The following is a 1,153,433-nucleotide window of genomic DNA, read 5'->3' as shown; positions in this document are numbered from 1 at the left end:
ATTTCCTTAGAATTGGATCTCACTGACTGCACCTGATATGTTTCTCTGCAAAAAAAATTACAAATTCTATGTATCTATAACTGCTTCCTAAAATGAGACCCGGTCCCCCAGCTGGAGTTGACATCTATTGACACTTTGTCCTTCTCACTCAACATGCTTAGCATACATGGAGCAACAAGAAACTCTGTTAGAATATTTACGACTGAGGCATTTCGTTATAGCGTACACTGCCAACTGAATCACTTCTAGGTGATCCCAAGTAAACATATATAGAAAATAATGCACAGTAGGGGGGGGTCACACAATTCTCTCAGGATCACACAATCTGGCGAAGACTGAATTTTCTCCCATTTGTCCCTGTACCCTAGGCCTGGCTTGCAAAGTGCAAACACTGCCTGAGATATCAGCCTGACATTGTATATAAAATCCTCATGAAACCAGATAAAGTAAAATGAGGATGAGCCAATCTCAAGAAGGGCCGCTACATGGGATATGTGCTCTTTTCCATAGTTATGTCTAAGGTAGGCAAGGGAAACACTTGATGTATACTCTAATATCAGTAGGCCTCACTTTAAGCACACCCCTCCACATCCTCCCACCAACTCACACCTGCCTGAAGTTTGGATGGTACCACACCTAAAGCTTCTTCTCTGACATGAGGGCTACCTGCCTTTTGCTACTTCAAACCCAGCAGCAGGGTCCACTTAACCTTTCATAAATTCAGTGTTGTTCAAATGAGGGTAATAATACTTGTTATTACATTGCCTAGAAGCTGAACGCATCAAGCATGAAGCGCTATGACCAAAGTGTTATTATATACCATAAAGCAAACTATTACCAGCATAGACCTGAACTCTGTCCCTGCCCAAAAGAAACCATTTGTTGGAGCCTATCCTGCGCATCTCTTAAAAGAAATCAAGCGCTAATCTTCTGTAGGTCTTGGCTAAGCTTCACCCTGTTTTATTCAGCCTGCTGTTTCTGTCAGCGTACCTGAGTGGTCGCAGTGCGATCAGATTTTTGGGGTAGAGCCTCGGCAGTACGTGGATTTAGTGACTTCTGTGTCTGTCCCCCCTTCCAAATATCCATGCTCCTGACTATTTCTTAAGAGTTAATGCTTGCAGGTATCAATGGACCCTTTTAAGTTCATGGATCTGGCATGTCTGTTTCAGCTTATTCTGAGAAGCTATATGGAGTGGTTGGTCATGCAAGGCGTGCAAGAGAAAACCTGTGAAATGTAAGCCAGGATATCAGGGGTGCTCTGAAGACTGAGGAGAAAGTGCTGAGTAAGTGTAGATGAGAGTTGTGGGGTGCAGGCCATGGGGGAATGGGAAGCGAGGGACTGGGGTGCAGTAGAGTGTGGAACTGCAAAGTGAAAAAGGGTACAAAGGGTGCAGAGGACAGAAAAAGAGAGGAGCAAGGTAGGGGAGAGATGGGAACAAGAACGGAGTGCAGATGAAAGATAGGGATGGTTTGCAGCACAGGGTGACCAGTGTGTGCAGGGCAGAAATGGCATAGGAGGTGCTTCGGGTTTTGCAAATGAAAGAGAAGTACAGACAAGTGAGAAAGTGCAGAGGGCAGTGTGTCAGAGGAGTGACTTGCTGTGGGGTGCAGGGAAGGGACTTGGGAGAAAAGGGTGTACAGCAGACGAGAATGTGGAGTAGAGAAGGGTACAGAGGGGAGATTTGTTCAAGGAAGAATGGTGCCTCGCCTCATGTTCCCAGATAAAGGGTGCCGTCACTAATGTGTCTTCTTCTAACGCTTGATCCACGTTCATGAGGCCTGCATGAGGACGATTAGAATTCGTTTGTTGAAATAATTGCAGATATATACACTACACCATATCTGTCTGCACATTGATTTGGCCTGATAATGAACAAAGTGGCCTCCCTCTCCCAGGTGCAGGCCGGCAGGGGAGGATTTATTCGGGCTTGGCGCTCTCTCACTGCCCCAGTGTCATCTGCACTGCTGTCTGGTTCCTCTCCAGGAATAGACCGTCACAGCAGACTGTTCCTGCATCAACTCCGTTTTCACTCAATCCTACCTGCAGCCTAGGTCTGAAGTCAGGACTAACCTTAAATGAGGTGTATATTCACCTCTGACCTGTCCTCTAGTGGGAGCTAGTGCCAGGGTGAGTAGCAACTTGCCTTGCGACACAGCATCATGTAATTTGGGCTATCTTAGCAACTTTCATGGGGTTTTGGTGGATGGATGCCACGCTGGCTGCAGACTCATTTTACGCCATAACCTATTCCTTTAAAAAACACTAGAATGATCTATGAAGGTGACGTAAAGTGCCAGTTCTGGTTTAGTTAAAGCCGCTGATTTAGGGATGTTTACTACAAAGCCATGTGTAGTTAATAACTAAATTGGAGCTGGGAACATACTACTGGTGTAATACAAATGTGTTATCCAGGGATGCCTTCATCCACTCCTTTTCTCCTTAATTGTTCATTGCACTTGCACTATCTGAAATGTCATCAGGCGGATTATGATAGTTATTCTTCACATTCTTAATTATTTCAAGGACCTGTAGGAATGCAACTATATTTCTCCCAGGCCCCCTGCCCCCCTTGAAGTGCTTTGAAACACATTGTTTATTTGTATAGCGCCTATGCACAATCAATCAATCAAAAATCAATCATTCACTCTATTAGCACTATGCATTTCCTTCACTGAAGTCCTGCTAAAAACCAGCAATGTCAAGTGTTTGCTTGTCTATACGTATTGGATTTGCCAGGCACTGCCATTAAATGTCCAGGTACTTGCACCATTTTGCAGCTGCTACCATCAGTGTGTACCGAATACCACTATGGCGGTGCTTGGTAAGGTCCTTTTCCATGCCTACATTAAAGCTCAAACGGTTGGCATTGCCAACACTGGTTTTAAAATAGGGATGCAACTGCCTTTTTGGTACCCACCACCAGCTGAATGAGTTGTAGACAAGTTTTAATAGAGGCCACCATAAGCCACCTGGGTGAACCAGAAAAAAATAAAGCAGAGCCTCGAGATTCAAAACAGCGCTTGTTCCGCTATCCATGTAAACCAGTGAATACCCTGGTGCCGAGGTATGATTGCAGCCCATACACTGCTGTAAAGGGGCACACTCATGTTCCATCATTGAAGGTTCAAGTGGAATAGGATAGGAAGGGTTGGCAAAACTTCATAAAGCATCTGCTTTTAAAGCGCAGGTGAGAGTATTATAAAAGATCTCCCTAAAGGTCGATCGCTGGGAGGATTTTATACTCTGAACTGCTTTTCTTTTTCTTAATTTTCTTCAGTTTTCTTTCCTTCTTTTCCCTTGTTTTATACAGTGAAGATATATGTAATTTAATACGCACTGCTGTTTTCATTTTGTGAAAAGTAAAGTTTTTTGACTAAAACACAACAAATAAGTTAAAATAACAAAGTCCAACGTGTCCCCTGCCCCCCCCGACACCCCAGATTTTATAGGTCTCCTACGCCCCTGCCTGCCGTGGAGCAATGCCATCACTGCTCTTTTTCCAATGCCAGTGCGTGTATCGGGTGCTGCGGTGCATCAAACACGGCATCCAAAGGTCCCTCTGCATGCCACCATCTCTGCAGGGCAGGCAATGAATGGAATCACAGTTGCATGCGGTTGCCCATTTCCCCCTGTGTGCTTAGTGAACTAGAGTGCACCCATCGTCCATGCCAGCTGCACAATCCCGCAGGGTCACACCTTTCACACAAAACGAACGCTCCAAAAGCACTTAAAAGTGCCGTTTTTTAGCTCATCAGCTAGTTGCAGCTCCTTAGGGAATGCAGGCCAAGAAAGAACCATGGTGGTAACAATAAGGGCTCAGCTTCCCCTGAAAAAACAGCGCTCTCCCCGCCCACGAACACCTGCAAGGGCAGGCAGGGCTCAGGCACAAAGGGTTGGGAGAGTTGGGCCTACTGTGAACTTGATGCAAAGGAATAGGGGGAAGCAGGTGTTGGAAACGGAGCAGGCGCAACACTTACAGACTATTTTCACTAAGGTGTACAGTGATTCTTTATGTTGTGAAAATAAATCTGCGGCCAATTTTACCATTTTGAAGAACTGTCTCATTCTGATATTTTACTAATGGGTACAGAGGGAAACAAAAGAATGAGCAAAATGTGGCCAATTGGCTTATGGGTACGAATGGACAAATGCAAGGGTTATTGACATAGAACTATTCTGCAATCAAGGAATGTGAAAATCTTTCCACATCTTTAATTAGCACCGTTAGCGGGTGCTTCATCCAATCAGGTTGCTTCAAACCAGAGTTGAACCTAAGGATGCAAGACTGGGTTTGGAGCAACCCACTTGCTTTGTGCACCCGCCGTTCACCCAGCGCTGCCTGTTCTCCTTCCTCTCATGCCTCCTGCCCCCATATCCAGCCCCTCAACACCTCACGCCCCTGCTTACCTTAACCGCCTTGCTCTGCCTGGGCCACACCACTAGGCTTCCTGTATATGCCATGGAAATGGAAGACGGACTCCAAGCGGAGATGAGCATTCCATTTCCATGGCACTCCTCACTCTCCCTGGCCACTACTGCAAACGAAGCAGCATGGCCAGGTTTTTTAAAATTATTATTCCCTATAGCACCTTGTGGATTTACCTCGGGATGCTAATGGGAAAAATCGCGCATTCGAAAGGCTTCACCGGTCATGTAACGGCACCAGGGCCTGGGGGTTGAGGCCTTCGCTTTGTTCAGGCCGGCTGGTGAAGCCCACTGAACATGTTTGTATCACTACCTCAAGTGCTGTAGTGACAGCTGAAATGTTCTCTACCGTCTAATGCAGGAGGTATTGTGACAAGACAACTAAAGCATGATAACTGAGCAGTTGTGATGTCATTTCCTTATTACAAGTCGATTGTGATGTCAAACTACGCAGTATTGAGAAACTATTTTCCAGGCTTTTACACAGATATTATAGGCGGTAATGTATCATAATAATAAAAATAATAACATTATTAATCACAATGATGATATTAATGTTTAAACGTGAGATGCCACTGTCACGCATCAGCAAGCAAGTTACTTGTGATTGCATTATCTATGGTGATGGGATTCTTATTCTTCATAAATCCAATATTGAAGTGTTTATTCGAGTTGCTCCATTGTTGAGCTGCACCTCTTACATCCAATCTACTCTCCTCCTAAATGTTCTGGCAAGTGTAATTAGAATCCATTGTCCCTGCTGTTTATGGAATGTCATAGCGAGTCCTCCTCCTTCCATGGAGAAGAAAGAACATGTTAAAGGTTGCCGAATCTGTGGAATAGATGGAAATGCGCGTCTCTGAGAGATGCTTTCACCGTTTCAGTATCTTCTTTCCAAGGACACAACGTGAAAGCAAACATTCAACATCATTTTAAAAAAAAAAAAATCTTCCGAGTTTTTGCATACAGAACTCGAAGACAAAGACACACACGTGAAAGGGAAAATGCCCCTTGCACTCTGTGCCGTGAAGCACGCTGTACCTCCATTCATATAGCGGTCTTTCGTGCATGAATGAATGCCTTTACTTGGAGATGGCAAATAAGTTATAGTAAAACTCGAATCGTCTAAATTGTGTGTGCTTTGGGTCCTTTCAATATTTCCAGAGATGTGTGCCAAAAAAAGTTCTAGGACACCTGGGCATAAAACTTGACAGCACTGTGAGGGAGAACATTCTGGGGGTAATTCATGGAATAAATGTGCGCCGAAATTAGTGGCGCAAGCTGGCGTGAGCGTGAAAAAACCGGGGCACGCGTGCGATTTGCACGCGTGTGATTCATGGAAGGCCCTGTGCATGTATTTCCCGGGATGTGCACCAAATTCACGCATGGTACACACCGGTGCACATGTCACTTCCACACCCCGAACGCCGTGCGCGACACGCACAGCGAAAGCGCACAACGTCAGCGCACACATCAAAAAGGGGGCAGAACACGGGGCGGAACACGCGGAATGGGGAACAATGCATGAAAATAAGGGCGTAATTGGGGAAGTACTGCTGGGAAGTACACGGAACGCCCACACGCACGCAAACTGCACGTATTCATGGAATCGAATACTGAAAAACCTGCGCACGTCAAAACACACACACACTCACAATTACATCCGCCACACGAAAGCAGGCGGAAGCACCCCCGCGCAGCATAAAAGTGTGCACAAACAACAAATAAGCATATACAGCTACGATGAATGTCCAGTTCCTCGCAGCAGTGATCGTGGGACATGGCAGGAGGAGGAGAATAGTCAAGCCCCGCATTTTCTTCCCCAGGAACAGCCTTTTTGGGATGCCTGATGACCAGGTCTATGGCAGGTATAGGTTTCCACCTCATATCATCCTAGAGCTGGTCAGGGAGTGGGAGGATGAACTCACATCACCCACCCTGTGCTCCAAAGCATTGAGCCCCTTGGAGAAGGTACTCAATGTACTGCATTTTTTGGCGACTGGGTCATTTCAGCAGACAACTGCCATAGTGGGGGGTGTCTCACAGCCCACGCAGTCACGCTGCCTACAACAGGTGTTGGCAATCATCACTGCGCGCCCCTCAGTCCGCAGGCACATATAAATGCCCAGAACACCCGCAGAAAGGCAGGCCGTGGTCCTGGACTTCTACAGGGTTGCACACTTCCCCAAAGTGCTTGGTGCCATAGATTGCACCCATGTGGCCCTACGTTCACCAAGGGCTACTGAGCACATCTATCGAAACCGCAAGCACTGGCATTCCATCAATGTGCAGGTGGTATGCCATGCCAAGTAAATCATCACCTCTGTCTATGCAAACTATCCTGGTTCCACCCATGATAGTTTCATATTCAGAATGTCCGCCCTGAGCCGGTCCCTGGAAGCTGCGAAGCATGGCGACACATGGCTCCTAGGTGAGTACAAATGCCTGTGCATATGCATGCATGTCGCACACAGACAAATACACAAGCCCAACTAATGACAACCATTATCACCTTACCAGGGGACAGTGCCTACCCTCTGAGCACCTACATGATGACGCCCATACGGAACCCCACCACACCACCCCAGATAAGATACAACGCAGCCCATATTGCAACCAGGCCCATAGTGGAGCGCACATTCTGAGTGCTCAAGTCACGCTTCCTCTCCCTTGACTGCTCTGGTGGACAGCTACTATATGCACCCCCAGTAGTGTGCGGGATCATTGTGGCAGCATGTGTCCTGCACAACGTTGCAACACGGCAAGGCGTACCGGTGGACATGGTGGTGCCCCCACATCCCCAACCACACGCACGACTGCTGCGCATGGGAGGGGAAAGTGCATGTGGCGAGGCTGCCCGTACCCAGCTTGTGGCCACATTTTTTCACCTAAACTCCAACCCCTGCGGAGTGCATACAGGCCTGGCACATACCAGGTCACAATCGATGATGAGAAAGGGACAGTTAACTGTCACTACCTTACCACCCTGAGAATGTGTGCATGGAAGTGCCACATTGTGTGCATCCCTGGCTAATTAAAAACAACCAATCCCATGTGGCCAAAGGAAGCACATGCATGGCGCTTCCCCCCCTTGCTAAACAGGGCATGAAGCTACTGGTATGCCACCCAAACCCTCCCAACACCCCTGAACCCCATCTGCCACACCATACCATGGTATGCAATGGCAAAACATCAAACCATATGCACAACACATGACACAATAGTCATGAAGTCCCACGTGAGAAATGTAAATAAGCACCAGACAATTACACTTGACATGGAATCTGAAGAAATGACTGACCCAAACCTCACACCATGAAAACGGTGGCACAAATGCATGCCACCAGTGGTGCAAGCAACAAAAGTCAGAATACCTGTTGCCATGCACATTGTACAATTGTAAATTGGCATTTCAACACTGCTCACTGGACAGCACAGTGAGTGTGCATTGCATTGGGGAAAAGCCTTTAGCATGATTTGAAAAAATGTCATTCAACAAAATAGTACCCTGTCATGCATGTACACGATCAATGACTCAGAATTGAACATGGATTGTCGTGACACAGCATGCCTGAGAAGGCAAACTGGGTGCACGTGTGTGCATGGTGTCAATGTAGTTGAAGGGGCATTGCCTAAGTGGATTCGTCAGTAGGAACATGCATCAAATACATGCATGTGAAATGAAGTGAGTGCCAGTGTCCCGTACACAGCACATGTGAACATTGCACTCAAGGACCCCCCTGTGTGTTAAACCACACCCATCCCCTGACACCTCAAAATAAAGCACAACATTGCATCAGCCATTGGCCTGCAGAACATATCATTTAGAGAGTACCCCACATCGAGAATGGCAGACAGTGACCCATCACTGAATCAAAGAAATGTATAATATGACCTAAACACAAAGTTCATCAAAGCACATCAATGAGGGAGGTAACAAGGGAGAAGTACATTACATTCCTACATGTCCTTCAAACAGTCCACAATGTGAAAATAAACTGTAAAATCGAAGTGCATATTACAAGTGCCTGGAACAATAAGGGAGAGTCTAGGGATTGAATGTTGGATGACAAAACTAGCATCAACATTGCTATGCCTGACGGCAATAGTCGCAGTGCAGGAGTTACATAAGGAGGTGAGTGAGGGAAGAGGAGGGAAGAGGTGAGGAGAGTAACAAAACAAGTGACAAACTGTGGTAGGTCGAAGAATCTAGATAGTGCTGGGGAGGGGGAGAAGAAACACAGAAGGGAATGAGGGAACAGCCGACCTGTAATCAGTGTTGGAGGGACTAATGATGAAAGTAAGTGGCAAAATAATACTAAAAAAGTTGAAGGTGGGGATGTGGGGTGCGGAAGAACGGAGGCAGAAGGGCAATGCCTGCAAAGAACAAGCAACTACGTATCACCATGGCTGATGGCAATTGGGGTAATGGTGGAAAATGACAGACAGAGGTCAAGGAGGAGGGTAAAGGATAGTGGAGAGGGAGATGGAGGAGAGAAGGGAGGAGGGGGCCAAGGTCAAAATGCATAATGGGGAGGATGGGGAAAGAAAGCACACACAGGGGGCAGAGGGAAACCAGATGGTGCAGAAGAGTAGGGGGGTGTAATGATGAAGGGGGGGAGACAGAGGGACACTGGCATGGGCAGGGGAGGCAGGGGGGCAATCAAGTGACTCAGAAGGATGGTGGACAGGTCTAGGCAGGGCCTCCATTGTGGGTTCTTGGCAGTGGTGGCAGGCTCAAGCATCCTGGTTGGCCGGATTGTTACAAGGGCCAAGTGCAACCAATGGGAGGGGGGAGCAGGTCCAGGACACAAACATGACAATCAAATCAAGAGCAATGTGGTCATACCTCAAATGGCACATCAAAACAACAGCCAGGGCTGCAAGATGGACAAAGTGGTGCTAGCAAGGAATGGGTGGTTGTTGAAATGCGTGGTGACATGGGTAACTCAGCGTGCAGCCATCATGTGGCATATCAAAATCACTGTGGGGAAACTGTCCCAATTCAACATTTTCATCACATGGACCACTCCCAATATCAGTGTATCGTACAAAGTCAAAGGATGCATGGTACCACCAACAGCAGGAAGTGCATTAACATAGACAGTCAAATCATAACAACTATCTTAAGCGACATGATGAAATGCACAGTCAACATAATACTCACCAAAGTGAAGTGCAGACATGCATTTGAGAAACCATCCGGAATAGCCGCTAGGGGTGTACACACAAGTAGGACTGCAGGTTGCCCACAGATATGACGGAAGCCCAATGCCCAGGTGTGATATGCTGTTACACCGAGCCATCCTTGAGAGCCCATGGAAAGGGGGAGCAGGAGTAGCATATGTGTCAGGACTCCAAGCAAAACACATACAGAAGACAAGCCTAAATGGGCCCAGCTGGAACACACAGTGGATGCCTTCCAATGCCACAAAGCACCACACTGCCACATGTATGCATAATAGACAAAAGAAAATTCAATTAAAAAGAAATCTGCAGAAAATAAAAATAAAATTAAATAATCATATGAAATTAAAAAAATGAAATGAGTAATTAAAGCAATTTAAAAAAAAGATTATTTATTGAAAAAACATACTTACCCAAAACCATAAAATGTGAATGAAAAATAAAAAAAAAAAAATGTGCTGAACAATAAAAACTACTGGGGAAAAAAAAATGTGCAGGAAAAAGGAAAAAAAAATAAAAAATGCCCATATATTACCCGGAGGTGGGGGAGCACCCAGGAGGGGGGAGGTACAGGGTGCACCTCAACACCCACATGTGTAGATGTTGAGATACAACAAAAAAACTCACTGGGCTCAGTGCCTGCACGGCCCGACCTATGTGGGAGATAGGTTGTCATTGTCACCCTCTGGATGGAAATCAGAAGGGGACGTGGCTCAGTTGACTCACCACGCCTAGCCCGCCTTGCCCCTCAATGGCAGCAAGCATGCGGGTCTGGTAAACCAGGTGCTGGCTGGCAATGAGACTGAGGTCAGCATGCATTACCTCACTTGTCACACATGCTTCCTCCTGCAAGGACTGCCGTGTGAGACGGAGTTCTGCCTGCATGGCCTCACATGACAAACAGAGCAACTCACGGCTTGCATGGAGTTCAGCTGAGATGGTTCTTTCAAGCTGCACCATCCTGTCTTCTGCCCGCCTACTCTCGTCCATCATGAGCGCAGCCAGAGTAGATCTGAGGGATCGGTGTTCCACCCTCAGGGCCTCACGGTGTGCCTCTGCTTGAGCATCAAGTGCTTGATGCAGAGCCACTATTTCAGCCCAGTGCGCCCTGTCAGACGCAGCCATGCCCAGCCTGAGTGAGCGGCACGTGGACTGCATAGCCCGCTGCTGGAGCACCATTTGCCTTACAGAGGGGAGGATGGAATGGGCCACACTTTCCATACCTTGAGCAATCATCTCAACTGCTCCCCCCTGTTGCTGTGCTATGGTAATCATGGAACGCTCCCACTCAGTTGACCCCGGTGACACACGGCCACAGCGTTGCTGGACACAAAACCTGCTCGGCCCAAGGAGACGTGGTCCTTGATGGGTTGGTGCTGCCCGTGGCTGCAGGACTGTATCCCTCCATCGACCTGATGCCCCAGGAACATGGGCAACTGGTGTTGATTCTGACCATGCACCCGTACCCACCACAGGCGGACATTCCAACCCTCCCTGGACCCCTACTGCAGGTGTCACGGACAGAAGATCATCCAACACAGGATCACTTACCGGCGACGACACGTCATGATGCATATCCGGCTCAACATAGTGGTCAGAGGATACATCAGAGCCTGACTCAGTGTCAGCTCTGGACACGATGGCCTGGAGCACCTGTGGGTTCTCGTGGACTGCCACCCCACGACCACCACTGGTGCCTGGTTGGTCATATGAACTGACCACCGTGTCTGGGATGACATCTTCATCCTCTGCCGCCAGTGCGTCTTCACCTGCAACATAAAGAAAAGAAACACGGACATGCATGTCAGTAGCACATACCGCACACATACAGTTCACAGCATTGACAGCCAAATAATGAAACAGCCATGTCACAGGCAACTCAAACCCCAACATGCATTCAGTGGCATTGCAATGCAAGGCTATCCCAAAAGCCGAAAAGGATGTGTGCAAAATGTGAAGGCAACACATGTATTGCATGTTGCACATCACCTGCATCACACACAACTTCAATTAGGCACATATCCAATGCTGAAATGAGAGATGGCAACACAGAGATGGCAGCTAGCATAAGCATGTGTGAACACACAAATAGCCACAGCTAGAAATCGAACCAAACACACAATGATACATGTAACATGAATGTTCATGTTCAGCAACCAACTACCATCAACTATGCACAGTACATGTGTCACAGGGGGCACCTACGCTAGTGCCTTTCCATACCGTGAAGGGAGGGACATGGGTACATACATGTCAGGCCAGCATCACACAGCAGCATTGTGTCTGCATGTTGAAGGGCTTAACTTGGCACAGGAGTGGGTGTGTGCGGTGCAGTGCATGTGTAGCCCCTCAACTTACAACATCAACACTATGTAGTGATGACGATCTCCAAACATGGCGGCAGTGTAACAGTAATTGCAGCCATCATGGGCAAATGGTATGCACCATGTAGCATGGTTTCCGTGAAACACCCACCCTCTGGGCAATAGCAGGGAGGCACTGCATGGCAATGACATGTTCCACACATAACTGTGCATTGCCAGACAGTGTAGGCATGTGTCTACTGCATTTCGTCATTCAAATGTCACTACAGCCAATGAGAAGTTGACATGATGAAGGACAGATGAGGAACCATCAATAGTACACCCATGCATGTAGAAGACAACACCAGTTGAAAAGAGGCAGTGGGCCTGTAACAGGGGAAGGCATGTGCATGATACAGATGTAGAGAGCCTGAAGTCATGCATGATGACACACAGACCTACAGTGAGCATGACATGGATGTCCAAATGGGATAACAACCTGATCATTCTGGACACATACTACAATGAGCAGGTGGTCAAGGAGACTTAGGGGCATACATGGAATTCACATGGAACATGATTGTGCACACATGTGCATGGGGACCCACTGCCGTGAGCAGAGTCAGAGTGAGACACACTGCACCAAGGACAAACGATCTAAATGACATGATACGACATCTCATCAAGATTGCACTCGTACACAAGTGCCTCAGAGCGCAAACAAGCTAAGGGAGTGGGGCAAGGGAGAAAAGTAATTCAAAACAACTATCACACTGGGCACAGTGCCATTGGAAACAAGCAACTGCATGGAGAAGGGATAAAGGGCTGAAGAGCCTGGAAGGGAGAGAAGAGGAATGTGCCAAACAGAGGAGACCAAAGAAGGTAAAAGAAGTACAATGATAGAATAGGCATTCAAAAGGTGGCAGTGCAGCCAGCAAGTGGCAAGTTCAAGACAATTTGTATAGGGAAAATCTGATGAGTGCAGAAGAAGAGTGAGGGTCTGTTTGGGCACATGCACAGGGCCCATTGCAATTGGAGGCATGGAGGCAGTGCAGCAGGGAGGCAAGGTGAGCAGATACTTAAGCCCGAAGGACAGAGTGTGTGAAGGGCACAGTGTCGACAGAGGAAACTGTTCAGCTGGGGATAAGATGGGCTAATGCAGGAGCAAATAGGAAGGTCTTGAGTTGCTACCAGAAGCAGCAATGTTTCTCATCAAGTTTCTACATGCCCAGTTGGCTGTTCCAAAGGGAGTTCCCAGCCGTACACACAGATCTGCCCCCAGCTAATCTATTCAATTAACAACTGACCTGGAGGGAGTGTGAGGTGGAGGAGCAAAGGACTCAAGAGTGGTGGAATTTGCAGAGGGATTGTTGCAGCTCTTTCACACCCAGTCCCAAAAAATCATGGTGCACAATGCAGAGGGTCTGAAGTATCATCCTTGCATCCACTGATAGGCAATGAAGGGATTACAGAGCTGGAAAGGTAGGATCCAAGGGCATAAAACCAAGGACAAGTCTCGCAATCCTGTACTGGATTAGTGTCAGAGGGTGAATTGTGGAGTAAGGTGGAATATTCAAACACCCTGTCACAGTACTCCAACCTTGAGTAAAACCTCATAGCATGAGAGACATTGAGCATGTAGTTGAACGATAGGAAAGGCGCAGTACCCCTGAGGATGTGAAAAAGTTAATCTATCTCAAGATACGTCAGAAACATGTGTGGAAAAGGAATGTGTCGAGTCAAAGGTGACCCCGAGGTTGTTGGCCTTGCAGGTGGAGGTAAGAGGAGGGCCAAGTGTGGCTGGCCAGATAGTGATGGGAAAGGATGGCAAAGGTGAACCAATGAGGAGGATTTCAGTCTTGCTGGAATTTAGACAGAGATTGTTTGCAGTACACCAATTGCAAATGGCAATGAGGCTATCAGAAATAAGGGAGGGAGAAGAGTTGTCGAAGGGCAGCCTGGAAATGAGTTGGTTGTCATAAACATAGCACTGGAAGTGGAAGCAGAAAATGAAAAAGCAGTAGGCGAGAGATGCCAGGTGCTGTTTGTATAGTCAGGCCAAGAGGTCAGACCCCTGGTGCACACCACAGGTAGAGAGGGAAATTTAAGAAAGGAAGGAGGCAAGTTCTATCTGGAAGGGACAACCATGCCAAACACACGTCATTGAGTCACATGCATAAATACTCACCAGATGATGCATCATAATCCATTCTCTCTCCCACTCCATGGATTTGTTCTTCCGGGATGAACTCTGAAGCGATTGCCTCATGCTGAGTGAGTTCATCCTCCTCTGGTGGTGGCCCACCACCAGTCACCAGAGACATGGAATAATTGGAGGCACGCTTTTGTTTTGCACTGCGTCGGAGGTCATTCCAACACTTGTAACAGTCCTGAGCCATGCGCACCTGGAATCTCATGGCTGTTACACCATCTGCAATATGCTGCCAGTGGACCCAATGCAGGTGATGCGTTGTATGGCACTGTGGGCCCACAAGTATATCACGTTGGTGTTCCGACACGTAGTCCACAAGGAAGTCCAGTTGCTGCTTGCAGAAAGGCTTCTTCCGTGATGTGCCGGAAGCCGCAGCCGTGTCTGGGTTTCCAGCATCTTGTGCAGGAGCACACTTCCTCCTTTTGGCCGGTGGCACTGGCCCTGAGTGGGCAATGTGGCCCTGATCAGTGGGGGCAGTGGCGCTGGTGGACTGGACAAAGGCAGTGGGTGTTGGTATGAGGACAGAAGGTCTGGGTTGGTTCTGACTCACTGCCAGGGTAGTGTTGGCTGCATCTGCACATGCAGTTACCACCACCCGGCTGCTTGGGGCAACAGATGTCATGACTGCCCCAGATATGTGTGCCACAGTCACAGCTACAGTGGACACACAGGACCCCAACCTCCAGACAAGATGGAAATCGTCCTGGGAGTCCTCGTCATGTTAAACGGGATATTATATTGTGCCTCCTTTATTGTATATATTGGCCTAAGCCCAGTCGCTCTGCGAAGAAATCCGCGTTGCAAAGTTCCGATCTTAGATTGATTTAGCCACCATTTTAGGTTCATCCGCCATTTTGATTCTCACTCCAAAGTCACCCTGTGTTCTAAAATGGTGGACAGTGTTCTTCTGTTTGTAACTTGGCCGCCCTGACTCTACATGTAAGTTAATGTCTAGACTGCCCGCAAGCCAAATGTTAGGGTCATGTAATGAGACCTTGTCCTTCATTGACCTGTAGATCGAGGATTACCTGTGCCAACAAAACTGATCTGTGAGCATATATTAAGCACAATGCTGTTTAAATACTGAATGTGAACACTTCTTGAACTGCATTATATAAAACATGTACAAAGGCTTAATGTTAAATTCTAAGATACACTGTTGCCTTTGTAACTTGGTGTTTTATAAATTAGATGTTATCCATATGCATATAGTCGATCTAACTAGAAGTGAACTCGGCATGAAAACCAGGCCCTAGGAATGATTAACCTGATGGGCTGGACATCATGTTAGAAATTGTATAAAAAGAGTCAGTGTTCTGATGTATAGCCCCACTCACTTCTCACACCGAAAGGGCTGGTATTCGCTGTGATGTACTGAGGGCCAGATAGCTATCTGATACTTTGTTCCTTTGAAAACTGTTCAGTTATAGAATAAAGATCTGTGTATCTTTGTAAACCTGTGTATGGTATTTTTCCTTTTGGGTTACTCAGCCTTGATATTCTCCTTTTGCTTTTACAGATGGTGCCCAAATAGGGACCCTCAAGATTGATGCCAGCTCGTTGATGGTTGACGCGGCTATCGGACCAGCATCGGACAGTGTAAGGGGGGCCACTTTCTTGGACAAGAAGCAACACCTCAGCAGCGCTGCACGACCTGATCCCTGGACGGTGAGCACGCGGTCCGAGTCGGCATCTTGACGAGGGTCCATATATCGAGGCGGGCAGATTTGCCGAAATCACCAACCACAAGGAAATCTTTGTTAGAAAACTTTGTAATCCGATCGGACCTCCTTAGGATTTGATCAGGTGAGTCGTGACCCGATTCTTAAGTATCCTTATAATTTGTTTTGGTGTATTGCACTCGCGAGTTCAATTATTGACCAGGTAACACCAGTATTCTGATATGCCTGGGAAATTGTCTGCCTGCTTTAGGGCATTATTCCGCAAAGACAGACAATCTTTGGAATTTGGCCGACCGGCACCAATGGAGGGCTCACCTGCGTGTACTATGTACTCTAAGCACGGCATTGGTAGTATAGTATTTAATGATATTTGGCACAGACAAACTAGACATGCTTCCGAACTTCAGTGGCCAATCAATGGTAGTTTCGAAATCCCTCGTATTGAATACTTAGAATCTATATTATTGAAGAAAAAGGCTAGACCTGCAGCATTTGATGTATTACAGAAATGAAAGAAAGAAGCTCTGCAGCAGCTTAAGAGTAGAGAAAAGCATGCGCGCCGTCATATGACGAACAACGAAAAAGCGTTGTTGTTTGACCAAAATAGACAGTATGAGTCAGTTAGGAATATGGATAGGGCTTTTTTCACTTGGGATTCAGAAAATGTATCCTTCTAAAGACTTTCATGTTTCTGATGAACTTATCGATAAACTATTAAACGAACAAAGGCCTGGTGCCACTGCACCACCTCCGTATGTTCCTCTTCCTGCTGTTATTCTTCCTCCCATAGTTAATCCTGCTCCTCTTATTGTTCCTCCTGCTGTTCCTCTTCCTCCAGTCGTTCCTCCTCTTGTCGTTGCTCCTCCACCCGTTCCTCCACCTTTGCCTGCTGTACCAGTAATAGCACCTCTGTTCCCTGATGTTCAAAACTTGCCTACTCTCCCTCTTCCAAGTGGTTCTACACCGCATGTAGTAGATCAGGGAGCGGGATCGAGGGTTGTAACTCAGAATACTGTATCTTCAGAGAAAAAGCGTGAGTTAACTGCGTTGGCTAAGCATTGCATGGAGAAGGGTGACCAAGCTGATATTCTTGCCACACTTTATAATTTAGACAATCATCCTGAGAAAAACGTTTTTATTGAGGGATTAGGAATTCATTTATGTATAATGTGGAACAGACCATGTGATATAGATCTCCCACAGGGGTTAAGGGATCTGAATATGTTAGCATTTTCTAGAGATACTGCGGAGAAGGTACAATAGCATGTTGAGAGGATTCTTGAGTATAGAAGGGAGCTGGAAAGGTTACGGAATGAAGATGTAGGTGGTGATAGCTTGGATGTTATGTTCATACAGAAACGGTTCCTTCCTTGTCGGAAATCGATAACTGAGGAAACACAAATTTGTACGAAAGATGCGATTAGATGGATCTCAGACATGTCGATAACTCCCGTAGAAGTATATGACACTTATAGTCAGTATACGCCAGAAATGCAGAGGAAAGTGATACAGTTAATGGTAGAGTACCTACAGGATGAGTGCGTAAAAAGAAAGATTTGTTGTCCCGCAGAGTTATTGAGTATTTATAAGAGGGCTTTTTCGTTCGACACTTCTTCAGCTGCTTTAGCGCTCGATTTGGCTCTGTTGCTTAGTAAGCGTTTGGAGTTGCCTACTTCTCAGTTGCCTATGAGAGAGGTCCCTCTGACATTTGTCCCAAAAGTAGAGATTCCCGCTAATCCTGCAACAGGCACAGTTGCTCAAGATATTCCTGCACATTATGTTTCGCAGTTCGTTCATGTCTCGTTCTCGAGACAGGAAGTGAACACCATTAAACAATCTATTCCCTACATTAGGAAGAATCTGACAGGTTTCTACAAAGAAATAGAGTCTGTTTTGCAATCATCAGTATTCTCCTTAAATGATATTGATTTGTTATTTCCCGTACTCCTGGCTGTCGACTTGTGGAAACAGATTAGAACTGTAGATGATGTACCAGGGCTAGGAGATACATGGACTACCATGGTTAGACTAGATGGAGAAAGGCCAGCTGGCAAAAGACCGCCTCAGGTAATATTAACTTTGCCTGACAGAATAGTTACGAAATTGAAAACTATAATTCCTGAAAAGAGAATTATTTGGGACAAGCTAACTGCCTGTGTCCAAGGGAAGTCTGAGGGTGCTACCGAGTTCTTTGATCGGTTCGAACAGGTATTTTCAGATTTCAGTGGACAAGATTTAGGCACAGAGTATGGGAAAAGATTATTCGTGGACAAATTTGTGCGTGGATTGCTGCCTGACATCCAGTCTCAAATGATGTCCTCTGAGAGCGCTTGGCAAGCGAAGTCTCAGTCAGAAGTATTGCACATGGCTCAATACTACGAGAATCATGTCAATAACGAAAAGGAACGAGTTGAAAAGAGAAAAGGTGACTTAAAGACAAAAGTACTATTGCAGCAAATTGTTAGAGGCCCTAGAGGGGGTAATTTGCAATTTAGAGGTCAGAACGTTCCACAAGGAAATGCGCCTTTGGGTCATGTAAACATTAACCAGTGTGCTTATTCTAGACAAGAGGGTCATTGGCGTGCACAATGCCCGATCCTCCAGCTGAGGTCAAATAACACATTTGGAAATATGGGTAGACGATCCAGAGGTCGCCCAGGGGAAGGGGGTCCTGGCAGAGGTCAGTTTTCACAAGATTGACAGGAATCTTTTTCACAGGACAATCAGGCATCGAGTGTGGATAATAGAAACATTTTTGTCCATCCTTCTGCTGCTTACCTCTCTGAAGAACTTCCTTTTGACGACATTTTGTTTTGCTAGGATTGCCCGAAACAGGGTTTGGAACCAACGCCTATTCCCATTAACCAGAAAGGTCCCTACGTTGAGATGTTAGTGGGAAATAGGAAACATCTACTGTTGATAGATACAAGGGCACAGAAGTTTTCCATTGACCATTCACGGGTCCCAAACATTCCACTGTCAGGGCAAACCAATGTTTCTGTAGGGTTTTCTGGCACACCAGTTGTCTGTCCGGTTTCTTCGCCGGTACCGATTACCTTGGGTCCATTTTCGGACTACAGTCCATTCCTTTTGATCACAAATTGTGGAGAGAATCTGTTTGAGTTGAATCTGTTGAAGGAATTAAATGCGGTAATTCTTTTTTTCTTCTGATGGAGTGCGTTTGACGATTTCACCACAGCAACTTTCTGTCTCTCAATTCTTGACCAGACCCTTCCCGCTGGAATTTAGAGTGTTTGTGGGCTATTGATGATAATGACGGTGGTGTTTTGCAAATTGAGCTTGTTAAGATTGTTTTAAAACATGGAGTGAAGTTGCCACTTATTCCCCAGTATAAGATCTAGGTCTATGGTGAGTAAGCTTTGAAATGCATTGTCTCCGATTTTGTGCATCGAGGGGTGATTGAGGAGATTGCAGGGAGTTTGTGCAATGGTCCGATTTTACCCGTGTACAAGAAAGGCGATAATGCAATTACTTTTCGTTTCATAATTGATCTACGTGCCATCAATAAGATTGTTGCTCCACAATTCCCAATTGTGCCTGATGTGACGAAAATATTAACCATGATCTCGGCTTCAGCTACTCATTTTAGTGTTGTGGATCTATAGAACGCTTTCTTTAGTATTCCTATACACAAAGACAGTAGATACTTGTTTGTGTTCACCTTAGGGGGACGTTCGTTTACCTTTACCAGTGCACCGAAAGGTTAATTGGAAAGTCCTAGTATTTATAGTAGGGCTTTGAAAGAGCAGCTTGATACCCTTGAGTTGCCCTCTACTTGCACAATACTTCAATATGTTGATGACGTGCTTTTAGCTGCTGACTCAGAGAGTGCTTGTAAGGAGGGCACTGTGTTGTTGCTTATTCATTTGGCTAAACATGGAAATAAAGCTTCGCTTAAAAAATGTCAATACTGTTGTCAGGAGGTCGCCTATTTAGTCTATCTCCTGTCAAAGGAGGGAAGAAGGTTGACGCCTGAATGGATAAAAATCATTTCTAGCATGTCGGTCCCAAATACACAGAAGGAAGTTAGAGCCTTGATAGGTATGGCTTCTTACTGTAGGCAGTGGATGCCCAATTTCTCACTAGTGATTAAACCAATGTTGGCTTTGACGAAGAAGGGCATTTCTTCTCCATTGCCGTGGAACTTGGAACACCAGCAAGCATTTGATTTTCTCAAGACTGCATTGTGCTCGGCACCAATTTTGGGCACACCAAACTATGAAAAGGCCTTTGTGTTGTATGTGCATGAATGTGATGGATGTGCTTTGGCTGTATTAACGCAGGAACATGGAGGGAAGAATAGGACATGTGGCTACTTTTCTTCCACCCTTGATCCTGTAGCATGCGCTTTGCCAGAATGTTTGCAAGCTGTCACTGCTGCTGCTGCGTCCCTACAACAGAGCGAGGGAATGGTCCTAGGCCATGCTTTAACCCTGATGGTACCTCACTCTGTAGATGTTCTATTAAACACAACACAAACGCAACACCTCACCTCCGCACGATTAACGAGATATGAATTGATCTTGTTTGCACTACACATACAAATTAGGAGGTGTTGTGTTCTTAATCCGGCTGAACTTTTACCTTTCCCGTGAGGTACTGCTTGCAGTGACGAAGAGTCACATGACTGCCTTTACACTACCGAACAAGAGACAAAGGGTAGAATTGATCTGAATGATACTCCTTTGAACAGTCCACAAGGGGAGCTGTTTTGCGATGGCTCCTGCTTCAAACCTCCGGATGGTACATCCACAGCTGCTTATGCAATCACTACATTGAGCACGGTCGTGGAAACCAAGAGAATCACGCATAACTCCGTGCAGGCCGCAGAGATTATAGCATTGACCAGAGCTTGTGAACTTTCCGAAGGGCTTACCGTAATCATATATACCGTTAGTCAGTACGCCTTTGGGTTGGTTCACAACTTCGGTAGACTTTGGGCAGAAAGAGGTTTCTGTAACGCTCACCTGATTCTCGCAGAGGCGCCGGTCTTGACTGGGCGACTACCGTATCTTCAAAGGTGATGTGTAGCACCCGGTTGGCTCTTTGGGCTGGACCTCTGCGCACTGTATGCCTGACGTGTAGAGTAAGATGTCTGCAGATAGAAAATATGGGGTTAATGAACTGGGGTTATTGGGGTGTCCCTATCTCTTTCCTCTTCTCCTCTCCTGTAGACCCCCAAAGGTTAACGCTCTCACCTTAGGTAAGTGAATGCCGAGCTCTCCATCTGCCTCGGGGCAGGGTGCTGTAACCAGTTTCTTCACTGGATAGGTAGCGCAGGCCTCTTGACTTCAGAGGACTGCTGTCCGTCGTTTACTGCACGAACGGTAAGTTTCGAGTCACTCAAATGTCTTTAAAGTCTTTAGTAATGATGTCTCTTGTTTTGCAGGGTTCCGGCGATGGCGGATGATGGGCTGAAGTGCGTTGAAGATGGAGCCCGTGTGATGAATAGAAGCGCCTGGAAGCACGTAAGTAAGCGCTTGTTGCCTGCTTCACTATGCGCTCTAACTGTCTTTTTATTTTGCAGGTACGAGTTCGGAGCGGCTGCAGGGTGCTGGAATACCCACTGGATTAGATGTGTAAAGGAGTAATGGCACGTGAGTATTAAAGTTCCCCAATGTCTTTAAACGCACCTTGTTTTGTCTTTCAGATGCGGGATGCAGCGCCGAAGGCCTCCGGAGCGTGCAAAGAGTTGGTAAGCCTTTGCCTTTCAGATGCCGGAATGCTAACCTGTTCTTTCTTGTCTTTATAGGTGTTGCTGAAGACTGGATTCAGGATGGTAAGCCTTTGCCTTTCAGATGCCGGAATGCTAACCTGTTCTTTCTTGTCTTTATAGGTGTTGCTGAAGACTGGATTCAGGATGGTAAGCCTTTTTCCTTAGGCCCAGGACCGGATGCAGAAGACACGATGAGCGTTCTGCTGCAGAGGTTGCAGAATAACGCAAAGCAAGATTCATCCACCGGGTGTGGTTTAAATAGCCTCCTGTAGTGCTTAGGTGTCTCCTTCCACAGCCACGCCTAAGTAAGAAAAGAGTTCCTGGTAAGAAAAGAGTTCCTGCCTTCCAGAAGAGTTCCAGTGTTCTGAATCTAGGGAGTGGCTCCAGCCCCACCCAACAGGAAAAGTAGTTCCAAACAGAAGAGGATCAGAGGCTCAACTGGCAGGCAAGTAAGCAGCATGGTCTGCTGAAGGTAAGTCCACCCAAGCATTATGAGCCCGGCGCTTCCAGCGCTGGGACTGGGCATATTTATGAGCCTGGTGCCACTGGCGCCAGGACTGGGTCCAAAAGGTCCCAATTGGGACTGGTTGGCACTCGGAACCTTGGTTATGGATCTGCTTCCAAGGGAGTTGGGAAAACCCTGACCTTTTGGAAGCAGAGATCATGACAGTACCCCCCCTCAAGGCCCCTCCCAAACCGGGCTTCTCCGGGGGTTTTGGCTTGTCAGGAAATGTTCGGTGAAATCTTTTGATTAGGCGAGGAGCGTGGACATATTCAGCAGGTTCCCAGGATCTCTCTTGGGGGCCGTAGCCTTTCCAGTCAATTAGGTAGAATAGTTTAGATTTGGAGATCTTGGAGTCCAGAATGCTTTTGACTTCAAACTCGAGTTCTCCATCCACTAGGATAGGTTTTGGAGATTTGGTTAGTCGGGTTTGGGGTTGCACGGGTTTTAATAGAGAGACGTGGAAGACCGGATGTATCTTCATGTGCGGGGGCAAGTCCAACTTGACCGCTACTGGGTTTACTATGGTAGTGATGGAATAGGGACCAAGGTATCTTGGGTTGAATGTGCGTGGCCCTTTTAGAGATAGATATTTGGTGGATAACCAGACTTGATCCCCTACTTGATAGTGAGGGGCTTCCTTCCGATGTTGATCTGCTCCTTTCTTGTATTGTTCTTTAGCCCTTTGAAGGTGAGAAACAGCTTCCTTAAAGGCTTGGGTGATTGTAGAATGCAGGTAGTCTACTGCTGGTGTTTCAAGATCTTGGAGGGGATCCAACTCCGAGGTTCGAGGGTGACTGCAGTACAAAAGAAAAAACAAGGTTTTCCCAGTTCCCGAATGGACAGAGTTATTGTAGGCATACTCGGCTATCCAAAGGATATCTTTCCAAGTTTTTTCAGTTTGTTGCAGCATGCAGCGTAAATACTGTTCCAGAGTTTGATTGGTCCTCTCGGTTTGTCCGTCGGTCTGAGGGTGGTGACTGGTCGATAGTCTCACATCAATTTGAGCCGACCGACAGCAACTTCGCCAAAAATGAGAAATAAATTGACTACCTCGATCCGAAATTAGAACCGAAGGAAAACCGTGCAGTCGGACGATGTTTTCGAGAAATTCTCGGGCCAGAGTTGCTGCTGTTGGCAAGCCTTTGAGCGGAATGAAATGCGCCATCTTGGAGAATAAGTCCACGATTACTAGAATCGTATTGTATCCGGAGCATGGAGGTAGATCGGTGATGAAGTCCATAGAAAGCGTATGCCAAGGGCGAGGTGGGATGTCAATAGGGCGTAAGAGGCCTGCTGGTCTTTCCTTTTGACTCTTGTTTTGGGCGCATACTCCACAGGACATTATAAAGTCTCTGATATCTTTTTTCCAAGACGGCCACCAGAAGTAGCGCTTGATCTTTTCTGAGGTCTTGGCTATACCGGGATGACCTTCCATTAAAGAGTCGTGATAACAAGAGATTACTTTTCTCTGTAGATCTGTGCTGGGTAGGTATAATCGTTCTTGGAAATACAATAAGTTGTCCTTTACTGCAAAGTCCTTTCCCTGCAGATGCCAATTCTGTATGTCTGCTGGAGTTACAAGTTGCCTGGCTTTATCCTTAACTTCCTCTATGGATTCTGTGGCGATTACACCCAGAATTCTTTGTTAGGGAATGATTGGTACAGGTTTAGGGTTGACCAAGTGTTCTTCCACTCCCATCCGAGAAAGGGCATCGGCTTTACCGTTCTTTGTACCAGGTCGATAGGTAATTATGAAGTCAAACTCGGCAAAGAATAATGCCCAACGGAGTTGTCTAGAGGATTGGGCTTTTGCGGTCTTCAAATATTGCAGGTTTCGGTGATCCGTAATCACAGTAACGGTGTGTCGGGCCCCCAGCAGATAATGCCGCCAAGCCTTAAAGGCAGACTTGTTAGCCAGAAGTTCCTTGTCAGTAATCGTGTAATTGATTTCAGGAGGCGAGAATTTGCGGGACCAAAATGCCACGGGATGCAACTGATTGGTTACCGGGTCCTTTTGTGATAGAACTGCCCCCATGGCAAGGCTTGAAGCATCAGTTTCCACGATGTAGGGGAGTTCGGGGCGAGGGTGTTTTAAGATTGGTGCAGAGATAAATTTAGTCTTCAAATCCTGGAAAGCTTGTTCCGCCTCGGTAGACCATTCAAAACGTTTGTTTTTCTTTAACAAGGCAGTGATGGGCTGGACTATTCGAGAGAATTCGGGGATAAACCTGCGGTAAAAGTTAGCGAAGCCTAACATGCTTTGCACACCTTTTACGGAGGATGGTGATGGCCATTTGAGAACTGCATCGACCTTCTTTGAATCCATACGCACTCCGCCAGGTGATAATATGAATCCCAAGAATTCAACTTCAGTCACGTTGAAAACACATTTTTCCAACTTAGCGAAAAGTTTGTGTTGACGCAATCTTTCGAGGACCAATTTCACGTGTTTCCGATGTTCAGATTTCGATGAAGAATAAACGAGGATGTCGTCAATGTAAACAACAACACATACATCTATGAGCTCTCTGAGGACATCGTTCATAAAATATTGAAAGGCGGCCGGGGCATTGCAAAGTCCGAAGGGCATGACCTGATATTCAAATAGCCCATACTTGGTGCGGAAGGCCGTCTTCCATTCATCGCCCTCTTTTACTCGTACCAAGTGGTAAGCTCCTCTAAGATCCAGCTTTGTATATATGCATGCTTTTCTGACTTGGTCCAGGAGTTCAGGGATCAAAGGTAACGGATATCTATTCTTAACGGTGATCTGGTTCAGGGAGCGATAATCGATACAAGTTCTAAGGTCTCCTTCCTTTTTTGGAACGAAGAACAAAGCTGAAGAAGCAGGGGACTTGGAAGGACGAATAAACCCATTTGCCAGGTATTGATCCAGGTATTGTCGAAGGTGAAGGTTCTCAGGCTCGGTGAGGGCATAAATTCTACTACAAGGAGGAGTAGATCCAGGTATCAGGTCTATCTGGCAGTCATAAGACCTATGAGGAGGTAGAGAGTTAGCCTGATCCTTCCGGAAAACATCTTGGTATTCTAGGTATTCGGGAGGTAACTGGGGAGTCTCTGAAGAAATTGCGGCCAGTGCAACACCAGGTGGAGGGTGACAAGTAGAGACACATTCTGGAAACTGGACCGTTCTTGCTCGCCAATCGATCAGAGGATTGTGTTTCTCTAACCAAGGTATTCCTAGAATAATCTGAAACTGAGGGGCCTTGATCACATCGAACACGATCTTCTCATGGTGTCCATCTTGACTTACTAGCGTCACCTCTTGAGTGGTATGCGTTACTGGCCCGGAGGCTATCTCCGTACCATCCACCGTAGTAATGACGTCCTTTACAGCCTTGGGACAAAGAGTTAGATTCATCCTCAAAACCATTTCATGATCCACATAATTGCCGATGGCACCGCTGTCGACGTAAGCTTCAATTGCATGTAATCGATCCGGATTATCAGGGCTAATGAGGACCATAGGTATCACGAAATGCGAGGTCACGGAACTGGTTTTCACGCTCGGCAAGAGGACCTCTATTCTTGTCGGGCAAGGTCGTTTCCCTGCTCAGAGTTTGTAACTTTGGTAACTGCAGCTCCTACTGCCTTCTTGGCAGGTTTCACCGGACAGTCTCGAAGAAAGTGCCCTGAGTTTCCACAATATAGGCATAATTGCAACTGTTTCCTCCTTTCCCGCTCCCTTTGTGTTAGAGGACCTTTCAGACCCCCTATTTGCATGGGTTCCCCGGAGTCTACTCCTTTGGAAGGAGTTGGCGGTTTGGAAAATACTCGAGCATCAAACTTGGAACGATCGGCCTTCCTGTTCTGCAGCCTGTGATCTATTTGAACGACCAAGTCTATATAATCCGAACAGTCTTGTGGGGGATTCACTACTTGGGCTAAAACGTCTTTGAGCTCTCCACGTAGACCTCTATAAAACAGCGTAATCCTTTTGTCCTCAGGCCATTGAGTTTCCACTATTAGTCTATTGAAAGATGCAATATAAGCCAAAAGGTCTTGATTACCCTGTCGCAACGAAAGAAGCTCATTGTCCAAGGCCTGCCCCTGTGAATGTCTTGCGAACAGTTTTTCCATACTAAGCTGAAAGGCTTGAAAATCATGGAGAACCGGATCATCTTGATTAACTAGAGGGATCGACCAGTCTGCCGCATTGCCACTAAGGTACGAAAGTACAAAAGCTACTTTTGCTTGATCAGTTGGAAAGGCTGCTGGCCGGCATAAGAAGTGCAACCGGCACTGATTGATAAATACTGCTGCAAACCTCTTTGGGTCACCAGAAAATCGTTCGGGCGGAGCCAGAGGTACATTCCCAGGTAGGTTGATCTGCACTGGATTCATAGAGGATGTTGAAGGAAGATTTGCCCCTGATGCGGGTAACGGGGTCTGTCCGGCTTGTGACTGTAGCACTTGTCTAGCAAGATTGTCTGTTCTCTCCTTCGAAATAATTAGTTCCCTTCTTAGAGCATTAGTTTCCTGACGAGCTGCATGCACTTCTGCCCTTAGTTCCCCAAGTAACCGGGCTAGGGGGTCAGTATCCGAGGTTTCCATAGCGCCTGGGCGAGAGTTTTGCGGTAGGCTTTGCGTTCTGTAACACTCACCTGATTCTCGCAGAGGCGCCGGTCTTGACTGGGCGACTACCGTATCTTCAAAGGTGATGTGTAGCACCCGGTTGGCTCTTTGGGCTGGACCTCTGTGCACTGTATGCCTGACGTGTAGAGTAAGATGTCTGCAGATAGAAAATATGGGGTTAATGAACTGGGGTTATTGGGGTGTCCCTATCACTTTCCTCTTCTCCTCTCCTGTAGACCCCCAAAGGTTAACGCTCTCACCTTAGGTAAGTGAATGCCGAGCTCTCCATCTGCCTCAGGGCAGGGTGCTGTAACCAGTTTCTTCACTGGATAGGTAGCGCAGGCCTCTTGACTTCAGAGGACTGCTGTCCGTCGTTTACTGCACGAACGGTAAGTTTCGAGTCATTCAAATGTCTTTAAAGTCTTTAGTAATGATGTCTCTTGTTTTGCAGGGTTCCGGCGATGGCGGATGACGGGCTGAAGTGCGTTGAAGATGGAGCCCGTGTGATGAATAGAAGCGCCTGGAAGCACGTAAGTAAGCGCTTGTTGCCTGCTTCACTATGCGCTCTAACTGTCTTTTTATTTTGCAGGTACGAGTTCGGAGCGGCTGCAGGGTGCTGGAATACCCACTGGATTAGATGTGTAAAGGAGTAATGGCACGTGAGTATTAAAGTTCCCCAATGTCTTTAAACGCACCTTGTTTTGTCTTTCAGATGCGGGATGCAGCGCCGAAGGCCTCCGGAGCGTGCAAAGAGTTGGTAAGCCTTTGCCTTTCAGATGCCGGAATGCTAACCTGTTCTTTCTTGTCTTTATAGGTGTTGCTGAAGACTGGATTCAGGATGGTAAGCCTTTGCCTTTCAGATGCCGGAATGCTAACCTGTTCTTTCTTGTCTTTATAGGTGTTGCTGAAGACTGGATTCAGGATGGTAAGCCTTTTTCCTTAGGCCCAGGACCGGATGCAGAAGACACGATGAGCGTTCTGCTGCAGAGGTTGCAGAATAACGCAAAGCAAGATTCATCCACCGGGTGTGGTTTAAATAGCCTCCTGTAGTGCTTAGGTGTCTCCTTCCACAGCCACGCCTAAGTAAGAAAAGAGTTCCTGGTAAGAAAAGAGTTCCTGCCTTCCAGAAGAGTTCCAGTGTTCTGAATCTAGGGAGTGGCTCCAGCCCCACCCAACAGGAAAAGTAGTTCCAAACAGAAGAGGATCAGAGGCTCAACTGGCAGGCAAGTAAGCAGCATGGTCTGCTGAAGGTAAGTCCACCCAAGCATTATGAGCCCGGCGCTTCCAGCGATGGGACTGGGCATATTTATGAGCCTGGTGCCACTGGCGCCAGGACTGGGTCCAAAAGGTCCCAATTGGGACTGGTTGGCACTCGGAACCTTGGTTATGGATCTGCTTCCAAGGGAGTTGGGAAAACCCTGACCTTTTGGAAGCAGAGATCATGACAGTTTCTTGACTTCACATGGTACAAAAATTCAACCTGGCTCTTTGATAGTACGGTTACTCTCAGCGCTTGCACTCCCTACTCAGCTAGCTATTATAAAATGAGCAGTGCATCAGAAGATCGTAGATCATGTAGGAAAAGGGAACACTTTTGCTGTCCAGATAGCCAAACAGACTGCCACTGATCTCTCTTCAGAAATGTATACTTCAAGGGAAGCCACAAATGCCTGTACTTTGGATGAGGGTATTGATTCCGTAAGGGATATCCAAGCCGATGCCACATTAGCAGAAGCTTAGAAGTGGGCTGAGGGTTTGGGGAAACTGGATGATGATGGGTGTTGGGTGGACAAAGTTGAAGGGAAATGGCTACTGCCTGATGCATATGTTATGATGATGGTTGTTATGGCTCATGGTCCCACCCACATATGTGCTCGTAAAATCACAAAAATGTTGCAAAATGTGTGGGTAAATGACAAAATCCCTAAAGTAGCTGGACGCTTCCTTCAGGGGTGTATGATTTATTTGCAGCATAATGTGGGAAAGGGCACATCAACTCCTAGGGGTAGTTCTGGTCCACCTTCTGTCCCCTTCAAGGTTATTCATTTTGATTTTATTGAGATGGAACATTGCAACAATTTCAAGTATGTATTAGTCGTCATCTGTGCTTTTAGCAAATGGGTTGAAGCCTATCCTGTCAAAGATGCCACAGCTATCACCACGGCAAAGACTATGGCCCTCATTACAACACCGGCGCTAAACCATGGCTCTATTAGCACCATGGTTGCTGCTGGTATTGTAACAAGTCCGCCATGGTGAAATGGGGAAGTACCACCCCATTCCAAGGTTGGCGGGGCGGTACTTCCCCATTTCACCATGGCCCTTCCCCATTCCCATTTTTGCCCCATAGGGCATAATGGGAATGGGGAAGGCGGTAATTACAGTGCCGCAAATTGTGGTACCGTAATTAGCACCAAGGTCCCTTTGCAGGTCCATTTCTTAACTGCTGGTAAAACCAGCCATTAAGGTGGGAACCCGCAAAGGGACCTCGTAATCAGGCAATAAGGGATTACCGGTACCGGTAGGCTTACCGGTACCGGTAATCCCTTAGCGCCAGGGTCGTAATGAGGCCCTATGTTAAAGGAATATTTTCCAAGATTTGGTTTGCCGAGAGTCATCTGGTTGGATAATGCTCCACATTTTATCTGCTGTAATTCTGCAGATATGCGCGGGATTACAGATCGATAAGCGGTTCCATTCGGCTAGACACGCTCAGAGTGCTGGACTAATAGAAAGACACAACGGCATCATCAAGAACAAGCTCGTTAAAACGTGTGCCGGCAACAAACTAAAATGGCCAGACGCCTTACCGATCGTGTTGTTATCTATGAGAACAACCCCTCAAACTAAGACTGGGCTCTCTCCCTTTGAGGTGGTTATGAGATGGCCAGCTAATATTTGGAATGTTCCGTAGTCTCGTTCTTCAAGAGATGCTGAAAATGTACTTCTCTCTGACTATTGTGGCCAGTTAACAAAAAATCTGCATTTGATTTATCACCAGGTGCGAGAGGCTTTACCTGTACCGTACGAGGGTCCCCGTCACAGCATATGACTGGGAGAGTGGATCCTCACAAAATCGTTTGAGCGATCTTCTTGCCTCGCACCTCGTTGGCGGGCCCCTTCCAAGTTTTGCTGGTCTCACAGACTGCTGTGCGAGTAGGCCGGAAGCATTGGATACACGCGTCGCACACCAAGAGGATTCCACACCCAGTGCCACATGATACAGAAGATGCATAACCCCTCACCAATGCTGTAACTAACAATCACGAAGCAGCAACCAGAATCGAGAGTGCACCGGAGACTCTCCCTGAGTCCGTGAGGCCCGGGGAAAGAGCCATTTCATCTCCACACTCTCCAACAGTTTTGTCTTTTGAATTTGTTCTGGATCTTGCATCAGATCCTGCTTTGGATTCGTCACTCCCAACGGGAAGTGACGACACGTTGTTCGCAGATCACTCAGTACCAGGAACCACAAGGTATGATCTGCATCCGAGGAAATAGACTTACTGCACGGTTTGGCTGTGCCATCAAGGAAAATCATCGAAGGGCTTGTATTTTTGGCCCGATCATTTGTACATAAGGGGATTCTGTTGGCTAGGGTTTGTGGAAGGACTAGGAACAGATAAGAAAATGTGTGACCAGCTGCGAAAATGGACAATCCAATCTGTGGGCCCCAAAAACATATTGCTGTCTTGTGATAATGTTAATTGGTTTCACAATACCCATTCTCTTAAGTTTCTGGTATCTAGAAGAAGTACATCTGTTTGAGAATTTGATACCTACTGAAAATGTACCTACTGTTTCTACTCCTTTTGTGCATCTGCACACTCTATCTCCTAGAGACTCTCAGCGCAGAGCTATCACAACAACACACTATTACTCATCATGAATGCTACACATGCTATTTTGAACAAATCTAATTGTTGGGTCTGTTCACATTTACCGCAACACGGGGATAAGGGCCTAGGTTGGTATATTCATCCTTTACCTTTGACAACTGCTTGCTATGCTTCTCTTAGAGCACTATTCTTTGGCCGATGGAACGATAGCATCTCAGGGAATTTCGATGCTACTAACTTGAACAAGTTTGAGAAACGTGTTCTGACGCCCCTGGGATGCTCGCTTTTTGCAAATAGGAGTAAGCTTAATGTTGCTTCTATTAGGCCTTCTGATAGACTGTCCCGTCCTTTTCAATTTTTGATCTCTTTCAAGATGGCTCCTATAGGCAATAAGGATGCCATGCCACATTCCTACACTGTTAACCATAGCCCCGATTCAGTTTCTTTCTGCATACAAAGGAATGGTACTCAGTTAACGGGTGATTTTAAAGGTTGCGCCAATGTTGGGAATTTGACTGGTGAGGACAGACCTTGGTATGTAGGCGAACCTGTCTACTTTGTTTGCGGTAATGTAGCATTTCCATGGTTACCCAGGGATTGGCAGGGAACTTGTTATTTAGGGATTCTGTTACCCGTGGTATTCATTGCAAGTACTGTTGAGATTTCAAAGGCTCGTCCGCGGCGAGACGAGAATGGTGACACTTCAGCACAAGTTCAAGGAGATGTAGCTAAATCCTTTGTGCCATTTTGGGGGCAAATAATGAACCCTGAAGATATCAGGAGACTAGCGAGAGTACTGGAGAGAACCATCAACTGGACCACTGACATACTCTATAATATGACGTTAGAACAGAAAGCAATAAGGTTAGTAGCACTTCAGAACCGGATGGCATTAGATGTCATCCTGGCTGAGCGTGGTGGGGTATGTAAATTGGTGGGGTCTGCTTGCTGTGTTTTCGGACCAGATTCCTCCCGAACTATCTTTAAGGCTATACAGAATCTGCATGTTCCCGAGGGAAACTGGGATCTTAGCGCTTGGTTCTGGGACTTCTTGCGATCTTGGGGATGGAAACTACTTTCGGTCTTGCTGATTATTTTAGGTATTCTGTTGTTTCTTTTTTGTTGCATACAATGGCCCTCATTACGACCCTAGCGGAAAGTGACTGACCTGACCGCCATAGCGTAAATAGCGTTTCCGCCATCGCACGACGGAGCAAAGTGCGGCCAATTCCGACCCATCGGGCACGAGCACTACGCCATGGCGGAAGTGCAAAGTCCGCGATGGCGGAAATGTCCCCAAAACGCCCCTCACCGCTGTCGTAAGGCGCCCTAGGTGCAATTCCGCCACCCATCTTAGCGGTCACCGTAATGAGCGGCAACCGGAAAGTACGGTGACCGTAAACATACGGAAACGGAAGTAAAAACATGGGCCCGGAACGGGAAACAGCACGCCGTACACCTATAAAATCAGAATTCCCACACAACCATTAAAAATACTACCCTGAGACACATCCCAACCCGTCATCCACCCCAGTGAAAGCAATAGAAATGGGAAAAGTAGTGAAAAAAGCGTGCGACCGCAAGCGGCAGGTCCACTTCTCCCGTGAGGAACTCACCGTGCTCACAGAGACCCTCCAGGAGAATGCTGCCGTCGTCTTCTCCACGCAAATGACCAGGACGGCACTTGCGAACAAGAAGGCCATATGGGCCCTGGAGGCACAGCGGGTAAGTGCGGTGGGGACCGCACCCCGCAACCCACAGCAATGCAGAAAGCGATGGGACGACCTGCGGATACGCGTACGGAGCATACTATCCGCCAATCGCAACATTGCCACAGCTACCGGGGGAGGATCGGAATCACCCATCAAGTTGACCCCCTGGGAAGAAATCTGTGCCTCCACCATTGGAATGGAGAGTATAGAGGGAGTCGGAGGGATGGAGAAAGGAGTGCAGACATCCGAAGAATCCGGTAGGTGGGCCAACTAATACAATGCCAAATCCACAATGTCCAATCATGTGAAGTACCATGTGTCCACATAGTGCAACAGTAACACATGTCCAGGAGAACGTCCACATACATTGGCCTGACAGCGCACTTTAAAACTCACATTAAATACATAAATAATTAAAAACCCTAAAAACACCCTCTACACGTGCAGCAGGCACACCCTAACTGCAGGCTGCAAAACAACTGCATCCTCAATCCACACAAAAATGAAACCACCTCCAAGGCCCCGACCCAAATCACCCTCAGGTACCACCCCAATGCATGTGATACATTGCCATTCCAATTTCAACAGACCCATTAATAACGCTCGCCCTCCTTTACTCCACCACAGGGTCCGATTCAAACGACGAGCTCCAGGACACCCCTACCAGCACACCTGCAAAGAGGGCCAAGACCAACGGCCAAAGACCCTCCACCTCAGCTGCACGGATCAAGACACGGCAGCAGCACAAATCAAGTGGCAGCACACAGGAGGGAACATCAACAGGCACCCCAGCAGCCAGCATGCCCACAACAGCACCACCACAGGTCCCCCCAACGGATGCCACAGAAGGCACTGCCTGTGGTGGCAGCAGCACCATAGGTGACACTCCATTAATGGCAGCATGCTCCGACACAGAAGACGGGGATGTCGAAGTAAGATCCATCCATGACCTGTCTCAATCCCCCTGTTTGTTTCATCCCGTACACCATGAGGATACCACGCAGGGGCACCCACAAGACGACGACTGGCCATCCCCCACAAGCCCTGTGGCAAGGCAACATGAGGTGACCAGCCCCTCTGTGACACCACCGCAAATGGCCATGGCACAGCAGAGGCAACAGTCCCTCGACCAGGTCATCGTGCAACAGCAGCAACTGGCCACGCTCCTCAAGGACCATGCTGATGAATGTGGGGGTACTAAGGCAGCCATAGAAACAGCAACTGAGACGCTTAGGGCAGAAATGGAGAGAAGCACCGAGAGCCTGAGAGTACAAATGGAGAGAAGCACCGAGAGCCTGAGGGGGGAACTGCATGCGACGTCCAAAGACGTATGTGCTGAACTTGCCGCTGTGCGCCGTGTGCTCACTGAGCTCTCACAAACCCTTAGGGACATGCATGGACGTGAGCAGGCAGAGACATCATCCGTTGCAAGTTCCGTCCAGGGCAGCCCCCAACGTAGATCTGGGAGGAACCTGCGCTCCACAGGCAGGGGTGCCCCTGATACCCGGAGAGGGGGCTTGCAATAGCGTCTGCCCACTGACAATGAGCATCTTTGGACACTGGTGTTCGGGGGGGAGGTAGGAGGGTGGAGGGGGGGTGTTGGGCTCACTTGGGTGGCGGGTCGATGGGGTGTGTAACATAATTTCACATATGCTATAAACATTGCACAATCATCCAATGAGATGTGTGGACATTGATCTTTGTGTACGAGGCCTTTATAGGCGTACAGTCCATATTGTGCATGTTCCAGACACACACAGTGCCACAAGTCCCGTGTCCATGTATCAGCCACCAGGCGTGAGTGCTAGAAGCATGCATCTATGAGATCCTGACGAATTTCACGGCCCTCCTGTGCCTCGCGGACTCCTTGAGGTGCTGCCACATCCCCACCATCATCATGACCATCTTCAGGTGCTTGCAGTTCTGCGTCAGGGGGCATGGGCACATTTCTACGTACGCACATGTTGTGTAGCATGACACATGCCATGACCATCTTTGCCACCTTCACATGGCGGTACAGGAGTGCCCCGCCAGACCTGCTGAGGCAGCGGAAACAAGTCTTCAGTAGGCCGAATGCCTGTTCTATGACTACACGGGTACGTGAGTGGGCATGGTTGTAGTCCTCCTCATGCTGGTTCTGTGGGTTCCGCAGTGGTGTAAGGAGCCATCTCTTCAGTGGATACCCGGCATCACCTGTATGTGGACAATAAAGGATGTTTGTGGAATGACATTGCTACGTACGCACCCCCCCCTTCCTGCCAGGTCATTGCCGCATCACATACCCCACATTATCATGCATGTAATGAGACTCACCGAGTAGCCAGGATCTGTTCCCTGCGTGTCGCTCCATGTAGCGTGGTATTGTAGAGTTCCTCAAGACCATAGAATCATGGGTTGATCCAGGAAATTGGGCACAACAATGTGTAATGATCCTGTTGGAGTCACACACCATTTGTACATTAAGAGAATGAAATTGTTTTCGGTTGCGGTACTGGGCCTCCATGGCATGTGGGACGACCAATTCCACATGGGTGCAGTCGATGGCACCAATGCAACCCGGTATGCCGCCAAGTGCATGGAATCCCACTTTTGTGTTCGTAATTTCCTGCTCCGAGCGTGGTAGAGAGATGTAGTCGTCTGCGTGCTTCAGGAGGGCATCGAGCACTTGCAATAGTGTCCGTGAGAACAGTGGCTGTGAAATGCCATGCAACTGTCCGACTGTGTGCTGGTAGGTGCCTGTGGCCAGGAAGTGGAGTACAGACACCACCTTCAGTAGGGGTGGGATGGCGGTTGGGCTATCTATCATGCTGACAAGGTCAGCCTGTGTCATGTCCACAATGGCGGTTATGGTGTCCCGGTCCAAACGGTAGAGGGTGTGGATCTGCTCATCAGTGAGGTTGAACGGATGAGCTCGGAGGCGTGGGATTGCGGGCTGCCTGCGTGGTGGTAGTGGCTGTGCTGGTGGGCCTTGCTGGCCCTGCCTTGCCCTCCTCCTCCTCCTGCGTCTCCTCTGTGCGGCCGGTTGTTGTAGTAGTTGGTGTTCGTCTTCTTCTTGAAGTTGGAGTACTTGCAGTGCTATCAGGTCCCCCAGGGCCAACATCGCTAGTCCTGCCGGTAGCATTTTGGAGTGGGTGTGGTTGTGGGAGGGGGTTGGGTGTGCAATTTATGTGTTTTCAGGCTGTATTGCCTCCACCTGCGGTGATTCATTCCACCTGTGCCAACTGCAATCCCCTTTGGGCGAGCACCGTACCGAGGTTCACCGACGGGCGGGGCGTCCCATTTGTGAATGAAGCCAGTTGCCATTTTCACACACTGCCGCACTACATGGATGAATTTGTGATTTCAAGTGGTCACAGATGCCTTTTCGACGTGATGTTGCAAATGTGGAATTCGAAGGACAGCGCTTTCGGTTTTCAGCTAGCGGCGAGGAGACGCCCACAGGTCTGACTGCAAATATAACGTTCTATTGTTTAATGTCCTTGGGACAGGGGCCATGGCGAGAATGCTATGATTGATATGAATAGTATGGGATGCGCAATAGCGTAGTGGACAAAAAGGCAGGACGTTCCCAAACACATGTTACTTCACAACACTAGAATTCCAGGCTGGAGAACAGTGGATTTTGCAGTCTGCATTACGCACAGACTCCATGGAAGTTTCGAATGTGATGTGAGTGAATAATCAGGCGTTTTCATACCGGGATGAGGGAATGATGTATGGATGCATGGATGCATGGACAGATGATTTGATGGAGAGTTTGCCATGTACAGGGCTTTTTGGAATCTATCCACCTCCCCTGCGCTATGTCATGCAGAGCTGCCATAGTGGGACCATCGTCTTTCTGCGCTTGTTGAACCCTCCCTGTCTCGACGCCCCTTCAGGCACTTGTGTCTATGCACGTTACTAATCCCATCTAATGGATTCTGTCTTCACAGACGCATGCACACAAACACTCGTTTGTAATGATGTTTTCACCTCGATTTTTATGGTTGTGATTCGCAAGTGATTTTTGGGTGGGTATAATCCTTTTGAGTGGGCTAGCATGCATATGGCTGTGGATTTAGTGTGATCATTGAAGTGAGTTATACAAATGTAGTTCTGATGGCCATACTATTCTTTTTCATTTCATTTGGGTGACAGGTATCTCCTCCCCTTTTGCCGCTGCCATCTGTACGCCACTCCTGCAGATGGCTTTTACTCCCGACACCTGCTGCTTCGTGTCAATCAGTGGAGCACCATTACGATTTTATGGGACGATCGCCAATGGGCCACATGCCCTTACGCAGTACTAGTGGCTAGGAGCAACATATCGACCTTTCAGCTGGACTAGTGCCTACCTAATGGGACGGCCCTGCGGTTCTAGGCGCTTCCGTGTTGCCTTTTTGGACGTGAATGTAGCCCCTGTGTACCATGAAGGAACAGGGCATCACACAAGAAGAAGCTGGTCATTTATTGCGGATGCAGCCCACAATACTGGAATGTATTTTGGAGTCATGACCTAATGGCTGTATGGCCCTTGGTGGTTTTGTGGTGCAGTAAATTTCTATTCTGTTTTTGTTTGTCTCATTTTTCTGCTCATGTTGCTGTACTTGGACCTTCACATGCCTGTGCTGCATCAGTGCGGCAATGGTGCCATGGCAGATATGGATGCCCACTCACAAGGCACTTGGAGCCCCTGGATTCATTTGTTCGTTGGCATGCATGGGTGACTTGTACATTTCACTGGTTGCATTGTGTGACTTCATTGCACCTACGAGGAGTTGTGCAATGTGGCCAGGGAGTGGTGTACAGGCACTCAGTAGGGCCGTTTACGGTTGATTCGCGATGCCGTACTTCTCACCATGGCGGAATGGTACTTTCCGCCATGCTCGATGGCGTTAGGTACATGTCCGCTAGGCTCGGAATTCACGTACCGTTGCGCCATGGTGGTAATTACGGTTTGGCATGGCGCGCGTGCGCGTACTTGGTGCAGTTAGCGTTGGCGTTCACTACGGTGTCGCTAATGGCATCGTACTTTACGGTGACGGGTCATAATCGCACCGAGCGCTATTCGATGGCGGTATTGCATTTCCGCCATCGTTTTTCGATTTCCGCCAGGGTCGTAATGAGGGCCAATGTCTTCCTGGTATGTGTTTGATGTTAGGTGGATATTGCGCACAAGAGATGGGTACATTAGGACATAAAGTATTCGCCCCAGAGAAGATCTCTAATGAATATGTGCTGAAAGAAATCTTAGTATGCAATCTAATGGCAATTGATATCTCTGATAGTGATTCAGGATGTATGGACATTGAGACGTGGAGTTACTCGTAAAGTGACTAGAAGTGGTTTAGCACTTGGCTTAGGCCAAAAGGAGGGTTTGTTAAACGGGATATTATATTGTGCCTCCTTTATTGTATTTATTGGCCTAAACCCAGTCGCTAAGCGAAGAAATCCGTGTTGCAAAGTTCTGATCTTAGATCGATTTAACCGCCATTTTAGGTTCATCCACCATTTTGATTCTCACTCCAAAGTCACCCTGTGTTCTAATATGGTGGACAGTGTTCTTCTGATTGTAACTTGGCCTCCCTGACCTCTACATGTAAGTTAATGTCTAAACTGCCCGCAGGCCAAATGTTAGGGTCATGTAATGAGACCTTGTCCTTCGTTGACCTGTAGATCAAGGATTACCTGTGCCAATGAAACTGATCTGTGAGCATATATTAAGCACAATGTTGTTTAAATTCTGAATGTGAACACTTGTTGAACTGCATTTTATAAAACATGTACGAAGGCTTAATGTTAAATTCTAAGATACACTGTTGCCATTGTAACTTGTTGTTTTATAAATTAGATGTAATCCATATGCACATAGTCGATCTAACTAGAAGTGAACTCGGCATGGAACCCTAGCCCTAGGAATGATTAACCTGTAGATGGGCTGGACATCATGTTAGAAATTGTATAAAAAGAGTGAGTGTTCTGATGTACAGCCCCACTCACTTCTCACACTGAAAGGGCTGGTATTCGCTGTGATGTACCGAGAGCCAGATAGCTATCTGATACTTTGTTACTTTGAAAACTGTTCAGTTATTGAATAAAGACCTGTGTATCTTTGTAAACCCGTGTTTGGTGTATTTCCTTTTGGGGTACTCAGCCTCGATATTCTCTTTTTGCTTTTACAGTCACACAACACAACATGCGCTGCCTGACCCAGAGCCCGGGTGGAGGTGCCCACAGCTGCAACTGCAGCTAACACCAAAGGTGGGCCCATGACAGCAGATGTAAGTTGCTGTTGGGTGATATGGGCGCCAGGTTGTGATGCAACAGCTGCATCACCAGGAGCCGCAGGAGGTCGTTGCATTTCAGCGCCAGCACGTGGCTGGGCATCCTGTCCCAGAGGGGCACTCCTGCCTCCCCCCCTGTAGCCACCCCGGACTCCCCGTCCTCCCTGGTCTCCACGCCCACATGCCCGACCATGCCCAGCCCTGGGAGGATGCCCAGCTTTGCCGCCCTTAGCCTTTGGTGGCCTCCGAACCATGGCACCGATGGAAAATAGGCTATGGGAGGTTCACTCAACAATTGTCCTGGGCAATTGGCTAGAAGGGGGCAGGGTACTTGATGGAATAGGTACCCCAGTGCTCCTGCAAGGCTGTCTGTGACCCCCCGGGAGAAATGACGGGTCAGGCAACTCTCAGGCACGCCCAAAAAGAAGAACCTAAAAAAAAGGCAAAATATAAGAACTATAAATTGAAGAAAATAAAAATGTGCACGCGACCCCGGTAGCCCACATGTGTGGATTTTACCTCCAGCAATACGATGTGGCACCCAGGAACACAAAGAACACATATGCGTGGAACACGCGGGCTACTATGACCTCAAAAACGGTACGCAATGCAAAAGGGGAACCACAGTGGGAAAAATAGCGTACGCGACTCACCGCCTGCCTTGCGTGAAAAAAAAAAAACACACGTGCTTCTGCGTGTAGGCAACACCCCACCAAAAGAAGAGGTAAGGACTTCAGACGCTGTGAAGTAATCGCGTGTGATTCCAGCAGAGTAAAGACACGCGTCAGTCTCCACGAACAGCACATACAGTGGTCTGCTGGCCTGCGCTCACCTTTAACCTGTGCTGAAGGCAACATCTGTGCGCATAACATTATTTACACGCATAGGCCCTTTCCTCGAATTAAAGCATTCAAAATGATTTTTTTGCACATGCGGATGCATCCGTGCTGAGGGAAAGGCCTGTGCATGTTACGTCACATACGCGCTTATGCGCTAAGGCCCTTTCCTCCAATTACATGCATTCACACGCGTATGTGATTTTTTTGCATGTGCGGATGCACCCGTGCTGAGGGAAAAGCCTGTGCGTGTTACGTCACATACGTGCTTACGTGCTAAGGGCCTTTCCTCAAATTACACGCTGACGTGCTGTTTTTTCATGTGCCAAATCACTCTGTATCAAGCTGGTCACGCGACAACACACGGAAGACCATTCTCCTGCCCAGAAGGCCGTTTTCCTGCCCCCTAAAGCCCCGAGAAGACTCCCACATGCCATCTGCTGCTGCATGCTGGCCACGTGCCCTGCCATTTGGTGCCTAACGTCAGCCATCTGCAGGTGTCCAGTTGCTGTGACCCCCCTGCTGGAACAGAAGAATCCCGACTGAAGTTCCATCGCTCCACAACCCAGCACCAGGACCCAGTTGCCCACCCAGACCTGCCTCGGGGGTTCCCTTGTCAGGGGAAACACCATCAGACACCACTGGCAACCCCCAGCCAGAGAGGCAGAGGGCTGCCAGCTTCACAGCAGGAGAGGATGGCATCCTGGTGGAGCAAGTCCGGGTGCATTATGATGCCCTCTATGGAAGAAGACACACCGACAAGGATGGACGGGAGAGGATCTGGCTGGACATCATGGTTGCCATCAACGCGGAGGGGGTGCCAACCCGCGACATACAACACATCCATAAGCGCTGGGAGGACTTCAGCTCCAGGGCCCCCGGATGGCCCGGCGCCTCTTGGAAGCAGCGGATGCAGTGAAGCACAAGGGTCCACCGTACCACCGACGACATGATGGTCCTGGAACGCATTAACCCAGCGCTTCACTGGCAGGTCCTCGAGAGGGAGACTGGTCCAGAGTTGAGCGGTAAGTGTCCATGCGTACTTGTTGGACGCAGTGCATGTTGTGGTGTGCCAGGAGTGTGCAGCTTGACATGTGCCTGAAAAGGTCCATGTATAGATGTGCATGTGCAGGGACATGACCGTGCTGCATGTGAGTCCTGTCATGAGTGATGCACATCAATGGTGTATGTGTTCAAAAGCATGATGCACAACTGCAAGTGGAGATGCACACATGTTGGTATTTCTGTGTATGTACTATGGCATGGTTGGGGTGTGAGACATGGATGCTGGTTCCATCTTCATGTATGTGCACGGCATACATGTGCGTGTGTGGGTTGCACGTATGTGACAGTGATACAATATGGAAGCATGTGACATGGACAAGTGGGAACCCGATAGGCAGATGTGACATAGTTGCTGATGATTGCACTGTGACAGGTAGTGGAGATGTACAGATGCATGTCTGTCGGTTGGCGTGTGTGCATGTGTTCGACACTCCCCATGTTGCTTGTGATGTCATGCCAACCTTCAGATGTTCATAGTGGTGTGTGTGTATGGATGCTGCTGCCTGCTGCACAATTCCTGTCAATTTGTGCATGTGTGTGGGTTCAAAGATATGAATGTTGGGGAGTGTGATGCCATCTGTGAAGTTTGACACTGCCACTCATGTGCAACTGTGACATGTGTATCTGACCATTGTACAGTGCCCTCATCCCTGTGTTCTGTCTCTCCCTGTCTGCAGCGTCGACTGATGAAGAGGGCGGAGACGGTGCTGTGGAGCACAGAGGCAGGGATCCCACCGCCAGCCGGAGACGCAAGGCCCAGCTCTCCTCCCATGTTGTCATCTCTTCCCGGAGTGAGAAGTCTGTTTCCGCGTCCATGGCCACAGCTGCCGAGGGAAGGTCCAAGAGGCGGAGGTTGGAGGTGGACGCCTCGGCAGCAGTAGGGGCAGCTGAGCCCCCACAGGGGCCTATGGAGGAAGATGGCACAGAGTCATCCAGGTAGGTGGGGGTTTGGGTGAGGAGGAGGCCGTGGAAGGCCCACGCACAGGGCCTGGAGGGGGGCATTCCACTGGTGCTAGTGGTGCAGTCCAGGGGCAGGGACAGGAGGCAGCACAGGCTGCTGCGGAGGTGCCTGTGTGTAATCCGGTCCCCAATCCTGTGACTGCATCATCACGCACCAGCAGGGATGCCTTCGTCAAGACCCATTTTCAGGGAGGGGATGTGAGAACAACAACTGGCCTTCCTCTCCCTGCGGACATGGCAATCTGTGACCGGATTGAGCCTGTCCTAGCTGGGGGGGCGATGCATCAATGTGGTATTTGGGATGACGTGCAGAGTTCTCGTGTGGAGAATGCACGTCATTTCTAATACCTCATTGACCGCATCAGCCTACTAGGACAGGTAACCAGCGCTAGGTTCCTCCGTGTGCTGGATATTCTAGCGACCCCCTCCTCACCTGAACCCCCATGCGCCAGTCATCCTCTGTGCCATCTTCCTGCCCAAGTATCACCTGTGCACCCTGTGGAGCTGCCCTTGACCCAGCGGCCAGGCTGGTGGAGGACACATCCCTGCCACAGTTGGGAGTCGGAGGTCCAGCAGTGGTGGCCACACCACCAACTGGACCCCAGCAAGAGGAGGACATGCCGGCATCGACAAGCAGGGCACATGCACAGCAGCAGCAGGCTCAAGGTGGGAGCGATGATGGCTCGAGGCCTTCAACATCACAGGGGCAGGAATCGGCCGGAGGGCAGGAGGAACCTGGATTGGGAGTGTCTTCCGTGTGGCAGCAGTTAGGCCAGCAGATAGATGCGGAGCGGCGGCGGACGGAGGAGGCACGGCTCACTATGGTCAGGGCGGAGAACTCCATGTGCAGGGCATTGAGGTTGGCTGAGTGCCCCGAGCCACCTCGCGCGGAGTTGGAGGAGGCCATGACTGCATCCCTGCGAGACCTCGAGGCAAGGGAAGAGGCCCACCTCTGGGACATCGACATGGAGGTCGATGATGCCCTGGCCCAGAACATCAACAAGTGAGCCGTTGGACTTGCCCGCCACCTTTGTACATAGTTCTTTAGTGTTAGGTTTCCTTTGTTTTTTCTTTTTTTTTGGAGTTCATGGACTTTGCTCCACTTTATGTACATCGTTTTTTATTCATAGGGCTTTTTTGTAGGTTTCATTTGCTTTGGGGATCATGGACCCTTTGGACTTGGATTGTATATAGTTGAAGACTTGTACATACTTTCTTTTTTTAAATTTCCCATGGAGCAATGGTTTTCTTTTTTTGGATTATTTAATTCATATTGACATTGGCGATGGACCACTTTTCTTTTTTCATGCCGGGGATTTTTATTTTTCATTGCATTTTCTATTTGTTTTGGTAATAACTTTTAATATTTATTAATTTCCAAGTTTGATTTTCTTCATGTTATTTCATTATGTTTTCAATACATTTATTCTGAATTCATTATTGGTGTTGTGTACTATCATTGCTTTTGTGCATGTCTTAATGAACATTGCCTCAGTCATGTGTTGCCACTGTGTGGCTCTATTGTGCATTTATGCATGGTCATGTTGGTTCTTTTAAGACTGCCATGGCATGGGTAATTTGGGAGTGGGTGCAGTGGATGGTTGCATGCTTGTACTGGGGGCAAGGAGGATTTGGGTTGGCATTAGGGCCATGGGTCTGTTTTGTTAGGACATGTTGTTTGGTGGGCCATGTGTCGGGGCCTGCTGGCAGGTGCCTGTCAATGGGGGTGGGTGGGGGTGTGGGGGGACATGAGTCGTGGCCTGCTGGCAGGTGCTCGTCAATAGGGGTGGGTTGGGGTGTGGGGGGACATGAGTCAGGGCCTGCTGGCAGGTGCCCGTCAATGGGGGTGGGTGGGGGTGTGGGGGGCATGAGTCAGGGCCTGCTGGCAGGTGCCCATCTATGGTGGTGGGTGGAGGTGTGGGGGGACATGAGTCAGGGCCTGCTGGCTGGTGCCCATCAATGGGGGTGGTGGGGGTGGACATTAATCAGAGCCTGCTGGCAGGTGCCCGTCAATGGGGGAGGGTGGGTGACATGTGTCGGTGCTCCCGAGTGCATGGTGCCATGTGGCCTGCCTGCGGGCCTTGCCCAGGGGTGATGGGCTATCTGTGGGCCATGGACTGGGGTGATGGGCTGCCTGTGGGCCATGCCCAGGGTTGATGGGCTGCCTGCGGGCCATGGACTTGGGTGATAGGCTGCCTGTGGGCCATGGACTTGGGTGATGGGCTGCCTGTGGGCCATGGGGAGGGGCAGGCACACCCGGGAGGACCCACACTGCCAAATCACATGTGAAAGTCCACACGCCCCCCGTAATACAAGTACGCCAGCGAAATTGTGTGTGAAAGTCCACGCGCACCCCTGGAATACACATACCCCGCTCATGCCAGTGAAAACGCGTGTGAAAGTCCACGTGCACCCCCGGAATACACGTACACCAGCCAAATCACGTGTGAAAGTCCATGCACACCCCCGGAATATACGTACCCCGCTCGCGCCAGCGAAAACAAGTGTGAAAGTCCACACGCAACCCCGGAATACACGTACCCAGGTGAAAACGCATGTGAAAGTCCACGTGCTCCCCCGGAATACACGTACGCCAGCGAAATCACATGTGAGAGTCCACACGCACCCCCGGAATACACGTACCCCACTCGCACCAGTGAAAACGCATGTGAAAGTCCACGCGCACCCCCAGAATACACATATCCCGCTCGTGCTAGCGGAAACGCATGTGAAAGTCCACTCGCACCGCCGGAATACACATACCCCACTCGCGCTGGCGAAAACACGTGTGAAAGTCCATGCGCACCCCCGGAATACATGTACACCAGTGAAATTGCGTGTGAAAGTCCACGCGCACCCCCGGAATATGTGCAGGCAGCCCATCCACCCTCCCCATGGCCGGCAGGCAGCCCATCACCACTGTCCATGGCTCGCAGGCAGCCCATCACCCCTGGGCATGGCCCACAGGCAGCACATCACACCAGTCCATGGCCCACAGGCAGCCCATCACCCCTGTCCATGGCCCGCAGGCAGCCCATCACCGCTGGGCATGGCCCACTGGCAGCCCATCACCCCAGTCCATGGCCCGCAAGCAGCCCATCACCCCAGTCCTTGGCCCGCAGGCAGCCCATCACCCCTGGGCATGCCCCGCAGGCAGGCCACACCACAGGATGGACTTTTTCCACGCATTTTACCTGATGCAGCGGGGTACGCATGTTCCGAGGGGTGCGCATGGACTTTCACACGCGTTTTCGCTAGCGTGGGCGGGGTACGTGTGTTCCAGGGGTGCGTGTGGACATTCACACGTGTTTTCGCTAGCGCGAGTGGGGTACGTGTATTCTGAGAGTGTACGTGCACTTTCACACGCGTTTTCGCTAGCATGAACGGGTTACGCGTAGTCCGAGGGGTGTGCAGGGAGTTTTCTATGCGTTTTCATGGTTGGGGGTTTGTATACTGGTCCACTGGCCTTTGCGCCATGTAGGGGATTTGTGTGATGTTTTTGGCGCACAGGGCGGGGTTGGGGGCTTAACTGGCGCTGCTGCAGAGTCACTGCGCCACTCTGCACCACGGCTGGTTATGGATGTAAGTATCCATGAATACGTTGTGCACTGAAATGGGTTTTGGCACACGCAGCTGGCGCAGACTAACGCACGTTCCCTCTGTGCGCCAGCCGCGTGCGCCACTCGTGCGCTGATTTCTGTGAATTACCCCCTCTGTGTCCACCCTTTGTAAGTCCACATAACTTGGCCAATTGCCTACTGGGGCCTTGCAAGCCACCATGTAGTCTTGGGGCCTATTCAACATTCGTTGCAGGTTACGGCAAGTTACATTATTTTTGGGGTACTGTCGGAGAGTTTTGGGAGAGAAGGGGGAATTGGGGTGTTCTTAGGTCGTGCAGGTGGGCTGATTTGCAACACAAATGTGTCCAGTGAAAGTTTGTGGGAAAGCGAGCTACTGGGTTGGTGTCCCGTGAAAATGCGTGGGAGACTTTTGGGGGAGTTTCCACATACGGGGCCAGATTTACAAAAGCGTTGTACTATGGCCCCACTCCATTTGCACTTAGGTCCTGATTCAAATACGCGTTTTATAATGGCGCCATCCCATTTGAAAACACTTAGGGCCCAATTCACTCACACATTTTATAATGGCGCAATCCCGTTTGAAAACACATAGGGCCTGATTCACACACGCGTTTTATAATGGCGCCATCCCATTTGAAAACAGTAGGGCCTGATTCACACACGCGTTTTATAATGGCGGAATCCCGTTGGAAAACACTTTGGCCCTCATTACGACCTCGGCGGTAGCCATGCCGCTATTGGCGGCATGGCTGCCGCCGAAATCGTGTCCGGGTCCACAGAATGAGGAATTGCCGGGCCATTCCGAGTTCGGAAGGCCCAGTAATTCTTCCCTCCAAGGACCCGGACCCGGTCCTTCCCCATTCCCATTTCAGCCCCCATAGGGCTGAATGGGAATTGGAGAGGGAGCAAACAACCGGCCATTACGAGTTGGCCCGCTGTTTGCTCCCTCTTCCCCTCGCGGGACCCGGTAAGCATGCCTGGTTTCCCAGGCTTGCTTACCGTGTCCCGCGAGGGGACCTCGTAATGAGGCGGTACGGGGTTAACAGCGCCAGCACCTTTTACGGCGCCGTTAAATGATTATGCTACATTGTCAGGGCGATGCATTACAAATCAGGCCCTAGGTCCACAGTCTGCCAAGAAGTTGACCAGTTCAATAACTTCCAGCATATAACTCTCACCAACGCAGACCACACCTCATCCTTTATCTGTGGGAGATTTGCAGCAGCAGAAAAGCACATGTGCGCATGCAACAAAAAAATAAATGCATCTTTCCACAGCATCTTGGAGAAAGCACTTCTGTGAAACACAAGATTCTCCTCATTGCATCACAAACACACACTCTCCAAGCCTTCCCATGTGCCAGTACAAGGAATTATGTTTTCATGTTGTACTTTGTACATTTTTAAGGGACCCGTTTTCACAGATTTTCCTTTGTGGCACCCGCGTGTACATCTTATGCATGTTGTTAGTACCCATTGTCATTGTAACATACACATCTGATCATGTTGGGGACCACAGCCACAGCAGCAGACAACACACAGCAGTGCTTACACGAGGCTCCATGAAATGGCTGATGTAGGCTAAAACAGGCAATCACACATTTGTTGTTCAGTGAAATAGTTCCTGTTGATGAATTCTCGTCATAAGGCAGAACGCAAATGCCAGAGGCCTCTGTGTCATGAAGGCAAATGGTAGCAGGAAACATGCTGATGTATGGCTTTCTGAGATGTGATGGAAAACTGCTTTTCTATGTTTAATGATCTACTATTTTCTTCACATACTGTTGATCCCAATCCATGTATTCCTTTTGTCATATTTTTTTTTAATCTTTTGACTGTTATTCCCTTTATCATCGCATGTGCAATTTAAAAAAAATATGAAATAGCACATTTCCCTTTTCTTACTTAAAAAACAGATATTTACACGCTGACATTCCAATAAGCCATCATCAAAACCATATACAAATGCCTGTTTGTCCTCGACCTGGCAAAATGCATATGCAGGCCTCCTTAAACCCTGCCCAAAGTGATCTGTGGTATCCTCTTTAACATTTCGTAAACCTGGAGGAGAAACAAACTTGCTGAACCTCCCTTCCTTTGCCACACTAAAATAACTAATATAGCTGCCTTTTGCTCCCCTTATCCAACTTCCATATGTTCCCTCTAGAGAAATGCTCCAGACTGCTACAACCTCCCATGCAATAGAAAATGCTTTATTTTCAATTACTTACACCCTTTGAAGGGGGGGGGGCAGGGGAGGCAGCCAACCAGGAGGCTTGGAATGAGCAAAACTTACATCAGCAACAACTTGTGTTCTGCCAGCCAACCGAGCACCTTCCACCAGATTCTTTTTTCTTGGATCACTCTTGGCCCCTACCCTTTATCCCCCTACTCCATTAGTGCCACTGCAGCAATCCACAACCCTGAAACCAGCCCTCCCATCCCACTGACTGAGCTGCTGATCTGGAGTTTCTTCTTTCTGGCTGCAGCCTTCCCTCGCTTTCTGCGCCACCCTAAATACACAACAAGTGCTTTGACACTTTTAAATTTCCCATGGTGGCAGTCATTTTTGTCTGTTTTTTATTTTGTTTTTTACAGGCCATTGGGCATGCACACTGCATGCAGAGCCCATTTCCATTAAAAAGAACACCATGTTTTTTTACACTATTCGCACCCTAGAGGGCCTACATAGGATCAGGTGGAACAGTACACCTCTGTATGAAAGTTATTGCTACATTAACACATGACCCTTCCATGGGGGAGAGGGAAAACACATATTCTTGGGTTGGCTAGCCAGCCCATATATATTTTTCCCATTTTTAGCAAAAGTGGGCCTGTTCATGATGAAAAAAGCATTAGTGGTCCTACCTTCACACAAATTCGAAAAATACATGTTTCTATTGCTTGTGTGCATCAGCCTGACAATCAGTACTTCATTTCTTGGGGCATTTGCCTGGCTACGGCCTAGCGCTTATTTGTGAGTCCCTGCGTTTATTGTGTTAGCCTTGTGGACAATCGCCACCTGTAAAGAGTCGGGAGGCCATAGCTTTTTTTTGTTTGAATTGATTATAAAATGATGCAGGTAATCCCTCTCAGAAAGGGTGGTCTATAGCACATGGTCGCCAGTGGCACAGAGCAGGTACAAAGGATACAGGTGCAGTTGTTGGTAGCAAAGACAGTACAGATGCTTCATTTTTTTAAAATCTGCCCTTCTATCCCAAAACCATATAATTATGATAAGCCATCAACCTGGTGGCTGAATAATTTAGAATTGTAGGCCATTCCTAGAGTTTTGTATGGTGACTGATGGTTCACATAATTATTAAAAGCCACATCTGATGTGTAACAATTGATTTCAGAGTAGTTATGAGAGGTGCTGTGGTATCCAGGCACCTGTCTGTCTGACTTCCAGTGAATGGGGGAAAAAGGCAGGATGCATGCCTCTGTTGACTCTCTAGGAGAGGTAACTCCTCCATTGCCATGCCTGGCATCTCCCAGCTATAGATGTCGTTAGAGTCTTGTTTCAAAGGGGTTCAAGTGGGACATCAAGACTTTAAAAATAATTTGTTTGAATCACCTTTGAGAGATATTAGATTTCTTAAGTCCTCTGCCAGTCAAGTGAAGGAGGAGTGCTCTATGGAAGAGGCAAGCTCTGCTCCCTACGCATTCAAGGACACATTGTGGGTTGAGTGCTGCTCAAGCAAGAACTGCTTCTGTGCCAGCTACACTGCTATCAAGAACTGACTGGCGGTGAAGGCCCCCTGCAGGTGTTAGCCAGCCTGCCCCTGGTTGGGAGTATGTGAACAAGTACTCATCTTTTCCCTGATCCTCCGGATTGGGACTCACAGCAACTGAAGAAGAAACATTTTGAACGGCTGTTCCTTGAACCTATGTGCTGCTGCAGCATGCCATATATAGCCAGCGGTGTCCTTGCTAGAACAAGAAGCTCACAGCCGCAGAACCCCTTGAACTACTACATCTCTACCTGTACCTGGAACCGCCATAATCTTCATTACTGATTCCTGCTAAAACGCAGAACTGACCCTGGTGAACCCATTGACCAGAATCCTTAAAACACTGCATTTTACTGCAGGAAGGTTCATCTCAAACCCATCTAGATGTCTGCTCCCCACCTTAATCACTGTGATTTGCCACATCCAAGCTCGGTACCGACCCACTCGCACAATGTTAAGAAGCCTGGTTCAACGATGCTGAACCGCTAAGAACTGATTTATTTATGTATTTATTTATTTATTGAGCCTTTATAAGGCACTATACAGTTTCAAAGTGCCACAAATTAAGAAGGGGAGGTGAACAATTGAAAAATCATTACAAAACATTACAAAAATATTGTGCAGTGCTTTGGCGTAAAGCGCTATATAAATTAATAAATACAAATACAAATACAAAACAGGATAGTGACAATGAATAAAACAAGACAATAATGATCCAAATTGGACATGTGACATTCAGAACATGCAAGAGCAGAGAAGGAGGGGAAAGAGAAAAAAAAGGTGGTGTAAGTGCTAGGTGCCCCCCATGGGGGAAGTGCGAGGGAGCTTATTGTGGAGGCAACAGGTTAATGCAAGGCAGTGACAGCCCAGGGAGGGGATGCCAACCGCCAGACCAATAAGTGCAAACCTGATACATCTCCACAGACAGGAGAAGGTCTGAAGGCAAGTGCCAGGAGGGGGCGGATGCTGAAGACGATTGGGGAGAAGGTCAGGACCCAGTAGGACTCATAAGGTACCTGCCACCAATCCCAAGCGACTGCGGGGAGCTAGCATGGAAGGGAGAGAGGGAGGTAAGAGGGGCAGAGGAGAGTATTGAGAAGCTTGCGGAACTTGAGGAGATCCAGTTCAATACACAGAGGGAGAGGGAGGGTGTTCCAAAGAAGTGAGCCTGCTGAGGAAAGAGATATGCCATCAAATCTCTGCTTGTAGAAGCGTTTAACCAGCAGAGATTTTGAGCCAGAGGATCAAAGGGATCTAGAAAGAGAGGATTTAGTAAGAGCGAGTTGCAGATAGCATGGCCCTAAGCTCCAGACAACCTTGTGGATGATGTAGAGGGATTTGAACTTGATCCTTGCAGCAACCAGAATCCAGTGGAGACATTTTAGGGCTGGATAGATACAGTCTCTGGGCTTGAGGCCAAGGATAAGTCATGCAGCTCTATTCTGGATTATTTGGAGGGGCGGAGGGAAGAAGAGGGTAGATTAAGGAGGAGGCTGTTGCAGCATTCCAGCCTCGAGATGACCACAGGTCTAGAGACATTGAGCTTCTCAGGGTAGGTTAGGAAAGGGAGAATGCCTCTCTGGAGGTGAAGTTGAAAGTGAGTCTTCTTGGGAAGAACCAAGATATGAGGAGTGAAGGAAAGAGAAGAATCAAACACAACCCCAATATTTCTGGCTTCAGAGGAAGGAGTACTGGTACTGTACTGTGAAAGGCCCTAGCCCATTTGTTAGGGACCCTAAAACTAGCTTGGGCCCCAGTTCACCCTTTTTCCCAAAGACATATCCTGACAACATTGAGTGTATGTAATGCCTTTTCCTGCCTGCTAAGTATCCGGAGAGCTTGCTTCATCACATGGCTCTACCTTCCTTTACATGGTTGGGTCTTTGTTAATGTTTTCTAGAACAGTTTTTATTGCATATTGGTGTGTTTGATTAAAGTTATTATTATATGTATATATATTCAGTGAAAAAAACTTTGTTAAAGGGACGTTATGGTTAAGTTGCGCTACTAAAACCTATGAAATTCAGTAAAAAAACTTTGTTAAAGGGACGTTATGGTTCGAAGTAAAACTGAAAAAACCCAGAAATTCGCCATTTATGGTAAGCTATTCAACCACAACTCGTGCCACCCCACTGCACTGCTAAGTCTAACACCCAGGACATCAAAGATGACATCACAAATGCCATTGATGACATCACTGATGACATCACAGTTCTGGTTCCCTCTTTTTTGTGCACTGACACATGTAGGGCAGATGGTTTTCTTCACTAACAGCCAGCACCTAAACATGCAAGCAGTATTATATTTGTAGATATTATCTTTCTCATATGTTGTTACACTGCTTTCCCTAGTTTGCAGGCACATCATATGATATATATACAAAGGAGAAGAAAGAAGCCTGAAACACAGCAATCACTGTCTGGTAATAGTGCTTGTTTTTTGCTTACTTTACTTTACTTTACTATTTACTAAGCTATTTAAAAAAAGATAACAGAAATGTGTCTCAGTAGCCAATCTTTATTACAGTTTACAATTTAACCATTAATTTGGCCCTGTTACAAGTATTGATAAACACGGACGTGAAACAACATGAACTCAGACAAAACAACGTGCAAATTGCTCTTCAGTTTGCTTTAGAAGTTGCTCTATGCACTATGGTCAGCTCGAAATGGAAACCTGAGGCTAATGCTGCAATTAGGGAACAACATAAAACCAAGAAGAACACATAGACAGAATTTTTATTAAATATTAGCGCTGAATTATGCGTTTGTGCAACCTGGGGAAACCCACTACTGGACTACATGCATCACGATGCTCCACTGCCCATGTGCCCAGAAGAAAAGAAACTACACACACAAGTTGTAATTGCGTGTCGTTGCAATATGCCACATACAACAAACAATACAATTTAACCCACCAATATTGTCAGCGAATGATAATTTCACTAGTTCATGTATAAAATCGTCCAAAGTAAAACTTACAATATATTTCCATTCTATCAGCGTAACTCAAACACTCTGTTCAGTCCAACAAATTTTCATAAAATGAAATTACATGTTCCTTTGTTGAATTTTTGAATGGTGAACATGATCATATTTGAAAGTCTTGCATCCCTCCCTTCATACATTCCTTTCGAATCCTCCCTTTGTTTCAATGTCAAAAAAACAATTGAACCTTATACTGTGTACCATGTGTGGGTTTCTCAGCTAGGAAACAAAAATTCAACGGCACTGACCTTCACTCAGAATGGTAGCCGATAGCCCTTCAGACCACAGTGGCATGACAAATATTTTTGAAAAATATATCAATTGTTTTCTACTATTCACCAATGCCGGCAACATTTCTACTGATTTATTTTGTTCCTCTGCACAACTTTGCACTCTCCCAGCGACTCCCACAGTCAGGCCAAACCACCTTTGACCTCATCCCATCTCCTCTTCACATGGCAAATCACGTAAACATTTTTGAAAGGAGCAAGTCTTGAGCCCTGACAAAAAGTGTATGAGAATGTCCGAGGAAACCCTGCTACAACCCCCTCAGGCCACGCCGCAACCCTGACCCCAGTTATATATTAGTGGCCTATAATCTGCGCACTTGTATTTGTACTATCCCACTTTCGGTCACTAGCGAGATGAACGGTGTGGGCATCTTGCCACCTTACAAATACAAACACATAGTAAATACATACTAGTAATACTTTCACGTTAGAATACAGATGGTACCAAAAACAACTGCAAGCTAACTGGATTTGCACATGGTAAACTATCACTTGGTAAAAAACCTTAACAATAGTAGGTATAATCTACCATGCACCAGCCACAACCAATAAACGTCACTACACTGCATATATACAAAAAAACATGTGGATGGGTCAAATATAATGATACCAACATTACTTTTCAACAGAGAATGAGAAGGTCTGTGACCTATCTCAATAAACCACACCCTACATCTTCATCTTTCCACCTGCTGTGGACAAAAAACAAAACTGTTGTCGCATATTGCCCTAGGTACTGAACCAGAAAAAATAACCTTGACATTTGGAAGTATTTTCATTACTGCCTGAACCACATATTCCAAATCTGCCAACAAAGTATAGGCACTGACATACCCCAAATACAAAGCACCACAGTGCAAAACAACTACATGTGCAATATTGACCCTACCCATATCTCCACAAATTTGAACAATTCCCTGCACATTAAAACCAGGCACAGTGCTCCACAACACCTCCACTCCTTTAACATCAACATTGTTTGCCACATTCCTACATTTAGCATACTACTCCAAACCATGCACAAACATATCTCCAACCACCAACACTCTGATTTTATATACCTCTACAATCTTCACTACACACAGCCTCTTTCAACACAAACCACAACATCAACATCTGATTGGCTGATCCCTACAGTCCCCTTTACATGCTGCATTTGCTGAGATCCCCGGATGTGCCACACACTGCCCGCAGACACACGCGATATCCGAGGAGAGCGTTACACTGGGGCAGCCGTTCTACCCTTTCCACTTCACTTTCTGCACCATTTCATCAATGGCAACTGTTAAACATTCACACAATCATCCACCAATCACATCCAAGAACTCTACATCTAACTCTATCATCACACATAAGCACTTTAGATGTACTGTTGATCACTCTCAGTACAATTTGGCTGTCACTGCAACAGACCAACAGCAACAACTACTGTAAAACTGGCCAGTATTTCTACTTGAAGATTCATGCACATCCACATGCATGACCACAGACTACATGTATGAATATGTTCTACACAGTACATGTACAGCTCTTCTAAGAATACATATATACAGAGTAACTGCCACTTACCCTGTATAAACTGTAAAATGACCTTCCTGTAATTTATCCCATCTTCCATGATGAAGTGCCAATTGTAAACGTGTCTCCTCCCCAAATTTTTGTTTACTCACACAGCTATCTAAAAATGTTTTGTTTCATATTGAAAGATGGCAGAAATAGCAGTATAATTATAAAAAGACTTTCCAGTGTGTTATAAAATTACACGCAGCCAGGATGAGTGAATGCATCTTCGTTCAAGCACACACACAGACAATATAATTACAAAGGCTCCCAGCTCAAACAACACCACTACCTCTATATGAAATCCTACTCCTTTATTTCCCACACCTTCACAAATACATACATTGCATGCTTTTCTGTACAATCTCTGCCATTTACCCTGAAAAATAGCAAAAAGTGCACATGATTGTTTCTTCTACCACTTACCATTCAATAACATAACATTAAAAAAACAAGTGTGCTCTATACGTTTACTATTATACTCATTTGTAAAACCTACACAACTAACAGATTCTAAATAAAATATACAGGATGCACATAGGCAATGAAAGTGCATATGCATACTATGCTCAGTTCTAAGAAAACACTACTACTACAAAAACAAAAAACAAACAATGTCTACATTAACAAAAGTGCTATAAACACACATATTCACTAACTTCTTTCTTTTACAATTGCATTTTATTATTTAAAAATATACAGTGGGCATGGGCAAAAGGTGTAAAAACTGCAAAAGGTCAAAGGCCCTGGCTAGTGGCCCATTTATATATTAGAATATATAGTGGGCACAGCCAAAGATTGTGACCACTGGCCAGTATTGTGCTAAATTCCATGGCTTGCCTGATCATGGTTGGTAGCCTGTTACTGTTTTAAAATATTCAGTGCACATGGGTGAAGGTTATGACCTCTGTCCATAACTAAAGGCTATGACTAGTACCCATCATGTGTTAAAATATATTTGCCCATGCACACTGATCATGGCTGAAGGCCACACTTAATGACAGTTAATGTTGTAATGTAATTAGTGATGTCATCAGTGAAATGATCTGTGATGTCATAATTGAGGTCATCGGCTGTGCAACAGGTGGCACGAAGTTAAGGTGGCTTTAGCAGAATTTCAGTGGTTTTGTTGGGTTAAGTTTATTTATTTATTTATTTATTTATTTAGCGCACCAAGCCCTGAGGCATCTGGGTGCACTGCTTGCAGAAACAATGATACAAGACACGTTAATTACAGTTACATATGGTACAAAAAGTTACACATTATTTATTTACGGTTACAGTTTGTTGCAGATATAATGATACAGGATGAGTTATTCACAGTTACATATGGTACAAATGTTGTAAAGGACTTATTTAAATTTACAGATTGTTGCAGGCAGATTGAGGTTAGGAGAAGGAATCAAAGGTTACGGTAGTAATTAGGTAGGTCTAGCTGAAGATTCTTAGTCCTCTTTTGAGAGAAGCCAAGTTTTAGACTTTTTTCTGAATTTGCAGGAGGAGGGTTCTGTTCTTAGGGTAGGTGGTAGTGTGTTCCACAGTTTAGCGGCTCGCACGGGAAGCTTCTACCTCCAGCTTTCTGAAGCTTGAATCTGGGGACCTTCAAGCAGTGAGCTTGAGCAGATCTGGTGGGACGTGCAGTGGTGTTTTGGGTGAAGTTGTCGGGCAAATATCTGGGCACCAAGTTGGGAAGGCACTTATGAGTGAGTGATAGAGTCTTGTACTCTTTCCTTTCAATGATAGAGAGCCACTGGGTGTTTTGTCTCATATCCGAGATATTTTGGGACATTGGAACATTCAATGCTGCCCTAAGGGCTTTATTTTAAATTACTTGCAACTTGATATGGTTGCGTTGACTCGTGCCTAGGTAGAGTACATTGCAGTAGTCGATTTTGGAGAGTACTAACTCTCTGACTGTAGAGGTACAGTTAGTTGTGGATAGAAATAGTCTGCATGCGTTAATTAACTTGCAAGTGTAGGCAGTGGAGGTGGATATTGCGTTGATTTTCCTGGTCAGGGTAAGTGAAGAGTCTAGGTAAATACCTAGCGTTTTGACATCCTTGGAAAGCATTATGTTATTTCCGTCGATGTTAAATGATGAGTATTGTCTGTCGAGTTTGTTAAGTCTGGATTGGGAACCTAGTAAGAGTAACTTGGTCTTGTCATTGAGGCATAGTCCATGCTTAGCCATCCAGGTGTGTATGATGATATAGATGTCATTGAGGACTTTAAAGTCTTTGATATAGTCTCTGTTTAAAGGGATGAGTATTTTGGTGTCATCTTTATAATTCGTGTAGATGACACCCAAATGATCAAGGTCATCAAACAATGGTTTTGTGAACACGTTAAATAATGTTGGTGATACACAGGAACCCTGAGGGACTCCGCAAGTGCATGGGGCTGGCTCGGTGGCAGATGAGGCTGTGAAGACCCTCATAGATCTATTGTTTAGAAAGGATTGGGTCCAGGCATTAGCTTTGTCAGAAAAGTGGGCCGCTGATGAGAGGTGGTTGCATAAGACTTCATGGTTTACCAAGTCAAAGGCAGCAGAGAGATCTAATAGTAGTAAGAGGGCAAGTTTGCCATTGTCTTTTAAGGTGTCCATTTGTGTCTTAAGGTCGATCAAGGCAGTTTCCGTGCCGTGTTTTGGTTGGAAACCCGATTGCCTGAGGCCCAAAAGTTTGTGGTTTTCCAGATGGTTCTGGATCTGCAGGTAGACTGCTCTGTCCAAGATTCTTAAGAGGAATGGCAATGTTGTCATGGGCCTGTAATTAGATGGGATGTTGGGGGATAAGGTGGTTTTTTTTAGAAGGAGGAGAACCCTGGTGTGTTTCAGATTGGTTGGTACTATACTTGATTTGAACGAGGCGTTGATTAGTGGTGTGATAAAGGGTGCCAATTATTTTGCTGCATCTTTGAGGATCGGTGCTGGGCATATGGCTCCCTGGCATCTTGGCGGTTTCAGTTTTGAGATTATGTCCTCTACCCCTTTGATAGTTAGGGGTGAGAAGTTGAATAGTTCATCGGTGTTGGGCTGGTCACTTAGTGGTGGAGGTTGGGCTTTGTCGGGGGGAGACTGGATGTTTTGGACTTTATTTTGGTTTTCAGCATCGATATCTTTTCAAGTAAGGCCTTCTGGATGTTGGTGCACCATGTGGTGTCATTAATGCATGTGTCAAGTATGGGAGAGGGGGATTCTAGCTCTCTTAGAATGTTAAAGAGCTCTTTCGTGCTAGATTTAGCTTTGATAATTCGATCGTTATAGTTTTTTGTTGTTGTTTGGAGAATAGCTTCTTTGTAGTTATTGGATGCTATTATGAAATTGTTCTTGTTAGTGGCTGAAGGGGAATTTTTCCATGCAGATTCTGAATTTCTTTTGTTCTTGCGTAGGGTTTTTAATTCTCTGGTAAACCATGAGTTTAGGTGGGCACAGGGTTTTGCTTTGCCTAGTTTTAGAGGTGCTATGGTATTGATGACATTGAGCACAGTGATGTTGTGTATGTCTCCTAAGGCAGTGGTTTCAGCGTTGGTGGGCGTGAAATCTATGATCGGCTGTGGTAGTGGGAGTAATTTCTCCAATGTTATATTTTGGTTGTTTTGTGCGAATGATGGTGGAGCAGTATGCATTTGCTGGTGCAAGGGGTTGGCATTTTTGATAGTGAATGTGATAAGGTGGTGGTCTGTCCATGTGCAAGGTTTGTTAGATAGGATATTCGTGTTGCAGTTCAGGTCGGCCAACTGATCTAAGGTTCTTCCTTTGTTGTGTGTTGGAAGGGTGATAGGGTGTGTAAAGCCGAGCTTAGAGATGGTGTTGGCAATTGTAGATGCTTTGTCATCATTAGGGTCCTTGAAGCCTAGATTAAAATCTAGTACTAAGATCTGAGTACTGGGTTTGGTGTTGTTGTAGAGGCAAAGAGTAATGTCTTCTTCAAAGGTGGAGGTGATCCCAAGCGGTCTATATATGAGGTGAATGGTAAGTGTTCTTGAGTTTGAGATGGACAGTGATAGTAGTTCCCATGAGGAGAGTGTTTGTTTAAGTATGGGCCTTATGTTTAATGAGATTTTAGCAATAAATGCTACCCTGCCTCCTTTTGCCGAATCTGTGTCCAGTCAATTTATGGAGTATCCATCTGGGATGGCGACTAGGAGGGCAGGTCCTGATGCGGCATGGAGCAAGTTCTCCGTAATGGCCAGTAAGTCCAAGTCATTGGAGGTTATAATGTCCACTATATCTAGGGCATGGGCTGATAAAAATCTAGCGTTTGCTAGAGCACCCTTAATCAGAGGGTTGAGGTTCTGTGACTTATCTTCCATATGGGATGTGGAGTATCTAGTTGAGGGTGTTCTAGAGGTGTTGAGTAGTATGGTGCTGTAGCGGAGTATTTGGCAGTACTGTTGTGCCTGTAGTTGGATCTTGTGTGACCGACCTGACTGTAGTCTTGAGCCTAGTCTTAAGTTCATGTTCTTTGTCAGGAAAGGTTGATTGGGTGTGGGTCTCTTAGCATATAGGTTAACCCATTGTGCAGGTGTGAGGGTGTGATAGTTGCATAGTGTTTGTGAAGTGGTCCTGCTAAATGTTACTGGAAGACAACGTGGTAGGAATGGTGGTGGAGGGATGTTTGAGGGACATAGATAGAGAGGTGCTATGAGTACAAGAGGAGGCATAGAAGTCGGTGTGGACTGGTGTGAGGTCATCGCTAGTAGCTTTGTAGGACATCCTAAATAGGTACAATTGGCGTAATAAAATTGTAAGGCACAGGAAACGGTCTAGGCATGGCTCAAAAAAGTACACTGATTAATTAAGGTTGAGTGTAATCCTCAGTGCATCAAAAGAGGATACACTTGCACATGTTGGGGTAGCAAGTGCTAGTTTTTCGGAAGCAGTTGAGCTAAGTTGGGCACTTAAGTTAATTAGGGTAGCAGTAATGTAGGCGAGACCGCAATTAGGATAAACTTAATTCATAAATGGCGAGAGTGTGAGGTGGAACATAGGGGGTTGCTCGGTTGCATGGTAGTCCTGACACATGGCAATTTGTAAAAGCAGTAGGCATGCAGGCAATAATTGAAGGTCGCACAGTATTGACAAATACTTAGTATAAACATTGTGCACTGTAGTGGCAATAATACTTTGCTCAGTAATAGGAGCAAGTAAAAAAGTACATGATAGCACTTTGTGATAGGAGCAGACAGGTACTTTGACGTAGTACATGGTAATGGTAACAGTAACAGTAATAACAGTAACAGTAGTTCTCACCTTAACGTCCATGCAACTAAAGATTTTTCCTTGAATTTCAAAGGTTTTGTTACAATGTATTGCTCACCTTAACGTCCCAGCAACTAAAGTGTTTTCCTTGAATGTATATATATATAAATATATATATATACATGTGTATGTATATATATATACATATATATATATATACACACACCAACCTTTGCAAGAAATGTATATGGCCCACTCTCCATTTTTCTGCCAAGTTTTGTGAGGTTTCGTCAAGGGAGGGCAAAGTTGTAGGGGTGGTCCCAAAATTGTTTTTTTTCCATAGACATGAAGGGAAAAAACTTTGCTCACGTCTACAGCCCAAACCGCTGGACGGATGTTCAACAAATCTGTGGCAGGAGCGGCGACTTAGTCCTGAAATGTGCTTTTGTTCATTTGGTGTAAATCCATCCAGTAGTTTTTTAAAAACTGACCAAAAAGTAAGTTAAAAGAATTTGTGATATCTATGTTCAGTCTGCAGACTAATTTCCCTGTTCGGTCCACGGACCGGACTCTGATTGGCTTAGAAGGACTGCATGAAATTTTGGAATTCTATTCTAGACCTGGTACTGAAAGGCTTTGCAAAGTTTGGTGGGATTCTGTACAGTGGGGACGAAATTAGAGGAGGAGTCCCAAAATAATGTAAAGGCTTATAAATGTGGTGCCATTTGACGAATCTGCACAAAAGATTGCAAAACAATTCTAAATCTAGATATAAATGTTTTTGTAAAGTTTGGTGGGATTTTCTCAAGAGGATGCTAAATTAGAGGGGGTCTCAACATTTTTAGATGGATTATGACTTTGTTGTCATTTGACGAATGTGGATGAAAGTTTTCAGAAAAATTACAGACTCAATCTTGAATGTGTGTGTAAAGTCTGAATGGATTTTGTCAAGTTGGGAGCTAAATTATATGACTAATTTATGTACATACATTTTCACACTTTTGAAAAAAAAACATGGGCGGATTTCAAACAAATTTGTGTAAGAGCATTGGCAAGGACCTGAAAGTATGATTTTGCAAACGTGCCTGTGTTTTATTTTTTGACAAGTCTCCTAAGGTAGGTACAAAAAATAGTGATATAACTTTGGTGACTGAGGGATAGCCTGTGGCCATGGGCAGTGGCCAGATTGTCTGTGTCAGGTTATAAGGTTATGACCTGGACAATCTCGCTATTGGCCTTGACCGCGAGGGATGAAAATGGTGTTAAAGTGGCCATGTCCACCCGGGTCCGGCTGTGTGATAAAGTTATTCAAAAGTAGGATAGATTTGAAAGGGAAAAAAAACATGCTTGTGGTAACGTGGTCATAGGGTTCTGACTTTACCTTCTGCAGGCTGACATGAAAAGGGAAGAGGGGGTCTGTACTGAGCCCCACCTTCTCTTTCCATGGTGGCCATTTCTGAAAAGGATTTTCCTTCCTACAGAAAGACACCACAGGTGCCCCGCTGTAGGAAGAAAAATCCTTTTCCAAGATGGCCACCATGGGAAGGGAAGAGGGGCTATGTACTGAGCCCCACTTTCTCTTTCCACGGTGGCCATCTTGGAAAAGTCTTGTCCTTCCTACAGCGGGACGCCGCAGGCATCCCGCTGTAGGAAGAAAAATCTATTTTTAGCACCCCAGGTTCTCGCTTTGGGAACTAGGAGTGGTAATGGGCTTTATCCGCCATTGCAGGGGCTGCAATGGATGATAATGGTCGGGAGCCCTTGTTATTTTTTTATTTATTTATAATGTGCCGAAGGCATCAGTGCGCACACAGACACACTTCACTTGGGCCGATAACTTGGGCTGCCGGGCGGTTATCCCAAGTTCCAGTCCTTGGAACAGGGGATGAACGCCACATTATTCCCATTAGCTTAACAAAAAATGCTAATGCAAATGTTGGAAAAATTTATTGAGTCTAAGTATGGTCATGTGGCACTGTCCGGAAGGTCCACAGTGATGTCAGATGTTTGCAGACGTTGACGGAAGCAGAAAAAGTGGAAATAATATAGTGCTAAAAATGATGCTAGAAGGTGGGAAATGGCAGAGTTTTAAGGTGAAATGTTGTAAATTGGACACAAGTGTTGCTATATTGGGGTAAGTATGATATTAATAAGTTGTAGGAAAAGAGCATGCACTGGTAAAAATCCATGGAATTCTCTGAAAAGAAACATTGTTAAAGAGACGTTATGGTTAAATTGTACCAATAAAAACCTATTACAATTCAATGAAAAACTTTGTTAACAGGACGTTATGGTTAATGTGCACTAACACAAATCTATGAAATTCAATGAAAAACCTTTGTTAAAGGGACGTTATGGTTAAGTTGCACCAATAAAAATGTATACAATTCAATGAAAACACTTTTGAATGTGTGTGAGGACTGCTTATTGCCCCATGTATGTGCACCATGAGCTGAGACCAAACCCTAAGGAAAGTACGTTAAGAACATATGACAAGATTAACGTCTAGATATATAGAACCTTCTGAATTTTAATAATCTGACTCTGAGTGAAAAAAACACCTAGCCTAGATATTTCAGTGAACAAAAACAAGTGGCCCAGATATGTGATGTCATCAGTAATGTCATCAATGACATTTGTGATGTCGCATTTGATGTCCTGGGTGTTAGTCTTAGCAGTGTACGGTGGTGGCGCGAGTTATGGTTGCTTTACTTACCATAACTGGTGAATTTCTTATTTTTTCTTCAGTTTTACTTGTAACCACAACGTCCTTTTAACAATGTTTTTTGGCTGAATTTCAAAAGTTTTTATTAGTTCAACTGAACCATAACGTCCCTTTAACAATGTTGTTTCACAAATCATGGGTCTTACAAGTGCACCCTAATTTGCTACAACTTCCTAATACAATACTTACCCCAAATATAGCCACATTTTCGACAGATGTACATGTTTTAACTTAAAACTGTAAAACTGTGGCATTCACCACCTCCTAGCAACATCTTTAATACACGTTTTGGAACTTTTTCCACTCTTTTTGTGTTCGCTGATGTTCGCGAAGGTCTGACATCACTGCAGACCTTTGGGAAGTGTCGCGTAACTTCGCGTGTGTGCAGCATAATGACTTGTTTGTGAATGCATCTGCACTTCCTGAATGGGTTATTGCTTCACGAACAGTTTGAAACTGCATATCGATCTAATCTAGGTAGTTTAAAACTGAAAATGTATCCTTGCACAGCTCCAACACCTAGTTTTACTGATTATCCATTTGCATTTGCAATCTAGGACACTGCACATCATTGGAAGAATATTAGCATTACTGATCATCAAAAACATCTTCAGCTATTGCCATCCCTCCTTTGCAGGAGCCACCACCACCACCAGCTGGAGGGCCTAGACAACCGAAGAAGGGCAAACATTCATAAAACAATCAAGAGGCCCGGGAAGATGAGGTAGAGGAAATGTCTACCTCTATCACCCAGAGAGAATCATGGGTGTGGCAGTTCTTTAACATGATTGGGGGTTTACCAAAGGCTAAAGCAACCTAGGTAAAATGTACTGAGAGCAATGTTGTAATCAGTCGCGGACAACCTGAGCAGTACTCTTACGGGACCACCTCCATGAGCTGCTGCACCAAATCCAACCACCTGGATGGTCTAGGAAAGGCGGTTCCTTTCTCAAGTAGAAGTAGGCTGTCTTCATCTACCACATCTTCCTCAACCAATAATGCCACCACACAGGCAACTCCTGTGGGGCACAAGATCATACAAGCTACCTTTCAAGCTGTAAAATAGGCTGTTGATGCATATATTTCAAAGACAACTGTACTCTGTATATACTGCAACACAGCAATCTGCAGGGGCGAGGATTTTAGAAGTGCTTTGAGGCTGCAATCAAGGAGCATGAGAAACATTGTCCCCTGCCTTTGATTTAATGCACGCCTAACATATTCCCCTGTTCACTGGCTGCTCAATAGCTGCGCTTGCTGTCCCTTCCCTTACTTCCCTCCCCACCTTTCTTCCTGGCCTCGCCTGTAAAAATAAAAACAAAACATTAAAATAAAAAACACCCAAACAAATAAATTCCTTTATGTACCACCTTTCACAGTTAAAAAATATCAGTATAACAATAAAAGCTTATAGACTCCATCCACTTTACATTTTTCTGGAAAGTAGGTAGACTCAACAAGATTCTCCAACATGCCCATTAGCATTTATATTCTACTATGCTAATGGAAATAATGAACAATATTTTACTAGAGAAAAAGAGCGAAAAACAGAAACAATTTTCTGTCCCAAATACGTTCCTCTATCAGACAATAAGGAACATAGTCCATGGCTCTTTATGCCTATCCATGGTCTCTGCTTTCCCCTCTCTAGGCCATGCTTTATTAAAAAAATGGATTTCATGTGCACACCATCGCACAAGATAGCCCTTCTACCCTTTTTACTGTTATGTTTGTACCTCTCCCTCATTGCCTGCTTTCAAACAGTCACAAATATTTATTTTTTTATTTTTATACCAAGGCTATATCCACCAATTAGTTAAAAAACAATACAGATAGCCCTATCAGCATATTAAACTTCCACACAGCAACTGCCACGTAAACATGTTACACAGATCTTTTCCATATGAATTTCCCTGGCCTATCCAAGAAAATTGTACACACTGCTGCTTTAAATGCACATATTCATTGTGCAGTAAATACGTGCATGAATGGAGAGGGGAGTGGGGATTACCAAGTGCTCATAAAAGCCCAGAAGGAAAGTACCAAGACATGCCAAAGTGGTAGGCCACTAGCTACCTGCTAGGGCAAAAGTGTCCCAAGAGTGTGGTACACAGTCATCAAGAGGTGTACCCACAAGGGCAGTGCTGAAAGGTGGATGGGTGTACTGGTGTCGACTAGGTATAGGGCCTGGGACCTTTGAGGTTTATGAGGAACCGAGCCACCAGTTCCAGTGGCAGTGGTATTAGTTTACAGAGAAGGGATTAAGTAAAACAGGAACAAAAAAGCACAGTTTTCAGACCTTTTCAGCACTTAAGGAAGTCCAGCTCAAATATAAAAGGAGCAGGAAAGCTGTTCCAAAGAGAGGCACTGGCCGAAGACAGAGACATGCCTACCGCTTTCTGTTTCAAAAAGCATTACGCAGAGTGGTGTAGAAGGGCATTATTTAGGGGAACAAAGTTGGACATATTATAGTCCTTTCAATTAGCAGCAACCTATGTACACATTTTCGGCTGCAGCGATACCATCCCTAGGCTTCAGGCCAAGGATAAATCTTGCAGCCCTATTCTAGATTAGCCAAAGGGGGAATAGACAACAAATGGGAAGAACAAGGAAGAGGCTGTTGCAGTAGTCCATCCTACGCAGTACCAGGTCTCTACAGATGTTGAGATTGTGGAGAAAGGTAAGGGACGGTACACTGCCTGTAAGGAGGTTAAGCTAAAACCATGGGCTTTTTTTAATAGCTCCAAAATGTAAGAAGTAAAAGAGAGCCAAGCTTTAAAGATAACCCCAATGTTTTTTGCCTCACAAAATGGTAAGAGTAAACTGCTCAAAGACAGCAGTCATGGGGTAGAAGAAAGACAGGGCACACGTGTCATAATAAGAAAAATCTCTGTCTTAGTGGCATTGAGACAGATACTGTTAGCTGCACACAATGCCTCAATGGCGGTCAGACAATCAGGGATAATAAACAAAAATAACAAATTAGTTGAAGGAAGTTTAAGGAAAGCTGTGTGTCAATAACAAAACACTGGAAATAAGAAAAGAAGAAGGACTTCAGGTAAGCCATTGGAAGGAAATAGATATGTAATTGCCACAACAATATGATAAAACCCTGGGGTAATCTGCAGGTACACAGTTTCTTTGTTTGTTTGTTTATTTTATATAGTGCAGACCAAGACTCTCAGGTAGCTGGGTACGGGCTTTACAAGTATACTTAAAAGCTTGGTTACAGAACATTACAGAATATTTATGAAGCTAGGACGCTAAGTTACAGAAGTAGTTACAGAAGAAGGTACATACAAGGAATAAAACAGATGTGATGGGTGAAACCATAGATGCAGTCGTAGGTTAGCAGTGACCAGGTGGTCCCAGTAGAGATATAAAGATACAGGCAAGGGATGCTAGTTAGCAGTGGTCAGACATAGCATTCCTTAAGAGGATTCAAGAATAGGTAAGGCAGGCAAGGGGTCGGATGGGAGGTGAGGCGATCGGGTTAGGCATCATTAGTCCGTAGCCAGGTGAGGAGTTCCCGTCTGAATCTGGAGTATGGTTGGTCCGTTCTAAGATCAAAAGGGAGTCTAATCCAGGATTGAGCGGCTATGTCCGGAAAGCTGGAGCTGCCGGCAGTAGTTCATTTGTATCTAGGAACCTTTAGGGTATGGGCATTGGACATTCTCGCAGGACTGTCAAATGTTCTCTTGTGTACTATTTCTACAAGGTAAGGAGGCGCTATATTGTTAAGACATTTGGTAGTGAGGGAGAGGGTTTTAAGGGAAATCCTATCCTTAATTTTAAGCCAGTGGGCATCTCTTCTGAGTGCAGAGATATGCTCTCTATTTGGAATAGTTAAGGCAGCTCTGAGGGCATTGTTTTGGAGTCTTTGCAGTTTATCAATGATATATTTATTAGATCGAGCATATAAAGCATTGCAGTGATCCAGTCTGGATAAAATAAGTGCATTAGCTAATGTAATGCAACTGGTCTCAGAAAGGAATGGTCTGCAGACTCTGATCAATTTGCACGTATATGCTGTAGAGGATGCTATAGAGTTAATTTGCTTCTTGAAGGTGAGTGCTGAATCAAGATAGAATCCCAAAGTTTTAACTGCAGGCATCACTTTTATGATGTTGTTGTCGATGTTGAATGAGAAGTAACTGGGGTTGATTTTTTTGATGGCCGTCTCTGAGCCTAGGATCAGTAGCTCCGTTTGGTCATCATTCAGGCAGAGGCCGTGGGATGCCATCCATGCCTGAATGAGGAGATATATCCTATTTAATAAGGCCGAGTCTTCCAAGAAGTTGCCCTAAAGGGGGATAAGGTTCTGGGTGTCATCTGCATGGGTAGTGTAGGTGAGACCCAGTCCATCCAACTTGTCGAACAAGGGCTTAGTAAAGATGTTGTACATAGTAGGAGATACACATGATCCTTGAGGTACGCCGCAGGCAACTTGTATAGGGTCAGCAGCTGCTAAAGGGGAGACAACTCTCATTGTACGGTTCGCAAGGAAGGAATGCACTCAGGTTATGGCATTACTTGAGAAATGGGCAGCTGACATGAGATGATTACATAAGACTGCATGATCCACCAGGTCGAAAGCTGCCAATAGGTCAAGGAGGAGTAGCATAGCTGATTTACCATTGTCCTTCAACTCGTCAATTTGGGTATTGAGGTCAATCAAGGCTGTTTCTGTGCCCTGAAGGGGACGGAAGCCAGACTGATGTGAGCGTAGAAGGTTATTAGTTTCTAGGTAGTCCTGAATCTGTAGGTAGGCAACTCTGTTGATATTTTTAAGTAGGAAAGCGACTGTCGTGATGGGTCAATAGTTCGTAGGTATAGATGGGTCTAAGGTTTGTTTTTTTAGCAATGGTAGCACCCAGGATTGTTTAAGGTTGTTAGGCACAATATTGGTCTTGAAGGATGCATTGATGAGCTTTGAGATGAAAGGGGCTAAGTCTCTGGCTGCATCCATTATAATTTGGGGTGGGCAGTCGTCTCCTTTGCAGGTGGAGGGTTTGAGCAAAAATATAATTTTTTCTGTCTCGACAATGGATATTTGTTTAAGCTGAATGGTGGGGGGTGTTATTATGTAAGTTTGGAGGTGGATGCTGCTGAGGTGAGGACTCAGCGGTAGGAGCAGTGTTGCTTTCTTTTTAGCAATTTTAATTTGGAGGGAGCTAATTTTATCCAAATGGGCATTCTGTATATTGGTGCACCAAGGCTTATCTTTAGGAGTATTGTCAACCTGAGGTATTGGTGATTCCATTTCGCAAATGATAGAGAATAATTGATTTGTCCTTGGATATTCTATCGTTGAACATGTTCTTTTTAGTACTAATGATTTCCTTTTTGTACAATTTGGAATGATTGGTTAACTTAATTTTGTTCTCCTCTGTGGGCGAATGGCACCAAATTGATTGCAATTTTCTTTTTTGAGTCCTTAGTTCTTTCAATTGTGGTGTGAACCAATTGTTCAGGTGAGATGCCTGTCTGCCTTTGCAAATTTTAATCGGGGTGATAGTGTCAAGTGCCTTTGTCATAGCACTGTTGAAGACTTCCACAAGTTGAGTGGGGTGTGTATTATTAGCTAGGTTGTCAAGAGTAGGGAGAAGATGTGGTAGTAGATTTTCCGTAGTAATGTCTTTATTCCTCCTAGTGGGGAGTGGCGGTACCATACTGATGGTTTAGGGCGGAGAAGATCAAGTGAGGCAGAGAAGGTAATTAAATAGTGGTCTGTCCACGATTGGGGTATTATATTAGTTATATTGATGTTACAATTAAGGTCAGCGACCCAGTCTAGGGTCCTTCCTTTAGCATGTGTGGAGCTAAGGACTTTTTGTGTCAGCCCATAATCCTTCAGTAGTGATACTACGGATAGGGCATGTTTATCATTACTATCAGTGAAACCGAGACTGAAATCTCCCAATAGCAGAATTTGCACATGGTCTTTTGTTTTATTGGTCAGGATGCTATTTAAGTCATCCTCAAAAGAGGCTAAAGGTCCCGGTGGTCTATAGATCACATAGATGGTAAGGGTACCATTACTAGAGAGGTGCAATTTAGCTGTGAGAGTCTCACAGAACTGGAATGAAGGGGTGGTAGTGAGTCTGGTGGGTAGGTTAGATTTGTGGATAATGGCTAGACCGCCGCCTCTAGCATTTGGTCTGTCAGCTCTTAGAAGTTGGTAACCCTCTAGTACAGCTAGCATAATGGCAGGGCCTGCGGCCTCGTGGAGCCAAGTCTCAGTTATGGCCAGCAGGTCCAGATTCTCATAAGTTACGACGTCTGCAATATCAGTGGCGTGAGCTACCGTAGATCTGGCATTGAAGAGCGACCCAGATAATGGTAGTGTGCTTGTAAGTTTAGTAGTGGGAGGTTGTTTAGTTTTAGTGGCTCTTCTGTGGTTTGTTTGGGTTGTAGCCGGGAGGACAAAGGGCAGGTGATTATGGGTTTGTATTAGGAAAGATTTCATAATTGTATGTAATTTTCCCTCCATGTGGCAACCCCCAAACTTTTTGCTGCTGTTTTACACCCTGATCTAGACTTTGCCTGATAAGCGCAGCCATCAGCCGCACTCCTCTGGGCTTTCGCTCAATTCTTATGGGGAAACTAACATGCCCTTAAGACAGACAGTACTGGGAGACTTTGTTTCCCTTAGTCCTTTCCTCATGTTGCAGCTTTTGTGTAACATGAAACAAGAGTGCACTGTAACTTACTTTACCGTGCTCTTGGGTCTTTAGTCATTCCCAAGGCCCTAGAAACTCTTGCTGGACTTATTTATTTATTTATTTATTTATGTATTTATTTATTATTTTTTTGATGATTTAGTTTATTTGAAAACTTTTTCATCATTTTCTTTGTGATCTGTGAATGGTAAGAGCTAATGATTTAGAATTGATCTCACGATAATCTTTTCTTCAGTTCCAAGATGGTGCTTAGGAAAAGAGTGATTGTGCAAGTGTATTTATTGTTATGTCCACTAAGTAGGGCGGTCCATCTTTCTTGAGTGTTCATTTGTTGTTCTGAGAGTTGGAAGAATGCTCCAAATTGTTTACGTTGAGAAGAAAGTGCTTGACATTCCATAACGAGATGGAATATAGTTTCTGGGATGGCTTGATCTTTGCAAAATCGACAGTAGTTGTTTGTGACATCGATCTGTCTTGTTGTTGATAGGTATGGGTTTGTGGGTAGAATGTTCAGACGCACTCTTAAGAATGTTGTTCTAATGCTCTGGTCTGGAAAGATTAGAAGGTATTGTGGTAGTTCATGGATTTTCCTTTTGTCTTTTGTGCTTTGAAGATTCTGTTTGTAGACGTTCTTCTTTTGAATAGTTCTTATCCAGTCGTTCTGAAGAACTTTAATTTTTGCATGTTGTGGGCGGAGAGTTAGCTGTTCTTCTGTGATGTCTTCGTTTTCCATTTCCTTCCTCATTGAATGTTTCCATGTTTGTAATACCGTGTTGTTGAAGGTATTAGCCTGGGCTCTGAGGATTTGGATAGCTGGGGTTTTTTGGTCGGTGAGTATTTTTCGGAAGATATCTAGTCTTTTCCATAGTACAATGGATTCAATTGACTGCGTTGCCATTTAATAGCGGATTCTTGGCATAGGATATGACTGTGGTAAGTGGAGAATTTTACGCCAGAAAATTGTTTCAAATTTCATCCAGTTTATTGTGCGGGCGTTCAGCATTGCTTCTGTTCCATATGTTAGTATCGGGATGTACTTCTGTCTGTAGTAGGCAATGATAGGTTTGAATGAAAACTGTCCGTATTTCCTGTGAAGTATACATCCTTGTCTTGCTAGAGTTTGTGCAGTTTGTTCGATTTTGTCAATCCATTGCTCCTCCGATTTTGATTAGTTAATTAGGTCACCAAGATATTTGAAAGTTGTCACGTTGTCTATTTGGTTCCCATTGATGTTGAATCTCGGCTTGTGTGGTTTTTTTGTGAATGATTTGGTTAAGGTCATTGTCTTGGTTTTCCCGATGTTGATCGTTAGTTCGTTATTCTCCATATAGCTATTCAGGGCTGTCAGAGATGCTTGTAGTCCAGTGGGTGTTTTGTCCAACAAAACAATATCATCTGCATATGCCATCGCAGGGACTGGTGTAGAGTTTATTTTTGGTGGATTAGTTTTGTTGGATCTTAGGTGTTCCTCAATGTCCGCCGTGAACAGGTTGTAGAGAGTTGCTGGCAAGGGGCAGCCTTGCTTTAGGCCATTTACTGTTGAAATTGCATTGGTGGTGGCTCCTTGTTTTGATAATCTCACTTTTATGGTGTTTTCTGAATAGAGAAGAATAATTGGTTCAAGGATGTTCGATGGACAGTTCCATACGCTGTGTTTTGACCATAGTTTTTTGCGTGAAATAGCATCGAAGGCCATCTTTAAATCAATGAATGCTGCGTGTATTGTAGTGTGAGAGTTGATGGCTTCATGCTTTATTAGTTGGAGTATTATGAGATTAAGATTTGTTCCGACATTGGCTGTGAAACCCGTTTGCCTTACTGAGAATTTGTTGTTTTCGAGTGCCCACGCAGTTAGTTGTTTCAGAAGTATTGAGGCGAATAGCTTCCCAAGTGGGTCTAGTAAGGCAATTGGGCGGAAATTTAGTGGTTCTTCTCTTGGTCCTTGCTTATGAATTGGAACAATTATTGCCGACCTCCAAGAGTTTGGTATTCGGTTGAGTGTGTTTACCAAAGTTGTGATATGGCACATGAAGTTCGCCCAGGCAGGCGGGTATTGCTTAATGACAGCATTAGACAGTCCGTCAGGGCCAGGCGTTCTAGACATGTTCAGGTGTTTGATGAGCTGGATGAAGTCTTCAAATTCTGCATTTACATGGCATTTCAGTTCGTTTGTGGGCATTTGGATTTGGGGTTGCGTTTTTCCCGTCCATAAATGGTCGAAAAATGCGTAATCCAAATTTCCTGTGGAACATTAGCTGTCAGTTTGTGCTGTTTTTGCAGGTTGTCGTTGAGCAAGTTCCAGAGCCCTCTCGTATTGTGGGTCTTGTGTAGTTTCATTATGTTTTCTGCATCTGCTTGTTGGATGATTTTTTGTTGTGATTTTCTCCAGTTTGCGTATTTCTCTTTCAGATTTTTGATCTGTTTCTTGTTTTCTGCAGATGTTGTTTTCTTTAGATGTCATATTGATCGATTTAAGCATTTTTTCCTATCAGCTATTTCTTGGCTGTATGTATGGAGATGATCTATGTGTTGGCGGTTTTTGAGAGTTTGCTGGAAAGGGAGTAGAATCCACTCATAGTTGAGTTTCTCGGAATCTGTTAGAATGGCATCATGGAGTTTCTTCAGTAAGTTTGCCATGGCTGATTGTGGAATCCTTAGTCTTGATGTTGTGCCGTCGAGTTCCACAGAGACTGTTTGTACTGGTTGACTTTGCTGAGTTATTAGCCCATAGTGCACAGTGAGTAGGTTGTGGTCACTTTTATCAGTTATAATCGTTTGTGCATTTATGACAGATTCATGTAGGTTGTATGATAGGAATATGTAATCAATGATTGCGTTTGATGATCCTCTAGTCCAGGTTGGCGTGTAGGCTACAGAGTTGTTCCTTGCATGGTTCAGAAGGATGAGATTGCGATTTGTAATTTCATTCATTCAGTTCTTTGCTTTCGTAGCAAGATGTGACTGAGTTCGGAGGGATCCATTTTGGTTGTATAGCTTGATATTCAGGTCCCCACAGATTAATATTTCTGGTAGCTGGTGGTTTGTCACGGCCTTGTCGATTGCCAAGAACACGCCATCGATGAATGCTTCCGTTGATATTGCTGTAGAGTTCCAACACAAATTTAAGATTATAACTGTTGTGGCGTTTTTTTTTCATCGTGTTAGTCGATCTTGGTGCACATTAGTTTTATTAATTGGATCCATGGATTGATGTTTTCAGTGCTCATTGGGGGGATTTATCTTGATTAGGGTCAAGAGCCTCGATGCTGGTCTTCCTTGATTTTTGACAATGGCAGGGTTGAGAAAGGTGAGGAAGCCATCACAGGCTGGAGGTTCGCTGAACCAAGTTTCCTGAAGGCATATGATTTGGTATTGTTCAAGGTCTTTGGACGGATTTGTGAAGAGATGCAAGTTTCCTCTGGTGTTCCACGAGCAAAGTGACCACGTGTATCCCAGGTTTGTTGATTGTTATGAGCGGGAGATCATTGAGTCTTCTAAAGATGCAGTTCCTGTGAATGAGGTTTCGAATTATAGGTTCTTCTGATCGATCTTTCATCTCTGCATGATTTTTGTGTTTGTGGTGATCGCCTACACTTTCTATCGGCTCCGGTGTGATCGGCAGCGCAGTTGGTCGTTTGTGGTCTCGATTGATGTTGCCGGTTGTAGTCTCTGTCCGAAGTTTCTCTGTATTTCTGTTTCGTAGGTATTCTTGTGGTTGTGACAGTCCAGCAGATGAAGCCAAGTTTTTGTAGCTGGGCACGACTTGATAATATCTGTTCCTGGTTGTTTGGGTCTGCCAGCTCTATGACAATCTTATCTAAGTTTAGGTCATCTTTGAATATTGCGAAGTCAATGGCCCTCATTACGACCCTTGCGGAAATCAACTGACATGACCGCCATAGCGTAAATAGCGTTTCCGCCACTGCACGATGGAGGAAAGTGCGGCTAATTCTGACCCATCGGGCACGAGCATTACGCCATGGCGGAAGTGCAAAGTCCGCGATGGCGGAAATGACCCCAAAACGCCCCTTACCGCCGTCGTACGTCGCCCTAGGTGCAATTCCGCCACCCATCTTAGCGGTCACCGTAATGAGCGGTCAGCGCTAAATACGGTCACCGTAAATATACGGAAACGGAAGTAAAAGCATGGGGCCGGAACGGGAAACAGCACGCCGTACACCTATAAAATCAGAATCCCAACACAACCATTAAAAATCCGACCCTGAGACACATCCCAACCCGTTAGCCACCCCAGTAAAAAAAATAAATATGGGAAAAGTTGCTAAAAAAGCGTGCGACCGCAAGCGGCAGGTCCACTTCTCCCACGAGGAACTCACCGTGCTCACAGAGACCCTCCAGGAGAACGCTGCCGTCGTCTTCTCGACGCAAATGACCAGGACGGCACTTGCGAACAAGAAGGCCATATGGGCGCTGGTGGCACAGCGGGTAAGTGCGGTGGGGACCGCACCCCGCAACCCACAGCAATGCAGAAAGCGATGGGACGACCTACGGATACGCGTCCGGAGCATACTCTCTGCCAACCGGAACATTGCCACAGCTACCGGGGGAGGATCGGAATCACCCATCAAGTTGACCCCCTGGGAAGAAATCTGTGCCTCCACCATTGGAATGGAGAGCATAGAGGGAGTCGGAGGGATGGAGAAAGGAGTGCCGACATCAGAAGAATCAGGTAGGTGGCCCAAATAAAACCATGCCAAATCCACAATTACCAACCATGTGAAGTACCATGTGTCCCCATAGTGCACTAGAAACACATGTCCAGGAGAACGACCACATACATTGCCATGACAGCGCTCCTTAAAAGTCAGATTAAATAAATAAATATTAAAAAATCCAAAAAACACACTCTACATGTGCAGCATGCACACCCTAACTGCAGACTGCAAAACAACTGCATCCCCAATGCACACAAAAATCAGACCACCTCCAAGGCCCTGACCCAATCACCCCCAGGTACCACCCCAATGCATGTGATACAATTGCCATTACAATTACCACAGACCCATGAATAACCCTCGCCCTCCTTTACTCCACCACAGGGTCAGATTCCAACGACGAGCTTCAGGACACCCCTACCAGCACACCTGCAAAGAGGGCCAAGACCAACGGCCAAAGACCCTCCACCTCAGCTGCACGGATCAAGACACGGCAGCAGCACAAATCGAGTGGCAGCACACTGGAGGGGACATCAACAGGCACCCCAGCAGCCAGCATGTCCACAACAGCAGCACCACAGGTCCCCCCAATGGATGCCACAGAAGGCACTGCTTCTGGTGGCAGCAGCACCATAGGTGACACTGCTTTCATGCCAGCATGCTCCGACACAGAAAACGGTGCTGTAGATGTAGGATCCATCCATGACCTGTCCCAATCCCCCTGTATGTTTCATCCCATACACCATGAGGACACCACGCAGGGGCACCCACAAGATGACGACTGGCCAACCCCCACAAGGCCTGTTGCAAGGCAACATGAGGCGTCCAGCCCCTCTGTGACACCACCGCAAATGGGTATGGCCCAGCAGAGGCAACAGTCCCTCGAGCAGATGATAGTGCAACAGCAGCAAATGGCCACGCTCCTCAAGGAGCATGCTGATGAATGTGGGGGTTCTAAGGCAGCCATTGAAACATCTACTGAGACACTTAGGGCAGAAATGGAGCGTAGTACAGAGACACTAAGGGCACAAATGGAGAGAAGCACCGAGAGCCTGAGGGGACAAATGGAGAGAAGCACCGAGAGCCTGAGGGGGGAACTGCATGCGACGTCCAAAGACGTATGTGGTGAACTTGCCGCTGTGCGCCGTGTGCTCACTGAGCTCTCACAAACCCTTAGGGACATGCATGGACGTGAGCAGGCAGAGACATCATCCGTTGCAAGTTCCGTCCAGGGCAGCCCCCAACGTAGATCTGGGAGGAACCGGCGCTCCACAGGCAGGGGTGCCCCTGATACCCGGAGAGGGGGCTTGCAATAGCGTCTGCCCACTGATGATGAGCGTCTTCGGACACTGGTGTTCGGGGGGGAGGTGGGAGGGTGTAGGGGGTGTGTTGGGCTTCATTGGGTGGCGGGTCGATTGGGTGTGTAATGTCATTTCACATATGCAATACAACTCTTCACAATCATCCAATGAGATGTGTGGACATTGATCATTGTGTACGAGGCCTATCTTTGCGTACAGTCCACATTGTGCATGTCCCAGACACACACAGTGCTACAAGTCCCGTGTCCATGTAACAGCCACCAGGCGTGAGTGCTAGAAGCATGCATCTATGAGATCCTGACGTAATTCACGGGCCTCCTGTGCCTCGCGGACCCCTTCAGGTGCTGCCACATCCCCACCCTCATCATGACCATCTTCAGGTGCTAGCAGTTCTGCGTCGGGGGGCATGGCCACATTCCTACGTACGCACATGTTGTGTAGCATGACACATGCCATGACCATCTTTGCCACCTTCTCATGGTGGTACAGGAGTGCCCCGCCAGACCTGCTGAGGCAGCGGAAACGAGCCTTCAGTAGGCCGAATGCCTGTTCTATGACCACACGGGTACGTGAGTGGGCATGTTTGTAGTCCTCCTCATGCTGGTCCTGTGGGTTCCGGATTGGTGTGAGGAGCCATCTCTTCAGTGGATACCCGCAATCACCTGTATGTGGACAAGAAAGGATGTTTGTGGAATGTCATTGCTACGTACGCACCCCCACCCCCTTCCTGCCAGGTCATTCACGCATCACCTACCCCACATACTCATGCATTAAATGAGACTCACCGAGTAGCCAGGATCGGCGCCCTGCGTGTCGCTCCATGTAGCGTGATATTCTAGAGTTCCGCAAGACCATAGAATCATGTGTTGATCCTGGAAATCGGGCAGAACAATGTGTAAAGATCCTGTTGGAGTCACACACCATTTGTACATTGATAGAATGATATTGTTTCCGGTTGCGGTACTGGGCCTCCATGGCATGTGGGACAACCAATTCCACATGGGTGCAGTCGATGGCACCAATGCAACCCGGTATGCCGGCAAGTGCATGGAATCCCACTTTTGTGTTTGTAAGCTCCTGCTCCGAGCGTGGTAAAGTGATGTAGTCGTCTGAGTGCTTCAGGAGGGCATCAAGCACTTGGAATAGTGTCCGTGAGAATAGGGGCTGTGAAATGCCATGCAACTGTCCGACTGTGTGCTGGTAGGTGCCTGTGGCCAGGAAGTGGAGTACAGACACCACCTTCAGTAGGGGTGGGATGGCGGTTGGGCTATCTATCATGCTTACAAGGTCAGCGTGTGTCATGTCGACAATGGCGGTTATGGTGTCCCAGTCCAAACGGTAGAGGGTGTGGATCTGCTCAGCTGTGAGGTTGAACGGATTAGCTCGGAGGCGTGGGATTTCGGGCTGCCTGCGTGGTGGTAGTGGCTGTGCTGGTGGGGCTTGCTGGCCATGCCTTGCCCTCCTCCTCCTCCTCCTGCGTCTCCTCTGTGCGGCCGGTTGTTGCAGTCGTTGGCGTTCGTCTTCTTCTTGAAGTTGGAGTACTTGCAGTGCAATCAGGTCCCCCAGGCCCAACATCGCTAGTCCTGCCGGTAGCATTCTGGAGTGGGTGTGGTTGTGGGAGGGGTTTGGGTATGCAATTTATGTGTTTTCAGGCTGTATAGCCTTCACCTGTGGTGATTCATTCCACCTGTGTCAGCTGCAATGCCTTTCGTGCGAGCACGTCCCGCACACGACGCTGCAAATCGACGCATGGCATCTTGCATTCGCATTCATGTTCTTAATCCCGAAGGCTGTGGAATATTGGTTTATATGTTGATTCTGCTATGGTCCCATTGTTGCACATACGATATTTGCATTCGCGAGCAGACTTGTGAAGGGTCAGCGGAATGTAGTGCTCGATCAACGGTGGACCCTCATGCAGCACTGTACCGAGGTTCACCGACGGCGGGGAGTCCCATCAGTGATTGAGGGCAGTTACCATTTTCACACACAGACGCACTGCATAGATGTATTTGTGAATACTAGCGTTCACAGATGCCTTTTCAACGTGATGTTGCAAATTAGGAATTCGAAGGACAGCGCTTTCGGTTTTCAAGTAGCGCCGTGGAGACGCCCACAGGTCTGACTGGAAATGTAACGTTCTATTGTTGAATGTCCTTGGGACAGGGCCCATGACGGGAATGCAATGTATGATATGATTTGAATGGGATGCGCTATAGCGTAGTGGACGATAAGGCAGGACGTTCCCTAATACATGTGACTTCACTACACAAGGGATCCGGGCAGGAGCACAGTGGATTTTGAAGGCTGCATTACGCACAGAGTCAATGGAAATTTCGAATGTGATGTGAGTGAATATTCAGGCGTTTTCATTACGGGATGAGGGAATGATGAATGGATGCATGGGAAGATGTTTTAATTGGGAGTCGGCCATGTACATGGCTATTTGGAATGTATCCCCTTCCCCTGCGCTATGTGATGCAAGGCTGCCATAGTGGGACCATCGTCTGTCTGCCCTTGTTGAACCCTCCCTGTCTCAGCGCGCCTTCAATCACTTGTGTCTATGCACGTTGATGATCCCATCTGATGGATCCTGTTCTGACAGGCGCATGCACACAGACACTCGTTTGTAATAGTGTATTCACCTCGATTTGTGTCGTAATGATTCGGAAGTGATTTTTGAGTGCAATTGATCCTTATGAGTGGGCTAGCATGCATATGGTTGTAGGTTTGGTGTGTTGGATGTAGTGAGTAATACATATGAAGTTCGGATGCCCATACTATATTTTTTTTCATTTGGGTGACAGGTATCTCCTCCCCTTCTGCCGCTGCCATCTGTACGCCACTCCTGCAGATGGCTTCTACAGTCGACACCTGCAGCTTCGAGTTAATCAGTGGAGCACCATTACGATCTTATGGGACGATCGGCAATGGCCCACATGCCCTTACGCAGTACTAGTGGCTAGGTGCAGCATACCTAGCTTCCAGCTGGACTAGTGCCTACTTCATGGGACGGGCCTGCGGTCCTAGGCGCTTCCATGTTGCCTTTTTGGACGTGGATGTAGCCCCTGTGTGCCATGGAGGTACAGGGCGTCACACATGGGGAAGCTGGTCATTTATTGCGGATGCAGCCCACAGTAATGCTGATCATTTGTGAGTTTATGCTCAAATGGCTGTATGGCCTTGGTGATTTTGATGTGCATTAAATGTATATTCAGATATTAACCGTGTAGCGTTATTCTTTGCTAGTAATGTGGCATTTTCCGATTTGTGGCGCGATGTATAGAGAGGTGTTCTGCATTGGGTTCCGGCTTCTGGGTACAGTTGTGTGGTACGTGCTTATGCTGGTGGTTGGTTTGACTACTGCCATGTGTACAGGGCTGGTGCAGTCTCCCTCAGGTTACTGCTTTGACTGTTGGTTTACACTGGTGGCAAGCGATGGGGGACTGTTGTTGTTTTGTGTCATGGAATTTTCAGTTCATTTTGATGTACTTGCACCTTCAGATGCCTGTGCTGCATCAGTACGGCAATGGTGTGTTGCCGATTGTGGATGGCCACTCACAGGGCACTTGGGGCCCCTGCATGCATTTGTTCGTTGGCATGCATGGGTGACTTGTACATTTCACTGGTTGCATGGTGTGACTGCATTGCGCCTACGAGGAGTTGTGCAATGTGGCCAGGGAGTGGAGTACAGGCACTCAGTAGGGCCATTACGGTTGGTTCGCGATGCCGTAGTTCTCGCCATGGCGGAATGGTACTTTCCGCCATGCTTGATGGCGTTAGGTGAATGTCCGCTGGGGTCAGCATTCGCGTACCGTTGCGCCATGGCGGATATTGCGGTTTTGCAAGGCGCGCGTGCGCGTACTTGGTGCAGTTACCGTTGGCGTTCATTACGGTGTCGCTAATCGCATCGTACTTTACGGTGACGGGTCATAATCGCAACGGGCGGTATTCGATGGCGGTATTACATTTCCGCCATCGTTTTTCGTATTCCGCCAGGGTCGTAATGAGGGCCAATGTATTTTGATGCTATTTTCTTCAATTGCGGTATTGCTCCAAAAAGGCGTAGAACATTTTTTCTGTTTAGAATTAGAGGCTCCAATCTATTAGTTTCGTTTTCAATGTGAATTTCGTAAATTTCATTTTATCGTAGCGCATTGACAAATGATGGAAAGATGAAGCTGTGTTCAGTGCGATCATGTAGGCTTGTCATGAGTGACTCCGATGAGATTTGGTCGTAGGTTTCATGTGTTATTTCATCCATTGTGTCGCTTTCTAGGGCTGCATCTGAGATTTCCTCTATAGAGAGGTCTGAGATTTCTTCTTGGTAATTAGTTATTGGTTGTTCATGTTGCAAAGGATATTCATCAATTATTATGAAGCTCACATGGCTTGTTGGTTGGCTTGGTGGCAGTAGTTCTTCATCAATAGATGGTTCAGCTGGTGGTCTTCGTGGCACTTGAGGCTGAGTCCGGATTTTAGGGTTTTGCTTTTCCTGGTTTTCGGTGGTTGGTTTCACGGTTCTTAGGAATGCTCTCGAGCCCGTTTGTCATTTTTTGTTGGTTTTGGATTGTGTAGGTTTTGGATCCTTTGAGTTTTTTTCTTTTGTGAAGATCTGGTATGCCTCAGTAGGGTTCCTATGTGCTTGTTTAGGTTCTATATCATCCGATTTTGAAGTGGTGATGTTTCCAGCTGTTTCATTCAGAACGTGATGTTCATCGGTCGAGGTGGTGACAATTGGTTGTTTGAGTAAGTTGTCAGGAGGGAAGGTTGGTATTCCTTCTTGAGTAGCTATGTTGGGTTGTGGGACTAATTGCTGTTGATGGTGTGCTATAAGCAACTGTAAGAGCTCTGTTGTTAGCTTTGTTTTCTCTTGACGATACCCTCTCGCTATTTCGGCTAATCTTTGTTGCCAACGATGTGATTCTTCTGCTTCAACAGGCAAGCGGGATTCGAGTGACGAGACAAAGCTCTCCATGTATATTTGTTTCGAGTGTATCAGAGCCAAGAGAGTTGCTTGTTCTTTGATGCTGCCTTTCATACTTTCATGTAGTTTGAGGAAGGGAATCATCGCTTGAGAAAGTATTGCTATGAGCTTGTTTTGTAAATCTATCATCGTTGTCGGAATTCTCGGGTTGTTGTTTTCTTCAGGGTGATCGTCTTTTGGTGTGGTATTGGTGTTTTTGTCTTGTAGAGTGATCGGTTTTAAGTTCTTTGTTGAAGGATCTGGTGTATAGTAGGAGTCGTCTGAATCGTAATTGAAGCGTGTTGGGAAGGTTTGTTTGTCAGTATAGTCGGATTGAGGTTCTGTTTTCACAGGTAATTTTTGGGTGTTGTGTGTGATACACGGAGTCGATGTTAGTTGGAGTTGATGTATTTCTGGTCGGTTGCCAAAAATGTCCTTTCTTTTTTCAATGCTTGTCATTATTGACTCAATTTCAGTAATGTCCATTGATAATCTTGCTGCTTTGGTTTTTATTTTGATACCAGCAGCGTCTGAAGGTTGTGCGAGTTTGATGGAGTTGTGAGTTTGTAGTTTTGCTAGCCTTGCTTTTTCTTTCTTTTTTTGTTGGGATGACGTCCATGGTGGTTTTTGAGGATGTAGGTCGTCTCTGAGTTCACTTGGTTGGTGTATTGGGGTGTCTTTGCCAGGAATGTGGTTTGATTGGTCTTTTGTTGTCGAATTGTTGGTGGTTTCTTGCGTTACGGGGCTAGGTGTGGAGAGTAGAGTGTTTCTTTGATCACTTGTTGTTTGAACTTTTATTTTTGCTGTCTTGGTGTTGCCGCTAGAGCAGTTCAGGTTGTTATTTGGAGGTTCAATGTGATCAGATTTCGTTGTTCTGGGTTCCTGAGTGCTGAGTGTATGTATTGATGTTGTGTCTTGTGTTTTGTTACACTGAGGACTGATCTTTGCAGGTCGATCGTTTCAGTAGATTGGGCGAGAATATCAATTTCCTGGTTGCTGTGGGGTGACACAGGAGTGTAAATGATTGGAGATGATGAGTCTTCCTGTTGATTTATAGTACAAGGATTGTGGACTTGTGCTTTGATTTGAGCAAGTATTAGTTCTTCAGCAGGTTGGTTCTCAAATTCAGATTGAATGTTTTCGTGGAGAGTAGTGCCAATGTTGGGAGGGTCTTCTATTACGAGATAGGCTTCTTGTTTAGCTTCGGAGTTCTTTGATAAGGTTTTTTGGTTTCCTTTGGGCTTTGGTGCTCTTTGAAAAGATTGTTCCATGGTTAGTTGTGACGAGTCTTGATCAGACGAGCCAACAGTGACAAGTTTAGTTCTTTGTCTAGTCTTTGGCCGTTGGATGCTTTGTTGTTTAGTGATTCGATTTGTAGACATTTTTCATGGATTGGTGTGTTTCCTGTTAGGATCCAAGGGACGAGCCCTTTCGGTCTCCTAGCAGTACTTAAGGGTAAATTGTGCTTGGTATTGTGTTACAGGATGCAAGGGTTGTGCCCTTTCTGTCTCCTGAGCAGTGATAGATCCAAGTCTCTAATATAACTAGAACATTGATTGATGTGTCTTCCTTGTTGAGATCTGGAAGATTAGTCTTTTCGGTGTCTTGTTGATGTTGAGTTTTCTGTTGTGGTGGATGTGTGGCATAGGATCCAAGGGACGGGCCCTTTCGGTCTCCTGTAGGTAGCCGGCACAGATCTCCTGTATGTTGCTGGCGCTGGTGTCTGCCAGAGGATTCGGGTATGCTGTTAGACTTCTTTACTGGGATCCAAGGGTCAAGTCCTTTCGGTCTCCCAAAACGCTAGTGTCTGCCAGAGGAGTCATGTATGGTGATAGACTTCTTTATTGGGATCCAAGGATCAAGTCCTTTCGGTCTCCCAGTCCGGGGATGTTTCGTTGATTTATGCCTGTTTTGCAGAGATAGATGCAGTGAGCCAAAGATGGAGGGGGACAAAAGATATGCTTCTTGATTCCGTTGTGGGTTGATATCTTTTGGGCTTGTTTTTAACTTTGTTTTGTGCTGTGGAGGGATCTGTGGTTAGAAAGTGTAGGTCATTCTGTATGTTATTTTCTTCATAGGTTGTATGGATTCCTGTAGGTGTGATGGTGAGGAGAAAGCAGGATTTAGAGGAGAGTTCCTTTGGTGTCGTGATAGGAGTCCAGTAATTTTCTTCACAGGTTGTATGGATTCCTGTAGATATGGTGGTAGGGAAAAGGCAGGATTTTGAGAGAAGAGTTCCTTTGGTGTCTTAATGGAAATACAATGAGGGTGTGTCAGTGAGCAGCGCTGCGATGCGACTCCTGTGTCATTTCTTAGATGTCGGTGTGGTGTGGCTACTGGTTGCTCGTGCCATGACTGAAATGTGTACCTGCTCAGAATCTTTCAAGCTATTCAGGACTCCGCGGGAGACCACAGACTGTTCATGCAGTTTCCTCATGGTCCGTAAGTGGCTGTCAGGGTGAAGGGGGGCGTTGTGCTGGTCTGAAGATCCTAAGTCTCGTAGGTATCCTGGCAGTGGTGACGTCGGGGGTTGTGGGCTCCTCCAGGAAGTGAACGAGCTGTTCTGCAAGGAAACGGCTGCCTGCTGGCATATGTGCTTCTATGCGAGGGCGCTGGCGTGGGGAGCCGCTGACGTCCCTGAGGGGTGCGAAAGCTTCCGTAAAATCCGGAGACTCTAGCTGGTGTCTCGGGGCAACGATGCCGCGAGCTGCAGGCTGGTCCAAGGAGCAAGGGAGGTGCCGTCGGAGGCTTGCGTTTCTCTGCTGGAAGTATGTAGTCTGGTCTGCAGGCGCCGCCGAGGAGAGTCGCGGCCTCCCTTGGGGATGAGGCCGGCGCGGAGACCCACATTGAGCTGGTGTCGTGGGAGACGTGGGAGAGCGGGCGGGTCGGAGCCCGCAGAGCCCGAAGACCCAAAGACTCTGCGACCGACTCCGCGGTATTCTGGGGATTTTAAGTGCTTAGGTAGTTGCAGTAGAAAGGGTACTGTAGGCAGTCCAATGAATGCAGTCAGCAGCAGCAGCCAAAAAAGTGAACCTTCTCTAGTGCAGACCCAAAGACTCTGCGACCGACTCCGTGGCCGCTCCGCGGTTTTCTGGGGAGTTTAAGTTCTTAGGTAGTTGCAGTAGAAAGAGGACTGTAGGCAGTCCAATGAATGCAGTCAGCAGCAGCAGCCAAAAAAAGTGAACCTTCCCCAGTGCAAACCCAAAGACTCTGCGACCAACTCCGAGGCCTCTCTGCGGTATTCTGGGGATTTTAAGTTCTTAGGTAGTTGCAGTAGAAAGAGGACTGTAGGCAGTCCAATTAATACAGTCAGCAGCAGCAGCCATAAAAAGTGAACCTTCTCTAGTTCAGACTCTGCAACCGACTCTGTATGTATACTTTAAGAGGACCTTCTTTCCGCGGCTTTCTTGCCAGAGCTTCATCTGGTCAGCAGCCTTGTCCCTGTCACTGGACTTATTATGAACTGTGCAAGTGTGTCACGGACAGGACTGGTGGCAGCTATTGTTTCTCTTGTGGTCTGAACCCTTTTTTGCCAAGTTATTTGCGCTTACCACGTTTGGCACAAATGAGTGGCCTGGCTCCAAAATGGCCATGCCACAAGGTTGTTTGTCCTGTCCTCTGACCATCTTGCCCCTTCACCTTCCTCAGGTCAGGCCGACCCGGCTTCGTCCTTATTTGGTCATGCACTTTCCCGCGAAACCCAACGCTTTCGCAGGCTTCCGCATGCCTTGTGTGTGCCTCCAGGATGTGGGCAGGGATGTATGTTCCCGATACACATCCTGGGTGCCAGAGAGACTGGAGTGTCCTGAATGCCTGGGACCACCTGGGTCCGTTATAGGTCCACGTATGGTGTGGGTGTTTGTGAGCAGATCTTCCATTGGGTCCTCTCCATTTTGGCACAAAGGGAACTTTGGATAAGAGGAGGCTGAAAACACCACTACCATGTCGATCTCCCGAGTTCACACAGAACAAGGGATAAGGAGCCAAGTATCCTGCAACAAGAAGCTAAGTCGAGGAACCGCTGGTTATCCGCTGAAGGTGTGGCACCTGAACTGCTGTCGTCCGGTGAGACCCCTCTGCGTCTGATCGTCCTAGAAGATCTGCGAAGGTGCTTCGACCCATTGGAATAGCGGGATCAACTATTCCCGGCACCTTCATCAAACCCTGCAAGTAAGCCTCTTCGGAAGTGTCCCTGGGCCAACCAGTGGGCTGACCAGTTTACGCAGGATGCTTTGCTCTGTCACCACGCCGTTTCGGGGAAGCCCTCGAAACATGGTCTCCTGCTTGCTCTGCGTCCACGGCACCCTCACACCAAATTTCGTACACTTGGCATTCCCAGGTCTGAAATGAGAAGAGTGCGCCCGGACCAGAGTAAACGCGGTTGCCGTGTTGCCCTGCTCCGGTAAGAACCTGTGCACATCTGCTGCATTTGGGACACCCCTGACCCTGCATCCTACTACACAGAATCTACACGCGGTTGCCGTGTTGCCCTGCTCCGGTAAGAACCTGTGCACATCTGCTGCATTTGGGACACCCCTGACCCTGCATCCTACTACACAGAATCTACACGGTGTTGGGACATCCTGATCCTCGCACCTGAACCTGCCAGAAACGTGAACTGAACTGGAGAAGTCTGGGTCTGCCTGCGTCGGGGACCGGTGAGTAGTCCATACCCCAACCGGTGGCCCCTCGCGCATCAGCCCGTTTCTTTTCTACTGCTGTTGCAAAATAGCGACTCTATCCCGCACTCTCACCCTGCCTCTGCCCGCAAGTGGAGGCCTTGCTTGAGTAGTGGGGATTTGTTCTGCATCGCTTCATTCACCTTCCTGAACTGCCTGAGACCCTTGAAGAGACCCTACTTTATCCATTGGCACCAGCGCGTGCAGGTACTTTTGAGCATAAGACTCCTCTCTTCGTAGGGCTCGGACTTCCTCCTAGTTAGGTGGATTTTAAGTTCTTAGGTAGTTGCAGTAGAAAGAGGACTGTAGGCAGTCTAATGAATGCAGTCAGCAGCAGCAGCCATAAAAAGTGAACCTTCTCTAGTGCAGACTCTGCGACCGACTCCGTATGTATACTTTAAGAGGACCTGCTTTCCGTGGCTTTCTTGCCAGAGCTTCATCTGGTCAGCAGCCTTGTCCCTGTCGCTGGACTTATTATGAACTGTGCAAGTGTGTCACGGACAGGACTGGTGGCAGCTATCGTTTCTTTTGGGTTCTGAACCCTTTTTCGCCAAGTTATTCACGCTTACCATGTTTGGCACAAATGAGTGGCCTGGCTCCAAAATGGCCATGCCACGAGGTTGTTTGTCCTGTCCTCTGACCATCTTGCCCCTTCACCTTCCCCAGGTCGAGCCGACCCGGGTTCGTCCTTATTTGGTCATGCACTTTCCCACGAAACCCAACGCTTTCGCAGGCTTCTGCATGCCTTGTGTGTGCCTCCAGGATGTGGGCAGGGATGTCTGTTCCCAATACACATCCTGGGTGCCAGAGAGTCTGGAGTGTCCTGAATGCCTGGGACCACCGTGGTCTGTGATACGTCCACGTATGGTGTGGGTGTTTGTGAGCAGATCTCCCATTGGGTCCTCTCCGTTTTGGCACAAAGGGAACTTTGGATAAGAGGAGGCTGAAAACACCACTACCATGTCGATCTCCTGAGTTCACACCGAACAAGGGATAAGGAGCCAAGTATCCTGCAACAAGAAGCTGAGTCGAGGAACCGCTGGTTACCTGCTGAAGGTGTGGCACCCTGAACTGCTGTCGTCCGGTAAGACCCCTCTGCATCTGATCATCCTAGAAGATCTGCGAAGGCGCTTCGACCCATTGGAATAGTGGGATCAACTATTCCCGGCACCTTCATCAAACCCTGCAAGTAAGCCTCTTCAGAAGTGTCCCTGGGCCAACCAGTGGGCTGACCAGTTTACGCAGGACGCTTTACTCTGTCACCGCCGCCGTTTCGGGGAAGCCCTCGAAACATGATCTCCTGCTTGCTCTGCTTCCACGGCACCCTCACACCGAATTTCGCACACTTGGCATTCCCAGGTCTGAAGTGAGACGAGTGCGCCTGGACCAGAGTAAACACAGTTGCTGTGTTGCCCTGCTGCGGTAACAACCTGTGCACGTCTGCTGCATTTGGGACACCCTCGACCCTGCATCCTGCTACACAGAATCTACACGGTGTTGAGATGTCTTGATCCTCGCAGCTGAACCTGCCAGCAACGTGAACTGAACTGGAGAAGTCTGGGTCTGCCTGCGTCGGGGACCGGTGTGTAGTCCATACCCCAACCGGTGGCCCCTCGCGCAGGAGCCCGTTTCTTTTCTACTGCTGTTGCAAAATAGCGATTCTATCCCGCACTCTCACCCTGCCTCTGGCCGCAAGTGGAGGCCTTGTTTGAGTAGTGGGGACTTGTTCTGCATCACTTCATTCACCTTCCTGAACTGCCTGAGACCCTTGAAGAGACTCTACTTTATCCATTGGCACCAACGCGTGCAGGTACTTTTGAGCATAAGACTCCTCTCTTCATAGGGCTCGGACTTCCTCCTAGTTAGGTGTATTTCTGATGTCGAACTGGGTCTAATGATTACTTGCACTGCCTGTTTTCCTCCCATCTAGCTGGTCTAAATATTACAGATATAGGCAAATGCAACATTCAAAGTAGTAGGCAGGTGGAGGCTAAATGCGGTATTCAAATAATAAGGCAGATATAGTCAAGTGCAACATTCAAAGTGGCAGACAGGTGTAGGCTAAATGCAGTATTAAAAAATAAGGCAGATATAGGCTAATGCAACATTCAAAGTGGCAAGCAGGTGTAGGCTAAATGTGGTATTAAAAAATAAGGCATATATAGGCTAATGCAACATTCAAAGTGGCAGGCAGGTGTAGGCTAAATTCGGTATTAAGAAATAAGGCAGATATAGGCTAATGCAACATTCAGAGTGGCAGGCAGGTGTAGTCTAAATGCGGTATTCAAAAATAAGGCAGATATAGGCTAATGCAACATTCAAAGTGGCAGGCAGGTGTAGGTTAAATCCGGTCTTAAAAAGTAAGGCAGATATAGGCGAATGCAACATTCAAAGGGCAGGCAGTTGTAAGCTAGATGCAACGAGCCAGTATTGGGGCAGTGTAGTCTAGTGCCATGCGCAAATAGCAAGGCAGATATGGATATATGCAATGCTAGGCTGGTCAGGCAGGCAAGGGCTAAATACAATGTTCAAGTATCATGACAGACTGAATGTGGCATTCAGATAATAAGGCTAAAATGGTGTAGCAATCAAAACAGTGTAACAGTCAGGTTGCCGGGGGAGTACAAGCTAATGCAATAATTACAGTTGTGTGTGCAAAGGATTGGTTTCAGCCGCTGGAGCGTGAGTAGGAACAAACAGTGAGCATACTATGGCGCGAGTCATAAATACGTGACAGCACAATGAAGGTCAGTAAGTATATATATCAGAAAGTATTTGCATGGCTTAGGCTGATAACAGTTTAAAGTCAACAACTGCTTTGCAATATAGTGTCAATCATAAGAGCTGCCGGTGAGAAGCTTGGGGTTCGCCGGAACATGACGTACCTTAATACTTCACGTAATTATTGTGGGACAGGCACGCCAATGCGATGGTGGAGTACAAACAGCCCAGTTGCAGCTGGGAAGGGCAGTTAGTGAGGAACGCAGATCAGCCAGTCCATGAAGCTAAAGGTATAATGTAATAAGGATACAATGGTTCAATGTGTAAAAGGAGGATGAGACATCAAGGAGCAGTATCCTCAATTGTACTGCAATCATAAATACTATATACTCCTTAATTATATAATTCCACCATATTACAAGTAGTGTATACTCCCCCCATATTAACTATAATGACTATACACAAATAACTATACTATGTGTTGCACGTGGCCAGATTTGTGGGGGCATGGCCAAGAATCTGGCCCCTGGCCACAACCACCACAATACATTTCAACCATGTAACAAGTACATACAATATGCCTTCAAATAACAAAACCTACCCAGAACCCTCTGCCATCCATATAATGTCCATGGACAGTAAGAGGTGACCGCTGACTCCGCTCCATATTATCTTCATTCCACTCCCCCACCCATTCCATGCCCTCTTTCAGCCATCAAATAACCCCAAAGTGTTTTCCAAACTGTTCGTTCTCAGCAATGTCCACGGACTACCGTGGTGTCCACGGACTGGGCGGCACCCGAACCCACTTTTTTTTACCTAAAAAAACAGCTCCATATCATCTTTATTCCACCCCCCTTTCCAGCCCCTCTTCCGACCACCAAATAGCAACAAATGTGTTTTACAGAGTTTTTCCCCTCATCGCTATCAGCAGACACTGGTGGCTGTGGGTGGATCTGACATGACAACTGTTAAAAAAAATATGACGCACCTCACACATCCAATCAGCAGGCAGGGACCAGACCCAGATATCACAAATTTTGTTTACCTACTTCTTGACAATTTTCAAAATAAACTACTGGACAGATTTACACCAAATGTACAAAAGCTTGCGTTTGGGACCAAGCTGCCACTCCTGGCGCAAATTTGGTGAAAATCCATCCAGCGGTTTGGGCTGTAGGCTTTAGCAAATCTTTTTTTGCATTGTGTCTATGAGGATTTCCACAAATTCTGGGACCCCCCTACAACCTTGCCCCCTTGACGAAACCACACCAAGAATCATTCCAAGGGGGGCATATACTTTTTATTCAAGTGTAGTGAGGATTTGTTATAGGGGCAGTCCCAACATTTGTGGAAATCCTCATAGACGCATTGGAAAAAAAATGTTGCTTGCACCTACTGCTCCATACCTTTCTTATAAGGATTTAATATATTACAGGGCCCGAGGTAGCTGTCCTGTAGTTATGGTTAAGTTGCTCATCTCACAGAAAGAACACTTTTGGGGAGTGTTATAACTTTGGTGACGTTTAACAAATCCTCACCAAGCTTGCCAACATTATAGGGGATCCCAAAATGTTTGGAAATCCTCATAGATGCAATGGAAAAAAGTAGCTTGCGCCTACAGCTCAAACCACCGGATGGATTTTCACCAAATTTTTGGCCGTTGCTGCAGCTTGGTTGAAAAAGTATGCTTTCGCAAATTTGGTGGCAGTAGTCGATCTATAGTGAAGGTGAGTCAGACTACCATAGGAACCCCTCAAAATTCTATTGCTAATAACTTTTGATTTGAGTAACAGATCTGACCCAAATTTTTAAAGTGGTTAAGGACTCACAGCCTCCCACACCACAAAGTTTCAAAAAGATTTGTTGAAAAATAAAAATAAAGTTATTAAGAAGAGAAAACATTTATTTTTCTCCAAAAGTGTGGCCTACTTCCCATTTATTTTCCCATAGATAAAAAAGGTTTGTTCTTGCCAAAGTGTGCAGCCCAAACCGCTGGACGGATTTGGACCAGGTACAAAACAACTTAGGCACAAAGCGTTGACTTGCGACCATGCAAGTCAACGCTTCCATGCAGTAGGTATTTAAATATTTGACAAAAAATGGGGTGCGCCTTCTGAAAAATAGATAGCTATATCTCAAAAACGTACCCGAGATAATATAGCCGAGGACAAAGGGAAAAGAAAAGTAGCTAAGAATCTATTTGCAGGTTAAAACAATTGCAAATGAGTTTAGTCTAGAGGTCGGGAGTTTGGTGTAGGACACCAAGTGTAATATGGGAGTTATAGGAGTTTCAGGGACTGAATTTGCAATACAAAACCTCCTGTAGTCGCGCTTATAGCCTCGAATAGCCAAGATGTCAAAGCAAATTGTGTAACACAAACAACATGTGTTGTTTGGGAAAAGGGAGAGGGCAGGGGAGGTGAGGAGGCCATCTGGGGTGTGGGGGATCCTGGAACAGATCAGTGGGGCACTTGGTGAGGCCCTGAGGGTCAGGATGTTTTTTTATTGCCATTTTTTCAGATATTCACGCCTATATTTGAGGCTATAAAGGACTACAGATACCCGCCGGTAAGAGTAGTTCCCTGCATGCGGCTATACATTTTGGGGTGTCTGTGTTTTATTTATTATGTTTAAAGGTATAGTGATGTCGGGGGTGAAGATTCTGTGACACAGTAGTATTTTCGAGTCTTATCTATTTTGGCTGTGTGTTTTCAGACTTTCTTACATGTGATACTGTGGAGAAAACAGAAGAAACTTGTTTGGAAAGATGTATAGAAAAAGGAGACATGCTACCATAGTTGTAGATGCCCATAAAAGGTATTTTAGCTTGTGCGTTGTCACCCATGCTATTTTATCTTGTGTAATTGTACCTACTAAATGTATCCCTCACATAGTTCAATGTCATTTATTATACTGTACTTTTTTTATCTTCATCCACCTTAAATAGATGTTGTGACATGGGCGGTCACCATTGTCAGGTGACGACCCATGTGTCTGAGGAAATAAAAGCCGGCCCCACCCAGCCATGTGCAGGGATTCCTCCAACGAATGGCATATGTCTCTGCGTCATTCCTGTGCTCCCCGAGCACGCAACAATAAGTTCATGAGCAGTGTTTTACTCCATTGATCTTTGAAGTTCTATTATATTATCAATCCCGAAGTGAGCCCCCCTTTTAACTAACAATTTATAACCACAGTGATAAAGAAAGCCAACAAACTCTTCTGTTTTTCTAATTGGCTGGTGTTAATGTTTGAAATGTGTACTTCTTTGTGATATGTTTCACTGAATATGTGTTGGCCATTTTCTTCATTTTCTTACAACATAGTCTTCTTTTTCTGCTTTTGATTTTGGAAAGTTTGAAACCCACAATTTTTTCTACTTTTCTCATTTTGACTGCAGAACTCATCTGTAGTTTGTCATTGTTTCCTTGAATGTTTTATTTGATAATATTTTGATAATGGGGCTTGTGACTTATTTTGTATCTTAATGTATTTGTTAACAATGAAGTGGTCCTGCTGTATATGCGGAAAATGGGTGGGAACCATTGTTGGAAGCTGTTTATTAGGAAAGAAAATGTATTCCAGTGAACTGCATATTATAGGATCACTAAGTATACTTCCTGCATTCAAAATAAAAGAATGATCACAGAGCAGTAGAAATGTGACTTTCTTTAGAATGCTTTTTTAACCACTTATGGTGTGTATTAAAGTGTTTTTTTTGAGTGATCTGAACCTGTGTGTGCTTTAAAAAGTGTGTGTTACAGTATGGTTATCTATAAGAGAAAACACATAACACATTGTCTTCCTGTGTTTGTTGTTTTGTGAAACCTAGTATTTAATTTTATGAAAAATATGTTTCATTGGTTTTATTTTTAAATATACACTCATAAAGAATATAGGAATGGTAATAGTTGTGCAAACTCCTATTATGGAAAAAGGAAATAGAATGTTTTTTTATGGTGCAAATTGCCCCAATAAATTCTGGCGCACCAAGGGTTCAAGAATGCAATTTCAGTCCACAAATAATATTTGAAGTATAGGCTTGTTGTGCCTACTCTTTTCATCAAGTTGTTTCTGTTTTTATTTTTTGTAAAATAAGGAGCTACAAACAATTGGTATTGATTTCTGTAAATATATTTTTAGTGGCAGCAATTGCTTTGGTGTTGTAAAATAGGCCTTGGTTAACTATGTAGGGTGCCATTTTACACCATGATGCAGTTGTGATATTGCAAACACATTACTTTGCAGTTATGCAAATTGGGTATAGGTAGAATGGGAGGAGGTTGGATGGAGGTGGCAGGAACAGAGGAAGCAATAGAAGTGGAAGAGTGTGATGTAGATGTGCCTTTTCCACAGAAGATACCGTGCAAAGATTATAGGGTATGGGTTTTGTACATTTTGATGGAACTTAGCCTTCCTATAGGGTTCTGCCACATTGTTGTAAATTAATAAGATGAGGTTCTGAATCAAATTAGAGGTTGCAAATGTTTGCGATGCTTTATTGGAAGGTTCCATCTTCAACAACTTACAATAGAAACACACTGAACTTAATTAATGTAATTTTTACTCAATTGCTACTTGATACAGAAATACTGCCAGTTGTCAGTGACAGTTTGTTTTCTGAGCACACTGGAGTTAGGACGAATATTTAGCATACTCCTGCACATCTTTATAACTTTGTTTTATTGTGTTTTCTTGTCAGAGCTTAGCAGGTTTCCTGTAAGGTCTGACCAAGTCATTTGCAAATTCCCAAATAAATTGATAATGTCGAATGGAAGCTCTTTTAGAAGGAATGGTATTAATTGTGAAAACTCTTATTATGTAAAAAAAATGATGCAGCTATATTGGTATCCATACATTGTTTTGAAAATATAGTTTCGAATGACAAAAGTTTTTAAAAAATGCATTGAAAAAATTAATTTTTTTGGAGGTAAATTTTTTTTTATTTACTAAAATTGGTATTAAGGGGTAAAAAAACGGGGCATGGGGTGACCCAACCATTAAAAAAAAATGTATTTTTTCGACACATTTTTATTCAAAATTTTGCCATTCAAAACTATGGCATTCAAAACTAACACTAGGAACTGTTATATTTCAAACACATTGCTTTGCAGTTGTACAGATTGGGCATTGGTAGGATAGGAGGAGATTGGATGAGTTGGCTGGAACAGGGGAAGCTACCAAAGTTGAAGAGAGTGACGCATACATGCTTTTCTATAGCTGATACCTGTGCGCTAAATTATAGGCCATGGGTTTGTACATTTTGATGGAAAATAGCCTTCCTATAGGGCTTCTGCACATGTTTGTAATGGAATTGGATGAGGTGCTTAATCAAATTAGAGGTAGCAAAAGTTTGGGATGGTTTAATGGAAGTTTGAATCTGCAACAGTTTAAGATCGGAAACACCTGGATTTTCTTTAATGTTCTTGTTACTCTACTGCTACTTGATACAGAACTACTGGCAGCTGTCAATGACACTTGTTCTTCCATGGAGTTAAGGAGAATATAGAGCATACTTATGCACTTCCTCATAACTTCCTTTTATTGCAGTCATGCAGCTTGAGTAAAGGTAGGATAGGAAGGTGGAGATTGCTGGAACAGAGAAAGCGATAGCAGTAGAAGAGAGTGACACAGGCAGGCTTTTCTACAGTTGAGACCTGTGCACAGATTGTAGGTCATGGCTTTGTACACTTTGATGTAAATTAGACATTGTATAGGGTTCCTCTATATAGTCGTAATGGGACTCGATGAGGTGCTTAATCAGATTAGAAGTTACTAAAGTTTGGGATGGTTTATTGGACTCTTTCTTCTGCAATAGCTTACAATAGGAAACACACTGTACATGTTTTAATGTCCTTCTTACCCCATTGCTACTTGACACAAAAATACTGCCAGCCATCAGAGATAGTTTTCTGGGCAGACTGATTCTTCCATGGAGATAAGTCAAATATTTAGCCTGTCCATGCACATTCTTATAACTTTCTTTTATTGATTTTTTCTCTCTGTTCTGAGCAGGTTTCCTGTAAGCTTTGAGCACGTGATTTGCAAATTCCCCAAAGAATGTGACAATGCCCAATGCAACTTAGACATATCTGTGGGTTAGGGTTAGGGTTGGGTTGGGGCTAGGGCTAGGTTAATGGTTACATTATGGTTATGGTTGGGGGCTAGGGTTGGGGCTAGGGTTAGATTAAGGATTACATTAGGTTTAGGGTTGGGGCTAGAGTTAAAGGGTTACATTAGGGTTAGGGATGGGGTTAGGGTTAGATTAAGAGTTATGTTAGGTGGATGGCATGGGGGTTGGATGGTATGGGGGGTGGAACCCCCCAACATACAAAAAAAATTAAGCACTATACACTATATACGTTTTAATGTTATAAAAAATGCCTTGACATGCTATTTTTTACATTGAAAAGTGCATTTCCATTGAAACCAATCCATTTATATTTTCGATGGACTGGTTTAGATGGAAAGGCACTTTTCCATGTTAAAGTAGACTGTCGATTCTTTGACATTAGATGCTTTTTTTTTCAATGCTTTGGTGTGTCAACCCTTTGTTTTCGATGCAATCACTATAAACCCCCTTCCAGCTGTCATTTTCCTTTTCCGAGCTTGGGGAGTATATGTTCTACCATGTGTTTTCTTTAACCTCGATCTCTGTGCTTTTCTTTTGCCACTTTTCTCTTTATGTGGTGTACTCAGAGTGGTGTGGCCATCGTGTGCCCTCTGATCTTTCTTTCTTCCCTCTTTTTCTCTTCCATGGTCGCCTGTACTTCTGATCTTGTCCATGCCTTGGGAGACATTTAGCCAATTCTGCATGAGGGATAGATGCTGTGAATTATTTCTCAAACACCTAACATCTTCTGGATGGTCTGGCCCATACTGGGCTGCAGGCTGTTTTGTCTTACATGTGGTCTTACCTGTTCATTGTAGTTGTGAGTGGTGGTTGTGCAGAATCAACCTCATCCCAGTAAAAGTGCTGCCGCAAAAACAGCCAGAGTATTGGAACACCTGTAGTACTGGAGCATGCCATTTGAAGAGTCATCAGAAATGCTTGATAGTTTCATAGAGGAGGCTTCATTTTTTGTGGCATTGTCTATTTAGAGTTGTTATTTTTTGTTATTTAACATTTTCCTTACCAGTTTTGTTATTTACATTTTCCTTACCAGATGGACATTTCAACATGTCTAATCATGAGATCAGCAGCATCGATGACAATGCCACCTGGGTCCCTAATTGATCATCAACCAGGAAGAAAGCCACAGGAATAAAAACCCCTTTAGACAGTTGGAGATATTTCAAGGTGAAAAACTATGCTCTAAAGGGAGGCAGAGGATGTTCAGTGCACCTTATACAAGAAAACACTAAGCTGTGGGCTTTAAAATGTTCCGTCACAAACCCTGGAAACATCAATCATGATAAATCATCTGGTGCAAGTATATTGGGATGATGTGGATGATGCATATTGGAATTTGCACGAGCACCACAAAATAAAAATGCATGGGGCTCATGTATTAGGTGCATGAAAATGTGCACCACATCCAGAACCGAATTCTACCAGTGTGATGCCACAGACACTGAATGAACACCTGACTTTGACAGCAGTGTCAACTCCACATATTCCAATTTTACCTGCTCCCAATGTCTAAATTATGAGCATCATCTGTGATCTATGCCACCAATGGTTGGCTGTGGTAGGTGCTGTAGCTAAGCATTGGGGCATGATAATAGTTTCTTTTTTTTAAGTGCCAATTTATTACCATCTTCTTTAGAAAACCAAAAATATCATGTTTATGTAGATGAAAAACATATGGCATTAGGTATAATGTGTTTTATAAGTTTGCTTATAAATACTTTGAATTATTTCTTCATAAAAATGTAGGCTATGATTGCATAAGTCACACTGTGCACATTCTTACTCTGTTGCTGATGTAAACATCTATGGATCTTTTGGATAAGCAGATAGTAAATGTCAGTAAATATATAAAGCTTTATTTGCAGTGGACACTCTGAGAGTACATTTGTTGTGTTATTTAGAGCTTGCTTTATGATAAGCTATTGTTTGCCCTCTTACAGATTTTTATTTGTCGATTCAAGAAAATCTATATATGTAACTCACTTTTTTCTATGCATATTGCTTTTCAATACAAAAAGAAAACCATGTAAAGAAATCAATTTATACACAGGTTTGGGAAATGAGTGTCTTTTCAGTCTAAGTGTCTAATATATTGCAGATCTGTGTTGCAGAAAATGATTATTAAACCACAAGCCCTGAGCTGGGTTGGGGCATTACTGCATCATGTAATGCCCTGGGCCCATAGTTACAGGCACAATCACAGTGATTGCCTTAATAAAGCCCTGGGGCATTACCAACACAGTAATTCCACCTGGATCTCGGCTTTTTTCTATTAGGACTCTGGCCCATTAGAGTGGGGCACTAATAGTGTCTTTATTTGGTTGCAAGACATACCAGCATTTTGAATCTGTGCGTATAATCATGGGTGTCAGCTTTTGATTTTCAGTATGGGGCAAAAGAACCTTGGCATATGTCATTCCTGCAGTTGTTCTTTTTTTACTTTTTCAGTGCCGCTTAAATGTGATTGGTTGAGGTTGTACAGTGTAGCATAACTGGCACATAGAGACAGCCATAAAACAAGGGGCTTGTTTGCTGAAACATGATTTTTAACCAAAGTGAGCGATTTTCAGGAAAAAATGTAATCTTTGCTGTGTATTGCCTAAAAACATGGTGAGTTCTCAAAGTATGCAATATTATACATATAACAAAACCACTGTCAAAACAGGTCAAAAGGAGTGTGTGATTGATGGACATTGTTGAGTGATGGGTTGTGTAAGGAAGGCAAGGTATCAACAGTAAGACAGAAACAAGTAACCACAGTTCAAGGGTGTTTTTTGAACTTCAAAAAGGGTTTGAAAAATGCCTATCTTATGCTAAATCTACAGATGCGAGCAAGCTACGATCATCAAGTAATAATAAAGCAGTCTTCGTAGTATTTTGCCAAAATAAAAGGGCCTATACTAATAAACCTATTGCCAATCCTTACCTCTAAATACAAATAGTGTGGGAAACAAAGTTACAAAAAGAAAGACGTGTGCACAATTGATATGTCAGGATGCTCAGGTCGCTGGCCTCCCTTCCCCAGGTTTTTAACACGGGACAAGGCGGTACACTGGAGCTTAGCATAGTCTCTGTATTCTCTAACATGAGGATTCAGTTCATTCATTAGCATCAGGGCCTTCTGTGTCCAAGTCTCTTCACCTTTCAAAGTCTTTTCATTCAGAGGACCTTATGCGACAAACAATCCTCTTTCCGATTATCACAAATACTCAAGCTCTTAGGCGATTTGCTATTCACCTCAGATCCCACTCAGATCCTTTCACCACAATGTTTGTACATTATTTATGCATCGAATTTCTCGCAGGGTATTCTTTTTTGGGGGACTCATGGTTCACCCCAGATCCCCCTCAGTCAGGCTCAGATCTCGGATCCCCCTCAGTGGGGCTCAGATCTCAGATCCCCCTCAGTTGGGCTCAGATTCCCTTTAACACAATGTTGCTAACTTTAGACAAAATTGTTTTAATGAAAAGCTTTTAGTTCATCTCCCTCTGCTGGGATCGGACCAACTTCCTATATGATTTCATTAACTATTGAAGATTTTTGAATATAGAGAGGGTTTTTGATGGATCCATTGCAGGACCACTTCGATTTCACAATTGTTTATCACTCTTCAGATTGGCCACCTTTCAGCTGTATAACTAACAGAGACATTCGAATTAGAACCCACGTGGTGCCAGTCCACTCTGTCTATTGTATCATATATTGGCTTTAAAGTTCAATCACTTGTCTGCTGATTGTGTTGATGTCATTTGCCACATACGCTTCATACACAGTTCTCTTCAGTTTTTGAAAACTTAGCTTCAACACAGATCGGTCTGGTATCAATCTCCCCAACTCACCAGATGTGCTGACTTCCCTGGCACTTCTTTGTTGTTAGGGTCAAGGACAGTACCATGGTGGCAATTGATTCTCCCTGCATTGACTATCGACGCAGGAGAGTCCCGGGTACCTGCGACACATAATGCAGTGTTCTTCAGCATCGATTCCTGGTCTGACGTTTCTTATTCTCCAAGGTTCTTGTAAGTAATGCTCTTTCTTTGAAAATAGTCAAGGGCATTTGCGTCCTTGTAGTCCTCTTTGGTTTCTACATCTTGGAACTGCTGCCTGCCTGGTGCTTTGCTTGCTCAGAGTATGTGTTTGTGCTACGCCTTTTTTCTGTGTGGGGAAGTGTGCTGGAAGTCAATTGTGTGTGTGATGGTCAGTGATTGACTAACCATACCTGTACATTGTATTCGGACATGTCAGATATATGGCTCTGGTGTTAGTCCATTTTCTCTCATAGTGCGCTGTCTTTGAGAAAGCGTTTGTGTTGGGAAAGGCGGGTGGGTTGAGTTGCTAAGTATCCTACCTGGTAGGATTGGGTAGATGTGTTACAGGGAATGGGGTTCCGTGTCTTGCCATCTGGTGTCCCACTTCAACTCCCTGAGCAGTCCTCACCCAGGAGATACTCCCGCACTGGTCCACCTCCAGGAATTGGATCCAAGTAAGACGGCCATTTCCTGGCCACCTGGATGACAGATCCCTGAGGACTAGCGGGTGAGACACCTTCAGGTTTCTCACATATCCTTCCCCTATGCAAATGTAGTCACATCTGTTTAAAAAAGGAATCAAGAAAGGACATCCACGTTCCCTTGGTCTTTCAGGGCTCCACAGCGAAACAGTAGGGTTGAAGGTCTAAGAACCATTGCATGACATGAGGGTTAGAATCTTTCCGCTGGCTAATCCAAGCTAGTGGAGAATGATCTGAAACAAGTGTGAACTTACTTCCTATGAGGTAGTATCTAAGGTTGGTAAAGGCCCACTTGATGGCAAGGGCCTCTAATTCCAGCACAGAGTCATTTTGTTCACGTGTTAAGAATTTGTGACTCATAAATAAGATACGATGTTCCAATCCATCAAAAATTTGTGACAAGGCTGCTCCTAACCCTGTAAGGGAGGCGTCTGTTTGTAGCACAAACTCCTTTGAGAAATCTACTACCTTTAGGATCTGGTTCTAGCAAAGGGTTTGTTTTAGGCTGTTGCAACACACATCATCCTCGTCAGTCCAATGAGTTTTCTGTGGTTCAGTATTCTTTAATTTAATTTGTCTGTCAGCCTAGCTGTCCTGTCCGAGAAGTTAGGGATAACCCTCCAGTAAAAACCGATTAACCCTAAGAATGCTCTGAGGTCTCTTTTAGTTTTATAGGTTGGGGTATCTAGGACAGCCTTCACTTTCTCATGTTGAGGTTGGACACTACCATTCCCTACAAAGAAGCTGAGGAATTTCACAACAGATTGGTCCAGCCTGCATTTGTATGGATTGGCAGTTAGGCCGGCTTCTCTGAGGGCTCTCATAATAGTAAAGAGATGGAAAAGATGTTCTTCCCAGGTTTTACTATAAATGACTATATTGTCAATATAAACTCAACAGAAATCAGAGTAGGGTTGCAATATTTTTTCCATAAGTCGTTGGAAAGAGCAGGGGCCCTGTGTAATCCAAAAAGGATGACTCTGAACTGGAACAGTCCCGGGGGCATCACAGAAGCTGCCTTTTCCTTATCGGGTCGATTCACGGGGACCTGCCAGTACCCCTTTGTTAAGTCTAGAGTTGATAGAAAAGTGGCGTTTCCGAGTTTATCAATCAATCTGTCGATGCGTGGCATGGGATAGGCATCTATGTCAGAGAAGGCATTAACTTGGTGGAAGTCTATGCAAAACCCCCAGGAATGGTCAGGTTTTGTGGCGGACCATGGGCTTGAAGAGGGTCTGATAATATTTTCTCCTAACATTGTATTTACTTCCTCAACGACTATCAGGGTTATTCATAGAAATTCGCACATTCATGGATTTTCGCATCCAAAACCAGCCGTGGCAGCGACCCTGCAGCAGCGCCAGTTACGCCCCCAAGAACGACCTTGCGCAAGGAAAAGCCTTCAAAATCCCCAAATAATCGCAAAGGGCTGCGCTAACCCTGGACCAGTTCACAGGGCTGGCAAACAGCAAACGCCAAGCGGGAACGTGTATTTCAGTGGTTCGCGGGAAGTTCCACACGCGATTGTCCTGTGTACGTGTGCATCAGGGGTGCGCGTGAAGTTCCACATGCGATTCCATCAGGTTACTATTTCAGGAGTGCGCGGGAAGTCCCACACGCGATTGGCCCCGTGCGAGCAGGGTACGTGTATTTCAGGGGTGCGCGGGAAGTTCCACACGCGATTTCAGCAGGGTACGTGTATTTCAGGGGTTCTGGGGAGTACTACACGTGAATTGGCCGTGTGGGTCCTCCCAGGTGTTCGCTCTACAACCTCCACGGCCCCTGCAGGCAGCCCACACCACGGGGGACTACCCTGCACCCCTGCTCATGTCCCGCAGGCAGCCCATCCACCATGGGCATGCCCCCCAGCCAACCCACATGTCACCTTGCACTACTGATCAACAATGCATGTCTCCCACGACCCCCACCCCCCAGCAGTCAGGGGCACCCTCCACCAGGCCCCCACCCATGTCTACCACCACCCCCCAGCCACCAGGGGCAGCTTCCACCAGGCCCCCACCCATGTCTCCCACCACCCCCACCCCCAGCAGTGCAGGGGCACCCTCCACCAGGCCCCCACTCATGTCGCCCACCACCCCCACCCCCCAGCAGTGCAGGGGCAGCCTCCACCAGGCCCCCACTCATGTCCCCCTGCACCCCCACCCCCCAGCAGTGCAGGTGCAGCCTCCACCAGGCCCCCACCCATGTCTACCACCACCCCCACCCCCCAGCCACCAGGGGCAGCCTCCACCAGGCCCCCACCCATGTCTCCCACCACCCCCTACCCCTCAGCAGTCAGGGGTACCCTCCACAAGGCCCCCACTCATGTCTCCCACCACCCCCATCCCCCAGCCACCAGGGGCAGATTCCACCAGCCCCCCACTCATGTCTCCCACCACCCCACCCCCCAGCAGTGCAGGGGCACCCTCCACCAGGCCCCCACTCATGTCTCCCACCACCCCCACCCCACAGCAGTGCAAGGGCACCCTCCACCAGGCCCCCACCCACGTCTCCCATCCACCGCACCCCCCAGCCACCAGGGGCAGATTCCACCAGGCCCCCACTCATGTCTCCCACCACCCCCACCCCCAGCAGTGCAGGGGCACCCTCCACCAGGCCCCCACTCATGTCTCCCACCACCCCCACCCCCCAGCAGTGCAGGGGCAACCTCCACCAGGCTCCCACCCATGTCTCCCACCCTCCCCCACCCCCCAGCAGTGCAGGGGCACCCTCCACCAGGCCCCCACTCATGTCTACCACAACCCCCATCCCCCAGCCACCAGGGGCAGATTCCACCAGGCCCCCACTCATGTCCCCCTGCACCCCACCCCCCAGCAGTGCAGGGGCAGCCTCCACCAGGCCCCCACTAATGTCCCCCTGACCCCCACCCCCCAGCAGTGCAGGGGCAGCCTCCACCAGGCCCCCACCCATGTCTACCACCACCCCCACCCCCCAGCCACCAGGGGCAGCCTCCACCAGGCCTCCACCCATGTCTCCCACCACCCCCTACCCCCCAGCAGTCAGGGGCACACTCCACCAGGCCCCCACCCATGTCCCCCTGCACCCCCACCCCCCAGCAGTGCAGGGGCAGCCTCCACCAGGCCCCCACCCATGTCTCCCACCACCCCCACCCCCAGCAGTGCAGGGGCACCCTCCACCAGGCCCCCACCCATGTCTACCACCACCCCCACCCCCCAGCAGTGCAGGGGCAGCCTCCACCAGGCCCCCACTCATGTCCCCCTGCACCCCCATCCCCCAGCAGTGCAGGGGCAGCCTCCACCAGGCCCCCACCCATGTCTACCACCACCCCCACCCCCCAGCCACCAGGGGCAGCCTCCACCAGGCCCCCACCCATGTCTCCCACCACCCCCACCCCCCAGCAGTGCAGGGGCACCCTCCACCAGGCCCCCAACCATGTCACCCACCACCCCCACCCCCCAGCAGTGCAGGGGCAGCCTCCACCAGGCCCCCACTCATGTCCCCCTGCACCCCCACCCCCCAGCAGTACAGGTGCAGCCTCCACCAGGCCCCCACCCATGTCTACCACCACCCCCAACCCCCAGCCACCAGGGGCAGCCTCCAGCAGGCCCCCACCCATGTCTCCCACCACCCCCTACCCCCCAGCAGTCAGGGGCACCCTCCACCAGGCCCCCACTCATGTCTCCCACCACCCCCATCCCCCAGCCACCAGGGGCACCCTCCACCAGGCCCCCACTCATGTCTCCCACCACCCCCATCCCCCAGCCACCAGGGGCAGATTCCACCAGGCCCCCACTCATGTCTTACACCAACCCCAACCCCCAGCAGTGCAGGGGCAGCCTCCACCAGGCCCCCACCCATGTCTCCCACCATCCCCACCGCCCAGCAGTGCAGGGGCACCCTCCACCAGGCCCCCACCCATGTCTACCACCACCCCCACCCCCCAGCAGTGCAGGGGCAGCCTCCACCAGGCCTCCACTCATGTCCCCCTGCACCCCCACCCCTCAGCAGTGCAGGGGCACCCTCCACCAGGCCCCCACTCATGTCTCCCTGCACCCCCACCCCCCAGCTGTGCAGGGGCACCCTCCACCAGGCCCCCACTCATGTCTACCACCACCCCCATCCCCCAGCCACCAGGGGCAGATTCCACACCAGACCCCCACTCATGTCCCCCTGCACCACCACCCCCCAGCAGTGCAGGGGCAGCCTCCACCAGGCCCCCACTCATGTCCCCCTGCACCCCCACCCCCCAGCAGTGTAGGGGCAGCCTCCACCAGGCCCCCACCCATGTCTACCACCACCCCACCCCCCAGCCACCAGGGGCAGCCTCCACCAGGGCCCCACCAATGTCTCCCACCACCCCCTACCCCCCAGCAGTCAGGGGCACCCTCCACCAGGCCCCCACTCATGTCTCCCACCACCCCTACCCCCCAGCAGTGCAGGGGCAGCCTCCACCAGGCCCCCACCCATGTCTCCCACCCCCCACCCCCCAGCAGTGCAGGGGCACCCTCCACCAGGCCCCCTACCATGTCTCCCACCACCCCCACCCCCCAGCAGTGCAAAGGCACCCTCCACCAGGCCCCCACCCATGTCTCCCACCACCCCCACCCCCCAGCAGTACAGGGGCAGCCTCCACCAGGCACCCACTCATGTCCCCCTGCACCCCCACCCCCCAGCAGTGCAGGGGCATCCTCCACCAGGCCCCCACTCATGTCCCCCTGCACCCCCACCCCCCAGCAGTGCAGGGGCAGCCTCCACCAGGCCCCCACCCATGTCTACCACCACCCCTACCCCCCAGCCACCAGGGGCAGCCTCCACCAGGCCCCCACCCATGTCTCCCACCACCCCCCACCCCCCAGCAGTGCAGGGGCAGCCTCCACCAGGCCCCCACTCATGTCCCCCTGCACCCCCACCCCCCAGCAGTGCAGGGGCAGCCTCCACCAGGCCCCCACCCATGTCTCCCACCACCCCCACCCCCCAGCAGTGCAGGGGCACCCTCCACCTGGCCCCCACCCATGTCTACCACCACCTCCACCCCCCAGCAGTGCAGGGGCAGCCTCCACCAGGCCCCCACTCATGTCCCCCTGCACCCCCACCCCCCAGCAGTGCAGGGGCAGCCTCCACCAGGCCCCCACCCATATCTACCACCACCCCCACCCCCCAGCCACCAGGGGCAGCCTCCACCAGGACCCCACCCATGTCTCCCACCACCCCCACCCCCAAGCCGTGCAGGGGCACCCTCCACCAGGCCCCCACCCATGTCCCCCTGCACCCCTACCCCCCAGCAGTGCAGGTGCAGCCTCCACCAGGCCCCCAATCATGTCCCCCTGCACCCCACCCCCCAGCACTGTGGGGCACCTGCCAGCAGGCCCCCACCCATGTCCAACTCATGTTCCCCAGCCAACATGCCATCACAATCTAGATCCCTGGTCCCTATAGTCAGCCTCCAAATGCAAAACACCCACCTGAGTATTACATCCACTCACTCATAATTGGCAATTACATCACAGAACACCAATTGCAAGTTCCGAAACAAACACATTTCCCTCACATACACCCAATGAGTGTCAGTGAATCTCAAAACCCATATCATGAAATGCATGAAACCAATGAGATACCACACATTGAAGTTCACTAAAAAAATATGTATTAAAGGAAACATAAATAGAATCAAAAATAAAGAAACAGAAATGTGAATGTACAAAAATGAAAAAAAGCAAAACCAAAAATCAAATTCCAAAGTAATTGTGTCCAAAGTCACTGTCCACAAAACAAAATCCAATGAGAAATAAAAAAGAAAGCCATTGCTCCATGGTTAAAATGTGAAAGAAAAATACAATCCAACAGTGAGCTATGTACATGGGAACAAGCCAGGGTCCATTATCCCAACAAAAGAAAGGAAACCTATCTAACTACACTAACTAATAAAATAAACTATATACAAAAATGTGGCCAATGTTCGAAAGGTCCACACAATAAATCCAAAAAAAAATGAAACCTAACACTACCTACATAACTATGTACAAGGGCAGCGGGCTAGTTTGACGGCTCACTTGTGGATGTCCCGGGCCAGGGCATCATCGAACTCCTGCTCAATGTCCCGGAGGCGGTCCTCCTCCATGGCCCCGAGGGTCCGCAGGGCCGTCGCCGTGTCCACCTCCAAACCCCTGCGGATTGCCTCGAGGCACTCGGCCTGCCTCAGGGCCCTCCGCATGGAGTTCTCCACCCTGACCATTGTGAGCCATGCCTCTTCCGCCCGCTGCCGCTCTGCATCTATGGCGTGGCCCAACCGCTGCCACAAGGAAGACACTCTCTGTCCTGGGTCCTCCTGCCCTCCGGCGGATGCCTGCCCCTCCGATGTTGAAGCCCCGAGCCTTCATGGCTCCCACCACGTTGCTGCTGCTGCTGTGCCTCTGCCCGTGCACTGCCTCCTGCTGCCTGCACATCCTCCGCCGGCTGGGATGCAGTCGTTGATGTGGCCACCCCTGCTGGACGTCCGACTCCCGACTGTGGCAGGGATGCCTCCTCCACCAGCCTGGCCACACCGTCAGAGGCAGCTCCACAGGGCACCCAGGTGACTGATGGGTGGGAAGATGGCACAGAGGACGACTGGCGCATAGGGGGTTCAGTTGAGGAGGGGGCCGTAGCAAGCCCCAGCAAACGGAGGAATCCGGCCTGGGTGACCTGTCCCAGCAGGCTGACGTGGTCAACGAGCCATTCGAGATGACGTGCAGTCTCCTCATGAAAAGACTGCAGGTCACCTCGCATGGCCCGTTGACGCAACGCCACACCAGTTAGGACAGGCTCAACCCGGACCCGGATAGCCACGTCCGCAGGCAGAGGAAGGCCAGTTGACGTGAGCTCATCCCCTGCCTGAAAACGGGTCTGGACGTAGGCATCCCTGCTGGTGCAAGATGATGCAGGGACAGATTCAGGGACAGGATTGCACACAGGCACCTCCGCGGCGGCCTGTGCTGCCTCCTGTCCCTGGTCCTGCACTGCACCACTAGCACCAGTGGGATCCCCACCTCCAGATCCCGTCTCTGTTGCTTGCACGGCCTCCTCCTCCACCAAACCCCCCACCAACCTGGATGACTCCGTGCCATCTTCCCCCGTTGGGCCCTGTGGGGTCCCAGCTGCCCCTTCTGCTGCTGAGGAGTCCAACTCCAACCTCCGCCTCTTGGACCTCCCCCCGGCAGCTGCGGCCTGGGACGCGGCACCAGACTCCTCACTCCCCGACGAGATGACAACATGGGAGGGGAGCCGGGCCTTGCGTCTCCGGCTGGCGGAGGGATCCCCGCCGCTGTGCTCCACAGCACCTTCTCCGCCCTCTTCATCAGTTGACACTGCAGACAGGGAGAAATAAAACACAGGCATCAGGGCACTGTACAATGGACACATACACACATCACAGTTGTACATGAGTGGCATTGGCAAACCTCAGACATGTCATCACAATCCCCAACAAACATGTCATTTCAACTCGCACACATGAGCCATACCACAGCCATATCGCAACTGGCAGCACCATCCATACACATACAACAGCATGAGCAGGCAAAGGTGAGCCAGACATCACATGCAACACAGGAAGTGCACCACACATGTACACACACCACCACACTTGCATGTATGTGTACACCTCTGCCAAGTGTCGCAGTGTTCAGATGGGCATCCATGTCACATCTGCCCATCAGGCTTCCACATACCGCTGTCACATGCATCCATGTTGCATCACTGTTGCACCCTTGTCAAATACACACACATGCACATGTACACAGTGCTGATACATGCAGCTGAAAACAACATACATGCGTCACATCACGGACATGTCTACTTACATACACATTCATCCAAACATGTGTGCCCACACAACTGCATTTGGCATGCAAGCCTACACACACAAGCACCATCCATGTCTCACACATTCCAGCCCTCGCATTTGTTAGCCCCACGGCCCTGTACACCCCCACCCATACTCGACCCCATACAAACAGATGTGCAACCTGCACACTACTGAAAAATCAACACACGCACAGCTCACAATCAGGATGCATGTACACTTACCGCTCGTCTCCAGACGGGTCTGCCTCTCAAGGACCTGGACGTGGAGCACTGGGGATGTGCGTTCCAGGACCCTCATCTGTTCTTCCGACAAGTGGGCCCGGCGCCCCTTGGCATCCGCTGCCTTCAAGAGGCGCCGGGCCTTGTTCAGGGTCCTGGACCTGAAGTCCTCCCAGCGCTTCTTGACATGTTGGAAGTCGCGGACTGCCACCCCCTCCGCGTTGATGGCAGTCACAATGTCAGTCCAGATCCGAGTCCGTCCTTCCTTGTCGGCGCGGGAACTTCCGAAGAGGGCATCATACTGCCCCAGGACTTGCTCCACCAGGACACCAACTTCAGTGGTACTGAAGCTGGTGCCCCTCTGCCTCTCTGGCCGGGGGTTGTCAGGGGTCTCAGATGGTGTTTGCCCCGACATGACAACCCCAGAAGCAGGAGTGGGTGGGCAACTGGGTCCTGGGGCTGGGCTGTGGAGCGATGGAATCCCAGTCGGGAGTCTTCGGTTCCAGCAGGGGTGGTCACAGCAACAGCACCCCTGGCTGATGTGCAGGCAGCAAATGGCAGGGCACGTGGGCAGCAGGCAGTCAGGCAGCAGCAGATGGCAGGTGGGAGAGTGCTCGGGGCTCTGGGGGGCAGTAATTCGGCCTTCTGGGCAGGAGCGTGGTCTTCCGTGTGCTTACGCGTGGCCAGCTTGATATGGAGTGATTTGGCACGTGAAAATCCTGCACATCTGCATGCAAATCGAGGAAAGGCCCTTAGCGCGTATGCACGTCAGCACGCATATGCGATTTCATTGGACCAAAGGCCCTTAGCGTGTGAGCGCGTCTGTGACGTGAGGCACGCGGGTGTTTCCCTCATTACACGTGATGACAGAGCACACGTGGATTTCCACCAATCGCGTGTGGAACTTCCTGCGCACCCCAGAAATACACGTACCCAGGCCAATCGCGTGTACGCTCACTTCCTGCCGATTACACGCGATGACACTCGGACGTGCAGTTTTACAACGTGTGCTCACATATGCGATTCCATTGGCCCAAAGGCCACCATGCACAGCTGTGACATCACGCGCATGGCCGTAGAGAATGGCGCATGTAAAAATAAAGAGATACACGTCCGAGTGTCAAAGCGCGTAATTGGTGGAAATGGCCTCATTGCGTATGCGCGTCTGTGACGTGTGTATAAAAGGTACGTGTAGAACGCTATTTCCTTGTACGTGCTTTTCGTTGAGAGCGAGTGGGTGAAATCTGTACTTCTTGTCAGTTCACACGCGATTTACTTCACGGCGTTTCCAGTTCGTACTCCCTGTTACCTCTGACAGCTTTTTCTCTTTTCCTCTCTTCCTGTCTCCTCAGACATCGTACAATTCTTCTTTTGGCGGGGGTGTTGTGCCAATGCGCACACGCGCATATTTTTCACGCTTTTGTTCCTGGCAGACGGTGAGTCGCGCACGTATCTAACATCTGTGCTTGCCCCGTGTGTCGCGTACCCCTTCAGAGGTCATTCGAGGCTGCGTGTGACATGCATACGTTCATTCTTGTGTTCCTGGGTGCCACAGCGTAGTGCAGGTTTATTTTTCCACGCACGTGGTCTAGGAGGGGTTGCGTGCACCTTACTTCGCTTTTTTGGGCTGCCTGTGCGTTGCGTGACCCGTCATCTTTCCCCAAGGGTGACATACAGCCTTGCTAGAGCACTAGGGTACGATTACCATCTGGTACCCAACCCCTTTGACCCCCAATTGCCCAGGACAATAGTTCACATTGACTCCCATACGCACAATAACATCAGTGCCATGGCTGGGAGGCGAACAAGCCGTAAGGGTGGTAAAGGTGGCCGAGCCCCAAATGGTGGCCGTGGTGGATCCGGTAGGGGACGTGGCCGTGACTTGCAGGGTGCCCCTAGCCCCCCATGTGTGGAGGAGCAGTCAGGGACACCCATGCCCCCCCTGGTTGAGGTTACTGTGGCTGACACCATCCATGCTCAGCCCTTGTTGGACTAGCCCACTGTGGAACCAGACCTGGCACAGGGTGACTCCATGGCTGACTTCCAGGTCAGCAGGTCTAGGCCACGTGCGCCGGTAAACGTTGGTGTCATCAGACCACGTGGATCAGGGGCAGCTAGGTCATCTGCTGCCCCGCGTAGGCAGGCTGGGGAGGCTGCAGGGGCAGCTGCGGCTCCATCCACCCCACCTCTCACACACCCATCCAGTTCAGTGTCGGTCCAAGTCCATCATGCTGACATTCCCCCTGACACCATCACACTTGAGATAATGCCTGCACCAACTCCCATGCTGAGTGTGCAATCCCACGCTCCTGCCCCTAGTGTCAAGAGCGGCGCAGGACACTCCGGATCCCCACCACCTTCCAAGCGGAAGAGGAAGAGTGCTCGTCCAGTAGAGGCTGATGCCCCAGACACAGCTACACAGTCCGGCCCATCAAGGAAGCCCAGCTTCAATGAGGCCGAACTGAATGCACTTGTAGAGTATGTGTCCGCACATGACCGCGAAATGGTGATTGTTGCAGGATCCAAGACCACACCTGCACAACGTCAGGCACACTGGCAGACCATTGCAGACATCATAAGTGCCCTTGGAATCGTGAGGCGCACAGCTAATGATTGCAACAAGCGCTGGAATGACCTGAAGCGCAGGGCAAAGAATAAGCTGTCCTCAAGTCATGCCGCAACTCTAGTGACTGGAGGTGGAGCAGACGATATAGAACTCACTCCACATGAGCAGGTTGCTGGGACCTACGTCACGGAGGAACAGATCCAAGGTGTGGGAGTAGTGGCAGATTACGAGGCATTGTCCGGTGAGTGCACATGCATGTGTGTGTAATCCATGTGCATGTTGTGTGTGGGAGGGCTTCTGTTTGGGTGCCAGGGGATGGTGTGTGTGCCTGAGTGGTTCGGCTCACCCATGTGCCTCTTCCTAAACATTCTTGGCACCAGCATTTGGGTATAGCAGCATCCCTTCGGCCAACATTAGACATCCAGCCCAACACCACGCCAGTTGCCCTTGGAGTGTCATCTTGCCACTACACTGTTGCTTATTTACCTCTGTTTATTCAGGCAGATTGTTTGCATACCACCACTTTTACTCGGGATTTCTCAGTCCTATTGTCACATGTCTGACATGGCTATGGTACAGTGGACTGGCTCAGTTTCGTGGACATGATTAGTTTGGACATGTCCCTGTGCTATAGGACCATTTTTGACTGGCAGCTGCATGTTAAACATTAGAACCATTACAATGAAAATAATCAATCATATGAACAAACTGGACTGAATGAACAATTGGTGACCTCCTCTCCCTCTTCACTTCATGGCTAGGGTACATGCCATCTGTGTGATGGCATGTGTATTTGACCTGCCAATCACTGGCCAATGTGTAATGGCACTGCTAGGCAGCATGCAGCAAATGTGTTCATCTTCCATCTTGGTGTCATCAATGTGTGGCATCTGCCTCCCCATCACACGCAGTGACGGTGCATGCATGGGAAGTGTTTTAGTCATGTGTCAATCAAGTACTGTTTCTGTAGCCTCTCAGCCCTCATTGTGTGCCATAGTGCTAATGCCTGTTTCCATTTGTTTTCTTTTATGTCTTTGCAGGGGAAGACGCACCTGATACTGCTGGGGTTGTGGAGATGGTGCAGACCCAGGAGGGGTCTGAGGGCCGACCGACCACCAGTGAGGGACGTGGTGTGGTGGTGGGTGAGAACCCACAACTGCTGCAGGTTGTGCTCTCAAGGGGTTTCTCTGGCTGCACCTCCCCCGAGCTGTACTCAGGTGTTTATTCGGATGATGAGACCTACGTGCGGTCGCAGGTGAGTGTTCCTGGGAGGGATTCTGTTCTGTCCGACCCACCTGCACCATGGTTAGAACCCTCAATGGGGATGTCAGTGTTGGCAGGTACGCCTTTGGTGGTTACGGATGCAGGGTCACACTCTGCGACATCTGATCCTGTTCCTGGGCCAGCAGATCAGAGGGGGAATGCAGTCCTGCAGCCTCAGGCAGGGCCGGCACAGCAAGGCGCAGTTCACCTTGCCCCAGACAGGTGTGGTGCCCGCCAACATGGTGGCCGTACGCCACCTGGCAATACCGCATGGGAGCAATCCATTTACGGTATGGCAACCCAACAGGCAGCATCATCAGAGATGATGGCTCAGGCCATGGATAGGGTGGCTACTTCCATTGTCCCCCCCGAAAGGCTGATGGAGCGACTACAGCAGGCAACCGACTCCATCTGCCAGTCACACAGGGAGGACATGTTGGCGTCCAACAGGGACAGGCGGGCGGCACTGGCGACTCTGCAGGAAGCCATCTCCATAGAGTCCCAGGGCCACAGGAAAGCCCTGAGGCTGGAACTCCTTCACCTCAGGACGACTCTTGTTGAGCTTGAGGCTTCAACAAACCGAAGGACAGAACAGCAGCTGGAGCATCTCACCCGTACGTTCTCAGCTGAGATGCAGGCAACTAGGGCGGAGGTCCGGGCATCCCGTGAGTTGTTGCATGGGGACCTCCGCACACTCATCTTCCAGAACGAGACCTACTAGGGCTTTGTGTGGGCTGCCTCCCATAGTGCCACCACCTCCGGATGCATCTGCAGAGGGTGAGAATAGCGACAGCAGTGATACTCCCACAATAGGGTAGCCGTGTAGGCCATGAGCCCATGGAGGTGTTTTTTTTTCGCAAGATCCACACCGGTGGGTTTTGGTGTGCACCCTGTCCTCGGACCTCCTGGGTGGCCTCCCCACCCCCCCGGGCCCATTAATGGCCATTTTTGATTATTTCTTTTTGGGACAGTGTGTTGCCTTGTGTGGCCCCCAGTGGGCATACGCTGCATTGTGGCTGGGCACATGCAGGCTTGTCATGGATTTGCTTCAGATGCTTGGGTTTTTGTCACACACACCCCTCCTTCTTCCCGTTTCCATGGGCTTGCAAAGGGTGTGCCCAAGTGACATTGACGTACATGTTGACATTGGACTCCCATGAGCTGTGTGGGCAGTCTGTAGTCAATATTGTGTATACATTCATAGTGCATATTGTTGTTGTAGTGTACACTGCGCGGTGTATTGATATGTGCCTCTGCATCCATCTCATTCTCCATATTTGCAGGTCCATTCCTCATGTCTTCACAATGCGGTCCACCTTGGAACTGGAGTCCATGTTGTAAGCAGTGCACCTACACTCTTGCGTGGCGCTAACACTGTATACTTGCAAGTGTTCGGAGGGCTGTCATCATCAGGTGGTGAGGCTAGCTAATTTTTAAGTCTGTAATGTCATGTTTAAGGTAGGTTGGAGGTTGTGTAGGTGATTGGTATTCTTGATAAGTATTTGGTAATGTGGGTTGTAGGTCCTGCATTACTGTGAGCATTTCATGTGTGGACATGTTTTCATTAGCGACACTGTAGCTGCTGACACTTGGGGCATGTTGTGGGGATTCATTTCTTTCCTCTCACATTGCATGACATGCCATGGTGTGTTGTGTGGCTGTGCCGGGGAGGGGGTGGGTGACATGGCACTGTTTTCATGTAGTATTTTGCAAGTGGGTATTCATTTCTGCAGCATTGAAGTGTCTTTTCATGACACTCCATTGGTGGTGTTTGTGTAGGTAGGGATGCACACATTGTGACACTTCCACATGAACTATCTCAGGCTGCTATGGTTCTGACAGTTGACAGTCCCTTTGCTCGTATTAATTGCCAGGTCGAGTCATCATTGCTTATCAGATGGTATGTGCCAGGCCTGTGTGCACTCCACTGGGGTGTGATTTCTATGTGAAGTAATTAGCCACCAGCTGCGTACGGGCTGCCTCACCCCGTGCCCTCTCCCCTCCCATGCGCAGCGGGCGTGCATGTGGTTGGGGATGTGGGGGCACCACCATGTCCACAGCCAGGCCCCGGCGTGTTGCAACATTGTGCAGGACACATGCTGCCACTATGATCCTGCACACTACTGGGGGCGCATATAACAGCTGCCCGCCAGAACGGTCAAGGGAGCGAAAGCGTGACTTGAGCACTCCGAATGTGCGCTCCACTATGCCCCGGGTTGCAATATGGGCTGTGTTGTATCTTACCTCTGGAGGCGTGATGGGGTTACGAATTGGCGTCATCATGTGGGTGCTCAGAGGGTAGGCACTGTCCCCTGGTGACGAGGTGATGGGTATCATTAGTGGGGTAGTGACATAACTCTGCATCTGACATGCATGCATGTGCAGTGGCATTCATACTCACCAAGCAGCCATGTATCACCATGCCGGCCAGCTTCTAGGTCCCGGCTTAGGGTAGACATTCGGTAAATTAAGCTGTCGTGGGTGGACCCTGGATAGTTGGCATATACTGAGGTGATGATTCCCTTAGCATTACATACTACCTGCACGTTGATGGAATGCCAGTGCTTGTGGTTCCTATAGATGTGCTCAGATGCCCTGGGGGGACGTAGTGCCACATGGGTGCAGTCAATGGCACCTAGCACTTTTGGAAATTGTGCCACACCGTAGAAATCGAGGGTGGCAGCCTGCCTTTCTGCAGGTGTCCTGGGCAGGTATATGTGCCTACGGTCTGATGGGCGTGCAGTGATGATGTTCAAGACCTGGTGTAGGCAGCGTGACTGCGTGGCCTGTGACACCCCACCCACTATGGCACTTGTCCGCTGAAATGATCCTGTGGCCAAGAAGTGCAGTACATTGAGGACCTTCTCCAGGGGGCTGAGTGCTTGGGAGCACAGGGTGGGTGATGTGAAGTCATCCTCCCACTCACTGACCAGGTCCAGGATTATGTGTGGGGGAAACCTGTACCTCCCATACACCTGGTCATCAGGCATCCCAAAAAGGCTGGTTCTGGAAGTGAAAATTCGGGCCCTCACTATCCTCCTCCTCCTCCTTTGGTAACCCACGGCCACTGCTGCTAGGAATGGTATATTCATCCTGGCGTATGAGCTTGTTTGTTGTTTGCGCGCACTTTTATGCTGCACAGGTCGACGTACGCCTGCTTCATGCTGGTGTACGTGTGTCAGGATTGGACCCTTTTTCGGCACGTCGTAGGCGAACGTGTGAATCTTCCCGCCCATACCAGGAATACACGTAGCACGCTCTCACAGGCACAGTCTCGGGTAAATATTCCCGCCCACCCCTGGAATACATGTAACCCACTCTCACAGGCCCAATCGCGTGTGGAAGTTCATGCGCACCCCGAAGTACACGTACCCAGGCAAATCGCGTGTAGAAGTTCACGCGCACCCCGAAGTACACGTACAATCACGTGTGGAACTTCACGCGCACCCCGAAGTACACATACCCAGACAAGTCGCGTGTGGAAGTTCACGTGTACCCCAAAGTACACGTACAATCGCATGTGGAACTTCACGCGCACCCCTTAGTACACGTACCCAGGCAAATCGCGTGTGGAAGTTCACGCGCACCCCGAAGTACACGTACCTAGGCAAATTGCATGGCTGTGGGGTGGGGGTGGTGGTAGACATGGGTGGGGGCCTGGTGGAGGCTGCCCCTGCACTGCTGGGTGGGTGGGGGTGCAGGGGGACATGAGTGGGGGCCTGGTGGAGGCTGCCCCTGGTGGCTGGGGGGTGGGGGTGGTGGGAGACATGAGTGGGGGCCTGGTGGAGGCTGCCCCTGGTGGCTGGGGGATGGGGTTGGTGGGTGACATGAGTGGGGGCCTGGTGGAGGATGCCCCTGGTGGCTGGGGGTGGGGGTGGTGGGAGACATGAGTGGGGGCCTGGTGGAGGCTGCCCCTGGTGGCTGGGGGGTGAGGGTGCAGGGGGACATGAGTGGGGGCCTGCTGGAGGCTGCCCCTGCACTGCTGGGGGGTGGGGGTGGTGGGTGACATGAGTGGGGGCCTGGTGGAGGCTGCCCCTGCACTGCTGGGGGGTGGGGGGGGTGGGTGACATGAGTGGGGGCCTGGTGGAGGCTGCCCCTGCACTGCCGGGGGGTGGGGGTGGTGGGTGACATGAGTGGGGGCCTGGTGGAGGCTGCCCCTGGTGGCTGGGGGGTGGGGGTGGTTGGAGACATGAGTGGGGGCCTGGTGGAGGCTGCCCCTGGTGGCTGGGGGGTGGGGGTGCAGGGGGACATGAGTGGGGGCCTGGTGGAGGCTGCCCCTGCACTGCTGGGGGGTGGGGGTGGTGGGAGACATGAGTGGGGGCCTGGTGGAGGCTGCCCCTGCACTGCTGGGGGGTGGGGGTGGTGGGTGACATGAGTGAGGTGTGGTGGAGGCTGCCCCTGCACTGCTGGGGGGTGGGGGTGGTGGGTGACATGAGTGGGGGCCTGGTGGAGGGTGCCCCTGGTGGCTGGGGGGTGGGGGTGGTGGGAGACATGAGTGGGGGCCTGGTGGAGGCTGCCCCTGCACTGCTGGGTGGGTGGGGGTGGTGGGAGACATGGGTGGGGGCCTGGTGGAGGGTGCCCCTGGTGGCTGGGGGTGGGGGTGGTGGGAGACATGAGTGGGGGCCTGGTAGAGGCTGCCCCTGCACTGCTGGGGGGTGGGGGTGGTGGATGACATGAGTGGGGGCCTGTTGCAGGCTGCCCCTGGTGGCTGGGGGTGGTGGGAGACATGAGTGGGGGCCTGGTGGAGGCTGTCCCTGGTGGCTGGGGGGTGGGGGTGGTGGGTGACATGAGTGGGGGCCTGGTGGAGGCTGCCCCTGCACTGCGGGGTGGGGGTAATAGGGGACATGAGTGGGGGCCTGGTGGAGGCTGCCCCTGCACTGCTGGGGGGTGGGGGTGGTGGGTGACATGAGTGGGGGCCTGGTGGAGGCTGCCCCTGCACTGCGGGGGTGGGGGTAATAGGGGACATGAGTGGGGGCCTGGTGGAGGCTGCCCCTGCACTGCTGGGGGGTGGGGGTGGTGGGTGACATGAGTGGGGGCCTGGTGGAGGCTGCCCCTGCACTGCTGGGGGGTGGGGGTGGTGGGAGACATGAGTGGGGGCCTGGTGGAGGTTGCCCCTGACTGCTGGGGGGTAGGGGGTGGTGGGAGACATGGGTGGGGGCCTGGTGGAGGCTGCCCCTGGTGGCTGGGGGGTGGGGGTGGTGGGTGACATGAGTGGGGGCCTGGTGGAGGCTGCCCCTGCACTGCTGGGGGGTGGGGGTGGTGGGTGACATGAGTGGGGGCCTGGTGGAGGCTGCCCCTGGTGGCTGGGGGGTGGGGGTGGTGGGAGACATGAGTGGGGGCCTGGTGGAGGCTGCCCCTGCACTGCTGGGGCGTGGGGTGGTGGGTGACATGAGTGGGGGCCTGGTGGAGGCTGCCCCTGAACTGCTGGGGGGTGGGGGTGGTGGGAGACATGAGTGGGGGCCTGGTGGAGGCTGCCCCTGGTGGCTGGGGGGTGGGGGTTGTGGGTGATATGAGTGGGGGCCTTGTGGAGGCTGCCCCTGCACTGCTGGGGGGTGGGGGTGGTGGGTGACATGAGTGGGGGCCTGGTGGAGGCTGCCCCTGGTGGCTGGGGGGTGGGGGTGGTGGGAGACATGAGTGGGAGCCTGGTGGAGGCTGCCCCTGCACTGCTGGGGGGGTGGGGTGGTGGGTGACATGAGTGGGGGCCTGGTGGAGGCTGCCACTGCACTGCTGGGGGGTGGGGGTGGTGGGTGACATGAGTGGGGGCCTGGTGGAGGCTGCCCCTGGTGGCTGGGGTTTGGGGGTGGTGGGAGACATGTGTGGGGGCCTGGTGGAGGCTGCCCCTGGTGGCTGGGGGGTGGGGGTGGTGGGAGACATGAGTGGGGGCCTGGTGGAGGCTGCCCCTGCACTGCTGGGGGGTGGGGGTGGTGGGTGACATGAGTGGGGTTCTGGTGGAGGCTGCCCCTGGTGGCTGGGGGGTGGGGGTGGTGGGAGACATGAGTGGGGGCCTGGTGGAGGCTGCCCCTGCACAGCGGGGAGTGGGGGTACTAGGGGACATGAGTGGGGGCCTGGTGGAGGCCGCCCCTGCACTGCTGGGGGGTGGGGGTGGTGGGTGACATGCGTGGGGGCCTGGTGGAGGCTGCCCCTGCACTGCTTGGGGGTGGGGGTGGTGGGAGACATGAGTGGGGGCCTGGTGGAGGCTGCCCCTGACTGCTGGGGGTGTAGGGGGTGGTGGGAGACATGGGTGGGGGCCTGGTGGAGGGTGCACCTGGCGGCTGGGGGGTGGGGGTGGTGGGAGACATGAGTGGGGGCCTGGTGGAGGCTGCCCCTGGTGGCTGGGGGGTGGGGGTGGTGGATGACATGAGTGGGGGCCTGGTGGAGGCTGCTCCTGGTGGCTGTGGGGTGGGGGTGGTGGGAGACATGAGTGGGGGCCTGGTGGAGGCGGCCCCTGGTGGCTGGGGCGTGGGGGTGGTGGGTGACATGAGTGGGGGCCTGGTGGAGGCTGCCCCTGCACTGCTGGGGGGTGGGGGTGGTGGGTGACATGAGTGGGGGCCTGGTGGAGGCTGCCCCTCCACTGCGGGGGGTGGGGGTAATAGGGGACATGAGTGGGGGCCTGGTGGAGGCTGCCCCTGCACTGCTGGGGGGTGGGGGTGGTGGGTGACATGAGTGGGGGCCTGGTGGAGGCTGCCCCTACACTGCTGGGGGGTGGGAGCGGTGGGAGAAAGAGTGGGGGCCTGGTGGAGGCTGCCCCTGACTGCTGGGGGGTAGGGGGTGGTGGGAGACATGGGTGGGGGCCTGGTGGAGGGTGCCCCTGGTGGCTGGGGGGTGGGGGTGGTGGGAGACATGAGTGGGGGCCTGGTGGAGGCTGCCCCTGCACTGCAGGGGGTGGGGGTAATAGGGGACATGAGTGGGGGCCTGGTGGAGGCTGCCCCTGGTGGCTGGGGGGTGGGGGTGGTGGGAGACATGAGTGGGGGCCTGGTGGAGGCTGCCCCTGGTGGCTGGGGGGTGGGGGTGGTGGGTGACATGAGTGGGGCCCTGGTGGAGGCTGCCCCTGCACTGCTGGGGGGTAGGGGTGGTGGGTGACATGAGTGGGGGCCTGGTGGAGGGTGCCCCTGGTGGCTGGGGGGTGGGGGTGGTGGGTGACATGAGTGGGGGCCTGGTGGGGGCTTCCCCTGGTGGCTGGGGGGTGGTGGGAGACATGTGTTGGTGATCAGTGGTGCAAGGTGACATGTGGGTTGGCTGGTGGGCATGGCCATGGTGGATGGGTTGCCTGTGGGACATGAGCAGGGGTGCAGGGTAGTACCCTGTGCTGTGGGCTGCCTGCAGGGGCCGTGGAGGGTGTAGAGGGAACACCTGGGGGGACCCACATGGCCAAATCACGTGTAGCATTCCCCCGCACCACCGAAATCCACGTACCCAGCCAAATCGCGTGTTGAACTTCCCGCGCACCCTTGAAATCCACGTACCCAGCCAAATCGCGTGTTGAACTTCCCGCGCACCCCTGAAATCCACGTACCCGGCCAAATCGCATGTGGAACTTCCCGCGCACCCCTGAAATCCACGTACCCAGCCAAATTGCGTGTGAAACTTCCCGCGCACCCCTGGAATCCACGTACCCAGCCAATTCGCGTGTGAAACTTCCCGCGCACCCCGAAATACACGCAGATGTTATTTTTCAGTCAGCGGGTGTCCGTGTTTGTGGGTACCCCTTTGCACATCATTTGTCCTGGAGGGCCACAGTATAGGACATTCATCATAGCTGTATATAGGTGCTATTTGTTGGCGCACCTTTTGGCGCACATTTTTTACAGGTGCAGGGACGCTACCGCCTGCTTTCTTGTGGCGGTTGTGTTTGTGCCTGTGCGCTGGTTTGACCGTGCGCTGTTTTGCCCTATTCGATTCCATGAATACGTGTTGTAGGCGAGCGTGTGGGCGTTCCGCGCACTTGCACCCTGTACTTCCCCCTGACGCCCACATTTTGGCAAGTTGTTCCCCATTCCGAGTGTTACGCCCCGTGTTCCGCCTACTTTTGTTGTGTGCGCCGCGCTATGTGCGATTTTCGCTGTGGCCTGTGCGATTTTCGCTGCGACCCTTCGCACGCCGTTAGATGGCCTGTGCGCCAACGTGCGCCGCGCACTTTTTTAGCGCACATCAGATGGTTTTTTCGCGCACGCCCTTCCATGAATCGATGTGCGCTGCTTTTCGTGTGATTTTCGCACTTGCACTGCGATTTTCGCAATTCCACTGCGATTCGCACGTTTTTGCCCACTTGCGCCGCACTAATTATTCCATGAATCGGCTCCTAAGTTTCTGAAATGCTAGGGTTCCCCAATTTGTTTCAATTGTGTCACATCCCAATCCTGACACCACAGTGTGGAAGGCATGGTATCAACAGTAAGACCGACACAAATGATCACAATTCAAAAACGCAGTCCTCGTAGTGTCTTGTGAAAATAAAAGGGCCTATACTAATAAACCTATTGCCAATCCTTACCTCTAAATACAAAAAGTGTGATTAAACAATGTTACGAAAAAGAAAGAAGTGTTCACAGAATGATATGTCAGGATGCTCAGGATGTTGGCCTCCCTTCCTCATGTTTTCAGCACAAAAACAAAGCGTTACACTCGAGCATAGCACAGTCTCTGGCTTATCTAGCATGAGGATACTATTCCATCATGTATTTATTTCATATATTTATGTATTGGTCATTTGTAATGCACCTATACACAAGTGTTTTGAGGCACAACCATCATGCAGGGTGGGGAGACAAGGGAGAAACAGATAGATAATCTTCAAGGCATTGTACAGTCGTATCATGTAAGAGCTCAGACAGGTGATGGCCAGGGGATGGGGGATAAGTGCAGGGGAGGTGCAGGAGGGGGGAACAAGTGCACCAAGTGAGAGAGATGGGGTAAGTGCTGAGATGATGACACTCTCATGGGTCACTGACCAAGTGCAGTGGCTATGAGGCAAGTGCAAGGCCTGGAAGCAAGTGCAAGAGAACTGGCGAGAGTGCCAGGGACCAGTGGTACTCTGAGGTACACCAGGCAGCCATTCAGCAATCTGTGTGGAAAAAGTAGGGATAGAGGGTTAGAGGGGAGAGAGAGGTTAGCAGGGTAGAGGGAGAGAGAAGGAAAAGGAGAAGAGGAACATCTTAAGGAGTTTTCAGAACTTCAGGAGATCCGTCTCAAGACAGAGGGAAGCGGGTAGGCTTTTCCAGAGGGAGTCCCCTGCACAGGATAAAGATCTCCCTTCAAATCTCTGCTTGGAGAACCTGCTCACTTGCAGAAGGTTCGAGGCAGATGAGCAGAGGGCTCGGGAAGGACAGTAGTTAGGTAGGCAGTGTTGCAGATAGGTAGGTCCCAGGCCCCAGAAATCCTTGTGGCAATGCAGAGGGTCTTGAACTTGATCCTTGCTGCCATGGGGATCCAGTGGAGGGATTTCAGTGTTGGAGAGATGCAGACCTGGGCTTGAGGCCAAGGATAAGTCTAGCTGTTCTGTTCTGGATGAGTTGCAGAGGGCACAGAACAGAGGCAGAGAGGTTGAGAAAGAGGCTGCAACAGTAGTACAATCTTGAGAGAACCAGGGCTCTTTAGACAGTGAGCCATTGGGGGAAGGTGAACAAAGGAAGACTGGCTTTATGGAGGTGCAGCTGGTAGTTGGATTTTTTTAGAGATGTTAGAAATGTGACTGGAGAAGGAGAGAGTGTAGTGGAAGATGACCCCAAGTTTTTTGTCTCACAGGTGGGTAAGGCACAGGACAACGGGAGGTTGGCCAGAGTGAGAGTGGGAAAGCGGGAGCAAGGTTCCCAGTGCAAACTATCTCAGTCTTACTGCCATTGAGGCAAAGATTGTTTGCTGCACACCATGACAGAAGTGCGGACAGGCAGTTCGATAGGAGCGAAGTAGAGGAGGTGGCTGAGGTCAGTCTGAATGAGAGTTGTGTGTCATCTGTATAACACTGGAAGTTAGAGATTAATGTGGCAATCAGACGTGCCTTAGCATCAGGGCCTTCCATGCCCAAATCTTTTTACCTTTCAAAATGTTTTCATTTAGAGGACCTAATTAGACAAACAAACAATACGTTCTTTTCCTCTTCCCGATTATCCCAATTACTCAAGTTCTTAGGTGATTCGCTATTCACCTTAGATACCCCTCAGCCGGGCTCATATCCTTTCACCACAATGTACGTACATAATTTATGCATATAATTCCTCATAGGGTATTCTTTTTCAGGTGACTCACGGGTCATTCCGGATACCCTTCATTTGGGCTCAGATCACAGATCCCCCTCATTCAGGCTCAGATCTCAGATCCCCCTCGGTTGGCCTCAGTTTTCTTTTAACACAATGTTCATAACTTCAAATAAATGTGCTTTAATCAAAAGCTTTTTGCTGATCTACCTGACCAACTTTCTATATGATTTCATGAACTATAGAAGACTTTCTAATGTGCACAGGGTTTTTGCTTGACCCCTTGCAGGACCACTTTGATTTCACAATTCTTTATCACTCTTCACATTGGCCACATTGCAGTTGGATACCTAACACAGACTTTTGAATGAACACCCACGTGCTGATGGAACATTCTGACTATTTATCTTGGCTTTAAAGTTCAATCACTCATTCACTGATTATTTGTGTTTGTGTCTTTTGCCACATATGCTTCATACACTGTTCTCTTCAGTTTTCATTATACAATGTTGCTGCATGCAACCTTGGCTTCAACACATAGCGGTCTGTTATCAGACTCCCCAACTCACTGGCTGTGCTGACTTCCCTGGTGCTGCTTTGTTGCAGGAGCCAAGGACAATGCCACAGAGGTCTTCCCTCCTTGACTATTGATGCAGGAGAGCCCTGGGTACCTCTGCCACACAATTCAGCATCCTTCAGCCTCGATTCCTAGTCATACATTTCCTATTCTCTGAGGTTCCTGAAAGTAACATTCTTTCATTGAAAAGGTCAAGGGCATTCACCTCCTTGCAACCCTCTTTGGTTTTGCCATCTTTCGCTTTGTATTAAACTGCCATCTTGGAACCGCTGTTTCCTCTTGTGCTTTGCCTTGTTCAAAGTGTGCTTCTGTGCTCTGCCTTTTATCCGTGTGGGGAAGTGTGATGGAAGTCAGATGTGTTTAATTGTCAGTTATAGGCTGACCCTGCCTGAACATTGTATTGGTATATATCAGGAATACGGTTCAGAGTAAGTCTTTTTTCTTTCACAGTGAGCTGTCTGTGAGAAAGTGCTTTTGTTGGGAAAGGAGGGGTTGAGTTCCTAAGTATCCTACCTTACAGTAAAGGGGATACCGCATTTCTTCATCTGGTGTCCCACTTCCACTCCCTGAGGACCCTTCTCCCAGGTGAGCCTCCCGCACTGGTCCATCCACAGGAACTGGATCCAAGAGTGATGGCCATGTCCTGGCCACCTGGATGACAGATCCCCGGGGACTAGCGGGTGAGACACTTCATGTTTTTCACAGTTGCAAGTGTTTTAAAATATTGAGTTGCCGTGCCAACCGGCCATTGACGAAGGCCATAGCTAGTGGTTTGGTAGTGCATGGCTGAAGGCCATGGCTAGTGTTTTTTTTTTTTTAAATGGACAGTGGCCACGGCCAAAGGCCATGCCCATCGACAATGACAATGACAGAAGACCATGCTGGTCGTCTGGAAGCATTCTAAAAATGTATGGAATAACAAAACTCTTGAAATTCAAGGAAAAATATTTAGTTGTATGGAAGTTAAGGTGAGCAATACATTGTAACAAAGCCTTTGAATTTCAAGGAAAAAACTTAGTTGCAGGGACATTAAGATGAGAACTTAACGCAACAAAACCCCTGAAGTTAAGCTAAAGACACCCTAACTTCGCGCCCCCTGTTGTGCAGCCTATGACTACAATGATGACCTCACAGATCACATCACTGGTGACAACACTAATTACATTGTATATAACAGATTACATGATTAGATCAATATGAAGGAGTGTGTGGATGGTGGGAGATTCTTGGATCCATTCATTGAAGATTTATACTAAATCTCATGACAATTCTGCTACAATTGGATTGGAAGAAGTGGACATTTTGTGGTATGCAGATTGTGGATTAAAGAAGGTGACCTTATTACCATTCTGTGAGAGTATGGCTCACTTTAAATGTCCAGATATTTTTATTGTGCACTTTGGAGGCAGCAGTTTGGGCTATGCGACTGCAGGATCCTTGCAGTTTGCCATGAAGGACTTGTTCAAAAGCCTAATGGAACTGTTTCCAGCTGCAAAGATATTTTTTTCTGAAATCCATGAAAGTCAAATATGGAGACGTCCAAACTTGTTTTGTTCTGAAATGGAAGAAGCTAAACAGCATGTCAATAAAGTTGCATGCGCTTTTTTAATTTGGTTTAGAGTGGCATCTTTTGACAACGGAAATATCAAGTTGGATGGTGCAAATATTTTTCTATGAGATGCAATGCAATTGAATGATGTGGGAAATCAGATTTTTAAATATCAAAAATGCACTGAATTTTTTTGTTAACGTAAAACATGTTGTGACCTATTTTTTTAGTAGTTGTAGCAAATGAAAGCAAAAACAGAAAGAAATAGAAGTAGTTTTCATGAAAGTTAGAAAAAATAATTAAGTCCAGTAAAACATGTGTTCGTGCAGTATATAAAACCCTCAAAGAAATGTAAAAAGTTTCTTTTAAGAGCCACCATTTCTGAACAAAAACAAGTTGAGTTTAATTCCCCCACTGCATGGATGGAATTTTCCAGATGTCTGCAGACTTTTGTATTGTCTGTGGACTATGCAGAGTGCCAAAGGTCCTGTGATTTTTATTTTCAGTTATATTATTTAACTGTGAAAGTTGGATCCTAAAAGAACCTTCTTTTGTCTATTTGGATTTTACATTTTTTTTTAAAATGTTTCTTTTTTTCTAGTAGAGGTGAGGAGGTAAGGTGGTGGAGGGAAGGCAGGGACGGATCACCAACCACAGATAGGGAGGGGCAAGTGGACAGGCAAAGATGTTGGGCGTGCCTTAAATTTAAGGTAGGAAGCTGTGTTTCTCATGCACCTTGATCACGTCCTCGAAAGCACTCTGAAACTGCTCTCCCCTGCAGAGTGGTGTGTCAGAGTACAAACTGAGTATTGTGACTTTCGAAACGTAAGGGTTAACAGCATTCTATATGGCATGCAATGCAGCTGGTGGGATCTTCTACCTCACAAGATTAGCCTGAGCGGTGGTAGGAGTGGTTGAGGAAGATGGTGTAGAGGAGGATAACCTTCTTCTCCCTCAGAAAGGAATAGCCTTTCTTAGAGCATATGTGATGTCACATGGAGGTGTTCACAAAAGAGTACTGCCCAGGTTGCCCCCGACTGAGTATGACCCTGCACTCAATGCATTCACTTTGGCAGTGCAAGCTTTTGGTACACACCCAATGGTTTTAAAGGACTGCCGCACCCATGGATCTCTCTGTGTGCTGGAGGTAGGAACTTCCCCTAACTCATCTGAATGTTAATTGTCATTCTCCTCTGCATCATTGTGATTGTTTTACTATACAGCTCCAAGCGGTTATGGTGGACCCTGGGAAGGTGGGAGGGTCATGACAGATGCCATTCTTGAACTCCTGGAAGTCTCCTGGAAGTAGCTCTGAAAAGATGCACTCTCCTTGTCTGCCAGATTGAGAATGACTAAATGTGGGAACCTGGGATGTGCTTTTGGTCATGAATAATGATTTTTAGAATGCAAACTAAGTGACATTGACTAATCGAGGATATCTGTGATTCATTAGACAGACAGGGCTAGCAAGATAGTTTTTTTGCCTGTGTTTCCTCAAAATTGATTATTACGCAATGTCACTTAAGTTTTAATTGATTAATTCATAAAATGTTGATGTATGTATGCATGCATTCTCTATACTGGTTCATGTATTTATGTTTTGATTTATCTACATAATTACAAATAGACCTAATTGGTCTTTTTTAAGCTTGTAATCGTAGGACCTATGGCCTACGTAATAAACTATGAAATTTTTAGTATAACAAAAATACTACTCTCTGTGTGTACTGTTCTTTGAGGTAATTTAATAACCCATGGAATAGGGCTCAGTCGTAGCAAAAACTGGGTCTTCGAACTATTTGGTTAATGGTTCATCTGGGGGACTCCCCTTTGTGTGCTAAATGTGGGAACCATCATGGACCTCACGACAGTCCGAGGACTACCGAGTTGAAAATAGATCTTGAAAAAGTTGACAGATCAAATACAAGTATAGGTATAGGAACTCTGGAAGGGTAAACTTTCAACTTGAAACATTCTAGATTGGCTTAAAATGCAGTTTCAATCCAGCCACGGTCACAGACACTGCGCCTCATTACGAGGTTGGAGGTAGCCTTGCCGGTAAAACCAGCAAGGCAACCTCCAAACCAGCATGAAAATCCAGCACCTGTGAATGGGCAATTAGCAGGGTATTCCGGCCCCGCCGAACCCGGTAATCGCCCTTTCGCTGGTTCCTGTGCCGGTTACTTGTAACGTCATTACCATGCCGGTGCTACAGGGTTGGCCAAGCCTGGCGGAATGAAAGGCACCAGGGAGCACAACTCAGAGTTTGCCAGTCTGGTAACAACGGTACCGGCAAGCTTAGTGGTAACGTTGTATCCGGACCGGCAACCTTCTAATGATGCCCACTGTCTGTGGACACGTTGGCATGCTGCACAAGCACAGTGACATGATGGTTTCCATGGAGCATCCGTGGTGGATGCGGGTGTCCGCAGACATCGGCGGCCAGGACACACTCGGTGCATGTGTGTGGATCTGCAATATATTCTCCCCCTTGTTTATCCCTGATTGTATGACCACCATCCAGGCATTGTGTTCAGCTAACAATCTCATCTCAATGCCAGTAAAACAGTACTACCTCTTAATGGGCCACAGTGCCCACTTTTCTTCCCACCCTCTGACTGTCCTCTTTGGGCCCTCTACTATCACCATCCTGTGCTGCCAAAAGCATTGGAGTCATAGTTGAGTCATCTCTCTCCTTTACTCTTTACATTTTGGAGCTTGTAAAGAAGGCCCACTTTCAGCTTCACCTCTTTACAGACATTCTATCGTTCCTCACCTCTCCCCACAAGCTCAACATCGCTAGAGCCCTGGTCCTCCTAGGCTGAACTACTGCAACAGCCTCTTCCTCAACCTGCCCCTTTGTTGTCAATACCCCCTTTGGCTACTCCAGAATAGGGCTGCAAGAGTTATCCTCACCTTCAAGGCCAGGGATCATATTGCTGAAGCCCTAAAATGTGTAGATTGGCTTCTGGTGGCTGCAAGGATGAAAATCAAGATCCTTTGTATCATTGACAAGACTATCTGGGGCCTGCCAATATACACTATCCCCAACTTTGTCTCCCTAAATACTACCCTGATAGATCCCTCCGCTCCGCTACACTTCAATTCTCTACTTGTCAAATGCTTTTTGAAACAGAGAGCGGTAGGCATGTCTCACTCTTCGGCCGGTGCCTCTCTTTGGAACAGCCTGCCTGTTCCTCTTAGACTTGAGGTGGGCTTCCTTAAAATGCAGAAACTTCTAACAGCTCTGCTTTTCTCTTCCTGTTTCACTCAATTCATTCCCAGCTAACTCATGCCACTGTCACAGAGACTGGTTGCCTGGTCCTTCATGAACCTCACAGGTTCCAAGCCCTATAGCTAGTTGACACCAATACACCCCCTGCACCCCTTTAGCACTGCCTTTGTGGGTCTACCACCTGGTGGCTGTGTACCCCACCTCTGGGAATCCTCTGCCCCATCAGTTAGCCAGTGGCCTCCCACCTTGGCATCCCTTGGCACTTTTCTTCTGGGCTCCTATCAGCAGTTAGAAATCTGTACTCCCCCTTCCATTTATGCACTTACCTTACTGCACAATGCATATATGCATTTCTATCAGCACTGTATACAGTGTTTTTGTTTTAAGTAAGGGAAATGAAGATGCAAAAGATTTCTAGAACACTGTTAAGTGGCAGTTGTTTGTGGAAGTGTAATATGTTGATAGGGTTATATGTATCATTTTTAGAAGTGATTGTTGGATAGATGCGTGATTGTTTGAAATCAGGCAATGATGGAGTTTTACAAACATAACAGTAAAAGCGGTAGAAGGGCTTTCCTGTGTGATGTGTGCACGTGCAATCCGGGTCTTTTAATGATGCATGACCTGGAAAGGGGAGTTCAGAGACCGCAGAATATTATGAAGGTCCATGCATTATGGTCCTTATTGTATGCTAGAGAAAGGTATTTGGGACATACAATTGTTTCGGTGTTTTGTTTCTTTTTGTATAGTATACAATAGTACAAAATGCTAATGGAAATGTGAGAAAATCTTACTGAGTCTAACTAATTTACTGAAAAATGTAAACTAGATGGAGTCTATACGATTATTTTTTTTTTAGTTCTATTTTGTAAGTGTGAAAGGAGGTTCCTAACAGAACTTTTTGGGGTGTTTTTTGATTTTGTATTTCTTTTTTTGCAGGAGAGGCCAGGAAGTCCTCAATGACATGTGTGATGTTAGTCTTATCATTGCACAGAGATGACGTGAGTTATGGATGCTTAGCATATCATCATTCGAGAATTTCAAGGGTTTTTTAGGTTTTACTTGTAACCATAATATCCCTTTAACAATGTTTTTCAGTGAATTTCATGGGTTTTTGTTAGTGCAACTTAACCATAACATCCCTTTAACAAAGTTTTTTCAGTTTTCAGTGAATTTCATACGTTTTACTAGTGCCCTTTTAATCTGCTACAAGATCCTTATATTATACACCCCTCCCCCAATATGCCAGATATGGAGTGCGCGGACAGAGCGGTAGTCCATGAACATCGGGCAGCATTTACAAGGTTCTGAATCATAGGGGCGGTCCAAGAAAGATGTACCGAGCAACCAACAAACAGATGTACCTAAAATCACAACTAATGTTTACAACATGCAAATACACCGATTTGTGCAAACACTTACGTTAAAAAATACTAATTATTATTTTATTTAACACACATTACAATGGAATGAACCAATCACAAACCATACCTGAACATTTCATATAATCTCCTCCCTACAACTCTGCATACAAATTGAGAAACATCAGGTGCTTATTGAACAACACATTCTCATTAAATAGTAAGTACATTGTATTTATTTCTATTAGCTTTCATTATATAGGACAGAAGACCTTTTTTCTCACAGAAATGGCAAGCACACTTGAATGGTTAGAGGACAAATTCCCAAAAGAACAAATGAGCAACGATACCATCTCCAATGTTATACAATAGATATTTGAATGTAAACAAATAATGTATTTTGTACAAATCTTACTAAAATAATCATTTCTATTTTTCTTACAGTACATAGTTTGCATGAAGAAACCACACCCCAGTTTAATTATATCCAATCTCCAGAATCACAAACAGAGCCCTATTTCCAACTGTAAATAATCAAATCATGAACTTGTCCAACAAATTAGATGAACTTAGTAATTATTTGAAAGAACTTGTACAGTATGTGAAAAATCATGTAATTAAACATTTTCCCTATCACTGTCCTTCTTGCACCTATCCCCCTTATACCCAGGAAACATTCCCATAAAATTCTGAACATTTTGATGGAACATGCTTTGATGAAACCTCACTCCCTTTCTCCCCTCATAATTATTGTGCAAACATTCCTGGATTCTCCCATTTATTTTTCCCATTCAGATACCCCATCCCTCACTTGAATGAATACATTTTTTGAACTATAAATGTTTTGTTTATTGTTTTGTGATATTTCCTTTTTTTAAACTCCCATTGTGAGGCCGTGGACACTAAGACTGTCTGGGGTGTCCGCACTCAAAATTAAGGTGCCCTCCGAGAGGCTGTTCATATTGGAGACCATGGCATCTCTTATGGCCATTGCTTCTGCCCAGCCACCCAATTACCACCGCCATAATCATCCCAGACAGCCTGGAGAGGTGGACAGGCATGTTGATACAGAAGAGGAGGATCAAGAGGAAGAAGAGGATGAATTGGAGGAAATCCCTGTCACCAGTACTCAGAGGGAGTCCTGGGTATGACCATATTTTTATGATGTTGGAAATGTCCCAAAGGCTTGTGCAAGCAAGGTTCAATGCACTAAGTGTAAACGTATACCTAGTTGTGGGAAACCTGCCTTTTATTCCTACAGGACTACTTCCCTGAGGCACCACACCAAATTGACCAATCGACTTCACTGAGAAAGGTGATACCTTTCTCAGGTAAGAGCAGGCTTCCTTCATCCCATCATCTTCATCTGCTCCTGTCATACTCCTTTGGGGGCAGAGGATCCCAGCAGCAGCTTCACAAGCCATAGAGAACACTGTTGACCCTTACCTTTTGACTGCCACGGTGCTATTCATGTACTGTGAAGTACCGATCTGTTGGAGGGGGAGTTTAGGAGTGCTTTCGATTCTGCGGTTAATGAGCATCAAAAACAATGCCACCTACCTGATTAAAACCCACCCAACATCTTCCTCTCTCAACCTGTCCCTTCATCCCTGTGGTTGGTGCCCCTTGCCTCCTTTCCCTCCCCTACCCTGAATTTCCTGAAATAAAATGTTAAAAACAAAAATTGCACAAAACACAAAACATTTTCCCTTTAGGAGCCACCTCTCACAGTTAAAAAATAGAAGTGAGAAAAAAGTCAGAGGCCCCTGTGCAGCCTGCATAGTGCGCCTACAGCACGGCAGTCCACAGACATGTAAACATTCAAGGAATGGGACAATTTAAATTATTTTAATTTTTTTGCATTCAAAAAGGGTGGATCTTATAATAACCCTTTTTTAGGTGTTTGGCTTTTATATTTTTAAACATTTTTGGTTTTACAAACTGAACTAAGAAAACATTTTACTGAATTTCATTATTTCTTCTCACTTTCACAAAAACTGCTTCACAGCATTTTGAATGTTTTTCAAAAAAATCTGATTGCCCACTTCAGTTAAATGGACCCATCTCGCCTGAAAATGTTGGCCATAACAAATGTAATGTTCTCATTATGAAATGATGTCATGCCAATATATCAAACAAAAGCACACAAAGCTTTATTGATGCTGCTCCTTGCTTTTCCATTTGTGGACCAAATAATCTGGAACACATTTACACCTGTCTCTGCGCAATGTGTGAAAAAATATTTTTTGAATTAGGGAACATTTCCTTCAACTTTCCCAATGTGTCCTTCATTGTAAATGGCAATGAAATTCCAGTCACATTCCCCAAACTGTTCCCACCACAATGAATGATAATAATGTCTGGATGTTTCAATTGAACCATATTTGCACAAAATGGGAGCAAGTCCACACACTTCATGCCTCGCACTCCATAACAGAACACTTCCAATTCAGGGAATCCAAGATGTTTGGCTATTCCACAATGCACAGCATACACCTTCAACCAAAATCCAAACACTGTGCCTGCTTGCCTGGCCATTTTCAATCCTCTCACAACTCCTACTAACAAAACTCCTGATACCCTCTCTTCCTGTACACCACACCCAGGAAACCTGATTGGCTGATCCCCTGATGTGTGTGGCCACCATGACTGTCTGCACTCTCCGCAGTCCCCATTCCATGCCAGGCAACCTCAAAGACCCAAATGTGGCACGTGCCATCCACGGACTACAGCATGGTCTACAGACGGATTGTCTAATGAAAGGGGTGTGGAGGTTCACGCTTAATTGAAACAGTTTATTATTATACATGTTAGGCTCTTAAAAGAGCCTTTTTTGTTTTTTACAGTTTTGAATTTTTTTGATTTTCTGTTTTTTTTCTAAAACAATTTACACATGTTTCATATGCACTGTACATCTTTTTCAAATAAACATTCTCAGTGCACTTTGAACATTTACAAGAAACATGTGATTCCCAAAAACTCTGAAAATTGTTTGCACCATCCAACTTGTTGTTTTAATTTTCAAAAGATGCCATGTGAACACCATTCAAAAAAGCACATACATCTTTATTTACAAGGTGCCTCCCTTGTTCTAATTGTGCCCAAATCACATTTGGGTATTTCCACACTTCCCTTGGATGTATTTCCAAAAACATAATCTTTGCATATGGAAATAGTTCCATTAAGCCTTAGAACATATTTTTTAATGCAACCTGCATATATAGTGGAGTAACTTACCCCAAACTATTTCCTCCACAATCAACAACAATATGTGGGCATTGAAAGTGAGCCATAGTCTTACAAAATGAACGTAAACTCATCCAGTTTAGCCCAGACACTGGGTCTCATTCCGACCTGGGTGCAAAGGGATACCGGGCACCATTAAGGACAACAGTGCCGGTAATCCCTTTGCTCCCTATTCCGAGGTCCCTTAGTGGGTCCCATTATGGGTGCCTGGTTTTACCAGGCGGCATTAGTGGGAGCCGCAAAGGGACCAGGGAGCAAATAACGGTACCGCAAATTGAGATACCGTTATTAGCTCCCTCTCCATTCCCATTGAGCCCTATTGGGGCTCAAATGCGAATGGGGATTGCCTTTTTCAATGAGGATTTACCGGTCCCTCCATGGTCGGAATGGACCAGTAAGTCCCCATTGAACGAGGTCGGACTCTGTACCGTTATTGGTGGTAGTCATGGCACTAATAGCTAATAGCGCCATGACTACAACCAACCTCGGAATGAGGCCCACTGTATACCAGCAAACCTCCACTCCCTCCAAACCAATAGTTCCAGAGATGCCACACAGCTCAGTGTACCTTTTCAAATTATTCACACAACAATCTAACAACATCGACACAGTGAGCTTTTTTTTAGCACTACCAACATCCATCTTCCATTCACACAACAATCAAAACACCTACTACCCTCTCTTCCTGTAAACTACATCCAATACACCTCATTGGCTGATCCCAACAGTCCCCTTTCCATGCCAGGCATCCTCGAAAGACCCAGATGTGGAATGTGCCGTGCACAGAATACTGCAGTGTCTGCAGACGTCATGACCACTCAAAGGGATGGGGTGAAAATTAAACACAATTTAAGTAATATAATTTTAGTGGTGGCTCTGAGAGAACCATTTTTTGGCTTGTATGTACAGTAGTACTGGACACTCTACGTATTTCTTTATAATTTCCTAACAGGAACTTGTTCAATGCGTTCCTAAGAATGTAAAGGAAAATTACATTTCCGACATCTGTGCAGTGAACTCCATCTTGACAAAAAGAATTCACACCATCAGAACTTATATTATCATTCTCAAAAGATGACATTCCTGCAGCATATATAAAAGCCGATAAAGCTATATTGACAATATGCCTTAATTCTTCAATTTGTGGACTGACAAAGTTTGCTAGACATCTCCATGTTCGCCTTTGATTAATTTAAAAAAAAATAATCTGCGCTGCAGGAAACAGTTGCAATAGGCTTTTAAAGAAATCGTTCAGGGCAACTTGCAAAGACACTGGAGTCACAAATCCCAAACTGTCCCCTCCACAATGCACAATCACATGCCTGGTCATTTAAAGTGAGCACACTTTCCCAGTTTAAGCTACAAACTGCATGCCAGACAACATCCACTTCTGCTAATCCAATATTTCCAAGGTGCCATGATTTTCAGCATTCTCCTTCACTGACTGAATTAAAGAGTCTTCCAGAATCCACACAGTCTGCCTTCTCAAACACATTGCCATAGCCATTATTCGTTTTCTCACAACTCCTGCAAATAAAACTCCTATTACCCTCGCTTTCTGTAGACCACTCCCAGCAAACCTGATTGGCCAGTCTCCACTGTCTCCTTTCCGTGCCAGGCATCGTCAAATACCTGGATGTGGTAGATGCCATCAGCGGACAATCGCAGTGTCTCTGGACCCCATGGCATAGGGGAAGCCCTTCTACCCTTTACACTTTTATGTTCTCAACACTCCCTCATTGGCTGCTTTCAAAGAGTCACAGATCCATCCACCAATCACATCCAAAATCTCTATACCTAACCCTGTCATCTCACTTTAACACTTCAGATGGACCTTTGAAGTCTCAGAGTACATATCTCCGGTTAATGCAAGACATCTGCATCAAAAACTACTGTGCAACTGTCCAAGATTTCTATTTCCAGATTCAACAAGATCTGCATCTAACATAATATAGTACAGGTATCCTTATATTTTTAAAAAAGAAAATCTTCAACTCTTTCACAAATATATAAATTAAAGGGTTCCTGCTACTTTATCTGTGATAAACTTATCAATAAGCATATTGTCTTTTTTAACCAGGCTAGCAAATGTCATGCATTGCATCATTCATCACCTTCTCACATGAATCAGCAAACAATTACAATGCTCTGCAAAATGTTTCTATTTACAATCCTTGTGATGAAAGTTAAAAAATGCATAAGTGCATTTATAGCAACACTCTGTCACTTGTTCATAAAATAAAGGAAAAGCAGATAAAATAGATCTGTAGACAATTTTTAAGTGGCACTTAGTGTCTGCCAGTTTAATATGTTGGCAGCAACATCACCCAATCCAATCTACAGGTGCTTATTAAGTCTTTTTCTTTTTTCCTTTGAATTCTCTCACTTCCAATTCCATTTCGCCCATTATAAAACTCAAACTACAAGTCACAGAATGCAAAGTAAAAACACAACTAAACTTCAATATTCGAAACAGTGACATGTATATCAAATAAACATATAAAATGCAGTGCTTTTCAAAATATCTTTTTGGAAGCATTTTTAAGAAAGTTACAAAATGCATATCAGCATTTACAGCAGCACTGTGTCCATTTTTCATAAAAGAAAGCAAAAGCAGATAAAATCGATTTGTTCACTATTTGTCATTGGCACTCAATGTGTGCCATTTTAATATATTGACAGTACATGTATACTACCTAACATATCCCACTACAATCTTCAGCTGCTTATGGAATCCTACTTTTTTCTCTACATTCCGTGACATGTACTCCAATGTTCACAATGGAAAAAGTTGAACTACAAGTCCCAGAATGCAAACCAACAATCAAGGACTATATAAACACCTACAGATTAAAATGCATCATGTTGGCAAATATGCATATACTGTTAACATATTAAACTTCCACACACTAACTGCCATTTAAAAGTGTACTACAAACCTTTTCCATAAACATTTCTTCTTGTTTACTAAATGTTACAGAGCTTCTATAAATGCACATATGCATTTCTTACCTTTCATAAAAATGCTCTGAAAAGCAACAATTTTTAACCGTCCACCAGTTTTATTAACTGTTTTTCCCCATCAGTCCTCCTATCTTTATAAATATGAACCTTGCTTACTTAAAGTACTTCGCCACTACCAGATATCCCCAATAACCTTCTATTACAATTACAAGAAAGAAGCACATCAATGAAATTAACAACTGACAAATGAATACCCTTCACATCCAACAAAGTAAGTAAATTAATGTGCCATCAATATGTATGTAATTATATTCCACCATTCACATCCTACTATTCCCATGTACACACCACCATTGCAGCACCCACTGTGTTGCTCAAAATAGCACAATCACCCTACAGATTCCATCACACCACCACTGCTTCACTCACTAACCCAACACCAACACATCTCTGCAGAATCTTACTCTCACAAACGTCCCAACCACATATAATATACCACCACACAATCAAACGGCACGCACACACCCATGCACCATACATGCATATACATTGCATAACTTTCCAACCCAAACCTTCTCTTTTCCCAACAGAAACAACAAAATGCCTGCTATTTAGCAAATCTGTAGAAAAGAACGAAAAAGTAGAGCAGATAACTAAAACTACACCATATAGTCATCCACCTCTAAAACAATTTATGGAAAATATTAAAACAAAAGAGCTAGTAACCTCACTCAACAAAACAAAACCAGCCACGACTAAAAAAGGGAAGGCCCCTCTTGCAAAAACAAAAAGTAAACATGTACGTACAATGAAAAGCAGACCTACTAACGAACCTAATTCTCCGAAAAATGTTACAGAAAATGTTCCACCATAGAGTTCTTCACAATCTTATAAAAACACCTGAAAAGTCACAATCTACCCTTAAAGATTAGTGCAGGAGACTAATCCTGCAAGCTCTAATTGGCATTGCTTCCCTACTGAAGAGAACATTGTTTATATTGATTTTAAACAGAATGAAACCACTAAGTTAATTAATCAATAATTTAAAAAAGTACTTCTAAATGTGGGCAGTGCCAATATAGAGACCTTTTAAAACGTATATGATGTGAATGGGTATATATACGCACTATATTGATAAATAGTATCATACCATACCAATGGATTCACACAAGCAGCGGAGAACCATACTTCAATGAAGAAGCTTATAAATAAGAACAAAACATAATTGCCAAAGATTGCCATAGATAATAATGGTCGAGGGTATGAAATGGTGGAACACACCATTATGAGAAAATAAACCCTTATTGAAAAAAAGGCAAAACAAACTTTGAAACTAATGTTCCTTTCACTCAAACATACTGTCCAGTGTACTAAAACTAAAAGACAAAAGTAAAAGGAAGACTTTACAAACCAAAGACACCTGTCCAGTGCACATCCACAGTGGTCTGCTTGGACATGTATTAGCCTGCATTTTAGGAACTCCTTACAAAAGCACTTTTCACCACATCAAAATGTTAGTGACACACCATTCTACTATACTGAATCTTGTGCATCGACTATACTATGCAAAAATTCCTGCTCTAGAACTGCAAAATTTAAATTACATTCTACTACATGGAACAGCCAAATAACTGCTTCAAGTAATAAAGCACATCCAACATAAATACTTCGGAACTGAAGGTGACTTAGAAAACTCTGTACATTTAGAACACATTACCGAAAACCTCATTAAAACACCAACTTCTTAATAAAGACATACAAAAAAGAATAGCTAAGTTTCAAAAACTCATCTGCTGAAATACCCTACCAAATATGTGTCTGTTGTCGCAGAACGTTTTATAAAATGAGCACAAAAATAGTAGCTCTAGCCTCCAAAATTGAAGACAATGAAGAATCTCAATGTTTCCAATTAGCTTTATATCTAACAGCAGAACCTAAATACAAAATAACAAACCCCTCAGCAGTGTGCACATAATGCAGCACAAAGCTTGGCAATAAACTAATAACTTAGAAATATTCCCACTTCAGAAAACTCTCCAACAGGCTAACTTGTATGAGAGCATTATAAAACAAACAGTGCACCCATTTCTAGCTATAACACTCCTTTAACCGAAATCAGCCAAACTACCTCCATCCGAGTTACTAAAGAGTATCTGTGGCAGAGTAGAATATTTACCATTAGATCTAAAAGAAAATGTAAAAACTCTAGGAGTACAATAGCAAATAGATCAATCTTTGATTGTACTTGTTAATGGTGTGCCAACAAAAAACAAAAGATTTTGGCAACAACTAGTCGACTGAAACAAAGTTAGACAATCCCTACAATATCTAAAAGAAAACAATGAATACTACAAAGATATAAACATAGAGGAAAACCTAAGAGAAACCACCCAAATTGGGCAAGACTCATTAGCAACTGCCCAATTTGAACATGTAGATCTTGTTACTGCAGCCAACATTTCAGACCAGAATACAATTCACCTACTACACTCCAAAGACACAATTGACGATGCATTAGAAACATATTAAATGCATCAAGGATCCCCAATGAGCATATGGGAAAAATGTGTAGAAGCAAGTTCTTTTCCTCTACTCTTTCCTACAGGAAAAGGAGGAAGACATGATGAAAGGTCAACGCAAATTGATACATCAGAATATCGCTCTTTAAGAATGTATTCTGAAGACCCTAGATTCAGACAAAATGTTGGATACATTTCTCACCACCTCTTCGAAAGTGAACTAGCAACTCTATATTATGGAGTTGCACAAACATTAAAAATAGGCTCTAACTGTTTTAACATATCTGCTACCTACCAGCTTAAAAAGATAAAAGACAAAGATGAGCTTTTGCAGTCAAGTACACATGAGATGACTTGCACAACTTCTCATGCACTGCAAACCAAAATAAAGACAGAATAAATATAAAAACACCAGGAGAACTCTGTTCTCTTGACCCTGTGAATGTATCAATGTACTTTCACCATCGCTTCATTGCCATGCTGCATTTTATCTGCAATAATACTACCCCTCCGCTCGGAGAAGTGAAACACTTCTTTTGGATGAAAGAAAATCAATCTAGAGGAGCCCCACATGGTTTTGTGTATAAAAGATGCTCCAAAATCTGGCCATGATAGTGACACCACTGTTTTACAGTTTATTCAAAGATACATTACCTGTGACATCCCTTCAGAAACCACAGATAGTGATCTACATACACATGTGTTGAACTTCCAAAAACATGCATCAAATACTGCCAACGTAGATATAAAAACAAAGGGAATTACGTATCCAAATGTAAATAGCTGGATGTCTTTTGTTAGACACAGCGTAAAAGGCAAATCCCCTAAAAATACAGACAACATTAAAAGGGATGAAGTATCCAAGTACATCAATGATTACAATGCAATCATTGCCCTCTTTTGGAATTGAAACATAGACACACAATACATTGCAGACAATTCTACTGCAGTTGCAAGATATGTCACAGAGCTGACAAAACAGATCTTGAAGATCTCTGGGATGACATATCATCTGACAAAACACTATGATAAAAATTGTACAGCTTCAGTATAAATATGCTCTCCAAGAGAGAATGCGGGTGCTATGAAGCTGCAGTCTGTTTAACAGGTCAAATATGTCAAATATGAACACATTGTCTGGCTGAACCTTGGACCAGCTTCATCCCAAAACCAAAAAAGACTACTAAAATCCTACCAAGAGATATAAACATAGATACAAATGATCCCAACAGCCAAGACATTTTAAAAAACAATGTAATTGACACATACTCCCCAAACAGAAGTACTGCTTTGCAAAACATGTGTTTGTATGAAATTGCCCAAAACTACACCTACAAAAACAATGTCACACCAAATGAGACAACTGGCAAATATTCAGTCTCACCTTGTGAAGTAAGCCTATAAAAACTCACCAAACCCAGTCTAATTAATCATATAAAGTTATCATTTAAATCTAGACAACATAGAGAACTGTATTACATGGCCCTACTCCAATCTTTTAAACCTTGGTATTTATTGTTTATATATGTAGCCCTTACACAGAGGCAAGTGTTTCAAAGTGCTCAAGGAAGTTGTCACAGGGAAGAGGAGGATCAAGTGCACCCGGTCAGTTGAGTTTGGGGTAAGTGCAGAGAGAGCCACTCTCTTGGAATTATTTTCTCAAGTGCATTGCGCGTGGGTGGTGTGTAGGGCCCTAGAGCAAGGGTGAGAAAAGACTTGGCAGGGGTGCCGGGGACCAGTGAGACAAAAAGCGGCCAGTCAGCATGCTGTAAGGAAGAGGTGGGAGAGAGGGAAAAAGCAGAGAAGTGGTTTAGCAGGGTAGAGGAAGAGAGAAGGAATAGGAGAATAGGAAAGTCTTGAGGAGTTTCCGTGATTTAAGGAGATCTGGCTCAAGACAGAGGGAGGCAGGGAGGCTGTTCCAGAGGGAGGCACCTGCTGAGGATAAGGATCTCCAACAAATCTCTGCTTAGAGAACCAGCTCACTCATAGAAGGTTAGAGTTGGATGAGTGGAGGGCTTGTGAGGAACAGTATTTGGGTAGGCAGTGCTGCAGGTAGGAAGCTCCCAGGCACCAGAAAGCCTTGTGAACAATGAAAAGGGTCTTGAATTTTATCCTTGCAGCCACGGGGAGTCAGTGAATGGATTTGAGCACCAGAGAGATGCAATCTCAGGGCTTGAGGCCAAGGATAAGCATTGCAGTTCTCTTCTGGATGAGTTGCAGAGGGCGCAGGGTAGAAGAAGGCAGTTTGAGGAAGAGGCTGTTGCAATAGTCCAGCCTCTAGAGAACCAGGGCTCTGGAGACAGTGAGCCTCTGGGGAAAGTGAGAAAAGGTAGAGTGCCTCTGAGAAGGTGAAGCTGATAGATGTCTGAAATGTGATAGGAGAAGGAGAGAGTGGAATTATAGATGACCCCAAGGGTTCTTGCTTTGCAGGTGGTGTGGGTACAGGGCTAAAGGAGGCCAGAGCGCAAGTGAGAAAGCAGGAGCAGGTTTCCCAATGTGAACGATCTCAGTCTTAGTTGCACTGAGGCAGAGGTCGTTTGCAGCACACCAAGACTGAATAGCGGACAGGCAGTCAGATATGAGCGAAGAGGAGGAGGCGGCTGAGGGAAGCCTGAAAGATAGTTGTGTGTCATCAGCGTAGCATTGGAAGTTAGAGGTGAAAGTGGCAATCACACATGCCAGGGCGCCATATAGATGATGAAGAACCAGGGGGATATGTTAGATCCCTGGGGAACATCACAGGTTGAGAAAGTGATAGTCGAGTGAAAGGCTCAAACGTCCACCTGGGATGGGCGGTCAGAGAGGAAGGAGGTTAACCATGCCAGAGCCTGACCTGTGATTGCCAGGGTGTCACAGATATCTGCGATCAGGATGTCGTGGTTAACCACGTCGAAGGTAGAGGAGAGGTCAAGGAGAATGAGGATAAAAGAGGTGTTATTGTCAAGATTTGAGAGCAGGTCTTCACAGGTGTTCAGAAGAGCAGTTTCCATGCCTCTTGATACTCTAAAGCCAGATTGGTGGTTGTGGAAGAATCCATATATTCATCATCATCAATACTTTTCTTCGGAAACAGATTTCCATAAACAGCAATACAAGATAAAATACAATACAAAATACATGATATAAAAAGAATTACATTAGATAAAAAATGGCAGAACTTTAAAAGTGCATGTGTGAATGGCGATTAATATCCTCCAAGGGAATGCCTGAATAGTCATTAGATTGTCAATATTCAGTCAGATTTTGAGAGATGATTTTAGTTCTCCTGTGCCAGGCCTTTCCCAAATAGTCCACCGAGCCCCATGCCACTGGCAACGTGGCAGCTGAGAGTAAATAGCAAAGGGCTGGTCTGGCTTGAGACAATCCAGTAGTGGCAAAAGTGTTTTCCTCCTTAAGTCCATATATGTTGGACAAAACAACACGAAGTGCAAAAGGTCCTTCACGGGGTACTGACAGCAAGGACAAGCCTGAGGTTAAGCATTGTGAGACCAGTTTTTTGTACAGGCCCCCAGCCATAAACAGTCAAATCGTGCTCTTGTAAGTGCCCAACAGTCATAAGGTTTATTACTAAATAACAAGTACGGCTGGATAGTGTCTGCGATAGTTAAAACACCATGCCTTCGATTAGAACAAGTGCCTAGTGCAACAAACTCTCTGTTTGACGCAAGGATGGATTTATACAATTGCTTGTGGGCCCTTACAACACACGGAGTCAAAAAGGCTGGAGGGCAGATGAGGCTAGCACAGTTTAACTGATTCACACATTTCTCAATATAAATGAGCCACAGTATTTTCTTGGCAGCCGGACTTCTTACCAATGCAGTTATGATTTTATGTGAAAGAATGGCTTTCTGATTTGACCATAACGCCAGCCAATGCGCAAGGGGAGCCAGTAACCATTCATCACCAATGTGGGGGCACCCTAGTTCCAAATAGGTGCCATAATTTGGCGCTGACTGCGGAAGCCCAAGTCCTTTTTTTAAGAAACTATTCTCAACTTTTTCGATGCTTGGAATCTTTTCAATGCCCCAAAGTGCAGCCCCATAGTTAGTGGCTGTTTTGGTTTGTGCCTGGTAGACTTCAAGGATAAGCTTGAGTGGATGCCCTAGACTGTTATTTTGAAAGCGGGATATGTCACCCAAGGCCTGTCTCATCCTCGTACATTGTTTGTCCATGTGGCCAAACCCTCGTCAGTTCTCGGTAAAGCTGATTCCCAAATATACAAAACTAGTAACCCTGGGGATGGGTTCTCCACCACTCAATATCCTCCGTATCTTGAGGGATCTGACGCCTGCTCTCCTGCAAGCCATAACGGCAGATTTTTGGGAGTTCACTGAGAGTTTGTGAGTGCTTATAAATTCAGTGTAAACATCCACCAGGCGTTGTAAGGCTATAGGGGTACGCAATATAAGTACCATGTCATCGGCGTAGCCTAGGACAGGTAGGGGAAAACCTCCTGTTCCAATAAAGTCTACATTAGAGTTAACGAGGTCCTGGTATATACCGTTTATATACAATGCAAAAAGCACCGGTGCCACAACACAACCCTGGCGTACACCCAGAAAGGTATCGAAAAAAGCTGTACACTGTCCCTGGTAACCAAATCTCACACAAGCTGATGTATTTTCATGTATTATTTGGAGCACCTTGACCAGATGTTCCGGGCAGCCCATGGACCTGAGCACGGCCCAGAGCATCGCCCTATCCACTTTATCAAATGTGGTGCTTAGGTCCAAGAAGGCCAAGTATAGTGGTTTGCCCCTAACATATATTGATGAAGCACCCACCAAATATAAATTCAGAGCCTGGTCTCTGGTTCCCAGTCCTGGACGTAAACCATATTGGGTCTCTGTGAGAACCCCTGAGTCAGAAATCCACTGTTGGAGCTGTGCCAAAACTACCCTACCAAAAAGTTTGAATGAGGTATCTAAGTGGGAAATTGGACGATAAGAAAGAGGCCAACCAGGATCACCCATTTTAAAAATGGGGAAGATTATAGCCTGACCCCATGTTGCCGGATAGGTGCCCAGTTCTAAATATGCGTTAAAGGACTTGGTCAGTAAAGGAGCCCAAAGGTCCACCACCATAGATAAAATATCAGCAGGGATAGCATCTGCCCTGGGAGCGCGATTGGGGAGTTGCTTACCTATGGCCAACTCTATCTCTCGAATTGTAAAACGCAAGGAAGAACCATGTGGACGATCAAAGCAAGAAGAAGGAGGAGCTTTGTATAGGGAGCTAAAGTGATCAGACCAAGCCAGAGCACTCACAGTGTTCTCCTTATATGTTTTCAATTTTTTATAGGGGGGGCCCATTTGCCACAAAATCCCAAACTATTTTGAATCTCGTCACTGTACAGCCTGGAGTAGTTCCTTCCAGGCTTTCTCATCTAGTTTGGTCTTCCTAGTGGCAAGGGCACATTTAAAATGTGCCCTAGCGGCAATTATGTCCCGCCAGGTACTATCTCTTGGACCCAGGATAATTTTAAGGTTTTTCTGTGCTGACCGACAAGATTCATCAAACCATGTTTCCAAATTCTTTCTCCCCGTTTTGAAATCCCTTTGGAAGATATTCAACATAGTATCCCAAATGTTCTGTGAGGCTAAGATTATGTGACCTGGAGGATGTGCATTTGATAGAATAAGCATGAATTCCTCACTGTTCACTTTGCATATGGAAGACTGTGTGTCTACAGGGTCCAACTTAGCCCATTTTATTCTCCGTTTACACAGGGGATTGAGACTGCAATGGTCCAAGTGTAAAAAATTAACCGTTGAGACCATAGGTAAGACAATTCCCAAGACCAACCGCAATGCGTGGTGGTCACTGCATAAATTCTCAAGGATCTCAAACTCCTTAATTAGGTACCAATCTCTTACGTGAAGACAAAAATAGTCAATCGTGGAGAATCCCAGTGTGCCCACAAAGGTTGGCCTCCCGGGCCGGTCATTGCCTACACAGCTGTTTAAAGATCGAACCCCCCACTCAAGAAAACACTCAGAAAACTGTAAACCCATTGCGCACATTCTTTCATCCCCCATTTGTGCAGGGGCTACCCCATAAGCAAATTCTTCTCCAGGGTCTACATTTGTAGACAGCTCCCCTACACCCAATTTCCCATTAAATCACCGGCCAGTATTAACAAAGGACCCCGGTTCTCATTGTCACTACTGTGTGCTTCCATCAAGTCTCTCAGCACACTTGAACACCCTTGGTTCATAATATGTGAACTATTATAAAAATTGACCATGAGTAGAGGACGGCCACTGGGAGGACGTGCAGTAATGCATTGCACATACCCATTCTTGGTTTCTCTCACCGTCAGCTTTAAGGCTAGAGATGCCTTTACCAAGATTGCCGGGCCACCAAAACATTGTCAACGTCTACCTTTTTCAGCTAAACATAATGGAAAAAGTGCCCACGTCTCCTGAAGGAACATGATGTCGTATTCACTCATAGTGGCAATTATCTCCCTCTGTGAGATCTTGGACTCAGCGCCTGCTATATTCCAAGATAAGAAGGACATGGTTGTTTGAAATGGCGCCCGTTCATGTTGAAAATGGTTTTGCCCCCATGGACCCTCTATTTCAGATAGATCCTTTAGATAACCCACCTCCCCCATGGCAGCTGGTCAATCTAGTTCTTCAATTTCACCCAGGACCTTGTAGCAATTTGTAAGATCAACCATGGCCACTGGCGTGATTGGTAGCATCTGACTGCCTCCCCCAAAACCATCCCTTCCTACTCGTGGGTACAAAGTTTTGGTGGTGGTACGAGGTGCTAGTGGGGGTTGGTTTACCGGGTAAAATGCTCCTAAAGGAAAAAAGGAACTGTTTTGTAAGGAAGAATTGCAGGCCCTCCACTCTGGATTAATGGAGGCAACTACATAGTTAAGCATGGCTGGGGCAATCATAGACACCACCACACAGTCCCCCAGAGCCCATTTTGGTTCCTTCCCCACCCAGGACACCCTCCTTGCCATAAGGATGCCTCCAGGGTTCACCTTCATACCGGGCAAACGTGTATTGATCCATTGTGCCATCTTATTAAAGAGAGAAAGGGTGGATTCCACCTGGCCAAAGGCCAGGGGAGGGAGGCCCGTAATGACTCCCACCAGAGGGGCAGCCTCTGGGGGAAGATTAAGTATGACTTGCTCACTGAGGGGACATTTGTCTTTTAAGATCTTGTGTGTACCGACGGCTGAAACCCCCAGGCCAGCGTTAGGCCCCTTCCAAGAAGTGCGATCCAAAAGTGCGGCATTATGCCGTATTGGAGGCACAGTTGGTAGAGTGGTGACTACAGGGTTATGAACCACCGTCTCACCCCTGTGTAATTTAGTTAAAGAGTTTGGGTGTTGGGTTGCAGGAGCTTCTGCTGTGGGCACGGGAGCAACTCGCCCTGTGCATTCTACAACAAGTTCACTAATTTCCCTAATGTCTTTTTTTAGACCTCTTAATAGGTCGGCCATAATACATAAGGTTGTGCTTAAGGAGTTTTTAAGGGCCCCTATTTTTTCTAGGACCGGTGCTAGCTTTCTGTCTAATACCCCGTCCAAGATTTTAAAATCACTCGAGGCTGACTCCAGAGAGTCATTAAGTGATGCAGCGGGATGAGGGTTCTGACCGCTATCCACCAAACTATGCATAGGGTCAGCTGCTTTTTCTTTCTTATGTATTGGGCCGCCCGCATAAATCCCCACACTATCACCACCCGTTAGGTCAGTTTCCAAGGTATGGTTATTCATTGAGTTTTTAAGACATTTTGAGAGGCTGGGGAGTGAGGCATTTAGAGAGGGTAATAAAGGCAGTCTTTTGTCACCGTGTGCACTAGATTGCAGGCTAGCAACTTCGATGGCTCTTTCTGTGTGTTGAATGCGCTCTTCCAGTTTGCCTGCCATTTGCTTAAGTTATTCATTTAAGGTGGATTGGCCATGGTCAATCTGGGCGCCTTTGCTTTTTATAGGCTTCAATTTAGGATTATTGCCAGAGATATCCTGGGTTCCCGGCACACCCAGAGAACAGGGCTTGCTTTTTTGCTTTTGTTAGGGACCAAAGGAGGGGCTTTGGCCTTACGTTTGGACATAGTTCAAAGTCCTAAGAGCTATAGACCGAAATACCCCTATAAGTAAGAAGACTAAGCGTGTAGCTTAAAGTGCAAATGCAGAGGGAGTAGAATTAACCACACACACATAGTAAAAACACACATGCATGGTTTAAAAAGCCCTAAATGGGAAGATAAAAAAAACACTAAATATGCACACACAGCACAAGTCAGGGCCAATTTTGTTCCATAAGGCTAGGGTAGGGGAGGGGAGAGACTCACTCGCAGCCCCTCTCCCTAACAATCTAACCTAACAATCAATAACCCTGAAGCCCTGAAGGGCGAAATCAAAAGAGATAAAAATAATGTAATATGGGACATAAATCAACTTCATTTCCAGCAGAAGAAGTAAGAAAGAAATCACCACCTCCAGGTACAGGGACAGGGCATGCCCGACAGCTCAGGGAGCCCCCTTTTTCCGACTCTTCTCCCCTGTCCCACGGTTCCAGTCCTGAAGATAAAACAAAGCAGGGCACAGAGGAAAGGTGAGGGTGGCAGGCAGTGAGGGCAGGGTACGTCCGACAGCTTGAGGAGCTGCCTCAGTCCGTCTCGCCCCCCCTGTCCTCCAACCTGCCACAGGCTGTAGAAACTGCCAAGTTCCAATTGACAAAAATAGCGGGCACCGTCCGTGGCCAGGATGTGACAGTAATTAGAGTAAAAAGGATGACTTAATAGGCAGGGTCAGGGTTCAAGATGGAATCTGTATAAACACAGTCTCAGTTCCTGCTACTTTAATGTCACCCTTATAATGACTTTTCAAGTGTTCTTAGCGCCAAGATACCACGGTGGGAGTCACAGCAACACAAAAGTGGTGAGTCCGAAGAACAAACGGACTCTTCGCTTCACAAAGTCCACAAGCCCAAGACTGAAATAGGCCAAGGGAAGAGGGCGGGTGAGAAAGGCTTCAACAGTCAAATAGCCCCCGCCTAACAGCCCGTGCACAGTGCTTCTGATGGAATTGAGCCGTGTGTGATAGCGTGTGAAATGCACACAGATCGGGCAGCAGCAAGGAGCAGGGTTATTTCGGGCTAAATACTGCCAAAGGGGCTGTACACATATTGCACGGAGGATGCAGGCCAAATGAAGGCAGAATGTAAAAAATAAAAAAAATCCCAAGAAGCCCAAGCAGTATGCAGGAGGCAGGAGGCAGGGGCGGGGGTGGAGCAAGAAATGATTAAAAGGCAGCTAGGGCTGCAACCCCATAACAATCATGCCTCAACTCCGAAAGCCGCCTATGCTGCAACATCCAGGGTCCAAACCACTGCTGCAAGGTTAAACAACTTTTCTCTTCTTCACAACCATGGGCGCTGGGATAAATACACTCTGGCAGCACACTGCACAGACTGCAGAGACTGCCCTTATCCGCCCTTCGCCGTGAATGAAAGCTTTTGAAGAGGCCAGCCAGGTGATTCCACTTAACCCCTTCCTTCCAGCAGTCCTAGGCAGAGACTGCCCTTATCCACCCTTTGCCGAGGCTTCGCCATGAATGAAAGCTTTTGAAGGGGCCAGCCAGGTGAATCCACTTAACCCCTTCCTTGGAGCAGTCCTAGACAGAGACTGCTCTTATCCGCTCTTCCCTAAACACCACGGATTAGTGAAGCGCAAATCTCAAGATTTGAGAGCAGATCTTCACAGGTGTTCAGAAGAGCAGTTTCCATGCCTCTTGATGCTCTAAAGCCAGATTGATGGTTGTGGAAGGAACCTATATATTCAGTGTGGAGGGTCAGCTGAGAGATAGCCAGTTTCTCCAGTTTGCCCAAGAAAGGAGTGAGGGACATAGAGTGGTAGTTTGCCAGAATGGAGGGGTCGGCAGAGGGTTTTTTTGAGCAGAGGGTGCACAAGGGAGTGCTTCAGGGCAGTTGGGAAAGATCCAGTGGAAAAGGAGAGATTGCAGAGATCAGTCAAGGCTTGGGTGAGGGAGTCAATATTGTTTTTAATGGTTATGGAGGGGCAGGGGTCCACCTGTTTGGAAGAAGCCTTCATAGATCAGACTTGTCTGGTGACCTTACCCGGTGTGATCGGTGAACGAGAAGTGAAGGTAAGTGGAGTGGGGCCTAAGGGAAGCTCTGGTTTTGGTGTATGCTGTGGTGTGGAAGAGAGGGTGGAAAGAATGTCTTGGGTTTTTGTGGTGAAGTGTGAAGCCAGGGCCAAGCAAAGGTCCTGGGTGGGTGCAACGGTGGTCGGTCAAAAGGCCGAAAAAAAAATCTCGAATAACAAAAATCTCGAAAAAAAAGGCAGAAAAAAAAAATGAATTTTTTTTTTTTATATATGTATTTTTTGGGTCAGGTAAGTAAAAAAAAGGGTTAAAATAAAAAAAAAATAGAAAAAAGGGGGGTTGGAGGGAACCCCCCATTTCGAAAAAAAACGTCATTAAAAAAAATGTGATATTTTTTTTTCGGCCTTTTTTTTCGAGATTTTTTATTTCGAGATTTATAAGTTCGGTATTATGTCTATAAACCGGGTGTAACAGAAGAAGAGGCTGCTGCAGGATTGGTCAATTCTTTGCAGACTTCAGTTCAGCTGCGTTGTTTGATGCTGCGGCAATGCAGGCTTGAATGTTTCTTGGTGCGGATGCAGAGTCGATAATGCCTTTGTTGGAGGCGGCAGGCCAGTTTGTCAGATGGTTCGCCCAATGAATTACATTTCTGCTCACCTGCCCTACACTTGCGTTTAAGGGCAGACAGGTTGGAGTCGTACCAAGAGTCGCACTTTTTGGAAGGCTACAGTCGGACCCTCATGACAGGGGCAAGAATGTCAAGAGTGGTGGAGATGGAGAGAATAAGGTTAGCAAGGCCTCTGTCAGGGTGGGAGTTAGCCGAAAGAGTAGGTGGAGTAGAATAGGAGGAGGCAAAAGCAGCCACAGTCACTTTTTTCATGGATCTGGTGACTTTGAAGCCAAGTGGCTGTGTCGGATGTATTGCTGCAAGAGGGGAGGAGAGCTTCAGGTGTGTTGAGAGAAGAGAGTGGTCAGTCCAAGAGAGGGATGCAGTGAGAGTGATAGAGAGGGGGATGTCAGAAGAGATCAGAGCATCCAAGGTGTGGCCCACAGTGTGTGTGGAGCCAGAGGCAAGGATGGAAAGGGAGAGAGAGTTGAAAAGAATGCAGAAAGGATATGAGGAATCAGGAGAGTCCAGATGGATGCTAAGATCACCCATCAGGAGGAGTTGAGAGGAGGCGGGGAGCAAGGAGGAGGACAGGTCAGAGACCATTCAGAGAGGAAGAGAGTTGACTGATGGGTGGCCGATAAAGGTGGCCATAATGAGAGAACATGTAGGGGTAGTGTGAGTCTGCAAACTAAGCATGCGAAGGAGGAGTAGGCTGAGTAGGGATGATGGACACAGGTATCCATTCTGGGAAGATAAGCGCTACTCCCCCACCTGTCTTCTTAGGCTTGGCCACACAGATGATTTTGTAGGCTTCTGTGAGGAGTGTGTCAAAGCACCTGACTGAGCTATGCTTCAACCAGGTCTCAGTGATGGTGGGCACATCAAGATCCATGAGTTTGAGGAGGTTGTAGATGTCATATGTCAACCTTGGAGAAAAGAAAAATAATTAATAGGTGACTATGACTCATTTGAAGCTGCATTCAAAGCAAATAAAATTAGTATAACAAATGACAATTTCAAACAATACAAACAAATGATGGACAATGAGCACCAACAAGAGGAAGAAATTGAAGCTCAACTAGACAAAAACATTCCTGAGGGTAGTAAACCTTCCCTTGGAGGAAGCCAAGAAACATGTGGTGAACCACTCATTCTTAATGAAGCAGGCATAGCCATGAATGAGGTAGAAAATATCATGTATCAATATAAACAATCTAAGGAAGACTTGTAAGTGATGGAATTACAGCTAAATGATGAACAACTCAACATGTATCTAGAAGACACTCATGAAATTGAACATGGTTTTAAACACAAAACTAAAACCTGTTGTTGGTAAAATTATAAACATCTGCTCCTGTATGTAAGTGGTGAAGCGGGTTCTGGTAAAACGTTCTTAGTTAAAATAATCAGCACATTTCTACAACACCTAAGAAACAACAACATTTCAGCTGTTGTAACAGCCCCTATAGGTTGAGCTGCCTACAACATAGGCTGTGTAACTTTACACCGACGATGACTCGTAGAACACCAAAACAAATTAGAATACTACAAATTATCAGCAGAAGCTGCTACTGAAGTACACAGAATTCTCAAAAAAATGGAAAGTGCTCTTGATAGATTAAGTAAGCATGGTTTCCAACTTCATGTTGGGTTTAATTCATCTCAGAATGCAAGAAGTCCTTAAAACCAACTACAAAGAACTGTTTGGAGGAAAACATGTTATTGCTTTCTGAGACCTCCTACAGTTAACACCAGTGAAAGGTCAACCTATTTTCAAAAACATTAGGACACAAACAATGCTGCAATACCCTTGGCAGCATTGGACATGTAAATCTCTAGCAACATGTTCAATACAGAGAACTAATTCAAAACATGTGTCAGTCTGTAGACCTCACATGTGCTAAATTTTAAAAAGCCTTAGAACTGGTCTGCTTCCTGAAGATGAAAAATCCATTTTAAATAGTAGACTAATCCAAGAGCTATATGGATGAAACACATCTGCTCCTGATGTCATGGCACAAGTAACTGAACAAAATATTAAATGTATGTCCTTAATGCCAACCCTTGTAAGCTGTAGTCAATTCAATGAGACAATGTTGAAAAAATAAATCCAACCCATACTGCATATCAGCTCCACAGACAAACTAGAAGTGCACAGCAAGGCACTTCCTATGTGTCAACAAGCAACAGCACAACTAAATAGCTTAGCAAAATGTATCTCCAACACAGCCAGATTGGAGAAAATATTGACTTTGTGTCTAAACTGCAGAGTAATTCTAAAACGTATCCTTGCCATAGAATACGGTTTAGTCAATGGAGCAATTGGTACAGTTGTTGACTTCCAAACATACCAACATGACAACAACATTCAGTTTGTCAACACCCACTTTGGCAAACTTGCGGAAGTAAACAAATGTGGCTGGACAATAGCATGTTCCCTTCTTTTCAAAGACATGTAGGTATACAGAGAGCAATTTTCTCTATCTCTTGCATATGCTGTCAGTATTCGCAAATCACAAGGTTTATCCTTAGATCAAGCATTGATTGTCATTGGCAGCACAGTATTTAAAGAAGGTAGCACATTCACGTCTGCATACACTTAATTGGCTAGTCCTAGTTAATGTTGATGCAACCAAAGTCAACACTGGCATTCCTTGCATCCGGGAATACAACAGGCTATGGGCACTGTACACCACCATTCGAGATATGTACCCGGTACCTCAAAAGAATTAAACCTTTTACCAGACAAGTAATATATACATAAGCTATAGCAGATCTCCCAAAAATACTGCTAAAACAACAACCAACTCCTTCTGCATCAAACAATACAACCACGAAACTGTCTAGTACAATGTCAACTGCACATCCATCAGAAAAGAAACACACAAATGCCTCTTCTCCAGAAAGATCTGCAGGCCCATGAAACTATCCACAAACAGAACTCTCTGGTCCATTTAAATTCAGCAACACAACTGGAGGAAATCATTATGCTAAAGTGACAATGCATGTTCTCTTTCAATTGCCACCAATTGTTCACAACATGTACTTAAACGGCTCAGACCAGTTGTGTTTGCAAATAATCGTCTTCACAGAAATGCCACAAATAATTCTGACAACACTTACAGTCTCTCAGGTATAAGGCAAGAATTGGATTACTGTTCAGGAATGGTAAAATTTACCATGAACACACAGGAAGAGCCAAAATAATTCTGAATGTACTTACTACAAGTATGTAAGGAAAGAGGGACTGAGGGAACGAAAAAATTGTGCTCAGAAGGTGTTTTGAGCAATAACAGGGAAGAGACTAGATTTCCAGTGATCCTTGGTGTGGCAGTTGGCCTGAATGAGGCAGGTGCAGCCACTTGCTATTTAAGGAAGTCCTCGGCCCATGCTGTCTGTTGATGAATGTTGGCATGGCATGCATGGGCCAGAGGATGCAGGCGAATGGCAGAGAGGGTGGGGAATTCTTACACGCAGGACCCAGGTTGGACGAGGAGTTACTTTCAGCCTGGGCACGACGGTGAAACGCTGTCTTTTCTTGCAGTTTCCCACTCACGTGGGGAAGGATTGAATGCAAGGCATAAGACCGATTCAATGCTAGATTGTTCACTGTCTGGGGAGAAGCCGCCGTGCTTCCCACAGGTGTCAGTTAAGTGCCTCAGTATGAACCATGATATGGGTGTGTAATTTCTCTAGCTAAGCATGGGCTGCCTTCATTTCGGAGAACGTTAGCTGAACTTTCACTGGCAGCCGCAGTCTTGGTTATTTAGACCGCACGTGGTCATTGTTACATGCATTACAAACTAATGTTGAGCGGCCCCTCGAGTCCTCCAAATGCTCAAAGGGTTCTCAGTGTGTGATGAATTGTGAATCAAACATACTTGAAATAACGCTATGTTCTGTGTGGCGCTCATTGTCCATTGTTCATGTTATTGTATCACATATTATGTTTCTAGGCCTATGTTGGGCTATCAGGTGCAGTTGCCTCAGTGGAAGGAGCAAGGCACAAGCTTGAGGGAGTACTAACTAGTTGTGCTGCACATGTATATCTGTTTTCTATGTATGTTTGTTACAGTACCATGATTCCATTTCACTCATGCTGTTTGTGCTTATGTGTGTTGCTCTATGTCAGGTGGTCAATTCAGTATTCTAATTAAGAAGGGATGCTGACAGATTAGATTAGGAGTGCTAGGCAGGACATGTGTAAGTCTTGTTCAGGTTGTTATCACAACACCTTTACCTGGTGACCCTAAACACCCCTTCCCTATACACAACCTCTTCCTAACCCTCTTTCCTCCATTGGCTGCTTCGTGGTGCCTGTATATTTAAAAATCAGGAGTCTGTGCCAAACAACGTGGAAGGGGCCACTACATTTGACTTCCGTGCCTAGGAAGGAGTTGTGTGTTACTCCAGGGGTGTGACAAAGTACTGGAAACTGATAACATCACTATAAAGGACATATTTTAGATTTCATATCCATGGGGACATACATGCACTCTCTGTAACCATGTTTCGCAAGACCACATCCCTAATGAACAATGTGTATATGTATCCCTACAAAATTCTGAATCCAGTGCATTTCACCAGCTTCTACAGAATGCAAATCATGGTTTATCATGCCCTTTTCGCAATTAAGACAATCGTTCCACCATACAATTAAACTCACATAGCCAATATGTAATATTAATGCTTCTAAGGTACAATGCAGATGGTACCAAAATAACTTTAAGCTTACAGGCTTCACACACGGCAAAGTGTCTCTTGGAAGAAAACCTTCACAACAGTAGGTATAGTATACCACACTGGTGCCACATCAACTTCAGGGCACTACACTGCATATGTCAAAAAAATAAGTGGTTGGTTTGAATGTAACTATACCTCTGTTACTCCAGTCATAGGTAACCAGCAAATTTAACAACTGCCTGATTAATATTCCTTCAACCCATATTTAGTCACTACACTATAGCACAATTAACATTGAGAATATGCCAGCAGTTATCTAACTGCATCCATAATACTACAATAGTACTTTTGAAAGTCAATCTATTTAGAATACGCCAACAGGTATGTAACTACTGAAAAAAACACCCTTCATTGCAATACACTTTAAATATGCCATTTCAATTCCTGCACAACAAAACATCTTCTAACCTTTAATGTAGTTAGAATACCAACATGTATCTAACTACTTAAAGCATTCCCATAATCTCAACATACTTAAAACAAACATACTATCACCCTTACACTCACATAACTGTAATCAGGTTTTTTAAATCCAATACAGATTTTTTTTAATGATTATTTAATGTAAAAAAAACAGCAGCGTGTTATACACTAATGTTGTACCAAACATAGCACTTAGAATGTACTGTTTATGAGGGTCTAAAAAAGAATATGTATATGTAAATTTGTATACAACTACAGCTTTTGAACTATCCTGCTTAACCAATTGTACTGTTTTTTCCCACAGAAAATAAACCAGAGATTCCAGCTTCATAACACTACAAAACTAAGTAACCACAGCAATTATAATCAAATGCATATTCTATAAGCACTATCCTCAATTGTACTACACACATAACTACCACATACAGTTCAATTACATAATTCCGCCATATTACAAACAATTTGTACACCCTCTACATTACCTACAATTACTATACACATATTGCTACTATGGGTATTCTGTGCTCCTACTACATTACCTATAATTACTATACACATATTACTACTGTAGTGATTGTGCCCAGTGCACATATTTTTGGGGCCATGGCCTGCGGCCATACCCCCAGAATCTGGCCACTGGCCTCAACCACCACAATACAATTAACTATATAACAAGTGCGTTCCATACATCGTCAAGTAATAAAACTCACCCTGACCCCCTGCAATCAAAATGATGTCCGCGGACTCGGCAGCATTTCCAAACCCTTTTTACACCTATAAAAACAGCTCTGCATTACCTACATTCCACTTCCCTTCCATTTCTATACCCTCTTCCAGCCAACAAATAACCCTAAAATGTCTTTTCCAAGCTGGCCATTCACGGCACTGTCTGCAACCTAGCGTGCTGTCCACGGACAGCTACAAGACTTGTCCGGCCTTTTTCCACATACAAAAATAGCCCCATTTCATCTTTTTTCCACTCCCCCACCCTTCCCAGCCCCTCCTTCCACCACCAAATGACCTAAAATGTGTTTTCAAGACTTTTCCCCCTGCACGCTGTTTGCGGACAACGACGACTGTCCGTGGATTCAACATGGTGGCTGTTTCCAAAAATATGATGCACCTCACCATCCAATTAGCGGGCGCGTCCAATGTCCGTGGACCTCAAGTCAGTCCCTGGCCAATCAGAGGTCCGTCCGCAGACCGAACAGGCAAGTGAGTCCATGGACTGAACCAGATATCACTAATTATTTTAACCTACTTTTTGGTCATTTAAAAAATAAAACTACCAGACGGATTACACTGCATTTACAAAAGCACATTTTTAGGACCAAGCTCCAGCTCCTGCTGCAAATTTGGTGAAATTCCATCCACCGGTTTGGGCTGTAGGTGTGAGCACAAAATGTTTTCCATTGCATCTACGGGAAAAAACACACATTTTGGGACCTCCCAATAACTTTGCCTCCCCTTGACGAAACTCACCAAACATAGCAGAATCAATCTGACCCGGGCCATATACTTATTATGGAGAGTTTTGTGAGGATTTATCCAAGGGGGGGCCATAGTTATAAGCCACCCAAAAAGTGCTCTTCATATCGGGTGAGCAACTTAACCATAACTACAGGGCCGCTACCGCAGGCCTGTAATAAATATACAAGGGACACTATGGTTAAGTTGCAATTATAAAAACCCATGAAATTCTATGAAAAAAACAATGTTAAAGGGAGGTTATGGTTACAAGAAAAACCGAAAAACCTCAGAAAATCACCAGTTATGGTAAGCTAAGCAACCATAACCGCGCCACCACTGTGCACTCCTAAGACTAACACCCAGAACATCTAAGATAACAACACAAATGTCATTGATGACATCACTGAAGACATCACATATATGAGTCACTTGTTTTTGTTTACTTACATGATTAGGCTAGGTTTTTGTTTTTAGTGACATTGAGAATTTCCAAAGTTTAAAAGGTGCTATATATCTACACATTAACCTTTTTATATGTTCTTAAAGTATTTTCCTTAGGGTTTGTTCTCAGCTCATGGTGCACATTAATGAGGCAATAAGCAGGCCTCAAACACACACTTTATTGTATGCATGAAGATACACTTTAATGTTATTAACATTTTCTGGTGATTCTGTTTCTTTCTTCCTTACTTTAGTTTCCTAGTATGTGCCTTTGATTTGTATGCATTGTGGGTCTTCATATTTATTGTTTGTACTAGCACAAGTGTGTAGTAAGTCTTGAATTGTTAGCTAGTTATTACATCTTTAACATTACTCAAAACTCTCATATGGTAGCATTCATTATTTTACTATCCAAAATTACATGATTATAAATAGTGTACTTCTATGGTGCATGATGCAGCCATTGACTATGTTTATGTATGATTATGTTCCTGTATTAACAACAGCACTCCAATACAATGGGCCTCATTACAACTTGTGCGGAATTGGTTTAACAGCTCCGGTAATGGTGCCGGCGCCGTTAAACCCACTCCGCACTATTACGAGGTCCCCTTGTGAGACCCGCTGTGGACGTCTGGTTTATCTAGACATCCATAGCGGGTTCCTCGAGGGAACCAGGGAGCTAACAACGGGCCCATTGTTAGCTCCCTCCCCATTCCCATTGAGCCCTATAGGGGCTCAATAGGAATGGCGAAGGACCGGACCCGGGTTCCCTGAAGGAGGAATTACCGGTAATTCCCCATTCAGGGAACCCGGACCCGATTTTGGCCAATAGCACCATGGCTACCTTCAAAGTCGTAATGAGGCCCAAAGATTTGTTTAGATGAGTACATTCTTTAATAGATTAAATAGTTCATGATAGGTCTCCCAATCACCCCTGACATCTTGTTTCCGAAATTATAAACACACCCCCTTGTAGGTACTTTTCAGCAAAATTCATTTCACACGTGATTTCATCAATGACATTTGTGATGTCATCTTTGCTGTTCTGGGTGTTAGTCTTAGCAGTCCACGGTGGTGGCGTGAGTTATTGTTGCTTAGCTTACCTTAACTGGCTAATTTCTGAGGTTTCCAGTTTTACTTCTATGAATAATGGCCCTTTCAGAAATGTTTTAATTGAATTTCATCGTTATTTTCTTAGTGTAACCAAACCATAACATCCCTTTAACAAAGTTTTTTCAGTGAATTTCATGGGTTTTTACCAGTGCATGCTAATTTCCTACACCATACTAATATCATACCTACCCCACTACAGCAAATTGTGTGTCTAATTTACAAAGTTGCACCTTAAAACTTTGCCATTTCCCACCTTCTAGCATCATTTATAACACTTCTACACACTTCCTGCAACTTTTTCCACTGTTTTTGCATTTGTCGACGTTTGCGAATGTCTGACGTCATCGTTGACCTTCCGGACAGTGTGACATGTCCACGCACTCGCGCACGGCATGATGACGTGAACACGAATATGTCCGTACTTCGCAATTGTTTCCGTGCTTCGCAGACAATTCGGAATAGCAACTTTCAAGCTCAAAATGTTCCCCTTGCACAGTTCCTACACCTATTCTTGCTCATTGTTCATTAACAATCTAGTACACAGCACATACTTGAAGGAATATTAGCAAAACTGCTATTTATCTTAAAAATGGCATCAGTTATTGCCATCCCTCTTCCCCAAGAGCCACCGCCACCACCAGCTGGAGACCTACACAACAAAAAATGTGCAATACTTCCAAAGACAATGAAGAGGACCACAAAGATCTGGTAGAGGAATTTCCTACCTCTAGCACCAAGGGAGAATCATGGATGTGGCAGTTCTTTACCACTGTTGGGAATGTACAAAAAGCTAAAGCTACCAGAGTGAAATGAACTGAGTGCTCAGTCGTGGAATACCTGCACAGTACTCCTACTCCTACAGTACCATCTCCTTGAGCTGCCGCACCCATTACAACCACTGCATTGCTCTCAGAAAGGCTGTTCCTTTCTTACCGAGTAGTAGGCTGTTTTCCTCCATCTCATCTTCCTCAACCAGTACTGTAACCACACAGTCTACTTCTGTGGGACACAAAATCCCACCAGGTACCTTGCAAGCAATAAAAGATGCTGTTAATCCATATCTTTCGAAGACAACAGTCCTCTGTATATACTGCAACACATCACTCTGTAGCGGCGAGCAATTTCAAAGTGCCTTTGAAGCTGTAATCAAGGAGCATGAGAAACACTGCCCCTACCTTAGATGAAACACACGTGCAACATCTTCCCCTGTCCACCTGCCCCTCCATATTAGTGCTTGGTGCCTCTTCCCTTATTTCCCTCCCCACCTTTACATTGTAAACTATCCAGCAAAATAACAAAAAAGAACAAAAAAACAACCAAAAAAATGTTTCTTTAGGAACCACCTTTCACAGTCAAAAAATAGAACAAAATAAATCGAATAGACTCCATCTACTTTACATTTCGCAATAAAGAACATAGACTCAATAAGATTTTCCAGCATTTCCATTAAGAGTTTGTGTTATGCTAATGGGAATACTATGGCATTCATCCCCCGTTCCAGGAACTGGAACGGGGGATAACGGCCTGCCAGCCCAAGTTATCAGCCAGGCGAATTGAGGGTGGATAACAAAGACTCCGGACTGTTATCCCCTGTCCCACCCGCTGCAATGAGAGGTGAAGGCCACTATTTATTTATTTGCATTTATAAAGTGCACAAACAGCCGAGGGCATCGAGGTGCTGTTACATGGAGAGACAACTTAGTTATATAGAGCATACATAATGTAGGGACATTACATTACATTGCATTTTGTTATAATGCACTTTACATTCCATATTATCAGTGTGGGCTGTTCAACTGGCAGGTTCAGACAAATAGCAGTGTCTTGATGGCTTTGTACAAAGCAGGGTGGGATGGTTCAGTTCTACGGTGGAGTGGCAGGGAATTCCATTGCCTCGCGTCAATGAAAGGAAAGCTGACGCCGCCTGCTCTAGCTCGTTTCACTTTGGGTACTATGAGTAGGTTAGAGTAGGGTGTTCTAGTTGGTCTGGAGGAGAGGAATCTGTTTACTCTCTGTGATAGGTAGTATGGGGCTGTATGGTTGATGCATTTGTGGGTTAGGGCAAGTGTTTTGAAGAGGACACGTTCTTTGATGGGTAGCCAGTGGGCTTGCTTTCTAGCAGCTGAGATATGATCCCTTCTTGGGATGCCAATAGCAGCAGGGAAAGCGTTATTTTGGATGGTTGGGAGTTTTTCATGGTTTCTTGCTGACATGCCTGCGAAGAGGACTTTGCAGTAGTCTAGTCTAGACCAGAATATGGCTCTTGCAATGGGAACCCAGTTTTTGGTGGTCAGGACAGATTTGGGCTGCGATTAGAAGTTTGTTGTAATAGGCTGCAGAGGATGCAATGATGCTGATTTTCCTTGACATGGAGAGGTTGGAATCCAGGTATACTCTGAGGGTTTCACAGCCTAAGAGACTGGTGTTTGGATGTTGTCAATAGGGAAGCATGAGTATTGGTTATTCCATTTCCTTAGTGTTTCAGTGGGTCCAATCAGTAGTATTTCTGTTTTGTCTCCGTTCAAACATAACCAGTTCTCTGCCATCCAGGTATGGACGGTGGAGTAGGTGGAGTTGCGGGTCTTAGTATCTGCCTCGTAGTCGCCTAATAGGGGAGGAAGACTTGTGTGTCATCAGCATAGTTAGTGTAGGTAATGCCGAGCGAGTCAGAAATGTTGAAAAGTGGTCTATTGATGATGTTATATAATGAGGGGGATATGCATGATCCCTGTGGCACTCTGCATTGGATGATATCGGGTTTAGCACAGGCATGGTTGGAGACAACTCCCATGGCTCTGCCTTGGAGGAAAGATGTGATCCAGGCTGTTGCGTTGGAGGAGAAGTGTGCTGAAGAGGAGAGGTGGTGGCAGAGGATTTAATCCATCTGATTTTTTAGGTCAAGCACAGAGGGCTGTTTCTGTTCCGTGGCTGGGGCGGAGGAGGCTGTTAGCTTCAAGGAACTGTTGGACTTGTAGATAGGCTGCTTTGTCCAGGATTTTTTATCAGGAACGGGACAGTGGTTATGGTCTGTAATTACTGGGGAGGTGGTGTCATTTGTTTTTAGGATTGCGAGTACCCACACTTCCTTAAGGCTGGCAGGGACAGACCCAGTAGCAAAGGAGGCATGTATGAAGTCAGTGAAGAAAGGGGAAATGTGCCTGCACAGTCTTTGATGAGGGGGGCTAGGTATATATCGCCTTTGCAGTTAGAGGGTTTGATGTTTTTAATGAGGGAGATCACTTCCAGTTCGTTGACGTCTTAGGAGGAGAAGAGTGGTGTGTCGACGGCCCTATGGATAGAGACGGTTGTATCGGGCTGTTTGGGTGGGTCTAGTGCGCGCTGGTTGGTCTGGATTTTGCTATGAAGGGTATCTAGCTTGCTGAGCATGTCTGATAACATATCAGTGCAACAGGCTTGGCACCCCGGGTTGCCAAAGTGGTAACTTGGGGTGTTAAAAAAAGAATGTTTCTTCCTACACCAGGCCATGCACGGTGTCCCACTGTAAGAAGGGAAATCCTTTTCCAAGTTGGGCACCATGGAAAAGGAAGGCAGGGCTTCGTACAGATCCCCTCTTTCCTTTGCATGGCAGCCTGCAGAAGGCAAAGAGAGAACCCTATGACCACATTACCACAAGCACATTTTATTTTCCCTGTCAAACCTATCCCAATTTCAAAAAACTTTACCAAAAAACTTTACCACACAGCCAGTCCCTGGTGCAAATGGCCACTTTATCCCCATTGGTTGTCCCTCGTGGTCATGGCCAGTAGCCAGATTGTCCAGGTCATGACTTTATGCAATGCACCCAGACAATCTGGCCACTGCTCAAGGCCACAGGCTATACCTCAGTCACCAGAGGTATATACCTATTTTTGTACCTACATTATGACACTTGTCAAAATATAAAACATGGACACATTTGCAAAACCATTCACCATTCTTTCAGGAGCTTGCCAATGCTCCTTACATAGGTTCACTGGAAACTTGCCTGTGTTTTATTTTTTCAAAAGTGTCAAAATGCACATGCACACAATAGTCATATAACTTAGCCCCCACTTGACAAAATCCATTCACACTTTGCATCACCGTTCAAGGTTTGGTTTCTAATCTTTCTGAAAACTTTTGTCCACAGTTGTGAAACAGCAACAAAGTTATAAGCCATCTAAAAATGTTGAGACGCCCTCTAATGTAGCCCCTCTTGACAAAATCCCACAGAACTTTGCAAAAACATTTATATCTAGATCTAAAATCTTTCTGAGAATGTTGTGCAGATTTGTCAAATAGCATCCATTTATAATCCTTTACAATATTCTGGGACACACTCTTGACAAAACACCACCACACTTTTCAAAACCATTGGAATGGGTTCACGGAGGCACAGGTACCGTTGTTAATGGTGCCGGTGCGTCCATGAAAACTCTACTTTCTGGGGCCGTTGCTCCCGGCAGGTCAAATTTGCTTGGTGCAATGGCCCTAGAAGGCAGATTTGTAGTGTGGCAGTCCGGAAAAGGTGCCGGTACGGTGCGACCGGTACCCTTATTTCCAAACCGCCACACTTGCAATGAGGCCCTTAGTTTGATCATTTTGTGGTTTTTTGGCAACTGTCATTTTAACTCTCAGTCACTTATAGTCACACAATAAGCAACAACAGTGTGTACTGGCCAGGGTCTCTGATACCTGGGCCACTCAGTTTTATTCATGAACCTGACGACCCTGTAGGGCAGCAGTGCTAGATATCTTTTTATGGATGACAATGAGTTGTAATGTGACAATTCTGTCCACTTATACTGTAATGCCTGTACGACATTCGTGCAACTTTGCCTCTGTAATAAACAGCAGCACTGCCGCTGCAAGGTGGAATGAGAACAACAGCAGTACTACCATAGGGGCAAGGCCGTTGAAAAAGCCTATTGAAGAGGAGTGCCTGACAAGAGTGCCAAGCAATGTAAGAACATCTTGCTGCAGTGTTTGATAGGCAGGTTCATCCATTCAATAATGATGTTGCCTGTATTTTTCCATCAATTTATCATAGAAGGAAAGCATGTTTGTGGTTAGATGGTCAACATATTCCTCATGCCAACCTAAGAATTAGTGCACAATGTTACAAATGGTGTGTTTAAAATAAACACTTAAACATGTATCTTATTTCCACACACAACTAGTATGTTGTGGCAATTGTTATCTAAATCGCACATCTGCCACAGTTAGTGCATCTGCCACCCTCCATGAGCCGGTGGGAGTTGCAGCCTTCACCCTATGGGCCTCATTACAACCCTGGCGGTAAGTAGCCGACATTACCGCCATGGCGTAATGAACGTTTACGCCGTGGACCGATGGCGGAAAGAGCGCCACATTCCGACCCATCGCGCACGAGCATTACGCCATGGCGATAATGTAAATAACGCCATGGCGGAAAGGGCCCCTACCGGCATCGTAGGCTGCGCAAGGTGCACAACCGCCACCCATAATCAGCGGTGGCCGCAATTAGCGGTCACCGTAAAAAGCGGAACCGGAAATAGCGTCATCGCGGCGGAACGGGAAACAGCACGGCGGCCATCTTTAAAAACACAATCCATTGCCATCCTTCCCAACAACACCAGATCCAACCCTGACACCTGTCCGAACCCATCACCCACCCACTTACCACCCAAAAATGCCCAAAGTTGTCAAGAAGGCATGCGACCGCCAGCGCCAGGACAGATTCTCCCGGGAGGAACTGAGCATGCTTGCGGAGACCCTACAAGACAATGCAGCCGTTGTTTTTTCGCCGCAAGTGACCAGGCCCGTGATAGCCAAAAAGAAGGCCATATGGGCCCTGGTGGCAGAGCGCGTCAGCGCGGTGGGGACTGTACCCCGCACCCCACAGCAGTGCAGGAAGCGGTGGGATGACCTTAGGCTACGTTTAAGAAGCATCATCTCTGCCAACCGCAACCTTGCCCTGGCTACCGGTGGAGGTTCTGAATCCCCACTGAAACTCCAACCGTGGGAGGAAATATGTGCCAGCACGATTGGCATGGAAGGCATTGAAGGCGTCGGAGGGATGGAAAGAGGAGTACCGACATCAGGCGATGAAGGTAGGTGCCTCAAATCAAGACATGCCATAGTCACTGAAGTCCATTCATGTGTAGCACAATGTTGCCCTAGAGTGTAAATGCAACACATTAGCTGGACACTGCCCACAGCCACATGCGAGCTCCACCCTGTATACATGTAGTATGCACACCCTAACTGCCGGCACCCACATACCTCCATCCTCATTCCACACAAAAAGGAGACAACCTGCATGCCCTTGCCTCAAATGTGCCTCATCTACTGACCAAAATCATGTCAATCATTTGTCATTCCAATGTCAGCAGTCCCATCAATAACGCTCTCCCTCCTTTGCTCCACCACAGGCTCAGAATCACACCCCGAGGACGAGGACACCCCTGCGACAAAAAGAGCCAAGAAGGCCAAGACAACCATTCACGCACCCTCAACCTCAGCTGCAGTGAGCCAGACCCCACAGCAAGCACAATCCACTGCCAGCAAACAGGACGGCCCACCGGCAAGCACCCCAGTAGGCAGCAGGCCAGCAGCAGCAGCACCACCTGTTCCAACATTGCCAGCCACAGAAGGCACCGTTTCTGCGGCCAGCAGCACCATTGGAGAATCAACTGCCATTGCAGCATGCTCAGACTCCGACATTGAGGAGCACGACGTCAGACACCCCACTGACCTTCCACATTCCCCCTGTTCGTCCCATGCCAGCCCCCATGAGGATCCCACACAGGGGCACACAGAGGAAGAGGAGTGGCCATCTAACCCATGCCCAGTTCTGAGTCCACAGGAGGGGAGCAGCCCCTCCATCACACCACCAGCAATGGGCATGGCCCAGCAGGGGCAACAGTCCCTTAAGGACATCATTCAACGGCAGGAACAGCTGTCCACGCTACTCACCGAGCATGCTGCGGAATGTGTGGGGGCTAGGGCAGCCATCGAACAGGCTACGGAGACCTTAAGGGCCGAAATTGCGCAGAACACTGACACCCTGAGGGATGCAATGCAGTCCATGTCAAGGGACATTTGTGGCGAACTTGCCAGGGTGCGCCGTGTGCTCTCTGAGCTCTCCCACACCCTACAGGACATGCATGCACGGGAGCAGGCAGGGACATCCTCCACTGCCAGTTCTGCCCAGTTCTGTCCGACGTTCAGGACAGAACCTGCGCTCCACAGGCAGGGGTGCCCCGGGGGCCGGGAGAGGGGGCTTGTAATAGCCTGTGCCCACTGTTACAGGCATCTGTAGACACTCACAGGGGGTGTGTTGGTGTGTGCAGGGGGGAGGGTGTGTGTTGGGGTGTGCAGGGGGGAGGGTGGAGGGGGGAGGGGGTGTGTTGGGGTGTGCAGGGGGGAGGGGAAGGGGAGAGGGGGTGTGTTGGGGTGTGCAGGGGGGAGGGGGTGTGTTGGGGTGTGCAGGGGGGAGGGGGTGTGTCACGACAATTTATGATTAAAATACACTTTTTCCTTTTTCCGAAATGAAATGTGTGGACATTTTCATTGCATATGTGTGCTTTATTGGTGTACAGTCCACAGTGTGCATGTCCCAGAGACACACAGTGCCCCAAGTGCCGTCTCCATGTGATACACACCAGCCATGTGTGCTAGAAGCATTGGTCGATGATATTTTGACGCATTTCACGCCCCTCCTGTGCATCGCCTCCTCCATGAGGTGCGGCCCCATCTGCACCCTCCTCATCCTCATCGTCAGGTGGTTGCAGTTCTGCGTCAGGGTGCAGGGGCACATTTCGTCTGATGCACATATTGTGTAGCATGACACATGCCATGACCATCTTTGCCACCTTCTCATGGCGGTACAGGAGTGCCCCACCAGACCTGCTGAGGCATCGGAACCGTGCCTTCAATAGGCCGAATGTCTGCTCAATGACCACACGGGTACCTGTATGTGCACGGTTGAAGTCCTCCTCGTGCTGGTTCTGCGGGTTCCAGACTGGTGTAAGGAGCCACCTCTTCAGGGGATAGCCTGCATCACCTGTATGTAGGCGAGAATGTATGTGTCAGTCATGACGTCTGATCAAGAACATGATGTGCCACCATGGCTTGCATCCAACTGTTACTTTGGACCACTTCTAAATGCACTAATTGATTCACACAATGCTACCAGTATATGCTCATGGCTCTCATGGCCTGTTTTGCATGCCATCACCCAATGTATGCAGAGGGGTGGAGTGCATTGTGAGTGCCCATCCACTGTGTCCGTTCATGCCGTTTGTTTTGTTGGCCTGGCACGTGTTCTGTGATGTCAATGCGCACATCATTGCAACATTGCTGTGGGCCTCATCATGACCCCAGTGAGCAATGCTGATGTTGATACGGACATTTTGGGGGCCCTGCTGTCTGTGTAATGGTGTGTTCATGTTTCTGTCCGTCATGTGCCTCCTTCGTGGGCAGTTATGGGGGACAGGCCTTTTCGGTTGATGGTGTTTGGTGACGTGCATGTAGGTGCATTTCATTGTTGACAATGTGGTCTGAATTGGTAGAATGCACTTGCAGATGGTTGTGTCATGGTTGGGACACAACCTCATTCACATGGTAGGGCTGCATACATTGGGTATTGGCTTCACTGGTATTGGGTGGAGTTTGGGTTGCTTTAGGGTATCATCTGTCTCCGTTCTCTCTGCTACTCACAGCCAGGTGGAGTATGCATCATTCCCCCCCCCCCCTTTCAGCCAGGTGGAGTATGCATTGGTACGTCGTTCACCTACCCACTTCACATTTCCATGGTCATGACATTAGACTCACCGAGTAGCCAGGATCTTGGGCCTGCATGTCGCTCCATGTAGCATGGTATTGTGGAGTTCCTCAGGACCATTGAATCATGGGTTGATCCGGGGAATCGGGCACAACAATGTGTGATGATCTTGTTGGAGTCACAGACCATTTGCACGTTGATTGAGTGGAATTGTTTCCGGTTGCGGTACGGTACCTCCATGGCACGTGGAACCACCAATTCCACATTGGTGCAGTCGATGGCACCAATGCAACCAGGCATGCCGGCTAGTGCATTGAAACCCACTTTGGTGTTTGCAATCTCCTGGGCAGTCCGTGTTAATGAGATGTGGTCGTCTGTGTGCTTGAGGAGGGCATCGAGCACTTGGATGAGTGTACGTGAGAATAATGGTTGTGAAATGCCATGCAAGTGCCCCACTGTGTGCTGGTAGGTGCCTGTGGCCAGGAAGTGGAGTACAGACACTACCTTCAGTAGGGGTGGGATGGCGGTTGGACTTTTTCTATCATGCTGAGGATGTCGCTGTGTGTCATGTCTACGATGGCGTTGATGGTGTCCCCGTCCAAACGGTACAGGGTGTGGATCTGCTCAGCAGTGAGGTTGAATGGACTGGCTCTGATGCGTGGGATTGGGGGCTGCCTGCGTGGTGGCACTGGCTGTGCTGGTGGGGCTTGCTGGCCCTGCCTTGCCCTCCTTCTCCTCCTGCATCTCCTCTGTGCTGCCTGTTGTTGTTGTTGTTGTTGTAGTAGCACTTGCATTGCTATCAGGTCCTCCAGCCCCAACATTACAAGTCGTATTGGTATCATTGTGGAGTGTGACTGGGTGTGGGAAGGGGTGGGGTGTGCTCTTTTTGTACTTCCTGAGTCTGTATTGCCTCCACCTGTGCTGTTTCTGTGCACCTGTGGCAGCTGGATTTACTTTACATGGCCATTTACGGTTGGTTCGCGATGGGGTACTTAGCGCCATGGCGGTAAGGTACTTAACGGGCTGGGTGATGGTGTTCGGTGCATGTCCTCTTGGGTCGGCATTCACGTACCTTTCCGCCATGGCGCTAAGTATGGTGTGGGAGGTCGCGTGCGCGCGTCCTTGGCGCAGATAGCGGCAGCGTTGACTACGATGCCGCTAATGGCATCGTAGTTAACGGTCAAGGGTCATAATCGGACCTAGCGGAAAACGATGGCGGTAATCATTTACCGCCATCGTTTTTCGCTTACCGCCAGGGTCGTAATGAGGCCCTATATGTGTCGACACTGTAAGGAGCAGCTGTGGGTGGCGTCAACAGTGGGCGTGGAGCTGCCCGTGTAACAGGATTGTTAGAAAACATTTGGGCTAGGGCCCTTATTTTACAAAGTAACCACTGCTGATAATGCTCAAAACTAGTACATATTTGTAGTTTTGGCTACTGTGTTGTGTCTATAAGCAACATATATATAATTGGAGTACATATAATATGAGATGGGATCGGAGGAGGGACACACTGCTTGTGCATGTAACCTAAATGTTACGCCTTCACAAATGCTAGCACTACGATATATTTAGGATATATATATTTATTGATTGTTAATTTGCAACTTTATTGCCATTCTTTTGCGAGTCAACACAGTATGACACTGCTAAAAGCCGCCCTGTGCAAAGTTTGAGCTGCAAATGTTCTTACAGGAGCACATTTTGCCAAGATATATGGATTAGGTTAGTAATAGGGTTAAGGATTTGCCACAGTATTAAAAAAACCTTGAATTAGAAGAAGGTGAGGGGGAACATTGAAAGTGTATACGCGGGAAAATGCGGTCAAGGGAGAACACACCATTAAAATAAAAAAATAAAAATACACAATGAAAAAGTGAAAAGGACTTTCAAAAAAGACTTTCAGAAGTCCAATTTTAAACTATTAAAATAAAAAATAGAAAGTAGACGTTAGGAAGATTACTTTTAAAAGTCTCACACAATTGCAAATGGGTGTATACTGAAAACAAACAGATGAAAATGTGATCCATGTTTTGTCCTTTCTATTGTGCCTCCATAAAATGCGATGTTCAATGCTCTTTCAACCTATTGTATAAATAAAGCCACCCTCATAAACTGTGATGACTAACAAGCACAAAAAATAAGATGTCCTGTTTTTTATTTAACTAGCTAAAAATTAGGACTTATTATGGGTTCAAAGTGCAGTAAAAATGTGCAGGTAATAGCATTATTTCACTTTTTTCACACGGTAGTGGATTTACCACTATTTTTACCACAACACCGAATTCCGAGTTTGTAGGAAAAATGTAAGAATCACTTCCAGCAAAAAGCTTTCTCCCTGAAAATTGGCTCAATTACTGCAGCAGAAATACAGTAGAAGAATTAGTGGTCGTTCTGCCAAAATCCCCATGGAGTCCTATGCTAAGCACAAAAGAGGATTTACAGGGCCATTCCACCACTGGTAAGTCCACAGGACTGGGTGGCAGAAGCAGAACATGATTTTGGTTTTGATTTGGTGGATTTACTGCAAAATTACTCGTAATGGAAGTTGCATAATTCGGAAGCCACTATTTTATGAGCATGGAAATCTCCAGATAATCACCCAAACTAAAGTTTCTAACTATGCCCACTTAAGGGTTTAATTTGATCCAAGACACAGATGTGATGTTGCTCAATGTGTCTATGCTTAACAATGAGCATTAGCTAATCGTGCAAAAAGTGCTATTAACTGCAGAAAAAGAAATTGAAGATGGAAACATCTTTTGACTTGGTATTGAGAAAACACTTCCTGCACAAGCTACAATTTAATAATGTCACTGCGCATGCAGCACCATGGGGGAACCCCGACACACCAGCAGTTTTTTCCAATGCCAGTAGACATGGAAACATCTGTGGAGGATCACACTATTTCCGGGCAGGAATGTACTATTGAAGTAGTTCACAGTGTGGATTGTGTGCTTTTTCGATCTCGAAAGACTCTTTTTTTCTCAACATGATACTGCTCTCTGTGCTCACACAAATATACAATATATCAAACACTTTAAGGGAATGTTTGTTGAAAAAAAAACACGTCCTGTATTTGAGTAAGATGTAGAATTACTAAGAGATTGCATGCCTGACTTGGTCAGGGGAGGGGCAGCGGAAAGGGTGAACGACTCAACACTTCACATAGACAAAATGGGTATTTCTGTGTTCAGGCATTATCATTTCATTGGTAGTTGAGGGCCTCTTGGATAATGCACTGAGACTTGCAAATGAAGGCAACAATGTTCTTAGCATGAGGTTATTTGTATGGATATTCTAAATTAAAAGCTATGATGGTCTCCAGTGCAGATGTAACCAATGTCACCATGAGATGGATGTGCTTGTCACCAGAAACCTGTTGTGGCAGAATTCTATGCAGCAAACACCTCATTCCATAAAAATCAGCTATTTCCCATTCCTTCTCCCAAGAGGAGTCTTCTGGCACTGATAGATCAGCTGGAAAGAGGTCAGGGTCAACATGATGTCCTACGCTGGAGTGCTAAAAAGGCATACTTTGCACACCTGAAGAAGTTACCAGAGGAGTCCGCTCCATGAAGGCTTCCTCTAAGCAGGTTTCCCCCTGCTCATACAGGACCATCCGGGATAACATTAGCTTTCTTGCCGCTGCTTTTGCTGATTTCTGAAATCACTCTTTTTTCACAGGATCTTTCCCCTCCTCCCTTAAGCACTCCCTTTTGTGACCACTCCTGAAAAAACCTTCATCAGATCCTACCTGCCCTGCAAACTACTGGCCTATTTGACTCTAACATTCCCTCTGTCCTCTTCCTCCTCGATCTCTCTTCTGCCTTCAACATGGTCAACCATACCATCCTGGGTATCACTGATCAGGCTCTGGCCTGGCTGACCTCTTTCCTCTCAGATCAACCCTCCCAGGTCCAACTTGGGTCCTTCCTTTCATCTATCTTCCTCTCTACATGTGGTGTTCCCCAGGGGTCTAACCTCTCGCCCTGGCTTTTCAACCAATACTTGGCAACTCTCGCCCACTGCATTGCCATTTTCTGCTCAAATTTCCAGTGCTACGCTGATGGCACTCAACTCATTTTCAGGCTGCCCCCTGCCACCTCCTTTCCCTCTATCATTGCCTAACTGCCATTCAAGATTGGTGTGCCGCCAATGATCTTTGTCTGAATGCAAGCAAGACGGAGATCCTCCTCACCTTCACCCACCCTTTCCCCTCACTCTCTGGCCCTCCTCCTACCCCCACCTGCGAGGCAAAGAACCTCGGGGGTCATCTTTGACTCCACCCTTTCCTTCTCCGCCCACATCTCTGAGGTCTCTAAAAAGTCAAATTTCCGACTGCACCTCCTCAGAGGTACTCTGCCTTTCCACTCCTTCCCCCAGAAGCTCATGGTATCTCAAGCTCTGGTTCTGTCTAGCTTGGACTATTGTAACAGCCTCTTTTTAATTCTACCTGCCTCTACTCTCCGCCCCCTGCAACTAATCCAGAACAGGACTGTGAGACTTGTCCTTGGCCTCAAGCACTGGGATCGTATCTCTCCAGCTCTGAAATCTCTCCACTGGCTCCCATTGAAAGCAAGGATTAAAATCAAAACCCTCTGCATTGTCCACAAGGCTTTCTGGGGCCTAGGTCCAAAATACCTTCAGATATCCCTACGCAAATACCTCCCCTCTCCAGCTCTTCGCTCCTCTACCTCAACTTACTCAGGGTCAGTTGTTTTACTAAGAAACGAGCTGGGGATAGATCTCTCTCTTTGGCTGGGGCCTCCCTCTGGATCAGCCTCCCTGCCACTCTAAAACTTGAGGAGAACCATCTCTGGTTCCGGAAGCACCTCAAGACCTTCCTCTTTTCTTCTGCCTTTGCTCCCCCTCTCCCCTGCTGATCTGTTCTCTCTTGGCACCGTGCACCTGGGCACCCTCTGTCTTTTGGGCCCAAGTACCTGCTCATCCTGCAACCCTCCTGCACTGCCTCCGGGCCACCCCTTGCACTGGGGTCTGTATCTGTACCCATACAGCCCCCCTTTTTCTTTCTACACTTATCAGACCTACCCTGTCTGCTGCCTTAAACCTAGCACTTGCAAATTGCTGGCTGCATTACCACTGTGTGTTGCCTTTATTATTTATTTATTGTTATTTATCTGTTTCTCCTCTGCTTCGCACTTTCCACCTCTCCCCCTTCCATGCACTTTTCCCCTCCCCCCTCTCGCATGCACTTGCACGTTCTCAATGTCACTGGGCCTAGTAAGATCGCTGTTTTGTTCTCCCCTGTTCCCCTCCCTTGCCTTGTCGCGCTCTGAAACACTTGGTACGAGCGCAATAGAAATAAAATATCAATCAATCAATCATCCCCCCTTCCTGGGGAAACTGCTGGAGAAGTTGGTTTTGCCCCAACTCAACTCACACACTGAACTTTTGTTGGTGGTCTCCATGACCATCAATTTGGGTTACCGAGCAGTCAGAGGCATGGAAACTGGTCTTCTGAACACCTGTGAAGAACTGCTCACATCTCGGGACTCCAACTCCCCAGCTGTCCTTATCCTTCTCAATCTCTCCTCTGCCTTTGACAGAGTCAACCATTCGATCCCCATAGAAAGGCTCCACAATGCACTTGGTATCTTGGAACTGGCACTGGACTGGCTGACATCCTTCCTTACTGACCGCTCTTCCCAAGTCATCTTGGGCACCTTCTCCTCCCCTACTTTCCTCTCCTCCTGTGGTGTCCACCAGGGTTCAATCCTCTCCCCCTGGCTCATTAACATCTACCTTGCTCTGCTTGCATGCCTCATCTCCTCCTTCTCTTCCAACTTATCAATGTTACGCAAATGACGCACAGCTCTTTTTCAAACTCACTGCTGACCCTCTTGCACCCTCCATCATCCCTGACTGCCTATCTGCCATCCAGTCCTTGTACACCACCAACAATCTCTGCCTCAATGCCTGTAAAACTGAGATCCTTCCCATTGAGCCCTCTGTGCCATCCTTATTCCCTTCACTCTGGCCTTCCTATTTGGGCTCTCCCTCTGTGCCCTCTTCTGAAGCCAGAAACCTTGGAATGTTATTCAACTTCCCTCTCTCCTTCCTCTATGACACTCAGAACATTGCCAAGAAGTCTCACTTTCAGCTCTTCCGTCTCAAAGGAATTCTCCCTTTTCTCACTTTCTCCCAGAGGCGCAATGTGACCAAAGCCCTGGTTATCTCTAGGCTTGACTATTGAAATAGAAGACAAAAAAGATGGGTGTCCCCTAAACCATGGACCTGGGGAGCTAATACATAAGAACCAAAAGAAGGCAGTCACATGGATAAGCACTGTAATAATTTAAGTACTCATATCTTAGAATAGTGGTGAGAAGAGAAGAGGTTCAGTCAAGTAAATGATTATCATTTCATATTTTAATATTCATCAAAAAAATTATAAAAATACATAACACATTCAAAAAGAAAAAAATATCAACTTTAAAAATCATCTGATTTCATAATAATGCAAAATGTTTGTGTCAAAAACATTTAAAAATAATTTTTGGGTAATACATTTCTTTTTTGTCTACCTTTAGTGCAATTTCATATTGCACGGGTCATAAAATTCGAGTTAGAGACTTAACTTTAAGTTTTTCCACTTTTTTTGTCTCCTCAGATGTAAAATTGGTTTTCATCTGCTTTTCTTGGTGGGCTGCGTTTACTAAACAACTACTTTTTGCACCACATGCGGACTAATCTAGATGATCATGCTTTCTATTGATAGTCTTCTTTCATGGTCTACATGTGTTGATTTGTGAGAGGATCAGTCAGTATTTTTTATTCTAACCTTTGTTATTTTCTCTTTATCCTTCTTTCTTTATTCGATTGGTTTTATTGTGGGTTGATGCTTCTATTAGATTTGACACCTACAATCAAGTTTGGAACAACTCAACGTTTTATCTATGAGAGCTATTAGGTTACCTATTAATCATGGATAAATTGTTGTACCAGTATGTCTTCAATGTGATTTGTACTTTATAGTGCGCCCTGATGAAGGTGACTACCAGTTCATTTGAATGAACTAGATAGAATCCTGTCGCCGAAACTGTAATGTGTTCAATACTTTAATATTCTGTATCTACAGCTTGTATCTACAGTTGGTACTTAGCACTTTCGAACTTGACACTTTATTTGCGGATAGTACTGTTTGCAATAGCATTTCCATCATCCAATGAAATGTATCAACACTGAGATGGGCATGCATGATTTCCACTAACATTGGTCCAAAAAAAAATTTACTACCCAAAATCCCCTGGCACTTAGCACTTTGGCCCTTGACACTTTAGTTGTCTATAGTACTGTTTGCAATATCATCTCCATCATTTAACAAAATGTAATAACATCCAGATAAACATGCATGATTCTTATTAGCATTGGTCAAGAAATGTATTACCCAAACATTATTTTTAAATGTTTTTGACACAAACATTTTGCATTATTATGAAGTCAGATGATTTTTAATGTTGATATTTTTTCTTTGTGAATGTATTATGTATTTTTATAATGTTTTTGATGAATATTAAAATATGAAGTGATAATCATTTACTTAACTGAACCTCTTCTCTTCTCACCTCTATTCTAAGATATGAGTACTTAAATTATTTCAGTGCTTATCCATGTGACTGCCTTCTTTTGGTTCTTTTGACTATTGAAAGAGCCTTCTCTTGAATATACCATCTTCAACTGTGCGACCCCTCCAGCTAATCCAGAATATTGCAGTGAAACGTATCCTTGGCCTTAAACTCTCAGTTGTTGCATGGATTAAATTCAAACCCCTCTGCATCATTCACAAGGTAATTTGGGCCTGGGGACCACACTATCTTCAACTTTATCTTACTAAATACTATCCCTCTAGAACACTACACTCCTCTGGCTCCAACTCTCTGTGTGTAAAGCGTTTTGCTAAACAGGGGGAAGATGGTTGTTTGCTTTCCTCAGCTGGCTCCCTCCTATGGAACAGCCTCCCCCTCCCTCCTTAAGACTCTCCTATTTATCTCTATCTTCCCTTCCTCTCTCCCCTGCTAATCCCACAGTTGCTGGTGACTGGTGTCCTGGGTCCTTATGCATCCCCAGGGCCCTGACCACCTGCACCCAATAGGCCCAGCTCCTGTCTATCATCTGCACTTGCACTTACACCTTCTGCCCTGGAGGCTCACACTTACACCCCTGGTGGCTCCATGCTGTGTAGCACTCAACATTCCTAGCTCTTCATCTGTGGCTCACCCAAGACCTCAGACACCCCAGCACTTAGCCCATGCCCTCTTCCTTGTTGCACTTGCACATTCTAAATACTCACAAGGCATAGTAGGTTTATCCTATTTTCCTTTTTCCCCCACTGCTCTTAAATATTGTGTTTTTTATGTATTGTGATGTATTTCCCACTTCTTCTCCCTCCCATTGCCCTGTGGGCACTTTGAAACAGTATTTTCCTATTGTACAAGTGCCTAACAAGCAAACAGTGGCTTTTCTTTTAATTGTAGTTCCCCATTCCAAAATAGGACCTTCTGGCGAAAATCTTTCATCTTAACAAAATTCAAAAAAGGAGAATAATATGAAGAGTTGCTGACATTCCCCCTAAGGTGGCCTTTTGTCCAAGAAAATACGTGTTCTTCCACTAGAGGGTTGATGAGTTCTTTTAGGTGGGTGGAGGGTCCAGTCTGGGAGTCTTTAATTCTATTCATGCCACCTGTGAAACCCAGTGGTCAAATTGAAGCAAGTCACTCCACAGGACTAACTGGACTGGCAAATTGGGAATTATGGCCACAGTGATCATCATTTGTTTCTCCAGGATGGTTAAGGGTATCTTAATCTCAGTTTAACATTCTCTATCTAGCTTACTACAGATGTGGGATCACCAGTTTGTGTCAACTGAGACTGATCCCACCCTGACACCATATCTGTAGAGCCAGGAATGAGAACTGGGACACAAGGGATTCATGGTTTTTTGTTCAAAGATTTTTATTAAAATAAAAGGGGGTGGGGAAATGTGTCTCTGACCCTGCACTAGTGGTGTTTCCCTACCTAAAACCAAAACTAAGGGTCTGTTGAAATCAGAATGTCCAAAACAAAATTGTTCCATATCCAAATTACTCTTCTGGCCCTCAAACTCTAATAAAGTAAAATCTAAGGGAAAAGGGTAATGTCTTTGGTCTTGAGTGATTGATACATGCTCAAAAGGAAAACTGAATAACTCAAACACGAATGTTCCCGAAGGAGAGAGTTCCTTGTGCCAGAGGGTGATTCACTTCCCCTGGATTTCTCTTCCCTCTGTTGTACATTCACAGATATCAGTTCTTTGAGTTTCTCTTCCTTCACAACACAACTGATACTCAAAACAACTTGGTTCTTTATATTTATCCTGTTAGAACACCAGGTGTACTCCCCTGCCAGGTTTCTGCTCCTCTTCTGTCTGGTTTTATACAGCCCTTGGCTTAATCCTGATATATCCTTCTCAGGCGATCTGCTTCTTATGCACTGTTCATGCCTGATATGTTTCCCTACCAGGGCAATTGCTGGTTTGCATCTCCTGCCAGGACTTTCTTAAACACACTTGTATTTGCCTGGTGTACTTCTCCTGTTAGGGATTTCTTAAAGACACTTGTAACTGCCTGATATGCTTATCCTGCCGGTGCTTTCTACAACACACTTGCCACACTACTGACAGTGCTTTCTTCATGCAGGTTGAGCAACCACTTTCCAACACAACATATTCTTAATTCTGCTTTATCTAACTCTGTATCTACCTGCTAAACTATCTAGCCAGGGTTCATAGATTCCTCTCTTTCTATTGCCTTATTTGCTTTCTTTGCAATAATTCTTCCTCTGCATATCTGCCAATATGTCCCGGTGTCCCTACTTCCCTTCTGGGGACTCACTGGTTCTTGCTGGAATGCTTTGTTCCCCATGCAGTAAGGCGTGATGGTTGTTCAGCATCCCACCTCACCTTTCCGTGTTCATTCCTCGGCATTAATATACTCTGCTGTTCCTGCTGGGCCGGTCTGCTTTGTGTCAGGCTACGTGTAGGCCAATGTTGCTGCTGCATACCTACAGACACCCAGGGTCCCACTGCTGGTTTCTGGCACTCTTGCATTGTACCTTCTCTTGTGGACAGCTTTTCTTTTCTCCCTCTCTGAGACGGACGACTTCACAAAACAGCTGATGGCCCCATGGTCTCCCGGTCTTCACAGAGAGAAGCAGCTTTCTCACTCCAGCAACTCTTTATGGTCAACTGCTGCTGCAGTTTAAATCTCCCCGCTATCGGTAAGCGCTCACTACATCTTGAACGCAGCTTACGCTCTTGGTCTGTTCCACTCTGCATCATGCAGCTCATCTTCCTTGTGCCAGTCTTCCTGAAGTTATGGGAATGGAAGTCCACTCCTGATGTTTTACAGGGAAAGTCTGGGTGAGCATTTTCAGAAGTCTTTAAGTGCAATTTAGTTCTGAATAATGTGTAAGCAGAGTCAGAGAAGCTTGTGTCATGAGTTGTGAAGGGTAAGTCAAATATTATTAAAAGCTGCTCCATTTCTTTCCTAGGCGAATGAGGGCTGGTTTAACAACACAACTAAGGCATTGGGTACAGATGCAGTAGCCTCACTAGAGGAAGGGGAATACCATGGCTTCTCCGATGGTGTCTTGCTGCTCCCCCAGAGGTTGTCTCCCCCCATGGGATCCTCCCTTATATATTCACCTCCAGGGTCAGAGTCAGGTAGCAGGTGCCGTCCCCTGGTAACATGGGGAAAGGTCACCAATGGGAAAGAAGTGATGACACCATCGGATTCATCACACCTCCCTATTGTACATTATTGTTGAGCAAGTTCAACTTAAATTAGAGGAGGTGAGTCATGGGTGTTATTTCTGGATGATTGGCTTTCCTACGGCAATACACTTTTTGACAATTAGCAGATTTTGTGGCAGAAATCATTTGCCGTGCTTCCCCTAGAGACTATACATTCTATATTGTTAAATTTGGGATTATGGGATAAAGGGGTATTGTGGCCAATGCAGTGATGCCGGGAAGCAGCATTGTGTCAATCACTGAATGAACATCTGTTTTACCTTGTCCAGCCTCATAGAGTTGTCAAAGATACATTGTGACTTTGTGAATGGGTGGTGTAAGAAGAAAAGACCCGAGGCAGAAAATCACATCCAATTGCTCCGAAAGTCTAACATGTTGAAACATGTCTAGGCAATGAGCTGGTGTAAGCCACAACAGTTATAGGCATTCACTGAACATCTATTATGCAGTAGAACAGCTTTGGGCAGATAGAAGGGCAGAGAGAAAGGCAAGGGAGATCGCAGACAAACAATAAAGTTAGAAGAAGCAGGGAAACCTAGGTTCTTCAGAGAGCCACAACACATACAAGAAATCAGGGCAAACATCCTTGAGGGCATAGAACAAATTAGGATTTCCTCAGACAACCATTTAAAAAATCCATGCCGTTGTATCTCCCTGTGACTGCAAGCACTAGACATAACACATCACTATGTGCAGGTGGGTTCCATTTTGGAACAAGCACCTGGCATATTTCCCTCAGAACTAAGCTATGGAGCCAGGAAAGCAGAGGGACCCAAGACGGTAGAATGTAGCAGAGATCAAAGAGGTCCCCACATAGTGGTTTAAAACTGTGGGCCTCATTACGAGTATGGAGGCAGCCATATTAAGGGCATGGCTGCCTCCATACCGGGCTCCAATACCGGGTTCTGAGAATGAGGAATTACCGTGTCATTCCGACATTGGAGGACCCGGTATTTCCTCATGCACAAACCATTCCCCATTCCCATTTGAGCTCCCATAGGGCTCAATGGGAATGGGGATGGAGCTAATACCTGGCCCTTTGATAACGGGCCCGTTATTAGCTCCTTGGTCCCCTTGTGGGATCTGGAAAGGACGTCTGGTTTTACCAGACATCTGTTCCGGGTCCCGCTACGGGACCTCATAATCAGGCATCCCGTCATGAATGGTGCCGGTCCCGTACCGGCACCGGTCATTACAGGACCGCCAGGGTCGTAATGAAACCCTATGTCACAGAGCACACAATTGGGAGGAGCACCCCTAAGCCATGCAGAGAATGGGCCTGCCCCAGCATGTCCTTTGCACAGCCCATCAGTTAGGAACTGCATGCCACTTTATCCAGCAAGCGAAAACAGACCAGGTGAGGTGGTGGTGTTTGGTAAAATAATGTCCAACCGGTCTGTCTGTCCCCTTTTCAGGAGACAAAGAACAAAAAAAGGCCACAATGGTAAGTTAATTAGCAGATCCCATAATCCTCATTTTCCATGTGTTCAACAATCACTCCCAGGGTATGCAGACACATCATGCGAACTGGAAGGACATCAGGTTGGTAGGGTTTCATCTGTGAAAAGTGGAGGATCAGGTGTATATTGCAGGTTCTCGAAAGAGCATGTCACAGTGTTACAGGGTTTAATTACATTTTGAGTATGATCCTACGAACTTCTGTACCAATTATTTAGATTCTTGGTGTTTATATCCCTCATGGACAACCATACTTTTCCCACAATGATATGGGTCTGGGTCTCTTGTTACCTCTCTTTGGCCACCTTAGTCTTTAATGCCTGGCAATCCTACAATCAAAAAGGAATGAGTTTCCTAGCACAATGTATTTATGGAATGATCTTGTCTGCATCGAGCACACTAGACAGTGGAACAGAAAAAAAGAAAACATTGGGACAGCGCATCACACAAACAAAAGAAATACATGTTACCACTGAATAAATTAACAGCCAGCCTGCGTGTACACCCTGGGTATGAAACTAGAGGTAGAAATCCAAGGACCGTGATCATTCTCCAGACAGTACCCTAAACATTACCATCCAGAACCTGGAAATGTTTAGCAACCTTCTGTCAGAGATAATTTTACAGAGTAATCCTTGTTAACAGACCACATCCTTGAGAAAGGCTTTGCCCATTGTGTATGAATGGGCGATGTCTGCGTGAGAGGGACCTCTTAGAGTGTGGCCTAATGATGACCAATATTGTGGTGTTACCATTCGAACAGAGGAAGCGCTGTAATAAACTCAGTGATTGCTGCATGCCAGTGAATATGGGGATTTTCAGTGGATGCCATATTTCCACAGGCATGGCGCTGGGGACCTTGGTCTAAGCACATCCTAGACTGGAAGAAACATAAGAAGCAACATCCACCTTTAACGATGCACACAAGAAATATTGGGAAGTATACATTGTTAAGGACATACTCCTCAATGGTTCACCAAAGTGACACTCATGGCATAGGTAAATCCTCCAATGTTGCAAGGCATATGTATGTAATGCCATTTGGTGACCGTCGTAGAAATATAAGCATTGACATAGGTCTGGGGCCTGGCCTCTTTCACAGTATCTAAGAAAGAAGCAACCAAGACAAAGTGGTGAGAAGAAAAGAGAGTCTGAGTTTGTGCTGTTGAGAGACTGGTGAATATTTCATTCATAATGTCTGTCCCTTCCCTGCATCCGTACAGTCCAAACGAGAAGAGTACTTTATTTATGGCATCAGTGCCTTCACTGCATAAAAACCCCAAGCACGAGAGATGCTATTCACTGAGTCAACCCTCCAGACCTTATCCTGGAACCATTAAAGAAGAGATGAACCTGCAATCTCAAGAACAGAAGATCATCATTTCCAAGAGCAAGGAACATTTCTCTTAAATTAAGTGAAAGAAAAAACAACCCTTGGGTGCCAGGTGCTGGCTCATTAAAAGCTTAAGACTGCATGAAGAATAGCTTGACCAAGTCTCCAGTGGTCAGACAAAATAATGACACTTGTGCTAATAAGAGCTAAACTCATGGTAAAAGCTGGACCAATTAATTCAAAATGTGGTCTCCTCACACGTGACTCATATTTAGAGAAGAGTGTCTATAATTGGCAGCAGGCACAGATATGCACCTGTCTTAACTCCCCAACATTTCTCAGAGAAAGCGGTGCCAGGCAAGGCCAAGTTCAAAGATTAGACGTCCTGGCTGGAGGCACAGGGCATCAGGGATGGTGTCTTATTCAATGGAAAAGCAGCTCATTGATGTCGCTATAACTACCACCATTTATGCTCATATGCTGATGACCTGTCATGTAGTCAAGGTTGGTAAAGCCACTGCCAACCAATCGCCACTCTCCAATAATGCCTTCTTTCAACTGTTGCATTTGCCAATAGATTGTTGTTACTTCCTCACCTTTATCAATGTAGGGGTGGTCTGAGGTGGGGGCACAGATATGCAGTGGCGTCGCCAGGAATCACATTTAGGAGAGGCACAGAGGGCATCAAAGACAAAAGTAGGGGGAGAACATGGTCACTGCTCGTCTTAGGTGGGGGGGGACTAGGGAGTGCAGGGTTTCACAGGGGGGGTCCTGCCCCCCCCAGGTCCTCCCCTTAGTGACGCCACTGCATATAAATTGTGACCAATGAAGAAATTAACAACCACACATATTATATATAGAAAAAATCCCCTTACGAACACCAAAGCCCTGTAGGTTTGTGTAACCAAGATTGCAGTGTGGTGTCAATTGTGACTTTTTTTTACTTTAAGCTGTTGTCACAACTATACCTTGATTTTACTGATTGTATGATTGATTGATTGTTTATGTGAATCGTTTAGAAATGTGGTGTACGTAACACAAAATTATTTTCCACGTGCAAACTGGATTATTAAACAAATAGTAAATATTAATGAACTGTTCCGCCTCAATGTCCTCTTACAGAAATGTGGTTTCCTTAACAAAACACTATATTATTCTGTTTAATCATTCTCTCTTTTCATATTTTTCCGGAATCTTCAATGTTATCGTTAGTAACATAATAACTAAAGAACACCTTAAAAAACTAGAAAAAACTAAAACATAAAACAAAATAGGTGTACATTGTCATTGTAGATCGAAAACTGGCATTTGATAGTGTTCCCAGGCAGCAGTTATGGGACTTTTTTTTCCACAAATGACCGCCACATCTATTCCAGTTCTTACAGGAGTCCGACAGGGCTGCGTTGTGGCCCTGCTTCTTTTCCCTGTGTTAAATGATCTGAACGATGAATATCCTAAACTAATGACCCGCGCTTGAATGTGAACATCTGGAGGTGCTCTTATTCGCAAATGATGCTGTGCTGGTCTCTAAATCCCAATCTGGCTTCCAATGGCAAGTGGATACACTTTACAAAATGTACCATCGCACAGGACTGACAATTAATGTGGCCAGAAAGAAATGCATGGCTTCCCACACTGTGAGATCTCAGAAATGAAGCTCGCACCTGCATGCAGACACTTGAACAGGTGACACTTCTTGACCACTAGTGGGTGTTCTTCAGCCAACACTGCCAGGGAAGCCACTAGATTGGAAAGAGTGCCTTGACTCCCTGTAGGTGGCGTGGGCCTGCATTATGCTTCTCAAACCGCTCTGGGATCTTAGAAGTTTAAAAGGCGCAGAGTGTTTCAGCAGCCTCGACAGTGCAGAGATTTGGGGCAACTTAAAAGAATCTTATCTGGTTATAGCGGAAATACATTTCTGAAACAACTTTTGTATTTACACCAAAGAATCCACAATCCTCCTTTCCACCTGCAATTGGGTTGTAAAAGCACATGCACGCGTGCGATGCCCGAACCACTTCTGTACTGAGTTAAGGTCTCAAGCTCTGACACACTGTCAATTCAGTTCTCTCTCTCCCTTGTTTGCAGAATATCAGCTACTTGGCCCGTGAACTAGATTTTGAGGTCAAATGGATGGGTTTGCAGGGTCGTCAATTATGGGTAGGCAGGGTTCGCAGCCGCGACCCTCGTGGTCTCCCTTGCTACCCCTGTATTAAGCAAAACAATATATATATATATTTTTTTAAATGGAAGCTCTTGGGCATTCTTGTCAAGCACTCGTTCCACCTGACACTTTCTGCTGCTGCCTATGGCTGACTGGGCCTACAGAAACATGTCTGCTCTAAATGCAGGACTGCTCCACTTCTTCACCACAATATCAGTTCCCCTACCTGTTGTTACCTACTCCACGCCTTACTTCATTTTGTTCTGTCACCGTCTTCTTCTGTGCAACCTTCATCTGCTGGCACCACCGAATCATCCTAGATATCACCTTCACTTCCTGATTTTACCACCTCTACCATCTTTTTGCAAAACCTTCACCTCCTGTTGGTAACATCTACCTGTTTTCTGTAGCACTTCCACCTCTCGCTGTTAGCACTACATCTCCTCTGAACCACCACCTTCTCTTGTTTCTACCTCGGCCTGTGAATTCTCTTTTTCTTGGCCCCAGACCTTTCAAATCCTCATGGCATTCCCTCTTATCTCTCTGGAACGCTTTCCAATCACCTGACAAAACCACCTGCTCCAATAACACACACCAACTGACTATGTTTTATGGGTTTCATAGTGGTCTCCCTAGTTTGGGTTCTTGGTGAGTGGTTGCACATGTGCCTTTAAATTGGTAGAGGATGGGCTATGTTGTTGTCCCGGGGGGGGCTAGCATCACGTTTGGCTTAGTGGGCAGTGTACACATTCATCTGGCCTATCTGCCATCTTGGATTCCACTCTCCCATTCCTGCCCCTCTGTCACACAAGTGTCCTGTTTCCCCAGCTAGTGCATTCAATGCTGCATAATCTATCTATTGATACATTTTTTAGAAATCCCTAAATGTATAGAATGTACTGGCTCCCAATCAATTGGCACAGTTTTTCTTCAGTGATAGAGGCCTTGGCCACAGGGTCTCATTATGAGTTCACTGGTATATGGTAAACGGGCCAGTATTTCTGGTTACGGCCCTTTAACCATACCAGTGAAGTACACGTTGACCAGAACATCATTGGTGATATTACAGGTGCTGGTATAACCACATCTGGAATTACGGGTGCCGGTAATACTGGCAATGGTAATTCCAGATCTACTAGAATCTAGTGGTGGTATAATTACCACTACGGTATTACCAGCCAATTACGAGTCAGGATTTGCCAGTAATAGAGGCATTTTCTGTCCGTAATACCGGCAAAACAAAGGCATCTTGATATTGATATTGATATTTTATTTCTATTGCGCTCATACACAAGTGTTTCAGAGCGCGACAAGGCAAGGGAGGGGAACAGAGGAAAACAAAACAACGATCTTACTAGGCCCAGTGACATTGAGAACGCTCAGTGTGCATGGGGGAGGGGAAAAGTGCATGGAAGGGGGAGAAGTGGAAAGTGCGGAGCAAAGAAGAAACAGATAAATATAAATAATAATAAATAAATAAATAAATAAATAAGGCAACAAAAAGTGGTAGCGCAGCCATCAAGTGTTAAGTGCTGGGTTTAAGACAGCAGACAATGTAGGTTTGATAAGAGCAGGAAGAAAAAGGGGGGTTCCGTATGGGTACAGATACACACCCCAGTGCAAGGGGTAGCCCGCAGGCAGTGTGGGGGGTGGCAGGGTGAGCAGGTAACTGGGACCAGAGCACAGAGGGTGGCCAGGTGCAAAGCGCAAAGAGAGAACAGATCAGCAGGGGAGTGGGGGAGCAATGGCAGAAGCAAAGAGGAAGGTCTTAAGGTGCTTCCGGAACCGGAGATGGTTCTCCTGAGGTTTTAGAGTAGCTGAGAGGCTGTTCCAGAGGGAGGCCCCAGCCGAAGACAAAGATCTACCTCCAGCACGTTTCTTAGAAAGACTAATGACCCTGAGGGATTTAGAGGTAGAGGAGCAAAGAGCTTGTGAGGGGAGGTATTTGCGGAGGGATAGCTGAAGGTATTTTGGACCCAGGCCCCAGAAAGCCTTGTGGACAATGCAAAGGGTTTTGAATTTAATCCTGGCATCCACTGGGAAGCAATGGCAAGATTTCAGAGTTGGAGTGAAACAATCCCTGGACTTGAGGCCAAGGATAAGTCTCGCAGTCCTGCTCTGGATTAGTTGCAAAGGGTGGAGAGTAGAAGCAGGTAGATTTAGAAAGAGGCTGTTGCAGTAGTCCAACCTAGTGAGAACCAGAGCTTGGGAGACCATGAGCTTCTGGCAGAAGGAGAGGAAAGGCAGAGTACCTCTGAGGAGGTGCATAAGGAATATTGACTTTTTAGAGACATCAGAGATGTGGGCGGAGAAGGAAAGTGTGGAGTCAAAGATGACCCCGAGGTTCTTAGCCTCGCAGGTGGAGTTAGGAGGAGTGCCAAGGGAGGCCGGCCAGAGAGTGAGGGGAAAGGATGGTGAAGGTGAACTGATGAGGAGGATCTCTATCTTGCTGGCGTTCAGACAAAGATCATTGGCGGCACACCATTCTTCAATGGCAGTTAGTCAATCAGAAATGAGAGAGGGAGATGTCATATCTCCCAGAAGGCGCTGGTCCCTCTGGCATTGTTGGGCTCGAAGGAATGTTTCATCCGCACTTTCTCCCAAGATGGCGGCTGGCTCTACATGCAACGTTCTAGTCTGTCAGGCGTAGGAGGAACGTGAGGTTACGCCCACTTTGCAGAGCACTGCATTTCAGGCTTCTTTCCCAATGCACGGACGCATTGCTACTCTTCTCAAACAACGCTTGGTAAGTGCGATACTAGGCTTACATTCTCTACACTTTCTTGAAATCTCTCTACTAATCTCTCGTTCACCTCCTTACCCCAGATCATTGCTACGACCCGATTAAGCATCAGGGAAACAGTTAGAGCTATATCAGAATTGTTCTCTCTCGCCGCCCCAGACAAACAGGGTTTTCCATGCTCTGTGTTATAATTCCTCAACGCTTACTATTCCCAACGCTGTGGTACATAATATAGATTTCATCCTTATTGTCCCCAATTATATCTTACGAAAAGCTACGCCTTACCCATTTACTTATACAGCGAACGCTGAGACATTACGGCACTCGGCTGTATTCAGGAACAATGTGGGGTTCTCGTCACTGCCTTCATTTAAGCCAGCCAACACCGCCTTTTCTATCAGGTATATTCTACATCTATTTATCATTTTTCTTGGTCCTTTCTTCCATCTTTTTTCTAATCTACAAATTATTCAACAGTGACTGATACAAACCTCCACTTCCCGGCTATTTATCACCTTTGTTTCAACCGTCCTTTAAAGGGGTAATCTTTATATTGTTAACATTCTTTCCTATCCTGTATTCTGAATCTAATTTCATTCTAATTATACTCATTTTATTTACTTACTTTTCTGTCTAGACAGTGGGAGACCCAGCAAGACAGTGCGCCTGCACCTAGACATACAAGGCAATCACCACTTAGAAGACACAGGGTTTTATTCCCCAGAGGGTTTCCCTGTGTTCCTTCTCTCTGCCTGGCTTATTTGACCTTAAAAGGGAGAACAAGGGAATGCAGGGGGATTCTATTATCTTCTCCTTAATATCGATCCCCCATTAGAACCAGCACGCGAAACACTACCCATTGGTGAGTCCTTTGTTATCATAGAATGAAGTGAGATGAATTGTATGAAGTTCTAATTTAATAGATTATTACAGTTAGCAACGACGTAAAAAATAATAGAGGAAATAGTGCTTCCATTAACTCGGGACACACCAAATTGGGTAGAGTCATGAACCCAACAGCAACAGTTAATTGCAGCAGTACAGTCATTGGTGGCCGAAGTACAATCCCTAAAACAAGAGAAGGCTTTATTGAGACAGCATGTGGGGAGATCTCCCAGTTATTCAGAACTCCCTCCTGGACCCATACCGGGGGGTTTGTATGATGGGTACCCCCATGAACTAAAGGCCTTTTTTGAAGCTTGTACGGTTCAATTTTCATTTAAAACCGCCTTTTTCCACAACGATCGTGACAAAGTGGGACACAGTATCCAATCTAACTGGCCCTGCCTTGGCTTGGGCCACACCTTTAGTCAATACTAACAACCCTTTATTAGATTCCTATCCTGCTTTTTTGAATAGCCTTAAAACCATGTTTGGCAGACAGTAGATCACTGTGTCAGCGCAGGAACAATTGTTAGACTTTAGACAGGGATCACAAGACATATTGTCTTTATCACCAAGATCAAACAATTAGCAGCAGGAACTTCCTGAGCCGACGATGCTCTGATCACTCTTTTCCACAGAGGTTTAAACGAGGATCTTAAAGATGAGGTCTCGCGAGTTCCTCGTCCTCCTAATCTGGCAGGACTAATTTCCATGGTCATGCAAATGGATTAGCATTTACAAGAACGACACCGAGAACGACGCAGGCCCAGGAGTTCCTGTTATTCTTCTGACTACCCTGAACCAGCGGCTAGAGCCCCACCGGATGAGCCTATGCAGATAGGAGCAGCTCGAGGACCATTGTCCCCCGAAGAACGTAATAGAAGACGTATCCAAGGACTCTGTATGTATTGTGGAGCAAAAGACCATGCTGTCCAAAATTGTCCCATAGCACCTTTTAGAAGACAGGGGAAACGCTCGCACCCTACCATCAGGGGAACCACGGTTAGGGAATCAATGAGCGGTTCCCCACATTCACATCAGACTTCTCAAATTACAGAAATCCCTGACCTTCCCATGGTCTTTTTACATGTCACTCTTAAGTGGCAATCTGCAGAACCAGTGGTTGTGCACGCTTTAGTCGATAGTGGGCAGCAGGCAACTTTGTGGACTATCATTGGGCTAGTAAACAAGGTATCTTGACACTCAACTCATTTTCCGGCTGCCCTCGGCCACCTCCTCTCCCTCTCTCATCTCTGACTGCCTAACTGCCATTCAAGGTTGGTGTGCCGCCAATGATCATTGTCTGAATGCCAGCAAGACGACATCCTCCTCATCGGAACACCATCTCCATCCTTTTCCCTTACTCTCTGGCTGGCCTCCCTTGGCCCTCCTCCCACCCCTACCTGCGAGGCTAAGAACCTCAGGGTCATCTTTGATTCCACACTTTCCTTCTCCGCCCATATCTCTGAGGTCTCTAAAAAGTCAAAGTTCCTACTGCACCTCCTCAGAGGTACTCTGCCTTTCCTCTCCTTCCCTCAGAAGCTCACTGTCTCCCAAGCTCTGGTTCTCTCTAAGTTGGACTACTGTAACAGCCTCTTTCTAAATCTACCTGCTTCTACTCTCCGACCTCTGCAACTTATCCAGAACAGGACTGCGAGACTTGTCCTTGTCCTCAAGCCCTGGGATCATATCTCTCCAGCTCTGAAATAGCTCCATTGGCTCCCTGTGCATGCAAGGATTAAATTCAAAACCCTCTGCATTGTCCTCAAGGCTTTCTTGGGCCTGGGTCCAAAATACCTTCAGCTATCCCTCTGCAAATACCTCCCATCTTGGGTTCTTTGCTCCTCTACCTCTAACTCCCTCCGGGTCAGTTGTTTTTCAAAGAAACGAGCTGGCGGTAGATCTCTATCTTCGGCTGGGGCCTCCCTCTGAAACAGCCTCTGTGCCACTCTAAAACTTGAGGAGAACCATCTCCGGTTCCGGAAGCACCTCAAGACCTTCCTCTTGGCTTCTGCCTTCGCTCCCCCTCTCCCCTGCTGATCTGCTCTCTCTTGGCACTGCGCACCTGGCCACCCTATGTCCCCGGGGCCCAGGTACCTGCTCACCCTGCCACCTTCCTGTACTGCCTCCTGGCCACCCCTTGCACTGGGGACTGTATCTGTACCCATACAGCCCCCACCCCCATGTTCTCCTTTCTCTGCACTTATCAGACTTACTCAGTCTGCTGCCTTAAACACAGCACTTGCCACTTGCTTGGCTGCACTACCACTGTTTATTACCTCCATTTTCTTTTTAATTTATATTTATTATTTATCTGCTCTGCACTTTCCACTCTCCCCCTTCCATGCACTTTTCCCCCTTTTCACTTTCCCATGCACTTGTGTGTTCTCAATGTCACTGGGCCTAGTAAGATTGTTTTTTTTTGTTCTCCCTTGTTCCCCTCCCTTGCCTAGTCGCGCTCTGAAACACCTGTGTATGAGCGCGATACAAATAAAATATCATATCATATCATATCCGTTGTTCATTAAAACCTATATCTATTCCTGTTGAATCAGTGATGGTAGCCCGTTGGTTTCTGGCGCCATTAAGGAACAGACTCAATCATTACAGATGAATATAATGTCCCATACAGAAACCATCATTCTGGATGTTATCCGAACTGCGCATTATCCAATAATACTGCGATCACCATGGCTTAGGGTTCACAACCCATACATCAACTGCACTGCAGGAACACTTTTCATGGGTTCGGAACAATGTCTTGCTAACTGTCTTTCAGGAAGTGCAGTGGGAATCCATTCTGCCTCTCATTTTAAGGTTAAGGAATCAAAAACCGCGGTACTCAACCACATCCGGGAAATTCTGGAAGTCTATCAGTCCTTTTGTTCTGTATTCTCAAGTACACAGTACGCAGAACTACCACCCCATCGGAGGGATGACTGCGCCATAGAAATACTGCCGGACTCCCCCATTCCTTTTGGCCGTATGTATGTTCTCTCCTCTAAAGAAAAGGAGGTTCTCAAGGAATACCTCCAAAAGAATTTACAGAACAGTCTAATAGCAGAATCCACCTCTCCTGCAGGGCATCACTATTTTTTATATCCAAGAAGGATACTACGGAACTCAGACCCTGTATCGATTTCCGCGGTCTAAATAAGATCACGATTCTGGATTGTTACCCGATGCCCTTGATCCAGGATATTTTGGAAGCAGTGAAGGGGGCTACAATTTTCACAAAGCTAGATCTCCATAGGGCTTATCATCTGATTCGTATCCGGGCTGGAGACGAATGGAGGACAGACTTCAGAACACCTTTTGGGCATTACGAGTATCGTGTAATGCCCTTTGGACTGTCAAATGCCCCGGCCGTCTTCCAGCTTTTCATGGATCACATTTTTTCTGATATCCTCCTTCATTCAGTTGTTGTCTATCTGGATGACATTTTGTTTTTTTCTTATCCATCAAGACTCATACACAACATGTCAAGGAAGTACTTCAGAGACTAGCCGATAACGATCTTTATTGCAAACTGGATAAATATGAATTTCATAAGGAAAAGGTGGCATATTTGGGGTATAATCTATCGGCACAAGGGATAGCCATGGATCCCTGAAAGGTCTCTGCTATCATCCAGTGGGTATCTCCAGGTTGTGTTAAGGAATTTCAGAGGTTCCTAGCATTTGCCAATGTTTACCGGCGATTTATGCCCAATTATTCTGAAATGATTTTACCATTGACTGCACTTCTTAAGAAAGGTGTGATATTCCGTTGGTCGGAAGAGGCACAACTCGAATTTAAGAATATAAAAGAACGTTTTGCATCCGGTCCGATCTTACTCACTCCAGACCAGACTAAACGATTCATTGTCGAATCGGACGCATCTCACCAAGCTTTAGGGGCCCTTCAACTCCAGGAAAATGAGCAAGGATTTGACTACCCAGTGGCCTATTTGTCAAAGACGCTGTCACCTTCTGAAATAAATTACCGTTTTCTCGAAAAGTAACTGCTCGCTATCAAATGTGCTTTCAAGGAGTGGCGACATCTTTTATTAGGAGCATGTCATGCCATTGAAGTACGGACAGATCACAGTAACCTCTGTGTCCTGGAATACGCCCAAACTAGGAACAGCAGACAGGCTCGGTGGGCCCATTTCTTTTCTCCTTACGAGATAATCTACACTTTTATTCCTGGGAGAGTCAATCTCAGAGCTGACACCTTATCCAGAAAAGACTTTTCCTTCTCCACCCTTTTAGATCCGAACCTCTTTTTCCCAGGGCTCGATTCTTAAACATGATAACTACTTTTCTTCAACAAGTTTCTGAAGCCACCTTGTTACTCCACAGATCCGATCCTTCTAAAATGAATGATATGAGACTTGTTTTTTCCCAGGGATGTGCCTACAAGGGCAAAAGATTGTTCATTCCGACTGAGGATCCCCAAAGGATAGTGCTAAGCTTCTGTCATGATTACCAGATGTCAGGACACCGAGGGATAGTAAACACTTTGGAAATGGTACAGAGACATTTCTGGTGGCCAAATTTAAATCGAGACGTTCAAGACTACATTTCATCATGCCCAGTTTGTTTACAAACCAAGACTCGTCTTCTTGCTCCTACAGGTCTTCTTTCAGCCATGCCCCTCCCAGCACGTCCCTGGCAGATGATCTCAACTGATTTTGTGGTAGACCTACCAGTTTCGGAGGGTTGCACTACAGTAATGGTGGTAATAGACTATTTCACTAAGATGGCTCATTTTGTTCCTCTTCCACGTGTACCCACAGCAGCAAAGATGGCTTGAATATTTATCTTACACATTTTTTCACTGCATGGACTCCCTGACACCATCGTCTTGGATAGAGGTCCACAGTACACTTCTCGGTACTGGCGACAGAGCTGTAAGATTCTCAATATTACTAGGGCTCTCAGCTCAGGATTCCATTCACAGACCAACGGACAAACCGAGCGACTCAATCAGACATTAGAAGGTTACCTTAGATGCTACATCTCAGCCTCCCAGGATAACTGGTGCGAATTGTTACCCTTAGCGGAATTTGCCTACAATAACCCTCGTCATACAGCTTTGAACACCAGCCCCTTTTTCTGTTCCTATGGTTTTCACCCTGCCTGTTTCCCGGTGGGTCTTGCCTCACCATCTAGATTCCCAGATGTGGATAGTCTACTATTGAATATACATAACATTCATCGATCTGCTAGAGCCTCTCTCTGTGCTACTCAGGAATGTGTCAAACGTTTTGCGGATATACACCGTACTCCCGCTCCACAGCTGTTGCCGGGTGACAGGGTATGGTTGGCATCACGGTTTTTGCCACGTCATTTGGTGCTGTTGAAACTGTCTCCAAGATACTTTGGGCCATTTTCTATACTACAGAGAGTGGGATCTGCCGCCTTTCATCTCAAACTCCTTCCTCCTTCATGGTCACGGATTCACCCTGTCTTTCATGTTTCCCAACTTAAGAAGGAAATGGTGGATCGTTTTGGGAGATGATGGGGTAACCTCCCTTCTCCTGTCCACACTCCTGCTGGAACAGAGTATGAGGTTGGCAGAATTTGTGACTCCCGCTTCCACAGAGGTCATCTTCAATACCTAGTAGATTGGCGCAGTTATTCTCAAGCTGAGAGATCGTGGGAACCCGCATCCGCAGTTCACGCGCCTCTTTTGTTGCATTGTTTCTATCGGTGCCATCCTGGTAAACCCGGTGCACCGGCTCTTCGGAGGGGGCATACTGTCATATCTCTCAGAAGGCGCTGGTCCCTCTGGCATCGTTGGGCTCGAAGGAACGTTTCATCCGCACTTTCTCCCAAGATGGCGGCTGGCTCTACATGCAACATTCTAGTCTGTCAGGCGTCGGAGGAATGTGAGGTTACGCCCCCTTTGCAGAGCACTGGATTTCAGGCTTCCTTCCCAACACGTGGACGCATTGCTACTCTTCTCAAACAACGGTTTGTAAGTTCGATACAAGGCTTACATTCTTACTTTACACTTTCTTGAAATCTCTCTACTAATATCTCTTTCACCTCCTTACCCCAGATTTTTGCTACGACCCGATTAAGCATCAGGGAAACAGTTCAAGCTATATCGCAATCGTTCTCTCTCGCGCCCCAGAAAAATGGGTTTTCCATGCTCCGTGTTATGATTCCTCAACGCTTACTATTCCCAACGCTGTGGTACGTAATATAGATTTCATCCTTATTGTCCCCAATTATATCTTACGAAAAGCTATACCTTATCCATTTATTTATACAACAAACACTGAGACATTATGGCGCTCTGCAGTATTCAGGAACAATTTGGGGTTGTCGCCGCTGCCTTCATTTCAGCCAGGTGACACCGCCTTTTCTATCAGGTATATTCTACATCTATCATTTTTCTTGGTCCTTTCTTCCATTTTTTGTCTAATCTACAAATTATTCAACAGTGACTGAAACGAACCTCCACTTCCCGGCTATTTAGCACCTTCGCTTCAACCGTCCTTTCAAGGGGTAATCTTTATATTGTTAACGTTCTTTCCTATCCTGTATTTGAATCTAATCTTATTCTAATTATACTCATTTTATTTACTTACTTTTCTGTCTAGACAGTGGGAGACCCAGCAAGACAGTGTGCCTGCACCTAGAGATCCGCGGCAATCACCACTCAGAAGACACAGGGTTTTATTCCACAGAGGGTTTCCCTGTGTTCCTTCTCTCTGTCTGGTTTATTTGACCTCAAAGGAAGAGCGAGGGAATGCAGGGGGATTCTATTATCTCCTACTTCATATTGATCCCCCATTAGAACCAGCACGCGAAACACTACCCATTGGTGAGTCCTTTGTTATCATAGAATTTAATGAGATGAATTGTATGAAGTTCTAATTTAATAGATTATTACAGGAGAGGAGGTGGATGAGGGAAGCCTGAAAATGAGTTGAGTGTCGTCAGCGTAGCACTGGAAATATTCCCCAGAGGGTTTCCCTGTGTTCCTTCTCTCTGCCTTGTTTATTTGACCTCAAAGGGAGAGCGAGGGAATGCAGGGGGATTCTATTATCTCCTACTTCATATTGATCCCCCATTAGAACCAGCACGCGAAACACTACCCATTGGTGAGTCCTTTGTTATCATAGAATTTAATGAGATGAATTGTATGAAGTTCTAATTTAATAGATCATTACAGGAGAGGAGGTGGATGAGGGAAGCCTGAAAATGAGTTGAGTGTCGTCAGCGTAGCACTGGAAATTTGAGCAGAAAATGGCAATGCAGTGGGCGAGAGTTGCCAGGTATTTGTTGAAAAGCCAGGTTGAGAGGTTAGACTCATGGGGAACACCCCATGTGGAGAGGAAGATAGATGATAGGAAGGGCCAAAGTTGGACCTGGGAGGGTCGATCAGAGAGGAAAGAGGTCAGTCAGAGCCTGATCAGTGATACCCAAGTTATCACGGAGACGGTTGAGCAGGATGGTATGGTTGACCATGTCGAAGGCAGAAGAGAGATTGAGTAGGATGAGGACAGAGGGAATGTTAGAGTCAAGGTTGGAGAGCAGAACTCCACGGATGTTCAGGAGAGTAGTTTCCGTGCTTCTTGCAGCTCTGCAGCAAAAACAAGATAGTGTCCTGACAGGTTCAACAGACATTCATATAGATTGATAGTAGTCTCCTCAATATCAAGGGCATTACCCAGAGAGCCTGTATATTACTCAACTGGTGGAAAGTCCTAACTTGAACTACCTATTGATTTGAAAGCTCCTAGATATGTATTTGTTATTGACATATCCACCTATGTCCTCATTATGGTCCTTTAGAATCTAAGGACCCACAGATTTACTATTCTGTTAAGTAATTAAAAAAAATAGCTTCTTTATTGCTACCACACAGAATCTGTAAATTACAAACCGTAGTTAAATACTGCTAACAGTACAGGTATAAAAAAAGTTCAAGAGCAAACACAATATATACAAGATAAAGAAAAAAGTATCAGTATTCCTATGCACAATTTTCATACAGAATCAAAATACAATTGTTCAAGGGAAAAAGACGATAAATAGTATAAAAAAATATTCAAAAATAAGTACAATATGTACAGTGTAGACAATTCACCCCCTCTTGGAGGTAGAAACCATATGTAGCTAGACTTCATTTCTCAGTTCAGCTATGTGCTTTTTCAAAAAAAAAATGTCAATTATTTTCCAATGGCAAGAATTGAATCTTAGATGACTAAACTCGGGGTCTACGTATGACACCGGGACTAATCTAGATGGGTGTTGCATTCGTACATGACTAAATCGATAGGTACGGGTGAGCTACGCTTCGGCAGAGTAAGAAGTCCTGCCTTCCTCAGGACCGGCAGTAGTCGTGACCCCTGAAGTACAGAAGAAAACACAAGCCCAATGAAAATCCCGGAAACACAATCTGAATAGCACAAAATGCTGGAAGTCCCGTGACTCATTGGGCATGCAGGTGTAATCCCCGCAGGGCAGCCAACTACAGTGATATAGATGGACTGGGACTAAGGGGTGTGTATAATGTGATCCCCTTTTGGAACAAGCCTAAGCAATAAGGTAACCTACACGCATAGGGGTGAAGTAGAATGAAAAAGTGAAGAAAATTGGAAATATGGATAAAAACAATTTGTACCAGATAGTAATATGTAGGTATGTATATTCACAAGAGTATGTGGCAGAAAGTGAATCATTTCACCAAAGGTTAAGTGAAATTTAAAGTGCAATTTTGAGTTACAGCCAAAAGCGATGAGTTAGGTGGCGACCAGGAAAGAATGGAGAAAGTCACTGTATAAACATGCACCTCTGCGAGGGGTCATGGTGTGTAAAGTGCACAAGGTTGTCTAAAACAAAGTTAAACACTTACACAACTTATTCTAGTGGCACAGGCCACCACCTGTTGTGGGATCTAAAACGGAAACTTCATGCGCGCTTCACTGTTGCCGTGAGCACAGACGTGTGTATCAAGAAGCGTCTCTATTTGGAATAAACAACAGGTTTGATAGAGGGAAAGTTAAAGGTCCGTGTATTTGTGAATTAATACAGGCACATTGAAAAAGATATCGAGCCGAAGGTACCCTCAGAGTGCACAAAACATTATCCCAATATCTTGTATGTGGTCATCGCTGAGGCTGCAATTTGAAGGAGGAAGATGTCCCTGCGGCGTCACGGTTATATGAAACAACACCTTCAAGGAAATGGCGTCTGGATTCATGGGTTGACTCAGTCTAATAAAAGGAAATACATAGTTACGTCCAGCGTGTGTTCCTAAATCTGATGCAGGGGAAGTAAGGGAGCAGAGGGAGTGCGTGCTGAATTCATTACCTGCAACGGATGGTGCAGCACACGCGTTGTTATTCTCCTGTAGAGACCGTACAGCTCTGAAGCCAGACTGGTGGTCATGGAGACAGCCAACAGAATTGGAATGAAGGTTAAGCTGCGAGATGGCCAGCTTTTCCAGGAGTTGTCCCAGAAAGGGAGTAATGTTAATGTTAATGTTAAAGGATATTTGTACCGTGCACTATCACCACTGGAGTGGTCCCCTGGTGCTCTAATGGAAATTGGGTGATAGTTAGCCGGACAAGAAGAATCAGCTGTGGGTTTTTTGAGAAGAGGATACACAAGGATTGCTTCAGAGGGGAGGGATCCTGAGGCAAAGGAGTGGTTGCATAAATCAGCAAGGTCCGGACCGAGGGAGTCAATGTGGTCCCTTAAGGTTTTAGAGGAACAGGGATGAACCTTTTTGACAAGGCTTTCATAGATCGGACTTGTCTTCCGAGCTCATCAGGGGAGAAAAGAGGAAAGGACGAGAAGGAGGGTGAGGGTGTGGCTGAAGGAGGGTCATCACGCACAGACGGACAGGGAAGAGTTCGGCCAAGATGTTAGATGCCACAGAAATATGAGCTTGAATGTGAACTCTCTTCTTGGTGAGGACAGAGAGTCGGTATTGCCTATGGAGCAGGCGACAGGCCAGTTTGTCAGAGGCTGAACAAGAAGCCCTCCATTTCCTCTCAGCCACCCTACACTTATGTTTAAGTGTAGCTAGGTTGGAGTCATACCAGGAATTGCACTTGGCTTTGGACTTCAAATGGATTCTCATGACAGGGGCAGAAATTGAAGAGTAGAGCAGAGGGGAGGATGGACAGGGAGACGGAGTTGCAGAGTTCACAGAAGAATACAGAGGAGGAACAAGGAGAGTCTAAATGGATTTTGAGGTCACCAAGGAGGAGGAGTTGAGTGGTAGAGGCCAGGGGGGAGGAGAAGAGGTCCACCCACTCAGAGAGAAATGAGGTAACTTGACCAGGAGTCCGGTAGATGGTAGCCACAGTAAGAGAATGTGTAGGCGAGAGAGAGAGAGAGAGAGAGAGAGAGAGACTACAGACAAGGCATTTAAAAGAGGTGTAGGTCTGAGTGGGAATGCTGGAGGCAGGAATCCACTCAGTAAAGATCAGGGCTACCCCTCCACCAGACCGGGAGGATGTGGGTGCAGAGAGAATCTTGTAGCCATCATGGAGGAAAGTGTCAAAGCTCGTAACAGAGCTGGCTGTGAACCATGTCTCAGTAAGACCAATGATATCAAGGTATAGTTCTTCAAGGAGGTGGCAGATGTCAGAGGAGTGTTTGACAGCAGAGCAAGAGTTGAGAGTGGCAATATGAATAATGTTGCCAGCCTTAAAGACCTTCTGGCGAGGGGTACAGATTAAAGGTACTCCCTGCGGAGGAGAATGAGCCATAGGAGGGGCAGAGGAGGAGCAGACAGAGGGCAAAGTAGCCAAGGGGGAGAGTAGGGGAAAGCAGGAGATGAGAGGAAAATGATGAGGCAAGGGAAGCTAATATCAAAGAGGAGGAGATTGGCCTGAAGGCCTTGGACCATGACAGTGCCATTAAGGTAGACATTAATGATGACTTTTGAGAAGTCGAAGAAGTCATGAGAACTTTGCAGCGAGTGCTACCATTAATGGGAGAGGAGGAGATAGGACAGAGCACAGAGATCATATGAAGAGTCCATAGATCTTGCGAAGGAACAACCAAGAGGATGTTGGTGAGTGTCTGTCTGGAGGAAATATTGGAGTAGGTGTCAGCGATAGGAAGACCAGGGTTAGAGGCCGAGATATCCTTTTTGTACTTCTTCATGGTAGACTTAGTGAGAAGGGAAGGATAGTCAATGGAGAAGCAGTTGGAAAAGATAGGAGAAACAGAAAGCGCCATGGGAGTAGAAGCGAGGAGAGGATGCAAAAGCTGGGGGGGGCTGAGGCAGGTAGGTGTGGGACAAATGAGAGTGGTGAGGTCACTGGGCTGGCAAGTTACAGAGAAGCAACAGTATACAAGCAAAATACAAAGGGGTCACACCTGCAACCTCCGAGCTCTCCCTTGCTACCCCTGTGGTCTCCCTTGCTACCCGTAAAAAATAAAAAATAACTTTTTTTTTCTCTTTTTTTTTCTCTTTTTTTTATAAATTAAATTGAGGGTCCTGGGCTGTGGCCAGCAGCAGATGTCTCTTTGTTTCTGGAGTGGCTGGTTTTCTGCTAGCTATAGCCGTTAAGATAGCTCTGCAGGTTGAGCACTCGCTGCTACAATAAGAATGTGTTCTGCAGGGTACAGGTCCAACTCCCGGCAAGATCAACTCAGTCTTTCATCCTGCTGAGGTTGATAAATGAGTACCAACACAGGTTGGGTCATAGTGTATGTATATTTGTTCTATATGAAGCGCTTAAGCGTAAGTGCTACATAATAACACAGCATTATCATTTGGCCTTGGACGTCTGCTTGTATTCATAGTAATTTGGTAATATGGGCCTATACACGCTGATATTAATACATATTAAATACAGTATTCTTGAATAAATGTATATCAATTTACAGTGATATCAAACCATATATTTGGTAGTGTACTTAGAAACAATGCTATGTGATGCCACTTCTTGTATTGTCAAGGGGTGAAAGGTTGTGTCCATTTGCTTCCTGTGATGCCACTTTGGGGTGGGCTAAAATTACATCACTTCCTCTGATGTCATCAGAGGTCAAGGGTCGTGTGATATCACCCCAGGCATTTTGGTGAAATTGCGTCCCTGAGCAATGGGCAGCAAGATTTGACTTTTTAACAAAAAAGTAAAAACAGCAAGATTTGACTTTCTAGCAAAAAGCAAAAACAGCAAGATGTGACTTTCTATCAAAAACCAAAAACAGCAAGATGTGACTTTCCAATCAGGGATTTAGATGTTAGCAAAGAGTTTTAAGAAGCACTGTGCATTAGGATAACAACTTGGGAGTAACAAGCAGAAAGAACAGTGATAGTCAAAGGTGATAGGAATGAGTCCAGAAGGAGGGAACTAACCCATACTTCTGGAGGTGACAATGTCAAGGCAGTCCAGATTTCCTAGAGGAGTGAGGTGGCAGCATCATTGTGGTTAAGAAGCAGGGAGGACCCCAATTAGCATTCTGGAAGCGGACAGGGAGCAGACAGAGGCCTTAGAAGTGGGCCTTTGCTGAGAGGGCCAGCAAAATCGTGCAGGTCCCTGGTTGGATAGAAGAAAACACTCAGCAACCAATGGGAGTGCTGCACTGCGAATGGCAGTTTAGCAAGCCTGCCTAAACAACAAAGAAAACCATGGTGGCCATCTTGGAAGGGCCAACAATGGTCAAATAAGCAGGCAATAGTGGGAAAACTTGTGCTTTCAAAATAGCAAGGCAGCTTCCGGTACAAAAAAGCTCAAAAAATGGCAGCACAATAAAAATGCCCAATAAAACAGTGTTTTTCCAACAATTTCATGCAAATTTCGTTTTTTCTTCTTTTTTTTCAATTTTCGATTATTCAGGTTCAATAATTCCCCTGGAGGTGCAGTAAAGCACAGAAACTTCACCGACCTAATGTAGGGGTCAGCAGCCAGGCACAAACTCCACATGTGCAGGAAACAACATATGGCCAGGACGGTGGAAACAGGACTTCATTCTCAGTGAAAAGCAGATGAAAGCAAATATAGATCCCTATACCTCAGAGCAGCTGGAACTGGGTATAGGTGGGTGAAGGAAATAAGGCCACAGGTGCACCCAACCCATCCAAGTGAACCCAAGGCACACAGGAAGAGTACAAAAGGACAACACTTCCCCCACAACACTTCCCAACACAACCATGCTGCCACACATTGCTGAAAAAATCGACCTAAAGCTTCTCCAGGCCAACCTAGAACTTCAGGGGCTGGAGTACCACCAGAGGCAACAGAAGGCCATGGAGAGAAGGAGAAGGATGATGATGGGGATGGAGATGGTGAAGCAGAGATGCCACGCAAGGCGGGCAGTGATCCCTGTGCAAGGGAAATGTACTGGGCAGTTACAGACATGGGAATACTGACCCTGTAGTGTCTCAACAGCGAGACAATACTAGACATCTTCACCAACATCCAGGAGGACATTGGGAGGCGGATCGGCATCAGGACAGCCATACCACTGCTTCTAAAGCTGGTGTTGGTACTGCACTTTTTGGGCACTGGATAATTCCAGCTCTCTGTGAGCCAACTGCATGGCATTTCCCAGCCTGCCCTCTCCAGCATGCTGGTGCAGCTGCTGGAGGCACTTTTTCACCATGTCGGGCAGCACATTGCCCTCCTCACCACCCAGGGACAGATGAATTCCACAATGGCCCGCTATTATGCAATTGCAGGCATGCCCAATGTGGTGGCATCATTGTACTGCACACATCTTGAGCTGCTGGCCCCCATCACCTCAGAGGAACTCTACAGAAATAGGAAGCAATTCTATTCACTAAATGTCCTGGACAACCCTGACGCTGACCTTACCATCCCTCACTGCTCTGCCCGGTTCCCTAGGATTAACCTGCGACGTAATGGTCCTGCGGAACAGCACACTGCCATCATACATGGAGTATCACAGAGGACAAAGGACCTGGGTATAGGGTGAGTACATGTACAATCTCACCTACCTTGCTGTATGAGTGACAGGCAAAAGGGGAGGTACAACAATGTTGTGAATGAATGTCCTGACAAGGCCTTGTACAAGCAGGACCCACCAGCGCACACCACAAATGACCGGCTGCAACCCAAAGGAGTAGCACATGGTTGGAGCAGCAGCAGTCACTGGCCAGGCCATTGCAACCCCAACAGGACATCCACACACAATGCACTACAGGCACCAGCATCCACCATCAGACATCCCTCAACATACAATGGCAGTACAGTGGTGGGCATGGCCAGCTAGGGTTTCCAATATATGTCTAGGGGCAGTCACAGGAGGCTGGGGAAAAGGCAGAAGATGATATTTCACACCAACAATGAGCAAAGTCAACATCCATTCATGAGACACAACATAGAGTTGTGAGTCTCAAATAACTCAGTACCCCATAGCACTCAGATGACTGGAATAGGCTGCCCAGGCCCGGACACACTAGGGGTGAGCACAGGGGATTGTACAACAACTAGATGTAGGGCCCACGAACAACAATGGGGCCCATGGTGTGGCTGTAAGATGAAGCACCCAATGATACTCCCATGCATGGAATGAAACAATGGCAAACAGCTACTGAGAGAGATTACCCTGCCAATTGACACGGCATGCACCTAGTAACCCAGGAAAACTAGACCATCATGGATGCCACACAGACAACCAGCCTTTTAACCCAGAATCCTATTATGTACCATGGATGGGACTAATGCACGGGCCCAGACCGCCCACTTTCCCCTTGCATTCTGCCATGTCTGTCAAATACCCAAGAAGCAATGAGTGTTGGCCATGAGCTCTGTGCAAGTAGTACCATGTCAGACTGGACACTCCCACTGAGCAGTGCAATCTACATGCACTTTTTCTAGCATAATTTCATCATATGTGATGTCATACTACATGGCAAAATAATATAACCTAAGTAAGATTATGGTTGATCTATGGGGAACATCTACGTATACTTTCTATGGGGGCTGTAATTGTGATTGAATCTCTAAGGTCAACTCGACAGCTATACCCACCCCTAGTGCAAGTCATCTTCTCTGTCATGAAATCCACAATGTTTCATTGACTTTCAAACTATAGGGCTCTTTACTAACTGGCCCTCTACAGTTGGTTGGCACGCTTGTTCCCTTCTCAAAGATTCCACTCTAGCAGCACGCAAGCTGGTACCCCATGTGCTGTAGGGTTGGACTTGACCATGCCTCCCCACCCAATTAGCCCAACATCCATCATCACTCCTGCTGTATGCCATTCAATTAGTCTTTGAACTCGGCCTTGCAAGTATCAGTGCGCCTGAGAATAGAAGGAAGTGTGAGCATAGTCTTATCTTCAAGTCTTGTTGTAGCTTGCCCAAAGTCTATTTTAATTTTGACCATGAGACAAGAGATTGCGTTTTGAGCACCTTCTTCTCATTTAACACTATTAAATGAATAAAACCTGGCAATTCTAGTGTTTTTCCATTACACCCCAACAGGAGCTTGCCTTGCTTCTCACGTTCATTGAATCTTCTCAAAAAGATAACCAGTTTATTGGCTGCCCCAACCATTGACACTGGGCCAGACAAATTTTCTTGAATCTTCCTTTATCATCAGCTGTTTTCTTCTACTGCGCCACACTTTCAGCCCTACTGTTCATGAGGTCCAAGTTTGCTAAAATGCGTCATGGAACATCTAGATTCTATACACATATATATAATGGCAGCACCGCCTGCAGTGTATTCACTACGTATAGCCTGCCTTATGATTACTTAGTCTACTTGCGTTTCAGCATCTGTACAATTAGAAAACAAATTAGAATTTTCTTCAGTGCTTTCCGCAAGTGCAATCTTCATTACACACATGAAATGTTGCTCAATTCTTAACTTCGCCAAGAGAATCTATAAGGTCTGTATACTCTCCATTTGCATCTCTTTTGGGCACTTCATTACTGCTTCATGTGATGCCACCAGTCTTCTCTTTCATTCATGTTCGCACTTTTTCCAGAACCTCCTTCAAAAGACTGTAATTTCACAGCTGGCTCATCAAATAGGGCTTTCTCAATGGAAACCTTGTTTCAAGGACTCTTTGCAGTATACGAACCACTATTGGTGTTGCGCATACTGCATTTTCCAGTTTCCAACATATAGGCAATATGCGGTCAGGACTTCCAGTAGAGGGACTTGGCTAATCCTCTACACTGCCCTCTCTGGTTGATTCATCAACCACTCTCCCATCAGTCTTCACATCTAGAAATCCTCGTCTGAAAAAGTGCTTCTTCGGAGTCCACATCTTCATGACTCCTTTCAGAGATCCTGCTGATTTTACATGGTCATCAACATTCCAGGTCATGAGACTACATCGTCCATTCCGGCTGCAGTAAATCCATCTTCCCACATATTTCTTGTGGTTTCCTGTATATAGGAACTTTATTCCCTTAGGTGCTATAATACTTGCTTCTATATACTTTTTGATCTGTTAACTCTTTGGGTCCAAACCCTGACTCGACATCGATCATGAGCGTCATTCCTATTGCTTTCTTTGCCATCTTCTTGCACTGTGTGATTATTATTCTGATCACACAGAATTCAAATATGATCATCACAAACAATGCTCTGAGGATCTTGAAGAAACTCACCATCCATTGTGGAACCCATGAGAAGATTGACACAAACCAGCAGTCATCTGCAATCTTCTACTTCATCTTCCATCTTGATGTGGAAGTTCATCAGCATCATTATGGCCTCTGTGAAAGTCCCATTCTGGTATGAATGTGCAACATGATTCTCCAATTTTGGCACAAACACCTGCATCCATATTTGTAATCATGTCTAGGATTTATATATTCTGAAGAGTCACCAGTCTTATGGCTCTCAATTCTTCTTTGATAGCATTGAGTCCCTTTATGGTAGTGTTGGTCGTCTGCAGGAGCTCCCATCTGGTAATCTGTAACCATTTGGTATTCACCATCATATGGATACCTGGCATGAAGATTGTCGCAAATAATGCTAAAGTCTGAATTAACAACCTGTGTTCATATGAAATAGAGTCAAAGGCTTCTATTGATTTAGCTGAAAAGTAATTCTCCCTCATTGTTTGATTGAGAAATTCAACTGATCGTCTCTTTCTCAGGTGAGCATCTGCTTTTGGAAACTCCCCAATGTTCAGGTCACTCTTTGGAATCACCAATGCTGGAACATGAACGATCACTATAGAACATAGCCCTCCCCAGTTCTTGGGCAACTTCATGTAGGCTCTGGATCCACAGGCCCAGTAATGGTCCATTATCACTACTGTTCCATCCTTCATTTCTGGTAAATCAAGAATTTGACTGCAGTGTTGATTCATTCCAACCTTTCTTGTGCCATTGTTTCTGAAACATAGTTCTGCACTGGCTAGACGCACTATCTGCAGCGGGCATCCTTTATCATCAACCTTTGTCAGCAATTTTGCAATGTTCAGCCACTGATGTGTGCATTCTTTCTATGCAGTGTTTATAACTGGCTCATAGTATCCTATAAGTGCTGAGGCCCTAGGTACGATCAGGCCTTCCTCCCATCCATCTGAAGAAAGCACTGTTCCCTTTATTTGCAGCTGCCCTCTCTCCTTGTATCTTAGCATTTATTCAGAATATTCTCCTTAATAATTGAGGTTTCTGTTTATTTCCTATATGATTCCTGTTCTCTTAGTTCTAGGCTGTTCATACCTTATCACGTGATCTCTGGCGTATGCTCTTGCTCTTGTCTTTAAATCTTGCACATAGTCACCTTCTTCTGGAACTGTCCACTTGTTTACCCATACCAAGGATGCTGTTCGACCCTGGAACTGACCTGTTGTATGGCAGAGTACAAGGTGAGCATTGAGCTTTCTGGGCTTCTACTTCTATAGCTATGTATATCTTGGAATTCCCCATAGCATAAGGCAGGAGAGCACAAACATAGCGACAATCGTTGGATGTCCTTTTTCCCACCTCTTTCATGTGTTGATTCCAAATGTGCTGTACTGTCTAGATAATTATTTATCTTATCATCATCTTACCTTGTGCTTCTTCTGTGTCTCCCTCTTGCAAGGAGGGTGGATGCATAATGCTCATGAAGTACATCAATAAAGGCCCATCCTACAGGGGAAATCATAGGAACACTTGTCAGAGAAATGGGTGACCTTACATGTGTCACTGGTGTAGGGATAATCACAAATGGCCTTGGTCTCTTTGCAACAGGTAATTCGGTTTAACTCACTAGAGTGGGAAGAATCAAAGGGACTCCTACCTTTCTTGGACCACTGAAGTAAACAGTATGGATTAGCAAAATCAGAAAAAAATAATAAATGCTGAGCATGCATATATTATGCACCAATACATTAGTCCCCACCATTTGTGATTCTTCACCCGTCATTGAGTTTGCTCACTTTCCGAAACTGTACTATTTACAACATTCCTCATCGTGCCTGTGTACTGCTTTAAGGAAGGAAAACACCTTTTTAATTAGGCAACTCTGTTAGATGGTCAGGTAGCTGCAAGATCTGTTCAACTATTGCCATAAGCAGCCTCCTGATTGCAGGGCCATTTTTAAGATCATGCAGAAAAACACATATATTAGTACTGCACCCAACAAGAGCAGGATAAGCTTGCAAAGACAAAATTAAAACAGCAAGAAGGAGACTATGGACATCAACATCATTAGGACCATGGGATTAACCAAAGAGAAACTCAGTTAGGAATGAATTGGGAAACTGCTCCCTTTTCCAGTCTTCGAACCTCAAATTCTAGATTTGGCATATTTAGCACATCAACACTTTCTCAAGTCCAATTCAAAGATTACTGTGACTCGAGAACTTTGCTTAGCACTCCTGCTATAATATCTATAAAGAGTGTCCTGGTTGAGCGGGTTGAGCCACAGTCCAAATGCACACTTGCATTTATTTAATCAGCAATCTTAGCATCCTTCTTCCTCGTCATTGATCGAGTCGGCACATGCTGAAATTCATCTTCTTGTCTTGCTTCTGAATCAACTGTTGGGGGTTTGTTGGTCTCACCAGCATACGGTTTTACATCGCCCAAGTGTATCCATGCGTGTCTCCCTTGGACTTTTAATGCTGATGGAGTAATGTTCTCCACGATATAGGGACCACTAAAACGGGGCTCATGCCACTTCCTTGTGAAGATGTGCACTATTACTGAATCTCCCACAAGCAATCTAGGTATAGGAAATAGATCTTTAAGTCTGGTTGCTGAATGCTCTTCATCTGTGTCCTGAGACTGACACACCTTGCGCTTGAGTTGATCTGAAATGACAGAGATACTAGCGGTCATACATATCAAATAAGTACGTAACTCATTTCCTAACAACTCTGCAGTCTTCTGCGCATTACTTCTGCTCCTCAATGGCGCAGGCAGAGGCATTCTCATTCGCCTCCCTATACCTACCTTGTTGGGTGTGAGGTGGTGGTCTGACCCAAGCTGATTCCTTAATGCATATAATGCAAGGGGCAGGCAATGCAGCCATCCCTTCTTCAGTGACAATTTGAGTTTAGCAATTCTCTCTTTGAGAAGACCGTTGAGTCTCTCACATCTCGCATTTGCTTGTGGGTGATAAGCAGAAGAAAACATGTTTTATATTAAGCATTAAGCTAATCTGATCAAATACTTCATTAACAAAATGGGGCCCATTGTCAGATCTCAACACATCACATACTCCCCATCTGGGAAAGACTTCTCAGACTAAAATCTCTGCTGCGCAAGTGGCATCAGAGTGTGTACAAGGACCTGCTTCGATCCACCTAGAAAAGGGACACACCACCATTATGGCATACCTGTATCCACTGCATACTTGCAGTATTTCAACATAGTCAATATGTAAATTCTGAAAAGGACCATTCGGTCGAGGAATCACTGCTCTGATCATTCACAGTGTGTGCCCAGCAGTACACCTTTGACATACAATGCAATTTACTACATAAAATGCAACATATTCTAACAGGTTCGGTACAAACCAGTCATCCGCAATAGATGCCGCAAGGCTTTCCCTAGTTACATGCGCAGGGTAGTACAGCTATTCAAGTGCTACCGTAAGAAGGCGATAGGCATCACCGGCTTTCCAGTGCTGTCCTGTCTCCACAATGCTGCAGAGGGGGATAAGTAACACCCCCTTTGTTTCCACAAACCCTGCTCTTCCTGTGGTGCACTGCCTTGAACATCCATCAAATGTGTTCTTGATAAATGATTAAACCCTTTAGTTACAATCATAATTGTGACCATTTTCTCCTTTACTTCTGGAGTATCAAAACTTGAAATATCTGGTGAATATGCAACCCTTTTGGCTTTGTCATCTGCGGCTTCGTTCCCGCAAGAGATAAAGTCAGTTTGCTTAGTATGTGCTCTGTGTCCAATAATGCTGCGTGTTGCACTGGAGTGCCATCCGCTCAGAGGTAGCCCCTCCTTTTCCAACATGCTAGCCCTGCGTGAACGGTTGACATCAAATAGGCGGAGTCACTGTACACCATCACTTCCTGCCCTGCATGTTTGTCGAGTGCGACAATAAGTGCCACCAATTCTGCTGCTTATGCTGAAAAGTGATATAGTTGTCTTGCACTTGATACAACCTCAAATCCACCACTGGCTCTGTGTCTTACCACAGCTGAATCCGAGTGCCTTTCCCCATCAGTTTGATACATTTTTGAAGACCCATCAATAAATAGAATTGCCCCCCCCTTGCTAGAACATTCTCCTTTACTCTTGGGATGTCATCATAGAATTCCTCATAGTTAGCGAAATCATGAACATTCTCACCCTCTGCCACAGGCTCAGCTACGAATCTGGCAGGGTACACTATTTTACACCTGACTATTTTAATTGCTGGATTTGATATAACTACCTCATTTGCGGAAGCCGTCTGAGATGTTAATGTACCCTTAGGTTTCTCCAAAATGGCAAACAAAGCATGCTCAACAAACAATGTCATAGAACACATTATCACAATAGTAATAGACTTCTCTATTGCAAACACGACTGCTGCCAGAGATTGTTCGCAAGAAAAGTGCCCTCTCATTAGTGGATCTAAAATCCCACTATAATACGCCAGGGGTTTATACCCCAATGTAGTCCTCTGTGTAAGCACTGTTGTCATGGCTATCCAATTCATATGTGAAAACAAAAAGAATTCCTCATCATAGTTGGGAATTCCTGAAACTGGAGCTGTACAAATTGCTTCTTCAATTCTTCAAATCCTTCCTCCATTACCTCAGTCCATTCTATTCTTTCCTTATTTGCTTGTGCTTCTTTAGAGTCTGCAAAAGGGGCCTTGTGTATGAACTATAATCAAATACCCACGCTCGAACATAGTTGCATAACACCCAAAACTGCTGCATTTGTTTTATCGTGTGTGGTTTTACTGTTTTCGTAATCGCCTCAGCTCTTTCCGGTGTGATTGTCTTCCCTTCTTGTGAGATTAACTGGCCTATGTACAACACCCCTTCTTGAGAATATTGCAACTTCTCCTTATCCACTTTGTATCCCTTGTCTGCTGCTAGAATATTAATTAACTGAATTGGATCTTTACTGCACTCATCTTCTGTCGTGCTACAAACCAAAATGTCATCTACGTACTGCAGCACAACACTTTTCAAATCAATATTGCCTAAGTCCATCTGCAGGACCCTATTAAAGGTTGATGGAGACTCAGAGTACCCTTGGGGCAAATGAGTGTTCTTCAGTTTAGCTTGACAAAATTTAAATGACGTAAAGTCTTAAGAGTCCGTATGCAACAGGATTCTGAAAAATGCATTTTTCAAGTCAATCACCATGAAATAATGTGTCTCTGTGGGGATACTACATAGTATTGTCGCCAGATTTGGAACTAAAGGAAACTCTGCCTCTACAATCTGTTTAATTGGTCTCATGTCCTGAATTAATCTCCACTACCCTCCTTTTGATTTTTTCACAGGATACACCGAAGTATTACACAGTGACTCTGACATCACTAAAATACCTCATTCCATCAGGGCTGATATAGTCTTTCAAATACCCTCATCCGCCTCTTGAGACATTGGGTGCTGTCTTGCTCGAGGTAAAATTGCTCCTGGCTTTAACTTAATCCTAACCTCCCCTACCCCTTTCAATAGGCCTACATCATAGGGGCCTGTAGTCCATAAAGGGATCAGCACTTTTTATAAATCTTCATCAATAAATACTGGGCGCTGCTGCACTATCATCATTCACAGTGGGATTTCCCCTTTCTCTATTCTGATCCAATATGTAATATGCATCTTGAATATTACTTCATCATCTGCTGGATCATCTCTAAACATTTCCTCATCATTGATGTCAGTCAATATATACCCTTCCCCAATGACAATCACTGTTCTCCATGGTCTTCCCTTGTCATTGGTTCCTTCGAGCATGGCCAATTCCCCTTGCACTATGGCTGCATTTAACTCTAGGGTAACAGTCTGTCCCCCCTCTTCGTCCATAGGTATCTGGGGCCTGAACAAAAATCATCAGGTATTATCATAAACTTTCCCACTAAGACGGGTAGCTATGTCAATAAAATGCATACCCCATAAATAAAAACTTCTGGCAAAAATGGCATTCCTCGCAGATCCATTTGCCCTGTAAATGCCAATATATATTTGCCCACATTCATATAATCTATCCTTGGAGTAGAACACACTATACCTTGATCGGTAAAAGATATCGTCATATTAAGCTTTGTCATTAAATCTCATCCGCAGATGTTAACAGGTGTCTGCCGTGAATACAATAATGAAACAGACTTGTCACACTCTCCTACGGAGACTGGTAATTGATCAGTAAAAAGAACTCTATTTATAACTCCAAAGAAAAACATGAACATTTATAGCAATTCCCAACATTAGATATTTTCCCTCTCATATAAATAAACGAGTAGCCCCATTGTCTCCTACAAAAGAAAAAGATTTGCCTCCTATCATCACATCAACTCTTTGTTCCTCTTGGGGGTCTGGCCCCACCAATAGAACTGAACACATCAAGTCACCCAGTGAGCTGTCCTATTGTGGGTAGATACTTACATGTACCTGTAAAATGACTTCCTCCCACCACCGTGACACCCCCTACTCTAGGTGTCAATAACTGTCCCGTGGTTGCATTCTGCTGTATCTGCATGGGTGTATGCTGTTACTGTCCTTGCGGTGGATTCAATGTTGCTTGCAGTGGCTGCAATGCATGTTGCATTTGTGGCGCTTGTGCTTCATCTACTGTCTGATCTTGGGCAAACCCATCCCTAGCTTGTGAGCTTTATGCTAGAGAATAAGCTGTCCCCGCTCTTGAGAACTGCCCATTCTGTACATACCCTTGGCTGCCGCATGTGCGTGCGAAGTTCCCTGTCATTCCACATGTCCAACATGTAGGAGGCGCTCTTCTGACTAGCCCCCATTGCACATTCTGATTATCATTCTGCATATTCTGAATACCGTCTTGCTTATTCTGAAAACATCTCCTTCCTCTATAGCCCATTCCTCTGAATTATGGCACAAACCCATTCCCTCCTTGATCCATCTGGTGTTGATTATTTGCCTGCGATGCACCCACTGCTTGCTGCATTCCCAATCCTTCTCTGCTTGTCCGTACTGACTCTTCTATGGAGTACTTTGACAATTTCTTTAATTCTTCTGAATTAACTTCCTCAAGTTTTCTAGCATCTTCTTTCTTCTTGTTTTTCTCTTGTGACAGCCGGCAGTGATGCGCTCTAGTCAACTGTATTTATGCCCATTGCTTTGCTTCCATACCCATTAATTTCTTGAGCTGTCTCTGAACCTGTTCTGGCAATCCCTGACATAAAATGTGGTAAATACTGCCACTGAGTTCCCCCATGGCTCCCGTGTTTCAAAAGTCCAACGTTTCTGAATACTTTGAATATAAGCAAGCAGATCTTCGTCATCTTTCATTTTACCCATAATTGCACCCTTATCTGATGTATCAGAATACTGTACCCTGAGTGCCCTCCAGACATCTTCTCTACAATTATTAAATGGCGCTGTGTTATGTGCCGTGACACTTCAGTAGACTGCTCTCATCCAAATGTCATCAGACCTTTCCCCAAAAATGGCTGCTAGGAGACCCTTAATGTCCCCTATTGCCAGAGTATTTCCCACTGTAATCTTTTCTAGCTCATAAATCCATTTCTCCACATCTGCCATTAAACTGGCAAGTGTACACCTTAAATTATCCTTATCCATTTGTGGCAAGGGAATATGCTGTGGTCTGGCTCTTCCTTTCTCCAATAAAGGGTATTGCGTGACTCCAAATCCTCAATCGGCTCCCATTGTTTGCCTATCCATAGTGGGGACAATGGTTTCTGATCACCTTCTACCTAGCAGTGACCTAAGTCTGCTCACATATGCTGGTAACTCTCCCTTCTCGCTATGCAACCATCCTTTATGTCACTCTGGATACGCTACAGTTTCTGGCGTCCTATCCTTAGGCTGCTCTAGATCAGACCATCTCACTTCCTTGTCTGTATGCAGACATCCCTCGGGACTGCATGCACTTTCTCCCTCCTCCCCACGGAAAGTTTCTCTTTCTTTGTCTGACATATCTAGTCCTCAGCTAGTATGGCTTTCGTCCCCATCATCCTTTATTTAAAGTCAGCTGATCTAAGGACAAGGCTCTATGCTCGAGACTAAATGGGTCCTTTTCTTCGCTTCATGATTGGACGGCCAGGAATTGCTCTTACTTCCCTCAGCTTCCCAATCTGCTGCTTTGTCTTAAGTCTTCATGGGCTTTATTGATTCTCTCCCTGATGCTCCCTATGTCAAAATTCTCCTCTATGGTTATTCTAGATGGTCCTGCCATTGCTCCCTGTGACGGAAGGAACTCCTCTATATTGCCCCATGGTATTACTGAACTTGGTTCTACTAACCCTTTCTGAATATGCATTCCCTTTGCCTTCTTTTTTGCTCTGTTTCTTCGTCTGAATCTCTTTGCTTTCTTGCTTCCCATCTAACCCTTTCCTCTTCTTTTCTTTTCTCTTCCCTTCTTTCAGTCACTCTACCCTCTTCTACTTCCCTTCGTCTTTGTCTTCAATTATCCCTTAATGTCTGTGCTTCCTCCTCTTCTGTCTTTTCTTGCCTATCTCATTCTTCGATTGCTCTCTGACTGTTGTCATACTTCTGTTGCTCCTCTGACCTTCTTACTTTCTTTGTTGTTCTTCCTGCTATGTCTGTTGTCGCTTTTGTCTATTCTTTCTCTTGTTCTCATCTTCTTTCAATCTTTTCTCTCATTCCCTGTCTTTTCTATACTGTTCGTCTTGATCTTCCTTTTGTCTAACTTCCTCAATACTTTTTCCATCGAGCTTGAGCAATATCAGCCCACCCATCCATTTGTTCTGTATTGTTCTGTATTTGTTCTGTGTTCTCCTCATCACTTTGATCCTTTTCTCATTTCCATCTCTTAATCTGTCGTTCTATGCCTGCGGATATTTTGGGTCGTTCACTTTTCTCCTCTTCATCTTGTAAGGCCTTAAAGATCTCGTCCTTTCTTTTAGTCTCTTCTAGACTATCGTCACTGCTATAAGTAGGCGGTTCATATATCGGATTACTATATACCGTTGCCGCTTTCAGTTCTTTTAACAGATACAATCCTCCATCTTCTGTACTATCGCTGTTTACTTCTGGCAAGGTAAGGGGAGCAGAAGACTCAACACCTTCCTCCCTACACTAATTAAGCATCCAATCCTCAGGAGGCAGATCTTCCCGCTCCGCCTGATACATTTTCCAGAGCCCTAAAATAGCTAACATCTTCTCCACTTTCTTCCCTGTATACGCAGCGTGCAAATATGTGGTCATGTGTTTCAAAACCACCTGTAACAGAAATTGTGGCCATGCCATGAACATTTTGTCTACTGTGCCCTTTACCCACTCCGCACTGTACTTTCTGAGCTTGGGTGTATGTTTTGACAGCGTCTTGCACAGATGTATCAGTGGAGTAACATCCCCCATTGTGACACATCTCAATTGACTGTCAATACTTACCATTGGTTACACATTTATGTTTCAGAAAAACAACAAATATGAGCACACTCCAACTTGCCGGTCAAATTCTCTACTTCTCAATTATCTTAATCTATCTATTCAGTCGGAGCAACAATGACCTAGATTAGACACAACTTTTTATCTCTTCTTTAACCTCACAGTTTGCTCTCGTCACTCTTCAACACCTTTTTTCAATTACAAAATACACAGACAGACTAGTTGACTTTTCACATATTCATCATGATACTCCTTATCACCTAGCCCCTAAAATACCCAGATTGGAGTTTGAGGCATTCCCGATCATAAACCTGCTTATGTGCTGCTTATTTACCCCTTTAGGGTTTTGTAATGACCCCTTCTAGACCTGCCATGAGGTAGGAAACCGTGCTCAATTAAACACTCCTCATTTAAACGTTCCTTGTTTATACTAGACAACCCCCTGTTACTTTTCTATGTTACCACAAACCCATACCCATATTTTGCCATTCGCATTAGTCTACTCACCGTTCGCTCGTCAACTCTAGGCCTTTGGAATAATCTCCCCTCCTCCAATACACCACTGTCACTTTCGGTCCGCTCAGCACCTGTGGAAACCAGGAGGGATTTCATCAAAGAGGGACCTGTCCCACCTGTTTCAATTTTCTTGCAAGAGTTCTTCATCGGCCGCTCTCCACAGGAAACTTTGCGATCGTCTAGCTAAATGGCAGAGGGTATTCGATTATCCAAAATCTTGAGACCTACTAATCAATGGGTCTTATTGAACGAACCTCCCTCTGCTACCACGTGAACCTGTGGGCCCTTCAAGCGAGGTAGCACTCTGTGGGATGGATTGGGATGCATGTCTTACTCTTACACCAATGATAAAACCGACTCAGGAAGTTGGCAAAACATAATTGTTTTTAATTGCAATTGTCTAAAACAGGGAGTATGGCAGATGTCAACGGACATCCCACAGCATAAGTCTCAACGCATTTAATAAAAAAACATTACTTTTATAGCAAAACTTCATCATACCTGACGTCATACTAGGTGGCAAAATAAGAAAACATAAGTAAGCTTATGGTTGGTCTACGGGGAACATCTAGGTATACTTTCTGTGGGGGGTATCATTGTGATTTGATCTGTAAGATCAGGTGGACAGCTATGTCCACCCCTAGTGCAAGTCATCTTTGCTGTCATGAAATGCACGTTTCATTGGCTTTCAAACTATAGGGCTCTTTTAACTACATCGCCCTCTACAATTGGACCATCCTCCTTCTGCTACCACGTGGACCGGTAGGCCCTTCAAGCGAGGTAGTGCTCTATGGGATAGAAGCGGATGCATATCTTACTCTTACACCAATGATAAGACTGACTCAGGAAGTTGGCAAAACATAACTGTTTTTAATTGCAATTGTCTAAAACAGGGAGTACAGCGGTCGTCATCAGACGTCCCACAGCATATGTCTCAACACATTTAATAAAAAACATTACTTCTATAGCAAAAATTCATCATACGTGACATCATACTAAGTGGCAAAATAAGAAAACATAAGTAAGCTTATGGTTGGTCTAAGGGGAACATCTCGGTATACTTTCTATGGGGGGTATCATTCTGATTGGATCTTCAAGTTCAGGTGGACAGCTATGCCCACCCCTAGGGCAAGTCATCTTTGCTGTCATGAAATAAACAACGTTTCATTGGCTTTCAAACTATAGGGCTCTTAACTACATGGTCTTCTACGATTGGTTGACAAGCTAGTACCCTTATGGAATATTCCACTTGCTAGCAGCATGCAAGTTGGTACCCCAGGTGCTGGAGTGTTGGACTTGACCATGCCTCCCCACCCAATTAGCATAACATCCATCATCACTCCTGCTGTCTGCCATTCAATTAGTCTTTGAACTCAGCCTTGCAAGTATCAATGTGCCTGAGAATGGAAGAAAGTGTGAGCATAGTTTCATCTTCAAGTCTCGGTGTAGCTTGCCCAAAGTCTATTTTCATTTTGACCATGTGGCAGGAGACCGCGTTTTGAGCTCCTTCTTCGCATTTAACACTATGAAATGAATAAAACCTGACACTTCTAGTTTTTTTTCCATTACACCTCAACAGGAGCTTGCCTCGCTTCTCACATTCATTGCATCTTCTCGAAAAGATAACCGGTTTCTTGGCTGCCCCAACCCTTGACACTGTGCCAGAAAAACTTTCTCAAATCTTCCCTCGTCGCTGTGTTCTTCTACTGGGCCACATTTTCAACCCTTCTGTACATGGGGTCCTAGTTTGCTGAAATGTGTTGTGTAAGATCCAGATTCTATACACATTAATATAATGGCGGCACCGCCCGCAGTCTATTCACTACATATAGCCAGCCTTATGATTACTTAGCCTACTTGCGTTTCAGCATCTGTACAATTATAAAACAACTTTTTATGTTGTTCAATTCTTTATTTTACATCATATTAAATAAGTTCTTTGTACTCTTTTCATTGGCATGTCTTCTGAGTGTGTCATTTCTGCTTCATGTGACATTGCCAGTCTTCTCTTTCATTCATCTGCATACTTCTTCTGGAACCTCCTCTAAAAGACTCATTTCTCTGCGGGTACATCATATAGGGCTTTCTCAATGGATACCTTGTTTCGAGGACTGTTCGCGGTATACGGACCATTATTGGTGTTGTGCGTGTTGCATTTTCCAGTTTCCAACATATAGGCAATATGGGGGAGGCACTTGGCCCCTCCTCTACAGCCCTCTATGGGGGTCACAGAGGTGGATGGATCTGACCCTGTGCCTGCATGAGCTGCAGGGTCAGTTGAATGTCCTGGTTGATATCCTCGACAGAGGTGGAGGAGGAATCAGTATGCTCCGGCCCTCTTTGGGTAAGTGTGACAATGGTGGTGGTGGCATGCCCAAGGGACGTGGCCATTCTACGGCTGCACCCCTTCACATGCTCATGCATTTTTTGCAATTTTTGATTCTGGCCTGCAAGATTGGCCATGACAGACTGGCAATCCTCAGAGGCATTCAGGCGTGCATTCAAGGATGTGATACTAGGCACCGGCAGAGGTGTTGGCTTTGAAGTGACCCAAGGCTGTAGTAGGCTGACTGATATGAGGTGTCATCCTCCTTCTCATCAGTTGTGGTCACATGGGCCCTGCCACAATGGCCTGGTGGCTGCACTGCCTGTGATGGTGGGGTAGGAGTGCTTGGACCTGGTCACTGCCGGACATGGGAGCAATGGCAGCGCTGTGTCCCTTGACAGGGGCTGGATTAGGCCTAGCAGTGGTGGCTTTGGCAATTGGCACAGCTCCTGGCTGGCCGGTGGAGTGCCAAAGATCACTGACATGGTGATGTCCACAGAAACTGCTGATGTGCCCATTGCAGTGATATGTGGAGGTGGTGATGGTGGCAGACGTGGAGATGATGGTGATGGTGGTAATGGTGGCAGAGGCAGAGATAGAGGCGATTGTGGTGATGGTGGTGGAGGTAGCCTGGTATCCCTGCCATGCTGTTTGCCCCTTCTGGCAAGGCGGTGTGGTCTGTGCAGGGTTTGATGCAACTGATGAGCAAGATGTTGGAGGTCTGGCCCCATCACTGTCTGTTGACTGTGTTCCTGTTGGGAATAGCATGGCATGCTGTTAGTCATCTAGAAGTTATGTCTGCGGGCTTGCATTACACTCATGCAACATAGTGTGTGTCCTGCAACTGCACATTTCATGTGGATTACTTGGGTGCATTGGCTCCAATGTGTCCTCCAACATGTGGATGGTGGGAGTGCACATTCCCTGTTGGCCTGCCAAGGAAGCTTGTTGTTGTGTGTGCAGTGGGGCATCAATTCATGTCATGGCCTCTCTTGGCACACATGGGTGCTGTGTGTATGTCCATGTGTCAGGCTGCAAGTTTTGGTTATGGTGCTTGTTCTTGGCTACATCTACCTGCATCCCATGGCATGTGTGTGTTGATTGGCCAATTGCAGTGACTGACATGTGTTTGGACCAATTCTCTTGCCCATTTGGTGCTTCTTTGCTGGGAGATACATGTATAAGGACATAATATTTGGCTATTGTACTTACCACCATCGCCTCAGGTCCCTACTACAGCCTCTGCACTCTCAACCCCCCCCCCTTGATGCCCTCCACATGCAGAATGGAGCTGGCCGTCTCCTCCCAGGGCATGAGGTGGAGGGGTTCGACCATGCCTCCTCCCATGGTGACGCTCTCCCTCCTGTGCTTCACAATGAGGCTTTGGACCCTTGACTTGAGGTTGTCCTATCTTTTTTGACAATACCTTGCACTGCGGGGGATGGTCCCCACCGCCCGACCCATGCCATAACCTCTGTCCTTATTGCAGATTTCCTTTGCATGCTTCTTCTCCTTTGCCTACTTCCAAAGAGTGCTTCTGAGTACTCTAACTATTCATCAGCCGATGCAGGGAGTTCTGCGTCTGTGAATTTCAACTTGCAGAACCGGGGATCTGGTGCCCAAACATCTTTGGCTGGGACATGCAATTGTCAGTTCTTCTGGGATCAGATGGCAGCAGGAAATGGGAGGTTTGGGGTAGATTGTGTTTTAAAGATGGCCACCGGCGTGCTTCCCATTCCAGTTGTGATGTTTTTCATGCCACTGGTAATTATGGCACGAGTGATTACGGCAGTTTTGATGGCGGTATCACGATTACCGGAACGGATCAACTGGCAATACCAGCTGGCAATACCGGCTGGCAATAACGCTGACAGGTGTTTTGCTGGAATTACCATTTCTGTTGAGGGTATGACATGTGCCCAACAACTCATGAAACGCTAGTAATTCCGGCGAACACCCCATCAGTCATGTTAAAACTAGCAAGCCAGTATTTCTGCCGTTTTACTGGCGAACATGGAATGCATCCCATTGTATTGGTAATGCAGTATAACATGATTGAATCCACAGTTGGAAAGCTGATGAATTGCAGCCTCCTATCTATCTATCTATCTAGTTTTCAAGTGACTTCTCTGATGCCACAAGATGGATTTTAGCACTATGAGGAAAGGTCTTTTGTTAAGAGGGAGTTAAGTTGAGCTGAACCCTTGAAATTCAGCAAGTGTGGGAAGTGATGATCATCTCAATTAGTTGTCCCCCTGTAGATGTAGAAGATGATGTCTTTTTGTATGGCATTGTGAACATATTCTGCAATACCTATATATGTGCTGATGGGCTTTGAAAAGTAGTCGACACTAAGTTAAGATATCCTCACTTCCCACACCTGCTGAATTTTAAGGGTTTTATGCTTATATACACAGCTCGATTTAATTATTTCTTATCCAAAGTTGTTCTCTTTCTCTGAATTTAAAGCCTTTTGTTATACTATAGTTTCTTTGGTTGCCACTGTCTAGGACCTTTCACTGTATCCACTCCCCATGTTGGCCAACCAGTCGAGGCTTCCAAGGAACTCAGGATCCAAAACAATTCAACCATTTCAAGTGGGCACAGCTCTATCCATTATATTCCCCTGGCCAAAATTGTGACCATTGCATATCTAGCACCAATTTGTCCCGAAAACTCACTACTTCCTGAGTTAGACAAGTTCGAAACACTGACCCAGTGATTTGTTTCCCTTCTTCCTATTCCTGCAGTGATAATATGCTGATTCGAGTGTTAATGTATCATTAACATATTGCCATGGTGATGGAAAACTCTAGAAAATTCAAATGTCCTCCCTGTCTGCATTTTGTTTTCTGAGCGCATCTTGCAACATTATCATGGGAACCTTGCAAATCCCCTTCCCCCAACACGAACATGTTCTACCCCAAATGTGCTCCCAATCCCATTCCAAACTCCCCCACTTCCCATGTTATCCTCTTTCCGCCTCCTCTCATCTAGCCCGATGTCAAATACACTCCTTTTGTTCCTCCAAATAACAATTTGAGTACTTTTATTTTTCGGCTTTCACATGTAGTACCATAGGAATCTCTTGCATTGAGCAAAAAAATAAATAAAAAGAAAATAAGATGTTTTGTTTAATTCCTGAAAAGTCTGTCAGCGTCTTAGTTGCAATGAACCATGGGAGATTCATACATGGTTGTCAATGCCGTGGGCCTGCCTTTTCTGTAGAATATTTAAAAAAGAAAACGACTGGAATGCCCTAAACCAACAAAAGAAATATCTGAGACACTTTTTGCCCAATTTATTTCTTGTTTGGTCCAAATCTGTCCAGTGGTTTTCATAATATGGTTGTTCAGTTGATGCACCTTTTCAACTTTTGACACGTTTTTCTCAAAATGCACATTTGAGCGGACCCAGGAGAAACTTTTTTTATGGACATTTCATCCAAATCCATCCAGCAAGCAAGTCAAAAGTTATTAATAGAACATTTTGGGAACAGTCTGTGTACACAGTTTTCACCTTAATGCTAGGGTGGCGACCACTCTCAAACATGTCTGCATTTCATTTTGGAGCAGGTGGTAAGAGAAATGCTCTATTCCCAGTAACCAGGGGAGTAAAGCATGGTTGCGTGTTGGCACCCCTGTTATTTTCATTCTATATTAAGGAAATAGAAGTATGTTTTCAGGATAATCACAATTTTGATTCTCCCAAGTAAGCTGAAGAGATGATAGTATCCTACTCTTTGCTTAAAACTCTCTACTAATTAGCAGACCCCAAAGAGACCTCCAGAGCGAATTAGATCTGTTTGATGACCTTTGTGTTAGCATGGGGATAACAATGAATGTAAACCAAACAAAATGTATGGTATAGCATCCAAAACCAAAATAAAACAAAAAACTATCCTTCAATTAGGCACAAAGGGGTGATGATGGGAACAGTTGATTCATTTGACATTTGGGGTGTGCTTCAGCACAGAAAGTTTTTCATCACTGTACCCCTAATGAGCCCTTGAGGTTTGAACTGGTCTTAAAGGCATTGCTAATAAAATTACAATGAAACCACTGCTGTATTGGCTACACATTCGGAGCAACCCTCCACTGCTACACTAGAACTATGCGCTACTATTATCCTAGAGCACTAGAAGATCTTCTTTGTCAACCTGGTGATGGTGATTTATTCTGGTTTGAATACATGTGATGGACGGATTGTTGTTTCAATATAGGTGACCTGTAGTAAAATTGTGGCATCTTACCCCTACACTAACACAGGCAAACCGTAATAAAAGGTTCATTAGGAGCTCCTTGATTAATTGTTGTACTTATAGTGCATGTGAGTGTTACCTATAAAAAAAAAAAACTTTTATAAAGGGTTATGTACCTTACTTGGATATGATTGAGCCCTTCTGTTATAACATTTTTTTTTTCATTCCATTCAGGTATTTACCATTACCTCACTTTATGTTATTGTGGGCAGATTGGTGTTTATTCTGCAAAAAGCAATCTGAAAACATTAATCATGTTTTACTTTTCTGCCCCACATATAAGAACTTAAGGTAAAACTGGCCATGTACATTAGTTAGCAATCATGACTGTGAGAAACTTAATATAATTAGAAACAAAACGTTCCGTGAATTCAGTTGTGCCAGACATAATTATAATGTACAAACAGACTTTGTAAGCAAATGTGAATTTCTAAGGAATACATTTTTTGTTAGTGCCTACACATAATTGAAAAGCATCGAAAACAGCTACAGCCAGACAAGGAATTGAATTGCTTGTACCAAAGATGACATCTAACCGTATGAGGTTTAAAGGTCTACAAGCTACATTTCAAATAGTCATATAATTTAAAAGATGTTAAATACACATTGGAATAAATTACAAATTGATAAAGAAATATGCATATATTGCAAAAACCATAATTTATTTATAAAAGAGCAACAGCACTGGGAAACTTTTTATGTGTGATTCAATTAGAAAAGGAACCACAGACAACAATTTAGTTAGGCACAGCAGCAATAGGTTTCAACAAATGTGGTCATTGTAACATGGGTGCCTATGCAAATGACACACTCCGTAGAAAATGACACACTCCGTAGATTGGTGGACAGATATGGGAAGAAATGAAGATAAAACAATGGACCCCATTGATGGAATTCTTTGCACGGTTCAAAGTGAATTTACACTGCTGAACAGTAACTTTGCACTGCTGACACAAACCCTGATTCATGGAATGTGCAAAGTGTATTTGTACAGTACAAAGTCAGTGCAATGTCATTGGCCCTCATTAGGACCCTGGCGTTAAGGGGTTAACAGCGCCGTAAAAGGTATCAGCGCCGTTAAACCATTAACGCCTTACTACGAGGTCCCTTTGCGGGACCCGACCTTAACGGCTGGTCTTGACCAGCCGTTAAAGTAGGGGCGCGCAAAGGGACTCTCGAGGTAAGTACGGTACCGCAATTTGCGGTACCGTACTTACCGCCTTCCCCTTTCCCATTATGCCCTATGGGCACTGGAGTCTTAATGAGGGCCATTGTGTACTGCAACAATGACTTTCTACTGGCTTCGCACTGACTTTCTACTGCAAAAATACACTTTGCACAGTTCCATGAATCAGGGTTTGCGTCAGCAGTGAAAAGTCAATTTTCAGCAGTGCAAAGTCACTTTGAACCATGCAAATAATTCCATGAATCGGGCACAATGTGTCAATTCCAGGAATACTTTGGTAGTACATTTTATAATAAGATAGTGCCAAAAGACAATTGAGCAATCATATTAATGATCATATTAGTCCCATAAAGAAATTCGATCAGAACTATCCATTGGCAATGCTTTGACCCCAGAAACATGCTGAAGACAAGATTAATCAGTTGACGTTTGTAGGCATTAAAGGAGTTATCTGCAAAGAATGTAGCGAACACTTGGAGACGATCCTACAACAAAAAGAAGCTAGCATTTTTTTAAAATCAGGATATTTGATAAAGGATTTAACAAAGACCAGTCATTGCACAATGTTCTCTGAATTTGAATTAGATACTCTATTTAATCTCATGATGCATTACACTGAGATTAACAAATAATTGACTGCTTGATTCTCAAAGTTCATTGGTATATAATAGTTTTAAGCACTTATTCAAAGGCATTATCAGTGTTTATTGAATATAAACAATGTGTATTTTGCAAGGTGTACAGTGAGCTAAGATAATTTCACTAACAATTAGACAACGGTGTTCCATAACTCTGTGCTTGTGTGCCATTGAGAAAGTACATTACTTTTTCGTGCAGATTCATATGAATGAACAGCAATAATACATTTAGTGCAGTAATTGACAAATCAAATTGAAATAAACACACATATTAAGAGTAGAAATCGACAAACTACACCATAGTTTAAAGTAATACAAAAAGATGTCAGGTTCCATCATACACACAAGAATTATCGCTGCAGTCCTATGTCTATGTTAAGTAGAATTCCTACACATAAAATATTTTCAGGAAGGTGGCATTACTTATGAGTATGCTCATCCATGTGCATTCTACACATTGCAACACGGTTTACAATCGCCATAACAGTAACAATGCTTCACGATAGGGGAGCACCTACTGACAGAGAATAGTAAGGGCCTGATTCGTGTTTTTTTTGCACAGTGCAAAAGTGACTTTGCATTGCCAACAAACACCTTGACTCATGGAACAGTGCAACGTGAATTTCTGCCAGGCAAAGTCACTTTGCTCTGCAAAATATGCTGCTCCACCCTGATTCATGAAACAGTGCAAAGTGTCTTTTTGGCATGAAAATTCACTTTGCACTGCAAAAATGGACTTTGCACTGTTCCATGAATCAGGGTGTTTGTTGGCAGTACAAAGCCGCTTTTTTCCACTGAAAAGCCACTTTGTGCCGTGCAAAAAATTCCATGAATCAGCCCCTTAGTAGTATTAGTTATAAATGAAAAGTATATAAGTGACATCTATTTATCTGTTTTCTTTATTTTAACCATTTGATAATCTATCATAAATCAATAAAGTAAGACAGCATGGCTGGTAAGTCTAAAATTATTAAATGAAATGACATTTGTGCAAACAAAGTTATTAATTACTAGGATTACTACAAACACAATAATGGGGATACATATTTCAAATTTCATCATAAGGTGTGTGGTGATAACCAATTTAACGAAGAGCCATTGCAGACACCTATTTTTTGTTCATGAGAAATAGAAACAACTCACAAATGCATGTAAGGACGACACAGGAAAGTGACTAACTGATATGTAATGTGTCAAATTATTCGAAAATTGCAATTATGGACAGAAGAATAAAACAATGATCACATTATGTATAAATATTAACACGTTAGATATGTGCAATTCCTTAAAATGCAATGAAAGCGCAAATTATGTGAACTTTTCCTAACACGAGAGTGACAGATGACACATGTGGCATGATATAAACTAAAAGCAGTGGCGATTCCTCTAAATGAAATTCCATTCCATTGCTTTTTATTTTTTTTTAGTATTTTCAATTTGTCGCATGCACTAACTGGCAGAACGTCACCTTTTATAATGTACATCACAGCAACACTTTTGTGTTGAAGCCTAACATGATAGTGCTTGCCCTGCCATATCACAGTTGTCACAAGCGTGAATCCAAGGGGCTGCCAGCCTTTGTGGTGAAATTGTTGTGCCCTATAATTCTCAGACAAATACACTGCAAAATAGCCAGATAACTGTGGGATAGCTAACTGTCTGCATATATTGCAGGGCAAAAAGATGCTGCCTTTTGTGCTGTGTGCTAGTAGGATCTTTACAATTTATCTAACTCCTTCCTCTCTGAGTTAGCGGACCTCATCTCTTCCCTCCTGGTATCGACCACTCAACTCCTCCTTCTTGGAGACTTTAGCATCCACCTGGATGCTTCCCGTCCTTCCCCTGGACTCTTTTGCCACCTCTGCGACTCTCTCTCACTCTCTATTCTCCCCTCTGGCCCGACTCACTCTGCAGGGCACACTCTGGATGTTCTGATCTCTTTAGAATGTTCCCTCTCTAACCCTCTCACCACTCCTCTCTCCTGGAGTGATTTCTTTCTTCTTTCCTCCCAGCTCACTCTCTCCACCCCTCAGGCCAAGCCGACTCCAGCACTGCCACCTACCTTCTCGGTTACCCGACCCATGAAGCGTGTGTCAGTTGAGGCTTTCACTGCCACTTTCTCACCCCCCCTCCCACTTTGGCTGAATCACACCCTGACACAGCCCTCTCCATTCTTCACTCTACTATATCTGATACCCTCAATGTTCTTGCCCCTGTCATGAGGATCCGCTTGAAGCCCAAAGCAAGTGCAACTCCAGGTACCACTCAGACCTTGCCACCTTAAATTCAAGTGCAGGGTGGCTGAGAGGAAATAGTGTGCTTCCGGTACATCCTCTGACAAACTGGCCTGCCACCTGCTCCAAAGGCAATACCTATTCTCTGTACGCACCAAGAAGAGAGCCCACATCCAAGTCTGTGTCTCTGCGGCATCTAATAACTCGGCTGAACTCTTTAAAATCTGCAATGAGCTGGCCTATCTTGCTGCAGTTTCTACCTCTCCTTACCCCTCCTAGACCCTCTGCACGGCCCTGGCTTCTCATTTCATCTCTAAAACTCTGGACATCCTGTCCTCTCTCTCTTCCTCTCCCCCTCCTCCCTCTACTCCCTGATATTCCTCTGGCCCCTCTTTGGCCACCTCTCCTCCCTCCTTCTCTGCCTTTCCCCTGTTCTCCCGAGATGAGGTTTGTAGACAAGTCTGATCTATGAAAGTCTTGTCAAAGCAGGTTCACCCCTGTTCCTTCAAACCCATCACGGACCACATTGACACCCTACCCCTGCTCTGGCTGACTTCTGCAACCACTCCTTCACCACAGGAGTCTTCTCTTCCCCCCTGAAGCACTCCCTTGTGCACCCCCTTCTTAAGAAACCCTCGGCCGACCCGTCCTGCCCGGCCAACTATCGCCCAATCTCCATCACTCTTTTGCTGGGCAAACTCCTGGAAAAGCTGGCCATCTCCCAGCTTAATTTTCACACCGAATTTGTTGGTTGTCTCCATGAAAATCAGTCTGGCTTCAGAGCTGCCAGAAACACGGAAACTGCTCTCTTGAACATCCATGCAGATCTGCTCTCCAATCTTGATTCCAATGCTTCCTGTGTCCTCATCTTACTTGATCTCTTTTCTGATTTTGACACCGTCAACCAAGCCATCCTGTTCAACCGTCTCCATGATAACCTGAGTATCACCGATCAGGCCCTGGCTTGGCTGACCTCTTTCCTCTCTGATCGACCCTCCTGGGTCCAACTTCCCTTGTTACCCCTGTGGTCTCCATTGCTACCTTCAAAACACATTAAAAAAATAAACATTTTCTTTTTTTTTATTTTATTGAAGCTATGGTGCTGTGGCCAGCGCCAAGCAGCTCTTTGTTTCTTGAGTGGCTAGCTGTCTTGTGTAGTCCTCTTAAAAAAATAACAGGGGGTTCCACAAGTTTAACACCTTGAGCAGTGACCCTAAATAAGAAAGAATAGGAAAAACAAAGCATGTGTCTTTCAGGAATTCTGTACAATAATCGCTAGACTCAAAGGTTTAATTCAGGCACACTTAAGGGCCTTAGTCACTAATTTAGTCTGTTATTAAACACATACAATTCATAATGTAGACAAAAACTTCAAAAAAGCATTTAGAGTAGAATAAGCCTCCATTTTGGACTGTGTATTTTGCTTTTCGCACGTTGCAGTTATAGCATGCTTTTGTTCTCTGTTACAATCATCACAAGATATTCCATCTCAGTGTCCTTGGTCACTTGACAAAATCCTTGTGCCTAAATGCCTAAACGCTTGTGTACATTGTAGAAATGTTTGACCATAGTGCATAAAGTGAAAGAGGCCCTTGATTTCATTGTGCCACAGTTAATGCTTTGTTGTAATGTTCTCCTATCTCCATGGCATGCAGTTCAGGATGTTTGTTTGCATGTATGAGGTAACGAGTGCTCAGAGTACGAGATGCCGTGTGAGTGTGCTACTCTAAATTCTTTAATACACAGTTATGAACCCTCCCAATGCTATATATTTTGCCAACCTCTTAAGGCTGAAAAGTAGATCCATGCAGGCTTGACATGTGGCCACCTTTACACTAGACCTGCAGATTAACTGGCCTGCTGTTAAATCTCAGTTACCAGTTTAATGGTATCCACTACAGAGTGGAGTTTGCTTTCTGACTTTGAGAGCATTCAGACATGTAATTGCTCATTTTACTATAGCTGGTAAGATGGCTATAGGCGGTAAGATAGCTCAGTGGGTTGAGTGCATGCTGCTCAAATGCACTGGCACAGCTAAACCCCAATACACAAAATGATATAGAACAATGTTTTCACTGTGCTTCCCTGTGCATTGGGAGCTTTGTTACAGGCCCATCAGTGAGGGACCTGTCAGAGGCTGTGTATGGTTCAGATTCAGTGACTGCATTGAGGACCCTTTCTGAAGTTGCATCAAGGCCTGTTTTCTTGGGCCATTTGTGTGCCTGGGAGAGAGCCCGAGAGACATAAGGTTTATGCACCATGTTGCCTTTGAATACATGTTTTCTGGTGTAGGGCATGTTTGCTCAGGGTTTTGAACAGAAAACAGGAGGTTGTGGAAAGTGAGAGCTGCTCACTTCACTAAAGTCTAAATACAGCAATCTATAGCCAGGTTATAACTAGTGCCTGTTCTGCAGCACGCTGTGTCATACTGGTATGAGCATTACATGGTGTGCTGAGGACAGGTGTCATGGCCACAGGCCCCAGAACACAAAAACCACACCATCTAGTGATGGGAGCAATGGGTCACTTGACTCACTTATGTCCCTTTGGGAGCCATAAACACAGGGGCCCTGGATGGACTTAGTCCTGGCACCTTTGGCGCCAGTCTCATATAGAGATGTGAGTAGGAACACATTATTTCAGTGAAGGAGTACTTTTAGTTTAGTTCAGTGCAGGAATGCTTTTATTTTACAAGAACTCTGCGGGAGTTGAAAGCCTTTATTCCAGAGAACAGCCTCATGTGCTGACTCATCGGGTGTGGCTCCCTAGGCCGGGTCTTCATGTGCTGACTCATCGGGTGTGGCAGGCAGGCTGAACCTGGTGGGCATGGCTTCAGAAGCTCAGATATATAAGCTGATCCATTCTTAAGGCCGGTGCTTAGCGTTACTGTGCACTTGAGTGCAACATGACGCTCACTGCCGCTTGGACCAGTTTACTTACCTTTGAAACCAGGCGTTCTTCTGCATATTCACCTCCAGGAAACCGGTGCTTCATCGCTTCATCTGCAGACTCATCTCCTAACATCCAGTGATCTTGATCCCGACGCCGCAGCACTACGCTCCCCATCCACGAATTCGGACCCTGTGAAGAAGAAGAAAGACAAGGTTAGAACTTCTGTCATAGAGCTGTGCCGCATTTGAACCCTGCGTGCCCTCTGGTTAACAATTTACCAGCTACTGTACCACTGCAGCTTCGTTCCTCGTTCCTTCTGGCTGCCGCCTCAAACTCCGCAGCTTCCGCCGGGCCGGCAACATGACCTGCAAGGGAAGAAAGCAAAAGAGCAAACATCAAAAGTGGAACGGACAGCAATACAAGACAACCAACTTTACAATACAAAAAAACCAGACAAGGAAAAACAAAGCAAACAGGAACACTTACCTGAAGTATAGTGGCTTAGTCGCAGCAGGACTGGACTACCACATGCAAAGGACCAGTGAAGGAACATGGGCCAGATCATACAAGCGCCCCTGCCAGAAGCAGCAGGACGGAGTGCTCAGCAAAACTATTCAACAGGTAAGCTTTCCAGGGACAGCGCATCCCACAGGTACCACGGTTTGGGAGAAGGGCTCTGGAAGGCGATCAGGCGCACAAGCTGGCATACTCACGCCCCCTATTCTCCACGCAGGAACAGTCCCGAGCAGAATCACCTATTACCACCAGTCACCACATAAGCGCATAGGGCGAAGTCGGCCCCAAGCGACCTCATCCCAGGGAGGGCTGCAACCGTGCCACAACAACTCCGCAGAGATCAGGTGAACGTAACAACAGGTTTTCCTAATTTTCCAGCCAGCAATCGTACCTCAGTAGTTTAGGTGAATTACCCTGATTTAACGAGAGATGGTTCTCACACTAGAATTGGGTAGAATTGGAGAGGAGGTAACCCTAGTGTGGCATTGGTTTAGATTGGGGATTGTCAGAGCGGCATGACATGTGTGGTGGCACCATAGTTATGAATTGTGGCATTGTTAAGTCATAGCTGAAACTGCATGCTTGCCGACATCGCACTTTACCCGCAGTACTAGACAACATATACAAGCATTGTAAATCCTGGCCTCTAATCCTGTGATATATCTATACCTAGACAGACCCAGATGTGGGGTTCATGCATGCTCAGATTAAATGCTTCTTTCTTAACATGGATTTATCACACTCTCATACTGTCTCGACTAAGGGCTTGTTGATGCATCTGCCCTTTTGGTATCAGCTTTGATTCAAGAATGCTGCAGAGCCCATCATTGCACTCAACTCGAGGGCACCCTTTGCTGTTGACCCATGCACAATAATTTATCTTGAACTGCTATTTTCCAACATAATAATGGGGGAGGAATTACAGAGAGTGTGTAAGGAAAGAATAAAGGAGGAATGGCAGAAGAGACAAAAACAAGGAGGGTTGAAGAGTGCGGGGAAAGGTTAAGAGGAAAGATGACAGGGAGACAGGAAGGAAACAATGTGAGAGAGGAAGGAAAGGGTGAGAGGAAAGATGCCCATGAAAGAAAGTGGAGAGAATGGACGGGGAAACAAGAAAAAAGGAAGTAACAAAAGAAAAAAGAATTAAAAAAATCAAGAGGAAGGAAGGGATGGAGGGATAAGGGAGTGATGGATGATGGGTTTTAAGAAGGAAGGAACTGCTTGCTCCTCCTAGCTTACTCCACTAATATAGACCAGCAGGTTGAGCGCTCACTGGTACTGCTGCGATCTTTGCATGATCTGCAGGTAGCAGGTTCAAATCCCGGCAAGGCCAACTCAGCCTTTCATTAATCAGAGGTTGATAAATGAGTACCAACTACTTCGGTTGGGAATGATTGTATGTAAATATGTACAGTGCTTTGGCAAACGCGCTATTTAAATAACAAATCATTATCAAATGCAGGGGCCATGGAAAAGCAATGTGTTTGCTTGTTTTCTAAAGTGTCTATACAAAACATTCCATGCAACAAACACCATTAACCCTCCATAAGTAGCATTTTCTGGAAAGTTGTGACTTGACATAATTCACGGATGAGGGTTTGAGGGCCACTTTTTTTGAAGTGTCCTGGCCCATTTCTTGCCCCCGTCCGACCCTGCTGGTGTGGATTAAAAAAAAAACCTTTGAGATGCCCATCGGTCGATTGTGTTGGTTTGGAGCGGCAGTCACATGATGTATACATAACACAAAACAATAAATGTCTAATCACGGAGTGATTGCTGAAATAATCTATAAAAATGAATTTTCGTTCAAAAGACAGTGGTTGATTGGAAGTTCAAAGGAAAAACACAGCAGGTGTAAACATGGTATTTCTTTGGTTCAGAGCTCGCTATGTTCGTGTCACATCATCCTGTCAACTCTAGATCAGCGCAGTAATGCACCTGCTGTGACGGTCTGTGTGTAATCTGAATGCCGTAGGTTGATTGAGTGCCATTCAGCTACTCTAGGTGAAAGTGGCACCTGTTATTAAAGTGCCTAGGGGTATTTAGGGCAGCGCAGGCACACATTATAATTATTTCCATTACTGGAAGTACGATTTATTCATCTGAGAATGTCCTGCAGTGTGACTTCGCTGAATATGTTCTCGAGCGTGGGTATCGCTGCATCCGGCTGGTCTGAGAAATAAAAGCATAGCGTGGCTCAGCCAATGTTATGTTGGGTGCAGGCATTTTTTGAACGATCCTATCCTTTGAAGGCGAAAGCAATGCAAGTGTGATTCACTCACACATTATAGGCATTTTTTTTCAAGAGAAAACCCCATGGTCGTCCTTACTTTTAAGGTCATATTGCAGCTAGTTTTCAGTGGCTTAAGTACAACTAGCACACATGCAAAAATGAATGACTATAGTGCAAAATACATATTCTTTCAATGCCATTTTCGAACACGGGCATTTTGTACTAGCAATAGGTGGAATTTGTCCTGGTGAAAACATTCATACAAAGAGGTCTGTTTTTGCACTAGGGCAATCTTTGCACTCGTGCTAATTGCACGCCTTGCACTTATGCAGTGTTTCTGCAGTATGGTCCCGAGAGGAAATGCCATTTGGCAAGTGTGTAGAAGCCTTGGCTTCATTGATTTGTATCAGGTAATACAATTATGCAAGTCATTCTTAGAAAGGGTGGTCTGCTAACCAGAACTCTCCCTTTCATTAAGATGTATGCCAAGAGCATAGTGACACGTGCATCTGTCTCCTGATCTGCACACCTGCTCTCCAGTGGCAAGCAGAAGGTGCAAAGGTCACAGGTACCCATTTAAGCGCTTCTCTGACAGCCAAATCACTTCAGTGCAGATTTTACATTTAAATTGCCACCTTCGCTCCACAAATTACATAATTATGAGGAACTATTATCCTGGTGGCAGTTTAATCTTTGAACATAAGCCATAGCGGAGTTTTGGTTATTGTGGCTAGTAGTTCATATTATTTGTAAAGTCACATCTGATTTGAATAACACACATGACAACTGTCATGACTCCCTACAAGCGCTGGTCTAGGTTGCGCGTAGGGGAAACATTCAGTGCAGTGCTATTACACTTTTCTCCTCACCCAAGATGGCCGCCGTACAGCCTCCCAATCTCATGGGTTTCTGCTTTCCAGTGTTGGCGGAATCCATTGTTCGGCGCTCCTCGAGCCTGCTTTATCAACAGCTGGACTCTGAACTACTTCGCGTCGCTACTCCTTTCACTGACGCTCCAAAGTTCGAAACTAGGTATTCCTTGGAAATCTCTATTATGTGTATTTTCAATCCGTCGCATACATCGTCCTGATCCGATCTCTCCTCACTTTCCCTTATTTCCTCTCCAGCTCTAAACACGCTCACTCTGACCTCTCCGGTGTTTACTTTTCTTCCCTCTCCTGCGGTAGAGCCCATAACAATACGATACGCCCAGCTCGGTAAGCTTTACTTCATACCCCATTTCTCTTCCTCACTACATCGAGCAGACTTACCGTATTCCTTCTCTTCAACTGTAGGGTTACCCTTCTAGTCCTCTCATCCAGTCTGGGGTTCCCCGCAGAGTGTAAGACGGCTTCGGACAGACTCCCAGGTTACACCTCTACCTTCTTTCCATTCCACCTTACCTCCGACTCTTCACTCCGATAACTTCTTCTTAGTTCCTCTCCAGCCTTCGCCAGAGAAGACCACAGCTGAGAGCCACCGGTACTCCGACTCACCTTCAGTCCCTGTCCGCTCTCGTCATGACTACCAGAAGGCAACGCACCCGACTCCAGTTATCAGGGTTTTCTAAACCAGAGAGTTTCCCTTAGGTCTCTGCTCCTCGATCACTTATTACAATTAGTCGGAGGAGTAGAGGTTTCGGGGGGATTCCTCACAGTCGACTGCTGCACTTGATCCACGTTAGTGGGAACTGATTATTGAATGATAAATCGCGCTTCCGCATGACAGATAGCAACGCCATATCAGCCGACAGCATGGATCAAATGCAGCAGCTCATGCAAGCCATGCAATCATTAACACACGAGGTACAACACCTTAAGCAAGAGAATACGTACCTCCGACAACAGCTAGCCCGACTGACAGTAGGACCAGCACTCCCTCCTACTTCTCTACCCGAGGGTAAATACGATGGAAATCCCCACAAGTTAAGGGAATTTTTGGACAGTTGTACCATTCAATTCTCCTTTAAATCGACGTACTTCCCCACGGACCGCGATAAGGTTGGGTTTCTCATTTCCCATCTATCCGGTCCTGCGCTAGCCTGGGCAACCCCTTTAGTAACATCTAACAATCCTCTTTTGGATACCTATCCTGCCTTTGTGAATAGCCTTAAAAGTATGCTTAGCCGCCAGGAAATAATGGTTACTTCCCAAGAAAGACTTTTAAACCTGCGCCAAGGGCAACTTAGTTTACTAGAATTCATCACGCTATTCAAACAATTATCGTCAGAAATAGCTTGGTCAGATGAAGGGTTGTTAACCCTTTTTAGGCGGGGGTTAACGGAGGAACTTAAAGATGAAATTTCCAGGGTACCTCGACCCGCCAACCTTGCAGACATGATCACGTTATCTATGCAAATGGACTACCGCATTCAAGAATGCCAACACGAGAAAGGCAAAGGGAAGGTACCTCGTTCTAGGCCAGAAAGTAAAACGGAGTCCATGACACATATGTCCCGTCAAACTCCCCCAGATGAACCTATGCAATTAGGAATTGCAAGGGGACCTCTCTCCCGAGAGGAACGAAAGCACAGATGGTCCAATAATTTATGTATTTACTGTGGGTTTTCTGAACACCTACTTCCCGAGTGCACTCTTGTTCCTCCTCGCCGCATGAATGCATGGAAACCGGGAAATGCCAAACCCCAATCGTAAGAGGAACTACGATTGGGCAGCATCTACCAGGTTCCTCAAACCCTTTTGTTTCACAAAACGCAGAAACTGTGGAAACCCAATGGTGGTCATACATCTACATATTGCCTTCAAAGATAAGAATATTCAGAACGTACCCACCCTAGTAGATTGTGGAGCAGCCGGCAATTTCATTGATGACTATTGGGCTAAGGAAAACAGATTAGACTGTCTCACTAAATCTGTATCCATCCCGGTTCAAGTCCTCTGATTTCCGGAGCGATCAGAGAACATACTTTGGAGGTCTCTTGCAAAATTGCAACCCATTCGGAATTAATAAGTTTCGACATCATACGGGCAGCTCACTTCCCTAAATTTTATGTCTACCCTGTCTTCGACTTCATAATCCTTACATAAATTGGACCGCAGGAACTATATTCTTGGGATCGGAATACTGTGTAACTCGCTGCCTCACCCAAGGAGCCATTGGTGTGTGCACTTTACCTATGTGCAACCGTGAAAGGTCACACAAAATCCTAAGTCAAGTCTGTAACATTCCTATAACCTATCAGGATTACATGGAGGTGTTTTCCTCCCCTAAATTTACAAAGTTACCACCTCATAGACGAGACGATTGTCACATCGATGTAATGCCTGACCAACCCATTCCCTTCGGAAGAATGTACATGCTCTCACAAAGGGAGAAAGCCAGACTCAAAGATTACCTACAAACAAACCTACAAAATGGTCTTATCTCTGAGTCCACTTCCCCCGCTGGTGCCTCCTTATTCTTCATACCAAAGAAAGACACAGATAAACTCCGTCCTTGCCTAGACTACCGCGCTCTCAATAAGATAACCATCCCTGACTGTTACCCCATGCATTTAATACCCGACATACTGGAGGCAGTTAAAGGAGCTACAATATACACCAAGTTAGACCTACGTGGAGCGTATCATTTGATACGAATCGCAGAGGGAGACAAATGGAAAACGGCCTTCTGAACCCCTTTTGGCCATTATCAATACCACGTAATGCCATTTGGTCTCTCGAATGTGCCTGCCATATTTCAGAGATTTATGGACCACATCTTCTCAGACGTTGTGGGATGTTTGAACCCACGCATCCAAGCCCTGCAACACCATTGTGCATTACTGGCAGCGGAAACATCATAATGGCCACCGGAAAGCATGCTGCTGGCCAGAAATCATCATAAGGTGCGCGGTTAAAGCCTGACTGACAGGCCACCATCCACTTTTGCCTCTGTCAGTGTTAATACAGGAGACCATTGTCAGACCCTATACTTTGGCTGCACACAGAGCAAAATCATTGCAAAGGAATACAGATCTGTTATAAAATCCGCTTTTATTTTGTGTCAAAAATGGCTAACATCACGGTTCACAAAAACCACTAAAAAGATCCCATCTCTTTGTTGAGGGGTCAACATCATTCTCCCGCAAGAATCTACATGAATCTGAGGTTCACAGAACTGTATCTATATTTGAACAAAGTATATTTTGAGGATTGCTTACTGGTAAGGCAGCTGTCAAAAATGGGTGCAATACCGGTGCTTGACACTGACCGGCGCTAGCGATCTAAATTCTGAAAGGAGACCTGTATATCTGAAGCTAAACTGTACCCTGAGTTAGCTGAGACTTCAAAAGGCTGGCTGTCCCCGGGAAGTCTTCACACCTAGTCTTCTCAGCAAGAAGGCAGGAAATCACATGGTTCTGTTAATCAGATGGAGAGTGGCACCCTGGACTGATGCCCTGCTAGCAGGAAAAACAGGACAAAAGATTCCTTCAGCTGAATAGGGTATGCTGATTTTGGGTGTGAACTGTCAACACTGCTCTAGGGGAAGGCAAGACATCTGATCTATGAGCCAGAGCCAAACTTCTAGGGGTGGGGACAAACCAATGGGTGTACTGCAGTGGAGGCAAATGTATGTTTTATTAAATTGCTTAGAAAATATTGTATCAAGCTGACAAAAATGTACAATTTGGGGATTCTTAATATAAAACATGCACCCACAATTTGAGACTAAACTGGACGTTGTGGGATGTTCTGAGGCCAAGCACCATGATTATTACTATTGTGGATGCAGTGTTTATGCTAGAAACCTAAGAACTTCCAGGAATATGCGCAGAGAGGGTGTGTACCTCCGTGTAAGATTTGTTGCTAAACCAATATGGCAAAACCCACTAAAAGCGCAAAATGTTGTCATTCCTGACCCCAACCTCGTAGAAACATGTGACTTGAACCAAACTGTACCTTAAGCAATCTGTCATGCAATTTAGGTAATATTAGTAATTGGTGTATATTGTAAATATGTGTTTTATGAAAAAGAAGATATGCTGTATGGACACAAAGGGGAGTGTCCTTTTCTTGAGCCATAAAGATGATAGCTGATGACTCATTCTGACTCACAACGCCGTTCTCCAGTCAGAGGACAGACAATCCTTTAACCTATCAGGATCCTCAGTGGGCTGGGCATAGAAAGTCAGCCTTCCAACCCACTTTCAAAAGACATAAAAAGAACCACTGATACATAGATAGGGACATTAATTTTCCACTCTTCAATCAATTTCTGCGCAGCACTTTGCCGGATGACTTAAAACCCAGATAGATCCAGAGACCAGACTCTAGAACCCAGCTCTAGAACCTTGAGCCGGGGCCTAACCCAAAAGCTGAACTCTTCTCAGCAGGCCTCAGAATCCAGCAACCTAACCAAACTATTCAATAGCCGGGCGAGCTGTTTGATTCTGGCTAGAACCCTGGGCCAGAACCATATCCAGACCTTGAAAGCAGAGCTGTATCCAGACCCAGACCAGACCGCTGTGCAGTGCCGATAGCAGACCAGAGGCCCCGCTGTGAGCAGAACCAGTGCCAGAGACCGTCCCGTGGCGAGAGAACCGCAGATCTGTGATGAGGTCCATTCCCTTCCAAAACTAGGAGTGAGTATCTAGAACTGTCCAGAACCCATCTCTTAGTTTAAAGTAATCTTATTCAAACCATTTCAACCTGTCCAGAACTGCATAGTTTTTCCGTAATCGCGATCAACGCACTCAGAAAAAGTGCCGCAAATTGCAATTTGGCTCAATTTCACCACTTGTAAAAATAGCTGCTTCTTGCTTTCCACTGCTGAAATTCATTTTCACTCTGATAATCATTCATGAATCATTGCTAGTGTTGACCTGAACTAATTCAAAGTAGTTGTCACCTACCCTAAATCTCTTATAGGGAATTAAAATCATGTTTAGCATATTTTTCACTTCATTGCAAATCACAATTAAAAGTATTTTTGCCTGTTTATATCATCCCTGTTTTCTGTAAGCGTGCTGGGGGCGACAGGAATTTGAACTGCATTTGATTGTATTCCTGAAAACTGTGTGCTCTCCTTTCCATCTCTTTCTATTGCATAAGGTGGGAGTGAGTTGTCACAAGAAAAAAGTGATCATATTATCTCTTGTTTAATCCATATCAGTTTTATTGCTGTGCCTGCATTCTTCCCATCATCGCTTTTCCTTGAAACCATACAAAGTATTCTCTGCTACCTTATCCTTCCTATACCAACCCTTAAGTAATTAAAGAATTGTGCTACTGCAATATTATCCATTGTTGATCATTGTTCGTATTCATAAGCGTGCTATCAAATATTAATTTATTCATAAAAGTGTGATATATATATATATACCTGGGTTTCCAGGGGCTGTTTACAAGTGGGGAAGGAAGCTTCTTCCAAGGCTTTACACCCCCCTTCCCCTTGTACCTCCTCCCTGGGAACCGTTGGGTTATCGGGGTGCTGCCCCATCATTGTTCTGGAGCTTCAGGCCCAGAGTTTGAGGCATTCTGCACTGGCATGCTCATCTGAGGGTTCTGTTGAGCCTTCATCACGCGACCCAGCTCCTGTTCCATATTTTGCACCTGGCGCTCGAACTGTGAAACCCACTCTGTTTTCTCCCCTGGGCTGATCCCGGGAAGGGTAGTTATCTCTTCTCTGGTAGTACCACGGGTTGGGAAGATTTGGGTACCCCTCCACCCTTGGCCTCCCCTCTCCCGGATTAGGTGGTCTTGGCTCAGGGAATTGGGGAAAGAAGGATGGATGATTTTGGGGTTGGAAACTTTGTGGATACCTGGGGAAAATGTTCTGCCCAGGGTTTGGTGAATTTCTGCCCTCCTGGGGAAAGTTAGGAGGGAAGTTCCCTGGGTTAGGCACTGGGCTAGATCCCACCCCCTTGGGCTGGAGGTGTCCACACATAACCCAGGATGGGTCAGTTTCCCTTGTAGCGGGGACTTACATAGTCAGGGGAGTGAGGGACCCCATTTGTGGGACTACCTCCTTGACTGCTTGACTGTGACTGGCCCGAGGGCCTTCTGAGTTTAGAATCATTCTGCACAGGCAAGTTTTTAGGCCCCCATCTCCAAATCCAAAATGGGGGCAACCTTTACCTCTGCCACCTTAGCAGCAGCGGGGGTGCTGGTCGGTTTGGGGTTTTTCTGAGCATTATTTTTATTTTCTATGGGTTTCTGCACCTCATAAATCCAGGTGGCCTGTTCAATGACCCAGTCTAGTGACCTTTTCTCATGAAAATCTCTCACTAGCTGGGTCTTGATGTATTTGGGCAAGGGATGAAAAAACGTATTTACAAATTCTTTGCTATCCGTGCGCACCTTTTTGGTAGTCTGCGCAAAGGCACGCTTCAACTCCTGCACAAATTCTTGTGGGGCCTGATCCTCCCCACATTGCAAATTGTAGGCTGCCCGGTGAGCCTCTTGGGGATTTCTGTGAACACAAAAGTGCTTTAAGATGGCCGCCCTGTAGGTGGAGCATCTTGCAAGATTTTGGTCCTCCAGCCCCGCAAAGAAACTGGAGTATTCTTGGGAGAATGTCCATTTGATGTACTGCATGCAGTACTACTGCTGTCTTTCAAATGGAAAGTCCCCATCATTTGCTCAAAGAGCTCCAAGTGTTCCCACATAGAATACTTGGCGTTCTAGTGATGAGGCGTGATGACACTCCTGATTGCCTTAATCTGTTTAAGGGGTCCTTAAGCAAGGCCCTTTTTGCCTTATTGGCCTTCTTGGTTCGGGTAACCCTGGTCCATTCACCCTCTGACTCAGAAGCACTGCTCCCAGAGGTGCCCGTCTGATCTTCCAGGTTTTCCCAGATTCTGCGAGCCTGGAAATGGTTGGCAGAATGTGGGGACCTGGTCTCCTGTGTCCTGTGACGCTCAGAGGAGTTTTCAGATCCCTCCTTGCTGCCAGGATTTGATGGGTACCCCCCCACTGACCTAACTGGGCAGAGGTTTTTAGGATGCCCTTAGTGGGCCTACTCTCCTGGGGTTTTTCACTAAATTGCACTGTACTTGGGTGCCCATACCCAGACACCCACCCAACCATTCCTGGGAGGTACTGGCCATGAGCCCCATACTTTTGGCTCGATAGTAATCTGCCATGCCCGTGGCCCTGGGCTCATGTGCGCCATGGGACATGGGGGTAGCAGAGTCCAAGGACTGGGAGAGATGAAGGCCTCTGGCACTAGGGCTCCTGATGTTATGCTCAGGTGTTTCCCTTTCCCAGCGAACCTCATCACTGTCAGCCCCTGCTCCCTGTTGCCATGCCAGAGCTTGTGCTTTCAGTTCCTCAATCAAGGCCTTACTAGACTCTATCAGTCTCTCCTGCATGGCTACCTGTTGCTGGAGCCTATCATTGTGCTGGCAGAGAGCCTAATTCTCTCTCTGTGCTTCCTGGTTAGTCTTGGAGTACTGGGCCAGTCTTTGTTGCAGGAGGGTTACCCCCTGAGGACCATCCCTACTGGCCTGCTCCTTTCTTGCCAGAGCATCTTCAACCCTCCTGGTGACCTCTAACAAGTTCTGATGCTCTTTTTGGAGGTCACCCAGTCCCTGGAGGGCCAGGTGATTTTCTTCCATTTTCTTTTTTAAGTGGCAGACTTCTTGCCCTAAAGTATCCCTTTCCTGAGTAAGAGCCTGCATCTGTGCCGCCAGGTCGTCCCTCTGCTTCTGAAGGGCAACAGCTTTCTGGCGCTCTTCATCAAACTCTGCCTGGGTATCCAGGTCTTTCAAAATCAATGTATTGCTCTCCTCTTTTTCTCTATCCAATTGGCTTTGCAGGGTGGCTACCTGCTTTGTGCATGCCCTGTTGAAATCTATCTGTTGCTCCAGCTTTTTCTGGCTCTGCAATAGGGAGTCCAAACCTTCTTGATGCTCCTTCTGCAAGGCCAGAATTCTGGTATCCTGGTCTGCCTTTTCCTGTTGCAGGATATCCATATCCTCTTTTATTTTAATGATATACTGTCTACTAACATTTTCTGACTCCTGGCACCTGTGCAGCCTCTGCTCAGAAGAGTCCAGGTCAGATTGGGCCTTCTCTAATGCCATCAATTGCCTACTTACCAGATCTTGGCCTTCAGCACATTTGTCCTGTATGGCTCCCATATATAAATATAAATATGCCGCTATCCTGGCAATCTTGTCGTGCTCATCTTTGGCTTTACGGGCCATATATAGTTCACTCAGGGCCACATGTAAGGGACCCTGATCTCTCCATATATCTGACCCTGTTGCAGTGATCTGGGGTGCGATTACCTGCAACCACCCTGTCTCGTCCTGCTGAGTCCACTCACCTCTCACAAATAGCTTATGTAAGAGGTGCTCTCTCGCTATTTTGATGTCTACCAGTGTCGTCATTCTGGAAATTGATTTCCTTCCTGACTTACAGAAGTTTGTTTTTTATTTTGCAAAACAGACCGTTTCCTTAGAGCGTTCCTTTGAGGAGTGCTTTTACAGCGTAACACAGCTTGGTGATCCAACAGGGTTTATGTATCCTGTCAGTTAGCACATTGTATTAAGCTGCACAAGTGGTAGGTCTAATCCAGGTGTCCCGTTACGAGCCCCCACTTTGTAAGTGACTTTAATCTAGCAATCCCACTAAGTCAATACCTTGTCTGGAATGCCCAATGGAAGCCCTTATTTATATATTTATATGTCAAGTTCTTAAATTTGGATGATGAACCCTTATATAACGCCCCTCTCTTTGAATCCCCCTGACCTCACTGAGCCAAAAAGTAGGTTTGTTTTGCAAATTAAAAGGTTTATTGGAACAATTAAACAATATATATATATTGGTGGACACTGGATCCCAAGCTACCCTTCTGTCTAAAAGAGCCTTTGACAAACTAAATTCAGGAAGGGGGGAGAATTATCAAATTCCTCTCACCTCCCTTCCTGGGCAACTTCAGAATTTTGATGGGAAGGAAATTCCCATCGAGGGGACTGCGGATTTGGACATTAAAATTGGGTGACACAAGGTGAAACACCCGGTCATAGTAGTGACTCCAGAGGGCACCCATTGTTTACTAGGGAATGACCTCCTGAGAAGGTTGTCACCCCTAATAGATTGCGTAAAGAAGGACCTCTGGACCCAGACTAGCCAACCAATAAAATTAAAACAGAGTGTCAACGATGTTAGTTTAAACGGCACGTGCCACATGGTTGAATAAAAATCTGACCAAGTAGAATTTCGCTTCCAGAACAACCAAATTCCAGACGTGACAGTAATAGCGGTGGGACAACAGACTGGTGATGGGGGGTCCTCTCTATTTCTGAAAATCAACCTTCCTTCCAGTTTAAGGTGGTATTCCACACTGGAAGGAAACACTCTGAAATTCTTTACCAATCCACAATCAGACATTCCCACTCCAATAGTCCAGAGAGAAGTGAAATCAGCTCAGAGCCTGGCTGATATTCAGCAAATTGGAGAGCAGTTGTTCATCCTTGTTCAGTTAAATGTAGGGAAGGACTCTGTTCTCGCCCGAGTGTGTGTGAACAACGGTAAGAGCTTCGTCAGCGAAGACATGTTCCGCCAACTCCCAAAAGATCCAGCCATTCCCACATTCAAACTGATAGACAAATGGGAAATGGATCTGGAAACACCCAATTCCAAACATCTCCTGCCAAGCAGGTGTATGCTCAAAATCTCCATGGGCAACAAGAGCATAGTCCATAATTGTTGGGTCGTGCGAGACGTCACTGCCGCCTTTTACTTAGGCAGTGACATTCTCAATCACTTTGCCATTAGTTTGGGCCTAATAAACTTCAAAGCTTGGTCCCGATTAGCGGATAATCCCATGGGCTTTGATGACCCAAAGAAAGCATTTATTTCAGCTCAATTGCTACCTTAAGCAGTTGAAATTCAAATTAAAGAGGAAGTCATCATCCCAGAAAGGACCCGACAATTCTCCCTGGAAGTAAAAGTTAAAAGAGGACAAACCCTGTTGCTTATATTCATCTAAATGCTTCTCTCCAACAGCAAGGGTTGGGGTAAACCCAACACCATTAGTCAATATAGAACACAACACCATTCCAATCGAGGTGGATAACAGCGACTTACAGAGTATTACTCTAGCCGCAGGCACCATTATTGGAATGGCGGTTGATGACTGACATTTTTCCATTGATCTAGGACATGAATTGATAGGACCAATCCCCAAGGACTGTTTTGACAGTGACAGTAATGACAATACAACACCAGACAGGATCTTTACCCGGCATAGGGGGAACTTCCTGGTGTACACATCCTGCCCTTATGGTAAGGAAGATGTGACTTGTGACTTCAGGAGGGATGAGGTGATTTTCCAAGTCCATGAGGGCTGCCTTTCCCACCTGAAGCCTCCAGTCCAAATCAGCACTCTGACCAGGTACTTCTCCACCCAGCTGGAGGAGGCTGCTGAGATAGCAAAACCAGAAGTCTTTCCATGCTTCAGGCAGATGGTTGAAGAGAGAGTCAACCTAGCCGACGCCTGTGTGACTCTGGAGCAGAAGCAAAAATTGAAACAAGTTGTCTTGGATTTCCAAGATCTCTTTGCGGTGGACTCATATGATTGTGGTCGCACCGACATCCACACAACAACAATTCCCACAGACCCTGGAATGACTCCAGTGTTTGTGAAGCAATATCGCTTGCCTCACGCATCCATGGAGTCCCTTACTGAAATAATTAAGAACCTTGAGTGCCGGGGGATAATCCGTCCAGTACACAGCACCTTCAATAATCCGGTGCTGGGAATATTGAAGCCAAACGGCCAGTGGAGACTCTGCGCCGACCTTAGGGAGCTCAACAAACGGGTCCATACTTCTCGATGGCCTCTTCCCTACATTGACCAAGGGCTGGCCCAGATCCAGGGGTCACAGGTATTCACTGCAATGGATACTGGACTGTGCCTGTCAGTAGGGAGGACCAATACAAGCTGGCTTTTACCTTTGGGAGCCAGCAGTACACATAGACCAGGACTCCCTTTGGATATCTCAACTCCGGCAATTAATTCAACATTTTCCTACACAAGGCCATGCCCGACCTGGGTGCGAGGGGTAATGTGGCTTATGTAGATGATGTCCTCATCAAAAGTTCATCTGTGGAGGAACACATAGCGGAGATCCGTTATGTTCTGACACAGTTGAGCGCCGCCGGAGCAAAACTTTCCTTTCAGAAAGCACAGTGGTGTAGAACCCGTGTCAATTTCTTGGGGCATGAGATTACTCCTCAGGGTCTCTGTCCCCAGGAAAAGAAAGTGGAAGTACTTCAGAAACTGAAAGACCCCACAACTCTGCGGGAACTAAGGAGCCTCCTTGGACTGACTAATTACAGCAGAAAGTTCATTGAGGGCTACGCAGAGATCACTAGACCCCTGATTCATCTCTTGAAGGGGGGGTCAAGTGGGAATGGGGTCCAGAACAATCTGAGGCAGTAAGACAACTCAAACGAAGCCTCTTACAAGCGCCCTGCCTAGCTTACCCTGTCAGAAACAAGGAGTTTTTCTTGGAGACAGGGTTCTCTAATACATGCTTGACTGCAGTATTATATCAAAAGCATGACAAGGTCAATAAAGTAATCTCCTATGCGAGTAAAACTTTATCCTCTGTGGAAGAAAAATTCAACAATTATGAGAAGGCCCTCCTGGCAATGGTGTGGGCATTGAAGAATTACCGCCTGTTTATCCAGGGGGAACACATCATAGTGGAGACTCCACACCAGCCTCTACAATATCTCCAAAGTGACAGAATCCGGGCCGGAAATGTGAGTAATTCCTGAATTACTTCCTGGATTCTGTCAATGCAAGGCTGTATTGTGGAGGTCAGAGATGGCCAAAACAAGAAGAGTCCCCTTGTGCAAGGCCTGGCTGACTTGCATGATTGTGCCAGAGAAAACTGTCTCGAGGAAGAAAGTCTAAAAATCAAGGACAACATGGAGGCATACCTTAATTCCCCACACAAAGTCTTTGAAGAAGACAAGTGTGAGGGAATGCCCACCGTCTATGTGGATGGATGCTCTTACCATGTTGACAACAACGGGGAAAAATAACTTGTGGCTGGCGTAGGGAATGCATGGATGAATGAGTCCCCAGAACCCTCCGCTGGATACAAGATTGGTCCCCAAAGTAGTCAGGTGGCAGAGATGATGGCTGTGCATCAAGCCATCCTCACTGCTGTCCAACATCAACTCCACGAACTGGTCATAATCACAGATTCGGATTATGTACGGAACGGGTTTGTGGAGCATCTGGTTAATTGGAAAATCAGAGGCATGTTATGTGCTAATAACAAACACTTGAAACATGGGAAGTTAATCCAAAATATTGATGATCTGGTCACCTCGAATGTGATGACCATCTACTGGAAAAAGATCAAGGTTCATTCCAAAGTAGAGGGACCAGACAAAACTGGAAATGACTTAGCTGATCAGCTGGCCAAAACCGGGGCCATCCAAGGGGATCTAATAGAAATGGAGTCCCTGTTGGGGAAAATCCAGGTCACTGCGATCACTAGGTCCCAGACAAATGCTCATAATGATCTTTCAACTGCACAATGGAGTAAGGAGACCCCAGATGCTGATTTGATTACTGCTCAGAAGGGGGATCCAATAATTGGTAAGTTTTAACAACACATTGAGGACTCTGAGAACTTTCCCCTGACGGATACCAATTACATTGGGAAAGAGGCCCTTAGAGTGTTGATGAAATGTCCAAAAATGTTCTGAATCCAAGACGGTTGCATATTGGCCACACATGGGGAAGGACCTCCACCAATACTTGAAGGGGTGTCTTGTGTGTGCACAATTTCAGCCAACATCCCTCACATACCGTGTGCCTCTCCAAAAGAGGGGGATGACACTGCCATGGTCAGATTTGCAAGTCAACTACATAGGGCCCGTGATTCGCTCCTCTAGGGGAAATAAGTACATGTTGACTGTGACATGCTTATTTACTAAATGGTTGGAATGTCTCCCGGCCCCAAACGGCAAGGCAGAAACAGCAGCTGCCCTGATAATCAACCACATCTTTTTGCGTTTTGGACTACCCCAAAGGATTGAGTCAGACAGAGGTAGCCATTTCACCAGCGAAGTAATGACAAAGATGTGGGAGATAATGGAGTTTAAAAGGAAGCTACACATTACTTACCAGCCAGCCTCTTCTGGTGCAGTAGAACATTACAACAAAACCATTGTGAGCATCTTGAAAAAGTTTGTGGCAGATTGTCGGCCAAGTTGGGATATCCGATTACCTCTAGTCCTAGTGACCATCAGATCTACCCCTTCACCTGAAACTAAAATGTCACCGTTTGAGCTGATGACTGGACGCAGGATGGTGCTTCCCCAGCATTTGCTCTACAGGACCCAAGAGCAAACATTGATCAATGCCTCCACAACTCATAAGTATGTTGAGAATTTAAGGAAACACCTTCAACATACTTTTGCCTATGCTCAGCGAAATCTAGAAAGATCAGCCGATAGCATGAAGACCCACTATGACCTGAAGACCACCAGAAAGGAATACAATGTAGGAGACTGGGTTTATCTGTACAATTTCCAAAGGAACCAGGCCAAACAGCGGAAATTTCAGCCTACCTGGAAGGGACCTTTTGAAATTGTACTCAAGATCTCACCAGTCACCTACAAGATCCGCAGCCCCAAAGGCAGTTTGGTGGAAGGGGAAGACAAGTGGGTCCATATTAATCAACTAAAGTGTTGCTATCCCAGGCAAACTCATCAGTAACTGGAGGAGTCCTCTGCAATCCCAGAGGGGGCCGCTCCAGATTAATACATTTCCAACCCTAAAATATCCCACATATCGTCTCTAAAATACAATGATAAGAATGCAAATGTCTCCTGATTTAAAAAAATGTATTTGTTCACCCCACTACATTAATAGTGGTGGGGAAATGTCTACGAATATTTTACTGCCGCTTTTTGCTTTGTCATCCTAGGAGAGATGAAACCATGGAGACTGCCCAAGGAGGACGACCCGGTGACCGGGAGCAAAGATCCGAGGGGCCCGGAGTACCACCCAATATTCCCATCAGGACCGGCAAGGAGAACCGACTGATCCACCCTGATGGAGGAAAAGATGCTGAACCTTGCCATCTGCGGAATCAGAAGAAGATGAGGCGAACATCCCAGTCTTGTGAGTTCCATCGATGAAAGGTCAGAATGGCCATCACAAGGTGGGGGCTTGTGGGATGTTTGAACCCACGCATCCAAGCCCTGCAACATCATTGTGCATTACTGGCAGCGGAAACATCATAATGGCCATCGGAAAGCATGCTGCTGGCCAGAAATCACCAGAAGGTGCGCGGTGAAAACCTGACTGATAGGCCACCATCCACTTTTGCCTCTGTCAGTGTTAATAAAGGAGACCATTGTCAGACCCTATCCTTTGGCTGCACACAGAGCAAAATCAGTGCAAAGGAATACAGATCTGTTCAAAAATCTGTTTTTATTTTGTGTCAAAAATGGCTAAAATCACGGCTCACAAAACCACTAAAAAGATCCCACCTCCTTTTTGAGGGGTCAACATCATTCTCTCGCAAGAATCTACATGAATCTGAGGTCCACAGAAGTGCACCTATATTTGAACAAAGTATATTTTGAGGATTGCTTACTGGTAAGGCAGCTGTCAAAAATGGGTGCAATACCGGTGCTTGACAATGACCGGCGCTAGCGATCTAAATTCTGACAGGAGACCTGTATATCTGAAGCTAAACTGTACCCTGAGTTAGCTGAGACTTCAAAAGGCTGGCTGTCCCCGGGAAGTCTTCACACCTAGTCTTCTCAGCAAGAAGGCAGGAAATCACATGGTTCTGTTAATCAGATGGAGAGTGGCACCCTGGACTGATGCCCTGCTAGCAGGAAAAACAGGACAAAGGATTCCTTCAGCTGAATAGGGTATGCTGATTTTGGGTGTGAACTGTCAACACTGCTCTGGGGGAAGGCAAGACATCTGATCTATGAGTCAGAGCCAATCTTCTAGGGGCGGGGACAAACCAATGGGTGTACTGCAGTGGAGGCAAATGTATGTTTTATTAAATTGCTTATAAAATATTGTATCAAGCGGACAAAAATGTACAATTTCGGGATTCTTAATATGAAAAATGCACCCACAATTTGAGACTAAGCTGGACGTTGTGGGATGTTCTGAGGCCAACCCCCATAATTATTAATATTGTGGATGCAGTGTTTATGCTAGAAACCTGAGAACTTCCAGTAATATGCACAGAGAGGGTGTGTACCTCCGTGTAAGATTTGTTGCAAAACCAATATGGCAAAACCCACTAAAAACGCAAAATGTTGTCATTTCTGAACCCAAGCTCGTAGAAACAAGTGACTTGTACCAAACTGTACCTTAAGCAATCTGTCATGCAATTTAGGTAATGTTATCAATTGGTGTATATTGTAAATATGTGTTTTATGAAAAAGAAGATATGCTGTACGGACACAATGGGGAGTGTCTTTTCCTTGAGCCATAAAGATGATACCTGATGACTCATTCTGACTCACAACTCCGTTCTCCAGTCAGAGGACAGAAAATCCTTTAAACTATCAGGATCCTCAGTGGGTTGGACATGGAAAGTCAGCCTTCCCACCCACTTTCAAAAGACATAAAAAGAACCACTGAGACCCAGATAGGGACATTCATTTTCCACTCTTCAATCAATTTCTGCACAGCACTTTGCCGGACAACTTCAAACCCAGATAGATCCAGAGACCAAACTCTAGAACCCAGCTCTAGAACCTTAAGCATGGGCCTAACCCAAAGGCTGAACTCTTCTCAGCAGGCCTCAGAATCCAGCAACCTAACCAAACTATTCAACAGCCGGGCGAGCTGTTTGATTCTGGCTAGAACCCTGGGCCAGAACTATATCCAGACCCAGAAAGCAGAGCTGTATCCAGACCCAGACCAGACCGCTGTGCAGTGACGATAGCAGACCAGAGGCTCCGCTGTGAGCAGAACCAGTGCCAGAGACCATCCCGTGGTGAGAGAACCGCAGCCCAACCTGACCAGATCTGTGACGAGGTCCATTCCCTTCCAAAACTAGGAGTGAGTATCTAGAACTGCCCAGAACCCATCTCTTAGTTTAAAGTAATCTTATTCAAACCATTTCAACCTGTCCAGAACTGCATAGAAATAGTGTGTCCATTCTGTGATTTCAAAGCTGCAAAAGTGTCATCTGTCATTCTGAAATCTTGAATTCATTTCTAAAAATCTACCTCCACAAACATGTCCGTCTCTTTTGAGTCCTTCAGAACTTAACTACTCTGTGTTAGAAAAGGAACGCCTGGCTATAAAGAAGTCCTTCGAGGAATGGAGGCATCTCCTTTTAGGTTCTCATCATCCTATCGAAGTCCGCACAGACCATCAAAATCTTAAAGCCCTACAGTATGCACATACCATGAACAGTAGACAAGCCAGATGGGCCCATTTTTTCCCCCTTACAACATTCTCTTTACATTCCTCCCTGGAAGACAAAACCTTCGAGCGGACGCTCTTTCTCGTAAGGATCACTCTACTTTCAGATTCCAGATCGAAAGAATATTTCGCAAGGCCAGATTTCTGCATGTCATCACTGACTTCCTTGGGGAATTTGAGACAGCCACTACAGAACATTTGGCACATTATCAAGATCTTCTTACGCAAAACATATTGACATCTGAAAACAAGTGTCTTTTTCATGACCACCAATTGTTTATTACTACCTCCAAGCTTCGTCTGGAGACTATGCAGATGTGTCATGACTCTTTAGCCGCTGGACATAAGGGCATTTCAACACACTTACCTTAACTAAATGACACTTCTGGTGGCCCAACATGGACAAAGATATTCAAGAATATGTGTCCTCTTGCCCGATTTGTCTCCAGACCAAATCACCCAGACAACTCCCTTCAGCTCTTCTTTCACGCGTGCCTATACCTGACAAACCCTGGCAGATTTTTTCCACTGACTTTATTGTGGATCTACCTCCATCGGAACATCACGCTGCTATCATGGTAGTGGTTGATTATTTCTGAAGCTGGCCCATTTTGTGCCTTTGCCTGGGGTTCCAACTGCAGCCTGAATGGCACGGATCTTCATCAATACCATCTTTTCTTGTCACAGCCTACCAGAGACCATCATTTCAGACCGTGGCCCACAATTCACCACACTTTACTGGAAGACAGTCTGTTCGAGACTGCATATCCGACATTCCATTAGTTCTGGCTCCCATCCCCAGACTAATGGGCAAACGGAGCGCTTGAACCAGATGCTGGAAGGCTACCTATGTTGCTTCGTATCAGCAGCCCAGGACAATTGGGTCGAACTACTTCCTTTGGCCGAATATGCCTACAACAACTCCCCACATTCAGCCTTGAAGACTAGCCCCTTCTTTTGTACCTATGGTTTCCATCCGACTTTTGCCCCTACACTTACGCCACCATCCTCCAAATTTCCTGGTGTAGACGCTCTGATAGCCGCCATTCAACGTGGTCATCAGGTGGCTCGAACATCACTCTTAGAAGCTCGTAACCGGATGAAACGCTTTGCAGATCAACATAGGTCTCCTCCCCGTCATACGCAGTTGGGGACTTAGTATGGTTAGCTTCTAAATTCTTGCCCCATCATTTGTTAGCATCAAAGCTATCTCCCCGTTATTTCGGGCCCTTTGAAGTCTTGCGACTAATAGGCCCTGCAGCACTGCCGCTCAAGCTTCCTCCCTCTTGGTCCAGGATCCATCCGGTCTTCCACTTCTCTCAGATCAAACCTGCTCCTCCTGATCATTTTCAGTGGGGGTCTTCTGCCCGACCCCCTCCAGTATCTACTGCCATAGGTCCGGAGTTTGAAATCTCTGGAATTTGTGACTCCTGTTATCGCAGGGGACGCCTTCAGTATTTGGTTGATTGGCGTGGCTACTCACTGGCGGAAAGGTCCTGGAACCTGCTTCGGGTGTTCATGCTCCCAGCCTGGTTAGCCGGTTCCATCGCCTTCATCCGGGCAAACCAGGGGGTTCACCTCTGCGGGGGGGGGGCATACTGTCATGACTTCCTACAAGCGCTGGTCTTGGTTGCGCCGTAGGTGAAACATTTGGTGCAGTGCTATTACACTTTTCTCCTCACCCAAGATGGCCGCCGTACAGCCTCCAACTCTGATGGGTTTCTGCTTTCCAGTGTTGGCGGAATCCATTGCCCAGCACTCCTCAAGCCTGCTTTATCAACAGTCGGAATCTGAACTACTTTGCGTCGCTACTCCTTTCACTGACGCTCCGAAGTTCGAAACTAGGTATTCCTTGGAAATCTCTAATTAGTGTATTTTCAATCGCTCGCATACATCATCCTGATCCGATCTCTCCTCACTTTCCCTTATTTCCTCTCCAGCTCTAAACATGCTCACTCTGACCTCTCCGGTGTTTACTTTTCTTCCCTCTCCGGCGGTAGAGCCCATAACAGTCACTACGATCTGCCCAGCTCGGTAAGCTTTAGTTCATACCCCATTTCTCTTCCTCACTAAATCGCGCAGACTTACCGTATTCCTTCTCTTCAACTGTAGGGTTTCCCTTCTAGTCCTCTCATCCAGTCTGGGGTTCCCCGCAGAGTGTAAAACGGCATCGGACAGACTCCCAGGTTACACCTCTACCTTCTTTCCATTCCACCTTACCTCCGACTCTTCACTCTGATAACTTCTTCTTACTTCCTCTCCAGCCTTCGCCAGAGAAGACCACAGCTGAGAGCCACCGGTACTCCAACTCACCCTCAGTCCCTGTCCGCTCTCGTCCTGACTACCAGAAGGCAACACACCTGACTCCAGTTATCAGGGTTCTCTACCCCAGAGGGTTTACCTGAGGTCTCTGTTCCTCGAGCACTTATTACAATTAGTCGGAGGAGTAGGGGTTTCGGGGGGATTCCTCACAGTCGACTGCTGCACTTGATCCAGGTTAGTGGGAACTGATTATTGATTGATAAATCATGCTTCCGTATGACAACAACACTGTGAGCCCAGGTCAGCTGTGAAGGGGTTGTGTGTACAATATTCAGATAGTCGGTGTATGCCAGCCAGCAGGAAACAAGACTGCCTATCCTTGATACATTCTAATTCACTTTTGGACCAACCAGGACTAAAGAAATAATTCCATTTGATCTCTTTTGGTAGAGTTGATCTTTCTAAAGCTCCCAGCTGTTCAGGTGAAGATGTGCTGGAAGGCAGAGGCAAGTTCTGCTTCATACCCACTGCCATGGCAGATGTGGGGTTATTCTTGCTGAGGGAGGACAGAACCTGTCACTCTGCTTGTAAACTTCCTTAGGCTAGGTAAGCAGAACCTCAAAGGACTCAGCCTAACCTAAAGTACATTAGTGGGTCTCACAGCATCCTGAGGATCCCTGTTTTCACCTCATCAAACGGATTGAGGTGTATTTGATTTGTCTTTGCCATATTTGAACCAGAAGCATTCACCGGTGCTGCCTTTGGCACTCACTTCTTCTTCAAACCACTGTTCTCGCAATATTCAACCAGTTCTAAGCTGCATTACCCAAGCAAAGCAACGTTACCTGTCCATCTCAAGCATTAGCACCCTGAGCAGACGATTTTGAACTGCTGCATTGAACCATCAGGACTTTGAATTGGAGCTTGACATGTACCACTGGACTTGTCACTGCCAAACCTAGTTCAGACCATAGGTGCAACAACTGGAAGCCTGGTTCAAGATCATCAAACAGCCCAAACTTGGAATAAAGCAATTTGAACCGACCCTGTCCCATTGCTCAACCTTTTCTGATCTAGAGACTCGCTAAATCCCTATTGTCCCATTTTCCATTAAGAACATAACCTTTTTTAATGTATTTTTGCATTTCTTGTTTGCTTTACCTCTCTTCGAAGTACCCAGGGTGCTGTCTCATTACATTATGCATTTCCTGGTCTTCCTTTACAGAAGTGGGTTTTTGATAGTGTTTTTGATAGTTACGTTTATAATTGATTTGTCAAATTAAAGTATATAGTTGAAGAGAACCTTGTTTGGAGAATATTTTATATAGGAACTGTTGTACTTTGCTCTTTGAGTTGCTAATGGCTCACATTCACACTGCTTCTAAGAGTTTATCCTCCCTCCTGTCCACATTACCACAAAAGGCAAATGAGGTACATCTTTAAGCTGTGCCTATTTTACCTTTACAGTTGGGATCACTATGGGTCTGCAAAAGGGTGAGGACTAAGGAGATGGTTTCACCTTGGACTCCTGCAGAGCAGAAGTCATTTCAGCAGAGGCCCATAGTTTCTTTTTTATTTTCTTTTGCATTGGAGATACATGAAATGGGTATGACTTTCCAAATACCAGCGTGCAATAAAGCACCTAGAAACTCTGTATATTTGCTCCTTCCATCAGCATCATGTCATATTATTTTGGGTTGCAGCGTTTAGAAGAGAGTTGGTGTCTAGCCAAAAGTATTTCTCTTGTGCATCTGCTAATTTGATTAAGCTTGTTCAGTAGTGATTACTGAGTTGTACATGTTTTGCATTGTTTAATAACATTGTATTCTTATTGTTCCTCATGTGCTCAAATATCTTAATGGGAACCGACTCTGGATATAACAAATAATTTAGATAATTTATCACTTCTGTTTTTTTAGTGTTTTTTTTTAGGCACCCTCATGTGTTGCCCTGTTTATGATGTAGCCCATTTTAATGAGTGATTCACAAAGTGTTTTCGCTGAGTAACCTTCATTGAATTCTTGAAACAATAGGACCTTCTATGTGAGTCAGTTACGAGAGATGTACAGAAGAATTGGTCTCTTTTCTATTGGCGCCACAGAAAAGCATCCTTCTGAAACCAATGACAGTTTGACCATAGGGGGGCAAAGCCTGCAAGAGTTGTTCGATCTTAGGGCCCATCTATTTGAGAGCCACGAGAGCTGGTTGGACAGGTAGAAGGGACCTTCCCCGTAGAGACAGGTGTGTGTGAAACACAAAGATCTGAAGGTGATCTGCCTACCAACAGGTAGCCAATGTAGGGATTGCCTCCCTGCTGACACGTGATCAGATTTTCGCAATCCATTGACCACCCAAACAGCATTGTTTTGCAACACCCAAAGGTCAATTAAGTTCCCCTTTCCCTATGCCCAGCAGCATGGTAGAACAATAATCGAGACGAGAGCCAATGATGGTGTGACCCATGGTGGCACATTTGGAGGAGTCAGGAAATGGTCTGATTTGGCCCAGGAGTTTGATATAGTAGGTTGCACTTGCAACCAAGGTGCTAGTGTGGGCTTTCATAGTAAGCTCTTTCATGAGCACTACTCCCAGGGTCTCAACTTTGTAAAGGGTTGTCAGTGTACAGTCCACATTATGAAAGGAGCGATGCAGAGTCCAGATTTCATATTTTAGGCACAGTGCTAACAGCCATGATTTCAGTTTTGGTGTTATTAAGAGGGAATCCACTACATACCATCCCGGTGTATATGAGTTTATAGGTGGTATTAATGGTCACCAAATCTTGGGAGTGATTGCCTGAAAGCGGAATAAGGCACTGCGTATCATCTGCGTAGTTGGCATATATTGTGCCTTCTGAATAATATGTAGCCTATCCTTAAACCAAAGTACACTCGAGGGGTTTATCTTTCATCTCCATCTCAAAGTTCAGAATGTAAAAAGCTCTACATTAAAACTAGAAAAAATCTGTAAACTGTAATCCAAATGTCTCAAACCCTTCTATGATAACAGATTATGTGATACCATTTGTATAGACCCTCTTTGAGAACTCTTCCAACAAGAATGTGTAAAGACCACAGAAGTGGTACTTAGATAGTTGAAATTAGTGGGAAAGCTGTCTTGTGAGAATCCCCCTTGAGATGCCAGCTTGGAAGGATGTGTTCTACATAGCAGATTGCTTCCTGAAGCTCAAGGAAGTGCCTCTATTCATGGAGTAAATTAACAATATGTGTATGTGCCAGTACCCAATATTTTGAAGGATTGAATCAAGTGTTTTGAGAAAAGGCTCACTGCCTGCTTTTCAGAACTATATCATAGAAGGCTTAAATGCGGTTTCTCAATCCAGCCTGCCAACTGACAAGGCAGAAAACATGTGCAGTGTGTCTCCTGCATCATGGATTTCCAATGTCCAGTTAGGGGATCATGTTCAGTTTTTTGGTCAAGTTCTACTGATCTCCGCCTATCCCTCTCAAACCAGTACAGTGTCTGACCCTCAAAGCAAGAATTTCCCAAGATTCCGTGTCTATTATAGCAGCCAGAACAGCAATCAGGAAAGTATAATTTTCATGCTGGTTGTATATCTATTACAAATCCAATTTTCCCCCAATACAAAAGTTTATATTGGTTCAAAATTAAATGATTGGACTATGCGGTATGTTTTAATTCGTTACAGAACTGACACCTTGCAACAATTACAATCACTCAACAATTGCATTTTATGGGATGTGTAACCTTGGTGACATCTGACCTTTAATTAAAGAAATAATCTAAAATGTATGTGCTTTCCCCCTTAGATGGAAACTAAATATGTTCTACAGCATTTCCCATGTGTACTCTTTGGTAATGTGGCTATGTGTGTTCCTTCTGATCTATTGATTCTGCATTTGGATTTCTCTGGATAGCTTTTTGAGTTAAAGCGTTGGTGCATAGTCGTTCCTACATGATTGTTTAAATCACAGTGATTTCGCAACTGTCATTGTGCTGATACATTCGGGCATTGGGAGCTAAACAGGTTCTGCTTAGTTGTCCATTGCTGTACCTTCACCCCTCTTCTCTCTTGGCTACATCTCTGGAGAAACACCAAGAACCCACGGTATGCAGTGATAACATTGTGGGAAAAATATCTCCTTTGCAAAAAAACACGGCACATTCCATTTCAAGCCATCTCTCCTCCGCCCAACCACGTCTCATAGGACAAATCTGGCACTCAGCCCTGGAATCCACACTTCTCTCTCTCCTCCATCCCCTCCACTTCCCTGTTCACTTTCCTCAGGTACCCAAAATACCGCTCCCCACTCATATCCTGCTCCTCCCCAATCATGTAGCCCAATTCCAATGTAAGTTGGTGCGAGAGAATGACTGACTAGCTGTCGAGGAGTGTAGTTGGAGAAACAAAGGAGTGTTGCGAAAAAATAAGGTCTTCGAAAGTAGAATAGTTTGATGTTGCTCTTTTCTGTGAGTGAAAAAGACACAGTAACAATGTTTCTCAATTATCTATAGGAAAAATAGTTCTACTGAATCAAGAAATATGTTCCTAAGTATGAAACCCAACAGAAACATTGTATAGTCCTTGTTTCTTGGATTGTGTCAGAAAGAACCAGCAACTAAATATTTTACCGTGCTTGTCGATACCATTATGTTCAGGAAGATTTTATTTTGATGTATAAGCCTATAAAATACTCCAGAATACCTAGAACATATCAAAGATATGTAGGCAAACTAATGAAATTCCAAATATTGATGATTTATATAAGGATGCTTTACAAACAGTTGGCATCATTACACGTTTGGTGGTTAATCAGCTATAACACTGATAATGTACTATCAAAACAATTTACCCTTACCACCACCTGGACTCCTGGCATTACCAGGGGATTACAAATGGAGGTATATGGTGTAAATTCACATGTTTAGAGTACTTAGGATTCCATGGGGATTTGGGGAATGTATCTGTGGGTGGTAATTCTGGGTGGTAAATTCACAATTTATCGGAGGGAAAGTGAACAATTTACCTCCAGCATTTCTGGTGAAACTGAATACCATGTTTTCTTTGAGGCATGCATTTCTGCTTGATTTTGCTTAACGATACTATATGAGACCATGATTACCCAATTCAATGAAGATGGATAATGCTGCAATGCTTGCTTTTAGCACTTGTGCAACTAATCCAGGATTGCCTTTAACATTTATTTTACCCTTAAAGGTTTCTTCCACTGTACCTGACCTTGATGTGATCTTCAAGTACAGGAACAATGTAGAACTCCTAAATACTGTCATGCTTCTTGGGAGTCCCAATGCATTTTTCCCAATTTTTTTCCCACTGATGGTTAATTGGTCACAATTGGTTCCCCTTCACAGCTCTGCCCCATAAAGCGCTGCTTGTCTTGCCTGGGCAGAGGACGCTTATAGAGATACTTTCTCCTCCCCATTGCCATACTCAGGGGAAAACATGGCAATGGCTCCACTGTAGCGATTAGTCAGCCTTTGAGATTTGGGAGGACCAATTGCAGTTTCAGAGAACTGGATGCCCAAATAATTATACTCACTGACAAACATAGTTTACCGAGCCCTTTGGTTCTGCTTTACTTAAAGATCATGTTTTAATTTTTTTTCACATTTATGGAAAGCCCATTTGCATCACAACACTGCATCGTCCGCAAACACAGAAATGCACATTTTCACCCAGCTAAAACCGGCGCATCACAGGACAAATTAATGCATTTAACAATAATGGATTGATAAAAAGAGAAAATAGTTTGGGGGCCAAAATGCACCCTTGGTGTACTCCCATTTGACTGGGAATTTTCTCAGTGATCCTACCATCTGCGCTCCATCTAGCTACAGCCTCATTCCCTGTACATACACTTTCGATTGCCCTTAACAGGGATGGGGGGGGCTCAAGCTTTTTCAGGTTCTCCATATCCTTACCCACTATACCTTGTCAAAGGCATTTGTAGATCAACAAATGTGACACACAATTTAATTATCCTCAGGCTTACATAGTTGCCACCCAATAATCTCAATCTTAAACATTGATCAATGGTGCTGATATTTGCCCGGAAACCTGCCTGTAGGTAGTATAAGATACTATTGACTTCTATCCAGGCTTCCAGGTGAATGGAGTCGTGAGGATAGCTTAGGGGCAACGTGCAAAATGCTCGTCTTGGAAGCAAGATGAGACGGACCGCTACAGGTTCGATCTCTGGGTCAGCGCTTTTGAGAAATCTGGGTATTAAGCGTGTTATAAATAACCGATCATATCATAACCAGCAGTGCCTTGCGAAACCTTCCACACACATCAAGCAGGGATATAGGGTGGTAGTTCCCTGGATCCTCTCTAGCGCCCTTTTTATACAATGGGACAATTTCAGCCTGAGTCCATGTCTGAGGAACGAGGTTAGAACAGAGCAGCATTAAAAAGCTTGGTAAGGTAAGGGGCCCAAGTTGTTGGCTCTGATTTATAAAAATCAACCTGTACCGTATCTGGGCCAGGTGCTTTTTCTGCTTTTTGATTATTAAGAGCTGTGATTACTTCACTTAGTGTTAGGTTAAGGGGGGCATTGTCTTCTTCACTATCAGCAATAGTAGGACTAGTATCCACAAAGAATCTAGATTCTGCATACAATAATAGAATATTCGAATGCCAGACTGAATCTGGAATGTTGCCTGGATTGGCTTTTGGGCATCAGTACTTCCCATGCCTATAAGACTCCAGAATCTCTGTGGGTCTTTCTCTGTGATGATGTGATGACATTTAGGAGGACGTTCCATATTTCTATATAATGATCCTCCTTTTTTTTTCTTTTAGCAAGCTCTTGTAAAAGAACAGCTATTACTCCTGCCTCCATCCATCCAACAGAGACATTTTTCGTAGTTTAGATCAAGTTCTCTTTTGCCTTCATACAATCTTAATCAAACTAGGGATTAATTTGTTTTCATTCCTATGATCCGATCTGGCATTGACAGTAAACAATGGACTTAATTCATCCACAAGCATTGAGTGTGATCATAATACACAGATTGGCAACCCTCCATAGTCTTGCAAAACACTTTCTAGTACTGGGAGAATGGATTCACAAATGACTGGAACATTCTTGATTGTATTAAACTTGACCCACTTGACCGCTCTTCTTGCATTACCAGAGAACCTCAAAGCTATGTTATCCGGTGATTCACTGGCCTACAAAGGCCAAAAAAGTTGAGGAGCCACGCTCAGCGCCAATGAGGGATGGTCACTTTCCACCCTTTCAAGTACTACAAACTCAGTTATCTGGGCCCACTGTTCCAAATGTACCAGTATATTGTCTATAAGCGAGACTCGAGGGCCTTTGACATATGTGTATTTTTCTGGGGACTCCCCAATGAACTTACCATTACAAGCTCACTTGCAAGCACTAAATCATCCTTTTTAGAATGTTTGGGAGGCACAACACAAAGGCTTTCCACGTTCTGGAATCTGTCCTTATCTTTGCTGATACCATCAGTAGATGACAGGGACTTGTACTGGAGATTAACATCCCCCATAATATGAACTTTCCGGCTAGATAAATGTGTCTCCCTCCAGGCATTGACTCTAGCCTTGAGGAGATCAAACAGCTGGAGTTCTTCATCTTGCCAGGGTTTATTGTACACATTTATAAACAATAATTCAGATCCATCCCTTATGCTTAGGTGGAGCTCTAATAGCTCTTTGCATGCATTAACAATCAGTGTTGCTTTAATATCAAGAGAGGCTTCAACCCATATTAGAAGGCCACCACTCGGTCTCCCCTGCCTTCCCTTGGTTGCCAGGAAATCAAAGGTTGTAAAGCCTTGGAGTTGGATTGCCTCTGTTCCCCAGGCCTCTAGGAGGCAGATGATTTTAAACTCTCGTACAAAGTCCAACCATTGGTCATCATCATATTCCTGGCCAACCCTGAAAGGTTCCAGGATAGAATATGCACCACTGACTCCCCTGTATTGGCCATGTCATCAATATAAGTAGCCATACATTGGTTGTGGCACATGTTGCATCAAACCACAGCCCCTCGCTCTCCCCGGTTCAGCTGCAGTGGCCCACTGGCACTTGCCTCAGTTCCCACTGGTGCCATTTCCCTTCTTATTGTGGCCATGAGGGCAGGATTTTGGTGGGCATTTAATTGCTGTGGCCCCACTGGGTGTCTAAGTGCCCTCGTCCATGGACCATTGTACGGGTATTAGGTTTCTTACTGGGAAGCAATTGACCTAAGCACAATTTGAGACCCAGGTGGAGGGTAACCCCTCCTCTCCGTGCTGTTGGGCATGTTGTTATTTATATTTTATTAGCATATTAAAAATCACTGTAAAGGCACGATAATTCATTTTCAGACATGTGCTGAATGTAAGATAACAATGTGATTGTTTTAACATATATAAATCAATATTATAAATGAGGTTAAACTTTTAAAAGCAAAGCAATCATAAATAACAAAATCAAACATCTATGAAAAGGTTGACGAGACATCAATAATATACAACAAACAACCAAAACTAGAAATAAATATATGTTTCTGTGAATATGTGGTTATATTGTTACACCTTCCTCAAGACCACCATAGATAAAAAATGGGAGAATTTCTAATCCTGTGTCCAATCTCAAAACATAAGCAGTACTCGTTAGGTTTATTCAATGTGGACACTTTGACTCAGTAACCAGTCACTGATATCCGCTCAACTAAGAATAATTCATAATATCAGAACTCACATGAGCAGATCACAATATCAGAACTCACATGGACAGTTCACAATATCAAAACTCTCGTGCAAGCCAAATGGACACTGGCCTACTAAGCCTCAGCAGTTATAGAGCAGAATGACATTTCATTTTCTCATCCCTTCTCTCTTAGACATAAATAAAAAAGAAAGTTTGAATTCCTACAGAAGTAACACAGCAGATACACTAAAACAAGGTAGAGGGACTTGATGGCATCCTTCTGGAATAGAATAAATGGCCATATATAATAAGGTTAACATTGAGACTTTTGCATTTGTGACAAATGAGATAGTGCATGCAGATGTAGGACATGGTTTCTCAATGTAGCATGATAAGTGATCACTGGTTGTCATTCTTGGTTTACATAGTCCTGCTACTTCTTGCATGGCATCAATGACAACCCTCTGTATTTCTCTAGCACAGCGGGTCTATCAAGGAATATGAGCCATCAGCAGAGTAATCAGTAGTTGTGTGTGTCTTCCTAGCCTCAAGGCCAGAGACCGCATCTCTCCAGCCCTTAAATCACTCCATTGACTTCTGTTGGCTGAAAGCATCAAATTGAAGAACTTCTGCATCCTCCACAATACATTCTGGGGCCTTGGACACCGCTATATTCAACTCTCTCCATAAATAACTTGCTGCTAGAGCCCTTTGTTCCTCTAGCTCCAACGCTCTGCAGATCAGACATATCTCCAAGCCGAGAGTAGGGGTGCGGGGGGAGATCCCTCTCTTTGGCAGGCGCCTCCCTCTGAAATGGCCTCCCTGCCCCTATCAGACTTGAACTGGACCTCCTGAAGCTTCTCAAGATCCTGCTCTTCTCTGCCTCCTTCTCCCTCCATCTCCCTTGCTAATTGCCCCCTCCTGTCGCTGTGACTGGTTCACTTATGAGTCACACAGAGCACCAGGCCCTCCCTGACCAGTCTTCACCTGCCCCCCCCCAGACCAGCACTGCCCTCCCGGATGCCTTCCCTGAACAGCCTGGTGGGACTGGCACCCCCCCTGAGTCTGATCCATCCTCCCCTCGCACGTAGATGGTGGTTCTCCCCTGTCATCCCCTGGCACTTGCGACGAGGCGAGGGGGGGGAAACAGAAGGAAGACGGTCAACGATCCTAATAGGCGTGGTGTCATTTCGATTGTGCAAGTGCATGGGAGGGGGAAGTGGGAAAGTGCGGTTTAGGGGGAACAGCGCAGTACATGGGATAAATAAATAGCAATACGTAAAGTACGGCCAGCAGGTGGCAAGGGTAAGTGAAGACAACAAGTGTCAAGTGCTGGTAGTGGGACGTGTAGGGATACAGAAACAGTCACCAAGTGTGGGGCTTGCCAGGAAGGCAGTGCAGGTGTGCAGCTAGCAGGGGAGGGGACCAGGGCCATTGATCAGAAGGTGGCCAGGTAACTGGTGCAGTGTCAGCTTTAGCCAGGAAGTCAGCAGGGGAGCAGAGGAGAAAAAGCAGAGGCTAAGAGAAAGGTTTTGAGGTGTCTCCGGAACCAGAGATAGTTCTCCTCGAGTTTAAGGGAGGCTGGGAGGCTGTTCCAAAGGGAGGCCCCAGCAGAGAAAAGAGATCTACCAGCAACTCGTTGCTTGGAGAAGCAACTGACCCTGAGGGAGTTGGAGGCGGCTGAGCGAAGGGCTCGAGAAGGAAGATATTTAGGAAGAGAGAGTTAAAGGTATTGAGGCCCCATGCTCCTGAAGGCCTTGTGGATAATGCAGAGGGTTTTGAACTTGATCCTCGCAGCCACTGGGAGCCAGTGCAGAGATTTCAGTCCTGGAGAGATACAATCCCTGGGCTTGAGGCCAAGGACAAGTGTTGCAGTCCTGTTTTGGATAAGTTGCAGAGGGCGGAGAGTAAAGGCAGGTAGATTTAGAAAGAGGCTGTTGCAGTAGTCCATCCCGGAGAGAACCAGAGCTCTGGAGAAGGTGAGCTTCTGGGGGAAAGAGAGGAAGGGAAGAATACCTCTGAGGAGGTTCATCTGGTAGTGTAACTTCTTAAAGACGTCAGCAATGTGAGGAGAGAAGAAGAGTGACAAGTCAAAGATGACCCTGAGGTTTTTAGCCTGACAGGTGGGAGCAGGGGGAGGGCCAAGAGAGGCCGGCCAGAGAGTGACAGGAAAGGAGGGAGCGGGTGTGCCAATGAGGAGAATCTGACTCTTACTGGCATTAAGGCGGAGAAAATTGGCGGTACATCACTCCTGGATGGCAGACAGACAGAGATGAGAGAGGGCGAAGAGGTGGCTGAGGGTAGCCTGAAGATGAGCTGGGTGTCATCGGCATAGCACTGAAAGTTGGGGCAGAGTGCGGCAATGCGGTGGCCAAGAAGTGCCAGGTATTATTTGAACAGCCAGGGAGAGAGGTTAGACCACTGGGGAACACCACATGTAGAGATAGAGGAGCGGAAGGACCCAAGTTGAACCTGGGAGGGTCGATCAGAGGGGAAAGAAGTCAGCCACGCCAGGTCCTGACCGGTGATACCCAGGTTATCATGGAGACGGTTGAGCAGGATGGCATGGTTGACCGTGTCAAAGGCAGAAGAGAGATCAAGTAAGACGAGGACACAGGCAGAGTTGGATCAAGGTTGGAGAGCAGGTGCCTGAGCACCTGTCTGTCCCCTGGGCCTGGCCCACCCCCACTGCATTTTATGGCCTTGTATTATGTTCCCCCTCCACCACTCCTCCCCCCATGCACTTCTTGTTTCTGCACTTGCACAATTCAAATGTGATAAGGCCTAGTAGGACCATTATTGTTGTTTGTATCCCCTGCACCCCCCACCCCTTGTTGTCTTGTGGCACCTAGAAACACTTTTTGCTGTACAGTGCACCTTATAAATACTCAATAAATAGCATAAAATTAAAAAAAGCAGTGGCATACTGGGATACTTGGATTATGCCCCCACAATAATGTACCACAATGTGGATCTTGCATTTGTTTGCGGCTGATGTGTTTAGTGGGACTGATGCTGATCTTTTTTTATCCTTTCTCGACTATACACCAGCATTTGATTGTGTCAATCGACATACTCTATGGACCAAGTTGGCAAGATGGGGTATAGATAAACATCTGTGTTATAATGTATGTTTATGAGCATTGATCATAACTGGGTATATAGAATGTTGAGGTGTCATCCTGTGGAATGTGAAGGCTTAGTGGTTCTAGGAGTGATGGTTGGTCTTGTCAGTGAGCAAAGGTGTTATTGGGGTGTGGCACTGTCCCAGCGTTTCTCCCTCCTATCTGTCTTCCGTGTCCCCCACAATCCTAACGTTTGGTAAAGGTGCAGGACCTGGACATTAAAGATACAGATGACTTACCTCGAGTCCCTGGAGACCTTCTTTTCTACACTGGCGACGAGGATGGGATTGTGAGGAGGCTGTCGCTGCTGGGGGGGGTGCAGCCCTGTGTCACCGGAGAACACTGCCCCCGACTGAAGGCCCCGCACCGTGAGCGGATTTGACTACGGAGGTCTGCCTTGTCCACTGTGCAGGTCTCGTGCCGGGAGCGCTGCCTAGGATTTGGGCAGAGGAGCGGTTACCGTGTTGACGGCTGTATTGCTTTCATATGATGGTCCCTGACTGAAGGAGCAGTGGGCCGAGTTGGGCTTGACGAGCTCCCGAGTTCCAGAGTTTGGCTGCTTCGAAGGTCTCGTGCCGGGAGCCCCTGCCTAGGGTTTGGCAGAGCAGCGGTTCCTGGCAGATCAGCAGTTCCTGTGCTGACAGCTGTGTGCAGTGCAGTTGGGAGGCGGCGCTGAGCGGGATCCGAGGTGTCTTCTACGGCTCTCTCTTGAGGAGTATGGTGAGCAGCCAGGAGACGACAAGGCACGGAGACTGGCGAGGAGAGTGAGCCCAGACGTCTGTCGGTGCGTCGGCGGTTGTGGACACCCGGTCCCCATCCTGGGTGTGTTTCCGTGTCCAGCAGGGATGGCTCAGCGTGGGCAGAGAGCGATGAAGAATGGGGCCGACAGTTGTGGACGCCTGGTCCCTTTTCTGGTCTGCCTTCCTCCTCCATGATAGGTGGCTCGTTGAGGAGAGGGAGCGATCTGGAAAGTGCAGAGTCTAGGGGCAGAATGATGACGTCGCCCTCAAGGTTGGCTTTGCGTGGCAATCACCGCCAAGGCCGTTGGTGCTCCTGTGGGTCTTGTCCGCTCATGTTGGCGTTGAAGTCAACGCGAAGTTTCGCAATTCCTTTTCGGATTTCACGGTGGATGATCACGTGATACGGAAGTACAATGATGGGGGAGATGCCATGGATGTTTCTTTTCCGGTAGTGCAGTAAGGGGTTGTGGATTGTCCTGGTGGGGTCTGCCAGCAGAGGACAGTGCACCCTGTTCCGAGTGATTCTTCGTGCCGTCCTGGTCCTGGTGATGGAAGCCCAGCAGAGGACAGCAAATCGCACGACGAGGGTTCCTGTGCCGGCGCTGAAAGTAAAGTGTGTCATTACCACTTCCTGGATTTGGCATTGGGGCACTTCAAGGAACCGTGTGGATTGGAACATGATTGAACAACGGTTCATTGCAGGTTAGTGTCTTGGGCCAGTGTGTTGTTGTGTTGATATTGTGGCCCACTGTGGGGTGCATAGTACAGCTTCCGGGTAGAGTAAGGGGCTGATGTGTGTACAGGCCGTTGTTCGTTTTCTGTGGTGTGTTCCGTTGTGGCCTCTTAGTTTTTGGTAGGTTGTGGGTTAACTCTGTTAACACCTTCGGGGGTGTCCTTCTTTGCTCCTGTGGTCGTTTCAGACTTGAGGGTGGTACACTTGGGTTTTGGTGTTTCAAAGCGATGGTTAAGTGGTGGTCGAACTTGTTGGTGGAGTGTTCGGACTGGGTTGGAGTTGAGGGTGATTTTGACATTTTATGTTTGTGAGTTAATTGAAATCTCTTGATGTTCAAAAAAATGTAATCCAAGTGTTCACATTTTTCGTGAGTTAGATGAATTCTCATGTATTTTCAAAATGTAATATTATGTGTTCACTTATGCCTTGTTATCTATATGTTGTCGTGTTGTCAGGACCATTTTTTACAGCTCGTGGTGTGATTGCTAGTTTTGACATTGGATGTCTGAAGTGTTGTGTATATATACAAGTCTACACATTCCAGTGGTGTGCCAGTGTGTTGACATTTAGGGTGTGGTGTGTCAGTGCGCCTTATGCGTTTCGTTAGGGCATGAATTCTGGATTAATTCCTCACATTTTCACTTTTGATGCCATGTGTGCACTTGTGGATGTCTACACGTTTCAGTGGTGTCCCAGTGTGTTGACATATTGTGTGTGGTGCGTCTGTGCGCCTAGTACGTTTCGCTAGGGCATGAAGTCAGGATTAATTCCTCAGCTTTTCACCTCTACTGCCATGTGTGCACTTGTGCATGACCGGGTGGATCCTCTTGCCATGCAGCATCGATGCAGGTGAATTTATGGTTTCTGTGAATGTGTGGATGGCCGGGTGGGTCCACGCATTGTGTTGGTATTAAAGGATTACTATGGAATTATGGATGCCGGGTTGGGTCTATATTCCATTTTGAATTTATCGATACCGGTTGGGTCCCCTTTTCCATTTTTGGGTTTTCCGCTTGGGGATACTGGCGGATTCTGTCTTTTGGGATGGTAAGGGCAAGTGAATGTTAGTTGTGCTCTTTAGGGTTAGGAGCAGATGGTGTTCCGTGGTGAGTTTTCATTCAGTACACAGCTATTGTGGCCATGTTAGATGCGTAGCGTACGCAATTGGTGTTTCAGTACCATACTTGTGTATGTGCCTTGGCAGCTGTACGTGTTGCCCCAGGTTTTTTATTTTTTCCACTGGTTGGCTTGGGGCATGTTGATATTGTCATTAAGCCAATTCTAGTTCAGATGCAGTGGTGACTGTTAGTTATACACTTTGTAAAATTCCAGTGGAGTTGATTGGTTGTTTGGTATTTGCCCGGTCCCTTTGTGGTGTTGGGCATTTGTTGTTGTGCTCTGTTGAGCTGGGTTGTGCTCGGTAGTGGCAGTTCCGAGACTCTGAGGTGCAGACCAGAGTAGGAGGATGCTTTTGCGATGGTGTTATAGGGTTGTTAGGCAGTTGTATTCTGCAATGAACTGTTTGATCTGGGAGTGGCAGTCCTGGGTTCCGAGGGGCAGCTCGGAACGGTGGAAGTGCCTTATTTGTTATCTTTGTTCCTTGTAGGTTCCTATCGAGGGATTTGAGAAGTCGCTGGTGGAATTTAAGCTGTGGAAGAATTTATCTATGGAATTATATTGGCATTTGATATGGAGTTGGGCACGGTGGTAGTGTAGTGGTGTGTCAGTTTTGGTAGTGGTCCGGGTGGGCCTATGGAGCATTTTAGTAGTGGTCCGGTTGGCCCTGTTAAAGTTTTCCTTGTATTGGGCGCTGTGATTAATAACATGGACGGCCGCCGTGTTCTGTAGTTCAGTGCTGGTTTAGTGATGTCCTGGGTAGGATGCTGGTCATATTCCCTTGTCTCTTTGTTTGTTTCCCCAAGGGAGGGGGGGGAAGTGTAATAATGTATGTTTATGAGCATTGCTCATAACTGGGTATATAGAATGTTGAGGTGTCATCCTGTGGAATGTGAAGGCTTAGTGGTTCTTGGAGTGAGGGTTGGTCTTGTCAGCGAGCAAAGGTGTTAGTGGGGTGTGGGACTGTCCCAGTTTTTCTCCCTCCTATCTGTCTTCCGTGTCCCCCACAATCCTAACGTATGGTGAAGGTGCAGGACCTGGACATTAAAGATACAGATAACTTACATTGAGTTCCTGGAGTCCTTCTTTTCTACAATCTGCTATACTTCATATATGCCCTATACATGGACACAACTGTCACGATTCACCTTTTGCAAGATGTGGACATCTCCTCCTCCATGTCTACCAACAGAGGTATGAAACAGTGGTGCATTCTTGCGGCTGTGCTTTTCAACCTCTATGTGGCTGACCTGGGGATCATGCTAGTTCGAGTCAGAGTTTTCTGCCTCGTATTGGTGGGGTAGCGGTGCCGTGGATTACCTATGTGGATTTCATGGTTTTATTGGTCTGCACCGCACTTCGCCTGTAAAGAGCCATTGACATCTTGGCACAGTTCACGGAAGTCAATCGTATGAAGATCAATTATTCAAAGACAAAGGTTATGCATACTCGTGGTAAAGGGCCTCGCACCACCAGGTTTAGTTGGTATATCAGTGGTATGAAACTAGAGCGCATTAAATCCTATGTCTACCTTGGTCTACCGTTCTATAGTGCTCCTACATCTGACAAATATTACATTCATATTAAAGCAAAAGCGATGCGATTATGGCTGGTCTTGAAGGGATTTATTACGAGAGTGGGACGAGATTTGGTAGAGGGATTACTGGAAGTGTTCACTAAGGTTATCGTGCCATGTATTTTATATGGGATAGAAACTATTCCACAAAAGAATGTGGGTTGGTTAGACAAATTAAAAGGACAGATTCTTAGATCCGTTTTGGGTTTATCGGCTACAGTCCCTGTCGCACCTATAAGAATGAAACTCGGTACTACGTCTTTACTATGTCTTTACAAACCAGTAGAACATTGGCATGTAGTAAGTTATTCTTAAAAATAAGTTAAGCTAGAGCAACAGCTGACTACTCTGACATATTGTGCATATATTGAGATGGCAGATTCGGTACAAGTTAATTAGAATAATAATTGGACTACCGCTGATGTACGCAGCTGACGTTACTACTTGCATTAATTGAAACATAAGACACAGGAATGGGACAGAGTAAGGTCCATAGGGATGCTCGACATAAAAGAACGCTAGGAAGAGTATATCCAGCAAAGCTTTGAATAACTTAAGCCTCGCAAATATTTGATTAAAGCATGTACATACACATTAAGACGCTTTATTATGTACCTGAGCTTAAATATTTTGCTGGTTATGGAATATATTGGTGCATGGCAGAATATTCCCTGTGAAAGAAGAGTAGGCTTATTTTGACCTCATGTGAAAAAGCAAGTGATTTCTATTGTAAGGAATATAAGCACTTTCTAACAATGCCTTATGGTATACAAACGGATTCGTTTTGGTCCATGATAGTGTCTGCAGATTCCCTTATGATCACTGCTGCAGCTATGCATGTTTGGGAGAGTATTCGGTGCATATTATTAAAACCGGGGTACTGTACTGATTTAAACCAACCAAAATGTATATAAGTGGCATTCATAAGTATGATCAAAATTGGTTTGGTGGCAGATCATTGCACTTAATGGGTAAAGTGATATGAATTGGAATGGAAAACGTATGTGTTGATTTTAACTTCTTAATGTCAATGGTATTTATTACAATCTGAAGATTGGATCTCAGAATCCTCTGCTCTCCATTTTGCAAACTTGGTCCATGCCCTCTCGCCATTTGTGAATACTAGGAGTTGACGGGCTTCCCCACCCTGCTGCCAAGTCTCTTTTAGCCACCATCAATCTTGTCTTGATCATGCTCTTTTCTTTGAGGTTAAAGTCTGTGGGCCTCATTAAGAGGCTGGCGGAATGGGTTTAACGGCACTGGTAAAGGTGCTGGTGCTGTTAATCCCATTCCCCCCTATTATGAGGTTCCCTTGCGGGACCCGCTCTGGACATCTGGTTAGACCAGACGTCCTTTGCGTGTCCTGCAAGGGGACCAGGGAGCTAACAAGGGGCCCGTTATTAACAGGCCCATTGTTAGCTGCCTCCCCATTCCCATTGAGCCCTATGGGGGCTGAAATGGGAATGGGGATGTGTTCCCTGAATGGGGAAATACCGGGTCCTCCAAGGTTGGAATGGCCCGGTGTTTCCCCATCCAGGGACCACAGACCTGGACCAGAGTTTGGAGGTAGCCATGCCCTTGTTAAGGGCATGGCTGACTCCAAACTCGTAATGGGGCCCTGTGTCTCCCTAGATGTGTAAGAGTCAGAGTTTGGGTAATTCCGGTACCCGGTTTCCCAAAATGCTAGACATTGAGTCCCAGACAGAATCCCACTAGGGCCTTATATTAGGGCACTCCTAAATAGTGTGCATAAAGGTACCACCAGCATCTTTACCTTAGGCAATATGGATCGACAGCTCTTCCCATGTGATTAAATTTGTCCCTAGAGTAATACACCCCATGGAATATTTTTATTGAATGAGTGGTACCCTACTGGATATGCTAGCTTCCCTTGGGGAGTCCAATGCCCCCAACCAAACCTTCTCCACCATGGAGCTAAGGTCCATTTTCCATCTATCCCTTAGCCTCTGCAGTGGCTGTGAGGAGAAATTGTTACTCACCTGGTAGAGCAGTGTAATGCATTCCCACATAATCTTCCCCTCTAAGAGGTTAGCTTCCAGGGGTGCCATTTCTGAGACATCACACTCATCTCCTCTGCCCTGATTCATAAAAAAGATATTTAAATATGCCCCTGGCTATAGTGAGGGGGCAGTTTTCATCATGGGTAATGTTTTAATATAATTATCTTCATACAGTAAGGGTGTCTTAGACATCCATCTTAAGGTCGCCAATTTCCCTTGAAATCTTCCCTGGGTTTGGAACATTGCTAGATACATCAGGCATTGTACTGTTGCTGCAGGAAGTTCTGTTGCTAAGAAGGTCCCCGGTTGTGTCCCTACCAATTATGTACATGTGCTTATACCAAATCTTGTTTGTTATGTGTGCAGTGTCTGTAAGATATGTTTCTACCCCCTTTATGTCGGTCCCAACACTGTGGTTACCTCTCCTTACCTTTTCAGGAGTGTTGTCTGTACCACCTGACACAGTAGCCCGTGCAGCTTGGGTCGGGGAAGTGTCAGTGTGGGATACAGTGGAGACATGCAAAGCAAGATATAGCTGCCAGAGGGCAGTGACTAAGAGTCAAGTATATAGCAGTAACCACACAGTAGACATACATTTTTTTATTTTGTTCACCATTATTACTTACGCTGCCGTTAAGCAGCTGATGAGGTGATAAAGTGGACTGCCTGAAAATCACAATAAAAGGCATTATTATGTTATTGTTTGTAAGTATTATCAAACTCTGCATACTAAATAATCATTAAGTGCCCAGGTAAATATCTGTTCCCATTTCTTCTGAATAGAGGTATGTCAAAGTGTGGGCAGGATAAGATGTACGCTCTGCTCAAGTTGTGGCTATACTTGGGCTATGTATTCTATGAACCCAACGTAATACATTTCTGGTGACCGAGCTCTAAAAAGCCTAGGTCTTCTTATACCATGGACACATTGGTTGGAGAGTGCTTCATGGTGATCATCTGGGGGCAACATCAATGAATTCCTATCACTTGCACTTTCCCTAATGATTTACATCAACAGTTGCAGGCCCCTGCATGTGTTAAAAGGAAAAATGTTAAGACAGTCTTACTAGTGGCCCGGAGTACAAGCTGTGTGTGCGGTATGGCAAGCCAAATCATATTGCTACAATCCACTATTCCAGATCGAGGGAGGTGGTTTGGGCAGGGCCAGATAGGGGCAATCGTTTTCTCACTGATCTAGTTGCACCAGTGTTACTGTGGGAAGTTCAGGGACTTTGGAGCGTCTGACCATAGGATGGCCAGTAGTCTCTAGTTCATTGGGGTTCAGGATATGTGTGCTGTTTTGTTGATCGCTTGTTGATGCAATGTTGGGACTCTCGATTTCTGCAGCCACACTTTGGGGTGAAGCTGATGCTTTAGTCCTGCTAGTGATTCCAGACACACTTGCCTTGCAGCTTCACTGTCTGGCCAGTTACGGCCTCCACAAGGTGAGGGCCGGTGAAACGGGGCACGTTCCAGTGCTGAGTAAAGATTTTTAATAACACATGGTCCCCTGTTTGAATCGGTTGTCCCTTGTGTGCCTCCTGATTGCTTGTGTCTTCTTGTGCATCATCTTCCGGCCTCCCCTTTGTCTGCTGCATCTGGCGAGAGATAAAAGAAGCACTAGAAAGAAGTGAAGTCACGTAGTCATACATTTCCTGTCCTAAAACATCTGCTGGGTTCTCGAAATCCCCCAGAGCCGTTGTGGGTGAAACCAATGTAAGGTTCAGCCTTCGTCCTGTCACCACCTCATGGGGCGTTAAATGGTGGTCGGAGCCAGGTTTGTTGCACAATTTGAACAAGGCTAAGGGCAGGCAGTGGAGCCAATTCTTCTTGGTGTTCTGCTGAGATTTGGCGATGCACTCCTTCAGGAGTTCATTAAGGCATTCACAAATTCCGTTTGCTTGTGGGTGGTATAGACAGGTAAATTTGTGTTTTATTTTTAACAGGGCAGTGATGTGCTGGAACAATCCATTGGCGAAGTGAGGGCCATTGTCAGACCGCACAACCTCACAAATGCCCCACCTTGGGAATACTTCTCAGACCAGGAATTTTGCAGCTCGGAGGGCATCAGCAGGGATCATGGTCCAGCCTTTATCCATCTCGAGAAGGTGCGTACCTCTACAATCATGTAGTGGTAACCTTCACATACTTGGATTATGTCCACATAGTCAACATGCGGGTGTAGAAACGGGCCTTGAGGTCTTGGTATGGTTCCTGTCACTACTCTCAATGTGTGGCTAGTAGTAAACTGCTGACATGTCAAACAGCTGCTAATAAAGTAAGATAATCAGCGATCAGGTCGGGACAGAAGCATGATTCTCAAATGTGTACTGCAATGACCTCTTTCCCTGTATGTGTGTGGTAATGCCTTTGCTCTAGGGCTGTTTTTAGTAACGCATGTGGCATAATCTCTTTTCCTGTGTTGTTTTGCCGCCATAGGGCATCAGTGGGGGACATTCAACATCCTCTCTTTGCCCAAAGTTCCTTTTCATCTTTTGGTGCAGCTGCTTGCAGTTCCATTATCTGTGTTTCTGGTAGAGGAGTGTATCAATCCTTTAGTAACATCTGTCTCACACCTCCCTTTTGCTTTTGCTTCTCCTTCACGTGCCACTGTTCTCCAAAATATGATGCACATTTTGTCTGATAATCTGTGGCTTCATTACCCCTTGAGATTGAATTTTCCCCATTGGTATGTCCCTTGCATTTCACCAATGCTAAGTCTTCTGGATATGTTATCACTTCTATTATTTCTCCTAGCAGCAGAGCATGCTGTACTGGGGTCCCGCCTGCCCTCCTGAACCCCCTTCTTAGTCATCTTGCCAAACCCAATTTTACTTTGGAGGTGACGTGAGCACTATCTGAGTAAATTGTCATACTCTTCCCTACACTATTTTGTAGCGCCAATATTAGTGCTACACGTTCTGCACCTTGTGAGGAATAATGAGGAGGTAAACAAGCACTCTGTACTTCCTCACTTGTCCAATCTTCCTTGAACCTTACCACAGCTGCTCCAGTTCTCCTAATCCCATTAGTTTGATCGATAGTTGACAACCCGTCGATGTACAATACCTCTCCCCTCTCAAGTGCATCTTCTTCTACCTTGCGAGTTTCAGTGAAAAACTCAATGTTTTCTTTACAGTTTTGAGCCCTTTCTCCCGGTTGGTGAACATTTCTATGAATTGTGCTGGGTTAACTTTTTTTACATCTCACTATCTTCAATTCTGGTCTGGATAATATAATCTCATACCATGATGCTCTTTGTGTTGTCAGTGTGCTCTTTGGCTTATGCAGTGTCGCAAAGAGGGCGTGTTCCACATAAAGGGTTGTTGTGAAAGGAAATTAAATGATATTTTATTTATATTGCACTCATACACAAGTGTTCAGAGCGCGACCAGGCAAAGGGAGGGGAGCAGGGGAGGACAAAGACAACGATCTTACTGGGCTCAGTGACATTGAGACCACGAAAGTGCATGGCAAAGGGAAAATGGGGAATGTGCACGGAAGGGGGGAGAGGTGGAAAGTGAGGAACAGAGAAAAGAACAGAATAAATAAATAAGTGAAATAAATAAATAAATAAGGGTTGAAGTGCTAGGTTAAGCAGATAGGGTATATCTGATAAGTGCAGAAGAGAAGTGGGTGGGGGACTGTATGGGTACAGATACAAACCCCAGTGCAATGGGTGGCCTGCAGGCAGTGCAGGAGGGTGGCACGGTGAGCAGGTACCTGAGCCCGAAGGACAGAGGGTGGCCAGGTGCACGGTGCCAAGAGAGAAAACACATCAGCAGGGGTGAAGCAGGACAAAGGCAGAAGCGAAGAGGAAGGTCTTGAGGTGCTTCTGGAACCAGAGATGGTTCTCCTCAAGTTTCAAGGTGGTAGGGAGGATGTTCCAAAGATAGGCACCAGCCGAAGACAGAGATTTTCCCCAGCTAGTTTTTTTGAAAAACGACTGACCCTGAGGGAATTAGCATGAAGGGTCAAGAGGGGAGGTATTTACGGAGGGATAGTTGAAGGTATTTTGGACCCAGGCCGCAGAAAGCCTTGTCGATAATGCAGAGGATTTTAAATTAGATCCTAGCATCCACTAGGAGCCAATGAAGGGATTTCAGAGCTGGAGAGATACGATCCCAGGGCTTGAGGCCAAGGACATGTTTTGCGGTCCTGTTCTGGATTAGTTGTAAAGGGCGGAGAGTAGAGGCAGGAAGGTTTAGAAAGAGGCTGTTACAGTAGTCATCCACACATTGCAAGACTTTGCTCTCTGTATGGACATCTCCTAGGTCCATCTGTATTACTCTGTTGAAAATGGATGGTGACTTACAGTACCCTTGAGGTAACCTAGCGTGTTTCCATTTCTGGTTACTATACATGAAACTGGTCAAATCTTGTGAGTCTGGGTGTAATGGCACCGATAAAAAGGGATTTTTGAGGTTGATAACATCGAAGCAAATTGCTTCTGCTGGGATGCCATTAAGGACCATTGCGGGGTTTGTTGCTACAGGATATTCTGCTTCAACAATGTGGTTAAGAGAGCATAGATATTGGATAAAATGCAATGACCCCCCGTCCGCCTTGCGCACAGGGTGCACTGCAGTGTTGCATGGAGATTCTGATGGTACCAAAATGCCTCTTTCAATCAGGACGTGGATTGTCTCATAAATGCCTGCATCTGCCTCTTTTGTCAGTGGGTATTGGTTCACCCGAGGTAGTATTGCACCAGGTTTCAGTTTTATCTTCACTACACCTATGCTTTTTATGCACAGCACATCATAGGGACTTGTAGTCCATAAATTGTCAGGTACTTTGGCCAGGTCCTCCTCCCAGAATGACGGTGGTGCTTCTAGTGCCATTGCCATTTTCTGTGCAACCTCCCTGTATGTGATGTGTAGCCCGAAGTGCACACTCATTTCCAACATAATTTCTGCCTCGCCTCTGTCTTCTGAAAATAGTTGCTCATCTGTCACGTGTGTTAACCTGCACCCTTCTGCTAATGCAATTATTGCCCTCCATGCTTTCCCTTGGTCATCTATTGTATGTACTGCAATCCATTCCTGTCTTGCCACAACCCCTTTGATACCTATGGATAGAACTGTTCCTTCTTCCTCATTTGATGGTGTCTCCAGTCTGAATAAGTACTCACCTGGTATCCTCCATACCTTCCCTGCAATCCCTGGCAACCATGCAAGGGCCATGTCTGTCCCATACTGGAACAACTCGGGGTTAGTTGGCTACCATCTCTGTACTGTTTTCCTGCACTATGCCTGAACGAATTGTCTTACAGTGGGCATAGGTATCCCTGGTGTGGAGCATACTATGCCCTTGTCTGTGAATGAGATGGTCATGTTTAGTCTGCTCATTATGTCACGTCCCAATATGTTCACAGGTGCTTGTTTGGAGTAAAGCAAGGGTAAAGATAAGTCGTGATCTCCTATGGATAGGGAGATGTTATCAGTGAAAGAAACCACTTCTTGAGCCCCAGAGAATCCTTTAGTCTTCATGGCATCGCCTGACAATGCAAAAGTTCCTTCCTGGAAGCATGACTTAGTCGCTCCAGTGTCACCAAGAAAGGAAAAAATGTTGTCACCTATCATCACCCTTATGCAAGGTTCCTCCACAGGATTAGGTGTGACCGACAGGATGTGACACAGCAAGTTCATCTGTGGGCTGTCCTATTGGGGGAACAGGGATAACCCATTCCCTGTGTAAGGGTTGTTCCCCACTCTGGTAACTCATCCCATCCTCTGTACTGGTACCGTTGCCGTAGTATCTGTGGGTTCTGGGGAATGGTTGTGTATTTGTGTTAGCTGTTGCGCTGGTGGTGCATATTGGGGCTGCCAGCTGAGGCACTGTCATTTGGGGTGGCGCTGTCATGAGTGGTGCTTTTTGGGGTTGTGACTGTGGGGGCAGTTGTATCTGTTGCTGAGTGTACAGCACCTGCCCTTGTTGTTGCATGTCAGGAGTGTAGTAGTCATTCTGCTCTCCCTGGTACCCTTGTTCCCCTCACCCTTGTTGCGCCCCCCTGTTCCTACATGCACAGGAAATGTCTCCTAGCAGCCTGCAGGTCCAGCACTGTGGTGGCTCTCTTGCTTGCCACAGGTATCCTCCTCCACCCTCACCTGGTCCCTGTAGCATTTGCTGTGTGTATCCCTGAAATCCCATTGTGTTGGTGCGATCCCTTTGGAAGCCTCCCCTTCCCTGGAAATTTTGCTGGTAGCGCCCCATCCCATGTATCCTCCTCCCATGTGTGGCACGTATGATGGCATAGTAATGTATTGCTGTTGTGGCTGGGCCTGATGTTGTAGCTGAGAAGTCACTGTCTAAGTGTGTGGGCCAGGGCTTGTTATTAGTGCTCCTTCTAGTGCATACTTTGCAGTTTCCTTTGAACTAACTTTGCTTCATCTGCGTTCCTCTCTTCTGCCTTTTGTTTCATCTTCTCTTGCCTTAACATGCAGTGGTGCACTATGGTAAACTCTATTTCTCCGCCAGGCCTTTGCCTCCATCCCTACTAGTTTTTTTTCAAATGTTTCTGTACTGTCTTGCACCAAAATGTGATAAAATATTGCTATTGTTTTGTCCCATAGCTCTTGAGTTTTGAGGCACCAGAGCTGTTGAATGTCTTGAATGTAATTGATGGGATCTTCATAGTCACTCATATTGCGTGGCGTAATAGCTCCTATGTCTGATGTGTAAGGAAATTGTGCCTGCAGTCCCTACCATACCGCAGCTCTCTAGTTTGCGAATGGTGACCCGTCATGTGCTGTATTTTGGGTAGTCACCCCTGGGAACCCCGCCCTCTTCCAAATATCATCAGCTGCGTCACCCAGCATGGAGACCAGCAAACCCTTGAAATCGCCCACTGCCAGCCTGTAAATCGCAGTTAATTTTTCCATCTCATAGATCCATTTCCCAGCCCCTCCATTCAGCGAGGGTAACCTACACTTATATTGTTCCTTATCTGTGTGTTTCCAGGGAAAGTACTGTGGTCTCCTCCCTCCCCTTTCAAATAATGGCATCTGTGAATATGCAGCCTTTTCCTCCGGCGTCCGCCTCTACTGTCTGATCTGGATAGGCCCTCTCTTGTCCTAAATGTCTGCACCTATGTCTTTCAGATCTATTGCTTGAGTCTGAGATGGTGTGTTCTTCGCCCCTGACAGTTGCCCCCTGGACCAGGGATGTCCCCTGGATGGTGCAATCGTTGCCCCATCCCTCCTGCACCCTGTGAGGTCCCTGAGTTGGCTGTTGTATGGCATCTGGGGGTTACCCCCTCTGCCGTGTCTTGTGTTGGTTCATTTGCATCGTGCCCCCCCAACCATCTGCTCATATGTTCTGCACTCCCAGAATGTCCCTTCACCAGTCCTTGTTAGGTAGAGTTTGTTGGGCCCCCTCCTTTCCCTGTCACTTTTGCCACTGTCATGATCAGAGTCGTTGTCCATGTCACTAAAGAGTCCATTTGTGAAGCTTAGTTTCCATGTGATTAATTTGAGTTTATGTGCTGCATTAAGATCAATGTCAGTTAATTTGCATGTATTGTCCTCCTCCCATACTCCCAGGTGTGCAGCGCCTTGTCCTACTACTCTTCCCTTGTGCACACCTGCCCTCTCCTTTTCTCTTTTTTCTCCTCATCTCGCCTTTTCCTTTACAATTCCACTTTTATTGCATCACTTACCCATTCCAATGCCCTTGCGTCTTCACCCTCTCTATATTGTCCCCTTCTCCATCTTTCCAACCTTAACTGCTTCAGCCGCTTTTCTTCATACTTATGTGATGCTTCCAATAATATTTTCTTCCTCCATATTGCCATTTTCATCTCCCTTTCTTCTTCTCCCATCTTCTCTACTTCCTCCTTCCTCTTCTCCATCTCCACCCGTTGTCATTCCTCCTTTGTCTCTCCCTCTACAATGTCTGTTCGCTCTCTTTCTAATGTTGCCAAATGATCTCTCGGTTTCTGCTCCCGCAACTCCAGGTCATCTACCAATGCTAGCTTCCATTCCAGGTCCTCCTGTTCTAGTCTTGCTTCTTCATCCCCTAGAAGGTGTTCCTTCTCTTCGCCCCTGCCTGTGCTGCCTTTCCACGGAACCTGTGCCCTAGCTCCAAATGCTCTATGGCTTTTGTTCCACCTTCAGCGTCCCCCATTGTGGCCCCTTTTAGTTTTAATAGTATCTGTGCAGCTATCCATTCTTCTCGTCCTTTTCCTGCAAATTCATTTTTTGCAGTCTGCAGCCCTTCCTCATCGAGGTCGGAGCCACAGGCCGGCTGCCCTATTCCTTGCTGTTGTTCACTTTGGGCATATGGGGGTGGTTTTTATGTAGGGCTTGAGTACCCTTCTGCTGCTTTTAGTTCCCTTATTTGATATATGCCCTGTTCCTCTTCCACATCGTTGGATATTGCGATAGGTGTTGCGGTTGGTGGAGCAGAAGGATTTGATCCCTCTTCCTTCACCTCCCGCAAACTCATCATCCATGGCCTGTCCTCCAGGAACATATGCCACAGTTCAAATATTTCCATGTGGTTAGCTAATTTCTTCCCATTGTATGTGCTCTGTAAGTGGGTCAATAGTGATTGCAGCACGTCTTTGGAGAAACTGCTGTTAGGTGGCCATGGTCTTGCTATCTTCCCTTCCGTACTCTTAGACCATTGTTTGCTATATGTCAATATCTTGTCTTTATATGGGGGCAGGGTTTTGCAAATATGTTGTATAGGTGTAACTGCCTTGTTATACATGATCCCCATCCCGCTGTGTGAGTACATAGCAACGTTTATCTGTTACCTAACCTCTAATTGAGGCTTTCCGTATTCCGCTGTCAAGGGAAAAAATTAGTTAATACAATCCTTTGTCACTGTAGTTTTGCTATGAGCCTCTGCGGCTCTGCACCTTACATGGCAGGCTTTACACACAGCCCCGCCTTCACCAGCGCTGCCGTTGTCCAGCACACCAGCTCAAATGTGCGCAGGCGCCTTCCACACACTGCCCATTGTTCGCCTTGCCTCCAATCCCACTTCCACAATGCTAGCTCCTCACCGTTACAAAACACTGTCCTATGCACCAACCTATGGGTGACGTCGCCGAGCTATAAGTTCAAACAGATGAATAGACAATTTGTGCACACAAAACAATGACCTGTTACTTCAACCCCACACCAAACCCCAGAAATCCAAAATCCCCACATCTGGCTTCCCACTTCTACAATGTGGAGTAAACTCCTTATTCTTGTGATTAACTGCTCCAGCTGCGTCGCCTGACATGAGATACGCCTCTCTCCAGGAGGCTTAACAAGCTAAACACCTTCCGCAATCTAGGATAGCTCCAGCTAGTCCTTACAGGAATTCATCATCTATGCTCTGAACTAGAAAGTCCAACTCATAGGAATACCACATATATACATATTCTCATAGTCCAAGTCTATCGAGTCTACGGTCTCTGCTTATCACCAGAGCCTTTTGCCTCACAACTCAAATGCTTTCTAGACATAGAAAAGGGACTTCTACCTTCGTTCCCGTCCCTGCCATCGTTTGCGTCCTAACACAACTTCAATACCGATATGGATCACAAATTATATCTCCCTCCTCCCGGGCACATTAAACCCACCACACAACACATTGCCTGTTATGTGGACTGCAACTTACATTCTTCTGCATCCATCAATGCTGCTCGGCCGCTGGCTCCCCAATAACCGCTCGTCTCACCCCTCTGGACTGCGTGGACACCTCGCTGACTGCGGGTGGGATAGATTTCTCAAGGTGGCTCCCGACGGCCTATCGCTGGTTGCGATGACCAGTTATCTCCCAATTCCGTGAGGGTCCTGCAGCCTTCCGGGTCCGATGGCTAAGGGGGCAGCTTCTGGCCGGCTGACATCAGAAACGATCTCAACAGTGTCTCCAACTTGTTAGGGGGCCCCCAGGGAGGCCGAGCTGTGCTGGGAGCCCACAGGTGCGAACTTGTGCAAGGCCTGACTCCTTCCCTTAGCTCAATCAGGAGCGCCAAGTCCACACAAGAGGCAAGGTACTACTGAGGTTTATTATAGCCAGTAAACTGCAGGGATCACATGCATGAAGAACAGTTCATGCATCTCTCAGAGGACCCTGGCTCGCAGGCCAGATTTGATGACTTGTGACGTCACAATTGGCATGAGTGTCTGGAACCTTCCCCAAAACCTACCTCCACTCGGGATAGGTTGCCGAGTGGTAGTTCCCATATAGGAGCCTATAAAGACATGATGTTACTGGACAAGACTATGTCAGGTGTTATGCTTGAATCATCCCCGAAAACTTTTACTTGGATAATTTTACAGTGAGCAGGCCTCATGATTGGCCAGTGACCACCGTTATCCACCCCTGGGTCCTTGGTTTGATTGGCTGACCCGTGAGACCCCAAGTCTGGGACAATCATTGTTCCCAGCCCACTGGCCACCTGGGAATGTGTAATTATGTGTCTGCAAGGTGCAACTATGTGTCAGCATCATAACCGTGTGTAAGCCATAGCTGCCATGAGATTGTTCCATTTCCCAACAGAGAACTGTGTCGTGCATGTATCAACTTTGTTGCAGCCATTTTCTGATTGGTGAGACAGATTGCTCTACTCAGCCCCTAATCTTGGCAACTGCTCAGCTTGACTACATCACATGCTTGGAGACCGATCTCTGAATTATTCTGTATTTTGTCAGAGAGTGCGTCTCTCCTGCAGCCGGTGTTACTTTGGTTCAACGTGAGGAATGTCATTTGCAACATTGTGACCTTGGCAGTGCCTTTGTTCCTGCCACAGTAGTTCTGCTTGCATAGCATTCGGTGAGGCTCAGTGTCTCTCTGAGTCCGTCACGGCCTACTAGAGTTTTTAAGCCATAGCCTGGCTTCTACTATATGCGTCTTCCATAGTGTCCATAGGTTAGTGCTTCATAGCTGACAAGTCTCTTGCGTGCTCCTGTCATACCATGCGTTATTTGCATGTATGCATTTGCAAGCATTTACTTGAGCCATTCTTGCTTCATGCATTACCGCAGGGCTGTAGCAAGCCTAATGGCAAAATAATAAACGTGCAGACAGTATGTTCATGTCACTGTCCTCTAACTCATAGAGCTGTCTACCTGTGTTCTTCGTGTAGTTCAGTGTGTGAGTGTCCAGAGTGTACGAGTAGCATGTGTGCTTCATGTCTAATGAGGCTAGGTCGTTTTGATGTCTCTAACGACTCACGGCATGACGTCTTGGTACTTAAGTCGATTCTGTCCATATAACTGTTTCCAGCTCTGTCTTGTGCTTCTTCGTCCACTCTTGGTATGGTCTGTACTGCTGCAGGGTTGTAGGGCCTGCTGGTAGGGCACCTCCCGTGATAGCTGTCCATCATAGGAGCAGTGGGAATTGGTCTGAGTTCATATGAATGGCAGCCATATTGTCTCGGGTGCTTCTTTCGGGGCGGGAGGCATATTCTGACTTTCCCTCTTCAGCACCCCGCTCATTTACCAGGAGGGAGCTCAGATGTATTCCAGTTAATGCAAAGACCACTGTATTCCCTGAATCTTCCCACCAACTCCATCACTACTGGTCCGGAGCTCTTAGGATCATCCAGGTATTGCAGAATATCGTAGTATGCAGCGATATTAACAAAAAAAATATATATAATGAAAAAATAACGAAAACATATCAAAAAATAAATATAAGAGTGTTGGGGTAAAGGGTTAAAAGTTGTGTGGCTGGGGTCTGGGGTAGGGTAGGAAGCTTGCAGAAATGGGGGATTTGGAAGTTCGCGCTCCCCTAGGTAAAGAAAAAATTGCATTATTTTTCATTTGTTATTATTTCATTCATTGGAATATTTTGCTTGTTAAAATCACATATAACCGAATATCGCCTGCGTATAGTGATAAATGGTCCTCGCTCCTCCCTGGCCCTTCCAAATCCTTTAATCCAGGGGTTCTATGGCCAACATGAATAGGTGGAGCAAAGGTGGGCACCCAAAGGGGCACTGCCTTTGTATTAGGAATGTTCTGGACGTGAGGACATTAACCTTCACTCTGGCTGTCGGGTTGGCAACAGCAGTTTTACCCAGTTCAAGAATTTAAGGTCAAATCCCTGTTTCCTCAAGATTGCCCACAGATACTACCATCAGAATGAGTTGAAGGCTTTCTCTGAGTCAAGGGCAATAAGTGCTTGTGGAACGTCCAAGCTGGTGGTCCTACACAAAGTATTGTTCACTCCCCTAAGATTTATTCTGGTGGCTCTACCCGGTAGGAAGATACACTCTGTCTATCAACTTGTCGATGACATGCAACAATCTATTTGCTAGCACCTGTGCATTCATTTTCGATTCCCTGTTCAACAGCGAGATGGGCCTATAGGCACTGGAACTCTCCGGGGGTTTCTGTTTTTTATGAATGACCCCTTTTGTGGCCTGCCAGAGATCTGCTGGCAGTTCTCCGATTTCTAAGCTTCCAGTCAACATTGTTCCTATTGCAACAACCACCTTCTGCACAGCAATTTTCCAGAACTCGAGGTGAATCACGTTGGGTCCAGGGGTCTTCGCTGACTGTAGCTTGCCTGTTGCCCTTTGAATCTCCTCCTCTGTGAGATCTGCTTCCAATAATTGGCTGGGTTCCTCCTCCATTCATGAGAGATCTATGTCTCCTAAATACCATGTCTTCAGTTTGGTATCGGGCAGTACACTTGGCTAGTTCCCTCTTTCTACTATCAGTTTTTTGTTCAATATGTTTAGCCTCTGCCTCATTGACTTCCCCTTCCAATTCGTCCATTTAGGACCGCCTTTCTCACCTACAGTGCCCGATTGCTGAGGATGCACTCTCCCTAAGCACTGTCTTATATGCCTCTCAAAGTATGATTTGACTCTCCACCATCCCCTCATTAATCCTGAAATACTGCTTTGTGTATTTCTTTAGTTGGCCGGAGAGCATTGCATTATGGAGATAACATGCATTTAGCCGCCCCCAACCCGCCTATCTGCTGTCCTTCCCTATTATTTTGATGGCCAGAGGGACATGATCTGAAATGCCTCTCAGTTAAAAAGTCAGCTAAAAGTACCCTATCCACAATCAAACCCGGGATCATAAAGTAATCAATCCTCGAGAAGGAAATGTGTGCATTGAAGTAGAAAAAAAAGCCTGTTCGAATGGGTGTAAGTCAAACGAAACATTCCTCATCCATGTTGCATCAATGAATATGAGTATGAATTTGTGTGGGGCCAACCTCCACCCCAAACATATGTGGATCTCTCCTTCTCTGGCAGGGCGGTGTTGTTAAATTCACCCCCAATTATTGTGATTTCCTCCTCGTGTTTGGTTAGTAGTGCTTGTATTGTCTTGCGCGTATGTGCTTGTAGGGTAGGCCGGGCATAGAAGTTAATTATGGATATGGTTTCCCACATAGTGTTCCCCTAAGTAATATATACCTGCCAACCGTATCCCTTTCCACTCGTGACACACACAGCTGGAGGGACCTTCTTACCAGAATTGCTACCTCCCTCTACCCTGCGTGCTCTACTACTGCAAATGTTGCCCTATCCACAAAGGTACAAACCAATCCCCGCTGGTGTGTCTCCTGCAACATCACCATGTCAGAAGTGTGGGTATTAATGAAGTTGGCTACCAGCCCTCTCTTTATTTGAACTAATAGCCCATTCACATTTCACGACTACAGCTTAGTGAAGCTGACATACCACTATACAATCCCCCTTCGAAGCCTGTTATTGGTGCGACTACCTAGGTCGGAATACCGAGGTGCTTAACGGAACCCTAGAGTACCATTCAATTGACTATTCCTGATACGTACCAAAGAACTATGATAACCTAACTTCCCAACTGTAATCCTTCCTTCCCATGCTTCTTCCCAACCTGAAGCATCTGTCGTCCCCTAACAAAGTATCAGTAACCAACTACCAACATACAAGACTACTCAAAGATGAACATAGAGGGGCTGAACTTTGAGGTAGGAGCTGGCTTCGCTCCAACTAGTCCCACCACACTGAGTCCAGCCACCGAAGCTGTGTTAGACCACGTAACCTCTGCCAAATGGGACTCTGGCCTCTACAGAGCAGCTACCTCCCCAATGAGTGGGAAGACCTCAAGGCTCGGGTTATCCATGCCTTCATGATGGGACCGTTCCATCGCATGGCTCTCTCTATACAGCCAGTTCCAAACCTCAGCCGGAACAGCAAAGAATTTTGCACTCTGGGGTCGTGCCAACTAGAGGGTGGTTAGAAAGAACATAGCATGTTTGTATTCTTCAGTTCTGAGCCGTTTTTTCACAGCTTCAAAGGATTGCCTCACCCTTAAAATGGCCCTGGTAAAGTAAGGGTACACATCCACCTTAGCACTGTAAGATTGTGTCGTCCCTTTCTTTTGAGTGGCTTGCAGAATAATGTCACAATCCCTGGAGTTGAGTAATTTTGGAATTAAAGCTCATGGTTAGGCCCTGGGGCACCCTTCTGGTATGGGTCCTCTGGGCCCTTTCCAGAGAGAAAAAGTTGGAAAGCCCACATGGTTCCATCCACTCTTTGAACAAGCCTTCCCAAAAGAGCTCCATAGATAGACCTTTGACTTTCTCAGGAAGGCCCACAATTTATATATTGTTTTAGTGGGCTCTACCTTCAGCATCTGCCACCCTTTCTTCCAGGGTCTTGGGTTTATTACTGAGCTCCACCATGTCCTTTTTCAATCAAACCTCTCTTCTGCTCCAGTGATGTCTTGGAGTCTCTAATTGCTTTCAGTTTCTCCTGTGGCGATGGGGCTGACTGGCTCTCCTCATTTGTCATGGTTTTGCCACTCACTGGACTGGCCGTGGCCCCCTTGGGGGACACTGTGAAAGAGTTCATTTTGGCCTGTAGGTTGGCTTTCTTGTTTTTCTCCCTCGCCAATGTCGCCATACCCTTTGCGCCTGCCAGGTTGGCATCTACCTTGTCCCACTGGGCCGTTACCGGCATTATAGCTGACATCACATGTGTTCAATGTCCAGGTCCCGGTAGGCTTGGTAATCTGCTCACAGCCTACCTACTCTCAGGGGCTGAAGTCCACTTGTGCGATGGGGACTGCTCCACTGTCGAATGTCGTGGAAAGCCACTCACTGCATCACGGTCCCACACAGTGCTGCTCTCGATATGTAACTGGTGGGCGGGGGGCCTCCATCCCAATTTGGTTCTGGCCTTCACCTGAGGGCCTACCTCCCCCACCTTCAGTATCCATTAGTTGATGGGCGGCAGCACCCATGCTCCATCCTCCACTATTGCACTACTTGCTCCCTTCACACTGCCTCCTTTACCCACCGGCCTGCACCTCTGGGCCATTCTGTTCCCTGCTGCAGCAAGTTGGGCCTCAGCGATCATCTGGACCGCTTGCCTCCTCCGAATATCGCACGGTGTGCTCAGTGACAGCCTGGCTTGTCTCCCCTCACCCTCCAGCACAGCATGGAAATGGTTATCCGAGCGGGGCTCCATTCTTTTTTGGCACTCGTCGTGCACTATCACTGCTGCCTCCAGCCTCTGCCCAAGCACACCTTGGGCCCGCGCCATCTGCTTCTGCTGTTAGTGTGGTCACAGTATCTGTCCTGCCGGAGGACTAGACCGATACCAGATTGTGCCAAATTGCGGGATGCTCCTCCTTAGCTTTGCAGGTGCTTAAATCCCATACATTTGCCATTGATGGGGTGCTAATAGACTCCAGAGGTATTCTACCAGCCTTCCCTTGCTTTATTACGAGGTTCTGTTGTGTCCAGGGCTCAGATTAGCCCCACTACGGTCCTGTTGGAGCGGAGCATGACTGTTATGTGACTATCTCATGCTCCTGCACAAAAGCGCCCTCTGGCATGGCATTTTCAATGGCAAAGCCAACAGGAGTATGTCCTTATGTGGGGTACTGCTATATAATGGCAAAGCAAGCCTGGACATGTTTTCTTATAGTATCATTATGGGCTTTATGCACACAGCAAACATGTCTATGTTCATATAAGGGAATACTCCCATATATAGGTGAAGCCATCATGGACATTTATGTACATAGCCAGCGTGAAAGTGTTTTTATACTGCCATATATTGTGAGGAAAGGCACCATGGAAATGCATTGGGACATGCTCCTGTGCACTGCTAGTGGAGTGCATCTATTTGATTTTTGGATTAGAGATACTGTAAGCGGATTCAATTCAACACTACAGCTAAATCAATGCCTAGTCTGGGATGCTGAGGGAAACCCGTATTGATATATTTTATGTCCAGTTTGTTTACTCTGGATGACAACCCTTATATAACACCCCTCTCTTAGAATCCCCCTGACCCCACTGAGCCAAGAAGTGGGTTTGTTTTACAAATTAAAAGGTTTATTTGAAAATTAAACAATATATATATATATATATATATATATATATATATATATATATATATATATATATATATATATCACAATTTTATAGTAAATTAATGTTTGATAGCACACTTGTGAGGATGATAGTGATCAACAATGGATAATGTTACAGTGGTACACTCTTTTTGATGGCTTAGAAGTGATATAGAGAGGATAAAGTAGCTGAGAATGCTTTTATGGCTTCAAGGACAATGCAATGATGAATGAAAATGCAGTACAGAAAATAAACTTGATATGACCTCAACAAAAGACAATGTAATCACTTTTCTTTGACAATTCACCCCCTCCCTTTATGCAAGGTAAAGAGATGGAAGGAAAGCACACATTTTTCGGGAATGCAATCAAATATAATTCAGTTCCCCCCTAGCAAGCTTAGAGGAAAACAGGTAGAAGTTTAAACCCAGGCAATATACTTTGATGTGGTTGCAATTAAGTGAAAAATATGCTCAAATTGCTTTTAATTCCCTATAGGAGGTTCAGGGTGAATTAGAGATACTTAAATTAATTCAGGATCACTTTAGCAATGCTCTATGAATGATTGTCAGGTTGCACACGAATTTCAGCAAGGAAAGCAAGGACACATATTTTTACACGTGGCTGAAATTAAGCAAAATGTCAAATCGCGGCAAATTTAATGGCGTGCGTCGAGGGCAATTACGGAGGCAATATAAGAAGTAGGAAGTCGGTTCTAGGTGCGATGGAAAGCTTTGAATTTTAGCTAGCCCAAACGGTTCCGGAGATACGGCCGATTTAGCAAAGGTAGTTTTTCGGATTTGAAATTTTAAAGCTCAGAATGACAGATGACAGTTTTCAGTTTTAAAAATGACAGAATGACACGATTCTAGGAGGCAGTCTAATAGGCTAAAATAGTTTGGATTAGATTATTTTAAACTAAGAGAATGGTTTTGGCACAGTCCTGACTTGGTACTCACACTATAATTTAGACAGGAATGCGGCTTCGTCACCGATCGGGTCAGGATTGGCTGGACTTCTGCTAGCAGTTCTTCACAGCAATCTGGTCTCTGGTTCTCTCTGGTTCCGGATACAGCACTGGTTTCTGGATACTGCTACAGGTTCTTGCAAAATTTCTTGGCAAAGAATTCAAACAGCTCGCCCGGCTATTGAATAGTTTGGTTGGTTTTGAGGCCTGCTGAAGAGGATTCAGCTTGTGGATTCAGGCCTCTCTGCTACACATTCTGGAGTTAATTTCTGGTCTCTGGAGATTGAAGGAATTTGAAGTCTGGATCTCTGGATGTGAAGTCCGAAGTCTCCCGGCAAAGCGTCCCGCAAGAAAGTGGAAAGTGAATCTCCCTACCTGGGTTCCAGTGTTCCTTTTATATGTTTTGAAAATGGGTGTGTGACTGGGCCTAGCTAAGCCTGCCCCTCTCACTTATCATTGGCCAAGCTTTCCTCTCTCCCTTGATTGGGGGAAGGAAATGGAGTGTCAGAGTGATGCTGTAGGTTTTATGGTCAGAGGAACCTCTCCTTGTCAAATTGCACACAAATCTATTTCTGACCCAAATACATATTTATCTATGTACCATTTTTCTAATATTATAGGTCCAGTTAACATATTTTCTATAGCACCAAACCATCCGATCACTGTCTTTGTACGATGTCATGTCCACTTATGACAGAATTCTCCCCTTTTCATCCAGATAACGACCTCTAAACCTTTCCAGATTTTACACAAGTGTGCACCAGGGATATGGGTTTCAGATGATAAAGTGTCAGATTTTTAACATGCATACATTTGGAGTAACAACCTTTTTTCCGCTACTATCCCCAAGAACATACCACAGGGTCCTAACACCTCTTAAAATGTGCACAGAAAAATCACAAAAATGATGATGTTATTTATATAATTTTGACAAGTCTGCACTGTGAATTATCCATCTTTTTAAAATGATGCTCTGGCCCCAAAGGGGTGTGGTTTTCCAAAGCACATGGTGGAATTTCTGGTTTATCCACTTCCCCCAAGCTCAGCTTGTTCTCACAGGCACTGCCCCTCCCAGTTTCTCCCAAGAGGAAGCCATTTTACGACCGCCCCAATATAACATTTGCCTGAGTCAGTGACAGTGCTTTGATTAGTTTCCTGTAGTCCCCAGGTGCTCCTCCCCTAATCCAATCAGAGAGGTGTCATCTCCTTTTGGCAGGGGCAGCAGAATGCAGCCAGGCCTGGGAAGAGTTGTTGAGCCAGTTCAACTCCTGGCGGGGGTAGTTGTCAGGCAGAATTCAGCTAAATGTCACTTTAGTTCCCAGTTTTCTACATTCAAATCCAACTTATAATTTTTGCACATGCAGCTAGAATGTTGATTCTAAGTTCAAAACTATGACATTCAAACAATTGCAACCTATGTGACACTAACAAGTAGGTCACTCATTTATTCTAAACATTTCGATTTTAGTGGCTTTAAACCCCAATTCACTTAGGCTGCTGACATCCCCAGCTATTTTTTATATATACATTAAATAATTACTTCCTTCAAGTCATTTCAGAATATAGTTTTACATTGTATCCACCCCTTAGCAAATCTTTCCTTGGCCTGGTTTGGGTTCATTTGTTCAGTTTTACACAAAAGTCTGGTGGTTTTAAAACGCCGGCTTTCTGATAGTGGTGAGCACCAGTATTGCATCCATTTTGACATTAAGAAAATGAATTCCCCACAGTTCTGGGTTGCTTTTGGCAATCAGCATTGTCATTCCCAATGGTTTCAGGCTACTGTGTGTGTAGCCCAATGGTGGTTTTAGGCAGTGCCCTCCTGTGCTCACAACATAGGCAAAAATGGGTGGCAGCCTATTCTTCATGTTTTCCCTGTGCACTCTCTGGGGAGTTCTGGCCATCATGATGTTTTCAATGCCAGTAATGCACAGTTTTATGGTAGGGCTTGGATGCATGGGTAAAACATCCCACAAGCCTCCCTCTTGCGATGGCCATTCTGATCTTTCACTGATGGTACTCGCAAGATCTGGGATGTTCGCCTCATCTTCTTCCAATTCCGTAGATGGCACAGTTCAGCATCTTTTCCTCCATCCAGTTGGATTGATCGGTTCTCCTCGCCAGTCCTGATGGGAATATTGGGCGGTACCCCGGGCCCCTTGGATCTTTGCTCCTGGTCTCCGGGTCGTTCTCCTTGGTCAGTCTCTGTGGTTTCATCTCTCCTAGGATGATAAAGCAAAAGCGGCAATACATATTCGTAGACATTTCTCCACCACTATTAATGGTGTGGCGAACACATACATTTTATACATCCGGTTACATTTTTCAGTCTTGTTTTAAAAACAAGATATAACAGGAAATATTTTTACAAGAATCATAATATTTCAGAGACTACATGGGATATTTTAGGGTTGGAACTGAATTAATCTGGAGCGGTCCCCTCTGGTATTGCAGAGGACTCCTCCAGTTGCTGCAGAGTGTGCCTGGGATGGCAACAATTTAGCTGATTAATATGGACCCACTTGTCTTCCCTTTCCGCCAGACTACCTTTGGGGATGCGGATATTATAGGCTACAGGGGAGATTTTGTCTATAATTTCAAACGGTCCCTTCCAGGTAGGCAAAAATGTTCGCTGTTTGGCCTGGTTTCTTTGGAAATTGTATAGATAGACCCGGTCTCCCACAGTATATTCCTTCCTGGTGGTCTTCAGGTCGTAGTGGGTTTTCATGCTTTCAGCTGATCTTTCTAGATTCCGCTGAGCATAGGCAAAAGCATGCTGAAGGTGTTTTCTTAAATTCTCCACATACTCATGAGTTGTGGAGGCATTTATCAATGTCTGCTCTTGGGTCCTGTAGAGCAAATGCTGGGGAAGCACCATCTTGCGTCCAGTCATCAGCTCAAATGGTGACATTTTAGTTGCAGATGACAGGGTAGATCTGATGGCCATTAGGACCAGAGGTAATCGGATATCCCAACTTGGCCCAGAATCTGCCACAAACTTTTTTAAGATGCTCCCAATGGTCCGGTTGTAGCGTTCTACTGCCCCAGAAGAAGCTGGCCGGTGAGCAATATGTAACTTCCTTTTTACCCCCAGTATCTCCCACATCTTTGTCATTACCTCGCTGGTGAAATGGCCATCTCTGTCTGACTCAATCCTTTGAGGTAGACCAAAACGGGAAAAGATGTGGTTAATCATCAGGGCAGCTGCTGTTTCTGCCTTGCAATTTGGGGCCGGGAGACATTCCATCCACTTGGTAAACAAGTATGTGACGGTCAACATGTACTTGTTTCCTCTAGACGAGCGAATTAAAGGGCCTACGAAGTCGATTTGCAAATCTGACCATGGCAGTGTCATCCCCCTCTTTTGGAGAGGCGCCCAATGTGTGAGGGATGTTGGCTGAAATTGTGCACGCACAAGACACCACTTCAAGTATTGGTCGAGGTCCTGCCCCATGTGTGGCCAGTATGCAACCTCTCTTAAGATTTCAAGTGTTGTATGAAACCCCCTATGACCGGCGGTGGCCGCATCATGGGCGTGACTTAACATCAGGCTTCGGAATGAGGTAGGAACAACCCACTGACCATGGCCAGCTTGGGATTTCCTTACCAACAAACCGTCTTGGATTCTGAACCTTTTTGGACATTTCATCAACACTCTTAGGTCCTCTTTCCCAATGTAATCGGTATCCGTCAGGGGAAAGTTCTCAGTGTCCTAAATGTGTTGGTAAAACTTACCAATTATTGGATCCCCTTTCTGAGCTGTAATCAAATCAGCATCAGGGGTCTCCTTACTCCATTGTGCAGTTGAAAGATCATTGCGAGCATTTGTCTGGGACCTAGTGATAGCCGTGACCTGGATTTCCCCCAACTGGGACTCTATTTCTATTAGATCCCCTTGGATGGCCCCGGTTTTGGCCAGCTGATCAGCTAAGTAATTTCCAGTTGTGTCTGGTCCCTCTACTTTGGAATGACCCTTGATATTTTTCCAGTTGATGGTCATGCCATTTGAGGTGACCAGATCATCAATATTTTGAATTAACTTCCCATGTTTTAAAGGTTTGTTATTAGCACATAGCATGCCTCTGGTTTTCCAGTTAACCAGGTGCTCCACGAACCCGTTCCGTACATAATCCGAATCTGTGATTATGACCAGTTTGTGGAGTTCATGTTGGACAGCAGTGAGGATGGCTTGATGCACAGCCATCAATTCTGCCACCTGACTACTTCGGGGACCAATTTTGTATCCAGCGGAGGGTTCTGGGGACTCATTCACCCATGCGTTCCCTACGCTGGCCACAAGTTCTTTTTCCCCGTTGTTGTCAAAGTGGGAAGAGCATCCATCCACATAGACAGTGGGCATTCCCTCACACTTGTCTTCTTCAAAGACTTTGTGTGGGGAATTAAGGTATCCCTCCATGTTGTCCTTGATTTGTAGACTTTCGTCCTCAAGACAGTTTTCTCTGGCACAGTCATGCAAGTCAGCCAGACCTTGCGCGAGGGGACTCTTCTTGTTTTGGCCATATCTGACCTCCACAGGAAAGCCTTGCATTGACAGAATCCAGGAAGTAATTCGGGAATTACTCACATTTCCGACCCGGATTCTGTCACTTTGGAGATATTGCCGAGGCTGGTGTGGAGTCTCCACTATGATGTGTTCCCCCCGGATAAACGGGCGATAATTCTTCAATGCCCACACCGTTGCCAGGAGTGCCTTCTCACAATCGTTGAAATTTTCTTCCACAGAGGATAAAGTTTTGCTCGCATAGGAGATTACTTTATTGACCTTGTCATGCTTTTGGTATAATACTGCCGTCTAGCACGTATTAGAGAACCCTGTCTCCAGGAAGAACTCCTTGTTTCTGACAGGGTAAGCTAGGCAAGGCGCTTGTGAGAGGCTTCTCTTGAGTTGTCTTACTGCCTCGGATTGTTCTGGACCCCATTCCCACTTGACCCCCCCTTCAGGAGATGAATCAGGGGTCTAGTGATCTCTGCGTAGTCCTCAATGAACTTTCTGCTGTAATTAGTCAGTCCAAGGAGGCTCCTTAGTTCCCGCAGGGTTGTGGGGTCTTTCAGTTTCTGGAGTGCTTCCACTTTCTTTTCTTGGGGACAGAGACCCTGAGGAGTAATCTCATGCCCCAAGAAATTAACACGGGTTCTACACCACTGTGCTTTCTGAAAGGAAAGTTTTGCTCCAGCGGCCCTCAACTGTGTCAGAACATAACGGATCTCCGCTATGTGTTCTTCCATAGATGAACTTTTGATGAGGACATCATCTACATAAGCCAGGTTACCCCTCGCACCCAGGTCGGGCATGGCCTTATGCAGGAAAATGTTGAATTCATTGCCGGTGTTGAGGTATCCGAAGGGAGTCCCGGGTCCATGTGTACTGCTGGCCCCCAAAGGTAAAAGCCAGTTTGTATTGGTCCTCCCTACTGACAGGCATGGTCCAGTATCCATTGGTCAGGTCTATTGCAGTGAATACCTGTGACCCCTGAATCTGGGCCAGCCCTTGGTCGATGTAGGCCAGAGGCCATCGGGAAGTATGGACCCATTTGTTGAGCTCCCTAAGGTCGGCGCAGAGTCTCCACTGGCCGTTTGGCTTCAATATACCCAGCACCGGATTATTGAAAGTGCTGTGGACTGGACGGATCATTCCCCGGGACTCAAGGTTCTTAATTATTTCAGTAAGGGACTCCATGGATGCGAGAGGCAAGCGATATTGCTTCACAAACACTGGAGTCATGCCAGGGTCCGTGGGAATTGTTGTTGTGTGGATGTCGGTGCGACCACAGTCATATGAGTCTACCGCAAAGAGATCTTGGAAATCCAAGAAAACTTGTTTCAACTTTTGCTTCTGTTCCAGAGTCACACAGGCATCAGCTAGGTTGACTCTCTCTTCCACCATCTGCCTGAAGCCTGGAAAGACTTCTAGTTTGGCTTTCTCAGCGGCCTCCTCCAGCTGGGTGGAGAAGTCCCTGGTCAGAGTGCTGATTTGGACTGGAGGCTTCAGGTGGGAAAGGCAGCCCTCATGGACTTGGAAAATCACCTCATCCCTCCTGAAGTCACACGTCACATCTTCATTACCATAAGGGCAAGAAGTGTACACCAGGAAGTTCCCCCCATGCCGGGTGAAAATCCTGTCTGGTGTTGTATTGTCATCACTGTCACTGTCAAAAAAGTCATTGGGGATTGGTCCTAACAGTTCATTTCCTAAATCAATGGAGAAATGTCGATCACCAACCGCCATTCCAATAATAGTGCCTGCGGCTAGAGTAATATTCTGTAAGTCGCTGTTATCCACCTCTATGGGAATGGTGTCATGTTCTATGTTGACTAATGGTGTTGGGTTTACCCCTAACCCTTGCTGTTGGAGAGAAGCATTTAGATGAATATAAGCATCAGGGTTTTTCAATTTTTGTCCTCTTTTAACTTTCACTTCCAGGGAGAATTGTCGGGTCCTTTCTGGGATGGTGACTTCCTCTTTAAGCTGAATTTCAACTGCATAAGGTAGCAATTGAGCTGACCTAAATGCTTTTTCTTGATCATCAAAGCCCATGGGATTATCCGCTAATTGGGACCAAGTTTTGAAGTTTATTAGGTCCAAACGAATGGCGAAGCGATTGAGAATGTCACTGCCTAAGTAAAAGGCGGCAGTGACGTCTTGCACGACCCAACAATTATGGACTATGCTCTTGTTGCCAATGGAGATTTTGAGCATACACCTGCTTGGCAGGAGATGTTTGGAATTGGGTGTTTCCAGATCCATTTCCCATTTGTCTATCAGTTTGAATGTGGGAATGGCTGGATCTTTTGGGAGTTGGCGGAACATGGCTTCGCTGATGAAGCTCTTACCGTTGTTCACACACACTCGAGCGAGAACAGAGTCCTTCCCATCATTTAACTTAACAGGGATGAACAACTGCTCTCCAATTTGCTGAATATCAGCCAGGCTCTGAGCTGATTTCACATCTTTCTGGACTATAGGAGTGGGAGTGTCTGATTGTGGATTGGTAAAGAATTTCAGAGTGTTTCCTTCCAGTGTGGAATACCACCTTAAACTGGAAGGAAGGTTGATTTTCAGAAATAGAGAGGGCCCCCCATCATCAGTCTGTTGTCCTACTGCTATTACTGTCACATCTGGAATTTGGTTGTTCTGGAAGTGAAATTCTACTTGGTCAGATTTTTGTTCAACCATGTGGCAGGTGCAATTTAAACTAACATGGTTGACACTCTGTTTTAATTTTATTGGTCAGCTAGTCTGGGTCCAGAGGACCTTGTTTACGCAATCTATTAGGGGTGACAACCTTCTCAGGAGGTCATTCCCTAGTAAACAAGGGGTGCCCTCTGGAGTCACTACTATGACCGGGTGTTTCACCTTGTGTCGCCCAATTTTGATGTCCAAATCTGCAGTCCCCTCGACAAGAATTTCCTTCCCGTCAAAGTTCTGCAGTTCTCCAGGAAGAGAGGTGAGAGGAATACTTTAATTCTCCCCCCTTCCTGCATTTAGTTCATCAAAGGCCCTTTTGGAGAGAAGGGTAGCTTGGGATCCAGTGTCCACCAGTGCCAAAATTGTACCCTGCCCCTGTACTTGTACCGGGGCATAGTATCTTCCCTCCTTCTCCTCAAGGGGGCACAGATAATGCACATTTTTGGACAACTGGTGGGCTAATTTTCTGGTTTTGGACATTGCTAGCGAAGAGATTTGGGCAGAATTCTGTGAAGAGCCTGGGGAATCTGAAAGAAAAAGTTGGCAACTGGAAATGGTTTCGGGTTCTGGGCCGTCCCCCCCTTTTTGGAGGCAGTCATCAGGATGGGTTTGACCCATGGGATTTTGGTATTGTTGGTTCTGGGATAGAATGATGGGCGGCGACAGCTCAATCCCCACATCTACCCAGTCTGTTGATTCAGTTTTAGGTTCCCCTGGTTCCGGTTCTGGGCCGCCCCTGCCTTTTTGGAGGCAGTAACCAGGATGGGTTTGAACCAGGGGTTTTTGGTATTGTTGGTTCTGGGATAGGATGATGGGCGGCGACAGCTCAATCCCCACATCTACCCAGTCTGGATTGGAATCTCTTGGGACCCATTTTTCCTTGGGAGGAGTTCCCCCATCTCTGAAGGAGAAGATCCTTTTCCCTGGATCTTCTGAGGACTCCTCTCCCTCAAATTGGAAGACCTGTACCTCCTCCACAAAGTGGGTCTGTTTGGGTCCTTTGTTTCTCCTACCCCCTCTTTGCTCCTTGGGAGGCAGGCTTTCAGGGGCAGGAGATTTTGTTTCCGGTTCTTGGTTTTCCAGGGGCTGTTTACAAGTTGGGAAGGAAGCTTCCTCCAAGGCTTTACACCCCTCTTCCCCTTGTGCCTCCTCCCTGGGAACTGGTGGGTTATCGGGGTGCTGCCCCCGTCATTGTTCTGGAGCACCAGGTCCAGAGTTTGGGGCATTCTGCGGTGGCATGCTCATCTGAGGGTTCTGTTGAGCCCTCAGTATGTGACCCAGATCCCGTGCCATATTTTGGACCTGGCGCTCAAGGTGGGAAACCCGCTCAGGTAATTCGGGGTTCTGTTTTCTCCCCTGGGCTGATCCCGGGAAGGGTAGCTATCCCTTCTCTGGTAATACCCCGGGTTGGGAAGATTTGGGTACCCCTCCACCCTTGGCCTCCCCTCTCCCGGATTAGGTTGTCTGGGCTCAGGGAATTGGGGAAAGAAGGATGGATGGTTTTGGGGCTGGAAACCTTGTGGATACTTGGGAAAAAAGTTCTGCCCAGTGTTTGGGGAATTTCTGCCCTCCTGTGGGAAGTTAGGAGGGAAGTTCCCTGGGTCAGGTGCTTGGCTGGATCCCCCCCTTAGGCTGGAGGAGTCCACACATAACCCAGGATTGGTCGGTAGCGGGGACTTACATAGTCAGGGGAGCGGGGGACCCCATTTGTGGGACTACCTCCTCGACTCCCTGTCTGTGACTGGCCTGAGGGCCTTCTGGGCTGTGAATTATTTGGCGCAGGCAGGTTTTTAGGCCCCCCATCTCCATCTCCAAATCTAAAACGGGGGCAACCTTTACCTCTGCCACCTAGGCAGCAGCAGGGGTGCTGTTGGTTTTGGGTTTTTTCTGTGCATTACTTTTATTTTCTATGGGCTTCTGCACCTCATAGAGCCGGGTGGCTTGCTCAATGACCCAGTCTAAAGATCTTTTCTCGTGAAAATCTCTCACAAGCTGGGTCATTATGTACTTGGGAAGAGCATGGAAAAATGTGTTGATGAATTCTCTGCTGTCCATGCGCACCCTTCTGGTGGTCTGCGCAAAGGCACGCTTCAATTCTTGCACAAATTCTTGTGGGGCCTAATCCTCCCCACATTGCAAATTGTAGGCTGCCTTGCGAGCCTCTTGGGGATTTCTATGCACAGAAAAATGTTTCAAGATGGCCACCCTATATGTGGACCATCTTGAATGGTTTTGGTCCTCCAGCCCTGCAAAGAAACTGGAGTATTCAGGGGAGAATGTCCATTTGACCTACTGGATGCAGCTACTGCTGTCCTTCAAATGGAAAGTTTGCATCATTTGCTCATAGAGCTCCAAGTGTTCCCAAACAGAATACATGGCGTTCTTATGATAAGGCGTGATAACACTCCTGATTGCCTTAATCTGTTTTAAGGGGTCCTTAAGCAAGGCCCTTTTCACCTTATTGGCCTTTTTGGTTCGGGTAACCCTGGTCCATTCATCCGCTGATTCAGAAGCACTTCTCCCAGAGGTGCCCGTCTGATCTTCCAGGTTTTCCCGGATTCTGCGAGCCTGGGAATAGCTGGCAGAATGTGGGGACCTGGTCTCCTGTGTCCTGTGACGCTCAGAGGAGTCTTCAGATCCCTCCTTGCTACCAGGATTTAATGGGTACCCCCCCACTGACCTAACTGGGCAGAGGTTTTCAGGATGCCCTTAGTGGGCCTACTCTCCTGGGGTTCCCCACTAAATTGCACGGTACTTAGGTGCCCATACCAGGATGCCCGCCCATCCATTCCTAGGTGGTACTGGCCTATGAGCCCCATCCTTTTGGCTGGATAGTAATCTGCCATCCCTATGGCCCTGTGCTCATGTGCGCCAGGGGACATGGGGGTGACAGAGTCCAGGGACTGGGAGAGATGAAGGCCTCTGGTACTAGGGCTCCTGAGGTTATGCTCAGGCGTTTCCCTTTCCCAGCGAACCTCATCTCTATCAGCCCCTGCTCCCTGTTGCAATGCAAGAGCCTGCACTTTCAGTTCCTCAGTTAAGGCCTTACTAGACTCTATCAGTCTCTCCTGCATGGCTACCTGTTGCTGGAGCCTATCATTGTGCTGGCAGAGAGCCTCATTCTCTCTCTGTGCCTCCTGATTGGTCCTGGAGTACTGGGCCAGTCTTTGCTGCAGGAGTATTACCTCCTGAGTCCCATCCCTACTGGCCTGCTCCTTTCTTGCCAGAGCCTCTTCCACCCTCCTGGTGTGCTCTAACAGGTTCTGATGCTCTTTTTGGAGGTCACCCAGCCCCTGGAGGGCCAAGTGATTTCCTTCAGTTTTTCTTTTTAAATGGCAGACTTCCTGGCCTAAGGTGTCTCTTTCCCGACTAAGAGTCTGCATCTGTGCCGCCAGGTCGTCCCTTTGCCCTTGAAGGGCACCAGCTTTTTGGCGCTCCTGATCAAACTCTGCCTGGGTATCCAGGACTTTCAGGATCAGTTTATTGCTCTCTGCCTTTTCCCTATCTAGGTGGCTTTGCAGGGTGACTACATGCTGAGCACATGACCTATTGAAATCTAATTGTTTCTCCAGCTTTTTCTGGCTCTGCAGTAGGGAGTCCAAACCTTCTTGGTACTTCTTCTGCAAGGCCAGAAATCTGGTATCCTGGTCAGACTTTTCCTGTTGCAGGATACACATGTCCTCTTTGATTTTAACGAGATACTGTCTGCTCTCATTTTCTGACTCCTGGCTTCTGTGCATCCTCTGCTCAGAAGAGACCAGGACAGACTGGGCCTTCTCTAACGCGATCTGTTGCTATTTGCCAGATCTTGGCCTTCAGCACATTTGTCCTGCATGGCTCCCATATATAGATACAAATATGCCGCTATCCTAACCATCTTGTCATGTTTATCTTTAGCTTTAGGAGCCATGTATAGTTCACTCAGGGCCACATGTAAGGGACCCTGATCTCTCCAGATATCTAACCCAGTTGCAGTGACCTGTCGTGTGATTGCCTGCAACCACGCATCCTGGCCCTGCTCAGTCCATTCACCTCTCACAAATAGCTTATGTAAGAAGTGCTCTCTGGCTATTTTGATGTCTACCAGTGTCGTCATTCTGGAATTTGAGTTCCTTCCTGACTTACAGAAGTTTGTATTTTATTTTGCAAAACAGACCGTTTCCTTAGAGCGTTCCTTTGAGGGGTGCTTTCACAGTGTAAAACAGCGTGGTGATCTAACCGGATATGTGTATCCGGTCAGTTGACACACTGTATTAAGCTGCACAAGTGGTAAATCTAATCCAGAATATCCCGGCTACGAGCCCCCACTTTGTAAGCGGAGTCAATTCAACACTACAGCTAAATCAATGCCTAGTCTGGGATGCTGAGGGAAACCCTTATTGATATATTTTTATGTCCAGTCGTTTACTCTGGATGACAACCCTTATATAACACCCGTCTCTTAGAATCCCCCTGACCCCACTGAGCCAAGAAGTGGGTTTGTTTTGCAAATTAAAAGGTTTATTTGAAAATTAAACAATATATATATATATATATATATATATATATATATATATATATATATATATATATATATATATATATATTACATGGCCACGGTAGTGGCCATGTAGTTATGGTTAAGTTGCTGTTTCCATAGGAAGAGCACTTTTTGGGCGGCTTATAACTTCGCTCTACCTGGACGGATCCTAACCAAACTTTGCAAAAAAAGTAGTTGGGTCACTCTGAATTTTTTTGCAAAGTTTGGTGAGGATTCGTCCAGGGGGGGAAGGTTATAGGGGGGTCCCAAAACTTTTTTTTTCCCATAGACTGAATGGGAAAAAAATTTGCGCACGGCTACAGCCCGAAGCGCTGGACGGATTTACACCAAATTTGCAGCAGGAGCGGCGGCCTGGTCCCAAAAGCATGCTTTTGTAAATTTGGAGTAAATCTGTCCAGCAGTTTTTTTAAAAATGACCAAAATGTAAGGCAAAAAAATTAGTGATATCTGCGTTCGCTTCGCGGACGGACTTCCCTGTTCGCTCCGCGGACAGCACCCCGATTGGCCCATGGGCTTGCGTCATGTCCGCGGACATGCGACGTGTTCACTGATTGGACGGTGAGGGGCGTGGAGCGTGTCAGATTTTCTATGGCACCCGCCATCTTGTATTCGCAGTCGACCGCGTACAGCGCAGTGAAACGTGGATAAAAAATTGTATTTAGTGCCGTGTGTTGGTGCGTAAGAGTGTTTGGGGAGGGTTGGGGAGTATGAGATAGGTTCAATGTTTTGTTTTTTTATGTGCTAGACCTTTTTGTTGCGTTCGATTTGTCCGCGGAGAACACGGCTGTTCTGACATTTTGTAAATAAACTAAATGGTGGGGTGTTTAGAGGACGGAGTATGTGTCATTTTTGTTCGCTCGCGGTGTACTTAATTGTTCGTAAATACAGAAACTGGGGGTGTCCTCAGGACGCTGTCCGTATTGTAATCTGTCTAGTTGAATGTGTTCTAAGAACACTCGCAGTGTCCCGAAATGGTTGCAGTTACAGAAAATGGGGGTGTTCTGAGAACGTTGTTTGTATTGTTCGTTGTCAGGGTGAAAGTGTTTTAAGAGCACTCCTTTTGTTCGCTAATAGTACAATTTCCTAGGGGCGTCAACCGACTTTTTGTCCACTAAAGAAACGATAAATCCGGCTGGTGTGCACCGACATTATGTGATAATCCTATGACTGGCGCTATTGACCTCGCTGACTTGCTTTTGCGACACTAAATCATATCTCCCGCCCCTAAGCCTGATATTATCAAAGCATTCATATTCCCCGCCTTTCTCCGTGACGTTACAGGGTGCGTAATGAAATGCGCCCAGTCGTCTCCAGTACTACGCGACTTTACACAGAACCCGGAAGACAGCACACATTATGTCACAACACAGCGCGCCACAATTCGGAATATGAAACTGTGATTTCAAAGCAAAGAGCAAGATTGTAAATGTTGTAAAGTACATTTATTTGACATCAAATGTTTAGAGAATATTCAGCAATTTGCATTTGTCTTTGTTGTCGATCGCAAAAGTTCATGTTGAGACACGCGATGTTCCTTTGCGGTACAGAGAGTGTTAGATCAGCTTACAACTCAGTGCGCCACAATTCGGAATATGAAACTGTGGTTTAAAAGTAAACAGCAGGATTGTACATTTGGTAAAGTACATTTATTTCACATGAAATGTTTAGTGAATATTCAGCGATTTGCTATTGTCTCTGCTGTCGATCAGCAAAAGTCTATTTGGAGCCACGCGTTGTTCCTTTGCGGTAGATAGGCTGTTGGTTTATGATAAAAGCAGTAAATGGTCGCTCTGATAATCGGAAGGTTGCTCCAACAACGAGCCATTAGACCACCCTATTGGTTGGTATGTTGTTTGTAGCCGCTAGTACTGCGTAAGGGCATATTGGTCCTTGGCGATTGTCCCATAAAATGGTGAGGGTCATGAAGTTGCATATTTGGACTTGCACCTGGCAGTTGAAGACCCCATCCGCTGGAGTCTGTAAATAGTGACATAGACAAAATGGGGCCACGTACCTGTTTTAAAAAACATAAATTGGTCTCACCAGCCGATCTTCATTAAAAATCATCATTTTATTTATTAGGGCGTGAAACTATTTGCTATTGAAGATAGTGCAACAGAGTATGTTAATAATAAAATAATAATATTTTCCCATTCATATAGCGCTAAGAACCGTGAGGTATGTAAGCGGTGCTTATTATTAACCACGGTGTGTGGTGCTCATTTATCGACCACGGAAGGATGAAAGGCTGAGTTTGGCCTTGCCGGGATTCAAACTTGCGTTAGCAAGCTGTGCACGGATGTCAAAGCGAGCACTGTACTCGCTGTGCCACTTGACAGGCTACAGTGACGTGGCACAGCGAGTAGAGCGCTTGACCGCCTATAGACCGGTTAAATTATTTATATTAACCCACCCTGTGTCGTCTGCCTTTTTCAGAGCCCTCTAAACGACAGGGGATCAATTCGGCGGTGATAGTGCGCGGTAGAAAACATTATGCCACTTTCAACGAACAAGTTCAACTTGAGCGTTCTTTAATGCTACGCTATTGTAATTATATTTGGTATAAAGTAATCTAAAGGGTTACTTACAGTACAATTGCAATTTCCATTTTCTACGAGTGGTGCAGTCCCAAAATACGACTCGGCGTGTGCCAACAATCTTTCGTATAGTGATATAATATGTAAAAGTGGTTTTGTTTCAGAGATTTCATCTTTATCTTCTCTTACGTTTTAGCAACACTCCTTCAAGAGAAGTCTTTCATCACAATCTATGTCTGTCAAGGTCAAAACACAATACAACCTTATAGTCCGCTTCGTGAGCCTCTCCGGGGCCCGAGAAAAAAATGGAAGCAGCTGACCTTCACTGTGAACGAGCATAAATTCTTACTTTGCAACATTCTGTGTAAAGCCATCTGTAGAAGTTGTGGAAGCAGCTAACCTTCACTGTGAACGAGCATAAATTCTTACTTTGCAACATTCTGTGTAAAGCCATCTGTAGAAGTTGGTTTTTGCACGCCATGTTTGTATATTGTTTGCGTGATATTAAAAAAACTTTGTTAAAGGGACGTTATGGTTAAGTTGCGCTATTAAAAACCTATGAAATTCAGTGAAAAAACTTTGTTAAAGGGACGTTATGGCTCAAAGTAAAACCGAAAAACTCCTGAAATTCGCCAGTTTTGGTAACATAAGCAACCATAACTTGCGCCACCGTGCACTGCTAACACTAACACCCAGGACATCAAAGATGACATCACAAATGTCATTGATGACATAACTGATGACATCACATGGCTGGCTCTCCCTTTTTATCCTTTACTGACATATCGAAGCCACATAGTTTTCTTCAGTAACAGTCAGGAAGTAAAAATTGAAAAGGTACTATATTTGTAGACTTAGGGTCCTGTCACATCATATGAAACATGTACATAGCGGAAGATACAGGCTTGAAAGAGAGCAATCCTTTCTGTGCATGAAGATAATCATTATGGTTATCAGCACTTTCTCATAGTTTTATTTTTATTACTCTACCTTCCCTCTATATGCTCATATTTGTATACATTATACTCACTCTCCATAGAGTGAATGGGAAAAAATATTTGCTCGCGCATACAGCCCAAACCGCTGGACGGATTTCCACCAAATTTGGACCAGGAGCAGCGGCTTGGTCCCGAAAGCGTGCTTTTGCAAATTTGGTGAAAATCCGTCCAGTAGTTTTTTTTAAAATGACCAAAAAGTAGGTAAAAAAAAATTAGTGATATCTGTGTTCGGTTTGCGGATACACTTCCCTGTTCGCTGCGCGGAAAGTGTCCTGATTGGCCAATCGTCTTGCGTGATGTTCGCAGACATGCAAAGTGTTCGCTGATTGGACGGCGTGGAGCGTGAAGCGCGTCTGATTTTTCAGTAGCGCCTGCCATATTGGATTCGCGGACGTCCCCGGACAGCGCGGTGAAACTTTGTTCAAAAAGTGTATTTTGTAGAGTGTGTTGGTGTGTAGGAGTGTTTGGGGAGGGTGGGAGTGTATGAGATAGGATGAAAGTTGTGTTTTTTATGTGTTAGACGTTCTTTTTGTGTTCGATTTGTTTGCGGCCATCACGGGTGTTCTGAAATGTTCTAAATAAACTGACTAGGGGGTGTTCTAAGGAGTCAATATGTGTCCGTTTTGTTCGCAAGCAAAGTGAAACTGTTCTAAGAACACTCGCGGTGTCCGGGGAGTGTTCGTAGGTGGTGTCCTGAGGACGCTGTCCGTATTGTTCTCTGTCAAGTTGAATGTGTTCTAAGAACACGCGCGGTGTCCTGAAATGTTCGCAAATAAACAAAATGGGGGTGTTCTGAAGACGTTTTTGAGAACACTCCCGGTGTCCTGAAATGTTTGTAGGGGTTGTTCTGAGGACGCTGTCCGTATTGTTCTCTGTCAAGTTGAATGTGTTCTAAGAACACTCGCGGTGTCCTGAAATGTTCACAAATAAACAAAATGGGGGTGTTCTGAAGACGCTTCTAAGAACACTTGCGGTGTCCGGGGAGTGTTCGTAGGGGGTGTCCTGAGGACGCTGTCTGTATTGTTCTCTGTCAAGTTGAATGTGTCCTAAGAACACTCGCGGTGTCCTGACATGTTCGCAAATAAACAAAATGGGGGTGTTCTGAAGACGCTTCTAAGGACACTCGCGGTGTCCGGGGAGTGTTCGTAGGGGGTGTCCTGAGGACGCTGTCCGTATTGTTCTCTGTCAAGTTGAATGTGTCCTAAGAACACTCGTGGTGTACTGAAATGTTCGCAAATAAACAAAATGGGGGTGTTCTGAAGACGCTTCTAAGAACACTCGCGGTGTCTGGGGAGTGTTCGTAGGGGGTGTCCTGAGGACGCTGTCCGTATTGTTCTTCGTCAAGTTGAATGTGTCCTAAGAACACTCGCGGTGTCCTGAAATGTTCGCAAATAAACAAGATGGTGGTGTTCTGAAGACGCTTCTAAGAACACTCCCGGTGTCCTGGAATGTTCGTAGGGGGTGTCCTTAGGACGCTGTCCGTATTGTTTGTTGTTAAGTTGAATGTGTTGTAAGAACTATCGCGTTGTTCTGAAATGTTCGTAGGGGGTGTCCTGAAAACGGTGTCCGTATTGTTCGCTGGCAAGTTCAAAGTGTTCTAACATTGTTCGCGGACATTAAAAGTTTCCCATAGATCATAGTTGAAATGTTTGACTCTATGGATGTGATATGCTGCGGTGGTTGTTGCCAGGGCATAGAGTCTTGGGTGCATGGCTATTTGGCCATGCACCCAAGACTCTATGCCCTGGCAAAAACCACCGCAGCATATCACATTCATATTTGCTTATAACTTTGGGTGAAAAAAAATGTATAAGGAACAAAGGTATTAGATACTATAGATGTGATATGCTGCTATGGTTGTCCTTATTATTGTATAGTTACTGTTTGGTCTACTAATGGGAGTCCATGCTTTTCTTCTTCATTTCTGTGATAAAAGAAAATAGCATGTTAGTATTAGTATTTTTTAATGACTTATTACATTGTATAAGCAATATACTTTTATTTTTTTTCGACCCTCATATTTAGTAGAGTACAAATCAGAGTACTGTGCAATTTGCTCAATTTCTGTATTTGTTGCTAAAATCATTGGGTCTGTGGGAGAAAAAAAAATCCATGTTGGATTAAAAAAAAAACCCTTTTTCTGTTATGGTACAGTTTATTTGTTTGTTTGTTTTCAGTGTTCACTTGTTGTTTCTGGCTAATGCTTTATACTTTGCTTTGTTGTATTTTTTTTGGAGCAGTAACAGATTCTTCATTTGTTTTGATATTATAAAATTTTGGAGCAGTTAGATACCAATTGGCATATTCTAACTGTCTATTTTTTTAATATATTTTAGTGGTTTTGATTTACCTATTTGGATATTGTTAAATTTTGGGACAGTTAGATACCAATTGGCGTATTCTAACTGTGTATTATTTGGCCTAATTTAGTGGTATTCATTTATCTGATTAGTTGTTGTAGAATCTTTGAGCTGTTAGATAGGTTTTGGAGTATTCTAACAGTTTATATTATTTTAACACAAATTTATAATTTTGGGACAGTTAGATACCAATTGGCGTATTCTAACTGTGTATTTTATGGTCTAATTTAGTGGTATTCATTTATCTGATTAGTTGTTGTAGAATCTTTGAGCAGTTAGATAGCTTTTGGAGTATTCTAACAGTTTATATTTTTGTAACACAAATTTACTTAAAGGTTTAAATACAGTTTATTTATCAAATTTTGGTTTTAAGAACATCAAATAAACGTTTGTAAGATTTGCTGGTAATCTCTGCTTTAGAGTAATGGTACTATCATTACATTCAAACCATCCACATTTCTTTTTTATGTATGCAGTGTAGTGCCCTGAATTGGTTGGGGCTCCTGCGTGGTAGATTATACCTATTGTTGTGAAGGTTTTCTTACTAAATGATATTTGACCATGTGTGAATCCAGTCATCTTGCAGTTGTTTTTGGTACCATCTGCATTGTAACGTAGAAGCATTAGTATTACGTATTTACTATGTGTTTGTATTACTAACGTGGAGCGATTATCTGAATTGCAGGTAGAGCATAATCTACCATGGTTTGCATTTTGTACAAGTTGCTGAAATGGAATGGATTCACAATTTGGTATTGATATATATATGAAGCGTTCATTGGGGATTTCTTCTTGTGTCACATTGCTGCAGAGAGTGCATGTATGTTTCCACATGTATGAAATCTGAAAGATTTCATTTATAGGTATGTTTTTGTTTTCCAGTACTTGTAGTAAGTACATTAGAAATTCTTGTGGATATTCCTGTGAGTTTATAGTGAATTTCACCATTCCAGCACAGTAGTCCAATTGTCGTCTTATTCCAAAAACACTATATGTGTTGTCAGGATTGTTTGCTGCATTTCTGTGAAGTACTAACATTTGCAAACACAATGGGCTGTACAGTATGAGTAAATGTTGTCAACAATTGGTGGTTATTGAAATAGAATATTCATTGCTACATTTACAACTTACACCAACTATATTTGAGAATTTAAATGGTCCAGGTAGTTCTGTATCTAACTGCTTTTTTTGGAGTTTGTCTTCCTTCTTTAAAGAAGTACCTGGTTTACTTTCTCTAATTGATTCTTTTTTGTTTGTGGTACCTGATGAAGTATTAGTTTCTTTTACTCTCTTTGGAGGATTTGCAGTGACGTCCTGTTGCATTTCTGTTTGATTTAGTTTTCTTTTACTACGTTTTAGTTTTTGTGGAACAGAATATGTGTTTAGATGGGGAGTGTATAGTGAGCGAAGTCTATTATATTCTAAAATGCAAGAAATATCAGCGTTTACTTTACTTGCATCAAAGTTGATTAGAAATAGACTGTCAAGTGTACGTAAGCGTGATAGTGCTACGTAGCTCATGCCTTCTTTAAAGACTGTGCTACCAATATCTATCATTGCTTTGTCTAGGGTAAGACCTTGTGATTTATGAATTGTGACTGCGTATGCAAGAGTTAGAGAAAATTGTTCTCTGCGTACATACATATCTTTGAACAGATGGAATCTAGCTCTTGAGCGTCCTATCCGTTTTACTTCTGAAAGTTTGTCAAAGAGTATATTGACAAACTGAATTTTGTTGTCACGTGGGTATGTTTGAAAGCCAACAACTGTACCCAATGCTCCATTAACTAGTCCTTGGTCCACGTCAAGGTTATGTTTAAGCATTACTCTGCAATTTAAGGATAATTTTAACATCTTTTCTAAGCCTGCTGTGTTTGAGATTGATTTTTCTAAATTATTTAGTCTTGTTGTGGCTTGGTCACACATGGGTAGTGTCATACCATGTACATCTAGTTTGTCTGTGGCGCTAATTTCCATTATTGGTTGCATTTCTTTACTTAGCATGATTTCATTGAATTTGAAACAGCTTGCAACAGTTGGCATTAAGGCCATACAATTGACATTTTTGTGGGCTAATTGTTCCATAACATCTGTAGCACATGCATTATCGCCATAAAGTGCATTAATGTGCCGGGTTTTCAATGTTGCTTCTGCTTCTTTAGAAAGTATACCAACTCTCAAACTTTTTAAAATGTTGGCATAAGTTAGATCTGCAGCTTGGCGCATGTTTTCTGTTAATTCTCTGTATTGGAAATGTTGCCAAAGGTTGACATTTAGGATGCTGCCAACAGTTTTACGGCAGAGTTTGTGCCCTAATGTTTTAAAAATAGGTTCACCTTTTACTGGTGTTAATTGAAGCAGATCTCCAAAAACAATAATGTGTTTTCCTGCAAAGAGCTCTTCATAGTCTGTTTTGAGTACTTCTTGTAATCTGAGGTGAATCAAAGCTAACATCAGGTTGGAGACCATGCTCACTTCATCTATTAGTAGCATTTTCATTTGTTTCAATACTCTGCGTAATTCCATTGCAGCTTCTGCAGAAAGTTTGTAATAGTCTAATTTGTTCTGGTGTTCTACTGGTAATAGTAGTAATCGGTGTAATGTAACACCACCTATGTTGTAGGCAGCTAAACCTGTGGGGGCAGTGACAACAGCTGACAGTTTGTTGTTTGTCAATTGTTGAAGGAACTTACTAATGATTTTGATTAGGAATGTTTTGCCAGAACCAGCTTCACCACTGACGTACATTTGTATAGGTTTATAATTATGGCAGGAACATTCTTTATTTTCATGTTTTACACCATGTGCAATTTGTTTTGTTACTTCTTGAAAAATGCTACTTTGCTCATTGTTTAGTTTTGATTGTAGTATAGTTAAGTCTTCCTTATGTTCATACTGACACATGGTGTTTTCTACTTCTATCATAGCTAATTCTGCCTCATTTGTTATTAGTGGTTCTCCCAGTGGTTCTTGGCTTCCTGTTACAGAAGGTTGACTACTGTCAGGAGTATCCTTATCTAGTTGGGCTTGGAGTTCTTCTTCATGTTGCTGTTCATTATGCAACATTGTTTTGTACTGTGTAAAGTTTACATCAGTTATAGTGCTTTCATTTGCTTTGAAAGCATCCTCATATGAGTCATAGTTATCTAGTAATTGTTCTTCTTTTCTCCATGGTTTGAAGAGTTGTAGCAGGGACATGTAATATACTTCTTTATGTTGAGGAGTCTTCAATGACAATTTGATATGATTAATTAAATTTGGTTTAGTGAGTTTAACTAAGCTGCCTTCACAGTCTGTCACTCTATATTTACCTTCTTTTTCATCGGGTTTCATATTATTTTTGTATGTGTAGTTTTGGGCTATTTGGTATAGACACATGTTTTCCAAAGTATTACTTCTGTTTGGGTAGTATGTGTCCAATAAATTGTTTTTTAAAATGTCTTGGCTGTTGGGATCATGTTTGGCTATTGTTTCTATATCTTCATATGATTTTAGAACTCTTTTTCTAGATTTAGCTGGACCAAGACTTAGCCATACTATATTTTCAGATTTACCATACAATGAAGTACCAATTAAACGATCAGCTGCTTCTTAAGATCCACATTCTCTATGGGTGAGCATTTTTATGCCTAAGCTGTATAATTTCTGAGATACTGTTTTATCTGATGACAGGTCATTCCAGAGGTCTTGGAGCTCTGTCTTTTCTGCTTTAGTTAAGTATGCTGTGACATATCATGCAACTGCACTAGAAGTGTCTGCAATTTACTGCACATCTATGTTTGCATTCCATAAGTGGGCATTGATTGCATTATAATCATTGATATATTTTTCTTCTTCTTTTCTTTTTATGTAATATGTATTTTTAGGTGACTTTCCTTTAACAATATGTCTAACTGAAGACATGAGGTTGTTTACTTGACCTGTATTTGTAACTGGTCTAGGGAAACCAAATCGGCATTTGGTGTAGTATTTGCCTTTGTTTTTGTATTTGCGACGACAATATTTTCCACATTTGTGTCTTTGAAATTGTAAAATTTGTGCACGAAGATCACTATTTGTGGCTTCTGATGGAATTTCACAAGTGACATATTTTTCAATAAACTGTAAAACAGTGGCATCACTGTCTTGACCAAATTTAGGAGCATCTTTAATCCATAAAAGCATGTGTATATGTGGTGCTCCTCTGGCCTGGTAGTCTTTTCTCCAAAATAAGTGTTTCACTTCTCCAAGGGGAGGAACAGTTTTATTACAAATAAAATGTAGCATAGCAATGAAGCGATGGTGAAAATATCTTGAAACATTAACAGGATCCAAAGAACAAAGTTCTCCAGGTGTTAGAATATCTATGTTTGTTTTGTTTTTATTTGATATGCGTAGGAAATCATGTAAATCTTCCCATGCATATTCTGCACAACTTAATGCAACAAACCAAGTGGGTGGGCCAAGATTTCTGATCATACAACGTACATCTCCATGACGTCGAAACCAGTACTCTTTAGTACCACGCATATTTGCTAATAGATTTGTAATATTTGATTGTAAAACCTTATCCTTTTGTTGCACTTTCACTAATAATTGTGTAGCTGTCATATTTTGAAAGTGTGATCCTGATTTTAATATGTGTGCAACTCCGTAACATAAAGTTGCTAGTTCACTTTCAAAGAGTAGGTGGAATATGTATTCCACATTTTGTCTAAATCTGGGATCTTCAGAATACATCCGTAATGAGCGGTATTCTGAAGCTGATATTTGAATAGGTCTATCATCATACCTTCCTCCTTTGCCAGTAGGAAAGAGTAGAGGAAAAGCACGTGCTTCTATACTTTTTTCCCATATACTGATTGGCGATCCTTTTGTTTGACGCATTTGGTAAGTTTCTAGTACATCTTGAACGGTGTCATTACTGTGCAAAGGATGAATTGTATAATGGTCTAAAGTATTTGATATTGTAGTAGGATCTAGTAGCTCAAATTGACCAGCTTCTTGTGTTTCTTGAATTATTTCAGTTGTATCTTTCAAGTTTTCTTCAATATTAATTTCTTTGTAATATTCATTATTCTCTTTAAGATATTGGAAGGCTTGTCTAACTTTATATAAATCTACCAGCTGTTGCCATATTTTTTTGTCTTTTGTAGGTACTCCATTTACTAATATAATTAAAGATTGCTGCATTGGACGTTGCACTCCTAGAGTATGCACATTTTCTTTTAGATTTAATGGTAAATAAACTACTTTTCCACAAATGCCTTTTACCAATTCAGAGGGAGGTAATTTTGCTGTTTTTGGTTGAAGGCGTATTATTGCTTGAAATGGGTGTACTGTTTGAATTATGATGCTCTCATATAAATTAAGTTGTTGTAGAGGTTTTGGTACTGGGTATAATTCCAAATTATTTGTGATAGAACATGAAGGAGTTTGGTTGTTGTCAAGTTTTGTAGTGCAATAACTGCAAAGTATTAAGGGCTCAGTTATTTCATATTTGTTTTCTGCTAGAAGGTAGAGAGCTAATTCAAACCATTTAGAATCTTCATTGTCTTCTATTTTGTATGATAGGTCCACAGTTTTTGTGTTACTTTTATAAAAAATTCTACGGCAACATACACATACATGGTTTGGTACTTCAGCTGATGTACTTTTAAATTTTAGTATTTCTTTTTTGTATGTGTTTAGCAAAAGGTTGCCATGTGTAGAATTGTTGCTTAATTGGTTTAAAGCTATTTCATTCTGTAAATGGCTTTCACTTCCAAAATATTTTTTCTGGATATAGTGAATTTCTTCAAGTAGGTCTTTTGCTGTACCATGTAGAAGGATGTTATTTAACTTTGCTAGTGCTAAAGCAGGACTTTTAGCATAGTACAGTTTATAGACTAGATTTCTTATAGTTGAATGATGTGTTGATATCCTTTTGATATCATGGAAAGTGGTTTTACAAGTAGGTCCTGTAATGCAGGCCAATGAATGTCCTTGTAGTCCTGTGTACTTGCGCACTGGACAGGTATCTATATTTTGCAGTAATTTAATTTTGATTTTGTCTTTGCTTTTTACATATTTATTGAGGAATTGGTGTAAAGATTTGAAACATTGTTTGGGAATGTTACACATTGACGTGTATGGCCATTTGTACACTAGACGTTCTGATTCAGTTGAATGGAGGGGTAATTCTAAGTTTTCAGGGCATATTTTTGTAAGGAGTACTTCTTCTTCCATTATGGTATTATTCACTTTTTCATAACCTCGACCACTGCTATTTATGGCAATTGTATTTGTTTGCTTTTGTTTGTACGCTTCTTCATTAAAATATGGTTCTGTGCTCTTAGTGTGATTCCATTCACCTCCGCAGATACTTAAGAAGTTCTTTCTGTTGACATTTCGCTTATTGAGAAGTCTTTTTTGTAATTTCGTTATTAGTTTTGTTAGTGGTTTCATTTTGTTTAACAGTAAAATAAATACATTTCTTTTGAGAAGAATTGCACTGTCCATCAATGCTTCTAGGATTAATTTCCCACAATAGGTTTTAAGCTTTGAACCTGATTTCTCTCCTGTTTTTATAAGATTTTGAAGGACTTTGTGACGGTATATTTTGGCTAAAATACTTTTCTTGGTATGCTTACTTTGCACTATATTAAAATTTGAAGAAGTAGTTTTATCTGTACTGATAGCTGATTTTCTGTTAATTGTTTTTTGGTTTGTTTTACATTTTGATAGAGGAAGCGAAGTTGTTGTACTTGAAAGTTCTTGTGTTTCACTGAATGATTGTATTAGCTGTTTTGTTTCAATTTTTTTACAAATTCTGCTAGAGATGGATGCTTATGTTGGACACCTTTATTTTCATTTGCTCTAATTTTGCGTTGCTTTCTACTGAGTTGTCTTTTGGTAGGCATTCTTTAGGGTCTGTTGAAAAAAATAAAGAAGATATGGGTTGGGGTGTTCTGGAATGTATGTGTGCTGTGTGCATGAGTGTTTGAGTAAGATGATAAAGATGTATGTAATGGTGTGTGATTGTGCCGTGGGAACTAAAACTAGTAGGGATAGGTATTCTTGAATTTATGTGTCACTAAACTGGGGTTCAGATGACAAAAAAAGGTAAGCTAGTGGTGTGGAAAAGTACAAATAGTAAATCTAATGTATACAATTAAAACAGTTGTTTGTTCTATAATATGAAAATTGTAGTGGTTCAGTTGGCTAATTTGTGTGTCCAAAAATAGAAATTTGTGGGCCATTCTGGTTGTAAATCGCTGTTTACGACATGGAAATTTTTGGACAAAATGGTACAAAATCTCTATTTTAAGAAACCAAAATAGCTGGTATTAATGTTATAGTATATTTGATTAATAATATAAATACTATGGTATTTACTTACTTTTTTTTTTTAATTAACAGGTAACTTCTTAGTTTTTCTTTCTTCTTCGAATTCGGCTGCTTCTTTTCAGGAAACTGGTCTTCAATGCAACTGTAAAAGCTTCAAATTAGTAACTTTGTTTGTATATAGCACTGTTTTTAATTTAGATATTGATTTTTTTAATTGAAATCCTCAGTGCCTTCTGTAAAACCATTAAACTAATTTATTTACATAAGATACATTGCATCAGTTCAGTACATATGATATGTTCTTAATGAACAAATTGTAATGAATGACTAACTGTAGCAAAATGTATAATATATTAGTGAATACCACTATTTCTGTGTAAGTAAACTGTTCTAGGTATAGCGCCTCAATGTCATGTCTAATTTAAAGTAATTAAGTAAATAAATAAATAAAAACAAAAAATATGAAATTGTATAAGTATTTTTATAAAGGTTTAAACATAGATTGTGTTTGCATGCAATTTTGTTTGAATATATGTAGTCTATATATTTCATTTAAAAAATGTTAGTTTAACATGATTTGAGTGTGTGTGTATAAAGAAAGTAAAAAGTATAAAGGTGTATAAGTGATAGTTGATTTTAGGAAATTGAAAAAAGTACAGTAAATTCATTTTACAGATTTTACAAGGTAAAAGTCTGTTTGAAAATGTGTTCATCTACCATAGCTCTCAACTCACATGCTTTTGGCGGGTGTCACACGCCTTGTAAAGGGCAGACTCACCCGCCAAGCCTCCTGCACGCCCATTCATTCCAATGGGTGTCTCACCCGCCAAAAACAAAATCGAGTGATTTCACCCGCCTGTAAAACAAAAATGGTTGAGAGCTATGTCATCTACTATACAGAAAATATGCATACCTGAAGTTTGTGTTCATGCATATGGATATGCATGGAGCTGCAAGTAGAAATCTTGAAGACTTGTACAGTATTTGTGGTAGATGCTGCTTGCCAATGATATGACACTTGTACTCAGAGAGATTCAGAGTACATTTGCAGTGCTGATCTATGATGTTGCAGTTAGATGTAGAGGTCTTGAATGTGATTGGTGCATGGTCATGTGATTTCTGAGGTACATCCAATGAGGGAATGGCAGAGAGAGTGTAGTGGAAATGGTAGAAGGGCTGTTCATGTTACGATATGTCCGCGGACATGGCGGTAGTTCCCGGACATCGGGAGTTACATCCGGGGATTTTTGGGTTCAGAAGTCATGCAAATGAGAATAAGCACTGAAAGGGATTGGTCAGGAAAGTTTGGAGGGTGTGTTGTGCCAGGAGAGATTTTCTGAGATACTCTTTTTGCTGAGAGAACAAAAGATAGCTATGGCTGTGTGTTTCAGAAAACAGATTGTTTGGATTTTAGGAGATTTGTGGATACATTGGTTGAAGGTGCATGCAGAAAGCTGCGGAGTAGCTGTAGATCTTGGATTCCCACATGTGGAAGTACACTGGCATGGAGTACGTGGAATGAAGTGGTTGGATTTGCTACCTCTCTGTGCTACTTTGGAGACAGAGCAACATCCAGACATAATTGTAATTCATTGTGGAGGGAACAGTTTAGGGCATGTGACTGGAATTTTTTTTGCAATTTGCTATGAAAGAAGGACTGAGGAAGGTTATGGACATGTTTCCTAATTCTCAAGTGATATTTTCACGGATTGCGCAGAGACAAATGTGGCTTCGTTCTTCTTCATTTGGTCCACAAATGGAAAAAGCAAGGCGCAATGTTAATAAGGCTGTTTGTGGCTTTCTAAGAGATTTTGGCATGTCTTCTTTTCACAATGAAAATATTATGTTTTGTAGTACATACATTTTTCGCAGAGATGGAGTCCATCTTACTTATGCTGGCAATCAGATTTTTCTGAGAAATTTACAAAATGCATTGCGACCTTTTTTGGAATTACAACAACGATTTTGAAGTAGATGTTAAGCATTTACAATTTTTGACTTACAAACACCACCCAAAGGCTCTTTTCAGAGCCACCACTTCTTTCCAGAGAAAATTACAATGTTTGTGATGGAGTAGTAACCCAATTTTTTTAATGTTCGCGAACTGTCTGCGGACTTCTAAAAAATACAAAGAGCCCTGCTTCATTTATTTTCACTTTTATTTTTTAACTGGGAAAGGCGGCTCTGAAAAGAGCCTTATTTTTTTTTGATTTTTGTAATTTTGTATTTTTTTTGGTTTATTCAGACACGACACACTAGGAGAGGAGGGTAAAGGAGGGTAAAGGGGGGGACACCAACCACAGGGATAAGAAAGGGCGAGCTGAGAGAGGAAGATGTAGAGTGGGTTTTATTTGGGTAGTGAGCAGGTCTTCTCGTGCTCTGAGACGATAGTCTCAAAAGCACTCCGAAGTCGCTCCCCCCTGCAGAGTACTGTGTCACAGTACATACATACAGCTGTGACCCTCGAAAGGTAAGGGTCATCAGCATTCTGTATGGCCTGTGAGGCAGCTTGAGAAAGACGCTGTCCCACAGAGGTGGTCCTTGTGGTGACAGGATCAGAAACAGAGGATGAAGTAGAGGAAATCAACCTGCTACGTTCTTCGCAAGGTACAACCCTGCGAATAGCCCCAGAGTGAAATGACCTCAGGTGTCGCTTCATAGTAGTGGTCCCAAAGCTGTAGTTACCGTGCTTCCCGCGACTGAGTATCATTTTGCACTCATTGCAGGTAACATGGTTCGCACGAGCCTTAGGACCATTCCCATGAATGGTAAATAACCGCCACACCCAAGACTCACGCCTAGTGCGGGTAGTAGGGATTTCCTCTACCTCATTCTCATCATCCTCTTCTTCCTCCTCCGCATCCTCAGTCCTGTTCCCCTCTTCAGGCCCTTGGGGAGGTGGTGGTGGTGGAGGGGGTGGTGGTGGTGCTGAAGCAGGTGCAGCACCAAGTGGCAGTTCAGCAGCCAAGGATGCCATGTCGATGATGGTGTAGTCTGCAGGTGGCAGCAAAAATCACTGTGTTCTGAAGAATAGCCAGAAACACAATGGGAATAAGCTCTTGGGCGTGGTCTTTTATAGGGGTGCTTGTGCGCGGTCCGCGGACATGCGCACTGTGCGCGGACAGATCGAACACAAAAAAAGGAACGGAAAGTTTCAAAAGGTATATAGAAACTCAAGATTGCTATGTGGGACTTGTGGCATGGTGAGATTTTATTGAAAAATATTATGGATTAACTGAAAATGTACTTTTAAATTGTTCGGGCACACGAACAGTGTCCGCATTTTAGGACACACGATGAGCGTGGGCGCGGTCATATGATCTGTTTGCGAACTAGTCTGCGAAGGAAGCGCCTGTCCGCAGGACACCAAGTGCACGGAGATTGGTTAGCGCATGCGCATTGATGTCCTACGGACACTGTTCGGGTTCTGAAGTAATTAAAAGTGCGTCACACGTGAAACGAATATTTCAGGACACTGCGTGTGTTCTTAGAACAGTTTAAACTTGGTAGCGAACAGTAAGGACAGATATAGTGTTCTTCAGGACACGTGTAATTTAGTTTATGTACGAACATTTCAGGACACCAATTGTGTTCTTAGAACACTTTCAATTGGGTAGCGAACACTACGAACAGTTGTACTGTTGTTCAGGACACATCATTTTGTTTATTTACGAACATTTCAGGACACCAATTGTGTTCTTAGGACAGTTTTAAGTTGATAGCGAACATTACGGACAGATATCGTGTTTGTGATGTCATCTTTGATGTCCTGGGTGTTAGTCTTAGCAGTGCACGGTGGTGGCGCGAGTTATGGTTGCTTGGCTTACCATAACTGGCGAATTTCAAGGGTTTTTCGGTTTTACTTGGAACCATAACGTCCCTTTAACAACGTTTTTTCACTGAATTTCATAGGTTTTTAGTAGCGCAACTTAACCATAACATCCCTTTAACAAAGTTTTTTTCACTGAATATATATATATATATATATATATCACACTTTTATAGTAAATTAATATTTGATAGCACACTTGTGAGGATGATAGTGATCAACAATGGATAATGTTACAGTGGTACACTCTTTTTGATGGCTTAGAAGTGATATAGAGAGGATAAAGTAGCTGAGAATGCTTTTATGGCTTCAAGGACAATGCAATGATGAATGAAAATGCAGTACAGAAAATAAACTTGATATGACCTCAACAAAAGACAATGTAATCACTTTTCTTTGACAATTCACCCCCCCCCTTTATGCAAGGTAAAGAGATGGAAGGAAAGCACACAGTTCTCGGGAATGCAATCAAATATAATTCAGATCCCCCCTAGCAAGCTTAGAGGAAAACATGTAGAAGTTTTAAACCCAGGCAATATACTTTGATGTGGTTGCAATTAAGTGAAAAATATGCTCAAATTGCTTTGAATTCCCTATAGGAGGTTCAGGGTGAGTGAGAGATACTTAAATTAATCCAGGATCACTTTAGCAATGCTCTATGAATGATTGTCAGGTTGCACACGAATTTCAGCAAGGAAAGCAAGGACAAGTATTTTTACACGTGGCTGAAATTAAGCAAAATGTCAAATCACGGCAAATTTAGTCGCGTGCGTCGAGCGCAATTACGGAGGCACTATAAGGAGTAGGAAGTCGAAGTTCTAGGCTCGTTGGAAAGCTTAGAATCTTAGCTTTAAGATGACAGTTAAAACTCGCTCCTAGCCCAAACGTTTCCGGAGATACGGCTGATTTAGTAAAGGTAGTTTTTCAGATTTGAAATTTTAAAGCTCAGAATGACAGATGACAGTTTTCAGTTTTAAAAATGACAGAATGACACGATTCTAGGAGGCAGTTCTAATAGGCTAAAATAGTTTGGATAAGATTATTTTAAACTAAGAGATTGGTTTTGGCACAGTCCTGACTTGATACTCACACTATAATTTAGACAGGAATGCGGCTTCGTCACCGATCGGGTCAGGATTGGCTGGACTTCTGCTAGCAGTTCTTCACAGCGATCTGGTCTCTGGTTCTCTCTGGTTTCGGATACAGCACTGCTTTCTGGATACTGCTACAGGTTCTTGCAAAAGTTCTTGGCAAAGAATTCAAACAGCTCACCCGGCTGTTGAATAGTTTGGTTGGTTTTGAGGCCTGCTGAAGAGGATTCAGCTTGTGGATTCAGGCCTCTCTACTACAAATTCTGGAGTTAATTTCTGGTCTCTGGAGATTGATGGATTTGAAGTCTGGATCTCTGGATGTGAAGTCTGAAGTCTCCCGGCAAAGCACCCTGCAAGAAAGTGGAAAGTGAATCTCCCTACCTGGGTTCCAGTGTTCCTTTTATGTGTTTTGAAAATGGTTGTGTGCCTGGGCCTAGCTAAGCCTGCCCCTCTCACTTATCATTGGCCAAGCTTTCCTCTCCCCCTTGATTGGGGGAAAGAAATGGAGTGTCAGAGTGATGCTGTAGGTTTTATCGTCAGAGGAACCTCCCCTTGTCAAATTGTATACAAATCTATTTCTGACCCAAATACATATTTATATATGTACTATTTTTATAATATTATAGGTCCAGTTAACATATTTTCTGTAGCACCAAACCATCTGATCCCTGTCTTTGTACGATGTTGTGTCCACTTATGACAGAATTCTCCCCTTTTCATCCAGATAACAACCTCTAAACCTTTCCAGATTTTACACAAATGTGCACCAGGGATATGGGTTTCAGATGATAAAGTGTCAGATTTTTAACATGCATACATTTGGAGTAACAACCTTTTTTTCCGCTACTATCCCCAAGAACATACCACAGGGTCCTAACACCTCTTAAAATGTGCACAGAAAAATCACAAAAATGATGATGTTATTTATATAATTTTGACAAGTCCGCACTGTGAATTATCCATCTTTTTAAAATCATGTTCTGGCCCCAAGAGGGTGTGGTTTTCCATAGCACATGGTGGAATTTCTGGTTTATCCACTTCCCCCAAGCTCAGCTTGTTCTCACAGGCACTGCCCCTCCCAGTTTCTCCCAAGAGGAAGCCATTTTACGACCCCCCAATATAACATTTGTCTGAGTCAGTGACAGTGCTTTGATTAGTTTCCTGTAGTCCCCAGGTGCTCCTCCCCTAATCCAATCAGAGAGGTGTGATCTCCTTTTGGCAGGGGCAGCAGAATGCAGCCAGGCCTGGGAAGAGTTGTTGAGCCAGTTCAACTCCTGTCGGGGGTAGTTGTCAGGCAGAATTCAGCTAAATGTCACTTTAGTTCCCAGTTTTCTACATTCAAATCCAATTTACAATTTTTGCACATGCAGCTAGAATGCTGATTCTAAGTTCAAAACTATGACATTTAAACAATTGCAACCTATGTGACACTCACAAGTAGGTCACTCATATATTCTAAACATTTCTATTTTAGTGGCTTTAAACCCAAATTCACTTAAGCTGCTGACATCCCCAGCTATTTTTTATATATACATGAAATAATTACTTCCTTCAAGTCATTTCAGAATATAGTTTTACATTATATTCACCTCTTAGCAAGTCTTTCCTTGGCCTGGTTTGGGTTCATTTGTTCAGTTTTACACAAAAGTCTGGTGGTTTTAAAACGCCGGCTTTCTGATAGTGGTGAGCACCAGTATTGCATCCATTTTGACATTAAGAAAATGAATTCCCCACAGTTTTGGGTTGCTTTTGGCAATCAGCATTGCCATTCCCAATGGTTTCAAGCTATTGTGTGTGTAGCCCAATGGTGGTTTTAGGCAGTGCCCTCCTGTGCTCACAACATAGGCAAAAATGGGTGGCAGCCCATTCTTCATGTTTTCCCTGTGCACTCTCTGGGGAGTTCTGGCCATCATGATGTTTTCAATGCCAGTAATGCACAGTTTTATGGTAGGGCTTGGATGCATGGGTAAAACATCCCACAATACCCTAAAAAAAAACAATTGTAAACAGTCTGGCTTGTACGCATGCTTTGGCATGTTTGTGGGACCATTAATACATTCATCAGACGCCAATGGTGAGTGGCTGGTGGGCATGCATGTGTGCATGAAATGCTGGGGTCCAGCCAAGGGCAATTGTGGCATGGGCATTGCCTTACATGTTTTACTGGTATTTTGGGGCAAATCCAACTTAATGAATGTTATTACATGGAGGCAGATTTGGGGTGGTGGTTTATACGACACGGGTGCAGACAGGCGGGACATTTTCTTTGTTTGGCTTGGCATTTATTTACTGGTATAAGGGGAAAGGCTAATATGATGTCTGTGTTCTTGCATAAAGATAGTGTGGGCACTTCTGCAGAAAGTAAGTAAATGCTTTCTTATGGTGGCATTGCAATGTCACTGGTATTAAAGGCAAAGGCAACATCATGAGTTTTCTTACATGATAGGTGGAGGTACACGTGCAGCAAAGGAAATGGTTGCTTACTGAAGCAGTGCATATTTTACTGGCATTGAGGGCAAAGTCAACATGAGTATTCTTACCTGCTGGTGCGGGGTCTGGGCAAGCATTTGTGCAGCAATAACTATGTTCTTCTTGGTGCAGGACAGTTTTACTGGCATTAAGGGCAAAGCCAAGACGAGAATGTTTGTGCATGGGGATACTAGCATATACTGGTAGAGCAAGCATGAACATGCTTTCTGAAGGTATCATTACTGTGCATAATATGACTGGCCATTTAGAGAGTTAGCCAGTACATTTGGGTGTCAGGACTCAGGAACCAGCCACAGCCCCCTTGTTTCTACACTAGTTTAAAGACTTAAAGTTTGATTAAAACACATACTTCCATCTTTTACCGAGTGCAGTGCAAGGCGTTTCCCTGGAGCAGCGTAATAATCATGCACATTTGTCGTGTAGTTGCCCAGGCCTGCTCGCAGTGTGTTGTGGCTCGTGTTTTGATGCTGGGCTGGGGGGCTTAGAAGGGCTCACAGGGGGGCCACCACATGTGTTATGCCACTGCATTTTGGAGATGTCATGAGGCAATCCCTAAACCTGTAATGATCAGGTGAATAAGGTGATTTCTCAATCTAATTGTGTTGTCCCTTTGTGCAGCAGCAGCAAGTGAATATGCAGGTGGTTGGGTGCTCCAGCCAGTTACCGGCTAATTTTGTTAGGCCATGCACACAGCAATGTAAAACAACACCAGGCATCAATGATGTCAAACACAAACTCAGATCTACAAAGGAGCACCCCAACCTTATTGGTGGAGATATCTGGAGGAGGACTTCAAGATTCAAGCCCAATCAATGATGTTCCTCATGCCTCTATTGGCTGAGATGTACCTCTGCTGAGTCATAGATGTGTGCTGTCAGATAGGGGTCATGAAGTCTGGATTTAGCACATAGCCAGGACCGCCTGTGTGAATATGAGCTAGAATAGTGCACCTGTGCTTTGGTTGCCACTGTTACAGGGTCACTTTAGACCAACATGCCCCTCAAGTAGATACGTTCACATTTTTATTCATGGGAGTATTCATAAATTAAACCACCATAAAATAAAAACAGGGAACTCCCTAACTCAACATGCCTGGATTGTTCATCTTATTTAGGCCTCTAATTCTAGGTGGTTTCACAATGTCCTCACGTTTCATCTCAGACTCTCAAGCCTTGCCGGCTTCTTATCGCTCTAATATGCATTCTGTAGTTTCTGATATATTTCCCAAATGTACATGCCTCACTTCTTTCAGGGCTCAGGTTGTTTCAGGTGTTAGGGTCTCCCAAACTCTCCTTTACATGATTGATTACCTCTGAGATTTATGGAGTCCCATATCCAAAAACTAATTGTACTCCGTAGACCTGCCAGCAGATAGGTCAGCAGGGATATGGCCGACACAGAGAGATGGTGTGGGGTCCCATTTTCCCTATCCTTCTGCTTTCACGTCTCTGATCTTATTGTATCTTCCCCTGACCCTCACTCGTTCCTTGCTGAGCTTTTGATTTCTCTGACACAGTTGGTTGGCTTGTAACAGAACTAGGGAGAATATTACTAATGATGTGTGAATGAAATTGACTCTCTGTAAAATTAAGCATTTATATTCCCTCTTGGACTTTGCGCTTTCCCAGGGAAAGCTTCAGTCAATCTCAGTTTTGGGTGGTCATGCATGCTGTCAGTGTTTAATTTGTAAGAAAATAATTTTCAGGGCGCAAATATTTTGTAGCACACCTGGGACAAATCAGGGTGAGTGGCTCCCCACCCGATTTTTATACCTGCCACTACTGCTTCAACATCTTTGTGGTTAAAGCAACAACTCCCACTGGTTCGAGAGTAAAGGATGCACAGTGCGAATTACAGATACAAATGGACATGTTACTTGTATCTTGAAATAAAATAAATATTTAAGTGTTTCTTTAAAACACATAGCCAACATTTTGATCTCTTCCTATCTGTCGCAAGTGGGGCGTTAAACAGATATCCACAGAAAAAAGGTCATACTTGCTTTCCTCCTTACGGTAAATGATTGGCAAATAAAGGCAAAAGCATGAACTTTCCGGCGAAACACTGCAGCAAAATATTTTTTTATATGTTGGGACTCATGGTCATGACAGGAACTTCTTTTCAATACTGGTCTTTTCACTGACTTTGCACATGTTGGGGCTGGTGTCTGTTCTGTTGACAACCTACCCTGCTGTTTATTACAGTAGAGAATTTGCAGCAATGCTATACAGGCTGAGTGTGTGGGCATGGTCAGCATCAGTGCCTAGCCTGGACACCTTCCAACGCATTGTTATTCATGAAAATTGATAAATAGCCCAGCTCTGCCAACCTGGGCGTTCAGGTTTCTGAATAACAATGAGACAGCCCAGGATGCAGCGATCATGGCCAGTGCACACTGTTGTTGATTGTTATATCACTATGACTGACTGACAGTTCAAATAATACCTCTGCCTACACACCACAACAGAATCAAGCTGGAATGATGAATAAGTGCCAGGGCTCAGAAATAAGTACTGAGGCTGAGCCCTGGCAGACCCCCCAGCCCCAACAAATTAAACACTGGATGCTGTGGCTTTCCCAGTGCTGTGTCTTATTTGTGGTGAACTGGCCCAGGGCTGCAGATTTTCAAGGCCATGACGACGGTCTTACACTCACTTAATAAGTGAATACAGTGCAGGAGAGCATAACGTTTAGCAGGATTGTCCTGCACTTACTTCCTGTTATTATCATTTGCTCAGTGAGACCACGGGAAGGTGACCATGGAATCCACGGGATATTGCCCCCAGGACAATCATCCACTGACTCAAGGAAGCACAAAGTCCCCTGAGTTATCTCCTTGCTGGCCTTTGACCAGATGTACTTCATCAGATTACATTCAGGCAGACAGACATCAAGCCACATTGCAAGTTTGGTGGTAGATTGGCTGAAAATCGGCTGATTTGCTGTCAAAGTCACATATCATTATCATCACTCAGTCCTGTGTTCTTACCACTGGATTACCAGTGGTATCATGGCACTGTAAATCCCTATTTTTGGAGTCAATTTTAATGCAATTGAAAATTCAATGTTAGAAATATAAACTAGTCCCACAGACCATGCATTGTCCACAGAAGTCTCTATTTGACTCTTTTCAATTGTTCAGGAGCCGAAAGAGGTGACAGTGCGTGTCTGGAACCACCTTTGTCCTCCCTCACCTTGTGACTAAGTAGCATAATCTTCCTTTACTCCACCTGCTCTCCGACCCCTACACTAGCTATTGTGGTGTCATCAAAACTCTGACTCCAGACCAGGCTGTCAGAAAGATAGGCTAGGGAAAGCGGTCAATCCACGTCTATGGCTCAGGCAACGATTTAAGCTGAATCTATAGCCCCCTGATCCAACATCCAGCCCAAAACTGAACTAGGTATGTACTAATGAAGGCTTTGAAAATGAAATCCATTTCATATGCTCAGTTCAGCGAGATGATGAGAGTTAAAGCAAATCAGTCTGCCTTTCATTCACAGAAATGGTGGTAGTGGCCCAGGTGGCTCATTATAGCTGCTCCTCCAGCTGTAATCCATCTGGTGCCACTCCTCTTCTTCTCATATATGAATCCCTCTCCACTGCTACTATGTACATGATCAACAGAATAATTTACTTTCCTCCTTAATAACTATTAGACTTCCATAAAGAGAGCATCACATTACATTGCAAAAAGACGTAGGCTCAATAGCCTTCGGTGTGGGCTGGAATATTGGCATAATTGTTTTCCATATTGAAATTTGATGGACGTCTGATTTGAATTGTATGTGTTGATCGAATTGATAGAATACTTTGGTGTAGATCAAAATAACAGATATGCCCTGATGAAGGCCTAATCAATCCAAAATGCATTGGCAACAATTTGGCATCTGCAAAGAAATTATATTCATTTTGAAAATACAGAGAACGAATAATGTTGATGAATAACCTTAGGAGTATAACAAACTATAAACAAATTATTGATTAATGTATCTAATATTTAAAGAAACCACTTGAGTGGTATTTAGGGAGTGCAGCCCACACTGAAGCTATTGAGCCTAGGTCTTTTTTCGCTATCAGTTCCATACATGCCGAGCACGGAGGCGTGACACCGTGGGTTGCACCCCACTCAGAACTTACAACAACCAAAGAGATTATCATTTGACCGTTAAGAACCTTTTTGACCCTAAATGGTGCCTGCTTTTCGTCTATTTGGCAGCTTCACATTATATGCCATTTAAACAAAAAGATCACACACCAGATTTACAAGCGATCTGTATTATTGTCATCATACATTCCAATAAATCATTAGTGCATTTTTTCAACGTCAATGTTGAGTCCCTTTCTGAAGGTAAAGGAATTGCATTCATTAACACATTCTGCCTCATCACGCATTGGGCGGTATTCCTGGCGTAATGTCCACTGAGCGTGATTTGCGTTAATGCCACAACGTATGGCGTAAACACCACCAGATCAACAGTTGGCATGTGCACGCACACGGCCTTGGCGTTAACGCAAATAGCATCTGGCGGAAAAACTGTCAGCGAAAACCCAAACATCCAGCACGCCGTGTGCTACCTTCGAGGCCCCGCGCTATTAGCGCTGCAGGAAATGCGTCACCGCCGGAAACGGGAAATAAAGCGGCAGCCATATTGGAAATCACAATCCACCAAAAATCGCAGCCCATGGAAGCCATCCACTCTTGAAAACCCTGCAAAATGTCCCATGAGCGTACCAGGGGCAAGTCAGCCTTGGACAGGGTCAGAAAACCCAAGTTCTCTGACCAAGAACTTGCTATACTTGTTGAGGAGGTCATGGGCCATCAAGAAGAACTGTATGGGCCACAGCAGCGTAAGACAACTGCACAGCTGCGAACACAGATCTGGAGAGAAGTGAGCCAGAAGGTGTCAGCGGTGGGCCATGGGCCCAGTGACCGGGAGGACTGCCGGAAGCGGGTGAACAACTTGCGGGTCCATGTCCTTGGGCTACTGGGCCAGCACAGGAGCGAGAGCATTGGGACTGGAGGAAGGCTAGCACCACCACCACCGGAGCTCACCCCATGGGAGGAGCAGATGACCACCCTAATAGACAGTGGTAAAATTGAGGGAGTCAGCGTAGCGTAGGCTGGCACCAGTACCCAGGAGTCTGCAGGTGAGAAACCCCCACCCTTTGAAAATTTTATTTTATTTTTTCATTTATAAAGCGCTCACACAGCCCGCAGGCATCGGGGCGCTGTTACAGGAATTGTTTGTTTTTCTTAGTTGCGTTTTTTTTTTTTGTCTTAGTTACGTATTTATAACGCGCTTAAACACCCAGAGGTTTCTAAGCGCGGACCCGGGGATCGAACCTGTTGTTGCTTCATGTCGTCTTGCTTCCAAGACGCGCACGCTGCCGCTGAGCTATCCTCCCGGCAATGCATTATGTAGTCACTCCCAACCCCCATACCCAGTGTGAATGTATGTGTTTGCAATGTGTGTGATGCACCACAGCCAAACATGAGTGCTCCCTTGTGCCACCATACCCTAGCGCCCGAGGTATCATGAGTAGCCTGTAATACCACCAATGTATCAATGTTAGCCCCAAGGGAAACAGATCCATGGCCAGGCCACAGCAACGTGATGTGTGCGTGCGTAACAAACCCGCCCTCACGTACAGCACCATGGGAGCTGAGCATTCAAAACAGACATCTGAAGATTACACACTAACATGTCTGAGTAGTGTCCCTCCCCTGTAGCATGTTACAGCAATCACAACATAGTGAACAACAAATATGTAATGGGCAAGCACAATACAAAATGTGCCCGAACCCTCTGTAAAGCATGAAATGCATGATACAAATCTAAGTTGCCCTCACCTCATACCACACCCTATGTACTCTACAGGCACACAGCGATCATCGCAGGGAAATGTTGATGCTGAAGATGCAGGCACATCCAGCCGCATGCCCAGACGCGCATCGACCAGCACCACCACCCCGCAAAGGAACCATCCGAAGAAGTCAAGGCGCAGGACAGATCCCAGGTCACACCACAGCAGCCCAGTCAGACAGGCTCCATGTCCACAAGCCAGCAGGGTGTCACCACCTCAAACGCTGGAAGCCTCAAGGGGTTTGCAGGATGTGGAGGTAGCCACCAGTGGGACAAACACAGATTAGGGCCACACATCCACTGAGGAACAACACGGTGCAGGGGTGTTCTCACCCAGCCAGAGTGTCACTCAGGAGATGGGCACACCCAAACGGACCCCCAAGCAGGTGCCAGTGGAAATACACACTCCCCATGTACCTGCACACGTACATCATGCACACACACCATTGCTTGTTGTCATCATTCCTTCTTATGGCTCTCCTAAAGGCAGCCCCTCCAACCGAGGGAGCCCCACCAGACAGGCCGCCATGTCCACCGACAGCTCCCCTACCACCCCGCGCAGACCTGTCAGGCCGAGCAACACCACACCTGACAGAGCCAGAGTCACAGGAGCTGCTGTAATGGGATGACTGGATGTCATAAAGGAACGCCAGCGGAAGATTGAGGCCATGGCGGCTGACCACAACCACAACATCAAGGCAATAAGCTGTGCCATTCGTAATGTAGCAAAGACCATGGTGCGTGACAATGCCCACTCGCATAGAGTGGTTGAGGGCTATACAGCGGCCCTGGTTGGATTTAGACAGAGAGTCTGTGAGCTGTGTGAGGGCCAATCTGCTCATGCAGAGCAGATGCAGGAGGCAAACAATCTGCTACACCAGCAGGTGCAGTTTGCAGGAGCAATCCCTTCAACATCGACGACACCTACAGAGGGATCCCTGGAGGGCTCGCCCAGGCGACGTTTTCTGTGCAATCTCCCATACCGCTCACCAAAGGGACCAGGACGCGGGAAGCATCCACGATCATGGACATGGACATAGCACATTTGAGCTGAGGCCCGGGCACATGGACCCACATGGACCCACATGCACTGTTTGGGGTGTCTCAGGGGGAGGGGGATTGTGTGCTGGGGTGTTTCAGGGGGGAGGAGGGATTGTGTGCTGGGGTGTTTCAGGGGGCAGGGGGATTGTGTGCTGGGGTGTTTCAGAGGGGACGGGGGATTGTGTGCTGGGGTGTTTCAGGGGGAGGGGGGATTATGTGCTGTGGTGTTTCAGGGGGGAGAGGGGTTTGTATGCTGGGGTGTTTCAGGGGGATGGGGGATTGTGTGCTGGGGTGTTTCAGGGGTGTCGGGGGTTTGTTGCAAAAAACATTAATCCGGGTCATATTTCATAGAAAGCTTAGACATTCTTGATTGAGTTAAAGTGCTCTTTATTCTACAAGTGGTATTTGTGACATGTACCCATCCAACAGATCAAAAATAATTGTCAATCAACGCCTGTCTGGCCAACCTCCCCACCCTCACCCCATCCATGTGTGCATTTGCCCCTCCTACGGGCACATGCTCTTCATCACTCCCATCCTCAGGTGGTTGGACATCAGCATCCTGGGGCAGTGAGAGATGCCTGCGGCAGCAGATGTTGTGGAACAAGGCACAGGTGAGTATGGTTTTGCCCACTTTCTCTGGTGTATACATCAATGCCCCTCCCGTATAGTCTAGGCACCAGAAACGTGCCTTCAGCAATCCAAATGGCATTTCTACACAGATGCGTGAATGCCTATTCACAATGTTATATGCCATTTCTGCTGGAGTTTGTGAATTACGCACAGGGGTCATGAGCCATGTGTATTGCAGGTATCCAGAATCACCTGCAGGGGACACAACGTGGATATTGTTCCTAGGTTGGTAATGTGTATGTGCAAAGGTTACACTTCAATTCACAGAGCAATATGGTAATTTATGTGTGCAACAGGTTGCAATATTGGTATGCATCCATCATGCTTAGGGTCATGCATGTGGTGAACTATACATGCACTCTGGGTAAATGGGTAAGGTGTTATGTGGCAGGTTGGATTTACATGCACTAGGTGGCAATGTACATGCAGCAGTGTATCAAACATGTTAATGGATATGTGTGTCACACTCATGCTGAACAAGTACGGTCATGTGTACATTTCACTTTTCAATATGGTGTCTTCATGTGCACCGTGTGTGGTGTGCAATGTGCCTTATGGGGTACTCACTGCATGCACCACCCCATGTGTCTCATTGCCACGGTGGTGCATCCCTCACCTCAGGATGCGTGTCCCGTCATATCTGCCTGCTCATGTACTATATTGTTAGGTGATGAGTTGTGGCTGTCACTATGGCTGGTGTTGCGTTTGCTACTTTGCAGATCAATGAACATTTGGACAGGCAAGTCAATTGCAATTCAGGGGTCAGTATCTCAGGGGATTTCATGGTTGTGACTTCACCTGCCCATCTACGTTGGTTTTGTGGATGTGTTTTCCATTAGACTCACTTGGCACTCCTGTGTAGTGCGCAGGATGAGATTGTACTTGGGTGTCAGGGTGAGTAGCAGCACTGCAACATAGAAAATATGCATTGTGGCTGTTGTGTTTCCATATGTCATTGTGCATTCACATGTGTGTGGCATTCACATTCAATGTGTTTTGCTGTGAGGAACGTGTGCAGGGGTACTTTTGTGACATACATGCATGGAAATGGTGCTGTGCTAGCAGTGGCTGTGTCTCCTGGTGGCATGCAAGGATTACTGTGTGTTTGCCCCCCCCACCCACCATCCGTTGAAGGTTGGCATGCATTTAATGCAGGAATTCTACTCACCCAACATCCATATGCGTTGGCCTTGGTGCCTCTCCATGTAGGCTGGCAGGGTACCGTTGAGTAGCACCATGGAGTCGTGGGTAGGTCCTGGGAAGCGGGTGCAGCGGTGGCTGAAATTCAGGTCAGGGCCACAGGTTATCGGTGAATGGAAACTCTCCCGGTTCCTGTAGGCTGCATCATGGTGCTGGGGTGCTAGAAGGTCAACATGTGTGCAGTCTATGGCTGCAGTGACATTCGAGAGTTGGGCAATGGCATGGAAATGTGCCTTGACTTGATTGACCTGTGCCTGTGTGGCTGGCAATGCAATGTGCTCATTGACATGGAGCAGCAGTGCATCCAGCACCTGTCCCAGTCCGGCACTGAAGGTGGACTGGGCCATACCTTGCATCATGGCAACTGTGTGATGGAAGCTGCCAGTCCTGAGGTGCTGTAGGACGGACACTAACTTCACAAGTGGGGGCACAGCGGTACTGATGGATATCCGGTTGGCTAGGTCACCCTGGATTGTGTCCAGCAACTGGGTGATTGTTGCCCTGTCCAGCCTGTACTCAGACACCAACTGCCCATCAGTCAGGGCCCAGGGTGTTGGCCTTACCCTGTGGATGGCTGGCTGCCTTGCTCGTGCTAGTCTCCTCCTCCTCCTCCCCACCCCGCCCCCCTGTGCTCCCAGGGTCCTGGGCGGTTTTCCGGCCTTTGTAGCTCCGAGCACAGCATGTAGATGTCCCCAGCAAGGCTCCCGGATCCAAAAACAAACATCGTGTTGGGAAGGGTGTGTGATGCATGGGTGGGTATTTTATAGCCCTTGTGTGTGCATTGTTTACACCTGGGCCCTTATTGCTGTCTCCTCCCTGCTCCTAATTGATAAATGGTGTTGGGGAGGGTGTATGATGCATGGGTGGGTGTTTTGTAGGCCTCTTGTGTGCATTGTTTCCACCTGGGCCTTTATTGCTGTCTCGTGTGTTATTTTACCTCCAGCATTTGGCCGGCTGTATTTTCAGCGGTATTAGTGCTGATGTTCCGGCGGTATGTGCGCCAACTTTGTACTTATGTTAGGTCTCTAATAGTGCGTTATGTTGCCGGCGCTTTTACGGCCGACGATATCACAGCAGCCTGTTTTTTCCGCCTTAGTAGCGCTGGCAGGTTTTACAGCCGTGTTCTGGCAGAGCTGTATTGCCAGCGCAAATACCATTTGCGCCAGATTTAAGGTTTACTGCCCAACTCATGATGACCCCGATAATATTTAAAACATCATCAAATGTCACCAACTGCGTGTTTCCACAAACGATGTTCACCTAGTGGTGATCTGAGGATTTGAAGACACAGGACAATTCACAATTAGGTTACCCTTGAAAGAGAATATTTAATTCACATATAAGGTATCAGTACTACATTACGCCTGGTTTATTCTTCTCTTTCGAGCAGTACGTCAGGAGTACGTCAAGTCACTCCTGGTGCCTTATAATCTCTCTAAAGGACCAGGTCAAACGTATGACAAAGTTACTCGCAGTTCCTTCTTCAAATTATAATTGTCACGATCTATGTGTATTTCTAGGTTCAAAGCATAAACTCGTGGAGTGAAGTAGGAGAAACTATTGGAGGCAGATGCTAGGCGAATAAATGAAGGCTGCACACAATCCCACGTGGCTGCATAGAAACCATTGTTTCCGTAAAGTGCAGTGGGACGAGCTGATGAGTAATGCTGCAGCCATTTGACTGGAAGGCAACATGGAAACATACCCAGCTCCGAAGATATAGAAACGCTACAAACGACGCATGGAAGAAAACATGTGAGTCAGAAGTGAAAAGGGACTCCAGATGTTGCGAACATAAAGCACGTCAGCCAATCTGGATCTTTTATTTTTGCATTGCTATGGGGATGTAATAATAGCGAACATAAACATGTACAAGTTCATAAACAAGCCAGTCATGTGTCAACAATTACAGACGAATCGCGGCAGCAAACCCGCGGATACAGAACTCCCAACGTGTTACCCAGAATGCAACGCAGGGCAAGAAGAAGCGACTCGCAGAATAGGAATTTCCGTGGGGCTTATCAACGAGAGGGCAGTAGGAGGAGTGCTGGCAGTTATTACCAATTACTGCCGGCGGTAAAATATAGCTCAGTGCAGAATGGTAAAATACTCTGAGGCCGTACACTTCGCTCTGTCGGGTTACAGCGTGTGATGAATGACTGCGAGCAATAAATGCATTACCCGGGGGGACGCATGTATTTACACCGGAAATGCCTATTATAAACACTGCCGGGGCGGGCTGGAAAGCTCACTGGCCACAATCTGATCAACTCTCCCTTGGCTTAGCATGGGAAAACCTACAGCCAGCTTCTGTAATGTACATTGGCCCTCATTAGGACCCTGGCGGTAAGGGGTTTGCGCCAGCGTTAGCTGCGCCGACCCCTTACCGCCAACTACGAGTTCCCATAGCGCCATGGTCATTTTTCCGCCCGCTTTTTGCGGGCGTAAAAATCCATGGCGCTATGGGACCTCGGTGTTAATTACGCCACCGTAGTGTACGGTGGCGTAATTAACACCTTCCCCACTCCCATTGAGCCCTATGGGGCCGAAATGGGAATGGGGAAGGGTAAATGGGTCAATGGGGACTTACCGCCCCGCCGACCTCGGAATGGGGCGGTAAGTCCGCCATCCGCCATGGCGTAAAGGGACTTTGCGCCATGGCGGAAAAGTCCGCCGACGGCGGAAAAAATCCGCCAGGGTCCTAATGAGGGCCATTGTGTGTAATGCGCTCAGAAAACGACGGGGGATGGGTTGTGCTGCACGTCCCTATCAATCTCCGTCATATGTAAACCCTTATTATGGGTGCATTATTTAAATCAGCAGTGCCTTTTAACCCCCAGCAGTATGTGTCATCCTCCACGGTGGCATTTTCATTGTACATGCGGTACGACATAATTGTGACACTGCATACACTACCTCCCAGTTCAGCTGCGACATCAGCAGAGCAGTTATTTACTGTTAGCAACATCTCTTAATAAAGTCTTGTGTTTCATGGAAAAAACTCTCTTCTCTGGTCATTGGGCTGCAGCGAGTGTTCTGTTTTTCATGACAAGCGCACCCGTTATATCTTTTATTAAGATATAAAATGCCTATTCTATCATCAGTTCAAATTATAATGCCCATAGGAAAAATCACACAAATATAGTTGAATATAAGACTGTAAAGTAACTATTGAATCACTGTATACAATCAAAAATTAGCTCGTGCAAGGACATATAATACCAAAGCATCCTTGTATCCTTTCACTAATCGCTACTAAGGAAAGACACATAGTATCAGGGGTCAAGTGGGGGGACTCATCAACAAACAGAATGGCCCTCATTACGACCCTGGCGGAAATCAACCGACCGGACCGCCATAGCGTAAATAGCGTTTCCGCCATTGCACGATGGAGCAAAGTGCGGCTCATTCCGACCCATCGGGCACAAGCACCACGCCATGGCGGAAGTGCAAAGTCCGCGATGGCGGAAATGACCCCAAAACGGCCCACACCGCCGCCGTACGGCGCCCTAGGTGCAATACCGCCACCCATCTCAGCGGACACCGCAGTGAGCGCCAACCGGAAAGTACGGTGACCGTAAATATACGGAAACGGAAGTAAAAGCATGGTCCCGGAACGAGAAACATCACGCCGTACACCTATAAAACCACAAATTCCACACAACCATTAAAAATACTACCCTGAGACACATCCCAACCCGTCATCCACCCCAGTGAAACCAAGAAAAATGGGAAAAGTAGCGAAGAAAGCGTGCGACCGCAAGCGGCAGGTCCACTTCTCCCGTGAGGAACTCACCGTGCTCACAGAGACCCTCCAGGAGAATGCTGCCGCCGTCTTCTGCACGCAAATGACCAGGACGGCACTTGCGAACAAGAAGGCCATATGGGCCCTGGTGGCACAGCGGGTAAGTGCGGTGGGGACCGCACCCCGCAACCCACAGCAATGCAGAAAGCGATGGGACGACCTGCGGATACGCGTCCGTAGCATACTTTCTGCCAACCGCAACATTGCCACAGCTACCGGGGGAGTATCGGAATCACCCATCAAGTTGACCCCCTGGGAAGAAATCTGTGCCTCCACCATTGGAATGGAGAGCATAGAGGGAGTCGGAGGGATGGAGAAAGGAGTGCAGACATCCGAAGAATCAGGTAGGTGTCCCAAATAAAACAATGCCAAAACCACAATGTCCAATCATGTGAAGTACCACGTGCCCACATAGTGGAACAGTAACACATGTCCAGGAGAACGTCCACATACATAGGCCTGATAGCACACTTTAAAACTCACATCAAATACATAAATAATTAAAAATCCTAAAAACACCCTCTACACGTGCAGCAGGCACACCCTAACTGCAGGCTGCAAAACAACTGCACCCTCACTCCACACACAAATGAAACAACCTCCAAGGCCCCGACCCAAATCACCCTCAGGTACCACCCCAATGCATGTGATACATTGCCATTCCAATTCCCACAGACCCATTAATAACGCTCGCCCTCCTTTACTCCACCACAGGGTCCGATCCAAACGACGAGCTCCAGGACACCCCTACCAGCACACCTGCAAAGAGGGCCAAGACCAACGGCCAAAGACCCTCCACCTCAGCTGCACGCATCAAGACACGGAAGCAGCACAAATCAAGTGGCAGCACAGAGGAGGGAACTCCAACAGGCACCCCAGCAGCCAGCATGCCCACAACACCACCACCACAGGTCCCCCCAATGGATGCCACAGTAGGCACTGCTTCTGGTGGCAGCAGCACCATAGGTGACACTGCATTAATGGCAGCATGCTCCGACACAGAAAACGGGGATGTCGAAATCAGATCCATCCATGACCTGTCCCAATCCCCCTGTCTGTTCCATCCCGTACACCATGAGGATACCACGCAGGGGCACCCACAAGACGACGACTGGCCATCCCCCACAAGCCCTGTGGCAAGGCAACATGAGGTGAACAGCCACTCTGTGACACCCCCGCAAATGGCCATGGCCCAGCAGAGGCAACAGTCCCTCGACCAGTTAATCGTGCAACAGCAGCAACTGGCCACGCTCCTCAAGACCATGCCGATGAATGTGGGGGCACTAAGGCAGACATAGAAACATCAACTGAGACACTTAGGGCAGAAATGGAGAGAAGTACAGAGACACTAAGGGCACAAATGGAGAGTAGCACCGAGAGCCTGAGAGTACAAATGGAGAGAAGCACCGAGAGCCTGAGGGGGGAACTGCATGCGACATCCAAAGACGTATGTGCCGAACTTGCCGCAGTGCGCCGTGTGCTCACTGAGCTCTCACAAACCCTTAGGGACATGCATGGACGTGAGCAGGCAGAGACATCATCCGTTGCAAGTTCCGTCCAGGGCAGCCCCCAACGTAGATCTGGGAGGAACCTGCGCTCCACAGGCAGGGGTGCCCCTGATACCTGCAGAGGGGGCTTGCAATAGCGACTGCCCACTGACAATGAGCATCTTTGGACACTGGTGTTCGGGGGGGAGGTAGGAGGGTGGAGGGGGTGTGTTGGGCTCACTTGGGTGGCGGGTCGATAGGGTGTTTAACATGATATCACATATGCCATAAACAATGCACGATCATCCAATGAGATGTGTGGACATTGATCTTTGTGTACGAGGCCATTATAGGCGTACAGTCCATATTGTGCATGTTCCAGACACACACAGTGCCACGAGTCCCGTGTCCATGTATCAGCCACCAGGCGTGAGTGCTAGAAGCATGCATCTATGAGATGCTGACGAATGTCACGGCCCTCCTGTGCCTCGCAGACTCCTTGAGGTGCTGCCACATCCCCACCCTCATCATGACCATCTTCAGGTGCTTGCAGTTCTGCGTCAGGGGGCATGGGCACATTTCTACGTACGCACATGTTGTGTAGCATGACACATGCCATCACCATCTTTGCAACCTTCACATGGCGGTACAGGAGTGCCCCGCCAGACCTGCTGAGGCATCGGAAACGAGTCTTCAGTAGGCCGAATGCCTGTTCTATGACTACACGGGTACGTGAGTGGGCATGGTTGTAGTCCTCCTCATGCTGGTCCCGTGGGTTCCGGACTGGTGTGAGGAGCCATCTCTTCAGTGGATACCCGGCATCACCTGTATGTGGACAATAAACGAATTATGTGGAATGCCATTGCTACGTACGCACCCCCCCCCTTCCTGCCAGGTCATTGCCGCATCACATACCCCACATCATCATGCAAGAAATGAGACTCACCGAGTAGCCAGGATCTGTTCCCTGCGTGTCGCTCCATGTAGCGTGGTATTGTAGAGTTCCTCAAGACCATAGAATCATGGGTTGATCCAGGGAATCGGGCACAACAATGTGTAATGATCCTGTTGGAGTCACACACCATTTGTACATTCAGAGAATGAAATTGTTTTCGGTTGCGGTACTGGGCCTCCATGGCATGTGGGACGACCAATTCCACATGGGTGCAGTCGATGGCACCAATGCAACCCGGTATGCCGGCAAGTGCATGGAATCCCACTTTTGTGTTTGTAATTTCCTGCTCCGAGCGTGGTAGAGAGATGTAGTCGTCTGCGTGCTGCAGGAGGGCATCGAGCACTTGCAATAGTGTCCGTGAGAACAGTGGCTGTGATATGCCATGCAACTGTCCGACTGTGTGCTGGTAGGTGCCTGTGGCCAGGAAGTGGAGTACAGACACCACCTTCAGTAGGGGTGGGATGGCGGTTGGGCTATCTATCATGCTGACAAGGTCAGCCTGTGTCATGTCCACAATGGCGGTTATGGTGTCCCGGTCCAAACGGTAGAGGGTGTGGATCTGCTCATCAGTGAGGTTGAACGGATGTGCTCGGAGGCGTGGGATTGCGGGCTGCCTGCGTGGTGGTAGTGGCTGTGCTGGCGGCCCTTGCTGGCCCTGCCTTGCCCTCCTCCTCCTCCTGCGTCTCCTCCGTGCGGCCGGTTGTAGTTGGTGTTCGTCTTCTTCTTGAAGTTGGAGTACTTGCAGTGCTATCAGGTCCCCCAGGGCCAACATAGCTAGTCCTGCCGGTAGCATTTCGGAGTGGGTGTGGTTGTGGGAGGAGACTGGGTGTGCAATTTATGTGTTTTCAGGCTGTATGGCCTCCACCTGTGGTGATTCATTCCACCTGTGCAAGCTGCTCTCCCCTTTGGGCGAGCACGTCCCGCACACAACGCTGCAATTCGACGAATGGCATCTTGCTATTACAATCATGTATTTGTACCCGATGGCAGTGTAACATTGGTGGATATGTTCATTCGGCTATGGTCCCATTGTTTCACATACTATCTTTGCAGTCGCGAACAGACTTGTGAAGGGTCAGTGGAACGTAGTACTCGAGTAACGGTGGACCCTCATGCAACACTGTACCGAGGTTCACCGACGGGCGGGGCCTCCCATTTGTGAGTGAAGGCAGTTGCCATTTTCACACACAGCCGCACTAGATGGATTAATTTGTGATTTCAAGCGGCCACAGATGCCTTTTCGATGTGATGTTGCAAATGAGGAATTCGAAGGGCGGCGCTTTCGGTTTTCAGCTAGCGGCGAGGAGATGCCCACAGGTCTGACTGCAAATATAACGTTCTATTGTTCAATGTCCTTGGGACAGGGGCCATGGCGAGGATGCAATGATTGATATGAATAGTTTGGGATGCGCAATAGCGAAGTGGGCGATGAGGCCGGACGTTCCCAAATACATGTTACTTCACAACACTGGAATTACGGGCTGGGGCACAGTGGATTTTGCAGGCTATATAACGCACAGACTCAATGGAAATTTCACATGTTATGTGAGTATGGAAACAGGCGTTTTCATTACGGGATGAGGGAATGATGTATGGATGCATGGACAGATGATTTGATACAGAGTTTGCCATGTACAGGGCTTCTTGGAATCTATCCGCCTCCCCTGCGCTATGTGATGCAGGGCTGCCATAGTGGGACCATCGTCTATCTGGCCTTGTTGAGCCCTCCCTGTCTCGACGCGCCTTCAGACACTTGTGTCTATGCACGTTACCAATCCCATCTGATGGATTCTGTTTTAACAGACGCATGCACAGGTACACTCGTTTGTGATGGTGTTTTCACCTCGATATAGATAGTTATGATTCGCAAGTGGTTTTTGGGTGGTGATGATCCTTTGGAGTGGGCTAGCATGCATATGGCTGTGGATTTGGTGTGATCATTGAAGTGAGTAATTCAAATGTAGTTCTGATGGCCATACTATTCTTTTTCATTTCATTTGGTTGACAGGTATCTCCTCCCCTTTTGCCACTGCCATCTGTATGCCACTCCTGCAGATGGATTTTACTCCCGACACCTGCTGCTTCGTGTTAATCAGTGGAGCAGCATTACGATCTTATGGGACGATCGCCAATGGGCCACATGCCCTTACGCAGTACTAGTGGCTAGGAGCAACATTTCGGCCTTTCAGCTGGACTAGTGCCTCCCTATTGGGACGGCCCTGTGGTTCTAGGCGCTTCCATGTTGCCTTTTCGTACGAGAATGTAGCCCCTGTGTACCATGAAGGAACAGGGCGTCACACAAGAAGTAGCTGGTCATTTATTGCGGATGCAGCCCACAATGGTGAAATGTGTTTTGGAGTTCATGGCCTAATGGCTGTATGGGCTTGGTGAATTTGTTGTGCATTAAATTTCTATTCTGATATGAACCGTGTAGCGTTCTTCTTTGCAAGTGATGTGGCATATTCCTATTTGGGGAGCGATGTATTGTGAGGAGATCTGCATTGGGTTCCAGCTTTGGAGTATAGTTGCGTGGTACTGTGCTGGGCGCGTTTGCCTACGAAGCCCAGTGAGGTCAGGGATAAGGGCTGCCAATATGACTGTTTTGATGATGTCATGCTCAGGGGCGGGGGATTAGCTTTTGTGTAACAGATGCCGGTCAGCCAGTTGGATTGGTGGAATGATGTGATTATCGGAATATTGCTGGTCACAGGTGCCTGTGTTTGCGTGCGTTTCTTGGTGGGGGATTGAGGTCTTGTCCATTTGTATGGCTTCTGTATTCGTGCCATCTGTGCCCTGCAGCTCCCATTGGCCCCTCTTGAGATTCATTTGTTCGTTGGCAGGCATGGATGACTAGTACATTTCACTGGTTGCATTGTGTAACTTCATTGCATCTACGGGGAGTTGTACAATGTGGCCAGGGAGCGGTGTACAGGCACTCAATGGGGCCGTTTACGGTTGGTTCGCGATGCCGTACTTCTCACCATGGCGGAATGGTACTTTCCGCCGTGCTTGATGGCGTTAGGTGCATGTCCGCTAGGGTCAGAATTCGCGTACCGTTGCGCCATGGTGGTAATTACGGTTTGGCATGGCGCGCGCGCGCGTACTTGGTGCAGTTAGCGTTGGCGTTCACTACGGTGTCGCTAATGGCATCGTACTTTGCGGTGACGGGTCATAATCGCACCGAGCGCTATTCGATGGCGGTATTGCATTTCCGCCATCGTTTTTCGATTTCCGCCAGGGTCGTAATGAGGCCCAATGTGAGGTGACGTCATCAGAAATTAGCATATCAAGGGGAAATATGCACATTTCATTAAATTAGCTTTGCATAACCACCCAAATTGCACAGGGCGAATGGCATTTGCCTTTTCATAAACTCAACACACACACAAACCAAGAGAGGATATTTTCTTCTACTAGTGTTTTTGATAACGTGAAAAGGTGTGCATGTTTTAAACTCCAAGAACCTACAGAAATGTTTTCCGTGGGACTTGCGGTACCGAAATGGGACACTACACCGCCAGCTGTATGTTATATTTCATCAGGTTATATATTGCAGTGGTGAAGTGGCTGGCCTACAAATCTGATGACTAACGTTCCATCGCTGAGGTGGACTTTAATTCATAAATTCAAAGAGGACGTTCAATGTTTTTCATTTTAGCTGGGGGGGGGCTGAATCCACGCTCTGAAAATAGTGGGCGTACTCCATCCACCCATGTGTACCCTCGGCTTGAGCCCTGTATAGTATTGTGATGTGGTTTTCAATTTGCCACTAGGGTCTGATTCAGAAAGAAGTTACTTGGAGTAAAAACTCTAAGTGACTTCTGAAAATAGACTGCTTGATTTCTGGCTTACTCCTGCACTACTTTCCTATTTTCGAAATTCCCGGAAACTTCTTTTTGAGTTGAATAATGTCGTGCAGATGCAATCTAAGGCTAATTCGGAATTTCTAACCCCTTTAATTTGTACTTACATTTTGCAAACAATTAAACTTGTGTTACATTTGTGTACTGTGCCTGTAAATCGCATTTACGGTTGGAAACTTTACCAAATGGTTTTGAAGAACACTTTGGATGTGGTATGTAAGCGATATTCAATCAACACTACAGCTAAGTCAATGCCTAGTCTGGGATGCTGAGGAAAACCCTTATTGATGTATTTTTATGTCCAGTTCAGTACGCTGGATGACAACCCTTGTATAACACCCCCCTCTTAGAATCCCCCTGACCCCACTGAGCCAAGAAGTAGGTTTGTTTTTGCAAATTAAAAGGTTTATTTGATAAAATAAACAATATATATATATCACACTTTTATAACAAATTAATATCTGATAGTACACTTAGACATATGATGTGGATACACAATGGGTAATGTTACAGTGGTACACTTGATTACTTAGGAGTAGTATAGAGGATGAGGTAGCTGAAAATGCTTGATAGTTTCAAGGAAATGCAAGGTGGAATAAAATGCAGTACAGCAAATAAACTTGATATGATTTCAACCAACAACAATGTAATCACCTTTCTCTGGCAACTCACTACCCCCCTATGTACAATAGAAGGAGATGGAAAGGAGAGCACACAGTCTTCAAGAATCCCAACAAATCACACTTTATAATGCAATACACAGTTCCAGTTCCCCCAGCAAGCTTAGAGAAAACAGGTATGAGTTTTAAACACAGGCGAATTACTCTGAAATGTGGTGGCAATGAAGTGAAAAGATGCTAAAATTGATTTTAATTCCCTGCAGGAGGTTCAGGGTGAGGGAGAGATACTTTATATTAGTTCAGGCTCACTTTAGCAATGCTCTATGAGTATCTAGCAGGTTAAACGAATTTTAGCAAAGGAAAGCAAGGAGCTGCTGACTTTTTACTGGAGAAGAAATCAGGCCAAATCGCAAATCGCGGTAAAACTTGCGAGTGCGTGAATCGTGATTACGGCAAAAGTATAAGTCGGTTCTTTGGAAAGCCTAGAATCTTAGCTTTTAAATGAAAGTTAAACCACATTCCTAGGACAAACGGTTCCAGAGATACGGACAATTTAATAAAGGTAGTTTTTCAGATTTAAAGTAAAACTCAAAATGACAGGTTTGCAGCTTTAGAATGACAGATGACAGCTCGCAGCTTCAGAATGACAGATGACAGGATTACTAGGAGGCAGTTCTACTTAGGTTAAAATAGTTTGGATTAGATTGTTTTAACTAAGAGATTGGGTTCTGCACAGTTCTGGCGGATACTCACTCCTAATTTTGAAATGAATGGGCCTCGTCACGGATCTGGTCAACTGGTCTGGACTTCGGGTGGTTCTGCTCACAGCGTCTGGGTCAGCCCTGCTCTGCTGGTCTAGCCTCTCTGGATACGGCAGCCTCTGGTTCTGGATACTGCTCTGCTTTCCGGTCCGGATCAAGTGGATTCTGGATGTAACACTGCTTTCTGGGTACTGGCAAAAGTTCTTGGCAAAGAATTCAGACAGCTCGCCCGGCTGTGGAATAGTTTGCAAATGATTTTAAGGATGCTGAGGCCTGCTGAGAAATACTTTTGCTTGCAGTGGGCCTTCTTGGTTCAAAGTTCTGTAGTCTCTGTTTAGCTTGGAAGTCTAAGTATTGGATCTCTGGATGTGAAGTCGTCGGTCAGCACACTCCGCAGCAAATGGAATTGAAACTCTCTACCTGTCCCAGCAGTCTCATTTTATGTGTTTTGGAAGTGGGTGTGTGCGTGGCATAACTGAGCATGCCCCTCGCTTGATTTGATAGGTCAATAGATTCTTTGGTCCCTGATTTGGGAAGGGATAGTGTGTCAGAGTGATGTCATTTTTATGACCTACAGAAATGACACTCCCCTGGTCAATGTGCACACAAATCTATTTCTGATCCAAATACATATTTCCCAGGTACACAAGTGGTTGACATTACATGTACATATTACAACTTGCTTAAGGTAGTCTCTGTTCCGACTCTGGCGTTCCTAGGAGCTTGCATTCAAAAATGGCAACTTATTTTCAATTTTAGTGGGTTTTGCAATATGGGATTTTCATCAAAAATTATACAAAGGTACATTTCCCTTCCACATATATCCCAGTAACTTTCCATGTCTCTAGCTTAAATACAGTGTCTACAATATTCATAATTAGTGGGGGTTTGCCACAGAACATGGTACAAATTGGAGTTTGGACTCAAATCGTGAGGGCATTTTTCATACTAAGACTCTCAACGTTGTACATTCCTGTCATTTGGTTACAATAAGTTATGACTGTTTCTATAAAATATATATTTGTTGCAATTCAACTCCCCAAAGTGTTTGGGTCCGCCTCCAGAAGTCTGGGTGGGTCAGTGATCACATGTCTCTCCTTGCTGGCAGAGGGCTGTTGACAGGAAACACTCAAAATTAACATACCCCATTCAACTGAAAGGGGCTATTGTCTCTCTCCTCCAGGCTGAAGGGGAGACCCCCTCCCTCTCACTCAGAAGGGCCATGTGATATCCTGCCTCCTGTTGTGAGTCCCTGGGGTGTTAAGAGTTCTCAGCTTCTTGGCCTCTGGGAACAGCAGGTGGCTAAGATTTTTTAATGAACCCACAGGCTTTGAAGTCCAGTTGACTCAGGTCCCTTTGTCAGCCAGTTCTCCTGTCAGAGTTTAGACCGCTAGCGCTGCCTTGTGGAATTTGTCAGTACTGCATCCATTTTTGAGTTGTCTTGAATTTGACAGGAGATTTTTGCTATTGTTTTGATGGGCATCCTTACATTAGAGTGGTTATGTGGAACCCCCCCACAAGAAGGTTGAATCTTTAGAGTGGTCTTGTGCCCATGATTTCAGCAACTTTTTGACATCAGTAAAACGGATTTTTGAACAAAGGTCTCCGGCATTAGCTATCTTGCAATGTTTGAACTTGACATTTGGAGCTTGCCCTCAAAGAAACAGAGGTGATTTAAAAGCGCTTTTGCTCTGACAGGTGCTGCTGGTGCTTTTGGTATGCGCACAACTGCGCGGTTCTCCTGGACTCTGGGATGGAATGATGGGCGGCAACAGCTCATCCCCACATCTACCCAGTCTATTGATTCAGCATGGGTCAAAACCCTTCACAGGTAGCAAGCACATCAAGGGCCAGATTACAGAAACTTTGCACCGGTGCAAGGGCAAAGTTGCACGGTATTAACACTAGGGCAAAGTTTGCCCTATTTTTAAAAACACTAGGACATATTAGAAAACTATTGCACTATGGCAAATGCACCTTGGCATTGTATAAGCACCTGGGAAAAAATTGCCCTAGTGCAAGAAAGATACATTTTGGATGCATTTTTTCACCAGGGCAAAGTTTGCCCTAGTGCTAATACCATTCCGTATTAGCACTAGGGCAAACTTTGCCCTGTTGCAATAATGATGTGAAAATCTATCTTTTTTGCCCAAGAGCAATTTTTGCCCTATGCCTACACCATGCCAAATTGCACTTGTCATGGTGCAATGGTTTTCTAATATGTCCCAGTGTTTTAAAAAATAGGGCAAACTTTGCCCTAGTGCTAATACCGTGCAAATTTGCACTTGCACTGGTGCAAAGTTTCTGTAATCTGGCCCTTAAAAGTGTCCGCCATGCCTGCAATTAAATGCAGTATTATTCGCACCACCCTACCGATCACCTTCTTTGGTAACATAGGTGACATATGGCATTTTATCACATATACATAACAAAAAGACAAAAAATTTCTGGCATGGCCCGCTGGGGAAAAATACATGCAACCCTCTTAATTTGTATATGCGTTGCACCAACAGAAATGACTTCGGAGAAAACAGTATTGCAAGGAGCATCTTCAGTCTTTGATACTTGGTGGTCCCATGGGAAGTGACTTTAGAATAAGTTGCCATAAGTAAGCCAAGTGGAACATATCTGGTGTAAAATACCTGAATCGAACTATTATTATGCATGGAGCAACTCTATAGTCTTTAGGCTTGTTCATAATAGCATGATATATCACCATAAGCTATTAAGTGAATCACTTTCAGAGTTTGCAGATAAGGCACAGTGAGATTATTTGATTTGGCCAGGATGACACACTTTGGTCATTTGGTGAAAACAGGATGTGGACAAATTAAGCAACTGAACACATCTTCACAGGTTTAGTTGATATAGATATTTATTACAGTTTTGCTTTGCATTTCATGTGCTTAAACATTACTTTATTTATACCAATTCCTTGGTAGAAAACCACATTACAAAATAAGCAGCCTTTCATAATAAACAATCCTTACACTGAATAAATCGTCAGAGAAATATGTTGAGCAATAATAGTTTGGCTTTAGTTTTATTCTCCCAATCCTGCATGGAAGAGCAGAATAGCAATATGCAAATGAATGTGAGCTTAAACAAATCCCACTTGGGTTTTTAAACCATAGTCATTATTTCATAGAGCATGCTGCATTATGCACCCTTATCACTTCCTATCAACCTCATTTACATTTCATAAGGAACAAAAGTCCCCCTCCCTCCCTCCCTCCCATCAGTGTCTATTGGCTCCCATTGTAATGCTCCGTTGACGCAGAGCAGCGTGTCAGGACCCTGGGAGAGGCGCTCTGCTACCACTCAAATGCGTGCGCCCTGGAAAGGGCCAATTGGCAGGTCGGGTCCTGCAGACTCCCTCACAAGCAGCCCGAAGCAAAAGCGGGTCTTTGCAGTCCCGCTTAGGGGGTCTGCAGACCGTGGGAACCGACCTTTCATTCTGGGACAGTCGCGCAAAAAACGGCACAGTTGGCCACCGTAGAATCACATTTGATTTTCAGGTATTACTAGAGAACCAGATGTTTAAGAAATGTGCAAAACAATCACTGAATAAGAATGAGTTGAAAAAAGATCCATACATCTAAAATATGAAAATATTCGTTAGGAATATTTTAGCTGGTGGTAATCGTGACAGATGTAACCTTATTTGAGGTGCCTTCCCAGGCAACGAGATCCGAGTGATGAGTTGGTTATCATGTACTGATAGAATTATTTATTTTATTAGGTGATTATCCTGTAAGCAATTGTTAATTTTCAAAATGCAAGGGGGTCATTTTAATGATAATGATAATGATGTGTTATTTATATAGCGCCTTAATCCAAAGGTAGCCATTACAGCAAGGAGTAAGCTGTTTACATCTCACCTTTAAACTCCAGGGGATTCCCAAAGCATTTGAGGGAGTAGAGGCATGAAACAGATTTGGCATTTCTGCCGTGCATTCCTCCACCACCTTTAAATGCCCCCTGGTCTTATACCTACATGAGATTTTCATACATGCACAAAGGGAATGGATTCCTATGTAATCTGTCTCCATGCATTGCCTGCTAAAAGTTGGTACATTCTATAGGAAATCACTGAAAATGCGGTCTGGAAAGCAACATTTGCTGGCTGCATTGTAACAGAATGCCATCCGCGCGGATGTGAAAGACCAAGCTTATTGTTTTTTGTTAATGCACAATGATGCAGGATTTCTCTGTCAGAAAGTGAGCCCTGCTAAACAGGCGCCACTTTCAAATGGTCCATACTGAAAAAATATAGTATGCATGTGTTTTCGTCCTGGGCCCTGCCTTCTGACACAATAGTAGCTGCCATGAAGTTTGGCAATATTGCAACCCACAGTAAGATATGCATTCCTGAAAAAGGCTTGCTGGAATTACATCAATCCCAACATCCTTGAGATGTGTTTAACAGAAGAATTTGGGCATTTCGAAACCTGACCATATATTGGTCACCATTCCATTTGTAGGGCGACCGTACATTGGCCACTTGACAAGATTGCAACAAAATCACAGTTAGGCAATACTGAAAATGGACATTTGAACCCTGCTCTAACTGTGTTCATAGACAGATGCTACAACAACTGAATATACTGTAGTTCACTCTATGCTTTAACTGCACTGAAATGTAAAAAGAAATGCTTGTGCTTTTTTGTGTTTTTTTATATTAATTTTGATTTTGATTTTATGACTTGATGTTTTCTAACACAATGCAGCACAATAAAGTTACACTTACTTATGATAAAGAATAGTTGATTTCTGTAATATTTGAAAGAACTACAAAGGAACATTCAATGTTCAAAAAAAGAAAAAATTGCTGCAAAAATGCTGTGATTTGACCCGGTAAAGGTGCAAATATCTCATAAATGGTGCACCCTAGGGCCTTGAAATGTGGTTTTCGATGAGATTTGTTCCTAGTGTCAGGACCGGTTGAGAAACAATATTTTTTGAATACCTTCCCGGTGAATATGGTTAACAGCTTTGTCGACAGACACCATCTTGTAAAAATCCTCTAGAAAAGTAATTTCACCTGATGCAGCAAACATATTTGTTTCCCATCCCAGTGAACATGGTTTACGGCATTGTAAAGTTTGTTTAGAAACAACATTTCTTGTTTCCCTTACCAGCGAACATGTTTTACGGCTTTGTCGGCAGGCACCATCTCACAAAAATCTCTGGAAAATAAATTTAACCTGGTGCGGCAAACATTTTGAAACTTCTAGATTGCTACCTGCCTTCGCCTCTTAGGTCCATTCGCCTCCCATACATTTTTTGTTTCCCTACCCGGTGAACATGGTTTACGACTTCGTCGGCAGGCCACAAACCCACAAGCAAATGTTAACTTTTGATGAAATGCAGGGAAAGGGTTGGGGTATCCCAATGTCATGTAGCCAGTAATGTCCGAAGGGTCATAACAGGTAACTATTTACAATGTGGTGCAGATTGGTGAAAAGGTGTGGAATTGTATAAGGAACATATTGAAGTATCTTTGAGCTTAGGGAGACAGGAAGAAGAGGGTAGTAAAAGAATAGCACATGAAAAGATCTGAGCCTAGAAGAATGTCCCTGCCATCTGGAAAATGTCTTGGCTACTCTTCCATTCTGTGACCCCACCTAATGTCCTGCAACCAAGACATTCTCGTAGCGTACATCAGAAGACATTTCTGTGGTTACAGCAGTGAGGATTATCCCCTTACCGAAGGCTTGGTGTGGACCAATATGTTGTGGCAAATGGTCTATGTAGGGGCCGGGAGGGTGAGACCTTGATTAAATTAACCATGGACTCATCTAAAAGCTAATATTGGTATAGGTAAGTGCCCAGGGAATAGGGTATATTGATTGTAAAGATTCAAAAGGATGGTGCAAGGCCTTCCTCCACCCACTTCAGGGTAACACTTGGAGTGACCTGCAGCTAGAAACCTACCTTCTGCTGGAACACTGGTATGCAAAACTCTAGTGCCTGGAAATGGCACACCGGCAAGTGTGCTCCAACAACCTACATGGCTGGGGAGGGCAGCACAGGGACTTACATTTCATTTAAGACCCTAAACAGGGCACCACTGCACCCCAGGATCAAAAGGAGAGGCCCCAGGCTCTGTCCACTGCTAATAGACTTTTGTTAGAAACACCTACACCTATGTAGTCGTTTTGAAATGCTAAAAGCTCCAATGGACTTGCTGTTGACTTTCTACATTTTCAAAATTGCTAAGAACCGATCAACTCTATAGAAACAAATGCTGTCATTGGACCCATTTAATCCAGCTCACTGCTGAAGTTCATTCACTTTGTTGAGACCTTTTCAAGCTGTCGAACTGCAATAATCTACACATTACCACATGTGCCAAGCTTCCTTCAAGCCTCAAGACAATTGCTGCTTGTTGACGTGCATAACGTCTGCCTTCAGTTAACCCAGTTTGATGGTCCCAATCCCAACACATCCCTATTGCATGCATCTTGAAGTCAGGCTCAACTTTTTTGAGCCTACAAAAGAGGAATACAAGTTATATCACAGTGGTTCCTGCCTCTTGACCTGGTTTCAAGGATTCTAGTGACAGTTAATACCCCAGTCCACACCTTTTTAAAATACATACTATCATAGGGCCTCATTACAATTATGGTGTTAAGTGGTAAAATTGGTGGTAAATCTGTTACTGACAACTTTACCACTATGCCACATTATGAAGTCGGCCTGGAGTGGAGGATTCACCTCCAGGAAAATTCTGGAGGTAAAAAATCCCTCTCACCACCGAAAAATGACAGTGGCAATTCCACCAAAAAACCCCTTTGAGGCAATGGACTCAAAACAAATGGGCACTTACACTGCCACCGCCACTTGCAATCTGGCAGTAATTCTGCGAGACCAAGTGGCAGTAACTGTAATTCAATTGGGCAGTAGTCCAGCGGATTTACCACTTGAATACTGCCTAACTCGTAATGAGGTCCATATTCTTAAACTTGAACAGTGTTGCAAAAACCATTGCCTGCCTGCCTCTGTCTTCATTAGAGAATGGCCCATTCAACCAAATGTCTGCATATTCTATTGAATTCATTACATTGGTAGGTCATTAGAGATGCTACTAGTTTGTCTGTCCTTTTAGTTTGATTAAATACCCACATTTTTGTATACATCCTTGATTTTCCACTTCTTTTATATTGGTAACTAAAGTACTATTTTTGTTTTGGGTGCTTACCTGCTTGCGAACACCCTTCTTGAGGAGTATAGCCTGCCCTTGGCCCATGCTACCTTAAAGAGGAAAATGAGGTGTACTATTTGTGTGGGGCTGACTAGGAGTTTAGAAATGACTAATCATCCATGTGCAGAGCAGTAGTTTTTTTGTCACAGTCATTTGATTTTTTTCTTTTTTAAACACAGCAAATAAAACAAAAGAGTGTATGTGCCTGTTTTTGCTGTTTAGTTTTGCACTCTGTAAAGACCGGAGGGGGGGTCTGCACTTCCGCTCTCTATATGGTAGAGGAAAGGCACAGAGGATCCCAGCTAAGATTCTCTATTACGGTGGCAATGGACGAGCAATCAAGGCCTAGCTTCTCAGGAGGTGATGCGAGCTGGTTCTTACGTACAGTGTAGTCCCCAAGCACCCACAAAGGGATGTCCACACACTGTATCGGTTAAAACACAGTCTTTATATAATTAATGTTTAAAGGCATATACAATATCACGATAACTCACTTTGTACTCCGAAAATCAGCAATGGTAAATATGTACAGTTTCTAAAGTGGTACCACTAATGTTATTAGATTTCATTAAAGTGCATACGGTCGGAATGACACACAGATCAGAATAAAGAGGAAACCAGCAGTAGAGAGAGGAAGGAAAGCAAGATGGTTGCGCAATTGGCAGAATACTGGCCCCGTTACCTAGACACAGTTCTGTGTAGAGATCCCCCCACCTGGGCAACTTGTAGAAGAAAGATACAAGCCCAGTCCATATATTGTTCACACTAGACTTTCCAATAGTTATGCAATCCCAAAGTACCTTGGCGTTGTAGCGTTCCGCGTCGGGGAATCAACGGCCCTTCTTGAGTGTCCTCCCTTTCAGGCAGGAGTCACGGGTCTTCGAACGTCCGACGAAGAACAGGTCGAGCTATGACGGTGAAGTGGCCGCGTCGTTCCTAGCGGTGCTCGTTGACAGGGAAGCGTAAACGTCCTCCAAGGAAGAGGCGTGCGGGGCACCTCAGTGTCGATAGTTCTGGACCGCAAAGAGTTGAAGAACTGTGGCCCAGCAAGAGCATCGAGTCGTTGGCGTCTCTGTGTTCTTTGGGTGGCGAGAGACCCACCGGTGGATGCTCCTCTGCGCGTCGATGGTCAGGCCTTCTCCAGCAGGATACAGCAGCGACGATGCGAACGAGTGTCCTTGGACCAATGAAATTCTTAGGCAACGGGAGAATGGTGGCTCCAGTCGGCGATAGCAGTCCGTGACAGTGGCGGACAACAGTCCGGACGCTTCTCCTTGGAGTTCCGCAGCAGTCCCCGTATCGGGTCGGCAGTCTGTCGAAGGTCTGTCTAACAGGGCGCTTAGGCAAAGATCAGCTGTGCACGATGGCCCCTTGTAGCTCGGGAAGAGGGCGCCTTACCAGGTCCTCTCTGGGTCAGTGCTTGAAGCACAGCAGCTTTCAGATTGTGAAGGAGAGCAACAGCAATTCTTCTCGTCCAGCAGGGCTTCAAGATCACGCTTCAGTCACTCCAGTTAACTGCTGAACCCATATGCATGCATCATTATACTTTGCAGAAACCATACCCTTACCCAGAAATAATTTGGCTCACGCATTGTTTGTCAAGTGTGGGCAATAAAAGGCCGTAGGTTTTTATTGTACAGATATGGTTATGCCAATAACAATAATCACATATCATAAGATAATAAACAATACTTTTGGGCACCAGGTCTTGGGGTTACCCCCTCTGGCCCGTGCCGCCACACGTGGGCAGGTTGACGGCTGACCGCGTTCCCCCAAAAGTATCTCCTATTTACAGCCCCTGGAGGCTAGAGTTGCTGTAATTTCTCAAAAGAAATGTTCCATGCCCTTGATAGCTAAGTGAGTGCTGTCTTTGTGAAGCAGGTGCGGATCACCCAGTGTAATGGCTGGGTGCTTTATGAAGCCCAGTCCTCTTGCTGTGCAGAATTTTTCTAGCCCCCTGTTGATTTTTCATCTGGAAATGTCTACAGATTTGTAGCAATTGGCACCTTGCCATTTCTTTCTAGACAGGATGGCTGAGAAATATATTTCCGTTCCTTTTCAATTGTGTGCGATGCCTGCAAGGGAGTCACACATGTCCTCGAGTAACTGTCTCCTCCCCACTGATACAAGATCATTGCCACCTAAGTGGATGATCAGAAATTCTGGCGGATCCCTGTATGCGACCAGTTCTGCTAATGTTTCATGGATTTCTGCCGATCGCAGGCCTCTGTAGCCCCACCATGATGAAATGGTGTTCGTGAATGGTGGCCTTTCTTTGGTCTCCTCTGCCCATGGGCCCTTCCTGAAGATAAAATAGTGGCTGACTATCCATGCTGATTGAAGTGTGGTCCTCCCTTAGCCTGGTGTTTCTGTATGAAGTGAGGGAGAATGAAAGGGTGGGGGTGGCTGGCTATATTAGTTGCGGTATAATGTATCTTTTGTAGCAATCTGATTTCCAAACCCCTATATTTTTCAGATGTTGGGGGGCTAAACCTCCCAGCCATGCTGAGGTGGCGGCACCTATTTTGAAGGAATGGGTGCCGAAACCATTGGGGTCCCATCCGGCATTGTTGATTGCTTTCAACAGCACCCCTTTAAATTGGTAGCGGCTTAGTGCCGAGGCATCCTTGTGGATCGAACCCCCCCCCAAACCTTGGGTCTTTGCACATAGTAAAGATTGGTGATACATACCGGGCAGTTTACTGCTTCATCGATACAACAAATATTGATGGTTCTTTTTGCCCCAGTTTTCGATTGTTGTACTTCTATGCTGATGCTCTGCTGTCTGACCCTGACATCCATGACGCCCAGGCCGTTGCTGGCCTTGGTGCTGGAAGCAATGAGTTCACCCACTCGAAAAGCCCCGAAGTATGCCAAGCAAAAGGCTGTTCTGAACAGTAAGATCTCATGTGGATGCCAACATATGGCCTCCAGCTGGTTTGCAATTTGAACCAGTTTGCAGAAATCAAGGAGGCGGCGGGTGTCTACCTGTGGGCCCTCTATTCTGCACCACACTTTTAATGCATAAGTAATGAGGGGACTTTGTGTGGGGTCTGAATCACCCATATTTTAGAAAAGTAAGAGATTGCGACTAAATGTCTTTTAGCCCAGTCTCTCTTAAAGCCCTGTTCATGTGCCCATTTTAAAAATGTTTCTATGTCTTTAATCATTATTAACTCTTTTATGCCTGTGGCTTTAAAAACTGTTTGTAAGCACTTACTGTATTGTGCTGCGGTGGTGCTGGCCAGCACTTTCCCCGCCATCTCCGTGAGGAAACTTAGAGCGGTGTTGACACACGTCTTTGAGGTGTCTGGTTCTCGTTGGACATCCCGGCCTTGGCTCTCTGGCACTGGCGTTGATGCCGTTATATTTTTGGCACCCGTATTTGAGGTGCCTGGTTCATGTTGTGCATCCCGGCCTGGGCTCACAGGCCGGGATGCACATTGCCTAACAATGAGGTGCCTGCCGCCACTACGCCAGCACGGGGGAGCCCTTGAAAGACTCCCCAGGGCTGGTGTGGCGGGGGGGGGGGCTAAGGTGCCTTTTGTTGCTGAAGGTGCCCGCAGCAGTGGGGCGCTTTTGGTGACAAGATTGACATTGAATGCGCCTGCCTGCTACACCTTCTCCCGCTACGCCAGTTCGGGGGAGCCCTTGAAAGACTCCCCCGAGCTGGCGTGGCGGGGGCGGAGGGTTTGAGGGTTTGGGAGATGGTGAATGAGTGACACTTCTCTCTTATGGAGGGTTTGGGAGATGGTGAATGAGTGACACTTCTCTCTTATGGAGGGTTTGGGAGATGGTGAATGAGTGACACTTCTCTCTTATGGAGGGTTTGAGGGTTTGGGAGATGGTGAATGAGTGACACTTCTCTCTTATGGAGGGTTTGGGAGATAGTGAACGAGTGACACTTCTCTCTTATGGAGGGTTTGAGGGTTTGGGAGATGGTGAATGAGTGACACTTCTCTCTTATGGAGTGTTTGGGAGATGGTGAATGAGTGACACTTCTCTCTTATGGAGGGTTTAAGGGTTTGGGAGATGGTGAATGAGTGACACTTCTCTCTTATGGAGGGTTTGGGAGATGGTGAATGAGTGACACTTCTCTCTTATGGAGGGTTTGGGAGATGGTGAATGAGTGACACTTCTCTCTTATGGAGGGTTTGAGGGTCTGACGTTGATGCTGTTATTTTTGATTTCCCATTATTTCCCAGCATTCCGCTGGTACTGGCGTCATCTGTTCCTGGGCGTGTGGTGCTAGCTCCAGGAATCTTGGCCACTAGAAGCGAGATAAAGCATCTGCAATGTTATTATCTGCCCTAGCAATGTGCTTAGCTTTGATCACAATATTTTCTTGGTGTGTGACTGTTGTGATGGCTAGTAGGACTTTTAGTACTAAAAGGCATTTGGTAGACCATCTGTTGATGGAGCCTACTACTGCCATGTTGTCGCACCATACCCAGAGTTCCGTGTTAGCGAGCTGTCTGCCACCAGATGTGTAGTGTTAGCCAGATGGGAAATATTTCTCGGAGGGTGATGTTTTTTGTCCACCCTGCCTGTTGCCATGAGTTGGGCCAGTGTCCTGCCACCCACTCTGTGTCTAGTATGGCTCCAAACCCCTTGCTCCCGGCTGCATCAGTGAAAAGGACTCTTTTTGTCCATGTATTCACAGGTGTTCGCCACAGCGAGGTCCCGTTGACATTTTTAATGAAATTCTCCCAAACTTCCAGATCTTGTTTTACCTCTCTGCCTAGTCGGATGTGTAGATGGGGTTTGGTAAATGATTTGATTTTCAGTTCTAGGCTTTTGGAAAATATCCTCCCTTGAGGGATGATTCTGGCAGCGAAATTGAGACTGCCTGCTAAAGACTGAATTTCTTTGACTGTACCCTTGTCTTTAGTTATCAGGGCTTGTGTCTTCTCTAAGAGTTCTGCAATTTTTTTATATTCAGGATCCTGCATAGTCCTTGTGCAGAGTCAATTTCAATGCCCAGGAAAATTATGTTGGTGGCTGGTTTGGTCGTTTTTTCTTTTGCTAAAGGTATGCCCCAGTGTGCAGCCATTCCTTCTGGCTTCGCCAGTGCCCTGTTGCATTCCTCTGAGTTTGCTGGGCATATGACCATAAAATCATCTAGGTAGTGAAATACTTTGGTCCCTGGTCTCTGTTTTTGAAAATCCCATTGAAAATAGGAGCTGAATTCCTCAAATAGAGTGCAGGATACTGCACACCCCATCGGGAGGCATCTGTCTACATAGAATTTGTTAATAAAAGTGAAACCTAACCATTGCTGGAAGTCTGGGTGGACTGGCAGTACTCTGAAAGCAGATTCAATGTCTAGTTTGGCCATTAGGGCGTTCCTGCCACATTCCTGTATGAGTCTTACTGCCTCTTGGAAGTTTTGTGTAGGATACTTCAGATTCCGTGCGGGGAATGCCGTCATTTAGGGATAGGCCTCCGGGATATGATAGGTGGTGGATTAGTCTCATATTCCCTGGCTCTTTATTGGGGACCAGTCCTAGCAATGATATTATGTACTCTTTGAGGGGCATGTGGTCCCAGGGTCCAGTGATCCTGCCCAACAGCAGCTCTTTCTTGATTTTGCTTTACACTATTTGGGGGTTGTCCCTGGCTGATTTTAAGTTCAGAGGGATATTCTGTGACCCTGTGCCCTGAAATGGTATGAAAAAACCTTCAGAGAAACCCCGCCAAATGCTTTTGCTGGTTTCCCTGTCTGGATAGTTCAACAGTACATCTCTAAAATTGTTTGGGTTGATTGGTGTCTTACCTGGGGCCAAGAAAATGGTTGACCCAGGTTGTTGGCACTAGTCTTTTGGGTTTTTGGTTGGCAGTCTGGTGCAGTTGCTGGCTGCGTGGTCACCGTTGCAGTTTGTGCAGGTGTGTTTGTACCAACAGTCCTTGCCCCAAGAGCGTTGTTTTTTTCCAAAGTTCCTGCATAGAGTGTTGGCTTTTGAACTATGGTTTTTGTTTTGCCTTTGAGTATTGGACTTAGCAACCCACGGCTGGTTTTTACGAAAAGGCTGTTCTCCCTTTTTGTGCTTTTCATTATTGTTGTTTATGGGACAAGTGCTTTTGTTATTTTAGGAGGGGTTGGGGGCGGCCTCATCCTCCGCTGGGGGTTCGTCATTTAACATATACAGATCGTTTTGGACCTCGTCCCATTCTATGGCTGGCCTCTCTGACATGCTCCTCCTAAATCTGATGTTGTATGCTAGCCAGGTCTTTCCTTTTTGTGTGACTTTCACCTCTCTTATTTTGTCCATGTAGGCCCATATTTTTCTCCCATCATAGGGAAATTTCTCTTCATAGATTGTTGCCAAAAATGGCAAATGCTTGGAGCCAGTTGTCCCAGTTCTGTTCTACCTGTGAGTTTCTGGCTATGGCTTTCTCTTCTATCTTTTTGGGGTCTCTATAAGCATCTTTTCCTTTGTGTTGGGCTTCTATTAATGAAAAGATTTCTATGAATTCTTTAGCCCATATGGCTTCTTTAATTGTGGTATCGATATTCCATGCAAGGCATCTTTTATCAGTATTTCATCCTGAAAGGATTTCATTTTTAAATCTAATTGGGCGTTGCATATCATTGCTATGTCTGTTGGATTGCTGTTGCTCTCTCCCGTTTGGCCTACTGCCAATGTATTGGAAGTTGACCAAGCCGTCAGAGCCCCTGTTGGATTTGCCGTGATTGCTGTGGGTGCAACTGTAGGGGCAGTTGTTGGTGCAGCTGGCACTTGTGGCTGTGCTAAGGCTGGTGTTGGGATAGCTTTGCTTGCTGCTGTTGCAGGGGGGGGGGTGACCACTATGCTAGGTACTAAGGTTATGTTGGTGTTTGCTGCCCCTTGTTCCTCTGTTTGAGATAATTGTTTCTCCCTCATTTCCCTTAATAATTGCTGCATTTCAGACATATTCTCACACAATTTGGCCAGTTTTTTGTTACCTTTCTTGTGGCCATCCGTCACTTTCTGTCTTTTTGACGGTGTAGTGATGTCATCTTGGCTGAGTGGCATGGTTATCCCATCCCTTGGCAGGCCGTAAATATTCTCCCTCACCCAAGGCCAACCGTAATGCTCTGCTGCTTCTATGGCTGCCAACAGGTTTGGTGATTTGGTTTTTTGTGCTGGTGTGTTGGCATCCCGAATTTTTCTTTAGGATCCCATGTCTTCCTTTTACCTGTTTAGTTTGGAAAGATAAAAAGAAATTCGTTTTGCTGAGACTGCAAACTCTGCACTGTTGCCAAAATATTGAGTTTTTCCTGTTCTTGGCTGTCTGATGGCTGTCTTTAAGCTAGTTTGGCCTTTATATATCTCAATGCAATTTCAGGTATTCTGAGCGCTGCTTATTATTCAAGCAATACGGTGGTGGTGTTTATTTTATTGACCTGCCGAGATTACCAACTGTTTTGGCAGGTTTCTGTAACTGACAAAGAAAAAATGGGGCGCTCTCGCTGTACAACTTGCCGCCCTCTTTCCGTTGCACTGCCCCTTTTTGTTGTTTCCCGTGTTGGGAAAGTGTCTAGTGATGTATAAAGCAGACAATTCTTAACCACCCCTTCAAAGTTGCTGGAGCTGTAGTTTTGGCGAAAAATTGCCCCTCCACCCCTTTCACTTATGAAATCTTGACATTCATTTAAATGTGTCACTGGGAAAGGCTATCCTATTAGAATTGTTGATTTCCCAGGCCAGGCTCTCCCTTTTACGCTCCTGTGTTTACTTCGTGTAAGAAATAGCCAGGCAGCGCATGTCCCGCGACTTGCCGGGGGAGCGGCTGACCGAGCTGTTTGTTTTGACCTACTCGTGTAGGAAAACAAAGTATCTAATGTGCTCGGACGGAGCCAGGCGTAGTCGCTTACCCTGTAATGCAGACGTATGCTTGGAAAACGCCGCCGCCTCGCCGAGCCGCGCTGCAGGAATTCTTCTGCTCTGCTCAGGTAACTGATTTTGCTGCTTTCGCGATTCCTACCGGGAGACTGTTTTCTTTAGTCAGTTTCACTGCACGCTCTCTATCGGGTTGAACAGGGCAATGTTCAAGAAAGGAAAAAAGACGCAGCGAATGCCACAAACTTAAAAAGAAGCTTAAAGAAGCAAAGGTTTGGAAGGCACTGAGTAAACAGTGCACCTCCTGTGTGTTTGGGTCCCCGTTCAGGGTCCACAAACTGATTGTGTTTTCTCAGAGCATGCCTGTATTTATCCCTGGGTCTTTGATGTGTATAGTATTGGGGGTTGTTAAGTGTAAGCCCCCGGCCGGATAGCCAACTATCTGGCCCCCTGGGGGGGGCAGGTCTTTGAACCTGATCCCTGCCTACCTGTTGGTGTTCTTCGGTGCTTAGCACCTAGTTGCATGAAGGAAGGGTGAGGTGATTGCTCACACCTCACCCTTCCTCAGCTTTGTGCAGGACAGACTACGTGTCTCTATGTCTAGGAGGGGGAGGAGAGGAGCAGAGAGGTTGAGAGGACATACTGCCCCTCTCCAGGCCTGCTGATGGTAACAGCAGTTACCCTGCCTCACCTTGTGAGGCACTGCAGCATTGCCCATACTCGTCGTAGTGGACTTCTGCTTCTGAACACGATTCCTAGCAGTGAGAGGTCCCCAGATATACTGTTGATCTCCCATTCATTCCGCTGGGTCACACTCAAGCATCCAATCACGACTACGGTCATTCATGCAGGCAGGCAGCCAGCCAATCAGGCACACGGGGCATTCAGGCCATTCGCTTCTCTCCAGACACTCACAACAAGTTATGTGTATTGGGACAAGTACCGTGCCATTCAACACTCCAAGCTGCATTCATACCGTTTTCGGGCAGGGCTGTCTCAACCATTGTGTCAACCACCAGATACTAGACAGCCACACCATAGAATGTATATTTGTCACACACTCCATTCACCCAGGTCCCACCCACAGGCGTACCCACAACATACGGTCGCTGAGAAGGTTCCAGCCAATCTGGTCGGTACTTCCCCACACTACCATATACGGAACTTCCACCCAACAGCCAGTCAGGGGGAAGGGACCGAGGCAGGGCTTCCCGGGACTTCGGGAAGATCAGGGTAACAGGTGATGGAAGGCAAAGGGCCATGGGGGCCATTTTGTCTCCATCCGGAATCTACCGATTCCAATGACAGGGCATGGGCATCCCAAAATGGAGGACGCTCAGGGCACCAGTCATTTCAGCATGGAGCTGCCACTAGCCCGTACCCTCCTCTGTGGGTCACACAAAGGTGCCCAAAAACATACCTTAGGGGCACAGGGTTGCACCCCTACCCATGGGTGCCATAAGTGTATCCCAGGGGTCTGTTCACCAAAACCAAAAGAGAGAGAGCTGCACCGCCAGGAGTCCCACATGAACTCCTGCACGGAAACCACGACAGAGCACACGATAAAAAGCAGTAAAGTACAAGGCTACGGAGGCCCTGTCCCTCCGATGCATTTCCAGCATCACACACTCGATTTTGTAAAAGTTGAAAATTGCACAGCATATAAGGGTTAACATTTAATGGGCCCCTGCACACAGTTTGCACAGAATCCAGTCTTTTAACCAACATTATTTTACTGTAGTATTTTTTCACTGTAATTATTTTACCCAATTGTTTCTGAGACAATGCATAGGTGAGGTAATATGATATGGGTAGAGGCTGAGGGATAGGTTGTTTGAGCTCAGGGGTATTTGCAGGTGGTCCCACTCCATTTCTGCAGCAAAAAGAATAGGAAAACAAGGGAGTAAAAAAGTTTAAAATCAGTGGTAAACACACATAGATACATTTTGCACTCAATATATAATCAATCCCTAACTGTTTGTCAATGGACAAACCAAGACATGGGGCCTCATTACAACCCTGGCGTTGGACCATGGTGCTATTAGCACCATGGTCCATGCCGGATTCCGCCATGGTGGATGGTGGATTTACCGCCCCATTCCAAGGTTGGCGGGGCGGTAAATCCCCATTCACCATTGCCCCTTCCCCATTTCCATTTTTGCCCCATAGGGCTAAATGGGGATGGGGAAGGCGCTAATTACGGCACCGTAAATTACGGTGCCGTAATTAGCACCAAGGTCGCTTGGCGCCTTGGATTTTAACGCCTGCAAAAAGCAGGCGTTAAAGTGTGAATCTGGCGTTAAGGGTTTAACGGCGCCGCAGCCTTTTACGGCGCCGTTAACCTCTTAACCCCAGGGTTGTAATGAGGCCCATGGTTGAAGTTTACACATGAAAGGATTTGGGATGTGATAAGTATAGACAGTGGGACTTGTATAGCTATATATATATATATGTATTGGCCATGGTAGTGGCCATGTAGTTATGGTTAAGTTGCTGTTTCCATAGGAAGAGCACTTTTTGGGTGGCTTATAACTTCGCTCTCCCTGGACGGATCCTCACCAAACTTTGCAAAAAAAGTATTTGGGTCACTCTGAATCATTTTGCAAAGTTTGGTGAGGATTCGTCCAGGGGGGGCAAAGTTATAGGGGGGGTCCCAAAATGTTTGTTTTTCCCTGAATGGGAAAAAAATTGTGCTCGCGCCTACAGCCCAAACCGCTGGACGGATTTCCACCAAATTTGGACCAGGAGCAGCGGTTTGGTCCCGAAAGCGTGCTTTTGCAAATTTGGTGAAAATCCGTCCAGTAGTTTTTTTTAAAATGACCAAAAAGTAGGTTAAAAAAAATTATTGATATCTGTGTTCGGTTCGCGGACACACTTCCCTGTTCGCGCCGCGGACAGTGTCCTGATTGGCCAATCGTCTTGCGTGATGTTCGCGGACATGCAACGTGTTCGCTGATTGAACGGCGTGGAGCGTGAAGCGCGTCAGATTTTTCGGTAGCGCCCGCCATCTTGGATTCGCGGACGTCCGCGGACAGAGCGGTGAAACTTTGTTCAAAATGTGTATTTAGTAGAGTGTGTTGGTGTGTAGGAGTGTTTGGGGAGGGTGGGAGTGTATGAGATAGGATGAAAGTTGTGTTTTTTGTGTGTTAGACGTTCTTTTTGTGTTCCATTTGTTTGCGGACATCACAGGTGTTCTGAAATGTTCTAAATAAACTGACTGGGGGTGTTCTAAGGACTCAATATGTGTCCGTTTTGTTCGCAAGCAAAGTGAAACTGTTCTAAGAACACTTGCGGTGTCCGGGGCGTGTTCGTAGGGGGTGTCCTGAGGACGCTGTCCGTATTGTTCTCTGTCAAGTTGAATGTATTCTAAGAACACCCGCGGTGTCCTGAAATGTTTGCAAATAAACAAAATGGGGGGGTTCTGAAGACGTTTTTGAGAACACTCCCGGTGTGCTGAAATGTTCGTAGGGGGTGTCCTGAGGACGCTGTCCGTATTGTTCTCTGTCAAGTTGAATGTGTCCTAAGAAACTCGCGGTGTCCTGAAATGTTCGCAAATAAACAAGATGGTGGTGTTCTGAAGACGCTTCTAAGAACACTCCCGGTGTCCTGGAATGTTCGTAGGGGGTGTCCTGAGGACGCTGTCCGTATTGTTCTCTGTCAAGTTGAATGTGTTCTAAGAACACCCGCGGTGTCCTGAAATGTTCGCAAATAAACAAAATGGGGGTGTTCTGAAGACGCTTCTAAGAACACTCGCGGTGTCCAGGGAGTGTTCGCAGGGGGTGTCCTGAGGACGCTGTCCGTATTGTTCTCTGTCAAGTTGAATGTGTTCTTAGAACACTCGCGGCGTCCTGAAATGTTTGCAAATAAACAAGATGGTGGTGTTCTGAAGACGCTTCTAAGAACACTTGCGGTGTCCGGGTAGTGTTCGTAGGGGGTGTCTTGAGGACGCTGTCCGTATTGTTCTCTGTCAAGTTGAATGTGTCCTAAGAACACTCGCGGTGTCCTGAAATGTTCGCAAATAAACAAGATGGTGGTGTTCTGAAGAAGCTTCTAAGAACACTCGCGGTGTCCGGGGAGTGTTCGTAGGGGGTGTCCTGAGGACGCTGTCCGTATTGTTCTCTGTCAAGTTGAATGTGTTCTAAGAACACCCGCGGTGTCCTGAAATGTTCGCAAATAAACAAAATGGGGGTGTTCTGAAGACGTTTTTGAGAACACTCCCGGTGTCCTGGAATGTTCGTAGGGGGTGTCCTTAGGACGCTGTCCGTATTGTTCGTTGTTAAGTTGAAAGTGTTCTAAGAACTATCGCGTTGTTCTGAAATGTTCGTAGGGGGTGTCCTCAAAACGGTGTCCGTATTGTTCGCTGGCAAGTTCAAAGTGTTCTAAGAACACTCACATTGTTCGCGGACATTAAAAGTTTCCAATAGATCATAGTTGAAATGTTTGACTCTATGGATGTGATATGCTGCGGTGGTTGTTGCCAGGGCATAGAGTCTTGGGTGCATGGCCATTTGGAGAGAGACTCTACCAAGTCTTTAGCTCACTGTCCTTTTCACAGAGAAGAAATGGTAGAGTCTCTCCCAGGGGTTATTCGCCCAAGAACAGGTCATTGGGCTGTGTTCGTGCTGGTAGAGAGATTCCCAGACCGCCCCCTTTGTTTGCATACATTAACTTTGGGTTTCACCCTAAGTTAACAGGGCAATCCAGACGTGGACCCCTTGCTCACTGTTCTTAGAGAGGCAAAAGTTTCACCTCACTGATGATGCCCAACAAGGCTGAAACACGTGTATGGGGTTACTGATGGTACTCTTGTTCAGAGGAGAATTGCCTAGCATTTCGGCGTTGGACTGCCCCTGGGCAGGACAAAGGCTGATATGCGGGGAAATTTCTTCTCTGTGAAAAGGACAGTGAGCTAAAGACTTGGTAGAGTCTCACCCAGGGGTTATTCACCCAAGGACAGGTCATTGGGCTGTGTTCGTGCTGGTAGAGAGATTCCCAGACCCCCCCTTTGTTTGCATACATTAACTTTGGGTTTCACCCTAAGTTAACAGGGCAATCCAGGCGTGGACCCCTTGCTCACTGTTCTTAGAGAGGCAACAATTTCACCTCACTGATGATGCCCAACAAGGCTGAAACACGTGTATGGGGTTACTGATGGTACTCTTGTTCAGAGGAGAATTGCCTAGCATTTCGGCGCTGGACTGCCCCTGGGCAGGACAAAGGCTGATATGCGGGGAAATTTCTTCTCTGTGAAAAGGACAGTGAGCTAAAGACTTGGTAGAGTCTCTCCCAGGGGTTATTCACCCAAGAACAGGTCATTGGGCTGTGTTCGTGCTGGTAGAGAGATTCCCAGACCCCCCCTTTGTTTGCATACATTAACTTTGGGTTTCACCGTAAGTTAACAGGGCAATCCAGACGTGGACCCCTTGCTCACTGTTCTTAGAGATGCAACAGTTTCACCTCACTAATGATGCCCAACAAGGCTGAAACACGTGTATGGGGTTACTGATGGTACTCTTGTTCAGAGGAGAATTGCCTAGCATTTCGGCGCTGGACTGCCCCTGGGCAGGACAAAGGCTGATATGCGGGGAAATTTCTACTCTGTGAAAAGGACAGTGAGCTAAAGACTTGGTAGAGTCTCTCCAAGGGGTTATTCACCCAAGAACAGGTCATTGGGCTGTGTTCGTGCTGGTAGAGAGATTCCCAGACCCCCCCTTTGTTTGCATACATTAACTTTGGGTTTCACCCTAAGTTAACAGGGCAATCCAGACGTGGACCCCTTGCTCACTGTTCTTAGAGAGGCAACAGTTTCACCTCACTGATGATGCCCAACAAGGCTGAAACACGTGTATGGGGTTACTGATGGTACTCTTGTTCAGAGGAGAATTGCCTAGCATTTCGGCGCTGGACTGCCCCTGGGCAGGACAAAGGCTGATATGCGGGGAAATTTCTTCTCTGTGAAAAGGACAGTGAGCTAAAGACTTGGTAGAGTCTCTCCCAGGGGTTATTCACCCAAGAACAGGTCATTGGGCTGTGTTTGTGCTGGTAGAGAGATTCCCAGACCCCGCCTTTGTTTGCATACATTAACTTTGGGTTTCACCCTAAGTCACCCCAAGTTAACAGGGCAATCCAGCAGACGTGGACCCCTTGCTCACTGTTCTTAGAGAGGCAACAGTTTCACCTCACTGATGATGCCCAACAAGGCTGAAACACATGTATGGGGTTACTGATGGTACTCTTGTTCAGAGGAGAATTGCCTAGCATTTCGGCGCTGGACTGCCCCTGGGCAGGACAAAGGCTGATATGCGGGGAAATTTCTTCTCTGTGAAAAGGACAGTGAGCTAAAGACTTGGTAGAGTCTCTCCCAGGGGTTATTCACCCAAGAACAGGTCATTGGGCTGTGTTCGTGCTGGTAGAGAGATTCCCAGACCCCCCCTTTGTTTGCATACATTAACTTTGGGTTTCACCCTAAGTTAACAGGGCAATCCAGACGTGGACCACTTGCTCACTGTTCTTAGAGAGGCAACAGTTTCACCTCACTGATGATGCCCAACAAGGCTGAAACACGTGTATGGGGTTACTGATGGTACTCTTGTTCAGAGGAGAATTGCCTAGCATTTCGGCGCTGGACTGCCCCTGGGCAGGACAAAGGCTAATATGCGGGGAAATTTCTTCTCTGTGAAAAGGACAGTGAGCTAAAGACTTGGTAGAGTCTCTCCCAGGGGTTATTCACCCAAGAACAGGTCATTGTGCTGTGTTCGTGCTGGTAGAGAGATGCCCAGACCCCCCCTTTGTTTGCATACATTAACTTTGGGTTTCACCCTAAATTAACAGGGCAATCCAGACGTGGACCCCTTGCTCACTGTTCTTAGAGAGGCAACCGTTTCACCTCACTGATGATGCCCAACAAGGCTGAAACATGTGTATGGGGTTACTGATGGTACTCTTGTTCAGAGGAGAATTGCCTAGCATTTCGGTGCTGGACTGCCCCTGGGCAGGACAAAGGCTGATATGCGGGGAAATTTCTTCTCTGTGAAAAGGACAGTGAGCTAAAGACTTGGTAGAGTCTCTCCCAGGGGTTATTCACCCAAGAACAGGTCATTGGGCTGTGTTCGTGCTGGTAGTGAGATTCCCAGACCCCCCCTTTGTTTGCATACATTAACTTTGGGTTTCACCCTAAGTTAACAGGGCAATCCAGAAGTGGACCCCTTGCTCACTGTTCTTAGAGTGGCAACAGTTTCACCTCACTGATGATGACCAACAAGGCTGAAACACGTGTATGGGGTTACTGATGGTACTCTTGTTCAGAGGAGAATTGCCTAGCATTTCGGCGCTGGACTGCCCCTGGGCAGGACAAAGGCTGATATGCGGGGAAATTTCTTCTCTGTGAAAAGGACAGTGAGCTAAAGACTTGGTAGAGTCTCTCCCAGGGGTTATTCACCCAAGAACAGGTGATTGGGCTGTGTTCGTGCTGGTAGAGAGATTCCCAGACCCCACCTTTGTTTGCATACATTAACTTTGGGTTTCACCCTAAGTTAACAGGGCAATCCAGACGTGGACCCCTTGCTCACTGTTCTTAGAGAGGCAACAGTTTCACCTCACTGATGATGCCCAACAAGGCTGAAACACGTGTATGGGGTTACTGATGGTACTCTTGTTCAGAGGAGAATTGCCTAGCATTTCGGTGCTGGACTGCCCCTGGGCAGAACAAAGGCTGATATGCGGGGAAATTTCTTCTCTGTGAAAAGGACAGTGAGCTAAAGACTTGGTAGAGTCTCTCCCAGGGGTTATTCACCCAAGAACGGGTCATTGGGCTGTGTTAGTGCTGGTAGAGAGATTCCCAGACCCCCCCTTTGTTTGCATACATTAACTTTGGGTTTCACCCTAAGTTAACAGGGCAATCCAGACGTGGACCCCTTGCTCACTGTTCTTAGAGAGGCAACAGTTTCACGTCACTGATGATGCCCAACATGGCTGAAACACGTGTATGGGGTTACTGATGGTACTCTTGTTCAGAGGAGAATTGCCTAGCATTTCGGCGCTGGACTGCCCCTGGGCAGGACAAAGGCTGATATGCGGGGAAATTTCTACTCTGTGAAAAGGGCAGTGAGCTAAAGACTTGGTAGAGTCTCTCCAAGGGGTTATTCACCCAAGAACAGGTCATTGGGCTGTGTTCGTGCTGGTAGAGAGATTCCCAGACCCCCCCTTTGTTTGCATACATTAACTTTGGGTTTCACCCTAAGTTAACAGGGCAATCCAGACGTGGACCCCTTGCTCACTGTTCTTAGAGAGGCAACAGTTTCACCTCACTGATGATGCCCAACAAGGCTGAAACACGTGTATGGGGTTACTGATGGTACTCTTGTTCAGAGGAGAATTGCCTAGCATTTCGGCGCTGGACTGCCCCTGGGCAGGACAAAGGCTGATATGCGGGGAAATTTCTTCTCTGTGAAAAGGACAGTGAGCTAAAGACTTGGTAGAGTCTCTCCCAGGGGTTATTCACCCAAGAACAGGTCATTGGGCTGTGTTTGTGCTGGTAGAGAGATTCCCAGACCCCCCCTTTGTTTGCATACATTAACTTTGGGTTTCACCCTAAGTTAACAGGGCAATCCAGACGTGGATCCCTTGCTCACTGTTCTTAGAGAGGCAACAGTTTCACCTCACTGATGATGCCCAACAAAGCTGAAACACGTGTATGGGGTTACTGATGGTACTCTTGTTCAGAGGAGAATTGCCTAGCATTTCGGCGCTGGACTGCGCCTGGGCAGGACAAAGGCTGATATGCGGGGAAATTTCTTCTCTGTGAAAAGGACAGTGAGCTAAAGACTTGGTAGAGTCTCTCCCAGGGGTTATTCACCCAAGAACAGGTCATTGGGCTGTGTTCGTGCTGGTAGAGAGATTCCCAGACCCCCCCTTTGTTTGCATACATTAACTTTGGGTTTCACCCTAAGTTAACAGGGCAATCCAGACGTGGACCCCTTGCTCACTGTTCTTAGAGAGGCAACAGTTTCACCTCACTGATGATGCCCAACAAGGCTGAAACACGTGTATGGGGTTACTGATGGTACTCTTGTTCAGAGGAGAATTGCCTAGCATTTCGGCGCTGGACTGCCCCTGGGCAGGACAAAGGCTAATATGCGGGGAAATTTCTTCTCTGTGAAAAGGACAGTGAGCTAAAGACTTGGTAGAGTCTCTCCCAGGGGTTATTCACCCAAGAACAGGTCATTGTGCTGTGTTCGTGCTGGTAGAGAGATGCCCAGACCCCCCCTTTGTTTGCATACATTAACTTTGGGTTTCACCCTAAATTAACAGGGCAATCCAGACGTGGACCCCTTGCTCACTGTTCTTAGAGAGGCAACCGTTTCACCTCACTGATGATGCCCAACAAGGCTGAAACATGTGTATGGGGTTACTGATGGTACTCTTGTTCAGAGGAGAATTGCCTAGCATTTCGGCGCTGGACTGCCCCTGGGCAGGACAAAGGCTGATATGCGGGGAAATTTCTTCTCTGTGAAAAGGACAGTGAGCTAAAGACTTGGTAGAGTCTCTCCCAGGGGTTATTCACCCAAGAACAGGTCATTGGGCTGTGTTCGTGCTGATAGTGAGATTCCCAGACCCCCCCTTTGTTTGCATACATTAACTTTGGGTTTCACCCTAAGTTAACAGGGCAATCCAGAAGTGGACCCCTTGCTCACTGTTCTTAGAGAGGCAACAGTTTCACCTCACTGATGATGCCCAACAAGGCTGAAACACGTGTATGGGGTTACTGATGGTACTCTTGTTCAGAGGAGAATTGCCTAGCATTTCGGCGCTGGACTTCCCCTGGGCAGGACAAAGGCTGATATGCGGGGAAATTTCTTCTCTGTGAAAAGGACAGTGAGCTAAAGACTTGGTAGAGTCTCTCCCAGGGGTTATTCACCCAAGAACAGGTCATTGGGCTGTGTTCGTGCTGGTAGAGAGATTCCCAGACCCCACCTTTGTTTGCATACATTAACTTTGGGTTTCACCCTAAGTTAACAGGGCAATCCAGACGTGGACCCCTTGCTCACTGTTCTTAGAGAGGCAACAGTTTCACCTCACTGATGATGCCCAACAAGGCTGAAACACGTGTATGGGGTTACTGATGGTACTCTTGTTCAGAGGAGAATTGCCTAGCATTTCGGTGCTGGACTGCCCCTGGGCAGGACAAAGGCTGATATGCGGGGAAATTTCTTCTCTGTGAAAAGGACAGTGAGCTAAAGACTTGGTAGAGTCTCTCCCAGGGGTTATTCACCCAAGAACAGGTCATTGGGCTGTGTTCGTGCTGGTAGAGAGATTCCCAGACCCCCCCTTTGTTTGCATACATTAACTTTGGGTTTCACCCTAAGTTAACAGGGCAATCCAGACGTGGACCCCTTGCTCACTGTTCTTAGAGAGGCAACAGTTTCACGTCACTGATGATGCCCAACATGGCTGAAACACGTGTATGGGGTTACTGATGGTACTCTTGTTCAGAGGAGAATTGCCTAGCATTTCGGCGCTGGACTGCCCCTGGGCAGGACAAAGGCTGATATGCGGGGAAATTTCTACTCTGTGAAAAGGACAGTGAGCTAAAGACTTGGTAGAGTCTCTCCAAGGGGTTATTCACCCAAGAACAGGTCATTGGGCTGTGTTCGTGCTGGTAGAGAGATTCCCAGACCCCCCCTTTGTTTGCATACATTAACTTTGGGTTTCACCCTAAGTTAACAGGGCAATCCAGACGTGGACCCCTTGCTCACTGTTCTTAGAGAGGCAACAGTTTCACCTCACTGATGATGCCCAACAAGGCTGAAACACGTGTATGGGGTTACTGATGGTACTCTTGTTCAGAGGAGAATTGCCTAGCATTTCGGCGCTGGACTGCCCCTGGGCAGGACAAAGGCTGATATGCGGGGAAATTTCTTCTCTGTGAAAAGGACAGTGAGCTAAAGACTTGGTAGAGTCTCTCCCAGGGGTTATTCACCCAAGAACAGGTCATTGGGCTGTGTTTGTGCTGGTAGAGAGATTCCCAGACCCCCCCTTTGTTTGCATACATTAACTTTGGGTTTCACCCTAAGTTAACAGGGCAATCCAGACGTGGATCCCTTGCTCACTGTTCTTAGAGAGGCAACAGTTTCACCTCACTGATGATGCCCAACAAAGCTGAAACACGTGTATGGGGTTACTGATGGTACTCTTGTTCAGAGGAGAATTGCCTAGCATTTCGGCGCTGGACTGCGCCTGGGCAGGACAAAGGCTGATATGCGGGGAAATTTCTTCTCTGTGAAAAGGACAGTGAGCTAAAGACTTGGTAGAGTCTCTCCCAGGGGTTATTCACCCAAGAACAGGTCATTGTGCTGTGTTCGTGCTGGTAGAGAGATGCCCAGACCCCCCCTTTGTTTGCATACATTAACTTTGGGTTTCACCCTAAATTAACAGGGCAATCCAGACGTGGACCCCTTGCTCACTGTTCTTAGAGAGGCAACCGTTTCACCTCACTGATGATGCCCAACAAGGCTGAAACATGTGTATGGGGTTACTGATGGTACTCTTGTTCAGAGGAGAATTGCCTAGCATTTCGGCGCTGGACTGCCCCTGGGCAGGACAAAGGCTGATATGCGGGGAAATTTCTTCTCTGTGAAAAGGACAGTGAGCTAAAGACTTGGTAGAGTCTCTCCCAGGGGTTATTCACCCAAGAACAGGTCATTGGGCTGTGTTCGTGCTGATAGTGAGATTCCCAGACCCCCCCTTTGTTTGCATACATTAACTTTGGGTTTCACCCTAAGTTAACAGGGCAATCCAGAAGTGGACCCCTTGCTCACTGTTCTTAGAGAGGCAACAGTTTCACCTCACTGATGATGCCCAACAAGGCTGAAACACGTGTATGGGGTTACTGATGGTACTCTTGTTCAGAGGAGAATTGCCTAGCATTTCGGCGCTGGACTGCCCCTGGGCAGGACAAAGGCTGATATGCGGGGAAATTTCTTCTCTGTGAAAAGGACAGTGAGCTAAAGACTTGGTAGTGTCTCTCCCAGGGGTTATTCACCCAAGAACAGGTCATTGGGCTGTGTTCGTGCTGGTAGAGAGATTCCCAGACCCCACCTTTGTTTGCATACATTAACTTTGGGTTTCACCCTAAGTTAACAGGGCAATCCAGACGTGGACCCCTTGCTCACTGTTCTTAGAGAGGCAACAGTTTCACCTCACTGATGATGCCCAACAAGGCTGAAACACGTGTATGGGGTTACTGATGGTACTCTTGTTCAGAGGAGAATTGCCTAGCATTTCGGTGCTGGACTGCCCCTGGGCAGGACAAAGGCTGATATGCGGGGAAATTTCTTCTCTGTGAAAAGGACAGTGAGCTAAAGACTTGGTAGAGTCTCTCCCAGGGGTTATTCACCCAAGAACAGGTCATTGGGCTGTGTTCGTGCTGGTAGAGAGATTCCCAGACCCCCCCTTTGTTTGCATACATTAACTTTGGGTTTCACCCTAAGTTAACAGGGCAATCCAGACGTGGACCCCTTGCTCACTGTTCTTAGAGAGGCAACAGTTTCACGTCACTGATGATGCCCAACATGGCTGAAACACGTGTATGGGGTTACTGATGGTACTCTTGTTCAGAGGAGAATTGCCTAGCATTTCGGCGCTGGACTGCCCCTGGGCAGGACAAAGGCTGATATGCGGGGAAATTTCTTCTCTGTGAAAAGGACAGTGAGCTAAAGACTTTGTAGAGTCTCTCCCAGGGGTTATTCACCCAAGAACAGGTCATTGGGCTGTGTTCGTGCTGGTAGAGAGATTCCCAGACCCCCCCTTTGTTTGCATACATTAACTTTGGGTTTCACCCTAAATTAACAGGGCAATCCAGACGTGGACCCCTTGCTCACTGTTCTTAGAGAGGCAACAGTTTCACCTCACTGATGATGCCCAACAAGGCTGAAACACGTTTATGGGGTTACTGATGGTAGTCTTGTTCAGAGGAGAATTGCCTAGCATTTCGGCGCTGGACTGCCCCTGGGCAGGACAAAGGCTGATATGCGGGGAAATTTCTTCTCTGTGAAAAGGACAGTGAGCTAAAGACTTGGTAGAGTCTATCCCAGGGGTTATTCACCCAAGAACAGGTCATTGGGCTGTGTTCGTGCTGGTAGAGAGATTCCCAGACCCCTCCTTTGTTTGCATACATTAACTTTGGGTTTCACCCTAAGTTAACAGGGCAATCCAGACGTGGACCCCTTGCTCACTGTTCTTAGAGAGGCAACAGTTTCACCTCACTGATGATGCCCAACAAGGCTGAAACACGTGTATGGGGTTACTGATGGTACTCTTGTTCAGAGGAGAATTGCCTAGCATTTCGGCGCTGGACTGCCCCTGGGCAGGACAAAGGCTGATATGCGGGGACATTTCTTCTCTGTGAAAAGGACAGTGAGCTAAAGACTTTGTAGAGTCTCTCCCAGGGGTTATTCACCCAAGAACAGGTCATTGGGCTGTGTTCGTGCTGGTAGAGAGATTCCCAGACCCCCCCTTTGTTTGCATACATTAACTTTGGGTTTCACCCTAAATTAACAGGGCAATCCAGACGTGGACCCCTTGCTCACTGTTCTTAGAGAGGCAACAGTTTCACCTCACTGATGATGCCCAACCAGGCTGAAACACGTTTATGGGGTTACTGATGGTAGTCTTGTTCAGAGGAGAATTGCCTAGCATTTCGGTGCTGGACTGCCCCAAGGCAGGACAAAGGCTGATATGCGGGGAAATTTCTTCTCTGTGAAAAGGACAGTGAGCTAAAGACTTGGTAGAGTCTCTCCCAGGGGTTATTCACCCAAGAACAGGTCATTGGGCTGTGTTCGTGCTGGTAGAGAGATTCCCAGACCCCACCTTTGTTTGCATACATTAACTTTGGGTTTCACCCTAAGTTAACAGGGCAATCCAGACGTGGACCCCTTGCTCACTGTTCTTAGAGAGGCAACAGTTTCACCTCACTGATGATGCCCAACAAGGCTGAAACACGTGTATGGGGTTACTGATGGTACTCTTGTTCAGAGGAGAATTGCCTAGCATTTCGGCGCTGGACTGCCCCTGGGCAGGACAAAGGCTGATATGCGGGGAAATTTCTTCTCTGTGAAAAGGACAGTGAGCTAAAGACTTTGTAGAGTCTCTCCCAGGGGTTATTCACCCAAGAACAGGTCATTGGGCTGTGTTCGTGCTGGTAGAGATATTCCCAGACCCCCCCTTTGTTTGCATAATCTACCATGGTTTGAATTTTGTACAAGTTGCTGAAATTGAATGGATTCACAATTTGGTATTGATATATATATGAAGCGTTCATTGGGAATTTCTTCTTGTGTCACATTGTTGCACAGGGTGCATGTATGTTTCCACATGTATGAAATCTGGAAGATTTCATTTATAGGTATGTTTTTGTTTTCCAGTACTTGTAGTAAGTACATTAAAAATTCTTGTGGATCTTCCTGTGAGTTTATAGTGAATTTCACCATTCCAGCACAGTAGTCCAATTGTTGCCTTATTCCATAAACACTATTTGTGTTGTCAGGATTGTTTTTTGCGTTTCTATGAAGTACTAACATTTGCATACACAATGGGTCTCTAAAGTGTAAGTAAATGTTGTCAACAATTGGTGGTAATTGAAATAGAATATTCATTGCTACATTTGCATAGCAACTTACACCAACTATATTTGAGAATTTAAATGGTCCAGGTAGTTCTGTATCTAACTGCTTTTTTTGGAGTTTGTCTTCCTTCTTTAAAGAAGTACCTGGTTTACTTTCTCTAATTGATTCTGTTTTGTTTGTGGTACTTGATGAAGTACTAGTTTCTTTTACTCTCTTTGGAGGATTTGCAGTGACGTCCTGTTGCATTTCTGTTTGATTTAGTTTTCTTTTACAACGTTTTAGTTTTTGTGGAACAGAATATGTGTTTAGATGGGGAGTGTATAGTGAGCGAAGTCTATTATATTCTAAAATGCAAGGAATACCAGCGTTTACTTTACTTGCATCAAAGTTGATTAGAAATAGACCGTCAAGTGTACGTAAGCGTGATAGTGCTGCGTAGCTCATGCCTTCTTTAAAGACTGTGTTACCAATATCTATCATTGCTTTGTCTAGGGTAAGACCTTGTGATTTATGAATCGTGACTGCGTATGCAAGAGTTAGAGAAAATTGTTCTCTGCGTACATACATATCTTTGAAGAGAAGGAATCTAGCTGTTGAGCGTCCTATCCGTTTTACTTCTGAAAGTTTGTCAAAGAGTATATTGACCAACTGAATTTTGTTGTCACGTGGGTATGTTTGAAAGCCAACAACTGTACCCAGTGCTCCATTCACTAGTCCTTGGTCCATGTCAAGGTTACGTTTAAGCATTACTCTGCAATTTAAGGATAATTTTAACATCTTTTCTAAGCCTGCTGTGTTTGAGATTGATTTTTCTAAATTATATAGGGGCCGATTCATGGAACAAACGTGCGCCGAAAATCTACGCGCAAGCAGGCGCAAGCAGGCGCAAGCGGAAAAAAAGAGGCGCACGCGTGCGATTCATGGAAGTCCCTGCGCGTGTCTTCCTCGGGATGTGCGCCAAACCCGTGCATGGCGCACACGTCACTGCAACATCCCGATAGACGTGCGCGACGCGCACAGTGAAAGCGCACAACCTCTGCGCATACACTAGAAAGTGGGCGGAACACGGGGCGTAACGCGCGGAATGGGGAACAACTTGCGAAAACAAGGGCGTAACTGGGGATGTACTGCAGGGAAGCAGAGGGAACGCCCACACGCACCCGAACCACACGTATTCATGGAACCGAATAGGGCAAAGCCACGCACAGCGAAAGAAACGCACAAGCCGATACACGTCCGCCACACGAAGGCAGGCGGTAGCGTCCCTGCGCATTACAAAAGTGGCAACATACAGCAATTGTGCGAGCGGGGCATGTGTATTTCGGGGGTTCGCGGGAAGTCACACACGCGACCTGTCCTGGGGGAGCGGGCTACGTGTATTACAGGGGTTCGCGTGAACTTTTTCACGCGATCGGGCCTGGGGGAGCGGGCTACGTGTATTACAGGGGTTCGCGTGAACTTCATCACGCGATCGGGCCTGGGGGAGCGGGCTACGTGTATTACAGGGGTTCGCGTGAACTTTTTCACGCGATCGGGCCTGGGGGAGCGGGCTACGTGTATTACAGGGGTTCGCGTGAACTTTTTCACGCGATCCGGCCTGGGGGAGCGGGCTACGTGTATTACAGGGGTTTGCGTGAACTTCATCACGCGATCGGGCCTGGGGGAGCGGGCTACGTGTATTAAGGGGGTTCGCGTGAACTTTTTCACGCGATCGGGCCTGGGGGAGCGGGCTACGTGTATTACAGGGGTTCGCGTGAACTTTTTCACGCGATCGGGCCTGGGGGAGCGGGCTACATGTATTTCAGGGGTTCGCGTGAACTTTTTCACGCGATCGGGCCTGGGGGAGCGGGCTACGTGTATTTCAGGGGTTCGCGTGAACTTTTTCACGCGATCGGGCCTGGGGGAGCGGGCTACGTGTATTACAGGGGTTCGCGTGAACTTCATCCTGCGATCGGGCCTGGGGGAGCGGGCTACGTGTATTTCAGGGGTTCGCGTGAACTTTTTCACGCGATCGGGCCTGGGGGAGCGGGCTACGTGTATTACAGGGGTTCGCGTGAACTTTTTCACGCGATCGGGCCTGGGGGGGCGTGCTACGTGTATTTCAGGGGTGCGCGGGAAGTTCCACACGCGAATAGCCTGGGCGCGTGTATTTCAGGGGTGCGCGGGAAGTCTTACACGCGATTTCAGCAGGGTACGTGTATTTCAGGGGTGCGAGGGAATTTTCTCACGCGATCGGGCCTGGGGGAGCGGGGTACCACTCACCGTCTGCCTTGCGTGTAGTAGAACGCGTAGCCAACACCCGCTGTGAAGTAATAGCGTGTGAACCCCAACGGATGGAAAACACACGCACCGCACGAAAAGCACGTACAGAACATAAAGTCACGCGGGATCTCCAAGCCCTGGCAGGGCAACGCCCGTGCGCAAAACGTCACAGATGCGCTTACGCTGTAAGGGCCTTTGGTCCAATGAAATCGCGTACGCGTGCTGACGCGCTTACGCGCTAAGGGCCTTTCCTCGAATTACACGCTGACGTGCAGATTTTTCACGTGCCAAATCACTCCGTATCAAGCTGGCCACGCGAAAACACACGGAAGACCACGCTCCTGCCCAGAAGGCCGAATTACTGCCCCCCAGTGCCCCGAGCAGCCTCCCACGTGCCATCTGCTGCTGCCTGCCTGCCTGCCTGCTGCCACCGTGCCCTGCCATTTGGTGCCTGCACATCAGCCATCTGCAGGGGTCCAGTTGCTGTGTCCACCCCTACTGGAACAGTAGACTCCCGACTGGGATACCATCGCTCCACAGCCCAGCCCCAGGACCCAGTTGCCCACCCACGCCTGCCTCGGGGGTCGCCATGTCGGGGCAAGCACCATCTGAGACCAGTGGCGACCCCCAGCCATAGAGGCAGAGGGCCACCAGCTTCAGTGAGAAGGAAGTTGGTGTCCTGGTGGAGCATGTCCTGGGGCATTATGATGCCCTCTTCGGAAGACCACGCGCCAACAAGGAAGGACGGGAGAGGATCTGGGACGATGTAGTGGTTGCCATCAACGCGGAGGGGGTGGCAACCCGCGACATCAAGCACATCAAGAAGCGCTGGGAGGACTTGAGGTCCAGGACCCTCAATAAGGCCCGGCGCCTCGCGGAGGGGGGCCGGGCACGCCTGAGTGACATCCAGATGAGGGTCCTGGAACGCATAGACCCAGCGCTCCACGCCCAGATCCTTCGGAGGCAGACCCATCTGGAGTTGGCCGGTAAGTGGCCAAGCATTGCTGTGTGAGACAGGGCATGTTGCAGTGTGCTGGTTGTCTGATACCTGCCTGTATGTGTGACATAGGCCATGTACGTATGTGTGTGTGCAGGGACATCATGGTCAGGCATGTGAGTACAGTGATGTGTTCTATTGCAACATGGGGGGCTCTGTGCGGAATGGACACATGGAAGCATGGCAGTCTCTGTTCCTGGACATGGGTGGGGGTGAGGGATGGGTGCTGGTCCCATGTACACGTATGGTGTCCATGTGTGTGTGTCTGACCTGCGTGTCTGTGACTTGTAAATGCCATGGATGCATGACACATGTCTGTGACAATGTTCAGATTCACTGATGCAGCCTAGTCATCCTTGTATCCACTGCGTCTGTGGTGTACGAGGCCAGATGGATGGAACTACGGTGAGGTGTGTGCATGTGATGGCAAGACCCATGATGCATGTGAGTTTAAAACCAACATTGTATGAATCATGCGTCCCTTGGTCATGTATGCCAATGTCCATGGCATGCGCCATGCCTGTTACTGTATGTGTTTTGCCTGCACTGACCCATGTGTTGTGGAGGGACATGATGGAAGTGATGTATGACAGTGCCACTCATTTGCTGTTGCTTCCTGTCTAGGGGACCATTGTACAGTACCCTGATGCTTGTGTTCTATGTCTCCCTCTACACAGTGGCAAGTGAAGAAGAGGGCGGAGAAGGCGCTGTGGAGCAGAGCGGCGGGGATGCCGCCACGGCTGCAGCGGAAGGGGTGGGTGAGCCCCCACAGGGGCTTGCACCGGCGGAAGACGGCGTGGAGACATCCAGGTTGGTGGTTTCCACAGAGGGGGAGGAGGCCGCTACTGAGCCACACATGGGGCCTGGTGGGGGCATCCCCGCTGGTGCAAGTGGTGCAGTCCAGGGCCAGGGGCAGGAGGCAGCACAGGTCGCCGTGGAGGTGCCTGTGCATGTCACTGTCCCTGACACTGTGACTGCACCCCCATGCACCAGCAGGGATGCCCCATCCCAGGCCCGTCCGCAGGTAGGGGAGATGTCCATGTCATCTGACACTCCTCTACCTGCGGACGAGGGGACCCCTGGCCGTGTGGAGAGGGTCCTGATTGGTATCGCGTTGCGCACGGCTGGAATTCGTGATGAGGTGCATGCTTCCCGGGAGGAGCATGCACATCATCACGAAGAGCACCGTGCGTACGTGAACCATTTGGGAGCCGCCATGGTCGGGGTTTCCTACATGTGTGTGGCCTTCTGGCGACCCTCTCCTCCTCTGTGGGGGCTATGCACCAGTCGTGCTCCATGCCGTCTTCCGGCCCAGATGCCACCAGGGCCCCCTGTGGACCTGCCCCGACCAACGCAGCCAGCTCGGTGGGGACCCCATCCCTGCCACAGTCGGGAGTCGAAGGTCCAGCAGGGGTGGACACACCAGCAACTGTCCCCCTGCAGATGGAGGATGTGCCGGCATCATCTGGCAGGGCACGTGCACGACGGCATCGGTGGATTCCATCAGCCTGGATGCCGTCGTGCTGGCAGAGGCAGTGGCGTCGGAGGCAGCAGCAGGCTCGACGTGGGAGGCATCATGGCTCGGGGCCATCAAGATCAGAGGGGCAGGCATCGGCCGGAGGCAGGAGAACCCTGGGATGGCAGTGTCTTCCGTGTGGGAGCAGTTGGTCCAGCGGATAGGTGCGGAGTGGCAGCGGGCGGAAGAGGAGCGGCTCACCATGGTCAGGGCGGAGTTCTCCGTGCGTCGGGCGTTGAGGCGGGCTGAGTGCCTCGAGGAAGCTCGCAGGGAGTTTGAGCTGGACACGGGGTTGTCCCTGCGAGACCTCGGGGCCAGGACAGAGTCCCGCCTCCGGGACATCGACATGGAGTTCGATGATGCCCTGGCCGGCAACATCACAGAGTGAGCCGCAGGACTTGCCGGCTGCCATTGTATATAGTTCTTTAGTTAGTTAGTGTTAGGTTTCCTTTATTTTTTAAGTTTTTTTTGGACCGCTCGGACAATGGCCACTTTTCTGTATATATTTTTTTCATTAGTTAGTAGTAGTAGGTTTTATTTATGGTGTTGGGCTCATGGACCCTGGGATCTTCTTGTACATAGTTTGATGTTTGGAAAACATTTGTTGGATTTATATTTCTGTTCACCATGAGGCAATGGTTTTTCCTTATTTTTTCCCCCCATTATTTTGCTTTGGACTACATTAGTTTTTGGATTCCTTTGTTTTTTGATTTTTTCTATTAGTTCTCGGACATGGACCATTTGTTTTGTCATCCCCATTGTTGTGTGTTTTTTTTCTTTACTTCATTTTCATCTTTAATACATATATTTATTACTTACATTTGTGGTATTTTCTCATTGGTTTCATGCATGTCATGATATGGGTTTTGACATTCACTTGCACCCATTGTGTATGTGTGTGTGACGGACATGTGTTCATTTACATACTTGCCATTGGGGTTGTATCATGTAATTGCATGTACTATGTGGGTGGATGCAATCCTTGGCTGGGTGTTTGTGCTGGGTATGCTGCCCATTACTGCCATGATTGCGTTTCGTCAGGACCTGGGGGCAGGGGGACATGAGTGGGGGCCTGCTGGGGGGTGGGGGTGCAAGGGGACATGGTTGGGGGCCTGCTGGCAGGTGCCCCACAGTGCTGGGGGGTGGGGGTGCAAGGGGACATGGTTGGGGGCCTGCTGGCAGGTGCCCCACAGTGCTGGGGGGTAGGGGTGCAAGGGGACATGGTTGGGGGCCTGCTGGCAGGTGCCCCACAGTGCTGGGTGGTGGGGGTGCAAGGGGACATGGTTGGGGGCCTGCTGGCAGGTGCCCCACAGTGCTGGGGGGTGGGGGTGCAAGGGGACATGGTTGGGGGCCTGCTGGCAGGTGCCCCACAGTGCTGGGGGGTGGGGGTGCAAGGGGACATGAGTGGGGGCCTGCTGGGGGTGGGGGTGCAAGGGGACATGGTTGGGGGCCTGCTGGCAGGTGCCCCACAGTGCTGGGGGGTGGGGGTGCAAGGGGACATGGTTGGGGGCCTGCTGGCAGGTGCCCCACAGTGTTGGGGGGTGGGGGTGCAGGGGGACATGGTTGGGGGCCTGCTGACAGGTGCCCCACAGAGCTGGGGGGTGGGGGTGCAAGGGGACATGGTTGGGGGCCTGCTGGCAGGTGCCCCACAGTGCTGGGGGGTGGGGGCGCAAGGGGACATGAGTGGGGGCCTGCTAGGGGGTGGGGGTTCAAGGGGACATGGTTGGGGGCCTGCTGGCAGGTGCCCCACAGTGCTGAGGGGTGGGGGTGCAAGGGGACATGGTTGGGGGCCTGCTGGCAGGTGCCCCACAGTGCTGAGGGGTGGGGGTGCAAGGGGACATGGTTGGGGGCCTGCTGGCAGGTGCCCCACAGTGCTGGGGGGTGGGGGTGCAAGGGGACATGGTTGGGGGCCTGCTGGCAGGTGCCCCACAGTGCTGGGGGGTGGGGGTGCAAGGGGACATGAGTGGGGGCCTGCTGGGGGGTGGGGGTGCAAGGGGACATGTGGCTTGGCTGGGGGGCATGCCCATGGTGGATGGGCTGCCTGCGGGACATGACCAGGGGTGCAGGGTAGTCCCCTGTGGTGTGGGCTGCCTGCAGAGGTCGTGGAGGGGGTAGAGGGGAGACCTGGGAGGACCCACACTGGCAATTCACCTATTCAAATTCCCGCACACCCACGTAATACACTGCTCCACTCGCACAGGCCCAATCGCATGTAGAATTTCTCGTGCACCCCTGAAATACACGCGCCCAGGCTATTCGCGTGTGGAACTTCACGCGCACCCCTGAAATACACGCGCCCAGGCTATTCGCGTGTGGAACTTCACGCGCACCCCTGAAATACACGCGCCCAGGCTATTCGCGTGTGGAACTTCACGCGAACCCCTGAAATACACATAGCACGCTCCCCCAGGCCCGATCGCGTGAAAAAGTTCACGCGAACCCCTGAAATACACGTAGCACGCTCCCCCAGGCCCGATCGCATGAAAAAGTTCACGCGAACCCCTGAAATACACGTAGCCCGCTCCCCCAGGCCCGATCGCGTGAATAAGTTCACGCGAACCCCTGAAATACATGTAGCACGCTCCTCCAGGCCCGATCGCGTGTATAAGTTCACGCGAACCCCTGAAATACACGTAGCACGCTCCCCCAGGCCCGATCGCGTGAAAAAGTTCACGCGAACCCCTGAAATACACGTAGCACGCTCCCCCAGGCCCGATCGCGTGAGTGACTTCACGTGAACCCCTGGAATACACGTAGCCCGCTTGCCGTGCTGGTACAGGGTTAGCGCAGCCCTTTGCGCTGGATTGGGGATTTTGATGGCTTTTCCCTGCGCGGAAGGCGTTCTTGGGGGCGTAACTGGCGCTGCTGCAAGGTCGCTGCGCCACTATGCGCCACGGCGGATTTTGGTGGCTGGAATCCATGAATACGCTGTGCGCGGAAATGGGTTTTGGCGCACGCGGCTGGCGCAGGGATTCGCACGCGCACACTGTGCGCCAGCCGCGTGCGCCACTTGTGCGCTGAATTCTATGAATTACCCCCTTAGTCTTGTTGTGGCTTGGTCACACATGGGTAGTGTCATACCATGTACATCTAGTTTGTCTGTGGCGCTAATTTCCATTATTGGTTGCATTTCTTTACTTAACATTATTTCATTGAATTTGAGACAGCTTGCAAGAGTTGGCATTAAGGCCATACAATTGACATTTTTGTGGGCTAATTGTTCCATAACATCTGTAGCACATGCATTATCGCCATAAAGTGCATTAATGTGCTGGGTTTTCAATGTTGCTTCTGCTTCTTTAGAAAGTATACCAACTCTCAAATTTTTAAAATGTTGGCATAAGTTAGATCTGCAGATTGGCGCATGTTTTCTGTTAATTCTCTGTATTGGAAATGTTGCCAAAGGTTGACATTTCCAATGCTGCCAACAGTTTTACGGCAGAGTTTGTGCCCTAATGTTTTAAAAATAGGTTCACCTTTTACTGGTGTTAATTGAAGCAGATCTCCAAAAACAATAATGTGTTTTCCTGCAAAGAGCTCTTCATAGTCTGTTTTGAGTACTTCTTGTAATCTGGGGTGAATCAAAGCTAACATCAGGTTGGAGACCATGCTCACTTCATCTATTAGTAGCATTTTCATTTCTTTCAATACTCTGCGTAATTCCATTGCAGCTTCTGCAGAAATTTTGTAATAGTCTAATTTGTTCTGGTGTTCTACTGGTAATAGTAGTAATCGGTGTAATGTAACACCACCTATGTTGTAGGCAGCTAAACCTGTGACAACAGCTGACAGTTTGTTGTTTGTCAATTGTTGAAGGAACTTACTAATGATTTTGATTAGGAATGTTTTGCCAGAACCAGCTTCACCACTGACGTACAGTAGTTTTACACAATGTGCAATTTTTTTTGTTACTTCTTGAAAAATGCTACTTTGCTCATTGTTTAGTTTTGATTGTAGTATAGTTAAGTCTTCCTTATCTTCATACTGAAACATGGTGTTTTCTACTTCTATCATAGCTAATTCTGCCTCATTTGTTATTAGTGGTTCTCCTAGTGGTTCTTGGCTTCCTGTTACGGAAGGTTGACTACTGTCAGGAGTATCTGTAACGCTCACCTGGTTCCCACGGGGGCGCTGGTCTAGTCTGGATTGCTGTGGCCTCTTCTAGCGTGATGCGCAGGACCCGGACCACCGATTGGACAGGACCTCCAAATCATGCTTGCCTGGCCCGTAGGAAAATCCTTCTGCAGATGAGAAAGGGGTTTAACAGTCTGCAGAATAGTGTGCTAGCTCCCCCCTTTTCCCCTTCGTTCCTCTCTAACTTCCTCCAAACCCCGGTTTAAGCTCACCTTATGGTTTGGAAGGATGAACTCTCCATCCTGCTTCTGGTGCAGGGGCGCGCGTTCGTCCAGTTACTTCACTGGTTTTCAGAATGGCGCTGGCAAAATCCACTTGACTTTCCTGAGCGATGCGCCGTAAGTATGAAAGTTCAAAGTTCAAGTGAGGCCCCCTTTATGTTGTCTTTCTAACCTGTGATCTGTCCTTTATTTCAGGTGCAGAATGAAGGCGATGCGTCGAGGGGTTAAACTGCCGAGGTGAGTAGTGATGAGGGCGATCCCTCTAAATGTCCTTATCATTCCCCAGAAATGTCTCTTGTCCTTTCCCCATAGGGGCCGGGGTACGGTACCTGCCAACGGGGCGGCGCCGACCCGAAATGTGGAAGAAAAGCCAGTAAGTATTATGGCTGTTAATCAGGCTTTCCTTCTGTGTTCCTTCTGCTCACCTTTTGTTTCTTCCTCTCTCCCCTAGGTGCAGAGATGTGGCGTCTGATGCTGACAGCCGTGATGGAGCCGGGAGATGTCTCGAGGACAGGTGAGTGAAGCGTGGCGCTGCAGCGAGCAACACAATGCTTTTAAATGGAAGTCTTTCTTCAGGGATGCTGGCGAGAAGATTCCGGATGCAGGTAAGAAGTTTGAAATAGTCCTTGGTTTTCACCTTTCTCTTCTCTTCCTTCCTTCCAGGTTCGAGGCGGGCGTGGCTGGAGTCCAGGAGCAGGAGCAGACACGGTGAGCGTTAAGCTGCAGGAAGCAGAACAATGCGAAGCATGAGCTGCTGTCTGGGCGTGGCTTAAATAGCCTTCAAAGAAGTCCCAGGTATGTATCCTTCCCCAACTAGGTATGTATCCTTCCCTGGCCACGCCCGAGTGAAAAAATAGTCCCTATGAAAAAATAGTCCCTTTCAGGTCTCAGGGAGGCCTGAAGGGTGCAGCATGGTCTGCATCAGGTAAGTGCACAAAACACCTCCCTTTATGAGCCTGGCGCCTATGGCGCCAGGACTGATGTCCAACATGAGCCTGGCGCCAAAGGCGTCAGGACTGAGTCCAAAGAGCCCCTATAAGGGGCCGCTGGGCTTTTACCCGAGGGCATGATGCCTGCTTCCGGGGATGCTGGGCCTGGCCTGGTGCTCCGGGGGTAGGCATCATGACAGCACTCCCCCCCAAGGCCCCTCCCAAGGTCGTTCCTTCTGGAGGTTTCGGTTTGTTTGGGAAATTCCGATGGAACCTTTTTACCAGCCGAGGTGCATGTACGTTATCACTGGGTTCCCAAGACCTTTCCTGAGGCCTGTACCCTTTCCAATCAATTAGATAGAAAAGTTTTGATTTTGAGATCTTAGAATCCAAAATGTATTTCACCTCGAATTCAGGCTCCCCATCTATCTGAATCGGTTCTGGTGGTTTTGTTAATCTGGTTCCTGGGTGCACTGGTTTCAAAAGTGACACATGAAAAACGGGGTGAATCCGCATGTTAGCTGGTAGATCGAGCTTGACTGCCACTGGGTTGATTATAGCTTTGATCGAGTAAAGGCCTAAATACCTTGGATTAAAAGTTCGAGGCCCCTTGAGTGATAGGTGTTTGGTAGCCAACCATACTTGATCCCCTATTTGGTATGGAGGCGCCTCTCTTCGATGCAGATCCGCATTCTTTTTGTATTTCCCTTTCGCATGTTGCAAATGTGTAGTTGCATCCTTGAAGGCTTGAGTAATCGTAGAATGAAAATGGTCCACTGTGGGCATTTCAAGGCTCAGAGGTGAGTCCAAGTCTGAAGTACGAGGGTAATGTCCATATAGGGTATAAAAGGGGCTCTGACCAGTTCCAGAGTGTATCGAGTTATTGTATGCATATTCAGCCACCCATAAAATGTCCTTCCAATTACCCTCTGATTGGTGCAACATACATCGTAGATATTGTTCAAGGGTCTGGTTCGTTCTCTCCGTCTGACCATCGGTCTGTGGGTGGTGGCTGGTCGAGAGTCTTACGTCGATTTGTGCCAGTTGACAACACTTTTTCCAAAAATGAGAAATAAACTGGCTTCCCTGATCGGAGACTAGTATGGACGGGAATCCATGCAAACGGATGATATTTTCGAGGAATTCCTTGGCAAGAACAAAGGCTGAAGGTAATCCTTTCAACGGAATAAAGTGGGCCATTTTGGAAAATAAATCCACCACGACCAGAATAGTATTGTAACCATTACAAGAGGGCAGGTCCGTGATAAAATCTAGTGACAGGGTGTGCCAAGGTGCTGGTGGAATGTCTAAGGGCTGAAGAAGACCGGCGGGTCTTGTCTTTTGACCTTTGTTTTGGGCACAAACTCCACAGGACATCACGAAAGATTTAATATCCTTTCGCCAGGAAGGCCACCAGAATTGTCGTTTAACCTTTTCCTCTGTTTTGGCAATGCCAGGATGTCCATCCATCAGGGTATCATGATGACGGGAAATAACCAGTTCTTGCAATTCCTTTTCTGGCAAAAATAAGCGTCCTTGGAAGTAAGGTAAGCCATCCTTGACTGAAAAGTTAGACCCCCTTTTGATCCAATCCTGCAAGGCTGAAGAGTCCAGGAATTGTTTCACTCGTGCTTGAATGTCTTCAAGGGTTTGTAAAGTGGTTATCCCCAAAATTCTTTGTTCGGGAATTATCGGCACAGGTTCTGAGTTTGTGTCTATTTCTTCCATTCCAATTGCGGATAGAGCGTCCGCCTTACCATTCTTATAGCCGGGGCGGTAGGTGATTACAAAATCGAACTCAGCAAAGAACAAAGCCCATCGGAGCTGTCGGGACGATTGAGCCTTGGCAGTTTTTAAATATTGTAAATTTCGGTGAGCAGTGATCACGGTGATGGTATGCCGGGCGCCGAGGAGATAATGCCGCCAAGCCTTAAAGGCGGACTTAATGGATAATAGTTCCTTATCGGTGATCGCATAATTTATCTCCGGCGGCGAGAACTTTCTGGACCAAAATGCTACGGGGTGCAGTTGGTTGGTTTCAGGGTCTCTCTGAGACAGGACAGCTCCCATGGCTAAGCTGGACGCGTCGGTTTCGACTATATATGGGAGATCGGGACGCGGGTGCTTCAAAATAGGTGCGGACGTGAACTTAGCTTTCAACTCCTGAAAGGCCTGTTCGGCTTCCTCGGTCCATTCAAAACATTTATTTTTTCGCAAGAGTGCAGTGATGGGTTGCACCACACGTGAAAACTCCGGGATAAACCTGCGATAAAAGTTGGCAAAACCAAGCATGCTTTGGACACCTTTCACCGAACTAGGTGATGGCCATTTGAGGATGGCATCCACTTTCCGTGAATCCATTCGGACCCCTTTGGGTGTCAGGATGAATCCGAGAAACTCAACCTCGGTGGTATGGAAAACACATTTTTCCAGCTTGGCAAACAGTTTGTGCTGGCGCAGTTTCTCTAGGACGGCCCTGACATGCTTTCTGTGATCAGATTCCGAAGAGGAGTACACAAGAATGTCATCGATATACACGACAACACAGACATCGATGAGTTCCCGAAGGACATCGTTCATGAAGAATTGGAAGGCTGCAGGCGCGTTACACAACCCGAAAGGCATCACCTGGTATTCGAATAGTACATATTTTGTACGGAAGGCAGTTTTCCATTCGTCGCCTTCTTTTACTCGTACCAGATGATAAGCCCCCCGGAGATCTAACTTGGTGTATACGCAAGCGTCCTTCACCTGGTCAAGGAGTTCAGGGATCAGAGGCAGAGGGTAACGATTTTTAACAGTTATCTGGTTCAATGCGCGGTAATCGATACAAGTTCTAAGGTTGCCTTCTTTTTTAGGCACGAAGAACAAAGTTGAGGATGCCGGGGACTTTGACGGGCGAATGAAACCATTGGCGAGGTATTGATCTAAATATTGTCTCAAATGCAGATTCTCTGGTTCAGTAAGGGCGTAAATCCTGCTACAAGGGGGTTGTGCACCGGGCACCAGATCGATTTGGCAATCGTACGATCTGTGGGGAGGTAACGTGTTGGCCTGTTCCTTTTGGAAGACGTCCTGAAAGTCTTGGTACTCTGGAGGTAGTTGCACGGGGACAGAGGTTACTGATGCTAGATTAATTTTTGGATTTTCTGGGTAGCAGGTTTGTGCACAATAGTTTTGATGTTTGGAAAACATTTGTTGGATTTATATTTCTGTTCACCATGAGGCAATGGTTTTTCCTTATTTTTTCCCCCCATTATTTTGCTTTGGACTACATTAGTTTTTGGATTCCTTTGTTTTTTGATTTTTTCTATTAGTTCTCGGACATGGACCATTTGTTTTGTCATCCCCATTGTTGTGTGTTTTTTTTCTTTACTTCATTTTCATCTTTAATACATATATTTATTACTTACATTTGTGGTATTTTCTCATTGGTTTCATGCATGTCATGATATGGGTTTTGACATTCACTTGCACCCATTGTGTATGTGTGTGTGACGGACATGTGTTCATTTACATACTTGCCATTGGGGTTGTATCATGTAATTGCATGTACTATGTGGGTGGATGCAATCCTTGGCTGGGTGTTTGTGCTGGGTATGCTGCCCATTACTGCCATGATTGCGTTTCGTCAGGACCTGGGGGCAGGGGGACATGAGTGGGGGCCTGCTGGGGGGTGGGGGTGCAAGGGGACATGGTTGGGGGCCTGCTGGCAGGTGCCCCACAGTGCTGGGGGGTGGGGGTGCAAGGGGACATGGTTGGGGGCCTGCTGGCAGGTGCCCCACAGTGCTGGGGGGTGGGGGTGCAAGGGGACATGGTTGGGGGCCTGCTGGCAGGTGCCCCACAGTGCTGGGGGGTGGGGGTGCAAGGGGACATGAGTGGGGGCCTGCTGGGGGTGGGGGTGCAAGGGGACATGGTTGGGGGCCTGCTGGCAGGTGCCCCACAGTGCTGGGGGGTGGGGGTGCAAGGGGACATGGTTGGGGGCCTGCTGGCAGGTGCCCCACAGTGTTGGGGGTGGGGGTGCAGGGGGACATGGTTGGGGGCCTGCTGGCAGGTGCCCCACAGAGCTGGGGGGTGGGGGTGCAAGGGGACATGGTTGGGGGCCTGCTGGCAGGTGCCCCACAGTGCTGGGGGGTGGGGGTGCAAGGGGACATGAGTGGGGGCCTGCTAGGGGGTGGGGGTTCAAGGGGACATGGTTGGGGGCCTGCTGGCAGGTGCCCCACAGTGCTGAGGGGTGGGGGTGCAAGGGGACATGGTTGGGGGCCTGCTGGCAGGTGCCCCACAGTGCTGAGGGGTGGGGGTGCAAGGGGACATGGTTGGGGGCCTGCTGGCAGGTGCCCCACAGTGCTGGGGGGTGGGGGTGCAAGGGGACATGAGTGGGGGCCTGCTGGGGGGTGGGGGTGCAAGGGGACATGTGGCTTGGCTGGGGGGCATGCCCATGGTGGATGGGCTGCCTGCGGGACATGACCAGGGGTGCAGGGTAGTCCCCTGTGGTGTGGGCTGCCTGCAGAGGTCGTGGAGGGGGTAGAGGGGAGACCTGGGAGGACCCACACTGGCAATTCACCTATTCAAATTCCCGCACACCCACGTAATACACTGCCCCACTCGCACAGGCCCAATCGCATGTAGAATTTCTCGTGCACCCCTGAAATACACGCGCCCAGGCTATTCGCGTGTGGAACTTCACGCGCACCCCTGAAATACACGCGCCCAGGCTATTCGCGTGTGGAACTTCACGCGCACCCCTGAAATACACGCGCCCAGGCTATTCGCGTGTGGAACTTCACGCGAACCCCTGAAATACACATAGCACGCTCCCCCAGGCCCGATCGCGTGAAAAAGTTCACGCGAACCCCTGAAATACACGTAGCACGCTCCCCCAGGCCCGATCGCATGAAAAAGTTCACGCGAACCCCTGAAATACACGTAGCCCGCTCCCCCAGGCCCGATCGCGTGAATAAGTTCACGCGAACCCCTGAAATACATGTAGCACGCTCCTCCAGGCCCGATCGCGTGTATAAGTTCACGCGAACCCCTGAAATACACGTAGCACGCTCCCCCAGGCCCGATCGCGTGAAAAAGTTCACGCGAACCCCTGAAATACACGTAGCACGCTCCCCCAGGCCCGATCGCGTGAGTGACTTCACGTGAACCCCTGGAATACACGTAGCCCGCTTGCCGTGCTGGTACAGGGTTAGCGCAGCCCTTTGCGCTGGATTGGGGATTTTGATGGCTTTTCCCTGCGCGGAAGGCGTTCTTGGGGGCGTAACTGGCGCTGCTGCAAGGTCGCTGCGCCACTATGCGCCACGGCGGATTTTGGTGGCTGGAATCCATGAATACGCTGTGCGCGGAAATGGGTTTTGGCGCACGCGGCTGGCGCAGGGATTCGCACGCGCACACTGTGCGCCAGCCGCGTGCGCCACTTGTGCGCTGAATTCTATGAATTACCCCCTTAGTCTTGTTGTGGCTTGGTCACACATGGGTAGTGTCATACCATGTACATCTAGTTTGTCTGTGGCGCTAATTTCCATTATTGGTTGCATTTCTTTACTTAACATTATTTCATTGAATTTGAGACAGCTTGCAAGAGTTGGCATTAAGGCCATACAATTGACATTTTTGTGGGCTAATTGTTCCATAACATCTGTAGCACATGCATTATCGCCATAAAGTGCATTAATGTGCTGGGTTTTCAATGTTGCTTCTGCTTCTTTAGAAAGTATACCAACTCTCAAATTTTTAAAATGTTGGCATAAGTTAGATCTGCAGATTGGCGCATGTTTTCTGTTAATTCTCTGTATTGGAAATGTTGCCAAAGGTTGACATTTCCAATGCTGCCAACAGTTTTACGGCAGAGTTTGTGCCCTAATGTTTTAAAAATAGGTTCACCTTTTACTGGTGTTAATTGAAGCAGATCTCCAAAAACAATAATGTGTTTTCCTGCAAAGAGCTCTTCATAGTCTGTTTTGAGTACTTCTTGTAATCTGGGGTGAATCAAAGCTAACATCAGGTTGGAGACCATGCTCACTTCATCTATTAGTAGCATTTTCATTTCTTTCAATACTCTGCGTAATTCCATTGCAGCTTCTGCAGAAATTTTGTAATAGTCTAATTTGTTCTGGTGTTCTACTGGTAATAGTAGTAATCGGTGTAATGTAACACCACCTATGTTGTAGGCAGCTAAACCTGTGGGGGCAGTGACAACAGCTGACAGTTTGTTGTTTGTCAATTGTTGAAGGAACTTACTAATGATTTTGATTAGGAATGTTTTGCCAGAACCAGCTTCACCACTGACGTACAGTAGTTTTACACAATGTGCAATTTTTTTTGTTACTTCTTGAAAAATGCTACTTTGCTCATTGTTTAGTTTTGATTGTAGTATAGTTAAGTCTTCCTTATCTTCATACTGAAACATGGTGTTTTCTACTTCTATCATAGCTAATTCTGCCTCATTTGTTATTAGTGGTTCTCCTAGTGGTTCTTGGCTTCCTGTTACGGAAGGTTGACTACTGTCAGGAGTATCTGTAACGCTCACCTGGTTCCCACGGGGGCGCTGGTCTAGTCTGGATTGCTGTGGCCTCTTCTAGCGTGATGCGCAGGACCCGGAACACCGATTGGACAGGACCTCCAAATCATGCTTGCCTGGCCCGTAGGAAAATCCTTCTGCAGATGAGAAAGGGGTTTAACAGTCTGCAGAATAGTGTGCTAGCTCCCCCCTTTTCCCCTTCGTTCCTCTCTAACTTCCTCCAAACCCCGGTTTAAGCTCACCTTATGGTTTGGAAGGATGAACTCTCCATCCTGCTTCTGGTGCAGGGGCGCGCGTTCGTCCAGTTACTTCACTGGTTTTCAGAATGGCGCTGGCAAAATCCACTTGACTTTCCTGAGCGATGCGCCGTAAGTATGAAAGTTCAAAGTTCAAGTGAGGCCCCCTTTATGTTGTCTTTCTAACCTGTGATCTGTCCTTTATTTCAGGTGCAGAATGAAGGCGATGCGTCGAGGGGTTAAACTGCCGAGGTGAGTAGTGATGAGGGCGATCCCTCTAAATGTCCTTATCATTCCCCAGAAATGTCTCTTGTCCTTTCCCCATAGGGGCCGGGGTACGGTACCTGCCAACGGGGCGGCGCCGACCCGAAATGTGGAAGAAAAGCCAGTAAGTATTATGGCTGTTAATCAGGCTTTCCTTCTGTGTTCCTTCTGCTCACCTTTTGTTTCTTCCTCTCTCCCCTAGGTGCAGAGATGTGGCGTCTGATGCTGACAGCCGTGATGGAGCCGGGAGATGTCTCGAGGACAGGTGAGTGAAGCGTGGCGCTGCAGCGAGCAACACAATGCTTTTAAATGGAAGTCTTTCTTCAGGGATGCTGGCGAGAAGATTCCGGATGCAGGTAAGAAGTTTGAAATAGTCCTTGGTTTTCACCTTTCTCTTCTCTTCCTTCCTTCCAGGTTCGAGGCGGGCGTGGCTGGAGTCCAGGAGCAGGAGCAGACACGGTGAGCGTTAAGCTGCAGGAAGCAGAACAACGCGAAGCATGAGCTGCTGTCTGGGCGTGGCTTAAATAGCCTTCAAAGAAGTCCCAGGTATGTATCCTTCCCCAACTAGGTATGTATCCTTCCCTGGCCACGCCCGAGTGAAAAAATAGTCCCTATGAAAAAATAGTCCCTTTCAGGTCTCAGGGAGGCCTGAAGGGTGCAGCATGGTCTGCATCAGGTAAGTGCACAAAACACCTCCCTTTATGAGCCTGGCGCCTATGGCGCCAGGACTGATGTCCAACATGAGCCTGGCGCCAAAGGCGTCAGGACTGAGTCCAAAGAGCCCCTATAAGGGGCCGCTGGGCTTTTACCCGAGGGCATGATGCCTGCTTCCGGGGATGCTGGGCCTGGCCTGGTGCTCCGGGGGTAGGCATCATGACAGCACTCCCCCCCAAGGCCCCTCCCAAGGTCGTTCCTTCTGGAGGTTTCGGTTTGTTTGGGAAATTCCGATGGAACCTTTTTACCAGCCGAGGTGCATGTACGTTATCACTGGGTTCCCAAGACCTTTCCTGAGGCCTGTACCCTTTCCAATCAATTAGATAGAAAAGTTTTGATTTTGAGATCTTAGAATCCAAAATGTATTTCACCTCGAATTCAGGCTCCCCATCTATCTGAATCGGTTCTGGTGGTTTTGTTAATCTGGTTCCTGGGTGCACTGGTTTCAAAAGTGACACATGAAAAACGGGGTGAATCCGCATGTTAGCTGGTAGATCGAGCTTGACTGCCACTGGGTTGATTATAGCTTTGATCGAGTAAAGGCCTAAATACCTTGGATTAAAAGTTCGAGGCCCCTTGAGTGATAGGTGTTTGGTAGCCAACCATACTTGATCCCCTATTTGGTATGGAGGCGCCTCTCTTCGATGCAGATCCGCATTCTTTTTGTATTTCCCTTTCGCATGTTGCAAATGTGTAGTTGCATCCTTGAAGGCTTGAGTAATCGTAGAATGAAAATGGTCCACTGTGGGCATTTCAAGGCTCAGAGGTGAGTCCAAGTCTGAAGTACGAGGGTAATGTCCATATAGGGTATAAAAGGGGCTCTGACCAGTTCCAGAGTGTATCGAGTTATTGTATGCATATTCAGCCACCCATAAAATGTCCTTCCAATTACCCTCTGATTGGTGCAACATACATCGTAGATATTGTTCAAGGGTCTGGTTCGTTCTCTCCGTCTGACCATCGGTCTGTGGGTGGTGGCTGGTCGAGAGTCTTACGTCGATTTGTGCCAGTTGACAACACTTTTTCCAAAAATGAGAAATAAACTGGCTTCCCTGATCGGAGACTAGTATGGACGGGAATCCATGCAAACGGATGATATTTTCGAGGAATTCCTTGGCAAGAACAAAGGCTGAAGGTAATCCTTTCAACGGAATAAAGTGGGCCATTTTGGAAAATAAATCCACCACGACCAGAATAGTATTGTAACCATTACAAGAGGGCAGGTCCGTGATAAAATCTAGTGACAGGGTGTGCCAAGGTGCTGGTGGAATGTCTAAGGGCTGAAGAAGACCGGCGGGTCTTGTCTTTTGACCTTTGTTTTGGGCACAAACTCCACAGGACATCACGAAAGATTTAATATCCTTTCGCCAGGAAGGCCACCAGAATTGTCGTTTAACCTTTTCCTCTGTTTTGGCAATGCCAGGATGTCCATCCATCAGGGTATCATGATGACGGGAAATAACCAGTTCTTGCAATTCCTTTTCTGGCAAAAATAAGCGTCCTTGGAAGTAAGGTAAGCCATCCTTGACTGAAAAGTTAGACCCCCTTTTGATCCAATCCTGCAAGGCTGAAGAGTCCAGGAATTGTTTCACTCGTGCTTGAATGTCTTCAAGGGTTTGTAAAGTGGTTATCCCCAAAATTCTTTGTTCGGGAATTATCGGCACAGGTTCTGAGTTTGTGTCTATTTCTTCCATTCCAATTGCGGATAGAGCGTCCGCCTTACCATTCTTATAGCCGGGGCGGTAGGTGATTACAAAATCGAACTCAGCAAAGAACAAAGCCCATCGGAGCTGTCGGGACGATTGAGCCTTGGCAGTTTTTAAATATTGTAAATTTCGGTGAGCAGTGATCACGGTGATGGTATGCCGGGCGCCGAGGAGATAATGCCGCCAAGCCTTAAAGGCGGACTTAATGGATAATAGTTCCTTATCGGTGATCGCATAATTTATCTCCGGCGGCGAGAACTTTCTGGACCAAAATGCTACGGGGTGCAGTTGGTTGGTTTCAGGGTCTCTCTGAGACAGGACAGCTCCCATGGCTAAGCTGGACGCGTCGGTTTCGACTATATATGGGAGATCGGGACGCGGGTGCTTCAAAATAGGTGCGGACGTGAACTTAGCTTTCAACTCCTGAAAGGCCTGTTCGGCTTCCTCGGTCCATTCAAAACATTTATTTTTTCGCAAGAGTGCAGTGATGGGTTGCACCACACGTGAAAACTCCGGGATAAACCTGCGATAAAAGTTGGCAAAACCAAGCATGCTTTGGACACCTTTCACCGAACTAGGTGATGGCCATTTGAGGATGGCATCCACTTTCCGTGAATCCATTCGGACCCCTTTGGGTGTCAGGATGAATCCGAGAAACTCAACCTCGGTGGTATGGAAAACACATTTTTCCAGCTTGGCAAACAGTTTGTGCTGGCGCAGTTTCTCTAGGACGGCCCTGACATGCTTTCTGTGATCAGATTCCGAAGAGGAGTACACAAGAATGTCATCGATATACACGACAACACAGACATCGATGAGTTCCCGAAGGACATCGTTCATGAAGAATTGGAAGGCTGCAGGCGCGTTACACAACCCGAAAGGCATCACCTGGTATTCGAATAGTACATATTTTGTACGGAAGGCAGTTTTCCATTCGTCGCCTTCTTTTACTCGTACCAGATGATAAGCCCCCCGGAGATCTAACTTGGTGTATACGCAAGCGTCCTTCACCTGGTCAAGGAGTTCAGGGATCAGAGGCAGAGGGTAACGATTTTTAACAGTTATCTGGTTCAATGCGCGGTAATCGATACAAGTTCTAAGGTTGCCTTCTTTTTTAGGCACGAAGAACAAAGTTGAGGATGCCGGGGACTTTGACGGGCGAATGAAACCATTGGCGAGGTATTGATCTAAATATTGTCTCAAATGCAGATTCTCTGGTTCAGTAAGGGCGTAAATCCTGCTACAAGGGGGTTGTGCACCGGGCACCAGATCGATTTGGCAATCGTACGATCTGTGGGGAGGTAACGTGTTGGCCTGTTCCTTTTGGAAGACGTCCTGAAAGTCTTGGTACTCTGGAGGTAGTTGCACGGGGACAGAGGTTACTGATGCTAGATTAATTTTTGGATTTTCTGGGTAGCAGGTTTGTGCACAATCCGGGAAGGTTATTCTCTTCGCTCGCCAATCAATTTGAGGATTATGTGTCTCTAACCAAGGGATTCCGAGAATAAGCTGAAACTGTGGAGCCTTGATTACATCAAACACAACTGCCTCCCGATGGCCATCCGGACCTACAAGTGTCACCTCAGCTGTGGAATGTGTTACCGGTCCAGAGGCAATTTCGGTTCCATCTACTGTGGTGATGACATCTTTGTTGGTTTTAGGACGCAGAGGGAGGTTTATCCTAGAGACCAATTCTCGATCCACATAGTTTCCTATAGCCCCGCTATCGATGTATGCCTTTATAGCATGCAACCGTATAGGCTGTTCCGGATCTACGAGGACCATTGGCACAATGAAATGCGAGGTCTGAGAGTTAGTTTTCAAGCTCGGCAAGCGGACCCCTACGCTTGCCGGGCGTGATCGTTTCCCGATACAGAGTTTCCATGGATTTTATCAGCGGCTCCTACCACCTTCTTGGGCGGCTTAACCGGGCAATCTCGTAGAAAGTGTCCAGAGGACCCACAATAAAGGCATAATTGCATCTGTCGTCTTCTTTCCCGTTCTTTTTGAGTTAGGGGTCCTTTAACCCCTCCGATTTGCATAGGCTCCGAGCCATCAGCCCCCTTGGGGTTAGCGTGGGTCTTGGCCAACACCCGGGTTTCAAACTTGCACCGATCTGCTTTTCTGTTTTGCAGCCTGTGATCCAATTGGACCAGTAAGTCTATATATTCAGTGCATTCTTGGGGCGGATTTACAACTTGTGCCAGGACATCTTTAAGTTCTCCGCGTAGACCTCGATAGCATAACGTGATTCTTTTATCCTCTGGCCAACCAGTTTCCACAATTAGTCTATTGAAGGTTGCAATGTAGGATAGAAGGTCTTGATTGCCCTGTCGCAGAGATAGAAGTTCGTCATCCAGAGCCTGTCCCTGGGAGTGTCGAGCAAATAACCTTTCCATGCTTGTTTGAAATCCTTGAAAATCACGAAGAATCGGGTCATCTTGAGTTACCAGTGGGACTGACCAATCGGCAGCACAGCCGCTGAGATATGACAACACAAAGGCTACCTTGGTCTGATCATTAGGGAAGGCCCCAGGTCTGCATAGGAAGTGCAAACGACACTGATTCATCAATACGGCGAATCATTTGGGGTCCCCAGCAAAGCGTTCAGGTGGGGCCAGCGGCATGTTTCCAGGTAGATTAATCTGCACCGGGTTACTGGAAACCACAGGAGCGGGGTTCCCCGCGGAACCGGGTAAAGGAGTTTGTCCAGCTTGACCTTGCAAAAGCTGTTTAGCCAGGTCATCAGCTCTATCCTTTATTACAATCACTTCCCTCCTGAGGGCACTAGTCTCTTGACGAGCGGCGTGTACTTCAGCCCGTAATTCCCCCAGTAATTGGGCCAACTGGTCAGTTTCGGAAGTTTCCATAGCGCCTGGGTGGGAATTTGTAGGAAGGCTTTGCGTTCTGTAACGCTCACCTGGTTCCCACGGGGGCGCTGGTCTAGTCTGGATTGCTGTGGCCTCTTCTAGCGTGATGCGCAGGACCCAGAACACCGATTGGACAGGACCTCCAAATCGTGCTTGCCTGGCCCGTAGGAAAATCCTTCTGCAGATGAGAAAGGGGATCAACAGTCTGCTGAATAGTGTGCTAGCTCCCCCCTTTTCCCCTTCGTTCCTCTCTAACTTCCTCCAAACCCCGGTTTAAGCTCACCTTATGGTTTGGAAGGATGAACTCTCCATCCTGCTTCTGGTGCAGGGGCGCGCGTTCGTCCAGTTACTTCACTGGTTTTCAGAATGGCGCTGGCAAAATCCACTTGACTTTCCTGAGCGATGCGCCGTAAGTATGAAAGTTCAAAGTTCAAGTGTGGCCCCCTTTATGTTGTCTTTCTAACCTGTGATCTGTCCTTTATTTCAGGTGCAGAATGAAGGCGATGCGTCGAGGGGTTAAACTGCCGAGGTGAGTAGTGATGAGGGCGATCCCTCTAAATGTCCTTATCATTCCCCAGAAATGTCTCTTGTCCTTTCCCCATAGGGGCCGGGGTACGGTACCTGCCAACGGGGCGGCGCCGACCCGAAATGTGGAAGAAAAGCCAGTAAGTATTATGGCTGTTAATCAGGCTTTCCTTCTGTGTTCCTTCTGCTCACCTTTTGTTTCTTCCTCTCTCCCCTAGGTGCAGAGATGTGGCGTCTGATGCTGACAGCCGCGATGGAGCCGGGAGATGTCTCGAGGACAGGTGAGTGAAGCGTGGCGCTGCAGCGAGCAACACAATGCTTTTAAATGGAAGTCTTTCTTCAGGGATGCTGGCGAGAAGATTCCGGATGCAGGTAAGAAGTTTGAAATAGTCCTTGGTTTTCACCTTTCTCTTCTCTTCCTTCCTTCCAGGTTCGAGGCGGGCGTGGCTGGAGTCCAGGAGCAGGAGCAGACACGGTGAGCGTTAAGCTGCAGGAAGCAGAACAACGCGAAGCATGAGCTGCTGTCTGGGCGTGGCTTAAATAGCCACCAAAGAAGTCCCAGGTATGTATCCTTCCCCAACTATGTATGTATCCTTCCCTGGCCACGCCCGAGTGAAAAAATAGTCCCTATGAAAAAATAGTCCCTTTCAGGTCTCAGGGAGGCCTGAAGGGTGCAGCATGGTCTGCATCAGGTAAGTGCACAAAACACCTCCCTTTATGAGCCTGGCGCCTATGGCGCCAGGACTGATGTCCAACATGAGCCTGGCGCCAAAGGCGTCAGGACTGAGTCCAAAGAACCCCTATAAGGGGCCGCTGGGCTTTTACCCGAGGGCATGATGCCTGCTTCCGGGGATGCTGGGCCTGGCCTGGTGCTCCGGGGGTAGGCATCATGACGGTATCCTTATCTAGTTGGGCTTGGAGTTCTTCTTCATGTTGCTGTTTTTTGTGCAACATTGTTTTGTACTGTGTAAAGTTTACATCAGTTATAGTGCTTTCATTTGCTTTGAAAGCATCTTCATATGAGTCATAGTTATCTAGTAATTGTTCTTCTTTTCTCCATGGTTTGAAGAGTTGTAGCGGGGACATGTAATATACTTCTTTATGTTGAGGAGTCTTCAATGACAATTTGATATGATTAATTAAATTTGGTTTAGTGAGTTTAACTAAGCTGCCTTCACAGTCTGTCACTTTATATTTACCTTTTTTTTCATCAGGTTTCATATTATTTTTGTATGTGTAGTTTTGGGCTATTTGGTATAGACACATGTTTTCCAAAGTATTACTTCTGTTTGGGTAGTATGTGTCCAATAAATTGTTTTTTAAAATGTCTTGGCTGTTGGGATCATGTTTGGCTATTGTTTCTATATCTTCATATGATTTTAGAACTTTTTTTCTAGATTTAGCTGGACCAAGACTTAGCCATACTATATTTTCAGATTTACCATACAATGAAGTACCAGTTAAACGATCAGCTGCTTCATAAGATCCACATTCTCTATGGGTGAGCATTTTTTTGCCCAAGCTGTATAATTTCTGAGATACTGTTTTATCTGATGACAGGTCATTCCAGAGGTCTTGGAGCTCTGTCTTTTCTGCTTTAGTTAAGTATGCTGTGACATATCGTGCATCTGCAGTAGAATTGTCAGCAATGTACTGCACATCTATGTTTGCATTCCATAAGTGGGCAATGATTGCATTATAATCATTGATATATTTTTCTTCTTCTTTTCTTTTTATGTAATATGTATTTTTAGGTGGCTTACCTTTAACACTATGTCTAACTGAAGACATGAGGTTGTTTACTTGACCTGTATTTGTAACTTGTCTAGGGAAACCAAATCGGCATTTGGTGTAGTATTTGCCTTTGTTTTTGTATTTGCGATGACAATATTTTCCACATTTGTGTCTTTGAAATTGTAAAATTTGTGCATGAAGATCACTATTTGTGGCTTCTGATGGAATTTCACAAGTGACATATTTTTCAATAAACTGTAAAACAGTGGCATCACTGTCTTGACCAAATTTAGGAGCATCTTTAATCCATAAAAGCATGTGGATATGTGGTGCTCCTCTGGCTTGGTATTCCTTTCTCCAAAAGAAGTGTTGCACTTCTCCAAGGGGAGGAACAGTTTTATTACAAATAAAATGTAGCATAGCAATGAAGCGATGGTGAAAATATCTTGAAACATTAACAGGATCCAAAGAACAAAGTTCTCCAGGTGTTAGAATATCTATGTTTGTTTTGTTTTTATTTGATATGCATAGGAAATCATGTAAATCTTCCCATGCATATTCTGCACAACTTAATGTAACAAACCAAGTGGGTGGGCCAAGGTTTCTGATCATACAACGTACATCTCCATGACGTCGAAACCTGTACTCTAGAGTACCACGCATATTTGCTAATAGATTTGTAATATTTGATTGTAAAACCTCATCCTTTTGTTGCACTTTCTCTAATAATTGTGTAGCTGTCATATTTTGAAAGTGTGATCCTGATTTTAATATGTGTGCAACTCCGTAACATAAAGTTGCTAGTTCACTTTCAAAGAGTAGGTGGAATATGTATTCCACATTTTGTCTAAATCTGGGATCTTCAGAATACATCCGTAATGAGCGGTATTCTGAAGCTGATATTTGAATAGGTCTATCATCATACCTTCCTCCTTTGCCAGTAGGAAAGAGTAGAGGAAAAGCACGTGCTTCTATACTTTTTTCCCATATACTGATTGGCGATCCTTTTGTTTGACGCATTTGGTAAGTTTCCAGTACATCTTGTACGGTGTCATTACAGTGCAAAGGATGAATTGTATAATGGTCTAAAGTATTTGATATTGTAGCAGGATCTAGTAGCTCAAATTGACCAGCTTCTTGTGTTTCTTGAATTATTTCAGTTGTATCTTTCAAGTTTTCTTCAATATTAATTTCTTTGTAATATTTATTATTCTCTTTAAGATATTGGAAGGCTTGTCTAACTTTATATAAATCTACCAGCTGTTGCCATATTTTTTTGTCTTTTGTAGGTACTTCATTTACTAATATAATTAAAGATTGCTGCATTGGACGTTGCACTCCTAGAGTATGCACATTTTCTTTTAGATTTAATGGTAAATAAACTACTTTTCCACGAATGCCTTTTACCAATTCAGAGGGAGGTAATTTTGCTGTTTTTGGTTGAAGGCATATTATTGCTTGAAATGGGTGTACTGTTTGAATTATGATGCTCTCATATAAATTAAGTTGTTGTAGAGGTTTTGGTACTGGGTATAATTCCAAATTATTTGTGATAGAACGTGAAGGAGTTTGGTTGTTGTCAAGTTTTGTAGTGCAATAACTGCAAAGTATTAAGGGCTCAGTTATTTCATATTTCTTTTCTGCTAGAAATTTTAGTATTTCTTTTTTGTATGTGTTTAGCAAAAGGTTGCCATGTTTAGAATTGTTGCTTAATTGGTTTAAAGCTATTTCATTCTGTAAATGGCTTTCACTTCCAAAATATTTTTTCTGGATATAGTGAATTTCTTCAAGTAGGTCTTTTGCTGTACCATGTAGAAGGATGTTATTTAACTTTGCTAGTGCTAAAGCAGGACTTTTAGTATGGTACAGTTTATAGACTAGATTTCTTATAGTTGAATGATGTGTTGATATCCTTTTATTATCATGGAAAGTGGTTTTACAAGTAGGTCCTGTAATGCAGGCCAATGAATGTCCTTGTAGTCCTGTGTAGTTGCGCACTGGACAGGTATCTATATTTTGCAGTAATTTAATTTTGATTTTGTCTTTGCTTTTTACATATTTATTGAGGAATTGGCGTAAAGATTTGAAACATTGCTTGGGAATGTTACACATTGACGTGCATGGCCATTTGTACACTAGACGTTCTGAGTCAGTTGAATGGAGGGGTAATTCTAAGTTTTGAGGGCATATTTTTGTAAGAAGTACTTCTTGTTCCATTATGGTATTATTCACTTTTTCATAACCTCGACCACTGCTATGTATGGCAATTGTATTTGTTTGCTTTTGTTTGTACGCATCTTCATTAAAATATGGTTCTGTGCTTGTAGTGTGATTCCATTCACCTCCGCTGATACTTAAGAAGTTCTTTCTGTTGATATTTCGCTTATTGAGAAGTCTTTTTTGTAATTTAGTTATTAGATTTGTTAGTGGTTTCATTTTGTTTAACAGTAAAATAAATACATTTCTTTTGAGAAGAATTGCACTGTCCATCAATGCTTCTAAGATTAATTTCCTACGATAGGTTTTAAGCTTTGAACCTTATTTCTCTCCTGTTTTTATAAGATTTTGAAGGACTTTGTGACGGTATATTTTGGCTAAAATACTTTTCTTGGTATGCTTACTTTGCACTATATTAAAATTTGAAGAAGTAGTTTTATCTGTACTGATAACTGATTTTCTGTTAATTGTTTTTTGGTTTGTTTTACATTTTGATAGAGGAAACGAAGTTGTTGTACTTGAAACTTCTTGTGTTTCACTAAATGATTGTATTAGCTGTTTTGTTTCAACTTTTTTTTTACAAATTCTGCTAGAGATGGATGCTTATGTTGGACACCTTTATTTTCATTTGCTCTACTTTTGCGTTGCTTTCTACGGACTTGACTTTTGGTAGGCATTCTTTAGGGTCTGTTGAAAAAAATAAAGAAGATATGGGTTGGGGTGTTCTGGAATGTATGGGTGCTGTGTGCATGAGTGTTTGAGTAAGATGATAAAGATGTATGTAATGGTGTGTGATTGTGCATTGGGAACTACAACTAGTAGGGATAGGTATTCTTGAATTAATGTGTTACTAAACTGGGGTTTAGATGACAAAAAAAAGTAAGCTAGTGGTGTGGAAAAGTACAAATAGTAAATCTAATGTATACAATTAAAACAGTCGTTTGTTCTATAATATGAAAATTGCAGTGGTTCAGTTGGGTAATTTGTGTGTCCAAAAATAGAAATTTGTGGGCCATTCTGACTGTAAATCGCTGTTTAAGACATGGAAATTTTTGGACAAAATCGTACAAAATCTCTATTTTTAGAAACCGAATCGCTCGTATTAACGTTATAGTATATTTGATTAATAATACAAATATTATGGTGATATTTTACTTACTTTTTTTTAAAATTAACAGGTAACTTCTTAGTTTTTCTTTCTTCTTCGAATTCGGCTGCTTCTTTTCAGGAAACTGGTCTTCACTGCAAATGTAAAAGCTTCAAATTAGTAACTTTGTTTGTATATAGCACTGTTTTTAATTTAGATATTGATTTTTTTAATTGAAATCCTCAGTGCCTTCTTTAAAACCATTAAACTAATTTATTTACATAAGATACATTGCATCAGTTCAGTACATATGATATGTTCTTAATGAACAAATTGTATTGAATGACTAACTGTAGCAAAAAAAAAATATCTTTACTATGTCTTGTGAAATTTATAATATATTAGTGAATACCACTATTTCTGTAAGTAAACTGTTCTAGGTAACAGCGCCTCAATGTCATGTCTAATTTAAAGTAAGTAAATAAATAAATAAAAACAAAAAATATGAAATTGTATAAATATTTTTATAAAGGTTTAAACATATATTGTGTTTGCATGCAATTTTGTTTGAATATATGTAGTCTATATGTTTCATTTAAAAAATGTTAGTTTAACATGATTTGAGTGTGTGTGTATAAAGAAAGTAAATAGTATAAAGGTTTATAAGTGATAGTTGATTTTAGGAAATTGAAAAAAGTACAGTAAATTCATTTTACAGATTTTACAAGGTAAAAGTCTGTTTGAAAATGTGTTCATCTACTACAGAAAATATGCATACCTGAAGTTTGTGTTCATGCATATGGATATGCATGGAGCTGCAAGTAGAAATCTTGAAGACTTGTACACTATTTCTGGTAGATGCTGCTTGCCAATGATATGACACTTGTACTCAGAGAGATTCAGAGTACATTTGCAGTGCTGATCTGTGATGATGCAGTTAGATGTAGAGGTCTTGAATGTGATTGGTGCATGGTCATGTGATTTTTGAGGTACATCCAATGAGGGAATGGCAGAGAGAGTGTAGTGGAAATGGTAGAAGGGCTGTTCATGTTACGATATGTCCGCGGACATGGCGGTAGTTCGCAGACATCGGGAGTTACATCCGGGGATTTTTGGGTTCAGAAGTCATGCAAATGAGAATAAGCACTGAAAGGGATTGGTCAGGAAAGTTTGGTGGGTGTGTTGTGCCAGGAGAGATTTTCTCAGATACTCTTTTTGCTGAGAGAACAAAAGATAGCTATGGCTGTGTGTTTCAGAAAACAGATTGTTTGGATTTTAGGAGACTCGTGGATACATTGGTTGAAGGTGCATGCAGAAAGCTGTGGAGTAGCTGTAGATCTTGGATTCCCACATGTGGAAGTACACTGGCATGGAGTACGTGGAATGAAGTGTTTGGACTTGCTACCTCTCTGTGCTACTTTGGAGAGAGAGCAACATCCAGGCATAATTGTAATTCATTGTGGAGGGAACAGTTTAGGACATGTGACTGGAATTTTTTTGCAATTTGCTATGAAAGAAGGATTTAGGAAGGTTATGGACATGTTTCCTAATTCTCAAGTGATATTTTCACGGATTGCGCAGAGACAAATGTGGCTTCGTTCTTCTTCATTTGGTCCACAAATGGAAAAAGCAAGGCGCAATGTTAATAAGGCTGTTTGTGCCTTTCTAAGAGATTTTGGCATGTCTTCTTTTCACAATGAAAATATTATGTTTTGTAGTACATACATTTTTCGCAGAGATGGAGTCCATCTTACTTATGCTGGCAATCAGATTTTTCTGAGAAATGTACAAAATGCATTGTGACCTTTTTTGGAATTACAACAACGATTTTGAAGTAGATGTTAAGCATTTACAATTTTTGACTTACAAACACCACCCAAAGGCTTTTTTCAGAGCCACCACTTCTTTCCAGAGAAAATTACAATGTTTGTGATGGAGTAGCAACCCAATTTTTTTAATGTTCGCGAACTGTCCGCGGACTTCTAAAAAATACAAAGAGCCCTGCTTCATTTATTTTCACTTCTATTTTTTAACTGGGAAAGGCGGCTCTGAAAAGAGCCTTATTTTTTTTTGATTTTTGTAATTTTGTATTTTTTTTGGTTTTTCAGACACGACACACTAGGAGAGGAGGGTAAAGGAGGGTAAAGGGGGACACACCAACCACAGGGATAAGAAAGGTCGAGCTGAGAGTGGGTTTTATTTGGGTAGTGAGCAGGTCTTCTCGTGCTCTGAGACAATAGTCTCAAAAGCACTCCGAAGTCGCTCACCCCTGCAGAGTACTGTGTCACAGTACATACATACAACTGTGACCCTCGAAAGGTAAGGGTCATCAGCATTCTGTATGGCCTGTGAGGCAGCTTGAGGAAGACGCTGTCCCACAGAGGTGGTCCTTGTGGTGACAGGATCAGAAACAGAGGATGAAGTAGAGGAAATCAACCTGCTACGTTCTTCGCAAGGTACAACCCTGCAAATAGCCCCAGAGTGAAATGACCTCAGGTGTCACTTCATAGTAGTGGTCCCAAAGCTGTAATTACCGTGCTTCCCGCGACTGAGTATCATTTTGCACTCATTGAAGGTAACACGGTTCGCACGAGCCTTAGGAACATTACCATGAATGGTAAATAACTGCCACACCCAAGACTCACGCCTAGTGCGGGTAGTAGGGTTTTCCTCTACCTCATTCTCATCATCCTCTTCTTCCTCTTCCACATCCTCACTCCTGTTCCCCTCTTCAGGCCCTTGGGGAGGTATTGGTGGTGGAGGGGGTGGGGGTGGTGCTGAAGCAGGTGCAGCACCAAGTGGCAGTTCAGCAGCAAAGGATGCCATCTCGATGATGGTGTAGTCTGCAGGTGGCAGCAAAAATCACTGTGTTCTGAAGAATAGCCAGAAACACAATGGGAATAAGCTCTTGGGCGTGGTCTTTTATAGGGGTGCTTGTGTGCGGTTCGCGGACATGCGCACTGTCCGCGGACAGATCGAACACAAAAAAAGGATCGGAAAGTGTCAAAAGGTATATAGAAACTCAAGATTGCTATGTGGGACTTGTGCCATGGTGAGATTTTATTGAAAAATATTATGGATTAACTGAAAATGTACTTTTAAATTGTTCGGGGACACGAACAGTGTCCGCATTTCAGGACACACGATGAGCGTGGGCGCGGTCATATGATCCGTTCGCGAACTAGTCCGCGAAGGAAGCGCCTGTCCGCAGGACACCAAGTGAACGGAGATTGGTTAGCGCATGCGCATTGATGTCCTACGGACACTGTTCGGGTTCTGAAGTAATTAAAAGTGCATCACACGTGAAACAAACATTTCAGGACACCGCGTGTGTTCTTAGAACAGTTTAAACTTGGTAGCGAACAGTAAGGACAGATATAGTGTTCTTCAGGACACGTGTAATTTCGTTTATGTGCGAACATTTCAGGACACCAGTTGTGTTCTTAGAACAGTTTCAATTGGGTAGCGAACACTACGAACAGGTATAGTGTTCTTCAGGACACCTCCATTTTCGTTTACGTACGAACATTTCAGGACACCAATAGCGTTCTTAGAACAGTTTGAACTTGCTAGCGAACAGTACCGGACAGGTATAGTGTTCTTTAGGACACTTTAATTTTTGTTTGTTTACGAACAATTCAGGACACCGCGTGTGTTCTTAGTACAGTTTCATGTTGCTAGCGAACACTACAAACAGTTGTACTGTTGTTCAGGACACATCATTTTCGTTTATTTACGAACATTTCACGACACCAATTGTGTTCTTAGGACAGTTTTAAGTTGATAGCGAACATTACGGACAGATATAGTGTTCTTTAGAACACTTTAATTTTTGTTTCTTTACGAACATTTCAGGACACCACGTGTGTTCTTAGAACAGTTTCAACTTGCTAGCGAACAGTACGAACAGGTGTGGTGTTCTTCAGGACACCTCCATTTTCGTTTATGTACGAACATTTCAGAACACTTGCACTGTCCGCGGACACTTTTATTGTTTTAAAAAAAAAAGAAAACTGAAACTATTCACAATACAATATAAAAATTAAACTTTATTTAACATATATTAATAATTTATGACAGAGAAGGTGAGGCAGAAACAGAAACAAAAACAGGAGAATTTGGGGTTTCAACATGATTGGTATTAGGTGAAGAAGGGATGGAAGTCTCATCAAAACGTTTTGGATTATGGAGAGGGTTTGGGGATAATTGACTGGGATATGGTGAGGAGGGACAAGTACATGTGGGGCAATGGTATGAGGTTTTTGGTTTGAAATGATTTTCTACAAAAGTTTTTAAATTATTAAAATTAGCCAACAATACATCCATTTTTTCTTCTATATTGTGAAGACTGTTATCCATAACAGGGTTTTCTGAAGATTTTTCTATTTTGGTATGCTCTGTACAAAAAAATAATATATATGTTAAATGTATATAAAAAAAATAATAAATAAATGGTTTATATTATAAAGTGGTTACCATTAGTTTCACTATCTTGTGACATTTCTTCATGTGGGAAATTGTCCTCTAGCCATTCCAGAGTACTAGACATTTCTGTGAGAAAAAAAAAAAGATAATATATTTTTTAATCTAATACAGAAAGTTTATAAATATATGAGTAAAATGAAGTACACTTACTATTTCTGGTAAGAAAAGTCCTATGTATTCAGTGGGTCTGGTCTTGTTCTCATTTCTGTTGTGTCTGTGAGGTAATTATGCTGGAAGCCAATTTATCTTCTTGTGGTATATTCCATTTCAGAACATATAGGGGCCGATTCATGGAACAAACGTGCGCCGAAAATGTACGCGCAAGCAGGCGCAAGCAGGCGCAAGCGGAAAAAAAGAGGCGCACGCGCACGCGTGCGATTCATGGAAGTCCCTGCGCGTGTCTTCCTCGGGATGTGCGCCAAACCCGTGCATGGCGCACACGTCACTGCAACATCCCGATAGACGTGCGCGACGCGCACAGTGAAAGCGCACAACCTCTGCGCATACACTAGAAAGTGGGCGGAACACGGGGCGTAACGCGCGGAATGGGGAACAACTTGCGAAAACAAGGGCGTAACTGGGGATGTACTGCAGGGAAGCAGAGGGAACGCCCACACGCACCCGAACCACACGTATTCATGGAACCGAATAGGGCAAAGCCACGCACAGCGAAAGACACGCACAAGCCGATACACGTCCGCCACACGAAGGCAGGCGGTAGCGTCCCTGCGCATTACAAAAGTGGCAACATACAGCAATTGTGCGAGCGGGGCACGTGTATTTCGGGGGTTCGCGGGAAGTCACACACGCGACCTGGCCTGGGGGAGCGGGCTACGTGTATTACAGGGGTTCGCGTGAACTTTTTCACGCGATCGGGCCTGGGGGAGCGGGCTACGTGTATTACAGGGGTTCGCGTGAACTTCATCACGCGATCGGGCCTGGGGGAGCGGGCTACGTGTATTACAGGGGTTCGCGTGAACTTTTTCAGGCGATCGGGCCTGGGGGAGCGGGCTATGTGTATTACAGGGGTTCGCGTGAACTTCATCACGCGATCGGGCCTGGGGGAGCGGGCTACGTGTATTACAGGGGTTCGCGTGAACTTCATCACGCGATCGGGCCTGGGGGAGCGGGCTACGTGTATTACAGGGGTTCGCGTGAACTTTTTCACGCGATCGGGCCTGGGGGAGCGGGCTATGTGTATTACAGGGGTTCGCGTGAAAAGGGCCTGGGGGAGCGGGCTACGTGTATTTCAGGGGTTCGCGTGAACTTTTTCACGCGATCGGGCCTGGGGGAGCGGGCTACTGTATTACAGGGGTTCGCGTGAACTTCATCACGCGATCGGGCCTGGGGGAGCGGGCTACGTGTATTTCAGGGGTTCGCGTGAACTTTTTCACGCGATCGGGCCTGGGGGAGCGGGCTACGTGTATTACAGGGGTTCGCGTGAACTTCATCATGCGATCGGGCCTGGGGGAGCGGGCTACGTGTATTACAGGGGTTCGCGTGAACTTTTTCACGCGATCGGGCCTGGGGGAGCGTGCTACGTGTATTTCAGGGGTGCGCGGGAAGTTCCACACGCGAATAGCCTGGGCGCGTGTATTTCAGGGGTGCGCGGGAAGTCTTACACGCGATTTCAGCAGGGTACGTGTATTTCAGGGGTGCGTGGGAATTTTCTCACGCGATCGGGCCTGGGGGAGCGGGGTACCACTCACCGTCTGCCTTGCGTGTAGTAGAACGCGTAGCCAACACCCGCTGTGAAGTAATAGCGTGTGAACCCCAACGGATGGAAAACACACGCACCGCACGAAAAGCACGTACAGAACATAAAGGCACGCGGGATCTCCAAGCCCTGCCAGGGCAACGCCCGTGCGCAAAACGTCACAGACGCGCTTACGCTGTAAGGGCCTTTGGTCCAATGAAATCGCGTACGCGTGCTGACGCGCTTACGCGCTAAGGGCCTTTCCTCGAATTACTCGCTGACGTGCAGATTTTTCACGTGCCAAATCACTCCGTATCAAGCTGGCCACGCGAAAACACACGGAAGACCACGCTCCTGCCCAGAAGGCCGAATTACTGCCCCCCAGTGCCCTGAGCAGCCTCCCACGTGGCATCTGCTGCTGCCTGCCTGCCTGCCTGCCTGCTGCCACCGTGCCCTGCCATTTGGTGCCTGCACATCAGCCATCTGCAGGGGTCCAGTTGCTGTGTCCACCCCTGCTGGAACAGTAGACTCCCGACTGGGATACCATCGCTCCACAGCCCAGCCCCAGGACCCAGTTGCCCACCCACGCCTGCCTCGGGGGTCGCCATGTCGGGGCAAGCACCATCTGAGACCAGTGGCGACCCCCAGCCAGAGAGGCAGAGGGCCACCAGCTTCAGTGAGAAGGAAGTTGGTGTCCTGGTGGAGCATGTCCTGGGGCATTATGATGCCCTCTTCGGAAGACCATGCGCCAACAAGGAAGGACGGGAGAGGATCTGGGACGATGTAGTGGTTGCCATCAACGCGGAGGGGGTGGCAACCCGCGACATCAAGCACATCAAGAAGCGCTGGGAGGACTTGAGGTCCAGGACCCTCAATAAGGCCCGGCGCCTCGCGGAGGGGGGCCGGGCACGCCTGAGTGACATCCAGATGAGGGTCCTGGAACGCGTAGACCCAGCGCTCCACGCCCAGATCCTTCGGAGGCAGACCCATCTGGAGTTGGCCGGTAAGTGGCCAAGCATTGCTGTGTGAGACAGGGCATGTTGCAGTGTGCTGGTTGTCTGATACCTGCCTGTATGTGTGACATAGGCCATGTACGTATGTGTGTGTGCAGGGACATCATGGTCAGGCATGTGAGTACAGTGATGTGTTCTATTGCAACATGGGGGGCTCTGTGCGGAATGGACACATGGAAGCATGGCAGTCTCTGTTCCTGGACATGGGTGGGGGTGAGGGATGGGTGCTGGTCCCATGTACACATATGGTGTCCATGTGTGTGTGTCTGACCTGCGTGTCTGTGACTTGTAAATGCCATGGATGCATGACACATGTCTGTGACAATGTTCAGATTCACTGATGCAGCCTAGTCATCCTTGTATCCACTGCGTCTGTGGTGTACGAGGCCAGATGGATGGAACTACGGTGAGGTGTGTGCATGTGATGGCAAGACCCATGATGCATGTGAGTTTAAAACCAACATTGTATGAATCATGAGTCCCTTGGTCATGTATGCCAATGTCCATGGCATGCGCCATGCCTGTTACTGTATGTGTTTTGCCTGCACTGACCCATGTGTTGTGGAGGGACATGATGGAAGTGATGTATGACAGTGCCACTCATCTGCTGTTGCTTCCTGTCTAGGGGACCATTGTACAGTACCCTGATGCTTGTGTTCTATGTCTCCCTCTACACAGTGGCAAGTGAAGAAGAGGGCGGAGAAGGCGCTGTGGAGCAGAGCGGCGGGGATGCCGCCACGGCTGCAGCGGAAGGGGTGGGTGAGCCCCCACAGGGGCTTGCACCGGCGGAAGACGGCGTGGAGACATCCAGGTTGGTGGTTTCCACAGAGGGGGAGGAGGCCGCTACTGAGCCACACATGGGGCCTGGTGGGGGCATCCCCGCTGGTGCAAGTGGTGCAGTCCAGGGCCAGGGGCAAGAGGCAGCACAGGTCGCCGTGGAGGTGCCTGTGCATGTCACTGTCCCTGACACTGTGACTGCACCACCATGCACCAGCAGGGATGCCCCATCCCAGGCCCGTCCGCAGGTAGGGGAGATGTCCATGTCATCTGACACTCCTCTACCTGCGGACGAGGGGACCCCTGGCCGTGTGGAGAGGGTCCTGATTGGTGTCGCGTTGCGCACGGCTGGCATTCGTGATGAGGTGCATGCTTCCCGGGAGGAGCATGCACATCATCACGAAGAGCACCGTGGGTACGTGAACCATTTGGGAGCCGCCATGGTCGGGGGTTTCCTACATGTGTGTGGCCTTCTGGCGACCCTCTCCTCCTCTGTGGGGGCTATGCGCCAGTCGTGCTCAATGCCGTCTTCCGGCCCAGATGCCACCAAGGCCCCCTGTGGACCTGCCCCGACCAACGCAGCCAGCTCGGTGGGGACCCCATCCCTGCCACAGTCGGGAGTCGAAGGTCCAGCAGGGGTGGACACACCAGCAACTGTCCCCCTGCAGATGGAGGATGTGCCGGCATCATCTGGCAGGGCACGTGCACGACGGCATCGGTGGATTCCATCAGCCTGGATGCCGTCGTGCTGGCAGAGGCAGTGGCGTCGGAGGCAGCAGCAGGCTCGACGTGGGAGGCATCATGGCTCGGGGCCATCAAGATCAGAGGGGCAGGCATCGGCCGGAGGGCAGGAGAACCCTGGGATGGCAGTGTCTTCCGTGTGGGAGCAGTTGGGCCAGCGGATAGGTGCGGAGCGGCAGCGGGCGGAAGAGGAGCGGCTCACCATGGTCAGGGCGGAGTTCTCCATGCGTCGGGCGTTGAGGCGGGCTGAGTGCCTCGAGGAAGCTCGCAGGGAGTTTGAGCTGGACACGGCGTTGTCCCTGCGAGACCTCGGGGCCAGGACAGAGTCCCGCCTCCGGGACATCGACATGGAGTTCGATGACGCCCTGGCCGGCAACATCACAGAGTGAGCCGCAGGACTTGCCCGCTGCCATTGTATATAGTTCTTTAGTTAGTTAGTGTTAGGTTTCCTTTATTTTTTAAGTTTTTTTTGGACCGCTCGGACAATGGGCACTTTTCTGTATATATTTTTTTCATTAGTTAGTAGTAGTAGGTTTTATTTATGGTGTTGGGCTCATGGACCCTGGGATCTTCTTGTACATAGTTTGATGTTTGGAAAACATTTGTTGGATTTATATTTCTGTTCACCATGAGGCAATGGTTTTTCCTTATATTTTCCCCCCATTATTTTGCTTTGGACTACATTAGTTTTTGGATTCCTTTGTTTTTTGATTTTTTCTATTAGTTCTCGGACATGGACCATTTGTTTTGTCAACCCCATTGTTGTGTGTTTTTTTTCTTTACTTCATTTTCATCTTTAATACATATATTTATTACTTACATTTGTGGTATTTTCTCATTGGTTTCATGCATGTCATGATATGGGTTTTGACATTCACTTGCACCCATTGTGTATGTGTGTGTGACGGACATGTGTTCATTTACATACTTGCCATTGGGGTTGTATCATGTAATTGCATGTACTATGTGGATGGATGCAATCCTTGGCTGGGTGTTTGTGCTGGGTATGCTGCCCATTACTGCCATGATTGCGTTTCGTCAGGACCTGGGGGCAGGGGGACATGAGTGGGGGCCTGCTGGGGGGTGGGGGTGCAAGGGGACATGGTTGGGGGCTGCTGGCAGGTGCCCCACAGTGCTGGGGGGTGGGGGTGCAAGGGGACATGGTTGGGGGCCTGCTGGCAGGTGCCCCACAGTGCTGGGGGGTGGGGGTGCAAGGGGACATGGTTGGGGGCCTGCTGGCAGGTGCCCCACAGTGCTGGGGGGTGGGGGTGCAAGGGGACATGGTTGGGGGCCTGCTGGCAGGTGCCCCACAGTGCTGGGGGGTGGGGGTGCAAGGGGACATGGTTGGGGGCTTGCTGGGGGGTGGGGGTGCAAGGGGACATGGTTGGGGGCCTGCTGGCAGGTGCCCCACAGTGCTGAGGGGTGGGGGTGCAAGGGGACATGGTTGGGGGCCTGCTGGCAGGTGCTCCACAGTGCTGGGGGGTGGGGGTGCAAGGGGACATGGTTGGGGGCCTGCTGGCAGGTGCCCCACAGTGCTGGGGGGTGGGGGTGCAAGGGGACATGGTTGGGGGCCTGCTGGCAGGTGCCCCACAGTGCTGGGGGGTGGGGGTGCAAGGGGACATGAGTGGGGGCCTGCTGGGGGGTGGGGGTGCAAGGGGACATGGTTGGGGGCCTGCTGGCAGGTGCCCCACAGTGCTGAGGGGTGGGGGTGCAAGGGGACATGGTTGGGGGCCTGCTGGCAGGTGCCCCACAGTGCTGGGGGGTGGGGGTGCAAGGGGACATGGTTGGGGGCCTGCTGGCAGGTGCCCCACAGTGCTGAGGGGTGGGGGTGCAAGGGGACATGGTTGGGGGCCTGCTGGCAGGTGCCCCACAGTGCTGGGGGGTGGGGGTGCAAGGGGACATGGTTGGGGGCCTGCTGGCAGGTGCCCCACAGTGCTGGGGGGTGGGGGTGCAAGGGGACATGAGTGGGGGCCTGCTGGGGGGTGGGGGTGCAAGGGGACATGTGGCTTGGCTGGGGGGCATGCCCATGGTGGATGGGCTGCCTGCGGGACATGACCAGGGGTGCAGGGTAGTCCCCTGTGGTGTGGGCTGCCTGCAGAGGTCGTGGAGGGGGTAGAGGGGAGACCTGGGAGGACCCACACTGGCAATTCACCTCTTCAACTTCCCGCACACCCACGTAATACACTGCCCCACTCGCACAGGCCCAATCGCATGTAGAATTTCTCGCGCACCCCTGAAATACACGCGCCCAGGCTATTCGCGTGTGGAACTTCACGCGCACCCCTGAAATACACGCGCCCAGGCTATTCGCGTGTGGAACTTCACGCGAACCCCTGAAATACACGTAGCACGCTCCCCCAGGCCCGATCGCGTTAAAAAAGTTCACGCGAACCCCTGAAATACACGTAGCACGCTCCCCCAGGCCCGATCGCGTGAAAAAGTTCACGCGAACCCCTGAAATACACGCAGCCCGCTCCCCCAGGCCCGATCGCGTGAATAAGTTCACGCGAACCCCTGAAATACACGTAGCACGCTCCCCCAGGCCCGATCGCGTGAGTGACTTCACGTGAACCCCTGGAATACACGTAGCCCGCTTGCCGTGCTGGTACAGGGTTAGCGCAGCCCTTTGCGCTGGATTGGGGATTTTGATGGCTTTTCTCTGCGCGGAAGGCGTTCTTGGGGGCGTAACTGGCGCTGCTGCAAGGTCGCTGCGCCACTATGCGCCACGGCTGATTTTGGTGGCTGGAATCCATGAATACGCTGTGCGCGGAAATGGGTTTTGGCGCACGCGGCTGGCGCAGGGATTCGCACGCGCACACTGTGCGCCAGCCGCGTGCGCCACTTGTGCGCTGAATTCTATGAATTACCCCCTTAGTATTTAAATGAATGGTTAGAGTGTAACATATGTGGGTTACATTTCTTATGTATTACTATATATAATGTGTTAGTGTGCTGCTTTTTGAATTTGTTAAATGTTCCTATATTATGATATAACAATCAAACATACCCCACCACCCCCCCCCCCCACAGTTTTTAGGTAGTGGTACTGTTCTCCGAACATGTCCGCGAACTCCGAACATGTCCGCGAACATTAAATAAGTTCGCGGACATCAAGTTCATAAGAAGAGATCTAGTCAGTTCCATATGACATGTATATAAAGTCAAAGTCATTATTGTTAAGTTGTGCTACTAAAAAACTATGAAATTCAGTGAAAAAACTTTGTTAAAGGGACGTTATGGTTAAGTTGCGCTACTAAAAACCTATGAAATTCAGTGAAAAAAACTTTGTTAAAGGGGCGTTATGGTTAAGTTGCGCTACTAAATACCTATGAAATTCAGTGAAAAAACTTTGTTAAAGGGACGTTATGGTTCCAAGCAAAACCGAAAAACCCTTGAAATTTGCCAGTTATGGTAAGCTAAGCAACCATAACTCGCGCCACCACCGTGCACTGCTAAGACTAACACCCAGGACATCAAAGATGACATCACAAATGTCATTGATGACATCACTGATGACATCACATGTGTATGTACTTCTCATGAAATATGTGTAGAAGGGATTCTTATTATGTTGCGAAAAAAGTGTCAAGAATCATTGCAAGAAATATACCCTAATAAGTGCATTGAACGATGCATTGATATAAATAGCATCCTATTATGGGGTTCTATCTAGTATACTAAGCTACTCATACAGAAACATAACATTGTGTGCAGCGTACAAGATGAAGGTATGATATTCGTAATGTTAATATGTTGAATAATGAAATAATAATTGTTTTCTTAATAGATTTTTGTGTACTGTGAAATATGTAATAAGTAGCTAATAAAACCCATGTATTACATAATTGCATTACTATAGACAAAACACAAAGACAAAAGAACACATACCAATATGGGTATGTACAGGGAAAGTGAAGTTAGCAAAAAAGCACAAGTAGTAGCAGAAACAATTCATAACTTAACTGATTAGTTTCATGCAAATAAATGATTGCTCTGTTTCAAAGCTGCTATTTACCCTATGTATATGTATCACTTGATGTGATTGGACCCTAAGGAAAGTAGTGTGAGTACAATGTATACAAATATGACCATATACAGGGAAAGTACAGCCATAAAAAAACAACAGAACTATCAGATAGTGCTCATAAATCTAGTGATTATCTTTATGCACAAAAAGGATTGCTGTCTTTCAAGCTTGTGTTTTCCCATATGTATATGTTTCATATGATGTGACTGTACTCTAAGGGAATTACTGTAAGAACCTACTAGAAGGATATGTCTACAAATAAAATAAAATTCTTAGTTTCTGACTGTTACTGAAGAAAACCATGTGGCCTAGATATGTCAGCAAAAGAAAAAATAGTGAGCCAGACATGTGATGTCATCAGTAATGTCATCAATGACATTTGTGATGCCATATTTGATGTCCTGGGTGTTAGTCTTAGCAGTGCACGGTGGTGGAGCGAGTTATGGTTGCTTAGCTTACCATAACTGGCGAATTTCAAGGGTTTTTCGGTTTTGCTTGGAACCATAACGTCCCTTTAACAAAGTTTTTTCACTGAATATATATATATATATATATATATATATATATATATATATATATATATATATACAAATAGATATTTTTAATATATCCAATTTGATTGAATGCTTGAATTTGAGAAACTATGAACCTATTTGAGATTTTAGCAAACATTTAATGAACGAATCTGGATGTGTTAATTACTGTTACTCCACGCAGAGCTTATGGTGCCTCTACACGTCTATGGATTCACCAGCGGTCATATGGTAACAGTGATTTGTCAATTTGAAAAATGTTCATGCTGTAATAATGAAGCCCAGTAATGCATGTGGACATATTATTACCCCATTTATCTGACACAGGAATATTTTCAGCATCCATTATGGAAAACAGAAACCATTTTAAATTATACCTTTTAAGTAACCAACCATAAAAAATGAGCCTGCAAGACTATACCACAAGAGATGGTGGGAATGCACATGTTGTTGACGGCCTGCAAATTAAATTGTGTATCCGGGCCCTGACTACCATCCATAATTACGTTTCCCTGAGGAAAAGGGATTCTACTACTACAAAGGTTAGCAAGAGGAAGAATGTCATTCCCCAGTAAGGAAGCCAGTATGATCAATAATTAATGGTTGAATAAAGTCTTTGGAAATTCATCCACGTGACAAAGAACCTATAGGAAGACCATAGCTTCAGGAAGTCAAATTTTGACCCTTTGACTATACACAGAAGAAGAAAATATCCATGTCCCTGATTAATATCCAGCATTTAGTTGCCTTTTTAGGACAGAAACTTGTGCAAGCTGGGCTCTGAATCTAATGAAATTGATCATGATTGAAAAATGAGCCCTTTGTTGCCAAAGGGTGCAACTATCCTGCACTCCTGTAGGGTCTAAGCCCTCATGTGTCGTTGGGTGGTCGTATTATGACACGTTCAAATAGTCAATTGTTAACCTTTTGAAGAGGAATTTGAGCTGTTTAAATACTTACACGTTTTACATTTTACATGCTCATCTTGCTTTCATCATGTCTATGGATGCCTACAATATAGTAGATCTCAATAGCCACACCACACATTTTATAGGTTGAATAGTGCACAATTTTAATTATAGCAAGAGGTTTGGACATTAAATGCATGTCCCAAGTAATTCAATCAAACAATCTTTACATATGTGATTCAAAAATAGCAGTAATTCAAAGTAGGCATGAAATTCAAATACAACTTTTCTTATTCGTATACAGCAGCCAATTCAAAGACTGGCATTAGGCACATCACAAGGTTGCGTCCAACAGTTCACATTCTTTAGATTCCCCACTTCTTCCGTAGGGTTCTTGGTGGAATTATGCCTAATTTGTATATACTACAAGGTTGTCCTTAAGTTTTAGTTTTAAAATCTAGAAGTCACTTGGTGTGATGTCCTGTGACTAGTGCCAACGCGTTTCGAACTCAAAAGTTCATCTTCAGGGCCTTAATGGTGTCCATTCTGTTGGTAAAACGGAAATGGACTTGACTATGATTGTGTAAGAGAGTTCGATATTCATCGAATATGCCGTAATCTTAATTAGTTCCTTTTACATTGATGGATGTCGAAGTGCACCCAACACCAGTTTCATTACCCAAAAACCACAGGTTAAGTGTAATCCTTTAATCTCACTTAGTATAGTCAATTGGGTCAAAGAAGTACTCACCACCAGAGCGAGAATTTTCTCCCCAAGATGAATTTTGTTTGGGAAGTTTTCCTGTCAATCACCCCAGCACACTCGCTCAAAAACACCCTGTGATCCCCGGCCACACCACAGCCAAATTGTGCATTTGTACCTCGCAATGCTTGGCAAGGACACCCCTCCTGATGGGACACCCCAGCCCTGCCCCCATCATCCGTGACGCTACCCTGCAGGCAACCCCCTCCACATGGGACACCCCAGCCCAGCCCAATCCACTCCAACCTGCAGGCAGCCCCCTCCACATGGGACAACCCCAGCCCAACCCCCATTACCTATGATGCCACCCTGCAGGCAGCCCCCTCTACATGGGACACCCCCAGCCCAGGACCCATCAGCCGTCACACCACCCTGCAGGCATCCCCCTCCACATGGGACACCCCAGCCCAGCACCCATCACCTGTGATGTCACCCTGCAGGAAGCCCCCTCCGCATGGGACACCCCTAGCCCCCATCACCCATCACACCACCCTGTAGGCAGCCCCCCTTCACATGGGAAACACCCAGCCCAGCCCCATCGCCTGTCACACCACCCTTCAGGCAGCCCCCTCCACATGGGACACCCCCAGCCCAGCCCCCAACACCCATCAGACCATCCTGCGGGCAGCCCCCTCCACATGGGACATCCCCAGCCCAGGCCCCCATCACCTGTCACACCACCCTACAGGCAGCGCCTTCCACATGGGACACCCTCAGCCCCATCACCTGTGATGCCAATCTTCAGGCAGCCCCCTCCACATGGGACACCCCCAGCCCAGCCCCCATCACTCATCACAGCACCCTGCAGGCAGCCCCCTCCCCATGGGTCACCCCCAGAGCCCCATCACCCGTGATGCCACCCTGCAGGCAGCCCCCTCCACATGGAACGTCCCCAACTAGCCCCCATCACCCCACCCTGCAGGCAGCCCCCTCCACATGGGACACCCCAGCTCAGCCCCCATGACCCATGACACCACCCTGCAGGCAGCCCCCTCCACATGGAACGTCCCCAACTAGCCCCCATCACCCCACCCTGCAGGCAGCCCCCTCCACATGGGACACCCCCAGCCCCGCCCTCATCACCCGTCACACCACGCTGCAGGCAGCCCCCTCCATATGGGACACCCCCAATCCCAGCCCCCATCCCAATTCAAAACACCCTGCAGGCAGCTCCCACTAAATGGGACACCACAGCCCAGGCCCTATCACATGTCACGCTACCCTGCAGCCAGCCCCCTCCACATGGGACACACCCTGCCCAGACACCCATCACCCCACACTGCAGGCATTCCCATCCACATTGGACACCCACAGCCCAGCCCCCATCACCCATGATGCCACCCTGCAGACAGCCGCCTCCTCATGGGACACCCCCAGTCCAGCCCCCATCACCCATCACACCACTCTGAAGGCAGTCCCCTCCACATAGGACAGCCACAGCCCAGCCGCATCACCTGTCAAACCACCCTGCACGCAGCCCCCTCCACGTGGGACACCCCAGCCCAGCCCCCATCACCTGTGACACCACCCTGCAGGCAACCCCCTCCACATGGGACACCCCCAGCCCCATCACCTGTGACACCAACCTGCAGGCAGCCCCCTCCACATAGGACACCCCCAGCCAGCCCCCATCACCCGTCACAACACCCGATAGGTAGCCCCCTCCACATGGGACACCCCCAGAGCCCCATCACCCGTGATGATACCCTGCAGGCAGTGCCCTCCACATGGGACACCCCACCCAGCTCCCATCACCCTACCCTGCAGGCAGCGCCCTCCATATTGGACACCCCAGCTCAACCCCCATCACCTGTGACGCTACCCTGCAGACAGCCCCCTCCAAATGGGACACCCCAAGCCCAGCCCCCATCACCCATCACCCCACTCTGCAGGCAGCCCCCTCCACATGGGACACCCCAGCCCAGACCCCATCACCTGTGATGCCCCCCTGCAGGCAGTCCCCTCCACATGGCACACCCCCAGCCCAACCACCATCACCTAAAACATTAAGCTGCAGGCAGCCCCCTCCACATGGGACACCCCCAGCCTCAATCACCCATGACGCCACCCTGCAGGCAACCCCCTCCACATGGGACACCCCCAGCCCAGCCCTCATCACATGTCAACCCACCCTGCAGGGAGCCCCCTCCACATGGGACCCCCCACCCAACACCCATCAGCCCTCCCTGCATGCAGCTCCCTCCACATGGGACACCCCCAGCCCAGCCCCCATCACCCATGATGCTACCCTGCAGGCAGCCCCCTCCACATGGCCTGCCAAGCCCCCATCATCCCACCCTGCAGGCAGACCCCTCCACATGGAAATCCCAGCCCAGCCCCCATCACCCATGACACCACCCTGCAGTTAGCCCCCTCCACATGGGACACCCCCAGCCCAGCCCTCATCACCCGTCACACCACGCTGCAGGCAGCCCCCCTCCATATGGGATACCCCCAGCCCAGCCCCCATCCCCGGTCAGAACACCCTTCAGGCAGCTCCTGCTAAATGGGACACCACAGACCAGGCCCTATCACATGTCACGGTACCCTGCAGCCAGCCCCCTCCACATGGGACACCCCCAGCCCAGCCCCCATCACCCATGACACCACCCTGCAGGTAGCCCCCTCCACATGGGACACCCCCAGCCCAGCCCTCATCACCCATCACACCACGCTGCAGGCAGCCCCCCTCCATATGGGATACCCCCAGCCCAGCCCCCATCCCCGGTCAGAACACCGTGCAGGCAGCTCCCACTAAATGGGACACCACAGCCCAGGCCCTATCACATGTCACGCTACCCTGCAGCCAGCCCCCTCCACATGGGACACACCCAGCCCAGACACCCATCACCCCACACTGCAGGCATTCCCATCCACATGGGACACCCCCAGCTCCATCAACTGTGACGCCAACCTGCAGGCAGCCTCCTCCACATGGGACACCCCCAGCCAGCCCCCATCACCCGTAACAACACCCGGTAGGCAGCCCCCTCCACATGGGACACCCCCAGAGCCCCATCACCCGTGATGATACCCTGCAGGCAGTGCCCTCCACATGGGACACCCCCAGCACAGCCCCCATCACCCATCACCTCACCCTGCAGGCTGCCCCCTCCACATGGGACCCCCCACCCAGCTCCCATCACCCCACCCTGCAGGCAGCCCCCTCCATATTGGACACCCCAGCTGAACCCCCATCACCTGTGACGCCACCCTGCAGACAGCCCCCTCCAAATGGGACACCCCAAGCCCAGCCCCCATCACCCGTCACACCACCCTACAGGCAGCCCCCTCCACATGGGACACCCCAGCCCAGACCCCATCACCTGTGAGGCCCCCCTGCAGGCAGCCCCCTCCACATGGGACACTCTCAGCCCAGCCCTCATTACCTATGAAGCCACCCTGCAGGCAGCTCCCTCCACATGGGACACCCCCAGCCCAACCACCATCACCTAAAACATTAAGCTGCAGGCAGCCCCCTCCACATGGGACACCCCCAGCCTCAATCACCCATGACGCCACCCTGCAGGCAGCTCCCTCCACATGGGACACCCCCAGCCCAGCCCTCATCACATGTCACCCCACCCTGCAGGGAGCCCCCTCCACATGTGACCCCCAACCCAGCAACCATCAGTCCTCCCTGTATGCAGCTCCCTCCACATGGGATACCCCCAGCCCAGCCCCCATCACCCATGATGCTACCCTGCAGGCAGCCCCCTCCACATGGCCTGCCAAGCCCCCACCACCCCACCCTGCAGGCAGACCCCTCCACATGGGACATCCCAGTCCCCATCACCCATGACACCACCCTGCAGGTAGCCCCCTCCACATGGGACACCCCCAGCCCAGCCCTCATCACCCGTCACACCACGCTGCAGGCAGCCCCCCTCCATATGGGACACCCCCAGCCCAGCCCCCATCCCCGGTCAGAACACCCTACAGGCAGCTCCCGCTAAATGGGACACCACAGCCCAGGCCCTATCACATGTCACTGTACCCTGCAGCCAACCCCCTCCACATGGGACACATCCAGCCCAGACACCCATCACCCCACACTGCAGGCATTCCCATCCACATGGGGCACCCCCAGCCCAGCCCCCATCAGCCATGATGCCACCCTGCAGACAGCCCCCTCCTCATGGGACACCCCCAGTCCAGCCCCCATCACCCATCACACCACTCTGCAGGCAGTCCTCTCCACATAGGACAGCCACAGCCCAGCCACATCACCTGCACACCACCCTGCAGGCAGCCCCCTCCACGTGGGACACCCCAGCCCAGCCCCCATCACCTGTGACACCACCCTGCAGGCAACCCCATCCACATGAACACCCCCAGCCCCATCACCTGTGACACCAACCTGCAGACAGCCCCCTCCACATGGGACACCCCCAGCCAGCCCCCATCACCCGTCACAGCACCCGGTAGGCAGCCTCCTCCACATGGGACACCCCCAGAGCCCCATCACCCGTGATGATACCCTGCAGGCAGTGCCCTCCACATGGGACAACCCCAGCACAGCCCCCATCACCCATCACCTCACCCTGCAGACAGCCCCCTCCACATTGGACACTCTCAGCCCAGCCCCCATCACCCATGACGTCACCCTGCAGGCAACCCCCTCCACATGGGACACCCCCAGCCCAACCACCATCACCTAAAACATTAAGCTGCAGGCAGCCCCCTCCACATGGGACACCCCCAGCCTCAATCACCCATGACGCCACCCTGCAGGCAGCCCCCTCCACATGGGACACCCCCAGCCCAGCCCTCATCACATGACACACCACCCTGCAGGGAGCCCCCTCCAGATGGGACCCCACACCCAGTCCCCATCAGCCCACCCTGCATGCAGCTCCCTCCACATGGGACACCCCCAGCCCAGCCCCCATCACCCATGATGCTACCCTGCAGGTAGCCCCCTCCACATGGCCTGCCAAGCCCCCATCACCCGTCACACAACCCTGCAAGCAGCTCCCTTCACATGGGACACCACGAGGACAGCTTCATCACCCATCACACCACCCTGCCGGCAGCCCCCTCCACATGGGACACCCCAGCCCAGACCCCATCACCTGTGACGCCCCCCTGCAGGCAGCCCCCTCCACATGGGACATCCCAGCCCAGCCCCCATCACCCATGACACCACCCTGCAGGTAGCCCCCTCCACATGGGACACCCCCAGCCCAGCCCTCATCACCCGTCACACCACGCTGCAGGCAGCCCCCCTCCATATGGGACTCCCCCAGCCATGCCCCCATCCCCGGTCAGAACACCCTGCAGGCAGCTCCCGCTAAATGGGACACCACAGCCCAGGCCCTATCACATGTCACGGTACCCTGCAGCCAGCCCCCTCCACATGGGACACATCCAGCCCAGACACCCATCACCCCACACTGCAGGCATTCCCATCCACATGGGACACCCCCAGCCCAGCCACCATCACTCATGATGCCACCCTGCAGACAGCCCCCTCCTCATGGGACACCCCCAGTCCAGCCCCCATCACCCATCACCCCACTCTCAGGCAGTTCCCTCAACATAGGACAGCCACAGCCCAGACACATCACCTGTCACACCACCCTGCAGGCAGCCCCCTCCATGTGGTACATCCCAGCCCAGCCCCCATCACCTGTGACACCACCCTGCAGGCAACCCCCTCCACATGGACACCCCCAGCCCCATCATCTGTGACACCAACCTGCAGGCAGCCCCCTCCACATGGGACACCCCCAGCCAGCCCCCATTACCCGTCACAGCACCCGGTAGGCAGCCCCCTCCACATGGGACAACCCCAGATCCCTCTCAACCGTGATGATACCCTGCAGGCAGTGCCTTCCACATGGGACACCCCCAGCACAGCCCCCATCACCCATCACCTCACCCTGCAGACAGCCCCCTCCACATGGGACCCCCCTATCCAGCTCCCATCACCCCACCCTGAAGGCAGCCCCTTCCATATCGGACACCCCAGCTCAACCCCCATCACCTGTGACGCCACCCTGCAGACAGCCCCCTCCAAATGGGACACCCTCAGCCCAGCCCCCATCACCCGTCACCCCACCCTGCAGACAGCCCCCTCCACATGGGACACCCCAGCCCAGACCCCATCACATGTGACGCCCCCCTGCAGGCAGCCCCCTCCACATTGGACACTCTCAGCCCAGCCCCCATCACCCATGACGCCACCCTGCAGGCAACCCCCTCCACATGGGACACCCCCAGCCCAACTACCAAAACCTAAAACATTAAACTGCAGGCAGCCCCCTCCACATGGGACACCCCCAGCCTCAATCACCCATGACGCCACCCTGCAGGCAGCCCCCTCCTCATGGGACACCCCCAGCCCAGCCCTCATCACATGACACACCACCCTGCAGGGAGCCCCCTCCAGATGGGACCCCCCACCCAGCCCCCATCAGCCCACCCTGCATGCAGCTCCCTCCACATGGGACACCCCCAGCCCAGCCCCCATCACCCATGATGCTACCCTGCAGGTAGCCCCCTCCACATGGCCTGCCAAGCTCCCATCACCCGTCACACAACCCTGCAAGCAGCCCCCTTCACATGGGACACCACGAGGACAGCTTCATCACCCATCACACCACCCTGCAGGCAGCCCCCTCCACATGGAACTCCCCATCCCAGCCCCCATCACCCATGATGCTACCCTGCAGGCAGCCCCCTCCACATGGCCTGCCAAGACCCCATCACCCCACCCTGCAGGCAGACCCCTCCACATGGGACATCCCAGCCCAGCGCCCATCACCCATGACACCACCCTGCAGGTAGCCCCCTCCACATGGGACACCCCCAGCCCAGCCCTCATCACCCATCACACCACGCTGCAGGCAGCCCCCCTCCATATGGGACACCCCCAGAGCAGCCCCCATCCCTGGTCAGAACACCCTGCAGGCAGCTCCCGCTAAATGGGACACCACAGCCCAGGCCCTATCACATGTCGCGGTACCCTGCAGCCAGCCCCCTCCACATGGGACACACCCAGCCCAGACACCCATCACACCACACTGCAGGCATTCCCATCCACATGGGACACCCCCATCCCAGCCCCCATCACCCATGATGCCACCCTGCAGACAGCCCCCTCCTCATGGGACACCCCCAGTCCAGCCCCATCACCCATCACACCACTCTGCAGGCAGTCCCCTCCACATAGGACAGCCACAGCCCAGCCACTTCACCTGTCACACCACCCTGCAGGCAGCCCCCTCCACGTGGGACACCCCAGCCCAGCCCCCATCACCTGTGACACCACCCTGCAGGCAACCCCCTCAACATGGACACCCCCAGCTCCATCACCTGTAACACCAACCTGCAGGCAGCCCCCTCCACATGGGACACCCCCAGCCAGCCCCCATCACCCGTCACAGCACCCGGTAGGCAGCCCCCTCCACATGGGACACCCCCGGCCCAACCCCCATCACCCGTCACCCCACCCTGCAGGCAACCCCCTCCATATGGGACACCCCCAGCCCAGCTCCCGTCACCCGTAATGCCACCCTGCAGGCCGCCCCTCCACATGGGACGCCCCAGCCCCCATCACCTGTGACACCACCCTGCAGGTAGCCACCTACAGACAGGACATCACTTGCATGCTGGATGCTGAAAAAGTGACACTTCATCACTCTATCGATGGTGTGCCGTGCACCTTGACTGCCGTGTTGTGACACCACCCAGAATATCCACTGGAAAATGAATCCTGCAAAATAAAAATAAATGCATACACCTGGCCCACATCCAAGAGCTGTTCAAACACAATTGCTGTCCGTAACCATCTCCCAACATACACATGTAACAAGTTAATGTTAAAGTGAGGCCGTGCTGGCCATGTGACAATGTAATGTCACAAATCCCCAGGGACAAATAGTCCTACAATGTCAGAATAAAAAGCAGCCTCAATGTGTGCCACATGAACAGACACTGGCCAGGCATGTCACAGACTCAGCCTCAATGAGCTGGTATTTCCAGAACAGACTTCCTAGTAAGCACATCACTGTTCCTCCCATGTGTGAAAGATATAACATGAAATCATATGAAATGATATGGCATTAATATTGCGCCTAAACACAAGTGTTTGAAGGCGCAAGAAGGCAGTGGAGGGGGAACAGAGTGAAGACAGAGCCAACAAACATGCTAGGCCAGGTGACATTGAGATGGCGCAAGTGCAGGTGAAGTGTGGAAGGTGAAAAGTGTGGGGGCAAGGGGAAGGGGGCAGTGCATTACATGTGAAGGACATCACAATAAATAAAATAAGAAAGAAAGTCATTAAAGTGTGGGGAACTGGTGGCAAGTGCAAGGCTAAGTGCAGACATCAGGTGTCAAGTGCAGGTAGGGGGCTTTAGGAATACAGAAAAACAGTCCAAGTGTGAAGATGCCAGGGAGGCAGTGTGGGGGTACAAGTGTTGGGCGAGGGGACCTGTGCCTGAGGTCAGAGTGAGTAGCCAGGGGACCAGTGCAGGTTCAGTCAGGAGTTCAGCAGGGGAGAGGAGGAAAGAAAGCACAAGCAAAGAGGAATGTATTGAGGCCTGATTGACTACATGGCAATCAGACAGTGTGCCACGCATCAAGACAGCTGCATTCGTTTGCCGATGTTTTAATACAAAAAATGACAACATTGTATGCCAGTGCAAGAGGTTGACCAACACCAGAGATAATGATAACTGCACAGACACATGCTGGTGAAGGGGAAAGCACTACATGTGTGTCACACACCATCAAGCAAATCATGTGCCAAAATCCTGAACATGTAACACTCCCACAGTTTCCTCACCCACCTCCCTCACAAATACAGTGAAGGCTAATACACTGTGATACTGCACCTGTGAAAGCAAATGCCATTTTACCATGCACACCCAAACTCCCACTTCACACTCCACTACCAGTCAGCCACATGTGTATATTGACCCTGCAAATGGATACCAAACATGACACATGCATGCAAGTAAACAAACACATGACCAACAATGTTCATAACCAGGATCACTAAACACACTAAGAAACCAGCACACTGCTAAAATAACTGTGATAAACAATGAATGTTAGATAAGAAAATCTATTATATTAAACAGTTGTATTGCATTCATACAGACTGTAAATAAAAGTTCAAAATATGTCCATGAAAAAATGAAAATATGTAAAAATGTCCATGTCCATAAAAATGAATTACAATACCACAAAAAAAGAAAAACCATTACCGCATGGTAAACACCAAAACACACACTAATAAAACTATGTACAAAATAAACATGGAGAAATGTCCAAAGTCCACTCCAAATAATAAAATAAATAAAAGGAAAACCACACATGAAGAATCATTTACCAAAAAATTGAGTAATGTCCAAAAACCATTAAATCAATGGAAACTTATATCTAAAAAACTATTTACAAAGGCAGTGGGCTAGTCCTCCTCCTCATCAATGTCGCTCAATGTCCAGGCCAGGGCAACATCGAGCACTGTGTCTAGCTCCACAATGTCTGCCTCTGTTGCCTCCTTGAGGACTTGCAAGTTCACCAGCATGGCCTTCTCCCTCGCCTCCCAGTCCCTGCAAGCCTCCTCGAGGATGAGCCGACGCCGCCTTTCCCAACGCAGTGCAATCTTCGCCCTGACCATGGTAAGTTTCACCTCCAGAGGCCGCTGCCTCTCTGTCCCGATTTTCTGCCCATATTCCTTACACACAGAAGACATTCTCGATCGGAGGTCCACATTTGCGTCTTGCCTGACGCCGGATACCTGCCCCCTTTGGATGTTATGCACTGAGTCACAAAGCCTCCTAATCAGTGCCTGCTGCTGCCTTATTGCCCGATGCCTGCCTCGCATGGACACGCTCCAGGGTGATGAAATTACCCAGGGGCGTCTGGCACGTGCCCAGCTACATGGTGCCGGCTCTTCCTCCATTGCCATTGCTCCTGTTGTAGCCTGGATTGGCGTGGTGACCACCTCGGCTGATCCAACATCGACTCCAAACTCATGCAGGGAAGTGTCCGCCCCCAGGTGGGCTGACATGGGTGGGACAGGTACACAGGGGCCGCCGGTGGTATCTGGGCCAGAAGGCCCCAGAGAGGATGACCAGCGCACAGAAGAGGAAGACAAGGACAGGGTTGCATAAGTGGCCAGCCCACGCAGGCAATTCGAGTCCAGGAATTCTGCTAGCCAATTCAGGAGACACCAGACCTCATTGTGATGATGTTTAATCCCACAAGTGTAAGCCTGCACATCATCACGAATGACGGCTGTACGCCTCGTGATACCAGCTAGCAGGGGTTCCACTCTGTCTCGAATGGCCAGATCCACAGGCATTGGGGTGTCGGTTTGGGTGGAAACATCTGACACCTGCGGATGGGTCCGGCCTGGGGCATGCTGGCAGGTGCATACTGGTGCAGGCACTGGCTCAGGGACAGGATTTGGCACAGGCACCTCCACGGCGACCTGCACTGCCTCCTAGCCCTGAGTCAGGACTGCACCAGTCACACCCCCCTCACCACCCCGCCGGGCCCCAGGGCTGGGCTAATATGGCCTCATCCTCCTTCCCCACAAACCTGGATGCCTCCCCAGCGTCTTCCACAGTGGATTGCCCCTGTGGGAGTTCACCTGTCCCCCCTGCTGCAGAGGAGTCCATGCCCACCTTTGACCTCTTGGAACTCCCCTCAGCAGCTGTGGCCTATGTTTGGGATGCAGCACCAGTCTCCTCACTCCCCTATGATGTTATTTCCAGGGGGCATGACTGGTGTCAGGTGTATTGACCCACGTTTGAGTCATTAAGCTGCAACATTTGGTGCTGTGGGCTTAGAAAATCCAAGATGGCCAAAAAGCCCACATGTGCACCAGAATCCAGGAGAACCGCGCAGTTTGTGCGCACACCAAAATGGTCGCCTAACCTTCCACCCACCAGTGCGAGCGTGATGGGCCAGGGGTGCCATGAGTGGAATGTGTGCCAAAGGAAAAACAGCAGTGCCTGTTATCTTAAAAAGCCATTTGAAATCACCTTGGTTTCTCTGAATGCAAGCTAAAAATGCCTATGTCAAACATTGCAGGATATTCAAAAATCTCACTGAACACCAGCAGACATTTGGCAGAATGAAGTTTTGTGTGCATACAAAATCCGGAAAGAAAAAGAGCCCAAAACAATGTTCATAACAAAACTGGCTGAGCTGTGGAGGTCAGCAGCTTAAGTTAAACTGAACTGAAAACCACTAAAATCTAAATGTTTAAATTAAATGAGGGACCTACTTTTGAGTATCACATAGTTTGTAACTGTTGAAATGTCATAGTTTTGAACTTAGAATCAGCACTCTAGCTGTATAGGTAAAAATTGTAAGTTTGATTTAAACTGGGAACTAAAGTGACATTTAGCTGAATTCTGCCTGACAACTACCCCCGACAGGAGAAACCTGCTCAGCCACTCTTCTCAGGACTAGCTGCATCCTGCTTCCCCACCAAAAGGAGTTGGCACCTCTCTGATTAGATTAGGGGAGGGGCACTGCAGGAGGTTGCACAATGCCTTGTCCTGGACTCAGACAAATGTTATATTGGGGGGGCCATAAAGTGGCTTCCTCTTGGGAGAAGTGGGAGGAGAAGTGCCTCTGGGACCCACCCGAGCTGGAGGCGGGGACAGGCAGAAGCTTCCCCCATGTGCTTTGGAACCTAAACCACACCCATCTGGGCCAGAGCATAAGTTAAAAAGATAGATAACTCATAGTGCGGACTGGTCAAAATTATATAAGTAATATCATTATTCTTGTGATTTTTCTGTGCACGTTTTAAGAGGCGTTAGGACCCTGTGGTGTATTCTGGGGGGTTGCTAGCGGAAAATAGGGTCTTACTCCAAATGTCTGCATGTTAAAAATCTGACACTTCATCAATTAATGTCCATACTCCTTGCGCACATGTGTGTAATTTTTGGTAAATGTCCGATATTGGTAAACCAGTCAAACAGCGCAAAATGTTGTCATTTTTTAATGCAAGCCCCCGGGAAGATCAGAGGTGGACAAGCATGGACCATAAGGAATATATAATGTGTACATGTAATTTCAACAAATTCTGTATCTGGGAAATATATATTTGAGTCAAATATAGATTTGTGGGCAAATTGACCAGGGGAGGATCCTCTGACCCATAAACAGACCTCATCATGATGACAATCCATTTCCTTCCCTCAATCATGGGAGAGGGGAGAATTGGGCCAATGACAAGTAGAGAGGGGCAGGCTCAGTTATGCCACGCACACACCCACTTCCAAAACACATAAAAAGAGACTGCTGGGACAGGTAGAGAGATTCAATTCCATTTTCTGCGGGACGCTCTGCCGGGAGACTCCAGACTTCACATCCATCAATCTTCAGAGACCAGAAATTTACTTCAGAACTTAAAGCAAGGGCCTAAACCCACAAACTGAGAACTCTTCTCAGCAGGCCTCAGCATCCTTAAAAACATTTGCAAACTATTCCACAGCCGGGCGAGCTGTATGAATTCTTTTGCCAAGAACGTTTGCCAGTACCCAGAAAGCAGTGTTACATCCAGAATCCACTTGATCCGGACCGGAAAGCAGAGCAGTCTCCAGAACCAGAGGCCGCTGTATCCAGAGAGGCTAGACCAGCAGAGCAGAGCTGACCCAGACCGCTGTGAGCAGAACCAGAGATCCGGATCGCTGTGAGCAGAACCGGTGCCTGATTGACCCACCGAGCAGACAGAACCGCCGCCGGACGTGTTGACCAGATCCGTGACGAGGCCTAGTGCAAATTTATATTGTGAATACCTAGCAGAAATGTGCAGAACCAATCTCTTAGTTAAAATAATCTAATTCAAGCTATTTTAACCTAAGTAGAACTGCCTCCTAGAAATCGTGTCATCTGTCATTTTTAAAGCTGCACAACTGTCACCTGTCAATTCTGCAGCTGCAAGCTATCACCTGTCATTTTGAGTTTTACTTTAAATCCGAAAATCTACCTTTATTAAATCGTCCGTATCTCTGGAACCGTTTGGGCTAGGAACGAAATTTAACTTTCATTTAAAGCTGTGATTCTAGGCTTTCCAACGAACCTAGAACCTAGAACCAACAAACATCTCTCACTCACCCTGAATCTCTAGAGGGAATTAAAATCAGTTAGCACATTTTCCCATCCGTTGCCATCACATTTAAAAGCATTTTGGGCCTGTGTTTCAAAATTCTACCTGTTTCCTCTAAGCTTGCTGGAGGGGAACTGAATTTCGTATTGTATTTGATTGCATTCCTGAGAACGGTGTGCTCCTCTTCCCATCTCCTTCCATTTCTTACATTGCATAGGGGGGGGAGTGAATTGTCAAGGAAAAGTGATTACATTGTCTTTTGTTGAAGCCATATCAAGTTATTTTCTGTGCTGCATTTCATTCATCATTGCGTTTCCTTGAACCATATAAAGCATTCTTTCCCACCTTACTCTTCTGTTCCTATTCATAAGTTACCTCTTGCTGATTACTGCTCATATTCACAAGTGTAATATCCATTTTCAAATTAGTTATAAAAGTGTGACACATATATATTGTTTAATTTTTCAAATAAACCTTTTAAATTTGCAAAACAGACCTACTTCTTGGCTCAGTGGGGTCAGGGGGATTCTAAGAGAGGGGTGTTATATAAGGGTTGTCATCCAGAGTACATGAACTGGACCTAAAAATATATCAATAAGGGTTTCCCTCAGCATCCCAGACTAGGCATTGACTTAGCTGTAGTGTTGAAGTGAAGCCGCTTAACAAAGTGGGGGCTCGTAGCCGGAGATTCTGGGTTAGATCTATCACTTGTGCAGATTAATACAGTGTGCTAACTGACAGGAGACATACATCCGGTCGGATCACCACGCTGTGTTACGCTGCAAAGCACTCCTCAAAGGAACGCTCTAAGGAAACGGTCTGTTTTGCAAAAATAAAAAACAAACTTCTGTAAGTCAGGAAGGAACTCAAATTCCAGAATGACGACATCACTGGTAGACATCAAAATAGCCAGAGAGCACTTCTTACATAAGCTATTTGTGAGAGGTGAGTGGACTCATCAGGACCAAACGGTCTGGTTGCAGGCAATCGCGCAACAGGTCATTGAAACAGGGTCAGATACATGGAGAGATCAGGGTCCCCTACATGTGGCCCTGAGTGAACTCTATATGGCCCCTAAAGCCAAAGATGAACATAATAAGATTGCCAGCATAGCAGCATATTTGTACCTATATATGGGAGCCATGCAGGACAAATGTGCTGAAGGCCAAGATCTGGCAAATAGGCAACAGATGGCGTTAGAGAAGGCCCAATCTGATCTGTACTCTTCTGAGCAGAGGCTGCTCAGGAGCCAGGAGTCAGAAAAGGACAGCAGACAATACATCACTAAAATAAAGGAGGATATGGATGTGCTGCAACAGGAAAAGGCTGACCAGGATACCAGATTTCTGGCCTTGCAGAAGGAGTACCAAGAAGGTTTGGACTCCCTACTGCAGATCCAGAAAAAGCTGGAGCAACAATTAGATTTCAATAGGGCATGTGCTGAGCAGGTAGTCACCCTGCAAAGCCACCTAGATAGGGAAAAAGAGGAAAGCAATAAACTGATTCTGAAGGACCTGGATACCCAGGCAGCGTTTGATCAGGAGCGCCAGAAAGCTGGTGCCTTCCAAAGGCAAAGGGACGACCTGGCGGCACAGATGCAGGCTCTTAGTCAGGAAAGGGATACCTTAGGCCAGGAAGTCTGCCACTTAAAAAGGAAAATGGAAGAAAATCACCTGGCCCTCCAGGGACTGGGTGACCTCCAAAAAGAACACCAGAACTTGTTAGAGCACACCAGGAGGGTGGAGGATGCTCTGGCAAGAAAGGAGCAGGCCAATAGGGACACAGCTCAGGAGGTAACTCTCCTGCAGCAAAGACTGGCCCAGTACTCCAGGACCAATCAGGAGGCACAGAGAGAGAATGAGGCTCTCTGCCAACACAATGATAGGCTCCAGCAACAGGTAGCGATGCAGGAGAGACTGATAGAGTCTAGTAAGGCCTTAACTGAGGAACTGAAAGCGCAGGCTCTTGCATTGCAACAGGGAACAGGGGCGGATAGAGATGAGGTTCGCTGGGAAAGAGAAACTCCTGAGCATAACCTCAGGAGCCCTAGTACCAGAGGCCTTCATCTCTCCCAGTCCCTGGACTCTGCCACCCCAATGTCCCCTCGCGCACATGAGCCCAGGGCCACGGGTATGGCAGATTACTATCCATCTAGAAGTATGGGGCTCATAGGCCAGTACCTCCCAGGAATGGATGGGCGGGCATCCGGGTATGGGCACCCAAGCACAGTGCAATTTAGTGGGGAACCCCAGGAGAGTAGGCCCATTAAGGGCATCCTGAAAACCTCTGCCCAGTTAGGTCAGTGGGGGGGTACCCATCAAATCCTGGCAGCAAGGAGGGATCTGAAGGCTCCTCTGAGCATTACAGGACACAGGAGACCAGGTACCCACATTCTGCCAGCCATTCCCAGGCTCACAGAATCCGGGAAAACCTGGAAGATCAGACGGGCACCTCTGGGAGCAGTGCTTCTGAGTCAGAGGATGAATGGACCAGGGCTACCCGAACCAAAAAGGCCAATAAGGCAAAAAGGGCCTTGCTTAAGGACCAATTGAAACAAATAAAGGCAATAAGAAGTGTCATCACGCCTTATCATAAGAATGCCAAGTATTCTGTTTGGGAACACTTGGAGCTCTATGAGCAAATGATGAAGGCTTTCCATTTGAAGGACAGCCAAAGCTGTATTCAATACGTAAAGTGGACCTTCTCACCAGAATACTCCAGTTTCTTTGCAGGGCTGGAGGATCAATACCATTCAAGGTGGTCCACATACAGGGCGGCCATCTTGAAACATTTTTCTGTGCACAGAAATCCTCAAGAGGCTCGCAAGGCAGCCTACAATTTGCAATGTGGGGAGGATCAGGCCCCACAAGAGTTTGTGCAAGAATTAAAGCGTGCTTTTGCGCAGACCACCAGAAGGGTGCGCACGGATAGCAGAGAATTTATCAATACGTTTTTCCATGCCTTACCCAAATACATAATGACCCAGCTCGTGAGAGATTTTCATGTGAAAAGATCTTTAGACTGGGTCATTGAACAGGCTACCCGGATCTATGAGGTGCAGAAGCCCATCGAAAATAAAAAGAATGCGCAGAAAATCCCCAAAACCAACAGCACCCCTGCTGCTGCCAAGGTGGCAGCGGTAAAGGTTGCCCCCGTTTTAGATTTGGAGATGGGGGCGCTAAAAACCTGCCTGCACCAAATAGCTCTAACACCAGGAGGCCCTCGGGCCAGTCACAGACAGGGAGTCAAGGAGGTAGTCCACAAATGGGGTCCCTCGCTCCCCTGATTATGTAAGTCCCCGCTACAAGGGAAACCGACCCATCCTGGGTTATGTGTGGACTCCTCCAGCCCAAGGGGGGGGTCCAGCCAAGCACCTAACCCAGGGAACTTCCCTCCCAACTTCCCACAGGAGGGCAGAAATTCTCCAAATCCTGGGCAGAACTTTTTTCCCAGGTATCCACCCAATTTCCAGCCCCGAAATCATCCATCCTTCTTTCCCCAATTCCCTGAGCCCAGACAACCTAATCCGGGAGAGGGGAGGCCAAGGCTGGAGGGTTACCCAAATCTTCCCAATCTGGGGTATTACCAGAGAAGGGATAGCTACCCTTCCCGGGATCAGCCCAGGGTAGAAAATGGAGCCCCGTATCAGCCTGAGCGGGTTTCACAACTTGAGCGCCAGGTCAAAATATGGCACGAGATCTGGGTCACATGCTGAGGGCTCAACAGAACCCTCAGATGAGTATGCCACCGCAAAATGCCCCAAACTCTGGACCTGGTGCTCCAGAACAACGACGGGGGCAGCACCCCGATAACCCACCGGTTCCCAGGGAGGAGGCACAAGGGGAAGGGGGGTGTAAAGCCTTGGAGGAAGCTTCCTTCCCAACTTGTAAACACCCCCTGGAAAACCAGGAACCGGAAACAAAATCTCCTGCCCCTGAAAGCCTGCCTGCCAAGTAGCAGAGGGGGGGTAGGAGAAACAAAGGACCCAAACAGACCCACTTTGTAGAGGTGGTACAGGTCTTCCAATTTGAGGGAGAGGGATCCTCAGAGGATCCTGGGAAAAGGATCTTCTCCTTTAGAGATGGGGGAACTCCTCCCAAAGAAAAATAGGTCCCAAGGGATTCCAATCCAGACTGGGGAGATATGGAGACTGAGCTACCGCCGCCCATCATCTCATCCCAGAACCCTACAATACCGAAATCTCCTGGTTCAAACCCATCCTGGTGACTGCCTCCAAAAAGGGGGGGGGGGCGGCCCAAAACCGGAACCAGGGGAACCCACAATGGCTCTGATCTCCAGTTGCCAACTTTTTCTTTCAGATTCCCCAGGCTCTTCACAGAATTCTGCCCAAATCTCTTCGCTAGCAATGTCCAAAACCAGAAAGTTAGCCAACCAGTTGTCCAAAAATGTGCATTATCTGTGCCCCCTTGAGGAGAAGGAGGGTAGATATTATGCCCCGGTACAAGTACAGGGGCAGGGTACTACTTCGGCACTGGTGGACACTGAATCCCAAGCTACCCTTCTGTCCAAAAGGGCCTTTGATGAACTAAACGCAGGAAGGGGGGAGAATTACCGTATCCCTCTCACCTCTCTTCCTGGACAACTGCAGAACTTTGACGGGAAGGAAATTCCCGTCGCGGGGACGGCAGATTTGGACATTAAAATTGGGCGACACAAGGTGAAACACCCAGTCATAGTAGTGACTCCAGAGGGCACCCCTTGTTTACTAGGGAATGACCTCCTGAGAAGGTTGTCACCCCTAATAGATTGCCTAAACAAGGTCCTCTGGACCCAGACTTGCCGACCAATAAAATTAAAACACAGTGTCAACCATGTTCGTTTAAATGGCACCTGCTAGATGGTTGAACAAAAATCTGACCAAGTAGAATTTCACTTCCAGAACAACCAAATTCCAGACGTGACAGTAATAGCAGTAGGGCAACAGACTGGTGATGGGGGGTCCTCTCTATTTCTGAAAATCAACCTTCCTTCCAGTTTAAGATGGTATTCCACACTGAAAGGAAATACTCTGAAATTCTTCACCAATCCACAATCAGAGACTCCCACTCCTATTGTCCAGAAAGATGTGAAATCAGCTCAGAGCCTGGCTGATATTCAGCAAATTGGAGGGCAGTTGTTCATCCCTGTTCAGTTAAATGATGGGAAGGACTCTGTTCTCGCTCGAGTGTGTGTGAACAACGGTAAGAGCTTCATTAGCGAAGCCATGTTCCGCCAACTCCCAAAAGATCCAGCCATTCACACATTAAAACTGATAGACAAATGGGAAATGGACCTGGAAGCACCTAATTCCAAACATCTCCTGCCAAGTAGGTGTATACTCAAAATCTCCATTGGCAACAAGAGCATAGTCCATAATTGTTGGGTCGTGCGAGACGTCACTGCCGCCTTTTACTTAGGCAGTGACATTCTCAATCGCTTTGCTATTAGTTTGGACCTAATAAACTTCAAAGCTTGGTCCCGATAAGCGGATAATCCCATGGGCTTTGATGATCCAGAAAAAGCATTTAGGTCAGCTCAATTGCTACCTTATGCAGTTGAAATTCAGATTAAAGAGGAAGTCACCATTCCAGAAAGGACCCGACAATTCTCCCTGGAAGTGAAAGTTAAAAGAGGACAAAAATTGAAAAACCCTGATGCTTATATTCATCTAAATGCTTCTCTCCAAAAGCAAGGTTTGGGGGTAAACCCAACTCCATTAGTCAACATAGAACATGACACCATTCTAATAGAGGTGGATAACAGCGACTTAAAGAGTAGTACTCTAGCCGCAGGTACCATTATTGGAATGGCGGTTGATGACCAACATTTTTCCATTGATCTAGGAAATGAACTGTTAGGACCGATCCCCAAGGACTGTTTTGACAGTGACAGTGACGACAATACAACACCAGACAGGATTTTCACCCGGCATGGGGGGAACTTCCTGGTGTACACTTCTTGCCCTTATGATAAGGAAGATGTGACTTGTGACTTCAGGAGGGATGAGGTGATTTTCCAGGTCCATGAGGGCCGCCTTTCCCACCTGAAGCCTCCAGTCCAAATCAGCACTCTGACCAGGGACTTCTCCACCCAGCTGGAGGAGGCCGCTGAGATAGCCAAACCAGAAGTCTTTCCAGGCTTCAGGCAGATGGTGGAAGAGAGAGTCAACCTAGCTGATGCCTGCGTGACTCTGGAACAGAAGCAAAAGTTGAAACAAGTTTTCTTGGATTTCCAAGATCTCTTTGCGGTAGACTCATATGACTGTGGTCGCACCGACATCCACACAAGAACAATTCCCACGGACCCTGGAATGACTCCAGTGTTTGTGAAGCAATATCGTTTGCCTCTCGCATCCATGGAGACCCTTACTGAAATAATTAAGAACCTTGAGTCCCGGGGAATAATCCGTCCAATCCACAGCACTTTCAATAATCCGGTGCTGGGAATATTGAAGACAAACGGCCAGTGGAGACTCTGCGCCGACCTTAGGGAGCTCAACAAACAGGTCCATACTTCCCGATGGCCTCTGCCCTACATTGACCAAGGGCTGGCCCAGATTCAAGGATCACAGGTATTCACAGCAATAGACCTGACCAATGGATACTGGACCGTGCCTGTCAGTAGGGAGGACCAATACAAACTGGCTTTTACCTTTGGGGGCCAGCAGTACACCTGGACCTGGACTCCCTTCGGAAACCTCAACTCCGGCAATGAATTCAACATTTTCCTACATAAGGCCATGCCCGACCTGGGTGCGAGGGGTAGCCTGGCTTATGTAGATGATGTCCTCATCAAAAGCTCATCTGTGGAGGAACACATAGCGGAGATCCGTTATGTTCTGACACAGTTGAGGGCCGCCGGAGCAAAACTTTCCTTTCAGAAAGCACAGTGGTGTAGAACCCATGTTAATTTCTTGGGGCATGAGATTACTCCCCAGGGTCTCTGTCCCCAAGAAAAGAAAGTGGAAGCACTTCAGAAACTGAAGGATCCCACTACTGTGCTGGAAATAAGGAGCCTCCTTGGACTGACTAATTACAGCAGAACGTTCATTGAAGGCCACGCAGAGATCACTAGACCCCTGATTCATCTCATGAAGGGGGGGAACAAGTGGGATGGGGTCCAGAACAATCCGAGGCAGTAAGACAACTCAAAAGAAGCCTCTCACAAGCGCCTTGCCTAGCTTACCCTGTCAGAAACAAGGAGTTCTTCCTGGAGACAGGGTTCTCTAATACGTGCTTGACGGCAGTATTATACCATAAGCATGACAAGGTCAATAAAGTAATCTCCTATGCGAGCAAAACTTTATCCTCTGTGGAGGTAAAATTCAAAGATTGTGAGAAGGCACTCCTGGCAACGGTGTGGGCATTGAAGAATTACCGCCCGTTTATCCAGGGGGAACACATCATAGTGGAGACTCCACACCAGCCTCTGCAATATCTCCAAAGTGACAGAATCCGGGCCGGAAATGTGAGTAATTCCTGAATTACTTCCTGGATTCTGCCAATGCAAGGCTTTCCTGTGGAGGTCAGATATGGCCAAAACAAGAAAAGTCCCCTCGCGCAAGGTCTGGCTGACTTTCATGATGGTGCCAGAGAAAACTGTCTCGAGGAAGAAAGTCTAAAAATCAAGGACAACATGGAAGCATACCTTAATTCCCCCCACAAAGTCTTTGAAGAAGACAAGTGTGAGGGAATGCCCACTGTCTATGTGGATGGATGCTCGTACCATGTTGACAACAACGGGGAGAAAGAACTGGTGGCCGGCGTAGGGAATGCATGGGTGAATGAGTCCCCTGAACCCTCCGCTGGATACAAAATTGGTCCCCGAAGTAGTCAGGTGGCAGAATTGATGGCTGTGCATCAGGTCATCCTCACTGCTGTCCAACATCAACTCCACGAACTGGTCATAATCACAGATTCGGATTATGTACGGAATGGGTTCGCGGAGCACCTGGTTAATTGGAAAACCAGAGGCATGTTATGTGCTAATAACAAACCCTTGAAACATGGGAAGTTAATCCAAAATATTGATGATCTGGTCACATCAAATGGGATGACCATCTACTGGAAAAAGATCAAGGGGCATTCCAAAGTAGAGGGACCAGACAAAACTGGAAATGACTTAGCTGATCAGCTGGCCAAAACCGGGGCCATCCAAGGGGATCTAATCGAAATAGAGTCCCTGTTAGGGGAAATCCAGGTCACTGCTATCACTAGGTCCCAGACAAATGCTCACAATGATCTTTCAACTGCACAATGGAGTAAGGAGGCCCCTGATGCTGATTTAATTACAGCTCAGAAGGGGGATCCAATTATTGGTAAGTTTTACCAACACCTTGAGGACCCTGAGAACTTTCCCCTGACGGATACCGATTACATTGGGAAAGAGGAACTAAGAGTGTTGATGAAATGTCCAAAAATGTTCCGAATCCAAGACGGTTTGCTGGTAAGGAAATCCAAAGCTGGCCACGATCAGTGGGTGGTTCCTACCTCATTCCGAAGCCTGATGTTAAGCCACGCCCATGATGCGGCCACGCCGGTCATAGGGGGTTTCACACAACACTGGAAATCTTAAGAGAGGTTGCATACTGGCCACACATGGGGCAGGACCTCGACCAATAATTGAAGGGGTGTCTTGTGTGTGCACAATTTCAGCCATCATCCCTCATATACCGTGCGCCTCTCCAAAAGAGGGAGATGACACTGCCATGGTCAGATTTGCAAATCAACTTTGTAGGCCCTGTAATTCGCTCGTCTAGAGGAAGCAAGTACATGTTGACCATTACATGCTTGTTTACCAAGTGGGTGGAATGTCTCCCAGCCCCAAACTGCAATGCAGAAACAGCAGCTGCCCTGATGATTAACCTCATCTTTTCCCGTTTTGGTCTACCTCAAAGGATTGAGTCAGACAGAGGTAGCCACTTCACCAGTGAAGTAATGACAAAGATGTGGGAGATACTGGGGGTTAAAAGGAAGCTACACATTGCTTACAGGCCAGCTTCTTCTGGAGCAGTAGAGAGATACAACCGAACCATTGTGAGCATATTAAAAAAGTTTGTGGCAGATTCTGGGCCAAGTTGGGATATCCGATTGCCTCTGGTCCTAATGGCCATCAGATCTACCCCTTCATCTGCAACTAAAATGTCACCATTTGAGTTGATGACCGGACGCAAGATGGTGCTTCCCTAGCATTTGCTCTACAGAACCCAAGAGCAGACAATGATAAATGCCTCCACAACTCATGAGTATGTGGAGAATTTAAGGAAACACCTCCAACGTGCTTTTGCCTATGCTCAGCGGAATCTAGAAAGATCAGCTGAGAGTATGAAAATGGGCTATGATTTGAAAACCACCAGGAAGGAATATGATGTGGGAGACCGGGTCTATCTATACAATTTCCAAAGGAACCAGGCCAAACAGCGAAAATGTTTGCCTACATGGAAGGGACCCTTTGAAATTATAGGCAAGATCTCCCCTGTTGCCTACAAAATCTGCATCCCCAAAGGTAATTTGGCAGAAGGGGAATATAAGTGGGTCCATGTTAATCAGCTGAAGTGTTACCATCCCAGGCACACTCTGCAGCAACTGGAGGAGTCCTCTGCAATACCAGAGGGGGCCGCTCCAGAGTAATTCAGTTCCAACCCTAAAATATCCCATATATAGTCTCTAAAATATTATGACGCTTGTAAGCCACTGTCTCTGAATTATATCTTGTTTTTAAAAATTGGAATGCTATGTCTATTAAAGTATAAAATGTATCTGTCGCCCCACTATATCAATAGTGGGGGAGAAATGTCTATGAATAGATATTGCCGCTTTCCCTTGTCGTCCTAGGAGAAAGAAAACATGGAGACTGACCATGGAAGGCGACCTGGGGACCGGGAGCAAAGATCCGAGGGGCCCAGGGTACCGCCCAATATTCCCATCAGGACCGGCGAGGAGAACCGATCGATCCAACCGGATGGAGGAAAAGATGCTGAACTGTGCCATTTGCGGAATTGGAAGAAGATGATGCGGACATACCAGTGCGTGGGTCAAAACATTCTTCGCACCCGACTCCCCCTCGACTCAAATTCAAAGTGCAGTCAGGTGGGGGGCTTTGTCAGGTGTATTGACCCACGTTTGAGTCATTAAGCTGCAACATTTGGTTTTGTGGGCTTAGAAAATCCAAGATGGCCAAAAGGCCCCCATGTGCGCCAGAATCCAGGAGAACCGCGCAGTTTGTGCGCACACCAAAATGGTCGCCTAACCTTCCACCCACCAGTCCGAGCGTGATGGGCCAGGGGTGCCATGAGTGGAATATGTGCCAAAGGAAAAACAGCAGTGCCTGTTAGCTTAAAAAGCCCTTTGAAATCACCTTGGTTTCTCTGAATGCAAGCTAAAAATGCCTATGTCAAACATTGCAGGATATTAAAAAATCTCACTGAACACCAGCAGACATTTGGCAGAATGAAGTTATGTGTGCATACAAAATCTGGAAAGAAAAAGAGCCCAAAACAATGTTCATAACAAAACTGGCTGAGCTGTGGAGGTCAGCAGCTTAAGTTAAACTGAACTGAAAACCACTAAAATCTAAATGTTTAAATTAAATGAGGGACCTACTTTTGAGTATCACATAGTTTGTAACTGTTGAAATGTCATAGTTTTGAACTTAGAAACTGCACTCTAGCTGTATAGGTAAAAATTGTAAGTTTGATTTAAACTGGGAACTAAAGTGAGATTTAGCTGAATTCTGCCTGACAACTACCCCCGACAGGAGAAACCTGCTCAGCCACTCTTCCCAGGCCTAGCTGCATCCTGCTTCCCCACCAAAAGGAGTTGACACCTCTCTGATTAGATTAGTGGAGGGGCACTGCAGGAGGTTGCACAAAGCCTTGTCCTGGACTCAGGCAAATGTTATATTGGGGGGGCGTAAAGTGGCTTCCTCTTGGGAGAAGAGAGAGGAGAAGTGCCTCTGGGAGCCACCCGAGCTGGAGGCGGGGACAGGCAGAAGCTTCCCCCATGTGCTTTGGAACCTAAACCACACCCATCTGGGCCAGAGCATAAGTTAAAAAGATAGATAACTCATAGTGCGGACTGGTCAAAATTATATAAGTAATATCATTATTCTTGTGATTTTTCTGTGCACGTTTTAAGAGGCGTTAGGACCCTGTGGTGTATTCTGGGGGGTTGCTAGCGGAAAATAGGGTCTTACTCCAAATGTCTGCATGTTAAAAATCTGACACTTCATCAATTAATGTCCATACTCCTTGCGCACATGTGTGTAATTTTTGGTAAATGTCCGATATTGGTAAACCAGTCAAAAAGCGCAAAATGTTGTCATTTTTGAATGCAAGCCCCCAGGAAGATCAGAGGTGGACAAGCATGGACCATAAGGAATATATAATGTGTACATGTAATTTCAGCAAATTGTGTATCTGGGAAATATATATATGAATCAAATATAGATTTGTGGGCAAATTGACCAGGGGAGGATCCTCTGACCCATAAACAGACCTCATCATGATGGCAATCCATTTCCTTCCCCCAATCATGGGAGAGGGGAGAATTGGGCCAATGACAAGTAGAGAGGGGCAGGCTCAGTTATGCCACGCACACACCCACTTCCAAAACACATAAAAAGAGACTGCTGGGACAGGTAGAGAGATTCAATTCCATTTTCTGCGGGACGCTCTGCCGGGAGACTCCAGACTTCACATCCATCAATCTTCAGAGACCAGAAATTTACTTCAGAACTTAAAGCAAGGGCCTAAACCCACAAACTGAGAACTCTTCTCAGCAGGCCTCAGCATCCTTAAAAACACTTGCAAACTATTCCACAGCCAGGCGAGCTGTCTGAATTCTTTTGCCAAGAACTTTTGCCAGTTCCCAGAAAGCAGTGTTACATCCAGAATCCACTTGATCCGGACCGGAAAGCAGAGCAGTATCCAGAACCAGAGGCCGCTGTATCCAGAGAGGCTAGACCAACAGAGCAGAGCTGACCCAAACCGCTGTGAGCAGAACCAGAGATCCGGATCGCTGTGAGCAGAACCGGTGCCTGATTGACCCGCCGAGCAGACAGAACCGCCGCCGGACGTGTTGACCAGATCCGTGACGAGGCCTAGTTCAAATTTATATTGTGAGTACCTAGCAGAACTGTGCAGAACCAATCTCTTAGTTAAAATAATCTAATTCAAGCTATTTTAACCTAAGTAGAACTGCCTCCTAGAAATCGTGTCATCTGTCATTTTTAAAGCTGCACAACTGTCACCTGTCAATTCTGCAGCTGCAAGCTGTCACCTGTCATTTTGAGTTGTACTTTAAATCCGAAAATCTACCTTTATTAAATCGTCCGTATCTCTGGAACCGTTTGGGCTAGGAACGTTCTAGGCTTTCCAACGAACCTAGAACCGACTTCCTACTCAATATACTTTTTCCGCAATCGCGATTTACGCACTCTCGAAATTTACCGCGATTTGCGATTTTGGCTCAATTTCTCCACTTGTCAAAATAGCAGCTCCATTCCTTCCTTTGTTAAAATTCGTTTGCAACCTGGTAATAACTTATAGAGCATTGCTAAAGTGAGCCTGAACTAATACCAACAAGCATCTCTCACTCACCCTGAATCTCTAGAGGGAATTAAAATCAGTAAGCACATTTTCCCATCCGCTGCCATCACATTTAAAAGCATTTTGGGCCTGTGTTTCAAACTTCTACCTGTTTCCTCTAAGCTTGCTGGGGGGGAACTGAATTTCGTATTGTATTTGATTGGATTCCTGAGAACTGTGTGCTCTTCTTCCCATCTCCTTCCATTTCTTACATTGCATAGGGGAAGGGGGTGAATTGCCAGAGAAAAAGTGATAACATTGTCTTTTGTTGAAGCCATATCAAGTTATTTTCTGTACTCCATTTCATTCATCATTGCTTTCCTTGAACCATACTCTTCTGTTCATCATTGCTTTCCCACCTTACTCTTCTGTTCCTATTCATAAGTTACCTCTTGCTGATTACTGCTCATATTCACAAGTGTAATATCCATTATCAATTTAGTTTTAAAAGTGTGACACATATATATTGTTTAATTTTTCAAATAAACGTTTTAAATTTGCAAAACAGACCTACTTCTTGGCTCAGTGGGGTCAGGGGGATTCTAAGAGAGGGGTGTTATATAAGGGTTGTCATCCAGAGTACATGAACTGGACCTAAAAATATATCAATAAGGGTTTCCCTCAGCATCCCAGAATAGGCATTGACTTAGCTGTAGTGTTGAAGTGAAGCCGCTTAACACTGGGCCTTGCGTCTCTGCCCGGTGGAGGCATCCCTGCTGCCTCGCTCTCCGCCCTCTTCTTCCAACGCCACTGTGGATAAGGAGACATAGAACACAAACATCAGGGTACTGTACTTATGTGTGTTTTGCACAAAACATATGCAATGAAGTACACTGCCAAAGATCACAACCATCATCACCCTCCACAACACACAGGTACATGCAATGTACATACATGCACACACATGTCTGTCCTTCTTAACAGACAATCACATCCTTGGACATGACACTGTCACCACCTACAAACTGTGCATGCTACACACACATGAGTCATGGGACATACACATGTCATGCACACACATCACCTGATAGTCCTGAAGCAGTGAATTAAGCTATCACATCAGAGTCCCCTCAACGTCAATCAGGCAACAAGACTAGGGCACACATTGAAACACACCAGATACATCCATCCAGGAGTGATGGCCAGTCACACAGTCTCATCTCAGACACATACACATGTACACCATGCATGCCCATGATGTTGACGACACCACCCATGTGTCACACCTCTCCCATGGGCATGTCTCAGACACATGTAACAAACCACATGGATGGTGTGTCATGATGCAGTACAACACACATTGCAAAAGTGAGACCATAGAAATTACGCATGGCCCATAGAACACATGTGGAGCACTGTCTTGGACATGCACACAGACATCCGTACAAGAGGCATACTTGCTGAAAGGCCAAGGTGCACACTCCCACCATACATCAACATGCACAGTGAAGGCCAGCAACACATGGACACTCACCTGACGACTCCAGCTGGTGCTGCAAATCGCTGACCTGGGTGTGCAGCGCTGGGTAAAACCTCTCCAGGACCTGCATGTTGTGGTGTTCAACAGTTCCCGGCACCCTGCTTGGTTGTCACCAACCTGGAGGAAGCGCCGGGCCTTGTTGTGGGTCCTGGATTTCAGGTCCTCACAACGCTTTCGCATGTGGTGGTAGTGCCGGGGTGCCATCCCCTCCGTGTTGATGGCACCCACGATCTGGTCCCAGATCAGCTTCCGTCTTTCCTTGCCAAGTTGCGTTGGGGCGTTGAAGAGGGCATCATAATGCCCCAGCACTTACTCCACCAGGATATCAACTTCCCTGGCTGAGAAGCTGACAGCACTCTGCCTCGCTACCGTGGGGTTGGCATTTGCATCTGGAGATGTTTGCTCAGACATGGCAACCCCTGAGGAAGGTGTGGGTGGGCAAGGTGGTCCTGGGGCTGGGCTGTGGAGCGGTGGTGATGTTCTGGCACTTTGGGAGTCTTGTGAATCAGCTTAGGTGGTCACAGGGCCGAGGACAGGAGCACTTGCAATGGCTTGACAGCAGGCACACAAATTGCAGGGCAGGTGGGCAGCAGGCACACACAGTGGAAAGGCAGCAGCAGTTGGCTCATAGGAGGCAGCTCAGGGCAGTAGGAGGCAGGCAAATTGGCTGTAGGCAGGAGCACGTGGGTCTTCCGTGTTACTCACATGGGCAGCCAGAAACAGAGCGACGGTTACTTTGCGCTTGGAGATTTAGTGCATACATGTGAAATCAGAGGAAAGGGCCTAATCGCGTAAGTTACGTGACATACGCTAGCCATTGGTGTTCAAATTCGGGATGAAGGAGTGGATAGGAGAACATCACATGCTTGTGCGAGTTGGAGCAAATGGACGTGTGGACTTTGGAGATATTTGGGGTGCCACGTGATCTGTTCACTACAATGACAGTGCAAGCTTCTTGTGCGGGATTTGCCTCCGCTCACACATGCGTCTACTTTTCCCTATTTTAAGAGGCTGACCGTGAGTTGCGTATGTATTATCCTTCGCTGGAAGCCCCTGTGCATCATGTAACCCCATTCTCAACATCAGAGTAGCTTACGTGGACTTCACGTATGCATCTGTGTTGCTGCGTGTCACAGCGTACCGCGTAACACTTTCTTTTTTTACATGTGTTACCAAGGGGTCGCGCACAGGCATTTTTGATGTTTGGGTTGCCTGTACATTACGGATATCTTTTTTTCTCACCAGGGTTTAAATTGAGCCTTGCTGGTCCACACTGGTACGTTTTACATCACATACCCTGCACCCTCACTGGAATTGCCAAGGACATTTGATTGCTGAGCCTCCCATTGTGCAAATACATCTGTGCCATGAGTGGGAAGACCACAAGTGGGAAGGGTGGCAGAGGTGGCCGAGGTGACTGAGGTGTCCATGGTGTCTGGGGTCAGGGACATGCAGGGAGACATATGCCCCCCACCCAACAGGGTCAGGGAGATGCAGGTGATGCTGACGTCCCCACCAGACAGGGTCAGGAAGCTGCAGGTGCAGCTGCAGTCCCCACCACCCAGGCTCCGGGTCCCCCAGCCATGGCCCAGGTCCACAGAGACTCAGGGGCAGATGCTGTCCATGCGTCCATGGGGAAGGGACCTTCACACAAAACCTGTGTCCTCACCACCCAGGGTCCGGGAGATGCAGGGTCTTCTGCTGTCACCACCAGCCAGGGTCAGGAAGCTGCAGTACCTACTACCCAGGCTCAGGGACCAGCACCCATGGCTGTAGTAGTCACAGCCCAGGTCCACAGAGACGATGGGGCATATGTTGTCCGTGAGTCCAAGGGGAAGGGACGTGAAGTTAAAGCACCTGTCACCAGCACCCATGTATGGATACCTTCAGGTGCAACTGCTGTCCCAGCATCAGTGGGTGATGCCATGGCCCAGGCCACTAGTAGTCCAGCCCCTACTGACCTGAGTGGTCCCAGCCATACAGGGATGACATGACCTTCAAAGAAGGCAAAGTGTGCAGTAGCGGAACATGCTCAAATCCAATGCACGGCACAGGAGACCACCGCGTCGAAGAAGAGGAGCTTCAGTGATGAAGAAATCCAGATCCTCGTGGTGTACGTGCGCGGACACTACCGTGACATGCTCATGCAGCCAGGGAGCACACATATGCCTGCTCAGCGTATGGTCCACTGGCAGCTAGTAACGGATTGCATCAACACCTTGGGCAATGAGAGGCACACCACTCGTGAGGTCATGAAGCGGTGGAATGACCTCCACCATCGAATCAAAGGGAAGCTGGGTGCCAACTTCGCCTCTACTCTGTTGACTGGAGGTGGGTCACCACAGGAGGATCTCACACCACATGAAGAGGCCATTAGAGAGTTGATTAATGTGGAGCAGATCCAAGGCATCAGAGGTCTTCCAAATTATGAGGAAATGTCTGGTGAGTGACAGAGCATGTGCATCCTGAATATGTGTATGTAGATTGAATTAATTGTTATGATTGTACAGTATTTCTGCCTGCATTTCTATGACTGCCATGGGTGAGCCATGTCAAGGTGTACTGACCCGGGCTTGGTGTAGTGCAGACTGCATGCAACCTTTGTGCTGCACACCGATATTCTCCTCATCACCACAACTTCTCCCTCCTTTCTTGTCACTCTGTGGCCGGCCTCTCTTGGCCCTCTTCCTGCTCCCACCTGTGATGCTGGATACCGTGGGTTAATCTTCAACTCCACACTCTCCTTCCCTCCTCACATCTCTGACATCTCTGAGAGGTCAAACTAACAGCTGTACCTCCTCAGAGGTATTCTTCCTTTCCTCACCTTCCCCCAGCAGCCCACTGTCTCCAGAACACTGGTTCCCTCTGGGGTGGGATACTGCAACAGCCTTGTTCTTGATTTGACTGCATCAACTCTCTGCTCTCTGCAACTCATGCAGGACAGGACTGAACATGTTTTACTTGTTCTCAAGCCCAGGTATTGTATCTCTACAGGACTGTAATCTTGGCACTGGCACACAGTGTCTTCGATGATTACTTTCAAAACCCTCAGCATTGTCCACAAGACCTTCTGGGTCTTGGGGCCGCAATACCTTCAACTTTTCTTACTAGATGTCTTCATTATCAAGCTCTTCAATCATCCCTCTCCTACTCCCTCAGGGTCAGTTGTTTCTCCTAGCAACAGGTTGGTTTTTGATGCCTTTCTTTGGCTGGGGCCTTCCTTTGGAACAGACTCCCTGACTCCCTGAAACTTGAGGTGAACCCTCTATGGTTCTGGAAGCACATGTGATTCCTCTGCTTGGGTTGTGCATTCTGTCCTCCTCTCCCCTGCTGAATCCTGGCTGATTTTGAAACTGCACTGGTCACCTGGCCACCCTCTGATCTCTGGAGCAGTCCTCTTCCCCGCCAGTTGCACCCATGTACCACCCCCCTCAAGCTGGCCACATTTTACTTTGTGCTTATGTTGCTATTTCTATTTTACTGCCGTTCCCATGTACTGCACTGCCCCCTCCCGCTCCCCCCAGTCTCCCCTTCCCCATTCCCCTGCACTTGAGCAATCTCAATGTGACATGGCATCATGAGATCGGTGTGTCTGACTTTTCTCTATTACCCCTCCCTTGCCTCGTTGCACCTTGTAACACTTGTGTATGTGCACATTCTGATTGACATATCATGTGACATCTGTTGCACATGGCTTTGGGACAGTGGTCATCAAGAACCGTCTCATGCAAATAGACAGTTCCGGCATGCCTACACAACGTGGCATTTGGGTATTTACATAAGTGTTGTTACAGACTCAACTATGCCAGTCCAGTGCTTGTATCTGAAGAAGGTGCTATACACCATGCACTGCATGTGGTGTTCAGTCCATCCAGACGTATCCATGGGTGGTTTCATGCTACCTATTCCTTCCATTGACACTGGCAGCGGGTGGGAGTTGTGCCATGAGTGACATATCATGTTGATTTGTTGCAGGACACAATTGTGATACCTATTTGTGTGAGCTATGCTATTTACATAGCTCTTCATGTATTGTTCTGTCCATGTGCAGGTGATGAGGCACTGATTAGGCACTAGATGCAGAGGAGGAGGTTGAAGAGGAACAGGATACTGTGCCGCAACCGAGCCCCAGTGGAGGACGTGGTGTAACAGCCCATGATAATCCACTGGTGGTACAGTCCATCCAGGGCCTGACTCAGTATGCGTCGACCTCTGATGAAACCTGTAGCTCTGGTGGTGAAACGGATGTGAATTCCTCCATGCTGTCGCAGGTGAGTGCATCAAGTGTTGGTGCTGTTGTAGCCCAAGCATCTGCAGGGGGTCATGTCCCCTCAGAGGGCCAGTCAGTATTGTCACGTCTGTCGGTGGTGGTTAAGGATGCAGTGTCATGCTCCACAGTATTAGTTCCAGGTCCTGGAACAGCTGAGCAAGGGAGGGATGCAGGCCTGCAGCCACAGACAGCGGCATCACATGAAGGGCCAAGCTCCCTTGGATTAGGCAGGCATGGGGTCCGCACACCCTGTGGCCATGTTGCAGCTGGCGATACAGTGTGGGAGCAGTCCATGTATACTTTTGCACAACAACAGGGTGCTTCCTATGAGATGTTGGCTCAGGCCATGTATAGGGTGGCCAATTCCATAATCCCACCAGCAACACAGGTAGAGCACCAGCTGCAGGCATTGCGCTCCACATGCCACCCACAAAGGCTGCACATGGAGGCCAGCAACAGGAGCCGACGGGCGGTACTGAGGTCTCTGCATGCATCCCTGCTTGCAGAGGGTCAGGCCCACAGGGATGCCCTGTGGCAAGAGGTTCTGTCCCTCAGAGCTACACTGGAAGTATTATAGGCAGCCCGCAGTACACAGTATGAACAGCAGGTGCAACTGTTGACTTTTACCATCTCTGAGGAACTCTGTGCATCCCGTGAGGTGTTGCATGCCGACCTCCGATGCTTCATGTTGCAGATGCATTCATCTCAGTCCCGCCAGGCCGCTGCCATGGAGTACCATGCCAGGGCTATACATGGTCAACCTCCCTCACAACTACCACCTTCAGATGCTACACAGGAAGGTGGCGACAGCAGCGACAGCCCTCCCGGTCCATGTTAGCCGTGCAGACCCTGCACCCATGGAGGTTTTATTTTCTTCTCAACATCCACAAATGTGGGTCTTGACGTACACCCTGCCCCTCCACCATCCTGGGTGGGCCCCCAGTCCACCATGGACATTTTTATTGTTTTTCCCCTTCTGAACCTTGGTGACTGCCTATTTTACCCTATTTATTTTAGTTACCATTCCTGTGTCCTCACTTGGGCATCTGTTATTCCTTTGTTCAGAGTTAGGCTGCTGGGTTACCAGCAGGAAATCTCTGCACCTTCCCTTCCCTTGTCTTACCAGTGGTCTATTGTAAATGTGTGTTGCCTACTGTTCCCTCCGAGGGCATCCACTGTATTTTCCGGCTGGACCCGTACTGGCTTGTCTCATGTCAGTACACTCCTTGTTTGTGCCTTAGGGTCCAGACACAGAAGCCACTCCTGCTTCCCCTTTCCATTGGCTTGCAAGGAGTGGTGCCTGTAAAAGTAATTTACACAGAATCAATGGGCTTCCTTATGTCTGTGGGCAGTCTCGCGTCCAACCTGTGTGTACACCCCTAGTGGGATTCCTGATTGTTTGTCCAGTGCATGGTTCCCATCCCTTTTTGTTTAAACATTGAGATCCATACTTTGTTCCAGTTCCGTCGTTATGAATTACCTTGCCTATCTCCATTCTTGTTTGACTTGCTGCTGTATGCGCTTACCTGCCACCTTACATTGGCAGAGCCACACAAAACATACCTGGGTGCCCGGTGCAATTTACAACCCATTGGGCCTCTTTACGACCCTGGCGGTATGGGGTTAACGGCGCCGGTAGAACTGCCGGCGCCATTGACCCCATGCTGCCTCATTATGAGGTCTGCCCGCAGGACCCGCAAGGACGCCTGGTTTTACCAGACGTCCTTAGCGGGTCCGTTGTTAGCATGCTCCCCATTCCCATTGAGCCCTATGGGGCTCGAATGGGAATCAGGATTCATTTTGACCAGGTCCTAGAAAAGGGCAATTACCGGGCACGGCTACCTCCTGGGTCGTAATGAGGCCCATTGAGGCACTTGTGGTTATATGATGAGTCACTATCAGGCAGATTCACTGTTAGGTCCAGTGTTTATGGTATGTTGTACTAGGTAATTACTGTTCCTGTCAACATTATTATGGCAATGTAAGAACGTGTGTTATTTATAAACATGTTCCATACATCGTTTAGCCACAGGTTTGGTCCTCTGTGGGAATAGCTAACCCACCCCATAGCTGGCTACTTTAACAAATCTCAGCTTTGTAGCTAGGTTACAATTATTAGACTGCTCTGAACCAGTACGAGTGACTATGTGCATAGCTAATGTGTGTGTTGCATGCACCACTGTATCTCTTTGTGTAAACATTGTTACTTTACCTTTGTTTTTCTCAATATGGTTTAAATATGATGTAATATTTAACACACAAACAGTACTAACACACCATTGATTCAGACATTGGTTTTGTGGTTGGTTAAGTACTGGAAAAAGTATCAGGCTATCTATACTCTGTTCATTTGTTGAAACATGAATACGATAGATGTATGCCCAGTTAGAGGGCATGACCTGCTAAATAAAGCAGACCTTTGAACATAAAACTATTGTCTCAAGGTATGTGCATGGACCATAATCCTGAGTAAACTATTCTACTATGGGATACTTAGCTTACTTTTTGAAGCTTGAATACAGAATAATAACTGATACAGCGCAGTAGACACTCAATTTGGATAACAGTGTCAACCAATTGATATGTGGTTGGAGCCCCCCTTTTGTATCCTACTATGCATCGTTTAGCGCTTTGTGACAGTAGTGTTATGTGCTGGCCATTTATGTATCTCATTTGACCATGCATTGCATGGCACAGTGTGGCGATAGTTTTACATGACGTGTGGGAGGGTTTATGTGACACACCAGCAATTAGATGTGTACTTTGGAATGGTGTTAGTGGCATACTCCCTCTTCTATATGTTCCTTTTGTGCATGCCAGATTGAATTAGTTTAATTTCTAAGGGATGCACACAATGTAGCACTTCCGAGGACACATTCTCAGGGTGGTTGGGTGGGGACAGATGATTGTCACTTTGTCATCATTGAATGGCATCTGGAATGTGCCAGGGCTGTGTGCACTCCACAGGGGTTGGACATTAGGTGAAAAATATAGCCACAAGCTGGGTACGGGCAGCCTCGCCACAGGCCCTTTCCCCTGCCATGCACAGCCACCCTGCATGTGGTTGGGGATGTGGGGGCACCACCATGTCCACCGGTACGCCATGCTGTGTTGTAACATTGTGCAGGACACATGCTGCCACAATGATCCTGCACACTACTGGTGGTGCATATAGCAGCTCACCACCAGAGTGGTCAAGGGAGCGGAAGCATGACTTGAGCACTCCGAATGTGTGCTCCACTATGGCCTGAGTTGCAATATGGGCTGCCTTGTATCTTACCTGGGGTGGTGTGGCAGGGTTCCATATTGGCATCATCATGTAGGTTCTCAGAGGGTAGGCACTGTCCCCTGTAGAAGTGAAGATGTTTGTCAGTGGTGTGTGTTTGTCTGTGTGTGACATGCATGCATGTGCAGGTGTTTTTCTACTCACCAATGAGCCATGTGTTGCCATGCCTCCCAGCTTGTAGGGCCCGGTGTAGGGGTGACATTTGAATATGAAACTATCATGGGTGGACCCTGGATAGTTTGCATATACAGAAGTAATGATTCCCTTGGCATCACATACAACCTGCACGTTGATGGAATGCCAGTGCTTGCGATTGCGATAGATGTGCTATGTGGCCTTAGGCGGACGTACAGCCACATGGGTGCAATCTATGGCACCAAGCACTTTAGAGAAGTGCTCCACCCCGTAAAAATCCTGTACCATGGCCTGCCTTTCTGCCAGTGTTTTGAGCATGTAGATGTGCCTGCGGACTTAGGGGCGTGAAGTCATTATTGCCAACACCTGGTGTAGGCAGCATGACTGTGTGGGCTGTGAAATGCCCCCAACTATGGCAGTTTTCCGCTGAAATGACCAAGTTACCTAAAAATGCAGTGCATTGAGCACCTTTTCCAAGGGGCTCAGTGCTTGGGAGCACAGGGTGGGTGATGTGAGGTCATCTTCCCACTCCCTGACCAGGTCTAATATGATATGAAGTGGAAACCTATAGCTGCCATAGATCTGGTGATCAGGCATCCCAAAAAAACTGGTCCTGGGTAGAAATATGCTGGCCCTGGCCATCCTCCTCCTGTAGTGTCCCACGATCGCTGCGGCAAGAAATGGTACATTCACCGTAGCTGTAAAGGCACATTAGTTGTGCGCGTGGCATTTATATGCATTTGTTTTAGTGAGCGGTGACGCTTACACCAGCTTTCGTGTGGTGGACTTGTTTCCTGATTTGCACGTCTTTTTACGCACGCCGGAGAGCCCTGTTCAATTCCATAAATACGGGTTGTTGGCGCACGTATGGGCGTTGCAAGGTTTTTACTGTGGTACATCCCTCGTGTTCCACCCCCTTTTTAGGTGACTGCGCAAGACGGTATGCCCCTTTGCTAGGGGTCTTGCTCAAGGCGTTCCTAGTGTTGCAGTGACGTGTTGGTCCCGCACGGATTCCTCGCAAGTCTCTTGTAAGCCCCGCACATTGTGTTCCATGAATCGACAAACGGGCACATGCATGCGTTTTCACGCTCAAATCCCCCTTTTTCAGTGCTAATAATTCCATGAATCGGGTCCTAAGGCTCTTGCAGAGGAGGTGGAAACAGAGCCGCCACACCAAACAAAGAAATGTCTGGTCCTCTTCAGCCCAGAACGGCACCCTCCTTTGGGAAGGTAATTGTGAAAAAGTGAATGTTATACTGACCCATCCCCATACCATTGAGCAACTGTAGAAGCAGTTAATTCCCTTAAGCTATGTGACCAGAGCCTTGTGGACTGACAACCCAAGGAGTCTAAGTCCAATGGAAAGTGTCCCTTTTTTTACAGCTTGTACTATGTACCCGGGAAGAGAGATCTGCTGCCATGCTGGAAATGCCTGGAAAGCAGGGAATTGGCAGCCAGGAGGTTGTAGCAAGCGCATCTACAGCCAATTTTGAGTACAATGCAAATCCCAAATTGCTGCGCCCACAGTAGCACAGATAATACACAAGTGTTCAAACTTTACCACATTTTATATGTAGAGCCACGCAGCTGCCAAACACAGCCCTAATGTGAACATACATGAGTAAACCAACCGTGTAAAACATTATGAGCCATTTTATTCTGGGACATGAAGTGTCAAACAGCATCAAATAAAGGAGACTTTAATTCCAAATTGTGCCCGCATCAAAATGCAACAAAACAATGTAAGCTGGACCAGGCAAAAAGTCAACCCACTGATCAAAAGCAACCAAAGGATTGTTAGGTGTTGCTAATTCCTAAATATTGCAATCTGCCAATGTTCTAAATTTTAGCAATCCCTACAATATGCACATTCCACATGATGGAAATTGGCAGAGATTTTTTGAAAGGCCATTACACTGCAATTCATTTGATAGAATGAGTTTAAATGGGGTACTTCTGCTGTGGTCCCTTTCTGGCTCAGCTTGGAAATATTGGGCCAACTCCACCTTTGATCCTGAAAATGTAGTTAACAGTTCCTTCAATCAAATCGGGTGTCTTTTATAGACAGTTATACAATCCAGTTATTCGCAATTTTTTGTAGAATAGTTGTTTATAAACTATGGTTCTCACACACCATATCATCATTTGACAGTATGTTTCAGATTGGCCAATATCTGTGATTGTTTCCTTTCTCTCTCGTATACCCAGGACAAGAAAGCACCTGCAATTGCTTAATTAAGCTTGATGCATAACAAGTGGGAGGTACAATCCGCCACCGAGAAGAGAGAAACAGACACTGAACTAGAATATTCAGCTCTTAAATAATTCTCTACATGGACTTGTGATACTGGTGAAAATAACATATTCAGATTCATGAGAATATTTAGAATCCAGAAATATAATTTGTGTTGCTGCCATTTCATATATGGTGGAGTTATTAACTTATGCACATTATACACACATCTTACATGTTAAGATATTTTTATAGATTCTACAACCGAAGGAAGATATCCCAGTGTGTGCCCAGTGTGAAATGCATCCAAGAAACACGAGGGATCTAGAGGGTCTTGAAAAAATAACAGACCCTCAGTTCACTAACTATACATAAACCAATTTAATACAAATCAATATAAAGAGATAACACATCTCAAATGTTCATACAGCATTATAAAAATACATTCATAAAACCTTACAAACAAACAATGGACGTTTGCATATATAAATCACCATAAAAGCATGAAATAAATGAATGACCTCCTAAAATGTGTTGATATGCTTCCACTAATAGACCAACTTGTCTTGGTTAATTCGTTCTGCCTGGTTTCTTGGAGGAATTCCCTTGGCAGGATTCCCTTGGTAGGATTCTTAAACATCCTTACTCATGTCACCAAACAACTATGTATGTTGTGCTTTGCTGCTTGGAAAAGCATCTAATCTGCCGAGAGTTGAGCTAGAAGACTGAAAGGCTCTAGCAGGAAGGTATTTAGGGAGAGAGAGTTGGGTGTAGTGGGATCCCAGGCCACCGGAAGCCTTGTGGATGTGCAGAGAGTCTTGAACTTGATCCTTGAAGCAACCAGGAGCCAGTGGAGAGATTTTAGAATGGAGAGATGCGGTCCCTGGGCTTGGGGCAAAGGATAAGTCTTGCATTTCTATTCTGGATTAGTTGAAGAGGCGAAGGGAGAAGTTAGGCAGATAGAGGAGCAGGATATTGCAGTAGTCAAGCCTGGAGAGAACTAGAGCTATGGAGACATTGAGTTTCTTGGGGAAGGTGAGGAAAGGAGGGAGAATGCCTCTGAGGAGGTGAAGTTGAAATTGTGACTTCTTGACAAGGGCTGTGTGGTGAGAAGAGAAAGAGAGGAAGGAGTTGAAGATGACACCAACGTTGTTTGACTCACAGGAGGGTGGACAGAGTGTGGCAGGGAAGGAGGGAGCTGGGGTCCCAATGAAAAGCATCTCAGTCTTATTGGCATTAAGGAAGAGATCGTTAGCAGTGTATAATGCCTGAATAGCAATCAGGCAGTCAGGAATGAGACAAGAAGAGGAGGAGACATAGTAGGGAAGCTTGAAGGAGTGTTGCGTGACATCTGCATAACAACAGAGTTTAGGAGAGAAGGTGGAGATCTGAAGGGTTAAAGGGGCCAGGTAGATGTTGAAAAGCCAAGTGAAAGGATGAGACATTAGGTACACCGCAGGCGGAGAGTATGATGGAGGAGAATAAAGGGCCCAGTTGAACCTGGGAAGGTCTGTAAGAGAGGAAGGAGGTCAACTAGTCCAGATCCAGGTCTATGATGCCAAGGGTATCACAGAGCCGATATATAAGGGTGGCATGATTGACTATATCAAAGGCAGAGGAAAGGTCAAGAAGGATGAGAATGAAAGGAGAGTTGGAATCGAGATTAGAGAGCAAGTCTTCACAGCTCTTCAGGAGAGCAGTTTCCATGCCTTTAGCAGCTTTGAAGCCACAATGATGGTCATGGAGACAACCACCAGATTCAGTGTGGTGGATACGCTGGGAGATGGCCAGCTTCTCCAAGAGTTTGCCCAGGAAGGGGGTAATGGAGATTGGGTGGTAGTAGCCGGACTGGAAGGGTCATACAATTGGCAGTACAACTGAGAAATTAAAAGAGGTCTTAGTGATACCTTTCCTGAAAAAGCCATCCCTAGATGCCCCAGTCTTGGCAAATGTTCTCATTATTTCACTTTTTCTCTTCCTTATGAAGGTATTAAAAGCAGTGGTTGGCCCACAACTGAGGGCGTTTCTCGAAGGGCAGAACATCTTAGATAGCTGCCAAATGGGTTTTCGGCCCTTGATGGGTACTGTCAGTCCTAGTACCAGTACTTGATGACGTTACCATGATCAAAGATGAGGGGGGCTTGCCAGGCCTTACTTTGCTGGACCTGTCGGCCGCCTTCGACACAATTGATTACGGGATTCTGATATCTAGGTTACAGCAAGCAGGGTTCACAGGGGCAGTACTGGATTAGTTTTGTGCCTTCCTGATCTCACGTTCTCAAACAGTTTCACTCCATCCCTTCAGTTCTCCCTCTGAGGTGATTACTTGTGGTGTCCCACAGAGTTCACCCTTGTCCCACTTACTCTTCAATTTATATATCCGGCCACTGATGGCACTTATTCATTCATTTCGTTTTAGGGGTTTCTCCTATGCCGATGACACCCAGAATTTCTTTAGACTGGATTCAAAACAGACAAACGTGAGCAAAAGATTAAACAATTGTCCTCCCTTTTGTCCCTGATAAATTTCATGCACAAAGAGTGGCACTGTGTGTAAATGGTAGCATTGATCATTGCAATGCTATCTCTCTAGTACAACCATCGAACCTCATCCAGTGAATGTAAGTGCTGCAAAATGCAGCAGTGCATCTGGTGAAACATAATCCATCTGGAACAGGAGTAACCAGGGCTCAGCAATCTCTTCATTGGCTGCCTATTTAGGCTAGGGTTACATTCAAATCTTTGTGTATGATCCATCGGTCGTTGTTTGGCAAAGGATGCCTAGCCATTCAGGAGAAGCTCCATACCTACACAGCACGCCGGCCTTTGCGATCTTCCAACTCAGCTTTCCTGCGTTACCTAAATACAGGGAGGAGTGGATGGGCAGCCGTGCCTTCTCTGTGGCCGGCCCAAAGCTTTGGAACTCCCTGCCTTACCATTTAAAATCTACGGTTGACTTTCTATCCTTTAAGCAAAGGCTCAAAACCCTTCTCTTAATGTCAGGTGGTCTCGCAGTCTCTCTGTCTGGTATCTGTGTTAAGCACCATGATGCCTTAGGTGACAATGCACTATACAAGTAGCTGATTGATTGATTGATTGATTGATTGATTGATTGAGACAGAAATACCCTCCCCCAACTCCCTCAATAAAAAGCAAAGTGAAGGATAATCACATTGCACTATATTAAGAAAAAACACTTTTAAAAAAAAAGAAACAATCCACAGGAGGAATGCTTAATACGTACCATGAGCTGTTTGGCACAGGAGGTAACTAAAGTGAAAAGTACATAAGGGAACTCTGCATTCTGAGATAGGGGAACAAACCAACACCTCCTTCTGTGAATATATGAGTAGTGGCTAAAATGCCTACTCAGCCCTCTACTGCGAACTAACAGTGATCCCATTCATGAAGGTGAAAACAGGCACGGTCAAGGGCTATACCTCTGTCAACATTTTGTGTTAATGTGGGCTGAGGGCAGGCTATAACATTTAGAGGGGTTTCAAATGAGATAACAGTAGCAACCCAACAGCAATCATAAAACAGTCCAAAATAAATTAATGTCCAATCAAGGTTCTACTAAAATATGTATACTTTAATAAACTCACCATATGCAACATAATTGTGCTAGGAAAACACTAACAAAAACGCACCCCTGTGGAAAGTACAACGAGCATGCAAAATATAATGTAGCAAGCGCTCCGAGTATTGTAGCGGGATGAATGCCATGGATTGGTAATAATGTCACTCAAAACGATATGCCTTTGTAGAAAAAGGTGCACATGGGTGGATTATCAGTGTCTAGGGTCCTAAACGTGGACCATGCGGGCTGGGCCTCTCAAAGGTACCTGATTCTGTTCTTTGGAAGTTCAGAGTTATAAAACCAGGATTCAGGGTGCTGTCTCTGCAGGCTGAATCAGGTCTGGATGCAGCGAGTTGTACTGGTGAAGGTGTTTAATCAATTCGAAGGGGAGCTATGTGTGGTTTGATGACATTGTTCGAGCTGTGAAATTTGGAGGGCTCACCAGGGTCAGTTTTAAGTTTGAGCTGGTTTGAGACATTGGTATCCACTGGGTTGTGTCAACGAGTGATGCAATCTTTCCAGCAGTTTGAGGCGAGGTCCCAGCAGTTTCAAGCTGTAATCCTGATGGTCCAATGTGATTTTTGAAGAGGCAGTGCTTTGATTACATCGACAGTGGTGTTTGAGCCGAATGGGTGATGTGCTCTGCTGGTAAGAGGCAGCATCCAGCCACTATGATGAATGCAGCAACAGTGGTTCAAAAAAGTTAGAATTGCCAAAAGCACCACCATAGGTCCTGATTGTTTGAAGGCATTTTTAAAAATGTATTTTTATTTAATATGGTTGGTTTATTACAAACCTTTCACAGATACATTTCATTACATTCCAACAAACTATAAAAACAAAACCTAAAAAGCAAATGACATTTCTTCAATTCCCTGCTAAATATTCATTAGTCAGGCTCCAATTACAACCTGCTCAAACAAACTAAAGGTGCAGTACTTCTCCAAAAATGTCATTGCAGCCAAAATCATGGAAACATTTCCCCCAATTATGAACGTTTCCCACCACTCCTACAGCCACCTTACTCATATACTTTTTTCTCACAGTTCCCAACTCACAGCACTCTGTCAACAGATGTTGTGTTATCTCGACCAAGTCTTGCCCCTTGCAGAATCTACAAAATGGAGTATTGTGCTCTAATTGCCTTCTCATACTGAGGACCTCTCTTGTTGGTAGAATATTTAATTTTAGCTTCATGAAAACATCTCTATATCTGCTACTTGGGAATTCCATAAGATACCTAGGGAGTTGGTTTGTCAATCTCTGTTCATGGGCCAGGTAAAACGGCAGCCTGTACTTACTTTGTTTTGTTATAGTGTCAATCCAGTCTGATCGCCTGATCTGATTCTTAACTTTATCAGGGTTGCTTATTAGTACCTCTCAAGTTAGATCAATTATTTCTAAAAATAAACAAATAAATAAATAAATAAGGAGGGCTACAGACCATTATCGTCCACTGCAGCCCCTGAAATAGGGGATAAAGGCCATTAGCACCCCTGGTTCCCTAAGTGGGAACCCAGGGTGATAAAATATAGATTTTCTTCCTATAGCAGGATGCCTGTGGCGTCCCGCTGTAAGAAGGAAGGAAAATCCTTTTCCAATACAGCCAACATGGAAAGAGAAGGCGTGGCTCCGTACACAGCACCTCTTCCCTTGCCATGGCAGCCTGCAAAACCCTATGAACATATTACCAAAAGCACTTTTTTTCCCTTTCAAACCTATCCTGCCTTTGAATAACTTTACCACATAGCCAGTCCCAGAGAGACATAGCCACTTTAACACAATTTTTCATCCCTAGCCGTCATGGCCAGTAGCCAGATTGTCCGTATCATGACCTTATGCCATGACCCAGACAATCTGGCTACTGCCCACAGCCACAGGCTATAGCTCAGTCACTGAAGGTATATGACTATTTTTTGTACCTACATTATGACACTTGTCAAAAAATAAAACACGGGCACATTTGCAAAACCATGCTTCAATGTCCTTGCCAATGCTCTTCACAAGTTTGCTTGAAATCCACCCATGTTATATTTTTTTTAAAGTGTCAAAATGTATGTACATATTGCTACGAGATGAAGGAACATACTTAGTGTTAGACAATGATCCAACTATGGCTATAAAGAGGTCATCAAGAAAACAATAGACAAAGCCGTGGACTATGATTGGATATCAGACTATCACTTGTATATCAGACTATACAAGAGAATTTGTGAACAAAAAACTCCCTGTAATTCCGGTACTTTATGCACTACCTAAAGTGCATAAAAACATGACCGATCCTCCATTCAGAACCATAGTGGCAGGCACAGAGAGCATATTTCATCCGTTGGCCATTTATTTGGACAGAACCCTACAACCATTGATACAAAAGACTACCACGTACCTGAAAGATACCTCACATTTTTTACGACTACTCAACGAAATTGAGAACAATGAACCATCGCTTATACTATTCACATTGGACGTCAATAGTCTATACACCTCAATCCCCCATGCCGAGGGTATTGCGGCACTTGAATGGTTTTTGCTTCAACATGATGACATTACTATACACAAAGAGTTTGCCATTGAACATATTAATATCATTTTGTATAATAACTATTTTCGACTCAACAACAAATTATATCTGCAGACCTCTGGGACATCAATGAGTTAATCGGTAGCACCAGCTTATGCAAAGATTTTTATGTTCCTTTTTTGAAACAATCCGTATTTTGGACAAAGAACCATGGAAAACGAAATTCATTTTCTGGAAGCGCTTTATTGACAATGGCCCTCATTACGACCCTGGCGGAAAGGGGTTTACGCCGGCGTAAAGCATGGCGTACCTTTCCGCCTGACTACGAGTTCCCGTAGCGCCATGGTGATTTTTACGCCTGCTTTTTGCAGGCGGAAAAATCCATGGCGCTACGGGACTTGTTGTTAATTACGCCACTGTAATTTACGGTGGCGTAATTAACGCCTTCCCCACTCCCATTATACCCTATGGGGCAAAAATGGGAATGGGGAAGGGTAAATGGGGATTGGGGACTTACCGCCCCGCCAAGGTCGGAATGGGGCGGTAAGTCCGCCAACCACCATGGCGGAGTTGGCAGCTTAGCGCCATGGACCATGGTGCAAATTGCACCATGGATCTCCGCCAGGGTCGTAATGAGGGCCAATATCTTTGACATCTGGCATGGATCTCAAGATGAATTTCAACAATTTTTCAGTTATCTGAACAGCTGTCATCAAAAGATACAATTCACCCTAGAAATCGGGAATCCTAACATCCATTTTTTAGTTGTAAACATCACAAGAATTGGTAACAACTTCAGTACAGAAATGTACAGAAAACCCACAGATGCCAACAGCACCCCGCACTTTTCGAGCTTCCATCGAGCTCACCTTAAACAGAATTTACTATACGGGCAAAAAGGATAACATCAGACACTACACAATTGGCAATAGAATTGGAGAACATGAAAGGAAGATTCATGAAAAGAGGTTTCCCCGAACAGATCATGATCTCTGCCATAGAACAGACTGAACCATTGGAAAGGGAAGACCTTTTGAAAGAAAAACCCAAACGGGACACCACAAGACTGATCCACACTATCAAATACTCAAGCCAAAGCTTTCAAATTAAAAAAATAATTCAAAAGAACTGGGACTTGATTCAATCTGATGCTAACCATAACAAACTTTTTCCAGAACCACCAATGTTAGCCTATAAAAGAGGGAGAAACCTTAGGGACTCATTGATTAAGGCAGAAAGAATAAAAAAACAACATCATATGTTTCTCTCTAAACAAAAACATGGAACATTTGCATGCTTGAATTGTCAGCATTGCTCCAATATTCTGAAAGGAGACCATATTCGCCACCCTAATAGTGGTAAGAAAATCACACTTAAAGATTTCGCAACTTGTGAGAGTAAAAACATGATATACGCTCTGAAATGCCCTTGTGGAAAATATTACATTGGAAAAACATCAAGGAAAAAGAACGTCTAACAGAGCATAAATCAAACATCAGAACAAGTAATGTCAAATCTCCTGTGTATAGACATTTTCATGAAAACAGGCATAATATCTCGCAATTATGATGGGTCATCTTGGAAGTGATCCATCTACTACCTAGAGGCGGTGATCTTGCCAAACGCCTCTCTCAGAAAGAATTATTTTGGATCCATAAATTGGATTCATTAGCCCCTCTTGGATTGAATGAGGACTTCTATTTGGGTCTGTTTCTTTGAATTGACCAGGTTTTTACAGAGAACTCCTTGTGTTGATCACAAGAATCAAAACAGACAGAGTATTGAGGAACACATTAATTGAAATGTTATTCCTAGGGATGGGAAGTTAACTAATAGGATCCATACACACTTGGTTTTCTCTCTCTTTAATATGTATAGGACATGTCGCAAAAACATAGATGGCAACCTCAAAATGTTAGAATGTGAACTCCTGAAGAGATAGGTCATTATGAATCTGGTAAATGTATGTAATATCTTGAAGTTGGATATGACTGCAACACATTGTGATCTTCACCTTTTTAAAGTTAGGGGAATCCCATAATATTAGTATGTGAACTAATAACTGGACTGTTAGTTATGGATCAGGCTTATTGTTGTAATATCTGTGACCTGTACATGACAGCAAACGGATTGTTATCTCTAATTTTTGTTAGAGACAATGGTAGATTCTATGTGTTTAAATTAATCACAAATTGTACTTCTTGAGATAGTTGAACGGGCATGCAATGCTGCAGGGACACTTATGATAGCTGTTTCACTTTTTATTCAAACATAATGGGAACTACCTTTTAAAAGATCCTTGTGGTTATCAACACACACATTATGTTCAATCCATTTTAAGTGTACAGCCAGTATATTCGAGCATTTGAATTTTCCAACGCTCGCTTACAAAATTGTTTATTTTACATTGCCGCTGACATAATATTCCCTATGTTTTTGTAAAAACACTTCATTAAACTTGCCCGGTTAGACCTAACCCATTTCAAGGTCAGCATTTCAATATGAATCCTATTTACGTTATGGTGTCGCACATGCGCGCAGTGATATCACTTTGTTTATATCATGACGTTGACTCGTGCTTCTACGCAATGACGTCATAGGTATGAGACACAGTATAAAGTGGCCATTTTGGTCCTTTAATTCAATCCGGAATCCGTTCATTGATGGGAATCGGTGGAGCATCCTGAACATCCTGGTCTATCCTAGTAAAGCTTTAACCAAGTAAGCAATCTGTGAATGGGTTGAACTTTTTTCTTTAATAATACTTTGAGCTTTACCCTTCTCACGAGGATTCTTTTCCCCTCTAGGTTTTACTAGAAGCAAGAGGGTCTGCTTTATCACCCTCCTTGCATTAGAAATTGCACCTACCCCGTTTGTTTGTTTAAGGGATACAGAAGCTGTTTCAAGACTTAACCATTCACAGTACACCTTTTTGGTAAGATTTCCTTTTCCACCCCAACTTTTTCCAGTAATCGATTAAGACTTGATTCAACACCTGAATCTTTTTTTCAGATTTCTAGCAGTACTCTGCACCCGAACTCACTGGTTGGATTCTCAAACCTCATTGCTGAGACCGCACATATGTGCAAGTATCGACCCTTTTTTTGATAAGCCTTCAACATCACTTAATTTTAGTAGACTGAATCATTTATGTTTTTTCCTTGCGGTATTTACTTCCGTTGGAGGAACAGTCGCAATCTATCCTTTTTTAATTCTGTACTTATGGGCAACATGATCAGTATACATCACACAATCTTCCCCTTAGGGATAATCTGGAAAAACAAATTTAGGAGCAGGTGCACTTGATCACCTTAATCTTTGGGAATTCTGGTACGATTTGGACCACAAATAGTTCTGGTCACAAAAACCTAAAAAGAGGTTCCAAATATGGAAACATGCAGAAAACATGAAAATATGCTTATAATGTTGGGTTTATGATAAAAATGTTGTTCTAATAGAAGGATATTTGATTACTATATACAAATACTGTGAATGATGTTGAAAATGATTTTGTAACCTAAAAGTGGTAAGAGCCTTCACTAATGTATATTATCTAATATTTCTTTTCTAGAAATGATTGGAAACTGTGCCCCTGAAGAAGAGATTACTCTAGAAACGCATTGGGCTACAAATAAATCATCTTTGGTTTTCAAGAAAGCTGATTGTGTCAGTTTATGTGAGATACATTGAATCATAACAATGAAAATTGTTTTCTCATCTAAGTATAATGTTGATGAACTACATTGAAACTAATACATAAAATATCATTTAATTACCTGGACTCATCATGTTTTGAGCCATTGATAGTGTGCAGGGGACGGGAGTTCCCACATTGGGAACTTTATTGTTGTTAATTCATATTGTACAACCCATATGCCAGGGTTGGGTATTGTCTCCTCTACACCTGAAATGTATTCAATGTTGTTGTTAAGCATCATCAAAACATTACAACCGTAACCTCCTTTGAGAAAAGCATAGGTGTGCAGGCTGGTTATTCATTTCTCCCTGTACATACAATAGTCATATAACTTAGCCCCCACTTGACAAAATCCATTCCGTCTTTACAAAAACATTGAATGTTGGGTCTATAATCTTTCTCAAAACTTTTGTCCACATTCGTCAACTAGCAACAAAGTTATAAGCCATCTGAAAATGTTGAGACCGCGCCTCTAATTTCGCCCCTCTTGAAAAAATCCCACCAAACTTTAGAAAACCATTTATTTCTAGATCCAAAATCGTTTTGCCAAATGTTGTGCACATTCGTCAAATTACACCACTATGCCTTTACAATATTTTGGGACCGCCCCCTCTAATTTTGCCCCCTCTTGACAGAATCCCACAAAGCTTTGCAAAACCATTCAGGATTAGTTCTAGAATGAAATTGCAAAATTACATGCAGTTTCACTCAGTGCCGCAAATGTTATAAGCCATCCAAAAACTGCTTTTCCCCAACCCTGTAATGCAGAAATAGGTACAGATGTCCTGGGACATCTGAAGTGTCCGCGAACACCACAGTACCGCCCAAAACATCTGGAGTGTTTGCAGACTTGCGGGGGGGTGAAACAACCCAGTTTTTGGCTTTTTATGGCCATATCCCACCCTATCCTCATCCCCCCACCCTCCCCAGAGATTGTTTGTAGAATTTGACAAGTGCAATGTTGCTTTTTTAAAATGTTTTTACCACGATGTCTGCAGACCCCAAAAAAGTCAGCGAATACAAGATGGAAGATGTTTCAGGGAAACCGACACATTTCACGTTTTCCCACCACCCAATCAGCGGCCGCGTCCCGAACAGAGACACTACCATGTTTTTTCAGGCTCCCTCACAAAGCAAAGCCACTCCAACGAAATGACATGCTTTATCAGAGAGCAGAATCATTCCCTCCAATGTTCAGGCTGTCTCACAAAATAGAGTCATTTCCCCTGTCTCCCAAAAAGCAGAGCCATTCACTAATTTCCCATGCTTCCCCACAGGGACAGTCCTTCAGTCTTCCAATCATAGTTAAGCAGCTCCTACAATTGCTCACACAGAGTCCGAATATTATGATTTCCGTTTTACTTCGACTTTCCTCCCCCCTTGCAAGGCCAGCAGAGAGAGGGAAGGATGGTCTTGAAATATGTGTCTACTTAGAATCATCAATGTCCGCATACTTTTAGTTTCACTAAGTGATCGTCTGAACACAACACAGAAAGTGCATGCCTGCATGCCACATCAGATGCTTCTGTTGCTACTTCAGACATAAGGCAATGCAGCATTTGTTACAGGGTGCTGTTAATGCAGCATATTTCTGCTGCAACTGGGACTGGTATTGAATGGGTGGTCACTTAGAGTGGGAGGACTGAAAGCTCTTTGCTGTGGCATATACGACATCATGGTAAATGCCCTTCGTCCTGGAATGTTCCAGCATATGCCTCGTTGCTCCCAGTGGAGGGACTTGTGAAGATGAGGTTAGTGAGGGAGTTGGTGGCAACATGCTCTAAGTAAATGTCATAGGTGGCAGTATATAATCTACACATTTGGTTGTACTTGGATGTCATGCCAAGTGCTCATCAGTTGGATGTCTGCCCCCACCTGACATCCTTCTGGCAGTGGGTACACAACACAGTACACATGCTTTCATGGAAAATGTTCCATGTGGGCAGAGCAAAATATTGCCACGTGCAGTGGCAGCTGGTGAATCTTTTAATTGGCGGGCGTGAATGTTTTACACAAATATGTAGGAGCGAGCGAGTGTAGTGAAGAAGCCCAAATCAAACAAGGGGAATTCGGAGATTTCTTCCCCGAGAAAATCTTTACAATAAATGGTGCATTTTACAGCACACATTCTATGACAAAATGGGTAAAAAACCCATACAGTGTGTAATCGATTTTGCAGGGTAACTCTTGAAAATATTTAATAGATGTAACTCACCAACAATGTACAGGAGCATTTTCCAAAGCATTCGGGTGATAGTTGTGCCCATACATGTTCATGGTGGCTGCACTAATGTAGCCCATCATTCACATACATGCTCATGTTTCCTTTCCACAAAATGCCTATAATTATACCATAAGAAAATACAACCATGCTGGCTCTGACAATATATGTAAGTGACCGAATGTAAGAACATACTCCTGTTGGCTTTGCCCATAGTAAACGTGCCATGCTCAGTAATAAAGATCATCAACACTGGTTGCACAACCGTAGGCCAGTCTAGCCACATTTTATCATATCATGTTTGTTGTACCCTTAATGCCCAGTAGAGTAAGTAATCGCAAATGCAAAACTAGTCCTGACATATTTTTTTAGTAAGGCTTTAGCCATAGTAAGAAAAGATGTTCAGACTGTCTGCACAAACATAGGCCAGTATGGCAAGCCATGTAAGAACAGTTATAATGTTGGCTTTATCCTTGACACCCACAATAAAATGCCATGCCAAAGCCTTCTGGACATAGGTTCCTACTCTAGGATCAATAGTGAGAACATAGGTCCAGACTGGCTGTACAGTGCACCATTGCAGCAATCTAAAGACTCTCCTCCTCCCACATCTAATCAGTCACTTTGCCTTTGCCCATTATTCCAGTAATATTGTAAGTAGTACTGAAATAATTAACATAGACAACGTGTCTTAGCCCATCATTCAGTTATGGTAATATTACTGCAATAATGAGCAAAGACAATATCAAGTTGTCTTTTCCCATTATTCACTTAATATTAAAAATATTACTGAAATAAAGAACATAGATATGAATGCCATTCGCACACTGTGGTTCATCCAGGGTGGGAATGGCTTCATTTTTTCCTCCTGCTGAGATTGAAAAAGATGCCTAAGTCCCCTTTCCATTCCTATGGCAGCCGCAGCGTGAGGTGCAGCAGACCGCAGCTTTGTTCGCTCCTGCATGTAAGTGGGCAGGGATAGAGAGGATAGAAGTTTTGGTTGGTTGAGGGAGCCACCTTTGGCTGTCTCTCATCCTGATACAGCGCTGTCTCTGCTCTACTCTTCAATTTCTGATACGCTTAATGTTCTTGCCCCTGTCATGAGGATCCGTTTGAAGTCCAAAGCCAAGTGCAATTCCTGGTATGACTGTAACCTAGCTACTCTTAAACGTAAGTGTAGGGCAGCTGAGAGGAAATGGAGGACTTCCTGTTCATCCTCTGACAAACTGGCCTGTCGCCTGCTGCAAAGGCACAACCAACTCTCTGTCCTCACCAAGAAGAGAGTCCACATTCAAGCTCGTGTCTCTGCGGCATCTAACAACTCAGCCGAACTCTTTAAAATCTGCAAGGAGCTAGCCAACCCTGCTGCAGTCTCTACCCCTCCTGTTGCCTCCCAGGCTCTTTGCAATGCCCTTGCCTCTCACTTCATTTAAAAAACCCAGGACATCCTGTCCACCCTCTCCACCCACACTCATCCTCTTCCCTCTCATCTCTGCTTGCTGACCCTCCTTCAGCCACCCTCCCACCATCCTTCTCGTCCTTTCCTCTTTTCACCCCTGATGAGGTTGCTAGACAAGTCCGATCTATGAAAGCCTCTTCAAAACAGGTTCATCCCTGTTCCTCTAAAACCATCAAGGACCACATTGACACCCTCGCTCCGGCCCTTGCTGATTTTTGCAACCACTCCTTTACCTCTGGTTCCTTCCCCTCCCCTCTGAAGCACTCCTTTGTGCATCCTCTTCTCAAGAAACCCACAGCAGGTCCTTCTTGTCCAGCTGTTATGACTTGATGTTCATGAAGATTACGGGGGCCTCTGTCCACAAGTTCCACTAAGAAAGATACAAATAACTTCCTGAGCGATCCTTGAGGCCACAGGTTTTTTGAGTGCCGAAGAACGCCAGGAACCAGGAACACCGGTGACCCCTCGACCGCTGTAAAGCAAGCAATGGGTCAGTACAATGGGAAAACAATACACTGAAATGGCGAGATCACACATATCAAGGGGCTTACCAAGGTGGGGTCTGGGAAGAGCACAGAAGAAAATGGAGGTGTTCCGTGTGGTTGCAGAATGTAGCAAGCTGTAGTGAGTAGGCATAGGTAGTTGTTGAGTTTGGCACTGAAAAACCTGAATGGAGAGGGTAATCCGAAAACAGTCCGTTAAGAGTTCCAAGGTAAAAAGCCAGCCAAGTTCGTCAAAACCAGGGGTAATCCAAAGGAATCCAAAACACAGCTCAAAAGGTCATGAAACAGTAAAACAGTATCCGCGAGCTTAGCAGAGGAATCCAAGAAGAACAGTCCGTAGTCCAGAATCGAGATGTGGAGACAGGAAGACGCCGAACAGTGCCTGATTGGGTCAGCTGTGAAGCACTGAATGAGCGTTCCCTCTCCAGTTTTGAAGGGGTCTAGGAGTGTCACATGACCCCATCACGTGACTGATGAGATAGCACGTTTCTGTGTCACATGACACAAGATTTCAAAGACGCTGCCGGGTCTTCCTGAAGGCGTGATGAAACAAAGAAAAATGCCGGCGTCTCCGTCGACTATCTCCAAGACGCCAGGGCAGCTGCCAATGTCGCAATACGTGAGAATGACCATGACGCATTGGATACCCTCGTGTGTTCCTGTTGCATAGCGCTGCCGTGCTACTTGAGGGAGTGAGGACCTGAGGTTAGAAGTGGAAGGCAAATCAGGACCTGAGAGGGAGGGCTTAGTGGCTGCACGGGTATTTGTGTGCGTAAGGTGACCAGTGTATGGTGTAACACCAGCTAACTATCGCCCAATTTCCATTACTCCCTTTCTTGGCAAACTCCTGGAAAAGTTGGCCATCTCTCAGCTTAACCTTCATTCCAATTCTGTTGGCTGTCTCCATGACCACCAGTCTGGCTTCAGAGCTGCCAGAAGCACGGAAACTGCTCTCCTAAACATCCATGAAGATCTGCTCACCAACCTTGACTCTAACATTTCCTCTGTCCTCATCCTCCTCGATCTCTCTTCTGCCTTCGACACGGTCAACCATACCATCCTGCTCAACCGTCTCCGTGAAAACTTGGGTATCACTGATCAGGCTCTGGCCTGGCTGACCTCTTTCCTCTCAGATCGACCCTCCCAGGTTCAACTTGGGTCCTTCCTTTCATCTATCTTCCTCTCTACCTGTGGTGTTCCCCAGGGGTCTAACGTCTCGCCCTGGCTTTTCAACCAATACCTGGCAACTCTCGCCCACTGCATTACCATTTTCTGCTCAAATTTCCAGTGCTACGCTGACGACACTCAACTCATTTTCAGGCTGCCCTCTGCCACCTCCTGTCCCTCTCTCATCTCTGATTGCCTAACTGCCACTCAAGATTGGTGTGCCACCAATGATCTTTGTCTGAATGCCAGCTAGACGGAGATCCTCCTCATCGGCCCACCTTCACCATCCTTTCCCCTCACTCTCTGGCCAGCCTCCCTTGGCCCTCCTCCTACCCCCACCTGCGAGGCTAAGAACCTCAGGGTCATCTTTGACTCCACCCTTTCCTTCTCCGCCCACATCTCTGAGGTCTCTAAAAAGTCAAATTTCCGACTGCACCTCCTCAGAGGTACTCTGCCTTTCCTCTCCTTCGCCCAGAAGCTCATGGTATCTCAAGCTCTGGTTCTCTCTAGCTTGGACTATTGTAACAGCCTCTTTCTAAATCTACCTGCCTCTACTCTCCGCCCTCTGCAACTAATCCAGAACAGGACTGCGAGACTTGTCCTTGGCCTCAAGCCCTGGGATCGTGTCTCTCCAGCTCTGAAATCTCTTCACTGGCTCCCAGTGGATGCAAGGATTAAATTCAAAACCCTCTGCATTGTCCACAAGGCTTTCTGGGTCCTGGGTCCAAAATACCTTCAGCTATCCCTCCGCAAATACCTCCCCTCTCGAGCTCTTCGCTCCTCTACCTCCAACTCACTCAGGGTCAGTCGTTTTTCTAAGAAACGAGCTGGGGGTAGATCTCTGTCTTCGGCTGGGGCCTCCCTCTAGAACAGCCTCCCTGCCACTCTAAAACTTGAGGAGAACCATCTCCGGTTCTGGAAGCACCTCAAGACCTTCCTGTTTTCTTCTGCCTTCGCTCCCCCTCTCCCCTGCTGATCTGTTTCTCTCTTGGCACCGTGCACCTGGCCACCCTCTGTCTTTTGGGCCCAGGTACCTGCTCATCCTGTCACCCTCCCGCACTGCCTCCGGGCCACCCCTTGCACTGGGGTCTGTATCTGTGCCCATACAGCCCCCCCTTTTTCTTCCTGCACTTATCGGACCTACCCTGTCTGCTGCCTTAAACCTAACTCTTGCAAATTGCTGGCTGCATTACCACTGTTTGTTGCCTTTATTATTTATTTATTGTTATTTATCTGTTCCTCCTCTGCTTCGCACTTTCCACCTCTCCCCCCTTCCATGCACTTTTCCCCTCCCCCCTCTCCCATGCACTTGCACGTTCTCAATGTCACTGGGCCTAGTAAGATCGCTGTTTTGTTCTCCCCTGTTCCCCTCCCTTGCCTTGTCGTGCTCTGAAACACTTGTGTACGAGCGCGATAGAAATAAAATATCAATCAATCAATGTGGGTGGGGATGCAACAGGGACAGTCTCCATGGCACCATCCGCGGAAGGGCCTCGGGTGGCTGGAACAGTGGGCAAAGAATGTATATTCTCACCTGCTGTTCCAGCCACGTGATTGGTAAATGGCTCTTCCCTGGGTGTGAATGAGCAAAGACAACGTGAGTATTCTATAATTTCCCCCACCCCCTCAGCCCATCACTCAGTGATGTCTGAAAAGTGAAGAGAATCTGTTCACTCATCAGTCAGCATAAACAAAACAAACACACTATCACATACAGACACACTATTCTCACACAGGTTCACACATACATACTTTCAAAAACTGTTACAACACTCACACACAAACATGCTTTAGGATGCTGCCTCTCTCTCTCCCTGTCTCTCTCACTTACATACATACATGCATACATACAAACACACAGACATTCGATATTTGACTTACTATGGGCAAGCTCAGCAGCAGGTCAGAGACTAGGAGACTTCAACCTTCCTTTTTCTGTTTTTTTAGGCCAGAGGTGGGGTTAGCACTCTGACCTTGCCCCAGTCTGAGACAGACATGTAAATTGGAGGGGTGAAAATGCATTTGTTTCTTTGCAGGGGCTGGATTGTCAGCACTGATACAAGGAATGTTGTGATGTCAGGTAACTTACCCTAATGTCTTGTATAGGGCTGCACATGGGACAGTGCAGGGCGCTCTTACCCTGTGTAACCCTATGGAAGGCACTAGGAAGTGGGAATACCACCAGTCCTTGCATTTGCAACGAATCTAAGCAAATTTCAATTCTTGGCAATTGCAAACACTACATTTGCATTACAAAATCAAAACATATATGTATATTCAAGAATAAAACTTGAATTGCAGAGACATTAAGGTGAGAACTTAACGCTGCAAAACCCCTGAAATTCAGCTAAAGCCACCTCAACTTCATGCCCCCTGTTGCGCAGCATATGACCACAATGATGACATCACAGATCACATCACTGATGACATCACTAATTACATGTTGTATGAGAACACTGATGCCATTACAAATTACATCACAGATGCCATCACCGGTGACAACACATTACATTGGGCCTCATTACGACCCTGGCGGAAATTGACTGACCGGACCGCAACAGCGTAAATAGCGTTTCCGCCATTGCACGAAGGAGCAAAGTGCGGCCAATCACGACCCATCGGGCACGAGCATTACGCCATGGCGGAATCCGAAAGGCTGCGATGGCGGAAATGACCCCAAAACGGCCCTTACCGCCGCCGTACGCTGCACCAGGTGCAATACCGCCACCCATCTTAGCGGTCACCGTAATGAGCGGTCACCGTAACGAGCGTGCACCGCAAATTACGGCCACCGTAAATATACGGAAACGGAAGTAAAAGCATGTGGCCGGAACGGGAAACAGTACGCCGCACAACTATAAAATCCGAATCCCAACACAACCATAAAAATCCGACCCTGACACACATCCCAACCCGTTAGCAACCCCAGTCAAAAAAATAAATATGGGAAAGGTAGCCAAGAAAGCGTGTGACCGCAAGCGGCAGGTACACTTCTCCCGAGAGGAACTGACCGTGCTCACCGAGACCCTCCAGGAAAATGCCGCCGTCGTCTTCTCCAGTCAAATGACCAGGACGGCCCTTGCCAACAAGAAGGCCATATGGGCCCTGGTGGCACAGCGCGTAAGTGCGGTGGGGACAACACCCCGCACGCCACAGCAATGTCGCAAGCGGTGGGACGACCTGCGGATCCGCGTACGCAGCATACTTTCTGCGAACAGGAACATCGCCACAGCTACCGGGGGGGGTTCAGAGTCGCCCATCAAGTTGACCCCCTGGGAGGAAATCTGCGCCTCCACCATAGGAATGGAGAGCATAGAGGGAGTCGGAGGGATGGAGAAAGGAGTGCCGACATCCGGAGAATCAGGTAGGTTGGCCAAGAGAAACAATGCGAAATCCACAAACCACGAACATGTGCAGTACCATGTGACCCCATAGTGCAATACATACTTTGCCCTGACAGCGCCCTCTAAAAGTCAGAATGAACAAACAAATCAATCAAGAAGCCATAAACAACCCCTACATGTGCAGCATGCACCCCCTAACTGCAGGCAGCCAAATGAATGCATCCTCAATCCACACGAAAATGAGACCACCTCCAAGGCCCAGTCCCAAATCAGCCTCATGTACCACCCCAATGCATTTGATACGTTGCCATTCCAAATCCGACAGACCCATAACTAACGCTCGCCCCTCTTTACTCCACCACAGGGTCCGATACCAACGACGAGCTGCAGGACACCCCTACCAGCACGCCTGCAAAGAGGGCCAGGACCAACGTCCCAAGAGCCTCCACCTCAGGTGCAAGGATCAAGACACGGCAGCAGCAGGAATCAAGTGGCAGCACACTGGAGGGGACTGCAACAGGCACCCCAGCAGCCAGCAAGTCCACAACCCCAGCACCACAGGTCCCCCCCAAGAACGTATCTGATGGCACTGCCTCTGGTGGTAGCAGCACCATAGGTGACACAGCTGTCATGCCAGCATGCTCCGACACGGAAAACAGTGCTGGCGACGTAGGTACCATCCATGACCTTTCCCAATCCCCCTGCATGTTCCATCCCCTACACCATGACGAAACCACGCAGGGGCACCCTGAAGACGACGACTGGCCAACCCCCACAAGTCCTGTGCCAAGGCAACATGTGTTGAGCAGCCCCCCTGTCACACCACCGCAAATGTCCATGGCCCAGCAGAGGCAACAGTCCCTCGACCTGCTGATCGAGCAACAGCAGGAAGCGTCCACGCTACTCAAGGACCATGCAAATGAATGCGGGGGTTCCAGGGCAGCCATGGAAACATCCACCGAGACACTCAGGGCACAAATAGAGAAAAGTAGTGAGAGCCTCAGGGGAGAAATGGAGAGAAGCACCGAGAGCCTGAGAGCACAAATGGAGAAAAGCACCGAGAGCCTGAGGGGGGAACTGCATGCGACGTCCAAAGACGTTTGTGCTGAACTTGCTGCTGTGCGCCGTGTGCTCTCGGAGCTCTCACAAACCCTCAGAGACATGCATGGACGCGAGCAGGCAGAGACATCATCCGTGGCAAGTTCCGTCCAGGGCAGCCCCCAACGCAGATCTGGCAGGAACCTGCGCTCCACGGGCAGGGGTGCCCCTGATACCCGTAGAGGGGGCTTGCAATAGCGTCTACCCACGGACAGCATGCATATTCGGACACTGGTGTTGGGGGGGGAGGGAGTAGGGTGGAGGGGGTGTGTTGGGCTTCACTGGGTGGCGGGTCCATAGGGTGTATAAATCAAATCACATTAACAATACAGCACCTCATTATCATCCAATGACATGTGTGGACATTGATATTTGCGTACGAGGCCTTCATAGGCGTACAGTCCACAATGTGCCTGTACTACACACACACAGTGCCACAGGTCCCCTTTCCGTGTAATAGGCACCATGCGTGGTTGCTAGAAGCATGCATCTATGATGCTCTGTCGGATTGCACGTACATCCTGTGCCTCATGGACTCCTTGAGGTGCCTCCACATCCCCACCCTCATCATCATCATCATCTTCAGGTGCATGCAGTACAGCGTCAGGGGGCATGGGCACATTCCTACGTATGCACATGTTGTGCAGCATGACACATGCCATGACCATCTTAGAAACCTTCTCATGGCTGTACATGAGTGCCCCGCCAGACCTGCTGAGGCTGCGGAAACGAGCCTTCAGTAGGCCGAATGCCTGTTCAATGACCACACGGGTACGTGAGTGGGCATGGTTGTAGTCCTCCTCATGCTCGTTCTGTGGGTTCCGGATTGGTGTAAGGAGCCATCTCTTCAGTGGATACCCGGCATCACCTGTATGAGACGAATAAAGGGTGTCAGTGGAATGATAGTGCTAAGTAGCCCCCCCCCCCCCTGCAAGGTCATTGACGCATCAAATGGGCCACGATGTCATGCATGGAATGAGACTCACCGAGTAGCCAGGATCTGTGCCCTGCGTGTCGCTCCATGTAGCGTGGTATTCTTGTGTTCCTCAGGACCATAGAATCATGGGTAGATCCTGGAAATCTGGCACAACAATGCGTAAATATCTTGTTGGAGTCACACACCATTTGCACATTGATTGAATGAAATTGTTTCCGGTTGCGGTACTGGACCTCCATGGCATGTGGGACAACCAATTCAACATGGGTGCAGTCGATGGCACCAATGCAACCCGGGATGCCGCCAAGTGCATGGAATCCCACTTTAGCGTTGGTAATCTCCTGGTACGTGCGTGGTAGTGTGATGTGGTCGTCGGCGTGCTTCAGGAGGGCATCGTGCACTTGGAAGAGTGTCCGTGAGAACAGTGGCTGTGAAATGCCATGCAACTGTCCCACTGTGTGCTGGTAGGTGCCTGTGGCCAGGAAGTGGAGTGCAGACACCACCTTCAGTAGGGGTGGGATGGCGGTTGGGCTATCTATCATGCTCACGAGGTCAGCATGTGTCATGTCCACAATGGCGATTATGGTGTCCCGGTCCAAACGGTAGAGGGTGTGGATCTGCTCAGCAGTGAGGTTGAACGGATCGGCTCGGAGGCGTGGGATTGCGGGCCGCCTGCGTGGTGGTAGTGGCAGTGCTTGTGGGCCTTGCTGACCCTGCCTTGCCCTCCTCCTCCTCCTTCTCCTCCGTCTCCCCTGTGCGCCCGGTTGTTGTACCTGTTGTTGTTCGTCGTCTTCTTGTAGTTGTAGCACTTGCAGTGCTATCTGGTACCCCAGGCCCAACATCGCTAGTCCTGCCGGTAGCATTTTGGAGTGGGAGTGGTTGTGGGAGGGGTTTGGGTCTGCAATATATGTGCTGTCGGCCTGTATGGCCTCCACCTGTGCTGATTGAATGAATCTGTGGCAGATGCAATCCCTTCTGGCCGAGCACGTCCCGCACGTAAGGCTGCATTTGGCCGCATGGCATCTTGGGATTTGAATCATGTATCAAATCCCGATGGCAGTGTGATGTACTTTGACTGATCTTCATGCTATGCTCCCATTGTTACACATGCTATGATTGCAGCCGCTTACATACCTGTGAAGAGTCAGTGGTATGTAGGGCTCGATCGATGGCCGACCCTCATGCAGCACAGTAACGTACTTCACCGACGGGCGTGGCGTGCCATTTGTGATTGCAGCCAGTTAGCATCATGACACACAGCCGCACTACATTGATGTAATTGTGAATGCAAGCGTTCACAGAAGCCTTTTCGACGTAATGTTGCAAGTGAGGAATTCGAAGGCCAGCATTTTGGGTTTTGAAGTAGCGGCGAGGATACGCCCACAGGTCTGGCTGGAAATGTAACGTTCTATTGTAGAATGTCCTTGGGACATGGCCCATAACGAGCAGGCAATGAATGATATGAATTGAATGGGATGCGCAATAGCGTAGTGGACGATAAGGCAGGACGTTCCCAAATCCATCTTGCTTCACAACACTACAGATCCGGCCAGGGGCACAGTGGTTTTTGCGGACTGCATTACGCACAGACGCGATGGAAGTTTCACATATTATGTGAGTGAATAATCATGCGTTTTCATTGCGGGATGAGGGAATGATGTGTGGATGCATGGACTGATGATTCCGTTTAGGGTCTGCCATGTACATGGGTTTTTTGATTCACTCCCCTTCCCCTGCGTTATGTGATGCAAGGCTGCCATAGTGGGACATACGTCTATCTGCCCTTGTCGGATCCTCCCTGTCTCGACGCGCCTTCATACACTTGTGTCTAGGCACGTTACTAATCCCATGTCATGGGTTCTATCTTGACGGACGCATGCACAGTAACCGACGTTGACAATGGTGTATTTAGCTCGATTGGTTTCGTTATGATTCGATACTGATTTAGGGGTGTGTATATTCCTTTGGAGTGGGCTAGCATGCATATGGGTGTGGATTTGGTGTGTTGAATGAAGATTGTAATGCATCATGAGTCCCGTAATGCAATCGGTTGATTTGTGTTTCTTTTGGGTGACAGGTATCTCCTGCCCTATTGCAGATGCCATCTCTACGCCACTCCTCCAGATGGTTTTTACTCTCGACTCCTGCAGCTTCGGGTGAATCAGTGGAGCACCATTTCGATCATATGGGACGATCGCCAATGGGCCACATGCCCTTACGCTGTACTGGTGGCTAGGTGCAACATTTCGGCCTTTCAGCTCGACTAGTGCCTGCCTCATGGGACGGACCTGCGGTTCTTGCCGCTTCCATGTTGCCTTTTGGAACGTTGATGTAGGCCCTGTGTGCCATGATGGTACAGGGCGTCACACAAGTGGAAGCCGGTCAATTATTGCAGATGCAGCCCTCGGTGATGATGGTTGTTTTGGTGGTATTTTGCAAATTGCTGTGGGGCCTTTGTCATTTGGATGTGCATTTAAATTGTATTCCGATATTTGTCGTGTTGCGTTGTTCTTTGCAGGTGATGTGGCGATTTTCGCTTTGTGGCGGTATGTATTGCGTGATGATCTGCATTGTGTTCCGCCTTCTGAGTTGAGTTGTGTGGTACAGTACTGGCCGCGTTTGCCTACGTAGCACAGTATGGTCACGGATAGGGGCTGCCATTGTGACTGTTTACATGATGTGCTGTTCAGGGGCGGGGGATTGGCTTTTGGCCGACTGGTGCCTGTCAGCCAGGTCGATTGGTGGAATGATGGGTTGTTCAGAATGTGGCTGGTCACAGGTGACTGTGTTTGCGTGCGTTTGTTGGAGGGGGACTGGGGTCATGTCCATTGGAATAGCTTCTGTATTGATGCCATCTGTGCCCTGCAGCTCCCATCGGCCCCTCTTGGGATGAGCCTGGCTGCTCAGTCACTCTGCCGACTTGTGTGGTACATGCTTCTGCTGATGGTTGGTTTGTTTACTGGCATGAGTACAGGGCTGGTGCAATCCCCCTCAGGATGCTGTTTTGGATGTTGCCTTGCGCTGGTGGCAAGCGATGGGGGACTACTGTTGTTTTGTGTCATGTGTTCTTGATTTTCATTTTGATGTATTGTACCTTCACATGCCTGTGCTGCGTCAGTACGGCTATGGTGACATGCCGTACATGGATGCCCACTCACGGGGCGCTTTGAGCCCCTGCATGCTTTTCTACGTTGGCATGCATGGGTGAATTGTGGATTTCACTGGTTGCATAGTGTGAGTACATTGCGCCTGCCAGGAGTTGTGCAATGAGGCCAGGGAGTGGAGTACAGGCACTCAGTGGGCCATTTACGGTTGGTTCGCGTTGCCGTATTTCTCGCCATGGCGGAATGGTACTTTACGACGTGCTTGATGGCGTTCAGTACATGTCCGCTAGGGTCAGAATTCGCGTACCGTTGCGCCATGGCGGTGATTCCGGTTTTGCAAGGCGCGCGTGCGCGTACTTGGTGCAGTTAGCGTTGCCGTTCACTGCGGTGTCGCTAATGGCATCGTACTTTACGGTGACGGGTCATGATCGCAACGAGCGGTGTTCGATGGCGGTATTGCATTTCCGCCATCATTTTTCCATTTCCGCAAGGGTCGTAATGAGGCCCATTGTATATAACTGATTACATCAATAATGGAATTCGACATAATATCATTTATAAGTTTTCTCATGAAAACCTTGATTACCTTAATAACAAGTTAGGACATGGACTTGGCCATGACAAAGGCTGGGGTCATTGGCCAGCTCCAAAGGCTATAGCTAGTGGTCAGTTAGTGTTCAAAAATACAAATGTGCATGGTTAGAAGCCATGCCTAGTAGTCCATCACTTCTTTAAAATATACAGTGGGCAGTGTTGAAAGCTGTAGTCAGTGCCCATGGCTAAAGGCCATAGCTAGTACCCATTAATATGTTAGACTATACAGTTGGCACAAAGGGGATGGCCACTGGCTAGTATTGTGTTGAAGACAATGGCTCATGGCTGATTAGTGTATATAATATAAAGTGCACACGGGAGAAAGCCATAGCTAGTGGCTTGTTAGTGTTGTATAATACACATTGGGAACGGCTGAAGGCCATCGCTTATTGCATTTTATTATTTAAAAATATACAGAGGACATGACCAAAAGATGTAAAAAGTGCTCAAGGTCAAAGGCCATGGCTAGTGGCCAATTTATATGTTAGAATATATAGTGGGAACAACCAAAGATTGTGGCCACTGGCCAGTGGTGTGCTTAAGTCCATGAGTAGTGTTTGATGAGTGTATATAATATTCACTGAAAAAACTTTGTTAAAGGGACATTATGGTTAAGTTGCACTAATAAAAACCTTTGAAAGTCAATGAAAACACTTTGTTAAAGGGACGTTATGGTTACAAGTAAAACTGAGAAACCTCAAAAATACGCCAGTTATGGTAACTAAGCAACCATAACTCGCACCACAACCGTGCACTGCTAAGACTAACACCCTGGATATCAAAGATGACATCACAAATGTCATTGATGACATCACTGATGACATCACATATGAAATACATTTTGATGAAAGTCCCTACAAGGGGTTGTGTTTATAATACTGGTAACAAGATGTCAGGGGTGATCGAGAGACCTACCATGAACTACTTAATCTATGTAAACAACATTGTATTGGAGTGTTGTTGTTAATACAGGAACCTAATCATACATAAACATAGGCAATGGCTGCAGCATGAACCATAGAAGTACAATATTTATAATCTTGTAATTTTGGCTAGTACAATAATGACTGCTACCTCATCAGAGTTTTGAGTAATGTTAAAATGTAAAAACTAGCTAACAATTACAGGCTTACTACACACATGTACTAGTAGAAACACTACACATGAAGACTCACAATCAGAGGCACATACAGGGAAACTTAAGCAAGGAAGAAAGAAACAGCATCTTCAGAAAATGTTAATAACATTAAAGTTTTCTTCATGTATACAAATGAATTGTGTGTTTGAGGCCTGCTTATTTCCCCATGTATGTGCACCATGAGCTGAGCCCAAACCCTAAGGAAATTACTTTAGGAAGATGTGACAAGCTTATTGTCTAGATATATAGCACCTTTTGATTTTTAATATTCTGATTGTCAGTGATCAAAACCACCTGCCCTATATATGTCAGTGAACATAAACAAGCAGCCCAGATATGTGATGTCATCAGTGATGTCATCAATGACATTTGTGATGTCATCTTTGATGTCCTGGGTGTTAGTCTTAGCAGTGCATGGTGCTGGCGTGAGTTATGGTTGCCTAGCTTACCATAACTGGTTATTTCTGAGGTTTTCCGGTTTTTCGTATAACCATAACGTCCCTTTAACAAAGGGTTTTCATTGAATTTCATAGGTTTTTAGTAGAGAAACTTAACCATAACGTCCCTTTAACAAAGTGTTTTCAGTGAATTTCATAGGATTTCATTAGTGCAATGTAACCATAACGTCCCTTTAACAAAGTTTTTTCAGTGAATTTCCTACAACTTACTAATATCATACTACCCCAATATAGCAATATTTGTGTCCAATTTACAAAGTTTCACCTTAAAACTCTGCCATTTCCCACCTTCTAGTATCATTTCTAACACTTCTGTACACTTTTTGCAAATTTTTCCACTGTTTTTGCATCCGTCGACGTCCGCGCACTTCTGACATCATTGCGGAACTGCCGGACAATGCCACGTCACCATGCGCTGGCGCGCAGCATGATGATGTATCTGCGAACTCGTCCACACTTCGCGATTGGGTCCGTGCTTCGAGGACAGTTCAGATCTAGGAACTCTCAAGCTCAAAATGTACCCTTGCACAGCTGCTACACCTATTCTTACTCATTATCCATTAACAATCTAATACAAAGCACATACTTTAGAGAGTATCAGCAAAACTGCTATTTATCTTAAAAATGGCATCAGCTATTGCCATCACTCGATCCCAAGAGCCACCACCACAACCAGCTGGAGGACCTACACAACAAAAAAAAGTGCAGTACTTCTAAAGCCAATGAACAGGACCAAGACGATGAGATAGAGAAAGTGCCTACCTCTAGCACCCAGAGAGAATAATGCGTGGGGCCGTTATTTACCACTGTTGGAATGTACCTAAGGTTAAAGCTACCAAAGTGAAATGCACTGAGTGCAACTTTGTAATCAGTCATGGACTACCTGGACAGTACTACTGCGGGACCACCTCCATGCGCCACCACACCAAATCCAACCATTGCAATACTCTCAGAAAGCTTGTTCCTTTCTTAGCATGTAGGAGGCTGTCTTCCTCCACCTCATCTTTTTTAACCAATACTGTAACCATACAGCCTACTTCTGTGGGACACAAAATCCCACCAACGACCTTCCAAGCAATAAAAGACGCTGTTTATCCATATCTTTTAAAAACAACAGTCCTCTGCATATACTGCAAGACACCACTCTGCAGGGGGAAGCAATTTCAAAGTGCTTTTGAAGCTGTAATCAAGAAACATGAGAAACACTGTCCCCTACCTTAAAAGTAACAAAGGCGCAACTTCTTCCCCTGTACACCTGCCCCTCCATATTAGTGCTTAGTGCCTCTACCCTCATTTATCTCTCCACTTTACATTCTAACCTCACATGCAAAAAAAAGACATAAAAGAACAACAAAAGAAAGGTTCCTTTAGGAACCACCTTCCACAGTTAAAAAATAGAACAAAAAAACTCCCATTGACTCCATTTACTTTACATTTCTCTGTAAAATACATAGACTCAATAAGATTTTCCAACATTTCCATTAGCATTTTGTGTTATGCTAATGGGAATAATGTGGCATTCATCCCCCATTACAGGGACTGGAACGTGGGATAACAGCCTGCCAGCCCAAGGTATCAGCCCAAGCAAAGCAAGGGAAAATAACAAAGGCTCCGGACCGTTATCCCCTTTCCAGCCCCTTCAATGGGGGCTGAAAGCCATTAGCACCCCGAGAACCCGGGGTGCTAAAAAAAAGGATTTTTCTGCGTCCTGGTGTAGGAAGGAAAATCCTTTTCGAAGTTGGCCACCATGGAAAGGGAAGGTGGGGCTCCGTACAGAGACCCTCTTCCCTTTCCATGGCAGCCTGCAGAAGGCAAAGAAAGCACCCTATGAACAGATTATGAGCACATTTTTTTTCCCCTTTCAAACCTATCGCACTCTCAAATATCTTTACCACATAGCTGGTCCCATGTGGACATGGCCACTTTAACCCCTTGGTTGCCCCTTGTGATTATAGGCATTAGCCACATTGTCCAGGTCATGACCTTATCCCATGACCCACTGCCCATGGCCACAGGCTATACCTCAGTTACCAAACATATATCACTATTTTGTGCGCCTATATTATGACACTTGCAAAAAATAAAACACAGGCACATTTGAAAAACCATGCTTTAAGGTCCTTGCCAATGCTCCTAACATGAGTTTGCTGGAAATCCGCCCATGTTTTATTTTTTTCAAAAGTGTCAAAATGTATGTACATACAATGGTAATACAATTTAGCCCCCACTTGACAAATCCATTCAGATTTTACACAAACTTTTAAGGTCGGGTCTATGATCTTTCTGAAAACATTTGTTCACTTTCGTCGAATTGCAACAAAGTTATAAGCCTTCTAAAAATGTTGAAACCCACCCTCTAATTTAGCCCCCTCATAACAAAACTCCATCAAACTTTCAAAACAATAATATATAGATCTAAAATCTTTTTGCAAACTTTTGTGCATCATCGTCAAATGGCACCACAATTATAAGCATTTACAACATTTTGGGACCCCCCTCGAATTCTGTTCCCTTTTAGCAAAACAGCTCCACTCTTTCCATAACCATTCAGAATCAGATCAAGAATAACATTCAAAAATTTCATGCAGTTTCATTGAGTGGCACCAAATTTATAAGCCATCAAAAAACAGCTTTTCACCAACACAGTAATACAGAAATAGGCATAGATGCCCCCAAACATCTGAAGTGTTCGCAAACATCACAGGACTGTACCCGAACATCCAGACTGTTTGCGGACTTCGGGAATTAAAAACACCTGTTTTTTTACTTCTTACAGCCATATCCCATCCCATACTCATCACCCCTACCTCTCCAGAGATTGATTGATGAGTTTGACAAGTGCAATGTAGTGTTTTCCCAAAGGTTTTTACTGCAATGTTCACAGACACTGGCGGATGTCTGTGAATGCAATATGGCTGGCGTTTCCAAAAGTCTGACGCACTTCATGCCTTTCACCATCCAATCAGTGGGCGTGTCCGATGTCAGCAGACCTCACATCGGCCTCTGAGCCAATCGGAGGCCCGTCCGTGGACCGAACAGGGAAGTGAGTCTGCGGACCAAACCCAGATATTGCTAATTATTTTCTACCTACTTTTAGCCAGTTTTAAAGAAAACTACTGGACGGATTTACACCAAATTTATAAAAGCTAGTTTTTCGGGACCAAGCAGCCGCACCTGCCGCAAATTCGTTGAAAATCGGTCAAGCGTTTTGGGCTGTAGGCATGATCAAAAATGTGTTTCCATTGCGGCTATGAAAAAATAAAAAAATTGGGACCCATACTATAACTTTGCCCCCCACTTGATGAAACCTCACCAAACATGACAAACACATTCTGACGGGGACCATACTTTTTTTTACAAAGTTTGGTAAGGATTCGTCCCGTGGCAGCAAAGTTATAAGCCACCAAAAAGTGTTCTTCCTATGAGTTGAGCAACTTAACCATAACTACAGGGCTGCTACCACAGGACCTGTAATACAGTGGACATGGTTGACAGCTGCATCCTATGGTAAAGGCCAACATCTATGATTGGTAGCCTGTTAGTGTTTTAAAATATTCAGTACACAGGGGTGAAGGTGGTTACCACTGTGCACAACTGAAGGTCATGACTATTATCCATTCATGTGTTCAAATATATTTGGTGACGCACTAACCATGTCTGAAGGGCATACTCAATGCCAGTTACTGTGTAATTAGTGATGTCATCAGTGATGTGATCTGTGATGTCATCATTGTGGTCATAGGCTGCGCAATGGGGGGCACGATGTTAAGTTGGCTTTAGCTGAATTTCAGGGGTTTTGTTTTGTTAAGTTCTCACCTTAACGTCCCTTCAACTAAAGTTTTTTCCTTGAATTTCAAAGGTTTTGTTACAATTTATTGCTCACCTTAACGCCCCTGCAAATAATGTTGTTGCTTGAATTTCAAGGGTTTTGTTATTCCATACATTACATTAATAATCCATACAATTGGGTTAATGAAATCAATTTATCATATGCAGGAAGTAAAATAAAAAGGAAATGTACAGCCACATTCCCCCTAAATAAACCTGTTGTTAAAAAACTTTTGCATATGTACTTACATTTTTAAAGTGTTTGTATTTATGAGTACTGTTGACAAATAGAAAGTTATTAAAGTGTTACAAAAATTGTGTTCAAAGACGACACTCAATGTATCCAAAAGTAATTCTTTATAAGACTACTGCCTACATATATTTGTACATATGTTTTTTTTTTAAATGGTTTTATAGCCGCGGATACCAAGAATACATGCGTAGCTAAATGTGACAATGACTGTGGCGTTCTACCTACAGCTTCCACAGTAGGTAACCACGGCTATAATGAAATACATACAAATATGTATTTATTTTTTTAACACACACTGGGACTCATTACGAGCATGGCGGTGCGGGAACTACGGTGCCGGTTAGCATGCCAGTACCGTAGTTCCCAGCGCGCCATACTACGTGCTCTGCACGTGGGTGCCATCTCACCCGCCAGGCTTTTCCTGGCGGGTGTAACGGCACCCGCGAGCAGAGCACGTCAGATGCACCGGCAAAGCTCTGAATGTGCCGGTGCATCTGACGTCCCCATCCCCATTCAGCCATACTGGGCAGAATGGGGATCGGGACGCCCTTGATTCTGGCACCCGCAAATGGCCAATTACTGGGTCCGCCGAGCTCGGCATTAACCGGTTCTTGCCCATTTGTGGGTGCCGGAAAAAATGCAACTCCAGCGGCAGCCGTGCCGTTTTTAACAGCACGGCTACCGCCAGAGTTGTAATGAGGCCCACTGTATTGAAAAGATCAAATAAGGGTATTTGACCCATATATACAGTATGTGTTTTTATTGTCTATTTTTATAACTGAAAAGTTGGTCTAATTATCGTTTTTGGGGGTAGGGAAAATAAAGGTAGGAACTGGGAAGGGAACACCACTAGGATTCATACACACAGCAAAAGGTTAAAAAAATAATTATTTTTTCACATTTTATATTTTGATTTTTCTGTTTTATTTTCTAAACAATGGGGTAAAAAAATGGACACTCAAAAATAAACCTTGCTTCGGCAATTGGCCATATGATCTAAAAGAGCCTTGCCCAAAGCGTCTACGGTGCCACTTCCCACATTGACCAAGCTATAACCTGTTTTGGCCATCATGATGAAATTAGAAAGATCGGGTGCAGGCAGGATGGACTTAGGTTGGGTGTTAGTTGTTGTAAAATAGCTGGTTATCGTATTAGAAGTCTGTGGCACATATAAAAAATATTGCTGTTCTGATCTTGCTCCACATGCTTTGACCTAATGTTTCATTTTAGCCTTCCTGTTGGATTTTGAGAATGCCGTATATTTTCCAAAATTAACCTCCAGAGAAGAGGTAAGAATACGCATAGATAGTTACATGCTGAATGATTAACTAAGGTAGAGAGATATTTTTATGCTTAGTTAAGTATATAAGTGCCAGTTCGTTTGTTGCCTAAGTGGTAACTATCACCCGGCTGGTGCGGGGGTGTTGTTTTTTATTTTCCCCTTTTCCATATAGGTTTTGCATTAGGTACCAATTTGAGAAGACTGACAATATTAATTTTGAAAGAAGAGTTCAGTTGCAGTGGACGTTGTGCATATTACATTTTGAGCCTAGGTAAGATCAGAGGATGCTGCTTTTACATATTAGCAGTCAATTGTGGATTATGGAGGGGATGAAATGTTGCTTAATGCAAATGTATGGGTAACAATCGGAGCTAATACAAATCCTTGCAATTAAGGCTATTACTTAGCTTGTGGATGGTTGTCAGCCCACACCTTTCAGTTGGTGGTGGACACATGAGTGCACAGTTGCTGGGCATTGGTTCTTTGTATTTAAGAGATTGATTGCACATATATATTTGTGGAAGCTTAGTGCAGTATGATATGATTTAATTTTTATGACATCATGTATATTTGTATTTTTTCTTTTTTTCTTTATCCCCTGCTATCTAACACAGTCCTGGTTCAGTATCTGGTTGTTATTGAATATTATTTGCTATTTATTATTCGTTTATATTGAATGTATTGTTTGTTGCAATGTGTTCTATGATGATATATGTTTTTTCTGTGATTTTATTTACATTGGTATAATGTAAGGATAACAATGTATTGTTTTACATTGATGATAGTGATGTACCAGCCCTGATGAAGACCTATGTTTGTTAAGGTCAAAACACGTGTTGGCAAGGACAAGAATATTATCACACTGTATTAAATACCGAGACTGATAAATTACTAGTTGTTTTAAATTGTGTGTTAGAGGGCAGTTAGAATTATTTTTCCAAAACAAAATACTCTTCAGCAGAGTTCACAAGTGATATGCGCATCGGACAGACTTAAAAATATATTTGTTTTTGTGTCAGGCTCAGTAGGTGACTTAAAGTCTGTTGTCATTGGTCCATGCAGCAACAACACACCAATTTATTCAGCATTAGCTTATTGATCAATAAACTATTTTATTAGTGAGTGGTTTGCACAGAGGAGTATGAGTCGCTAGATCCAGTTATTATTATTTTATATTAAATGATGACAATTTTGCAGATTAATTTCAGTTTTACAAATAAATGTATGAAGACATGCCAACATTGTAACCTTATTGTGAGTAGAAATCTGTTTAAGGTATAGTCATAGCAATATTTCAAATACTAGGTAGACAACACAAACTTTTGTGTGTGTATACGTATTATCACTTAGCAAAAGCTACACCAAGAACCTAACAAATGTAACTCACATGTTTCTTGTAAAATCTTGTTTGGCCATGTACACACATGAGAAATTTGACAATTTTAAAAACTGGCAATTTTTATTTAAACCTCTATTTGGACACATATGTGTGTGCAGTGTAGAAAACTTTTTTTTAAAATACAAAAATATTATCTACATTACCATTACATTTTTTTAAAAATTTGGTGTGCATCCTTTTATTGTCCACCTAGACACTTAAGAAACAAATGAACATTTTGTATACGCTACTATAAAAAACAAAAAAGGTGTAATTAAGTGTCAAGCTGATTGGCCCGAGAGGACCGCGTACCTGTAGTCTTGGTGGTTGATCTCGCAGAGGTCGCCAGTCTGGAGTCCAGGAACTGATGAGATAGCGGCACGAGGAATCAGCCTCTCCACCACCCAAATGAGGAACTGGGTGAAGGATGGACCAACCCCCAATGTCACAAAGGCACTCTCCCAGGTAAGCGTGACAAGAGGATGTAGGCTCAGATGGAGGGAACCATAGTCCAGGTAGAGCTTGTTGTCCAGACCATGAATCTTCCAAGAACCTCAGTGCAGCGACAGTTGATAGATAGACCAGTGTAGCAGAAAGGTATTCGTAGTAGGCAAAGGAGCTTGGCTGGTGCAGATAGTTCCAATGGTACACAGGATGAGATTCGGAGTCAGGCAAGACAGGAAAGAGTGAGGACAGTTGGAACTAGTTGTCTGGCCAATTAGAGAACTGTAGGAACGTGCCCAAGATGGAACAGGGGGAATGCAGGCTAGTGTGGGATAAGTCCCCTCTACACAATGATGACTCAGGACAGAACTCCGGAATGGGCTGAGGGAAGACTGACCCAGGGCAAAACCTAGGTAGTAGCTGGAGGCTGGCTGGCCCAGGGCCGAACCCAGGTGAGGATTGAAGGCAGGCAGGCCCAGGACAGGACCCGGATAAGAACTGGAGTCAGGCTGGCCCAGGGCAGGCCACAGGTAAGGACTGGAGGCAGGCAGGCCCAGGACAGGCCACAGGTAAGGCTGGAGGCAGGCAGGCCCAGGACAGGCCACAGGTAAGGCTGGAGGCAGGCAGGCCCAGGACAGGCCACAGGTAAGGCTGGAGGCAGGTAGGCCCAGGACAGGCCACAGGTAAGGCTGGAGGCAGGTAGGCCCAGGACAGGCCACAGGTAAGGCTGGAGGCAGGTAGGCCCAGGACAGGCCACAGGTAAGGCTGGAGGCAGGTAGGCCCAGGACAGGCCACAGGTAAGGCTGGGCAGGAACAACGAGGAAAGCGAAGCAAACCGCGTTGAGACGCGGGCAGCTTTGACTAGCGGCCTCTTTTATGGGCCGCCGGCGCCCGAGAGGCCTGGAACGCAAACCGTTCCGTTTCCGGGCGCCGGCGAACCCAGAACGAGGCTTGGAAGGCAAGCCCCCACGGCGCATGCGCGGAACCGAGAGAGAGGACCTCCGCGCATGCGCCGAAGGCCGCCGGCCCTGTAATCCGTTGCTCCCCTCCCGGCGAGTCCCCAGACGCGAACGCGCGGGTAGACTCGCCAGGAGGAAATGGGAGCGGCAGACCCCAGTCTCCCGCGTGACATGACACTATGCCCCCTCCCAGGAAGACCCGGGGCCCCAGGCTTCCAGGGAAACCGTACGTAGAACTCACGTATCAGCCGGGGAGCATGCACGTGCTGGCGCGGTTCCCAGGTACGATCACAGGCCGGGTACCCCTTCCAGTCAACCAAATAGTGGAGCACCCCTCTACGGTACCGGGCATCACAGATCTCGTGTACCTCAAACTCAGGGCCCCCCTGTACCAAAACAGAGGCCGGACGAGGAGAGGTGCGGCCATAATCATCGACCACATAGGGTTTTAACAGGGACACGTGAAAAACGGGATGTACACGCCAGGAAGAGGGTAGGTGAAGACGGAAGGCTACAGAGGACAACCGTTTGGTGATAACAAAGGGTCCCAAATATCGAGGGGCCAGTTTGACGGGCAGATTGCGGAGAGGCAGGTTCTTTGAGGACAACCACACCTTGTCGCCCTCCTGGAAATTAGGTTCTGCACTCCTCTTCCTGTCTGCCTGTCTCTTCATCCGATCCTTGGCTTCACTTAAGATCTTGTGTGCAAGTTCTTGCTGTTCCCGGATGTGTAAGACCAGACCATCAGCAGAGGGAACAGTACTAGACGGAACTGGTTGAAAAGGCATTAACCGAGGATGTAGACCAGTGGAACAGAAGAATGGGCTGACTCCAATGGAGGCATGAACAGTGTTGTTGTAGGATACTTCGGCCAGATCTAGCCCACCTTTCCAATTAGACTGTGTGGCATTGGCAAAACAGCGGAGGTACCCCTCCAAAGTCTGATTGGTCCTTTCGGTTAGCCCATTTGTCTGTGGGTGATAGCCTGAGCTTAGAGCTCTATGTATTCCCAGATGACCACACACCTGTCTCCAAAATGATGAAAGGAACTGGGTACCTCTATCCGATATGATTTTCTCCGGTAGGCCGTGCAACCGGTAGATGTCGTGCAGAAACGCTGAAGCCATTTGAGTAGCTGTAGGGATTTTCCGGAATGGGATGAAATGGGCCAGTTTGGTGAAGCTGTCCACAACCACCATTATACAGGTGTACCCTTCAGATGGAGGCAAATCCACAATGAAATCGGTGGCGATGGTATGCCATGGATAGGGAGCCACTTCGGTGGGCATTAACAAACCCAATGGTCGTCTTCTGGGAACCTTGCACTGGGCACATATTGGACAGCTGTCAATGTACTTCTGGACCTCGGTCGCCCAACCAGGCCACCAGAACTGTCGGGATATCAACTCTCGAGTGGCTCTGACCCCGCGATGTCCTCCTATGGGTGAATCATGGAATCCGTGTAGAATGCCCCTTCTAATGGCTCCTCTGGGTATGTAGAGTCTTCTTTGAAAAAACAACAGTCCGTCTCGTTCTGATACTAGTTGCCGACTAAGAAGGGACGTTCTTTCTGGATCCGACCGAGTGGCTTCCGCGATGGACTTAAGGTGAGAGGACAAGGCCAGCAGAAAATGGCGAGGAGAAATCAGTGGCTGTTCTGGACAGGGCGTCCCATCTACGTTTTCCAGGGACCTGGAAAGCGCATCCGCTTTCGTATTGGAGGTTCCCGGGATATAAGTAACATGGAACTCAAACGGAGAGAAGAAGAAGGCCCACCGGGCTTGACGAGGAGTCCGACATTGCAGAGAGCGAAGATATTGCAGATTGCGATGGTCTGTCCGCACCTCCACAGAAAAGCGTGCTCCGAGGAGAAAATGTCTCCATTCCTCGAATGCGGTCTTGATGGCTAACAGTTCCCTTTCAATCACCGCGTAGTTTCGTTCGCTGGGACTCAACTTGCGAGAATAATAGGCTACTGGATGTTCTACCAACGTGATAGGATCTTTCTGAAGAAGGACTGCCCCTACAGCAAAGCTGGAAGCATCGGCCTCCACTATGTAAGGCAACTCTTCCTGGGGATGGCGCAGGATCGGGGCAGCCATAAAGGCCGACTTCAATACGTCGAAAGCCCGGGAAGCCACGAGATCCCATTCGAACGTGATCTTGCTGCTGGTTAGCCTGGTGAGGGGCGCCGAGATCTGTGAGAACTGTGGGATAAAGCGCCTGTAAAAGTTTGCGAATCCCAGGAAGCGTTGGAGAGCCTTGATATCGTGTGGATGTCTCCATTCTTGTATGGCTCGCACCTTCTTGGGATCCATCCCAATGCCTTCTTGATTGATAACAAATCCCAAGAATTCAATGCTGGGTTGGTGAAAGCTACATTTCTCCGCTTTGGCGAACAGGTTATTGACGGACAGCCGATGAAGGACCTCACGAACATGTTCCACATGCTCGTCTAAGGATTTAGAGAATATCAATATGTCGTCCAGATAAACCCAAACGGATAACCCTAACAGGTCACCAAAGATGTAGTCCATGAATCGTTGAAAAACAGCGGGAGCATTACATAGGCCGAAAGGCATAACCCTGTATTCAAAATGCCCAAAAGATGTCTTGAAAGCTGTCTTCCACTCGTCCCCACTCCTGATGCGCACCAAATGATAAGCTCCGCGGAGGTCCAATTTGGAGAAGATTCGCGCAGTATGCAGGGTTTCAAGGATGCTGCGAATTAAGGGTAAAGGATACCGGTCCTTGGCTGTTATGTCATTCAACTGCCGGTAGTCGACACAGGGTCTCAATGTACCTTCTTTTTTCTTTACAAAAAACAGGGGGAATCCTGCAGGCGATTTCGATGGCACAATGTACCCCTTTTCTAGACTCTCCGACAAATACTCCTGAAGAACTAGCTTCTCGTCACGTGTCAAAGCATATAGTTTCCCATGGGGAATAACGTGGTCCGGTAGCAGGTCAATGGAGCAATCAAAAGAACGGTGTGGAGGAAGGGGTATGTTGCCAGGTTCAGAAAACACATGTTTGAATTCGGAATATTCCTGTGGGACCAGAGACGTGGAACATAGATGAACCCCATTGCTGTCCGTTATTAGAGAAGTCGAGACGGTCCTGGTGGGAACGGGTAGCTTGCATTCTTGAGCACACCGTTCGGATGAAAAGGTCAAGGTCTGGGTTCTCCAGTCTATCAAAGGATTGTGGTGTTGCAACCAAGGTAATCCCAAAACCATCTTGTAGTTCGGTGACTTGATAACATCAAAGGCTAGTTCCTCGTAATGATCAGCAATCAGAAGGGCCAGTCCAACTGTGAACTGACTAACGGGTCCAGAAGACAAGGGAGTACCATCAATAAGCTCCACCGACAGAGGCGTGTGTCTGGAAACGAGTGGTATCTTATGTCTGGTGACGAACGTTTCGTCGATGTAATTGCCGGAAGCCCCACAGTCCAGTAGACCGGATACTTCCAGGTTCTTGTCTGGTAGTTTAATTCGGACCTTCAGGGTCTGTAGTACCGCTGGTTGCATGGGCAGACGTATAGAACAAATAACAGAAGGGTCTGAGGAAGGAATGGGACCTGTCGTTGCCCTTCCTGTATACGACAGGTCTCCTAGTTTCCCGACTTCTTCTTCTGCGGACGCAAAGGACACGTACCCAAATAATGTCCAGCTGCTCCACAGTAAAGACACAAACGCAAAGACCTCCTTCGTTTCTTCTCTTCTTCCGTCAAAGGTCCCCTCATGGCTCCTACTTGCATGGGCTCAGGTCCGGACTCGGTCGACCCAAACGAACCAGCAGGTGTGTTGGTTGTCCGGGGACCGCTTCTGTCAAGCCGACGTCTCTCAGCCTTTCGTTCGGCTAGCCTTTGGTCAATACGGAGTACTTGATCGATCAAGAGTTGAAGGCTCTCTGGTTCAGGGATGTGAAGTAACTCATCCTTGTACTCCTCTCTCAGGCCTCGACGAAACAGTGTCTTCTGTGTAATTTCGGGCCACTGGGAGTCAGTAGCCAAAAGTCGGAAACGGCTGATGTAGGTGATGACGTCATTGCTTCCCTGTTTGTAGTCCATCAATTGATTCTGTGCAACGGAGGCCAGGTTCGGCGTCTGAAATACCTCAAGAAAGGCCTTTTCAAAGGCAGCAAAGTCATTCAAAATAGGACTGTTCGTAACCACAAACGGAGTTGCCCAAGCTAATGCGTTCCCAGTTAGGTTCCCCAAGATGTAACCAATCTTGGCCCTATCAGTGTTGAAGTAGGTAGACCTGAAGAGAAAGTGTATTCTGCAGTGGTTACAAAACTCCGCCACCCGTCTAGGGTCTCCGTCGAATTTGATGGGTGTTGTATGAGCCAATGATCCCTCTCCTTGAGAGGTACTAGGTGCTCCTTGCGTTATCATTTGTCGTAATGTTTGATTCTCCTGACGCAGGGCGGTCATCTCGGCCCTGAGCGCTAGCAACTCGTTCCTCATGTCCTGCGATTCATCCATCTCTGAATCAGGAGGAAGGCGTCTCAATCTGTCAAGCTGATTGGCCCGAGAGGACCGCGTACCTGTAGTCTTGGTGGTTGATCTCGCAGAGGTCGCCAGTCTGGAGTCCAGGAACTGATGAGATAGCGGCACGAGGAATCAGCCTCTCCACCACCCAAATGAGGAACTGGGTGAAGGATGGACCAACCCCCAATGTCACAAAGGCACTCTCCCAGGTAAGCGTGACAAGAGGATGTAGGCTCAGATGGAGGGAACCATAGTCCAGGTAGAGCTTGTTGTCCAGACCATGAATCTTCCAAGAACCTCAGTGCAGCGACAGTTGATAGATAGACCAGTGTAGCAGAAAGGTATTCGTAGTAGGCAAAGGAGCTTGGCTGGTGCAGATAGTTCCAATGGTACACAGGATGAGATTCGGAGTCAGGCAAGACAGGAAAGAGTGAGGACAGTTGGAACTAGTTGTCTGGCCAATTAGAGAACTGTAGGAACGTGCCCAAGATGGAACAGGGGGAATGCAGGCTAGTGTGGGATAAGTCCCCTCTACACAATGATGACTCAGGACAGAACTCCGGAATGGGCTGAGGGAAGACTGACCCAGGGCAAAACCTAGGTAGTAGCTGGAGGCTGGCTGGCCCAGGGCCGAACCCAGGTGAGGATTGAAGGCAGGCAGGCCCAGGACAGGACCCGGATAAGAACTGGAGTCAGGCTGGCCCAGGGCAGGCCACAGGTAAGGACTGGAGGCAGGCAGGCCCAGGACAGGCCACAGGTAAGGCTGGAGGCAGGCAGGCCCAGGACAGGCCACAGGTAAGGCTGGAGGCAGGCAGGCCCAGGACAGGCCACAGGTAAGGCTGGAGGCAGGTAGGCCCAGGACAGGCCACAGGTAAGGCTGGAGGCAGGTAGGCCCAGGACAGGCCACAGGTAAGGCTGGAGGCAGGTAGGCCCAGGACAGGCCACAGGTAAGGCTGGAGGCAGGTAGGCCCAGGACAGGCCACAGGTAAGGCTGGGCAGGAACAACGAGGAAAGCGAAGCAAACCGCGTTGAGACGCGGGCAGCTTTGACTAGCGGCCTCTTTTATGGGCCGCCGGCGCCCGAGAGGCCTGGAACGCAAACCGTTCCGTTTCCGGGCGCCGGCGAACCCAGAACGAGGCTTGGAAGGCAAGCCCCCACGGCGCATGCGCGGAACCGAGAGAGAGGACCTCCGCGCATGCGCCGAAGGCCGCCGGCCCTGTAATCCGTTGCTCCCCTCCCGGCGAGTCCCCAGACGCGAACGCGCGGGTAGACTCGCCAGGAGGAAATGGGAGCGGCAGACCCCAGTCTCCCGCGTGACATGACATTAAGCAATACATTGTATGACTTTTCTGAAAACTTCCACAATACAAATAGATCATCTTTAAACATTAAATAAAATGACACTTAAAGTAAGCTGTTTTCATTTTTTTATTGAAGTGGAATACTTAAAAAAAATGTTGTGTGCGTCCTTATTTGGACCACCCACACACATGACAAGTAAACACAGCATATCTAAATCCTTCCATAAAACACTCTTTGGATGTCATTTATTTTACAAACATTGTACTTTATGTATTTGTACCTACAACATACTGTTTACTTGTTTCATATGTAAACAGTCATGACCTTCTACACTACCTAACACTTAAAATAATGTACATAGAACCATGTATGTAATCTAGTACTTATAGGGAACACTTGTACATAATAAAATATACACTGTTTTACACAATCAAACAGAAGTATAAGATTGCAGAATGTTGTTTTCTCTTCTAATTTATATAATCTTAAGAATATTATCACTACATTTATGTTGTACTCATTTTAAAATACATCCTAGTAACAATCCATCGTCTACTTTACATAAAACACGTATTACCCTATTCTTCCATTTCAAAGTTTTATTGTACATGTTTATATTCTCAAAGAATATAGCTCATAAATAAGCATTCTTAAAACCCTTTGACAATCTAGCTTGATGTTTGCCTATAGAGTCATTACAAACAAGCCTGTCTACTACTGTACGTACCCATGTTGTGAAATGCCCACAGTGAATGGATGCCTCCTCATGAAAAATAATTTCACACATCTTACAAATGTTCTTACTAGTAGAAACTTGACTATTTACAGAATTCATTACTGACATGTTAATTTTCCTACCATGTACACTGTATTTTGAAACATAATCAATACATATTAAAAACTCAATTTTACAGTGTTGATTGTAAATTACAACCACAGTCACTGCATTGCATGTCATGGAATGCTTTTGTTAGAACATCACAACAATATACACCTTTCTGATCAGTGAAAGGAACATATACACATTTTTCTGAAATATCCTGAGGAGTGTAATCTTTCTTACTTTGTTGACACAAATGATTCTACTTGTAACTAATTCCTGCATACCTATCTACACTAACAGTTTGCTGTACTAATAAATCAAAGACAGTGTGAGAAACCTGTGGCGTTTCTTCCAGATATTGCCGGGGATCCTTTGTTCAGCTGGCCTGGGGAGGGCCATCTCTCTTGGATCCCAACCTTTGGGGCGGACGAGTGAGGGAGGATCACCTTGGCAGGGGGTCCTCAGGGACTATGGGAGACATGCCCTTGGAGGATACATGCTATTCCTCCCGTTCCAATACACCCCTACCTCACATCCCCTCAGTTGTCATGGAATATTGTCAGCAAAGTCCCATCATGCCTCAGTACCTTTCTCTAAGAAAAGTGAGAAATTGACCAGGGAAATTAAAATCCAATATAGAATCCATGTATCTATCACAATACATTTACCCCCTTCATCCTGAGAAACACCTACATGGTTTTTTCATGATCTGCAGGAAAACCTACAACTCCCACAATCCCTACTTCCATTCTAGAAGTCCAACTACTGGGACGAAGAAGAGACAGATGGGAGTCATGAGGATTACTCATAGGAAACTATGGGCAATGGATTCCTATGGGCAGTCTCTATGTTGTACCGATAATAAGGTTAGGCAGAGTCATGCAGAGAGGGACAACTACTTACACCTGATTCCTATCAACTCTTTTAAAGAGTATAAAAGGTCAGCCACTAAGGAGCACTCTGAGCGAGATGGGGATGCTGAAGGAACTGTGAAGACCGTAAGGGGATGACATCAGCAACTGGGAGAACCTGGGGAAGTGGGAGCAAATCCTTGTATGCGCATTCTGGTACTTGCAGTCCAAAAGAGCAAAGCCGTGTGACAGAGTGGTCAGATGCTGTGTGTGTGCCCAATCAAAGTTCTCTGTAAGGTATCCACCTGAGAAGTGGCAGAAGTGAAGGTTAAAGAGTGGTAAAGAATTGTAAATCGAAGTGGTCTTGCAACGGTTGAAACAAAATCCCTCACACAGTTGAAAAAGTCTTGATTCCATGTCAAAAGTGATCTGAGCCCAGAAGAGGGGATCCATGGTCCGAGCACGGATGAGGGAGAACAAATTGTGAACATTGCTTGAAAAGGGATCTGATCCCGGACAAGGAGATCCATGGTCCGAGCCTGGGTGAGGGAGACAAAGTTGTGAATTGTGAACATTGTAGAAAAGGGGTCTGAATCCGGATGAGGGGCACCCATGGTCCGAGCTCGAAGGAGGGAGACCAATCCTGAACGTATGAATGTGAGAATCTTGACAAAGGAAATGTACTTTTGTGATTTGTTTGCTACATCGGACCCTCTGTAGTAAGAGACTTTTAATGGCAAAGAGATTTTGGCACAGAAGGTCCTGATACTGAGATATTGTACTGTATGAGTAACAAAAGGAACTACAAGTACCAGCAGTCACTGGGAAAGAAGGTAATACAGTGCATTTTGACAAGTAAGTCAACTTCTCTTTCAAGGCGGGGGAAGCCTGTATACTGGCAAAGGAGGTCTGTGTTTGATAAGCAAAGTGAACTTGGTTTCAAGGCAGAGGAAGACTGTGTTGTGACAAGAGACGTTTCTTTTGAGAATCCTTTTTGTTTCTTAAATACTTTGCCAGAATGGTGTGAGACCAGCTGAACCATTGAACTGTGTCCTCGTGCTAAGGAAGCCAGAGTCTGCACGAGACTCAAGTGTGCTGCCTTGTCCCATGATGAGAGTGTGGGTGAGGGAGGCCAACTGCTCAACTGTCCTAACATATTGTTTCTTGAACACTTTTCCATTTTTTGCATGCACTACAGTCTCACCTCATTTTGTATTTAGAAGTAAGGATTACTTACTTACTTATATAGGTTTATAAGTATAGGCCCTTTTTGACAGACTCGACTAGGACTGCGTTATTATTATTTGATGGTTGCAGCTTGCTCCCATCCTTAGATTTAGAAAAAAATCAATAAACAACCTTGAACTGTGTCTCATTTGTGTCAGTCTTCATTGATGATACCAAGCCTTTCCTTACAACTGTCATTACAAATTCTTGACTATCTTCCTGTGTATTTTGAGAAAATTGTTGATTTCAACTTGCAACAGCTACTACATTTCAGATTGGAATTGCCAAATATGTACTTTGTGGTTTTTCACCAACAGATATTTTAAGAAATGAAAGTTCCACACATAGCTTCTTGTCTGCTGTGGAAGCTGTTTCTTTCTTGAATTGTGTCATTTGAAACAACATGCACAAAGTTGCATTAGAATAGCATTCAACTCCTAATTCATTACTAAATCTGCAATAAGAGTATGTAATAGTTGAACAAATCTCCAACTCCTGTAGATTCTGTTGTTTTTTCTTCTTAAAAGGAATGATTTTATTAGAAGGTAGTTTCATTGACTCCTAATGTTTCTTGGCTAAATGCTTAGCAGGTACAGGTATAAGGTTCAGGTGAGTAGCATACAGTACACATAACCTAATGTATTCTTCAATGCAAGAAATTTCAGCTGTCACTTTTCTTTCATCAACATTTATTTAAAACTAGCTGTCCCCGGGCATGTGTTGCTGTTGCTCAGTCTGGTTAATTGGAAAAAAAGGAAAAGAGAAAGCGCTTGTTTGTAATATGTTTAATTTCACAATACTTGGGGGTCGTTTTTAATGGCTCTGGCGGTTCTTGAAGTTGAGGCAATTTTCCAGGCGGCGCAACACATTTCTTTCATTCCTCCATCAAATTTCAGAGCCTTCCAATAAGGACACACTTCATTCATGGTGCCGATGAGAACATGCCGGCTCAAACTATAATCATCAGCTGGGTTGTACCGGAATGCAAGGTGATTTTAATTGTGTGATTGCTGAGCACGGAGTCGTGTTTGATGCTGATCTGCTCAGCCACTCTCAGCCTGTCGCGTTCAAAGCAGATCTGTAGCTGCAGAACACGATCGCTGTGCTCGCAACCGTGCATCCTAAAGTCTGGCTGCATGTCGCTCTGCTGCTTCCTCGGCACGTATTCGAGCCAGCGTGTGATGCTTTTACATCCAACAGATGGCGCTGGTTTGCAGTAAAATGTTTAGTATAGCGTGTGTTGGTTTTACGTCCAACAGATGGCACTTTTTTCAGAAAAAGCATGTTTTTACCTGTCACAGGTGTGACATCTATGTATAGAAGGTATATAAAAACACGCGCCTATTCGAATGCAACGTTGTGACAAAATTTCAGAGCAATCAGTGAAGAAATTTCAAGATTTAAGGTTTTGAACAAACATTTACATTTTTATTTATATAGATAGATAAACCTTCAATATTTTTCACTCGTGACAGAACTACATATGACATTCCTTCTTCAAACACTGTACCAAGGTCAATAAGTGCTGCTTCTAAAGTCAACCATTGTGATTTATGAATAGTAATTGCATATGCAGAGAACAATGCAAATTGTGCTCTCTTCACAAAGGTATCCTTAAAAAGCATAAAACATGCAGAGGTCCGACAAATCAGTTGCTTCTACATGATCAAACTTTATTTCGACATGTGAGGAAAAGTGTGAAATGCAATCACTCTTCTCATCGCTCCATTGGCTAGACCAATTCCCACATTCAAGTTCCTCTTTAACATTACTCGTGCATTTCAAAACTGCTTCTAGAACTACAATTTTATCTCCACAATATTTTGTTTCTCTAACAGTAGCATTGTAGAGTTAAATTTGTTATACTCTGCATGTGTGCACATCAAAGCAATGCAAGAAATATCTATTTCCTGAAGAGTCAACATGACATCAGACAGACTGCAATCTATATGAAACATGTTGGAAATCAGTCTTCCCTTTAAGACTGCTTTTACAATCCCCTCAAGAACACCTCGACTATGAAGTATTTATACATACTCTATGTGTGCAGATTGCCTCATTTTAATGCTAAATTCAAATTCAAAAATATTCTGAAGATTAAAATTACCAATACTTCCTATTGTTTTTTGACTATCCGTAGATTGCAGCATTTTGAAAACTGGTTGACCTTTCACAGGAGTACAAAACATTGTAGTTCATCTTCAAAACCTCATGCATTCACAAATGACTGAAAGCTAGCCTCAATTTAGACACCTTGCTCACTTCATCTATAATCAAGGCATTTCATTTTCTAAGAACTTTTCCTACTTCTTGTGCTGCACTTGACACAAGTTTTCAATAATGCAGTTTGTTGTCATGTTCCACTGGTAGCATCAACAGTCGATGTAAAGTAACACATACTACATTGAATGCTGCTAAATCGGTTGTAGCAGCTACAATACATGACAAAGAGCATTCACTTACATTTTGGATCGTAGTTCTTATTGCATTAATTTAAAAAGATGTTCCTGTTTGCCCACTAACATAAAACAATACAGATGTGTATTGGACACAAGAACATGCATGCTTGTCATGCTGTAAACCATGTAAGAACCTATCTTTGATTATATAATACACTGACTTCTTTTTTCACTATATTAAGTTCACTAACTATGTCCTCCTAATTTGCATCTGCAACTTTAGTTTGTTGCATTGCACTTTATAATTCTTTGTTGGCAAGCTCAACATCAGTTTGAATAATTGGTTCACCAAGCACATTTGACTTCCTGCAGGAGTCTCTTTTGTCAATTGTGCTGCCTAAAGTTCTTCTTGACATATTTCTTCCTCCAGTAACTCTAAGTACTGCTCAAATTTGGGATATGTAATTAAGCTTTTGTTTAGCAAAAAATCAATTTTCAAAAGTTTCCAAATTTACTAGCAAATCACTCTCTGCACGCCATGGGAAAAACAAATGCAAATGACAAAAATGAAATAGTTACTTTTTCTCTGCAGTTTGACAAGACAGTTTCATATTTTAAATGAGACTTGCCTGTTCGTGTCTCACTAGACAGCCCGTACAACCATGTATTTTGAACTGTCTTATGTTACTATTTGCTTCAAAATTTCGATATGAGTAGCATTCTGTTACTTCACATAAACACAGATCCTCCAACTCTACAGATCGATTTGAATAATATGTGTCAATCAAATTAGTTTTCAGAATCTCTGTACTATCAGGTACTGTTTCAGCTAACTGCTAAAATTTACTCAAAGGCTTCGGTACCCGATTTCTAGTACTAACTGGGCCAAGACTTAACCAAAGTACATTAATACTATGTCCATACAGAGGCAAATTAGTTACCTAATTTCCAGCTTTTTAGCCACCACACTCTCTATGTGAGAGCATCTTGAGACCAAACCTTAGAAGTTTCTGACTAAGACTTTTATCTGCTGATAAATCTGCCCATAACTCAGCTGCATTGATCTTTTCAGCATTTGTCATGTATGCTGCAACATAACGAGCAGTAGCTGCTTTATCATCAGCAATATACTGTACATCTGTATTTGCATTCCAAAGCTGTGCAATGACAGGATTGTAATCATTAATGATTTGGCATTCCTTATTGCTTTTTAAATGATAGGTATTTCTTGGAGATTTACCAGTAAAATGGCGACAGACAGATTACATTAAGCTATTCACTCCACCAACTGGTGTCACAGGACATGGAAAGCCAAATCTGCACCATCAAGGACCACATTGATAACCTCGCTCTGGCCCTTATCGATTTCTGCAACCTCTCCTTTACCTGAGGAGCTTTTCCCTCCTCTCTGACGCACTCTCTTGTGCATACTCTTCTCAAGAAACTCACTGCTGATCCTTCTTGCACGGCTAACTATCGCCCAATTTCCATTACTGTTTTTCTGGGCAAACTCCTGGTTGCTCTCCAACCTTGACTCTAACATTCCCTTTGTCCTCATCTTACTCGATCTCTCTTCTGCCTTCGACATGGTCAACCATACCATCCTGCTCAACCATTTCCTTGACACCTGGGTATCATCGATCAGTCTCTGGCCTGGCTGACCTCTTTCCTCTCTGATTGACCCTCCCAGGTCCAACTTGGGTCCTTCCTTTCATCTATCTCCCTTTCTACCTGTGGTGTTGCCCAGGAATCTAACCTCTCGCCCTGGCTTTTCAACCAATACCTGGAAACTCTCACCAATTGCATTGCCATTTTCTGCTCCAATGTCCAGTGCTATGCTGATGACACTCAACTAATTTTCAGGCTTCCCTCTTCCACCTCTTCGCCTTCTCTCATCTCTGATTGCCTAACAGCCATTTGGGATTGGTGTGCCGCCAATGATCTCTGCCTGAATGCCAGCAAGATGGAGATCCTCCACATCGGCACACCTTCACCCTCCTTTCCCCATAATCTCTGACCAGCCTCCCTTGGCCCTCCTCCTACCTCCCCCTGCAAGGGTAAGAACCTCAGGGTCATTTTTGATTCCATGCTTTCCTTCTCCGCCCACATCTCTAATGTCTCTTAAAAGTCAAACTTCCTATTGTACCTTCTCAGAGGTACTCTGCCTTTCCTCTCCTTCCCCCAGAAGCTCACTGTCTCGCGAGCCCTGGTTCTCTCTAGATTGGATGATTGTAACAGCCTCTTTCTAAATCTACCTGCCTCTACTCTCCGCCCCTTGCAACTCATCAAGAACAGGACTGAAAGACTTGTCCTTGGCCCCAAGCCCTGGTATCATCTCTCTCCAGCCCTGTAATCTCTCCACTGCCTCCCAGTGGATGAAAGGATTAAATTCAAAACCCTCTGTATCGTCCACAAGGCTTTCTGGGGTCTCGGTCAAAAATATCTTCAGCTATCCCTCTGTAAATACATCCCCTCTGGAGCTCTTCGCTCCTCTATCTCTGTCTCTGGGTCAGTCGTTTTTCAAAGAAACGAGCTGGGGTAGATCTCTGTCTTTCGGCTGGGGCCTCCCTGTGGAACAGTCTCCCTGCCAACCTTGCACTGGGGTCTGTATCTGTAACCATACAGCCCCCCATTTTTATCTGCACTTTTCAGACATACCCTTTATGCTGCATTAAAGCCAGCACTTGCCACTTGCTTGCTGCACTCCCACTGTTTGTTTCCATTTAATATTTATTTATTTTATTATGTATCCGTTTACCTTTGCTCCCTACTTTCCACTTCTCCGCCCTCCATGCATGTTTCCCCATTCTCAGTGTTGTCACTGGGCCTAGTAAGATTGTTATTTGTGTTCTCCCTTGTTCCCCTCTCTTGCCTTGTCATGCACTTGTGTATGAGTGCAATACAAATAAAATATCAATATCAATATCAATGCACTGAGTGTAATACTTGTCTTTACTTATGTATTTTCTCTGGCAGTACTTTCCACATGAGTGCCTTTGAAATGTTTCCACCTCATTCTGTAAATCAGCATTCACATGCTGAGCAGAAATGGAACAAGTAACATATTTTTCTATGAACACCATCACACAGCCATCACTTTCTTTCCCAAACTCAGAACCATCTTTAATCCACAACAGCATATGGATATGTGGAGCGCCACATGCCTGGTACTCTTTCCTCCATTAGAAATGTTTGCACAGTGCCTAGTGCACTATTTTCTTTATCACATATAAAGTGTAACATGGCTAAAAATCGGTGATGAAAGAACCACAATAAACATACAGAGTCCATGGAACACAATTGTCCTGGTGTCATGTTTTCTATGTTTTCTTTCTGTGGATTACTTTCACAAATCCACTCTGCAGAATCATCCTAACCATACTCAGCACAACTTAAAGTTACAAACCAAGTTGGAGGACTCAAGTTTCTGATCATGCATGTAACCTCAGAGTGTCTCCTATACCAATATTCCTTGGTACTCTCATTGTAGAAAGAATATTGCTAGGTTAACCCTCTAAAACTTAATTTTTTTCTTTCACCCATTGCAGCATCTCAGATGCAGAAAGATTTTGAAATCTAGTTCCCGTCTGAAGTGTATGAGCAACAGCATGACATACTGTTGAAAATGCACTTTCATACAATAATGGTGACAAATATATTCAACATTGGTGCGGAATCAGGATTCTTCAGAATACATTCTTGTACAATGATATTCTGAAGAAGAAATTGGAACCTTCCAATTATCCAAACTGCCTCCTGTAACAGTAGGAAAAAAGCATAGGGAAACAATGAGCTTCTAATATCTTTTCTCAGACACTGATTGGTGCACTTTTTGTTGCTTTCATTTGATACAATTCTAAACAATCGCACATTAATTCACGTGAGTGTAGAAGATGAATAGTGTCATGTTCATACAAAGTATTCCCTTCTGCAATAGATAGACATTGGAACTGACCTTCACTGCTTTTGTTTGTTGACTCAACATCATGGACACATCTGGTACAGTTAGACTGCCTTAGTTTAAATCATTGTGCTCCAATAGAAATGTTGATGCGTTTTCACCTTTCCAATATCTAATAGCTGAATAAAAATGTTCTTACCTTTTGTAGGCAACATCATTTACTAAAATAGACAAAGAATCTGCAATGTCACTCTTCACTCCAAGTGTGTTGACTTTTTCTTCCAAATTGAGAGGTAAATACACAACGTGCCTCTTACATCTTGCACTAATTTTTTTTAGGCAGGTTTGACATCTTTATTTGCAATCTAACAATAACTGGGAAAGAATGAACAGTTTGCAATGTTCAATTGTGTAAACACAGCAGTGATATAAGGCACAACCATCTTGTTCAAGACACTTCTTGGTGGAATACCTGTTTGATTATAAAATCCAACAGAGTGTCTACAAACATAAAGTGCCTCACTTGTGTCAAATCATTTTTCTACAAACAAATACAGATAAAGTTCTGTCCAAACATCTTCTAGACTGTATTTAATTTTCTCCTAGTTGCACTTGAGACTTATAAAAAAGTCAGAAGTGTTTGATTTAATAGTGCAAGTGACATACTTGGTGTTTTGCACTCATACAGTTTAACTAGAAAGTATCTAATTTTAGTTTGATGTGCAACCAGCACCCGTATATGATGGAACTGACTCTTACATCTACTTTTATCAAAACAAGCTAGAGAGTGACACAGAAGTCCTGTTGTTTTCACAAACTTCACAGTCATCTGTTCTTTGTAGCATCTTGATCTGTCTTTGAACTTTATAATTTTTATACAAAACTTGCAAAAATCTCTTTAAGTTTTTACAGGAAAATGTACCAATATTGCACAAGAAATTGCACATCCATACCTCACGTTGCTTTTTAGGTTTTATTCTAGACTCACCTAAACTTTCCATTTCTGTATTATGAGATGGTAGGATTTCTTCTTTTCTTAGACATCACACCATTTTGGACTTCATAGCTTTGCCCACTCTCATCAATAGCAAGGGCACATTCTTTCCTTGCATGTAACTCTCCTCATTCCACTCACCACCAAACATGTCACAAAAGTTGTCAAGTGTAAGTGCATTTACTGTTTCTATATTTCTATGGAATGGTGTAGTCACCTTAAGTATATTCTTAAGTTTATTCAATATGAAAATGAACACATTTCTTTTTATATGAAAATCTTTTTTATTATTAGTTCTACTTTTTTCTTTTGCAAAAAACGCTTTGCACCATATCTAGATTTTGGTTTCACACTTCTCCAAAGATTTGTAAAAACTCGAGAGTGGTACATTTCGTATATATATCTTTATTCCTCTGTTTCAAATTGAAGGAACATTTGCTATCTTTTCTTCTAAAAATCTTTGTTTTTTTACTAGCTAATAACAGGTTTGATACATTTTTTCTTTTATTACTTTCACTTACAACATTCTGGGTTCCATTCATTTGTGCAATTGGCATATCTCCTAATTGAAATTGCAGAAGTATTATTGATAACAGTTATTGCTGTATTATCGACAGTATTTGTATCTACAGATTTGAGAACACTACTTTAATTTTATGTTGTAAAACTTTACGTCCCTGCACAAGTTTCTTCCTTCCAGCACATTGCTGTTCCTTGATTGATGGCATCTTAGAAAAAAGCTGTATTGGAAATATTTGGCATGGTCAAGGTCAATGAATGCGTTCTTTTATATTTTCAATATATAATAAAACTTTCAATAAAGTGAAATCACCGTTAAAGTACTGCGTCAAATTCCCAGAAAAAAGAAAAAGAATGCTGTTCATGAAAGCGAGATTGAACTTACTTTTAACCCAGGAAATCTTAACCATCAGGGGCGTCGCTGGCAAGCAAGAATGTCGGCTGTGCAAAAAAACAGAGGGGAAGGAAACTCTGAGACATTTAGTTATACATTGCCCTAACACCCAATATAACAGAACCATTCACCTACTACCGCTAATCGAGAACCCGCGGATGTTGTGTGAAAAAAAACCTATGGAATAGGTTCATATCGGGAGAAACCACAAGATGGACTGTGGCAATGGCAAACATAATCGAAGCAATTTTCCGACAGATTCGGGAGTTGCGGTCACCGATTTAAGGGGAAAGCCGGATTGACACACTGGGCCTCATTACGACCCTGGCGGAAATCGAAAAACGATGGCGGAAATGCAATACCGCCATCGAATAGCGCTCGGTGCGATCATGACCCGTCACCGCAAAGTATGATGCCATTAGTGACACCGTAGTGAACGCCAACGCTAACTGCACCAAGTACGCGCGCGCGCGCCATGCCAAACCGTAATTACCACCATGGCGCAACGGTACGCGAATTCTGACCCTAGCGGACATGCACCTAACGCCATCAAGCACGGCGGAAAGTACCATTCCGCCATGGTGAGAAGTACGGCATCGCGAACCAACCGTAAACGGCCCTACTGAGTGCCTGTACACCGCTCCCTGGCCACATTGTACAACTCCCCGTAGGTGCAATGAAGTCACACAATGCAACCAGTGAAATGTACTAGTCATCCATGCCTGCCAACGAACAAATGAATCTCAAGAGGGGCCAATGGGAGCTGCAGGGCACAGATGGCACGAATACAGAAGCTATACAAATGGACATGACCTCAGTCTCCCACCAAGAAACGCACGCAAACACAGGCACCTGTGACCAGCAATATTCCGATAATCACATCATTCCACCAATCCAACTGGCTGACCGGCATCTGTTACACAAAAGCTAATCCCCCGCCCCTGAGCATGACATCATCAAAACAGTCATATTGGCAGCCCTTATCCCTGACCTCACTGGGCTTCGTAGGCAAACGCGCCCAGCACAGTACCACGCAACCATACTCCGAAGCTGGAACCCAATGCAGATCTCCTCACAATACATCGCTCCCCAAATAGGAATATGCCACATCACTTGCAAAGAAGAACGCTACACGATCCATATCAGAATAGAAATTTAATGCACAACAAATTCACCAAGCCCATACAGCCATTAGGCCATGAACTCCAAAACACATTTCACTATTGTGGGCTGCATCCGCAATAAATGACCAGCCTCTTCTTGTGTGACGCCCTGTTCCTTCATGGTACACAGGGGCTACATTCACGTTCAAAAAGGCAACATGGAAGCGCCTAGAACCGCAGGGCCGTCCCAATAGGGAGGCACTAGTCCAGCTGAAAGGCCGAAATGTTGCTCCTAGCCACTAGTACTGCGTAAGGGCATGTGGCCCATTGGCGATCGTCCCATAAAATCGTAATGCTGCTCCACTGATTAACACGAAGCAGCAGGTGTCGGGAGTAAAATCCATCTGCAGGAGTGGCATACAGATGGCAGTGGCAAAAGGGGAGGAGATACCTGTCACCCAAATGAAATGAAAAAGAATAGTATGGCCATCAGAACTACATTTGAATTACTCACTTCAATGATCACACCAAATCCACAGCCATATGCATGCTAGCCCACTCCAAAGGATCATCACCACCCAAAAACCACTTGCGAATCATAACTATCTATATCGAGGTGAAAACACTATCACAAACGAGTGTACCTGTGCATGCGTCTGTTAAAACAGAATCCATCAGATGGGATTGGTAACGTGCATAGACACAAGTGTCTGAAGGCGCGTCGACAAGGCCAGATAGACGATGGTCCCACTATGGCAGCCCTGCATCACATAGCGCAGGGGAGGCGGATAGATTCCAAGAAGCCCTGTACATGGCAAACTCTGTATCAAATCATCTGTCCATGCATCCATACATCATTCCCTCATCCCGTAATGAAAACGCCTGTTTCCATACTCACATAACATGTGAAATTTCCATTGAGTCTGTGCGTTATGCAGCCTGCAAAATCCACTGTGCCCCAGCCCGTAATTCCAGTGTTGTGAAGTAACATGTATTTGGGAACGTCCGGCCTCATCGCCCACTTCGCTATTGCGCATCCCAAACTATTCATATCAATCATTGCATCCTCGCCATGGCCCCTGTCCCAAGGACATTGAACAATAGAACGTTATATTTGCAGTCAGACCTGTGGGCATCTCCTCACCGCTAGCTGAAAACCGAAAGCGCCGCCCTTCGAATTCCTCATTTGCAACATCACGTCGAAAAGGCATCTGTGGCCGCTTGAAATCACAAATTAATCCATCTAGTGCGGCTGTGTGTGAAAATGGCAACTGCCTTCACTCACAAATGGGACGCCCCGCCCGTCGGTGAACCTCGGTACAGTGTTGCATGAGGGTCCACCGTTACTCGAGTACTACGTTCCACTGACCCTTCACAAGTCTGTTCGCGACTGCAAAGATAGTATGTGAAACAATGGGACCATAGCCGAATGAACATATCAACCAATGTTACACTGCCATCGGGTACAAATACATGATTGTAATAGCAAGATGCCATTCGTCGAATTGCAGCGTTGTGTGCGGGACGTGCTCGCCCAAAGGGGAGAGCAGCTTGCACAGGTGGAATGAATCACCACAGGTGGAGGCCATACAGCCTGAAAACACATAAATTGCACACCCAGTCTCCTCCCACAACCACACCCACTCCGAAATGCTACCGGTAGGACTAGCTATGTTGGCCCTGGGGGCCCTGATAGCACTGCAAGTACTCCAACTTCAAGAAGAAGACGAACACAACTACAACCGGCCGCACGGAGGAGACGCAGGAGGAGGAGGAGGGCAAGGCAGGGCCAGCAAGGGCCGCCAGCACAGCCACTACCACCACGCAGGCAGCCCGCAATCCCACGCCTCCGAGCACATCCGTTCAACCTCACGGATGAGCAGATCCACACCCTCTACCGTTTGGACCGGGACACCATAACCGCCATTGTGGACATGACACAGGCTGACCTTGTCAGCATGATAGATAGCCCAACCGCCATCCCACCCCTACTGAAGGTGGTGTCTGTACTCCACTTCCTGGCCACAGGCACCTACCAGCACACAGTCGGACAGTTGCATGGCATTTCACAGCCACTGTTCTCACGGACACTATTGCAAGTGCTCGATGCCCTCCTGCAGCACGCAGACGACTACATCTCTCTATCACGCTCGGAGCAGGAAATTACCAACACAAAAGTGGGATTCCATGCACTTGCCGGCATACCGGGTTGCATTGGTGCCATCGACTGCACCCATGTGGAATTGGTCGTCCCACATGCCATGGAGGCCCAGTACCGCAACCGAAAACAATTTCATTCTCTGAATGTACAAATGGTGTGTGACTCCAACAGGATCATTACACATTGTTGTGCCCGATTCCCTGGATCAACCCATGATTCTATGGTCTTGAGGAACTCTACAATACCACGCTACATGGAGCGACACGCAGGGAACAGATCCTGGCTACTCGGTGAGTCTCATTTCATGCATGATGATGTGGGGTATGTGATGCGGCAATGACCTGGCAGGAAGGGGGGGGGTGCGTACGTAGCAATGGCATTCCTCAAAATTCCTTTATTGTCCACATACAGGTGATGCCGGGTATCCTCTGAAGAGATGGCTCCTCACACCAGTCCGGAACCCACGGGACCAGCATGAGGAGGACTACAACCATGCCCACTCACGTACCCGTGTAGTCATAGAACAGGCATTCGGCCTACTGAAGACTCCTTTCCGCTGCCTCAGCAGGTCTGGCGGGGCACTCCTGTACCGCCATGTGAAGGTTGCAAAGATGGTGATGGCATGTGTCATGCTACACAACATGTGCGTACGTAGAAATGTGCCCATGCCCCCTGACGCAGAACTGCAAGCACCTGAAGATGGTCATGATGAGGGTGGGGATGTGGCAGCACCTCAAGGAGTCCGCGAGGCACAGGAGGGCCGTGACATTCGTCAGCATCTCATAGATGCATGCTTCTAGCACTCACGCCTGGTGGCTGATACATGGACACGGGACTCGTGGCACTGTGTGTGTCTGGAACATGCACAATATGGACTGTACGCCTATAATGGCCTCGTACACAAAGATCAATTTCCACACATCTCATTGGATGATCGTGCATTGTTTATGGCATATGTGATATCATGTTAAACACCCTATCGACCCGCCACCCAAGTGAGCCCAACACACCCCCTCCACCCTCCTACCTCCCCCCCGAACACCAGTGTCCAAAGATGCTCATTGTCAGTGGGCAGTCGCTATTGCAAGCCCCCTCTGCGGGTATCAGGGGCACCCCTGCCTGTGGAGCGCAGGTTCCTCCCAGATCTACGTTGGGGGCTGCCCTGGACGGAACTTGCAACGGATGATGTCTCTGCCTGCTCACGTCCATGCATGTCCCTAAGGGTTTGTGAGAGCTCAGTGAGCACACGGCGCACTGCGGCAAGTTCGGCACATACGTCTTTGGACGTCGCATGCAGTTCCCCCCTCAGGCTCTCGGTGCTTCTCTCCATTTGTACTCTCAGGCTCTCGGTGCTACTCTCCATTTGTGCCCTTAGTGTCTCTGTACTTCTCTCCATTTCTGCCCTAAGTGTCTCAGTTGATGTTTCTATGTCTGCCTTAGTGCCCCCACATTCATCGGCATGGTCCTTGAGGAGCGTGGCCAGTTGCTGCTGTTGCACGATTACCTGGTCGAGGGACTGTTGCCTCTGCTGGGCCATGGCCATTTGCGGTGGTGTCACAGAGTGGCTGATCACCTCATGTTGCCTTGCCACAGGGCTTGTGGGGGATGGCCAGTCGTCGTCTTGTGGGTGCCCCTGCGTGGTATCCTCATGGTGTACGGGATGGAACAGACAGGGGGATTGAGACAGGTCATGGATGGATCTAACTTCGACATCCCCGTTTTCTGTGTCGGAGCATGCTGCCATTAATGCAGTGTCACCTATGGTGCTGCTGCCACCAGAAGCAGTGCCTACTGTGGCATCCATTGGGGGGACCTGTGGTGGTGTTGTTGTGGGCATGCTGGCTGCTGGGGTGCCTGTTGGAGTTCCCTCCTCTGTGCTGCCACTTGATTTGTGCTGCTTCCGTGTCTTGATGCGTGCAGCTGAGGTGGAGGGTCTTTGGCCGTTGGTCTTGGCCCTCTTTGCAGGTGTGCTGGTAGGGGTGTCCTGGAGCTCGTCGTTTGGATCGGACCCTGTGGTGGAGTAAAGGAGGGCGAGCGTTATTAATGGGTCTGTGGGAATTGGAATGGCAATGTATCACATGCATTGGGGTGGTACCTGAGGGTGATTTGGGTCGGGGCCTTGGAGGTGGTTTCATTTGTGTGTGGAGTGAGGGTGCAGTTGTTTGGCAGCCTGCAGTTAGGGTGTGCCTGCTGCACGTGTAGAGGGTGTTTTTAGGATTTTTAATTATTTATGTATTTGATGTGAGTTTTTAAGTGTGCTATCAGGCCTATGTATGTGGACGTTCTCCTGGACATGTGTTACTGTTGCACTATGTGGGCACGTGGTACTTCACTTGATTGGACATTGTGGTTTTGGCATTGTTTTATTTGGGACACCTACCTGATTCTTCGGATGTCTGCACTCCTTTCTCCATCCCTCCGACTCCCTCTATGCTCTCCATTCCAATGGTGGAGGCACAGATTTCTTCCCAGGGGGTCAACTTGATGGGTGATTCCGACCCTCCCCCGGTAGCTGTGGCAATGTTGCGGTTGGCAGAAAGTATGCTACGGACGCGTATCCGCAGGTCGTCCCATCGCTTTCTGCATTGCTGTGGGTTGCGGGGTGCGGTCCCCACCGCACTTACCCGCTGTGCCACCAGGGTCCATATGGCCTTCTTGTTCGCAAGTGCCGTCCTGGTCATTTGCGTGGAGAAGACGGCGGCAGCATTCTCCTGGAGGGTCTCTGTGAGCACGGTGAGTTCCTCACGGGAGAAGTGGACCTGCCGCTTGCGGTCGCACGCTTTCTTCGCTACTTTTCCCATTTTTCTTGGTTTCACTAAGGTGGATGACGGGTTGGGATGTGTCTCAGGGTAGTATTTTTAATGGTTGTGTGGAATTTGTGGTTTTATAGGTGTACGGCGTGATGTTTCCCGGTCCGGGACCATGCTTTTACTTCCGTTTCCGTATATTTACGGTCACCGTACTTTCCGGTTGGCGCTCACTGCGGTGTCCGCTAAGATGGGTGGCGGTATTGCACCTAGGGCGCCGTACGGCGGCGGTGTGGGCCGTTTTGGGGTCATTTCCGCCATAGCGGACTTTGCACTTCCGCCATGGCGTGGTGCTCGTGCCCGATGGGTCGGAATGAGCCGCACTTTGCTCCATCGTGCAATGGCGGAAACGCTATTTACGCTATGGCGGTCCGGTCGGTTGATTTCCGCCAGGGTCGTAATGAGGGCCACTGTCATCAGGAGTGTTGAGAGGACTGAAGCTTCAACAGCTGCAAACGTTTTGATAAATTTGCTCAGGTTTTCCCTGATCAAAAAAGTCAATAAAAAAATAAAAAAAAAATATATATATATATATATATATAATATAAATTGTTGTTTCCATTAGTGTATTCAATATATTTAGGTTTGTAATTTAGTACAGTTTATAGGTATTGCTTGGAAAGACGGGTTTTCCATATTTTATTTCAGTGTTTTTGTAAGAGGGTTCAAGCAGTAGCACATGTCATACTATTGTTATGTGTGACAAATATACATTTCCCATATCAAATGTCCTTGCTTCTTTTTGTATATCTATGACCTAGCAAATCCCATAGTCGGTGCATATCTTTCATTTCAAATGTGCATCCCTTATCATGAATTCTTAGGCTACAAAACAAATGGTCACTATGATCTATGCAATTAGCTCAGGTTCAATTAATGCTTAGCATTTGACAAAAGTACTGTACCAAACACAAATGCATCACAAACTGAGAAACTCAGCTGCCACCCATTGAAACTATACTTTGCTCATCTTATTTACACTAGATCCAATCCTTCACACACTTTCTCCAATGATATGAGGTTAATCTACAAGAGGTATGTCAGTCTATTACACTTAAGGCATTCCTTCACCAGAAATGTGAAAGAAGGGCACATTGTCTTCTCTCACTACATTCATTGATCACTATAAACAAAAAGTGCAAAGTGGGCATCTTAGTTCTGAGCACAGAAAACATGGCATAAATTAGCATAACTTGTTAAATTACATTCATAAAAGTGTTGCAAGATAATCTGTTACACATTTTTGGTTTGTTGTACCAACTTACCGTTTATGCATCGCTAGTGGTGTGATCTCAATTCATGAGGAAGGTGAAAATGGAGGAGAGCTGCAAGGTAATGGACTGCCACTCAGTTGTTTGACCAGCTCCATTTTTTACGCATTACAAGCCTCTACCTAAGGTCTGTAGGTCAGCTCGAGGCACAGAGCATTGAGTAGACTGCTGGTCAGATGATTGGACCCTGCCACACACATATTTCTCCCACCAGCCATTTACTCAGTCCTCCTTAGGCATCCTCATCAAGCACTTCACCTGTTTGTACCTGTTCAGGCATCTTAGGGCCAATGACCTGACACGCTATCCTGCATTTTGCCTACAAACTAATCACTACTACTGCTACTCAACAAAACAATTCACCATGTATGTCCTCCCTACACTGTCCATCCCCACTCTCACTAGGGTTTCAATGGCCAAGTGCCCTGGGCAGCCCGAGAAAGCTACCTATTCGAACCTCATCAATAATGCCCTTGCCCCCATTTTAGTGAGCATTTCTTCAGTAATACCTGGCATACTGTAACCATAACCTCAGAGTACAATTCCCAAACCACATCTAAAGAGAAGACATGTTAACTGGAAGATTACCAATTGAAATAAATGTTCCCTGTAATGTGGCAAAATCCATGAATTACAACAATTAAGAAAAATAAAATTTGCCAACAACAAAAGCAAGCTAGCATTTATCAACTGCACTCCATCATAACACTTGTCATATACAAGACCACATTCAAAATCGTCCACAAATCAGACACAAAAGAAGTTACAAAAATTGAGTCATAGTGAAGAGCTTGATATCCTACTTCAGAGCAGAAACACAGCTGCAATATTTTTCAAGGGTAAAAGTATGCTGCTTGTTTATTGATACAAATTACTATGCACCCCTATTCATTTTACATCTCCCTATGTCTCTGCATTGTGTAACAACATATATAATTATATAGCATGAAACCCAAACAGGTTCCTGCCCTTCCAAATCACACCATTTCCAAGCTAATTATGAAACTACAAAATATGGTTGCTGATTATTATTTATAAATTACTACCAACATTTTGCTTTGTCTACCACACAGGTTAGACCTGTGCATTGGTGCAGACCAGTATAGTAGTACCCTTACTGTTCTACATACAATAAAGTCATGGAATCTACTTTCAAATCTGTGACCGAAATGTTGTTAGTGAAGAAACTGCACACAGCTGCGCTACACAATGCAACAATTAGATGATAGAAGAAATACTGCACTATACGAAAATGCACATATATTACTAGAAGGGAAGCTCCAACTCTAATGGGAACTGGAAATCAAATATACAAAAGCAAGATTTTATATAAGTCAAAAAATGTTGCACGATAGACTGCAAGGTAGAAATTAATCCAATTATTTAAGTATTCCAGCATTTGGCGTGGAACAGGAGATAGCTGTGGTAACAGACAATAAGTGATTGCAATACACAGCAAGACGATTTAAAGAAATGTTTATGAATGATTTATTTTGCATAGTGAAATAGTGGACCAAAAACAAGGACATTGTGATTCAAAACCTAAACCTATCAGTTTTACATAGGTACATAATGGTTGCAAATAGATGCAGTGTGGCTGCAAGTACAATTTTTAAGCATAGATGTAATCTGAATCCAGGTTAAAATAATACATGAACGGACATGAATTATATTCATAAATGTCAAGGGTCAATGCCAAGAAAAGAAAATCACAAGGGCGTTTTGGTGGTATGAAGAAGGTAATAGTTTCTTACCTGTAACTCCATTTCTCCAGCATTGGTATCTTTCATGGATTCACATGCTTGGAATATTCCCCGTAGACAGACTGGGAACCCTCGGTACGCTTATAAAGCCGTTTCCCATAGTAAAAATTTCAACACTTTTGTGTCCTATATATGTCGTTTTGGGGCCGCGCACGCCTGCCCCACTAGGACGTAGCGGTATAAATGCCCCGCCCCCGCAGCTCCCTTCAGATTTCGACCCCTCCAAAGCAGAATGGGTTGAAACCTAGAAATACAAGCCGATTGCATTCCGGGGAGGCCGGCGGGCGCATGTGAATCCATGAAAGATACCCATGCTGGAGAAATGGAGTTACAGGTAACAAACTATTACCTTTTCCAGCATTGGATCTTTCATGGATTCACATGCTTAGAATAGAATGCACAGCAGTGATTCTGAAAAAGAGGAGATGTGAATGCAATCCGGCACCCTCCTAAGCATATGTATAGCGAACCACGCTTACGTAGGATGCCAATTTAAAATATGCAACAGTACATGCACAGATCAATAGCTATATACACATAAATAAATATATATATACATCCTTATATACATCCATATATACATATGTCCAAATAAGCACAGACCCTTCTTGAAAAGGGCTTACCTTATTGAAACAGATGGCGCAGGACTGCTCTTCCCATTTGTATTTCGTCCGCATGCTGCCATTCGAGGCAGTAATGGCGGGTAAATGTGTGAGGCACTGACCATGCCGCCGCCTGGCAAATGTCTGTCAGCGGGATTCCTGCCCACAACGCCGTCGACAACGAAGTTGCCCTTGTGGAATGAGCTCTCGGACGCCCTCGTAGCGGTTTTCCTGCTTTAGAATGACAGAAGGCAATCGTCGACGAGACCCATCGGGCCAGTCCCTGCTTTGAAATTGCTTTTCCTTTCGCCGAAGGACCATATGCAATGAAGAGTTGTTGCGTAGATCTAAGTTGCCTAGTCCAATGAAGGTAAAATTTTAGAGCTCTCTTTACGTCCAAGGTATGTAGGACTTTTTCCGCAGCCTATGAGGGGATCGCGAAAAAGGTGGGCAGGACAATGAATGAGTGCTTATGATAAGCCGTAGGAACTTTTGGAATGAAATGAGGATTCGTTGACAGAACCACTTTGTCCTTAAAAAACCTTAGGTACGGAGGGTCTATGACCAACGCTTGCAACTCTGAGATCCGCCTAGCTGATGTTATAGCTATTAGAAAGGCCACTTTCCTTGACAAGAACTTCATCGACGATGTGGCCATTAGTTCAAAGGGTGGTTTCATTAACCCTGCTAGCACCAAATTAAGGCTCCACGTTGGTTGAAAACGTTTAACCGGAGGGAGCGTCCGGAACAAACCCCTCATGAAGTGTTTCACCAACCTGTCACTAAACAAGGGAATCTAGAGATGGCCGCCAGGTGTACCTTTATTGATGAAAAAGATAATCCGCTCTTCGCTAGGTGTAGCAGATATGGCAGAAGCTGTTCCGGAGTGACCCTTAGAGGTTGCACTCCCATCTGCCCTTGACACCACGTACAGAACCTTCTCCACTTACACTTGTACGACTTGTTGGTGGAAGGGGCTCGTGCTGCTTGCAAGATCCTCCGACAGTCCGACGAAATGCTCAAGACATCAAATTCCGAAAAGTCAGGAGCCAAGCTGTGAGATTGAGACTGTCTGGATTGTGATGACACACTGTTCCCTCATCCCGGGACAGGAGATTGGGAACCTTCGGGAAAGTTATTGGTTGATCCACTGACAGGTGAAGCAGGTCGGAAAACCACGGCTGCCTCGGCCAACACGGTGCCACTAGGATGACCCCGCACCTGTACCTGCGTATCCACTGCAGAGTTCTCCGTATTAGTGGGAACGGAGGGAAGGCGTAGAAGAACTTTTCCGTCCGCGGGAAGGAGAACGCCTCCCCCAGAGTGCCTTCCTGTGGCCACCTGCTGGCATACATTTCGCACTTCTTGTTCCTCTTCGTAGCGAAGAGATCCAGTGGAGGCCGTCCCCATTTCTCGAAGACCTTCGACAACTGAACGCTGTCTATCTCCCATTTGTGAATTTGGTCCATATATCTGCTGAGTGAGTCCCCCTGCTCGTTCCCTACACCCGGAAGATGATGAGCTACGATGGATATATCGTGTTTCAGAGCCCAATGCCACACCTTCTGAGCCTCGGTGGGAAGGGTTCTGGATCGCGTGCCCCCTTGCTTCCTCAAGTAAAACATTGCAGTCGTGTTGTCTGTCAATATTCTCACTAAGGACCCTCTGATGTGCGGCAGGAACGACTTCACGGCCCAGCACACTGCTCTTAGTTCCAGAACATTGTTATGCAGGAGAGATTCCCTCCATGACCAATGACCTTGCATTTGTAGAGTGCCCATGTGTGCTCCCCCGCCTGTCAGGGACGCGTCCGTCACTATGGTTAGCCAAAACTCCGGCTCCTGTAGGGGTACTCCTCTGGATAAATTCTGGAAGCTCTGACACCACTGAAGAGCTAGTAGGAGCTCGTCATCATCGACGGTCAGTTTGTCCGACCAGAGCCCTTGGGCCTGCGTCCACCAGTCCGTCAGAAACTCTTGAACCAGCCTCATGAAAAGGCGCAGTTGCCCACCAGAGGAATGCAGGACGCCATAGCGCCCAGAATTGACATATATTTTCTCACTGACAGTCCGGTATTGATTTTCAGCTGACCTGCCAATCGATTGAGTTTGGTGATTCTGTCGAGGGATGGCTTCACTAACCCTGATTGGGTCTCGAACTGTGCGCCCAGGAACACCAAGCTTCTCGACGGCGTTAACGAGGATTTCTCGAAGTTTACCGCAAACCCCAGCCGTTGTAAGAGGTGCATGGTGGCCTGCAAACTTGTGTGAGTCGACATAGCGGAGGACCCCCTCACCAACCAGTCGTCGAGATACGGGTATACATGATGGCCTTGCCTTCTCAGCCAGGCCGCCACCGGGGCCAAACATTTCGTGAACGTTCTGGGAGAGGATTTCAGCCCAAAAGGAAGTACTGTGAACTGGTAGTGAGTCAGCCCTACCACAAACCTTAGGAACTTTTTGTGTCGCCCGACACATCGGTATGTGGAAGTAAGCATCCTGCAGGTACAGAGACGCCATTCTTGAACTGACCGGATCACTTCTTGGAGTGTGAGCATCTTTTATTTTAGGCTTTTCAACGTTTTGTTTAGATCGTGCAGGTCTAGAATGGGACGCCACTTTCCGTTTGGTTTTTTCACCACAAAGTATCGGGAATAAACCCCTTGACCCCTCTGTGACGACGGAACCAATTCTATAGCACCTTTTTGTAGCATAAGTGCTACTTCCTGCTGCAACACGCTCAGATGGGGTTGAGCTACAAACGCTGGTGGAATGTGTGGAGGGTTGCTTTGAATTGCAGGGAATGTCCGTATCTTACAGTGTCCAACACCCATTGATCCATTGTTATTTGCTCCCATTCGTTGACGTAGCACGATACCCTGCCTACCAGAACGTTCCGATGCCCGTCATTGCTGGTCCTTGGTCTGCTTATCCCTCGTCGATGATGAGTAACCTGTTCTCTTCTTGGGGGCCTGGCAGTCCCGGCATCGTTTTGCTGCTTGAGAAGCCTGTCTGTATCCCTGCGAGGGGTATGCTGGCCTACTGAAGGATCTGTCTCTCGATGCGGAGAATCTGGAATTTCCCGATGCTCCCCTGAAGGGACGAAAAGACCAGAAAGTTCGACCACTTTGGAGGGCCCCCAAGGAACGCACCGTGTCCGGGTCCTCTTTCATGCCTTTCAGGGCCTCGTCCACCTTCTTGCCGAACAGAAGATCCCCCTCAAAAGGCATATCCAGCACCTTGTATTGCACCTCTGGTTGGAAGTTGGTGCATTTCAGCTATGCTTGCCTTCGGAGAACCACACCGTTATTCACCTGCTTAAACCCCGATTCCGCGAGGTCCACCGCGATGTTTATGGCATGATTGGAGGCCTCTTCACCTTCCCTGACCAGTAACATCGCCACCTTACGATGTTCTTCCAGAAGATGCTCCAGCATAGGAGCCAGTCGGTGCCACATCTCCCTGTCGTATCTGGCTACTATGGCCAGAGAATTGGCCGCTTTCATTGTGGTAGCACCTACCGACAGCACTATTTTGCCGAAAGCATCCTGTCTTCTGGTATCACTTTCCGGGGGGGTCGTGCACTTGTGCTGGGCCCTTGCCTTTCTCGCCGCCGCTGCCGACACCACTGAGTCAGGAGTTGGTTGGGAGGAGAGACACTTGGGGGTAGCCTCTGGGGCCTTAAATTTTTTCTCCAGACGACCTTTTATCGCTGGTTCCGAGAAAGGGTGGCACATGGTCTGTAACCCCTCCTGCCACACATGATCCAGGATGGGTACTGAAAACACCGACCTTCTCCTCTTTCCCATGTGGTCGAAAAGAAAACAGTCCTTTTTCTCCTCTTCCTGGGCCAGCCCGAATTCTGTACAAACCTTGGCCATCATGGTGTGAAATGACCCAACGTCGTCCGGGGGAGACGGCTGAGCCGGGCTTCTCGGGGTTTCTAATTCCGCTTCAGACTCCCAGGTTGGATCCCTGGAGGGGGAAAGTGAGACATTCGATAAGGCTCTACTGTCCGAGTCCGAATCTATCAGCTCTCCTTCCTCGTGGCTTGGAGCTGAGAGGTCTCCACCCGCTGGCACTGCCATGGGGGTTGACGGAGGTGGCCGACAAGACGGGCCCGGGTCGTCGATGGCCGACCTAGCCGGAGTTGCTTGAGGTAGTCTCTCTCCAGTGTGTTCAGCAACGTTTGCAACGTGGATAAGACCTCCAGCGACAAGAGTGACTGCGGATTGAGAAGAGGGGTAGACACCGGAACGCTCCCAGAGAGAGGCCTGGGAATCCCTCTTAACCCAAGGTCTGCAGGGCCAGCTACTCTCACATCCTCATCTCCCAAGGACACAGACAAGGCCTCTTGCTGCAGTAGTGTCTCCGGCAAAACTGGGTTGTATACCTCTGGTCGCCAGGCCTCTTGCAGGATCTCCGTCAACAAAGCTAAAGCTGGCCCCGTCGTCGACGCCGTCGTTACTGTCTGCGGTCCAAGAACGGTTGAGACCAATTGTGTCAGTGGCAGAGAAGTGGTCGACGACTGCCCTGCCCGTCGACGACGGTGGGGGTCGTGCAGGTCCTTGAGGCGTTCCCGCCTTTTCCGAACTCAACCTAAGCTTCTTTGGATCTCGACTCGAGGTCAATTCTATGATGATCGCCAGAGGAGGATTTTGATTTTTCTTTTCTGTCTTTCTTCGTCGAAGATGAGGATGATGAGGCTTTCTTCGACGAAGACTCCTTAGAATGGCTTCTCGATGATTCCTTCCCCGCCGGTCGTAATTTCTTCACCGGGGGTTCCGACGATGTCGAGCGGTGCGGGGCCCCTGAAGATTTTGACACTGAGGCCACGCTGCACGTGGAGCCCACCTCCGAAGGCGGGTATGCCCCCGCTCCATCGTTAAACCATGCCGCAAGTCTTCTACTTCGATCTTTAAGAGTCTTCTGGGAGAAGCCCTTACATATGTCGCACTTCTCTGACGAATGATCCATGAAAGATCCAATGCTGGAGAAATGAAGACCGCTTTTCTCAGGACCAAAGAGAATTCTGGATCCAAGGATGAATGCAGAGAAATCCGGCCATTGTGGGCGCTTCAAAACGCATGAACCGTAATGTCAAGGAATTGCACTCCTGCTCAGCATTCATCAGAGTTATAAGAAGATCAACCGGGATATATGGCAAGCTGGGGGAGCTATTGATCCCCCGCGCGGCAGGTAGCCAGTGTGTTCTGACAAACTGAATGACCCAGAAAGGCGTCTGTTCAATCTCTGGAATGTTTCCTGTTCACGGTGCGCTGAACTCAAGGAGAGCCGGGTTCCAATGCAGTGTATAAGAAAATGCCCCATGACATCTCTGCTTTATGTGCCTCAGTAATGTGGGACAGTATTGAGCAGCTCATATAGCGTAAATAAGATGAGCGAAGAAGAGTTTCACTAGGTGGGCACTGAGTTTGTCGGGTTCTGATATATCTGTGGTTGGCACAGCCCGTTTTTTGGATGGTAAGCCTAAATGAAAAGTGAGGTATCTTATAAGCTACAGTAACCATTTATTTTATAACCTAACATTTCATGATAAAGCATGCACATATTAAGAGAAAGATAGGTATAAGCCATGTGATTTGCAAGGTCATACCTATATAAAAAGAGGCAAACATATGTGATGGCTTACTGCAGAAAAGCTGAAATGCAAACTATGCCAATTAGCCACCATGAATTTACCTTCTTCACTTTGCTTCATAATTTTTCAGAAACCACTTTCCTGGAGTATTTTGCCTGAACCACCAAAATACTTTACTAACACCTGCCATACTCTACCCATTACTCTAGAGTACAATTCCAAAACCACTTCTCAAGAGAAGAAATGTTATCTACAATCTTACCAGTTGCAATTAACTTTCCCTGTAAGCTGGCAGAATCCAGAAATCTCCACAAATAAGCAAAAGAACCTTGGCGAACATCATAGCCAAGTTAGCATTCTTCAGGTACACTGCCCCATAAGATTTCTCAAATGTAAAGCCACATTCAAACACTTCACAACTCTAACACTTTAGAAAGTCACAAATATAGGGTCACAGGAAACACCTTGATATCCAATTGCAAAGTGCATACACAGCTGCAATATGTGTCCAAGGTCAAGTTGTGCTGCTTGGTTGACCCTATGGTTCCTTATGCACCCCGATTTGTTTCACATCTTGAAATGTCAGTGAGAAATAACCTTTAATTGGAAATATATTTTTCTCAGACAAAACCATTGCACAACATCTGCTACTGCTTGATCTCTCTCCTGAAAATACTGAACTAAAATATGGAAAACCCTACTTTCCAAATAATACTTATGAACTTGACTAAATCAGGAATCTAAACATACTTAAATATAAACAACAATTCATATTGTACATGAAATATAGAAAAACACACAATCACTCAACTTCAGCTGCTCCAAATAATGAATAGATCTTCATAATAGCCAAACACAGAACATGAGCACACTCTGAGTTCTAGAATCAGAGGGCCTCATTCCAAGGTTGGTGTTAGTCATGGCGCTATGGCGGCAGTATTGGTGCTTGTCATGGCGCTATTAGCGCCATGACAAGCACCAATACTGGTACCGTGTCCGCCCTGGTTCGATGGGGACTTACCGGTCTAGTGCGACCTTTGTCTTACCGGTAAGTCCCCATTGAAAATGTCAATCCCCATAGGGCTCAATAGGAATGGGGAGGGTGCTAATAACGGTACCGTAAATTACGGTACCGTTATTAGCTCTGAAGTCCCTTTGCGCATCCCGTCCATAACACCTGGTAAAAGCAGGCGTTAAGGACGGGGCGGCAAAGGGACCTTGTAGTAAGGCGCAAAGGGATTACTGCCACCGATGTCCTTAATGGTGCCCGGTATCCCTTTGCGCCCTACTCGGAATGAGGCCCAGAATGTCAAAAGTTCACAAAAAGGTCACTTTCATAGCTTTCAAAAACATACATACAGAAAAGCATGTAAAAATGTGTGCTAAAACATCCATAAAATAATATGATCACTGCACCATTATACAAACAGCCAGTAGCCATGGCTACCCATAACCTTTCCCAAGATTCAAAAAGACATATTAACAAGGTGTGAATATTTAAACAACTCAAAGGTACACATGAGGGCATAGAAACAAAAACACATGCAGAATTGTGTACTGTAAAATCCATGAAATATGATCAATGCACAAGAATTGGTACAGTTCTACCCACGGTTAAGGCAATAGTTACAGCTGGACTGCAACCTCAAAAAATATACCACGTCCTATTTTTTCAGTGGTATCCATGGATATAACCCCTCTGACAGGAAGCGACAATTCATTGGCTGCTGTCGTAACCGCAGCTATTTTAAAAAAGCCATAAATTGTATTTTCTTTTTCCAATATACTTAAAAAGCTTTCTGTGTAGCTCTTAAAAGAGCCTTTGGGTTCTTTTACCGTTATATAACCAAAAATGCATTTTCAATCAGAGAAATACTGTCTTTTACAATAAAAAAAAATTGTGGAACATTTCTCGGTGCTTTTCTTTACATGATTAATTTGTTTTTTTTTCCCGAAGAGAAAAAAACATGTGCTCCCTGTCAAAAATATTTCTCTACGATTGCAGCACAAACCTTTCATTTCAAACACTCCATCTAAAATAATATTATAGAACCAACAATACTTTGTAGGCCAATGCTTTGACAGCACATCACCTATGTCTTCAACATCACTATAAACCAGATTCTCAACATTCTCAAATTCGCCACAGTCTTCTGAACCATGAAATTTCTCTCCTTCTGAAATTGGCTCCATGTTTCAAATATCCAATGAAACAATAAATATACCTTAAAAATAACACAATCTCCAAAACTACACCTCACTCTCCAGCCATAAATATGTACTATGAAGCAAAAACACTTAACATAATGAAATATAATCTACAGTTTTATTGGCATATATAAACATCACTCAAAAAAGTACATTCTCTGAAAGGTTCAACAGTTGAACAGCATCTGAGGTACTTGACATCCTATTGGCAGTCACCCACTACAAAAACAATGAACAACAAATCAAAAGTAAATACAAGAAATTCAACCTTCTCTCCTCGTGTACTCTTCCTCCATTGCTTATTCTTATATCTGAAGTGCCAAGCAGGATTTCTTTCTACCACACTTTTTCTAAAACAACTATTAATAAATGTTCAAAATGAATTACAGTCAATGGAAAAGGACATAAAAAATGTGAGACAAATCATGGAAAGTAAGAATTCAGATAATTGTGCTAAAGAAAAAGATGTGTCATGTTCAAATTAAAAGAAAAAGAAAACCCAAAACCACCATCAAATAGACCTGTTTTCTAAAAATGGTGTTTGCATATGTATTTACCTTTTTCAAGTATGTACACTTGGTATACCCACGGGTAACAACCCAGCACACGAGGTGGGTTTGGGATAGCTGCAGACAAACACCCCCAGTTGTTGCTACTTCTAGACCCGATCATTAATACACCAATGACGCCATATGTTGTATAGCCGCGGTTGAAGGATTGTGTTTTCTTTAGAAATTGAGTATTGAATATGAATGACCAAAGAGACACTAATGATACAATGGTAGTTAAAAAGAGTTATGTAAAGTACATGATCATAAAGAGAGCCCACCAAATGTGCTAAAATACTACACTCAGGGTACTCCAAAACAGTCCTTTTAAGGATCAATTATCACATATAAATATAAATATACAAATACAATAAAATAATATTAATCACATATAAATACACAAATACAATGAAATAACATCCAAAAACGTTTTTTAAAATAACTCATCCCTCATAACAGCGGCTAGAGTTCATTGAGTTTATTTTTAGCAGCAGTTAAAATGTGAAACTTTGGGGGGTAAGCCACATAGAGTTTTATACATATATATATACACGTAATAGTTCATTCTTAGAAAGACTCTTTTTGGTACAAACAGCATATGTTTTTTGCACACTTAGGCCTATTGCCGCTAGTATAGACCCCACGGCTATGACCCTCCCATGTCTCTGCTGCTGGGAATCGCACCTCCAACGTTCAGCACCCCATTCAGCGATACCATAGCTGCGGTTATTCATCTTTGTTTAAAAAAAAAAGAATACCCTTCTATCTGTAAAAAAAGAAAACATAAATAGTTAAAGAACACACACACTTTAAAAAACACATTTTCACACATTTAATACACAAGGTTTTATGACCCTCATATCTTGTATGCAGTGCATCACATGCACTGTATAAGATAACACATTTGTGCATACAACAATGTTGTTCTCTTAGGCCATACTAATCATTGGGTCATTGGGAAAAAAATCCAACTTGGATTTTAAAAAACCATACAATAATATAAAAAAGCATACACATTACCACTACATAAACAAACAGGGATATATAAACTGGATGACAATAAACAAAGGACGTTATACTGAGTGGTTGCAGGACAGAAGGTGGGGAAGGTTAAGTAAACTTGGAGAACAAAGGGTGGGATAAGTAAACTTGGACAAGAAGGAATAGAACAACAACATATAAACTGAGTAAAATAAACAGCAGAAATGATACTTAGTAATTGCAATAGAACAAATGAAGTAGGGTAAGCAAACGTGGACAGCAAGAGAATATAGTGTGGGATAATTAAACTTAGAATCTGAACTGCTGTGAGTGACTTCAGCATTACCTTCATAAGAAAGGTAGGTTTGAGCGGTGCTTGTGGAGAATCAAACTCCACATATAAACAGGGTAATTCATAGAATTACCGCACAAATGGCACAAGGGGCTGGCGCACAGTGTGCGTGTGCGACTTTCTGCGCCAGCTGCGTGCGCTAAAATCCAATTCCGCGCACAGCGTATTCATGGATTTTAGCCTCCAAATCCAGCCGTGGCGCAGAGTTGCACAGCGATCCTGCAGCAGCGCCAGTTATGCCCCCAACCCCTCCCTGTGTGCCATGCACAGCGCAAAAATCCTGTACATGGCGCACAGGCCCGAACCACAAAACGCCAGTAAAACTCCCTGCGCACCCCTCTGAATACATGTACACCCCGGCGCGGGGAGTTCCCACGCGATTGGCCCTGTGCGAGCGGGGTACGTGTGTTACTGAGTTGCGCGGGTACTTTCACACGCAATTGGCCCTGTGCGAGCGGGGTATGTGTATTACTGGGGTGCTCGGGAACTTTCACACGCAATTGGCCCTGTGCGAGCGGGGTACGTGTGTTACTGAGTTGCGCGGGTACTTTCACACGCAATTGGCCCTGTGCGAGCAGGGTATGTGTATTACTGGGGTGCGCGGGAACTTTCACACGCGATTGGCCCTGTGCGAGTGGGGTACGTGTGTTACTGGGGTGCGCGGGAACTTTCACACGCGATTGGCCCTGTGCGAGCGGGGTACGTGTGTTACTGGGGTGCACGGGAACTTTCACACGTGATTGGCCCTGTGCGAGCGGGGTATGTGTGTTACTGGGGTGCGTGGGAACTTTCACACGGGATTGGCCCTGTGCGAGCGGGGTACGTGTGTTACTGGGGTGCGTGGGAACTTTCACACGTAATTGGCCCTGTGCGAGCGGGGTATGTGTGTTACTGGGGTGCGCGGGAACTTTCACACGCGATTGGCCCTGTGCGAGCGGGGTACGTGTGTTACTGGGGTGCGCGGGAACTTTCAATCGCGATTGGCCCTGTGCGAGTGGGGTACGTGTGTTACTAGGGTGCGCGGGAACTTTCACACGCGATTAGCCCTGTGCAAGCGGGGTACGTGTGTTACTGAGCTGCGCGGGAACTTTCACACACGATTGGCCCTGTGCGAGCGGGGTACGTGTGTTACTGGGGTGCGCAGGAACTTTCACACGCAATTGGCCCTGTGCGAGCGGCATACTTGTGTAACTGGGGTGTGCTGGAACTTTCACACGTGAATTTGCTGTCAGAGCGGGTTACGTGTATCCGGTGTGGTGCACGGGGAGTCCTACACGTGAATTGGCAGTGTGGGTCCTCCCAGATGTCCCCTCTAACCCCTCCACGGCCCCTGCAGGCAGCCCACACCACAGGGGACTACCCTGCACTCCTGGACATGTCCCGCAGGCAGCCCGTCCACCATGGCCATGCCCCCCAGCCAGGCCACATGTCACGTTGCACTAGTGATCACCAACACATGTCCCCCTGCACCCCCACCCCCCAGCAGTGAGGGACACCTGCCAGCAGGCCCCAACACATGTCCCCCTGCACCCCCACCCCCATCAGTGAGGGGCACCTGCCAGCAGGCCCCCACTCATGTCCCCCTGCACCCTAACCCCCCATCAGTGAGGGGCACCTGCCAGCAGGCCCTCACTCATGTCCCCTTGCACCCCCACCCCCCATCAGTGAGGGGCACCGCCAGCAGGTCCCCACACATGTCTCCCTGCACCCCCACCCCCCATCAGTGAGGGGCACCTGCCAGCAGGCCCCCACTCATGTCCCCCAGCATCCCCACACCCCATCAGTGAGGGGCACCTGCCAGCAGGCCCCCACTCATGTCCCCCTGCACCCCCACCCCCCATCAGTGAGGGGCACCTGCCAGCAGGCCTCCACACATGTCCCCCTGCACCCCCACCCACATCAGGGAAGGTCACCTGCCAGCAGGCCCCCACTCATGTCCCGCAGCACCCCCACCCCCCATTAGTGAGGGGCACCTGCCAGCAGGCCCCCACTCATGTCGCCCAGCACCCCCAGCCCCCAGCAGTGAGGGGCACCTGCCAGCAGGCCCCCACTCATGTCCCCCAGCACCCCCACCCCCCAGCAGTGAGGGGCACCTGCCAGCAGGCCCCCACACATGTCCCACTCATGTCCCCCTGCACCCCCACCCCCATCAGTGAGGGGCACCTGCCAGCAGGCCCCCACTCATGTCCCACTCATGTCTCCCAGTACCCCCACCCCCAGCAGTGCAGGGCACCTGCCAGAAGGCCCCCACTCATGTCCCCCAGCACCCCCAACCCCCAGCAGTGAGGGGCACCTGCCAGCAGGCCCCCCCTCATGTCCCCCTGCACCCCCACCCCCCAGCAGTGAGGGACACCTGCCAGCAGGCCCCCACTCATGTCCCACTCATGACCCCCAGCACCCCCACCCCCCATCAGTGAGGGGCACCTGCCAGCAGGCCCCCACTCATGTCCCCCAGCACCCCCACCCCCCAGCAGTGAGGGGCACCTGCCAGCAGGACCCACTCATGTCCCACTCATGTCCCCCTGCACCCCCACCCCCATCAGTGAGGGGCACCTGCCAGCAGGCCCCCACTCATGTCCCACTCATGTCCCCCAGCACCCCCAACCCCCATCAGTGAGCGGCACCTGCCAGAAGGCCCCCACTCATGTCCCCCAGCACCCCCAACCCCCAGCAGTGAGGGGCACCTGCCAGCAGGCCCCCACTCATGTCCCCCTGCACCCCCACCCCCCAGCAGTGAGGGACACCTGCCAGCAGGCCCCCACTCATGTCCCACTCATGCCCCCAGCACCCCCACCCCCCATCAGTGAGGGGCACCTGCCAGCAGGCCCCCACTCATGTCCCCCAGCACCCCCACCGCCCATCAGTGAGGGGCACCTGCCAGCAGACCCCCACTCATGTCCCCCTGCACCCCCACCCCCATCAGTGAGGGGCACCTGCCAGCAGGCCCCCACTCTTTTTGCCCACCAACATGTCAACATGACCCACAATCATGGCCCTCATGGCCACCAAAATCTCATGGCACGCCACCCCTGCCCAAATAACCAACCAAGCATAACATACACCCCACATTCAAATGCCCATTACATGAAACAACCCAAATGGCATGTATGTACATCAACACATGTCCATCACACACACACACACACACACTGGTTGTCATTGATTGTGTAAACTCACATTTTCACATGCATTAACCCAATGAGCGAATCCCACACATGGAACTAAAATATGAAAATGTATTATGTACAAAAATAAAGCAATGAAATGAAAGCATATCAAAATAACAAACATGAAATGAAAAGCATGTGTAAAAGATGAGTAAATGAAAAGTACAACCAATCCAAAGTAATACTAAAGAAAAATAGTCAAAACTCTCCCTCCACCAATGCAAATCCAAAGGAAACGTAAAAAGAAAAATCCATTGATCCAAGGTGAAATCAAAAGAAAAAGTTCAAAATAATCCATTGTCCAACTATGTACAACCCATTGTCCAAAAGAAAAATCCATTAATCCATGTTCAAAATCAAATAAAAAGTTCAAATAAATCCATTGTCCAACTATGTACAATCCATTGTCAAGGGTCCATGAGCCCAACGAAAGAAATGAAACCTACCTAAGAAACTACCTAATAAAAAAAAAAAATATACAAATGTGTGTGGCATAGTCCATTCACCACAAATAAAAGGAAAAGCAAAAGGAAACCTAACTCTAAAAACTATTTACAATGGCAGCGGGCTAGTCCGACGGCTCACTTTTCGATGTCCCGGGCCAGGGCATCATCGAACTCCTGCGCGATGTCCCGGAGCTGGTCCTCTTCCATGGCCCAGAGGGTTCGCAGGGACAATGACATGTTCACCGCCAACTCCCTGCGAATTGCCTCGAGGCACTCGCCCCGGCTCAGTGCCCTCCGCATGGAGTTCTCTGCCCTGACCATCGTGAGCTTTGCCTCTTCCGCCCGCTGCCGCTCCGCTTCTATGGCGTGGCCCAACCGCTGCCACACGGAAGACACTTCCAATCCTGGGTCCTCCTGCCCTCTGGCCGATGCCTGCCCCTCGGATGTTGAAGGCCCTGAGCCATCATGGCTCCCACCTTGTTGCTGCTGTGCCTGTGCCCCTGCTCTTGCTGCCTGCACGTCCTCCTCTGGCTGGTGTGCAGTTGTTGAGGTGGCCACCCCTGCTTGAACATCCGACTCCCGACTGTAGCAGGGATGTGTCCTCCACCAGCCTGGCCGCAGGGTCAGAAGCAGCTCCACAGGGTACCCAGGTTATACATGGGTGGGAAGATGGCATGGAGGACGACTGGCGCATAGGGGGTTCAGGTGAGGAGGGGGTCGGAACAAGGTCCAGCAAACGGAGGAATCCGACCCTGGTGACCCTCCCAGTAGGTCAACGCGGTCAACGAGGCATTCGCGATGACGTGCAATGTCCTCATGAAAACAATGCAGGTCACCTCGCATACCCCGTTGACGCAACGCCATCCCACTCAGGACAGGCTCAAACCGGTCCCGGATAGCCATGTCCGCAGGAAGAGGAAGGCCAGTTGTTGTAAGCGGATCCCCTCCCTGAAAACGGGTCTGGACGTAGGCATCCCTGCTGGTGCAGAATGATGCAGTCACAGGATCGGGGACAGGATTACACACAGGCACCTCGTCGGCAGCCTGTGCTGCCTCCTGTCCCTGCCCCTGTACTGCACCACTAGCACCAGTGGAATCCCCACCTCCAAACCCCGTGTCTGTCCCTTCCATGGCCTCCTCCTTCACCAAACTCCCACCAACGTGGATGACTCCGTGCCATCTTCCTCCAGCGGACCCTGTGGAGTCTCAGCTGCCCCTTCTGCTGACGAGGAGTCCAACTCCGACCTCCGCCTCTTGGACCTACCCTCGGCAGCTGTGGCCTGGGACGCGGCACCAGACTCCTCACTCCCTGACGAGATGACAACCTGGGAGGGGAGCCGGGCCTTGTGTCTCCGGCTGGCGGTGCGATCCCTGCCGCCTTGCTCCACAGCACCCTCTCCGCCCTATTCATCAGTTGATGCATTTGGCCTGCATGCTTACCAACACATACACCATCGATGTGTCTCACACCTGAGAGGACTCACATGTGTCAGCCTCACGCCCCTGTACATATACATCCCTACATGGCCCTACAAAAACACATGTGCAACCTGCCACCTACTGGCACACCACGACATGCACAGCATCCAATCAGTATGCATGTACACTTACCGCTCGACTCCAGATGGGTCTGCCTCTCAAGGACCTGGACGTGGAGCGCTGGGCGTATGCGTTCCAGGACCCTCATTTGGTGGTCTCCCTAACGAGATGACAACCTGGGAGGGGAGCCGGGCCTTGCATCTCCGGCTGGCGGTGCGATCCCTGCCGCCTTGCTCCACAGCACCCTCTCCGCCCTCTTCATCAGTTGACGCTGCAGACAGGGAGAGATAGGACACAGGCATCAGGGCACAGTACAATGGACTGATACACACATGACAGTTGCACATGAGTGGCAGTGTCACACTTCAGATATGGCATCACAATCCCCAACACACATATCATTTCAACTCACACACATGAGCAATTCCACAGCAATATTGCACCAGGCAGCACCATCCATACACATACAACAGCATGAGCAGCCGAAGGTAAGCCTTACATCACATGAAACATGGGGAGTGCACAAGACATGCACACACACCACCACACTTACATACATGTGTACATCTCCACCAACTGTCGCAGTGATGAGATCGCCATCCATGTCACATCTGGCATTCAGCCTTCTACATATCAGTGTCACATGCATCCATGTTGCATCACAGTTGCACACTTGTCAAATACACACACATGCACATGTACACAGTGCAGATACATGCAGCTGGAACCACCATCCATGTGTGACACCACAACCATGCCAACGTACATACACAGAAATTCAAACATGTGTGCTCCCACTTCTGCATTTGGCCTGCATGCTTACCAACACATACACCATTGATGTGTCTCACACCTGAGAGGACTCACATGTGTCAGCCTCACGCCCCTGTACATATACATCCCTACATGGCCCTACAAAAACACATGTGCAACCTGCCCACTACTGGCACACCACGACATGCACAGCATCCAATCAGTATGCATGTACACTTAGCGCTCGACTCCAGATGGGTCTGCCTCTCAAGGACCTGGACGTGGAGCGCTGGGCGTATGCGTTCCAGGACCCTCATTTGGTGGTCGGACAGGTGGCCCCGGCAACCCTTGGCAACCGCTGCCTTCAAAAGGCGCCGGGCCTTGTTGAGGGTCCTGGACCTGAAGTCCTCCAAGCACTTCTTGACATGTTGTAAGTCGCGGACTGCCACCCCCTCTGCGTTGATGGCAGTCACAATGTCCATCCAGATCCTGGTCCGTCCTTCATAGTCGGCGTGCGAACTTCCAAAGAGGGCATCATACTGCCCCAGGACACCAACTTCCCTGGCAGTGAAGCTGGTGGCCCTCTGCCTCTCTGGCTGGGGGTTGCCAGTGGTGCCAGATGGTGTTGTGCCCGACATGGCAACCCCAGAGGCAGGAGTGGGTGAGCAACTGGGTCCTGGGGCTGGGCTGTGGAGCAATGGTATCCCAGTCGGGAGTCTTCGGTTCCAGCAGGGGTGGTCACAGCAACTGCACCCCTGGCTGACGTGCAGGCAGAAAATAGCAGGGCACGTGGGCAGCAGGCAGTCAGGCAGCAGCAGATGGCAGGTGGGAGCGTGCTCAGGGCTCTAGGGGCAGTAATTCGGCCTTCTGGGCAGGAGCGTGGTCTTCCGTGTGTTGTTGCGTGGCCAGCTTGATACGGAGTGATTTGGCACGTGAACAAATTGCATGTCAGCGTGTAATTGGAGGAAAGGCCCTTAGCACGTAAAAGTTCAGCACACGTGCGCGATTTCATTGGACCAAAGGCCCTTAGCGCGTAAGCGCTTCTGTGACGTTATGCGCGCAGGCTTTTCCCTCGTGACGTGGGCATAGTGGTTCAGCGCATGTGAAAAAACTGCACGTCCGCATGTGAATGCGTGTAATCCGAGGAAAGGGCCTACGCTCGTAAGTGACGTGAAATGCGGGGTTGTTTCCATCAACACGGGTGCATGTTCATCGTACACGTCCAAAAACTGCACATCCAAGTGTCAGTTCGTGTAATTGGAGGAAAGGGCCTTAGCGCATAAGTGACGCTGTACGTGTGGGCCGCTTTAAAAGATATGTGTAGAATCCCATTTCCTTGTACTTGCTTTTCGTGGAGAACGAGTGGGTGAATTCTGTACTTCTTGTCGGTTCACACGCGATTACTTCACAGCGTTTCAAGTTCGTACTCCCTGTTACCTCTGACAGCGTTCATTTTTTTTTGGGCCTGTTTCCTCAAACAGCATTCACTTCTTCTTTTGTCCTGTCTCCTCAGACAGCGTACAATTCTTCTTTTGGCGGGGGTGTTGCCAACGCGCACATGCGCATTTTTTTCACGTTCTTTTTCCAGGCAGACGGTGAGTCGCGCACGCAATTACCAACTGTGCTTGCCCCGCGTGTAGCGTACCCCTTCAGAGGTCATTGTAGGCTGCGCGTATGCTTATTTTTGTGTTTCTGGGTGCCACAGCGTAGTGCGGGTTCATTTTTCCACGCACGTGGTCTACGAGGGGTTGCGTGCACGTTACTTTTTGTTTTCGGGTTGCCTGTGCGTTGCGTGACCCGTCATCTTCCCCCAGGGGTCACAGACAGCCTTGCTAGAGCACTAGGGTACGAACGCCATCTAGTACCCGACCCCTTTCACCCCCCATTGCCCAGGACAATTGTTTACTGCAGCTCCCATACGCACAACAACATCAGTGCCATGGTTGGGAGGCGACCAAGCGGTAAGGGAAGCAAAGTTGGCCGACCTCCAAAAGGTGGGCGTGGTGGGCGCGGTAGGGGACATGGCCAGGATTTGCAGGGTGCCCCTATACCCCCATGTGTGGAGGACCAATCAGGGACACCCATGCTCCCCCCCCTATGGTTGAGGAAAACGTATCTTACACCATCCCAGCTCAGCCCTTGTTGGACCAGCATATTGTGGCACCTGACCCGGCACAGGATGACTCCCAGGCTGACTTCCAGGTCAGCAAGTCTAAGCCACGGGTGCCGGTGCAAGTTGGTGTCACCAGGCCAGGTGGATCTGGGGCAGCAATGTCATCTGCTGCCCCAAGTAGGCATGGTGGGGAAGCTGCAAGGGCAGCTCTATCCACCCCAGCTCTGAGTCTCCCAGCCGGAACAGTGTCGGTCCTGGTCCATCAAACTGACGTTGCCCCTGCCAACATCACACTTCAGCCAATGCCTGCACCAAGACCTATGGTCATTGTGCCTTCGCACACTCCCAGTAAACAGTCCACCTGCGCTTCTGCCCCTACTGACCAGAGCGGCGCAAGCCACTCAAGTTCTGCTCCACCTTTGAAAAATACGAAGAAGGGTGGTCTGGCACTACAGGCTGAGACCCCAGACATGGCTACACAGTCCGGCACGTCAAGGAAGCCTAGCTTTAATGACCCCGAACTTGATGCACTTGTGACCTATGTGTCGGCACATAGCCGCGAAATGGTGGTGACTGCAGGGTGCAAGACCACACCTGGTCAACGTAGGGCACACTGGGAGACCATCACGGACCGCATAAGTGCCCTTGGATTTGTGAGGCGCACAGCTGATGATTGCTACAAGCGGTGGAATTACCTGAAATGCAGAGCAAAGAACAAGCTGGCCTCAAATCATGCCGCTACTCTGGTGACTGGCGGTGGGTCTCCACAAGAGGACAACGAACTCACTGAACATGAGTCTGTTGCTGGGACCTTCGTCACAGAGGAACAGTTCCGAGGCGTGGGAGAGATACCTGATTACAACGCATTGTCAGGTGAGTGCCCATGCATGTGTGTGTAATCCATGTGTATGTTGTTTGGGTGACGGGTTCTGATTGAGTGCCAGGTGAGGGTGTGTACTCCTGAGTGTTATGGGGCACCCGTGTGCTTCCTCCAATGCATTCACATGCCTTTGATTTGGGTATGACAGTATCCCTTCTGCCCACAGTAGCCGATTAGCCCCACATTACTGCTGTTGCACTTAAACTATCATCTTGCAACAACATTGTTCTGATTTTTTCTGTGTTCATTCAGGCTGATTGTTTAGATTATCCAATTTTTCATATGCTTTTTCATCCCTAATGCCACATATGTGACATGCTTCTGTCATTGTTACACCCCACATTGTGCCACTTTAGTTACCTGGTTATGTGAATGATTAAACCATTCAGGGCGAGGGAGTATTGGCCTGCTGACATTTATTTTTAGGGCCTGTTTGCATGTGGAACATGATAGTTGTTTCCTGTCATGTTAAAGTGACATTTTTAGTAAATATCAATTGGTTGACAATTGGGGGTTCTCCCCACTTGGTGACTCTATGATGGGGTCTCATGCATGTATGTCTCCCTGTCCTTTCAGAGTGTAATTCAATTAAAGCTAAATACGTCGAAACGGTTGAGAAACCAGAGATGAGGTCGATTTTGGACACCGACGTGACCCATCCCAATCCATGACCACCTGGGCAATTTGTTGTGGTCTCTTATATATTGATTATATATTTCTTTTCTTTTTAATGAAGACAATAAGTAATCGATTGTTATGACTTTTTTAGGATAAAGTTTTAGCTTATATTTGTCATTGTTGTGTTTGTATGAATGGCTAATGGACGCTTGTGTATGAATTAGATGAATTGTATGTAAAATCATGTGTTCTTAAATTCTTTCCTGCGATTTAAAATTGTTATGAGTGCTATGATTAAATCATGATTAAAATTCTGATATTTAAATAATGGATCAGGTCTAATTAAATTCCTTGATTCCCTTGTTTTCAAAATTGTATCCTCTGGATCCTTTTTCCGAGATTAGTAGTATACTAATACCCTGACCCAGAGTGTAGGGTCCCTCTGTGACTTTCAGATAAATATATAAAATTCAGCCCTTGGCTGTGTAGGTTATTTTATCTCACGTTATTGACTGTGTGTTTATCCTGTTGAGGAAATTGTTTTGACTTTTTTTTGCACCTTGCATGTGTATTGGTGCACCCTTGTTGTGCTGGAGAGCATCACGCCATCATGGCTGAATCTGACACTATTTCCTTTACGGAGAACAAATAGCTGAACTCATTGAGGGTCCCTCATTTTTTGAAAATTTGCAATTACCTATACAAAATCAAGGCTCCACAAGTGAGACACTTTTGAGACTGAAAAAGAAGCAATTTCGTACTGAAATGCACGGACATGTACTGAAGGATTATTTAAAATCAAGTATCATTCCACAGGGGTTGCAGGTGAAAATTATCCCATGCCTCTTTCTAGATGACAATGACTATAAGATAGCGTTTAGCCAAGCTGCTACAAAATGCAGCCGGGACCTCTTGGTGTTAACTATAACAACAGCCCAGAGAGTAAGTGGTAAGATTCTGGAAACCCTATTGGAACAGGAGAAGTCTTTTTTGACAAACGCGTTAATTACAGAAGCCAAATAAAAATTAGATCAGATTGAAAAATCTTTTCTAGAGTTTAAGAATTTAACAATTGAAAAAAAGACAAATAAATTAAAGAAAGATATTTCACTCTTTAAAAAGGAACTTGTATATCCGTACCTTGCAGAAGATTTCAATCCACAAACTTTTTGGAAAACTAATGTAAATCAGAATACAGGCCCGCAAAAAAAGATGGGTTACGTTTTCGGACACGTCGTCCAGTAATTCGGGCAATGAAGATCCTAATCAATCTTTGGGTGACCCCCCTTTTCGAGGAAGGGGCGGCCGAAAAGGCTGCAGAAATGTGCCCCAAGGCCGGATGTCTCGTGGAACGCCCATGCAAAACAGCCCCAGGCAGTGAATGATGCATCGGGACTTCCAAACACGCAACCGATCCTATAATTTGTAAGCGAAACATTACCCATTTTTAATCTTTCTTCGTGTATATTAACAGCATCAGAAACATCAGTACTGAAACGTGGCTTATCGTTTGTCCCCTCGCAGAATCCTAGTGCGATGTCGTTGATAAGTGAAATCAAAGAATTCTTACGCAAACTTAGACTTCGGTTCTACTTTATGGACCATATGATACCAAGAAAACTTAACATCTCTGGTCTCTCTAAACCTTCTTCGTTTACTCCGAATTCGAGTGATCTCCCTCCTAAAGTAGCCATTTTTGAAAAATTGGTTCTTAAAGAAGTAGAACAACAGATCCGCCATTTTAGACATCAATCAGGACCGAATTTACAACTATCGGAATTCCAGGCCATTAAGACACTGGCCTCAGACCCTACTATAGTCATCAAAGCTGCCGACAAAGGCGGGGGGATAGTAGTGTGGGATGTTGATAAATACGATAAAGAAGTCGTGAGACTTCTTTATACCCCAGGTCATTACACCAAAATAGTAAAAGATCCGTCTAAGATGATTAAACTCAAAATATCGCAACTCACAGAAGAAGTTAGCCAAGTAGGTTTTCTTTCGATAAAAGAAATTGAATATATCAATTACTCAGATGACCGCACTCCTCTTTTTTACGGAATGCCCAAGATGCATAAAGATATTGAAAATCCCCATGGACGTCCAATTGTTTCAGGGTGCGGCTCGATTCTCGAACCTTTATCGAAGTATATCGATTTTTTCATCAAACATCTGGCCATGTTAACACCCACCTTCCTTCTTGACTCCAGAGATGTGATTAATTTGGTAGAACATTTGAACTTTGATTCCAATTTACAAATATTGGTAACACTTGATAAGTGCTCATGCCTGTTTCCATTTCTTGTATTTCATATTTTTGCAGGTGACGACGCACTTGATGCTGATGAGGTTCAGGAGATGGTGCAGACCCAGGAGGATTCTCAGCAATGACCAGGCACCAGTGGGGGACGTGGTGTGGTGCTGGGTGAAAACACTTTGGTACTGCAGACCATACTGTCGAGGGGTGCCTCTGGGTGCCGCTCCCCAGACCTCTATTCAGGTGCTGAGTCGGATGATGAGACTTATGTGCTGTTGTAGGTCAGTGCTTCTGGCCAGGATTCTGTTCTGTCCAACCCACCTGCACCAGGGGTAGAACCCTCTATGGGGATGTCAGTGTTGGTAGGTTCTGCCTTTGGCGGTTACAGAAGCAGGGTCACACTCCACAGCATTTGATCCTGTTCCTGGGCCAGCAGGTCAGAGGGGGAATGCAGGCCTGCAGCCTCAGGCAGTGCCAGCACAGCAAGGTGCAGATCGCATTGCCCCGAACAGGTGTGGTGCCCGCCGACTCGGTGGCCGTGCGCCACCAGGCAATAATGTATGGGAAAACTCCATGTACGGTATGGCAACCCAACAGGCAGCATCAGTAGAAATGATGGCTCAGGCAATGGAGAGGGTGGCCACTTCCATTATCCCCCCTGAAAGGCAGATGGAGCAACAACAGCAGGCAACAGACTCCATTTGCCAATCACACAGGGAAGACATGTTGGCGTCCAACAGGGACCGATGGGTGGCACTGGAGACTCGATATCTCCAGTGAATCCATTCTGGCGCGAATCCATATCAATAGAGTCACAGGGCCACAGGGAAGCCCTGAGGGTGGAACTCCATAACCTCAGGCAAAGTCTGCTTGAACTTGAGGCTTCCCGAAATGTTAGGGCAGAACAGCAGCTGGAGCAGCTCACACGTACGCACTTAGCTGAGCTGCAGGCAACACGTGAGGAGATCCGGGCATCCCGCGAGGCCATACGTGCACAAGTGCAGGCAACCCGTGATGTGCTGCATGGGGATCTCCACACTTTAATCCTCCAGAATCAGACCTTCCAGACCCACATGCTTGCTGCCATGGAGGACCATACCAGGGCTTTGCGTGGGCTGCCTCCCATAGTGCCACCACCTCCTGATGCAGCAGCAGAGGGTGAAGAGAGCGACAGCAGTTCTCCCACAATGACATAGCCGTGCAGGCCATGAGCCCATGGAGGTATTATTTTTTCTCGCAACATCCACGCAGGTGGGTTTTGGTGTGCACCCTGTCCTCGACCCTCCTGGGTGGCCTCCCCTCCCCCTCCCCCCCACATGGCCATTTTTGATTTGTTTTTTGTTTTGTTTTACAGTGTGTTGCCTTGTGTGGCTCCCGTGGGCATCCACTGTATTCCGGCTCGGCACATGCAGACTTGTCCTGAGTTTGGGTTAGATGCTTGGGTATGTGACACACACACCCCTCCTGCTTCCCGTTTCCATGGGCTTGCAAAGGGTGTGACCAATTGACAGTGACTTACACAGTGACATTGGGCTCCCATGAGCTGTGTGGGCAGTCTGCAGTCAATACTGTGTGTACATCCCTAGTGGGTATTGTTGTTGTATTGTACACTGCATGGTGTATTGATATCTGCTTGTGCATCCATGTCTTCCTCCTTATTTGCAGTTTCCTTCCTCATGTCTTCACAAGGCCGTCTCCTTTCAGATGGAGTTCATGTTGTATGCAGTACACTGACACATTTGCGTGGCAGCAACACTCTACAGTTGGAAGGGGTCGATGTGCTGGCTTATTCAGGCTGTAAGACTACCACTACTTTCACTCAGTACTGTCAGGTTTTTGCAATGTTTCCTGGTGTGTTGCTGTATTGTGTTGGTGGTAAGTATTTGTTCATGTGTGCTGTTTGTTATTGATTACTGGGAGCATATTGTCTGTGGCCAGTTTCCATTTGGGACAGTGCACTTTGTGACACTTTTGTCAGGTCTTGTGCATGGCTTTGTTTGCTTTCACATTGCATGACATGCCATGGTGTGTTGGGTGGCGGAGCTTGGGAGGGGTTGGGTGACATGGCGCTATTTTCATGTTGTATTTTGCAAGGGGATAGTCATTCATGCAGCATAAATGTGTGTTTTTTTTGTGACACAGTATTGGTTGTCTTTCGGCAGGTAGGGATGCACACAATGTAACAATTCCAGGTGACCAATCTCAGGCTGGTATGGTTGTGACAGTTGACTGTCCCTTATGTCATCATCATTGATTGTCAGCTGGTATGTGCCAGCGCTGTGTGCACTCCACAGGGGCGTGATTTTAGGTGAAGTAATTAGCCACGAGCTGCGTACGGGCTACCTCACCACGTGCCCTTTCCCTTCCCCTGCACAGCGGCCGTGTTTGTGGTTGGGGATGTGGGGGCACCACCATGTCCACCGGCAGGCCCCGGCGTGTTGCAACATTGTGCAGGACACATGCTGCCACTATGATCCTGCACACTACTGGGGGCGCGTATAGCAGCTGCCCACCAGAGCGGTCAAGGGAGCGAAAGCGTGACTTGAGCACTCCGAATGTGCGCTCCACTATGCCCCGGGTTGCAATATGGGCTGTGGTGTATCTTACTTCGGGTGGTGTGGTGGGATTCCGAATTGGTGTCATCATGTGGGTGCTCATTGGGTAGGCACTGTACCCTGGGGAGGTGATGATGGGTATCATTAGTGGGGTTGTGACATTACTCAGTATCTGACATGCATGCATGTGCAGGGGCATTTATACTCACCATACAGCCATGTATCGCCATGCCGCCCAGCTTCTAAGTCCCGGTTTAGGGTTGACATTCTGTAAATGAAACTGTCATGGGTGGACCCTGGATAGTTGGCATATACTGAGGTGATGATTCCCTTGGCATCACATACTACCTGCACGTTGATGGAATGCCAGTGCTTGCGCTTTCTGTAGATGTGCTCAGTTGCCCTGGGAGGACGTAGAGCCACATGGGTGCAGTCAATGGCACCTAGCACTTTGGGGAAGTGTGCCACCCCGCAAAAATCCTGGATGACAGCCTGCCTTTCTGCAGGTTTTCTGGGCAGGTATATGTGCTTGCTGACTGATGGGCGTGCAGTCATGATGGCCAACACCTGGTGCAGGCAGCATAAATGCGTGGCCTGTGAGACCCCCCTCCACTATGGCAGTTGTCCGCTGAAATGAACCAGTGGCCAAGAAGTGCGGTACTTTGAGCACCTTTTCCAAGGTGCTCAGTGCTTGGGAGCACGGGGTGGGTGATGTGAGGTCATCCTCCCACTCACTCACCAGGTCGAGTATTATGTGAGGTGGAAACCTGTACCTCCCATACACCGGGTCATCAGGCATCCGAAAATGCTGGTTCTGGTTGTTAAAATTCTGGCCCTGACTATCCTCCCCCTCCCCCTGCGGTATCCCACGACCACTGCTGCAAGGAACGGTATATTCATCTTGGTGTCTGAGCTTGTTTGTTGTTTGCGTGCCCTTTTATTCTGCGCGGATCCACGTATGCCTGCTTCCTGCTGGCGTACGTGTTTCCGGATTAGCGTGTCTTTTTTGGCGCACGCGTTAGCCCGTTTGATTCCATGAATATGTGTTGTAGGCGCACGTGTGGGCGTTTCGCGCATTTGCCTCCTGTACTTTGCCCGTGATGCCCACATTTTCACGCGTTGTTCCCCCTTCCCCGTGTTACGCCCCGTGTTACGCCTACTTTTGTTGTGTGCGCTTTGCTATGTGCGCTTTCGCTGTGAAGGATTTTAGCGCACATCCATGGATTTACACGCGCACGGACTTCCATGAATCGCTGTGCGCGGGTTTCGCTGCCATTTTCGCACTTGCGCTGCGATTCGCACGCTTTTGCACGCTTGCGCAGGAATTTTCAGCACGCATTAATTCCATGAATCAGCCTCTTGGCTGCCAACAACAGCCAGAGGCTTGAAACACCTGCAGCACTGATACACTCCAAGTGAAGAATTATCAGAAATGCTAGAGAGATTCACAAAGAAGGCTTTTCATGAACTGTCTACAGATGTGTTGCTCCCATCTCCCACAGTACCACTATGTTTTGAACATAGTTTGGCCTTTTTCAGGAGTTAACTGTACAACATCTGGTGCAAATACACTGGGATGATGACAATGATGCAGCTACAACAAAATACAATCATGAAAAATGACTAAAATTAACTTGCAAAACACCATCACTTGTACTACCTCACAGAAAATTCAAAACAGCTAAGACTATTGCATAGCTGAAAGGGCATTAAAATTACAACAAATACAATCAAATAAACCTTGAACCTCACTAACATGAATACAAAAAGTAAATGCCTTCATACAAATGCCATTAATTCACAAATCTAATTGTGAAGGTCCATGTTAGTGAAAGAAAAACACACGTTAACATATACTTGCCGTACAACACTGCCAATAAACCTTCAAATATGTACATATTAACACTTACTTTCACATCAGCCACACTCCTGCCATATGCACAGTGGTGAAATTGCAGAAAATGGTAGCTTTTATACTTTTCAAAATGAGTACCAAAAAAAGAGGACTATATATAAATAAAACTACTAAAATGAATGACACATTTTCACCACAATCTATCACAGACACCTACACAAATTGAAAAGTAACAACAACCAATAACAAACAACAAAATTAACAGAAATCTATTTTTTCCACCCAGCATCTTTCATAGCCGCGGCTATTTAAAGCGGCAGCAGATCTTGCTTTGTATCCATGGCACTCACTTTCAGCTGCTCCAAATAATGAATAGATCTTCATAATAGCCAAACACAGAACATGAGCACACTCTGAGTTCTAGAATCAGAATGTCAAAAGTTCACAAAAAGGTCACTTTCATAGCTTTCAAAAACATCCAAACAGAAAAGCATGTAAAAATGTGTGCTAAAACATCCATAAAATAATATGATCACTGCACCATTATACAAACAGCCAGTAGCCATGGCTACCCATAAGCTTTCCCAAGATTCAAAAAGACATATTGACAAGGTGTAAATATTTAAACAACTCAAAGGTACACATGAGGGCATAGAAACAAAAACACATGCAGAATTGTGTACTGTAAAATCCATGAAATATGATCAATGCACAAGAATTGGTACAGTTCTACTCATGGTTAAGGCGATAGTTACAGCTGGACTGCAACCTCAAAAAATACACCTCGTCCTATTTTTTCAGTGGTACCCATGCATATAACCCCTCTGACAGGAAGTGACGATTCATTGGCTGCTGTCATAACCGCAGCTATTTTAAAAAAGCCATCAATTGTATTTTCTTTTTCCAATATACTTAAAAAGTTTTCTGTGTAGCTCTTAAAAGAGCCTTTGCGTTATTTTACCAATATATAACCAAAAAAATATTTTCAATCAGAGAAATACTCTCTATTACAATAAAAGAAAATTGTGGAACATTTCTCTGTGCTCTTTCTTTACATGATTAATTTGTTTTTTTTCCCAAAGAGAAAAAAATATGTTATCTCTGTCAAAAATATTTCTCTACGATTGCAGCACACACCTCTCATTTCAAACACTCCATCTAAAATAATATTATAGAACCAACAATACTTTGTAGGCCAGTGCTTTGACAACACATCACCTATGTCTTCAACATCACTATGAACCACATTCTCAACATTCTCAAATTCGCCACAGTGTTACCACATCACTTACCTGGGGCAGGGGGTGCGCCTGTCGGTCCCAGCGCGCCCCATCCTGGCGCCTCTATCCCCGATTTCGGCTGGGGGACTGCGGCCTTTTGCGGCACTCGCCGCTTCCGGGTTTCCCGTGCCTCTGGACTCGCGCAGGGCCATGTTTTACCCTTCGCGCATGCGCCGTCCACAGAGTGCTTGGGAAGCTGCAAGCTTGCATCCCAAGCCTCGTTTTGGGCGTTTTGGGCCAGTGTCTTGAAACTCACCGCGTCTCAACGCAGTTTGCTTCCGGATTGCGTCCTCGCCCCCACAGCTTCCTGCAGCTGCACCTTACCTGCTTCAGCCTGTTTTCTTGCTTCCACCCTGGTTTACCTTGCTGGCTCCCGTGGAGTTTGTCTCTTCTCACTTCCACTCCTTTTTGGTTCCCTCTGGGTTCTCCTAGTCTTCTTGGGTTCCCTTCTTAGGCAGCCTACGGTTCTGTCCCTGCCCTGTTCCTCTCAGCCATTGCTTCTGGCTCTGTTCTGCCTTTTGCCTGCTGCCATTTCCTGGAGTCATTGCAACACACAGCTGTGGACAATCATCTCAAGCTCCTGCCTTTTGCCTGCTGTCATTTCCTGGAGTAATTGCTGAACTCAGCTGTGGACAATCATCTCAAGCTTCAGCCTTTTGCCAGCTGCCATTTCTTGGAGACATTGCTGTAGTATTCAGCTGTGGACAGTCATCACTGTATCAAGACCCGCCTTCCCTGACAGTGCTTGCACTGTCCCGACGTCACGAAAATCAGGGAAGTGCGCTTCCGTCGCGTTGGGAGCCAGTCCACTTCTGACCCTGTTGATTCCAGGGTGAGGGTTGTGCCGGTTTCTCGCGTCACACTTTCTGCATTCATCAGTCGGACAGCCTGGCGACTTCACCACGATCGACAACTGGAAGTTCAGGTATTCAGCGCCCACGAGACGCTTTCCTTAACAGATTGAGACGCCTGCCTTCCGACTCCGAGATGGATAAGGCTCAGGAACTTCGGGAATAGATGCGAGTTCTTCGAGCCAAGATGACTGCGCTCCGCCAAGAGAACATTGGTCTAAGACAGAGACACAAGTTTCTGGGGCTGCACCTCAGGGTGAAGGAGCTATATCCCATACCGCACTTATCAAGTCTGACGGAGATTCAAGACGTGTGGCAGAGTTTTGCAACCACTGTAAAATACATTTCCTCTTTAGAGCTTCTTATTTCAATTCAGACAAGGCCAAGATTGGATATATACTGGGAAACTTGACCGGGAATGCCCTTGCGTGGGCAGCCCCCTTGGTGTCTGCCAATAGCCCCATTCTTAATGACTTTGCAGCCTTAAAAAAAACATTTTTGGAGGTTTTTCAATCACCAAATCTGGCCTCCGCAGCACAAAACCAATTGATGGACCTCAAACAAGGATCTATGGACATTATAGCCTACATTGGTCTCTTTCGTCAATTGGCAACCGATTCTCAGTGGCCTGAAATAACCCAGAAAACTTTGTTTCGAAGAGGATTGAGAGATGAGTATAAGGACGAGTTATTGCACATCCCAGAGCCTGACACCCTCCAGCAATTCGTAGAACAGGTTTTGCTCATTGACCATAGATTGGCAGAACAGAGGGGAGAGAGACGTCGAGCAGAGCGGATGTTCTCAAGACCACCCAACACTCCGACCGGAACTTCCGGGTCTTCGGACCCCAGCCCAGAACCCATGCAGTTGGGAGCCGTGAGGGGTCCGCTTTCTGAAGCAGAACGGAAATGCAGAAGAAGTCTGAGACTTTGTTTGTATTGTGGGGCCGCCGGCCACTACTTGGGTTCCTGTCCTCTACGCCCCCAAAGGAAGTCGGAAAACTAGAATGCCTGTCGTCTGTAGGAAAGGCAACGACAGGTCCTTACTCATACTCAGTCCTTTCCGACTCCAGTTCCTTGCTTCAGCCCATGCAACCGGCTGTCCTACTGGTTTTGAAGATCAAGCTGACATGGTTAGACAAAGAGGCGGAAGTTCTTGGCTTATTAGACTGTGGGGCTTTCGGAAACTACATTGATGAAGCATTCGCAGCATGTCATGGCATACCTTTGTTCGTCCGGAGAAGCGTCCTGCCCGTAGAGGTGATCGATGGGACCCCCTTATCTTCAGGGCCAATTCGTCAACAAACCATGTGCTTACGTATCCAGATCAAGGAACATGGGGAAAGAATCGCCCTGGATGTCATCAGATCACCCTCCTATCCAGTGGTCTTGGGATTGCCCTGGCTTCTTCACCACAATCCAACCATCAATTGGGGAGCTCGCACCTTGGATTTCTCTCCCGCTTATTGCCTCCATAATTGTTGCTCACCCGACGTGCTTCAAATTGATATCACCTCCATACCCCTTACGAGGAGTAGTGTCCACCAGGGTTTTGCTCATTGTTGCCAATCCCTCAGGAATACGCCGAATTCCAGATCATGTTTTCTGAGCCTGGGGACATACCTCTGCCACCTCACAGAACGTTTGACTGTTCCATAGATCTAGTACCTGGTTCTGTGATACCCCATGGGAAGGTGTACGCCTTGTCCCTAACCGAGAAGACGGCCCTACAGGAATACCTGTCTGATCGCATCAAGAAGGGATACATTGCACTTTCGAAGTCACCTGCTGGTTTTCCTCTATTTTTTGTGAAGAAGAAAGATGGTACCCAACGTCCCTGTATCGACTATCGTCAATTGAATGACATCACACGAAAGGATAGATACCCACTGCCTTTAATCCGGAACATCATGGAATCTCTTCGAGCGGCCCGGGTTTTTACCAAGTTGGATCTGCGTGGCGCCTATCATTTAATTTGAATAAAAGAAGGCGATGAATGGAAGACGGCTTTTAAGACTCCTTTTGGGCATTACGAATACCGGGTAATGCCATTCGGGTTATTTAATGCCCCGGCCGCTTTCCAGCACTTTATGGACAACATCTTTAGCGATGTGATCGGCAACTCGGTTTGGGTGTACCTTGATGATATTCTCATCTTTTCTGCTTCCCTGGAACAACATGTGGGACACGTTCGGGAGGTGCTTCGACGGTTGTCCCAGAACCAACTGTACGCCAAGGCAGAGAAGTGTTCTTTTCATCAGGAAAGCATGGAGTTTCTGGGTTATGTGATCCGAGGCACAGCTATCTTCATGGACCCAGCCAAGGTACAAGCCATTCAGAACTGGACTCAACCTTCCGATCTGAAGTCCCTTCAACGATTTGGGATTCGCCAATTTTTATCAGCAATTCATACCCCATTTTTCACAACTCACGGTTCCTTTGACCCAACTAACCAGCAGCAAAGTACCCTTTGGAATTTGCAGGCCACCAAGGCTTTTGACACCTTGAAGCAAGCTTTCAGCACTGCACCCATTTTGCGTCATCCCAATGAGGAGATGCCATACATCGTGGAGGCAGACTCTTCCGATTTTGCTGTTGGTGCCGTTCTCCTGCAGAAGGAATCTGGAACGGACATGGAACACCCTGTGGCATATTTCTCTCGCAAGCTCACTTCTAGTGAACGGAATTACGCAGTAATTGAAAAGGAGCTGTTGGCCATAAAAGCAGCATTTGAGGAATGGAGGCATCATCTCCTTGGGGGACGGCATTCTGTGGAAGTATGTACTGATCACCGTAACTTACAGTATTTGCGGTCTCTTCAGTGCCGAACCTCTCGTCAAGCCCAGTGGGCCTTCTTTTTCTCCCACTACGATTTTCATATTACGTACATTCCCAGTGCTCAGAACGTGAAAGCCAACGCTTTATCCCGGTCTTTGGAAGAAGACGTAAGAAGTGAATGTAAGGATACGCCACTAATATCTCCAAAGCATTTTCTATTCACACTTTCACCTCATCTCCAGACAATTCTACAGGACACAATATCAGATCCAGCTCGGGAAAGCCTCCTGAGGCAATCTCAGATCACTGAACGTGATGGGTTGCTTTTCTAATGGAACAGGTTAGATATCCCCACAATCTCTCTTCGAACTCTCGTACTTCATGGGTTCCATGATTCCCGAGTGGGTGGACATCGTGGGGTAAGAGCCACCCGAGAATTAATATCCAGACAGTTCTGGTGGCCAGGATGGACCGATGAAGTTGACCGGTATGTCAAGAGCTGTCCAGTGTGTGCCCAGGCTAAGACACCTAGGAAGAGACCACTGGGGTTGCTTCATCCCACGGAGATACCTCCTTACCCGTGGCACACCATTGCAGTCGTCTCATCGTTGAACTTCCCCCATCGGAAGGATATACCTGTATCATGGTTGTTGTGGACTGTTTTACTAAGGCGGCCCATTTTGTTCCATTTCATAGGATACCCACTGCATCTCAGATGGCTTTGCCATTTTTTCAGGATGTGTACAGGTTACATGGATTACCAGAAAAGATCATATCCGACCGTGGATCCCAGTTCTTGTCATCTTTCTGGCGCCAATTGTGTGGTCATCTCGGCATTCACCGAGCACTTAGTTCGGGTTATCATCCTCACACTAACGGCCAGACTGAAAGAACTAACCAGACTCTGGAACAGTAACTTCGGTGTTTTGCCAATGCCACCCAATCTAACTGGAAGAAATATCTGGTTTTGGCTGAAGTCTTCTATAACAACACGGTACATTCTGCTACCGGTCTGAGTCCGTTCTTCTGTTCTTCTGGTCAACATCCTAGGCTGGTGCCTTTTCGTCCCGTGCTACCCAGTGCGGTTCCTTCTGCTGACCATCTTGTCGCTACCATCTAAGATCAACACTCCTTGGCACGCAGAACCCTGGCAGAGGCACAGGAACACATGAAGCAATGGGCTGATAAAGGGCGAACCCCAGAACCCGCTTTCCGGGTGGGAGATTTGGTTTGGTTGTCCTCCAAGAATCTACCAGTGCGTAATCTACCTACCAAGCTGGCTCCCCGTTACTTTGGCCCATTCAGGATTACTAGGCGTTTATCATCAGTAGCGTTTCATTTACAGTTGGCTCAGTCCTGGCGGGTACATCCTGTCTTCCACGTCTCCCTTTTGAAGCCATACGTGGTCGACACTTTTGGGCGGTCTTCCCCTCGTCCTGTCTCAGTTGTTGTCTGGGGTGCCCCAGAATTTGAAGTGCAGGAGATTTGCGATTCGCGCATAAGACGGGGGGTTCTCCAGTACTTAGTGGACTGGAAGGGCTACCCTGCCTGTGATCGCACTTGGGAACCACGTAGTTATGTGCACTCTCCCCGTCTGGTCCGTGAATTCTATCACCGTTTTCCTTGGAAACCTGGGGCACCTGGCCTTCCTGGGAGGGGCCATAGTGTTACCACATCACTTACCTGGGGCAGGGGGCGCATCTGTCGGTCCCGGCATGCCCCATCCTGGCTAGTCTATCCCCGATTTCGTCTGGGGGGACGGCAGCCTTTTGAGGCACTCGCCGCTTCCGTGTTTCGCCCTTTGCGCATGCGCCGTCCACAGAGTGCTTGGGAAGCTGCAAGCTTGCTTCCCATGCCTCGTTTTGGGCGCGGCAGCACCCGGGGACAGCACGGCTTGCGTTCCAAGCCTCCTGGGTGCTGCCGTACCTATTTAAGGGCCAGTGTCTTGAAACTCACCGCATCTCAACGCGGTTTGCTTCCGGATCGCGTCCTCGCCCCCGCAGCTTCCTGCAGCTGCACCTTACCTGCTTCAGCCTGTTTTCTTGCTTCCTCCCTGGTTTTCCTTGCTGGCTCCTGTGGGGTTTGTCTTTTCTCCCTTCCACTCCTTTTTGGTTCCCTCTGGGTTCTCCTAGTCTTCTTGGGTTTCCTTCTTAGGCAGCCTAGGGTTCTGTCCCTGCCCTGTTCCTCTCAGCCATTGCTTCTGGCTCTGTTCTGCCTTTTGCCTGCTGCCATTTCCTGGAGTCATTGCAGCACACAGCTGTGGACAATCATCTCAAGCTCCTGCCTTTTGCCTGCTGCCATTTCCTGGAGTAATTGCTGCACTCAGCTGGGGACATTCATCTCAAGCTTCAGCCTTTTGCCAGCTGCCATTTCTTGAAGTCATTGCTGTAGTATTCAGCTGTGGACAGTCATCATTGTATCAAGACCCGCCTTCCCTGACAGTGCTTGCATTGTCCCGACGTCACGAAAATCAGGGAAGTGTGCATCCATGGCGTGGGGAGCCGTCCACTTCTGACCCTGTTGATTCCAGGGTGAGGGTTGTGCCGGTATCTCGCGTCACACTTTCTGCATTCATCAGTCGGACAGCCTGGCGACTTCACCACGATCGACAACCGGAAGTTCAGGTATTCAGCGCCCACGAGACGCTTTCCTTAACACACAGTCTTCTGAACCATGACATTTCTCTCCTTCTGAAATTGGCTCCATGTTTCAAATATCCAATGAAACAATAAATATACCTTAAAAATAACACAATCTCCAAAACTACACCTCACTCTCCTGCCATAAATATGTACTATGAAGCAAAAACACTTAATATAATGAAATATAATCTACAGTTTTATTGGCATATATAAACATCACTCAAAAAAGTACATTCTCTGAAAGGTTCAACAGTTGAACAGCATCTGAGGTACTTGACATCCTATTGGCAGTCACCCACTACAAAAACAATGAACAACCAATCAAAAGTAAATACAAGAAATTCAACCTTCTCTCCTCATGTACTCCTCCTCCATTGCTTATTCTTATATCTGAAGTGCCAAGCAGCATTTCTTTCTACCACACTTTTTCTAAAACAACTATTAATAAATGAATTATAGTCAATGGAAAGGACATGAAAAATGTGAGACAAATCATGGACAGTAAGATTTCAGATATTCGGGCTAAAGAAAAAGATGTGTCGTGTACAAACTAAAAGAAAAAGAAAACCCAAAAACCACCATTAAATAGACCTGTTTTCTAAAAAGGGTGTTTGCATATGTATTTACCTTTTTCAAGTATGTACACTTGGTATACCCACGGGTAACAACCCAGCACACGCGGTGGGTTTGGGATAGCTGCAGATAAACACCCCCAGTTGTTGCTACTCCTAGACCCGATCATTAATACACCAATGACGCCATATTTTTTATAGCCGCGGTTTTAGGATTGTGTTTTCTTTAGAAATTGAGCATTGAATATGAATGACCAAAGAGACACTAATGATACAATGGTAGTTAAAAAGAGTTAGATAAAGTACATGATAATAAAGAGAGCACACCAAATGTGCTAAAATACTACACCCAGTGTACTCGAAAACAGTCCTTTTAAGGATTAATTATCACACATAAATATAAAAATACAATAAAATAACATTCATCACATATAAATACAAAAATACAATGAAATAACATCCAAAAACGTTTTGCAAAACAACTCATCCCTCATAACCGTGGCTAGAGTTCATTGAGTTTATTTTTAGCAGCAGTTAAAATATGAAACTTTGGGAGGTAAGCCACATAGAGTTTTATACATATATATATACACACGTAATAGATCATTTAAAAAAAAGACTCTTTTGGGTGCAAACAGCATATGTTTTTTGCACACTTAAGCCTATTGCTGCTAGTATAAACCCCACGGCTATGACCCTCCCAAGTCTCTGCTGCTGGGAATCACACCTCCAACGTTCCGCACTCCATTCAGCGATACCGTAGCTGTGGTTATTCATCTTTGTTTAAAAAAAAAAAGAATACCCTTCTATCTGTAAGAAAAGAACACATAATTAGTTAAAGAACACACAAACTTTAAGAAACACATTTTCACACATTTAATACACATGGTTTTATGACCCTCTTATCTTGCATGCAGTGCATCACATGCACTATATAAAATAACTCTTTTTGCATATTTGCATACAACACTGTTGTTCTCTTAGCAGATACTAATCATTGGGTCATTGGGAAAAAAATCCAACTTGGATTTTTAAAAAAAACATACAATAATATAAAAAAGCATAAAAACTACCACTACCATAAACAAACAGGGATATATAAACTGGATGACAATAAACAAAGGACGTTATACTGAGTGGTTGCAAGACAGAAGGTGGGGAAGGTTAACTAAACTTGGAGAACAAAGGGTGGGATAAGTAAACTTGGACAAGAAGGAATAGAACAACAATATATAACCTGAGTACAAATAAACAGCAGAAATTATACTAAGTAACTGCAATTGATCGAATGAAGTAGGGTTTCAGGAACGTTTTCTTGCGCGGAGGTAGCATGTACACCTGCCTCCCTGTTGGGTCTTGTCGCCTGAGGTATTCACAACACAGGTATCCGCGACCCACTGGGGAAAGAGGGTTAGGGTCCGCTGGTTTGCATAGGTTGGGGGAATTATGTAAACCGGGTTGAGGGATAGGGAGTGGTTATGGATAGGAATGGGGTAGTTAGGAAGGTGTTGAACATAAGGCCCCTCCTGGGGTTTCCGAGTTCTCTGAAGTGCTGTCCACACTCATTCACACTAGCACTCTCTCGTGCTTCACAGGATTACTTGACCCAGATAACTTCTCTGGGTTCTGGTGCATTAGGCATTACAACCTTTACTGCACTCACAAGTACCTAATTCCTTAACATTATTCCCTAGCTTAGCAAATATAAACATTTCCTGCTGTTTAAATTACAACCATACATTATCATTAGCAGTGAAAACAAACAAGGTTAAAGCACTTAGCTTCGTCCTGTGTCAAGTTGGGCTCTGCCTTGAAACGACCAATATTCAACGTTCTAGCCCGGCTGTGTAGTCGGCGGGGACCCACTGCAAGAAATCAAAACATTAATGAATATATGCTTGGCAACTGTAATACAGCTGTAACAGTTTCACTGACTCAATTCCTGTGGTCTGGTCTATGACATGCAACCTGGAGGGTCTAAGGGGTTAACAGAGTTAGTGTTCCACTCACTCTAAGTTGCCCAGTTCGGAACCTAGCATTTGCGTGAAGTTAAGGGTTAATGGTGCCAGGGCCCTGGCTCTGCGCTGCAATATTGGAATCCAGCATTAGCATGAGGCTCAGGGGTTAATGTTGCTGGTGCCCGACTCCAATGTTGCAGTCCTCAGAACCCAGTGCCAGCGCAGGGTTTAGTATTCAGTGGCTTTCACCCCACATGCAAGTTTCCCAGCAAGTATGCATGAGTAACATGAATGAAATGCACTTATCTCTTGTTTACAGCGGGGCCTGCATTGTTCGCAGGAGGGTAATGGCCCCGCTGTTGGCAGCCTGCAGGAGCCTGCAGAAACACGTCTTCTCCGTCCGATGATCCGTAGCGCAAGCGAGGATCCTCGTGCGTTCCGCGCGCATGCATAGTTGGATGGGCATCGTCCCAATGCTTCCCAGAGGCTCGTGCTGCTCGGGGCTTCTGCGAAATGGAGTTTGTTGTCCTCTGCTGTGCTGCTGATGGCTTTTTAGGCTATTGAGCCGGTCCCAAGCCATCTGCCTGCATATACAACTAAGAAGGGTCCGGTAATAAAGATGTTTACATCTTTTACTCACCTTGCCACACCAATACCCTTCCTTACTGGCATTAGCAACCTGGTACTTGGCACTAGCCCTATCTATTTGTGCTGAATTCTTGAGAGTACTCCCCCCCTTGGCGAGAAGTATGCACATTTGCAGCTGGTTTCCATGAGCGCTCTTCAGGTCCATATCCCAACCAATCCACTAAATATCGCAATACCCCATGTCGCACACGTGAATCTAAGATAGATTTTACTTCGAACTCTGGAATTCCATGCACTACAATGGGCAGAGGCCTTCTTTGACGAATGGATATTGGAGCTGGTTTTACCAAGGATACATGAAATACTGGATGCACTCGCATCTGAGGTGGCAAAGTCAAGCGAATGGCAACGGGATTTATGTTTTTTTCAACCAAAAAAGGCCCTACAAATTGTGGCAGGAATTTCTTGGGACCATGTAAATGTAGATTGCGTGTAGCCAACCAAACCCAATCACCAACTTTATATTGCGGACCTGGCTGCCTTTTTTATAAGCAAATGTCTTGTATGCTTGCTTTGCTTTTTCTAAATTCGTGAGAATTTCTTGCCATACCTTTACTAAGTGTTCCCTGTGTGTTTGGGCGGTGGGTACTACATCAATAGCCCTGTGAGTAACAGGTTGAAATTGAGGATAATAGCCATAAGTGCCATAAAAGTGGTTTACTTTAGTAGAAGAGTGCACAGCATTATTGTAAACCAACTCCGCCAACCAGAGCATGACCACCCAAGAAGTGTTGTTATCATATGTCATGCATCGTAAATACTGTTCGAGTGTTTGGTTCACCTGCTCTATTTGCCCATGTGTTTCTGGGTGGTAACTGGTGGATAATCTCATATTAATGCCTGATGTATTGCAAAAAGCCTCCGAGAATCGAGACTGAAACTGTGAACCCCGGTCAGACACTATGGGTTGGGGAATGCCATGCAGACACATGATATTCTGGAGAAAAAGTTCTACTAACTCCTTTGCTGTAGGCACCCCCTTACAGGGTATAAAGTGTGCTAACTTACTCAGGGAGTCCACCACTACCACTATATTGGTGAGGCCATGACTAACAGGTAAGTCTACTATTAAGTCCAATTTTAGGGTATGCCAGGGCGTTGCTGGCGTGGGCAAGGGTCGCAACATCCCTGCGGGCCCTTGGTGATCAGTTTTATTCCTCAGAAAACATTCACAAGTTTGCACATATTGCTGAACATCTTGTTTCATTTTAGGCCACCAAAAGTGACGCTTTATCAGCTCACAGGTCTTGGCAACCCTGGGGTGGCCCACGAACGCTGAATCATGGCACCACTTTATGGCTTGTTGTTGAATGACTGAGGTAGGCAGATACGAGGTCGACCCATGAAAGGGGAGTACATCTTTTACTGTCTACATTTTCTTTGGGTCATTCCATTGCACTAACTCTTGAGCAGTCATTGCTTTTCTAATGTTGTAAAACATATCGTCCACAGTAATGCTGCCTATGATTCATGCAGACAGCACAATGGGTCTTGGTTCCTCCTCTTTAAGTGTCTTGGGATCCGGTTCTGGGTAACGAGATAGGGTATCGGGCTTCTTGTTTTCTGTTTCTGGGGGATAAGTAACCACAATATCGTACTCTGTGAAAAGCATAGCCCAACGCAGTTGTCTGGGGCTTGAAGCCTTGGCAGATTTCAGGAATTGTAGGTTTCTATGGTCTGTTAGTATAGTTATGTTGTGACGAGCACCCATCAGGTAGTGACGCCACTCATCAAAAGCTACTTTAATGCCTAGAAGCTCTCTGTCCACTATCACATAATTATGTTCTGCTGGAAGTAAAGAACGTGAATAGTAGGCAACAGGGTGTAGCTGTCCAGAATTATCCAGTTGAGACAAAATTGCTCCATGTGCATAGCTGGAAGCATCCATTTCCACAATGTATGGGCGAGTGGGGTCTGGATGAAGCAACACGGGGGCGGAGATGAACGCGGTCTTCAGGGCTTGGAAACATGCCTCCGCTGCTGCATCTCACTGGAATGTTATCCCCTTTTTGAGTAGGTGAGTAATAGGTTGCACCTTTTTCGCAAGGCTATCAATAAATCGCTGATAGAAATTGGCGAAATTCAACACTATTTGGACTTCTTTCACGGACGTAGGTGACGGCCACTCTATGATGGCCTGAACTTTTCTTTGATCCATGGTTATGACATCTGGAGACAGTATAAAACCTAGGAACTCTATAGTGGACTGATGGAATTCACACTTTTCAAGTTTCGCGTAGAGTTGGTGTTCTCTCAGATGCTGTAAAACAGCCTTCACGTGTTCTTGATGTTCTTCTTGATTATGGGAATAGATGAGGATATCATCGATATAGACCATAGTAAATATGTCCAAATATCCACGCAAGACTTTGTCCAGAAAGTGCTGGAAAGCAGCGGGTGCGTTACAGAGTCCGAATGGCATGACTTGGTATTCGTAAAGACCGAACTTAGTTCTAAAGGCAGTCTTCCATTCGTCTCCTTCACGCACCCGCACTAAATGATGGGCTCCACGCAAGTCGAGCTTAGTGAATATCTTGGCGTCTTGCACTTGATCTAACAAGGTGGATATTAACGGTAAAGGGTATCTATTCATCATGGTTATACGATTTATGGCTCTATAGTCTATGCATGTTCTCAAGTCCCCGGTCTTCTTTGGGACGAAAAACAGGGGAGACGACACAGGCGACTTTGAGTGACGTATAAAACCATTAGCTAGATTTGTCTCGATATAAGCCTTTAAATGTTCATTTTCGGCCTCCGTCAGTGCATATATTCGACTAAAAGGCATAGTTGCCCCAGGTTCCAAATCAATTCTGCCGTCGAAGGTTCGATGGGGTGGTAAGGTCTCAGCAGCGGTTTTACTGTGGGTAAAGTGGTCTCGCTACTTCCAATTACATGTCCTTTCTTAAGTGGCACTTTGGATTTGGGGTCCCAACATCGGTATGCTGACAAAACTTGAAGCAATGACTTGACGAGAAGAGCAACAAACCTTGGACCCAATCAATTTTGGGGTTGTGGGTGCCTAACCATGGTAACCCTAAAATCATTCCAAATTGGGGTGCTGCAATTACATCAAACCTGATATCCTCATGGTGCCATGGATCGCATTCCAAATGCAACCACCTGGTTTGCCTTGTAATAAGGCCTGAGATTAAAGGTGACCCATCCACCGATTTCACTTCTTCCTTTCGTTCCTTAACAGTTAAAGGGATCCCTAATTTGCTTGCCAGGCTAACATCAATAAAGTTCCCAGTAGCTCCAGAGTCTATCATTAGGGACACCGGTACAGGCTGATCTTCCCAACAAATGTGTCCGGAAACCGTTATGTGTGCAACTCTTGCTTGCTGTGTATTACCCAGGGATTTAGGGGTGTCTTCAGATTGGCTCGCCGGGGTCACCCTTACTGACCAGCTTTCACGTTTCCCGACTGCTCTACTTTAGGCTTGGAGGTACAATCTCGAACAAAATGCCCTGCCTTTCCGCTGTAAAGACAGAGTTTCTCTCAGCGTCTTTTGTCCTTCTCGTCCTTGGTGAGGGGGCCTCGCACTGTCCCAATTTGCATAGGTTCCTCAGAAGGTTTCTCACTCCTATTGGGCTTGACCTGTTGATCTAAACGAACCATGGGCTTGGCATCCCACTTTCTTCTGTCTTGTCTTCTATCGCTCTGTCTCTGGTCTAACCGTAAAGCCAAATCAATCATAGGAGAACATGGATCTGGCTGTGGGTCCACTTGAGCAATGAGGTCCTTTGTTTCATCCTGTAACCCCTGGTAAAATAAAGCCAAACGTTTCTCTTGGGGCCAATCCGTCTCCACTGCTAACCGGTTAAATGTGGTAACATAGGTGACTAAATCCCTACCTCCTTGACACAAAGTGAGTAGCTCCCGGTCTTTAATTAGAGTTGCTGCCCTACGGTTGAAAATGTTCCCAAATTTCTCAAGAAATGTATCCCAGTGGTATAAGAGTGCATCGTCCTTGGATACCAGCGGCGTGGCCCACGATGCTGCATCACCCCCAAGATAAGAAATCACAAAGTCCGCACGAGCCTGGGAAGTACAGAAGACATTTGGCTTAGTGATGAAGTACAACTGGCATTGCATAATGAACTGGTTGTGTTTTGGCGGGTCTGCATGATACCTTTCAGGGGTTGCCAAGGGAAGTGGGGATTCTGTAGACACCGATACCTGAACAGGGGTGGGTGGAGTTGGGTCCATGGGCAAGGGGGTAGCTTGGGCATTGGCTTGTACCATAAGGGTGTGAACCTGCCCCGCCATTCTCGCATAATCATGCCTATTTGCTTGCAATTCTGTTTTTAGTTCCCTTAAAGCGCTTAACACCTCCTCCATGGTGACGTGCTACCCAGGCGCTTAACTATACGTGGGCTTGCACTCCTGTCAGCAACGTTTTCTTGCGCGGAGGTAGCGCATACACCTGCCTCCCTGTTGGGTCTTGGCATCTGGGGTATTCACAACACAGGCATCCGTGACCCGCCGTGGAAAGAGGGTTAGGGTCTGCTGGTTTGGATATGTTGGGGCAATTAGGTAAACCGGGTTGTGGGATAGGGTGTGGTTATGGATAGGAATGGGGTAGTTAGGAAGGTGTTGAACATAAGGCCCCTCCTGGGGATTCTGAGTTCTCTGAAATGCTGTCCACACTCATTCACACTAGCACTCTCTCATGCTTCACAGATAACTTCTCTGGGTTCTGCTGCATTAGGCATCACAACCTTTACTGTTCTCACAAGTACCTAATTCCTTAAGGTTATTCCCTAGCTTAGCAAACATAAACATTTCCTGCTGTTTAAATTACAACCATACATTATCATTAGCAGGGAAAACAAACAAGGTTAAAGCACTTAGCTTTGTCTCGTGTGGAGCTGGGCTCTGCCTTGAAATGACCAATGTTCAACGGGCCATGTAGTCGGCAGGGCGCCACTACAAGAAATCAAAACATTAATGAATATATGCTTGGCGACCGTAATACAGCTGTAACAGTTTCACTGACTCAGTTCCCGTGGTCTGGTCTATGACATGCAACCTGCAGAGTCTAAGGGGTTAACAGAGTTAGGTTTCCACTCTAAGTTGCCCAGTCCGGAACCTAGCGTTTGCGTGAAATTTAAGGGTTAATGGTGCTGTTGCCCCGGCTCTGCGCCACAATATTGGAATCCAGCATTAGCATGAAGCTCAGGGGTTAATGGTGCCGGTGCCCGACTCCAATGCTGCAGTCCTCAGAACCCAGTGCCAGCGTGGGGTTTAGTATTCAGTGGCTTTCACCCCACATGCAAGTTTCCCAGTAAGTATGCACGAGTAACATGAATGAAATGCACTTATCTCTTGTTTACAGCGGGGCCTGCAGTGTTCGCAGGCGGAGAATGGCCCCGCTGTTGGCAGCCTGCAGGAGCCCGCAGAAACACATCTTCTCCGTCTGATGATCCGTAGCGCAAGCGAGGATACTCATGCGTCCTGCGCGCATGCGCAGTTGGATGGGCATCGTACCAATGCTTCCCAGAGGCTTGCAGCCGCACAGGGCTTCTGGGAAATGGAGTTCTTTGTCCTCTTCTGTGCTCCTGATGGCTTTTAAGCCTATTCAGCCGGTCCCAAGACATCTGCCTGCATATACAACAAAGAAGGGTTCTGTGATAAAGGTGTTAACATCTTTTACTCACTTTGCCACACCAATACCCTTCCTTACTGGCATTAGCAGCCTGCTACTTGGCACTAGCCCCAGCTATTTGTGCTGAATTCTTGACATAGGGTAAGCAAACTTGGACAGCAAGAGAATATAGTGTTACCTCCATAAGAAAGGTGGGTTTGAGCAGTGCTTGTGGAGAATCAAACTCCACATATTAAAGATGCTGCAAGCAGCAGCCATATACTTGAAACACCTGCAGCACTGATACACTCCAATTGAAGAATGATCATAAATGCTAGAGAGATTCACAAAGAAGGCTTTTCATGGACTGTCTACAGATGTGTTGCTCAAATCTCCCGCAGTACCCCTATGTTTTGAATATATTTTGGCCTTTTCCAGGAGTTAACTGTACAACATCTGGTGCAAATACACTGGGATGATGAAAACGATGCAGCTACAACAAAATACAATCATGAAAAATGACTAAAATGAACTTGCAAAACACCATCACTTGTACTATCTCACAGAAAATTCAAAACTGCTAAGACTATTGCATAGCTGAGAGGGCATTAAAATTACAACAAATACAATCAAATAAAGTTTCAACCTCACTAACATGAATACAAAAGTAAATGTCTTCATAAAAATGCCATTGATTCACAAATCTAATTGTGTAGGTCTATGTTAGTGAAAGTAAAAACACTTTAACATATACTTGCCGCACAACAATAAACCTTCAAATATGTACATGTTAAGACTTACTTTCACATCAGCCACACTCCGGCCATATGCACAGTGAAGAAATAGCAGAAAATGGTAGCTTTTATACTTTCCAAAATGAATACGAAAGAAAGAGGACTTTATATAAATAAAACTACTAAAATGGATGACACATTGTCACCACAACCTATCACAGACACCTACACAAATTGGAAAGTAACAACAACTAATAACAAACAACAAAATTCACAGAAATCTATTTTTTCCACCCAGCATCTTTCATAGCCGTGGGTATTTGAAGCAGCATCTTGCTTTTTATCCGCAGCGAGACTTAGATTTTTTTGCAAGCCCAAAATCAAATTAGGCTGTCCTTCAAATATTCAAATGAAATAAGAGAACACCTAAGCAGATAAAATAACACACACAAATAAAATTCTGTGCTGTATTATCCACATAAAAATATGATTATTGCACAGAAGTTGGATGGTTTACAGATGCGGCTATAAATATAACAGCGCCTATGGATACAACTAATAAAATGACAAAAAATGTTGACATGCCTATGCAGCTGCTTTATTTATAGGCACGGTTATAAAATAAGCCCTACATGGGCATTTGCTGTTATGTACGGCTACACAAATAAATTAAGAATAAAAAAATGTATTCCAACTGCCCAAAATCCAAACAAGTGTCCCAATCATGCCTACGAGCCATCCACCTCTGTACCCCATGGTCCTCCTACACTCCCCTGGTCTCTCCCAATCACCCAAAACACTCAAAGCATCTATGATACTACTCCACCCATAATGTCGGATAGCCGCGGCTACCACATGTCCATAAAAACACAACATGTAATTTGCCGGTATATAAATGTGGATGCACAGGGTGCCACTATTACCCATGGGTAGCAAACCTGTGCACTGGATGGGATTTGGATAACTGTGGGTAAATACCCCAGATGTTGTTGCTGCTGGGCACGATCCTTAAAACACCAATCACTCCCCTTTTTTGTATAGACGTGGCTATCAGAATTCTTTAAAAAAAAATATAATCTCAGCATGGAAAATAAATGACAAAAGAGACAGTACTGATACAATGGTCCTTAAAAGGTGTCATTACAATAAATGACTGCTCATTAAGTTATTTAAAGTGGATGATGATAAATTATACATAGTAATTAGGATATACAAGATTGGGCCTAGGTGGGGAGGATAAGATTCAAAAACAGATAAAGTGCATAGAGAGTTGTACAATCAGAAAGAGAAAACTGCATACAATGATACCTTTTATACTTTCCAAAATCAAACCACAAAAAGAGGGCTACATTTACTTAACAAAATACAAAAATGGCTGACACATTTTGAGTGTAACCTATCACAGACAAATAGAGAATTACAACAGTAACATCAACCAATTACAAATATGAAAACACGCACACCATACATACACTTTACTAGAAATTCAAACTAGTAATCATTTTCCTGGAAACAGAGAAAAACTGCAGATATCATGGCTGGTTTGAAAACTGTGTGGCTGATTGGAGACAGTTGGCTGTTTTGGTTACTGGCTTTTTGTGAGAAACTAATATTAACTTGGACTTTGGTTTGAGAGATTTTACTATTCATTGGTATGGATTTTCGAGAATGCGTCGGTACATTGTTTTTGCAAGATTGTTAAGTCTGAAAAGTACACGGCATCCAGACATCATACTAATTCATTCTGGAGGCAGTGATTTGGGGAATGTACAAGGTGTGTCCCTTACTTTAATGATGAAACAAGACTTGGAAAAACTAATGGAAAGTTTTCCTCACACCCTCTTTATTTTTTCCAATCTGGCTCAGAGACAACAATGGAGATGGACCACCAAATGTAATGGAAAACTGAAAAATCACTGAGGAATGTTAATTAAGTAGTTACAGTATTCATGAAAGACCACAACAAATTTCAACCAACAGCATACAGTTGTACATGGTCAATTTATATAGACATGATGGAGTACACCTAACTGATAAAGGAAATATGGTGTTCCTTCATAACATCAAAACAGTACTCCAAATGTGTTAAAATGCTACACTCATTGTACCCCAAAAAAGTCCATTTAAGGACTACCTATGGCATATAAATGCAAAAATCCAATAAAATAATTCCCCAAACTTATTATTTAATATAACCGTGGTTAGACATTTTTAGTTAAAGGGAGGGGCTCACTTCAGGTTTTTTAATTCAATAGAAGTTAAAAGATCAATACAGTAAAACACTGATCATGTACTTATGTAAGGTAGATGAAGATAAAGAAAGCACAGTATAAAACATAGTAAACTAGGTGCGGATACATTTAATATGTACAGAATAGATAAGGCTCCCAAATGCCTACTGTTTCACTGACCGGCCAGTGACTTTTCACCCCGGCATCACAATACTTATTAAAATAACTATAAAAAAGAAATAGAACACATACACCCCCAAAATGTAGTGCTGCAGTGCAGAATTTCTGATACCCATGGCTATCTCTAGTCCTTTATAGCCTAAAATATAGCCTGGAGTATTTGAAAAATGGGCAAAAATAATGCTTTCCTGCCCCCCAGGCCTTCACCAAGTACCCCCCTCATTTGTGCCAGCTCCCCCCACTCCACAGATGGCCTCTTCACCTGCCCTCTCCCTTTACCCCGCAACACCCTCTGTTTCTGTGACGCAGTTTGCTTTGAGATGTCGGCTGTTTGAGGCTATAGCCTTATATATAAATATGTTTTGTCACATTTATGGAATGAGACTCAGAGTTTCTATAAATCCACAAATTGATGGGCAGGGGGAGTCCTGGTGCCCCTTATGGGGAGGCTGACCCTATCTCAGTTTTTGATGATGCAATAGAACTTAACAATGATTGATGTGATAATACTCTCTTTGATCACTGTGTCCTCACTCTTACAACCTAATTAAATCTTTCTATGTTTAAAAAAAATATATATGTTTAATGATGTTCTTATGTTAGCTGTATTTACAATCAGTTAATTTCACAATTTACTTTTAAGAACCGTAACAAATACAGCAAGCACATTAAATGAATGTCAAAGCCCATTTTGAACGCCACCTTTTCAAATTCTTTTTCAGAGAAATCTATCTATTAATGTGAAATATTGAGGTGTAACACATACCCCCCAAAATGTTAATTTTATCCCAACACCACAAATCTTGCTTTAACCACTTTTACATTTGTACTTACCATCCACAATTGCATTCTGTTTTATTTTTTTTGGAAACAATGCATTTCCTTTAAAGCAACAGTACACAGAAATATAAAAATAAAATTGAGATAAAAAAACAGGTTTACAACTTGACTGTGCTTATAATCAATAAAAGCACAATGCACACTTTCGGAAACCTATGACTATGACCTTATTTTCAAAGAGCCAATTATAATTCTTTCAACAGCACAGCATGTACTAAGGGTCCATTCTGCAACAGAACAAAAACATAAAGCAGAACGGCATGAATAAGAGGGTATTTCTTAAAACTGGTTATAAAGTGCTTCAACTCATTTCATTTTAACTGCTCCAAAAAGAACATCAAATGCAGGAGATCTTCAACAGTATTTAGATCACATGTGCATTGATTTTCCACTAATGACCTTATGCTCTACCTAGACATAATAGCACTAAGCAGCAGTTGGTCAAACATAAACATTGTCAGCATTCTATGTGCATTGGAGTTTTTTATCCAAATTGAGGTACAATTTAATAACAGGGTTTGTTTTTATGGAGTCATGCACCCTTGACATGTTTCTGAAGTTCCTGATCTTCCCTGTCCACACAATTGAATTACTTGTTTGTGATTTCACCCCGGGATACTGGATTTAAAAAACAAGATGCCAAGCCTACTTTATGAAGGTATTTCGGGACATATTGCTACCTATTAATTATGCCAACACCATCTCTGTGAGAGATGCCTTTGAGGAGACTCCTCAACATTGTTGTGTGGGTGTTGGAAAACTCCAAAATGCAAGTTGTATCAATCGTAACAGAACTTCCGCATCTGTCATATCTACTTCTGCATAAACAGTGAAAGTTGGGATTGACACTAGTACCCTCAAAATTGTTTGGAGAAATGTGCTCTCTATGGTTACCAAATTCTGTGGCCCTCATTACGATACTGGTGCTAAACCATGGCGCTATTAGCACCATGGTTGGTGCCGGTATCGTAATGAGTCAGCCAATGTTCAATGGGGATTTAACCCCCCATTCCAAGGTTGGTGGGGCGGTAATTCCCCATTGAACATTGGCCCTTCCCCATTCCCATTTTTGCCCCATAGGGCTCAATGTGACTGGGGAAGGCGCTAAGTACGGAACCGCAAATTGTGGTACCGTACTTAGCACCAAGGTCCCTTCGCGGGTCCCTACTTTAACGGCCAGTCTAGACCATCCGTTCAGGTCGGGTCCCGCAAAGGGACCTCGTAGTAAGGCGCTAATGGGTTAATGGCGCCGCAGTCTTTTTACTGCGCCGTTAACCCATTAGCGCCAGGGTCATAATGAGGCACAGTATGTTCACATAACCCATATTCCTGCCCCATTTCCTAATGTTTTAGCTTGTAAGGCCTACCGTAAAGGCATGCTACCCATTGTGTCAATGACAAACAAGCCCACATTGATTAGTTTCATGCGACTATTTAACTGTGTGATTAGATTATGCCAATTAAGCCTGTGGGTGAATGAAATGTGTACATACTCATATTCCTTCACCCATTCCAGCTTCCCCCTTCTAATGCCAGCAGTCGAGAGAGAAAGTTTCTGAGACCCAATGCCATTACCTTTAATTAGGTACGCACCAAAACACAGCGTCATCCAAATAAAGTATCAGCGGATAGGGTTAACCCTACAATATTAGGGACGTCTAAGGTGTCCAATAATTCACACTCTAGATGACTAATAGAAAAACAAAAAATCGAGGGAGTTACCAGTAAAATAGAAACTTCGACATTTACCAATACAAGACAAAAGATCACCAACATGGAAAAAGTGGTGTTGTTAATCCTACAAGATGCCAAATCCATGATCATAATGAAGATGCACAATGTAGGTGGTCATTTTGAACAAAAATGCACTCCTCAATGAAGTGTACAATCAATTAAATCAGCTATTTCTCATATCAGACATTAAACGATGATCACACAGACAACATCACCACCACCACAAAAACACAGGCCTAGATTTAAACTACTCGACAGAAAAAACACTCAGCACTTACCCATCTGCACCCCAGCCAAATTGCATGAAAACTCAGCGCGTACACTACATGGAACACCCCAGCCCGCATCACTCCAGCCTGCAGGCAGCCCCCACTACATGGGCCCACCCATCCCCCATCACCTGACGCCACCCTGCAGGCAGCCAACAAAACCTGTGAAACCACAGTCCGCATCACCCCAGCCTGCAGGCAGTCCCCACTACATGGGACCCCCAGCCCCCATCACTCCAGCCTGCAGACAGCCCCCACTACATGGGACCCCCAGTCCCCATCACCCCAGCCTGCAGGCAGCCCCCACTATATTGGACACCCCAGCCCCCATCACCTGTGACGCCACCCTGCAGGCAGCCCACAACACCTGTGACACCCCAGCAGCCATTACCCCGGCCTGCAGGCATCCCCCACCACATGGGACCCCCCCACCACCTTTCACCTGTGATGGGACCGTGCAGGCAGCCCCCTCTAGACCAGAAATCACCTGCATGCTGGATGCTGACACCGTGAAACACTCCATCATTGGTGTGTCTAGCACCTTGAATGCCGTGTAGTGACACCGGCCAGAACCTCTTGTCAAAAAAATATCCTGCAAACAGAAAACAAATGCATACACCGGGCCACATCCTTGAGTGTGGCAGCTGCTCAAACACAATTGCTGTCTGCAACCATCTCCCAACATACACATCACACAAGTAAATGGTAAAGTGAGGCCCTGCAGTCCATGTGACAAAGTCATGTCAATAATAGCCATGTAGAAATAGTCACACAGTGACAGATTGCAAAGCACCCTCAATGTGTGCCACATCAACAAACACTGCCCAGGCGTGTCACAGCCTCAACGAGCTGACATTACCAGTGCAGAGAACTCAATAAACACATCACTGCTCCTCCCATGTGTGAAGGACATGACATGACATCCTATCAAATGACATGCCATTAATAATGTGCATATACACACGAATAAGAAGCTGCTAAAAGTCCGGGGAGGGGGAAGACAGTGACAACAGAGACATAGAACTTGGTAGGGCAGGTCACATAGAGATGGCGCCAGTGCATAGGAAGTGGGGAGGGAGAAACGGGGGTTTGAGGAGGGTGCAGTGCAGTACATGTGAAGGACATCATAACAAAAAAGAAAATTCAAGAAAATAAAGACACTGTGCCCAGCTGGTCTCAAGTTCAAGCCGAAGTGCTGACAGCAGGTGTGAAGTGCAGGAAGGTAGCTGTTGGCATACATAAAAACAGTCCAATTTTGGGGGATGCCAGGGAGGCAGTACGGGTGTGCAAGTGGCGTGCAAGGGGACTTTTCTCCAAGTCCAGAGGGTAGCCAGGTGACCAATGCAGATTCAGACAGCTCATTAGACAGAGTAGTACCAAAAGCACAAGCAAAGAGGAATGACTCAAGTTCTGAATAAGTACATGGCAATCAGATTGGTCTGCGATGCCCAACAACACCAGAGGCAATGACAACAGCACAAGCACATGCTGGTGAAGGGCAAAGCATGAAATGTGCGTTACGCTACTTCAAGCAAATCCTGCAGAAAAAAACGTGACCATTTTACACTTCCATCATTCATCCCTCCCAAACACAGTGAGGACCAATACACAGCGATGTTGCACATCTGAAAGCCAATGAAACCTGACGTGCACACCCAAACTCACCATTTATACACATCCACTGGTCAACCACACGTGCATATGCCCCACACAAATGAATTAAAAAAGTCAGAGAAAAAATTACTGTGAGTAAACAAAATAACATATATTCTCCAGTTGTATTATGTTCATACACACAGCAAATAATAAAGCAAAGTACGTACAATAAGAAACAAAAATAATGTTCAAATGTCCAAAATGAACATGGAAACCTAAAAAGAAAGAAAAATAAGTCCATGTCCATAAAAGTCTTCTTGAAATATTATGAAATTGAGAAAAAAACAAAACATTCCCGCATGGTGAGCACAATGTTTTAAAAAACAAGTAAACTATGTACAAATAAACATGGAGCAAAGTTCAAAATGCACTCCAAATCAAGAACACAAATAAAACCTAATTCAAATTAGAACAACTATATGTACAAAAAATGGAGTTCTGAAAACTCAAAATAAAAAAATAAAAAGGAAACTTATGACTAAAGAGCTATTCACAAAGGCAACTGGCTAGTCCTTCTCCTCAGCATGCTCCCTCAATGTCTCAGCCAGGGCATCATCGAACACTTTGTCCACTTCCCCTAGGTGGTCCTCGGCTGTCAACTCGAGGGCTTGCAGGGACTCCAACATGGTCCCTCCATCCCATCCCACTCCTTGCAAGTCTCCTCGAGGACCTCAGCCCGCCTCTCTGCCCGACGCAGTGAAATCTCTGCCCTGGCCATGGGGAGGGAGTGTGGTGACCACCTCGGATGATCCAACGTCGACTCCTAACTCTGGCTGGGATGTGATCTCCACCAGACGGGCCGCCGGGGGTGGGGCAGGTACACGGGGGCCCTGGTGGTATCTGGTCCGGAAGGCAGCAGGGAGGATGACTGGCACAGAGAGGAGGAAGACGAAGAGGGGGGTCACATAAGTGTTCAGCCCATGCTCCCAATTTGAGACAAGGAACTGAGCTAGCCAGTTCAGGAGATGCCACACCTCATTGTGATGATGTGCAAGCCCACGAATGGAAGCCTGCACATAATCACGAATGGTGCCTGTACGCCTTGTGATACCAGCTAGCACCGGTTCCACCCTGTCTCGAATGGTGAGATCTGCAGGCATTGGTGTTTCCGTTTGTGTGGAAACATCCGCCACCTGTGGATGGGTCTGGGCTGGTGCATGCCCGCAGGTGCATACTGGTGCAGTCGCAGGCCCAGGGGCAGGATTAGGCACATGCACCTCCACGGCGACCTGCACTGTCTCATGCCCCTGAGTCTGGATGGCACCAGTCACACCCACCTCATCATCCCCTTCCTCATGGACGGAGCTGATGCAGCCTCCTCTTCCTCCACTGCCTACCTGGATGCCTCCCCAGTGTCATCCACAGCAGATTTCCCCTGTGCGAGCTCACCTGTCCCTCCTGCTGCTGAGGAGTCCACAACCACCTTCACCCTCTTGGACCTCCCCTCAGCAGCTGCAGCCGATCTCTCTGATGTGGCACCAGTCTCCTCACTCCCCAAAGATGAAATTACCTGGGGGCGTGACTGGGCCTTGCATCTGTGCCTGGTGGGGGCATCCCTGCTGCTTGCTCCACAGCACTTCCACTGCCCTCTTCTTCCAACGTCGCTGTGGGTAGGGAGATATGGAACACAAACATCAGGGTACTGTACCTATGTGTGTTTGACACAAAATATATGCACATGAATTGTACTGCCAAAGGTCATAACCGTCATCACCCTCACAACACACAGGTACATGAAATGTACATACATGAACATAGATGTCTGTCCTTCACAACAGACAATCACATCCTTGGACACGGCATGGCACTATCAGCACATAAAAATTGTGCATGCTACACACACATGCTTCATGGGACATACACATGTCATTCACACAAATCACCTGACAGTCCTGAAGCAGTGCACTGATCAATCACAGTCCCCTCAACGTCAATCAGGCAGCAAGGGTAGTGCACACATTCAAATGCACCAGTTACATCCATCCTGGAGTATTGGCCAGCCACATCTCAGACATATACACATGTACACATGTACACCATGCCTGTTCATGATGTTGACAACAACCATATGTCACACGTCTCACGGCCATGTATCTGACACATGTAAGCAATCATGTTCACAATGTAATTTGCTGCATAACAACACACGTTGCATAAGTAACACTGTTGAAATCAAGCATGCTTCATAGAACACATATGCACCACTGTCTGGGACATGCACACAGACATCCGTAGAAGAGGCATACTTCCTGTAAGGCCAAGGTGCACACTCCCACCACACATCAAAATGCACATGGACACTTACCAGTCGACTCCAGACGGTATTTCAAATCGATGACCTGCAGCACTTCCAAGGACACATTCTCAGGGTGGTAAGGTTGGGACAGATGATTGTCGCTTTGTCATCATCGATTGTCACCTGGAATGTGCCAGGGCTGTGTGCACTCGCAGGAATTGGATTTTAGGTGAAAAATGGTGTCACTAGCTGGATACAGGCAGCCTCGCCATGTGCCCTTTCCCCTCCCATGCACAGCCACCCACCATGCATGTGGTTGAGGATGTGGGGGCACCACCATGTCCACCAGTACGCCATAGCATGTTGCAACATTGTGCAGGACACATGCTGCCACAATGATCCTGCACACTACTGGTGGTGCATATAATAGCTATAATAATAAGATATAAGCGTGACTTTAGCACTCCGAATGTGCGCTCCACTATGGCCCTAGTTGCAATATGGGCTGTGTTGTATCCTACTTGGGGTGGTGTGGTGGGGTTCCGTATTGGCGTCATCATGTAGGTGCTCAGAGGGTAGGCACTGTCCCCTGTGGAGGTGAAATGGTTTGTCAGTGGTGTGATTTTATCTGTGTGAGACATGCATGAATTTGCAGGGCCATTTGTACTCACCAATGTGCCATGTGTTGCCATGCCTCCCAGCTTCCAGGGACTGGTGTAGGGGTGACATTCTGAATATGAAACTATCATGGGTGGACCCTGGATAGTTTGCATATACATAGATAATGATTTCCTTGGCATCACATACAACCTGCACGTTGATGGAATGCAAGTGTTTGCGATTGCGATAGATGTGCTCTGTGGCCTTAGGTGGACGTGGGCCACATAGGTGAAATCGATGGCACCAAGCACTTTAGGGAAGTGCGCCACCCCATAAAAGTCCTGGACCACGGCCTACCTTTCTGTGGGTGTTCTAGGCATGTATATGTACCTGCGGTGTAGGCAGCGTGACTGTGTGGGCTGTGAAATGCCCCCGACTATGGCACGTGTCTGCTGAAATGACCCAGTTGCTAAATAATGCAGTACATTGAGCACCTTTTCCAAGGGGCTCAGTGTTTGGGAGCAAAGGGTGGGTGATGTGAGGTCATCCTCCCACTTCGTGACCAGGTCTAATATGATATGAGGTGGAAACCTATACCTGTCATAGACCTGGTCATCAGGCCTCCCAAAAATGCTGGTCCTGGGTAGAAAAATGCCGGCCCTGACCATCCTCCTCTTCCTGCGGTGTGTCCCACGATCACTGCTGCAGAAATGGTACATTCATTGTAGCTGTATAGGCACGTTGGTTGTTCGTGTGGCCTTTTTATGCATTGGTTTTCGTGCGCAATGATGCTTATGCCTCCTTTCGCGTGGCAGACATGTTTCTGGATTTGCGTGTCTTTTTCCGCGCACCAGAGAGCCCTTTTCGATTCCATGAATACGTGTTGTTAACGAGCGTATGGGCGTTGCGAGGATTTTACTGTGGTACTTCCTATGTTAGTCCCACATTTGCGCTTGTTTTTCCCCATTCCATGTGTTGCTCCCCCTTTTTATGTGACCGTGCATGGTGGTACGCCGCTTCACTGAGGGTCTCGCGCAAGGTGTTTGTGGTGTCATAGTGACGTGTTTTAACCCGTGGGGATTCAGCACAAGTGTCGGGTAAGCCCAGCGCATTGTGTTCCATGAATCGACAAACAAGCGCTTGCATGCGTTTTTGCGTGCAAGTCCACATTTTCAGCACAATTAATTCCATGAATCGGGGCCTGTATGCATGTTATTAGTGGCATTCACATTACACATTACAAATTCTTGATAATGACTATGAATATTGTTCTTACTAATAATTGTTACGGGCAAGATCAGGCATGTTACAAACAAATCAAAGTTGTATATGTAGGCATGAAGTTTGCACCTAAATTAGAAAATGTATTCATGGAAAATATGTTCTAGTAGTTTGTCAGAGTGCATCCTTTTTCATGCCCGATTTAGGAAGAATTTTACTTCATATGGAAAAGATCGGAAAGAGCTTCATGAACATGCATGGAACATCTTAACAACTCGAATCTAAATATTATATTCATGATGAACTATTATTCAAAGTAAAGTAGGTTTTTAGACACGATTATGTACCGGTGATAGCAATCATCAGCATGTGAACTACACAGAAAATAATGCATCTTCCATACATTTTGATGAAAGCTCCAGAGCTAGCACAATTTCCTGCTAGAAGTGCTTCAGCCAAAACTCCGTCCTTGGACCACTGGAATCGTTTGACCATTCATGTATATTACCACCCATAAAGCAAAAGCATCCTCAGTAAAAAAAATGACATTTTTGCAAAGTGCCCGCTGCAGAGTGCAGTTGACTGTGTAATTGAGATACATTGGGGGTCATTACAACCCAGGCGCTAATTGCGCCAACTTTACCACCATGTTGTAAACTACGTTTACACCATGGTGGATGGTGGATTTACCGCCCCATTCCACGGTGAGTGGGGTGGTAAATCCCCATTTCCCATTTTCCCTTCCCCATTCCCATTTTTGCCCCATAGGGCATAATGGGAGTGGGGAAGGCGCTAATTACGCCACCGTAAATTACGGTGGCGTAATTAGCATCATGGCAGGTTAGCGCCATGGATTTTAACGGCTGCTAAAAGCAGCCGTTAAAATCAGAATAGGCGTTAAGGGTTAACGACGGCATTAACCCTTAACGCCTGGGTCGTAATGAGGCCCATTGCATTGGGGCGCGGAGCACCTCTGTGCAGAGTGCCTGCTGCAGTTGATGCAGTTGAAGAAGGTGAAGGGGTGTGAGCTGGCCTTTGGGATGTTGAAAATACGTTGGAAGGTACCCTAAGGTAATATAGGTTCCCTTAAGAGTTGTTTTGTCAAAGCTGCATAGAAACAGCCTTTGGCAGTGCTTTGGATCTGTGCTCTGTTAGTTTGTATTAGACTCTGCTGTGTGCTGTTTGTGGGTTCCTTGTTGCTATCTTCTACCACGTTGTGGGTGTTTACTATTGTGCTTGTGTTGCATTCGGGAGTTACAACGTGCGGGCCAGGAAATGTTACCCTTTAAGAAGTAGCGAGGCGATTCCATCGGATACATAAATGGCTAATGTTTTATGCAACCCGGGGGTAGGGTGCTCCCAACCCGCTGCCTCCTCTAGCAAAATGTCATCTTTTTTTCCTCACGTCGCTTCCAACTCGTACATTGAAGCCATACAAAAGATGCACAGGGACCAGCTATTATGTGATACTAGGTCTATTCCAGCAAACATGGCTAATCCACCGCTGTCATCTAATGTGGCCTCTGATCAGAAAAATACGCCTCTCTTGAATGCATGCTCGAGCCTTGAGCAGGACATCTTTGGACTAGAAGTGCCGTCCACAAGACTTAGTGCTTCACCAATTTCAAGGTGGTTGGGGATAATGCTCAGGCAAATGACCCTGATGAGTCCTGTATAGGTTTCCACTCCTCATTGCCTTTCAGGGAGAGGACTTGCTTCATCTAGTTTTTACAATAATGGGGGTGGGGGGAGCTCCCCTTAGCAGCTTTGAATTTGGTATTACAATCATTGGTACACTTATATGATAATATAAATTTGGAACTAAGGTCGCATACAGGTTTCTTGGCTGAGTTAAGAGCAATGGTAAGCACCCTGATATCATCTTCTGAGCAACAGAGAGAGGGAGCTCCAGAGTTTTGGTTTTACCTGAGGTTTTGCCATCTGGAGGGCAATCTGTTGAATCCTTGGGGCCCGATTCATGGAATGTTTGCCCAGTTCAAAGTGAATTTGCACTGCTGAAAAGCAACAATATTTATTTATTTATTTTTACATGATTTTCAGCGCCCAAAGCCTGTAGGGATATAGGCGCTAGTTACAGAAAGTGCATAGAAATGGTTACATAAATTGTAAAGTGCAAGACTTTGCACTGCCGTCACAAACCCTGATTCATCGAACTGTGCAAAGGGTATTTTTGCAGGGCAAAGCCCAGGGACAGTCATTGTGTACTGCAATACTGACTATGCGCTGACTTTGCTCAGACTTTGCACTGGAAAAATACAATTTGCATGGTTCCATGAATCAGGGTTTGGGTCGGCAGTGCAAAGTCACTTTTCACCAATGCAAATATTCCATGAATCAGGCCCATGGTGTCTAATTGCTCAAACCTGCAGAAAAGGGGCATGCCGAAATATAAATTCTATTAAAGCAGTGGGAATATGGCTGTCAAAGGGGGTCAAGGAAGTTCCTTTAGAACATTTTATGTGCATTTATGAGGTTGTAAAAGTGGGACCTACCACCAGGGGATGGGAAGGATAGGCAGGAAGAAATAATAACAATACTCGACTCTCAGCCTCATCCTGGTCAAGTTTCTGAGGCTTTTTGGGTCACTAATCTCTCAATTGATACAGGAACACTGTGATGAATGCCTTGTTGATTATTGCATATATTAACCCAGGAAGAGACAATGTGAATATGATAATATTGGATATAGAAGAGGTATTTGTACATTGGATTTTTTCTAAAAAGTGCTCTACAGCTATTTTGCAAGGGGACCTCAATTGCTGTTGTCCGCAGGTGGATCAACCCTATATGGAGACTGACAGCTATACCAGTACTTAGAAATCATCTTTAGCTGTGGCCATTCCCAAGAAATAGGGAGGTGGTCAGACTTCGGCAAGTTTCATGATAAGATGTTTCTTTTTCTCAAAATGAATGGGGATTATAGAGGTGACGTTCCCAGCTAAGCAATTTGGTATGACCCAGTTTCCTCATCTACAATAGATTATATTTATATTGCAAGTTTACCAATAAATTATATAGTGTCTTTCATGGTTGCAAAAACCAGTTTAAGTGATCACACCTTTCTGACCTAACAATTTAGAGGGTGCGGAGTGCATATACCCGGTTCAAGCCAAGGTGTTATAACATCTCTGTTAATCCCTCTGGAATTAGATTAAGTCAAGTGTGTGTTAATCTGATGAAACTGAATCAGAGGATGGAGTCCTGTTGGGATGGTTGATCATTATAAGAAAGATGTTTTTCGGATGCCTCTAGCACCTACGAATGTAAATTGGAAGCAAAGACAGTAAGGTAAGAATGTGAGTGGTTCCTTTGATATAAACATCTGAAATAGGAAAAGACAAATGAGAGCAGATGTTTATAGAGTGAGGGGTGGCCATGGGTTGATGTTGTTAGAGACGGTGGCACACACCATGAAGATAAGATGGAGGCATACGACCTGGCAAACATTTTATAGAGTACAATCCTATATTAAATCTAATCAAGGAATGATGAAATCACTAGTGGAGAAGAATGTGAGGGGGATCTGCTGGGCATTAAGTAATCATGAAACAAATGAGTTATCCTTTTAGGCCAGTTGTGTCTCTGAATTCTCCAAGGTTGACCATTTCTCATCCTTATTTTTAAGGAATGAAGTTTATTACTTAAATATGGGGAAGCCTTACCACTTTCCATGAAAAGTGAACTTCAACCAGGAGGATGTGGAAATGCAATGTTATGGTCTGACATGTTATACACTTTAATTACGCCGCCGTCTTGCACTTAAGGCGATTACAGTGCCAATTTTTAAGAAGGTAAGTAGATATTTGCCCCTGAGTTATAGGCCTATCTCCCTAATTGACACATCATCCGAAGTCCTTGCAGGGTTTATTCTACACGATTTGTTTAGGTTGATTGACTCTGGAAAAAGGTTGAGCATGTTCCAAACAGGTTTCAGGAAAGGGATGGTGACTGTTGTCAATGATTTGGTATTGAGTCTCTATCTGACAAAAGCAGGTCGGTGCTTGAGTTGCCAATTTGGATCTATTCTCTTTCTTTGATACAGTAGATAGGGCCCAGCTTTGGAAGAATTGTCTTGGTGGGATAGCTCAGGGGCAACACGGTCACCTTGTAATAAAAACGATGCGGAGCAACACACGTCCGATCCTCGGGTCCGTGCTTATAAACCTCTGGGTATTAAGTGTGTTTTACATAACCAAGTATAATGATACAGATAGTATCTTAGGGAATAGACCCAGGTCTTCTTAACATGTTGCTTCTTTTTCACTCAGACAATAGTGTTAATGTCCGTTTGAATTCAGATGGGGATTTCTCTAGGGCTGTGTGGGTTGGGAAGGACCTGAGACAAAGGTGTGCACTGGCCTTGGCCTTTTCAACCAGTACATTTTGGATTTGTCAACAAGGTGAGGTGGTTTCATGTCATTCCCCCCAAAGTTGGGAGAAATGTCGGTGGAATGTGTTGCCTTTGCTGATGATCTAATACTCTCGGACCAAAGTCTAATTGCACTGCAACAGAGACTTGACTAGGTGGTTGCTTATGCCATAGAGAATAATCTGGTTGTTAACCCGGAAAAAATGCAGAATCATGTCTGCAAAAAAGAATAGGACATGTAAAGCATTGCGGTGGGTAATTTAGGAAAGCAGGATTGAAGAAGTGGATCAATTTGTCTACTTAGGGTATATTTTTGCAAATAGGAGCTATCAGAAATTGATCAAAGAAAAGGTGGGGGCTAAAGTGGTGGCCATCACTTCCCTTAGGACGGATATTAGGGTTAAAATGTGCATTCACACAATGCCCCTTGACCGAATTATATTCGAGCAAAGTCACCCCATTAGTGTTGTATTGATTAGAGCTTACAACTTTTAGGAGTATGAAATGGCTTAATGTGCATATCAAGGAAAGATTTGGAGAGCAGTGTTGGGATTCCCCCCTTCTGTTCCTATTAGTGTTATTAGGTTAGAATTGTGTTTGGATTCATGGTGGTCTCTCTATAAGCGTAGTAAACTGTGACTCTATTTTAAGCTAAGAGTGGGTACCGGGGCTCATTGTTTACGAAAGTGGGGTATATTTTTCGGGTAGTGTTTAACAATACTTTTAAGGATTTTATGAGGTCATTTGCATGCTTTTTGTCTGAAGCAGGTATTCGGGAAGGCTTGTCAAATGCAGTAATCAAATTTAGGATGAGAGATTTGGAAAACAATAGAGGATGAGCAAGGGATTTTTAGATTAAAACTCTATTAAGAATTGATTGTGGATTTTGTACACAAATTACAGACCCTGAGACCTTATCTAATGAAATTTCTGTCTGAGAATATTCACACTTAGTATATTAAGTGTAGACTGAATTGCCTGCATACTCTGGATGTTATTGGCGGGCTCATTGATCTGCACCGGTAGAAGCACACATGTAGATTGTTTAAAATGGATTGTGCAGAGTCCCTCTGTCATCTGGGGATGGAACGCCCTGTATTTATGCAGCAGAGAATTCTATTCTTAGAAAAATGTGTGCAAACTGTCTCCTCTGTAATTACATCTAATTTATGGACAGGATTAGAAGATGGGAGTGAGGATTATATGACAGTTGCTCTAGTCACCTTTTTTTAAAAAAAGAGATTGATTCCTAATCGGGGGATATTGTATAATATGATTTGAAACAAAGTGATCCTAGTGAATCTTATTATTAGGGTTCCGTGGGGTGTCATATGAATTGTATTTTATGTATTTGTATCTATTTTTGTGATAGGTCTGATGGTTGGCGCTTAGTATTTTGGAACATTTGATATATGAATATTTATGAATTGGTCATGGTTATGTATTTAATTAAGTGTACTGTTGTTTGAGTAAATGTGTAAGGTTTGCTATTAACCATATACACAATACAAAAATAAAAAAGAATTGTCACATATTAACATATGGGAAAGAAGTGCCAATTATTTGCAGGCAATTGCAACTATTGACACATAAAAGAACGAGAAGCTTAAGGGATAAACTCACTCAAAGTGGGATCATTACTCTATCTAGCACTAGCGTGTATTAGCAGAAAAACAGATTGAAAATATCCGGTGTCTTAACTGTTCATGTTGCAATGAGTTGGTCATTCACAAGCATGCATACTGATTTGTTTGAAAAGAATATATGCAACACATAAATAATCATGTGTTGCGTTATTGGTACAATATCCTTGGGGGATGTAGTATGTGGGGGAAGCACTCTGCAAATATGTGAATGCCTGAATGAACACGCATCCAACATCAACATGAAATGAGGAGGCCCCATCTTGTCAAGGTATTTCAAGATGATGAATCATTTGCTTATACAATTAAAATGTAGAACTCTGGGAAGGTGATCAGAATTATTTATTTAAAAAAAGAGAACTTTATTGAATTTGGTATTTAAAAGTCCAACTCTTTAAAGAGGGAGTGAATCTGTCGCAGTTGGACATATAAATAAAGCCAATGAGCGCTGCTTTACTCTGTTGTGAGATCAAGGACTCATGAGATTGCAGAAGTGTACTGCAAGGACCAGATGGCATTGGGTGTTGTCTGTTTTCGCTGTTTACTGTTTTGCTATGAACACATCCGGTTATTGATTTAAACAGTTCATGGATTCAGTGGAACACACGGTTCGTAAAGACACAATTCTCACTCATGAGGATATCTTTGAACATGTAAGCACCTTTAGAAGGACATGTAGAATCACCACGATCTATGAGTAGTTACAGAGCTGCAGGAAAATACTACTCGAGATGGATTATATTTTGTAATGAAAGGTGGACAATTTTGCCTTGCTGTTATTTGAATTTCATATATGTTGGATGAGCTTTTTTCAAGTTAATTGAAAAATGTAATATGATTAAATATTTATTTTATGCTTTTGATATTCTATTAGAGGCAAATGGAAATAGGAATATATAAATTGTTCCGAAATATGTTGTTGAATTAAATGTACATGTGTGTATTAACTGATTGTGAATTTCATCAACATTTGAAATTCATAAAAATGCATTTGAAAAATATGAAATGTGTTGCAAGATTCGGTTTTTATGAAAAATTGCACACAAAAGGTTCGATGAGGGGATCAAGCCATGTATCATTGGTGGGATTTCATAACTTGTGATTGACAAGCAACCTTGTCAAGCACAAAATGTATCAAAGAACTTGGCTATATACTCCTAACACTCCTTACTCACTACCCAACAGCGGGTATTAGATTAATTTCCATTTTCACCACATGGGATGTTCCCTTCCCTACTGCCTGCTGAAACGTTTCCCCTTGAAAAGGCAGAAGGCTGTGCTAACCCTTCCTGATCCTCTTCAAGGCCTTCTCTGTTTTTGCCTCCAATTCTAGACTCTCATCCACATGAGGTTCCTCTTACTATTCAGCCTCCTGTTTCTCTTCCTGATTGATCAACAACTGCTTAGTTGCCATTGCAACCTATTGAAAAAAACTAACTTTGGTCTGTAGAGAAGCCTATGATATGCCTTCCACGTGCTCCACCATGACACGCACCTCAAGTTCTGTCACCCGCTGGTACTGGCCACACATTTCCTTCCACAGATCAACCGCCTCCTCCACCTTACCAGATTCAGTTACAGATAATGTCCCAAACATGCTATAAAGTATCTGTCCTTTTGCTATGATTCACTTAGAGTGACTGATTGCTGAAATAAGTAAAATGGATACAAACACACAGGGCCTCATTTCGAGTCTGGCAGATTCGAAAAAAATTACCGGCGCCTGACTTCCCAGTCACACTGGGGTAATCTGACCCCAGCGGCCGGCAAGTCAGGTGCCGGTAATTCTGTAAATCCCATAGGACTCCATGGGAATGAGGACCATGGTAGCACCGGCACCGTTTACAATGGTGCCGGTGCTTCTGTGAAACTCTGTGTTCGGGTGCCGTTCCGCCCGCTAGGTCTGATCCTGGCGGTTGTGCTGACACCCGCCTGCAGAGTTGTACTGTGCCGGTCCGGAAACAACGGTGCTGATAGGCTACCGGCACTGTTGTTTCCAGACCGGCACACTCATAATGAGGCCCACAGATTGAAAGTACATGCAAATACATAAAACACTGAAAGGAATAAAGAGACAAATGTCAAAATTTAAAGATAATGTAGAAGACCACACATTAATAAAGTACAATGGAAAAGGGACTCGTTTTGTTTTTGTTTTCTGGGGAAGACAAAACAAACAGGAATATGTTGGTTGATATATGTGTATTTAAAGGAATGTAAAGGTAAGGAAAGGATGTGAAATAGATGGCTTATCATTGGCTGAAGAAACAACTTCAATGAAGTTCAAGCTCCTGCCTGGATTCTCGAATCACGTCAAGGTTTCAACTTCACTTTCAGATCCAAGTGAGATTTAGGGCAGCAGCAGTTCGCCCCCAGAGCTTCTCAAATTCTAACTCTATTTCAACATCTGAGCTACAAAATAAAACCTGTCGGAGTCATCTGGGAATCCTTGAAATCCTTTGAAAGATTTAAGTGATCAGCAGGTATGTTTATGAGGAGTTCAACCATGCTTCTAGAGGAAAGTGATAAGCGGTTGGGAGCGGTGCTTTACTCCTTTTTTATATTATGTTTTACCATTCCTATAATATAGCTTTCACGCCCCAGCAGGGGGGGCAGACATGGCCTTTAACTGCCCGCCAGCTCAGGCTGCTGGCCTTTAAAGCCCATGTCCGCCCCCCAGCCAGGGCGTGAAATTTATTGGCACCCTGGGATTTTCCTTGTGTTTGCAAATCAGCTCTGCGAGAGCCCATCCCCATCAGAGAAAAACAAAAATGTTAGAAAAAAGGGCTGCCACCATTAACATGGAAAAGGGACTAGGAGTCGCATCAGGAGTTGGCCGGAGTAGTAAAAATGCAACGGTAACGCTATTATCGCCGCATTAAAGCTGCACCGAATCCCGAATTTGGGGGGAACTCTGAGCACTCTCTTCCAGCTCTGAGCTGGAGGTGAATGCGCCGACTTTTTGCCCATTCTCGGCACAATTATCACAGCGCAATTACTGCTGCAATAATTGTGCTGAAAAGGATTCATTGAGTCCCATGGACTCAGAAAAAACGGGGATCTACCCCGACCACTATTTTAACATTGTTTTAGCATCTCGTCATATGTGCACTGTCATCTTTTAAATTCATCACTAGATAGCCATGATTGTTTTAAATTGTTGAATTCATTAGCCAATGTACCTAGAAATTACCTGAATCATTTAGGGCTTGTTATTTCGTTGCTCTGTTAGGCCGTTAACCTAAAAATGCCCAGACTACATTTCCCATCATTCCTGTAGCCCAGAAGCATGTAACCGGTCTGTGCCGGTCCATGCTGCATCCTGCTCTAATGCTGGATTTGGCCAGGGGTGATCTCCCTTTATCCTGTACCAGTGATAACCCATCCTTCCTAATTATCATGCATCCACTAAAAGCTATTGATATTGCAAGGATAACATTGGACACCCGATCACCATGTGTTACAGAGGTATTAATTCGATATCCGTGTCCCATGACTCCAGAGCAAAATCACATTGTAGCCCTAAACACACAAGGGAATGCTACTACCGCCCATTTTGCCTCATATCAGATGATAGCATCTCATACTTGAAGATTGCTTCACAGAGGACTGCTACCATGGCTGAAGGGGTAGATACGGATGTCGATGCCCATGCTAGGACAACCATTAGTATTGTACTACCACTGCTGAACAGACTCGCTTCTCACCCATCGGATAATGGCAGAGATGACCTCCAACCCTCCTGTCTACTCTAATGACATCATATTGATTAACACCCAAAAACGTACTATGACTCAGATTATTAAATCTGCTCAAACACTTAAATGAAAATGACCCTCTTAAATATGGGCTCTATTGTGAAGCACGCCGCAGAAGTAGCAAACTGTATCAGTGAACATCACCTGGATGTCATCTGTCGACTGCCGTCTTTTACCAATGCCTTTGAAGAGCAATTAATTGCGCTCATTAATAAGTTCTTCAAACCGTGGTCTCACATCCTTATTCTTGTTGATTTCAATGTATGCTCTTGCGCAGGCCCTCCCAGCCGAATATAACATCAACCATTTGGATTGTGAATCGCCCCACAGTGGTCGGGGGGGGGGGGGTTTGTGGTCATCTTCAGAACCCCTCTTCAGTTTCTGGAGATGCCGCTGGATCAGACATTGTCGATGGAGGCATTATTAGTACAACATACAGTATCAGCTTCTATGGTCTGGCTTTTCTTACTGATATATCAGCCGCCTGGCCCATTTGCAACTTTTCGGAACCCATTTTTAGATCTGGTGGCTGTTCTTCAGACCAAATAAGAATGCTGGTTGTGTTGGGAGACTTCAATCTGAGATTGAATTGCCCTCTTCTTTCAGCTCTATCCCAGTTTTGTGAGGCGCTGCTGGATTTAGGTTCCCACCAACACATCTCCGAATACACTCATGCCCAGGGCGGTATACTAGATGTATAAACAAGTATGTGTACCCTTACTCACAATTTTCAGGTGAAACAAGATAATGTGGGAGACAGATGCAGAGTTTTAAGTCTGTCCACAGATTTTTTTTAAAATAAATATTTTGGTCTTGAAAAATAGAAATCCGAGGAATGAATCTGAAGTTAATAACCACACTCTTTGTCTGTGTCTTAAATGTCCGAAAACAAAAATGTATTTTCTTCGTCTGGTAAACAAGTGTAACAAAATAAATATTTTAGACAGATAAATGAAATTAGCAGTGACATCAATAAAAAATAAAGCATTTTTCAAAGGACAAACATTACATAGTATACAAAATTACAAATCATTGTCAATTATTGCTCCATTGACAGGGCGGTATACTGGACCTGCTTTACTCAGCATTTGACAATATTGCTGTCCTCGTGGTCAAGCAAGTAATATGGTCAGACAATATCCTTATCTCTTTTAAGGTAACACGGCTTACAGTACCTATTAAAGCACTTCCAGAGTCTTCCTTGAGGCAGTACTGGTGCTTGGTTGATTCTCAAGACCTATTGTCATTCATATTGGACAAATGCAGGTGTCTGGGTAACACTGATTTCTCAACCCTCTCACAGAATTTAAAGATGTGGCAGACCAAGTAGCCCCTCTGAAACTAGTGCAAGCTTGAAGGGCCCCCCTGAGCCTTGGTTCAGTGACCAATTGAAAGCCACCTGCCTGCTTGTGAGACAGGCAGAGTGGAAATAGTGGCATTCTTATGGCCTGGCTGAGAGGGCCTTGCTGCGATCGATCACCAAAGGTTATCATCAAGGCATTCTGGTGACCAAACAGACTTTCTTTACTCAGAAGGCAGAGAGTGCCTTGAATCAATACAGGGAAATCTTATTGGTGGTGTGATCTTTCTCATCCCCCTCCCATCTATCTTCAGGGGTCCGGCCCTCGCAGGCATTATGTGAATCTATCTCAGATATGTTTTTTTTTCTGTAAAGTTTTATTTAATTTAACACCAATACCTTCACATGCATGTACAAAAGTAATAAAACATAACATTTCCACAATATAACTAAGCAAACATTGTTGAGTATTCTATACATGTTGGGATTCGTTATTGGTCTCAAATTTGAAGAGAAAAAAAACAAAAAACATCAAATTGTTTCAATATCATACCCCCTATCCATCATACAAGATATTATTGTAAAAACAGCAATGTAGCCAGATCTTTAACGATACATTTTAGGAAACTTTCAGAATATACATATTTCATGAGGCAAAAAGAAAAAAAAACATGTTCTTTAACCATAACACTCCAGGAAAAGGCCCCATAGATCATTGAATTTGGCAGATACTCCACTGTATTTAAAAATCGCCTTCTCATACGTCGACGCAGTCATCCGTTTCATCACCCAATCATCAATGGTGACGCTGTTGGGGGAATACCATGCAGATAAAATCATTTATTTTTTGCCAGCATGCAGCCTCTTAACACCCACAGTTTCTTAGGAAATGAAAGGTCTTGCAAGTGGGTGACAGCCCCAAGAATCAGATGTGACGCCCTTCTTGGCATAGAGCGCTGCAACACTGGGTCTATCCTCTCACACACACCCTTACAGAAATCATAGATTTTTGCGGAATACCAATATGTCCTAAAAAGTAACTTAATTTCCATCCATTCAGACCCCAGTCCATGCTTGAAAAGCAAACATTTTCAGATTTGTTTTTATCTCTAAAATAGGAGAAATTCAGGTAGCATCCCTTTGAGGAGGAAATGCTGGGCGACCTCTCTGATTTCTACACCTACCGAGACTCTCAAACAGGCATGGGCAGAATTCCATATCATCTCTGCCGATGAGGTTGATCGGGCGTTTCATTGACTCAAATCAGCTGCCACCTCAGATCCTATCCCTTTGGGCACACTTAAGACAATCATGCCAGATCTGTTGCCCTTTTTTACTGACGCTGTGAATCAATCCTGTCAGTCAGGTCTGATTCCCATGGAATTGAAGCAAGCGACAGTCATCTCTCTACTGAAGAAACCTTCATTGGATACCACAGTACATGCTAATTTCCGGCCTATCTCCCATCCTTTCTCTATGAAGATACTTGAATCACTGGTCTCACCCCTTCTTTCTTCCTTTCTGGCATCAACCTCATTGTTTGACCCCTTTTAATCTAGCTTTCACCCGTGGCGGGGCACCGAGAGTGTCCTGGTGTCTGTGGTTGATGAGTTGACCATGCTGGTAGACCAGGGTGGAGTGGGGGCCCTGATTTGTTAGATCTGTCAGTGGCCTTCACCACTGTCAACCACTCCATCCTGATCCTGATCTCCCAGCTAGCTATGGCAGGTATCTCTGGGACCATCCTGGCATGGTTCACTTCCTTTCTGTCAGAGAGGAACCAAGCGCTGCTACTTTCACCCTTTCTATCCTCTGTACGTGGTCTCGCCTGCAGTGTTCCCCAGGGTTCAGCCTTGTCCCACATGCCTTTTAATATTTATGTCCAACCATTAGTTCGCCTCATCCACTCCTTTGTATTTCGCTGCTACTCGTATGCTGACAAAACCCAGATCCTTGTCCATCTTGACTGAGCTGGGCAGTTGTCCGGCCTCTGCGAATGTCTTTCTGCAGTGGGAGATTGGATGAGTGCAAACTGGCTCAAGTTGAATGAGGGCAAGACAGACGTCTTGGTGGTGGGTTCTCCATCTGAGTCTATGCTAGGGACCTCCTCACTATGGCCTACCACCATGGGTGATCTTCCTGTTCCTGTGGTGACTGTCAAAAATCTGAAAGTGCTTCTTTCTTCTTCGCTCTCTATGTCTCCACAAATGCGGTGTGTAAGACAGGTCACTACATGTTGAGAGTTCTGCGGAAGGTGCTTCCCTTTCTTCCGCATCATCTGAGGCCGTTAGTAGCAGCCTCTGTGATCAATATTTGAATAGGCTATTGTAATGTGCTGTAACTGGTACAGCATTTGGCCTCCATCCATCGGCTACGGTTACTGAAAAGGGTGGCAGAATGAGTGGTCCATCGGCTACGGTTACTGAAAAGGGTGGCAGAATGAGTGGCCACAAACTATGGAACTCACATCAGTCCCGTGCTATGGGCTCTGCACTGGCTTCCTACAGCCCAGAGAATTAAATTTAAATCTCTCTGTCTGGTCCACTGGGCCTTATCTGGACAATGGGCTGAATATCTGAGGGAGAAACGACATTGTTCCGTCCCGGCCCGACTACTCCGCTCCAGCTAGGCCAACCTTTTGGCCATCCCTATAATCCAACTGTCCTGAGTGGGAGGTCGAGCTTTCTCTTTCTCGGCCGCTAAACTGAGGAACAGCTTACCTGCATGGTTGAGGGGGAAGGAAAATCATCTCCTGTTCAGGCGGGCCATGAAAACCTTGTTTTAGTTGCTGGTTCAACTTTAAATCCTCTCGCCAAGATGCCCTCAGGTGAACATGTGCACTATAAATGTCCCTAACATAACATGGGGCCACAATGGTTCTGATTCCAGGGCTTCATATCTGACGACCCCTCGTGAAACTTTTGGTTTCACTCAAATAGTTAACTTTGCCACTAACCAAAAAGCCCATATTTTAGAGTGGGTTTTAGCCCCTAACCTTTTCATCTCTCTAGAAACTTATAAAACATGTCTAAGTCTGCCTTTCAGGCTTAGAAGAAGCCCCAAATCTTTCTGTAACCAGGAAGCCACCGTCTGAATAAGATTCATCCATTGACAAGGGAATCTGAGTGCCATGAACAAAACATACAAAACAGCATTGGCTGCATTGAACGGGGAGAGCTATTAAGAGTCCCAAGGGTAGATATTTGAGAAGAGAAGGTTCTACCAGTGCCATATATATTGCATCCCCCCCATGAGAGGCCAAAACACATGCCTGTCGACACTGTTTTGTTTGTACAATAAACAGTGCATTAAAGCAAATATATGCAGGTCTAAGATGGCACACATGACACCTGAGAGTTATCATAGACTGTTATGTGGTTGCTGATGTCTATTGGCCAGAAGAAAACACTGAACTAGAGTGTGAATAGTGTAGCGTACATGGCCAGAGGAAAGGCATTTAGGTGACAAGCCCAGACCGACATCTGTGTAATAAGAAAAGGGAATTCATTGTTACAGGTACTGTTAGTCATGAGTGTTATATCTCTGTTTTGAGCTTTTGAGCTTTTATGAGCTTTTATGAGTCACTTCTACCAACATCATCACTCATTGTGTGATAAATAATCTAGAGTGGACTGTAGACTGTTATTTGGTGCTATTGAGTTTTTTTGAACATTTTACATAACACATTTATTTTTTGTACATTAAACCATTGAGCACAGAAATGTTCCTATGGGTAGAATATGTTCTGAATGGAGTATGACTGAGCTAGAGAGAGGATGATAAGACATTTGGTTGGATTCATGATAAATACGTGTCTCCCACAGATGTTCTTTCTTTTAGCTATTCATTATAGGAAAGCTCTGCTCTCAATTAAGAAATTTAATTTTGAGACTAGAATCTAAAATCTCGATTGTAGGCTCAACTCAGAGAATTCAGAAACTGCATGTATGGTATTCTCACTTTCTTATATTTAGCTGCCATATTGCAGTCAGTCATTTTGTTAAAACACTTGGTGTCATCCTGGATTCTGGCCTACCATGAGCCAACATGTCACACAAATTAAATCCGCCTGTTTCTATGTTAACAAGCTCCTGAGGCAGATTAAACCTTATCAGTCTCTGGAAAACACTGCCTCCAATGATGCTGCACTTATCAACCCTCGACTTGACTATTGCAATGGCCTACTTACATACACTTCTAAAAAGAACCTTCACACTCTTCAAGTAGTTCAAAATAACAGAGTTAGGACAATTTGTAACTTAAGCCTGTGTGACCATGTAACCCAATAAAGACACGGTTTAAACTGTCAGCCCATTCGTCATCGTATTTTTCATAAAATTCTAACCTTATCATTCAACTGTCTCTCTAACCAAACTCCAATTTATCAAATTCATAGAGTAGCCAAGTCCCCTATCACTCGTAATCTTAGATTGACTGATCACTCAGGCTCTTTCACCCATGGTTCAAGTTAAAGAGTTTTGGTAGCCACTGTTTCTTTGTTCAGGTCTCAAATCAATGGAATTATGTACCTGGTTCCATATGTAACGCCTCATGCCTTTTGGGCTTTAATAGAGCCGTTAAAAATGTTATTTAAATTCTAATGACTAGATTAGTTTCATACCAACTTCTAATTCCTTGGTGCTGACTCCATGAAATGCCTTTCCCTTTAGCACACTGATGCCTACGGGCATGCTGTACTCTATAAGAAATGCATAACATAACTTAACTCTGTAACTTGTGATCCAGCACTAATATCACGGAACCAAGTTGCAGTCATGCAAATTGCATTGGACTTTATCCCGGCGGATTTACAGCCGGCATACCGTCCAACTCCTGATAGAGCCTAGGTCCCTTTTCGAAAAACAGCGGCCTTGGAGGAAAACATGTTCCAAAATTGCTGCTGTAATCCAAAGGGGATGTAGTACATTTTCTATTTCAATGGTATCATCAATTATTTTCCATTGTTTTTCCTCTGGGTGCGGGCGTTGAAGGCACAATCGCACCTGGGAAAGTCAGATTGTGATTGGTCAATCCAACTTCCACAGGTGCACATTTTATATCAATTAGAAACTATTGCAGAATGGTTCATTTTTTTTCTTACAGCCTTTACACATTGATGGGGGTGGAATGAAGGAAAGGTGGGACCCATGCATTGTATTACACATGGGAGGGAGTGGGCAGTAGGGGTTGAAAAGAAATGATATTTTATTTATATCAGGCTCGTAAACAAGTGTTTCAGAGAGCGACCAGGCAAAGAGAGGGGAACAAGGGAGAACAAAAACAACAATCTTACTAGGCCCAGTGACTTTTAGAATGCAAAAATGCATTGGAAAGTGAAAAGGGGGAAAGTGCATGGAAGGGGGGAGAGGTGGACAATAAATAATAATAAGTTAAATATATATATATATAAGGCGATAAACAGTGGTAGTGCAGCAGCAACTGGCAAGTGCTAGGTTAAGCAGATAGGGTATATCTGATAAGTGCAGAAGAAACGTGGGAGGGGGGCTGTATGGGTACAGATACAGACCCCAATTCATGGGGGAGGCCCGGAGGCAGTGCAGGAGGGTGGCAAGGTGAGCGGATACTTGGGCCTAAAGGAAGGTCTTCAGGTGCTTCCGGACCCAGGGATGGTTCTCCTCAATTTTCAAGGTAGCAGGGAGGCTGTTGCAAATGGAGGCCCCAGCTGCAGACAGAGATCTACCCCTAGCTTGTTTCCTTGAAAAACGACTAACCCTGATGGAGTTAGAACTAGAGGAGTGAAGGGCTCGAGAGGGGAGGTATTTACAGAGGGATAGTTGAAGGTATTTTGGACCCAGGCCCCAGAAAGCCTTGTGGGTGATGCAGAGAGTTTTAAATGTAATCCTTGCGCCCACTCTGAGCCAATGAAGAGATTTCAGAGCTGGAGAGATAGAATCCTAGGGCTTGAGGCCAAGGACAAGTCTCGCGGTCCTGTTCTGTCTGGATTAGTTGTAAAGGGCAGAAAGTGGAGCTAGGTAGATTTAGAAAGATGCTATTACAGTAGTCCAACCTATAGAGAACCAGAGCTTGGGATACAGTGAGCTTCTGAGGGAAGGAGAGGAAAGGCAGAGTAACTCTGAGGAGGTGAAGTAAGAAGTCTGACTTTTTAGAGACGTCAGAGATGAGTGTGGAGTCAAAGATGACCCGGAGATTCTTAGCCTCACAAGTAGGGGTAGGCAGAGGGGCAAGGGAGGCCGGCCAGAGAGTGAGGGGAAAGGATGGTGAGTGAGTACTAATGAGGAGCATCTCAGTCTTGTTAGCATTTAGACAAATATCATTGGCAGCACACCAATTGTGAATGGCGATTAGGCACTCAGAGATGAGGGAAGGAGAGGAGGTGTCTGAGGGAAACCTGAAAATGAGTTGGGTGTCATCAGCATAACACTGGAAGTTTGCGTAGAAAATGGAAATGCAGTAGACGAGAGTTGCAAGATACTAGTTGAAAAGCCAGGGTGAGAGGTTAGACCCCTGGGGAACACCACAGGTTGACAGGCAGATAGAGGATAGGAAGGATGCAAGTTGTACCTTGGAGGGTCAATCAGAATGGAAAGAGGTCAGCCAGGCCAGAACCTGATCAGTGATACCCAGTTTGTCACGGAGACGGTTGAGCAGGATGGTAGTGTTGACCGTGTCAAAAGCAGAGGAGAGGTCAAGTAGGATGAGGACGGAGGGAGTGTTATAGTGAAGGTTGGAAAGCAGATCTTCACTGATGTTCAGGGGAGGAGTTTCCATGCTTCTGGTAGCTCTGAAACCAGATTGGTGATCATGGAAAGAGCCAACAGAGTCGGAATGAAGGTTAAGCTGGGAGAAGGCCGGCATCTCCAGAAGCTTCCTCAAAAAGGGAGTAATGGAAATTGGGCGGTATTTAGCCAGACAAGAGGGATCAGCTGTGGGTTTCTTGGGGAGAGGATGCACAAGTGAGTGCTTCAGGGGGAGGGGAAAGATCTGGAGGGAAAAGAGTGGTTACAGAACTAGGCAAGGGATGGAGCAAGGGTATCAACGTGGTTTTAGAGGAACAGGGATGGACCTGTTTTGATGAGTTGTTCATAAATCGGACTTGTATAGTAACCTCATCAGGGGAGAAAAGAAGAAAGGAGGAGAAAGAGGGAGCGTGGTGGTTGAGGAAGGGTCAGCGAACCGGGCCAGAGAGGGGAGAGGCGAGGTGGCTGCAGAGAGGGTGGACAGGATGTCCTGGGTTTTAGAATTAAAGTGCGATGCAAGGGCATTGCAGAGAGCCTGGAAGGCGAAAGGAGGGGTAGAGACTGCAGCAGGGTTGGCCAGCTCCTTGCAGATTTTAAAGAATTAGGCTGAGTTGTTGGATGCCGCAGAGACGCAGGCTTGAATGGGTCTCTCTTCTTGGAGTGGACAGCGAGGCATTATTGCCTTTGGAGTTGGTGGTAGAACAGTTTGTCAGAGGATGAGCAGGAAGCTCTCCATTTCCTTTCAGCCGGCCTGCACTTGCGTTTAAATGTAGCTAAGTCAGAGTCAAACCAGGAATAACACTTGGCTTTGGACTCCAAATGGATCCTCATGACAGGGGCAAGAACATCAAGAGTAGCAGAAATAGAGGAGTGGAGCAGGGACAGGGTTGTGTCAGGGTGTGAGTCAACCAGTGTTGGGGGGGGGAGAAGGTAGCAGCAAAATCCTCAATTGACACACGCTTCATGGGCCGCCGGATGTCTGAGAGGTTGGGTGGAGATCTTGGAGAAGGCTTACCTTGGGAGGAGATGGACAGATGAGCGGAGAGGAGGCAGTGATAACTCCAGGATAGAGGAGTGAGGAGTGGTGCCCAATACATACTATGATATGATAGGTTATTTATAATGCGCAAACTGGGGGTTTGAACCTATGTTGCTCTGTGCCGTTTCCTTCCAAGGCAAGCACGTTGTCCCTGAGCTATCCTCATGGGACAAATACTATGGGTGCAAAATATAAGCATGGTATCAAGATGGTTTTAAAACCTGGTGGAGATGCTGTGGAAGAATTTGTTAAGCTAAATTTGAGCTGTGCTGCATGATTTTGAGATTGCATTGTGTTTTCACAGTGATGTTGTTGTTATGTCTCTGTTTATCATGCATTAACTCATGAATGTAATACCTTCATTTGCAACAGGCTTAGGTCAAGCAACCATTCGGTTTGCACGGAGTGTAGGCATTTCCTACTGGTATCTGTATGCGTTTCAAAACACCTCTTTAGCTGCTCAGACACTTGATCTGCCTCTGTTCATCGTTCATCTGCCCACCCAGCAAACCCTTACACACACACACCCTTCCTACCACCCGTCCACCAGACAAAGGCTGCCTTTACCGTTCACAGCAACCACACTTCAGCTACCCACCTCACTGCACATAATCTCCAGGGCCACCATGGAAGGCTGGCTTCCTCGGAGTGCCCATCTGCCATCTCTATGCCTTCCTTCATTGTTGTAGGATGTTTGTGAGAAAACAAAGATCACACATGCCATGCAGCACATGATTTTAACAAAGAGAAGGCCTTTAGCACCCCCGGCAATGTGTCATACACCATTGGCAAACATTATGGGGTTGGTGGGACATACCTGCAGGATCGACAAGCGCCTACGTAAAGGGTAAAGGTACTGACTGAGGTAGCTTACCGCTTCATACCGTCCGGCCCTCCAAAACTGTCATTATTGTCCAGTTCAGTGCATGCTTACTAAAGATCATCTATGATCCATCTATTTTTTTCTTAAATATCAAGGTCAATATGTCTTTCAATGTTCTTGCCTCCAAGTCCAAAAGTGAGTTGTGAACTAGAAAAGCAAACGTAGTCGGCTCAATAGAGTCCCTTGTTTCAAAAGGCAGCTCATCTATTTAAGTTAGTGCCTTTCATTCGGCAAACCATTTGCCTTTGTCTGGCTCATATTAAGTGCCAGTACTTGAAAAGAATTGAGACTGGTGCTTTAATGGGATACAAATGGGTGTTTTTCATAGCTACTTCCTCCTTCTGTATAATTTCACTGGCTTGCTATTGATACGCACAGCGGTGCACACATGCATTCGGGAACACTGCTATTTTCTCTGTGAGAATCAGTAATGTTAAAAGGTGTACTTTTCAATTTGCCTGACTCTTTTGTGCAACCTTTCTTAATGCACTCTACGGCCGTGCGGTTTCCCTTAAACTGGCTCTGACTGATGGAAGAGGTAATTAATCCAGATGGATACTTGCAGTTGTTAATATTAAAGCATTCTTTAAAATGCAGTAGTCTTAGTTCATAAATGCTATACATTTTTTTTCTTCCAACGTTTAATTCCTTAATATAATCGTAACAGCTAACTACAGTACAACTCAGGGCTAGTTGAAAAAAATGTAAGTCAATGTATCGAAAGGCGGACATTAATAATAATGGCTGACAAAACCTCCCGTGAAAAGGAATGCAAAGGAACTTACTACAATTGCATAGAAACATATCTACATGTGTTTGCATATGTATTTTTCTCGTGCAAAATATCTACCTTGTTCTGCAAGAAAATGTAAATGATTGTAAATCTAGATGCACAGCTCCACCTCACCTGTGAAGCCCAACATGGCATAACAACTTGGTTGCTGTTGGTACTCTTGTTCAGATGAGAGCCACCTAGAGTTTCGGTGCTGCTCTGTCCGCGTGGACTGGACCATACCGATATGCTCAGTTATTTTTCTCTTCAAATTTATTTGTTTATCCACTTGTATTGTGCACCCTGTACCCGGAGGCTTAAGGGCGCAGACATAAAACATGAGACATAACACGAGACGTAAGTTACTCAGCAGTGTAGGGGTATAGCGACCAACCGTGAACCATAAGTGTTTAGGAGAAGAGAAACGTCTTTAATTTCTTCTTGAAATCTACTGTTGAGACAATATTTCTCAAAGCGAGATCTAAGGCATTGCATGCGAGGGGTGAGTTGTTAGTTCTGCACCACAATGTGTTCAGCAGATTTGTGTTAGCTGATCTAAGAAAACGAGTACTGGATTTCTTCGCAATGTCTTCCATTGAGTAACATGGCATATGACCACTTATACGTTTGTGTGTAATAAGTAGGAGACTGAAACCGACCCTTGCCTGCACAGGTAGCCAATGCATGCTCCTTCTTGCCTCCGACAAATTATTTCTGCGATGGAGTTCCTTTATGACCCTCACTGCCCCATTCCGTACCACCTGAAGACAATGGAAATCTGTTGGAGTAATGCATGTCAGAAGGCTACATCAGTAATCCAGTTTGGAGCAGATTATGGCTCTTGCCAGTGTCTCAGTATTTTTCTCAGAGATAAGGGGTTGAAGGTGATGTAACAGCTTAATAGCGTAAGAAGTAAGAAGACGAGGAAACCAAACTGCTCACTTGAGCCTTTATACTAAGGTTCTTATCTAGGATGACACCTGGTGTCTTAACCTTACTCTTTACCACAATGACACATTTATCTATATAGAAGTTCAAGTACATTGGACCGAACTTTTCCAATTTGGTTTCTGAGCCAACAAGCATGAGTTCCATTTTGGCACTATTAAGAGCCAGGCCATTAGCCACCATCCAGTTTTGGATCTTCAAATACATTTTATTGATGAATAATTCATCATCGCAATAAGTTCCTGAGATCGGGATAACACATTGTGTGTTGTCGGCATAATTGTCAACCATAATCCCTTCTTGTCCTAACATAGACAAAAAAGGAATCATACAAATGTTATAGAAACAAGGGGATCAGCAGGCTCCCTGAGGCATTCCAAATAGTAAAGGAACCGGATTAGCCTCTGCCGAATCACTTGCCATCCTTACCTGCCTGCCACTTAAAAAAGAAGAGATCCATTGCACAGCTTGAGGCAAGAAGTTGGCAATTTCCCTAAACCTAGTGGACCAGACGGAATGGTCCATTAGGTTGAAGTTCACTGAAGTTCACTGAAAGATCAAGGGTCATTAATAAGGCAGTTTGACCTTTATCCATGCCTTGATGTAAATGAGATTTTAAGGCTAAGATAGCCGTCTCCGTCCCATGGAATTGACAGAAACCAGATTGAAATGTATGTAAAATCTGATTTTTATTAAGGGAGTGCGAGATCTGATTATATGCTACTCTATCCAAAATGTTCAACAGAAACATACTATTGGTTATTGGTCGGTAGTTAGATGGTGTGAGGGGGCAGAGGTTAGATCTTTTAATAGAGGCATAATCCATGCATTTTTTATAATAACAGGAACACTCTGCTGACCAAAAGAGGCATTCACACATTTTGGGAGAGCAGGGATTAAAGTGTGAGCACATTCCTTAATATGATTGGCGAGCAGGGTTAACCCCTGCAACTCGTAGTTTTAAATCGAGCAATGATTTTAGCAAGTTCTGCTTCTGTTATGGGAGAACGATGAAAAGTCTTCATGTCCCTATCCTTAGTTGGTTGTGTGAGGACATTGATCTCTAGATCCTCTTTATTAAAAGATCATTGTTTCTCTTCAATAGAGTCTTCAATTTTCTCTAACTTGCTAAACAAAGCCTCCTGAATATTTGAGCACCAAAGATGGTTTTTCAGAATCAGATCTTGGGCAGGACTTTGCACATGTTCTTGCTCTTTTAATATCTTGAAAAGTTCCTTTGTGTCTGGCTTAGCATTACCAATTCTGACATTCAAGGACGCCTTTTCCGCTGCCATCATAGCCGATCTAGCCTGATTTGGTCCCGGCTTACTAGGTGGGTCTCCTGCAGTGCCACTCATCATAGCCGATCTAAAAGTGCCAACGGCCTTTTTATAAGCTTCAAAACTAGATGGATCTCGACATTGTTGCCAAGCATATAACAATTTAATTTTACTGGTTCTTAGCTCTGCAAGGTTATAATTTAACCATGCGTTATGTATACATCTAGACTGATACGTTAGAATGGTACAGGGACCTAAAATGTGGTTGTAGACCCTCCTGGGTGGGAACTGTTTTTGTATATTCTGAAAAGACTTGCCATTTCACCCTATGTCAATAAGGGCAATTTAGATATGGAACCCTCGCTCACTGTGCTTAGAGAGATACAGCTTCACCTCACTAAGGGTGCCCAACATGGCAGAAAGAAGTGTCTATGTTTGCTGCTGGTACTCATGTTCAGAGGAGAATGGCCTAGCCTTTCAGTTCTGGACTGTCCCTGTGGGTAAGACCCGAATGAGAAGCAAATAGATATTTTTCACCTGTGAAAGTTAAACGAGGTTGTAGACCCTCCTGAGTTAGTGCCATCCCAGAGAACAGGTTATTTGGCTATGTTTGTTCTCAGTAGTGGTGTTTGAACAATTCAGCAACATGTGATATGTAACGTTAACTTAATTGCTGGATATCAAATAATGTGTTGACCAAACACAAGTCATGATGTATAATGAGAAGCTAGAAACCCCATATGTGTCCCTTCAAATTTGTTTTAGGTTTCAGTTTCATTCATAATGTACAATAAATGTGACTTGCAACATTTAGTGCCTGAATGAAAGGATGGATGACTGGATATGCTAGTTATTTGCTAGTTATTTACATTGTATGCCAAGGTATATCAACATTTGATGTGATATGTTCTCGTATTTAGAGCATAATAGCTGATATACCCAGCATTCCCCGGGATTTGATTTTCTTATAGGTACTATTTGTTAGAAATACCTTTTCAGAAAGGCTCCATAAGAATGGAGAAAAGAAGAATTCACTAAATGTTTTGATTATTTCCCATTTTTAAAAAATGTTTTCTCAGAAGGACTACACAGAACAATGTATTGTTCTTCTTAAAAACTAATTCTGAAGCTCATTCTGAAACGTATCACTGTATGTGAGAACAACATGGAGATTTCTGAGCAGCATGATAAGTGACATGATACCATTGTACCAACAACTATGCACCTAAAGTTCAATATTACTTTGGTGCCTTGAAACACTTGTGTATAGGCTCGTTATAAATGCCAAATCATATCATATCAAGTACATGTTCATTGTAAGGGTTGTTTATTAACAAACCGTTTTGTTTCCCTTCCCAGTGATCACTGCTGCTTCAATTACATTGGGCAGCAATTTCTTAAGGCATAGACTTGTGCCATTACACAGTCTAGGTGGGTTGAGTTTGCAAAGCAGCATGATGGGAGGCCCAACTTTCAGTCGAAGGAGATGTGGTGGCAATCCCGGCGGGTCGAGTGGGTTGAGTAATTCTGTGGGGTAGTTTACGGCTTTGTCAGCATCCACCACCGTATCGATTGAGTTGTAATCATTTACTGCGTCTACGTTCATATTCTGAATTTGATCTCAGGGCCTGGACCTTGAGTTGTGGTCCTCGCGTAGGGACCGGTCCTTCTATGACCATATTGATGTTTCTCTGATTTCAGGCACCCGTCTCGTGTGTGAAGGTGCTGAAATCCAGGGAAAACCATGGGTTAACCAAATGTCATGTAGCCAGTATTGTCCGGAAGGTCCTAACAGGTAACTATGCAAAATGTGGTGGAGATTGGTGAAACAGTGTGGAATTGTATAAGGAACAATGCTTTGTGTTAGGAACTCAGACACAAGTGATTACAGTTCAAGGGTGTTATTAAACAATGAATGCAGGGTGAAAAAATGCCTAACCTAAACATACCTCTTAGATGGGAGCAAGCATTGAGCATCAAATGAAAAATAAGACAATCCTTGTGGCGTTGTGTCAGAATAAAAAGGCCTATACTAAAGAAAGACCTATTGCCAATCCCTTACAACTAATTACAGAAAGATAGGGTTTCAATAAAGAAAAAAAGTGTTCCAAATAATAAGTCAGGATGTGAATGCCAAGGGTCTCCTTTACCCCCAAGGGACAACGTGGATCTCCTAAGCACAGCATACACTCAAGCTTTCCCAGCATGAGCCGTCAGTTCTGTATCAGCTATCAGGTTCTTCGATGGCCAAATCTCTTCCCTATAAAAAGTCTCTTGTCTTCGAGACCTGATGTATCCAACAAGCACAAGGTTCTGCTTCACGTATATCTTGGGTGATGGCTTCACCCCTGGGTTCCCCTCTTTAGGGTTAGGACCCCTTTCAGCTGTTCACCGTAATCCTTCAGGCTCACTGTAGCTTTTTTTTCTTTCACAAATCTTAATTACCCTTTAAACAAATCTTCAGGCGTCACGCCTGCATCACGCCTGATTGTCTGCATCCCTCTTCTGGGTTCACTTTCTCCAACTTTTACAGTCAGTTCACTGTGGACACCCCTTGGTCGGGTTCCATTCGATCAACACACTACTTTGGTTGTCGGCTTCCCTCTGCCAGGTTCACTTTCTCCAACTTCTACAAACAGTTTACTGTACTTCAGGACTTTGGACTTCACCCCTTTTTGTTAGCATCCCTCTGCCGGGTTCACACTTGCCAACCTTTTAGAAAACACACTGTTAATTTATTGATTTTTTCATGCAGGATTCACTTCCCTAACTCCACAATTATCTGTTAGTCGAAGACTTTCATCGGTACATAGGCTTTTACCAGACCCCTGTATGAAGACTTTGGCCTCTTCCCGTCTCTTCCCAAGGGCTTCGGGTTACGGTAGTTTCTACCACATGGGGTAATTGGCCAGAGTTTTCTGCCTGTGCACCCACGTGGCGCTGGATTCCTCTGTTGCTGGTTTTCCCCCTCTTTTCTCACTAGTAACTTTAAGCTTCTCAAAAATTCCAATTTTGTCATTGGCTATTTAACATTCAACATAGTTTGGTTTCTTATTGGCTCTTCCCTCCACTTACCAGCTTTATGAACTGTTTGGCTTTCTTCTCCTTCGAGTCAAGGTTGGTCACATAGAGACCTGCATCTCTCCCCGGCCTGGTTATCAGCGGAGGAGGTTCCGTAGACATCTGTTGCAACACACGCTGGCTATTGTTTGCGGATTTATAATTAATTCTGCTGAGGTTTCACGTGCCTGGGTCTTTCTCCTCCTCTTGAACTGCCGTGCCGAGTTAGTTCTCACGTTGTGCGGTCTGCCTTGATCGTCCTGTGCTCTTGTGCTCCACCTTTTATCCTGTGGGTAAGGGAAAGGGCTTTCAGGTGTGTTTGATTCTGGTCAATTGCCTGACTTTGCCTGACACTTGTGTTGGGACATTTCAGGTAAATGGCTCTGGTGTTAGTCCATTGTCTTTTGTGCTGTGTGAAAGTGTTTGTGTTGGAAAAGGGGGTGGGGCAGTGTTTTAGAATATCCTAAGTGGTTGGATGGGGAAAAGATGTTGAAAGAAGGGGGATACCACATCTCACCTGTTGGTGTCCCAGTCCCACTCCCCATGTACCCCCATCCATGTGATCGTCCATCACTAATCCACCCCCATGAACTGGATCCAATAGTGATGGCCGTGTTCTGGCCACCTGGATGACAGGTCCAAGGAACTAGACAAAGAGACACCTGCAGGTTTCTCATATTTGCCACAAACCCACAAACACATTTTGACTTTTTCTGAAATCTTGGGAACGGTAGGGTGTCCAAATGCCATGTAGCCAGTAATGTCTGGGTGGTCCTAACACACAACTATGCAATATTTGGTACAGATTGATGAAACATTGTGGAGTGGTATAAGGAACAAAGCTTTGCCACAAATCCTGCCACAAGCTTATTTTCACTTTTATATATATAGATGATAAGTATTGTCATCATATATCAGGTACCAGTATATGCTGGTAAGATAGCTCAGGGGGTTCTTCATTTGTTGCTGTTATTTGTGTTTGATCTGCAGGTTGTAGGTTCAAATCCTGGCAAGGCCAACTCATCCTTTCATCCATCTGAACTCGAGAAGGTGAATAAGGTGAATACCAATTTCTATTGGGTACTAATAATGTTTGTACTCGTGTTCTAAGTATTGTGCTTTGGATACCAACACTATATAAATCGCAAGTTGATGTTATTAGGTACGCACAAGATATGCCATGTTTTGACATCACAACCCCTTTGTGGCCACACAACGTTCAAGATTTTGACATCATTTTCTAGGGAATACACATTTATATTCAGTACTTGTCATCATTTTTAGTAATGTTTCCCTAACACTATTTGTCACAATATGATAACCTGCACAACGCTGAGCCGCCTCCCATATATGTATTTCCATGTTGTCAATAAACTACCATTGTCTGGCAAACCACACCACCTATGCAAAAGTTTTAACCCAATGCCAACATATTACATTAACCACTATCCTGTATAGTGAGCACATAATCCCAGCCCAAATGGCGGCAGAAGTATAGTGACAAACCATGATTTCTTTAGCGTACATTTCATTGCATGATCTTGCAAACAGAGGATTGTACATGTAGAGCAGCTGAGACTTGACATTGGAAAGCAGGGAGAAGTCATTGAACTGGTTTTTAACCTCTAAGCCAGTCCTCTATCTTTCAGTTTCAATACATTTTCTATCACCAAAACAGAGTCAGCCACTTACGAAATCTGTAGACTTTGCTTCTGTCCCCTTTTTGTTTCAGTTTTGGATTATGGAGTAGCCGTGTCTGAATCGTTTCATCTGTAATGACCAAAAAGGAAAACCAAACATATACAATGAAGGGTCAACTAAAAGGAAGCACTAAAACAATCCATACGCTTATTGAACATTTTTGGGAAGACTGCTACGGGCTGTGCATCATGTTGTTTGGCTCAGGCGCTGATGGACTTGCATTGATGTATTTCTTGTAAACTATTGTAATACTGCCGATATGGTATCATGCCCTAAAAAGTTCAGGGGTTTGGACTAATGCTTATCTCCATAGCCCACAAAAAGGTGTCCATCCACACCATTCATCGGAGTGATTTCAGTCAACTAAAGATGCAAACAATGAGTGGCTTGCTTATTGTGGGGCAAAGCATTAATTACAGTGCTGAACCTTGAGACCAGTGAATGGATTGAACTCCAGACTTTGGAGTGCCATGTTAGCTCCTCCTCCAACTACATTGGACATGTAATGGACCCTTTTAGAAAAAGCTATTTCTGTGTGCAACTCATATCTACTTAACCCTGCAGTCCTCTTCAATGTTCTGGGTAAAGCACACTGACTACAATTATTGGTGCAGAAATGATGCTGAAGTGCAGGAGCTTCTTTGCCATTGTGGACACGATTGAAGAAATCTACCAATAACTCTTTACTTTTCCATCATAATGCCTACTATTTACTGCCATACCAAGAGGAAAGTGCACCCAGAGAAAAGAATAAACAAGCATCAAGATAAGTATGTGCTGTAGGTTTGTCCACAGAAGGGGGGCCAGGTGGCGTGGGGTAACGCTCCTTTGTCAACTTCATATTAGACTGTAACTGTAAAAGATATTTGCCTAGATAGCAACGTCTAAAACTCCCATAATGTCTCGAGTCTTCTCACAGGGAGGATAGCTCAGGGGCAACACGCTCGTCTATGACATGGAGCAACACAAGTTCTATCCCCGGTCCGCCTCTGGGTATTATAAATAACTGATTACAATTAAAGTTACCAGTTGCACTTGATCCAGGGTACACGGCTGCTTCCCCACAATGATTAGGAACATGAAATGCTGTGGATTGGTATGATAGACTGTAAACAAAGACAACACTACCACACACTGCCACAGCACTACCACACACAGCCCTCCCTGCTGCGTTTGTGTTCAGTTAGGCATTTGGTTACTCAGGATCACGTAAGGTGCACCCTGTTTTAGGAAACAATTGTCGTCTACTGTTTCTTCTGATAGTTTCAAAGTTGTTCACCGACAAGTTGGAGATGGCATGTCCACCTAGAAAAAGAGTTTCTTGTAAGATATTAAAATGTCCCTTCCGGGTGATAGGTCCAGAGCATCCACGTGACGAGGACTAATGAAGCTTCTGGCGTTTCTTCAGAAATCTGCAGCTGCTCTGCCAAAAGTATGCTGTTGCATTTTCATCTGCAGCTGCTCTGCCAAAAGTATGCTGTTGCATGTTCATGCCTGGTGATAGCATATGACTCTTGAAGCGACACAAGCTAGCCCTCCTCAGATTGGATGCACAGGCACTGATCTTTCCATGACCTGTCCCCAATGTGATAAGTAGCACCCTTACTCTATCACTTTGAGGATACCGTTTTTAATTTACTTCATATCCATTTAGAGGAGGAGGGAGCAGCATTGGAGAGCCTCAGTCTGGAACTGGAGACTACAACAGGCATTAAGTGTTTTATTTTATGTATCTAGGAGGGCGCAGGGGCTTGTGGCTCTGGTCAGATCCACTCCACAATGGTTTATTTATTGTGTTGTGGATACAAATAGTGCTCCTGCCGCTTTTGTCATATTACCATTTTTTACCCATACTTTCTATGACAAACACTTAAAAAAAACAAATATTTTCCCTGTAGTTTACCCTTTTCCTTTTCCTGATGGAGTCATTCAAAAAACTAAAAGAGCCCTTTCATCCTTGTTTTTCCTAATCCTATTGGATAGTGTGTTTGCCCTAGGCCTTCAGTGTCTTCCATGTGTTAGCTTAACCTGCCTTCTCCCCACACAATCAAAAACAATACATAATAGTCCCTGTATATGCTCACAGTTGTTTGTAAACCTCACTGAAGAGGAACAAATGAGCAAGTAGTGGGTGGGCAGATAGCTTCATGCAAGGAGCATCTCCAGGTTCCAGGGTGATATATCCCTTCCCAAATCACCATGCACGCGTGCATGCAAGGCTGGGCTGGTGGCACCAGTTACATGTAATCCTGGAATGGAAAAATAGCAAAATCGTGATAGCACTTACTAGGCCATGAGAAAACCTCAACGCATGCGGAACCACACAGTTGCATACAGTGTGAGGCTTGGTTCAGTCACCATGCATATTGCTGTCCTATTAAACCGTTGATTAACAATGGCCTAGTTTGTACTCTTGCTCACAGGTTAACATGACTCCAGATAAGCACAATGAGGAGAAGAAGTAGGTGGTGGAGGGAGGAGCAGGGGTGGGGTGGGGGGGTAGCCAGCCTGGAACACACGTCCGAATCCAACATCCACTACAACCTGAAACAATTTGTCTTCCACCAGCCAACCCATAAATCTGCAGGTCGACAGTCAGAGCACCACTCCATCTTTTCAAATGACATTGCTAACATGGCAACCCTAATACTACAGCAACTGATGACAAAGAACATACTGCAAGTGGTACATGTCATGGAGAATGGCGTTAATTTGATGCAACATATGCCTTTGCCTCCCCAGCCCAGCCCCCCTTCCAACTCCTCTACTCCTCTCTTCTGCTTAACAACTATCAGGGAGAGACTGTCAGCCATAAAGACGGGGCATGCATGGGTAGAGCAAATAAGAAGGCCGTAACAGGTGCAGGTTCACTAGTACCTGTTTGCAGTGCAGCAGGAGTAACAGACCACCAACCAGCTGTGTAAGGATGCAGGACCCACTGTAGAAAGCAGCGGCAGCTTATGTGGAGGCCTATACTGGTGTCAGGCAAGGCGCATACAGACCCACTCCAAAGAATCCCTAAGCCACGTGATGGTGGCAGCCAGCCTGCAGCACACACGGTGAAATGCTCCCTTGATTGGAATGCTGACCTGCCAAAAGCAGTCCTTCTCCCACAAACAATTCTGTAGGTTGGGATGCAGCCCATTCAGCCTCCACAATTGCCTCCACCACCATACCACCAACTCTTCCACACAATAGTCGCCATCCATCCATCCATCCTGCCCTAGCAGTATTCCAAACGCAGCTTGTTTGACACCCCCACCAAGGCCACTGGGGACAAGCAGCAATGAAAGGACAAGTGTGTACCCACTTCAATTACACATTGTGTTATCATTTTCTATGGCCCCTTCTGAGTGAGAACTTTTAATTGGATGTGATTTGTCCCATGATGCTTTACCCCCTTTCCATCTGTATTACTTGTGGATGCCCTTGGATTTCTGAAGATGTCTTTTTCAGCCAATATTGTATTTCTGTTGGACTCATTGTCCTGTTCATTTTTGCCCGCGTTGACTTTGGATATATGTTGTGCCTACCCTCACCCGTTGGACTCTGGATTGTTTTCTGCTCCTTTGGCCCCTGACCTTTTTTTCTCACATCTAAAGGTCCCACTCCTCCTCCCCTTTAACAACAATTAATAGTTAAAAAAAAAGAGCTATCAATGTCTTTCTGAATCTTGTGGCTGTGTAATGTGCAAAGAAACTAACATCTTTTTAAGGATAACGTTCATTTGCTTCTTCTCACAGAATCTTGCTCATCATCTCCCTCTTCCTCATTGGGCATGGCTCAGTTTGAAGGAAGCAAAACGTGGCCACGATGAGGTACACCTATTCATGTCAGTAAATGAGGGGACAAAAGTGTTCATACGTTCACTATATGGCTTTGCCATATAGTGAAAGTCCATGTCCCCCCTTTTTTCTTCCTCCACTTATCAGACCTACCCTGTCTGCTGCCTTAAACCCAGCACTTGCCAATTGCTGGCTGCACTAAAACTGTTTGTTGCCTTGATTATTTATTTATTTATTATTATTTATCTGTTTCTCCTTTGCTCCGCACTTTTCACTTCTCCCTCCTTACATGCACCTTCCCCTCCCCCTCCCTCAGCCCTTGTGCGTCCTCAATGTCACTGGGCCTAGTAAGATCGTGGTTTTATTCTGCCCTGTTCCCCTCCCTGGCCTTGTTGCGCTCTGAAACACTTTTGTATGAGCGCGATAGAAATAAAATATCAATATCTATTATATATAAGGGTGTGTTCCCCACTGCAGTGCTGCTGGCTGAGAGTGACTGGCAGTGTGGTGGGGTCATTAGCCCAGGTAGAGTCAAGTACTCCTGTTATGGTGTGGGGGAGGGTTGGTGATGATAATCAGTGTTTTATTTGGGAGACCATTCATGCTTATGGGACCATTGTGTGCAGCTTTGCATAGCCATATATTTGGGCTGATCGAGTCATGCTCTGCGAGTGTGCACCTGCTTTTATGGAGCAGCCTGATGACAGATGAGACTTAAGTTTTTGTTAGGTATCAGGCTTTGCCATAACTCACAATATTATGTGTATTGCTTTGCGCCTGCACAGTGAGTGCCAGTAAAATGTCTTATGTGCCTCAATGACATAAACATGTGATATCACCAGTAGTGTGCTCAGATATCGTGATTTTGATCCAGACGTCAGTCTTCCAGTAATTGGACGAACGGGGAATGACCCCTCACCACTGTGTGTTTTCACCCAGATGTGTGGACAGGGTGCTGTGTGGTAAGGTAGCATGTTGAGCCTCATGGTTCTGGGATGTCCTGCATTTCTCTGGCAGCGTGGTATCATGTACATACCCAGAATCCATGGGCAGTGTTTTGGCAGTCCTTCCATGCTGCACATATATGCAGAATCATAGAATCATGGGTAGAGCCGGGAAATACTCACCCACGTGGATGTAGGACAGGTCACGATTACACACCATGTGAATAGTGATGCCCTGTTGTATGCACCTATCATGATTCAAGACCTTCTTCCTTGTTCTTTGTGGTGCAAAGGCCATGTTGGTTCAGTACAGAGTAACCACCTTTTTGGGGAAACCATCGATAGTATCAAGTCAAAATGTATTGCTATTGATGTCTGTATGGTGTATGGTGGTATATATGGTGGAGAATTGGCTGGGTCCTGGTGGCTTATACCAGGTATAGGCTGCAGGGAAAAGAGGGCTGGGTGATGCCATGCTCCTGGGCAGGAACGTGCCAATGGCCCAGATGTGGGGCAAAGTGAACAAATGGGTGGGTGGATATTATGATTTTATCCTGGGCTCCTGGCCATCCTCTATTTATGACCAAAGGGGAAAGAGGGTGGGAATCTCTAGCTGTTAAGTGATGAGGACCTGCTTGTCTATCATTTTAGGTCTCACAGCCAGGGTCTACTTGTTGGGGAGGCTGCAGGGCAGTCAGAGGTGCTTCGTACTGGGAAGGTGTCACTGCTGCTGGTCCTGCAGGGCAGCTACCAGGAGTGGCTTGCCCAAGGTGGTTTAGCGTTTTTTACAGATTCTGGAATGGCTGTTTTTGTTTTTGTTGTAATTCCCTACCCCTAAATGGTTAGGGATTCAATGTGTGTGCTTTTCCGGAGTTTGTTGTTGCTTAAGTAGCTAACACTGGCCTTCTGTCTGACTTTCTATACCGGTTTACACCACCTCAGAACAGATACTAGGTTTAGGGGTAATTGTAGGTTTTAACATGTGGAAATAGTCATCGTTATACCAGTGGTCATATTTTCAATGTGGAAAGTATGTGCCGAAATACTTCATGTTTGAGGTAGTATAATTGCAGATTTCCTATGTGCGATAACAAACGACTGTGCATGGACAGTCTTTTCAATTTGACTTTTCAATGTGACTGATTGACACGTATGTGAGGTATAAAATTATATGATATGTCATTTATAGCACGCCTGTACACAAGTGTTTCTAAGCGCAACTAGAAAAGTGGGGGAAGACAGAGGGACAAGACAAACAATCTTATTAGGTCTTGTGTCATTCGGATTGTGCAAGTGTGACAATGCAAAGTGCAGGAAGAAAGAAGAGGCGGAAGTGCCAGGGAGAGGGAAGTGTAATCAGGGAAGCATTTCTCGCAGTAAGTGTTGCTGGGGCAGCACAGCTCTGGGTAATTGCAAGGAGACAGGGGACTGTAGAGGTTACAGTTACAGCCCCTAATTGCGTGAAAGCCTGGGATGCAGTGCATGAGGGACTGATCATCGAGGAGCCTGGTGCCCAGTGAGACTCCGAGGGTAGCCAAGCAACCAGTCGGTGCAACAGAGAGGTAGGTCAGCACAGGATGAAGAGAGAGAAATCAGAGGAGAAAAGGAAGATCTTGAGCTGCTTCTGGAACTTCAGGTGGTCCAGCTCAAGTTTGTGAGGGGCACGGAGGCCATTCCAGAGGGAGGAACCTACAGAAGAGAGAGATCTAACCGTCACTCTCTGCCTGGAGATATGGCCCAATATCTTTTGGAGTAGAATAAACATGAGGAAAACATGTATGCATGGTTGATATGCATGATTGATATGCACTAGGGACAATTAAAATTAGCAACTTTGTATTTATCTCCTAACTATTGGATGAAAGAGGACCAACATCATTTAGACTTGGCCTGACCTTTCAGGGCATAACGGTCTAATCATTTACTTTGACCCCCACAAGACCTTTAAATCAAGTTTGGAATACAGGTGCCTGAGGACACATTCAACTGTTCATTGCTTATTTAATTTCCAGCAGAAATACTGTCTGAATTACACATTGTATGCACATCCTTGTTAGATATGCAAAAACCTTATTACAGTATCTGTGGAACTTAAGATTTTGTTGCACCTTGCACAACCACAAGTTCCAGGTCAATGTCATACAATGACAAAAATCAGATGGACGCACCAATCAATTTCCTTTGTTGTGTGTCTTGAAAGAATGGTAGAACATCCCAGAGTAACATGTAATGGTGGGGAAACTACAAATACAAATACTGAACAGGAATTGACTAAAAAATAGGTTTTTAGGGTCATTTCTCAAGTTTCCTCTAGAGTGGGCTTAGAAAAGCCAATGTGCAGTTTTAGGTTGTGTTTCCAACAAACATGACCTGAATCTCACCATGGTAAGCATGACAGAACAGCCTGTAGGGTGGAACTAAGTTGCAGCTAGTCACAAATAGGGACCCTGTTGGGATGAACGTCCAATGTTCCACGGACGAGAGAAAATACAAACCATGAAAGTCCCTAAAACAAGGCACTGAAACCACACAGAATGCTAGAGGCCCAGACAATATGCACAACATGAAGGCCTTAGATGAAATCGACAAGAGAACAGACCAATCCATGAGACCATTGCTGGATGTTAGATAGACAATAGCCAGCAATACACAGACACACACATATAGTATATGTTTAGAATAGAATACAGGTGCCTGAGGACACATTCAACTGTTCATTGCTTATTTAATTTTCAGCAGAAATACTGTCTGAATTACACATTGTATGCACATCCTTGTTAGATATGCAAAAACCTAATTACAGTATCTGTGGAACTTAAGATTTTGTTGCACCTTGCACAACCACAAGTTCCAGGTCAATGTCATACAATGACAAAAATCAGATGGACGCACCAATCAATTTCCTTTGTTGTGTGTCTTGAAAGAATGGTAGAACATCCCAGAGTAACATGTAATGGTGGGGAAACTACAAATACAAATACTGAACAGGAATTGACTAAAAAATAGGTTTTTAGGGTCATTTCTCAAGTTTCCTCTAGAGTGGGCTTAGAAAAACCAATGTGCAGTTTTAGGCTGTGTTTCCAACAAACATGACCTGAATCTCACAATGGTAAGCATGACAGAACAGCCTGTAGGGTGGAACTAAGTTGCAGCTAGTCACAAATAGGGACCCTGTTGGGATGAACGTCCAATGTTCCACGGACGAGAGAAAATACAAACCATGAAAGTCCCTAAAACAAGGGACTGAAACCACACAGAATGCTAGAGGCCCAGACAATATGCACAACATGAAGGCTTTAGATGAAATCGACAAGAGAACAGACCAATCCATGAGACCATTGCTGGATGTTAGATAGACAATAGCCAGCAATACACAGACACAAACATATATATTTAGAGTTCAGTATATGTAGGAAGATGGCAATAATAACTAATGTGCAGGCAAATATGAAGGGACGAGAAGAAGAAAGCAAAAATGACAACCAGAGAAGTGAGCTGAGAGAAAAAGAAAAGAAAAAAGAGGAAGAAAGGGAATTGGAGAGTCTTTGAGATGTGCAAAGAAGTAGGAAAAGGTGGGGAAAAGAAGCAGATGATATTATTAGGGCATGTATGCTCCCAGACAAAGATAGCGACAGTAAACAAGAACAGAGAGAAAGAGGGAGGAGTTTACAATGACGCTGCAAAGAAGTTGGTGAGATTCTCAAAAACCATACTCTTCCAGATGTAGGGGAGGAAGGAGCTATATGAAGGAATAGTGGCAATCTGTACACAGGCAGGAGGGATGGCACCAGCAGCACAAAAGGGAATAGAGGAGGCTCTCTGCAAGATGGGTGAAGGAATATGTTGGAGGAGGTGTTGAGTGGAATGTATAGGACGAGTGCCCTTGGGAGACTAGAGCAGCCGATGAAGGTGATGACAGTGACAACACCTTGTTTGAAGATGAAGAGAGAGAGGAAAGTGGAGAGGAGTAGGCCACACCAGCCCTTCTACATGCCTGTGTACAGGGAAAGAGATAGTGTTGTTAGAATTGGAAGAACTAGAGAGGAGGCCAGAGTCTGTTGAATATCCAAGTAGTGCGAAGATGCGATCAAACAGTTTAGAAGAGAGAAAGCTACATGTGAATAGACTGAGGAATTTACCAGGATGGAAGAGGATTAGTATGACAGACGCAGTACAAAGACAAAGGGTGTGGCTGCACTCAGGCCATTGGGCTTAGACAATTTCCCTTATTGAAGAAAGTGGAGAACTGCCGCAATACATCCCGTGGCCACAAATGGACAACAATAATGTCATTTGTAAATTTCCAACATTTACACAAGGGGCGTGTAAAGGGATCTATGAATTAGAGAAAATGACACCTGGGAGGACCTTAGCAGTAAGTGACCTAAAAAGTCTGCTTGCTGCCATATTAGGAGAGTTATCAGTCAACATTTGGAAGTGAGCGGGATATACTGGGGTGCAGCACAAAATACTAACCATGACAGAGAACCTTTTAATAATTGTCGAACTGACGTATATGAAGATCTCTAAGGGTTCAGTACTCAGACTCGTCAGACATAAGCGCAATTATGACTCATAAAATCAGAGCAGATGAAGATCCGACGACTTATATTCAGAACATTCAGAGAAACGGTGGTTAGAAACTTGAGAACCATTGGACAGAAATATAACTTTTTTTTAAATCATATTTCATGTCAGGGACTTTCTGAGGAAGTGCAAAGACAATTGAGGATGATTGTGGGAATGGGAGCAAAGCCACAGACAGAGATACAATGGGCGATTGTTCACCATTGTTGTTTAAAACAAGAGAAAGACGCAAGGAAATTTGAGGACAGGAAGATTGACGAAGCAAATTTAGTTCAGAAGAAACGGTCGAAATTTTCAGTAGAAGGAGCAGTATTGACACGCAGAAGAGAACGTTTTAATCCACAAGGGACACAGCAGGTACAGCCAGCAGTGAACAGAAATTTTACAGGAAGAGGAGAGTATAATTATTTTCTGCAAGGGTTTTGCACCCAGAGATAGAGGATTCAGATTTCAAGCTCCACAAGGAGGAGGGTGTAATGGGAGGCGATGTTGATTTGGAGGGCAGCCACAGCAAGGCATTATTATATTCACGCAAGACACCAGTTAACATATTGGGGAGAAACTTGATGAGCAAATTAATCATGACAATATAATTTACGGACCAGTGTATAATATGTTAAAACCCAGGGAATGATTATGGGAATGCACAAGCAATCATAACAGCATTATGGTCAGCAAGCACAAAGAGTTGTGCCATTAAACCCAGAAGTATTCATTTACGGGACACATATTGTTAGCATGGCTTCCAAGAATACATCACAGACTATTGTGGTTACCCAGAGAATTTCTGCATCGACTGGAAGAACCCACTGATTTGGAGGAAGGGCAGATAATTACAGTTGAGTTAGTAGCAGCAATAGTGAGGGAAGGCGGAATAAATTTACACACATGATGAGGAGGGGGAAAACTGCAGAACATTGATAGCTCTTGATAAAGGAAATAGATTAACTAATTTAACTGATGAAAGCTTGTTTACAGATGGCATCTCAGTTGACAAAGTGGTGTTTAATATAAGTCTTTCACATCAGTTAAAAATTGAAAATAGGGAAACACGTTGGACCAGCAGTATATATGATGTTGATCTATTGAAAGGAGTGGGGTCAGTCAAAATGAAATTGAAGCAAGGAGCGATTTTACCATGAGTAAGACAATTTCCGATGTCAAAAGAGGCTAACAAAGGTATCTATGAAACTATTGCCACCTTAGTGTGACAAGGGATATTAGTGCCTGCAGAATCCCCAGGCTGTGTACCCATTGATAAAAGCAACAGGGGGGTTGTGGAGATTGATCCCAGACGTACGCTCCTGAATAATATTGTTGAAGCAGAGGTCCCATTGGATCAAAGCCCAGCCACAATATTTGACAATGATTGATTTAAAGATTGTTTTCTTTCCCTCCCCTTGCATGAAGAGTCACAGTATTTGACTTTGTTTACTTACCGTGAAATTAAACAAACAGCTATACGGTTTCCCCAGGGGTATTGTGAATCCCCCTCGGTCTTTAACCGAGTGCTGCAGATGGACTGAGAAATATACAATTTAACAGCACAGTAATACAATATGTAGATGACATTTCAGTGTGCAGCAACATGGAGGAATAGTGCAAGAACGACTATGTATAGCTGATGACAGTTCTTGCTGAGAAAAGGTGCAAAGTTGACTAAGAGAAAATGCAATATTGCCAGGAAGAAGTCTTGTATAAAGTCCAGCTAATATCAAAGAAGGATGGATGGTGAGACCTGAAAGAGCAGAAGCAATCATGAAGACACCCAAGACAGAGAAAGTGAAAGGGACACAGCAATTCCTAGGCCTTTGCAATTATTGCAGGGCATGGGCATTCAACTACAGCACACATGTAAGGCCACTTTTAAAACAATTGAAAGAGGCACAGGAGTATTAGCGTGATGCAGCCGGGACAGGAGATATGAAAGATGCCTTTGATTAATTGAAGTGAGCAATAAGCAGAGTTCCCATGTTAGGGATCCCATATTTCAAAGAATAATACATTTTATTCTCCCATTCAAATGGTGTACTGATGACAGATGTCCTAAGACTGAAAACTACCATGGGACACAAATAATTTGCATTCTACAGTGGGATTTTATATCCAGTCATGAGAGGCCATTATCCCTGTGAACAAATATTGGGAGCTGCAGCCTTTGCTATTGAGAAATTTCATGGTGACCTATGGGTTGCACAGTTATATTATACCTTCAGCATGCCCTATTTGCCATACTTGAAAAGCCCAAAGGCACATTAACCACACAGAATCCTCAGGTTAATAAGTAATTATATCAAACCCATTGATTCAAATTGTCAGGTGTCAAGTGGTAAATCCAGCCAGATTTATAGCAGAACCCGTAAAGGAAAGAGATAATGTGCATGATTGCACTGAGTACATTGAATATTATCATTAAATACCACATGTCAAGGAAAATGCACTAGGAGGGGGATAATTCTCTTCATTGATGGGTCACTGTCAATAGAACAGAGCACTGACGAACGGCAGATTGGCACAGCAGTAGTGAAGGCAAAAGAGAATAACAGCTTTGAGACAGTGACAAGTGTGGGATTGTCAGTGCATTTCTCAGCACACACAGCAGAATTGGTGGTGCAGATTTTGGCTCGTGAGACACATTAAGAAAAGGCAGTAACAGTGTATCCCAACACCGCCTACCTGATATCAACAGAACATGCAGGAGTGTCACGTTGGAAGAGATGGGACTTCCTATGCACAGATGGCACACCAGTGTAGCATGCACCACCATTGGACAGACTCATAGACGCACTCCAACTCCCATCGGCCATCACCCTGGCGAAGTGCATAGTGCATACCAGAGGTGCAGATTTGATTTCTCATGGCAATGAGACTGCCGAATTTGAAGCAAAAAGAGCAACCTAATTTCCTGAAATATATTACATTGCGATTGGACCAACCAAATACATCACTTTCTTTTTAGGTATAAACCACAAATTCTCAGCGGCTTATCACCTACAAGCAAACAGGATTTGCAAGCACCTCAATGGCCTTCTAAAGTATTAAATTGACAAACTAAAAGAGGCATTGAAAAAAGGATGTCTCCATTACCTTTTTTAGCCCTATTCACATTATGCAATCAGCTCGGCTCTGACCATCACCTTACTCCACATGAGCCAGTGACGGAACGCCCTTTGCTCCTCCCACTCAAGGCCCAAATGATGCACAGAATGCTGCTGCTGTGTTAGGGAAAGAAATGCCTGACTATTTGACAGCTATGACAGAATCTCTTAAATGTATGTCTCGACAGGTACGAGCACAGCAGGAGTTTCAATGAAATCTGGTGAAGCAAATGAACAAGCTGATCCAAATGTTCTACTGAAACCACTAGCACTGTTTCCAGGATATTAGGACCTGTGCAGGAACTTTTTACACAACAGTGGCACAAGCCCTGCTTCGAGGGACCATTCATAGTGGAGGTGGTTACAAAGTCTGCAGTGAAAGTTCAAGGAAGGTGTGCCTGGTTACATCTATGTGATGTCAAACACTACAAAGGAGAGACCCCCTGTCCACCAACACTCTGTGCCCGAAGGTGAAGAAGAAGTGAGAAGAATGACTACGAGGTCAAGGACGAGAGCCAACCATCAGCATGAAGAGTACAAAACACATTTGTTTTTTCTATAGATACAGACAAGTCAGTTTAACATGCTTTCAATGACTGTTGCCTAAAACAAAGTGTGATACTTCTACAGTAAAATAACAATAACAGATGTTCCCTATAGGAATTCTATTTTTTTCTGGACTTGTGCTTTTTTATGAACACTTATCCCTTTGTAGGAGCTTGGAACCTCTGCATAACTATATGCCTATTTGATCGCATATTTGATTGCATAGTGTTTGGAAGACATTTTCTCTCAATATTGACACAGTTTTTCTTAAATAACACAAATGATATGCTTCTCCTGATACAAGAATGCATACGTTGAATAATATAAGATATTCTCTTTTAGTGTATGGATGAGAATTTACTCACAGAGATTTGCAGAAAGTAGATACCCTAGCAATAATGATAACAGCAATGTGTTTTTAAACATGTTGTAGCCTTTATATAATATTTTTTTTTTTATCACAGCAAGATAAATGATCATTTATAACACTGCTAGACCAGTAAATATGAGCCTAAGTATTGTTACAATGATGAATGAAATGGCACCAGTAGAATTTCCTGTAGTAAACACACAGATGAGGAGACTAGAAATAATTGTGCTACATGACTCTAGGAACCTGAACACATATATTACTGATTCTGCCCATGTTACTAACAATTTGTGGTACCAGCACATGAGCAAAGTAGGGACAGAGACATCTGATGAGAGCTAATATGTGTGTTCTCTCCTTCCCTATGCCATGAGAACTTCCAGGACATTCATGGTCATAGAAATACCTGCATATAGAGCCCATTGTCTAATGCAATTAGCACTTTGCACAACTAGGGGCAATTCCAACAAAGATGGACCACTTTGCGATGAATAACAAAAAGATCTTTCCTTATGAGGATAGCTATATAAAACAAAAGGCTATGATGGGTCACCCTGCAAGAAAAAATAAGGTGATGTAATACACATTAGGTGGACCGAATAGAGGAGAGGTTACAAAAACAACTATAAGTCAGGATTAACGAAATCTTCGCTATCATTCAGGTATGGATGGCCACACACAACCTCTGCTTGAATGATGAGAAAACTGAACTTCTCCTTGTCGGCTCATGTAACAACCTACAAAAACGTAGCCCTAATTATAGCAGCATCATTATTGATGGTAACACCATTCCTATTGTTAAAAATGTGAAAAACCTTGGGCTTTATTTTGATGCCAACACTAACCTGACCAAACAAATTAACATGACTGCATCAGCCGCTGCCTACACCGGTAAGCTGATCAGGGCCTGCAGACCTTTTCTAGCCTCCAGTAGCTGCCTCACGCTGGCCAGGGCTCTGATACAATACAAACTGGATTACTGTAACAGTCTATACCTAAGCGCCAACCAATCCATAATTAACAAACTCCAGGTACTCCAAAACAATGCACTAAGAGCAGCATTAAATATCCCCAGGCATGAGCATATATCCACCACCAGAAAATCGTGTAAATGGCTATACATACAACAAAAAATCAACCTAAAAACCATCTGTCTCACATACAAAGCCTTAAACCATCTAGCCCCTCCTTATCTCACTAACATATTTACCTTGAATGTGGTTGCCAGAACTACCAGATCATCCAACACATTTTGCCTTACGGTGCCCAGATTCACCTTAAAAAGAGCGGGAGGATCCAGCTTCATGGTCCTTGCCTCCCAAATTTGGAACACCCTCCCATTCAACATTAAGTCCACTGAGTCCTTTCAGTCATTTATGAAACAGTTCATCAGCTGGTTACTGAACAAATAGTAGCATTTACCCGTTTTCCTCTCTTCTATGTCTGATGAAACTGCCTACCTTGTAATTGTGTTCTTGGACATGAACTGCATATTTGTATAATTGTACACTGTATATATTGTACTATGTAGACATTCGCCCTTTTACCTCTGGGACCGGAGCACTTTATAAATAAATAAAACAAACAAACAAATAAGTTATTACAGTGAGTAAATGCTGCAGAGAAAGAGATACTTGGGTGCTGGGAAAGACCCCAGTTACTAATATACGGACAGGTATTCACCTCAGAGGATTGGGTTGAAGGGATGATGGGGTTCAAAGCACAAACACTCCTAACAGTACCAGTAGAGGTGATGCTTAATTCAAATGATAAATGCATCAAATAATGGAGTGAATATTACACATTCCTCATATGGGTAGAGGCTGAGGCAGACCCCTTACCCATAATACCCAAATTGAAGACTGCCACATTATGTTTCAGGAATACTGGCCCAGTGACAGTAGGGGGAAACAAAGTGTGCAAATGCAGTTTCAATATGCCAGCCATGCACATAGGCACCACCATATTAATAGACAACTATTGATCCTATGGTTCAGGGGCTTATATGAGGCGCAATCCAAATTGATAAGGCGTGTGCTTCCTGTTGGTTATACGTACACCAGCCTAGGTTGTACCCCAGAGTGAAGTACAGATTGACAATTTTCCCAAAATGAAAAAACACATACTTTACACGTGCATGCAAGAAGAGGAGCAATTATAACTCAATGAAGATGTAAAATTCATGTGATGCCATAAAAGATGAGCATACATTGTTTGGTAGAACTGAGATGTTTTTTACTTACATCCCTCTTTACTGCCTGGTTGCAAGCTAACACAAATGCAAAATGGCTGCAAATAACCCACTGGAAGGTGTTGCAGACAATAAACACAACAGTAAAAGGCTTCGATGCTATAAGAAAAGAGCTGAGGGCAATAAGACACTTGACCTTCCACAACTGGCACATTCTCGAACTGATAACAGCGACAGAGAAAGAGCCGGGCATGTGCACAAACATTGGGACTTCTTGCTGCACATACAAACCTGCCCATGATGAGAAGAATGAAACCCTCACAGAGACAATAGCCTCCTTAACAGAAATTCACACAAGAATGGTGGAGGAGGTCAACCATATTGCTGATGATGACTGGTTTTTCTCATGGATCCCCTCTTGGTTGGCTAATGCATTCAAAATACTAATGGCCCTTTTAGTAGTAGTACTATTTGCTGTCCGTGTTCTAAGGACTGCAATAAACCAATGCAAAAAAACAGCCAAAAAGGCAGTAGGAATGACAGTATTAATAAACTTGGATGCTCGCATGCACAAGTATAACCAAACAGATGACCTTGCCTGTGCTCAAGCAATGTAAAGCCATATCGCCCTCCAGGATCAAAACGTAATTGTCATCAGCACCCCCATAATTGATTCCAATGGGGAATGCTGCTATATGACCTGGAATGTGGACAACAATGTTAGACATACAGGCTGCTGGAGGGGGGTGACTAAGATATGACTACCCAAAGAGCCGTATGTGGAACAGAGCAAAAGGAAGAGGGGGGGATATTTTGTGGCAGATTAATATGTCATCCACAGATTCTGCCCCTCTCCCAGCTTCACGCTGCACAGGTGAGAAATGTTATTTACTTAGACAACCATGCAACCCTTATCCCATGCAGGTACAGCAGGAGATGGACACTATCTAAGCTGAAGACGGCATGAGTAACCAAATTAACATTGTAACAATACATATGCATACATTAGACACAAAGCAAATGTGCACCCATCATGAAGAACGCAGACACTAAATAACATATGCACTTCTACATGAAGAATATAAACATAGCATCCATAAGACATGAAGAATGCTAACATGAGCAATGTATAAACTGAATGCAACGACTTGCAAAAATAGCTCACTAGCATAGAAAAGCAACAGTAATTGGTAGTCATCTGTTCCAAAATGGAGGCTACAACATGCTTATAATTCATGTTTTCAAGAACTGAAACATGTTGAGATGAGAACTTGTGAATTAATTTACAGTGTTAAAAAAACATTATGAGCACTAAACTCTTGTATGCCTTCTGGTTCTTCTTTATTACGAATCACAAGACGACCATTTTATGAAACTAACTTACATTTTTTGTATGTATTGTTGCCCAAACTACCGTTGTGGAAACAGTAAATGACAGAACTTTTGATTAGCACCTGGTGTTTGTGTTTTAGATAATCACGTGTGTGATCTTTTTGTATGAATTATGTTATTCATGATTGGATTGCTTTTAATAATGCTGAAAAGTTTAGTTGTATAATCTCTTCAGTGTTCTAACCTGTCAGAGCTGTCTTAATCAGGGTATGACATACTCACCTCTGCAGGCTTCCAAGAAGACAGTAAATTACATAGATATTTACAAGTTTACCCGAAGAAAACTCAAATTGAAGGGTTTCTTTGACAACAGGGACTTTCAGAATAAATGAGAGTAAGAACTTCAACTACCATGCCCAATAATTATGAAATACTTAAAACACACTGAATTGTTAATTTCCCTAGAGGAAGGACAAGAGAGTGAGGATATAACATTGCTCAGTCATTTGCACACAGAATGGGACACACCTTTTCCCAGTAATTTTAAAAAGAAATCAAAATGTGTTCCCCCAAGTAATTGACACTTTGTGTGCCTTAGTAACTAAGGACCTTCAACAATTCCAAATGACAGGACGAAAATGTATTTTCAGGACATTGTGAAGAAGCAAGAGTGAGTAGCCTTGAAAAACTTTATACATAATAGTCCATCATAAACAAGAAAGCAGAAAAAGGCAGTAACATAGTGATCATGAATAGAAATTAATGCATTGATTCTGCCCATAATCATTTAAACTTCCCTGGCTGTTAAATTTAGCTTCTGACTGATCCAAAAAAAATAAATATGAAAGAAGCCAACAAACCCACTAACAAATGGCGTGGGTTATGGTTACTCAATGACTATGAAAACAGGTTTCTCACACCAGCTACAGGGAAAATGCCAACCATTGGAAGAAAAATGTCTCCTTCCCCAGATAATAAAACTAACCTAACCAACATCACCGCCACATACAAAAGTGAGATCATCCGAACTAAAAAAGAAATCTACAATGATCGAATTAACCAAGCGGGATCAACACCAAAGAATTATTCTACATCTTAAGAGAGTTAGAAAACCACAACCCTCCTGTAGATACCAGCACCAAGAATAAACCCTTCTGCACCAGTATCCAAAATGCGCTCTCCAACAAAATCACTGGTCTTCTGACCAAAATTGATGACAAACAGCACCAACTCTCCTCAGTCAATCCGATGAGCCCGACTCTGCCTTCTACCACATACCACAACTCAGGTTTCAAATTCAACAAAGTATCCATACCTGAAGTACGAAAAATCATAGCATCACTGAAATCTTCTAACTGTAAAGGCAACAGCTGTCCAGCTCAGATCATAAAAGATGCGGCCAGAGACTTAGCCCCTTTTAGTACCAAACTAATAAACTCCTCATTCGCCAACAACTAAGTCCCATGCAACCTAAAACAGTTGTGGGTTCTCCCATTACTCAAGAAACAAACACGTGATCCGGCTATTCCCACTAACTGTAGACCAATTATTACCGTCCTCATTTTACTGAAAATCTTAGCGAGAGTTGTATACCTGCAAATTCAAGATTATCTAGAGACCAATAGACTACTAGGAACTCGTCAATCTGGCTTTAGACCTCGACACGGAACAGAAACTGCCTTATTGACCTCAAAAGCCAGATCGACGAACTAAAAGACAAAGGTAGAGTTGCCATCCTACTCCTCCTAGACATATCAGCAGCCTTTGACTTGGTTGACCATAAAATACCATGTTAAAACTTATCATCGGCAGCTCATTTTTCGAACTCAGCTGTCATGTGGATTCAATCTTTCCTTGACAATAGAACTATGCACATCTTCTCACCCACAGCAGCAGCAGACCCAATCCTCATCACCTGTGGAGTCCCACAAAGTTCATGCATCTCTCTCACATTGTAGTTTATATTTACAAAGCCCCTATTCAACTAACTGGACAGTCTGGTTGTCACCTACACTAATTACGCAGATGACACTCAGATACTATCTGGCACCTACATTACAGATGTCTGTCAGATCAACGAAGTCTACACCATCATTCAGGCATGGATGACCACACACGGCCTCTACTTGAATGATGACAAGACAGAGTTGCTCCTAGTCGGCTCACCCAACAACCTACTAAAACTCAGTCCCAACTATACCAGTATCCTCATAGATATTAACAACATTCCATTGCCAAAGATCTAAAAACCTTAGAGTTTTACCTCAATGCCAACTCCAATCTCACAAAACAGGTCAACATGACTACCTCAGCCACTGCCTACACTGGTAAGCTAATAAGGGCTTGCAGACACCTACTGTCTTCAAACACTTGCCTCACACTGGCCAGAGCACAAGTTGCAGATCCTGCAAAATAATGCACTTAGAGCGGCATTAAACATACCCAGAAGAGAACACATCTTGGCAACTAGAAAACATTGCAAATGGCTCTCCATACAAGAAGAAATTGACCTAAAAACCCTTTGCCTCACTCACAAAGCGCTGAACCATCTTGCCCCACCATATCTCACTGACAAGTTTACCGAAAAGCTGTCAGCTAGAACTACTAAATCCACCAACACCTGCTGCCTTCTGGTGCCTAGATACAACCTTAAAAGGGCTGGCTGTATCAGTTTCCGGTTCTAGCTGCCCAATTATGCAACACACTTCCACAGAACATCAAATCCATTCAATCCTTCGAAGAATTCAGAAGTCACGTCATCACATGGTTGCTCATCAAAAACTAATTTCACAGACCCGCACTCACCCTGCACACTTAAGTTCATATTCCCTCCTTCTTTTCTGTGCATATTCCACCATATGTTTCCTTCACTCCTCTATGTATCATTTAGCTCTATACCTTGCATACGTGTAACATCTGCATATTTGTACATGCTTGCATTTAATGTATCTCTATATATCTGTACATATCTGTATTTCTGTACATCTGTAATCTCAAACTTTATGTAAGTGCCCAGATACCCCTGAGTCAGGAGCGTTATATAAATAAAATAAACAAACAAACAAACATTTGTTTTCTGCCCGTAGTTCATAAATGATTTGATAAGATCCCAGAAATGAGACCAATCATGTGAGATATATAAACTGGAGACTTAAAAAAGAGAATCATCTGACATTTTACAAACATTAAACTCAGTCAAATGGCAAAAGGATTATAGTCTTGTAACCTATGATTTTAAGGCTTTATAATCATCGATCTGACACTATCTAGCTCAGGAAAAAAGTTAAATTCTGCTTAGGTGATATGTCAGCAGCACACTACCATTTCTGCAAGATGATAACTGAAATGTTGCAATTATCTCTCTCCAACAACAGATTGATTTTTAATGGACAATACTATAGCCAACGAATTGGAGTTACCATGGGAGCTAAATATGCCCCCATGTTGGCTGACCTGTTCATGTATTTATGTGAAACCACAAAGAAGAGCGAGACATGTGCTCATATGGAGAAGATACATGAATTACATTTGTGTCATATGGACAGGAAATACCACTGAACTAGCTCAGTTCATGACCAAACTAAACAAAAACCCTTTTCAAATTGAGTCCACATGTACACACAGCAAGGCAAAAATTACATTTCTTGATCTTGCAATCAACAGAAGAGACAACAACATGGTTACTAAGGCTCATTGTAAACCCTCAACCCCATACTCCAAGCCACCATTCCAAAGGGGGAAATGCTGTGGGCAAGACGCAACTGTAGCACCCCAAAAGAAGAATTCAAACTAGAGGCTACAAAGAAATAGATATCTCAATATCCACTGAGCAGGCCAGAGGAGTGGATAGCAATACACTCATGATACCTAAAACCAAATCAAGGACACAAGAGAATTAGATGTATTAGCAAATACTCACCACACAGCAATAGGATATATAAAATACTAAAAAAGCATTTGAACACTCTTCTTCTAGATGAGGATCTTAAAAATGACATAAAAGACAAACCAGATGTATTTCGGTCAAAGCAACAACATTAGGACAAAAAGTTAGTCCTAGTGTCATGCCCACCGCACGCACACAGCCTCATGAGAATTGACTATACAGGCATGAAGGTTTCTACAAATGTGCAGCACATTTAATTATTTAATGAACAAGGTCACTCAATATACAACATATGCAAATAGATGAATCCACATCCAAGGTTTTCTGAATTGTAAATCGACATTTGTAGTATATTACCTTTTCTTTATGTGCAATACATTTTATATAGGCAACACAAAAAGAGAACTATGACTAAAGATCTGTGAACACCTGTATGAAATCCACACACGGGAATACTCAATACCCGCATGCATAGCAATGGTCTTTGGGCATTCCAAAGACGACATCTAGCAATTACCATTGTTTGGACTGAAGACATTTGCTCGAGAACCAAGAATTGACAACAGGGAAATAGAAATGAGAAAAAAAGGAGGCAATACTTATATTTGAACTAAAAGCAATCAGAGATGGTTTAAATAACTAAAGTCTAAAAATGACCCCAACTGTAGATGTTTGCTTTTAACGACTATGTTGAATTTGGCAATAAACCAGAATCAGTATGATTTATATTATGAGCCGTTTCCATCACAGTAACTGAATATCTCCTTTGTTCCCAGAGAATCTATGGATTTGAAACTACCACTTTGAGCCCACAAACAGAGAATGACCCACGCTAAGACCTAGACATAAGGCATATTTCATTTGGGCCATTACAGACATAAGAAGAAGGGTATTAAAATGTCACCATTAGAATCATCATTCGTTCCCAGACGAATAACAATTATTTTTAACACACAGAATGTTTCGATTCAAGCAAATGTAAAAGCTCTCTTTATTAACATTTGTGACCATATATGTCCATTGATACATGACAGCTCAACAGTGCTATCAGATTAAAGGTTCTTAAACATTATACTTTTTTAGGCACTAAGTACCTTATTGAACGCCGTTTATTAACTACAATATGGCATTTAAAATAGCATAATAGTATGATCATGTTCCTTTTCTATGTTTACCGATGAGAATCACATCTTGGTTTCATTATAAAAACACAACATGGCAGCCTGTTTATAAGGACGCCAAAAAGCACAGCGATCCTAACTCGCGACAGTGTTTCCCACAATTAAGTTAAGGCAGGGAACCCCCATCGATTTATGCTCATCTTAGTATGACAAGCCTTTTACCAATGACAATCTGGTCTCACCATTAAAACCTTAATAAATACTCCCATTTGTTCTCACATTTTGCCATCAGGAAACCTTTACCAGTGTTATCATGCATGGTTAACGGGTAATGAACTGTGTTCTAACCTGCTCACTACAACACAAGCTGCAGTTGTGACATCGTAAAATCAATCGTAATAACACCGGGCCAAGTGGTGGTAACAGTAATACTGTTTGGTGGTATCTCTTCTGGTTACTATAACACATGGCAAATGTTCTTTGTTATATGCACACAATACACTGCTTTTAGAATGTAAACCCTTAGGTTAAATTGAATTACCAGAGTTTTAACTTAGTAGCACACTCAATTTTACATGTGTTTAGTTATTGGACACACCTATAACGGGTACAGAGTAATGCTTTCTGATTCATGCAGAGGTAATGGTGACTGGATATTAACTCCACAAGAGATTCATCTTTGGATGTATACTGTTCATTGACATTAACATAATCAAGTTATACAAATACTTTAAACTTTCTCCAGATCACTGAACCCAATCAGAGAGACTTAACAATTATAGAACAATGGTGTTTATAATGCTCATTACAATTCTTAATGTATGATTTTGCTTGCCATTTGATAATGGGGTTGATCACTAACTCATGTACACAATGGATTCATCTATTCACATTATGCTGAAATTGTGTTTGGATTTTTTGGTTTGGGACCTATTTACTGTCTTACTGTCATCAAATGATTTTGCCTGCCATTTTACAATTGGTCTGATCACTATTCATGATTATAATGGATTATTCTATTCACATTATGTTTATTTTCTAATGGACTTTGCTGTTTTGGGACCCATTAATTGTTTGATGTGATGTTGTATTAATGTACATTAATGTACGTAACTCACTAATATAGAAGATTATAAGTAATGTACAAGAGCCCTAAGGAAGAATGAAACATGTCTAGGCTCAAGAATCAGAGCTTGAACAAAGCATTGGCTCAACAACTAGAGGATGCTAACATGCATTCAAACTATATTTTCTTAGTAAATTGGTACTGTTGTCTAATTTATGATTTTGTAATTGCTACCAAGTATGTCATTTCACCAAAATGCCAGGAGTAGATAAAGTGACATTGCACGACCTTTGACCTTATGGCATCAAATGAAATGATGTTATTTGACCCTACCACAAGTGACATCATAGCAAGTTATTGCACATAATGTTTCATTGCTTGCCAAAACAGGAAGCAAATTACATAGCATTGCTTGTCAGTACACTAAGGACAATATGGTTATGATATCACTGTAATCTGAAAAACATTAAATTCAAGAATGAATCATCATACGTAGTGTTAATATTATTGTGTGTAGGCCCATATTACTAAATAACTTTGAATGTAAGCAGACCTCCAACACAACATCCTGGACTATAGTACTTCAGTCGGGCTAAACTGTAAACAGATAGAGCATCTCAAAGAGGCCTACACTCCAAAGTGCAGACATCCAGTGCCTGGCAAGTGTGTGATCACAGACTGTAAACAGCAACTGACCAATACAAGTCCAACCAGAAGACAATCGGAGGCTGTATCATGTCATGCTTTTTCACTTGGTCAATACATGCAGGGATTTTCTTATAAATAGTGCACTTTGAACCATTGCACAGCAACCCACTCCTGCCATTCAGCCATAATCTGATTATCCCCCAAAAATGTTCACCATGGGCACTCCACCATCCACTGCAAATTGCTAAGGACCCTACCTACATCCATAGCTTTAAATGTCTGGTGCCCACTCCCATCCTCTAACAATTTACACCACCAATGCCTTGCTCCAACACCTTCATGTTTACACAGTGCCACCCTCCGGTAACTTAAGTCTCCAGCATTCTCCAACCCATCAATGTCAAGCAAACTAGCAACTTAAGTCTCCAGTACCCTACTTCAACACCCCAACAGTGTGTCTCGATTACCCTACTCAAAAATCTTTAAGTTGATACCCTTGTGATACGTAAAACGCTTCTGTCTATAATGGACATCAAGAATTAGTCTATTATATGGAGAAGTGTGCATTTATGGTCACAGCCCTGTGAGATATATCAGTCGGTCAGATGTTTCTCCATTATTAGACATTCACTAGCAAATACTCCATAGCAATTGATATTTTCATTTGACAATTTCCAGTACAAGTATTTGAAGATAACAGACATCTGGATGAAGTTCATCAGATGCCATAACTGTTGTGCTAACAGAAGCATTTTACGTATCACAAGGTTCACAAATTAATTGTCCACCTAGTAGAATATCATGAATTGGATTCTCCTTAGTTAAAGAGTTCTAACAGTAAACACTGTTGAAATTCGTATAAGCAATCTTTAGCTGATAAATTTGTAACAAGACATACTTTCTGAACCATTTAGACAGCCAATGATTTGAGGTGTTCAGGTTGATAGATTGTCAACATTGTTTAAGAATAGGTGTTTGATAATAGATGCTTACATTGTAACATTTGTTTTCTTACCAAAAACTGTATTTAATAAATATGCAATTGTGTGAATTATTTGATATAGACAATCATACTTAAGTAATTACAAATTGACTGAATGTGTTTTATATGTATTTTTTCTATAGAATCATTTATGGCTCTGATGAAGAGTATTTACTCGAAACGCGTTGGGCTTTTTCCAAAACCATGAATAAAAGAAGATACTTGTGATAAAAAAATTGTCGTTATACATATATGTTTCACATAGAATCATTGTTGAAATTTTGTTGATCAAAAATACTAAATCTATCAACAAGGTTATTAGTCTGGTTCTCAGACCCTAGATAGTGTGCAGGGGACGCGAGTTCCCAAATTGGGAACTTTTTCTTTCTCACCTGTCTGCAAAAGGCCTGCCTGCTCTTTGGAGAGGGACGCTGCGCCCAGTTGTGCAGGAAATTGACAGGGACCCCTCACCGGAGGCACTCGGGAGAATGCAAAGATCTAAGTGCACCTTTATGGGAGAAAACAACGAAGGAGAGTGTGTGTGGAATGAGTTGATTATGAATGTGCAACAAGTGGCTAACCAGAGGGAACTATGAGTACCCACTCTAATATATGTTTACTGCACTTCCGCTATACCGGGAAAAGATAATTAAGCATCATCATCTGTGGGTGCAGATTCGAGAGGAGGGATGTATAAACCTTGGCCCGAAGAATGATCGACTAATAATGTATTAGGCCATATGTACACATATTTAGCAGTGAAGTATAAGAGGGAAAAGTTTAGGAGCAGGCAGGGCATTCTTGAGCTTTGGAGGATGGTTAAGGATTTAGAAGATGTCCCTGATGAGGCTAAGGGATGAGAAATTCTAACCCCAGAACCCTGTGTTACCCCGCACCTTGTGTAACGCCTGCATCCTGTGATGTCCATTCAACCCCCACATCCCCACCACCCCCACAGGGATGTTACTGCATGCAAGCCAATCCAGAGTATGGGCTACTGCACCCTAGTGACAGAGAGCCCCCTCCACTTATGAAAACATCCCACCATCCTCAGGAGCAAATGCAACACATGACCCATTAGTTATGGAGACAAAGAACAGGGCATCAAAGAGTTAGAAAAAACACTTCATGGAAAGAGGCAGATCTTGCGTGACAGCAAAGAGCAGCAATAGGTACAGCTGTATGTTGAGCAGGTGATATTTTATTTTGGATTGACAGTAGATCGATTAGTGACATACACGTTTAAAACAAAGTATGATAGCCGCAACTATGAGAGGTATCGAGCGGAGCTACAACATGCTGACAACATAGACAATGATTCTATTCAATTGGCTACAGATGTAACTGTAGCAGAGGAGGAGGAATGGTCAACAGATGAGGAGCAGGGTGAACAGATACCACTCAGGGTAACACTAAGAGTAGAGAGTTTATGGAGTCCAAGACCCAGAGCATGACCAGGCCGCATGGCCGTGGCAAAAGGGAAGCGAGGGGGAGAACATTATCAACCAAGCTGATGCGAACACAGCTTCCATTGCTACATATAGGCCGCAGAAGAGGACAATACGTGCCCTGGCCAAACGTGTATACAAACAATTTGATGAAGGCACTGCCATCTTTCACAGCAGGAGTAAGCAAGTGGATATATTCACTTGAAAAGCAGACTTTACACTAGCAGTATTTGATATGAACGGTGTGTTTGCTGCATTGTTAGACAATCAAGCAGATGATTTTTGGAGGAAAGCAGGATAACCAGGGGTACACATGATCAATGATAACCATGAACAAGTACATTTTAATGATTGTCAGAAGAAAGTATGGACTGCCTTGAGGGTAGCTTATCCCAACACAATGGATATAAATGGTATTATGGCACGAATTATGAAGCTAGAGGAAGATCCTGCACATTATATTAACCAAATTCAGGAGATGTAGAGGGCTGAGACAGGGGAACCATGGGACAAAATCATAGCAATATTTTACCACCTGCTAATGAAGGCCTCCTGAAGGATGCACAGAATTATTTGGATAAAGTGGTGGGGATTGAGGCTAAGGGATGGGCAGAAATTCAGGCAATCATAGTATGCCATTGTAGGAGAAGGCAAGAGAAGAATAAGGAGGTGCTGGATAATGCAGAGAAGGATGAAGCTAAGTTAGTGCAGAAGAAATTAGAGAAGTTGAGTATAGAAGGAACAGTGATAACAAGCCCACCTATAGGGCAGGCTGACATGAGGATAGCACCAGAATGGATGGAAGGTTACCCAGGTTATCCAGATAACAAAGGTAACCATGGAGTTCATCAACGACAAGAGATGGGGTTTCAAGGAGGATAAGGGGATCAAGGATGTCGATTTGGAGGGATGGGGCCAAGATTTGGAGGAACGGGACTGTGTTGGTCATGTGGGAGAATAGAGATTTTTGCACAAGAATGTAGGAGTAGACCAGCATATTCTTTGGATACCTGCGCCTACCCTAACAGAATGGCGGTTCCGTTTACATATCACCTGCCATTGGGAATGATGCCTCTGAGTGCCCTGTATGGCCGAGGTCCTGTGCAGGCCCTCCAGCTTGGGCAACAACCACAGTATCAGTCTAAAGGTGTCATCATCACAACACATGGAACCCCAAGCCCCAAATGCTGCACCAGTGTATATACAGCAGCAAACACAACAGTCATTACCCCAACCATGGGAAAAAACCTCTGCTGCATGGCACAGTGAAGCACTATACAGGGACAAGAGTAGTGAGAGGTACCCCTTTCCTATTCCCAGGGTTGAACACTTATCCAGATTAGTACTGCCCACAGAGAACCCTGGCATGCCCAGTCCTGTCAATCACTACCAACCCGGTAGCGGAACCCCTTGTAGATGTGAAGATTGTTTTTTATGGTTGATACAGGTGCATAAAAGAAGGCTGCTTCCCCTTATGGGGAAAGCTAATGGACATGCAGGGTTTCTCTGGGACAATTAAATATGTTCTCTTTACAGAAGATGTATCCATCAAGGTAGGTACTCAAGAAGGTAGGTCCTCTAGATGTGTCAGCTCTGGTATTATTTTCAGCAGAAACAGCAGTGGACCTGTTAGGTAGGGACAGTCTAAGCAAGCTAAATTTGATGATTTCATTGACAGAATAAGGGGTAGTGTGTTCAATGCCAGGAATTTCTTATGCTAGGGTACTGGCAGTAACGCAAGCATTGTATAGCGTCTGAGCTAATGTGGAATACCCTTGCACCCAGATTTGTTCCCGTATGGAGTGACAGTGTTGTTGGGTTGGGTGCCTGGCATTAAGAACAAACCATGGAGAGTGTCATCTACATTTTTGTTCAGTCCAGCAGTTCTCAAGACCATGCTACGGGTACCATTATCACGATCGATTTTGAAGCCGTGGTGATTTGGGACAACAAGGTAGTGCTAATCGGAGTTAGGGAGGAGTGAGATGAGCGGCATACGATTTTGTTTATTATAATTGTTCTTTTATAACATGTTTAATACCAGAGATTGGTTTCTAAGCGCAGTACTGGAATTTGAATTAGTGTTGCACTGCTTTGTCTTGATTCTGTGTTGGGGGTCACATCTCGGGACTCACCAATAAAAAATTGCAAAGTAGTAAAAAAGGAGTGTACACAGGCAAGAAGTAGCAAAGGTTTATTCAGGGCCCAGATGCGGTTGGGACAGCTATATTAAAAAATGTCACAGAACAAAACTGTGTGAAAAGGTGCTGTCAAAGAAACACCCCTAAATCTAAAACTTGTATAACACTGAAGCTAATTAACTTTAGTACATTTGCAACCTGGAAACATCTTCCCACACCAAGCTTATTGGTGCCCGCACATTATACCCTTATAAAAAACACATATATTGGGCCTCATCACAACTTTGGCGGTAACCCTTAAATCTGGCATAAGAGCAAGTCAATTCGAGATTGTCTAATTAAATCAGACTTCTCTGCTAAGAAAACACAACTGAGCAAGTTTAAGGGAACCCTCCCATGTAACAATTGTAACTGCTGCCACAATGTCCTACAAGGTAATTATATTCACCACCGCATCAAGGCAATCAGATTGCACTAAATCACACCTCCACATGTGACACTATGAGTGTGATTTATGGCATTAAATGTCCTGCGGGCTCTACTATGTGGGTCTTACAGGCAGGAAAGCCAAACAACGATGGTGCGAACACAAATCTAATGTGCGATTAAAACTCATGAAATCCCCTGTAGCACAACATTTCAATGAACGCAAACACACAATTGCACAAATGCAGTTTGTAATTCTGGAACATGTTAAATTACCCAGACGAGGAGGCAACCTACAAAAATTACTCCAACAAAGAGAAACATTCTGGATAGACAAATTGGACTCAATGGCCCCTCGGGGAATGAATCTAGAATGGGATTTGTATTGTTTTTTGTGATGGTCTGTCTGCTACAGATTTTTGTGATTGAAGGCTCATTACTGTGTTTCGAGATCTAATTGGGTATCTCTCCTTAATGGACTATTTGTTGCAATATTTTGTGATTTAATGTTCATTACTGCTTTTGAATATCAAAAACATTCTTTCTCATATGTTTAAAAACGATACTGTTGTTCTAACTGTTATATACAAACTATTGAGACATGCATCTGATATTTCAGTTGGATGGCGATAGGGGGAATCTATTCTGTATCTCCATAACTTGTTGGCAACTATGACCGTCAGGGCAATATACTGATAAACCTGTGAGCGAATGAAATTCCAGCAGAGAATAGGCAAAACGGACAGTTATTTTCTCTTGTCCCATCGATTAACCATTAATTTATAATAACAATTGGGCTAGTTCACATTCATACAACCGCATGGATAGGCGTTATTTACCTCTTCTTTCAACATGGCCGCAAATGAGAACCTTCCTTACATCCTAGTCTATTTACCCATACACGTTGCCACTAGTTACGCTGAAACCGAAGGAGAAACAGGAAGCCCACGGTACTCCCGTTAGGCAAATGCGGTGTGAGGCTCGTACTCATTGAAGCAGGTAACTTTTTCGCTCTTACGACTAACACAAACCTGCGAGATAGGTTGTGATTTTAGTTTATGTAGACTAACACAGGGGTGTAAGTATATTCCCCTTTTCTAACAGAGTTCTACAGCAGCGGTACTGCCGCGTTGTAAATGACATCAGTTACCGAGGCAAAGTATTACGAACGTGCATTTCAAAGGTGGTTTAGTGACCTTATCCGTCTTATCCTTTATGGGAAGTGGGAATTAACGACGTGGAACGGCAACACTTCCACCAAGGAAGTCAGACCACACTCGGCTCCAGGTAATGCCTAACAGCCTAAGTTAAAGAGTTTATTTAGACCTTGTACCTTCAGCACAGATTTAAAACAACAATATCTTTGTTTATTTATTACAGCCGCTTACACGTTTTCCCAAGCTGCGGCCTTAGATCAGTTGAAGTACCCTACGGTCTCCATACGGAATATCGACTACCCTGATAGGTGAGCTAATAAAAATCCTTTTTCAGCCCGGCGAGCAGAGAGTGGGACCCAGCGCCTCGTTGCGCCCCTGGTCCCACTCCAGATCGCCACTATACTCAATATTAACACCCTCTTCTAGCCTGACAGTAAGCTGTAATTTTCTGTCATCTTTAGGTTCAGGAAGTCTACAGAGTGAACCTTTTGCGAATATAGACCCAGATATTGGCTGTCTAAATGGTTCAGAAAGTATGTCTTGTTACAAATTTATCAGCTAAAGATTGCTTATACGAATTTCAACAGTGTTTACTGTTAGAACTCTTTAACTAAGGAGAATCCAATTCATGATATTCTACTAGGTGGACAATTAATTTGTGAACCTTGTGATACGTAAAATGCTTCTGTTAGCACAACAGTTATGGCATCTGATGAACTTCATCCAGATGTCTGTTATCTTCAAATACTTGTACTGGAAATTGTCAAATGAAAATATCAATTGCTATGGAGTATTTGCTAGTGAATGTCTAATAATGGAGAAACATCTGACCGACTGATATATCTCACAGGGCTGTGACCATAAATGCACACTTCTCCATATAATAGACTAATTCTTGATGTCCATTATAGACAGAAGCGTTTTACGTATCACAAGGGTATCAACTTAAAGATTTTTGAGTAGGGTAATCGAGACACACTGTTGGGGTGTTGAAGTAGGGTACTGGAGACTTAAGTTGCTAGTTTGCTTGACATTGATGGGTTGGAGAATGCTGGAGACTTAAGTTACCGGAGGGTGGCACTGTGTAAACATGAAGGTGTTGGAGCAAGGCATTGGTGGTGTAAATTGTTAGAGGATGGGAGTGGGCACCGAACATTTAAAGCTATGGATGTAGGTAGGGTCCTTAGCAATTTGCAGTGGATGGTGGAGTGCCCATGGTGAACATTTTTGGGGGATAATCAGATTATGGCTGAATGGCAGGAGTGGGTTGCTGTGCAATGGTTCAAAGTGCACATTTTATAAGAAAATCCCTGCATGTATTGACCAAGTGAAAAAGCATGACATGATACAGCCTCCGATTGTCTTCTGGTTGGACTTGTATTGGTCAGTTGCTGTTTACAGTCTGTGATCACACACTTGCCAGGCACTGGATGTCTGCACTTTGGAGTGTAGGCCTCTTTGAGATGCTCTATCTGTTTACAGTTTAGCCCGACTGAAGTACTATAGTCCAGGATGTTGTGTTGGAGGTCTGCTTACATTCAAAGTTATTTAGTAATATGGGCCTACACACAATAATATTAACACTACGTATGATGATTCATTCTTGGATTTAATCTTTTTCAGATTACAGTGATATCATAACCATATTGTCCTTAGTGTACTGACAAGCAATGCTATGTAATTTGCTTCCTGTTTTGGCAAGCAATGAAACATTATGTGCAATAACTTGCTATGATGTCACTTGTGGTAGGGTCAAATAACATCACTTCATTTGATGCCATAAGGTCAAAGGTCGTGCAATATCACTTTATCTACTCCTGGCATTTTGGTGAAATGACATACTTGGTAGCAATTACAAAATCATAAATTAGACAACAGTACCAATTTACTAAGAAAATATAGTTTGAATGCATGTTAGCATCCTCTAGTTGTTGAGCCAATGCTTTGTTCAAGCTCTGATTCTTGAGCCTAGACACGTTTCATTCTTCCTTAGGGCTCTTGTACATTACTTATTCTATATTAGTGAGTTACGTACATTAATGTACATTAATACAACATCACATCAAACAATTAATGGGTCCCAAAACAGCAAAGTCCATTAGAAAATAAACATAATGTGAATAGAATAATCCATTATAATCATGAATAGTGATCAGACCAATTGTAAAATGGCAGGCAAAATCATTTGATGACATCAAGTAAGACAGTAAATAGGTCCCAAACCAAAAAATCCAAACACAATTTCAGCATAATGTGAATAGATGAATCCATTGTGTACATGAGTTAGTGATCAACCCCATTATCAAATGGCAAGCAAAATCATACATTAAGAATTGTAATGAGCATTATAAACACCATTGTTCTATAATTGTTAAGTCTCTCTGATTGGGTTCAGTGATCTAGAGAAAGTTTAAAGTATTAGTATAACTTGATTATGTTAATGTCAATGAACAGTATACATCCAAAGGTGAATCTCTTGTGGAGTTAATATCCAGTCACCATTACCTCTGCATGAATCAGAAAGCATTACTCTGTACCCGTTATAGGTGTGTCCAATACCTAAACACATGCAAAATTGAGTGTGCTACTAAGTTAAAACTCTGGTAATTCAATTTAACCTAAGGGTTTACATTCTAAAAGCAGTGTATTGTGTGCATATAACAAAGAACATTTGCCATGTGTTATAGTAACCAGAAGAGATACCACCAAACAGTATTACTGTTACCACTACTTGGCCCGGTGTTATTACGATTGATTTTACAATGTCACAACTGCAGCTTGTGTTGTAGTGAGCAGGATAGAACACAGTTCATTACTCGTTAACCATGCATGATAACACTGGTAAAGGTTGCCTGATGGCAAAATGTGAGAACAAATGGGAGTATTTATTAAGGTTTTAATGGTTAGACCAGATTGTCATTGGTAAAAGGCTTGTCATACTAAGATGAGCATAAATCGATGGGGTTCCCTGTCTTAACTTAATTGTGGGAAACACTGTCGCGAGTTAGGATCGCTGTGCTTTTTGGCGTCCTTATAAACAGGCTGCCATGTTGTGTTTTTATAATGAAACCAAGATGTGATTCTCATCGGTAAACATAGAAAAGGAACATGATCATACTATTATGCTGTTTTAAATGCCATATTGTAGTTAATAAACGGAGTTCAATAAGGTACCTAGTGCCTAAAAAAGTATAATGTTTAAGAACCTTTAATCTGATAGCACTGTTGAGCTGTCATGTATCAATGGAAATATATGGTCACACATGTTAATAAAGAGAGCTGTTACATTTGCTTGAATCGAAACATTCTGTGTGTTAAAAATAATTGTTATTCGTCTGGGAACGAATGATGATTCTAATGGTGACATTTTAATACCCTTCTTCTTATGTCTGTAATGGCCCAAATGAAATATGCCTTATGTCTAGGTCTTAGCGTGGGTCATTCTCTGTTTGTGGGCTCAAAGTGGTAGTTTCAAATCCATAGATTCTCTGGGAACAAAGGAGATATTCAGTTACTGGGATGGAAACGGCTCATAATATAAATCATACTGATTCTGGTTTATTGCCAAATTCAACATAGTCGTTAAAAGCAAACATCTACAGTTGGGGTCATTTTTAGACTTCAGATATTTAAACCATCTCTGATTGCTTTTAGTTCAAATATAAGTATTGCCTCCTTTTTTCTCATTTCTATTTCCCTGTTGTCAATTTTTGGTTCTCGAGCAAATGTCTTCAGTCCAAACAATGGTAATTGCTAGATGTCGTCTTTGGAATGCCCAAAGACCATTGCTATGCATGCGGGTATTGAGTATTCCCGTGTGTGGATTTCATACAGGTGTTCACAGATCTTTAGTCATAGTTCTCTTTTTGTGTTGCCTATATAAAATGTATTGCACATAAAGAAAAGGTAATATACTACAAATGTCGATTTACAATTCAGAAAACCTTGGATGTGGATTCATATATTTGCATATGTTGTATATTGAGTGACCTTGTTCATTAAATAATTAAATGTGCTGCACATTTGTAGAAACCTTCATGCCTGTATAGTCAATTCTCATGAGGCTGTGTGCGTGCGGTGGGCATGACACTAGGACTAACTTTTTGTCCTAATGTTGTTGCTTTGACCGAAATACATCTGGTTTGTCTTTTATGTCATTTTTAAGATCCTCATCTAGAAGAAGAGTGTTCAAATGCTTTTTTAGTATCTTATATATCCTATTGCTGTGTGGTGAGTATTTGCTAATACATCTAATTCTCTTGTGTCCTTGATTTGGTTTTAGGTATCATGAGTGTATTGCTATCCACTCCTCTGGCCTTCTCAGTGGCTATTGAGATATCTATTTCTTTGTAGCCTCTAGTTTGAATCTTTGGGTGATGAGTGAAACCTCTATCTCAAATTCTTTTGGGGTGCTACAGTTGCGTCTTGCCCACAGCATTTCCCCCTTTGGAATGGTGGCTTGGAGTATGGGGTTAAACTTTGAGGGTTTACAATGAGCCTTAGTAACCATGTTGTTGTCTCTTCTGTTGATTGCAAGATCAAGAAATGTAATTTTTGCCTTGCTGTGTGTACATGTGGACTCAATTTGAAAAGGGTTTTTGTTTAGTTTGGTCATGAACTGAGCTAGTTCACTGGTATTTCCTGTCCATATGACACAAATGTAATTCATGTATCTTCTCCATATGAGCACATGTCTCGCTCTTCTTTGTGGTTTCACATAAATACATGAACAGGTCAGCCAACATGGGGGCATATTTAGCTCCCATGGTAACTCCAATTCGTTGGCTATAGTATTGTCCATTAAAAATCAATCTGTTGTTGGAGAGAGATAATTGCAACATTTCAGTTATCATCTTGCAGAAATGGTAGTGTGCTGCTGACATATCACCTAAGCAGAATTTAACTTTTTTCCTGAGCTAGATAGTGTCAGATCGATGATTATAAAGCCTTAAAATCATAGGTTACAAGACTATAATCCTTTTGCCATTTGACTGAGTTTAATGTTTGTAAAATGTCAGATGATTCTCTTTTTTAAGCCTCCAGTTTATATATCCCACATGATTGGTCTCATTTCTGGGATCTTATCAAATCATTTATGAACTACGGGCAGAAAACAAATGTTTGTTTGTTTGTTTATTTTATTTATATAACGCTCCTGACTCAGGGGTATCTGGGCACTTACATAAAGTTTGAGATTACAGATGTACAGAAATACAGATATGTACAGATATATAGAGATACATTAAATGCAAGCATGTACAAATATGCAGATGTTACACGTATGCAAGGTATAGAGCTAAATGATACATAGAGGAGTGAAGGAAACATATGGTGGAATATGCACAGAAAAGAAGGAGGGAATATGAACGTAAGTGTGCAGGGTGAGTGCGGGTCTGTGAAATTAGTTTTTGATGAGCAACCATGTGATGACGTGACTTCTGAATTCTTCGAAGGATTGAATGGATTTGATGTTCTGTGGAAGTGTGTTGCATAATTGGGCAGCTAGAACCGGAAACTGATACCGCCAGCCCTTTTAAGGATGTATCTGGGCACCAGAAGGCAGCAGGTGTTGGTGGATTTAGTAGTTCTAGCTGACAGCTTTTCGGTAAACTTGTCAGTGAGATATGGTGGGGCAAGGTGGTTCAGCGCTTTGTGAGTGAGGCAAAGGGTTTTTAGGTCAATTTCTTCTTGTATGGAGAGCCATTTGCAATGTTTTCTAGTTGCCAAGATGTGTTCTCTTCTGGGTATGTTTAATGCCGCTCTAAGTGCATTATTTTGCAGGATCTGCAACTTGTTAGTTATAGATTTGTTGGCACCTAGGTATAGGTGTTGCAGTAGTCCAGTTTGGACTGTATGAGTGCTCTGGCCAGTGTGAGGCAAGTGTTTGAAGACAGTAGGTGTCTGCAAGCCCTTATTAGCTTACCAGTGTAGGCAGTGGCTGAGGCAGTCATGTTGACCTGTTTTGTGAGATTGGAGTTGGCATTGAGGTAAAACTCTAAGGTTTTTAGATCTTTGGCAATGGAATGTTGTTAATATCTATGAGGATACTGGTATAGTTGGGACTGAGTTTTAGTAGGTTGTTGGGTGAGCCGACTAGGAGCAACTCTGTCTTGTCATCATTCAAGTAGAGGCCGTGTGTGGTCATCCATGCCTGAATGATGGTGTAGACTTCGTTGATCTGACAGACATCTGTAATGTAGGTGCCAGATAGTATCTGGGTGTCATCTGCGTAATTAGTGTAGGTGACAACCAGACTGTCCAGTTAGTTGAATAGGGGCTTTGTAAATATATACTACAATGTGAGAGAGATGCATGAACTTTGTGGGACTCCACAGGTGATGAGGATTGGGTCTGCTGCTGCTGTGGGTGAGAAGATGCGCATAGTTCTATTGTCAAGGAAAGATTGAATCCACATGACAGCTGAGTTCGAAAAAATGAGCTGCCGATGATAAGTTTTAACATGGTATTTTATGGTCAACCAAGTCAAAGGCTGCTGATATGTCTAGGAGGAGTAGGATGGCAACTCTACCTTTGTCTTTTAGTTCGTCGATCTGGCTTTTGAGGTCAATAAGGCAGTTTCTGTTCCGATAAGATAATCTTGAATTTGCAGGTATACAACTCTCGCTAAGATTTTCAGTAAAACAAGGACGGTAATAATTGGTCTATAGTTAGTGGGAATAGCCGTATCACGTGTTTGTGGCCCCGGCCTGGCCCCCCTCCACGAGGCGCCAGGCCTTCATGAGGGTCCTGGACCTCAAGTCCTCCCAGCGCTTCTTGACCTTCTGGATGGTGCGGGTTGCCACCCCCTCCGCGTTGATGGCAACCACACAGTCGGCCCAGATCCTATCCCGTCCTTCCCTGTTGGCGCGGGACGCTCCGAAGAGGGCATCATACTGCCCCAGGACTTGCTCCACCAGGACACCAACTTTGGTGGCAGTGAAGCTGGTGCCCCTCTGCCCCTCTGGCCGGGGGTAGCCACTGGGGTCAGATGTGGATGTGCCCATCATGGCAACCCTAGGGGCAGGAGTGGGTGGGCAACTGGGTCCTGGGGATGGGCTGTGGAGCGATGTTATTTGAGTTGGGAGTCTTCTGTACCAGCAGGGGTGGACACAGCAACTGGACCCCTGCAGATGGCTGATGTGCAGGCACCAAATGGCAGGGCACGGTGGCAGCAGGCAGGCAGGCAGGCAGCAGCAGATGGCACGTGGGAGGCTGCTCGGGGAACTGGGGGGCAGTGATTCGGCCTTCTGGGCAGGAGCGTGGTCTTCCATGTGTTTTCGCGTGGCCAGCTTGATACGGAGTGATTTGGCACGTGAAAAATCTGCACGTCAGCGTGTAATTCGAGGAAAGGCCCTTAGCGCGTAAGCACGTCAGCACGCGTACGCGATTTCATTGGACCAAAGGCCCTTACAGCGTAAGCGCGTCTGTGACGTTTTGCGCACGGGCGTTGCCCTGGCAGGGCTTGGAGATCCCGCGTGCCTTTATGTTCTGTACGTGCTTTTCGTGCGGTGCGTGTGTTTTCCATCCGTTGGGGTTCACACGCTATTACTTCACAGCGGGTGTTGGCTACGCGTTCTACTACACGCAAGGCAGACGGTGAGTGGTACCCCGCTCCCCCAGGCCCGATCGCGTGAGAAAGTTCACGCGAACCCCTGAAATACACGTAGCCCGCTCCCCCAGGCCCGATAGCGTGAGAAACTTCACGCGAACCCCTGAAACACACGTAGCCTGCTCCCCCAGGCCCGATCGCGTGAGAAACTTCACGCGAACCCCTGAAATACACGTAGCCTGCTCCCCCAGGCCCGATCGCGTGAGAAACTTCACGCGAACCCCTGAAATACACGTAGCCCGCTCCCCCAGGCTAGATCGGGCCCGATCGCGTGAGAAACTTCACGCGAACCCCTGAAATACACGTAGCCCGCTCCCCCAGGCCCGATCGCGTGAGGAACTTCACGTGAACCCCTGAAATACACGTAGCCCGCTTGCCATGCTGGTAGAGGGTTAGCACAGCCCTTTGCGCTGGATTGGGTATTTTGATGGCTTTTCCCTGCGCGGAAGGCGTTCTTGGGGTCGTAACTGGCGCTGCTGCAGGGTCGCTGCGCCACTGTGCGCCACGGCTGGTTTTGGTGGCTGGAATCCATGAATACGCTGTGCGCGGAAATGGGTTTTGGCGCACGCGGCTGGTGCAGGGATTCGCACGCGCACACTGTGCGCCAGCCGCGTGCGCCACTTGTGCGCTGAATTCTATGAATTACCCCCTTAGTATTTTTGATCAACAAAATTTCAACAATGATTCAATGTGAAACATATATGTATAACGACAATTTTTTTATCACAAGTATCTTCTTTTTTCATGGTGTTGGAAAAAGCCCAACGCGTTTCGAGTAAATACTCTTCATCAGAGCCATAAATGATTCTATAGAAAAAAGTACAAAAGTACGGGCAATCCGCCGGCGGTATAAGCGCAAAATTTCCCCATTGAGCCCAATGGGGAATGGGGCATTCCCGAATGAGCTCAATGGGGAATGGGGATTAACATTACCGCCAAACTCGGGATCCAGCGCTATTAGTGCCGGGGAGTCCGGCAGTAGGGCTAATACCACCAGCGGTAATACCACCGGCGTTACCGCCCAAGTCGTGATGAGGCCCCATTATGTTCTGTAATTGGGTCCACAAACCTTCCAAAAACACCCTTAATTACAAAATGTGACTTCACAATCCAACCCCCAATTCCCACATTATAATGACAATCATTAAAACATTTGAAATGACCAGCAGAACATTATACATTTCTCCCGGTCATTTCATCTTAGTTGTCATGAGAAATGCTTTCTACCATGGCACGGTCAGAGCCTTAAACCACAAACATGCTGCTGTACAAATGTTGCATATTAAGAACACTTCAACATTCTTCCCAGGCGAAATGTACTAAGGGGCAATTTAAAACACTGTGGTTCTCTTGACTCCATCTAAAAATTGCATTGTGTAAATCATTTTGAATTATATAATGGTTATGCCCTCCTTGCCTGTCGGCGGGACCCATGGGTTCTAATCTGTGACCTTGAAAGAATGACAACTATTGTTTACTTCTAAACATATGAGCCTGGGAACACTGGGACCTGCAAGGTGTTACCAGCCAGTGCAGGTTTGTTGCAGATTGATAAAAAGCTAACACACTTTCTCTGCAAAAGCTTGCTGAAAGTCCTATTTACAGCATTTCAGCCTACTCCTAAATTTGGTTATACTTACCTATGCCACTTCATTTCTTTAATATGTGAGTTAATTTTGTTTTGGGTTGAATATGTATAATGATTAAAAGGAACCCCCTCCCCTTTTACAGTGCTACTCTCACAATTCATAAGTGCACACTTTTTCATTGTGCAGAACTTGCATTTTTATTACATTTTCAAGACAAACGTGTTGCCCCCAAGCTATCCCCTACCTATTAACCCGGCCAAGCATCTAAGTGGGGTGTCAAATGGGAAGTTGTCTGAAGATGTTGACAATGATAGAGAGATCATCTTTGAGATATACACTCCATGTCAAATAATTATTGCAAATCTATGCCTGCATATCTACAGGAAATATGGCGATGGTAACCAGCACTTTATGGACTGATAATCCCCGTGATTCAGGACATCATTGTACCTTCAGAGTTCCCATGGAACACAGCAATGTATCCTGTCAAAAGAGTGAAAGGGTCAAGTTGGAGGATGATACAGGATCACCACCCATTGAATAATATCGTAGAAGCTGAATTTTGAGTAGTGCCGAATCCCGTCACTATCCTTTGCAACATACCCATTGCGGCTATATATTTCACTCTGGTTTACTTGAAAAATGTGTTCTTCTCCATTCACTTGCACCCTGATTCTCAGAACTTCACCTCATTTACATATTGCAGGAAAGGATTTGAACACACAAGACTTCTTTAGTAGTCCCCCATGATTTTCAACAGAGTGATTAATCATATGGACTTGGGTAACATACACGTACAGAGCATTACTATTCATTGGGGGTCATTACGACCCTGGAGGTACCCATGCTGCTATTTGCGGCATGGCTACCCCCATTCCGGGTCCGGGTTCCCTGAATGGGGAATTACCAGGCCATTCCGACCTTGGAGGGCCCCGTATTTCCCCATTCAGAGAACCCGGACACAGTGCATCCCCATTCCCATTCGAGTCCCTATAGGGCTCAATGGGAATGGAGAGGATGCAAACAATGGGCCCGTTAATAACAGGCCCGTTGTTTGTATCCTGGTCTGCTTGCGGGACCCACTCTGGATGCCTGGTTCTACCAGGCGTCTTTACCGGGTCCCGCGAGCAAACCTCATAAAGAGGCGGTAGGGGTTTAACATGGCCGGCCCCGTTAAACCCCAACCGCCAGGGTCATAATGACCCCCATTATGTTGATGACCTCCTATTGTGCAGCATAACAGAAGAACAGTTTAGAGAATATTCAGTGGCACTCCTGACACTGCTTGTGGAGAAAGGATACAAAGTGGATAAGGATAAAATGCAATACTGTCAGAAGGAAGTGGCACATTTGGGACAGATCATATAATCTGCAGGAAAAAGAGTCACCAATAAAGAGCAGCTGCCGTAGAAAACACACCACAGACAACCACAGTGAAACAAATGCAGCCATTTTTGGGGTTGTGTAACTATTGTAGAGAATGGATTTTCGACTATTCTCGTTACACAGAGCCAGTGCTGCAGGGACTCAAAGAAGCTTTCTACTTGTTTTCACATTCCAATGGACAGGTCATGACAGCAATGGTGACCCAGATAAGATCCATGGGACACAAGCCAGTGGCATATTACAGTGGAATATTAGATTCAGTGATGCAGGGCCACCTTCCTTGCAAACAAGCACTGGCAGCTGCAGCCTTCACAATTGAAAGGTTGTCCACAATCACCATGGGCTGCTCTTTAGCATTATAGGTAGAGCAAGCAGCATTTGCAGTTCTTGAGCGATTCAAGTCCACTCTACACAAACGGCTTCTGAATATGAAGTTATCTTGTCAAGCCCGCCCATTCACATTGTAAGGTGTCGTAAAGTAAACTCTGACACATTTATTGCAATGCCTGTTCAGCCAGGGGAGGAAGTGCATGATTGTGTTACATATGAAGATCCTGAGAATTATTTAATACAGGCAATGGAGAGTGCACTTGAAGAAGGGGATGTCCTTTTCATTGAGGGATCACTGACGATCAATCAGGGGATGGGACAGAGAAATACAGGAGCAGCAGTGGTGTGCCTTGTAGAAGTAAAGTTTGAGGTTCTACAAAATACAGAAACTATTTCACTCTGCAATGATGCCGCAGACAGGGCCACTAAAGAAGCAGTGTATTTAAATGAACCAGATGTCACTGCAAATTCTAATTTGCCCATTCAACAGCTGCAGTTAGCAATAACTAATACCGCAGTACCGCTCACATACATAATTGGACTAACAGGTCAGGCCCCCAGGATGAGAAGGACATGTGGGTTAAAAGGGGGTACTCACTTTCACCAAATGACTTGGTATGGAGACAAAACATTACAGGTAAAGTAGTAATGCCATGGGAATTGCTTGTGGTTGCTTTAAGCAACTGCATTACCCAGCACATATTTCTAAGCAACATATTGCAGCCAGTTTTCAAGAGGGATGGTTTGTCCCCAACTTGCATGAACACGTTAAGGAATTTTAGATGAATTCTACTACTTGTCACCTTTACAGTACAGGACACACCCTCTGGACATTGTGTGGTGTATTGCCCCATCCAACAGGACCCTTCCAGGAACTCTATATTGACTACTTGAACATGTTAAACGGGTGCTTTAATTTCCATAATCTTATTATTGTTGTTTACCCATTTTCTTGATGGAGTGAGACTGGCCCTTGTGCATAACCAGAAGCTAAATCAGCAGCACATTTCTAGTATGCAAGTTCTTCCTTGCTAGGGTATATGTGAAGTTCTAAAGTCTCCCCATTTTAGCTATTTGTTTAAAGAAATTGCATTCCTACTAGGGATATGACAACAGTTGTGCTCAATATTGTGCTGATATACCACCCTCAAGCTAACAGGGTTGTTGAAATGTTGAAAACAAGGTTATCTAAACTTTGTACAATGTTAGTGAGGAATTGGTTGTGCATTGTCTCCTTCTGGCTCTGTTCAGCATGAGGACGCATCCAAGTAAGGACCACCATGTGTCCCTACACGAGATCGTGATGAAGAGAAGAATGCACACATCTCTCACATCTGCATGCACAGCCTAAGATGCTCACAGGTCAGTAGGCATATTGGGGGAAGAGTATTAGGGGTATTTGAGGGAACTAACCAGAAACATTAAGATCTTACCTCAATAGATTGCTCCTAGAAGAGAGGAAAGGGTGGCAACATCATCAACGGATCCAGTGGTTTTATCAGTGACACAGTTGTATCCCAGGGGATCAGGTGTAAGTTAGAAACGTTGTGGGGAAGTGGCATGAGAATTGGTTCCAGGGATCATACACCATAGTACATTTCATCCCCAACAATCCATATAAGTGTGGTACATTTCATACCCCCAACAATCTATCTAGGTGTGGTATATTTGCTACCCCCGACAATCCAATAAGTGTGCTGCATTTCCTACTCCCAACAATCCATCTAAATGTGGTACATTTCCTACCCCCAAAAGTCCATCTTAGTGTGGTACATTTCCTACCCTCAACAATCCACCTACGTGTGGGGTGTTTCCTACCCCCAATAATCCATCGAAATGTGCTACATTTCCTACCCCCAACAATCCATTTAAGTGTGGTGCATTTCCTACACTCAGCAATCCATCTAAGTGTGGTACATTTCCTACCCCAAACAATTATTCTAAGTGTGGTGCTTTTGTTATGTTATGTTATTTTGACCTACACTGTGCTCCACCAAAACCCAGGTGCAGTCTCCAGGAGCTTATATGGCTCTGCAAGAAGGAGGGTGGAGGAGGGTAGGCTATAGTGATAGGATAGGTCCTGAATCAGGAAATACCAGCATCTGTGCATGGTGGCCTGAATATAGTTGACTGTGCACACTGGCTTGTTGTAGCCATATGAGAAGGCCCAATACCTGGGTTGTTTTCTATGAGAATGCTTGGTATTTAGTGTGTCTGTGTTTTTTATATGTAGATTGGCTGGTATTTAAGGTTGTGGTTGTGCGCACTGGCTAGTTGTATCCATAATGGCATGGTCCTGTGTCAAGTATTGTTTGTTGTATGCGAGTCTTACTTATGTTGGGTGAGTGTATGCGTATATTTTGGCTAGCCTAGTGGGCATGCCCTGCAAGAAGGAAGGCGTGTGCTTGGCTAGAGCAAGAAGCAGAAGGGGCTGGAGTGGGAAGGGGGAGAGAAGCACAAAGCATGCAGTTCCCAACAAAAAAGCAAATAAAAAATAAATACTGAAAATTGATACAGTGGTCAGCGGCAGAAGGAGCAAACTTAGCCAACCTTAAACAATGATAAAGTGACTCCAGTGGCTATGCCACGTTGTCTAGACCCTCGATGTAGTTGCATTGGGCCTCACAGGCCAATTGGATGGTTTTGGGTGGGCTGAAAAGCAAGTGGGTGTCTAGAGCAGGAAGCGGACAAGGGCTGGAGTGGGGAGGGGGAGAGAAGCGCTGTGGAGTGCAGAATTAAAAAAAAAGCAAATAAATACAGAAAATAGAAGCAAGGGTCGACGACAGAAGGAGCACACCTACCCAACCTCAAAGATAGGTAAAGTGACTCCAGGGGCTGCACCATGGGGTCTAGACCCTCCATGTGATTGTTTTGTCCTCTCAGGCAATCAGAAGGTGGTGGGGGGACTGTGAGGCTGGATAGAGCATGATGCAAGCAGGGGCTGGCGTGTGGAGGTGGAGAGAAGCGCTGAGGAGTGCACAATTAAAAAAGAAATGCAAATAAATACAGAAAATTGATTTGGGGCTCGCCGGCAGCAGGATCACACTTACCTAACCTTAAACATGGGTAAAGTGATTCCAGGGGCTGCACCACAGGGTCTAGACCATTTATGTGGTTGTTTTGAGCCTCTCGGGGCAATCGGACAGCAGTGGGCAGGCTGGGAGTCAAGTGGGTGGCTAGAGCAGGAAGCAAGCAGGGGCTGGAGTGGGGAGGGGGAGAAAAGGGTGGAGGAGCGCACAATAAAAAAAAGCAAATATATGCAGAAAATGAATGCAGGGGTTGCCAGCAGCAGGAGCACACTTACCAAACCTTAAACATGGGAAAAGTGACTACAGGTGCTTTGCCATGGCATCTAGACCCTCTTATGTGATTATTTCTGGCCTCTCAGGACATTTGGAAGGCGAAGGATGGGCTGGGAGGCGAGTGGCTGGCTAGAGTAGGAAGCGGGCAGGGGCTGAAATGGGAATGTGTTAGAGATGCAGTGTGGAGCGTTCACAATTAAAAAAAAAATGTTTTTAAAAAAAAAGCAAATAAATGCAGAACGTGGATGTGGGGGTCGCCGGCAGCCACAGCACACTCACCGAACTTAAACAAGGGTAAAGTGACTCCAGGGGCTGCACAATGGGATCTAAACCTTCACTGTATTTTTTTTGAGACTCTCAGGCCAATCAGACAGCAGTGGGTGGGCTGGAGGGTGGATGGATCACTAGAGCACACTGCAGGACGGGGATGGAGCGGGGCGGGGAGAGAAGTGCTACATTTAAAAAATTGCAAATAGATACAGAAAATTAATGCTGGGGGGTCGCAGGCAGCAGGAGCAGCCTTACCCAACTTTAAATAGGGGACATGGGTAAAGTGACTTCAGGGGCTGCACCACAGGGTTTAGAAACTCTGTGGTTGTTTTGGGCCTCTTAGGACAATTGGATGGCAGTGGGCAGGCTGGGAGTTGGCTGCTTGGCTAGAGCAGGAGGCATGCAGGGGCTTTAATGGGAAGGGGGAGAGGGGCGCAGAGAAGCGTGTGATAAAAAAAAAAAAGCAAATACATGTAGAAAATCTACACAGGGGTCGCTGGCAGCAGGAGCACATTTAGGCAATCGTAAAAAATGATAAAGGGAATGCAGGGCCTGCGCCATGGGGTCTAGACCCTCATTGTGGCTGTTTTGGGTCTCTCAGGCCACTCGGACGGCGGTGGGCAGGATGGGAGGTGAGAGGGTGGATAGAGCAGTAAAATGGCAGGTGCTGGATTGGGGAGGGTTAATGAAGCTCAACGGAGCACTCAATTCAAACAAAAAAGCAAACAAATGTAGAAGATGTATGTGTCCGTCGCTGGCAGCAGAGGCACACTTACCCAACCCCACACAAGGGTAATAAATCTGATGTTCAGACACACTCTTTTGCCAGTACTCTACTGTGGCACTTCCTGTGGCAACCCATTTGTGGCATATCTTGCTCACGATTTTCATGACAAATAAATTGGGACGTGGTAGAATGGCAGCAGGTGGAGGGGAGGTATCAGGAGGTGAAGATGTGACTTATCTTACTGGTTGGAGGTGACACTAATGTAATGAATGAGATCCATGCATCTAGATCTTGTGATGCTGATTAGCCTTCCTGTATGCATCGTCAACATCATCCCAGTAGACCCGTACTAGATGGTTGATGAGTAAAATCCCTTTCCATCCTCCAAGGGAGAAGCAGAGGTCAGCGCACCTGCGCGGCACAGATAAATGCTAAATTCCCTCTTTACTTGGTGAGCTCACTGGGCGCTACATTCTCCCTCTCTCCCAGAAGATTCACCATTGCTCCGGAGAACAGAGGAGCGCAATTCCAGCATCGGATACAGTGCTGGGAGTCAGCTGGTCAGATGAGCCTCCCCTACCATCTCACATCGGGTGGGGAGGTGGATGCTGGCAGAAGCCTTCTTCAGCCCACAGTGCTTGTCGGCCTAATTGAACACGGCTCAGTGATTCAACATTCTAAAATGTCCGCCCTCTTCCTCAGCACCTGAGTGCCTCTGAGGGTTGCATTGAGCCACATACACAATGCTCTTGATTGGCCTGTTCAGACTTCTTTAGGCCTAATCAGAAGCCAACAGGTGACAGAGCCGGCCCACGGCTTGAAGTCCCACTTTAAAGGCCCCTGTCTGAGCCCTTGTCATGATGCCTACCCCCGGAGCACCAGGCCAGGCCCAGCACCCCCGGAAGCAGGCATCATGGCCTCGGGTAAAAGCCCAGCGGCCCCTTATAGGGGCTCTTTGGACTCAGTCCTGGCGCCTTTGGCGCCAGGCTCATGTTGGACATCAGTCCTGGCGCCATAGGCGCCAGGCTCATAAAGGGAGGTGTTTTGTGCACTTACCTGATGCAGACCATGCTGCACGCTTCAGGCCTCCCTGAGACCTGAAAGGGACTATTTTTTCATAGGGACTATTTTTTCACTCGGGCGTGGCCAGGGAAGGATACATACCTAGTTGGGGAAGGAAACATACCTGGGACTTCTTTGGAGGCTATTTTAGCCACGCCCAGACAGCAGCTCATGCTTCGCGTTGTTCTGCTTCCTGCAGCTTAACGCTCACCGTGTCTGCTCCTGCTCCTGGACTCCAGCCACGCCCGCCTCGAACCTGGAAGACCTGCAAGGAAGGAAGAGAAGAGAAAGGTGAAAACCAAGGACTATTTCAAACTTCTTACCTGCATCCGGAATTTTCTCGCCAGACTTCCATTTAAAAGCATTGCATTGCTCGCTGCAGCGCCACGCTTCACTCACCTGTCCTCGAGACATCTCCCGGCTCCATTGCGGCTGTCAGCATCGGACGCCACATCTCTGCACCTAGGGGAGAGAGGAAGAAACAAAAGGTGAGCAGAAGGATCACAGAAGGAAAGCCTGATTAACAGCCATAATACTTACCGGCTTTTCTTCCACATTTCGGGTCGGCGCCGCCCGTTGGCAGGTACCGTACCCCGGCCCCTATGGGGAAAGGACAAGAGACATTTCTGGGGAATGATAAGGACATTTAGAGGGATCGCCCTCATCACTACTCACCTCGGCAGTTTAACCCCTCGACGCATCGCCTTCATTCTGCACCTGAAATAAAGGACAGATCACAGGTTAGAAAGACAACATAAAGGGGGCCTCACTTGAACTTTGAACTTTCATACTTACGGCGCATCAGTGAAGTAACTGGACGAACGCGCGCCCCTGCACCAGAAGCAGAATGGAGAGTTCATCCTTCCAAACCATAAGGTGAGCTTAAACCGGGGTTTGGAGGAAGTTAGAGAGGAACGAAGGGGGAAAGGGGGGAGCTAGCACACTATTCTGCAGACTGTTAATCCCCTTTCTCATCTGCAGAAGGATATTCCTACGGGCCAGGCAAGCACGATTTGGAGGTCCTGTCCAATCGGTGTTCCGGGTCCTGCGCATCACGCTAGAAGAGGCCACAGCAATCCAGACTAGACCAGCGCCCCCGTGGGAACCAGGTGAGCGTTACAGCCCTCTGCCTCCTTTCCCTCTTCACTTGCTGAGCGCAATGGGCGCTACCTTCTCCCCACTTCCCCTCCCAGCAGATTCACTGTCACCCTGTGGAACAGAGGAGCACAATTCTCACATCGGATCCTGTGTTGGAAGTGAGCTGGTCAGATGTGCCTCCCCTACCATCTTGCATCAGGTGGGGAACTGGATACCGGCACAAGCTTTCCTCAACCCACACCGCTTGCTGGCCTAATTCAACGCGGCTCTGTGATTCAACATTCTAAAAAGGTTGCCCTCTTGCCCGGCACCAGAGTGCCTCCGAGGGTTGATGTGGAGTCGGATACACAATGCTCTATATTGTCATTTTACAGACTTCTTTAGGCCCAATCAGAAGCCGACAAGTGACAAAGCCGGCACCAGACTCAAAGGCCCACTTCAAAGTCCCCTGTCTGAGCTTGCCCGGGCTTTGAGGGCTCGCAGCCCCCCCCCCCCTCCTTTGTGCTTCTCTGCAGCACCACATGGAACAGCCACCAGGCATACAGCCTCTTACCCACAACGTTGGGCCTTCTGAATCTTGTGCACCTCTCAGGAATACCTGTGAGTCATTGCTGGACATTGATTTCACTGTTGTTTGTTGTCCTCTAATCTAAACAACTATTGAACCAAGGTATACCTATTCCACTCCACCACTGTGCCTTACTTAATCCTTTGATTCACTGCATTTGGTGTCTCCTATGCTAACCTGAATGCCGGTGTGTTTTTTTTACATTTCTGCACCCTTGTTGAATTGCATTCTGTGTCTCCTTTAAAAATTAAAATCCTGGTGTGTTTTTTGACATCTTTGCACCCTTTTTACATTGCATTCGTTCTCTTCGGTAGACATTGAATCCTGGTTTGTTTTTTAACATCTCTGCACCCTTTTTGCATTGAATTATGTGTCTCCAGTGCAAAATTGAATCCTGGTGTGCTTTTTAACATCTCTGCACCCTTTTGGCATTACTTTCTGTGTCTCCTGTGCAAATTTGAATCCTGGTGTGTTTATTAACATCTCTGCACCCTTTTTGTAATGCATTCTGTGTCTCCTGTACAAATTCGAAGCCTGGTGTGTTTTTTAATATCTCTGCACGAATCTATGGTACTAAAGTATTCCCAGTGTTGTTTTCTTGCTTCCCTTGGCTACTAGGCTGCATGGTGATTAGTGCTTGTACTGTGCTGTGCAGCTCCTCCTCTTGCTTCCTCCTATCCTGCGCCGCTCCTTTGGCACTCACCATCTCCACAATCTTTTCTAATTGCTATACTATCACCTATCCTCCCTCTCTTACGAAGTCTGGAAGAAAAAAAATTTACAAATACATCCTGACCACTAGCCCTGGCCTTCCTATCACAGACACCTATGTCAGAGCAACTTCCAGACAGATCTTCACTGATATCCTCTTTTCCTTCCCCTCTCCAGATCTATGGACTCCTCATCTCATCTCTACTCTGTCTCCTCTCACTTCTTCACCCATTAATGGCGGCACTAGATAGGAAGTACTCATGGCGGGCTTTGCATCATCCAGGTGTATCCTTAATGTATATCGCACTGGCACTATCTTGTTTCAGGGTCCTCAAATCACCCTCCTCCTCTTTGACTGGTGCCTGCCGTCCCTCATCCACTTCCTTCCCACACTTGATACTCCTTCTTCCACTCTCTCTGCCCCCTTCTGTGACTGATGTACCACGCCAATGTACCCCTCCTCTGAAAATCTTTAAAGGGGGTGACTTGCTGCATTTAGCCATGCGTAATGATCGTTCTGCCATCAAACACTCTGCTCACACCTGCCTCCTCATTGAAGACCTTGACCTCGATATCCTTGCTCTTAACAAGACATGGTTAAAAAGCCAGCTCAGTCACTGCTTTTGACTCCCTTTTCCCTGATGGCTATAAGATCATCTCCAAGCCTCGCCCTAAGCGTGCTGGCAGTGGGTTGCACTGATCTTCCCTGAGTAGGTCCCTTCATCCCTCGTACCCACCCAGCCTTACTCTTCCTTTGAGAGCCTGGTTTGCAAGTTGGTCATCTCTCCCACCTCCTCCCTGACCATTGCTACAATTTACAGGCCACCTGGCTCGACCATCATGTTCCTCTCTGAATGGCTGATTCATCCTCTTCTCTACTCAGAACCACCTCTACATTCCTTCTCCTGGGTGACTTCAACATCCACCTTGAATCCTCAATCACGGCATCCACTCTCTTCCATAAACTGTGTAAATCGCGCTCCCTTTCCATTCTCCATGCTGGTCCTACAAACTCGGCTGAACAAACTCTTGATGCCTTAATCCACATTGATCTTTCACTCCCCCCTACTGATCACCCCTCCCTCCTGGTCAGACAATTCTCTCCACTCACCTTAGTCCTCTCGTCCCTCTGACCGCACCTCCACCAGCCCTACAAACCTCATTCACGAACATCTGCCTGATGAACTGAGTGTCAGCTACTGCCTTTGCATCTACCTTCACCCCCTCTCTCCGGTGCATAGACTCTATGAGGCCGATTCATGGAATAATTAGCGCGGCGCAAGTGGGCAAAAACGTGCGAATCGCAGTGGAATAGCGAAAATCGCAGTGCAATTGCGAAAATCGCACGAAAAGCAGCGCACGTCGATTCATGGAAGGCCGTGCGCGAGAAAACCAGCGGATGTGCGATAAAAAAGTGCGCGGCGCACGTTGGCGCACAGGCCATCTAACAGCGTGCGCCAGGTCACAGCGAAAATCGCACAGGCCACAGCGAAATTCGCACATAGCGCGGCGCACGCAACAAAAGTAGGCGGAACACGGGCGTAACACTCGGAATGGGGAACAACTTGCCAAAACGTGGGCGTCACGGGGGAAGTACAGGGCACAAGTGCGCGGAACGCCCACACGCTCGCCTACAACACGTATTCATGGAATAGAATAGGGCAAAAAAGCGCACGCTCAAACCAGCGCACAGGCACAAACACGACCGCCACAAGAAAGCAGGCGGTAGCGTCTCTGCGGCTGTAAGAAATGTGCGCCAAAAGGTGCGCCAACAAATAGCACCTATATACTGCCATGATGAATGTCCCATACTGTGGCCCTCCAGGAAAAATGACGTGCAAAGGGGTACCCACAAACACGGACACCCGCTGACAAAAAATACGTGTGCGTGTATACCGGGGTCCGCGGGAAGTCTAACACGCGATTTCAGCAGGGTACGTGCATCACAGGGGTTCGCGTGAAGTTATTCACGCGATCGGGCCTGGGGGAGCGGGCTATGTGTATTACAGGGGTTCGCGTGAAGTTCCTCACGCGATCGGGCCTGGGGTAGCGGGCTACGTGTATTACAGGGGTTCGCGTGAAGTTCCTCACGTGATCGGGCCTGGGGGAGCGGGCTACGTGTATTCCAGGGGTGCGCGGGAAGTTCCACACGCGAATAGCCTGGGCGCGTGTATTTCAGGGGTGCGCGGGAAGTTCCACACGCGAATAGCCTGGGCGCGTGTATTTCAGGGGTGCGCGGGAAGTTCCACACGGGAATAGCCTGGGGGCGCGTGTATTTCAGGGGTGCGCGGGGAGTTCCACACGCGAATAGCCTGGGTGCGTGTATTTCAGGGGTGCGCGGGAAGTTCCACAGGCGAATAGCCTGGGCGCGTGTATTTCAGGGGTGCGCGGGAAGTTCCACACGCGAATAGCCTGGGCGCGTGTATTTGAGGGGTGCGCGGGAAGTTCCACACGCGAATAGCCTGGGCGCGTGTATTTCAGGGGTGCGCGGGAAGTTCCACACGCGAATAGCCTGGGCGCGTGTATTTCAGGGGTGCGCGGGAAGTTCCACACGCGAATAGCCTGGGCGCGTGTATTTCAGGGGTGCGCGGGAAGTTCCACACGCGAATAGCCTGGGCGCGTGTATTTCAGGGGTGCGCGGGAAGTTCCACACGCGAATAGCCTGGGCGCGTGTATTTCAGGGGTGCGCGGGAAGTTCCACATGTGATTTGACAGTGTGGGTCCTCCCAGGTGTACCCTGTACACCCTCCACGGCCCCTGCAGGCAGCCCACACCACAGGGGACTACCCTGCATCCCTGGTCATGTCCCGCAGGCAGCCCACCCAACATGGGCATGCCCCCCAGCAAAGGCACATGTCTCCTTGAACTAATGAACACCAACTCATGTCCCCTTACACCCCCACCCCCCAGCACTGTGGGGCACCTGCCAGCAGGCCCCCACCCATGTTCAACTCATGTCTCCCACCACCCCCACACCCCAGCCACCAGGGGCACCCTCCACCAGGCCCCCACTCATGTCTCCCACCACCCACACACCCCAGCAGTGCAGGGTCACCCTCCACCAGGCCCCCACTCATGTCTCCCACCACCCCCACACCCCAGCAGTGCAGGGTCACCCTCCACCAGGCCCCCACTCATGTCTCCCACCACCCGCACACCCCAGCAGTGCAGGGGCACCGTCCACCAGGCCCCCACTCATGTCTCCCACCACCCCCAAACCCCAGCAGTGCAGGGTCAACCTCCACCAGACCCCCACTCATGTCTCCCACCACCCCCACACCCCAGCAGTGCAGGGGCAGCCTCCACCAGGCCCCCACTCATGTCACCCACCACCCCCACCCCCCAGCCACCAGGGGCACCCTCCACCAGGCCCCCACTCATGTCTCCCACCACCCCCACACCCCAGCAGTGCAGGGGCACCGTCCACCAGGCCCCCACTCATGTCTCCAACCACCCCCACACCCCAGCAGTGCAGGGTCACCCTCCACCAGGCCCCCACTCATGTCTCCCACCACCCCCACACCCCAGCAGTGCAGGGTCACCCTCCACCAGGCGCCCACTAATGTCTCCCACCACCCCCACACCCCAGCAGTGCAGGGGCAGCCTCCACCAGGCCCCCACTCATGCCACCCACCACCCCCACCCCCCAGCCACCAGGGGCACCCTCCACCAGGCCCCCACTCATGTCTCCCACCACCCCCACACCCCAGCAGTGCAGGGTCACCCTCCACCAGGCCCCCACTCATGTCTCCCACCACCCCCACACCCCAGCAGTGCAGGGGCACCGTCCACCAGGCCCCCACTCATGTCTCCCACCACCCCCAAACCCCAGCAGTGCAGGGTCACCCTCCACCAGGCCCCCACTCATGTCTCCCACCACCCCCACACCCCAGCAGTGCAGGGGCAGCCTCCACCAGGCCCCCACTCATGTCACCCACCACCCCCACCCCCCTGCCACCATGGGCAGCCCCCACCAGGCCCCCACTCATGTCTCCCACCACCCCCACACCCCAGCAGTGCAGGGGCACCGTCCACCAGGCCCCCACTCATGTCTCCCACCACCCCCAAACCCCAGCAGTGCAGGGTCACCCTCCACCAGGCCCCCACTCATGTCTCCCATCACCCCCACACCCCAGCAGTGCAGGGGCAGCCTCCACCAGGCCCCCACTCATGTCTCCCACCACCCCCACACCCCAGCAGTGCAGGGGCAGCCTCCACCAGGCCCCCACTCATGTCACCCATCACCCCCACCCCCCTGCCACCATGGGCAGCCCCCACCAGGCCCCCACTCATGTCACCCACCACCCCCACCCCCCTGCCACCATGGGCAGCCCCCACCAGGCCCCCACTCATGTCTCCCACCACCCCCACACCCCAGCAGTGCAGGGGCACCGTCCACCAGGCCCCCACTCATGTCTCCCACCACCCCCAAACCCCAGCAGTGCAGGGTCACCCTCCACCAGGCCCCCACTCATGTCTCCCACCACCCCCACACCCGAGCAGTGCAGGGGCAGCCTCCACCAGGCCCCCACTCATGTCACCCACCACCCCCACCCCCCAGCCACCAGGGGCACCCTCCACCAGGCCCCCACTCATGTCACCCACCACCCCCACCCCCATGCCACCATGGGCAGCCCCCACCAGGCCCCCACTCATGTCTCCCACCACCCCCACACCCCAGCAGTGCAGGGGCACCGTCCACCAGGCCCCCACTCATGTCTCCCACCACCCCCAAACCCCAGCAGTGCAGGGTCACCCTCCACCAGGCCCCCACTCATGTCTCCCACCACCCCCACACCCCAGCAGTGCAGGGGCAGCCTCCACCAGGCCCCCACTCATGTCACCCACCACCCCCACCCACCAGCCACCAGGGGCACCCTCCACCAGGCCCCCACTCATGTCTCCCACCACCCCCACACCCCAGCAGTGCAGGGGCACCGTCCACCAGGCCCCCACTCATGTCTCCCACCACCCCCACACCCCAGCAGTGCAGGGTCACCCTCCACCAGGCCCCCACTCATGTCTCCCACCACCCCCACACCCCAGCAGTGCAGGGGCACTGTCCACCAGGCCCCCACTCATGTCTCCCACCACCCCCAAACCCCAGCAGTGCAGGGTCACCCTCCACCAGGCCCCCACTCATGTCTCCCACCACCCCCACACCCCAGCAGTGCAGGGGCAGCCTCCACCAGGCCCCCACTCATGTCACCCACCACCCCCACCCCCCTGCCACCATGGGCAGCCCCCACCAGGCCCCCACTCATGTCTCCCACCACCCCCACACCCCAGCAGTGCAGGGGCACTGTCCACCAGGCCCCCACTCATGTCTCCCACCACCCCCAAACCCCAGCAGTGCAGGGTCACCCTCCACCAGGCCCCCACTCATGTCTCCCACCACCCCCACACCCCAGCAGTGCAGGGGCAGCCTCCACCAGGCCCCCACTCATGTCTCCCACCACCCCCACACCCCAGCAGTGCAGGGGCAGCCCCCACCAGGCCCCCACTCATATCTCCCACCACCCCCACACCCCAGCAGTGCAGGGGCACCGTCCACCAGGCCCCCACTCATGTCTCCCACCACCCCCAAACCCCAGCAGTGCAGGGTCACCCTCCACCAGGCCCCCACTCATGTCTCCCACCACCCCCACACCCCAGCAATGCAGGGGCAGCCTCCACCAGGCCCCCACTCATGTCACCCACCACCCCCACCCCCCAGCCACCAGGGGCACCCTCCACCAGGCCCCCACTCATGTCACCCACCACCCCCACCCCCCTGCCACCATGGGCAGCCCCCACCAGGCCCCCACTCATGTCTCCCACCACCCCCACACCCCAGCAGTGCAGGGGCACCGTCCACCAGGCCCCCACTCATGTCTCCCACCACCCCCAAACCCCAGCAGTGCAGGGTCACCCTCCACCAGGCCCCCACTCATGTCTCCCACCACCCCCACACCCCAGCAGTGCAGGGGCAGCCTCCACCAGGCCCCCACTCATGTCACCCACCACCCCCACCCCCCAGCCACCAGGGGCACCCTCCACCAGGCCCCCACTCATGTCTCCCACCACCCCCACACCCCAGCAGTGCAGGGGCACCGTCCACCAGGCCCCCACTCATGTCTCCCACCACCCCCACACCCCAGCAGTGCAGGGTCACCCTCCACCAGGCCCCCACTCATGTCTCCCACCACCCCCACCCCCCTGCCACCATGGGCAGCCCCCACCAGGCCCCCACTCATGTCTCCCACCACCCCCACCCCCCTGCCACCATGGGCAGCCCCCACCAGGCCCCCACTCATGTCATCCACCACCCCCACCCCCCAGCCACCAGGGGCACCCTCCACCAGGCCCCCACTCATGTCTCCCACCACCCCCACACCCCAGCAGTGCAGGGGCACCGTCCACCAGGCCCCCACTCATGTCTCCCACCACCCCCACACCCCAGCAGTGCAGGGTCACCCTCCACCAGGCCCCCACTCATGTCTCCCACCACCCCCACACCCCAGCAGTGCAGGGGCACCGTCCACCAGGCCCCCACTCATGTCTCCCACCTCCCCCAAACCCCTGCAGTGCAGGGTCACCCTCCACCAGGTCCCCACTCATGTCTCCCACCACCCCCACACCCCAGCAGTGCAGGGTCACCGTCCACCAGGCCCCCACTCATGTCTCCCACCACCCCCACCCCCCTGCCACCATGGGCAGCCCCCACCAGGCCCCCACTCATGTCTCCCACCACCCCCACCCCCCTGCCACCATGGGCAGCCCCCACCAGGCCCCCACTCATGTCTCCCACCACCCCCACACCCCAGCAGTGCAGGGTCACCCTCCACCAGGCCCCCACTCATGTCTCCCACCACCCCCACACCCCAGCAGTGCAGGGGCACCGTCCACCAGGCCCCCACTCATGTCTCCCACCACCCCCAAACCCCAGCAGTGCAGGGTCACCCTCCACCAGGCCCCCACTCATGTCTCCCACCACCCCCACATCCCAGCAGTGCAGGGTCACCCTCCACCAGGCCCCCACTCATGTCTCCCACCACCCCCACCCCCCTGCCACCATGGGCAGCCCCCACCAGGCCCCCACTCATGTCTCCCACCACCCCCACACCCCAGCAGTGCAGGGGCACCCTCCACCAGGCCCCCACCCATGTCCCCCTGCCCCCAGGTCCTGACGATACACAATCATGGCAGTAATGGGCAGCATACCCAGCACAAACACCCAGGCAAGGATTGCATCCACCCACATAGTGAATGCAATTACATGACACAACCCCAATGGCAAGTATGTAAATGAACACATGCCCGTCACACACACATACACAATGGCTGCAAGTGAATGTCAAAACCCATATCATGACATGTATGAAACCAAAGACAAAATAAGACAAGTGGAAGTAAAAATAAAAAATGTATTAAAGATTAAAAATAAGTAAACAAATCAAACATACAACTATGTGGATAATAAAATAAATGGTCCATGTTGGAGAACAAAAGTAAAAATCAAAAAAGGAAAAAGGAATACAAAAACAAATGTTGACCAAAGCAATATCAAGTAGAAGCAAAAGAATGAAAAACCATTTCCACATGGTGAACACAATAATGAAAAAAAGAAAATGTTCCTTCAAAAAACAAACTAAATACAGGAATGTACCAGGGTCCATGAGCCCAACACCATAAAGGAAACCTACTACTACCTAATGAAAAAAATATATACAAAAAAGTGGCCAATATATACAAATAAAGGAAACCTAACACTAACTAACTATATAACTATATACAAAGGCAGCGGGCAAGTCCTGCGGCTCACTTGTTGATGTTGCTGGCCAGGGCATCATCGAACTCCATGTCGATGTCCTGGAGGCGGGACTCTGTCCTGGCCCCGAGGTCTCGCAGGGATAACCCCATGTTCAGCTCAAACTCCCTGCGAGCTTCCTCGAGGCACTCAGCCCGCCTCAACGCCCGACGCATGGAGAACTCCACCCTGACCATGGCGAGCCGCTCCTCTTCCGCCCGCTGCCGCTCCGCACCTATCCGCTGGACCAACTGCTCCCACACGGAAGACACCACCATCCCAGGGTTGGCCTGCCCTCCGGCCGATGCCTGCCCCTCTGATCTTGATGGCCCCGAGCCATGATGCCTCCCACGTCGAGCCCGCTGCTGCCTCCGACGCCACTGCCTCTGCCAGCACGACGGCATCCAGGCTGATGGAAACCACCGACGCCGTCGTGCACGTGCCCTGCCTGATGATGCTGTCACATCTTCCATCTGCTGGGGTCCAGTTGCTGTGTTGTCCACCCCTGCTGGACCTCCGACTCCCAACTGTGGCAGGGATGGGATCCCCACCGAGCTGGCTGCATTGGTCGGGGCAGGTCCACAGGGGGCCCTGGTGGCATCTGGGCTGGAAGACGGCAAGGAGAACGACTGGTGGATAGCCTGCACAGAGGAGGAGAGGGCCGCCACATTGGCCAACACATGCAGGAAACCCCCGAACATGGCCGATCCCAATTGGGCCACGTCGGCACGGTGCACTTCGTGATGACGTGCGTGCTCCTCCCGGGAAGCACGCAAGGCATCACGAATCACAGCCGTGCGCATCGCGACCCCAATCAGGACCTTCTCCGCACGGCCAGGGGTTCCCACGTCCGCAGGTGGAGGGGAGTCAGGTGACATGGACATCCCCTCTACCTGCGGACAGGCCTGGGACGGGGCATCCCTGCTGGTGCATGGTGGTGCACTCACAGGGTCAGGGACAGCGACATGCACAGGCCCCTCCATGGTGACCTGTGCTGCCTCCTGCCCCTGGCCCTGGACTGCACCACTTGCACCAGCAGGGATGCCCCCACCAGGCCCCATGTGTGCCCCAGTGGCGGCCTCCTCCTCCTCTGTGCAAACCACCAACCTGGATGGCTCCTCACCGTCTCCCACCGTAGCAAGCCCCTGTGGGGGCTCACCCACCCCTTCCGCTGCAGCCATGGGGGCATCCCCGCCGCCTTGCTCCACAGCGCCGTCTCCGCCCTCTTCTTCACTAGCCGCTGCGTAGAGGGAGACAAAGAACACAAGCATCAGGGCACTGTACAATGTTCCCCTAGACAGGAAGTAATAGCAGATGAGCACCACTGTCAAAGTACACTTCCATCATGTCCCTCCACAACACATGGGTCAGTCCAGGCAAAACACACACAGTAACAGGCATGGTGCATGCCATGGACATTTCCATGCATGTCCAATGGACTCTTGAAACATTCAATGATATGTAATTCACATGCATCATGGCTCATGCCTATCACATGCACACACTTCACCTCAGTCACATCCATCTGGCCCCAAACACACCAAACACAGCGGATACAAGGGTAATTTGGCTGCTTCACTGAATCTGTGCATTGTCACACACATGTGTCATGCATCCATGGCATGCACAAGTCACAGACACGCAGGTCAGGCACACAGACATGGCTACCATATATGTACCTGGCATCAGCACCCATCCCTCACCCCCACCCATGTCCAGGTACAGAGACTGGCATGCTCTCATGTTCAAAATCTGCATAGGGCTCCCCATGCGGCATTTTAACACATGCAACAACCATGTGGATCACACATCACTGGTCGCACATGCATTACCATGATGTCCCTGCACACATACATGCATACATGGCCTATGGCACACATACAGGCAAGTATCATAGAATCAGCACACCGCAACATGCCCTGTCTCACACAGTAATGCTTGGACACTTACCGCTCAACTCCAGACGGGCCTCCCTCTCAAGGATCTGGGCGTGGAGCGCTGGGCGTACGCGTTCCAGGACCCTCATCTGGATGGAACTCATGCGGCCCCGGCCCCCCTCCACGAGGCGCCGGGCCTTCACAAGGGTCCTGGACCTCAAGTCCTCCCAGCGCTTCTTGATGTTCAGGATGTCGCGGGTTGCCACCCCCTCCGCGTTGATGGCAACCACACAGTCGGCCCAGATCCTCTGCCGTCCTTCCTTGCTGGCGCGGGACGATCCAAAGAGGGCATCATACTGCCCCAGGACATGCTCCACCAGGACACCAACTTCGGTGACAGTGAAGCTGGTGCCCCTCTGCCCCTCTGGCCTGGGGTTGCCACTGGTGCCAGATGTGGAAGTGCCCGACATGGCAACCCCAGAGGCAGGTGTGGGTTGGCAACTGGGTCCTGGGGCTGGGCTGTGGAGCGATGTAATCCCAGTTGGGAGTCTTCAGTTCCAGCAGGGGTGGACACAGCAACTGGACCCCTGCAGATGGCTGATGTGCAGGCACCAAATGGCAGGGCACGGTGGCAGCAGGCAGGCAGGCAGCAGCAGATGGCACGTGGGAGGCTGCTCGGGGCACTGGGGGGCAGTAACTTGGCCTTCTGGGCAGGAGCGTGGTCTTCCGTGTGTTTTCGCGTGGCCAGCTTGATACGGAGTGATTTGGCACGTGAAAATCCTGCACGTCAGCGTGAAATCCGAGGAAAGGCCCTTAGCGCGTAAGCGCGTCAGCACGCATACGTGATTCTATTGGACCAGAGTCCCTCAGCGCGTAAGCGCGTCTGTGACGTGACCCGCACGGGTGTTCCCCACTCAGCACGTGATGACGGGGCACACGTGGAAATACTGCACGTCAGAGTGTCATCGCGTGTAATTGGACAAAAGTGCACGTACACGCGATTGGCCTATGTACGTGTATTTAATGGGTGCACGGGCACTTACACACGCAAGTACGTCAGCGAACCTGTATCCCGTGGTGCGTGTGAATTTCCACACGCTATTGGACTGGGAACTGGATTCCAGGGGTGCGCGAGTCACACGCTCGCCTAGAACACGCACAAAGCATAAATTTGCGGACTTTAACAATAACAAGCTCAGACGCCAGGATGAACATACCGTTCCTAGCAGCAGTGGCAGTGGGCTACCAAAGGAGGAGGAGGAGGATAGTCAGGGCCAGAATATTCACACCCAGAACCAGCCTTTTCGGGATGCCTGATGACCAGGTGTATGGGAGGTACAGGTTTCCACCACACATTATACTGGACCTGGTGAGTGAGTGGGAGGATGACCTCACATCACCCACCCTGTGCTCCCAAGCACTCAGCCCCCTGGAGAAGGTCCTCAATGTACTGCACTTCTTAGCCACTGGATCATTTCAGCGGACAAGTGCCATAGTGGGTGGGGTGTCACAGGCCACCCAGTCACGCTGCCTACACCAGGTCTTGAACATCATCACTGCACGCCCATCAGTCCGCAGGCACATATACCTGCCCAGAACACCTGCAGAAAGGCATGCTGCCTCCCTGGATTTTTACGCTGTGGCACGATTCCCCAAAGTGCTAGGTGCCATCGACTGCACCCATGTGGCTCTACGTCCCCCCAGGGCATCTGAGCACATCTATAGGAACCGCAAGCACTGGCATTCCATCAACGTGCAGGTAGCATGTAATGCCAAGGGAATCATCACCTCAGTATATGCCAACTATCCCGGCTCCACCCACGACAGCTTCATTTACCAAATGTCCACCCTAAGCCGGGACCTAGAAGCTGGGCGGCATGGCGATACATGGCTGCTTGGTGAGTATGTATGCCACTGCACATGCATGCATGTTGGATACTGAGCAAGGTCACAACCCCACCAATGATACCAATCACCACCTCCACAGGGGACAGTGCCTACCCTCTCAGCCCACACATGATGACGCCAATTCGGAATCCCACCACGCCACCCCAGGTAAGATATAACACAGCCCACATTACAACCAGGGGCATAGTGGAGCGCACATTCGGAGTGCTAAAGTCACGCTTTCGTCCCCTTGACCGTTCTGGCGGGCAGCTGTTATACGCTTCCCCAGTAGTGTGCAGGATCATAGTGGCAGCATGTGTCCTGCACAACGTTGCAACACGCCGGGGCCTGGCCGTGGACATGGTGTTGGCCCCACATCCCCAACCACATGCACAGCCGCTGCGCATGGGAGGGGAAAGGGCACGGGGGGAGGCAGCCCGTACACAGCTAGTGGCTAATTACTTCACATAGAAATCACACCCCTGTGGAGTGCACACTGCCCTGGCACATTCCATCTGACAATCAATGATGACTCAACCTGACACTGATCCTGAATGTCTGGAGAATGAACCGGGAATACCATGTCAGCCTGAGATTGTTCACCTGGAAGTGTCACAATGTGTGCATCCCTACCCACACAGACACCACCAATGCAGTTTTGTGATGTTACACATTGAAGCAGCTAAAATGAATACCCACTTGCAAAATGCAACAAGAGGACAGTGCCATGTCAGCCAACCCAACCCCAGCACCGCCACACGACACACCGTGCTATGTCATGCTAATTGCAGGTAAACAAAGTAATCCCCACAACATGACATCAGTCTCACTATGTACAGTGTCCCTATTAGAAACCTGCAACACCTGAAATGCTCACAGCAATGCCGGACCAACAACATACTTGAGCACGTACTACCATTAACATGACATCACAAATGTTACATATTAGTAGTCTCACCACCTCGAAATGCCTGCACTCCCACCACTACCAACTGTGCAGTGTTGTCGCCATGTAGAGTTGTAGGTGCACTGCTGCCAACATGGACCCCATCTCCAGACTAGAGGTCCTTGTGTGGACATGAGGAAGGGACCTGCAAATTGGGAGGTAGACACAGAAGAAGAGTTACACATCAATGCAACATGCAGTGTACAACACAACAGCAATATGCACTAGGAATGTATACACAGTATTGACTATAGACTGCCCACACAGCTCATGGGAGTCCAACGTCACTGTGTAATTCACTGTCACTTGGGCACACCCTTTGCAAGCCCATGGAAACGGGAAGCAGGAGGGGTGTGTGTGACTCAAACCCAAGCATCTGAACCAAATACATTACAAGCCTGCATGTGCCCAGCCACAATGCAGCGTATGCCCACAGGAACCACGGAAGCCAACAGATCGTCCCAAAAAAATTGGGAATAAAAGAAATCAAAATAAAAATAAAAATAAGAAACAATCAAAAATGGCCATTGCTGGGCCCGGGGGGGTTGGGGAGGCCACCCAGGAGGTCCGAGGACAGGATGCACACCAGAACCCACCTGCGTGGATCCTGGGAAGATAAAACACCTCCATGGGCTCATGGCCCACACGGCTACCCTATTGTGGGAGTATCACTGCTGTCGCTATTATCACCCTGTGCAGCTGCATCCGGAGGTGGTTGCACTATGGGAGGCAGCCCACGCAAGGCCCTAGTCTGCTCCTCCATGGCTGCAAGCATGCGGGTGTGGTAGGTCTGGTTCTGGAGGATGAGTGTGCGGAGGTCCCCATGCAACAACTCACGGGATGCCCGGACCTCCGCCCTCGTTGCCTGCATCTCAGCTGAGAGCGTACGGGTGAGACGCTCCAGCTGCTGTTCTGTCCTTTGGTGTGTTGAAGCCTCAAGCTCAACAAAAGTCGTCCTGAGGTGAAGGAGCTCCTGCCTCAGGGCTTCCCTGTGACCCTGGGACTCAATGGAGATGGCCTCCTGCAGAGTCGCCAGTGCCGCCCGCCTGTCCCTGTTGGACCCCAACATGTCCTCCCTGTGTGACTGGCAGATGGAGTCGGTTGCCTGCTCTAGTCGCTCCATCAGCCTTTCTGGGGGGACAATGGAAGTGGCCACCCTATCCATGGCCTGAGCCATCATCTCGGATGATGCAGCCTGTTGGGTTGCCATACCGTAAATGGATTGCTCCCATGCGGTATTGCCGGGTGGCGTACGGCCACCACGTCGGCGGGCACCACACCTGTCTGGGGCAAGGCGAACTGCGCCTTGCTGTGCCGGCACTGCCTGAGGCTGCAGGACTGCATTCCCCCTCTGATCTGCTGGCCCAGGAACAGGATCAGATGTCGCGGAGTGTGACCCTGCATCCGTAACCACCGAAGGCGTAGCTGCCAACACTGACATCCCCATGGAGGGTTCTGACCCTGGTGCAGGTGGGTGAGACAGAACAGAATCCCTCCCTGGAACACTCACCTGCGACGGCACGTAGGTCTCATCCGAATCAACACCTGAGTACAGCTCGGGGGAGGTGCAGCCAGAGACACCCCTTGAGAGCACAACCTGCAGCACTTGTGGGTTCTCCCCCACCACCACACCACGTCCCTCACTGGTGGTTGGTCGGCCCTCGGACCCCTCCTGGGTCAGCACCATCTCCACAACCCCAGCAGTATCAGGTGCGTCTTCCCCTGCAAAGACATGAAAACAAAGAAATGGAAACAGGCATTAGCACCATGGCACACAATGAGGGCTGAGAAGCAAGAGAACCAGTACTTGATTGACACATGTCCCACATGACTAAAACCCTCCCATGCATGCACCCTCACTGCGTATGAAGTGCAGGCAAATGGCACACACTGATGACACCAAGATGGAAGATGAACACATTTTCTGCATGCTGCCTGGCAGTGGCATCACACATTGGCCTGTGATTGGCAGGTGAAACACACATGCCATCACACAGATGGCATGTACCATTGCTATTGAGTGAAGATGGAGAGGAGGGCAGCACCTATTCATTCAGTCCAGTTCCCGCATGTAATTGCTTTTCTAATTCTAACAGGTCAGATTTTTCACCTGGAGCTGCCAGTCTGAAATGGTCCAATTGCACAGGGACATGTGCGTACAAATGATATCCAGGTAACAAAGTCACTCCACTTTACCATACCCATGTCAGACATGTGACTAGTGGACAGCGACATGCCTAGTGAAAGTGGTGGAATGCAAACAAACTGACTGAATGAACAGTGAAAAATAAGCAAATATGTTGTGGCAAGGTGACACTTCAAGGGCAACTGGCGTGCAGTTGGGCTAGATGTCTACTGTTGGCAGAAGGGATACTGCTATGGCCAAATGCAGCTGCGCAGGGAGTATTGCATGAAGCACATGGCTGACCCATACGACTCAGGCGCACACACTCTCACCTGGCACACAAACAGAAGCCCTCACACACACACCATGCACATGTATGACACACACATGCATGTGCACTCACCGGACAATGCCTCGTAATCAGCCAGATCTCCCACGCCTTGGATCTGTTCCTCCGTGACGTAGGTCCCAGCGACTGACTCATGTGGAGTGAGTTCCATGTCTACTACTGGAGACCCACCTCCAGTCACTAGAGTTGCGGCATGACTTGAGGCCAGCTTACTCTTTGCCCTGCGCTTTAGGTCATTCCAGCGCTTATAGCAATCATTGGCTGTGCGCCTCACGATTCCAAGGGCACTTACGATGTCCGCAACGGTCTGCCAGTGTGCCAGGCGTTGTGCAGGTGTGGTCTTGGATCCTGCAACAATGACCATCTCGTTGTCATGTCCGGACACATACTCGACAAGTGCATTCAGTTCGTCATCCGTGAAGCTGGGCTTCCTGGACGGGCCGGACTGTGTAGCCGTGTCTGGGGCATCAGCCTGTGCCGGACGAGCACTCTTCCTCTTCCGCTTGGAAGGTGGTGGTGATCCTGAGTGTCCTGCGCCGCTCTGGACACTAGGGGCAGGAGCCCTGGTGGACTCTGCATCAGGAGTGTGGGATTGCACACTCAGCATGGGAGTTGGTGCAGGCATTGGCTCTAGTGTGATGGTGTCAGGGGGAATGTCAGCAGCATGGACTAGGACCGACACTGTCCTGGCTGGGTGTGTGAGGGCTGGGGTGGATGGAGCCGCAGCTGCCCCTGCAGCCTCTCCGCCCTGCCTCCTTGGTGCAGCAGATGACCTTGCTGCCCCAGATCCATGTGGCATGATGGCATCAACGTGCACCAGCGCACGTGTCGTAGCCCTGCTGACCTGGAAGTCAGCCATGGAGTCAGCCAGGTCTGGTGCCACAATGGGCTGGTCCAACAAGGGCTGAGCATGGATGGTGTCAGCCACATCAGCCTCAATGGGAGGGGGGGAGTGGGGGGATTATGGGTGCCCGTGACTGGTCCTCCACACATGGGGGGACAGGCTCACCCTGCAAGTTACGACCACGTCCCCTACCGGATCCACCACGGCCACCACTTGTGGATCTTCCACCTTTGCCACCCTTACGGAATCCTCGCCTCCCAGCCATGGCACTGATGTTAATGTGCGTATGGGAGTGGATGTAGACTATTGTCCTGGGCAATTGGGGGTCAAAGGGGTTGGGTACCAGATGGTAATTGTACCCTAGTGCTCTAGCAAGGCTGAATGTAACCCCTGGGGAAAGATGACGGGTCACGCAACGCACAGGAGGCCCAAAAAAGGGAGATGACGTGCACGCAACCCCTCCTAGACCACGTGTGCAGAAAGAAAAACCTGCACTACGCTGTGGCACCCAGAAACACAAGAATGAACGTATGCGTGTCACACGCAGCCTAGAATGATCTCTGAAGGGGTAGGCTACACACGGGGCAAGCACAGATGTTAAATACGTGCGTGACTCACCGTCTGCCTGGTAAACGAGCGTGTAAAAGGAGCACGTTTGGTTGGCAACACCCCCGCCAAAAGAAGATTTGTACGCTGTCTGAGGAGACAGGACAACAGTAGAAGGGAACACTGTTTGAGGGAACAGGCCCAGGTAAACCAGTAAAAGCGAAAGAAGAGAAAAAGCTGTCAGAGGTAACAGGGAATACGAACTTGAAACGCCGTGAAGTAAATCGCGTGTGAAACGACAAGAAGTACAGAATTCACCCACTCGCTCTCCACGAAAAGCACGTACAAGGAAGTGGTGTTCTACGCGTACCTTTTATACAGGCCCACACGTCCAGCGTCACTTACGCGGCGTGTACGCGCTAGGGCCATTTCCACCAATTACACGCTTTGTCACTTCTGCGTGTAGGGCCATTTCCACCAATTACACGCTTTGTCACTTCTGCGTGTAGGGCCATTTCCACCAATTACACGCTTTGTCACTTCTGCGTGTAGGGCCATTTCCACCAATCACACGCAATGAGACTCTGACGTGCAGTCTTTCCACGTGTGCTCTGTCATCACGTGCTGTGTGGGAAACACCCGTGCGAGTCACGTCACAGACGCGCTTACGCGCTGAGGGCCTTTGGTCCAATAGAATCGCGTATGCGTGCTGACGCGCTTACGCGCTAAGGGCCTTTCCTCGATTTTCACGCTGAGGTGCAGGATTTTCACGTGCCAAATCACTCCGTACCAAGCTGGCCACGCGTAAGCACACGGAAGACCACGCTCCTGCCCAGAAGGCCGAACTACTGCCCCCCAGAGCCCTGAGCACGCTCCCACCTACCATCTGCTGCTGCCTGACTGCCTGCTGCCCACGTGCACTGCCATTTGCTGCCTGCACATCAGCCAGGGGTGCTGTTGCTGTGACCACCCCTGCTGGAACCGAAGACTCCCGACTGGAATTCCATCGCTCCACAGCCCAGCCCCAGGACCCAGTTGCCCACCCACTCCTGCCTCTGGGGTTGTCATGTCGGGGCAAACACCATCTGTGACCACTGACAACCCCCGGCCAGAGAGGCAGAGGGGCACCAGCTTCAGTGCCACCAAAGTTGGCGTCCTGGTGGAGCAAGTCCTGGGGCAGTATGATGCCCTCTTCGGAAGTTCCCGCGCCGACAAGGAAGGACGGACTCGGATCTGGACTGACATCGTGACTGCCATCAACGCGGAGGGGGTGGCAGTCCGGGACTTACAACATGTCAGGAAGCGCTGGGAGGACTTCAGGTCCAGGACCCTGAACAAGGCCCGGCGCCTCCTGAAGGCAGCGGATGCCAAGGGGCGCCGGGGCCACTTGTCGGAAGAACAGATGGGGGTCCTGGAACGCATATCCCCAGCGCTCCACGTCCAGGTCCTGGAGAAGCAGACCCGTCTGGAGTCGAGCGGTGAGTGTATATGCATCCTGATTGTGTGCAGTGCGTGTGGTGATTATTCGGTATTGTGCAGGTTGCACATCTGTTTGTATGGGGTCGAGTATGGGTGGGGGTGTACATGGCCGTGGGGCTGACACATGCGAGGGCTGTAATGTGTGAGACATGGATGGTGCTTGTGTGTGTAGGCTTGCATGGCAAATGCAGTTGTGCGTGCACACATGTTTGTATGTATGTGTATGTAAGTAGACATGTCCGTGATGTCACGCATGTATGTTGTTTTGGGCTGCATGTATGAGCACTGTGTACATGTGCATGTGTGTGTATTTGACAAGGGTGCAACAGTGATGCAACATGGATGCATGTGACTGCGGTATGTGTAAGCCTGATTGGCAGATGTGACATGGATGCCCGTCTGAACAGTGCGACACTTGGCAGAGGTGTACACATGCATGCAAGTGTGGTGGTGTGTGTACATGTGTGGTGCACTTCCTGTGTTGCATGTGATGTCTGGGTCACCTTTGGCTGCTCATGCTGTTGTATGTGTATGGATGGTGGTGGCAGTTGCGATATGGCTGTGGTATGGCTCATGTGTGCGAGTTGCAATGACATGTGTGTTGGGGATTGTGATGACATGTCTGAGGTTTGCCAATGCCACTCATGTGCAACTGTCATGTGTGTATGTGTCCATTGTACAGTGCCCTGATGCCTGTGTTTTGTTTCTCCCTGTCTGCAGCGTCAACTGATGAAGAGGGCGGAGAAGGTGCTGTGGAGCACAGCGGCGGGGATCCGACCGCCAGCCGGAGACGCAAGGCCCGGCTCCCCTCCCGTGTTGTCATCTCGTCGGGGAGTGAGGAGTCCGGTGCCGCGTCCCAGGCCGCAGCTGCCGGGGGGAGGTCCAAGAGGCGGAGGTTGGAGTTGGACTCCTCGGCAGCAGAAGGGGCAGCTGGGACCCCACAGGGCCCAACAGGGGAAGATGGCACGTAGTCATCCAGGTTGGTGGGGGGTCTGGTGGAGGAGGAGGCCGTGCAAGCACCAGAGACGGGGTCTGGAGGTGGGGATCCCACTGGTGCTAGTGGTGCAGTCCAGGACCAGGGACAGGAGGCAGCACAGGCCGCCGTGGAGGTGCCTGTGTGCAATCCTGTCCCCGATCCTGTCCCTGCATCATCTTGCACCAGCAGGGATGCCTACGTCCAGACCCGTTTCCAGGCAGGGGATGAGCTGACGTCAACTGGCCTTCCTCTGCCTGCGGACGTGGCTATCCAGGTCCGGGTTGAGCCTGTCCTGGCTGGTGTGGCGTTGCGTCAACGGGCCATGCGAGGTGACCTGCAGTCTTTTCATGGAGAGACTGCACGTCATCTCGAATGGCTCGTTGACCATGTCAGCCTGCTGGGACAGGTCACCCAGACCGGATTCCTCCGTCTGATGGGGCTTGTTCCGACCCCCTCCTCAACTGGACCCCTTACGCGCCAGTCGTCCTCTGTGCCATCTTCCCACCCATCAGTCACATGGGTGCCCTGTGGAGCTGCCTCTGACAGTGCGGCCAGGCTGGTGGAGGAGGCATCCCTGCCACAGTCGGGAGTCGGACGTCCAGCAGGGGTGGCCACATCAACAACTGCACCCCAGCCGGCGGAGGATGTGCAGGCAGCAGGAGGCAGTGCACGGGCAGAGGCAGAGCAGCAGCAGCAACATGGTGGGAGCCATGAAGGCTCGGGGCCTTCGACATCGGAGGGGCAGGCATCGGCCGGAGGGCAGGAGGACCCAGGACAGAGAGTGTCTTCCGTGTGGCAGCGGTTGGGCCACGCCATAGGTGCGGAGCGGCGGCGGGCGGAAGAGGCGCGGCTCACAATGGTCAGGGCGGAGAACTCCATGCGGAGGGCCCTGAGGCGGGCCGAGTGCCTCGAGGCAATCCGCAGGGGGTTGGAGGAGGACACGGCGTCGTCCCTGCGGACCCTCGGGGCCATGGAACTGGACCGCCTCCGGGACATCGAACAGGAGTTCGATGATGCCCTGGCCCGGAACACCACGGAGTGAGCCGCTGGACTTGCCCGCCGCCTTTGTATATAGTTCTTTAGTTTTAGGTTTCCTTTGTTTTTTCTTATGATTTGGAGTCGACGGACACTGCTCCACTTTTTGTATATAGTTGATATTTAGGTAGGTTTTTTAGGAGGTTTCCTTAGTTCAGTTGTGATGATGGACCCTTGTTATTTTTGTACATAGTTCTTTGTTGCATGGAGAGTTTTTACATTTCACTTTGGACAAAATTTTATGGATTTGATTTTCTACTTTTGTGTTTTTATGCGGACATGCAGCTTATTTTTTCACATTTACATTGTAGTTATTTTTCTTTCTTTACCATTCGTATTTTTGTCCAATACATTTTTTTTTCCATTGTTCACTGTGTGGTTTCATCTCATTGGTTTCATGCATGTCATGTTGTGTGTTTTCCCATTCAATTGGAAAATATGTGTGTGACGGACATGGGTTCATTTGCTTCATGAACATTGGGGGTGTAACATGTGTTTTCATTTCCATGTGGGTGAATGGGTTACTTGGTAGGGCTTTTTGGCTGTGGAGGCTGACCATTACACACATGATTGGGGATTGTAAGGACCTGGTGGGGGCTGCACATGTTGGCAGGGGGGTGGGGGTGGTGGGAGACATGAGTGGGGGCCTGGTGGGGGCTGCCCATGGTGGCAGGGGGTGGGGGTGGTGGGAGACATGAGTGGGGGCCTGGTGGAGGGTGACCCTGCACTGCTGGGGGGTGGGGGTGCAGGGGGACATGAGTGGGGGCCTGGTGGAGGGTGACCCTGCACTGCTGGGGGGTGGGGGTGCAGGGGGACATGAGTGGGGGCCTGGTGGAGGTTGACCCTGCACTGCTGGGGGTTGGGGGTGGTGGGAGACATGAGTGGGGGCCTGGTGGAGGGTGACCCTGCACTGCTGGGGGGTGGGGGTGCAGGGGGACATGAGTGGGGGCCTGGTGGTGGTTGACCCTGCACTGCTGGGGGGTGGGGGTGGTGGGAGACATGAGTGGGGGCCTGGTGGGGGCTGCCCATGGTGGCAGGGGGGTGGGGGTGGTGGGAGACATGAGTGGGGGCCTGGTGGAGGGTGCCCCTGCACTGCTGGGGGGTGGGGGTGGTGGGAGACATGAGTGGGGGCCTGGTGGAGGGTGACCCTGCACTGCTGGGGGGTGGGGGTGGTGGGAGACATGAGTGGGGGCCTGGTGGAGGGTGACCCTGCACTGCTGGGGGGTGGTGGTGGTGGGAGACATGAGTGGGGGCCTGGTGGAGGGTGCCCCTGCACTGCTGGGGGGTGTGGGTGGTGGGAGACATGAGTGGGGGCCTGGTGGAGGGTGACCCTGCACTGCTGGGGGGTGGGGGTGCAGGGGGACATGAGTGGGGGCCTGGTGGAGGTTGACCCTGCACTGCTGGGGGGTGGGGGTGGTGGGAGACATGAGTGGGGGCCTGGTGGAGGGTGACCCCGCACTGCTGGGGGGTGGGGGTGGTGGGAGACATGAGTGGGGGCCTGGTGGGGGCTGCCCATGGTGGCAGGGGGGTGGGGGTGGTGGGAGACATGAGTGGGTGCCTGGTGGAGGGTGCCCCTGCACTGCTGGGGGTGGGGGTGGTGGGAGACATGAGTGGGGGCCTGGTGGAGGATGACCCTGCACTGCTGGAGGGTGGGGGTGGTGGGAGACATGAGTGGGGGCCTGGTGGGGGCTGCCCATGGTGGCAGGGGGGTGGGGGTGGTGGGAGACATGAGTGGGGGCCTGGTGGAGGGTGCCCCTGCACTGCTGGGGGGTGGGGGTGGTGGGAGACATGAGTGGGGGCCTGGTGGAGGGTGACCCTGCACTGCTGGGGGGTGGGGGTGGTGGGAGACATGAGTGGGGGCCTGGTGGGGGCTGCCCATGGTGGCAGGGGGGTGGGGGTGGTGGGAGACTTGAGTGGGGGCCTGGTGGAGGGTGCCCCTGCACTGCTGGGGGGTGGGGGTGGTGGGAGACATGAGTGGGGGCCTGGTGGAGGGTGACCCTGCACTGCTGGGGGCTGGGGGTGCAGGGGGACATGAGCAGGTGTGCAGGGTAGTCCCCTGTTTTGTGGGCTGCCTGCTGGGGCCGTGGAGGGTGTACAGGGAACACCTGTGAGGACCCACCCAGCCTAATTGCGTGTGATAATTCACGCACAACCCTGTAATACACGTACCTGGCCAAATCGCATGTGAGAATTCCCGCGCACCCCTGTAATACACGTACCCAGCCAAATCGCGTGTAGAACTTCCCGTGTACCCCTGTAATACACGTACCCAGCCAAATCGCGTGTGATAATTCCCACGTACCCCTGTAATACACGTACCCTGGCCAATCGCGTGTAGAACTTCCCACACACCCCTGTAATACACGTACCAGGCCAAATCGTGTGTGATCATTCCCGCGCACCCCTGTAATACAAGTACCCAGCCGATTCGCGTGTAGAACTTCCCGTGTACCCCTGTAATACACGTACCCATCCAAATCGCGTGTGATAATTCCCACGTACCCCTGTAATACACGTACCCTGGCCAATCGCGTGTAGAACTTCCCACGCACCCCTGTAATACACGTACCAAGCCAAATCGCGTCTGATCATTACCACGTACCCCTGTAATACACGTACCAAGCCAAATCGCGTGTGATCATTCCCGCGCACCCCTGTAATACACGTACCCAGCCGATTCGCGTGTAGAACTTCCCGTGTACCCCTGTAATACACGTACCCAGCCAAATCGCGTGTGATAATTCCCACGTACCCCTGTAATACACGTACCCTGGCCAATCGCGTGTAGAACTTCCCACGCACCCCTGTAATACACGTACCAAGCCAAATCGCGTCTGATCATTACCACGTACCCCTGTAATACACGTACCAAGCCAAATCGCGTGTGATCATTCCCGCGCACCCCTGTAATACACGTACCCAGCCGATTCGCGTGTAGAACTTCCCGTGTACCCCTGTAATACACGTACCCAGCCAAATCGCGTGTGATAATTCCCACGTACCCCTGTAATACACGTACCCTGGCCAATCGCATGTAGAACTTCCCACGCACCCCTGTAATACACGTACCAAGCCAAATCGCGTCTGATCATCACCACGCACCCCTGTAATACACGTACCAGGCCAAATCGCGTGTGATCATTCCCGCGCACCCCTGTAATACACGTACCCAGCCGATTCGCGTGTAGAACTTCCCGTGTACCCCTGTAATACACGTACCCAGCCAAATCGCGTGTGATAATTCCCACGTACCCCTGTAATACACGTACCCTGGCTAATCACGTGTATAACTTCACGCGTACCCCTGTATTACACGTGCCCTGGCTAATCGCATGTAAGACTTCCCGCGTACCCCTGTAATACACGTTCCCTGGACAATCGCGTGTTGAACTTACCGCGTACCCCTGTAATACACGTTCCCTGGACAATCGCGTGTTGAACTTCCCGCGTACCCCTGTAATACACGTTCCCTGGACTATCGCGTGTTGAACTTCCCGCGCACCCCTGAAATACACGTACCCTGGCAGCCTGGCTAATCGCGTGTATAACTTCACGCGTACCCCTGATATGCACGTTACCCGCTTTGCGTTCCTTGTTTGGCAGCCCTGTAAACTGGTCCAGGGTTAGCGCAGCCCTTTGCGATGATTTAGCGATTTTGATGGCTTTTCCTTGCGCGAGGGCGTTCTTGGGGGCGTTACTGGCGCTGCTGCAGGGTCGCTGCGATACTCTGCGCCACGGCTGGTTTGGGAGCCTAAAATCCATGAATACGCTGTGCGCGGAAATCGGTTTTAGCGCACGTGCCTGGCGCAGACAATCGCACGCGGACACTCTGCGCCAGCCGCTTGCGACACTTTTCTGCGAAATTCTATGAATTACCCTGTAAATCTGACTCTGCTCTCAGCAATCACCATCTTTCCATCACTAATTCCCTTGACATTCTTGCCCCAGGCATGAGGATCCACCTGAAACATGCCTCCAAGCGTAACACCTGGTACAACTCTGAACTTGCAGTCCTGAAATGCAAGTGCAGAGCTTCCGAATGGAAGTGGATGACATCAGGCTCACCCTCTGACAAACTGGCCTGTCGTCTGGCCAAAGACAATACTAACTCTACATTTGCTCGAAGAAAAGGGCCCACATCCAGGCTCGTTTCTATGGAACATCCAACAACATGGTTGAACTCTTCAAAATCTGCAAGGAACTAGCCAACCCTTCCGCAGTCTCATCCTCACCTCTTCCCTCCCAGGCCCTCTTCAACGCATTGGCGACAAACTTCACTGCCTTTCCCTCCTAGCACACCTATTGAGGTCATCAGAGTTGTACGCTGCATGAAGGTTTCCTCCAAACAGGTCTCCCCGTTCCTCCAGAACCATTAAGGACAATATTGGCTCGAGCCCCTGCACATGCTGATTTCTGCAACTACTCTCTTGCTACTGGATCTTTCCCTCCTCCCTCATGCACTCACTTGTGCGCCCCCTCCTGAAAAAACCATCTGCAGACCTGTCTTTTCGAGCCATTGGCCACCCCATATCTGTCACCCCCTTCCTTGGGATTGTTGGCTTATGTATGCCAGAGATCTGCTGGTTACTACAAGCTTACCCATTTAGTTCCAAGTGCCCAACAACCCACCCCCAGTAACAAATGGAGGAGTCAGCCAAGGGCAGGTTAGAACTGTCATGTTACACGAAGCAAACGGGATAATACAGGACATTCGAAAATTACCAGAATCACCGCTCCCAAGCCCGTTTCAGGTCATTCTGTTTCCCGCTTGCGTCACAACATGGGCTCTTCCCCGAAAAACATATAAGATAAAGACCAGGTGTTAGAATTCCCTATTACAGGCGACCACGTCACTTACAGAGAAAGTTATTCAGCGAGAAAAATATTCAATTTGCTCTTTTCGATTACAAACAGTTGATTGATTATTTATCAATATGCAAAAAAATATACTGTTCACAGTTAAAATTCCAATTAATTGTTCACAGTAACACTAGCAATAAATACCTGATTATACAAATATTTTAAACATATACATAGACTACAGGTCACATCAATTGTTACTTCACAGACAAAAAAGAATGAATGCATTATTTCAACTATAAGTGTTATTTAGTGCAAAACAGCCAGCCTTATCTCTAGCTAGAACAAAGTGCATATGTGCCAATCTATAATTTCTACAGCCTTCAAATTAAAACTATTTGCTACCCTTCCTACCCAACATGTTTTGTTCCTATCGACACATATTGATCAGATTATAGGAACTTCTTCAGGGGGATTTTCCGTTTGGATTCTGTGTCATTGTGATGAACACAACTTCAAAAAGGACCTTATTGGCTCCTTAATAGATCTGTGATATCCTCTATTGGGAAATACATCAGAGCAACTCTTATTTAGTTGTTCTTTGTCATTGACTTGACATATAATCTAAGGAATATTATCAGCAATGTATCACTAAATGCCAAAATTAACTCACTCCCTTACCCGATGTACATTTGTTACATAGGTCATTTCAAGGAGTTTCAATTACTCTCATAACTCATTTCCTCTAACGACACAAGTGCATGAACCAGTCATTAGAAACTTAATATTTCAAAGGACTGTCATTACCATTATATATTTATTTATTTAGCCCAGGTTGGTTAGTTAGAGTGATAAGGTTTGAATGGCTGTCCAAGAGAATATTTGTCAGCATATGCAGGTGTCACTGGCCCTCCTCGGGGCTGTCCGAATACTGAGTGGCTTTGTGCATTTTTAGCTCTTCTGCTCATCATATTCATGGGGGTGAGTAGGGGCATTCCAGGAACCCTCTCTTCAGGAAACTCTAGGAAAGCTGGTCTTCCCCCCAACTGACCCAGCACACTGAACGTGTTGGATGCCTGCACGACCATAAGGCACGGAAACTGCTCTTCTGAACACCCATGGGGAATTGCTTGCATCTTTTGACACGCTCCAGCTTTTCTCATTCTACTTAATCACTCTTTGACAATCATTCACTCCATCCTTATAAAATGGCTTCACAATACCCTAAGTATCTTGGAGCGGACACTGGTCTGGCTGACCTTCTTCCTCAATGACCATCCGTCCCAAGTTATTCTGGGCTCTCTCTCCTCCCCCAAATCCATCTCCACCTGTGGTGTCACATAGGGCTCCAGCCTTTCTCCCTGTCTCTTTAATACCTATCTTGTTCCACTTGCACACCTCATTTCCACCTTCTCCCCCTACTTCCAGTGTTATGCAGATGACACACAACTCTTCTACAATCTTCTCTCTGATCCTCTACTTACTTCCTACATCATTCCTGACTGCCTATCTGCCATCGGGTTCTGGTGTACTTTCAATGATCTATGCCTCAATGCCAGCAAGACTGAGATCCTTCCTATTGGGACTCCTGCTCCCTCTTTCTGCCCCTCACTCTAGTCATATCCTATGGTCTCTCCCCCTTCTCCTTCATCTGAAGCCAGAAACCTTGGAGTCATCTTCGCTCCTCTCTTTCCTTCCTCCCTCACATTCAGGTCCTTGCCAAGAAGGGCCACTTTCAACTCTACCTCCTCAAAGGCAATCTTCCTTTCCTTACTTTCCCCCCTGAAGTTCAATGTCTCTAGATCTCTCCTGCCCCAAAGTCTCTCCACTGGCTCTCGGCTGCTGCAAGGATCAAATTCAAATCCCTCTGCATCATCTATAAGGCTGTCTGGGGCCAGGGACCACGCTATTTACAAGTGACTCTCACTAAATACTTTCCCTCCAGATCTTTACATTCCTTCTGCATCAACTCTCTGTATGTCAAGTGATTCGCTTAATATTGAGCTGGTGGAACAGCCTCCTCCTTCCTCTTCTTCTTGAGCCGGATCGCCTCAAATTCCAGAAGCTCCCCAAGACCTGCCTTTTCACCTCTTCCTTCCCTTCCTACCTCCCTCCTCTGCTAAACCCTGTAATTACTGAGATTGGTGGCAAGGACTGTCATTACCATTATATATTTATTTATTTAGCCCAGGTTGGTTAGTTAGAGTGATAAGGTTTGAATGGCTGTCCAAGAGAATATTTGTCAGCATATGCAGGTGTCACTGGCCCTCCTCGGGGCTGTCCGAATACTGAGTGGCTTTGTGCATTTTTAGCTCTTCTGCTCATCATATTCATGGGGGTGAGTAGGGGCATTCCAGGAACCCTCTCTTCAGGAAACTCTAGGAAAGCTGGTCTTCCCCCCAACTGACCCAGCACACTGAACGTGTTGGATGCCTGCACGACCATAAGGCACGGAAACTGCTCTTCTGAACACCCATGGGGAATTGCTTGCATCTTTTGACACGCTCCAGCTTTTCTCATTCTACTTAATCACTCTTTGACAATCATTCACTCCATCCTTATAAAATGGCTTCACAATACCCTAAGTATCTTGGAGCGGACACTGGTCTGGCTGACCTTCTTCCTCAATGACCATCCGTCCCAAGTTATTCTGGGCTCTCTCTCCTCCCCCAAATCCATCTCCACCTGTGGTGTCACATAGGGCTCCAGCCTTTCTCCCTGTCTCTTTAATACCTATCTTGTTCCACTTGCACACCTCATTTCCACCTTCTCCCCCTACTTCCAGTGTTATGCAGATGACACACAACTCTTCTACAATCTTCTCTCTGATCCTCTACTTACTTCCTACATCATTCCTGACTGCCTATCTGCCATCGGGTTCTGGTGTACTTTCAATGATCTATGCCTCAATGCCAGCAAGACTGAGATCCTTCCTATTGGGACTCCTGCTCCCTCTTTCTGCCCCTCACTCTAGTCATATCCTATGGTCTCTCCCCCTTCTCCTTCATCTGAAGCCAGAAACCTTGGAGTCATCTTCGCTCCTCTCTTTCCTTCCTCCCTCACATTCAGGTCCTTGCCAAGAAGGGCCACTTTCAACTCTACCTCCTCAAAGGCAATCTTCCTTTCCTTACTTTCCCCCCTGAAGTTCAATGTCTCTAGATCTCTCCTGCCCCAAAGTCTCTCCACTGGCTCTCGGCTGCTGCAAGGATCAAATTCAAATCCCTCTGCATCATCTATAAGGCTGTCTGGGGCCAGGGACCACGCTATTTACAAGTGACTCTCACTAAATACTTTCCCTCCAGATCTTTACATTCCTTCTGCATCAACTCTCTGTATGTCAAGTGATTCGCTTAATATTGAGCTGGTGGAACAGCCTCCTCCTTCCTCTTCTTCTTGAGCCGGATCGCCTCAAATTCCAGAAGCTCCCCAAGACCTGCCTTTTCACCTCTTCCTTCCCTTCCTACCTCCCTCCTCTGCTAAACCCTGTAATTACTGAGATTGGTGGCAAGGTCCCATATGTGTCCTCCTTGGTTCTGGCCTCCCACACCCAATCACCTTCAGCCTCTGCCCGCTCCCAGCACTTGCCTTGGCACCCACCGGTCTATGCCACCGCAGGCCTGCACCTACACATTTATTGGCAGCTGACCACTCTCACCAACTCACTTAACTGCTGTGTACTCCCTATCATTTCCCTCTTTGGTACACCTAGCACTTACCCCCCCACTTCCTCATCCCTTCTCTCTCTCTCTGAACTTGCATGTTCTGAATGTGTACAAGGCCAAGTAGGCCCACCTCAATCTTCCATTGCTATATTTGCTTTCTTTCCCATGTTCCCTCCGTGTTACCCTGTGGGCGCTTTGAAAACACAATTTACTTCATGTATAAGCACCTTACAAATGCACAATAAATAAATAGTATCCAGCTGCAGAGTTCAAAGGTGCTGGGAATGGAATGCTAGCTATAGGGAAGCTAGGGAGGGATGCACCCTTTTAAGGACAAATGAATGAGAACAGAGTACAAGGTTTTGTGATGGCAATAAACCAGCAAAAATTTAGAGCACTACTGCCTTCACCTTAGGAGCGGCCATTCCATTTGAATTATAAGTAGACAGCAAATAAATCCCTGAAATTCAGACTCAATAGTGGTGCCCTGGTCACGCCATTAATGGACACCTTGGGTCTGAAGAAGATAAGGTGGAGCCGTGTCTGTAACATATTGTGATTGGAGGAGCAGAATTGATGCCAGTAAATTTAGTAGATGGTTGGGGGTACAGCTGGTGTATGCCACAGCATCTGGTATAATGTGAAGGCCCATTGTCTTATCAAAGCAGAGTTGGTCTTGCCAGTCTTACTTTGAACGTGCCTGATTCGGAGGGGTGCACATCACGTGACGGTCAAGATGTATTAGTTAATCAATATACCTTTTAGCCAATCACGTACTATGATTCAATAGTGAAGATGTACTGGGCCATGTCCATAGGGGAATGGGCTTAGATAAGGTGTGGCCAATCAGTGCAGGGACTATATGGGAGTATCAGCATGTCATATAGATGGCAGCTAATAATGGCTGTGGGATGGCCTTGTAACCTATGTATGATAATGTGCGGTTTTCCGCTATATAACCTGTAACTTCTTGGGGTGTGAGGAGCTCTGTGTCAGTTTGGTTCTAAAGGATTGTCTGAAACCTTTGCATATAATAAACCTTGTTTTCCCTTGCAAAGCGGTGCAGTGGTTATTTGGCTTTCCAGTTCATGTACAAAAACTTTTTGCCCAGGCTTACTCCTTTCCCCTCAACTGAAACCCCCTGTACAGCGCTCAGGGTGCTTAAGTTGTGAAAACAAAAAGAAGATATCGAGGCTGAGTACACCAAAAGGAAATACACCAAACGCGGGTAACAAACGAACATACAAAAGATCTTTATTTTATACTGAACAGTTTCAAAGGACAAAGCAACAGATAACTATCAGCCCTCAGTACAACACAGCGAACTCCAGAGTGGTTTGGTGTGCTCAGTGAGTCGGACTGTACATTAGATTAGTCGCACTCTTTATACCATCGAAATCATGATGTTCAACCCATTTCCCAGTTAATATAAGTTAATACATTATGGATCTAGGGTTCGTGCCGAGTTCGCACATCTGTACATTTAGGGTTTACCTTTAATGTATTCACTAACAAGCCTCAATGGCAACAGTATATCTTAGGATTTCATGTTAAGCCTTCTCAAACAGTTTTATACAATGTAGTGAAGCAAGTGTTCACATTTCAGTATTTGAATACATTGTGTTTAACATATGCTTGTGCATTAGCTTCGTTGGTGCAAGTAATCCTCTACACACAGGTCAGCGAAGGACAAGGTCTCAGTTCATGATCCTGTCATGTAGCCTGCAGGCAAGTTATACATTAGTTCATACACAGAGGTCAAGACGGCCATGTTCAATTTGGAATGACATTGTCCACCATCTTAGAACACAGGGTGACTTTAGAGCGAGAACCTAAAATGGCAGTATGACCTAAAATGTGGGTTTACACTGATCTAAGGTCAAGAACTTGCAACGCAGATTTCCTCGCAAGTGGCTTATAAGCAGCTTGGCGTAGGCCAATATACATATATTCATACAGTATAGGAGACACAATATAATTTTCCGTTCGACAAACCCTCATTTTGACCTATGCCAAGCTCTAAACTACTTCTGGTCACTTTACGAACAACTCCACGTCTCAACATCCATACACCCTGAATCACTGTCAGAAATATCTATTGCCATTAGATCGTCTATCAAAATCTCTTCCAGCACATACTGATTGGAACTCTTATCTGGGGCGTATACCTCGTGTCCTATTGTACCTATCGCCTGTGCGCAACATCCCCCTAGCATCGAACATATACTAGGTAAACACTGTATACAGCAACAAAGAAACAACAGAATTCCCAAAATGATCAGTAAGACCGAAAGCACCTTCCAACCCCAAGATTGCAAGAAGTCCCAGAACCAAGCGCTAAAATCCCAGTTTCCCTCGGGAACATGCACTTCTGAACTAAGGACGTGCAGATTATGTATTGCCTTGAAGATACTTGGGGAGGAATCTGGCACGAAAACACAGCAAGCGGAACCCACTAATCTAATGCCATTCGGTTCTGAAGTGCTACTAATCTTATTGCTTTCTGTTCTAATGTCATATTATAGAGTATGTCCGTGGTCCGGTTAATGGTTCTCTCCAGTATTCTCGCTAGTCTCTTGATGTCTTCAGAGTTCGCAATTTGTCCCCAAAATGGCACAAAGGATTTCGCTACATCTCCCAGAAGCTGTGCTGGAGTGTCACCATTCTCGTCCCGTCGTGGATGAGCCTTTGAAACCTCTATAGTACTGGCTATGAATACCCCGGGTAATAGGATACCTAAATAACAAGTTCCCTGCCAATCCCTGGCTAACCATGGAAATGCTACATTACTGCAAACAAAGTAGACAGGTTCTCCTACATACAAAGGTCTATCTTCCCCAGTCAAATTCGCAACGTTGGCACAACCTTTTAAATTTCCCATTGACTGAGTACCATTCCTCTGTATGCAGAAAAAACTGAATCGGGGCTATGGTTAACAGTGTAAGAAGGAGGCATGGCATCCTTATTGCCTATAGGAGCCATCTTAAAAGAAATCAAAGACTGAAAAGGACGAGACAGTCTATCAGAACGCCTAATAGAAGCAACGTTGAGCTTGCTCCTATTTGCGAAAAGTGAGCATCCCAAGGGCGTAAGAACACGTTTCTCAAAAATATTCAAATTAGTACCATCAAAGTTCTCCCTGAGATACTATTGTTCCATTGGCCAAAGAATAGTGCTCTATGAGAGGCATAACAAGCAGTTGTCAAAGGTAAAGGATGAATATACCAACCTAGCCCCGTATCCCCATGTTGTGGTAAATGCAAACAGACCCAACAGTTGGATTTATTAAAAATGGCATGTGTAGCATTCATGATAAGCAACAATGTAATGTTGTAATATCTCTGTCTATGCTGAGAATCTCTAGGAGGTAAAGTATGCAAATGCACAAAAGGAGTAGGGACAGTAGGTACATTTTCAGTCGGTAACAAGGTTTCGAATGGATGCACTTCTTCCAGGTACCAAAAGCTTAACACAGTTACTATTATAAAACCAATTGACATTATAAAAAGACAGCAGTACGTTTTCGGGGCCCAAACAATTTGTCCATTCTTACTGCTGATCACACAATCATTTATCAGTCCTGTATGAGCGATAGCGGTTGCAGGCATTGCAGTCTTCAAATGAAAAACCCCAATGTTGTTTGCTGGCGACCTCCTGGCCGAGCGACTTCTTAGTCCTTCCACAACCCTAGCCAACAAAATCCCTTTTTTTCAAACAATTACTTGGGCAAAAAGCAAGCCCTTGATGATTTTCCTTTCTTCTTTGAATGCACAGCCGAACCGTGCCGTAAGTCTATTTCCTTGGACGCAAATTGTACCTCTTCGCCCCCGTTACTGATTGAACTGAGAACAATGTGTCGTCACTTCCCGTTGGAAGAGACGCATCAAGAACAAGTGAAGATGCAAGATCCGGAACAACAGTTTCCGGAAACAAAACCTTTAGAGAGTGTGGAGACAAAATGGCTAATTCCCCAGGCCTCACGGGCTGAGAGAGAGACTCTGATGCACTCTTGTTGCTGTTTACTGCTTTGGGATCGTTGGTTACAGTATTTGTGAGGGGTTCTGTTTCTTCTGTATCGTGTGGCACCAGGTGTGGAAGTCTCTTGACATGCGTCGCGTGGATCCAATGTTTTCTGCCTGTGACACGTACCGCAGTCTGTGTGACCAGCAGGACCTGGAAAGGGACCCGCCACCGAGGTGCAAGGCAAGAAGATCGTTCAAATGCCTTCGTTAACACCCAGTCTCCAGGCCGGATGCTAAGACCTGGGCCCTTGTATCGTACAGGTAAAGCCTCTCGCACCTGGTGATAAATCAAATACAGGTTTTTAGTCAACAGGCTACAGTAATCTGAAAGAAGTACGTTTCCAACATTCTTTGAAGACCGACATTTCGGAAGGTTCCAAATATTTACAGGTCTCCCCATTACCACCTCAAATGGAGAGAGCCCAGCCTTAGTTTGAGGGGTTGTACGCATAGCTAGTAACAGGATCGGTAAGGCGTCCGGCCATTTTAGTTTGGTGCCGGCACACGTCTTAGCGAGCTTGTTCTTGATGATGCGTTGTGTCTTTCTACTAGTCCGGCACTCTGAGCGTGCCTGGCCGAATGGAACCGTTTGTTGATTTGTAATGCCGCACATATCTGCAGAATTACAGCAGTGACAAAATGTTGACCATTGTCTGACCAGATGACTATTGGTAGCCCAAACCTAGGAAAATACTCTTTCAACATAGTTTTTGCAGTAGTCATGGCTGTAGCGTCCTTAACAGGAAAAGCCTCAACCCATTTGCTAAAAGCACAGATGACAACTAACACATATTTCAAGTTATTACACCGTTCCATTTCGATAAAATCAAAGTGAATAACCTCAAAGAGGACAGAAGGTGGACCAAAACTTCCCTGGGAGTTGATGTTCCCTTTCCCACATTATGCTGTAAGCAGATCATGCAATTCTGAACATAACGCTCAGCTATTTTAGAAATGTTGTCATTTGTCCAAACTTTCTCCAACATTTGTTTAAGCTTCTGGGCACATATATGGGTAAGTCCATGAGCCATGACAATCATCATCATTACGTATGCGTCAGGAAGTAGCCATTTTCCTTCAACTACATCCATCCAACACCCATCATCATCGAATTTCCCCAAGCCTTCTGCCCATCTCTTGGATTCATCTAGTGTGGCATCGGCTTGGATGTCCTTTACAGAGTCAACACCCTCATCCATTACATAGGCATTTACAGTCTCCCTTGAAATGTACATCTCTGTAGAAAGGTTGGTGGCAGTTTGTTTAGCTATCTGATCAGCAAAAGTGTTCCCTTTTCCTATATCATCTATAATCTTTTAATGTGCTGCACACTTTATGACAGCTGACTGAGTGGGAAGTATGAGCGCTGAGAGCAGTTGTACTATTAGGGAGCCATGCTGAATCTTTGTTCCATGTGAAGTTAAGAACCCTCTTTCTGACCAAAGTCTACTAAAATTGTGAACCACCCCAAAGGCATACTGACTATCAGTATATATGTTTACTGTAAGCCCTTCGGAAAGTTCACAAGCTCGGGTCAATGCTATAATCTCTGCGGCCTGCGCAGAGTTATGCATGATTCTCTTGGTTTCCACGACCGTGCTTAATGTGGTGATTGCATAAGAAGCTGTGGATGTACCATCCGGAAGTTTGAAGCAGGAGCCATCGCAAAACAGCTCCCCTTGTGGATTATTCAAAGGAGTGTCCTTTAGATCTATTCTACCCTTTGTCTCTTGTTCGGTAGTGTACAGACAGTCATGTGACTCTTCGTCACTGGAAGCAGTACCTTGCGGGAAAGGTTAGAGTTCAGCCGGATTAAGAATACAACACCTCCTGATTTGTATGTGGGGAGCAAACAAGATCAATTCATATCTCGTCAACCATGCGGAAGTGAGGTGTTGCGTTTGAGTTCTGTTCAATAGAACATCTACAGAGGGAGGCACATCAGGGTTAGAGGATGGCCTAGGACCATTCCCTCCCTCTGTTTTACAGATGCAGCAGCAGCAGCGATAGCTCGCAAACATCTTGGCAAAGCGCATGCTACAGGATCAAGGGCGGAAGAAAGGTAACCACATGGCCTATTCTTCCCTCCATGTTCCTGTGTTAATACAGCCAAAGCACATCCATCACATTCATGCACAAACAACACAAAGGCCTTTTCATAGTTTGGGGTGCCCAAAACCGGTGCCGAGCACAATGCGGTCTTGAGAAGATCAAACGCTTGCTGGTGCAACATGTTCCACGGCAATGGTGAAGAAATTCCCTTCTTCGTCAAAGCCAACATTGGCTTAATCACTAGTGAGAAGTTCGGGATCCATAACCTACAGTAAGAAGACATTCCTATCAAGGCTCCAACTTCTTTCTGTGTATTTGGGACAGACATGCCAGAAATGTGTTTTATTCGTTCAGGTGTCAATCTTCTCCCCTCCTTTGACAGGAGGACCTCCTGACAACAATATTTAAAGTTTTTAAGCGAAGCTTTGTCTCCATGTTTAGCCAGACGTATAAGAAATAACACTGTGCCCTCCTTACATGCACTCTCAGAGTCGGCAGCCAAAAGTAAGTCATCAACATACTGAAGCAGTGTACAAGTAGAGGGCAACTCAAGGGTATCAAGCTGTTCTTTCAAAGCCCTACTATAAATGCTAGGACTTTTCGTGTAACCTTGCAGTGCATGGGTAAAGGTGAACAAGCATCCCTCTAAGGTGAACGCAAACAAGTATCTACTGTCCTGGTGTATAGGAATACTAAAGAAAGCATTCTTCAGATCCACAACACTAAAGTAAGTAGCTGAAGCCAGAATCATAGTTAATATCGTTGTCACATCAGGGACAATTGGAAATTGTGGAGCAACAACCTTATTGATGGCACGTGGATCAATTAAGAAACAAAATGGAATTGCATTATCGCCTTTTTTGTACACGGGCAAAATTGCACTATTGTACAAACTACCTGCAATTTCCTCAATCACCCCTCAATGCACAAAATCTGAAACAATGCATTTCAAAGCTTGTTCACCCTCAACTGAAATCTTACATTGTGGAATACATGGCAGCTTTACACCATGTTTCAAAACTATTTTAACAGGCTAGATCTGTAAAACACTGACATCATTGTCGTCAATTGCCATAAACTCTCTGGTACATCACTGAATTCTGGCGCTAAAGGTCTAGTCAAGAATTGAGAGACAGAAAGTTGCTGTGGTGAAATCGTCAAACGCACTCTGTCAGACGAACAATGAATTACCGCATTTAATTCCTTCAACAGATTCAACCCCAGCAAATTCTCTCCACAATTCGAAGTCAAAAGGAATGGACAGTGGTCCGTAAAGGGACCCAAAGAAATAGGTACCGGCGAAGAAACTCGACAAATGACTGGTCTGCCAGAAAACCCTACAGAAACATTGATTTGCCCTGACAGTGGAATGTTTGGAACCCAAGAATGATCAATGGAACACTTTTGTGCAACTGTATCTATCAAGAATAGATGTTTCCTATTTCCCACTATCATCTCAACGTATGGACCTTTCTGATTGATGGGAATAGGCATCAGTTCCAAACCCTGCTTCAGGCAATCCTAACGAAACAGAATGTCATCAAAAGGAAGTTCTTCAGAGAGGTAAGCAGCAGAAGGGTGGTCGAATATGTTTCTTGTATCCACACTTGGTACCTGATTATCCTGTGAAAAAATGTTGCTGTGGATCCTGTGCAAACTAGCTTCTACCAGGGCCCCCTATACCCGGGCGACCTCTGGATCGTCTACCCATGTTTCCAAATGCATTATTTGACCTCTGTCGAAGGATTGGGCATTGTGTACGCCAATGACCCTCTTGCCTACAATAGGCACACTGGTTAATGTTTACAGGACCCAAGGGCACATTTCCTTGCGAAACATACTCACCTCTAATCTGTGAACTACCCCCTCTAGGACTTCTAACAATTTGCTGCAATAAAACTTTTGTCTTCAAATCACCTTTTCTCTTCTCGACTCTTTCCTTTTCATTATTGACATGATTCTCATAGTACTGAGCCATGTGCAGTACTTCTGATTGAGACCTCGCTTGCCAAGCGCTCTCCGAAGACATAATTTGTGACTGGATGTCAGGCAACAATCCACGCACAAATTTGTCTACAAATAATCTTTTCCAGACTCTGTGCCTAAGTCTTCTCCACTGAAATCTGAGAATATCTGTTCAAACCGATTAAAGAACTTTGTAGCACCCTCAGACTTCCCTTGAACACAGGCCGAAAGCTTGTCCCAAATAATTCTCTTTTCGGGAATTATTGTTTTCAATTTAGCAATAATTCTGTCAGGTAAGGTTAGTATCACCTGAGGCGGTCTCTCCCCAGCTGGCCTTTCTCCATCGAGTCTATATTATGTTAGCCCATGTATCTCCTAACCCTGCTACATCATCTATAATCCTAAATTGTTTCCACAAATTTACCGACAGGAGTACAGGAAATAACAGATCAATATCACCTAAGGTGAATACTGAGGACTGCAAGACGGACTCCATTTCTTTTTAGAATCCTGTCGGATTTTTCCTAATGTCGGGAATAGATTGTCTAATGGTGTTCACTTCCTGTCTTGAGAACGGGATGTGAGCAAACTGCAACACAAAATGTACAGGAATTTCTCAAGCAGGTGTACCTGCTATAGCAATAGCCACAATCTCAGCTTTCAGGAAATATGTCGGAGGAACCTCTCTCATAGGCAACTGAGAAGTAGGCAACTCCGAACGCTTACTAAGCAACAGAGCCAAATCGAGCGCTAAAGCAGTCGAAGAAGTGTCAAGTGAAAAAGCTCTCTTATAAATACTCAATAATTCTGTGGGACAACAAATCTTTCTTTTCACACATTCATCCTGCAGGTACTCTACCATTACCTGTATCCCTTTCCTCTGCATTTCTAGCGTATACTGACTATATGTGTCATATACTTCAACTGGAGTTATCGACATGTCTGAAATCCATCTAATCGCATATTTCATATAAATTTGTGATTCTTCGGATATCGTTTTACGACAAGGAAGGAACCGTTTCTGTACATAATACTATCCTCATCGTCATCCTCATTCTGTAACCTTTCCAACTCCTTCCTATACTCAAATATCCTCTCAACATGCTCTTGTACTTTCTCCACAGTGTCTCTAGAAAGCGCTAAGGTGTTCAGATCCCTCAACCCTTGTGGGAGATCTGTATTGTTTAGTCTGTACCACATTACACATAAGTGTATCCCTAATCCCTCAATAAAAACATTTTTCTGACGAAAATTGTCCATATTAGAAAGTGTTGCGAAAACATTAGCTCAATCATCTCTCTCCATACAATGCTTAGCCCACGCAATCAAATTCCGCTTCATCTCTGGAGGTAAAGTATTACAAGTGACAAGAGCATGAATAACAGCAGGAAGAGTCAAAGCGGCAGGAAGAGGAACATACAGAGGTGGCACAGAGGCACCAGGCCTTGGTTCATTTAACAATGTATCAATAAATTCATCAGAAACATGAAAGTCTTTAGAAGGATAGATTTTGTGAATGCCAAGTGAGAAAGCCCTATCCATATCCATAGCCGATTCAGACTGTTTATCTTGGTCATATAACAACGCTTTTTCGGCGTTCGTCTTATGACGGCGCGCATGTTTCTCTCTAATCTTAAGCTTTGACAAAGCTTCTTTTTTCCAATTCTGTAAAACATTGAATGCTGCAGGTCTAGCCTTTTTCTTTAATGAAATGGATTCCAAATATTCAATGCGAGGGATTTCAAAACTACTATTGATCGGCCACTGAAGTTCGGAAGCATGTCTGGTTTGTCTGTGCCAAATATCATTAAACACTATACTACCAATGCCATGCTTACAATACATAGTACAAGCCGGCGACCCCTCCTGTGGTGCCGGTCGGCTAAATTCCAAAGATTGCCTATCACTGCAGAATAACGCCCTGAAGCAGGTAGACAATTTCCCAGGCATATCAAAATATTGGTGTTACCTGGTCAATAATTGAATTTGCAGATAAAATGCGCCAAAACAATTATCAGGATACTTAAGAATCGGGTCACGACTCACCTGATCAATCCTAAGGAGGTCCAATCGGATTACAAAGATTCTTTTCTAACTAATTTTACCTCGTGTTTGGTGATTTCGGCAAATCTGCCCGCCTCGATAAGTGGACCCTTGTCAAGATGCTGTCTCAGACCACAAGCTCATCGTCCAGGGATCGGGTCATGCAGCGCTGCTGAGGTGTCGCGTCTCTTTCGGAAAGGGGCCCCCTTTATTTTGTCACACTGTCCGATCCCGGTCCAATAGCTCGTGTCAACCTTCGATGATCCGGCATCAATCTTGAGGGTGAAAACAAAAATAAGATATCGAAGCTGAGTACCCCAAAAGGAAATGCACCAAACGCGGATTACAAAGGAACATACAAAAGATCTTTGTTTTATACTGAACAGTTTCAAAGGACAAAGCAACATATAGCTATCAGCGCTCATTACAACACAGCAAACTCCAGCATGGTTTGGTGTGCTCAGTGAGTGGGACTGTACATTAGAACAGTCACACTCTTTATACCCTCGAAATCATGCTGTTCAACCCATTTCCCAGTTAATATAAGTTAATACATTATGGATCTAGGGTTCGTGCCGAGTTTGTACATCTGTACATTTAGGGTTTACCTTTAATGTATTCACTAACAAGCCTCAATGGCAACAGTATATCTTAGGATTTCATTTTAAACCTTCTCAAACAGTTTTATACAATGTAGTCAAGCAAGTGTTCACATTTCAGTATTTGAATACATTGTGTTTAACATATGCTCGTGGATTAGCTTCGTTGGTGCAGGTAAATCCTCTACACACAGGTCAGCGAAGGACAAGGTCTCAGTCCATGACCCTGTCATGTGGCCTGCAGGCAAGTTATACATTAGTTCATACACAGAGGTCAAGACGGCCATGTTACATTCAGAATGACATTGTCCACCATCTTAGAACACAGGGTGACTTTAGAGGGAGAACCTAAAATGGCAGATAGACCTAAAATGGAGGTTTACACTGATCTAAGGTCAAGACCTTGCAACGCGGATTTCCTCGCAAGTGGCTTAAAAGCAGCTTGGCGTAGGCCAATATACATATATTCATACAGTATAGGAGGCACAATATAATTTTTCCGTTCGACAAAGTTGTTCTCTAAAATGGTATACCCAGATGAAATGTAGTTTGCACAGGCAGGGACAGTGATTAAGCAGTCCTTTCATGTCACTGACCCAGACAAAGAATACAGAAATGTCTTTTTTATTAGCTTACATATTTCGATTTCATTTTTGAACGCGCGGCGGGCTGCCTGATAAAAATACATTTCTGCACGTGCTTTATTTTTATCATAACCTGATTGTCCAGCAGACTACATTAACCAAATGATATTTCGGGAGATTCCTCGTCTGCCCCCCCACTGGTCTGACACTATCATACATATGCATGCATCTTCTAAATATGCCATATGCATGTATCAACTGCATTTATTACTGGCACTATCAATGTTTCCTGAATGAGATTCAGGACAACGCAGGTTCACGCCGACAGGCAATATTTTTGGACCTATCACTTATTAAATCTGGTACAGTACCTTAGGAAAAGGCTGAGCGCTAGATCTATAATGTCATTATTTCCCCTGATTCAAGACTGTAAACAAAGGTAGAACATCTATTAGGAGAGAGACAGATTTTCTTCCAAGTCACTGTTTCCCTAACCTGCAGCTTGCAAACAACATGAACAAATGGGCATTTCCGCTAAAAACTTGGGCTGGGTAGTTGACTTGCCTGTGGGCGCGAACATTCCTAGCTGCAAGTGAGATCAAGGCAAGGGTGGAATGTAAATACCCTCTTGGAATAAGCATGAATACGAGGCACTGTTAACAGTATGTGTGCTGTGTTTTTTGGGAATTGGCCCTTTGACCTTGACAGCTTTATCACCCTGCATTAAACACATAATGCACGGCTGATGCTGGTGCTTTTTTGATGCATGCATGTTGATTGTTTTGCAGTCAGCAGGTCAATAATTTTCGATTGTTGGGTGGCTGTGTGCTGTTTGTTTGCTGCACGTCTGTTTGGATGTTGTTGGGTCGGATTCCTGGACCAGCAAGGAATTTGAAGAGACACAAAGCGGATTCATTTTAGGCTCAGGATAGTGTGAACAAATAAAACAACCCTGGATTCTAAAAGGATTTCTAATCAAAAGTGTTGGTCATTATCAACGCCTATGTCTTTCCCGTTACATTCCCGTTACATTCTGGTCCTTTTTTCACTGGGAGCGGCACCACACTAGCCCCCCAAAAATATATTTCCAAATGTTTTTATTGAATCTTTTAAAACTTGGCTCCTCCTACTCTGCAGAGTATAAAGTCTGCCTATACTTATGAAGGCTTCCTGTTTTCTCCCTCTCCAATGGCAGTACTTCAAATATGTCCCCTCTTTATGATGTCCTAATGTAAGTAGCATTATTCTATGTTTAGTACTTCTAATTATAACAACCTCATATTACATATAATGGACAACTGGAAAAAGCACTTGCAAAAACAAATTCACAGCATTCCTCCACAAAAGAGGGTTCATGTTCAATCGGGGCGTAACGTAAATGGACAGCGTAAAAGCCTTCACTTTTATGCCTTCCATTATGCCTTCCATTAAAGTTGTTCCCCATTGTCAATCATTTGGTGGAGAGGAGGGAGGAACCCAACTTGCGTTTCCACCACCTCCTTACTCTCTACCATACAAATGCTCCAGCATTTGTACCGGTATGGATTTTCATTCCGGCACAAATGGTGGACATCCCTATTGGGTCCACCAGCTTTATGCACCAGCATACAAGCATAAAGCATAAAGCTGGTGGACCAAATAGGGATCCATTGTAAATGATGTCTCACATGCATGCATGTTGGACAGTGTTTATTTTGAATTGAGAACACTACTTACCATTTGGGTATGGTAATCAGTGCTCACAATAAAACTTAAACATGCTTGCATGTGGGGCAGGGTTAAATTGTAATTGTGTGTGGTGCTTGCCAATGCAAGCATGGCAAGCGGCTCCCACAATTTAAAGTAAACGCTAAATCGCATGCTTGCATGCCAAGCAGGATTTACTCACTTTGCACAGCGGAGTGCAAAAGTGTAGGGGAAAAGGCAATGTACACGTGTACATGATTATCTGCCGCCGAGTCACTAAGCAGTGCGTAGACCCTGCCTGTTTTTCTCCAAGTCACGAGCCTTAGTAGAGAGCGACCATTTGCAGCACCACTCCCCCACACTCCCACCTCAACACATTCTGAAAGCAGAACACTAAAATGCTTGCCCTCAACAAAACAAAACACTGAATTCTCTTACAGTCACACATGCCCCCGGGCCTGGCTGCGCTTTATAAATAAATAAATACAAATACATCCATGCACAACTTCTTCTGCAATTCCTCCAACTGCATGAAGAAACCCAACTGTGAAACCAGCAAATATTAAACAGACACTCCCCACGTATGAAACAGGAACTAAGAAGCACACTCCAATGACTGTGACCTCCACAAACAGCATCTTCCACTAAACACATTGCACTGATGGTGCACACAATACCTACCACTGGCAAACGTGCAGCCGTTATAGGCGTACATGGTGGGAGGTTATGCTCTTGGGTCTGGGATTGTCTTCATACCCTTCTCTGTGAAGATGCAAATACATGACATACAGTGATTTGTGCTATTTGCTTATGCCACCTAAAGCATGAGAATCCCTCCAAACATCACCTGCGTACCAGTTGCATGTTTAGCCACATGAAAAATAAACACACACACACACACAATTGCACCCAACGTTTTCATCCAGACTGTACACTAACTCCACGATCGAAATCAACAGTGGCTGAGAAACACACATAAACAAATCTGAGTTGGCCCACATACTCTGACAAAAGACAAGAGCCTGCCAAGAAAGCACACCCGCATCTCCAGAAACACCACATCTGTCAAGGGATACACACATGTGCACTCTGCCAACCACTGAACAGGTCATGGACCTGCAGTGACTGCATTTGACCATTAGTTGTTTGCAATGCAAACAATATTTCACCATTGGTTTCACAATTGACACAACAAACATGTGAAAGATCAGGTGGCATTAGAGAAAATGCCACACTTTGCCCTACATATCACAACTCATGCTCTATGTGTTGTTCCCAGTTATATTTATGATGTACATGCTAATGTTTTGAACAACCAAATGTATTGCACAATAATTTAGGAGATTGTAGTATTCTTCATGTTATTTTCTGTGATTTTGCAATGAATATTACCAACCTAATTGACCACATTGCACGTGTCTGCTCGTACCATACCTGCACCACGCCCAACGTCAGTGCAGGTATCATCTGAGGAAGATTTTCTAACAGGGCATCAGGACCCTGGCCGTGATCTACATGCCACCGGGACAGTAGCAGTGCTGATAACCGAAGGATAGTAATTTAGATGTGTCACAATATAGCACATTGTAGTACATTTTTGTTTTTACGTAAATGGCAATTGTTGCACTGTAGCTTTGCTTTGCTTTTTTCCAGCATCACAGCATATTATATTGTATTCATTACACCTCACAGGGAGGACGCAGCACATTATTCTTTATGTAGCACCTGTCCCCACTTCTGAGCACAACACACAGCAGAGGGAGTGTGCCATACTTACTACACTTTGCCTGCACGACATAATGGCAGGAAATATATGGTGCATGGCACCACATTCTTGCATGTATCACACTCCATAGAAAACACACCACACATCTCAATGCGCACAAGGCCACCATCTGGCTCATGGCACTACATTTCTGGGTTACATGACAGCTGGATAAAAGGAGCATACCGCACACAGGTACCCACTCACTATCGGACACAAATAGACACACAGTTTACCAAGGCATGCATTTTCGACTTCTGAAGTGTTTAGAGTACATAGTGTGAAACACATAGCATTGCATAACTGTGCAATGTGCCTGTAGGGATATTAGTTATAATGAACAAGAGCTTTGCCATTTTTCAGTAAGCCACAGCCAGCGGGACAGAGCAGCCATTATAGTGTATTAGGTCATAGTTATCAGTGGAGAGCATTTGATTGAATTTTGTCTCGTCCTGCAAACAGGCTGAGAGCTCAAGGGCAGGTGGGGAGGAGTATGAGATAGTTGCTAGCTATTTTTGTGAAGGAAGCGTTCCACAATTGATGAATGCTCAGTCCCAGACAGCCAAACCTGCCTCATCAGATTGGGAAAGAATACAACATGTTTGTGAAGGCCACAGAGAGGGGTAGGGTTACTTCTCAGGCAGCCACAGTGTGAAATGTGTTGAATATTATGGAGAAATTAGCAGAAATGATGGTCTAGGAGCGGTGTACAGCAGTGTCCTGTCACATTCTTTCTAGAAGGACATTCATTAGATGGAGGTTACTAGAAGATGGTGTACCAGGATTGGCAACTGTTCTGCTTTTATAATGTTTCCTATATAAATGCATACAATTCATTCAAACTTGTATTTCCGCTTGTCTGATTTTCCTGCAAAACCCCAATTACATCTGAAACAAACCATCTCGTATGCTTACATTCTGTTTTGTTTTTGTTTTTATATTGTTGGGTTTTTAATTGCCCTCACTCTATGCTACTACTTACCTTACATTGATACTATTCATTTCTATTTTTGTTTTGCTATTTGCTGGGATTATCAAAGTTCTGTTCATGTTTGTGATTATTGTTATTACTTTCATATAAATGATTTTTTACATTCAAATGATTACACCAGCCTTGAAAACGACGTATGTCGAAACACGTGTCACACTTGTCGGCTGACATTCTTTTTGGATTACAGATAAAGTTGACTCAAGAAAAAAGGCTAACATCCCTTTTTGGAGCTAAGACTTAGTGGACTTATCAAATATTATCTGTCACTGTACCTTTATGGGATTTCAAGATCTTATTGAACCACCTGAGGTCATACCCACGATACACCTGTCACACATTTATCACAATAGTTCAAGTTGCAGGTGTTTATGGGTACACCAATCATTTGACTATAGGCGATGCAGTTGACCCCTATTTAAAGCATTTTAGATAGGACATAGCGCACACCACAAGGTCTTTAACCCATATGCATTTTACAGTATGAATCTAGTTTGAAGTGGTTTGACCAATGAAAACAGGAGACCTACCTGCTCTCAATTCTCTGGATGCTATGAGACCCGCAGCAGATACTCCAGGACAAGGTGAGTCCATTTCTGGCTCTGCTCTCCCTGACTAGGGAGTTTTGCTAGCAGAATAGTAGGACCTCAGCAAAGTCACTCCAATGTGTTCTGGAGATAGGTAGGGAGCAGAGAGTACCTCTGCATTGGAACCACTGTCTTCACCTCAGAGAGAAGGCTCAGGGAAGGACATTGACCCAATGTTTTCTTCCTGCTGTTCTTGACATTACAGAATTGAATAAAAAAGGATTATGAGACACCCAATTTCATAGGTAAAAAGTCACAGCAGATTGGATGAAAGCAGGCACGCTTTTAGGGGTCCAATGCTGGTCCTTGAGACAAATGACACCTTGACCCCTGATGTCACACCAAGAGTGTATAGTACCAAAGGAATTGGAGGGGATAGGAATGAAGCCAAGCCTACTGAAACGCAAGATGAAACAACCCTTCAGCTGGCCTGTTGTGTTCTGTGACTCTCCTTACTCCAACCCTCTTTCAGCCTACAGCTTCAAAGACTCTCTGGTGTGCCACCCTCTAATATGAGACTGGCTGTTTATATGGAATTGCCTCTTTGAAGCCAGGCTAGCAGAAGATCTACTGGTAGGTGCTAGGGGGCCTACCATGGACGAGTTACCTATCCTTCCTGCAATTTGCCTCATTCACTGGATTGCAATCAGGCCTCCTGTAATTTTCATATTCTCTCATAGCTGGTCTGAGCTCGCAGGGTTGACACTAGTATGATCCCATTTTGATGTTGTTTTAATAAGTATGTGAACTAACATTAACCATACCAAAGTGCAGGTCTGGCTTATCTTTCTAGATTGCCCGGCCATCAGGCAATCGTTTAACATAATTATGTTGGTATTTTGCATCAGAGATGCTGATGTTAATGTAGCCTCTTCCTGCAGTAGCCTTGTGCTCCAGCCACTGACAAAAGGGCAAATGTGGCGTTTGGACTGATCTGTTCCACTAGGGAGCAGGTGCCATAGCTCTGTCAGGAGACTGCTTCAGTGGGATGCATGTGTAAATTATGCTTTTGGCATGGATATTTAAGAAAGAATGACTTGTTCGCAGTCCTCCATTTAATGATGTATGTCCAACATCATGTTAAGGTGAATAATAATATATAAAGCTAGACCCTTGTTAGATGGCAATCATTCACAGTAGTTGAGATCTTAGTGAAGAATAGAAGGTAAGTATAGTGAAGAGTAAACGAGAGGAGAACATAATGTAGAGTACGGGCAGGGGAGTACAGTGGGAGGAGAGAGTAGTGGAGATTAATTGAAAGAGAGAATAGTAGAGAATGAAGTGGAGGGTAGAAGTAAGGAGTAGAGGACTGAAAGAAAGCAAGGGAGATAGAGAGACAAAGAGAGAAAGAGAGAGAGAGACTAAGAGAGAGAGAGAGGAGAGAGAGAGAGAGAGAGAGAGAGAGAGAGGGCAAGAGAGAAGAACATTGAAAGGACAAGGAGCTGGCAAAGAGAGAGAAGGGAGAGAAAGTGGGAGGAACAACAGGGAGAGTAGGGGAAAGAGCAATGAGACAGTCCTTGGTATTTCCTTTTTCAAGCCTGTTAAACATATCCTTGCACTGTTGGTGCAATCCTGAGGCCATCTGTTATAGTAGTATAAAGACACATTTCTGATGAAAACAATGGGATCCTGGATAAAGCCATGTCCACTTCCAACTCCCTGCGAATGTCCTCAAGACACTCAGCCCGCCTCAACACCCTGCACATGGAGTTCTCCGCCCTGGCCATAGTGAGCTGTGCCTCTTCCGCCCGCCGCCGCTCCGCATCTATTTGCCGGCCCAACCGCTGTCACACGGAAGACACTCCCAATCCAGGGTCCTCCTGCCCTCTGGCCGATGTCTGCCCTGTGATGTTGATGGCCCGAGCCATCATCGCTCATACCTTGAGCCTGCTGCTGCCGTGCATGTGCCCTGCGTGTTGATGCCTGCACGTGCTCCTCCTGCTGGTGTTCAGTTGTTGGGGTGGGCACCCCTGCTGGACCTCCGACTCCTGACTGTGGCAGGAATGTGTCCTTCACCAGCCTGGCCACTGGGTCAGGGGCAGCTCCACAGGGTGGCCAGGTGACACTTGGCCATGAAGATTGCATGGAGGACGACTGGCACATAGGGGATTCAGTTGAGGAGGGGGGCAGTAGAAGTTCCAGCATACGGAGGAATCCAGCCCTGGTGACCCCTCCTAGTAGGTTGATGCGGTCAATGAGGCATCCGTAAAAAGATGCATTGTCCACATTGGAACCCTGCACGTCTTCACGAAGGCCACATTGATGCAACGCCACACAGCCAGGACGTGCTCAACACGGTCCTGGATTGCCACGTCTGCAAGGAGAGGAAGGCCAGTTGTTGTTCGCGCATCCCCTCCCTGGGAACCGGCCTGGATGAAGGCATCCCTGCTGGTGCCAGATGATGCAGTCACAGGATCAGGGATAGGATTACACACAGGCCCCTCTGCAGCCGCCTGTGTTGCCTCTTGTCCCTGCCCCTGCCCCTGGACAGCACCACTAGCACCAGTGGAATCCCCCCTCCAGGCCCTGTGCGTGGGCCTTCCATGGCCTCCTCCTCAACCAATCCCCCATCTTCCTCCATAGGCCCCTGCGGGGTCTCAGCTGCCCTTCTCCTGCCGAGGAGTCCACCTCTGACCTACGCCGCTTGGATTTACCCTCAGCAGCTGGGCCGCGGGCGCGGCACCAGACTCCTCACTCCCCGAAGAGATGACAACCTGGGAGGGGAGCTGCGCCGTGCGTCTCCGGCTGGTGGTGGGATCCCTGCCACTGTGCTCCACAGCACTGTCTTCGCCCTCTTCATCAGTTGACATTGCAGACAGGGAGAGACAGAACACAGGCATCAGGGCACTGTACAATGGTCTGATACACACATGACAGTTGCACATGAGTGGCAGTCTCGAACTTCACAGATGGCATCACACTCCGCAGCACACATATCATTTGTACCCACACACATGCGCAAATAACAGGAATGATGCAGCAGGCAGCACCATCCATACACATACAACAGCATGAGCATCCAAAGGTCAGCCTGATGTCACATGCAACACGGGGAGTGCCAAACACATGCACACACGGCACCAGACATACATGCATCTGTACATCTCCACCACCTGTCACAGTGAAATCATCGGCAACTATGTCACATCTGCCAAACAGCCTCCTACATGTCGGTGTCACATGCAGCCATGGTGTATCACAGTGGCACACATGTCAAATACACACACACACACATACACTGTGCACGTACATGAAGGTGGAACCAGCATCCATGTGTCACACCCCAACCATGCCATAGTACATACACAGAAATGTAAACATGTGTGCACCCACACATGCATTTGGCCATCATGCATTTGAACACATACACCATTGATGTGACTCGCAAATGACTGGACTCACATGCGTTAGGCTCATATTCCTGTACATACACATCCATACATGGCGCTTTCTAGACATATGTCCAACCTGCACTCTCCTGGCACACCTCAACATGCACTGCATCCAATCAGTACACATTGGGCCTCATTACAACCCAGGCGCTGGACCATGGTGCTATTAGCCGGTAATTCCCCATTCACCATTTGCCCTTCCCCATTCCCATTTTGCCCCATATGGCATAATGAGGATGGGGAAGGCGCTAATTACGGCACCTTAAATTACGGTTGCCGTAATTAGCTCCAAGGTCCCTTAGCAGTTTGGATTTTAACGCCTGCAATAAGCAGGCGTTAAAGCCTCCAACCCGCTAAGAGACCTTGTAATCAGGCGCTAATGGTTTAACGGCGCCGACGCTTTTTACGGCGCCGTTAAACCATTAGCGCCAGGGTCGTGATGAGGCCCATTGACATTTACGGGTCGACTCCGGACGGGTCGGCATCTGAAGGACCTGGAGGTGGAGCGCTGGGTGTATGCGTTCCAGTACCCTCATATGGATGTTCGTGAGGCGGACCTGGCACCCCTCTGCATGCTTTGTCGTCAAGAGGCGCCGGGCCATGCTGAGGGTTCTGGACCTGAAGTCCTCTCAGCGCTTTCAGACATGTGCCATGTCGCGGGCTGCCACCCTCTCCACGTTTATGGCAGCCACGATGTCCTTCCAGATCCTCTTCCGTCCTTCATTGTCGGCGTGTGAACCTCCAAAGAGGGCATCATAATTCACCAGGACTTGCTCCACCAGGATACCAACTTCTGCGGCACTGAAGCTGGTAGCCCTCTGCCTCTCTGGCTGGGGGTTGCCAGTGGTCTCCGATGGTGTTTCCCACGACATGGCAAGCCGGGAGGCAGGTGTGGGTGGGCAACTGGGTCCTGGTGCTGGGCTGTGGAGTGATCGAACTTCAGTCGGGAGTCTTCTGTTCCAGCAGGGGTGGTCACAGCAACTGGACCAATGGAGATGGTTGATGTGCAGGCACCAAATAGCAGGGCACGTGGCCAGCAGGCAGGCACGCAGCAGATGGCAGGTGGGAGCAGGCTCAGGGCTCGGGGGGCAGGGAAATGGCCTTCTGGGCAGGAGTGTGGTCTTCCGTGTGTTGTCGCGTGGCCAGCTTGATACGGAGTGAATTGCCACGTGAAAAATAGCATGTCAGCGTGTAATTCAAGGAAAGGCCCTTAGCGTGTAAGCGCGTCTGTGACGTGACACGTGCGGGCTTTCCCCTGGCATGGGTTGAAGGTCCCACGTGGGCTTCCATCGCTCTGTACGTGCTTTTCGCGGAAAACGGTGCGTGTGTTTTCCAGGCATTGGGGTTCACACACGATTACTTCACAGCGGGTGTGTGTTGGCTACGCGTTCTTCTTCTACACGCAAGGCAGACGGTGAGTTGCAAACGCTATTTTTCCCACTGCGGGTGTCCGTGTTTGGCGCATACCCCTTTTTTATGGGCATACTAGTCTGTGTGTTGATCTCGTACGTATATTTTGTACTCCTGGCTGCCACAGTGTTTTTTTTTACACGCACGTGGGCAACAGGGGTCGCTTATCTCTTTTTCTTGCTTTTATGGGATGCCTGTGCATTGCGTGACACGTCATTTCTCCTAGGAGGCCACAGAATGGGTCATTCATCGTAGCTGTATATGCGTGTTTTTTGTTTGCTCACACTTTTGTAATGCGCAGGGACGCTACCACCTTCCTTCGTGTGGCGGACGTGTTTAGGCCAGCCTGTGTCTTTGGCCGTGCGTGCCTCGATTCCATGAATACATGTGGTTCGCGTGCGTGTGGGCGTTCCGTGTGCTTCCCAGCAGTACATCCCCAGTTACGCCCTTATTTTCACACGTTGTTCCCCATTCTACGAATTACGCCCTGTATCCCGCCCCCTTTTTGTTCTACCCGCTAATGATGTGCGCTTTCGCTGTGCGCCTCATGCCTGGCGTTCTCGATGTGCAATGACGTGTGCGCCCGTGAGCGCCATGCACCGATTTGGCGCACTTCCCGGGGGAAACACGCGCAGGGCCTTCCATGAATCACACACCTGTGCATGCACTTGCATTTTCACGCTTGCGCCTGCTTGCGCCATGATTTTCGGTGCACATTTCTTCCATGAATCAGCCCCAATAATTTTACCCAGTCACTCCTCCGGGAAGAAATTCCCATGTATTCGTTCTCATGTATTTAATTAGTAGTTTCTTGCAGTACAACAATTACACAAACTTGCAACAAGATACAAGAAATATTTAGCAAACAAATTCAATCAAATGTTTTTCTTTTTATTGCCAAATAACATTAAAACATTCTTTATGCATGTATTATTACATACAAACGGTATCTTAATAAAGATGAAAAAGGAGAACTCGATTTATATTTCTAAATATTCAACAACTGTTTATATACATTAGTATGCCGAGATAACAATTCTAAATAGATCAATTCAACATCAACAAAGATGGTATCTCATTTAGATGTTCACATATCCAGTACACGTTTTGGGACTGCAAGCCCCTTCATCAGGTGAGATTGTTATATTTTCCAACAAATCTGATAAGATAGAAAGAGCATGAATTTAGCGTAATCTCCTTAAAAAAATGTGTATGTGTGACCAGAGTTGGTTATAAATGTCTAGCAATAACCTGAGCGCTCTTGTGCTACCAGAATTTACATCAATTGGAGAGCTATCGAAAAACAACAAATATAAGGCCATGTAATCAAGCACTTAATGTACAATTTTCTGTTGAATGATAATGCTAAGGTAATATACATCAATCCAATCAAACTTACCTTGTTCCTCTCTGGTCCGTTTCAACCACTAATGCTGCGATCAAAACAAAACAACATCCTAATGTCAACAACTCAGTATCACTACAGCCAACCATTTATTAGAAAGCCACTATAAGAATCTTATTAACAATTTCCACTTACTTGTCGACAGTAACCCACACAACCAAGTTTCAGTCACTCAAAATTCAGTAATATGTTCTGTGGATTAAAGGAACACATCCCATGGTTAATTTGCTTTTAAAAGTGTAACCCTTCATTCAACGACCCTTCTACTATATAAGGATGTATTTTGCTTTTGCTTACCTCAAGTGGACAGATGCTCGATACAGGAATCGGAAGAGGACTGTGAAAGCAGCATCCCTTCCTGTATCAGCATAAACTTCTCATGTGGACTTGTCACGTGACAGTAATGCTGCGTACTGCATACTATGTAGTTAGTTCCAACAAACACTCATTTTGGTGTTACTACGGCAACCATCTTAAAATGAGACACGCTCTTAGTCAGCCAGCTCTCAACTAATATGTTCATCCCAAGAGGGATATGTTTTTACTGCAATAGATAAGAGCAAGCGTGTGCTCCTCAACATTCTCTATGTTGCTCGATGAGATGTTCCACACTATTACACCAACATTGCGGTTTGTCTCAAACCGTCTGGTTTATGTATATCACGGATCCTGAGTATAATTTTTAAGGGGAAGTAAGATCATTCCATTTCACTGATGAAGATACTAATGGAACCTGCAATCTAATGATATGTCGGTCACCGGGCACCCGCCATTAAGGGAATCAAGGCATCTTCTTTAGAAGACATCTTATTTGTCTGTCACCTCAATCCTGAGTGCTAATCAAATCAATATTTTGATAAGTGTCTCCCTATTCAGTGCCATTATTCCCTCTGTTATATGAGCCACCATCTTAATTGATGTTCACTTGCCCACAGATCTCATAGTGACTGATGTTGACTCAACTTATGAAACTGTGTTGTAAACAACGTTAACCCTTTAAACCGAACAAATCCCTGTTAGGCTACATGATTACATCAACAAAGTATCACAAATATACACTTGATCATAAATGTAGTTCCAAACCTTGAAAACCAGCTTATTTGCTTTACTGGCTCCCCCTGCCTGATGTAACTAATGTTCAGTCACCCCTTGTGTCCTTCCCCACCCTGTTGAAGCACTCGATTTTAACTGGTTTGTAACAGTGCCCTGATGCCGGAGGGTTTAGGTGCTTTATAAATGTAAACAATAAATGCATACATAAAACAGATATTAGTTAAACAGAGACAGCTGTGTCATCAACATCGCTAATACTTTAGACTAACCAAGTAATTACAGAAATACATATTCCAACGGATTCTCATAGATATTCACAGCAAATGATATGGTAGATCCTCTTAAATTCAACATTGCGACTTAATACCATTAATTTTACAAAAAGCATGTAAGATCGAATTCCTGATTTAACCCTCTTGGATTTAAGACATCTAAGCGCTTTACCCAAAATATCTCTTATTGATGAAGTAAGATATTTTAATCCATTCCTCGTCTGGGGGGGCCTTGCATTTTCTAAGATGATGAATAACATCTGCGCTATAGTATGTTGCACTGCATCACAATGTTGTGCTTCTGGGTGAGTGAGACTGATGTGTTTGAACATTAGATTTTTGTCCCATCCACCAACATAAAAGATGTCACAAGGGCATCTGATCCTGTATATGACATTTGGAGAATCCATGTGGTTTTATGTCATAGTTAGATTGTTCTCCCATTATAGTGGTGATTAATAAAATTGCCTTTTATAACGTGTGACAACGTTCCTATGCTCACACCATGAAAAAGCATAGACATGTGTTCTCCAGTTTGGACAACGCCTACAGGCACACTCCGCCGCTGTCATAATTATTTTGAATGTTACAGCCAAGGAGTGCACAATGTCATCCTTAGGAATGCAGAGGACCAACCTTCCCCCTGCCATGGTCAGACTGATTAATTGACAAAGGCTCCTTGGAAATGCCCTGCTCTTTTGTAAGACCCTGGAGCTAGTGGCAGCAATTATCATACCAACAGGCGTTATTGGCTGCAGAGGATAACAAATGAGAGAGGAATCCCAACAACCTGTCATGTGCAACTGTATCAACCTGAAGCCAGCTTTCACCTCTCAGTATCGATGGCAGTGAATTGTCATGTCTGGGTCTGTTGTTACACTAGGCCACCCCACTAATGGAACCCCATTCATAAGGTACGAGAATGTGGTTTGCAAGAGGCAGAAAGTCTGGTCTCTGGCCAGCTTCATGGGAGACATGCCACTTTAAAACGAACCACGCAGGGAGAAACATTAACCAGAGAGACTCTTTGAACACAACAGACTGTTAGATGGCTGGGAGCTAGTAGCACAAGGGAGTGAGTCCCAAACTCTTTCTGCTGAGAAAAGGGTTCTGCCATATTAGTTCAGAGGCATACCTTGTTCCTGTTTTGACACCTTTATCTTTCCTATGGCAAAGAACTCTGGCTATGACCTTACGCATACTGAAGATTGTTTGCAGGACCCCTGCATTGGTCCACTAAGGTAGGCTTAGCCCACACCAATCACAGTGGCTCACTTGGCTTTAAAAGAGGGCTGAGACCTTCCCTTGGAAGATCATCTGAAGACTGCACAAGAAGTAAGAAATAAGAACTCAACATTGGACCCTGACTGATGGTACAGTCTGCTTTACATCTTCTGCCAATGAAGGATAGCCAGGAAATCCAAAGAGGGAGCAATATCCCTCCCCTAAACTTCTCACTGTGAGCAGTGGGAGAAAATAACTCAGAGGACCCGCCACCCGTTCTAGAGCCGGTAACCATTCAGCACACAGAATGCCCTGCTAGACTCTGCAGCAAGCTTCCTGAACAGGGAGAGTGAGAAGGTCAAGGCAGCTGTCTGCAACACAATCCACAGCTGTGGGCCGCCCATCCTTAAAGGATGACTCAAACCCATTGAAGAAGCTGGGAGAAGTGCGTCACAGAGAATCTACCGCAGTCCGCATTAAGGAAATCTTTTCATGCCAGTAGAGTTCCTCGATCTGCAAATGACTACCACGGTGACTATTGTCAAGCGGCAGTTGCATAAAGACATCCGAGACATCTCCACCAGTGATTCAGAACTGCTGAACAGCAATGAGACAACGATTCTTGACCCTGTGCCACTGTAGACAAGCTTGCAGCTGTTCACCCGGCTGCACTCGCGAACCGTCTTGCCGCCTGATACTCGCAGCTGACTCCCATCTTGAACTCTGACACAGAAGTCTGCAAAGCACCCTGAAGTCCACTTGACCCTGACGAGCACCAAAAACACCAACAGCAAAAGGTACATTGTGGTTCTCTCCCCACGGTCCTTCCCAGAAGGTCCTGAGAGGTATTTTAAGACTCTTCACCATTTTACTGAAGCCAAGAAACCCTTACCAACTATTGTGGTTATTAACCATACCAACCACCCTCCTGTCAGTATCCAGAGTGCATTCCTTTTCCTTCTTAGAACTGTCTGTCCTCTGCATATCTTTACATTTTATACAACCTTGACTGGACATTCCTTTTATCATTGGGTAATATTTGTATTTTCACCGAGTTGCAACTAACCAACGATCCACGACCTTTAGAGGCGATAAGCCTGCCTTTCCATCCAAGTAACCAAAATTGGACAAGGAGGTTTGTCATTTTAATTGTATGTTTGTTTATTCCTATCTGTTCGGATCCATTCTGGTGTATTATAGGTGTGGGGCTGACTGATGGTTTAGAAACCGATACCACTGGTATCCTGGAATTTGATTTGTCACATACCAGCATCGGTATTACAGAGCCAGTATGACTGCCAGTTTTTTGGAGTCTGCGACGCAGTAACGTGCCATTATGCAGTAATACTGTCACAATCTTAATGAGGCCCATAGTTCCTTGATATCAGGATCATTAATACCTTTGACATTGTGTGACATCTAATACAAAAACGAACACATGTAAGCATAAAAAGTCAGCCTGGCCAAATAGAAAATTGTGCTGACTTGAAATATATATCCCAGAAACTGAAAAAGAATCCCAAAAAAGTGAAACGTTTTAGTAACCCCTACAGGATACAAAACAAATGGTGATAAGAGCTTAAAAAGACTACTATAGTAATGGATATTTCATATCTCACAATATCACCAATGAGTTTATTTATGAGATAAATGAGACAAAATCTACAACAGGCTTGATTGAAAAATGAGTCTGTCTCAAGATATTCACATTAAAACTGCCTTGCATAGTAAGTGCAATCAGTGTTCATCATTGTCTTCCTACTTGCCCCTGAAGCTAAATGTGACATCTCACTTTCATGTTGGGACAATGTGAAATATCATAAACAGTTCACTACGTTCCATTCACCTTCCCTACTTGGTTATACCCACCCTGAAAGCCCAATGTTCATTATCTTTGGCCCCAACCCCGAAGTTATTTATTGCAATTGGTCTCTTTTTTTTTTTTTTTTGTATTTGTCAAGTTTACTAGATTTAACAAAAAGAAGAAGTTTCTTTTCTATGTTCAGACTTTTCAAACAGTTCTTCATTTCCCTTCACCCTTGTTACATTTTTCTAGGTTGTTTGCAATGTCAAGAGTCCTCTGGGTACATTGCGTTAAGGCTGCTTGTAAGATCTTCACTGTTGCAATTGTCCAGTTTGTTTTTGTCCGCTAATTAGACGATGCCACCAATCTTCCTCATCGCTTGTAGTATGTGATTCCAAGAATGGTTGTAAGTATGTTAGGTGGATTTGTTGGATCGCTGGGCAGGTGAGAAGCAGATGGCTTACTGTCTCCGTCTGGTCCTCTTTTTGGCAAAGTCGACATGTTTTAGTGGTCGACTGACCTCTTACCAATAGAATCTCATTTGTCAGAAGCAGATTTAAATGGGCTCTTAGAAAAAATTGTCGCATCGATTTATTTGGATATCTTCGGAGCAACTGTGTTGTCTCATTTAATTTCTTTGGGGCAAAGGGAAGCTGAGACAGAGTTTTGTTGGCCTTTGCTTTTTCCAGGGTGGCAATCCAATCGGCCTCTGCCAATATTTTTTTTTATTTTGTTCGGGTTCCAGATGAGGTCCTCTTCTGTACATGCGATTTGCTCCAACTTGGTTTTTATCTGATTGGCCCAGTTGACTATCATCTTACATCTGCCTTCTTTGATTTCGGTGTCTATTAATTTATAGAGAGGGAGGGCGTCAGGAAGGATTGTTTTTCTGATCAAGGAGATGCCAGATAATTCCACCGTCGCTTTTAGGGAAGTAAGACCTAATTCTCTTCGGATTGCTTCCATTTGAGACGAGTTTGGTAAATTCAGAACTGCTTTCCAGAAGTGACCCTCCAATTTTTGCCATATGTTAGTTGGAATAGTTGGCATAGCATCGGCTCCGTATATTAAGGCAGGTCCCACTTTTGCTTTGTAAAACTTTAGAATTGGAATCAAGGAAAAAGCGACCATATTTCGTGTCCAAAACTCTGGCTTGTGTTGTCAGTGAGTGGACTTTCCTTCACAATTCCTTTTGCATGGAGGTTTCTGCAGATGTACTGTCGATCATTGCTCCCAAGTACCTGATGTTTTTAACGGTATCAACGTTAACCTTATCCAGATTCCACTCGAAAATGTTTGATCTTCTCGATTTGTGTTCCAAGATGAGGACCTTTGTTTTTGCTTTGTTCGTTAATAGATTGGCCTGTTTGATGTACTCAGCCAGATCATTCATCTGTCTTTGGAGTCCAATCTCAGTTCTATCCACTCGAGTGATATCGTTGGCATAGAGCAATCGTTGCACTGGGACGTGGCCAATATTTGGAGGGAATATTCTGGTTCCTGTACTCGCTTCTTTTAAATCACCAATCAATGCTATGAACAGTGCCAGGGCCAAAGGGCACCCCTGTTTCACGCCTCTGTTAGTTGGAATTTCCCCCGAGAGTAGACCATTTTGATTTAACTTTACCCTCATTGTGGTTTCCTTGTGGAGTGCTTTTATTGGCGCAAGAATGTTTTCTGGACAGTCCCAGGCTTGTAGCTTCGCCCACAGTTTCTCTCTGTCCTCCAAGTCAAATGCTTGCAATAGGTCTATGAACATAAGGAAAGCTCTGGAAGAGGATTGAAGAGTTTTACTTTTGATTATGCTGAGGAGCATAATTTTTACTGTTGAGGTGGAATTTCTTTTGAATCCAGCTTGAAACGGATCCGCACGTGGGGCTGTCTTTGTACAATCTTGAAATCTTTTTAACAGCAGGGTTCCCTAGATCTTCCCGATTGTATCCAGAAGGGCAATTGGTCTGTAGTTTTGAGGCTCCGATTTGTCGACTTTTTTATAGATTGGAACAACCGTGGCCGACGTCCATGATCTTGGGATTGATCTTGTTTTGGAACAGTTGCTGAACACCCGGCCTTTGCCAGTTTTCCGGATACATTTTCAGATCTATATTTGTAATCCCATCTGGGCCTGAAGCTCTGGAGGATTTCAGTTTTTGTAAAATTTCTTTTATGTCATCTTTGTTGGAGACGTCTATCCAGGGTGGTTCCTCCTCGACCTTTTTTGGAATTTCCAATTTTGATGGTGCTTGAAATAGGGAGGCAAAGTGAGTCTGCCAATTCTCTTCACTGACGGTGTTTGACTGAGAGTTGTGATACTTAGCACCTGTCAGGTTCATCAGCTTCCAAAATTCCCTCGCATCTTTACCTGCCCCTTTTTTCAACATTGTTTCAGTGTCATTTTGGTACAGAATTATCCAATTACTTTTTATCCATGCTTTGTATTTTTTTGTTTCTGCTGTCAGTTCTTCTTTAAGTTTTTCGGAGTTACAGTTTTTCATCCTCCTTTTAAGTCTTCTTATTAACGGTTCTTTTTGTCACCACCTGTTTATCGTATTGGTGGGTTTTGTCGGGATCCGTCCTCCTTTTCCAGTTAGTTGAGATTTTGAAGGGGCTTAGGAGCGGTTGGTAGTCAGTTCTAGATTTGATGTCATAGTATGTTAACATTAGCTGATCAATTCTTTCGGCCGTCAGTCTTAGGCGGTTTCCTTGCCTATTGCTTTCTACCACAAGGTCCATCAAAGTTTTCTTTTCGCTCCTAGATTTCCATGTGGCTTGCAGTAAGTTGTAATCACTTGCTGCAGTTTGGATCACTTCAAATGAAGTCATCACCTTCTGCATTTCTTCAGATGTGAAAATGTAATCAATTGTCCCCTTCTGTTTCATTCTTTCCCATGTTGGGATTCTTTCTGAGTTGGGAAAATATTGGGCCATGTTGGAGAAGCCTCTTGTAACCATTAGGTCATTCCATTGGGCTCCTCTGTCTTCTGTTGGTCTCTTCCGTGTAGTCTTTGTTGGCCATACCATTTTTTCCTGGCAATTGGCGTTGAGATCGCCAAATATTATTATATGTGTTATATTTTTCTCCACATATATGTTATCTATTTCTTTTTCAATCAGTTTGAGAAACTTTGCATCCGAGATCACTTAAGGGTTCCAGTACACCACTATTACTGAAATTTTGATCTTCTGATTCTTTTTTTTTTCACTCCAAAGTTTGTCCAATTCAGATGATGTTAAGAGGCTCCAGTTATTTCTGAGATACTTAGTCCGCTGCCCGCTCGGACCGCCAACAAGATACCCGACGATGGGCATCCAAGGCGGCTTTTCACCGCCGGTGAAAACGCAATTTCAAAACCATCCAGTGAGGGCAGCTCCGTAAGCCAAGTTTCTTGTAGGGGTAGGACAACAAACTGCCCTAGATTGGTTCCTCCTCTTTGCGTAAGATGGAGGAACCCACACGTATTCTATGAGCCCAATTTTAGATTAATCTCTGTAGCTTCTGTGGCATCCTCGGCTTTCGACATATTAGGCCTTGCTGCACGGGCCTCAAATTGCTATTTTTTTGTGGTTTTTAGAAGTGCTTTCGGGAGCCAAGCCCATAGTTGATTCCTTACACTTTGTATGTCCAAGTTCTCCGATATCACTTTGATCGACGGGTTGGTTTCCTGGATACTAGTTCTTGCAGGGCTTTTAGCTACTCAGGAATCGTAGGAATCTACTCTTTGCCTCCACTGCTCTCTCTGCTTTTAATGTTCTCCCTTTATCCCTTTTAAATTGCCCTCAGTTTGACCTGTGTGTTTTGGCACACATTCACTGGGGTTATTATGTTGAATTGCGTCTTGATTTGGATTGAGCCATTGCTTTTTTGAGTATTGCCGCGCCTTTTTTGGAGTTTGGTGTCGTCTTAACTGAGAAATTCTATTCTTTTCTCTCCAGCGCGGTGCTTGAATGCTGGTCTCTGACCAGTTAATAGTCGGATGCCGCATCGGTGCAGTTCGGACTAGGCTTCTTTAAGATCAAAATTTGGGGCCCATGATTTTATATACATAAATGCTTTTGCTGTTGCCTTTTTGTGATATGGCTCGACAAGTGAGAGGTCCTCTGAACTCAGGTTTTTTAGGGCGTGTATTTTCCCAAAGATTTTCAATATAATTTTTCTGTTCAGAACTATATATTCCTTGTTCCAAGATGTTTGTTCCAATTTATATATTGTCGCTTGCAGGTCTTGTCTATATTTTTTTTGCTATCGTGTTGACGTCGATTTTGTCTTCACTCATTTTTCTTTTGATTTCTCACGTACGTTGGAGCGTTTACTTTCCCCATGAAGTCTTTTTCTATCAGGGGAGAGGGACGATGTTTTTATTTTGGTTGCCTGTGGATTTCTCCTTTCCTTCGTTGTTTCTCTTTTTCTCCTGGCACTTGACGATAAATTCCGAGGAAGGGTCAAAGATAAGAACTTCCTACTCCAACTTCTCGCATCCCTTTTGCTTATGGTTAGACAGCTTTTTTCTGTCAATGATTTTGTCGGTTGAGTTTCCCCATCTGACTCTAGGTGCTGAGAGTTGTTCATGGCATCCGCATTGTTTAAGAAATCTTCGACTTTTTTTGGTGATTTCATTGTCTGCTGGTTTTCCGAAATGTTCTTGGAAGTCAGGTTTGGGGTGCCGCTTGAGCCTAAGCATATTAGATCTTGCGAGTCCATTTTTTCTTGCATTTTGAAGCCACTTCCAAAGGCTGTCAGTGTAGTTAATGATTTCGGCGGTGGACTAAGTTTTAGAACTTTTTGATCTTTTTCTATTCCTACTTTGGTTTTTTTCTGATCCCTTTTGGTGGATGGCTTAGTAAAAGCTGACTGCCCGTCTTCCGCTGTAACCTTTGTTCCTGATAAAGTCAAGGCCGGTACAGTAGATACTGAGGCAGAAGGGGGTTGACTCTTCGTTTTACTTAAGTTGGTGTTGAATAAAGAAAAATTGTATCCTTGGCTGTTTTTTAACGTAGATGACAAGTCTTCTGCTGCTAAAAAAGGTTGGCAGCTTGTCTGTGTTTGTGTCTCTTTGTTTTTTGTGATCTTACTTATAGAGGTTTCAGACTGTGTTGTTACTTGTTCCTGCCGATTTCGATCAAAAGAGCTCTCTGTTGATTCAGTGATCTTTGTGGGGTTCTGAATTCCCATTGCTGTTATGTATCCCTCCAGGAATATCAATTTGGTGTGTGTCATAGCGAGCAGAGTAGTGTGATCTTTCAAAGTGTCGTTCAATGCCTCATACAATTTGCAGAAAGGAGTGAGTGCTATTGTTATTGCCGACATAAGTGCTAAAGTATCTTGTTTTTTCCCGGGGGTTTCCTTTTGGATAGGCACAGAAGCCTCGCTGTTTCTTCTGGTTTTGTTTGGCGTAGAAAGAGTACAGTCAAGCATCAATTGCTGGGAGAATAGTTGAGTAGGATGAGGGCGGTGTTTGTTTAGTTTCAGCAGAGCTGCATCATGCTGAACTTGATTAATAGCAGTCTGCATTCGACCTTTGGGGCTACCCAAGGCCCCATTCTGATGCACATTATCAGGTAAGGTGAGGTTCGTTGTTACACTCAAAGACTCAACTCCTTGGTCATTGCAGTCCACAATTTCCGACTGCTTTGGTGTCGGTACTGACGACGTGGTGGGGATAATGGCACCCGAAATGCACCGACTCAAGGCTTCCGGCGGCTTGAGTTGTTTTTTGTGGGATAGAGGTCGCATAGACTTCGTCGCATTGCCTTTGAGTTTCTGGGATGACAGTTGCCGAGTTACCCCCCTTATCTGGTTTTCCCCTGCTCGTGGTTAAAGTAGAAGATGAAGTAAGTGTGGTGGGAGGGGATTGGATCGGCCCCACCGTACTGATTTCAAAGGCCGGTGTGGGAGACTTGACAGGCTCGCCCCTTTGAGGAATTTTGACCTGGGTTCCTTCTTTAATGTTTTGCCGGCTACCACCGACATGTACTTCCCGAATTAGTGGTGTTGGATTGTTGGAATCTGTATCAATTTCGCCCACAGTGCGGTTGTCTGGTAACAGATGCAGCTGCAGTCGCTGATTGAAGACGTTGCCAACCTAGCACTGATGTGGCCGGATATAGAGACTGTGAAAAGACTGTAGACAACAACTCAGAACCAGAGACTACTGGCTCCGCGGCCGCTCCGCGGCGGAAAAGCGCTATTTGTAGGTCCACCTACCAAATAGAGACTGTGAAAAGACTGTAGACTGCAACTCAGAACCAGGGACTGCAAGGACTGCGACTCCCCCAGCGACTGGCTCTCTTTTTATTGTGGTAAATTAGATCTTAAACCAATAATTACTTTTTGCTCGGACACTAGCAGCTTTAGGTAGGCAGTCGTTCTCCCTCTAGTCCTCAAATACCATCCTAGATGTCTCTCTATCAATCATCTTTGTTTCTTGGTAAATCTATTAGACAGTATAGTTAACTATCAGCTTCAGGACTATGTAGAATCCACAAATGTATTAAACCCATATCAAGCTGGTTTTAGGCAGGGCTTGGGCACTGAAACGGTGGTGCCTTCCATGCTTGATGGCACCAGGAGAATGACAGATGAAGTCAGTATCAGAGCTCTAGTTCTGCTTGATTTGCCCCTCCCCCCACCATTGCTGACAGATATTATCTCATTCTGCTGGATCACTTACAAAGATTCAACATATCTCAAAAAACTCTCAAGACAGTGGCTGTATGCCCTTTACAGTCAGTAAGCATCCCCTTAGACTAATACAAACTGCCCCCACCCCACTTTTTTAATCCGTACCTATAAATATTGACATAGATCTTTAATCCCATAATCTATTTATTTATTTATTTATTTATAAAGCACACAAAACCCATGGGCATCTAGGCGCTTTGACAGGTAGTAGATAGAATTCAGGGTAAATTAATTATTGGGTGAATTCATAATAGCAAACTCCACACATAAGCGGTATCATGAAATTGTTTGATCTGTATCTCACACATTCATGTCTTGCATGTCTACGATAAACACCAGGTCAATGCTAATTACGTGAAATGCAACGCCGCCAAAAGAGAAGTATTGATCTATGGCCAGCACAGAATTAGAATAGTCTATCTGGTCATCAGTGTTTGGACCTCCAATGCATTTTGTATCTTTGGTACAAGATCGGGAAACTATGATAGAAAAGACACACTGCATGAGACCTCAGATTCAAAAAGTTACACAATCTCGCTCTGTCTTCCTTTACTTTTTTGTCTCACGACTCGGTTTATTCTTTGAAATCTTTTTTTTCGACCAAACCAACGCAAGTTATTCTACCTACATCGACCCATGGCGGACCTACACAATCTTCAGAGAATGCAAACTTAAGTAGTGAGATCAATTGTAAAAATTCCTAAAACAGTACTCCTGCACTCAGCCCACTTCCAGTTACCCCGGTAAAGTTGCTGCACTCCTGCCTTCCACGCAGAGCCTTTCAGCAGGCAGGGCCCAGAGTCCGGATGCACGCGTTTACACACTGCATTCCTCCTCGGAAGGTCGAGTCATCTAATCATCGCCTACTCACTACACTCACACATTGTTCTAAGAGCTGGGGTGGACGCAAACAAGCCGCAGCACTCTGAAATTCTATTCCACATTATGTCTCAAAAAACATGCCATCACCTTTCATTTTGAAAATGTTTCAACACCCACTCATTCAAGAAATAATACAGTATCTTCCAACCTGTGAAAACAAACCTCTGTTCAGTGTTCGAATGCAAGAGTTCAGAACCTTGGCATCCTTTACAGCAGTGAGTAATACTCTACAAGTCTAAAATAAAAAAAGTGTCCTTTACCGTAATCAATGTGTACCCATGTAGACTCTTCTCATTTAATATACATGCAATCATGAAGGGTGGGGCATACAAGGCATGGAGAAAAAAATAACATTCCAACGCGTGTTATTGCCCTATAAAAAGTGTTCTTTAAAACATGCATTGTTTTTCTTCATGATGTAAATTAATCATCTGTACATAGGAGAACATGTAAACGATATATTACTCCCAAATACACATGCACACGTGCTTCCTCTTTTGCAAGTGTACCCTTCACATCAGGAATAGCTTTAGAGGATGACGTTCAGGCTCATAAGGTAAGATGCAACCGCAGTGTACGTGTTACAGCATAGTATGCTAGAAACAACTGCATTTGCTCAGTTTAAAAATCATATTCCATGGCACACCCCCTTTCAACCATGTATTGTAAGCATTCTGAATGGACCATTGTCAAATGATATACAATGCTTCATACGCTCAGATTCATCTGCACTGCCTGGTAAGGCCAGACTAGCAATCACACAGTAAGGACTGCTTTCTTTGCCCATCTACACTTTGCATGCCCATATAATTATCTAAAAGCCCATGCACCAAATTCATGTGTAAGGCATAGTTGTATGTGCCATCCAACGCCCAGGCTGGTAAGGCATGCTATACCCCTGTACTGATTGATATGCCAATGCACATCCGTCATGTGCCAGCCATGTGCCAGTTCTTTTGTTCCCCAGTCTCCTTATATGTGATATTGCCTGACATCTCCAGTTATAGAATCATATGTTCGTGTAGATATTCAAAGGGTCATGCACCACCGTTAAGAGCCAGGAAGCCTTTACGTTCTTGTGGTTCAACTGCAGAAAGGTTTATTCATCATCCTATACCCATAAACTATCCCATGTACCCATATAGTGACATCATATGCCAGGAACACCTTGAAATGGTGATGATCAGACATACATGCCAAATGACAGGTTCATGTGGCCATGCAGTGCCTCATTTACCAAGAAATGCATGTGCCCAGGCACTTTCACTAAATGCACCCACACATAAACAACCACACACACACACACACGCACACACACACACTCACAAAAGCACACAGGCTCACAGTCAAATACACAAACACACATATGCACAGAAATACACCCCCATACTGCCCAGCATGCAGCTGTGTCATGTCTCCACTCTCTCCATTGTCCCTGCCCTCTTTCACTTCAGCTACTCTCATAGATGGCAGCTGCCTGGAGGGTCCGGTGACCAGCAGTAGGACTACTTGCTTTTGCAATAAAGCATGCAGCTCTCCTCTCCCATCGCCCAGGATTGTAGCCCACCACCTCCACAGCATGGTGGAGGACTGGGGTGGGCAGAGAGGCAGGGGCGTAGGAGACAAATAAAATCTGGGGGGGGCAGGGGACATCTTGGGGACTTTGCTTTATTTATGTATTTATTGTGTTTTAGTCAAAGAACTCGACTTTTCACAAAATTAGAATTAAAATAGCAGTACGTATTAAATTACAAATATCACTGTATAAAACAAGAGAAAAGTAGAAAAGAAAACAGAAGAAAATTAAAGGATGCAGCAGCAAAGAACATGTCTTTATATTTTGCATTTCTGGATTTTTCATCTGACTATGAGCTCATGATAAGAGAGAGGAAATAACAATGACTTCCAGTCGGCCACAGCTACGACGCCAGCTCGTTAAGAGGCAGAACACCTGTAAGTGGACTCCTGCCAAATAAAGGAGTTGAAGCCTTTTCTACCAACTGCAAGTTGCTACTTTTTTTGTGTGGGGCAACGAAACGTGTGTGTCTCTTGGAATGGAAAGATGGAGGTTTCAAAGAAAGAGGAAATCTTGTTTGTACCTTTGAGTAAGCCTTGTTATGGGAGTAGAGGGACCACGTGTGTGATGTTGCTGCTTTGACTGTCCTCTGGGGAGGAAGGTACAGCAAACAAGGAGGATGAGCGATTGCAAGCCCGCCCCCTTATAAGCACTCCCCAGGTCCGCGGCCAGATGTGTCGGACCCAGGGATGCCTAGTAGGTGGGGTGTATGGGACCGAGGGGCGTGGCCAGAGGGGCAGCCCGCTACGTGGTCTGCCCCTCTAGTGCCCCTGCAAGGTCCGGGCCAGCCTCTCACGATGAGTCTGGTCGCTCTTATTCCATCTCATGCTGGCTTCAGAGCCTAGCCTTTCTTTGCCTTTGGTGTTCTGAATGCAGAGCTGGACTCTGTTCCTTTCTCGTTTAACATTTGCTGCAAAGCCTGATCTATTTGATTCTCTCATATGTTACTAGGACGGCAGAGCATGGGTCCTCTGCCCTGTTACATTATTCAAAGAGCCCCACTCGCCTTTCTTTGCCTCTCCCTTGTCTCACTGCTTGCTTGCTTAATACATACCTCCATGCTTGAACACTCAACATATTCTCCCTAACAAAGCAATGGCAGCTGCAGTCTGTCTTAACTTCTATTTGTTCCGGGTCATGAATTGGCCTCTTATTTCCGCTTTTCTGTCTGCAGGGGAAAGACATTTGCCAGTCACTGCCATGATGGTTCAACCTGGCCATAAGAGGGCAACAGCTAGCCAATATTGGAAGAACAAGGCATATTATGTCAGAGGCTGGCAACTGCCTTCCTGATGCCTACAAAAGAGACACAATTCTTGCCTTTGTTTCTAACAGTAATTCAGTGGATGAAGAAACACAAGAACACACATATTGCTTATAAATGAAGGGAGTGATGTCACACTTGGTGAAAACATTTTGATCACGCCAGGAGCTAATTTCCAAGTGCAATTAAGCGATTACCTTTTAGACTTCTGGCTTTGGCTTTAAATAACGTTAGTATCACCTGGAAAGAACAGAGGTTGCTCAACAGGGTTCCTGGAGCACGAGGGGTACCCTACTCCTGGGCATGGATGATTGGAGGACATTCTTGCCCTGGTTTGGAGCCTGGCCCCTACAGCCATGATGGGGCAAGGGGCCTATTACTTTTGGTTGTATGTACCCTTTGAGGGTGGGCAGGTTTTGCCTCCTGCTTTAGCCCACTAACAGCTCTGCTTTGCAACTATATCACACATACCTGTCAGGTGGCATTTAACTCAATGCTACTAATGTTATCAGCCTCAGATGTCTGGATCCTTTGCCACATCAACTAGGGCACAGGCTTGCCACCTGAGACTTACCCATGTCTGAGTCTGCATCTGTCACCCTGTGGGGAAAACACACACAGAAAGAGCAGGGAACAGTGCCCTTGTGGGTTTTTCACACTTCTTCCTCTGGGTGGGCACAATTCACTCCTCAGCGAAAGTGGCACATGCTGGGCAACATTCTCCCACTTTGACAATGTCACCCAAAGAGCGTAATGGGCCATTTGAAATACCTCTGTCGACTTATTATTGCGCAATCCACACTGATGGGTTTAAGCACCTGCTTAACGCGAGATGGCAATTAAGGTCATTTGCCAACGCACTCAAGAAGCACAGGACAGCCTCTTACCAGTGACATGCCATGCTCACTCATTCTGATCACGAATTGGCATTTATCTGGGGTCATGTTAAATGTATTTATTTATTTATTACATGTGTAGCATCAAGCAAAACCCCCAAGCATCAAGGGGCAAAGTAAACTGCATGGAGTGGACCACTTCCATTGGCGCACGTTTTTACTTTTCCGCCACAAAATGGAAGATTTTAGCGTAAAAGTCAGGTGAAATCACATTGCTTTTCCACTTTTTTTTTTTTTTTTTTTTTTTATTGGTTTGTTACAAACCTTTAAAAAATAAGAAAAGAAATACATAGGAGAAGACTAGAAAAAACCACCAAACTAGAGCACCCACAAAAGGACAGAATCAGTCAGTGAGTCCCTCATGCGACATAGATTTGTTGGGACAGTGTTTTGGGTTGATTTTACATTCGTCAAAACTTCAAAGCTAGGTGTTTATAGGAAAGGGACAGTTCTTTCACTGATGCTGATTAAACATCCGCCTCTGATTACTTCGATGATTGTATTTCCAAATTAGGTTCTGCCTTTAGTAGCTTCTCCATCATTAATTCTAAGAAGAAGGTTAGTTCAATTGTTAGGCTGCGATCTGAATCTTGAGAGAGTCGTGTCCACCATTCTTCAGCGGACAATGAAGGCTTTGCCATTATAAACCTCCCAAAATGCTTTGTGCGTTCCTGTGTCAGGTGACTGCATTCCAGCGTCAGATGTTTCAACGTTTCAGTATCTTTCCCACAGAGTCGGCACGTTGTGGAGGTTTGATCCATGCCGTTCCGTATGTTTAGATTTTCTTTGGTTGGAAATTGGTTGAGACGATATTTCATGAACAGTGCTCTACGTTTTTTGTCTGGAAATTTGTGTAAGTATGGCTGGGTTATGTTCAATTTTCTCTCTCCGTTTGGCATCAGCTTCATTATTCTGTGTTTTTTGCACGTATCACCCGTGTCAATCCAGTCTTGGATCCACAACAAGGATTTGACCTTATTCGGATTTTCTTGCAGTAGATTTTTGTCTGCTCCTATGTCGCTGAGGATTTTTTCACAACGTTGGAGCCACATTGAGAGCACAGAATTATCATGCTCTATAACTGAAGTATTTAGGATGTTATATTGGATGATCGGCTTTTCAGCAGATACTTTGCGGAATTCATTTAGGGTGTTCCACGTTATCCTTCCATTAATAGATGGGAGGCTCAGCTCATATCTTATACAGGCGGTTGGTACGCCAGGGGGTAGACACAAGACTTTCGACCAAAACGAGTGTTCCAAAGAGGCCCATAACTCTGCTGGGCAGCCAAAGGCACATTCAGCTCCATGGATCAAGGCCGGTATGACTTTTACCTTATAGAATGTTAAAACAGGTGTTAATGAGTGTTTCCCGAATTTTGCGTTTACAATGCAAGCCTGCGCTGTCAGTTGTTTACATTTTGACTTGACTTTTTCTACCCATGGGGCATCGTTTATACTTGAGCTGAGCAACATACCCAAGTACAGTGATTGTTTTTTTAGCTCAATTTTGCCATCATCCAGTTTCCACGTGAACTTTTTTTTCCCAATAGGATCTTTATTCTTTTGCAGATCTTGCAGGATTAACATTTCTGATTTTTATGTGTTCACATTTAGGCCGTTTAGCTGGATATATTGGGCTAAAATCCCAAGTTTTCGTTGCAGACCTATTGGCGTCAAGTCCAAGAGAACAAGGTCATCCGGGTACAAAAGCCAATGAAGATCTTTTCCATTAACTTTTGGAGGAAAAGTGTTTGCACCTTTGTATGCATCGCCCAAGTCTGAGATAAACAGATTGAAGATGACAGAAGCCAGAGGGCACCCTTGTTTTACTCCTCGATATGTTTTTATTGGAGCCGATAGGCTGCCACTTTTGTCTAGCTTTATTTTTATCTCCGTGTCGGAGTGTAATGCTTTTATTGCTGAAAGTAGACTAATTGGACATTGCCAATCAAACATTTTTTTCCAAAGTAACTCTCTGTCTATGCTGTCAAAGGCTTGCGATAAGTCCACAAATGCCAAATAGATTTTTTTGTTTCTTTGTATTGCATCCATCTTAAGTAGGTTTAGCAAAAAAAGGTTTAGGCCACAGCCTACACCTTTGACAAAACACGCTTGACGGATGTCCAGATGACTTGACTCTTGGATCCACTCTTGGAGTTGTTTCTGTATTTGAGTCGCAAATATTTTTCCCACAACGTCCAGCAAGGCAATGGGTCTGTAGTTTTTAGGTTCAGCTCTATTGCCTTTTTTAAAGATTGGAATGACAATTGCGGTTTTCCAACTGGTTGGGACTTTTGCTTCATTAGCAATTGTGGCAAACAGTTTTGATAAGAAGTTTGCCCACTCTTCAGGGTTTTGTTTGAGAATAAAGTTCGTCAGGCCATCTGGTCCCGGTGCCCTGGAGTTGGAGCATCTTTGGATACTCTGTAGGATGTCCTCTTTATCGAAGTACAAGTCCCATTTTGAGAGCTCAGGGAGTATCGGGTCGATGGTGGTACTTTTTTTCTCGTATACCAAGTTATAGTAGTTGATCCAATCTTTTTCATTCACCATATTTGATTGAATTGCGTCTTGCGTGCAGTTAAGGTTGTTTATTAGTTTCCAAAACTCTGAGGAATTTTTGTTGTTAAGGCTTGCAAGCATTGTTTTGCTGTCGTTTTGGTACATGACTGCTTTATGCGAGATTTGCCAGTTTTTGTATTTCTGTTTGCTGATTTTAACTGCCTTCTTTCGTTGTTCAACATTCAGGTTTCTATGTTGCCTCAATTCCTTTCGCAGTTGTTGTTTTCTTTCCCGAACTTGTTTATCAAAACGATGTATTGGTAGGATGGAGGGTTTTCTCAGCCCCAAGTATACCGTCATAAATTGTTGTAGAAGGCAACTATATTCAGCTCTCGATTCTGTTGCACTCAGTACATACTTGTCATAGGATTTTGTTAATATCTTGACTTCTTGAGGTTTTATTCTCAGCCGAGATCTGTTAGGTTCGACAAAGATCCGACTGTGCCATTGTTGGGGCTTCTTAATGTTTGACATTTTAATTGTCAATTCTAGTTGGCTGTGGTCACTGTTTGAGTTTGCTGTGATGTTGAGAGCAATGACGCATTGTTGCAGATTATCAGATATGAAGAAATAATCTATGGTGGAGGATTGCTTCAGAAATCTCCACGTTTTTTTTGGCGGAATATCCCCCGTGATGTTCCCATTTAAGATGGTGACATTTCTTTCCTCTAGATCGTCACACCATTTTTTTGCCAGCTTTTGTAGCAGGGTTTTAGGCCCAGGCGTCTTTGCCTCATTCACGCAGTCCAGATTAAGATCACCACAACAGATAATGTTTGGATTATGGTGAGCACTGTTTATTCCATCAATTAGATCACACACCATTGTTATGAATTTATGTTTTCCTGCATTCTTGTGATGCCAATAGATATTGATGATGTGAATTTGGGTTCTGTTGTTGTTCATCTCATTTTTCGCGGCAATCACAGAATACTGTATGAAGGGTGATACGTTTATTGTTTTCTCTAAGTTCCAACCAGAGTTCTTCTTTATCATTGTTAAGAGACCGGCAGATGGACGTCCCTTGGCTCTTGTAATAGCCGGGTTTATAGCTATCTCGTATACGTCGGACACAGGACAATTTGCCATCCATGTTTCTTGCAAGCAGATAACGGTTTGATCGTTGCTCCAGTTTTTTGGGTCATTAAATAGGTGAATGAAGCCTCTTGTATTCCAAGAAAGAATGTTAATGGTCGGGCCGACTGGCCCTTGTTGGCATTAGCTCGATTTACTGCCTAGGGCACCCGCTAACCAGTTCCAGTTTGATCTCTTATTTGGCTTTTCTATATCTTGTGTTGCATCGTTTTCATCTGTTGCTGTGCTTATATTTCCATTTATTGTAATTTTTATTTGTTCGCCGGGTGTAAAGCGTGCATGATTTTTATCACTAAACTCCTTTTCAATCTGGAGTGTTACTGATCGCTCTGCTGCCTGCTCGCTTGTAGATCCTATTTGGGCCACACCAGATTTCTCGGCATGTCTATCCTGACTTTTAGAGTCTTCCGGACTTCCACTTTGGGTATCGATGGAAAATACATCTTCCCGGGACGTATTTCTTTCTTCATGAATGTCGAATCCCATGGACAGCAGAAACTGGATTGCGTTCATGAGCAGGTCACTTATTAATCTGGAGTCAATGTGAAGACGGACTTTGTCATTTCGATAATCACTTACAAATTCGACTGTTTGAATATCATTTGATTCTATGGAGCGAAGGCCGGGCACATGATGTAATAGGCGTAATACGTTGTTTCTATTTAACGTTAGGCCACCTTTTGTATCTAAAATTCGTTCCAGGATCAATACGTGCCTCCCAGGCTTTTTGTGTTTCCCGTTTTGTAGGCTATTTTTTTGGATGGCTTGCCTCCAGGTTCCGTCATTCTTTTTGGCGGTTGATCCTATTGTAAGATCCTTTGAGCATGTTTTAAGTAAGGATTTACCTGGTGGAGTGTGGCATCTTGTTGTTCCAGCAGCATCCTTCACCTTTAGACTATTTGTTAAAGTCCCTGTATCATTTCTGTTGTGTGATATTTCAATCAAACCGTTAACAGCTCTTAGCCGTTTTCTTTTCTCATCCATTGTCTCGAATTTGGTCTCTTGTTGTACTGGATCTGGGGCTTTTAAGTCTTCAATGGGCAATATTAGTTGGCAGATTCTTCCACAGTTTGCCATATCTTGTGTGTGTTTTACCAGCTGCTTGTTCTCAATTTGTGGAACACTTTGATTGGCAGAGTCCTCAGCAGTTTGCTCTTCAGTTTCCTCATAGCATGAACCATCCTCGTAGGTAGAGAGATCAAGTAGTTCACTCTGTGCAATTTCTACGCTTTCATCTACGATAATTGTTTCATCAACAATGGTTTTTTCGTTTGTTTTAGGATTTGGCAGAGCTTTTTTGAGGCTTACACTCGGCTGTTCTGTGTTTACGAAGACATTCACTGCCTTCAGATTCCTGAGAAATTTTCTTGAGCCGAGATTATTTCGTTTTCTCTTGCATTTTTGATTTTTTGTTTTCTTTTCCAGTTCTTGACTTGAAGTGGCCAGGTTCGGTTTCTGAAATATATCGTAAGTTTTAGTCTTACTTAAATTTTGACCAGAAATATTTCCTCCACTTGAACTAGAGACCTCCACTTCATTTGTCAGACATGGGGATGGAAGGTCCGTTTCATTTGGTGTGTTGAGGATGCTTACGATCTTTTTCTTTTCACCTGTAGACTGAGGATTTTGATTAACATGTAGAACTTGCGAATTGAGGTCACCGGACTCTGTGATGCCATCGGCATTGGCAGAAGTTGTTGGACACACTTCTGTTTGGGGGGTAGAATCCTGGACGGCTGCAGTCTTCTCTTTTTCCAATTGATTTTGAATGTTTGGTTGGCACGTTACAGGGTGAAGATTATGAGTAACATTCGCCACATTTGACGATGGGAAGGAAACCTGTATAGTTTGCATTAACGTGGGGCATATAGTTCCCACGATAGACGGTTCCATACCTTCCATTTCTCCAGGACGAACTTGTGTTGTTTCTTTGTCTGGGTGTCCAGACAGATATGGTATTGCAGTACCGGTCCGGCTCACCGGTTGTTGATTCAGCCCCTCAAATCCTTTCATTTGGGTAACAACAGACCTCGATGAAGATTGCTGAGATGTCATCGTGTTTGGATCCACTTCATCCCTTCTCAGTTTTTGACTTTGTTTTAATAGCCCCAGTGCCTCTCTGGTCACCTCAGCTAAAACCCTCTTGTCTTCATTCAATATTATTTCTCTTTTGGTCTGCAAGGTCCTTAATGGACTGGTCTATTCTTTGGATGTTTCCCCAAAGTTTGGCAGTTGTCATAGCTCCCTGGGTATCTGCGAGAGGCAGTTTCGAATTCATTAAAGCAGACAGGGTTGAGAGATCTTTTATATTCTCGTTAATTTGCTCATACATCTTAAGCATAGGGGCTATCGCTATTGTCAGCGAAGACATGACAAAAGGTCTTAATTCATTTAAAGCCTCCTTGATTAATTTCTGAACCTACTTCGATTTGATGGAACTCTATTACTCAAACATTTTGGTTTTGAATTATGCCTTTGTTCTTCTGGAGAGTGTGAGAGAGATTCATCATTGCTAGATGAGGCTGGCTGTTTTTCTGTACTTGGGCTGAGAATAATCTTAGGTGAGGAGCATCTCTCTTGATGATTGCTGTTTAAATTTGTCGAAGGAGTAATATCGATTTGCCTGGGTCTATTCTGTGAGCATTCGAACGGAGGTGACAGACTTTCAGCTACCCGTCTTCTTTTTCTTGCACCACCTAGCCAGTGATTCCGCGGGGTAGATTCTTTAACTGATATCGGTGGTGTTTGCTGTGTTCGACATGGTTCACTGTGTATTTCTTCTAGATTGCTTTTTGATTCAATGGCTATGGCTGGTTTTGAGGTTAGAGAGCCATTCATTTCAGTCAAATCTAACAGCAGTTTGTTTACAATGGCCAGCGAATTTTGTTTTTTTGCAGGGGATTGCAAGCTTTTTTTCATAATGTTGCTCTTTGAACAAACAGGATTTATATTTTCTTGTGGCGAGGCAATCCTCGCCTCGTCTTGGCAAGAGGCGTCATTGCATCTTTCCAGTTTTTCAGAAGATGGGTTCTTGATTTTACAATTTAATCTGTTTCTTCCAAGTGGGAAACTTCCATGCACTCCTTATTACAATCTGTATATTTTTCTTGAGTCTCAGTGGTGCAAACTGTATCGTTTTCACCTAGCTCGGGTATGAGGGCAGGGTGAGTAATTGGTATGTGAACCTTTTGAGCACTCACGGGGACTCCTGGACAGATCGGCGCGCATTCTAACCAGTCACTTGTGCAGTCTGAAGTTAGGCGCCTGTCTCTTGGCATTATGACTACAGGCACGGGGTCTGCATCCAGTCCAGCCACTTGCACGGCTTGGAAGACCAACACTCGCAACCGCGGCGGCTCAGATATGAGATTCCCTCCTCCCGTGGCCCCCAGGGGATCAGGGTCACCCCTCTCCCTCCCCCGGGCACACTGCACGCCTTGATCTCTTGGAGCGCGGCTGATTGACCCTTCCTTCGCCGCCGCCTCCTTCTCGGTGCACCAGCAGCCGACCGCGGCAGCTGCATACACCCCGGCAGCCCCCACCACACCCGCCCCCAATGGAGCCAGCCGACTGTGAGGTAAGGTCTCATGATTTTTAAACATGAGGTGAGCATGGGGTGGGTCATCAAGTGAGTATTCCATATATGTTGCCTCAGTTACAATGTTATTAGCTCTCGTGTTTGAATGATTTTCGCGAGGCTTAAGTGTTAAGGGGTCTGGGAGAGAGATAATACGAGGGGCCGGGGAAGAAAGGCCGCATATTTTTCTTACTTGAGCAGTCGCAGAATCCTCCTTATTTGGGCTTGTAGTTTCGGTTGTCTTCGAAGGTACTCCTCGCTCAGTTCTGCGCAGCTGTAGACGCGTTAGAGGGTGGTGGATGATTCGTGGTAGCTGCTTTTCGCGGTCCATGTTTACCACACACTAGATGGCAGAAGGTGCCTCGTAAGCCTCGTGAGCCTCCAGAGACTCACGAGACTCTGCACCGACTCCGCGCCGCTCCGCGGAAAGAGGAGGTTTTTAAGTCCACACCCCTCTGGTTGATAGTAGCAATAGAAGAAGGACAGCACTTCTCCAGCAGGAACTCCAGGTAAGCAGTGGGTCAGAGACTCACGAGACTCTGCACCGACTTTGGAAGAGTGTAAATACCTCGCGCAATTAGCGATTGCTGGCGGAATTGACAATGGCTTCCTCTGGACTCCGCCCGCTTTTACCAGGTTTCATTTCCAAGCAGATCCCATAGGAATCCCTTTCCTTGTTTCCAGCATGAGAATCCAGGCTGGCAGTAAGGCTGCATTTGTCTGGTGGAGCAGGAAATACAGGGGGTCCTGGTGTGTACACTCGGCTCCCAAACTCCACCCAGAAAATGCACGAAAATTTGGCCAATTAGAAAAAGCAACAGTAATAGTGTTTTCCACCACTTTTTCTGAACCAATTGACCTGAAAAATGCTGTGTTGAATCGGAAGCTCTTCACTCCGACTATTATCCCACCGGAAGATTAAGCCAGGTGCTGAACACAGTTGTTACATATTCCTGTGCACAATCTGCATTTGGAAAATTAACTAATTGAGCTACCTTACAAATGATATCTCCTCTGGGACTTTACCGTCTTAACCCCTTAAATGCCATGGGTATTTCCCCCCAGTGCCAAGGCCTTTTTTGGTGATTTCGGTATGTCCCCATTCAATCCCTTGTAACTTCTTTGTTACATGAGATATTTCTGACAAAGTTGGGCCCTTTTTTCCCACATGTAGGCGGTCGTAACGCCACCCAGGAATCCTACTTTGCTGTAGGGGGGTGAGAGAAAATAACCAAAAAGGAGAACATTTGTTTTTTTTTTCTTCAGAAAATGCCAATAAAATGTTGTACAAAGAAGCCTGTGGGGTTTTCCTTGTAAGAGCTAGGAACAAATGGTTTGCTGTGCTGGATTCGCCATTTTCCAGGCTTTCAAGAACAGATTGAGTGGAAACCAAAATAACATATTTTGATATGCTAATCAGCCGTTTTGTGAGAGGTAGGCGATTTTGGCGTTTTTTGTCCAATAGGACATGCGTGGACGGAATGGAAGAAAAGGGTAGGAAAGCTGAATGGGAAGCCAGAAAGGAATACATTTCTGAAAAGTAGACAATATTCCAAGTTTAGAAAGGTGTGATTTGCGCAGGTCAGGCAACAAAAATGTAGGAAAAGATTCCATAGTTTAAGGGGAAATCGGGAAAATGACATAAAAAAACCCACAATTTCCGCACATTTCACTCTGGTCACCCACCAAAACACGCAGCCAACAACACATGGCCTACCTTCCCGCGTTCCCACAGGTTTCCTGACAAAAACGTTTCCTCACATGTGTGGGTGCACCTACCTGGGTGCAAAGGGAAAAGCCTAAAACCTTGGTAACCCCAAGTCTTTTGGCACAGCAGATTTTCAGGAATTTTGGCCATGTGGACAACCTACAGATTTGGGCCAAGGGTGTCGAAGCCACAAAGGAAAACAGGGAACCCCATGCATTTCCGAAAAGAAGACACCTGTGGGAATCCACAGAGTGCTCACTTGCATGAATCACCCCATAACTTATGACCCACAATCCCTGACAAAGTCTGAAATTTAGTGGAAAAAACAAAATGTTCACTTTTTCTGGGATTGTGGGTAATACATTCTGGGGTGAAATGCATGGGGTACCCTGTTTTCCTTTGTGGCTTCGACACCCTAGGCCCAAATCTGTAGGTTGTCTCCCCAAACTCTTTGGGGGTTACCAGTGGTTTAGCCTTTTCCCTTTGTGCCCAGGTAGGTGCACCCACACATGTGAGGTACCGTTTACCTCGGGACACCTGTGGGAACGCAGGAAGGTAGGACATGTTGTGTTGGCAGCGTGTTTCGGTGGGTGGCAAGAGGGAAATGTCTGAAAATTTAAGTTTTTTCACCAAATTTCAGAATTTGCCAGGGATTGTGGGTAATACATTCTGGGGCGATTCGCGCAAGTCAGACCTCTGTGGATTCCCACAGGTGTCCTCTTTTTGGAAATGCATGGGGTTCCCTGTTTTCCTTGGTGGCTTCGACACCCTACGCCCAAATATGTATGTTGTCCACATGAGCAAAATCTCCTCTGCCGAAAGGCTTGGGGTTACCAGTGGGTTAGCCTTTTCCCTTTGCGCCCCTTAGGCGCACCCACACATGTGAGGTACCGTTTTCGTCGGGGCACCTGTGGGAACGCAGGATGGTACGACAAGTGTTGTTGGTAACGTGTTTCAAAATTGTGTTTTTTTTCCCACCAAATTTCAGAGACATTTCCCTCTGCCCACCCACCGAAACACGCTGCCAACAACAGATGTCCTACGTTCCCGCATTCCCACAGTGGGCCGACGAAAAGGTACCTCACATGTGTGGATGTGGCTGATCCTAACCCATCCCGATGCACCAGCTACCGCTTCATGTGACCGGATCCAATCAGCAAGAGCAGAACAACCCACACGGGACACACCCCTTAAGTCAATATCACATTACGGACATAACAATCAAGTCATGCAAGCTGTGGAGTCATTCGTAACCATTCTGTGCTGCAACTGTTCAAGTCGTTCCTACTCACGCATTTCAACTTCTTTCTGCCTGCTCCAATCTCGGAATAAATATTGCGCTCCTGAAAAAGTTTGGATTGATACTGCAGTAAAAATGACATTACAATGCATACCTAAATAAAATATGATTTGAAAAATAAAAACATGATTTTGAGAGGCCTGTTTTCAACGTGTTGATACAGCAAGAATCACAACACAAGCGGCATGGGACCTGGATGAAGTGTCGGTGATGATCTTGGAATGATGAAGACCTGCCTAGTGATGACATCCTTGCTCAGTATCCACGTTCAATCAGCCATTCCGGTAGCTGTACAGGCACCATCTGCTTTGTAGATTGGATGTAATGTCGGCCTCCCTCAGATGAGGCACCCTTCTTTGTTCTGCCGTGCATGCAAACATGGAGATGTGCTGGAAGTCATAATGAGACTATTCAAGGTTGTATAGCATTGGGAAATATCTATCCATGAAATAACTGTCAATCAATGGTTGGCATGTGCATTGTTTTGTTCAGTCACTGCACATTCCATAGTATTTAGCATTGTCTGCACTGTCTAGAAAGATTGTATTGTTTGTGTAATCGTTTGTTTTTAATTTCGTTAAAAGTGCAGCACACCTTGCGAGATAAAGGTGAGATCAACGTCCAGGCTCAGGGTATAACAGAAATGATAATGCATTTATGCGCACTAAAACTCTATTTCTTTGTCCATTTGCCTGAGGTGGGCACAATTGCGTGAGAGGCAAGAATAGCTATATTATCGGTAAACAAAAACATTTCATTGCCACAGAGACGAATATCAGAATTTTTAATTATGCGACAGTAAGCCTGTGGGTAGGAATTAGAATTGAATACGTAGAAGGATCGATAGATACATAGAGAGACAGATATATAGATAGATAGATAGATGGACTGATAGATTGAGTGTACACTGAATACACATGAGAGCCAACATGTGATGTTGGATGGTTGATAATGCCCCTGGCATGACACCACATTGTAAGCTTGCAATTTTTGGGTGCTGCAAGTAAAAAGGTGGAGTGATGGCATTTGTGAGATTTTAAAGTGTTTGGTAGACAAATGGAGCTATGCGAACAATTTAAGAGAACATATTTTCGGAGTCGTTTGATGTAGGCGAGTCGAATCAAATCAGTCATTTAAGTCAAACATGTCTATGTTTGGGACAGAAAGGACTGTCGTTGACAATTTTCTTAGCTGATCCTTGTCTGGGACTAAGGAATAGGCCTGTGCAAATCTCCTGAGAATTCACCCGCAGATCCATGCAGGCTCAACTCCTGGATTCTGCAGGAGCATGCAGGGGAAGCAGAGCCTGCACAAGGATTCAGATTGAGACCAGATCCGGGTCTTCTAAGGGGATTGGGATACCTGTGTGAGGATTCAAGCAAGATTGTGAAGTTCAGATATAGTTTCGGTTAAGCGATGACAAATTGTGTGAGTTCTCAAAGGGAAAAGCAACTTTGTACACCTATAAAAGGAACGTGCAACTTCCTGTTACATTTGTGGGTTGAATTTGGCTGCAGGAAGGAGAAGCAGGGCTGCTCCATACAATACAGAAGGAGGAGCAGAAATTTTAGGAGGGAGAGTAGGTATCAAATTTATTTTCTTTCCAGGGAGCAGGTGTACATGTTGTGTGAAACCTTTGTTATTAATGTTGGGAAAGCGTATTGTTTTGTCTCTGAGGAGCCATTTTGATTTGTGAAGTCAGTTTGGTTTGAGTCAACAGTTCCTTTTGGGTAAGCAGTCTTAATTTTCGTACGGAGATCTTTTGCTAGGGAAACCTGGTGTTGTCTTTTATTTTTATTTAAAGACAATGCAATGGTGGTTAGGATGAAAAGGCTGAGCTGTCCATCAGTGGGTACAGCAACCTTGAAGTAGGGGTGCAGGTGGATGCAGGTGTATGTGGAATTGCTGTCCCCAACCTCAAATCTGACATGGGGAGGCAAAGTTGTATAGTATATTTGGTATGGCGAGGCCGCAGCTGGGGATGATGGCGCGACTGTTGGTGAGAATGAAGTTGAAGCGGCTGAACGTGATAGTGGGAATGATGATGAGGGGCTGGAGGAGGAGGGAAGTGAAGAAGTTAACCAGACAGGTTAGAGCAGGGTTGTCCAACTACAGGGCTCGAGGGCCAGATCCATGCAAGGCTTTCAGGATACGCCTCATTATTATTCATGAGATAAATGTGCATTCAATGATTCTTAATGTATACATATTTTCTGCTTGCATATTAATGAGGGATATCCTGAAAACCCGTCAGGATTCCGCCCCTCGAGGGCCAGAGTTGGACAACCCTTGGTTAGAGGGTGTTGGTGGTGGAAAGTGATAAAGAGCCTGAAGGACTGACAGAGGAATAAAATATCAGGAGCATGAACGAATGGCGGAGGCAGAAAGGGAGCAGAAAAATGCAGGCGATAAGGGTTGGAGAAGAGAGACATGCATCCAATAGTAAAGTGGCAAGAAGTAAGAGGACTACACTGAAATGTGAGTGTTTACCCTGCACCGGGTGTACATCACAAAGGGGTGAGATATAGGCTAGCCATTTGCTGGGTACGATGGACCCTGCTGAATCACCTGTGATGTCTACCTCCAATCCAAAATAAGTGAGGGGGCTGACTGTGTACAGAACACATGCCCTTCGCGTGAGTGAATCCTGGGCCTGCAATAATGGGATGGTACCCATACACAAAAGGCCCAGACATTGTTCAGGCAGCATCACAGGGTGTGTGGGTTCCACTGTTCCTGTCCTTGAGTGCCGGCACAAGGACAACTTTGCTCAGCGGGTAAGGACATGCTGTCTAGTGTGTGGGCACATTGTCAATTGGGGATAATTATTGGAGGAGAGATTGGCTGATGGGTTTCATCATTTCATGAAGCACTACCTGGTCCCATTTGAACATATTGACAGTATTGTTGTGGTGGTACTGGCCATAAGGGGAACTGCCGCCTGCTACTATTTCTTATTGTCTTTGGGGAGGTCAACTGTTTATGTTGTTTTCATGTTCTCCTCGGCTTCCTTCTGAACAAATTATTTACAACATCAAGACTGAAATAAAAATTCAACAAAAAATTAACTAAAAATGTAATTTCAAACTTGTGTCAGTGTAATTTGGTTTGAAGTAATGGTTTGATTTTTTAACAATTAAGATTCATATGACATGAGAAATGTGAAGGGCAGGTGCCCTTCTTCAGGAATCAGGAAGCCTTTAGTTTTGCCTGAGAATGATCCACACAGAAAGTCATTTTTATATTCTCTCTATCCTTTTTTGGCTTAATGACACAGCATGTGCACCTCTAGGGCGAGACCCTAAAAATAAAGACCAATGTCTTTCCAAACATAATAAAAAAAGTGATTAATCTGATCCTTCGGTGCAAGTGTAATACAGTTATTTGCAGAAGTCGGTGGCAAGGTGCAATGCCTGATCCGTAATCACTGGGCGGCACAGCCCTGTCCTCTGGACTAAAACCATGAGATTGTCCACCCCAGAACTTATGTCTCTTTCATCCCACTGCCTGTGAAAAGGGGAGGGGAGGTGAGGAGGCTGTTGTTACAGTGACCTGAAAGGTTAATGTTACACATCACCATAATAAGCAGCGCGGGCAAGGGAATTAGGTCTCCTCCCACCTGTCAATCACTGGTAAGCTTCTGGTTTTGCCACATTTTTTTCCCTGCTCTTTTTCCTATTTAAGCAGGCCTTCCACCATCTTTTTGTGCATCTGGGGCAAAGGGATTAGGTCTGCTGCCATCTGTCAATTACTGGTAAGCTTCATGTTTTGCCGCACCTGCTGGAGTACCAGACGAGTATTGACTGCTGGTCTGCAGACCCCGCTGCCACATCGTCCTCAAAAATCGCCTTTGGATTGCTCAAGAACTGTTATTTTCCTGCTTGAACTGCCTTGTTCACTTTACCATGCCCCCTCACGTGGTTGACTCTATTAAGCAGGCCACATGCGCACCGGTGCGCGCGCACGCACTCGAGTACCAGACGAGTACTGACTGCAGGTCTGCAGACAGCGCTGCCACATCGCGCTCAAAAATCACCTTTGGATTGCTCAAGAACTATTCTTTTCCTGCTTCCACTGCCTTGGTTTTTTCTTTTATACCATAAAGCATCAATCAATCTACTTGGACTTTTCTTATGGTGTATTTGCATTAACATACACTCTTTTCTTTTATTTTAGTTCACTTTACCATGCCCCCTCAAGTGGTTGACTATATTAAGCAGGCCCCGCGCGCACCAGTGCGTGCACCCGCTCGAGTACCAGATGAGTACTGACTGCTGACCACTGAGCCGCGGTGCAGCGAGTCAGCTCTCAGCCCGTCTGAGTGGAACTCGAGCACGAACACTAGGTTACCGCTTATGCACTTTCACTTCCTGTACAGGCAACAAAGTGTTTGTTTGCTAGCTGACACCGAGTCACCTGTCAGCCCGTCTGAGTAGAACTTGAGCCCGAACACTAGGCTCCTGCTCTTTTATTTCCTGCACAGGCAACTAAGCGTCGTTATCTAGCTGACCGTGCATGCCATTTAAACTCCAGCCTTAAAAGCGTTTTTTTTTTTTTTAATTTATTTGTATATGTTCCGTAAGCGAACTTTACAAAAACAAGTTGCTGCAAAAAAAGGAAAGAATCTGAGTCACTGCTACTCCTCATGGTGGGCCCCTCCGGCTGTTATCATTTTCATGGTGTGCTCCAAGATTTTTGTGGTTGCTAGGAGCCACGATGTGCGGTCTCCTCCCATCAGTCTTGGCCACCAGGTATCTTCGTCCCACCCTCTGTCGTCCCCGGTTAGGTGTTTGAAGTAGGATGCTCTCAGAGTTACAGTTTTTGAGCAGACCCGCAGCAGGTGTCTGATTGATTCCGTCTCCACTCCGCACAGGCGGCATTTGCTTGAGTCCACTAGTCCTCTGATGTACCGGATTTCGTTGGTCTCTAACAGATTCAGTCTTATTCTCAAGAGCGCATTTCGAGCCCCCCTGTTGGGGAATTTCTGCAGGTATTTCATCGGCTCGTTGAGTTTGTTGACACATGGGGGGAGGTGATGAAGAAGTTTGTTCTTAAATGCTGTATCTTGAGTTTGAATCCAGTCTAGATCTTTTAGTTTCTGGTAGACTCTCGTGGGATTGATGCTGAGATCGAAATCCGAACACTCCACCGATTCCAGTTGGGCCTTGTTGAAATCTTTCCAGTCTGTCAGCATCTTCACCTTACCAGAGTGGATTTCTTTGTTGAGGAGACCGTAGATGTGATCACTGTCGTCCGTTATACATTTCCTGTATAGCCTGAGTGTGTTGATATTTACAGTTGTCTTTAGAGACAGGAGGCTCATCTCGCGGCGAATTGCGGCGGTGGAGGTGGATTTTGGCAAGCCCAACACCGACTTCCAAAACAGGCCTTCTAGATGTTGCCAGGTTTTTGCTGGAATCAATGGCATGGCTTCAGCCCCATAGGTGATAGACGGCACAACTTTTTTCCTGTAAAATTCTAGTACTGGGATGCAGGAAAATTTTCCAAATTTGATGTCGATTGCCTTTCCTTGAGAAGCCAGCTTCTTAGTTTTGTTGAAGAGAGATGCCTGCATAGAGGTCTCGAGTCTCGAACTGTCAATTGGTACACCCAAGTATTTGTATTCCGTAACCCTTTCAATCTCGTGCTCCTCCAAACGCCATGTGAATTTGTCGATGTTTTTTTTGTGCCCAGCTGCCATTATCAGAATTTTTGTTTTTTCTTTATTTATTCTTAAGTTGTTTTCCTGCATGTAAATGAGGAGGTTAGAGAGCTGCCTCTGGAGGCCGATCTGTGTCTGGTCCAGTAAGATGAGATCATCGGCGTACAGTAGATGGCTTATTTTCACCTCTGCAACTTGTGGAGGAAAAGTGCGTGTCAGATCTTCTGATGACCCAAGATCTCAGATATAGGCCAGAAACAGTGCTGGAGCCATTAGGCAGCCTTGCTTTACCCCCCGGTCAATCGAGATTTCTCCTGATAAGTTCCCCCTTTGTGACAGTCGGACCCTTAAGGTGGTGTCCGAGTGTAGGGCTCTAATTGGCTGTAAAAGCTCCTGGGGGCAACTCCACCCTTCTAGTTTTTGCCATAATCGGTTCCGATCCACTAGGTCAAAGGCCTGGGAGAGGTCAATGAAAGCAACGAAAATTCGAGGTTTCCCTTCCCAGACCTTACTTTTTAGGGTGCTGATGGTTAGAATGTTCGCCGCCGTACCCAACTTCTTTTTGAATCCAGTTTGGAACTTGTCATTGCACGGTGCCAACTCTGCCCAAGCTTGAAATCGTTTCAGGAGCAGGCTCCCATAGACTTTGCCAATACAATCTAGCAATGCGATGGGATGATAGTTTTGCGGATCTGTGATGTCACCTTTCTTATAGATCGGGACAATGATGGATTTGGTCCATGACTGCGGCAGGGCTTTCTGCGCCGCACATTTTGTAAAGATCGACGCGATCATTGAAGCCCATTCAACTGGGTTTGCTTTCAAGTCTATGTTAGAGATTCCATCAGGGCCTGCTGCTCTCGAGGTCTTTAATTTTTTGATTTGGTCTCCGATTTCAGCTTGATCGTCCAGTTTTAGCCAGTCCGTGGCCGACTGATTATCCCCCATTACGGCCTCTCTTGCTGGGGCAGTTGTTGCTGGTGCTTGAAAGACTGTGGCGAAGTGAGAGATCCATTTTTGCTCGGCTATGCCGTTGATTGTTAAATTGGTGAATGAAGCGGCCGGAGATTTTAACAATGACCAGAACTCCTTTGCCTTGTTTCCGCAGATGGCTTTTAACATGCATTCCGCATCCTGCTGATAAAGCTGGTGGCGGTGGTTTTTTACCCAGTTTTTGTAGGCTACTGTTGCCTCCCTTAGTTGGTCTTTGTTTTGGGGCTGGTTTCCCAGCTGTCTCTTCAGCCTGCGAAAGTCACGCCTTTTGCCCACAAGAGCCGCATCGTAAGAGTGTTTAGGTTGGATGGTCGAGGAAGACTGCTGGGTAGTTTTCGACCTGTATTGTACCAGCAGAGGAACGTAATCCAGGTTTTCGATGCTCTCGGTGTTCTCCTTCCGGACATATGTGGCCTGCAGGGCTGCTACTGCTCGTGCTGTCAGGTTCAATCGATTACCGCGCTGGTTTGTTTCCACTGCCAGAACATACGGCGCGGGCTGTGAGAAGCGGGAAGCCAGTGACATCGTAAGCTGATTGTGGTCGCTGGCTGTTGTTTTGCGTACTTCATAACCTTTGCCCTTCCCCAAGAGTTTTCTTAATGTATAAATGTAGTCGATGGTAGCGTTAAGGTGACCCTGTTCCCAAGTTGGCAGGCGATGTACATTCGGGAAGACCGAGTTCAGGTTTACCAGGTTTCTTGAGGACATTAGGGACGCCCAAAGGTGCCCTCTTTTTGCTGCTGGCGTCAGATTTAAGACTTTGCCCGGTTTTATGATTTCCTCACTACATTTGATGTTTAGATCCCCACAGATTATGATGGCTGATACCTGGTGCGTTGCTTGAATATCGTCCACCAGGTTCTCCATCATCGTTAGGTAGGCTTGTGGGTTTATAGCCGCCGGATTCCAGTACGTGTTCACAATCGCAATTTGCGAAGGTCTGGAATGGGAGTTTTCAATCCATTCGAGTAGAACTGCCAAGATCGAAAGGTTTGCTAAAAGGGTGGCCTTGTGTTTTAGGCTGATTCCCTGCCGGTAGGCCGTTAATAGGCCCGACGTCGGGCGACCCAGAAGCCCTTTGCTGGCTGGGGCCAAGATTATGTCGTATCCATCCAGCGCAGGTGTTTGGACCAACCAAGTCTCTTGTAAGCAGATGATATCGAAGGATGCTAGATTTGCGTCTCCCGTCGTTGTGAGGTGTGAATGGCCGCGGGTATTCCAGGAGCAAAAGTGGAGGGATGTGACGTGGTGGTCGACCGTCGGACGATCTAGAGGCCCTTCCAGCCGACCTGCGGGTTGCTATCTGTTTGTTTGGGACAGCACCTTGGGAAGCCAAGCCCACAACCCCTGTCGTTTGTCGCTTTGCTTTGCCTTGGAGGGATCCGCTTGTGTTGTTATTCTCGTGTTTAACCCGGTTCTCTGCACTGAATGCTGTGTCATGACCCCTTCAGGTGATTTACAGATTTTCCTGGGAGACTTAGCTGTCTGGCGATCAACGGTTTTGGTCAGTTTTAGCGACCTTGGTTTGTCCCGCCGATGTTGCGCGGCGGGGTCTTGAGGCTTTGCATTGGGAGTATCCCCAGTTTGAACTTGTCCTGCACTTCTTTTACGTTCTCGTCCCTTCTCCTTTCCGATGGATTTTTCCTGTCTGACAGAGTATCTCTCGAGGTGTTCCGAAACCCTTTGGATTGAGTTTGAACTTTGGGGATTGATGATGTATCCTAGAGCGGCCAAGTCCTCTTTTGCTCGCACTATTTCCCTTTTCACTCTCTCGGAAACAATGTGGATATTCACTCTAGCTCTGTCATGTGTATGGTAGGGATCCACTATCTTTAGGTCGGGCGATTTTATGTCACGAAGTTTTGGGATCAGACTGAATAGTGCAAGTAGCCCTCTTCGATTAAGAATTATGTCGTCCTTATTGTCTCTGTGCTGTTTCAACTTTATTGGAGACACAATCGAAGGTTTAGTTTCCTTGCGGTAAGTCTCTGTTCTTGAAGAATAGTGGATCGACTGGTGCGCCCCCTTTTGCTCTTTTAAGGTAGACGGTGAGGCATGGTGTTCCCCTTTCTTTGCGGGACGTTCTGACTGGCGCCCCCCTGGCGCGTACTGGGCCGATGATGCGCTGGCGGCCGCTTTGTTTCTGCCCGATGCATCTCTCGCTCGGGGAGAGGCGAATGACACTGCTCTACGACCTGGCGGGCTGTTGGAGGGACGTGCTCGCCGTCTGGAGCGATTGTGCCTGCGGTCCTCCAGTGTCAGGGAAATATGCCCTTTGTCATCTTTGCCTGCGTCTTTGGTTGTTGAAATCTCCTGTAAGTTTCCCGTATTGCCCAAGATTGTCTGGTGGGGTGGCCCCAGAGTCACTAACCCCCCCTTGATCCGCCAAGCGGGTTGGGGGTCATACATATGTTGAGAGAGTTCCATTAGATCATTCTCTTCTAGAAAGTCTTCTGTGGAGCGCGGAGAAGAGTTTGTACTTTTTTGCTTTCCTGCTGGCACAGCCACCATTTGAATTTGAGTTCCGGGGGTCGTAGGACTTTTGTCAACACCTATAGCTGTTTGTTTTGCTGGCGGGATTTTCTGAATTGCCGGTTTCCCTTCTTGGTTCTGTTTTTCTGCTCTTGCTGTTGCGAAGATGGGATAAGACCCATCCTTTAGCCTCGCAGATGGATATCGGGGCTGGGCCATTTGTTGAGTCTCGTCTGTTATAATGATGACCTCGTGATTGATCAAGTTTCGAGGAGCCGATCCCTCCTGCTGACAAGGAGCGATGCTGGAGGATGGTAAGCTTTGTTGTGGAGACGGATTTGATGACTCAACTACGTTCACTATTGGGGCTAATGTCAGACAGGGCGCAACTGTTGTGGTGTCACGGTCCGCGTTTAGCTTCAAGGCTTTTAATTGCCCGTCTAGGGCTGTGATGTAACCTTCCAAGAAGGTCAGTTTTGCAAGCATGGAGGCCTGGATCGAAGTGTGATCCTTTAGTTTTTCATTGATGCCTTCATACAGTTTAGTGAAGGGGTTTAGGGCGATTGTGACTGCTGACATTATGGACAGAAGGTCCCTTTTATTTTGGCCTGATGAGTCGATTGGAGAGCCCACTGAATGGGGGCGCTGTTCGGACATTGGTGTTGAGGCGGAACTTTCGTTTAAGAGGCGTCTCACTACCGGCGTAGATGGTGGCTCTGCAGGACCACCGCTGGGCCGGTTCAGGGGTCGTGGTTTTGGGAGATGCACCGATGGCGCCCCTACTGGCCTTGGACAGGCCAGCTGGTTGGCTTTCACTTGGTGGCGTTGTTCTTGGAGTGGAATGTCGGGTGACTGACCCCTGAGGCCACCTGCCTTCCCTTGGGTAGGCTGTGGCCCCCCCGTCGCTGGTAGTGTCGGGACGACTGTAATTTCCGGTGAATTTGGGATCAATGGTCCTTTCTTGCTGCTCCGCGGGCTTGGTGGAAATTCTGCTGTCGGAGTTCCTAGGGAAGCCGCCTTGTCCGGGACACCGTGCTCAATCGCTGGTCTGGAGAGCACTGGACCCTGTTCGGTTGCGGGCGCTGGGGCCAGACGAGGTTGGAGAGGCGTCTCTTGGGGAACTGGAGGTGGGGCCCGTGGAGGTGGGCTCGGGGCTAGGGCGCCCGTTTCCAGACTTGATGCGGGAGGGCGCACAACTTGGCCCCGTCCAGTTTTCCTTTGTTTATCCGGGGGTTGGCAAGATTTTATCGCTTCCAAGATTTCTTCATCTGTGAGGTCCTCTTGCCTAGATTTAGAATCTGGAGCAAAGGCCTGAAAGAAGTCTGTTACTAGGCTTGCCATAGAAGGTTTTATTGATTCAAGGTTCCATGTTTTTTTTACTACTTGGCTGCCTGTCTTGATTTTCGCGGCCTGAGAATTCGGGGCCGTTTTTTTTTTGTTTTTCCTTTTTGGGGGCTCTTTTCTCAAGCGTGAACTCAATTTTCTCGTGTCCGGCGACCCCCCGTCGGTTCTGCCTCGTTTTTTTACATTCGGTACCCCACCTTCGTATACTGGTGGAGAGTTGGTGATTTCTGGGCTGTTCGTGGGGAGGACAATAACGTCGTTTTCTGGGCCCCCCCTGTCTGCCCGGGGACGAGTGGGTGAACAGTCTTGGCTGAGAGGGGCTGAAGTAAGTAAGTTAGAGTGCACTTGTGCCTTGGTTTGCAGTGTATGTTCATTTCTGAGTTGCATCAGGCTAGCCTCTGATCCCTGCCTCGAGAGCTCTCTGGCCCGACACTCCTGAGGGATTGATGACCCCCCTACCTCCTCATAGGGGGGCGTGAGCGCCCTTTTTTCTGGGATTTCCTCCCTCGTGACCTCCTCTGCCGATGGCCTGGAGGCCGGTCCTGGCTCTGCCCCCTGAATGTGTCGCGGCTGCCTTGGCTCGAGCGACGCCGTTTGACCAGCTGTCCCCGCCAAGTGTGGGTAGTTGGAGTCGTGCTCTCTGGCTGGAATGGGCCGTCGCTGCTGGATCTCCAGCCGCTCGTTGGCAAGCACCCCCCCTCGCTCACAGGGGTCGGTCCTCCCTCCGGAGGCCACCGGGGCCTGGAGCTGTTGGGGGTGAGCCTGCAGTTGCGCGGGCACGGGCGAGCCCACAGGCGGGAGTGCTGAAGGGTCCTGCGTTTGTATCTGCTGCGTGGAATCGGGTATGACCTGGTGAGCTCCCTCCCCGTCTGCCGTACTTATTCGCTTTGGACTGATTTGCGTGGCGGCGTTTTCCTCCATAGGGTGTTGGAGTATGTCTGTACGCCTTGGGCAGGCGTGAGTTGTTTGTAAAGTCACTGCTTTGTTAGCTTTGTACGACGGGGTCAAACCATGCGGGAGCTGGCTTTTCACACCGCGGTTTTGAATTTTTAAGGTGTTTCGAGCAAAGGCACTTCTGAGCAAACGACCCTCGTCTGCTTCCCTGGGGTCCTGTTCGAAATCCTGTCGGAACCCAATATCCGGCGATTTCGCCATTTCAGCCATGCGCCGACTGCCCAAGACTGCCCACTCGCAGCCACACTCCGCGGCCCCGCTCCGCGGTATGGAGTGGGTCTTGTAGAACCACAGCAGTGGTAGCCCCTCCCAGGGACAGTAGAGGGTGCAGAGTGACTGCCAGAGACTACACACTAAGCAGAGCACACAGGGGAGAAGGAGCCAGACTATAGAAGGCGCTCGGGCATGCTTTATAGCAGTTTATCGTCCTTGAACAAGCCCGGCAGCCCAATACGAGCTCAGTACTAACCCAAAACAAATCAACCAACAGACAAACGGGGAAACGGGGCATCAAGGTGCAACAAGGTGAAGAACGAGGTGACACGCCTCTCAGCAGCCTCTTACCGCAGTTCACCGCCGTTCAGCTGTGAGCCACCCGGCACCTGGGAGGTTAGGGGCTCGAGAGGCAAGTCGGCGGCAGCTCAGGCCAACTCAGCTCAGGCAGGCAAGCCCACTCCGCTTCTGTGCCTTCAGTGGCAGGTCCCGTTCTCCTGCTTGCTGGGTTGTCCGTGCTGTGAATTCCGGGCGCCAGGGGGCCGGGGGCTCCGCTCTCCACTCCGAGCGTTTTCTTGAGCTCTTCAGGAGCACTTAGGCTCCTGGCAGACCCCCCCTCGGGACAACAGAGCAAGCGATCCGCAGCTCACTACTCCCAGGGCACTGCTTCGGGAGTTTGCGGAAGTTTGAAAAAAGGACCTTGCACGTTGCACGCTCCTGGCTCCTGACTCAAGCCGCACCTCACAACGCCGTTTGTTCGTTTCCAACAGTGAAACAGAGAGAGGCCGCTTCCGAATCAGAGAGTGCATTTATACGCACTAAAACTCTATTTCTTTGTCCATTTGCCTGAGGTGGGCACAATTGCGTGAGAGGCAAGAATAGCTATATTATCGGTAAACAAAAACATTTCATTGCCACAGGGACGAATATCAGAATTTTTAATTATGCGAGAGTAAGCCTGTGGGTAGGAATTAGAATTGAATACGTAAAAGGATCGATAGATACATAGACAGACAGATATATAGATAGATAGATGGACTGATAGAGTGAGTGTACACTGAATTACACATGAGAGCCAACATGTGATGTTGGATGGTTGATAATGCCCCTGGCATGACACCACATTGTAAGCTTGCAATTTTTGGGTGCTGCAAGTAAAAAGGTGGAGTGATGGCATTTGTGAGATTTTAAAGTGTTTGGTAGACAAATGGAAGCTATGCGAACAATTTAAGAGAACATATTTTCGGAGTCGTTTAATGTAGGCGAGTCGAATCAAATCAGTCATTTAAGTCAAACATGTCTATGTTTGGGACAGAAAGGACTGTCGTTGACAATTTTCTTAGCTGATCCTTGTCTGGGACTAAGGAATAGGCCTGTGCAAATCTCCTGAGAATCCACCCGCAGATCCATGCAGGCTCAACTCCTGGATTCTGCAGGAGCATGCAGGGGAAGCAGAGCCTGCACAAGGATTCAGATTGAGACCAGATCCGGGTCTTCTAAGGGGATTGGGATACCTGTGTGAGGATTCAAGCAAGATTGTGAAGTTCAGATATAGTTTCGGTTAAGCGATGACAAATTGTGTGAGTTCTCAAGTGCAAAGCAACTTTGTACACCTATAAAAGGAACATGCAACTTCCTGTTACATTTGTGGGTTGAATTTGGCTGCAGCAAGGAGAAGCAGGGCTGCTCCATACAATACAGAAGGAGGAGCAGAAATTTTAGGAGGGAGAGTAGGTATCAAATTTATTTTCTTTCCAGGGAGCAGGTGTATATGTTGTGTGAAACCTTTGTTATTAATGTTGGGAAAGCTTATTATTTTGTCTCTGAGGAGCCATTTTGATTTGTGAAGTCAGTTTGGTTTGAGTCAACAGTTCCTTTTGGGTAAGCAGTCTTAATTTTCGTACGGAGATCTTTTGCTAGGGAAACCTGGTGTTGTCTTTTATTTTTATTTAAAGACAATGCAATGGTGGTTAGGATGAAAAGGCTGAGCTGTCCATCAGTGGGTACAGCAACCTTGAAGTAGGGGTGCAGGTGGATGCAGGTGTATGTGGAATTGCTGTCCCCAACCTCAAATCTGACATGGGGAGGCAAAGTTGTATAGCATATTTGGTATGGCGAGGCCGCAGCTGGGGATGATGGCGCGACTGTTGGTGAGAATGAAGTTGAAGCGGATGAACGTGATAGTGGGAATGATGATGAGGGGCTGGAGGAGGAGGGAAGTGAAGAAGTGAACCAGACAGGTTAGAGCAGGGTTGTCCAACTACAGGCCTCGAGGGCCAAATCCATGCAAGGCTTTCAGGATACGCCTCATTATTATTCATGAGATAAATGTGCATTCAATGATTCTTAATGTATACATATTTTCTGCTTGAATATTAATGAGGGATATACTGAAAACCCGTCAGGATTCCGGCCCTCAAGGGCCAGAGTTGGACAACCCTTGGTTAGAGGGTGTTGGTGGTGGAAAGTGATAAAGAGCCTGAAGGACTGACAGAGGAATAAAATATCAGGAGCATGAACGAATGGCGGAGGCAGAAAGGGAGCAGAAAAATGCAGGCGATAAGGGTTGGAGAAGAGAGACATGCATCCAATAGTAAAGTGGCAAGAAGTAAGAGGACTACACTGAAATGTGAGTGTTTACCCTGTACCGGGTGTACATCACAAAGGGGTGAGATATAGGCTAGCCATTTGCTGGGTACGATGGACCCTGCTGAATCACCTGTGATGTCTACCTCCAATCCAAAATAAGTGAGGGGGCTGACTGTGTACAGAACACATGCCCTTCGCGTGAGTGAATCCTGGGCCTGCAATAATGGGATGGTACCCATACACAAAAGGCCCAGACATTGTTCAGGCAGCATCACAGGGTGTGTGGGTTCCACTGTTCCTGTCCTTGAGTGCCGGCACAAGGACAACTTTGCTCAGCGGGTAAGGACATGCTGTCTAGTGTGTGGGCACATTGTCAATTGGGGATAATTATTGGAGGAGAGATTGGCTGATGGGTTTCATCATTTCATGAAGCACTACCCGGTCCCATTTGAACATATTGACAGTATTGTTGTGGTGGTACTGGCCATAAGGGGAACTGCCGCCTGCTACTATTTCTTATTGTCTTTGGGGAGGTCAACTGTTTATGTTGTTTTCATGTTCTCCTCGGCTTCCTTCTGAACAAATTATTTACAACATCAAGACTGAAATAAAAATTCAACAAAAAATTAACTAAAAATGTAATTTCAAACTTGTGTCAATGTAATTTGGTTTGAAGTAATGGTTTGATTTTTTAACAATTAAGATTCATATGACATGAGAAATGTGAAGGGCAGGTGCCCTTCTTCAGGAATCAGGAAGCCTTCAGTTTTGCCTGAGAATGATCCACACAGAAAGTCATTTTTATATTCTCTCTATCCTTTTTTGGCTTAATGACACAGCATGTGCACCTCTAGGGCGAGACCCTAAAAATAAAGACCGATGTCTTTCCAAACATAATAAAAAAAGTGATTAATCTGATCCTTCGGTGCAAGTGTAATGCAGTTATTTGCAGAAGTCGGTGGCAAGGTGCAATGCCTGATCCGTAATCACTGGACGGCACAGCCCTGTCCTCTGGACTAAAACCATGAGATTGTCCACCCCAGAACTTATGTCTCTTTCATCCCACTGCCTGTGAAAAGGGGAGGGGAGGTGAGGAGGCTGTTGTTACAGTGACCTGAAAGGTTAATGTTACACATCACCATAATAAGCAGCGCGGGCAAGGGAATTAGGTCTCCTCCCACCTGTCAATCACTGGTAAGCTTCTGGTTTTGCCACATTTTTTTCCCTGCTCTTTTTCCTATTTAAGCAGGCCTTCCACCATCTTTTTGTGCATCTGGGGCAAAGGGATTAGGTCTGCTGCCATCTGTCAATTACTGGTAAGCTTCATGTTTTGCCGCACCTGCTGGAGTACCAGACGAGTATTGACTGCTGGTCTGCAGACCCCGCTGCCACATCGTCCTCAAAAATCGCCTTTGGATTGCTCAAGAACTGTTATTTTCCTGCTTGAACTGCCTTGTTCACTTTACCATGCCCCCTCACGTGGTTGACTCTATTAAGCAGGCCACATGCGCACCGGTGCGCGCGCACGCACTCGAGTACCAGACGAGTACTGACTGCAGGTCTGCAGACAGCGCTGCCACATCGCGCTCAAAAATCACCTTTGGATTGCTCAAGAACTATTCTTTTCCTGCTTCCACTGCCTTGGTTTTTTCTTTTATACCATAAAGCATCAATCAATCTACTTGGACTTTTCTTATGGTGTATTTGCATTAACATACACTCTTTTCTTTTATTTTAGTTCACTTTACCATGCCCCCTCAAGTGGTTGACTATATTAAGCAGGCCCCGCGCGCACCAGTGCGTGCACCCGCTCGAGTACCAGATGAGTACTGACTGCTGACCACTGAGCCGCGGTGCAGCGAGTCAGCTCTCAGCCCGTCTGAGTGGAACTCGAGCACGAACACTAGGTTACCGCTTATGCACTTTCACTTCCTGTACAGGCAACAAAGTGTTTGTTTGCTAGCTGACACCGAGTCACCTGTCAGCCCGTCTGAGTAGAACTTGAGCCCGAACACTAGGCTCCTGCTCTTTTATTTCCTGCACAGGCAACTAAGCGTCGTTATCTAGCTGACCGTGCATGCCATTTAAACTCCAGCCTTAAAAGCGTTTTTTTTTTTTTTTAATTTATTTGTATATGTTCCGTAAGCGAACTTTACAAAAACAAGTTGCTGCAAAAAAAGGAAAGAATCTGAGTCACTGCTACTCCTCATGGTGGGCCCCTCCGGCTGTTATCATTTTCATGGTGTGCTCCAAGATTTTTGTGGTTGCTAGGAGCCACGATGTGCGGTCTCCTCCCATCAGTCTTGGCCACCAGGTATCTTCGTCCCACCCTCTGTCGTCCCCGGTTAGGTGTTTGAAGTAGGATGCTCTCAGAGTTACAGTTTTTGAGCAGACCCGCAGCAGGTGTCTGATTGATTCCGTCTCCACTCCGCACAGGCGGCATTTGCTTGAGTCCACTAGTCCTCTGATGTACCGGATTTCGTTGGTCTCTAACAGATTCAGTCTTATTCTCAAGAGCGCATTTCGAGCCCCCCTGTTGGGGAATTTCTGCAGGTATTTCATCGGCTCGTTGAGTTTGTTGACACATGGGGGGAGGTGATGAAGAAGTTTGTTCTTAAATGCTGTATCTTGAGTTTGAATCCAGTCTAGATCTTTTAGTTTCTGGTAGACTCTCGTGGGATTGATGCTGAGATCGAAATCCGAACACTCCACCGATTCCAGTTGGGCCTTGTTGAAATCTTTCCAGTCTGTCAGCATCTTCACCTTACCAGAGTGGATTTCTTTGTTGAGGAGACCGTAGATGTGATCACTGTCGTCCGTTATACATTTCCTGTATAGCCTGAGTGTGTTGATATTTACAGTTGTCTTTAGAGACAGGAGGCTCATCTCGCGGCGAATTGCGGCGGTGGATGTGGATTTTGGCAAGCCCAACACCGACTTCCAAAACAGGCCTTCTAGATGTTGCCAGGTTTTTGCTGGAATCAATGGCATGGCTTCAGCCCCATAGGTGATAGACGGCACAACTTTTTTCCTGTAAAATTCTAGTACTGGGATGCAGGAAAATTTTCCAAATTTGATGTCGATTGCCTTTCCTTGAGAAGCCAGCTTCTTAGTTTTGTTGAAGAGAGATGCCTGCATAGAGGTCTCGAGTCTCGAACTGTCAATTGGTACACCCAAGTATTTGTATTCCGTAACCCTTTCAATCTCGTGCTCCTCCAAACGCCATGTGAATTTGTCGATGTTTTTTTTGTGCCCAGCTGCCATTATCAGAATTTTTGTTTTTTCTTTATTTATTCTTAAGTTGTTTTCCTGCATGTAAATGAGGAGGTTAGAGAGCTGCCTCTGGAGGCCGATCTGTGTCTGGTCCAGTAAGATGAGATCATCGGCGTACAGTAGATGGCTTATTTTCACCTCTGCAACTTGTGGAGGAAAAGTGCGTGTCAGATCTTCTGATGACCCAAGATCTCAGATATAGGCCAGAAACAGTGCTGGAGCCATTGGGCAGCCTTGCTTTACCCCCCGGTCAATCGAGATTTCTCCTGATAAGTTCCCCCTTTGTGACAGTCGGACCCTTAAGGTGGTGTCCGAGTGTAGGGCTCTAATTGGCTGTAAAAGCTCCTGGGGGCAACTCCACCCTTCTAGTTTTTGCCATAATCGGTTTCGATCCACTAGGTCAAAGGCCTGGGAGAGGTCAATGAAAGCAACGAAAATTCGAGGTTTCCCTTCCCAGACCTTACTTTTTAGGGTGCTGATGGTTAGAATGTTCGCCGCCGTACCCAACTTCTTTTTGAATCCAGTTTGGAACTTGTCATTGCACGGTGCCAACTCTGCCCAAGCTTGAAATCGTTTCAGGAGCAGGCTCCCATAGACTTTGCCAATACAATCTAGCAATGCGATGGGATGATAGTTTTGCGGATCTGTGATGTCACCTTTCTTATAGATCGGGACAATGATGGATTTGGTCCATGACTGCGGCAGGGCTTTCTGCGCCGCACATTTTGTAAAGATCGACGCGATCATCGAAGCCCATTCAACTGGGTTTGCTTTCAAGTCTATGTTAGAGATTCCATCAGGGCCTGCTGCTCTCGAGGTCTTTAATTTTTTGATTTGGTCTCCGATTTCAGCTTGATCGTCCAGTTTTAGCCAGTCCGTGGCCGACTGATTATCCCCCATTACGGCCTCTCTTGCTGGGGCAGTTGTTGCTGGTGCTTGAAAGACTGTGGCGAAGTGAGAGATCCATTTTTGCTCGGCTATGGCGTTGATTGTTAAATTGGTGAATGAAGCGGCCGGAGATTTTAACAATGACCAGAACTCCTTTGCCTTGTTTCCGCAGATGGCTTTTAACATGCATTCCGCATCCTGCTGATAAAGCTGGTGGCGGTGGTTTTTTACCCAGTTTTTGTAGGCTACTGTTGCCTCCCTTAGTTGGTCTTTGTTTTGGGGCTGGTTTCCCAGCTGTCTCTTCAGCCTGCGAAAGTCACGCCTTTTGCCCACAAGAGCCGCATCGTAAGAGTGTTTAGGTTGGATGGTCGAGGAAGACTGCTGGGTAGTTTTCGACCTGTATTGTACCAGCAGAGGAACGTAATCCAGGTTTTCGATGCTCTCAGTGTTCTCCTTCCGGACATATGTGGCCTGCAGGGCTGCTACTGCTCGTGCTGTCAGGTTCAATCGATTACCGCGCTGGTTTGTTTCCACTGCCAGAACATACGGCGCGGGCTGTGAGAAGCGGGAAGCCAGTGACATCGTAAGCTGATTGTGGTCGCTGGCTGTTGTTTTGCGTACTTCATAACCTTTGCCCTTCCCCAAGAGTTTTCTTAATGTATAAATGTAGTCGATGGTAGCGTTAAGGTGACCCTGTTCCCAAGTTGGCAGGCGATGTACATTCGGGAAGACCGAGTTCAGGTTTACCAGGTTTCTTGAGGACATTAGGGACGCCCAAAGGTGCCCTCTTTTTGCTGCTGGCGTCAGATTTAAGACTTTGCCCGGTTTTATGATTTCCTCACTACATTTGATGTTTAGATCCCCACAGATTATGATGGCTGATACCTGGTGCGTTGCTTGAATATCGTCCACCAGGTTCTCCATCATCGTTAGGTAGGCTTGTGGGTTTATAGCCGCCGGATTCCAGTACGTGTTCACAATCGCAATTTGCGAAGGTCTGGAATGGGAGTTTTCAATCCATTCGAGTAGAACTGCCAAGATCGAAAGGTTTGCTAAAAGGGTGGCCTTGTGTTTTAGGCTGATTCCCTGCCGGTAGGCCGTTAATAGGCCCGACGTCAGGCGACCCAGAAGCCCTTTGCTGGCTGGGGCCAAGATTATGTCGTATCCATCCAGCGCAGGTGTTTGGACCAACCAAGTCTCTTGTAAGCAGATGATATCGAAGGATGCTAGATTTGCGTCTCCCGTCGTTGTGAGGTGTGAATGGCCGCTGGTATTCCAGGAGCAAAAGTGGAGGGATGTGACGTGGTGGTCGACCGTCGGACGATCTAGAGGCCCTTCCAGCCGACCTGCGGGTTGCTATCTGTTTGTTTGGGACAGCACCTTGGGAAGCCAAGCCCACAACCCCTGTCGTTTGTCGCTTTGCTTTGCCTTGGAGGGATCCGCTTGTGTTGTTATTCTCGTGTTTAACCCGGTTCTCTGCACTGAATGCTGTGTCATGACCCCTTCAGGTGATTTACAGATTTTCCTGGGAGACTTAGCTGTCTGGCGATCAACGGTTTTGGTCAGTTTTAGCGACCTTGGTTTGTCCCGCCGATGTTGCGCGGCGGGGTCTTGAGGCTTTGCATTGGGAGTATCCCCAGTTTGAACTTGTCCTGCACTTCTTTTACGTTCTCGTCCCTTCTCCTTTCCGATGGATTTTTCCTGTCTGACAGAGTATCTCTCGAGGTGTTCCGAAACCCTTTGGATTGAGTTTGAACTTTGGGGATTGATGATGTATCCTAGAGCGGCCAAGTCCTCTTTTGCTCGCACTATTTCCCTTTTCACTCTCTCGGAAACAATGTGGATATTCACTCTAGCTCTGTCATGTGTATGGTAGGGATCCACTATCTTTAGGTCGGGCGATTTTATGTCACGAAGTTTTGGGATCAGACTGAATAGTGCAAGTAGCCCTCTTCGATTAAGAATGATGTCGTCCTTATTGTCTCTGTGCTGTTTCAACTTTATTGGAGACACAATCGAAGGTTTAGTTTCCTTGCGGTAAGTCTCTGTTCTTGAAGAATAGTGGATCGACTGGTGCGCCCCCTTTTGCTCTTTTGAGGTAGACGGTGAGGCATGGTGTTCCCCTTTCTTTGCGGGACGTTCTGACTGGCGCCCCCCTGGCGCGTACTGGGCCGATGATGCGCTGGCGGCCGCTTTGTTTCTGCCCGATGCATCTCTCGCTCGGGGAGAGGCGAATGACACTGCTCTACGACCTGGCGGGCTGTTGGAGGGACGTGCTCGCCGTCTGGAGCGATTGTGCCTGCGGTCCTCCAGTGTCAGGGAAATATGCCCTTTGTCATCTTTGCCTGCGTCTTTGGTTGTTGAAATCTCCTGTAAGTTTCCCGTATTGCCCAAGATTGTCTGGTGGGGTGGCCCCAGAGTCACTAACCCCCCCTTGATCCGCCAAGCGGGTTGGGGGTCATCCATATGTTGAGAGAGTTCCATTAGATCATTCTCTTCTAGAAAGTCTTCTGTGGAGCGCGGAGAAGAGTTTGTACTTTTTTGCTTTCCTGCTGGCACAGCCACCATTTGAATTTGAGTTCCGGGGGTCGTAGGACTTTTGTCAACACCTATAGCTGTTTGTTTTGCTGGCGGGATTTTCTGAATTGCCGGTTTCCCTTCTTGGTTCTGTTTTTCTGCTCTTGCTGTTGCGAAGATGGGATAAGACCCATCCTTTAGCCTCGCAGATGGATATCGGGGCTGGGCCATTTGTTGAGTCTCGTCTGTTATAATGATGACCTCGTGATTGATCAAGTTTCGAGGAGCCGATCCCTCCTGCTGACAAGGAGCGATGCTGGAGGATGGTAAGCTTTGTTGTGGAGACGGATTTGATGACTCAACTACGTTCACTATTGGGGCTAATGTCAGACAGGGCACAACTGTTGTGGTGTCACGGTCCGCGTTTAGCTTCAAGGCTTTTAATTGCCCGTCTAGGGCTGTGAAGTAACCTTCCAAGAAGGTCAGTTTTGCAAGCATGGAGGCCTGGATCGAAGTGTGATCCTTTAGGTTTTCATTGATGCCTTCATACAGTTTAGTGAAGGGGTTTAGGGCGATTGTGACTGCTGACATTATGGACAGAAGGTCCATTTTATTTTGGCCTGATGAGTCGATTGGAGAGCCCACTGAATGGGGGCGCTGTTTGGACATTGGTGTTGAGGCGGAACTTTCGTTTAAGAGGCGTCTCACTACCGGCGTAGATGGTGGCTCTGCAGGACCACCGCTGGGCCGGTTCAGGGGTCGTGGTTTTGGGAGATGCACCGATGGCGCCCCTACTGGCCTTGGACAGGCCAGCTGGTTGGCTTTCACTTGGTGGCGTTGTTCTTGGAGTGGAATGTCGGGTGACTGACCCCTGAGGCCACCTGCCTTCCCTTGGGTAGGCTGTGGCCCCCCCGTCGCTGGTAGTGTCGGGACGACTGTAATTTCCGGTGAATTTGGGATCAATGGTCCTTTCTTGCTGCTCCGCGGGCTTGGTGGAAATTCTGCTGTCGGAGTTCCTAGGGAAGCCGCCTTGTCCGGGACACCGTGCTCAATCGCTGGTCTGGAGAGCACTGGACCCTGTTCGGTTGCGGGCGCTGGGGCCAGACGAGGTTGGAGAGGCGTCTCTTGGGGAACTGGAGGTGGGGCCCGTGGAGGTGGGCTCGGGGCTAGGGCGCCCGTTTCCAGACTTGATGCGGGAGGGCGCACAACTTGGCCCCGTCCAGTTTTCCTTTGTTTATCCGGGGGTTGGCAAGATTTTATCGCTTCCAAGATTTCTTCATCTGTGAGGTCCTCTTGCCTAGATTTAGAATCTGGAGCAAAGGCCTGAAAGAAGTCTGTTACTAGGCTTGCCATAGAAGGTTTTATTGATTCAAGGTTCCATTTTTTTTTTACTACTTGGCTGCCTGTCTTGATTTTCGCGGCCTGAGAATTCGGGGCCGTTTTTTTTTTGTTTTTCCTTTTTGGGGGCTCTTTTCTCAAGCGTGAACTCAATTTTCTCGTGTCCGGCGACCCCCCGTCGGTTCTGCCTCGTTTTTTTACATTCGGTACCCCACCTTCGTATACTGGTGGAGAGTTGGTGATTTCTGGGCTGTTCGTGGGGAGGACAATAACGTCGTTTTCTGGGCCCCCCCTGTCTGCCCGGGGACGAGTGGGTGAACAGTCTTGGCTGAGAGGGGCTGAAGTAAGTAAGTTAGAGTGCACTTGTGCCTTGGTTTGCAGTGTATGTTCATTTCTGAGTTGCATCAGGCTAGCCTCTGATCCCTGCCTCGAGAGCTCTCTGGCCCGACACTCCTGAGGGATTGATGACCCCCCTACCTCCTCATTGGGGGGCGTGAGCGCCCTTTTTTCTGGGATTTCCTCCCTCGTGACCTCCTCTGCCGATGGCCTGGAGGCCGGTCCTGGCTCTGCCCCCTGAATGTGTCGCGGCTGCCTTGGCTCGAGCGACGCCGTTTGACCAGCTGTCCCCGCCAAGTGTGGGTAGTTGGAGTCGTGCTCTCCGTCTGGAATGGGCCGTCGCTGCTGGATCTCCAGCCGCTCGTTGGCAAGCACCCCCCCTCGCTCACAGGGGTCGGTCCTCCCTCCGGAGGCCACCGGGGCCTGGAGCTGTTGGGGGTGAGCCTGCAGTTGCGCGGGCACGGGCGAGCCCACAGGCTGGAGTGCTGAAGGGTCCTGCGTTTGTATCTGCTGCGTGGAATCGGGTATGACCTGGTGAGCTCCCTCCCCGTCTGCGTACTTATTCGCTTTGGACTGATTTGCGTGGCGGCGTTTTCCTCCATAGGGTGTTGGAGTATGTCTGTACGCCTTGGGCAGGCGTGAGTTGTTTGTAAAGTCACTGCTTTGTTAGCTTTGTACGACGGGGTCAAACCATGCGGGAGCTGGCTTTTCACACCGCGGTTTTGAATTTTTAAGGTGTTTCGAGCAAAGGCACTTCTGAGCAAACGACCCTCGTCTGCTTCCCTGGGGTCCTGTTCGAAATCCTGTCGGAACCCAATATCCGGCGATTTCGCCATTTCAGCCATGCGCCGACTGCCCAAGACTGCCCACTCGCAGCCACACTCCGCGGCCCCGCTCCGCGGTATGGAGTGGGTCTTGTAGAACCACAGCAGTGGTAGCCCCTCCCAGGGACAGTAGAGGGTGCAGAGTGACTGCCAGAGACTACACACTAAGCAGAGCACACAGGGGAGAAGGAGCCAGACTATAGAAGGCGCTCGGGCATGCTTTATAGCAGTTTATCGTCCTTGAACAAGCCCGGCAGCCCAATACGAGCTCAGTACTAACCCAAAACAAATCAACCAACAGAAAAACGGGGAAACGGGGCATCAAGGTGCAACAAGGTGAAGAACGAGGTGACACGCCTCTCAGCAGCCTCTTACCGCAGTTCACCGCCGTTCAGCTGTGAGCCACCCGGCACCTGGGAGGTTAGGGGCTCGAGAGGCAAGTCGGCGGCAGCTCAGGCCAACTCAGCTCAGGCAGGCAAACCCACTCCGCTTCTGTGCCTTCAGTGGCAGGTCCCGTTCTTCTGCTTGCTGGGTTGTCCGTGCTGTGAATTCCGGGCGCCAGGGGGCCGGGGGCTCCGCTCTCCACTCCGAGCGTTTTCTTGAGCTCTTCAGGAGCACTTAGGCTCCTGGCAGACCCCCCCTCGGGACAACAGAGCAAGCGATCCGCAGCTCACTACTCCCAGGGCACTGCTTCGGGAGTTTGCGGAAGTTTGAAAAAAGGACCTTGCACGTTGCACGCTCCTGGCTCCTGACTCAAGCCGCACCTCACAACGCCGTTTGTTCGTTTCCAACAGTGAAACAGAGAGAGGCCGCTTCCGAATCAGAGAGTGCATTTATACGCACTAAAACTCTATTTCTTTGTCCATTTGCCTGAGGTGGGCACAATTGCGTGAGAGGCAAGAATAGCTATATTATCGGTAAACAAAAACATTTCATTGCCACAGGGACGAATATCAGAATTTTTAATTATGCGAGAGTAAGCCTGTGGGTAGGAATTAGAATTGAATACGTAAAAGGATCGATAGATACATAGACAGACAGATATATAGATAGATAGATGGACTGATAGAGTGAGTGTACACTGAATTACACATGAGAGCCAACATGTGATGTTGGATGGTTGATAATGCCCCTGGCATGACACCACATTGTAAGCTTGCAATTTTTGGGTGCTGCAAGTAAAAAGGTGGAGTGATGGCATTTGTGAGATTTTAAAGTGTTTGGTAGACAAATGGAAGCTATGCGAACAATTTAAGAGAACATATTTTCGGAGTCGTTTAATGTAGGCGAGTCGAATCAAATCAGTCATTTAAGTCAAACATGTCTATGTTTGGGACAGAAAGGACTGTCGTTGACAATTTTCTTAGCTGATCCTTGTCTGGGACTAAGGAATAGGCCTGTGCAAATCTCCTGAGAATCCACCCGCAGATCCATGCAGGCTCAACTCCTGGATTCTGCAGGAGCATGCAGGGGAAGCAGAGCCTGCACAAGGATTCAGATTGAGACCAGATCCGGGTCTTCTAAGGGGATTGGGATACCTGTGTGAGGATTCAAGCAAGATTGTGAAGTTCAGATATAGTTTCGGTTAAGCGATGACAAATTGTGTGAGTTCTCAAGTGCAAAGCAACTTTGTACACCTATAAAAGGAACATGCAACTTCCTGTTACATTTGTGGGTTGAATTTGGCTGCAGCAAGGAGAAGCAGGGCTGCTCCATACAATACAGAAGGAGGAGCAGAAATTTTAGGAGGGAGAGTAGGTATCAAATTTATTTTCTTTCCAGGGAGCAGGTGTATATGTTGTGTGAAACCTTTGTTATTAATGTTGGGAAAGCTTATTATTTTGTCTCTGAGGAGCCATTTTGATTTGTGAAGTCAGTTTGGTTTGAGTCAACAGTTCCTTTTGGGTAAGCAGTCTTAATTTCCGTACGGAGATCTTTTGCTAGGGAAACCTGGTGTTGTCTTTTATTTTTATTTAAAGACAATGCAATGGTGGTTAGGATGAAAAGGCTGAGCTGTCCATCAGTGGGTACAGCAACCTTGAAGTAGGGGTGCAGGTGGATGCAGGTGTATGTGGAATTGCTGTCCCCAACCTCAAATCTGACATGGGGAGGCAAAGTTGTATAGTATATTTGGTATGGCGAGGCCTCAGCTGGGGATGATGGCGCGACTGTTGGTGAGAATGAAGTTGAAGCGGCTGAACGTGATAGTGGGAATGATGATGAGGGGCTGGAGGAGGAGGGAAGTGAAGAAGTGAACCAGACAGGTTAGAGCAGGGTTGTCCAACTACAGGCCTCGAGGGCCAAATCCATGCAAGGCTTTCAGGATACGCCTCATTATTATTCATGAGATAAATGTGCATTCAATGATTCTTAATGTATACATATTTTCTGCTTGAATATTAATGAGGGATATACTGAAAACCCGTCAGGATTCCGGCCCTCAAGGGCCAGAGTTGGACAACCCTTGGTTAGAGGGTGTTGGTGGTGGAAAGTGATAAAGAGCCTGAAGGACTGACAGAGGAATAAAATATCAGGAGCATGAACGAATGGCGGAGGCAGAAAGGGAGCAGAAAAATGCAGGCGATAAGGGTTGGAGAAGAGAGACATGCATCCAATAGTAAAGTGGCAAGAAGTAAGAGGACTACACTGAAATGTGAGTGTTTACCCTGTACCGGGTGTACATCACAAAGGGGTGAGATATAGGCTAGCCATTTGCTGGGTACGATGGACCCTGCTGAATCACCTGTGATGTCTACCTCCAATCCAAAATAAGTGAGGGGGCTGACTGTGTACAGAACACATGCCCTTCGCGTGAGTGAATCCTGGGCCTGCAATAATGGGATGGTACCCATACACAAAAGGCCCAGACATTGTTCAGGCAGCATCACAGGGTGTGTGGGTTCCACTGTTCCTGTCCTTGAGTGCCGGCACAAGGACAACTTTGCTCAGCGGGTAAGGACATGCTGTCTAGTGTGTGGGCACATTGTCAATTGGGGATAATTATTGGAGGAGAGATTGGCTGATGGGTTTCATCATTTCATGAAGCACTACCCGGTCCCATTTGAACATATTGACAGTATTGTTGTGGTGGTACTGGCCATAAGGGGAACTGCCGCCTGCTACTATTTCTTATTGTCTTTGGGGAGGTCAACTGTTTATGTTGTTTTCATGTTCTCCTCGGCTTCCTTCTGAACAAATTATTTACAACATCAAGACTGAAATAAAAATTCAACAAAAAATTAACTAAAAATGTAATTTCAAACTTGTGTCAGTGTAATTTGGTTTGAAGTAATGGTTTGATTTTTTAACAATTAAGATTCATATGACATGAGAAATGTGAAGGGCAGGTGCCCTTCTTCAGGAATCAGGAAGCCTTCAGTTTTGCCTGAGAATGATCCACACAGAAAGTCATTTTTATATTCTCTCTATCCTTTTTTGGCTTAATGACACAGCATGTGCACCTCTAGGGCGAGACCCTAAAAATAAAGACCGATGTCTTTCCAAACATAATAAAAAAAGTGATTAATCTGATCCTTCGGTGCAAGTGTAATGCAGTTATTTGCAGAAGTCGGTGGCAAGGTGCAATGCCTGATCCGTAATCACTGGGCGGCACAGCCCTGTCCTCTGGACTAAAACCATGAGATTGTCCACCCCAGAACTTATGTCTCTTTCATCCCACTGCCTGTGAAAAGGGGAGGGGAGGTGAGGAGGCTGTTGTTACAGTGACCTGAAAGGTTAATGTTACACATCACCATAATAAGCAGCGCGGGCAAGGGAATTAGGTCTCCTCCCACCTGTCAATCACTGGTAAGCTTCTGGTTTTGCCACATTTTTTTCCCTGCTCTTTTTCCTATTTAAGCAGGCCTTCCACCATCTTTTTGTGCATCTGGGGCAAAGGGATTAGGTCTGCTGCCATCTGTCAATTACTGGTAAGCTTCATGTTTTGCCGCACCTGCTGGAGTACCAGACGAGTATTGACTGCTGGTCTGCAGACCCCGCTGCCACATCGTCCTCAAAAATCGCCTTTGGATTGCTCAAGAACTGTTATTTTCCTGCTTGAACTGCCTTGTTCACTTTACCATGCCCCCTCACGTGGTTGACTCTATTAAGCAGGCCACATGCGCACCGGTGCGCGCGCACGCACTCGAGTACCAGACGAGTACTGACTGCAGGTCTGCAGACAGCGCTGCCACATCGCGCTCAAAAATCACCTTTGGATTGCTCAAGAACTATTCTTTTCCTGCTTCCACTGCCTTGGTTTTTTCTTTTATACCATAAAGCATCAATCAATCTACTTGGACTTTTCTTATGGTGTATTTGCATTAACATACATTCTTTTCTTTTATTTTAGTTCACTTTACCATGCCCCCTCAAGTGGTTGACTATATTAAGCAGGCCCCGCGCGCACCAGTGCGTGCACCCGCTCGAGTACCAGATGAGTACTGACTGCTGACCACTGAGCCGCGGTGCAGCGAGTCAGCTCTCAGCCCGTCTGAGTGGAACTCGAGCACGAACACTAGGTTACCGCTTATGCACTTTCACTTCCTGTACAGGCAACAAAGTGTTTGTTTGCTAGCTGACACCGAGTCACCTGTCAGCCCGTCTGAGTAGAACTTGAGCCCGAACACTAGGCTCCTGCTCTTTTATTTCCTGCACAGGCAACTAAGCGTCGTTATCTAGCTGACCGTGCATGCCATTTAAACTCCAGCCTTAAAAGCGTTTTTTTTTTTTTTTAATTTATTTGTATATGTTCCGTAAGCGAACTTTACAAAAACAAGTTGCTGCAAAAAAAGGAAAGAATCTGAGTCACTGCTACTCCTCATGGTGGGCCCCTCCGGCTGTTATCATTTTCATGGTGTGCTCCAAGATTTTTGTGGTTGCTAGGAGCCACGATGTGCGGTCTCCTCCCATCAGTCTTGGCCACCAGGTATCTTCGTCCCACCCTCTGTCGTCCCCGGTTAGGTGTTTGAAGTAGGATGCTCTCAGAGTTACAGTTTTTGAGCAGACCCGCAGCAGGTGTCTGATTGATTCCGTCTCCACTCCGCACAGGCGGCATTTGCTTGAGTCCACTAGTCCTCTGATGTACCGGATTTCGTTGGTCTCTAACAGATTCAGTCTTATTCTCAAGAGCGCATTTCGAGCCCCCCTGTTGGGGAATTTCTGCAGGTATTTCATCGGCTCGTTGAGTTTGTTGACACATGGGGGGAGGTGATGAAGAAGTTTGTTCTTAAATGCTGTATCTTGAGTTTGAATCCAGTCTAGATCTTTTAGTTTCTGGTAGACTCTCGTGGGATTGATGCTGAGATCGAAATCCGAACACTCCACCGATTCCAGTTGGGCCTTGTTGAAATCTTTCCAGTCTGTCAGCATCTTCACCTTACCAGAGTGGATTTCTTTGTTGAGGAGACCGTAGATGTGATCACTGTCGTCCGTTATACATTTCCTGTATAGCCTGAGTGTGTTGATATTTACAGTTGTCTTTAGAGACAGGAGGCTCATCTCGCGGCGAATTGCGGCGGTGGATGTGGATTTTGGCAAGCCCAACACCGACTTCCAAAACAGGCCTTCTAGATGTTGCCAGGTTTTTGCTGGAATCAATGGCATGGCTTCAGCCCCATAGGTGATAGACGGCACAACTTTTTTCCTGTAAAATTCTAGTACTGGGATGCAGGAAAATTTCCCAAATTTGATGTCGATTGCCTTTCCTTGAGAAGCCAGCTTCTTAGTTTTGTTGAAGAGAGATGCCTGCATAGAGGTCTCGAGTCTCGAACTGTCAATTGGTACACCCAAGTATTTGTATTCCGTAACCCTTTCAATCTCGTGCTCCTCCAAACGCCATGTGAATTTGTCGATGTTTTTTTTGTGCCCAGCTGCCATTATCAGAATTTTTGTTTTTTCTTTATTTATTCTTAAGTTGTTTTCCTGCATGTAAATGAGGAGGTTAGAGAGCTGCCTCTGGAGGCCGATCTGTGTCTGGTCCAGTAAGATGAGATCATCGGCGTACAGTAGATGGCTTATTTTCACCTCTGCAACTTGTGGAGGAAAAGTGCGTGTCAGATCTTCTGATGACCCAAGATCTCAGATATAGGCCAGAAACAGTGCTGGAGCCATTGGGCAGCCTTGCTTTACCCCCCGGTCAATCGAGATTTCTCCTGATAAGTTCCCCCTTTGTGACAGTCGGACCCTTAAGGTGGTGTCCGAGTGTAGGGCTCTAATTGGCTGTAAAAGCTCCTGGGGGCAACTCCACCCTTCTAGTTTTTGCCATAATCGGTTCCGATCCACTAGGTCAAAGGCCTGGGAGAGGTCAATGAAAGCAACGAAAATTCGAGGTTTCCCTTCCCAGACCTTACTTTTTAGGGTGCTGATGGTTAGAATGTTCGCCGCCGTACCCAACTTCTTTTTGAATCCAGTTTGGAACTTGTCATTGCACGGTGCCAACTCTGCCCAAGCTTGAAATCGTTTCAGGAGCAGGCTCCCATAGACTTTGCCAATACAATCTAGCAATGCGATGGGATGATAGTTTTGCGGATCTGTGATGTCACCTTTCTTATAGATCGGGACAATGATGGATTTGGTCCATGACTGCGGCAGGGCTTTCTGCGCCGCACATTTTGTAAAGATCGACGCGATCATCGAAGCCCATTCAACTGGGTTTGCTTTCAAGTCTATGTTAGAGATTCCATCAGGGCCTGCTGCTCTCGAGGTCTTTAATTTTTTGATTTGGTCTCCGATTTCAGCTTGATCGTCCAGTTTTAGCCAGTCCGTGGCCGACTGATTATCCCCCATTACGGCCTCTCTTGCTGGGGCAGTTGTTGCTGGTGCTTGAAAGACTGTGGCGAAGTGAGAGATCCATTTTTGCTCGGCTATGGCGTTGATTGTTAAATTGGTGAATGAAGCGGCCGGAGATTTTAACAATGACCAGAACTCCTTTGCCTTGTTTCCGCAGATGGCTTTTAACATGCATTCCGCATCCTGCTGATAAAGCTGGTGGCGGTGGTTTTTTACCCAGTTTTTGTAGGCTACTGTTGCCTCCCTTAGTTGGTCTTTGTTTTGGGGCTGGTTTCCCAGCTGTCTCTTCAGCCTGCGAAAGTCACGCCTTTTGCCCACAAGAGCCGCATCGTAAGAGTGTTTAGGTTGGATGGTCGAGGAAGACTGCTGGGTAGTTTTCGACCTGTATTGTACCAGCAGAGGAACGTAATCCAGGTTTTCGATGCTCTCGGTGTTCTCCTTCCGGACATATGTGGCCTGCAGGGCTGCTACTGCTCGTGCTGTCAGGTTCAATCGATTACCGCGCTGGTTTGTTTCCACTGCCAGAACATACGGCGCGGGCTGTGAGAAGCGGGAAGCCAGTGACATCGTAAGCTGATTGTGGTCGCTGGCTGTTGTTTTGCGTACTTCATAACCTTTGCCCTTCCCCAAGAGTTTTCTTAATGTATAAATGTAGTCGATGGTAGCGTTAAGGTGACCCTGTTCCCAAGTTGGCAGGCGATGTACATTCGGGAAGACCGAGTTCAGGTTTACCAGGTTTCTTGAGGACATTAGGGACGCCCAAAGGTGCCCTCTTTTTGCTGCTGGCGTCAGATTTAAGACTTTGCCCGGTTTTATGATTTCCTCACTACATTTGATGTTTAGATCCCCACAGATTATGATGGCTGATACCTGGTGCGTTGCTTGAATATCGTCCACCAGGTTCTCCATCATCGTTAGGTAGGCTTGTGGGTTTATAGCCGCCGGATTCCAGTACGTGTTCACAATCGCAATTTGCGAAGGTCTGGAATGGGAGTTTTCAATCCATTCGAGTAGAACTGCCAAGATCGAAAGGTTTGCTAAAAGGGTGGCCTTGTGTTTTAGGCTGATTCCCTGCCGGTAGGCCGTTAATAGGCCCGACGTCAGGCGACCCAGAAGCCCTTTGCTGGCTGGGGCCAAGATTATGTCGTATCCATCCAGCGCAGGTGTTTGGACCAACCAAGTCTCTTGTAAGCAGATGATATCGAAGGATGCTAGATTTGCGTCTCCCGTCGTTGTGAGGTGTGAATGGCCGCTGGTATTCCAGGAGCAAAAGTGGAGGGATGTGACGTGGTGGTCGACCGTCGGACGATCTAGAGGCCCTTCCAGCCGACCTGCGGGTTGCTATCTGTTTGTTTGGGACAGCACCTTGGGAAGCCAAGCCCACAACCCCTGTCGTTTGTCGCTTTGCTTTGCCTTGGAGGGATCCGCTTGTGTTGTTATTCTCGTGTTTAACCCGGTTCTCTGCACTGAATGCTGTGTCATGACCCCTTCAGGTGATTTACAGATTTTCCTGGGAGACTTAGCTGTCTGGCGATCAACGGTTTTGGTCAGTTTTAGCGACCTTGGTTTGTCCCGCCGATGTTGTGCGGCGGGGTCTTGAGGCTTTGCATTGGGAGTATCCCCAGTTTGAACTTGTCCTGCACTTCTTTTACGTTCTCGTCCCTTCTCCTTTCCGATGGATTTTTCCTGTCTGACAGAGTATCTCTCGAGGTGTTCCGAAACCCTTTGGATTGAGTTTGAACTTTGGGGATTGATGATGTATCCTAGAGCGGCCAAGTCCTCTTTTGCTCGCACTATTTCCCTTTTCACTCTCTCGGAAACAATGTGGATATTCACTCTAGCTCTGTCATGTGTATGGTAGGGATCCACTATCTTTAGGTCGGGCGATTTTATGTCACGAAGTTTTGGGATCAGACTGAATAGTGCAAGTAGCCCTCTTCGATTAAGAATTATGTCGTCCTTATTGTCTCTGTGCTGTTTCAACTTTATTGGAGACACAATCGAAGGTTTAGTTTCCTTGCGGTAAGTCTCTGTTCTTGAAGAATAGTGGATCGACTGGTGCGCCCCCTTTTGCTCTTTTAAGGTAGACGGTGAGGCATGGTGTTCCCCTTTCTTTGCGGGACGTTCTGACTGGCGCCCCCCTGGCGCGTACTGGGCCGATGATGCGCTGGCGGCCGCTTTGTTTCTGCCCGATGCATCTCTCGCTCGGGGAGAGGCGAATGACACTGCTCTACGACCTGGCGGGCTGTTGGAGGGACATGCTCGCCGTCTGGAGCGATTGTGCCTGCGGTCCTCCAGTGTCAGGGAAATATGCCCTTTGTCATCTTTGCCTGCGTCTTTGGTTGTTGAAATCTCCTGTAAGTTTCCCGTATTGCCCAAGATTGTCTGGTGGGGTGGCCCCAGAGTCACTAACCCCCCCTTGATCCGCCAAGCAGGTTGGGGGTCATCCATATGTTGAGAGAGTTCCATTAGATCATTCTCTTCTAGAAAGTCTTCTGTGGAGCGCGGAGAAGAGTTTGTACTTTTTTGCTTTCCTGCTGGCACAGCCACCATTTGAATTTGAGTTCCGGGGGTCGTAGGACTTTTGTCAACACCTATAGCTGTTTGTTTTGCTGGCGGGATTTTCTGAATTGCCGGTTTCCCTTCTTGGTTCTGTTTTTCTGCTCTTGCTGTTGCGAAGATGGGATAAGACCCATCCTTTAGCCTCGCAGATGGATATCGGGGCTGGGCCATTTGTTGAGTCTCGTCTGTTATAATGATGACCTCGTGATTGATCAAGTTTCGAGGAGCCGATCCCTCCTGCTGACAAGGAGCGATGCTGGAGGATGGTAAGCTTTGTTGTGGAGACGGATTTGATGACTCAACTACGTTCACTATTGGGGCTAATGTCAGACAGGGCACAACTGTTGTGGTGTCACGGTCCGCGTTTAGCTTCAAGGCTTTTAATTGCCCGTCTAGGGCTGTGATGTAACCTTCCAAGAAGGTCAGTTTTGCAAGCATGGAGGCCTGGATCGAAGTGTGATCCTTTAGGTTTTCATTGATGCCTTCATACAGTTTAGTGAAGGGGTTTAGGGCGATTGTGACTGCTGACATTATGGACAGAAGGTCCATTTTATTTTGGCCTGATGAGTCAATTGGAGAGCCCACTGAATGGGGGCGCTGTTTGGACATTGGTGTTGAGGCGGAACTTTCGTTTAAGAGGCGTCTCACTACCGGCGTAGATGGTGGCTCTGCAGGACCACCGCTGGGCCGGTTCAGGGGTCGTGGTTTTGGGAGATGCACCGATGGCGCCCCTACTGGCCTTGGACAGGCCAGCTGGTTGGCTTTCACTTGGTGGCGTTGTTCTTGGAGTGGAATGTCGGGTGACTGACCCCTGAGGCCACCTGCCTTCCCTTGGGTAGGCTGTGGCCCCCCCGTCGCTGGTAGTGTCGGGACGACTGTAATTTCCGGTGAATTTGGGATCAATGGTCCTTTCTTGCTGCTCCGCGGGCTTGGAGGAAATTCTGCTGTCGGAGTTCCTAGGGAAGCCGCCTTGTCCGGGACACCGTGCTCAATCGCTGGTCTGGAGAGCACTGGACCCTGTTCGGTTGCGGGCGCTGGGGCCAGACGAGGTTGGAGAGGCGTCTCTTGGGGAACTGGAGGTGGGGCCCGTGGAGGTGGGCTCGGGGCTAGGGCGCCCGTTTCCAGACTTGATGCGGGAGGGCGCACAACTTGGCCCCGTCCAGTTTTCCTTTGTTTATCCGGGGGTTGGCAAGATTTTATCGCTTCCAAGATTTCTTCATCTGTGAGGTCCTCTTGCCTAGATTTAGAATCTGGAGCAAAGGCCTGAAAGAAGTCTGTTACTAGGCTTGCCATAGAAGGTTTTATTGATTCAAGGTTCCATGTTTTTTTTACTACTTGGCTGCCTGTCTTGATTTTCGCGGCCTGAGAATTCGGGGCCGTTTTTTTTTTGTTTTTCCTTTTTGGGGGCTCTTTTCTCAAGCGTGAACTCAATTTTCTCGTGTCCGGCGACCCCCCGTCGGTTCTGCCTCGTTTTTTTACATTCGGTACCCCACCTTCGTATACTGGTGGAGAGTTGGTGATTTCTGGGCTGTTCGTGGGGAGGACAATAACGTCGTTTTCTGGGCCCCCCCTGTCTGCCCGGGGACGAGTGGGTGAACAGTCTTGGCTGAGAGGGGCTGAAGTAAGTAAGTTAGAGTGCACTTGTGCCTTGGTTTGCAGTGTATGTTCATTTCTGAGTTGCATCAGGCTAGCCTCTGATCCCTGCCTCGAGAGCTCTCTGGCCCGACACTCCTGAGGGATTGATGACCCCCCTACCTCCTCATTGGGGGGCGTGAGCGCCCTTTTTTCTGGGATTTCCTCCCTCGTGACCTCCTCTGCCGATGGCCTGGAGGCCGGTCCTGGCTCTGCCCCCTGAATGTGTCGCGGCTGCCTTGGCTCGAGCGACGCCGTTTGACCAGCTGTCCCCGCCAAGTGTGGGTAGTTGGAGTCGTGCTCTCCGTCTGGAATGGGCCGTCGCTGCTGGATCTCCAGCCGCTCGTTGGCAAGCACCCCCCCTCGCTCACAGGGGTCGGTCCTCCCTCCGGAGGCCACCGGGGCCTGGAGCTGTTGGGGGTGAGCCTGCAGTTGCGCGGGCACGGGCGAGCCCACAGGCTGGAGTGCTGAAGGGTCCTGCGTTTGTATCTGCTGCGTGGAATCGGGTATGACCTGGTGAGCTCCCTCCCCGTCTGCGTACTTATTCGCTTTGGACTGATTTGCGTGGCGGCGTTTTCCTCCATAGGGTGTTGGAGTATGTCTGTACGCCTTGGGCAGGCGTGAGTTGTTTGTAAAGTCACTGCTTTGTTAGCTTTGTACGACGGGGTCAAACCATGCGGGAGCTGGCTTTTCACACCGCGGTTTTGAATTTTTAAGGTGTTTCGAGCAAAGGCACTTCTGAGCAAACGACCCTCGTCTGCTTCCCTGGGGTCCTGTTCGAAATCCTGTCGGAACCCAATATCCGGCGATTTCGCCATTTCAGCCATGCGCCGACTGCCCAAGACTGCCCACTCGCAGCCACACTCCGCGGCCCCGCTCCGCGGTATGGAGTGGGTCTTGTAGAACCACAGCAGTGGTAGCCCCTCCCAGGGACAGTAGAGGGTGCAGAGTGACTGCCAGAGACTACACACTAAGCAGAGCACACAGGGGAGAAGGAGCCAGACTATAGAAGGCGCTCGGGCATGCTTTATAGCAGTTTATCGTCCTTGAACAAGCCCGGCAGCCCAATACGAGCTCAGTACTAACCCAAAACAAATCAACCAACAGACAAACGGGGAAACGGGGCATCAAGGTGCAACAAGGTGAAGAACGAGGTGACACGCCTCTCAGCAGCCTCTTACCGCAGTTCACCGCCGTTCAGCTGTGAGCCACCCGGCACCTGGGAGGTTAGGGGCTCGAGAGGCAAGTCGGCGGCAGCTCAGGCCAACTCAGCTCAGGCAGGCAAGCCCACTCCGCTTCTGTGCCTTCAGTGGCAGGTCCCGTTCTCCTGCTTGCTGGGTTGTCCGTGCTGTGAATTCCGGGCGCCAGGGGGCCGGGGGCTCCGCTCTCCACTCCGAGCGTTTTCTTGAGCTCTTCAGGAGCACTTAGGCTCCTGGCAGACCCCCCCTCGGGACAACAGAGCAAGCGATCCGCAGCTCACTACTCCCAGGGCACTGCTTCGGGAGTTTGCGGAAGTTTGAAAAAAGGACCTTGCACGTTGCACGCTCCTGGCTCCTGACTCAAGCCGCACCTCACAACGCCGTTTGTTCGTTTCCAACAGTGAAACAGAGAGAGGCCGCTTCCGAATCAGAGAGTGCATTTATACGCACTAAAACTCTATTTCTTTGTCCATTTGCCTGAGGTGGGCACAATTGCGTGAGAGGCAAGAATAGCTATATTATCGGTAAACAAAAACATTTCATTGCCACAGGGACGAATATCAGAATTTTTAATTATGCGAGAGTAAGCCTGTGGGTAGGAATTAGAATTGAATACGTAAAAGGATCGATAGATACATAGACAGACAGATATATAGATAGATAGATGGACTGATAGAGTGAGTGTACACTGAATTACACATGAGAGCCAACATGTGATGTTGGATGGTTGATAATGCCCCTGGCATGACACCACATTGTAAGCTTGCAATTTTTGGGTGCTGCAAGTAAAAAGGTGGAGTGATGGCATTTGTGAGATTTTAAAGTGTTTGGTAGACAAATGGAAGCTATGCGAACAATTTAAGAGAACATATTTTTGGAGTCGTTTAATGTAGGCGAGTCGAATCAAATCAGTCATTTAAGTCAAACATGTCTATGTTTGGGACAGAAAGGACTGTCGTTGACAATTTTCTTAGCTGATCCTTGTCTGGGACTAAGGAATAGGCCTGTGCAAATCTCCTGAGAATCCACCCGCAGATCCATGCAGGCTCAACTCCTGGATTCTGCAGGAGCATGCAGGGGAAGCAGAGCCTGCACAAGGATTCAGATTGAGACCAGATCCGGGTCTTCTAAGGGGATTGGGATACCTGTGTGAGGATTCAAGCAAGATTGTGAAGTTCAGATATAGTTTCGGTTAAGCGATGACAAATTGTGTGAGTTCTCAAGTGCAAAGCAACTTTGTACACCTATAAAAGGAACATGCAACTTCCTGTTACATTTGTGGGTTGAATTTGGCTGCAGCAAGGAGAAGCAGGGCTGCTCCATACAATACAGAAGGAGGAGCAGAAATTTTAGGAGGGAGAGTAGGTATCAAATTTATTTTCTTTCCAGGGAGCAGGTGTATATGTTGTGTGAAACCTTTGTTATTAATGTTGGGAAAGCTTATTATTTTGTCTCTGAGGAGCCATTTTGATTTGTGAAGTCAGTTTGGTTTGAGTCAACAGTTCCTTTTGGGTAAGCAGTCTTAATTTTCGTACGGAGATCTTTTGCTAGGGAAACCTGGTGTTGTCTTTTATTTTTATTTAAAGACAATGCAATGGTGGTTAGGATGAAAAGGCTGAGCTGTCCATCAGTGGGTACAGCAACCTTGAAGTAGGGGTGCAGGTGGATGCAGGTGTATGTGGAATTGCTGTCCCCAACCTCAAATCTGACATGGGGAGGCAAAGTTGTATAGTATATTTGGTATGGCGAGGCCGCAGCTGGGGATGATGGCGCGACTGTTGGTGAGAATGAAGTTGAAGCGGCTGAACGTGATAGTGGGAATGATGATGAGGGGCTGGAGGAGGAGGGAAGTGAAGAAGTGAACCAGACAGGTTAGAGCAGGGTTGTCCAACTACAGGCCTCGAGGGCCAAATCCATGCAAGGCTTTCAGGATACGCCTCATTATTATTCATGAGATAAATGTGCATTCAATGATTCTTAATGTATACATATTTTCTGCTTGAATATTAATGAGGGATATACTGAAAACCCGTCAGGATTCCGGCCCTCAAGGGCCAGAGTTGGACAACCCTTGGTTAGAGGGTGTTGGTGGTGGAAAGTGATAAAGAGCCTGAAGGACTGACAGAGGAATAAAATATCAGGAGCATGAACGAATGGCGGAGGCAGAAAGGGAGCAGAAAAATGCAGGCGATAAGGGTTGGAGAAGAGAGACATGCATCCAATAGTAAAGTGGCAAGAAGTAAGAGGACTACACTGAAATGTGAGTGTTTACCCTGTACCGGGTGTACATCACAAAGGGGTGAGATATAGGCTAGCCATTTGCTGGGTACGATGGACCCTGCTGAATCACCTGTGATGTCTACCTCCAATCCAAAATAAGTGAGGGGGCTGACTGTGTACAGAACACATGCCCTTCGCGTGAGTGAATCCTGGGCCCGCAATAATGGGATGGTACCCATACACAAAAGGCCCAGACATAGTTCAGGCAGCATCACAGGGTGTGTGCGTTCCACTGTTCCTGTCCTTGAGTGCCGGCACAAGGACAACTTTGCTCAGCGGGTAAGGACATGCTGTCTAGTGTGTGGGCACATTGTCAATTGGGGATAATTATTGGAGGAGAGATTGGCTGATGGGTTTCATCATTTCATGAAGCACTACCCGGTCCCATTTGAACATATTGACAGTATTGTTGTGGTGGTACTGGCCATAAGGGGAACTGCCGCCTGCTACTATTTCTTATTGTCTTTGGGGAGGTCAACTGTTTATGTTGTTTTCATGTTCTCCTCGGCTTCCTTCTGAACAAATTATTTACAACATCAAGACTGAAATAAAAATTCAACAAAAAATTAACTAAAAATGTAATTTCAAACTTGTGTCAGTGTAATTTGGTTTGAAGTAATGGTTTGATTTTTTAACAATTAAGATTCATATGACATGAGAAATGTGAAGGGCAGGTGCCCTTCTTCAGGAATCAGGAAGCCTTCAGTTTTGCCTGAGAATGATCCACACAGAAAGTCATTTTTATATTCTCTCTATCCTTTTTTGGCTTAATGACACAGCATGTGCACCTCTAGGGCGAGACCCTAAAAATAAAGACCGATGTCTTTCCAAACATAATAAAAAAAGTGATTAATCTGATCCTTCGGTGCAAGTGTAATGTAGTTATTTGCAGAAGTCGGTGGCAAGGTGCAATGCCTGATCCGTAATCACTGGGCGGCACAGCCCTGTCCTCTGGACTAAAACAATGAGATTGTCCACCCCAGAACTTATGTCTCTTTCATCCCACTGCCTGTGAAAAGGGGAGGGGAGGTGAGGAGGCTGTTGTTACAGTGACCTGAAAGGTTAATGTTACACATCACCATAATAAGCAGCGCGGGCAAGGGAATTAGGTCTCCTCCCACCTGTCAATCACTGGTAAGCTTCTGGTTTTGCCACATTTTTTTCCCTGCTCTTTTTCCTATTTAAGCAGGCCTTCCACCATCTTTCTGTGCATCTGGGGCAAAGGGATTAGGTCTGCTGCCATCTGTCAATTACTGGTAAGCTTCATGTTTTGCCGCACCTGCTGGAGTACCAGACGAGTATTGACTGCTGGTCTGCAGACCCCGCTGCCACATCGTCCTCAAAAATCGCCTTTGGATTGCTCAAGAACTGTTATTTTCCTGCTTGAACTGCCTTGTTCACTTTACCATGCCCCCTCACGTGGTTGACTCTATTAAGCAGGCCACATGCGCACCGGTGCGCGCGCACGCACTCGAGTACCAGACGAGTACTGACTGCAGGTCTGCAGACAGCGCTGCCACATCGCGCTCAAAAATCACCTTTGGATTGCTCAAGAACTATTCTTTTCCTGCTTCCACTGCCTTGGTTTTTTCTTTTATACCATAAAGCATCAATCAATCTACTTGGACTTTGCTTATGGTGTATTTGCATTAACATACACTCTTTTCTTTTATTTTAGTTCACTTTACCATGCCCCCTCAAGTGGTTGACTATATTAAGCAGGCCCCGCGCGCACCAGTGCGTGCACCCGCTCGAGTACCAGATGAGTACTGACTGCTGACCACTGAGCCGCGGTGCAGCGAGTCAGCTCTCAGCCCGTCTGAGTGGAACTCGAGCACGAACACTAGGTTACCGCTTCTGCACTTTCACTTCCTGTACAGGCAACAAAGTGTTTGTTTGCTAGCTGACACCGAGTCACCTGTCAGCCCGTCTGAGTGGAACTTGAGCCCGAACACTAGGCTCCTGCTCTTTTATTTCCTGCACAGGCAACTAAGCGTCGTTATCTAGCTGACCGTGCATGCCATTTAAACTCCAGCCTTAAAAGCGTTTTATTGTTTAAATCGAAGCACAGAATGAATCGACTCACTGCGGGCATGCCACGCCCTCTAAATCCGGCTATGCAGCGCCAATTCTTTTTGAAATCCCCTAAGAACGCCACATTGACTAAAGCAACTTCGAAATCTCCCAAAAACTTCGGCTTCGCCTCAGACATCCGCACCTTTTTATTACAAGGTGATTCGGTGCGAACATCGAGTTTGAGTGCCAAAAATGTGAATAATAAACACACACCTAATAATTCCCTGCAAACTCCCTTTAATTCTAATCTAACAGTGGCTCTCCTGCCAAATCAGTTATCTGACGCAACTATGCAAGGCTGCATCAGGATCGACAGCAGCGATGCCACTTCTGACACGTTCCATACGCCGACTTATCTGCCAGAGTTCTTTATGGACCATCTGGCACCTAAACAGCCACATGTGGCACAGACCTTTGCTCAAATGCCCTTATATTCTCAAATTTTAGTTCCTGATCGCGGAAAAAGTGAATTAATTACCTATCCAAGGCATTCCCAGACCATCTTGCCTGACTCAACTCTGTCTCTTCCAAGTCCCTCCTTTCAATCCACTCAATCTCTTGAAAGCTCACCTGCCCTAGGAGCCATCATGAATGGCATTTCACCCAAAACTAATGTCGAGCACTCAGGTCTCTCGAACTCCCCAGAGCTATATCATACTGATGTTCTACAGGACATAATCTCTTCTGACGACTCCGAATTATCCCTAGTAGCCTCATTCACCAAACCAACCCCAATACCATCGTTTGGATTTCCTTCAAACTCTAATCCCATCCTAGAAGCGGCCTTAGCGGCCCTAAATGCTCGCATTTTTTCACTAACCAAACTATATGAAGTAATTGACCTTAGATCTGCTACTCAAAATGAATCATTGGTTCTTTTGCACAGCAAGCTTGACTGGCTTGCCACCAACAAAGTGACTTTCTCCAACACTGAAGTGGCCGTTCCTACTCCTCGATCTGAATCAATAGGACATCAAACTGTAATACCTATGGAGATGCCAGAAGCCGTATCTGAAGGTGTTCTTCCTTCAATTATGCCGGAAATTGTCGAATCACCTGAATCAGAGCCTATTAGACCCGAGATTCTAGATACTCTGAACATTGAAAAACCACTATATGATCTCTTTTCGAGACCTTCTCAAAACAAAAGTAGAAAAAGAAAGGGAAATAGAAAACGCACGTCACAGCATTTATATGACATAAACCCTAACCAGAGTATTGAACAAAGAAAAACAACCAACCAAAATCTCCAAGACAAAATAAATTCATATCAAATCTATCCTCTCCTCATCAAAGGCTGATTATTATAGTTGAAGATGTTTCGCCCACATCTCCACCTCGTCGTGAAGAAAATGGAATTACTGCATTCCCTCCGGATCCGGCGACTGGCATCTCCAAAGGTAAGACTTCTGATAAGTCTAAACCTGTATCTTATGTATCACAATTCAACTGTGCAAATGCTACTAATGTACCTCATCTTAACTGCAGAATTATTAACCCGACAAACTTAAATTCTACACACAACCAGCTCATGAATCTATCAGTATATTCACATAGAAATAAATCCATTGTTGAAGATGTCCACCACGGATTACATAATACCCTAAACCATAAAAAACATACAACGCCAACCTTTCATGGAAACTTTGACATTGAACCTCCTACTTTTAGAACCTTAGATCAAAGACGCAATGACTCCAACTCAAATGATTCTAAATCTAAACAGAGAATCATTAACCCATCTCCTTCTTTGTCGTCTTCAACAAAGTCCCCTCCTAAAACCATATTGACAGAGGATGCCATTCCTGCCATCTTATCACCAAATTCTGTTCAACCTCTAAGGCCTCATTCATTGCACGCTTTAGACATAATTCATGAGGGAAAGAGACCAACTATATACTGTCCTGAACCACCTACTCTAAAAGATCAAAACATTCACCTCACAATGCTGGATAGATTGTTTTCAGACCCTTTTCCAAACCGAACAACAATATTAGCGGTCTTTAACCCCATTCCCTCCTTAAAACAAATAAAATCCAGTGACATTGAGTCTGTGAAATATCCAATACCCGCACAACAAGACATCACAATCATCACCATTCCCTCGCTACTTGTTAAAAATATAGTGTAGGCCGTGAGGCAACAATTATTTGTCAAAGGAATGCGTCTTGAAGCCATATCACATCCCCCTTCAAACAATCAGATGTTAGCTCATAACTCGGTTGTTCCAATTTCAAAGATAAATGAGAAAGTTGTAAGTCTTAATGAAAGGCCAGTTTGCAGATGTATGAATGAAACTCGCTCAACGACCAACTCCCTTCCTTCTAAATGGGACTGGGTAAGAAGTGTTGACAAAAAGGATGATCATCAGTTAGATCATTAGAATAACATCAACGTTAGTACTCACATCTGTTCTCTAACATCATGCAAAACCAGAGGATTCTCTCACCTTCTATTTACTCAATCCTCTTAATTGGATACTATCGGTTCCAATTTGGGCAAATCACCAAATTGAATCTGTCCTAGCCTCTAAGCCCACTAGAGGTCGACTGGCTGCAGAGGTCTTCTTATAGCAATTCGCAAAGATTCCCAACTTGCAATCCAGGCCTGGCTTTCCCCAGATCCGGGCATTCAGGTGGCAAAATTGACCACCACCAACACAAAACATCCTCTATTTCCGACCAGCTTCATCATAAATATATACTGGAATCCTGCTTCTCCTTCAGAATCACAATTTATAGATAAAATTGAAAATGTCTTAAACAAAATCTTACTCCAACCGGAAGTTAAAACTACAATAATAGCAGGTGATTTCAACTTGACTAGCCTGTTATCTACTAAAATCTGTTCCAACTCAATAGCCTCAAGATGGACAAGCTTGATGAGTTCAAGAAAATGTACTATGCTCAATGAATCTACTCAGGAGGAAACACCTCCTAGATCAACATGGACTAGAAATTCAAGTCAGTCCATTTTAGATTATGTTTACATAACTTCTGACTGAAACAAGTCAATAGCCTCCTTTGAAGTTATACATACCATATTGAGTGATCACAATATCTTACAAGTTTGTTGGCTTCCTCATACACTTGCCATCTCAGCTTAGTCGTGAACTTAGAATCAATAACGCTGGTAATCGTATTAGATGGTTTCCCAGTCAGATCAACAAACTACATCAGAGACTCAAAACATCCTCTTCTTAGCAAACATTCTATAATGACTGCATTATGACACTAATACAAGAATGCTCTTCTCGTAGTCCCTTAAAATTTGTGCACAAACATCCGCAGATTCCTGCCATTTTTAATCTTAAACAGGATCTTAAATATGCACTTAGAGCTTCAACTGTTAGACATTCTAAAAGCTTAAAGACTCAGCTCAAAACAAGTTATAGAAATAAAATCAAGCATTTATTGTCAACCTACAAACAAGAACAGGCAGAGCAGATGTTAAGAGCGACTCTTTCTAAATCCTCTGGTGAAATTTGAAAGCTAATTAACAAATTGACTTCCAATGCATACCAATCTATAATACTGAATATGATATCTGAAACAACATGGACCTCACATTTCCAATCTCTTTTGCTAAAATCCTATTAATTGTCAGACAGTTTTTTTCCGTCCCCACCTGATTTAAAACAACTCAAGTTTGACAAGCTTAATATCCAAATGATAATAAAGAAACTAAGTACTTCAAGAACACCAGGGCTTGATAAATTAACCAATGCAATTTTAAAATCCAATCCTGAAAATTGGGCTTTGGTATTTGAAATTGTCTTTCTAAGGGTGCTAGCCACAGCCAAAATCTCGCCATCTTGGCAACAAGCCATTGTTATACCTATATTTTAAAAAGGAGATTGATCTAACCCTGGTAATTATAGACCTATAGCTTTGCTCGATGCTCCTGGCAAAATTTTTGCGAGACTTGTTCTACGCAACTTCACAAGATGGCTCTCACAAAATCAGCTTATGGATAAAAAACAATTGGGATTTGTAGCTGGGGTTGGAACAACTTTGAATCTTCTTATCCTAGCAATTATAAAACAGCAAGCAATTCAAGCTAAATATCCAGTTTTTGTAGCGCTCATTGATTTTAAGCAAGCATTTGACTCAGTCTCAAGACAAATTTTATTGTCCAAACTTTTTTAAGCAAACTACCCTACCTGTATTATTTTGTTAATGTATCAATTTTATTCAAACACCTCAATTAGAGTGTAGATGACAACTGATGGTTTTTTATCAAATCCGATTGAGAACAACACGGGTCTGAAACAAAGCTGTCCATTTGCCTCAATCCTTTTTAATTTTTACATCAGCGATCTGAATCATGCTTTTAACTCATTCCGCTCATTTCCACCAAAATTGGGAAAACATGAGATATCTTACCTACTATATGCTGACGATCTCATTCTCTTAGGCAGGACTCCAAAAGAAAGCTCAGCACACTTTCGGACTTTGCCCTAAAAAATGATTTAATAATCAATACAACTAAATCTTATGTACTCATTTTTCAACATCTTCGCACTACTTCAAAGTTTAAATTCAACTGGAAATTGGGTTACACTTCATTACTCCAGATACATGAAATTAAATATCTCAGAGTTAACTTAAATTCACATCCATCTGACCAGCCATACAAAGGAGAATTGACTTTGAGATTGAGACTTTCAGCTATTCAAGGGAAAGCAATTCAATTGGCATATGGTAAATTCTCTTTGTCCCCAGCAAGAATATTTTACATGCAAAAAGTTGTGCCCATCATCACATACAGGAGTCAATCCAAGGCCACACCAAAATCTGTCCGCTGGGACATCTTGGAGGGCATCTATTGGAAATATATACTCCCTGTGCCTTCAAGTATTCCTATTGCATTAATTCGATATGAATTAAGTCTTGTCGCCCTTCAGGCATCTGTATCTTAGTTGATGTTGGCAACCTACAGAAAATACCTCATATCTTTAGATCCTTCAAGAAACCTATTCCCTTTCCTGAAAGAAGCATTTCAATATCTGTCCTCCACACCTATGCTTGAATGTAATCTAGCATGTTGTGCCTTACTAGAAGCAGCAGAAATTTCTGAAGCTCTACTTCTAGAATTTCCGGATAAAGCAAAAACCAAATTATGGAGACAAGACTGGATAGCCACTTATGACAAAATTAACACATATGAAACAGTTAAAACGGGTGCATTTCAATCAAAATTACTTAACACACTTCCTCTATACTTAACCAAATTCCCTGATCGTGTATATGCTGACTCATTTCTATGATTTCAATTTGATCTAGTCCCTACCAAAAGCAAGCTTGCTGTTTATAACAACTTATCAGACTCAGCTAAGAAATGTAGTTACTGTGAACTACCCGATTTTATCCAGACCATGAAACATCTCATGATGGACTGTCAACACCTGGTCAATATGAGAACATTTTCATCATTCTATTCTATTATCTATTCCCGTCACATCAGTAGTCTGTTGAAGTGATCTTGGCATTCATCTTTCTTGTTCCAGAATAACAACTTCAAGGGTGCCCACTTTTTTCACAAATTTTGTGTTCCAGACCTTCAATAGTGCACTTGAATCCATTTAGTATATACAAGTGATAATAATGATCTATAATTGTTCACATGATTGCGACAATAACCACTTTTGAAGCTAACATAATTCCTACCTCTTTTTCCCGAATTATCAGAATTCTTGAACTTTTTTTTTCTTTTCTAACATTAGATAATTGACTTTAACATCTTTCACTGCTCTTGAATGCATGTAATATACGTATATCAACAATTGTTTGTTTTGATTTATATTTTAAACTAATAGTTTAGATACAATACCATTGTCACAGTTATTGTCCTGTTAATCAGCTAGTCTTGCAAATTGTGTTGTATTTTTATATACAAAATCAAACATGTTAACTGTTAAAAAAGAAAACACCTCGAATGAAATGACAACGTGATTATTGAAAAAGTTGTTAATTCAACTAAAAGAATATGTTAATAAAATTTTAAAAATGCTGCACTATTCCCCACTCTTTTTCCTATTTAAGCATGCCTTCCAGGCTACGTCCCCCAGGCACCCTTCTAACGCTTCGGTCTCACCTAGGCGTCCTCAGCACCGGGCATCCTCAGCTAAAGATGTACGAGGACAAGGGCACTGCCTGTTTTTGCCTTTTAGCGCCTGGCAGGTCCCATGGTCAACCACGCGGCCCCTCAAATCCTCCATTAGACATCACCATGAGTCTGATCTGTCTGCAGCCTATCCCCACATACTCCAAGGCCCGTGCTCCAGTGCAGCCTAGGCAGCCATGAGTGGCTACCATATCCAACCTCATCACGGTACCACGCCTCCCACAACAACACCCTCCCAACATGCACTCCTGGCCCATTATGCTGGTGAACACCAGGTCGTCCTTAGCCCACGCCGCCATCTTGATTTGATCACTGAGACTAACCTTGATGAAATCTTCATCACGGAAACGTGGTTCACCCCATCCTCCCAGCACATACTCATCATTCTACCACCACCCGTATACAGTATTCAACATAGTGACCGGCATGGAATGACAGGTGGCAGGGTCACTGTCATCTATAAGTCAGACTGGCCTTGCACAGTCCTGCCATACACACCCTCCCCCTCATTCAAATCCCTGTCATGTCGATTCCAACTGTCCCAAAAGGACTCAATCACATTCCATTGCATGCACCGCCCACCCCAAGGGAGCGGGTCATTCATAGAGAACCTCACCAACCTCATGTGCTCAGCGTTAATCATACACACCAGCAACATCATCTTTGGGGATGTCAACATCCCACAGACCCCAGCCTCTAAACACCTACATGACCCATTCTACGCACTAACTGACTCATTCGACCTCCAACAAATCATCCTCTCTCCCACCCATACAGGAGAGCACTTGGTCGACCTCATCTTCACCCCTCTGGCACTCCTCTTTTGTGCTGACCCCATGATTTCCAGACCACCTGGCAATCCTTTTGATGTTGCAACACTACAAAAAGACCCATTAGGGATACGATAAATGCCCTGAGATCACCTGCCGCTGCTTCAAATACTTACCTGAGGACCTTCGTGAGCTAGCTATGGTCAAAGTCCCCTCCACTGGACATGCTTCAGACCTCCTCGAAGCCTTCTCTCTTGCCGCCATTGACTTGGTAAAAATGCATGCCCTGCTAAAAACCACACGGATCAAAGCCATACCATCCACCCCCTGGTACACTCTTGACCTTGGGGCCAACAAAAGGGCAATCTGGCTCGTGCAAAAATAGTGCAGTAAACACTGCTATCCAGAGGATCTCTCCTCACTCAAAACCCTGTGAACCTTGTGCAAAAATCTGATTAAGGACGCTAAATCAGCTTACAATGCCAACGCAATTGAAGTGCCTCAAACAGGAGCATAACCCTCTTCGACATCGTCAGACACTGCGCCAGGTATACCCCGAACCCAGATGTAATGCAATAAAATTAACAGTTTCTTCCTTGATAAAATTGGCAAAGTCAGGGGCTCTCCCCACACAGAGAACTCACACCTCTGTCAGACTTCATCTTTCCCACCAGTAAGGACCTCTCTAACACCCTTGCATCCCTCAAACCAACAGCCAACTCACAGAATCTCCTCCAAGTATCCATCATCAGACAGTTCCAAGGCCACACCCTTAACACACTCCTTGATATCATCAATGCCTCTCTCACCGAAGTCTCCTTCCTGGACTCTCTAATTACAGGGCTGATTTGCCTCCTCTTGAGGAAGCCCTCACTCGATTTTGTCGACCTAGCATATTACAGACCCATCACAAGCCTCACTTTCATAGGGAAACACATGGAAATGACTGTAGCCAATCAATTGTTGGTTAAAATCAACCAATTCGGCCTGCTCCACGACTACCTAACAGGTTTCAGCCCAAATGTAGCGCAGAAACAGCCACAATTCAGGTGATAGACGACACACTGCATCTTAAGTACAGAGATGACTCCTGCCTCCTCGTCCTCCTCGACCTTTCAACAGCTTTCATCATGGTCGACCACCCCACATTTATCTCGATCCTCACCACCAGAATGGGCCTCATAGGAAAAGGCCTTCACTGGTTCTTCTCATACCTCAGCAACAGATTCCAAGCCGTCCAAATGTGGCAGTTCAGGTCCAAACACCTACCGGCATCTTACAGCATGCCACAGGGCTCCATTCTTACACCTATGAGCTTCAACCTTTATATGACGCCCCTGGCAAAGCTCTTAAATGACCCCAGCATTTCCATCCACGGGTACGCTGATGACAAGCAGCTGTACCTTAAGGTTACTGGCCCTCAAGACATATATTCTCTCTGCTGCTTTTTGGATACCATCAAAACCTGGATGTCATCTGTCTACCTAAACTCAACTCCACTAAAACTGAGTTCATCCTTATCGGCCCTCCCTCCAAATAACAGATCGTCCAAAACTTGTTCGACGAAATGAACCTAGACAGATTCAGCCCCGAGCTGACGTACTCAGCCAAAACCCTGGGCATCATAATCGATAGTGGTCTCCCCCTAAAAAACATGTGGCCAAGAAAGTCCAAACCACATGGCTCCAAATCTCCACACTCAGGAAAATCAAACCCTTCACCCCCGCTAACTTCTGTTCTATAGTTCAGCCATTGGTCATCTTACGTTGACGGGGTAACACCCTCCTTGCTTGGCTCCCAGCCACAAACCTGCTGTTTCCCCTCAAATCTGCTACCATGGTGCAGCCCATCTTATTGTGGGTGACTGGAAATTTGACCACATCACAACCATCCTCTGTGATCTCCACTGGCTCCCCCTCCCGCAAGGATTCCCTTCAAAACCATGTGCATCACATACAAAGTGGTCTCCAACATTACCCCATCTTACTTGGCAGCCAAACTCTGAATCGTTGGAGGTTCCCGACCTGACCATAGCTCGACCATCAAAGGTTAGCGCACATGCCTACCCATAAGGAAAGGGCCAGAAAGCAGTCCTTCTCCTGATATGCATCATCCCTCTGGAACTCACTCCCCCTGGATGCTCGTACTGCCCCTTCCATCAAGCAGTTCTGCAAAATCGTGAAGACATGGCTCTTTCATCGCTTCCTCCCCCAGGACTGAAACCCAGACAATCCCCAACAATACTGTGTTACTGTTAAAAATGCTAGCTCGACGATAGCCTCTGGCTTCTCCTGAACTCTGTAAAGTGCTCTGCTGCCTACGGGCCAGGTTTGTGCTATAAACAATAAAATGAATAAAATAAATAAAATAAGAAATATGCTGGATTTCACCTGATGCACTGGATGAAAAAACTGCATGGTAGATTTACTCCTCCACCCTCAAATTTGAAACCTGGGGATGTTGATTCCAGTGTGCATCTCAGAGAGACAGAAAGCATTTCCCATTATCGGGCTAGAGAGATTGCCTAGTGCTGGTGAAAAAAATAGTATCTGTTCAGCTGTTGTAGAAAAGCTGTTGTTGTGCCTGAACCTTAAAGCAATGGTAACAGAATAATATTCTTTGCTGATGGTAATGCTGTTTTGCAACTAATCCAAACACAGGAAGGTACTCAATTCAGACTTTTGGCTGGCTCCAACAAGAATATCTCTCTTGTTCTCATGTATCACAGGAGAGATGTATATATTGTGTGTATGTGTGTGGGTGTGTGTGTGTGTGTGTGCCCCTTTAAAAATGCTGTGTATTCTGCTGTCAAAAACTGTTTGTCAAAAATTCAGTGTCAAAATTGTGTGTGTTCTACCTTGCTGGTGAGAGTTATTAGCATGTCTTTTTCCTGCTGCGGTCTGCAGCGAGCTAATAGTATTCATTACAACAGTAGGCTCCATCCCCACTGCACTGCCCAAGCTGACATTCCTTCCACTGGGACAATGGCAATCCTCTGATTCGACTATGAACATCTGCTGACTGTGAGGAAATAATTTCAGTGCTTGTGAAAAGAAGAAGGACCTTGTCATTTTTTGCTGAGGGTTCTCATTAATTTAGATGAATGTCAGTTGTTCGACATAAAGTGCAGATAAACTGCTCCTATTGTCAAAGACTTTTGTTCCATCAGCACTAAAAACATGTTCTGATCACAGCCTAGCTGGAGGCTGCTGAGGATGTTGATTGCAAGATAGTGAAGTGATGCTGGCCATACAGTCTGCTTGGAAAACCAAAACTGCAGTTGATCATCATCACTTGAGAGCTGGCACGTGTTGCTCAAACGGTGTCCAGTCAACTCGTCGAAAAAAAACTGGTCGACTGCAATTTGGTCGACGCAATTTCGTCGAAAACCATTTCGTCGAAAAACATTTTTTATTTATATATTTATTTTTTGGGTTTTCGTTTAGTTAAAAAAGGGGTTTTTAGAGAAAAAAAGGGGGTTGGGGGGGACCCCCCCAAAAAAAAAAAAAAAAAGGGTTAAAATAGAAAAAAAAAAATTTCGACGAAATGGTTTTCGACCAATTTGCTTCGACCATTTGTCTGGTCGACCAATTTTTTTCGACGAATTGACTGGCAACCACTCAAACATGCATCTGGCATCTATGCAGCAGCAGACCTGTTAATGCAAGATGTTCAACATCCAGGCACTTATATATTGAAGTGAGTTCAACAGGGGTATATGTGTGTGTGTGTGAGGGAGCTTCATACCATACATGTGGGTTCCTTGTAGCTTACACTGATGCACTCGGTAAGGGAGGTTTTACCAAATGCCTACTTTCCTTTTACTGGCATCTAGGATGCTTAGCTGTTGTCTTCCCTTACTTATGAGAGATGTTCTCTTCCCTTTCTCCTGAGAGCCTTGAAAGCAATTCCATGATAGTGCTGTATGCCACAGACACCTTTGAGACCTCCTGTCCCCTTGTTAACCATAATAGAAACCATCAAGCAATATACCAATACCAGACGCTGCCTAATAATATCTTAAGAGAGGAATTGAGAATCAAAGGGGAATATGAAATCCCTGAAGAGAATACAAAACCACATTTGGAATAGCGCATCAGGAAGCACCACTCCCTCCAACTTAGTGTATTCAAGTTGTAGAGGAGGAGCCACGTGCCTCTACCGGAAGTCAGGCCCCCATTTTGCCTATATGTTGGAAACCGGAAATTGCGACATGCAAGACGCCAGTAATGGTACCTATACTGCGAAGAGTATTTGAAACAAGGTATCCATTGAGAAAGCCCTATATGATGTGTACCCGCGGAGAAATTATGGTCTTCTGAATGAAGTTCCCTAAGAAGTCTGAAGATGAATGAAGGAGAAGATTGGCGACATCACATGAAGCAGAAATGACGCACCCAGAAGAGATGCCAATGAATAAAGTATATAAACCTTATAGAACTTGATGACGAAGTAAAGAGTCGAGTAACATTTCGTGAGCAAAATGAAGATTGCACGTGCAGAGAGCACTGAAGAAAATGCAAGCCGTTTTATAGTTGTACAGATTCTGAAACGCAAGTAGACTAAGTAATCCTGAGGCTAGCTATATGTAGTAAATACTACAGGCGGTACTGCCAATATATGTATATAAGTGTGTATAGAATCTGGATGTTCCACAACACATTTTAGCAAACTAGGACCCCATGAATAGAAGGGCTGAAATGATGGCACAGTTGAAGAAAACAGCTGACATCGAAGGAAGAGTCAAGGAGGTGTGTCTTGCCCACTGTCAAGAGTTGGGGCCGCCAAGAACCTGGTTATCTATTCCAGAAGATACAATGAACGTGAGAAGCGAGGTGAGCTCCTGTTGCGGTGTGCTGGAAAAATCTTAGAAGTGCCAGGTTGTATTCAATTAATAGTGTTAAATGCGAAGAAGGAGCTCAAAACACGGTCTACTGTCACATGGTCAGATGAAAATAGACTATGGGCAAGCTACACCGAGACCAGAAGATAAGGCCATGTTCACATGCCCTTTTACACTCAGGCACAGTCATCCTTTGCAAGGCCGAGTTCAAAGGACTAATTGAATGTCAGGCAGTAGGATTGATGATGGATGATGGGCTAATTGGGTGGGGAGGCATGGTCAAGTCCAACCCTCCAGCACCTGGGGTACCAGCTTGCGTGCTGCTAGCGAGTAGAATATTCGATAATGGTATGAGTTTGCCAACCAATTATAGAGGGCCACGTAGTGAAGAGGCCTATAGTTAGAAAGCCAATGAAATGTTGTTTATTCTATGACACGGAAGATGACTTGCACTAGGGGTGGGCATAGCTGTCCACCTGACCTTAGTGATCCAATCATGGTCCAGTCCCCCATAGAAAGTATACTTAGATGTTTCTCTTATTTTTCCACGTAGTATGACATCATGTATGATGAGTTTTGGTTATAAAAGGGATGTTTTTTACGATATGCATTGAGAGACTTATGCTGTGTGTTGTCCGTTGATGCCCATTTTACTCCCTGTTTTAGACAATTGCAATTAAAAACAGTTATGTTTCGCCAACTTCATGAGTCTGTCTGATTATTGGTGTGAGAGCAAGATCTGAATCTGCATCCATCCCAGATAGTGCTACCTCGCTTAAAGGACCTTGCCATCTTGCCGGAGGATCGCAAGGTTTCCTGTGGAGAAATCCCACCTGGTTTCCACAGGCACAGAGTGTACTGAAGGCGACAGTGGCCGATTGGAGGAGTGGTCGATACCGAGGGTCTTGAGCTGAAAATGAATGGTGAGTAGATTGAGGGGACTGGCAAAATGAGGGAATGGGATTGTGGTAATGTAGAAAAGTAAGGCGTGTTTGTTTAGTGTATGATAAGAAGTGTTTGAATGAGGAAGTGTTCTGTAGAGCCTGGTTTTCCTACCTCAAGGCAGGCCTAGGAAGTCTAATTAGGTGGGTAATTAGGTGGCACATAAACAGGTTCATGACAGGGAATGACCCAAACTCCAATCGGGGTATTTTAGGGGCTAGATGAAAAGGAGTACCATGGTGTTTTTGTGAAGAGTCGACTAGTTTGTCTGTTTGTGTATTTTGCATTTGAAAAAGGTGTTGAAGAGCGACAAGAGTAAAACTGTGAGGTTAAATAAGAAATACAAGTTGTTATCTATCTTTTAGTAATTTTCGGCACTGACTGAAACAGATAGGGTGAGATAATTGAGAAGTAGAGGCTTTGAGCGGCGAGGTTGTAGCGCGCTCATATTTGTTATTTTTCGGAAACGTATTTGTGTATCTAACGGTAAGTAGTTATAGTCAATTGAGACTTGTCACAATGGGGGATGCTACTCCACTAATGCATTTGTGTAAGACGCTGCCAAAGCTTGTGTCAAAACTTTATCTAGTATAGTGCAGATTGGGTAAAAGGCACAGCAGACAAGATGTTCATGCCATGGCCACAAGGGGGATCGATGTCAAAAGCGGTTTTGCAACACATGACCACATACTTGAACGCTGCGTACACAGGGAAGAAATTGGAAAAGAGGTTAGCTAGTTTAGCGCTTTGGTAAATGTACCAGGAGCAGCAGGAAGATCCAACTTCTGAGGATTGGATGCTTATTCAGTGTAGGGAGGAAGGTGCTGAGCCTTCTGCTCCCCTACCTTGCACAAAGTAAATTAGTGATAGTACAAAAGATGAAAGATTGTATCCGTTAAGAGAACTAAAAGCGGAGACAGGATATAGCAATCAGATATGTGAACCGCCTGCTTAGAGCAGCGATGATAGTCCAAAAAACACTAAAGGAAAGGAGGATATCTTTAAGGTCTCACAGGAAAAGGAGGAGAAAAAAGAACAACCAAATATATCAGCAGATATAGAACAAGAGATTAAGAGATGGAACAGAGAAAAGGATAAAGCTGATGAGGTAACACTCGTACAGAACAAATGGATGTGTGGACAGGTATTGCTCAAGCTTGTTGGGAAAAGTATTGAGAACGTTAGGCAAAGGGAAGATCAAAATGACAGGATAGAAAAGACAGGGAACGAGAGAATATATTGAAAGAACATGAGCACAAAAGAAAGAGCAGGCAGAAATGAAAACAGATGTATCAGGAAGAACAGCAGAGAAAGGAAGAAAGGGCAGAGGAGCAAATGAAGTATGACAACAGGTAGAGAGCAATCGAAGAACGAGATAGACAAGAAAAGAAGAGAGAGGAGGAGGAAGCGCAGAAATTAAAGGATAAAGAATTGCAGAGATGGAGCCAAGTGCCCCCACCCAAAGCTCCTCCCCATGCTGCCTATTTGTTGGGAGCCAGAGTGTGAGACGCGTGCAGTACCATTGAAAATACCTATAGCGAAAAGAATCTTGGAAGTAAGGTTTGCATCGAGGAGGCCATACATGCATTCATGACAATACGATGGCCATTTCAATGTAAGGAAGTGTGAAAACTGAGCAAAATAGAAGATGGGTGGTGTAATGAAAAGCAGAGCCGACACACCTAGAAAAGAGACAAGAAGCTGAAGACTATAGACATTCTATAGGCTCTTAAGAGGAGGTGTCAAAGATGAGCAACATTTCGTGCTTCGAAAAGGAGAAGAAGAAGATATCAAGTCATTTTACAATTGCACAGAGGCAGTTATGCAAGTAGACAAAGTATTCTTAATGCTGGCTATGTAATGAATAGATTGCGGCAATGCACCAACATATTTGCATAGGAATGTATGGACTATGGATGATTCCACAACGCATTTTAGCATAGCTGGATCCTGTGAGCAGAAAGGCCTTTTAGTATGTTGCAGTTGGAAAGCAATTAATTACAAAGGTGGATCGAAGAAAGGCTTGGCTGGCCCAGAACCAGGAAGTCGAGGCCACCATGAGCCTAAATGTTCATGCAGTGGTTACAGAGCGCGTGTAGTCTTAGGTGAGGAGCGAGAACATGGAAGACGCCAGAGGTTCATCATTTAATAGTATTTTAAATACAGAAAGACTGTAAAACATGGTCTACAGTCATGTGGATGGATGAAAATAGATACTGGGATGAGCTGTATCGAAACCAAGAGACAGAGTATGCCTAAACTCCCTCTTATTCTCAGGCGCAGAGAACATTTCCAAAGCCAAGTTCAAAGCCTTAATTTACTGACAGAAGGCAAGGGTGATGATAGATGGCAGGCTAATTGGTGGGAAGCTATGGCCATGACAAGCCCACCAGCACCTGGATGCCAGCCTGCGTGCTGCTTGAGTGTGTGGAATATTACAGAGGGGTAAGAGGGTGCCAACCAATTATAGAGTGTCACATAGTAGAAGAGCCCTATAGTTTGTACAACCAATGGGACGTAGTGTATTTGATGATGTTCGTAGAAACCTTCACTAGAGGAGGGCTTAGTTGCCCCACCAGATGTTAGAGACCCAATCACCTTCCCTGACATGTATGGAATGTATACCTAGATATTCCCTATAAGCCAATCACTTTCCCAAGTAGGCTTTTGTAGTTTGCCACAAAGATTGACGTCAGTGATTACAAGTTTTTAGTATATAAGCTACATTTTTTATGAAATGCGTTGAGTTAGAAGATCAAGCGAGTTCTTTGATGTTCGTTGTAACTGCCTGTTTTAGATAATTGATATTAAAACAGGCATATTTTGCCAACTTCCTGAGTCAGTTTGATTATTGATGTTTGAGTATATTCTGCATCCTCATCTATCTCAAAGTATTGTTACCTAATCTTAAAGGGCTTGTGTTGGATACACAAGTTCAGAATGCAAAGACAAAGGGAAAAAGAAGAGCGTAGAGCAAATGAACAAAGGGAAGAGAAAAGACAAGAAGAGGAAAGGGTTAGACAGGATGCGAGAAAGCAAAGGGAATTAGATGAAGAAACGGAGCGAAAGAGAAGTCAAAGGGAGTGTGATATTGATTGCATTCAGAAAGAGTTAATGGAACCAAGTCCAGTAATATCATGAAGCCTTATAGAGAAGTTCCTCCCGTCGCAGGGAGCAATGCCAGGACCATCGAGGATAACCCTAGAGGAGAATTTTGAAATAGGGAATATCAGAGATAGGATCGATAAAGCCTATCAAGACTTAAGAGAAGGCAGCAAATTGGGAATTCGAGGGAAGGGAGAGCAGTCACTGGTTTTTCAATCACGGAGTGAGAAAAGAGACCTGTTCAGCCTCAAGCATAGAGCCTTGCCCTTAGACAGGCTGACTTAAAATAAGGGTGATGGGGATGAAAGTCATAATAGTTAGGGACTAGATATGTCAGATGAAAAGAGAGAAACCTTCCATGGGGAGGAGTGAGAACGTGCATGCAGTCACGAGGGATGTCTGCAGACAGACAAGGAAGCAAGATGGTGTGATTTAGACCAGCCAAAGGATAGGACACCAGATCCCATGGCATATCCAGAACGACCTAAAGGACGATTGCATAGCAAGAAAGGAGAGACATCACTATATGTGATCAGGCCGAGGTCATTGCCAGGTAGAAGGTGATCAGGAACCATTGTCTACACTATGAATAGGCAAACAATGGGAGCAGATTGCAGATTTGGGTACACACAGTCCCTTTATTGGAGAAAGGAGGGGCCAGACAGCAGTATATCCCCTGGCCACAAATGGATAAGTATAATTTAAGATGCAAACTTCCCAGCTTAATGGCAGGTGCAGGAAATGGATTTATGAGCTAGAAAAGATGACAGGAGGAAATACCCTTGCTATAGCTGACATAAAGGGTCTCCTAGCAACCATTTTTGGGGAAAGGCCTGATGACATTTGGACAAGAGCAGGTTACTCAAGTGTCACGGCACAGAACACAGCGCACAATGGGGTGTCATTTGATATTTGCAGAGCAGTTGTCTGGAGAGCGCTCAGGGTACAGTATCCTGATTCATCAGATATGGGTGCAATCTGTTAAGCTCACCTGACTCCCACGGAGGCGCAGGCCTGGCTTGGAGTGCTGTTGCTTCTTCTATGGTGACGCGCAGGACTCGGAAGATGGACAGGACCGGACCCTCAAATCTGGCTTGTCTGGCTCTTAGAAATATCCTTCTTTGTGTGAAAAGGGAGTATTCACAAAATGCGGGATAATGTGTAAGCCTCCCACTCCCTTCTCACCCTCCACGAAACCCTTCTGCGATTCCCCGTGAAGTCTCACCTTAGGGTCTGAAAGGACGAGCTCTCCATCCTGCTTCTGATGCAGGGACGCGTTGTAATCCATTTACTTCACTGGATCATGAATTGTAGAAAGTTCAAGTTTGCTTGACCTTCCCGGTAAAGTACTGTGAGAATTCTGTTTATAAGTATGAGCCTGAAATAATAATTGTCCGTTGTCTCTATTTCAGGTGAAGAACAAAGATTCCGAGATGAGCAATGGAACCGACGAATGAAACTCAGGTGAGTTGTTTGATGAGAGGTTCCTTTAGTGTCCTTGCATTAATCCACTAATGCTTGTGTCTTTTTTCCCCATAGGGGCCGGGGTTCGGAAATGCCGGAGATATGGCACCGACCCGAAGTGAGAGGTGCAGTTCCAGTAGATATCAGGTAAGTCTTTAATGAGCGTTCAGGTAATGTCTTAGCATTCGCTCACTAACGCTGATGTCTCTTTTTTCCCCTTAGGGGCCAGGGTCCGGAATTGCCAGGATGCGGCACCGACCCGAAATGAAGTGGGAATGACCCAACAGGTAAGTCTTATGATGGCAAATTAAGGTTTTCTTATTCTCTTCCCTAGCTCACCTTTGATCTTGTCTTTTTCTCCCTAGGCACTGTAATGTGGCTGCGGATCCAGATGGTCGCTGATGAACATGGAGGCGCCTAGTAAAGGTGAGTGGAATGCGGCGCTGCAGCGATCGATGCGATGTGCTTTTAAAATGAATGTCTTCCTGTTCAGGATCGTCGGCGAAATGTCTCCGGAATGCGGATTTAGCAGGTAAGGACTCTTCTTTCACCTATTCTCTTCTCTTCTCCCTTTGCAGGTGTTCCAGGATGCTGGCGGGCGTGGCAGAAGTCAGGATGCAGGAGCAGACACTGTGAGCGTCCAGCTGCTAGATGCAGAACAACGCGAAGCGTGAGTTGCTTCTTGGGCGTGGCTTAAATAGCCTTCAAAGTAGTTCCAGGTATGTATCCTTCCTCTCAGGTATGTATTCTTCCTCCGGCCACACCCGTGTGGTTAAGTAGTCCCCAAAGATAAAGTAGTCCCATTCAGGCCTCTAGATGGCCCGGATGTTGCAGCATGGTCTGCATCAGGTAAGTTTACACCAAGCACCTTTAAACACAAAGTCATCTTTTATGAGCCTGGCACCTATGGCGCCAGGACTGTTGTCCAATATGAGCCTGGCGCCAAAGGCGCCAGGACTGAGTCCAAAGGGCCCCTACTTGGGGCTGCTGAGACTTCCCCCGGGGACATGATGTCTGCCTCTGGGGTAGCTGGGCCTGGTCTGGCTCCTTGGAGGTAGGCATCATGACACAATCATGGCACATAAGATAAAAGATGACGAAGATCTGCTTGCTTATATTCAAAGTATTCAGGAACGCTGGACTTTGGAAATGAGGGCTATGTGGGGAAAATCAGTGTTCGTATTTTACCACACTTTGTGTCAGGGATTACTGGAGCAGGTACTGAGACAGCTCAAGAAAATAGTGGGAATGGAAGCGAAGCCATTGGCAGAAATACAGTTGACTATAGCGCATCACTGTTCTGTTAAAGGAGAAAAATAATAAGATGGAAGATGCTAGAAATCTTGAGGAAGCCAAGATCGTTTAGAAGAAATTATCAAAGTATGTCATAGAAGGTGTGGTACTGACGAGTGGAGAAGGATTGGGAATGCAGAAAGCAGCAGGTACATCACAAGCGAATAACCAACTTCAGATGGATCAAGGAGAGAATGGGTTTATAACGCAAGGCAGAGGAATGGGTGGTAGAGGAAGGGGTGGTTTTCAAAATAACCAAGTCGGGTTTCAGAATATGCAGAATGATAATTAGAATGTGCAAGGAGTATTCAACCAAGGGAGGGCTAGTCAGAAGAGCTCCTCTTATATGTTGGATATGTGGAATGCCAGGACACATTGCGCGAATATGCTAAAGCCAAGGGTATGTACAGAATGAGCAATTCTCAAGGGGGCGGGCAGCTTATCCTCCAGCATATAGCTCACAGGCTAGGGATGGGGTTTCTGAAGATCAGACAGTGTATCAAGCACAAGCGCCACAAATTAACAGGCATTTCAACCACAGCAAGCACCATTGAATCCACCGCAAGTGCAGTCACAGCGCGCACCCATGTAGATACAGCAGACACGGGACAGTTATTGACACCTTGACTATGGAGTGTCACTGTGGTGAGAGGAAGTCCTTTTATGGGTACATGGATATGCATGTACCCACAATAGGACAGCTCACAGGACAACTTGATGTGTTCAGTACTATCAGTGACACCAGACCCACACGAGTAACCAAGGTTTTATGTGAACATAGGAGACTAATCTTTTTCTTTTTTAGTAGACACTGGGGCTACTCGATCTTGTATACCAGAGGGCAAATATCCAATGTCAGGAAATGCCATTAATCTTAAAGGTTTCTCTGGAGCTACAAGTTCCTTTTACTGATGAATTACCAGTCTCCATAGGGGAGTACAAAATATCTGTTCCATTATTGTATTCAAGGCAGACACCGTTTAACATTCTAGGCCGAGATTTAAAAACAAAGCTAAATATGACAATTTCCTTCACTGATGAAGGCATAGTGTGTTCTACTCCAGGGATACATTATATATACGTGGGCAAATTTATATTGGCGTTTACAGGGCAAATTGCGTTGTGAGGAATACCATTAGAGCCAGAAGTCTTTCTTTATGGGGTATGCATTTTGTTGACATGGCTACCCGTGTTAGTGGGAAAGATTATGAGAATACCTGATAAGTTATTTTTCAGGCCACAGATACCCATTTTGAAGATGGGGGGAAAGACTATTCCCCTAGAGTTAAATGCAGCCATGGTGCAAAGGGAATTGGCCATGCTCGAAGGAACAGACGACGAGGGCAGGCCATGGAGAACAGTGATTGCCATTGGGGAAGGGTATAGATTGACTGACGTCACTGATGAAGACATGTCCAGAGATGATCCATCAGATGATGAAGTAGTATTCGAGATGAGTATTACATATTGGATCAGAATAGAGAAAATAGAATTCCCACTGCGAATGGTGACTGTGCAGCAGCACCTAACATTTTTTGATGTAGATTTTGAAAAAGTGCCAAACTCTTTATGGGCTACAGGTCCATATGACATAGGCCTATTGAAGGGGATGGGGGAGGTTAAGATTAATCTGGAGCCAGGAGCAATTTTAGCTTGAGCAAGGCATTTCCCAATGTCTCGAGAGGCGGTTGAGGGTATTTTTAAGACTATATCAACCCTGATGGAACAAGGCATTTTCGAGATGTCAGAGTCACTGTGTAATACCGTGGTGTATCCTGTGAAGAAATCAAAGGGGGGGTTCATCGAGATTTATCCAGGACATGGAACAAATTAACCAGATTGTAGAGGCAGAGTTTCCTTTAGTTCTGAATCCAGCGACGATTTTATATAGTATCCCAGCAGAAGCACGATATTTCACAGTGATTGACTTGAAAAATGCGTTTTTCTCAATCCCATTGCATAAGGACTTCCAGGACCTTAAGTCATTTACGTTTCACCAAACTAAGCTGAAGAGCACTTGTTTGCCCCAAGGGTACTTTGAATCTCCATCGATTTTTAATAGGGTCCTGCAAATGGACCTAAGCATTATTGATTTGCAATGTGTTGTGCTGTAGTATGTAGATGATATTTTGATTTGTAGCACAACAGAAGATGAGTGCAGGCAAGATTTGATACAGTTAATGACTATTTTAGCAGACACGGGATATAAAGTAAACAAGGAGAAGTGGCAATATTGTCAAGAAGAGGTTTTGTGTATAGGTCATATAATCTCACATGAAGAAAAGAAAGACACCCCCTTGAAAAGCTGAGGCGATTATGAAAACAGCAAAACTGCACACGATAAAACAAATGCAGCAATTTAGGGTATTATGCAACTATGTTAGAGCATGAGTATTTTATTATAGTTCATACACAAGACCCCTTTTTAAAGGCTCTGAAGAAAGCACAAGTGAATAAGGAAAGAATAGAATGTATGGAGGAAATGGAGGGAGAGTTTGGAGAATGAAAGAAAGCAATTTGCACAGATCCAGTTTTAGGAATTCCCAACTACGATGAGGAATGTATTTTGTTTTCACATACGAACCGGATAGTCATGACAGTGGTGCTTACACAGAGCACTACGTTGGGCATATTACAGTGGGATTCTAGATCCAGTTATGAGAGGGCACTTTCCTTGCGAACAATCGCTAGCAGCAGCTACATTCGCAATAGAGAAGTCTATTAGTATTGTGATGGGGTGTGTTATGACGTTGTTTGTTGGGCATGCTTTGTTTGGTGTTTTGGAAAAACCTAAGGGTACATTGACATCTCACAGGGCTTCAGCATACGAGGTAGTTATATATCGAATCCAGCAATCAAAAAAGCCAAGTGTAAAATATTGAACCCTGCCACGTTTGTCGCTGAGCATGTGGCAGAGGGTGAGCTTGTGCATGAATGCTCTAATTATGCAGAGTTCTACAATGATATTCCAAAAGTGAAGGAGAATGTGTTAGCGGGAGGGAGGTTCCCTTCATTGATGGGTCTTCAAAAATTGATCAAACTGATGGGGAAAGGCATTCAAGTTCAGCTGTGGTAAGGCGCAGAGCTAATGTGGAATTTGAGGTAGTAGCGAGTGCAAGGCTACCATCTCACATTTCGGCACTAGCATCAGAATTGGTGGCACTATTGTCACGCTCGAGAAACACACAGGGCAGGATGAAACAATTTACAGTGACTCCTACTATGTGAAGTCAATCACTAGCACGTTGGAAAAGGAGGGGCTATCTCCTAGCGGACAGCACTCCAGTGCAATACAAGCATTATTGGACAGGCTTATTAAGGCACTACACCTCCCAGTAACCATCACAATAGTTAAATTAGCAAAACATTCTAAGCAAAATTACTTTAAGTCTCGCGGGAACGAAGCCACAGACGAAAAGGCCAAAAGGTTTGCATATCAAGTTTTGATACTCCAGATATAAAGGAAAAAGTGATTATGATTGTAAATTAAGGGTTTAATCATTTGTCAAGAACAGAGTTGATGGAGGTTCAAGGCGGTGCACCTCAGGAAGAGCAAGAATTGTGGAAATGGAGGGGGTGTTCTTTATCCCCCTCTGAACCATTGTGGCAACAGGACAGCACTGGCAAGCCGGTGATTCTTGTAGCCTTGTTAAGGGTAGCACTTGAACAGCTGCACTATCCTGCGCATGTAACCAGGGAAAGCCTTGCAGCAGCTATTGCAGAGGACTGGTTCGTACCGAACCTGTTATAACATGTTACATTTTATGTTGTAAATTGCATCGTATTTCAAAAGTTTACCGCTGGGCACACACTGTGAACAATCAGAGGAGTTATTTCTTGACCAAACAGTCCTTTTCAGCATTTACATATTGACTGTGTTGATATGCTGCAGTATGTAGTGGATATAGGTATACAATAGTGGTGGTGTGTCCCTTTTTGAGATGGATTGAAGCAGGTCCATGTACACATCCTGATGCCACTTGTGCAGCAAAGTTTTTAGTCTGAGAAAGTATTTCCCAGATGGGGAGTATGTGTGGTGCTGAGATCCTACAATACAATGGGACCCATTTTGTTAATGAAGTATTTGAACAGATTAGCCAGTTGCTTAGTATAAAACCCATGTTTTATTCTGCTTATCACCCTCAAGCGAATCAGATATGTGAAAGACTCAACAGTCTTTTCAAAGAAAGAATTGCTAAACTCAAATTGACACTGAAGAAGGGATGACTGTATTGCCTTCCCCTTGCAGTATATGCATTAAGGAATTAGCCTGGGTTGGACCGTCACCTCACACCCCATGAGTTATTAACAGGGTGGCAAATGAGAATTCCTGTGTCTCCACCATCGAGGAGCAGAAGTGATGCCCAGACAACTGCAGAAATTTTAGGAAATGAGTTAAGTGCATATTTGACATGTATGACCACTATTATCTCTGTCATATCAGATCAACTGAAGCATAAGGGGTGTTAGTCTCAGGACACAGATGAAGACCATTCAGCAACCAGAATGCAAGAAATATTACCGGTAACTAAGATATTTATTGGAGGAAGTGGCACAAGCCCTGTTTTAGTGGACCATTTAGTGGACCATTTATCGCAAATATGTTACTCCCTCAGCAGTAAAAGTCCAAGAAAGATGCGCATGGATACATTTGTGTGACGTCAAACCGTATGCTGGTGAGACCGAAGCACCCCCAACTGTTGATTCGGAAGCAAGACAAGAAGAAGAAGTTCAGCACGTGCAGACTCGATCGATGACGAGGAAGAAGGAGGCTAAAATTGCTGATTAAATAAATGCAAGTGTGCATTTGGTCTGTGGCTCACCCCAGACACTCTTTACAGATATTATAGCAGGAGTGCAAGTAAAGTTCTCGAGCCTCTGGAATCTTTGAATTGGACTTTAGAAAGTGTTTATGTGCCAAATATGCCAATCTATACTTGGAGTTCGACGACTGGAAAAAGGGAGCAGTTTCCTGATTCATTCTTCACTGAGTTTCTCTTTGGTTAATCCCATGGTTCTGTCAGATGTCGATGCCCATAGACTACTTCTCGCTGTCTTTGTATACATACCCCAAGCCCATCCTGCTCTTGTTTGGCATTGTACTAATATATGTGTGTTTCTACAAGATACTAAATATGGCCCTGCAATTAGGAGGTTACTTATGTTAAATGTTAAATGTTATGGCAATAATTGAACAGATCCTGCAGCTACCTGAGTATTTAACAAAGCTCCCTGATTTAAAAGGTTTTTTCCTTCCTTAAAGAAGTAAACAGGCACAATGTGGACTGTCTAGAATTATGCAGTTCTAGAAAATGAGCAAACTCAAAGACGTATGGAGAGTCAAAAATGGTGGGGTCTCATGTATTGGTGCATAATATATGCGCGCTCATAATTTATGATTGTTTTTCTGATTTTGCTAATCCATACTGTCTACTTCATTGGCCCAAGTAAGGTAGAAGTACCTTTGATTCTTCCCACTCCAGTGATTTATGCAGACATATCTGTTGTAGAAAGACCAAGGCCACATGCGATTAACCCAACACCATTGACGCTAGTAAGGTCACCCATTTCTCTGATAAGTGTTCCAATGATTCCCCCTGTAGGATGGTCAATTTTTTATATACTTTATGATCAGTATGCACATGCTCACTTTGCAAGACGGCGACCTAAGAGAAGCACAAGGGAAGATGATTATGAGTTAAATAATCATCTAGACAGCAAAGAACATTTGGGGAATAACATGTGGTATCAGCACATGAAAGAGGTGGGAAATAACACCTGTAAGAAGAGTTGCTATGTTTGTGCTCTCCTACCTTATGCTATGGGGAACTCTAAGATATTCATAAATATAGAAATAGCAGTCCAGACAGCTCATTGCCTGACACACCTTGCACTCTGCCATTTGAGAGGTCAGTTCCAGGGTCAAATAGCATCCTTGGTATGGGTGACTGAATGGACAGTTCCAGAAGAAAATGATTACATGCAAGATTTAAAGACAAGAGAGAGTCCACACAACAGAGATCACGTGATAAGATAGTAACAGCCTGGAATGAAGGGAGCAGGAATCAGATGGGTAATAAATAAAAAGCTTAATTGTCATGAAAAGAATGATGAAGAAATGGGGAGATGCAAGGAGAGAGGCCATATGCAAATCAGGGGAACAGTACTTTCACCACATGGTTGGGAAGAAGGCATAGTTGTTTGCAGAGAGGTGGCAGTAACAGGACACTATGAGCCAGTCATAGATTGTGTGGAAAAGGGATTCAAACCCGTCTGGCCAAAGCTTGCAAAGTTGCCGACATGGGTCGATGACAAAGGAGGCCCATTGCAGATACTGCCTCTGGCTAGTGCAGAGCTATGCTTCAGAAACAATCAGCAGTGCGGTCGAATGTTCGATGTACCAGGAATGAAGGATGAAACAGTAGTGATAATGGATCACTACTAGGCCTGTGTATCCAGAGCACACATAAAGTTGCCCAAGGACTGGGGAGGGCTGTGTTCCATAGTGATTGTCCATGTTCCAGCATTGGTGATTCCAAAGAGTGACCTGAACATTGGAGTTTCCAAAAGCAGACGCTCACCTGAGAAAAAGGAGATCAATTGAATTTCCAAATGGAACCAAGAGGGACAACTACTTTTCAGCTAAATCGACAGAAGTTTTTCGATGCTAGTCCATATAAACAAAGGTTGTTCAGTCAGACTTCAGCAGTATGATATATGATATGATATGATATGATATGGCATTTATAACACGCCTATACACAAGTGTTTCAAGCTGCGACGAGGCAAGGGAGGGGAAATAGAGGGATGATGGAGACACCGATCCTACAAGGCCAGGTGACATTGAGTACTTGCAAGTGTAGAGTAGGGGGAAGGGGAAAAGTGCAGGGGTAAATAGGGAGGAAGCAGTGCAGTACATAGGCTAACAGTAAAATAAAGAAAGAAAGACAATAAATCAAAGTGCGGCCAGCTGGTGGCAAGTGCAGGGAAGTGCAGACATCAGGTGTTATCAAGTGCTAGTGGGGCTTGTAGGGATACAGAAACAGTCCCCAAGTGCATGGGTTGCCAGGTGGGCACTTCAGTAGTGGAACTGGCGGGGAGGGGACCTGGGCCCGAGATCAGAGGGTAGCCAGGTGACCAGTGCAGTTTCAGATTCAGCCAGGAGATAAACAGAGGAGAGGAGGAGGGAAAGCAGAAGCAAAGAGGAAGGTCTTGAAGTGCTTCCAGAACCGTAGATGGTTCTCCTCAAGTTTCAGAAAGGCAGGGAGGCTGTTCCAGAGGGAGGCCCAGCTAAAGAAAGAGATCTACCACCAACTTGCTGTTTGGAGAAGCGACTAAATCTGAGAGTGTTGGAGGCAGATGAGTGAAGAGCTTGAGAAGGAAGATATTTAGGAAGAGAGAGTTGTAGGTATCTAGGTCCCAGGCCCCAGAAGGCCTTGTGGACAATGCAGAGGGTTTTGAACTAAATCCTCGCTGCCACTGGGAACTAGTGCAGAGATTTCAACGCTGGAGAGATACGATCCCTGGGCTTTAGGCCAAGGACAAGTCTTGCAGTCCTGTTTAGGATGAGATGCAGAGGGCGCAAAGTAGAGGCAGGCACATTTAGAAAGAGGATGTTGCATAGTCCAGCCTGGAGAGAACCAGAGCTCTGGAGACAGAGAGCTTCTGGGGGAAGGAGAAGAAAGGACGAATACCTCAGAGGAGGTGCAGTTGGTAGTTTGATTTCTTAGAGACATCAGAGATTTGAGGAGAGAAGGAAAGTATGGAGTCGAAGATGGCCCGGAGGTTCTTAGCTTCACATTTGGGAGCAGGAAGAGGGCCAAGAGAGGCCGGGAAGAGAGTGGCAGGAAAGGAGGGGGCAGGTATGCTGATGAGAATCTAGGTCTTACTGGCATTAAGGCATAGATCATTGGCGGAACACCACTCCTGGATGGCAGACAGACAGTCAGAGATGAGAGAAGGAAAAGAGATGGCAGAGGGGAGCCTGAAAATTAGTTGAGTGTCATCCGCATAGCACTGAAAGTTGGGGAAGAGAACGGCAATCCGGTGGGCAAGAAGTGCCAGGTATTGGTTGAACAGCCAGGGAGAGAGGTTAGACCCCTGGGGAACACCACAGGTAGAGATGGAGATAAAGCAGAGGAAGGACCCAATTTGGACCTCGGAGGGTCTATCGGAGATGAAGGAGGTCAGCCATGCCACAGCCTGATCAGTGATACCCAGTTTATCACCGAGACGGTTGAGCACGATGGCATGGTTGACTGTGTCAAAGGCAGAGGAGAGATCACGTAAGATGAGGACACAGGGGGTATTGGAATCGAGGTTGGAGAGCAGTTCTTCGTGGATGTTCAGGAGAGCAGTTTCCATGCTTCTGGCAGCTCTGAAGCCAGACTCATGTTCATGGAGACAACCATCGGATTCAGTGTGAACATTAAGCTGATAGATGGCCAACTTTTCCAAGAGTTTGCCTAGGAAAGGAGTGATGGAGTTTGGACTATATTTAGCCGGGCAGGACGGGTCAGCAGAGGATTTCTTAAGAAGAGGGTGCATGTGGGATTGCTTTAGCGGGGAAGGGAAGACTCCAGTGGCAGGAGCCAGGGTGTTGTGTTAATGTGGTCCATGATGCTTTTGGAGGAACAGAGGTGAATCTGTTTTGACAAGACTTTCATAGATCGTAATGGTCTCGAAACCATGTCTGAGGAGAACAGGGGAAAGGCAGGGAAGGAGGGAGGAGAGGTGGCTGAAGAAGAGCCAGAGGAAGAGCAGGCATAGAGGTAGAAGGTGGAGAGGAAGAGAGAGAGGACAGGATGTCCTGAGTTTTAGAAATTAAATGAGAAGCCAGGGCTGTTCAGAGGACCTGGGAGGGGACAGGGGAGGTAGAGACTGCAGCAGGATTGGCCAGCTCCTTGCAGATGTTAAAGAGTTGTTAGATGCCTCAGAGACGTGGGCTTGGATGTGAGCTCTCTTCTTGGTGCGGACCAAGAGCCGGTATTGTCTTTGGAGCAGTCGGCAGGCCAGTTTGTCAGAGGGTGTACCAGAAGCATGCCATTTCCTCTCAGCCATCCTGCACTTGAGTTTAAGGGTGACAAGGTCATACCAAGTGTTTCACTTGGCTGTGGGCTTTAAGTGGATTCTCATGACAGGGGCAAGAACATTAAGACTATGTGGTATAGCAGAGTGGAGCATGGAAAGCGCGGTTTGAGGGTGTGAGTTAGCCAGAGGGGGAGGAGGCTGTGAGAAAGTGACAGCAAAAGCTTCAACTAACACACGTTTCATGTGTCGAATAATCAAGAAAGTAGGTGGCATTGCTGGAGTTGGCTTGGCCTGAGGGGTAGAGAGGGTGAGATGGGAAGAACAGAGAAAGGGTTCACTCCAGGAGAGAGGAGTGGTGAGAGGGATCGAAAGGGGAAGTTCTGAAGAGATCAGAACATCCAGAGTGTTCCCTGCTGAGTGAGTTGGGCCAGAAGGGAGAACAGAGAGTGAGAGAGAGTCACAGAGGTCACGAGAGAGTCCAGTGGAAGGACAGGAAGCATCCAAGAAGGAGGAGTTGAGTGGTTGAGACCAGGAGGGAAGAGGAGAGGTCTGCCCACTCAGAGAGAAAGGAGGATATCTGGCCAGGTGACCGACAGATGGTAGCAACAGTAAGGGAATGCCCAGGAGAGAGAGATAGTCTGCAGACGAGGCACTCAGAAGAGGAATAGGCCTGCATAGGAATGAGAGAGGCAGGAAACCACTCAGGGAAGATCAGGGCTACACCCCCTCCAGTATGGTTGGGTCTGGACACAGAGAGGTTCTTGTAGCCATCAGGGAGGAGGGTCTCAAAACACGTGACAGAGCTGGCCGTGAACCATGTCTCGGTGAGGTCAAGTTCCTCCAGGAGCTGGCAGATGTCAGAGGAGTGGTTGACAGCTGAGCAAGAGTTTAGAGTGGCAATAGGGAGAAGGTTGCCATCCTTGAAAGACTTCCAGGGTGGTACATATCAGAGGTACGCCCTGCAGAGGTGTAGAAGAAGCCTGGTGGGGCAGAAGAGGAAGGAGGAGAGGGCAAGTTAGCCAAGGAGGGGACAGCAGGGGGGGAGAGGAGGCCATGGAGGGGAGAGAGGGGGCAGCAGGAGAAGAGAGGAAATTGATGAGGCGCGGGAAGCATCTATCAAAGAGGAGAAGGTTGACTTGAGGGCCTTGGACCAAGACGGTACCATTCAGGTAAACATTAATGATGACCTTAGAAGAGTGGAAGGAGGCCAGGAGGGCCTCCCACCGAATGCCCCATTGATTGGAGAGGAAGAGAATGGAGAGAGCACAGAGACAATATGTAGAGTCCATAGGTCCGGCGAGGGGACGACAAAGAGGATGTCAGTAAAAGTTTGCCTGGAGGAGGCACAGGTATAGGTGTCAGTGATAGGGAGGCCTGGGTTGGAGACCTGGATGTCCTTTTTTTTTTAACATAGATATTTTATTTATCAATTAAGAAGACAACAATCAAACAATAGACAACAGAATTGGCAACGGCTTAAGATGGCACAATTCATTGCAGTGGTGAGAAAAATTATAAGTATCACATAGTTCATTCTATACGTTACAAGGCCGCGGAGTCAGGAGGTCAGCAGGCAGATGCCTGACTCAGGAAAAATTTGTTGGCTATAGTTCAGTCTAGCCAGCGGGCGGTCGAAGGCTTTTGCGTAAGAGCTGGATAGCGTTCTGCATAGTCCATAAATGGTGCCCAAGTGTTTCGGAAGGGATTGAGATTGCCCATACGGAGTGCTGTGACCCTTTCCGCTATGATATGTCCCAGCACTTGGCCCACCACAATGGAATCGAGGGGCCCTACGGGTGATTCCAAAGATGGGCGAGGGCTATCTTGGCTGCTGTTAGAAGATGTGTGCACAGACGGGCTATGTTCCCCGAAAGCGGCATCTCCCCGTTCCCCGTGTCCCCCAGCAGAATGATTCCAGGGTCCCACGGGATGTTGAGGCCGTGACTGCTCAGACGTGAATCAGCACCCCTTTCCAGTAGTGTGCTGCCTTTGGGCAGTCCCATAGAAGATGGAATAGTGATCCCTCTTGTAGGCAGTCTCTCCAGCAGTTTGGTGATGAGCTTATCCCCGATTTTAACAGTTGAGCTGGCGTGATATAGTACCTGCAGCACACCTTATATCCACCTTCCCTGTTGGTAACACACTGGGTGCTTTTGTGCAGCCTTGCCCATATTCTGCCCCACGCTTCTGGCTCTAAGGGGCGCCCCAGGTCCCTCTCCCAGTTCAGCATATATCTTTCTTTTGACTCTGGATTTGTCTTTTCCAAAAGTTTATAGAGAGTGGATATCTTGCCCCTGGGAGGAGGGGATGTCTGTGTGAGTTCTAGGGGCATTAGGTCCCTGGAACCGCGTTCTTTGACAATGCGCTGGGAAATCCAGTGGCGGATCTGTGAGTAGCGAAACCTTTCCTCCTTACGGACATTGAATCTCGCCTTGCAGTCCACAAATGAAAGGGGTTGGCCCTCCTTCAAAAAGTCTGAGATCCTGCAGAGGCCACCCTCCCTTCACTTGGCGAAGCTGCGGTCGCAGAGGCCAGGGGAGATGCCTGGGCTGCCCCATATTGGGGTTAGTGGGCCTAGTGAACTTTTGGTTCCCCATTTCCCGGCTGCGGTCTTCCAGCTGGCCACCATGTTGCATGTTGCTGGTAGTGGGTTCGTGATGGAGGAGGATTGCAGGGATTGGATATGCGGCAAGTCGTGCAGTGGGGTCTTGCACCATGCCTCCTCCAGCTGCAGCCAGCATGGGCGATCTTCGGTGCGGGTCCAGGCGAAGGCGTGCACTAGTTGGGCCGCAAGCCTGTATCTAGAAATGTCTGGGACTCCCAGTCTGACAAGCTGGTGACTCTGGGACATTATGTTCTTTGCGATGCAAGGTCTCTTTCCCCCCCAGATAAATTTCATAATTTCCCGCTGCAAGGAAATGAGGTCTTCCTCTGGGATTCGGGTTGGGAGTGCGTGGCAGTGATACAACACTCTGGGGAGCAGGTTGATTTTCACCACTGCCGCTCGGCCCAGCCAGGAGATCTCCTGCTTATTCCACTGCTTCAGGTCCGCGCGGAGTATTTTAAATAGCTGCGGGAAATTATATTTCTAGATCAGGGTGCTGGTCTTAGGGATCTGGACCCCCAGGTATTCCAGTGTGGTGTTGGCCCATGGGATGGGGAGTTCAGGGCTCAGCATGCCTCTCTGTCGCCTTGGTAAGTTGATCGGTAATGCTGAGGACTTATCATAGTTCACTTTGAATCCGGAGATTGCCCCAAATTACTCTAGTTCCTCAAGCAGGGGCTGCAGTGATTTGTCCGGGTCAGTGATGGTTAAAAGGACATCGTCCGCATAGAGCGCCACTTTGTACTCTGCTCCGCCCACAGTGACCCCCCTGATGTTTGGGTTTAGGCAGATTCTCTCGGCGAATGGTTCCATGGACAGGGCGAACACTAGAGGGGACAGGGGGCACCCCTGGCGAGTACCTCTGGAAATGGGGATGGGTTCTGATTTCCTGCCATTGACTCAGAGTTGTGTGGAGGGGGACTCATAATTTGCCATAACCCAGGTTATAAAGTTACATCCCATTCCCATGCTGAGTAAGGTGCTCCGGATATAGTCCCAATTTATTAGGTCAAACGCCTTGTGTGCGTCAAGGGAAATGACTAACAGCGGAGTCCCCTTTCTGTTCGCAGATTCAATAATGTTTAGTGTTCGTCTGATATTATCGTGTGTCCCTCTAGCTTTTAAAAATGTTTCCTAGCAGGTTTGGTAAGGAGAGCAGGATAGTCGAAGGAGAAGCAGTTAGAAAAGATAGGAGAGACAGAGAGCACCATATAGTAGGTAATGTGAGGAGAGAAGAGGATGGGAGTGTGAAGGGGTAGGGGACACAGGACAGGAAGCAAGCAGTCAAGACAGAGAGAGACGAGACAAGTTGACAATTGGACAAGACGTCAGGCGCTAAGATAGTGGTAGAAGGGTATGCAAGATGAGTGTAGTGCTATGAGGGAAGCCACAGAACGACGCTATCAATTTTAAAACAGGAGAAAATCACACCTAAGTTTGAGAGTCCTGTATGGAGGAAAAAAAGACCTAGGTTTCACAATGCAATTTTTAGATACTTTCACAATGCAATTTTAAAACAGGAGAAAAAATACACCTAGGTTTGTGTTACGCTCACCTGATATCCCCGGGGGCGTCTGGAAGGCTCTGAGGTCTGGAACCCTGGATGCATAGTTGGCCAGTGCTGAATAATGAATCTGCAATTACAGAAGGGAGGATTTGTGATAACTGTCTCTAATGGGTGAATCCCCCACCTCCCTCTGATGGATTCCCTTCCCACTGGGTTCTTTTCTCACCTTAGTTATTTACAGGGTGAGCTATCCATCCTGCGTTTATTGTGCAGGGGCGCTTGACATTTGTTGTCGAGCTGCCGATTTGCTTCACTGGTGCATTACGCCTTCCTTGGGCCCAGGCCTACTGTGACCCCGAATCTGCTGGTAGGCAGGTAGGTTTGTTAATTGTAAGACTTTGTTCTGTTTATGGTGGGAATTCGTTAATGTCTTTATCTCCTTCTTTTCGGGTGCGAAGGTCTTGATGCTGGCATGCCGGATGGAGAGGTACGTTTCTACATAAGAGAAAGCTCGAAGCGCAGCGCCTTTATTGTCTTTTGAAGCTAACCTGTGTTTTCTTCTTCTTCTCCTCACAGGCCGCTGTGGTGCTGTGAGTGGATGAGAGCGCAATGAAAAACAGGCCCCCGGAAACCGTTAAGGTAGTACAGCGCTGTGCGGTTGTTTAATATTGAAAGCGAACCTGAATATGTCTCTTTTCCTTTGCAGATGTTGCTGTGGTGCTTTGGATGGAAGCGTGGCATAGCTTGATGGAATTCAGGTAAGCCTGATGGTATTCGATGTTTTGGAAGCACACATTCTAATATTGTTTTTCCCTTTCTCGTTATTACAGGTCGCAATGTTCAAACAGCAGCTGTGGTAGCGGTTCACCGGAAGTCCTTAAGCTATTACTCACAGGTGAGTGATGTTTCTTCTTCTCTCGGTTTCCACAGATTGCAGCCCAGTTGAGATGCTGAGTGCTGGATGGTGTTTTCTCAGGTAAAACAGAATAATCTTGTTCTTGTTCTTGCAGGATTAGAGGAAGATGCTGAAGACCAGGAGCTGGACACAGTGAGCATCAAACTGCTGGTTGCAGAATAACACAAAGCATGTTCTGCAGTCAGGGTTTGGTTTATATAGCCCAGGTAAAGTAGTACCAGAGAAGGTAGTTCCAGGCCTGCCACACCCAAAACATTAGACCGCATAGCTTGGTTATTACAACTAGACTGTGTGGGTGCTTCCATGTTGGGTTTAAAGGCCCATGTACACAAATGGGAAATGGGACCTAGTTTGAACAGCCCTTCCTTCCTACATATGAGCCTGGTGCCAAAGGCACCAGGACTGGCTCGAGGAGCCCTTTTGCAGTGATTTTAAGGCTCTCAGGGTTCTGGTGGGAGCCTGTTTGTTGCATAACATGTGCCCCCTCACAGTGGTCATGAAAGCACTCCCCCCCAAGGCCCCTCTGATGGTATCCTTCCTGTAGGGTCCGGGTTTGGTGGGGTTATCCAGGTGAAACCTCTTAATCAGACGTGGTGCGTGAATATGTTCACTTGGTTCCCAAGTTCTGTCTTGAGGCCCATACCCTTTCCAGTCCACTAAATAGTATAATGTAGATCTGGTACGTTTCGAATCCAGGATGTTTTTAACTTCAAATTCAAGCTCTCCATCAACTAGAACAGGTTTTGGTGGTGTTAAGACTCGGGTTCCTGGTTGTACAGGTTTTACAAGTGACACATGGAACACCGGATGAATTTGCATGCTTAGTGGTAAGGCTAAATTGACGGCCACCGGATTTATCACCAATTCGATGGTATAGGGTCCTAGATATCTTGGACGAAAGGTCCGGGTACCTTTTATGGGCACATGTTTTGATGCCAACCAGACTTCGTCTCCAGCTTGGTAATCGGGAGCTTTCCTTCGATGGAGATACGAGAATTTTTTTTGCCTGTCTTTGGCTTGCAGTAAATGTTCATTTGCCCTTTTGAAGGCTTGGGTAATGCTTGTGTGTAGAGTTTTTACCGCTGGCATTTCCAAGGTCGTGGGGGAGTCTAGTTCAGAGGTACGTGGATGTTTTCTGTATATTTTGTAGAACGGGTTTTGTCCCGTGCTGGTGTGTATGGAGTTATTGTATGCGTGTTCCGCTATGCATAACAAGTCTTTCCAATTCTCTTCCACTTGATGCAGCATGCAACGTAGATACTGTTCTAATGTCTGGTTTGTTCTTTTTGTTTGTCCATCCGTTTGGGGGTGATGGCTAGTGGATAATCGAACATCGATTTGTGCCATGGTACAACATTTCCTCCAGAAGTTGGATACCAATTGACTTCCACGTTCTGAGATTAGCACTGAGGGAAAACCATGCAGTTTTATAATCTGTTCAAGAAATGCTTTTGCCAGACCGTTAGCGTTAGGAAGTCCTTTGAATGGAATGAAATGTGCCATTTTAGAGAACAGGTCTACAACCACCAGAAAGGTATTAAAACCTTGACAGTGAGGTAAGTCCGTAATAAAATCAAGAGAAAGAGTATGCCAGGGAGCCGGTGAAATATCCAGTGGTTGTAGGGGGCCAGCTGGTTTCTTTTTTGTGATTTATTCTGTGCACATATCCCACAGGATAGAACAAATCGAGCAATGTCCTTACGTTGGGTTGGCCACCAATAATTCTGTTTAACCTTGGCTAGAGTCTTAGCATATCGGGATGGCCTTTGATCAGGGAATTGTGATAACCAGACATGACCAATTCTTGCAGATCTTTACTTGGTAGATATAGTCGTTCCCTGAAGTAGGGTAATCCATCCAGAACCGTGTGATGTTCATTTTGGGAATTCCATTTCTGCAAGATCTCGGGGTTCATTAAGGTTCGAATCTTATCTTAAAGTTCACTCAGAGTCAATGTGGTGGTGAGTCCCAGTAGTTTATCACTTGGGATGATGGCAACAGGGTCCAGGGTACTGTTTGTTTTCTCTTCAACACCCATACGAGACAAGGCATCAGCCTTCCCATTCTGAACTCCGGTCGGTATGTTATTATGTAATCGTATTCTGCGAAGCATAGAGCCCACTGCTACTGTTGTGATGATTGGGCTTTTGCTGACTTTAGGTATTGAAGGTTTCGGTGATCTGTGATTACTGTGATGGTATGTCTGGCACCTAATAGATACTGCCGCCAGGCTTTTAAGGCTGATTTTTTTGCTGACAATTCTTTGTCTGTAATTGCATATTTAAGTTCTGGTGGTGAGAATTTACGTGAACAAAAGGCCACATGGTGTAATTGGCCTGTCTCTGGATCTCTTTGAGAGAGAACTGCTCCCATAGCTACGCTGGAAGCATCAGTTTCCACTAACTAGGGGAGATCAGGACGAGGAGGTCGTGAAATTGCCACCGAGGTGAATCTTTTCTTGAGTTCTTGAAAAGCCTGTTCCGCCTCTTCAGTCCATTGGAATTTTTTGTTGTATTTTTCTCAGTAACGATGTGATTGGGTGGACTATCCATGAGAAATCTGGAATAAATTGGCGATAAAAATTCGCAAAGCCAAGCATGCTTTGGCTTCCTTTAAGTGACAAAGGTGATGGCCAATTAAGGATGGCATCTACTTTGTGTAAATCCATCTTGACTCGCTTTGGCAAGAGAACAAAACCGAGGAACTCAACTTCGGTGACATGGAAGGAGCATTTCTTGAGTTTGTTGTACAGTTTGTGCTGGCAAAGTTTTGCAAGGACAGAGCGAACATTGTTCCACATGCTCTCTTTCAGAGGGAGAATACACCAGGATGTCGTCAATATAGACCAGGGCACAGACATCGATTAATTCCCGTAATACATAATTCATGAAGTATTGGAATGCTGCGGGAGTGTTGCACAGCCCGAAAGGCATTACCTGATATTCATACAGGCCATACTTGGTGCGAAATGTGGTTTTCCATTCATCCCCTTTCTTAACACGTACAAGGTAGTATGCTTCTCTGAGGTCTAGTTTGGTGTAGATTCAGGCACCCTTGACTTGGTCCAACAGTTTCGGGATAAGGGGCATAGGGTAGCAGGTTTTTTACTGTGATTTGATTAAGTGTGCAGTAATCGATGCAAGTCCTCAAATCTCCTTCCTTCTTGGGTAAGGAGAATAAGTGAGAGGCTGACGGTGACTTTGACGGGCGAATAAACCCATTAGCCAGGTACTGATCCAGATAGGACTTCAAGTGGAGATTTTCGGTTTCAGTAAGTGCATACATTCGACCACAAGGAACCTGTGCGCGAGATATCAGGTCGATCTGACAGTCATAGGGCCTATGTGGCGGTAATGTGTTAGCCTGTTCCTTCTGAAAAACCTCTTGATAATCCTTATATTCTTTTGGTAAGGTGTCCCTGATGCTATTCCTTGAACAGATTTCATGTTTGGCTGTGGTATAGATTTCGGGTAGCAGGCGTGAGCGCATTCGTCGGAAAAGGTCAGTCTCTTTGCACGCCAGTCCATGTGGGGATTGTGAGTTACCAACCATGGCATCCCTAAGATCAACCGGAACTGAGGAGCTTTGATGAGGTCAAACGTGATTGCTTCTTGATGTCCATCCTGACACAGAATGGTTAATTCTGTTGTGCATTGGGTTACTGGTCCCGGAGCAATTTCTGTACTGTCAACAGTCATTACCTTTTCAGTTGTTGGTTTTGTGCATAAGGGAAGTCCCATTTCTGTTGCCAGATCTCGATCTATGTAATTACCAACTGCTCCGCTGTCTATATATGCCTCTATGGCATTCATCCATGACTGTCGTTGGTGATTGATCAAGGTGACTGGTAAGGCGAAATGTGAGGTCTGTGACTCATCTTTCTCGCTCGACATGCGGACCTCTACGCTTGCCGAGCCTGGTAGTTTTCCGATTCCTTTCCATCATCTTGTTTCTCTGTAGCGCCTACCACCTTCCTTGGAGGTTTCACTGGGCATTCTTTGAGGTAGTGACCCGATTTACTGCAGTATAGGCTTAGCTGTAGCTGTCTCCTCTTGTCTCTTTCAACCTTGGTTAAAGGGGGTCGTACTCCTCCAATCTGCATGGGTTCTGTGTTATTTTCTGATAGACGTTGAACATTATCTTTTGAACGTACATACATATGCCAGTGCCGCTAGAATATATATATAAGTGTGTATAGAATGTGAATGTTCCACAATGCATTTTAGCAAACTAGAACCCCGTGAATAGAAGGGGTGAAAGTATGGCGCTGTTGAAGAAAACAGCTGACATCGAAGGAAGGTTGGAGAAGGCTTGCCTGGCCCAGTGTCAAGAGTTGGGGCTGCCACAAACCTGGTTATTTATTCGAGAAGATACAATGAACATGAGAAGTGAGATGAGCTCCTGCAGAGGTGTAATGGAAAAACACTAGAAGTGCCAGGTTTTATTCATTTAATAGTGTTAAATGTGAAGTAGGAGCTCAAAACATGGTCCCCTGTCACATTGTCAGATGAAAATAGACTTTGGGCGAGCTACATCGAGATGAGAAGATAAGGCCATGCTCACACTCCCTTTTATTCTCAGGCACAGTGATCTTTTGCAAGGCCAAGTTCAAAGGACTAATTGAATGGCAGACAGTAGGAGTGATGATGGGTAATGGGCTAATTGGGTGGGGAGGCATGATCAAGTCCAACCCTTCAGCACCTAGGGTAGCAGTTTGTGTGCTGCTAGCAAGTGGAATATTCCAGAAGGGTACAAGCTTGCCAATCAATAATAGAGGGCCATGTAGTGAAGAGCCCTATAGTTTGAAAGCCAATGAAACGTGTATTCTAAGACACAGAAGATGACTTGCACTAGGGGAGGGCATAGCTGTCCACCTGACCTTAGAGATCCAATCACGATCCAGTCCCCCATAGAAAGTAAACTTAGATGTTCCATTTAAGCCTATCATAAACCCCCATAGTTTTTCACTTATTTTGCCACGTAGTATGACGTCATGTATGACAAGTTTTGGTTATAAAAGAGATGTTTTTTTATTAAATGCATTGAGAGACTTATGCTGTGGGTTGTCCGTTGACACCCGTTGTACTCCCTGTTTTAGAGAATTGCAAATAAAAACAGTTATGTTTTGCCAACTTCCTGAGTCAGTCTGATTATTGGTGCGAGAGTAAGATCTGCAACCCCATTCATCCCAGATAGTGCTACCTCGCTTAAAGGGCCTATAGGTACAAAGTGATAGTGTGCTTCAGTTATTGCACTCACTCAATTCATGTGTGAGCATGCATTCAATCAAGCCACCCTGACACAAATTACTTCTCTCAACAGGCAGATTGCATGTTGTGTCACACAAACAATCATCCTGCCAATTATAGAACTACCTTAAAGATTAGCATGAACCTCAAAAATATTAAGCATGCTCCAAAGACGTTTCTTGGTAAACTAATATATTTGAGAGGAAGTTAAACGTTTTTGGGGATTGTTCGAGATTGTTCTCAGCAAGGTCATGTCTGAGCACACATTTAATGAAGCTGTATGCCCCAAACTCTTTTTCCCTCCACTAAAAGCGTTCTAATAAATTTGAAAAAAGATTCAAATGTGCATCTCATCTACTGTTCTCTCCTATTTCCTTGTCCCACATCCAATTACGCTGCAACAGCTCAAATCCATTCTGTAGCCTAGCATATTTGTTTGCGTGTTGGTTTCTTTATCTATAAAGCACAACAACGACATATTTACATTTAAATTATATTTAATAGCACATTTTGAGCAATGGACCAAGGCCTTTGGGGCTTGTTGTGAAACATTATGCAGCTCTTGCTAATCATCCAAGAAGTTGAATTATTGACAGCGTGATTGGTTGTATGACACAAAACAAAATTATGCATTGATGTTGTGTTTCTCTCTACTTGTATTAATTGTAGGTGGTTGCACCTGAGGTGTGATTTGTGTCAGCACTTTGAAGCTATTAAATATTGCCCAACATAAATAAGAAAACAAAATACACAATGTAATAACTGACGAAAAATGAGCACTTGAATGTCTTGTCATGCCTTGATTGAACATGTGTTCTGTGGCAGGTCAGAAGAATGACGTGGACACACGGTTGACATTTTCACTCATTATTTATTGAATTATATGAAGAAAAGCCTAACTTTCCCTAGTGCAATGTTCGTGTCCCCTGCCTATATACATAACTAAGGTGCTCATCTCTCGTCAGGAAGTCGTCAAATGAAAAGGTCTGCTGTCCATGAACTAATTCTTACTGACCCTACCGCTAGTCTAATAAACTAAGGTCAGGATAATGTCTCCCTTCTCCTGATTGCCTTTCTTGCAATATTTCTCCCTTGCTTCAGAATTCTTATTAGTAGGCTAGAAAGGGAGCCTACTTGTCACCTATGTACAAGTTCTTGTAACTCTTTGACAAGTTCTTTGGGCTTTTCATCCTTTTTCCCGGAATCCCTTTTAATACTTTTTTCTTATCCATTGCTCCAAACTGGTATGTCACTGGTGCTCCCAAAACATATACTTTCGTATATAAAATATTTTTTTTGGGTAGTTATTGTTACTCCTCTCTCCTGGGATGCTTGGATTGGTATAACTTTTCTCTTATGGGTTTCCCTTGCTCTGATTTCATAGAATTGTCCTTCTAGTTTGTTACTGTCTCTGCCTCTTCACATATGTGGTACTTTCTCCTCTTCCCAGGGTATCTGCATTCCAGTATTAATGATCTCTCTTTCAGGTTTACTCTGGCTTCAATTTCTAGCCTCAGACTATTCTCTCTCTCTGATGTATTACACTCTTCTTAGCTTATTTGGTACTTCCACTCTCCCCATGTTATTTGTGTCCCACTCTTAATTAGCTCTATTTCAGGTTCTATCATGATTTTCATTCTCTAAATATTACAGTTCAGTTCCTTCCACTTTAGTGCCTCATCAGTTTTGCTGGGACGAGTTTCTTTGGTTACATAATGATTCCCCAGCACCCTCCCTGGTTTCCCATTCTCCCTTTTACCTCAGAATCTGCATGGCAAAATCTCTGGGGCAAAGATTCACTTGGGTTCTCTTTTGGCTGTTACAGTTCTTTGCTTTCTCATGTTCTCCAGCTTCCCGCTCTCGGTCCTCTGCCTCTGTGCAGGGAAGCAAAGCTGCAGAAAAGTGGGCGGTTCACTGATTTTTCAGATTTGTGGTTTTGTCATCGTTGTATGGGTACATTGCCCACCACAAAGGCATCATGGTCATGCTGGCACTGTGATTTAATCACCCTTCTCCTCTTCTCCTCTCTCCATACCAAAGCTGGGCTTCCAATGTTTTACACTCGATCTCAGAACAATTCTGAACATTGCACACTCTGCGGCTCTGCCTCTCTCTGGTGTGATGCCATTAGGGGGTTTCCACTGCTGGCGTACGCGTCTCTCTGCATCACATTGTCTTGGCGTGTGCTGTTCACCTAGTCTCCTTGTTGCAGCTAAATGAAGGTCTCCTCATCTTTTTTCTTGTTTGTATTGGGATGTTTTAGTTTTGTTTTCACACAAATCTCTGTATTTTATACAGTAATTTGCATTAGATAGTCCTATGTATGCCATTGTGGGGAATGACTTAAGGAGTTCCTGACAGCTACAGGAGTCCTTGTTCCTTGTTCCTTAAGGGAAGTCTCTTCCGTGAGGTCCCACTTCCCCAGACACCCAGGGAGGGTCTTATGAAGCATGGCTCACCTCCCTAGCCTCAAAGTGGGAGCCTCCCCCTTGAAGAGAAGGGACACATTCCCTCATTTTGTCACATACCCTTCCCCTTATGGTCATGGCTTCCCCATCTCGTTCTTGAAGGTATCTTCATTTTTTATGTTTGGGTTTGTATTTTCATGCTCCCTGGGTCTAGAGAGATCTGGCCTCTCCCCAATTCCATATGGAGGTATCTCAAAGCTCTATAGAGAGTACCCAAGATTGTAAAGGAGAGTACAAGGATTTTGTATCTGGGACCAAAGGAGGAGTTAGAAATTCTGCAAAGGTTAGAAAGTCTGCACCAATTACTACCTCTTCCGGTAGTCGAGGTCCGCCGCAGTCTTGATGATTGTGAGCTGGTCCCTAACTCTCAATGACAGAGCTACTTTCGGGTAAGTCCCTACATCCCCATGCAGGCAGGTTTTTTCTTACTGCTTGATTAACCTGCAAGTTGCTGGAATATGGGAGATCACCTCCGATGGCGATCTGTCAGCTAGCTGAATCTATGAAGGCCTTTGCACATATTCCATTTGTTCGCACCTTCTCATGAGTTTGAAAAGGTTGAGATGCACAATAATATATTTTGGTCTTATCAGGGTCGTACTTGGTTTCTTTGTCCTCTTTTCTCTGGGTTCTGCTGCTAGACAGCCTATCTCCATAGATTCTTCAATGGTGTTTGTAGGACAGAATAACGTTATATGTCCCTTTTCTCCACAGGAAAAACATAGGGGTGAAGATGGCAATGGAGTTTTCATTCACCCTAGCTCTTCTCTTGGAGTTATTTGTGTTTTGGTAAAGGAGGGTTTATATTAGGGATTTCTTCCTTACTTAGATATTCTTGGGAAGGTGTTTTTTGGGGGCGTTGATCTTTCTCTGGTTCTACAAACTTTGAGTAGCCCCTTACCTCCATCTCTACTTCAATTGGTTTCCCCAGGTGTCTTAAGTATTTGGCCACTTCTGAGTAGGCTTGGGATACCTGAATGTCTGTCTCAAGCGAGGGTTGAGGTTGTTGTAGTATACCTTTCTGCAAAGACAGGGGAAGGACACTAATGAATTGTTCCAATGTGAAGGTGCTAGGACCTCTGTTAGGGGTTTCCTCCCTAATCATTGTGTATGTGTATTTTGTACTTAGCACGCTAAATCTGAGGGTATATTATTGGAGAAAAGATGGAGTTCGAAAATTGTAATCGGTAAAACGTATCTGTATGACCCACCCATTCTAACAACGCCTATTTTTGTTTGATCTCCGGAAAAGGGGTAGTGCCCAAAGTTTTTTGTTTTGATTGGAGGCTTGAAACTCTCCTTTGAGTAAGGGGCCATGTAACAGGCCTTCAGCCCCTCTTCCCAATTAAATTAGGCAGCAAACATATCAAACTTTTAAAAAAAATTCCCCCAAATCCTCCCCTTCCTGGTAAAGTTGGAGTACACCATGGGGAACTATCTGGGGTGAGGGTCTGTTTCATAGTAGGTCAAAGCCTTCCTGGAGTCGTCAAACCACCTGGATCTTTGTGTCTATCCACCTGGAGCTTTTGCTCTACTAAGTGCTCCAGGAGAGATTTGAGTGTACTTAATGCAATGCCAAGGGTAATCGAGGAGGAGGAAGTCTCGGAGTAATCACTTCCCGGTAACTTCCACTCGTCAACATTTTCAATGACTTTTGGGGTATCGTCTAATCATTCTTCCTGGTCTGAGTCGTCTGATAGATTGGAACTAAGGGCCATGGGTTGAAAGAGTTCCACTAGGATGATGCAGGATATTACCCCCAAGAAGGCTTTATGCCCAGTAGCCCGATACCTGGAAGGTTGTCGATATGTGGTGCCATATACATTATGGACTTTGGGTTTGCTTCTATATCAGTATCAACAATATTATTAATATAATTATAATTATTATTATTTGTTTATTATAAAGTGCCACACGCCCAAAAGTCTTAGAGCGCTAAAACAAAAAACATAAACATAAAACAATACAAAAACAAAGATGTACACAAATAAGCATCAGAGGGTATTTAGAAAATACAGAAATTCTAATAATATTGTATAAACATTCCTAAGCAGACAATTAAGTCTCTATCTAGTCGACTACCAGTCTCATATTCAAAGAGCCCTTAGGCAGGTATAATAATGTGGCAAATTACTGATAATGTGGCAAATTACTGGTCCCGCATTCCACCAAGAGACACTTCCTGATCTTCTGTGCACACTGGCCATCTATCTCAATCCTACGTAGGACCTTCAGATCAGAGGTTCTGACACCCCCAAACCTGTTCTCTGACAAAGCCATGCCAATACTTTGTTGCGTAGGGCCTGTCTGTGTTCTTTCTCATGTGGTTGCTCTATATTAATAATAATAATGTTTCTATGATCCATAATGAAGTCTCTTGTAGTTTTATCCATTGTCACTAGCATTTGAGATTTTCCCTCTCGCAGTCTATGAGAAGTGACCGGATTAGAAATATTTTCAGAATGACTAAGACAAACAGAGCCTGTTTTCGATTTACATTCATCAACCGGAGATATAATGTTCAGAGCCTGTGACTGCTCACTGGTTACCAGTGCTAAAGAGGATGATGTCACAACCTGCGTGTAAAATGTTACTTCAAGACTCACGCAGTCAGATACATTTTACATGGTTTGTGCGGTCGGATCCATTCTCTAAGTTTGTAGTTTTATCTTACGAAAATTGTCTATTTTATGCAGGAGCTGTTGGACTACTGGTAGAGTTTGATGATGCGTTCGGCAAGATTGATCTATTTTAACCCGATGCTATTTTTCGACACATATATCCAGAAGTTACACCCTTGTGCAAATATCGGAAAAATTGTTACACATTTTAAGCTCCTTGGATATACTGGCCTTAACTTGCATCCATTGTGCAGAAATAATTTGTTCTTGTGGACGCCCCTCCATCCCAACAGAGGCTGTGAAATAGGGTGTGGCGGTGTCTCATGATTGACCTTAAGCCTATTCACTCCAGGAGAATGTATTATAATGGGGAGAGACATTGTTAAATCATTCTTATTCTTTAGTTGGTTTAACATCCAACTGCTGACACCATATATGGTGGGTCAGAAGAAGGACACAGACACAGGTTTGAAGGCCCTGCGTGTGTTTTTCCTGGGATGTGCGCCAAATCGTCACTTCAACATCCTGAAAGCCGTGCGCAACGCACACAGCGAAAGCGCACAACACGGAGCGCACACACCAAAAAGGGGGCAAAAAACGGAATGGGGAACAACGCGTGAAAATGAAGGCGTAACTGGGGAAGTGCTGCTGGAAATAGACAGAACGCCCACACGCGTGAAAAACACATATTCATGTTTTCAAATACGGGAAATCTGCGCACACCAAAAGACACGCACAGGCGTAAACACGTCCGCCACAAGAAGGCAGACGGAAGCATCCTCGCACAGTATTAAAGTACGCGCAAACAACAAACACGTATATACAGCTACGATGAATGTCCCATTTTTCGCAGCACTGATCGTGGGGCACTGAAGGAGGAGGAGAACAGCCAGGCCCCGCATTTTTTTGCTGAGGACCAGCCTTTTTGGGATGCCTGATGACCAGGTCTATGACAGGTATAGGTTTCCACCTTGTATCATCCTAGACCTGGTCACTGAGTGGGAGGATGACCTCACAACGGGCTCAGTGCTTGGGAGCACAAGATGGCTCCCAAGCACTGAGCCCGTTGGAAAAGGTGCTCAATGTCCTGAATTTCTTGGCCACTGGGTCATTTCAGCAGACAACTGCCATAGTTGGGGGTGTCTCACAGGCCACGCAGTCACGCTGCCTACACCAGGTGTTGGCAATCATGACTGCACACCCCTCAGTCTGCAGGCACATATACATGCCCAGAACACCCGCAGAAAGGCAGGCCGTGGTCCAGAACTTTTACAGGGTGGCACACTTCCCCAAAGTGCTCGGGGCCATAGATTGCACCCATGTGGCCCTACGTCCACCTAGGGCCACTGAGCACATCGATCGAAACCGCAAGCACTGGCATTCCATCAACATACAGGTTGTATGCGATGTCCTTGGAATCATCACCTCTTTCTATGCAAATTATCCTGGGTCTACCCATGACATTTTAATATACAGAATTTCCACCCTGAGCTGGGACCTGGAAGCTGGGAAGCATGGCGACACATGGATCATTGGTGAGTACAAATGTCGGTGCACATGCATGCATGTCACACATAGACAAATACACAAACCCAACTAATGACAACCAATCTCACCTCCCCAGGGGACAGTGCCTACCCTCTGAGTAACCACCTGATGAAACCAATACGGAACCCCACCACACCACCCCAGGTAAGATACAATGCTGCCCATATTGTAAACAAGGGCATAGTGGATCCCACATTTGGAGTGCTCATGTCACGCCTCCGCTCCCTTGACCGCTCTGGCGGGCAGCTACTATATGCACACCCAGTAGTGTGCAGGAACATTGTAGCAGCATGTGTCCTTCACAATGTTGCAACACGGCGGGGCGTACCGGTGGACATGGTGGTGCCCCCACATCCCCAACCACAGGCATAGGCGCTGCCCATGGGAGGGGAAACGGCACGTGGCGAAGCAGCCCGGACCCAGCTTGTGGACACATTTTTCACCTAAACTACCACCCCTGCGGAGTGCACACAGGCCTAGCACATACAAGGTGACAATCGATGATGACAAAGAGACAGTCAACTGTCACAATCTTACCCCCCAGAGAATGTTGCCACGGAAGTGCTACATTGTGTTCATCTCTAGCTACTTAAACATAACCAATCCTGTGTGACCAAAAGGAAAACATGCAGGGTGTATATCACACCACCCCCCTGCAGGACAGGCCATGACAATCACTGGTATGTCACCCAAACCCTCCCACATCACCCTTGTCCGCCACACCATGACATGGCATGCAACAGCAAACGAGCAAACCAAAAGCACAACACATGACCAATTAGATACGAAGTGACACGTGATAAATGGAAAGAGGCCTCACACAATCACACCTGACATGGAATCAGATGAAATGACTGACCACAACCTCCCACTCATACAACAAAGTCATACACAAATGCATGCCACCAGCGGTACCATCAGCAAAAGACAGAATGCCTGTTGGCATGCACATTGGCCAAGCCAAATCCGCAAATCCCTAACCCGTGTGCTGTGTGTGTCTCCTGCAACACACTGCTCAGCACACAGCACAGTGATCAGCCATTGTGTTGGGGATACACCTTGAGCATCATGTAAAAAGGACAAGCAACAAAAATAACCTATTGACGCATGTACACGATCCCCAAATGGTAAGTAATCATGCGCTGTAGGGACACAGCATGCCAGAGAAGGCAATCTGTGTTCACATGTGGGCATGGAAGGGTGGTTGTATCCATCTTGGAGCATTGTGTAAGTGTGTGTGTCAGTAGGGACATGCACTCAATACATGCATGTGAAATCAAGTGACCCTCAGTGTCCTGTACACATCACATGTGAACATTGGCCATGTGTACACCCCAGTATGTCAAACCACAACACTCCCTTGACACCTGAAAAGTAAACACAACACAAGAACAGCAATTGACCAGCAGAACACGTCATGTACATAGTACCCCACAATGACAATGTCAGAGAGTGCCCAAACACTGTAGCCCAAGGGTACTGTCTGACAACAAAAGGCCCTCCCTCATTTACTCATCACCATGACCTTCAGAAGAACTGTGTCTGGGGTCTGTTGGCTTCTTCCTTCTAGTCTACCTGGCTTCAGGACCCCCCTACCGCTTGGTTTCCTTCTTCCACCTTTCGTGAAAATATGGTCCAGACCCCTCAGAGGCCACCTTGACTGGTAAAAATACCAGATTGCAGAGAACTCCAAGGAGCCAAACCCCCAAACCTGGGAAAAAGCCTGTAGCCACAAAAAAACCCTGGAAGAGTCTCCAGTAGATGACTTGAAGTCGCTGAATATGGCCTAGCACATGTCCAAGCAGAACAATAGAATAACTACCAAGGTAGCACAGTTGAACAATGGTTCAACAGGATTTGGAGCTATTTCAGTACACAACAATCAATGAGGATGCAACAACTGATGGGTAGTGTCACAGCTCCGGTCTCCATGTGCAGGAGTGGCATGAACCAACCACCCCCTCCAACGTCTGGGTGCCTGCAGGGGAAAACTTACACAGGCCTCTGAGACCCCAGCGGGGAAAGAGGGTTAGGGATCCGTTGTTTGGATAGGCATCATTATATAGGATTACCGGAAAGAGGGTCAGGAGAGGGGAGGTGGATGGGCAAGGGAAAGTAGTGAAAATACAAAATACAACTATTGACAATTACACATACTCAATGAGAGAAACCATGTACTTCATGCACATTGAGCCAAAGAGAGACCTATCTCTGGGGTGAGTGCTGGCCTCCTGCCTGCGCACTCTCAGGTCCAGTAACAGGAGCAGTTCAATGCTGCAAAGAGAGCGTGAGTTACTATTCTGTGTGTGTTTACCCCACACACACATAACACCATTCATGCCTCAAACTTTGTGACTCCTCCCCAAACAAGCACTCTTCTCTGCTGCTTTGTTTGTATACTTTTGCTTGTCCCCGTGATAGTTCATACACTGTTAATGTGGTAAGGCAGCCACACGTGGCCCCGTGGTAAAACGAAGATCAGGTGTTAAGAAACACACGGTAGAATGGGCCTTTGGTGAGCTGCTAGATGCGTGTGGCGAGGTGCTACTTCTGTACAAGTCGCGTACTGCCAGCCACAGATTCCTATATGTAGCGCACGTGGCAATTTGCATATGCTAATGATATGCACTGCATTCGAGTTTGTGCGTCGTTGGGTGCCCCCCCTTGCGCTGTATCAGTTTTTGGCTAGGAACGCTACTGCGCTAATAACTTAGCTTCTATGGAGCAGGGTGGACTCCAGGATATGGGCGACGTGCGTGTGCCCCTGACAACTTGGAAAGCTTCTTCGCATTTGCTCCTCAGCGCGGCTTAGCTGTACAGTGCACATTTTCCCCAACGCCTGGCTAAGCTTCCCAGCACTGCCGCTACTTAGCTTGCATGTGTGAGGGGACTGGAGGAAGGTTGGCTGGGGGGTGGCCCCTCATGCTGCTCACCTTGCTTGGAGCTCCTGGAAACACGTCTGATTTTGTCAAACGTCTGAGCACATGCCCCGTGCTTCAGCTCAGGCGCGCATGTGCACGCGTGCCCCGCCCAATGTGGCAAGGGTTTTGTAGTTCTTGGCCCAGTATCTGCTGTGAAAGGTAGTCTGGAGGTTTCTTTTCCTGAAGAACGGACATAAAAGCCTTTAATAAGGCCGGAAAGTTTTCTGTGTGTGTGTCTTCATGCTGCTTGTTACAGGGCCATGTCTGCGACCTACATCTGATCTCCTCCCCACACAACCGAGGTTCTGTACCCTGACAGGTAGAGCTGGAACTTGAGTAAAAAATAACAAAGGAGGCTGGCACAACTGGATGGTTAAGCTGAAACACAATCAATCCTTTATAGCGTGAGGAAAGAAAGGCAGAGACAGCACAAGTCTGGAAAGGCACAGAGAATGTGAGATAGCCAGAAACAGCTGACAGCAAGTTAAGAGCCACAACAGTTGAATTGCATTGGTATAAGCCAACAGTCAATATAAAAGCATGGTTGTAATAGATGACAGACAAGAGGAGCGACAGAGAGATGCAGTTGAACAGAAGTGTACTGAGGCAAACCGAGGCAGTGTAAGAGTACATGGAAATAACTGACCGAGAGACGGGCGGACAGATCTGCAACAAGGACAGTAGCATGAAGAAGAACAGGAACTAAAGACACCAGAGTGTGGAAAACAAGTAAAAGAGCCATAGTCCAGTAGGAAAACTGCACCGTCAGGCAGCATCAAAGTATTAGAGGGAAGACAGACAAGGTGCCATCCAAACAGAGCAGAGTGTAGTAGTAGTATAGGCAGACATCTCAGGTGAGGACTGGACTGTGAGTTGTGCCTCTTGAATCACATTCCTAATGCATCCTCCTTTGACACAATCCCCAGAGGCTGTACCCAACACGTACGAACTTCACATTGTCACCACCCGGCCCCCTCCCACCATCAGTGTGACTTTGACAGTTAAAGGGTGCAGGCTACCGTCTACAGCATGAAGTGCATCAAGCACATATACAGGCAAGAAATTAACATACATCCCAATCAACATCAATAAATGAACAGTTCAATAATGTACTCACCAAAATTGATTGCAGACATACCGTGGAGAAAACATCCATAATCCCCACTAGGGGTGTTAACACAAGTAGTACAGCAGCAGACAGGTCACAGATATGATAGAAGTCAAGTGCCCTTGTGTAAATGGTTGTCACACTGAGCCATCCTTGCAAGCCCATGGATAGGGGAAGCAGGAGTGGCATATGTGAGTCAGGACCTCAAGCTGCAAACACATACACGAGACAAGCTTGAATGGGCCCAGCTGGAACAGACAGTGGATGCTTTCAAAAGCCACAAAGCACCACACCGCCACACGAATGCACAATAGACAAACAATTTTAAACTATATTAACGAATTAAACTAACTATAAAAATAATAAGAAAATGGCCACATATGACCCAGGGTGGAGGCACCCAGGAGGGGTAGATACAGGGTGCACCTCAACACCCACATGCGATGATGTTGAGATAAAAAAAAAAAACTCCATGGGCTCAACGCCTGGACGGCCCGACCTGTGTGGGAGATAAGTTGTTGTCCGAGTCACCTTCTGGATGGAAAGCAGAAGGTGGACGTGGCAAAGTACCCTGACCATGCCTATGTTTTGCTTTCCCATCATTGGCAGCAAGTCTGCGGGACTGGTAAGCCTGGTCCTGTGCGGCGATGACACGTAGGTCAGCATGCAGCACCTCACGTGATACGCGTGCTTCCTCTTGAAAGGTAGCATGTGTAACACAGAGTTCTTCCTGCATGGCCTGGCATGACATCTGGAGCACCTCCCGGCAAGCACGTAGATCAGCCAAGCTGGTATTCTCAAGCTGCTCCAACCTCTCCTCTGTCGGCTGTCTCTGGGACATGTTGAGCACACCCATATTAGATCTGAGGGATTGATGGTCATCCCTCAGGGCCTCCCTGTGTGCCTCTGCGTGAGCAGCAAGTTCTTGACGCAGAGACAGCATTTCAGCCCGGCGTGCCCTGTCTGAGACCGCCATGCCCAGCCTGAGCGAGCGGGCTGTGGACTGTGCTGCCTGCTGCTCGAGATCCACCTGCCTAGCAGGGGGGGCATGGATTGGGCCACACGTTCCATGCTCTGAGCAATCTTAACATTGCTGCCCCGCTGTCATGATTCCTGCCCCTCATGTCCCCAGCCCTCCAAGATGTCAGGCTGGAGCCAGGCCACGATCACCTACAAGGCCCTCAAGGGCCTCTCCATCCCTCCAAAGACCCACTTGGAGTCAGACTTGGTGCTTGTGGCACCAGACTCACTCACTCCCATAGGATAACATTGGAGATTGGACTTGTAGTGCATTGATGGGGACAAGATGGATGCCCCCACATATTTCGGTTCCCAGAACTGCATGTGCAGTCTAGTCTTTTGGGTGTGGTGCAGCCCAGAGACACCTGGGATACCCAGAGACTATTTAAGCCACGCCCAGGCTGAGAAGCATGCTTTGCATTTCCTGCACCTGCAGCGTGACACTCACCGTGTTCGGATCGGTCTCCAGTAGGCCTGCATCTTTCTTCTGTGCTCAGCTCCTGCAAGAACCAGAACACCGTTAGGAACAACCTTACCTTGCGGCGCTTCTGCCCATCATTCATCGCTCCTTCTGTTCTGCGGGCATCTTCGGCGGTGTCATTCCCATCCCGGCATGCCACTTCCTAAGGAAAAGGGAAAAGAACAGAAAAATGGCATTAGTAAGCATTCAGCAAATCTTCGCTTATTTTTAAAGACTGTACGAGCTTACCTGAATCCCTGCCGCTCTGGGGGAACTCTGTCTCCGGAACTTCTCATCCATCTGCAAGAGAGAAAAGACACTCCAGGTTAGCGTGGAAACATCTAGAGGAGCTGCATACCGCGCTTACTCACCGCATTTCTTCTTCATAACCGGCATCCACGCTGAAAACGTCACAGCACCTAAAAGACACAGAAAAATAACTCAGTTCAATACAAATCCGAAAGCGTTGCATCGCGCATCTCGCGCTCACTTACCTTCAGTGCTACTCATCTCAGCAGCACGTCGCCATCCCCGGACGCCGGCCATCATCGAAGGAAGGAAAAGAATGAAGTTAGAGAACTGTTCAAAAGACTCATTATACTTACCTGTCAGACTCTTGCCAGTGAAGTAACTAGGCAGCAACACGCCTGCATCAATCAACGACCCCCTGCACTGAAAGCAGGACTGAGAGCACACTTTCCAAGAAAACAAGGTGAGCTGTGGATCAAAGGGAAGGGTTGGACCCCGGGGAAGAAGGGGTACAAGCACACAGAGACAATAGGGAGTTAAACTCTACCAATCCTGTGTTTCAGGCCCAGTCTCCAGTCGAGTAGACTCCAGGGAAGGGTTCGAGGTCGTAACAGGTCAGTACAGGCTGAGTGACGTCCCTGTGGATACCAGGTGAGTGTTACACCCCTGTTGTTCGGAATTGGCAACCATGGCTTGCTCCCACTCAGTGTAACCCGGTGGTGCATGGCCACCGTGTTGCTGGGCTTGACACCCGCGGGACCCAAAGAGCCGCAGTCCCTGTTGGGTTGGCACCGCCCGCGGCTGCAGGACTACATCCCTCCGTTGACGTGATGCCCCAGGCACATCAGCAACAGGTGTGGAGTGTGACCGTGCATCCCGATCCACCACAGGTGGAAGTTCCAACACCTTCTGGCCCCTCAGTGCAGGTGTCGCGGACACAGGGTCATCCACATCAGAATCACTCACCGTCGACGGATGGACATTACGTTCATCCAACTCAACATTGTTGTCAGAGTGATCATCCGAGCTAGACCCATCGCCAGCCCTGGACAGAATAGTCTGCAGCACAAGTGGGTTCTTGTGGCCTACCACCCCACGACCTCCACTTATGCCGGGTTGCCGATGCAATAGCAACCCCGTGTCAGGATTGACATCACCATCCTCTGACTCCATTGCATCATCATCTGTACTGTTGAAAAAACAAACATGAGTACACATGTCAGATGCACATAAGGCACACACACATAGATATCACATCAACAGCCAACAAATGAAGCAGACATGTCACACACAAATGAAATTCCAGCATGCATCCAGTGGCATTGATATGCAAACACATTCAACAGCAGAAATGGATGTGTGTAAATAGCGAAGCCTACACATGTACATAATGTAGTATATCACCTCCATCACACACCACCTCTGTCAGGCACATGACACAGGCAGAAATGGCAGATGGCAACAAAGAGATGGCACATACCATAAGAATGTCTGAACTGCCAAATGGCCACAGCGGCAAGTGAATCCAAACACACCATGACTCACGTAATATTCATGAACACATGCATCACAAAATCATCATCACCAATATTGCTTCATCCATCTGCAGCTCGGCCCGTACCGGGTGTCATGGGCCATGTAGACATAGTGAATGTCCCGAGCAAAGCATGAGGGACCATAACGCTCAGTACGGTCCGAGCTGCCAGCCATGAAGCCTCCAGAACACCCCTCAGGGCCTGATTGAGCACATTGTGCTATGAATGTGCCCTGAATCATTATTCAGTGTGTCAAATCATCACGGCCAGGTCCCACCAGATTCGCTAAGTGGGCCTGGGCGTACACATACTGCACAACAGTGCATCTTCAGGATTGTGCCAGTTGAACATAATGGGCGCAAAGCTAAAATCTCATCAGCATTAACGTCAATCAACTACATATTAGTCAGTCAACAAAAAAGCTGCAGAAGCCACATGTGTAAATGAACACTTTCACACACATATAAGTGAGTAGCCGCAATGTTGCACTACACAACGTTGAAGCTGCTTGCATATGTACATGTGAAAGTGTTCAAAAACACCCGTGTCCCTATACACCAGTATTGTGATCATGAACAGCAACCAATACAGCTAAGCAAGCAGCTACAACACTGCTTGCTTTGATGTATGTGAAAGTGTACACATACACACGTGCAGGCAGCTCCACAGTCACTAAAACCCGATTGGCAGGTTACAGTCAATCTGCGGCCTACACCGGTTAGTATAGGCCGCAGATTGACCTATCAACTTTGTTAAACACCCACTAGGGTGTTTCAATACTGAGTAGATGTGTCACAGGATGCACCTGTGCCTGTGCCTCTCATGAAAGTGAAGCGATGACAATCTGACCATACATGCCAGGTCACTTTGACATTGCATCAGTGAGTAGGCATGTAGAACGGTTTAACATGGCTCAGAAGTGGGTTGGTGCAGTGCAGAGCATGTGCACATTACCGACTATCAACATCAACAAGTACATTGTGATGTCAATCAGTAAACAAGAAGGCAGTGTAAGTGCAAGGTCAGGCATCACGTGCAATGTGCATGCAATGGGTTGCATGGATACAGGCACCCCACCCTTAGTGAAAATGCCGGGAGGCCTTGCATGGCAGCGAAAGGTTGACCAGATAACTGTCTATTTGCAGAGTGTTGAGCAGCGTCAATTGCATCATCTGAGTCAACTGACAACACAGCCGATGAGAATGGGACATTGAGCAGGACACATGATGAACCCTCTGTAGTACACCCATTTGTGCAGAAGGCACTACACCAATTTGACAGAGTCAGGGGTCCTGAGACAGGGGGAGGCCTGTGCCCCACACAGACTATGACACCCTAACCATGTGCGTGATGCCGGACTGAGCCACAGTGAACATGGAATGGATGATGAAATGCCATAAAATGCATGTCATCCTGGACACGTACTACAATGATCATCCTGCAAAGGACACATAGGGGCATGCATGGAATGCACATGGAGCACGTATGGGCACTCATGTCTCTGAGGAGCATCTGTCATCTGCACAATCCGAGTGAGGTACCCTTCATCAAGGACATACGATGTACCCCACAGTATGTGTCTGGCAGGTTGGCAGGGGTAAGTCTGCATGTACACAGGAGCGTTGAACAGGCCATTGCAGTAGTCCAACATGTTACCCACTATTGCAATGGTATAATAGTGGTGCAGAGGGGTGGGAGCATGCCTATGTGGAGTACCAGCATGCAGGCAGAAGATACATGCATGTCAGTCATGCAATGACAAAGTCCGAGTGCTGAGTGGAAAGACACCCCAGGCTACATGCAGAAGGGCCAGTGAGCTGGAACATGGACCGGAAGGGCAGCCGGGTGACTAGCTTGCAACTACGGTGCAAGTGTGGTGATGAGGACAGTCCCTGTCTGCACTACATGTCCAGCATGCTGCACAGCAGACTGCACAGCAGGCACGCATTAGTGAAGCATTGCATGACTCGCACATGAGAACCATATACACATAGCATGTATTGGAAGTCACTGGATGGGGCGTCAAAATCCAGCATCTCTCCCACTCCTTCGACCAATTCTGCCGGTATGAACTCCGCAGCGATCAACTCATGCAGAGTGAGTTCTTCCTCCTGAGGTGGTGGCCTACCACCAGTCACCCCAGTCAAGGCATAATTGGAGGCACGCTTTAGCTTAGCACAGCGTCAAAGGTCATCCCAACGCTTTTTGCACTCCTGAGCTGTGACCACCTCATGTCCGAATGCACTAACACTCTCTGCAACACGCTTCCAGTGGTCCCAACACTGGGAAGCCGTAGTGTGACAATTTGGGCCCACTAGCATATCACGTTTGTGTTCCGACACGTAGCCAACAAGGAAGTCCAGTTCCTGCTTGCCGAAAGGCTTCTTTCTCAACGTGCCAGAGGCTGGAGCCGTATGTGGGGTCCCAGCCTCTTGTGCAGGTGTAACCTTCCTCCTCTTGGGCAGTGATCCGGACCCTGACTGGCAAATACCGCCTGATCAGTAGGGGCAGTGGCGCTGGTGGATTGAACCCAGGGAGTGGCAGATGGAACTAGGACGGAAGCCCTGACTTGCGTCAGTGGCTGCTGGGTGCCCTTCACTGGACCCTGCGCAGCAACATCCGCTGTGCCAAGGTAATTGACCAGGATTGTCCTGGATGGTAGACTCACAGCCGGGGTGGTGTCGGCTGCATCTGCCCATGCACTTGCCAACACCTGGCTGCTCGGGGCAACAGATGACAATACTGCCCCAGGGACATGTGCCTCGGTCAGGGCAGCCCTGCGTGCACTTACCACGTGCCTCCTGGCCTCCTGGAAATCATCCTGGGACTCCTCAGGTGCCAATGCAACATGCGCTGGCCGACCCTGAGCCTGGGTGGTGGTGGCCGCAGCTGCACCTGCAGCTACCACTACCCTTGGGCTCGTGGCAGTCAATGAAAGACACATGTACCGGGTCACATGGGCGCCAGTGCCAGATGCAAGAACTGCATCTCCCGGAACTACAGGGGGTGGTGGCATGACTGCACCAACAAGTGGCAGAACATCTTGCCGAAGTGGTGAACCCCTGCCTCTTCCCCCTCTGCAGCCACCCCGGACACCCTGGAGTCCCCCTACTCCCTGGTCACCCCGGCCATGTCCCTGACCATGCCCGCCACGTGGAGGACACCCAGCTGAGGTGCCCCCCACCTTTCGTGGCCTCCCAACCACGGCACAGAAGTAGTAGTGCCGGCACAGATGTACTAGTAGTGCCAATGGGAGGTCTACACAACAATTGTCCTGGGCAATTCTGTTGAAGGGGGTGGGGTACTAGATGTTAACAGCACCCCTGTGCACCTGTAAGGCTGTGTGTGACCCCGGCGATGAAGTGACGGGTCACGCAATGCTCAGGCACCCCAAAACTGCAGTAAAACCGTGCACGCAAGCCTCGGTAGCCCAAGTGTGGGAAATTAACCTCCCGCAGGATGCAGTGGCACCCAGGGACATGAAAAACATGTACGCGTGGGACACACAGGCTACTATGACATCGAAAATGGGTATGCGATACACAAGGGGACCCGCAGTGGGAAAAATAGCATGCGCAACTCACCGTCTGACTAGCGGGGTAATGAAAAACATGCGTAGCCAATACCCCTGCCAAAAGAAGAGATACGTCCTTGATCCGCTGTGAAGTAGTGATGGCGCCTGAAACAACCAGAAGTAGCAACACACACATCAGTCTCCATGAAAAGCAGTACAGTGAACTGCTGGCCCTGCTTACCTTTAACCCGTGCCGAGGGAAACGCCAGCGCGTGTCACGTCACTTACGCACTTAGGCCCTTTCCTTGAATTGCACGTATTAACACGCGGACGTGCAGTTTTTTCACATGCTGAATCACTATGCACCCATGGGAGGGAAACACCCGCGTGCGTTACGTCACATACGCACTTATGCCTTTCCTCAAATTACACACTGACGTGCTGTTTTTTCACGTGCCAAATCACTCCGTATCAAGCTGGCCACGCAACAACACACAGAAGACCACCCTCCTGCCCAGGAGGCCATTTTCCTGCCCTCCAGAGCCCTGAGCCGAATCTCACGAGACATATGCTGCTGCCTGCCTGCTGGCCACATGCTCTGCTATTTGGTGCCTGCACATCAGCCAACTGCAGGGGTCCAGTTGCTGTGACCACCCCTGCTGGTACAGAAGACTCCCGACTGCAGTTCCATCGCTCCACAGCCCAGCACCAGGACCCAGTTGCTCACCCACACCATCAGAGACCACTGGCAACCTCCAGCTAGAGAGGCAGAGGGCTGCCAGCTTCACAGCAGGAGAGGTTGGCACCCTGGTGGAGCAAGTCCTGGTGCATTATGATGCCCTCTTCAGAAGAACACGTGCCGACAAGGATGGACGGAGAAGGATCTGGATGGACATCGTTGTTGCCATCAACACGGAGGGGGTGGCAACCCACGACCTACCACACGTCCGTAGGCACTGGGAGGACTTCAGGTCCAAGGCCCTCAGGAAAGCCCGGCGTCTCTTGGACGCAGTAAATGCAGAGGGGTGCCGGGTCCGCCTTACAGACGACCAGATGAGGGTCCGGGAACGCATACGCCAAGCGCTTCACCTCCAGGTCCTTGAGAGGCAGACCCATCCGGAGTCGAGCGGAAAGTGTCCATTTGTACTGATTGGACGCAGTGAATTTTGAGGTGTGCCAGGAGTGTGCAGCATGGACATATGTCTGGAAAGGCCCATGTATGGATGTGTATGTGCAGGGACATGAGCCTGCCGCATGTGAGTCCAGTCATGTGTGATGCAAATCATTGGTGTATGTGTTCCAAAGCATGATGCACAAATGCACGTGGAGACGCACACATGTTAGCATTTCTGTGTATGTCCTATGCCATGGTTGGGGTGTGAAACATGGATGCTGGTTCCACCTTCATGCACGTGCATGGTGTACATGTGCGTGTGTGTGTGTTTGACATATGTGCGACTGTGATACACCATGGATGCATGTGACACAGACATGTAGTGAGTCGATTGGCAGATGTGACATAGTTGCCGGTGATTGCACTGTGACAGGTGGTGGAGATGTACAGATGCATGTCTGTCTGGTGGAATGTGTGCATGTGTTTAGCACTTCCCGTGTTGCTTGTGACGTCAGGCTGACCTTTGGATGTTCATGCTGTTGTGTGTGTTTGGATGCTGATGCCTGATGCACCATTCCTGTCAATTTGTACATGTGTGTGGGTTCAAATGATATGTGTGTTGGGGAGTGTTATGCCATCTGTGAAGTTTGACACTGCCACTCATGTGCAACTATCATGTGTGTACACGACCATTGTACAGTTCCCTGATTCCTGTGTTCTGTCTCTCCCTTTATGCAGCGTCAACTGATGAAGAGGGCGGAGACGTTGCTGTGGAGCACATCGGCAGGGATCCCACCGCCAGCCGGAGATGCAGGGCCTAACTCCCCTCCCGGGTTGTCATCTCTTTGGGGAGTGAGGAGTCCGGTGCCGCATCCGTGGCCGCAGCTGCTCAGGGTATGTCCAAGAGGCGGCGTTTGGAGGAAGACTCCTCGGCAGCAGTAAGGGCAGCTGAGCCCCCACAGGGGCCTATGGAGGAAGATGGCACAGAGTCATTCAGGTTGGTGGAGGGTTTGGTTGAGGAGGAGGCTGCGGAAGGCCCACGCACGAGGCCTGGAGGGGGGATTTCACTGGTGCTAGTGGTGCAGTCCAGGGACAGGAGGCAGCACAGGTCGCTGCGGAGGTGCCTGTGTGTAATCATGTCCCTGATCCTGTGACTGCATCATCCGGCACCAGCAGGGATGCCTCCGTTCAGACCCGTTTTCAGGGAGGAGATGCGCATACAACAACTGGCCTTCCTCTCCCTGCGGACGTTGCAATCCGTGACCATATTCAGCCTGTCCTAGTTTGGGTGGCGTTGCGCCAACGTGGAATTCGGGATGACGTGCAGCGTTCTCGTCAGGACAATGCACACCATTTCGATCCCTCATTGGCCGCCTCGACCTACTAGGACAGGTAGTCGGCACTGGGTTCATCCATGTGCTGGAACACCTTGCGACCCCCTCTTCAACTGAACCCCGTATGCACCAGTCATCCTCTGTGCCATCTTCCCACCCAAGTATCACCTGAGCCCCCTGTGGAGCTGCCCCTTAGCCAGCGGCCAGGCTGGTGGAGGACACATCCCTGCCATAGTCGGGAGTCGGAGGTCCAGCAGGGGTTGCCACCCCACCAACTGGACCCCAGCAGATGGGGGACGTACAGGGATCATCAAGCAGGGCACGTGCACAGCGGCCCCAGAGGATTCCATCAGCTGGAGGCCTTTGTGGTGCCAAGGCATTTGCATTGGAGGCAGCAGCAGGCTCAGCGTGGGAGCGATGATGGCTCGGGGCCATCAACATCACAGGGGCAGGCATTGACCGGAGGGCAGGAGGACCCAGGACTGGGTCCTCAGGACTGGGAGTGTCTTCCGTGTGGCAGCGGTTGGGCCAGAAGATAGATGCGGAGTGGCGGCGGGCAGAGGAGGCACGGCTCACTATGGTCAGGGCGGAGAACTCCATGCACATGGCATTGAGGCGGGCTGAGTGCTTTGAGGCAACTCACAGGGACTTGGTGGAAGCCATTGCTGCATCCCTGCGAGACCTCGAGGCCAGGGAAGAGGCCCACCTCCGGATCATCGACGTGGAGTTCAATGATGCCCTGGCCCGGAACACCAAAAAGTGAGCCGTAGGACTTGCCCGCCGCCTTTGTAAATAGTTTGTTAGGCTTAGGTTTCCTTTGTTTTTTGTTTTTTTTGGAGTTCATGGACTTTGCTCCACTTTATGTATATAGTTTTTTATTCATAGGACTTTTTGGTAGGTTTCCTTTTGTTTGGGGATCATGGACCCTTTGGACTTGTTTATAGTTCCGGACTTGTGCATACTTTCATTCTTTGAACATTCCATGGATCAATGTTTTTTTTTTTTCTTCATGTACTTTATATGGACATTGGCGATGGACCACTTTTCATTTTTCATGTTGTGGATTTTTGTTTTACATTGGATTTTTCTTTATTTTATTTTTTTAATTTCATTATTTCTTAATTTGCAAGTTTGATTTTCATTATGTTATTTCATTACATTTTTTAATACATTTCATATATCTTCATTATTGGTGTTGTGTACTCTCATTGGTTTTGTGCATGTCTCTATGAGCATTGCCTCAGTCATGTTTTGCCACTGTGTGTCTCTGTTGTACATTAATGCATGGCCATGCTGGTTCTTTTAAGACTCTCATTGCTTGTGTAATTTGGGAGTGAGTGCAGTGGATGATTGCGTGCTTGTACTGGGGGGACGGGGGGATTTGGGTTGGCATTAGGGCCATGGGTTTGTTTTGTTATGACATGTTGCTTGGTGGGCCATGTGTCGGGGCCTGCTGGCAGGTTGCTGTCACTGAGGGCGGGGTGGGGGACATGAGTCAGGCCTGCTGGCAGGTGTCCGTCACTGGGGGTGGGGTGGGGACATTAGTCGGGGCCTGCTGGCAGGTGTCTGTCACTGGGGGTGGGCTGGGGGACATGAGTCGGGGCCTGCTGGCAGGTGTCTGTCACTGGGGGTGGGGTGGGGTACATGGGTCGGGGCCTGCTGTCAGGTGTCCGTCACTGGGGGTGGGGGACTTGAGTCGGGGCCTGCTGGCAGGTGTCCGTCACTGGGGGTGGGGCACATGAGTAGGGGCTCCCAAGTGCATGGTGACATTTGGGCAGCAGCGGGTCATGGTCTGGGGTCATGGGCTGTCTGCGGGGCATGCCCAGGGGTGTAGGGTGGTCCCCTGTGGTGTGAGCTGCCTGCAGGGCATGGTGAGGTGATGAGGGCCACACCCATGAGGGCCCACAATGCAAAATCGCGTGCATTACTCCCCGCGTACCCCAACTCGCGCCAGGCCAATCGTGTGTAAATGTCCCCACGCACCCCCAAAATACACGTACCCCACTCGCGCCAGGCCAATCGTGTGTAAAACTCCACACGCACCCCTGAAATACATATACCCTGCTCGCTCCAAGCCAATCACGTGTAAAAGTCCCTGTGCACCCCGGTAATATGCGTACCCCACTCGCTCTAGGCCAATGGTGTGCAAAATTCCACACGCACCCCGGAATACACGTACCCCGCTTGCACCAGGCCAATCATGTGTAAAAGTCCCCGCGCACTCCCAAAATACATATACCCCACTCGCGGCGGCCAATCACATGTAAAAGTCCCTGCGCACCCCTGAAATACACATACCCCACTCACTCTAGGCCAATCGCGTGTAAAACTCCACGTGCACCCCCGCAATACACGTACCCCACTCGTGCCAGGGCTTTCACGTGTAAAAGTCCCTGCGCACCCCCGAAATACGTGTACCCCACTTGTTGTAGGTCAATCGCGTGTAAAACTCCACACGCACCCCCAAAATACGTTTACCCCGCTCGCGCCAGGCCAATCGCGTGTAAAAGTCCCTGCGCACCCCTGTAATACACATACCCCACTCGTTCTAGGCCAATTGTGTGTAAAATTCCACACGCACCCCGCAATACACAAACCCCGCTCACACCAGGCCAATCGCATGTAAAAGTCCCTGCGCACTCCTAAATTACGCGTACCCTGCTCGCGCCAGGCCAATCGCATGTAAATGTCCCCGCGCACCCCTGAAATACACGTACCCCACTCGCTCTAGGCCAATCGTGTGTAAAACTCCTCACGCACCCCCGGAATACATGTACCCCGCTCACGTCAGGGCAATCGCATGTAAAAGTCCCTGCGCACCCCCGAAATACGCGTACCCCACTCGTTCTAGGCCAATCGCGTGTAAAACTCCCCGCACACCCCCGGAATACATGTACCCCACTCTCTCTAGGCCAATCACGTGTGAAATCGCACACACACCCCCGGAATACACGTACTCCGCTCGCGCCTGGCCAATCACATGTAAAAGTCCCAGTGCACACCCGAAATATCCGTACCCCACTCGCTCTATGCCAATCACGTGTAAAACTCCACACGCACCCCCGGAATACACGTACCCAACTCGCGCCAGGCCAATTGCATGTAAAAGTCCCTGTGCACCCCCGAAATACACGTACCACACTCTCGCCAGGCCAATCTGGTGTAAAACTCCACCCACACCCCCGAAATATGCATACCCCACTCGCTCTAGGCCAATTGCCTGTAAAACTCCATGCGCACCCCCGGAATACACGTACCCCTCTCGCACCAGGCCAATCGCTTGTAAAACTCCATGCGCACCCCCGGAATACGCACAGGCAGCCCATCCACCCTCCCCATGCCCCGCAGGCGGCCCATCCACCATGACGATGACCCGCAAGCAGCCCATCCACCATGACCTGCAGGCAGCCCATCACACCAGACCATGACCCTTAGGCAGCCATCACCCCAGACCATGATGACCCGCAGGCAGCCAATCACCCCAGACCATGACCTGCAGGAAGCCCATCACCCCAGACCATGCCGACCCACAGGCAGCCCATCACCCCACACCATGACCTGCAGCCAGCCCATCACCCCAGACCATGCCCCGCAGGCAGCCCATCACCCAAGAACATGCCAACCCACAGGCAGCCCATCACCCAGACCATGACGACCCGAAGGCTTCCCACCCCAGACCATGACCCGCAGGCAGACCATCACCCCAGACCATGACCCACAGGCAGCCACACCACAGTGGGGACATTTTGAATGCAAATTGCCTGGCACAGGCGGAGTATGCGTATTCAAGGGGGTGCACAAGTTCATTTCCACATGTTTTGGCAGCCACAAGCGGGGTACGCATATGGAAGGGGGTGCGTGGGGAGATATTCACGTATTTAAGGGCATGCGCAAGTACATTTTCATGCGTTTTGGCTGCCATGAGCGGGGTACGCGTAATTTTTGATGCGATTACAGTGTAGTGGCCCTGTAAACTGGTCCAGGGGTAGCGGAGCCCTTTGCAACATATTGGGGATTTCGATGGCTTTTCCTTGCACAAGGGGCGTTCTTGGGGGTGTAACTGGTGCTGCGGGATGTTCGCTGTGCCACGGCTCCAAATGGTTTGGGAAATCCATGAATACGCAGTGCGCCTGAATGCTGTTTAGCACACACGGCTGGCGCACGCTGTCGCAAGCTCCCTCTCTGCACTACTCGCGTGCGCTGCTTCTGTACTGAATTCTATGAATTACCCCCTATATCTGACACATACACGCTCTTGAATTGTGTTCTAAATGTATTAGCACACCGAGTAAAGGGTAGATGTCTTTGGAACATGTGCCTTGATTGAATACGTAACCACACATGACTTGTTTGAGCGTACTAGATGTCATATGAGGAAAATTGGATTACCTTTGAAATGCATACGTTTATTTTGTGCAAAGGGGAGATATCTCAGGGGTATGCTGGGAAATAATTAGTTTGAAGAGTTTTATTGATCACTCAATTAATGACAGGATGATTAATTGAGCGACATAGCATACTACCAGCTTCGGCAGAGGAGAAATTTGTGATCGGTGGCTCCATTGAATACACACTCACACATGACTTGATGGATAACCATAACTGAAACATATTGGCTATGTACTGAGCACTTCTTTCCAAGGTATTGCTGACCACTCAGGCATTGGCATTATTGGCAGGCTGATTTGGTGTTTGATGCAACAAACCACTTGCCTTGGAGGACAATTTACACTGGTTGGCTTGAATTAGCATGCATCTTGCACAACTTAGTTGAATACAATTGCTGACACAAATAATCACTTGAATTACTTGTTAAATATATTAACACACCTTGAGTAAAGGGGACATTTCTTTGGCGGGCAGATTGATTGAACATATACCACACACAATGTGGTTGAGCACAATATTTGAAACACACTTCTCAAGTGTTTTAATTTGTTAGGGCTTGCAGCTTAATTGAAGTCAGGTTGGGATACACTTTGGTTCAGCAAAATTGCTGTCACACATGCGCACTTGAAATTCATGTCAAATAAATTAGTACACTGTAAGCAAAGGAAAACATACTTTAGGACATGTAGCATTATTGGACGTGTGCTCACACACACATTGGTTGAGTATTACCATGCATTGAATCAGAGTATGTGCCACAACAACTTTTCCCATTTTCTCAAAGTGTGCTAATACATTTGAATAAATTGCAAGGGTTTGTGTTTTTCAGGTATTTTGCTTAATCAGGTCATGTGTGAACAAGCACCCTATCAAGCTGCATGCCCCAAGTACTTTTGTCCTTTGCTCAAAGTGTGCAAATTAATTTGTCGAGAAATGCAAGTGCTCATGTGTGAGCTATTAAATACAAACAACTCCAGTTTGAGCCTGCATTCAATCAAGCATCACACCCCAGTCTCATTCTACTTTGATCAAATTGTTATAATAGATTTGACAAGAGGTTATATATGAGCATACATCCAATCAAGCTACATGCCCCAAATAGATTTCCCCTTTACTCAAAGTGTAGTGAGGAATTTAACAATAAATCCAAGTGCTCATTCTATCAAGCTCAAACAACTCATGATTGAGCATGCATTCAAGCTGCATGGCCCAAAAACATGTCCACTTTGCTCAAATATCTCAAATTGTGATGAAATTCAAGTGCTCATGTGTTCAAGCTATTCCAATTAAACAAGTCATGTGTGAGCATGTGTTCCTTTAAGTCATCCAGCACAAATTCCTCATCTGTCTTGTGAAGTGGTGGGTTGGTTCAGACACCATCTTCTCCCCTGCTTTCTTTCTTTTCTAGGTCTTTCTGTGTCTGTTTTCAAATGATTGTACTCTTACCTCTCAGATCGCTCTTTTTCAATCACCGGAGCCAGCAACTCATCTTTCTCCTTTCCAATTAAATAAGGTGTCCCTCAAGGGTTGTTTCTTGTTCCTATTCTCTTCTCACTCTACACCTCTTTTCTTGCTGCTATTGTCAATCTGTTTGGTCTTTCTAGTCATGTATATGCTGAAGACTCCCAGATGTATAATTTCCCCTTATACTGACTCGTTCCATGCTAAGATCACGCCCTGCCTTCATTCTATCTAATGTTTGCTGCATTACCGTTTCCTACTTCAATTCTTAAAAAACTGAAATTCCATACTTCAGCTCCTCTTCCATTTCCTTTCCTCTTCTAATTCCTATTTCCCTTCTCACTCCTTCTCTTGGGGTTACCTCTGATTCTACAGTCTTGTTTTCCATCCATATCTCTAATATCACTCACTACTGCAGTCTACTTCTCTACAATATTCGAAAGTCTTTCCCCTTTCTCATCTTCAGTGCTACCAAACTTTTCATCTCTACTTAACTTTCTTTCTCACATCTTGACTAATGCTCTGCTCTCCTGATTGGTCTCCCTGCTTCCAAAGTATCTGTCTTCGTCTGATTATCAAGTATTATTTTCCCACCCATTTTCTTCTCTCTGCTCCTATCTCTATTTCTGCATCACTTCAATCCATTTCTTGGCTATCATTTGAATCTCTAATACCTTTGCATTGTCTACAAATGCATTAATGGGCTTGCCCCTTCCTACCTATCCACTTTAGATTCTGTCTACATACCTGAACACTCACTACGCTCTCAAAGTCTTTTTCTTTTTAACTGTTTCTAAACCACACCATGTGCAATGTCGTTTATGCTCCTTTTCTTTGTTAGGTCCAACATACTGGAACTCCCTGCACATTCCCCTTTGATCTTCTCTCACTGTGTCTATTTTTCAATCTATGCTTACACCTCACTTACTTTCTTTCCAAATGAAATGTTCCCTTTTGGTTTCTGTTTTACTTCTCCATGATTGTTTACTGTTTTATTCCTGTATGGTGCTTTGGCGAAATGAATAAATACAAATACAAATACAAAAACTCTCACAGATTGTCTTTTTGCCATCGAAACCTGCATGCTATCCTATTTCCAAAACAAAAAGATGATGATTTGCATGTTTAGAATTCATCAAATCCAGTGGCATCGCTTTGGGCAACCCTCCGGACCATGGTTCTTCACCTGTCAAGCCATTACAGAAAGGGGAAAGAAAATGCAAATCAGCCTTAGGCCCACCCCAAAAGGCCACTCTAGTTCAAATTTCTTGTCACATCCTGTCTGCAGGATAACACAAGCAACACCAGACATGTTTCGGCCTCATTGGGCATTATCTGTGAGAGGTAAATTGGGTCTTTAGGGCCGGCAGGCATAGGACTCGCATTTGGAGATACCAATCCCACTTGGGTGACATCAGCAAAACAAGGGAGTTTTAGAAATAATTTGAACCAATGGCAATGTTCTTGGCAACCTTCCAGACCATCACTCTTCACCTGCCAAGCTTTTCCATTTCCCTTCATCTCAACCCCCAACAAATAAATTATCTGTTTTAATGCTTCACTCCCTTCTTCTTTATCTCCTCCTTACTCCATTTTTTCCTCCATCTCATCCTCCTCTATCTATGTCAGCGTGAAGTCTTGTGGTTATCTTTGCCCCTTCTCGCTCGTTGTCAATATACATATCCCGTACAGCGTGCCCTGCTAATTCTGCACATTAATAGAGCAAACAATCATCCCTTTCCTACCACTCCTTACAGTATACTCTTAATAATTACTCATTACCCTTATCATTTTACAATTATACAATTATTCTGTCATTCTTGTAGGACTTCCTATAAATGCTTTGGCATTTCTTTGCTCTGTTTTGAATTCATCTATCTCTCTATTAAACAAAATTGCACTCCTTGGACCTGCTGCTAGTTTGGTTAGTCCTTAGGAATTAAGCTTTAGCCTTATACTGTTTAACATGTAGAGCATGTACTACCCAGGAAACTACATTTCCCAAGCACCTCTGGGTGAATTTCTTTTCTTCAGTGGCGCGTTAGCGCCAGCACATTGGCAAGCCGGATTTCACCAGTTTGTGTGGTGTTTGTGAGGGCGGGTCACTATCCTGGGTCGCAATCCTCTGGACAGTATTCTTATCTACGGATCCACATTCCTGCACAGGTATTTGACCTCATTTTAGCTTACTGCTGAACCTTATTTCCTTGTCTCTCTCTTGCTTTCCGCAATTCCAGTGCCATGCCAGACATCGCAATTATACTACAGAATATGTGACATAACCTTGTAGCTACTGCACCTCTCCCGAGCCCATTTGGACTTTGGACTAAGCATGCTGAATTGTGTCCCGTTACCCTGCAATGAACTTTTCCACATCTACACCCACACATAAACTGGGTCCAGAAATCTTGAATCAAAGCAAGTCTAGCTACACTAGTGAAATCATAGAGTCATCTATTATCTACAGCCACAGGCAGTCGCGGGTTTATCTGCCCCAGTTCATTAAACTACGCAACATAAAAGCCCCTTAATAACTGCCATACTGAATGCCCTGATAAGCATATTGATTGAAACACTGATCCATCAGAATTATCATGCATTGAACTGAACTGAAACACCTCAAAGGGGCTACATCTTATCAATGCTCTACTTAACACACACTCTCTCATTAAACATGGACTGGATACCGTGGTTTATCTTGCGACAAACAACCATGATACATTTGCTGTCCCTGAGACCTAGCTTCACGAAGCGGTCGCTCTTCCTGCTTCTCAGGCACTTCCATCTGGCTGCAAAATGTTCAGATCTGATAGACCCAGAAAGAGAGGTGGAGGTGTTGCTTTGATTGTAAGATACTAATCTAGATTGCTGCTCAGTTGACATAGCAAATATTGAAGGTTGTTAAATCATACTCATTAAGCTAAGAGTTAACCATAACATCACAGCGAGTTTTATCATTTTATATACATTTCAGTTTGAGGAACACTTCCTAGCCCTTCTCAACGATATTACTAGATCTCATTGCCCTGTGCTTGTGCTGGGCGATTTTAACCTTTGGGCAGAGAAGAAAGAGGATGCCCAAGTTTCATCCTTACTTGCATCCCTTGAAACTATCGGCTATACACAATCAGTGAAAGAGCAGACACACATAGACGCTCATACACTAGATTGGGTTTTGACGCAACACTTTTCCATCTCCCCATTACCACGCTTCTTTGTCCATGGTCTGACCTTGTAATAATGACATTCTCTGAATGGTAACCATTTAACCCCCTTTGATTGGAAAAGCTACCCAGGGTGATAAAGAAGTCAAGGATCTTTAAGCGCTTCACGCCGGCTGTTTTTTCAGCATCTCTAGCCCCAAAACTAAAACACGTTGGAGCATCTTGATTACCCCTCTCTTTTAGTATCAGACCTTCTGCAATCTATCCTGTCCACAACTAATCATCTACTTCCTGAGAAGGCCAGCATAATTAAGCCAGAGACTGTGAAGAATATTGTTTCAGCAGTGATATTATTCAGGCCTGGAAACACAAAAGAGCTCTAGAGTGACACTGGAGAACAGATCCTTGTACTCTTACCCTAGCAGCAATTAAAGGTGTCTGTAATTGGGGTTAAATGAGCCATCACCAAGGCTAAATCCACCAAGTTTAACATTAGAATTAACAGCGCCAAGTCCAGCTCTAGAGAACTTTTCAGAATTCTGAAGGAAATTGAGGATAAATCCTCAGCCTTTGCCGTGGTGAAAAGGAACTCAGTCTGGTGCCAGGGAATAAAGGACGAGTTCTCGAGGAAGATTGATGTCCATCAATAAGAAATTACATCTCAGCAACACCATTTGAAAGACTATGTGATTTTCAGTTGGCCTTCTGAGACCTCAAATGGTTCGACTAGCGAGTCCAATCTAACTCTTGGTCCTTTTGTTCACAAAGATTGTGAATATGTCCTTTAGAGATGGCCTTGTGCCCTTGTGTCTCAAGGTAACTTGGACCCCTCCATGTCGAAAATCTATTGTCCAATTACAAATGTCCCGTATATCCAGAAGATCTTAAACTGAGTTGCTTATCTTTAGTTTCAGGAATTTGTTGAGGCAAATAACACCCTAGGAACTCAATAGCTTAATTGGACTTAAAGTCCAATATGTCCAATATTGCAGAAAGAGGCCTTCGATGGTACAAATGCCTCCCCCATTATTACCACCTGTGGGGTACAGAAGGGCTCCTGTGTGTCACCTACTCTATTTAACATTTACATCAGGCCCTTACTCAATCCCTTGGACAATCTGGAGGTACAAAATACAAACTATGCTAACGATACCAACATTCTCTTTGAGTTATCGTGTATCTATATTCAAGTTACTGAAGCTGTGAGTAGAGTTTTTACTACAATCCAATCCTAAATGGCCCTTAACTCCTTTCCCATTAATGAGGAAAACATTATTGCATCGTGCCCCCGGATGAATAAAGGCTAGCCTATCTACAAACATTTCACAATCATGGGCTGTACGATACCCGTTGCCAAACATGTGAAGACATTAGGAGTACATTTGGATGCTGTGCTTTCTCTGAAATCTCAGGTCTCTCATCTTCATTCCTCCTGTCACCATGTGACTAAGCTTTTCCATCAAATAAGACCGCGCCTTTCCATTGAATATCGATCTTTTCTTGCATTTTGCATTTGCTCTTGCGCGACTAGATTGTTGCAATAGTGTCCTGATTGGAACATCTTGAGCCAACCTAGACTCCCTTTAGAGCGCTCAAAATAGAGCAGTTAGAAGAGCTGCCCATGGCCTATCCAAACGTGATCAGATTACTCTTTCAATATGGGCCCTAAACGGGCTCCCAGTTCAGCACAGGAATACCCATAAATTGCTCTCACTGACCTATAAATATCTGTCGGCAACTGCTCCTCAATATCTAATAAATTGCCTAGAAGTGGCTCCGTCTTCAAGATCCCTATGCTCTAGCAATCACCACAAACTGCTGCAACCACAATTTAAGTTGGTCAGATTTGGTAGGACAAGCTTTGATATGCAAGCTCCTAGGGAATGGAATATCCTCCCTGTGTCCTTACTAATGTCTCCCTCTCTGCCTGCCTTCAGGAAAGCCATCAAGACTCAACTTTTTAACCTGAACTCGGGTCAAGTAGAAGTGATGCTGTCTGTTCCCTCTGCATTCACCTGACTGCGTGTTTATGTGTTATTCCTGTTTTATGTGTTCCATGAGGCCCATGGGCATGTGGTCCAGAATAAGAAATGAATAATAATAATAATAATAATAATAATAATAATAATAATAATAATAATAATAATAATAATAATCTCCTGTTTCACCTATCACATTGATCATCTACATTCTGGATGATTGATTCACTGAATGGGCTCACATTTCACTCTTGTTTATGTTTTAATTTTCTTTGCATTGTATAGAAATGTTTTGTTGCCTGGCTCTGCCTTAACTTGCATCCATAATATTCAAATTTCTTTATGTTGCCCCATTTGCTAACCTTGCTCGCCATCCCATTTCTTCTGTGAGCTCTTCTTCTACACTGTGCTTAGTCTTTTTTGTGCTTTTTCTCTTCTTGTGCCTAAACAATGGAATTCTCTACATTTTCATATACAAACAGCTTTTTACCTTGCACATTTTTCAGGCTTTCCATAAAGAGAATCACATTTGTTCTATAGCAGGTTTACAAACTAAAATTATTGACAGTATACACAATTTAAAGGCACTGTTAATTTCTTGGTTCCTTGTTTAGTGAAAGCATTACATACATATAAATACATGCAAATACTCAGAAGCTTGCCAATAGGAAATCCTTCCTCTGTCGAGGCAGGTGAGCATTGAATCACACATCCAGCACACACCCAGTTATCTTGGACCTAATCCCACCACCAGAGTGATCAGCAAGACCCTGTAAACATGTAATCCCCGGCCGACCCCAAAGACTTTTCCCTTTTTACGCAATGTATGCTTATAAATGTGTCCAGAAATTTGAGTCTGTTAGATATCGTGCTCAACCTGGTCATGTGCATGCAGGCTTTCGGTCAAACTGCATGCCCCAAATAATGTTCCTATTCCCTTAAAGTATGCCAATACATTTGAAAATTAAAGTGCTCATATGTGTCAACTGTTGTACTCAAACAAGCTGTGCATCAGCACAAATTCAATGAAGTCATAATACATTTACAAAAAAGGCTAGAGATTTCACTGAAGCCGTTCTAGCACACATTCTTCCACCATCCATGTTTGTTTGTGTATCTCTTTGTTTGGTTATTTAAGAAGTACCTCAATGTCATATTTAATAGGTTCAATGTGCTAAAATAAGTAACCACATAGTTAGAACCGCATAAAAGCATTACAAACACAGAAGTGAAGACTTAAGTACATAACGGCGTGTTGCATCAAACAACCAATCAACCTGCCACTAATTCCACTGTCTGAGTTATCATCATGGCTATGCAGACAAATGTTTGTCAGTGCACAACAAAGACATTTCCATTTGCTGCACTCAACAAAGTAATGTGTGAGCATGCACATCCATCAATCCACATGCCCCAAATATGTTTGCCCTTCGCTCAAAGTTATGTTTGACAGGAAATTCAAGTGTTTGTGTGTATCAGCTATTAAAACCTAGCAACTCATGTGTTCAATAAAACTGCATGCCCCATAAACGTTTCGCTTCACTCAAAGTGTGTAAATAATTTTAACAGGCTGTTCACGCTCTTGTGAATGTCAGCAATTGTGATCATACAAGTTGTGAATGAGGGTGCATTTAATTAAGCCACCAGAGCACACATTCCTCTTGCATCAACACAAGTGGTATGTTGTGCCACACCCCCAATTACCCTGCTGCTGGTGCCACTTCCTGAATGATCAGCAGGACCCCAGAAAATATTAATTTCCAAGCACACTCCAGATACATTTTCCCCTGCCCTAAGATTACACTACTAGATTTGATTTGAAATTTGAACTCACCAGAAAATCGGCCCGCATCCCATTCAGGACCACACGTGCCGACATTACAGAAATCCAAAATGTCGGGCGCGATGCGGCCTGAAAACGAAGCCCAGCATCCTCAGCGTTGCTAAGCAACGCGCGCTCTTCAGAATCAAAATTTCCAAACATCCACCGGCAGGCGGAAGAGCCGCCATCCAAAGGCCATTATAAGTCCACTTTCCCGGTTTGCCCCTCACATCTCTTCTGGCGTGGGAGGGCTGGAGCCCCCAAATCATAGCAGCCCAGGACCAGCAGATTGCCGTGGGCCCGCATGCCCCCACCGACCAAGACCAGAAGATTGCCGCAAGCCTGTGCTCCCGTGTGCCCTACCGACCAGGAGCAGCAGATTGCTATGTGCCTCCCAACAACTGGAAGCCCCCAAATGACTGCCCTGCCTGGGCCCCCACCTGCAACTACTCTGATGCAGGATTGCCCACCTGTACAAGAAAATCGGCCCGCATCCCATTCAGGACTGCACAAGCCGACATTACAGAAATCCAAAATGTCGGGCGCGATGCAGCCTGAAAACGAAGTTCAGCGTCTTCAGCGTTGCTAAGCAACGCACGCTCCTCAGAATTCAAATTTCCAAACATCCGCCGGCAGGCGGAAGAGCCGGCCATCCAAAGGCCATTATAAGGCCACATTCCCTGTTTGCCCCTCACATCTCTTCCGGCGTGGGAGGGCTGGAGCCCCCAAATCATAGCAGCCCAGGACCAGCAGATTGCTGTGGGCCCGCATGCCCCCACCGACCAAGACCAGAAGATTGCCGCGTGCCTGTGCGCCCGTGTGCCCTACCGACCAGGAGCAGCAGATTGCTATGTGCCTCCCAACAACTGGAAGCCCCCAAATGACTGCCCTGCCTGGGCCCCCACCTGCAACTACTCTGATGCCGGATTGCCCACCTGTACAAGAAAATCGGCCCGCATCCCATTCAGGACTGAACAAGCCGACATTACAGAAATCCAAAATGTCGGGCGCGATGCAGCCTGAAAACGAAGTTCAGCGTCTTCAGCGTTGCTAAGCAACGCGCGCTCCTCAGAATTCAAATTTCCAAACATCCGCCGGCAGGCGGAAGAGCCGGCCATCCAAAGGCCATTATAAGGCCACATTCCCTGTTTGCCCCTCACACCTTTTCCGGTGTGAGAGAGCTGAGGCCCCCACATTATAGCAGCCCAGGACGAGCAGATTGCTGTGTACCCGTGTGCCCCACTGACCAGGAGCAGCAGATTCCCATGTGCCTCCCCACAACTAGAAGCCCCCAATGGACTGCCGTGCCTGGGCCCCCACCTGCAACTACTCTGCCCACCTGCACAAGAAAATCAGCCCGCATCCCATTCAGGACCGCATGCGCTGACATTACAGAAATCCAAAATGTTGGGCGCGATGCGGCCTGAAAATGAGGCCCACCGTCCTCAGTGTTGCTAAGCAACACGTGATCTTCAGAATTCAAATTTCCAAAATCCACCGGCAGGCAGAAGAGCCGGCCATCCAAAGGCCATTATAAGGCCACTTTCCCTGTTTGCCCCTGTTTGCTGCGGTGCGCCGCTGCTGCCCATGATCCTTGAGCCTCTGCAGCAACGAATTGCCAAATTCCAAAAGACACATCTACGCCTACTCAGGCAAGCCTCCCACGCAAGCATGGACCTACTGTAAGTAACTAGCATTTTATGCACTTGCTCCGCAGTCCGATGACCCTGTTTGACATAATTGTGTAGGATACCCATGCACCCACAGGATGACCCCACTGCATCCTCAATTACTCTGCTTAATATGCCTGACATTACCAGCCCACTGTGCCTACTTTTGATTGTGCCTGTTGCTGCCTTCTGTGCCCATTTTGATTCTGCCTATTGCTCCCCACTGTGCCCATTTTGAACTTGCTCATTGCAGCCCACGGTGCCTATCTTGAACTTGCCTATTGCTGCCCACTGTGCCCATTTTGATTCTGCCTATTGCAGCCCACTGTGCCTATCTTGAACATGCCTATTGTTGCCCACTCTGCCTATCTTGAACTTGCCCATTGCTGCCCACTGTGCCTATTCTGAACTGCCCTGCCTATTCTGAACCAGCCTGCTCTCCCCAATTCGAGGCCATTGTGCCCAGCCAACTGTGCCTGAGTGTACTCCTGGACCCAGACAGTGTGTTCATGGCATACTTTTACTTAACCACTCTTACCTTGACGGCAACTCTCTCCCTACTCCTCCCCAACAACACTACCCCATCCCTTAAAATCTGCTACCTCAATCACCCCCTGCTCAACATCTTACACACACCACAACCATGGGGTATGTTGATTCTAAACAAATTGACCAGCCACACTGCGCCATTAGCCCTTTAAAATGGATCTGCCAATTTGCTGCTCCTCCCACACCCTGGAATCCCTGCCCAGTGAAAGACAGAATCCTGAGACTCGGCGGATGTTTCTTACCCCCCAGATCTCCCATCAAAAAACACCCACTTCATTCTTATCATAACCAAGCTCAAGCTAGCCCTTTGCAAATCTTGGACGACACCCAAAAAGCCCCTATCGCCATAATTGAACACCCCCTGATCAAAGGTGCTCTCATCAATGCCCGCTCACTGGTCGCCCATGCACTAGACATCGAAGACCTCATATCCACGAACAACCTACATTTCCTGGCTATCACTGAAACTTGGCTACATCAGGCAGCAGGCCCAGCTCTATCTCGCGCCATCTCAGATGGCTACTCAATACTAAGGATCGACAGGCACTCAGGTAAAGGAGGAGGAGTAACCTTTATTGACAAAACATCCCTTGGCCTTAGAATGAGCCCTGCATCCAGTTTCCGGTCTGCTGAACTTCTGTCTGCTAAGTTCCATCTTTCTGCCACACAAACCATCCTTATGCACCTTATATACAGACCCCCAGGCCCATCTCCTCATTCAAGGAAGAGATATACAGCCTCTTGACCACTAATACCAAAATAGGCTCTCAAATCATCTTACTAGGAGAGCACAACCTGGGCCTTGGCGATCCTAATGACGCAAATGCACTCTCCCTGGAAAATACCATCTCACAACTAGGGATCAAGCTTGGGATCACAGCCCCAACACACAACAAAGGCAGAACATTGGACTGGTTAGCGGATCACAACTGTTCCACAGCCATCCTTAAAAATGAGCCTATCACATGGTCAGACCATCACCCCATCTCCCTCTCCATCCAAAGGAAGACGCAACCGAACACCCTCCCCCCCAGCTACTATCCCACAAACCTTCACCAGGAACAACTGCAGCATCACTCTACAGAACCTCCGCCCTCCAATCCACAACATCCTTACTCCTGCAAACTATGCCAACCTAGATGCGGATAAACTTGCTGACCTCTATAAAAAAAACACTTGAATCAGCAGTAGATCTCATCACCTCTATCAAACTAACTAAAGCTAAACCAGCAGCTCACCTGAACAAATGGTTCACCCCTGAGCTTAAAATCCTCCGGAATGCCAAACGAGCGTCAGAAGCCACTTTTAGAAAAATACCCAACCAAAACCAACCAACCAAAAACACTACTGACGATAGCAGCCACCACCTACAAAACCTCTATCCTTAGGGCCAAAAAAGAGACCTATGACAACATAATTGAGAATGCCAAATCTAAAACAAAAGAGCTCACCATCCTTGGGGAACTTGAGTCACCCTCCACACCCTCAGAAACCTGTATGAAAGATGCAGACTGGTGTGAGAGAACCCAAAAAGCCTTGGCAGACAAAATTGCCATGCTACAATTCAGGAATGAACAGAAAAAGCTCAGCCTAGCCAAAAAAGCAAATCCTCCACCACCACCCACCTCTAAAACTCCAACATGCCCCACCTTCTCCTTTACTCTGGTGTCAAAAAAAGAACTGGAAAGCATCATCAAAGATCTCGATCCCTCCAGATGTCAAGGGGACTCCTGCCCAGCTCCCAGCATCCAGGAAGGTGCCAACAACCTGGCCCCTTTCATAACAGCCTTAATCAACGCTCCTTCATAACAAGCTCAGTCCCTAGCAGCCTCAAGGAGGCCTGGGTCATGCCTCTTCTAAAAAAACCTAACCTAGACCCCAATAACCCAACCAACTACAGGCCAATCACCACCATCCCCTACATCCTAAATATCTTAGACAGAGTGGCCTACCTGCAAATCCAGAAGCATCTGGAAGAGAACAACCTCCTGGGCCTTAGACAATCTGGCTTCAGACTAAGGCACGGAACAGAGACAGCCCTCCTGGACTTAAAAACCTAGATGGGCGAGGCAAAGGATAAGGGCAATTTAGCCATTCTCCTGGTCCTTCACCTCTCGGCAGCCTTTGACCTTGTCGACCATCAGATCCTCATGGAACATCTGACTGCCTCAGCTGCTTTCTCTAACCAGGCAACCGCCTGGGTCCAATCCTTCCTGGCTGACCGAACCACCCGGGTCTTCTCTCTGGGGGCTTCAGCCCACCCCATCCACATCCTCTGGCATTCCACAAGGCTCGTGCGTCTCGCCGACCTTATACAATATCTTCACAAAGCTATTGTTCGACCGCCATGATAACCTGGGTGTCACATACACAAATTATGCTGACAATACCCAGGTTCTCATCACACTATCAGCGTACTATGGGGAGGACTCCACACGGATTAACAACCTCGACCTGGAGATCCAAGCCTGGATGGCAGAACATGGCTTATGCCTCAACAACAAGAAAACTGAGCTCCTTCTTGTCGGCTCCCAACCACGGCTGAACAAACTGGACCCCCGATACACTTCTATCAACATAGACGGTAACCTAATCACTGTGGCCAAAGAAATTAAAACTCTAGATTCCACATTATCGCTCAAAAAATAGGTGAACGCCAGAGCCTCTGCCACAGCTTATACAAATAAGCTCATCAATGCCTGCAAACCCTTCCTCTCACCCTCCAGCTTCATCACACTAGCCAGAGCGCTGGTGCTCTCAAAAATTGACTACTGGAATATTCTCTTTCTCGGCTCCTCAGTACGCAATTTAAACAAACTGCAGGTGCTTCAGAACAATGCCGTCAGAGCTGCTCTGAGTATCCCGTGACACTCGCACATCTTCAGCTTCAGACAAGATGCCCATTGGCTCCCTGTACGAGACAGAATCTCCCTCAGATCCCTCGTCATCGTCCACAAATGCCTCTCCAATGACGCCGCCAAATACCTGACAGACAAGTTCTCGAAACACACCTCGTCCAGACCAACCAGAAAGTTGTACTCACACTGCCTATTCATCCCCAAATTCTCCCTGAAAAAATCAGGCGGATCCGGCTTCCTGGTCCTAGCAGCCAAACAATGGAATGCTATACTGCTGAACCTTAGAGCAGAACCTTCCTTTTGGACCTTCAGAGCAAAAACAAAGTCCTGGCTCGCCAACAAGAATTCCACCACTGTCTGGCACACTTATTAATGTACTCTTTCCTTCGTCGACCACCATTTAACCCGGTCAACTGCACTTACTGTTATTATCGTGCACGTTTGCAGTCTTGTATGTATATACTCTGTTGTAACCTCCTCTAAGTCTCCAGCGCCCAGTTACCACAGGGTTCGGCCCGCCTTATAAATAAAGAAACTAAACTAAAACCCAAGTCATGCGTGAGTGTAAATCCAAATAAGCCAACCCAGCACAAAATATGCACACAGCATTTTTCAATGAAATACAGATAACCATGTAAAGATGTTCACATAAAAAACGAGTACATTCTGTTTATCAATGCCAAGAATCCCTCCCAAAATCAAACCCTATAAACCCTAAGTAAAAATGATCCCGCTCTCTTACAAACAGCAGCAGAAATCACCATTCGCCCTCTGTGAAAAATTCAAATCACTACTGAAGGACTGAGGTAGCTGGTTCCTAATTTAGACAGGTGAATCCATCTCCCCGAACTAGTTTACTCATCTCTATTAAAAACCTGTAAAGTTGGACGAGTGAGAAATATGGTACAGTATAAACTTATTGCCACAGGTTTGTTAAGGAAGGTGTCAGAGAACCTGTTTAAACAACACTAAAGCAATGGGTTGACGCCTGCAAGCATGAGCACTTGAGCGTGTTTTCTTGGTGCATTTTCAATAGTGATGGTGGTAGTGAATAAATGGTGATTTCACCCATAGGCCAGTGGCTGGAAGTTACATTCCAAGGTGGATCAGGAAAAGTGGTGTAAAAGTGCTAACAAACACGTTTTTTATCAGACGCATTTTGGTGCATTCATCAGGATGTAGAGAATTATTGACATAATAATGTTTAAGATTCCTATGGAATTTGCATGAAACTACCATCTGCTGAAATTGTTAATGATTGGAGTCTTTTACACTTTCTCCATCAAAGAAATAGAACAGTTAAACAGTAAAGGCAATTTCATCTTTGTTTTATTCATCTGTTTTCCACTACATACTGGAAATGAGGAAAACTGCACTTAACTATACATGGTTGTTGTCCCCTTTGTGCAGTGTACCCCGCAAGTGAAGATGACTTCCAGTGGACATTTATTTCTAAACATTGCATGTCAGGTTGCTGCTAGACATGCTCTCTTTCTAAAATACGATGACGATTGGCAGGAGACTCAAATCAGGTGATAAGTAGTTCCAAATGCTTGGAATCATCTTGTTACTTTACCATTATGATATGTATATCAGTGCTCTGGATGTCAAGGCAGAGCGTATCTGTACTGCACTGTCTGTGTGATCATTCACAGATTTGCTGTTTACCCGTGGCATAAACTATATTCAATACTCCATGATGCCCCAATTCCAAGGAATCGCGTCAAGAATTGCATTGTCATAGAAATGAAAGTCTCAGACCGGCCTTGCAAGCTACTCTTTTATTTAGGTAAGCTCACGTTTCAGGATGTCAGTAGAGCAGATGCTTGCTTAACCCAAGGTCTTGCCCAGAGGGTACAATTGCCTGAACTACTAATTGCATTGTGTCCAAGAGTTAACTTACTTTGTGTTTTGCATATCAAGATGACATTGTGATCCTAGTACTGTACCATTGAGGTGCACATAGTCAAGAGCCATTTTGCCCGTTATATAACTCAGTTATGTAACACTACGGACTAGTGTAGTGACGTCCCTTCAACAACAAAACATGTCAATATTTCTGAATCATGAGTCACAATGAGAAGAGATGGCTACTGATTTCAAACAGGGTTGTGACATTTGCTTCTTTATTGTCTACACACATTTAACGAGATGTATAACAATTAGTACAGCGTGAGGTTGATTTTAGTGGCACTTGCTTATTGCTGGATATGTAAGCCCTTGCTTCTGGTCAGTCCACTGATTGGGTCCATCTAGATTTTTAAATGGATTGGTCGGAGGACTGAACATTGAAGAATGAAGGACACAGGGGACAATTTGAATTCCCAGAATGAATGGGCCATTTAAAGTAAGAGGACATTAGTGTCTACTGATTAAACCCCAGGCAAACATATTCAGCCAAAATTCTAAATCACACCAATATTTGGTATATCAGTAGAATCAAGCTTTCCCAAACTTTATCCATTGTTTAACACCGTGTTTAGATACATTCTGGATATAATTCTCTAAATAGGGCATCCATGCCTCATGTTGTGGTCAGTCTTGTAAGCAGATTAGGAGGCGCGGGTGGCTAGAAAATTCAATGGTATAGGCTTCAGTTGTGGGAGAGTTAGAAAACTAAAATAGGTCCTAACTGAGGCAGTATTATGACATTTAAATATGACTCAGTTACAGGGAGAGGCAAACAATTACAATAGTATTGAAATGAGGGAGTGGCTGCACATTAAAATAATATAGTCCATCATTATGTCACAATTCCACTTCTAAGAAAGAACCACAGTGACATTTCTTGACAATACCTAAGGATTGTTTCGAAAAATCAGTACACGATTGCAAGTAAGAGACTACATTCTTTGGCTGAAGAGTAGGGAGCCGTCTTGTTGCAATGGACTTGAGAAAAATATTGCTGGATTAAAGAAATGTCTTAGAATTCTTTGGTGGAAGGGGATTACGTTTAGTGTGTGTACCTGTTTGTGCCACCTTATTGACATGGAAGGGAGACAATACTATTTAAAGTGAGGGGAACATTACTTATTCAGGTGTTGATTATAGAAGGAGGTTGTAAGTGAGAACATATTTGTTGTTATGAAAACTAGACCAAAAAAGGTTATTGAAAAACAACTCTTAGAAATCTTTAAAGGCTTGAGAGTACATGTAGTGATTGTACTTTGTGTGATGTCATTTCGTGGTGAGGGAAAATACTAGTTGTGAGGAAACACTTGTTCTTTGTAAGCTGGATGAAATATGCTATGGGTTAACTTTGGGGCCATCATTTTGTGAAAGGCAGATAAATACTAGTTGTACCAAAAAAGTCTTGGAATTCTTTGCAGGTAGACAGTTATAGTAAGTGGCTTGAACTGATCTTGTGTAATGAATGAGAGAAAATGCTACACGATAGAAAGCTTTTGAGGGCAGGTGAGTACATATAGTGGTTGTTCTAGTGTGCCTACTATTTCTGAGGGACAAGAAAAATACTAGTTGAGGAATAAATATCTTAGAATTAGTTGGCGGCAGGATGAGGATACATTCAGTGACTTTAAATGGGTCTGCCATATTGTTTACAACTTCTGTTTGTTGATCACAGCACAAAACAAGGAAGAAGGAGTAATGTTTTATAATAAGTATGTTTGAAAACATGGGTCTCTGTACAAGCCTGGCAGTCTGGAAATAAGTATGCCGGTAGCAACGTACCGGCACCCTTTCCGGACCACCAGACTACAAGTATGCCTGCAGGGGCTTTTGCTCCTGGCAGGTCTAGCCACGGTGCCAGGTGCTTCCATGCTCCCATTCCTGTGGAGTTATATTGGACTCCATGGGAATGGGGATTTACACTTTCCGCTGCCTGATATCCCGGCGGGTTACCTCCTAACTCGTAATGAGGCCCAAAGAAATAGATAACAAAACTTAACAAATTACAATCATTTTCCTTACAAAATGGAATACGTGGAATACCATCAACATAAAATACCACCCATCCAGTCTAAAACAAGGATATGCAGGTGTAATGGGAGGAAGTGTCCAAAGTTCCAGATCCCATCTGGGTTCTGCCTAGATTGACAAGAAAGAGTCTCTTTGTAGATCCTATTGAATGTGGGATCATCTGAATTGGGACTAGATCACTGTAGTTCTTTCAGTTTCATGACACAATACGGTATGTTCAAAACATGACTCAGCTGATGGCTCAGCTCCACTCTTCCAAGATAAATACACCCACTTCTTAGCCAGTAACAGCAGATAAGACAACAATGTATTGGTGTCTATGGGGAAAACCGCAAAATGTACCAGGTAACAACAAACAGGTTGAACTCTAATCGAAAAATCACTAGTTTCTTTAATTCCAGAAAAAAATGTTTACCAAATATTGTTGTATCCTGGGACAGTACTATATCAGACAAAAAAATCAATTACTATTTTTGCCACATTGTAGGCATTGCAGACGAACACCAGTGCTGAATTTCACCATTTTGGCTGGGGGTCTGTATTCTATATTTAGCAATGTAATTTGTATTACCCTATCTTGCATTGATGGAGACTCTGTGATTGTTTGAACAGATCATCTTCAACAGGGAGTTAGAGAATTATCTTTTGTTGTCTAGAAACTATTATTTTGCATATATGAACATTAACTATGTATCATAACAGATGAGAATATATGGGTTCATCTTGGCAATAGGAAACAAGATTTTAAAAACTCTCACATACAATATTAGTGTAGTGTTTTGAAAATACTTCCTCTAACCGATGAACTGTTCTTGTTTAACAAACTGCCCTTCTGGGTACATGTCTCCAAAGCAAGCAATTTCCAATGGATCCCACAGGTTCTTAATTGAATCTCACATGTCAGTGTTAAATCTCTCTTTGCCCACGGGCCTATATTTGGGGATTATGAAAAGTGAATTTTGAAGTGCATATACATCCTATCCTAGTCCAAGCTATCAGAGTGCATCTAAATGGTTAACATTTGCATTCTCCATCATCCAACCTTGAAAGATAGAGAGCTAGAAGTGAAACTGGGTTGACTGTCTCTTGTTCAATGGCAATATTGGAGAATGTTTGAACCAACCATTAAATGTGACATATTGTGCCTGTGCTGCTAAGTAGTGCAGTTCCATATCTGGTGCTACCATCCACACTGTTTATAGGTCTTTTTGAAAACAATGCAACTAATTCAGTGTGCTTTTGGGTGCCAAGATAAATGTATGAGGAGTGATGTTTTGGAAGCTTAGCGACCACTAGCCTTTAAGCAAGAGTGATCATAGAATTGGCAGATAGAGGAAGACACACTAACTTTTAGGTTTATGGTCTAGTTTCTCCAAGTAAGTCAAGTGATAGATCATCATAATTGTTGCACCATCTTGGTACACCCATATTCTTTCATATAATATTTAGTCCAGTTCCAATCTATATTCCGAAATATCTTTGGTTTGCCGGGTAGTGTTAGTTAAAGGGAATAGGGAAGATTTCAATAGTTGACTTGTAGAAACAATTAATCACCAAATCAAATGTAAAAACTTCACAAGAAAGAGATTGCATGTTTATTGTTGGATTCTTGGCATAAAATGAGTTGCCGTCTGTGTACATGGGGACATTCTCTATAAAGCAACACATTGCCACAACCCTATGTCAATGAAGTTGACCAACCTTAGCTGCCAGCTGCTCCATCATGAGTGACAATAGGAGGGGTGACTAAATACATCCCGGTCTGGTTCCTTGGCCCAAAAGAGTGTTATGTAATGTTATGTTATGTTATGTTTATATATATACTGTGCAATGCTACCACCCAAGGGCAGTCTCCAGGCACTTGCGTGGCTCTGTAAGAGAAGGGGTGGGGGGGTTAGTGATGATAGGGTGAGAGGAGAGGTTCACAACCAGGAAGAACTGGTGTCCATGAATGTTGATTTGCATGCAGGAGTTTTGTGGGAAGCCTCTTGTGTTGTAACCATATGGGTAAACTCGGGTGTGATGTAGTGCTTTGCATGGGTGTTAGTGTGTTCAGTGGGCTTGTGGTGGGTTTGGTTTTGCGCACTGGTTAGGTAGTGTCCATAAGGGATCCAGAGTCATGGGTGGCTGTAGCTGTTATCCAGTATCTTGGTGTGTAGTTGCGTTGTTGGTTGTTTTATGCACTATGCGGATGGTTCCTTCAAGGTGTGCTTCAGCATCTAGAGATGTTGGGTGTGAACAAATAATTGATTCTTGGTTTGTTAATGTGTAGTGTGCCTAGCCCAACATCTGGTATGGCGTTGGTTAAGTTGGAGGAGCAGGAAGGGGACAATAGGTTAGTAACTGAACATATGGCCCTTAAATAGGTAGCATATCGTGCAGTAGATGGGATGCAGAGTAACTCTTACACCAAATAATCAAACCAACTCAGGAAGAATGCAAAGTTGTTTGCTGTTTTATTATCAATTGCCTAAAACAGGAAGTTACAATGGACATCAGCGGACGTCGCACAGCATAATTTTGCTCGAAGCAGTTCATAAAGAAATACATTTATATAGTAAAAGTCATCATACGTGACATTATACTACGTGGCAAACTACAAAACCTACAATGATTTCTATAAGGGATCGGGTTGTGATTGGGTGTCTACAGTCAGGTGGACAACTTATGTCCCAACACTAGTGCAAGTAATATTCAACAGTTATTTGACACATAGGTCATCATTGGCTATCAAGCTATAAAGCTCTTAGTTATATGGCCTTCTATAATTGGTTGGCATGCTTACGCCCTTCTGGAACATTCACCTCACAAGCAGCACACAAGCTGGTACCCTAGGTGTCAGTGGGTGGACTTTTACCACGTCTCCCCACCCAATTAGCCCAACATCTCTCATTGTCCATACCGTCTGCCATGGAGATTGCCTTTGAACTTGCCCTTGCAGTGTAGTCTTGCTCCTGGGAATATATGAGAGTGTGAGCACACGCTATCTTAAGTCTAGAGCTGCATGCCCAACTTTTATTTCCATCCATAGTCCACTTGACAGGAGACTGCAAATTGGTGTATTTTCTAGCATTTCATTGTATTATATGAATTAAACTTGTCACTCATAGTGTTGTTTCTTGCACCTTAACAAGGGATGACTCAGTTTCTCACGTTTCTTCTACCAGGGTAGATAATCAGTTATTGGCTGCTCCAGTCTTTGACTCCAGGCCAGACAGCCTTTCCCGGTCCTTCCTCGATTCCAGCTGCTTTCTTGCTGCGACACAACTTTCAGCCGTCTTCTGCATGGACTTAAGCTTACTAAAATTGTGACACTGAAGTCCAGATTCTATATAATGGCGACACTACCTGCAATCCATTCACTACATATAGCCAGCTTCTAAGATTACTTAGTCAGGTTGCGTTGCTGCATCTGTACAGTTATAAAACCGTTTGCATTTTCTGCAGTGCTCTTCACACGTGCACTCCTCACTTTGCATATGAAAGTTTACTTGATTCTTTACTTTGTTATCAGATTCCATAAGTTCTATACATCCTCAACTTCAGCCACTACTCTCAGTGTGTCAAGCACATCTCTTGTGACGTCAACAATTTCTCTTTCTTTCATCTTCATTTTCCATCGGGGAGCTCTTCCAAGAGATTGTCATCACTATGGTGATACATCAGATAGGGTTTTCTTAATGCAAACCTTTTCTCAGAGGCTCTCCGTGGAATAGTCATAACCACTGGTGTTGTGCATGGCGCGATTTATAGGCAGGATGGGGGGCCGAGACTTCCGGCAGAGGCATTCAGCTGCTCCTCTTCATAAGTCAGCTGGTTTGTTGGAGCCTCTGGTGCAGTTCTTTGGTTGCCACTTGGCAGCATTTAGCCCAGTGCTTGGCTATGGTTCTTTTGCCCATCTCGTCTACGCTCTAGTTGTTTGTCTGTGGTGTTATTGTTGCCAGTGTCCTTCGAGATCATCATTGTCTGTTGACTAGCCAGATTTTGAGCTGTCTCCTGAATGTGATGTGTTCTTCTGTGGTTCTAATTTCTTTGTGCATGGTGTTTTCTAGATGTTAGCAATTAGACGTAAGAACGCTGTTGCACCGAATGTTCTTTTTGTGTAGTGTTTTGCCTCTATTTGTAGGTAACTGCTGGATCTTAGGTCCCTTCTTTGGCAATACCGGCTAATCCTGAATTGGAGGAATTCAGCTCCTTGTATATGCAAGGCTTTGTGGGTGATGCAGAGTGCTTTGAATTTGATGCACTTTTTTACTGGTAACCAGTGTAGGCTTTTCAGTGCTGGAGTGGTGTGGTCTCTTCTGTTTAGTCTTAATAGGATCCTGCCTGCAGTATTTTGCACCCTTTGGAGAGTCTTTCCAGCATTCGTAGGGAGAGGCCGTTTGCAGGGTCAATTCTTGTGAGTATCAGGAATATGATTGTGAGGGTTCTGTTGGGGAAGGAAAGATAGCGTGTAATCTTCTGAGCAGTCGTAGAAGGATGAAGCATTTTTTGGCGATTGTATTGACTTCTGGTTCCAGGGATAGTCCGTTGTCCATGAGTATCCCTAGGTTATTTACTACGTCCGTCATCTCTTGTTGCATTACCATGCCGTTCTGCCCAGTCTAGTTGTGAGTTCCTTATATCGAATCTTTCGGTTGAGAGCATTATCTTCGTTTTTTCCGGGTTCAGTTGAAGTTTGATCATTGTCATCCAGTTGTAGATGTCTGTGAGGCAGTTCCTGAGGCTGTTATTTTGTTCATGGTTTCTGTTTATTTTCACAATCAGTTGTGTGTCGTCTGCATGGTTGTAGGAGGTAGGTCTGTGAGTTCGAACGATTTTCACTTTCATTTTCATAGTTTATTCAGATACAATCCATAAACCAATACATCGCACAAATAAAAGAAACACATCATATCACAGCCATAAAATTGGATATACATCAGTGCAGTTAGTTAAATTACAGTCAGTGTTTTACAATCAATATTATACAAATCAGCATCTACATCACCATAAAATATAGCATAAAACATAATAGCAATTTGAATCATGGCCTGAAAACAGTTAAATCTGTAAACATAATGTCAATCAGGTGTTCAGAAGTGGTTCTCTTAGATCCCATGCTCTCCCTAGATATACAAGGAAGCACCAAGCTACAGGACAGGATTCAGCCTGTAGTAAGAAGATCAACATTTAAGTTGCTACAGTAATGGCATCATTGTCTGCCTTTTTATCTCCTTAAAACGTGCACAGAATAAAACAAAAAGTAGTTAATCCTCAACTGCTGCACCACAAAATGAGCAGATTGAGTCAGATACATATCCCTGCCAAGACACAGTATTTGCTCACAGCATCAAGCAGTTGAGGCGTGCTCTTGTCAGGGCCCAACGGTCCACTGGGTTGTTGCTGTGTGTCAGATAGGGCTGCATTACAACAATTGTGGTTACAGTAGCATGTTTTCTATTTGATTTCAGCAACATCCCTATTGATTCCTGTTTAGACTCTATAACAGATCGAAAAACTTGTTTTATACAATTTGCGCTCCTTCTTGTTTACCAAATGCACAGGGCATAGAAGATTTTTTGATCATTTACCTGTTTTATACACCCACTTGTAAACTTCAGCCTTTGTGTTTTACTCCAGAGGGCACCATGCATCAAATCCTAATGATTTCATGGGTTAATTAAGCTTTGGGATTTGACTAGATGCCCAGGCAGTGCATAAATGGGGATGCATACCAATCATCTCCAATGTGTTTTACTCCAAGCTCTGCATGCACAACATAGCTGGTAGCTGAGCACGGGAGATAAAATAGTTTATTAAATAATTTGTTCTGATCAACCTCCAATGCTAATACCTTTTCAAATCCCCACAAGAAAGCCCTGTAGTTACATTCCACCTTTCTCTGTACATAGTACACCTCAATGATCACTCTCAATGATTGCCATTGACACATTTTCATGAAACGTGTTACACCCGCCCCCCAGTGCCTGGACCATTTTAATGTTGTGCTTTTGTATGTGACCCTGCCCCCTCCATTTTTCAGTAAAACATATGCCCAGCTAATCAAATTTGGTTACCCACGGTATTGCAGAGTCATTACTGCACATGCTGCACATTTTCAGTTTTTTCATACTCCCCAAAGAACATGATGTGACAGCCGATTTTCTTGTGTTTATGTTTAAATCCAAGTTTGTTATGAAGTCAGTATATACATTAATATGTTTTTGGAGAGCCTTCGGTGTCCGGGCTATAATGACAGTACCAATGGCATATGCCAAAATTGGGAACGCTTTCTTCCCAACCCTGGGAAAGTCTGCGTCAGAATCTGCAAGTGCCTTGTAATGTCCAGTGATGTACAGGGTGAATAAACCTGGGGTCAGGGCACAGACTCCTGTCACAACGTCAAAATAGCTGGTACATTGTTCACTGAAGCTTACGCATGCCTTGGTGCCCTCATGCATCATTTGTAGAATTCTTAAAAGCTTGGTTGGACAGCCCATGTAATCAAGCACCCGACACAATTTAACCATATTCACCTTGTTGAAGGCTGTGCTTAAGTCCATGAAAGCCAGATAAATCAGCTTGCTCTTAATAAAAACTGACTGAGCCCCCACCAAATACAAATTAAGTGCTCGATCATGAGTCCCCAAACCTGGCCTAAAGCCATATCGGACATTCAAGAGGACCGATTCCGAGGAAATCCATTCTTCAACATGCTTTAGTGTTATAAGGCTAAAGATTTTGAACGAGGTATCCAAGAGTGAAATGGGTCTGTAGGCCCAAGGGCGCCCACTGTCCCCTTTCTTAAATATCAGGTGGATGATAGCATTTTCCAAGATGACGGGTAGGTTCCTTTTTCCAAGAAGGAGTTAAAGCAAATTGTCATTATTGGGGCCCACAAGTCGACATTGCCCTTATACAGATTTGCTGGGACCGCATCTGTTCCAGGTGCACAATTTTGTGCCTGTTCGTTAATGGCAGTCTGTACCTCATTTAATGTCAGCCGTAAATGAGTTCTCCGATCCCCACTTATACTCTCCGTCATTGGGCCCCCATAGAGTCCCAAGAAATGGGCAGTCCATTATTTTTCTTCAACATGGTTCGCCCTGTGTGTCACTATTGCCCTATATGGGGGACCTTAAGCAACAAACTCCCTGATTTTCATTAATGGGCACATGCAGATGTTGAAGAGCAGAGGAGAGAGGCTGGATCCCTGTGCTACTCCACAGGAAATATTGTTGCTGTCTGAGATGAAGGGTGGTAGGTATGTTCTTTCAGTTTGTTAGGAATGTCGTAAGCCATTTTAGTGTGGATTCCTGCATGCCACCTTCCATCAATCTGTTTGTTAGTGTAACGTGGCTGATTGTGTCAAATCTGCTGATATGTCGAGTAGTATGAGGGACGATTGGGCATAGTCATCTGCATTTATTTTCAGGTTGTCCCAAATAAATAGGAGTGTTGATTCTGTTCCTCTCATTGGTCTGAAGCCAACCTTTGAGTATTCTGTTTGTTTCAACGTATTTAAGAAGGATTTTGTACACATGGTTCTGCAGGATCTTTGCTCAGTAGGGCAGATTGGATATCGGCCTGTAGTTGCTCGGGTCATCTATGCTTTTTGATTCCTTTTTTTATCAGTGGTTTAATGTATGCTGGTTTGAAGGAGGATGGTACTATTCCTCGTTTGAGTGTTGACAATCTTCCAACCATGTGATCTCTTTCCATAGCTTTTAAATGGCAGCAACACAAATTCCAGGAAGAATCTAGCGAATCCCATCCTACAGAGTACAGCAAAGAGATGATCCTCTGAGGCAGAATCAAATGCATTTTCACCATCCAATAAAGCAGGAAGACCAGAGGTGCACTGCTCTATTATAGCTGACACAAAATTCAGTTGCAATACTCATTGCAACTTGACATCTCTTATAGCTATCTGTGCTGGCAGGTTTATCACTCAGTGTGATCTAGAGTTTTGTTTCTGCTCCATCGCCTCAGAGCAGTTACTTCATCACAGAGTAATACCGAGTGCAATTATTGATAAGGGTTCTCCTCTTCCCATCTGTTTTTGTATAAACTCAACTTGGAAAGGAAGGGCACCATCTCTCTTGAACCCCCACACATGCAGCAGGGTTCACTTACAATTGTTTATTGATCAGCTCAGTGGTCTCTCTGTTCCAATGCCCTATATTTAGCTTTCACACAGAGTTACTTGGTGTTATGATTGATAAATGTAAAGGTAAAGAAAGGTTATTGGTTACTCCACCATTGCCTTAGGAAACATGTTTAGATGCCCAACTGGAAATAAGCTCAATAAAACCATTAAGTCTCACCCCAAGTCCACAGAGACAATTCACTGACAGCAACCAATATATCCACACACAGGAACTTTCAAGTCTCACAAAAAATAGTCATTAAAACCACCGAAGCCAAGTACTATCATTCTCCAAAAACAGAAGTCTCTAAAAAAGGCAGACGCTTCTTCAAAGATTGCAAGAATACATGCACATGCCAACACATCACACACTCTTTCTCAACTGACAACACCATAGACCAAGTATCAATCTGAAAAAAGAGAATAGTAGGCATTATATTGATAGCGATAGGAAACTACCTCCATTTTAACTTCTAGCCACACAACAGACCCAAATGGACCACTTCAAAAATGGTTTCAAACACAGAGCTCCCCAACATCCTTTCAACTCTCATAATTAACCAATTTTAGCACGCCATCCCCCATTCCCTGTCATGAAATCCAGAAAATCCCCCTCATTTTAACACAGTCCATCAGTCAAGGTATCTTCCATGACGCATCAAAAGTGGAAAAGGTTCTCTCTCTAAATAATAATTCTGGTGTATATGGGTATATATGATGACCTAGTTGACTTCCAGTCTATCAGACATCTCCTTTTCCTGTGGAAGATAATTGTGGAATCTGTCGGCATCGTAAATCAACACTGAATTCATCATGACTAATAGTCCTCCTTCATACCACAGAGCAACAAAGAAATATTGGCCATTCAAGTTGCAGAAGACACTCCCAACTCACAAATAATTGAGATACGTACCTCCTGCTCCTACTCAATTAATCAGGCCATTTGAACATTATTGTTCATCAAACAGTACTCAGCAATCTTTCATATGGGATTCAACAATACTATGTTATAGTGATTAAACTCATTCCTCCCCAATCAACCCTTAGCTATTCAACAATCTTCAAGCATAATTTAGCTTCAAACAGAGACTTGCAGATTTCCTCAAGGATCTCACTACTTTCCAGTGACCATAAAGCTCTAAAAGTAGCTCTTATGAATATAAATATTCACTTTTGGAAAAAAAATACCAAGTATGTCAGCAACACTCAATTAAGTCTGAAAGTCTAACCAAAAAAGTACACCCATTTCAAAACACCTACCTCTCATTATCAAAGTATTCAGGTTAAGTATTAAGCATAGTTTTATTCCAACAAACTTTGAATTCCTCAACCTTGATAGAAAGCCCAGCTATGAGATTGACTCCAAAGATATCAATACAACCTGGCACTGTGTCCCCTTTCTACATAGACATTGCCTACCCAAACTAATCCAACTTCAGAAATACTTTACTCTCTCTGGTCCTACCTCATCTGTACACTGGTAAAATCCTCCTTGTGAGAAGTCTTGACTGCATTATGGTCCCATCGAAAGGTATTTTACATGTGGCTTCTGGAATAATCCTAATGTAATCAGGCATAATCCTATCATAGTGTTCTTGTAATGGGAAGGTCGGGAGAATCTGTGAAATAGCAAATGGCATGATATGACCACAAGGCCTATGCTGGATTCTATGAGAAAAGGCACGCGGTTGTCCTGCGTGTCCCAACGCTATCATGGCAAGGTGCATTCTCTATATTTGGGACCATAGCATGTTTCTAGGAAATATTATACACATGTATCATCAGGTTGCTGAAATGGCCTATGCCACTGTGATGGTCTCAAAGGAATTAACAAGCATTCAGCAGGAATAGTTAAATAAACCTTAGCCAGTAGATGTTGAGCTGGCAATGGAATTAATCACTGCTTGGACAAAGGGACTATGTATGCACTACATTCCCATCCATACAGAGACTCAACAGCTGCCATGAGCATATCCAGGAAAAAGTAAAGGTTACCTTGGTCTTTGCAGTAATAACCAACTCCATTAGACACTGATAAAGTACATATATTAGTGCCAGCGCCAAATGGATTGATTTGGTTCTGGAAAACCAATAGGAGGCTGACTCATATTTGTAAATTGTGATGCTTTCCTGATTTCCATTACTGATGAGATCCTGATAAACTGAAACCATTTTAGTACAACCATACCAACGGATCTGATATAGGGTAACTGTAGGTACTGCTAATTCTATTCAATCCTGAGTGTAATTAACTGCCTCCTGTCACCTGGGTCCCTTTGAAAGATCAAAAGAGATATTGAGGCGTAATACCACCAAAAATGAAATATGCCAGGCACGGGTTCAAAAGTACATGTACAGTTCATTGGTCAGATAGCTATCTGGCTGCCAACGCCTCACAGTGTGTGTTGGAATTGAAATAATATTATGCCTCCTATCGCAGTAATTGAATGTGTATTGGCCTACGCCAAGTTGTCTAAAATATCATGTAAAAAGACTCCGCGCAAGGTCTTGACCTTAACGGAAAGTAATGTAAGTCGCCATCTTGGATTTAGCCTCCATTTTAGGTTCTCTTGTTATGTGGAAGTCACCCTGAACATCAAAATGGAGGCTGAATGATATTCTGAGCGAGATTCTGGCCATTGTGACCTCCGCACACACGAATAATTAATATGCCTGCAGGCCACTTGTCGGGGTTGCGAACTGAGACCTTGTCCTATCACTGACCTATGTGTAAATGAACAACTGTATCAGCGGAACTGATCAAAATGCCTACATTATATGATTGACCTGGCAAGGAACCCTAGGCCTGATCCCAAGAATGGTTAACCCGCGAGGGGGTTGGCCAAGGGCTGGATAAAGGATATAAAAGCCCAAGTATTCTAAGGTACGCTCTCTCTACTAATGCATCGAACCCTCGTTGAAGTTTGTTACGTTACTCTGAGAGCCGAATAGCTATCCGTTTGTCAATTGACTTTGGTAACTGTTGTAGCTTTTAAATAAAGCACTTGTATGTCCTTTGTAACCTGTGTTGGTGTGTTTCTTTTGGGCTTCCCAGCCTCATATCAATTTTTATGTTTTCACATGTATACCAGCAGACACTGTTAGGGGAGAGAGTGATGGACAGTACAAAGACACAGGTTTTTATACTGTTTTCCACAATCCCGGTTACATTATCCAGCCCCTCTTTGTGTTATTCATTTATTTTAGGATTCGTAGCCAGTTCACATAACTAATACAGATTCAAATAACTATACATTGTTCAATGTTTTTCTCAAACACTAGACATATTTTTCTGCACATACGATGCAATGGTAACATTTGTTTTCAACCTTAAAGTTAATCCAGTTTCAAGGCATGAACATGAAGATTTCTTCAAAGGCACACGTTTCAGCTATTCAGCATTCTGTTTCACTGTTTGAACGAGGATGACGCTATTGATACGGACAACATCTAAATTACTTTTCTGTTCAACTCTAGTTTAGCTCCAAGGTTTCTTAGTGCAGGACAAGCAATCCACTTTCACCAGCCTCTGCATGTTTATCTATGTTGACACAGTACAAAGTTCATTTTTCTCTGCTGGAGCCAAAAACACAAAGTTTAACATGAGACAGAAAGCAGAAGTTAATCGAAATGGCGGATGACTTTAAAATGGCAGCGTAGTCAGCCTTATTCAGGTTCATTCAAATGCGATTTTCAATGCGATGCGAAAGTGCTTAGGCCAATGTTCGTTTCTAGGCGGCATTATGTGAAATACACTTTAAAACCTTCAAGGATCTTGTTGTTCATTTCAGCATGAAGAATGATACAGATCTTTTTTAGAACCCCATTGATGAAGTGCTGACTTGTTAGAGACATTCCCACTTTCATATCTGCATGATATAGCCAACTTCATCTCAAACTGCAAATCGTATATGGAATGGATTAATCATATCTGAGCCACCATGCCACTGTAGAGGCTGGGAAGTGTCAAATTGCTGAATCTGAAGCCAGTGCAGGTTAAGATGGAACAATTAAAAGGTTGGTGTAGGCTGGCCGTACTCCGTCTTATTGCTATTATATTCTCAAAATGAATTCATATGAAAAATAATGACTAAGATAGTCTGTTTCACATCTTCATCTGATGATAGTTTAAATTTGTTATGAAGTCAGCCGACACGTATTTCGACTTTAGTCGGTCTCAGGGCCTGTTGACTGGAGAAATAGTTCAATGTTGTGGTGCGCTGAATTAGCTTTAAAGTCTCAAGGTATTTAAATCTGGGTGGGTTCTCAGTGGTGATGGGGTAATCCCCCGATAATAAATGATGAAAAAGATGACAACATCTTGCAAAACGAACCTCTAGAAGTAATTATGTACTACAAATACCTGGGTTTGAATCCTGCATGCCTCACCAGGTTAAAATGGAGGCTGTTGATAATTGTCTGCTACATATAAAACAAAAGCAGGCGAAGGCCTTCCATGGTAAGAGACTGTCTAAGAGATGATCCTTCCTGGTAGGTACCTCCTTTTTTCGTACATGATCTCCATAGGATAACATTTGCATTCATTTCTCTTTCGGAATGCTGTATCCACCTGCTGTGATGTCATGGCAGAAGATTATGAAATTCATAATTAAATGCAGTGACATCATTGCTGGGATATATGGCATTTTCTGTGCCAAATATTGATTGTGTTTCTTTTTTTTGGTCTATGTGGGCCGAGATGAGAGAGAACCTTACATTTATTTTACATTATAAAAATCTGCCTCCTAAATTTCCCTCCCTCCCTTCAATGCTGGACCATGTGGGCTACGCAGAGAGTGGAAAATTGGTGCATGATTCAATCACAGCACACATTTTAATAGGGGTAGTTTTCCACGATGGGATTTATTCCAACGTGGAGTTCCATGTAACATCAGAGGCAATTCCAGCTTCACTCTTGCTGTCTATCGCATGTCACTAGGAACCCTTTGGTGAAATGTATCCCAGAACTGATACCTACCCATCTATAATTTTTTATTTCTCTATTTTGCCATAGAACATCTCAGTGCCTTTTGTTTAAAAACAAAGTGACTCACAAGTGTTGTAATGCCTCTCCTGTGACTAGGCATCTAATGCTCATTAATTACAATCTCTGTGCCGGTTTCTCCATTTTGCTGATCTTTTTTTTTATTTTTCCTCACTACTAAACAGCTAGTACTAGGCTCTACTTTGTCCTTTCATTCAGTATTCTTGCTACAGCGATCTCTTTTTAGAGGTAGGTTGTGCTATTAATATAGAATCTGAGGAGACTGTTTCCTGTTCTCTGAATATCAAGTCTGCAGTTGTTACAGATATTCTTTTTTTAACACTTTATTTATTAATTTGACAAAATAACCAACAAGTAACTAATACAAGCATTCATGTAATATCAGAGTTACAATTTCTTTATGAACAATATATTCTAAGCTTGGAATTCGGGTTCCAGGTGTTCTGGACATGTTCTGGCATATACTAAACTGACCTCTCCCAAATCCCAGTTTACAGGAAAGAACAAAGGTTTGCTTGGGTGTCCCTGCTATCCTAGTTTTAGGTGTGCGGTCTGACAGATTGTCACGTCTTGGTTCTTTGCTTCCAATGGAGTCACAATTGCGTGTGATTACCTTTGCGCATTTTGTCTCGGACTGGCGGGCTAGCAGCACCAGGGGCATCTCCCATGGGGCTAAATGTGTTGTTTTGGTCTTTTTGCTAAAGAGAAACAAACCCATGCAAATTGTGCAGTCCCAATAACCTTAGACAAAAACAACAATACAAACGTTGGTAAGATCATTTCTGTTTCTAAGGCCAGGACTAGGATATGCAGCTGGTTGTGACATCTCGACAGGTATACAAGTGGTCATAGGTGAGGGCAGGGGCTTGAGATGGTGAGTGGAGCCTTCGGGCCTGCAGGGAATACGGACACAAGCATTGGCTGATGAGCAAAATGGTGGACCTGGGCGAAAGGCATTGAGGGCCAGGATGAAATATGAGTTCATACTGGTGGCTTGTGCCTGAATTCCTGGCCACCTGATTAGTACTTGCCTTCCCCAGGTGCTAATACAATATTTACAGAATAACAATATTTCCCATTGTTCTTCCTATCATGATTATTATTATTACGGTTATTATCATTGTAGTTACTATTAATACTATAGGAAGTGTGATCGTTTTTTTACACCGGTCATGCCTTACCTGAATGGTTGAGGTCCCCTTGGCCAGTCCCTTCATGTTTCTAATGAAACAAACAGAGCATTCATAGAGAAATATTACTTTTATTGCTGCCAAGCATCAATCCAACCATCAGCACGAGTTGGAAATCCGAATTTCCTATTCATTTTGCGGTTTGTTAATTTAATTAACTTATTTTTAATGCGTTCTTGACAATTGTAATTCGTCTCTCTTTAAATGTTTGGACTGTGTATTTCAGTAGAATAACACAGACTCTGATTTGGGGGGTTCGAAGAAAAGGATTGGCTCAAATAGCTTTCTAATACTGATGCAGAAGGCATTACTCACAAATACGTTTTTGCCAATCCAAATAACATTGAGGTGATCGCTGCTGTCAGCCTGCCCTTCAGCCCTGAGTAACCACAGGCACATGTGGGGAAAGTGACTGTTATTGCAAACATCTCACAGAACCTGCCTGCATCATCCATCGGTAGAGAATGAATTGCAGCCGTAAGCAGGTTTTATTTGCCATCGAAATATGAAATATAGTCTGCATTTCGCAAACGATTTCAATGTTTATAATGTCTCTAATGAAAGCACTTGACATTTCCTAAGAGCAAATCGTTTACCAACTATCATGCCGGGAACATTTCAAAGTGAATTTCAAACTTATTTTTTTTAAAACAATGTTTTTTTCAGACATATTTCAATGTCAAAAGTCTGAAGCTTAATTGAAGAAGAAGATACCCTTAAGGATATTGGATTCTCGAGCCCTAGGACGGATACAATTACGTAACAATGTCCTCACTCGTGCTTTTGCTGCCACGTGTTTAATAGACTATTTACATGGATTGAAAGTCATGGCTGTAATTGCATGTGGTAACAGTAAGGGTCCACGTGGCTTAGAATCACGCAAACCTTTCTGCACCTTGTGGGAGAACACACAAACTGTATGAATGTGCCCTTTGAGAGACAACAAGAACCTTAAGGTTTGGCTGTGAAATGTTGGAGAACTTTAGAGGGTGGGTGTGCCCTTTGAGGGGACCCAATAACCTGTATGAGAACATTAAATCTTTATCCGATGTATGTTGTTAGTAAAGATTTCTCTTTTGGCAACTTTCCTTCCATAGTTTCTATAGACCCCTGTCGTTTTGCTCTGCTTTTGAACCTGTTCTGAATTCTTGTAGGGATGGAAAACCTGCAACTTTTCATCCTTTTCCTTTTGCTCATGTGTTATGGGGAAACTGATCAGTACTTCAGGCTATCACTATTGGGAAAGTATATTTCCCTTTTTATCTTTTACATTTTTGTAACTTTTTAACATTGCACACATAATCTTACAATGCAGTACAATAGGGATACTTTTGTATCACCCTAGCTTTTTATACTTGACATTTTTGGTTACTTGTATGTGTGCCTAAAGACAAGCTAGTTGGCAGCATATACATTGTTAGGAAAGATTTCGTAATTGTAGGTAATTTTCCTTCCATGTGGCAACCCCTAAACTTTTTGCTGTTGTTTTTCACCTTGTTCTTGACTTTGCCAGTGAAGTGCAGCCTTCTGCCACACTCCTCTGGGCTTTCGCTCCTTTTCTTACGGGGAAACTGACATGCCCTTAAGACAGTCAGTACCGGGGAACGCTGTTTCCCGTAGTTTCTTTTATCATGTTGCGGCTTTAGTGCAACATGACACAAGAGGGCACTGTAAACTAAGTTACAGCTCTCTTGGGTCTCTAGCCTTCTACAGGCCCTAGATACTCGTTTGGGATTGTATTTGATCGGTGCAAGTGATTCAGGGACTGGAATGGTGGCAGAGATCGTTTTGTTTATTTTGAGCTCCTTTTGGCGTTCTGAGTGCATTTTTCGCGCTGAACCCAAAATGGTGGCCTGGCTCCCAAAATGGCCAGACCACGAGGCTCCTTTGTCTTGTCCACTGACCGTCTTGCTCCCTTCACCTTCCCCGGGTCGAGCTGACCCGGGGCCTTCCTTATTTGGGCATGTACTTTCCCGCGAAACACGGATGCTTTCGCGGGCTTCTACATGTCATTTGTGTGCCTCCAGGGTGTGGGCTGGGATGTCTGGTCCCAATACACATCCTGGGTGCCAGAGAGTCTAGGGTGGTGTGAATGCCTGGGACCACCGTGGTCCGTGATTGGTCCATGTATGGTGTGTGTGTTGATGAGCGGATCTCCCATTGGCTCCCCTCCGTTTTGGCGCGAAGGGAACCGTGGATAAGAGGGGGCTGGAAACACCACTACCATGTCGATCTCCTGAGTTCTCACGAACGAAGGAATACAGGAGGCAAGTATCCTGCAACCAAGAGGCTGGACCGAGGAATCGCTGGTGACCCGCTGAAGGACTCCTCCTTTGCACTGCTGTCGTCCTGTGAAACCCTTTCCTCCTTTGATCGAACCAGAAGGCCTGTACTGGTGCTTCGACCTTTGGAATAGCAGGAACAGCTATTCTCGGCGACTTCATCATCTCCTGCCAGTAAGCCTTCGGAAGCGTCTCTGGGCCATCCAGTTGACTGACCAGCTTACACGGGAGTCCTGCTCTGTAACCGCCGCCAGGTTGTGTTGTATTTCGAGTCCTGGTCACTCTCACACGCTTAGTACACTTGGCGTTCCCAAGTCTGAAGTGAGTAGTGTACATTTGGCTCAGATACACACGGCCGCTCCGTTGCCCTGCTGTGGTGACAAAACTGTGCAGGTTTCTTCGATTGGGACGTCTTTTTTTCTCTACACGACGACGAGGCATTCCCGGCTCTTCTGAACCTGCCAGCTGCTGAAACGAACGTGGAGAAGCCTGGATCTGCTTGCATCGGGGACCGGTGAGTAGTATAGCTAGAATCTGGTCGCCCTCCTGCAGTAGCCCATTGCTTTTCCCCGCTGTGTAAAAACAGCACCCTTTTGTCCGTACTCGCGCTCTGCTTCTGCTCACTGTGGAGGCTGCGCTTGAGTCGCGGAACCTGTTCTTCTTCTGTTGTGCACTAACCCGAACTGCCTGACTTCCTCCGAAGAGCTTCTCCTTTTGCCCGTTGGCACCAGTGTGTGCAGGTACTTTGAGCACAAGGCTCCACTCTTCGCAGGGCTCGGACTTCCATCTAGTTAGGTGCCTCTGAAGGCGAATTGAGTCTAAAGCATTATCGCACTGCCTGTTTTCCTTCCCTTGCAGGTGGACTACACATTTTGTGCCTCTAATGCTTGAGACTGTCGTATTTGTATATATATTGTGTTGATATGGTATGTGTGGGCTTAATATTGTGATATTGTGATTTTCTCGCTACGGTCATTATTTTAAAGGCCTTAAAATAAATGTGTATATATTTTTGATATTACAACTGTTTGGAGTAGTTTGTAAGCGCTCTTGCTTTGTGTGCTCATTGCGGGCTTTCAGTCACCCTCACCCCTCTTGAGACCTAGTCTTGACCGCCGCGATCGCTACCTTGATTGGTCTGGCTCGTCCAGAGGTTACCCTGTTCCAAGTAATTAGGTTGGCCTTCTGAACTTCTGCGCCACCAGGACAGAGTTCAGAAATCCGTCTTAACAAATTGGTGTACAGCGGTGGGATACGACTGAAGGTATCCAGTGTTGCGCACGAACTAAGGCATTTCAGGTTATTCCAACCAGGACACGTAGTGAATTGTTGTAGTATAACTTTAAAAAGGCCATAGTCCTATCTAACAGTATGGAAACAAATACCTTGTTAACTTTAAATGCTTCCAAATCAGAAACATTGAAGAAGATGTGTGCGGAGAGAGGAGTTTCCTCTCAAGGCACGAAATTGGAAATGATCCAAAGAATCGTGGCGTGGCAAGAAGCGCAGCTTGACGCTATAACTTCTGAGGACAGTGCAGAAGGTGGTGGGGCTGCTCTCACTGGTAGAACCGACGGTTCTGCCGCTGCACTGATCCATCGCGACCACGAGGACAGGGAGGACGAGATGTCTAATGTTTCCTCTGCCAGTGTTGATGGGGATGCTATGCTTGAATTCAAGAAGCAAGAGCTGCGGTTTAGGCAGCAGGAGCTTGAATTCAGCATAGCCAAACTAAAAATCGAACAGGCAGAAAAACAGAAAGACAGGGATCACCAGTTGGAACTGGCCAAGCCTCAGGTTGCAAATGGGTCCAAGGGTCCTGGACATGGGTCTGGGGCTTCTTCTCATCCACGGTTTCCGAAAGATCTGCTCAGTGTGTATGAAGAAAGGAATGACATTATGGACTGGCTGAATGCGTTTGAGTATGCATGCGAAGTTCAACAAGTTGACAATGCTGATAAGATTGCATGGTTACTCAGCAGACTGCCCCATTCTGGCTGTAATGCCATTATGGAAATGTCAAAGGCTGAGCGAGCTGATTTCGCAATGTTAAAGCAAACTCTCATTTTAAAGTTTGGGAAGACTCCGGCCCAATATTTGAAACGTTTCAGAGAGTATAGGAAAAAGGAAGGTGGTACTTGGGTATCTTATGTCACTGAATCCTTGAAAAACTTAACTGGCTGGGTCGAAGGTTATAAGGTTTCTACCTTCGAAGGCATGATAAATCTTGTCATGCTGGAACACATTTTTGCTTCTTCTTCCCCGGAGCTTAAGCAGCATTTGGCCGATTCGAAGGAGATAGATCCTAAGAAGCTGGCCATTGCAGCAGACTTATGGGTGTCACTTCGAGTGTCCCATAAGGACAAAACTCATCCTGGTAAGCAGGAGGAAGGGAAAAAGTCCAAAGATATGGAGGGTGGGGAATCTGCTAAATCTTCTTCCCATAAGGGCCACAAAAAGAAAAACAAGGGTAAGACACAAGAGAACTCACAGGGTAGTGGAGGTCAGCCTCCGAAACAGAACTCTGGTTACAATAAGCCTCCCTACGTAAACAGACCCAATGGATCTTGTTTTTCTTGTGGAGCAACTGACCATGTGAAGGGGGATCCCCGGTGTAAGGTTAGACCTTTGGGGGTCCACTCCGCTAATCTGGCCTTCTCCTCCTACGAGGAAGAAGAGATTACAGGAGCATCCTTCTCCTCAGACTCATTTCCCAGCGGAATAGAGGCTGAGGTAGTTTTAGTGTCCCTGGGTTCCTGGGAGCCTAAAGTCGCAGAGGGTTATGCTAGGATTCCGGATAATACCAAGCACTACTTTAAAGATAGTGTGCTGATCAATGGAGTAGATACTCCAGCTCTTAGGGATAGTGGGTGCAGTCGCACTGTAGTGGATTCTACCTTGGTAGACTCAGAGGAAGTTGCCAGAGCTACTCTGATGCCCACTAAGTTGGCTGACGGCCCCCTCCGTATGTTTCCAGTAATACCTGTAAATCTTACTTTAAATGGTACAGCAGTCAGGATTCCAGTGAGCATTCAGAGAAACGTCCCGGGAAAGGTCTTGTTAGGTAATGATCTCAGAGCTTTAGGGCTCGTAGGAGACACTGCCGAAAGACCCTACACACGGTCTCAAGCACGGGCAGCATTGGCCAAGTCCAATACGCCGCCCCAGCCGAAGGGGAAACCCAAGACGAAAGGAGTCAACAAGTCACGACGAGGGAAAGAGAATATTCCCCCGAGCTCGCCTGCCACTGCGGTGGAGGAAGTTGGTCAATCGCCCGGGCCTGACGAGGAAGTGGCGATGCCTGAAGTATTCGACCCCAACGATCATCCTGAACTAAAAGACTTGTTAGTGGAAGGAGGTCCTGATAGGGACGAATTCAGTAAAGGCCAACGTGAGTGCCCATCTCTGGAAGGCCTAAGGAGACAGGCCTGCTCCCAGCTTGAGGGTGAACCTCCTGGGAAGCATAGGATTTATTGGGAAGGTGGACTCCTGTATAGTGAGCCCACAGAGTCTACAGAAGGAGACCATAGGAGGTTGGTGGTTCCCCTTGCTGTTAGGCCCTTCCTCCTGCAGTTGGCGCATGAAGTTCCCCTTGCTGGTCACCTTGGTATGAAGAGGACCAAGCAAAGGTTATCCATGCACTTCTACTGGCCCAAGATGGGGGTGCAAGTAGAAAGTCACTGCAGGAGTTGTGCCTCCTGCCAGTTGTCTGGTAAGGTTGGCGCGACAATCCAAGCTCCGTTGGTACCGCTCCCTGTTGTGGGGGTACCATTTGAAAGGGTAGGGATCGACATCGTTGGTCCCCTTGACCCGCAAACATCCTCGGGCAATAGGTTTATCCTGGTGCTGGTCGACCATGCAACCAGGTATCCTGAGGCCATCCCATTGAAAACTGTAACTGCCAAGTCAGTTGCAAAAGCTTTGCTCGGCATATTTACTAGGGTTGGCTTCCCTAAAGAAGTTGTGTCAGATTGTGGCAGCAACTTTATGTTGAAGTATATGCAGGCTATGTGGAAAGAATGTGGGGTCACCTACAAGTTCTCTTCTGCATACCACCCCCAGACCAATGGTCTGGTGGAACGTTTCAACAGAACGTTAAAGAGCATGATTGGGGCTCTGGAGGAGCCTCAGAGAAGAAAATGGGATCTTCTTTTACCATGCTTACTGTTTGCCTACAGAGAGGTACCACAGGAGGGTGTTGGCTTCAGCCCCTTCGAACTTCTGTTCGGTCATCCCGTACGGGGACCCTTAGCCATCGTCAAAGAGGGATGGGAGATGCCCACTCCCCCTGTTACTACCAACGTAGTTGATTATGTGCTAGGGCTCAGAAAACGGATGGTACTTCTGATGGGCTTGGCTAGTGATAAATTGAAGGCAGGGCAAGCGCTGGTGAAACATTGGTACGACCAGAAAGCTTCCCTCATCAACTTTACACCTGGTCAGCAAGTCCTGATCATGAATCCCATAAGGCCTCGAGCTTTACAGGACAAATGGTCAGGCCCTTACACAGTGGTGGAGCCCCTGGGTGAGGTTAACTATTTAGTGGACCTTGGAAGGCCTGGACAGGCTCCAAAAGTGTTTCACGTGAATAGGCTGAAGGCTTTCGTCCCAAGAGTCGAAATCGCAGCACTGCTACTGGCTTCAGACGTTGAGGAAGAGGAGTCTGAACCTCTTCCCGACCTGTTCCAAAGCGGTCCTTCAGATAGCTCCTTTGAGGGTGTCCGAGTGGCCCCTCACCTGACTTCTGATCAACAGGCTGAGGTGAAAAGTTTGCTTAGGCAGTTTTCCCCCCTGTTTTCACAGTCGCCTGGTTTGACACCTTGGTGCAAACATAACATTGACACAGGAGACAGTGTACCTACCAAAAGTAGGGGATACAGGATGTCAGACAAAGTACGGTCTTATATTAAGACCGAGGTCAACAAGATGTTATACCTTGGGGTGATTGAACCCTCTAGTAGTCCTTGGTCCAGCCCTGTGGTCTTGGTTCCAAAAGCAGGCACTTCTGAAATGAGGTTCTGCGTGGATTACAGGGCTCTGAATGCTGTCACCAAGACAGATGCACACCCCTTGCCTCGAACAGATGAGCTGGTGGATACTTTGGGTGCCTCCAAGTACCTCAGCATGTTTGACCTCACTGCTGGCTATTGGCAAATAGCTTTAGCAGAACATGCCAAGGAGAAGACAGCATTTTCTACTCCAGACGGCCTTTACCAATTCCGGGTAATGCCGTTCGGGTTGAAGAATGCACCTGCCACTTTCCAGAGGCTTGTGAATCATGTGTTGAATGGGTTGGACGAATTCTGTCTTGCATATCTGGACGATATAGCAGTTTTCAGTGCCACCTGGGAAGACCATGTGAAACACCTCGGGATTGTGCTCCAGGCTCTTCAGAAAGCCCACTTGACCATAAAGGCTAGTAAATGCCAGATTGGACAAGGCTCAGTGGTTTACCTTGGACATGAAGTAGGTGGAGGGAGGATACAGCCTCTACCCAGTAAAGTACAAGCAGTACAAGACTGGCCTACCCCCACTACGCAAACCCAAGTGAGAGCCTTCTTAGGACTCACGGGGTATTACCGCAATTTTGTGGCAGACTATGGCACCATAGCTGCTCCTCTGACTGCCCTCACAACTCCGAAGAAACCCAAGAAGGTAACTTGGACCGACGAGTGTGAGAAGGCCTTCAATGGCTTAAAAGACTCCTTGTGCCAGGCCCCTGTCCTCAGGGCCCCTGATTATCAAAGACCTTTTATCGTGCAGACGGACGCCTCTGACACTGGGATAGGAGCTGTACTATCACAAGTAGATGAGAAGGGTAAGATACACCCTATCGGTTTTATTAGTCGCCAGCTTAAGGACAGAGAGCTCAGATGGTCCACGGTAGAGAAAGTATGTTTCTCTGTTGTGTGGGCCCTAAGGAAGCTGAGGCCCTACCTCTATGGGACCCACTTCACTGTGCAAACTGACCATAAGCCGTTAAAGTGGCTAATGAACATGAAGGGGGAGAATCCAAAGCTGCTTAGGTGGTCCATAAGTCTACAAGGCTTCGACTTCACTATTGAGCATAGGCCAGGTGTCCAACATAGCAATGCTGATGGGTTGTCCAGAATGTTTAACCGACCTGAACAAGAGACTCATCCAGGGGTGGATTAGTTCCCCCTGTCCATAGTCTGGGAGGGGCGAGTGTTAGGAAAGATTTCGTAATTGTAGGTAATTTTCCTTCCATGTGGCAACCCCTAAACTTTTTGCTGTTGTTTTTCACCTTGTTCTTGACTTTGCCAGTGAAGTGCAGCCTTCTGCCGCACTCCTCTGGGCTTTCGCTCCTTTTCTTACGGGGAAACTGACATGCCCTTAAGACAGTCAGTACCGGGGAACGCTGTTTCCCGTAGTTTCTTTTATCATGTTGCGGCTTTAGTGCAACATGACACAAGAGGGCACTGTAAGCTAAGTTACAGCTCTCTTGGGTCTCTAGCCTTCTACAGGCCCTAGATACTCGTTTGGGATTGTATTTGATCGGTGCAAGTGATTCAGGGACTGGAATGGTGGCAGTGATCATTTTGTTTATTTTGAGCTCCTTTTGGCGTTCTGAGTGCATTTTTCGCGCTGAACCCAAATGGTGGCCTGGCTCCCAAAATGGCCAGACCACGAGGCTCCTTTGTCTTGTCCACTGACCATCTTGCTCCCTTCACCTTCCCCGGGTCGAGCTGACCAGGAGCCTTCCTTATTTGGGCATGTACTTTCCCGCGAAACACGGATGCTTTCGCGGGCTTCTACATGTCGTTTGTGTGCCTCCAGGGTGTGGGCTGGGATGTCTGGTCCCAATACACATCCTGGGTGCCAGAGAGTCTAGGGTGGTGTGAATGCCTGGGACCACCGTGGTCCGTGATTGGTCCACGTATGGTGTGTGTGTTGATGAGCGGATCTCCGATTGGCTCCCCTCCGTTTTGGCGCGAAGGGAACCGTGGATAAGAGGGGGCTGGAAACACCACTACCATGTCGATCTCCTGAGTTCTCACGAACGAAGGAATACAGGAGGCAAGTATCCTGCAACCAAGAGGCTGGACCGAGGAATCGCTGGTGACCCGCTCAAGGACTCCTCCTTTGCACTGCTGTCGTCCTGTGAAACCCTTTCCTCCTTTGATCGAACCAGAAGGCCTGTACTGGTGCTTCGACCTTTGGAATAGCAGGAACAGCTATTCTCGGCGACTTCATCATCTCCTGCCAGTAAGCCTTCGGAAGCGTCTCTGGGCCATCCAGTTGACTGACCAGCTTACACGGGAGTCCTGCTCTGTAACCGCCGCCAGGTTGTGTTGTATTTCGAGTCCTGGTCACTCTCACACGCTTAGTACACTTGGCGTTCCCAAGTCTGAAGTGAGTAGTGTACATTTGGCTCAGATACACACGGCCGCTCCGTTGCCCTGCTGTGGTGACAAAACTGTGCAGGTTTCTTCGATTGGGACGTCTTTTTTTCTCTACACGACGACGAGGCATTCCCGGCTCTTCTGAACCTGCCAGCTGCTGAAACGAACGTGGAGAAGCCTGGGTCTGCTTGCATCGGGGACCGGTGAGTAGTATAGCTAGGATCTGGTCGCCCTCCTGCAGTAGCCCATTGCTTTTCCCCGCTGTGTAAAAACAGCACCCTTTTGTCCGTACTCGCGCTCTGCTTCTGCTCACTGTGGAGGCTGCGCTTGAGTCGCGGAACCTGTTCTTCTTCTGTTGTGCACTAACCCGAACTGCCTGACTTCCTCCGAAGAGCTTCTCCTTTTGCCCGTTGGCACCAGCGTGTGCAGGTACTTTGAGCACAAGGCTCCACTCTTCGCAGGGCTCGGACTTCCATCTAGTTAGGTGCCTCTGAAGGCGAACTGAGTCTAAAGCATTATCGCACTGCCTGTTTTCCTTCCCTTGCAGGTGGACTACACATTTTGTGCCTCTAATGCTTGAGAATGTCGTATTTGTATATATATTGTGTTGATATGGTATGTGTTGGCTTAATATTGTGATATTGTGATTTTCTCGCTACGGTCATTATTTTAAAGGCCTTAAAATAAATGTGTATATATTTTTGATATAACAACTGTTGGGAGTAGTTTGTAAGCGCTCTTGCTTTGTCTGCTCATTGCTGGCTTTCAGTCACCCTCACCCCTCTTGAGACCTAGTCTTGACCGCCGCGATCGCTACCTTGATTGGTCTGGCTCGTCCAGAGGTTACCCTGTTCCAAGTAATTAGGTTGGCCTTCTGAACTTCTGCGCCACCAGGACAGAGTTCAGAAATCCGTCTTAACATACATGTTTACCAAGTTTGCGTTATTTCTAGTGTACACACTCTTTTTTACCATGCATGGCTATTACACATGTCTAGTGCCATTCAATGGCCATTCCACAAGATTTCTGCTTGTAGTTTGGCCTTTTTCCTGCCTTGCTAGGTAAGGAAATCCCATATAAGGTCATGCATTTCACTGACAAAACTGCTTCTTTTGCAGGCTAGTGCTGCTATTGTGTGTGTGTGTGTGTGTGACCTAGGAAGGGAGTGAGACTGTCTGGTCCCATTACACATCCATGGTGCATTTGAGTGTAGCTGTGAGGCATCAGTGAAACCAATAGTTGGCACTGATTGGACAACCTCAGACTGTTTTAATGGTGCACATTCTCACCATTGGTGGACTTGGATTTGCCTCTAGGCTGGATTTTAGATAAGAAGAGGACTTCTGCAGCCATTTCTTTAGATCAGCAATGATGCACTGAAGCATTGAAGCCAGGAAAGCTTTGAAGACAGACAGCCAACTGATGATCCAAAGACGTTTCTTGACAAGTTCTTGCATCGCTCCTACATATGGCCTGGTGAAGCCATTTTGGTCTACGTGATCTCCGAAGAACGTGGGCAGAGATTAAGCCCATAATAATAATAATTATAATAATCATAATAATAATAATTGTGCACTTGTATAGCGCTACGAACCGTCAGGCATCTGACCACTGCATATTATAACCCACAGTGTGTGGTGTTCATTTATTGACCTCAGAAGGATGAAAGGCTGAGTTTGGCCCTGCCGGGATTGAAACCTGTGGCAGCAGGCTCTGTATGGATGTCAAAGCGAGTGCTCTACTCGCTGTGCTATCTTAACGGCCATGGACTAATGGGACCATATAGTCTCGACTCCTTCTCGGGGATGAAATCATCCTGAGCCTTCAGAGGAGACCCTGGACCACCCGGTGGACTGACCTGCTTTCTTGTGGTCTCCCTCACCACCCAGAATGTCGGTGGGAGCCAACGTGTGGGACAAGTCACCTTCCTTGCGAATTTAATCCTCCCAGCATCAAGGAATCTTATCCTAGAGAAGCTTATTCAAACACAACTGGGGGAACGCATAGCTGTGCATAGCTGTTAATTACCTTCCTTCATCCTCCATCAAATGTCCTGAAGCGGCCTGCATTGGTGAATCTTGCATTTCTTCATCACCAGGTATTGCATGTTGCATCTGGTCCTGACGGCAAGAATGCTTGACTCCTGGGCACCTCTGAACAGATACAAAGGCAGAAAATCCAACCTCCAGTGACCCTCATTCAACCCATCAAGACATCTGGGAAAATCTGGGTCAGGGAGGTAAGCAAACACAATTAATTTGTTGTTAGGCAGAATCATATGCAGTACCCTTTGCGAGCACCACTCACAATTAAGACTAAAGTGTTAGAACAAATTCACCTTTGGTACAAGCCAGTACTACACAGTAAAGTGGTAGCGATGGCTGAGCAGCCACATTTATCTCAAGAGTTAAGTGAGCAGCATCAGAAGTTACACAAAGGACAGCAATTGATATGGTTCAAACAAACACTGACTCAAGGTTCTGAGTAAAAGAATATACATGTATTTACACCATCAGTTGTAAAACAGTTCACTAATATAAAGCAGCAGAAAATTACAGTCTTGATACACTACACACCACCCAATAAATTCTGGACAAGTCAAGCTCAAAATGAAGTGTGAGCAAAATGACACTCCAGCAATTTAAAAAGGGAGGGAAATACAAGGTTATTGAAAATCAAGCAGCACCAACAAGTAAGTGGGCAAGGCAATCTAGAAAAGGCTTACTACAACTAGGTTTAAAATCAATAGGCCTCGGCCAATGTTAATGGTTCAGAGTCTTTTCAGAGGATCACACAGTTCAGAGTAGTTTGTGGTTAAGTCTTTGCCAAGAGTTCGAAACAAAGTTGGTGGGAAGAAATGTTATTTAAAAGAGTACAGAAGGACAAGCCCTTGGATTAGCGAAACATTTCAAACACTTTCCCGCGGTCGGACAGAACGAACGACCGGATATGAACAGTGTCTTAGTAGAAGAAGAATGCTTTAGCTGAGCAAAAGTTCCTAGCAGGTCCTGCAGGCTCACGGTTCCTGAAGCAACTGTCGGACTGACAAGAAGGAGGAAGACTGGAAGATCCTGCACTGCCCAGGGAAGAAACAAGCAGCAGAGCAAAGCGATTAATAAAAGGTGCACTCCTTAAAACCAAACAGGGTCCGGTCCTCCCGGCTATCCGGTTCACTGCAGTGATGCACAGCAAATTCGACCAGGGAGGGAGGCCTTGCTTGGTGTTTGGCGAACTGGTTGGTCCCACCAGCTCAAGGGAAGAAGATTCCTTGCAGATCTTCTCTGTCGTTGAAGTTTAGGAGATTCATACCCGCAGCAGGGCTTCACCGGGAGGTTCAGTAGTTGCATTAATCCTCTTCCTTCAGCTTCTCTTCGGTTCTCTTGATCCAGTGGCGACTCTGCCTTCCAAGTCCCAGAGACCTGCTTTTTATGCAGTTTTCCCCCATTCACACAGCCTGGCTGTCAATCACACAGCAGGGTGGCTGTCCTGGCAGGACAGTCACCTAGCCAATCAAACAAGAGTGCGACTTGGGTCTCCAAGGAGACTCTGTGCAGGGGGCCTAAAACCCCTCCCGCACATCCTGTCTGTGCAGAAGCCCGCCAAAGGACTGTGAACAAAGGAGCCAAACCTGGTTTGGCACGCAAAGTAAAACATGCGAAAGACCTTTACAAAAAGAAAAGGCTAATAAACGCAGCCGGAAACAAACAAAATTAAGAGGGGTCCAGCGGATTAAAGTTTGAGGCTACTAACATAGCCTAAAACAGTACCAAGCCTATTTTCACAGTCCGCGGTAGGAAAGTAATGGTAGATCCCACTGCCACCAGCCAAATCTTAAAGAAAGGGGAACGAAATAATGTTCCATGAGAAACAGACGAAAAGGGATAACTATTAACCCTTTCCAGTACTCTATGGAAGATAGATTGTACTGGGTCTGTGAATTTAAAAAAGACTAATAAAGTCAATGGCAACTTTACATGTTCTGGGAGAGAGCAGTCAGTCCCAGAAAATGGAGTTTAAAGTGGGAAGCCTGAAAAAGACAACCCTGTGTCACTGCACTAAAGGTGCTGTGTGACACACAGTAAAAAGATGATGCCTATGGAGTAGGTGAGACTCCACAGTCTATGAACACAAAAATGTAAAACACACAACAAAACACATGTAAGAGTGGGGGAAAAGGGCTCACACTCTTACCAGGTGAAAAAAATAAATCCTAGAAATCCAGCAAAGCTGCTGAGGGACTCAGTAGGTAAGAGAAAATAGCAATTCTGGAGAATTCTCCATAACATTTGTCTCCCTGGCCCTTTGTATGCTAGCATTGCATTCCATTGCCTTTTGGCCATCAAACCTGGCTGGTATGATCTGAAAGATAAGAACACAATTTACCTACCTAGTAGCCTTGTTGAATATCTTTGTTGCACTCACCAATACAAGTACAACTTGCCTACATAGACTGCATTCTGGGGTAGAGCATTGTGGTTCCTGTGACCTTTGGGCACAAGGTCCCATTCTTCTTAGGAATTGGACTGCTGAAGTTATGGACATCCATTTGTGACTTGGTCTTATCTTTACTGCATTAAATTACTTACCTCTTACATTGATTAAGTCATTAAAATGCATTTTAAGAACCTATGGAAATGTACACATGTTTATTATTGAATATTGTGCGATAACATCAAAGGCTGGGTCTTTTGTGGGTGTTCCAGCCCACAATAACTATGTGTATGTGTATACATTCCTGTTGATTTATTGTGTGCTTCACTCTGTGGACTAATTGTGGACCCCTGACCCCACTCACACTATACTGAGAATAGGCTTCAGAGCTCTCCATGTTTACCTTCATTGGGATTTGGCTAACCCCTCTGAGATCCCTGTATGCAATAATTAGGGTGGCCTCCTACAATCTGTCCACCAGTCCAGATTCTAGAAATCCATCTTAACATATGTTCCCTGTGGAAAAACCAGAGAATATTAGTGGAATGCTGCACCTACTCAGAGAGCCCAACATTAATGGGTGTCTGAACCCTGTGGAAGAACCCGAGAACTTGAGTTGACATCTGTGCCATGTGAGAGAACCTGAGAACCATAAGGTCTGGCTGTGCACTGTTGGAGAATCTGATAACTTTAATCGGTGGCTGTGCCCTATCAGAGTACCAGAAACCATAAGTGCTATATGTGTCCTATGGGAAAACCACAGAAATGTAGTGGAATGGCTGAGGCCTGTGAGAGAACTCGACAACCTGATAAGGTGGCTCTGCCTGGTGTGGGAACTTGAGGACCTTTGACAAGTGATGTGATCATGAAATGATCAAAACATTCAAAAAGAATACTTTTATAATAGACTGTGCTATGTCTAAATCAGCAGCTGGTCAAGGCTTCTGAGACACTACCCCAGGAATCTGTTTCCAAACCACATGCACCATGAAACAACCCAGTCCACTTTACGTTCTCTGAACCATACCGTGAAACAAATCTTTGTCATCATCCAAGCTGGGGTGTTGGTTCATTGGTTGGTGTATTATGTTGGCATGTCATCCCAAAGTCTTCTACAATGAATTAAATGTTTATTTTTATAAATGTCAATTGTTCAACATGCAATACTGGGAGACAATAGCCCTGGTTTCACTAAAAACGGCAGCCGAACGCGGCACGAGTGCAACATGCACTTCAAGAGCACGCCCTGAGGAAGGTCCACGGACCGAAATGCATCGGCAGCTGAGGTCGCTGCAAGACAAATATGGAGAATGAACCAAAATAAAATTGAAAGACTTTATTTCATACAAATCAGACATCATCACTGGTGTTCATGAGTGAATGACTATGAAATGATTGAACATAAATCTCAATATGCAGTAGTATTCACTACATTCATTGGTGACCTCAGGTCTGGTGAAGGTTTCAGCAGACAACCCTTTTGGTCAGTTCACTAAAAGCTCTCTCAGAGTGCACACTAGCAGGGACACAACTTAGGAATGCAACAACTCACACAAGTGTTCACTGGCTAGACAGATTAATTGGTGTTCAATACTGTACTGGGTCAACATCCCTTCCCACTGGTGATGTGTCTTGTAGACAGGCATCACACATTTAAGAGGATGATGGTCAGCTGTCATTTCCTGTTGATGACATGTCTGTATTCCAGATACCACTTTCACTAGGCACACTGCCCCATAGATGAACCTCAGAGTAGGCTGTGCTTGAACCGAGCAAAGCACCCTTCCCTGTTTGTATAGTGTCTCTTCCATGCAATGTTGTCTTTGAGTACTCTTTCTCTGCAACATGAAAATGGAAGGTAGACACATTTAGAAACATAGGCCCTTAAAGGAAGCCAGAATGTGCTTAGTCTTTCCTTTACATCCAACTAGCCATGGATTGTAATAAGGCACTTTGTCTCGCAATGTTGTCAGGTTCAGTTCAAGTAGGTACATGAAAGAGAAACCTTGTTCAGGAATGCATTGTGATGTCTACCCCACTTGGTTGCCTCATTGAAAAGTCATACAGGGAAGCAGAAAGCAGAGAGCAGCTGCCACTGATACAATATTAAAAAATCCTGCTCTAGCGCCTCGTTGTGAGTGTTGCTATAATCTATGATGCCATCACACTGCTTACATAGCCAGACCGTTTAACATATGCAAAGCAGAGTTACAGCAGCTGGCCATTGTGATCTTCATGTTGTGCAAGGGCAACTTGGGGCAAACCTGATATTGGTACAGTGCATTTTTGGTATGATGAACCTGGATGAAATAAAAGTGGACCTTCTTGTCCTCAGCAACCATTTCTTTCACAGGATAATAATTGTTGCTAAAGCATGTGATCAGCACATAAAGGACATGTGTTAAGCAGCGGGCATGCATTGTCTGCCCCAACGAGCCCAAATGCAACTACAAGGAAAAAGTCACTATGCCTCAGCCTCCTCCATCTTTTCCCAAATCTTAACACTCATGTGGCTTCTGTTATTTAACCCTTGCTTGTACAATGTTGCCTGGTGCTTAACTGCATATTCTCCATTAAATATCTACAGGACCTCATGTGGCTGTTAGAGGAAGGAAAGGCCATCCAATGTGATGTGACTGCCATGTTGAAAATGTTCTGACCACTGCCCCACATGTCCATGGTGAAGTGGACGTTTTGACCAATGTACTATCCTAGTACCCACCCCACTGTAGGCATAAACATGATGTACAGCACTTCCCAGAAGTCATAAGGTTTTCTCTTAAGCTGCTGGAATGTGGTGATTTCCATAAAATAATATGGAAAGAAATATATTGAGAACAGTATAGTAAGGCTAGCATTGAGCAGGTGCTGTCTGTCATGTGTCTTTTATATTTTTGGCAATTTAGCCATGATGCACTGGAAGATCACTGCAATGTGTCAATGGGGCAAAGGGGCTAGGGATTGGTGTCCCACTCCTAAGCACTAACACACCTAAATCATGTTCAGAGGTAATTGTATGGACTAGTGGAGGCATGCTGCTTATCTGACGATATAGAGATACATACACTTCAGGTATTTAGACGTCTTCTCATGTCTGTGGATAGATTTGGTACCCAAGTCAGTCACTGTTTTCCGGTAGAATGTGGAAATTTCAAGATGTCGTTGTGGTTTATTGTGCATAAAGCACTGCCACACTTTTGACTTTCATAGTGTGTTAGTAACAACATACGGATAAGGATCAAATGGACATAATGGTTCTTGTGCTGGTGGTGTGCTTGATGTCACTTAATGAGGATGTGCACTTTCCTTTCTTCATCAGGAAGGCTACTTCTCGAAGAGGTTGTATACTGGTCGGGGCCAGATTCTATTACTACAAAAGCCTCTGCATGCTTGGTGTTTTCATACTCCTCCACAGTATCACTGCTCTACAGCATCCACAAATAAATGACTTCTCAACATGGATGGCTCATGATCTCTGCCTCGATAATCATCCATCTCATCCTTATTATTGTATGACTTATCAGTGGGGGTGCTGTCAGAGATGAAGACTTGGGATTTTCAAACATCTCCTGCTGTTCAAACAGACCATATGTTGTTCTTTCCTGATCCTTGATTAATTAAATCTGCATAACACATTCTTCTCTCCCTGAGATAATGGACAAAAACCGAAATTGCATCCTCCTCTGTCGGTCTCACTGGATGTTCACCATCACAGTGCAATACCTATGTATGTACTTGCTCTGGGGCATATGCCATGTCATGTTTTGTTGATTTATACTGCACGTTACTGACATTTGCATGGTCTGCAGGTGCTCATGTGGCTCTGTAAGAAAGGTGGGTAGAGATGGTGAGTGGGTGAGCGAGGGATAGGATCGAGGATTGTGCTCATCTTTTGATGCATGCAGAACCAGGAGAAACTTAGCGTCTTTGTGTTTGAGCTTTCTAAGTGTGCTCTGTTATGTGCACTGGGCTTGTTGTGTCCAGAAGGGTGGTGTCCAATGTCGGAGTTGTTTGTTGTCTGCAGGTAAATGGTTTGTAGCATGATTAGAGAGGGTGTAGTGCATGTGCGAAAATGAGCTAAACAACATGGGGTCGGTGCGCAGGCATTTTGGACATTCACTCCCAAACCACAATGTAAGTCTTTGGTGCTGCAAGCTCAGTTAGGAGGCAGATATGATGTCTGTAGTGGTTGTCATATTTTAGCGTGAAGTAGATGAGTTCACTGCATAGGATAGTTTTCACATTGTTCGCTCAAGGATGAGCCCAGAAGGTAGGCAGAGATGTGCAGGTGCAGTGATAAGCAGTGATGGGAATGTGAGCGCGAGAGACAAGCTGGGTTTTTCAACTGTCTAGATTTTTCTACTCTTGCTTCTAATACTTGCTGCCTGTCCTTCGGCCTGGGGCAATTGGTAACCTATAAGGGGCGGGGATTTGTCACCCTTAAGAATGGAGGTATCCCAATGAGGTCACAGAGAATTGGAACCCCGGGTGATGAAGTCTAGCTGAGAGGGAGGACACTCCTCTCCAGACCCCGTTAGTTAACAAAATATCTCCCTGTCTACCTGCCTTGGGACTGGGTGGTGTTGTTATGTCTGAGATGAAGATTTGTCCTACGACTGCTCTAATGGTGATGTATACTTGTTTTGTTTGTCCTTGTCCATGTATCGATGTATAACTAGTTGCATTTATTTCATAGCTTTATGCATGGTTATGGAATATGAATAACGGACCTGTAAAGAGCCAATTATTTTCTAATTACTGGTCTAAGTGTACATTATTGCCTTCCTGAGTCCAAGAAATGTTTGTCCGTGTCAATGGGTGATAGGGTGTAGTAGGGTGAGTTTTTCTGAGCTGTTTAAATGTGTCAGAAAAGGGGTGTGTGCTTTGCATGTTTTTGGTGAGTTGTTTCACTGGCCCTCTGGGAGTCTGTAGTACATGAGAGTTGAGGGTATGTGTACAAGAGAAGGGGGGGGGTAGTAGGCTTCCAATAACATCTCAGTGTTGACTATGTTCATTGTTCGTTCTTCATTCACATACTGGTCCAGATTTACCTGCAACAGGAGGTTGTGGCATGTCAATTTGATAATACCTTAATTTGACCATGTGTAATACTTGCATACACAGTGCATACAGCCAGCAAGTACTGCTGCAGAAGAGAAAGAACTATAGGCAGTATGCCTCTAATTTATTCTGGTTCACCTGTGCATTGATATGTTGTTCCAAATGTGTCATTCACTAATTTACTAGTATTACCTGCATATCCATCTCTGCTGCCCCCTCACACCATAATCAGGTGAGGGACACTCCCACAAGCTGTCCTCAGAGATTCAATGCTCTTCCCAGTTTTCGTCCGCCAATGTATCATCATATGGCATAGTTCTCATCTATCCACTTCAGGAGAGAGACAATGGCCCTAATTATAAGTCTGGCAGTCTGGAAATAAGAGTGCCGGTAGCAACATGCCGGCATCCTTTCCGGGCTGCCAGACTACAAGACTTGAAATGTTAGAAACTTCCCTCCAAAGATAGGACATTTGCACATACATTATTTGCCCTATGCTGACGACATTGTTCTGTTCCATTTAACAACTGTAGGTCTTCAAAGGGCATTGATAGCGATCTTGGATGTTGCTATGGCTGGAAAAGTTCAGGGGCTAAGCTAAAGTCAGGACTGGCAGGATTCGGGGCTAGCTATAGCCTTTTGGTTCTAGTCCCTGAGCTTCTATCCAGGGCTACAACCAAAAGACCTGGGGCTAAAGCCCCCTCAGCCCACACTAGCAATGCCTCTGATAGCGATGAATGCATATTTTGTAACACTGGACCTGCAATTAAATGTAAACAGATCTAAAATCCTAGTCCTAAAGTAGAGTAAGAAAACCAAGCCCAAAGTTAGATGGTCAATAGGCAAAGAACAACTGGAAGTGGTCTAATCATTTAAATATTTGGGCATAGAAACTGACTTTAAGAGATCTATGCAGAACGATTGCGAGCGACTAATGATAAAAGCTGTGCTGAATACTATCGAAACACTAGTATTTGATTGGAAGTTTGGGAGATATTCAGCTATCCCCATGATCAAATACTACAATCAGAAGGTGGTCCCATGAATGCTGTATGGATAGGAGTCAGGTTTATTAGCGGACATCTGGAATAAAGTAGAATCATCGGTATGTAAGGGGCAACTTCCACTCCCCAAGGGGACGCCTATGTCAGTCATCAGGCATGAGTTAGGCCTTGTATCCAAACAAGCAAAGGCTGATTGGAAACAAGACAATTAATGAGGTCCCTTCTGTTTCCACCTGTGAACTGTATATTAGCAGAATTACAGATTGAATTATTTAATGGTGCCTTGAGAGTTGTGCTTGAATGTGCTTGAATGGTTACAAAACTGTTTAATAATACTAAGTAACTATGGTTTAAAGCTAGCTAAGCTGGCAGCAGTGCATGTAAATAAAAAGAAAATTATTTTTGAACTCAACTGGATAAGAAATAGAGAGTTAGCTTGAAATAAGAGCATACAAAGGCATGCCTTTCTTTCTAAAAAAAAACATCCTTCAAGAAAGCATTGCTGCGAAATGATATGCTTCAAACTGAGTGTACTCCCCACGTGAGAAGTTATAGGAGCAAGAAAAGGTATTGAGCGATCTCTGAGAGTACATAGACACTGCTCCCAATACATTGAAACGAGTCGCCATCTTGCTGGAATGTGCTGCTTTGGTCGAATTTCGTTTTAATTCTTATCAGCACTTTGTGCCTGATCTAGACTTAATTAATACAGAATGGTGTTGGACCCAGATTTTAAATGGCAGCGAATTGGCACTTGACGGGACAACCTTAAGATTCTTGGAATTTTCTCTTTGTGATAAAAAAGGAAAGCTCTCCTCCTGCTTCCTTTTATCCTTTTTTATATCCTACGAGTCGAAATGAAATGTAGAATTACCTATTTAGTTTGATGAATTGTAGGTTTTAAATCTTTTAACTGTTTTAAATTCCCTTAATGTGCCAAATGGTAAATTGTCAATTTTATTCGATTTTGATTAATGTATGTATGTATTGTAATGTACTAGTACCATCTGACTTTTTGCAAAGGTTTATTTTTAACCAAATGCAAATAAATAAATTAATACAAGAAGGCCTGCAGCAGCCGATGCTCCTGGCAGGTCTGACCTGCCGGGAGCACAGGCCCTTGCAGGCATGTTTCTCACGGAATCACTGGCACCATTAGCAATGATGCCGATGCTTCCGTTTCCCCATTTCCATGGAGTGCTATGAGAATCCACGGGAATGGGGACTTATAGTTTCCGCCGCCTGAGATCCCAGACCGCTGCGATTTGTAATGTCCCGGTGTCACTGGGATATCAGGCAGCAGGAACAGTATTACGAGGTGAGCGGCAACCCGCCAGTAGCACCGGTGGGTTTCCGCTGACCTCTAAATGAGGCCCACTCAAATCTTTACTGCACCACAACAATCATGTGAGCTTGACTCTACAACTAGCTAGGAATTGCCTGTTACTCCTGCTCCTCTTTCCAGTTGTCACACTATTGCATCTGTCTCTTCTAATCACTTCGAGAAACCATTACTGACTAATGTGTCATCTTCCTAGGGAACCTCAGCTGCTCCTTCCCATTAATATCAGTTGAGTGTGATTCTATCCAAGCTACCATCAGGAATGCCATGCTCCCCCCACCCCTCCTTTTAGCTCTCAAATTATACCACATATCCCTTTCATCCAATCCGGAGATAGATACTAACTGGTGTGTCATCCAAATCTTTGATTCGCTGATGATCCCTGCCACTCTGTTAAGCTAACCTCAGGAATATCCTGCTCCTCCTCCCAGTTGTCATCCGATGGCACATGTCTCTCTAGAGATATACACTGACTGTTGTGTCACCCACCTTGCTGAATCACTGGTGCTCCCTGCTACCAAAATTAGGTGTGTGCATCATTCTCCCATAACATGCCTTCTGGGATTGTTGCTCCTCCTCCTATATGTCACCCTATGGCACATGTATTTCTCGTCCACTCTCTTCAAGAGACGGACAATGACTGGTGTATCACCGGCTTTGCAGATTCTCTGATACTCCCTCCCACCAAAATCAGAATTTTTGTATTCCCCCACAAGCTGCCATCATGATTCCCAGTTTCTCCTGATCCTCCTCCTAGATGTCACCGAATTGTGTCTCATCTACCTTATTCAAGAGAAGCATAATGACTGTTATGTCACCTGCCACTCTTAATCTCTCATGCTTCCTCCCATCAAAATCAGGCAAACCTGACTCCTGCGCAAGATGCCCTCAGGGAATCAAGAATCACAAGCATGTGTATTTTTCAGTTCCCAAGCATCACCCTGCCCCTCATGGATTCCCTCTCCCTAAACTCTCTTGTGTTGTATGCCCACTTCAAATTACTGAATGAGCACTGTGCATGCCAAACAATCCCTAAATCTAATTTTGAATGTGGGTTCCAGTCACTCAGTACATCTTCCTACCCTTTTACTTACTCAACTACTCTAACAGCACCTCAGTTTATTGACCATTCCTTAAATGTCCTAAGCCTGACTCCAGAAATGACTCAGTCAGCAGCCTGAAGCTTAGTAGTATTCTCCATCCAAATGTCACCTTCTAAGCCATATGGTTGATGTCCAGATAAAGTTTGTCTAAAGTTCAACCTGGTGAAATCAGCTGAAAATTAGGTGATTCAAGGTCCTAGCAGTAAAGTTTGCAAAGGCTTAACTGTCATACACTCACAGAAATACACCCAATACATAGACAACATAAATGTATGTCACCTTGTAAGCACTGTGAGAAGTCTGCTTTATCTGAGCTGCATATGACTTCACTTCACTTAAGAATGAGTTGTAACAGAGAATGCCTATTTAAGTTTATTTTGGTAATGGGGTGCTACTTTGCTGTGTAGATGCAAATCAGGGCTTCCAGAGTATTCCTTTAAGTATAGCATTAGGCTGTATCATCCAGGGCTGATTGCTGCAAGTACTTATCATTTTCATGCATATTAGATTGCCCGTATAGAGTATCTCTGCACCATATGAGTTGACTGTAGACCGTTCAATCACATGACAAATGTATTCTCAGAGAAATATTGGATTAAATATTTAATTGATTTGAATGTTTTTAGAGTTTGGATTACGAGAAATGTCAACATATGTATTTGTAACTTTGAACACTGTGACTGCACTAGACACTTGGCACTTTATATAAGATAGAAGTATGAAATGAATTTTAAGATACAAGCATTGTTGCACACTGATTATGCACTGAATTAGCGCTATGGGCAGCACTTTATAGCACATTGACACTGTAACCTTTCTTATATGGAGAGTGGTATAACCATTTAGCCCACTGGGGCAGAATTGGTAATTTGGCATTGACTAAATAGGACCCTTAAACTAGATTGGTATTTAGTGCTAATTTTTTCATTCATGTAAACCTTCTGCTGCATTTGTTTGGTTTTGAGAGAACATTAGTAGTCCAAGACGTTCCGCGCAGGATCTCACTGTGTGGTTTTTATTGTGTAATAACAGATAGGCCACTAGGCCTTGTGGGCAGATCCTAAGAGATGTTAACAAAGAAGCACATGAACGAGAGTACAACATTGCAACCTTTTACATGTATAAAATGTAGCAATAATTATATTTTCTAATGAAATGAGAGATGCATTAACTTCAGAGAGTGAATAGCCAGGCAAATATGGCAGCCTGCATTGCAAGTGCATTTGAGATCAAGCTGAAGTAGCAGTCCCGTGACTATTAACATGATGACTCCCAGGATGTGTGGAAATAGAGAATTCCCAACAGAACATGTTTGTAATTTTGCCTGAGGAAGTCCATAAGTTACGGGTGGAACATGTGGCATGAGTAGGAGCGTCTTTGCGACTACTCATCAAGTTCGTAAATCCATGTTGGCTGAATACAATTTTAATGTACACTGAAGAATCTTTAATAATAAAATAATGTTTTGCACGATATATTGGCCTGAGTGTTCTTTGTATTTTAGTACTGGCTTAGGATGTTTGTGGTAGACTATCAAGCAACATCAGAGTGAGAACATGCTTTTCAAAATATATATATATATATATATATATATATATATATATATATATATATATATATATATATATATATACAACATACTTTCTGAAAATAATTATTTATATTATTTTTAGCAGCATTTTATGCAAAGTTTAAAGAATACATAAGTGAATTAGGAGCCCCACCATTTGTACAAGTAAGGAAAACGCAATTGCAAAACATTTCTACAATACTGGGAAGTAGAACTTGATGAGAGCAGGTGTACTATGTAGGCACTACATGTAATCTGATAGCAGTGCTTATACAATCATGTAGTTTTATATATAGAGAAACATGCTTCATTTGAGAGACAACTGTTTATAAGAGCATCAGAATATAACACTTCCAATACATAACTATATGAGCAACAATTGCTATGTTTAATAGCAACTCAGTAAAACACTGACAATATGTTAATTCGCCAAACCTGTGTGTAAACATTTTTTATTAAATGTTCAAATTTTTTATTAAAAAGTAACCTGCCTAGAAATGGGGAAATGGTTGAATATGAATGCTGTTATTTTAAAAAAAAAAAAAAAAATTGTTTAGCAGCATTTTAGTGGAAGTTAAAAAAAATGCACAGATTAATTAGGAATTCCACCACCTGTACCTTATTTGCAAGTAAGGAGAAATCAATTGCAGAACATTTCTACAATACTGGTAATGATGTGATATGATATGATATTTTATTTGTATCGCGCTCGTACACAAGTGTTTCAGAGCGCGACTAGGCAAGGGAGGGGAACAAGTGAGAACACAGTACAACATAAAAACGATCTTATTAGGCCCAGTGACATTGAGAACACGCAAGTGCACGGGAAAGGGAAAAGGGAAAAAGTGCATGGAAGGGGGAGAGTGGAAAGTGCAGAAGCCGAGGAGCGCAGATAAATAAAATAAATAGAAAATTGAGGCAAACTGTGGTAGTGCAGCCAGCAAGTGGCAAGTGCTGTGTTTAAGGCAGCAGACTGGGTAAGTATGAATAAGTGCAGAAAAAGAAGAAGAATGGGGGGGCGCTGTATGGGTACAGATACAGTCCCCAGTGCAAGGGGTGGACAGGAGGCAGTGCAGGAAGGTGTCAGGGTGAGCAGCTACCAGGGCCCAGGGGACAGAGGGTGGCCAGGTGCACAGTGCCAAGAGAGCAGATCAGCAGGGGAGAAGGTGAGCAAAGGCAGAAGCAAAGAGGAAGGTTTTGAGGTGCTTCTGGAACCGGAGATTGTTCTCCTCAAGTTTTAGAGTGGCAGGGAGGCTGTTCCAGAGGGAGGCCCCAGCCGAAGATAAAGATCTACCCCCAGCTCGTTTCTTTGAAAAACGACTGACCCTGAGAGAGTTAGAGGTAGAGGAGCGAAGAGCTCGAGAGGGGAGGTATTTGCAGAGGGATAGCTAAAGGTATTTTGGACCCAGGCCCCAGAAAGCCTTGTGGACAATGCAGAGGGTTTTGAATTTAATCCTTGCATCCACTGGGAGCCAATGGAGAGATTTCAAAGCTGGAGAGATACGATCCCAGGGCTTGAGGCCAAGGACAAGTCTCGCAGTCCTGTTCTGGATAAGTTGTAGAGGGTGGAGAGTAGAGGCAGGTAGATTTAGAAAGAGGCTGTTACAATAGTCCAAGCTAGAGAGAACCAGAGCTTGGGATACCATGAGCTTCTGGGGGAAGGAGAGCAAAGGCAGAATACCTCTGAGGCGATGCAGTCGGAAGTTTGACTTTTTAGAGACATCAGAGATATGGGCCGAGAAGGAAAGTGTGGAGTCAAAGATGACGCCAAGGTTCTTAGCCTCGCAGGTAGGGGTAGGAAGAGGGCCAAGGGAGGCCGGCCAGAGAGTGAGGGAAAAGGATGGAGATGGTGTGCTAATGAGGAGGATCTCCGTCTTGCTGGCATTCAGACAAAGATCATTGGCGGCACACCAATTTTGAATGGCAGTTAGGCAGTCAGAGATGAGAGAGGGAGAGGAGGTGGCCGAGGGCAGCCGGAAAAGGAGTTGAGTGTCATCAGCGTAGCACTGGAAATTTGAGCAGAATATGGCAATGCAGTGAGCGAGAGTTGCCAGGTATTAGGTGAAACGGTAAGTGGAACTAAGTAACAATATGTGTACTATGTTGGCACTGCATGGAATCTGATAGTGCTTACAAAATAGTGTTGCTTTATAAATAAAGAAATGTGCTACATTTTATGGATAGCTATTCATATGAGCATCAGAATATATCACTGCTAATTCATAGGGGATGGCCATATTAAATAGCAACTCAGTGTGTGAGCAGCACATATTTCTAATTCTGCAAACTTAAGAAGAATACACTTTCTAACATTTGTGCTACAATTAACTGCCACTTGATATGCGCAGGTGTAAAATAGTTGCAATACATGCCATCTGATAGCAGTGGTTAATATACATGACACACACAACACAACAAATAAACCTTTTTATAATCAAATATTTACTGACCCTTAATTTCGCAGCAGGTACACACTCAGCATGTGTGAGTTCTACAACCAGAATGAGAAAAGTGTACAAAATGGTGGCTTTTATACTTTCCAAAATCAATAGCACAAAAAGAGGACTATATAGTAAGCAAAGTAATAAAAATGGCCAACACATTTTCACTGCAACCTATCACAGGTAAGTACACAATTCCAACAGTAACACCAACTAATTTCAAACACTGAAACAGACACAAAACGTTTTTTTCCAGCCCTATTTGATAGCCAGAGCTATTTAACCCATGTCTATAAACACTCTAATGTAGCTGCAGATACACAGATACGTTTTCCTAACTCAAAAACAAACCTTTAAAAGTTCAAATGAAACAAGGGTAGGGGTGAGGACATGGAATCAGAAATGCATGTACAACTGTGTCGTCTAACATCCACATAATAATATGATTATTGCACAGAAATGTATGGCTTAATACCTGTGGCTATTGACATAGCCGCATGTAGAACAGCAACCTATCAACTGATATGATATGCTAATGCACCTACGTATGGCTGCCATCATGCTGTATACATACGGGTATAGCAATACACAATGGAGTTGTTTGTTTCGTAGCCACAGCTTGCCCTCTCCCATTCCCCTTATTAGACTTGTTGTTTCTGTGAGCAGTTTCCTTCAAAACGTCGGGTAGCTGTGGCTATGCAGTCCGGGAAAATACACAATGTACCATTGGCCTGTATATAGCCGCGACTCCACCTGGCCCCTACGGACAGCCACGACTATCTGTGCCACACAGTGATATGCAGTGTTGTAGCCACAGTTAAACACTCCAGTAGTTGCTGCTTTTATCCACGTCTGAGGTTTGCTTATCAACATCACTTGATTCGTAGCTGTGGCTATTACATTATTTTTTAACAAACACATATTTACATATGTACCTATGTGCGTATTCAGTACTCATAAGTTGTTTTTTTAGATAAATACGGTATAAGAGATAATGGAAGAACAGCTCAGAAACATGAATAGATTGCATAACGGTAGACTGTGTGGGGAGTGGTCAAAACAGTGGAGATAGTGTGGGTAAGGGTTGAAAAGTTGTTGGTAGAGTGTATGGATGGGAAAAGTAATGGTGAGGATACGATGGTGGTAGAAAAGATGTAAGTATGCTTGGAATCAGGGTTGGGAACATAGAAGAGAATAAAGTGTGAAGGAGAATGGTGGGTGGTCAGTATAGAGAGGGTGCAGGGAGATTGGGTGGCTGTAGAGAAGTTAGGAAACAATGAAACTGCAGAGGTAGAGACACTAGCCATGGCCACAGCAATATGATTAAATTATAATTTGCACATTTCAGACTGTAAAAAACAAACCAATATATCTATAACTAGTTAGAGACCAAAATCCCAATACAGGAAAAGTGCTTATGATCTTGTGGTTAAACATCTGCACAGTGAATATGACAACCTGACTAAAATTCAGAGGTTGCATCCGCCCCCTTAAAAAAAGTTACTCTATCCACCCTCATGTCTCCTTTACATGTGCCCTGAAAAGCAGCCACAATCAGGGGACTATACCTGCATCAGTGTTCACAATCGCAAACTCTCTTGCCACATCCTGGGCAAATACTCATGACTTACTTTCCCTCTCATCATTTCCCATCCTCACCCCCATGTAAGGCATTCAACAATACTCTGCTTTATAAAAAAATAATTTGAAATGCACATATACTGTAGTGTCACTCAATTATATAAATACTTATAACAATATGTTAGGCAAGCAAGTGTGCAAATGTGGCATTATAACCCCCATCCTCACTAAGAGACTACCTTTCACCTGAAATGTGAGGACAGTCGATTAGAGCCAAATTACACATTCCAGAGCGCCATCTAATAGCCATATCTGGAAGTTATGTAGTTGTCCTGACGGCCTTGCAAAATGTCTCGTCGTGATCAATCTATGTATAAAGTAGCACTGCCCTCTAAGACAAATACAATTTCCTGGAGAACAGGTTTGCATTTGGGCTAATTTTCATACCCACAATATGAACCCCGCCTTGTGCTTGTGGCTCAGAACTGGAGGTGAACTTCCAGCAATGGCTACGAGTTGGTGTTTTGGAATACATGACTTGGCTCAAATGGACTATCCCAGTTGCACATTTCTGGTGAAAGTGTTTCTATTCAAACCTTTTTAAACCCACCATAACTTTCTGGGTGCTTTGAATATATTGTCAACCAAAAATGTTTTGCTATGCATTGAGGGGTGTGGCCTGTAGGGCATTTCATTTAGTCATGTGGTTGTTTCACTGTGTTAGAACGGTTTGAGGCTTGTGTGAGATAGCAAAGTAGACCTGGTACTGAGCAGCAAAAGTTCCAACAGACCACTGGCATAGCTCAGTTTGAGCTGACCATAAGCCTTCCAACCAACTCAATAAGGAAGGTTAAATGAGTTCCTACAGCCCTCATAGTTTAAGCCACCCTTGTTCTGAACCAAAGCTCTTGTCTTCCTTGACATGCAGCATGTAGTTTAAGCTAATGAGAGGAGTCTTCAGATTGCCCCCTTTTGCTCATCTGTCAATTTGCATCTGGTATAATATGTGTAACTCAGACATTCAGCCAGAGTTAGAGGGAGAGAGAGAGGTATCGAGAGAGAGAGAGAGAGAGAGAAGAGAGAGAGAGATTGACGGGGCCAATGTGAGAAATTGAAATAGGATCTACCTGAAAGATCTACCTGCAGGTGGACAGTGGTGAGCCTACTCCTCTCATCCCCTGACTTACCAACTCACCACTAAGATCACCAACCACCTTATAGTCCAAATGTAACTCACCAACAGACATCCAACATTGGTCCAAAGTTAGCACATCAACTCTAATCAATCCATAACTAGGGTCTCATCTGTAGCCCTATCGAATTCTCCCACATTGTCTGCTAATGAAACCCTAAGTGCGAGGTACGAAGCAGTGACACTAATTTCTTCCCAAAGCATACACAAGCCTTTTTCCATATTATTTTTATGTTTATACCTTTGTACTTTTAAATGATAAAGAAAAGCAACACAATAAAATATAAAAAGTACAAAAATAAAAAGGGTAATTCAAAAATCCATCTGAGGATGGGACATGTAAACCCTTCTCCCATGGCTGCTCCCATTTCGGAGGTGAGGGTCCAAACTGAATTATAACCAACCCTGCATTGAAGAAGCCCTTAGAAAGGGACACACCTCAGCACAGACAATCTTGTCAATATGAATAACCACAATTTCAGCTCAGCAAAAACATTGGAGATCATTATGACCTTGAAGGTAGCCATGCCGCTATTTGCGGCATGGCTATTCCCATTCCGAGTACCGGGTCCGGATTCCTGGAATGGGGAAATACCGTGCCATTCCGACCTTGGAGGGCCCGGTATTTCCCCATTCCAGGAACCCATCCCCATTTCCATTCGAGCCCCCATAGGGTTCAATGGGAATGGGGAGCATGCTTACAACGGGCCAGTTAATAACGGGCCCGTTGTTTGCTGGACCACTCATGGGACAGGCTAAGGACGCCTGATAAAACCAGCCGTCCTTAGCGGGTCCCGTGAGCGGAACACGAAATGAGGCAGTAGGGGGTTAACGGGGCTGGCAGCTCTACCGGCCCCGTTAACCCCCTACCGCCAGTGTTGTAATGACCCCCATTGTGTTTGTGTGGGGTATTCCTTTCCAGTGACACATCATAGAAAACGTGAAGAGGTGCCATTATTTTCCCTTTTGTCCTTTTGTCAATGGAAAAAAAAGAAATAAATTCACCAGAGGTCAGTTAATGAGAAAAAGAGCCTCCTGTCAAGGCAACAGGTGCATCATGTGTTGATCGATATTACAAATGTCAACAAAAGTATTGTACTTGATTAGCTACAGACAGTAATATAGATAATGTATGATATGCGTTATATTGCAGGCAGAACTGGACGCGATTAGTAACCTATGCCTCAAAATGCATCCAATACACACGGCCCAACCAGACCCATTTCCCAGATGCAGTCTGCCTCACTCAGTACCAATATGCACTGCAATACATAGACCAGAATGCATGCTATGTCACTTAATGCAAAGTCCTTCACAGAAGCACATGTACCAGAATGCACTCCGGACAGATGTATTTCAGATGACATGAGGCTTCAGTTGTGACATATTTCCATCTGCTATCGACACTTCCCATGATTTTTCAAAAATGTGCAGGCGCTGAAGTAAATGTGCTCTGCATGAAAATAATGTCTGTTGATCACTCTCACTTTCCTAAAACTATTGTGTTAGTGGTTTCTACACAGATGGGACTCCCAGCCCATCGGATGTTCAACTGTGCACCAGTTATTTGGAATGTTAGCAGCTGTTAGGCCAATAACATGAAAGTATCCACTGGTTAGCAGCTTCCAATGTAAGTTCAATTTTAAAAGCTACTTTAGGATTTAAGGGAAACATTGTGCATTGCTATCCATTTGAACATCTAACTCTATGCATGTAATTCTATGCATACAATTGTATAAGTGAGCAAAAAATGTTTTTTTTAATCTGCAAAGTGTACATCTGCTTAAGTAGACATGGGACTATTTTACATTCGCAGCTTCAACAATGTTATGTTAACTTACCATAGCAAACTGATATACCTGATTGTAGTATTCAAGCAGCCTTGCAGAGTAAATTCCATGCAAACCAAATCATTTTCCTTCTAAAGGATGTACCTGTACTATGGACAGACACAAAGTTACGACCCATCTTGAATTGATCTCCTTTGGAAATGCCTAGATGAAAAATTAAAAACCTTTTTTCGTGTTGGCATCTTGACACATTGGCCTCTTCAAATGTCTCTTGTATCTGGGGATAGCACACTACAATCTTATCAATTGGACGATAGATAATGTTATAAACAATGTTCCCTTTCCACAGATGGGCAGTGTGATAGGAATAGAATTGATGTTAGAACCGTTTCTGAATTAGCTGTTATTGTTTGCCTTCTTTCCCTCCACCCATTGGCGGAGCCAGTGAAAGTAGCATTCTGAATATCTTTCCCCATTGTTAGTAACTGCAAACAGATGATCCAAACCTATCCAAGAAATTCTTTGTATTACCCAGTGTGAATCTCACAACCGACCCACCAGATGAAGTGGATGACTGCCTGATAGCAGGAGGTGGGTGTGCTTAGGAAAGACACATTGACATGAGACTATTTGATGAAGAAGAGACAAGGTTGGGGAAGCAAAGTTTAGCTTGGAAGCAAGTGACTCACAAAATAATCATCTGGCCAATTTAAATGTACATTTTACGCCATTCCTTTTAATCCCACCTGACATCCTGAAGACTTATAACTATCCCAATGACACCAAAATGACAAAATAACTTGTTTTAAAGCAACTGAGGTTGACCTCTAACAGAATGACTTGAAAATCCACTTGTCGCCCGCAAGCTGTAAGTTTCCTCACTGTCAGATCAGAGTGCCCCTCCATTGGGTTGTAATGATTTCAGAATGCCTAACATCTCTGTTCCCATTAACCTCCACTCTTCCCAGGCTTGGGAAAATCTGAAGAGAGCACCAAGCCTGTTTTGAAACCCTATCATTTTATAGCCTAAGGGCATTATCACTAGAATGGGTTATTGCTCAGCATATGGATATTGGATGCAAAAACAATGTTATCCTGTGAGACCGGAATCCACATGTACACCACAGATTAAACAGTCTCGCACTTTAGCCACTTTTCTGCTCTCTGAGCCACACCCACCCACTATATCAAAAGGCATGGACTATGTCTTCTGCTTCCGCTGCTGAGAGAGCCAGCAAGAAGCCTGCTTGATGTGGTTTAGTCTGCTAAAGATTCAAAGGTACCTTACAAGGGTGAGTTGGACATCCCTTTCTTTTTGGTATTCACATGCTAATTTTGTTATGAGGCAAACTCTGCTGATTCAACTCTCTGAAGAGTATAATCTGCCTGCCCATGCTACCAATATTGAGGTGAAGGGGGTATGCAATTCTCTTTCTATCTGTTGTACCACTGAGTTGTGTTGCGAGTTCAGATATAATGCACATAATCCTTTGCTTTACCTTGTACTCCTTCTGGCCAGTATCCGTTTTTTTAACAGTATTTTACTAAAACCACAATCCTTCCCAGTACAGAGACCCCTCTGAGGGCTACACGTGTCAGAATGCACACCACCACACTCAGAACAAAGTAAAAATGGTACTTTGGGTATCTAACAATATTTCCCAGAATCTATTATACCCCACTAACAACTTGTATTTAGACTGGTATAGATGTCCATAGTGACACATGCAGTAAGGCAATATATGAGAACAAACAACTAGTGCAAGTTGATACAGTTTGTTTGTTTGTTTATTTATTTATAATGCATATCAGACCCGAGGGTATCAGGGGGCAGAAGATAAAAGAAGGCATTCAGCTTAGTTACATGTGGTTTAAGTACAAATGATGGTATGCAGACATAAAATACAAGATATACGAGCTAAAGAAGATACAAGCATATAGAAGAGTGTAACAGAGTACAGGCAGGAATGTAGTTTACAAGGCAGTTAAAGTAATTTACAAGGCGATATACTGGGGCTAGAGATGTTACTTGTTGTTCTCTTTGAACCAGTTAATGAGATTCTGTCTGAATTTGGTAAATGTTTGGACCTCTCTCAGTGAGGATGGCAGGGACTCCAAAATTATGCTGCCTTGACCGAGAAGCTGGTGCCCCCGATTGTGGATAGTTTGAATCGTGGCAAAAGGCGAAAATTAATGTTGTCTGTTCTAATGGGTCTGCTTGAGGATTTTCTGTTGATTCTTTCTGTCAAGTAGCATGCTGCCGTATTATTTAGGCATTTGTGGATGAGAGATGCAGTTTTCAGTCGGATTTTGTCATGGGTGGATAGTCATTTGTGTTGTCTCCTAGTCTCAGAAATATGTTCTTTACTTCTTATGTTTAGTACAGCTCTGAGGGCATTGTTCTGAAGTATCTGTATTATCTTGATAATGTATTTGTTAGCGCCAATGTAGAGGGCGTTACAATAGTCCAATTTGGAGAGGATGAGAGCTCTGGCTAAGATTATGCAACTGTTAGGAGATAGGAAATGGTTGCCGGCTCTGTGTCACCACCCTTCCCCCACAGTGGCACCGCCCCGCCCCCATACCCAACGGCAACCATTCCTATTATGTGAGGTCTGGGCATTAGGCTTAGATGCAGGGTTAAGAGCACTATCCTGGCTCCACCCACACTTCCAAGGACAAAAAGAACTACTCACCAATTAAAAGGTTACCCTGGACCACCAATGATGAAATGCTCAGGGGCTGGTATCATATCCCTGGTACTGCCTCATTTGCTAGGTTAATGCTCAGCTGATCTATAAGGCAATAGGGCAATGCATAATGTTCAGGCCCAATATGCTACCTTGGGCCTGTTTTTTTGGGGGACAAAGTAGGCCAGTTTGATTAGTTTCTTCACTGTGCAGCTACTAGTGTGGAAGAGTGCTACTGAACGAATGTTCTTTCAAATGCGCAATTTGCTACACATTTTACCAAAGAAATCCTCCTTGCACACTACGCAAACAATCTGTCACAAAAGTAATGAATTGCCATTTCTGACTGGTGGCCACTTTTTCATTGGAGCCAGAATCAATGTTATGCGCCAGTCTTACGCTGGCAAGGTTCATTCATTATAATACCATCAGTATCCCAGGCACGAATCATGTTCAAGAGTTAGCTGTAATACAAATATAGATGTATAGCTGTCAACTACTGGGATGAATTCCGCCAAGAGGATCCGAGCGATATCTGATAGACAAGGCAAGTGAAGCATGAGTTATTGCTGCTGTCACTCAGATCTCCTTGGTTGAATACACCCTGTAGTTATAACTTGCCCACCTTCAATTGAATGTTGTGTATGACCATTCCTGCATCACTCCCCTGACCTGTGCTTTTCCCATGGCCCAGCATTACAATGGTACTAAATAGGAAGCATGAAAGAACTATATACAACTTTAGAACATGAGTCTCCCTTTAACATGACAACAAAGAAACGGATATGGGAGAAAGGTAAATATCAGACTGATACCATACTGTGTTCCCATGCTGTGAGGTCACACCAGTTCATTTTTAATTCCATTATCCTCTGCTATGATGTCAGAGTAGGGGGACATATAATTTAGAAAGAGAAATCGTTTTAATAGGCTTCTTATGTCAGTGATAGACAACATGGTAGTTGCACCTTCTCATGCGCATGTTCTCCCATCACATTGCAGGTTCAGAACACAAGTCCCAAGAGGTAAAGATGGAGTGATGTTAGAGGTGGTGGTGGAGCAGTTAGATGGATGCAGAAGTTGTGTAGGTAACGAAGATAAGGAAAGGGTGGATGCGGAGAGGTAGTGTTGGTTGGTGCATGTAGGGTTTGAAATGTCAGGCAGAGATGAAGGTAGAAATGTAGGCAGAAGTGATCACAGACGCAGGTACACCTAATAGTGCATAGATTGGGATAGCTGCAGAGGAGTAAGTGTAAAATAAGAGGTGTGTGGGTACAGGTAAATGTGGAAAGGTTGAAGAATGCAATTGTGGAGGTGTCAATTAATACAGAATTTAAGGTGGTTGGCATAGAAGAGGAGGGATTAGACAGGAGAGGGTGATGCCGTGGAGAGAAGCTGAGAGGTGGTGTGGTAGTGGTTCTGGTGCTTGGAGGGAGGTAGATGTTCGATGCATGGTGGATAAGGAGAGATAGCATAAAGAGGTAGAGTGTTAGAGAGTGGGTGTAGAGGATGAAAGTGTGTAGGGTAACAGAAGTAAGTAGAGGTTGGTTAGTATGGTGTTGGAAGCAATACATTTGGAAAGGGTGGAGTACAAGCAAAGAGAAGAAGAGGCATTAGGTAGAGGAGTAAAGTCCTGTGGAAGGTAATGGCTTAGCAGGTGAAGAACGATGGGCTAGGTTGTGGCCCAGAGCAATTGCCAGAGGTTTAAGATTAATTCTAAACTGTCCAGTCATCACCTCTTGGTTTTTCATTGTCACCCCGAGTAGGACGGCCATGTGCCGATGTGGGTTCCCTGCCTTCTGGGCCTAAAGACCCAAGCTAATCCTCACTGATGATGGCCAATGAGGCTGAAACATGTCTGGGGATGCATGTGGTCTCGTGAAGAAATGATGTGGCGTAGTAGTTCCGGCTGGAATGCACCTTTAGGGGTTGGGCCAAGCCTGATTTGCATATGGTTTTTCCCCTTCTCCAATGGCTTGGCAGGCAACACATGATGATCTGGAGGGTTTCCAAGAGCAATTACCAGAGGTTTCAGATTACATCTAATCCTTCCATCCATCACCTCTTAGTTTTTCCTGTGGAATGTAGAGGCAGATATGTATGTAGGGAAACAGAGGTAAAGTCGGATGGTGTGGTTACACTGGCTGGGAGAACTAGGCATGAGTAGTCAGGAGTGCAGGTAGAGGTTAGAGCTAAGGTAGAAAGGGACAGACATAAAGGGTGAGCAGCGGTGGGAGTGGTGGTGGGTAGGTGTAGAGGTAGGTAGAAAGGGATAGAGATGGTGGATCAAGGGATCAATGTGTAGTGGTGGAACAAGAAGAATAGGTGCAGGGCCAGAAGTACAGAGGAAGGATGGATGTGGGTTATGTTAGAGGTCGGTATACAGAAGTATAGGTGGCAGTGACGAGGTAGAGAAGCATACATGGTGGTAGAGATAAAGAGGTAGAGGAGGTGTGAAGTGGGGCAGTTTAAGTGTGGTGTGTGGGAATCCAAAGGTGGTGGGACAGACATGGGGATGTGCACAGCTTCAAAAATAGGTAAATGGGTGTGGGGTAGTGATGGCTGCAGAGGTAGTGCGTAGCTCTGTGTAGTGGATAATATTCAGTGGTTAAGCTAGGGTTGATGAACAGGAGGTGAGAGTTATTGGTTGGGTGTAAATGTACAGAGTAGATGTAAATATGTGTGTTAGAGGTAGGATGATAAAGGCAAGAGGTTGAGCTGGAAGTTAGCTGATGTACAGGGTGGAGGTGGAGGTAGGGCTAGTGGAGGTGGGTAGATATAAGATTGGGAGGAGGGGTAACTATGAGTGTAGGTGGGATGTGTAATCTGATGCTGAAAGGTGGCAGTAGGACTAGAGGGAGTGTTCACCTTAATGGAAGACAGGGGTTAGTGGTAGAGCATGAAAAACAATGGAGAGCATGTGGGGTAGAGGTAAAAGATGAGGGGGGAAGTGAAATGGATCAATAGTATTGACTGAGGCTAAGACATAGTGTGGGAGAATGCCATTTTCAAGGGTGTACTTTCCTGAGCGTTTTTATTTCTTCAAAGCAAATGGAAAGAGGTTTCCTTCAATGAAGTGTTTTCTGCTAAAAATCCGTATTTTTCACATATGCCTTATTGCTAATTGGCACCCGGCGCAAGGGAAATGTGGTGGCCTCCCAACCAATGAGGAAGCTTGGAACAGAGTATTTTACCTCATGGTAAAGCCATAGCCCTAAGTCTCCTAGGAGGTGGGAGGCCACCATCTTTCCTGCCAGGAAAGCAGGTAAGTTTGCACTGCTCTCCCCTTTCCCTTGTTTCCTCAAGTCCTAACCCCAATTTTCACTCCCCTCACCCAACCCCATCTCCGCTCCACTTAATTTGTTCTCCCTTGTCCTTGGCAGCACAGGGAACACTCGGTTATCCCGGCACATCTCTGTTGTGGCAATAGCAGTCATGGAAATGGAGAAGGTACTAGATGCAGTTTGCTTCTCGTTAATCCATGGCAGCCATCTTGGTTTGTAGTTTTTTTTAAAGTTGAGAAATGGTAACCACAATGTTTCTCAACTTAAGAAAAACAACCATTATCATCCTGGTAAGCATGCAGGGATGTTAATAGCAATACACCCCTCCATGCAGTGGGTTATATGGAAAAGGTCATACATGGCTCCCATTCAAGCCTTTGCTTCAGTCCGGATTCTAACTGGCCCAGGCAATACCCAGCCCAGTAAAGCCCCTGCCAATCAAAGATTATTGCTTAAAGTATAATGTCTGTTGTTACACTAGAGCTTATTTCAATCACGTTTAAGGTCTGACATAGTCACTGCTATTGATATAGTGGATACGTATATATAATTCTGCTGTGCAGTGGCAACAGGTACAATAGCTGAAGTGTGAATTGGCTGCCATTTAGACACAAACGTGTTGGTCTTCAAATGTGCAGTTTTACATATGTGTTTCCTTTTTAAAAACTCATTTCACACCAATGGAAACACCCTGTACCATACACATGACCATTTGACACACCGCACTCTTTAATGTAATCTTACACTGTAAGGCATGGTATAAGTTTCAAACTGTCTGCTAAACATACATTTAGTTTAACAGCAATGAGACAGCCTTGTTTTTAAATGCAGCAGCTGCGGTTTTTATTAAATAATTGTATCATACTGTTTCTTTCTAGGCATGCTACTCGGAGTGTCCTGGCAATCTATGGAAGCTTGTCTCCAAAGAATTTGACTGTAGTGTGAACAAAAACAAAGTTATTAGACATGCGCATTTACATTTCCTGGAAATGAAAAACAGAAAGGTCTTCTTTTATGATAAGAATACAACAGTTTCAATTAACTATTGGAACTGGTGGCTGAAATACAGCTTATTATCGAATGGAGACTGAGATTTATTATCGTAAACTTGGTCACCTGACATATAAAGTGGTATTTAAGGAATAGAAGTTATGGCAAATGTGACTCTTCTGGTTTAACATGCACCTGCCTATTTTAGCTTTCCACACATTACTTCAACATATGAAGGGGGCCTTTCCTGGGAGCTCACCCTTTGGTTTGAGATCTAAGCAGATGGTCTTTTCTGTCTCTTGTAAGAAACTAGACAGCACACTCACATGGGAAGAGATGCTTTTTTTCCTGGGTAGGGGTGCCCATATCCACCTGCTATCATGGACAGACCTAGAATAGACAACTACCATGGAGACTCTTGGATCTGTGGAAGACTCAGAGGTGGGGGCGAATTAAAGAAGAGTGAGAAGGCAGCTCAACACAGAAAAGAAGCATCCTACGATCTTGAAGATTATTTTTACAGCTCTTCCTTGTGAGCCAGTAATTTCCTGTTGACTTAGAACTCTTGCTATCACAGCAAGGGAGAAACATCATTTAGTTACAATTATTTTGCTTGGCTCTTAGCAAATGTTTAGAAACGGAGATAACCTTGCCATGATTTTGTTAAATATGGTTTCAGGTTCCCGTATTGCTTATAATCTCATTATAACTTATCCACTTCCAAGGGTCCTGCTAGGTCTTAAGATAAGCTTTCAAGGAGAGAGTAAAAGAGCCATCCAAACAATCAGTGGGAGTTAGGAGAGAAAATCAGAAGCCTAAGTGTTGTGGCAATCCTCCTTTGAGTAACTTTGGCACCCTTCCCTGGCTTTAGAAACACCAGAGGTGGGTTGTAACTCTTCAAAGAGATTGTTATAAGGACCCCCGTTGCTTTCTACGGCTAGGGGCATTACTCCAGGTACATGCTGTTGCTCATAATAACTTTATGAAAGAAGAATCTGAACCTGTTTTGAGATGGCAAAGTCGCCTTTGGACCCCTGATCCAACTGCCTTTTAGTTTCTGAAACAGCCTTTTTTTCTGTTCTTGAGCTGCCTGACACATCAAGATACCTGGGGCCAGATTCACAGAATAAGTGCCTAGACACTGCAAAGTAGTATAAACGTAACACCACTTTGCGTGGACTTGGATGCAAAAGCCTGTTATGCGTGTTCCGTGTAATCATGGAAATTCCACTGCAAAGTAACCCTAGGAACACACGCCCCCACGCAAAGCAGATCCAGCCACACATACCAACCTTTGCACAGTCTGCATTCCTGCCATCATGCATCCCATCAATACTGAGGCCTGCCACATGCAATCAAGGCAGCACCCCGGTGACACTGTGTACAGACCCATGTAACTACCAACTGCACCCCAACAAAAATGTGTTACATGTCACGTAACTCAGGTCAGCCCCTGGTACATCTGAGTGCTAAGCCCGTAAAATGCCTCCTACTCCATACACTTTCTGATTCTATATATCCATTTAGGCTCCCATTCTGCATTCTTTTTTCTTTCCAATAAGTTTTTATTGACATTTTATCAATGAACATCAACCAACACATGGGAAGAAAATGAATAACAGGTAAAAGAACAAAGAAACGCTCCCTTCCTTACCTCCCTCCCTCCCTTCAACCCTCGCCCGTCTTGGACATGAGCAGCTCCTAAGAATTCTTGAGCGATCAGCGTGGTCGTGGCCTTGGGGTGCCTCCGCACTTCCCTGGACGGGAGGGCTCAAAAGTAGCTTCTCGTTATAAGTCCTCATCCTCCTGGTCTGGGATTATCCCCTGGAGAGTCATTGGGCCTCATTACAACCCAGGCATTAAGGGGTTAACGGCGACGTGAAAGGTGTCAGCGCCGTTAAACCCTTAACGCCTGATTACGAGGTCCCTTTGCGGGTTGCACTTTGACACCTGCTTTTAGCAGGCGTTAAAAAAACAACCCGCAAAGGGACCTAGGAGCTAATTACGGCACCGTAATTTACGGTGCCATAATTAGCGCCTTCCCCATTCCCATTGAGCCCTATGGGCCAAAAATGGGAATGGGGAAGGGGCCATGGTAAATTACCGCCCCGCGAACCTTGGAATGGCGGACCCCGGCATGGACCATGGTGCTAATAGCGCTGGGGTCGTAATGAGGCCCATTGCCTTCGGTAACCAAGCTCTCCGGGCACCCTCCTTAAGGTATTTTAGTATGGCTGACCATTCCGTGTTGAACTTCAGGTGGTCTCCCTGTAGAGAGTAGGTTAGCCATTCCATCGACAGGAGAGATCAGATTTTTGCGATCCATTCGTGGTCTACTGGAGGGGCCGGGGATTTCCATTTGCGCACAATGACCAGGACTGCCGCCATCATCATGATTATGTAAAGCTTCCACTGAGGTTTGTTGTTAATTTGCTCCATTGCCCCGTTCAGCCCAATCATGGCCAGGCACCAGTTTCCCTCTATTTTAAGACCCAGGACTTGATAGCTAAGTGAATCGTCTCCCAGTATGAGGCTATTTTGGGACATGGGCACCATATATGGCTTCATGTTCCTACCTGACCACACTTCCTCCAGCAGTTTTGCAAGACCCTCGGGTAGATCTTGTGGAGCTTGGCCGGGGTAAGATGCCATTGTGTTAGAAGTGTCAACCACATTTCCCGGATCTGGATTGATCTCGTGAGATTTGTTATTTGGTTCCAGAGTTTCACCCATCACGCTGGGTCTATTGCTGTGGCTGTTTCCGTGTCCCACTTTGCCCTGTATAACATGCTTGCCCTGGTTTCCCCTTTGTTAATTAGCTTGTATATACTCGCAACCACTCTTTTGTCCCCCGTGTTGGTGTTGAGGTATTTCTCAAATGGTGTTAGTTCTCGAGTTTCTGCCGCTCTCATGTCGAGGTGGGACAGCCAGTGTCTCGGGTGACCCTACACCATGTTTGGTTTTCTCCCAGATGGAAGTCCCCTTTGCACTGGTCATATGTTTTCATCTGGGATCCTGCGACCATATCCTTCACTCGATAACACCCTCCCTGTTGCAACTCCTGAAATGCTGTTGCTGCCATGCCTGGGGTGAACTAGGGGTTCTGAAACAGTAGCGTGTAGGGGGAGGGGAATGATGTAGTTCGAGCGTTCTCTGTAATGTGGCTGGCATACATTTGTGGTGGTCTATCTGCCTTGGGTTTCCACAGTATATCCTCCAGATCCGTCTGCACCACCACCCTGTCCATTGGCCTCCATATCTTACCCCTGTTGTCCCTTTGCCAGTCTCTGATGACCCTTATTTGAGCAGCAATGTAGTATTTCCTGAAGTCTTGTGCTCCCATTACCCTGCTCCCCACTGGCGATCTCATCAGCCTCCCCGCCACTCTTGGCCATTTATAGTTCCAGAGGAAGCTGTCCATTGCCTTGTGAAGGTTTTTTGAAGAATCTAGGTGGCACATGGATGGGAAGTGAAGTGGTAGAGAAGCTGAGGCAGGATTTGACATTTTCAGGACATTAATGCAGACTAGCCAGGATATGGACAGTGGTCCCCAGTGTACTAACTATGTTTTCAGCTTCTCTAACAGAGGCAGTAGATTTGCTTGGTAGAGCCCATCCACTGTGCTTGTCAGTGTTACCCTCAGGTACTTAATGGCGTTTTCAGCCCATCTAAATTGGAATTTGTGTTTAACAGTTTGCTTTTCCTGCTGGGTTAATGTGAGGTTAAGGATTTCTGATTTGGTTATGTTTACTTTCAGGCCTGCCACAACCCCAAATCTGTTCAGTTCTTTTTGGACTGCTCTCAGGGAGTTGTCTGGTTCGGTTAAAGAGAGGATCATGTCATCAGCAAAGGCAGCTATTTTATGTGGTTTCTCCCGAATTGGATTCCCGCTATCTCGTTGTTCGCCCTGACTGCCGCCCGGAGCGGTTTCAGGTGTAGGGCCTAGAGAATGGACAGCGGGCATCCCTGTTTTGTCCCTCTCTCTACTAAGATTGGTCCGAGATGTGTCCGTTTAAGGCCAGTCGCAAAAGTGGGTGCTCGTAGTTGGCCTCGACCCTCCGTAGAAAGTTGGGCCCGAAACCCATCTTCCTCATGGTTGAGAAGAGGAATCCCCACTCTACTCTATCGAGGTGGGCTATTCGTCTAATTTTGTCGCTTGTTTGTCTGCCCCTCACAAAGCCTGACTGGTCCACCTGGACAAGTTTCGGGAGAATCAATTCTAGCCTGTTTGCCAATATTTTAGTATGTATTTTGGCATCTACGTGTATTAATGCAATGGGGCGGTATGATTCGCACTTGGTCGCGTCTTTCCCCTTTTTGTGGAGCAAAATAACTTTTTCCTCTTCCATAGTCTGCTGTAGTGTTTTGGAAACCTCTATACAGTTATACAGGCTGGTGAGACGGGGAATGAGGTCCTCTTTGTAGAGTTTGTAAAAGTCTGCCCCGTACCCATCAGGACCCGGGTATTTGTTGAGAGGAAGTGAGGTGATGGCTGCCCTGACTTCATCGGTTGTAATCTCCCCTTCTAGCATATCCCTCTCCTCCCTAGTTAGTTGGTTTATGTGACCGTCCCACAGGTATGCTTCCTGGCTCTCTAGGCACGGGTATTCAGTGCTGTATGGGAGTAGTATTTAACAAATTCCCTTTGTATTTCCTTGGTTTTGGTGCATATCTGGCCCCCTTGCAGCTTTATTTTCAATATAGTCCTGTCCCTCTATTCTTTCCTAAGCATTCTTGCCAGTAAATGGTCTGATTTATTGGCCTTGACATACATCCTCTGTTCGAGGTAAAGTAGATTGTGGTCTGCTGCTTTGCAGTATATCTAGTTGCCCCCTGATCGCCCTGTATTCCCTTTTTATGGTGGGGGTCTGTTATGGGCCCATCCTGGCCATCAGCTCTTTTAGTTTGGCCTCTAAGTTAGCTTCTTCCAGCCTCAGCTCTCACACTCGTCTAGCCTTGATTGCTATGATTTTGCCTCTAAGTGTCACTTGGAGAGCATCCCACCAGGTCTGCCTACTTGTTGGTCTCTGCATATCTGCCTTATTTCCTCCGACACCTCCCTTGTTAAATTTATATCTTTGAATAGGTGCCCAGGGTACCTTCACTTCCAAAGCCCCGTGCACCCCTGTTCCTACCTAGCTCTAAGGTCATGGGCACGTGGTCTGAGAGGGTGATAGCCCCCAGTGTCATGTCAGCCACTTTACCCATCTGGGGTGTGGACATGCAGATATAATCTATCCTGGTGTGTGATCTGCGAGGATAATGGGGAATTTTGCGAATCTCTCAAAGTGTTTGAGTGCCTGTTGTATGTACTTGTCCTTGCCCATTTTTGGGGCATATAATGTTGCAAATGTATACGTCTCCCCCTTCCTTCCACTAGTATCACGAGGTATCTGCCCTGCTCATCTTTGTCTGAGTGTGTTACCATTAGATAGAGCCCATCCCTCAGAGCTATGAGAACCCCCACTTTTTTGGAAGGTTGTGTGGCCTGGAAGATGACCTTGTAACCCTAGAATTTAATCCTGTGAGCATCCCATGTATGTATATGTGCTTTTTGTAGAGCGACAATGTGTGGTTATTCTCTTCTGAGGTATCTCTCAACCTTCTTCCGCTTGAGCAGAGAGTTAAGGCCATTAATGTTGAGTGATAGAATCTTTAATCGGCTAGCTGGAGCCATGTTCCGTATCCCAGAGTGCGGTTATCCTTGTGGGGAACCCCCTTCCTCTTGGTGTGTTCTGACCTACCTCCCTTCCTCTCCTGGCTGACCCCCTCCTTGTTTCGTCTCTGCCTTGATAGATTTGCTGCTCTGTCCCCCCCCTATTTCCCTTCCTCCCTCCCCCTCACTGGGTGAGTCCAGCTGGCACTTATCACCCCTCGTAAGATCACGAGAGCTGGACCCTGACTGCTGCCCGGTGTGTCCCAGCGCAGGAATACCCATTCCCATTCCAAGCGCCATTCCCTCCCCCCATGCCTCCCGTCCCCCTGTATTCCTTCGGTTGCCTGTGGCTTTAACTTGTGACCTGTCTTATCGTGTGCCCTCCCAAAGCTTCAGTGATTTCTCTAGTCTAGGCCCCCTAGTGGATGTCAATCTTCTTGTGTGTATGCTTGCCCTGGTCTGGCGTGGTCCTCTTTGGAGGGAGGGCTACCTCATAGGGGTCGTCGCCCGCCTTGCTTATTTTTCTTGGGCTCTATTGTTGACTATTCCCATGCCTTACAGTTTGCCTTTTGGCTGCATGGTGAGGGGGTGATGCAGAGTTGCCATCTTCAATTCCTAGTTGGCCGCCCCTTCCTCACACATTGTCGCTCTATGCAGTTTCCCCTGCCATGTAAAGCTCAGGGCAAATGGGTAGAGCCACCTGTACAGCACCTGTTGACTTCGTAGGTGAGCCAGTGTTGGAGCCATGCACCCTCTTCTGGTCAATGTAGTCTGGGATAAGTCTGGTAGAGTTGAATCTCAGCGCCGTTGTACATGATTTGGTTGGCAGCCCTAGCCTTTGCCAGGATCTTTTCTTTTAGCATGTAGTTGTGGAAGGCGATTAGGACGTCCCGTGGCCTTGCCCCTAGTTCTTGATGTCTTGGGCCCACCCTGTGGATCCTGTCAAATTGGATCTCCATACTGTGGTTCTCATCTAGCAAGTCGCTAAAAATTGACTTAATGGCTTGGACCAATTATTGATCTGGAATGGTGTCACGACCCTTGACCCGAACCCCCACTGGCATGTCCACAGGGTATGGGGTTCCATTGGGGCCTCAGGAGCCTTGCACTACCTTCCAAGACTCTCATGTTCAGAATGGGAAACATCCTTGAAGGGACTACTTTTCTTTGGGGCCTGCAGCCAACATGGAGGCACCCACACAGTCTAGTTTCTAGAATCAGACTGTGCGTTACAGTCTTTTGGGGTGTGGTAGACTGGGACTACTTTACCCAGACTACGTTTCTAGAAGGCTATTTAAACCACACCCAAGCTACACACACGCTTCGCGTTATTTTGCTGCTAGCAGCTTGACGCTCACTGTGTCCAGTGTCCTGATAGCAGCGATCATCGAATCGGAATGAAGCAACCTGAAGGGAGAGAGAGGAAGACAACGATAGAACAGGTTAATTACGACATAAGCCTCAGTCATCAGAAGAGCCTCACCTGGTTGGGCATCTGTAGGCTGGCATCATTCCGGAACACCTTGCACACCAGAGAAGACCATCGAGACCTGATAAGGAAGAAAGAGTACAGGTTAGCAAGTGAAAAACAAAACAGCGCCATACATAGTGCGTGACCTACCAAATCGTAGTATGCTTCTTACCGCCCTCCATTCCGGCAGGAGCTCAACCCAAGCACCATGACACACCGTAGTCCGAGTTAAAAAGGGAGATGAATGAAAAATGGCTTTCCGTACCAAATATGGGTTGTTCGAGTACCAGGTAATGCCTTTTGGATTCTGCAACGCCCCCGCGGCATCAGAATGGATGTACACAATGTGGATGCCATTCTTATGTGGCCTTCTCTAACCTCGTTAAAAGGGGTCCAGAGCATGCTGGGCTTTGTGAACTTCTACCGTTGGTTCATCCCAGACTTCTCTCAGATTGTGCATCCGATTACATTACTACTATGAAAAAACAATAAAAAATTCATGTGGACAGAAGATGCCGAAAGGGCCTTTCAAGAGCTTAAGAGAAGGTTCACTTCCGCTCCGATCTTACAACACCCTTGTCCAGACCTCCCTTACATTGTGGAAAGCGATGCCTCCAGTATGGATATGGGGGCTGTTCTTTCTCAAAAGGACCCTAAAACCGACCAGTTACACCCCGTGGCCTTCTGGTTGCGGAAATTTTCACCTCCTGAACTTAATTATACCATTACCGACAAGGAGCTTCTGGCTTTTAAATCTGCTTTCAAAGCATGGTGACATTATCTCTTGGGGGCCAAACATACGGTCACAGTAATCAAAGACCATCCGAACTATTTGAAAACTGCAAAGGCTCAATCCTCACGTCAACTACGATGGGCCCTTTTCTCTGCCGAATATGATTAACTGATCACTTATTGACCAGGTGTAAGGAATGGGAAGGCCAACGCATTATCTCGCATGGACATTGACGAGAAGGTGTATGTAACTCCAGATCCAGTATCCATCATTCCTGAAGACAAGCTCTTTGGCCTCACCACAGCTTTAACACAATCCAAGCTCAAAAACGAGCTCCAACGTGTAATAACTCCTAATACCTTACTGGAATGGCATACTAGAGGAAAACAATATACCGTTAAGGACCAATTGCCATATTTTGAAGAACATCTGTACGTGCCTAAAAAGGAGCTACAACAGCAAATCATTTCGGATTACCACGATTCCCTGATGGAGGGTCACCCCGGAATTGCTAAAACCCTAGCCAAAGTGAAACGCAACTATTGGTGGCCTACTTGGCGTCACAACGTCATCCAATATGTCCAGTCATGTGGTGTGTGTGCACAAAACAAGTCGCTAAAACAGAAAACAGCTGGCCTTCTGCAACCATTGGAAATTCCTCCCACACCATGGCACACACTTTCTCTCGACTTTATCACAGACTTGCCTCCCAGCCAACGATTCAACACTATTTTAGTAGTAATAGACTTAGGGCCTCATTACACGGACGGCGGTAAGGGTTAACGGTCACCGTTAATGGTACCGGTGATTGTTAACCCTTACCACCTTACTACGAGGTCCCTTTGCGGGTTGGAGAATTTAACGCCTGCTGTTAGGGAGAATTCTCTGTTTAGGCTGAATTTCCTAAACCTAGTGAGTCCCCCAGCAGCTTTGCTGGATTTCGGGAGTTTGTTTTTTTCCATCCTGCCAAGAGTGAGACTCTTTTCCTCCCACTCTTGGACATGTAAATGTGTAATTCCTTTGAATGTCAATGTGTTCTATGGGCTATGGGGTCTTTTACTCCATAGGGTCTCATATGTTTTTCTATGTGTGTTACACCGCACCCTATGTGCCGTAGCACTGGGGCGTCCTAGCGGGCCTCCACCATAGACTCCATACCCGGGGGCTGACTACTGTCTCCCTGGGCATGTAAAGTCACCATTGGCTTTACTAGACCTAAATTTACTAACAGAACTAGTACAAACCATCTTATTGTGGACGTACTAGTAGGGGTAATTCGATTACTCCTGTATCTGTTACTCGAGGGGGCACTGTCCCGTCCCCCCTCGTCGAGTTTTGGCTGGTGGCAGTGGAAACTACTTGTTATGTTCGACCCCGAACCTAACCCTATGGGATTCGTCCCATATTTGGAGATTGATACTTTTCCTCGTTAATCTCTAACGTACCACCGGTCTACTTATCGTAAATAAGTTTATCGGATGGTATTTTCTGCCAGAACTCGGTTTTTAAAATGGCGTCTGTGTTCATCTCTGTGACTCCTAAACCAAAGGTTGAGCCCTTTGTTCCACTTTTGACGGGCTCTGTACAGAGACCCTCCAAAGTGGTGCCATTCTGTCTGGGTTACCACAGGGATGTGGGAGGGGGTTTAGGCACCCTGGACCGAGTTGCCTTGCCAACTCCGGTCGCACTCTGGAGTGATTGGCCCAAGTGGTGAGCCTTCCCGCTCACCACTTAGCATGTGTTGATTGACAGCTAGGCTGAATGAATGGGGGTTTTCTGCATAAAAGCAGGGTTTTTGGGACTGGATCTTCAGAAGTCGCCACAGGACCTAAGAACCCAACAAGGGTAACGCTGAGCCGACCTGCAACGACGACACCTCTGGTGGAGCCCTGCTGAGCCGACTCACCACTTCCCGACGTCAGAGGAGATCTCCCTGCCGGAGAGTCTCTTCCCCTGACTGGTGGGAACAACCAGTCCCCTTTTCTTTTTATTCACCTCAGGACACAGTGGTCGAGTTGCCCGTGCAGCGCACCTCGGCAACCGGATAGCCACTACCCCTGTACCGCGACCAAAAGGTGGTGCCTTGTGACGGAGCACTCCGCGGCTGGTCTCTTCCCTGGTGGTGCACCGGACTTCACTTTTCTTCGACGTCGAGAACATCTCTACTCTTGGCAAAGACCCGACGTGCATCCACCACCAGGAACAACTGCCCACGCCGGAGCTGCCCTCCACAACAAGGTACCGTGTCCGCCTGGCTTCCCTTTCGATCGGTTCGAGTGAGGTGTCTTAATCCTCTCCTTTCCGTTGGGTCGCCTCCAAGCTTTTCTCATTTATTGTTCTGAACTGGTTCAATCTGCCGATAACAATTTGCTACAAAGACTTGAAGGCATCTCCACTAGAGACTTTTTGGGACATATCGCCTTGCCTCCGAGTGGGTCTGGCCTCTGAACTTTATAATCTATTGTGGTTCTTGCCTTCTTACCGTACATTTTACCCGTGAAGTATTGAACTGTGTTGATTTCGTAACCTGCCTATCTTTTTCTCTCCCGTCCTAACTAATATTAGAGTGCCATCTAGGTTGAGGTATTCACCTCTGTCTGTAAATAAGTGGTGCCGGTAGAACCTAGACTTGTCGACATATTGTTAGGGGGGTTGATCGTTTCTTCTTCGTAGAGTAATTGTGTTTGATTTGTTTGCCGTGAAAGTGCCATAGTGTTTTTAATAGACGTTTCGTTATAAATAAATACCTTAATATCTTTACACTAAGTCTTGTTGCGTGTTTGCTTGTCTTGCTGGGAAGAATTGCCCTATTTTGTATACTCCACATACTGCTCAACTCTTCTTGAGGGAAGTCTGACTGCTCAGCCACAGCTACCAAGTGAATCTGTGTGGTGCAGACTGCAACCAGGTGGGCTCACCGCCAAACACCTGTAGTCCAAAATCTTTTGCAGTGGTCTCAGAGGGAACTGCACAGGTTTCCGTCTAACACCTGCTTTTTGAAGGCGTTAAAAACCAAACCGCAAAGGGACCAGGGAGCTAATTATGGTACCGCAATTTGCGGTGCCGTAATTAGCACATTCCCCATTCCCATTATGCCCTATGGGGCAAAAATGGGAATGAGGAAGGGCAATGGGGGAAGGGGAATTACCGCCCCACCAACCTTGGAATAGGGCAGTAATTCCCCTTTCCACCAAGGCGGTGCTGCTATTTTACCGGCATGGACCAAGGTGCTAATAGCACCTTGGTCCACCACCGTCCGTGTAATGAGGCCCTTATTCTCAAAAATGGCACACTTAATCCCTTTCAAGGACCTCCCTGATGCATCCAGTTTAGCAAAGACGTTCCTGGAAAATATTATTAAACTACATGGTTTCCCATCAGTCTTCGTCTCTGACCGAGGCAGCCAGTTTGTATCCAACTTTTGGAAGAAATGCTGTTCTATGGCTCAAATCAACATCCGATTATCCACCAGCCATCACCCCAAACGGATGGCCAAACAGAAAGACCCAATTAGACTCTCGAACAATACTTGCGGTTCATGCTACACCAGGTAGAAGGAACTTGGAGAGATTTATTATGAATACCAGAATATGCTTACAACAATTTATTGCATTCCAGTACTGGACAAACCCCTTTCTACACCCTCTATGGCAGATACCTATGTACTTCCGAACTAGACATTCCTCCCAGTTTGGAAATTCCAGCAGTGAAAACTCTTCATATAACCATCTCTCAGGCCTTTAAAAAGGCAACAGAGCATCTAATCCAAGCCAAGCACAAGCAAAAGAAATTTGCTGACCAACATCGAAAAAAGGCCCCTGACTATCGAGTAGGAGACAAGGTTTGGCAAGCAGCAAAATACATGCCAATAAAAGGAACCCAGACCTTTCATCCTCGTTATTTGGCACCTTATTCCGCCAAATCCATCATCAACCCAGCAGCTATCAAGCTAGCACTATGAGCCAATATGCAAATTCACCCGGTGTTCCACGTCTCAGAAACCGGTACAACCCGGTACACAGGTTATGACAACCAGAACCCATAATAGTCGATGGGGAACCAGAGTTCGAGGTAAAGAAAATCCTGGATTCTAAATTTACCAGGTCCAACCTATATTACTTAGTCGATTGGAAGGGTTATGGTCCTCAAGACATATCCTGGGAACCTTGCGAGAATATTCATGCACCACGTTTGATTAGGGCATTTCATCGGAACTTTCCAACCAAGCCAGGACCAGGCAGAAGAACCACCTTGGGAGGGGCCCTGGGGGGGGGAGTGCTATCATGACCGTTGACCCAAACCCCCACTGGCATGTCCACATGCCAGGTGGGGTCAGGGTTCGGGGTTCCATTGGGGCCCCAGGAGCCTTGCACTAGGCGCCAGGTTATTGTTCAGAATGGGAAACATCGTTGAATGGACTACTTTTCTTTGGGGCCTGCAGCCAACATGGAGGCACCCACACAGTGTAGTTCCTAGAACCAGACTGTGCGGTACAGTGTTTTGGGGTGTGGTAGCCTGGGACTACTTTACCGGACTACATTTCTAGAAGGCTATTTAAACCACACCCAAGCTACAGAACATGCTTCGCGTTACTCTGCAGCCAGCAGCGTGATGCTGTCCGTGTCCAGTATCCTGATACTGGCGATCATCGAAACAACGGACCTGCAGAGGAGACAAAGAACATAATTATTAGACTCTTACTTCCCTGCAAATTCCCTCCCGCGTCTGCCCGACGCTCGTCCATGCTTCTGCTGCTCACTGTCGTCCATCCAGCCATCAGCATCTTCGGGACACCGTGAATGCATCGGAACGAAGCAACCTGAAGGGAGAGAGAGGAAGACAACGTTAGAACAGGTTACTTACGGCATAAGCGTCAGTCATCACAAGAACCTCACCTGGTTGGGCATCTCTCGGCCGGCATCATTCCGGAACACCTCGCACATCAGAGAAGACCATTGCGACCTGAAAAGGAAGAAAGAGTACATGTTAGCAAGTGAAAGACAAAACAGCTCCGCACTTAGCGTGTTACCTACCAAATCGTAGTGCGCTTCTTGTGCCCTCCATTCCGGCAGGATTTCAACCCAAGCACCACGACACGCCAAACCTCTGCTCACCTAAGGGGGCAAAGAAAAGACATTAACCACAAGGAAAGGAAGTCAAGGACAGTAACATATAAAGACTGCTGCAATAAGGCCTACCTTTAAAGAGACTTGAATGGGCTCGCACCAGTGAAATAACTCGGTCGCTAAAGCCTGCAGAAGACTACGCACCCCTGCAAAGAAGGCAGGACAGAGAGCACGCCAAATATCACAACAAGGTGAGGAGAGGGCCATCGGGTTGAACCCAGGGCAGGTGGGAGGAGACTGTACCTGACTTTAAACCCAGTTCTCTTGTGCTTTCAGGCCCAACTTCCATCGAATGTACCACCCGGGATCGGGAAGGGGTCCAGGGCACGAATCAAGCAACCAGGGCTGAGTGGCATCCCCATCGATACCAGGTCAGTGTAAAAAATAGTTTCTGGTAGGGATTTCACTCATGTGGTGGAGCGTCTGGAGCGATTTTCAAGGTCTTCACTTGTAGTTCCAAGTTATGTGTGGGCACGTCTAGAGTTTCCAGCAGCGAATCTGCTTTTCGCGACTTTTCGGTTATCTAATATTGCTAATCTATATTGCTAATATCCCTTTTCATTTCTTGAATCCCCTCGACCAAGTCGTCTCTCAAGGTCGCCATTTGTTTCTGACCAGCGCTGGTGAGTTTCTCCACTAAGTCCCCCAGCAGGTCCTTGAGAGCCGAGTAGGTCACCGGTCCCTCCCAGTGATCCTCAGCGTTATCTGTGTCAGCTTCAGCTCCCCATGTGGTACTAGTCTGGGCTCCTGATATTTCTGGACCCCTGCTGTATATCTGCGCTAAGGTGCACTCTTGAGCCTTTTTTGCCATTTTAGATGGGACCGGGGTAACCCTGCTCCTGTTCCTGAACATCTTGAACTGCAGGTGAGTGTCCCCCGCCCAGAGGTCTTACCAGCGGAAACCCACTGTACCCTTTGCGCTCTGGAGCAGGGCCGCTTGGTGGGTCTGGTCGGGGGCAGCCCCCACGCTGATCGTGGTCCTCCCCGGAGCCTCCTGTATCACTCCTGGGGAGTACGTCATTCCGCTCTGTGTCCGCACTTTTGGGTGGGCTTTCAGGTGGCTGCTCTAGTGTTCTCTCGCTGCTTACTGGCGAGTGTGCCCGGTGAGGTGGACCTGGCACTCTTTGTTTCCTTTGGGCCCGAGGGTCAGGCAGTCATTCCTCCTGGGGTGCCTCCCAGGACGTGGGGGCAGTGGGCTGGGCCATGGCTTGCTTAGATGTGGCCCCTCTTCAGGCAGGGGGTCTCCGGCATGTGCTGAAGGGCAGGGGTGTCTCTGGGCCTCAAGCCCAGGTATTGCTGCTGTCCGGGTGAAAGCCCTCGACCTTGCTTCCGGGTGTGGAGATCGGGAGGCAGGTGTGCCGGTGGCATGACTGGGGCTCTTCCACCATGGGTGCTGACCTACCTGACGGTGCCCTCCCCCACCAGCCTCACCTACTTGGTGGACTGCTGGCTGCCCATCCCGTGCTCCCCCGCTGCTGCGTGTGCGAGGGCGACGGGGTCTGTCTCCTCCTATCGATGATGGCCTGCGGGCCGCTGTCTGGAGCAGTTGAGACCCCCAAGCCCCAGTGCCCCGGGCCTCCTGTGTGTCAAGTGCTGCCCGTTCTTTGGCCGGTCATCTACGGGGAGCCCTGCTATGTCACGGCCCCTCTGCCGTGTGTCTGCATGGTCAGGGAGAAACCTTAGTTCCTCTAGTGTCAGTGGGCACACCGTGCTGTGTCTTTCCAAACTCCCCCATCAACACCGCATGCAGGTTCCACTTTGTTGAGGGATGACTGGGAGGAATGGGACGTGGGTATGTGCGGCTCTGTGGCCGCTGAGTCTTGGCCACCGTTGCTGGTGACCCGTTGCTGAGCTGTCACTGGTTCCCTTGTAGGGGGCAATGAGGCTCCAGCCAGGCACGCACCAGCCACTGCCATTCCTCCCACGCTGGGGATCCCAGGCGGGTATGCAGGCCACAGCGCCCCACTGGTTCAATCTACTGCCCTTGTGGTGTCAGCGGGCACTCAGAGCCGTGTCCTTCTGAGCTCCCCCATCCACGCGGAACATGGGTTCCGCTGTGCTGAGAGATGACTGGGAGGAGCAGGACGGTCAGCCTTCGGTTCCTCTGGTGGCCGTCAGTCTTTGGGTGTGTACTGCTCCATGGTCGCTGAGTCCTGGCCACCTTTGCTGGCGACCCGCTGCTGGGCTGTCGCTGGTTCCCTTGTAGGGGACAATGAGGCACCGGCCCAGGCCTGCACTGGCCGCTGTTGATCTTCCCACGCTGCGAATCCCTGGGTGGGTACGCAGGCAACAGTGCCCCTCTGGATCAATCTGCTGCGTGCTCTGCGGGCACCGGGCCCTGGATTCGCTATCACTGCCTTTGCTACTCTTCATATGCCGGTGGCTCAGCGTTATGGTGCCTGGGGAGGGCTGTTCACTGGATTTCAAGCCTTCTGGTGCAGGAGGTCAGGGGACGTGGTGCTTACACCCCGGCGGCCATCTAGGAATGCCTATTCTGCATTCTTAACCCCTATTCTATACTTGGTGGCCTCTCTTAAGGTTAGGTTTGCCAATCTAGTGATGCTGGGAGATTTTAACATTAGATATCACGCCCCACTCACTTCTACAATGGCTCAGTTCTTTGAGTCCATTACTGACCTTGGGCTCCATCAATTTGTATCTCAAGTGATCCATGACTTAGGCAGCATTCTTGATCTCCTCTTTTCCACTGAATCCTCCATTACTGTGGCCTCACCGAAAAAAAGTGCTGTGGTCTGACCACTAGCTGATACCATTTAAAGTGGTCTGTCCCCACCCAGTGGCTACTATTTTTTTCGCCACTGTTTGAAATGCAGTTGGCACACTGCTGACCTCTCTTTTAAGCCATTCTTCATCAACCAGGAGTGCCAAAATACCCCGTTAGCTGAACTACCTTTTCTATCTAAAACCTTACGGGCTGCCGCAGATCTGGTGGCCCATCTTAAAATGACCCAGCAGAAGACATATCCATCTGCCCTTTGGTATACAGATGAGCTCAAAGTACCTCACCTGAAAGCAAGGCAGGTTGAGCGCAAGAGGCGCCTGTACTATCACTATAAAGCAAAACAGGTCTATCGCCAACTCACTTGCGAATATCACAAACTTCTGCGTGCTGCAAAGCAGTTTTACTTCATGTTTAAAGTTAACCAATCCAAAGATTCTTTCTCTGTGGTTACGTCTTTCTCTTCCTCCACCAGGTTTATTCTTATCGTTGTACCCTCCAACAACTCTGTGACTCACTATCTGAGTTCTTTGTTAGTAAGATATCCGTCATTTTATTGGGTCTTCTGCCCCAATTCCGGCTAAGATTACTGCAGTGGAGGGTTCCATTCCTCACTCTTCTGTTCTACCAGTAGCTAAAAGGACCATATTTAAGTCTCTGTGCCTGGTGCACAATGCATTTTACAATCAGGGTGCAGAATATCTTCAGGATAAGTTTTAGCTCTTTGTGCCGGTCGAGCCCTTCGTTCTGCAACTGCACTCTTAGTGACTATCCCCAAATTCTGCCTTTTAAGAACTGGGGTCGCACCTTCTCAGTCTCTGCGGCTAACTATGGAATAACCTACACATTGCTCTCATGCGTGTTGGGAACAACTTCCAGTTTCGCCATCTTTTAAAAACCTGACTTTTTTAGGTTCTTGCTAGCCTTTCTGATGATTGTGTGCTCTGCGCCATGATGCCCTTGGGGGACCGTGCATGATACAAATTCTGATAACATAAAAAACAAATATGGCTGCACCCTGCTAATCTGCATACACGCACCCACAACTTGAATCGGTATCTCAACTGCATGTCCTCAGCCCTAAATTGTTACATAAACCCTACCTTTTGTACATTAGATCGTATGCGCACGCTACTTTGCGCATCCTATCATGTGGCAGTGAGTCCAGAGGGTTTGCTTGTAACTTTTTCTGACGTGAGATTTGCGTGTTGGGTTCCATGAATTCCGTTTGGTTTGCACTTGAATGGCTGTGTGATTACGCTAAGTGGCCCGTCCCTCAACACGCCCATATTCTACCTTGTTTTGCTGGGAAAATGGGGATTACGCATGTTCCGCCCCCTATTTATTTCTCTGCATAGGCCCAACCCACACTTTGTGTGGATTGTCACGCAAAGCACTCGACTGCACTCAAAGCTGTGACGGACCTGTGCAGAGTCCCCGCAAAGTCCTGGAAAGGCATGCAAAGTCAGTTCCCAGAATCGACAAAAGGAGTTGTGCGAGCTGAACAGTGCGCAAAGTAACTTTTCAGTGTGCAAAAAAATCTGTAAATCAGGCCCTGGAACTTAATTGTCCACTTATGCTGCAAAGAGGAATGTCGGCATTCCAGTTTGATGCTCTTTTACGTACTGAATGAGAGTAAGGTAGTGAGCTTGTGAACTAGATGTTACATTTCCAGGCATTCTAAGTTCCTTAACCCTTTAGCCTTTTAAGTTGGGCATTAGAGACTAGATCACTCTTATCTTCTTACCTTATCCGAAGACATCTTTAAAAGTAATCCATTTTCCTTTATGTTTTCATTGTTGTATTAATTCTTGCCTGCATGTTCTTCCCTCTTCCATTATAATACCCAGGCTGTACACTTTATGTAACTCAAGCCTGCATTATGTGTTTACTTACCTTACAGGGTGGTTATTAGTGTTTTGTATGTTGTCTGTGTTTAAGAAGGGCATATTTTAAAGAACTTTGTTTGGACATTTTTCTTGGCAATTACTGTACTATTGTTGATTGAATGCTTACACTGACCACTTACATCCGTGAAGAATATAGCCTTGCCTCGACCCACTTTACCAAACTGTGGAGAAGTAGGCACATAATTAACTTTCTATCTGTTTTACCTTTATGACTGAGACACTGCTTCACCCACATTTAGAATAGTGTTAGGATCAGTGCTTGAAATCCCTTTGTACTCATTTGGCGAGTACCAGTTTCATACATAGAGTAAATAAAGAGGGAGTTGGAGGTATAGTGGGGGCCGTGGTGATGTTGAGGGAGGAGTATGTTTAGACATGAATGGGTGGATAGTGATTGCATTGGTGAGGGTAAAGAAAGAAATGCAGATAAGGTAGGTGTCAAAACTGAGTGGGGGTTATTAAGGTGTGGAGGTTGAACTGACATAGGCAAAGTAGAAGCAGTAGAGGTGGAGCTGGAAAGGGAGAGATGGTGGGTGCAAATGAAAAGGGCAGGGTAATAGACCATGAATAGTTATGAAGGAGTTTAGCATGAGTTCATGTGAGGCACAGAATAAAAATAAGCAAGGGGTGTCAGGGAGAGGATTGAGGATTGAGATGGTGAGGGGAATATTGGGGCTGAGACATAACAGAAAGAACCCTAAGGATCACTGCAGAGGTTGGGTAGCGGATGAAGTTGGCACATGAGGGCAAGTTGTAACATGGGAGTTATTGAGTATTAGCATCCGGGATGGGGGGAATAGCCAATCAAGTTTATTGGATCAGGGCCTGCTTCCCCCGCCCCACACTGCCATCTTGTCCACACCCACCTGCCATTTCCTATCCATTTTTCACACATCCCAACCCCCTTCCCCAGCCCCCTTACCTGATTGTGGTGGTGGTGCCGCAAACCGCTGTCGCCGCTTCCCTCCTTCTCGTTTTGCCTGCTGCAATGGAAATCGAAGAGGGGCTCTGTATGTAGCCACGCCTTCCACAACCATGATGGCCATCTTGCCACAGTATTTTCATTCATTGAAAGGGCAAGAATTGCTGTGTGCCCCGTTCTTTGAGTGAAAAGACTTTTTTTTTTAACATCTCATATTACACGCTCTCAGCTCCTGATGAGTACACCCTTTACAGGGCAGATTGTTTACAAGGCGGAGGAGGCGGAGTAGCACTTATGTATAAGTCTAGCCTTAATTGCCACGTTTTACCACATATTATCACCTGATGGATGTGAATCTTTGTGGGTAAAAATTAAAATGTCCCCGCATACATCCCTCAAAGTGCTCACCAAATATCGACCCCCTAAGGACATGTCCCTCTTTGAAGATCAATTGATCGATCTAATGGCACACATCTGTAAAACTAAAAGCCCTCTTATCATCATGGATGACTTTAACTATCGGGCTAATGACCAACTGGATAAAGCGGGTCTAGCCTACTAGACCATATCAGCTCAATAGGACTAATACAATGGATTAAAACTCCTACACAAAAAAGTGCACATACACTCGATTGGCTCCTATCGCAAAACGTAGACATTTCCCAACTTACAGTAACACCATGTATCTGGTCAGATCATGCTCTTATCCAGGTGAAAATCTTCCTGCCCAGTCCTCCACCGAAACTCAACTCCTACCCATGCCTATACAAATTACCACGTAACCTGGAAAACATAACAGCCCCCAAGTGCTCAACTATCAAGCAAGTTGTGAATGAATTAGCCCCCCCTTGAAGATGAAAGCAATTAAATCAAACCCATTAAAAACACTGGGTTCTCTGAAGAAATTGTCGCCGCTAGACAATCCAAAAGGGCCCTAGAAAGAACTTGGAGGAAGAACCCCAATGATAATACCTTATCCGCCTACAAAAAATCCATAAAAGAATTTAAAAAACTCATCACCACCGCTAAAGCGACACACTATAATAAAAGAATCATTAACACCCAATCTAATGTTGGAGAGCTGTATAAGATTCTGGCAGAATTTCAAGACCAGCCTCCACCATCTAACAACATAACAAAGGATTCAGAATGGTGGCAAGACATCCATGATGGCTTTCTGTCTAAAATCAATTCCCATAAGGAACGAATTTAGAAATCCCTTAACAACGTGGCCCCGCCGCTTACCACAAAAACTATAATGCATCCCACCAATTCTCAGAGCAATATATCACAATTCTCCTTCTCTCATTATTCGGAAAAGGATTTGCTCAAAGTGATACAAGATTTAAAAGCCACCTCCTGCCCCAGAGACGAGTGCCCTACCAATATTTTCAAGAAATCGACAGATCTACTGGTCCCTTGGATTACTAAATTGATAAACTTATCTTTTGAAGAAGGCACGGTACCGGTTGAACTTAAATCTGTCTGGATAACCCCCTTGGTGAAAAAAGAGAATTTAGATCCCAATAAAGATAATTTCAGACCAATAACTAATGTAGCCTTCATATTGAAGATTTTGGACAAACTTGCATACATCCAGCTTCAGGCCCATGTCGAAGAGCACAACATGTTAGGCACTCGACAGCAGGCTACAGGGCTCGTCATGGAAGAGAAACCACCATGCTTGACTTAAAGTCTACTCTAGCTGGCATAGCAGATAAAAATCAAGCTGCATTGTTGATGCTGCTCTACCTCTCTGCAGCCTTCAATCTTGTTAATCATAGCTTGCTAGTGACAAGGCTCGGAGAGGTCGCAAATTGCTCCAGATTGGCATCCAAATGGATAGCGTCCTTCTTGGGCCCTGGCTTGTTAAGGGTCTGTGTGGGTAATAATCACTCCATCCCCATCTTTCAAACCTGCAGTGTTCTACAGCGCTAATGCCTGTCGCCTCTGCTTCTCAATTTGTATATACAACCACTACTGGATCTCCTAAATGAATTAGGTGTTCAATATAGCTGGACTTCCCTGAGTCTGATATTTGTATAGTGGGAGATTTCAATGCCCACTGTGACTCCGCTGTAAAGGAGATGAATAGATGCAAAGAATTGTGGGATGAAACAGACATTATTGCATCATTGGAAACTCAAGAGGGTAACCTGATGGCGGGTTTAAATACACAGATTAGGCAGGGTTGTCGGTGGATGAACCTTATGACCAGCTGGGACTTAGAATATCTAGAACCTCACCTGGGTCCAGGTGTGGGGGCAACTTGGACTAATGGGAAGGTAGGCTATAGGTTAGACTATATGTTTGTAAGCAAACAATTAAGCCTATCTACTATCTCCTTTGAACATATTACTACCACTCTGAGTGACCATACACCCATTAGGGGCACATTTACTAAGGGCTCGGTAAGTAAATGTTGGGAAGTGAGTAATGAGATGGACATACAATTTTCAGCATCCGGAAATAGGATCACATGGTCGGATAAAAATTTAATCACCTTTATTGAGCTGTTTGATCGGCTGCCCATTGAGGGGCAGGATATTGCATTGAATGGTCTTAATCCAATAACTAATTTGTTGGGTATAATTCGGAGGCTAAACAGCAAGGTAATTGTGAAAAATATAAGGGGTAAAAATCACTCCCACAAATATGATCAAATGATCTATGATAGAAAAAAAGAAATGCTGGGTGAGATTCGTAAACTTAAGCAGACATGTGACTTGGATGAAGAAGAGAGAAGTAAGAGAATTAAAAACATAAAGACTCATTACAAAAATTGGATCAAGGATTATAAGTATAACACCAGCAATGCCAATTGGAGGTGCTTATACAAGATATGTAAAACCCATGATTCAAAAAAATGTTGGTATCTATATAGACAGTTCCTGATGGATGAGGATTGTAGGGAAAATTCTAATGTGAGCCAAGATGCATGGAAGCAATACATTACTGACCTCTACTTTAAGACTAGTGACATGTCTGCTAATCTCAATGGGATAAACTCATATGACCAAGATAGTATCCCTTTTGGTATACTAGATATTTTGAAAGTGATCTCTAAAATGAAATCCTCACGTGCCCCAGGCCCGGATGGCCTTGCAAATGCTGTCATAAAACAAAATCCTAAGAAATGGGCAGTGATTTTGCTCCAGCTGTTTACTGGTATATGGGAGACAGGCCGCATACCAGATAGCTGGAGGAAAGCCATAGTGGTCCCTATTTTTAAAAAGGGAGATAGAAAACTGCCTGATAACTATAGATTGCTGGCCATGGCAGATAGCAGTTGTAAGATCTTCTGCTCCCTTTTAGTGGAGAGGTTAAACATTTGGATAGAGGAAAAGGGACTGCTATCTACTCTTCAAACTGGATTTCGGAAAGGGTACAGTACCACTGATAACCTAACAATGCTGAATTACATTATAGCAGGGTCAAAAGATAAGGGGGAAAAACTGTATGTGTGCTTTGTAGACTATTTGAAAGCCTTTGATAGTGTTAATAGGGGGCTTCTGTGGAAGAAATTAAGTGAGAAAAATATCTGTCCCAAAATTTTGCACTTTCTAAGGGAAATGTATAGGGAAACTACTGTCTCCATCTATTTGGGCAAAGGAGGGATGATATCTCCAGAGATCGCCACTAACACTGGTCTAAAGCAGGGATGTGTGACATCTCCCATACTGTACAATTTGTATGTCTCAGATATGTGGGAAAGTTTCTCGACTATAAATAACTTTCCACCAATAGTAGCGGGAAAACCCATTTGTGGCCTGATGTATGCGGATGATACCGTCCTCTTGGATAAAACTCCAGTAGGGTTGCAAAGAATGTTGAATGGTCTATTATTGTATTCCGAAAAGAATAACCTAAGTATCAATATAAACAAAACTAAGGTTATGGTATTTGGAGCCACCAGGCTCGAAAAGAAAAGGCTTTTTACTAGGTGGCAGATAAACTCGATAAAACTAGAGGTAGTGGAGGCCTACCCTTATTTGGGGATGCCTATTCTGAGCAATCCCTGCATACATTTTTTCCAAGAGGCGGTAAGTTTAAAAATAGTAAAGAAATGGAAAGTTATAAGAAAATATATCACCAGTAAAGGAGGTCACTCTGTCGAAGGTCTACTCGAGATATATAAAAGTTGTATTATTCCTGGAATTTTGTATGCATTGGAAACTGTAGAAAGCAAATATTTGAGTAAGCTGCATCTACTTGAAGGGAAGATTTGGAGACCAGCTTTAGGACTCCCAAATTCGGTACCAATACAAGCGATAAGATGCGAATTGGGGCTAATATCCTTTTCGACCCTATGGAAAATAGAATGTTGCAAACTTTATTTAAGAATAATATTGGGGGATGGGGATGAAGGTAACATGCTCAACCTTATAGGTAAAAATAAAAGTGAAGGCAGATTCAAGAATACCTATTTTTTAAGTTTACATAAAATAGTATTAACATTTCTTGAAGTCCTTGGATATAATGTACATATGGGAAAAGATAACATTATGTACATCAAGAAAAGCCTTAAAGATAAGGCCGTTATCTGGGATTTATGCGAAAACCAGTCCTATTTATACAAAAAGTCTAGATATTCCTCTTATGCTCTCCAAGGCCTCAAGCCTGCTACACCAAGACAGTATCTGCTTAACACGGGAAATAAAGCTATGAGAAGATTCATACTACAATTACGGCTGAACATTCTCCCGTGTAATGAAATTATCGGGGCAAGAACAAAAACTCCTCGTGCAGAAAGATTGTGTAGATACTGTAATATCGAGGTGGAGACTGTAAGACATATTTTAACTTTCTGCCCAAACTTAAAAAAATACTACATTAAAGGGTATTCAAATTTAGTAGGGGACATGCAAAGAATTGAATCAGACCAATTTTGGTCAGTTATTTATGATGGAGAAATTAAGGTTTTTATTGGGGCAGCCTTTTATATTTGGAAGCGTGTAATGGGATGTATTTTGTAAATGTGTTTTTTAGAATCTAGTCTGTAAACAAGAATTAATTATTAAATGTGCTGGCTAATGTTTTTCTATGTGAAATATGTAATTATGTATGGTTAATGTAAAAATTCTGTAGAGTATAAGGTTTTAATTAACCAAAAGCACTTTAAAATAAATAAAAAAAAAAATAAATAAATAAAATTAGGTGTTCAATATACAAACTACGTGGACGACACTCAGATTGTTATCAAGCTGAGCGGTCACTATAAAAATGATGCTGAAAATATCAATACCATCTATAAAGCCATACAGGACTGGATGGCCTACATCTCCTTGGCCCTGAATAACAATAAAACAGAGTTCATGATTGTATCCTCTAAGAACACCCGAAACAAGCTAGCCACAAACTATGCCAATTTCACTATCGCGGACAATGTCATCATGGTCCAAAGGAAAGTAAAAACATTGAGCGTCGTTCTAGATGACGAACTATCCCTGAAGCCCCACGTCTCCAGCATTCGATCTAGCTGTGGACTGATTAATAAGCAAATACACTATATTTGCCCATTCATAACCACTGAAAACTGTGCACTTCTGTCCACCGCGATGATAAATTCTAGATTAGATTACTATAACAGCCTACTGTCTGGCACCACCACTGCCAACATACAGTCTTTGCAGGTGGCTCAGAATAATTCTGTGCGCACAATCTTTAACCAATCACACCGCACTCACATTTCCACCTACAGAAAGAAGCTACATTAGCTTCCAGTAAAACACAGAATAAGACATAAAGTGTTAACAATGACACACAAGTGTGTGTCCTTAAGCAGTCCCTTATATTTGTCAGAACGCATCAAAGTCAAGACAACCAGCAGGAACCTTTGTTCCTCTAATGCTAGAGTACTTGCTTCCCCCAGATTCAAAATCGCTAAATTTGGAGGTATCACTTTCAACTTCCAGGGTCCTCTCCTATGGAATGTACTTCCATCTGCAATATACACCAGGTTCAAAACTACCCTCTTTTTAAAAGAGCTATAAAGACTCATCTTTTTTAACATAGAGTAATCTTACAACTTCTCCACACTACCTCTGCTTCAGCCTTTAGTGTTTTGTTTGTCTTGTGTTCATTTTCTGTGCGCCCTGAGGCCCATGGACATGTGGCGCATAACAAGAATTAAAATAAATAAATAAATAAACACAACTTTGGTAAGCCGGAGTGCTAATTGCGTTAGGTACCCGTTCCATGGGCTATACCGAGGGGTAACGTCCCGTGGCCCTCGTTAAACGCCCTCGCTTCAATAGGGCCTTTAACTCAGCTGCTGGGTTGTTACCCCCGGTAACACCTGTGGAATGGGTAGTTAACCCTATATTGTGCAGGTGACCATTTTGATGTAAACAGGTGGTGAGTAAATGTGAACTAGCCAAACAGCAATGAACAGTCCAAGCTGGCTGCATAATTTGGATTTCCTGACTTGATACAGATTTCAAGAATATTGAGCTTTAGGGAATACTAACAATGTCATTTGTGTTATGGATTGTCAAAAGGTTATCAATGGTCTAAAAAAGTATTACATTTAAATGCTTACATTGCATTTTATTGGAAACACCTTAATAATGTAGAACATGGCAGTATTATTGAAAGTAGAAAATACAACTAGAGCAAATATTGCACTAATGCAAAAAAAAATCTTAAAATTATTTGTTTCACTAGATCAACAGACAAGGGACTACAAAAAATATGTCTCTCTTGCACAATTGCATAGGAAGATTATGGGCCTCATTCCTAGTTTGACTGAAATTCAGTAGTAAATCCACTGTATTGGCACCAAAATTGGTTACTGTTACCACCTCTTTGTTCTGTGAAATGATCACGAGTGTATGTATGAGTGCTGGCAATATAGTGTAAATCCCCATTTGTGCAGTCCACACTACACATTTTTTTATGGAATTCCACAAGAGGTTAATCTGCTACGGTAAATCAGGCCATTTTGGCCATTAAATTGGAGGATTACCTTACCTGTCTCCTGGGGGTGGGGCAAGCTAGGCTGCAGATAACTGCACAAGGGCCATATATTTCATACTTCAGCATTGATCCCTACTTATACAGGGGATGGTTTTTCTAGAATCTTTTTGATTTTGAGACCGCCCAGGAATATATAATAGGTGTAAACGGAATTCAACGTGGGGGCCAAAATTGTGCACATGTTTACAACCCATAAATGTGGTTGATATTTTCTCATCATGAGGCGATGAAATATAGTTGTATGGCCACGAGGATAGCTTGGGAGTGACGAGTTTGTTTTGGAGGTAGGCAAAGCAGAGTAACATGGGGTCGGATCTCGGTCCTGCGCCCAGAAGCTGGTCTTCAGTAGGCAGGATGTTATAAAAGCTCAATTAAATTTTCGGGGAGCTTTTCGGGGAGCCCAGTCACTCGGATGGCAGAGCATGGATCCACTAGCAGCAAGGTGCTGGCTTCAAGTCACCTCTCGGTCATGTGAGTGTGAAATGGCAGTGTAAGCTACAAGGGATTATTGGGGCATTTCCTTCTTTTCGGCATTGAGTATGTATTTGGGGTCAAACTATCAGCTTTTAGAAGGGTATACGCCTTTGAGTCACCTCTTCTCTCTTAAGGTGCGATGCAATTTCTCTGGCGTCTTCTGAAAGTATTAAATATTTATTTGAAGTCAAATTTGGCGGCTTTCTGAAGGGTATATGCCTTTGAGTCACCACTTCTCTCTTAACTTGCAACACAATTTCTCAGACATCTTCTGCAAAACAGTAGACCTCACCAAGCTGCAGTAATGGGTTGGGGTGGCATGCTGTTCGAGCTCTGCCGGTGTAGAGGTATCTATAAATCCTGTGGGCTCAGGCCGAACCTACATGTTGGCATTTTCTGTTCTCTTATGGTTCCCTACCTAGACAAGGGAATGCTGTGTGGCTAGTGAATGCACATTCCGAATTGCTAAGGGCTGGTGCAGATGGTTTGTGGTCTGTGATAAATTTGCTTACCGGGTTGTGCATTGAGGGTTCCACTTTCGTCCAACTGGTCAAGCCGGCAGGTACGATGGCATGTCAGGATGCCCATTGGGTAGAATTTCTAGCCCATGCTTGGGTGTTTGTACTGTCTGGCTGGAAGTTGAATTTTTAACAATTAACCCCAGGACAACTGGGACAGCTAGTAGGGCAACCATGCAGCTGGTGAGACTCCAGAGCTGGAGGAAGTGTGTGCCCCCCCGCAGCTATGAACACGGCGGTGAGGAGATGAACATGAAGTGGCAGAGTTCACTCGCACCCCTGTGTTATGCAGCTTTGGACATGTGTTATTAAGACTCTCCTCCCCAGAGTCTTCCCGAGAGATGATGTCCATCTCTCAGAGAAAGGGTTGGATGTTTTCAGTCACGATTTGATGGGGGGGGGGTTTACAATTGCCTATATTCTAGCACTGGGGGGGGGCTGTCGGACAGTAGCACTACAGCCCAGTTGCGATGTTGACTGGGACCTACACAGCGGATTAAAAATAGAAGGTGCAGACCATGACCACGAATGTTGAACTAACAGTATCTAGGATTTTGCTACCCGGGTGGTGGGTTGAGGGGTCCACTCATGTCCAATGGGCCAGCCAGGCAAGAATGGTGGGTGTGGACCCTTGGGTGCCCCGTTGGGTGGTTTTTAACCCAGGCTTGGGAGTTTGGTACTGTCTGGCTGGATATGACATTGGATTTTATGCAAGTAACCCTGGGACACCACAGACAGCCAGAAGGCCAATCAGGCAGCTGGCGGGCCGGCAGGGCTGGTAGCGTCAAGGAGGTAATGGTGACCAACAATGGTGGATTTATAGAGCTGTGTGACCTCATCAATTTTGAAAAATAATTGTGTGAATAAAATGCGGCCTGCTTTACCTCTCAAGATAGTGTCATAATGTATCATCTGTTTACGATGAAGTGTCGGTTTATGGCGGCATTGGGACGTTACAAATGCACCCCTATAACCTGCAGCATTTTCCTGAATGTAAATACTCCATGTCAAGTTCAAGCTCATAATTCTGAGTTGCAGAAATGGTTGCAGTAATTTCATTACCACTAAACAAGCTGGGGGTAACGGAATTCCCACTGCTATTTCACTGCTTTAGCAAATTTGCAATAATGCCCTATGTTTTTTTTTCTACTATTAACAACACTTGAACGGGTGCAAGTATTCAATAATATCGCCCGATGAGAGGAAAGATGGCCAATGCAGGACAACTGCGGCCCTCAGAACGTCATAGGTGGCTTGAAGATGGCCTGGCCATCAGAAGCATATACTATAGAAAAGCAATGAGACAAGAAACAACTCTTTGAGGCAGTTCATAGGGGAGAGGCAGACTGATTTGTCTATTGTGTTCCAGTTGACGCAGCACGTCGCAGAAGCCGCTCTCCGAAGAGTGCAATAAATGTAATGTAATGTAATATAATGTGAGCTTATATAGCGCCGGTAGCCTGCAGGCATCAGGGCGTGTTAGCACAAACAAAACACAAACTATCTAGTGATTTTAGTGGTGCAGCTAGAGGAGTAGAAGGTCTGGAAAGTGGGATTACTTGAAGAGGTGAGTCTTCAAGTGCTTTCAAAATGGTAGGTGATTGTAGTAAAGTAGAGGCGCGTGAAACCACAGTGCTTTTGTTCGGAATACATGTCAATAACTTTTATTTCCTATGAAACATGCCTACCTCACTATTTTCTTTGTATTGATGAGATCATTCATGTACACAAAAAAACAAAAAAAAATGTCATACACGACACGTTGGCAGTGACACTTTTTTTCCCTTTAATGCGATTTTTTACGAAATGCCACTTTACGTAGAAACGAAAGAACTCGAAATCCTCTCCACGTCCAATTACAACCATTTCTCCCACAAACTCCAAGACATGCATTTTTCTTTTCAGGTTCTAATTTGTATTTGTATTTATTTTATTTATAAAGCGCAGCATAATTGTGCCCATGCTTGACAACCAGAATCAAAGGCACTCTCCACCTACACTTGTGTTAAGCCCCTCTTCCCCCAGGGGTGTTCTGACAGGTATGTTTCCAGTTAAAATCTGTACTAACAACTATTTTCTTCCAATTTGCTGCTGACAAGCCTTTTCAGATAAAGTGGTTCTTCTATTCCTTAAAATCAGGACGCTGAGCAGCTCTGTGATTTATTGCCGTCTTGTCATCATTTTCTGTCAGTGTGGTGGTGACCTCCTGATGGTGTCAGGGAGCACCGAACACTGGATTGTACGAGCTTTCCTTCACTTAAGAGATCAAACCCTGTAAGATAATGGGATGATTGAGCAGGATGATTGAGCTGACGGTTGAAGGAGGCACATTTTGAAGGTACACGTTACGAAAATCAGAATCGGTATTGTCCATGTTCAACAATTTGCAGAACGTGGTGATTTACATTCATGGTCGGGCTGGGGCATAAAACTGTCTCGGGCACCAATATAAATGTGGCCCACAGTTGCAAATGGCAATTCATTCCTTTGTGACAGACTGTTTGAGTAGTACCCAAGGGGTAGGTTTTTCATAAATGTGATGCAAATTGTGTATTTTAAAAATATTCAGTAACACTTTTCAAATTATACTAGTTGCAGTAACTTCTAAAACTGTGGGCCAAAAAAGTATACCACCCATTGACTGCCCATAGGCATTATTATTATTATTATTATTATTATTATTATTATTATTATTATTAGGTTATTTGGTGAGTGGGGACCTCGCTTCGGTAAGCAATGGAGTGTTTTCAATCATAAGGGGTGAAACAAGGTTAGGGAGCATAGAAGCAAGGGGGACGGGATCTAACAACAGGGAAGGAAGGGCATTGTCAGCAACGGGTCTAAAAGTAACCAGGGGAGGAAAAAGTGGCGATCAGATTACCAAGTCTCAGGTATGGTGGGGAGTGGATGGTATATGGACATAGGTGTAACAGTGGAGCCATTCCTTGTAGAGGAGAGTTTTGAACTCCTACCTGAACTGTAGAAGCTAGAAGTTGAATTGGATTTTGATGGGAAGGCGGTTTCAGACTCTTGGGGCATAGAAAGAGAGGCCTGTCATCTGTTTCTTTCCTTCCTGCACCGGTGGAGTTCAAGTCTGCACTTGTTCTTACTTCTGGTGGATCATAGGTCCCTGCAGATGCTGAGTTTCTCAGTAAGGTAGTTTGGGGACTTCAGGGTGACATCCTTGTAGACAGGACTTGACGATGATATGGGCTTGTAGCGGGAGGTAGTGCAGTTTGATGAGGGTTGGGGTGATGTGGTCGAATTTGCATATTCCCTTAGGAGTCAATTTCAGGTGAGCCAGGGTAGTTGCTGGAAGGCTTTCAAAGGGGACATTGCCATCATCCAAGTGGGAGAGGACTAATGCTTGGACAGCAGACGTAAAATTGTGTTCTTTGTTGAAGGGATTGAATGTTGATATCATGCCCTTTATGTCTGCTTTGCTATGTGCTGTTTGAAGGAGAGGTGCCTGTCAATGTCAAACCCAAGGGGCCTGGTGCAGGAGGTAAGCTGTGGTTTGAAGCGCATGAGATGCAAAGTCTGTGCGTTCAGTGCTGCTTCTCAGCAGTAGGAATTCAGTATTAGAGTAGTTGAACTTCAGGTAAGCACTGAATATACATGACTGGATCAATGAGAGGCAGTCCTTGAACCTGTGGATGTCTTAGATGATTAATCCATCCGATTTATAAGTACTATGTGTGTATTTCACTGAAGTCCTCTTCAAAGCCGGCATTGGCAAAGCCAACGGTTTTCCATTGTTTAAGAGTATTAGGCATTTGCCAATCACTGTTATTATATGACCAGATGCTCACAACATTTTGCAGATGCTACCATTGATGGCCAGCTAATATCACTATGGCCTTTCCCATGCAAACACAAATTCCAATACTGTTGGCATTGCCAATATTTGTTTTATTTGCATATGTACTGGGATATTAGCAGTCTAAACGTACTGTCAAATCCAGAGTTTGTATGACAAGCCATGACAAGACTCTGAAAGACTGTGAAGGCTGGAGTCATGCCGCATATGTAGGACTTATCATTGACTAGGTACTTTACAGAGGTCCTTGCCTTTTGGGAATTTTCAAGCTCATATCACAGGCAATTTCAGGTCTGATTTAAATGCATTTTTTGTATTTGTTAATTTGCCTCAGGGAACATTGTGCTTCATACAGAACCACTGTACTGAGAACATACAATAAGCTGGACAACCCTATTTCCAGGTGCACAACACTACTGGGAACAATACTGAACATGAAAAGGGAACAAATGTCTGACATTACAGATATTTAAGGTTATATCATTTTTAATCTATGCATGGGCAACGTGTGTGAAATGATCAATCTGCAATTACCAGAAACTTTGCTGGAGAAGTGCAGCTGTGGCCATCCTGTTCCCTGGAGCAGGAAGATTGCATGAGTCAAAAGACACACTCCACTCTAAGCCGTGGTGAAGTTCATAATCATCAGTTACCAGGGAACCGTGCTGCTCTTGGAAGAGTGAAGGTGTGGCTACTTGATTTCCTGGATCAGGAAGATGAAAGGAGTCAAAGGTGCACTCTCTGGCAAAGCCACAGGAAAGTGGGTGTAGTGCAGTGCAGTCAGCAGTTAACAAAGAAACATTCTACTGCTCGGAGGAGTGGATCTGAAAGAGGGGAGGCGTCAAAAGGTGCACTCCATGCGTCGAAGCCACAGTGAAGTTTGCTGCCTAAAGTTACATGGAACCTTTCTTCCACTGTGTGGAATGGAGGTGTGGCCAATGAGTTCTCCAGAACAGGAAGAATGTAACGATATATTGGGAGACCCCTCTCAACAAAGGGAGTCCCCCCACATTCAATGAGAGAAAAATAGACCATGTATTTGTTTAGATTTATTAAGCAATATATATGACTCACATAGAGCCATACACATCCCTTGCCCTGTACCAACCAAGAGCCAAGAACCAGGCAGGTGTAAATACTGAATATTGATTTATTTAAAGTTTAGAGGTCAATAAATTGTTGCCTTTAATGGTTACATTTCCAACCTTCTCTATGGCACAAAAAAAGCTTCTACACACAGTGGATTTTACAAACACAACACAGTTTAAGATGATTTTAAAACAAGTTACACATTGTACATTTGGTCCTTTGTTGGTTTTCCTGAACACTTGAAAATGCTAGCTGTTTTGGATTCACATTGATTTGTAAGAATACACGTGACAAATAGAACCCTTTTCCTTGTCACCCAAAGCAATAGAACATCTTTCTGCTATCAGGGTCACTTACTCACTCTCAGGAGAGAGTGTATATTGTTCAAAGGAAATTACAATAGTTTAACTGTGCAAAGTACTTTGCACACCAGCACCAAAAACCCAGTCACCGGTGAAATGCAGCTCCCCTTTGTTTAAAGGCCAGGTCTATGGAGTGGGAAAGGTTTAGGAATTTTGTTTGGGGCCAAGGACACCCCTTTGTTTAATTCAATGTTTAAGGAATTAATACAATTGGAAATTTTTTTGTGGTAAAAACACCTTTCATTGAAAGCAAGTTTTGAGAAGGGATATCATTTTAGGGGCAAGGACCTTTTTGTTTTTAAGGCTAGGTTTGAGAAGGGTGTCCATTGGGAATTTCGTTTTTGTGCCTAGGACACCCCTCTTCATTAGAGAAATCGGGGGTGGACAGAAAAATGAAAGCACCCAATTACATTACGTGACTATAACATAAGTTCCACTTGAAAAGAGGGTGGAAGTTTGAAACTCTTCCAAGCTCGCCACTGTGTCAATCTATTTGGGAGTTAATTAAATTAATATTCAGTCAAATACCCAATTTCCCCCCACCCACTATGAAAGGAAGGTATTAAGGCAGACAGGTCCCGCACACACTTAGTTTCAAATGGATCAATTGTATTTACATTGGACCTCTGTTTTGGGGTGCTCAGTGAAGACAGTCAGGTTCCTTAGGCCAATCAGCTTGAGTCAGGTCACAGGCTCTGGTCAAAGATGGTCCCAGCATCCATCCCTCAGTTGGCTCTCTTTAAGAATCAGGGCCCTGTCTGTTTTTGGCTTCCCCAGTTTCTCTCTCCCAGTTAAAGGGTACCCAGCAAAGTGTAAGGCCTCTCAATACTAAGGCCTCTGCACCCAAGATGTTAGGCAGCTGTCCCAGGATACCCCCAGATAGATTAAGAGCAGTTTTGTTTCAAGAACTTGTTCTCTTTCTCTTTCTTTCCTGTCTGTCTTTTCCTTTCTGCACATAGCAAGTGTTTTTTAATGTATAAGCCATACCTCCAGTTATTACAATTAGAGGTGCCAATTTATTGTTGCAAACATTTCCAGTGGAGGATTATCCCCTCGTCTTCCTCCCAAGAGACAACTCCTATCTACCTATAGGCCCTGAGAGTTCCCTGAATGAAGTGAAGTGGAGAGGTACACACCTTCCATTATTTGCACATTTTAGCTGTCAGCTTTTCCATTCAAAAGTCACAAACATAACACATATTTACAATTTATAAATAAACATTATCATATAAATGTATTTGTGTTCTTCTAATCATGGTGGTCATAATGAGATGACTCCCATTTCGCACAAGTTTTATTAAAATATGATTACAGTCAGTGTATCAACATCTGATTTGCAGTTACAGGGTTCCCTATGCTAACATCTCGTCTAGTTTTAGCTTCATCAAACTTTCAGGGGATTTTTTAGCATGTTTTAGCTTGGTAAACAAGTTATACGATTCTGGTGTCCATGAGGATTCCCCCACAGAACCACCTTGATAATATCTTTAAAATGACATCTATCACAACCCTGTAAGTATCATGGTCTCACAATTATTCAATAAAATTACATCTGCAATGCCAATCAATGGAAAATAGTTGCAGTTTTGCTTTTGATTCTTGGACTAATTTCTCTGAAAACACGTGGTTCAGAGCAACTTGAATCTCTGGGCTGCATGTTGGTTTAGCCTGCAATACAACTGATCAATCACTCTGGAGGAGCCCCAAAGCTTAGCTAATGGACCCTCCAGAGATGGAAACTCTATCACCAGATATTCTCTGACATCATGAGGTCATGCTGGGATCTGCCATGTTTTTCTTGTAATCTTGAGTTGACCACAATTCCGATCTAATAGTTTGTATTTCTTTGAGTAATGCACCCACCCATGCCGGCCGTGTTTGGAGCTGGCCCACCTAAATCACTAGCATGCAGAAGATTTCAAAGAGATCTCCCTTCCATATTAGGAGCCCCACAGACATTCCATGGGGGGAGGCACTTGAGAATTCGGCCCAACAACTAGAAGCATTGGTCTGTCTTGGGCTCATGTGAGATTTACATATGCGTTTGCAAGAAAATAGCCTTTTTACTTCGTTACATGAATTTTTCAGGTGAAGCAATACCTTCCATCTTGCCATAATTTCACTTTATCACCCAGATATGTCCATTCTTAACAACATGTCCCCCTTTTGCAAAATACACATGCCTCTGGACATTACAGTTTCAATGTTAGAAAACCCTGCTTTTAATTTCTTTATTTTTTTCTTGGCCTTCTAAGAGCATGCAAGGCTCTTTTAAATCAGTGTCTTTCTTTTTGTACAGCAGTAGTTTATTAATGGGGCAACAGAAATAAAACCCTGGTGTTCATTTTGTCATTTACCACGTGCATTATTATTTAACACAATGTCTGTTTATGTTTTGAAAAGAATGGTGTCATTTTCAGCAAGATACATATTTTCACTCACAAGGCCCTTTGGTTGTGTTAAGGTTTGGGCTGGCATGTATATTGCAGTGTGTCTTTTCACATTAGACCAATGTATTTCACAGTAAGGCCTAACCTGACCTTTCCTATTGTCATGCTTGTGCTAGCATTAAACCCCACAAGAAGGAAGGAGTCAAAAGGCACATGCCACAGCAAAGTGTGCAGACAATAGTCTGTAGGTAGCAGGTCCCTTCACAGTATTTGAACACTGGAAAATTAATAATTTTGAAAACTTTGTTTTTTTAATAGTGGTTGGAGAAGTGACACTGCAGGTACCACTTCTATGAGGGTCTGCCCTTACTTGTTGCATCAGATCAGGGCTTTAAGTGTGCTGAAGCTAATTAGGCTGGAGCCCCAGCATTTTCCCAATACTGTCCCTGAGCTAGAGCACCCTCAGTTCCCCACAAGTAGCAACTGGTGTGATTTCAGTCCAGAGCCTGTTAGTGTAGTATGGATGAGGAAATTAAGAAACACATGGAGGGGCACTGCCTGCTTGCTAAACCAGGACAGCCAACCCCTGACTCCCAGTAGAAAAGACTCTCCAAATGAGGGCCTATGACTCACATTTTTCAGCTACTTTACTGGTAGGGTGCTATTGCGACAAAACAATTTCTGCTGTGCAGGGGTACAAAAATGAGTAGTGGCTAAACCACCTGCTCAGCCACCACACTTCTACAAGCCAACAGTGATCCCAATCATTAGGGTAAAACAGGTAGAGCCAAGAGATATATGTACTTTGACTTTTGTAGTAATGTGGACTGAGGGAAGGCTATAATGTTAGACGGGGTGTGAATTTCATCCAGTAGTTACTCAAACAGCAAAATATAACATTACAAACTAACGGAATGTCCTATCAAAGTTCTAAAAAAACATATATACTTTAATTAAACATACCAATGTGCACATAGCTATTAAGAACACTATAGAATTTGTAAGAAAGAACACATAATAATCAAGGATGGAAAGATGTAACACTCTGGGTAATGAAAACACGTAAAAAGGTAATAAGCAACCAAGGAATTCAAATTTATATGTGGCTCAGTGGATTAATCTACACAGTTTCTAGGGCCCAAAGAAATGTGAGGGGTGCAGTTATGGGTCAATGGTATCTTTCTACTGCTCTTAGGCAGTTCAACAGGTCTGAGCCAGGCTGCAAGCTGCTATTCAGTGCAGATAGCACCAGATTTAGGTGCACCGAGTCACGCTGGGTAAAGTGGCGCACTGGCATTTAGTCAAATCGAATCAGGATCTCTGTGCAGTTTTAATGCAATGGTCAGGTAATGCAGCTTGGATGATTCAGCAGAGTCGATTTGGGAGTTGAGTCCAATCAAGACGTTGGTAACCGCTGGTTCAGGTTGATGACTGACACAATGCAGCAGTGTTTGGAGTTGATATCTGTTGGTTCGATGCAGTGACATTGGTGCTCTAGTGCAGGGTTAGAAGAAGCTATGGTTCAAGTTAGGTCCTAAGTGGTGAGCATATTGTTTGACCTGAACAGGTGATATGTTACACTTGGCATAATACAGCAGTGAGCAGGTTGAAATATTACAAAAGTTGGGTTGCATCTGTTGGATTTTGATTAAAGATACATTAGTTAATTTAGATCGCTCAATCAATGTATATGTTTTTAGCAACCTCAATTTAGTCTCTATTTAAAACAAGTCTGATATCAGTCCCAAAATGTTTGCAAATGCATTGACCACAGTTGCAGAAACTAATTTAAAAGAAAAGTTTCTTGAGTTAACATTGGTATAATAATTTTTAGCATGATATAATTAAAAAACGTGTTTCTGTTCTTGGATTGCCTGAATCACCAAATACTAAAGTCTGTAAATGTGAAGCTGTGTGATTACTCCCCAGTGTGCCTAACAATATATCAGATGCCTATTGCAAAAAAGATTCTTAGCAACCATTTCTAAGATTTCAAATGTAGATCCAAGGCAAACCAATTTCCCCCCAAAAATAAACCCCAGCCGCAGGTGGCACCAAGCAGTCAGGCATTAATTGTACTAGATCCATTCTTAGCAATGTTAGGTATCAGTATTCGTTGTAAAGAATCCTGATTTTCCATGCTAATGTTCACAAAATTCATGATTGTATTAAAGACACAGAGGCCAATTATTATGCTTTCTCTTCTTTACTGAAAACTGAAGCTGCAATTTCAACAAGAAATGTTCAATGAAACGACCAAGAGAAAGCTAAAATTTTCAGTGATATTGTAGTCTTTGAACTTTCCAACTCTACTGCTCCCTGGCCTATCACCTGTATCAATCCACCAATTCTGGCCTCACGGTCCCATCACCTCATGACTTTTTCTCATAACTTCCTCTTTCTTTCGCTGTCTCATTGCAGCTTCTTAATAAGTAATTCAGCTTCAGACCGGTATAAAGAAAAAACAACTTGGAATAAACCTCCACCAAAGCTGTGCGATTTCATCCCAGAGGACTCTCAGGAACACACCTGTTCAGTGTCCAGATAGAATAAAAGTACCACAACCATGTTCATGTTAACCTTGGGTGGGCAATCACTGCTTTTGCAGTACCGCGCTGCAGCCTGGCCGTGCTTCTCACACCTCCAGTAATCCTGCCTCTTACCTCACTGCACCCTGTCTATATAGATTTGAGCACTTAAAGAGGTGGGATAATGCTTCCCCTCTGCATCTTGAATAGGTTGATGACTTTCCTAAACGTTGTTATGGAAAATCTGGATTCTATGTCAAGACCGGAAGCTCACATTATGCTTGTTTAAAACATACTTACTACGACGAAGCAACCTGGTCAACAGGCTTGAAATAAAAGGTTTTAAATTAGACTCACCCAACCAATCTGGAGCCTTGAGGCTGACTTATAACCAAACACTCCTGGCAAAGGCTTTGGAAGCCATGGTCCCTTGTGTGAAAACCTTCCAAAGCAAGAGGTGTCCATGCTTGCTTCGTGCATGACCCATTTCACCCATTTGGCTAGGGTGGCATTGGATACTACTTTGAAATGCTTATGGAGGCTCTCCCACGCGGGTCTGAGATGTGCAGTCTTCTGATCATATGTGTCTAAACCCCAGACAGGACATAGCTTTGGCTGCTTCGTTCTAATAGAGGTTTTTGTCCTCCTCCTTACGTGGATTGTAACTCTTTCTGGTGAAAAAGACTTGCTTTCTATCTCCAGTGCTCCCACGCCTGACACTCTTCTGCCGGCAACTAAACACAACAGCATCGATATTTTAGCAGAAAGTGCCTTCCTTGTCAAGTCATCAGTGTCCGGCTAACTCAGCAACAGCCAGAGAACGTAATTTCATCCCACAGTCATGAATATTGCAGCGTTGGCAGCCGGATAGATCTCATCCATTTGAGTAGCCTAATTTCTAGGGCATGTTCACGAATCAGGGCTCTGTTAACTTGTTTGTGGCCCGCTGAGATGGCTGACCTGAACGTGTTCACCGTTCGGTAGGCCTTGACCTGTGTGGGTAGGCTTGCTTGGAAATTAATTAGCAAAAAACCAGCTGCACCATCTATTCCAAGCCAACTTGTATGATTTTGCAGTCCAGGATTCTTCGATGAACCACTCAGCTTCTCCCGATAGTACTAGCTTTCACCAGGGAATCTGGAAACATCTCAGATATCAGTAGCAAGGTTCCTAGCTTGACCAGAGGGTGCAGGAGACCTTCTGGATCACACAGGATGTCCGGTACGATTGATGGGAGAATCGGGGTGTCACAGGTGAGTTCCATTAGGTCTGGGAACCAAGTCTGACACTTCCAAGCTGTAATCTCCAGAACTAATCTCTAATGCTGCTGCCTTTCATACCCCAGCATCCTCACATTCATTGTGAAAGGTGAAAGGCAGAATTCCTGTGTGAGCCCCACTCTTGCAGAAAGGCATCCGTCGCCGCTGCTTCCAGATCCGTTCTCCAGCTGAAGAACCACTCCAGTTGGTAGTTTAATATGGACTTAAAAAGGTCCGTATGGAAAGGACCTGTCCTCTGCATGAGCATCCGGAAAATGGAGCTGTTCAATTTCCATTCGCTGGAATTCTTGCGGTGTTCTAATCCTCTTCTTGATTGCAGGTTGTTGGAAGCCTCTTCTCCAGGCAGAAATACCCCAAATCCTTTGCTAATTCTGCCAACTACCTAGACTTCATCCCATCTAGGAGGTTTATCCACCGAACAGGTGAAACATCTATTTTCAGCAGAATACAGCATTGCACCTTTTCTCATATCAGACACTTGATTGCAAACAACCCCGTTAGCAGGTCCAGGCAGTTGATGTGAAGGCTGTATTCCTCTAAGGACCAACTCCCTCTGGTCGTCTGTTCTCCTAGGTGGGCTCCCCAGCACCTGCGGCTGGCATACAACTCTATTACTAGGTCTGGAGCAGAGCCAAAGATGGCCCTTCCATTCCACATTTCTATGTGCGGGACCTACCTGGTCAGCTCCATCCTCGCCTCTTGTGACATCGGCACAATATGCTCATAAGACATTCCCTGTCTGAAAAAAATAATATTGAGGCATGGGAGGGCACAATAGAGCAGGGGCCCAGGAAAAATCACTTGGTTGGAAGATGCTAAATGCCTGACTATCCTTGCCAATTCCCTCAGGAAGATCTAGTCGTTGGTCAAGACTGATCTTATCTCCTTCTTAATGTCATTTACCTTCTTCAGTGGCAGACTCAGTGCCCCGAGCTCCAAGTCTACGATAAAATCCAGGAACTCTATTCTCCGCTGCGGACTGGCCTCTGAGTTTTCCAATTTGATGCAGAAACTCATAGCCTCCCGGATTTGAATAATCTCTGTGAGTGACTTAATTTATGTGAGAGGTAGGCAGTATTGCTTAACAAATACTGGAGCCATTTTGGTGTCTATGGCTATGGTGGGTAAATGAAAAGATGTGCTTCACAATCATATGAGTCCACTGAAAAGATATCCTGAAATTGCAAAAAGACCTGTTTCAGCTTTTTTCTTTGATCCTCTGTCTCACAGTCATCATCAAGTTTGACCTATTCTTCGACCATCTCCTTGAACCCTGGAAAGACCTCAGGCTTGGCAATTTCAGTAGTATCCTCCAGTTGGGTGGAGAAATCTCTTTTTATGGTGCTTACCTGGACAGGAGGTTCAGGTATTCGAGGTATTTGTTCTTGACTTTGAATACTACCTCATCCCAACTGATGTCACAGGCACTTATTCCACTGGTATGGGCAGGAAGAGTGCACCAAGAAATTCCCCCGATGCCTGGTAAATATCTTTTCTGGAGGAATACTGTCACTGATATTGAAACGTCATTTGGGATTGGTCCAATGATTTCTTTACTTAAATCAATAGAATAATGTTGGGCATCAACCACAAGTTCCAATAAAGGTGTATGCACCCAAAGTGATACTTTGAGGGTCACTGTTATCCACCAATATTCGAATGGTGTTGTGTTCTAGGTCAACTAGGGGTGTCAGATGTAAATACAAATCGTGTTGTTGGAGATGATAATTCAAATTTATACAGGTGTCCTGGTTTTTGAGTAGCTTGCATCGCTTAATTTTTAGGGGAATTGTAAATTGTCGCACCTGTCCTGGAATGGTAACCTCTTCTCTCACTTGAACGTCAACTGCATACTGCAGCAATTGAGCTGACCAAAATGCTTTCTCAGTGTTGTCAAACCCCATGTCGGTAGCCCTCTGTCGGAACCAGGATATGTTATTAATTAAGTCCAAATTAATTGCAAATCGATTGAGAATGTCACCGCTTAAGTAAAAGGTGGAAGGGACATCTCTCACAACCCAACAATTATTTTCTATGATGTTGTCCCCAATGGACATTTTTAGTATACGCCTGATGTTTGGAAGTTGGAGTTCCAAGGCCCATTTCCCACTTATCGGTTAATTTAAATGTGGGAATGGTCTAATCCTTTGGGATTTTCCTGAATAATGCTTCGCTGATGAAGCTTCTTCCATTATTCTGGCATACTCTGGCGAGAACAGACCCCTCCCGCTCATTTATCTGAATGGGGAAAAACAGCTGCTCACCCTTTATCTGGATGTCGGTCAAACTTTGAGCTGGTTTTTCATCATCTTTTGTCATGGGATTTCCTCTGATTGTGGATTGGTATAAAGAATTTCCCTCCAGTTTGGAATGCCACTTAAAACTGGGAGGGGGGTTGATTTTCAAGAATGGAGAAGGGTTCCCATCACCAGTTCGTTTTCCTACAGAGATGACAGTGATGTCCCTAAAATAGAATTCTATTTTGTTGGACCGTTGTTCAATCGTGTGGCATGTACCATGTGCCATTCAAACTCATGTAATTTGTATTTTGTTTTAATTTGATTGGCTGGCTATTCTTGGTGCAGAGGACCTTGTTCACACAGTCAATCAGGGGTGACAACCTCTCAAGGAGGTCATTCCCTAAGAGACAAGGTGTGCCCTCTGAAGTCACGACTATCACTGGGTTTTTCACCCTATGTCACCCAATTTTTATTTCCAGATCTGCAGTCCCTTCGACAGAAATATTCCCATCGATGTTTTGGAGTTGTTCGGGAAGAGGTTTGAGGAAAATTTGATGACCCTCCCCCTTCCTGAATTTAGTTGGTCAAAGACGCTTTTTTGACATGAGGGTGGCTTGGGATCCAGAATCCAGCAGTGCTGATAAAGCACACTGACCCTGTACCTTGACGGAAGCATAGAATCTTCCTTCTCTCTCCTCAAGGGGGTAAAAAAAATGTATATTCTGTGCCAACTTGGCAGTTACCGTTTTTATATTGAACAACACTGTGTGATCTTGTGTTCTAGATCCAGTAGAGGTGTTGGATTTGAAGACAAACCTTGGTTATCGAAATGGGAATTCAAATTTATATAGGCATCCTGATGTTTGAGATTCTTTCCTCGCTTAATTTGGAGCAGAACAGTGAATAGTGGCACCTGCGCTGTGATGGTAACTTCTTCTCACACTTGAACGTCAACCACTTAAGGCAGCAATTGAGCTGAATGAAATGCTTTTTCGCCGTTGTCAGATCCCATGTGTTTAACCCCTAGTCATGTTATGTTATGTTAAAGGATATTTATACCATGCACTATCAACACCTGAGTGGTCCCCTGGTGCTCTGGCAAAACTGAAAAGCAAAATGGTAGTGTAAGTTAGAAGGTATGAGTGAGAAAAAGCGCAATACAGTTGTGATGTGCTGTTGGCAGCTACAGTTCAGTTTGCACTGTTTGTTGAGTGTAGGTGTGAATTTTCAGTTGGTAGTTGTCATCTGCTGTTGTGCAAGGCGGTGTGTGGTCTGTTTTGTGATTGCGATGTAGAGAAGTGCATGTGGTTTGTTGTGCTTTAGAGGTATATTTGTGTTTAATTTAGAGTTTGAGAGGTGTAAGCAGAGGGAAGTTTTAAAGTGTGGTTGGTTAGTGGTGATACTTTTGTGTACCAACTCAGTTTTGGCCACCTACCCCTATGAGTTTCATGCATTGTGGTGGGCTAGGGTGTCTCCCTCATATATACTGTGCAGAGTTGTAGGTTTTTAACAGGACTATTTAGTGATGATGCCTCCCACCCCATGTTTAGACTAATGTTCAGGCACTGATTTGTCCTCTGGCATATCATGGAGTGCATCACCATTGCCTCCCAGGGCCCCTTTAGGGGGGGAGAGGGAGCGCTTCCCTGTGGCCTTGACCTCCCTGGGACCCATGGTTGATCTGTTTGGTCACCATTCTTTTCCTTTCAATTCTAAAGCCCTCTGTCTGTGGTTCATTTTAAGACGTTCCTCCCTCCCTCCTTAGTTTCCGATGGGGCCTCTCCCATTCAGAGGTCACTCTACTTCCGTGCACTTTGTCGCTGTCTGGCCTAGCTCCCCATCTTGCCATTTGTTTATTCATTCCGTGGGGTGTGGGTGTTCGTTTTTGTCCGGTTCTGAGTTGATGGGCCAGGTGTTTAGAATTTCTCAGAATTTTAAATGGTCCTTCATGTTTTGTATTTCTCTCAGGAGGGAGTTTCACATTTTAGCAGCTAGGCAAGATAATGCTGATCCACCGAGTTCTTTCTTTGTGTATAGTTTATTATTATATATTTATTGTATTTTAGTTAAAAGCTTTACAGAAATGTTATAATAATAAAAGACACAATATATAGTATAAATATAAATTAAATCATAATCACAACATAAAATCGATATCAATACATACAGCTCTAACTAATCCAGGGACAACAAGCCCCCGGAATATAATCATATCTCATCAACTCAATAGAATAAAATAAACACAATTGCTGCAAAGTATTTCCACTCCCCACTTACTCACCTGATACAGGGTATAATCAAGGACCCAACTTTATGGTAGTTACCATCCACACGCATCTACGTCAGAGTCCAATGCTTTCACAGCAATGAGCCATACGCTGTATAAGTTCAAGTGCAATGATCTATTTTTAGTATTTATACATCTCCACTAAAATGCCTGACAGTTACCAAATCCTTAGAGCTGACCGACCCAACGCCAGAGGTGGTGGCATAGCTATCATTTTCAAATCCACCCACTCCATTAGATTTGTTGCACCAGCCTCCTACTCATCTTGCGAAGTACTCTCAGTCAAATGGCCCCTCTCTAATAACCGTACTCTATCGATCCACCCGATTTTCAGACCCCCTGGGCCACTAGGTACTTTCAAAGATGACCTAACTAGCATTATAGCTAACAATACGAAAGACCACTCTCAGACTCTACTGATGGGAGATTTTAATCTTGGCTTCAATGATTCTGATAATAAACATGCAGAGTCAGTTGCAGCTTTGCTAAATGACCACGGTCTTAATCAGAAAGTCCTTTCCCCTACCCATACTAAAGGAAGAACCCTTGACTGGGTATCAGAACTGAACTGTAACATTAACATTAGCGACATTGTCCCACAAACCTGAACAGATCATTATATAATAACCTTCTCCGCCACACTAGATCTCCTCAGTCCTAAAATTAACAATATGGTACCCCTCTCCTGACCAGAAGCAAGAAGGATATTACTGTTGAAAAACGTATCCCCATTCTCCTCCCTGTTATCTCTGGCTCAGAAAGTAACGACCCTGACACTCTGGTTAATACCTTTAACGAGGCGATGACTAATGCACTAAACACAATTGCTCCCGCCAAACTGCGCTAAGCTAAACAGGAAATTCACTTAAATGCCTGGTTCATTCCCCATCTGAAATCTCTAAGATTACAAAAAAGAAAACTCCAATCCATTTGGTGCCACTCCCCCATGGAAAATGAATTTGCAAAACTTTATAAAAAAGAAATAATCACAACCAAGAAGAATTCCTTCAATGTTAGGATTGCGAAAGCTAACTCCAACACTAAAGAGTTATTCTCCATCCTTCGCGGATTGAAATCCCCGATTCAACCAATAGACAATGCCCCTAAAAATAAAGCATGGTGCACCAATATACAAAATGCCCTATCGAACAAAATCTCCTCTCTCCAATGCAAAAATGCAACAAAAAAAAGACACACTATCAATGTCTGATCAACACATGTCTCAACCTCTGGAGACTAGAACAACCGCACCCTTCAGGTTCAAGACTATCTCTATAAAAGACACAGAGAAAATAATACTATCCCTCAAACCTACAAATTGCAAGGGCGATATTTGCCCAGCGCAAATTATAAATGACGCAGCCAGGGACCTGGCTCCCTTTATCTCTAAGGTAATAAATTCCACCTTTAAATCTAACACGGTACCTGCCAACCCTAAAGAATCCTGGGTCCTCCCTTTACTTAAAAAACAAACCCTGGACCCCACCATCCCCACTAACTACAGACCGATCACGACCGTGCCATTTCTATTCAAATTTTTAGATAAAGCTGCCTACATACAAATTCAGGATTACCTGGAAGCAAATTACCTACTCGGCTCATAGCAATCTGGCTTCTTCCCACTCCATGGCACGGAAAGAGCTCTGCTAGACCTTAAGACACACATTGAGGAACTAAAGGACAATGGGAAAACAGCTTTGCTTCTACTACTGGACTTGTCGGCAGCCTTCGATCTGGTGGATCATGCAGTCTTATGTAATTACCTTAAATCTGCCGCCAACTTCACTGGAGATGCCATAGCCTGGGTTCAATCCTTCTTAGCCAACCGTACTATGCAAGTCTTCTCCACCTCTGCATCTGCTGACCCCATCAAAATAACTTGCAGTGTCCCACAGGGATCTTGTGTCTCCCCTACCATGTACAATATCTTCACCAAGTCTTTGTTTGACAAGTTGGACAGACTAGGTGTAACCTACACAAATTATGCAGATGACATCCTCCTACCCATTTTGGGCAACTTCGAGGCAGACTTAGCCTTGGTGAACAAGATTTACATCCTCATTCAGGCATGGATGGCATCTCATGGCCTCTGCCTGAATGACGATAAAACGGAGTTACTAATCCTAGGTTCTGAAGCAAACATCCAAAAACTAAGCCCAAACTACACATCCTTCAACATTGATAACAATCCTATCAAGGTGATGTCTGTGGTTAAAACTCTTGGATTCTTCTTGGACTCCTCTCTCACACTTAAAAAGCAAGTCAACTCCCTTGCCTCCTCAACAACTTACACCTGCAAATTCATCCGAGCATCCAGACCGTACCTCTCTAGGGCCAGCTGCATCATTCTAGCCAATGCTTTGATTACATCAAGACTAGATTACTGCAATACCCTGTACTCAGGAGCCAATAAATATATCACAGATAAAATTCAAAGACTGCAGAACAATGCCTTCAGAGCAGCATTGGTCAACCCTTACAGAGAGCATATTACTAAATTTAGAAAAGAGGTCAACTGGCTGAAGATAACGGATAGAATCCTCCTCAAAACAGCTTCCCTTACATCCAAATGCCTGAACAACCTAGCTCCCCCCTACCTTATGGAAAAAATAACTAGGAGAATAGCCACCCGCCCTACTAGATCTGCTAACACATTTATGTTAAAGACTCCTAGGTTCAAACGATCTACAGCGGGAGGTACTAGCTTCCCAGTCAAAGCTGCGCAATGCTGGAATAAGTTACCACTTGACCTTAGACTTGAACAACCTTACCCTAAATTTAGACATAAGGCACTTAATTGGCTGCGCGCCAACAACACATAACCAGATCCTCTTCCTCTCCTACTACACCTGGCCCCCACTTAACTTGCTTCTGAAAACTAATTCTGCACTCTAGGTAACTTTACATGCATGAGCACCTACAAACTTGTATATGCTTTGTAACTACACAATTATTTGTTGTAAATCTTATAAATATGATTTGTATATATGTCCATACAGATACATTTGTTAGTACCCTCTGACACTCTATACCATGCTCTGACTACCTAAGGGTTTGGTGCGCAATACTAAATAAATAAACAAACAAACAAACAAAATTATTTGCTCTTTATGGTGTCTAACTAGTGCACATATTACCCTAAATATCTGATATAAGTATTGCTCAATGCAGGGCATTCGGTCAGCACCTGCTTTGGAGTCTCCATTATCTCATGATTAGTACACAATTGACAATAGCGTTTAGGCTCAGAGATTTTGTTTCTGGGCTCTACCACAGCAAGGACAGGCAAGTTGTTCAATCGTAGGAGTAAGAGGAATCATCTGAGGTTTTTCGATGGGCATAATGTTAAATAGGATTACATGCTTAAGAACTGATACAGCACATAGGGTACAAATCCATAACTCTTAAGAGTGGTGAGATGAGCAAAACTTTCCCCCAGTCCTATAAATCAATGTTCCCCCCCCCCTTTCTTTAGGACCATCATTGAGGCATCCCAATTTGTTTGCCACTGAATCTTGTCTAGAAAACACTTGAACTCTAGTTCAAACTTAGACAGAATTTCCCTTCGGTTATAGTCAGCCATGTGTTGTCCATGCTGACAGTGCTTTCCAGTCCATAAAGTATTGCAGGGAAAAAACACTGCCCATAACGCCTTCAGACACCCTCCAGAGTGAAACCCCCGGTCTTTTCCACAAAGCTATGTATTGCAGCTGTCAGCTGTGCCTCCTTAATAGTTTGTGCTTCCCTGCAGGTCAGATAGCCTAGCTTTCCAAGGAATTCTACACCTAGATATTTATAGTCATTAACATAGTCAATGCTTTCTCTGGTAATTAAAAGCTGGGTTGAGGGGGGTGTTTGGAGGAGAATAGCATCACTTTAGTTTTGGTAATGTTTATTTTCAAGTGGTTTAGCTCTGCATAGAATGATAGGGAGTTTGCAATGCAGGCCAGTCCCAAGAAAGTGCGTAAGTGAGGACCTGGCAATGTGTGTCCCCTAAACTGGGTTGGCATCTACGTACCTTATTCAAGGCCCTCAACAAATCCACCATATAGAGGTTAAAGTAGAATGGACCCAAGGTACACCCCTGTTTTGCCCCTCTATTAATCACAATGTGGCAGTTAAGGATCGGTCTCCGTCTAACTTCAGCCTTACTGTATTATCTGTAAACAGTCATTTTGAAAAATAGAGCAAATCACCCAGGCTTCCCAACGTTTTCATCTTAACTCAGAGTCCCACCCTGTCAACAGTATCGAAGGCGGAGCTAAAATCCACAAATACACAATAAAGGCTCAGGGATCTTGTCCTCCTTGTACTCTCTGCCAGATGATCCATGAGCCTGAGGGAGTGTGTTGTAGAGTAACCAGATCTAAGACCACTTTGGAACCGGTCCAATATTCCTGCCCCATTTGCCCATCGCTGGAGTTGCCTCAGTAGAAGGGAAGCAAAAATCTTTCCCATACAATCCAGCATAGATAACATACGGTAATTGCTTGGGCAAAGTGGGATGCCTCTCTTATATACAGGGATCAATATGGTTATGTGCCAAGATAGGGGTATTTTACCTTCCTGGATGATTTTATTAAATAGTATTTCCAGTAGGGACCCCCAGAAATTACTGTTCTGAGTCAGGACAATATTTGCAAAGCCCTCGGGTCAGGGCGCCTGAGAGGATTTCAGCCCATTTATTAACTTTTTTATGACTTCTTTATTCATCATGAGACACTGGCCCCCAACGGGGCAAGCGGGTATGATGTCCCTACAGGTACCCACTGTTACAGACTAAATAAGAAGGTTTTTCCATATCTTTTCCTTAATAGGGTTCAGGGTTTAGAGTTTAGGTTCCAGGCGGTTGTTGTTGCTGGATCTGAGTTTTCTGGTCGGCCCATAAATGGTGATTTTCTTTTGTAAGAATTCTGCTCCTTAGCTGTGGAATGCTCTGCATGTTGTTAGGCAGAATCCACTGCAGTTCCCTTGGGGAACACTACAGCAGATTAAGACAATAGGTATGAGCAATAAATCCCCTTTGGTATCAGTCTGCACCACAAAGATTTAGTTGGTAGCTGTGGCTAAGCAGTCAGACTTACCTCAAGAGGGAGATGAGCAGTATTCAGGGTTCACACATTAGGACTACAGTATTATGGAAAAAGGAAACACTGACCAAAGTTTTGTATCAAAAAGAATATATATATATTTATTTTACCCACTCTGATGTTCACACACAAATCACTATTATAAAAGCAAGTTAAATCATTCAAGAAAAGTATACACAACTCCCTATTTAAATTATAGACAAGTTTAAGCAAGAGTGAAAACTGAGCAAAACGGCACAGTGAAAACCAAGTAGAAATGGCACACTATCAATTTATCAAAAGGGAGGGAAAGGCCAAGTTATACAGGAAGATACTCTTAAACACACCAGCAACACTTCCCAAGAATACTGTGCACAAGTTAGGCAAGGCAGTACTTTAGCATGTATAATACTGAGGTGAAAACCGAGCAAAATGGCACTTCACAAGTTTAAACAGAGGGAAGGAAAAGGTGGTTATAAGAATTAGGTGCACCAACACATTTCTAGGTGAGAAGCAATCCAGAGAAGGCAGTTGTAACAGATTTAGCCAGAGCCAATAGGCCTGTGCCAGAGTCAATGGTACAGGGCAAAGTGCCCAGGAGCAAAATGTTCTTGTGGCTGCAGTCAAGTCTTTGTTAAACGATTCGAAAAGGTGGTTGCAGAAGGTGAAAGACAAAGTTAGATGATAGGGGCGACCAACCCAGTAGGTGAGTAAAGGATTTAAAACACCTTTAGCAGTACCCAACGAAAAGGGTGGCCTGGCGGAACAATGTACCTTAAAATGTAGAAGAGGCTCTTGCAGTGGTGGTAGTTCCTGGCAGTTCCTGCAGCTTGGGAGATCCAGCAGAGGAAGAGAGGTTCTCGTCATGGAGGAAAGTTCGAGTTACTGCACTGCCCAGGGATGAAACCAGCTGCGCTGCTGCCGAAACGGATTAAAAGGTATGCTCCTTCAAATCGCGGTCGTGGTGGACGGGTCCCTGGCTATCCGGTCTCCGAGTGCGGGGCACTGACGATTCAACCAAGGCAGGTCCTGGAAGGTGATTGGTGAACTGGTTGGTCCCACCAGCTCAAGGGAAGAAGGCTCTTGTAGATAAAGATCTTCTCTCATCGTGTGGAAAGAAGTGGTGAGACGCTGCAGCAGGGCTTCACTGGTGGTTCAGTCATTGCAGATGTCTTTGGCTTCTCTCCCCTTTTGCTTCTTAGTTCCAGTGGTGATGTCTTGTCCTCCAGTCCTCAGGACCCTGATTCTATGCAGCAAGACCCCCATTCACACAGCTGTCACTCACACAGTGGGGTGGCTCTCCTGGCGGGAGAACCCCCACGCTATCAGGGCAGAGTGCAACTTGGATTGCATAGGCAACCCTGTCAGGGTGCCTATTCCCCCTCCCACACATCGTGTCTACCCCAGACTCAGTGGCGCCTAGAGGAGGGCTTCTGTGCAGAAGCCCGCCAATAGGACAAACAAAGGATCCCCGACCTGGGTTAGGACTATAGAGAAAGACACAAGAAAGAAATTAAATCAAAGTTATGGCAATAAAAACTTACCGGAGTAAAGTTAATATTAAAATAAACCGGTGGTATGTTAGAGGCTGTCAGTAAAAGTGGTAGCCTCGAACAATGGGAAAATCCCATAGGAAAATATTTGCGGTCGAATATTTTCAGTAGTAACCACTGCCACCAGCCAGAAACTTTTGAGAGAGGGACTGTACGGTACCCCCTCGAAAATGAACACCAGGGAAAAACTATTAACCCTTCCCAGTACTTCCATAGAAAGATGGGTTGTACTGGTTTTGTTTATAAGATTTGACTAGTAAAGTCAATGGGGACTTTACATGCCCTGGGAGACAGTAATCATTCCCAGGGTATGGAGTCTATGTTTGGGGGTCACTACGACACCCCTGTGGTGCGGCACAGAGGGTGCTGTGTACCACCCACGTAAAAGATGATTCCTATGAGGGTGAGAAAAATCCCATAGGCCATAAACACACAAGATAGCCTAAAACACACACTAGCAATCTGTCTAAGAGTGGGAAAAAGGGTCTCACTCTTAGCAGGAGAAAGAAATAAACCCCTCAAATCCAGCAAAGCTGCTGGGGGACTCTATAAGTAAGGGAAATTAGCCATAGAAGAGAATTCTCCCTAACACTCGACCCCCCCAGACTAAGGGACAGGAGGATCTAATCCACTCCTTTGATGAGTCTCTTACCTCTAGTCGGTTAAAAACATCCTAGAGAGACCATCAGCATTTTGGTGGTGACATCCTGACCTGTGCTCAATGGTAAAATCAATTGACCATCTTAACAGTTTTGGGATTTCCCCTTTCATTTGCATCAACCATCTCAAGGGTTGGTGGTCAGTCTGAATGATGAAAGTCGAATCAAACAAGTATGGCCTAAACTTCTTTAGAGACCACACAATGGCAAAACATTCTCTCTCAATAGTTGCCCACCTTGTCTCAGGTTTCTTCAGTTTCCTACTGAGGAAGCAAATGGGGTGTTCCCTACCTTTCTCATCCAGTTGACTAAGGACTGCACCTATAACTTTATTGGAAGCATCTGTTTGCACAATGAAGGGTTGGTGGTAGTCAGGAGCTCTTAGAAGTGGAGCTTGACAATGGGCTCTTTTTAGGCTTTCAAAGGCCTGATTGCACTCCTCATTCCATTTGACCTTTTTAGGGAATTTAGGAGAAGAAATGACATTCAGTGGAGAAGCTATGGTCCCATACTTCTCAATGAAATTCCTGTAATACCCAGTGACACCTAAGAAGGCTCTCACCTGGGTTTCAGTAGCAGGTGTTTTCCAATTTTGCACGGCTTCTATCTTGCTGAGCAAAGGCCGTATTTCAGCACCACCTACCTCATGTCCAAGGTAGACCACTTTACTCTGACCAATTTGACACTTGCTTACCTTTATGGTCAGTTGGGCCCTCTCAAGAGCCTGCAAAACATATCCTAGGTGATCAACATGTTCTTTCCAAGTAGGGCTGAAAACTGCAATGTCATCCAAGTATGCCATGCAGAAGTCCTCCATCCCATTCAGAACTTGGTTAACCATCCTTTGGAATGTAGCAGGTGCATTCTTTCACCAAAAGGTATATCCTTAAAATGGTATAAGCCAACTGGGGTGGAGAATGCAGTTTTCTCCTTGGCATGGTCTGTCAGGGCTATTTGCCAATAGCCTGATGTTAGGTCAAATGTGCTGAGGAATTTGGCTGAACCAAGACTATCCACCAGCTCATCTGTCCTTGGCAAAGGATGGGCATCAGTCTTAGTGACTACATTTAGAGCTCTATAGTCCACACATAATCTCAACTCCTTGGATCCTACCGACAACTGGGCTAGACCATGGACTAGTAGAGGGCTCTATTACCCTGAGATCAAGCATCTTGTTGACCTCTCCTTTGATGTGGGTTCTTACATTTTCTGACATTCTGTAACCCCTGCTTTTGACAGGTAAACAGTCACCAGTGTTTATGTCGTCCTGGCCCCAAGGGGTCAAGCCTAATGAAAGTGAAAACAAGGGGGCACATTCATTTAACAAAACTTTGCACTCCTCCTGTTGTTCAGAAGTCAGATTAGAAGAGAGATTAACTCCTTCTTTTTGTTCATCTAAAGGCTTCACTCTCCTCCCCTTCTTGAGCTGAAGCTAGAAGCAAAGCTCCCAGTTCTGGTCTTGAGACATAAGCTTTTAGACGGTTGGTGTGAAAGACTCTGGGAAACTCCTTAGGATTGCCTAAATCCACCAGATAGTTCACCTCTCCAAGTTTTCCCACAACCTTGAAGGGTCCTATCCACTTGTCCTGCAAGGCCCTCTGCCTTGTTGGCACCATAACAAGAACTAGCTGGTCTTGAGCGAACTCAAACATGTTGGCCTTCTGGTCATGCCAATGCTTAACCAGAGCCTGACCTGCTTTCAAGTTATTAGTTGCTTCAGCCATCATGTGTGACATTCTCCTCCGGAGTCCTATCACATAGTCCGTCACTCTAACTGGCTTGGGGGAAGGAACACTCTCCAACCTCTCTTTGATCAGGGCCAATGGACCTCTGACCGGATGCCATAGAGAAGTTCAAAAGGACTCTAGCCCACTCCCTCCTGAGAGACTTCTCTATATGCAAAGAGAAGGCATGCCACTTTTTCTTAAGGGGGGACTTCTAAAGCTCCTATCATGCTCTTCATGGTTCTGTTAAACCTTTCTACCAGTTCATTTGTCTGAGGGTGGTATGCATTTGAGAATGTGTAGGTAACTGTAACGCTCACCTGGTATCCACGGGGACGTCACTCAGCCGGTTCTGACCTCTTACGACCTCAAACCCTTCCCTGGATGCTATTCGACTGGAGACTGGGCCTGAAACACAGGATTGGTAGAGTTTAACTCCCTATTGTCTCTGTGTGCTTGAACCCCTTCTTCCCCGGGGTGCAACCCTTCCCTTTGATCCACAGCTCACCTTGTTTTCTTGGATAGTATGTTCTCCGTCCTGCCTTCAGCACAGTGGCGCGTTGATTGATGAGGGCTTGTTGCTGCCTAGTTACTTCACTGGCAAGAGTCTGACAGGTAAGTATAATGAGTCTTTTGAACAATTCTCCAACTTCGTTCCTTTCCTTCCCTAGATGATGGCCGGTGTCCGGGGATGGCAGCGTGCTGCTGATATGAGTAGCGCTGAAGGCGAGTGAGAGCACGATACACCCCTTTCGTATTTGCATTGAACTGAGTTCTTTTTCTGTGTCTTTTAGGTGCCGCGACATTTTCAGCGTGGATGCCAGTTATGAAGAACAAATCCGGTGGGTAAGCGCGTTATTCGGCGCCTCTAGATGTTTCCACGCTAACCTGGAGTGTCTTTTCCCTCTTGCAGATGGATGAGAAGTTCCAGAGACAGAGTTCCCCCAGAGTGGCTGGGATTCAGGTAAGCGTTTGAAGCTCGTACAGTATTTAAAAATAAGCAAAGATTTGCAGAATGCTTACTAATGCCTTTTTTCTGTTCTTTTCCCTTTTCCTTAGGAAGCGGCGTGCCAGGATGGGAATGACACTGCCGAAGATGCCCGCAGAACAGAAGGAGCGATGACTGATGGGCAGAAGTGCCGCAAGGTAAGACTGTTCCGAACGGTGTTCTTGTTCTTGCAGGAGCTAAGCGCAGAAGAAAGATGCAGGCCTACTGGAGACCGATCCGAACACATGAGTGTCACGCTGCAGCTGAAGAATACGCAAAGCATGTTTCTCAGCCTGGGTGTGGCTTAAATAGTCTCTGGGTATCGCAGGTGCCTCTGGGCTGAACCACACCCAAAAGACTAGACCGCACATGCAGTTCTGGGAACCGAAATATGTGGGGCATCCATCCTGTCCCCATCAATGCACTACAAGTCCAATCCCCAATGTTATCCTATGGGAGTGAGTGAGTCTGGTGCCACAAGTGCCAAGTCTGACTCCAAGTGGGTCTTTGGAGGGATGGAGAGGCCCTTGGGGGCCATGTAGGTGATTGTGGCCTGGCTCTAGCCTGACATCTTGGAGGGCTGGGGACATGAGGGCCAGGAATCATGACAGAACTCCCCCCCAAGGCCCCTCTCAAGGTGGCTCTTCTGTCTGGTTCTGGTTTGGTTGGATGGTTTTGATGAAATCGTATAAGCAAGCGAGGTGCATGGATGTACTCACAAGGCTCCCATGTCCTGTCTTGTGGACCATACCCCTTCCAGTCTACTTAGTAGTATAATTTGGATCTGACGTACTTTGAATGTAGGATGTCATTGAATTCGAATTCCAGCTACCCGGCAACTACTACTGGCTGTGGTGGCATTGCTACCCGGGTCCCAGGTTAAACAGGTTTAAGGAGAGACACGTGGAACACAGGATGAATTTGCATGTTTGACGGCAAAGCTAGTCTGACTGCCACAGGATTTATGACGGAGGTGACGGTGAATGGACCCAGGTATCTTGGACGGAAAGTTTGGGCTCCTTTAATGGACACGTGTTTAGACGCCAGCGAGACTTTGTCTCCCACTTGGTAGTTGGGGGCCTTTGCTCGGTGTTGATCAGCAAACTTCTTTTGGCAATTCTTAGCTTGAAGTAGGTATTCAGCTGCCGTTTTAAAGGTTTGAGAAATGGTTGTGTGAAAGGTTTGGACTGCTCACATTTCCAGGGTTGTAGGGACGTCCAACTCAGAAGTACGTGGGTGCCTGCCATACATGGTACAAAAGGGTGTCTGCTCAGTGCTGGTGTGTAGGGAATTATTATAAGCATATTCAGCTATCCATAATAGGTCGAACCAGCTTCCTTCATCTTGGTGTAACATGCAACGCAGATACTGCTCGAGCGTCTGATTTGTCCTCTCAGTTTGACCATCCGTTTGGGGATGGTGACTGGTGGATAGCCGGATGTCGATCTGGGCCATAGAGCAGCATTTTCTCCAGAAGTTAGATACGAATTGAGTACCTCGGTCTGCGACCAAAACTGAAGGAAACCCATGGAGCCGTACGATGACTTCAAGAAATACCTTTGCCAGAGTGGAAGCATTTGGGAGCCCCTTAAGAGCAATGAAATGTGTCATTTTTGAAAATAAGTCCACGACCACAAGAATAGTGTTAAACCCTTGACTGGGTGGTAAGTCAGTAATAAAATTGAGGGAAAACGTGTGCCAGGGTGCTGGTGGGATTTCCAATGGTGGTAATAGCCCAGCGGTTTCTGCTTGGATGACTTGTTTTGAGCACACACTCCACAAGATAGGATGAATTGGATAATGTCTTTACGCCACGTGGGCCACCAATAATTTCTTTTTACCTTGGCTAGGATTTTAGCGATTCCGGGGTGGCCCTCGATCAAGGAATCATGAGAACCGGACATGACTTGTTCTCTTAGTTCTTGGTTTGGTAAAAATAAACGATTCCTGAAGTAGGGCTACTGATCTTTTATCATGTAATGTTCTCCTTGTGCACTCCACACTTGTGATTGCTCCGGACTAATCAGGTTTTGGATTTCTTCATGTAATTCTTTCTGAGTTATGGTTGCTGTGATTCCTAGGAGCTTGTCACTCAGGATGATTGCTATTGGGTCAGGGGTCTGATGCCCTTGCTCTTCCACCCCCATACGAGAAAGGGCATCGGCCTTCCCGTTTTTCACCCCTGGTTGAAATTTAATCACATAGTCATATTCAGCAAAAAAAAGAGCCCAACGTAGTTGTCGTGAGGATTGGACCTTTGCCATTTTTAGGTACTGGAGGTTCCGGTGGTCAGTTATTACAGTGATTGTGTGTCTGGCGCCCAAGAGGTAGTGCCGCCATGCCTTAAAGGCTGACTTAATGGCCAGGAGTTCTTTGGCTGTGATAGCGTAATTGAGTTCAGGGAGTGTGAATTTACGCAACCAGAAGGCAACAGGGTGTAACTGGCCCGTTTTGGGGTCCTTCTGTGAGAGGACGATCCCATAGCCATGCTTGAGGCGTCCGTTTTCACCAGGTATGGGAGATCAGGGCGAGGGTGGCGTAAGATTGGGGCAGATGTGAATCTTGCTTTGAGTTCCTGGAAAGCCTCCTCGGCTTCTGTTGTCCACTGGAACGTTTTGTTGCTTTTCCTTAGTAATAACGTGATGGGATGCACGATTTGCGAAAATCCTGGGATGAACCGGCTGTAGAAGTTTGCAAAACCCAGCATACTTTGAATCCCTTTGAATGAATTTGGGGATGGCCAGTTCAGGATAGCATCTACCTTGTGTACATCCATTCAGATTCCATTCGGGCTGAGAATAAAGCCCAGGAATTCCACCTCAGAGACATGGAATGAGCACTTTTCGAACTTGGCGTAGAGCTGGTGTTGACGGAGTTTCTCCAATACGGATCGGACGTGTTTAACGTGCTCCTGCTTTGATGCGGAATATACTAGGATATCGTCGATGTACATTAGAGCACAGACATCAATCAATTCCCGTAGGACATCGTTCATGAAGTATTGAAATGAAGCAGGCGCGTTACAAAGGCCAAAGGGCATTACTTGATATTCGTACAAGCCGTATTTATTGGAAAAAGTGGTTTTCCATTTGTCCCCCTGTTTTACGCGAACAAGGTGATATGCCCCCTTAAGGTCTAGTTTTGTGTAGATTTGGGCATCTTTGACTTGATCAAGCAATTCAGGGATCAGTGGCAGGGGGTAGCGATTTGTTACAGTAATCTGGTTCAGTGCGCGATAGTCGATGCATGTTCTCAAGTCCCCTCCTTTTTCAGTACGAAGAATAGAGGACTGGCTGCTGGAGACTTCAAGGGACGGATGAACCCGTTGGCCAGGTATTGGTCAAGATAGGCCTTCAGGTGCTGGATGTCTGGTTCTGTGAGTGCGTAAATTCATCCACAAGGGATTTGTGCGCTGGGTATCAGGTCGATTTGGCAATCGTATGGTCTATGCGGTGTCAGGGTATTAGCCTGTTCTTTCTGAAAGACATCTTGAAAGTCCTGGTATTCATTTGCTAGGGTGCCGATTGCCACAGTCGCAAGCGTGGAGGTTCTGGTGTCTATTGGTTGTTTCTCTTGGCGATAACATGTGTGGGCGCAAGTCTCGAGAAAGGCCAATTCTTTTGCTCGCCAATCGATTCGAGGATTGTGAGCCACCAACCATTGCATTCCCAAAATCAACCGGAACTGTGGTGCCTTAATGAGGTTGAAAACGATAGATTCTTGGTGTCCATCCTGGCACAGAAGAGTTAAAGCTGCAGTGCATTGGGATACTGGACCAGAAGCTATTTCCGTGGCGTCGACTGTGGTAACAGTGTCGGTGGTTGATTTAGGGCGTAACGGAAGCCCCATCTTTGCCGCAAGATCCTGGTCGATGTAATTCCCAACAGCTCGACTTGCTATGTACGCTCTTACTGCGTGCATCTGAAATGGTTGTTGGTGATTGATCAAGATCACAGATAGCGCAAAATGGGAGGTCTGTAGTTCACTTTCTTTGCTCGACAAATGGACCCCTACACTTGCCGGGCTGGGGAGTTTTCCAATTCCTTGATGGTATCTTCCTTGTCCGTGGCCCCTACCGTCCTCCTCAGTGGCTTTACAGGGCACTCTTTAAGGAAATGACCTGACCTTCCGCAGTACAGACATAACTGCTGCTGTCTCCTTTTATCCCTTTCCGCTTTAGTCAAGGGGGATCTGACCCCCCCGATTTGCATTGGTTCTCCTGACCCTTCTGTTTTTCGGGCAGTATTGTCCTTTGAACGCACATACATAGGGCGAGGGTACGGTCTGGTTCGATCTGCTCTTCGGTCCTGCAACCTATGATCCAGTTGAATAACAAGGTCAATGAATTCTGAGCAGTCTTTCGGGGGGTTCACTACTTGTGCGAGAACATCCTTGAGCTCCCCCCGCAACCCCCAATTAAATAACGTGGTTCTCTTCTCCACTGGCCATTCTGCTTCAACTACGAGTCTATTGAATGTGGCTATGTATGTTAATAGGTCTTGATTCCCTTGGCTTAGGGGCAGAAGTTTGTTGTCTAATGCCTGCCCATGAGTACGACGGGCGAACAACTTTTCCATCTCCTGCTGAAAGCCCCTGAAGTCATGCAGCAAAGGATCTTCTTGGGCCACAAAGGGTACAGACCAGTCCGCGGCGCTACCACTCAGGTAGGATAGCACAAAAGCGACCCGTGATTGGTCATTCGGAAAGGCCCCTGGCCTACAAAGGAAGTGCAGGCAGCACTGGTTCATGAACGTTGCAAACCTCTTGGGATCCCCCGTAAATCGTTCGGGCGGGGCCAAGGGAACTGCCCCAGGAATGGTTATCTGAACGGGATTGGCTGATGGCGCTGGCATCGAGGGCACGCTTCCCAGCATTGGTGCATGCCCTGCTTGTGACTGCAGAAGTTGACGGCTTAAATCCTCAGTGCGTTCTTTGGCTACTATCAGCTCTCTCCTCAGGGTGTTGGTCTCCTGCCTGGCTGCATGTACTTCGGAACGTGACTGCCCCAACATGTGGGCTAACTGGTCGGTTTCTGACGTTTCCATGACGCCCAGGTGGATTTTGATGTGAGGATTTGCATTCTGTAACGCTCACCTGGTATCCACGGGGACGTCACTCAGCCTGTGCTGACCTCTTACGACCTCAAACCCTTCCCTGGAGGCTATTCGACTGGAGACTGGGCCTGAAACACAGGATTGGTAGAGTTGAACTCCCTATTGTCTCTGTGTGCTTGAACCCCTTCTTCCCCGGGGTCCAACCCTTCCCTTTGATCCACAGCTCACCTTGTTTTCTTGGATAGTGTGCTCTCCATCCTGCCTTCAGCGCAGGGGCGCGTTGATTGATGCAGGCTCGCTGCTGCCTAGTTACTTCACTGGCAAGAGTCCGACAGGTAAGTATAATGAGTCTTTTGAACAGTTCTCTAACTTCGTTCCTTTCCTTCCTTAGATGATGGCCGGCGTCCGGGGATGGCGGCATGCTGCTGAGATGAGTAGCGCTGAAGGTGAGTGAGAGCGCGATGCGCGATGCACCCCTTTCGTATTTGCATTGAACTGAGTTATTTTTCTATGTCTTTTAGGTGCCGCGACGTTTTCAGCGTGGATGCCGGTTATGAAGAACAAATGCGGTGGGTAAGCACGGTATGCAGCGCCTCTAGATGTTTCCACGCTAACCTGGAGTGTCTTTTCCCTCTTGCAGATGGATGAGAAGTTCCAGAGACAGAGTTCCCCCAGAGTGGCTGGGATTCATGTAAGCGCTTGAAGCTCGTACAGTATTTAAAAATAAGCGAAGATTTGCAGAATGCTTACTAATGCCTTTTTCTGTTCTTTTCCCTTTTCCTTAGGAAGCGGTGTGCCGGGATGGGAATGACACTGCCGAAGCTGCCCGCAGAACAGAAGGAGCGATGACTAATGGGCAGAAGCGCTGCAAGGTAAGGCTGTTCCTAACGGTGTTCTTGTTCTTGCAGGAGCTGAGCGCAGAAGAAAGATGCAGGCCTACTGGAGACCGATCCGAACACGGTGAGTGTCACGCTGCAGGTGCAGAAAATGCAAAGCATGTTTCTCAGCCTGGGTGTGGCTTAAATAGTCTCTGAGAACCGAAATATGTTGGGGCATCCATCTTGTCCCCATCAATGCACTACAAGTCCAATTCCCAATGTTATCCTATGGGAGTGAGTGAGACTGGTGCCACACGTGCCAAGTCTGACTCCAAGTGGGTCTTTGGAGGGATGGTGAGGCCCTTGGGGGCCATGTAGGTGACTGTGGCCTGGCTCCAGCCTGACATCTTAGTGGGCTGGGGACATGAGGGGCATGAATCATGACAGTAACTCCACAGTTTTCCCACAAGGCCTTCCTGTAGTGGGACATAAAATGTGACCCCCTGTTGGATATTACCCCCTTAGGAAACCCAACCCTGGGATAAATACCAAGGAGGGCCTTAGCCACAGCCTGAGCTGTGAGAGTCCTCATAGGAATTGCTTCAGGGTACCTTGTAGCATGGTCTACTACAACAAGGATGAACCTGTTGCCTGAGGAGGTTGGAGGGTCAAGAGGACCGACAATGTCGATTCCCACCCTCTCAAATGGTTCTCCCACCACAGGGAGAGGCACTAAAGGTGCCACATTCATGGAGCCACTCTTACCAGACGTTTGGCAGGAGTGGCAACTCTTGCAATACTTATCTACTTCATCCCCCAGTTTAGGCCAATAAAAGTAGAGAGAGAGCCTTTCCTTGGTCTTCTTGAAACTCAAGTGACCAGCCAGAGTTATCTCATGGTCCAGTTGCAAGAATTGGAGTCTGTTTTCTTGGGGCACTGCAAGTCTCTTGTAGTCTCCAGGGCTGACTCAGTTGGTTAACTATAGAAGAGGCCTTCTTTCCAGTGTAACCTATACTTCCCAGGCTCTTGCCCTTCAAGCTGAGAAGCTGCCTGGTGGCGAAGACCTTCCAGAGTTGGACATTCTCTTTGTCCCTTACTGATGTCTGCCCTGTCGAGGCCACCTTCTGCCAGTAAAGACTGCAGCTCAGGATGGTCCAAAGGGTACAGATCTCCAATAAGATCCTGGCCTCCAACTAGATCTGAATCTTCAGGCTCTAGTTCAACCACACAGGTTGGTACCTCCCTCTCAGCCTCAGCTGGAGGTTGAATCACAGGTGTGATTTTTGCTAACCTAGGAGATTTCCTGGTTGGCAGCACTAGAGTACTTTCTGCTGGTTTCTTCTTAGAAGTCTTGGGTTTCCCCGTTGCTTCTGGTTGTCTCGAAATTGCAGTGAGTAACTCCAGTGGAGTTGGATTGATTTCCTTTTCCATCATCTCCTCAGGATAGCCTCTTAATGTCCTCTTCCTTGCAGGTCTGGTGAGCTCCTGTAATCTCTTATTAGGAGGTCTGGGAGTACTTGACACTACTCCAAGATCTTTCAGATCATTGCCCAACAACACCCTTCCAGGTACTTCAGATTGGATACTAACAGGTATTCTGACAGTCATATCATTTCACTGGATGAGAGCTGGTAACTGGGGAAAGATCGGCACAGGCCCTTCAGCTAACTTGGTGAGGCATTTGGGTGCCTTAGCAACATCCTCTACCTTGAAAAATGATTCATCCACCACAGTTATGCTGGACCCAGTGTCTCTAATGGCAGGGGTCTCCTGACCATTGACTAGGACACTGCTCTTATCATACTCTTTAGTATTATTTGGGATAGACTTATACACATCTAATTTCTGTTGTTCCCACAACCCCAAGGATACTAAAGATACACTAGCTGAGACTCGGATGGGGTCTTAAGCAAGTAGTTGAAATTTTCCACTTGTCATGGGTACTTCCTCATGTGAATGCTACCGTGTGGATCCCTGAAGGTTTACCGTTACATCTGGGATCCCCTTTCACATGATCAGTTGCACCACTAGCATAACATTTCCCAAATGTCTTTATGAATGGTGGATTGTTCTGACCTCCTTCTGGTCTGGGACCAGAAGGTACACTAGCCTGATTAGGTTTCCCTTGTGGCTTACCCTTAGAATTTTGTTTGTGGCCCTCTTTGGAATTGGAATTATTTTAATTCTCTTTGTTGTCTTTCTTTGGCTGCTTTCCCTCATCCTTTTTCTGAGTGACCCCAGAATCCTTGTGAGTAGCCCTGTTGGCAACCCACAAGCCAGCAGCCTTAGCTAGTTTCTTGGAATCTAGTTATTCTGAATCAGCCAAGAGCTGTCTGAGCTCAGGAGAGCAGGCATCATAGATAGACACCAACATTACCAGATTTCTCATCCCTTAATCCATCCCTCTAAGTTTTTTCAAACACTCATCCACCCAAGTAGCCCAAGGGGTACTATCATGCTTTTTGAGGATCCTTAACCTCTTAAGGTACTGGCAAGGGGTCTGCCCAAATCTAGCTATCAGTTTTACACATTCATAATCCATCCTATCCACCTCCCCCAACTCCATTACCACATCAGATGTAACAGAGGGGAGCCTAGAGAACAACCAGGGAATCAACTGATTCCCTGTGATGTCCTGGAGCCCATGATTGTATTCAAACATAGCTAACCAATCTAATACATCCAACTTAGCTTCATACATACCCACAATCTCTTTAGGCATGCGGGGTCTTTTTGGACTGGAGGATCTAGAGGATTCGGGGAGAGAAGCATTTTCCAAAGACAATTTCTTCATCGCTAGCTCATGGTTGAGCTCTATTTCTTTGAGCCTTAGTTCTTGATGTCTCTGTTCAGTTTGTGCACTAATTCTTTTGAATTCAAGTTCAAGTCTAATTTTTTCTAGAGTGATAAATTCAGGACTTAATTCAGGACTTAATGTGGGACCTGACAAAGGTCCAGTAGCCATAGGTTGAGGCCTTTGAGCATGCAGAGGGCCAGAGGGGGTGACATTGTTATCCTCCTCTTCCTCATCTGCTTCAACAATGACATCAACATTATCACCCTCAATGTTTGCTACTTTTGCTGGAGGGGTAGGCACTACAGCCCCACTCTCCAGACTTTGTTTTTCTAACAATATTTCAATCATTTCTGCTTTCTTGCCTTTGGAAGGAAGACCTTTCTGTCTACGCAGATCCCTTAAATAATCAGCAGTATTATTAAGGAGGGTCTCCTGGCTGTAACCTTCCATACTTTGACTTTGTTTAAATTAACTTTTAGTGATTGTTAAGCCTTGTTGTTAATTGAACCAAGGTACTAGCAGCACTCTAAAATGTAAATCCAATACTTTTATCCTCACCGCTGTACACCAGTGTTAGGCAGAATTCACTGCAGTTCCCTTAGGGAACACTACAGCAGATTAAGACACAGATATGAGCAATAAATCCCCTTTGGTATCAGTCTGCACCACAAAGATTTAGTTGGTAGCTGTGGCTAAGCAGTCCGACTTATCTCAATAGGGAGATGAGCAGTATTCATATGGTTTACACATTAGGACTACAGTATTATGGAACAAGGAAACACTGACCAAAGCTTTGTACCAAAAAGAATATATATATTTATTTAATCCACTCTGATGTTCACACACAAATCACTATTATAAAAGCAAGTTAAATCAATCAATTTAAATTGTAGACAAGTTTGAGCAAGAGGGAAAACTGAGCAAAACGGTACAGTGAAAACCAAGCAGAAATGGCACTCTATCAATTTATCAAAAGGTAGGGAAAGGCCAAGTTATATAGGAAGATACTCTTAAACACACCAGCAACACTTCCCAAGAAGACTTTGAACAAGTTAGGCAAGGCAGTACTTTAGCATGTATAATACTGAGGTGAAAACCAAGCAAAATGGCACTTCACAAGTTTGAACAGAGGGAAGGAAAAGGTGGTTATAAGAATTAGGTGCACCAACACATGGTGGTTATAAGAATTAGGAGCACCAACACATTTCTAGGTGAGAAGCAATCGAGAGAAGGCAGTTGTAACAGATTTAGCCAGAGTCAATAGGCCTGTGCCAGAGTCAGTGGTACAGGGCAAAGTGCCCAGGAGCAAAATGTTCTTGTAGCTGCAGTCTTTGTTAAACGATTCGAAAAGGTGGTTGCAGAAGGTGAAAGACAAAGTTAGATGATAGGGGCGGCCAACCCAGTAGGTAAGTTTAGGATTTAAAACACCTTTAGCAGTACCCAATGAAAAGGGAGGCCTGGCGGAACAATGTACCTTAAAATGTAGAAGAGGCTCCTGCAGTGGCGGTAGTTCCTAGCAGTTCCTGCAGTTCAGGAGATCCAGCAGAGGAAGAGAGGCTCTAACATTTCGGGTGAATTGATGGGTGGGAGGCCTTGTTCTATAGCTGCGACTTGTTCACTTTGGGTTTTGCCGGTCTCACCCTCTTTTTCCGTAGATTTTTTGGTTACATTCATTGTGCAAAACTTCTTGGGTTGTATTATTTCCAGGTCCGAACTGACCTGACCATCTCTCCACAATTAACTTCCTCAGAATTGATTACCAACTCTGTGCTATCACAGAAGTTCTGATGGGGGTTCTTTTGTTCTTTTACTCTCGTCGTGGAGGAAGGTTCGAGTTACTGCGCTGCCCAGGGATGAAACCAGCCGCGGTGCTGCCGAAATGGATTAAAAGGTATGCTCCTTTAAATCGCGGTCGTGGTGGACAGGTGCCAGGCTATCCAGTCTCCGAGTGCGGGGCACTGGTGATTCGACCAAGGCAGATCCTGGAAGGCAATTGGCGAACTGGTTGGCCCCACCAGCACAAGGGAAGAAGGCTCTTGTAGATGAAGATCTTCTCTCGTCGTGTGGAAAGAAGTGGTGAGACGCTGCAGCATGGCTTCACTGATGGTTCTGTCGTTGCAGATGTCTTTGGCTTCTTTCCTTTTTGGCTTCTTAGTTCTAGTGGTGACGTCCTGTCATCCAGTCCTCAGGACCCTGCTTTTATGCAGCAAGACCCCCATTCATACAGCCTAGCTGCCACTCACACAGTGGGGTGGCTCTCCTGGCGGGAGAACCCCCTGGCCTATCAGGGCAGTGTACGACTTGGGTTGTGTATGCAACCCTGTCCAGGGTACCTATTCCCCCTCCCGCACATCCTGTCTACCCCAGACTCAGTGGCGCCTAGAGGAGGGCTTCTGTGCAGAAGCCCGCCAAAAGGACAAACAAAGGATCCCCGACCTGGGTTAGAACTATAGAGAAAGACACGAGAAAGAAATTAAATCAAAGTTCTGGCAATAAGAACCTACTGGAGTAAAGTTAATATTAAAATAAATCGGTGGTATGTTAGAGGCTGCCAGCAAAAGTGGTAGCCTCGAACAATGGGAAAATCCCATAGGAAAATATTTGCGGTTGAATATTTTCAGTAGTAACCACTGCCACCAGCCAGAAACTTTTGAGAGAGGGACTGTACGGTACCCCTTCGAAAATGAACTCCAGGGAAAAAAGATTAACCCTTCCCAGTACTTCCATAGTAAGATGGGTTGTACTGGTTTTGTTCATAAGATTTGACTAGTAAAGTCAATGGGGACTTTACATGCCCTGGGAGACATTAGTCTGTCCCAGGGCATGGAGTCTATGTTTGCGGGTCGCTAGGACACCCCTGTGGTACGGCACGGTGGGTGCTTTGTACCACCCATGTAAAAGATGATTCCTATGAGGGTGAGAAAAACCCCATAGGCCATAAGCACACAAGATAGCCTAAGACACACACTAGCAATCTGTCTAAGAGTGGGAAAAAAGGGTCTCACTCCTCACTCTTAGCAGGAGAAAAAAATAAACCCCTCAAATCCAGCAAAGCTGCTGGGGGACTCTATAGGTAAGGGAAATTAGCCATAGAAGAGAATTCTCCCTAACATATGTTATTCCCATTGTTTTGAATGTGATTTGTTTTTTGACTGGCAGCCAATGTAGCATCTTTAGCGCTGGAGTGACATGCTCCCTTCGTGAATGTTTGAGAAGTCTGGTTGCTGCATTCTGTATATGTTGCAGTTTCTACAGTAAATACTCTAGAATTACGAGGGATAGGCTGTTAGCATAGGCTATCCTGGACATGATGAGGGAGATGATGGACAGTGTTTTGTGCATGAAGGAGACGAATGGTAGACTCCTTTTGATTTTGTGCAGCTGGAAGAAGCATTTCCTGATTATTGGTGTTCTAGGGTAAGCTCATTGTCCATTATGAATCCAAGATTTTTGACTATTTTGGATGGTGTGGGCGCTGAACCTACTTCTGTGGGTCATGAGATGTATTGGTTGCTTCCCTCGTTTTTGGATATAACCATGATTTCTGTCTTGACCGGGTTGACTTCGAAGCTGTTTATGTTCATTCATTCATAGAGTTCTTTGAGACAGTCTATTAGCATAGTGTTCATGACCAGGCTTTATTATTAATTAGGTCCAAATTGATTGCAAATTGGTTCAGAATGTCATGACCTAAGTAAAAGGCAGAAGGGACATCTCTCATGACCCAACAATTATGTTCTATGCTTTTCTAGCCAATGTACATTTTTAAAATAAACCTGCTAGGCAGGAAATGTTTGGAATTGTGGCTTTTTAGACCTACTTCCCGTTTGTTAATCAATTTAAATGTGGGAATAGTCTGATCTTTTGGAAGTTTCCTGAATAATACTTCACTGATGAAGCTACTTCCATTATTCAGGCATACTCTGGCAAGCACCGGCGCCTCCGCCTCATTTATCTAAGTGGGGAAAACAACAGTTTGCCCTTTTTCTAATGTCTGTCAGAATTTCAGCTCGGTATTCATTGTCTTGTTTCACGGGACTCAATGTTTCTTCTGATTTTGGATTGGTGTAAAATGTCAGAGTGTTCCCTTCCAGTGTGGCCTGCCACTTAAAACAGGGTGCAAGGTTGATTTTCCAGAATGGAGAAGGGTTCCCATCACCAGTGTGTTCTCCTACGAAGATGACAGTGATGTCTGGGAACTGAATATTCTTGAAATGGAATTCTGTTGGTCAATTAAATGGCAGGTACCATTCATGCTCACAAAATTGATACTCATTTTGAATTTTATCGGCCGGTTAGTCTGTGTGCATAGGAACTTGTTTGCACAATAGATCAGACATGATAACCTCCTCAGAATAGTTCCCCAGGAAACAAGGTCGCGACTACCGCCAGATATTTCAACAGATGTCACCCAATTTTTATTTTCAGATGCGCAGTCACTTACCTTCCCATCAGCATTTTGGAGTTGTCTGGGAAGGGGTAAGAGGGGATTTTGGTCACCCTCCCCCTTCCTCAGCTTCATTGGTCAAAGGCCTTTTTCGACAGGAGGGTTGTGATCCAGTGTCCACCAAAGCAGATATTTCACTGACCCTGCACCTTCACCAGTACATCAGATCTGTCTTTCTTCTCCTCAAAGGTGCCAGTCTGGCAGTCATTTTCTTGATATTGAACTCCGACACTGTGTTACGGAGATCAGGTATCTGCACGGAATATTTTATAACAAACTATGGGTGGATTAGGGGGATCCTCTTTCTCACTGATTCTTTGCTGTCCCCATTTACCTGGCGACAGTTCTCAGAACCTGTTTGAGGAAGGGACCCCTCCTCTGTCTCTGCCTTGTCTGGCTCACAATTCTGGGGCTGAAGTGTTTCTTGATCTGGGTCAATATCCATACTTACCATATCCTACTCAGGGTCTTTTGGGAATCATTTGTTTGTAGGAGGGATCCCACCATTACTGAAAGAGAATATTTGCTTACCTGAATCCTCTAGAGACTCTTCTCTTTCAAAGGGGATGACCCTTAGCTCCTACACAAAGCAGGTTCTTTTTTGTTCTCTCCTGCTCACCCTTTGCGGTTTGGGTACAAACTTTCCAGGAGTACAGTAGTCACTTACAGGCTGGGAGGTTTCTAGGGGTTCTGTCTGGGTGAGAAAGGAAGCTTCCCCTTAGGCTTGGCATCTCACTGCCACCCACACCACCCTCCTCAGAAACCTGTGGCTTGTTGGACATTTCCTCATGTCATTTCCCCCCGGGGCATCAGACCCGGGTGTTGGGGAATTCTAGGAAACAGGATTAGGTTGAGGGTTGAACCTAGCTCTCCGCATGCGCCCCAGATCATCTGTCAGTTGTTGGGCCTGTCGCTACAGCTGCAAGACCTTTTCTGGGTTGTAGGGATGTCTCAAGCCATACCTCTGCTGCTCCCGTAAAGGGTAACTTTACATTCTCCTGAATTAGCTCTGGTATTGGAAATTCCCCCAGGAATTTTCAATCCTGGTCCTTCCTTCTCCCAGGTTCAGGGATCTATTGTCAGGGAACCAGGGAGAAAGGGGGGATTATTTTGGAAGTTCTGATTTGGGGATAAGAAAAAAGTTCTGGTTGGGATGTGCAGTGATACTCCTCTCCCGAGATAAGTTTGGAGAGAATTTTCTTGGGGCAGTACTTACCTGGTTGGGTCCCCCCTGAGCCGAGAGAGTGTATACATACCCCAAGATTGGTTTGGTACCCATGTACCTAGGGCTTACATAGGTGGCATGGTCAATGGGATCATTGTTCTGACTAATTTCTGACTGACTACCATTGTCATGATTCATGGTTTCCGCCCTTTCTGGACTACATGGTCCATCAAGCAATGCAATGTTGTGTCCGCTACTCTACCAACATGGCTGGCACCATTGAGAAGCCCGCTGTCTAGTGTTTCAGCTAGACCTGTCACTTCCTAGAAAACAGACACGCCCCACGGCTCTGCGTGTCTCAACCCTACCTTTCCGAGCTACCGTCAAGTGCGTACCTAGCTTTTTCCTCTACTCCATACTAAACCCCCTTTTGTCAGTGGTTCCCTAATTCCTTCCTGATATCCATCAGTACCACTACTCAGGCTTCCCCCTTGTGGAATCATTCGAACCTCTTCATTCCCGGGCCTTCGGTCCTGATCCGTACCATTCTCGCATTCTGCTTTCGGCACTGTGCGAGTACCTTGATTCCTTCCTGATTCCCAGACCCTTCCCGGACATTAGATCACTACTTACCTGACCCTTCCTGAAATTCTGAACATCTACCATCTCTTTGAGGCTGATATCCGGTATGCACACTGGCGACGAGGCACTCATCCGTAATTGTACAAGTCCCGAACGACCAGAAAGAAAGAAAGAGCTCCGGGAAAGAAGAATTCAAAGGACAAACAGATGAGACAAGAGGCAGAGTGTGACAACCATTCCATTGGGCTGGGGAAGGGGGTCCCTTCTACCTAAAATTTTGCTTGTTGGCAGGAGGAGCATTTTTAGGCCCCCCATCTGCAGGTCCATAGGACGGGCAGTTCTCACCTCTGCCACCCTCGCAGCATCAGGTGTGTTAGAGGGTTTTACGGGTATTTTTACTCTCAGTCTGCTTATGTGTCTAATAGATCCTGTTAGCTTGTTCAATTACCAGAGTCCTGTGCTCTTCAAAATCATTCACCAGCTGAGTCATAATTATTTGGGGAGCAAAGAGAAAGAGGTGGTCATGAGCTCCCTACTATATGTGTTCACCTGCCGGGAAGTCTGTGCAAATACACTTTTTAAATCTTGCACAAACTCCCTAGGCCTGATCCTCCCCACATTACAAATTCTATGCAGCGTTATGGGCGTCTTGTGGGTTTCTGTGTGTGGAGAAATGCTTCAAAATGGCTGCCTTATAGGTGGCCCATTTATGAATATCCTGGTCCTCCAGTCCTGCAAAGAGTTAATTTAGAAAATACCATACAGTTTACATCATTTCTGATCTGAAATGATGACATCATCTGCTCATAAAGTTCCAAGTGAGCCCACATTGAATACTTGGCATTCTTATGGTATGGGTTCAGGAAGCTCTTTATTGCCTTGACCTGTCTGAATGGGTGTTTAACCACGCCCTTTCCCTGTTTTGCTGCCGTTTTCTTCCTCAGCACCTTAGTCCATTCATTTTCAGACTCAGAGATGCTATTTGGATGCCATTCCTGGACCTCTAGGTGCTCCCTATCGCCGTAAGATTGGGAATATCTCCCAGACTCATAGGATCTGGACTCTTCTCGCCTGGACCGCAGTGAACCCTCAAGCCCATTATACAACACAGGTTCATCATCCCTACTTCCAGGAAGTCTGGGGAATTCCCCCACCCCTAAATGTATGGAGGTTTTTAGTATGCCCTTCCCAGGCTGAAGCTCTGTATTTTCTCCTCCAGCTAAGCAGGCGAGGTGTCTCGTAGTAATAGCATATTCAGGCAATCTAACTCCCTGATTTTCTCATCATAGGAGTTGTCATTGTCTGAAGTACTCACAATATGCATTTTTGTCTTCAACAACATGCTCGTCCGACCCCCTTCTCTTCTTTGTGGTAGAGATGAATACTCATTAATATCAGACAAGAACTGGCCTACTGGATCAGTTTGACTAAGCCTGGGAAAGTCCAACTGCCTCATGCCCCCCTGTTTTTTAGCGGTGGCATGCATGAGGTCAGTTCCCATTTGTGCATGGGAAATGGTAGATATATGGCCTGAGGTGACTAGTGGGAGGGCATCTCTCCTTTATCAGAAGACCCTACCCCCTACCCTGATTGCTCAGGGTGCCGCAAGGCCTGTTTATATTTTCAATGCAATTTATAAAAATCTCACACCTGCTTCTCTCTTTCGTTATTTCCTGTTAGTATTCAGACAGCTGTTTTTTAAAAATTCTGATAGATACCAAGGGCTGACTAGCATCGAGCAACCCGCTGAGCCATTAATCAACCCTTAATTTCCCGTACTTTGTTTTAAGATGTTTCATTTTCTCTTTTGGGAGTCCTACATCATACTTGCACATTACAGGTGCTTGTCTTTCAAGAAACAAATCACTTTCTCTGATACGTCCCTTCAATTCTCTGCCTGTGACAGGTCAGCTTCTGATTGTTTCTCACGCACACGTTCTCTTGCCTCATTCTGGTCACATCCCGAGAATCTGACAGACCCATTTCTGTATCCCTTTTCAATTTTGATGCATATTCTTCTTTACTTAGTTGTAAATTATGTTGCTTCAGAATATTTAAATCATGAAGCAATTTCTTAAACTCCTGTTTTGAGTCCACCTCTTTGATGATGAACTGACTGTTTTACCATTCCAATTTCATGACTTCTTGTTTTAGGGCCATAATCTCATATGGCAGCCATCTATTGTGACCAATCCGCTCAATCAATTTGCATTGGAGGTGGCTCACAGTTTCTGCACTCTTTGCATGTGTCTTTCAGCGCAGCCAAAACTATCACTTGCTCTGGACTGGTTACCAGGTGGGTTTTTGTAATTGTTCATTGAAGTTTTGTTGTTTAACTTCAGAAATATGGCTCGGTTGTGCATTATCTTCCAACTGTTTGAGTTCTTTCTGGGCCTCATTTAAAGCGCTGTCTGATTCAGCACCTGGGCCTCCCTATTTTGCACTCACTCTTCCACTAACTGGAAGTGGAAATACAAATAAGCTGTGAACTGGGCCATTTGACCCAGTTCTTCACAAGCCTTTTTGTAAAATGCCTCTAATCCTTTGTGTAATATCCCACCTTCAAGCCAAATATTAATGCTCACTGAGGTAACCTCCTGGACCATTCTGGCTTGCCAGCTCCTTGCTTCGTCCTCATTCTCCTTGAATGAATAGCTCAGTGAGGAGATGCTTCCTGGCATCAATCAATTCTACAGTAGTAATTTTAAAATGTATTTTTGCAAATTATGACACTTTCTTTGTGCAGAAGCAAAACCACCCTGTTCCTACTTGATTTCGCCACACATTGCCAAATTAAAAATCAATTCTAATCAATCTACTTTTTGCATTGGTACTCTACACAATCTTATTTTTCTATTCCTATACACCTGCCTGGAACTCAAAGGTCAAGTCCTGGTGGTACTTTAAAAGAGTAAAAAACATGTTTCTATCCACCTCAATGTGAAAACACTAGAATGAATAGTCTGTCACAATGCTCTTGTCACGAGTCAAGAGACAGTAAGCGAAATCTCGGCACAAGCCCCCACTTTTTAACAATATATTGGAAGACCCTGCTGAACATTGGAAGTTCCTTCTGTCACAAATAAACGAGAGCACACTAGGTCATTTATTTGTTTGGATTTGTTATGCACATTTTATGACTCATATAGAGCCACACAGATCCCTCCCTCTGTGCCAACCATGAGCCAAGAACCAGGCAGGGGTATAGACTGAATATATATGTATTTAATGTTTAGGGTTCAATAAATCTTTGCCTTTAATAGTTACATGACTTGATAAAAAATTACAGTGAAAACACAACACAGTTCTTGATTTTAAAAAAAGTTATACATTGTACATTCAGCCCATTGCTCAATTTCCTGAACACTTGAAAATGCTATCAGTTTTGGAATCACACTGATTTGTAAGAATACATGTGGTAAATAGAACCCTGTTTCCTTTTCACCCAAAAAACAATACAAAATCATTCTGCTATCAGGGTCACGTACTCACTCTTATGAGAGAGTGTATATTGTTCAAAGGAAATTACACTAGTTTCAGTTTGCAAAGCACTTCCCCCCCAGCACCAAAAACCCAGGCATCAGTGATATGCAGCACCCCTCTGTTTAAAGGCCAAGTCGAGGGAGTGGGGACAGTTAAGGGATTCTAAATGCAAAGTTTAAGGTGTGGTGACAATTGGTCTTTCTGTGCCCTTTGATGTACCAATGGTTTAGCCTTTTCCCTTTGCGCCCAGGTAAGTGAACCCACACATGTGAGGTACCATTTTTGTTGAGACACCTGTAGGAATGTGAGAAGGTAGGACATGTGGTGTTGCTGCCGTGTTTCGGGCTTTCGTGGTGGATAATTTCTGAGTTTTTCCCCTAAATTTGTGAATTTGTCAGGCCTTGTGGGTAATAAATTCTAGAGTGATTTGTGCAAGTCAGACCTCTTTGGATTCCCACCAATGTCTTCTATTCAGAAATGTATGGGGTTCCCTGTTTTCCTTGGTGGCTCCGATACCCCAGGTCCAAATCTGTGGATTGTCCACAAGACCTAATACAGTAAAAACATGGTCCTCCCAGGCTCTTTGGTGTAGCAGTATTTTCGCTTTTTCCCTTTGCGCCCAGGTAAGTGCACCCACCCATGTGAGGTACTGTTTTTGTCAGGACAGATGTGGGAATGTGGGAGGGTAGGACATGTGTTGTTGCTGGCATGTTTCAGTGGTTTTCTAGTGGCAAATGTCTGAAAATTGTGATTTCTTCCCTAAATTATGGACTTTACCAGGCCTTGCGGGTAATTAGTTATAGGGCGAATCGCGTAAGTCAGACCTCTATGGATTCCCACGAGTGTCTTCTTTTCAGAAATGCATGGGGTTCCCTGTTTTCCTTAGTGGCTGCGTCAACCCAGGCCCAAATCTGTGGGTGGTGCACAAGACTTTAATAAAGTAAAAATGTGGCCTTCCCAGGCCCTTTGTTGAACCAGAGGTTTAGCCTTTTCCCTTTGGGCCCAATTAAGTGCACCCACACATGTGAGGTACTGTTTTAGTTGGAACAACTGTGGGAACATAGGAAGGTAGGGCATGTATTGTTGCCAGCATTTTCCGGTGGTTTTCTGGTGGCAAATATCTGAACATTTTCTTTTTCCCCCTACATTTTAGACTATGCCGGAGCCTTGTGGGTAAACATTCTAGGGCGATTTGCGCCAAGTCAGACCTATTTGGATTCCCACAGAATTCTTTTTTTCAGAAATGCATGGGGTTCCCTGTTTTCCTTAGTGGCTGTGACACCTCATGCCCAATTCTGTGGTTTGTTCACAAGACTGAATGCAGTAAAAATATGGTCTTCCCAGGACCTTTGGTGCACCAGTGGTTTAGCCTTTTCCCTTTGCGCCCACGTAATGCACACACACATTTGAGGTACCGTTTTTGTTGGGACACATGTAGAAATGTGACAATGTAGGACATGTGATGTTGCCAGCGTGCTACGCTGGTTTTCTGGTGGCAAATGTCTGAAAATTGTGTTTTTACAATAATATTTGGACTTTAGGCCTTGTGGGTAAAACCTTCTAGGGTGATTCATACAAGTCAGACCACTTTGTATTCCCACCGGTGTCTTCTTTACAGAAATGCATGGGGTACCCTGTTTTCCTTGGTGGCTGCGAAACCCCAGTCCAAATCTTTGGGTTATCCACAAGACTGAATACAGTGAAAATTTGGTCTTCCCAGGCCCTTTGGTATACCAGTGGTTTTGCCTTTTCAGTTTGCGCCAGTTATGTTACCACACATGGGAGGTACTGTTTTTAGTCAGGACCTCTGTGGGAATGTGGTAAGGTAGGACATGTGCTGTTGAGGGTGTGTTTTGTGCGTTCCTGGTGGCAAATGTCTGAATAAAATGAAAATTACCATATTTTGGACTTTGCTGGGCCTTGTGGGTAATAGATTCTAGGGCGATTCATGCAATCAGAGCTATTTGGATTCCCACGTGTGTCTTCTTTTCATAAATGCATGGGGTTCCCTGTTTTCCTTGGTGGCTGCGACACCCAAGGCCCAAATCTGTGGGTTGTCCACAAGACCAAATAAAGTACAAATGTGACCTTCCCATGTCCTTTGGTGGGCAAGTGGCTTAGCCTTTTCCCTTGTGCTCAGGTAAATGCGCCCACTCATATGAGGAACCCTTTTTGTCGGGACAACTGTGGAAACGTTCTAAGGTAGGATATGTGTTGTTGCCAGTGTGTTTCGGTTGTTTTCTGGTGGCAAATGTCTGAAAATAAGTTTTTTCCCATACATTTTGGAATTTGACGGGCTGTGTGGGTAATACATCTTAGAGCAATTTACTCAAGTCGGACCTCTTTTGATTCCCATGGCTGTCTTCTTTTCAGAAATGTATGGGGTTCCCTCTTTTCCTTGGTGGCTGCAACACCTGAGGCCCAAATCTGTAGGTTGTCCACAAAGCCGCATCCAGTCTTCCACATGGTGTTTGATATAACTGTTTTTTTTTTACTGTTTTCTCTTTGCACCCAGATCAGTGCACACACACATGTGAGGTTCCATTTTTGTCAGGATAGCTGTGGGAATGTAGGACATTTGTTTTTTTTTCTCTTAGTTTGGATAACGTTTTCATACATTTTCTTACTGAACTGTGTTGCACACCCCTTTCATTTCCCAAATGTGAACTACATTTAGTCATTGCTTTAGGCACTGTATGCTTTTGTAATCTGTGCAAGTCACCTATCCGTCAAAAGGTTGGCCTGTACTCTTTCAAAAAATGTATGCTTGCCATTCTTCACCACATTCGTTTTTCTTATTTTCAAATGCTAAGTACATCTGTTTAGACCATCAGTATAAACATCCTTTGTACCATGGCTCAGTTTTTTGCTCGTGGTTTTGCTTGTTTTGTGAAATATTGCAAAATATGTGTGATTCAGGGGAATGCAGCAGTGCATTTCTTTTCTCAATATTCACAGAAGCCATTACCTTACAACACCAAACATATCCAGCACATACTTTTTTTTGTCACTTTTCCATTTTTTTGCCAGCTATGGGAATTATAGGTACATAGTTGTTGCCTGACCTGCGCAAATGACCCCCTCCTGAACTTGGAATTTCTGCTACTTTTCAGAAATGTATACCTTTCTGTTTTCCCATTGAGCTTTCCTACCCTCCTCTTCTATTTCGTCCAAGGATGTCTTATTATACAAAAAATGGGAAAATCACATACCTCTCACAAAACTCATGGTAACGTTATGAAAAATATGTTTTTTGTTTCAACTCAACCTGTTCTTGAAAGCTTGGAAAATGGCAAATTAAGAACTGCAAACCATTTGTTACTACCTCTTACAAGAAAAAAAAAAAACAGGCTTCTTTGTACATAATTTTATTGACATTTTCTGAGAAAAAAAACATACATTTTGGTCACTATTGTGTTACTTTATCCCACCCCCTACAGAAATAAAACAAATCCTTGGTGGCATTATGGCCGTCTACACATGGAAATAAAGGGTGAAAAGTTTGCCAGGATATCATTTATAACAACAATGTTACAAGGGATAGAATGGTGACATACCGAAATGGCCAAAAAAGGGCTCAGTAGTGGGAGGAAAAACCCTCAGCAGTTAAGGGGTTAAAGCCCATTTACTGTGTTTTGTTCTACCACTAAGTGTGATATGCTAACCTGTGTTCCTGTATTAAGGAATTTGTTTTATTATGGATTGTATTGGACTTTATTTCCCAAACATCAGAAGGAGCTCCCTCCTCTTTTACCATGCTACTCTTGCAGCTGATAAGTGCATTCCGTTATACGGCTTTGAACTTGCATCTTTATTACACAAAGTCAACACTGACATTCCTTGCATCCTATAATACAAAAGGCTACATGCACTATACACCCCTATCTAGATATGTACCCTATGCCTCAAAAAAGAAAACCTTTAAAAAGAAAACTATTACAAACCGAACCAATAGCAAATATCCCAAAAAATGCAGCTAAGAAAACAAAGACCAACTGCTGTTCCATCCTATAACACAACCAAAAAACACTCTACTACAAAATAAACTGCACGTACAACAGAATACAAAGAGACACATTTCCCTTCTCAAAAAACAACTGGAGACACATCAAATGATGCAGAGGCACAATTTTCTGGTCCATTTAAATTCAGAAATACAACTGGAAGAAATTGCTATGCAAATGTAGCATTCAATGTTCTCTTCCAATCGCCACCAATTGTTAACATTTACTCGAACTGCACAGACCAGTTGTGTTTGCAAATACTCGTCCTTTGTAGAAATGCCATAAATAATGATGACAACATTTACACTGTCTCAGGTATAAGACAAGAATTGGACTACTTTACAGCAATGGTAAAATTCACCATGAACATACACATGGAAACATACATGCACCCTCTGAAACCGTGTTTCACAAGAGCACATCCCTAATGAATGATTTTTGTATGTATCCATATGAAATTCTGAATCCATTTGATTTCACCAGCTTCTGCAGAATGCAAATCATAGCATATCATGTCCTTTTTGTAATTCAGACAATAGTTCCAACATACAAATAAACTCACATGGCCAATATGTGATACTAATGCTTCTAAGGTACAATGCAGATGGTACCAAAAATAACTGTAAGCTTGCTAGCTTCACACATGATCAAGTATATCTTGTTAAGAAAACCTTCACAGCAGTGGCCATAATCTACCACACTGGTGCTACAACCACTTCAGGCTGCTATACTGCATATGTCAAAAAATAAGTGGTTGGTTTGAATGTAACAACACCTCTGTTACTCAAAATATAGGTTACCACCAAATCTAACAAATGCCTACTTAATATTCCTTCAACCCAAATTAAGCCTCTAAACTGTAACACGATAAACAGTTACAATATGCCAACGGGTATCTAACTACATGCATAATACTACACTAGTACTTTTAAATGCCAAGATAGTTAGAATATGCCAAAAGGTATCTAACTATTTCAAAAATGTCCTTCAGTGAAATACACTTCAAACAAGCCTTCACAGTTCTTGTTACTGCAATACTTCTTGTAAAATCCAATATATTTACAATACAGCAACGTTACCATCAAATCTATCAAATGCCTACTTAATATTCCTCCACCCCAAATCTACTCATTAAACTATAGTACAATAAACAGTTAGAATACACCAACTTGTGTCTAACTGCATAAAAAATACTACAAAAGTACTTTTAAAACCCAAGACAGTTAGAACACGTCAACTGGTATCTAACTGCTTCTAAAATACCCTTCATTGCAATGCACTTCAAATATGCCATCACAGTTATTCTTACTGCAACACTTTTTATGAAGTCCAGTATAGTTAGAATACACCCTTAATCACAACACACTTCAAACAAGCATACTATCGCACTTACACGTACACATAATTATAATAGTTTATTTTAATCCTCTATGTATTTTTTTCCAATGACCCAAGGATTATTTCATGTCAATACAACAACAGTGTAGCACACATTCATGTTGTACCAAACATAGAATGCACTGTTTATGATTTTCAAACAAGTAAATACATATGTAACATTGTGAAGCTTTTAAGCTATCCTGCTTAAAAAGTGATGCTGTTTTTTTCACAGGAAAAGAACCAGATATTCAAGCTCTATTATCGTATGCAACTAAGTAAATATACCAAGTACCAAGTACCAAGTACTATCCTATTTGTCATCATCAGAAAGAAACAAAAAAATATTCCATAAGCACTATCATCAATTGTGCTGCAATCATAAATACCATATACACTTCAAATATATCATTCCACCATATTACAAATACTGTATACTTCCCCTACAGTACCTATAATTATTAAACACATAGGCCCTCATTACGACCCTGGCGGAATAGGAAAAACGATGGCGGAAATGTAATACCGCCATCGAATAGCGCCCGTTGCGATCATGACCCGTCACCGTAAAGTACGATGCCATTAGCGACACCGCAGTGAACGCCAACGCTAACTGCACCAAGTACGTGCACGCGCGCCTTGCAAAACCGTAATTTCCTCCATGGCGCAACGGTACGCGAATTCCGACCCTAGCGTACATGTACTTAACGCCATCAAGCATGGCGGAAAGTACCATTCCGCCATGGTGAGAAATACGGCATCGCGAACCAACCGTAAATGGCCCTACTGAGTGCCTGTACTCCACTCCCTGCCCACATTGCACAACTCCTCGTAGGCGCAATGCAGTCACACCATGCAACCAGTGAAATGCACAAGTCACCCAAGCATGCCAACGAACAAATGCATGCAGGGGCCCCAAGTGCCCTGTGAGTGGCCACCCACAATTGGCAACACACCATTGCCGTACCGATGCAGCACAGGCATCTGAAGGTGCAAGTACACCAAAATGAACTGAAGATACCATCATGACACAAAACAACAACTGTCCCCCATCGCCTGCCACCAGTGCAAATCAACATCCAAAGCAGCAACCTGAGGGAGACTGCACCAGCCCTGTACACATGCCAGTAGTCAAACCGACCATCAGCATAAGCAGGTACCACACAACTGTACCCAGGAGCCGGAACCCAATGCAGAACACCTCACAAAACATCGCGCCACAAAACGGAATATGCCACATTACTAGCAAAGAATAACGCTACACGGTTAACATCTGAATACAAATTTAATGCACATCGAAATCACCAAGGCCATACAGCCATTAGAACAGGAACTCACAAATGATCAGCATTACTGTGGGCTGCATCCGCAATAAATGACCAGCTACCCCAAGTGTGACGCCCTGTACCCTCATGGCACACAGGGGCAACATCAACCTCCAAAAAGGCAACATGGAAGCGCCTAGGACCGCAGGGCCGTCCCATGAGGTAGGCACTAGTCCAGCTGGAAGCTAGGTATGCTGCACCTAGCCACAAGTACTGCGTAAGGGCATGTGGGCCATTGGCGATCGTCCCATAAGATCGTAATGGTGCTCCACTGATTAACTCGAAGATGCAGGTGTCGACTGTAGAAGCCATCTGCAGGAGTGGCGTACAGATGGCAGCGGCAGAAGGGGAGGAGATACCTGTCACCCAAAAGAAAAAAGAAGATAGAATGGGCATCCGAACTTCTTATGTATCACTCACATCATTCAACACACCAAACCTACAACCACATGCATGTTAGCCCACTCATAAGGACCAATTGCACCCAAAAACCACTAGCGAATCATAACGACCCAAATCGATGTGAATACTCCATTACAAACGAGTGTCTGTGTGCATGCGCCTGTCAGAACAGGATGCATCAGATGGGATCATCAACGTGCATAGACACAAGTGATTGAAGGCGCGTCGAGACAGGGAGGGTACAACAAGGGCAGACAGACGATCGTCCCACCATGGCAGCCTTGCATCACATAGCGCAGGGGAAGGGGATAGATTCCAAATAGCCATGTACATGGCAGACTCCCAATTAAATTAACTGTCCATGCATCCATTCATCATTCCCTCATCCCGTTATGAAGACGCCTGAATATTCACTCACATTACATTCGAAATTTCCATTGAGTCTGTGCGTAATGCAGCCTTCAAAATCCACTGTGCTCCTGGCCGGATTCCTTGTGTAGTGAAGTCACATGTATTTGGGAACGTCCTGCCTTATCGTCCACTACGCTATAGCGCATCCCATTCAAATCATATCATTCATTGCATTCCCGTCATGGGCCCTGTCCCAAGGACATTCAACAATAGAACGTTACTTTTCCAGTCAGACCTGTAGGCGTCTCCACGCCACTAGTCGAAAACCGAAAGCGCTGCCCTTCGAATTCCTAATTTGCAACATCACGTTCAAAATGCAGCTGTGAACGCTTGCATCCACAAATACATCTATGCAGTGCGGCTGTGTGTGAAAATGGTAACTGGCCACAATCACTGATGGGACTCCCCGCCGTCGGTTAACGTCGGTGCAGTGCTGCATGAGGGTCCACCGCTGATCGGGCACTACATTCCACCGACCCTTCAGAAGTCTGCTCGCAAATGCAAATGTAGTATGTGCAACAATGTGACCATAGCAGAATTAGCGTATAAACCAATATTCCACTGCCATCGGGATTAAGAACATGAATGCAAATGCAAGATGCCATGCGTCTAATTGCAGCGTCGTGTGCGGGACGTGCTCGCACGAAAGGCATTGCAGCTGACACAGGTGGAATGAATCACCACAGGTGAAGGCAATACAGCCTGAAAACACATAAATTGCACACCCAACCCCCTCCCACAACCACACCCACTCCAGAATGCTACCGGCAGGACTAGCGATTTTGGGCCTGAGGAACCTGATTGCACTGCAAGTACTCCAACTTGAAGAAGAAGACGAACGCCAACTACTACAACAAGCGGCCGCACAGAGGAGACGCAGGAGGAGGAGGAGGAGGAGGAGGGCAAGGCATGGCCAGCAAGCCCCACCAGCACAGCCACTACCACCACGCAGGCAGCCCGCAATCCCACGCCTCCGAGCTAATCCGTTCAACCTCACAGCTGAGCAGATCCACACCCTCTACCGTTTGGACCGGGACACCATAACCGCCATTGTCGACATGACACACGCTGACCTTGTCAGCATGATAGATAGCCCAACCGCCATCCCACCCCTACTGAAGGTGGTGTCTGTACTACACTTCCTGGCCACAGGCACCTACCAGCACACAGTCGGACAGTTGCATGGCATTTCACAGCCACTATTCTCACGGACACTATTCCAAGTACTTGATGCCCTCCTGAAGCACTCAGACGACTACATCACTTTACCACGCACGGAGCAAGAGCTTACAAACACAAAAGTGGGATTCCATGCACTTGGCGGCATACCGGGTTGCATTGGTGCCATCGACTGCACCCATGTGGAATTGGTTGTCCCACATGCCATGGAGGCCCAGTACCGCAACCGGAAGCAATATCATTCTATCAATGTACAAATGGTGTGTGACTCCAACAGGATCTTCACACATTGTTCTGCCCGATTTCCAGGATCAACACATGATTCTATGGTCTTGCGGAACTCTAGAATACCACGCTACATGGAGCTACACGCAGGGCGCCGATCCTGGCTACTTGGTGAGTCTCATTAAATGCATGTTTATGTGGGGTAGGTGATGCGTGAGTGACCTGGCAGGAAGGGGGGGGATGCGTACGTAGTAATGACATTCCACAAACATCCTTTGTTGTCCACATGCAGGTGATGGCGGGTATCCACTGAAGAGATGGCTCCTTACACCAATCCGGAACCCATGGGACCAGCATGAGGAGGACTACAACCATGCCCACTCACGTACCCGTGTGGTCATAGAACAGGCATTCGGCCTACTGAAGGGTCGTTTCCGCTGCCTCAGCAGGTCTGGCGGGGCACTCCTGTACCGCCATGAGAAGGTGGCAAAGATGGTCATGGCATGTGTCATGCTACACAACATGTGCGTACGTAGGAATGTGGCCATGCCCCCCGACGCAGAACTGCTAGCACCTGAAGATGGTCATGATGAGGGTGGGGATGTGGCAGCACCTCAAGGGGTCCACGAGGCACAGGAGGCCCGTGAGATCCGTCAAAATCTCATAGATGTATGCTTCTAGCACTCACGCCTGGTGGCTGTTACATGGACACGGGACTTGTGGCGCTGTGTGTGTCTGGAACATGCACAATGTGGACTGTACGCCAAGATAGGCCTCGTGCACAGAGATCAATGTCCACACAACTCATTTGATGGATGTGAAGATTTGTATTGCAGATGTGAAATGACATTACACACCCAATCGACCCGCCACCCGATGAAGCACAAGACACCCCCTCCACCCTCCTACCCCCCCCCACACACACCAGTGTCCAATGGCGCTCAATGTCAGAGGGCTGACGCTATTGCAAGCCCCCTTTCCGGGTATCAGGGGCACCCCTGCCTGTGGAGCGGCGGGTCCTCCCAGATCTACGTTGGGGGCTGCCCTGGACGGAACTTGCAACGGATGATGTCTCTGCCTGCTCACGTCCATGCATGTCCCTGAGGGTTTGTGAGAGCTCAGTGAGCACACGGCGCACAGCGGCAAGTTCACCACATACGTCTTTGGACGTCGCATGCAGTTCCCCCCTCAGGCTCTCGGTGCTTCTCTGCATTTCTGCCCTCAGGCTCTCGGTACTTCTCTCCATTTCTGCCCTAAGTGTCTCAGTAGAGGTTTCAATGGCTGCCTTGGTACCCCCACATTCAGCAGCATGCTCCTTGAGGAGCGTGGCCAGTTGCTGCTGTTGCTCTACCATCTGCTCGAGTGACTGTTGCCTCTGCTGGGCCATGCCCATTTGCGGTGGTGTCACAGAGGGGCTGGACGCCTCATGTTGCCTTGCAACAGGCCTTGTGGGGGTTGGCCAGTCGTCGTCTTGTGGGTGCCCCTGCGTGGTTTCCTCATGGTGTACGGGATGGAACAAACAGGGGGATTGTGACAGGTCATGGCTGTGTCCTGCTTCGACAGCACCGTTTTCTGTGTCGGAGCATGCTGGCATGTATGCAGTGTCACCTGGGGTGCTGCTGCCACCAGAAGCAGTGCCTTCTGTGGCATCCATTGGGGGTACCTGTGGTGCTGATGTTGTGGACATGCTGGCTGCTGGGGTGCCTGTTGGAGTCCCCTCCAGTGTGCTGCCACTCGATTTGTGCAGCTGCCGTGTCTTGATCCGTGCAGCTGAGGTGGAGGGTCTTTGGCCGTTGGTCTTGGCCCTCTTTGCAGGTGTGCTGGTAGGGGTGTCCTGGAGCTCGTCGTTGGAATCGGACCCTGTGGTGGAGTAAAGGAGGGCGAGCGTTATTCATGGGTCTGTGTTATTGGAATGGCAATTGCATCACATGCATTGGGGTGGTACCTGGGGGTGATTTGGGTCAGGGCCTTGGGGGTGGTCTCATTTCTGTGTGGATTGGGGATGCAGTTATTTTGCAGTCTGCAGTTAGGGTGTGCATGGTGCACATGTAGAGTGTGTTTGTGGGAATTTTAATTATTTATTTGTTTAATCTGGCTTTTAAGGGTCGCTGTCATGGCAATGTATGTGGTCGTTCTCCTGGACATGTGTTTCTGTTGCACTATGGGGACACGTGGTACTTCACATGGTTGGTAAATGTGGATTTGGCATAGTTTAATTTGGGCCACCTACCTGATTCTTCTGATGTCTGCACTCCTTTCTCCATCCCTCCGACTCCCTCTATGCTCTCCATTCCAATGGTGGAGGCACAGATTTCTTCCCAGGGGGTCAACTTGATGGGTGATTCCGATCCTCCCCCGGTAGCTGTGGCAATGTTCCGGTTGGCAGAGAGTATGCTCCGGACGCGTATCCGTAGGTCGTCCCATCGCTTTCTGCATTGCTGTGGGTTGCGGGGTGCGGTCCCCACCGCACTTACCCGCTGTGCCACCAGGGCCCATATAGCCTTCTTGTTCGCAAGTGACGTCCTGGTCATTTGCGTGGAGAAGACGACAGCAGCATTCTCCTGGAGGGTCTCAGTGAGCACGGTGAGTTCCTCGTGGGAGAAGTGGACCTGCCGCTTGCGGTCGCACGCTTTTTTTGCTACTTTGCCCATATTTATTATTTTACCTGGGGTGGCTAACGGGTTGGGATGTGTCTCAGGGTCGGATTTTTAATGGTTGTGTTGGGATTCTCTATTTATAGGTGTGCGGCGTGCAGTTTCCCGTTCCGGCCCCATGTTTTTACTTCCGTTTCCGTATATTTACGGTGACCGTATTTTGCGCTGACCGCTCATTACGGTGTCCGCTTGGATGGGTGGCGGAATTGCACCTAGGGCGAAGTACGACGGCGGTAAGGGGCGTTTTGGGGTCATTTCCGCCATCGCGGACTTTGCACTTCCGCCATGGCGTGATGCCCGTGTCCGATGGGTCGGAATTGGCCGCACTTTCCTCCGTCGTGCCGTGGCGGAAACGCTATTTACGCTATGGCGGTCATGTCAGTCACTTTCCGCCAGGGTAGTAATGAGGGCCATATACTGTACTATGTGCTGCCAGTGGCCAGATTCTTAGGTCATGGCCTACAGCCATGCCCCCTAGAATCTGGCCACTGGCCACAACCACCACAATATAATTAAACCATATAACAAGTATGTACAATACACCTTCAAATAACAAGACTCACTCAGAACCCCCTGCCATCCAAATGATGTCCTCAGACACTAAAATTGACCCTCTTTTCGTGACCAAATATCTCCAAATGTGTTTTCCATACTTTTTTCTCACTGCGTTAACAGCAATGTCCACAGACTCGGTGGCACCTGCAACCCCTTTCTATGCCTATAAAAACCGCTCCATATTAATTTTATTCCACTTCCCCACCCTTTTCAGCCCCTTTTTCTGGAATCAAATAACCCCAAATGTGTTTTCCACCCTTTATGCTCACCAAAGTGTCCACGGCCAGCTGTGGCTGTCAGCGGGTCCATCGTGGTGATCGTTCCCAAAAATATGATGCATCTCACGTTTTTCACCATAAAATATGCAGGTGCGTACGATCCATGGACATCACGCCGGGACCTGATTGGTACTGAGGCTTGCGAGGATCCCGAATCAGTTTTAAAAAGAACTACTGGACAGGTTTACACCAAATCTTTAAAACCAGGCTTTTGAGACCAAGTCAGCGGTCCTAGTGCAAATTTGGTAAAAATCAGTTTGGGGTGTAGGCAGGAGCAAAATTTGTTTTTCATTAGATCTATGAAGATTTCCACACATTTTGGAACCCCACCTATAGCATCCCCCTCGGACAAAACAATTCCAGACTTTGCAAAATCGTTCTGATGTGTCCATATACTTTTTTTTGCAGAGTTTGGTGATTGTTCGTTCAGGGGGAGCAAAGATATAAGCCAGCAGAAAAAGTGCTCTTTCTATGAGTTGAACAACTACACCATAATAACAGGGCCTGCGGTAGCAGACCTGTAGTTATGGTGTAGTTGTTCAACCCATTGGAAGAGCACTTTTGGGTGCCCTATAACTTTGCCCCCCACCCCTGAGTGAATCCTCACAAAACTTTTCGATAAAATTATATGGCCCTGTCAAATTAATTCTGCAAATGTTGGTGAGGTTTAATGCAGGGGGGAAAGTTATAGGGAGGGTCCCAAAATGTGTGGCATTTCCCATAGATGCAATGGAAAAAAGAATGTACTCACATCTACAGCAGAAACCGCTGGGCGGATTTTCACCAAATATGCACCAGGAGTAGTGGTATGGTACCAAAAGCGTGATTTTGAAAATTTGGTCTAAATCCGTCCAGTAGCTTTTTTTAAAACAGCCAAAAAGTAGGTAAAAATACATTTGTGATATCTGGGTTCAGTCAGCGGATTGACTTCCCTGTTCGGTCCGCTGATGGGCCTCCAATTCGTCCAGGGGTCAGTGTGATGTCCGCAGACATTGGACGCACCCACTGATTGGGTGGTGAAAAGTGTGAGGTGCATCATATTTTCAGAAACGCCCACCATGTTGGATTTGTGGACAGCAGCCGTTTTCCACGAACATCGCGGTAAACACATTAAAAAACACAACATTGCACTTGTCAAACTAATAAAACAATCTCTGGGGAGTTGAGGGGTGATGAGGACGGGATGGGATATGGCTATAAAAAGGCAGAAACCGGGCGGGTTTTCACCTCTGATGTTTGCGAACAGTTCGGGGATAGCCCTGTGATGTTCGCGGACATCTCATTTGTTCGGGGGCATCCATACTTACTTTTGCATTACAGGCTTGGTGAAAAGCAGTTTTTGGATGACGTATAACTTTGGTGCCAATCAATTAAACTGTATGAAATTTTGTAATATCATTGTAGACGTGATCTTGAATGGATATACAAGTTTGGCGCTGTTTTGCCAAGAGGGAACAAAATTATAGCGGCGTCCCAAATAAATTGAAAGGCTTATAAATTTGGTGCTGTTTCGCGAATCTGCACAAAAGGTTGCAAAAAGATTTAAGATCCAGATTTGAATGTTTTTGCAAAGTTTGGTGCGGCGTTGTTAAGAGGGGGCAAAATTAGAGGGTGGTTTCAACTTTTTGTGTACAAATGTGCACAAAGAATTTTAGAAAGATTATAGACAGAACCTTGAATTTTTCTGAAAAGTCTGAATGGATTTTTTCAACTGGGAGCTAAGTTATATGACAATTTTATGTATAGCTGATTGGCCTTCCCCATGTGTTGCTGCAGGGCCTAGTGATCCGCAGAGGTTCCCGCTCGCCCATTTCTCAAGGGGCTGCAGCAGGTGAGTGCCTTGGTCCCTCCTGGGCCACCTAATTTGAATCCAGCCATTTTTCGGCTGCCAGAGCCCCTTTGCGAGGCCTTCTTTTCTCCCCGCCTCCGTCCCGCTTGCACTTCCTGGTTCCCTCCTCCTCCCGCCAGCTTATTGGCCTTCCCCACGTGTTGCTGCAGGGCCTAGCGACCCGCAGAGGCTCCCGCTCGCCCATTCTTCAAGGGGCAGCAGCAGGTGAGTGCCTTGGCCCCTCCTGGGGCACCTAATTCGAATCCAGCGGTTTTTCGGCTGCCAGAGCCACTTTGCGAGGCCTTCTTTTCTCCCTGCCTCCCTCCCGCTTGCACTTCCTGGTTCCCTCCTCCTCCCCCCAGCTTATTGGCCTTCCCCACGTGTTGCTGCAGGGCCTAGCGACTTGCAGAGGCTCCCGCTTACCCATTCCTCAAGGGGCTGCAGCAGGTGAGTGCCTTCCCATCCTCCCATCTCCCAACCTGCCCCCGCTCTGATTGGGACTGCGGCCTTGCTGCCCAAGCCTTAACCGACCCTCTCAGGGCAGCCCTCTGCCTGGCAGCCCTGTGGCTAAGGGCCCCAAAGCGAAGGGCGGCTCCAATAGAGGCGGCTCCAGGAAGTATCAGCAGGTGAAGCCAGCAGTCAACCAGCAACGACCAAGGACCGGTAAGGTAAGAGTGGCCTAGGTGGGGGATAGAGCAACAGCTCCACCATGGAAGCCTAGCCCACTTACAGACAAGCATGCTACATGTGTTCCCATACTGCATTGTATGACATTCAGATTGCACTGATAGGCCTCTCTACCACTATACATGTCTCTGAAATTTAACAGGGGTTCGGCCCCCATATTGCATTGTATGATATTCAGATTGCATTGATAGGCCTCTCTCCCACTATACAGGTCTCTGAAATTCACCTGGGGTTCTGTTCCCATATTGCATTATATGATATTCAGAATGCATTGATAGGCCTCTCTCCCACTATACAGGTCTCTGAAATTTAGCAGGGGTTCGGTCCCCATATTGCATTGTATGATACTCAAGTATACAGGTCTCCCAAACTGTATCGTATGACACTCAGATTGCATTGATAGGCCTCTCTCCCAAACTTATCAGGGGTTCTGCCCCCAAACTGCAGAGTGTGATTTTCTGTTTGCACTGATAGGCCTCTCTCCCACTATACAGATCCCCCAACCTTAACAGGGGCTCCATTCCCAAACTGTATCGTGTGACACTCAGATTGCATTGATGGGCCTCTCTCCCACTATACGAGTCTCCAAAATATATCAGGGGTTCTACCCCAATTGTATTGTCTGATATTTAGATTGCATTGGTGTGCCTCCCACTCACTATACAGGCCTGCTCACAAACTGTACTGTATCATATTCAGATTGCACTGATAGGCCTCTCTCCCACTATACAGGTCTCCTAAACTTGGCGGGGTTTCTGTCCCCAAAATTGCATTGTATGATGTTCGGAATGCATTGATGGGCTTCTCTCCCACTACACAGGTCTCCCGAATTTAGTAGGGGTTCTGTCCCCAAAATTGCATTGTGTGACATTCAGATTGCATAGTTAGGACTCTATCCCAGTACACAGGTCCCCCAAGTCCAAGAGGGGTTCTGTCCCCAAGTTGTATCACATGATGTTCGGATTGCATTGAGGGACCTCCCTCCCACTGTACAGGTCTCCCAGAACTATTAGGGGTTCTATTCCAAAATTGCCTTGTATAACAGTCAGATTGCTTTGATAAGTTGTATTGTATGGTATTCAGATTGCATTGATAGGCCTCTCTCCCACTATACAGGTCTGCCAAAACTATCAGGGGTTCTATTCCAAAATTGTATTGTATGACATTCAGCTTGCATTGATAGGCCTCTCTCCCACTACACACGCCTCCCAAATTTGCCAGGGGTTCTGTTCACAGACGGTATTATGATATTCGGATTACATAGGTGGGGCCTCTCTCCCACCGTGCAGGTCTCCCAATTTTAGCAGGGGCTCTGGTCCCAGACCGTATTGTGTAATATTCAGTTTACATTGATAGGCCTCTCTCCCACTATACAGGTTTCCCAAATATAGCTGGGGTTCTATTGCCAAATTGCATCTTGTGCCATTCAGATTACAGCGATAGGCCTCTCTCCCACTATACAGGTCTCCCAAATTTAGCAGGGACTCCGCTCCTAAATTTTTGAATCATAAGGACTACAACACTCCTTAGGGTCCCCCCTACCATATGTGACTCTAGAACATAGTCAGAACTAGCCTCAAGCACAAACTCAGCTTAACCACCTTAACATACTCCCAGAGAGGACTAGAACGTGATAGAATAGTTCCAGCCGCCCTTATCCTTTCAGAGAGACCTACACAGACAGCACTGAACTTTGACTTACACCCCTGACAACAGTACGCCCAGCACCAAAACCCCACCAGACAGCGCTCGTCGGACACACAAACCGACCCACCTGAAGAACAGACGGCACAAAAGCTCCCAAGCCTACCAATACAAGAAGAAACACCAGCACTCCCATCATCACAAGACACAGCAGCCAACCGCTCAACCGGCACCCCCGCACTGAGCACCAAAATGCCCCGGACCAGAAAAGGACGCAGAGAAAGGGCACAAGACAATTCTGCACTGGAAACAGGCAAACAAATCCAACCTACCACCGAAGCAACAACCTCATATAGAAGAAACACAACGCCAAAAACCAAAACACCCAGAACAAAACCCCAAAGGGAAAACTCCCTATATCTCACACCATACCTTGCAACAACCCCAGAACCAGGATACCCCAACGACACAGAGACATCAAGACAGACAAAGAAAATCCCGAGACAACCAGAAAAAAGACGGGAACACTGAAGAAGGTGGCCAGAGTGCGACCCCATCACCCCATACATCACAAGAACAGAAGGACACCCCCAACACCCGCGCCATACCGGACATAACGAAGACAAAGATCTTATAACGAACAACCCAAACATGAACCTAACTGGCCAATTCAACGAAGAAGAAGCCTTCATGGACCTTCACCAAACCAGCACAAACGTAGAAGCAACACCACTGAACAGCCAAGCTTTCAATCTAGAAGACCGCCTCAACGAAGATGCAGCCTGTGCTGATCCTCATACGCCCTCCTACAATGAAGATACAACCTTCGCTGATCCTCATCCACCCCAATCAACGCCAAGAATGATGCACCACATCCAAACAACCACAAACCAAAACAAGGTACAACCAACAAGCAAAACCACATCAATAAGATCCACTGCAACCTCATAAATGCAAGATCAATGTCGAAACATGCCACTGAGATATACGATCTGCTCTGCGACGGAGGGATCAACATCCTATTTGTAACAGAAACCTGGCTAGACGACAATTACAAGATCACCCTCAACAACTGCTTACCTGAATACTTCAAATGCGTCCAATCAAACAGAAAAACTAAAAGAGGGGGAGGGCTGGCAATCATTAACAAAGAACACCTGGATATCAAACTGAAAGACCCACTAATCATCGATAAATGTGAATCCCTAATCATACGTCTAGCAGTAACATCCATTTCATCCTTGAAATTTGTACTAATATATAGACCACCAACCTACGATGCAACCTTCGTAGACTCCTTCACAGAAGCAATCACCGCCCTAGCCATCAAACACAATCACCTGATAGTCCTAGGAGATTTCAACATCTGGTTTGAAGGAGAAAGCACAACCATACAAAAATCGCTAACCAGCCAACTAGCAGCAATGAACCTACAACAACTAGTCAAAGGGGCAACCCACTCGGCAGGGCATACACTTGACGCAATCTTTGCCAACAAACCACTCCTCACCACGGCACCCCCAATTCAAATACCCTGGAGCGACCTCCTCATCATCCCCTTCGTAATCAAAATGACCAGGCCAACAAACAATCAACCGGACAAAACAACGAAAAGCATGAGATGAAATTGGAGAACCATCAAAAACTCCAACCTGCATGAACTCCTGGAGCTAAACAAACCACACCCAACATTCATGGAAGAAGATGACCTGGACAAAAAGGTAACCGTGCTGCATTCCAGGATTATAACTACTATAGACAACATCGCCAAAGAAAAACCCTTCGCTTCTTCTAATAAACGGTCTATGGCAAAATGGTAAACCCCACTACTTTGCACCATGAAAAGAAAAAAACGAACTAGAACTTGATTGGAGAAAACAAAACGACGCAGCAAACAAACTGAAATTCCTAAAACACAACCGGGCTTACAAAAAGGAAATACAAAAAGCGAAGAGGAAACACTACGACAACCGAATCTTCGAAGCAACAAACACCCAAAAAGAGGTCTTCAAAATCATAAACGAAATCAAAAACCCTCCAGGACGTAACAACACACCAACTCCGTCCGCGAAACTCTGCAACGACCTTGCAGACTCCTTCAAAAACAAAATCACTAACATCCAACAAACCATTCAAAGCAGACGGTCTGATCTGACCACAACCCCAACCTACACCCGGGAGGAGCACCCAAACAAACTACGAAGCTTTCCAGAAATATCAGTGGAGATATTCGTCAAACTGGTGAATGAAAGCAACAACTCAGGGTCCCCCGATGACCCATGCCCACCAGACATATACAAATCAATTCTTAAACAAGGAACACCCATGGAATATCACAGGAACATCCTCAACCATTCCATTGCAACTGGGAAAGTGCCACAAGCCTTCCAAACTGTATACATCAGGCCACTACTCAAAGGTACAGCGGGAAACGTAGAGTACCTCTCCAACTACAGACCTATCTCAAACAACCCGTATACAGCCAAGCTGCTCGAAACGTACATATACAAAACGACCCAAGAGTTTATAGAAGAGCACAGCCTACTAGACCAGGCACAAGTTGGCTTCAGATCACTGAGAGGAACGGAATCAGCTCTACTCTCAATATGGAACAATCTAAAAACCAACGCAGACACGGACAACAGCTCTGCCTTGATACTCCTACACCTATCAGCAGCATTTGACACAGTCAACCACAACACCCTCATAACGAGATTGGAAGCACTTGGAATAACAGACAACGCCCTACTATGGATCAAATCTTTCCTAACAAACAGAACGGAAACTGTATGGATGAAACCCTTCAAATCCAGCCCGAGAGATTCCACCTGTGGAGTACCACAAGGATCATCCTTCTCCCCGCTACTATTCAACATCTACCTGTATCTACTTATCAGAATCATCAAAAGCCACGGCCTCACCTGCTACAACTACGCTGACGATACACAAATAATCTTCAAAATACAAGACAACCCGGAAAGAAACTCAACGCTAGAAAACTGCCTCCGCAATGTATTCTTCTGGATGAACTCCAATTCCCTCAAAATCAACCCAGGCAAAACTGAAATAATGATTGTCACAAAAAATGGAGGAGAAAACCAATTCATCCCTTGGCCAAGGGAACTCGGAACTACCCCAGAACCCTTGGCGATTGTAAAAAACCTGGGGGTTCTGATGGACAATAATCTCACGCTAGAGCCACAAGTAAACGCTCTCCTCAAGAAATGCTTCTTCCTCCTGCGAGCGGCAAAGAGAATCTTACCGTTCTTATCGTTCGGCAACAAAACGACCACCATCATCGCCCTCGTCATGTCCAAAGTAGACTACGCCAATAGTCTATACCTAGGCATGCCTGAACGACTCCTAAAAAAACTACAACGCATACAAAACGCGGCAGCCAGACTACTTCTGAAACTACCCTGAAGAGAACACACCGCACCAGCGCTGAAAACACTACATTGGCTACCAATAAAACAAAGAATAAAATTCAAAACAATGTGCATTACGCACAGAGCAGTTCACAACGAAGGCGCTGAGTTCCTAACAGTCAAACTGTGCCTACATCAACCAACAAGAACGCTCAGATCAAGCATGGACATCCGCCTGGAACCAAAGTCCTACAACAAAAGAAAACTTGAAGGATCCTCCTTCTCTCACCAAGCCCCGAAAACCTGGAACAACCTTCCAAAGTACATACGTAACACAAGAAACCACCTATTATTCAGGAAATTACTCAAACCAAGGCTCTTCACGCCATAACTAGAAAGACTGGTCACAGGGGCTCCGACATACCTAAAAACATCAATGAACGTAGAGCGACCACGATATGCACCGATCAATCAATGGGAAAAGCGGAGGTAAATATCCCACCGCATACTAAAGGACCAAACGGGAGGCAGTCGCAATACGACCAAAGACAGTAAACATGGCAAACTAAGACAGAAAGACTAGAGCGAATCATCAAGAGGACCAGGACTGAACTATGACCTTCCCAAAAAGCCCTTAGAACAAACATAGAGAGGGAAAAGAAGCACTGCATCATGGGCCAATTCTATGGGTGAGAAAAAGAATGTTCCATTACTACACACGGTCCACCAATACAAAGCAGGAAGCACAATGCCCCACCACACAAACTACAACTAAACAACAGTCTCAAGGAGGTTCACCCCACAGAAATCTAATAATCAATCACGACAGAAGGATACGAACGTCTAATACACACACTCACCAAGACGGATCCACTAGGACAACACTTCAACATGACCGCAACCCTGAACAACTTAAAGCCTCAACCGACCAGGGTCACACTAGATCACCTAAGAATAGATATCACCCACCCAGTACCACACCTGAAGATTAGATACAGACGCACCCACCGATCCAAACTATACTCAATAGGATAGAGTTGGATCAGCGCAACACCATCAAATCAAGTCGGCCACCAGGAACCAGCAACATCCAAACCCACAGGTATACAACTCTAACGGAATCATTAGTACCTGAACCTGGATACAGACCCCACTAACCCAACCCTCAATCTTCTGCATACTTAAATCCACACAAAACCACACAACCATCTCTCTCCCAGCAATCCGCACGCACTTTACCACACCGCATCAACACATAAACTTCATCCACAGCACTCGAGGCCTTCATCCGATCCGATACCAGCACCAAAGCCCAGCACTCGGTGTATACCGAGCTGAAGCTGCCAACAGCACACCACATCTCCCACTCTCCTTCTCCCCTCCTCCCGACTAACCCTACCCCACCCTTCCTGTTTACAGATCCGCCAGAGTGCCTGGGGACCAATTCCGTTGGTGACAGTACGCTATACAAGTACTGATAACATAACATAACATATACATTTTGACACTTTTCAAAACATTGAAGGATTTGCAGGAAAATTGTGGAAGGAGCATTGGCAAAGACTTTAAAGCATAGTTTTGCAAATGTGTCTGTGTTTTATTTTTTGAAAAGTGCCATAATGCAGGTAAAAGAAATAATGATATACCTTTGGTGACTGAGGTACAGCTGGTGGCCATGGGCAGTGGGCAGTGGCCATATTGTCAAAGGCCATGACTTGGATAATCCGGCTACCGGCCATGACCATGAGAGACTGGCAATGGGGTTAAAGTGGCTATGGACACGAGGGAAAGGCTATTTGGTGATGGTTTTTTTTTTTTTTAAATCAGGATAGGATTGAATGGGAAAAAAAGTCTTCCCGTGGCTAAAATTCTGTCTGTGACTGCAGACCAAAGTGCTGCACAGGATTGCATAAATAGATCTCAGTGACTATTGCTGCATACACTCTGAGACAATGCTAATCAGCAGATAATTAACAAGCTTTCTGAACCAGGTGTCCACGTGGTCACCAGGCCAACCCTTGCAATCATTAACCACCCTTATTTGCAACTATAGTGAGAAAAGAAATTGGGATTGGATGCCCGAGTCATTTCCACAACCTCGCAGGAAGCACTGGCCCACAATCTACATGCCTTGAACCTAGAGAGTCAAATCACGTGTCGGCTGACTTGTAACAATACATATAGCATCAAGAATGGTTTTCGAAGACTGCTTTATTATGACAAGTTAGTTATTGAATTAATGTTTTTGAAAAGTTTGGTGGGGTTTTGTGAAGAGGGTACAACATTTGAGAGGGGTGCCAACATTTTTAGATGGGTTATAACTTTGTTGCTGTTTCACAACTGTGTACTATAGGGGGGCGCTGAGCAGCAACTGGAAGGGCTGTTTAGTCCATGAGCTCCGCATTCACAAATATCCTGTTTGATATTATCCTGCTCTCTAAAGTACCTGAATAAATGAAACATCTGCACTACTGGACTCTTGTATAAATAGAGCACTAGCAGAGCGACTGCTGGTTTTACACGTCTCCTCTTTCGTGGTGAGAGTCATGTTGATCCTTCTTGTGGCCGTCCTGGCCTGACTGTGGTCAGGGCTGACATCCACGGCGCGTGCGTGCTGCTGATGCTGCTGAGCTGCATCTAGGACATCCACCAGTGAAGCACCCATGCCCAGGCATGTCTGCGACCTCAGAGTGGCTCCCTCTCTACCTGCTTGCCCCACAGCAGTATACTTGAGGCCCTCAGCGGCAACACCACATCTGCACAGCAGCCTGCTCCGAGGCTCGGTGGGCCACCTTCAACCACCAGAGCACCATTGCAGTACGCGGCCCGTGGCCCCGGGCTGATGACAGTTTCTGCGGCAACGGAGTGGTGGTAGGTTCCACTGTTTTGTTATTGCACATAGATCACTGCGCTGAACAACTGAAAACGCAACATGCTCAGTGTGCCATATATTGCAGTGCCCGAGTCTAAAATCAACATATATATCAACATATATATATTTGTTAATAACCCCTGTAGCCAAGTTCCCTGCTGGGGCTGAGGGTCATATGAGCTCCATTTTCAGGCAGTGTTTCTAAACCCCACGTGTATTTCTCCTTATATACCCTCACTCAGCGCTTGCCCACTGTAGAGGCCCTGCAAGATCCATTTACCTATTTTCTTTTATTCCCGACCCCTCAACCCTTTATATGCCTTCGCCCATGCCTCAAAAAAATGTCATAGTGTTCTTTTCTTAAAAAAACTGTGGAAAAACATCTGTTGTAAAAATGGGTGTCAGAGAAAGGACTCTATACCATTAAAGGGACGTTATGGTTAAGGTGTACTAATAAAAACCGTTGAAATTCAATGAAAAAACTTTGTTAAAGAGACGTTATGGTTACAAGTAAAACCGAAAACCGTTAGAAATTCACCAGTTATGCTAAGCTAAGCAACCATAACTCACGCCCCCACAGTGCACTCTTAAGACTAACACACAGGACATGAAAGGCGAAATCACAAAACAACATGCAAGATATATTATTTGGAGAGGGGAGGCACCCCGTTCCCCATCAAATGTTTTATAACCTACTTGACTGAATAACCCACAACATTTCCTGGAAATTAAGTCAATGGTTCTTGCCCAAGTTGTTTTTTATTTGATCCAATTCCATTTAGCTGTGTTTTAGGATTTCCTATGAATCTAGGCAATCACCTTAACAATAGGCAAGGTAGTTGCAAAAATGGCAACTCCTGCACTATGATATATATATATATTATGCCTTCAGGCTAGCAGAGGGCATAGTTAAGGTTAAGACTATGGTTTTTCAGAAAATGACTTTTCTTGCATGAAGAAACCTGAAAATATTCCACAGTAATATTTAGGAGCAGCCACTTGTGAATGCATAATTTCAGCATTGTAAATGAATGGCTTGATAGTTTAAAAATGTTTTACTTTAATCACATTTTAAACAGGTTTTAACATGGGGATTTGGTTTTCACTTGGGAAATGAAGAAAATGCTGCTCACATATCTCCAAAGTAGTAGCTTCGATTTTCACAATGGAAAATACATTGAAATTCAACTTGGCCAATTTTGAGATATTAACTATTTCAGATGTATCTATCTAAGATGAATGAGCAATTACAACAACATTTTGGACCAAAGAAAATATGAACAAAGTACAAACTACACGCCAGCCATATGTGCAGCAACCAAACCAACCATACACAGAGCACCCAATTTTGTGAAAAAAAATTCAGGATTAATTGTATTTCTTTGTATTTTTTATTTTTATTTAAGTGTTTAGTTACATAAAACCTTAAACACTATTAGTACAAAATATTCACATTCAATATTGCACTTATAAATGCATGTTAGACAGTCTAAAGTTATGACACTAAAATTAATTTCATATTCTTACTTCATTGTAACAATGAACAATTTAGAAATAAATGAAAAATTATGCATTAAAGCAAGAGTACTTTAATGACTACCATACAACAGTTTCTCAATTGCTAGCCATATATAGTATACCGTATAGTTCAAAATAAAGCAGGTGCCAGAAAATATAAATGTACATTTCTGGTCGCTGTGCAAATTGTCTAAAGGCAGACGTATACAACAGTCCTTTATCTAAAATGTGGTTGGTCTTTGGGCATTGCGTTAAGAGATGCCTTTCTATTTCTACCTCAAGTTTGCACACTTGAAGAATAGTCTGGAGATATGGAAAAGGAGCATTTATCAGAAAAGATTGAAATACATATCTCTTATAAGTTTTTCTAGCTGAAAGGCTTCTAAAATTCTTGTCTCTGTCCCATACACAAGCGTTTTCTTTTATTTCTTTAATCATAATCCGAATGTTATTAAAAGATTTTATATCACAGCCAATAAAGTCTAAAAACTCGAGCACTTCTTTCAGCCAATTTTTTACGGCTGTTTTAGGGATTAATATGTATATAATGCATGCGCAAAAACATTAACATTTTAATCAAAACATTTATAAACAATGTACTCCAACAATATAAATAACACACAAACTGTACGCAGATACCCTAACTGCGTACACAGTAAAAGAGCAGCACACACTGTATCACAAATGCACCAGTACTGTACACATTACAACATGCACTAGTCAGCATATATCAACACACACGATACGCACGCATCACCAATGTGCAAACATTATAACATACACTACAGACCATTTATGAAACCTGCAACACAGTAGAGCAACAATATTCAGCTAACATTCAGATTAACATAGACTACATTCCATATATAAAACCTACAAGACAGTAAAGCAACAATGAACACATGTAAAATTCACACACATCCACACTGCATACACATGCTAGACAGTAAAGCAACAACATGCACACGTGAGATCATAAACACACAAAACATACGCACTCACCACCATTGTGTACACATTACTACACACAGTAAAGCAAGGAAATACATTATTTTAAATGCACGTTATATATACGCTCACAATCCCACAGCGTACACATTACAACATACACTAAAGCAAGGAAATGCATAACAATTTAAGCAACAATGTGCAGTCAACATTATCATACACAACATACACTCTCACCCCCCTGCATACAATTCGCCTCCAATGGGTACACATTACAACATACACTAAAGCAAGGAAATAAATAACAATTTATTAAAAAATGCAATGACCATGCTGTATACAATAAAGCACATACAAGTAAAGCAGGCAACATTACAACAAACAAAAGCAAAACAGCCCATTACTGTAATATATTATTCTCTTCAGTGGTTAAACGTACTCCATCAACACAAAAATATTGTTGGATTTTGACTTTTTATGGTACGGTGAAAAATATAATGAAAGCCTTATATACACATCTATTTACATGTATTCATCCACAGTTCATTTTCTGATGATTAGCACTTGCAACCATCTAAATTCTACATGCAGCCAAACAGGAAAAAGAAAATTCTGGTTCTCTGAAAAAATCCTACTGGGCATACCAAGTCGTTTTTCATATCACAACATGATTTGGTTCCTCTTCTGTATCCCAAGTTGTTTCTACCACTGTGTAATGAAATAACATCCTGTATTTTACCACTGTCATAATACTGAACAAGTTTCTCCACTATGCCTTTGCTTTTTGCTCTGCAATAACCATGCAATTCCAGATTCACATTTTCTAATGGTTGAAAGTCAACACTTGTGTCGCACAGTCTTAATGTGAAAAAATACAGGACTTGCAATCCCTAAATGGAAAGAAAAGAAAGAAATGTGTCAAACCTTTAACATATAGCACAAACAAAACTGCAAAAAATCTAGGTCTCACCAATCATCAACATGGCCTTCCACTAAATGTATAGAAAAAAAAGACATTTAGCACATTTAACATATTTCATCACACATGTAAATACATGCATACACATTAACTCTTTTGGAACACTTACTTGTAGTCCCATTTAATTATATACATTGTAACAGAAATATTTCTTATATAACCACTTTCAATCACAATAAGCATGTGTAAAACAACAATAATATGCATACTGTAAAATACATACATAACACTATACATACAAGCATGCAAAATATACTTTCCATACATTTAAAGAAAAAAGAAATATATAATACCCTCAACATATTTCACACACCATGTACATAGATGTATACATACAAACTCTTTTAGAACACTTGTTGTTCCATTTATTGTATTAACTGCAACAGAAACATTTCTAATGTAAGCACTTCTAATCGCCATAGGCATGTGGAAAACAACAAGCACATACGTACTGTAAAAATACATACATAACACTATACAAACCCTGCATGTGTAATTTACGTCTAACACTCTCTTACTATACAGATTAAATACAAAAAATAAACTACAAAAATACACACATTTGTTCATACACTTACCTGTTCTTTCATTTTACACTTACACTCCCCTCAATTAACTAACCCACTACCAAAATGTATGTACGAACATGACCATTAAAAAGGTACACATTTTCACTGTCATTACTCTGCAATGTATATGCATGTGAAAATAACAAGTGCATGCGCACAATTTCAAAAGCTTTGTGCACATGTTCAGTATCATTATGCTGCACCATATGAGCATGAATGAACAACAAGCGCATGTGCAATGTTATAATACCAATGTTGCAGATGCATATAATGAATTAATCCAAAACATGACACTTTTATTAAGAATAAAAACAAAATTACTACAGTTTGTACTTCAAGTGTGTAAGTGCCAACAATAAGTAAGTCTACATGTGTTATGTAAACTACAGCAATGTTGCTATAGTAATTACTGAACAAAAATACAAAAACACTCAGCTGAACTTTTTTCACAAGAATCTCATTTGCTGTAATTGCTTTGAACCATGCCCACACATGCCACCTTCCCAACCATACCCCATTAACAATAGTAAACATTTTGATTGAAGCCGGTGATCCATGCGGATATGAAGTAAGTATCCTTTACTAACTTTTCAAATAATTGACCGCATCCATTCATTAATATTTTGGGAAAGTAAATGTTTGTGTATTTACTTTCAGAAATTGAATGTATGCTTCTTTATTTTCAGCACATTTAAATAAGTCAATGCCTTACAATGGTTTATCTACAGAGACAGGTCATTAAAAGATTTATTTTGAAAAAAGAAATTCAATTAAATAGTTGCTGATATCTTACATAAGTTAAAAATATAAACTTACACTTGCCATACATTATTTAGTATTAAAGTATGCCACTTAATATTAACTTCACATAGAAATGTATGTATGTGCGTTCTAGTACTACATTCAAAAACCATTCCCAATTTTTATTAACTGAACATACCAATGTACATCCATGTGTGCTCTTTACATAATTAATAACCCTTCGCATTAATATAAACTGAGCACTTGATTGTATGTTCGTGTGTTTTATTAGTACATACAAAAATACTTTGTTATATTATTTGGAAAACAAAACTGTACTGTATTAACTCAACAAAAGATTGTATGTATTTGCATACTATTAGTAGTTTCAAATCACATCCCGTTATCACAAATTGGTCATACAAATGGGCATGCATAGATAGATTTAGTATGAATAAGCTTTCAAATGAATATGAACTAAGCATATAAATGTATGTGTGTGTATTATTTATAGATTACAAAAACCCATGATGTTATATTGCAATGCTAAAAAAACACAAATTATGATTGTATAATAGCATTGTATGTATGTGCATAGTACTAGTTATTTTGGAATGAAAAAGCTGTGAGTATCAACTGAACATACAAATGTATGTTTGTGCATACTATTACCCCATTCAAAAAGCCTATCCATCATCATGAACTTAGCATACAAATGTACTTCCATTAAAGTGAGTTTTAGTATCAATAAGCTTTCCCATTAATAGGAACAAAGCATATGAAAATATGTCTGTGAGTAGTATAAACATTGTGTATACAAAAACAACTATTTAAGGTTTAATAAAATATGTTATTAGAACAAAAAGTTCATCGAAATGTTTATTTTTTTTATTGTTTTAATATAACATATTACATCATTTACAATAATAGATACATGTACAAATGTTTCCAAAATTATGTTGTCATTAACATACACATATTTTTACTGTTGTAAAAACATGTTTAATTGTTTATAGATAAAACATTGATAGATGAAAATCCAATTGAGACCAGGTTCACAAAAACATATATAACAACCATGTGTAAAGTGAGCACAAGTAAAAGGAATCTCTGGTCTGCCCAAAACACTGTCCTTTGTTAAAACAAAGTAGTATAATAAAAGTAAATGTGCATTGTCTTTTAAAAAACAAAATTTTCCTTTTCTAACAATAGTCAAATTAAATTGTCCTTTGTCTCCAAGTTTAAAATTAAAATTGTATTTTATTAATAACAATGGAAAAATCCAATGAAAGTAAAATGAAAAACATGGTCCTTTAGTAGCCAAAATTGCTCTATATAATTTCAGCTGGAAACCACAAGCATGAGGAAAAGCTGCAAAAGAAGAAAACAAAGATTGTTTAAAAAACACCACAAATGTTCCTCTAAAAAAACAAAAAGGACCAGCAAAACAGAGACATCATTCCTGATGACATTATCATTGCAGCTACCAAACATACTATTACAGAGGAATGCAATGACAGGCACTGTCCTCTTCAAAATGAAGTACACCATGGTGTGTGTTAATATATGAATATATAACATAAATATAAAGGTACATTGTGTTAGCAGTTAAGATTTAAAACATTTTAGTTCAGTACAATACAATAAAATATTAAAAGCATGCAAACTATTAGTTAACTATTTTGATTGGAAAAATGGGTCAATGAACAATTAAAGTAGTTAGTCATTACTTGACATAGCAATCAACTATGTTTACATTCTATCTATACTTATCTTTCTTTTCAACAGAGTCTGTTGATGAAGTCCTTCCTAAAGTCTTCAAAAGGCAAGGTCTCAAAGAAAACACTGTTTTGAAATACTACAAATGTTACATTTGAAGCTGTATGTGCCAGACCTCAGCAATTTGATTCACCATCCCAACACCTAAAATTAAAAAATGAAAGTTAATTGTTAACCTATTATTGATAATAGGTTTAGATAGTTTAAACTTTAAATGCCCAGTGATATGTCTTCTAATTGTATATCTAAATTTACAGATCTTATGCTCCTGAAGGAGGGGATATTCCCCGAAACGCGTAGAGCTTGAAGCTCTATTTCAAAATTGGGAGTCTATTCCTTTTCTGTTTTGATTTGTTTTTCATGCTGGCCATATGAGAAGCCAGTTGATATCTGTTTTCGCTGGATTTAAAGGAAGAGATGTTGTTACTCATGTTTCAGTTTGATAATTCTGTCTGTACATAAAAGTGTAAATATTTTGAAATTTGACTGATTTATTTCAGCTTGTAAGGTGTGCAGGGGACGGGAGTGTCTTGAAGTTTAGACACTTTTTGCTTTATGTTTAACACAGGCTCCTGTGTCAGGGCGTGTATTCCTCCCAAGCACACAAAATTGCATAAAATCTTATAAACATTTATTGACTTTTTGAGTAATTAGGTGTGCTCCAATTGATACTTCTTTTTGCAAATACCAAAGTATATCAGGTTGAGAAAATGTGTACAATATGTCCTTTTTCGTGAATGACCAGGTTCTCAATGGGTTAGTACATGTGTCCATTGTCTGCATTGCCTGACACACACCTTATGCCCAGTGCCACCATTTTTGCATATTCAAATTGGGTGTAACCAAAGGGTCATCGACTCCCTCATATGCAGTCCCACTTATGTGCAGATTTCACACATGTGATGTAATCACCACACTTGACGTTAAAGCGTCTGAACATGCATTTGCTTCGTATCACCCTTTTATGAATTGGCCGCATTTTGTGCATGCACAAGCTGCACATTTGTTGTGAGTACAAGCTGAATTGCATTTCTAAAATAACCTTTCTAAGTCGGATCCACGTTATCTACAAGGGAAGTAGTTATTGCAACCATCATGGTTGCCGTTTGTTTACATGCTATATGAACATGTGTGGTTTCTTATTGATTTTGCTTTGCATATAAGCATATTCCGGGACAATAAAGGGCACTTGAGATTGTGACTGTTGCATCTCTTCCTGGGTGCAGGGGCGTATAAAATAGAGCATCTGATCCGTATTGTTTCACAACCTGGATTCATTCGTGGCACTAGTCGTGGGTACTCTTGATTGGACAGAGTATACTACTATTTTTAGAGAGGTGATTACATCCCCTCTAGTTCACCTGCGAAAGGAGGGGGCGGTGTTTGTTTTAAGAGTGAGCCCATGGAGCCAGCAACTCAGCAGGGTTCCATGATGGCTTGCAATTGTTTAGCATCCTGATGCTTCTTGGTTCAAATTGTTTTTGATATCTGAAACTCAAAACCTCACACTGCCCCAAAGTGGTGCTCAATATTTACCTGCATGCACGAAATGAAACAGAACGACACTAATGAGCCCTTCAAAGCCTTGTGTTCCATTTCCATGTTGACTGTTTTTTGAAGATGTAATATGATCACATACAACAAGCTGGAAACCTGTTTGAAAGAATGACGGAAAGCATGTGATTTCATCAATATCTTTAGTAGAATATCTGCAAGTCTTCAAAGCAGCAGGGGCACTACAACCTTGAGCTATCAACCTGTCCTTTGTCAGGTCTAAACTGTTAGTCTAATCCTGGCTGCTAAGATAACATCACTTTGCATCTGGTGCTTATAGCCCTGCATTGATAAAGGGAACATATCACTACAGGTTCATTAAAGGATTTCTAAATTGCATGATCTAAACGTCTGGATTTGCACCTTATCACTTGTGGGCTCTGCATATTTTTTAAATATGTGTGACTGATCAAGAAGGGACACCAAGGAGGTCATTTCAAACTTACACTAATTACATTCAGGGGAGGAGCTATGCTTGCACTTAAGGGTTGCATGTCGCCTGCAAGCAGATTTCAACACCCACACAGCAGGGTGTAGTTGTGAAGAGTAAATGAATGAGAAATCCCCTTTACTCATCGCTTTTACTCTCAACTTTGTGGGAAATAAAACACTCCCTGCAAATTACGCTCTGCAGGCAGTGTATTCTAAGGGGTGCATATGGAATGCAGCTGCTATACACCAGTTGTAAATGCAAAACATATTCCATAGTAATTTTTGGTTTTACGCCTAATTGAAATTCTAAGGCAGGCGCAAAATTGGGTGCTCTGTCACGACGGACCAGGAAAGCAAAGCAGAGATTATATCCCTAAACGTTGCTGCCCTGCTATGCATTGGAAAGGCACAGAAATTAGATGGAGTGCAACATGAAAGTGTAAAGGAACTTTTACACTTTGATGTTGCACTCCACTGAGTGCACAATGAACCCCTAAGTGGAAAAAAAGTAGCCAAGATTTTGTCAATAGTGCTCGGATTATTCAGCTAATCCGCCTCAGCGGTAACTTTCCATACACATTACTTTTGTGTGGCAGAAGTTAGAACATGTTCTACTACCAGTTGAGTGCATTTACACCTGGGAGCCAGGCCCGCCAAAATGTACTATTGGATGCGTCATAGATGTGCAGTGCCCTCACATCCTCTTCTGTCACTTCCGGTGGTTTGGCAAATTTCGTATGATTTATAGTTCTCTCTCACGCTCCCTGGCTCACCTCTGTAGGACGTATCATGTTATGGCATGTTATATTATCCAGTTTTAATACTGCGCCCATCATCCCCTTAGTGGTCCAAGTGCACCTGGCCTTGTCTGAAAGGTGCATATTAGGACCCTGCCAAGGTGTTGCCAGACCTTAGTCTGTGGAAAGGAAGGGAAGGCTTGGGGAGGAGGAGCTAGGAAAGATACATTAGACAATAGAATGACCAAAACCAGAGAGGAAAAAGACAAATGCGATGAGTGGGAGGGGATGCGGTTTGTGCTGCATGAGGTACATCCCTGCAGAGTTGTTCTGCCTCGGTCGAACCCACGTCTCAACAAGTTGAGTACGAATTTGATTGAAAGATATAGAGAAGTGTTGAATCGCTTGGTTCATTGCAATCCTGATTTAACAAAAAAAAAAGTACCCTTTGAACAAAGTTCTTTATTTTTCAACTGTACTGAGTTTTGAAATAGAGGCAGTAGATTGTGAGGTGATAAACATTACACTTTAACAAAAGAACTAAAACCAGAGGCATTCATTTGAAACATGTTAGTTCGGTTACCCATTCTCTTAAAACAGCTCATTTAATTTCTTTAAATGGTCTACATCCGCGATGCTGCAGTAGTGCCTCAGATGCCCTGTCTCTATAGACGACACAGTGAAGCACATATGGAGAAGCGTTAGGTAACGGTAGAGCTGACTTTAAAAATAGAAGTGCGCTCTCAACCACATTCTGACGGCAGAGAGATGGGCGCCTCTATGAGAGGGAACGAAGGCAATGCAGAAATAGGGCAAATAGAACTCCAAGGTCCCTTCATTATGAACGCCACACTGCTGTGCCCCAGCACTGCCACCGAACACTTAACCGTAACTGAGCAATTTGCATTCTAATATTTCAGAAAATGCGTATCTATTCCACCTTGATACATGTGTGTGCTAGTTCAGTCTCAAAACGTGTACTATAAAGGGACTTTTACCTCTGTTGTTGCTAATGGATTAACCCAAATTCCCCTGTGTTTCATGTTTCTCTTGTTTCATATTTATGGCAAACTGTTTGAGGAATTCTAGTACCTGATCAAAGCTTAATTGCCCATTACAGAGGCAATCATGTCATCTTTTGTATTCCGAGAGCATTACCAAACTCGGAAAGGAGAGAATGACTTTGACATTTGAACACATAAAGGTTTGCGACTTTGAAAGCGCCATTTTGGGCATCTGTTTGCTGTACTCTGAGCTCAACAGTGCGGTAGTGAATTACATGTTAGCAGCTCACCCCTACTCGGTGCTATTTTTCTTTCTTACGATACATTTATTCTAAGACTTGACTTCCAATCGAGCAGTAAGCTAATGTAGTTTGTGATTACTAAGAGCCCAGTGCACCTTTCATTCTGCTTTAAAAAAGCGAAATGCAATTCTCACAGCAGTTACCTTCCTACCCAGCGTCACCTTTAATAAAAGCCTTTGTGGAACTCAGCATCTCCGTCCAAAAATACCTTTCCCCTAGCGCAAAAAATGGCCTAATTGAAACGCCAATCGAAGGAGTACCAGAAAGAGGAAATGCAAAGTGTGCAGCATCATTTGTTTTGCTTATCAAACAATCATTATATCAGTCCGGTCATATACAAGAAAAGGAAAAAGCCTGACTATATAAACTATTTTGTTACTGGCTAATTTTGTCCCATTTAAGAGTTAGGGTAAACATAGTTTGCATTGCTAGGTGCACCAACTGTCTCCCTGACACGCTTAGGCAAAGCCAACAGTTTTGGCTTATGTGTGGGTGTTACGCATTCACCATGTAGGGAAATGCATACAAAAGAAAGAAAGCAAATGATAGATGGCGGAAATGTGTGTCGTCAGCAGTCCTCTGCAACATTAGTGTATTTGTTCAAAGAAAATGAAAAGGTCCCAAGAAAAAAAAGGCCTGCAAGTTATATGCAACCTTTAATAAATATAGGAGAACAGTCAAATATTGGATACAAAACACAGGCGGTAATAGTAAAGTAAAAAAATAAAAAAAAATGATTTGGGGCCGGTATTGTGTCTGTCTTCTTCTTTACATGACTGATCAGTTTTGTAAAAAGAAATCTACAGAATGTTGACATGTACATCTTTGAAGGAGCATGATTGCAAACATATTGCAATGTTGTCCCTGTTTAATAAACTAATTAAAACATGAACATATATATGGAAATGCTACATTTGTGAATGAAAAAGAAACATGGGCTTCACAGTAAAATGGCAATTTCTTCAGCAAAAGGACTGCAGGATGGCTTTCCCATTAAAAAAGTGTAAAATCAGTATTTGACGCTGGACTATATATGCTTCATTACACTGTCTGGATGGCCAAATGTTAGCTTTGTTTTAGACAGGCCTTGGGAAGAAAACAATGCTGCTCATCTGTCATTGGGCCTACTAAAATGACCTAAAATACAGTATGCATTCTGAGAACTGGGCCTGCAGTGGTAATTCCCCAATTTATCAGAAGTGATCATGAACTAGGTGTTCCAAGCACAATGCCATTGACACCTACAAATACTTTAAAGGCATGGTCCAGTAAAATGTTTTATTGTCCCTACGGGTCGGCCATGTTTTTTTAAGCCTAAGTGGCTCAATTTTAGAAAACTTTCCTATGGACCTTACCCGAGTTTTCGTCCATTAAACGCACGCGAAAACAGGCACCAGGGAGCCGCCATTTTGTGATAATCCTATCACTTGCCGCATCGCCCTGGCTGACCTGCTTCTGCGGCACTAAATCAAATCCCCGCCCCTGAGCCTGTCATCAGCAGACTCGTACCGCCCATTTCCCAACGCCAAAGCATGTCTCGTGTCAACAATCGCTGCGCCTCAGCTAATGACGTGTCGCCATGGAAATGGCAGGACGCCTCTTTCCTCAATAAGTATAAACAGACCGTTTCCCAACACACAGCAGCAGATTTTTTGATTCCATTCCTCTCTCTGTGTTACTTTGAGTATTCTGTGACTCGTTTTTGTGCTCTGGTCAGCTACCTTCGCTGCTTGTAGCCCGTGTGAACACCTGTACCAGCTCTGTAAATTATTTTACTTTGTTTACCACACAATGGCTACAATAATGCCCTACATGTACGAGCCGAGGATACCGAGGAGGAACTACTGGAAAGGGAAGCACGCGAAAACGATGGGGATTCGGACGGCAGTTGGGAGGACGATTCAACAGATGAAGAGCCTGGGCCTAGTCGCATGGACGGCGTCTCCACCTGGTGCACATGCAATCGGTGCGAGCTAATGCCAACCGAGGACGAGAACTGCTGCTGCAGAGAAAACTCGGGATGCCTGGCCTACATTTCGGAAGGCGAGCCACGACCGCAATGCATCACTGAGCTGCCAGACTTCAGGGCAGCCTGCCTCACACGGGCCGTGTTGAGAATAATGATGGTGCTTATGCACGAACTTCGTGCAACTATTCATCCTCGTAATCCGAGTAACGAGTAAGTATACTCTGCTTGTCATGCCACTCCTATTTCATGTTCTTCTACTATATACAAAATTATATATTCATATCATAGTAATGCATGAAAGTCGTTCAATAGTGTGCATTGTCTAGATAGCATTTGTCCGTGCAGAATGCCATTAGTTACAAGAATTGTCATTGACAACAAACATTTATTAAACTTATCTTGGTCATTTAAAAACAGTTTGTTTAATTCCTTTTCACAGGTGGTACAGGCTGGTGGCCTATCGTTCCTTTACATGGTGGCTCCACAGGAGGCTTGGACACCGCGTTCGAAGAGTGATACCCACCTGTGCCGTTCGTGCCATAAGAGAAACGTTCCCGAGTGACAGCGGTCAGTACAGGGGATTTTCTCTCGCTGTGCTGCAAACTGACCTGTATAATCTTTAAAGTCTTGTATTATTGTGTCATGAAAATAAGATACAAAATAAAACACCACATATATTTTAACAACGGTTGTTTCGATTTTTTAAATGAATCAAGTGTGTCTCCATTCAAGGATGGACTTCAGACATCTCTGCTCCGAATGGGTGAAGGTCTGGTCGCTGTGAAGCAGGGTGGTCACTATCTATCTAAGCTAACATAACATATTCTCGATAATGCATGCACTAAATAACACTTGTTCAAAGTCTTTCAGTAGGTTATGTCTCTATAAAAGTCACACGTATATCTATACTAACAATTACCATTGGATTATACAGGCCTTAGGGTCTTGACCACTATAATACACAGGTTGAAGTGTGGGTCTGTGCTCACAAGAATCTCCGGTATGTGGCACTTGTTATTGATAAGCAATGATACACTATCAAAGGCAGTTCGCACCCGTGGATGAGTGCTGGCATGTGGGGCTGTCTGGGGCGCTAACGGCCAAGGTGCCAAACAACATGTACACTTCAAAAGGAATCCCACGCCAAGGGGCCATCGGTCACATGGCCTCCTCAGACCCCGTGTATCCAGCCAGGCCTCCCTTTGAAGCAGGCCGTCCCCCTGCAATCCACATAAGTGTGTCTCCATTCAGCAGTCTTCCTGTGCCTTATCTGCACGCCCTAGGCCCCTCCATCCCACCCACCCTCTATCAAAGGCGGTTCGCGCCGGTGGATGCGCGCTGTCAGGGGCGCGAAAGGCCAAGGTGCCAAACTACATGTACACTTCAAAAGGTATCCCACGCCAAGGGGCCATCGGTCACATGGCCTCCTCAGACCCCGTGTCTCCAGCCAGGCCTCTCCTTGAAGAAGGCCGCCCCCCTGCAATCCACATAAGTGTGTCTCCATTCAGCAGTCTTCCTGTGCCTTATCTGCACGCCCCAGGCCCATCCATCCCACCCCCTCTATCAAAGGCGGTTCGCACCCGGGGATGAGCGCTGGCATGGGGGGCTGTCACGGGCGCAAACGGCCAAGGTGCCAAACAGCATGTACACTTCAAAAGGTATCCCACACCCAGGGGCCATCGCTCACATGGCCTCCTCAGACCCCATGTCTCCAGCCAGGCCTCCCCTTCAAGCAGGCCGCCCCCCTAAAACCACGACATACATACGTCATTCATTCCCAAACACACCCCTGTTTCTAATACTTTATAAAGCACTTGATATGTCTCATGAGAACATCTTTGTGGTTTGCAAGTCAACTCCTGAACGTGCTACCTGGCAACCACTGAGATCTACGCTAATCTGCTTGTCGTCGTGCTATCTGTGAACTTCTGTGACCGCTTAGAGAAAACCCATCAGTGTGCTACCTGTGGCCACCCACCTATTCTCCTGCAACATACTGCTCTGCTTGCTGAATCCAACTGTTTGTTGGTCACGGTAAGGCCATGTATCCTAGTCATATTTCGCAGATTTTTAAATTTCTATCTATTTGCGAGTAGAGTACACAATAGTGCTATGTTCATTGGTCTCATTGCTATTGACTTGAGTTTCCATTGCTATGCTATTAATAGATCTATTTATTTTCATCTTTGTCTATTGTCATCGAATTGCATCCTTCGGGGGTCCAGTATATAATGTAAGCATGTTTCCTTCTCGTGCAAGACAGAACATCCAAGGGACGAGTCACATGTTCAGATTTTAGTCACATCAGTTATACATTTCTGCAACTTATGCAAATACTAAGCCGCACATAATGAACTGGTATAGTTCCGGCGACCAAAACAAACCTTGCATTGATCATTGTATGATTAATTTACTTTTGTATCAAATCTTTATTCATGAAGATTGTATAATAATGTCGATATTTACTTTTCAGATTTATCAACAATGCCTGCCTGTTCGATTAGCGGTTGCCCTTCGAAGACCCATGCGAAATCTGAAGGCACTACAATGTATGCATTCCCGAAAACTGTTGATCGAATAAGAGAATGGGTCAGACATTGCGGATATCCACTGGATGAGCTGGAAAGTAGAGTCCAACAAGACTTACAGGACAAGAGGGGTGATCGATACCGCATCTGCCGCCGTCACTTTTCCTTGGACATGTACACAACATCTTGGGTAACAAAGAAGAATAAACGGCGAATGACATGGAAATTACTCGAAAACGCTATTCCCACTCTATTCGTCCAAATTCCGCCACCGGTGAGTCAAGTGTCTGGATTTAGATTTAGGGCTTGCGGTAGTGTGTAGGTAGCCGAATGGATTAATTGATATTGTAGGTGTTCTATCCCTTGTAATAATTTCGATATTGATATGAGTGTATAGCTTTTTGAATAATGATATTTATCAATATATTCTTTTTCGATTTCATAACCCACAAACGAAATGTATATATATGGGAACAGGGAACTGTGCTGTATTGAGCATTTTTCAAGTATTCTGTCGCCTTACATGGCAATTTTTAATATTGGCATTTCATTATCAATCATTAATTATTTACCTTTACAACTTCTTGACTATCCCTTGCATCTGAAGCAAGAACATTGTACATCCTTGACGTGGTCGCAGTTATCAACCACTTCTAGCGCGTATCAGGTAATCTTACTAGGCTAATCCCCTACAGACTTGTTTTATGCATGTCAAGTAATAGTTTTATTCTATCGTTTTATTATTTTACCAAATGTTTGGTTAGTGCTTTCCAATTGATATAAACCTTAGTTATCGTCCACTGGTGTTTGTTTTCAGTTATAATTAGTGTTATCCATACTAATGCAAGTACTGTCTTTCAGGGAGATGCTGAAGCGTCCGCCACATCTACATTTCTAGATGTTCTTCACCAGCAGGAGGAATGGATACTGACAGCTCCATCGAGCGTCATCATCAGAGCTGGAATTCTTGTTGTTTGATTGTTCTACACAATGTTTCATTCGTGGTTAGCCGTTGATATGTACCTGTGCTGTCGACCCCAGGTGTGTGTTATCTTTTCACTATTGTAATCCTCACTAATGCAAGTACTATGTTTCAGGCAGTTGATGGAGCGTCAACCCCTGCACTTGATGCAGAGCCTGACATTCAAGTAATTCCAGGGGAAGTGGAAGCGGGACCATGCGTATACGAATCGGCACAACATCTTTCGGAAGTGCGCACTACATTTGCAAGATCCATAGATATTCTTCAGCAGCACGAGGTATGGATACTGACAGCTCCATCATGCGTGATCATATAACGTGATTCCATTTGCTATACTTTCTTCCCTATTAACGCAAGTGCTGTGTTTCAGGGAGACGACAGAGCTTCCACTGCAATCACACCATCCCATTTAGATGATGCAGATGTAAATAAATCAGAGAAATAACTTGATGAAATGTGATCATATTTAGATTGTCCTTGATTCTTTTAGACAATGCATCATTTGTGGTTATCTCTTTATATGTACCTGTGCGTTCGACCCCAAGTGTGTGTTATGTTTCCAATATTGAAAACCATACTAATGCAAGTACTGTGTTTCAGGGAGACGACGGAGCTTCCACTACAATCACAACATCCCATTTTGATGATGCAGATGTAAAGGAATCAGAGAAATAAGTCGATGAAATCTGCATATTTATATTTTCCTTGATTGTTTTAGACAGTGCATCATTTGTGGTTATCTCTTTATATGTACCTGTGCCGTCAACCCCAAGTGTGTGTTATGTTTCCAATATTGAAAACCATACTAATGCAAGTACTGTGTTTCAGGGAGATGCTGATGCCTCCTCTCCAATACAACCATTCATGGCAGTCCATGCAGAGCCAGAGGTATGGTAACTGACAGTTCCATCGAAATAGATCATCACTGGTCGAATACTTGTCGTTTGATTGTTGCACCCAATGTTTAAATCGTGTTTGGCTATTGAGATGTACCTGTGTGTTCGTCCTCACGTGTGTTTTATGCTAACAATATTTTGATACATAGTAATGAAAGTACTATGTTCAGGGAGACGATGGAGCCTCATTCCGTGCTGTCTATGCGGATACAGAAAATATAGTTGTTGCAGCGCAAGAGGAAGGGAAGACATGCGGAAACGAATTGGAGCTACAGCGTGCAGATGTTGAAGGTCGAGTCAAAAAAGTTGCAAAGAAAAAAACAAAAAAAGGTTAGTTACAAACAGTTCATAACTTTAAAAAAATGTTTGTGCTGGGGACTATTTTATGTTTTTTTCCAGTCAATTGGACTACACTTTATCTTGTGTTTAAACTGAACATCCCTTTTCCAATCTCTCCTCTAGTTACCCATGGGTGTCAGAACTATACATACACAGACAGTGAAGCGAATAAGAGATGTTGCTTGCCAGACCTTGTACACTATGGAGGAACTATTAATCGAGACGAGGCGTGTTCAGGCTTGAGATGCTCATGTCCAATGGCCAGAACATGAATTAACTGTGTTTGGAGAATACAGCAAAGTTGCATTGGACCATTGCTACAGTGCGACCGCACCACCACAAGAAGATGATATTGAATGTATTGAAGATAGCTCTGAAGTAGTTGCAGATCAATTCACACAATCTACACCCGCCAACAAATTGCCAGCCAAAAACATGTCGACATTGTTGTGTTCTCCCATCAATGTTGAAGTAGCAGATGTCGAAATGACAGAGAATGAACCAGCCGCAGCATCTATAGACGCATCAGAACTTGATAGCAGCGATATTACTTTCCAATGTGTTGAAATCTCCGCAACGAAACAGGCCGAAACAACGTTGACGCAGGATGACAGTCTAATGAAAGAGAGCAAATACATTGTACTCGACAGTTTTTTGATGGAAATTATAAGTATGCTGAAATATGGGCATTCAGTTAGAGGCAAAGTATGTGGGAAGCCATTGATTAATGTAACTCGTCAAATAAAAGGCAGTGACGTCAAAATAAATGCCGCCTGTCGATTAAATCATAGGTTCTCATGGTATGCACAAACGATGCTGGGGAAAATGCCAGCAGGCAATCTACTGTGTGCAGCTGCATCACTTTTTAGTGGCTCCAGTTTTAGAAACTTAGAGGCTTTCTTTCAGTTTGTGGGACTCCATTTCACTTCTAAATCGCTGTACTACATATACCAACGTGATTATCTGTTTCCGGCCATTAGTGATGCTTGGAAAATTGAACAATTGTCTCTAGCAAGTACATTCGAAGGGAAACGTTTCAGGCTAGCCGGCGATGGACAGTGCGACAGCCCTCGATTTTCTGCCAAGTACTGCACCTACCACTTTCAGGACATGGATAGTAAGAAAATTGTGAGTTTGGTGGTCGTGCAGATAACACAATGTACATCCTCAGTGGCCAAGGAGAAACTAGGATTTATAAAATCAGTGGAATATCTACAGTCAAGGGGAATGCACATCGACCTCATAGCCATGGACAGACACGTTTCAATTGCCATGACAATGAGAGAGCAGTTCCCGCTTATTAATCATCAATTTGACGTATGGCATCTTGCTAAATCAATCAGTAAGAAAATCTCGGCTGCAGGAAAAAAAAAAGGTTTTGAAAGTATTTTGCAGTGGTCCCAGTCTATCACCAACCATCTTTGGTGGAGCTCAAAAACTTGTGAAGGGTCAGTGGAAATACTACTTGAAAAATGGCGGTCACTGATGCACCACTGTACCAACGTTCACTGCTGGTCAGAAAACCTACATTTCCACCAATGTGAACATGACCTTTTGTCCCCAGAGGAGGCAAGGAAGAAGAAGTGGTTCATTCCATCTTCACCAACACACAAAGCCATTGAGAAGATTGTTTTCGACAAAACTCTATCAAGAGATTTGAGAGGACTGACAGAATTCTGTCACACAGGAGATTTGGAGGTGTTCCACAATATGTGCCTAAAGTACAGGCCAAAGTGCTTGCATTTTAGCTTTCGGGGCATGAAACATCGCACTCTACTAGCGGTCTTGGCCCATAACAGCAATGTCGGACGTGAACAATCTAGGACTAGGGGTAAAGTAAGGATGCCTTGCTACACTAAGGTGTTTTCAAAACGAAGTAAGCAATGGGTGATCAAACCAGTCTATGATGAAATGCAGTTCGACTTTGTGAAAGGCCTTATTGTTGCTGTGTTAGAGAAGCACAGATATGGAATTTTGGAAGTTTCTGTGCAGAGCAGTGATCCATTGCCACCGAACATTGCAACTCTGCCATGTCCACCAGAAGCACAGCTGGTTGTGAAGTACAAATCCCGGTTTAAATAATTGCAATACGATTGTCTTTTTGTAAATAAATGTTATTGTACAGTGTACCTGTAACCCTAACCCCTACCTTCACCATCATGGGTGGTGAACAAGCTGGGTTTCATCTTTGAATTCTCTCTATTCACCTCATATATGTGTATGTATATATTTTTCTCATGTCTCATCTCATGTTAATGTAAATACTGTGCACTGTTGCGCACTGTTAACGGAGGGGAGGCTTGCGTATTGCAAATAATAAAACAAACAAACAAACAATAAATCTCACTTTTAACTCAACTCCAGTGGTACTTTATACTTTCCCTAACCTTCCGCCAAAAATTAAATGTCTCCATAGTTATGATTCTTTGGGGCTGCAAAGCTCGCAGACAACGGGGACAAAATTGGGGGCCTTAGAACACGCCAAGCGAGCTGTGGCATTTGGGAGAGAAGCCAGTTCACATTTGCACATTGTGGCGCACTACATAGAGGGATTCTAAACTTCAAGTTCTCACAGATGCCTTTACTATGGGATGTTGCAAATAAAGAATGCGAAGGACAGCGGCTTTGATTTTCAGCTCGCGCCCAGAAGAGGCCCACAAGTTGCACTGGAAGTATAAGGGTCTATTGTTTTTTGACCTTGAGACAGGGACCATGCAGAGAGAACTTCATTTGAAGGGGGTGCGCAATAACGTAAGAGACGATAAGGCAGAAAATTCAGAAACTAGACCGAGTTTCATTTTAGTTCAGTATACGAAAAATCGTTGTCAGGAGCATGGTCGGATTTACAGACTGCATTACGCAGAGACACAATGGAAATTTCAAATATAATGTGAGTAAATCTTTAGACACTTTTATACCGGAATGAAGAATTAATGAATGGATGCATGAATAAATGAATGAATGAAGAGCTAGGAAAAGTAAGGAAAACGTGTTCGTAGTGGGCACATGGGCATGCAGGTCCACAGGTCTCACCGATCTCGGTCCTTGGCCCAGCCACTTTTCCCTGCACTGCCTACCTGCACTACGGGACTGTCTCTGTATCCTTCAGCCCCTTCTCCCGGCATTTACCTTGCACTTGCCACCAGCTGGCCCTATTATTTATCTTGTATTCCACTAACCATGTACAGCACTTTTACCCTCCTCTCCCCTTCCCCTTGCGCGATCTGAAAGACACCTGGCCTAGTAGGATCGTTGCCTGTCTGCCCTTGTTCCCCCCCTGCCTCGTCGCGCCTTGAAACACTTGTGCATAGGCGCATTACAAATGCCATATCATATATCATATCATTCCACACGCATGTAGACTAACTGTCGTTTCTCATTGTGTGTTGGCCTCGATTTATTTCGTTACTTTTCGCATTGATTTTAGAGCCGAACATACTCCATTGAACTATCCTTGCAAGCAAATAGTTTCTGATCGGCTGTAATAAATAAAATATTTTTTTTGTTTTCATAACAGGTATTTGATCCCGTTCTGGTACTGTCATCGGTTTGAGACACCGGCAGATGGATTCTTCAATAGACACCTGCAGCTTCGTGTGAACAACTGGAGCACGTTAACTATATTATGGGACGATCACCAAGGGCCCACATGCCCTTACGCTGTACTAGTGGCTAGAAACAACATATCAACCTTTACGGTGGACTAGTGCCTAGTTGATGGAACAGTCTTGCGGTTCACAGTGCTTCCAAAGTGCTTCTTTTAACGAAAAGCAACACCCTGTGTACCATAAAGGAACAGCGCGTGACTCAATATAAACTTAGACGGATTTGCGGATACAGATAAAAGAAAATAAATGGCTTTCGGAGTTCATATGGCAATTGCTGAATATTCTCTTAACATTTAATGTCAAATAAATGTACTTTACCAAATGTACCGTGTTGCTGTTTGATTTTAAAGTACAGTTTCATATTCCGAATTGTGGCGCGCTGTGTTGTGAGATGGTCTGTGTTGGTTTCCGGGTTCTGTGTGGAGTCGCGTAGAAGACGACTGGGCGCGTTTGCCTACGTAGCACAGTAACGTCACGGAGAGAGGCGGGGAATATGAATGTTTTGATAATGTCAGGCTCAGGGGCGGGGGATTTGATTTAGTGCCGCAGAAGCAGGTCAGCCAGGGCGATGCGGCAAGTGATAAGTTTATCACAAAATGGCGGCTCCCTGGTGCCTGTTTTCGCGTGCGTTTAATGGACGAAAACTCGGGTAAGGTCCATAGGAAAGTTTTCTAAAATCGAGCCACTTAGGCTTAAAAAAACATGGCCGACCTGTAGGGACAATAAAAAATTTTACTGGACCATGCCTTTAAGTCTGACATATGTGGCTGCCAGATGGTGTAATCACTCATGGGAACTGTATCAACACAGGACTCTGCTCAGCCTAATTTCAAAGAACCTTCTGACACTGGTAGCATGTTGACAAGGCCTCTCTAGGTGATAAATTGGCAGTACAGAGCCCTCACAGGATCTGATAACATGTGGTTGCTGCAAGATCAGCAAAGGGGGATGCCATCTAATATTTTGACAAATAATTAACACAAAATAACCTCTTTTAATTTTTTATTTGGGATCATTTATTCTTGAATAGCTTTTGAAAGAAAATTACTTTTAAAAAAAAAAAAGTATTCAGAATGATAAACTCTATCAGCTGAATGGAAAACTTAATTTGTTCAATTGTGCAAATTGGACAAATGTAGATACTTTTGCACAGAAATGTCACACATCAATGATTCATATATCCTAGCTTCTGTGCCAAGGTGTTATCTGAGATGGGAGTAGGTTTGTCGAGTGAAAGTATAAGAGAAGGAAAAGCAAAATCTGTCACACACACATCATATGCCATGATGAGATGAGACTCGGGTGATAATAATTTGAAAAATGTGTTAGTAACTTACTCATATGTGAGGAGAACACTCTTTTAGAAAATCAGAATGGTTTAATGTAGACATCTCCAAGATGACATCACATCAAATGGGAGGGGAACTTGGTTTAGAAATGAGTTACATTAAACTGCCCTATTCATTAATATGCCCAATGAGTATATCGGGGATGGTTTAGTGTGATGTCACTTTTGGCACCCTGCCCAAAACATAGCCTAACACATCATAATAGATACATGATACACATCTCTAAAGAAATTGATTTCTAATCTAACAACATCAAAACCCAGAGATTGAAGGGGACTCACTTGCACACTCACTGTGATGGACGACTGACACAGTGTTTAAAAGAAACATATGCATGAATAATGAAAACAGGAAGGAAAATAGAATAGCTTGATGTAATTTGGACCCATTTTGGATTGCTGGCAGACGACTGTGAAAGAGTGTTATATGGAACTTAACCCCAGGTCTTCTTCGGTGGGAAGGGAAGTGGGAAAGGAAGTAGGCAGGCCCAATGCAAAAGGAGAGAAACTAGGCTGTGGAGGGAAGATGACTCCCTTTTTGACTGATCCCAACCTGTTCCTAGAGTGGGAGAATGGAACAAGTCCTTTAGAGGGTGCCCACCTATCTGTGCAACAACCAAAATAAATATGTAAGTGTAATGTCAAGGGAAAATAAACAAAGAGGTAATTACAAAGGGAGGTATATGCTAAAAGAGAATAGATTGAATCCCACCCCTTCTATTTATGAAAGTACTGGGTAGTGATATGTACATTGAGTGAGTCCTGTTACTAGCTCTGAACGTCTTGAGGAAAAAGCTAAAGGGTTATTAACTACCATCAATGTTTCCCACTTTAAATTGCCCATTACAAAATGCCAACTGTACATTATTTTCACAGTAATGCAATAGAAACAGCATTGAAGGGAATCTAGTAAATGCCACATTAAAAATATAAATATATTTCTTTTTGCAAGTGGTTTACATGCAGGAATGACAAATAGCCAGCCGTTAAATATTTTTAATGTACGTGCATTTCGTGGCAGACGGACGCGTGGACTTCGGAGTATTTCGGGTGCCATGCGAATTGTTCACTACTGTTCAAGTGCATACTTCTTCTTTTGGCGGGGGAGTTGCCTACGCACACAGGCGCGTGTAATATTTTTTTTTCTTTCTGCAAGGCAGACTGTTAGGGAGAATTCTCAAAATGTGCTAATTTCCCTTACCTTTTGAGACCCCCAGCAACTTTGCTGGATTTCTGGGATTTTATTATTTTACCTGGGAAGAGTGTGAGCCTTTTTTCCCACTCTTCCATGTATTTTGATGTGTGTTTTACTTTTGCGTTCTTTGGTTATGGAGTTTTAAAACAACTCTATAGTCATCATCTTTTTCTGTGTGTCACACAGCACCTTCAGTGCAGTGGCACAGGGATGTCTTTCAGACTTTCCAAGGTTTAAATACATTCTCTGGGACTGACTACTGTCTCCCATAGCATGTAAAATTAAATTGACCTTACTAGTCTCTTTAAATTTACAGACCCAGCACACACTATCTTCCAATAGAGTGTTGGAGGGGTTGCCTAATTTCCCCTAAGTCAAAACACTCATGTAACAGTCAAATGTTACCCTTTCCTACTTTGGCTGGTGGCATTGTTTTAGATCAAACTACTGTGATTTTTCCCGACCGCTAATAACGGTAGATAAAAATCGGGTCAGCCATGTTTTTCAATATTATGCCCAAGACCTATCTGTAAAAACAGACTCCAATCATCTTTTTTCACCATTTCTTTTAGGAAAGGTCCTTCTTGTGTTTGTCTCTGCATGCCAAACCAGGTTTGGTCCCTTTGTTTGTTGGCCTTTGGCAGGCTTCAGTGCTGAAGCCTTCCTCTGGCACCTGAGTGTCTGGGGTGGACAGGATGTGAGGGAGGTGCCCGAAACTCCCTGTGCTTAGTCTCGTAGGAGACCTGAATGTACTCTGGCGTGATTGGCCGGCTGGCTGTCTGGCAAGGAAAGCCACCCTGCTGTGTGAGTGACAGCCAGGCTAGAATTTATGGGGGAAAACTGTTTAAAAGCAGGTCTCTGGGATGTGGAAAGCAGAGTCGACCATTGGAACGAAAGAACCGAAGACGAGCTGAATGAGGAGGACTGCTGCAACTCCTGGACGACCGGAGAAGCTTTGCTGCAGGTCCAAATTGCCTTGATCTCCATCAACAGAGAAGCCCTTCAAGGTTAACGTCTTCCCTTGAGTTTGGTGGGAACAACCAACTCACAAGCCACCTGGACACCGTCCCCATCTGGTCGAATTTTCTTCAGAGTGCTGTTGAAAACTGAATAGCCAGAGAGAAGAAAACCAGCTTGTGGACTTAAAGGCACACACACCTTAAAACGATGTTTTGCCAAGCTTGTGGCCTCATCCCTGGGCAGTGCCAGGACCTCCCGATGTCCTCCATCTTGTCCCCATGACTGATGCTCAGGAACAGCGGGATCTGCTCGAACCGCCAGGAACAACTGCCTCAGCTACAGCGCTTATTAAATTTTGAAGGTACTGGGCGAACGCGGTCCGGAAATCGTTTCACCCATTGCAAAAGTTTGTTGAACTTTCACAACTTGGAAGACTCGTCCTTCCCTAAACATTCATAAAACTTTTCGCCTAGCCAAAATCTTCTAAACTCTGTGGCAAAGACTTAACCATTTACTACCAGAACTCTGCTATCCTATACAAGGAATCTGAATCATTGACTTTGGCCCAAGCCTATGAACTGAATTGCTGGTTGTAGTTTACTGAAACCCTTTGCCCTGCCTATGAAAGTATTTGTGCTGTCTATTCTTATAACCTCGTCTTTTTACCCCTTTCTAAAGTATCTGAAGTGCCATTTTGCTCCCACTTCAGGGGGAGCTAAACTTGTTCATTTACATAGCTGTTGTGTATGTGTGGTTTATTAGGGTGTGATATTGAGTTGCTCTTGCTAGTGTAATGTTTTCAAACTGACTGTGTAAATAAATGTATATTCTGTTACCAAGAAACCTCGAGTAAGTGTTTGTTTGAATCACTGTATTGATTGGTCCTTTGTGTAACTTGTTCTACTGCTCACTCAACTCTTGAGATAAGTCTGGCTGCTCAGCCATCGCTAACACTTTATTGTGTAATACAGGCTTGTACCAAAGGTGAATTTGTACTGACACTTGTAGTCTTAAGTGCATCTAGTGTTCCCAAAGGGTACTGCATGTGATTCTGCCTAACACAGACGGTGAGTTGTGCATGCATTATTGATACTGTGTTGGCCCCTGTTTGTCACGTACCACATTTTCGAGGTCATAGTACCCTACGTGTTCCTCGCGTATGCATTTTTTGTGTTGCTGGGTGCCACATCGTACTGTGGGATGTTTTTTGTTCACACGTGGGCTACCGAGGGGTCGCGTACACGTCTATTTTTGTATTGGAGGTGCCTGATCGTTACGCCACCCGTTATTTATTCAACAGGCGTTGCATAGAGCTTTCCTAGAGCACAGGGGTACTTTTTCCATCACGTACCCCCTCACTCCAATTGCCCAGGACAATTGTTTGCTGCACCTCCCATTGTGCTAGTCCATCAGTGCCATGACTGGGAGGGCAACAAGTGGGAAGGGAAGCCAAGGTGGGCAACCTGGCAGAGGTGGCCGAGGTGGACAAGGTGGGCAAGGTGTCCGAGGTGTCCGAGGTGTCCAGGCCCATGCAGGGAGAGCTGTGCCCCCCACCCAACAGGGTCTGGGAGATGCAGCTGATGCTCACGTACCCAGCAGCCGGGGCCATACGCCAGTAGTGTCATCTGCTGTCCAGGGCAGCCAGGGTGTGGAAGCTGCGAGGGCAGCTGCGGCTACCACCACCCAGGCTCCTGGTCACCCAGCCTGGACTGTAGTGTTCCTGCCACAGGGCCAGAGTGACTAAAGGGCCGATTTCCATGTCCCTAAGGCCAAGACACGGGCGGTGCAAGGTTCTGGCAGCGGCACACAGGGATCCGGAGCAGTTTTGTCATCTGCTGTACACACCGGCCACGGTCAGGAAGCTGCAGGGGCAGCTGTAGCAACCGCCACCCCAGCTCAGGGTTACCCAGCCAGGACTGGATTGGTCCCGGCCCAGAGTGACTCAGGGGCCAATTCCCTTGTCACTAAGGCCAAGACACGTGCAGAGCAGGGTCCTCGCAACAGCACCCAGCTACCGATACCTGCAAGCAGACCTTCTGTTGATATATTAGTGGCTGATGCTATAGGCCACTCCACCACTACTCCAGCCCCTACTGACCCAAGCAGTACAAGCCACCCAGGGTCTGCACCACCTTGCAAGAAGCAGAAGCGTGCTCAAGCTGTACAGGCTGAGACCCCAGACAAAGCGCAGGAGTCCCACACGTCAAGAAAGAGGAGTTTCTGTGATCAAGAACTGGACATGCTCGTGGACTATGTGTTGGAACGCAGCCGTGACATGTTGGTGCAGGCAGGGAGCACAAATACGCCTGCTCAACGTATGGCCAACTGGCAGTGCCTCGCCGACCGTATTAGCGCTTTGGGCTATGAGAGGTGCACAGCTGGTGTTGTCTTGAAGCATTGGAATGACCACCAGAGCAAAAGATAAGCTGGCTGCCAAGTTCAACCTCTACTCTGGTGACTGGCAGTGGGTCACCACCAGAGGAAGATGAACTCACTGGACATGAGGAGATTGCTAGTGATTTGATTGCAGTGGAGCAGATTCAAGCCATGGGAGACCTGCCAATGTATGAGGCAATGTCTGGTGAGTGGTGATGCATGTGTGTCCAGGCCATGTGTATGTTGCTTGGGTGATGTGTTAGGATTTTCTGCCAGTTCAGACTACATTGACATGACTGGCATGTGTGAACCATGTGATTTTGGACTAATATGTGCTTGTTGTCATGCAGACTGCATACAAATCATGTGCTGCACACAACGACAATCCTCATCACCACACCTGCTCCCGCCTTACATGACATTCTCTGTCCAACCTCTCTTGGCCCTATTCCTGCTCCAACCTGTGGTGGCGGATAGCCTTTGATGATCTTCCACTCAACACTTGCCTTCTATCGTCACATGTCTGACATCTCTGAGAGGTCACCCTGCCAGCTGCTCCTCCTCAGAGGCATTATTCTTTCTTTTCTTTCATAGTTGACGCTAGTAATGTCTCTCTATCTAGTGCATTGATCCTTTGGATGGTGGCAGTCAATTCTTCTCTTCGATATCCTCTGGCCAAAAACTTGTCACTCATCTCAGTTTGTTGCAATATGTAATCATTTGGATCACTTACAATTCGCTTCACACGAAGTAACTGGCTGTATGGTAGACTGCAAATTAAATTGGGTTGGTGAAAGCTTAGACGGTGTAACAGATTATTCCTGTCTGTAGGTTTGCAGAATAAAGTGGTGCTGTAGCCTTCCCCTTCTATTTTCACCTGTACATCCGAAAAATGAATCATGGTGCTGGACACTTCTTTCGTGAATTGAATTCTGTTGTCTATATTATTGAGATGGTCAAAAAAGATATTAAACTCTGCCTTGGTTCCTGACCAGTTGCCAAAAATATCATCAATGTATCGCACCCATAGGTAGATGCTGTTCTTCCATTCTTCTTTGCTTAATACATGATTCATCTCGTATTTGTGCATGAATTGGCATATAAGGGTGCCATGATTGGCACCCATGGATGTGCCCGAGGTCTGTAAAAAGAACTGTTCTTTGTACTGAAAATACAAATTCTCTGCTATGAATTGCAGTAATGTAAGTATGAATTCCTTCCTGGCTCCAATCTCGGGTGCTCTCAAAAGCATCCGTTCCACTACTTCCATTCCTAGATCATGGGGTATGGACGTATAAATTCTTTTGACATCGACGGTGAATAGAAGATACCCTTGTTGGAAATGCATAGTCTTAAGTTTCTGTAAAAAGTGTGTGGTATCACGGATGTATGTGTCAGTGTTTTGAATCAATGGTTGCAGGAGAAAATCAACATATACTCTTAATGGTTGGTGAATGCTATTCATGCCTGCCACTATTGGTCTTCTTGGAGGATAATTCAAGTTCTTGTGTATTTTTGGTATTGTGTAGAAATTTGGGATCCTTGGGTGTTGATTGTTCAAGAACTTAAGAGTATATTTGTTGATCTATTCCAGTTCTTCAGCTTTTTCAAGCAAGACCTCTAGATTTTGTTTGATGGCCATAGTGGGATCTTTGTCCAAAAGAGCATAAATGTTGCGATCCTGGATTTGCTTGGTGCACTCTAAATCATAATCTCTTGTGTTCATAATGACTAATGCGCCCCCCTTGTCCGCTGCGCGTATGGTAATTTCTTTTGTGCTGTATAGATCTTTGATAAGTTTCATTTTGTGTCGTTTTAAATTTCTATGGGGTGGTGATTTATAACTGATTCTCTCAAGATCCTTGGTGACTTGTTTCTGGAATATGTCAATTGAGGGTACCACAATTGGAGGTATAAATCGACTTTTAGCACAAAACTCCTTGTAATCGGGGACAGTCTTAATGGCTCCTTCTTGTCCTTGGGTGTCAAGTTCCACAAAAAACACTTTCAACTTGAGTTTCCTGACAAATTTATACAATTCTATTTTGGTGTCAAAGAGGGTGGTGCTGTATGTTGGTACAAAACTGAGGCCTTTCTGGAGTATTCTTTCTTCTTATTTGGTTAATGGTCTACTCGAAATGTTAATCACTAAGTTTTCCTGATAAATACTTTGGATGTACAGGTGAAAATAGAAGGGGAAGGCTACAGCACCATTTTATTCCGCAAACCTACAGACAGGAATAATCTGTTACACCGTCTAAGCTTTCACCAACCCAATTTAATTCGCAATCTACCATACAGCCAGTTACTTTGTGTGAAGCGAATTGTAAGTCATCCGAATGATTACATATTGCAACAAACTGAGATGAGTGACAAGTTTTTAATTATTAATTAATTTATTAACTATTTATTTGTTTTACATGTTGTATTAATAACTAATTATTCGAGGATATCGAAGAAAAGAAATTACTGCCACCATTCAAAGGATCAATGTGCCAGATCGAGAGACATTACTAGCGCCAACTATAAGAGAAAAGAAACAAATTGAAATCACCAGTGTATGTGTCATTGTTCTCCACACAAGGTCATAAAATCAAAAACACAATCAAGAAACATTGGGCTTTTTCAAAAGCGACATAAGAGTACAACATCTGTTTCAAGAATTACCCGTATTTGCCTTTCAAAGAAGTCGTAACCTGCGTGATGAGTTGGTAAGGACAAGGCCACCGACTAAAGAACCAGTAACTCACCGTACAGGAACATTTCCTTGCTTGCATTGCACTAATTGTAACTTTGTTCTGAAAAGTGACATTGTACATCATACACGGACAGGCAAAAAATCATGCTCAAAACAGATGGGACATGCGACAGCATAAACACCATTTACGGAATTAAATGCCCCTGCGAGCATTACTATGTTGGACAATCCACACGACCAGCTAAGGCACGGTGGAATGAACACTGTTCATGTATCCGCAACAGGAATTTGAATTTGGCAGTAGCCCGACATTTGATAAATAAAGGACACAATGGGCTTCATTACAAATCAGGCGGTCCGGAAATAACGGTGGTGGTAAACCCGCCGCCACCGTTGTTTCCGGACTGCCTGGACCTGGCGGGTTTAACACCGCCCGCCTGCATGCGGACGAGGAAACATTTCCATGATCCCCATTCCCAGAGGACTCAATGGGAATGGGGATTAACACCATTCCGCCTCCGTGATTCCTGGGAAACCGGGGTTGTAATGCCCCGGTAATTCTGGGAATCACGGAGGGTGAATGGTAATATGAGTCCGGCGGTAACCAGGCGGTTTTACCGCCTCAGTTACCGCCAGACTCGTAATGAGGCCCAATGTGTCACAGATCAAGTTTCTGATTTTGGAAGTGATCACCAAAAATAATCCTCATGAAGACATCGCTCTGAGACTTAACAGAAGGGAGACCTTTTGGATCGACAAACTGGGGTCTTTAACCCCTAACGGACTCAATTAAGAGATTCATTGTCACTGCTTTATCTAATGCTGTTTTGTAATATGTTGTATTGATTTATTCATTTGATATTGTTTCTAATATTGCACTTTATTTTCTATGTTCATTTCTGTGTTTGGCACTGAACATTGATACTAAATTGATCATCTCATCTATAAAAAGCCAGGGGGCCCCTCCCAGATGTTTCACACGTCTGGGACCTGAGGTGCCGCCATAAGCGACACCTACTATCGCTCCTCGTGTACTTTTGGAGTCAGTATACTTACTGAGAATTAATGTTGTTATGTATCTTTAAGGCATTCCAATGACGCCTATCAAATCCATTGCATGCTAGGGTTTGTGTGAATTGTATTGAGATATTTGCTCCTTTTAACACAAAACACATCATTGTAGGACTATGATTTCTGTCCAGTTTTCATTTCTCATTAGCACTCACAGATCCGTTGCTTAGCAACGACACGTCCACATGAAAAGTTTACAGATAGAGGCAAGTTCGTTAGCACTTTAATTTCAAGAAGGTATTCGCACTACGATAGCTGCCCGACCCCTATATATGTTTGTTTAAAATCCTTAGGCTCACAACCGCACTTAGTTCTTTGCAATCACACGTGACTAATACATAAAATGGTCCCATCACCTAGGAAACAGAACTAACCGGAACACTACGCGCGTCCACAGCTCTGCATGAGCACAGAGAGCTACGAGACGCCAACGGGTGAGTCTGCAAGAAAAATTAGCATTTCTGATTCTTACACGCTATATCATTATCGTACTAACTGATTGCATGTATCCGCCACAGTATTTGTGATCGGTACGGAGCCACGCGCCGAGTCAGAAAAGACTCAGAAACAACCACATTTTTCAGCAACCATTACAGTTCTACATACAGAACAGGTAATGGATCTATTAAGTTAATTTAGCACACGCAGCACTAGCACTGTTGGGGTTCATTTAAATCATTTGGTCTCATTTAATGTTTTCTGATTACATGTGCGGTCTGGATTTTTGAAAACATCATGAATGTGGTAAGTTTTCTTTTCTTTGCAATTCTCGATGTTAACCTTGTGTATATTATTACCTACTGTGTAAACATTATGTATCACACTATACATATTTAAGATTCGCCCTGATGAAGGAGTCATCTCCGAAATGCATTGGCACATGAATCTTTCACTGTTGATACGCTGATGGTTGCCTAATTATGAAAAGATTTGGAAATTGTGGAACATAAAATTCTGTGGAAAAACTTTGGCTATGATGTCTTGAGATTATCTGGAATTAATCCACAGTTAACATTGACTATTTATTTGTTTTACATGTTGTATTAATTATAAAACCCAGTTTAGGTACACACAGAGAGCAACTGAGTAGCTGGTTTAGTTTACTTAGCTTCTTGCTCTATGGATATTTTGAGTTTGGGTGTCTCTAGACTCTTCTCAGTCTGCTCCTGAAGATTCGAACAAAATAAATTGGATTTTCTTCAAAACTATTTAAGTTGAAACCACTGTTTGTAATTTTAGCGTGGTGCCACTTTTATGCTCAACATCTTCATGTATTCCCTTGCCTGTCTCCATTATTTTTGGCCTTCCTGCTGTATGTGTTTCCCTGCCCACTTTAGTTATCAGAGACACACTCAAGATAGAAGGGGTTCATGTGGTAGTTTACTCACATTGGGGCACTTGTGCTATTGTTATTGCTCACTCTCTGACATTTTCACTGTTGGGTCCTGTGTTTATTATATGTTATGCTGGACAATGGATGTTACTGTGTACAATTTTATTTTGATGTGTGACATTGTGTTATTTCTGACCTAGTTGAGTTTATCGGAGTGCACTTTGTGACAGTAGTGTTATGTGTTGAGCATTTATTTGTCACTTTTGACATTGCACGCCATGGCATGGTGTGGCAACTGGGTGACATGAAGTTTGAGAGGTTTAGGTGACATACCAGCATTTAGATGTGTACTTTTGCATGGGTTAGTGGCAAACCGCTTCTTCAATGTTTGCCTTTTGTTCACACGAGATTAATTTAAGTAATTAGGGATGCACACAATGTAGCACTTCCAAGGACACATTCTCAGGGTGGTAAGGTTGGGACAGTTGATTGTACCTTTGTCATCATCGATTATCACCTGGAATGTGCCAGGCCTGTGTGCACTCTGCAGGGGTTGGATTTTAGGTGAAAGATTATACCCCAAGCTGGGTACGGGCTGCCTTGCCACGTGTCCTTGCCCTCCCATGCGCAGCGGGAGTGAATGCATTTTGAGATGTGGGGGCACAACCATGTCCACCGGTATGCTACGCCGTGTTGCAACATTGTGCAGGACACATGCTGCCACAATGATCCTGCACACTACTGGGCCAAAAATGTTGCCCTCACAATTACGATGGCCGAAAATGCTGAAATGTATTTTTTTAGATCCCCCCTTACACCACATATATATATGGGGTGGTATATAATATAATATTAGTATGGGGGACTGTGGGCGGTCTCCCACTGTATATATATATATATATATATATATATATATATGTGGTGTAAAGGGTTTTAAAGAACTAGAACTAAAAAAGAATTTGGCAGTTTCGGCTGCCGCAATTGTGGGGGTTGCAGTGATCACATAGATCCCACTACTGCTGGTGAATATAGTAGCTGTCCACCAGAGTGGTCAAGGGAGCGGAAGTGTGACTTTAGCACTCCGAATGTGCACTCCACTATGGCCCTGGTTGCAATATGGGCTGTGTTGTATCTTACCTAGGTTGGTGTGGTGGGGTTCGGTATTGGTGTCATCATGTAGGTGCCCAGAGAGTAGGCACTGTCCCCTGGGGAGGTGATAATGGTTGTCATTAGTTGGCTTTGTCTATTTGTCTATATCTAACATGCATGCATGTGCATGGATATTTGTACTCACCAATGAGCCATGTGTTGCCATGCCTCCCAGCTGCCAGGTCCTGGTGTAGAGGTGATATTCTGAATATGAAACTATCATTGGTGGACCCTGGATAGTTGGCATATACAGAGGTAATGATTCCCTTGGCATCACATACAACCTGTACGTTGATGGAATGGCAGTGCTTACAATTGTGATAGATGTGCTCTGTGGCCCTGGGTGGATGTAGGACCACGTGAATGCAATCGGTGGCAGCAAGCACTTTGGGGAAGTGCGCCACCCCATAATATTCCTGGACCACAGCCTAACTTTCTGCAGGTGTTCTGGGCATGTATATGTGCCTGTGGACAGAGGGGCATGCAGTCATGATTGCCAACACCTGGTGTAGGCAGCGTGACTGTGTGGGCTGTGAAATGCTGCCAACTATGGCAGTTGTCCGCTGAAATGATCCAGTGGCCAAAAAATAGAGTACATTGAGCCCCTTTTCCAAGGGGCTCAGTGCTTGGGAGCACATGGTGGGTGATGTTAGGTCATCCTCCCACTCAGTGACCTGGTCTAAGATGATATGAGGTAGAAACCTTTACCTTCCATAGACCTGGTCATCAGGCATCCCAAAAAGGCAGGTCCTGGGTAAAAAAATGCAGGCCCTTGGTATCCTCCTCCTGCGGTGTCCCAAGATCACTGCTGCGAGAAATGGTACATTCATCGTAGCTGTATACACACATTTATTTTTCACGCGCACTTTTATGCATTGTTTAGGGTGCGCAGTGACGCTTACGCCAGCTTTCGCGTGGCGGACGTGTTTCCGGGTTTGTGCATCTTTTGCCACGCGCCATTGAGCCCTTTTCGATTCCATGAATACGTGTTATAGGCTTGTTGTTCCCCATTCCACATGTGCCACCCCCTTTTTAGGTGACTGCGCTAGGCGGTATGCACCTTCACTGGGCGTCTCGCGCAAGGTGTTTGCAGTGCTGCTGTGACGTGTTCAGCCCACACCGATTCCGCGCACGTCTCAGGTAAACCACGCGCAATGTGTTCCATGAATCGGTAAACATGCGCTTGCGCCCGTTTTCCCGTGCAAGTTCCCCTTTTTACGCGCAGATTATTCCATGAATTGGGCCCATAGTATGAAAAGTGTACATTTTTTCCATCACTTTTAAAATGACAACAAAGTCAGCTGTCGCTTGCCTTACATGTGAGTTATAAAATGTTTATTGTGTAATGTATGAAATGTAAAATTCATATGCTCGGTGTACAGTTATGTATGAAAAGTGTATATTTATTCCAGGACCTTGAAACTGACATCAATATCAACGAAGTCTTGCCTTTGATGTGAGTTTGTAGATGTTAATTGCAGAGTCAGACTGGGACTAGAAATAGGCCCGGCCAACCAAAAAAAAAGTGGCCCATCCCTCAACACAAAAAAGGGGCCCACCCCTCACGACCCTTGACCTCTGATGACATTACCGGAAATGATATCATTTGACACCACCCCAAAGTGACATCCCGGGAAGCGAAGAAACACAACCTTTGACCCCTTGACAAAACAGGAAGTGGCATCAAATAGCATTGTTCCTAAGTACACTAAATTACTGTGAATCCAAGCAGACGTCCAAGGCCAAATGATAATTTGTTATTGTATAGCACTTACGCTTAGCCTCTTTTTTATAGAACAAAATATGCATACAATATCACCCAACCTGTTTTGGTACTTATTTATCGACCTAAGAAGGAAGAAAGGCTTTTTGGAAAAAAAAAATGAAAAAGAAAATAATTTTATTTCCTTCCAAACCGGCCCACGCATGGCCAGAAACCGCCCCCCACCCCCACCAGGGACGATTTCAGCCCGGCCACGGGCCGAAAGGCTGAGAGGCCAATCCGACCCTGGTTAATTGTTTAATGTACAAACTGCTGATTGTGTAATGTACAAACTGTAAATCACATATGCTCTGTAAACAGTTTGAATGAAATATGTATATTCATTCTGTGCATGCGTGCTATATAGACACATTTTCAATCCCTAATATCTCAAAATTGAGTCGATTTTCATTTTGTTTTTCAATGCACCAATTCAAGCTAAAAACTAGGCACCTGCAAAAAAATAGGAAAACTGAAGTGCCCAATTTTGAGCTATTTGGGCTGAGTTGTTTTTTTTCCTGTAGGAAAACCCCATGTTAAAAGCTTTTCAAAACATGGTCAAAATAAACCTTTTTTAAACTATGAAAGCCTTAATTTAAAAATCTGAAATGTTGCATGCACAGGCAGCTGCCTCAAAATATTACTTAGGAAGATGACATTTTTTGATTTTTTTATGCAAGCGTTCGAATGTAATTTTCTGAAACACTATCGAGACTTCGTCTTAGCCTTAACAATGCATTGCACTAGTGCAAATGCATAATATATACGTCATTGCAGACTTTTTTCGGATAGTGTCATGTGACCGCACGGGCGTGGCATGATGATGTGTTCACGAACACGTCTACACTTCGCGATCGGGTCTGTACATCGCAGACAGTTTGGATTTATATTTTCTTCCGATCTAGGAATTTTCAAGCTCAAAATGTTCCCTTGCACAGCTCCTACACCTATTCTTACTCATTATCCATGAACAATCTAGTACAGAGCACATACTTTGAGGAATATTAGCAAACCTGCTATTTATCTTAAAATTGTCATCTGCTAGAGCCACCACTACCACCAGCCGGAGGACCTACACAACAAACAAAGCCCCGTACTTCCAATGAAAATGAAAAGGACCAAGAGGATGAGGTAGAATAAGTGCCTGCCTCTAGCACCAAGACAGAATCATGGGTGTTGCAGTTCTTTACCACTGTTGGGAATGTACTAAAGGCTACAGCTACCAAAAAGAAATGCACTGTGTGCAATGTTGTGCTCAGCCGTGGACTTCCTGGACAGTACTCCTACGGGACCACCTTCATGCGCCGCCATACCCAATCCAGGCTGTTCCTTTATTAGCAAATAGTAGTGTGTCTTCCTCCACCTCGTCTTCCTCAACCAATACTGTAACAGCACAGCCTACTTTTTTGGGACACAAAATACTACCAGCTACCTTGCAAGCAATAAAAGAGGCTGTTGATCCATATCTTTCAAAGATAATGGTGCTGGTGCTTCTGTGACGGCTTGCCTACTGTGGCGGCTGTGTCCAGCAGGGTTTGCCCCGTTGGGCACAGTGGCTCCAGCAGGCAAACCCATAGTGTGCCGGTCCAGAAACAACGGTGCCGTTAGGCTTACCGGCACCGTTGTTTCCAGGCCAGGACACTTGTAATGAGGCCCAGTGTCGCAGTTGTGAAAAGATGACCTGCTAACCTATTTTTCAACCACAAATCTGGAGGGATAAAATGCAGCTACAACTTATCATGTCCCTCCCCTGCACTCAAATTCAAAACGACTTGTTATGATGGACAAATTATGACCACCCACAGGCGGCTACTCTGGGACTCCTTATCTCAAAACCTCCAGTTGTGACCAAGGGGCTGATTCATGGAATTTGTGTGCCAAAAAACAGGGATTTGTGTGCCATTCTGCCTGCAAATCCCCATTTGTTAAACATAGATTTGCGGGCAGAATGGCGCACAAATCCCCGTTTTTCGGCGCACAAATTCCATGAATCAGCCCCCAAATCTCTTGCATCTAATTCTTTAAACATTAAATCCTCTATCTAGTGAACTCTTATACCCAAGAGCCCTTTAAGACGAGGTAGCAATACTCATAGGTGGATGGGGATGCAGAAGGTACTCATACATCAATAATAAAAACAACGCCACACAGTTCGGTCTCGATACATTTCAGTAAAAAACAGCTCTTTTATATCAAAATCTCATCATTACTGACATCACACTATGTGGCAAACTACAAAACTTATGAATAATGGTGTATGGCTCTGACTGAACATCTAGGTATACATTATATATAGCTGGAGGTTATAATTGGGTACCTAAGTCAGGTGGGCATCTAAGCCCATCCCAAATAACTTCTCTTCATCATTGTCACTAAATACACGACGATCAATTGGTTCTGCAAACTATAGGGCTCTTCATTACATGACCCTCTATGATTGGTTTGGCACCCTTATACCCTTCTGGAATATTCTTCACGCTACATAACGCAGGCTACCATCCCAATTGCATGGAGGATTGGCTTGATCATGCCTCCCCACCAATTAGCGCACCATCTATCAATACTCCTAAAGTCCGTCAGACAATTAAGCTTTGCATGTGTCCTTGCAGATGTTGCCTTCGCCTGGGAAATAAAGGGGGTGTAGCTTCTCTCTGTCCTCTTGGTTTCGGTAGAGCTTGACCCAAGCTATTTTGATTGTACCCATTTGACTTGGAGGCCACTCCTTTGAGCTTTTTGCAGCACTTAATCCTATTAAATGTTGAACTCTTGACGCCTTCAGTGTTTTTTCATATTCCTTTAAACAAGAGCATGTTCTTTTCTCACGTTCATTGTAACTTTTTGAAAGGCTTCTATTTCATTTTGGCCTTGTTTACTTGGTGATGGGCCAACCCAACCTTTCTTGAAACCCTCCTTGCCATTAGTAATTTCCAACTACGCTACACATTTGAAAGTCCTTTTTCTAGTTCACGGAGTTCAAGAGCCCGCTAAAGTGCGTTGTGGAAAATCCAGGTTCTATACATTCCTACTTATATACATTGGCGCATCGCTGCAATCTAATTTACTACGTAGCCAGCCGTTAAGAATTCTTTTTTCCCTACTTGTGTTTCTGCAACTTTACATGTGTAAACTGATTTACATAATCGAGCCCGAAATGTTGCTCATCTTTACCATCTTCTCTTCAATTCCTATAGAATGCTTGCGTTTCTGTTCTTCATTCGTCTTCTAGATGTGTCCGCTCCTGCTTCGTATGACATCATCAGGCCCCTCCTTTTGTTTAAATGCACATTTCTTCTGGTACCTTATCCAGAAGAACACTATGCCTTTGTGCATTTATATATGGTTTTCTCAATGGATACTTTTTCTCGAATGTTCTCTGTGGTATTGGGATTATTACTGGAATTGCACATGTCGTCATCTCTGGTTCCCAACATATAGGCAACATGGGGGCGGAGCTTTGATTGAGGATGTCGGAGTTTACCTCTACATTCGCCCCTCTGGCGATTCATCGACCATTTCATCATGAACCTTCATACCAAGACATCCTCATCTAAAAAGCTGTTTTTTTGGGATCCAAATCTTTATGACTCCCTTCAAGCATCCTGCAGATTTCACATGCTCGTCAACACTCCAGGTCATAAGTGTGTATTGGTCATTGGGGCTGCAGTAGTCCCATTTTCCCACATACTTCTTGCGGTATCTTGGATACAGAAATGTTGTGCCTTCAGGTGCATGTATGCTGGCTTTCACGTAGTCTCTGATTTCCTCATCTGTCAGCTCTTTGAGTTTTCCTCCAGATTCAACATTGATCATAATCGTTATTCCCACGCCTTTATTTGCAGTCTTCTTGCATTGTGTGATTATAACTCTGATCACACAGAATCCAAGGATGATCATCACCAACAGTGTTCCAAGAAGCTTGAACAAATCTGCCATCAACTGTGGGACCCACGAAAAGACTGATCCAAACCAGCTGTCATCAGCAATGACTTCCACTTCATCAATCATCTGGACGTGTAAGTTTGTCAGCTTCGATAAGGCTTCTGTCAAGGTGTCATTCTCGTCATCATTAGACAGTAGGAATGTGCAACATGATTCTCCAATTTTGGCACAAGCACATCCATCCATAGCTGTAATCATATCAAGGAAATACCTATTCTGGAGAGTCATCAGTCATATGGCTCTCAGCTCCTCCTTGATTGTGTTGAACCCTTTTATGGTTGTGTTAATCGTCTGTAGCAACTCCCATCTGTTATCTGTAACCACTTAGTGTTTGCATCCGTCTGGATCCTGGGCATAAAGATTATCGTGAATCTCGATGAGGTGTTACTGAACAATTTGTATTCATATGGGATAGAATCAAAAGCTTCTATTGATTTTGCTGATAAATAGTTCTCTCATTTTAATCGATTAAAAAGTTCTGCAGATCTCTTCTTTCTAAGATGTGCGCCTGCTTTTGGGAATTCATCAAAACACATATCACTTTTCGCAATCAACAATGCTGGAATATGAACAATCACTAGTGAACATAGTCCTCCCCAATCCTTGGGTAGCTTCATATAAGCTCTGGATCCACAGGTCTAGTAGTGATCCATTATCACTGCTGTCCCAGTGTTCATTCCTGGTGCATCAAAAATTCGACCACAATTCTGATTTTCTCCCAACTTCCTTGTGCCATTATTTCTGAAGCAAAACTTTGCTTTATCCAGAGGCACTATCTGCAATGGTCCTCCTTTATCCTCATTACATGTCAGCAGTTTTGCGAGCTTTGGCCATAATGTTTTACACAGTCTTTCCACATTTTCAACAGTTGGCTTTTAATGACCAACCATTTCCCAATCTCTGCAGATGACCACACCTTCTTCCAAGCCATCTGGTGAGAGTACTGAACCCCAGATCTGCATTTGTCATCTTTCCTTCCATCTTTTAATTTCTTCTTCAGTTTTCCCTTGACTTTCCAGTCTTCAGTTTATTTCCCATCTTATTCCTCCTCCCTTTTTTCCAGGATGCTTGTATCTTATCACATGATTTTTAGTGTGTGTTCTTGCTCTTGTCTTTATATCTCGCACATAGTCATCTTCATCAGGATCTGTCCATGCAGTTGCCCATTTTAGAGAAGCTGTTCGACCCATGAACTGGCCTCTTGTCCAACAGAATGCTATGTTAGATAGGCAATATGCTGTTTGAACGTCTATTTCAATAGCTATGAAAACCTTAGACATCTCCATACTATAAGGCAGGAGTGCACATACATTCCATTCCTCCTCAGAGGTTTGTTTTCCCTCCTCCTTCATATGCTGATACCAAACATTATTTCCCAAGTGTGCTGTACTGTCTAGATATTTGTTTAAAATATAGTCGTCCTCTAGTGCATGTATTTTGGGTCTCCAACTTGCCACATGAGCTTTTATAAATATCTCATGAAGTATTTCAGCATAATTCCTTCTTACTGGAGGAATCATAGTGACACTTGTCAGTGAAATTGGTTTCTTTACATGTGCTAATAGTGTAGGGTTGGTTATAAAAGATCTATTCTTCTGCCTCTCCCTAAGAATCTGTATCTGGCGCTCAGCAAGAATTTCTAAAATAATTATTTCCTGAATAAGGATGTCTAGTGACATTTGTCACAGAACCCAGTGCCTCCACATATGCTACTAGAGTAGGAACAATCATATAAGGTCTAGGTTCTCCTACAACTTGAACCTCTCCTTTAACATCAGAAGCATATGTCGGACCCATGACATATGCAGCATGAATCTCCAAAATCAAAATAACGACAGCAAACATTAAGCACACATATATCATGCACCAATATAGTATGCTCCACAAATGTGATGGCCTTGTTCGTCATCTGTGCTCACTTTCTGGAATAGCTAACTGGCTTAAGGGCCACATGATTTGCCTGCATTAAACTGTAAGGAAAGAAAAAATGCTTTATTCAGACCGTCTCTTAAAATATTTTGACAACTGCTGGATTTACTCCACAAGTTCCACAAGTTCCACAAGCAACTGACTGATTGCTGAATGGTTGATAGGATTTCTGATGAAGACAAATGTATTGTTCTTTCGCCAAACAAGATAGGGATGTTCTTCAAGCAAGTAATAAAAGATCAGAGCTAATAAATTGTGGACGTCATTGTTAGACAACACCATTCATATGTTTCACGAAGATGCAGCATATAATAGATGAATCTGTTTGTTTATGTCGTCTAACAATTGATTAATAGCAGACAGGACCATTTGTACATTCACATAGAGATGCCAGGTGGTGAACAAGTCTGTTTGCAAAGTTAATTTATCAGCCAATTTATTGCAGGTTGATTCCTGGGATCCCTTAGAAATATACAAGTGCTAGTAGGTCGTCCAACAAGATAGGAATATTTACGGATCAAGAGGTAAAGAACCAATCTGAGTAGTTTGTAATCATTTTCGTGAGACAGAATCATCTATATTTTCGAAGTAATGCCCTGGTAATTGTCTGATCTTGTCTAGAATTGCTGCCAGAAGTCGTCTAATCACTGGACCATTCTTAGGATCTTGGATGAAGGTACGAACATCAACACGGCGGCCAAAAAGAGCAGGGTAAGTTCTGAGTATAAAGAAAGAGACAGCAAGAAGTAGTCTTTGTACGTCCACATCAGTGGGTACCATAAGATCCTCCAAAAAGAAACTCTGTTTGAATAGAATCAGGGAATTGCTCCCGCTTCCAGTAGTCGAATATGAAATCCAGGTCTGGCATTTCTCTGTTTTCTCTTTTGCAGTCCAAAGTTAAATGTCAACACACTCCTGTGGCTCATGATCAGTAACTTTTTCTCACTCCTTGCAGTAGCAAATACAAAGAGTGTTTTCCAGGAAAGCCACAGTCCAAAGTACTCTTTACCTATCTTTCAGATAGTCTCTGCATCCTTCTTCCTTGTCATCAATCTAGTCTGCACGTGCTGAAATGCTTCTTCTTGGCTTGCTACCGAATGGGTTGAGGTTGTGGGGGTCTCTCCGGCATAGATTTTCATGTCACCTTGATAAACCCACGCTCTTCTTCCCACAATTTTAACAGCTGATGGTGTAGTGTTCTCCGCAAGAAAAGTGCAGCCAAATCTAGGCTTGTGCTACTTCCTTTTGAAATTCTGAATTAATATTTGGTCTACTGGAAGGACCTCTGGTGCAGAAAGTTCTTGCACTCGAGTTGCTGAATGGTCTTCATCTGTGTTCCGAGTCTGACACCCTGTCCGCTTGACTTGGTCTGAAATGAAAGAGATACTTGGGGTCATTCATGTTAAGTAATCACGTAATCACGTAACTCAGACCCTAACAACTCGGCAGTTGTCTGGGCATCACTCCTAATCCTCGATGGAGGAGTTATAGGCATTCTCATTCACCTCCCAGTGACTAACTTGTGGGGTGTGAGGAGGTGGTCTGAGCCAGGCAGATTCCTAAGTGCATATAATACAAGGGACAGGCAGTACAGCCACCCCTTCTTCAGTGTAAATGTAAACTTGGCTATCAGTTCTTTAAGCAGACCGTTGAGCCTCTCACATATCTCATTTCCTTGTGGGTGATAAGCTGAAGAAAATGTGCGCTTTATACCAAGCAACACACTAATTTGCTTAAATACTTCGTTTACAAAATGGGGGCCATTATCTGATCTCAGCACATCACATATTCCCCATCTACGAAATGCTTCTCGAACTTCGCAGTGCAAGTGGGGCCGGATGAGTGCATGGAACAGTCTCGATAAAACCACCACCACTATCGTATACCCATATCTATTACAAACTTGCAGCATGTCAAAATAGTCAACATGTAAATGCTGAAATAGACAATGTGGACAAGGATTAACTCCTCTGACTGTTCGCAGCATGTGCCCAGCAGTAAACTTTTGACATACGAAGCAATTTACTTCATAAAATGCATCGTGTTCTAACAGGTTCGGTACAAACCAGTCCTACGCATTAGTGCTGCAATGTTTTCCCTTGTGACATGCACAGTTTAGTGTAGCTGTTCCAGCACCACCCCTAATAAGGCTAAAGGCATCACAGGTCTACCAGTGCTATCCTGTCGCCACAGTGCTTCAGTGGGGGATAAAGAACACCCCCTTCATGTCCACAGGTCTTTTCCTTCCTGTGGAGCCCCACCTTGAATTTCCATAAGGTGTGTCTTCAACAAATGGTTAAAACTTTAATTCACAATCATCATCACAACAATCTTTTCTTTCACATCAGGCATATGAAAACTCATTATGTCCAACAAATATGAAAGAACAAGGAAATATCGAGGCTGAGTACCACAACGGAAATACACCAATCACAGGCTTAACAGATTCACAGATCTTTTATTACTGTACAGTTTACAAAGTGACACAGATAGCTATCTGGCTCTCAACACCCCGCAATGTGTACCAGACAGACAGAGAGAGGTAAGAGAAAGCTGGACGTCTAAACGTTCATACTTTTATACAATTTTGAGTAATATTGTCCAGCCTCTCTTCACGTTAATAATTTGTGGTCTAGAGTTTGTGCCTAGTTCACATACGGATCATACAATATTATACAAGGGGTTTCATAGGTTTAGATTTTCGTGGTGGCACAATGGCGATGTATGTTCTCAAATCCTGCAGGAAGCCTTATTCTACATTCCTGCACAATGTAGTTCGGCCTGTGTCTACGCTCAAGATTTGTTCATCATTGTCCCCAATGTGTATTCAAGGATGAATCTTGTGAGCGCAGACAACACTTAAACAACTGTTCATATGCAGTGCAAGGCCTTATTGCCCAGTCTAAACAGTCGGCTCTTGGACAGTCTAAACATTAACAGAACTCAAAGGTCGAGAAGCCTAATTGCAAGTTGAAAACATAGTCCACCATTTTAGAATGAAGATACACACGAGTGGAAATCAAAATGGCAGAAAAATCTTAAAATGGCGGCGAGGTCAACCTAAAATCAGAACTTTGCAACGTGGTTTTCCTTGTGGAGCGACTAGGCTTAGGCCAATATAAATATAAAGGAGGCACTATACATTTACCGTTTAACAAATATGCAACTCTTTTTGTCTCCTCTTCCTCGGCTGTCATGGCCACTGGACAAGGGCCCAGGCTTTCTTCACCCCCAGGGTCCAAATAAACCCAGTCCTGGCGCCTATGGCGCCAGTGTCATGGAAAAGTGTGCTTTGCACACTTTGTGCCTGAGGCACGTGCATCAGGGCCAGGGGTAGCCATAGACAATTATTGGAAGGCACGTGCAATGATCTCTGGGAGTGGCAAGGTGGAGCCACAAGGAGGGACCAAAGGGAGGCTGCCAGGGCCAGCCTATTTAAGGCAAACCTGCCCACTATCCTCCACTTTGCGTTATTCTGCTTTCTGCAGCATAACGCTTACCATTGTCCTTACCTGTTCCTCATCTCGTTGTGCATCTGGTTGATTCCAGCGACTCCATCGCTGAAGACACACCTTATCTGATTCCAGCATCTCCATCACTGAAGGCGCATCTTATCTGATTCCAGCATCTCCATCGCTGAAGGCGCATCTTACCTGATTCCAGCATCTCCATCGCTGAAGGCACATCTTACCTGATTCCAGCATCTCCATCGCTGAAGGCACAGCTTACCTGAACCGGCTACCCCATCGCTGAAGGCGCACCTTACCTGAATCCGGGAACCCCACTGCGGAAGGCTCATCTTACCCGATTCCAGCCTCTCTATTGCTGAAAGCGCATCTTACCTGATTCCAGCTGCTGCATCGCTGTGCACGCATCTTACCTGTCTCCCATTGCTATTGGAGTCGGAGCCTTTCCTCACCTGATCCGGATGTCCAGCTACACAGGAGCTCTGCTTCTCTTCTTCCTCTCCGCGGTACCTCCATCCTTCAGCCGCGGATCGACCTTCGAGCAACCAAACTCCGCTTGACACCGCCAGACTTCTCCTGCAAGGAAAAAAGAACACAACAGGTTAGGAGTCACATAAATACCTAACGCTTGGGCGCTCCATGCCTGAGTCTAGAGATCTATCTTAAAGGCCAATTTACCAGCTAATTTGAGGGCTCCATCATCTTCAAGGGAATTCCTGGACTCGCTCCGCGATTCCGATCAGTCATCTTCACGCCTATTGGAGCGAGAAAAGACATTGCAAGAATTACTATTTACAACCACAGCAAAAGACGTTAAAACAAATGAACAATACTCATTGCTGAAAGACTTACCTCCTACGTGGTTGGTCGCAGCTGGTCTGGATCGCCACTTTCACGGACCAGTGAAGCAACTAGGTCTGCTCTATGCACCACCTGCTACAAGAAGCAAGACGGAAAGTCCAGCATTACAAAACAACAGGTGAGCTTGCATGGGAAAACGCTTGCGCACTTCGTTTTGCACGAAAGGGTCAAGGGGATTCACTACACCACCACGCCATTCTCATTGCTTCTCATCTTCTCTCAGGGGCAATACCAGTATCCAGAACAGTTGGCTCCGCAGCACCTGGGGGAGAGAGTCGATCCAAGGGAGCCAAGTCGAGGGAGGGCTCCAACCGTGCCCCAACACCCCCACAGAGACCAGGTGAGCGTAACAGAACGCAAAGCCTCTCCGAATCTCTGCCTGGGCGTTATGGAAATCTTTGAAACTGACCAGTTGCCCCAATTGCTGTGGGGGCTGCGGGCTGAAATGCATGCCTCAAGACAAAAGACTAATTCCTTGAGGAGAGACCTTATTATAGTCCAAGAACGGACGGATGATTTGGCAAGGCAAATGCTCCAGGCACACGCAGGACAAGTTCAGTTACCCGGGATTGCACCGATTCCTTTGCCACAACCATCCCCACCAGTGCAAGTGGTACTTCCAGGGGCAGTCCCACTGGCTTCGCCAGAACGCTTCTTCAGCAACCCGAACAAATACGCTGTATTCATGAACCAGTGGCGCCTCCACTTTCTGTGCCGACCAGGAGCCTTCCCTAACGACAGCGCACGGGTGGCCTTTGTGCTTTCCTATTTGGGAGGTTGTGCAGCTGACTGGTCCATACCATTAGTAACCCAGGATGATCCAATACTTCGGAACTTTGGGGAATTCCAACATGAATTAGAAAAATTGTTTGCCAGGCACACCCAAGGACAAGCATTAGATAACAAACTACTGTCTCTTAGACAGGGAAGTAACGACTTGTTGACTTACATTGCCACCTTCTACCATGTCATAGCAGACTAATTGGCCTGAGGAGAAACGGACCACACTCTTTTACCGAGGGCTACGTGGTAAATTAAAAGATGTACTCGCTCAAGTGGTCAACCCGCCCGAGTGTTGTGCGGAATATATCAACCTGACGGTGCAATTGGACCATTGGTTACAAGACCGAAAAATGGACCGCACAAAGGCTGAAGGGAGGTCGGTTTACATGCGACCTGGGGAGAATCAAACCAGAACTCATGAAACCACTGAACCTATGCAAATTGGGGGATTACAAGCTCCCATTTCCAAGGCTGAGAGGGAAAAAAGGAGACAATAACAACTTTGTTTATATTGCGGTAAGGATGGACATTTTCTGCAAGATTGCCCTATCAAACCCCCCAAGAAGATGGTAGGTGCCACAGACAATGACAACAAAGAAAAGGAACAGAAGTCGGAAAACTCAAACGCCCGGCAAGTGTAGGGGTCCACTTGTCGAGCAGAATAAAGAAAGTTGTACAGACCTCACACCTGGTCATCCCGGTATTAATAACCTTGTTTACATAGACACAATCCTCATCTATTCAGCATCCAAAGAAGAGCATGTGGGCCATGTAAGGTCCATTCTGGAAAAGCTCCGTAAGTATTGGTTGTTTACCAAATTGGGAAAATGTTTTTTCCATGTCACGGAAGTCGAGTTCTTGGGCTTCATGCTTACCCCACGAGGGGTGCACATGGACACTCGCAAAGTGGAAGCTATACTTCAGTGGCCATCTCCGACATCGATCAAGGGAGTGCAGAGCATACTTGGGTTTGCCAATTTCTACTGGCGATTCATCCCGAGATTTTCTCAAATCGTGCATCCTATCACTTCTTTACTAAGAAAGAATAAAAAGATTTCCTGGTCCCCTGACGCCGAAAAAGCCTTCCAAGAATTAAAACTGGCTTTCACTTCAGCACCCGTTCTTCTGCATCCTGGACCCGATTTGCCCTATGTAGTTGAGACCGATGCCTCCAGTGTGGCCATGGGAGCGGTACTATCGCAAAAGGACCCGGACACGGGGCAGTTACAACCCATAGCATTTCGGTCCTGTAAATTTACAGCACTGGAAAAAAACTATGCCATAACGGACAAAGAATTATTAGCAATCAAAGGTGCCCTAAAAACCTGGAGACACTACCTCTTGGGAGCCAGACACACTGTCACCATTATCACGGATCACCGTAATCTGCAATATTTAAAAACTGCCAAGGCCCAATATTCACGTCAGCTTCCCTGGGCTCTTTTCTTTGCGGAGTACGATTTTGTGATCGCATACAGACCGGGAGTGCGTAACGGAAAAGCAGACACTCTGTCACGAATAGGGGGAAAGGCCAAAGACGCATTTATACCATCAGAACCAGTACCCATCATTACTGAAGAGCGAATTCAAAACCAGGTCGCAGTAACCTCCTGCTGGGAAGATGTGAAGGTCGACCTCCGGTCTCAGATGGACCAAACCACCCAAAAGAAATGTTTGAACAAGGGGGACCAGTACTACATCAAGGATAATTTACCCTATTTCCAGGGGAGGTTATACATTAAAGACAAAGGGACCCAAAACAAGATTATAGCAAGTTACCACGAGTCTTTAGTGGAGGGACATTCCGGAATTACTAAGACACGGGCCAAAATCAGGAAGAACTATTGGTGGCCAACCTGGCGAAAGGACGTGGTCTAATTTATTACGACCTGCAGAGTTTGCGTAGAACAAAAACCGCAAAAGTCAAGTCCCGCAGGATTATTGCATCCACTGGCTATACCATTAGCCCCCCGGCATACGTTATCTATGGACTTCATTACAGATTTACCCCCCTGCGACCATTTTAGTGGTGGTAGATTTATTCTCCAAGATGGCACATTTTATTCTACTAAAGGGACTTCTCACTGCTGGAACTCTGGCAACTGTATTCCTAGAACAAATAATCAAACTACATGGTTTCCCTTTGGTACTGATTTCTGACCGAGGAACGCAATTTGTCTCAGCCTTCTGGAGGAGTTGTTGTAAGATAGCGCAAATCGTCCTCCTTTGACCCAGTTGATGAACTGTAAATGCCGGCAATCACCTCTCTACATAAGACTATCAGTCAAACACTTAAGGAAGCAACCAAGAACCTAACCAAAGCCAAGGAACAACAGAAGAAGTTTGCTGACAGGCATAGAAGGGAAGCTCCACATTACCAAGTTGGGGATAAAGTATGGTTGGCTGCCACAAATATACCTTTAAAAGGACCTCGGGTCTTCCGTCCCAGATATCTCCGACCTTGTCCCATCAAGGCCGTCATCAATCCGGCTGCTGTAAAACTAGATCTACCCGCCAATATGCAAATTCATCCAGTGTTTCACGTTTCCCTCCTGAAGCCTGTGAAGCCAGAGAATAGAGTCTGGCACCAGGCGCATAGAAAGTGTGCTTTGCACACTTTGTGTCTGAGGCACGTGCATCAGGGCTGGGCGTGGCCATAGACAATCATTGGAAGGCATGTGCAAGGATCTCTGGGAGTGGCAAGGTGGAGCCACAAGGTGGGGCCAAAGGGAGGGGCCGGGGCCAGCCTATTTAAGGCCAACCCGCCCACATGCCTCCACTTCGCGTTATTCTGATTTCTGCAGCATAACACTTAGTGCTGTCCTTACCTGTTCCTCATCTTGTTGTGCATCTGCTTGATTCCAGCAACTCCATTGCTGAAGACACACCTTACCTGATTCCAGCATCTCCATCGCTGAAGGTGCATCTTACCTGATTCCAGCATCTCCATTGTTGAAAGCGCATCTTACCTGATTCCAGCATCTCCATCGCTGAAGGCGCACCTTACCTGAATCCGACAACCCCATCGCGGAAGGCGACTCTTACCCGATTCCAGCCTCTCCATCACTGAAAGCGCACCTTATCTGATTCCAACCGTTCCATCGCTGTGCGCGCATCTTACCTGTCTCCCATTGCTATCGGAGTCAGAGCCTTTCCTCACCTGATCCGGACGTCCAGTTACGTGGAAGCTCTGCTTCTCTTCTTCCTCTTCGCTGTACCTCCATCCGCGGATTGGCCTTCGAGCAACTAGACTCCGCTCAACACCGCCAACTTCTCCTGCAAGGGAAAAAGAACACAATAGGTTATGAGTCACATAAATACCTAACGCTTGGGCGCTCCATACCTGAGTCTAGAGATTCACTCCGCGAATCTGATCATTCATCTCACACCTATTGGAGAGAGAAAGACATTGCAAGAATTACTATTTACAACCACGGCAAAAGAGGTTAAAACAAACGAACAATACTCATTGATGAAAGACTTACCTCCTACGTGGTTGGTTGCAGCCGGTCTCGATTGCCACTTTCACGGACCAGTGAAGCAACTAGGTCCACTCTACACGCCCCTGCTACAAGAAGCAGGACAGAGAGCCCAGCATTACAAAACAACAGGTGAGCTTGCATGGGAAAAAGTGTGTGCACTTCTTGTTGGCACGAAAGGGTCGAGGGGATCCACGACACCACCACACCATTCTCATTGCCTCTCATCTTCTCTCAGGGGCAATACCAGTATCCAGAACAGTTGGTTCCACAGCATCTGGGGGAGAGAGTCGATCCAAGGGAGCCAAGTCGACAGAGGGCTCCAACCGTGCCCCAACGCCCCCGCAGAGACCTGTGAGCGTAACACCGGCTTGATTTCCTCATGAAATAAAGTCTGTCCTTTTAGTGTGTGCTGCTCACTTAACTATTGCAATGGCTATTGGGAGTTGTAGTGCTTTAAAGAGCCTATCCAAATAGAGCAGTGTATTGCACCAGAGTGCCATCCGCTTAGAGGTAGCCCCTCCTTTTCCAACGTGCCAATACGGCGTGCACAGTTGACGTCACGTAAGCAGAGTCACGGTACACTGTTACTTCCTGGTCGACGTGTTTCTCAAGCATGACAACAAGCACCAACAATTCTGTAGCTGGTGCTGAGAAATGAGATGGTATTCCTGCACTGGTCATAACTTCAAAACACCCATTAGCCTTATGCTTTACTACAGCAGCACCTATATACCTTTGTCCATCAGTTTGATCGATTCTTGACGAACCATCAATAAAAACTATTTCCCTTGCAGCGAGAGCATTTTCTTTTACTCTCGGGATCTCGTCATAGAACTCCACATCATTTCGAACAATCATGCACTTGGTCATCCTCTGCCAACAGTTCAGCAAAAAACAAGGCAGGGTTCACCGTTTTACATCTGACTATCTTAATCGTTGGATTTGATATTAACACTTCGTATGCAGAAGCTCTTCGAGACATCAGGGTATCTTTAGGTTTCTCTAATACAGCAAAGAAAGCATGCTCAACAGATAACGCCATAGAGCACCTCATCGCTATGCTGGCAGACTTCTCAATGATGAACACGGTGGCCCGCCAATGACTGTTTGCAAGGAAAGTGACCCTTCATTACTGGATCCAAAATCCCACTGTAATATGCCAGGGGCTTGTTCCCGAACGTGGTTCTCTGTGTAAGTACTGCTCTCATGACTGCTCCATTTGTGTGCAAAAACAAAAAGAATTCCTCCGAATAATTGGGAATTCCTAAGATTGGAGCAATACAAATTGCTTTTTTCAACTCATCAAATCCATCCTCCATTTCCTCAGTCCATTCAATCTTTTCCTGACTTTGTTGTGCCTTTTTCAGGCCTTGTACATGAACTGTAATCAAATACTCACGTTTTAACATAATTGCACAGTCCTAAAAACTGTTTCCTTTGTTTTATCGTGTGTGGCTTTGCTGTTTTCAAAATCGCCTCAGCCCCTTTCAGGCATGACATTCTTTCCTTCATGCAAAATTAGCTGTCCTATATACAACACTTCTTCTTGACAGTACTGCAATTTCTCTTTATCCACCTTGTATCCTTTTTCGGCAAGAATAATCATAAACTGAATAGAGTCTCGTCTACGCTATTCTTCCGACGTGCTGGAAACTAAAATATCATCTACGTACTCAACACAACACTTGGCAAACCTATATTGCTTAAGTCCAACCGCAGGACTCTGTTGAAAATTGATGGAGACTCACAATACCCTTGGGCAAACATGTACTTTTCAATTTAGTCTGACGAAACGTAAATGGCACAAGATCTTGGGAGTCTTTATGCAATGGGATTGAGAAAAACGCATTTTTCAAGTCAATCACTATGAAATATCGTGCCTCTACCGGGATATTACATAAAATCATCACTGGATTCGGAACTAGAGGAAACTCTGCCTCTAAAAACTGGTTAATTGGGCGCATGTCCTGAAATAAACACCATAATCCTCCTTATGATTTTTTAATCGGATACACGGCCGTATTACATGGTGACTCTGAAGTCACTAGAATGCTTTGGTCCACCATAGCTGAAATAGTCGAAAAAACCCTCTCATCTGCCTCTTGGGGCATGGGGTACTGCCTTACCCAAGGCAGAATTGCTCCTGGTTTCAGTTTAATTTAATCTCTCCTACCCCCTTCAATAATTCTATATCATAAGGACCTGTAGTCCACAAAGAAGTTGTCACCTTCTCGATGTCCTCATCAAAATATGCGGATAGACACCCGGCCATGGATGTACCGGTGGCGTGTTTTGGAGACCGGAGGGTGGTGAGCCCAGCGGGGCGTTGCTCGCGCAGCACGACCGTGCCGCTTGTCGTGGCTGCGGTCAGACAATACTGCTTGCTTACCTCAACCCCCTCTCCTGGACGTCTCTCTGCCTATACTTGATCCTTGACTCCTCGCTCTGGGGACGTCGGCTGGAAGGGCAAGCCCTCGCACCAAGTGAGGTTGGAAATACCCAGAAGATATATGACACTGATACAGCCCTGGTGAATGACACACGCTGCGGGCAACACTTGCACTAGGGAAGTACTCCCCCCACCGCCTCAAGTCGGACATTAATATACACATCCAAGACAACTGCAGGTAGCAATCGGACCCTCTCATGCTCATTGCAACGCAGGGACATTGAGGCTCCTCAGGTCCTGATCCACGGCGGCGCTGCACATCGCCACAAATTAACTACACTCACTGAAACAACAACTACGTGGGAGAACGCAGTCCATCCTTGATACCGATCACAGGGAAGGTACGAACAAACAACATGGTGGTCGTATCACACCACTGTCCCCCCCATTAAGGTTGAGTGAGGAAATTCAGAGGGGTTCACAGCATATATAGCTGGTAACACAGACTTTGGTCGTCCAGGCCCTGCTTGAATCCGGATCCCAAGCTACGTAGCATTACCAGCGAGTCCGTACATCGGGATTCCTATTACACTGGAGACACCAGCTGAGCCATGCATGGGGAGGTCTGCCGTCCCTCGGCTCAAGGTGAGGAGTCATAATGCTGACTGGATCCCTGGGGCCCAACAGTGAAAGGCAGTGAAGCAGAGGCGGGAGATACATAGTGAATGGTGAGGATGGGACATCATATCTCGTCACGACCAAAAGACACCTAGTGAGGTGGAAACAACCTCGATGGAGCCGCACAGTTTGGCAACACTCCCATAAAACAAATATCAAACAATCTCACCACATGGAAGGAAACAGTTCATTCTTTAAACCAGATAACAAAGCAGGCACGACGGTAGACCCCACCGGATCAAGCATGATGCTCATTCCTATCCTAAGGAGCACAGCTAGAAGTCCCAGACACACAGAGTTTGGCTCTGGATGATGGTGAGCCTCGCAACACAGACCCTACATGTTACTACATCCTGGACAGCACTGATCCGATAATACAACATACTAGTGGACCTGATTTTGCAGAAATCACAGTTTGAGCTGATGTCAGATGTGCAATAAGACCAATACTGTTCATATGGTAGGAATACATGTTCAGCCCATGACCATTGATTGCTTCTATCCGCGGACATAGAGTGACAATCAGAGAACTCAGTCATGTCAAGAGCCTATCACCTGGAGGTCCAGACAACAGCAGGTGATGCAAGCCAACTAGTGTACGAGCAAGCATCCCTGAGTCACCTATCCGTCTCCCATCTTGCAAAGAAGACGAAAGGAGTAGCCGCCAAAAAGAAAGGGCCGATGGATTCCTTCATCAGTACCCAGACGCAGGGCCACACGGCGGTACCGTCGACTGCTGCCAACACCCAAACTGAGAGCCTGGACAATGACAGAGAGGATCGCCTAACAGCCATCGTATAAAACAGATTCTTAGCTTTGAACGTCAAATTAGATGACATTGTTGCAACTATTGGCTCACTTAAACTGAGGGTGGACAGAGAAAGTTCACACATTTCAGAGGCCGAGGGCAGAATCAGCTCAAACAAAGATACAATCACCCAACATAGCAGAGATATGGCCCAATTAAAAGGAGACTTGTCTAGGATGCAAAGCAAGTGCGAGGATCTCAAATCGAAATCCAGGAGAAACAACATCCGGATAGTAGGTGTATCAGAATCTTTTGGCAAGGGCTTGATGGAGGGACACATGGAATCTCTTCTGAAATCTCTATTCAATGCAGAATCCTTCTCAGAACACTTTCTCGTCGAGCGGGACCACTGCACGCTGGCCCCTGTGCCCAGACCAGGAGCAACACCCCGCACGATAATTGCTAGTCTCCTCAATTATAGGGATAGAGACACAATCCTCAGGTTGGCAAGAGAAAAAGGAACATTGCACTATGAGGAAGACCACATGTACATAAATCTGGACTTTGCCGCTGGTGTACAGCATGCCAAGCATGCCAAGTGCCCTACGCTCTGATGTTCCCCGCCAAAATGAGAATCCAGCATGGGGGAGGGCTAATTTCTTTGAGATCCCTTCTGCAGCCATAGCCTATATCGAGGCCTCCATCCCTCTCCTGCCAGGTTACGTGGGGAAGATCAGAACAGAAGACCCTGGCCGGACAAAGTGAGGCAGGACCCAATAGACTGAACAATGTGAAAATTGATATCCTTTACAGTTGTTTAATGGTTATGCAGCAGGTGGTGCCATACACTACACTTTGAACCGGATCAGGTGCAACTGGCAGGGGCAGCCCTATAGCTGCAACATGGTAACCTCAGGAAAGCTCCACATGTTTGTAGGGGAGCATCGTCAAGTTGCGGATGATGATACGGATGGGGGTGGGGAAAGTTGGGGAATGTACGTTTCTCCACGATATCTGGTTGGGGAGCGAGAAGGATATGGAGTTCGAGCCCAGTTACGGGAGTTAAATGTTTTAAAATATATGGTCATGCCACCACAAATGGTACTCCCTTAAAGAATGCATACATGAACAAGAACATAGATGCTGAATGCAAATATACAAAGATACCCAACAGGTGAGGGACTAAAAGCCAATTTACTGACATGGATCGTACGTGGGCTCAACAATACAACAAAATCTAGAATAGTTGGGTCTTACATCACCAGACATCATCTCCGTATATTAATGCTGCAGGTAACCTATGCATTAAGTACAGTCAACACTGATGTTTTGGCAAACTGGGGTAAGCAGCAATATTTCACTGAATACTCCACTCAAACTAGAGGGGTGATATACTGATAAACCCATCACTGGGATTTAAATATGCAGGTGGTAAAATTGATCCCCAAGGGTGATATGTGGTGGTTTGGGGAGATGTGGTGAGGCAGCCATTACCCTAGTCAACGCCTATGGTCCCAATATTGATGACCCACACTTTTACATTAATATTCTGGATATACTCACTCAGTTGGAGGAAGCCCTGGATAATATGGGGAGGGAACTTTAATACAGTGTTAGACACCACCTGTGACAGATCCTCTAATGTTCACTGATCACCCATCAAGGCAGCTATCACTTTGCAACAGATACTGACGCCATTATCATTGATCGATGCATGGAGAACACTACACCCATACGAGAGACAATACACAATCTATTCTTCGGTCCACGACTCTGAATCGCGCATCGACTACTGGCTTCTATCTTTGTCTTTCTCAAATGTGTTGATGAGCTGTGACATCTACCCCGCACACTATCTGACCATTCCCCGATATCTCTAGTGGTGGTGTTACGTGAGACCCCGCAGCTGTCAAGAGATGGAGAATGCCAGCGGCTATCCTAAAAGACCCCAACGTAGCGGAATCACAGGATTGAAGAATTCTTCATGAATAACGAAGGGTCCGTGGATCGATATGCAACACTCTTGGAGACTTGTAAGGTCTGGGTAAGGGGGGATCTTATGTCCAAGACTATGGGGCTCTTAAAAGCTGTGAGACTAGAACTTACAGAAGTTGAATCGCAGTTACGCGAGTTGGAACTTGCATACAGTGACAACCCCAAAAAAAATATTCTTGCAGATATCAACAAACTTTTCAAAGTTTTCGATAAGCTGACTTCCAGGGAAATACAGTACATTGCTGCCCCTGTTAGAGCACATAGATATGGAGAGGGTACTAAGGGGGGGTTGGTCCCTGGCCAAGCTAATAAAAGCTGAGAGACAACATAACTCCATTGCAAGTATCCATATGACAGATGGCACAGTGATTACAAGGGCGGAGGGAATAAATCGAGAGTTCACAAAATTCTATACAGAATATATACCCCAACCAAGACAATAAAAACAGTTTCCGAAACCCTTAACTATCTTGATTTGTTAAAACTACCAAAGCTATCCCCGAGGTCAAATTGTCCCTTGAGCAACCGGTCACCTGTGAGGAGATAATAGAGGCAATTAAAGCCCTAACAGGGGGGAAGGTCCCGGGCTCGGATGGTCTGGGAGCTGAGCTCTATAAGAAATACCACGCCGAGCTAACCCCGGTACTACTTTAAGTATGGGAGGAGGCGACGGAATGTAATATCTTACCGGAATCTATGAGTAAAGCTCTAATAACCATGCTGCTGAAGCGTAGACGTCTGCCCCAGGACATGTCCTCATACAGACCCCTATCAATAATGAACTCTGATGCCAAAATGTACGCGAAAGTCCTGGCTACCAGGCTGCTCCCCAGTGTTCCGAGCCTGGTGCACCCAGATCAATGCGGCTTCATGCCGACGCAATCCACCACCTTAAACCTTGTAGACTGTTTGGGGCCATGGTGCAAATAGATCCCGAAGCGAGAGCTGCTGTGATATCCCTAGATGCCGAAAAGGCTTTTGACTCTGTATCTTGGGAGTATCTGTTGCAGTATTAAAATTTGTTAAACTACTATACGGGAACAGGCGCTAGAGTTCTCACCCCAGCAGAGAACCAGGTGGCACAAGAAATAATCCTATTTGAGAAATGTGTGATGAATGATCTGAAAAGACTCCAGAATCGAACACACAACATTGGAAACAATCTCTCGAATAGTGAGAAGCAAGCATTGGAAGAATTAACATCAAATCCAAATTTGGCAATCAAATCAGCGGATAAGGGGGGAGGATTGTTGTCTTTGCCTGGGCACAGTTAACCGGATGGTAATGGACATATTGGAGGACACCCAAAGCTGTCACCCCTTATGCAAAGATCCCTCTTTTGAAATTGAGGAGGAACTCAGGGAGGTTACGCAATTTGCAGCAGAGCGCTCATGGATTACTTGGAGGAGCTGGAATATTTAAATCATTCAGATAAGAGGACCCCCTCTTTCTATGCCCTCCCCAAAATCCATAAACATCAGACTTACCCCCCAGGGAGACCGATAGTGTTGGGGTGAGGCTCCATTTTGTACCTGTTATGTACATTTGTAGACCTTTTTTTACAACTTATAAGTCAACAAACGGTTACTTACCTCAAAGATACGACTGCCACCATTAAAATATTTGAAGGTGAACCATTTAATGAAGATCAAGGTAACTATGGATATAAAATCGCTTATATGAACATCCCACAAGAGGAGGTGATAGAAGTAGTCCATAGATTTCTAACCCATCAGGCAACTCAACATAGAGTTCCAGCAGCTTTTCTTGTGGAAAGTATGACTATTGCTTTGCAAAAAAACTTTTTTGTTTACTCAGGACAATTGTATTTACAAAAGAGGGGCACAGCGATGGGGGCTGCATTCACACCCAGCCTGGCCATCCTCTTCATGGCAGCTTTTGAGGAACAATTTGCACGTGCAGAAAGCTACATCTATACACCACACATCAGGAAATGGTTCAGATTTATAGATGATATTGTCTTTATTTGGCAAGGCAACCTTGAGTCTCTGAATAACTTTCTCCTTTACCTCAATAACCAACATGCAAATATTGAATTTACAATGGAATATGACAAGGCGTCAATTAATTTTTGGACCTTCATATTCAAGTAGAATTGGGACTTCTGGCTTGTACCCTATACAAGAAAACAACGGACAGGAACACTACCTTACACTTTACAAGCTTGCACCTGATGTCACTAAAGGAGAACTTGCCTTACAGCCAATTTCTTAGACTCAGGAGGAATTGCACTGCCATTCCGGATTATTATCTGCATGCAAATAAGCTAGCCAGTGATCTGAGAGAAATAGGCTAGCCTAAGAAATTAGTGACGCATACTCTCAAAAGAGCAAGATTCACGGCCAGGGAAAATCTCTTGGAGCGAGCCTGAAACGACCTACACAAGAAAGGATAACGTGCGTTACAACATATAGCACACAATCATTTGCCATTAAGAAAGCACTTCTAAAGTTTTGGCCCATGGTGAATACTTGCGTTCCTGATATAGGCAAACCTTTATGTTCTTTCAAAAGGTCTAGAAATTTAAAAGATCAACTGGTACATTCATCAAGCCAGGACAAATTTAACACCAGTCAAAGGGTTCTTCGACCCCTTGCGGCCCACTTCCCATGTGTAAATTGCAAAGCTTGCCAATTTTCCAAGAAAATGACCTGTTTCCAGATTGAGAATAGATTGTGGGACATACAATTGTTATCTAATTGTACAACTTGCAATGTAGTGTATTGAATCGAATGCCCATGTGATCTGAGATATGTGGGACAGACGACTAGACCGGCTCACTTGAGAATCAACGAGCATCGCTCAAGAATCAGATGCAAGAATCATTCAGCACCAATGGTTTCACAATTCACAGTCTTTTCACACTCACCAGATGACATCAAATGGTGGATCATTGGTGTAGTTAAAAATAGCCCCAGCACACAGCGAGCCTTGAACAACAAGTAATCAAGATGGATCCATTGTTCGCAAACATTGGACAATCTAAAAGGGCTTAATGAAGAGACTCCACTTTACCAACTGCCCCCATAATCTCCCCCTAAGGATCTTTTGCCTTTTGATCTTCATGCAGGGGTAGGGACATTTAAGGCCCTCACCTGCCCTATATGAGCTAATCTGTAATTGCAAACGTCTACCTTCTCTTGACCTCTAGATTGGCATTCTAAATAAATATTCTCCCTGGATCTCTACAGAATAGACGGAGAGATGTTGATTTATGTCACTCTTTGGTCTTCCAGGGCAATCACCTTTTTTCATCCAATGAATGCCACTTCATGTGACATGATGCAACAGAATTATATTGTGAACTTGCATGCATTTCATGATTAAGCCACTTCAGACAGCTATGTTGTTTTGGCCTGTACAGCCACTGTGAATTTGCAAGGTGTGTATGGTGCTCCAGTAAAATATGGATCACAACACCTTGCCGGGCCGCTATTCACTTAACAAGGTGTTGAGGGATTTCACTGTGAATCTGCATGTAATTCAAGACTTGGCCACTATAAGTAGGTGGCGCACCTCGACATATATAGCAGCCTCGAACTTACTATGTTTCTATAATGACTCAGGAAAACGGGAAGTAGACACTCTATCGGTCAGCAACTCGTGGGATACAAGGTAAACAGCTAGCCTTTGGGAGACGCAGATACCCCATTACGGTTTTGGCCCCTATTTTGGTCTCAGTTTTGGTGCTTTTCATGTTGTAATGTGCCAATAACAGGAGGCCTGCACATACTGCCCATTTCCTTCACTGGATACTTTGCAAAAGAGGAAGACGCAGCGTAAAAATGTTACGCACGCCCTGAGGTTAAAATTCCAATATTTGTCCTGTCTTTATATGCTAACTGTTGCAAAAAGGAATTTTGTTCTAAAACCCATGTATTTTCAACATTGCAGCATAACGCTAGATTGGGTTTGATGACAACGTTACGTCTGCACGTGGATGAGACAAGCACATCCGTTTGAATGGAACACTGTGAAACTTACAGCGTGCAATCCCTTTATCTCTTCTATTTACCTACCGAGAGTCGCCACTGGACTTTCTGGCTGAATACACCACCATTGGCAGCTTAGAGGTATTTCACCTTTAAACATCCCCGGTCATTACGGAATGTACATTAGGTTATAATGTGTCATATATCCCAGACTGTATGGCAACCATCTTTGTTTACAAAATACATTTTTTGTTTTACTAGTGCGGGGTAAACATCAGAGAACGTGAAACAATATAGCTGCTGCCATTTAGGTGATGGCTATACACCAGAGCTTCATCTTGCTGAAAATAAGGAAGAATTCGAGTTGATTCGAGATGTAGAATACCCATAGGCATTGTGAGTCTGTCTATCTATTCTAGTATCTTATGTATTTTTCATCTCCATGTGTTTTGTTAGGGTGCATTTGTCTATTATGAAACCATGTTGGACTGGCTATGAATGATGAGTTCATCTCTTTAAAAATTGGTTCTATAGTGTTGAGTTTCTGTAATTCTCTGTACGCTCTGGCCTTATTATTCAGACTATTACAACCATGCTTTCAGCACAACATGGTGCATAAATGAACACTCTCTTTAGTCGATTTCTTTGTTTCCCTCTGTAGTCTATTCACTGGTGATGTTTTGGGTTGGTGAGTGACATGTTCAGGATTTTAATCTCACATATTCCTTTCCTTGCTTTATCTCATATTTCCTCTGGAGTACTTCAAAGTGCACATCTGACTTTGGTCCTGAGGAAGGCAGTTATTCCACTCACATGCCGAAACGTACTTCACTCCTGCATTCTGAGTTTCAATTATGCCCAAGTGAGATGCCCTCTAAGAATTAAATAAGCTTTTTACGAAGACCCCGAGTAGATTGGCAAGATTTTGAATTCTATCTAGTGGTAGAACCAAATTTCTAACACAAAGTAGTATACTGAATGATAAGATTGTGTTCTCCTATGATTAGTTCTGTTACATTGAATGATTTAGTGGAATAATCACACATATATATCTTATGATTAGTGAGATATTGGACCTCATTACAACTCTGGCGGCAGCCGTGCCGTTAGAAACGGCACGGCTGCCGCCAGAGTTGCATTTTTTCCAGCACCCATGAATGGGCAAGAACCCAGGTCCTGCCGAGCTCGCCGGACCCGGTAATTGCCCATTTGCAGGTGCCGGAATCAAGGGCCTCCCGATCCCCATTCTGCTCCATAGGGCTGAATGGGGACGTCGGATGCACCGGCACATTTAGAGTTGTGCTGGTGCATCCGACGTGCTCTTCTCGCGGGTGCTGTTACTCCCGCCAGGAAAAACCTGGTGGGTGAGACGGCACCCGCGAGCAGAGATGATAGTATGGCAGTCTGGGAACTATGGTACCGGCATGCTTACCGGTACCGTAGTTCCCGGACCGCCATGCTCATAAGGAGGCCCATTGTTTTCAAATGTATAGATTACTATGTGATGTAATTTGATGTTTTTTTGTTTTTGTCCTTGTTTCTGTCAAAAACAATTGGGCATGAACTCCCATTTCTAGTGATTTTTGCATTTTCTTAAAACGGTAACATTTGAATCTGTGAAATTGTGACTCATCATTGTAATACATTGCGATTTTTCTTTATGAATTTGCTGTATGTTCAATATTTATTGTATGTACATTACCACAGTTAACAAATTGCCAGAATGATAAACCAAGATGTATGATTTAATCTTATATATAAATTATGTATTGTTGAGCAGACAGCCGACAAAGGGACACTACCAATGGTAGTGAGCAATGACTCCTAGTTAGTAGTGATTCTTCTCCAATCATTATGAAGTGAGACAGTGTGCAGTAAATCATTTTCCTGTAACTATTTAAAGTTTACTTTCCTATTGGGACGCTTTTTGTTTGTTTTGGAGAGTTCTCACGAATCACACTATGTCCAAATTTTTCTTATTGGGAAGGGGCACTAGACAGGGATGCCCGTTCTACCCCATACTGTTTGCTCTAACTATCGAGCCGATGGTGGCATTCCTAAGACATAAGCATGGTAACAGAGGCATAAGAATGACAGGTCCAACTCAATCCATATAAATATATGCGGATGACACACTATTATACGTCAGGGACCCCCAGACAAACTTAACACCAATCATGTCAGACATACACGAATTTGCTGAGTACTCGGGTTATAGGATCAATAATGCTAAATCTGAAATATTCCCGTTGACCCTAGCCACGAAGTGTCCACAGAACATCTGCAGGCTTAAATGGTCAACCCAAAACATTTGCTACTTGGGCATACTAGAGTCCAAGGATAGGCAGACAATATAAATGCGGATAATTATGAGCAACTGAAGCAGACTCTGAGTACTAAATTCCAGATATGGACTAGACTCCCCATCTGCCCCGAACGGCTGGATAGCCATTCTGAAAATGGTTGCTCTCCCCAAACTCCTGTATCTTTTCGGTAATATACCCATATGGCTAGGCAGAGCCTTGTTTGTAAGACTCTGGTCCACGGTCACGTTTTTTGCATGGAATGGAGGCACAACTAGGATGAGATGGGAGAAGATGGTTGAACCATACAACACTGGAGGCATCGCTGCACCGGATTTTGAGTTATACTATCTAGTAGCACAGGCTCAATTTGCCAAGCATTGGTATGACCCATCAGACACGGCACCCCAGATCTGGATAGAAAGATATGCTGCATCCCCAGCTGATCTCCGCTCTCTCCTATTCAGCTCACAACACCGAGACCCATGCCGATTTGACCCAGTAAGTGTTACGGTCCAAGCTTGGACCGCGAATTACAAAAAGCTACAGATAGAGACACCCTATTACCCGGATGCCTCTTTGTGGAACTTTCCTGGCATTTCCCCCTTGTTCGATGTAGCACTTCAGAAAACATGGGACCCAAATACGGAAATAAAAATGCAAGATATGTTCCCCAACACACAGAGTTTGGCTCTGGATGATGGTGAGCCTCGCAACACAGACCCTACATGTTACTACATCCTGGACAGCACTGATCCGATAATACAACATACTAGTGGACCTGATTTTGCAGAAATCACAGTTTGAGCTGATGTCAGATGTGCAATAAGACCAATACTGTTCATATGGTAGGAATACATGTTCAGCCCATGACCATTGATTGCTTCTATCCGCGGACATAGAGTGACAATCAGAGAACTCAGTCATGTCAAGAGCCTATCACCTGGAGGTCCAGACAACAGCAGGTGAAGCACGCCGACTAGCGTACGAGCAAGCATCCCTGAGTCACCTATCCGTCTCCCATCTTGCAAAGAAGACGAAAGGAGTAGCCGCCAAAAAGAAAGGGCCGATGGATTCCTTCATCAGTACCCAGACGCAGGGCCACACGGCGGTAACGTCGACTGCTGCCAACACCCAAACTGAGAGCCTGGACAATGACAGAGAGGATCGCCTAACAGCCATCGTACAAAACAGATTCTTAGCTTTGAACGTCAAATTAGATGACATTGTTGCAACTATTGGCTCACTTAAACTGAGGGTGGACAGAGAAAGTTCACACATTTCAGAGGCCGAGGGCAGAATCAGCTCAAACAAAGATACAATCACCCAACATAGCAGAGATATGGCCCAATTAAAAGGAGACTTGTCTAGGATGCAAAGCAAGTGCGAGGATCTCAAATCGAAATCCAGGAGAAACAACATCCGGATAGTAGGTGTATCAGAATCTTTTGGCAAGGGCTTGATGGAGGGACACATGGAATCTCTTCTGAAATCTCTATTCGATGCAGAATCCTTCTCAGAACACTTTTTCGTCGAGCGGGACCACTGCACGCTGGCCCTCGTCCCCAGACCAGGAGCAACACCCGCACGATAATTGCTAGTCTCCTCAATTATAGGGATAGAGACACAATCCTCAGGTTGGCAAGAGAAAAAGGAACATTGCACTATGAGGAAGACCACATATACATAAATCTGGACTTTGCCGCTGGTGTACAAGCAAACAGGAGGTCATACGAACCAGTTAAGTGGCTACTCCAAGCATGCCAAGTGCCCTACGCTCTGATGTTCCCCGCCAAAATGAGAATCCAGCATGGGGGGAGGGCTAATTTCTTTGAGATCCCTTCTGCAGCCATAGCCTATATCGAGGCCTCCATCCCTCTCCTGCCAGGTTACGTGGGGAAGATCAGAACAGAAGACCCTGGCCGGACAAAGTGAGGCAGGACCCATTAGACTGAACAATGTGAAAATTGATATCCTTTACAGTTGTTTAATGGTTATGCAGCAGGTGGTGCCATACACTACCCTTTGAACCGGATCAGGTGCAACTGGCAGGGGCAGCCCTATAGCTGCAACATGGTAACCTCAGGAAAGCTCCACATGTTTGTAGGGGAGCATCGTCAAGTTGCGGATGATGATACGGATGGGGGTGGGGGAAGTTGGGGAATGTACGTTTCTCCACGATATCTGGTTGGGGAGCGAGAAGGATAAGGAGTTCGAGCCCAGTTACGGGAGTTAAATGTTTTAAAATATATGGTCATGCCACCACAAATGGTACTCCCTTAAAGAATGCATACATGAACAAGAACATAGATGCTGAATGCAAATATACAAAGATACCCAACAGGTGAGGGACTAAAAGCCAATTTACTGACATGGATCGTACTTGGGCTCAACAATACAACAAAATCTAGAAAAGTTGGGTCTTACATCACCAGACATCATCTCCGTATATTAATGCTGCAGGTAACCTATGCATTAAGTACAGTCAACACTGATGTTTTGGCAAACTGGGGTAAGCAGCAATATTTCACTGAATACTCCACTCAAACTAGAGGGGTGATATACTGATAAACCCATCACTGGGATTTAAATATGCAGGTGGTAAGATTGATCCCCAGTGGTGATATGTGGTGGTTTGGGGAGATTCGGTGAGGCAGCCATTACCCTAGTCAACGCCTATGGTCCCAATATTGATGACCCACACTTTTACATTAACATTCTGGATATACTCACTCAGTTGGAGGAAGCCCTGGATAATATGGGGAGGGAACTTTAATACAGTGTTAGACACCACCTGTGACAGATCCTCTAATGTTCACTGATCACCCATCAAGGCAGCTATCACTTTGCAACAGATACTGACGCCATTATCATTGATCGATGCATGGAGAACACTACACCCATACGAGAGACAATACACAATCTATTCTTCGGTCCACGACTCTGAATCGCGCATCGACTACTGGCTTCTATCTTTGTCTTTCTCAAATGTGTTGATGAGCTGTGACATCTACCCCGCACACTATCTGACCATTCCCCAATATCTCTAGTGGTGGTGTTACGTGAGACCCCGCGGCTGTCAAGAGATGGAGAATGCCAGCGGCTATCCTAAAAGACCCCAACGTAGCGGAATCACAGAGATTGAAGAATTCTTCATGAATAACGAAGGGTCCGTGGATCGATATGCAACACTCTTGGAGACTTGTAAGGTCTGGGTAAGGGGTGATCTTATGTCCAAGACTATGGGGCTCTTAAAAGCTGTGAGACTAGAACTTACAGAAGTTGAATCGCAGTTACGCGAGTTGGAACTTGCATACAGTGACAACCCCAAAAAAAATATTCTTGCAGATATCAACAAACTTTTCAAAGTTTTCGATAAGCTGACTTCCAGGGAAATACAGTACATTGCTGCCCCTGTTAGAGCACGTAGATATGGAGAGGGTACTAAGGGGGGGTTGGTCCCTGGCCAAGCTAATAAAAGCTGAGAGACAACATAACTCCATTGCAAGTATCCATATGACAGATGGCACAGTGATTACAAGGGCGGAGGGAATAAATCGAGAGTTCACAAAATTCTATACAGAATATATACCCCAACCAAGACAATAAAAACAGTTTCCGAAACCCATAACTATCTTGATTTGTTAAAACTACCAAAGCTATCCCCGAGGTCAAATTGTCCCTTGAGCAACCGGTCACCTGCGAGGAGATAATAGAGGCAATTAAAGCCCTAACAGGGGGGAAGGTCCCGGGCTCGGATGGTCTGGGAGCTGAGCTCTATAAGAAATACCACGCCGAGCTAACCCCGGTACTACTTTAAGTATGGGAGGAGGCGACGGAATGTAATATCTTACCGGAATCTATGAGTAAAGCTCTAATAACCATGCTGCTGAAGCGTAGACGTCTGCCCCAGGACATGTCCTCATACAGACCCCTATCGTTAATGAACTCTGATGCCAAAATGTACGCAAAAGTCCTGGCTACCAGGCTGCTCCCCAGTGTTCCGAGCCTGGTGCACCCAGATCTATGCGGCTTCATGCCGACGCGATCCACCACCTTAAACCTTGTAGACTGTTTGGGGCCATGGTGCAAATAGATCCCGAAGCGAGAGCTGCTGTGATATCCCTAGATGCCGAAAAGGCTTTTGACTCTGTATCTTGGGAGTATCTGTTTGCAGTATTAAAATTTGTTAAACTACTATACGGGAACAGGCGCTAGAGTTCTCACCCCAGCAGACAACCAGGTGGCACAAGAAATAATCCTATTTGAGAAATGTGTGATGAATGATCTGAAAAGACTCCAGAATCGAACACACAACTTTGGAAACAATCTCTCGAATAGTGAGAAGCAAGCATTGGAAGAATTAACATCAAATCCAAATTTGGTAATCAAATCAGCGGATAAGGGGGGAGGATTGTTGTCTTTTCCTGGGCACAGTTAACCGGATGGTAATGGACATATTGGAGGACACCCAAAGCTGTCACCCCTTATGCAAAGATCCCTCTTTTGAAATTGAGGAGGAACTCAGGGAGGTTACGCAATTTGCAGCAGAGCGCTCATGGATTACTTGGAGGAGCTGGAATATTTAAATCATTCAGATAAGAGGACCCCCTCTTTCTATGCCCGCCCCAAAATCCATAAACATCAGACTTACCCCCCAGGGAGACCGATAGTGTTGGGGTGAGGCTCCATTTTGTAGCTGTTATGTACATTTGTAGACGTTTTTTTACAACCTATAAGTCAACAAACGGTTACTTACCTCAAAGATACGACTGCCACCATTAAAATATTTGAAGGTGAACCATTTAATGAAGATCAAGAATTCCTAGTAACTATGGATATAAAATCGCTTATATGAACATCCCACAAGAGGAGGTGATAGAAGTAGTCCATAGATTTCTAACCCATCAGGCAACTCAACATAGAGTTCCAGCAGCTTTTCTTGTGGAAAGTATGACTATTGCTTTGCAAAAAAACGTTTTTGTTTACTCAGGACAATTGTATTTACAAAAGAGGGGCACAGCGATGGGGGCTGCATTCACACCCAGCCTGGCCATCCTCTTCATGGCAGCTTTTGAGGAACAATTTGCACGTGCAGAAAGCAACATCTATACACCACACATCTACACGTTCTACCCCATACTGTTTGCTCTAACTATCGAGCCGATGGTGGCATTCCTAAGACATAAGCATGGTAACAGAGGCATAAGAATGACATGTCCAACTCAATCCATATAAATATATGCGGATGACACACTATTATACGTCAGGGACCCCCAGACAAACTTAACACCAATCATGTCAGACATACACGAATTTGCTGAGTACTCGGGTTATAGGATCAATAATGCTAAATCTGAAATATTCCCGTTGACCCTAGCCACGAAGTGTCCACAGAACATCTGCAGGCTTAAATGGTCAACCCAAAACATTTGCTACTTGGGCATACTAGAGTCCAAGGATAGGCAGACAATATAAATGCGGATAATTATGAGCAACTGAAGCAGACTCTGAGTACTAAATTCCAGATATGGACTAGACTCCCCATCTGCCCCGAACGGCTGGATAGCCATTCTGAAAATGGTTGCCCTCCCCAAACTCCTGTATCTTTTCGGTAATATACCCATATGGCTAGGCAGAGCCTTGTTTGTAAGACTCTGGTCCACGGTCACGTTTTTTGCATGGAATGGAGGCACAACTAGGATGAGATGGGAGAAGATGGTTGAACCATACAACACTGGAGGCATCGCTGCACCGGATTTTGAGTTATACTATCTAGTAGCACAGGCTCAATTTGCCAAGCATTGGTATGACCCATCAGACACGGCACCCCAGATCTGGATAGAAAGATATGCTGCATCCCCAGCTGATCTCCGCTCTCTCCTATTCAGCTCACAACACCGAGACCCATGCCGATTTGACCCAGTAAGTGTTATGGTCCAAGCTTGGACCGCGAATTACAAAAAGCTACAGATAGAGACACCCTATTACCCGGATGCCTCTTTGTGGAACTTTCCTGGCATTTCCCCCTTGTTCGATGTAGCACTTCAGAAAACATGGGACCCAAATACGGAAATAAAAATGCAAGATATGTTCCCCAACACACAGAGTTTGGCTCTGGATGATGGTGAGCCTCGCAACACAGACCCTACATGTTACTACATCCTGGACAGCACTGATCCGATAATACAACATACTAGTGGACCTGATTTTGCAGAAATCACAGTTTGAGCTGATGTCAGATGTGCAATAAGACCAATACTGTTCATATGGTAGGAATACATGTTCAGCCCATGACCATTGATTGCTTCTATCCGCGGACATAGAGTGACAATCAGAGAACTCAGTCATGTCAAGAGCCTATCACCTGGAGGTCCAGACAACAGCAGGTGAAGCACGCCGACTAGCGTACGAGCAAGCATCCCTGAGTCACCTATCCGTCTCCCATCTTGCAAAGAAGACGAAAGGAGTAGCCGCCAAAAAGAAACAAAATGTACGCAAAAGTCCTGTCTACCAGGCTGCTCCCCAGTGTTCCGAGCCTGGTGCACCCAGATCTATGCGGCTTCATGCCGACGCGATCCACCACCTTAAACCTTGTAGACTGTTTGGGGCCATGGTGCAAATAGATCCCGAAGCGAGAGCTGCTGTGATATCCCTAGATGCCGAAAAGGCTTTTGACTCTGTATCTTGGGAGTATCTGTTTGCAGTATTAAAATTTGTTAAACTACTATACGGGAACAGGCGCTAGAGTTCTCACCCCAGCAGACAACCAGGTGGCACAAGAAATAATCCTATTTGAGAAATGTGTGATGAATGATCTGAAAAGACTCCAGAATCGAACACACAACTTTGGAAACAATCTCTCGAATAGTGAGAAGCAAGCATTGGAAGAATTAACATCAAATCCAAATTTGGTAATCAAATCAGCGGATAAGGGGGGAGGATTGTTGTCTTTTCCTGGGCACAGTTAACCGGATGGTAATGGACATATTGGAGGACACCCAAAGCTGTCACCCCTTATGCAAAGATCCCTCTTTTGAAATTGAGGAGGAACTCAGGGAGGTTACGCAATTTGCAGCAGAGCGCTCATGGATTACTTGGAGGAGCTGGAATATTTAAATCATTCAGATAAGAGGACCCCCTCTTTCTATGCCCTCCCCAAAATCGATAAACATCAGACTTACCCCCCAGGGAGACCGATAGTGTTGGGGTGAGGCTCCATTTTGTAGCTGTTATGTACATTTGTAGACCTTTTTTTACAACCTATAAGTCAACAAACGGTTACTTACCTCAAAGATACGACTGCCACCATTAAAATATTTGAAGGTGAACCATTTAATGAAGATCAAGAATTCCTAGTAACTATGGATATAAAATCGCTTATATGAACATCCCACAAGAGGAGGTGATAGAAGTAGTCCATAGATTTCTAACCCATCAGGCAACTCAACATAGAGTTCCAGCAGCTTTTCTTGTGGAAAGTATGACTATTGCTTTGCAAAAAAACGTTTTTGTTTACTCAGGACAATTGTATTTACAAAAGAGGGGCACAGCGATGGGGGCTGCATTCACACCCAGCCTGGCCATCCTCTTCATGGCAGCTTTTGAGGAACAATTTGCACGTGCAGAAAGCAACATCTATACAACACACATCAGGAAATGGTTCAGATTTATAGATGATATTGTCTTTATTTGGCAAGGCAACCTTGAGTCTCTGAATAACTTTCTCCTTTACCTCAATAACCAACATGCAAATATTGAATTTACAATGGAATATGACAAGGCGTCAATTAATTTTTGGACCTTCATATTCAAGTAGAATTGGAACTTCTGGCTTGTACCCTATTCAAGAAAACAACGGACAGGAACACTACCTTACACTTTACAAGCTTGCACCTGATGTCACTAAAGGAGAACTTGCCTTACAGCCAATTTCTTAGACTCAGGAGGAATTGCACTGCCATTCCGGATTATTATCTGCATGCAAATAAGCTAGCCAGTGATTTGAGAGAAAGAGGCTAGCCTAAGAAATTAGTGACGCATACTCTCAAAAGAGCAAGATTCACGGCCAGGGAAAATCTCTTGGAGCGAGCCTGAAACGACCTACACAAGAAAGGATAACGTGCGTTACAACATATAGCACACAATCATTTGCCATTAAGAAAGCACTTCTAAAATTTTGGCCCATGGTGAATACTTGCGTTCCTGATATAGGCAAACCTTTATTTTCTTTCAAAAGGTCTAGAAATTTAAAAGATCAACTGGTACATTCATCAAGCCAGGACAAATTTAACACCAGTCAAAGGGTTCTTCGACCCCTTGCGGCCCACTTCCCATGTGTAAATTGCAAAGCTTGCCAATTTTCCAAGAAAATTACCTGTTTCCAGATTGAGAATAGATTGTGGGACATACAATTGTTATCTAATTGTACAACTTGAAATGTAGTGTATTGCATCCAATGCCCATGTGATCTGAGATATGTGGGACAGACGACTAGACCGGCTCACATGAGAATCAACGAGCATCGCTCAAGAATCAGATGCAAGAATCATTCAGCACCAATGGTTTCACAATTCACAGTCTTTTCACACTCACCAGATGACATCAAATGGTGGATCATTGGTGTAGTTAAAAATAGCCCCAGCACACAGCGAGCCTTGAACAACAAGTAATCAAGATGGATCCATTGTTCGCAAACATTGGACAATCTAAAAGGGCTTAATGAAGAGACTCCACTTTACCAACTGCCCCCATAATCTCCCCCTAAGGATTTTTTGCCTTTTGATCTTCATGCAGGGGTAGGGACCTTTAAGGCCCTCACCTGCCCTATATGAGCTAATCTGTAATTGCAAACGTCTACCTTCTCTTGACCTCTAGATTGGCATTCTAAATAAATATTCTCCCTGGATCTCTACAGAATAGACGGAGAGATGTTGATTTATGTCACTCTTTGGTCTTCCAGGGCAATCACCTTTTTTCATCCAATGAATGCCACTTCATGTGACATGATGCAACAGAATTATATTGTGAACTTGCATGCATTTCATGATTAAGCCACTTCAGACAGCTATGTTGTTTTGGCCTGTACAGCCACTGTGAATTTGCAAGGTGTGTATGGTGCTCCAGTAAAATATGGATCACAACACCTTGCCGGGCCGCTATTCACTTAACAAGGTGTTGAGGGATTTCACTGTGAATCTGCATGTAATTCAAGACTTGGCCACTATAAGTAGGTGGCGCACCTCGACATATATAGCAGCCTCGAACTTACTATGTTTCTATAATGACTCAGGAAAACGGGAAGTAGACACTCTATCGGTCAGCAACTCGTGGGATACAAGGTAAACAGCTAGCCTTTGGGAGACGCAGATACCCCATTACGGTTTTGGCCCCTGTTTTGGTCTCAGTTTTGGTGCTTTTCATGTTGTAATGTGCCAATAACAGGAGGCCTGCACATACTGCCCATTTCCTTCACTGGATACTTTGCAAAAGAGGAAGACGCAGCGTAAAAATGTTTCGCACGCCCTGAGGTTAAAATTCCAATATTTGTCCTGTCTTTATATGCTAACTGTTGCAAAAAGGAATTTTGTTCTAAAACCCATGTATTTTCAACATTGCAGCATAACGCTAGATTGGATTTGATGACAACGTTACGTCTGCACGTGGATGAGACAAGCACATCCGTTTGAATGGAACACTGTGAAACTTACAGCGTGCAATCCCTTTATCTCTTCTATTTACCTACCGAGAGTCGCCACTGGACTTTCTGGCTGAATACACCACCATTGGCAGCTTAGAGGTATTTCACCTTTAAACATCCCCGGTCATTACGGAATGTACATTAGGTTATAATGTGTCATATATCCCAGACTGTATGGCAACCATCTTTGTTTACAAAATACATTTTTTGTTTTACTAGTGCGGGGTAAACATCAGAGAACGTGAAACAATATAGCTGCTGCCATTTAGGTGATGGCTATACACCAGAGCTTCATCTTGCTGAAAATAAGGAAGAATTCGAGTTGATTCGAGATGTAGAATACCCATAGGCATTGTGAGTCTGTCTATCTATTCTAGTATCTTATGTATTTTTCATCTCCATGTGTTTTGTTAGGGTGCATTTGTCTATTATGAAACCATGTTGGACTGGCTATGAATGATGAGTTCATCTCTTTAAAAATTGGTTCTATAGTGTTGAGTTTCTGTAATTCTCTGTACGCTCTGGCCTTATTATTCAGACTATTACAACCATGCTTTCAGCACAACATGGTGCATAAATGAACACTCTCTTTAGTTGATTTCTTTGTTTCCCTCTGTAGTCTATTCACTGGTGATGTTTTGGGTTGGTGAGTGACATGTTCAGGATTTTAATCTCACATATTCCTTTCCTTGCTTTATCTCATATTTCCTCTGGAGTACTTCAAAGTGCACATCTGACTTTGGTCCTGAGGAAGGCAGTTATTCCATTCACATGCCGAAACGTACTTCACTCCTGCATTCTGAGTTTCAATTATGCCCGAGTGAGATGCCCTCTAAGAATTAAATAAGCTTTTTACGAAGACCCCGAGTAGATTGGCAAGATTTTGAATTCTATCTAGTGGTAGAACCAAATTTCTAACACAAAGTAGTATGCTGAATGATAAGATTGTGTTCTCCTATGATTAGTTCTGTTACATTGAATGATTTAGTGGAATAATCACACATATATATCTTATGATTAGTGAGATATTGGACCTCATTACAACTCTGGCGGTAGCCGTGCCGTTAGAAACGGCACGGCTGCTGCCAGAGTTGCATTTTTTCCAGCACCCATGAATGGGCAAGAACCCAGGTCCTGCCGAGCTCGCCGGACCCGGTAATTGCCCATTTGCAGGTGCCGGAATCAAGGGCCTCCCGATCCCCATTCTGCCCCATAGGGCTGAATGGGGACGTCGGATGCACCGGCACATTTAGAGTTGTGCTGGTGCATCCAACGTGCTCTTCTCGCGGGTGCTGTTACTCCCGCCAGGAAAAACCTGGTGGGTGAGACGGCACCCGCGAGCAGAGATGATAGTATGGCAGTCTGGGAACTATGGTACCGGCATGCTTACCGGTACCGTAGTTCCCGGACCGCCATGCTCATAAGGAGGCCCATTGTTTTCAAATGTATAGATTACTATGTGATGTAATTTGATGTTTTTTTGTTTTTGTCCTTGTTTCTGTCAAAAACAATTGGGCATGAACTCCCATTTCTAGTGATTTTTGCATTTTCTTAAAACGGTAACATTTGAATCTGTGAAATTGTGACACATCATTGTAATACATTGCGATTTTTCTTTATGAATTTGCTGTATGTTCAATATTTATTGTATGTACATTACCACAGTTAACAAATTGCCAGAATGATAAACCAAGATGTATGATTTAATCTTATATATAAATTATGTATTGTTGAGCAGACAGCCGACAAAGGGACACTACCAATGGTAGTGAGCAATGACTCCTAGTTAGTAGTGATTCTTCTCCAATCATTATGAAGTGAGACAGTGTGCAGTAAATCATTTTCCTGTAACTATTTAAAGTTTACTTTCCTATTGGGACGCTTTTTGTTTGTTTTGGAGAGTTCTCACGAATCACACTATGTCCAAATTTTTCTTATTGGGAAGGGGCACTAGACAGGGTTGCCCGTTCTACCCCATACTGTTTGCTCTAACTATCGAGCCGATGGTGGCATTCCTAAGACATAAGCATGGTAACAGAGGCATAAGAATGACATGTCCAACTCAATCCATATAAATATATGCGGATGACACACTATTATACGTCAGGGACCCACAGACAAACTTAACACCAATCATGTCAGACATACACGAATTTGCTGAGTACTCGGGTTATAGGATCAATAATGCTAAATCTGAAATATTCCCGTTGACCCTAGCCACGAAGTGTCCACCGAACATCTGCAGGCTTAAATGGTCAACCCAAAACATTTGCTACTTGGGCATACTAGAGTCCAAGGATAGGCAGACAATATAAATGCGGATAATTATGAGCAACTGAAGCAGACTCTGAGTACTAAATTCCAGATATGGACTAGACTCCCCATCTGCCCCGAACGGCTGGATAGCCATTCTGAAAATGGTTGCCCTCCCCAAACTCCTGTATCTTTTCGGTAATATGGGAGATGGGAGAAGATGGTTGAACCATACAACACTGGAGGCATCGCTGCACCGGATTTTGAGTTATACTATCTAGTAGCACAGGCTCAATTTGCCAAGCATTGGTATGACCCATCAGACACGGCACCCCAGATCTGGATAGAAAGATATGCTGCATCCCCAGCTGATCTCCGCTCTCTCCTATTCAGCTCACAACACCGAGACCCATGCCGATTTGACCCAGTAAGTGTTACGGTCCAAGCTTGGACCGCGAATTACAAAAAGCTACAGATAGAGACACCCTATTACCCGGATGCCTCTTTGTGGAACTTTCCTGGCATTTCCCCCTTGTTCGATGTAGCACTTCAGAAAACATGGGACCCAAATACGGAAATAAAAATGCAAGATATGTTCCCCAACACACAGAGTTTGGCTCTGGATGATGGTGAGCCTCGCAACACAGACCCTACATGTTACTACATCCTGGACAGCACTGATCCGATAATACAACATACTAGTGGACCTGATTTTGCAGAAATCACAGTTTGAGCTGATGTCAGATGTGCAATAAGACCAATACTGTTCATACGGTAGGAATACATGTTCAGCCCATGACCATTGATTGCTTCTATCCGCGGACATAGAGTGACAATCAGAGAACTCAGTCATGTCAAGAGCCTATCACCTGGAGGTCCAGACAACAGCAGGTGAAGCACGCCGACTAGCGTACGAGCAAGCATCCCTGAGTCACCTATCCGTCTCCCATCTTGCAAAGAAGACGAAAGGAGTAGCCGCCAAAAAGAAAGGGCCGATGGATTCCTTCATCAGTACCCAGACGCAGGGCCACACGGCGGTAACGTCGACTGCTGCCAACACCCAAACTGAGAGCCTGGACAATGACAGAGAGGATCGCCTAACAGCCATCGTACAAAACAGATTCTTAGCTTTGAACGTCAAATTAGATGACATTGTTGCAACTATTGGCTCACTTAAACTGAGGGTGGACAGAGAAAGTTCACACATTTCAGAGGCCGAGGGCAGAATCAGCTCAAACAAAGATACAATCACCCAACATAGCAGAGATATGGCCCAATTAAAAGGAGACTTGTCTAGGATGCAAAGCAAGTGCGAGGATCTCAAATCGAAATCCAGGAGAAACAACATCCGGATAGTAGGTGTATCAGAATCTTTTGGCAAGGGCTTGATGGAGGGACACATGGAATCTCTTCTGAAATCTCTATTCGATGCAGAATCCTTCTCAGAACACTTTTTCGTCGAGCGGGACCACTGCACGCTGGCCCTTGTCCCCAGACCAGGAGCAACACCCCGCACGATAATTGCTAGTCTCCTCAATTATAGGGATAGAGACACAATCCTCAGGTTGGCAAGAGAAAAAGGAACATTGCACTATGAGGAAGACCACATATGCATAAATCTGGACTTTGCCGCTGGTGTACAAGCAAACAGGAGGTCATACGAACCAGTTAAGTGGCTACTCCAAGCATGCCAAGTGCCCTACGCTCTGATGTTCCCCGCCAAAATGAGAATCCAGCATGGGGGGAGGGCTAATTTCTTTGAGATCCCTTCAGCAGCCATAGCCTATATCGAGGCCTCCATCCCTCTCCTGCCAGGTTACGTGGGGAAGATCAGAACAGAAGACCCTGGCCGGACAAAGTGAGGCAGGACCCATTAGACTGAACAATGTGAAAATTGATATCCTTTACAGTTGTTTAATGGTTATGCAGCAGGTGGTGCCATACACTACCCTTTGAACCGGATCAGGTGCAACTGGCAGGGGCAGCCCTATAGCTGCAACATGGTAACCTCAGGAAAGCTCCACATGTTTGTAGGGGAGCATCGTCAAGTTGCGGATGATGATACGGATGGGGGTGGGGAAAGTTGGGGAATGTACGTTTCTCCACGATATCTGGTTGGGGAGCGAGAAGGATATGGAGTTCGAGCCCAGTTACGGGAGTTAAATGTTTTAAAATATATGGTCATGCCACCACAAATGGTACTCCCTTAAAGAATGCATACATGAACAAGAACATAGATGCTGAATGCAAATATACAAAGATACCCAACAGGTGAGGGACTAAAAGCCAATTTACTGACATGGATCGTACTTGGGCTCAACAATACAACAAAATCTAGAAAAGTTGGGTTTTACATCACCAGACATCATCTCCGGATATTAATGCTGCAGGTAACCTATGCATTAAGTACAGTCAACACTGATGTTTTGGCAAACTGGGGTAAGCAGCAATATTTCACTGAATACTCCACTCAAACTAGAGGGGTGATATACTGATAAACCCATCACTGGGATTTAAATATGCAGGTGGTAAGATTGATCCCCAATGGTGATATGTGGTGGTTTGGGGAGATGTGGTGAGGCAGCCATTACCCTAGTCAACGCCTATGGTCCCAATATTGATGACCCACACTTTTACATTAACATTCTGGATATACTCACTCAGTTGGAGGAAGCCCTGGATAATATGGGGAGGGAACTTTAATACAGTGTTAGACACCACCTGTGACAGATCCTCTAATGTTCACTGACCACCCATCAAGGCAGCTATCACTTTGCAACAAATACTGACGCCATTATCATTGATCGATGCATGGAGAACACTACACCCATACGAGAGACAATACACAATCTATTCTTCGGTCCACGACTCTGAATCGCGCATCGACTACTGGCTTCTATCTTTGTCTTTCTCAAATGTGTTGATGAGCTGTGACATCTACCCCGCACACTATCTGACCATTCCCCAATATCTCTAGTGGTGGTGTTACGTGAGACCCCGCGGCTGTCAAGAGATGGAGAATGCCAGCGGCTATCCTAAAAGACCCCAACGTAGCGGAATCACAGAGATTGAAGAATTCTTCATGAATAACGAAGGGTCCGTGGATCGATATGCAACACTCTTGGAGACTTGTAAGGTCTGGGTAAGGGGGGATCTTATGTCCAAGACTATGGGGCTCTTAAAAGCTGTGAGACTAGAACTTACAGAAGTTGAATCGCAGTTACGCGAGTTGGAACTTGCATACAGTGACAACCCCAAAAAAATATTCTTGCAGATATCAACAAACTTTTCAAAGTTTTCGATAAGCTGACTTCCAGGGAAATACAGTACATTGCTGCCCCTGTTAGAGCACGTAGATATGGAGAGGGTACTAAGGGGGGGTTGGTCCCTGGCCAAGCTAATAAAAGCTGAGAGACAACATAACTCCATTGCAAGTATCCATATGACAGATGGCACAGTGATTACAAGGGCGGAGGGAATAAATCGAGAGTTCACAAAATTCTATACAGAATATATACCCCAACCAAGACAATAAAAACAGTTTCCGAAACCCATAACTATCTTGATTTGTTAAAACTACCAAAGCTATCCCCGAGGTCAAATTGTCCCTGGAGCAACCGGTCACCTGCGAGGAGATAATAGAGGCAATTAAAGCCCTAACAGGGGGGAAGGTCCCGGGCTCGGATGGTCTGGGAGCTGAGCTCTATAAGAAATACCACGCCGAGCTAACCCCGGTACTACTTTAAGTATGGGAGGAGGCGACGGAATGTAATATCTTACCGGAATCTATGAGTAAAGCTCTAATAACCATGCTGCTGAAGCGTAGACGTCTGCCCCAGGACATGTCCTCATACAGACCCCTATCGTTAATGAACTCTGATGCCAAAATGTACGCGAAAGTCCTGGCTACCAGGCTGCTCCCCAGTGTTCCGAGCCTGGTGCACCCAGATCAATGCGGCTTCATGCCGACGCGATCCACCACCTTAAACCTTGTAGACTGTTTGGGGCCATGGTGCAAATAGATCCCGAAGCGAGAGCTGCTGTGATATCCCTAGATGCCGAAAAGGCTTTTGACTCTGTATCTTGGGAGTATCTGTTTGCAGTATTAAAATTTGTTAAACTACTATACGGGTACAGGCGCTAGAGTTCTCACCCCAGCAGACAACCAGGTGGCACAAGAAATAATCCTATTTGAGAAATGTGTGATGAATGATCTGAAAAGACTCCAGAATCGAACACACAACATTGGAAACAATCTCTCGAATAGTGAGAAGCAAGCATTGGAAGAATTAACATCAAATCCATATTTGGTAATCAAACCAGCGGATAAGGGGGGAGGATTGTTGTCTTTGCCTGGGCACAGTTAACCGGATGGTAATGGACATATTGGAGGACACCCAAAGCTGTCACCCCTTATGCAAAGATCCCTCTTTTGAAATTGAGGAGGAACTCAGGGAGGTTACGCAATTTGCAGCAGAGCGCTCATGGATTACTTGGAGGAGCTGGAATATTTAAATCCTTCAGATAAGAGGACCCCCTCTTTCTATGCCCTCCCCAAAATCCATAAACATCAGACTTACCCCCCAGGGAGACCGATAGTGTTGGGGTGAGGCTCCATTTTGTAGCTGTTATGTACATTTGTAGACCTTTTTTTACAACCTATAAGTCAACAAACGGTTACTTACCTCAAAGATACGACTGCCACCATTAAAATATTTGAAGGTGAACCATTTAATGAAGATCAAGAATTCCTACTAACTATGGATATAAAATCGCTTATATGAACATCCCACAAGAGGAGGTGACAGAAGTAGTCCATAGATTTCTAACCCATCAGGCAACTCAACATAGAGTTCCAGCAGCTTTTCTTGTGGAAAGTATGACTATTGCTTTGCAAAAAAACTTTTTTGTTTACTCAGGACAATTGTATTTACAAAAGAGGGGCACAGCGATGGGGGCTGCATTCACACCCAGCCTGGCCATCCTCTTCATGGCAGCTTTTGAGGAACAATTTGCACGTGCAGAAAGCAACATCTATACACCACACATCAGGAAATGGTTCAGATTTATAGATGATATTGTCTTTATTTGGCAAGGCAACCTTGAGTCTCTGAATAACTTTCTCCTTTACCTCAATAACCAACATGCAAATATTGAATTTACAATGGAATATGACAAGGCGTCAATTAATTTTTGGACCTTCATATTCAAGTAGAATTGGAACTTCTGGCTTGTACCCTATACAAGAAAACAACGGACAGGAACACTACCTTACACTTTACAAGCTTGCACCTGATGTCACTAAAGGAGAACTTGCCTTACAGCCAATTTCTTAGACTCAGGAGGAATTGCACTGCCATTCCGGATTATTATCTGCATGCAAATAAGCTAGCCAGTGATTTGAGAGAAAGAGGCTAGCCTAAGAAATTAGTGACGCATACTCTCAAAAGAGCAAGATTCACGGCCAGGGAAAATCTCTTGGAGCGAGCCTGAAACGACCTACACAAGAAAGGATAACGTGCGTTACAACATATAGCACACAATCATTTGCCATTAAGAAAGCACTTCTAAAATTTTGGCCCATGGTGAATACTTGCGTTCCTGATATAGGCAAACCTTTATTTTCTTTCAAAAGGTCTAGAAATTTAAAAGATCAACTGGTACATTCATCAAGCCAGGACAAATTTAACACCAGTCAAAGGGTTCTTCGACCCCTTGCGGCCCACTTCCCATGTGTAAATTGCAAAGCTTGCCAATTTTCCAAGAAAATGACCTGTTTCCAGATTGAGAATAGATTGTGGGACATACAATTGTTATCTAATTGTACAACTTGCAATGTAGTGTATTGCATCGAATGCCCATGTGATCTGAGATATGTGGGACAGACGACTAGACCGGCTCACATGAGAATCAACGAGCATCGCTCAAGAATCAGATGCAAGAATCATTCAGCACCAATGGTTTCACAATTCACAGTCTTTTCACACTCACCAGATGACATCAAATGGTGGATCATTGGTGTAGTTAAAAATATCCCCAGCACACAGCGAGCCTTGAACAACAAGTAATCAAGATGGATCCATTGTTCGCAAACATTGGACAATCTAAAAGGGCTTAATGAAGAGACTCCACTTTACCAACTGCCCCCATAATCTCCCCCTAAGGATTTTTTGCCTTTTGATCTTCATGCAGGGGTAGGGACATTTAAGGCCCTCACCTGCCCTATATGAGCTAATCTGTAATTGCAAACGTCTACCTTCTCTTGACCTCTATATTGGCATTCTAAATAAATATTCTCCCTGGATCTCTACAGAATAGACGGAGAGATGTTGATTTATGTCACTCTTTGGTCTTCCAGGGCAATCACCTTTTTTCATCCAATGAATGCCACTTCATGTGACATGATGCAACAGAATTATATTGTGAACTTGCATGCATTTCATGATTAAGCCACTTCAGACAGCTATGTTGTTTTGGCCTGTACAGCCACTGTGAATTTGCAAGGTGTGTATGGTGCTCCAGTAAAATATGGATCACAACACCTTGCCGGGCCGCTATTCACTTAACAAGGTGTTGAGGGATTTCACTGTGAATCTGCATGTAATTCAAGACTTGGCCACTATAAGTAGGTGGCGCACCTCGACATATATAGCAGCCTCGAACTTACTATGTTTCTATAATGACTCAGGAAAACGGGAAGTAGACACTCTATCGGTCAGCAACTCGTGGGATACAAGGTAAACAGCTAGCCTTTGGGAGACGCAGATACCCCATTACGGTTTTGGCCCCTATTTTGGTCTCAGTTTTGGTGCTTTTCATGTTGTAATGTGCCAATAACAGGAGGCCTGCACATACTGCCCATTTCCTTCACTGGATACTTTGCAAAAGAGGAAGACGCAGCGTAAAAATGTTACGCACGCCCTGAGGTTAAAATTCCAATATTTGTCCTGTCTTTATATGCTAACTGTTGCAAAAAGGAATTTTGTTCTAAAACCCATGTATTTTCAACATTGCAGCATAACGCTAGATTGGGTTTGATGACAACGTTACGTCTGCACGTGGATGAGACAAGCACATCTGTTTGAATGGAACACTGTGAAACTTACAGCGTGCAATCCCTTTATCTCTTCTATTTACCTACCGAGAGTCGCCACTGGACTTTCTGGCTGAATACACCACCATTGGCAGCTTAGAGGTATTTCACCTTTAAACATCCCCGGTCATTACGGAATGTACATTAGGTTATAATGTGTCATATATCCCAGACTGTATGGCAACCATCTTTGTTTACAAAATACATTTTTTGTTTTACTAGTGCGGGGTAAACATCAGAGAACGTGAAACAATATAGCTGCTGCCATTTAGGTGATGGCTATACACCAGAGCTTCATCTTGCTGAAAATAAGGAAGAATTCGAGTTGATTCGAGATGTAGAATACCCATAGGCATTGTGAGTCTGTCTATCTATTCTAGTATCTTATGTATTTTTCATCTCCATGTGTTTTGTTAGGGTGCATTTGTCTATTATGAAACCATGTTGGACTGGCTATGAATGATGAGTTCATCTCTTTAAAAATTGGTTCTATAGTGTTGAGTTTCTGTAATTCTCTGTACGCTCTGGCCTTATTATTCAGACTATTACAACCATGCTTTCAGCACAACATGGTGCATAAATGAACACTCTCTTTAGTTGATTTCTTTGTTTCCCTCTGTAGTCTATTCACTGGTGATGTTTTGGGTTGGTGAGTGACATGTTCAGGATTTTAATCTCACATATTCCTTTCCTTGCTTTATCTCATATTTCCTCTGGAGTACTTCAAAGTGCACATCTGACTTTGGTCCTGAGGAAGGCAGTTATTCCATTCACATGCCGAAACGTACTTCACTCCTGCATTCTGAGTTTCAATTATGCCCGAGTGAGATGCCCTCTAAGAATTAAATAAGCTTTTTACGAAGACCCCGAGTAGATTGGCAAGATTTTGAATTCTATCTAGTGGTAGAACCACATTTCTAACACAAAGTAGTATACTGAATGATAAGATTGTGTTCTCCTATGATTAGTTCTGTTACATTGAATGATTTAGTGGAATAATCACACATATATATCTTATGATTAGTGAGATATTGGACCTCATTACAACTCTGGCGGTAGCCGTGCCGTTAGAAACGGCACGGCTGCCGCCAGAGTTGCATTTTTTCCAGCACCCATGAATGGGCAAGAACCCAGGTCCTGCCGAGCTCGCCGGACCCGGTAATTGCCCATTTGCAGGTGCCGGAATCAAGGGCCTCCCGATCCCCATTCTGCCCCATAGGGCTGAATGGGGACGTCGGATGCACCGGCACATTTAGAGTTGTGCTGGTGCATCCGACGTGCTCTTCTCGCGGGTGCTGTTACTCCCGCCAGGAAAAACCTGGTGGGTGAGACGGCACCCGCGAGCAGAGATGATAGTATGGCAGTCTGGGAACTATGGTACCGGCATGCTTACCGGTACCGTAGTTCCCGGACCGCCATGCTCATAAGGAGGCCCATTGTTTTCAAATGTATAGATTACTATGTGATGTAATTTGATGTTTTTTTGTTTTTGTCCTTGTTTCTGTCAAAAACAATTGGGCATGAACTCCCATTTCTAGTGATTTTTGCATTTTCTTAAAACGGTAACATTTGAATCTGTGAAATTGTGACACATCATTGTAATACATTGCGATTTTTCTTTATGAATTTGCTGTATGTTCAATATTTATTGTATGTACATTACCACAGTTAACAAATTGCCAGAATGATAAACCAAGATGTATGATTTAATCTTATATATAAATTATGTATTGTTGAGCAGACAGCCGACAAAGGGACACTACCAATGGTAGTGAGCAATGACTCCTAGTTAGTAGTGATTCTTCTCCAATCATTATGAAGTGAGACAGTGTGCAGTAAATCATTTTCCTGTAACTATTTAAAGTTTACTTTCCTATTGGGACGCTTTTTGTTTGTTTTGGAGAGTTCTCACGAATCACACTATGTCCAAATTTTTCTTATTGGGAAGGGGCACTAGACAGGGTTGCCCGTTCTACCCCATACTGTTTGCTCTAACTATCGAGCCGATGGTGGCATTCCTAAGACATAAGCATGGTAACAGAGGCATAAGAATGACATGTCCAACTCAATCCATATAAATATATGCGGATGACACACTATTATACGTCAGGGACCCCCAGACAAACTTAACACCAATCATGTCAGACATACACGAATTTGCTGAGTACTCGGGTTATAGGATCAATAATGCTAAATCTGAAATATTCCCGTTGACCCTAGCCACGAAGTGTCCACCGAACATCTGCAGGCTTAAATGGTCAACCCAAAACATTTGCTACTTGGGCATACTAGAGTCCAAGGATAGGCAGACAATATAAATGCGGATAATTATGAGCAACTGAAGCAGACTCTGAGTACTAAATTCCAGATATGGACTAGACTCCCCATCTGCCCCGAACGGCTGGATAGCCATTCTGAAAATGGTTGCTCTCCCCAAACTCCTGTATCTTTTCGGTAATATACCCATATGGCTAGGCAGAGCCTTGTTTGTAAGACTCTGGTCCACGGTCACGTTTTTTGCATGGAATGGAGGCACAACTAGGATGAGATGGGAGAAGATGGTTGAACCATACAACACTGGAGGCATCGCTGCACCGGATTTTGAGTTATACTATCTAGTAGCACAGGCTCAATTTGCCAAGCATTGGTATGACCCATCAGACACGGCACCCCAGATCTGGATAGAAAGATATGCTGCATCCCCAGCTGATCTCCGCTCTCTCCTATTCAGCTCACAACACCGAGACCCATGCCGATTTGACCCAGTAAGTGTTACGGTCCAAGCTTGGACCGCGAATTACAAAAAGCTACAGATAGAGACACCCTATTACCCGGATGCCTCTTTGTGGAACTTTCCTGGCATTTCCCCCTTGTTCGATGTAGCACTTCAGAAAACATGGGACCCAAATACGGAAATAAAAATGCAAGATATGTTCCCCAACACACAGAGTTTGGCTCTGGATGATGGTGAGCCTCGCAACACAGACCCTACATGTTACTACATCCTGGACAGCACTGATCCGATAATACAACATACTAGTGGACCTGATTTTGCAGAAATCACAGTTTGAGCTGATGTCAGATGTGCAATAAGACCAATACTGTTCATATGGTAGGAATACATGTTCAGCCCATGACCATTGATTGCTTCTATCCGCGGACATAGAGTGACAATCAGAGAACTCAGTCATGTCAAGAGCCTATCACCTGGAGGTCCAGACAACAGCAGGTGAAGCACGCCGACTAGCGTACGAGCAAGCATCCCTGAGTCACCTATCCGTCTCCCATCTTGCAAAGAAGACGAAAGGAGTAGCCGCCAAAAAGAAAGGGCCGATGGATTCCTTCATCAGTACCCAGACGCAGGGCCACACGGCGGTAACGTCGACTGCTGCCAACACCCAAACTGAGAGCCTGGACAATGACAGAGAGGATCGCCTAACAGCCATCGTACAAAACAGATTCTTAGCTTTGAACGTCAAATTAGATGACATTGTTGCAACTATTGGCTCACTTAAACTGAGGGTGGACAGAGAAAGTTCACACATTTCAGAGGCCGAGGGCAGAATCAGCTCAAACAAAGATACAATCACCCAACATAGCAGAGATATGGCCCAATTAAAAGGAGACTTGTCTAGGATGCAAAGCAAGTGCGAGGATCTCAAATCGAAATCCAGGAGAAACAACATCAGGATAGTAGGTGTATCAGAATCTTTTGGCAAGGGCTTGATGGAGGGACACATGGAATCTCTTCTGAAATCTCTATTCGATGCAGAATCCTTCTCAGAACACTTTTTCGTCGAGCGGGACCACTGCACGCTGGCCCTTGTCCCCAGACCAGGAGCAACACCCCGCACGATAATTGCTAGTCTCCTCAATTATAGGGATAGAGACACAATCCTCAGGTTGGCAAGAGAAAAAGGAACATTGCACTATGAGGAAGACCACATATACATAAATCTGGACTTTGCCGCTGGTGTACAAGCAAACAGGAGGTCATACGAACCAGTTAAGTGGCTACTCCAAGCATGCCAAGTGCCCTACGCTCTGATGTTCCCCGCCAAAATGAGAATCCAGCATGGGGGGAGGGCTAATTTCTTTGAGATCCCTTCAGCAGCCATAGCCTATATCGAGGCCTCCATCCCTCTCCTGCCAGGTTACGTGGGGAAGATCAGAACAGAAGACCCTGGCCGGACAAAGTGAGGCAGGACCCATTAGACTGAACAATGTGAAAATTGATATCCTTTACAGTTGTTTAATGGTTATGCAGCAGGTGGTGCCATACACTACCCTTTGAACCGGATCAGGTGCAACTGGCAGGGGCAGCCCTATAGCTGCAACATGGTAACCTCAGGAAAGCTCCACATGTTTGTAGGGGAGCATCGTCAAGTTGCGGATGATGATACGGATGGGGGTGGGGAAAGTTGGGGAATGTACGTTTCTCCACGATATCTGGTTGGGGAGCGAGAAGGATATGGAGTTCGAGCCCAGTTACGGGAGTTAAATGTTTTAAAATATATGGTCATGCCACCACAAATGGTACTCCCTTAAAGAATGCATACATGAACAAGAACATAGATGCTGAATGCAAATATACAAAGATACCCAACAGGTGAGGGACTAAAAGCCAATTTACTGACATGGATCGTACTTGGGCTCAACAATACAACAAAATCTAGAAAAGTTGGGTTTTACATCACCAGACATCATCTCCGTATATTAATGCTGCAGGTAACCTATGCATTAAGTACAGTCAACACTGATGTTTTGGCAAACTGGGGTAAGCAGCAATATTTCACTGAATACTCCACTCAAACTAGAGGGGTGATATACTGATAAACCCATCACTGGGATTTAAATATGCAGGTGGTAAGATTGATCCCCAATGGTGATATGTGGTGGTTTGGGGAGATGTGGTGAGGCAGCCATTACCCTAGTCAACGCCTATGGTCCCAATATTGATGACCCACACTTTTACATTAACATTCTGGATATACTCACTCAGTTGGAGGAAGCCCTGGATAATATGGGGAGGGAACTTTAATACAGTGTTAGACACCACCTGTGACAGATCCTCTAATGTTCACTGATCACCCATCAAGGCAGCTATCACTTTGCAACAGATATTGACGCCATTATCATTGATCGATGCATGGAGAACACTACACCCATACGAGAGACAATACACAATCTATTCTTCGGTCCACGACTCTGAATCGCGCATCGACTACTGGCTTCTATCTTTGTCTTTCTCAAATGTGTTGATGAGCTGTGACATCTACCCCGCACACTATCTGACCATTCCCCAATATCTCTAGTGGTGGTGTTACGTGAGACCCCGCGGCTGTCAAGAGATGGAGAATGCCAGCGGCTATCCTAAAAGACCCCAACGTAGCGGAATCACAGAGATTGAAGAATTCTTCATGAATAACGAAGGGTCCGTGGATCGATATGCAACACTCTTGGAGACTTGTAAGGTCTGGGTAAGGGGGGATCTTATGTCCAAGACTATGGGGCTCTTAAAAGCTGTGAGACTAGAACTTACAGAAGTTGAATCGCAGTTACGCGAGTTGGAACTTGCATACAGTGACAACCCCAAAAAAAATATTCTTGCAGATATCAACAAACTTTTCAAAGTTTTCGATAAGCTGACTTCCAGGGAAATACAGTACATTGCTGCCCCTGTTAGAGCACGTAGATATGGAGAGGGTACTAAGGGGGGGTTGGTCCCTGGCCAAGCTAATAAAAGCTGAGAGACAACATAACTCCATTGCAAGTATCCATATGACAGATGGCACAGTGATTACAAGGGCGGAGGGAATAAATTGAGAGTTCACAAAATTCTATACAGAATATATACCCCAACCAAGACAATAAAAACAGTTTCCGAAACCCATAACTATCTTGATTTGTTAAAACTACCAAAGCTATCCCCGAGGTCAAATTGTCCCTGGAGCAACCGGTCACCTGCGAGGAGATAATAGAGGCAATTAAAGCCCTAACAGGGGGGAAGGTCCCGGGCTCGGATGGTCTGGGAGCTGAGCTCTATAAGAAATACCACGCCGAGCTAACCCCGGTACTACTTTAAGTATGGGAGGAGGCGACGGAATGTAATATCTTACCGGAATCTATGAGTAAAGCTCTAATAACCATGCTGCTGAAGCGTAGACGTCTGCCCCAGGACATGTCCTCATACAGACCCCTATCGTTAATGAACTCTGATGCCAAAATGTACGCGAAAGTCCTGGCTACCAGGCTGCTCCCTAGTGTTCCGAGCCTGGTGCACCCAGATCAATGCGGCTTCATGCCGACGCGATCCACCACCTTAAACCTTGTAGACTGTTTGGGGCCATGGTGCAAATAGATCCCGAAGCGAGAGCTGCTGTGATATCCCTAGATGCCGAAAAGGCTTTTGACTCTGTATCTTGGGAGTATCTGTTTGCAGTATTAAAATTTGTTAAACTACTATACGGGAACAGGCGCTAGAGTTCTCACCCCAGCAGACAACCAGGTGGCACAAGAAATAATCCTATTTGAGAAATGTGTGATGAATGATCTGAAAAGACTCCAGAATCGAACACACAACTTTGGAAACAATCTCTCGAATAGTGAGAAGCAAGCATTGGAAGAATTAACATCAAATCCAAATTTGGTAATCAAATCAGCGGATAAGGGGGAGGATTGTTGTCTTTGCCTGGGCACAGTTAACCGGATGGTAATGGACATATTGGAGGACACCCAAAGCTGTCACCCCTTATGCAAAGATCCCTTTTTTGAAATTGAGGAGGAACTCAGGGAGGTTACGCAATTTGCAGCAGAGCGCTCATGGATTACTTGGAGGAGCTGGAATATTTAAATCATTCAGATAAGAGGACCCCCTCTTTCTATGCCCTCCCCAAAATCCATAAACATCAGACTTACCCCCCAGGGAGACCGATAGTGTTGGGGTGAGGCTCCATTTTGTAGCTGTTATGTACATTTGTAGACCTTTTTTTACAACCTATAAGTCAACAAACGGTTACTTACCTCAAAGATACGACTGCCACCATTAAAATATTTGAAGGTGAACCATTTAATGAAGATCAAGAATTCCTACTAACTATGGATATAAAATCGCTTATATGAACATCCCACAAGAGGAGGTGATAGAAGTAGTCCATAGATTTCTAACCCATCAGGCAACTCAACATAGAGTTCCAGCAGCTTTTCTTGTGGAAAGTATGACTATTGCTTTGCAAAAAAACTTTTTTGTTTACTCAGGACAATTGTATTTACAAAAGAGGGGCACAGCGATGGGGGCTGCATTCACACCCAGCCTGGCCATCCTCTTCATGGCAGCTTTTGAGGAACAATTTGCACGTGCAGAAAGCAACATCTATACACCACACATCAGGAAATGGTTCAGATTTATAGATGATATTGTCTTTATTTGGCAAGGCAACCTTGAGTCTCTGAATAACTTTCTCCTTTACCTCAATAACCAACATGCAAATATTGAATTTACAATGGAATATGACAAGGCGTCAATTAATTTTTGGACCTTCATATTCAAGTAGAATTGGAACTTCTGGCTTGTACCCTATACAAGAAAACAACGGACAGGAACACTACCTTACACTTTACAAGCTTGCACCTGATGTCACTAAAGGAGAACTTGCCTTACAGCCAATTTCTTAGACTCAGGAGGAATTGCACTGCCATTCCGGATTATTATCTGCATGCAAATAAGCTAGCCAGTGATTTGAGAGAAAGAGGCTAGCCTAAGAAATTAGTGACGCATACTCTCAAAAGAGCAAGATTCACGGCCAGGGAAAATCTCTTGGAGCGAGCCTGAAACGACCTACACAAGAAAGGATAACGTGCGTTACAACATATAGCACACAATCATTTGCCATTAAGAAAGCACTTCTAAAATTTTGGCCCATGGTGAATACTTGCGTTCCTGATATAGGCAAACCTTTATTTTCTTTCAAAAGGTCTAGAAATTTAAAAGATCAACTGGTACATTCATCAAGCCAGGACAAATTTAACACCAGTCAAAGGGTTCTTCGACCCCTTGCGGCCCACTTCCCATGTGTAAATTGCAAAGCTTGCCAATTTTCCAAGAAAATGACCTGTTTCCAGATTGAGAATAGATTGTGGGACATACAATTGTTATCTAATTGTACAACTTGCAATGTAGTGTATTGCATCGAATGCCCATGTGATCTGAGATATGTGGGACAGACGACTAGACCGGCTCACATGAGAATCAACGAGCATCGCTCAAGAATCAGATGCAAGAATCATTCAGCACCAATGGTTTCACAATTCACAGTCTTTTCACACTCACCAGATGACATCAAATGGTGGATCATTGGTGTAGTTAAAAATAGCCCCAGCACACAGCGAGCCTTGAACAACAAGTAATCAAGATGGATCCATTGTTCGCAAACATTGGACAATCTAAAAGGGCTTAATGAAGAGACTCCACTTTACCAACTGCCCCCATAATCTCCCCCTAAGGATTTTTTGCCTTTTGATCTTCATGCAGGGGTAGGGTCATTTAAGGCCCTCACCTGCCCTATATGAGCTAATCTGTAATTGCAAACGTCTACCTTCTCTTGACCTCTAGACTGGCATTCTAAATAAATATTCTCCCTGGATCTCTACAGAATAGACGGAGAGATGTTGATTTATGTCACTCTTTGGTCTTCCAGGGCAATCACCTTTTTTCATCCAATGAATGCCACTTCATGTGACATGATGCAACAGAATTATATTTTGAACTTGAATGCATTTCATGTTTAAGCCACTTCAGACAGCTATGTTGTTTTGGCCTGTACAACCACTGTGAATTTGCAAGGTGTGTATGGTGCTCCAGTAAAATATGGATCACAACACCTTGCCGGGCCGCTATTCACTTAACAAGGTGTTGAGGGATTTCACTGTGAATCTGCATGTAATTCAAGACTTGGCCACTATAAGTAGGTGGCGCACCTCGACATATATAGCAGCCTCGAACTTACTATGTTTCTATGATGACTCAGGAAAACGGGAAGTAGACACTCTATCGGTCAGCAACTCGTGAGATACAAGGTAAACAGCTAGCCTTTGGGAGACGCAGATACCCCATTACGGTTTTGGCCCCTATTTTGGTCTCAGTTTTGGTGCTTTTCATGTTGTAATGTGCCAATAACAGGAGGCCTGCACATACTGCCCATTTCCTTCACTGGATACTTTGCAAAAGAGGAAGACGCAGCGTAAAAATGTTACGCACGCCCTGAGGTTAAAATTCCAATATTTGTCCTGTCTTTATATGCTAACTGTTGCAAAAAGGAATTTTGTTCTAAAACCCATGTATTTTCAACATTGCAGCATAACGCTAGATTGGGTTTGATGACAACGTTACGTCTGCACGTGGATGAGACAAGCACATCCGTTTGAATGGAACACTGTGAAACTTACAGCGTGCAATCCCTTTATCTCTTCTATTTACCTTACGAGAGTCGCCACTGGACTTTCTGGCTGAATACACCACCATTGGCAGCTTAGAGGTATTTCACCTTTAAACATCCCCGGTCATTACGGAATGTACATTAGGTTATAATGTGTCATATATCCCAGACTGTATGGCAACCATCTTTGTTTACAAAATACATTTTTTGTTTTACTAGTGCGGGGTAAACATCAGAGAACGTGAAACACTATAGCTGCTGCCATTTAAGTGATGGCTATACACCAGAGCTTCATCTTGCTGAAAATAAGGAAGAATTCGAGTTGATTCGAGATGTAGAATACCCATAGGCATTGTGAGTCTGTCTATCTATTCTAGTATCTTATGTATTTTTCATCTCCATGTGTTTTGTTAGGGTGCATTTGTCTATTATGAAACCATGTTGGACTGGCTATGAATGATGAGTTCATCTCTTTAAAAATTGGTTCTATAGTGTTGAGTTTCTGTAATTCTCTGTACACTCTGGCCTTATTATTCAGACTATTACAACCATGCTTTCAGCACAACATGGTGCATAAATGAACACTCTCTTTAGTCGATTTCTTTGTTTCCCTCTGTAGTCTATTCACTGGTGATGTTTTGGGGTGGTGAGTGACATGTTCAGGATTTTATACTTTTAATCTCACATATTCCTTTCCTTGCTTTATCTCATATTTCCTCTGGAGTACTTCAAAGTGCACATCTGACTTTGGTCCTGAGGAAGGCAGTTATTCCACTCACATGCCGAAACGTACTTCACTCCTGCATTCTGAGTTTCAATTATGCCCGAGTGAGATGCCCTCTAAGAATTAAATAAGCTTTTTACGAAGACCCCGAGTAGATTGGCAAGATTTTGAATTCTATCTAGTGGTAGAACCAAATTTCTAACACAAAGTAGTATACTGAATGATAAGATTGTGTTCTCCTATGATTAGTTCTGTTACATTGAATGATTTAGTGGAATAATCACACATATATATCTTATGATTAGTGAGATATTGGACCTCATTACAACTCTGGCGGTAGCCGTGCCGTTAGAAACGGCACGGCTGCCGCCAGAGTTGCATTTTTTCCAGCACCCATGAATGGGCAAGAACCCAGGTCCTGCCGAGCTCGCCGGACCCGGTAATTGCCCATTTGCAGGTGCCGGAATCAAGGGCCTCCCGATCCCCATTCTGCCCCATAGGGCTGAATGGGGACGTCGGATGCACCGGCACATTTAGAGTTGTGCTGGTGCATCCGACGTGCTCTTCTCGCGGGTGCTGTTACTCCCGCCAGGAAAAACCTGGTGGGTGAGACGGCACCCGCGAGCAGAGATGATAATATGGCAGTCTGGGAACTATGGTACCGGCATGCTTACCGGTACCGTAGTTCCCGGACCGCCATGCTCATAAGGAGGCCCATTGTTTTCAAATGTATAGATTACTATGTGATGTCATTTGATGTTTTTTTGTTTTTGTCCTTGTTTCTGTCAAAAACAATTGGGCATGAACTCCCATTTCTAGTGATTTTTGCATTTTCTTAAAACGGTAATATTTGAATCTGTGAAATTGTGACACATCATTGTAATACATTGCGATTTTTCTTTATGAATTTGCTGTATGTTCAATATTTATTGTATGTACATTACCACAGTTAACAAATTGCCAGAATGATAAACCAAGATGTATGATTTAATCTTATATATAAATTATGTATTGTTGAGCAGACAGCCGACAAAGGGACACTACCAATGGTAGTGAGCAATGACTCCTAGTTAGTAGTGATTCTTCTCCAATCATTATGAAGTGAGACAGTGTGCAGTAAATCATTTTCCTGTAACTATTTAAAGTTTACTTTCCTATTGGGACGCTTTTTGTTTGTTTTGGAGAGTTCTCACGAATCACACTATGTCCAAATTTTTCTTATTGGGAAGGGGCACTAGACAGGGATGCCCATTCTACCCCATACTGTTTGCTCTAACTATCGAGCCGATGGTGGCATTCCTAAGACATAAGCATGGTAACAGAGGCATAAGAATGACATGTCCAACTCAATCCATATAAATATATGCGGATGACACACTATTATACGTCAGGGACCCCCAGACAAACTTAACACCAATCATGTCAGACATACACGAATTTGCTGAGTACTCGGGTTATAGGATCAATAATGCTAAATCTGAAATATTCCCGTTGACCCTAGCCAGGAAGTGTCCACCGAACATCTGCAGGCTTAAATGGTCAACCCAAAACATTTGCTACTTGGGCATACTAGAGTCCAAGGATAGGCAGACAATATAAATGCGGATAATTATGAGCAACTGAAGCAGACTCTGAGTACTAAATTCCAGATATGGACTAGACTCCCCATCTGCCTCGAACGGCTGGATAGCCATTCTGAAAATGGTTGCCCTCCCCAAACTCCTGTATCTTTTCGGTAATATACCCATATGGCTAGGCAGAGCCTTGTTTGTAAGACTCTGGTCCACGGTCACGTTTTTTGCAAGGAATGGAGGCACAACTAGGATGAGATGGGAGAAGATGGTTGAACCATACAACACTGGAGGCATCGCTGCACCGGATTTTGAGTTATACTATCTAGTAGCACAGGCTCAATTTGCCAAGCATTGGTATGACCCATCAGACACGGCACCCCAGATCTGGATAGAAAGATATGCTGCATCCCCAGCTGATCTCTGCTCTCTCCTATTCAGCTCACAACACCGAGACCCATGCCGATTTGACCCAGTAAGTGTTACGGTCCAAGCTTGGACCGCGAATTACAAAAAGCTACAGATAGAGACACCCTATTACCCGGATGCCTCTTTGTGGCACTTTCCTGGCATTTCCCCCTTGTTCGATGTAGCACTTCAGAAAACATGGGACCCAAATACGGAAATAAAAATGCAAGATATGTTCCCCAACGGAAAATATGTAACTTTGGAAGCCTTCAAAAACACAGTCCTGGGGGGATGGGGGTAAGCTCCGGGCATTTCAATATCACCGTATGAGAGCAGCTTTTAGCGCCAGTTGGCTGCTGTTCCCTGATGAACCACCCACACACACATGTCTGCAGCCATGACTTCCGGGGCTGGACCTGGCCTCTCTAAACTATATTCCTTGATACAGACACACTCTTCATTGTTAAATAACATCAAAGCTACCTAGGAGGGGTCATGGAGGTGACGATCCCAGAGGGGAAATGGTCCAAATACTGTCAATTGACCAAAACAGTGTCACTTAACGTCGGCCTTCGTCTGATCCAATTTAAGGTTCTCAACAAATTACAAAATGGCAAAATTTACAGCAAACTGAACCGGGGAATGCAAAAATGTGGGGAGCCAAAAGCAGGTTCGTTTCATACGTACTGGGCCTGCCTCTAGTGTTAGGATTCTGGAGGGCGGTGGCAGCCATCATCGAAGAGATAACACAGATCCCAGCGGCTCTCACCCCGCAGAAATACTTGTTTGGGGACATTGGAAAAGTGGCAGAAAACACTAGAAGAATCTTAAATGTTTCTTGTGTAAAAGCCAAAAAATGTATACTGCAAAGCTGGAAAAGCCCCACTGCACCACAAGTAGAACAGTAGCTCTGTGAACTGTCATTCGTTAATGAATGCGAAGAACAATATGTGATGACACTGCCTAAAACCTGTCGCCCCAAGGACGTTTGGGCCCCATTTAGGATGTACCTATGCAATATGTTATCAGATGATGAACCTTCTTCTAGGCCTGCACCATAACTATGCAAAACCTAACTATGTAAAAATGTTGAAAATGCATCTTGTATTGTGTTGAAATGGAATGTGCTGTAAGTGGCTGTCATGACCATCTATAAATAAAGTTAAAAAAATAAATATACAGGACATCGAATGATCACCATTCATTGTGGGATCTCTCTCCTTTCTGTTCTAATCCAATATGTGATACTCATCTCGAACACCACTTCGTCATCTGACGGGTCGTCTTTAAACATATCCTCATCAGTGACGTCAGTTAATCTAGACTCCTCCTCAATAGCAATCACTGTTCTCCATGGTCTGCCTTCATCATCACATCCTTTGAGCATATTTTATTTTTTATTTTTGCATTTTTAAAGTGCTCACACAGCCCGTGGGCATTGAGGCGCTGTTACAGGAATTGTTTGTTTTTTAGTTGCGTAATTGTTTTTTTTGTCTTAGCTGCATATTTATAACGCGCTTAAATACCCAGAGGTTTCTAAGCGCGGACCCGGGGATCGAACCTGTGTTGCCTCGTGTCGTCTTGCTTCCAAGGCGAGAATGTTGCTGCTGAGCTATCCTCCCGGGACATGGCCAACTCTCCTCGCACTATGGCTGTCTGTAATTCGAAGGGCATTCACAGGTATCTTTGGTCTAAACAAAAATTCATCAGGTATTCTAATTACCTTGCCCAGTAATCCAGGTAGCCATGTTAACAATATGCATACTCCATAACGCAGAACCTCTGGTTCCAATGGTTTCCCTCACAAGGCTATTTGCCCTGTGAATGCCATATAAACTTGCTTACATTCAAATAATGTATTCCTGACATTGAACACACTATACCCTCGTCGATGAAGGAGATCATCATATTCATTGTTTTCATTAAATCTCAACCCACTATATTAACTGGCGTCTGTTTCGAATGCAATAATGGAACAAACATGTCATTCTCCTATCAAAACTGGCAATTTTTCAGTTAAAAGAATTCTGCTGGTAGCTCTTCAGAATCCTTAAGCATTCATGGCACTACCCGATAATAAAAATGTTCCCTCTCGTATACATGAGCGAGTTGCTCCAGTGTCTACTAAAAAAGAAAAGGATTTGCCTCCTATCGTAATAACCCTCGGGTGAGGATTAGGCGTCACAGATAGTACTGAACACACCAAGTCCCCCAGTGAGCTGTCCTACTGCGGGTATATATTTATCCCTGTACCTGTAAAAGGATTATCACCCTCGACAGTGACACCCCCTCTTCTAGGAGTCAACAATTGTTCTGTATTTGCACTCTGTTGTAGCTGCATGGGTACGTGCTGTGACTGTCCTTGTGGCAGACTCAATGGTGATTGCTGTGTTTGCAAAGCCTGCTTTGTTTGCAGTGCTTTCATCTGATACACTGTCTGATCTTGGGCAGACCCATCTCTACTTTGTGGGGTATATGCTGGAGGATAAGCTGCCCCACCCCTCTTGAGAATTGACTATTCTGTACATACCCTTGGCTTCCACATGTTTGCGCTATGTGTCCTGTCATTTCACAAGTCCAACATACAGGATGTAATTGTCCTGAATTGCCCATCCTACATGCCTTGGTTATTACCTTGGCTATTCTGAAAACCTCCTTGATTACTCTGAAAGCCTCCCCTTCCATGGAAGCCTCCTCTACCTCTTGGTATAAATCCACTTCCTCTTTGATCCGACTGCCATTGGTTATTCACCTGTGGCATACCTGCGGTTTGTTGCGATCCTGACCACTCTCCACTAGTTAACATTGCCCCTTCAATAGCATATTTGGACAATTTCTTCTGCACTAATTTAGCTTCCTCAACCATTTGAGTATCCTCCTTTTTCTTATTTTTCTCTTGCAACAGTCGGCAATGATGTGCAATGGTCAGCTGTATTTCTGGCCATGGCTTCACTTCCATACCCACCAACTTCTTGAGCGGTCACTTTACAGTTATATCTGACGTATCAGGATATTGTACCCTAAGCGCTTTCCAGACTGCCGCTCTACAATTATTGAATGTGCTCTGTCCTGTGCAGTAACTCCTGCATATGCTGCTCTTGACCAAATGTCATCATCTCTTTCCCCAAGGATGGCTGCAAGAAGACCTTTAATGTCCCCTATAGTTAACTTGTAACCTCCATTATTTTTTCTAATTCATAAATCCATTTTCCAGCACCCGACGTTAAACTGGGCAAATTACATGTTAAGTTGTCCTTATCCATTTGGTGCCATGGAATATACTGTGGTCTGACCCCTCCTTTCTCTAATAAGGCAAACTGCAAAATCCCAATATCACAATGGCATTCATCGTTTGCCTATCCAAAGTAGGGACAATGGTTCCTGATCACTTTCTCCCTGGTAATGACCTTAACCTGTTTAGATATGGTGGAGACTTGACTTGTACACTGTGGTAATTTGTGTAGGTCTAACTGGCCACGCCACTGAGTCTGGCGTCCTCGGATTAGGTAAGTCCAGCTCTGACCATCTAACCTCTTTATCTGTCAATTACCAGTCTTTAAACCCACATGCACCGGTCACTTCATCCCCATGGAAGGATACCCTTTCTTCATCTGACATTTCCTGTCCCCAACTCATGTGACTAACCTCCTTCACGTCCCTATTCAGAGTCAGCCTGTCCAAAGACAGCGATCGGTGCTCAGAACTAAATGGATTTCCCTCCTTCCCTCATTAAAGGGAAATCTCAAATTGATAATCTATCCCTTTATTTTTCTATTCACTTTTTGTCTTAAATTCGTGATATGCTTTTGCAATTCTATCTCCTATAGTTTTTTCTTCAAAATCCCCTTCTAGATTTACTCTAGAGGGCCCTGGCATTGGCTCTTGCAGTGGGAAGAACTCCTCTATGTCCTCCCATGCTACTACTGGATTTGGATTCCTTGACTCTTTCTCAATGCGATCAATGTTGCATGCTCTCTGTCGCCTTTTACGTTCTATCTCCTCATCATATGGTCTTCGATTCTTCGCCTCTTCCCTAACTCTTTCTTCTTCCTGTCTCTTCATCTCTCTTCTCTGATTTGCCCTATGTATGTCTTGTATTTTCATCTTCTCATTCTTTTCTCTCTTAACTTCTCTTCTTCTTCATTTCTTTTCTTTTCTAGCTTATCCCGTTCTTTGATCGCTCACTGCCTATCATCATACTTTCTTTTCTCTTCTGCCCTTTCTTCCGTTCTCAGCTGTTCTTCCTGGTACAGATGTTCTCGTCTTTGTCTATTCTTTCGTTTAATCTCTTTTTCTTTCAATCATTTCTCTTGTTCCCTGTTTTTTATATCTTGCTCGTCCTGATCTTCCTTTTGCCATACCTCCCCAACGTTGCTACCGTAGAGTTCGAGCAATATCTGACCTCCCATCCACTCATTTTGTATGAGCACTATCTCATCAGTTTTGTCTTTCTCTCCTTTCCATCTCTTAATTTCTCTTTCTTTGTCTAGGGTCATACCTGGTCCTTTATCTCTCTCTTTGTCCCACGGGACTGCAGAGATCACATCTTTTTCCAGAGCTTTCTCTGACCCTTCGTCACTGCTATAAGCATGTGGTTCATACATTGGATTACTATATCGCGCCGCTGCCTTAAGCTCTCTGAGTGGATACACTCCTTCATCCTTTACATGTTCACTGTCTACTTCAGGCACAGTAGGGGGAGCAGAAGGCTCATCGCCCCACTCTTTGCACTTGTTAAGCATCTAGTCTTCGGGAGGCGGGTCTTCCCTTTCCTCGTGGTACATCTTCCAAAGCTCTAAACTAGCTAGCCTGTTCGCCAACTTTTTTCCCGTGTGCAATGCGTGCAAATATGTGGTCATGTGTTGCAAAACCGCTTTTGACAATGATCCCCTTGTGCCCACAGCATGAAAATCTTATTCGCCATCCCCTTAACCCATTCTGCTCTATAATGTTTAAGTTTGGGTGCGTGTTTTGGCAACTGCTTACATATGTGCGTAAGCGGGGTAATATCCTCCATTGTGACAAGGCTCACTCACCTGTCAAAACTTACCGTGCTTTACACAAATAACTCTCAAAACAGAAAATCAATATGATATGAGCGTGCACCAATCGTTGCAGCTCCAAACCTTTATATTTTGCTTTACTTCAATCCTCCTACTTAATCAATACTCTCAATAACCAAAATAAATAATATTCTTTTGTCTCTTAAACACAGTTCTATTCTTTTGTTGATCTTCGATACTTCACCTCTTTTTTACTCACATACACATGACATACAGACAAGACTGGCCGGCCCACATATATCTCCTTGCCGACGCTCCTTGCGGCTTTCTTATAGCCCCTAATTTACTCCGGGTGGGGAGTGCAAAATATCTTCCTTAACAGACCTGTGTGTTTTTCTCCTATATATATATACTTAAATTTTAAAATATTTTCTTCTGTCATTCCTGAAAGCAGATCTCTGGGCTAACCTAAGGAACGCTCTTGGGCCATGTATCTCTTTTCAATACTCTTTATTACTATCCTAAAACCCAACCAACCCTCCGTTATCCTTTCCCATTGTTAGTTTCCCCATACATACAGTTTGCCACATTCCTCAATCTACTGACCATTTGTTTTTTAACTTCCGACTCTCGGGATCGTCTGCTCCTCAACCAGCCCCTTCAGCCTTCGGTACGCTCAGCTCCCCATAGAACCTGCTAGGGGATTTCCGCTTGAAAACGAGGGACCTGTCCCACCTATATTTGCAAGTTTTTATCCTTAAACTAATGTCCGCTTTCTACAGGGAGTTCACGTTCTTCCAGCTCAATGGCGGAGGACATCCGATATTACCGGGACCCCAAAGCTTACTAGATCAATGGGTCTTTAACCATTCTCTCTCTGCTACCAAGTGAACGTGTATACCCAAGAGCCCTTTTAGATGAGGTAGCAATACTCAGAGGTGGATGGGGAGGCAGAGGTTACTCATACATCAATAATAAAAATGGCTCAGGGAGTTGGCAAAGTGCATTTCTGTTTTATTATCAATCATCTAAAACAGGGAGTACAACGGGCATCATCAGACACCGCACAGCTCGATCTCGATACATTTCATAAAAAAACAGCTCTTTTATATCAAAAACTCGTAATTACTGACATCAAGCAATGTGGCCAACTACAAAACTTTTGAATAATGGTGATTGGCCCTCACTGAACATCTAGTATATCTTCTATAAAGCCGCAGGTTATAATTGGGTACCGAAGTCAGGTGGGCATCTAAGCCCATCCCAAATAACTGGTCATCATCATTGTCACTAAACACACAGCGATCAATTGGTTCTGCAAACTATAGGGCTCTTGATTGCATGACCCTCTATGATTGGTTTGGCACCCTTGTACCCTTCTGGAGTATTCTTCACACTAGCAGCACGCAGGCTACCATCCCAGGTGCATGGAGGCTCGGCATGATTATGCCTCCCCACCAATTAGCCCACCATCTATCAACACTCCAGTCTGTCAGACAATTAGGCTTTGAATATGGCCTTGTAGATGTTGCCTTCATCTGGGAAATAAAGGGAGTGTAGCTTCTCATTGTCATTTTGGTTTCGGTACGGCTTGACCCATGCTATTTTGATCGCACCCCTTTGACTTGAAGACCACTCTTTTGAGATTTTTGCAGCATTTAATCCTATTAAATGATGAACTCTTGATGCCTTCAGTGTTTTTTCATATTGCTTCAAACATAGTGCCTTCTATTGAGCAGGAGCTCCCCATACCACTGCAGGAGCAGTGGGCAACCGTGGTGATCCCGTCTAATGACTTCTACAGCCGTGGCAAGCGTTCTGAAGAATGCACATGCAATATTGAAAAATAGCGTATTCCGCAATACGAGCCGAATTCCCCACGATCTTTTACTACAAGCGCCCTATTGTGCCTAATAGCACCCTGCCACCTTGATCTAGGCTCCGTTGGCCTGCGCTGGTGAGCATTCATATTGTATGTCCAGGCGACTCCATTGCCTGACACGAGGAAGGAAGCACCTTCCAAGATGGCCACCCGCCGTGATGCAAAGCCATTTTCTACCTTACCGAGACCCAGGCCTCATTGCATTGCACCAATTGTCTCCCAGGCCATCTTAAGGAGACTATCCCATGAGCCGGCAGGCGGAAGCCGGCTCACGTCAGCAAGGCCCGGGGAGACAAGGCCATCACCTGTCCACAGCCTGTCACCAGCCATCATGCCGTCTGCCAGAACCCCTGCATAAATTGGACTATCATTTGCGCTACATTACCAAGGTAACTCCTTACAGACACGTGCCCAGCCGTTGACTCCTGCCCTTATTGGTAATATGATTTGTCTGCTCTGATTGTGCACCGGTCTCCAAGTGCATTACTATTGTGATTCTGCCATTATGTCCCGCTTCCGTTCACGTGCTGCATACTGATCTGCGCTAGTTGTGAGCCCGTTTGAGCCATACTCTCCCAATTTGAACAGTCTTTTTACCCTAAACTGCGATCACCCTATTTGTATAACTTGTCTGACCCATGCACTGCTCAACCCACCACTTGCCTGCAGCCCAGTACCTACCTGACTTCTTTGCATGTTGTTGTACCCTAATATGCCCTGATCGTGTGCACCTGTATGTTTTTTTGCCATACGTACCTGGTATATGTATACTTAACAGCTTATCGAACATACACCTTACTCAGGTACCTACGCCTGTGCAAACACCAGATGTCACTGCCTGTATGTTTATGCTGATTTGACGCTTGCCTCATGCATGCATCAATGCCCATTTAATTGACAAATCGATCATTCTCAGCACTGACTGGATCCCATGTGCCCCACCTGTACTGCATATTCTCTGTTTTCAGCTCCAACCTGGCACATGCTTGCATTGCATAGTTATTGTTCTTAGTTCTGACCTGGCCCATGTGCCCTACCTACATTGCATACTCCTTGTTCTCACCTCCGACCTGGCACATGCCTGCATTGCATAGTTATTGTTCTTAGCTCTGACTTGGTCCCATGCGTCCTACTTGTATTGTATACTGACTTTACTCCATTTATCCATGCCCTGGAAAGACCGGCCTTCTGCATTGCCTCTTTCACATTATACCTGCAGCCTACTTGTGAAAGATGTTAAGCCTAATGTTCTTCTACGGTATAATGACTGCCACTATACACTTGGTTACTAGGAGCCAGGAATGTCATACTGAGCTCCCCCCACCAGTGCCAGATCCAATTTCACCCATCACGCCAAAAATAGTTAGGAATAACTACACTACCGTCCAATCAAACCACCATGGTGCCACAGGGACAGTAGCCCACGCCTCTCTTCCATGCGCCACATCTGATAGAAACTATAAACTCTGTGCCAGACTTACCAAATTGTATGAGCCAAAGAGAAGATCCCTACCACCTACAAATTTGAAAACAAACTACCAGCATAGTATGAAACCTAACCATACTAACTTGCCACCTTCACCTTCTGCCTCTAATACAAACGCCCTCCAAACTATAAGACATAAGCCCAAGCCTATTGATGCAAATACAGCCATCCCTACCCAGGTCAAAGCTGTAACTGAGGTACTACCACTTAAAGGAGCACTTCTCAATGCAAGATTGCTCGTTGCCCATGCCCTTGACATAGCTGATCTAATCACAGAAGTTCATCTGGATTTCCTTGCGTTAACTGAGACTTGGCTACACATTGCGGCAGGACCATCGCTCATGTTAGCTATCCCAGATGGCTATACAATATCTAGACAAGACCGACATGGCTCCTGAGGCGGTGGAATTGCCATTATTTCCAGAATGAGCCTTTCCCTCAGACTAGCCCCTACTCAAACCTTGCAATCTTGTGAAATTATTTCTGCTGAACTCCAGATAAACAACTCACAATCACTTACTATTCACCTAATATATAGACCTCCAGGTCTTCCTGGTACCTTTGAGGAGGATTCGCACAGTATACTTACTAACAACCTCAAACCGACTTCACAATTACCCCTACTAGGGGATTTTAATATAGACTTTAATGATCCAATGGATAAACATGCTACGAATATAGCCAACACCATTAATGTGCTAGGTTTGTCTCAAAAAGTCAATAAATCCACCCATATGAAGGGGAGAACATTAGATTGGATAGCGGATTATAACTGTACAGTTACTATCTCCTCCATTTCACCTCAACCTTGGACAGACCACTCACTTGTGTCCTTTAACCTATTAACCACCAGACCCCTTCCTATGGCCCCTCGATTAGCACCACCATGCTTAACCAGAAACAAAAAGAGCATTACAGTGGATAAAGTAATCCCTGTTATCCTGCCTATTCTAAATGCACTGCCAGAAAATCTAGACCCTAGCACTCTAGTCCATGAATATAATAATATCATGCTTACCACAATGGACAACATCGCCCCTCTTAAACTCAGAACAATTAATCCCAAAGCTCATCTTAATAAATGGTTTACACCACAATTAAGAGACCTACGACTTCTGAAAAGAAAAAGTGAAACTACTTGGAGACTATGCCCATCTAAGGAAAACAAAGTAATACTAACCTCCATCTCCTCGCACTACAAAAACGAAGTCTGCCTGGCAAAACGTAATTCTTATGATGAACGCATTGTCAAATCTAACTCTAGCATGAAGGAACTTTTTTACATATTGAAAGAACTAGAGTCACCAACAGCCACACCTGATATATGTACTAAGGATAAGTCCTGGTGTGCAGATATCCAACACAGCAAAACAAAGACAAGCTGAACCTATAGCACCTGCCTAATATCCCACCGCCCAGTGACTCACCTACAGCACACAATAATAAATTTCACTTCACCAAAACCTCTACCCTAGAGGTAGAAAAAATCATCCTTTCGCTTAAACTTTCCAATTGTAAAGGTGATATCTGCCCAGCACAGTTAATAAAAGACGCTGCCAGAGACCTATCACCATTCATCTCTAAATTGATTAATGTTTCCTTTGCCTCAGGTACTATCCCTGCCCATTTAAAACATTATTAGGTGTTCCCACTCCTTAAAAAGCAGACTCCAGATCCTCTCATCCCCACTAATTACCGTCCCATTACCACGGTACCATTCCTACTTAAAATACTGGATAAAGCAGCATACATCCAGATTCAAAAATACCTTGAACTGCACAAGCTCCCAGGAGCCAGACAATCTGGCTTCCGTCCACTACATGGGACAAAAACTGCTTTAATTGATTTAAAAACCCAAATTGATGAGCTGAGAGATAAAGGGAAGACAGCTCTTCTGCTCTTACTTGATCTCTCAGCTGCATTTGATCTCGTTGACCATAAGGTCCTCTGCAGACACCTGGACTCCATAGCTCACTTCTCCCCCAAGGCTATCAGATGGATAGAATAATTCCTGAGTGAGAGAAACATGAGAGTATTCTCTCCATCGGCAGCTGCGAACCCCACCCCGATCCTGTGTGGTGTTCCTCAGGGCTCATGTGTCTCGCCAACTCTATACATTTTCACCAAACCCTTGTTTGATGATTTGGACCTTCTGGGTATCACCTACACAACCTATGCAGATGATACACAGATTCTCCTCCCGCATTCTGGGGATCATAGCAAGGACATGGAGTTGGTGAATAGGGTATATCTTATCATCCAGGCATGGATGGCCACTCATGGCTTATGCTTGATGATAAAACAGAGTTGATAATCTTGGGCACGCATGCTAACATTAACAAACTAGGCCAGGAATTCTCCTCATTCAATATCGATGGAAATATCATCAAGGTTTCCAAGGAAGTAAAAACCCTTGGCTTCTACCTTGACTCCACCATGTCCTTTGACAAACAAGTAAAATCTCTGGCCTCGACCACTGCCTACACTTGTAAATTGATAAGAGCTTGTAAGCCATTCCTCTCTAATGACAGTTGCATGATCCTGGCTAGAGCCTTAATACTCTCCAGAATTGACTACTGCAATGCCCTTTACAGCAGCGCTAACAAAATCACCAACCAGAGGCTACAAACACTACAAAATAATGCCTTGAGAGCAGCGCTCGGCATAATCAAAAGTGTACATATCTCTTCCATTAGACGTCAACATAAATGGCTTTCCACTAATAACAAAATACTGCTAAAAATGATTTCACTGGCCCACAAAGCCTTAAACAACGCTGCCCCTAGTTACCTCTCGGACAAACTACTTAGAAGAATATCTATCAGACCAACCAGAGATGGTAACGCCAACTGCCTGGTAGTACCTAGATACAGGCTCACTACGATTGGTGGCAACAGCTTCCCAGTGAAGGTTGCCAAACTTTGGAACGCACTGCCACAAAATTTCAGAGTAGACCAACCCTATCCACACTTTAGAAAGAACGTTATCAAACACATCATCTTCAATGACCCCTAGTCACCTATCTTTTACGCCATCACTCCACCTCCGACCACAGCACACTTTCACTATTCCTAGATTCCCAGTTGAACAATGCAACATTGTCGGTAATGTTATGTGTAATTTATTGTGCTATTTTGTGATTTTATGCACTATATTGTAATTTGTACACATTTGTAACTCTGTAAGCTTTGCATTATCTTATTGCTGTACCCTGTTACCTATGGGTTTGGTGCGCATTAGAAGTGAATAAACAAATAAACAAACAAACAAACAAGAGCATGTACTTTTCTCACATTCCTTGTAACTTTTTGACAGGCATCCATTTCACTGTGGCCTTGTTTACTTGGTGCTGGGCCAACCCAACCTTTCCTGAAACTCGCCTTGCCATCAGTAATTTCCAACTGCGCCACACATTTGAAAGTCCCTTTTCTAGTTCACGGCGTTCAAGAGCCCGCTAAAGTGCGTTGTGGAACATCCAGGTTCTATAAATTCCTATGTATATACATTGGCGCATCGCTGCAATCTAATTCACTACGTAGCCAGTCTTTAAGACTTATATTTTCCCTACTTGAGTTTCTGCAACTGTACATGCGTAATGATTTACATAATGTTCAGTGTTTCTGTAGCATCAGCATCTTCATCTCGTGCCCAAAATGTTGCTAATCTTTACCATCGTCTCTTCAATTCTTATAGAATGCTTGCATTTCTGTTCTTCATTCATCTTCAAGATGTGTCAGCTCTTACTTCGTATGACGTCATCAGGCTCCTCCTTTTTTTTAAATGAACATTTCTTCTGGTACCTCAACCAAAAGAACACTATGCCTTCGTGCATTTATATATGGTTTTCTCAATGGATACTTTGTCTCAAAATGTCTCTATGGTATTGGGGTTCTTACTGGAATTGCACATGTCGTCATCTCTGGTTCCCAACATATAGGCAACATGGGGGCAGAGCTTTGAGTGAGGATATCTGACTTCACCTCTAGAATACATCTTTCAAAAAATCTTCAATTACTGCTTATCCCCAACCACTTCTCCCCCATATATTGATTTAGATCTTGTATGTTGGTCATTCGTGGTCTGTGGATACACATGATATTTTGTGCACTGAGAAAGAAATGGGTGATCAATTGATAGATCAAAACATTCTACAGAATCGAACAAACCATATCAAACCATGAATTTATCATACACCAAGGCAGAAAATAAAACATAAGCAAAACAATTCTCACACCAAATAATAAGACCGACTCAGGAGGTTGGCAAAATGTCTCTCCCGACTGTTTTATTTTCAATTTTCTAAAACACAGAGTTACAATGGGCATCAACAGACGTCGCACAACATTCTCTCAATGCATTTCCTAAACAATTATACTTTTATAGCAAAACTCATCATACGAGACATCACACTACGTGGCAAACTAAGAAAAACATATGTGGGTTGTGATTGGCTTAATGGGAACATCTAAGTACACTTACTATATAGGGACGGGTTGTGATTGGGTCTCTACAGTGAGGTGGACAATTTATGCCAACCTCTGGTGCAAATCATCTTCAACAGATATTAAGTACACAGTGTATTATTGGCTCTCAAACTATAAGGCTCTTCCTTATATGGCCCTCTATAATTGGTCGGCATGCTTGTACCCTTCTGGAGCATTCGGCTCACTAGTAGCACGTAAGCTGGTACCCCAGTTGTTACTGGGTGGACTTGACCATGTCTCCCCACCCAATTAGCCCATCATCTCTCAACGCTCATGCCATCTGCAATACAGATTGTCTTTGAACTTATCCTTGCAAAGTATCCTCGTTCCTGAGAATAAAAGGTAGTATAGGCACACTCTTATCATCGTTCAGGTCTGCATGCCCAACTCCTATTTCCATCCTTGACCCACGTGACAGGAAACAGTATTTTGGCCTGTTTTGCAGCATTTCGTTGTTTTGAATTAATAATCTTGGCACTCATGGTGTTCTTTCTTGCACCTTAAAAAGGGCTGATTCAGCTTCTCACGTTCACTGTTCTTCAAGGATAGATTACCGGTTCTTGGCCGTTCCATCCTTTGACACCAGGCCAGACAGTTATTTCAGGCCTTTCCTCGATCTTCAGCTGCTTTCTTACTGCAACACAGCCCTCCGATCCTTCTTTCTTCACAGGTCTGAGCTTACTAAATGTGTGACACCGATGTCCACATTCTATATAATGGCGGCACCGCCTGCAGTCTATTCACTATGTATAGCTAGCCTTTATGATCACTTAGTCTACTTGCGTTGCTGCATCTGAACAGTTATCAAATTACTTGTATTTTCTGCAGTGCTCTTCACACATGTAATCTTTATTCAGCATATAAAAGTTACTGGATTTCTTTAATTTGTCATCAAATTCCATAAGGTCCATACATTCTCCTCATCAGCCACACTTCTCAGTGCATCACACTTGCTTCTTGTGATGTAACCAACTTCTCTTTCTCTAATCTTCATATTCCTTCAAGGATCTTGTCCAGGAGATTGTCTTCTCTATGGGTACACATCATATAAGGTTTTCTCAATGGATACCTTTTCTCAAAGCCTCTCTGTGGAATAGGCACCATCACTGGGGTCATGCATGTCGTGATTTCCTGTTTTCGACATGTAGCACGAATGGGGGTGGGACTTCCTGTAGAGGCATTTAGCTGCTCCTCTACACTCCCCCCTCTGGTTGATTCATCACCCACTCCTTCACCAGTCTCCACATCCTGGGACCTTCTCTTGCTTCTTCGGAGTCCAGATCTTCACCACTCCCTTCAGGGATCCTGCTTATTTTCCATGTTCATCAACGCTCCAGGTCATGCAGCTGTACTGTCCATTCGGATTACAGTAGACCCATCCTCCCACATACTTCTTGTGAATTCTTGGATGCAGGAACTTTGTTCCCTCAGGTGCTAAGATGCTGGCCTCTATATATTTTATGATCTCTTCATCTGTCAACTCCTTGGGTCCAAACCCTGACTCGACATCGATCATGATCTTCATTCCAACTGCCTTCTTTACTATCTTCTTGCGCTGTGTAATTATTACCCCGATCACACAGAATCCAAACATCACCATTACTAATACTGCTCCCAGGAAGTTGAAGATATTTCCCATCCATTGCAGAACCCATGACAAGATAGACGAAAACCAGCTGTCATCTGCAATATCGTCTGTCTCTTCTTCCATTTTGTTGTGTAGATTTGTACAGAAGGTGGTCGTCACCCTCAAACTGAATGTATAGGAGGTAGACCACCTCCCCCTCATATCGAATGCAGATAACATATCGGGTTGATCTATGACTCTAAATGTTGTGAAAATCAGAAATATAGTGTCTTTCAGGAAAGCGCTTTAAAGGGCAATCTATTGTGTGGGGTCAGAATGTCTTGTGTGGTATAAGGTTTGTTAAGTTGTGCATGCTTATTATAAGGTACTTAAAAACTAGATTCAAAATGGAGCAGGGACTAAGTTATAAGTAGAAATAGGTTGGTCAGGCATTTCATAAGTGATCAGCCATTTTGGGGTGGACAAAGTCAACAAAACTCTGAGATAATGCTGGGTTTACAAATAGTGGATTTCTGTAAAACCATGCTGAAATGATGAAAGAATTACCTCATGGCAGTTCAGTGAGAGTTCAGTAGTCAAGGACACGGTGTCTGGACTTCTAAGCTATAATCTTGACAGTGATGAGCCGGGGGAGCGAGGTAGCATTCAAGGGAAGACAGTAATTGTTGCAGGCAGCTTTTTCAATTGTTGGGTTAGCAGGGCACACAGCTGAAGCCCATATCTGGTCATCTGTGACAGGAAGGCATGATGCTGTTGCTAAAATGATCTCAGGATTCACGTCAGTGGCGTTTCCATTTGAAAAGTTCAGGTACATCACACACAATTTTTATCAGTTACCTACGTAGGTATGACATGGGAGCTTTGTGAATTGACAGTTCAGTCAACCAACCCTAGACGGGGAAGGGGCTTGTCTTGGAGTGTCTGAACCTATGAGAGTGCACTGCATCACAAATAGGGAGATGAGACAACTGAGAAGGATATATAAGGAGGGAAAATTCATAGCTTTTGGGAGTTGCAGAAATTTCTTTGGTGTGCTGTAAGCTGTGCCCTGCCTTGCTGAAAAGAATACACCTGACGTCTTTTGAAGTCCAGTCTCAGTGTCCTGATGTGCTTCAGCCTATCTTTCCTGATCCCAGGTGCCAAGACCAGAAGAGGGTTTGAGGACCCTCCATTCACATGGCGAGCCAGCCAGGACTCATTAGATGATGTTTCTGCAGGACCCATGAATCTGGAAGAACAGGTAATATGCTATCAGGATTGACAGAAGGAGAGAGAGAGAGATGGGAGGGCACACTGCAGGTGCTCACACATCACTAAAGGAGAGGGGACATACAGGCCTGATAGCATGGGAGGGCGCTTTAGTACCTAGGGGTTGAGGGGGGCTATTTTTTGGCAGTCTTCCCAGACAAATTATTTCAAAGTTATTTTTGGAAAATAATTATCATTTTTTGGGGCCCATTTTTGGGGGGCCATTTTTAGGGCCCCTTTTTGGGAGGCCATTTTTGGGGACTCATTTTTGGGGCCCCTTTTTAGAAAAGTTCGGGGGACCCCTCTTAGAAAAAGTATTTTGGATTATTTTTTGAAGATCTTTCAGAAAAAGCTTTAACCACTTTTAGGAGACCCCTCTTAGAAAATTATTTTGGATAAATCAATGTTTTTAGAGTGTAATATGGTAGTTTAGTAGAAGTAACGGGATTGGGGTAAAGTAACTTGAGAAACAATGAGTGTTGAATATTAAGCAATTGACTTGAGGAGAGGCCAAGTTATTGAATTATTGAGTAATTGACTTGAGGAGATGCCAAGAAATTAAGAGGTATCGTGAGGAAAGGCCATGATAAAGAGTACGCCCAGGTTTCCTGCATTTTAAAGAACGTAACAGAAGAAATCATACCTAGATCCTTTTAGACAGGTGACGTAGACTACGACTTTGGTTAAAGATGAATTTAAAGAGGATGATTAACACTCTGTAGGAATATTCTTAGAGGCAAGACAGGGCTTAAAGAGGAGACTGTGAGGATTGTATGTGCCGGCCAGTTTGTTGTGTTTGTCAAAATTGTATTCATGTATTGTATTATGTGTTATGTGTGAGTGAGTTCTGTACATTTGTTTATATTATGGAATGAAGAGAATTCATTTTATTGAGTTTAAGGAAAATTGGCATTATGCCAGAAATTAAAGTGATTAATAATGGAGAAAATAGGATATAAATATGAGCTATGAATAGAAATAAACATGTGCGTTGTTTAAAAATTATAGTAAATGCAATATTTAATGAGAAAATGTAGAAAAGGTTAAAAAAGGATTTATCTTTGAACCCTTGTAAAAACCAAAATACAGTTATATGGGCTTAATTCCTGTATTTACCAAACATAGACAGAATAAACTACTGAATTAACTTTTAACAATAGAAAACCGCACTGGATTTCCTACAGACACAGCCCAGATAAAACATGACACAAGATGAAAAATACTGGCTTGAGGATTCTCAGCCAGCTGTGTAGCTACGTAGCAGAGAACTGTAAAATGTGCCAGGACATTTCTTTCTTGCATAGAGAATATAGCTGAGAAAAAAACAGGTTTCCTGTGCAGAAAAAAGAGATTTATTTTGGAAGGGCGTAGCTTGGCAGTTTTCCAAGATAAGATTGCATGCCCTGCTAAAGGACAGTGTTTGTTTAAACAGATAACAGCTGCAGTTAAACTAGGTGATTTATGGTCAACAGTAAAAGTTATGGGAGGAAGGCCCGTGTCTGAGAACAGAGCAAGTTAACTCCTTAAGTGATTGATATGCTGAAAAAGCTGATGTCTTAAATTGAAGGGCTGAAAAGCTTGTTTTGCTTTGTAGCTTTGTATTGTTGGAACAATTTTTCAGAAGTGTGTTGGCTGTGTCCCAAATATGAGAGACGTGTTTTGGTCATGTTAGCTAGCTGGCAATGAATGCTTTCTGATAAGTGCATTTTGAGAAGTGCCCATTGGATATTTGGTTTATGTGTGGCAGAAAAAAACTGTGCAAATGAGAAGAGAATGAGGCATTTTATGCTTTTAAATAAAATGGGTTTTCAGTGTGCCATGACTGGGAGTTGAAAACAAACTGAACATGACAACCAAATCCCATAGCAATGAAGTAAGCTGAACACCTATCACAACATGCCAAACTTAAAACCACCCCACATCCCACAACATGTGCACCACCCATCCTCGTACCTCACCCTCCGTAACACAATCCAGCAACATGCTGTGAATAATCACTATGTAGCTGTCTGCAGCAAATCACCACACAGGACAAGCATCCATGGGTGTGCACTGAATAAAACCACCAAGGGAATCCACTGCCTTTCACAGGGCCGCCACCACCACAGGAGTGCAGCATGTCATTATGGGAATAATCATCGATGAATGGCAACGCTTCCAGTTAGTAAACAATACAGAACACTACACATCACATATTCAACACAAACACAGCGGTATGCGTCCACAATGCATGAGCAACATCAAGACAGTGTACACCGTGTATCAACTTGAAGATGCAACCCACACCATGAGTACATGGCACAGAACACATTGAGGGCATGAGAAATGTGGGCATACAACCAGGGACATGTGCATGTGACCATCAATTCTCTACAGGCATGTGTGACAAGTACAGCTGTCCATCATGAATCGACTAACATATACCTTTAATTTCCTCTCATGCAGGTGATAGGGGCTATCCCTTGAAGCCGTGGCTCCTCACCCCTGTCCGAAATCTGCAGAACAGGCACGGGGAGGACTACAATCATTCCCATACCCGTACCCGTGTGGTCATCGAGCAGACCTTTGGCCTATTGAAGGCACAATTTCGCTGCCTTAGCCGTTTGGGTGGGGCACTCCCCTACAGGCATGAGAAGGTGGCCACGATCATCATGGCATGTGTCATGCTGCACAACATGAGTATCCGACGGAACGTGCGCCCGCCCCCTGACATTGAACTGCAACCACCTGGTGATGATGAAGGGGATGAAGAAGATGTGGGCGCACATCATCGCGGTGCCGATGCACAGGAGGGACGTGCTGTGCATCAGTCAGTGATTGCGCAATATTTCTAACACACATGGGTGCAGAGGGTGACATGAAAGTGGGACAGGGGGCATTGGGTGTGGGATTAGATGTACACTATGCACTGTATATCAATACATGACACATATGCAATAAGGAATGTCCCCTCAAGTTCTTTTTTTTTTACACAACAGGTGTATAAAATGTCAAATAGAATTAAGTGCTCAACCCCTCCACCTCAAACACCCTCTCCCACCTCCCCCTCCCCCCTGCCCCACAACTCCCCCACACACCATCTCTCTCCTCCACCTCCCCCCACGAGTCCCCCACACACCCTTTCCCCCCTCCCCCCACAACTCACCCACACACCCTCTCCCCCCTCCCCCCACAGCCCCCCCACGCACCCTCCCTCCCTCCCCCTCCCCCCACAACTCCCCCACACAACCTCTCCCCCCTCCCCCTCCTCCCACAACTCCCCCACACACCCTCTCCCCTCCCCCTCCCCCCACAACTTCCCCACACATGGCGTCCAAACAAATGCTTCTTGTGTCTGTGTCCATTGCCTTTATCAGGCTGCCCCTTCAACATCCTTCCACTTCCTGCACCTGGTGGCCAAATTGTGTAGGTGCCCTCGACTGCTCCCACATGGAGTTGGTGGTCCCGCATGCCATGGAGGTGGTGTATCGCAACCGCAAGCAATACCACTCCATCAATGTGCTGATGGTAGGCAGTGCCAGCAAGATCATCACACATTGCTGTGATATCCCGGATAATCTCATGACTCTATGGTCCTGCGGAACTCCACGCTACCAGGCTTCATGGAGCGACATGCCGGACGACGTGCCTGGCTGCTTGGTGAGTTGCCTGACTGGGCCATGGCAGTGCATCGGGGTTGTGAGGTGGGTGGATGCATACTCCACCTGGGTGGGAATGGGGGGGATGCATACTCCACCTGGGTGGGAATGGGGGGGTGCATACTCCACCTGGGTGGGAATGGGGGTGGGGGGTGCATCCTCCACCTGGGTTGCAATGTTGATGTGACTGCACGATGTGCACATCACCAAACACTGTGCCCCAAAGCATCATAAATGCTACATGACACCCAAATCCACCCAAATCCCATAGTGATGAAGTAAGGTTGACACCTATCAATACATGACTAACAGGTAATCATCCCACATCCCACAACACATGCACCACTCATCAGTGGCCCTCACCCACCATAAGGCCATCCAGCACCATGTCTCCAGCATATCACCACACAGGACAATCATCCCTGGGAGTGCATTGAACTGAACCAACTAGGGATTCCACAGTGTGTCACTGGGTCGGCACACCCATAGGAGTGCTGCATGTCAACATAGGAATGATCAGCGCAAAATGCCCAATATTGTACAGACTACTGCCAACGCTGCCTACTATTAAATCTCACAGAACACAACACATCACTAATTTGACTCCAACACTGCTGTATGCATATACAATGCATGTGCAACAAGATGTCAGTGCACACTATGTATCATCTTGAAGATGCAACCCACACTATTAGTCCATGGCATAGGACACATAGAGGGACCTGAAATGGCTCAATGCATCCAGGGACATGTGCATGTGGGCACCGATTGCCTGCAACCATGTGAGACTAGTACAGTTGTCAACATGAATTTGCAAACATTTACCTTCATTCCCCTCTCATGCAGGTGATGGTGGCTATCCCTTGAAGGCGTGGCTCCTGAACCCTGTCTGAAACCCACAGAACAGACACGAGGAGGACTACAATCGTTCCCATACCCGTACACCTGTGGTAATCGAGCAGACCTTTGGCCTGTTGAAGGCACGATTTCGCTGCCTCAGCCGGTCGGGTGGCGCACTCCTCTACAGACATGAGAAGGTAGTCAAGATCACCATGGCATGTGTAATGCTGCACAATAGGTGCATCCGCCGGAACGTGCCCCTGCCCCTTGACATGGAACTGCTACCACCTGATGATGATGAAGGGGATGATGAAGATGTGGCAGGACATCATCACGGTGGCGATGCACAGGAGGGACGTGCTGTGCGCCAGACAGTGATCGCACAATATTTCTGACATACATGTCAGCAGAGGATGACATAATGGTTGGACATAGGGCACTGGGTGTGGGGGTACATGTACACTATGCACTGTGCAAGATTAAATGACACATGCACAATGATGAATGTCCACTCTGTTGTTTTATTTTTTTACACAACCGGTGTATTGAAAGTAACAACATGAACGTGAATGACAAAACCCTCCACCACCCTCACCCCTCTCCCCCCACAACTCCTTCACACACCCTCACCCCCCTCTCCTTCCCCCCACAACTCCCCCACACAAGTCCCATAGAGTCCATGGAGCCTACATGAGGCTGCCAGAACAGTCACTCAGCACTCCCAGAGCCAGGGGGTGGCATATCCCGTCGGCGCAGTGCACGGACCGGCCCGGCGGAGCGGGCTGGTTTGTGTCAAGCTACTGGTGGATGTTGTGGCCTCATGCTGAGGCTGTTGGGCGTGAAGACCTTCCTCCAAAGCATCAGCGATGCGCCCTAGCACCTTGCAGAGGCGATTGGTGTTTTCCATGTTGGACCGGCCCAGTGCTGTCAACTCCGTGCGCCACTCCTCCCTGGCCTGACGGTTGTCCTGCACAAATTCCTGGATTAGTGCAGTGAACAGGTCAGCCCGCTGTGCTCCTGCGGCTGCACCTGTGGCCGTGCTGGGGATCTGGCTGGCATGCCCAGCCTGCTCATCCTCCCTGGGACTGTATACCGGACTGATATGTCCCTGGGTGTTGTCTTGCCCAGACTGCTCCAGGGTGTTGGTATCAACAGTGTCACTCATGGATACCTGGGGGGATGCTAATTGTGTTGGGGTGTGGACAACATCCACTGAGCCATCCTCAATGGTGCCCCAGATGTCTTCTGGGCTGTCTTCAACTGTGAGGGGTGCCGTGGCTGCCACCTCCGCAGCCACACTGGACTCCTCCGAACGGGGTGTCGGACAGGTGTCTTCAGGCAGAACATTGGGGGGTGGGGTGGGGGTGGTGTGCCCTCAAGGGGCTTTGGTGTTGCAGGTGGCATGTGTCCACGTGGTAGTGTCCTTGCTGGGACACGGCGCCCCCTGGCTTGTCCCCTGGATGTAGACAGACGGTTGCTGTCCTGTGCAGGTGTGGGATCCTGCTCTTCACTGTCATGCTCACTGCCTGTGTGGGTGAAAGAGAGGGTCGGCATGAATGATGTTTGCATAGGCATCATACATACATTGGTACGATTGCACATCCACACAATTGTGGGTAATAGGCATGTGCATTGGGAAGGGCACGTCATTTCATACATGGGTGGTAAATGCAGCCATATGTCGGTTTCACTCATGTTGGCCAGGTACTGTGCTGTCTGACATGCTCACAATTTACGTCATGCACGCTGTGTGCCTCATGGAATTTCCTACTTTGTGTGGTATGTGTCATGTACGTTACGGTCTTGCACCAGGCATCAGCATTTGTCTCACTTGCTTCAGCATACTTTACAGGGAGTGTGTGTGTGGCCGACCATGGCGTCACTCTTTGGACAGACATTGGCATTGACATTCATCAGATTTGGCTGAGCAGTTTTTACTTTGGACACTGACCTTCATCCGCAGATGTTGTGGTGCCACACTCCATCTCTCCTACGCCTTCGATTGATGCTGGGCCAATCATGCTCGCACATGTTTACTCCCACGGGGTGAGCTTAATGGGAGAACTTGGTCCTCCTCCGGTTTCCAAGGCCTGGGTGTGGTTTACCGATGTTCCTCACCCTCAGCCGGAGGTCATCCCACCGCTTACAGCAATCCTTCACCGTGTGGAGTGTGTTGCTCACTGCACTGACCTTCTGGCAAACTAGTGCCCAAATCTCCTTTTTGCGCAACACGGCCTCCCTCCTCTGGTTGCTGCTGAACACTGTCCCTGCATGCTCATGTAAGGTGTTGATGAGCATCTGTAGCTCATCCTAGCTGAATCTCTCCTTTCGGAGGCGGGCAGATCCCTTCTTGAGTGCTTTTGGCATTCTTGGGTGGTTGGATGAACTTTTCGGTCGATTTGCAGTGTCCCAGGGGTCCTGTGTGCTGAGGATGATAATGGGTTGTGTTTTTAAAGATGGCTGCCTGCTCCTTCCTGTTCCTGTGCGATGCCGCTATTTCCGGTTCCACTATTTAGCGGTGATCATAAATAGCGGTGACCGCTAATTACAGTCACTGCTATTTACGGCCAGCGGTATTGCAGAGAAGTATTGCAGTGCAATGATGATAGCATTAAGTGCAAATGTATGCACATCTATACATTTGCTGTAAATACATGTGGGACAAATGTTGTGATAGGTTTTCAGCTTACTTCATTGCTATGGGATTTGGTTGTCATGTTCAGTTTGGGATGCTTTGGGGCAGTGTTTTGTGATGTGCACATCGTGCTGTCACATCAATAATGACACCATGGTGGTGTGTGCATCTATCCCCCCATTTCACTGCCATGTGCCTGTCATGCAACTTACCAAGCAGCCAGGCATGTCGTCCTGCATGTCGCTCCATGTAGCATGGTAGCGTGGAGTTTCGCAGGACCATTGAGTCAGGAGTTGATCCGGGATATCGGGCACAGCAATGTGTGATGATCTTGCTGGCACTGCCTACCATCTGCACATTGATGGAGTGGTATTGCTTGCGGTTGGGGTACACCGCCTCCATTGCATACGGGACCACAACTCCATGTGGGTGCAGTCGTGGGCACCTATGCAATTTGGCATGCCTGCCAGTGCATGGAAGCCAACTTTTGTATCAAGAATCTCCTGGGGAGTCCAGGGTAGGGATATGTAGTTCCTTGTGTGCTTCAGGAGGGCATCCAGTACTTGGTTCAGCATGTGGAAAATAAGGGTTGTGATATGCCATGCATGTGCCCCACTGTGTGCTGGTAGGTGCCTGTGACAAGGAAGTGAGCACCGACACTACCTTCAGTAGAGGGGGGATGGTGGTGTGTATTTCAATGAGGCTGACAGTGTCATCGTGTATCATGTCCACGATGGTGGTGATGGTGTCCCGGTCCAGACGGTACAGGGTGTGGATCTGCTCAGGGGTTAGGTTGAATGGACTGGCTCTGATGCGAGGGATTGGGGGCTGCCTGCGTGGTACCACTGGCTGCACTGGTGAGGCATGCTGGGCCTATCTCAGCCTTCTTCTCCTCCTGTATCTCCTCTGTGGTGCCTGCTGTTGTTGTTGTTGCTGGTGTAGCAATGTAAGCATGTCCTCCAGCCCCATTATTGCTACTACTAGTGGAATGATTTTGGTGTGGGAAGGCGTGTGCTCCTTTTGTGCTGGCCCAGACTCCATTGCCATCACCTGTGCTGATTGTGTGCACCGGTGGCAGTTGGGAACACTGCACATAGCAGTTTACGGGTGCTTTGCGATGCCGGTATTGCCGGCATGCCGGTATCCCCTATTAGCGCCTTCATGATGCCGGTATTTGCATGTCCGCCTGACTTGTGAGGTCGTCCCGTTAGTGGCATCCCGGTATTGCCAGCCTGAAGGCCGGCATGCCCACGCCCTTGCAGCTATTAGCGACACCGTTATTAGCGGTGCCTCTAATACCGGGTTCTTAGGTCAAAATAGCCCGGAGTGGTATGCAATGCCGGTAATCCTTTACCTGCATTGTTTTTCCATTGCCTCCAACCTCGTAATGACCCCCAATGACATAATTGATGATGAATGGGCAAGAGCGGAGAGCTCAGATAACATCGAGAGTGATGCCACCACAGCAATTATGGCAACAGTCGACTGTAGGCAAGAAAGAAGAGCGGGTGGAAGAATAACAAGTAACCAACTACCAGTGGAGCAGGCTGAAGTAGGAACCAGCAAAAACGTGGGTTTACCCACGTAAGAGTATCGGAGGCAAGGGGGAAAGAGTGTGCCTATGGAGAATCCAACACCTAGAAAGAGGTCTGACAGATCGATGGCGACCTCTAGTAACATACTCGCGCCTGAAGATAAGAGAATGTTGATGGACTTAAACAGCGCTGAAAAGGGAAACTTACATCATCAGGAACCAAAATCAGGTAATGCCAGGGTCATCAGACAGCCAGGACTCATCTTGGAGCGTGTACGCCACTTTGAAGATGGATTGATCCTTAACAGAGCCAAGAGAATACGGCTTTTACATCATATCCCAGCATTAAGATTAATTACCACTGACAACCTCGACATTGTGGAATTTGTCAACGAGGATTGTACAGACAAAGTGATTTTACACACGGTGTCAAACTTGGTGAGACAACTGTTTCTGGAGGAAGCTCCTCAGCTAAGGCCAATTGGCTTTGATATACAAGAAAGTGTTGAAATACTAAAAAAACAAGAACAAGAAAGAAAATATTCACCAAGGCAACATAACAAAATAGGCAAAGAGTCCAAACACTTCAGAGGACACAGATCGGCGCCGAGAAAAAGTGACAACAATGGCAACCAGAGTTCAAATAACAGAAATACAAGAGAAGGTGAGGAAAATGAAGCAGCAAGATGGAAATGGTTGAAAAACCTTATTTCTGATTAAATGGATACCCACTAACATAAAGAAACCGAAAGTGTTGGCTCATGGCACCTCGGAATTTGGAACACAAGAGGCTTTAGCCACTTTTTTACCACAGGACAATTACAAAGGGAGAACTTGAAAGTGTTGTGTCTACAAGAGACGTGGTTGTCGCAACCACCTACGTTGGAAGTATACGTGGTGTTATTAAATTCAGCCACAAAAGGACTAAGAGGAAGACCAACATAAGGCCTTTTAGTGGCAATCAAAAATTATTTAAACTGGAGAGTGCTGGAGACTAGAAATCCATGCCTATTTATCCAGATGGTGGTGATACAATTAAACAAAGAGGACGCTAGAGTATTGATCTTGATAAATATATACTGTAACCCAGCAAATCCTTTAAATGAAACTCTCCGAGAAGAAATAGCGGCCTTATTGGATGAACAGAGAGAGAAGTGGTCAGATCCGCTTTACATACTGGTTGGTGACCTAAATTGCACCTGTGTGAACAAAGAAAATCAGGCAATAGAACACGATTTAGCCAGAGCAACATCAAAGGAAAAAAGAGGAACAAGGTGGAGTAAAATGCTACAATCAAGAGATTGTGTAATACTAAACTGAAAGGTTCACGGGGACGTGCCGGCTCAACCTACATGGAAGGGGATGCAATCAGCGGAAACTCTGGACTATATTTGTACATCAAGTAATCTGTCTGAGAACATCCAAACAATGGAAGTAATAATGACGACAGCAAGCGATCATAACTTGATGAAACTTACTTGTAAGAACTTCAGTAACAATAAGACCAGCATTTACAACCAAGACATAATGACAGTCCAACGAGGTACAAAACTAAGGATTCGACCCGATAACATCAAAGGGTTACATCTAAAACTAAAGGGTTTGATCGCGTCTCTTGAAAACCAACAAGACACACAAAGGATTGACTATACACCGCTTTTTAAAGCTTTTAGCTTAGAAGGGAAAAATGGGAATAATCAACCGACAAAGACGCATCACCATTTATACGACAGAATGGTATGGAAAAGAAAAAGAGACCTAAGGAAAAACATCACACGTTTAAAGAAGGACCAGTCCCCTGACATTAGCAAGGAGATACATAAGTTGAAACAGAGCTATCACAACTGCCGTCACTTACATAAGAAAACCCTGCTAAAGCAAGACGCAGAGAGAATGCTGGAGAAAATAAGATAAAAAAACAAGGCAGAAATCTGGGTGATTATTAACAAAACAGATACACCTCAAGAGGCCTCCTTGTCGAACCCTGTAGGTGCTACTACATTTCTACACACAGTTGCAAGAAAAAAAATCACACACCATCAAAGCGAAGGCTGTTGGCAAGAAGGGGGGACGAAGAACTAGACATAAGCATTGAGGCAATTGAAAACATCTTAAAGAACCTAAAAAACTCAAGAGCCCCTGATCCGGATGGGGTGACAAATGCAAATGACAAGTGGTCGGAGAGACCCCTGGCAGTACGGTTTTGTGATGCTTGAAGATTTCTCAGTTGTGAACACAGCGGCTGCCAATCACTGTTTGCAAGGAAAGTGTTCCTTCGTAACTGGGTCTAGAATCTGACTATAATATGCTACAGGCTTGTAGCCCAATGTGGTTTCTGTGTAAGCACTGCAGTCATGACTGTCCCTTTTGTGTGCAAAAATAAGAAAAACTCCTCAGCGTAATTGAGAATTCCTAAAACGGGAGCTGTGCAAATTGCTTTCAACTCTTTGAAACCTTCCTTCATTTCCTCAGTCCATTCTATGTTCTCCTTGTTTGCCTGTGCTTTCTTTAAAGCCTACAAAAGGGGTCTTGTTTACAAACTGTAGTGAAACACCCAGGCTCTAACATAATTACATAGCCCCAAAACTATTGCATCTGTTTTACTTCGTGTGGTTTTTCAGTCTTCATAATTGACTCAGCTCTTTCAGGTGTCACTTTCTTTCGCTCATCTGAAATCTACTGGCCTATGTATAACACCTCTTCTTGACAGTACTGTAGCCTATCCCTTGTCTGCTAGGATAGTCATCAACTGAATCGAATCCTGCTTGCAATCATCTTCTGTGGTGCTACAAATTAAAATGTAATCTACGCACTGTATCACTGCACTCTTCAAATCAATATTGCCTAGCTTCATATGTAGGACGCTGTTAAAGATTGATGGGGACTCACAGTACCCTTGGGGCAGCCTAGTATGTTTCAGGTGAGTTTGGTGAAATGTAAGTGAAGTCAAGTCTTGTGAGTCTTTGTGCAGAAATGCATTTTTCAAATCGATCACCTTGAAATATCAAGCTTCTACTGGGATACTGCATAGTATCGTCACCGGGATAGGAAGCAAAGGTAACTCTGCTTCATCGATCTGGTTACTCGGTCTCATATCTTGTATAAATCTCCACAATCCTCCCTTTGATTTTTTCACAGGGTACACCACAATGTTGCACGATGATTCTTACGGCACCAGGATACCTTGTTCAATCAATAAAAATACCCTTGTCTGCCTCATCGAGACATTGGGTAATGTCTTGCTTGAGTTCAAATTGCTCTTTGTTTCAGCTTTATTTTAACATCCCCTATCCCCTTCAATAGGTCTACGTCATAAGGGTCTGTAGTAGATAAGGCGCTTGACACTTTCTCCAAGTCTTTGTCAAAAAATGCTGGGTGCTGCTGCATTATCACCATTTGCTGTGGGATCTCTGTTTTCTATGTTCTAATCCAATATGTGATACTCATAAATGACACTACTTAATGATCTGCTGGGTCATCTCTAAACATGTAATGGTCAGTGACGTCAGTCAACCCACACCCTTCTTCAATAACTATCACTGTTCTCCATGGTCTACCCTCATCATTCGTTCCTTCGAGCATTGCCATTTCCCCTCGGAATATGTCTGCATCTAATTCTATAGGGATGGTCTGTCCCCCTCTTCTTCCATGGGTACCTGTGGTCTAAGCAAAAATTCATCAGGTATCCTCACAGTCTTTCCCACTAAGGCAGGTAGCCATGTCAACAGAATACTCACCCCATAAAGAAAAACCTCTAGCTCTATTGGAAGAACCATTTGCCCTGTGAATGCCAATATGAATTCACCCACATTCATGTAATGTATTCCAGGATTGGAACAAACTATCCCTTCCTCAGCAAAAGAAATCGTCATGTTGAGTTTTGCCATCAAATCTCTTCCCAAAATGTTAACTGGCGTCTGCTGTGAATACAACAATGGAACCGATATGTCACACTTTGCTATTGAGACTGGTAATTTATCAGTAAAAGGAACTCGACTCGTAGCTTCAGAGTACCCTTGAGCATTCCAGGGAATTCCCGGCATTGGATATTTTCCCTCTCAAATACATGAACGAGTAGCCCCAGTGTCTATCAAAAAGGCAAAAAGATGTGCCTCCAATAGTCACATCGACCCTTGGTTCCTCTTGGGGGTTTGGTGTTACTGATAGTACTAAACACATCAACTCGCCCTGTGAGCTGTCCAATTGTGGATACATGCATACCCCTGTACCCATGAAAGGATTCCTTCCCACCACAGTGACAACCCCTATTCTATGTGTCAATAATTGTCTCATGTTTACATTCTGCTGTATCTGCAGATGGGTTTGCTGCAACTGCCCTTGCAATGGATTCATGTGTGTTTGCTGTGGTTGCTGTGCCTGTTGCCTGTGCAGCATCTGTGTCTGACACACTGTCTGATCTTAGGCTAACCCTTCCATAGCTTGTGAGCTATATTCTGGAGGATAAGCTGCCCCCCCTCTTGAGAATTGACCATTTTATACATACCCTTGGCTCACACATATGCGCACAAAATGCCCTGTCATCCCACAAGTCCAACATATGGGAAGAGACCTTCTAATGAGTCCCTCTGGGTTGAACCCTCCTTGTGCATTCTGATTCTCATTCTGTGCGTTCTGAAACCCACCTTGATTGTTTTGGAATCAACCCCTTCCCCTGTAACCCATGCCTCTACCTTGTGGTAAAAATCCATTCCCTCCTTGGTCCGTCGGGCGCTGATTATTCACCTGCAGTGTACCCACTGCTTGCTGTACTCCCAGTCCTTTTCCAATCGTTAATATTGCCCCTTCTATGGCATATTTTGACAATTTCTTCTGAACTAGTTTAGCCTCTTCAAGTTTCCTAGCCTCATCTCTCTTCTTGTTATTCTCCTGCAACAGCCGGAAGTGATGCACCACGTCAACTGCATTTCTGCCCATGGCTTTTCTTCCATCCCCACTTGCTTTTTCATTTGCCTCCATACTTGCTTGGGCAACCCTTGACATAGAATGTGGTAAAATAATGCCACCATTTTCTCCCGCAGTTCCCTTGTTTCAAGAATCCAGTGCTCTTGAATGTTCGGAATGTAAGCAAGAGGATCTTCATCTTCCTTCATAATTTGTGTCATGATTGCACCCGGTCTGACGTGTCAGAATACTGTACCCTGAGAGCCCTCCAGACATCTGCTCTACAATTATTAAATGGTGCTCCATTGTGCACTGTCTTCTGTGCTGTCACACTCAAATAGCCTGCTCTCTTCCATATGTCATGAGCTATTTCCCCAAGAATGTCTGCTAAGAGACCCTTAATGTTCCCTATGGCTAGCATTTTTCCTCCCGTCATTTTTTTCAATTCATTAATCCATTTTCCCACACCCAATGTCAAACTCAGGAGTTTGCATCTTAAATTGTCCTTATCCAAAAACAGCTATGGAATATACTGTAGTCTTGCTCCCGCTTTTTTCCAATAAGTGAAACTGCGTAAACCCTAACCCGCAATCGACTTCCATTGTCTGCCTATCTATTGTAGGGACAATGGTTCCTGCCGCCTCCTCCCTGGCAATGATCTTAACCTCGTCACGTATAGCAGTGATTTTCCCTTCTAACTATATGATTCTACGTTGGGACACTCTGCATATGCTATGGGATCTGGGGTTTTATTCTTTGGTTGCTCTTGATCAGACCATCTTACTTCCTTGTCCGCCTGCAGGCTTCCCTCAGGGGCACATGCACCACCTACCTCCTCCCCACGGATGGATTCCCTTTTTTCGTCTGACATATCTAGTCCCCAACTAGTGTGACTTTCGTCCCCTTCACCCTTATCTAAGGTCAGTCTGCTTAAGGATAAGGCTCTATACTTGAGGCTGAATGGATTTCCCTCTTTGCTTTGTGATTGGAAGACCAGCGTGTGATCTCCCTTCCCTTGGCTTCCTGATTTACTACCGTCCCTTAATTCTTGATAGGCTTTGTCGGTCCTGTCTCCGATACTTCCTATATCAAAGTTCTCTTCTAAGGTTACTGTAGATGGCCCTGGCGTTGTTCCCTGTAACAGGAGGAACTCCTCTGTACTGCCCCATTGTATTGCTGGACTTGGCTCCATTAGCTCCTTTTGAATGAGGTCAATATTTCGGTCCTGCTGACTTTAATATTGCAGTCCCGCTGTCTTCTCTTATGTTCTAATCCATCATCTAGTTCTTTTCGCTTTCTTGCCTCCCATCTAACTCTCTCCTCTTCCTGTCTTATCTCCTGTCTCCTTGCCCCTGCTCTCCTTTCTTCCTCTTCTCTTTGTCTCTGTATTCTTTTGTTCTTTCATTTCTGCGCTTCCTCCTCTTCTCTTTTCCTTCCTTGCCTATCTTGTTCTTCTATTGGTCTCTGCCTGTTGGCATGCTTCCTTTGCTCCTCTCCCATTTCTTCGTTCTCTTGTTGCTCCTCCTGATACATCTGTTCTCGCCACTGTCTGCTTTTTCTTTTATGCTCATCTTCCTTTAATCTCTTTTCTCGTTCCCTGTATTTTCAATCTTGTTTTTCCTGATCTTCTATTTGCCTTACTTCCTCAATGCTTTTCCCCTCTAGCTTGAGCAATATCTGTCCTCCCATCCATTCATTCTTTACAAGCGTTACCTCTCAGCTTTATACTTTTCTCCATTCCATCTCTTAATTTCTCATTCTATCTATGTCAATACATTTGATCACTCACTTTTCCCCTCTTTGCCCATTAAGATCCCTAAAGATCGCCTCTTTTCTCTCACTCTCCTCTGAACTACTGTCACTGTTATAAGCAGGCAATTGGTATATCAGATTACTATACCCCGTTACCGCTTTCAGTTCCTTTAACCCTTTATGTGCCAAGGACGAGGTATCTCGTCCTTGGGATTACCTCCCCAGTGCCAAGGACGAGATAGCTCGTCCTTGGCACTTAAGGGGTTAATGAAGGAGAAATTGTTAGAAGCTTTGCATGGTAAAATACCGAAATCACCGAAAAAAGGCCTTGGCACTGGGGGGGAAAACCCATGGCAGTTACAATCCTATTTCTTCCATACTGTCACTGTTTACTTCCCTGAGGGCTTGACACCTTCCTCGTTACACTGATTAAGCATCCACTCTTCAGATGGCAAATCTTCTCTCTCTTCCTGGTACATCCTCCGGAGATCAAAAACAGCTAACCTTTTCTCTAACTTCTTTCCCATGTATGCAGCATGCAAGTATGTGGTCATGTGTTGCAATACTGCTTTTGACAGTGATCCTCCTTGTGGCCATGTCATGAATATCCTATCTGCCGTGCCTTTCACCCATTCTGCACTATACTGTTTGAGCTTGGGCATGTGCTTTGGCAATGTCTTACATAAATGCATCAGAGAAGTAATGTCTCCCATTGTGACAAGTCTCTATTGACTGTCAATACTTACCAATGTTTACAAAAAGCCTTTATAAAATAAAGTGTGCTCCGACAATCACAGCTCAAAACCTTCATCGCTCCAATTTTATCTGTCTACCTCTGGATTGGTACCAACTTCTTCCCTAGATAAATAGTATACCTTTTTAATCTTGTCTCAGTTCACATACAACATTTTGTCAGTCCTCGACGCCTTAACTCAACACAAATACATAAACAGACAGACAAGTCGACTCTTTAAATTCAAACTTCAATGATCAGTCTCTGCCCCTAGTAAGACTCTGAGTTACAGAGTTTAGATTGTACCTTATGCGGACCTGTCCTGCACTTAGGCTTGTTTACTCTACTTGGAGTGTGAGACAACCTCTTCTAAAAGGACTCTCATGCCCTTTAATCTCTTTATCGCTCTCTCTTTTCACACAATATTTCCTGTTACTCTCGCTACTTTCGTTACTTTTAAAATTACCACAACCCCATCCCCTAAGTTTGCCACTTACCTTAATCTGTTCACCATTCGCTCGTTTAGCTCGAGGCCTTCGGTATCGACGTCCTCTTTCAACAACCACTTTCGCCTTCTGTCCGCAAAGCGCCTGTGGAAACCAGGTAGGGATTTCATCAAAGAGGGACCCTACCCACCATCACGATTTTCTTGCAAGATTTCTATTTGGCCACTCTCCACAGGAAACCCTTTAATCCTCCAGCTAGATGGCAGAGGATGTCCGATTGGCCGAAACACTGGAGTCAACAGGTTAATGGGTCTTCGATAAATCTATCTGACAATGCTACCACGGGAAGTTGGCAAAAAGTCTCTCCTGACTGTTTTATTTTCAATTGTCTAAAACAGGGCGTTACAACCGACATCCACAGATGTCGCACAGCATTCTCTCAAAACATTTCATTAAAAAATTATTTTGATTTAGCAAAAACTTGTCATACGTGACGTCATACTAAGTGTCAAACTAAGTAAAACCTATAGGGGGTTGTGATTGGCTCAAGGGGAACATCTAAGTATACTTTATATATAGGGATGGGTAGTTATTGGGTCTCTGCAGTCAGGTGGACAATTTATGCCCTCCCCTAGTGCAAGTCATCTTCAACAGCAATTAAGTACACAGTATATTATTGGCTCTCAAACGATAAGGCCCTTCCTTATATGGCCCCCTACAATTGGTTGGCATGCTTGTATCCTTCTGGAACATTAAGATCACTAGCAGCACGTAAGCAGGTACCCCAGGTGTCAGCGGGTGGACTTCACCGTGTCTCCCCACCCAATTAGCCCAACATCTCTCATTACTCATGCCGTCTGCCATTCAGATTATCTTTGAACTTGTCCTTGCAAAGTATCCTCACTCCTGAGAATAAAAGGGAGTATTGGCACACTCTTATTATATTTCAGGTCTGCATGCCCAACTCCTATTTACATAACACAAGACCGTATTTCAGCCTGTTTTGCAGCATTTAATGGTCTTGAATTAATCATCTTGGCCCTCACAGTGTTTTTTCTTGCACCTTAACAAGGGCTGATTCAGCTTCTCACATTCACTGTTCTTCAAGGATAGATAACCGGTTCTTGGCCACTCCATCCTTTGACACCAAGCCAGGCAGCTATTGCAGACCTTTCCTCGATCTTCGGCTCCTTTCTTACTCTGACACAGCCCTGCGATCCTTCTTTCTTCATGTGTGACACTGATGTCCATATTCTAGATAATGGTGGCACCGCCTGCAGTCTATTCACTACGTATAGCTAGCCTTTATGATCACTTGGTCTACTTGCGTTGCTGTATCTGTACAGTTATAAAAACGACTTGTATTTTCTGCAGTGCTCTTCACACATACAATCTTCATCCCGCATATTAAAGTTACTCGATTTCTTTACTTTGCCATCAGCCACTCTTCACAGTGCTTCAGAGTTGCTTCTTGTGACATCACCTACTTCTCTTTCTCTCATCTTCATATTCATTTGGGGATCTCCTCCATGAGATTGTCATCTCTATGGAGATACATCATAAAGGGTTTTCTCAATGGATAACTTTTCTTAAAGCCTCTCTGTTGAATATGCACAATCACTTGTGTCATGCATGTAGCGATTTTCAGTTTCCAACATATAGTAAGGATAGGGGCGGGACTTCCTGCAGAGGCATTCAGCTGCTCCTCTACACTTGAAAGATTTACAATTAATCACATCCTCTGGCATTGCTTTGGGCAACCCTCCAGATCATTGTTCTTTGCCTGTCAATCCATTACAAAAGGGAAACACCATATGCAAATCCGGCTTGTTTTCTCCCCAAACGGGGCAGACCAATCTGAACTGTTTGTCACATACCTTCTGCACGAGTCCCCAGACATGTTTCGGCCTTGTTGGGCTTCATCAGTGAATAGTATAAGACATACCATCATACATGTGTTTGCAGTACTACATTTTATCTGTGTTGAAAAAGGACAACCCGTCCAGGCTTTTGGACACTTTTTCAGTTACCCTTTGGTGCAAACTTGTCTCAAGTCCTTGCCAAAATGTTTTTGAAAAGCTCTATGCACCCTGAGAAATTATTGACAAAGCTTCAAGCTGGAGGTACTCCTCCACTTTTACCTCCAAGAATGGGCAGTATTACCATCGGGTAATACCAACAGAGGTAATTCTGGCAAACATGTAGTTTGGTGGTGTGAGAATGAACGGAAATACCTCCACTTTTGTTCCTGCGCTGCCAAACTTGTAATGAGCCCCTACATTCACTGGTGACCAAAATAAAAAGAGGGCCACATGGAGGTGGTGTGTTGGGGTTAGGAAGAGAAAATGGAGGAGAGGAGGTAAGGAGAGGAAACTGAGGTTTAATCTGGCAAAAGAAACAGAGGAGGGAATACACTTTACAGGGATAACAACATTTTGGATACAATATTTAGTGTCCGAATATTGGATGTCACAAAATAGTGACTTGGATCAGCTCCATTGACTGGTCAGCCCTGTAGTCAACAACCTGTACCATGGCTGTTCTGAGAATGTACTCTGACCACCACGCTTTGAAGCAGTAGCAAATAGCTGCATGTCACTTGTCAGATGCATGTGGTGATCAAGACTTTGGGCACTAAGCGCCCGGGAGATCTGTCCGGAGGGCTAGCCACACTGCTTCTTGCATAGGCCCAATTTCCCTACAAACTTCACACTTTAGGTTGTCCTAGTTCTTTTGTTTCTTCATGTAGTTACAGTTGCCCTTGTTTAATCTGGCTGAGAATGTTTCCTGGTGTTAAAGGGTCGAGGTGCGAGGGCAGTTCGCAGAGGCTGGACAGTGTTTCTTGTTGTCGAGGTCAACCAATGCTATATATTAGAGCCATGCAAGGGAGGGCTGGCTCCTGCCGACCCCATAAGGCCCTAGTGTATTGCCTCTCAGCCACATTGAGGGCCTGCATGGGAATAGGCCATGTTAAACTGTATTTCTGTTTTAATTTCCCTTGGGTTGGAAATAGAAAGATTAAAAATGATTATTGGGGCTTTGGGGGTGTGGCCATGGGGAGCAATGAAGTTGGAGGTAGGTATAGATATGAATTTGAGAAACGGCTGGTTTGCTCCACCAAGTTTGAGAAAAGTGTTGGCTGATTCTCCTCCTAATAATCATTAGAAACTTTTGTGGAAACTCATCCTGCCTTATTGAAGATGAAACATGCTCTTGCAAACAGTCCTTTTGCAGTCTCCTCATAAATGGGCTACTCAGCTCCAGTCGTTATGCTACCAAGTCAAAGGCACTTGTCAGCAAGTCTCTCAATGAGAAGCTGTAACATATAATGGAATGGGGTACGAAATGGCCCAAAAGAGCAGCCATGATGGATTATTTAGCGACTATAATCCTTTGGTTTAGGTCTGCGTATTTCTGTTTTTGTGATGCTCACTCTTTGAAGACTAATTGGAAGCACTCTATGTGTTCAGTGGCAGTCAATTAAATTGCAGATGTAACGGATCATCTATGGAGATAAAGAACTCTCTATCCAGAAGGAAAAAGAACTACAAAAAGAAAAAAAATGATGTGCACATATGTGAAATTATGCATCTTTTCTGGTGAGAACTCTTACAAATGGGGTGTCGGTTTAAGATAAGAAACGTAATGTTACAGGGATTTTGTTACACATAAACTGACAACACCAATCTTCATTTGCAGTTGAGGTGATTCGGTCACTAAACTGAGAGTATAATGACCACTGCATGTATCAGTTCTCTGCATGAAGCAGTGAATATCAGAGGCTATTAACACGAACATATGCTTACTGTTAATTGGTGTTAATTTAAATAGCACAGTATCATTGTATAACATGAAATGTGTCTTAACATTTTAATTAGATGTCCAAAAAAATAGTAGACCGAGTTGCTTTGACGCGCGCTTTAAAACTACACTGAAACACCAATGCACATGCATGTGAAATTATTCAAACATTATTACGCCGGTTGTACGAAAAAAATGGAAGCTCATTTCCATAATACGCGTTCACCAAAGTCAAATTGGCTAGGAAATTGATCTTCTGTAGTTTCATGTAAAAGCATAGCAGGCGACGTGCATGATGTGCAGAGAAGCAGCGCGCATGTAGCACTCGTAAACAGGAGCTAGCGTGCTTGAATACAGAATCAGATCCTTGCCTGCAAACACATGATTCTGCATCTTTTGCTAAAACGGCAGCCGCGGCTGTCCGTGGATTGGTGTTCATTCTTATGCAATTTGCTCTGAATCAGACAGCAGTGTGCACTGGTCATGGTTAAAATATACAACTGACACTAGTTTGTTTTATTTGGTGTTACTTGCCTTGCATTATAACAGCGGTGTTAATATTAGGTATTTAAATAGTGGAGAATTGCTCACCCTTCGGAATAAAATAATGATTTGGCCCTTCAGTGACATTAACGTATTATTCTGTGTCAGGACAGACTTCAGCCATAGCCTTCTGACACAGTGAGCTCTCTTCCCTTCCAGAGAATGTTAGCTGTGTCGATGCAGATCACTAGCGTTTACACCAATGAATACCTACAGATTCCCAGGTTCTTTCGAGATGCTGTATGATTTTAATTGTTTTTACTCTGTTCAAGAAGTCCGGGGCTTGATAGGGAAGGGGCAGAGTGGTGATTACATGAAGGGAGGCAGCCCTAAACCTGCAGGAGACCAGCCCTGGATCCTCTGACTCTGATGGCCCATTGGACGAATGCCTAATCTGTTTATTTGTATTGATTTGAGATTTATATAGCGCCAAAATCCAAAGCGATGTACATAACAGCACAATAAAAAAAAGTACAATGATAAGAGGTTTATGAGCCTATCAACCCTGCTGGAGTAGACGGAATTTCAGCGATTTACGAAACATAGAGTAGGCAGAAATACATGAGGAAATAGAGATATGGTGTTTAAAGGATAAAACAAAATCAAAGTAAAGTACCTGATTATGGGCAGAAGATGAGATAGGAAGCTGGGATGGGGGAAATTATATAAAAGGAGGAGGTAAAGGTGGGGGAATGGTGTCACAAGGGAAGAAGAGTACTTCTGTTTTAGTAGTATTGAGTGTGAGATAGTGAGCAGGCATCGCAGATTTAATAGCCAGTAAACCAGAGGATATTTGATTGTTTATATCAGCTGAGAAGAAGGAAAAAGACAGAAAAAGCTGATTGTCATCAGCATAGAAATGATGTTATAGACCAAAGGAAGTAGTAACTTTAGCTAAAGGAGAAGCATAAAGATTAAAAAAGCAAAGGAACATGAACCGATCGTTGCGAGACAAAATGGGCAAGAGAAAAGGAGTCTGAGGTTGTCCCTGTCTATGAAACACAGATTGCTTTTTTGAGACAGATAGGATCTAAACCAAGAAAGAACAGAGACAGAAAGACCAAAGGATGAAAGAGAAGCTAATAAGAGTGAGTGATTAACAGTGTTAAATGCAGCAGAAACATCTAATAAAATGAAGAAAGAGGAGTGCTTAGAGTGATGTTGTTTGAGTAAAGAATTTAAGACAGACAGAAGAGCTGTTTCAGTTGAATACATGGGGCAGAAACCTGATTGAAATGGAGGAAGAATTGAACTATTAGAGACTAAGGTGGAGACTTGAGAATAGACAAGGTGCTCAAGTAATTTAGAAAGATATGGTAGGAGAGAAATAGGGAGAATGTTTAATGTGAAAGACGGGTCATCAAAAAGCTTTTTTAGAATGGGAATAATTCAAGCATGTTTTAAAGAAGAAGGGAAAGTACAGTTTAAAAGACAAATGTTGAAGGAAGTTAGGAATTGAGAGAGCAATAGACTTTGGAAATAAGAACAAACAGGATGAAGTCAGTTGTTGTGGCAGTAGGGTGAGCTCAAGTCAACAAAAGAGAATTGTCTTCATTAGTAATAGGAGAAATGTGATAAATAGGTGCAGCTGTGGGCGATAGAGGAGTACAAAGTGTTGTTTGCGTAGAGGAAGAATACATTGTGAGGCAAAAAGAGGCCACCTTGGAACAGAAAAATTAAGCTAAGTCAGAAGCTGATCGAGAAGAGTTAAGTGAGTGATCAAGAATAGGAGGGGAAAGAACATGAGGAAGTGTTTGTAAAAGACATTGCGGATGAGATGATTGTGCATGGAGAAGTTTGGAAACATAGGATAATTTTGCAGAAAGGAGGCTGTCATCCTACAATTTATATGATGAATGTGAGGAATAGTCACCTTCAGACTTGGAGTTGAGCCTGCGTCTTTCAATGCGATGCAGAGCATGTCACATCAACTGAAGGTGAACAGAGAGCGAAGGCTGTGAGGGCTTACAAGATGGATAAAAAACAGAGGAAGAATAGAGAGTTTGAGAGATAAAGAAAGTGAAGAATAGAGAACAGAAGCTGCCTTGTCAGCCAACAAAGCAGAGAAAGTAGAGTGAGAAGTCAAGGCAGAGAGACATGAAGAGACAAAATGTAAGGTATAGAAATCTCGCTGATTGCACAGAAGAAATGAAAAAGGGGAAAAGGAGGAGCTGCTAGTACCAGAGATATGGGGAATATTGAAGCAGAGAGAAGATAGTGATCAGGAAGGTAAACAGGAAGAGATGAGACGTGAAAGACAGATACAGGGGAAGAGATCAAAATGAGATCAAGACAAGACCCAGAGATATGCAAAGAAGGTGTGTAGAAAAGAGAGAGGAAACAAGAATCAAGAATACCAAGTGTTTCACAGCCAGTATTCCCCTGTGGCGGTATCCTCGATCCAGGATTTTAGGACTCCTGCACTGAAAGAGAGTAGGCCCCCATAACAACCAGGGTACACCAAGGATTTCATGCATTCATCTGTGTCCTCTGTACAAACAGCTAATAGTGCGGTCTGTCTTAAAGGGACTTACAAAGGGATATTACAGGAGGGGGCATAACACCCCTTTGGTGACACTGAATGTGGGTTTGTTAACTCTGTGGGCTCGCATTTCTTCAGGAGGGGGATATTTCCTCAATATTTGAGGGAACCGTTGGCCCATATTCATGGTTTGTATTAACAAAGCATACCCGTGGGCATTCAGGGTATCTGCATGATTGTACAACAACAGCACACCCACAAACACAAAAGACTCTTTGGATTAGGGAGAAGATGGTCCTTAGGATCTGCGCATGGATGTGTGCAGTGACAAAGAGCATCCCTGGTGGGTTCCCCTGGATGCTGATGAACTTATGATAAAACTGATAGCACAGCAAGACATGGTGATCTCTTTCTTCTGCTGGGGCCTCCCTCTGGAACAGCCTCCCCGCCTCTATGAAACTCGAGGAGAACCATCTCTGGTTCTGGAAGCACCACAGGACCTTCCTCTTTGGTTCTGCTTTCTCTCCTCCTCTCCCCTGCTGAGCTCCTGGCTGATTCTGAAACTGCACTCGTTATCTGGCCCAGGTCCCCTCCCCGCCATTTGCACACTGCAACTGCCCCCCTGGTAAACCCTAAACTTGGGGACTGTTTCTGTATCCCTAAAGCCCCCACTTGCTCTTGACACCTGATTCTGCACTTACCCCTGCACTTGCCACCAGCTGGCTGCACTTTTATTATTGTCTTTATCTATTTTATTTTAATCCTATGTACTGCACTGCCCCCTCCCCTTTCACCCTGCACTTCTCCCCTTCTGCCCCCCTGCACTTGCAAAATCTCAATGTCACCGGGCCTAGTAGGATCCTTGTCTCTGTCTTCCCTCTGTTTCCCCTGCCTTGCCTCGTCTCACCTTGAAACACTTGTGTATAGGCGCGTTATAAATGCCATATCATATCATATCATATTAGCGAGAGCCTCCCATTGGCACACTTTTACCAAGCGACATTATAGCGCCTCTTAAAAAAACAGTAGAACTAATGCCTGGTTCAAAGTCTGATTAACCACTCCCTTATAGCAGAAAAGAGCTCATCTGGATGCACAGAGGATAGTACACTGGCTGGTGATGAGCTAACATTTAAATAAAAGGAGAGATTATTTGGGCGGCCGGGTAATGACCAAGCTTCACGTGAACCTGTTTGGAGATTCTCTGGTTTTAGATACATATGGGATAAAGTGCCCCCTACAGTACGTTTTAAGGATATTGCAACTCACCAAGGTGTTCTATGACCGAAAAGAGGCACGAGGCTGAAGGCAAAGATCCTTTATAAGGTAATGGAACTCTGAGATAACATACAGATATCCTTTTTACTCACAGTAGGGGATATGTTATTCTTCATAATACATAGCCACACAGTGCCATCTGGATGTCTACCTGCCCTCTTGCTTAATCTCATGTAAGAGTTCCTCCATTGGCTGTACCAAATAATTAATGTAGAATGTGTTTGGACTTTTTTTTCATATTGTATAAAGACACCACTGACCTCATAACTCATTTTTTTCTCATTTGATATACTTTGCAAACAATGTCTCTTCAGAATGCATCAAACACCTCCTGTCCAGGAGTTAGATGTTCTTTTCTAAATATAGCTGTTGCCAAGCACTCAGGGGTTAAGGAGTGCTGCCCCCACCGTTGTGGGGGCGGAGCGATGACACGGCGGGAGGAGGAAGGGAGAACGGGGTTTATGGGAAAAGGCGCGCTGAGCGCCAGTTAGAGTTTGCGTTCGGAGAATAAAGGAAGCAAGTTTACAAATCTCCGTGTGTGCGCGTCCTCCTTTACAAGGCCTCTACGAGGCAACACTGGCGACGAGGTTTATCCCCGTGCGCCCACGGAGTCCTCCGTGGCAATCCGCCGCTCCTCCTTTGGCTTTCCGCCACTCGCCGCGCCGCAAGCGCGTACAAGGCATCCGCATTGGCAGTCTGCCAATTTTCTCGCCCTGAATGCCCGGGCCTCCTCCTCCTACATCCTGATGTCGCACATGAGCGGGAGCCCTCTTCCTCCTCGCAGTACTTTCCTCAACACGCCCTGAATGCCCCCAGGCCTCCTCCTCTTACATCCGGACATCCTCCTTCCTCAACACCTCCAGAAGGTCGTCGGTGGATCATAGGAGCCTGCGTGACCACCACACGCCCTTGGCACAGCACAGCACAGCGCAGGAAAGCATTTGGACATCTGCTGCGACACCCCACACGTCGGAGGCCGGTGAGTCTGCCCAGGCCAAGCTCCGCTAGCCTACCCAAATCAGGCACTAAGTACATATTTTTCCGACATCATGAGCACGCCATCCTCCGTGTCAGGGTCCAACCCAGGGTCGCCTACGCCGGCTCACGTGGTGCAACCGATTCAACTGCACCTACCACCCCCTTTCACCATGACCCCACAAGCCACGAAAGGACCCAGATGGACTGATTGGATGGAAGATTTACAGCATTACGTCAGGGGATCCGGGGATGGAAATTCCCCCAACATCAGAGACATTTTCCTTAATCTGGTGGGGGGCGAGATAAAGACTGTGGTCAAGACTATTCCTGCAGCTGAACAGAACACTTTCAAGGACTTAATAAAGGCCCTAGACAAACTCCTCATCATGGAAGTCAATCGCGACTATGAACGCTACCTTTTCAACAAGTGCACTCAAATGCCACAGGAAACAGTTGATGAATTCATAACCCGCCTGAGAGTAAAAGGTGCAAATTGCCAATTCGACACATTTTCTCTGGAAGAAGCCATAAGATTAAGGGTCATTGAAGGTTGCTTATCCCCTGCCCTCAAGAAACAGCTCTTGAAGAAACCCCTCTCCATCCAGGAAGTGAGCGAGCTCGCTCGCATACATGAGAGGGTCGATGCCCAAGCTACATCCATGGCCAGTCCAAGCAACCCCAAACACGACGCAGCGGAACTAATAGCAACCATACAACCATCTCGTCCAGGCGACAGGGGGCCACAGCCATACAGAACTCAAAACATCCAAACACCCCGCCTACAGAGACAATGCTATCGCTGTGGGATGTCTTTTCCGCACGCAGGATCTTGCCCCGCTCTATCTCAACGATGCACAAACTGCGGAAGAGAAGGCCATTTCCACTCGGTGTGCAGGGAAGGCGTACCATTTCCTCCCGCGAGACCCCAAACGCCAGTCAGGGCATTTGTCCGTCCGCCACCTCCTAGACACTTTCAACCCCGATACTACCAACAAAGCCAAGGACAGAGACGGTACGTCAGAGCCATTGACGAATACCACACGCCGGGATACCCACCACAGCCAGAGCAGTCTGATCGGACCAGATACTTCACCGATGAATATGACCATCCACCAGAAGAATATGGGCCTGAAACTCTCTACCAGGAGGTGCAGGGAGCTGCATATGACATACCATATGACTCATACGACCAAGATGAGTTTGTCAACCTCATACTCAACACTGAAGAGGCCAGAGAAGCCCCGAAAATCCCCATCAAAATGGGAAATAGACAATTCCAATTCATGATTGACTCAGGGGCTACTGTTAACATTATGGGCGAACAGGACTATGCCATGCTACCGAACCCACCTGCACTTCAACAGTCCCGCTCAAGGATATTTCAGTGGGGCGCCACCACCCCCCTACCGACAGTAGGATGTTTCACACAACGCCTTCTCCTGAATGGCCGGAAAGTAGACACAACAATACACATCATCCGGTCACTTGCTAGAAGCCGATGCCTGCTCAGTTATCACACGGCGTCCCTTTTGGGTTTAATCGAAATACACGTGAAGGCGGGAGACTCCATCACAGCAACCTCCGAGAGCATGAACGCGAGAGATACAGTTGGCGCCATCGCATGCTACCAGATGCAGAACCTGGTCACACAGGCTGACATCACAAGAGACTTCCCCCAACCTCTGCAAGGGGCTGGGCAAACTCAAGGCCCCTCCCATCCGACTACACATTGACACATCGGTGAGGCCGGTACCGCAACATCCCCGGAGAGTGGGTTTCCACCTGCAAGTGGCAGTATCAGACACACTCCAACAACTGTTGTCTGATGGTATCATTGAACCAGCCACAGGTCCGACACCATGGGTTTCCCCACTCGTGGTTGTACCAAAAGAGGGAGGAAAGATCTGTTTGTGTGTGGACATGAGGGTGGCAAACACTGCCATTCAGCGCGAGAGGCATCCGGGCCCTTGCATCGAGGACATGATCGTGCAACTGAACAACGCCCAGATGTTCTCCAAACTCGACCTCAACCAAGGATACCATCAGCTGGAGCTGCATCTGGAATCCAGACCCATCACGACGTTCGCGACCCATGACGGTCTATACAGATATCGGCGCCTGAACTTCGGCATCTCATCAGCCGCAGAAATCTTCCAAGAGGCCATCAGGCAGGTGATCAGACCCATCAAAGGCACACTGAATTACAGTAACGACATCCTCGTCTTTGGATCATCGAAAGAGGCTCACGACAAGGCTCTGCTCGCTACATGCGCAGCACTCCAAGAAGCAGGCCTCACCCTCAATATTGCAAAATGCCGTTTCAGCAAGACCAAGCTAAAATTTTTTGGACACATCTTTTCCAGCGAGGGTATGTTGCCGGATCCTGATAAGGTTGACACTATCACCAACCTGGAGGAACCGCGACAGGTTGCTGACGTCCGCTCGTTTCTCGGCATGGCTGGCTACTGTGCGCGGTATATACCGCACTACGCGTCCCTCACCGACCCTCTACGGAAACTCCTCCAGAAAGAAACGGTGTTTGAGTGGACCCCTGCATGCCTCCAGGCTTTCTCCGACATCAAGCGGGCCCTGATGGAAGCACACCGCCTGGCATACTTCAATCCCGCATGGCACACTGAAATCGTGGTGGACGCGAGCCCGGTGGGCCTTGGTGCCATCCTAGCCCAAACCAGCGGGGCGGATGTCCACCCGAGACACGTTGTCGCATACGCGAGTAGGGCCCTGTCCACCCCAGAACTGGCCTACTCCCAGGCGGAAAAAAAGAGCTTAGCTGCCATCTGGGCGTGCAAACATTTCCATGACTTCATCATTGGGAAAAAGTTTACTTTAATAACGGACCACCAAGCCCTGCTATCACTTTTTGGCAACCCGCACACCAAGATGCCTCCGAGAATCGAGCGGTGGGGAATCCGTTTACAGGAATATGACTATGACATCGTGCATCGTCCCTGGGGCGACCTTAACCCCGCTGACTACCTGTCACGTCACCCAGTTGGGGCCCCACTGACCCGTGAGGGAGACATCGCCTATGTACAGTACATAGCGTCGAACTCGCTACCACGGGCGTTGTCCCTGGAGAGAGTTGCTGCCGCATCAGCTGCTGACCCCACCATGGCACTCGCCATCAGCCTCACATTGTCCAGCAAATGGAGAGATCACCATAGAGCAACGCTGGCACACCCAGGAGCGTGCAAACAAGAAATTGAAAGGTTGGCCAGGGTACACAGCGAATTGGCCGTCAAGGACAACGACATCCTCCTCAGAGGGTGCAAAATCGTCATCCCCGCCACGCTCAGGAATGAAGTGGTAAGCACGGCCCATGAGGGTCATAGAGGAGCAGAAAACACTAAGAGGCAGCTGAGACGCCATGTCTGGTTCCCGTTTCTGGACGAGGCAGTAGAAGAATGGGTGAAGAACTGCCACGCCTGTCAGTGCACAGCCCCTGCGGAACATCCACCCCCGCTCCAACACACACAGATACCCGAACGACCATGGGAACGTGTAGCCATGGACTTCTATGGACCCACGGAAGAGGGTGACTACCTCTTGCTCATAATAGATGAACACTCACGTTTCCCAATAGTCAAAACGGTCACCACCACTGCATTCCCCCAAGTAGCAGCGACAATAGAAGAAGTGTTCAGCGAGTGGGGGATCCCCAAGATAGTCAAATCCGACAATGGGCCCCCATTCAGTGGACATGAATTTGGAACACTAGCAGAACATCTAGGGTTTGTACATACGAAGATAACTCCTCGCCACCCTCAAGCGAATGGGATGGCTGAACGATTCATGGCATCAATCAAAAAAACGAGACAAAGAGCCAGAGTAGAAGCGGCCGACCCACACCAGGCGCTGTGCCGACTCCTACGGGACTACAGAAACACTCCTCACGAAGCCACCAACAAGACACCTGCCGAGCTCATGTTTCGCTACAAAGTACCTGCATACCGTACAACCCATCTGATGAGGAGCCGCTTGACATGGACGTGCTCCGAAGGGATGCAGAAACCAAGGAGAGAGCGAGACGAGAGACAGACGCCCGCCGTCATGCAGTGATGCAAGACTTCCACATTGGAGACGAAGTACTCGTCCAGCAACCAACGCCCAGAAAGACAGATCCGCGGTTCGCTCCAAGTCCCATGAGAGTAACCGCAGTGAAAGGCACGATGGTGACAGCCGAGGATCAAAGTAGAGCTGTCACCAGGAACTGTCAACAATTCAGACACTACTCCAGACGAGAAGGAACAGAGCCGCTATATCGATCGGCCTCTCCAGAGCCGCGAGAGCCGCGGGACGACTTGTGGGTCCCACCAGGAGGAGACCCAGGAGGGACAAGCAGAGAAGTGAGGACCACGGAACTGCAAGAGGCAGGTGACCAAGAGGAGAGGCCACGGAGAACTGTAAGAAAACCTATGAGACTTGTTGAAGAATGTTGATCTCGATGTTTGAATATATTGTTCGGGGGTGATGTTGCCAAGCACTCAGGGGTTAAGGAGTGCTGCCCCCACCGTTGTGGGGGCGGAGCGATGACACGGCGGGAGGAGGAAGGGAGAACGGGGTTTATGGGAAAAGGCGCGCTGAGCGCCAGTTAGAGTTTGCGTTCGGAGAATAAAGGAAGCAAGTTTACAAATCTCCGTGTGTGCGCGTCCTCCTTTACAAGGCCTCTACGAGGCAACAATAGCCCTGAACCTTTTCTTCCCTACACATACATAAACGAATACCCCTGTATCATTTTCACCAATAAGAGCTATCTATCTCCACACATCCACCAATTATTATAAACAGATCTGATTGTTTGTTTTACTTCTGGACATGTGTGCAATGGTTAGTGCTTGTGTGTCTTCGTATGCAAGTTACTAACTACTGCAATCTGCGTTTTCTGTTTTATGAGTTCTCTTTTTGAAGGTTTCTTTGTAAGGACTTGATTTTTATTGTCCAGCAGTGCTTTATTCTGCATTTACCCAAATTGGAAATACGAGCCTGGGCTCACCGGATTACATTTACGATGGCACTCCTTGCTCGTGTGACTCATGTGAAATCATAGTCCCACACCACAGGTCCTAAAAGGCTTCCACAGGTATTCAAACTCGGTAAGCTATTTTCCCGCCTTTTTATGCTGCATCTTTATTTTCTCGCAAAGTGCTGATTTGAAGCAGCTGCGTGATCAGTCCGTATCCATCTCACTGAGGTTACAAACAAGCTATTTGGGGTTTATTTGGACTGATTCTCTAGATGACATAGATTCCTGGAGACTGAACAATCTACTGGGAGGACACACGCTCTCGCTCTCATCGCACTTAGCAACACATTCTAAGGGCACTGCTGAGAGATCAAGTGATATCTAGAGATAATAAAAGGTAATGGTATCATATGCTATAGGCTACTCCCATCCCTTGCATACCTTTGTACTGATAACAGTGAGAGATTAAGCAAGAGTAAAACAATTAAGAATTCAATGCAATAGTAAATAAATGCAAATGTCTAAGCAAACACTATTGGATTATGCGTAATATCCAAAATAAATATACACAGTAACAACAATTAAATATGTGGATCCTATTGAATGATAAGATAGTCAGTTCATCTTGTTTCGGGATAAATCCCTTCTTCAGGATGAACATTTTGAAAATCTGTAGAACATAAAAAAATGAAATGGTTGTAAGAAATACTTTAAAAATATGACTGTGGTTGAAAGAGGAATTCAACAAACATACATAGGTGAAATATTGATTAGACTTAACTGACACAATTAAAAAAAGGTGTGAAGTCCTCCAGAACCTCAATATAATATTCCTTCACATTAGTAGATCAAGGGAAAATGTGAATGGAGATATAATATAACATGTTAGAATTGTGGTAAGGCTTGTATCGCAATTCCTTCCTCTTTGCTTCTGCCTTACCTCATCCTCTCCCCTGCTGATTTCCTGTCTGATACTGCACTGGTCACCTGGCTACCCTCTGATTCGGGCCCAGGTCCCTGCCTACCCAGTTTCACACCCACACCACCTCCCACCAACCCTTGAAGTTGGGTCTGTGTCTGTAACCCTACAGTCCCCCTACCTACACCTTTGGACACCTGCTGTCTGTGCTTACCCTTGCACTTGCCACCTGCTGGCCTCACTTCTTGTTATTGATCCCTGTACCGAATGGACCACCTCCCCTTTCCCCTGGCACTTTTCCCCTTCCCCCTCCCCTGCACTTGAGTGATCAGAATGTCACTTGGCCTAGTAAGATCGTAGTCTCTGTCCTCCCTCTGTTCCCCCTTCCTTGCCTTTAAACACTTGTGTATAGGTGTGTTACAAATGCCATATCATATCATATCATAATTAGCAAGCAGTCAATAACAAGTATAGGGCGTTCCTTGATCAAAATATGGAACAGAATCCAGAAAGGATAAGGTAATATGCTCGGATTGGTATCCAACCTTGGAATTTCAAGGAATATATCTACAACATAGGAAAGAATACCTGATGTATCAGTGATTTAAATATGAAAACTGATTAAACAAAAAAATCTAAAAAAAGTTTTGCTAAACCTTGGATCAAGCAATCAGGTCAATTAATTTGTTATTTCAGAGTGGTGTAAATATTCTGTGTCAATAGGATGCACATATTTTATTATTAACAATACCGTTTATTTTGGTATTACTCATATTCCAATAGTTCAATAGTGTTTGCTTAGATATTTGAATGTACTTACTGCTGAATGTTCATATACATTGTTTTACTCTTGCTTAATATCTGACTGTTATCAGTGCAAAGGTGTGCAGGGTACGGGAGTATCCTGTAGCATAGGATACCATTACTTTCTATTATATTTGTCAACTTTTGTGCTAGGGTTGTATTACCTCCCAGCACCTAGACTTTCTAAAACTGTAATACTTACATCTTGAAATTAGTTGAGCTTCTTTATTAATATAGGAGTGCACCTATTCCTATAATTTGCCCTATCTAGAAATATGTCAGTTATGTTATGTTCAGTTATGTTGCACAATGCCATTGCAGTATCCTGGATTGATCTTAGTATTCGTTTCTAGTGGCACAATGCCATTTCAAGATACTCCAAACAATGCTATTTATAGGATAGAGTGGTTGATGTGAGAAAATAAATCGTTTAAATCGAGCCCTGGAGCTCTCTTCTGATCTTTCTTTGTTTGAGCATGAATCTAATGGTTCTGATTACATTGTCAATGTTAAACACCCTTCTGGACAGCCTGTGACATTACAGTTCATTTGCAGGTGCAAAATACAAAACAGACCTCCACTCCCTTTTTCACCCGTGCTCTGTAAGACTTTGAAAATAGAGTACTGGAAGAAGCAAGAGAACTTCAGAAAGCTTTATATTCCTGAATCCTGTGCTGTGTGTAATGATGCCCTTCTTTTGGTGATCTTGTTGCCTTCACTCTCTGGATCTTTTGGACCAAATCTCCTACCAATCCTAGCCAGCATAGTCAATGATGAGGGATCCTGGGAGTCCTACGTCAAAACAGATACACTGCTGACCACAGCCTTAAGCTATACAGACAATGTTTCTTTCAGAACAGACAGTACACCTAATGAGCTTTTCAATGATGTTGCAAACTTTCGAATATATGTATGATGCTGAAGTGACAATAAACTCATGTTCCTTCCCCTTTGGTAGACCATTGTCTTCACTTTCACTGTTTTCTTTGGATTTCTGTCAGGTTATGGCTATTAATATCCCACCTTTACAGCAACATGTAAAGCCATCTTGTTAGATGGATGATGCATTATCACCAATTGTGTCTCCCCATCATGTCCACATTCACTGCAAATGCTATTAATCTCTTCAGCAGTGGGAGGTCCAAACTTCATAAAAAAATTGTCTTGTATTGCACTACTCCTGATAAAACCATCATTTGATACAACTGTACTAAAATATATCATCAATTGCTGGCCTTTCTTGGCCTTCAAAGATTTTGGAAAAGAGATGACATTTCAACTACAAAATCACATGGGACGTCATAGTTTACTAGATTATTTACACTCTGGTAACACAGACACATCATTGAACCCACTTTGTTTGCCGGGTGGGATGACATCCTATCCCGTGTTGGTTTTATTGGACCACTCTCCTTCAAATTGTATTATCATGTTTTCTTTAATCACAGGTATTTCAGAGAGGGTCTTCATTTGGTGAAAACCTTCCTTGACTGTGAGAACCCATTGTGCAAGACTGTCGCTTCCTTTTCACCTTCCACCAGCATTGGCTGTGGTTTCTGCCTGAAGTCACCATTGCCACCCTTTATGTTCAACATCCAAATATGTATCCTATAATTTCTATCCTTGAGGCCTCTTGACTTTTATATCATTCATCTGCCAATGACAACCAGGTGTATTTTAATGTCTCTGGGATTAAAGAAGATTTTGAATGTTTATCGACATGAATATTGTTAGCACTGAAATAATTCACAATCAACTGCAGTTGAATCCATCCAAGATGGAGGTTGTTATTTTGGGCCATTGAAACAACCTGCGTAATGATCCCTCTTGACATTTTCCTTCCAAATTGATGTTTGGATTACAAAAACCTTTGCTGATAGGTCAAGAATAATTTTGTCCTGTGGCATGGATACTTGCGGGTTAAATAGCAAGTGTAAGAGGCAACTTCATTTTGCTATCCTTTGTATTCCCAGGGAGGAGCATACAGTGGTAATTGGCACTGCGATAAACTGTAGTTTACTGTAATGTGAGGCACTTTCTATTGGAATCCCCATTTGCCAACTGCTGTGATTGCAATATGTCGACAAATCAGTGATCTGATGTATCTTTGCATTGAATAAGCCACATTCCACTTCTGCCTTAAGACATTCTCTTGACTGGCTGTCCATGCTATGTAAAGATCAATTTAAGATGGTTTGCCTAATTATTCAATCATCATCATCTTTTGAAATCCAAGATGAACTGCAGGTACTGCATGATTGGCACAATTCAACATTATGCTTCAAAATGAGCTAGGTACCACCACGGCTGATAACCAGATGGGTGTTTCCTAACTAGAAGTCCAACTTGAACTTCAAACATTTTCAGAAACCTCATTAAATTGAAGATCTTCCTTTCCCTTCAAGTCTGGTTCAGATAAGGAACAGTGTTCTGGATCATTTCAATATTTTTAGAATGTTTCAATTATAGGGGTTCCTTTCTGTGCAGCTATTAGATCTTCATCTGGAGCATCTCTAATCCACTGAAGAGTCGAAAGCTCAAATTCCGTCTTGGGTTTGTAAATGTGTTACAGCTGTTATTTCTATTTTTCCAAGAAGATGCTCCATATCAATGCATTCCCCTGCATTGCTCCAGCTTTGCCTAGTTGGTCCTTCAAACCATGTTCGGTTTTGTCGGGGCCCTTAACTTTGGAGGAGCCTTTCATTTTCTTCCAGAATTAGGTCATTTTGCTTGATGCCACTAAATCATCTATCATTTGGATTCACCTCCTGTGTTGCTCGCATAAGGCATGTCTCTGGCTTTCCAGTTTTTCACTGTTCATCAAATCCCTTTCAAACATAATGTGAATCGGTTATGGTTACCAGTCCCTGGAGTTGATAGGTGATGGCAGTAAGAACAGCTTTATATATGGCCATCAATTCCACCACCTGATTACTCCAGGCACCCGTTTTATAGTTGGCTGACGGTTCAGGGCTATCATTAACCCAAGCATTTCATACACCAGATATTAATTCTGTCTCATTATTTACTTTAATGAGGTAGGGGCATCCATCTGCATGAATTATGGGAATTGCCTGGCAGGTGTTCTTGTCATGCATCTTATGAGGAGAAGCTAGATATGCCTTAATATTATTGGTTGTTGGAAATGCATAGATGCAGTTGTCTAGGACACAGTCATGTAGATCAGCTAATCCTAGTGCCATCAGATTCTTTGTGTTTTGATCATACACTGTTTTGACAGCATCGAGAAAGTAATCTTTGAGTTAGAGACATTCCCAGTTTGCATCTTGTTACTCTGCAAATATTGCAGAGGTTGGTGGGAGGTGGATCAACAGACAGCAGTATGTCAATGTCCATACTATTGCCAGGAGCGATTTCTCACATTCATTCATTTTGATCTCAAAAGGAGAAAAGGTTTTGCTCACATACAAGTGTACTTTATTAACACTGTCATACTTCTGATATTAAGCCACAGTTAGACAGGTGCTGAAAAATCCCATTGGCAGGAAAAAAACATTTATTTTCAATTGGATGATCAAAGTACAGCATTTGTGACTGACTTCTTTTCAATTGCTTCACAGCTTCTGTTTGGGAGTCTCCCAACTCCCACCTGGCCCCAGGCTTCAAAAGATTGACCTGGGGCTGAGTGATCGCTGTTTAATCTCTATGAATTTAGGACAACATAGATACGTGGGGTTCTTCAATTTCAGTAGAGCATCAACTTTCTTTTTTTTAGCAGTACGACCCTTGGCTGTAATTCCATTACATAAATTGTTTAATTGAGTTCTGCACCACTGTCCTTTCTGAAGAGATAACTTCCCACATGCATTTCTTAGTTGGGTCAAAATGTGGTGGATCTCCAGCAAGTGTTGTCCCAAAGTATTACTTTTGATTAACAGGTATTTTTCATAGGCCAAATGTCCTTTTTCTAAATGGCAAGGCATGGCGTTATGTAGTAATAGGCTAAACTCATTTCTGCTATTATTATACTCAAACTGAGCTTGGGTCCAGATGTACTGCTGCCAACCAAATGTAAATGTAACTTTTTGTTTGTGTTTGTGGTGTAGCAAGATGGTCCAATATCTATTAGTCAAGTCAAGGGCAGTGTCTACTTTAGAACCCTGTATCTGTGAAAGGCCATGACAAATATAAGGAAGATGCCTTCTAATTCAATCCCTTTAGGGTTGCCCAGAGACTCCACTGCCCATAGAGTTTCTATATTCCTATTATTGCGTTATTTTAGGTACTGTGGCCAGGTTGAATAACCCCACTGTATTCAGCATTTTTGATCATCTCCATAAGTAGTTCCATGGACACTAGAGGTAACAAGTATTATTTTACAAATACTGCTGCCATATCACAGTCCGTAGTTGTTGTGACATAACAAAGGGTGATATGTACACAAACATAGGAACTGGCATTGAAATAGTTCTGAAAGTGTACAAATATCTGTCTTAACTTTTGCTATTTTGTCTCACAGTCATCAGCCATACTAATCTATTCTTCAATCAGGTGATGGAAGCCTGGGCATTTTTCTGGGGTATAAATGTGTGAGGTATGTTCTAGTTGGGTTGAGAGGTCCTTGCCTGTGTTGTTGAGCCCGATGGATGGTTCCTTGGTATCTAAGTGTTTACTAGTGACTCTGAATGTAATGTAATCTTCCGACATGTCAGTGGTAACATCATCTGCTCCATAAGGGCACAGGGAGAACACTGTAATATTTTACTCTTGTCAGGAATACAGAGTCTGCTACCATCAGTATTATTATAACAATATTCTGGTATGGGACCAATGATGGGATTGACTAAATCCATGGAAAAGTGATTAGAAAGAACATCTTTTGCAACAGGGGTATCTTTGGATACAATAAGGCTGTGTTGATTATTATTGTCCACTATCATTTGGATATTGTCATCTTTGAGAGCTACCGATGGAGTTGGCAGTTGCTGAAGAATAATATTTACAATCATAAAAGCTTCTTCATTAAAAAATATCTGCCCCTTTCGGTTCTTTATTGATAACCTTTATTGCTGGGTATTACAAATAATAGTAATTTCTTCTTTAATTTGAACTTCAGCAACATAGAGCAGCAATTGAGCTGATCTAAATGTTTTTTTGTCTATAACACTGACATCCATTGGGTTGCTGCCAATCCTGGACCAGAGTTTTTAATTAGTAAGATTCAAATTAATGGTGAACCAATATAATATGGCATTACCGATATGAACATTTGAAATAACATATCTTACAACCAACAATTATGATTTATATGTTTATTTCCAATACTTATGTCCACCATTCACCTGCTAGTAATTATGGGGGTAATTCATAGAATTTTGTGCACAAGAGGTGCACGCGGCTGGCGCACAGTGTGCGCGTGCGAATGTCTGTGCCAGCGCGTGCTCTAAAATCGATTTCCGCGCACAGCGTATTCATGGATTTTAGCCTCCAAAACCAGCCGTGGCGCAGAGTGGTGCAGCGGCCCTGCAGCAGCGCCAGTTACGCCCCAAAGAACACCCTTGCGCAAGGAAAAGCCATCAAAATCCCCAATCCAGCGCAAAGGGCTGCGCTAACCCTGGACCAGTTTACAGGGTTGCCAAACAGCAAACGCCAAGCGGAGAATGTGCATTACTAGGGTTTGCGTGAAGTTTCACACGCAAAAGGGCTGGTGCGAGTGGGGTACGTGTATAACTGGGGTTCACGTGAAGTTTCACACGCGATTGGAGCAGGGTACGTGTATTACGGGGTTCGCGGGAAGTTTCACACGTGAAAGGGCATGTGCGAGTGGGGAACGTGTTTAACTGGGGTTCATGGGAAGTTTCACACGCGATTGGAGCAGGGTACGTGTATTACGGGGGTTCGCGGGAAGTCTCACATGCGATTGGAGCAGGGTACGTGTATTACGGGGGTTCGTGGGAAGTTTCACACGCGAAAGGGCCTGTGCGAGTGGGGTATGTGTATAACTGGGGTTCGCGGGAAGTTTCACACGCGATAGGCCCTGTACGAGCGGGGTACGTGTATTACTGGGGTTCGTGGGAAGTTTCACACGCGATTGGAGCAGGGTACGTGTATTCCTGGGGTTTGTGTGAAGTTTTACACGTGAAAGGGCCATGTGCGAGCAGAGTATGTGTATAACTGGGGTTCGCAGGAAGTCTCAAACGCGATTGGAGTAGGGTACGTGTATTACTGGGTTCGCGGGAAGTTTCACACGCGAAAGGGCCCTGTGCGAGCAGGGTACGTGTATAACTGGGGTTCGCGGGAAGTCTCACACGTGATTGGAGCTGGGTACGTGTATTCCTGGGATGCACGGGCAGTTTCACACGCGAAAGGGCCTGTGCGAGTGGGGTACGTGTATTCCTGGGGTTCGCGGGAAGTCTCACACGCGATTTCAGCAGGGTACGTGTATTTTGGGGTGCCGGGGAGTCCTACACATGAATTGGGAGTGTGGGTCCTCCCAGGTGTTCCCTCTACACCCTCCACGGCCCCTGCAGGCAGCCCACACCACAGGGGACTACTCTGAACCCCTGGTCATGTCCCGCAGGCAGCCCATCCACCATGGGCATGCCCCCCAGCCAAGCCACATGTCACCTTGCACTACTGATCACCAACTCATGTTCCCTTGCACCCCGACCCCCCAGCACTGAGGGGCACCTGCCAGCAGGCCCCCACTCATGTCCCACTCATGTCCCCCTGCACCCCCACCCCCCAGCACTGAGGGGCACCTGCCAGCAGGCCCCCACTCATGTCCCACTCATGTCCCCCTGCATCCCCACCCCCCAGCACTGAGGGACACCTGCCAGCAGGCCCCCACTCATGTCCCACTCATGTCCCCCTGCAACCCCACCCCCCAGCACTGAGGGGCACCTGCCAGCAGGCCCCCATTCATGTCCCCTGCACCCCCACCCCCCAGCAGTGAAATGACAATCTCATGACACAAACCAAAAGTCAACTATGTACATCAACACATGTCCATCACACACATACACTGGTTGGCATTGCTTGTGTAAACCCACATTTTCACATGCATCGACCCAATGAGTGAATCCCACACATGGAATTAAAAAATGAAAATGTATTATGTACATAAAATCAAAAATGAAATGAAAGCATACCAAAATATGAAACATGAAATAAAAAGCATGTGAAAAATATGATTGAAATAAAATGATAACCAATCCAAAAAAATTTGAAAGAAAAACAGTCCAAAGTCACCCTCCAACAACGCAAATCCAAAGGAAATGTAAAAAAAAATCTCCATTGCTTCATGTTCATAATGAAAAAAAAGAGAAATCAATCCATAGTCCAACTATTTACAATCCATTGTCCGGAAAAAATAAATCCATTGCTCCATGTCCATAATGCAAAAAAAAAAAAATGAATACATGATGAAACTATATACAATACATTGTCCAAGGATGTAAAGGGTCCATGATCCCAACCAAACAAATGAAACCTACCTAACAAACTACCAAAAAATATAACTATATACAAATTTGTGTGGCATTGTCCATTGACCACAAATAAAAGGAAAACGAAAAGGAAAACTAACTCTAAAAACTATTTACAAGGACAGCTAGCTAGTCCGACGGCTCACTTTTGGATGTCCCGGGCCAGGGCACCAAATCGAACTCCTGCTCAATGTCCTGGAGGCGGTCCTCTTCCATGGCCCGAGGGTTCGCAGGGACGTCAACATGTTCTTCTCCAACTCCCTGCGAATTGCGTCGAGGCACTCAGCCCACCTCAGGGCCCTCCGCATGGAGTTCTCCGCCCTGACCATTGTGAGCAGTGCCTCTTCTGCTCGCTGCCGCTCCGCATCTATAGCATGGCCTAACCACTGCCACACGGAATACACTTCCAGTCCTGGGTGCTCCTGCCCTCTGGCCGATGCCTACCCCTCCAATGTCGAAGGCCCCGAGGCATGATGGCACCCACCTTGGTGCTGCTGCTACTGTGCCTCTGCCTGTGCCCTGGCTCTTGCTGCCTGCACATCCTCCTCCGGCTGGGGTGCAGTTGTTGAGGTGGCCAACCCTTATGGACATCCGACTCCCGACTGTGGCAGGAATGTGTCCTCCACCAGCATGGCCGCAGGGTCATAGGCAGCTCTACAGGGTACCCAGGTGATACATTGGTGGGAAGATGGCATGGAGGACGACTGGCGCATAGGGGGTTCAGATGAGGAGGGGGTCGGAACAAGGTCCAGAAAACGGAGGAATCTGGCCCTGGTGAGCTGTCCCAGTAGGTCAACGTGGTCAACTAGCCATTCGAGAAGACGTGCAGTCTCCTCATGAAAAGACTGCAGGTCACCTTGCATGGCCCGTTGACGCAACACCACCCCACCCAGGACAGGCTCAACCCGGTCCCGGATAGCCACGTCCACAGGGAGAGGAAGGCCAGTTGTTGTAAGCAGATCCCCTCCCTGAAAACGGGTCTAGACGTAGGCATCCCGGCTGTTGCGGGATGATGCAGTCACAGGATCGGGGACAGGATTACACACAGGCACCTCCGCGGTGGCCTATGCTGCCTCCTGTCGCTGCCCCTGCACTGCACCACTCCTCCTCCACCAAACCCCCCACCAACCTGGATGACTCCGTGCCATCTTCCTCCGTTGCACCCTGTGGGTCTCAGCTGCCCCTTCTGCTGCCGAGGAGTCCAACCTCCGCCTCTTGGACCTTCCCTCGGCAGCTGCGGCCTGGGACGCGGCACCAGACTCCTCACTCCCCGACAAGATGACAACCTGGGAGGGGAGCCGGGCCTTGCATCTCCGGCTGGCAGGATGATCCCTGCCGCTGTGCTCCTGTTGGGTATTTTGTGTAGATTTTTGGGCCTGGCAGTATTTTCTTACCGCCAAAAAATAATTTAGCAACAATCACTCCTTGTATTCAGATTGGGTTATGTATAATAATAATACAGTGGATATGCATTATTTCAGTACACAGACATGTGTGGTTGGTATGCGTGGTTGGTATGCATGGTTGGTGGTATTTTTGGTGAGCATAATTCCTTTGTTTTATTTGTGGCCCCAATATCCAGAACCCCTTATTTTTGTTTAGATTTTTCGTGTGATCACTAGAGAGACCTTAGGCTTGCATTTCAGGAGCACCACATTTTCATTTTTAGTGTGCCACCATGGACAATTTCTCGCTGTCTTATCTACGACAGCGAACTATCATGTGGTATCTATCACCAACTTATTTACGTTTGGTGAGCTATGTCCAGAGCCTCTCTTTCTGCCGACTCATAGACCTCCGGCAGACTATAACACACACAGTTAGTTATAATTGCTCATACTGAATGACATTGTGCACACAGCTGCAACCAAATCTTATTTTCAGCTAACTTAAAAATGACAATTGCACTGACTAAACATCTCCCTACATCATCAGCACTGTATTGGTAAATGCACAAAGGAAAGAGAAAATAAAACACACCACCCGTCTGCTTTCAGATATTTTTGTGTATTATAAAAGTTCCATTTAAACACGATCTGACTCTTTTTACAGAAATAAACGTAATAGCACAGTAACAGCATTATTTGTGATCCACTGAGAAGAGAGTGGCGGGGAACAAGAATTCAATTTGCAACATTAAACACGTGGGTAAAGCACAGGAATCTCCTTTCCTACACTGACTGAATATTTTCACACACACTCAGCCCCCACACTTCAGCGAGATAATTGCCAGGCTTGTTCAGCATGTAACTTCTTTGGCTGGTCGCCTTCTGGAGGGGTTCACCCAGCAAGGACAAGCATTTGCTGTCACTCAAACTGGGACTTGTTGACTGGAAATCCCAGTCTCTGCAACCAAGTTGAATCTGCTTTAGGAATCAGGCATCCCCAGCTATCAACCCAGTCCTTCTCCGAGCTGTGTCCAGATGTCTCTCTCCAGCTTCTTCCCAGAGATTATACAAGAAAACTCTGGTTACCTCCTACCAAAGGATCCTATCCAATAAAATTCTATCATACCCTAACCACCCTCTGCACACAATGGCTTGGCTTATACAGTTGCAACTGTAACCAAACTGATTTCCTGCTTATTCGAGTCTTTGCTTCCTGCAAATACTGTGGACAGAGCGCAGATAGAAGCAAAAAAAAAATAATCTGAATGTAGTCAGTAGTTTCAGCCTGCCTCATTTTGCAGTGTAGAACACATTATATTATTGATGAGTTAGCGTGTTAGTTTTTTGTTAATGAGGTTAGTTCATTAATCCTCAAATGTGTCTCCTGCAACATAGGAATTTCAGGTAAAAAGAAAAAAATGGTGTGCATTTTGAATATGAAAAATAAAATGCGCTTTTAATTGAGAAAATTGTTTGTTTTTAACCTGTGTAGCCTGTCATCATTTACATCTCCATATGTTGCACTGGCAACACATAGCTTGAAGCAATTGCATTAAACCAAAGCAGTGGCGCTGCATAAAGAAAATGCTCAATAACACATGTCTTGCTGTACCACATTATATCAATGCATCAAACCCATGCAGTGGCGCTGCACTTCAAAAAACATGCTATACATTGATCCTGTGCAGTGGTGCTGCGCTCTGTGCTCCCAAAACACGCTAAACAATCCTACATATACCCTCCTTTTTTTTAGAACTTGGCTACAATCCAAGCCAATTTTAAAAAACAATCTGCTTCTTTTCTTCTTTTCAAAATGTACCAATCCAATACAATTAACATTCTTGTTGTGAAGATGAAAATGAAAAATCACTGTTCAATCAACAGAATATTAAAATTAATCTGAATTCATCAATTCTTATACAATGTTCTACATTTGCCTTCCCAATGGAAGTGTCCATAGTCCAGTGTTTCAATTTTATACTTGAAGTCAATTGAAAATAATAAAATAAAACAACTAACAAAAACAAATAATTAACATAACAGATTAAAACAATTAATTAAAATAATAAATACGTGGAACTCCATATGCCAGGACACTTGTCTGCCTCTTTTGGTTCATTCGGGTACTCTTTCATCTTGGTACTCTTGGATCCTTTTCTATAGAAGTCATCTTTTCTTTGACATTCCGGTTATTTTGTCTTCACCTCCACCCGGAGGCAAGCATCTTTTGGTCTTCATCCAGGGGACTCCAGGACTCCATCGTCACCCGTGACCTCCGGTACAAATATGTTAATGTAATATTCTAAATCAAATAGAAAAGAAACAGATTAAGTATATAGCACAATACTAATTTCACCCTTTTGCCAAAATAAAACACGCCTTCTAAAACACTTCGCCTTTTTTTTCCTTCGCCTTCTGAAATTAAGCACAGGTTATAGAGAACAAGCATACATAAAACAACATTCAATATTCAATGCATTTTCATTCTGCAACTTCAGCTTCTATTTTCTTTATATTATATATATATACATATACTACAGTGTTTATATGCCCTTATAATCAACCATCTTCATTTTTTTTAACTTCTCTGTCACTGCCTCCTGACTAGACATAGTCACTCCACCTTTTTACGTTCAAGAGACTTTATCTGTTTCTACATGCTCAAGCTGCCTGATCTCGTGTCTGGGATGGCATGGCTTAATCTGATTTACATGCACAAACTGTTCAGTTACTGTTTCACCTTCAGTCTTTAAAGTTGTATAAACTACAGGAGAAACCTTATCTATAATTCAAAATGGCCCCTGCCAGGCTGCTAGAAATTTAGAATTTTTCTGTTTACTTTTTCCAAAATGAAACTTATACACCTGATCCTCTACACTGTATTCTCTCACTGATGTTCGTTTATCATAGTATGTCTTAGCACTGTCAGCAGCCCTTTCCAGATTTCTCTGCACAAAAGCAAATGCATGTTGCAAATGCTTCTTCAGTTCATCAATGTACTCATGAACTGTGGATGCACTCACAAGTGTCTGCTCATGTGTTCTGTATAGCAGGTGTTGTGGTAACACCATGTTCCTATCTGTCAAGACCTCATGGGGGCTAACACCTGTTGCTTTGGCAGAAGTTGATCTGATTGCCATTAAAACTAAAGGTAGACGTAAGTCCCAGCTGGAACCGGCTTCTGCCACGAATTTCTTTAAAATATCCACAACAGACCTATTGCTCCGGTCAACTCCACCTGAAGAGGCTGCCCGATATGCGATATGTAGTTTCCTTTTCACACCCAGTATTTGCCATAACTTACTCATTAGAGTACTTGTGAAATTACTTCCTCTGTCTAACTCAATTCTTTGTGGCAACCCAAACCTTGAGAACACATGGTTCACCAGCAATGTGGCTGCTGTTTGGGCACTGCAATCTGTTGCAGGAATACATTCAATCCACTTCGACATCAAACATATCACACTTAAAATGTAACGGTTTCCTCTGCTCGACCTTTTTAAAGGGCCTACATAGTCTATTTGCAAATCTGACAATGGGAGAGTTAGGCCTCTTTTCATCAATGGGGCTCTATGCATTGGTGAAGCAGGTTTAAATTGGGTGCATACTAGACACCCTCTAGTATATAATTCTACATCTTGGGACATATGTGGCCAGTAAGCATAATCTTTTAGTATTTCCAATGTTTTTTGTGAACCTCTGTGGCCTGCAGTTATTGCATCATGTGCATGTTGTAGCATTAGCAACAATATGTACTTGTCCTGTTATGGACTCTCTAATCATGAGTCCATCCTGCAGTCTAACTCATTTTTTATTCTTTAATAGCACCCTCAACTCTTCTTTTCCCATACAATCATTTTCTGTTAAAGGGTTCTGTTCAGGATCTATCAAGTGGTTATAATAGATTCCCAAAATTCGATCATTCTTTTGTGCCTCAATCAAATCTTGGTCTGGGGTATTGTAACTCCATTGTACCACTGGTTGCTCTGTCTCCTTTGGTGTTTTAGAACGTGTTACTGCATCAATCTGTATTTCACCCAGTACATTTTCAATAGGTAACAATTCTCCCATCACAGCCCCAATTTTAGCCAGGTGATCTGCCTTATCATTTCCCTCCTTATCCTCTCCGGGTGTTTTTAAATGTCCACGAATTTTTCTCCAGTATATTGTCAAATCATTTTCTGGCAACAATTTGTCTATGGCTTGTATCATTTTTCCATGTTTAATTGGCTTTTTGTTGTATGTAACCATGCCTCTCACTTTCCAGCCAGGTAAATACTCCACAAAGCTATTTCGTGCATAGTCAGAATCAGTCACCAGGACAATTTCACTGAATTTATTATCAACTGCAGTAGCAATTGCTTTATAAATGGCCGCCAATTCCGCCACTTGACTGCTTCTAGCTCCAATCCTCATCCCTACACTGGGGACGCCTTCACATTTCAAACAGACATTCCCTATTCCTGACACTAATTGTTTATTACTGTCATTTTCAATGTGAAAAGCACAACCATCCACATATACAGTTGGCAGATCCTTGTATGTTTTTTCATCAAAAGCTTTGTGTGGTGATTGTTCAAATTCCTGCAAACTAGGCTCCACTTCCATTTCGTTTGATACTTGTTCAGCTGCACAGTCATGTAAGTCAGCTAACCCTTGAGCAATTGGGCTCTTTTTATTTTGTCCATATCTCACTTCTACAGGAAAACCTTGTAATGCCAGCATCCATGAAGTGATTCTGGACTGCTCTAGATTACCTGACCTAATTCTTTTACTCTCTAAAAACTGCAAAGGTTGATGATTTGTTTCAATAATCACCTTTTCTCCCTGAACAATAGGGCGGAAATGTTGTAGCGCCCACACAGTGGTTAATAGGGCCTTTTCACATTCATTGAATTTCATTTCAACTTGGGAATATGCTTTACTTGCATATGCAATAGTTTTGTGATTCACATCATGTTTTTGTGATAATACTGCTGACATAAAATGTTCAGAGAACCCTTATTCTACAAAGAAATCCCTACCCTTTATGGGATATGCTAAACATGGTGCCTTTACAAGACATTCCTTCAATTTAGCTACTGCCTCGGACTGCTCTTTTTCCCATATCCAGGGTGTATTCGGTTTAAGCAGTTTAGTCAATGGTTGAGTAATTTCAGCATAATTTTCAATGAACTTTCTGTTATAGCCTGTCATCCCTAATAAACTTTTTACCTCTTTCACATTTTTAGGGTCCTTTAGTTTTTGTATGGCCTCTATTTTCTTCTTTTTGTGGATTTAGCCCATGTTCAGTCACTTCATGGCCTAGAAAGTTCACTTTTTTCTTGCACCATTGTGCTTTTTGTAAAGACACTTTGGCGCCTGCTTTCTGCAATTGGCCAAGCACATGTTTTATTTCATCAAAATGGCTTTTCAGGCTTTCATTTTTTATCAGGACATCATCCACATAAACTATGGTTCCTCTTTCCGCTGAATCTGGCATGGCCTTTCTCAAAAATATGCCAAATTCACTCCCACTATTGATGTACCCGAACGGAGCTCTAAGCCAGGCGTATTGAGTCCTGTCAAATGTAAAGGAAAATAAATTCTGTATCTCCTCTGCCAATGGCACGCACCAATATCCAGAGGTGAGATCTAATGTGGTAAACACTTTTGACCCATTTACTTGAGCTAGGCCCTTATCAATAAATGGCAGTGGCCATCTGGATACTGGCACTCTTTTATTTAACTCCCTCAAGTCTGCACATAGCCGCCACTGACCATTTGGCTTTAACACACCTAAAATAGGTGTATTGGATGTGCTATGAATGGGCCTGATGATTCCCCGAGCTTCCAAATTCTTTATAATCTCTGCTAATGATTCTAAACATGCCAGCGGTAGTCTATACAGGCGTACAAATACTGGACTTCTGCTACACCCTTCTGGTAGTGTGGCCACATGTAAATCAGTTAAAACCGCAATCAAAAGCATCTTTTGCAAATACATCCTTAAACTCCATAAATATCTCCCTCAGATTGTTTCTATCTTCATCGATGTCACATGCATCCGCTAAGGAGATCTGCTTTTCTACCATTTTGGAAAATTCTGGAAAATCTTCTGGTAAGGGAATCTCGCTACTTTCCTCTAACTGTGTGGCTGTGTCTTTTTGTAAAGCTGCCACTTTTAAATATTTTGGCATATCAGCTTCCATTTCAATGGGCTGATTTTCTGTTTCATTTTCATTTCATTTAAATTAAATATTATGCAATCCTCTTGATGGCAGCACACTGTCTCATTTGAATCATAAGGATACACAGAATGAATTTTAAATATTCCTTTGGGCTGAGAGTCCAGGTGTTCTGGCAAATCACCCTTGGCATCAACATACTTTTCAGGGATATTTCCAATCACCATGTTATTTAAATCTGCCGTATAATGTGATTTTTCTATGGCCATTCCTAATGGGGAGTTTTCCTCTAAATTAATATCCTGACAACCTTTATTATTTACCATACTTTTTACAGATCCTTCACCAATATCTACCAATGGAATGTATTCATAATCCAGGCCTTGCTGTTTTATGGATTCATTCAGGCATACAAATGCATCAGAGTCTTTCATCTGCTGTCCATTTTTGCATTTCAGTGTTATTGCAAACTGTTTTGTAAATGCAGGAATAATAGTATCTTTCCTCATTTGTAATTCGATTCCATAAGGAACTAGTTGTGCACAATGATAAGCCCTTCTTTTGTCTTCAAATTCAGGTGCCGGCCCACCTAGGCGTGATCATATTTTTTGATTAAGGAAATCTAACACCATACACATTCTGTGCATGATGTCATTGCCCATGTAAAAGTCATTTTGTGCTCCACTCACTATCCATACATTATGGTAAATTGTTTTCTGCCCAATGCTAATTTTAAGCATACATCTGCCTGCAATTCGGTTTTCAAAGTCTGGACTGTCCAACTCAGAAACATATTGGTTTTTAATCCTAAATTTCGGGATTTCCACCCTCGGCATTATTTTTTGCAACAATTTCTCATTAATGAAGCTCCTCTCCTGTTCAAGCGCTAAAGTGGCTTTTATTGTTTTAAAACAGTCATTTATACCAACATGAACCCATGGTTGCTCATCTTCCATGTGTATTTCAGCAAGAGTGGTAATGTGTTTTTCTGAATCTGTTTTAGGAGCAATATTCTGTTTGATTGTTTTCTCTTTTAAATAAAAACGTAATGTGTGCTCATCTATGGCAGTCTGCCAATTTTTCCTTGGGTCCAAGTATATTTGTACTTGTCTTTCATTGTCGCTCTGCATTTTGTCTTGACACATTAATATAACAGTGATACTAGGTATGAAACTATTCTGGAGATATACCTCCACAGCATCATTTGTTTTGGCAACGGTGTGACATTCATTTATGTTGCTGTTTTGTGATTTTAGTTTCTTAGGTCTCAATGGTTTTTTGGTTAAGGACCACAGCGCTCCATTCACCCCATCTATGAGAGGAGACAATCTTTTCAGGCAATCTGTCCCCATCAGAAATGGAATTTCACAAATAGATGTGATCAATACCTCTTGTTTCATTCTGTGCTTTCCTATTTTTATGTCAACCTCAGTTACACCTATGATGGGCACCTCCTCCCCATTAAAGTTATGCACTGGACCTTGATTTTCCTTCACTGTGATCTGATTCTGTGGGGGTCTCCCTTCATTGATACTCTTTACCAGCTCCTTGGACATAATTGTGGCCTGTGCGCCAGTGTCAATCATAGGAAATGTTTGGCATTTTTCTTCTACATTGATGGGTGCATAATATCTGTCCTCAACTTCCTCTAATACACATAAGAAGTGTGAATTCTTACTGATTTCAGGGCTCACCTTTCTCAGGCCTTTTTCACTTTTGGCTAAGCAAATTGGTAAATGGAAAGACATTTTTCCCTCCTTTTTGCCCATTTCTGCGCGAGAGACTTTATTCATTTCTCCATGATCAGAGGTTTTTTGGATTGTGCCCACTGTTCGCCCATTCATCTGGGTATCATCAGGGACCACATTACAACCTTCCAACTGAACATGTGTAACAACATCCTTTAGTAATTTGTCATTATTTAATTCTGTGCATTTGTGACCATTTAGTGTGGTACCAGCCCTTTCAGCCTCTTCAAAAATACTTGGCTCAAAGAATTCTTCAGGTGATTGATTTGTACCCTCCTTTTGAGTATTCCCTTTTTCTGTCTGTGTTTGTTCACCATTTTAACTGTCCAGGGAAGGAGCTATAGCATCCCCACTTACTCCCTGTTCACTGGTATTCCCCATGCATGAGTCATTTTTCTTAAATCAGTCCCTTTGTTCTTTTGGAATTTCAGGTGTTTCTTTTTCATTTGCACAAACCTTCAATGTTTGATTTAGCTCTAGGTTAAACCGTACCTCTTTTTTAGAAGTGTTTGCACTTTCTGTTACATGTTCATTTACTGGCGTTTCCACTTTTAAATCATTAGACATCTCAGAGTCATTATGCAAAATTACATCAGGGCAATCTGTCTTTTTGGCACCGCAGGTATCATGAGTACTCAGTCACTTTTCAGACGCCCCCCGGTCATTGCTATGGCCATCAGCCCCCTCCTTGGATGGCTGTTTTTGCGCTGTATAGAGCTTTCCTATTTGCTCAGCTAACATTTTCACTTGGGCCTCAAGGCACTGGAACCTTTCCATCTCTCTAGAATCCTCTTTCTGTGGCCGAGGTCGATATTGGTTGTTTTCCCCCTGATTGGATCTATTCTGATACCTCTCAGGTGATTGATGTCTGTTGGGATGGTTTCTGAACTCTTGATTCATTTGTGGAGGGGAGCGGGGTGCACCCATCCTTTGATTATAGTCCCCTGGTGGGGAATCATTGTACTGACGTGGATTGTAGTTCATGTTCTGCCTCATGTCCTGTCTCTCAGATTGTGGGTACTGGCCCCTATGTTGATTCCCATTATCAGTAAATCGATCCACATATCGGGGTCTATCCTGATTACCATATATCATGGTGTTGGGATCATATCTGCTCTGTGTCCCCAATGTCTGGTAGGGACCATCATTTCTTTGATCTTGATTTTGTCTCTGGTTATTGTTCATACCTGACATATCAGGCCGATATCCTGCCCGGGGTCTGTCCCCTAAATACCTGGGGCTGATGTAACTCTCCCTATTACTAGGATCATGTGATTGGAACATTGGTACAGGAAATGGTGATCTTTGTTGATTACCCCTTTGTTCAGGTGTCACATTATTTTTACCTGGGCTTTGAGCAGACTCAAGGGACATTTTGGCTGACCTGATTTCCATTACTGTGGCTGAGGGTTCTTTAGATTTAGGTCTAGTATCTTTCATTTTATCACGTTCTCTACCCTGACAATAGAGTACCTCATATAGTTTTGTGCTTTGTTGTACAATCCATTCAAGGGACTTGTCACGGTCAAATTCACGGACCAATTGGGATATGATGTCTTTCTGTAGCCCATAGAAGTATGCAGTTTTAAACTCATTGGAATTTGGGTCAAAAGATACATCAAAGCGAGAAAATGCTCTTTTTAAGTCTTGTAAAAATTGGCGAGGGGATGTATTAGGCCCAGCAGTGATTGTGTAAGTGACTTTCTTTGCCTCCTGCAATGACTGAAAAGGAGAAAAATGACGCCTAATTTCTTTTTCAAACTCCACCCATGTCATATTCTGCTGTTCATTTAATCCCCTTATGATGCTGGCCGTCGGGGCATCTAAAGTTAAATGAAAATATTGTCTATACTGTTCCTTAGGTATCTGGAGTGCTTTAAAAATGTCATGAACCGCTTCTAAGTGATCCTCAATGCAGCATTCACCTCCCTTTTTAAATGGTTTGATCAGGGCTTTAATGGATTTCATTATTTTTATGGGGCTACTTGTTGCAATGCATGGAATTGCACTACTTTGTGATTCAATCCTGGTTTCAGGTGTATGGGATTGGTGGCTGCCCCCAATGGGAGTATCAAATCCCCCAAGGGCACTGCAACCAAGTTCAGTCACCGGCCCAGTCACTGGAGCACTAGCTCTTTGGGCAGAACTAGAATTCACCTCCACTCCACTGAATGTAGTACCCTGCCTCCTCTCCTGGGACCTGGGAATTCACATTTGTTGTTCTAAGTCTTTGCACTTTTTAAGGAGCCTGCATGCTTCGTTTTGCAGATAGTTTTTTTCATCACTCATTTTATTTATTACCTCCTGCATGTCGCACATTTGCATTTGGCATTCATTGAATTCTTTGTTTCTCTTTTCTTTTTCTTGAATCATTTTAATCATTTCTTGCTCTGCACCTTGGAGATCACTTTCTTTTTCAAAATGTTCTTTTTGTAAAATCTGCATTTCTGAATCAATCTCATCTTTATCCTGACTAATGTGGTCCACTAAGGCTTTTAAGTGTACCAATTCTTGCTCACTATCCTCAAGTTGTTTCTTGCTTTTGGACAACTGAGCATCAAAATCTCTGCATTTTAATTGCATGTCTTTTTGGCATACATCCAGTTCTGCTCTTAACATTTCCTGATTTTTACTTGCCCCATATAATTCAGTCTTTAACCTGTTAATTAGCTGGGTATCATTTTCCTGCATTCGCAGTGACCTATTCAAAATAAACCATATTTTGGCGCATAGCCGTATTAAACAGTCTTTCTCTGCACTTTTATCGGCTGCATTCGGTAATCTTGTAAAACAGACCTGAATTATGCTGCCTTCTGCAAAAATATTGTCTAGTTTTTCTTTCTGCACCTCACCCTGAATGCGGTCATGCCATTCTAAGGTACTGTTCGACGACCACGTCCCATGTGCAAACAACTTTGCCTCTAAATATTGCACTAGGTCTGAGAATGTGGTTTCCCTTTGTGACATTCTGAAATTTGTTTTTAGTAACACACTGCTATTATGAAATTGGTTCCCTTTAATGTACAGATGGCAGTGTGAGACACACTTGCCACGCCCAGTAGGTGCTCTGTGATCACTTTCCCGGCCTGCAACGCACCATAAATATGTTGGTTATTTTGTGTATATTTGGGGCCTGGCGGTATTTTCTTACCGCCGAAAAATAATTTAGCAACAATCACTCCTTGTATTCAGATTGGGTTATGTATAATAATAATACAGTGGCTATGCATTATTTCAGTACACAGACATGCGTGGTTGGTATGCGTGGTTGGTATGCATGGTTGGTGGTATTTTTGGTGAGCATAATTCCTTTGTTTTATTTGTGGCCCCAATATCCAGAAGCCCTTATTTTTGTTTAGATTTTTCGTGTGATCACTAGAGAGACCTCAGGCTTGCATTTCAGGAGCACCACATTTTCATTTTTAGTGTGCCACCATGGGCAATTTCTCGCTGTCTTTTCTACGGCAGCGAGCTATCATGCGGTATCTATCACCAACTTATTTACGTTTGGTGAGCTATGTCCAGAGCCTCTCCTTCTGCCGACTCATAGACCTCCGGCAGACTATAACACACACAGTTAGTTATAATTGCTCATACTGAATGACATTGTGCACACGGCTGCAGCCAAATCTTATTTTTAGCTACCTTAAAAATGACAATTGCACTGTCTAAACATCTCCCCACATCATCAGCACTGTATTGGTAAATGCACAAAGGAAAGAGAAAATAAAACACACCACCCGTCTGCTTTCAGATATTTTTGTGTATTATAAAAGTTGCATTTAAACACGATCTCACTCTTGTTACAGAAATAAACGAAATAGCACAGTAACAGCATTATTTGTGATACACTGAGAAGAGAGTGGCGGGGAACAAGAATTCAATTTGCAACATTAAACACGTGGGTAAAGCATAGGAATCTCCTTTCCTACACTGACTGAATATTTTCGCACACACTCAGCCCCCACACTTCAGCAAGATAATTACCAGGCTTGTTCAGCATGTAACTTCTTTGGCTGGTCGCCTTCTGGAGGGGTTCACCCAGCAAGGACAAGCATTTGCTGTCACACAAACTGGGACTTGTTGACTGGAAATCCCAGTCTCTGCAACCAAGTTGAATCTGCTTTAGGAATCAGGCATCCCCAGCTATCAACCCAGTCCTTCTCCGAGCTGTGTCCAGATGTCTCTCTCCAGCTTCTTCCCAGAGATTATACAAGAAAGCTCTGGTTACCTCCTACCAAAGGATCCTAACCAATCAAATTCTATCATACCCTAACCACCCTCTGCACACAATGGCTTGGCTTATACAGTTGCAACTGTAACCAAACTGATTTCCTGCTTATTCGAGTCTTTGCTTCCTGCAAATACTGTGGACAGAGCGCAGATAGAAGCAAAAAAAAAAACAATCTGAATGTAGTCTGAAATGAGTTTCAGCCTGCCTCATTTTGCAGTGTAGAACACATTATATTATTAATGAGTTATCGTGTTAGTTTTTTGTTAATGAGGTTAGTTCATTAATCCTCAAATGTGTCTCCTGCAACATAGGAATTTCAGGTAAAAAGAAAATATTTGTGTGTATTTTGAATATGAAAAATAAAATGCGCTTTTAAATGAGAAAATGGTTTGTTTTTAACCTGTGTAGCCTGTCTTCATTTACATCTCCATATGTTGCACTGGCAACACATAGCTTGAAGCAATTGCATTAAACCCATGCAGTGGCGCTGCATAAAAAAAATGCTCAATAACACATGTCTTGCTGTACCACATTATATCAATGCATCAAACCCATGCAGTGGCGCTGCACTTCAAAAAACATGCTATACATTGATCCTGTGCAGTGGTGCTGCTCTCTGTGCTCCCAAAACACGCTAAACAATCCTACACTCCAGAGCACCCTCTCCGCCCTCTTCTTCAGTTGACGCTGCAGACAGGGAGAGATAAAACAAAGGCATCAGGGCACTGTACAATGGACTGATACACACATGACAGTTGCACATGAGTGGCATTGTTTAACTACAGACACAGCATCATACTCCACGACACACATGTCATTTTAACTCACACACATGAACATTTCAACAGCAATATTGCACCAGGCAGCACCATCCATACAAATACAACAGCATGAACAGCCAAAGGTGAGCCTGACATCACATGAAACACAAGGAGTGCACTAGACATGCACACACGCCACCACACTTACATGCATGTCTACATCTCCTCCAACTGTTGCAGTGATGAGATCGCCATACATGTCACATCTGCCATTCATCCTTCTACATATCAGTGTCACGTGCATCCATGTTGTATCACAGTTGCACACTTGTCAGATACACATACATGCACATGTACACAGTGCAGATACATGTATTATAAACCACCATCCATACCACAACCATGCCAATGTACATACACAGAAATTCAAACATGTGTGCTCCCACACCTGCATTTGCCCAGCATGCTTACCAACACATACACCATCACTGTGTCTCACATACACCATCACTGTGTCTCACAACTGAGAGGACTCACATGTGGCAGCCTCACGTCCATGTTCATACACATCCCTACATGGCCCTACATAAACACATGTGCAACCTGCACACTACTGGACTGGCACACCATGACACGCACAGTGTACTATAAACATGCATGTACACTTACCGCTCAACTCCAGATGGGTCTGCCTCTCAAGGATCTGTACGTAGAGCGGTGGGCATATGTGTTCCAGGAAGTTCATTTGATCGTTCGACTGCTGGCCCGGCGCCCCTTGGCATCCGTTGCCTTAGCGAGGCGCCGGGCCTTGTTGAGGGTTCTGGACCTGAAGTCCTCCCAGCGCTTCTTGGCATGATGTAAGCCGCGGACGGCCACCCCCTCCGCATTGATGGCAGTTAAAATGTCCATCCAGATCCTGGTCTATCCTTCATTGTCGCCTTGTGAAGTTCCAAAGAGGGCGTCATACTGCCCCAGGACTTGCTCCACCAGGACACCAACTTCGGTGGCAGTGAAGCTGGTGTCCCTCTGCCTCTCTGGCTGGGGGTTGCCAGTGCTGCCAGATGGTGTTGTGCTGGACATGGCAACCCCAGAGGCAGGAGTGGGTGGGCAACCGGGTCCTGGGGCTGGGCTGTGGAGCGATGGAATTCCAGTTGGGAGTCTTCGGTTCCAACAGGGGTGGTCACAGCAACTACACCCCTGGCTGATGTGCAGGCAGCAAATGGCAGGGCACGGGGGCAGCAGGCTGTCATGATGCCTACTCCCGGGGACCCAGACGAAGTCCAGCAACCCCGGAATCAGGCATCAAGTTACCCCAAGCAAGCCCAACAACCCCCGCTAGGGGCTATTTGGGTGCAGTCCTGGCACCTATGACACCAGGCTCATATGGAGAGTCAGTCCTGGCGCCATAGGTGCCAGGACTCATAGATTAAAACTTACCTGATGCAGACCATGCTGCAAACTTACCTGATGCAGACCGTGCTGCAAGAGCTCCAAGCCAAACGAGGCTTGGAAGGGACTATTTTACCTAGGGACTATTTTTTTACTCGGGTGGGGATGGGGAGGAATACTTACCTGGGACTACTTTGAAGGCTATTTAAACCACGTCCGAAGAGCAGCACACGCTTTGCGTTATTCTGCATCCAGCAGCGTAACGCTCACCGTGCCTGCAAGTCTGCATCCAGTCTTCTGCCACACCCGCCTCGAGTTTGGAGCTCCTAGAAAAAGGGAGAAAGAAGGAGAAAAGGTTAGAACAAGAGGAATATCTTTGATCCTTACCTGAATTCCCGATCCATCGTGCCTTCGAGCTGGAAGAAAGAAGTTATTTTATGCGCGTCGCCTCTCCTGCTGCAGCGCCGCGCTGAACTCACCGGCCTTCGCAGCATCTTCACATTTCACTGCATCCTCCTGCATGTTACCGCCGCACACCAACACCTAAGGAGAAGACAAGAACAGCAAAGTGAGCCAAGGGAACACACAGAGGAATACCCCCCATATACTTACCTGATTTTACCACCGGAGGTACTATTCTTCTTCACAGGTCGACGCAGCTTCCACTGCATCCTAGCCGAACCCTGGCCCCTAAGGGGAAACAAAAGGACAGCAAGGTGAAACAAGGGACTAACAAGGGGAACCCTCCTCACCACAAAAGACTTACCTGATTTTACCGCCGGAGGCATTATTCCCCGAGACTACATACTTTCTCTCAGTGCCTGAACAAGATAGAAAGCAACAAGGTTACATATGGACATTATTTTATCAAACTGTGTTGGATAGTACATATCCTTACCAGAACATTACCGGTTGCCACGAGGAACTCTTCAGTAGGGTCAAGCTGCAACCTGCAAGGAATCGGACAAGAGTGAAAGTCAGGCATTTGAACTCTTACGAACTACATACTTAAGGCGTCTTGCTGGGAATATCAGAGTCAATATTGTCCTGGAACTCACCAATTCCTTCGAGCCAGTGAAGCAACTGGTTATCTACGCGCCCCTGCGCTCAATGCAGGATGGAGAGCTCATCTTTTCAAATCATCAGGTGAGACTATAAGAGGGAACATCCAAGGTGATCAGTGGGGAGAACAGCGGGGTGGTGGGATTTACGCTCAACTCCACGGGGGGTTAATTCCCTTTCTTCACTTTCAGAAGAATATTCTTACGGGCCAAGCAAACGAAGCTAGGTGGGCCAGTCCAATCCATCATCTTGGCCCTATGCATCACATTGGTGGAGACCGCAACAGTCCAGTCCAGATCGACGCCTCTGTGGGAGCCAGGTGAGCGTAACAGAATGCAAAGCCTACCCACAAATTCCCACCCGGGCGCTATGGATACCTCAGAGACTGACCAATTGGCCCAAGTACTAGGGGAACTTAGGGCTGAAGTGCATACCGCCAGTCAAGAAACCAATGCTCTTAGGAGAGAACTGATTTTGTCAAAGGAGTGAACTGATGATCTTGCTAGGCAACTATTGCAAATCCAGGATGGACAAGCACCCCTACCTGGTTCCGGGGGAAATCCAGCTCCTGTGTTATCGAGTAACCCTGTGCAAATAAACCTACTAGGACATATTCCATTAGCCCCACCCGAACGCTTTGCGGGAGATCCCAAAAGGTTTGCCGTGTTTATGAACCAATGCCGCTTGCACTATTTATGCAGACCTGGAGCCTTCCCAAATGATCAAGCCAAGGTAGCCTTTGTATTGTCATATCTCAGCGGCAGTGCAGCTGATTGGTCAATTCCACTAGTTACTCAGGGTGACCCAATTCTTCGGGATTTTCAGGGCTTTCAAACTAGCATGGAAAGACTACTTGCCCGGCACTCCCAAGGACAGGCCCTGGATAACAAACTTTTGTCCCTACGACAGGGTAACCAGGACCTTCTATCCTACATCGCAACCTTTAATAGGTTAATAGTGGAAACTGGATGGCCTGAGGTAAAACGAATCACGTTATTTCATTGAAGGCTTCGAGGAGAACTCAAGGATGTCTTGGCTCAAGTCATGAACCCACTTCAAGACTGCACTGAATATATAGACTTAGTGGTCCAGTTAGATCACAGACTTCAGAACAGAAAGGCTGATTGAGCCAAGTTTGAGAATCGGGTGTTGGTCAAAACCCATGCTAACCCCAAAGGAGCAGATGCTTCAGAACCCAGGCAAATCGGAGTGGTTAAAGGACCCTTAACCCAGAAGGAAAGAGAAAGGAGACGGCAAATTCAATTGTGTCTATATTGTGGAACTTCTGGACATTTTCTACGGGATTGCCCTGTAAAACCACCCAAGAAGGTGGTAGGAGCTGCTGATAAAAGCCATATGGAGTCAGACTCGGGAAACAACCACGCCCGACAAGCGTAGAGGTCCGCTTGCCAAGCTTGAAGAAGGATACTCAGACCTCGCATTTCATCATACTAATGGTCCTCGTAGATCCAGGGCAGCCATCGCGTATGCACGCAGTAAGGGCATACATTGATAGCTGGGCCATAGGAAACTATGTGGACTATGAATTGGCTTCCAGGATGAATCTACCTCTTTGCCAAAAAACCACCTTGGATGTCATCACCACAGTCAATGGAACTGAAATTGCCTCTGGGCCTGTAACTCATTCCACCGCAGAGATGACACTATTGGGTCAGGATGGACATCGAGAGACTATTGTGTTTGATCTAATCAAAGCTCCACAGTTCCAAATAATACTCGGGATACCTTGGTTGGAAACACATAATCCTTGTATTGATTGGCGAGAGAAGAGAATAACCTTCCCGGATTGTGCACAAACCTGTTACCCAAAGAAAAATCAGAACGCAGGCCTGGTCACAGTAACCACAGCAGTCATGCAACTACCTCCAGAATACCAAGAATTCCAGGATGTCTTCCAAAAGGAACAGGCAAACACCCTACCTCCTCACAGATCGTACGATTGTCAAATCGATCTCATACCCGGTGCACAACCCCCTTGTAGCAGGATCTATGCCCTTACGGAACCTGAGAACCTTCACCTACGACAATACTTAGACCAGTACCTTGCCAATGGCTTTATTCGCCCCCATCCAAGTCCCCTGCATCTTCAGCTTTGTTCTTCGTACCCAAAAAGGAAGGTGACCGTAGAACGTGCATAGACTACCGCACATTGAACCAGATAACTGTTAAGAACCGATACCCGTTGCCTCTGATCCCTGAACTACTAGACCAAGTGAAGGATGCTTGTATATACACTAAATTAGATCTCCGGGGGGCATACCATCTGGTACGTGTAAAAGAGGGCGACGAATGGAAGACTGCTTTCCGCACTAAGTATGGGTTATTCGAATACCAGGTGATGCCTTTTGGGTTGTGCAATGCACCAGCAGCCTTCCAATACTTCATGAACGATGTCCTTCGTGAACTCATTGACGTTTGTGTTGTTGTGTATATCGATGATATTCTAGTATACTCCTCTTCAGTATCTGACCATGTGAAGCATGTCCGAACAGTCCTTGATAAATTGCGCCAGCACAAACTATATGCAAAACTAGAAAAATGTGTTTTTCATGCCACAGAAGTTGAATTCCTTGGGTTTATCCTGACCCCAAAGGGAGTCCGAATGGACTCACGAAAGGTGGACGCAATCCTTAAGTGGCCATCACCAAGTTTAGTTAAAGGAGTACAAAGCATGCTCGGCTTTGCCAATTTATACCACAGATTCATCCCAGATTTTTCACATGTCGTACATCCCATCACAGCACTCTTGCGAAAAAATAAACGCTTTATGTGGACTGAAGAAGCTGAAAATGCCTTCCAAGAGCTGAAAGAGAAATTCACGTCTGCACCTGTTTTAAAGCACCCGCGCCCTGAACTTCCATACATAGTGGAAACTGATGCATCCAGTCTAGCCATGGGAGCTGTCCTGTCTCAAATGCACCCTGTATCTGGCCAGCTTCACCCAGTAGCATTTTGGTCCAGAAAGTTCTCAGCACCTGAGTTAAACTATGCGGTTACCGACAAGGAGTTATTAGTCATTAAATCCGCCTTCAAGGCTTGGCGGCACTATCTTCTCGGTGCCAGGCATACCATTACTGTGATCACCGATCACCGGAACTTACAGAATTTAATAACAGCCAAGGCCCAATCGTCACGTCAACTCCGATGGGCATTGTTCTTTGCCGAGTTCGATTTCGTGATAACCTATCGACCAGGTTGTAAGAATGGTAAAGCCCACACTTTATCCCGAATAGGGATGGGAGAGGCAGAAGTGAACCCAGAACCAGTGCCTATAATTTCCGAACAAAGGATTCTTGGCATGACTACTCTACAGACACTAGAGGACATTCAGGTAAAGATCCAGCAACTCTTTGATCCTACAGCCCTGCAGGACTGGGTAAAGAAAGGCCCGGACTACTCTGTCACCAATGATCTGCCTTATTACCAAGGGCGGCTATTTCTGCCACACAAAGAACTACAAGAGCTAGTCATTTCCCGTTATCATGATACCCTAATGGAGGGGCACCCAGGTATTGCAAAAACTGAAGCTAAAATTAAAAGACAATTCTGGTGGCCCACCTGGCGAAAGGATATTAAATCATTTGTGATGTCTTGTGGCATTTGCGCCTATAACAAAAGTCAAAAGAAAAAACCAGCTGGACTCTTACAACCTTTAGACATTCCGCCTACACCATGGCACACCTTATCGTTAGACTTTATGACCGATCTACCTCCTTGTAATGGGTTTAACACCATTCTAGTTATTGTGGATCTTTTTTCCAAGATGGCCCATTTTATTCCTTTAAAAGGATTACCTTCAGCCTCAATCCTAGCCAAAGAATTCCTCGAAAACATTGTTTTCATACATGGATTTCCGTCCGTGTTGGTCTCTGACCGGGGCAGTCAATTCATTTCACATTTTTGGAAGAAATGCTGTCAATTGGTGCAAATCGATGTGAGGTTATCGACCAGTCACCACCCCCAGAACGATGGTCAAACGGAGAGGACCACCCAGACTCTCGAACAATACCTGCGTTGTATATTACATCAGATGGAGAGTAATTGTAAAGACATTCTTTGGATCGCCGAATATGCATACAATAATTCAGTACACTCTGCAACTGGACAAAGCCCCTTTTATACCCTATATGGGTACCATCCTCGAACCTCAGACCTTGACTCACCCCAAGAATTACAAAAGCTTGCAGTGGACCATCTGCATGCTACGATTACACAAGCATTTAAGGAAGCAACTACACATTTAAAACAGGCGAAAGAAAAGTACAAGAAAGATGCTGATCGGCATAGAAGTGATTCTCCACAATACCAAATAGGGGACCAAGTATGGTTAGCCACAATACAGATACCTCTAAAGGGAACACGGACCTTTAACCCCAGATATTTGGGACCTTACTCTATTAAGGCCATTATCAACCCGGTGGCTGTCAAGTTGGACTTACCTGCTAAAATGCGAATTCATTCCGTCTTTCATGTGTCACTTTTGAAGTCCGTACAACCAGGGACAAGGCTAACCAAGCCATCAGACCCCATCCTTGTAGACGGAGAACCCGAATTTGAAGTTAAGAACATCCTGGACTCCAAGCTGATAAAGTCAAAACTTTTTTATTTAATTGACTGGAAAGGTTACGGACCACAGGAAAGGTCATGGGAACCTAGTGACCATTTTCATGCACCCCGATTGGTGAAACAAATTCCACCGAAATTTCCCAGACAAACCGAAACCACAGGGAAGAATGACTTTAGGCAGGGCCTTGGGGGGGAGTGCTGTCATGATGCCTACCCCCGGGGACCCAGACCAAGTCCAGCAACCCCAGAAGCAGGCATCAAGTTACCCCAAGCAAGCCCAACAACCCCTGCTAGGGGCTATTTGGGTGCAGTCCTGGCGCCTATGGTGCCAGGCTCATATGGAGAGTCAGTCCTGGCACCATAGGCACCAGGCTCATAGATTAAAACTTACCTGATGCAGGCCATGCTGCAAACTTACCTGATGCAGACCATGCTGCAAGAGCTCCAAGCAAAACAAGGCTTGGAAGGAACTATTTTACCTAGGGAATATTTTTTTACTTGGTGGAGATGGGGAGGAATACTTACATGGGACTACTTCGGAGGCTATTTAAACCACGCCCGAAGAGCAGCACACGCTTTGCGTTATTCTGCATCCAGCAACATAACGCTCACCGTGCCTGCAAGTCTGCATCCAGTCTTCTGCCACGTCCGCCTCGAGTTTGGAGCTCCTAGAAAAAGGGAGAAAGAAGGAGAAAAGGTTAGAACAAGAGCAATACCTTTGATCCTTACCTGAATTCCCATCTATCGCCTTCGAGCTGGAAGAAAGAAGTTATTTTATGCGCGCCGCGCTGAACTCACTGGCCTTCGCGGCATCTTCACATTTCACTGCATCCTCCTGCATGTTACCGTCGCACACCGGCACCTAAGGAGAAGACAAGAACAGCAAGATGAGCCAAGGGAATACACAGAGGAATACCCCCCATAGACTTACCTGATTTTACCACCGGGGGTACTATTCTTCTTCACAGGTCGGCGCAGCTTCCACTGCATCCTAGCCGAACCCCGGCCCCTAAGGGGAAACAAAAGGACAGCAAGGTGAAACAAGGGACTAACAAGGGGAACCCTCCTCACCACAAAAGACTTACCTGATTTTACCGCCGGAGGCATTATTCCCCGAGACTTCATACTTTCTCTCAGCACCTGAATAAGGGAGAAAGCAACAGGTTACATATGGACATTATTTTATCGAACTGTGTTGGATAGTACATATCCTTACCAGAACATTACCGGTTGCCACGAGGAACTCTTCAGTAGGGTCAAGCTGCAACCTGCAAGGAATCGGACAAGAGTGAAAGTCAGGCATTTGAACACTTACGAACTACATACTTACGGCGTCTTGCCGGGAATATCGGAGTCAATATTCTCCTGGAACTCACCAATTCCTTCGAGCCAGTGAAGCAATTGGTTATCTATGCGTCCCTGCGCTCAATGCAGGATGGAGAGCTCATCTTTTCAAATCATCAGGTGAGACTATAAGAGGGAACATCCAAGGTGATCAGTGGGGAGAACAGCGGGGTGGGGGGATTTACGCTCAACTCCACGCGTGCTTAATTCCCTTTCTCCACTTGCAGAAGAATATTCTTACGGGCCAAGCAAACGAAGCTAGGTGGGCCAGTCCAGTCCGTCATCTCGGCCCTACGCGTCACATTGGTGGAGACCGCAGCAGTCCAGTCCAGATCGACGCCTCGGTGGGGGCCAGGTGAGCGTAACACAGGCAGTCAGGCAGCAGCAGATGGCAGGTGGGAGCGTGCTCGGGGCTCTGGGGGGCAGTAATTCGGCCTTCTGGGCAGGAGCGTGGTCTTCCATGTGTTTTCGGGTGGCCAGCTTAATACAGAGTGATTTGGCACGCAAAATAATTGCACGTCAGTGTGTAATTCGAGGAAAGGGCCTTAGCGCGTAAGCGCGTCAGCACACGCACGCAATTTCATTGGACCAAAGGCCCTTAGCGCATAAGCGTGTAAGTTACATTACGCGCGCGGGCATTTCCCTCATAACACGTGATGACAGAGCACACGTGGAAAAACTGCACGTCCGAGTGTCATTGCGTGTAATTGGAGGAAATCGCCCGCGTACACGCGTATCTGACGTGTACGTGTGGGCCAGTTTAAAAGCTACGTGTAGGACGCAATTGCCTTGTACCTGCTTTTCGTGGAGAGCGAGTGGGTGAAATCTGTACTTCTTGTTGGTTCACACGCGATTACTTCACAGCGTTTCTAGTTCGTACTCCCTGTTACCTCTGACAGCTCTTTCTGAATTTTTGTTGGGCCTGTTTCCTCAAACAGAGTTCACTTCTCCTTTGTCCTGTCTCCTCAGACAGCGTACAATTCTTCTTTTGGCGGGGGTGTTGCCAACGCGCACACGTGCGTAATTTTCACTTTCTTTTTCCAGGCAGACGGTGAGTTCTTCACATACTTAGCAACTGTGCTTGCCCCGTGTGTCGCGTTGCCCTTCAGAGGTCATTGTAGGCTGCTTTTTTTTTATGCATATGCTTAGTTTTGTGCTTCTGGGTGTTACAGCGTAGTGTGGGTTCATTTTTTCACGCACGTGGTCTACGAGGGGTTGCGTGCACGTCAATTTTTGATTTTGGGCTGCCTGTGCGTTGCGTGACCCGTCATCTTCCCCCAGGGGTCACAGACAGCCTTGTTAGAGCACTACGGTACGAATTCCATCTGGTATCCTACCCCTTTGACCCCCAATTGCCCAGGACAATAGTTTACTGCAACTCCCATCTGCACAACAACATCAGTGCCATGGTTGGGAGTCGACCAAGCGGTAAGGGAGGCAAAGGTGGCCGACCTTTCAAAAGGTGGGCGTGGTGGGCACGGTAGGGGACGTGGCCGGGATTTGCAGGGTGCCCCTCTACCCCCATGTGTTGAGGAACAATCAGGGACACCCATGCCCCCCAATGGTTGAGGGAAACGTGGCTGACACCATACCAGCTCTGCCCCTGTTGGACCAACCCATTGTGGCACCTGACCTGGCACAGGATGACTCCCTGGCTGACTTCCAGGTCAGCAAGTCTAGGCCACGTGTGGCGGTGCAAGTTGTTGTCACCAAGCCACGTGGATCTGGGGCAGCTGTGTCATCTGCTGCCCCAAGTATGCAGGCTGGGGAGAATGCAGGGGCAGCTGCAGCTCCATCTGCCCCAGTTCTGACTCTCCCAGCCAGGACAGTGTCAGTCCAGGTCCATCAAACTGACGTTCCCCCTGCCAACATTACCCTGCAACCAATGCCTGCATGAAGACCTATGGTCATTGTGCATTCCCACACTCCTACTGCCCAGTCCACCAGTGATTCTGCCCCTACTGACCAGAGCGGCGTAAGCCACTCTGGCTCTGCTCCACCTTTAAAGAAGAGGAAGAAGGGTGCTCTGGCATCACAGTGTGAGACCCTAGACACGGCTACACAGTCCGGTACCTCAAGGAAGCCTTGCTTTAATGATCCGGAACTTGATGCACTTGTGGCCTATGTGTCAGCACATAGCCGCGAAATGGTGGTGACTGCAGGGTGCAAGACCACACCTGTTCAACGTAGGGCACACTGCAGACCATCGCGGACCGCATAAGTGCCCTTGGATTTTTGAGGCGCACAGCTGATGATTGCTACGAGCGGTGGAATGACCTGAAACGCAGAGCAAAGAACAAACTGTCCTCAAATCATGCCGCTACTCTGGTGACTGGCGGTGGGTCTCCACAAGAGGACAACAAACTCACTGAACATGAGTCTGTTCCTGGGGCCTTTATCACAGAGGAACAGATCCACGGTGTGGTAGCACTAACTGATTATGATGCATTGTCCGGTGAGTGCCCATGCATGTGTGTAATAAGTGTGTATGTTGTTTGGGTGACGGGTTCTGATTGAGTGCCAGGTGAGGGTGTGTGTGCCTGAGTGGTATGGGTCACCCATGTGCTTCATCCAAAACATTCAGCGGCCTTGGATTTGGGTGTGACAGTATCCTTTCTGCCCACAGTAGTAATTTAGCGTAACATTACGGCAGTTGCCCTTGAAGTGGCATCTTGCAACAACATTGTTTGTATTTTTCAGTTTTCGTTCAGGCTGATTGTTTCAATTCTCCCACTTTTGCTACGCATTCCGCAGCCCTATTGTCACATTTGTGACATGCTTCTGTCATTGATGAACTCCACATTGGCCCACATGTGTTACCTTGTTAGGTGAATGATTTGACCATTCAGGTTGATTGAGTATTGGCCTGATCACATACATTTTTGGGGCCTGTTTGAATGTGGAACATGATAGTTGTTTCCTGTCATGTTGAGGTGCACAACCATTGATGTGTACATCGGCCTGCAATCACTGTATTTTTGTACACTGGATGTGTTGCACTGTGTGGCACATGCCTATTTTGTCATACTATGTAGCATTTTTCATCTCATCATGTCCATCTCACATGGATGGCTGATAGTATTCATTCACTGACATATGGATGTACTTGTGGAATGTACCATGGCTATGGTACATGCCATCTGTGTGATGGCATGTGTCATGTATGTGTATTGGACATGCCACTCACAGCCCAATGTGTGATGGCAGTGCTACCCAGCATGCAGCAAATGTGTTGCTCTTCCATCTTGGTGTCATCAGTGTCTGCCTTTTGCCTCCCCTTCCAACTCAGTGACAGTGCATGCATGGGAGGGTTATAGTCATGTGGGACATGTGTAAATCATGTACTGGTTCTGTAGCTTGTCAGGCCTATTTGTGTGCTATGGTGCTAATGCTTGTTTCCATTTTTTGTCTTTCATGTTTTTGCAGGGGATGACGCACTTGATGCTGTTGAGGTTGAGGAGATGGTGCAGACCCAGGAGGGATCTCAGGCACGACCGGGCACCAGTGGGGGACGTGGTGTGGTGGTGGGTGAGAACCCAATCTTACTGCAGACCATTCTGTCCAGGGGTGTCTCTGGGTGCACCTCCCCAGACCTCTATTCAGGTGCTGATTTGGGTGATGAAACCTATGTGGCGTCGCAGGTAAGTGTTTCTGGCAGGGATTCTGTTCTGTCCAACCCACCTGCACCAGGGGCAGAACCCTCTATGGGGATGTCAGTGTTGGTAAGTCCGCCTTTGGCGGTTACGGATGCAGGGTCACACTCCACAACATCTGATCCTGTTCCGGGGCCAGCAGATCAGAGGGGGAATGCAGTCCTGCAGCCTCAGGCAGTCCCGGCACAGGAAGGCGCAGATCGCCTTGCCCCAAACAGGAGTGGTGCCTGCCGACACGGTGGCCATACGCCACCAGGCAATATCGCATGGGAACAATCCATGTAAGGTATGGCAACCCAACAGGCAGCATCAGTTGAGATGATGGCACAAGCAATGGAGAGGGTGGCCACTTCCATTGTCCCCCTGAAAGGTAGATGGAGCAAATAACGCGAGCAACAGACTCCATTTGCCAATCACACAGGGAGGACATGTTGGCGTCCAACAGGGACAGACGGGCGGCACTGGAGACTCTACGCCAATCAATTTCAATAGAGTCCCAGGGCCACAGGGAAGCCCTGAGGGTAGAACTCCTTCACCTCAGGGAGACTCTTGTTGACCTTGAGGCTTCCACTAACTTGAGAACAGAACAGCAGCTGGAGAGGCTCACACGTTCACTCTCAGCTGAGATGCAGGCAACTTGGGAGGCGATACGGGCATCATGTCAGGAGTTGCATGGGTATCTCCACACTATAATCCTCCAGAACGAGACCTTCCATACCCGCTTGCTTGCTGCCATGGAGGACCGTACCAGGGCTTTGCGTGGGCTGCCTCCCATAGCACCACCACCTCCTGTGGCAGCAGCAGAGGGTGATGAGAGCGACAGCAGCAGTTCTCCCACATTGGCATAGCCGTGCAGGCCATGAGCCCAAGGAGGTGTTTTTTTTCCCAACATCCACACAGGTGGCTGTTGGTGCGCACCCTGTCCTCAGACCTCCTGGGTAGCCTCCACCCCCCGATCCCCCACATGGCCATTTTTGATTTTTGATTTTTGATTTTTGATTTTTTTACAGTGTGTTGCCTTGTGTGGCTCCCGTGGGCATCCACTGTATTCCGGCTGGGCGCATGCAGGCTTGCCCTGAGTTTGGGTTAGATGCTTGGGTTTGTGAGACACACACCCCTCCTGCTTCCTGTTTCCATGGGCTTGCAAAGGGTGTGCCCAAGTGACAGTGACTTACACAGTGACGTTGGACTCCCATGAGCTGTGTGGGCAGTCTGTAGTCAATACTGTGTATACATTCCTAGTGGATATTGTTGTTGTATTGTACACTGCATGGTGTATTGAAATGTGCTTGTGCTTTCATGTCTTCCTCCTAATTTGCAGGTTCATTCCTCATGTCTTCACAAGGCCGTCTACTTTGGAGATGGAGTTCATGTTGTAAGCAGTGCACTTACACATTTGCGTGGCAGCAGCACTGTACAGTTGGAAGTGGTCGATGTGCTGGCATAATCAGGTTGTAAGACTACCACTACTTTAACTTAGTAATGTCATGTTTATGCTATGTTTCAGGTTGTGTAGCTGCATTGTGTTGTTGGTAAATATTTGGTCATGTGTGTTGTTAGTTCTACATTACTGGGAGCATATTGTGTGTGGCCAGTTTCCAATAGGGACACTGCACTTTGTGACACTTGTGTCATGTTTTGGGGATTGCTTTGTTTGCTCTCACATAGCATGACATAGCATAGTTGGGTGGAGGTGCTGGGGAGGGGTTGGGTGACATGGCACTGTTGTCATGTTGTATTTTGCAGGGGGTAATGAATTTAGCAGCATAGAAGTGTGTCTTTTGATGACACAGCATTGGTGGTGTTTGTGTAGGCAGGGATGCACACAATGTAACACTTCCAGGTGACCAATCTCAGGCTGGTATGGTTGTGACAGTTGACTGTCCCTTATGTCATCATCATTGATTGTCAGATGGTATGTGCCAGGGCTGTGTGCACTCCACAGGGGTGTGGTTTTAGGTGAAGTAATTAGCCACCAGCTGCGTACGGCTGCCTCACCCCGTGCCCTTTCCCCTCCCATGCGCAGCGGGCGTGCATGTGGTTGGGGATGTGGAGGCACCACCATGTCCACGGGCAGGCCCTGGCGTGTTGCAACGTTGTGCAGGACACATGCTGCCACTATGATCCTGCACACTACTGGCAGAGCGTATAACAGCTGCCCGCCAGAACGGTCAAGGGAGCGAAAGCGTGACTTCAGCACTCCGAATGTGCGCTCCACTATGCCCCGGGTTGCAATGTGGGCTGTGTTGTATCTACCTCGGGTGGCGTGGTGAGGTTCCGAATTGGCGTCATCATGTGGGTGCTCAGAGGGTAGGCACTGTCCCCTGGGGAGGTGGTGATGGGTATCATTAGTGGGGTTGTGACATTACTCAGTATCTGACATGCATGCATGTGCTGTGGCATTTATACTCACTGAGCAGCCATGTATCACCATGCCGCCCAGCTTCTAGATCCCGGTTTAGGGTTGACATTCTGTAAATAAAACTGTTGTGAGGGGACCCTGGATAGCTGGCATATACTGAGGTGATGATTCCCTTGGCATCACATACTACCTGGACGTTGATGGAATGCCAGTGCTTGCGGGTTCTATAGATGTGCTCTGATGCCCTGGGGGGATGTAGAGCCACATGAGTGCAATCAATGGCACCTAGGACTTTGGGGAATTGTGCAACCCCGTAGAAATCCTGTACGGCAGCCTGCCTTTCTGCAGGTGTTCTGGGCAGGTATATGTGCCTGTGGACTGATGGGTGTGCCGTCATGATGGCCAAGACCTGGTGTAGGCAGCGTGACTGTGTGGCCTGTGACACCCCACCACTATAGCACTTGTCCGCTGAAATGATCCAGTGGCCAAGAAGTGCAGTACATTGAGGACCTTCTCCAGGGGGCTGAGTGCTTGGGAGCACAGGGTGGGTGATGTGGTCATCCTCCCACTCACTGACCAGGTTGAGTATTATGAGAGGTGGAAACCTGTACCTCCCATACACCTGGTCATCAGACATCCCAAAAAGGCTGGTTCCGGGTGTGAAAATTCTGGGCCTGACTATCCTCCTCCTCCGGTATCCCATGACCACTCCTGCTAGGAACGGTATATTCATCCTGGCGTCTGAGCTTGTTTGTTGTTTGCGTGCACTTTTATGCTGCGCGGATCCACGTATGCCTGCTTCCTGCTGGCATACGTGTTTCCGGATTAGCGCGTCTTTTTTGGCGCACGTGTTAGCCCCGTTCTATCCATGAATACGTGTTTTGAACGTGCGTGTGGGCGTTCCGCGCATTTGCCTCCTGTACTTGACCCGTGACACCCACATTTTCACGCGTTGTTCCCCATTCCCCGTGTCACGCCCTGTGTTCCTCCTACTTTTGTTGTGTGCGCCGCGCTATGTGCAATTTCGCTGTGCGCGTAGCGCACACTGTTTGGAGACGTGTGGACCAGCGTGCACCACGCAATATTTTGGCGCACATCCTGGGATTTACACGCGCACGGACTTCCATGAATCGCTGTGCGCGGGTTTCACTGCGATTTTCGCACTGGCACTGCGAATCGCACGCTTTTGCACGCTTTCGCACACTTTCGCACGCTTGCGCTGAAAATTTCAGCGCACATTAATTCCATGAATCGACCTGTAAATGTTTTGAATCCTTCAAGTAAAGTCCACATTCCCATGTACCTATCTGATTAAATGTGCACATTTTTTACCTTTCTGTAATTGCCAAAGCAATCTTTTGTGAATGGTTGATAGAACTAACAACTTACCTTACTTGAGTTGAATAGTGAGGTTATGAGTTCTCCTTTTATTTGCAATGTAGCTAAACTGCAGATTTTGTATGCTGAGTTATCCATTAGTTGACCTTGATCCTCACTTGAGGACTGCAGTAGGTATAGTTTCAGTGTTTTCTCTCTCTATAGTGGAGGACCACTCATTATTTGGAGGAAGGTTTATTCTCATTGGTTCTGTGGAAGTCCCTTTAATATCATATTGTTCTTTAACAGATGTTATAGTGATAGCTGGGACTTCAGTGTTCTGGAAATTAATTTCCACTTTGTCAGGATGTTTTTCAATTAAGTGACAGGTGTCATTCAACCAAACTGCCTAAATTGTCAAGTCTTTATAATTTGAACAGGTGGTGAGCGTGGGTACAGAGAACCTGGCTCACACAATCTATGACAGGATAAAGTCTCAGAAGTAATTTGTTTCAGTAAAGTGGGGTTGTTCTGAAAAGCCATATCTATCACCTGGTGGGTGAGTCGATGTCGCCCTATTTTGATTTATGCTTCCATAACTCCATCTACAGGGATCTCCTTTCCATCAAAATTATGGAGTTCAGCGAGGAGAGATTTGATAACAATACAGTGATTGTCCCATCTTCCTTGAGTCAAAGCTATTGTAATTCTCAAGTTATGATGATCTTCTGAGAGCCTGTTTCTGTGAGTGGCAAGAAGCCACATTATGCCTGTACAGGGATAGTCACAAAAGACTTTCATCTTTCGTCTCTAACTTACATGGAAAGTGGGAGTTAATAGAATATACTGATTGGATCTGATGCATGTCTGGGATTTCATACATCTTACTTTGTTCAGCCCTCTCAGGGGTGTTATCCTCTGGATCATGTTCATGTGCACTGGTCAAGGGCTCTCTAGGAATATAAATGCACTTGGAGATTCATCATTGGCATGTGGACTCCCCTCACCCTTCCACAGATTCCAGATCCGTGTTAACGTTGGATTGTAATACCTAGAAAAATCTGGCAAGGAAGGCAACTCCTTTTTTTCTAGTAGCTCTGTCAAAATAATCTGGTTGGGTTCTTGTTGGGTGTAATGTCTAGGGGTTTCTTTGCTACTCTTTTTTTTTATTGAGGATCTTTGTCATATTTCTTTTAATTCAGATTCTCTGCTCTTTTGGATGGCCTTGCAATTGGGAACTAAACAACGCTGGGTTTCATCGCCAAGGAGTTCTCTTCTTCAAATGTAATTGTTACATTCTTCTCCTCACTAATCTTCACGTTTCTATTTTTCCCTGATTTGGGTTCAGGGAATG

This window comes from Ambystoma mexicanum, chromosome 1q (genome assembly GCF_040938575.1).
Source record: "Ambystoma mexicanum isolate Mex_15411 chromosome 1q, UKY_AmexF1_1, whole genome shotgun sequence".
Classification (NCBI taxonomy): Eukaryota; Metazoa; Chordata; class Amphibia; order Caudata; family Ambystomatidae; genus Ambystoma; species Ambystoma mexicanum.
This window is presented reverse-complemented; position numbering follows the sequence as displayed.